The sequence below is a fragment of the Bufo gargarizans genome, chromosome 1, assembly GCF_014858855.1.
Source record: "Bufo gargarizans isolate SCDJY-AF-19 chromosome 1, ASM1485885v1, whole genome shotgun sequence".
Classification (NCBI taxonomy): domain Eukaryota; kingdom Metazoa; phylum Chordata; class Amphibia; order Anura; family Bufonidae; genus Bufo; species Bufo gargarizans.
The window spans coordinates 547,234,368-548,387,800 of record NC_058080.1 but is presented as its reverse complement, the minus strand read 5'-3'; the positions used below and the strand labels follow the sequence as shown (position 1 = coordinate 548,387,800).

The window sequence follows — 1,153,433 nt, the reverse complement described above, 5'->3', positions numbered from 1 at the left end:
AAAAAAAAAAAACATGCCAAAAAAGCTATTTCTTGTTACCTTGCCGCACAAAAAGTGTAATATAGAGCAACCAAAAATCATATGTACCCTAAACTAGTACCAACAATACTGCCACCCTATTCCGTACTTTCTAAAATGGGGTCACTTTTTTTGGAGTTTCTACTCTAGGGGTGCATCAGGGGGGCTTCAAATGGGACATGGTGTCAAAAAACCAGTCCAGCAAAATCTGCCTTCCAAAAACCGTATGGCATTCCTTTTCTTCTGCACCCTGCCGTGTGCCCGTACAGTAGTTTAGGACCACATATGGGGTGTTTCTGTAAACTACAGAATCAGGGCCATAAATAATGAGTTTTGTTTGGCTGTTAACCCTTGCTTTGTTACAGGAAAAAAAATATTAAAATGGAAAATCTGCCAAAAAAGTGAAATTTTGAAATTGTATCTCTATTTTCCATTGAATCTTGTGCAACACCTAAAGGGTTAACAAAGTTTGTAAAATCAGTTTTGAATACCTTGAGGGGTGTAGTTTCTTAGATGGGGTCACTTTTATGGAGTTTCTACTCTAGGGGGGCATCAGGGGGGCTCCAAATGGGACATGGTGTCAAAAAACCAGTCCAGCAAAATCTGCCTTCCAAAAACCGTATGGCATTCCTTTCCTTCTGCGCCCTGCCGTGTGCCCGTACAGTAGTTTACGACCACATATGGGGTGTTTCTGTAAACTACAGAATCAGGGCCATAAATAATGAGTTTTGTTTGGCTGTTAACCCTTGCTTTGTTACTGGAAAAAAAATATTAAAATGGAAAATCTGCCAAAAAAGTGAAATTTTGAAATTATATCTCTATTTTCCATTGAATCTTGTGCAACACCTAAAGGGTTAACAAAGTTTGTAAAATCAGTTTTGAATACCTTGAGGGGTGTAGTTTCTTAGATGGGGTCACTTTTATGGAGTTTCTACTCTAGGGGTGCATCAGGGGGGCTTCAAATGGGACATGGTGTCAAAAAACTGTCCAGCACAATCTGGCTTCCAAAAACCATACGGCGCACCTTTCACTCTACGCCCCGCTGTGTGGCCGTACAGTAGTTTATGGCCACATATGGGGTGTTTCTGTAAACAGTAGAGTCAGGGCAATAAAGATACAGTCTTGTTTGGCTGTTAACCCTTGCTTTGTTAGTGGAAAAAATGGGTTAAAATGGAAAATTAGGCAAAAAAATGAAATTCTCAAATTTCATCCCCATTTGCCAATAACTCTTGTGCAACACCTAAAGGGTTAACGGAGTTTGTAAAATCAGTTTTGAATACCTTGAGGGGTGTAGTTTCTTAGATGGGGTCACTTTTATGGAGTTTCTACTCTAGGGGTGCATCAGGGGGCTTCAAATGGGACATGGTGTCAAAAAAACTGTCCAGCAAAATCTGGCTTCCAAAACCATACGGCGCACCTTTCACTCTACGCCCCGCTGTGTGGCCGTACAGTAGTTTATGGCCACATATGGGGTGTTTCTGTAAACAGCAGAGTCAGGGCAATAAAGATACAGTCTTGTTTGGCTGTTAACCCTTGCTTTGTTAGTGGAAAAAATGGGTTAAAATGGAAAATTAGGCAAAAAAATGAAATTCTCAAATTTCATCCCCATTTGCCAATAACTCTTGTGCAACACCTAAAGGGTTAACGGAGTTTGTAAAATCAGTTTTGAATACCTTGAGGGGTGTAGTTTATAGAATGGGGTCATTTTTGGGCGGTTTCTATTATGTAAGCCTCGCAAAGTGACTTCAGAGCTGTAGTGGTCCCTAAAAATTGGGTTTTTGTAAATTTCTGAAAAATTTCAAGATTTGCTTCTAAACTTCTAAGCCTTGTAACATCCCCAAAAAATAAAATATCATTCCCAAAATAATTCAAACATGAAGTAGACATATGGGGAATGTTAAGTCATCACAATTTTTTGGGGTATTACTATGTATTACAGAAGTAGAGAAACTGAAACTTTGAAATTTGCTAATTTTTCCAAATTTTTGGTAAATTAGGTATTTTATTATGCAAAAAAATTAATTTTTTTGACTTTTTTTTACTAGTATCATGAAGTACAATATGTGACGAAAAAACAATCTCAGAATGGCCTGGATAAGTCAAAGCGTTTTAAAGTTATCACCACTTAAAGTGACACTGGTCAGATTTGCAAAAAATGGCCTGGTCCTTAAGGTGAAAATGAGCCCGGTCCTTAAGGGGTTAATCTCACTCCATAAGTGTGTCAAAACTGAGCTTTTTGTGCATGGAGGCATATTAAAGCCATGCCCTTTTCCAGTTAGGCTATACCCCCTTTCTGCTAAGTCACATCTTCCTGTTGAACAAGGAATAAAAAGGTTAGAAAGGTGTCTAACTACTTGATAAATGCAGTGCAAAACATGTACCCCCGTTTTCGGGACCAAATTATATATATATAAAAAAAAAAAAAAAAAAAAAAAAAGCCACATTTTCAATAGTAAATCTGCCTCTATGGGGGAGATTTATGAAGACAGGAGCTTTCTGCTTCAGTCTTGATATCCCCTGCGCTGCCGGAGGATACACCACATTTATGTTGAGGCAGTCTGTGCGCCTAAACAGAAATCTATGGCAGCTCACAGCTGCCGTAGATTTCTGGCTTTATTTGCAACCAGTAAAGTGGTGTAAATGAAGATAAGTTTGTCTTGGCTGTTGGCCGTGCCCCTTTTTCACCCTTGTCCTGTCCACTTTTGGAAAGGTGGCGAGGGCGGCGCAAAAAGGTGGAATCTGATCGCTTGCAATGGGCAACTAAGCCTGTTGATAAATTTCCCCCATTTTGTAGACCTCTTCTCTAACATCCTATACTGCTGGAAGACGCAGATGATGTTACATTTATGTGCTTCCAACTGCTTAGAAATTCCAATAATGTGGAAGCTTTAGGCTAAATGCACACAATCAGGATTCTATGCAGATTTTCTGTGCAGATTTGCGTGCAGAAAATCCGCACCGTAGGTCATGTACATTGTATTCTTTGAGAAGTTGAAATTCTCATGCACACAATGCAGATTAATTTCCATGCAGTTTTTGACCTACGGTGTGGATTTTAAAATCCGCAGCATGTCCATTTATTTAATTTTCCTGTCCGGATTTTCCTTATTCACTTCAATGGGAACAGTAAAATCTGCACCAATTAATGTGGATTGACCGCACGCATTTCCCTGCGAACAACTGCAGATTTCAGTGTGGATTGTCCGCACATAAATCCTGAATGTGTGCATTTACCCTTAGGCCTCGTTCACACTTCAGTGTTTGGTCAGTGATTTCCATCAGTGATTTGTGAGCCAAAACCAGGTGCAGCTCTAAACATAGAACAGGAGCAGATCTTTCCCTTCTACCTAATGTCTATGGAGGCTCCACTTCTGGTTTTGGCTCACAAATCACTGATGGAAATCACTGACCAAACACTGAAGTGTGAACTAGGCCTTATAGTCTCAAACATGCCAGATTATCAGAATTGTTACTTTAGATAATTGAGGCAATATTCCCCCTCCCCAGATGATAAAACTGGATCTTGTAAAAGCTTGACATTTTTATTAAAAGCTATTTAGCTAGGAAGCCGCACTCTCTAACAGCCAGCACTAATATTAGTTAATATCTTGCCTCAAGATCAGTCATTAAAATAAAACCTTAGGCTCTGGTAAGAAAATAAACCAAGATGGCTGATCCCGTCACGTTACAAATCTCAGCATAATGATGTCCTCACGTTATTAGCCCTATCACTTCTTAATGCATGTTCTTAAAGCAAAACTAGAGGCTACAAATCACAGATCACTGCCGCTCAGATTACAGATAAAATACTGACTGTTTTTCCTACCCATTTGTTTTTTATGGCATCTGATGCATTATTGATGCGCTTGCTGCATAAATACCACCAAGTTAAAAAAACATGTTCAGAGACAAAGAGATATTTCCAACTGGTGATTGTGCTGTGGTTTGCACTACTGCAATTATTTTGGTTCTCTGGCTTTTGTGCTAGTTGATACAGTTGTTTCAAATAAGTGAATATGTTTTCGCATATTTCAAGCACCAGATATGTGTGTTATGTATATTTCTCCTTGGTTAACACAGACTTTTCTTTAGGATGAGGCGCTAGGGTTGTAGCTTAAACTGATAAGTGCTGGTTTTCCACTGAGTGATGTCACAATTTAGCATTGTGCGCTCCGTGAAGGTCACTTGTCCTTCTCCATCAATAAGAACGATGGTGTTGGTCCTAGAGACAAAGGGAAGAAGACACAAGTAAAATTCTGACATTAGAAAAGGATTTATTTTCTTTATTTATTTATTTACACATTTTAATGTTGCCTTCATGAAACACATAGGATAATGAATGATGAGTCAATATACTGTACATTATAAAAGACAGTGGGACAGATTTACTAGTCCTATAGTTGGGGTAGGCTTACACCGGCAGTGCAGACCTGCTCCAGATTTATCACAGAGGCTCAGGCTGGAGGATAAATTTGGTGCAAGGGTTGACATTTTTCACTGACTTTATACCGATTATTGGTTGGCTTACTTTACGACAGAATTTCACATTAGAATTGTAGAACAATTTTGGTGCAAAATGGGTCATTTTAGGCCATGTCCTTTGTCCACTGCCAAGCTAGAAGCAAGTAGATTTTTCTAAATCTAGATGCACCAATACAGCAAGGTCTAGGTGCACTCACATTAAAGGGGTTGTCTCACTTCAGCAAGTGGCATTGATCTTGTAGGGCAGCGGTCCCCAACCACCGGGCCGCGGCCGAGGACGGGGTCCTGGAAGATCGTTTGCCGGGCCGCGGCGATCAGGGCAGTCTTTAACACGGTACTAATGAAGCGCTTCATTAGTACAGGAGGACCAGGAAGCAGTGAAGGATCTATACTCACCGCTTACTGGTCCTCGGCTCGGCTAGGCTTTCGGCTGTGCAGGGCTGCGCACAGCGTGAGGTCGCTCTGTGACCTCACACTGTGCGCCGCGATACACAGCTGACAGCAGGATGAAGAGGATCGCAATGGTGACCAGGAGCAGGAGAGGTAAGTGTGTTTTTAATCTTTTTATTTGCCCTGGGGGCTGACATAAGGGCTGAAGGCTCACAGGGGGCTGAGGGCTGACACGGGGGGCTGAGGGCTGACACGGGGGGCTGAGGGCTGACACGGGGGCTGAGGGCTGACACGGGGGGCTGAGGGCTGACACGGGGGCTGAGGGCTGACACAGGGGGCTGATAGATGGCTAAAGGTTGGTGGGTTGATCTGAGGCATTGGGGGTCTGATCTGTGGTCTGATTGACATTGGGGTCTGTTTAGGGCTGTCAGCAGAGGTCTGATTAACATTGGGGGTCCGATTGCTGGTCTGACCTGAGGTGTAATGAATTTTTTTTTCTTATTGTTCTACTCTAAAACCTAGGTGCTTCTTATAGGGTGTAAAATACGGTCCAGTGCAGCAGAGACCAGGTTCCGCAGAGACCCTAGCCAGTTTATATAGTCGTTATATAGTGTTATATATTTTAATATGCACCTTGTGTTTTGTTATGCGCGTGAATCAGTCAGCGCCGACTAGCACCCCCTAAGCTCCGACTACCCCTAAGACCCCCCAGAACCCTGCCCCCTCACCCGGTCACTTGGAATATGGTCTTGCATGAAACTGGTCCTAGGTGTAAAAAAGGTTGGGGACCACTGTTGTAGAGAAAGTTAATACAAGGCACTTGTATTGCTATTGTCCATATTGCTTCCTTTGCGTGCTTGATTCATTTTTCCATCACATAATACGCAACCACCCTGCAGTCCATCAGTGGTGGTCCTGCACACTATAGGAAAAAGCGCTGGCCCGTCTGTCGGCCGGGACCATGAGAATGCCATGGGCTAGTGGTTTTTCCTATAGTATGCAAGCATGACCACCACTGATGGATTGCAGGGTGGTCTGTAACCATTGAAACGAGCAGTGTATAATATGATGGAAAAATGAATCTAGCCAGCAAAGGAAGCTATATGGATTATAACAACAGTGCCTTGTATTAACCTTGGCTACATGATAAATGCCATTTGCTGAAGTGCGACAACCCCTTTAATAAATGTGGGTCACTGCTGTTCATTTAGAAGGATGACTGGCATTAGAAAGATGTCAACATAAAGATAACCACAAAGGCAGCTCAAAAGTTACCTTGGGGTGAAGAAAATAAAGATCTGGCATGGTGTCACTTCAGAGCAGACAATCTACAGGGTGCATCTACAACATGTGATGATGCCACCGCTGTGTGACAAGCCTGCTAGTCTTTTTCTCATGATGGCATCAATCGCAGGGATGAATGAGGCAAGGCTGTCACAAGCACACTGTACCCAGAAGGTGATTAACTACTGTGATGTCATGCTGCTATGTAACAGCATCGCTTCCATTGTTTTGTAGCTTTAATCTGAGTCACAGCTCCAGAAGAGCAAGTGTCATTGTGCTGTGTGCCTACTGATCAAATGCTACTGGAAGAGGCAACCACGTCATGTCACATGGATACAGCATCAAAGAGGCCAAGAGGGAGGCAGGGGACAGAAGCATACTGCAGAGTTGATCAAGTCTGGTTTTTTTTCCCTTTAATTTTAATAACCGGTTGCAGTACATTTTAAAATATTGAATAACAGCTTTAAAAACGGGGTTTCAAACATTGCCTCTATTCAGGCTTTCCTCCATACTGCTAATTACATGATGTGAATAGCACGCACACTGCACTAGCTAATCTGATAATGCTTCGTCGCTCCTGTTCATGCTTGCTACTCCCATATTTTTTTCTTGAATTGAAAGGGAACCTGTCACCATGAAAATGAAGTATAATTTGAAGGCAGCATGTTACAGAGAGGAAGGAGCTGAGCAGACTGATATATTGTTTTATGGAAAAAGATACAGTAAAACTTGTATACGGTATAATTCATTTATATTCCTGCTCTTTCTGGGCTTTGACGTCAAGGAGAAGTTCCTATTAGTGATTGACCACCTTCCCTGTATGATAGTATATACAGAGATAGCTGTCAATCACTGATAGGACCGCCTCCTTGACTTCAAAGCCCAGAAAGAGCAGGAATATAAATGAATGAAATACTAGTTTTACTGAACCTTTTTCCCATAAAACTCCTCCTCCTGATCTATAACATGCTGCCTGTACCTCAAACACCAATGTAGCAGGGTCCCTTTAAAGGGGTGGTCAGATTTCCAATATTGATTACCCAATTACCTATCCTCAGGATGAGTCATCAATATCAGATCGGACCCCTGCCTGTTTGAACAGAATACAGCACTCCTGCGAGCGCTGTGCTCTCTTTACTGGAGCAGTTTTGGCTACGCTCTATCCCATTGTCCCAAGTGAATTTGACTGAGAAGCTGTAATTACACTGCTCACTGCTGAATACCAATGGCGGGCAGATAAACAGTGAAGAGAAGGCAGTGCTTGATGCAGCTGATCGGCAGGGGGTGCCAGATGTATCCACGGCCATCTGATATGGATGACCGTTTCTGAGGATAGGTCACCATGATGGGAAACCAGACAACCCCTTTAAAGGGAACTTGTCCTCCACTTTATGCTGTTCTTAAAGAGCGTAGCATAAACTAGTGAGTAAGTTGTAAAGTGATTTCCGAGAACTCTCTGTATAATGCTGTCAGAGTGTTCTGAACAAGATTCAGACTCATTCATCAGCTCCCACTCCCCCTAACTCTGACTGGTAGTTATCTTGTATGGAAAAGCTGTATAATCGGGAGCTCATGAATAAGATAGACTCTTCTTAGTGTGCACAGGCAGCAACAACATTAAGGGGTGTTGGAACTGATAAAATTGACATCTATGATACAGCTTTAATGCAAAGATGTTCCTTGATATCTTGAACTGAATCAGCCTGGGTCTGCTTGATATGCAAATGAGAATCATCAAAGGGTTCTTGGGGCAGGACACTGAAAGGAAGATCTGCCAGGACTGTCACATTCTGGGGAAAGCCCGACCCCCTGCTGGTATTTACTGCCCACACCTGTGTCAGCAAGGACATAGATGCTGGGATGGGGGCAGGGGTATATGATACAACTTTCTTCCTGTGTAATTACCTGCACTAACCTAACTCATAAGTAAGAGCAATGGTGACCTTGGTGACCTCTGGGACAAGACAAGTCTTCCTGGACTCTACAATCAAGAATGTGATTCGCTGAGACCTGCTGGAGAGGAGTGTTCTGAGTACAGAAGAAAAACCCATGGCATGTGTGACAGAGAGAGAATGGTGTAGCTAGCTCAAGGATCCTGACCCCCTCCAATCCCCTCTCCCATTCCCTTAATTGCATTTAGAATGTAGATATATCCCGATTTGTAAATAAATCCAACACTGAGTTAAGATATAGTTGTTCTTCAGTAATTTAAGGCACCCACAAAGCAGAGCACATTCTACAAGGGGGTCATTTACGATCAGAAACACGCCTATATTAGGTGTATTTCTGGCGCAGATTGCGCCAGATAACTCAACCTGCGGTCTAAAAAAGTAGTCGTGGTGTGGGCATTCATCATTTTCTACATCTGTTTTAGGCATAGAAAATGGTCTAAATGCAAGACAATGAGGAAGCTGGCTTACATTTAGACTGGTGCTGGATACGCCCACATAACTTTGGCGGATCCACTGCCAGCGCAGGGGCTTATTAAGACCGGCGTCTTAAAAATCCGGTCTTAATAAATGACCACCTATGTTCTTGGAAATCACTTTACAACAGCAGATAACCGACAGGTCACTGAAATCAGCGTGTCTCACACTTTTTTATAATGTTCTCAGTGAGGGCACCCTAAAGTGGATGACAGGTTCCCGTTGAACATTCTGGTGCTATTACAGCTAGTAATACGGACTGATAGAATCAACATTCTTAAAAAATTATATCTGTAATACATCAATACCTGCCTGTACACTTAAGGCTAGTTTCACACTAGCGTTCGGCTGTCCGCTCGTGAGCTCCGTTTGAAGGGGCTCACGAGCGGACCCGAACGCTTCTGTCCAGCCCTGATGCAGTCTGAATGGATGCGGATCCGCTCAGACTGCATCAGTCTGGCGGCGTTCAGCCTCCGCTCCGCTCAGCAGGCGGACACCTGAACGCTGCTTGCAGCGTTCGGGTGTCCGCCTGGCCGTGCGGAGGCGTGCGGATCCGTCCAGACTTACAATGTAAGTCAATGGGGACGGATCCGTTTGAAGATGCCACAATATGGCTCAATCTTCAAGCGGATCCGTCCCCCATTGACTTTCAATGTAAAAGTCTGGACGGATCCGCTCAGGCTAATTTCACACTTAGCTTTTTTTTGCCAATATAATGCAGACGGATCCGTTCTGAACGGAGCCTCCGTCTGCATTATTATGATCGGATCCGTTCAGAACGGATCCGATCGAACGCTAGTGTGAAAGTAGCCTAATACCGCACAATATGGGAGCATTGTAACGTTGTGTTGCAAAACTAACTTTTTTTTCTTTTAAAAATGGTGACAAACTCCAAGTTGTGTCATGTTCTGCTTGTTCCAAGAAAGTTATGGGGATGAAGAATTAGAGGCAATACACTTAACATACCTTGTTCCATAGCCTGGGCAACGAACACAAACTGCTGAATAGCTGCGTAGGATTGGCCGGACAAAGTCTTTTCCCTGTTCTTCTATAGCTGGGTCTGGTAACTGTCTGAGAGACAAATTCAGATTCTTGAGAAAATAATGTAAATGAAAAATACCCTCTTAATATGGTATCCAAGTGACTTGCCACCTATGGGCTGCCCTAGCCAAAATCACACAAAAATATGATAACATACCACTGGCTACTGGGAACACAGAGAATAAAGCAGACTTACAGTCTATGCACGAGGACTCAAACTATGGCCTACATTTACTAATGTTGGTGCACCATGATAGTTTCATAAATAGCAACAAATTTGGTACAGTTCACTGCACCTAGCTCAAAGAGAGGGTGTGGATTACCCGGAAAGAGGTATGACCTAAAATGCAACATTTTAGGGCAATATTGTGCCACAAGTCTGGCATAAAGTTCTGTTGCAAGCTAAGCCAACCAATAGTCGGTATAGAGTCTGTTCCTGCACCAGATTTATATTCCAGCCTGAGCCCCTGTGATAAATCTGGTGCAGGTCTAGACAGCCGGTCTAACCTTACCCCATCTATAGGATTAGAAAATCTGCCCTATGTGTCCAGTATATTCTTTCAGTGTTCTTATTAGCCAAAAAGAACATCATTGTCTGTGCCATTTTGGCTACTAGTTGTACAGATGTGTAGCTTCCACGGGGCAGCATATTAACCTGATGGATCAGCCTTAATATTCTCTGCATTATACCCACATGAATGGAACTAAATATTCTTACTGAACAGCACTAGAGGGAGCTCAGAGTACACAAGGACGATAAGTAAATTCACTGCCTGCACCAAGCTAGCACAAGAAAATACAAGACACATGGTAAAATGTTTCATATAGGACAAACAGACCTAACGCAAAATGTTTAGCATGGGTGTGACTGCCATCTTCAATATATAATGGTCAAAGAGCAGGAGATATTGTCTCCTAGTCTTTCTTATTTTAGGTTTCTGGTTAGAATTTGATTTGACATACATATATATTTTACATTGGTCCAGAGAAACTAATCTCTGTAACCCACACAGGGTTAGGCTAGGTTCACACCACATATTTCTAGCCTGGCAAAACATAATGTTTTTATTTTGTTTGTTTTTTTAATTTAATTTTCTAAAGCAGGAGGTAACAGGACACAAAAATGAGACAGGCTTTTTCTGCTCTCAGCAGGATTCAGAAGTATTGTGTATATACACTATATGGAATAAAGTATTAGGACATCTACATGAGCCTTTATGACATCCCATTCGAAATTCATAGGCATTAATATGGATTTGGTTCACCCTGTGCGGCTAAAACTGCTTCCACTCTTGGAGATTTTGGAGTGTGTCTGAGGGAATTTTTGCCCATTTATCATCCAGAAGAGCATTTGTGAGGTCAGACACTGATGGTGGATGAGAGGGCCTGCCATGGACTCTGGAGAAGTGGGATGAGTTCTGTGGCGTTCCGAATCATTTTAGTGTATATACTAATGTATTGATAAGCTTTTATTACATTTATTTGTTTGCGCAAATGCACCATTACAGCAATTCTGCCATTGTTTTTTGGGGCTTTTTTGCAGTTTACTATGATAGCAGATATGGACGCCTTTGTTCAGCCCCCAACTTCCACAGTAACACATCACCACTGTGTAATTGTGTCCTGGGGGATTAGAGTGACAGAAGAAGCCTCCTTCCTCTGTCAAATACTAGTTAAATAATTAGATACCGCAGTCGCTATTAAATGCGGCATCTGAGGGGCAAAATTGTCAGAATCAGCATTATCTGCAATCTTGGTAGTGGTGGCAGGAACAGGGCTGTGTAATACAGCTCTGCTTCCGCTGAAACCTCTTGGGTACCCTGGGCAGTACCTATAACATCATGATGGACATATCAGTCAAGATGTGGGAACTAGCACCCACTCATGACAGATATATCGGTCATTTGTCATTAACCCCTTAATGACCAGCCTGTTTTTGGCCTTATTGACCAAGCATTTTTCTTCCTTTTTTCATAGTTGCCTTCTAAGAGCTATAACTTTTTATTTTTCCGTCTATGTAGCTGTGTGAGGGCTTGTTATGTACGGGACAAATTGTAGTTTTTAATGGTGTCATTAAAAACTACAACTGTGGTACAGGACGACTTGTAGTTTTCATTGGTATCATTATGGGGTAAATTACGCTTTTTGATCACTTGTTAAAAAAACTATTCTATGGAGACTAAGAATAAATGAGCAATCCTGCGATTTTTTTTCACAGTATTCCCACAAGGAGACTATAACAGGCAATATTTAGATTGCTTTTAAAATACAATGCACTATCCCTATATATATCAGTGCTATACTGACATTGACCAGTGGGCTGCGCCAGAGAGGCACAGTCTGGTGGCAAACACTCAAAGCAAGCCTTTACACACATCAGCAGCCCGCGATTGTATTTGCGGGGTGCCGTTTACATGCAGCGGGCACCATTGCTTGCAGCATGTAAGGAGTTAAACAGCTTGCATTGGCACTCCTGCCATTCTGGGCTGTTAGAGCAGGAGCGCGGCTCTCATGTGAGGGACTGGTTCAGCGCTTAGACTGGGCCGCCGTGAAAAGGGGGCAGCCCAGCCTAAGGCCCATTAGTGACGGCTGTAAAAAGGTGTATTGGTGGTCACTAAGGGGTCAATTACAGCACTCAGAATTTTGTTAAATGCCGTTTTTGAAGCCAAAGTGGTTTTGAAAAGAGGAGATTCAGCATTTCCTTTATATGCATCCTCTGTTTATGATCTATTCCTGGCTCTGGTTTATGAAACTGCAACTGAAGTCCTGTAAACACGTAAACCCAGCTGTATGGCATCTGTTTGCCTAGTTTGTATCCTGAGTATAAAAAAAACGCAGGGAAATGTTGCTTGGCTGCTGCTTGAATGCAACATCAAGGAAATCACTGCCATGCTCTGCACCCCTGCTTACAGTCAACATCTCAAAGAGGTATTCCGGTTTATGATTACATTTATTTTAGAGAATAGGTCATTATACAATCTTCTAATATACATGTGTGTACATTTTTTTGCTTGCAGACATTATATCCGCACAATAGCCTCTCTCTAAAGAAAATAAATCCTACGGCTAATTTCAGTCCTGTAACATGCATCCATAGAAGATCTGAATAGGGTGAAAGATGGTGTCAGTCATGTGACCCTCAAGCCTGTCATGTGACCTCTGGCACTAAGCTTTCCGGATATCTAGCAGGCGAATAGTAGTTTAGAGCGATGCAGTACATATATATTTATACAGTATATACAGCATTACTGCCTGCAGCATGTCATGTCTGTATAAGTGGAGTTTATATCTTATTTTACAGTTAACTTTATTAAAAACATGAAAACATTACCTGGAGACAGGCAGCCATTTTACAAATCACACAGACACAGGCAGCCATGTAAACACACATACAGTGAAGTTGTTGTAGTAGCCACAGCGGTTTCCACCATTACTCCTGTGTAATATCCCATGGAAGTGTCCTGTGTGCTGACCCTGCACATGTATGTCATGTAACACTGCTGCTTACTAAATGTCAGTGGGGTGTCACATGACTCATTCCATGTTTCAGTTAGGCCATGGATGCATTACACAGGACTGACTGATTTAGGGCTATACCATTCTGCTGTGCAGATAGGGGTCAGCAACCTGATGTAAGAAGAGTATGTAAGTAAAATTTTAAGTACATGTATATTTGAAAATTGTATAATTTATATAAATATACAGTACAGACCAAAAGTTTGGACACACCTTCTCATTCAAAGAGTTTTCTTTTTATTCTTTATATATGAAAATTGTAGATTCACACTGAAGGCATCAAAACTATGAATTAACACATGTGAAACAACTGAAAATATGTTATTCTAGGTTCTTCAAAGTAGCCACCTTTTGCTTTGATTACTGCGTTGCACACTCTTGGCATTCTCTTGATGAGCTTCAAGAGGTAGTCACCTGAAATAGTCTTCCAACAGTCTTGAAGGAGTTCCCAGAGATGCTTAGCACTTGTTGGCCCTTTTGCCTTCACTCTGTGGTCCAGCTCACCCCAAACCATCTCGATTGGGTTCAGGTCCGGTGACTGTGGAGGCCAGGTCATCTGGCGCAGAACCCCATCACTCTCCTTCATGGTCAAATAGCCCTTACACAGCCTGGAGGTGTGTTTGGGGTCATTGTCCTGTTGAAAAATAAATGATGGTCCAACTAAACGCAAACCGGATGGAATAGCATGCCGCTGCAAGATGCTGTGGTAGCCATGCTGGTTCAGTATGCCTTCAATTTTGAATAAATCCCCAACAGTGTCACCAGCAAGGCACCCCCACATCATCACACCTCCTCCTCCATGCTTCACGGTGGGAACCAGGCATGTACAGTCCATCAGTTCACTGCTTTTAGAGTCCATCCGTTAGCTGTTTTTTTCTTGCCATAATACAAATTCTAACAGTCTATTCAGTAGGACTATCAGCTGTGTATCCACCTGACTTCTCCACAACGCAATGATGGTCCCAACCCCATTTATAAGGCAAGAAATCCCACTTATTAAACCTGACAGCGCACACCTGTGAAGTGAAAACCATTTCAGGTGACTACCTCTTGAAGCTCATAAAAAGAATGCCAAGAGTGTGCAAAGCAGTAATCAAAGCAAAAGGTGGCTACTTTGAAGAACCTAGAATGACATATTTTCAGTTGTTTCACACTTTTTTGTTATGTATATAATTCCACATGTGTTAATTCATAGTTTTGATGCCTTCAGTGTGAATCTACAATTTTCATAGTCATGAAAATAAAGAAAACTCTTTTAATGAGAAGGTGTGTCCAAACTTTTGGTCTGTACTGTATATATATTTTGCTTGAAAAAGGCTCAAGTTTAGAGCCGAAACGTTGCACCACCTGGATGAATAAAAGGTTTACTTTTATCTATTGGAGTGCCGCTCGTTTTTCCGATATATATATATATATATATATATATATATTGAGAAAGGCTCTAATGTTGAGCCAAAACGTCACGTATTCACATGGATGAATAAACTTCTTGCATTTTTATATTATTTGAGTGCTGCCTTTTTGCCATTTTATACACACACACACACACACACACACACACAGGTGATTCTCGGAAAATTTGAATATCGTGCAAAGTTCATTTATTTCAGTAATGCAACTTAAAAGGTGAAACTAATATATGAGAGACTCATTACATGTAAAGCAAGATATTTCAAGCCTTTATTTGTTATAATTTGTAGGATTATGGCTTACAGTTTAGGAGAACCCCAAAGTTACAATCTCAGGTACCCTTTGCTCAGGGGGTATGGATTAACTAGCTGACTAGAGTGACACTTTGAGGCTAAAATATTGAACCTTTTCACAATATAAATTTTTTCAGTTGCATTACTGAAATAAATGAACTTTTGCACAATATTCAGATTTTTCGGGTTTCACCTGTGTGTGTATGTGTGTATATATATATATATATATATATATATATATATATATATATACACACATACATATACACATACACACACATACACACACACACACACACACTGGAATACCCCTTTAACTGTGACTACATTTACATTTAAACTTGAAAATAGAAGGAATAGCTGCACACTGCACTTCTGCTTGGCTTGATCTAGTAAGACTGCTACTTTTAGAAAAGGTTGGCCTTCTGGAGACCAAGGGAAAGAACTGCTGCTGTAGCACTTTCATAAGAAAATGTAGGTCATTTTGTTCTTACGGTTCTTCATTATTCATCACTTTAATAAGCTCCTGTACTAGGTCTTCTCTGGCAATGTCCTGGCTCTTTTTGATGATGTCAGCAAACAGATTCTTCCCATGTTGGAGTTTCTTCCAAGGGGTATCTAGCAGGCTGCAGCTCAAGCCGTACACTCCTGCAGAAGATATAAAATGTAAAAAAAAGTTGAAATACGATACCAACAAATGGAAATAGTAAAGCATCAGAATGTTTTCTCAGGTAACTAGGGTTTCATAGTCTTAGGCTGGTATTACACCAGGAGATGAAACTGCCACCTGCTCGTCATCAAGGAGACCCATGTATTACATGCAGTGATCTCCTCCACAGTATGCGGAGGAGCGATCGCTAATGCCATCGCTCATCCTCATACAGGATCATTATTTGTTGCAAGCAGACTGAGACAAGACACCACGATCTGCCGCCGGCTTAAAGATTGCGATTTTACCGATGAACGAGTGTTTGCTCATTCATCGGGTAATCGGTGGCAGCTTTGCACAGGCAGATCATCTCTAACATGCGTGTTAGCGATGATCTGCCCGACTATCGCCAGGTGTAATACAGCCCTAACTGTATTCATGATATATGTAGTTTAATATGACTGATTCCCAGCTTCACATCTGAGGTATAGGAACAGAAAAACCGCAGCACTGCATCTGGCATATGCCGGACAGCAACACTGCCCAATGGATCCCACCGACTATGCTGGGGTTTGTCAGCATTCTGCTGGACAAAATACAGCTGCAGCAGAGGTTTTTTGTCTGGTATTTTTGCCAAGATCTGCAATGGAGGTTCCTGCTGAAACCTACACTGCAGATGCCTTACCTAGAATATTAATGAAATACATCGTATTGCTCACCCTTCACCATACATTACATACTACATTACACCAAGCTTCACATATTAATAAAAAAAGCAACAGAGAAGTAATATGGGATGGGAAAAGGGAATATCCAGGTAACATTTGGGCTACACTCCTGATTTAATGGGTCTCTTAATTGTTATGGCAACCACTCTGAGTACAATTTTATCATGGAAGGTACATCCTGAATTCTGAACAGGGTGACAAGCTATTAACACTGATCTATATTTTGCCAATGTTGTGCAAAATCAAAGGAATGTGTCATCAGAAAATGTTTGCTATAAACCTGTTTTCATAAATCCTGAAATATTGAGGTTTTAACGCTTGTCACTGGGGCACACTCAGGAAAATATTTCCTGCTTTTTGTACCTACTTTTATCTTTGCTGTGTAGACCAAGGCAAGGCGAGCAGAGTAATTCTCATTAGAGGGGGATATACCAGACAAGGCTTGGATGTTGGTGCAATGCTGGGAAACAGATTGCAGAGAGGATTGTGTACATACTGATATTCAGCTTCCCCAGAGGAGGGGCTGTACTCCAACCTTTCTGGAATTGTCTACACTATATTCAATATGGCATGAAACCTTTTAAAAGTAAGAAATAATAAGCTACAATATCAAACTAAAATGTGGAGGTTCACTTAAATAAGCTATCAGAGGGCATGCTGCTTTCCAACACTATAAAATGCTGGCAGTCGAGGGAGAGGGCAGCCAGCGATGATGACATGACCCTGCACCTACAGCGGCACGGCACAGACTGAGGGCAAAGGGTTTTGCCAACTACTGCCTCTTTTCCTGAACCTTGAAGTAGTGATTGCCAAATGAATCTCCAGAAAGCACTACTGCGCCAACACTTCAAGAATATAAGCATGTGGAGGACAATTGCCTAAAAAGAATACTAGGATATGGTTATTGACACAAATTGGGTCCGTTTAGTAAAATGCTGTATTCTGTTTGGAGTTTTCTTTAAATGGGCTGTAAAGAATGGGGGACCCACTTGTCCAGACCTGTAAAGGGAAGCTTAATGAACTGCTTCCTGGCGCTGGCTCCTCGCATCTTCTCCTTCCGGCCTGTGATGCTCTGCTGGGTTCCATTGTTGTAAACATCTGGTTTGACATTGCTGCAGCGGAGACTGGATCCCGTTGCGTCATGACGTAAGGGGAGCCGGTGACCGCTGCAGTCAGTGATTGGCTGCAGGCAATGTCAACCCAGATGTTTACAGAGAGGGAACCCAGCAGAGCATCACAGAAATGGCGGAGAAGGGATGGGGAACCAGCACTGGGAAGCAGGTAAATAATCTTCCCTTCACAAGTCCAGTCAAGTTGAAGAGGGGGGTGGGAAGCAAACCCCCACCCCCACACTTGCACAATACCTTTAGGGTACTTTCACACTTGCGTTAAACTTTTCCGGTATTGAGTTCCGTCCTAGGGGCTAGTTTTATCCTAATGCATTCTGAATAGAGAGCAATCCGTTCAGGCTGCATCAGGATGTCTTCAGTTCAGTCATTGTATGGTATTTGGACGGAGAAAATACCACAGCATGCTGCCGGATCCAGCATTATTTTCCATTAAAATGCATTACTGCCGGTTGCGGCCCCAAGTGTTTCAGAAAAACGGATCCAGTTTTGCGGTCTGTGCATGCGCAGACCTTTAAAAATGTGAAATAGATAAATTCCGGATCCGCTTGTCCAGATGACAACCGGAGAGACGGATCCAGTATTGCAATGCATTTGTGAGACAGATCCGCATCTGGATCCGTCTACAAATGGTATCCGTTTGCATACAGAACTGCCTGCCGGAATCCAACAACGCAAGTGTGAAAGTACCCTTAAAATGAAGTTTAGATTTACGTAAGGCTACAATCTAACTTTTAATGGATGACTAGATGGAAACAAGTAACAATTAAAAGTTAAAAAGAATGTAATAGAAATATAATGCTTCACTTCATAAATTGGTGCCGTATCCCCATGAATACAATGTGAGACAATCTGAGCACAGCAACATCTGCTCTGCTTGTATAGGTTTTCCCCATGTTCATTTCTTCACACATTCCAAAAACACACTTGCAGGTTTGCCGACTTCCTATGACCTGGCTCAAATATTTACCTATGATCGGAAGAAGGAAATTAAAGGGGTTTTCCATTCTTTAGATATTGATGGAGGAGAAAGTGAATGGGAGATGAGCTGCAGTACACCAGCACAGTAGACAGAGCCATCTGCTTCCGTCTCCATCCACTGGTTTCCAGTGCGGGCAGGTGTCATGTGATGGACCCCCATCGATCTGATACTGATGACCTATCAAGTCATCAAAATTTATAGAGTGGAGGACCCCTTTAAATGAATGATCCACTGGGGAAGGGAAAGAAGAGTGCTTACATTCCCTGTACATGTACTAAAAAAAATGAGAGGCAGTAAAAAGAATCAATAATAACCTGAACTGAAGTTAGAAAACCAAATATTTTATTTGCTCAGTATTCACCCGAGCTTGTATTATTGCATTGTGATTTCCATTACCTTCATGAGTACTATAAATGCTATCAGACATTTCACTGCGTCATGTTCTAGCACTCTGAACTCAAGCCTGTCACCTCAAATAGAAGAGAACAAGAGTTGCATGCACAATGCACTTGACTGTCTTTGGAGAGCCACAGTTAACCATTAAATGTCAGTCAGTGCTTTCGAGTGTAACAGAAAGGAATGACAATGTGTAATGGATCAGCATGGGATAGATTTCAAAAGCCAGCTAGTAAAAACTAAAAAAACTAAAAAAATAACTCCTCTGATTTGGGAGTGAATTGCAACAACAGGGGACATCTGTGATGGAATGTGAAGCAATCACAAGAAAATCCATATTGGTCTTGAGCCTTCTTTTCCTCATCTATTTGAGTCAGATAACATTTTGCACTTGAATTGGATGTCCTTTCAATGACTCCCCAGTTAATCTTGCATCATTTGGCATGCTATAAACATACTGAGTTTAGAGAGAGCTAGCCTAGACTGTAGGTGTCTTCCCTTGTACGTACATTAACCCTTCACAGAGACAACAAGCAACCATAATCTAACTGGAAATGCGATGTGTCATCAGAAAATGACCTATTGTTTATATAATGTTTTTATACTAAACATTTCAAAAATAATTTTGGCGACGTTATTTTTTCCATGTCAATATCTACACAACATCTTATATTTTCACACTGGCCACTAAAGCCTTATAATAGATGACACTTCTTGGTCTGTTCAAATCACTTTAATGCCATTATCTGCTTATCATTAACAATAGAATTAGAATCACAGATATCACCTTTATATATCGATAACACAGGATCCACCATTTACTCTACTCTCTCCTGATCTCTGTACCGATCGCAGTGCATGCCTAGAAAACCCACCCACAGAAGTGCATGCAGTCCCCTCCTGTCCATTGTGTCTATGGCCCTTGTGGCTGCTGTAAAGCACATCACTAAGGGCTCTGTAATTGCTAGTAAAGGGCATCTATCTGCTGATTTGTACCTATGAACCTGACTGACCTGTTGTATGTGCACGCCTGTCCCTGACTTCTACTAAAGTCAATACAAGTTCAGAGACCACTGCAGTTGCAGAGAGAGCAGAGCTTCTAGGTTTAACAACGCCCCAGTTGCTCCTAGAGGCTCATCTGCATATATTAAGACATCATTTTCCTCATCAATGTAGGCACATGTGAACAAGGGACTAACAGATGCCTTTGGCTGCCAAACGCACATGAAACAGATCAGGTCGTGTCAGGTACAAATCTGCTGACAGATGTCCTCTAAGAACATTTCAGGCAAGATGGCAGCCCCCAAAATTAAGTTCGGAAAACAGAATAAAAAAAAAATCTGCAGTCCGAAAATAAATAAAAAAAAGAATAGGAAAAAAAGGGATCCAAAAAATAGCTGTTACCAAAACTCTGGTCGGCCGACAGTTGACTCTCCAGCATACACACACATAAAGGGTGAGGGGAGTAAGCTGCTGCTAGACACCTCTGTTGGTGGCTTTCCTCCCCGAGATCAAAAGGATCAGGCATGATGAACTAATACTGTAGGGATCTGTGTGTGCACAGGGCCAGCAACAACAGACATCACTGGATTCAGCTGTCTTAGAAGTCCAAACTCTAAAGTTTATTTTGTATCCAGCACAAAACAAGGCATTCAAGTTATATTAGCACTTGGGGTGAAGCCATGGCACCAAAATAACACAAGCATTAAATCAAAGTCCTGGCCCGTCTGGGCGCTAACCAAACAGTGGATTCTACCTCACCTAGGTACAAATTCCATGTAGATCAGACTATTTGTATATATTTTTTTTTTACAGGAGACAGGTCTACCAGCGTCAAGGCTCTGACCCAGACTGACCGCCTGTGGCCTCCATTTATTCCTCAGTAACAATCCCAGTGACTACCCCTCCGAACACCTCACGCAAGGAGGAATAGCTATATTGGAGTGAGTTGGAATGGTAGGACCCTCTACCTATTCTACAAAGTCTGAATAAACCAGTTCCAGCAGACTATACTTTTGTGAAACCATACAGCTTAGTTTTGCATTCCTTTTATCTCACCCATCTGAGCAATTTGGGGCGAGATATAAACTCCTTCCAGTACTTCACTAAAGACACTGTTATAGCACACTCAACTAAATCGATTTGCGGACTTCACAGCACAGGGATGCAAAAGATGTGGAGAACACAACCATGTGCTGTCCGCATTCGTCTGTTCCGCGGCCCCACAAAAAAGTAGAACATGTCCTATTCTTGTCCATTTTACGGACAAGGATAGGACAGTTCTATAGAGGGCAGGACGTTCTGTTCCGCAAAATGCAGAATACACACAGCCGGTATCCGTGTTTTGTGGATCCGCAAATCGCGGACCGCAAAAACTGCAATGGCCGTGTGCATGAGCACTAAAAGCGACTTTGTGTTAGTATGGAAAAAGGGGAAGGCTGAGACATTTTTGGGCCTGCTTAAAATTCTGAACTTCAGATGCTACAACTGTGGTATTGAAATGTAATCTACAGGAAGATGCCAGCAATGGCTGTGCACATCTCTGCTCATGATCGGAATAATACCGTATTTAGAGACTCCCTATGAGCGAATACAGGATGATAAAAATGTCCCAATAATAACTTTTGAGGATGATAATCGGTTTGGGGAGAAGTCCATTTTGGAAAGCACAGTTTTACTTACACAAAGACGGTAATGTTTGTAGATAGAGGTTTACTAATGAACTCTCCCCTAGCAGCAAATGGGATAAGCTATTATATAAGAGTTTAATGAAGATAACTGGGAGATCATTGCAGTCTAATGAGGGCACCAATTACAGAATGCCAGAAAGTTAAATAGGTCAGCAGATCAAATGCACAGTTATGGAAGCATAAATGGCTATTTAAGAAGGCTATTCTTTTGGAAATATAACATACAATATGCAGCACAGGCTCAGTCAATGAACTCCCCACAGATCAATGAAGATCACAGGAAATAACCCGCTGGGAGAGTTCTCAAAGTTTAAAACTTTCATTTGTAATATTTGTTGTTATGCAGCTACAGCATCCCTGGAACCTTCTCTGATGTGTGACTATTTCTCATCCTATTCTGTGATGAACATTAAACCCTTCACCCCCAGAAGATTTTTCATTTTTGCATTTCAATCCCTTTCCAGGCCCATCACTTTTTTTTATTTATTTTTTTGTTCACATAGCCCAGCCGTATGAGGCCTTGTTTTTTTGCAGGGCAAGTTGTACTTTGTAATGGCACCATTTAATATTGCATACAACTTCGAAAAAAAAAAAAATCCAAATGGGGTGGAATTGGAAATATAAAAGCAATTCTGCCACCGTTTTATGGGTTTTGTTTTGAAGACATTCCTCCAGGTCAGTACGATAACAGCAATACCACATTTTATGGTTTATATTGCATTTTATTACTGAAATAAAATAAAGATCTTTAAAAAAAAGATTTTTTATTTTATTTTCTTTGCCATATTCTGACCCCAATATAACTTTTTTGTAGTTATGTGTATGGAGCAGTGTGAGAGCTCATTGATACCATTTTGGGGTGTATATTACTTTTTTTAAATCACTTTTCTTCAACTTTTTTGGTGGGAGGTGAAGTGACCAAAAATTGGCCATTTTGATTGTCAATCCCGTATGGGTTAAATATTTTCATAATTTAATAATATGGGTGCTTTTAAATGTGGTGATGCCCATAAGCAGGGGAGTAACAATCGCGGTTGCAGAGGGTGCGAGGGGAAGGGGGCCCACTGCGCTCACATGTAATGGGAGCGCTCTGACGGGGCCCGGCATGAAGTACAGTAAAAACACCGGGCCCATACAAGAGGGGGCGCAAAGGCAAGTGTGTGTGTGGGGTGGGCACATACTCACCCGGCAGTTCTTGTCACTGCCGGGCTGTTGTCTCCAGAGTGAAGCAGGGAGCTCTCTCCGCTCCCTGCTTCACTTTTCTTCTGAGCTCCGGCGCTCCCCCTGCAGGCCGCACATCGCAATGCTGGCTGTGGGAGGAGCGCCGAAAGCCCGGGAATCGGCCAGCAGCGTGATGGGAGTGCGGGAGCGTGTCATCAGGGAAGAAGGTAAGTATGTGTTTTTCCCCCCATAGAGCTGCAGACTGGAGGCAAAAGGGGGGCCACAACAAAAGTGAGGGGGCACAAAAGTGGGCATTTTTACTGAGGAGGCACCTAATCTGCCATAACTACTTTGAGGGGGCACCTAATCTGGCATAACTACTGTGAGGGGGCACATATGTGGACATAACTACTGTGAGGGGGCACATATCTGGGCACTACTACTGTGAGGGGGCACATATCTGACCATAACCACTGTGAGGGGGCACATATCTGACCATAACCACTGTGAGGGGGCACATATCTGGCATATCTACTGTGAGGGGGCACATATCTGGCATATCTACTGTGAGGGGGCACATATCTGGGCATTACTACTGTGAGGGGGCACATATCTGGGCATTACTACTGTGAGGGGGCACAAATCTGGGCATTACTACTGTGAGGGGACACATATCTGGGCATAACTACAGTGAGGGGGCACAAAAGTGGGCATAACTACTGTGACAGGAACAAAGGTGGGCATAACTGCTGTGAAGGGCCACAAGTAGGACATAACTATTGTGAAGGGGCCACAAAGTGGGCTTCATTACTGTGAGGGGCTACAATGTGGGCATTAGTACTGTGTGGTAGCACTTAGGGGAAATGTCCTCGATTACCCTGCTATACATTGGCATGGCTCAGTCTTAGAGGCCAGCACAGTGCCCCCTGCTGGTGATTTCACAGGGGCAGTCACCATCCCTATCTTATGTGATTATTCTTTTTTTCTCTGTCACCACAGGGATCTTGTTCTGGATCCAGTGGACGTCACGCCAACGCCAGCGACACCCTGGATGAGGTAGGACCAGATTTTATTAGTTAGGACTGGGTGAGTGTAGCAATGCATTGGGCTTAGTGTAAGAAAAAATGCCGCCTCTTTGAATAATGATAGGCATTGTAATATTAATTTCAGCAAATACATTTATTTTTCAAAAATGTACTGTCTTTTAGATATACTGTCCTTTCCACCCAGGATTCCCCTCCTTATTTATCCACAGTTGCCCATGGTTACGGCCACTGCTGCAGTTCAGCGGGGGTGGCCGCACTTGCACTGCTCTGCCAAGACATTTCACATGGAGGACAGCTGGGTTCTCATGAGCAATCAGGCTGGAGCATGTGCAGTAGCTGACATAGAGCAGAAGAGGACGGAACTAGCGCATGCTCAGTAGCATCTGAGCGTCCTATTCTGCTCTAATGTATTAGGCTACTTTCACACTAGCATTTGGTGCGGATCCGTCATGAATCTGCACAGACGGATCCGTTCAGATAATACAACCGTCTGCATCTGTTCAGAACGGATACATTTGTATTATCTTTAACATAGCCATGAAGGATCTGTCTTGAACACCGTTGAAAGTCAATGGAGGATGGATCAGTTTTCTATTGTGCCAGATTGTGTCATAGAAAACGGATCCGTCCCCATTGACTTACACTGTGTGTCAGAACGGATCCGTTTGGCTCACTTTCGTCAGACGGACACCAAAACGCTGCAAGCAGCGTTTTGGTGTCCGCCTCCAAAGCGGAATGGAGACGGAACGGAGGCAAACTGATGCATTCTGAGCGGATCCTTTTCCATTCAGAATGCATTAGGGCAAAACTGATCCGTTTTGGACCACTTGTGAGAGCCTTAGCAGACACAAGTTACCAGAGCACTTATCATGGCTGTCACGGAGTGTTTGCTCTAAGGTGATCTGAGTTTTTTGAAGCACGGAAGTCCTGGAGTAAGGGGGATGGAAGCCTAATACACAGAGCGATGTCTCATTTCTCACTCAGCAGCTAGGGCAGGGGTACTGAACTGGTGGACCGTGGTTGCCAGCTGTCCAGACCCCTGCATGTCCCACATAACGTTCAACTCTATCTGTGTCTGAGGACGCAGATCCATTTGAATAGAATGGTGAAGCAGGGAGCCGGGAATCTAAGGTGGCATAACCCTTTGAAGGAGGACATCTGAGTGGCAAAACTGTGAGGGGGCCACTAAAGGGGACATAACTGTGTTGGTGGGGGAGGGAAATTAGGGGAATAACTGTCTGGGGGCCATAATTTATATGGGGGGCTTCACTGTTTGGAGGCACTTGAGGGGGCAGCACTGTGGGGGCATAACTTTGTGGGAAGGAGTCTAAAGGGGGCGTGTGTGTGTGTGTGTGTGGGGGGGGGGGGGGGGGGGGCATAGTAACAGATGACCTGAATATGTATAAATATACAGCTACGATATATGGTGTAGTAGAATAGTGGTGCACTATATTGTATTATGCTATATATAATATAGTAAAATAACGGTGCAGGTAAACAGAGTACAAAAGTAAATCTATATAAAAAAGAGAAAGGGATACTAATGTAAGTGTATATGAGAGAAGAAAGAAACAATTCAATAAGTCCCCACGCCTGCATAGCCCATAATCCATCGAATAGGCAAACCAGGATCTGCAGACACACTAAGTATAAGTGCATGCGCAGAACCCTGGGAGAAAGTATTGCGAGAATATCCAGTTTGGAAATAATGAACAAAGTCCGTACACATGGACCAATCACGTAGTAAACTAGCAGGAATAAGATCGCGAGTAGAAAAAAGTAAAAGTTCGGGCGCATGCGCAAATCTCCATCACTATGCCACGTTAGAATGCATCATATGACAATGATCCTCTGTGGCCTATTAGGGAAAAGGAGGCGCGGTAGCAAAAGGGGAGGGAAATGATGATCTGGTAGATTATTGGAGCATGGAAACATGTGACCAAATAGGAGTAAACCCCCATCACTATGCCGCATTAGAATGCATCATATGACAATGATCCTCTGTGGCCTATTAGGGAAAAGGAGGCACGGTAGTAAAAGGGGAGGGAAATGATGATCTGGTAGATTATTGGAGCATGGAAACATGTGACCAAATAGGAGTAAACCCCCATCACTATGCCGCATTAGAATGCATCATATGACAATGATCCTCTGTGGCCTATTAGGGAAAAGGAGGCACGGTAGTAAAAGGGGAGGGAAATGATGATCTGGTAGATTATTGGAGCATGGAAACATGTGACCAAATAGGAGTAAACCCCCATCACTATGCCGCATTAGAATGCATCAAATGACAATGATCCTCTGTGGCCTATTAGGGAAAAGGAGGCACGGTAGTAAAAGGGGAGGGAAATGATGATCTGGTAGATCATTGGAGCATGGAAACATGTGACCAAATAGGAGTAAACCCCCATCACTATGCCGCATTAGAATGCATCATATGACAATGATCCTCTGTGGCCTATTAGGGAAAAGGAGGCGCGGTAGTAAAAGGGGAGGGAAATGATGATCTGGTAGATTATTGGAGCATGGAAACATGTGACCAAATAGGAGTAAACCCCCATCACTATGCCGCATTAGAATGCATCATATGACAATGATCCTCTGTGGCCTATTAGGGAAAAGGAGGCGCGGTAGTAAAAGGGGAGGGAAATGATGATCTGGTAGATTATTGGAGCATGGAAACATGTGACCAAATAGGAGTAAACCCCCATCACTATGCCGCATTAGAATGCATCAAATGACAATGATCCTCTGTGGCCTATTAGGGAAAAGGAGGCGCGGTAGTAAAAGGGGAGGGAAATGACGATCTGGTAGATCATTGGAGCATGGAAACATGTGACCAAATAGGAGTAAACCCCCATCACTATGCCGCATTAGAATGCATCATATGACAATGATCCTCTGTGGCCTATTAGGGAAAAGGAGGCGCGGTAGTAAAAGGGGAGGGAAATGATGATCTGGTAGATCATTGGAGAATGGAAACATGTGACCAAATAGGAGTGATTAAATGATGGTTCACGCCCCCAACACTCACACATGCTTTATCCCCTGAAGACGCTGGTTACACAGCGAAACATGTCGGGAAGCAGAGTGTAGGAGGTGTTAGGTTTTAGGCAGTGACATAGCGGCAGCACGCTCAAATACATGGGCATATCGACAGTTCTATAGCAGGCGGCAATAACAGAAAATATAGGACAAGTGATATAACAATAGAGAGGGAAGAGGAGAAATAGGAGCAGCAGCTGAGCAGGAGGAGGAAAAATAAGAGCGGCAGGTGCTGTAATAATCACAAACGAAAGTGAAAGCAACACCACCTATAAACTTATTTAGAAAGGACCTCACCTATATTCACTATCCGTCACAATTCCCTATCCTTCACCCCCTCCAGTCCCCCCCCCCCCAAGTTCTAACCCCTCTGCTGTTCAGTCCATTGATACAAGCCAGCTATAACAGTGAAATACAGAGCATATAGGTAGAACAAAGTGAATAAGACCGCATCACTGAGAGTTTTAATGTCTATAGTTTAGCAGTTATGTTCTAAGTGTAATCAGGGCCGTTTCTAGGACCGGGCGGGCCGGGCGGCCGCCCGGGGCGCTGTCAGAAGGGGGGCGCCGGCAGGGGCGCCCTCTTGTTGTGCCAGATGTGTCTCCTGGTTATTATTACATTTACTCTCCCGTCTCCTGCGCCCCCCCCCGAGATCTCTCCTGCCGAGTCCTCTCTTACAGTGTCCGTGCGGACGGCGCTCACTTCTGACATCATGCGCCTGCTCCTCCCACTAGGTGGCGCAGGCGCGTGACGTACAGTAAGTGAGTGAGCGCCGGCGCCGCACTGCCTGCCAGCCTGTGTTACCGCCCTGAACACTGCTGAAAAGAAGCACTGCTGTGAGAGACTGGAGTGACAGTCCAGACTCCAGAGGCGTTAAATGTGGTTAGGTTACAACACAAATTATATTATGGGGACACTGTGGTCTGTGGGTGGGCATTAATTACAATGGGGGGCGCTGTGGGAGATATCTGATTTCTGAAAATGGGGGCCACTGTGGGGGACATTAAGTTTAATAAGGTAGGATCACTATGGACATTAGAATGCTGCTGTGGGTGTCATTACTGTATAATGTCTGATAGGCCTAGTCCTGAGCTGAGTTATATTACCCTGCCCATGCCCTGTATAATAATGTCCCCTTCCATGATACCCCATCCCCTTAGTTATATTACCCCTCTGGGGTAATATAACTAAGGTGTATCAGGGTGCATTATTATACAGGACAGGGTAATATAACTCAGGACTAGGCCTATCAGACATTATACAGTAATGACACCCACAGCAGCCTCCATTCTAAATAATGTCCATAGTGATCCTTATTAAAAATAATGTCCCCCACAGGCAGGCTCTGCGGGCGGTGGCGCTCACTCACTGTACGTCACGCGCCACGCGCATTGCCGGATACGATGTTTAGCTTTTTCTGAATGGTTACCATGGCTGCCGGGACGCTAAAGTCCTGGCAGCCATGGTAAAGTGTAGTGGGGAGCGGGGGAGCAGCATACTTACCGTCCGTGCGGCTCCCGGGGCGCTTCAGAGTGACGTCAGGGCGCCCCAGGCGCATGGATGACGTGATCGCATGGCACGTCATCCATGCGCATGGGGCGCTCTGACGTCACTCTGGAGCGCCCCTGGGAGCCGCACGGACTGTAAGTATACCGCTCCCCCGCTCCCCGCTCCTACTATGGCAACCAGGACTTTAATAGCGTCCTGGCTGCCATAGTAACACTGAAAGCATTTTGAAGACGGATCCGTCTTCAAATGCTTTCCGTACACTTGCGTTTTTCCGGATCCGGCGTGTACCTCCGGCAAGTGGAGTACACGCCGTATCCGGACAACGCAAGTGTGAAAGGGCCCTTACTCACGTGACGCGCATGCTCGTCTGCTTCATTCATAAAGTAGGTGGAGCAGGCGCGTCACGTGAGTAAGTGACGTTACACCGCCGCCTGCTCTGCCTGTTACTGGAGCTTCATTGTAAGGTAAAAGCAGAAGTAAAGTAAAAGTAAAATAAAGTAAAAGTTACTGCCGGTTAAGGAATACTGCTGTGAGCGGCGGGGCCAGGGCTGTTATGGGAAGGGAGATCTGTGCATTGCACTGTTATGGGGAGGGGGATCTGTGGATGGCACTGTTATGGAGGATCTGTGGATGGCACTGTTATGGGGAGGGGGATCTGTGGATGGCACTGTTATGGGGAGATCTGTGGATGGCACTGTTATGGGGGATCTGTGGATGGCACTGTTATGGGGGATCTGTGGATGGCACTGTTATGGAGGATCTGTGGATGGCACTGTTATGGGGGGATCTGTGGATGGCACTGTTATGGGGAGATCTGTGGATGGCACTGTTATGGGGGGATCTGTGGATGACACTGTTATGGGGGATCTGTGAATGGCACTGTTATGGGGAGATCTGTGGATGGCACTGTTATGGGGAGGGGGACCTGTGGATGACAATGTTATGGGGAGGGGGATCTGTGGATGACACATATAGCATAAGATGCTATACTAGTGTCATCCATAGATCCCCCCATAGCATAGTCACCCACCGGTCCCTCTCCCCATAACATTGTCATCCACAGGTCCCCCTCCCCATAACAGTGCCATTCACAGATCCCCCATAACAGTGCCATCCACAGATCCCCCTCCCCATAACAGTGCCATCCACAGATCCTCCATAACAGTGGCATTCACAATTTGTTTTAATAATTTTTCAAGTAAGATTATATAAACCCCTTTTTTGTCATTTTTAGGTTTTTTCCTGATTAATCGATGAAATTATCGACAACTAATCGATTATTCAAATAATCGTTAGCTGCAGCCCTAGTGTCATTATAACTGTATGATGTCTGATAGGCCTAGTCCTGAGTTATATTACCCTGCCCTGTATAATAATGTACCCTGATACCCCTTAGTTATATTACCCCTTGTTACCTCATGTACAGAGTCTGAAGAGGAAGAACCAAAAAAACATACTGCCCAGTGGACGGCATGTTCTTAGTACGTTGCCCCCCAGCTGAAGTGGTGTCCGAGATCCCCAAGGTCCAAGCCAAGTAACTGTAAGTTTTCATGTGGAATATGTTTATGTTATACACATATAGCATACACCGTGCCACACAATATACAGTGTACCGCTACACTGTGTAGGGGTTATACTGTTTAATGTACAGCATGGCACAGAGGTTATATTGTTTGGCATGGTGTAACCTCCATACATTTTATGTACAGTATACAGTAATCCTTGCACTATGCCATACAATATACAGTATAATTCATACACCATGCTATACAATGTACATATCCATACACCATGCCAATATACAGCATAGTTCATACACCATGCTGTACAGCATATATTATAATCCTGTACATCCTGTATATACTTTACAGCATGATGTATCAATAAAATAAATAAATGAATAAAAAGGTATCTCTGCATATCGCAATACTCTCGTATTTTATCTTATTTATATATACTTATTTAGTTTTTTTCAGTATGATTAACTGGTGAAAATTATTAGTGCCCCCCCATTTTTGACTGTGTATCCTCTGGGCCCCCTCCCCTATATATTGCTCCTAGAGAATAAATCTTGTGTGCTGTAAAAAAATAAATATATGGTGAGACGGTTGCAAGTACTCTTCTGATATGATTTCATCGAGCAGTTTTGATGGGGGGGGGGGGGGAGGGGGAGTTTTTTTGACACTCGCCCTGAGAGAAATTTTACCTAGAAACTGCACTGAGTGTAATAATATTATATATATGTTAAAAATAACAAATAAAAGTGAAGTTTTAATTTTATAAGACAGTACATGATCCAAAAACGTAAACAGGTCCTGAGTGACCACCAGTTAGTAAATTAAAATACTAAAACGTTAACTTGTACTGTGAGGTCAAAAAAGGAAAAAAATAACCTAAAAGGGAGCTGGGCATAGCACTGTTAGGAGGACCACTACAAGGTGCATAACTATTAGGGGGGGCATCAATGTTGGGGCCATCTAAGGGGAACATCACTGTGTGTGGGGCATCATACTGTGTGGTGAGAACTTAAGGGGGCAGCACTGTGTGGAGTCTAAAGGGTACATCATACTGTGTGAAGGACATTTAAGGGGTATCGCTTTGTGAGGCGAGCATTTAAAAGGTACATCATACTTTGTGAGGGAGGCATGTAGAGAACATCACTTTGTTCTGGGGCTTTTAAGAGGGGCTCACTTTGTGTGGGGGCACCAAGGGATCACCCTGCTTTGAGGGTGCACTTAGGGGTATCATACTCTGTGGAGCACTAAAGGGATATCATACTGTCTGAGGGGCATTAAAGGGGCATCATTATTGTTAGGTGGCACTGAAAGGACATTCTTACTGTTTGGTCGGCAGAAAGGAGATTAGGTGGGCTTAGAGGTGTGGCTTATTGTAAAAAAATAATAATAATAATACTGCAGCGCAACACGCCAATGGTGTTGTCCCTCCTTATATATTTTTTGTTTTGCAGCTCGGACTTTCATTCTACAGCAGACTCTGGTATGTGGACCTTTACAAAAAGCATTTGAGTACCCCTGGGCTAGGGCATGGAGGAGGAGAGCATTACACAGACACACAGTGACAAGAGGTGTACGAGGAGAGGCATGGGTGGATTAGTATACAGATGTGAGTCCTGCAGCCCTACTGCCATAAATTACTGCGTACACATTATGGCGACGCTGCCCCTGCTTTGTACTTTCCTTGCTAAACGAGTCTCAAACAGTGTTATAAAGGAGCACTCACAAGAATGCATGAGGGGTTTCCATAGCGTGATATGTACCTGCAGCTGCGCTGCCTAATGTATATGGACAGAAGCAAGCGGTGTACATACTAAGTGAATGTGCCTGTCACCACTGTGTCTGAAAACTCCAAATGCTGCATACTGTACATTACTGTATGAAAGCATTGAGAGTGCGCACACAGCCAGGCCAATATTCATGACTGTCATGTAACTCATTATGGCCCTGCCCACAAAGAACATCAGTGGAGCTAAAAGTGAAGCAGTTATGCTAGTTAGGGATGAAGGTGGAAGATGAGAATACTCCTTTAAGTCAATATAAAAAGTGCGGCCAGCAATCACAGAATATTAACGAAGTTCCACTGCTCCTCACCAGAACATCTCTTTGTTACATATTCCAGACACAATCAGATGAAATCTTCTCTCTTCTTATTTATTAGAGGTTTCAATGTGCAAACAACACATCAAAATGCTATAAATAAATATGTATCAAACCTGGATCATCCGAGTAAGGCTCCTTTCACACTAGCGTTCGCTGGTCCGCTCGTGAGCTCCGTTTGAAGGAGCTCACGAGCGGACCCGAACGCAGCCGTCCAGCCCTGATGCAGTCTGAATGGAGCGGATCCGCTCAGACTGCATCAGTCTGGCGGTGTTCAGCCTCCGCTCCGCTCGCCTCCGCACGGACAGGTGGACAGCTGAACGCTGCTTGCAGCGTTCGGCTGTCCGCCTGGCCGTGCGGATCCGTCCAGACTTACAATGTAAGTCAATGGGGACGGATCCGTTTGAAGATGCCACAATGTGGCTCAATCTTCAAGCGGATCCGTCCCCCATTGACTTTACATTGAAAGTCTGGACGGATCCGTCCGAGGCTATTTTCACACTTAGCTTTGTGAAAGTAGCCTTAACGTACTCTTTCAACTTCATTCCATTTGTAAATCTGGCATTCATATACAGTCCAAAGCTTGACCGTTAATGGTAATCCTTACTACTGTCAGAACACCGGACCTCAGGTTTCATACATATTTATTTACTACTTGTTCACGCGTTTTTTGCACATTGAAACCTCAAATAAGAAATGGAGAGGACTGATTCATGTGACTGTGATTAACTCATAGCTAAGTGCCATGTATTTACTTTTTAGGTGGTGCTGTTTGGGTCACACTTTTAGCCATAACAAATTTATTTCTCATAAAGAAATTACAATTCTATGCTAAAATGCATAAAAGATTGTAAAGTGATGGGTGGCATATTCACAATACGCCAGGTGTCTACAGTCAGAAAATAAAATGATTATATAAAATATAATTCAGGTTTTACTTGTATTTGTCATAATTGGCCTGGCAGCAAATGAGAAGATTATCAAACTAGATTTTCTGCCACCTGAGCAGGGACACATTCATACTTTCATACTTGCACAACTGTTTTAGCCCACTATCAGCATTGGAATTTGGAATACGTAATTAGTAATAAGAAGAAAGGAGCTGCACACTTGTTTTTAGTTATATATACAGTACAGACCAAAAGTTTGGACACACCTTCTCATTCAAAGAGTTTCCTTTTTTTTCATGACCATGAAAATTGTAGATTCACACTGAATGCATCAAAACTATGAATTAAACACATGTGGAATTATATACATAACAAAACAGTGTGAAACAACTGAAAATATGTCATATTCTAGGTTCTTCAAAGTAGCCACCTTTTGCTTTGATTACTGCTTTGCACACTCTTGGCATTCTCTTGATGAGCTTCAAGAGGTAGTCACCTGAAATGGTCTTCCAACAGTCTTGAAGGAGTTCCCAGAGATGCTTAGCACTCGTTGGCCCTTTTGCCTTCACTCTGCGGTCCAGCTCACCCCAAACCATCTCAATTGGGTTCAGGTCCGGTGACTGTGGAGGCCAGGTCATCTAGCGCAGCACCCCATCACTCTCCTTCATGGTCAAATAGCCCTTACACAGCCTGGAGGTGTGTTTGAGGTCATTGTCCTGTTGAAAAATAAATGATGGTCCAACTAAACGCAAACCGGATGGAATAGCATGCCGCTGCAAAATGCTGTGGTAGCCATGCTGGTTCAGTATGCCTTCAATTTTGAATAAATCCAACAGTGTCACCAGCAAAGCACCCCCACACCATCACACCTCCTCCTCCATGCTTCACGGTGGGAACCAGGCATGTAGAGTCCATCCGTTCACCTTTTCTGCGTCACACAAAGACACGGTGGTTGGAACCAAAGATCTCAAATTTGGACTCATTAGACCAAAGCACAGATTTCCACTGGTCTTATGTCCATTCCTTGTGTTCTTTAGCCCAAACAAGTCTCTTCTGCTTGTTGCCTGTCCTTAGCAGTGGTTTCCTAGCAGATATTCTACCATGAAGGCCTGATTCACACAGTCTCCTCTTAACAGTTGTTCTAGAGATGTGTCTGCTGCTAGAACTCTGTGTGGCATTGACCTGGTCTCTAATCTGAGCTGCTGTTATCCTGCGATTTCTGAGGCTGGTGACTCGGATGAACTTATCCTCCGCAGCAGAGGTGACTCTTGGTCTTCCTTTCCTGGGGCGGTCCGCATGTGAGCCAGTTTCTTTGTAGCGCTTGATGGTTTTTGTGACTGCACTTGGGGACACTTTCAAAGTTTTCCCAATTTTTCGTACTGACTGACCTTCATTTCTTAAAGTAATGATGGTCACTCGTTTTTCTTTACTTAGAATTTGTATTATGGCAAGAAAAAAGCAGCTAACAGTCTATTCAGTAGGACTATCAGCTTTGTATCCACCTGACTTCTTCACAACGCAACTGATGGTCCCAACCCCATTTATAAGGCAAGAAATCCCACTTATTAAAAACACAGAAATATAGTGGCAAATCTGGGGGAGCTGCTCAACCCCTAACACTGTAGCGTGTTTTTCATTGGGGGGAGCAGCCCCACCGCATGTGGACCGCAGCAAACGACTATCCCCAGCAAAAAAAATTGCATACGGTGGAGGATGTCGGCGCGGTCCACATGCACCACAAAGGCATCCTACACAAAACGGAGCATTGTGCAGATGAAAATATAATCATATAAATCACAGAAGAAATGCACCAAACGGATATGCCACTGACTATACTGGCTAGTCATAAATGCAGATATTAAAAGCTGAGACTTTTGCCAATATATTCCCGTCAGGAAGATATCGGAGCCCATCATGCACCACGTCACGGTTCTCAGCATGGCAAGGGGTCCTACCACTAAGCTACCTATGGTGTGAACTCCCACTTATTAAACCTGACAGGGGACACCTGTGAAGTGAAAACCATTTTAGGTGACTACCTTTTGAAGCTCATCAAGAGAATGCCAAGAGTGTGCAAAGCAGTAATCAAAGCAAAAGGTGGCTACTTTGAAGAACCTAGAATATGACATATTTTCAGTTGTTTCACACTTTTTTGTTATGTATATAATTCCACATGTGTTAATTCATAGTTTTGATGCATTCAGTGTGAATCTACAATTTTCATAGTCATAAAAATAAAGAAAACGCTTTGAATGAGAAGGTGTGTCCAAACCTTTGGTCTGTAATGTAATATATATATCTATCTATATCTATCTAGAATCTAGATATCTATATATCTATAATATATATATATATATATATATATATATATATATATATATAGATAGATAGATAGATAGATAGAGATAGAGAGAGAGACAGAGAGAGAGAAATAGATGTGCAGCACACAAATCAAAAATGGTGCAATTCCTTGAGACGGATCACGGATTTTGATCCAGCTGAGTATATCCAAAAAGAATCCAAGGCAGCACACTGGTTTCCGTGAAAAAAAAGGGTATTTTATTCACCCATGTGTAGACAGCAACGTTTCAGCTCTTTCTATGGAGCCTTTGTAAAGCCACGGAAACCAGTGTGCATCCTTGGATTCTTTTTGCGCATATATATATATATATATATATATATATGGTAAAGTGGTCAGCAGCACTCTGTAGGATGCCAGGTGCAAATCCACAAACTCTCCTGGACAAGGAACAGTGAAGTAGAAATGACGAAAAATGAGCAGAACTCTGAGTTGAGTGCTGCCCATTTTTTGTCATTATATATATATATTTTTAAATATAGATGATTAAAGTTTGGGGTCTTCACCCTTTCACGCTATTTTTGGAGTGCTGCCTCATTTTTTGGACGTGTTTATAGTGGAGGAGAAGCCTGCCTTCCTAGAGGAATTGCACCCTGTTCACACCATCTGACTGTGCTGCTGCTCTATTTGCATTTGTGTGTGTATGTACACTACGTGCAGAATTATTAGGCAAATGAGTATTTTGACCACATCATCCTCTTTATGCATGTTGTCTTACTCCAAGCTGTATAGGCTCGAAAGCCTACTACCAATTAAGCATATTAGGTGATGTGCATCTCTGTAATGAGAAGGGGTGTGGTCTAATGACATCAACACCCTATATCAGGTGTGCATAATTAATAGGCAACTTCCTTTCCTTTGGCAAAATGGGTCAAAAGAAGGACTTGACAGGCTCAGAAAAGTCAAAAATAGTGAAATATCTTGCAGAGGGATGCAGCACTCTTAAAATTGCAAAGCTTCTGAAGCGTGATCATCGAACAATCAAGCGTTTCATTCAAAATAGTCAACAGGGTCGCAAGAAGCGCGTGGAAAACCCAAGGCGCAAAATAACTGCCCATGAACTGAGAAAAGTCAAGCGTGCAGCTGCCAAGATGCCACTTGCCACCAGTTTGGCCATATTTCAGAGCTGCAACATCACTGGAGTGCCCAAAAGCACAAGGTGTGCAATACTCAGAGACATGGCCAAGGTAAGAAAGGCTGAAAGACGACCACCACTGAACAAGACACACAAGCTGAAACGTCAAGACTGGGCCAAGAAATATCTCAAGACTGATTTTTCTAAGGTTTTATGGACTGATGAAATGAGAGTGAGTCTTGATGGGCCAGATGGCTGGATTGGTAAAGGGCAGAGAGCTCCAGTCCGACTCAGACGCCAGCAAGGTGGAGGTGGAGTACTGGTTTGGGCTGGTATCATCAAAGATGAGCTTGTGGGGCCTTTTTGGGTTGAGGATGGAGTCAAGCTCAACTCCCAGTCCTACTGCCAGTTTCTGGAAGACACCTTCTTCAAGCAGTGGTACAGGAAGAAGTCTGCAAGGTAAGAAAAACATGATTTTCATGCAGGACAATGCTCCATCACACGCGTCCAAGTACTCCACAACGTGGCTGGCAAGAAAGGGTATAAAAGAAGAAAATCTAATGACATGGCCTCCTTGTTCACCTGATCTGAACCCCATTGAGAACCTGTGGTCCATCATCAAATGTGAGATTTACAAGGAGGGAAAACAGTACACCTCTCTGAACAGTGTCTGGGAGGCTGTGGTTGCTGCTGCACGCAATGTTGATGGTGAACAGATCAAAACACTGACAGAATCCATGGATGGCAGGCTTTTGAGTGTCCTTGCAAAGAAAGGTGGCTATATTGGTCACTGATTTGTTTTTGTTTTGTTTTTGAATGTCAGAAATGTATATTTGTGAATGTTGAGATGTTATATTGGTTTCACTGGTAAAAATAAATAATTGAAATGGGTATATATTAGTTTTTTGTTAAGTTGCCTAATAATTATGCACAGTAATAGTCACCTGCACACACAGATATCCCCCTAAAATAGCTAAGACTAAAAACAAACTAAAAACTACTTCCAAAAATATTCAGCTTTGATATTAATGAGTTTTTTGGGTTCATTGAGAACATGGTTGTTGTTCAATAATAAAATTAATCCTCAAAAATACAACTTGCCTAATAATTCTGCACTCCCTATATATATATATATATATATATATATATATATATGTGTGTATACCGTATTTTTCGCCGTATAAGACGCGAAAAATACGGTATATATATATATATATATATATATATATATAGATATAGATATATATCTATATATCTATCTATATCTATAATTATATATAGATCCATAAAGAGATTCAGGCAGCACTCCCTTTAGTGCAAATATAATGATGCAGGTGCACGCGGTGGTCCCTCGATATGGGACAAATTCAGTAGAGAAGGAAAGTCCGCAGCACTCCTTTAAGTAAAAAAGTGAAATTTATTCACACATGTCTGACATGTGTGAATAAATTTCACTTTTTTACTTAAAGGAGTGCTGCGGACTTTCCTTCTCTACTATAATTATATATATATATATATATATATATATTTTTTTTTTTATTTTTTTTATTTTTCTATTGATCTGTATCTCTATATACATATATAAATGATATATAGATATATATTTATATAGTGATATAGATCGGTAAATATATCTCCATATACATAGATGGAGATATAAAAATGTTACAAATGTGAAAAAAGTGAAAATTTCTGAAGACTTTCTGAAGGCAATGTGTATGTGTATATGTATATATATATATATATATATATATATATATATATATATATATATATATATATATATACATACACACACACACACGAAACTCGAAAAAGTAGAATATCGTGAAAAGTTCATTTATTTCAGTAATGCAACTTAAAAGGTGAAACTAACATATGAGAGAGACTCATTACATGCAAAGCGAGATATTTCAAGCCTTTACCCTGGGTTCACACCTGAGCGTTCTGAAAGGAGCGCTCTGTATGCGCGATTGTACCGGCGTTTACAATCGCGCATACAGAGACAAGCGAACGCCCATTGTCGCGCGTTCCCGAAAGTCTATGTACGGGAACGCGCAACAAAACGCCCCAAAGAAGCTCAAGAACTTTTTTGAGCGTAGGGCGTTTTTCAGCGCTTTCAAACGCGCTGTAAAACGCTCAAGTGTGAACCAGGGCCATAGGGAAGCATTGGTTTTCATGTGTTGAGCGTTTTACAGCGCGTTTGAACACGCTGTAAAACGCTCAGGTGTGAACCCAGCGTTATTTGTTTTAATTTGGATGATTATGGCTTATAGCTTATGAAACCCCAAAGTCTCAATTTTGAGGTACCCTTTTCTCAGGGGGTATGAATTAATTAGCTGACTAGAGTCTGACACTTTGAGTCTAAAATATTGATCCTTTTCACAAATTTCTAATTTTAAGCTGCATTGATGCAATTCCTTTGAATTTGTGTTACGGAAATAAATGGACTTTTGCAAGATATTCTAATTTTTCGAGTTTCACCTGTGTATGCACACACACTACTCTCAAAATCTTTTTTTTTTTGCTTGTGGGTGAGATTTCAGGATGAACCTAAAATGTACTCTAATCTTTATAGGTGAATTTAATGTGACCTTCTCTAAACTTTTGAATGCACATGTCCAACTGTTCAATATTTCAGTACTTTTTGCACAAATTACTGTTCTCTCACAATGAGCTTAACGGCAAAAATCACAACAGGTGTTTGATCCATGAATCACCCAATAGATTTCCTGGTTCAATTAGAATTGGTGTTTAAACAGTCCTCATCATGCTGTTCACATTTTGACATCATGAGACCAAGACGACACTTTGCCATTGCGAAGCTTAAGCAGGATGTTCTCAGACATAAGTGGCCACTAAGCTTACAGTGTCAGTGTCATCAGTAGGTTGCAACAGATATACAGAGAGACTGGAAGAGTCACAGAAAGGCATAGAAGTGGACATCCTTTGGCCACATCCCACACCGATGACCGCTTTATTGTAAACAATGCCCTGCGGAACCGAATGATCAGTGCAACCCAACTAAAGGCAAATTTAAGGGATGTTCGATGCACCTAAGTGTCATGTCAGACCATTCAAAACCGTTTACATCAGCATGGTCTGCGTGCTAGATGACCTGCAAAGGTACCTGACCACACCAGGTGTGTCTACTCAATACAGAACTGTCCTACACTTTGTGAATGGTACAGTGACAAGCCCATACTACTTGAATAACATAATTAATCCAGTCACTGTGCCTCTGCATGAACAAAACATGCCTAATTTAATCTTCATGGATGATAACGCGTCAGCTCATCGAGGTCACATCATTAGGGAATGGCTGCTGGAGACTGGGGTACCTCAAATGGAGTGGCATTACATTCTCCAGACCTGAATCCAATTGAAAACCTATAGGATAAGCCATGTAGAGGCTCAAAACTCTGTACCCCGGAACCTCAGGGCTCCCCTTCAAGAAGAGTGGGGTGCCATGCCTCAGCAGACAATAAGTTGACTTGTGAACAGCATGAGACTTCGTTGTCAAGCTGTAAGTGATGCTCAAGGCCACATGACAAGTTATTGAGAAATGTATATTTTTGTGGGGGTATACCCACCATTCTTGTTGCTTTTTGTTTCAATATTTGAGATGAGGAAATCACCATTGCACGCTTAAAGATGACCTGACACCACTTCTGACATGCCTGTTTTATTAGCTAAATGCATTCCTCATGTAATAAAAATTCTGGAGCATCTATTCATATGGCTCTATGTTGTGCCATTCCTGTATTATTTCAACTAGAAGTTATGAATGAATAGCTAGCAGTCTTCAGAAAGGGTACAGGGGGGGGGGGGGGGGGTGTTGCTTCACAGTCTGACTCTATCCAGTCAGCACTGCCATTGTCAGACTGTGCAGAGACCACCTACAATATAGAGCCATAAGAATAGATGCTCCAGAATTGTTATTACATGGCAAATGCATGTAGTTATTAAAACAGACATGTCAGGAGTGGTGACAGGTCCTCTTTAACCACCTGTTTTGCCCCAGTCCAGCTCCCGCAGTGGAAAAAAGTAGCTAACTGGAGGGGGAGGGCTGCTTTAGATGCTGCTATCTCCTGAATGGTAGCAGCTAGAAACATGCTCTCGAAAAAAGGGGGATCTGCCCCGAAACGCTTTAGGGCCCCTCAAAATGCCAGGGCAGTATAAATACCCCACATGTGACCCTATTTTGGAAAGAAGACACCCCAAGGTATTCTGTGAGGGGCATGGCGAGTTCATAGAAGTTTTTTTTGTTTTGTTTTTTGGCACAAGTTAGCGGAAAATTATATATATATTTTTTCTTACAAAGTCTCATATTCCACTAACTTGTGACAAAAAATAAAATTTTACATGAACTCTCCATGCCCCTCACGGAATACCTTGGGTGTCTTCTTTCCAAAATGGGGTCACATGTGGGGTATTGATACTGCCCTGGCATTTTAGGGGCTTTAAAGCGTGAGAAGAATCCAAATGTCTAAAAATGCCCTCCTAAAAGGTACTCATTGGAATTTGGGCCCCTTTGCGTACCTAGGCTGCAAAAAAGTGTCACAGATCTGGTATCGCCGTACTCAGGAGAAGTAGGGCAATGTGGTTTGGGGTGTATTTTTACATATACCCATGTATATTAACAAAACAGCGTCTAATATACTTTTTTAGGGTTAAAAAAAATAAATAAATCGCAGCTACAGCCTGCCAGCGAATGATCGCTGCTGGCAGGCTGTAGATTAACTTCTCAGCCGCGCGTCGCTGCGCATGTTCACGCAAAATCTCGTCTCTCGCGGGATGACGCGCCGATGCGTCCATGAGGAATAACCCCGCCGCCCGCAGGATGCATCCCTGTGTTAGGCGGTCGGGAGAAGGTTAAACACTTGTACATAGTAGGAAAGTTAGTTTGTCAGACGGATAAAGCTCCATATCTGTGGTACACTTAGAGATGAAAAGGCATTACCTTATCTGATGATGAAACACCTATATGAAGTTTTCAAGGCATGAAAGGAAACCAGTATTACACAGATGTGTCTTACTTTTAATAGATACCCCTTCACATCCTGTTTATGCTAACTTCCAAGCGATACACTTGAATATAAAAAAATAAAATAAAAAAGTACTCAAATACATTTCTCTGGGTTTCTGTTATAATTGTATCTACTTTTAACCTTATTTATGTCACATATGCATTTTAGGAGCATGTTCTAGCACACAATTCTTTCCTCAGTAGAACACATATACTCCATCTCAACTTTTTTCTTTTCTTATGTAATAGTGAATATGTGATGTATGCAAAATGTTTTATATTTGTATATGTTACATATACATTTGAACGCCTTTTTGGTAGAAAAGAAAACATAGGTGAAATAAATACAGAAGCATTATAATGGCATACTTTTGCTCATGTGTGTAGCATGTCAAACATATATGCCAAATATAGACTCATGTCATGTGAAAGGGGCCCTACAGACATGTGACCTTAAAGGCTATGAACACGATTTGCGGTCTGCAAAAAACGGATCGGCAAAATATACAGATGACATCTGTGTGCATTCCGTATTTTGTGGAACGGAAAAGCTGGCCCCTAATAGAACAGTACTATCCTTGTCCGTTATACAGACAATAGGAAAAGCTCTATCTCTTAGCGGAACGGATATACGGGAATGGTTCCGCATACGGACCGCAAACGGAACGGAAATAAAATATGTTTGTGTGCAAGAGGCCTTATACCTTATGTCAGTGAAGCCTCCAGTCCTGGTTTTGGCTCATGATCACTGATGGAAATCACTGACCAAAACACTGACGTGTGAATAAGGCTTTATGCATAGGATCCCATAGAAACAGTTTTTTTACTGCATCCTGTAAAAAAAATTATCCTGTTGCATCAGTTTTCATCTGTTTGAGCCATTTCCGTCTGAGATCAGTTTTTTAGATGGGGGAAAAAAAAAGTATTTTTCTCGCTCTTCTTCTGACGAATTAGAAGAACGGAAAGCTAAACGGTGATGTGAACTCAGCCTACAGCCTCATGCACACAAACGCATTTATTTTGCGGTCTGCAAGACACAGATCGACAGAAATTACGGATGACATCCGCGTGCATTATGTATTTTGTGGAACGAAACAGCTGGCCCCTAAAGGAACAGTACTAATCTTGTCCTTAATGTGAACAATAATAGGACATGTTCTGTTTTTTTCCGGAATGGACATACGGAAACAGAATGCACATAGTGTAAACCTGAAGGCTGCAGACAGCAAACATATGAATATTTTTAATAAAGACCAATTAGAAAAATGCTTTTTAGCCCAAAATATGTACAAAGCAATAAGAAAGTCGCTTCTAAAGGTGTCCATAGCCTTTAAAGGTGTCGTCCAGGATTTAACAATTTTCTCTCTATCAACTATAATTGAAACTAATAAGACATTCTGTAATTTACTATACATACCATTTGACTCTGTTTAGCCGATTCTCATGTTGCTCATATTACCCCATCTGCTTAGCTGATTCTCATGTTGCTCACAGGACACTCTGGCAACCCCCTACTTTCACCATTATCACATCCACAGAGCTGTATTTTCTAGCCCTCTGAGACAATGGGAGCGGCCTCTGTAGTCCTGATTTAAATGGGCATTTTGTGGGCATTCCTCAGATCCCCTGCCACTGCCTGCTGTACCACAGAACCAATTCACAGGCCAGCATGTGCTCAATAAGCATCAGAGCTCCAGAGTGCACTGTGCTATTGTCCATTTGAGAGCTCTGATGAAGGAGGACGCTAGTCGCACATGCGTCTGCCCTGTGGAAAGATTATGTGGCACAGCAGACAGTGGACATGGTCATGTCGCCAACATGGGAATCGGCTAATCAGAGCCAAGACAGTAATTATTTTAAATGACAGAAATCCTTATTATCACACGTGTAGGTGATTGAGAGCAACTTGTTAATCTTGGACAAATCCTTCAACGGTCTAATGGATATTATACAAATAGGTCAGTACAGTACAGCTACCTACCTTATATTACAAAGGAGAAAGTAGAAAATTAATGATTTCACTCACAATCATTATTGTCTAACTGCATCACTAATGTTATAGTTGATGATAAAAGATGATGACTCACCGGGTTTTAGTTGAATTGGCTCTTGCTCTCCTTTGGATCCATAATAGTGAAGCACATCTCCATTTGTGTTGCTAAATAAAAAAAAGTAAGATATAATGTTTCTTATATCAGAACTCTAAAAAGAAGAAGATCGCAGACCATGTCACCTGTGTGATAGTATTCTGGACTAGAGAATGTTTCCAATTTACCAGAAGGGATAATTCAATGGCATTTTGTCTATAATAGAATCGGTCACTCTAGTAAATTTTTTGGAAAGGATAGATCTGACCAGAAATTACCGATTCATGTTGGTATCCAAAGTTGGGGTAAAAGAGTAAAAGAAAAAGAACACAAAGGCCTATTTTTAGTCTGTATGAATCACTAATATATTCATACCTTGCTAAAAATATGTGCATATTAAATGACCAGTTACTTTTTGTATGTTTTTTTTTTTTAAATATAAAATAAACAGATTGCGAGCTATTAGACAGAGAGAAGATTGACGAGCTTGGATCCAACCCATATCTGTGATGTACCTGGCTTCTTTCTCGCCATACAGTGATCACTGTGTAGTTTTATAGAATTTGGAACATGACTGTAGAGTTTATCTACAGATTTAAAGGAGAACTACTCTAACATCTGCAAACACAAGCAGCATGAGACTCAAGGTCAATTAACATATTCCTTTAACTCCTTCAAAGGGTTCATGCAAAATATTATATCAGAAATATTGTAGAAAAATGAAAATCAAAGAAATTTTTTTCCATGTCAGACACTGTGCATAGCAGTAAGGCTGTGCCAGATTACTCATATTATTGGAGGCTGTGTATCATACTGTATGTATGTGTATACACTAGTTTGTGCCTAGGAATATATTTGGACATTGATCCACATTCCCCCACAAAATTACTGCACTGACCCTCAGTATTAGAAGGGCAGCTGGGAGAGGTGGTGACTTCATTGGAGACTGAGCAGCAGAGCATGCATAAATGTATTTTATAAAGAAATCAAACCTGAATTTGTGGCACGCGCAACATTCATTAATGAATCTGGGTTCAGATTCGTTATGAAATACATTTATGCATATGCTGCTTCTCAAAGTAGCGGTGCATGTGCAAGACTAATGAAGTCTTGCCTTAATGGTGGCCATCTTTTCACAGACTCATTGGAGGAAATTCAACTTCGCAAATAACCAACTTCGCCTCATCGAAGACGGATCTCCGTACAGCATTAAAACTATTTATTTTAGCTAAGCAACTTCAGATGTAGCATCTGAAGCTCGCTTCGCTCAACTATACTGTATATAATATACAGTACAGACCAAAAGTTTGGACACACCTCAGTCAAAGAGTTTTCTTTATTTTCATGACTATGAAAATTGTAGATTCACACTGAATGCATCAAAACTATGAATTAACACATGTGGAATTATATACATAACAAAAAAGTGTGAAACAACTGAAAATATGTCATATTCTAGGTTCTTCAAAGTAGCCACCTTTTGCTTTGATTACTGCTTTGCACACTCTTGGCATTCTCTTGATGAGCTTCAAGAGGTAGTCACCTGAAATGGTCTTCCAACAGTCTTGAAGGAGTTCCCAGAGATGCTTAGCACTTGTTGGCCCTTTTGCCTTCACTCTGCGGTCCAGCTCACCCCAAACCATCTCGATTGGGTTCAGATCCGGTGACTGTGGAGGCCAGGTCATCTGGCGCAGCACCCCATCACTCTCCTTCATGGTCAAATAGCCCTTACACAGCCTGGAGGTGTGTTTGGAGTCATTGTCCTGTTGAAAAATAAATGATGGTCCAACTAAACACAAACCGGATGGAATAGCATGCCGCTGCAAGATGCTGTGGTAGCCATGCTGGTTCAGTATGCCTTCAATTTTGAATAAATCCCCAACAGTGTCAACAGCAAAGCACCCCCACACCATCACACCTCCTCCTCCATGCTTCACGGTGGGAACCAGGCATGTAGAGTCCATCTGTTCACCCTTTCTGCGTCGCACAAAGACACGGTGGTTGGAACCAAAGATCTTAAATTTGGACTCATCAGACCAAAGCACAGATTTCCACTGGTCTAATGTCCATTCCTTGTGTTCTTTAGCCCAAAAAAGTCTCTTCTGCTTGTTGCCTGTCCTTAGCAGTGGTTTCCTATCAGATATTCTACCATGAAGACCTGATTCACACAGTCTCCTCTTAACAGTTGTTCTAGAGATGTGTCTGCTGCTAGAACTCTGCGTGGCATTGACCTGGTCTCTAATCTGAGCTGCTGTTATCCTGCGATTTCTGAGGCTGGTGACTCGGATGAACTTATCCTCCGCAGCAGAGGTGACTCTTGGTCTTCCTTTCCTGGGGCGGTCCGCATGTGAGCCAGTTTCTTTGTAGCGCTTGATGGTTTTTGTGACTGCACTTGGGGACACTTTTAAAGTTTTCCCAATTTTTCGGACTGACTGACCTTCATTTCTTAAAGTAATGATGGCCACTCGTTTTTCTTTACTTAGCTGCTTTTTTTCTTGCCATAATACAAATTCTAACAGTCTATTCAGTAGGACTATCAGCTGTGTGTCCACCTGACTTCTCCACAACGCAACTGATGGTCCCAACCCCATTTATAAAGGCAAGAAATCCCACTTATTAAACCTGACAGGGCACACCTGTGAAGTGAAAAACATTTCAGGTGACTACCTCTTGAAGGTCATCAAGAGAATGCCAAGAGTGTGCAAAGCAGTAATCAAAGCAAAAGGTGGCTACTTTGAAGAACCTAGAATATGACATATTTTCAGTTGTTTCACACTTTTTTGTTATGTAAATAATTCCACATGTGTTAATTCATAGTTTTGATGCCTTCAGTGTGAATCTACAATTTTCATAGTCATGAAAATAAAGAAAACTCTTTGAATGAGAAGGTGTGTCCAAACTTTTGGTCTGTACTGTATACTCTACGTGCAGAATTATTAGGCAAATGAGTATTTTGACCACATCATCCTCTTTATGCATGTTGTCTTACTCCAAGCTGTATAGGCTCGAAAGCCTACTACCAATTAAGCATATTAGGTGATGTGCATCTCTGTAATGAGAAGGGGTGTGGTCTAATGACATCAACACCCTATATCAGGTGTGCATAATTATTAGGCAACTTCCTTTCCTTTGGCAAAATGGGTCAAAAGAAGGACTTGACAGGCTCAGAAAAGGCAAAAATAGTGAGATATCTTGCAGAGGGATGCAGCACTCTTAAAATTGCAAAGCTTCTGAAGCGTGATCATCGAACAATCAAGCGTTTCATTCAAAATAGTCAACAGGGTCGCAAGAAGCGTGTGGAAAAACCAAGGCGCAAAATAACTGCCCATGAACTGCGAAAAGTCAAGCGTGCAGCTGCCAAGATGCCACTTGCCACCAGTTTGCAACATCACTGGAGTGCCCAAAAGCACAAGGTGTGCAATACTCAGAGACATGGCCAAGGTAAGAAAGGCTGAAAGACGACCACCACTGAACAAGACACACAAGCTGAAACGTCAAGACTGGGCCAAGAAATATCTCAAGACTGATTTTTCTAAGGTTTTATGGACTGATGAAATGAGAGTGAGTCTTGATGGGCCAGATGGCTGGATTGGTAAAGGGCAGAGAGCTCCAGTCCGACTCAGACGCCAGCAAGGTGGAGGTGGAGTACTGGTTTGGGCTGGTATCATCAAAGATGAGCTTGTGGGGCCTTTTTGGGTTGAGGATGGAGTCAAGCTCAACTCCCAGTCCTACTGCCAGTTTCTGGAAGACACCTTCTTCAAGCAGTGGTACAGGAAGAAGTCTGCAAGGTAAGAAAAACATGAATTTCATGCAGGACAATGCTCCATCACACGCGTCCAAGTACTCCACAACGTGGCTGGCAAGAAAGGGTATAAAAGAAGAAAATCTAATGACATGGCCTCCTTGTTCACCTGATCTGAACTCCATTGAGAACCTGTGGTCCATCATCAAATGTGAGATTTACAAGGAGGGAAAACAGTACACCTCTCTGAACAGTGTCTGGGAGGCTGTGGTTGCTGCTGCACGCAATGTTGATGGTGAACAGATCAAAACACTGACAGAATCCATGGATGGCAGGCTTTTGAGTGTCCTTGCAAAGAAAGGTGGCTATATTGGTCACTGATTTGTTTTTGAATGTCAGAAATGTATATTTGTGAATGTTGAGATGTTATATTGGTTTCACTGGTAAAAATAAATAATTGAAATGGGTATATATTAGTTTTTTGTTAAGTTGCCTAATAATTATGTACAGTAATAGTCACCTGCACACACAGATATCCCCCTAAAATAGCTAAAACTAAAAACAAACTAAAAACTACTTCCAAAAATATTCAGCTTTGAGATTAATGAGTTTTTTGGGTTCATTGAGAACATGGTTGTTGTTCAATAATAAAATTAATCCTCAAAAATACAACTTGCCTAATAATTCTGCACTCCCTGTATGTGAACACACAGCATCTATTATATCTGGTACCTCATGTATCAGTACACTGCTGGTTATATTATACATCTATACAGACTGCCTGTATTATCCAGTATAATAGATGCAGTGTGTACAGATATATGAAGTGCGAAGTATAATAGATGCAGTGTGCTCAGATATATACCGTATATTGCCGGGGTCAATTGCGGCAGGGCCGGTGCAGTCACTGTACTCCGGCCCCGCAGCTCCAGTGCTGCACTATACAAATATAAAATGTCTCATTCAATTAAAAGTGGTTAAACATGTCCCCCTACTTTTAATATTACCGTACACCCTAACAGCTTCTGTAGAATGCAGGCAGGCTGGGCGGGCGGCAGCGCAACTCCCTGATGTCACGTGCCTGCGCCGCCTACTTTATGAATGAAGCAGGCGGCGCAGGCACGTGACGTCAGTGAGTGATGCGCCGGCCGCCCGGCCTGCCTGCGTTGTACAGAAGCTAGGAGGAGTGAGGGGGCATGTTTAATCACTTTTAATTGAATGAGACACTTTATATTTGTATACTGCAGCACTGGAGCGGGGGAAATCTGTGGATGACAGTTTTATGGGGACATCTGTAAATGGCACTGTTAAGGGGTGGGGGGGGGGGGGTCTGTGGATGGCACTATTATGAGGTGGGGGGGGGGGGGTCTGTGGATGGCACTGTTATGGGGTGGGGGGGTCTGTGGATGGCACATATATAACAGTGCCATCCACAGATCCCCCATAACAGTGCCATCCACAGATCCCCCATAACAGTGCCATCCACAGATCCCCCATAACAGTGCCATCCACAGATCCCCCATAACAGTGCCATCCACAGATTCCCCATAACAGTGCCATCCACAGATTCCCCATAACAGTGCCATCCACAGATCCCCCATAACAGTGCCATCCACAGATCCCCCATAACAGTGCCATCCACAGATCCCCCATAACAGTGCCATCCACAGATCCCCCATAACAGTGCCATCCACAGACCACCATTAGTTCCAAACCCACCACAAGCACACCTTTTGGTTAAAAATATATATTTTTTCTTATTTTCCTCCTCAAAAACCTAGGTGCGTCTTATGGGCCGGTGCGTCTTATAGGGCGAAAAATATGGTAGTATAGTCAACAGTGTACTGATATGGGAGGTACAAGGTATAATTGATACGGTATGTACAGGTATATAGTATACAAAGCAATGCATTGATATGTGAGGAACGAGATAGAAATTAAACCTTGTACCTCACATTATCAGTACACTGCTGTATATACTATATATCCTGTAAGAAGATACCTGGAATCATCGTGGATGGAAGGTATGTGTCACCGAGGTTTCTGGCCTCGGTGAAGTAAGAGCCGGTATTTTGTGTGTCATCAGCAGCTATTGCTAATTGAGACCTTGAGATTTAGCATGGCTGTCATAGCTGATCTGGGACGGCTCTTACTGGGAGTAGTCAAAGTGCTGAGTGGATGACTACTCCCCATGTTCCAGGCCGGGTTTTGCCAGGCATAAAAAACAGCCAGCACTGCCAGGAGTCAGTGTGCTGTGAACTGAGGGCTGTGCTGGGATTTGAGGTTTGAGCCGGGCTGGAGGACTCTGGCCCCTCTAAAGGCAAACAGGCCGCCTATGGACTTGATGAGGCTGAACTGCTAACACCCAGGAGAAAAGGTGACTTTCATTGTTTATGGACTTTCCTTGTGTGTGAACAAACACCAAGCTACCTGCGTTTTGTGATAAACCTTATACACCAATGTGTGAATAAACACCGCTGTTTAGAACTGTGTACTTTGCCTCTATACTGCATCCACTAGTCCTAACTACCAGAGCGAATCCCCCACAATCTGTACACACTGCATGTATTATACCTCTTACTATCTCCCTCCATCGCCAGCCTCACTGCTCCTTCATGGGTGTATTTATTTGGCACTGATGGCCAGATATTTTGTGCAGTAATGTTGTAGTTATATGGTAAAGTAGGGTAGGTATTTTGGGATCCACGCAGGTATCAGACGCTGCTGGGGAGCTGTTTTGAGCTTTATCGTGGTATGCGTTGCTGTTGGGGACAGGTTCCCTTTAATGGTCAATTTTGGGGTATGAATTTATTTATGCTACTAAAGAAGGTTTAAAGGTGTCAACAGCAAACTGCAGTCATCAGGAGAATCCGTCATGGCGGTCTCATGCGAATGGAGAAACAAAGACAAAATCAGAGGAGAAGTCACTGGATTTATAGATCTTGCGATTTGTCTGTCATAGTAAATCTGTATATTGCCCATGAGATACCAATTCAAGAGCATCTTTATTTCGAATTCTATTTTGGTATGTTCCTCTGTTACTCTTCCTGGAAAATTTAAATAAGGCCTGGCCTACATGAAGAATTTTTGTGATGCAACTAGCCAATAGAATTGTTCTGCATCACCATGTTAATAGCAGTAGCCCTCTACCAATCAAATTGGTCGGCATTACCATGTTACTAGCAGTAGCTACCCACCAATAGAATTGCTCGGCATCACCATGGTAATATCAGTAGCAAACCACCAACAGAATTGCTTGGCATCACCATGGTAATATCAGTAGCCATCCACCAATAGAATTGCTTGGTTTGAATTTTGAAAAAAAAAAGTCGGTTGCCTCCAGTCAGTTGTTCCTCAGTGAGCAGTGAAGATGGACGTCTCCCGACTCTGCCCAGTGCAGCAGGATCATTGCGTCATGTCATTTTGGCTCTAAGATAAGTTATCTATATCTAAGTAAAGTTACTGTTTATTATATTACATAGTAGATATTAAAGAGCATCGGTCAGCATGACCAACCCAACTAAGCCAGGCGCCTGGTAGGGTTGATCATGCTGATTAATGCGATGGCTTTCTTTTGTCTGTATGTTGAACAGCTGCAGAAATAACGGTTTTATTTATATGTAAATGATCGAGTTTGAGCCCCAGGATGCGGCTGGAGTGCTTGGAGCACCACTATTGTAACGCCCCGATGCTCTGCACACTCCTTGATTGACAGGGCTAGACTCATTATTATATTGAGATACTATATGTATATATGTGTGCATGCATATAAACCCACAGGAATACATCCACATTGCTTTTGTATATATATATATAGATGGTATACATACAGTAGTATGGACGAGTATTGCTTTTCCGTGCTGTAATTGCCAGGCTGTAGGCAGTGTATGTGACGCTATGACACATGTGTGACTTCTTTCCTGACACCTGTACATAATACTCCCCATATATAGTCCAAGCTCTGTTTCTCAGTGTGAAAGCAAAGTTTGTCACAGATATGAGAAGCAGGATTGCATCTGATGCTTCGGCCCTCAGCATGTTTGATGTCTCGCCCTGTCAATCATGGGGACGTATGTAGAACAGAGGGGCGTTACCACCATGTACGTTATGTTTGGTCTGTATAGTGCTTGTTTATGTTTAGTGTAGTCTATACAGTGGTTGTACAGGGCAAGGGTAGACTATATAGTGCTTGTAATAGGGTACGTGTAGTCTAAATAGTAAATGTAAGGGTGAGTAGTCTATACAGTTTGTGCATAGAGTAAGTGTAGTTTATATAGTGGTGTGTGTGTGTGTGTGTAGGCTAACTAATCTATATATATTGTGTGTATAGGGTGAGTCTAGAGCACAGTGTTTGTACAGGATTATTGTAGTGTATATAGTGTTTGTATAGGGTAAGTAATCTATATTAGTGGTTGCATAGGGCAAGTGTACAGTTTTTAGCAGGGATGCTCAATTTGCAACCCTCCAGATGTTGCAAAACTACAGCTCCCAGCATGCCCTAATAGCTGTAAGTTGTATTTTTGCAACAGCTGGATGGCAGCAGGTTGGGCATGCCTGGTTTAAAGTGTTTGGATAGGGTGTGTGAAGTCTATATAGTGTTTGTATACAGTAAGTATATCCTATGTAGTCTGTTAATAGGGCAAGTTACTGTATATAATGATTGTAAAGGGTAACTGTAAACTATATAGTGCGTATATAAGTGTAGTGTATATAATGATTGCATATGGTAACTGTAGTCTACATTGGGTAAGTTCTATATACTGTGTGATTAGATTAATTTACTATATATAGTGATTGTATAGGTTAACTGTAATCTATATAGTATGCATAGGGTACGTGTAGTCTAGCGTTTGTACAAGTTAAGTGTAGTGTATATAGTGGTTGTTTAGGGTAAGTGTAGTCTATATAGTTTACATATAGTCTATATAGCGTGTGAATAAAGTAAGTAGTCTATAAAGTATTGATATACAGTAAGTGTAGTCTATATAATGTGCGTACAGGGTAATTGTAATCTATATAGTGTATGTATAGAGTAAGTGTTGCCTATATACTGTTTGTATACTGTAAGTATATTATATATAGTTTGTGAATAGGGTAATTTACTGTATATAATGATTGTAAAGGGTAACTGTAGTCTATATCGTGTATATAGGGTAAGTGTAGTGCATATAGTGTTTGTATATGGTACCTGTAGTTTATATAGTGTTTGTTTATGGTAAGTATATTCTATACAGTTTGTAAAAAGGTAAGTTACTGTATATAGTGATGTATAGAATAACTAATCTACAGTGTGTATAGGGTAAGTGTAATCTATATATTGTATACATAGGGTAAGTATAGTCTATATAGTGTGTGGATAAAGTAAGTGTAGTCTATAAAGTGTTGGTATACGGTAAGTGTGGTCTATATAGTGTTTCTGTATGGTATGTATATTCTATATAGTGTGTGAATAGGATAAGTTACTGTATATAGTGATTGTATAGGATAACTAATAGACAGTGTGTATAAGGTAAGTGTAGTCTACATAGTGTCTGTACAAGGTAAGTGTAGTCTATGTAGTGGTTGTTTAGGGTAAGTGTAGTCTATATATTGTATATATAGGGTAAGTACAGTCTATATAGTGTGGATGAGGTAAGTAAGTGTATTCTATATAATGGTTGCTTACGGTAATTGTAGTCTATATAGTGTATGTGTATATATAGGGTAAGTATAGTCTATATAGTTATCTATAGTGGATAAGCTAAGTGTAGTCTATAAACTATATATATATATATATATATATATATATATATATACACACACATACGGTAAGTGTAGTCTATATAGTGTGCATACAGGATAATTGTAATCTATATAGTGTATGTATAGAGTAAGTGTAGTTTATATATTGTTTGTATATTATATATAGTCTGTGAAAAGGGTAAGTTACTATATATAATGATTGTAAAGGGTAACTGTAATCCATATAGTGTGTAAAATGTAAGTGTAATGTATATAGCGTTTGCATATGGTAAGTATATTCTATACAGTTTGTGAAAAGCTAAGTTACTGTATGGTGACTGTATAGGATAACTACTCTACAGTGTGTATAGGGCAAGTGTAATCTATATATTGTATGCATAGGGTAAGTATAGTCTATATAGTGTGTGGATAAGGTAAGTGTAGTCTATATGTGTTGGTATACTGTAAGTGTAGTCTATATAGTGTGTTTATAGGGTAAGTTATCTATATAGTGTTTGTATACAGTAAGTATATCCTATATAGTCTGTGAATAGGGAAAGTTACTGTATATAATGATTGTAAAGGGTAACTGTAAACTATATAGTGTGTATATAAGTGTAGTGTATATAATGATTGTATATGGTAACTGTAGTCTACACAGGGTAAGTTCTATATAGTGTGTGATTAGATTAAGTTACTATATATAGTGATTGTATAGGTTAACTGTAATCTATATAGTATGCATAGGGTACGTGTAGTCTAGTGTTTGTACAGGTTAAGTGTTGTCTATATAGTGGTTGTTTAGGGTAAGTGTAGTCTATATAGTTTATATATGGTCTATATAGCGTGTATATAAAGTAAGTGTAGTCTATAAAGTGTTGATATACAGTAAGTGTAGTCTATATAGTGTGCGTACAGGGTAATTGTAATCTATATAGTGTATGTATAGAGTAAGTGTTGCCTATATACTGTTTGTATATAGTAAGTATATTATATATAGTTTGTGCATAGGGTAAGTTACTGTATATAATGATTGTAAAGGGTAACTGTAGTCCATATAGTGTATATAGGGTAAGTGTAGTGTATATAGTGTTTGTTTATGGTAAGTATATTCTATACAGTTTGTAAAGAGGTAAGTTACTGTATATAGTGATGTATAGAATAACTAATCTACGGTGTGTATAGGGTAAGTGTAATCTATATATTGTATACATAGGGTAAGTATAGTCTATATAGTGTGTGGATAAAGTAAGTGTAGTCTATAAAGTGTTGGTATACGGTAAGTGTGGTCTATATAGTGTTTCTGTAGGGTATGTATAGTCTATATAGTGTGTGAATAGGATAAGTTACTGTATATAGTGATTATATAGGATAACTGTAATCGACAGTGTGTATAAGGTAAGTGTAGTCTACAAAGTGGTTGTTTAGGGTAAGTGTAGTCTATATAGTGTATATATAGGGTAAGTACAGTCTCTATAGTGTGGATGAGGTAAGTGTAGTATATGGTAAGTGTAGTCTATATAGTGGTTGCTTACGGTAAGTGTAGTCTATATAGTGTGTGGATAAGGTAAGTGTAGTCTATAAACTGTATATATACATACACACGGTATGTGTAGTCTATATAGTGTGCGTACAGGATAACTGTAATCTATATAGTGTATGTATAGAGTAAGTGTAGTCTATATATTGTTTGCATACCATAAGTATATTATATATAGTCTGTGAAAAGGGTAAGTTACTGTACATAATGATTGTAAAGGGTAACTGTAGTCCATATAGTGTGTAAAATGTAAGTGTAATGTATATAGTGTTTGCATATGGTAAGTATATTCTATACAGTTTGTGAAAAGCTAAGTGACTGTATAGGATAACTGTAATCTACAGTGTGTATAGGATAGGGTAAGTGTAATCTATATATTGTATACATAGGGTAAGTATGTCGTCTATATATAGTGTGCGGATAAGTGTAGTCTATAAAGTGTTGGTATACTGTAAGTGTAGTCTATATAGTGTGTTTATAGGGTAAGTGTGATCTATATAGTGTTTCTATATGGTAAGTATATTATATATAGTGTGTGAATAGGGTAAGTTACTGTATATAGTGATTGTATAGGATAACTAATCAATAGTGTATAGGGTAAATGTAATCTGGTGTTTGTACAGGTTAAGTGTAGTCTATGTAGTGTTTATAGGGTAAGCGTTATCTATATAGTGTAAGTATATTCTATATAGTGTTTCTATATGGTATGTATATTCTATACAGTGTTTGTATAGGGCAAGTGTAGTCTATATGTTTGTACAGATTAAGTGTAGTCTATGTAGTGGTTTTTTAGAGCAAGTGTAGTCTATATGGTGTATGTATATACAGGGTAAGTATGGTCTATATAGTGTGTGGATAAATTAAGTGTAGTCTATAAAGTGTTGGTATACGCTAAGTGTAGTCTATGTAGTGTGCGTATAGGGTAAGTATAATCTATGTGTACTGTGTGACTAAAAATTACTGTATAACGTTATCATACAGGGTACGTGTAATCTATATAGTGGTTGTTTAGGGTAAGTGTAGTCTATATAATCTGTGGATAAAGTGAATTTGAATATGGTCTATATAGTGTGCATATAAGGTGAGTATAATCTATATAGTGCATGTATAGAGTAAGTGTAGTGTATATAGTGATTTTTTTCCCCTTCTGATGGGGGGGGGGAGGGGGGTGTCAAAAATGACTCTGAGGAGTGATTAGATCAGTAAGTATTTATGCAACCGCTCAAAACTATGGCTTTAAGGCTGGGTTCACACCTGAGCGTTTTACAGCGCGTTCCTACGCGCTGTAAAACGCTCAACAAGGAGAAACCAATGATTCCCTATGGGAATGGTTCACACTTGGGCGTTTTACAGCGCGTACGATCGCGCTGTAAAACGCCCGACGCTCCAAAAAGTACATGAGCGACTTTTGGGGCGTTTGTGGCCATAGGACACTGTAGTGAATCACACAAACGCGCGTCAAACGCGCATTTACTATTACAAAAACGCGCATAAAAATGCGCGTCAAAAACGCGCGTAAAACGCGCGTTTGCGCAACGCTCAAGTGTGAACCCAGCCTCAGAGATATTTGGAGTTCCCCTGGGTCTTCCTTAGGCCTCATGCACACGACAGTTTTTTTTCACGGCCCGCAAAAACGGGGTCCGTGATCCGTGACCGTTTTTTCGTCCGTGGGTCTTCCTTGATTTTTGGAGGATCCACGGACATGAAAAAAAAGTCGTTTTGGCGTCCGCCTGGCCGTGCGGAGCCAAACGGATCCGTCCTGAATTACAATGGGGACACAATGGGGACGGATCCGTTTGACGTTGACACAATATGGTGCAATTGCAAACGGATCCGTCCTCATTGACTTTCAATGTAAAGTCAGGAGTCCCTTTACTTTCACACTTGTGTTCATATAATGCAGACGGTGGCTCCGTTCAGAGCGGATCCGTCTGCATTATATTGTTAAAACATTTCTAAAATAGCCTCAGACGGATCCGTCCAGACTTTACATTGAAAGTCAATGGGGGACGGATCCGTTTGAAAATTGAGCCACAGTGTGTCATCTTCAAACGGATCCGTCCCCATTGACTTACATTATAAGTCTGGACGGATCCGCTTGCCTCCGCACGGCCAGGCGGACACCCGAACATAACATGAAGCGTCCCCATCACCATGGGAACTCCTCTATGTTAGAATATACTGTCGGATATGAGCTACATCGTGAAACTCATTTCCGACAGTATATTCTAACACAGAGGCGTTCCCATGGTGATGGGGACGCTTCAGGTTAGAATACACTGAAAAACTGTGTACATGACTGCCCCCTGCTGCCTGGCAGCACCCGATCTCTTACAGGGGGCCGTGATCAGCACAATTAACTCCTCAGGTGCCGCACTGTAAGAGATCAGGGCTGCCAGGCAGCAGGGGGCAGCCCCCCCCCCTCCCCAGTTTGAATATCGTTGGTGGCACAGTGTGCGCCCACCATCGGGCCCCCCCCTTCCTCCCTCTATAGTTAAAAATCGTTGGTGGCACAGTGTGCACCCACCATCTGGCCCCCCCCTTCCTCCCTCTATAGTTAAAAATCGTTGGTGGCACAGTGTGCGCCCACCATCGCCCCCCCCCTTCCTCCCTCTATAGTTAAAAATCGTTGGTGGCACAGTGTGCGCCCACCATCGCCCCCCCCCTTCCTCCCTGTATAGTTAAAAATCGTTGGTGGCACAGTGTGCGCCCACAATCGGCCCCCCCTCTCCCTATAGTAGTAACAACCATTGGTGGCAGTGTGCGGCCTCCCATTCCCCCCCCCCCCCCCATCATTGGTGGCAGCGGAGTTCCGATTGGAGTCCCAGTTTAATCGCTGGGGCTCCGATCGGTAACCATGGCAACCAGGAAGCTACTGCATCCCTGGTTGCCATGGTTACTTAGCAATAGTACAATTGTAGAAGATTCATACTTACCTGCTTGCTGCTGCGATGTCTGTGACCGGCCGGGAGCTCCACCTACTGGTAAGTGAAAGGTCTGTGCGGCGCATTGCTAAAGAACTGTCACTTACCAGTAGGAGGAGCTCCCGGACGGTCACAGACATCGCAGCAGCAAGCAGGTAAGTATGAATCTTCTACTGTAGTGGGGGCGGGGGGGGGGGGGGGGGGATGGGAGGCCGCACACTGCCACCAATGGTTGTTACTACTATAGGGAGAGGGGGGGCCGATTGTGGGCGCACACTGTGCCACCAACGATTTTTAACTATAGAGGGAGGAAGGGGGGGGGGCGATGGTGGGCGCACACTGTGCCACCAACGATTTTTAACTATAGAGGGAGGAAGGGGGGGGGGGATGGTGGGCGCACACTGTGCCACCAACGATATTCAAACTGGGGAGGGGGGGGTCTGCCCCCTGCTGCCGGGCAGCCCTGATCTCTTACAGGGGAATATGATAGTACAATTAACCCCTTTAGGTGCCGCACCTGAAGGGGTTAATTGTGCTATCATATCCCCCTGTAAGAGATCGGGTGCTGCCAGGCAGCAGGGGGCAGTCTTGTACAAAGTTTGCAGTGTATTCTAACTAGAAGCGTCCCCATCACCATGGGAACGCTTCTGTGTTAGAATATACTGTCGGAAATGAGTTTTCACGAAGTGAAAACTTAGATCAGAAAAAGCTTTTATGCAGACGGATCTTCGGATCCGTCTGTATGAAAGCAACCTACGGCCACGGATCACGGACACGGATGCCAATCTTGTGTGCATCCGTGTTCTTTCACGGACCCATTGACTTGAATGGGTCCGTGAACCGTTGTCCGTCAAAAAAATAGGACAGGTCATATTTTTTTGACGGACAGGATACACGGATCACGGCCTCGGCTGCAAAACGGTGCATTTTCCGATTTTTCCACGGACCCATTGAAAGTCAATGGGTCCGTGAAAAAAAACTGAAAACGGCACAACGGCCACGGATGCACACAACGGTCGTGTGCATGAGGCCTAAGGTTCATTTTACATCTGCATCAGGGTTTCCACCAGTGTCACCCAACAGATCACAATGATTTATAATGGGGTCCATCCATTTCCACTAAGGTGTCTGCCGTTTAGATGGGGGAAAAAAAGTAGTCTCCAACGCACATGTGTACATAACATCCGTAAAAGTCACTCAGTACCAATACTAACTTTTTTTTGGGTACATATGATTTATTGATCAGTCAATATTGTACATTTTCACGCAAGCTTTTTTTTTTTTTTTTACAGCATTTACCTTAGGGGTAGATCATGTGATATTTTTATAGAGCAGGTTGTTACGGACTTAGTAATACCTAATTTGTCTATATTTTGTATGTATTCTGGTTTTATAAAATAAAAGCATTTTTGGAAGAAAAACTATTTGTTTTTGTGTCCATTTTCTGAAAGCTATATATTTTTTTGAATTTTTCAGGCAATTATCTTATGTAGGGGCTCATTTTTTGCGGCATGAGGCGATGGTTTGACTAGTACTATTCTGGGGGTACATATGACTTTTTGATCGCTTGGTAATATACTTTTTGTGATGTATGGTGACAAAATATGGCTTTTTTGGCACAGTTCTCTTTTATGATGTCCTGCTAACGGGGTGGATCATGTGATATTATTATAGAGCCGAATGTTACAGAAGCGGCGATACCTAATATGTCTTTGTTTTTTCTTTATTTTTTTTTTTACAATTTTAGGTCTTTTTTTTATGGGAAAAGGACATTTTTGTTTTTGTTTTTTTCACTTGAAACTTTTTTTTTTTTCATTTTTATCTCACTATGAGACTTCAACATTTCAGGGCCTGATGCCTGTATCAATGCAATACAATACAAATGTATCTGTAATACACTGACAGTTTGCCTATGATACCCAGCCTGGGGACTGGGCCTCATAGGTCTCCATGGCTGCCAGGCCCCAAAGCCTTTGAAAGGCGTAGGGCTGCCATGGCAACCATCGGGTCCCCATCACAGCAGTATCAGGAGAGGGAGCGAGAACCTCCCGTATGCCGCCATCAACACTGTCTGCGGCATATGAGGGGTTAATCCACCAACATGGATGTCTTCTCTGATGCTGGTGGATGCGGCATGAAAGGCCTATAAGTCTCCTCACACCGACTAAGGCGGTCTCTCCCCAAGGAGTGATGCTATCCCCCAAATTCTGACTTGGGCCTCTCACCCAGTTAAGCCAGTACTCTCTGCTCTGCACTGATGAGGGCAATTACCCCGAAACAGCTGTCTGCAGATGAGGTGCTAGCTTATTATCCGAGTCATGTCTCAAGGCATATATATATATATATATATATATATATATATATATATATATAGTCGAACACTGACTTATAGGATAGCTGTCTTACATCTGGTGGCATTAGAGGCAGAGCTTGTTAAGTATATCATATACACATATATATATATATATATATACCATATGGTCATGTGAACCCAGCCTTAGGCTACATGCACACAACCGCTGTGTGTTTTGCGGTCCACAAATTGCGGATCCACAAAACACGGTATATTGATATAACTGCCTATTCTTGTCCGCAAAATGGACAAGAATAGGACAGGTTATATATTTTTTAACCTGTCCGCATCTTTTGTTGCCCCATTGAAGTGAATGGGTCCGCATCCGAGCTGCAAAAACTGCGGCTTGGATGCGGACCAAAACAACGGCCGCGTGCATGAGGCCTTACTCATTATAAAATATATTGGTAAGTTTTTCTTTTTTTTTTTTTTTACATTTCATGAACAGATTTGTCTGGCACAACACAACCCCTTTAATTAATATTCAGGGACTGGAATTGGCATAACCAAGTGTAATTCTGGTCACATAATTTAGAATAAAAATGCTGTCGGATGCTGTAAGGCTAAAATAAACTGAGTGCTCACCTTATTGATCCCCTGCCACTATTCTGTCCCCACTCCTTTTTACTTCCGGTTATCGCACTCGACGTGCCAAAAATGGCTTGGACTGGTTGCTCAGCCAATTTACTTACTGAGACAGGTCACCATTCATTGGCTGAGCTGGCAGTACAAGCCATTTCCGGCGTGTCAAGCCCAAGCCCAGGAACTGGAACAGTGGTCGACAACAGCGGCAGGGATAGGTCAGATGAGTACTCACCGTTTGCTATTTAAGCTTTCTCCAACCCCATTTTCACTTAAAATGATGTCACCTGTTAGTTTTCATGATTAGCATATACACAAAATACAACAGGCTCAGCTTAGCTATTAAAATAGCTAAATATCACATAATGCTAAAGATATTTATTAGATATCATTATATTATAGATCACTGTAAACCACTGATGTAGCATCAACAAAGACAGCACTTTCTCTTTGAGCATTTTCAATTAATCATACTCTGATGAGACTAACATTCCAAAACAGATATTTTAACTGTTAAACACTTCCAGCAATGTGATTAAGAGGTGGAACACCCAGGATGCATACATTAACAAGAGAAAATCTATACCGATTACTGCTCTGGAGAGAACAGATAGCAGCCTCGCTGAGGTACCTTATAATACAAGGTCTTCTCAGGCTATAACTATGTTTGATCATGGATGACATCTTCCAGACATGGCCGACCTCTTTGCCAAGATGCATCTGGAAGATGGATGCTATGTTGTATTTGACTGTGGAGACAATGTCTGCAGTAATGTGACAGCAGGTACAGGGCACTTGGCAGTTGCCTGGCTTCCTTATAGGCCTCCGCAGCCCTCAAAATAAATATGCCTTTACTTCCAGACTGAAAACTCATCACTGTAAATACAAACATTCATTGGAATCAAATGGGACCCTTCTGTGAGATACTTTACAGAACAGCATGGCGTTCTGGTTCTGTAAAACAGAAACCTAACTAATACATGTTATATACAAGGGGGCACGGTCCCTGTTTGGAGAAAAAAAGTTCAATCTCCAGAGGTGATAAGGGAGTAGTCAGCCTGAGGAGCTGATCACAGCACGAACATAGGAAAGTTAAAAAAAAAAGGCATAGATTATCTCTTAGAACAGAAAAGCACTAACTCTTAGGTAGAAACGTGTGTTTATGTAAATTTCTCATAAAGGTAACTCTGAAACATTTACAATAAATTACGCAGTTACGTTAAAAATATAATACAGATACAATTTTGCTAAAGAATTATCTAAGCGACACACATGCTGTAACTGCATAGGCTGGCTTTATCTCTGCACACAGACTTGTAGCTAAGGGAGAAGGGCATTATGATAACCTCATGAAAAGCAACAACAAAAATCATTTTTAGTGTAGGACCAGACATGGTAGCTGGTGCCCGGTTGATATGAGACAATACATTTCCATTACCATCAGCAAATGAATGACCATCTTCATGGCTGCTTAGCTGCGGCCGTATCTCAACAGCCCAATGGCCGCCACTTCTGGTCCTAACCTTACTCATCAGATAAATTATAAAAAAAAATAGTAATCGAACACTTCCATTAAAACTTTTTTTTAAATCACATGGCCTATATATGAATATTTTATGTAATTGTTTTTGGCAAAAAATAATAATAATGTAATTTTCATTTTTAAAGTCATTCCATGTATTCTACTTCCTACCTTCCTTTTAACTTCCTCCTTTAGATTTTTAGCACAGCCTTGCTTAACCTTCTCAGTCAGACCATTCACTCTGAACACAGAGGGAAGGGGTACGAGTGACTCAATAAGAGCATTACACATTACACTGATAAGTGCACTACTCTTTTGTGGATATCTCTATCTAGGCCTATCAGTAGAACAAGGGAGGTACCATACACTGCTATCCCAATTCTACACCTACTATTATCATTAGAGTTACATGTCAGTTAAGATCTTCCCCTCACAGCAGCAGTAAACTGACAATAGATTATCTAGGTATTTATGAGGTCTTATCATTTGTACTTACTGCTACATAAGGACAATATTTCGTATGTAATATTACATGGCCAGGTACTAACAAAATGAAAAAGAAAAACAGTAAAATAAAAAGAAAAATTGTTTTCTAGGATATTGAGTTGAAAAAGTGGTTATCTGTGATTAGAAAAAGTCAGTTGGACCAAGCTTTAATCTCAAACACAGCCCATTGACAAGAGCAGAAATAAAATATAGTCCGCGGACCGAATTGGCAAGACAAAATGCCTTCCTCGACATTACAAATTTGGAAATGAACACCTTTGCATCTACAAGCAAAATTACTCACTTTCACAGACAAATCCCTGTGTTATATGCTGATTTGCTGTGGATTTCTCGCTATGCATTGCAAAGAGTGAAATATCTGGTAGAAATCTATATAATAAATTGAAGAGCTGTGGATACAGCCACACGTAGTATAAACACTGCAGACTGTGGACAATATACAGTGTTTACAGTAGCAGCAAAGGTGATGAGATTTTAACAAATTTCATTCACGCACTGCATTCATTTTGCACAATGAAATGTCCACATTGGACACAAGGTGTGGATTTTAATTCCACATATTTATGTTCAAAATTTCTGTTGTGGATTCCCCCCTTTTCAGGTGAAATGTGAGGCAAAACGTCAGTATTTCCACAGTGAAATGAAAATTTACCCCATCTGGAGAGGATTTTGCTGCTGCGTAATTCCAGCAGCTACGCAGCGGACTAGCTACATGTGGCTATAAGCCTTAATGTGCTTTTTACAACATGGAGGCTGTGTATCTCTGATTTGCACAGAGTTTAAAGGGCATCTGTCAGTAGATTTGTACCCATGACACTGGCTGACCTGTTACATGTGTGCTTGGCAGCTGAAGGCATCTGTGTTGGTCCCATGTTCATATGTGCCCGCATTGCTGAGAAAAATGTTTTAATATATGCAAATGAGCCTGTAGGAGCAACAGGGGCGTTGCTGTTACACCTAGAGGTTCTGCTTTCTCTACAACCGCCACATGCTCTGCACTTTGATGGATAACAGCAGACAGGCTTTATGATGTTTTCACTGCGTGGCCTCATCTAGGTGCAGAGGGCACAGCAGTTGCAGAGAGAGCAGAGCCTCGAGGTGTAATGGTAACGTCCCCGTTGCTCCTTTGCATACAATACATTTTTCTCAGCAATGCGGGCACATATGGACATGGGACCAACACAGATGCCTTCAGCTGCCAAGCGCACATGTAACAGGTCAGCCAGTGTCATAGGTACAAGTCTGCTGACAGACGCCCTTTAGGTTTAACCCATCAAAGATATACAATTGAATATTATCAGGTACAATATACTTTCATTTAAAGCTTAGTTCCTGTTAAATAGACATTTAAGGAAAGCAACAATACGATGCTTCTAAATGTACTGCATCATCTGGTGCTTCATTTCTGTAGTTTTGAATCATATATTCTCCCCAGCCCTCTCCTATGCTTTTCAATGGGTCCTGGTAAATAGGCTTTTGAGTTTTTATAAAAGCTGGCACGAGGCTGCAAATAGCTTAAAGGGAACCTCACCATGGGAATGCAGCATGCTATAGAGCTGAGCAAATCAATAGTTGTGAAAGAAAAGATTCAGCAAAACATGTCATTTATTCATTTGAATCTGTCCTTTCTGGGTCTAGGAGTCATGTGGGAGGCCCTACTGAGTCATTGACAGCCATGTATTCCCATTATCAAGAGCTGAAAGATGACTAGGAACACGTGTGAGCATTTTAAAAGATGAGTATCATCACTGCTTCACTTTACGGAAGATTCCCACAACCGCTTTAGAGCTCATGCACAAGGTGATTTGCGGACCGCAAAACATGAATACCGGCCAAGTCCATGCCACCATTTTTTTTTTACTCCCGAACAAATGTCCTAACCTTGTCCACAAAACAGACAATAAGACATGTTCTATATTTTTTTTTTCAGGGCTGTGGAACGGACTTACGGGTCTGCTGTCCACATCTTTTGCGGCCTCACTGAGATAAATAGGTTCGCATTTGTTCCACAAATAAAAACGCAGATCGGATGCAGACTAAAATGGTAATGTGCATGAGCCCTTAAAGAGGACCTTTCATGAGTCCAGACTTTATAAGATAAGTAGCACGTTAGGTACGGCATAAAGCAGGGATCCTATTGTGCTTACTATTATTCCTGGGCGCCGCTCCATTAGCCCGCTGTACCCTCCAGTATTTTCCCCACTCTGTATGCTAATTACTAGTTTCGGAACAGGGAGGAGGAGACGCCAGGGTTTCTTGATGGGCGTCCCCTTCTCCCTGACTGTAGCGCTGTCCAATCACAGCATCACAGAAAAAAACTCCCTGTGACGCTCTGCGCTGCCATTGGACAGTGCTACAGCCAGGGAGAAGGAGACGCCCACTGAGAAAGACTCTGTCTCCTCCTCATTATAATACAAGGCGTGGATGAATGTTTAAAAAAAAAAAATTATAATAAAAAAAAAAGAAAACAGCCATGGCATCAGTGGGGGCCGCCCTATAAGGAAACACCCTAATTAGACTTTTGCAAAACTGATGAAAGGTCCTCTTTAATCTGTATCGGAACCATGGACAAGCGTATAAAAACCAGACCTTTATGACAGAAAAGACCCAACAATATTTATCATAAGTATGGTTGGGAATGGACCGCTGAGAACACAGAAGCTTTGAATCCAGCGTCCTGCTACCTTCTCTAAAAGCAAGGTACTTAAAAAGAAAAAAAAATTAATGGGTTGCAATATTCTTCCCAGTATTCTGTTTAAGCCTCAGCAAACTAATGGCCTCTGTTTTCATGCATCATAAAGTAATACTGTCGAGCAGCTAACAGATAAAATGTGCACTGGCCATACTTAGCGGACGGAGAAAATAATACCAATATCGATAATTACAGGCATAATACGAGTATAGTGTGTGCAAGTAATGCATTACATCTAATCAGGCATATTATAATTATATTTATTTCAAATATTTCATTGTCTACACAGCTATTATGTTATGGTGCACTGTGGTTTCAGAACTTGCTTTTAATAAAAGATGTCTCTTTAGGATCACATGAAAGAGGGTAAATCGTGCCAATGGCAGCCTCCAGCTCTATATAGTATTCCTAGTGGTGATCGCTGGCATTAAAGTACGCACCATGTAAGGTCTCTTTCAGATGACTGAAGTACAGGCACATTTCAGTATCCATATTACAGCACAACAACTGGAGGTTCCTCTGAATTGGACTTGGATCACCATAAGATCCACAGAAGGTGTAGGTATAGTGGTTGTATATGGGCAATAAAATGCATTTGTATTATCGCCATTGGAAATCGGTGTTAAAGGGTAAGTCTGGTTTCAGGAGGAATGTCACCAATGCAGCCGGGTAAACAGAGCCCAGCCAGGGGAATTGGAGTGGTAGCGCAGGTTCTGTCTTACTGGTTCTTTATTTCAGGTGGTTCCCGGTTGTTGTCTAGTTTCCGCCTGACACCGGACAACCGCTTTCACCAGCTGTGGTACAGCATGGAAACTAAGTAATTACATAGCAGTTCCCTATGTAATAATAGCTTCTTGTTTGGGCTCTAAAGAACCCCACATGATCAGTTGGCCCTGGAGGACCAGAAAGCTGAAGCTGAGGACCAGAGGTTGTCCAAACCAGACATCTTGTTCCATTACACCTCTAAAACTACTATAATAGGCTTCCTGTTCATGATATACATACTGATTGCGAAGGTAGCCTGCCTTAGGACTCATTCTTAATACAGCAATGGAAATACTATGACTTCAATACCTTTATAAATCTAAAATACTCAATACAACACAACACGTATTGCCAAATTGTAGTACATGAATTATGGTAGGATCTGATACCCTGTAGGCTATAAGTCCACTCTTTGCTGACTCAGTTGAGGTTTATGAGACTTGTGTATCACTAATAAATCTTGAACTAGCACACCTAACACAAATCATCTCGAGTAAAAAATAAATAAATATATAAATACGTGAAAAAAAAAAAAAAAAGAAAATCCTCAGTGCGGTGACTATTTTATTGCACGGCATTTTATGACAAAGTAGTAACCCAGTTAGCATTGCAGTGAATGAGTGGCAGAATTCATTACAAGCTTTTAAATGGCCTAAACAACATCTCCCTTTTGCCAAGAGATTCTGCGTGTTCGTTTGTGCTTTATGAGCTGTTGGCAGACTGACTGCAAATCAATTTACACAGGTTCCTGAAAAACAGAAACAAATACTACAAAACGGCTACAGCTCAAATCGGATACACATAATGAGATTGCTTGGCATACAAAAATGGAGCTAGGGGTTAGTGACACATTTCACTAGTGATATTTATAGGTCTAGAAGAGCCACAGTTTTTAATAACTGCAAAGTAGAGTTAGAAAATGTTTACCAGCTAGTTCACACCTGCAGTAAAGGTTTTTTCCTCCCTGGCTGTGACGCTCTGCGCTGCGACTGGACAGCGCTACATCCAGGGGAGAAGGAGACGCCCACGGAGAAAGACTGCGTCTCCTCCCCATTGCTCTGATGCTCCGTATCAGCATACTGAGCGGAGAAAATACCGGGGGGCACAGCGCGGCGTAGGAGCGCTATTTTAACAAAACAGGCAAGGTGGCAGCATCAGCGGCAAGTACAGGTACTTTTCTCAATTAATAAAATCCGGTGAAAGGTCCTCTTAAAAACCTTTTAGATTTACTTTACAGTTTTTAGCAATATTACTAACAAGGTAGTAAGTGACTGAGGTTTTCTTCACTTTCCAAAATGTGTTGTACAGTAAATTCGGCCTCATGTCTTCGGTTATATATCAGCTGCATGAGAAATAGCCAGTGACAAAAATGTGCTACCTAAAATCAGGGCTAGACAAGCTCCAGACTGGCACCTCATGGCATGCATGGAGCCGAACTCTAGTAGTAAACGTATCCTGCTTCATCTGTCCTATTGATCCTGCAGAATCGGGCACAGACCTCACCTGCTGGCAGGGCGCACATCTAGGCTTTCTGACATGATACAAAGTGAGGCCGGAGAAGTACACAGTGCTCATGCAACAGGCAGCTGCAGTAACATTTTGACTGCCTGCTGAGGAAAACGTAAGGGAACCCTTGTGTGGTCAGCAGAGAGGAGACACTGCTGTGAGTACTGGTTAGCTTTTTTCTGATTAATGGGGCAAAAAACGTGTAAGGCCAGGCGGCTTGCACATCCCCGTTTTTTTCAGTCTTTAAGGATAGGGTTACACGGCGACATTCTTTATAATGATAGTCAATGGTGTCGTGCTGCAACTGTGACAGTCGCAAAAAATCCAGTTGAAACTGTTTAACATCAGCATGGTCTGCGTGGTGCATGCACACTTGGAATCTGAAGACATCTGTGTTGGTCCTGTGTTCATATGTGCCCGCATTGCTGAGAAAAATTAACCTTTTATATATGCAAATGAGCCTCTAGGAGCAACAGAGATGCTGCTGTTACATCTACAGGCTCTGCTTTCTCTGCAATTGCCACACTCTCTCCATTTTGATTGATAGAGCCAGGAACCTGGCCATGTCAATCAACGTGCAGAGGGCCGGGCACTTGCAGAGAAGGCAGAGCCTCCATTTATAATGGCAGCTCATTTGCATATAGCAAAACATCATTTTTCTCAATAATGGGGGCATATATGAACATGGGACCAACACAGATGTCTTCAGCTGCCAAGCGCACATGTAACAGGTCAGCCAGTGTCATGGGTACAAATCTGCTGACAGATGCCCTTTAACTATGCTTATCCAATGTTCTGATTACTGTTAGTTATATTAGTAAAAAGATAACAGACTCTCTCAAAACTCAGACTTACCCAAGGCAGGCATAATAGAGGCAAGGCAACATGTAGTCATCAGTGTGTCAGGATGTTCCCTATTCTGATAAATGCGGCATGCTATATTATGTGAATGCAGTTCAGGTTTTATACTCCGTTTATTACTTTGCGTCTTCTCTATATTGGTTAAAAACACTGCAACAAATTGAAATACAAAGAGCTGAAATTTTGCAGACCTCAGAATATGACACATTATTTGTCACACTCTTTGATTTGTTTTTAATCTAAAATTATCATTTTAATATCTGAGTGCTCTCCCTAAGCATTGATCAAAGCTCTGAAAGCCACTAATCAGCCTCTGCTTTGTGTCTAGGGTGAATTACACAGTTATTAGTTGCAGGAATAGATTTATCACTAATCTAGCAGATTAAAAAAGCAGATATGATTCATTTAAATTAAATAGAGGATTTCTATCAAATATAAATGATCAAGGCATCTGCAATTTACTATCCCAAGACAGTGGAAAAGCTACGCTGAAGATTCATGGTGTCCCGTTTTATTCCCTTCCCTTAGTGTGACCTTCGCTAAGAACTGCAGTCTGAGTTCTACCTAATATTATAAAAACAAATCACCATAAAGTCAATCTCTGTTAATAAAAGGTAAAACTGGATATTGCAGCACATACACGTATATGAATCATGATGTTTAGTAATGAAACAATAAGGTGAAAATGTATTGTTATCAAAAGCGTCTCTGTGATGCTCAAGGATACCACACCCCAAAAAGGATGCCCTGAAAGGGAGTTCAGGCGTCGCTGAAAACACACATTATATGCCAATTACAGTCTGAAATTTCTGGACCTTCTTTCCTGTGTCCGTGAAAATAGATGTGTCCATTACTTTTTTTTTCTTTGGGGCTGGTGGTACTTCAGTAGATTATTTTGGTGGCAATCATCATCATTTTACAGCTGGTAATGAGTTCTTATCAGTATATTGAGCTACAGACCTGTATTACTTAGAATAATCATAATTCATTATAGTTTTCCAGTTTTACTGTAAAAAATGTTAGCTGTCCGTTTTTGGGATAAGTTGTCCAGAAATAAAATTCTGGTTGGCAACCCTGCACGCAGTCACAGCTGCAGCTAAATCGGAGTCACTGTCGTGACCATATGGACGTAATCAGTCCAGAAGGGCCATATTTACCATACAATACATGCCTATGGCCTTGTATTAAAGGGGTTTGTTGGGTAAGATTCCCTTTAGGACTTATGCTTACCTTAATTGGGGGCAGGGACAGTAGTCATCTCATTATCATCACAATTCCCAATGACGAGAATCTTCCTTCATCAATTACTAACCTAAGAACTATTTGATTGATACTTCAGTAACCATTCTTCAGCTGGTATGCTCCATTGCTAACAGAAGCGTCTTTATATGTGTTTTGTATAATATATTATGTAAACTATATCAGGTTATATTTCTAGGTTGTTTTTCCCTAAGTAGCAACACTTTGTGGCCTCAGTAAAATGTTCTGAATAATTTATCCTAGGAAAATGTTGTCATTAACATAAAACAAGTCACTGAACAAGGCAATTAGTCCTGACGGACAGGATTTTAACGTAGATCTGAGCCCAATAAGTGAAACGCACACCTACTGAAAATAAAACGCTTAATTCAATTAAATGAATGATGAATGTTTTAGATAAAACAAGTGATGCCGTCTCTTTAAGCTATTGTAGAAAACCTCTGTCTTCTGATGAGAATAAATAATATTCAGTGTGTGAAGCAAAGTATTCACTTGAACAGATTTATTTTCGGTTTTAAACGCCCTTTATAACATTAGTGTCCATTATCAAGTCATTACTGTAAACGACCACAAACAAGCAGCACTAATGCTATGGGCCTGCCGTTCCTATGGTGCCAAGTTGTTCAGGATGTAAAAGTAGAAATGCTCACCATCTGCTACTGGCTCCTCTGACTGAGCGATGCCATCCTAGAATCCCCCAGAGTCCTTGCAGAACACAAAGAAGGGAAGCAGCTTCCAGCCTGCAGGACAGCAGCTCTTAACATCTGTATCTGACGGACCTGCCATTCCTCTTCTCCCCAGGTAAGATGTCTCAGTTACAGCACCTGTCATTTCGTGCACCACATTTCATCTGGAGATCAGTACTTATTAACAGCAGATCAGATGCTTTTATGTAAGAGCACGAGTGATATCGTCACATCTATGAAATTTATCACAGAGAAGTCCTACTGAGCTGACAAGTTGCAGTTTTCCAATCATTTATCATTGATGCTTTCAATTTTTTTTTTTTATAGACTGCCTACTAAATTACAACACGTAACATGGAAAAAAGCCCCAAACTATTAAATAGTCAAATAAATAATAACTACTCCTTGGGCTAACATATACAATTTTTATTTTTTTTTGCCATTTTTAAGAAACACTAACTATAGAAAATGCCCAATGACACCCAGCAGCAGCAGTTCTTCTCTTAAAAAGAACCTGCCATCACGTTTGCATATGCAGCAAATGGCATGTTGCTGGTGGGCACATTACAGTGTTTCAAAACCTATTTTTATTAAAATGGTCAATCAAACTGTTTTCCAGAAATAAAACCTATAAATTGGGCCTGACCTGGAGTCACTGGGGGGGGGGGGTGTCTGGATTTGCCAAATCATGGAGTCAGCGTCTCAAAACTGCCCACCTTGCTGTGATTGACCTCCTACTGGCCTCAGCGCTGGCCACGTGTGATATTTCGTGCCTCCGTATTACACACTGGCACAGATTTACTATTGTGTCTGTGCAAAAAATGTTGTCAAAAAAATTGTGCAAATTGGCGCATCTGGAGTTTCTACACTTTTTCTGACACGTTCAGCAAGGGAGTAGAGCTTAGTGGAAAGAGGCGTAGCTTTGCTAGTAAGGAGCATACCTAAGACGCGCCAACCAATACCTTGGTACAGAGTCAGAGAAAAGTGTTTATCCCTCCATCAGATTTATCCTCCAGCCTGAGCCCCTGTGATAACTCTGGTGCAGGTCTGGACAGGAGAGTGGAGGAAACACAGAATGTAATATTGAGGCGCAAGGTTTCAGATGTTGCTGATGCATATGTCAGTGGCCAGTTTAAGTTTTATTTCTGGAAAAAGTTGGTATGGACAGTTTTAATAAAAATAGGTTTTAAAAACACTGTAATGTGCAAGCCATTTGCTGCTTATGCAAAATTTGATGACCTTTAACCTCTTTCCATACTAGGCTGGTTCATTTACATGTATGTCGCAGGAATGGCATCCACACAGGAGCTGTGCCTGCACCATTACCTATGGGTGTCACCAAAAGATAACTTGTATAATGGCTGAGCATCAGCCAGATAATCTCCAACAAGCGTTGGTAAGAACACTTGGTAGCGATCATCTGCCGGTATAAAGGTTCCGCCAATTACTCGATGAATGAGCAACGTCGGGTAATATGATTGTTTGATTGGTTACCGAAATTATGCCATTGAAACATGCTCTGCTGAGGGCAATAAACAATTCTGTATGAGGACGAGGGAAGGCATTAGCAATCACTTCTCCCCATACTGTGGAGGAGATCGCTGCATGTAAAAGCAGCAGTCTCCTTCTCTAACAAATTGTCTGTCAAAGCCATCAGTGTAAAGGGGTCTTAAGTCATGCAAATTGTAGGCGACTTGATGTGGTCACTGTGTAGCTATCAATTGAAGACTTGCCATTTTAAAGTACCCATAAGCCATTCAGAAAATGTCTGTAAGGTCTTGCCTTCTGCCTAAAACAAGAAGCTCTTTTGGGATGCAGGGATCTGCTAAAGAGTCTGTGGCTGCCATGAACCCTGCTATTTAATGGTCTTCCACTGACAATAATTAAGTGATATAAGTAAAAAGAAAGAAATATGACAGTAAAAAGATGATGGCCCTCATACTTTTTCACAGCTCTGGGCAGAGAAATCAGCTAATCAAACAGCACTGAACTCTGAGATGAATGTAAACGCAATGCATGTCCCAGAATACAGATTGCCAATTATGCAGGGACATGGAGTTGAAACCAAAAATATTTTCCATTATAGCTCTTTTCTAGGTTTCTGCCTGCTTTTAAAGGGGTTGACTGGGCTAGGAGCAGACAGCCCCTATGGTCCTAACATTTTCACAATAAAAAAAAAAAAAAAAAAAACATGTCTGCATTCACACACCACTGCTCCATCCTTGCCTGTATCACCAGGAAGTGGCTTGGTCCTGGGACCTCTGCAGCCAATCATTTTACTGTTATGTATCGTTCAAACAAATATGACCTTTAAAGCCTCTGATTGGCCATAAAGGTCACAGGAACAAACCACTTTCTGGTCCTGTGGGCACCGGAAGGGCCCAGGAATGGAGCACAGTGGTCACAGGACCAAGCCACTTTCTGGTGCTACGGGCCAGGAATCAGTAGTCAGGTGAGTGTGTTTTTATTTTTATATGAGGCACATTAGGACCATAGGGGTTGTCTGCTCCTAGGCCAGACAGCCCCTTTAACTCTAACAATTAGGCTGATTTAAAAAAGGAGTTGGCCCATCTCATACTTTGGTGACCTATCGCGAGGAAATGCACCCACCCTTGGGACGCACACCTATCTTTAGGACGGAGGTCTATTTTTCCTATAAAACAGGTCAGAAGTATGTAGAACATAAGTAGGCATAAGTGAACATAGCATAAATAGTAGAAAAATCATGCAAATATTTCAGGATCTGCATGATGCATTTATGTTTTGTTTTTACTATACATAAATTATCAAAAAAAAAACACCTTCCTGATATTTTGTCCCACTCTTGCAAACAAAACAGCTGGGACCTGTTGAGGCACTGACTCCACAAGACCTCTAAAGAAAAACGTACCCACCTGCTCCCCGATGCTCCATTCTATTACCTAGTTTCATTTGCATTCTTTTAGACAGACAGGGTCATGTGCGCCGCTGCAGCCAATAACTAGGTTCAAAGGTGACATGTTCCTAGCAGGGACACATCACCCCTAAGGCCAGTTATTGGCTGCCGCAGCACATGAGTCCCTGTCTGTCCAGAAGGTTCAAGGTCACGGACAGGCAGACTACCTTTGAAAGACAGGGACCCAAGCAGCCAGAATAGAGCAGCAGGGATTAAGAGAGTATGTTTTTTTCAAAAGGTACAGCAGTCTGTGCCGTCTGTTTTCAAACTGCAGTATGTAAACTTATGCTGCAGGTTTTTGCATTGCAGCAGCAGACGACTTACTATGATGGCTGCAGCAATGTCATCACAAAAAAACTGTGCAACAGTGGATTTCTGCCAATGTGACCATACCATAAAAATACACCTAGCAGGTATCACAACAATAATAGTTGTAAATAACATGGATACATTTTCTAAAGTAACTCTTAGAGGTGCCACAATAACTAAGATAACAACAAAGGGAACTTGACAGTTATGATCTTTCAGACTGACTACTGTCACATCTCATCTCATTTTTGCTTCCTTCAGAGGTATACATTAGGCTACTTTCACACTCGCGTTTTGTGCGGACCCGTCATGGACCGATTTGTTCAGATAATACAACTGTCTGCATCAGTTCAGAACGGATTCATTTGTATTATCTTTAACATAGCCAGGACGGATCCGTCTTTAACACCATTGAAAGTCAATAGAGGACAGATCCGTTTTCTATTGTGTCAGTGAAAACGGATCTGTCCCCATTGACTTACATTGTCTGCCAGGACGGATACTGTTGCCTCAGTTTCATCAGACGGACACCAAAACCCGTCTCCAAAGCGGAATGGAGACTGATGGATTCTGAGCGGATCCTTTTCTACTCAGACTGATCCGTTTTGGACCGCTTGTGAGAGCCCTAACCGGATTTCACAAATAGAAAGGCAAAACGCGAGTGTGAAAGTAGGCTTAGGAGTATTCACCAACATATACTTCTGATGAAAGCCCTTGACATATGCCACTGTATATAAATGAGCTTAAAAAGGCATATGTCAGCCACTGAAAAAAAAATATATATATATTTTCTGCATATAAAAACCTACTAGACCAAAAAAAAAAAAGTAGGCCAGCATATAATGGCCCAGCTTATTCCAAAAGACCACTCTTTTGGCATATGCTTGATGCATGGGATTCTATGGATATGTTTACTTTTTGAGCAGGGAGTTTTCATGACATGTGGCAAAAACTAGAGGCGAACACAACATGGGTCAGAACCATTAAGCAGTTTTAACTAAATTAATGAATACAAATAAAAAGGGCCTTTAAAGCCACTAAAGAACCTGCCATTACCTCCTCCATATCCTTAGACCACCAAAGAAGTGTGCTTTAACTCCTCCACTAACCTAGACCACCAGAAAAGCATACCTTATCTACTACCTTAGATCACCAGAGTTGGCGTCAGTAATCCTTCCACTACCCTAGAGTCCTAGACCAATAGAAAAGTTGGCTTTAACACCTCTGCTACCTAAGACTAACAATGTTCAGTATTAACCCCTTCCCTACTGTAGACCACTTTGAAAGTCTGAAATCAGTCCAAAAGAGTTTATTCCTTATTTTCTGTTGTCTAAATAATCCAGTGCCTTACAGTTTTATAGAAGTGGTTGCCAGGGGCAGGGTCCCAGAAAATGCTAAATCAGACAACCAATTAAAAAAAATTACCATTAATACAAGTAACATAGAGTATATTTTGGTACTACATGTCCATCATCAAGAAAAAAAAAACGTGATTTTTTTAAAATCTTTCCTCTGTTGTTTTTAGCATGAAAATTGAAGCTAAAACACACACACCTGTTCAAACCTATTCCACGTCCAGTGCTGAGCTCGTGTCTCCAAAGCCTCTGGTTCTTGCTGGACTAGAAGGTTGATGTCTCGTCAATATGAATGTCACCGTTGTGGGCCAATCATTGACCATGGCACCCACTGCAAACACATGCCACCCATTCTTGACACAACTGCTGAGGCCACTAACCAGCAGTGGTAACATGCATGATGGGATGTCACAATTCCATATCGATGAGGACACGAGCATGGCACTGGAGTTACAACACTTTGAACAGGCTAATTTTTTTTTGCACTGTGCCCAGCTTCTTGAAAGTTATTTTTCTCTTTCGCACAACCCGTTTAAGTGCACCAAGGACAGACTTCAGCCACTCTGTGCACCCTTGTGCCACCTGCATCCTTTGTCAGCCCCTCCCTCTCCTTCTTGATTGGTCTAAACCAGGTTCTGCATAGTCATCTTGCCTGGCCTTGTAAATCAAGAAGTAAAGGGAAGGGCTGGCATAGGAAGCAAGAGGAGAAAAGGTTGCACAGAGTGGCTTCGGCACACCCATGATGGACTTTAGTACACATTTGCATATTCATTAAAAGGAAGGAAGCAACCATTACATTCAGCTGAGCTAGCCCTACCAGTCATTATTTCTGGTGTAACAGTGAATTTCCTGGTGACAGACTCTCTTTAAACGAGTTGCTTTTTCATGTAAAAGGGGCCTTATTCTAAAATCGGACATGGAAACAGCATGTACAAACAGTACAAATGCATGACCAATTGAAGGATTTCTCACAGTCACAGTGGCTCAAGTCAATTTGCCAGAAACATCCCTAGATTATTTGCATGAGAAAGCTAAAGGCACATTTACACACACCAACTGAGCAGGCAATTATCGGGAAGGAACATGCAGCAATTATCCCCACTGTATGGGGATGGGCAATGGCTACATACAGAATTATTGTTACAGGGCAGCAGATTGCGGTTTACACTGTACCATCTGCTGCCCCGAAACACTTATTTAGGTGTCCGCATAAACTATTTCACCTGATAAACAAACATTCATAGGGTGATCTGTGGCACCTTTACATGGGCCGATTACAGTGAATGTGCGTTCATACTAATGTTCGCTCCAGATAATCAGCCCAATAATAGCCCCCATGTATACCCAGCATGACTGAGAAACTTCTCCTACAGCTAGCTCCTTTGTCAATCACCTAGCATCTCTGCACATTGTGAATATGAAGTTACGTGACACTTGTCTATAGCCACTGAAAGCATTTCAATTTTCATGTCACAGAGAGAAAACAGAATTTGCCTTTAACAACACTTTTGAAAGTTTCCAGGAGATAAAACATAATCAGCAATACTACTTTCAGTGCAGGTTAAAAATACTGAAAAAAATTACTAAAAATTACTTAAAGGGGTTTTCCAAGACAAACACTGATGACCTATCCTTTAGATTGATCATCAGTATCTGATCAGTGTGAGTCCGTCAACCGGGACCCCCTGCCTTTGAGAAGGCAGCAGCGCCACAGCCTTCTCACATCTTTTCCTAGGCCCAGTGACGACACATTCACTGGTCATGTGGCCTAGGCGCAGTTCAGCCCCATAAAAGTAAATGGGCCTGAACAACCTTTCCAAGCACGGCTTCCTGAATTTGGCTAGATAATACATTTTCCCATCCACACTTGCAAGTTTTTTATCTTGAAACAGGTATATTTCATATTTTGTCACTCTCTTAACCCCTTCTCGTTCACAGCCATTTTCCATTGTTGTGTGTCAATTAACCCCTCTGGTGCGGTACCTGAGGGGTTAATTGACGCGGTTCGGCGGATCACCGCACCCAGTCATTGAGGTTGGGTGCCGGTTGTGTGATACGGCCCGCGCCCGCCGCCCCACATTTGTATTAAGGGGTTAATTATATTCATTGGTGGCAGAGTGGCCACAGTCCATCCCTTCCTCCTCAGTATTATCTTCTCATTGGTGGCAGAAGCTGCGTCACAGTGGGAGGGAGGAACTGCTTCCTTCTCCACTGTGCCGGCTGATAAGAACATGGTGCGTGCAGAGTGCGGCGCGTGGCATGTTCTCTAACAGATACTAAGCTGCGCAGTAGCGCGGCCTAGTATCAGAAAATAGCAAATCCCGGTATCCGATCGATCCAGGAACTAAAGTATCAATTGCTGCGTGCAAAGTTAGTCCATGGATGTAAGATTGCTTACTATTTTTTATGGGTGCCGCTCTGTTTGCCCGCTGTGCCCCTGTTCACCTCTCCCGCCTGGTATGCTAATGAATAGCATCAGTACAGGGAGGAGGAGACTGCCCTGTTTCTCAATGGGTGTCTCCTTCTCCCTGGTTGTAGCGCTGTCCAATCACAGGGGAGAGCGTCACAGCAACGGAGAAAAAAAAGCTCATCTTCTCCCTGGTTGTGACGCTCTCTCTGATGTGATTGGACCGCGCTACAGCCAGGGAGGAGACGCCCATTGAGAAACAGGGCAGTCTCCTCCTCCCTATACCGATGCCATTCATTAGCATACCAGGCGTGAGAAGTGAAAAGGGGCACAGCGGGCGAACGGAGCGGCGCCCAGAAAAAATAGAAAGCGATCTAAAATCCATGAACTATGCCCTACATAACCTGCTACTCATTTCATAATGTCTGGACCCATGAAAGGTCCTCTTTAAGGTAGTTTATTACATTTTAATAAATCTAAAAAAATAAAGAAAATAATCCCTTTGTACTGTCATATTCCATGAAAGTTATATACTTTTTTTTTATATTTCCATCCAAGGAGCTGTGTAAGGTTTTGTTCTTGCATGGCAAGTTGTAGTTTTTAAGGCTACTTTCACACTAGCGTTCGGGGCTCCGCTTGTGAGTTCCGTTCAAAGGCTCTCACAAGCGGCCCCAAGCGCTTCCGTCCAGCCCTAATGCATTCTGAGTGGATGCGGATCCGCTCAGAATGCATCAGTCTGGCAGCGTTTGGCCTCCGCTCCGCTCAGCAGGCGGACACCTGAACGCTGCTTGCAGCGTTCGAGTGTCCGCCTGGCCGTGCGGAGGCAAACGGATCCGTCCAGACTTACAATGTAAGTCAATGGGGACAGATCCGTTTGAATATGACACACTATGGCTTAATCTTCAAGCGGATCCGTCCCCCATTGACTTTCAATGTAAACTCTGGACGGATCCGTCTGAGGCTACTTTGACACTTAGAAATTTGTTAACAATATAATGCAGACGGATCCGTTCAGAACGGATCCACCATCTGCATTATATGAGCGGATCCGTCTCAGACGGATCCGCTCTGAACGCAAGTGTGAAAGTAGCCTAAATGATACTAATCTATTACGCGGTATGTTTGACTTTTTCATTACATTTTGATCAATATTTTTGGGAGGCAAAGCAACAAAAACATGGTGATTCAGACTTTTTTTTCTGTACAGGATAATATCGTTATAATTTAGGTCACAGATATTTTTGGATGCAGCAACACAGATTTTTTTTATTTTTGGGGGGAAAAATGGGGAAAGTACGTTTTGAATTTCTTTTTATATTTTGAATTTTTTTTAAAAAAAAGTTATTTTTAGTCTCCCTAGGGGACTTGAACATGCAACCAATATAATATGTATGGGTATTGCAGTCTAGGTTAAAATTGCTGTGTTTCCATTAAAAGGGTTGTGCACCTTGAGGGGTGGGAGGGGGTTGGCAAGCCTTCCTGTTGTGCAAACCTGTGAGGGGAAGCATACTTACCTGCTTCTTGGTGCTGGCTCCCGGCTCTTTCGCTTCACGCCGTCAGCTGCTCTGCAGGGCTCTCTGTATGTAAACTTTCTGTTTGACACTGCTGCAGCAAATCGCTGGCTGCAACGGTGACCTGCTTCGCATGCATCATGAAAAAATAGTCATGTGACAAGTGAGGTTTAGGTCACCACTGCGAACATCCAGAGAGCCCAGTGGAACAGTCGAGGCCATGGAGCGATAGAGCCTACACAGGTAAGCATGCTTCTCTCTGCAGCAACCCCCCGCGCGCGCGCACACACACAAAAAAAAGGGAACAACCCCTTTAAGCACTGTCTTGTGGACTAGAGTGGATGGGAAGGAAAGACTTGCTCACCAAGGGGGGAGAGCTTCACAAATATACCAAACTGCTCAGAATTTAAAGGGGTTGTCCCACAAAACATATTTTACCGTTTTCAAACCAGCACCTGGATCTAAATACTTTTGTAACTGAATGTAATAAAAAATGTGAATAGCCAATAAAATGCATCTGTATAGCGCCACCTGCTTTTTGTTCACTGAGAAGGCCGCACATGCTCAGTTTCATCCTTCAGATGCCTCCTGAGCTGTGATAGGGGGAGCATGGACACGCCCCCTTAGCTGCAGCAGACACTCCCCTTGAGCCGTCAGCTTGATATAAATCTAGCAGAGCAATGAATGGGCAGATCTCTGGATCCATGTGAGGTACAGGGCAGGTTGTATCTTTGTTAGAAAGAGACTGTCATGTTCTATGTACTGTTTTAATTATTCATGGGATAGCCCCTTTAAAGAATTTATTAGTACGTAGCATGTATTTACACACATTGCTTAAACGTTCAATAACTTTTTTTTTTACTTTTGATATGGCATAGATACATATCAAAAGTTTAGATCGTTGGGGTTCTGAGTGCTGAGGCCATCACTGATCCCTAGAATGAGGGGAGAGAAGCGCAAGTACAGTGCTCTATCTCCTCACTACATGAGATGGGCTCCTTTGAAGTCTATAGGCCCGTCTCAATTCTGTCCTCAACAGCGAGCATAGAAAGCGTGATATGCACATATGTCTCTCCCCTTGTTCCAGGGCTCAGTTGGGCTCTCAGCGTTCAGACCCCACCAATCTAACCTTTTGACGTCTCTATGACATATTAAACGTTTTTAGAAAAGTTAGTGACCAGGCTTGTACTATTGATGACCCGGCAGCCTTGCCGATCAGCTGTATGAGGAGAGTGCGCGCAGTGAGCATGTGCCGTCTCCCTTCTCACTGCTGCTGTGTATGGTCTTTGCCTTAGACAGCAGCGATGAGCAAGAAGAGAGAAGGAAGGTGGCACATGCGCACACTGTCTCTTCATACAGCTGATCGGTGGGGATGCCAGGTGTCGTACCCCTGCCGATCTGATATTGATGACCTATACTGAGGATAGAAACAAAAGTGCAGGAGCAGCACTCAACGGTCCATTCTTGTTGTAGGGAGTTGCAACAGCCCCGCACCAGCCGCGGATCCAATCAGCCAGAGAATACGTAAAAAATCAAACAGCAGTGGCAGCATCTCCCATCATTCCATCTTTATTAGAGCTTCACAGCATACAAAAAAATCTGCAACGTTTCGGCTGTACAACAGCCTTTGTCAAGCATTGACAACAGCTTGACAAAGGCTGTTGTACAGCCGAAACGTTGCTGATTTTTTGTATGCTGCGAAGCTATAATAAAGATGGAATGATGGGAGATGCTGCCACCGCTGTTTGATTTTTACCTATACGGAGGATAGGTCATCAATAGTAAAAGCCCAGACAATCTCTTTAACATTGATCCTAAAGTAGCCAATGGTTCCTAATCAAGAGCAAAACAAAAAGAGACAAATTTACCTGGCCACTGTGTTTACGTCTTAACGTTACTATTATTTCTATTTAAAGTGCTTTTCTGACAATTGTCCAAACATCAAACTGCACTCAATACCCCATAATGAGAAAATGAAAACAGAATTTTAGAAATTTTTGCCAATTTATTAAAAAGAAAAAACTAAAATTTTGCATGGACATGGGCTTCATGGCAGAGTGCCCAGAAAGAAATCTCTCCTCAGTAAAAGACACATGAAAGCCCTTCTGGACTCTCATACTGTGAGAAACAAGATTCTCTGTTTTCACTTTGTCATTATGGGGTATTAAAGGGACACTGACAGGCCCAAAAAACATATTTAGGGGTATATATGACAGTATAGGTCTTATAAAGGGTATTAGAATCATCTAAGTATCCCCCCTGTCCACCTCATAAATACAGTAATCTGAAGTTTTATAACCTGCTTTCCTGGTGTTCAATCTGCCCAAGGGGCGGTGCTTCATATCAACTTGCGCCCAGCCAGCCTCGCCACAACTGCCGTTTGAAGCGCCGCCCAGCTCATCAATATTCACTGAGCTGGGCGGCTACTCTGAAGCGCTGTACTAGTGTCCCCGGCCATCTTCAGCGCATGCGCCCGGCACCCTCACTGGCCGGGATCGCATTGCGCGTCTGCTTTATGCGCATGCGCCCGGCACCCTCACTGGCCTGGATCGCATCGCGCGTCTGCTTTATGCGCATGCGCCGGGCACAGCAGCGCCCCGCATGCGCATAAAGCAGACGCGCGATGCGATCCCGGCCAGTGAGGGTGCCGGGCGCATGCGCTGAAGATGGCCGGGGACACTAGTACAGCGCTTCAGAGTAGCCGCCCAGCTCAGTGAATATTGATGAGCTGGGCGGCGCTTTAAACGGCAGTTGTGGCGAGGCTGGCTGGGCGTAAGTTGATATGAAGCACCGCCCCTTCAGCAGGTTATAAAACTTCAGATTACTGTATTTATGAGGTGGACAGGGGGGATACTTAGATGATTCTAATACCCTTTATAAGACCTATACTGTCATATATACCCCTAAATATGCTTTTTGGGCCCGTCAGTGTCCCTTTAAGTACAAAATGATGGGGGAAATTTTAATTTGTTTTTATTTTGGCACAAGGCGGCAACACAACAAATGTTGAAAAAAGTGAAAGGGTCTAAAGACTTTCCAAATGCATTATATATATATATATATATATCAAAATCATACAGATTAGTGTATTTATTGACAAAGTCAAGATGACTGATCAAACTTACTTGAAATCTGCTGCAACCAAGTTAAATGCATTGTAAAGATGTCCCTCAGCAGATATCCTCTTCAAATATGAAAAGCTATCAAGATCTGATGTCAGGAAGTTGGCCACCAAGGAGCCTGGATGGAGAAAAATAACAATGCACATTGACCATTCACTGAGACTTTATGTTTACAGCTAACTTTATGGAACATACAGTGGGATGCCAATATGCTTGTTTGAGTGCCTCTGGTGAGACTTATTGATTTAGCTAAGGACTGACAGTTATCTAATGCGATGGCAACCTTAAGTGAAAATAAGTTTAACACAACCAGTATAGAAGACCAATCTTGGGGAATACTGACCACTGACCCACATTTAGGCCTCATGCACACAACCAGTGTATTGGTCCGCATCCGAGCCGCAGTATTTGCGGCTAGGATGCCGACCCATTAACTTCAATGGGGCCGTAGTAGATGCGGAAAGCACTCCGTGTGCTGTCCGCATCCGTTGCTCCGTCCCGTGGAGCAAAAAAATTAAAATAACCTGTCCTATTCTTGTCTGTTTTGCGGACAAGAATAGTTATATTAATGGCTGTGTGCGCTGTACCGCAAATTGTGGAATGCACACAGAAGCCATGCGTGTTTTGCGGATCCACAATTTGCACTGTACATTTAAAATTTTAAATCTTTCCTCATAACTGAAACAGTCCTTTTTGAATTTTTGTTCCCCTAATTAACTCCTTTCCAATTCAAGGGCATGAGCTGGGACCCAAACTAGATGAGGCTGCATTAATCGTAAAATGACAGCTATTACTGCCTATGGAGTCTCAGCCTCTTATTACATAGCAGTGCCCTGCTGTACTTAGAAGCAGCTGATTGGCATTTTGCTGCAGTTTAGCCTATGGTCTTCAAACAAAACTAGATCTTTCTCCACTAGCAATGCTCTGTTAGGACATAAAGTATGGCAACATGGTATTCCTTCCTGCCCTTCATTCATCTGGCACCCGGGTGCACAGTTGTGGAGGAGAATTTTCCTAGCAGAAGTTATCACATGGCAGGGAAAGCACACAGTGGGTGTCATGCAATAGTTACATGTTAGGACCCCAGTTTAAAATCTGAGAGGGTTGGGGGGGGCGTGGCTAACGGCCAACATGAGCGCATGCACTTGAAGTCTGCTCCGTACCCCGTACTGAATCCTGCAACATCCTGACATACTGGCCGCTCTGAACATCGAGTGGCAAGTGCAGAGGAGGAAGAGGAGACCTGGGAAGTCAATGATGGGCCCCAGCAAGGGGCAGTCAGCGGCGGAAAAGCTTAAAGAATATGTGAGGCAAGAGGCCCAAAATGGTGCCACCGCTCCTGCTACACCGCGAGCGGCGGTCACGCGAGGTCAAGCTGCGCAGCGGAGGCGGAGGGATTGGGGGAGCCAGAGGTGACCCTAAAAGCTGTCTCTCACCAGCTCCTAACAGCAATTTCCACCTGACAGACATCGCTTACCTGCAAAATAGAGGAAGTGAAGTTTGGGTCTGCTGAGGCAAGATGTGCAGCAGCAACAGGGGCGTGTTCGCCATACAGAGGATAGGGTCTCGGCTCTAGAAGATCTTACTAGGCCACTTGCAAGCAGAGTGCATGATGTTGAGAGGTTTGAACTTATGGCAGCAAAAATGTAACGACCTTGAGAACAGAGCCAGACGTAACAACGTCAGGATCCTGGGGCTACCAGAGAAAGCGGAGGGCTCAGATCCGGCTAATTTTCTGGAACTTTGGTTCAAGGCACAATTTCCTGATGTGCCATTTTCTGGCGCCTACGCCGTTGAAAGAGCACACCGGGTTCCCGCCAGGCCTCCCCCTCCAGGAGCCCCCCCAAGGCCCCTACTGGCGCGAATGTTTAATTGGAAAGACAGAGATCTTATCCTGAGTCAAGCAAGGAACAAGTGCGACATCAAACATGAAAGTGCGAATATATTGCTGTTTCCTGATTTTTCAGCTGAGCTGCAAAAGAAAAGAGCCACCTTCATCTCTGTTTAGCGTCGACTCCGTGACCTGAACCTGCAATATTCTATGGCCTATCCGGCACGTCTTCGGGTGATAGATGGAGAGAAGACGGTCTTCTTTGTGGATCCTAAGGAGGCGGAAGAGTGGATTTCCAAGAGGCCAAGTCGTCCAGGACCTCGCTGATACTTTTATCGCTGCAGATGCCGCAAGTATCCTGTTCACACTGATACATTTGCCTGATAGATGCATTCCGCTGACTTTAACATCATTGTCCGGGACTAGGGAGGAATTCCCACATCTTTTGCTGGTGACGTGACTGAGCTTACAGTATTTTACAGTAATGTGTTGGTGGAGACGCCACTACCCCTGTGTTCTCTTTTATCCTACACATCATTGCTTTATCCCTTCTCCTCTCCCCCTCTATTCCTTTTCTCCTTTTTATTATCGTTACAGGTGCACACATTATCCAGTATTATCCCATTGCTACGGGGTTGAGCGGACACCTGTATAGGTTTAACATCATATTGCACTATGCAGGTCTCCGGTAACTCAGCCATACTACAGGATGGCAATGATGTCATCATCTATTGGTTCATTCAATTATCTGTTATTCTACAGTTAAGTTATATACCGTTTATTATGTTAAAGGCATAGTACACTAACCACAATATTGCAACGCAAAGGGTGTGCAAGAGAAGGTCTGGGGAAACGGGTCCTGATCTGCCTGGAGGTGGGGTGTTGATTTGTCTGGAGAATAGGCTGCTGAAACACGAATGGCAGTTTTAAATGTTGTATCTTGGAATGTGAGGGGATTGAGCAGCCCTAGGAAACGGATTGCTGTGTTCTCTCATCTCCGACGCCAGAAACAGGGAATAGAATTAAGAAGCCATGGGTCCAGTGGTCTCTAAATGCGTTCGGATCGACGCATTCCAGAGGGGTAGCTATACTCGTTCACAAGAACATTAGATGGGAAGTCCAGCAATCGGTGGTAGATCCTGAGGGGCAGTATATTCTTGTGTATGCATTCATCAATTGTACTCCATATGTTGTGGTTAATATATACAGGTCCTTCTAAAAAAATTAGCATATTGTGATAAAGTTCATTATTTTCTGTAATGTACTGATAAACATTAGACTTTTATATATTTTAGATTCATTACACACCAACTGAAGTAGTTCAAGCCTTTTATTGTTTTAATATTGATGATTTTGGCATACAGCTCATGAAAACCCAAATTTCCTATCTCAAAAAATTTGCATATTTCATCCGACCAATAAAAGAAAAGTGTTTTTAATACAAAAAAAGTCAACCTTCAAATAATTATGTTCAGTTATGCACTCAATACTTGGTCGGGAATCCTTTTGCAGAAATGACTGCTTCAATGCGGCGTGGCATGGAGGCAATCAGCCTGTGGCACTGCTGAGGTGTTATGGAGGCCCAGGATGCTTCGATAGCGGCCTTAAAGGGGTTGTCCAGGTTCAGAGCTGAACCTGGACATCCCTCCATTTTCACCCCGGCAGCCCCCCTGACATGAGCATCGGAGCAGTTCATGCTCCGATGCTCTCCTTTGCCCTGCGCTAAATCGCGCAGGGCAAAGGCATTTTTCTGAGTTCCGGTGACGTACCGGGGCTCTCTATGGGGCTGACAGGAACCCCGGTGACGTCACCGGCACTGATGGGCGGGATTTGGCTCTGCCCTAGCCAGTAAAACGGCTAGGGCAGAGCTAAAGCCCGCCCCTCAGAGCCGGTGACGTCACCGAACACACTGCTGGGCGGAAGTTACCGCCCGGCAGTGTGTTATTGTAAACACAAGAGCCTGTGCCCTGCGCGATCTAGCGCAGGGCACGGGAGCGCATCGGAGCATGAGATGCTCCGATGCCAGGCTCAGGAGGGCTGCCGGGGTGAAAATAAGGGTATGTCCGGGTTCAGCTCTGAACCTGGACAACCCCTTTAAGCTCATCCAGAGTGTTGGGTCTTGCGTCTCTCAACTTTCTCTTCCCAATATCCCACAGATTCTCTATGGGGTTCAGGTCAGGAGAGTTGGCAGGCCAATTGAGCACAGTAATACCATGGTCAGTAAACCATCTACCAGTGGTTTTGGCACTGTGAGCAGGTGCCAGGTCGTGCTGAAAAATGAAATCATCTCCATAAAGCTTTTCAGCAGATGGAAGCATGAAGTGCTCCAAAATCTCCTGATAGCTAGCTGCATTGACCCTGCCCTTGATAAAACACAGTGGACCAACACCAGCAGCTGACATGGCACCCCAGACCATCACTGACTGTGGGTACTTGACACTGGACTTCAGGCATTTTGGCATTTCCCTCTCCCCAGTCTTCCTCTAGACTCTGGCACCTTGATTTCTGAATGACATGCAAAATTTGCTTTCATACGAAAAAAGTACTTTGGACCACTGAGCAACAGTCCAGTGCTGCTTCTCTGTAGCCCAGGTCGGGCGCTTCTGCCGCTGTTTCTGGTTCAAAAGTGGCTTGACCTGGGGAATGCGGCACCTGTAGCCCATTTCCTGCACACGCCTGTACACGGTGGCTCTGGATGTTTCTACTCCAGACTCAGTCCACTGCTTCCGCAGGTCCCCCAAGGTCTGGAATCGGTCCTTCTCCACAATCTTCCTCTGGACCTCTTCTCGTTGTGCAGAGTTTTCTGCCACACTTTTTCCTTCCCACAGACTTCCCACTGAGGTGCCTTGATACAGCACTCTGGGAACAGCCTATTCGTTCAGAAATTTCTTTCTGTGTCTTACCCTCTTGCTTGAGGGTGTCAATGATGGCCTTCTGAACAGCAGTCAGGTTGGCAGTCTTACCCATGATTGCGGTTTTGAGTAATCATGGGAGTTTTTAAAAGCCTCAGGAATCTTTTGCAGGTGTTTAGAGTTAATTAGTTGATTCAGATGATTAGGTTAATAGCTCGTTTAGAGAACCTTTTCATGATATGCTAATTTTTTTAGATAGGAATTTTGGGTTTTCATGAGCTGTATGCCAAAATCATCAATATTAAAACAATAAAAGGCTTGAACTACTTCAGTTGGTGTGTAATGAATCTAAAATATATGAAAGTCTAATGTTTATCAGTACATTACAGAAAATAATGAACTTTATCACAATATGCTAATTTTTTTAGAAGGACCTGTATATATATATATAATCCCCCCCCCCCCGCCACTATAACCCTATTCCAGGTAGTGATGAGCTTTGCTGCGCAATACCCCAATGCTAAACTCCTCTGCATGGGGGATTTTAACTTAGTGATGCATGAAGGCTTAGATAGATTTCACTCAGAGGCGAGAGAGGGTGAACACACTCAGCACGTCACTAACCTGTCTAGAATGACCAAAGAACTTGGATGGTTAGACATGTGGAGGCTGAGACATCCACTTCAGAGGGAGTACTCCTGCTTCACTCCAGCCAGGGGCGCACTGTCCAGAATTGATTATCTTCTCGGCAGTGCCGCAGTATACACAGATCTCAAAGATATTGGATAAGGATCACAGGGGCCCTCGGACCATGCACCGATTTTTGCTCAACTTACACTTTATGATGGTATCAAACAGAGTGCCAAAATGAGTGTTCATCCATTTTGGTTATCTCTTATGACCACGAATGATAGAATTCCTGATCAGCTTCAGTTATTTCTGGAAGTGCAGGATGAGATGACGGACGACTTGTTACTCTGGGAGACATTGAAAGCCTATTTGAGGGGATGCCTCAAATCATCCATATCCTATATCAAAAGAGATTCAGCACGCAAAGAATTGGAACTACATGCTAATTGCAAGGAGGCAGCGAACTCCTTCAGGTCTGATCCCTCTGAGGTGAATAGGCAGGACTGGATGCTTAAAGAAAGGCTCTACATGATGCACCTCAGGGAAAAAAGTGAGCGTAAATTCTTTTTCTTGAAGCAGCAATCCTTTGAATCGGGCAATCAGGCAAGTAAATTGCTCGCATAGTGCATAGTAATAGTATGTCCCCTCCAGTCATTAGAATAAAGAACTCTGAGGGCGCGGTGGTAGAATCAGTCAGCGATATACTGGAAAGCTTTAAGGGGTTGTACCAAGATCTCTACAAGTCCGCGGCTCACTACACCACCCAGGAGCTGGGGCTTTATCTAGCGCAGGTATCACATCCCCAACTTAGTGATGAGGATAGGGATCTATTAGAGGCTGACATTTCACTAGACGAAATTCAAATGGCAATAGCGGAGCTGCCAGGGGGTAAAGCGCCAGGCCCTGACGGGATCTCGGTAGAAGTGTACACTAAATATGTTGCTGTATTGGGGCCCGAACTTCTTAAGCTTTACCTTGCTGCTCAACAAAGACATAGGTTGCCAGAATCTATGTATGACGCTACTATAGTGGTGATCCTGAAGCCACATAAAGACCCTTTGGAGTGTGGGTCTTATAGACCAATCTCGCTCCGGAACCTAGATTATAAAATACTCACAAGACTGCTGGCCACTAGATTAAACAAGGTAATCACCACTATAGTACATACAGATCAGTCAGGATTTATACCGGGTAGGTCGACATCCGACATCAGGAGAGCACAGGCCATTGCACAGATAGGTGTGGCAAGGGACAAGCACTGGGCCTTGGCTTCGCTGGACACAGCCAAAGCCTTTGATTCAGTTGAGTGGGTGTACTTAATAGAAGTGTTACAGAGTTTTGGATTTGGCCCTAAGTTTGTCAAACGGGTGGAGATACTATAACCAACTTCCCAAAGCTAACATACTGGTGAACGGATCGCTCTCAGAGTCCTTCAGACTTCATAGAGGCACTAGGCAAGGATGCCCCCTGTCGCCGCTTTTGTTCGCTATAGCGAGAGAACATCTTGCCCTAAGAGTCAGACAGGATCAGGTTTTTAAAGGGGTGTGTATGGGAGACAAAACAGATAAAGTTGGATTATATGCGGATGATCTCCTTCTCTTTATGGATGAACCTGAAACTACACTCCTAGAGAAATTGACATAATTGAAAAGTTCGGAGAATACTCGGGTTTGCACATAAATTGGATGAAGTCAGCGCTTATGCCCCTAAGGACACATACATGGCCCTTGCAATACTGTAACTTGCCGGTTGTAGACCACTTCAAGTATTTGGGAATTGTGATCACCAGGGACCCCCAATTGGCATATTCATTAAATATAGCACCCCTGGAACCCCTGTTCACTGATAAATTCAGAATATGGAGGAACCTACCGCTATCAACCGTGGGAAGATTAAATCTGGTTAAAATGATACTCTTACCTAAAGGGCTATACCTCCTAGTGCATGCTTGCACACCGGCACCACAGGGTTTCTTTGGTCGCATCCATTCACTGGTGGCTAATTTCATCTGGGGGGAGTCTAGACGGAAACTCTCCCTTAATGTCCTGCAGAGATCCAAGCTAGAGGGTGGTGCTGCCCTGCCCGATTTCTTCCTATACTATTTAGCTGGTCAGAATTGCCAAATGCAGAATACTATCTCAAGGAATATTTAAGCTTGACCTCCCTATGGCCAGTGCTGGAGGGATCACGCTCTGTCCCTACACGCTTGCTCCCTATACACAAATTGGCCCACCAGGTATGGAGTGCCGGGAAGATGCAATCGTTTAAGGATCTTCCGGATGATATACCGATATGGGACAACCCTATGTTTGCCCATCTGAAGGAATTGGAAGGGGTGAATCTGTGGAAGGCCCACGGGGTCCTCACCTTGAGAGACCTATATGCTGAGGGCACTCTATGCTCCTTTTTGCAATTGCAGGAGAAATTTGAACTGCCTCGTAACCTCTTCTTTAGATATCTGCAACTGAGGCACGCGCTAGCAGTTCAGTTTGGGGCAGGTGATCGTAAAATTTCAAGATACCCTTTAATAGGTGTTCTGAGATCACAGGGTCCGAGAGGTATTATTTCTGTGCTTTATACGCATCTGCTCAATAATCGAATGCTGATAAACCCTCTTGCTGTCGAGGGGAAGTGGAGAAACTCAATACCTTCCCTAACGGCTGATGACTGGAATGAAGCCCTGATGGCTCCAACAAGGGTCTCTCCGTTAACAGGCTGATTCAGCTGTTTATCTTGCACAGAAGTTACCTCACGCCTACTAGACTACACAAAATGGGCAGAATATCACACAATAGATGTCATAGATGCCTGCAGGATGGTGCTGATTTCTGGCATCTCATGTGGGATTGCACATATTTAAAAAGCTTCTGGAAAGCAGTAATAGAGGTGTTGTCAACTATGGTACCCAGTACCGTTATACCGTTCTTGGAATTCTAGATGAAGAGGTTTGGGGTCATCATCATAGGGTTTTCTTGAGTGAGACTATTCTTTGCTAGAAAAGCCATTGCTCTGAGATGGATGGCTGATAGAGAGCCTACACTAGGTCAATGGAAATCATTGGTCAATCACGCTGTGAGTATGAAAAAAAAAAATTTATTCACAGAAAGTGTCCACAAAAGTTTCACAAGGTATGGGGAGAGAGGTGCTCATCTCCTTTGACATTGCATAATGCATGTATGTATTCTGTGGCCGATGTCGAACATATGCCTGCTGTATGATAATGTGTGGATTTCGAGCCCTGGATTAATGCCTCATTACTCCCATTGTTTCTTATTTCTGATTGAGATGGGATTCCTCTTCAGACCTGATGGAAGATTCTTGAGTTATATTATGGTGTCAATGTATCCCCTGCGTGGGATTTATCCCTGCTTTGCACTGATGTAACATGCCTTTATTGTTAAACTTCAATAAAACGAGTAATAAAAATATATATTTGTATTACAGCCTACTGCAAAATTACCTAAAGGCACCCATGAGTTTAAAGTACTGGATAGCTAGATGTTTTTCAGAAAATACATGGGTATAAAGGTATAATAGGAGGCAGCACGGTGCCTCAGTGGTTAGCTCTGGTACCTGGTAGCATTGGGGTCCTACCGGGTTCAAATCTGAACAAGGACAACATCTGCAAGGAATTTCTATGTTCTCCCCGTGTTTGCGTGGGTTTCCTCCTACGCTGCAAAAACATACTTATAGTTAATCTAGATTGTGAGCTTCACAGGGGACATTGAGTCATGACAACGTCTGTAAAGCTCTGTGGAATATGTGGTGCTACGTAAGCCATAAATAAAAATAATATGATTTTCCTTTATTTCATAAATGTTCCCAAAACTAAAGAGAAATTTGCAAGTCGTTACAAAGTCACGGAGAAAAAAAAACTCCTGCAATGTCTGCATGATCTCAGCAGCCGCATCCTAGAATGATGAATCACTAAATTTGACAAATGAATTGGCTGTAACACTAATGTAAAAAAAATATCCTAACACTTTATCAAATGGCACTTTCTTATTTTTATTGTTTCTCCGATTAGGATAAAGGTACCTGTCAGGCACGGCCAAATGAAGTGAGATCATGTGGAGAGCAATGCTGCTTTGTCATATTATACACCTGTCATCCTGCATTCAGTTACCAGTGCTCTACCTCCAAAATACATCAATCTAATGAACCTTGAAATGTTGTAAGTTAGAAGGTCTCATCATTTGGTGCTTGTTTGTATAGGACGACCAGAGTTCAGCTTCTGATTCGATACGAGATAAAATGGCTCGATGTGATGCATTGTTTTCTGTCCGTTTCATTGATTGAACCTGACAGATTATTAGATTATTCTTAAAACTAGTAACCTTTACACTTCAACAATGAATTAAACGGATCTAATTGTTTAATGTCCAAGACAACCCTGGCCTGACTGGTGTCTCGCAGTCTCCATTGACGCTTGACAGGGTGGTTTACATCAACATCCAATAGTTACAGATAAAACTTTAGATATGATAGACAAATACACACAGACTAAATGGCTAATTGTTCATTCTTTCTTGCTAGAATTTTTTTCTTTTTTTTTGCAATGTTTGGTGCATCATTTTAGAATGTTTATTTTTTTATAATTTACTGTCAATTTTTCTCTGTCAATCTACATTATAGTTGAATCATTAACTATAAATGATAATCCGCTTATGGCTTTCTAAGTGGATCTTCTGATTTTCTTCAACAGAAATACGAGAAATATGTATGTTATTATTTATAATACTAGTTCAAAAATCTAAAAATATATCTGTGCCTTGTTAGACCGATAGTTAAATGTCTACATTTTTGAAAGCAGCATCTGGGTCCAAATACTTTTATAATTGCATGTATTTAAAAATGTAGTATAGACACCGAGTTATTCCATAAACTCAATCTGCATAGTGCCACCTGTTCTTTTCCTTATTTCGCTGTCTACCTCGTTGAGGTGGACACACATGCTCAGTTCCATCCTTCAACTGCCACCAGCCATATCTACTGGTAGAAGCTGTGACAGTTAAAAGGTCAAAAGCTGCAGCAGAGAGGAAGAATGTCTGGTGTAAATTTTTCTATATTAGCTTTTTCCACTTCCTGGGAATACCCATTGGTATAAGAGGGAGGAGTTATCAGTGATTTAAGAACAGCCTAGAAAAGAGGGCAGCCCCCCATAATTATGCTCAGGAAATAGAATAACAAATCTGCAATCAGAAAATAAAAACAGACTAGACAGAAAGGATGTGTGTTGCTATTTTGCTTTAACTAGCAGAAAATATTATAGGTAATACATTCCCAGGCCTGTAGGAACGATGCCATAGAATGGACTTTTGCTTGCATAAAAATGTGCAAGCTTGTTTGCAGCAAACATACTTATGATTTATATCTACACATAACGTACTGTATATAGCACCTAGAGTTTCACTATTCTGTTGCTGTTTTCCATGTCTTTCAAGAAATACATGGGAACTAAAAGCTGCTACTGAGAAGGATCTTCAAAGCAAAAGCTTTAGATTCAAATATTGGCAAAATGAATCTGCACAGAACTCTGTCTCTTTAAAGAAAAAATAATCATCTCCCTTTTTATGCCATAGAGAGAGAAAACTTACCTTAGACTACAAAGTAATATAACTTTAATTTTAATTTATTTTTTATATATATATTTATACATACCTATACAATTTCGCATAGGACAACTAGACAGGGTTTTTGCACGAACCCAACCCCTTTAAGGCTTCAAGACTAAGTTTAGCAAACGCAAGTAAACAAATTAATGCATATTTCAAGCTGAAGGATTAATTGAAACGGGCAAAATGTTATACTTTTGGCTGCGTCTCTTAGATCCAGGGAACAAAAGCCTACCAAAGCATCATCACCATCAAACAGTGAAATGGAGCAAATCAGACCTGATGTGGTTAAAAAGAAGTGAATACCCACAGCCATGTTTAAAATGGAAAGGTAAAGCCTACCAAAAAGTAGAGACAGTAACTGCACCACAAGTGGGACCGACGTGTTTTCTAGCCCATGGTACTGTAATGAGATGTTTAACAAGCATTTAGAAGTCTTTTTTTTTTTTGTTCACAAACGTTTGGTCATTTAGGGGGACATTTATCAATTCTGCTAAGCCAGTTTTCTGGTGTCAAAGCGTAATGTTGATGGCAACTTTTTGCGACTTTTGGCCCCCTGCACCACCCTGCTCCAGTTTTAAAAGTTGACTGGGATTAAGGCCAAGTTAGATCACTTTAATGTCTAATCTATCTTCTGCAACGTTCTCAAAAGTAGCAAAAATGTTGCTGCACATTCGGTTGGGAGTAGGCACTACTTAGAAAAGACAGGTTAGGATAGTGTTGCCTTCATGGATTTTTGGGATCAATGAGTGCTCATGGTGGTTGTTTGTCTATTAGGATGGGTGAGCGCTACGGTCTAGGTACATTGCTGTTTAGGGGGAGGGGGTAACATTATTTATCAATCATGTGTTTGATATAGTTTACTTACGATATACCCAAATTGGGTTTCTGTACGATTCTGTACATGAATATATGTATCATTTGTGTATATGTTTGAAAGAGAAAGAAAAAGCTCTAAAAATGATCTTTTTTTTTTTTTTTGTTTGCACCCTGCGCAGCCATCTCCCAGTCTCAGAGAACCCATTTAATCTGCAACAGCCAGGACTGCATTGCCTGCTTTATTCCCAGTCTCAAAGGTGCCTTCACCAGCAGTCTAGGCAGTTCCCTTTCTACTAGTAGTCAAACTAGTGTCCCTCCCAAGTAGTCACTGCAGAGCCCCATAATTAAAAATAGAAAAATATAGTTGTTTTCTTGCTAGGCACACATCATACCTGTCCATGTGAAATGTATGGTATTGCTCATCAGCTTCAATGAAGTGAACTGCACTGAGCTACAATATCACATAAAACCTCTGGAAAGGAGTATCAGTTTGGAAGGTAGCCATGCTTTTTTATTAATCATGTGCAACTGCTTGACTTAGAAGCCAACAATAACTATTAAAACAACCACGGTGAAGAGAATTACAGCATTCTGTTAAAAGATCAAAAGTGAAATTCTGATTCAAAAGGGGAAAGAAACAAAAATGAAACCTGTATACTCTTCATTGTTTACACAGGCACAGTGCCATACAAAAGGGACTGAGCTACGGTGACAGGCATAGTCATTGGCCACCAGAAGCCTCAGTGCCTGTGGAAATTATGAGGGGCCTGCAGCAGTTAACAGATTTATGAGGTATCCCACTGATCAAACACTGATGGTCTTTCCTAGGAATAAAGCTTTTATCTCAAGGAAAAGCCCTGCAAGAAGATTCCATACTAAAGCTGTACAAGAGATATTTATGCGTATGAGGCTTCATGCAGACGACCGTATCCAAAACATGGATACCAGCCATGTGCGTCCCGCACTTTCCCATTCCCTGCGTCCCGCACTATTGTAGAGATCAGGGGCGTAGCTAAAGGCTCATGGGCCCTGGTGCAAGAGTTCAGCTTGGGCCCCCCTTCCCTCAAACCTTCGTGCTGCATGAGGCAAAAATTTAAATTGCACCCCCCCTCCTCCATACCAAATTCTTAACCTAACCCCTTCTGTCCAACCAGAGGTGTAACTTGCATACATTTTTTTATAATACCGGTGTATTCTTATGAGGCACAAGGGTCTTTGGGCCCCTCAGGCTCCTGGGCCCGGTAGCGACTGCTACCTCTGCACCCCCTATAGCTACGCCCCTGGTAGAGATGCCTATTCTTGCCTGCAATACAGACAAAAAAGGACATGTTCTATCTCTTTTTGTGGAGCCTAAGGAACGGACAAATGGATATGGACAGCTGTCCACAACTGTTGCACATTCTGCAGGCAGAGAATGCGGCCTGCTCAGGTGCTCAGTTGAGTGGTCGTATTATCTTGTAATGGCCTCTGCATGACAAAACACATATGATCACTAGGTACCCAGCTGCCAGACCTGTGGTGATCAAAGGCCACTGAAATCTCAATTATAGAGGACCCATCACCTCTAATGACATGTCTGTTTTAGTAACTACTTGCATTCCCCCACGTAATATCAACTCTGCAGCATCTTTTCCTATAACTCTATTTTGTGCCATTACTCCTTCTCAAAATTTACAAATCAACTGGCAGCAATCTGCAATAAAGGTCCAACTAGGTGTTACCAGTGACTGGATAGTCCAAGAATGTTTAAGGAAGAGTAGCACTCCAAGCCCTCAATTGGGTAAAAATGAGTCCCAGTGACTGGGTACCTGTTAAGAATCCAGGGTGTCTTGGTGCACGCATCAGACCCTGGCTCCGAATCCTAGTATATATGAAGATAGAAAATCTGCAGCACTCGCCCTCTTCAAGCAAGGATTATTTTATTCACCAACAAGCATCAAACACAGCGACGTTTCCACTTAAAGTATTTTTCAAGATGTTTGAAAAATACTTTAAGTCTAAACGTCGCTTGTTGGTGAATAAAATAATCCTTGCTTGAAGTGGACGAGTGCTGCAGATTTTGTTTCTTCACACTGACTGAATAGTGCCAGAGGTTGACCAGATGGTAAGGGTCATACTACTTGGCTTTTGTGATTAAATGCCTTTAGTTGTTTTCCAAGGCTCCCTGTGTATGACACGACTTTGAGGTCGTTGGCTCTTACCTCTGCCTTTGGCATTTACATCTATTTTTGGTTGTAAGTAGTTTGTGAGAGCAGCAAACTTCCCTCTTTTAGAGATACCCAACCACGTTCCTCCTTCCTTCCCTGCCTCCAGGTCCACACCTGTAAGCAGAAAAGTACAAAGTTAAATATGTTATAAATGTAATGTGTCTGTGAAGGTTCTCATTTATCCAGGTCATGGTATATATCTGTAAAGAATAAATCAAGGCAACTGGACGTACTGTAGATTTCTTGAAAACGTTTCACTCGTTCTTCCAACGAGCTTTCTTAATTCTGAGTGATTGTACAAAAAGGGGGTGTTAGACATCTATTGTCTGCCACGTATAATGCTGTCCTGACACCTTTTTCTGGGAAGTCTTTATCACCTACTGACTCCAATTAGGATAATGGAATCAACACCTTTGACCCAATGCTGGGTATAATTACCAGATGTTGATTCAGTTACATATTTATTCCCAGAATTTTTGTACAGTCACTCAGAATTGAGAAAGCTCGTTGGAAGAACGAGTGAAACGTTTTCAAAAAATCTACAGTACGTCCAGTTGCCTTGATTTATTATTTACAGATATAAATGTAATGGTAAATTAGAACTGCTGAAGGCTTGGTCAGCCATTACTCATGCCGAGAGTGAGAGTAAGTTAACAAGTTGCATCACATACCACTAAGAATCTCATTATTGCTGCCCCAGAAGTCTGCAGGTTTGGAAGGTCTGTGGTAAAATTCATCCCTATTCGCTGCTAGGATGAGCCTAGAATAAGAGAATTAATTTAACACAAAGGTCAGACAAATGACAACACAGTTTTCACATTATTGAGTGAAAAGTAGCAAAAAGTAAATGAAACGTAATAGGGATGAACAAACTTATAACTTATGGTCCATGGTAGCGGAATCAATAACAGAATTCCTAGATAACCCGAACCATGTAGGCCGAATTTGAAAACACAAGTTCACTCAACACTAGTTGACAACTGATGACCTATCCCTAGGATAGAACATCAATATCAGATCAGGGGTTGTTTGATTCAAACAAAAACATGAGTTGCAAGCAAAACTAATATATTACTGTATTGTTAATATTTTTAAGATGGCACTGAAGAACTAACATACTGATCAAAATAGATGCTGCACGCTAGAGAGACACGCCACTGCCACCGCAAAAGATGCATCAGTAAAGGTAACATGAAGATAAGAGGCGAGGCTTAGTAGCGATTAACGTGCCCTCACTACGTGCCTCCATCCCAGTAAAATGTCCGCAGCCCAGAGTATTCATTGATGGCTGGGGATGCTGATGCTACCTCTCTAAAATGAGATAGCTGATCCCTGGTTCTTAACAGCAGCAGCTAGGGAACTGTGCTACAAACTCATTATTCCAGGAGAACCACTATATATATATATATATATATATATATATATATATATATATATATATAAATAAATTAGGGCTGCACGATATGGGAATTTTGTGCGATTGCGGCCCTAAAAATTGTGATAGCGATGCAATATTTTAAGGGAATTGTGCTAGAGGTCTATTTGCTTGGATTTTCTAGAGGATCTGTGGAGGACGTGCTGTTATGGGGAGGATCTGTGGAGGACGCGCTGTTATGGGGAGGATCTGTGGAGGACGCGCTGTTATGGGGAGGATCTGTGGAGGACGCGCTGTTATGGGGAGGATCTGTGGAGGACGCGCTGTTATGGGGAGGATCTGTGGAGGACGCGCTGTTATGGGGAGGATCTGTGGAGGACGCGCTGTTATGGGGTGGATCTGTGGAGGACGCGCTGTTATGGGGTGGATCTGTGGAGGACGCGCTGTTATGGGGTGGATCTGTGGAGGACGCGCTGTTATGGGGTGGATCTGTGGAGGACGCGCTGTTATGGGGTGGATCTGTGGAGGACGCGCTGTTATGGGGTGGATCTGTGGAGGACGCTCTGTTATGGGGTGGATCTGTGGAGGATGCTCTGTTATGGGGTGGATCTGTGGAGGACGCGCTGTTATGGGGTGGATCTGTGCTATGACACATAGGGCCATGAGGGGGCCAGCATAAGACATATAGCATCTTATGCTGGTCCCCCTCATGGCCCTATGTGTCCAAAACTGCGCACATAACTGGATTTGTGTGTAAAGTATTTTACTAGTGTGTAAAACAATCTCTTTCCTATTGATAACATGGCCAGCCTCTGTACTCACTTTCACGATGAATGCACTGCAGCGAGCTGGCCGGCGCGTTACTGGCGTCACTTAGTAACGCTCCTCCCACTTCAGGAAGCAGGAGCATTACTAACTAAGCGACGTCAGTCACGCGCCGGCCGGCCAGCTCGCTGCCGTGCATTCATCGTGACAGTGAGTACTGAGGCTGGCCATGTTATCAAAAGGAGAGAGATTGTTTCATACACTAGTAAAATACTTTACACACAAAGCCAGTTATGTGCGCGGGGCCCCTTCATATATAATCGCAGCATTTTCGGGTCGGCCAAATCGCCATATCGCATTTGCCGATTATCGCGATTCGATTAATTTTACGATATATCGTGCAGCCCTAAATATATATATATATATATATATATATATATATATATATAGCAATTCTCTGCTCGCACATTTAATATAATACATTTCTCATTATACTCGCCTGTAAAATTCTGCACAGTTCCCTAGCTGCTGCTGTTCAGATCGGGGAGCGGCTATCTCATTGGTCAGTATCCAAACTACATGCACTACATGTTAGAGTTTTTCTGCTTTGGTACTGATTCATACATTTTGTGGCTGGTAGAGGTTTATCTGGCTGGTGACTTATACTTTGCACTTGACCAAGCCAATATATGAGTATATAACAGGGATGGCCAACCTGAGGCTCTCCAGCTGTTGCAAGCTACAACTCCCATGCCCGGACAGTCTACAGATATTAGCCTACAGCAGGGCATGGTGGGAGTTGTAGTTTTACAACAGCTGGAGAGCCACAGGTTGGCCATGCCTGGTATATAACCTCCGACCATATGACATTCGCTTTTTTTGTGTGTGTGTTTTAACCTGTTTCTTCTTTACCTGACCGCAGTATTTTTTGCTAAGTAATAAAAATGTCTTCTTTTTTGGATTTTGTAGTTTTGAGTAATATTTCTTTGTAGAGGTTGGATTTCTAATTTGGTTGCACAACTGAAGTACATTTATTGATGCCCAGGTGCCCAGGATCACTTTTCAGATCCTGCCTGTGTGGAAATGTCCCTCAATTCTAGTGAAGATGGAATATGTGGAGCCACTTTGTAAATCTTCTAACATGTAGTTTTCCTGCTGATACAATCATCACATCCATCTTGAAATTTCAGACATACAGGGCAGTTCTGGATTAAAATCTATGTTGGCACTGTTTTTAATGAATGTCAGTATGAGGAATTTCCAATAACTGGTGAAACAGAATTTTATTGTACCTTATGGTGCTAGTCCAGTGTCAAGTCACATTATTTTTATTAATATCGTTTTGTCACATTGCAGTCAATTTCATTCACAGGCTCTTGTAAATAGGCAGGCCCACCAGCACAGGAACCAAGCATATCTCTGCATTTACAGCAAATTGCTCTAGGTCTGCTCTGTGAGATACCAAGTAAGCAATAACCTGTCGGAGCTTAACACTGGCTTTCTACATTATGTATGCATAAATCTACTCTGTTATTTTGCACTTTCTCTCTGTTTACATGGCTTGATAGTTTTTTCTTTTGTGTGCACAAGGTAAATTCTCTGAAAGAATACTAAAACCTCCAAATATATACAATACTGTAAACATAAAAATATCAATCTTAAAGGGTTTTTCCTATGGTGTCTCTTGTCCACAGGATAGGAGATGAGAGTCACCGATTATGAGAGAACAAGGGGCCCTGTGTTCCCCTGTTTACATGGAATGTCGGTCATGTATGTGCACTGCAACTCCACTCAACTCGATGGATGTTTCAGAGATCTGTACATACATGAATGCTGCTCCATTCCATCAGGAGAACAAGGGGCCCTCGTTTTTGTGATCAGTGGGAGTCTCAGCAGTCAGCCCTGAGAGGGATGAGAATCCATTCTGTATAAACATGTCCTCCATCTTGTGCATATGTGGAAAATTAATGAACCAGCTGGCAGGTTTAGGGAGTCTCTGTGTAAATAGTTAAAATGTGTTCTAGCTACAAGGCCAAAGCTCTCGCTTCCTTATCAGAATTTGACAGACAAGAGAGAGTTATGTTCTTTCTGAGTTTTGGGATGCGCTGCTAACGAATACTAACTTTGAAATAAGATGCTACAGAAACTTTAATTATTAGAAGTTTTTAACCATTAAGGACTCATTCTGTTAGTATGGTGCGTAAGTATTGCCTTTTATAAATAACCAATAAAATCATTAGTTTCTCTTTCTACCCCTTTGGTGGTATGCCAGATTTATCTATGCTTATCTGTAGTGTTATAAAAATGTATGCTTGTGTGGAATAAGGAGAGAGAATTTGATTCAGCAAGTGTGTCTGTGTCAGAGCTCTGAGCGCTCATAAAGAAAACTTCAATTAGAACCCCGACAGTCATAGAGGTGGGGGTTTTGCCCCAACAAAACTTGGCGACTCAACGAGGTGCTCGACTAAAGGACATTTCATTGATTGGATAATCCGGGCCGGGACAGACAGATATAAAAGACAGTGCTGCAAGGTAAGAGACTTTATCTTACATCATGTAACTACTTCCCTGACCGGTTGTCTGGCTCGAGGGATTGTTGAAGGAACGTACGTATAAAGTCCTTTTATAGTCGAGTCCATATTGATAAAGAACCTTGAAAGTTGAATACCTATGATTGTTGGGATTAGTTTCTGATCATAAGTAACTTTGATTGGGATGTTTTTGGTCTGGCTTTAGGAGTCATGGTATATGTTTTGTTTTTTACTGTGTTTGGAAAACTGCTGAACATTATAGAAAGAGAAATCAAAGTCCTTGGACTCAAATGTCCGGTTTGTAGACATTAGATTTTTATAATAAATCTCAGTAACAGAATACACTAGGTGATATAGTTGGGAAGCTCTAGGGAAACTGAGGCTCAGTAACAGAGTACACTAGGTGACATAGTGGGGAAGCTCTGTGGAAACTGAGGGAAAACAGACATCTGAATTTTGTTACTTTCTGTAGTTGTTCTGGCACAGTTGAAGAGCAATGGGGAATAATTTTAGTATACCCAAAGGTTATAAGACAACCAAACCATTGGTGCAGGAAAGAGGAGGAAAGGAGGGTCTGAAGAACGTGGACAGGGTGTTAAAAAAGGCAGGGATGAAGTATGGAAATCTTAACCCTAGGAGTACTAGTACGGTGGCGCCCTGATTTAGGGAGGAAGCTCTGAGGAAGCTAGGCTGGGAAAGATTCAGTAGAACACATTGTGGTTGGATAAAGGATATGAATGTGAAGAAGTGGTTGACATATGGATAAAAGTAGCTCGTAAGGTTGAAACTGAGGGATGGAGAGAAGTTGTGTGAGGTAGATTGTTGCATACTCAGAAACAGAAAGGCAGTACCAGTAGAATAAGGGTACTTTCACACTTGCGTTGTTTGATTCCGGCAGGCAGTTCCGTAGCCTGAACTGCCTGCCTGATCAGGCAAACTGTATACAAACGCATGTCATTTTTTCTGACTGATCAGGCATTTTTCAGACTGATTAAGATCCTGATCAGTCAGAAAAATGCCTGATCAGTCAGAAAAATGCCTGATCAGTCAGAAAAATGCATTGCAATACCAGATCAGTTTTTCCGGTGTCATCAGGCAAAACTGATCAGGTATTTATTCTTTTCTCATTTTTTAAAGTCTGGGCATGCACAGCCTGGAAGGACGGAGCCGGCATTCTGGTATTTTGAATGCCGGATCTGGCACTAATACATTCCTATGGAAAAAAATGCCGGATCCGGAATTCAGGCAAGTCTTCAGTTTTTTTCGCCGGAGATAAAACCGTAGCATGCTACGGTTTTCTCTTTTGCCTGATCAGTCAAAATGACTGAACTGAAGACACCCTGATGCATCCTAAACGGATTACTCTCTATTCAAAATGCATGGGGATATGCCTGATCAGTTCTTTTCCGGTATAGAGCACCTGTGACGGAACTCTATACCGGAAAAGAAAAACGCTAGTGTGAAAGTAGCCTAAGTCTATAGTGGCTCTCCCTCTTTTTCAAACGTGGTGATGGTGTACTGTTTTAAGTGACTCACCCCGTCACAACTAAATATAATTCGTATAAAAAGGAAAAAGAAAAACAGGTACTCACCATCTGGATTTTGAATTAAAATGTACAGATATCTTTATTATACTTTTCCACATAAAATTAAAATATAGAGTTGCTGCTTCTTTTTTGATCTCTGGCCAAGAGGGGCAGTTTGTCTCTTGGCTGAGGATCACTAGTTAGTAGATGTATATTGTGATGCCGTTTTCAAATGCATGTATATTAACAGTATGTTTATCCCTTTAGGGGAAATATATCAAATATATATCACCTAAAATCTAGTGGATTTTGTGCCTATATTTACACCATGGATTATGAAAGCTTGGTAGCTGAATACATAGTTGGAGGCTGACTACATATAATATTGTGCATAAAAGGTTGAGTACGTTCACCATGAATTATAGGTGCTCAATAGCTGAGTACATAGTTAAAAGCTAAATAAATAAGATATTGTGCAAAAAACGCTGAGTACATTCACCATAAATTATTGCTTGATAGCCGAGTACATAATTGAGAGCATAAGATAAAGGCTGAATACATAAACTTTCTTCAAGCTGAGTACATAAAAAGTATTTCCACAAATAGGTAAAAATAGGAATATTTACACAATTAGGTAAAAAAAAAAATGTTCGTCCCAAAGAACAAAAATGTCACTTTGATCCACCGTGAGTATAACCTTCCCTTTGTTAGGAGAGGTAGGTTTACAGTCTCTGTGTTATAAAGTGTGAACTTGGTACATTCCTCCAAGGCAGTACCATTCCTGGTTGACATGTGGGAGGGGGGGGGGGGTAGGCAAAACCGTAGTAGACCAGAGTTTCTTGCAGCCTCATCAGTTAACCCCTTTTCATATACCGGCTGTGGGATTTACAGGAGAAACAATTTTTGTCCGTGAATCTGAGCCAGTTAAACTAAGGAAAAAAAAACTTTACGGTTGTTACCCAATTGTTAGTTAAAGGGAACCTGTCACCGGGATTTTGTGTATAGAGCTGAGGACATGGGTTGCTAGATGGCCGCTAGCACATCCGCAATACCCAGTCCCCATAGCTGTGTGCTTTTATTGTGTAAAATAAACTATTTGATACATATGCAAATTAACCTGAGATGAGTCCTGTACGTGACACATCTCAGGGACAGGACTCATCTCAGGTTAATTTGCATATGTATCAAATCGGTTTTTTTTTCACAATAAAAGCACACAGAGCTATGGGGACTGGGTATTGTGGATGTGCTAGCGGCCATCTAGCAACCCGCGTCCTCAGCTCTGTACACAAAATCCCGGTGACAGGTTCCCTTTAAAGAAAATCTGCCAGAACCTCTTTTAGAGACTGAAGTTTTGCAAGCTCTGGGAGCCCACATACACTTTTACCCCGATGGCACTGCCAGGGCTGTAGACCAGGCTGTTCTTGAGGTGGTACCGAAGAATTTATGGGCAACATCAAAAACAGACATAGGGAAACGTCACGTGTCTCCGGTCACTGTGCATCTTAAGCCAGGATGTCAGCCCCCTCAAGTGAAGCAGTACCCCCTCAGTCATGCTCAGGAGATAGCAGTGGCCAGTCAAATTGATGCTTTTCTCCAGACCAGTGTATTGATAAAAACAGTATCTCCCGCTAATACCCCAATAAAGAAGAAACCAGTTAAGGGACAGCCTGTCAGTTACAGGATGGTTCATAATCTTAGAGACGTTAACAAGGTGACAGTTTTACAAACTCCAATAGTGCCAAACCCACATACCTTAATGTCACAAGTTCCATCCACTGCTACATGTTTCACAGTGATAGACCTGGCAAATGCTTTCTTTAGTGTCCTGTTGCACCAAGACTGTCAGTATCTATTTGCCTTTACATTTAAGGGTAACCACTATACTTAGACTGTCCTGCCTCAAGGAGCTCAGAACTCCCCGGCCATGTATACACAGGCTCTGCAATCTGTCCTTACAAACTGGGCACCGCCCGGCTCAGTGGTCCTGTTACAATACGTTGATGATTTGCTCCTGTGTGCTGAAGACAATGAGACTTGCTGTGTGGCAATTACATCACTTAATTTTCCTACATCAGAACGGGTGTAAAGCCTCGAAACAGAAGCTGCAGTTTTGTAAAAAAACAAAGTTGTATTTCTAGGACACTGCCTCTCCCATGGAGTTCGCCACTTAACTCCAGAAAGAAAGGCGGCTGTTGAAAGGATTAGTGTTTTAGGTATCGAACTTTCGATACCGAATCAATACTTTTCTGCCAGTATCAATTCAATATCAGGATGTAAATTTTTTCAATACTAGACCCTCTTCTTATGGTGCTTGGTGCACGCGGACAGACAGTTGAGAAGGAGGAAGGGAGGGAGTCCATCCCTCCTATGACGCGGTCGCGCTGAGCCCAATTAAGTGAGCGGGCTCCGAAGCTGCCTGCACCACTGCAACCAATGATTGTGCCGCTATTAATTAAAGCAGGAGGCGGGATGGGGGAGGGAATACACTGCTGCGCTGTCTGAGCTAGTGAGCTCGGCGAACGGCAGCAGCCTCCTCCTCCTGTCCTCCCCAGAGTCAAGCAGCCAGCATAGCAGGTGCCTAGCCACTGTGCCACCAATGATAATTAACCTTCAATACAAATACAGGAGATTACTCAGGGGCGCGCACCCGCCCCCCGAGTATTAAAGTAATTGGAGGCGCAGTGCGCCCCCCCTCCGCCCCCCCATTATTATAATGATTGGTGGCAGTGGCCACAGGGTCCTCTCCTCCTCATTGGCGGTAAAGTGGCAGTTCTGATTGGAGCCCCAGCAGTGTAATCCTGGGGCTCCAATCGGTTACCATGGCAGCCAGGACGCTACTAAAGCTGCCACCGTCAGCTCCCTGCTGCTGTGTGCATTATGCACAGGGCAGCAGGGATGGTGCAAAGTCCCATTAACCTTAATAGAGATCTATTTGGGTGAATAGGACAAGGGATTAAAAGATCTAGCTTATAAGGGCAATAGTTATTCAATAAAAAAATAAGTTAAAAAAAATAATAAAACACCAAATTATTAAGTATAAATAGGTCCCTTTCCCAATTTTACATATAAAATATATAAACAAATAAACATATTACATATCGCCACGTCTAAAAAGTCCAAACTATTAAAATAAAATAAAAACTCCTATGCGGTGAACGCCATAACAGAAAAAATAAATAACTAAAAAACGCACGATTTGCAATTTTTTTGGTCACCTTGCCCCCCTTAAAAAATAGGATAGGACTGTTCAATTATGGGCCGAACGTTCCATAAAATGTGGAATGCACGTGGCTTTTTTGGTGTTTTATCTTTTTTTTTGCGTGGTATCAAATGGTATAGAGTATCGCAAAACTTTTTTATGGTATCGAAACCGAATCAAAATTTTGGTATGGTTACAACCCTAGAAAGGATACAAGTGCCCAAAGGAGCACAAAGCCTAAGGGTGTTTTTGGGGGTGGTGTCATACTGTCGCCCCTGAATTAGACATGCCTTCATGTTAATTCAGCCTTTTTATGATTGTCTGTCATATGACCAGTTTCAAACTTACAGAGAGGTGGTGAATAATTTCCATACATTGAAGCTGTGCATAACCTCAGCCCCAGCCCTGGGAATCCCAAAATATGACTAGGAATTTAACCTGTTCTGTTTAGAAATGCAGGGTGACAGCACGGCTGTACTGACTCAGAAACATGGGGACCGCCAGTGGCCAGTGGCGTACTTTTCAGCCAGATTAGATCCTGTCGCCAGAGACGCCCCCCTCCTGTGTCAGGGCGGTAGCGGCAGTGCAGGCAATGATAGAAAAAGCCTCTAAAATTATGTTAGACTACCCGGTGACTGTACAAACACCACATGACATACAGGGCATATTAACACAGGTTCAACCTAAGCATATTTCTATGGCCAGGCAACTCAGACTCCAATGTGCACTCCTCATGCCCGCTAACATTTCTTTCAAAAGATGTACTACTCTGAATCCTGCTACTCTGTTACCAATCAGAGATTCAGAAATGGGGGAAGGGGGCATAGAAGGTACAGGCAGCCTGATAGTCATGGGAGTCATGTTCCGTGTACAATTAATGCAACAAGAAGTCAGGATTTAATCATGTACATGAAAACACCCTTGATAACCCTGATTTTGAGTATTTTGTAGATGGAAGCAGGTTTATGGGAGAGGATGGCCGATTCCACACTGGATATGCAGTGGTCACACAGCATGAGGTAGGGATAGCTGAACCACTGCTACCTCACATGTCAGTGCAAGAGGCTAAGCTGAAGGCACTTACTGAGGCGGGTAAATTGGCCAAGGGGAAGAAGGTGAACATCTACACGGACTCAAGGTATGTTTTTGGTATTCCACAAGACTATGGACCCATATGGCGGGCTAGAGATTTTCTAACTTCAGCAGACCAGCCAATTAAAAATAAAGACTCTGTACTTGAACTTATGAACTCTGTTATCACCAGAGGAGGTTGCTATTATTAAGGTAAAGGCTCATACAAGATGTACCACGGTGGAAGCAAAAGACAATGATCGAGCGGACAAGGCATCCAAACAAGCTGCACTCCAGCCACTAAATGCTGACGCCAACCCGGTGAGAGCCTTGAGGACAGTTCAGTAAGTACATTTCCTCCTGAGGAAAGAACTTTGGGCAAAACAAGGGGCCAAACCTGATTAACATGGAATTAGGAGAAACAAGGACAAAATTTGTCTACCGTGCCCTCTATATCCATCTATGGCTCAGGAGGACCACGGGCACACCCCCAGGCCACTTTACCCGTTCCAAAGACTGCAGATAGACTACATACAACTACCTAAGGTAAGAGTATATGAATTTGTCCTTGTGTGTGTTAATCTCTTTTCAGGGTGGCCGGAAGCCTTCCCAGTAGTAAAGGAAAATGCAAATAAGCTGGTCAGTGAACCGCTACCTCATACTAGGGACAGTACCGGAAGAGTTTAGGCTCTGTTACATTCTGATACCTTAGTTTGCCAAGGAATTTGAGCTATTTAAACCTTTTATCTCATTGACTATCTATGATCCATTATCTATTTTTAACATTGGGACCAATTTTTGATACTGTGATACTTTTCAAATTGTGATATTTTGTCCTTTTACTGTTGCCAACACAGAACCAATTACCAACCACTACGGATTTATTGTATTCTTATGGCTACTGTACCGAATATGCACTTAATTTGAAGCTATAATCTTACTTACCTCTGCACGCAGTACACTGGACCTAACCCTGCTGGTACAGTTTTTAAGGTGGTGTGTCACAGAGGATATACATTACAACATCTCCTCAAGTGACTGCCCTTTGATAATTGCCAGCAACATTGTGTTAAGAATCTCTATGTTCTTGATTATTGACAGCAACACTGTCAGAAATTATATTTAAAGGGGTTGTCCAGGATAAAAATTTTTTTTTAAAACCAGTTAAATCACTATTAATAGCGGTTTGAAGGTCCACCCAGATGTTTTTAGGTATTTTTACACTTCAGCAGGGCTCCTACAGTCCCCCACTGATTGTTTACCTTTCTGTTTATGTGTGCGGTAACTTCCTGCCTCAATGCTTTCTGGGTCCCAGCGCAGCTAAACGCCTCCTTCCTTACTAAGAATGCGCCCTGCTCGGTGAGGGGCGTGGCTTAGAGCTGCGATGGGCGTGGCTTCGCGGGGGCGTGGCTTAGCGCGTCTGTTGCCACATAGTTACTGCCCCTCCATGCGCTTGGAATAATTAGAGGCTGACGGTGACGTCACCGGGCTCCTTGTGAAGCGGAAGGAGAGGCTTCGCTATGCAGAAAGGGACCCGGTACGTCACTCACGGTGATAGAAACTGCACTTCCGGCTGAAAATTTGTGAAGTGAAAAAGGGCCATCAGAAATGTCTGGTAAGGGAAGGACAGGCATGAATGTAATATTTAGGGGACCATTGTACATGTACACCCATGTCCCCAATCCCGGACAACCCCTTTAATGTGTTTTATTTTATCTACCATCTCAATTACATTAATAAAAATTAGTAACCAAATATCTTAGGAGTGCCCAGTCCTTCTATTTATACTTCGTATTAACAATTAAAGACTAATTCTGTTAGTATGGTGCAGAAGTATTGCCTTTTATAAATAACCAATCAAATCATTAGTTTCAATTCCACCCCTTTCGTAGTGTGCCAGATTAATCTATGCTTATCTGTATGCTTGTGTGGAATAAGGAGAGAGAATTTGATTCAGCAAGTGTGTCTGTGTCAGATCTCCGAGTGCTCAAAGAAAACTTCAATTAGAACCCCGACAGTCATAGAGGTGGGGGTTTTGCACCAACAGCACCCGTGGATAGGCGGATAGGTATTAGGTCATTGGACAACCCCTTTAATAAGACATCCTTAACCCCTTAAGGACACAGCCTTTTTACACCTTAGGACCAGGCCATTTTTTGCAAATCTGACCAGTGTCACTATAAGTGCTGATAACTTTAAAACGCTTTGACTTATCCAGGCCGTTCTGAGATTGTTTTTTCGTCACATATTGTACTTCATGACACTGGTAAAATGAAGTTAAAAAAAATATTTTTTTGCACCAAAAAATACCTAATTTAACAAAAATTTGGAAAAATTTGCAAATTTCAAAGTTTCAGTTTCTCTACTTCTGTAATACATAGTAATACCCCTAAAAATTGTGATGCCTTTACATTCCCCATATGTCTACTTCATGTTTGAATTATTTTGGGAATGATATTTTATTTTTTGGGGATGTTACAAGGCTTAGAAGTTTAGAAGCAAATCTTGAAATTTTTCAGAAATTTACAAAAACCCAATTTTTAGGGACCACTACAGCTCTGAAGTCACTTTGCGAGGCTTACATAATAGAAACCACCCAAAAATGACCCCATTCTATAAACTACACCCCTCAAGGTATTCAAAACTGATTTTACAAACTTAGTTAACCCTTTAGGTGTTGCACAAGAGTTATTGGCAAATGGGGATGAAATTTGAGAATTTCATTTTTTTGGCTAATTTTCCATTTTAACCCATTTTTTCCACTAACAAAGCAAGGGTTAACAGCCAAACAAGACTGTATCTTTATTGCCCTGACTCTGCCGTTTACAGAAACACCCCATATGTGGCCGTAAACTACTGTACGGCCACACAGCGGGGCGTAGAGTGAAAGGTGCGCCATATGGTTCAAAACTGATTTTAGAAAGTTTGTTAACCCTTTAGGTGTTGCACAAGATTTAATGGAAAATAGAGATACAATTTCAAAATTTCACTTTTTTGGCAGATTTTCCATTTTAATATTTTTTTTCCAGTTACAAAGCAAGGGTTAACAGCCAAACAAAACTCATTATTTATGGCCCTGATTCTGTAGTTTACAGAAACACCCCATATGTGGTCGTAAACTGCTGTACGGGCACACGACAGGGCGCAGAAGGAAAGGAATGCCATACGGTTTTTGGAAGGCAGATTTTGCTGGACTGGTTTTATTGACACCATGTCCCATTTGAAGCCCCCCTGATGCACCCCTAGAGTAGAAACTCCATAAAAGTGACCCCATCTAAGAAACTACACCCCTCAAGGTATTCAAAACTGATTTTAGAAAGTTTGTTAACCCTTTAGGTGTTGCACAAGATTTAATGGAAAATAGAGATACAATTTCAAAATTTCACTTTTTTGGCAGATTTTTCATTTTAATATTTTTTTTCCAGTTACAAAGCAAGGGTTAACAGCCAAACAAAACTCATTATTTATGGCCCTGATTCTGTAGTTTACAGAAACACCCCATATGTGGTCGTAAACTGCTGTACGGGCACACGACAGGGCGCAGAAGGAAAGGAATGCCATACGGTTTTTGGAAGGCAGATTTTGCTGGACTGGTTTTATTGACACCATGTCCCATTTGAAGCCCCCCTGATGCACCCCTAGAGTAGAAACTCCAAAAAAGTGACCCCATTTTAGAAACTACGGGATAAGGTGGCAGTTTTGTTGGTACTAGTTTAGGGTACATATGATTTTTGGTTGCTCTATATTACACTTTTTGTGCGGCAAGGTAACAAGAAATAGCTTTTTTGGCACCATTTTTTTTTTGTTATTTACAACATTCATCTGACAGGTTAGATCATGTTGTAATTTTATAGAGCAGGTTGTCACGGACGCGGCGATACCTAATATGTATACAATTTTTTTTATTTATGTAAGTTTTACACAATGAATTAATTTTTAAAACAAAAAAAAGTTTTAGTGTCTCCATAGTCTAAGAGCCATAGTTTTTTTTAGTTTTTGGGCGATTATCTCAAGTAGGGTCTCATTTTTTGCGGGATGAGATTACGGTTTTATTGGCACTATTTTGGGGTGCATATGACTTTTTGATCGCTTGCTGTTACACTTTTTGTGAAGTAAGATGACAAAAAATTGCTTTTTTTACACCGTTTCTTTTTTTTTTTTTTTTACGGTGGTCACCTGAGGGGTTAGGTCATGTGATATTTTTATAGAGCCGGTCGATACGGATGCGGCGATACCCAATATGTATACTTTTTTTTATTTATGTAAGTTTTACACAATGATTTCATTTTTGAAACAAAAAAAATCATGTTTTAGTGTTTCCATAGTCTAAGAGCCATAGTTTTTTCAGTTTTGGGGCGATTATCTTGGGTAGGGTATGATTTTTGCGGGATGAGATGACGGTTTGATTGTTACAATTTTGGAGTACATACAACTTTTTTGATCACTTTTATTAACTTTTTGGGGAAGTAAGGTGGGCAAAATTTCAATTTCATCATAGTTTTAAATTTTTTTTTTTTATGGCGTTCACCGTTTGGGTAAAGTAACATGACCGTTTTATAGATCAGGTGGTTACGGACACGGCGATACCAAACATGTGTAGGGAATTTAATTTTTTTTATTTTTAATCAGTGATAAATGTGTTTTTTGATTTTTACTTTATTTTCACTTTTTTTCACTTTCTTTTTGACCCAGACCCACTTGGTTCTTGAAGATCCAGTGGGTCTGATGTCTGTATAATACAGTACAGTACAATATATAGTACTGTACTGTATTTTACACTTTGTCTGAACAGATCTATGCCTTTCAGCACAGTTCTGTTCAGCACCATGGACAGCAGGACGCCTGAGAAGGCGTCCTGTTGCCATGGGAACCTTCCCCGTCTGCTCAGTTATGGTCAGAACTGCGCAGACGGGGAAGGGTAAGGACGGGGCTTGGGGGGCTGCCTGGGAGCTCTCTCCCTCTCCATTCGGAGGGGCTGCAAAGGCACAGCAGCCCCCCGATGGGAGAGGGAGGGAGCTCCCTGCGCTGTTAACCTTTTCCATACAGCGGTCCGTACGGACCGCTGTATGGAAAGGGTTAAACGGCTGACATCGCATCACCGATGTCAGCCGTTTATACCAGGGTGCCAGCAATGTGCTGGCACCCTGGTATACCCACTAGACACCAACGATTACGCAATGGGAGGCGGGCGGGGGATCGCGATCCCGCCTGCCGCACCGCCCGCCTCCCGCACCGCCCGCAACCCTCCCCCTGCACCTCCCACCCGGCAAAAATCACTAAGGGGTGCAGGAGGGGGGGATACAGATGCATTTTAGGAATGCTAAAGTTTCTGATCCCCGCGGTCAGGGACCGCGGGGATCAGAAACTGCAGAAATCGCAGCAAACCGCAGGTCTGAATTGACCTGCGGTTTGCCGCGATCGCCGACATGGGGGGGTCACGGGACCCCCCGGCGCATTTAGCCTAGGTGCCTGCTCAATGATTTGAGCAGGCACCGGGTTCCGATCACTGCCAGCCGCACGGCAGTGATCAGAAATACACAGGGCGTACATGTACGCCCTGTGTCCTTAAGTACCAGGGCACAAGGGCGTACCTGTACGCCCTATGTCCTTAAGAGGTTAAAGTTGTCTTACTTGAGCAACTAGTATATTCATCACGTAGAGAAAGTTTATACAAGGCACTTACTAATGTATTGTGATTGTCCATATTGCCTCCTTTGCTCGCTCGATACATTTTTCCATCACATTATGCACTGCTTATATCCATGGGTTACGGCCCTGGAAAAAGCACTGGTCTCTCTGCTGACTGGGACTGTGGGAGCAAACTTAGGCACATATACAAGTATACAGCTCCCGTCTTAGTCACCTTGTTTTGAGCTGCAGTGGTGGCTATAACCCCTGGAAATGAGCAGTGTATAATGAGATGGAAAAATTCATTATAAAGGAGGCAATATGGACAATCACAATGCATTATTAAGTGCCTTGTACTAACTTTCTCTACATGATAAATGCCATTTGCTGAAGTGAAACAACCCCTTTAAAGTGGTTATCCCAAGAAAGGTTATTTTCCTTTATCGACAGGATAAATATTGGACTGTGTTAGGTCCAACCACTGGGACCCCCTAACAACCACCCGAAGAAGGCTATCCTGTATCCCCCCTCTAAATGGAGTGGTGATGCTCATCAGTTCACTGCTCAATTCACTTCTATGGGACCAATTCACACAAAGCTCTGTCAGTAAAATAAAAGTTAATCAATCTGTGGACCGACATGTATACTACCACTCCATTCAATGGAGGACTCAGGGACCCTCCAACTCAGGATCATTGGCGACACCAACAGTTGGATCCAAGAGTTCCACTGTTTATCACTAATAATGGGGTTAAGTGATAAATCAGTACTTACTTACTATCATCCTAATACAGCTTGTTCTTATACACTTGAAAAAGGAGCCATCCCACTAAAATGAATGGCACTGCTTCTAGTTACACCTGCTCATCGATGCACTGTCGACCGTGAGCAGGTAAACAAAGGAAGGCAGCGCTAGCATGGAGGGTGGCCTTCCCTTCAACCAGCTGATCGGCAAGAGTGCCGGGTGTCTGACCCCTGCTGATCTGATATTGATGACCTATCCTGAGGATAGGTCATCAATATTAAAATCCACAAAATCCCTTTAAGTTCTATATATAGTATAGTCGGTATACATATAGGGTTTTTTCACCTTGTGCTTCCTGTTTCATGAATACAATGCAGTTAAGGCTACTGTCACACTAGTGTTAATATTTTTCGGTATCATAGGGTCTTAATACCGGAAAAAATAAATGCTTCAGTTTTGTCCCTATTTATTGTCAATTGGGACAAAACCTAACTGAACAGAACGGAATGCTCCAAAATGCATTTCATTCTATTTGGTTACATTCTCATACCAGAGAGCAAACCGCAGCATGCTGCAGTTTGCTTTCCGTCATGGGATGCGGATCAATACTGATCCATCATGACCCACAATGCAAGTCAATGGGGAAGGATCCGTTTTCTCTGACACAATCTGACAACAGAAAACACATCCGTCCCCCATTGACTTTCAGTGGAGTTCATGACTGATCAGTCTTGGCTATGTTAAAGATAATACAACCGGTTCCATTCATAACGGAAGCAGACGGTTGTACAAAAGTAACCCTCCCGGATCCCGCAAAAACACTAGTGTGAAAGTAGCCTAAGAGTGACACACAGGTGAAAGAAGGGGTACCTCCATATAAATTTGTGACTGTGGAAAGCAGGGTGATGGCTCCTGGCATGTAGGCAAGAATAAATAAAGCATTGCATCACCCCCTTATATTTCGGGTGATGTTGCCTTCATTTATAGCCCCCCCAATCCCTGCCTCTTGCCCTATATGATGTGCGCTAGGCTTTTATTCCTGACCTTCAGCAGGCTACACTCCGGACCAGGTCCACATTGTCAATTCTCTGTCGGGATATTTCCATGATTACCATGTCATCAATTGACCCTCGTCAGCTACAGCGGACGCAGTCTCCATAAATCTGCACAGTCAATTGAGGGTGAACAGCTTCTTTGTAGCCTATTATTCCTGGGAGGAAACACTGCTCTGTGCCAAGAATCATGTTAGTGCTGCCGCCAAGACCTCTGGAATGTTGGCGGATGCCATGACACCTGCACTTCCTGGATGTCGCGGTCACTATTGTCCGCAGCATCTAGAGAGTTACATAGCCAGGACTGGAGTTATCTTCGTTCAGGGTATTACAGCGGGAACCCCGCTACAGTCAGTGCCAGGCTCTCGCTGTGATCCAGAGTGCTATATCAACACAGCTTGTGCAGGGGCTCTTCAGTCTCTGCCACTTGCCCCAGGGTTAATTGTTCAGACACTCTGCAAGGACTGACTATACTCTACATAATGCTCTGTTACAAAAAAAATTATAAAAATCAATTCTCAATATTTCAAAAAACAACAACGCTGGGCTCTGAAAGAGGGAATTAAATCAAATTAGTTTGATTAATCACCCAGCATTAGTTTCAAATGTTTTATAGTAAATTTGAAAAACAAAATATAGGCACAAAACACCCCACTGTCCCCCAAGCAGGGGGTTAATGAACAAGTATTCAATGTGGCATAACTAAAGTAGAAGAAATGTATAGTATATGAAGGAGATGGAGTGACCCCATGGAAATGATAAACATATTTAAGTATAGGAAAGAGAAAGTTAAAGGGGTTGTCAAGGTTCAGAGCTGAATCCGGACATATCGTCTTCTTCCCCCACTCAGCCCCTCTGACATGAGCATTTCATGCTCCGATGCTCTCCCTTGCGCTGTGCTGTATCGTGCACGGAAAGGGCAGTTTGTTTATATTTTTTTACACGGCTTCCAAATGCCAGGGCAGCGCTAAAGGCTGCCCATAAGTGTTGGTAAAGTAAAGCGCTCACTGCTAGGTGGAAGCCTACGCCTAGCAGAGACCCGGTACGTCACCAGATCTGCAGAAAAAAAAAAAAAACTTGCCCTGCGCGATACAAGAAATGCTCCGGATGCTCATATCACAGAGACTGAGTAGCGGAGGAAGGTCCACTTGAAGGACCTCAGTAGTCCGAGTGGTTCTGGCCGCCGACAGGAAGAAGGACGGGGCATTTTTTAGACTATGATGTGGGGAGGGGGCGGAACCGTTTGCCGAGGCTGTGGGAGGCTATTTGAGGATCAGGAGGCGTTCTTGGGCACTGCAGGGAGGCGTCACCGGGCACCGGAGAGTGAAAAAAACGCCCCTCTGGGCACCTTGGAGCCTCATTAGCATATCATAAAAAGCGCTTTTATATCAAAAGTACAAAACTAAATAAAGTAAAAAGAAGACTGCTGGAAATAAGGTACTTTAGTGAACATAGCAATGGTGACAGCTTAAAACGGTAAAAGCAGGTGACAGATTCCCTTTAATTCATAACCTTCTAGTAGGAATAATAAATGAATGGTACAACATACAGGTATAAGAAAATGCTCCACATCAGTTATTGCATGGCGATTGCAAGTAGTTCCTAATACAGACATGTCGGGAGAGGTTACATCCTGTATACACACCACGGTGAGAAGAGAGAACTTGCTCAGACATCCATTGTTACAATCAAAAAGGCAGGCAAACATATAGAAGGAGGGATAACAACACTATTGGTAGATCATGCTATAGAAATAGTCCCAGCAAAACATATTATAAAGTGAGATGGATACAGTCATTGCCGTCTAGCTGTCAGTATTTGTATCCATGATATAATCTGCTAATTCTGAGATTCTGAAGCTGCAAACTGGAAACTCTTGTGATTGCCAGGCTTACATGGGATGTGCTTTATCTGTCTCCTGGAGAATTGATAAAGGAGTCAGTTCTTGCATTTGTTTGAACACAGGCAAAACGCTGACCTCCTGTAAGGAAGGAGCAGGGTGCCGGCAATGAGCTGAGATAAAAGGATGTTCAAAGGGTCTTAGAAGAAGATGAGCAGACATAATAGATGTGACTACGGCTCTGCAGCAATGCAGTATGTAGAGAACAGCCAGAATATTATGCCACTGGTGCTCGGTGATATCTCACTCACAAAATAGCAGTGATTCTGTAGTATTAGGATATATAAGTATATACGGAAAGAGGCACACTTCAGGTGGTATACTGTCATAAGATACAGCAACACATAGTGGACTACAGGTTCTAGATTTTATTTTTAATAAAAAAAAAAAAAAAAAAGGTATTCTATAACAGAAATGAGGCATGTATCAACGGTGATCACACAATATCTTCACTTTTGTTGAGATAATATAAAACATGTCAGCTAACCCTTTAAAGAGCATCTGTCAGCAGATTTGTACCTATGAAACTAGCTGACCTGTTACATGTGCAGCTGAAGACAACTGAACCCAAACTCCAAGGACATACGGACCAGGAATTTAGTTAGTGAGCTCCATTGTGGACAGCAAGTGATAACGCCTGTAAAGCCCTGCAGAATATGCCGGCACTATGTGAGTGAGTAAAATACTGTATTTTTTGCTCATAAAATATTTTCCATCAGACCTCCAATCAAACCTCCAATATTAATCAATCCTCAGCTCAGTGCGCCAATCAGACCCCCATTGTTAAGACATCAGAACTAACCCGCAATGTTAAGATTTCCATATCAATAAGTCCCCCAATAAGACCTCCACATTAAAAAGTCCCCCAATCAGATCTCAGATGAGAGCCCAATGTGAATGACCCCCATTCAGACCCCATGCTCAGATCAGAGAAAAACAAATAAAACAACTTACTTCTCCTGCTCGGAATGCCACCTCAACCGCTCCTTTCGTCAATCTTCTTGTTCTTCCTGATGCGCGCACTGTGCTGTGACCCGACGTCACACAACGTGAGGTCACAGACCGGCGACGTCCTCACGCTATGCGCAGCCACATCACAGCAAGCAGCCGAGGAAGACCGGGAAGCATTGGGTACAGAGCACGGAGAGCGCTGCACTAACCACTTCCGAGTCCTCCTGTACTAATGAGTTTCCATAATTGAAGTGGTCATTAATATTCACCCCATAAGACTAATTAAAATCCCCCCCCCCCCCACTTTCGGGGAAAAAGTGCGTCTTACAGGGCAAAAAATACGGTAAATAAATTGTAGACTAAACCAGAGGGAAGCCTGTAAAACAGGTCAGGCCCGTTATACAAAAAGGCTACTGCACAAATAAATGGAATAATCACATGATGTATATGTTCCAGTATAGCAACTGGCTAGTGAGTCAGTCTTTAGAAAAAAAGACTATGTTGATCAAACTGGAATAGGTTTTCAGTGCCGTTTACACTTGTGTTATCCCTCACATGTGATGCTACCAGTCCCTAAAAGATTTACAAGGGCGTCTGTCAAGTTCTGGGGGTTTTTTGTCACAAAAATAATAGCACTGCACGCGCATAGGCAGATTTAATCTAGCACTAAGTTCACCGTCAGATTTACAAAGGGGTCCTTCAGATTCAGTCAGTTTCCGTTATCTTGAAGGCATGCAAATCAAATCTCCCAAAAGCCTCTGACAGCAGTGTATATAACATAACTTCTGCCATTTTTGTCATACTTATGTAGCACCAGCAAATTGAGAAGCGATTTACAAAATTTGTCATTACACAGAGTAAAATACTAATCAACAATTCACAAAAAAGGAACCAGGACCCCGCCCACAAGACCTTATATGAGGAAATAGGAGAGGCTCAAAAAAGTAGAAGTGTGTATTCTGTACAATGGTCCTGCCAATTTTTGGTTATATATTATATAATATATATATTATATATATACACAAAAAAACAAAATGGCTGCACACAGTTATATACACAAACAATAGAGCTAAGAAATGGGGGTCATTCTAGATTAAAGTGGTACAATTCCGACTATAAATGAGTAATGGAAGCTCTTAGCGCACATACGTGTCAAGGTGGCTTCTGCAGATTGGTCACTAACACTGAACCCTAGGCCTAATAATGGGCTAATATATTCTGTTTTGTAGAGATATCTTCTCCACAGTCATCATCACAGGCAGGATTACAATGACAGTTCCACCTATACAGTGGAAATAAAAAGTCTATACACCCCTGTTAAAATGTCAGGTTTCTGCGTTGTAAAAAAAATGATTTTTTTCAGAACTTTTTCCACCTTTAATGTGACCTATAAACTGTACAACTCAATTGAAAAACAAACTGAAATCTTTTAGGTGGAGGGAACAAAAAAATAAAATAAAAATAATGTGGTTGCATAAGTGTGCACACACCCTTTTATAACTGGGGATGTAGCGGTGTTCAGAATTAAGAAATAACATTAAAAATCATGGTAAATAGGAGTCAGCATACACCTGCCATCATTTAAAGCGCCTCTGATTAACCCCCAATAAAGCTCAGCTGCTCTAGTTGGTCTTTCCTGAAATTTTCATAGTCGCATCCCACAGCAAAAGCCATGGTCCACAGAGAGCTTCCAAAGCATCAAAGGGATCTCATTGTTAAAGGGATCAGTCAGGAGAAGGGTACAAATGAATTTCCAAGGAATTTTAGATACCATGGAACACAGTGAAGACAGTCATCAAGTGGAGAAAATATGGCACAACAGCGACATTACCAAGAACTGGACGTCCCTCCAAAATTGATGAAAAGGGTCTGGGAGGCTACCAAGAGTCCTACAGCAACATTAAAGGGGCTGCAGGAATATCTGGCAAGTACTGGCTGTGTGGTACATGTGAATACAATCTCCTGTATTCTTCATATGTCTGGGCTATGGGTTAGAGTGGCAAGACAAAAGCCTTTTCTTACGAAGAAAAACATCCAAGCCAGGCTACATTTTGCAAAAACACATCTGAAGTCTCCCAAAAGCATGTGGGAAAAGGTGTTTTGGTTTGATGAAACCAAGATTGAACATTTTGGCCATAATTCCAAAAGATATGTTTCGCGCAAAAACAACACTGCACATCACCAAAAGAACACCATACCCACAGTGAAGCATGGTGGTGGCAGCATCATGCCAAGGGGCTGTTTTTCTTCAGCTAGAACTGGGGCCTTAGTTAAGCTAAAGGGAATTATTAACAGTTCCAAATACCAGTCAATATTGGCACAAAACTTCAGTCTTATGCTAGAAAGCTGAACATTAAGGCCGGGTTCACACCTGAGCGTTTTACAGCGCGTTCCTACGCGCTGTAAAACGCTCAACAAGGAGAAACCAATGCTTCCCTCTCGGCATGGTTCTCACCCGGGCGTTTTACAGCGCGTACGATTGCGCTGTAAAACGCCCGACGCCCCAAGAAGTACATGAGCTTCTTTGGGGCGTCTTGTCGCGCGTTCCCGTACATAGACTTTCGGGAACGCGCGACAATGGGCGTTCGCTTGTCTCTATGCGTGATTGCAAACGCCGGTACAATCGAGCATACAGAGCGCTCCATCGCGAACGCTCAGGTCTGAACCCAGCGTAAGAGGAACTTCATCTTTCAGTATGACAACGACCCAAAGCATACATCCAAATCAACAAAGGAATGGATTCACCAGAAGAAGATTAATGTTTGAAATGGCCCAGCCAGAGCCCAGACCTGAATCCTGTGTCCTCTCGCAATCTGACAGATTGAGTGTTTTTGCAAAAAAAGAGTGGGCAAATCTTGCCAAGTCAAAATGTGCCATGCTGATAGACTCATACCCAAAAAGACTGAGTGCTGTAATAAAATCAAAAGGTGCTTCAACAAAGTATTAGTTTAACCCCTTAAGGACTCAGCCCCATTTCACCTTGAGGACTTGGCCATTTTTTGCAAATCTGACCAGTGTCACTAAGTGCTGATAACGTTAAAACGCTTTGACTTATCCAGGCCATTCTGAGACAGTTTTTTCATCACATATTGTACTTCATGAAACTGGTAAAATGAAGCAAAAACAGAATTTTTATTTATAAAAAAAAAAAATGTACCAATTTTTTTAAAAATATTGCAAATTTCCAAGTTTCAATTTCTCTACTTCTATAATACATAGTAATACCTCTGAAAATAGTTATTACTTTACATTCCCCATATGTCTACTTCATGTTTGGATCATTTTGGGAATGATATTTTATTTTTTGGGGATGTTACAAGGCTTAGAAGTTTAGAAGCAAATCTTGAAATTCTCAGAAATTTTTAAAAACCCAATTTTTAGGGACCAGTTCAGGTCTGAAGTCACTTTGTGAGGCTTACATAATAGAATAGAAACCACCCGAAAATGACGCCATTCTATAAACTAAACCCTCAAGGTATTCAAAACTGATTTTACAAACTTTGTTAACCCTTTAGGTGTTCCACAAGAATTAATGGAAAATAGAGATACAATTTCAAAATTTCTCATTTTTGGCAGATTTTCCATTTTAATAATTTTTTTTTCCAGTTACAAAGCAAGGGTTAACAGCCAAATTAAACTTAATATTTATGGCCCCGATTCTGTAGTTTACAGAAACAACCCATATGTGGTCGTAAACCGCTGTACAGGCACACGGCAGGGCGCAGAAGGAAAGGAATGCCATACGGTTTTTGGAAGGCAGGTTTTGTTGGACTGTTTTCTTTTGACTTTTGACACCATATACCATTTTAAGCCTCCCTGATGCACCCCTAGAGTAGAAACTCCAAAAAAGTTACCCCATTTTAGAAACTACGGGATAGGGTGGAAGTATTGTTGGTACTAGTTTAGGGTACATATGATTTTTGGTTGCTCTATATTACACTTTTTGTAAGGCAAAGTAACAAGAAATAGCTGTTTTGGCAGCGTTTTTATTTTTTTATAACGTTCGTCTGACAGGTAATATAATGGGATATTTTTATAGACCAGGTTGTCATGGACGCTACAATACCCAATATGTATACTTTTTTTTATTTATGTAAGTTTTACAGAATAACAGCTTTTTGAAAACAAAAAAAAATGATGTTTTAGTGTCTCCATATTCTGAGCCATAGTTTTTTATTTTTTGGGCGATTGTCTCAGGGGCTCATTTTTTGCGGGATGAGGTGACGGTTAGATTGGTACTATTTTGGTGGGCAAACGCCTTTTTTGATCGCTTGCTGTTGTACTTTTTGTGATGTAAGGTCACAAAAAAAATGGTTTATTTAGCACAGTTTTTTTTTTACGGTGTTCATCTGAGGGGTTAGGTCATGTGATATGTTTATAGAGCCGGTCAATACGGACACGGGGATATCTAATATGCATACTTTTTTTCCCCCTATTTTTTTACCAATTTACTTTATTTGGGGAAAATTACATTTTTGTTTATTACTAAATTTTTTTGTCCCACTTTGGGACTTACATTTTTGGGGGTCTAATCCCCTTTACAATGCATTCCAATACTTCTACATTGGAATACATTGGCTGTATGAGTAATACAGCTTCCGGCCTGTGAGATCCAGGGGGCTGGATCTCACAGGCTCGTCACCGGAAGGCAGCGCTGATGCCTAAGGAAGGCATTGCGCTGCCTTCCATGCAATCGGGTCCCCCCTACAGCCGCATCTGGACCCGATGGCACCGCCGATTGCCGCCGCAAACCGCAGGTCTGAATTGACCTGCTGTTTGCTGCGATCGCCGATGCAGGGGGGTGGGGGGGTGGGTGTTGTGACAGGATGCCCGCTGAATGATTTCAGCGGACATCCTGTTCCGATTAAACCCTGCCGCGCCGCAATGTAGTTTTAAAGTTAGGACGTACCGGTACGCCATGGGTCCTTAAGAACTCGACAAACATGGCGTACCGGTACGTCCTAAGTCCTTAACCTCCTCAGGACCACCGCACGCAGGGATGCGTCTTTGCGGCGGCCCTGCAATTCCTCCTGGACGCGCCGCCGCGTCATCTCGCGACACGCAAGATTTTGGTCCGAGCCGGCCCGCGCATGCGCCTCGCAGGCCGGCAAAAGTTTCAGGACAATTTCGTCATCAGCCTGCCAGCCAATGATAGTCGCTGGCAGGCTGATGATTTTCAAAAAAATCGATTCAGAAGCCATCTAACACATTATATTTATAAAAATAATGTGTTAAATGGCTGCTGTGCTCCTCTGCTGGTTCTTTTCGTCGGTTGGTTCCAGCAGAGGAGCACAGTTCACAGCGAGTACACCAAACAGCACACTTAGCCCCCAGATCACCCCCCATCACCCCAATTAACCCCTTGATCGCCCCTGTCAATCACCTAGTGAAAGGGAAAAAAGTGATCAATGTAAACTGTCACTTTTTTTCACTAGCATTGACGGTTAGGTTTAGGATAGTTTAGGACCCTTTGTTAGGCAGTTAGCGCCCAGCCCACCGCATCGCAGTCACTGATTCGCTGATTAGCGTATCGCTAATCAGCATTTGTACTTTTATAGTATCTGTAAGTGATCAGAACTGACCACAGTCAGATCCATAATAGTATTAGTGTCACCTTAGCTCGCCCTTTACCCAAAACGCAGTGTTTGCCCAATCAGGCCTGATCGGTCGCCCACACGTGCGTTCACCCCTGACTGCCCCGCCGCAGTGACAAAAAATAAAAAAAATATATATATCACTGCACAATCACTTTACAAGCACTGCGGCGATAAAAAAAAAAAAAAATCTGTTTTGATATTTTTTTATCAATCGCAGCAGCCTGCGGTACTTCGCTAGCCTCCCATTTGTAAGACAGGCTTGCTTTTTTTCTTGGGTAGTCTCAGGGAATACCCCCTAAATTTAGTAGTCCAAGTGGCAAATAAGGGGTATTCTTCTGAAGAGGCCTACAGGCTTCTGACCCAGTCGGATGAGGAATGGGAACCCTCATCTGACGAATCCAGCGGGTCAGAATACAAACCTGTAGAAAGTTCGGACGAGGAGGTTGAGGTCCCCGATACCACCAGGCGTACCCGGCCACGTGTTGCTAGACCACAGGTTGCGCAGGATTCGCTTCAAGGGCAGCAGAGTGGGGCTGGCGCTGTCGGATTACGTGGTGAGGCATACACCAGCAGCGCAGCCCATCCTGGACCTAGTACCAGCACTGTTGTACAACATGGTGAAGTGGCGAGCACCAGAAGGGCAGTTGAAGCCGGTACGGTGACATGTGCATTAGTTCCCCCGTCGCAGCCACTGCACACACAGGCCCGTAGAGCCCCTAGAGTCCCTGAGGTGTGGCAAACCCTGATTGGCAGCCCCCAACTTCAGCCGCACCAGTAGTTCCCCCTTTCACCGCCCAGTCTGGAGTTCGGGTTGAGACAGCTCAGATCGGTTCGGCACTAGGGTTTTTTGAGCTGTTCTTGACTGAGGAGCTGTTGGACTTAGTTGTGGCAGAAACAAAATCGATATGCCACTCAATTTATAGCCGCCAACCCGGGAAGCTTTTATACCCAGTCTTTCCGGTGGAAACCCGTCCAAGTTTCCGAAATTAAAACTTTTCTGGGCCTTCTCCTCAACATGGGCCTAACAAAAAAGCATGAATTGCAGTCATATTGGTACACGAATCCAATTCATCACATGCCCATGTTGTATGACCGAGCAATAAACAGTGAAAGTAGTGTAGTGCGGAATTGTAAAAAGTGGTCTGGTCATTAAGGGTGTTTAAGCTAGGGGCGCTGAGGTAATTAAGGGTGTGCACACTTATGCAACCATATTTTTTTTATTTTCTTCCCTTCTACCTAAAAGATTTCCAATAAAGGTGGAAAAAGTTCTGAAATGATTTATCTTTGTCTAATTTTTTTTACATCACAGAAACCTGACATTTTAACAGGGGTGTGTAGACTTTTTATATCCACTGTATATAGATAACACAACAGCACACCATTTACAATAAGTGATGTCACAACTACTCTCCCTCCATTCACATTGACCCCAGCACACTTTGTAGACCATTCTCCCAAAGAAGTCAATTGATAGCTCCAGTTTATTGTGTCCTATGGTCCATGTCGATGCTATAGAGCACATCTCTAAAGGTTTCCTTTATTCTCAAGGACTATTGGGGGTAAAACTGTATTTTTTTGTACAACGGTCCAGCAATATTTTATAACTGCACACACAGATATGGAGTGTATATGAGTGCATGAAGTGCGGGTAACACTGCATGAAGGGATCACGTTCTTACACATATGATTCTTAGAGGATTCTAATACAGATAATATATTGGGCAACTCCACAAAATGCAGTCCCCTAAAATACTAGCAAGTGTACGTCAGAAGTGCTCTTCAATTTTTAAAATAAACCTTGCGTGGAGTTGCCATTTAAACATTGAGAAACATGAAAATCAAGAGCACAATAAAACTGGAAAATAATTTGCTACAGTCCGGGGAAATCCCAGCCATTGCTAATCTAACAGCTAAAGGGGGACTGACAGATGACAATGCATGCAGAAAATACAGCTGACTAAAGGGCAAATGAAGCGATTTCATGCAATGGCCCATGTTCCTGAGCAATTTCTCCTTTTTAATTATTGAAAGGATTCGCTTGTTATCAGATAACTTCTCCTCATCTCTTATTCCCCATTATTCCAGAAGTAATTATAAGAAAACCATTCTGCATGAAGCTCCATGTTGCTGTAAATAATGAACTACAGAGACTATTGACCTGACTTGTGTTACCGCTAATACGTTATGGGCTTAATCTCAATTAAGGCTTACTTTCCTTTTCCCAGTAAAATTATCACCAACTTTGTTGCTTCCGAGACCAAGAAGCAAAGCCAGATTTATATGGTTGAAAAGACCGCTGAGCTGCATTATAGTTCTTAGAGAAATCTTTTATATACAGTAATAATAAACATACAAAGTATGCAGGAGCTATTACAGTTACCTTAAAGCAGTTGTCCAGTAGGAAAAAAGTTTTCACAAAGGGTGTGTGGTTGGGATCTCCGACTACTGCTTCTTTCAGAAACATTTTCCCCAGAGGACAACCCATTTACAGAGCTTTACTTATAATATCTTATTCAGCTTCTTCATATATTTATATATATACACTACTCAACATTGAGATTGCAACAGCAGAAGGTAAAGTTGTAAAATTATGGAAATCATAGGATCGCTAGACATGTTATGCAAATGGAATCGCTAGATGATACAAATGGAAACAAAATATTCACGACATCTAGATTTATTCAGTATCGAGTATGAGCACATAATTTATTAAAGCCAAAAGGGAGGTTTTCAACCTGACCCAGGTTTGGAGTGAAATTAAAATATCACTTTTATTAATAAAGTTTAAAACGGCTGTGAGCCTGGACACAAATCTAAAAACCTTGCTTGCCACTCCTGTGTATACCTGGACCGTCTGCCTTAGGGTTATTCACACATCCGCAAAATGGGTCCGCATCCGTTCCGCAATTTTGCGGAACAGGTGCGGACCCATTCATTTTCAATGGTGCCGGAATGTGCTGTCCGCATCCGCACTTCCGGATCCACAAAAAAAAAAAATAGAACATTGTCCGATTCTTGTCTGCAATTGAGGACAAGAAAAGGCATTTTCTACGAGAGTGCCAACGACGTGCGGTCTGAAAAATGCGGAACGCACATTGCCGATGTCCGTGTTTTGCGGATCCGTAAAACACATATGCACGTGTGAATGGACCCTTAAGAGTGGTGGAGATGTGCACCCTCTCCTGCCACTCTACAGAAACCTACACAGTATTGCCTAGTAAGCCAGTTAAGTCACTGACTTCTAAACAGGTGGTGACCGAGTATGCGCACCACCCGTGGAATTATATGTACTTACACACCTTGCATGCTATCAGTGAGGGAATCAGTGGTTGTCTGAGGAATGCTCTGTCACGCTGAATGCACTTGGGCATGCAAATCATCAAGATCCATTGCTAGCAGCTCCCTTTGCAATTGCTGACTAATGTCCAGAGATGCTAGAAGCCATGGCAGCATGTTTAGGCCTAGCAGACTGCTCACAGATGCATGAGTAACATGTGACTGGTATTATTCTGTTGAAAAATGGCTCCTGGGATACTTCGGAGAAATGGCTGTACCAATGAGTCCATGACCAAATCAATGCAACTTGGAGCTGTTGGTGTACCTGAAATGAAGGATAGAAGGGCCCAACTATTATACCACCCAATACCATAATATCGGTAGTAGGACAGATGTGATATTCCCTTGTGCAGACCTCTTTATGGCGTTACCCACATGGTCTCCAGACCAATCTCCGGCTCTCTTTGTGTCTGAGATAAAAGTGGGTCTCATTGTTGATAGATCTCTATTCCAGTCTTGCCGTGCAACATGATAGCCTTTGAGAGCAGTGGCTTGACGTCAAGGGAACACCTCAAGCTGGGCATCTGACTTGTAGCCCAATGTCGTTCAAACACCTTCTGATGGTTTGTGTAGGCACAGTTTGCAGCCCTAGGCTTGAGATTTGAAGTCTAATTACATAACTGGCATGTTGGCGAACAGGAGGAATCACACAATCATCCCACATTAGCAACATCTGATTCTTCCTCGATGTGCATAACCTTACGGTTTGTCCTTCTTGGTGTTGCAATTTCACACTGTAATAACACATTGTTAGGAGCAGCAGTGACTTCCTGGTTGCCTATTTTCTCCTGCTTACTAACATTACTCAGCTTGGGAGGTGTTTTGGATTAGCTGGCTTTCCTTTAAATGTTCATGCTTTCTGTACTTTAGTTGCCAGCTGTAGCATGAGCTTTGTGCATTTGAATACAGAATCCTAGCATCCTATTCCTAGCCTATTTGTCAGTATAGACTGGGATCTGTAGTCAATGCTTTTCACTGCTGCCAGTATTGAGTTTTGTTGTTTCTCTGTGGTCTCTGTATTGCAGAGTTTGGTTTTTGTCCTAGATCCTTCTTGCTAGTTATTATTTCAGATCTGACTCATTTTTCTGTCAAAGTCATTTATTTCTGTCCACTATCATTCATCTGCCCTCAGTCTGTGTACCATTGCCATCTCCTGTTTGCTCCAATGCCTGACTGCAATCTCCTCCATCCGTTTGCCATCACCATTCATTTTCTATTGGTGAGCTTTTTTCTGTATATTTGTTACCTGCCAGTGTTGATAAATGATTCAAAATACGTTTCTTGCGACCATCCAATTGTTACGCAGTTTAGCGCTAATATAAGTCCTGGTGGTATCTGAGTACCAGGAGACATGGTTACCTAGGACAGGCGAGTACTATAGGTGAAGTCCAGTTCTGCAGTCACATCCGGCATCATTACACATATTAGAAATTAAAAAGAAACAAAACTTTTCTACAACTTTGTTTAAAACTATTCTAAATGCTCTACTATTAATTTTTGCAATACATATATAGTTTATTTATGTATTGTTTTGGGGACCATATACAGGTGAAACTCGAAAAATTTGGATATCGTGCAAAGTTCATTTATTTCAGTAATGCAACTTAAAAGGTGAAACTAATATATGAGATAGGCTCATTACATGCAAAGCGAGATATTTCAACCCCAAAGTCCCAATCTCAGGTACCCTTTGCTCAGGGGGTATGGATTAATAAATTGACTAGAGGGTGACACTTTGAGCCTAGAATATTGAACCTTTTAACAAAACTCTAATTTTAGGCTGCATTAATGCAATTCCTTTTAATTTGCATTACTGAAATAAATTGACTTTTGCAGGATATTCAAATTTTCCAAGTTTTATCTGTAGGCCCCAGAAGCCCTGGGCGTCTATAACTCTTTTTAACTCCTTAAGTTCCAGGACCATTTTTGATTTTGCATTTTCATTTTTTCCTCCCCACATTCTAATAGCCATAAAGTTTTATTTTTATTTTCTGTTCATATAGCTGTCATTGTGGCGGGGTGTGCTAAATGATACAGCTGTCACTCGCCACCTAAGGAGCAGGCTCACTGCAGCAGCCCGCTCTATACATTACCTCAACCAACATGACGTACGGGTATGTCACGGTAGTTGAAGGGGATAATCAGTACACTCGTACACCAATGACATCTCAGCAGTGTATGGATTCCAGTGTACTGCAGGTGTGGGGCTGCAGTCAGCACGGTACAGGCAGAGGCACATACCACTGCTCCTGCCTCTGCCCGCTCCACTCAGCTGAAGCCTGGCATAGGACATTGTTGCAGAACTTTCATTGGGTGATACAAAAGCCTGCAATGCAGCCTAACTGTATTCCTAATTGCCTCTGACCTCCCAAAAGGTCTGTCCTTGATCTGTGTTCAAGGAGTCCTTCCCATGGGGCAAAAACAGCACAATAATAGGGCCCTGAGAAGTGAAAAAATACAAAGCCCACTCAGAGACGTTTCTTGTAGGTCTGCCATGTGTTGGGATAGCTAGAACTGGTTCTACTTGGTGACGGCACCACTACTACTATAAAGGCCACAGAGGGTCAACACGATCCAACTGGTTTAGGAATAAAAATGTCTTTCAGCAGAAGTAGTCTAAATTGGTAGCATTACTGGTGTTCATACTGATCTCATTTTTAGTGTATAACTAGTATCCAGCATATAGAGAATTCAAGTAAATTTTGCCCCTAAAGCATAAGCAATTTTCAATATACTAATAATATATACTGCACATAGAAAATATATGCAGTATAGGCTATGTAACATCATTGATTGTATTCTTGTTAGCCATTAAAATGCATCATACCTGTCCATTCACACAACCGTATTTTTCTGTCCACGTCCAGATTTTGCGGATCAGATGCGGACCCATTCATTTCAATGAGGCCATGAAAGATGCGGACAGCCCACAGTGTGCTATCTGCATCCGCACTTCCGTTACACGGCTCCACAAAAAAGATAGAACATGTCCTATTTTTGTCCATGTTTGTGGACAAGAATAGGCAGTTTTATCATAGGGACGTACGCTCCGATCCACAAAATGCGGAATACACATGGTCGGTATCTGTGTTTTGCAGAACCTTATTTTGTTTCTCTTAATGAGAGCAGTAAACTAGTTTTCTACCGGCTAACACGGTACCAGGCCCTTTCCTTTTTCTTTAGACAGCATCGACACACACAGGTAGGCATTGCAGTGAGGTGGAGTTTTGTTTGAAGGTAGATCAGGTTTATAAAGCATACATGAGTAAATATTTCTGCTGGGGTGATTTCACATTGTTTGCTCATAACTAGTTATTTGACATTATGTTTAAATGTAAAAGTATAAATAACTAGTAAGAAGTAAACAATATATCACCCCAGAAGAAATATTTACTCATGTATACTTTATAAACCTAATTCACTTTCAAGCAAATCTCCTATACACTACAATGCCTACCTATGTGTGTTGATGCCGTCTAAAGAAAAAAGGTCTGGTACCGTATTACCCGGTAGAAAACTAGTTTACTGCTTTAATCTCACATATGTACTAGCTAATTTCTCTATTTAGTCTGATGACTAAACAACAATTTCCCTTCCCCATGTCATTTCCAAGTAACTTAGTAAGTATGACACTCTTGTATTGCAAAAAATATTTAAAAAATATGGGAAAACATGTACAGTGAGGACATATGTCCTATCAAAGGAGCAGTGTGAATATCTTCCTTCTTGTGGCTCCTGCTATTCACACACTGTCTGCCCATCTGTTTGCACAGACTCCTTAGTTCACTATTACGTGGCTCTAACACATATGGTAGGTGATGTCTAGCCAAAATATTCTCTACCCGGGATAGTTATCTCTCAGCAAGTGATTACCCTGAAAAAGCTGCCTTGTCCCATGGAGAACTACACCTGTCAACAATTATAGTGCACGACTAGACAAATTGTAGCAGGAGGACAAGGGGAAAGATAGAGAGAAATGTTCAGGCATCTATCCACACCACCATGTCATATAGGGTTCAAAGAATAATATGGGATGAAAAGCAGCAATTAGCAAGCTCTGCCTCTTATACCACCAGATGTAAGGCAGCTATCCTATAATTCAATGTTCAACCTTTTAAACAGGCTTTGAGACATGACTGGGATAAAAAGTAAGGCAACATCTCATCTGCAGACAGCTGCCTCGTGGTGACTGCTGTACTGGCGTAACTGGGTGAGGGGACTAGGTCAGGATTTCGGGAATACAATATCTGCTTATAAAGCGCTCTCCATAAGGAGATATTGTATTCCCCAAATATAGTGTTTAAACACACAGGATTTTGTTTCTATTTTTTTTTTAACAAAAAATAAATAGAATCCTATAAAATATATACAGAAGAACACTACTTAAAGGGGTGATTCCATGCCTAGTGTCAAAAATTTAAATCGGATATGATATAGTACATGACATTCTCTAGAACCAGCCCTGTGCCGCACATGGATCCAGAGATCTCCCCATTCATTGCTCTTCTAGATTTATATCAAGCTGACGGCTCAAGGTGTCTTCTCTGCTGGAGCTCAGGAGGCGTTTCTCATGGCGAGAAGGTTGGAGTGTGATTGATTGAGTGTGTGGACAGGTGTCTTTTATACAGGTAATGAGTTCGAACAGGTTCAATTAACCGCTTAAGGAACCATGACTGACATGTACGTCATTTCTTTCCGGCACTTAAAGACCAGTGATGTACATGTACTTCATGGGGATCGGGCAGGTGCAGGAGTTGCGCCTGCCCGATCCGCAGCAGGGGTCCGGCGGTCACTGATAGCCGGACCCCTGCTGCATGCGCTGGCATCAGTGAAATCACTGATGCCGGCGCATGAACCCTTCATGTGCTGCAGTCAGGGCTGACCGCGGAACGTGCAATGTCGGACGGGGATCGGAGCTGCCATCGGGTCCCCGTGCTGCTGTGACATGAGATCCAGCCCCCTGGATCTCACAGGCAGGAAGCTGTATGAGTAAGATCGAAGTTCCAAAGTGGGACAAAAAATTAAGTGAAAAAAAAAGTTGAAAAAATAAAGTTACTCCCCCAAAAATTAAAAGTTTCAAGTAAAAAATAAAAAAAGTGGGTCTTTGATATTTATCCCAAAGCATGAACTCCACTTTATTGCCCTCACCCCAAATAGCACTTTTATCTTTTATTTCTGGCTCCATTTCTAGCTGTAATAAAGGACTCCTACATCATTTTCTATCAGCAGCCCATATGGCGATACCTAGAAAATGGAAACCTGTAGTAGCTCCCTCGATTGGCGAGTGGATCGCCTAACTGACTCATTCATTGTATGGAAATCCTAATGGGGGAAGACCATGACAGATTGTATAGGGTCGAAAGACAAGGAATGCCTTGGACCTCTTAAAAGACAGATCCTCGATTTTTGGTTTGGTTAAACCAACAGGTAGTTTTATGGTCTCTTTACTTACAATGCAGACTTGGGTTACGCATCTGTGTTTTCCCTTTTTTTTTCTCTTATCTTCTCTTCTCTGTTTATCTTTGCTCATATATCCTGTTTATTATGCTTCTTTGCTGAGGGTATTTTTTGTGACTAAATATAATTTCCGATTTTGCATATATTTTATTTCCTCCTCAGTGGACATTCTCTGACTGCTTATCTTCTATTGTATAATGTATAGTTTTGAAAATAATAAGATTAAAAGAAAAAAGGGATAAAACCTGACTACAATACAATACTGGGTGTAAGATTTCCGGAAAGGCAACAAATTGCAAATCATTTTTTCATAGCCCATCCATACAGCTGTGTAGGCTGAAAAATGTTGGTATGTACCTGTAAGCATTCTTGGAGACAGGGCGGGGATCAAACTTGAAAAAAATGATGCACATGAGGAGTTTCTGGTAGGACACAGATGTCAAAGTGTCGCTGCACGGAGCGATCACTGTTTCATCGATGATTCCTCAGTTGCCTGCAGATAGAGAATAAAAAATGAAAAACTAATGTAATAAATACTTTCGTAATCTCATTTCTAAACCTCACCACCTACTATTGAAAGCTGAAATTTAAATTTCCCACAGTTCCCATTAGCAGCACTCAATTTTAAAACCAACAGGACACCAAAGGCGCATTTGTCTTAATGAGCTGCATTTATCTAGATCACGCCAACACATTCCTACAGCTTCAAATGTCATTTAAATGGGAATTTAATACGGTGCTTTTACATGAGAAACACTGGAAGGTGAATAATAATAAATCCTAAAATACAGGAATATTACAATTTGTACATCAAAGATGAAACCAGTATTTTCTTGACTTGAGACCTTGCATTTTCTGCGGTCTTTCTATGAGGATTTCGAGATCATGACATTTATACAATTTATTTATATTTTCCATTAAAGGGGTTTTCTGAGATTCAGATATGGATGACCTATTCTCGCAGCCTACTAAGCACAGTGCCATCCCTTAGATAGTGCCTGTGCTTGGTATTGCAGCTCAGCCCCATTAACTTGAATAGGACTGAGCTGTGCCTAGGCCATGTGACCGATGAACATGATGTCACTGGACTAGAAAAAGACCATAGCACAGACCGGAGCACCAATGTCTCTTTAAACAGCCGATCGGCAGGGGTCCTGGTTGTCAGACCTATCTGAAGATAGGAAATCAATACCTGAATTTCGGAAAACCTCTAATTATAGCACTAATATATTCTGCAGCATTTTACAGAAACCTTTACCACTGCCACCGGCCTGTCTCCATTAGGGCTCATAATCTAATTTCCTAATTTCAGATACAAACACACACAGGCCGATGAGAAGCCAACTGAAATATCAGTATGATTTAGAAGCATTGGAAGAAAGTTTAAACCCACACATACTTCGGCCAATTTCACACTAGTGTATTCAGTGCAAGAAATAGGCTCCATGGTCCGGTCAGAGGAATTGCCTGTCCTAATTGCTGCGCCTATAAACATGCATCCATGGCACGCTAGTTAATTATAATGCTGTGTGTTCCATCCTGTCATAAACTCTAATGATCTGTACTGACAGCAGTTGGATGCAGTGGCTATGTGAGGGAACACACACACACACACACACACACGATGGGCCAGAAAGACCACCAGTAGAGAGGATTGTTTGATCTGCTGATTATTTCATTGTTCCACAATTATTACGCATGGTCTCTGCCCAGACCATTTCCAGAAGAAAATTTAGCATAATAGTGCCAATACGTGTCTTGTCATTGGCAGCTAGATATCTTGCCTCTTGCCCACGACCATATGTCCTGATCATATGAGTGCGGGACAATAGTCCCGAGACGTGCACAGCCTCATTGTAATCTATGAAGCTGTGCGCTCCCGTGCGCATGATCAATGCCGCTCCGGGACATATCGCCCGCTCACGGACCGTATATTTCGGAGGGCATATGGTCGTGGCCTTAGTTTGTAGTGATGTTCTGAATGAGAAACCTAGACTGCTACAAACTGGAACCGTATCATCGTTTGCAATTAATCCAGGTTCTGTATGGGATCCGATGACGGTCAGTTTTGATTTGATTTTGGAGGCCTTTGCTAGTGTGATGATCTGGTAAGCCATCGCATACAACATTCAGTCACTCCTAGTAGTGAAACAAGGGATGGCTTAGTAATATATGCAGGATACCCTGCGGCCACATGTGTTGCCTCTCATGGCAGGGCCTTCAACTGGCATTTTTCAGCAGGATAATGCTCTCCCATAAACAGCAATGGTTTATCAGGAATGTCTCGACAAGATTACATCACTTCCTTGGTTTTCCTGGTCACCCAATTTATCGCCAATCAAGCATCTATGGGACCAATTGGGACGCCAGCTTTGGCAATCTACAAGTGTGTATGATCTCCAGGACCAGCTGCAACATCTGTGGGCAAATGTGCTGCAGGATATCATACAGAACCTGTATGCCTCCATGCTCAACCGTATCTTATCTTGAATCCAGGCTAGAGGTGGCCCAACAAGGTACTAGTGCCCACCTTCAATTGTCCAGTTTTCCCCAATAAACTTCTTGCACTCTCATATTGCAATCACTTACTGTCCGCATCCGTAGTTCTGTTCCGCGGCCCCACAAAAAAAGATAGAGAATGTGCTATTCTTGTCTGCAAGAATAGGCATTTCTATCACAGCAAAATGGGGAACACATATGGCTGGTATCTGATTTCTGGGGATACGCAAATATGGTAGTGTGAATGTAGCCAAAACGTCGCTCATGTTATAAATGAAGGGCATGTGACGTACAAAAAGGGAGAGAAAAAAATGAAGTGGTATTTCCATCACTCATTAAAATGTAATATTAGGTGACTTGGTATAGAGGGGAACTACATACACTGAAATATACTCAATACTCAGCCACAAGACACTAAATTGTATTCAGCCATTGATTAAATAACAAACTAAGTGATTATGGGGCTACATGAAAAGCTTTTCTGATCCTCTCCTTTTAAGAATAGCCGTGAGTTAGGGCACAGAACAAGGACAATGATTTTTGCAATTAAACGTCCTGCCACCTGCGGTAGCTCCTGTCAAATAACATTGCAGATTTACAACCTGAGGGCGTCTGAGGCTTATGTCACAGTGGATGAAATGTGCAGAGAGCAGGACCTCTGCATCCAGCAGAAACATGACGGCAGGTGCGGCAACAGCCGAGTCACAGCTAGACGCCAACAAGGCTCAGGCACATCTCCCCATCATAGTTGTGAAGACTAAATAATGTTGAACTCAGGAGCCGCTCAGTCAAATCTAAGCACCAGCAGGATATGTTTTGCAGCCAAGGAGGATATGTCTTCAGCAAGATTAGTAGCAATGACTCCTAAACCCAGGTCTCAGCATGATTTTTTTCCCCTTTATTTAAGCTCTCAACTGGCTTCCTAGGTTTCATCAGACTACGGTATGGTAAGAAAGTAATAGAAGACAAAATCCCTTTCCAGAAATTGAAACTGCCTGTGAATTGGTGCACATTATCCTGACTGCCTTCTAAATTTATGTATCCACTGTAAAGTCACAACAGGCGCCACATTAGAAGCAAACGATGATGTGAAAATGGACTTCGGGGGCAACGAGGATGTTCTGTAGACACCAGGAGGACCTGTCATCTTTATCGAAGCAATGAGGCATAGAAGATTAAGGGCTCTTTCACACGAGCGGATGCCATGCGGGTAATCCGCTGCGTGAAAGACAGCCAAGCCCCGCTCCGGACAGCAGAGACACGGAGCAGTAACATGATTGATAATGCTCTTTGCCTCTCTGTGATCTTTTTACTACAAAATCATAAGAAAGTTGTCACCGTGATTTTGTAGTAAAAAGGTCAGAGAGAGGCATGGAGCATTATCAATCATGTTAATGCTCCGCGTCTCTGCTGTCCGGAGCGGGGCTTGGCTGTCTTTCACGCAGCGGATTACCCGCACGGCATCCGCTCGTGTTTAAGAGCCCTAAACCATAAAGGTGATGGATCATGTGATGAGCGCAGTGACGTCACCAAAGGTCCTTTTCTCCCAGGTCCTCAAAGAAGAAGAAAAAAGAGAAGCCGGGCTGCGCGAACAAGTGGATGAAGTGAGTTTAATTTATTTATTTTTTAACCCCTCCATCCCTAATATACTAAGCATTCTGTTTTAAGAAAGCTATTATTTTCCCTTATAACCATGTTATAAGGGAAAATAATAAAGATCAGGTCCCCATCCCGATCGTCACCTAGCAACCATGCGTGAAAATCGCACCGCATCCGCACTTGCTTGCGATTTTCACGCAGCCCCTATTCACTTATATGGGACCTGTGTTACGTGAAAAACAATATACAAGAGCATGCTATATAGAGCATGCTGCGATTTTCACGCAACGCACAAGTGATGCGTGAAAATCACTGCTCATGTGCACAGCCCCATGGAAATGAATGGGTCCGGATTCAGTGCGGGTGCAATGCGTTCACCTTACGTGTTGCACCCGCGCGGAAAACTCGCCCGTGTGAAAGGGGCTCATTTATCAGCTTTTTACACTGGCCTTTGACAGCCCATGCTCTGCAAGGCAAAGCGGCAAATTTATGACGAGGCGCAGGCCTTGTCATATATTAGGTGCACCTCCAGCAGTAAAAACTACTCTAGCATCTGACTGAAGAAGTTTTCACTCATCTTTTACACCCATTTTAGTATTTCCCGGGGCCCATATCCCGGCCACGTCGCAAAACTGGGGCTTTTTTTTATTCCACAAACTGGCGTAGAGTATGTAAGAGTCACAATTACACTGCCAGGCATCCTACTTCACCCAGCCTCTAGAAGGGCGTAATAGGTTTCCATAGATTGCAGACCTGGAGGCTATTGTTGGGGCTGAGAGTCTGACAGAGTGAACTCCTTTGCTATTGAAGGAGCCATCTAAGCAGTTAAACTGCCTGCAATAAAGCTCCGTTCCTGCCACTGATCTTGCTGGTGCACTAACAATGCCTGTGAGATCAGCATAAAGAAAATGTATGTCAAAGAGCAGGAACTAGCATCCAACTGCATTTTGCGCGTTCCTACGCGCTGTAAAACGCTCAACAAGGAGAAACCAATGCTTCCCTATCGGCATGGTTCGCACCTGGGCGTTTTACAGCGCGTACGATCGCGCTGTAAAACGCCAGATGCCCCAAGAAGTACATGAGCTTCTTTGGGGAGTCTTGTCGCGCGTTCCCGTACATAGATTTCCGGGAACGTGTGACAATGGGCGTTCGCTTGTCTCCGTATGCGCGATTGCAAACGCCAGTACAATCGCGCATACAGAGCGCTCCATCGCGAACGCTCAGGTCTGAACCCAGCGTTAGCAGAAACATTTCTCTGAATTTTCATGTATAAAATGACCCTATAAAAAAAAATATACTAACTTTTACTCAATGCTATCAGGTCAGTCATTTGGTGAAAAGAAGCTGACATAGAAGAGCAGTCAATGCATTGAATAGATGTACTATAGAAAACAAAAATACAATACAAAAACAACAAAGCAACTAATGCTAACTAACTACACAGCGTGTGTCAGGGAGAGCACCCGGCCTGACCTCCCAGCACTGTCGGGGTCACATAGCATTATATTGATTTATGATGCCATGTAACCCTTACAGTTCTGGAATGTATTGGATAACACTGACAGCATTAGTGGGTGGATCTGGAAGCAGAAGGCTCCATCCACTGTGTGGTGACCTCACCAGTGTACAGTTTCCATTCACCTGGGGGTGCAGGGTGTTGGAACCTCTCTGATCTGATATTTTGATGATCTATGCACAGGACAGGTCATCAATACCAAAAAGCATACCCCTTTAAAACATTACCATTACTGAGGATCCATGTTGATGACACAAACTGCGGTGTAACTTTATCCCAGCTGTGTTTGGGTTGCCCAGCCACTTAAAATTTTTGAAAAACTTAGAATGGTATAAAATAATAAAGGAAGTAATACTCATCGAACAGATCCCCCGACGCTCCCGGATGGTCTGTGTATACTGGCCTCCAGTAATGACGTATTAACACTGACATGCAACCCCTTCAGCAAATCACCCTCTGCAAAAGTGACCTTAGTGGTGTTGGCATGTCACCGCTATCTAAAAGTGATTGGCTCCAGTGGTCATGTCTACTGTATTGAGATCCATCTCCGTACAGTATTAGAATGTATGGGCTCCGATGAACCGAATTAGGTTATTTGCGAAGTCGCGCACTCAATACTAGTCACATCATTGCTGGAGACCAATGGAGAACCCAGGAATCACTAAAACAGGGGGCAGTGGGGGATAAGTTTGGCGAGTACAGGGGCTGACTGGGAATTTAAAGTGGCCCCCATGCTGCAGATGGGTCCAAATCGACAGAAGGTGGGGCAACACAAATGAGCAGGGACAACAGAAGTAGGTGGGGACAGCAATACTGTAGTGCAGAACAACATACCGCCCCAGCAGAACCAAATACCACAGTATTATACTGCCGCCCACTATACGGTATAACACTGTACCATCTTCCTGAGGACAACAATACAGTTGAGTTCAGGAGCGCAACTGCGGCCTCTGGCCAGGGGCATAGGTGCATGATGCTCCTACGTTAATTAAAGGGGTTGTCTCACCTGAGACGATGGTGGGAATATCGCTCGGATATGCCCCTATTGTCTGATAGCGTGTATCCCACCGCAGGGACCTGCATCTATATCGAGAAAGGAACAAGCCAAAGTGGTGGCTGGAGGACTCTGGTCTGGCCACCACCAAGCACTCTCCCCATAGAAGAGAATGGGAGCGCACCACGCATGACCCACCGCCACTCCCATTCACTTCTATGGGCCCGACGGAAATAGCCAAGCCAGTGCTCAGCTATTTTCGGGCGCCACATAGAAATGAATGGAGGAATGCTGCACATGCGCAGTGTGCCCTCCAACACTTTCGGGGCTCTGTTTAGAAGATATGGCCCCGATGTCTCAGATGAGAATACCCCTTTAATGCTGAGAGCATCAGATGAGTTTTGTAGGACCACGCGATTCTTGTCAGTTCAGGAGATAACCCCTCTAGATCAGAACCATCCACCTGCATACATATAGGTAAAATATCTGATTCCACAGATATCCTCCTCCCTCACATATAAATCTCTCCTGTATGATCTGGCTTTGTTCTCCAAGCACGGTCATGTCAGTACAGTTACGGCGGTCCCTTGTTATCTGCCCCTTCGGGATATTGTGTAACCAGGGGCCATACATCGATGTAGCCATTTACATCTGTCTCTTTGAAGAAGGTTTCAGAATCCCTCCTTCAAAGAAAATAGTCAAATCCAAAAAGCTAACTTCATTACTAACACTGCTAGTAAATTTCAAGTTCCAGTGGTTTATATTCAGTTCCGCGATGAAGTCCTCTAAGCCTTGCCTTTCCCCTTCCCATAGGATCAGGCAGTCGTCAATATAACGCCGCCATATGGTTAGTTTACCAAATTGGGTTATTTTGGACAAGAATGGATTAATCCTCTCCTTCTCCCAGAACTGCATATACAAATTTTCAAAACTGGGGGCAAATTTCGCCCCCATCACCGTCCCGACCTTCTGTAAATACTATTTATTATTGAACCACTTGGTAGTTTCCCAGGGCAGATGACGGATTGGAGCAATTTTATGAATGAAAGATATTGTGGATTAATGAAAACATGTGATTGGCGGTTGTGAAAAGCACAATGATGTATAAATTATTTGTGGGCGGTTTGGTGAATTTTATAACAGTAAGAAGATTTTACATATTGCTTTGAGGTGTTTGATAGACATTTTTGAAAAGGGTGGTAATGGGGGAGGGGAACTGAGAGGATATTTAAATACCTGTCCTATAGGTATACGCCCCTGATGAAGCTTGGAGAGAAACCAGAGTCGGGCAGGAGCACAAGGCTGTTGTATTTTATCTATATTACCACTGGCGTTTAACTGCCTATGGGGGAGAGGAAAGGAGGAGTACGAGGCGGTAATATTTATCTGATGTGCCCGCATTTCCACGTGCGCTTGGGAGTATAACATCAGTAGTGCATGTGAGGAATGATGGCAGTGCTTCACTATTGGTGCGATTTTTGATATTCCACAGGACCCAGTGGGGGAGGAGGATATCTGTGGAATCCGATATTTTACCTATATGTATGCAGGTGGATGGTTCTGATCTAGAGGGGTTATCTCCTTAACTGACAAGAATCGCGCGGTCCTACAAAACGCATCTGATTGAATTGAGCCCACTTCGCTCTTGGGACCTGCAGCGGCAAATTATCGAGGCAACGTATTGGAGATCTATACTTTATAATTGTACTTTGAGAGCATCAGATGTTTGTGTACCTGGGTGGTGGCCATGACTAGGGTTAGTGGGGGGCCCCTGGGGCATTGGCCCATCGGGAAACTTAGGGTACTTTCACACTTGCGTTAAAGTTTGCCGGTATTGAGTTCCGTCCCCGGGGCTCAATACAAGAAAAAAATAACTGATCAGTTTTATCTTAATGCATTCTGAATTGAGAGCAATCCGTTCAGGATGCATCAGTTCAGTTTCTTTTAAGTTTTTTGGACAGAGAAAATACCGCAGCATGCTGCAGTTTTCTCTCCTACATTGAAATGTATCAGTCCAGAATCGGGCATTAAGTGTTACGGCAAAACGGATCCGGCAGACCTTTAAAAATGTAAAAAAAAATTATACCGGACCTGTTTAACGGATGACACCGGAGAAACGGATCCAGTATTGCAATGCACTTGTGAGACAGATCCGCATCCGGAATCCTCTGCCGCAAGTGTGAAAGTACCCTTTATACCATTCAGTTTTTCATAAGCTTTCAGTGGGTGGATACCCCCTTTAAGCACAGTCCAGTCATACACAGGAGATGATTCCACTTCCCCAGACTCTGCAGCAGTTGTACAGACATGGGCTATACAGCCACCCACAGCTGTGGTAGGTAGGTCAGCAGTGCTGTCAGTGACAGGGGAGCGCCTACACGGGCACACATACCTTCCTGCAGGTACACTACTTGTTACAAGCCGCTCCGGAAGACGTGCTCCTCTATTCAACCCGTAAACAACACTTCCCGGCTGTATCCAGCTCCGCCCACCAGCCTGAGCCCTAGCAAATCATCGAGCAGCTAGCTCAGCAGATGACCAATCACAGATCCGCTTTCAGCCGCCTCCGTGAACAAATGATATAACAATGGGTTCCTGATAGGCTGCTGAGGTGTTATTGTTCCTAGTGGTGGCTGTAGGCAGCAGGCTGTGACATGATTGGCGCTCTGGGGGTAAAGTGACCTATTATTATACATACCAGCCGCTATAAATAGATGACGGTCACACGTCATCCGTTCACATTGTATATTGCCACATTACTAGCACAGAGTATGCCACTGACAGGTGAACTGATCATGTGACCCTGACACCTGTCTGGGGGTGGGGTATAATGGGCAGCTAGTGACTAGTCCGTTTTTGAAGTTGGTGTCATGGACAAGAGTAAATATTTGGGTGACTTCCATAAAGGCCAAATTGTCATGGTGATGTGAAGTAATGCCCCTATTAGCGCCCCCCAGAATTAATGCTGCCCCCATTAGTGCCCCAGTAAGAATAATGCCCTATTAGTGTACCCCAGTAATATAAATGCCCCCCCATTAGTTTCCCCTGTAAGTATAATGCCCCCAGTAAGAATAATGCCCCCATTAGTGTACCCCAGTAAGAATAATGCCCCCAGTAAGAATAATGCCCCCATTAGTGCACCCCAGTAAGAATAATGCCTCCATTAGTGTGCCAAGTAAGAATAGTGGCCCCATCAGTGCCTCCTTCTCTACTTCTGACAAAAGGGGGGGAAAAAACACTCCCCTCCACCACCATTTGCTCGCGCTGTGGTGAATGCTCCCTGCTTACTGGAATCTCAGGACAGGACCTGCGCTCCAGTGTGATGACGTCTCACAGGTCCTGAGCTTCCAGTCAGCAGCAAGTGTTCCCCGCGGTGCAATCAAGTGGACGGGGTAAGTGTTTTTTTTTGTTTTGTTTTTTTATTAACAGAAGTGTGGGCAGTTAAAGGCTGCACTAATGAGGCTCCATAATGAAAGCGCTCATTAGTCGCAGTCTATGTCGGAAAACACCTGCAATTAATATTGCCAGTAGAAAAAAATTACCAGAACCGGCAGGGGAACTAAAATACCAGCCTTGCCAGTGAGATATCGGCCGGGTGGCAACCCTAGTCCTACCAGTGAGACCCACACCTATCATTAGAACAGAGCCTGAAAAGTGCCGAAGGACGCACGATGCATGTGGTATGGAAGCACCGAAAATAGCCGAACACTGACTCGGCTATTTCCATAAGTCCCATAGAAGTGAATGGAGGGCGGCCATGCTTGCGCAGTGTGCTTCCCATTCATTTCAATAGGACGTCTGAAAATAGCTGAGTTTGTCGCTCAGCTACCTTTGGCATGCCCATAGAGATGAATGGAGGGTGGTTACGCATGCGCAGTGTGCCCTCCATCCCTTTGCGGGCTCTGTTCTAAGAATAGGTGCTGGTTTCGGAGGTGGGATCCGCACCTATCAGACATTGGGGGCATATCCTAACGATATACCCCCAATGTCCAAGATAAAAAATTGTAGTTTTTTTCTAACCTTTTGTAGTGGCGCTGAAAACAGGAGGCAATGTTCCGCGTAGTATTGTTAAAGAAGAGAAGTAAATTTTTATTCTTCAGTCAACGCGTTTCGAGGGCGCACAGCCCTCTTCATCAGGACAATAATAGCATGTACAGAATACAGGTCCTTCTCAAAAAATTAGCATACTGTGATAAAGTTCATTATTTTCTGTAATGTACTGATAAACATTAGACTTTCATATATTTTAGATTCATTACACACCAACTGAAGTAGTTCAAGCCTTTTATTGTTTTAATATTGATGATTTTGGCATACAGCTCATGAAAACCCAAAATTCCTATCTCAAAAAATTAGCATATCATGAAAAGGTTCTCTAAACGAGCTATTAACCTAATCATCTGAATCAACTAATTAACTCTAAACACCTGCAAAAGATTCCTGAGGCTTTTAAAAACTCCCAGCCTAGTTCATTACTCAAAACCGCAATCATGGGTAAGACTGCCGACCTGACTGCTGTCCAGAAGGCCATCATTGACACCCTCAAGCAAGAGGGTAAGAGACAGAAAGAAATTTCTGAACGAATAGGCTGTTCCCAGAGTGCTGTATCAAGGCACCTCAGTGGGAAGTCTGTGGGAAGGAAAAAGTGTGGCAGAAAACGCTGCACAACGAGAAGAGGTGACCGGATCCTGAGGAAGATTGTGGAGAAGGACCGATTCCAGACCTTGGGGGACCTGCGGAAGCAGTGGACTGAGTCTGGAGTAGAAACATCCAGAGCCACCGTGTACAGGCGTGTGCAGGAAATGGGCTACAGGTGCCGCATTCCCCAGATCAAGCCACTTTTGAACCAGAAACAGCGGCAGAAGCGCCTGACCTGGGCTACAGAGAAGCAGCACTGGACTGTTGCATGTCATTCGGAAATCAAGGTGCCAGAGTCTGGAGGAAGACTGGGGAGAGGGAAATGCCAAAATGCCTGAAGTCCAGTGTCAAGTACCCACAGTCAGTGATGGTCTGGGGTGCCATGTCAGCTGCTGGTGTTGGTCCACTGTGTTTTATCAAGGGCAGGGTCAATGCCGCTAGCTATCAGGAGATTTTGGAGCACTTCATGCTTCCATCTGCTGAAAAGCTTTATGGAGATGAAGATTTCATTTTTCAGCACGACCTGGCACCTGCTCACAGTGCCAAAACCACTGGTAAATGGTTTACTGACCATGGTATTACTGTGCTCAATTGGCCTGCCAACTCTCCTGACCTGAATCCCATAGAGAATCTGTGGGATATTGGGAAGAGAAAGTTGAGAGACGCAAGACCCAACACTCTGGATGAGCTTAAGGCCGCTATCGAAGCATCCTGGGCCTCCATAACACCTCAGCAGTGCCACAGGCTGATTGCCTCCATGCCACGCCGCATTGAAGCAGTCATTTCTGCAAAAGGATTCCCGACCAAGTATTGAGTGCATAACTGAACATAATTATTTGAAGGTTGACTTTTTTTGTATTAAAAACACTTTTCTTTTATTGGTCGGATGAAATATGCTAATTTTTTTATATAGGAAATTTGGGTTTTCATGATCTGTATGCAAAAAACATCAATATTAAAACAATAAAAGGCTTGAACTACTTCAGTTGGTGTGTAATGAATCTAAAATATATGAAAGTGTAATGTTTATCAGTACATTACAGAAAATTATGAACTTTATCACAATATGCTAATTTTTTGAGAAGGACCTGTAGTGTCAAGAGATCGTCTTTTAAACAGTATTTTGGCGCGCAGGCCAGTGGTATGTAGGCAGAGAGCCAGTATGCATGCCGTTACTAGTGATGTCAGGTAGACGCCGCCATATCTGTCTGACTGACAGCGGAGATAAAGGCTAGTTTCTGTACATTTGCTAGTTACTATCTATATGGTCTATGTAATTGCTAGGCGGGGCAGAAGTGTGTTTATATATTAAGGTATAAAGCGTCTGTATGTGTGGGGAAGGAGATTGCTCGGCCAGTCCTATCCTTGCACTCACGATCTCCTGCTATGTTTTCTTAGGCTACTGACAGCAGGGGAAAAAGATAAGCAGCGGGTCGCGCTGTCACACGCCACAGGGCGCAAACTAGAGTCTGCAAATGGGATCCAGAGAGGATCGTATTATCACCAGCGCTCAGATCTGAAACTAACCGGCAGCGGGAGATGTGTACTACAGGTAGCAGCATAGAGTATGGACGCAATGATATTACAGCTATTTATTGAAGAAAAGTACATCCTGTCGGTTGGTTTAGACTACTGGCATTAGGGGCAAAGGTTACCGGCGGATCGCGCTGTTCCCCGCCGCAGAGCGCAAGTCAGAGTCTGCTAGTGGGATCAAGAGGAGATGGCATCAGAGGGATCCAGAGGGGATGGCATCATCACCAGCGTTCAGGTCTGATACTGACCGGCAGTGGGAGATGCGCACTGCCGGTTGCAGCATATATTGTAGATGCACTGATGTTGTTATACTGCTACTAGCCGAACAGGGATACATCCTATCTATCAGTTTAGAGATATAGTAACAGTAAGGTTACAAGAAATGTTTATGTTTTGGCGTTAGGTAATTTGGAGTGGCTGTTGGTTACATTTTTATGACCCATACGATTTATTGTATATTTACTGGATACAAGGGCTGGTTTTTGTATGCTCGGTTAGTATTGTTTAGGCATTCGTTATCTTTGATATACAGGACAGATACATTAATATAGTAAAATTATAATTATAAGGGACACATTCAGTCCTGATCAAAAGTTTAAGACCACTTTAAAAATGGCAAAAGGTGGCTTCGGCATGGCGACGTGAAGACGCTTGTTAGGAGAACTCCGTGACCTGCTTCAGGAAAACTTGCGGAGACCACCTTCCTACACACTTCTTTCTGGCCATGACTAAAGGGAGACGATTGAGAAGCCAATCCGCAGTCCCGCCTGAACACTCCATTGGCCGTTTTCTCCGATCCACCCAGCAAGAAAGCTTGGAGTTGCCTACAATGGCCGCCGCTTCCTCCTCACTGCGGCCCGCGGCACAGCCGTTTCTACCAGCGCCAGCATCGGGGATCCCTCTTTCACAAGAGCAGCACCTGAGTGATCCGCATCCTTACCACTCAGCCCCGGCCTCCTTAAACGAGATGGACACCCGACCGGGTCCCCCGCTACGCCACCCAGCTCCATGCCAGCCGGAGCTCACAGGTACCGCCACTCAGGCGAGATCGGGGCCTACTAAAGATGACGGCCTACAAGTCCGCGCCTCCTCGCCTCACCCAGCGAGTCGCCATACAAGTGGGTCTCAGCAAACTCCCGGGAGGAATAATGCACATAGCCACACTTTTACTGCTGGCCCCTCAAGGGGTTCTGTTGGGGGGATGCCTCAGGCCCTGCTGAACCCTGCTCCTACTCAGGGTCACATAATCTCCACCCCTGACACCCAATCTCCCAGTCAAGGCATGCCTGCCATCTTCTCTTCGCTGGCACAGCAACCTGAGGAATCTCAGGGGCTCCCCCCACCCCCATCTACCATCGATCGCACATTGGCAGAACTTTGGGAAATGGTGAGGGCCCTGCCTACAAAATCTGATCTAGAGGCACAAGTGGCCCGCATTGAAACCAAACAGGCCCAGGCTCTTCAGACAGTTTGTGATGATGTTCAACAGCTAGACGACCGTCTGTCATCGCTAGAACACCACTACGCAGCCACAGCCTCTGCGGTCCATTCTCATTCCGTGTCCCTGTCTGCACATGCCTCTCAATTGCAGGACTTCTCTTTACACCTTGACGACGTGGAAAATAGAGGCCGCCGGAACAATCTTAAGCTCCGTAACATTCCGAAGTCTGTCCCTAGCGATCAGTTACACTCCACCGTGGTCAACATATTCAATTTGGTCCTCGATAATCCACCTCTGACCAAGATCGAGCTAGACAGAGTTCACAGGACCGCAGGACCCAGAAATCACGACATGGAAAGGCCGCGTGACGTCATCTGCCGGGTCCATTTTTACACGGTGAAAGAGCATATTTTACGCAAAGCCTGGGAAAAGAAGGAACTCTTCTTTGAGGACACTCCGATTACTATCCTGCCAGATGTGTCCCGCCTAACCCTATCTATGCGGAGAATGGTTAGACCTCTGCTGGAAGCAAGTAAAGAAGCAGGAGCATCTTACCGCTGGGGTCATCCGTTCCACATCATTGTCCGATACTCCAACGGTCAGTCAATGCTAGTCCGCTCTCCTGCTGATCTCCCGGATCTGTTCAAATTCCTGGATATCCATCCATTTGCAGTTCCTGATTGGACATTGCCTCCATTCCTGCAAGATTTCCCGCGACAAACAGCATCTCCTTCCTCAAGACGCACATCTCCTGGCAGTTCCAGCTCCTTCCGCGGCCGTTCATCCAGGCCCCACTACCAGCCTTCAAGACGACTTCCATCGTCTCCCCGTTGATCCGCCATCCTGTTCTCCGTTGATGCGACCCTCCTCCTGCATTCTTGAAGGGGACTTTGCTGAGATACTCTCCAATATGTAACTGAATCCACATCTGGTAATTAGATCCAGCATTGGGTCAAAGGTGTTGATTCTATTATCCTAATTGGAGTCAGTAGGTGATAAAGACTTCCCAGAAAAAGGTGTCAGGACAGCATTATACATGGCAGACAATAGATGTCTAACCCCCCCCCCCCTTTTTGTACAATCACTCAGAATTGAGAAAGCTCGTTGGAAGAACGAGTGAAACGTTTTCAAGAAATCTACAGTACGTCCAGTTGCCTTGATTTATTCTTTACAGATATATACCATGACCTTGATAAATGAGAACCTTCACAAACTTAATGTACAGGGTTTGAACTTGCCTGAAAAGAGATCATCCCTCCTGCGCCTCCTCTGGAAAAAACGAGCACAAGTGGCGTTTATCCAGGAAACACACTCCTCTTCCACTCTGAAGCTCTCGGACAGGCGTTTTCCTCATGCCTACCACAGTACTGACCCTGCTACCAAGACGAAAGGAGTCTCTATGCTTATCTCCAACGCTATCTCTTGGGACCTGATTGATTCTCGCACTGATGGGACAGGCAGGTACCTCTTGTTACCTTGGCGTCTGTTTATGCCCCTAACACAGGACAGGTTGGTTTCCTGACCAAGACCCTTAAGGCCTTGGAGGACTTCACCGAGGGCCTCCTGATTCTTGGAGGTGACTTTAACATTGTCCTAGACCCTCGCTTGGATTCCTCCAAGGGCCAGGTTTCTTTTCCCCACTCAACCACATCCAAGCTCAGGGAACTCCTCTTTTCCCAACAACTCGCAGACACCTGGGGCTTCCTATACCCAACATCCTGGGACTATACGTTCTTTTCCCACCCACACAACTCCTACTCCAGGTTAGATTACTTCCTCCTGAACCATGCTAGACTAGACCTCCTTACCAGGGCGGAGATTGATCCAATAGCTTTCTCTGACCATGCCCTAATCTCTATATATCTTTCTTTCCCGACCCACCAAACCAGGGCCGGGCACTGGCAGTTGAATGACTCACTCCTACAAGACCTGCAGGTCACTTCTGAAATCCGGAAAGACCTGACTGAATACTTTGGGAGTAATGTAGCAGAGAGTGATCCCCTTACTATCTGGGAAGCCCATAAATGCTTTATTCGGGGCACCTTTATAAAGTTAGGGTCCCAGTTGAAAAAAGAGAGAGCAGCAAAGATAACTACCCTTCTATTGCGCATTCACGCGTTAGAACAACAACACAAACAGACCCTGGACTCGCAGCTGGGAGCTGAACTCACCCAGCTTCGAGACCAGGTTCGCTCACTTTGCCTCTCAAAAGCGAAGGCGACCTTAACCAAATGCCGTAGACACTACTATGAACATGGGAATAAACCAGGCAGTACCCTCGCTCGTGCTTTACGGAAAACTAGGCTACGCTCTTATGTTCCACACGTGTCAACCCTCTCCGGTTCAAAGGCCTCCCTTCCGCGGGAAATAACAGAAGCGTTCAGATCCTACTATCACACACTATATAACTTGGAGGACTCCCAACAGTCCACTGCCAGTGAATCTATGCCCTCAATGAGGACTTACCTCGAATCCGCGGGCCTACCGTCTCTCCCCCCAGAGGCGGTTTCAGTATTGGAGACGCCCATATTATTATCTGAGTTACAGGCTGCTATTTAAGACTCCCAAACAGGGAAGGCTCCTGGTCCAGATGGACTCACGCTACCCTACTATAAGCAATTTTATCTACTCATTTTCTAGCTGCCTTTAACTCATTTGATATGACCCGTACTCTCCCTAATGATACCCTTAGAGCACACATCACGGTCGTCCCCAAGGAAGGGAAAGACCCTTCGCAATGCCAAAGCTACCGTCCCATCTCACTGTTCATATTCCTAGACTCTTTTTTCACAATCTCCTGAAAATGTTGACACATTTTATTTGGGCCGGCAAACCGTCAAGAATAGCCAGGTCGATACTTTTCCGCCCCAAACTGGAGGGAGGACTAGTGCTGCCAGACTTCCTCTCCTACCACAGAGCATCACATCTCCTTAGAATTGTAGATTGGTGTCGTCACAAGGCCTATAAACAATGGGTCTCGGTGGAACAGTCTTTTCTATCTACTCCATTGCCTGCTACTCCATGGTTGGCCGCCCACATCCCATTGGAGGCACGTTTACATCCGACCATAGGCCCTTCCCTGAAAGTCTTTTTTACCATTCAAAATCACCCCAGCATCTCCCCGGCCCCCTCTCCTATGTTCCCTCTCCTGGGTAACCCCCAATTTCCCCCTGGGATGGAACGCGGACCCTTTCGTGATCTGATGAATTGCAACAAATTCAGTGCCCATCATCTGATCGCCTCGAATTTGTGGCTCACCCCCCAACAGATCTTGGAGATGACTGATACCCCTACCATCAACCCTTGGCAGTCTCGACAACTTAAGCATTTCATGGCCACACTTCCTCCGGCAGCGACATTTATACGTGACAAGACAGAATTTGAGTCTCTTTGTGACCAATCTGGTGTGACAAGACGTACCCTTTCTCGAATGTACAACTTGCTACTCACTCCTCCTGACCAACCTCCTCCCAACTATATCACTCAGTGGGAAGCTGATCTTGGTATCACACTTTCCCCGGAACAAAGATTTAGATTGTATACATGCATTCACAAAACTTCTATTGCCAGCAATGTTCAATAAGCTGGATTCAAACTCATGTCCCGTTGGTATAGGGTCCCTACCAGACTTAACTCAATTTTTCCGACAATCTCGCCTTTATGTTGGCGGTGTGGCTCCACGAGAGGCACTATCCTACACACATTCTGGAACTGTCCTTATTTTACGGGTTTCTGGGATTCAGTGTGGTTGATTACATCTACTAAGACGCCTGCTTTCTTTCTGCTCCATCAGTGCGAGAGTCCTCTCTCTACCTATAAAAGATCTGTGGTAAGGCACCTGGTAAATGCAGCAAGAGCTTGCATCCCATGTTTATGGAGGCAACCATCTGTCCCCACTGTAACTATGTGGATCAACAAAATCCAGGAGACCATGAGAATGTAAGATCTTACCTCGTCATTGAGACACACTGAGAAGGGGTTCACTAAGACTTGGAGTCATTGGATGGCATTCCACGACTCCGCAGAATGTAGAGCACTCTTATCCCATGTGTGAGAGCAAAGTTTGCTGTTAACTACCCTTTCCCCTTCCCCCCCCCCCTCCCCCTTCCCTCTCTTTTTATTATTTTCCTACCTTTCCTTTCTTTCTTTTCCTTAAGACGTCTGTCTATGATCCAGTTTCTCCTAATTGATCCACATATGACTGTGGGGTGCCCCCACTGGGCACTGTACTTATCTACCTAGCCAATTGCCATCTGTTATATTTTTGCTTCATTCAGTAAACTATGATCAATATTTGCCTCATGGCTTGTCATGATATAGATAATTGGAAAAATGTAAAAATCCTAAAAAAAGAATTTACAAAAAAAATTGCAAAAAATCATATTTAGCATGGCTGAATCTTAACAAGGTTCCAAGTAGAGCTTCAACATGCAACAAAAAGAAATGGGAGTGAGACAAAACATTTTTTGAGCATTCAATTTAATGAAAACAACGAATAAACCGAAACAGGCTGTTTTTTAGCTGATCAAAAGTTTAGGACCACACCTCCAAAAAAAAAAAAAACCCCAAAACAGAAATCCAACTTCCAAACATGAACTCAGTAATGAGTAGCTCCGCCGTTATTGTTTATCACTTCAAAAATTCGTTTCGGCATGATTGATGCTAGCGTTTCCATGAGGTGAGTGGGAACATTTCTCCAAGTGGTGAAGTCTGGAACTGTTGTCCATTTTTGTAACCTTCCCTTGCCATCCATCCCCAATGGTTCTCAATTGGATTGAGATCAGGGGAACACGCAGGATGGGCCAAAGGAGTGATGTTATTCTCCTTGAAGAAGTCTCTTGTCCTGCGGGCATTGTGTACTATAGCGTTGTCCTGTTGAAAAACCCAGTCGTTACCACACAGATGGGGGCCCTCAGTCATGAGGAATGCTCTCTGCAACATCTGGACATAGCCAGCGGCAATTTGACGCCCCTGCACTTCCTGAAGCTCCATTGTTCCACTGAAGGAAAAAGCACCCCAGACCATTATGGCGCCCCCTCCACTGTGGCGCGTAGAAAACATCTCAGGTGGGATCTGCTTGTCATGCCAGTAACGTTGGAAACCATCAGGACCATCAAGGTTAAATTTTTTTCTCATCAGAGAATAAAACTTTCTTCCACCTTTGAATGTCCCATGTTTGGTGCTCTCTTGCAAAGTCCAAACAAGCAGTTCTGTAGCGTTCAAGGAGAAGAGGTCTTTGAAGACGTTTTTTGTTTTTGAAGCCCTTCAGTCTCAGATGCCGTCTGATGGTTATGGGGCTGCAGTCAGCACCAGTAAGGGCCTTAATTTGGGTCGAGGATCGTCCAGTGTCTTGACAGACAGCCAATTGGATCCTCCGGCTTAGTGCTGATGACATTTTTTTGGGTCTTCCACTTGACTTTTTTGTTCCATAACCCTCAGGATCATTTAAGAAATTCCAAATGACTGTCTTACTGCGTCCCACCTCAGCAGCGATGGCGTGCTGTGAGAGACCCCGCTTATGCAGTTCAACAACCCGACCACATTCAAAAAGGGAGAGCTTTTTTGCCTTTGCCATCAAAACGTGTGACTACCTGACAGAAAATGACAATGAATCCACATCTTTGCACAGATTTGGCCTTTTAAAGGCATGTGCTCCTAAAATTTGGATCAGCTGAAAAACAGCCTGTTTCAGTTTAATCGTTATTTTCAATTAATTGAATGCTCAAAAAATGTTTTGTATCACTCTCATTTCTTTGCATGTTGAAGCTCTACTTGGAACCTTGTTAACCACCTCCGGACCGCCTAACGCACATGTGCGTTCCGGAGGTGGCAGCGCTGCGCACAGTCACGCATATACGCGTCATCTCGCGAGACGCGAGATGACGCGAATATGCGCGCGCGCATGCGCAGTTCGCGCCGGCATTTCGCACAACAGTATTTCGTCAGCAACCTGCCAGCCAATGATCGTGGCTGGCAGGTTGCTGATTTTTAAAAAATCCAATCAAAGTGCCAGATAGCAGATCATATTAGTAAATATGATCTGTTATATGGCTGCCTGCTCCTCTGCTGGTTCTTTTCGTCGGTTGGATCCAGCAGAGGAGCAGGCTTCACAGTGAGTACACTAAACACTACACTATAGCCCCTGATCACCCCCCTGAACCCCAATTAACCCTTTGATCACCCCTTTGATCACCCCTGTCAATCACAAGTGAAAAGAAAAAAGTGATCAGTGCAAACTGTCACTTTTTTTTTTCACTGTTATTGACCGTTAGGTTTTAGGTATAGTTTAGGTCCCTTGGTTAGGTAGTTCGCGATCAGTTAGCGCCCAGCCCACCGCACCGCAGTCCGTTATTCGCTGATTAGCGTATCGCTAATCAGCATTTGTACTTTTATAGTATCTGGAAGTGATCAAAACTGATCACGGTCAGATCTATAATTGTATTAGTGTCACTTTAGCTCGCCCTCCACCCAAAACGCAGTGTTTGCCCGATCAGGCCTGATCGGTCGCCCACACGTGCGTTCGCCCACACCCGCCCCACCGCAGTGACAAAAAAAAATTTTTTTTTTTATCACTGCACATTCACTTTACACGCACTGCGGCGATAAAAAAATCAGTTTTGATTTTTTTTATCAACCGCAGCGGCCTCCGGTACTTCGCTAGCCTCCCCTTTGTAAGACAGGCTTGCTTTTTTTTTCTTGGGTAGTCTCAGGGAATACCCCTAAATTTAGTTGCCCACATGTCTAACAGGGGGTATTCCTCTGAAGAGGCCTACAGGCTTCTGACCCAGTCGGATGAGGAGTGGGAACCCTCATCTGATGAATCCAGCGGGTCAGAATACGAACCTGTAGAAAGCAGTGGCTCTCTGACCCAAAGTTCGGACGAGGAGGCTGAGGTCCCTGATACCACCAGGCGTACCCGGCCCCGTGTCGCTAGACCGCAGGTTGCGCAGGATCCGCTTCAAGAGCAGCAGAGTGGGGCTGGTGCTGTCGGATTACGTGGTGAGGCATACACCAGCAGCCCAGCCCTCCCTGGACCTAGTACCAGCACTGCCGTACAACCTGGTGAAGTAGCGAGCACCAGAAGGGCAGTTGAAGCTGGTACGGTGGCACGTGCAGTAGTGACCCCGTCGCAGCCACCGCAAAGACGTGCCCGTAGAGCCCCTAGAATCCCTGATCCCCAAACCCTGATTGGCAGTCCCCAACTTCAGCCGCACCTGTAGTTTTCCCTTTCACTGCCCAGTCTGGAGTTCGGGTTGAGACGGCTCAGATCGGTTCGGCCCTGGGATTTTTTGAGCTGTTCTTGACTGCGGAGCTTTTAGACATAGTTGTGGCCGAAACAAACAGGTATGCCACACAATTTATCACCGCTAACCCGGGAAGCTTTTATGCCCAGCCTTTCCGGTGGAAACCAGTCCAAGTTTCCGAACTTAAAACTTTTCTGGGCCTCCTCCTCAACATGGGCCTGACAAAAAAGCATGAATTGCGGTCATATTGGTCCACGAACCCGATTCATCACATGCCCATGTTCTCTGCTGCCATGTCCAGGGCACGTTTTGAGGCCATCCTGCGGTTCCTGCACTTTAGTGACAACACCGCCTCCCGTCCCAGGGGCCACCCTGCTTTTGACCGGCTCCACAAAATTCGGCCCTCATAGACCATTTCAACCAGAAATTTGCAGATATTTATACCCCAGAGCAAAACATCTGCATAGACGAGTCCCTGATACATTTTACCGGGCGCCTTGGCTTCAAACAATACATCCCAAGCAAGCGCGCCCGGTATGGGGTCAAATTGTATAAGCTCTGTGAAAGGGCCACAGGCTATACCCACAAATTTCGGGTCTATGAGGGAAAAGATCAGACCCTGGAGCCGGTCGGTTGCCCTGACTACCTGGGGAGCAGTGGGAAGACAGTTTGGGACTTGGTGTCACCCTTATTCGGCAAGGGGTACCATCTTTATGTGGACAATTTTTACACAAGTGTGGCCCTCTTTAGGCATTTGTTTCTAGAACAGATTGGCGCCTGTGGTACCGCGCGAACTAGTCGCGCGGGCTTCCCCCAACGGCTCGTTACCACCCGTCTTGCAAGGGGGCAGAGGGCCGCACTGTGTAACGAAGAACTGCTCGCGGTGAAATGGAGAGACAAGCGTGACGTTTACATGCTCTCCTCCATTCACGCAGACACGACAATACAAATTGAGCGAGCAACCCGTGTCATTGAAAAGCCCCTCTCAGTCCACGACTATAACCTCCACATGGGAGGGGTCGACTTCAATGACCAGATGTTGTCTCCGTATTTAGTTTCCCGACGCACCAGACGCTGGTATAAGAAGGTGTCTGTATATTTAATTCAATTGGCTCTGTACAATAGTTTTGTTCTCTACAGTAAGGCTGGGAGAACTGGATCCTTCCTCAAATTTCAGGAAGAGATCATCGAGAACCTCCTGTATCCAGGAGGTTCCGTGGCCCCAACCACCAGTGTAGTTAGCCGTCTACACGAGCGACATTTCCCCAATGTCGTTCCTGGTACCTCAACCCAACAGTCACCCCGAAAAAGATGTCGTGTCTGTAGCAGGAGTGGAATAAGGCGTGACACCCGCTATTTCTGTCCTGACTGTCCGGACCACCCTGCCCTATGCTTTGGAGAGTGTTTCCGGAAGTACCACTCACAGGTACACTATTAGCATAGGGATCATCTCACCAGGACAGGCACACAGGGCTATTAGGGCCCATTCACTCACTGCTGCTGCAAACGTCTCCTTTCACATGGGACAAAGTGCATAACGCACTTCGCCACATCTTTGGGCGATTTGCGCTTTGCACATTGACCCATGGGGAAGGAGAGGTTTGTTCTATAAAGGTAAAAAAAAAAAAAACACACCAGTAAGCAAACACGTTAATGTTCAGTTAAAAAAGTTAAAGTTTATATGTTCTGTTGCAAAGTTAATAAAATTATTGCGTTGCGGTCTGGTTTTTTCTTTTTTTACCTTCCAGGTGGACCAACCGATCTACTAGCTGCAGCACCGATGTGCATTCTGACAGAAGCATTGCGCTGCTGTCAGATTACACGCAAGTCGGTGTATGCGGCGCTGCAAGACGGGATTTTCTCCTCTGCAGTGACAGATACGTTTGCCGAGGCATACGAGCTGAGGAGGAGGCGGCGTTCCTATGCTTTGGCAAGCACTTTGTATATATATATATATATATATATATATATAAAAAAAAAAAATAATAATCCCGGCAATGATTTATTCATCCACATCGATTGATGTGAATGGAGAAATCTGGTTTGCCAGGGCATACGAGCTAAGTGGGTATGGATGTAGGGCGGAGCTCCTATGTCCTGGCAGACGCCTTTCCCCTCCATTTTTTTTTTTTGGCAGAGATTTTTTCATCCACATTGATCGATGCGAATGAAGAAATCTGTGCCGTTCATTTTTTTCTTTCAGCCCAGAGGCTGAACGGAAAAAAAAATCTCATTACCTGTATGCTCAATATAAGGAGAATAGCAGAAACTCCTAATGCTGGCCATACATGTAATGATTGCGGAGACCCTCAAATGCCAGGGCAGTACAAACACCCCACAACTGACCCCATTTTGGAAAGAAGACACCCCAAGGTATTTGCTGAGGGGCATATTGAGTCCATGAAAGATTGAAATTTTTGTCCTAAGTTAGCGGAAAGTGAGACTTTGTGAGAAAAAAAAAAAATAATCAATTTCCGCTAACTTATGCAAAAAAATAAAAAATTCTATGAACTTGCCAGGCCCCTCATTGGATACCTTGGGGTGTCTTCTTTCCAAAGTGGGGTCACATGTGGGGTATTTATACTGCCCTGGCTTTTTAGGGGCCCTAAAGCGTGAGAAGAAGTCTGGGATCCAAATGTCTAAAAATGCCCTCCTAAAAGGAATTTGGGCCCCTTTGCGCATCTAGGCTGCAAAAAAGTGTCACACATCTGGTATCGCCGTACTCAGGAGAAGTTGGGGAATGTGTTTCGGGGTGTCATTTTACATATACCCATGCTGGGTGAGAAAAATATCTTGGTCAAATGCCAACTTTGTATAAAAAAATGGGAAAAGTTGTCTTTTGCCAAGATATTTCTCTCACCCAGCATGGGTATATGTAAAATGACACCCCAAAACACATTCCCCAACTTCTCCTGAGTACGGTGATACCAGATGTGTGACACTTTTTTGATGCCAAGGTGGGCAAAGGGGCACATATTCCAAAGTGCACCTTTCGGATTTCACCGGTCATTTTTTACAGATTTTGATTGCAAAGTACTTCTCACACATATGGGTCCCTAAATTGCCAGGGCAGTATAACTACGCCACAAGTGACCCCATTTTGGAAAGAAGACACCCCAAGGTATTCCGTGAGGGGCATGGCGAGTTCCTAGAATTTTTTAGTTTTTTGTCGCAAGTTAGTGGAATATGAGACTTTGTAAGGAAAAAAGAGAAAAAAAAAATCAGCATTTTCCGCTAACTTGTGACAAAAAATAAAAAATTCTAGGAACTCGCCATGCCCCTCACGGAATACCTTGGGGTGTCTTCTTTCCAAAATGGGGTCACTTGTGGCGTAGTTATACTGCCCTGGCAATTTAGGGGCCCAAATGTGTGAGAAGTACCTTGCAATCAAAATGTGTAAAAAATGGCCTGCAAAATCTGAAAGGTGCACTTTGGAATATGTGCCCCTTTGCCCACCTTGGCAGCAAAAAAGTGTGACACATCTGGTATCGCCGTACTCAGGAGAAGTTGGGGAATGTGTTTTGGGGTGTCATTTTACATATACCCATGCTGGATGAGAGAAATATCTTGGCAAAAGACAACTTTTCCCATTTTTTTATACAAAGTTGGCATTTGACCAAGATATTTTTCTCACCCAGCATGGGTATATGTAAAATGACACCCCAAAACACATTCCCCAACTTCTCCTGAGTACGGCGATACCAGATGTGTGACACTTTTTTGCTGCCAAGGTGGGCAAAGGGGCACATATTCCAAAGTGCACCTTTCGGATTTCACCGGTAATTTTTTACAGATTTTGATTGCAAAGTACTTCTCACACATATGGGCCCCTAAATTGCCAGGGCAGTATAACTACGCCACAAGTGACCCCATTTTAGAAAGAAGACACCCCAAGGTATTCCGTGAGGGGCATGGCGAGTTCCTAGAATTTTTTATTTTTTGTCTTAAGTTAGTGGAATATGAGACTTTGTAAGGAAAAAAGAGAAAAAAAAAATCATCATTTTCCGCTAACTTGTGACAAAAAATAAAAAATTCTAGGAACTCGCCATGCCCCTCACGGAATACCTTGGGGTGTCTTCTTTCCAAAATGGGGTCACTTGTGGCGTAGTTATACTGCCCTGGCAATTTAGGGGCCCAAATGTGTGAGAAGTACCTTGCAATCAAAATGTGTAAAAAATGGCCTGCAAAATCTGAAAGGTGCACTTTGGAATATGTGCCCCTTTGCCCACCTTGGCAGCAAAAAAGTGTGACACATCTGGTATCGCCGTACTCAGGAGAAGTTGGGGAATGTGTTTTGGGGTGTAATTTTACATATACCCATGCTGGATGAGAGAAATATCTTGGCAAAAGACAACTTTTCCCATTTTTTTATACAAAGTTGGCATTTGACCAAGATATTTTTCTCACCCAGCATGGGTATATGTAAAATGACACCCCAAAACACATTCCCCAACTTCTCCTGAGTACGGCGATACCAGATGTGTCACACTTTTTTGCTGCAAAGGTGGGCAAAGGGGCACATATTCCAAAGTGCACCTTTTGGATTTCACCGGTCATTTTTTACACATTTTGATTGCAAAGTTCTTCTCACACATTTGGGCCCCTAAATTGCCAGGGCAGTATAACTACCCCACAAGTGACCCCATTTTGGAAAGAAGACACCCCAAGGTATTCCGTGAGGGGCATGGCGAGTTCCTAGAATTTTTTATTTTTTGTCGCAAGTTAGTGGAATATGAGACTTTGTAAGAAAAAATAAAAAAAATAAAATCATCATCATTTTCCGCTAACTTGTGACAAAAAATAAAAAGTTCTATGAACTCACTATGCCCATCAGCGAATACCTTAGGGTGTCTACTTTCCGAAATGGGGTCATTTGTGGGGGTTTTCTACTGTTTGGGCATTGTAGAACCTCAGGAATCATGACAGGTGCTCAGAAAGTCAGAGCTGTTTCAAAAAGCGGAAATTCACATTTTTGTACCATAGTTTGTAAATGCTATAACTTTTACCCAAACCATTTTTTTTTGCCCAAACATTTTTTTTTTTTTCAAGGACATGTAGAACAATATATTTGGCGAAAAATTTATATATGGATTTTTTTTTTTGCAAAATTTTACAGCTGAAAGTGAAAAATGTCATTTTTTTGCAAAAAAATTGTTACATTTTGATTAATAACAAAAAAAGTAAAAATGCCAGCAGCAATGAAATACCACCAAATGAAAGCTCTATTAGTGAGAAGAAAAGGAGGTAAAATTCATTTGTATGGTAAGTTGCATGACCGAGCGATAAACGGTGAAAGTAGTGTAGTGCCGAAGTGTAAAAAGTGCTCTGGTCATGAAGGGGGTTTCACCTAGCGGGGCTGAAGTGGTTAAGATCCAACAATGTAAAATATGATTTTTTGCAATTTTTCAAGTGGTCTTAAACTTTTGATCAGGACTGTAGTATAAATTGTAAGGGACATGAAGTAAATCAAATCTTCGATGATAGTGGGCATATAATGGTTGTAAAAAAGATAAATAATAAATAGATGAAAAATAATAAGAAAAGGGGGATATAGAAAATACCCCAAATTTTTTTTATATATAAAAATTTTAAATAATGGGTAATAATTGATAGAGAATATATAAAAGAATGTGTGTCTGTGTGTGTGTGTATATATATATATATATATATATATATATATATATATACACAGTACAGACCAAAAGTTTGGACACACCTTCTCATTCAAAGAGTTTTCTTTGTTTTCATGACTATGAAAATTGTAGATTCACACTGAAGGCATCAAAACTATGAATTAACACATGTGGAATTATACACATAACAAAAAAGTGTGAAACAACTGAAAATATGTCATATTCTAGGTTCCTCAAAGTAGCCAACTTTTGCTTTGATTACTGCTTTGCACACTCTTGGCATTCTCTTGTTGAGCTTCAAGAGGTAGTCACCTGAAATGGTTTTCACTTCATAGGTGTGCCCTGTCAGGTTTAATAAGTGGGATTTCTTGCCTTATAAATGGGGTTGGGACCATCAGTTTTCTTGTGGAGAAGTCAGGTGGATACACAGCTGATAGTCCTACTGAATAGACTGTTAGAATTTGTATTATGGCAAGAAAAAAGCAGCTAATTAAAAAAAACGAGTGGCCATCATTACTTTAAGAAATGAAGGTCAGTAAGTCTGAAAAATTGGGAAAATTTTGAAAGTGTCCCTAAGTGCAGTCACAAAAACCATCAAGCGCTACAAAGAAACTGGCTCACATGCAGACCGCCCCAGGAAAGGAAGACTAAGAGTCGCCTCTGCTGCAGAGGATAAGTTCATCCGAGTCACCAGCCTCAGAAATCGCAGGTTAACAGCAGCTCAGATTAGAGACCAGGTCAATGCCACACAGAGTTCTATCAGCAGACACATCTTTAGAACAACTGTTAAGAGGAGACTGTGTAAATCAGGCCTTCATGGTAGAATATCTGCTAGGAAACCACTGCTAAGGACAGGCAACAAGCAGAAGAGACTTGTTTGGGCTAAAGAACACAAGGAATGGACATTAGACCAGTGGAAATCTGTGCTTTGGTCTAATGAGTCCAAATTTGAGATCTTTGGTTCCAACCACCGTGTCTTTGTGCGACGCAGAAAAGGTGAACGGATGGCCTTTACATGCCTGGTTCCCACCGTGAAGCATGGAGGAGGAGGTGTGATGGTGTGGGGGTGCTTTGCTGGTGACACTGTTGGGGATTTATTCAAAATTGAAGGCATACTGAACCAGCATGGCTACCACAGCATTTTGCAGCGGCATGCTATTCCATCCGGTTTGCGTTTAGTTGTACCATCATTTATTTTTCAACAGGACAATGACCCCAAACACACCTCCAGGCTGTGTAAGGGCTATTTGACCATGAAGGAGAGTGATGGGGTGCTGCGCCAGATGACCTGGCCTCCACAGTCACTGGGCCTGAACCCAATCGAGATGGTTTGGGGTGAGTTGAACCGCAGAGTGAAGGCAAAAGGGCCAACAAGTGCTAAGCATCTCTGGGAACTCCTTCAAAACTGTTAGAAGACCATTTCAGGTGACTACCTCTTGAAGCTCATCAAGAGAATGCCAAGAGTGTGCAAAGCAGTAATCAAAGCAAAAGGTAGCTACTTTGAAGAACCTAGAATATGACATATTTTCAGTTGTTTCACACTTTTTGGTTATGTATATAATTCCACATGTGTTAATTCATAGTTTTGATGCCTTCAGTGTGAATCTACAATTTTCATAGTCATGAAAATAGAAAACTCTTTGAATGAGAAGGTGTGTCCAAACTTTTGGTCTGTACTGTATATATAGTATTTGTGGCTTGGAGGCAGACCCATTCACTTCAATGGGGCTGCAAAAGGTGCGGACAGCACTCCGTGTGCTGTTCTCATCCGTTGCTCTGTTCCGTGGTCCACAAAAAAATATAACCTGTCCTATTCTTGTCCGTTTTAGTTAATAGCCACAAATTGCTGAACGCACACGGACGCCATCTGTGTTTTGTGGATCTGCTATTTGCGGACCGCAAAACACACATCGGTCGTGTGCATGAGGCCAAAAACTAATAATTTTCCACAATCGTTTCATGATGTGTTCAGTTTGTCAAAAAAAAATTCCCACCCATGTGGCATCAGTATGTCAGTTTTTCACATCAGTGGAAAAAAACCTGAAGAATAAAATGTAAAGATGCCCATTGTCCCCTAGCACCCATCAGAGAAAAATGGACCGCACACGGATGGCATCAATGAAGAGGCTAGTGATTAGCTGCAGCGGTCACAAGTTGTTGATGTGATGTCACCACTGCAGCTGGGAAAACAGGGATCTGTCCTGTAAGTATTTGATCCCCTGAGTTGTCCAGTTAACTCTTGTAACTGGACAACCCCTTTAATATACAGAAATCTTCTTTTATGGATGTGACTTTTTGATCTACGTTGGGTACCACACGTATTTACCTCTCCTCGTTCCAATACTTACCTCCTTCCAAGTGCTGCAACCGGCATCCTCACCAGCGTCGCAATATTTTCTGCAAGAGTGCCTGGAAGTGGAGGAAAGTGCTGAACATCTGGTCTGAGGTCTGTAAAGTAGTAGTTTACAGATCCCAGACATATACAGATGTAGCAACTGTTAACTGGACACTGAAACTTTAAATGGACTCTTGGAATGGTTCTCCAATATTTAGTAAAATTACGAAACGAGCGGGAGTCAATGTAAGATAGAAAAAAACAAAAACGTTGAAATGTCCCCTGCACTACTGCTCCAATCGTCAGGGCTGGGTTAAAAGTCCAGCCCTGTCAATCTAGCAGCAGGTGGGCACTTCTTCACCTCTGGGGACAGCCCCCCACATTTGAAGACGTCCTACTAATGAGACAAATCAATTCACTTATCTCTAATTTGCAGTTATTTGTTTCTCCATATTCCATAAGAGCTCATTATGATGGAAATGACAGGAAAAAAAATTGTTTAAAAAAATAAAAATGGCCCAAATCTCAAAGTGTGATCAAACCATAGGTGTCAAATAACCCCCAGTGTTTAGTCATGCCCCCATACCCACACCCCCTTTTTACCCATCTAAACTTGGCCGATGTGAAAGGTGGCAACCCTAGATCTGTCTTTTTCCTGTGCCATTCCTTATTCATTTACTGCCATGGGGTACATCACTGGCAGTGAGAGAGCTTAATAAAGAGAGCTTAAGAAATTAATTCACCTTTGCAAAAATTACTAATCATTTTGTATAGAGGGTTTTGTCAGCGCTGTCAGCTCCTCTGCTCTGTTATATGTAATAAAGTATTTATTAGATGGAAATACGTATGATTACTATTTGACCTTCACACACTGACAGGTTCACTCATGTGAAAATTCTGCTCCTTTATTACTCGGGGATCAGAAGTCTATTGTAATCAGGAAATTCAGCCTATGTATTATACAGATAGTGGGGGCTTGTTTAGTCCTGACACCTTGAATGCTTTCTGAGCAACTAACCGTGCAAAGGTAATAAGCTGCAGATTTAGTAAGTCTTTTCTGGAGCATACCGATAAAGAGAGGAGTGGTTATGTGTACATGATAAAACAAATCCTGGATTCAGACCCTTCGCTGCCTGACCCGACCAGTGTCTGTTTACCGTATTGACCCTTTGCTGGGTGCCCTGACTTTGGACCTGTTTCTCGGATGTACTCTGCCAGCCCTGACCTTAGCTTGTTACTCACTGAGTTTGACTGTCCCTTTGGTGCTATGCACTGGTGTCTCTTGACCTTTTTGGCTACTACTCCAAGAGGTAGCAGCCTGTGCAGTGAAGACCATATCCCTGTATAGGGGCTAAAGGGTGAAAACCAGGGAGCCATCAGGATAGCCAAAGCCAAATCCGTTGATTGACACAGTGGTTTCACAACCACTGACCGTAACAACTATGTCTATGCAGCCCTTTCTTATTTCTTGTGATGTTATGTCCATGACCATGTCAAAGCACCAATTGGGGCATCATAGGTTTGGTTGGAAAACCCATTTAAGACGTCATCCTGTTGTGTAGTCCTTGACTCTGCCCAGCTCCAGATACTATTTGAAAAAGGTCCTTCTAGGATCAAAATGTGTTATATTAACAGTCAATTTTCTTTACTGATGCCTGGATCATTTCACATAATAAAAGTTCTGGAATTCTAACTGCAAAGACATTTGAGTGCTGTCGATTCTTTACTCGTATATGTAACAGCCATCAAGGGCCCGCCAAGAACGCCAAGGAACCTCTATCGCATGCAAAACAAAATTGCAGCTGGATTCCCCACTAATCAGATGGCATATCTTATCAAGCCTTGAATGGGTTGTCTGAGATAATTAAAAATTATATATGATGTTTTTTTTATTTTAACACATTGTAGGAGTAGTCTGCGATTTTTAATTATCTAGGACAACCCCTTTAAGAACAAAGACAGTTTTGGCGACTACGTTTTAGTTTTTTCATACCTGCTTCTCAAGAGCTATAACTTTTTTTTATTTTTACATTGGAATAGCTGCATGAGATCTTGCCTCCAGTAATGGGATGCCCTCAGAATAGGATACTTCTTGCTGCTGCAGGAACCCTGTTACCGCCTCTTTGACTGCATTATCAACTGGAAGTCTGCCCGCACAGAAATTTTTTTAGGTTTCGAAAGAGAAAGTACCGATAATCACTGGGAACCAGTTCTGACTCCATGAAGCCGCATTCCCTGATAGTAGCTTGTGATTTGCGAGACTTGAGATCTGGCGCATTGTCGTGAAGCAGCAACACACCTGCCGATAACTTCCCACATCGTTTCTCTTTGACTCACGTAATGCCTTCATTGTTGATGCATAGGTGTCTCCAGTAATTGTTGTCTTGAGTGGTATGAATTCTAGTAATAAAACGCCTTCTGTATCCCAAAAAACTGTTGCCATGATCTTTCCAGCTGAATGCTGCATACAAAATTTATTTGGCGTTGTGCTTCCACTGTGTAACGGTCAGCAGAGGAAGAGACCGTAGAGCAGGACTCAAGTACAGTGCAGCAGACAAGGAGGCTGAAGTAGAAACCGGCTTTATTAAAAGAGAACTCTAACTGCCGGAGAAGCAGATTTACAATATGAACAGCTTGGGAATTCACAATAAAGATAATGGAAATTTGCATAAAGAACACAAATGAATCACAAACACAAGTACAGACAATAGCAGGCTACTCTCTTCTAGGTAGTCCTATCTGTCCCCGCTACCCGGGGTGCACCTCTACGGTGCACTAAACTAAATCCTATTCCACTATGCCCTAGCTCAGGTTAGCATCAGTGCACTCACAGTTCGGTGTCCGCACATGCAGGCAGGTACAGTCTGGGTCCCGATCTGGTTGCTTGCTTGCTTCAGCGTGGCTCAGCTCTGGCCTCTCTTTGTAGTCTCTGTAACTCTGGTTAGAGATAATCAGCAGCTCTGGACGTGTAATCAGGCAGGGCCTGGAATTCACTCACAGTTCCTCTGGTAAGTGCCTCACACTACAGCAGTCTCTCTTCTACACCAGGACACATCAGCTCAGTCAGAGAGCAAACACACTCTAATGTCCCAGATACTGTGTCAGCAGGCAGGGAGCAATCACTCTAATCTTCCCTGTGGATCTCCCTCTCAGTGCACAGCGTCCTTCTTCCTGTGTACTCAGACACCTTCAGCCCAGGCTCTCTGCTCTGCCCGGGAAAAACACTTAACTCCTTGTCCTCTGGAAACAACTCCTCTCACTGTCCTACTCAGCCACAGTGGCCTCTGGTGGCTGGAGGGAAACATGACAGTCTGCTATATTTATATGTGTTGGAAATGTTGCTGGATGATCAGGGCTGCCTCTTACATGCCTCCCCACTTAAAGGTGGCCGTCCTCGGCCTTGCTATATAGTCCATAGAAATAATGGTTAATGTAACTTTTTATACAGCAGTACAACATTGTCCACAATACATACAGGTGGACCAAATGAACTCATCAGCAGCGTACCTGTTTGGTGGAACCCCTGCAGTAAGCCTACTGGATCTCCGGAGGTCCTGGCTATCTGTTACGACCTGACTCTCTCCACTAGGAACTGCCAGTCTGGATTCATCCACCACAATAGGAGGTTCGGGTGTGTCCGAGGGCCCCTCTCCATTACGGGCTGGCAATGGTTCTGTGCCAGTGCCTTCATCACCTGTAACCTGGGAGGCTTCTTCAGTGTTGGGAGCAGTCCACCAGTCTTCACCATAATCTCCATCAGAGATAACAAGTTCTGAGTATGGGGCAGGAGGAGGTGTCCTCTGAACAGGTGCGGGATCTTTGGACCGGCATGGCCGTAACATATTCCTATGTAGAGTCCGTGAAGCAAATTCCTCATTCTCAACCTGCACTTCGTAGACCGGACCATTAGGGTACACTCTCTTGATCAATTTATACGGCTGTACTTCCCAACGCTCACTCAACTTGCCTCTGGGACGTTTCTCTCGTACCAGTACCCGATCCCCAGGCTGCAATGGAACCTCCTGAACTGGAGGACGGTCTGTATGAGCTCTCTCCTGTAACCGCTGACCTGCCAACCGGCGAATGGTCTGGAGACGCCGACGGTGTTCTTTCACCCATGAGGTGGTTGATCGCTCTATTAGGTCTTCTGGCTGTTCTAGGTTTAATTCCACGATCTCTCGACCAGCCCTACCGAACAGTAACATGTATGGGGTGTAACCGGTGGTGGTGTGGACACGATTATTGTAAGCCCAGACTAATTCTGACAGGTAGTCAGGCCAGTGTGCCCTCTTGTCTTCCTCTAGTGTCCTCAGCATTTGCAGCAATGTGCGGTTAAAGCGCTCACAGGCTCCGTTTCCTTGGGGATGATAAGGAGTTGTCCTGGATTTTTCAATGCCGTACAGTCGATGTAGCTCTTCCATCACTTTTCCTTGAAAGCACGCCCCTTGATCTGAATGGATCCGCTTTGGACACCCATAGACCCGAATGAAGTCTTGACAAATGGCTCGTGCAGCGGACTCGGCCGTCTGGTCCCGAGTTGGGGTGACTACTGCAAACTTGGAGAAGTGGTCGATCATGACCAGGCAATACTGTGGACCTCTTGACGATTGTCCCACAAGAAGATAGTCTATCATCAACACTTCCAGCGGTTCTGTGGTCTGGATGGACTGTAGGGGTGCTCTCTGTTCTGTACTCTTCGTGAGTTCACACACTCGACACTGTCGGCAAACTTCTTCAACTGTGGCCTCCAGTCGCGGACAATACACATAACGCTGCAGCCACTGGTATGTCTTGACTGGCCCGAAGTGAGCTCCAAACTCATGAGCCTCTTTGGCTATCTCCCGTGCCATTCTTCTGGGTATCACTACCTGCCACCTCGCCTCTAGGTCGGCAGGCTGTTGCCACTTGCGGAACAAAACAGCTCCATGCACTTCCAGTCTGTCCCATTGATGTAGAACGGACTTCATCTCGGCATCCAGATCAGTCCTTTCTTCTTTGTTGGGTTTCCTGCACTGGGTTACCCAGCTTTTCATTTGCTGCAGTCCAATGTCTTCATCTTGCAATCTGCCCCATTCTTCATTAGTTCTCCCCAATGCTTTGGGTAGCTTACGGGCCTCCCCACTTGTCTGGGCCGCGACTGTTGGGGGAGCGAACTTGCGGAAGTCAGGAGTTTCATCTTCTTCCTTTTGTTCATCCATATCCCCTACTGGAGTTTCAAAAGTAACCCTCGAGAGACCATCAGCATTAGTGTTCTCTGTAGCGGAGCGGTAGCGAATTGAGAAGTCATACTTTGCAAGGCGAGCCGCCTAGCGTTGCTCCAGGGCTCCCAACTTGGCAGTACCCAGATGGGCCAGGGGATTGTTATCCGTCCGTACGAAGATCTTAGCTCCTGTCAGATATCCTGCAAATTTCTCCGTCATAGCCCACACCAGGGCAAGGAGTTCCAGCCGGAAGGAACTGTAGTTATAAGGGTTTCGCTCCGTATCTCGCAAGGATCTACTGGCATAAGCGATCACCCTCTCATGTCCATCTTGTACCTGCGACAGGACTGCCCCAAGTCCGTATAGGCTGCCATCAGTAGCTAAGATTAATGGTTTATCAAACTCGGCATAAGCCAAGATGGGGGCCAATGTCAGGGCTTCTTTCAGGGACTGGAAGGCCTCTTCCTGCTTCTGTCCCCAGGGGATACTTGGACCCTTGGGTTGCCCAGCCGTTCCTCTCAACTCATTCAGAGGGCCCGCTATTTTTGCGTAGTCTTTGATGAACCGCCGGTAGTACCCAGTCAGTCCCAGGAAGGCCTTCAACTCGCGCAGTGTTCTCGGCACTAGCCATTGTCGTATTGCAGCCACTTTGTCTTGGGACGGCAGCACTCCGTCTTGGGACACCCTATGGCCCAGGTACTCGATCTCCCTCTTGAAGAGATGACACTTCTTTGGCTTTACCTTCAGGCCATGGGATCGCAGTCGCTCGAGTACCTGCCCTAGCCGATTCAAATGTTCTTGAAAAGTAGCAGAGTATACGATGATATCGTCTAGGTATATCAGAGTGGCTTCAAAATTCAGGTCTCCCAGGCATCTCTCCATCAGCCGCTGGAAGGTTCCAGGGGCATTAGTCAGTCCGAATGGCATCCTGTTGAATTCAAATAACCCCATGGGGAGTATGAATGCTGTCTTTGCCTTGTCCTGCTCAGCCACTGGTACTTGCCAGTACCCACTTGCTAGATCCAGGGTGGAGAAGTATTTGGCTCGTCCTAGAGCCGTCAGAGACTCCTCGATGCGTGGCAGAGGATATGAGTCTCGCGCAGTGCAGAGCATTCAACCGCCGGTAATCCACACAAAATCGAATAGTGCCGTCCTTCTTCTTGACAAGCACCACTGGGGCTGCCCAAGGGCTCTGGCTTCCCCGCACCACTCCGGAATCTATCATCTGTTTCAATAGCGTCTTCACTTCCTGGTACAACTTGGGCGGAATCTGTCGATATCTCTCCCGAATTGGTGGAGTGTCCCCCGTCGGTATATCATGTGTGATAGCATTCGTGCAGCCAAAGTCATCGGCGTGGCGGGCAAACGCAGCCTGATTCTCCCACAGCATGGTTTCAACTGCTCGCTGTTGGTCTAAACTGAGAGCCTTAACATCTATCTCCATTTGATCCAAGATGGTTCCCCCATTCCATTCTGGGGTCGGCGCCTCTTCTGCACTGGCAGTAACTGCCAGGGTCCAACCAGCATCCCCTACCGGAGCTAGAGTCACTTCTCTCTGACTCAGGATTTCTCCCTGATGTAGGTACACACGAGCCAGTTCCACCCCTGGCGTCAAGGGAACTTCTAGATATCCCACATTCACAGCTCTTATGGGTACTCGTCCATTCTGGACCACTCCCAGTGTCCGGGCCACCAGGACGTCCTGACCCAGCTCTCCTAGGCCTGTTGGTTCAACGAACACCTCCATGCCTTCAAGATTACGGAAAGTTCCCACGGGTAACGTCAGCACGGTCTCCCGACCAGGGGGAAGGGTGAAGGTAGCCTTTCCTGGCGCTCGGATCGTTCCCACCGCCTGGTGTGCTGGTACACTTTTCTGTGTTCCACAAAAACGGATTAGCCGTTGAAATGCTTTCTGGGTAGGTTTGTGCGGGGTGGCTTGTTTCCAGTAACCCGGCCCCCGTTTGGTGAACATGATCTGATCCAATTCTCGCAGGATATTCATGCCCATTATCACCGGCACATCTTCCTTGAACGTTTCGGGGACCAACAAGATACCTTTCCGCCCCACTTCCTGTCCACATAGCCGTACATTCATCCACACGACCCCTGTGACAGGAATCTGTTGTTGGTTAGCCGCTGTAACCCGGACCAGTGTCTCTCGTTCTGGCTTGGCCAGCGCTTGAAAGTAACGGTAGAAGAATGACTCGGGCATAGTTGTCACCTGAGACCCAGTATCCACTAAGCAGTCGACAGGAACACCTTCGAACTCAGCTGGTATAGTGGGGCACCCTGCGACCAGGTGTTCGGAGCTTTGCTGGGTAACTTGGCTCTCCACCTCCCCTGCAGTACGCCCCACTACTGCAGGGGTCGGTAGTTTAACGGCGGCTCTTGGCGTCCAGCTGGATTATTCCGACACTCTCTGGCGAAATGTCCTAGATCTCCACACCGCCAACACTGTGCCCCTTGACGGCCCACTTTTTGCCTGCGAGTGGGAGGTGCCCTCAGAGCTTGGCTAGATGGCCCCACTGAAGGATAATGAGGGGCTTGATGGTATGGTAAACTAGCATAAGGGCATTCGGGTGTAGGAACCCACGGAGTCGCCTGATAGGTTTGTTGTCGGGCTGGATAGGCAGCCTCAGTAGTATGGCGCGACTCTATCCGTTTCTCCAGGTGTGTCAACTTTTCGTGCATGGCACTCAGGGAGCTCTGCAAGTCTTGTACCACTCTGACCAGGGCTTCCTCATTTCTTGTAACCCCGGGGGTGTAACGGTCTGGGTCCGTATTACTCCAGAAGCATAGCCGTCTTCTTTGTTTCGCGTCACGGCCTCTGCCAAAATTTGTCGAAAGGTTAGGGTAGGGTCTACTCTGACTCGTTCCCGCAGAGCCTGTTTCAGGGGATTGCTGTAGAGCCCCAGAATAAATTGTTCCCGCAGTATCCGGTCTATGGGTCCCATGCCAGTAACCCCATCTGCCTCTTTTTTTTTTTCCTCGGCCAACACTTCCTGTAGGGCTGTAGCGTACTGAGAGACACCTTCGTCTTCCCGTTGAATCCGGTAAAAAAACTTCGCCCGGAGGTGCCCTGCACTGGCTGTTTCCCCATATATTTCTTCCAGGAATCTCACCATCTCTTGCAATGTATTGCGCATGGCTTCTGGTTGTAGGAGAACATTTCTTCGGGCCTCACCCTCGAGAGCGGCCAAAGCAATTTCTACTTGTAGTTCTGGGCTGACATTGTAAATCCTAACAGCACTCTGTAACCTTGTCACCCAGTCTGACAGTGGCATGTTCTGGCCATCAAATTTGGGTAGCAAGTTGAACAACATGCCAATAGGAAGGGCCCTTGCAAGGGTTCCACCATTGCCTGAGGTACTCACATTAACATCATGCACATTGCCTTCAGCCGCCTCCATCTCTGTGACTGTACCCTGCTCGCAGCGCCACTTGTAACGGTCAGCAGAGGAAGAGACCGTAGAGCAGGACTCAAGTACAGTGCAGCAGACAAGGAGGCTGAAGTAGAAACCGGCTTTATTAAAAGAGAACTCTAACTGCCGGAGAAGCAGATTTACAATATGAACAGCTTGGGAATTCACAATAAAGATAATGGAAATTTGCATAAAGAACACAAATGAATCACAAACACAAGTACAGACAATAGCAGGCTACTCTCTTCTAGGTAGTCCTATCTGTCCCCGCTACCCGGGGTGCACCTCTACGGTGCACTAAACTAAATCCTATTCCACTATGCCCTAGCTCAGGTTAGCATCAGTGCACTCACAGTTCGGTGTCCGCACATGCAGGCAGGTACAGTCTGGGTCCCGATCTGGTTGCTTGCTTGCTTCAGCGTGGCTCAGCTCTGGCCTCTCTTTGTAGTCTCTGTAACTCTGGTTAGAGATAATCAGCAGCTCTGGACGTGTAATCAGGCAGGGCCTGGAATTCACTCACAGTTCCTCTGGTAAGTGCCTCACACTACAGCAGTCTCTCTTCTACACCAGGACACATCAGCTCAGTCAGAGAGCAAACACACTCTAATGTCCCAGATACTGTGTCAGCAGGCAGGGAGCAATCACTCTAATCTTCCCTGTGGATCTCCCTCTCAGTGCACAGCGTCCTTCTTCCTGTGTACTCAGACACCTTCAGCCCAGGCTCTCTGCTCTGCCCGGGAAAAACACTTAACTCCTTGTCCTCTGGAAACAACTCCTCTCACTGTCCTACTCAGCCACAGTGGCCTCTGGTGGCTGGAGGGAAACATGACAGTCTGCTATATTTATATGTGTTGGAAATGTTGCTGGATGATCAGGGCTGCCTCTTACAACTGCATGGACTCCTGTTTGGTCTCAGGATCATGGTGGCGGACCCATGTTATATCATCTGTAATAAGTCGAGAATAGAAGTCTCTAGAGATTTTCTCTAAGCATGTCTAAATTTCTGGTGACTCCCCCCCCCCCCCCCCCCCATGTAGGTACTTTTATGTAACTGCTGACAAACAATGTAATATGTGAAAATTGTACCCTCTTGTGGGGAATTGTGTCCTTTCTGTATTTCCCTGCTCATCATCTCAAAATAAATAATTTTAAAACAAAAAAATAAATAAAAAATTCTGATGACAATTTTTTTTTGCTCAGGTGTCAACATTAATGGCACCCACTGGGAACGGACCTTTGACATCATCAAAACATCATGAATGATGGTGGAAACTTTGCCAACCGAAATGCCAAATTCATGAGCTATAACACTGACTTTGACCCGACGATCTTCCAAAATCATGGCCTCCACTTTGCAGCACATTTCCTCTGAAGATCCTTCGACAGGTCACCTTGAACAGGGGTCATCTTCAATTCATTTCCTATCATCCTTTCGTGGATTTCTTTAGGCTTCTTTTCTTCCTTTTGTAAGGAATTTAATCACGACACGAAGCTTCAAACCCCTCACCTTCTTTGTAGACTCACACTGTACTGCACATGCCGTCCTGTCACTTCCAGTGCTTTCATCAGACTGAACTGCTACTGTGTTGCATGTCTAGACGTGTCTCAACCTGCACAGACAAGCTCAGTTCTTTAAGGCCTCATGCACACGACCGTATGTATTTTGCGGTGTGCAAAAAACAGATCCACAAAACATCAGGAATGACATCTTTGTGCATTCCGTATTTTGCAGAACGGAACAGCTGGCCCCTAATAGAACAGTACTATCCTTGTCCGTAATGTGGACAATAATAGGAGATGTTCTATTTTTTGGCGAAACGGAATGCACACGGAGGAACTCCTGAAATTTTTTTGCGGACCCATTCAAGTGAATGGTTCCGCATACAGTCCGCAAAAAAAACGGAACGGACACAGAAAGAAAATACGTTTGTGTGCATGAGCCCTAACACTGAGAAAAAATGCTAGGGTAGATAACTTATTGAAACGCCCTTCGTATTTTTTAATACCACAATTAATGTTTCATAAATCTGCTGAGAAAACCCTTAAAAATATATTTGTGGGTAGAATAAAAACAAATGAAACCCCCAAACTCTGTTAATGTTTTCTAGGTATTGTTTTTACAGTGCTCACTGTGTGGAAAAATAAAATTTTAACTTTGATCTGTGCGACAGTATAATTACATAGATACCAAAACGTTTTTGATGTCTTACTTCCTTTAAAAATTAAACTCAAAACCTTTTTAAAAAATAAATTGACTTCTGTCACCATAATCTGTCACCCATAATATTTTTATTTTTCTGCTGACTGAGCTGTTGAAGGCTCGTTTTTTGCATTTTACCATACATACTAGTTTGTGCTCCTTTTTTTTATTCAAAATGTTTGGAAGGTTAGGTGACAAAAAGCAACAATTCTAGCATTGGGATTTTTATTTTATTAAGACATATTCAGATGCAGCAATGCTCATTTTTTATTTAGTTTATATATACAGTCGTGGCCAAATGTTTTGAGAATGACACAAATATTAGTTTTCACAAAGTTTGTTGCTAAACTGCATATAGATCTTTGTTTCAGTTGTTTCTGTGATGTAGTGAAATATAATTACATGCACTTCATACGTTTCAAAGGCTTTTATCGACAATTACATGACATTTATGCAAAGAGTCAGTATTTGCAGTGTTGGTCCTTCTTTTTCGGGACCTCTGCAATTCGACTGGGAATGCCCTCAATCAACTTCTGGGCCAATTCCTGACTGATAGCAACCCATTCTTTCATAATCACTTCTTGGAGTTTGTCAGAATTAGTGGGTTTTTGTTTGTCCACCCGCCTCTTGAGAATTGACCACAAGTTCTCAATGGGATTAAGATCTGGAGTGTTTCCAGGCCATGAACCTAAAATGTCAAAGTTTTGGTCCCCGAGCCACTTAGTTATCACTTTTGCCTTATGGTACGGTGCTCCATCGTGCTGGAAAAGGCATTGTTCTTCACCAAACTGTTGTTGGATTGTTGGAAGAAGTTGCTGTTGGAGGGTGTTTTGGTGCCATTCTTTATTCATGGCTGTGTTTTTGGGCAAAATTGTGAGTGAGTCTACTCCCTTGGATGAGAAGCAACTCCACACATAAATGGTCTCAGGATGCTTTACTGTTGGCATTACACAGGACTGATGGTAGCGCTCACCTTTTCTTCTCCGGACAAGCCTTTTTCCTGATGCCACAAACAATCGGAAAGAGGCTTCTTCTGAGAATATGACTTTGCCCCAGTCCTCAGCAGTCCATTCACCATATTTTCTGCAGAAGATCAATCTGTCCCTGATGTTTTTTTGGGAAAGAAGTGGCTTCTTTGCTGCCCTTCTTGACACCAGGCCATCTTCCAAAAGTCTTCGCCTCACTGTGCGTGCAGATGCGCTCACACCTGCCTGCTGCCATTCCTGAGCAAGCTCTGCATTGGTGGCACTCCAATACCGCAGCTGAATCCTCTTTAGGAGACGGTCCTGGCGCTTGCTGGACTTTCTTGGACGCCCTGAAGCCTTCTTAACAACAATTAAACCTCTTTCCTTGAAGTTCTTGATGATCCTATAAATTGTTGATTGAGGTGCAATCTTAGTAGCCACAATATCCTTGCCTGTGAAGCCATTTTTATGCAACGCAATGATGGCTGCACGCGTTTCTTTGCAGGTCACCATGGTTAACAATGGAAGAACAATGATTTCAAGCATTACCCTCCTTTTAACAGGTCAAGTCTGCCATTTTAACCCAATCAGCCTGACATAATGATGATCTCCAGCCTTGTGCTCGTCAACATTCTCACCTGAGTTAACAAGACGATTACTGAAATGATCTCAGCAGGTCCTTTAATGACAGCAATGAAATGCAGTGGAAAGGTTTTTTGGGGATTAAGTAAATTTTTATGGCAAAGAAGGACTATGCAATTCATCTGATCACTCTTCATAACATTCTGGAGTATATGCAAATTGCTATTATAATAACTTGAGCAGCAACTTTTCCAATTTCCAATATCTATGTAATTCTTAAAACTTTTGGCCATGACTGTACATTTTGGTTTATTAAACATTTTTTTATATTTTTTTTATTTTTATAATTTTTAAACCTTCAAACTGTTTTTCTTTTCTTTTTGTCTACCTAGGGAACTGTACAGTATACTGCGGTACTTCTGTATTGCAGTGTATTGTGATTTTTACAGTTCTCCTATGATATCCAACTGGGTATTATAGGAGTGCACAGTAACAAGGCAGACCTGTGAGACCTCATTAGGCTCCTGGCTGGCATTACAATTGATGGGTATCCTGTAATTGCATCGCAGTTGGGTGACATAGGGAGCACGCTCCTTTGTCTAACTGCTCAGATGCTGCAGTCACTGTTCACCGCAGCATCTAAGGGTTTTAGCAGTTTAATCTGAGTCATCTCTGATCCTAGCCATTGAAAGACAGGTGTCATCTGTGTAACAGTCCCCCCCCCCTTCCCCCGTCTATAGAGCGGCGTCAGCTCTTGAGCCCGCTCCATCATTGGTAATTTAGGGGTAATATAAAATCAAGCGGTGGTGGGAAATTCTATTATTAGAATTAAACTAAAATAAAATGTCTAATATTATCTATTCTTTAATGATCAGAAACTGATCAGCGTAACAAATTTACAACAATAGGACATCGGAACAGAACGGAATACCACACAGCACTATACAGTATATTTCCATTCACTAACATTGCACATCAGACTACTGTGGTAATATATCATAGCAGCTGTGAAAATCCCTGATAACGTGGATTATGTCATGTTACTAGTATGCAGGGGAACAATCAAGTAATGTAATAACTATAAACCAAATATTCCAGGCTAAGCGTTGTTCAGAGGCCGATTCTGATATTGTGACACAGTGATAAGCCCTTATGTGAATTCCTGGTACATCATTTACCTTGCAATTTAATCGTTGCAATAATCACATCACTCTGAAAAGTGAAAACTCCAATATCAATCACGGCATGCTTCACAGCAGTGAGCTTTGAAGTGTCACTGAGGAAACAGTCAAAGCAAAATATGATTTTCCTACTTGTAATCCAATCAGCCCTCGGTTGTCAACCCTCCAAACATTAGTCCTTGTTGGACAAGCAGCTTTATTGGCTCATGAACCGAAGACGGGGCTTCTAAGAAGAAAATCTGCAATATTTCCAAAAGAATCACTGTTCTTTGCTCCAGAAAAGCTCTATTTCATTCAGATGCCCGTAAAAACACGCGGAAATAAATTGTATGAAAGGCAGTAAGAAACTCATGTTGATGTCACCGATAGATCTCTTCTCAGTTCTCATTCCGTGCGGCAGACATAAGTCAGGAGGTTATGGCTCTATTAGACATGACATATAAAGATCTCATTTCACACATTGGTGATTTTCTTGTAACAGAATACTATGGTATTTGCTTTATAGCATAGTCAATACCTTTAAATGATCAGTATCATGATGAAAAAGAATTCTTGATGTGGACAGGAAACATTTGGTCACTACAATATATACTGCAATTGGCTTGTATTGTGACAGTATCCAGTAAGGGGGAGGGTGGCTGAAGACGATGTCACAAACTAGAGTTAGAGGTTATACACTAATAATATCCACAGTCACCGTCACCATACAGCAGCTATTGTTATCATATGAGACATGAGCTACTTATCATACTATGACATCAGTTATCTATTGTTATCACATCAAACATGGATTATCAGGTATCTATTGTCCTTATCAGATATGAGCTATCTATTGTAATTACATCACACATGAACTACTTATCATCAGACATGGATTATCTATTGTACTCACGTCAGACATATGGATTATCTATTGTTAGCACATCAGACATGGGTTACCTATATATTTATCACATCAGACATGGGTTACCTATTGTTAGCACATCAGACATGGGTTACCTATAAATCACAGAAAAAATGCCCCAAACGGATATGCCACTGACTATACTAGCTAGTCATACAAGCAGATATTAAAAGCTGAGACTTTTGGCAATATATTCCTGTCAGGAACACATCGGAGCCCATCATGCACCTTCAGACCGTGTTCACACCAAAGTTAGAGTAGTGGTTGGACCCTTGCCATGCTGAGAGACCGCGACGTGGTGCATGATGGGCTCCGATGTGTTCCTGACAGGAATATATTGGAAAAAGTCTCAGCTTTTAATATCTGCTTGTATGACTAGCTAGTATAGTCAGTGGCATATCCGTTTGGGGCATTTTTTCTGTGATTTATATAATTATATTTTCATCCGCACAATGCTCAGTTTTGTGTAGGATGCCTTTGTGGTGCATGTGGACCGCGCCAGCATCCTCCATTGTACGCATTTTTTTGCTGGGGATGGTCGTTTGCTGTGGTCCACATGTGGTGGGACTGCTCCCCCAATTAGAAACACGCTACAGTGTTTGGGGTTTGAGCAGTTCCCCCATATTTGCCACTATATTTCTGTGATTTTGTTTTTTATGGGTTACCTATATTTATCACATCAGACATGGGTTATCTATATCACATCAGAAATGGGTTACCTATTGTTATCACATCAGACATGGGTTACCTATTGTTATCACATCAGACATGGGTTACCTATTGTTATCACATCAGACATGGGTTACCTATTGTTATCACATCAGACATGGGTTACCTATTGTTATCACATCAGACATGGGTTACCTATTGTTATCACATCAGACATGGGTTAGTTTGTTGAGGACTTTGAAGCAGATTTGCCCCAGATCTCACCTACATTTCAAAGGGTGAAATTAGCACAAAAAATATGCACAAACAATTGATATTGTCACGATGGGGAGTGGGGAAACCCCCCACCGTGTGGTGTCAAAGGGTAAAAGGGGATCAGCCTGGCAAAAAGCAGTAATAAGGGAGCAGGTCACCTCCTACAGCGTCCCTAATCCTCTCCCTGACTCCTCACCGTATGAGCGGACCCCGATGGTAAGACGACTCATACTCAGGATTCCAAGAGACCCTAAGTCGCCCTGGTAATCCCTCACCAAGGAGCAGGGAAGAGACGACCTGTTCATCCCAGTAATGGAGGAACAGGAGTCTCTATCTGAGGCCAGGCTGCAAGGAGAGGGGAACACATACAGCCTAAGGAGATGGCAGGTAAGCGAAACCAATAACACACTTACCTGCTACAGACACACTGACTGGAACCCGTGCACTAGTTCTGCTGTCCACACCAACATTAAAGGACACAGCACAAACCACACAGGAACCCAGGACACCATAGCTGCAATAACATGATACAGGGGAATGTCTAGTAAACATGCTGGACACCAAACACCACCAGACATGTAACACCAAGCTAGACATACAAACACCCTGAACATAACCCACTCCATACAAATAAGGACAGGAAGGGAAAGAGACACCGGGATAACATTGATGACCACAAGGGTGGCCCTCACTGGACAGATGGAACACCCTGGACTGGAGCAGAGCTCCAGCACCAACCAGTACAACTGACTCCAGCCAGGAAACCACAGAAGATATAATCCAAGTGACCACACCCACTCAGGGAGTTAACCCTTTCAGCACCAGACAGAGGGAGGCTACAACTTAAAGGGGAAGTGCACACACAAGCAAACACGTAACCACCGGCAACAGCATGCGTGGCAACTATGTCATGGCAATCACCCAGAAGGCCAAGACACTGCCACCGCATGCTCTCACGGCAACACATTGCCACAGGCAACCGCAAGTGTGGCAACAGTGTCACAGCGTACACCATAGGCCGTGACAGATATACTGCAGATTTCAAAATCCGATTGTCATCATCAAACATGAGCTAACTCGTTTTATCATTGTCAGATGTAACTGTTATGACAGTGGGTGTAAAACCACTGTCAATAAACAGATTTTATTTTGGGCTACTCCTAAGGGCATTATCCTGGCAGTGCCCTGGTTTTCTCCCTTTACAGGGAACCTGTCAGGATAAACATGATGTTTGAGCTCTAGGCATCATATTCGAGCAGGAGGAGCTGAGCAGAATGATATATGATTTTGTGGGAAAAGATTCAGTATAACCAGTATTAAATCCCTATGCTCTATCAGTGATTGACAGCTATGTCTGTATGCACAGTCATAGAGGGCAGGCTGTCTGGCACTGGTAGGACCACCTCCTTGACTTTAAAGCCGAGATTGAGCAGAGATATTTTTCCTATAAAATTATTTACCAATCTGCTCCACTCCATCTACACTTTAAGGGGAACAGACAAAACCGTAGTCAGGGATAGGCCAAAGTCAGGTTGGGCAGAGTACAAACAATCTGATGAACAGTCTAAGGTCATGGCAGACAATGATGGGTCAATACAAAGGTAACATCTGGGAGCAGAGGATCAGAATCCAGGCTTTGGAGAGTACATGGGCAGACAAACAAAAGCACACCTTTGCTGAAACTTAGCAAGCTATGAACCTATTGCTCAGGCTTCTTTCCAATAGGTTTTTAAAGAGGACCTTTCACTACTCCTGACATGCCTGGTTTAATAGCTTCATGCATTCCCCATGTAAAAATAATCCTGGAGTATCTATTCTTAAGGCTGTATGTTCTGCCATTCCTTTATTATTTCTACTAGAACTTATGAATAAATTGCTACCAGTCTGCAGTAAGGGTACAGAGGGGTGGTAACAAGTTGGGGGTATGTACCTGCACAGTCTGAAAATGACTGCACTGATTTGATAGAGGGAGTCTGTGCAGGTACACGCCCCCAACTGGTTACCGCCCCTCTGTACCCTTACTGCAGACTGCCAGAAATTCATTCATAACTTCTAGTAGAAATAATAAAGGAATGGCACAACATGGAGCCATAAGACTAGCTGCTCCAGAATTGTTATTACATAGGGAATGCATGAAGCTATTAAAACAGGCAGGCCAGGAGTGCTGACGGGTCCTCTTTAAATACAAATGTATACAAAACTCATATACCATGCAGTGTACATTTCTTTTTAATAAGAGTCAATGGGAAACATATGTAACCATGTAGGCATATAGTTGCATACTTCTGGTGCCTATGTTTGGCAGTTGTTTAAATTTTTCTACCCGCTTTATGTGGTTGCAGCCTAAGACCAGACACACACGAGTGAGTTGAATGTGATAAACTTGTAGCGTGTCAGTTTGAGGGCCCGTTCTGGCCTCCAATCCTCTGACAGGATCCGACAACATTACCATCCCACAGCATCTACTGAATTACACTGACATAATGCTGTCAGTGTAATGCAATAGGTTTCAGAACTCTAAGGCCCCTTGTAGACGAGCGTGTCCAAATGCGTTGCGGGTGCGTTGCAGCAAACCCGTGAAGTAGGTACCCAATTGCAGTCAGTTTTGACTACGATTGCGTTCCGTTGTTCAGTTTTTATCGCGCGGGTGCAATGCGTTTTGCACGCGCGTGATAAAAAACTGAATGTGGTACCCAGACCCGAACCTCTTCACAGAAGTTCAGGTTTGGGTTCAAGATTGTGTAGATTGTATTATTTCCCCTTATAACATGGTTATAAGGGAAAATAATAGCATTCTGAATACAGAATGCATAGTAAAATAGGGCTAGAGGGGTTAAAAAAATTATAATTTAACTCACCTTAATCCACTTGTTCGCGCAGCCGGCATCTCTTCTGTCTTCTGCTTTGAGGAATAGGATGACGTCACTGCGCTCATCACATGTCACGGAAAGGTGTACAGGAAACAAGACAATGCAAAATGAATATATGACTCACTGGATCCAAAACTAAGGAACAAAAGGGAGACCCCTGCATAAGACCTGGCACTCTTCCTGACTGCTCAGCCTATGCGAACACCCCAATGGTGGATGATCACATATCCTCGTACCTCGACTATCTAACACCTGAACACCCTACAATAGTGAAGGGACACGACCACCGGCTCCCTACAATAGACACGGAGGGAGTCAGGGTCACCTGGGATCCAGCAAACAGAAAATCACAAATGAATGTACAGCACTTATCTTGTAGAAGACTGGGAAATAGGATCAGCATGCACACACACTCCAGGAAGTTGTATAAACCGCACACTAATGCATTATGGGGAGGAATTTAAAGGGATGCAATCAGTCCAACTACAAGACAGCTGAGAGAGGCTAACGAGATGAGGAACTGAAAACCAAAACAAAGAAAGCTCAAGGAGGAGGTTCTGAAAGGCATCTGTCAGAGCTTCTCAGATGTCTGGTTGTGACATCACATGGTCCATCACATGATCTTTTCCCATGGTGATGGATCATGTGACGGACCACGTGATGAGCGTAGTGACGTCACCAAAGGTCTTTTTCCTTTGCACAGCAAAGATGAAGACAGGGCCAGGCTGCGCAAACAAGTGGATTAAGGTGAGTTAAATTATTATTAATTTTTTAACCCCTCCAGCCCTATTGTACTATGCATTCTGTATTAGGAATGCTATTATTTTCCCTTATAACCATGTTATAAGGGAAAATAATAGTGATCGGGTCCCCATCCCGATCGTCTCCTAGCAACCGTACGTGAAAATCGCACCGCATCCTCACTTGCTTGTGAATGCTTGCGATTTTCACGCACCCCATTCACTTCTATAGAACATGCTGCAATTTTCACTCAACGCACAAATGATGCGTGAAAATCACTGCTCATGTGCACAGCCCCATAGAAATGAATGGGTCCAGATTCAGTGCGGGTGCAATGCGTTTACCTCACGCATTGCACCCGTGCGGAAATCTCGCCCGTGTGAAAGGGGCCTAAGGGTTACACAGCATTATAAATCAGAACGGGACCTCTCACTGACACACGCTGCAAGTTTGTAGCATTGAACTCGCTCGTATGTGTCTGGCCTTTGAAGTATTCTTGTTCGGCTACATGACGTAATGTGCACCAAGTGTTGAACACTGGGGATGTAGTAAAATAGTGGTAAATTTGATGGTGAGTTATTCCTTACACTCTGTAAATTTCCAACCTTACCAGCACCAAGGCAACCATGTAATTATATCTACTTATGCTTAACAGAAGGCATCAAGCACTCCTCCAGCATCCGTTCACTTCCTCTATATCTCACATACTGTATGTTCTTTCATCCAAATTGCTAAAACATAAACTCAGTCATCCATATTATCTACTCCAAACATTCACTGGGTGCTCATTTGTCCATATTAACCTGTTGTATTTTCTAGTTTTTAGCATATTTTTCTTTGCAACTCTAAAACATTGATGTTTTAATTAAAGGAGACCTGTTACATTCAACTTGCAGTCCTGTCAGTTGGCAGCATGGGATAAAGCAGAAGGAGCTGAGCAGATATTTATGATTGATTTGTATGAACTGATTCGTCTCATGAACAAGAATTTTTCACCTGGACATCTTGCCTGGCCCTGACCATCTTGCACCTGCACCACTGCTCCGTGATCAGACCAGATGCAATATTCAATGTGACCGGATCCTTTAAGAGGATCTGTAAAATGGTCATAATTAGTGATGAGCGAACTTCTGTTTTAAGTTCGGCGTCTAAAGTTCGGCTTCCGGTTAGCGGAGAATCCCGATATGGATTCCTAATACCGTTGTGGTCCGTGGTAGCGGAATCAATAATGGCCGATTATTGATTCCGCTACCACGGACCACAATGGTATTAGGAATCCATATCGGGATTCTCCGCTAACCGGAAGCCGAACTTTAGACGCCGAACTTAAAACAGAAGTTCGCTCATCACTAGTCATAATAGGTTAAACCAGAGGGCAATCCTTCAAATAGGACTGCTCAGGAGGAGCTGTGCCTACGTCATCACTTGCAGGTGCAGTTTTATTATACAGCGAAAACCCCACTCTAAGGCCTCATGCACACGACCGTTGTTGTGTCCCGTGTCCGTTGTTCCGTTTTCCGTGATTTTCTGCGGACCCATTGAATTTGGAAAATGCACCATTTGTCATCCGCGTCCGTGATCCGTGTTTCCAGTCCGTGAAAAAAATATGACCTGTCCTATTTTTTTCACGGACAACAGTTCATGAACCCATTCAAGTCATTGGGTCCGTGAAAAAACACTGAGGCACACAAGATTGTCATTCGCGTCCGTGATCCGTGTCCATTTTTTCTATCATTTGCAAGGCAAACTTGACTTAGATTTTTTTTCTATTTCCTTTATTTCTGGTGATCCTCCAAAAATCAAGGAAGACACACGGAAACAAAAACGGACACAGATCACGAACAACGGAATCCTGTTTTGCGGACCGTGAAAAAATACTGTCGGATTCAGCAAAAACGCTAGTGTGAAAGTAGCCTTAGGTGTAATGGAAAGATTTGCCCTTGTTCTTTGTTTTTGACAGACATCTGGTTTTGGCTCACAATCACTGCTGCAAAACACTGACCAAACACTGACTGTGTGAAAGTGGTCTAAACCAAGATCGGAGATAGCTTTGATCCTGGCTGTTTAACCTCTCAGATGTCACAGTCAATGCAAGGGGGGCCCACGTGATGTGATCATTGGCCTCCAGGTCTGTCATATGCAGATGCCTATTACTCTCTGCCAGAGACAAGGTCTAATAGGTGCTCTGTCAGATTTACAGTAACATATATTATACATTGCAATACAGAAATATTACCGTAAATAAAAATAAAATTACGCTCCGTTTTTTGCATTCCGTATACGGAACCATTCATTTCAATGGATCCGCAAAAAAAAAAAAAAAAAAACGGAAGGTACTCCGTATACTTTCCGTATTTCCGTTTTTACATTGCATTCGAAAATAGAACATGTCCTATTATTGTCCGCATAAAGGCTGTGGTAATATTTAGAGGGTGTTGTGGGCAGTTGTAGGCATAGTTAAAGTACGTACACATGTTAGGATACGTAAGGGAATGGAGCATTAAGTAAGGAGACGGAGCCAGAGAAGTAGGCTCTAATTTTCATATTAATTATTAATATTCAGTATTACAATGGAGAATGCAAAACAGGCAAGTTTGTCCTTCATAAGAAAGACTACCCAGGATCTTCTGTACACTTGGAGGTCTCTTCTATTTTAGGGTTCCTGCACACACAGCTGATCGCTAAAATGCCACTAAAGCCGCATGTGAAGAAGAAGAAAAAAACAAGCAAGTAGCCAGCAGGCACTTTTGTGTTCTGCATTTCATATTTCCCATAGACTTCTAGCTAACATCTGAAGCACAAAAGTGCAGAAAAACAGTACAAAAATGTGTGATATTTTTCCAATAAGCATTGATGAGGCTGATTATACAACTGCACTAAGACAGTTGATATCTTCAAAACCTGAAAGATATTCCCTGAATTTACCAAGATATAAACTAGTACTTTTTGGTGCCCCGTGGTTTCAGCATTATTCCTGTGAAATGGCTTGACATTTCCAGCTGTCACACAGCTTGACATTCAGATGTTCAGTGTGGTTAAACGGCATAATATTTGTCCTACGAATATTCACTGACCAAACAAACAAATGGAGATTGATGCCCTGCAACAGATTTTTTCCGTATGCTAAGACATCTTCATTTTACAGTTTTAAGCTTCTTCTCCAGATTCCCTGTTTCATAAAACTGTCCAAAACTTACTTTGTGGCCCAGTTTACCAGGACACCCATTCTATTGAAATATAGTATTGTTGTAAAAATTGCATGCGAAACACAATTTATGGGGTGCAAGTAACAACAGATGTTTCATAAGGCCTCTCACTGTTCCTGTTACGTGCCTGGAAAACCAAGTCCTGCACTGAGGCTGGAGCTTCCAGCTGGTACTGCAGAGAAGAGCAGTCTGAATACCGGGCATATTTACACTTCCCAACATGATCTGTCCATAACTAAACTCATTATTTACACTTATAACACTCTTTATTCTGCCTCTCACATCTGTCACACTGCAGAAGTCAAGATTGAATGGTTTATATAAAAAATAAGAAAAAATCGACGTCAGCAATATTATTATATCCAGAGCCGGACTGGAGTGCCTAGGGCCCACAATAAGGTTACATTCAAATATTACCTGATTATACAGCAGCAAGGTGCTGCAAGATTGATTATGGGGGTCCCTGCAGTGACTTTGAGAAGACAGGTCCCTGAGAAAAGAGAACACTGGCTGGCCACTAAAGGTATCTGTGTTGGTTCCATGTTCATATGTGCCCACATTGCTGAGAAAAATTATGCTTTAATATATACAAATGAGCCTCTAGGAGTAACGGGGGTGTTGCCATTACACCTAGAGACTCAGCTCTCTCTGCATCTGCCGCCACCTCTGCACTTTCATTGACAGGACCAGGCAGTGAAAACATGTCAATCAAAGTGCAGGGGGAGTGGCAGTTGCCGAGAGAGCTGAGCCTCTAGGAGTAACGACAACGCCCCTGTTGCTCCTAAAGGCTTATTTGCATATGTTAAAACTTTAGCAATGCGGGCGTATACAGTATGAACATGGGACCAACATACAGGTCCTTCTAAAAAAATTAGCATATTGTGATAAAGTTCATTATTTTCTGTAATGTACTGATAAACATTAGACTTTCATATATTTTAGATTCATTACACACCAACTGAAGTAGTTCAAGCCTTTTATTGTTTTAATATTGATGATTTTGGCATACAGCTCATGAAAACCCCAAATTCCTATCTAAAAAAATTAGCATATCATGAAAAGGTTCTCTAAACGAGCTATTAACCTAATCATCTGAATCAACTAAACACCTGCAAAAGATTCCTGAGGCTTTTAAAAACTCCCAGCCTGGTTCATTACTCAAAACCGCAATCATGGGTAAGACTGCCGACCTGACTGCTGTCCAAAAGGCCATCATTGACACCCTCAAGCAAGAGGGTAAGACACAGAAAGAAATTTCTGAACGAATAGGCTGTTCCCAGAGTGCTGTATCAAGGCACCTCAGTGGGAAGTCTGTGGGAAGGAAAAAGTGTGGCAGAAAACGCTGCACAACGAGAAGAGGTGACCGGACCCTGAGGAAGATTGTGGAGAAGGACCGATTCCAGACCTTGGGGGACCTGCGGAAGCAGTGGACTGAGTCTGGAGTAGAAACATCCAGAGCCACCGTGTACAGGCGTGTGCAGGAAATGGGCTACAGGTGCGCCATTCCCCAGGTCAAGCCACTTTTGAACCAGAAACAGCGGCAGAAGCGCCTGACCTGGGCTACAGAGAAGCAGCACTGGACTGTTGCTCAGTGGTCCAAAGTACTTTTTTCGGATGAAAGTAAATTTTGCATGTCATTCGGAAATCAAGGTGCCAGAGTCTGGAGGAAGACTGGGGAGAGGGAAATGCCAAAATGCCTGAAGTCCACTGTCAAGTACCCACAGTCAGTGATGGTCTGGGGTGCCATGTCAGCTGCTGGTGTTGGTCCACTGTGTTTTATCAAGGGCAGGGTCAATGCAGCTAGCTATCAGGAGATTTTGGAGCACTTCATGCTTCCATCTGCTGAAAAGCTTTATGGAGATGAAGATTTCATTTTTCAGCACGACCTGGCACCTGCTCACAATGCCAATACCACTGGTAAATGGTTTACTGACCATGGTATTACTGTGCTCAATTGGCCTGCCAACTCTCCTGACCTGAACCCCATAGAGAATCTGTGGGATATTGGGAAGAGAAAGTTGAGAGACGCAAGACCCAACACTCTGGATGAGCTTAAGGCCGCTATCGAAGCATCCTGGGCCTCCATAACACCTCAGCAGTGCCACAGGCTGATTGCCTCCATGCCACGCCGCATTGAAGCAGTCATTTCTGCAAAACGATTCCCGACCAAGTATTGAGTGCATAACTGAACATAATTATTTGAAGGTTGACTTTTTTTGTATTAAAAACACTTTTCTTTTATTGGTCGGATGAAATATGCTAATTTTTGGAGATAGGAAATTTGGGTTTTCATGAGCTGTTATCACGATCGGCGTGACTATCACATACGTGACACAGAGGGAGGGAAAGAGGAAGGCCCTGCCCAAGTGAGAGGGAAGGTGGTGACCCCTGACTCACCTTGCGGCTGGCACCTGGCTGCCCTGACGTCCCTAGACGGGTTCCTCACCCGTACGCCGATCACGTGCCTAAAACCCTGGCTTTCCCTAAGATGAGCCCTAGATAGTGAACAGGGCGGTGGGAACACTAGTCCGCACCACTAGCTCTAAAGGAAAACACCAAGGGGAGGACAGACAATACAGACTCAACATATAATCCCAGGTGGGCGACAACAGGAGACAACAAAAAGCCCAACAGGGATCCGGAGGGTAGCACTCTGGAACAACAACCAGGATTCACAGCTCCAGTGGGTCAGTATAGAAGTCCAGGCAGGAAGCTCTATAACTGGCAACTAGAGAAGTGTGAGAGGAGAATATAAGGAGGTTGGGAGTGGCAGACAAGAAACAGCTGAGGAGGAGAAGCTACGGATCCCTGAGTGAGACAAAAAGGATAGCAAGGCAAACACAGAAAACAATCACTAAGAAACAACGTGATCTTTAGACATAGAGCGCGCAGCCACCCGCTGCGACTTCCTGACCCCGGGTATAACGGAGTCAGACGTGGCTCTTGACACCCTCGTGACAGTACCCCCCCTTTCACGAGGGGCCTCCGGACACTCAGGACCAGGTCTCTCAGGATGAGAGGCATGGAAAGCCTGAATTAACCTGTTGGCGTTTACCTCTGACGCTGGAACCCACATTCTTTCCTCGGGACCGTAACCCCTCCAATGCACCAGATACTGAAGAGAGCGGCGGACCCGACGAGAATCAACAATTCTGGATATTTGAAACTCCAGATTACCATCCACAATAACAGGAGGAGGTGGCAGCGGTGATGGTTCTAGAGGTGGAACATACTTCTTGAGTAACGACTTATGGAAGACGTTATGGATCTTAAAAGTCTGAGGTAGCTCCAGGCGAAAAGCCACAGGGTTAATGACGGCTACTATTTTAGAAGGACCAATAAACCTAGGGCCCAGTTTCCAAGAGGGAACCTTCAACTTAATATTCCTAGTAGACAACCACACATAGTCATTCACTCCTAGGTCCGGACCTGGCGACCGTCTCTTATCGGCCATGCATTTATATTTACCACTCATATTTTTCAAGTTAGCTTGCACCTTCTGCCATACCGATGAAAGAGATGAAGAAAACCGTTCCTCTTCGGGAACCCCAGAAGACCCCCCCTCTTTGAAAGTACAAAATTGGGGATGAAAACCGTATGCACCAAGAAATGGTGACTTGCCAGTGGATTCCTGACAGCGATTATTTATGGCAAACTCGGCTAACGGTAAATATGATGACCACACCTCTTGGTTTTCAGACACAAAACACCTTAAATATGTTTCTAGGTTTTGGTTGGTACGCTCAGTCTGTCCATTCGACTGAGGATGGAAAGCTGAGGAAAAGGACAAGTGTACCCCCAAACGGGAACAAAAAGCTTTCCAAAACTTAGAAATAAACTGGGTTCCCCGATCCGAAACCACATCGGAAGGGACCCCGTGAAGCTTCACGATTTCACTGATAAACACCTGAGCAAGAGTCTTAGCATTAGGAAGTGCGGGTAGCGCAATAAAGTGTACCATTTTGCTAAACCTGTCTACTACTACCAAGATAACTGTTTTACCCGCAGACAACGGTAAGTCAGTGATGAAATCCATTGACAGATGTGTCCATGGCCTATTGGGGATGAAAAGTGGCAATAAAGACCCTGCTGGACGTGTATGAGAGACTTTCGCGCGTGCACAAGTAGAACAAGTAGACACGAAATCCATTACATCCTGACGCAACCTTGGCCACCAAAAACGACGAGACAATAGCTCCAAGGTTGCTTTACTACCCGGGTGCCCAGCAAGTGCCGAATTATGATGTTCCTTTAATAATTCAAGACGCAGGTTTAACGGTACAAACAATTTCTCTGAGGGGCAAGAGGCCGGGGCGTCCCCCTGGGCCTCTAACACCTTTCCCTCTAGAACAGAGTGTACAGCAGAGACAACCACTCCTCTTTGTAAAATAGGTACCGGATCACTAACATTACCCCCTCCAGGGAAACTACGAGATAATGCGTCTGCCTTGGTATTTTTTGCCCCAGGACGATAGGTGATTACAAAGTTAAATCTGGTAAAGAATAGCGACCACCGAGCTTGTCTAGGGGTGAGACGCTTAGCCGATTCTAGGTACAGAAGGTTTTTGTGATCCGTAATCACCGTGACGGGGTGGATTGCTCCCTCTAAGAAGTGACGCCACTCTTCAAACGCCAGTTTAATCGCCAACAGTTCCCTATTTCCAATATCATAGTTCTTTTCTGCTGTAGATAACTTTTTGGAAAAGAAAGCGCAAGGACGCCATTTGCCAGGAGACGGACCCTGAGACAATACAGCCCCCACTCCCACCTCTGACGCATCTACTTCAACAATAAAAGGCTGGGAGACATCAGGTTGAATTAGAACAGGTGCCGAGGTAAATCTCTCTTTTAGAGAGGAAAATGCAATTTTAGCGGCGTCAGACCATTTAGAAAAATCAGTCCCCTTCCTAGTCATGTCAGTAAGGGGTTTAACAATCACTGAATAATTTTTAATGAACTTTCTATAGAAATTTGCGAAACCCAAAAACCGTTGTAGAGCTTTAAGGTTCTCAGGAAGATCCCAATCTAAAATTGCCTGGACCTTCCTAGGATCCATACGGAAACCTGAAGCAGATAATAGATATCCCAGGAACTGTATTTCCTGAACGGCGAAGACACATTTTTCAATTTTCGCATATAATTTATTCGTCCGTAGGACCTGCAGTACTTGCCTGACATGTACTTCATGTGTTTTCAGATCAGCCGAATAAATTAAGATATCATCTAGGTATATGACTACAAACCTGCCGATGAGATGACTAAAAATATCATTAACGAAATGTTGGAAGACAGCAGGGGCATTGGTCAGACCGAAAGGCATGACTAAATTTTCATAATGCCCCTCAGGGGTGTTAAAAGCTGTCTTCCACTCATCCCCTTCCTTGATACGAATCAGATTGTAGGCCCCCCTAAGATCAAGTTTGGAGAACCACCTAGCACCCGCAATCTGATTAAAAAGGTCAGGAATGAGAGGAAGAGGGTATGGGTCTCGGATGGTTATTCGGCTTAGCTCACGGAAATCTAGGCAAGGACGCAGGCCCCATCTTTCTTTTTAACAAAGAAAAACCCTGCAGCCACGGGTGAAGAAGGGGGTCTGATGTGTCCCTTAGCCAGACTCTCGGAGATATAATCTTTCATGGCTTGTCTCTCGGGACCCGAAAGATTATACAACCTGGACTTGGGTAATTTTGCACCGGGAATCAGGTTAACCGGGCAATCATAAGGACGATGAGGTGGTAGCTTCTGACAACCCTTTTCAGAAAAAACGTCCTCAAAGTCCGAAATAAATGTAGGTAGGGAAGCTATGGAGGCGATTAAGCAATTGTTATTTAAGCAATTCTCTCTGCAATGCTCACTCCACTCCAATATCTCCCTGGCCTGCCAATCCACCACTGGATTGTGCGCTACCAACCAGGGAAGACCCAATACCACAGGAGAGGGAAGGCCCTCCAGAATGTAACATGAAAGACACTCATTATGGTGGTCCCCTACCCGAAGGTGTAAGTTATGGACAATGTGAGTGAGGTTTCTCTGAGACAGAGGAAGGGAAAGAGGAAGGCCCTGCCCAAGTGAGAGGGAAGGTGGTGACCCCTGACTCACCTTGCGGCTGGCACCTGGCTGCCCTGACGTCCCTAGACGGGTTCCTCACCCGTACGCCGATCACGTGCCTAAAACCCTGGCTTTCCCTAAGATGAGCCCTAGATAGTGAACAGGGCGGTGGGAACACTAGTCCGCACCACTAGCTCTAAAGGAAAACACCAAGGGGAGGACAGACAATACAGACTTAACATATAATCCCAGGTGGGCGACAACAGGAGACAACAAAAAGCCCAACAGGGATCCGGAGGGTAGCACTCTGGAACAACAACCAGGATTCACAGCTCCAGTGGGTCAGTATAGAAGTCCAGGCAGGAAGCTCTATAACTGGCAACTAGAGAAGTGTGAGAGGAGAATATAAGGAGGTTGGGAGTGGCAGACAAGAAACAGCTGAGGAGGAGAAGCTACGGATCCCTGAGTGAGACAAAAAGGATAGCAAGGCAAACACAGAAAACAATCACTAAGAAACAACGTGATCTTTAGACATAGAGCGCGCAGCCACCCGCTGCGACTTCCTGACCCCGGGTATAAGGGAGTCAGACGTGGCTCTTGACACCCTCGTGACAGCTGTATGCCAAAATCATCAATATTAAAACAATAAAAGGCTTGAACTACTTCAGTTGGTGTGTAATGAATCTAAAATATATGAAAGTCTAATGTTTATCAGTACATTACAGAAAATAATGAACTTTATCCCAATATGCTAATTTTTTTAGAAGGACCTGTACACTCACCTAAAGAATTATTAGGAACACCATATTAATACGGTGTTGGACCCCCTTTTGCCTTCAGAACTGCCTTAATTCTACATGGCATTGATTCAACAAGGTGCTGATAGCATTCTTTGGAAATGTTGGCCCATATTGATAGGATAGCATCTTGCAGTTGATGGAGATTTGAGGGATGCACATCCAGGACACGAAGCTCCCGTTCCACATCCCAAAGATGCTCTATTGGGTTGAGATCTGGTGACTGTGGGGGCCATTTTAGTACAGTGAACTCATTGTCACGTTCAAGAAACTAATTTAAAATGATTCAAGCTTTGTGACATGGTGCATTATCCTGCTGGAAGTAGCCATCAGAGGATGGGTACATGGTGGTCATGAAGGGATGGACATGGTCAGAAACAATGCTCAGGTAGCCCGTGGCATTTAAACGATGGCCAATTGACACTAAGGGGCCTAAAGTGTGCCCAGAAAACATCCCCCACACCATTACACCACCACCACCAGCCTGCACAGTGGTAACAAGGCATGATGGATACATGTTCTCATTCTGTTTACGCCAAATTCGGACTCTACCATTTGACTGTCTCAACAGAAATTGAGACTCATCAGACCAGGCAACATTTTTCCAGTATTCAACAGTCCAATTTTGGTGAGCTCGTGCAAATTGTAGCCTCTTTTTCCTATTTGTACCGGAGATGAGTGGTACCCGGTGGGGTCTTCTGCTGTTGTAGCCCACCTTTCTTTCCCATTCTGACATTCAGTTTGGAGTTCAGGAGATTGTCTTAACCAGGACCACAACCCTACATGGAATGAAGCAACTGCCATGTGATTGGTTGACTAGATAATCGCATTAATGAGAAATAGAACAGGTTTTCCTAATAATTCTTTAGGTGAGTGTAGATGGGGTACAGTGTTTCCCAGAGACCAGTGACTGACAGAAGAGATGCATACAGAGCCTTATAAACCTTCCCAAAATATAAATACAAAACGGACACCCAATGGAAGAGGATAGTCAATGTTGCTGCCAATGCCATGTAGCCATTGTTAAAGTGCTTGTGTCAAGTATTGAAGTTATTCCATATCCACATAATCAATGAGGATCAAACTGCTGGGACCCTCACCGATCCCGAGAACGGAGCAGCAGGTTGAGCTCCATTCAGTTTCTATTTGCTGTATTAAGTTAGCAATCCCCATAAGTATTTCACTGTTATATGAGTTAGGCCTCATGCAAATGGCCGTATCAGTGTTTGAAGTCCACAAATTGCTGATACTGGCCTGTGCATCCCGTATTTTTCTTTTCCGCAGGTTCCCCAAATGGACAAGAATAGGGCAATTTCTTTTTTTTTTTTTTTTATGCCCGTAGAACAGACTTACAGATGCAGGCAACCCATGTATGAAATGAATGTGTCCCCATCTGGTCCGCACAAAATGTGGATCGGATGCGGGCCGAAACTACAGCCGTGTGCATGAGGCCTTAGTCTGATGGAACCTTTAATGATAAAAAGGGACTACGCCTATTGTGGATGGCACTGCGGTTGATGGCACAAGTAAAGGTGGACATACACATTCAACAGCTCTTGGACAAATGACCTTTTGGCTAACAGCTTTCTCTTCTCCCTCCCAACTTTCCCATACACACGCTATTTCAGATCAGCTGAGTGTTGTTGTGCCTTTTCATAGGTAAATACATTGATATCCAATTCATTTTAGTCAAGATGGATGTTCATTGCCTTTAATAGCCATGCTCGACTATAGTTACAATTTTGTATGTCTTGAGTAGGCCAAAGTAAGGTCGCACAAAGGTTTCTGCTTTTTAGTGTTATTCTTCTCATGAATGTACCAGTCTGAGAATAATTCTCCTTGTCTACTTATAAATTTATGACGGAAGATAAAGATAAGCTCTATGCAGCTGGTGATAATTACCTATACAATTAGGTATTTATTAATGAAGCAAAATATATGATATGTATGTATTCATTTAATGAGCCTTAGTTAGTCCTTAGCATAAGACAATCAGTAGTATATATATATATATATATATATATATATATATGTTACTTTATATTATATTGTTATATGTTATGAAGACAAAATGGGAGAATATTCGTCTCTAAAAGAGTGTCTGTAAAGATGTGTGTTTTTTAACAATTAATCACATCTTTGGTATCACAGGAGGTACTGATATCTCTGTGAGAAAACAAAGCCATTCATATCATTATGGTCCATAAATCAACAATGTAAGAAACATTCAGAGAGACGCCTAGAGGTCTGTCTCTTATTGCTACAAGTGTCAGAATTAATCCCTATAGCTTTGAATTAAAGTTTCTAAGGTCAAATGTATAGAATACGTTTTATTCAGACTTACATAAGTTAACCCTTTATACTATGATGCAAATAGCTTATACAGCAGTGCCACCTAGGTATCAGTAGGTGACATTACAACAGTAGAAAAAGTGCATTCTGGGTAAGGTTATGATGTCACATTTTGTATCAATGGCCACGCCCATCCGACAATGATTGGAAAGTTCCAAACTAGGAAGGTGTGTCTAACTGATAAGTTTGTGATCATAAACCACACAAAGAGGGTAGAAGAAAAAGAGGATGAAGGACATAAGTTGAGCTCTCTAGAGAGGTCTATCAAGATGAAAGCCATGATGAGATGCGCTATGATGGACCACACAACTTACCTAGGAGCAGAAGTGAGATTCCTACTAGGACTTGGTAAGAGACACAGAAAATGATATTTCATTTTATAAAGACTAATTAGATAGTGTGGGTGAAATTATACCCTCTAGATTGGCAAATAAATAAATTCATTAATTGATCATCTCCATATTGAGATGTAGTCTTAGGATATTGTGAGACTTCACTCTACCTGTGTCACGAGGGTGTCAAGAGCCACGTCTGACTCCGTTATACCCGGGGTCAGGAAGTCGCAGCGGGTGGCTGCGCGCTCTATGTCTAAAGATCACGTTGTTTCTTAGTGATTGTTTTCTGTGTTTGCCTTGCAATCCTTTTTGTCTCACTCAGGGATCCGTAGCTTCTCCTCCTCAGCTGTTTCTTGTCTGCCACTCCCAACCTCCTTATATTCTCCTCTCACACTTCTCTAGTTGCCAGTTATAGAGCTTCCTGCCTGGACTTCTATACTGACCCACTGGAGCTGTGAATCCTGGTTGTTGTTCCAGAGTGCTACCCTCCGGATCCCTGTTGGGCTTTTTTGTTGTCTCCTGTTGTCGCCCACCTGGGATTATATGTTGAGTCTGTATTGTCTGTCCTCCCCTTGGTGTTTTCCTTTAGAGCTAGTGGTGCGGACTAGTGTTCCCACCGCCCTGTTCACTATCTAGGGCTCATCTTAAGGAAAGCCAGGGTTTTAGGCACGTGATCGGCGTACGGGTGAGGAACCCGTCTAGGGACGTCAGGGCAGCCAGGTGCCAGCCGCAAGGTGAGTCAGGGGTCACCACCTTCCCTCTCACTTGGGCAGGGCCTTCCTCTTTCCCTCCCTCTGTGTCTCATATGTGATAGTCACGCCGATCGTGATAACCTGCAGAAGAATCATGACTCATAATTTAGCAAAGCATTAAATGATTGCTTTTACATACATATATATATATATATATATATATATATACACACACACACACAGTCAGGTCCATAAATATTGGGACATCGACACAATTCTAACATTTTTGGCTCTATACACCACCACAATGGATTTGAAATTAAACGAACAAGATGTGCTTTAACTGCAGACGGTCAGCTTTAAATTGAGGGTATTTACATCAAAATCAGGTGAACGGTGTAGGAATTAAAACAGTTTGCATATGCTCAATCGGATTCAGGTCAGGTGATTGACTTGGCCATTGCATAACATTCTACATTCCACTTGCCATTTGATTCTTCTTACTCGCTCTCTTCTTCAGTGTACCTGTTTTCTCTCATAATAGGTTGAATATGTTTGACTACTTCTGTTTTCCTTTCCTAAGATAACCCATTTGATTCTTCTTACACGCTCTCTTCTTCAGTGTACCTGTTTTCTCTCATAATAGGTAGAAATACTAAAAAGAAATAATGATTTTTGAGTGTTTCCTTGAAATTGACATTCTCTGTTGGCATAGTTTATAGTTTAGTGTACTGTATATGTTTAGAGACTATAGTTTAGAGCAGGGATGCCGAACCTGTGGCCCTCCAGCTGTTGCAAAACTATAACTCCCAGAATGCTCAGACAGCCTTCAGCTATCAACCTACAGGAGGGCATGGTGGGAGTTGTCGTTTTACAACAGCTGGAGGGCCGCAGGTTGGGCATCCCTGGTTTAGAGTATTTGCAAAGTGTGAAAACAGATTGTGTGCCTCCAACCGGCTTAATCCACTTGCAACAGGTGAGGCTAGGGATAACACTATCAAAACTATGTCCCTCATCTCGACGACAAAGCGTTCCAACTCACCACTTTGCCTTTTGACAGTAGATGCCGAAACGGCATTTGTTAGAGTGAGCTGAAGGTTCTTGGAAGCTATTTTATGTCAATTGAGCCTGGGGCTTAGGATGCAGGAGTAGATCCAGGCACTTTATCATAACACCTCGGCTCAAATTAGAGTCAATGGGTCCTTCTCTACCTCCTTCCCTATAGGAAATGGGACTAGGCAGGGCTGTCCTCCCTCTCCTTTCCTATACATTCTGGTGATAGAGTCTGTGGCCAACACTCCAAGACATAAATCTTCTGTCTGGGGATTAGAGGAGGGTGGGATGGTGCATACAATGTCCCTATTTGTTGACGATCTCCTACTTTTTATCCCTTCACCTAGGATAGGTCTACTCTCTATCCTCCGGGAGTTTACAGTAGATTGAGATATTTTAATATTAATGTACATAAGTCTTAAATGCTCAATATCACCCTCCCTCTCTCCGAGGTGAAACACCTAAGTGAGGTCTTCCCATTTCGATGGCAGACCAACTGTTAAATCCATGGGCATTCATTTACCCACTGATGCCTTAAAGGCTATTTTCTTGGAGCTGGAGTCAGATCTTCGCAAATGGGATTATTTGTCCCTTTCATGGTTTGGGAGGGTGAATGTTCTTAAAATGGATACTCTTCTTAAGCTTATTTATTTTTTACAATCGTTAACCCTTGCCCTTCGCATGTCCTTTTTGAGTAAACTTAAGTGACTGACTTCTAAGTTTTTGTGGCAGAGTTGTAGGCCTAGACACATATCCCAAGGGTAAGTTCGGATGCCCAACTTTACTCTTTATTATAGAGCCAGTATTAGTAAAACTATTCTGGACTTATTTAATCACAGAACTGACAAACTTTGGGTCCAGATGGAACACGCGAGCGACAGATGGATCCCCTCTTTTGGAAATGCTGACATCTTTGTTAAGATGTTTGGCCCTGGGATGTGGACTTATCACCACACCAGACACGCTTCTTCCCCTAGTAGGCAATCCACTTTTCACCGACACATTATTGGAAAAATGACTCTTCTCCTCCCCTCCTGACTCTAGACTGCAAGATATAATGAAGGATGGTACTCTTCCCCCCTTTATCTGACCTCCTACCTGACAGGAACACTTCACCAGGCACATGGCTTAGGTATCTACAATTAAGGAGCTTTATTTCACATAGTCCACACTTATCCATTTGAAAAGCTGTGCTTCTCAACTACCACAACTGCTTACAGGATTTCAGTGTTATATGGAATGTTGAGGGATGGAGAGAGAGACGAGTACTCTGGCTTTTCTGAAAGCATGGGAGAAGAAGTTACAGACCTCTTTCACAGAAGACCAATGGAATATGGGTTTTGATTTACTCACAAAAAGTCCATCTCATGTCGATTCCAAGAAACAAATGATAAGATCCTCTACCACTGGTACATGACACCTGTACGACTCCAAAGGATCTTTACGCAAACCTCGCATTTTTGCTGGAGATGTGGAGTGGCACCGGGCTCCATGCCACATATATGGGATTCACAAGGGTCTTCTTGGATTCTTTCTTATGGCAATGCGAAGTAAATCCCTAGACTATGGAAATCCACCGCCCCTCTCACTGGGTCGAGGCCCTTAATCAGATCATGAGAATAGAGGAACTTAGAGCCAAAGACACTCAATCTCAGTAGACTTTTATCAAACGCTGGAGGCCATGGTCTGATTTTAGGACCTCTCCCGGTTATACCGGTTGGGTGACGGGTAACACAACATGATAAATTAGATATATGAGCTGAATACCTGCGAGGGAGGCACGGGCTGCTGAGTATCTTCCTATCCCTATTATTCTAAGTTGCTGCTGGTTATGTTATATTCCCAGACCTTGTCCATTGTACTTTTATATTGTTTATGTCCTTGAGATGTTTATTTGTTCTGTTTTATAACCCAAAATTGTCTGCATAGATTTGATTTCTATTTGCCTTTGTTCTTGTTGTTCTTAGTGCATTATTGTACATGCAGGCTGGTTCAATAAAAACTATTTGACCATAAAACAATGATGAAATTCTTGCTCTCAAAACCTTTGTAGAGTGTGGGACTAATATTGTTATGTATTTAGCTTGTGACATTTGGATAATCTTATCTTGTGGATATTCAAATTAGAAATTACTTACTTTATTATGTTTGTGAACTGTGCCCCATCAATAAAAGTTTGTTATTGAAAAACATGGTGCTTTGGCGTATATAGGTGAAACTATATTAATCACTGAATGTTTTAGTGGAATGTTTTGTTTGCTGAGGATTTTTGTTACATGTGTAATACATTGGAAACATTATTTGTTGATAACACATTTATTGATCTTCTGAACGATACCCAACCTTCTAAAGCCATATAGCTAGATTCTGCATTGCCCTGAATTGTGTAAGCCAGAAGCCTAAGAGAAGCAAGTATGTTAGTGTAGGTCCCATCTTTTGTTGGTAGATGTGCCTGACACAAGGATTGCCAACTAAACTTTTATTTTTTCTGGACAATGTATCCAAAAATCACAGACAGTCAACATTTTTTATGGACAAATTGGAAAACTATGTATAATGTTTAATGTGGATAAGTGCAAGATAATGCACCTGGGGCGTAAAAACCCAAGGGCAGAATATAGAATATTTGACACAGTCCTGACCTCAGTATCTGAGGAAAGGGATTTAGGAGTAATTATTTCAGAAGAGTTAAAGGTGGGAAGACAATGTAATAAAGCAGCACGAAATGCTAGCAGAATGCTTGGATGTATAGGGAGAGGTATAAGCAGTAGAAAGAGTGAAGTGCTTATGCCGCTGTACAGAACACTGGTGAGACCTCACTTGGAGTATTGTGCGCAGTACTGGAGGCCATATCTCCAGAAGGATATAGATACTCTAGAGAGAGTTCAGAGAAGAGCTACTAAACTGGTCCATGGATTGCAGGATAAAACTTACCAGGAAAGGTTAAAAGACCTTAATATGCATAGCTTGGAAGAAAGAAGAGACAGAGGGGATATGATAGAAACTTTTAAATACATAAAGGGAATCAACTCGGTAAAGGAGGAGAGCATATTTAAAAGAAGAAAAACTACCACAAGAGGACATAGTTTTAAATTAGAGGGGCAAAGGTTTAAAAGTAATATAAGGAAGTATTACTTTACTGAGAGAGTAGTGGATGCATGGAATAGCCTTCCTGCAGAAGTGGTAGCTGCAAATACAGTGAAGGAGTTTAAGCATGCATGGGATAGGCATAAGGCTATCCTTCATATAAGATAGGGCCAGGGACTATTCATAGGATTCAGATATATTGGGCAGACTAGATGGGCCAAATGGTTCTTATCTGCCGACACATTCTATGTTTCTATGTTTCTATGAACTATAAAGATTATAAGTAATACATGTCTAGAGATCAGATACTAATACTAAACACATTACCAGAGTTTACTGTGAAGTCCAAAATGCTGAGAATTAAAATCAAAATTGACCTTCTCAAGTACCACCAACCTAAAAAAAAAATTACAGACACATCTATTTTTTTTCACGGACACTGCAAAAAAGTCCCTTATATTTACGCACTGTCCAGGAATTTCTAGACGGTTGGCCACCCTGATTGTGAGCAAAGAGCTTCTAATTTTCATATAGCAAGTATGTAATAATGCAATCTGCATTTATTTGTGTTTTCAGTGTTTGCATGTGCATAAAGCAGTATGCTGCTTTTGTAGTCCTTGTTTGCTTTTACATTGCAGTAATAGTAGTGTGCACCTGAACCCCCCTTTTTAGACATAGGTTGGAGATACTGATCTAATTATCTTTTGCATGATAGAGAGAGAGCGAGAGAAAGAGAGAGAGACAGATAGATAAAGATAGATACATACAGATGTAGCCAAGCTAAAATTGACTCTGATAACAAATCACAGTGTTATCTCGTGACCAGGGGCGTAGCTAAAGGCTCATGGGCCCTGGTGCAAGAGTTCAACTTGGGGCCCCCCTCCCTTCACTCAGCGCTGGTACACCTAGCTTTTCTGCTGCCCAAGGCAAATATTGAAATGCCCTCCCTCCAGTTCTACTGTTAAAGGGGTTGTCCTCTTTTTAGAACTGATGACCTATCCTCAGGATAGGTCATCAATATCAGATCAGCCGGGGTCCTCCGGTACCCCCGACAATCAGCTGTTTGAAGAGAGGGCAGCGCTCATATGAGAGCTGCTTTCTCTGTTCTGTTCACCTGCTTGCCGTAGCATTTGCAGTGATGAGCAGGTTAACAGAGCAGAGAAGGCAGCGCTCATACAAAAAAAAAAAAAAGCGGACAACCCCTTTAAAGACATACTTAGAAAACATTACATACAGCGCTACAGAACATACAGGGTCATACTGCCCCACATATGTACCTCTTACATCCAGTGACTTCTCTTCTCTGATGTAAACATTCTATTTCCTCTTTTCTTGTCAGACCAAGCCATGGTGACTTCTTTCAGCAGCGCCTCATCTCTGCAGAGTTTAACAAACAGAAATCTTACTTTCCTACTTTTCCATCATCCTCCTCACCTTCTCAAAACCCAATCCTGCCACCCCCAATACTGTGCCCACTGTGCTCCCCAATACTTTCCCGCAGAAACAGTTCCCCTGAAAAGACTGGTACCACACAGAAAACACCCCTTTATATTGTGTGCTAGTACAAAAAAATTCCCCCTTCCTTTCAGATCAGACCCCCATATAAAACCCTAAATGAGACCCCCCAATCTCAGACCAAACCCCCTTTAGACCTCTATGTCCGACCCCATATAAGACCCCAGTTTTAGACCTCAGATCAGACCCCGACCCAATATCAGACCTCAGAAAAGACCCCCATTAGACCTCCAGACCCCCATTAGACCTCCAGACCCCCATATCAGACCTCTAGAACCCCATTAGACCTCCAGACTCCCACTAGACCTCCAGACCCCCATATCTGACCCCCATTAGACCTCCAGACCCCCATATCTGACCCCCATTAGACCTCCATACCCCCAATCGGACCCCTATTAGACCTCTAGACACCTAATCAGACCCCTATTAGACCTTTAGACCCCCAATTAGACCCCCAATTAGACCCCCAATTAGACCCCCAATTAGACCCCCATTAGACCTCCAGACTCCCAGTTAGACCTCTCCAGACCCCACAGTCATACCTCCAGACCCCCCATAGACCACTCCAGACCTCCATATCAGACCTCAGATCAGACTGTAAAATAATAAAGTAACTTACCTCTCCTGCCGCCACTCTTCTTGTCCTGGCTGTCTTCTCTTCTCAGGGCCCGCGCTGCAGTCACCTGACCTTCTCTGTACGTCCTGACGCTGCAGGCAGCCAGGACACAGCAGCGCTGGCCCTGAGAAGAGCGAGCAGGAGGAGGGGTAAGTACTATACAGCGTTCCCAGCGCTTCTCTCCCCCTCCTCCTGCAGACTAATGAGCGCTTTCGTTATGGAACGCTCGCTAGTATTTCCTTTATAAGATGCATTGCATCTTATAAAGGGAAAAGTACAGTACCACTTGCAAGGGGGGAGCCTGCGACCCCTATAGTTACACCAGTGCTTGTGACAAAAGCCTTTGAAATCCATTGAAAGTCAATTTAAAAAATCTTTTGCCATTGTTTACTTTCCCTGTTAACTAGGGATGAGCGAATTAAGCTTCGGATCCAAGATACAAAGTCAATTAGCTCAAAACTTTGTTTTATTGCTGTATGGAGATCCGTTAAAATGTATGGTCTCCGGCGAGGGAAATTCGTTATCACGAAGTCTCACGGGTAAAAAACTTCAGGATTTGATTTTTCAATCTGAAAACCATTTTAAAACTTGGTTCTGAAGTCGGCTTCGGTACTGAGGTACCAGTCGGTACCAAAGCCGACATTGGATTCCTGTTTTAAAATGGTTTTCAATTTTAATCAAATTTGAATGCTGAAGTTTTTCACCAAAGTCTCGCGATGAATCTCCGTACAGTATTCAAACAAAGTTTTGACCAATGCAATTTGGGATATAGGATGCTCGCTTCACTCATCACTAGTGTTCACCATCAAGCTTAGCTTGGCTACATCTGTAGATAGACAGATACATAGTGTAGGCATTCGCTCTGGTAGTTGGGATAGGCGGGTGCAATACAGAGGCAAAGTGCAAGTTCGTAATTCAAATGTCCGTGTTTATTCACGCATAAGGTCAAACAAAAAACACTCTTTGCAAGGTTGGTGTTTGTTCACACCAAGTAGAAAGTTTGTGCACAACATGAAAGGTCACCTTGTTGGCGGTTCTGCATCCAGCAGTCAAACTGCAGGCTTTAGGTGACCTGCTCTCCCAATACACAGGTCTCAGCTTTTCAGCCCAGCACAGGACTCAGTTCCCACACCAGCGATTGCCAGGGCTCCTCTGTCAGAGAGAGGTAATCACTCACAGCTGAGACTGCTTGCTGGGTTTTTTATAGGCCAGTCAAGACCCGGCCTGGAACATGGGGAGTAGTCACCCACCCATCACTTCGACTACTCCAAGAGCCGTCCCGGATCAGCTATACAGCCATACTAAAATAGCAAAGTGTCAATCAGCATTAGCTGCTGCTGACACCTGAAAATACCGGGTCTTACTTCACCGAGGCCAGGATCTTCGGTGACACATACCTTCCGTCAACGACAGACCCTTGCGCCTTCCTACAATAGTTACATATATACATGTAGATAGATAGACTGTATATATCTTGTTTAATGAAAACCACTGTAATCAAATCCTTATGCACTTCTAAAAATGTCTTCACTTTCACCCTTTGGCAGTTCCTATACTGATTTATACACAGGCAACATACACAAATTAGGAGTTAAAATTCCATTATCTTTGACATAGTTTGCAGTAAAGTGACAAACAAGTAATTAATGTGTCACAGTCTTCGTTGGTGGACAAAGAAAACAGCTTACAATTACCTTGTGACTATCTGGCTCCTGTATCTTCCACCGCTCTCCTTCAGGGATTAGCTGCTGATGAGGGCACTGTTTAAAAGTTTCACAATGTAGCAGCTGGGCTGGTTTAGTTGAGCAATGAGTTTGTAGTTCAGGAAATAACAGCAGTTACAAAATGTCCTTATCTTTCTAATTAAACTCATCTCAAAGGGCATTTGGAAAGGAAATGATATTGCCCACATAACTGATTTCTCCAAGTCTTAGCTTTTTTAAATAACTAGGATTACATTTAGGAAACCTAGCACACTCTATCAACCCTTTTAATCCTCCCTGTCTTGGTAACAGGAATGCAATAGTAAAAACCCGCAGCACTCTCCAGTCTTGATTTCAAAGGTTTATTCACCAACACTTTGCGACGTTTCGACCTGTGTGGTCTTTATCAAGCAACTAACAATGTGAACAAAGCTGAATACATATACCCTTTCAAAAAGGTCACATGACCCAATTAATTATGCTAATAGACAATTAAATATTAAAAATTTGCACCACCCCTTTCTGTGATTCTGTGCAGCTATAAGGACTATTTATCAACCAGTGCCAAACATCATATTATTTAATACATTAAGAACATACTTACTGTGATGCTCAATGTAGACCTGGGGAACATATCACTCAGGAGGCCGCACACAAGAACATATCCTATCGAGTACCGTGCTCAGTTCGGCGTTCCTTAGTATCTAGTGCGCATGCGTGCCATCTTCTATGACGCATGCTACAGCGCCTGCAGAGGACACACCCACCTGGTGCGCTCCATGGAAACAAGACTCCTCTCATCCCTGCCACTCCGTGCGTACCCGACACATGCGCGCTTGACACTCAGAGTCACCGGATCCGACGTCAGGTACCCCGCTCCTGCACAGTGTGTCCCCGGCCGGCGCTATGGCAACTTAGTAAACAGCTTTCTCCACTATCTATTGCCTCGTTTTTTCTGTCAATTTATTATAAACAACTAAGGCAGCATTTTCCACTTAATATAGTAGAGAAGCCCTCACTCATTAAAATCTTTTTTTATTACATTTGTCTGTTATTACTCATCCTCCACATAAAAGATGGGGTAATTCTGACTATTATCTACAGGGCATATAGGAATCTGTTATATACATTATACCGACTAGGTGTCCGCTACTCTTCCATGATTTAAGGACAGAGTGTCTAGTCTTATTTTAATGAGTTTAACTTCATGGTTAGTTATTTATTAAGGGCTCATATGGGGTCATTAACCACTTCTGGTCACGTGTGGGTTATCTCCTTCCCCTATAGAACCATTTTAATAACCCTAAGGGTGGCACGTCTCCCTCCATCTCTATATGGGGTCGACGTGTCCACCCCTGGTTTCATAACAAACAATTCAAGGTGGGTGAATCCTCTATTTGATAAGAGGAGCGCCCCTCCTCTATTCCAACCACTACTATCCTGCCCTGTCGGGTGCTAAGGTTACCCGTCCCCAGGTTACCCTCCTTAAACCCAACATAGTCAGGCCTTCCCATTCATATCATCCCTTTTTCTGGAAAAATGATCAACCATACGGGTACTCAAATGATAACTGTGCAACTCAAATACCCAATCATGGAACAAGTCGCAAAGACCATATATAAAAAAACAACACGGCAGGCACCACCACAATAAGGAACGGTATTTACACCTGTTTTTCCACTGTGCTGCTACATTTAGTTCTTTTCAAGTTATCGGCTGTCTGGTAGCGTGCACACGGTACCACAAATGAACTTTTTTTTTTTGTGGTTTCATGTGGTAGTCTATAATGGATTCACCAAGCAAATATGTTTTTTAAAGTGAGGAGGTGACACGAATTTTGGATGGCGCAGTGGGAGATGGCTCGTTTTTGAATAAACCAACCAAAGATTTGCTCAAGAGAAAATAGGAGTCAGAGCTAAAACAATATATTAACTATGAACTACATCTATCTACCTTGAAGGAGTATTATGTTGCAGAGCGGATTCCACGAGGTTTGAGAACACACCTGAGGCCTATTTTACTACCAAAAAAATTGGATTTTTGCATTAAGTTTACACAGATTTCAAACTGCTACTCTATGGACATAATCAATAATAAAAAGATACTGGGCACTCTCTAACTAATGGAACCTAATAGTTTAATAAAATACACCATATACACTTCAATACATTATGCATAAAATTACATACAATAACAATAAAAATAGATTCCTCCACCTATTGGTACCAATTAAAATCTATATATTAAAAATAGAATAAAATGGCCTCTGGGTGTTCGGGGTATATATCAATCCTAGAAAAAGTGTGTATCCTTAGGAAGAAAAACTTTGTATAGAGTTCTGCCAGAACAAGTTGTTGCAATCAAATATTGGTGCAGTGATACTATTGAGCGGCGTCCCGCTTTTACTCACTGTTGATCTGCAGTATAGAGCTCCGCTGTTATGGAAGTCCTTTGGATCAGGGATTTCTCCGGCAGTCCGCGGTTCCCCTGCTGTTTCTCTAGCGTCGCTCCGTAGATGAAAGAGCCGGCGCTTAGATATTATTCACAGCCTCCTTTTCTTGCGCTACACTCGTTGTACTGGTGGGCGTGCTTCAGATGTTGAAAGTCCGCTCCCAGAGAGTGCGCGTCAAGGCTGTTGTTGCGGTAGCAGAGGTTCCGATAGCAGCGGTATAATAGTCCTAAGCGTCCAAGTATAACGGGGGTCCTGGCACCAAACGCGTTTCGGGGTCTATTGTTACCCCTTCCTCAGTGGTAATGCCTCCCCCTTGTGAATCTCCTTATAAAGTCTTTACTGATTAGATGACGCTCATCAGCTGGGTGGGTTGGTTTCTTTTTTCAAAACCTGGTATGGCCCCGAAAAACACCTATTTATCAAGAGAATATTTATCTTCGCCGTCAGTCCTTTATTCACATATAAATTCATATATTGAACTTTATGGCACACTTGCTGTGCTACTTACTGGCTAGAAGATAGTTAATTGGCGTGGGAACAGACTCCCAAGTCTGCGCAAGTTTATTACACCCTGTACGGCTTTGTATGGTATTTTCTTTTTACCGCAATATCATCTGCGGTATTCATGCGGTTTTGGACAGGATGGAGGTTATCCCCCCTAACCGTGTAATTGTAAATTTCCACCCGAACTATCTTTATACCAAATCAATTCCATTTAAATGTGCATCAACAATATTATAAAATATTTATATAGAAATAAAAAATTTTTTTATAATGTATATCTAAAAATTCATAAAAACATAAAACACACAAAAAATACATATATAGTGTCTTTCTGGATACAATATTTTTGTTAACCTTCATTACATCCTGGGATGTCATATTTTGCTTATTTTCGTTGTAAGTTTTCTTAAATATTCGCCAATTAGGTTTTTCTTTACATCTATTGACTTGGTATATTATATAGTTTTCTTTATAGTTTTTTATGGAGGTAGGGGCACATTGTTATTTCTGATGTTAAACATATATATGTTATTAATATAATCAAATTTACATATAAGAAGGATGGTATTGTGGATCCACAGAGCATATGTGTGATGTGTCGGATAATGAGACCGAATGACCGGTGGAGGTCCGCCGCGGAGGACCGGACCCCCCCAGAAATAAAATCACTGGGAAGGATCCCGACCCCCGCCGCGGGCCCCCCCCTATCTCATAAGAATCCGAATAATTCGAACTCTGAGTTCAGTCCTCCCGGCACAAGAGTGTTTAGCTCATATATTCTCTGTGTCTCCACCCTTGACATCCTGCATATATGATCCCCTCCCCTCCATTCTTTAGTCACCTTATCTATTGCAGCATATTTATCCCTGATGGATCTTGGTTGTGTGTCGTTTTAAAGTGTTTGGACAATACATGTGTTTCCAATCCTTTTTTAATGTTAGCCACATGCTCAGATATACGTTTTTTCAAAGTCCTTTTTGTCCTACCGACATATTGCTTCCCACAGGGACATTCTATAATGTAAATTACACTTTCGGAGCTGCAGGTTAAAAAATCCTTTATGACATGTTTATGTTGGTTGACAGAGGAAATTATTTCTCCTGTTTTGCGAGGGAATATTGTTAATTTGCAGTTGTTACATTGCCCACACCTATAGAATCCTTCCATATGAATCCAATTTTGTATGGAGGGTTCAGTTCTTTTAACTTTTTTTATAGTTGGTGCTACCAAGTTGGCCAAATTGGGGGCTTTAGTGAATGTAATGCATGGTTTTGATGGAATCAAGGCGCCTATAGTTTTTTCTTTCTTTAATATATGCCAATGTTTGCTTATGATTCCTTGGATTTTTCTATATTCATTGTTAAACGGTAATAAAATCCTAATTTGTTCAATTGCTTCTTCTTTATTTTCCATTTTTTTAGTTTCAAAAAAATCTTTCCTTTGCATTCCTCTTACTTTGTCTAGGGATCTTTTAATTAATGTCTCTGGGTATTCTTTTTCTTTAAACGCTTCTACCATCACTGCTGCTTCCTTTTCAAATTGTGCTTCCATAGTGCAATTACGTTTAATTCGTTGAAATTGTCCTTGTGGGATATTCATCAACCAATTTGGAAGATGACAGCTGCTATAAAGGATGTAACTGTTCCTTGTAGCAGGTTTAATGTATGTGCAATTTTTAATACAACTATTTTCTACATAAATCTTTAAATCTAAAAATTCTAAAATTTCTTGACTAATAGTATGGGTGAATTTGAGGTTAAAATTGTTCACATTAATATTGGTTAAAAAATCTTCCAAACTACTTTTGCCCGATTTCCAAATAAAAAACACGTCGTCTATATATCTTTTCCAGAGCACCAGGTCCGTCCCCAGTCGAGGGGCTATAACCAACTTCTTCCCAAAATGCCATAAAAAGGATTGGCATAACTGGGGGCGAACCTGGTGCCCATCGCCGTGCCCTGGGTCTGTAGATAAAAGTTTCCTTCATAATAAAAATAGTTATGTGTTAATATAAAATCAATCCCTCTTATTAAAAACTCGATTTGTTCTTCTTTAAGGCTACCTTCTTTTTTTAAAAGATCGCTCACTGCCTCCTTGCCTTGTTCGTGTCTGATGATCGTGTACAACGAGTGCACATCTAAGGATCCCATCCACCAACCTTCTTGAAATGGCATATTCTCTATAGTTTTAATTATTTCTGTGGAGTTCTTGGTGTAGGAGGGAATTTTCTTAACTTTAGATTGTAGATGTGTGTCAATATATTGGGACAGATTACATGTTAATGAGTCTATCCCTGACACTATTGGGCGACCTGGGGGATTTTTCATATCCTTATGGATTTTTGGTATACAATAAAAAATAGGGATTCTCGGGTGCTTATTTAAAATAAAATTGTATTCTTCATTTTTTAAAATACCCTTCATTTTGCCTTCTTCACACAGGTTAACAAGTTCCTCAAAAAATTCACTTGTGGGATCTTTCATAAGTTTTTGATAGGTACTGGTATCTGATAGTTGCCTGAGACATTCAGAGTTATAGTTTTCAGCACTTTGTATAACTATGGAACCTCCTTTGTCTGCAGGTCGGATGACAATATTATTATCTTTTTGAAATTGTTTTATAATCCCAATTTCTCCTTTCGTCAAATTCTGGCATTTGTATCTATTAGTATTTTTTATCTTACGTATGTCGTTACCCACATTTTCTCTAAATGTTGCCATTTCTTGGCTAATTTCATTTCTTGGGTATTTTTTGGAACATGTTTTTAGATTAGTGTGGGTATACTTCTCGTTTTCTACTATCGTTTCTTGTTCCCTTCCTATCGGATTTTTGGCAAAGTATTTCTTCAAACACAACCGTCTAATAAATTTCTCAATCCCAATAAAAGTTGTAAATTTGTTTAATTTCTCGGTCGGTGCGAACTTCAGGCCTTTGTTTAGTAATTGGCTTTGGACTCCTGTTAATGTGGTGGAACTCAAATTTATAATTGCGTCATTATTAATTGTGGTGTCTTTTATCTGTGATAGTGCTCTCTTCCTCCTACTTCTCCTTGTTTTCCCCTTACTTCCTCGTGATACCTTCTGGTTGGTGCATTGTGATTGTGAGGATTTGGTTGGTGTTGGTGTCTCCCTGTCCTCGGTGTTTTGTAATCCTGCTGTGTCCAGTGTGTTTGAGGTCTGTCCCTCAAATTGTAATGGTGGTCTGTCGGTGGGTTGTAGTATGTTTTGTGTGTTTTCCTCAAAGGTGATGGATTTCTCGTACGTGTGCGGTGATGTGGGGGAGTCCGATCTAAAAAAGACTCCCTCTCCTCAAGCATTTCAAATCTATTGTGTACTGGAATGGTGTAGTGAGGGTGTTTATTTGTCTCTCTATTCATCTTTTCTTTTTCTACTGTGTTCGTGTCTATTTGTATATCGTTTTCATTCTCTGTCATTATTTGTTCCACATTATGTTCGTTCCTTTCTTTTCTATCTTTTTTGTAGGAAAATAATTTTTTTATTTTTTTGTCCATTATTTCTCGTTCAATTTTGTCTATGTTATTACATATTCTATTTTGTAGTATATTAGTTTCTTCATTTATTGGAAATTTGTCTGTTATCAGTTTAATTTCAGCAATTTTCTGTGTGGTTTCCTCCAGGATTTTGCTGCGTCTGGTAATAATCAGGTGGGTTAGAGCTATTGATTGCTCTTGTAGTAATTTATCCCACTCTTGATTAAAATCCGGGCTGCATAAATCCTGGGCTGGGGTTTTTGAATGGCATAGCCCTTTAGGGATCCGTTTGATTTCTATGCATCTTTTAAGGGTTTTTATTTCCCATCTTTGTTTTAGTTGTCGAACAATTAGTCCCTCCAATTCTCTAAACACTGTGCCTATATAAATGTCGTCATCCACAGATTCCCCACTATTATTGTCTTCAAATAAGAAATTATCGACTTTTTGTTTTTTTAAATCTATATGGTTCCAAAGGTCCATGTCAGTGCTCAGTCCGTGCTGCCACCGGGGTGAAAGTGGCAAAAATTGGAAAAGAGAAGTGGCGCACTGGACTGGTACTGACACAGGAGGTGCTCTCAGTAAAAAGGATATCACCCTTCCTTTAAATAGAAAATCAATAATAAAAAGATACTGGGCACTCTCTAACTAATGGAACCTAATAGTTTAATAAAATACACCATATACACTTTAATACATTATGCATAAAATTACATACAATAACAATAAAAATAGATTCCTCCACCTATTGGTACCAATTAAAATCTATATATTAAAAATAGAATAAAATGGCCTCTGGGTGTTCGGGGTATATATCAATCCTAGAAAAAGTGTGTATCCTTAGGAAGAAAAACTTTGTATAGAGTTCTGCCAGAACAAGTTGTTGCAATCAAATATTGGTGCAGTGATACTATTGAGCGGCGTCCCGCTTTTACTCACTGTTGATCTGCAGTATAGAGCTCCGCTGTTATGGAAGTCCTTTGGATCAGGGATTTCTCCGGCAGTCCGCGGTTCCCCTGCTGTTTCTCTAGCGTCGCTCCGTAGATGAAAGAGCCGGCGCTTAGATATTATTCACAGCCTCCTTTTCTTGCGCTACACTCGTTGTACTGGTGGGCGTGCTCAGATTTTGAAGTCCGCTCCCAGAGAGTGCGCGTCAAGGCTGTTGTTGCGGTAGCAAAGGTTCCGATAGCAGCGGTAAATAATCCAAAGCGTCCAAGTATAACGGGGGTCCTGGCACCAAACGCGTTTCGGGGTCTATTGTTACCCCTTCCTCAGTGGTAATGCCTCCCCCTTGTGAATCTCCTTATAAAGTCTTTACTGATTAGATGACGCTCATCAGCTGGGTGGGTTGGTTTCTTTTTTTCAAAACCTGGTATGGCCCCGAAAAACACCTATTTATCAAGAGAATATTTATCTTCGCCGTCAGTCCTTTATTCACATATAAACTCATATATTGAACTTTATGGCACACTTGCTGTGCTACTTACTGGCTAGAAGATGTTAAATTGGCGTGGGACAGACTCCCAAGTCTGCGCAAGTTTATTACACCCTGTTCGGCTTTGTATGGTATTTTCTTTTTACCGCAATATCATCTGCGGTATTCATGCGGTTTTGGACAGGATGGAGGTTATCCCCCCTAACCGTGTAATTGTAAATTTCCACCCGAACTATCTTTATACCAAATCAATTCCATTTAAATGTGCATCAACAATATTATAAAATATTTATATAGAAATAAAAATTTTTTTTATAATGTATATCTAAAAATTCATAAAAACATAAAACACACAAAAAATACATATATAGTGTCTTTCTGGATACAATATTTTTGTTAACCTTCATTACATCCTGGGATGTCATATTTTGCTTATTTTCGTTGTAAGTTTTCTTAAATATTCGCCAATTAGGTTTTTCTTTACATCTATTGACTTGGTATATTATATAGTTTTCTTTATAGTTTTTTATGGAGGTAGGGGCACATTGTTATTTCTGATGTTAAACATATATATGTTATTAATATAATCAAATTTACATATAAGAAGGATGGTATTGTGGATCCACAGAGCATATGTGTGATGTGTCGGATAATGAGACACATCACACATATGCTCTGTGGATCCACAATACCATCCTTCTTATATGTAAATTTGATTATATTAATAACATATATATGTTTAACATCAGAAATAACAATGTGCCCCTACCTCCATAAAAAACTATAAAGAAAACTATATAATATACCAAGTCAATAGATGTAAAGAAAAACCTAATTGGCGAATATTTAAGAAAACTTACAACGAAAATAAGCAAAATATGACATCCCAGGATGTAATGAAGGTTAACAAAAATATTGTATCCAGAAAGACACTATATATGTATTTTTTGTGTGTTTTATGTTTTTATGAATTTTTAGATATACATTATAAAAATTTTTTTTATTTCTATATAAATATTTTATAATATTGTTGATGCACATTTAAATGGAATTGATTTGGTATAAAGATAGTTCGGGTGGAAATTTACAATTACACGGTTAGGGGGGATAACCTCCATCCTGTCCAAAACCGCATGAATACCGCAGATGATATTGCGGTAAAAAGAAAATACCATACAAAGCCGAACAGGGTGTAATAAACTTGCGCAGACTTGGGAGTCTGTCCCACGCCAATTTAACATCTTCTAGCCAGTAAGTAGCACAGCAAGTGTGCCATAAAGTTCAATATATGAGTTTATATGTGAATAAAGGACTGACGGCGAAGATAAATATTCTCTTGATAAATAGGTGTTTTTCGGGGCCATACCAGGTTTTGAAAAAAAGAAACCAACCCACCCAGCTGATGAGCGTCATCTAATCAGTAAAGACTTTATAAGGAGATTCACAAGGGGGAGGCATTACCACTGAGGAAGGGGTAACAATAGACCCCGAAACGCGTTTGGTGCCAGGACCCCCGTTATACTTGGACGCTTTGGATTATTTACCGTTGCTATCGGAACCTTTGCTACCGCAACAACAGCCTTGACGCGCACTCTCTGGGAGCGGACTTCAAAATCTGAGCACGCCCACCAGTACAACGAGTGTAGCGCAAGAAAAGGAGGCTGTGAATAATATCTAAGCGCCGGCTCTTTCATCTACGGAGCGACGCTAGAGAAACAGCAGGGGAACCGCGGACTGCCGGAGAAATCCCTGATCCAAAGGACTTCCATAACAGCGGAGCTCTATACTGCAGATCAACAGTGAGTAAAAGCGGGACGCCGCTCAATAGTATCACTGCACCAATATTTGATTGCAACAACTTGTTCTGGCAGAACTCTATACAAAGTTTTTCTTCCTAAGGATACACACTTTTTCTAGGATTGATATATACCCCGAACACCCAGAGGCCATTTTATTCTATTTTTAATATATAGATTTTAATTGGTACCAATAGGTGGAGGAATCTATTTTTATTGTTATTGTATGTAATTTTATGCATAATGTATTAAAGTGTATATGGTGTATTTTATTAAACTATTAGGTTCCATTAGTTAGAGAGTGCCCAGTATCTTTTTATTATTGATTTTCTATTTAAAGGAAGGGTGATATCCTTTTTACTGAGAGCACCTCCTGTGTCAGTACCAGTCCAGTGCGCCACTTCTCTTTTCCAATCTATGGACATAATGTTATTAAATATGGAGAACAAATAGAGAACAAGAAAAGAATAGAAGGATTGGAAATACAATTAAAATCCATGATGACAACACAAGACTATATAACAATGAAAGAACAGACAGATAAAGACCTCCAGACATACAGGGCTAACATTGAGACGTTAAAAAGACAGAAGTGGTTTCGGGATCAGGAAGATTATCTGAAAGGTGATATATAAAAGAAATCCCATTGAAGGTGGACAAAGAAAGAAAATACAGAGAAGGCAAAGACCTATGAGACGACAGACAAGGAAGAACTGCAATACAGATACTGAATCTTCTGGGGAAATAAGCAAGGATCAAAGTTTTTAGAGCAGAAAACGATACTAAGTGGCAAAAACCAACAAGAAGAGGGGGACGTAAGCATCATAGACAGAGGAAGCGATATATCAAGGATAATTCGCTCAAAGAAGCCGCCACTGGATTGCAAACATAGACAGGCAATTCAGAAACAGCAAGCGAAATAAGAATGGAACCAGAAAAAGAAAAAACTCTAGTGGTAAATATATCATCCATTGACTTGTCCAATGATGAAATATCTCTGTTAGAGAAAGGGTTGAATTTCTGTCCCACCTCAGATATAGATTGGTTCAATTGTGAGATAGATCTGCAAACATTTTTCAGATGTATTAAGCTACAGGTTTTCTTTAAGGATACTCAGGGTGTGACCACATCGACTGAGACACAGAGTATTGAAAAATGATCAACCACACGGGTTAAGATTGAGGGAAATGGGTTTGCACTTGCATAGTGATTTTCAACCTCCTGTTACTAAGGATGCAGTAAACACATATATAGACTTAGTTAAGAAGGGCGTAGAAAAAATTAAAACTAACGCCAATAGACATGATAGCAAAAATAACAGGGAGAGTTAATAGTCAGGGAGAGAAAGGGGCTTTAAAAAAACTTAGTGGTAGAAAAGAGATTACTATCAAAAGAGTTGACAAAGGAGGGGCTACAGTCATAATGGATACAGATAAATACATAGCAGAAATACAACGACAATTGGGTGACAGAGGTATATCGACCTTTAGATACTGACGCCAAATTTGCTATTAAGAGGAGATTGAAACTGTTAACAGATGATGCCTATGCCTCAGACTTGATAGACGATAAGTTACATGAATATTTATGTGTAGAAAGACCAGTAACACCATTACTGTATATATTGCCAAAAATCCACAAAAGTTTGATAAATCCACCAGGGCGTCCCATAGTCTCTGGGAGCAGCCACCTTTCTTGTCTGCAAAGTCTTATGTGAAAGATACAACGGACTTCCTTGGTAAATTACAAACATTACATGTCGAGGATGGACAGTACCTTGTTTCCTTTGATGTGGTCAGTCTCTATACGAGTATTGACCACACCAAGGGACTCGATTCAGTTGAATGAGCCCTCTCTAGGGATGAGATCAAACCAGATATTACAAGATTCATACTGTCTCTATTAGAGATCGTACTAACCTGTAACTATTTTCTTTTTGAGGATACATACTATATATGGCAGCGTGGGACCGCAATGGGGTCCAATGTGGCCCCAACATACGCAAATATCTACATGAGTAGATTTGAGGAATGTTTTATATACCCATCCAGCCACTTTACTTTAGTGAAGGGCTGGATGAGGTATATAGACGACATATTCTTCATCTGGACTGAAACCTTGGAAGATCTTTTTGAGTTCCAAAGATATATCAACTCAATCCACGAAGAACTACAGTTCACGATAGTGTACTCCCAAACTAGTCTACAGTTTCTGGATACAACAGTGCAATGTGTAGAGGGAATGTTGCGGACGAATTTGTTTGTAAAACCTACAGATAGAAATAACATGCTACTGTTTAAAAGTGACCACCCTAAATTCATGAAAGAAGCACTAACCTACAGCCAACTACTTAGGGTGAAACGGATAGTAACAGAGACGGAAAAACTTGACATCAGAATGAATGAGATGTGTAATAGATTTAATTATGGGGTTATCCAAGAGCCTTAGTACAGAGACATAGATAGCGGGTTAATGATTTGAAAAGAGAGGAACTATTAAAGAGTAAAAAACGACAAGAGGAGAACCAAAGGATACAATTTGTCTCTACTTATACAACATGTAGTAAAAAAATAGCACATATTCTTAAGAACAACTGGCACATACTTGCACAATCATTCCCTGACATTGAGGCATTCCATACTACACCCCTTATGTCATATAGAAGACCACGAAATGTAGGCGACAGATTATTACATAAAGATACTAAACGGATTACTTTGCCTAATGTTCAGAGAAAGGGTTGCTTCCTTTGCCTGGGATGTTGTAATTGTAACGGTATACTAAAGGGGAGTTCTTTTACACATCCCCGGACAGGGAAGAGATACGAAATCAGAAACTATTATACGTGCAGATCAGATTATGTGATTTATGTGCTTCAATGTCCATGTGGACTCTACTATGTGGGAGAAACGACCCAGGAATTCAGAAACAGACTGAATCAACACCGCTATCTTTATACGGATGTTACTCTCCGGAGTAAGAGAGGTAGATATTTCTAAGACTGAATTACCTGTCCCAGAGCATTTCTTAAAATTAAAACATAATATCTCACAACTCCGGTTTCGAGTGATAGATGGAGTCCCTCCCCAAAGGAGAGCGGGTGACAGGGAAAAATTGTTAAATCACAGCTAAGACGATATCCCGTCAGAAGGAGTAATACCACAGGAAGTATATATGTATATTTAAAGTAATCACAGGGAACAACCTGTTCTAAAACGTAGCCTTTAATCTAATTTACATAAAATAACGGACTCCCACAAACATACATAGACAAAGAAACAAAAAAAGAAAGAAAAGATATAGCCTTGATGGCATGGGATGATACTGTGATGTCCAGATGGCAGGCTCAATGATGGACAGGGTGGACAGTTGTGGATTCTAATCTGTCCCTATGCCTAACCCTAGGCTCAAGCCCCTGCCTAGGAACGGAATAGCCGCCCTGATAAGGACGATCCCGTGTTCTGGAACCTCCTGCTGAGTCCTGAATATACCCTATAGTGTAGGTGGTAACCTCAGTCGGGGCCTACTCTAGGTATATAGAAGAAAAAAAGAAAATTACAGTATATTAAGCGATTGATCTCCCACAATCATAATAACTACGTACTGTGGGTGAGCAATTGCTCCCAAAGGTAATGTCATGCCAAATTCGCAAGATACCACAGGTGTTATTACCTATGGATCTAGGTGTCATCAAACAAATGATCTCAAAATTGCCGTACACATTTGTACCTGCAGATGTATCATCAATATAGATATATATACTGAGCACCAGAAATACTGCCTCCTAGGTTGGTGGCGTGTGGTCGGGTGTCAGAGTCCCAACGCGTTTCACCCTAATAGATTGCCGGGTTCCTCAGGGGACATGTTATAGTACAGTGCTATTATTTGGCATTGATAAGAGGTGGCAAGGCAATCAGCCAGCCCCTCAATTGTGATGACAATATTTGACCAGATTGTTAACTGGTCAATATTAGTTCATTCATTAAATAGCTTATAAAGGTCATAAATTATAAAGGTCAGATATCGCAATCCTATATATAGACCATTGAAGAGCACCAGGTCAGTGCATAACTCATAATAGTGGATGTATAGCATGAAGTGCAGGCTCCCACAGGGGTATATAGATTCATGCAAATATAAGTGATTACCACCTTAATAATAGAAATAATGACCCTCTAAGACAATCTCATCTGTGCGATCGCATGTGTAGTGGACACTGAGATGCAAAACAAGTAACAAGATACTACTTGCATGTCCGGATGCAGCCAAGGGGGCCCCAAATTATTCATGGGGTTGGCGGTGCATTCATTCGCAAAGTTTGGCCGCAGCCCCTGTACATGCTGTTGAGAGTAAAAAAAGGTAATGGTAATCAGCCTACTGTGCCAGATGAGCCCATAGGTACCAGCCTGTTCCAGATAAAACGACAAGAGTCCACAGTTCACAGAGAAACTCACCGATAGTGGTGCCTCACTGATCCTGTGTGTGAGGGCACCATGCCAGAGAACCCTTCCTGTTTAAATTACCCACACTCAATTGATAGTGGGAGGGGCCGTGAATGTGCAGCCTATCCCTGTCCAGGCCCGAATTGGGCGTGGGCCAGTGACGCAGAGAGCCCAGTCACACCCACAGTGGGTGTGTTTAACTCACTGGATGACGCCGGCCGCTCCCCGATTTGCTACAGTTATTGACTCTCCCATGTACCCTATACTTCCTGTCCTCTCAATAGTGTCCGCTACCTGCTCACAATGAAGAAATGATGGTGCCATTGCGACCGCCGGACGACATAAGGGCGCTTATTACTGACGTCACTCGGGGTGCCCGATCACGTGACCATGCCGGCGTAGCGTCATCAGCATAGTGTCAGGGCCTGATATAGTGACGTAGCTGGTCATCTCCGATCATGTGACCAGGCCAGTCTTATGAAGTGTAATCCAATTACATGTTAGCGATGCTCACGATATCAGTTTAATTATATCAAGATGTCAATCCGATCGCTGAGAACGAAACATATATCTAACCATAATAAACGAGCCTGTATTGCATAGCGCAAGTGCACCTAAATAAAATAGAGGAAGTAAGTTGAGCAAATCATAGCATATCGAAATCAGTATAACCGATATATATTATTGGGAGATATGACTTTTGTGGGATGGGTAATGGAAGAGGTAATCCTCATGGCAAAGGTGTCCAGTGGACATAAAAAAAGCTATTAATGAAGTCTTAGTTATGTCATAGTGGATCAAGTTAATGGTATGCATATATATATTTATATATAAATAGATATATATGTGGGGTGAATAAGAGCAAAGCAGTGTCATAGGGATGGCCACTAATCCCCCCTTATTATTGTTATAGATTAGGGAAAAATTGTTAAAAAGGTTAGAGTTGAGGTGGATTTTCGAATTACAGACACTCGAACCTAAAGGCCTCAACAGGGAATTCAAGATTGGTCCACTCTACTAAACTATGCAGACTCTTGTCCTCACCTCACTTGTTTATGAATACAATACTTTATCCATCAATTGTATTAATTTTAATTAAGTTTGTACCCAACCTAAATAGGCTGTGATTAATTTAATATTGATTATATATTTATATATTTTTATTTTCTACTTATTTACAAAAAATCTGTGTTGCTGATGGGACCTGGGAACATTTACGGAAGATAGATCGACACACAAGAAAAACAATATGGTAGCTATTACTAACATTTTGTTAAGTTGTATTTTGGTCTGTCTACTCATCCACCCATAGGAGGTGCAAATATGAGAATTGGTGACAATGTCGTTTTTTAATATACACTACGTGCAGAATTATTAGGCAAATGAGTATTTTGACCACATCATCCTCTTTATGCATATTGTCTTACTCCAAGCTGTATAGGCTCGAAAGCCTACTACCAATTAAGCATATTAGGTGATGTGCATCTCTGTAATGAGAAGGGGTATGGTCTAATGACATCAACACCCTATATCAGGTGTGCATAATTATTAGGCAACTTCCTTTCCTTTGGCAAAATGGGTCAAAAGAAGGACTTGACAGGCTCAGAAAAGTCAAAAATAGTGAGATATCTTGCAGAGGAATGCAGCACTCTTAAAATTGCAAAGCTTCTGAAGCGTGATCATCGAACAATCAAGCGTTTCATTCAAAATAGTCAACAGGGTTGCAAGAAGCGTGTGGAAAAACCAAGGCGCAAAATAACTGCCCATGAACTGAGAAAAGTCAAGCGTGCAGCTGCCAAGATGCCACTTGCCACCAGTTTGGCCATATTTCAGAGCTGCAACATCACTGGAGTGCCCAAAAGCACAAGGTGTGCAATACTCAGAGACATGGCCAAGGTAAGAAAGGCTGAAAGACGACCACCACTGAACAAGACACACAAGCTGAAACGTCAAGACTGGGCCAAGAAATATCTCAAGACTGATTTTTCTAAGGTTTTATGGACTGATGAAATGAGAGTCAGTCTTGATGGGCCAGATGGCTGGATTGGTAAAGGGCAGAGAGCTCCAGTCCGACTCAGACGCCAGCAAGGTGGAGGTGGAGTACTGGTTTGGGCTGGTATCATCAAAGATGAGCTTGTGGGGCCTTTTTGGGTTGAGGATGGAGTCAAGCTCAACTCCCAGGCCTACAGCCAGTTTCTGGAAGACACCTTCTTCAAGCAGTGGTACAGGAAGAAGTCTGCAAGGTAAGAAAAACATGATTTTCATGCAGGACAATTCTCCATCACACGCGTCCAAGTACACAACGTGGCTGGCAAGAAAGGGTATAAAAGAAGAAAATCTAATGACATGGCCTCCTTGTTCACCTGATCTGAACCCCATTGAGAACCTGTGGTCCATCATCAAATGTGAGATTTACAAGGAGGGAAAACAGTACACCTCTCTGAACAGTGTCTGGGAGGCTGTTGTTGCTGCTGCACGCAATGTTGATGGTGAACAGATCAAAACACTGACAGAATCCATGGATGGCAGGCTTTTGAGTGTCCTTGCAAAGAAAGGTGGCTATATTGGTCACTGATTTGTTTTTGTTTTGTTTTTGAATGTCAGAAATGTATATTTGTGAATGTTGAGATGTTATATTGGTTTCACTGGTAAAAATAAATAATTGAAATGGGTATATATTTGTTTTTTGTTAAGTTGCCTAATAATTATGTACAGTAATAGTCACCTGCACACACAGATATCCCCCTAAAATAGCTAAAACTAAAAACAAACTAAAAACTACTTCCAAAAATATTCAGCTTTGATATTAATGAGTTTTTTGGGTTCATTGAGAACATGGTTGTTGTTCAATAATAAAATTAATCCTCAAAAATACAACTTGCCTAATAATTCTGCACTCCCTGTATGGTCTCTGCAACTTGTTCCATGATTGGGTATTTGAGTTGCACAGTTATCATTTGAGTACCCGTATGGTTGATCATTTTTCTAGAAAAAGGGATGATATGAATGGGAAGGCCTGACTATGTTGGGTTTAAGGAGGGTAACCCGGGGATAGGTAACCTTAGCACCTGACAGGGCACGATAGTAGTGGTTGGAATAGAGGGGCGCTCCTCTTATCAAATAGAGGATTCGCCAACCTTGAATTGTTTGTTATGAACCCAGGGGTGGACACGTCGACCCCATATAGAGATGGAGGGAGACGTGCCACCCTTAGGGTTATTGATGTGGTTCTATAGGGGAAGGAGATAACCCACACGTGACCAGAAGTGGTTAATGACCCCATATGAGCCCTTAATAAATAACTAACCATGAAGTTAAACTCATTAAAATAAGACTAGACACTCTGTCCTTAAATCATGGAAGAGTAGCAGACACCTAGTCGGTATAATGTATATAACAGATTCCTATATGCCCTGTAGATAATAGTCAGAATTACCCCATCTTTTATGTGGAGGATGAGTAATAACAGACAAATGTAATAAAAAAAGATTTTAATGAGTGAGGGCTTCTCTACTATATTAAGTGGAAAATGCTGCCTTAGTTGTTTATAATAAATTGACAGAAAAAACGAGGCAATAGATAGTGGAGAAAGCTGTTTACTAAGTTGCCATAGCGCCGGCTGGGGACACACTGTGCAGGAGCGGGGTACCTGACGTCAGATCCGGTGACTCTGAGTGTCAAGCGCGCATGCGCCGGGTATGCACGGAGTGGCAGGGATTAGAGGCGTCTTGTTTCCATGGAGCGCACCAGGTGGGTGTGTCCTCTGCAGGCGCTGTAGCGTAGGTCATAGAAGATGGCACGCATGCGCACTAGATACTAAGGAACGCCGAACTGAGCACGGTACTCGATAGGATATGTTCTTGTGTGCGGCCTCTTGAGTGATATGTTCCCCAGGTCTACATTGAGCATCACAGTAAGTATGTTCTTAATGTATTAAATAATATGATGTTTGGCACTGGTTGATAAATAGTCCTTATAGCTGCACAGAATCACAGAATGGGGTGGTGCAAATTTTGAATATTTAATTGTCGATTAGCATAATAGATTGGGTCATGTGACCTTTTTGAAAGGATATATGTATTCAGCTTTGTTCACATTGTTAGTTGCTTGATAAAGACCACACAGGTCGAAACGTCGCAAAGTGTTGGTGAATAAACCTTTGAAGAAATCAAGACTGGAGAGTGCTGCGGGTTTTTACTATTGCATCTGAAGTTGGGGGAGTACGAGACTGACTTCCGAAACGGCAGGCACCACCACAATAAGGAACGGTATTTACCGCTGGTTTTCCGCTGTGCTGCTACATTTAGTTCTTTTCAAGTTATTGGTAACAGGAATAAAATAGCCATTGATGAGGTAAAGGAACTGTACAAGTTATGGCTCATGCATACGTCCGTGTCTGTATTTCAGTCCGCAAAATACAGATCTACAAGATACGGATACCTTTTGTGGCATTCCCTTTTTTTTCTCAATCCTATCAATAGAAAGGGCTATTCTTGTCCACAAAATGGAGAAGAATAGGACATGTTTTATAATTAGCAGAACACAGATCTGCAAAAAATATAAGGATGTGTACATGGCCTCATAGCAATGAATGGGTCAGTATGCTATCCCAAAAACTTGCCGATAGCATACATATGAAGAATACAGTCATGTGCATAAAACCTTAGAGTAATTAGAAAGTTTCTTTAGCAGAATTGGACTGTGCTGCAGATAGATGAACTGAATAAAGGCTGATGGCAATGAGAACAACTGAGGCCTTCTGTAAAAAAAAAACTCATGTGGATGGTTCCCATGGTTACTGAACTCACATTTAACATATAATATGAAGAAGAGAAAATATACTTTTTGCAAGTATAGCAGTCCGCTGTTATACAGCAAGAAAAGATTATGTATGCCAGCACCAAGTCTCTCCAATGAGGAAGGAGGTCACACATGTGTTGCAACCAGTGTGCCAAATGTTACTCGCAACATCATGCCAACACTAAACAGTGACTTTTGACTTTCAAACCTTCAATTTGATAACTGGTCTCAAATGCTGTGTAACCAAAACATATGTTCATGTAGGTCTATAAGAACATCAGTATTTTAAATGCCAGTCTTAAAGGGGTTATCTGGCCTTGAAGCTGACAGTTCCTAGGGTCTTCCCCTGTCCCACTGCACATAATAAAATACAATAAATCCACTCACCTGTCTTTGATCCTGCCACTGCTCTATTTACAACAGTTTTCAGTCCCCACAGGACCAGGATTTGCTTGGTCCTGTGACTGCTGAAGTCAATCACAGACCACAGTGGCTTGAAGGCTACATCACAGCAGAGATCTACCATTAAAACTGCTGTGACCACCAATGACTGTAATTGGCAGCAGAGGTCATGGGACCAAGCTGCTTCCTAGTCCTGCAGGGGCTGCTAAAGATTAGGAACGGATCAGTGGCTGGACTATGGACAGGTGAATAGGGTTTTTTTATGTTCACTGGGATAGGGGAGAACCCCAGGGGTTGTCAGACCGGACAAACCCTTAAATTTATTTCCTGCTGGCATCAGATGCACCACAATGATTCAGAGGTGCACACCTCTTAATAGTTATGGCACATCTATGTGGGTCTCTGTAATTAAGTAGTGGTGCTGTGCGATCCAAATCTAATATCTTGTATGACTTCCATGAGCTTGAAGAACAGCATCCATGCGGTTTGGCAAGGATTCATACAATTTATTGATGAAGTCATCAGGAATAGCAAGGAAAACAGTCTTGCATGCCTCCCAGAGTTCATCAATATTCTTTGGTTTCGTCTTCCATGCTTCCTCTTTCATCCTACACCACATATGCTCAATAATGTTCATGTCTGGTGACTGGGCTGGCCAATCCTGAAGCATCTTGATCTTCTTCGCCTTAAGGAATATTGATGTGGAGATGGAAGTATGCAATGTAGCACCATCCTGCGTCAGAATTTGGCCTTTTTTATGGTTGAGAATATAAGAGGTAGCTAAGATTTCTTGGTATTTTAGACTATTGATGTTGCCTTCCACCCTGCAGATCCCTCGCACACACCCATACTGGATGTAACCCCAGACCATGATTTTGCCTCCACCAAACTTCACTGTTTTCTGGGTAAATCTCATGCGGGTTCCAGTAGGTCTCCTGCAATATTTGCGGCGACTGTGGTGTAATATAATAGAAGATTCATCTGAAAAATCCACCTTCTGCCACTTTTCCAGCGTCCATCCTTTTAGCAGGCTATGGCCCTTGGCAAATGCCACACAGTTTTTCAATTGTCTTTTGTTTAGTGCTGGCTTATGGGCACTGATTCGACAATGGAGGCTATTTCGAGACAGAATCCGACAAACTATTCTGGTTGACACAGGGACTTCAGATGACCAGGTCTCATGGAGCTCTGCTGCAGTGGAAAATGGGCTGGCCTTGGATTTTCGAGCCCACCAAAATTTTAGATTTGTTCTGTTTCCCTTATGTTTTTCCCTCGCATGTCTGGCCAGGCTTGTATCTTCTCCCGTATTGATACTGCTCAAGTGTCTCGAAACTCTTGGGTGGTTTCCCCTACATACAGTCTGGGACAGTCACATTTAATAATAAACACTACCCCTTTTGTTTTGCAATTTATATAATCCCAAATTTCGTAATTTCTCCTATCAACAGGGTTTGTGAATATTTTAGTAATTACCATCCGATTACAGAATGTACAGTCACAGCAAGGATATGATCCATTATGATTTAACCAAGTTGTTCTTTGTTCTCTTTTATGGGGTTGGTAGTGGCTATGCACCAGCATCTCTTATATTTTTTCACAAGTTCTCAACACTCCTTTGCAAAGAAATGGAATAAGCAGGAAGGTGCAGATGGACAGCCTGCAATGTTCTGACACCTCTTGGCGCAAACATAACCACAGTGAGATGAATTTTTTTTTCTTTATTTGTAACCTTGCTGGTAAAGAAAAATTATTTCATCTCACTGTGGTCGAGTTTGCACCAAGAGGTGTCAGAACATTGCGGGTTGTCCACCATCTGCACCTTCCTGCTTATTCCATTTATATTGCTCTGAAGGGTTGCTACCCCTTAGTTTGAGGATCTAACAGCACAGATGGCACCAACCCGTCACATCTACGTTTTCAATAGTGTTGTGCCTATTGTTGCACAACACTGAAAGTGAGCACAATCATCTGGTTGTAATCCACATTCTTCATACATATCACCCTATGAGTGCCTGTTCCATTTTGTTTTGCCACAAATTGTTGCAAAGAGATGAGGAGACCAACCTGCTCTGAGCCTACAGTCTAAGACCTGACAGCAACTACATGGTGTGCTTCTATGATCTTCATGCCTTTGACTACTTCCGATTTCATGTTGTCATTTGATATTCTATTAATCCTAAAGTTGGCTATAATAATAATATTAATAATAATGATATGATAATCATACAGCTTTCAGTCAATAGCAGTTAACCCTCAACCTCCCCATAAGGGCACATTCACACTACCACACTGGCTCTGCAAAATACGGACGCTGCCCGTGTGCATTCCGCAATTTGAGGAATGGAACAGGTGGCCCATTATAGAAATGCTTTATATTTTTAGCGGGGCCGTGAAACGGAACAATGGATGTGGACAGCACACCGTGTGTTGTCAACCTCTTTTGCGGCCCCATTGAAATAAGTTGGTCCGCACCCAAAATTGCGGAAAGGATGGGGAACCATTCATACGGTTGTGTAAATGTGCCCTAAATATGCAAGTTCAGTTAGACTGAATATGCAGACCTTTATGGAATCACTGTAGATAACAAAGCATCAGGCTAAAATGGATTACATGTATGATTTCCACAAATATAGGTGTTACCTTCACAGATCCCATGTTGTATGCTGCCTCCCTGGCCTGCTTAAACGCTTCCTCTGCACGGCGGATAATCAAGGGAACCTGACACGATCTGATGTCATCTAACAGTTGGGTTATTATCTCTGTGAGAACAAAAGGATCGGGCATATTGGATTTCTCTCATTCCATTGGGGAGATGGTCCGGAGGTCCCCATACACATTAGATGGTTTAGTCAGTCCCACCGAAATCAGCGTGTTCAGCCCGGATGAACCTGTATGGCCAGTTTAGAAGATATTCTGTACCACAGATTCAAAAAAAAGCCATTAGGTCAATGTCAGTGTTTAGGCTACAGCTCAGTGTATGAGGATCTCATATGTAAAACTGTAATATCAAGGGCCTTTGATTAGTTAGTAAACCATGTCTGTTAGAGCTTTGAAAAGATGTATAAGAGGATAGAGAAAAGTAGCAAACAGGGATTAACGTGCAGATGCTTACTTTATCAATCCCATATTTTGCAATCTCTTTGGCAAACACCTTTTACGACTGAAAGAAAATGTGAAGATTTATGTAAACCTGTTGTGTTACATTGATTTGAATGACATGTTTTTCATCTTCCATGTATCACAGCATGAATTAAGCTGTATTTCCTAAAATAATTAAGGTACATATGAGAACATCTGTAGTGAATCATTTATAGCAAAATAAGTAAAATAAAATTGAAGGGCTTTTCCAGGCTCCTGATTACCTGTCCTCAGGATAGGGCATTAATATATATATATATTTTTAATAGTGTTGCCCCCTTGACTTCAAGAAACAGGAAAGAACAACAAGGAGCAACAGATGACTAAGAAACACTGAGAAACAAAGAAAGGAAGCACACACCAGGAGAAAATCCCAATGTTGAGAACAGACTTTAGATTCCCCTTAGACTCTGCATATCAACTGCACTCTCGGGTAACGTATAATTTCATTAAATGTAGTATTGATTGAATTAATTAGCCTGATATTTAGGAAAATCCCCGCTTTATTGCAGATGTATGTTAGATGTACTACATCAATATTATCACTGTTCAGTAAAAATGCATTTTACTAAATAAGAGTCCTAATATTGATATCAGAGGAAATCTCTGATTGGAATATTCATTCCATAGCCATATCAGGCTTGATTGGTCATAATTTTAGCAGAGCAAAGGTCCGTATCTGTCCTTATCATTATCAAGTTTTATATCTAATAATTGTCGTCGAGACGGTTGTATTACATTTTTATGTTTGAGAGGTATTGTTGGTCTTGGTGTTAGAGCCATCTAGTGGAGAATTGTGGGTACTTCATATCACTGTGTGTTATTGCATATTACTGTGTTTTTCTACTAATAAGGCTTTAACCCATTAAGGACTCGGCCCTATTTCACCTTCTGGAGTTGGCCATTTTTTGCAAATCTGACCAGTGTCACTTTAAGTGCTGATAACTTTAAAACGCTTTGACTTATCCAGGCCATTCTGAGATTGTTTTTTCGTCACATATTGCACTTCATGACACTGGTAAAATGAAGTAAAAAAATCATTTTTATTTATAAAAACATACCAAATTTACCAAAAATTTGTAAAAAATAGCAAATTTCCAAATTTCAATTTCTCTACTTCTATAATACATAGTAATACCTCCAAAAATAGTTATTACTTTACATTCCCATATGTCTACTACATGTTTGGATTATTTTGGGAATGATATTTTATTTTTTGGGGATGTTACAAGGCTTAGAAGTTTAGAAGCAAATCTTGAAATTTTTCTGAAATTTTCAAAAAACCAATTTTTAGGGACAAGTTCAGGTCTGAAGTCACTTTGTGAGGTTTACATAATAGAAACCACCCAAAATGACCCCATTCTAGAAACTACACCCCTCAAGGTATTCAAAACTGATTTTACAAACATCGTTAACCCTTTAGGTGTTCCACAAGAATTAATGGAAAATAAATTTCACTTTTTTGGCAGATTTTCCATTTTAATATTTTTTTTACTTTTACAAAGCAAGGGTTAACAGCCAAACAAAACTCAATATTTATGGCCCCGATTCTGTAGTTTACAGAAACACCCCATATGTGGTTGTAAACTACTGTACGGGCACACGGCAGGGTGCAGAAGAAAAGGAATGCCATACGGTTTTTGAAAGGCAGATTTTGCTGTACTGTTTTTTTTATTGTTGAATCCGTTTTTATTGCAAATGCACTGTTTTCTTGACACCATGTCCCATTTGAAGCCCCCCTGATGCACCCCTAGAGTAGAAACTCCAAAAAAGTGGCCCCATTTTAGAAACTATGGGATAGGGTGGCAGTATTGTTGGTACTAGTTTAGGGTACATATGATTTTTGGTTGCTCTATATTTCACTTTTTGTGAGGCAAGATAACAAGAAATAGCTGTTTTGGCACCGTTTTTTATTTTTTGTTATTTACAACATTCTTCTGACAGGTTAGATCATGTGATATTTTTATAGACCAGGTTGTCACAGATGCGGCGATACCTAATATGTATACTTTTTATTTATTTATGTAAGTTTTACACAATGATTTCATTTTTGAAGCCCAAAAAATCATGTTTTAGTGTTTCCATAGTCTGAGAGCCATAATTTTTCCAATTTTGGGAGATTACATTGAGTAGGGTATGATTTTTGCGGGATGAGATGACGGTCTTATTGGCACTATTTTGGGGTGCGTGTGACTTTTTGATCGCTTGCTATTACACTTTTTGTGATGTAAGTTGACCAAAAATGATTTAGTACAGTTTTTATTTTACATTTTTACGGTGTTCATCTGAGGGGTTAGGTCTGAGGGATTAGGTCATGTGATATTTTTTATAGAGCCAGTCGATACGGACGCAGCGATACCTAATATGTATACTTTTTTTTATTTATGTAAGTTTTACACAGTAATATCATTTTTGAAACAAAAAAATATCATGTTTTAGTGTCTCCATAGTCTAAGAGCCATAGTTCTTTCAGTTTTTGGGCAATTATCTTAGGTAGGGTCTCATTTTTTGTGGGATGAGATGACGGTTTGATTGGCACTATTTTGGGGTGCATATGACTTTTTGATCGCTTGCCATTACACTTTTTGTGATGTAAGGTGACAAAAAAATGGTTTATTTAGAACAGTTTTTATTTAGTATTTTTTACGGTGTTCATCTGAGGGGTTAGGTCATGTGATATTGTTATAGAGCTGGTCGATATGAACGCGGTGATACCAAATATGTGTACTTTTTTTTATTTATGTAAGTTTTACACAATAACAGCTTTTTCCTGTGAACGAGCCGAGATTTCCTGTGAACGCGTGCTCACAGGAGCGCGCGCAGGGCCGTCTTTAATATTGATTGGACCCTGGGCAAAAATTTACTTGGGCCCCCTGGATCCCGCCTTCCCACACCTTAGCAGGCAATCACGCCCTCCACCACAACACACACACAAAAAATCCACACATCTGGTAGAGTACAGTGAATGACTGTAAATACTTCCAGTTCTGAAGACTCCAGTGGGTCAGGATCAGTGTTCTGGGCAGCTGGGCTCAGGCTGGAAGTGGGCACCGCTCTGCAGGAAGGAGACCAGGGCTCGGCTCACTCTAGTGTTACAGTGCACCCCAGCACCCCACAGTATGCAGTATAGCACCCTATAGTATACAGCACCACACAGTATGCAGTATAGCACCCGACACTATACAGTACCCCACAGTATATAGTAGAGCAGTATAGCAGCCCACAGTATACAGCACCCCACAGTATACAACACCTCACTGTATACAGCACCCCAAACTATACACGAAACAGCCCCCCACACTATACAGTACAGCAGTATAGCACTCCACACTATACCGCACCCACAGTATACAGACCCCCACAGTATACAGTACCGCAGTATAGCACTCCACAATATACAGCCCCCCACACTATACCGGCCCCCCCACACTATACACCCCCCCCCACACTATACAGGCCCCCCACAGTATACAGCCCCCACACACAGTATACAGGCCCCCACACAGTATACAGGCCCCCACACAGTATACGGCCCCCACACAGTATACAGGCCCCCACACAGTATACACCCCCCACACAGTATACAGCCCCCCCACACAGTATACAGCCCCCCCACACAGTATACAGCCCACCACACAGTATACAGCCCACCACACAGTATACAGCCTACCACACAGTGTAAGGCCTCCCCCACAGTATACAGGCCCCTCCACAGTATACAGCCCACCACACAGTATACAGCCCCCACAGTTACAGGCCCCCCACAGTATACAGCCCCACACAGTATACAGCCCACCACACAGTATAAAGTCCCACACAATATACAGCCCCCCACGGTATACAGGCCCCCACACAATATACAGCACCCCACTATACAGTAGTTTACAGTATATCAACATAACAGCCCCTGTCACCTTTTTCTGATGTAATCTTCACACAAAAAAGCTCCACATTTAACTTCTGCAACACTCCTGCTAGGACCTGTGATGACCTTATAGCCATGTGACCAGTAATTGCTAGGTTACTGGTCACATGGTGATGATGTCATCTAAGTTCCTAGATCACACCTTTAAAGTACACAGACAGCTTGACACCTGGGGCAGTAGCTAGCAGGGCTCAAGAGGCAGTTGCCTTGGGCCCCCAGGAGCAACTGGGCCCTGGGCAGCTGCCCCTTTTGCACCTTGGTAAAGACGGCCCTGAGCTGCGTGCGTTCACAGGATCGCAAGGTAAACGAGTTGATCTACAGCCTGCCAGTACTGATCATTCGCTGACAGGCTGTAGATTTTTTTTAACCCTAGAAAGGTATATTAGATGCTGTTTTGTTAATAATATACCTGCTACCTGCTCCTCTGGTGGTCCCTTTTGCTTGGATCGACCACCAGAGGACACATGCAGCTCTGTAAGTAGCACCAATCACCACACTACACCCCCCCTATCACTTATTAACCCCTGATCACCCCATATAGACTTCCTGATCACCCCCTGTCATTGATCACCCCCCTGTAAGGCTCCATTCAGACGTCCGTATGTGTTTTGCGGATCCGCAAAACACAGACACCGGCAATGTGCTTTCCGCATTTTGCGGATCCGCACATTGCCAGAACTATATAGAAAATGCCTTTTCTTGTCCGCGATTGCGGACAAGAATAGGACATGTTCTATAGGCTCTACAAAAAACGCAGTGTTCGCCCAATCAGGCCTGATCTTGTGCGCACACTTGCGTTCAGTCCACCCCACCGCAGTGACACATTTTTTTTTCTGATCAGGCTGGAAGTGGGCACCGCTTCTGATCACTGCAAAAAAAAACACTGTAAAATCGCTGCGGCGCTATAAAGATCACTTTTGAGGGGCATGACGAGTTCATAGAAGATTTTTATTTTTTTTGGCAAGTTACCGGAAATTGATATATTTTTTTTTCTTACAAAGTCTCATATTCCACTAACTTGTGAGAAAAAATAAAATCTCACATGAACTCGCCATACCCCTCACGGAATCCAAATGCGTAAAAATGCCCTGTGAAATCCTAAAGGTACTCATTGGAATTTGGGCCCCTTTGCGCATCCTAGCTGCAAAAAAGTGTCACACATGTGGTATCGCCGTACTAGGAAAAGTTGGGCAATGTGTTTTGGGGTGTATTTTTACATATACCCATGCTGGGTGAGAGAAATATCTCTGTAAATTGACAACTTTGTATAAAAAAATGTTAAAAGTTGTCCTTTACAGAGATATTTACACCCAAAACACATTGCCCTACTTCTCCTGAGTACGGCGATACCACATGTGTGAAACTTTTTTGCAGCCTAGTTGTGCAAAGGGGCCCAAATTCCAATGAGTACCTTTTAGGAGGGCATTTTTTGACATTTGGATTCCAGACTTCTTCTCACGCTTTAGGGCCCCTAAAATGCCAGGGCAGTATAAATACCCCACAAGTGACCCCCTTTTGGGAAAGAGACACCCCAAGGTATTCCGTGAGGGGTATGGCGAGTTCATGTTAATTTTATTTTTTGTCACAAGTTAGTGGAATATGAGACTTTGTAAGAAAAAAAATGAAAAAAAAATATTTTTCCGCTAACTTGTGCAAAAAAATAAAAAAATTCTATGAACTCACCATGCCCCTCACGGAATACATTGTCGGGTGTCTTCTTTCAAAAATGGGGTTACTTGTGGGGCATTTATACAGCCCTGGCATTTTAGGGGCCCTAAAGCGTGAGAAGTAGTTTGGAATCCAAATGCGTAAAAATGCCCTGTGAAATCCTAAAGGTACTCATTTGAATTTGGGCCCCTTTGCGCACCTAGGCTGCAAAAAAGTGTCACACATGTGGTATTGCCGTACTCAGGAGAAGTAGGGCAATGTGTTTTGGGGTGTATTTTTACATATACCCATACTGTGTGTGAGAAATATCTCTGTAAATTTCAACTTTTTTTTATACAAAGTTGTCAATTTACAGAGATATTTCTCTCACCCAGCGATACCACATGTGTGACACTTTTTTGCAGCCAAGGTGCGCAAAGGGGCCGAAAGTCCGAGTACCTTTAGGCTTTAAAGAGTTGCTCACAATTTAGCCCCGTCCAAAATGCCAGAACAGTAAACACACCCCACAAATGACCCCATTTCGGAAAGTAGACACCCCAAGGTATTCGCTTAGGGGCATAGTGAGTCCGTGGAAGATTTCTTTTTTTTTTTTTGCCAGAAGTTAGCAGAAATGGAAACTTTATATATATATTTTTTTTTCTCAGAAAGTGTCATTTTCCGCTAACTTGTGAAAAAAAATTAAAGGGATTCTGTCACCAGGTTTCACCCCCTCCAGATAAAAATATGGTTATGTTCAGGGAGCTTTAACCATTCCTAATGTGGTCTTATAAATGTAATCTGTAGGCTCATTTTGCTAAAAATATGCTATTACTAACCTGTCAGTCATAAAAATAAGGTGCCCAAGGGGATGTAAATGGCTCCAAGCTGCCGCCCTCACCTGCTGCCGTTCGTGCCCAGCGCCCCATCATAATCTTCTGTGACGCCTCCAGCTCTCCCTCTGTAACATCGCTGTGAAAGCCTCCCTCCTCCCTCTGTAACATCGCTGTGAAAGCCTCCTGCTCGCTCTCTCTCCCTCCCCCTCCTCCCTCCTCCCTCTGTAACATCGCTGTGAAAGCCTCCTGCTCTCCCTCCCTCCCCCTCCTCCTGCTGCTGTAACATTGCGATGTTACAGCAGCATGAGGAGGGGGGAGGGAGGGAGAGCAGGAGGCTTTCACAGCGATGTTACAGAGGGAGGAGGGGGGAGGGAGAGAGAGCGAGCAGGAGGCTTTCACAGCGATGTTACAGAGGGAGGAGGGAGGCTTTCACAGCGATGTTACAGAGGGAGAGCTGGAGGCGTCACAGAAGATTATGAGGCGGCGCTGGGCACGAACCGCAGCAGGTGAGGGCGGCAGCTTGGAGCCATTTACATCCCCTTGGGCACCTTATTTTTATGACTGACAGGTTAGTAATAGCATATTTTTAGCAAAATGAGCCTACAGATTACATTTATAAGACCACATTAGGAATGGTTAAAGCTCCCTGAACATAACCATATTTTTATCTTAAAGGGGGGAAACCTGGTGACAGAATCCCTTTAAATCATACATGAACTCGCCATGCCCCTCCGCGAATACTTTGGGGTGTCTTCTTTCTAAAATGGGGTCATTTGGGGGGTATTTATATTATCCTGGCATTCTAGCAAATCAAGAAACATGACAGGTGCTCAGAAAGTCAGAGCTGCTTCAAAATGCGGAAATTTACATTTTTGTACCATAGTTTGTAAACGCTATAACTTTTGCGCAAACCAATAAATATACTTATTGGATTTTTTTTATCAATGATATGTAGAACAATAAATTCTGACACAAACTTGTATAGAAATGTAATTATATTTGAACAATTTAACCAGAGAAAGTTAAAAACACACTTTTTTTGAGAAAATTGCAGCCTATTTTGATTAATATCGGAAAAACGAAAACTCTCAGCAGCAATCAAATACCACCAAAAGAAAGCTGTATTTGTGAGAAGAAAAGGAGGTAAACTTCATTTGGGTGCCAAGTTGCATGACCGAGCAATAAACCGTTAAAGTTGTTAAGTGCCGATTTGTAAAAAAGGGCCTGGTCACTAGGGGGTATAAACCTGTGGTCCTTAAGTGGTTAAGGACTCGGGAACCATGCCGTAACGGTACATCATGGGTCCCTAAGGGGTTAATGGTATTTTAAATTATTGTATAATAAATTATTTATATTTTTGCATAGACACTTGTACCTTATTTACTGATTGCACAACATAATTAAATTAACAACTATCTCTTTTTGAGGTGTTTTATATGTCCACCTCAAGGATTTTAGACATTTTTCCTTTGATCCTTTATTTTTTATATAAAGCCTTTTGCTTTATATCCACAACAAACAAGACAATGACATATTACAGGATTAAAAACAAAACAAAATATGACACCTTTCCAAGGAGGCAACAGCAGAGTTCTGGGTATGAAATACAAAACTACGCCAACCACATTCAGTCATTCACACATCAAACATCCCCCCCTTCCCCCCCCCCCCACAGGACTTGAGAAGAGTATGCTATACGTTCAAGGTATCACTGTATGAGGGTTGATCCAAGGATCCCAGACTATGGGAGCGGTGCTGATGTTCACCCACTGTATAGGGAAATGCACCACATCTCCATTGAAGAGAACAGGGTATGTTGCCATTACCTGCACAGCTGGCAAAACCTGTGAAGGACCCAAACCACCAATAAAGACAACAAATGATGATATTTTGTACCATCAAAAGGAATTTTCTTGTTTGTTGGCAGATCACCAACACACTTAGGACTCATTTACAAGGTTGTTGCCGATTTTGTGGTCCACAAATTGCAGAGCCGCATAACACAGATACCGGCCATTTGCGTCCGCATTTTGCAGAACGGAATGTCCAGTCCATAATAGAACTGTCCTATCCTTGTCCATAATATGAAAAGACATGTTCTATTTTTTTGCGGGTGCTGCGCAACCGACATGGATGCAGTAGGCAGCATCAGATGCAGAAAATAAAAAGTTTGTGTGCATGAGCCCTTATATGGGACAATTACCAGGAACAAGCATTCATATGAATATTCATTCTCAATATTTGGCCCGTTGAAAATGGCAAATGAGAGAATACAAAAGGCAGGTGCTCATAGGGTAAATATGTTCAGATCAGTTGTCAATATGTTTTTTAACCCCTTCTACCCCGGACCAGTTTTCACCCTACTGCTCAGGCCATTTTTTGCAAATCTGAAATGTGTCACTTTATGTGGTAATAACTTTGGAACACTTTTACTTATCCAAGCCATTATAAGACAGCTTTCTCGTGACACATTGTACTTAATGACAGTCATAAATTTGAATCAATATATTTCACCTTCATTTATGAAAAAATCTAAAAATTGCCGAAAAATTTGCTACTTTCAAAATTTCAATGTCTCTGCTTTTAAAACAGAAAGTGATACCTCATGAAATATTTATTACTTAGCATTCCCCATATGTCTACTTTATGTTGGCATCATTTTGTAAATGTCATGTTAATTTTTTTAGGATTTCCGAAGACTTTCAGCTTTTTAAAAAATCCAAAACTTTATAAGGACCAGTTCAGGTCTGGAGACACGTTGTGGGACTTACATAGTAGGAACCCCCCAAAAATGACCCTATTGTAGAAACTACACCACTCAAGTTACTCAAAACTGATTTAACAAACTTTGTCAACCCTTTAGGTATTTCACAAGAATAAAGTAAAATGGCAGATTTTAATCCAATTTTTTTCTTTAACACATCGAGGGTTAACAGCCAAGCAAAACTCAATATTTATTACCCTGATTCTGCGGTTTACAGAGACACCCCATATGGTCGTAAACTGCAGGACGCAGAAGAAGAGGAGCGCCGTATGTTTTTTGGAAGGCAGATTTTGCTGGACTGGTTTTTAGACATTATTTCACATTTGAAGCCCACAAGATGCACACCTACAGTAGAAACTCCCACAAAGTGGCCGGCCCCATTTTGGAAACTATGGGTTTTATTGGCACTATTTTGAGGTACATTTGATTTTTAATCGCTCTATATTATGTTTTTTGTGAGGCAAGGTAACCAAAAAATGGCTGTTTTGGCACCGTTTTTATTCTTCGTTTTTTACAACATTCAGCAGCACACAACCCCTAAGGGGGGAGTAACAATTATTTAAAACATAATTTTTACTGGTAAATATATTAAAATGTAAACAACCACTGTATAATGCATCAATAATGAGAAAACCAGGGGTCCAATGCTGGTACCCCAACACTGGTAGAAAAGTAGAAAAACGTATCCTGCTCAACCTAGAACTAGGTGTGAGCAGTCTTACCAGAACCAAAATACGTAATGGGACCTGATTCTCCTGGATATTTCAGGGATGGCAACCCAGGATGAGAGATTGACATGAGTCTAATTGAACAAGCCAAGGATATAAAACTGGGTCTGTGTAGATGGAGGAGCCCTACACCCTATTACAGTGGATATAAAAAGTTTACACACCCCTGTTAAAATGTCTGGTTTCTGTGATGTAAAAAAATGAGACAAAGATAAATCATTTCAGAATGTTTTCCACCTTTAATGTGACCTATAAGCAAGATTTGCCCACTCTTCTTGGCAAAAACACTCCAAATCTATCAGATTGCGAGGGCATCTCCTGTGCACAGCCCTCTTCAGATCACCCCACAAATTTTCAATCGGGCTCTGGCTGGGCCATTCCAAAACTTTAATCTTCTTCTGGTGAAGCCATTCCTTTCTTGATTTGGATGTATGCTTTGGGTCGTTGTCGTGCTGAAAGATGAAGTTCCTCTTCATGTTCAGCTTTCTAGCAGAAGCCTGAAGGTTTTGTGCCAATATTGACTGGTATTTGGAACTGTTCATAATTTCCTCTAGCTGAACTAAGGCCCCAGTTCCAGCTGAAGAAAAACAGCCCCGAAGCATGATGCTGCCACCACCATGCTTCACTGTGGGTATGATGTTCTGTTGGTGATGTGCAGTGTTGTTTTTGCCCCAAACATATCTTTTGGAATTATGGTCAAAAAGTTCAACCTTGGTTTCATCACACCATAACACCTTATCCCACATGCTTTTTGAAGACTTCAGATGTGTTTTTGCAAAATGTAGCCTGGCTTGGATGTTTTTCTTCGTAAAGAAAAGGCTTTTTTGTCTTGCCACTCTACCCCATAGCCCAAACATATGAAGAATACGGGAGATTGTTGTCACATGTACCACACAGCCAGTGCTTGCAGATATTCCTGTAGCTCCTTTTATGTTGCTGCAGGCCTCTTGGAAACCTCCCAGACCAGTTTTCCTCTCGTCTTTTCATCAATTTGGAGGGACATCCAGTTCTTGGTCTGTTGTGCCATATTTTCTCTTCTCACTTGATGACTGTCTCCACTGTGTTCCATGGTATATCTAATGCCTTGGAGATTCTTTTGTACCCTTCTCCTGACTGATACCTTTTAACAATGAGATCCCTCTGGTGCTTTGGAAGCTCTCTGTGGACCATGGCTTTTGCTGTGGGATGCAACTACGAAAATTTCAGGAAAGACCAAAAAGAGCAGCTGAAATTCATTTGGGGTTAATCAGATGCACCTTAAATGATGGCAGGTGTATGCTGACTTCTATTTAACATGATTTTAAATGTGGTTGCTTAATTCTGAACACAGCTACATCCCCAATTATAAGTGCGCACACTTATGCAACCAGATTTTTTGTTTGTTTTTTTTGTTTTCTTCCCTCCACCTAAAAGATTTCAGTTAGTTTTTTAATTGAGTGGAACAGTTTATAGGTCACATTAAAGGTGGAAAAAGTTCTGAAATGATTTATCTTTGTTTAATTTCTTTACAGCACAGAAACCTTACATTTTAACAGGGGTATGCCCTACTTGTAGGGGAAGGGTCTATTTCTGTCCTACCTATCTAAACAGAGCACCCGCCCCAATAGGGGCAAACCCGTCCAGATACCTGTCCCTGATCACGGCCCAGTCCCTGGTTCTAAATACTGATGAAACACTTTAATCAGCTCCTAATAGCATCCCGACGTGGCACGTTTCTGTCCGTGTCGACTCTTCAGAGGTTATAGTGTCCAAAGGAACCAGCCACAGTCATAGGTTATGAGACTGCAGTAGATAGATGAAACAATCCAAAGTGTACCCCTCGGGTGAGAGAGGGCACATACAGCAGGAGATGACAATCCTGTGCTCTACTTATATACATGTATTCCCTATGTTTGGGGGAACCTACCAGCACGGCAATGCACCGATGAATGGAATTTAAACAGAGCCGTGCAGACTCGCGACTCCCCGCCTGGACCGCCTCCCCCACATGCGACGCCAGCGTGTGACATCAGACGCCAAAGCCGCAGCCCCGTGTGGCCGAATGGCGGCCAATGAAAAGATAAGGGGAGGAATGGCGTCAGATGGCTGCCTGGAGACCGCTACCATTCAGGAAACAGAGGAGTGGCGCAACTGATAATCCATGGTAACCTGGTAACTATAAGCGTTAAGCAGTAGTATAGATAGCCGGCATTTTGTGACAGGAAAAATGGTGGCAGGACAATAATAAAGTATAGATATGAAAGCTGTCCTAACAAATGAAATAACAAGCAATAAAAGATAAACCATAAAGGTGGCGATTAAACACAAATCAGAAGTATGTAAAGCAAAAATTATCAAACGAAGCAGCCATAATTGAGCCTCTCATTAAGACCAAGGGGGGTTGATGTTTTTAGATAAAAGATCCAGCGTTCTTCACGCTGGAGAAGTGTTATGGAATATAATGGACACTTGCTTGTCACTTACAAAATGGTGTCTGTCCGAGAGACAACCCCCAGTATGCATTCTATGATTGAAACTATTTGCAGCAAAAACTTGAAACTGTCAGGAATTCCTCTAAGTCTATCATACCTATGCCTTAAACTAATTTCCTGTTTACATTCCTTCTTGCTAAAAGACCAATCATGTGAGCCCACTCCTCCCTCTAATATAGAGGGTATATAATGTGAAGCCCCCACCTAATAAATTATAGTTATGCTTTGACCTTATATAGAGTGTCAGTGTTATTTCTCTCGCCGTGCATGCACGTATCTATCTATCTAATTTGGAGCAGTGTATTATCCTACGTGACCATTGATCAGAACGAGAACAGAAGCATCTTATCCCAATCGCCCCCTCTGGTCGGTGGTTTGACTAGATCAATGCCCATGAAGCATAGTTGAACCTTACCACCATGGACATGATGCACAGGTTTAGACACAGGGGTGTCTTTTTTTGTGTAGAATGTCATTGAGGTAGATGACTCTCCTTGATTTGCAGTTGATAAATGCAAGATGGAGTAAGTCTTGCCTGTAACATGACTAGTAAAGGTTTTCGTAACTTGTATATGTTTATAGGCAATACAGTTACCACATCTGTGGCTACCTTTTCGTTTCAATAGTTTTTATTGCAGTTTGACAATTACAAGGATATATCGGGCATACCCGATGCACAAGGTACAAAAAATCACATAATATCTTAGTAACAGTAACCAAAGTGGTGCTCCTGTGCGGAGAACCCTTTAAGAGTATTATTAACTTGTGATGCCTGTGAAGGAAGAGTGTTAGTTGTGCTGAGGAAAGTGGCTACCTATGTCAAGTCTAAGGAGACCAATTGCCTTAGATCAAAAAAGAGGAAGGTCTGTGGAGGCTCTAAGGCGGGGAACCATATGGGGAACTCGACCAGGGGCTCCAGTTTAGCTGAAATCTACTATATCCTGCTCCGCCCATAGAAATAACCTTCTCATAAGAGGAAGTGGTGTTAAGTGCAGATACTAATTCAGAGAGGTATGGAATGTCAGGGGTCTTCCATTTCCGTAGCAGTAACAATTTTGCCGTTACACAATATATGCAGAACAAAGCCTACATACGGGCTGGCAGGATATCAACTCCTATAAATAGAAAGACCAATTGCGGAGAACAGGTTGCCTCAAAAGGTATAATCCGGTCCAACAGGTCTCGGCAAGTGGACCAATATCCCTTGATGCTAGGACATTGCCACAAAATATGGAACAAGGTGCCTCTGCAACCGCAACCTCCCCAGTATAGGTTAGAGACAGGAGCATACATAAGAGCCAATCTGTCCGGTGTGTAATACTATCTAAGAACTGTTTTTACAGCTCATTCTACGTGGGAGGTGCATTTCAGGTGTTTGTGAAACATTCTGAGGGCCTGTAACCAATCCGCTTCAGAAATAGACAAGTTCAAGTCCCTTTCCCAAGCGATCATAGGATGAGAGCGTTTAAAATGTGTCGGCTGAAGGATGGAATTATATAGGGGCTTCAAAACCTTCATGTTTCCCATAATATATAGTTTGTCTAGTTTTACCCTGGAAGGTTGGAGGTCTTGTAACAAATGGCGGATATTGAGATATTTAAAGAATTCCCTGCTCGGGATAGAAAACGTTTCACATATCAGTTGGAATGGCTGTAGTACCCCTTGGTCTAATAGGTCCCCCACAGTATGAATATTGGCCGAAACCCAAAGTGACAGATCAGAGTGAGGAAGTAGAGACTGGAGCAGAGAGAAGGGAAGAAAGGCAAGTGTAGGGGGGTCATCAGCTTCTGCCAGCACATGGTATGTAGACCATGCCCTCAGCGATGCCAACACCGTCGGGCCTAGACTTTTAGGAGTAGAAATCTTCCAAAATGGTAAATGCAACAGCTCCCACAAGGAGTATGGGGCGGCTTGTGATGCTTCTAGATGAACCCAAGGTAGGTCCTGAGACAACGGAGCCCAGCCCTTCAGCATGGAGACCAAAGAAGATATATAGTACAATTTTAGATCTGGTAACGCTAAGCCTCCCATATGTCCTTCCCTGTTTATGATGTCACGAGCAATCCTCGGGTGTTTTCCTTCCCAAATACAATTAGAAAGTAATGCTTTTGCTCCGGAAAATAACCTCTCCGGGAGGATTATAGGCAGGGTACGATACATATATAAAAACTTAGGGAGGATAAACATTTTAAATGTAGCGATCCCATCCACGAGGCGTCATATTTAGCAAACTCTATAAGTTCCTTTGCTGTGGAGAGTAGGAGAGAGTCGTAGTTTAGTGCGTACAAATGGGCCGGCGTATGAAACATGTTGATGCCTAAGTATTTAATGCTGTGGTGCTGCCAATTGAAAGTCCAGGTGTTATGAAGGTTTGACACCAAGGCTTCTGGTAAGTTAATAGGTACAGCTTGCGTTTTGGAGGAGTTAAGGTGGTAGTACAAAAGGTCACCATAATGGGAGATTTGGGCCATAACCGCCAACAGGGACTCTTCAGGGTTTGTGAGGGTTAGACATACGTCATCCGCATATAAGGATATTACATGGGATCAACGACCCACCCCTGATATATTGGTGTCTTGTCTAATCTCCTGGGCCAACGGTTCCATGGCTATCATAAAAATAAGGGGAGATAGGGGTCAACCCTGTCTGGTGCCATTCGTGAGCTCGAAAACATCCGACAAGGCCCCATTCACAAACGTTCTGGCCGTAGGGTTACTATAAAGTGCTCTAACAGCAGTGAGTATAGGGCCAATTAAACCCAATTGCTTAAGCACCGAGAAGGCGTACGACCAACGCCTTCTTGTCCTGCCAACGCCTTCTCGGCATCCAAGGCCAGGGCCAACGCGGGAATCCCATTCTTATGAACAAGATGGAAAATACCTAGCAGGCGTCTCGTATTATAGTAACTCTGACGGGTCGGGACGAAGCCGGCCTGGTCCACATGAATAATGGAAGGAAGAATTTTGGCTAAACGGGTGGCCAATAACTTTGCGTATATTTTGACATCCTGATTTAGGAGGGAGATGGGCCTAAAATCCTGAGGTCTATCAGGTGATTTGCCAGGTTTGGGGAGGGTAATAATAAGGGCTTGTAGATTTTCAGCTGGCATAGAGCCCTGGGACATTGCAGCTTGACAGAAGTCTTTTAGGTAGGGGCTAATAATCTGATTAAAATGTTTATAATAATGGCTAGCAAAGCCATCGGGGCGAGGGGCTTTGTCTCTAGGAAGAGACGCAATCACCGCCTCCACCTCTTCGATAGTAATAGGGGAGTTAAGGTCCTGAAGCATATAACCTCTCAGCTCCTGCCAAAGACATCTAAGCTCATCCGCTAACAAAGGAGTAGGATTCGCTTAGTTTTTTTGCCTCCACCTGTTGTAGCTGGGACAGGAGGTTTGATATCTTTGCTTCCAGTCGCTTTTTTCGTATCGCACCCTGCTGTATAAAAGACCCCCGGATACAGGCCTTGTGAGCGTTCAACAGAGTCACTGGATCTGTATGAGAGGAGTCATTAAATTTGACAAAGTCTTTGAGATCTGTTTCTATGCGGGATCCATACTGAGGGTCTGAGAGCAAAAAGGGGCTACTCCACCACAAGTATACTTGAGGGGAATTAATAGATTCAGAGACCGCCAAGGTAATAGTTTTATGGTCAGACCATTTGATAGTTTCTAGGGAGGAGTTTTGAGCGTAAGAGAGAAGTGCTCTATCCACAAGAAACATGTCAATTCTGGAATACACATTATGAACCCCAGAATGAAATGAATAATCTCTAGCAGACGCATGGTGTATACGCCAAATGTCATAGAGCTCCTCCTTCCAGAAAGTAGTAGCGAGGGAGGGGGTGACCTGCGTTGGGGAGGTGGAAGTATCCACAGACGGATCTGATGTCAGATTAAAACCACCACAGATCACCAGTTTTCCCTGTTGCTTCTAATGGACCAGTTTCATTAACCTGTGAAAGAAATGTACTTGACCATGGTTAGGAGCATACAGAGACACTATGGTAAATAATACATTATTGAGAGTGCAAATCAGTATAATAAATCAGCCATGAGGATCTATGTGGTCAGCTACATGGGAAAATGCTACCGTGTTTTTAATAGCTAACATGATCCCCCTGGATTTGGAGTGAAAGTGCAATTGAAAAATGTGTGGAAACTGTATATGCCTCAGCCTGAAAGCATCACACTGAAGAAAATGCGTCTACTGTATCTCAGAACATCACACTGTAATACCTTAGATTCTTTCCACAGGTGCGCTCTTGTGCATTGGACTGTTTAAGCCATTGGCATTTAAGCTAGCAAATGTAATTACCATGATAAATTAAAATAAACAGCATTCTATTACTAGCAGGTAATAAGAGAGATACCAGACACAGAACGTCTCCCAGCGGGGACGTCTGCATCACCCGGACATAGGTAGCACAAGAGAAAACAGGCATTATATGAGCACCTAGGGAATTTAACCCGCAAGAACACAGAAGGTAAGACAACAAATTTAAACAGAGGTAGAACATAGTAAGCCTAAAAGAGGCTCAATACAAGGAGTAGGGCAAATGTCCCATCTGCAACCTAGGAATAAGGCAGGTTAGGGCGACAGAACCCGTACAAACGTACAGCACCTGAAGGTGAGGCATACTCGCTGTGAAACTTGGTTTAGCGTACTCTTGACCAATCTTTAGGGACCTTAGCTGGAGCGTGGTGTTGAGCTTCTTCCGTGGAGGAAACGAGGATGTTCCAACTTTGTAAAAGTGCAAGTCCCTCTTCCAGGGTCTTGATCGTGTGGAAGGCTCCGTTGTGGTGTATCCGCAGGCGGACTGGAAAACCCCAACGGAACGGTATATTGGCACTTCTAAGGGCCGACGTGATAGGTTAGAGGGCCCTCCGCAGACGCAGTGTAACTGCAGATAAGTCAGCATATAAGAGTACCTTATGGAAGGGTGCAGGGAGACCCCCAATTTTCCTCGCTGAAGACAGCAGCTGTTCTTTGATTCTGAAGAAATGAACTCTGGCTAGCACATTCTGCTGCACTGAGTCCTCCAGATGCCGCGGTTGAGGTACGTGGTGTGCCCGATCAATTTCCAAGTCCCTGTCAGGACAATCTGGTAGAACTGCTTTCAGAAGAGACCGCACATAGTCAGGTATTTCTTTGGGAGACACCGATTCTGGAATCCCTCTCAACTTGATATTGTTGCATCTGCTTCTATCTTCCAGGTCGGCCATTTTGGCCTTAATAATTTCCACCTCTGCCTCTAGCTCTGTGTGAGCGTCAATTAGGGTGTTGTGCAAGGATGCAAAGTCCCCAAATTTATTTTCCAGATGGTCCGTCCGTACCCCCAACTCATCGATGTCAGAGCGCAGAGGTGCTATGATGGACTTTATGCCCAGCAGCAAGGATCGCCGCTGCAGGATAAGCATTTCACGCATGGTGGTGTCTGTGAGGGCTGTATTGGACAAGGGTAAAATAGCAGCCGCATGTCGGGCATTTAGCTGTGAGAGTTCCCGCGGAGGGGAGGGAGAAGCAGAAGGAAGCTCCCATGATATAAGGCAGGGTGGGGAGCTGTGACTCACCGGTCTGTGCTTCATCCAGGCCTAGAGGCCTCTCTGACCCGCTGGCTGGTGTACGATGGTCTCCCAGCTCCAGCTGGGTGGGGAGCGCTGAGTCAGAGAGCAATCTCCGCAGAGCTGAAGCTGGAGAGCTATGCAGGAGGTCCAGTGTGGTCGCTTGCTCAGTAGGAGAGACCTCTTCACTTCCGGCGCCATCTTAGATGTCCCTTGCGTCTCTGGAGAAGTAAAACTTTGTAAGTTTAGGCTGCTTAGCCGACTTTTTTCCTGCGCCCAGTTATGTCCTGAGAGGATCCCCTCGGGTTTTAGGCAGAATAGAGTATCACTGGGCTTTGTAATGTCGCTTAAATCAGCGCTGACACAGGAGCTCAGGCTCTATGCACCCATCCGCCTAGGCAGCCAGACCACGCCCCCAATCTGTGGCTACCTTTAACGTTGGAATGGAGCCAAGTTGATTACATGCTGGTGGAAGTGAAATGGCTGTGGACCAAACTGTCACGAAGACTCCGACCCCATCTGTATGTACCCTGGGGTGTCAGGAATATGGATTAATATTTACTGTCAGCCATGTCCTCACACCCACCATTTGCTGAAAGATAGCAGAAAATTCTGCAGGCAGATAGCAGAAAATTCCTAGCAGGCCACATTTGGTTACATTTCACACCTCCAATTAAACAGAACGGATCCTGTAGGAAAACCTCCCTGCAGGGGGTCTAAGCCATGCCCCAGTTCAATAGAATCTAGCAGACAGCATGGCACCGGCGATTTATAAGGAATTATGAATCGCCCGGCCATCGCAGGCACAAACCGGATACATATTTGTGTCTCATGGCCATGATGAACATGCCCATAGTCTTAGTTTGATGGTGGGATGCCAGGGAAGGGAGATCTACATAACTCCCCACAGAAACCACATAGCGGCACCATGTTTGGACTCTAGTTGTAACAGGAACCCAGGCGGATCAATTGGGCCCGGAACCACCTCCCTACAACATTCTGGTCTGGAGCTATAAACCCTAAATGGTTTTGTGGGTCATTTAATGCCAGCCCAGAAGTGGGGGGAATGAACCCTTCCCAGAGGAGGGGCCAGCTACAGTTTAAAAGGCTTGTGCCAGCAAGCGGGCGGGTCTTTTTCTGAAAGGGGGTCACATCATGCAAATGTGTTTGGAGAGACCTGGAAACCAGCTGACATCACTGCCCTCCATGTGAATACAGCAAAGGAACATTCATCTACATGGTAACTGACTTGTACTCTGTGTAATCTGGTTTGTACCATATTACCTGTATTTGTAACCTCAGACCAGTGTATATATTCTGTGTGTATAGTGTTATATCTAGTATGCCCTTAAGGCAAATAAATATATCATTTAATCTGGTGCTGTCTTGTATCTCGATCATGAATCACCACGTCCGTGTTTCGGCCTAGTTATAAGCTACCGCGGATTTGTTTCTCACCCTATATAATTCCGTTAGCGCACCGGGCTTATATCAAACGAGAAGCTGGTGGCAGATTACCTGGGCTGAGAAAGTGCTGTTTCACTGTGGCAGTGAAAAGGCTCTCTCAGCTGGTTGCCTCTCTGTGCCCACGTGGACAGGAGGTGTCTGTGTAAACTATACCAAGCTGACCATACATGCTCCTCCAGGAGGGCGTAACATCACACTTTGGTCACAAGTGACCATACTGAGTCTCGTGAGCTTGACGTAGTTGAAGTCAAGTGGGCACGAGGCGTGGTATCTATCACATGGGGGTAATCCCCTATCACCTTCCTCAAATCAGGATCAATTTTTAAAATATCCCAATGGCGGAAACATTTTCTAACCAGTTGTGACTCCCTGTCAAAAGAGGTGATGATACATATCACTCTGGGATCTTGGTTTCTGGGCTGATTAGAGGTGAGTAGGGAGGGTCTATACTGGTCAAGGCTGCTCTCTATGCGGGTCTGAGTACCTAATTTGGGTACCCCCCTGCTTAAATAACAAATTCCAGTTTAGTGGAGCAATTTCTCCTCAAATGGAAATACTGGCCCCTAGGGATACATTTCCTGAGTGGGAGAGGATGACTACTCTCCAGCCTCAAAAGGGAATTGGTGGAATTTGATTTCCTGTAAATCGATGTATCCAGTTCACCTCTGATATGTCTCATGATTTTTATGTCCAAGAAGGGCAAACAATTAGGGTGTGATTCACTGGTGAAACGCATGCCAAGCTGGATATGGTTTAATTTGGAGACAAATGATTCAAACTCCATTTTGCTGCCATTCCATAAGATGAAAATATCATCAATGTATCGCTCCCACAGACCTATTCTTATTGTTGAATCTCTTTTTATTGCAAAGAAGGACAAAGTAAGTAAACATAGCGTTATAGGCAATTTAAACAAAAAAGAAAAAATGCCCCCTAAGTACACATAGAGGCTTCAGTGAGCAGACTAATACACGTTACAATATAATCCTCTAGTCAAGGTACAATTTGAAGAAGGAGGGCCGTCTCGAGTACCATATAGTGCAAACACTTATAACGGCATAGTGATAACAGGGAACGTAGAATGTAGGTTGTAGGCCAAGCATGCTGAAAGTGAATGCAGCAAGCACTCATGTCAAGAACCTGAATTACATAATGGTAGTAAGGCGAATATAATGCTTCTAAAGTCGTGTCTCATGGTAAGAAACACGAAAAAGCAACCCACGTAGACCACAGACCTATTCTTGATGTATCCCCAGGATCCTCGTCCCTGAACACCAGGGTCTCTTCCCACCAGCCCAGGAATAGGTTAGCATAAGAGGGGTCACACGGGCTCCCCATAGCTGTACCCCTGAGCTGGTGGTAAACCTTGTTGTCAAAGATAAAATTGTTCCTGGTCAGGGTAAATTCGAGGATCCAGAGGATGAACAGGCTGTAGGCGCGGTACTGGCAGCCCTGGGACTGGAAGAAATAATTCACTGCCCTTATCCCTAGGTCATGTGGTATGGAGGAGTACAAGGCCTCTACATCAATGCTAGATAGAAGACAGTTCTCCTCAAGTTAAATACCTTCTATGTGTTTCAAAAGGTCAGTGGTATCCCTCTTGTAGGAGGGTAAAGCAGTAACGAAAGGAGACAGAATTCGGTCAATGTAAATACTGAGGTCCTGGCAAAGGTTGCCCACACCTGATACTATCGGTCTCCCCTTAAGGGGTCAGACCCCTTTATGGATTTTGGGGAGACAGTAAAAAGTGGACCTACGAGGAAATGATGGAAGTAAGAAATTATACTCATCAGATGAAATCAACTGTGAGTCTCTGGCTTTATCTGAAATACCCTTCAGTTCCTGCTTAACATCCTCGGTTGGGTCCCTGGCTAGAATCTCATAAGTCTCAAGGTCAGATAGCAGGGATTTGCACATTTTTATATTGTACTGAATCCATGACCACGGTGTGACCCACCTTATCGGAGGGTTTGATCGTGATCGAGGGGTCATTAGATAGCTTTGAAATAGCAGTGCTCATGGTTTCAGCGCAATTAGAATGATAAGTGGATGCCTTGAGATTTTCAAGGTCCTTGGTGACCATATTAAGAAAAACGTCAATGCATGACAATTCACCAGAAATTGGTGGCATTTTGGTACTCTTATGTTTTAGATGAATAAAAGGGCCTTTGCCTTCTATAGAGTTGTCCTCCAGTCCCAGAGAATGTAATAATTGCACATCCACTAATAGGTCAGTGGGGATCCCTGACCAAGACATTGGCATCTATCTGCGTGTTTAAAGTGTTTGTGCCACCTAAGTTTGCGAATAAAGAGGTTCAAGTCTTTAATAGCAATTAACCTATCAAATTTAGGAGTAGGCACAAAGGGTAGACCTAATTCCAAGGTTTTAATCTCGTCTTGGCTAAGGGAACGTGATGACAAATTCACAACCCGAGTGCCTGCGGTTAATTTGGAGGTAACTGGGTGCGGCTGTGGAGTGGGTAATCCAGAGTCTGATTGGGTTGTCCTAAAAAACGTGCGTCACGTCCCCGGAAGGTACCCTGTGGTCGACTCCGCCTCGTCGTGCCTCTGTTGGGGTTTCTGTTACCTCTGGGACCTGACTCACATTAGGAATCTGAGTAATCAGTTTCTTTAGAAGACTGCGCTGTGTTACACTGTTTACTATCCCTCTTATTCGTCACAGAGGAATAGATACGATTTTCTTTGAAGTCAGACAAGTCCCTAATAAACTGCCGGAGCTTTCTTTCTTTCAGGTGGTATTGATATTTTCCAACGTATTTTGCAATTGCTTCTCTTTGTTGGAAAATTCTGCTTCCTGGGAGAAAGTCTGTACCACCTCAATTTCAGTTTCTGCTTAAGATTCTTCAATATACCCTTTTCCTCCTCTAGGAGCAGTCTCATCAATCTCAGGGAGCTATTAGTGGCTTCCTGTTCCCATTTGGTCATAAACCCGGGGTTACGTGAACGAGCTGCTGGAAGAAGGGAAATGCGGAGACCCCTGGGAACAATATTATTTTGAATATAGTACTCCAGGCTCCGGATCTCCCACCAGGACGTAATCTGTTCCTTATAAATCTGTGTCAGGTCCTTAAAGGCTGTATGAAAAGATGGCAAATACCTTTTCTGGTGAAATTGTTTATCAGAAAAAATTCCTTTCGCCGCATTGAGCCAGCTATCTGCATTAAATCCTGTCGCCAAAAATCCTGTCATGCCCAAAAGATCAAATGATAAATCACTGGCAAGAGCAATGAAGTGTACAGCTCAATAAGCACTCCCAAATCTAATAGCAGCAAACAACCCCTAAGGGGAGAGTGACAATTACTTAAAACATAACTTTTACTGGTAAATATTTTAAAATCTAAACAACCACTGTATAATGCATCAATAATGAGAAAACCGGGGGTCCAATGCTGGTACCCCAACAACGTTCATCTGACAGGTTAGATCATGTGCTATTTTTATAGAGCAGGTTGTTACGGACGCAATAATATCAAATATGTCTACTTTCTATAATAAAGCATTTTTGAAAATAAATTATGTTTTTGTGTCTCTATTTTCTGAACGCCATATTTTGTTTATTTTTATGCAGATCGTCTTGTGCAGGGGCTCGTTTTTTGCAGAAAGAGTTGATGTTTTTATTGGTACCATTTTTGGGTACATATGATTTTTTTATCATTAATTATTACACTTTAGGCAAGGTGACCCAAAAATTGGTTGTTTTGGCACATTTTTTATTTATTTATTTATTGTTACACCATTCACCTTAACGGTTAGGTCATGTGACATTTTTATAGAGCAGGTCGATACTTTAGGAAATACCTAAAGTCTACTTTCACACTGGGGCGTTTTGGCTTTCCGTTTGTGAGATCCGTTCAGGGCTCTCACAAACGGTCCAAAACGGATCAGTTTTGCCCTAATGCATTCTGAATGGAAAAGGATCCGCTCAGAATGCATCAGATTGCCTCCGTTCAGTCACCATTCTGCTCTGGAGGCTGAAACCAAAACACTGCCTGCAGCATTTTGGTGTCCGTCTAATGAAACTGAGCCAAACGGATCTGTCCAGGCACACAATGTAAGTCAATGGGGACGTATCCGTTTTCACTGACACAATCTGACATAATAGAAAACGGATACGTCCCCTATTGACTTTCAATGGTGTTCAAGACGGATCCGTCTTGGCAATGTTAAAGATAATACAACTGGATTCGTTCTGAACGGATGCAGACAATTGTATTATTTGAACAGATGCGTTTGTGAAAGTGCCTGTGTGAAAGTAGCCTAATATGTATACTTTTTCTTATTTATTTAAGTTTTACACAATAAAAGCATTTTTGAAACAAATATGTTTTGAAAAAATTATGTTTTAGTGTCTCCATAGTTTGAGAGCCATAGCTTTTTTATTTTATGGCTGATTGTCTTAGGTAGGGTATAATTTTTTTGCGGGATGAGGTGACAGTTTGATTAGTACCATTTTGGGGGCATACACCTTTTTGATAGCTTGGTGTTGCAATTTTTGTGATATAAATGGCTTTTTTGGCACTTTTTTTTTACAGTGTTCATATAAGGGGAGGAGCGATCGCTAATGCCATCGCTCATTCATATACAGAATCATTGTTTGCCAGCAATAGATCGTAATAAGACACTACGATCTGCCACTGGCAACTGATGATTTTAAAACCTGTTGAAAGATCGGGATTGCCCAATGAATGAGCGTTTGCTGGTTCATCGGGTAATCAGCAGCAGCATTACATTGCCAGATCATCGCTACTATGCATTACTACAAACGATCGTTAGCGATGATCTGGCAGACTATCTGCCAGTCCAATAGACCCTTTATTCAAGTCTGTGGTTGTCAGTCAGCGATCCCCAGAAGCTCTGGCTCCTGTGTTATCAAAGCCTGAGCATCTGAACGCACACTCTGACTCACACCCACAGACTTGAATAAGGAGTACCCAGACTCTGAAATACCTTGTAATAGGGCTGTTTTAAAAAATATAAAAGTTATCCTGATACACATGACTCGGCCTTGTTTGCGCCAGAAGATGTCTAACAGCGCACTTGAAATCTCTTCAGCTGCTGAATCCCATTTTAATAATTACTGAAAAAAGTTGCACCAAATGGATATGCCACTGACTATACTAGCTGGTCATACAAGCAGATATTAAAAGCTGAGACTTTTGCCAATATATTCCTGTCAGGAAGATATCGGAGCCCATCATGCACCACGTCACGGTCACTCAGCATGGCAAGGGGTCCTACCACTGCGCTAACTCTGGTGCACTAACTATGGTGTGAACATGGTCTGAAGGTGATGAAATCCAGCTCACAGCCAAGCTTCCACACAACCGCATAGCAGGACAACTAATGCAATGTGAACAAAGCAAGACTGTAAGCCACACCCATATCAGACTATGTAATGGAGGTCTCCAGATCCAGAAGAATGTTCAATTGCCAAATAAAGGCACACATTCAATACATATAAAACAAAATCACAGAACTATAGTGGCCAATATGGGGGAACTGCCCAAGCCCCAAACACAGTAGCGTGTTTCTCATTGGGCGAGCAGTCCCACCACATGTGAACCACAAAAATACAGTGGCAAGTATGGGGGAGCTGCTCAAACCCCAAACACTGTAGCGTGCCTCTCATTTGGGGAGCAATCCCACCGCATGTGGACCGCAGCAAACGACCATCCCGAGCAATTAATGCGTACAAAGGAGGACGCCAGCGCGGTCCACATGCACCACAGAAGCATCCTACACAGACTGGAGCATTGTGCGGATGCAAATACAATTATATAAATCACTGAAAAAAGTTGCACCAAACGGATATATCACTGACTATACTAGCTGGTCATACAAGCAGATATTAAAAGCTGAGACTTTTGCCAATATATTCCTGTCAGGAAGATATCGGAGCCCATCATGCACCACGTCACGGTCACTCAGCATGGCAAGGGGTCCTACCACTGCGCTAACTCTGGTGCACTAACTATGGTGTGAACACGGTCTGAAGGTGATGAAATCCAGCTCACAGCCAAGCATCCACACAACCGCATAGCAGGACAGCTAATGCAATGTGAACAAAGCAAGACTGTGAGCCACACCCACATATTGGCCACTATAGTTCTGTGATTCCATTTTAATAATTGGTCCGTGTAAAAGGACCATTATTCTGGTTACATGACTGGCCTGTATCTGAGATAGGTCTACTAAAATGGTTATAAAACATGTCCCCTGGTAAGCTGTGGCAGTGTCTGAAGGAACCTGTTAGGGTGAATTTGGATGTGGCAGGTTTGCTGCAGAAGTTATAGTACCTGCAGAAGTAAAATCTGCAGTGGCTTATAAAGCAAAGCAAGTGGATGAGATTTAACTAATCTCATCCACATAATACAGATATTTTCTGCATGGAATAGAGTTAGGCCAGGGTCAGACGTGACTGATTAGCTGTGCCATTGGGGATTTTGGTGCAGTAAATCCGCTGTGTTATACAGTACCAGCAAAGTGGATGAAAATTTCTGTATTCTTAAAAAAAATATATGTTTAAGAAAATAAAAAAGAGCAGTGATAAAGGTGCAGCATTGCAAATTTAAAATTTGAATTTGAAAACCTTGCAATTCTGAGGGTGAAATCTGCTGGCTTTTCTGCTGCAAAAACCTCATGTAATACGTGTCATTTTTCTTCTGGCATTTTAGTCACTTGTGAACCCAGACTTATGCCTTCAAATCTGCAGCATGCGCCTTTTGTTGTGGATTTATCACCACTTGCAATGCAGCACGTGTAAAATATATGCGGCACAAGCTACAGCAAAATCCACACATACAGTATCTCACAAAAGTGAGTACACCCTTCACATTTTTGTAAATATTTTATTCTATCTTTTTATGGGACAACACTGAAGATATGACACTTTGATACAATGTAAGGTAGTCAGTGTACAGCTTGTATAACAGTGTAAATTTGGTGTGCCCTCAAAATAACTCAACACAGCCATTCATGTCTAAACCACTGGCAACAAAAGTGAGTGCACCCCTAAGTGAAAATGGCCAAATTGTGCTTATAGTGACAATATTTTGTATAGCCACCATTACTTTCCAGCACTGCCTTAATTCTCTTGGGCATGAAGTTCACTAGAGCTTCACAGGTTGCCACTGGAATCCTATTCCACCTCTCCATGATGACATCACGGAGCTGGTGCATATTAGAGACCTTGCACTCCTCCACCTTCCGTTTGAGGATGCCCCACAGATGCTCAATAGGATTTAGGTCTGGAGACATGCTTGGCCAGTCCAGCACCTTTACTCTCTTGTTTCTTTAGCAAGGCAGTGGTTGTCTTGGAGGTGGGTTTTGGGTCATTATCATGTTGGAATACTGCCTTATGGCCCAGTTTCTGAAGGGAGGGGGATCATGCTCTGCTTCAGTATGTCACAGTACATGTTGGCATTCATGGTTCCCTCAATGAACTGTAGCTCCCTCACAGCCGGCAGCACTCATGCATCCCCAAACCATGACACTCCCTCCACCATGCTTGACTGTAGGCAAGACACACTTGTCTTTGTACTCATCACCTGGTTGCCTCCACACACCCTTGACACCATCTTAACTAAATAAGTTTATCTTGGTCTTATCAGACCACAGGACATGGTTCCGGTAATCCATTTCCTTAGTCTGCTTGCCTTCAGCAAACTGTTTGCAGGCTTTCTTGTGCATCATTTTTAGAAGAGGCTTCCTTCTGGGAAGCAGACTAATTTGATGCAGTGTGCGGCGTATGGTCTGAGCACTAACAGGCGGACCCTCAACCCTTTAACCTCTGCAGCAATGCTGGCAGCATTCATACGTCTATTTTGAAAAGACAACCTCTGGATATGATGCTGAGCACGTGCACTCAAGTTCTTTGGTCGACCATGGCAAGGTCTGTTCTTAGTGGAACCTGTCTTGTTCAACCGCTGTATGGTCTTGGTCACCGTGCTGCTGCTCAGTTTCAGGCTGTTGGTAATCTTCTTTTAGCCTAGGCCATTTTTATGTAGAGCAACAATTCATTTTTTTCAGATCCTCAGAGTTCTTTGCCTTAAGATGTTGAACTTCCACTGACCAGTATAAGAGAGTGTGAGAGCGATAACACCAAATTTAACACAACTGCTCCCCATTAACACCCGAGACCTTGTAACACTAACAAGTTACATGACAACGGGGAGGAAAATGGCTAATTGGGCAAAATTTGTTCATTTTCACTTAGGGGTGTACTAACTTTTGGACATTAATGGCTGCGTGTTGAGTTATTTTGAGGGCATGACACATTTACACTGTTATATAAGCTGTACACAGACTACTGTACATTGTATCAAAGTGTCATATCTTCAGTGTTGTCCCATAAAATGATGTAATAAAATATTTACAAAAATGTGAGAGGTGTACTTACTTTTGTGAGATACTGTAACTCACGTTTATGGTATGTTCACCTGTAGATTTGCATATTGCAAACATGACACATACATACCACCCAACTTTTTGGACAGTCAAAGAGGGACAGTTACAGCAAAGTTCCAATCTCTTATGGGCTGAGGCAGGAAATGGCTGCAGCCAGTGATTTTACTGAGCAGCATTCAAGGCCATTTCCTGCCATGTCTAGACAGTAATAGGAAGTTGGGTGCTGCGGCACCATCAGGACAGCAGCACCAGGGGATCGGTAAGGTAGATAGATATTCTGTTGTGTTGTTTTTTTCTTTGTCCATGTGCAGCTCCTTGTCCTGGAATAGCCCTTTAAATCTTTGCACAAAAATTATCTGATTATAGACATTTTAAAGTCAAAATTGCACCAAATAAAAAATATATTAGGTGAGGACTAATATACAGGTATGAGAAAGAAAGTTTCTGGATCAATTTAATAAGTTTAGTAGTGCAATTTTATTTCCCAGGTCAAAAAGAGGGACACTTAGGCAGTTCACACGCTGATTTTGGAGTGTTTCTGTCTCAAAATGATCTCCAAAAAAACACATAAAACAGCCTCCTATTCATTTCAATGGGAAGCAGCACTTGTTTATTTTTATTTTTTCACGTGGCAAAAAAAAAAAAAGATTGGAAAAAAGAAGCAGCATGCCCCATCTTGGGGCAGAATCAGCTCTGAATCTCCTCTCTTGAAATGAATGGGAAGCATACAAAACAGAACATCTCCAAGTAAGTCCATGCCTTTTTTGTGCATTTCCTGTGCTGAAAATGCAGCTATGTATTGAACATCCATTGATTAAAAAAAGACGCGTCAAAAAACATCATGAAAAACACGGAATCAGCGCTAATTTTTATAAGCATGTTTTTCAAAATCAGTCATGTGAACTGTCCGTTAAGGAGCAAAGGAGGACAAAGGGACCTGGGTCCAAATGAGGCTCTGTCCCTCCAAAAAAGGGACACCAGGGAGGTTTGTGGACATAGGGGGTCATTTATCTGTATTGTAAGGGTATTTTTAAGTACTGATTGGTTCTGCCCCCTATACGTTTGTCTCATTTATATTACTTTTAGTATTCTGTGTAAGGATATTCCTTGTAATTCCTTATAATGTAGTACCCATCCCCACTGTGCTGATGAGACTACATTCCTGAGTGATCTCAGAGACATGTGTGATGCACACTGGCTGAGTGGGTGAGTGGGTGATATGAATAACTGTAGTCTGCACTGACAATTAGGGGGGAATCCACTTGGAACTTCATCCTTGGTAGGATGTAAGTATTGATTTGCCCTAACTCATGTTACACCCTGGGGTGTCGATCATGTGTTATAACGTGGTAAACAGTCATCTGTTATAACATGGCCGACCAGAGCCCTACCCCATATTGCATATCTATGCTAGTGATTTTTTTTACTTTTTATTATTCTGTATGTGATTGGTGTGTGTTATCTCATACCTAATCACACTTAATATATTTATTCACTTAGCCTACATAAGCTTATCAATTCTCAAATCTTTTGAATTCACATTACACTTGGAGTGAAATTTGAACAGATAGATATGCTTATTGTTGCTAGGGTGTTACATAGAGAGGGTAGTTTGGACCCGCCACTGACATCAGCAATCCAAATGAATGCGTTCAGTTGAATGCAATCTTATGGACTGCAGCTGTCATTTAATAGTTAAAATCAATCAGTCGCGCTACAAAAAGTCGCAGTGTAGCCCTAGCCTTAGTGGTTGCATGTGTTGTGCAAATCTGCTACGAGCTGTAAGTGGAGTTGTAGTAGGCATGGTAGAATCTAGCAAGGTTATTTCGGAAATTGTAGAACTAATCAGATTCTAGTGAAAATCTGTAAGAGCTTAAGGGGGGGTCTGATGAGTTTGTAACAGTGCAGTGTCAGGATTGTAATTTATGGCACTGACAAGAGAGAAAAGAGCCCAAGTGTCTACAATGATCAGAACGACACTTGTGTTCAATGTTTAGAAATGAACTTTCCGTTTAGTTTTGTTACCCTAAAACTATGTGTGTGTGTCCAAGTAGGAAAGACCTATGGCCATGTAGCGGTCAGGGAAGAAGGAGACCGCAGGGCAGGGTTCAAATATGATACAGCAGACGAGGAGCCTGAAGCAGATACCGGCTTTATTAAATAACAAAATATAACGGCCGGAAAATGAGATTAACAGTATTGTGCCGATACACCAGGGGCACAAATGACAGGAACAGTGTTAACCAGTTTACAGGAAGGGTAACTGAAACGTAATATACCAAATGCGTTCCCGCCAGCGAGCGCATAGAAATGCAGGCTACTCTCCTCTACTATATTCCTGTCTGACCCCCGCTAACCGGGGCACATTTCTACAACGCTCTGACTAAAGAAACCTGCTTTATGCCCTACCACAGTTTAGCACCGGTGCACACTCACAGTTCTGTCTGTAGCTGGGAAGAGATCTGTTGTGTCACATTCTCCCACGAGGTATCTACTTGTCTTGGTCTGGTACGTGGAAGCAGGTGTCGTCTGGCTCCTAAAACGGTCGCTTGCTTGTCCTAACATGTTGCCTTTTCCTCTTTCTCTAGATTGCAGGTGCAGGCATCTACACCAGTTCAGCTCTGCCGGGTGTCCTTGTCCTCTGACACAGTCCCGCTAACCTATAGCATGTTAGCCAGGCCCCATGTCCTGTCACTAGTCTCTGAATTGGACGATATCACTCCTATCAGATCCACTTTATCGTCTCTGTTGCTCTGTCCAACAGCAGTTAGTTTCTCAGCTCACCACCAGCCCGGAAGACATACCCAACCCAGACCAAAAACTCGGGAACTTTTTTGTTCCTCCTACATACTCTGGGACAAACAAACTTAATTTTCTACTCGGAGACACAGCGGCATCTTGTGGCTGAAAGAAGGCATCACAGTCTGTGTAAAACATTATCACTAGAAATGCCAGCGCAATGTAACTTGTAGCACTAGAGATTAGATACCGTAAGTGTGGTACATCAGGAACTTTTTGTCAGTTATGAATAAAGTATTGTACCTTGTGTGTGCAAATAGATGTGTGGCTAGCACTAAGAATATGAAGATAAAGGTGTTAGGAAAATATCTCTGTTGAAATACTTCTGGTTTCTAGTCTGTGAGAAGATATTTATATGAGAAAGTTTAGAGTAAGTATTGTCTGGTAAATGTATGAAGTAAAAATGTTTGAGATGAAATGTGACCTTGAAGATTGTCCTAACAAGGGTTGGCGTGTTGGAGTGCTAAGGGATATAGATGCACACAGATAGTGGTATTTTATGGTCCCATTTCCCTTCTAGTCTGATTGCATAGCTCTGTTTTTCTCTCTTTGCTGAAGTCTCAGGAAAGTTGGATCAATTCTTGAGAGATAAGAGTCAGGAAAGGGGGGCTGACTGCTTCATGTGGGCTAATCCCATCCCCCAGCCTTAAAGGGGTTATCTAATATCATACAACAGCCCCATGTGCCGGGCCCCTCAGAGGGAATATACTTGCACCGCACCCTGCGCCACTCCCTGTCCCCGCACCGCCGCAGCTGCTTCTCCCTTTACACGGATGAAAACATCCAGTGTCGGGGGGGGAGCAGCCAATGGCAGGCAGGGACAGGCACGAGCCTCCCTAGCGTCACCCACGATGCTAGGGATCCTCATCCCCGCCTGCCATTGGTTTTTTCCCCCGACACTGGATGTTTTCATTCTTGTACAGGGAGAAGCAGCAGCAGCGGTGCGGGGACCAGGAGTGGCGCAGCGAGCGGGGTAAGTATATTTCCTCTGAGGGGTCCGGGGGGCTGTTTATGATATTGGATAACCCCTTTAACAGAGAACACTTGCTAAGTTCAAACATTCCTTAGATAAGAGATGGATTCTGCACAAAGCAAAAGTGACTATGAAGAAAGGAGGGTGTATGAGGAGTAAGAATATAGGATGTGTTTCAGTAAGTGATGTGAGATATGCAATAGCTTTTTACAAGGCACGGGAAAAATTAAGATTAATTAATATTTTTTTCTTTTTCCAAGCAGCTAATTGTAAAGTGTGAACCCAGTCTTAAAGAAAAATTATTATATATGTTGTAAGAAGGTACCTGGAATCATTGTGGATGGAAGGTATGTGTCACGAGGTTCCTGGCCTCGGTGAAGTAAGAGCCGGTTATTTATGTGTCAGCAGCAGCTATTGCTAATTGACACCTAAAGATTTAGCATGGCTGTTATAGCTGATCTGAGAAGGCTCTTACTGGGAGTAGTCAAAGTGCTGGGTGATTGACTACTCCTCATGTTCCAGGCCGGGTTTTGCCAGGCATAAAAAACAGCCAGCCACTGCCAGGTGTGGTGTATTTACCTCCCTCTAACAGTGGAGCTCAGGAGTCAGTGTGCTGTGAACTGAGGGCTGTGCTGGGATTTGAGGTTTGAGCCGGGCAGGAGACTCAGGCCCCATTAAAGGCCGCATATGGACTTGATGAGGCTGACCGGTTAACAGGGTGTGAATTAACACCCAGGAGAAAAGGTGACTTTTATTGTTTATGGACTTTCCTTGTGTGTGAACAAACACCAAGCCTCCTGCGTTTTGTGATAAACCTTATCTGCATTTTGTTATACACCAGTGTGAATAAAGACCGCTGTTTGATTCAAGAACTTTGTACTTTGCCTCTATACTGCATCCGCTAGTCCTAACTACCAGAGCGAATCCCCACAATATATATTGAGTATAAGAGTATGCTGTCTTGTTATAAGCTTTTGATTACAGAATGAAGACCAGAAGATGTTGGCAAGTAATGGCGGAAAAAAACAACAGTGATTATCAGCAATTCTCTGTGTGGTGTGTGTATCCGTTTCCAGAAAAGCTGAGTGACTATATAGCTTCAGGAATATCAGACAGAGGAAAGCTGTGTAGCTAAGAATCATCAATCATCCAGTGGTATGTGAATGGGTGCGGCTTTAAGTTGCAGTTGTATTGAATATGTGTGAATTTGTAGAGGAATTGAATGGATGCCCAGCAGAGATGTGTGTGTAGTCTGGACTCCAAAATTAAGGGGATGGTTATTAGCTATAATGCGCATTGGGAATTAAAAAAAATTCTTGGGAGATTGTTGTTGTTTTTATTGGTGCCCAAATTTTTGATTGAGCTCGACTTTTTTTTTTTTATGCCTGCAATGTGATGGCAAGGTTTCATATGGGCCATTCATGTGTTCATGTCTGTATTGTCAGATTTGTTTGTTTCTATACCAAACAATTGAATATAGGGAGCTCATCAGAATATACGCTGGTGCTCAGCCCATATAACCACTTAGCTAAAATAATAAAAGATATACATATAAATGGCTGACTCATCAAGAATACCATTCAATAATTTATTCAATTATGCATCAACATAAAATATATGTAATAGTGCCAGAAAATAGTCACAGTCACAGTCCCTAAATTTTATCCTATTTGCGGAGCTCTCGCAATAGGTATTAAAAATATTGCGGTAAAACTAAACCTATAAAAAAATAAAAGTCATTATAATAAATCTAAAGTTGGTGCACATTTGATTTTTTTCCCCTTCCAGATTCAATATAGATTCCAATTATAGTATTTCTAATTATCTGGTTATATACCACCTGTTTGTTTAGATCAGACTTGGGATGCCAATAATATGTTGCCATGATGTGCCTTGTAACTTTACTTGTCAGCATCAGGAACCAGTCTGTCCCACTATTCACTCACCACAATTGCACCAGACGTGTTTCAAAACTATACATTTCTTCCTCAGTGGTTATAGTGGACTATAACCACTGAAGAAGAGACGTCTAGTTTTGAAACGCGTCTGACTATAACCACTGAAGAAGAGACGTCTAGTTTTGAAACGCGTCTGGTGCAATTGCGGTAATAATCCAGAGACTGTAACTACGGCACAGAAATATACTAAGAAGATCACATTTATCTCCATACTAGGATCCTTGGATCCTGATCGAGTACAAGTTGGCGAGCTCACATAGCTATCACGCATGTGCAAATGTGCCCGCACACGGGGGGACTAATGGATTTAGCAGTACAGAGTGTATAGAGGTGAGCCAAAAACAACTTATATTTGCAGGAATTACGTTATTGGAAAGTCCTTTTTATTAACAACTAACCCTATAGTGAAACGGGGAAACTCTGGTCATTGAGACACTGCATTGCTACATTAGAGACCTAGCGTGATATACTGGGCATATGACATATAGTACCACCACTATTACCAACACGAAGGTGGCGCATGTCCAGTCAAACGCTAAACCAAGGCTGCCTTGAAATCTGTTGACACTGACCAGAGAGTGAATGGTGGGACAGACTGGTTCCTGATGCTGATAAGTAAAGCAGTTACAAGGCACATGGTGGCAAAATATTGCTGGCATTCCAAGTCTAACTGATCTAAACAAACAGGTTGTATATAACCAGATAATTAGAACTATTATAATTGGAATCTATATTAAATCTGGAAGGAGAAAAACCTAAATGTGCAACTTTGGATTTTTTATAATGACTTTTATTTTTTTTATAGGTTTTGTTTTACTGCAATATTTTTAATACCTATTGTGAGAGCTCCGCAAATAGGATAAAATTTAGGGACCGTGATTGTGATACATTTTCTGGCACTATTACATATATTTTAAATATTTTATGTTGATGCATAATTGAATAAATTATTGAATGGTATTCTTGCTGTGAGCCAACCATTTATATGTATATCTATTTGTCTGTTTCTATGTTTGCGTTAGGGTCCATTCACACGTCCGTAGTGTATTGCGCATCTGCAATACACCCGGCCGACTCCCCCATAGAACTGCCTATTCTTGTCCGCAATTGCGGACAAGAATAGAACATGTTCTATTTTTTTCGGAACTGCGGATGCGGACAGCACACTGTGTGCTGTCTGCATCTCTTCCGGCCCCATAGAGAATAAATGGGTCTGGATTCCGCAACGTTGTGGAATGGATCCGGACCCATTCTATAGACGTGTGAATGGACCCTTATATGTTGACTGTGACATGTTAAATGTTCTAATAACACCAGAGATCTGTTTGTATGAACATTCGAGGTGACCTAGAAGGGAGGGAGGAAGATAGGGTGGTAGTCACAGACACAAAGACAGTCCTTTTGCCCATTCCCTAATTACAAGACACCCCCATGAAAGACGAGAAGTCATGAGTTCTGGTATATGCCTTCATGAAAAGTCTATTATATTTAATGTCAAGAAATGCTGGTTATATCTGCAATCTGAAATGTCAAAGAGTATTAACTGCAGAGTAAGGGTACTTTCACGCTTGCGTTATTGTTTTCCAGTATTGAGATCCGGCAGAGGATCTCAATGCCGAAAAAAAAGTTTCCATTTAGTCCTCATGCATTCTGAATGGAAAGAGATCTGTTGTTTTATACCTACAGTCGTGGCCAAAAGTTTTGAGAATGACACAAATATTAGTTTTCACAAAGTTTGCTGCTAAACTGCTTTTAGATCTTTGCTTCAGTTGTTTCTGTGATGTAGTGAAATATAATTACATTCATACTTCACACTTCATACGTTTCAAAGGCTTTTATCGACAATGACATGACATTTATGCAAAGAGTCAGTATTTGCAGTGTTGGCCCTTCTTTTTCAGGACTCCTGCAATTCGACTGGGCATGCTCTCAATCAACTTCTGGGCCAATTCCTGACTGATAGCAACCCATTCTTTCATAATCACTTCTTGAAGTTTGTCAGAATTAGTGGGTTTTTGTTTGTTCACATGCCTCTTGAGGATTGACCACAAGTTCTCAATGGGATTAAGATCTGGGGAGTTTCCAGGCCATGGACCCAAAATGTCAATGTTTTGGTCCCTGAGCCACTTAGTTATCACTTTTGCCTTATGGCACGGTGCTCCATCGTGCTGGAAAATGCATTGTTCTTCACCAAACTGTTGTTGGGTTGTTGGAAGAAGTTGCTGTTGGAGGATGTTTTGGTACCATTCTTTATTCATGGCTGTGTTTTTGGGCAAAATTGTGAGTGAGCCGAATCCCTTGGATGAGAAGCAACCCCACACATGAATGGTCTCAGGATGCTTTACTGTTGGCATGACACAGGACTGATGGTAGCGCTCACCTTTTCTTCTCCGGACAAGCCTTTTTCCTGATGCCCCAAACAATTGGAAAGAGGTTTCATCGGAGAATATGTCTTTGCCCCAGTCCTCAGCAGTCCATTCACCATATTTTCTGCAGAAGATCAATCTGTCCCTGATGTTTTTTTTGGAGAGAAGTAGCTTCTTTGCTGCCCTCCTTGACACCAGGCCATCTTCCAAAAGTCTCTGGCTCTGCACTGGTGGCACTCCGATCCCGCAGCTGAATCCTCTTTAGGAGATGATCCTGGCGCTTGCTGGACTTTCTTGGATGCCCTGAAGCCTTCTTAACAAAAATTGAACCTTTTTCCTTGAAGTTCTTGATGATCCTATAAATTGTTGATTGAGGTGCAATCTTAGTAGCCACAAAATCCTTGCCTGTGAAGCCATTTTTATGCAACGCAATGATGGCTGCACGCGTTTCTTTGCAGGTCACCATGGTTAACAATGGAAGAACAATCATTTTAAGCATCACCCTCCTTTTAACAGGTCAAGTCTGCCATTTTAACCCAATCAGCCTGACATAATGATCTCCAGCCTTGTGCTCGTCAACATTCTCATCTGAGTTAACAAGACGATTGCTGAAATTATCTCAGCAGGTCCTTTAATGACAGCAATGAAATGCAGTGGAAAGTTTTTTTGGGGATTAAGTTAATTTTCATGGCAAAGAAGGACTATGCAATTCATCTGATCACTCTTCATAACATTCTGGAGTATATGCAAATTGCTATTATAAAAACTTAAGCAGCAACTTTTCCAATTTCCAATATTTATGTAATTCTCAAAACTTTTGCCCACGACTGTAGTATTCTGTTTTGTGACCAGACACAAAACAGATGCAAGCTGCGGTTTTGTGTCCGGTCATAAAAACAGAAAAAACGGATCTGTCACTAAAAATTATGTACAGTCAGGTCCATCAATATGGGGACATCGACACAATTTTAACATTTTTGGCTCTATACACCACCACAATGGATTTGAAATGAAATTAACAAGATGTGCTTTAACTGCAGACTGTCAGCTTTAGGGTATATTCGCACGTCCGTTATAACACTCCGTTTCCGTTCCGAATTAAATCGGAACATTTTTTCGGATCCATTAATTTCAATTGCCTCTGAAAAATGCGGACACCAATCATAGTGCTGTCCGAATCACAGAATCCGTTCCGTTTTCCTATTTTCGAGTATGCGGATCCTGAAAAAAAATTAAGCTTGTCCTACTTTCTGTCCGTTTTTCCGGTCCGTTGTCCATTCAAGTCAATGGATCCGCATAAATGCGGATGACATGCACAAAACCATCTAAATGTAATCCAATTTTGCGGATCCGTTGACTGTTGTACTGAAAAACGGATCCGCAAAAAAGGGAACGTTTATCTGGAAAGGTAAAAATACTGACGTGTGAATGGACCCTAAATTTGAGGGTATTTACATCCAAATCAGGTTAACGGTGTAGGAATAAAAACAGTTTTCATATGTGCCTCCCACTTGTTAAGGGACCAAAAGTAATGGGACAAATGGCTTCTCAGCTGTTCCATGGCCAGGTGTGTGTTATTCCCTCATTATCCTAATTACAATGAGCAGATAAATGGTCCAGAGTTAATTTCAAGTGTGCTATTTGCATTTGGAATCTGTTGCTGTCACGATCAGTGAAGCAAGCCATCATTAGGCTGAAAAAACAAAACAATCCCATCAAATACATAGCAAAAACATTAGGCGTGGCCAAAACAACTGTTTGGAACATTCTTAAAAAGAAGGAACACAGCGGTGAGCTCAGCAACACCAAAAGACCTGGAAGACCACGGAAAACAACTGTGGTGGATGACCGAAGAATTCTTTCCCTGGTGAAGAAAACACCCTTCACAACAGTTGGCCAGATCAAGAACACTCTCCAAGAGATAGCTGTATGTGTGTCAAAGTCAACAATCAAGAGAAGACTTCTCCAGAGTGAATACAGAGGGTTCGCCACAAGATATAAACCATTGGTGAGCCTCAAAAACTGGAAGGCCAGATTAAAATTTGCCAAACGACATCTAAGAAAGCTTTCACAGTTCTGGAACAACATCCTATGGACAGATGAGACCAAGATCAACTTGTATCAGAGTTATGGGAAGAGAAGAGTATGGAGAAGGAAAGGAATTGCTCATGATCCTAAGCATAGCACCTCATCAGTAAAGCATGGTGGTGGTAGTGTCATGGCGTGGGCATGTTAGGCTGCCAATGGAACTGGTTCACTTGTACTTATTGAGGATGTGACTGCTGACAAAAGCAGCAGGATGAATTCTGAAGTGTTTCGGGCAATATTATCTGCTAATATTCAGCCAAATGCTTCAGAACTCATTGTACGGCGCATCACAGTGCAGATGGACAATGACCCAAAGCATAGTGCAAAAGCAACCAAAGAGTTTTTTAAGGGAAAGAAGTGGAATGTTATGCAATGGCCAAGTCAATTACCTGACCTGAATCCGATTGAGTATGCATTTCACTTGCTGAAGACAAAACTGAAGGGAAAATGCCCCAAGAACAAGCAGGAACTGAAGACAGTTGCAGTAGAGGCCTGGCAGAGTATCAACAGGGATGAAACGCAGCGTCTGGTGATGTCTATGCGTTCCAGACTTCAGGCTGTAATTGACTGCAAAGGATTTGCAACCAAGTATTAAAAAGTGAAATTTTGATTTATGATTATTATTCTGTCCCATTACTTTTGGTCACCTAACAAGTGGGAGGCACATATGCAAACTGTTGTAATTCCTACACCGTTCACCTGATTTGGATGTAAATACCCTCAAATTAAAGCTGACAGTCTGCAGTTAAAGCACATCTTGTTTGTTTCATTTTAAATCCATTGTGGTGGTGTATAGAACCAAAAATGTTAGAATTGTGTTGGTGTCCCAATATTTATGGACCTGACTGTAAGTCATTGGTGACGGATCAACTTTTTTTTAGGAGCCTAAGAAAAAGGATCTGTCACCCATTGACTTTTAACCACTTCCCATCTGGGCCTAATTTTGCAAAACTGACATGTCTCACTTTATGTGGTAATAACTTTGGAACGCCTTTATTTATCCAAGTCATTCAGAGATTGTTTTCTCGTGACACATTGTACTTCATGATAGTCATAAATTTGAGTCAAAATATTTCATAAATCACAGAAAAAATGCACCACACGGATATGCCACTGACTATACTGGCTAGTCATAAATGCAGATATTAAAAGCTGAGACTTTTGCCAATATATTCCTGTCAGGAAGATATCGGAGCCCACATGCACCACGTCACGGTTCTCAGCATGGCAAGGGGTCCTACCACTACGCTACCTATGGTGTGAACAAGGTCTGAAGGTGATGTAATCCAGCTCACAGCCAAGCTTCCACACAACCGCCTAGCAGGACAACTAGTGCAATGTGAACAAAGCCAGACTGTAAGCCACACCCATATCAGACCATGTGATGGAGGCTACCAGGTGCAAAGGAGAGTGTTTGAATGCCAGGTGAAGGCACATACACTACATATAAAACAAGACAAAAACACAGAAATATAGTGGCAAATCTGGGGGAGCTGCTCAACCCCTAACACTGTAGCGTGTTTTTCATTGGGGGAGCAGCCCCACCGCATGTGGACCGCAGCAAACGACTATCCCCAGCAAAAAATATTTTGCATACGGTGGAGGATGTCGGCGCGGTCCACATGCACCACAAAGGCATCCTACACAAAACGGAGCATTGTGCGGATGAAAATATAATCATAAATCACAGAAAAAATGCACCACACGGATATGCCACTGACTATACTGGCTAGTCATAAATGCAGATATTAAAAGCTGAGACTTTTGCCAATATATTCCTGTCAGGAAGATATCGGAGCCCACATGCACCACGTCACGGTTCTCAGCATGGCAAGGGGTCCTACCACTACGCTACCTATGGTGTGAACAAGGTCTGAAGGTGATGTAATCCAGCTCACAGCCAAGCTTCCACACAACCGCCTAGCAGGACAACTAGTGCAATGTGAACAAAGCCAGACTGTAAGCCACACCCATATCAGACCATGTGATGGAGGCTACCAGGTGCAAAGGAGAGTGTTTGAATGCCAGGTGAAGGCACATACACTACATATAAAACAAGACAAAAACACAGAAATATAGTGGCAAATCTGGGGGAGCTGCTCAACCCCTAACACTGTAGCGTGTTTTTCATTGGGGGAGCAGCCCCACCGCATGTGGACCGCAGCAAACGACTATCCCCAGCAAAAAATATTTTGCATACGGTGGAGGATGTCGGCGCGGTCCACATGCACCACAAAGGCATCCTACACAAAACGGAGCATTGTGCGGATGAAAATATAATCATAAATCACAGAAAAAATGCACCACACGGATATGCCACTGACTATACTGGCTAGTCATAAATGCAGATATTAAAAGCTGAGACTTTTGCCAATATATTCCTGTCAGGAAGATATCGGAGCCCACATGCACCACGTCACGGTTCTCAGCATGGCAAGGGGTCCTACCACTACGCTACCTATGGTGTGAACAAGGTCTGAAGGTGATGTAATCCAGCTCACAGCCAAGCTTCCACACAACCGCCTAGCAGGACAACTAGTGCAATGTGAACAAAGCCAGACTGTGAGCCACACCCATATCAGACCATGTGATGGAGGCTACCAGGTGCAAAGAGTGTTTGAATGCCAGGTGAAGGCACATACACTACATATAAAACAAGACAAAAACACAGAAATATAGTGGCAAATCTGGGGGAGCTGCTCAACCCCTAACACTGTAGCGTGTTTTTCATTGGGGGAGCAGCCCCACCGCATGTGGACCGCAGCAAACGACTATCCCCAGCAAAAAATATTTTGCATACGGTGGAGGATGTCGGCGCGGTCCACATGCACCACAAAGGCATCCTACACAAAACGGAGCATTGTGCGGATGAAAATATAATCATAAATCACAGAAAAAATGCACCACACGGATATGCCACTGACTATACTGGCTAGTCATAAATGCAGATATTAAAAGCTGAGACTTTTGCCAATATATTTCACCTTTATTTATGAAAAAATCCCAAATTTACCCAAAAATTTGAAAAATTCGCAATTTTCTAAATTTCAATTTCTCTGCTTTTAAAACAGAAAGTGATACCTCATAAAATATTTATTACTTAACATTCCCCATATGTCTACTTTATGTTGGCATCATTTTGGAAATGTCATTTTATTTTTTTAGGACGTTAGAAGGCTTAGAAGTTTAGAAGAAATTCTTCAAATTTTTAAGAAAATTGCCAAAACCCACTTTATAAAGGACCAGTTCAGGTCTGAAGTCACTTTGTGGGGCTTACATAGTGGATACCCCCATAAATGACCCCATTGTAGAAACTACACCCCTGAAGGTATTCAAAACCGATTTTACAAACTTTGTTAACCCTTTATGCGTTCCACAAGAATTAAAGGAAAATGGAGATCAAATTTTTAAATTTCACTTTTTTGGCAGATTTTCCATTTTAATCAAATTTTTTCTTTAACACATCGATGGTTAACAGCCAAACACAACTCAATATTTATTACCCAGATTCTGCGGTTTACAGAAACACCCCACATGTGGTCATAAACTGCTGTATGGGCACACGGCAGGGCGCAGAAGAAAAGGAACTCCACATGGTTTTTAGATGCCATGTTCCATTTGAAGCCCCCTGATGCACCCTTACAGTAGAAACTCCCAAGAAGTGACCCCATTTTGGAAACTAGGGGATAAGGTGGCAGTTTTATTAGTACTATTTTTGGGTACATATGATTTTTTGATCATTCATTATAACACTTTATGGGGCAAGGTGACCAAAAAATTGGTTGTTTTAGCACAGTTTCTATTTATTTATTTTTACAGCGTTCACCTGAGGGGTTCAGTCAAGTGACATTTTTATAGAGCAGATTGTTACGGACGTGGCGATACCTAATATGTATACTTTTTCTCATTTATTAAAGTTTTACACAATAATAGCATTTTTGAAACAAAAAAATTATGTTTTAATGTGTCCATGTTCTGAGAGCTATAGTTATTTTTTTTTTTTGAGAGATTTTCTTATGTAGGGGCTCATTTTTTGCGGGATGAGGTGACGGTTTTATTGGTACCATTTTGTGGGACATACGCGTTTTTGATCACTTGGTGTTGCACCTTTTGTGATGCAAGGTGACAAAAATTGCTTGTTTTGACACAGTTTTTTTTTTTTTTTTTTTTACGGTGTTCATCTGAGGGGTTAGCTCATGTGATATTTTTATAGAGCTGTTTTTTACGGACGCGGCAATACCTAATATGTATACTTTTTTCTTTATTTGTTTCACTTTAACACAATAATAGCATTTTTGAAACCAAAAAATGATGTTTTAGTGTCTCCATGTTCTAAGAGCTATAATGTTTTTATTTTTTGAGAGATTTTCTTATGTAGGGGCTTATTTTTTGCGGGATGAGGTGACGGTTTTATTGGTACCATTTTGTGGGACATACGCATTTTTGATCACTTGGTGTTGCACCTTTTGTGATGCAAGGTGACAAAAATTGCTTGTTTTGACACAGTTTTTTTTTTTTTTTTCACGGTGTTCATCTGAGGAGTTAGCTCATGTGATATTTTTATAGAGCTGGTTTTTACGGACGCGGCAATACCAAATATGTCTATTTTATTTTATTTTTTCTATTTTAAATTTTTTTTTTTTTTATTCCTTACTTGGGTACCTTTTTTTTATTTTATTTTTTCAACCCTTTATTTTTTTTTTTTTTTTTTACACTTTTCGTCCCCCATAAGGTCATACAAGACCTCTGGGGGACATTTGCTTCACTTTTTCTTTTCTTTTTCACTGTTGATTTCTCCTGTAACTGGAGCTGACATAGTAGCCCCAGTTACAGAAGAAATGCACCCCCCAGAGAGGCTGTACAGCGCAATACTGAGCTGTACAGCCTCAGTGCAGGGCTGATCGAGGTCTGTGAGAGACCTCACACAGTTCCTGCACGCTCCGGTCCTGCAGACACAGCGCTCGGTGAGCGCTGCCTTATCTCTGTCACTGACAGCGAGCAACCCGATCAGCAGCTGCACGATTAGCGTGCAGCTTCTATTTCTGAAAGGACGTTTTAAAACGTGCTTTCAGAAATAGAGGTCCACCCATAGGACGTTTATATCCTATGGGCGGACGTAAAGTGGTTAATGTATTTAGTGACAGATCCATTTTTTTTTTTTGTTTGATTTCACACAACCACATCCTAACTGAACGGATGCATCCTCTTCCAGATCTTAATACCGGAATTAACAACGCAAGTGTGAAAGTAGTCTAAACCACAAAACCACATTAGGTATAAAACAAGATTGCAACACTTAGTATTTTAAAAGCAGATGGCAGCGCAACGGTTAGTTGCGCCGCTATCTGCGACTTTTCCTGCTAACGTCAGGTCTAAAATTGTGGGCGAGGAAGGTCCGGCAGGCCTGTCTCATTCATCATTTTTTATGCCTGTTTTAGGCATAGAAAAGGGTTTAAATCAAAGGCGGCAAGGAAGCAGTCTTACATTTAGAACTGGCGCTGGATGAGGCGATGTTTTGGAGAGGCCTGCGTCTCTTCATAACTTTGGCGGATCCTGACAAATGTAAGATTATGCACATCGGAAGGGATAATGCAAGTCACCAGTACATACTAAATGGTAAAACACTGGGTAACACTGACATGGAACAGGACCTAGGAATTTTAGTGAACAGCAAACTAAGCTGTAGAAACCAGTGTCAGGCAGCTGCTGCCAAGGCCAATAAGATAAGGGGTTGCATCAAAAGGGGCATAGATGCCCGTGATGAGAACATAGTTCTACCACTTTACAAATCGCTAGTCAGACCACACATGGAGTACTGTGTACAGTTCTGGACTCCTGTGAACAAGGCATACATAGCAGAGCTGGAGAGGGTTCAGAGAAGGGCAACTAAGGTAATAACTGGAATGGGTGGACTACACTACCCAGAAAGATTATCAAAATGAGGGTTATTCCGTTTAGAAAAAAAGACAACTATGGGAAGGTCTAATAACCATGCATAAATATATCAGGGGTCAGTACAGAGATCTCTCCCATCATCTATTTATCACCATGACTGTGACGAGGGGACATCCGCTACTGCTGGAGGAAAGAAGGTTTGTACACAAACATAGAAGAGGATTCTTTACGGTAAGAGCAGTGAGACTATGGAACTCTCTGCCTGAGGAGGTGGGGATGGCGAGTTCACTAAAAGAGTTCAAGAGGGGCTTGGATGAATTTCTGAGGTGTAATAATATTACAGGCTATAGATACTAGAGAGGGGTGGTTGATCCAGGGAGTTAGTCTGATTGCCCGATTGGAGTTGGGAAGGAATTTTCTCCCCTAAAATGAGGAAAATTGGGTTCTACCTCACATATTTTTTTTTTTGGCCTTCCTCTGGATCAACTTTCAGGATAACAGGCAGAACTGGATGGACAGATTTCTTTTTTCCCGCCTTATAAACTATGTTATTAGTGCCGAGGAGCTGCGCATGTCAACGACCAGGTGTGGTAAGGCGCAGCTTTTAGTGACTTGTCTGCAACCCAACAAGAAAAGACTTGTGGGGGAAGGATGTCCTGGTGTCAAAGCTACTCCCGCAGACAAGATAAAGGACTGTTTTACACCCGATAAAATTAGGCTCTGGAACCTGCACTAAGGATTGTGATTACACCTGCAATCCCCTCATACATCAACACAGAGAAAGGAGGGGTAAGAGACGGAACTTTGTAAAGTGCTGGAAACCCCATATGTGTTGCTGTATAGTGCACACAACACAAAAAAATTGAGAATGAACTTTGCAACAAAACAATAGCAAAGACAGGTGCACTCTGCAGTCTCACTAAACCCTCAAACTGATTTTAAAATTGAGAGATTAGTCAACATGTCCTACGGTGTAGAACATGTCTAAGCCCGGGCACCACGCCAAGGTTTCTCAAGTAGCTGGGCTTAGACATGCACCAGAGACTTTGTAAGTTTAGGATCCAAAAAGAAGATTACAAGTGAATAAAACCTCTGTGAAAGACACTTCTTGTTAGTCCAACACACAGTTTTTTAGAAATCCAATGGTTCCAAAGTGGTTTTCAAATGACTAGGGTACATATGTCAGCAAACATGCAAACAATAGAACCAGGGATAAGGGATTGTTCTGGATTAAAGTGGTACTATACCTACTATACATAAAAAATAGAAGCTCTTTGCGCACATTTTTGATCAAACGTGTGTCTGGCCCATCTACCGGCATCAAGGTGACTTCTGCAGATGGGAACCTAACACTAAGAGAACTGCCTCTCCTGGACTTAACCTAAGCCTACAGTGTTCAGGGCGGTGTAGGAACCAGCTATATTTGTACTCTGCTCAGAAGCCCTGGGCAGATGGTTGGGGAGTGCTCAATCTAAAAGAGGGAGCTACCCTACAAACATACTGCATATGTAAAATTAATTAAATTGCAAGACCCAGAGGTGGAATGCATTGTAAGGGTATTTTTAAGTACTGATTGGTTCTGTCCCCTTTAATTTTGTTTATTTTATATTACTTTTAGTATTCTGTGTAAGGATAGTCCTTGTAATCCCTAGTAATGTAGTACCCATCCCCCATTGTGCTGATAAGGCTACATTATTGAGTGATCTCAGAGACTTTGATCCAGTGTGCCTGTGTGATGCACAGTGGAGGAGGGAGCTCATGGGGATAACTGTGGTCCCCACTGACAATTAGGGGGGACTCCATTTGAAACTTCATCCTAGGTAGGATATAAGTATTAATATGCCCTATCTCCTATACAACCTGGGGTGACGGTCATCTGTTGTAACATGGTAGACAGCCATGTGTTATAGCATGGCCTACCAAAGCCCTACCCCATATTGCATATTTAGGCTAGTGATGTTTATTTACTTTTTATTATTCTGTATGTGATTTGTCTGTGTTATCTTATACTTAATCACACTTAGTACATATATTTATTCACTTAGCCTGTGTAAGTGAATAAATATATGTACTTAAAGGTAGGAAGACAATGTAATAGAGCAGCACGAAATGCCAGCAGAATGCTTGGATGTATAGGGAGCGGTATAAGCAGTAGAAAGAGTGAAGTGCTTATGCCGCTGTACAGAACACTGGTGAGACCTCACTTGGAGTATTGTGCGCAGTACTGGAGGCCATATCTCCAGAAGGATATTGATACTTTGGAGAGAGTTCAGAGAAGAGCTACTAAACTAGTACATGGATTGCAGGATAAAACTTACCAGGAAAGGTTAAAGGACCTTAATATGTATAGCTTGGAAGAAAGAAGAGACAGAGGGGATATGATAGAAACTTTTAAATTCATAAAGGGAATCAACTCGGTAAAGGAGGAGAGAATATTTAAAAGAAGAAAAACTACCACAAGAGGACACAGTTTTAAATTAGAGGGGCAAAGGTTTAAAAGTAATATAAGAAAGTATTACTTTACTGAGAGAGTAGTGGATGCATGGAATAGCCTTCCTGCAGAAGTGGTAGCTGCAAATACAGTGAAAGAGTTTAAGCATGCATGGGATAGGCATAAGGCCATCCTTCATATAAGATAGGGCCGGGGCTATCCATAGTATTCAGTATATTGGGCAGACTAGATGGGCCAAATGGTTCTTATCTGCCGACACATTCTATGTTTCTATGTTTAAGTTTATTCATTTTCCAATCTTGTGAATTCACGTTACAGTATCCTACATCAGTCTAAAGGTAAGCTAGCTTCTTTGCTGGCTTCCATTTAGACCATTTTCTACTGCTAAAACAGGTGTAGAAAGTATACAGGTCCTTCTAAAAAATTAGCATATTGTGATAAAGTTCATTATTTTCTGTAATGTACTGATAAACATTAGACTTTCATATATTTTAGATTCATTACACACAACTGAAGTAGTTCAAGCCTTTTATTGTTTTAATATTGATGATTTTGGCATACAGCTCATGAAAACCCCAAATTCCTATCTAAAAAAATTAGCATATTTCATCCGACCAATAAAAGAAAAGTGTTTTTAATACAAAAAAAGTCAACCTTCAAATAATTATGTTCAGTTATGCACTCAATACTTGGTCGGGAATCCTTTTGCAGAAATGACTGCTTTAATGCGGCGTGGCATGGAGGCAATCAGCCTGTGGCACTGCTGAGGTGTTATGGAGGCCCAGGATGCTTCGATAGCGGCCTTAAGCTCATCCAGAGTGTTGGGTCTTGCGTCTCTCAACTTTCTCTTCCCAATATCCCACAGATTCTCTATGGGGTTCAGGTCAGGAGAGTTGGCAGGCCAATTGAGCACAGTAATACCATGGTCAGTAAACCATTTACCAGTGGTTTTGGCACTGTGAGCAGGTGCCAGGTCGTGCTGAAAAATGAAATCTTCATCTCCATAAAGCTTTTCAGCAGATGGAAGCATGAAGTGCTCCAAAATCTCCTGATAGCTAGCTGCATTGACCCTGCCCTTGATAAAACACAGTGGACCAACACCAGCAGCTGACATGGCACCCCAGACCATCAGTGACTGTGGGTACTTGACACTGGACTTCAGGCATTTTGGCATTTCCTCTCCCCAGTCTTCCTCCAGACTCTGGCACCTTGATTTCCGAATGACATGCAAAATTTGCTTTCATCCGAAAAAAGTACTTTGGACCACTGAGCAACAGTCCAGGGCTGCTTCTCTGTAGCCCAGGTCAGGCGCTTCTGCCGCTGTTTCTGGTTCAAAAGTGGCTTGACCTGGGGAATGCGGCACCTGTAGCCCATTTCCTGCACACGCCTGTACACGGTGGCTCTGGATGTTTCTACTCCAGACTCAGTCCACTGCTTCCGCAGGTCCCCCAAGGTCTGGAATCGGTCCTTCTCCACAATCTTCCTCAGGGTCCGGTCACCTCTTCTCGTTGTGCAGCGTTTTCTGCCACACTTTTTCCTTCCCACAGACTTCCCACTGAGGTGCCTTGATACAGCACTCTGGGAACAGCCTATTCCTTCAGAAATTTCTTTCTGTGTCTTACCCTCTTGCTTGAGGGTGTCAATGATGGCCTTCTGGACAGCAGTCAGGTCGGCAGTCTTACCCATGATTGCGGTTTTGAGTAATGAACCAGACTGGGAGTTTTTAAAAGCCTCAGGAATCTTTTGCAGGTGTTTAGAGTTAATTAGTTGATTCAGATGATTAGGTTAATAGCTCGTTTAGAGAACCTTTTCATGATATGCTAATTTTTTTAGATAGGAATTTTGGGTTTTCATGAGCTGTATGTCAAAATCATCAATATTAAAACAATAAAAGGCTTGAACTACTTCAGTTGGTGTGTAATGAATCTAAAATATATGAAAGTCTAATGTTTATCAGTACATTACAGAAAATAATGAACTTTATCACAATATGCTAATTTTTTTAGAAGGATCTGTACCTCCCAACTTTTTGGATGGTTAAAGAGGGACAATTATGGTTCATTGTTTTAAAGATCCATTTGCTTGCACATATATACTCTTCAATAGTTTTCTCTTGCGACATAGCGCCTAAATAATCTGAATATAGAAATTTCTAAAAGTCAAATTGCATCAAATAATGAAATAATATAAAAGATGGGCTCTAATATATAGAGAGGAACCAGGGAAACACTTTCTGGGTCAAGATTGTGTCTGTAATAATGCACATCTATACCTCAGATCAAAAAGAGGGACATTTATGGAGCAAAGAGGGACACTTGGAAGGTCTGAGAAAGTGATGATTGAGACGGGCCCCTACATATTTAGACCTGCTGTGAGCGGGGAAAAGTCGTAGATTGTGGTGCAAAAAACACTCGCGCTGCAATCTGCACAAGATATTTCTGGATAGTAAATTACCCCCAAATTTTGTATAGGATCAATGCAGCTAATCTGGGTATGACTAACCTGCATGGAAATATTCCCTAATGTGTGAAGGAGGTTGTAGAAATCCCATTGCCATGTACGCCTCCAAACACAATCCCAAATCTGTGTATAGTCCTGGAGGTGTGTATGGACGCTTTGTGGATTATGAAGCTACAGTTCATTTTAAAAGGGAGACACCTGATAGAAAACCAGACACATAGCTACAGTGTTTTATTACATAATGATTTCTTATGTGATAATCTAATGGAGACATCTAGAACCTTGGCAGTATATGTCCCCGAAGACAAGAACAACTATAAGACAGAACACAGGGGCACACGACGTCTCCCTCCGCATTCTCTACCAGTCTACCTCACAGCACTACAGGCAACATTACGCTTCTAGACATGTTTGCCAGCCAATCACACTCAGCCCTGTTATGAGTAGCAGTTACAGTAGCCAATCAGCATCCAAGCAAAAGACACTTCTTGATATCGCCTGGCTTATTGGAGTTGCTAGGCAAAAGGAGGCGGGCTTACTACATCAGCAGCTTTGCAGTGTCTTGGACTCCTTAGCGACAGGTGGGCGGGACATAACGGTGATGTAAGGTAATTAGCGACGGCGAAATCCCTCCCATTTGATTAGTGATGCCGCTCGGAGCTCCGCCTTTCACCGGCAGGTCGCTGTATCTCCCAGAGGAGGGGGCGGACCCGGCCTGGGCGGCGCTGACAGGACAATAACAGCGAACCCCGGGGCCGCCGTGATAGCGGAACCCGCCCGCTTGGAGAATACGAGACTCTGGTGTCGGTTCTGCTCTGGACCAGCAGCTGACTGTAGGTAAAGAGCTGCAGAGAAGGGGTGGGAATGAAATGGCGGGGGGCTATGTCATGGCTGTGAATGACTGAGGTGCCGCTGTTCCCGCAGTGGTGGTGCTGGAAGCGGCCATGGTGACTGTCTCATTCCATGCTCTTCATAGGACTAGGGTCTGCCTGGGTGAACTTTGACTTGAGCCGCCTCCTGGCCCTGCGGCTCTGACCCCTGGGAGCTGTTCACACATGCTGTGCGGCTTCATTCATTGTGTGGTGTGTAGCCTCTACTCTGCTGGTCCCTAACTTTGGGCGATCAGACCCGTTCATGTCAGCCATGCTGTCACCCTTGGATTTCTTACAGACTCTGTTGGTTACCACTAGTATGTGTGGATGTCCATACCATGGGAGGACAGCCTTGTGAAGGGTTAAAGGTGAAAACCCGCCATATGTGATGTACAACCAACGCATCACTGCGCTGTATTATATGCTGTACTCTACTATAAGTATAATTCTGTCTGATTGAATGCATTTTTATCTTGGTGTTGGAGATCAAGACGGATTATCTTGTTTTTGTGTTAAAATTTAGAAATGTTTTATTTCTCCCATTGTCCGATGAAAATGACGTGTGGTGATCCAGTTAGAGTGATTTGGCCAAAGAGCATCTGTCACCATGATGAACCCTACTGAACCAGCCCAGGCATACTGTCCAGTAGGGATGACCATGATGACTAAAACGAGCCCTTCCTCTCTGCTATCAGTATTAACACTGCAGAGAAAGTCTTACTTTTAGTTGTATGCAGATGAGGTGCTCCGAGCACTGAGGGGTCGGCCTATCCCCTCAGAGCACCGCTTCATGTCCGCCTCTCCCAGTAAGGCCTCATGCACACAAAGATTGTTTGGGTCTGCATCATGGCTCGGATACGGACCCATTCATTTTAATGGGGGGCCGCAAAAGATGCAGACAGCACACTATGAGCTGTCCGCATCCGTACTTATGTTCTGCGGCCCCACAAAAAATATAGAACATGCCCTATTCTTGTCCGTATCACAGACATGGATAGGACTGGTCTACTGAGGGACAGACCTTCTGTTTGGCAAAATGTGTAAGGCACAGGGCCGGTATTCGTGTTTTGCGGATTCGTGACTTGCAGATCGCAAAACACAGTGCGGCCGCGTGCATGAGCCCTGAGACTGACGGGTCCAAGCATCCTCACTGCTTTCGATGGCAGACCCTGATATCTTGCCCATGCATCAGGACGCCGAAGATCTCTTGTGTTCTTCACTGCGCATGTGCTGTTAGCTCATGCGCGAGATTTCAGGGCCGGCCATCGGAGCTGTGAGGATGCCTGGCTGGGAGGGAGAAGCGGAGTGAATCGGTGCTCGGAGGCCAGGTCTTCAGTGCTTCGAGCACCTCATTTGCATATAACTAAAAGTAAGAATCTGCATACCTATTACAGAGAGAAAGGGCGCATTGTATAGTCATTTAGCCCTTCAGAATTCTTCTGCATTCTCCATGAGGGCACATATACCGTGTAAGATTGGGGATAAGGGGAGAGTTATCAAATTGGTGTAAAGCAGAACTGGCTTAGTTGTCCATAGCAACCAATCAGATTCCACCTTTCATTTTTCACAGCTCCTTTGAAAAATGAAAGGTGGCACCTGATTGGTTCGTATGGACAATTAATTAATTTATTCGGGATCACTCTATGGCAATGTTTACTAGCTGTATGCTGCTATTTACTTTAGGTTACTGGGTGTGGGGCATTATTTGTAGAAGCACAGAGTGTATGACACTTTTTATGGGACACTATTTTGGGGATGCTGGAAGACGTCTTCATGGCCGTCTGGGCTAGATGGAGAAGAAAAGGTTGAATGAGCGACTACAGTCCGAGAAGGAATTGCCTGTGTGTCTTTGGCTTTAATTTATTCTGTGTGTGACTGAATCTGATCAGTACTGGGTGCAAAATGATGTTATTCTGCAGATTGCCTGTTTGGTATCTGACCAGTATATACCCAGTGTATTCAGTGCCAGTATGGTGGTCATATTGGGAATCATGTAATGTTTTTTCGCTTAGAAATGGCATTGTGGTGCTGTTTAGTCTTGTGACACTACAACGACACTGTATGGTTATTCCGTTGCTGTATGATGGTATTTATTCACCATATTCAGTTACAGTATGGTGATTTTATTGAGTTACTATATGAGGCTATCATTTAGTCACAGTATAGTGGCACTTATTCATTATCATGCCTACAATCAGTGCAGTTTCCAGGTAAAATTTCTGCCCCCTTATGTGCCAGCAGCCCCCCTTATGTCTGTGCCAGCCCAGCAGCCCCCCTTATGTGCCAGGATTGTCATTTTTACATATAAAAAAATAAAAATAAACTTATACTTACCTCCTCCAGGATGCGATGCAGGCCTCTTCCGGCCTGTGTCCCTCGCTGGCTCAGGCGGCACGAAGACATCATTGCGCCGCCTGCAGCTGCCTCTGATAGGCTGCCAGCACTAGGCCGGCAGCCTATCAGAGGAACAGGGAGGGGACACACCTCTCCCTGCCCTGCCGCATTACAGACATTTGTATCGCCGTCCCGAGGACGGCGATACAGATGAGATGACTTTGGAGATGAGTGAGCGCTTCCACAATGGAAGCGCAGCGCACATCTCCTGCTGTGCCCTGCTGACAGCGCCCCAGGTGGCTGCCCTGCCCGCCCGCCCCAAGAAACGGCCCTGCCTATAATAATGATTTTGTTTCAGAACAGCAACATAGGTGAGGATTAATGATAAGCGATAGCTTTATTCATTTTCATTGATTGTCTTTATTAATGCTAGCCAATTATTGCTATGCCCACCCTAAAATTACCAAAGAATGGTCCTTTAAAGGGATTCTGTCACCTAGTTTTCGGTTATAGAGATGCGGACATGCACGGCTAGATTGGCGCTAGCATGTCCGCAATATACCTGTCCTATAGGGCTGTGTGCTTTTATTTAGTTTAAAGCATGAATTTAGAGATATGTAAATGAGCTTTGTAAGGAGCCCAAGGGGCTGTACTAACCTTCCTGGAGCCCAGCACCGCCCCCCTGTGAGGGAGCCCAGCACCACCTGCGTCCTCCGAATCTCCTCCTTTCGTCACAGTCAGATTGCCGTAATCTCGCGATGCGCAGTGCCGGTATAGTGTTCCTTCCCTGTGATGGGAAGGAACTGCGCATGTGACGAAAAGAGGAGATTAGGAGGACACGGGCGGCGCTGGGCTCCTTCACAGAGGGTGTGGCTGGGCACCAAGAAGGTGAGTGCAGCCCCTTGGGCTCCTTACAAAGCTCATTTACATATCACTAAAATCATTTTTTAAACAAAGTAAAAGCACACAGCCCTATAGGACAGGCATATTGCGGACATGCTATTGCCGATCTAGCCGTGCACGTCCGCAGCTCTATAACCAAAAACAAGGTGACAGAATCCCTTTAAAGCAGTGTTCCCCAACCTTTTTTGCACCAAGGACCGGTTTCATGCAAGACAATTTTCACAGGGATCAGAGAGGGGGGGGGGCTAGGGGGGATCTGGTCGGCACTGACTGATTCACGCGCATAACAAAACACAAGGTGCATATTAAAATATATCACACTATGTATGAAGCGGCTGGGGCCAAGGTGACATTATACTGCATGGGGTGGGCCAAATGGTGACATTATACTGCATGGGGCAATAATCCCCCCCCATATAATATCTATTCAGTGTCTGCATGGCATACATAGCTGAGGGCTTGCTGGGCTTTGTAGTGCACTTAAGGCCATAGGTTGCTTCTTTAACTAACTTATTGTATGATGCAAACACAAAGCATCACCTACCTCAGGCAGTGAGAGTGACAACCCCATGACAGCAGCTAGGGCCCACACAGCACATAGGGTGATGCACTGCAGGTAGTCACCAGCCCGAGTAATGTACAGCAAGCCACACTAACCTGAAAACACTACACTTCCCACTGCTCTAAGCCCCGCCCCCAATCCATTCATAGCCAATCAGCATTTGTCTTACCACTAACCAATCAGCGGGTCTGTACATCAGGTGTACCTTAAATAAGCACTGGGATTGGCTGGGAGCAGCTGCCTGAGGGATTGTCATACTGGTATGGAGATTGCCAACTCCTGCATTTCTCCTTGTCTGTATTGCAGCGGATTGGCAAACAGTCATCCAGGGCCCGGTCCTGGGCCGCGGATCGGTGGTTGGGGACCACTGCTTTAAGGAGCATCTGTCAGCAGATTTGTGCCAATGACACTGGCTGACCTGTTACATGTGCGTTTGGCAGCTGAAGACATCCGAGTTGGTCCCATGTTCATATGTGCCCGCATTGCTGAGAAAAACTAAGTTTTAATATATGCAAATGAGCCTCTAGGAGCAACAGGGGTGTTTCCCTTGCTCCAAGAGGCTCTGCTCTCTCTGTAACTGCACTTTGATTGACTTTAGGTGAAGTCATGGCCAGGGGTGATGATATTTCCACTGCCTGGTCCTGTCAGTCAAAAGTGCAAACAGCGTGGCAGTTGCAGAGAGAGCAGAGCCTTGAGGTGTAACAGCAACGCCCCCGTTGCTCCTAGAGGCTCATTAGAATATAATAAAACAGCATTTTTCTCAGGAATGCGGGCACATATGAACATGAGACCAACTCGGATGTCTTCAGCTGCCAAGTGCACATGTAACAGGTCAGCCAGTGTCATAGGTACAAATCGGCTGACAGACGCCCTAATGCAGGGATCTCGCGTGCGCCCGCGACGTCCATGTCAGCTCAGTTTTCATATTTGTTAATGGCCAAGCTGTATTGCGGGTGTTTAGCTTTGGTTTTTGGCCATATTACCACAACATATGGGCCGGTCTAAAGCACTATTCAGCATTTTGAAGAACGTGTGTGACCCGTCCGTGAAAGTAGATAACCGTGTAAGTTCAGGTCCAGCACGGTCCTGGGTTGATGCTGTGACATGAGATGACAGCTAAGCTCTCTGGATTTCATAGAGCAGCATGCTCCCTGGTAATTAGATTTTTATGGCGTTTCTGCTGGCAAAGCGATGCCAGGTATTAACAGCCCCTGTTCCTCTATTTAACCATGGCAGAATAGAGATGGCAAGAGGCAGCTGGAGAGAAAGCTGAGTGGCTGAGGTAGTGAATCTGTGTTAGCGGCTTCTGGTGGAGAGAGATCTGATGCTGCATTATTACTCCTAAATTAGGAGCTGGATCGAGCAGAGTACGTTTTCTGCTATTTTGCTAGTACAGATTTGTAATGAAGTCGCATACTGCCCAGATGCCGAGCAGCAGATTGTATCCGGATTACTGATTTTATTACAGAGCATGGGTTTCTTTGGGAAGGAATTCTGTCATTGTTTGTAAGCTTATATTGTGTGATAACCCTACACATCCTGCTGCATACCAGGCATGTGAGCACCTGTACTAATGTTTGTCTCTATGGACAGCCTTATTATATTGTGGTATAACATAAACTATAACCATATGTGAGATATTGCATCCTTTACATTGGCCACTAGATGTCAGCACCACATGTACGCTCCAGAGTGGCACACAAGAAAATCTCATTTTACAGTACGCTGTTAAACGGAATTTTACATCCGGAGGTTCATTATATTCCTTTGTACTAGATACGATTCTTCCAACTGGTAAAAGGAAATGATAATTTTAGAGATAGTAATGCACAGCCTACTTCATAGAAGTCTGTGGGAAAGGGCTGGGACAAGGGATAGGAAGATGTAGGCACCTGACTAGGGCACCATCCAACTTTAAAAGTGAGGTGGTGCAGTTTATTCAAAATTGTCAATTGTTGTGACAGGGCCAATCAGATGCTTTCCCTCAGTGCAGGAGAGGTTCCCAGCCTGCAGCTGAAGGGTCGGAACGAGGCACAGCGGTGAAAAGTAAGCTGCATTAACGCCACCTGTCCTACAGGGGAAAACTTTAGTACTGCAGGACTCGCACAAGAATTAGATGCCCTCAAACCCATGCAGTGCAAAGTCCGACTCCATTAGTTGTGACAGGTGGGTATACGGAGCCTGCGGTGAAGCTGTACAGCAGCAGCTGAAGGAGGCACTGGACCCCACAAAACAAGAATGCAGGATTATAATATATAATAAATGGCCGCTGGCTTTTTAACAACAGTATATCTCCATTTATTTTTCTAATCCCTTTAAAAAATGTATGCAATGTCATAATATAATATACCATACATAAACTACAAACATCTTTATGTACTTATGGTAATAAAAAACCTCGAGACAATAAAAAATAACCTTAGAATAATAAAAAATTGTGTATTTAATCACTAACATAAAATAATATATAGTCGCGGTCCCTCCACTTGTTACTTGTCACACACTTTTTTGAAATATTTATATTCCACAGCAATATTGAAAGAGTTGGCAAGATATCCTATTGTTATTGACTTGCTTAATGTAGCATTTTTAATTGATTCGGCATAGTCTTGTTGTGACCATATAGTTGTAATTATATAATCTTGTAGTTGCCACTTAGTGGCTTAGTTCCATATATAGCACGCAGTTGTAATGATATAGTCCTATAATTGCTACTTAGCTGCTCGGTTCCATAGATAGCACAATTGTCACGCGTTCTAATCGGGTAAATTATGGTGTTGTCTGCTTACCACCATTGGTTGATATGGTTAGTAGCGGTAAATACATACGTGATCTTCTCAGACCGCTTGTTTCGCTGGTGCTGGCACCTATTTCCTGGCGCATGTGGGTTAGAGGCTTGAAGACGCTGTCTGTGCTCTGTAGATGCCTGAATTACTTCTTGGTATAAGTTCTTGCGCTCTATATATATTACTGTGTTTTCTCAGCAGCATGTTGTATATTCAGCGTTTTTCACGCAACACTGGCCCCATAGAAGTGAATGGGGCTGCGTGAAAAACACATTGCATCAAGCAAATGCGGATGCAATGCGTTTTTCACTGATGATTGCTAAGAGATGTTTCACGTGCTTGAAAACGCATCAATGCGCATTTCCCCCGTGCGATAAAAACTGAACAACGGAATGCAATTGCAAACCAAACTGACTGAACTTGCTTTTGACATGGTGCAAGTTTTTCTAAATGCACCCTGAACGCATCCAGACCTAAGCTGTATCGTTCGTGCAAACTGATGGCATTTGTCAGACGGACAGGATCCGTTTTGCCGGAACACTCGAGCTGGATCCGGCATTAATGCATGTCAATCGGACAAAATCCGGCATTCCGGCAAGTGTTCTGGAATTTTAGCATGCTGCGGTATTATCTCCGTCCTGAAAAGACTGAACTGAAGACATCCTGATGCATCCTGAATGGATTGTTCTCCATTCAGAATGCATTAGGATAAAACTGATCAGTTCTTTTCCGGTATTGAGCCTCTAGGACGGAACTCTATGCCGGAAAAGAATAACGCTAGTGTGAAAGTACTCTAAAAGAGAGTGAATTCCTCAGATCCTCTTCCATCATCACATATAAGAAATCTTATCCTTTGGGAAAACAGATACCTCATACATAGTAGATATATTACCCAGACCACCAGGGTTGTATAGCATATTTATTCATAAATCGGAAATCCATCACATTCCAGCCAGGGAAAAAATTGAGGGGAGTATGTAGTAGAAAGTGAATTGAGGGGAGTATGAGGAGAGCAAAGCTGGTGTTTCAATCCCAAAGTGCCAGGGACTGAGATAGCTGGAAAGAAAGGGAACCATAAAGGGGTTCTCCGGTAATTAAGAAAATTAAAATACTACCGTAAATATTATTTTATTATAAATACATTCCTGAATACCTTTCATAAGGCTTCTTTCACACTGGCGTTTTGCCTTTCCGTTTATGAGATCTGTCATGGGCTCACAAAAGCGGTCCAAAGCGGATCAGTTTTGCCCTAATGCATTCTGAATGGAAAAGGATCCGCTCAGAATGCATCAGTTTGCCTCCAGTCTCCATTACGCTCTGGAGGCGGACACCAAAACGCTGCTTGCAGTGTTTTGGTGTCCGTCTGACGAAACTGAGCCAAACGGATCAGTTATGACACACAATGTAAGTCAATGGGGATAGATCTGTTTTCTATGACACAATATGGCACAATAGAAAACGGATCCGTCCTCCATTGACTTTCAATGGTCTTGGCTATGTTAAAGATAATACAAACGGATCCGTTCTGAACGCAGACGTTTGTATTATCTGAACGGATCCGTCTGTGCAGATCCATGACGGATCCGCACCAAACGAGAGTGTGAAAGTAGCCTTAGTTATAATGGCTTATTTTGTCTCAGGAGCAATCATTAGGAGAAATAAAATGGCCGCCATTCTATTAGTACACACAAAACCTATCCTAATCACACAGCAGGACAAGGTACTTCCCCACAATGAGTCCTTCTGTATGATTAGGACAGGTTTTGTGTGTACTAATAGGATGGCGGCCATTTTATTTCCCCTGATGATTGCTCCCCAGACAAAACAAGCCATTAAAACTAATGAAAAGTATTTGGGAATATATTTATGACAAAGTAATATTTAAGTATTTTCATTTTCTTAATTACCAGAGTACCCCTTTAAAAGTATTTTTGTCTCAAAGTCCTGGACAACCTCTTACCATTTTTGAGGAGTATTTTTAGCCAAGTAGGAGTACAAAATTTGCAGTAATTCAAATAAATAATATGTAGGACTACAGTTGTCACATCTGTGTTAATATTTCACTGCATAGGCAAACAGTTGGTATGCCGGCCATAGGCTCCCATTTTGAAAAAGGTATACTGACATATAGCAGCCTGACAGAGGTCAAGATCACACTCTTTTTGGTCCTCCGTGGGGTGAATTGAGCCCTATAGATAACGTTAGCTTGGACGACAAAAGCTATTCCCAAAATACATGCTAAGCGTAGATCTCTGACGTGATGAAAACAGCGTCTGACGAGCACAACCTCCACAAAAGTAAAAGGCCTTTGCAAAAAAGAAGTTGTCTAATTTAGGAGAATTTATTTGCAAATTCGGGGACTGTAAAAGCATGAAAAAATAAAATAAAACTCCTACTTCTCTATTGGACCCCCGCCATTTCCAGTGGCCTCTATTTCTCTGGTTCTTGTTTACATAGCTGCAGCGGTGACATGCCCGCAAACACACACAACCTCTGTAGCCAGCCACTAATCTCTGTGGTCTTGTGCCATGTAACACTGAAGCCAATGACTGGCTGCAGCATCACCTATGGTTGGGTTGGTGTTGGGGGCTAATCGATGGGTTGTTTTTAGTGTTACAATCCCTGTCTCTTGCCCACATTTTTCCATAACTTGCACAAGCACTTTAAGCATCACACGATGTCCCTGTGTAGTGTCCACATGTCCACGTCCCATCTCTGCGTAAAAGATTTATTTCCTTACAACAAGTAGTAAATCTCACCACACAGCGTCTTGGGAGCTGGCAGTGGACTGGAGCAGTAGAAAGAGGTCACTGAAAAGTGCAGCAGAGTGTGAGGGAGGTGGAGATTCACAGCAATAAGCTGCTCCGCACAGAACTTCCTGACTCTCAGCGTCAGGACCTGGTGGGCACAAGCAACTTGGACACTCTTTACAATGCCCAATTATTCTTAGGTGTGCCCAGTCTTTTACATATCGACTCTTTACAATGCATTTAGAAAACAGACCATTTTAAAGGGGTTGTCCGAGTTATAAAAAATAATAATTTAGCACTCAGAATCTGATATATAACTGAGCTAAGCAAGTTTTATGCAAAAAAAAAAAAGATATTTCCTCATTTCCCTGGTTCTTTTCTGGCCCTTTATTTACATGCAATATAAACAACCTCTGCCCCTCCCCCTGCACTGCTAAGGGAGTGAATACAAGAGCTGCCCTGAGTGACATGTCTGACTGCTGGGAGAATCAGCAGCATGATGTATGTGTAGGACTACAAGTCCAATCTGTATAATGACACTGCTAAGGGAGTGAATACAAGAGCTGCCCTGAGTGCTGGGAGAATCAACAGCAACTTGTAAGTGTAGAACTACAAGTCCCACCTTTATAATGACATTGCTAATACACATAGGATCTTCCCCCTACCTTCTTGTGCAATGTTCTCTCTAGTCTGTCAGATCTTGTGCCCAGAATTGTCTCCTCACTGCCTGCTGGAGTGAAGTGGTTAAGAATCTTAGGAGAGAGAGAGAGCAGCCCGGCAGTGAAGGGGGCGTGGCCAGCACAGTGACGTCTCGTTTACAGGCTTGTAAACGACCTTTATCAGAGCAGGGAGAGAAGCTGACATCACAGGTAATGTGACCCTCAGTGAAATCTGAGAAACCAGCCAAGAAAGCTTTTACATTTGCTTAGTTAGGAGCATAGAAAGAACAAAAAAATAACTCGGACAACCCCTTTAAGAGCTAGTACAGTGACCCACTGGGAATCTGCCCGGCAGTCCGAGCCTGGCGCACTGTGCTCATTAACAGTAGGGAAAGTCTTGTGCGTATTAATGCACATGAGACTTTTTTAGGGAGTAAAATTGCCTGTACAGGCATCTGTAATGCTTGTAAGTCATTATTGCGACATCTGCTGCCCTGACCTCGCATGTCCCTAAATACAGTTTTGCTTGACTCCTTGGTGTTTTACATTGGTGTCATTTGACCTCTGTGGGTCAGCAATCTACTGAACAGAGAGTATTCCAAGAGGTAGAAGCCTGTTGGTTCCCCTGCAGCGGAGTCCAGATCCCTGGATATGGGTTAACGCAGGCATCCTCAAACTGCGGCCCTCCAGCTGTTGCAAAACTACAACTCCTAGCATGCCCGAACAGCCTACAGGTATCATCCTACAGCAGGGCATTGTGGGAGTTGTAGTTTTACAACAGCTGGAGGGCCGTAGTTTGAGGATGCCTGGGTTAAAGGGTGAAGACCAGGGGACCATTGGATAACACCCTTAGGAGTATCACCAAATCAAATCTGTTCAGTAGACATAGTGGTTCCACATCTGCCGGTAGGCCAACGAATAAAATAAAAAATAATTGTTTTTTATTATAAAGGCAATTTCAGGATATGTTCTTTGAACTTTAATTTTGGGAAACAGCAGTGTGCACGGCCTTTAGTTACAATGCCTGGAACTGTGCTGCATATGCTAAGTAGTGACATACTGGTCATGTCTGCAGACAGAACTGGAAGACAACGTTAGGGTTTATCCGGGAATAAGTAACTTTTCACTGTTTCTATGGAAAGAATAAAACTTACCTACTTCCCGTTAGTCCGGGCCTGCATCCCAGCTCTGGTGTGTCCATTTTCCAGTCCATCGCTTGTTTAATTCATCCCTGGTGTCTTTCAGTGGTGGTGTCACGGATGGTGTTGCAGAAAACTAGATGACACAAATGAAGATCCGACTGACTTGATCCAAAACTAAGGAACATAAGGGTGAGCCCTATTAAAGCCCTAGCACTCTCCCTGACTTCTCAGCCCGTGCAAAAATCTCTATGATAGATAATCGCATGCCCTCGTGCCTCGACTGTATGACACCTGAACACCCTATAATAGTGAGGGGACACGACCACTGGCTCCCTACACTTAATGCGGAGGGAGTCAGGGTCACCTAGGATCAAGCAAACAGGAAAACACAAATAAATGAACAGACTTATCTGTAGAAGCATCAGTTGCAGCATCCAGCATGCACACACTCCAGGAAGTTGTATAAACCGCAAAGTGATGCAGTATGGGAGGGGATTTAAAGGGATGCAATCAGTGCAACTAGATGACCGCTGAGAGAGGGAAACGAGATGACAAAACAAAAGCAAAACAAAAGAACCTCAAGCAGGAGGTTCTGAAGAACGTCTGTCAGAGCTTCTCAGATGTCTGGCGATGACAGTACCCCTCCTTCTACGAGTGGACTCCGGACACTCAGAGCCCACCTTCTCAGGATGGGACCTATGGAAAGCCCTGATGAGACGAGTGGCCTTAATGTCCGTCACTGGGACCCACATCCTCTCCTCAGGACCATAACCCTCCCAATGAACGAGGTACTGGAGAGAACCGCGACAACACGAGAATCCACAATCCTAGAGACCTGAAATTCAAGATTACCATCATCAACCACAATCGGAGGAGGAGGCAAAGAGGAGGGTACAATGGGTTGGACATAAGGTTTTAATAGGGACTTATGAAAAACATTATGGATAATCCAAGTCTGAGGAAGATCAAAACGGTTGGCAACAGGATTGATGACGGACAAGATTTTGTAAGGCCCAATAAACTTAGGACCCAACTTCCAGGAGGGAACCTTCAATTTGATATTCTTAGTAGACCTCTGAAACAGATGTCGTGAGGCAATTCTCTCTGCAAAAGTCACTCCAACCATTTATTTGCCTCGCTTGCCAATCAATGGTGGGGGTTATGTTTAGTGAGCCAGGGTAGCCCCAACACTAGAGGAGTAGGCAACCCGCTTAGGACGAAACATGACACATCCTCAACATGAGTATCACTCACAATCAAACGGATATTGTGAACTATGCCCTTTAACGATTTCTGAGAAAGTGGAGCGGAATCAATAGCAAAAACAGGTATATCCTTTCCCAAAGTGCATACCTGGAAACCATGTGTTATGGCAAATTGATTATCAATGAGATTGACAGCTGCTCCACTATCTACAAAAATCTCACAAAAAATGTTCTTGCTCTCTAGCGCCATCCTGGCAGGTAGGACAAAACGGGAACTACAAGCAAACGGAAAACCTTCAATTTCCGCATCAACCTTGCCAATAGTAACAGATGTAACGTTTTTAGAGGATTTTTTTGTTTTTGTTTCTTTATTACTCTCAAAAAACTGCCTGAATCTCCTAGAGGGACAAACATTTGCCAAATGATTTATACCTCCACAACAGAAACAAACCCTCCTCTGAGAGCTGAATCTTCTATTGTCAGAGGCAAGCAAACCCAGCTGCATCGGTTCCTGCTCAGAGGGGATTGAGAGAGACCGAGACCCCTGTGCACTGAATGAGACCGCCACACTGTCCTTAGACTGAGTATGACAGGAAGGAGTGATCTCTCCTCTCTCTCTAAGACGCCTGTCAATACGAACGGCCCGAGACATGGTGGATTCCAAGGAGGTAGGTCTCTCATGAAAGGCAAATGCATCTTTCAATCCCTCTGAAAGACCATGGCAAAATTGACTTCGGAGTGCAGCATCATTCCAACCAGTATCAGCTGCCCATCTCCGAAATTCTGAACAGTATAACTCTGCGGACTGTTTACCCTGGCATAAAAGACGCAGTCTAGATTCATCCAGAGCAATACGATCCGGGTCATCATATATCTGACCCAGGGCTACAAAAAATTCATCCACGGATCAGAGGGGCCGTGCCCCCACCGGTAGTTAAAAGGCCCAAGACTGAGCGTTATCCCTGAGCAGCGACATGATGATCCCCACCCTCTGCTCCTCATCACCAGAGGAATGGGGAAGTAGGTGAAAATGGAGTTTGCAAGCCTATTTAAAACGAACAAAATTCTCACTACCCCCGGAGAACGTATCCGGAAGCGAGATCTTAGGCTCAGAACAAACTCCATGAACGCAAGCTGAACCGGTCACCTGAAACTGAGATACAGTTTTACGGAGATCTGCTACCTCTAGTGAAAGAATGTATTGTATTGGAAAACAGAATTGTGATGGCACACTCACATTTGGTTGGATAAATAGTATTTATTAGTTACAGTTAGGTATTCGATTGGCTTATTTAATTATATTTTTAATTTTTAATTGTTTATATGTATAAAAAATTATCTGGACATATGTTAAAAGATATAATAAAAATGAGAGAAATAGGTAAAAGAAAAAATAAATAAAAATAAAGTTGTATCTGGTGTTCAGAATATTGAAAGAGTCTATTCAATGAGTCCTGGAATATAGAGTCATATAGTTGGGATGTTTTTCTGGAGTATTTGTATTCTTCAGTCCATGTACAGTGACCTTGTAAGTAAAAGGTAATCCAGTATGTTTTTGATGCAAAAGTAATCGTGAAAATAGTAGAAAAGCGTGAAAAAAAAGGAAATAAGATGAGAAAATAGTGCAAAATTGGTGCTGGTTCACTCAAATATATATTGTGCACGATAAAAAAATATAATAAAAAATTGGATAATCAGTACTGATTATAGAATATAATGGTGTGAGTGATATTAAGAACAATGTCAGATATTTACTGGTAGGGAATCTGCATTGCTTGTTCTTCTACTCGTTGGATTCACCAATATTGGAACATCCGCCCTTTAATGGTAGAGACGGTACCTTGCTGGTAATATATATAGAATATATATAGAAGTAGTCTTTTATATATTATATAGTTTCCCGGTGCAGTCTATTCATATATTCGTCCCGTTTAATGGAATACTTAGTAATTAGAAGGTTGTACTTTACCCCTCTTCTTCCGTTCCGGTGTACTCCTTTGTGCAAGGACCTGCGTGGCGTCCCACGTGATCTCTCGCCTTACCATGTGATGCTGCACGTGATGATGATGCGGGTCAACGTCACACGGTGATGTGGTTCCTGATTGGCCAATCTCTAGTGAAAGACCCTGCATACGTTCAGTCAAGAGTGAAACCGGATCCATGCTTAAGACGGTTTCGGTGGTTTATAATGTCACGGATGGTGTTGCAGAAAACTAGATGACACAAATAAAGATCCGACTGACTTGATCCAAAACTAAGGAACATAAGGGTGAGCCCTATTAAAGCCCTAGCACTCTCCCTGACTTCTCAGCCCATGCAAAAATCTCTATGATAGATAATTGCATGCCCTTGTGCCTCGACTGTATGACACCTGCACACCCTATAATAGTGAGGGGACACGACCACCGGCTCCCTACACTTAATACGGAGGGAGTCAGGGTCACCTAGGATCAAGCAAACAGGAAAACACAAATAAATGAACAGACTTATCTGTAGAAGCATCAGTTGCAGCATCCAGCATACACACAGTCCAGGAAGTTGTATAAACCGCAAAGTGATGCAGTATGGGAGGGGATTTAAAGGGATGCAATCAGTGCAACTAGATGACAGCTGAGAGAGGGAAACAAGATGACAAAACGAAAGCAAAACAAAAGAACCTCAAGCAGGAAGTTCTGAAGAACGTCTGTCAGAGCTTCTCAGATGTCTGGCGGTGACAGGTGGTGTGTCTCGTGTGGACTCGTCACTGCTGAATACAGTCATTGGCTGCAGCAGAGCAGATGATCATATCCATGCTGTAGAGGAAGTAAACAAATTGCGGTAGACACACGGGACCCAGTGCGCAAAGGAAGCCGAACTCTCGTGCATAAGTCTCGCAGCGAAGGGGCAGTGAAGTAGGCGTGGTTACCGTGACTTAAAGCAAGGAGGCTGCTGCCCCCTTGATTTTAAGCATGTGTTGAGAAGCGCGCCAGGCAGGGGATAAAACAACATTTTCAGTACTTTACTGCATCTGCCTTCAGGAAGAAAGGCATCATCAGAAACACACTGCGGGGCTACACGCAGGTACTGCTGGCGGCTTGGGATGGTTTTGGGAGGTGACAGGTTCCCTTTAAGGCAAGCATTGAATACAGCAGATACACTTTTTTCATGTTTCTTTTATTCTCATTTAGACTTTTAGACTTGCACATGATTGTCTGCTGTTAGGGGACAAACTTTCCTAGCTTTCCTATATTTCTTACAATTATTAAGTGTACAGTGTTTTCCAGTTATTAACTGCATAATACATTGCTAATTTACTTCCAGGAATTATGAAAATTTCTAGGATTTCAGAAATTGTATTCCAATTAATATGGTGTAAGTTATATCTGAGTACCCTGATTACCGTATTTTTCACCCTATAAGATGCATCTGCCCATAAGCTGCACTTAGGTTTTATTGGAGGGAAATAAGAAGAAAATATTTTTCATCAGACCTCAACTCAGACCCCCTAAGTTCATAAGCCCCCCAATCAGACCTCAGATCACAGCCCCAATGTGAATAAGAACCCCCCATTAAGACCCCCAATGTGAATGTTGAGATCAGACTCCCAATGTGAATGACACCCCAAGCAGACCTCAGATCAGAGACCCAATGTGAATTCCCCCCCAAGCAGACCTCAGAGACCGATGTCAGTGACCCCACAAGCAGATCAGAGCCCCAATGTGAATCCCCCCCCCCCCCAAGCAGACCTCAGAGACAGATGTCAGTGACCCCACAAGCAGACCTCAGATCAGAGCCTGCTGCGAATGACACCCCAAGCAGACCTCAGATCAGACCCCCAGGTTAAGAGCAAACATTAAAAAACAATTACCTCTCCTGCCACCACCACCACTAGCGCTCCTTATATCCACACTCTTCTAATTCAGCCGGCTGCGTTCTGTGCTCTGACCCGACTCTCAACGCGTGAGTCTCAGAGCGCCAACGTCCTCAGACTGTTCGCAGACACAACACAGTGAGTAGCCGAGGAACAGGAAGCGGTGAGTACAGAGTCCAGAGAGCACTGCGGTCACTGCTTCCCAGTCCTCCTGTACTATTATTCACCCCATAAGACTCACTGACATCCCCCACACACTTTGAGGGGGAGGGGGAAGTGAATCGTATAGGGTGAAAAAGAGGGTACTTACATAATAGTGAGAAGAAGCCTGATGTGACCATCTATGAAGGAGTCCGAGTCAAAGCTTTGGCTTACTGGCCCCTGCATATAGTAATATATATTTTTTGCATCTGAACTAGATGGTTTTGTGCGCAGCCTGACTGGAGTACAGAAGACAATTAGATGTGCTGCTTTGTGACAATCTGTCTGGTGCATTTTGTTATTTTGCCCCCCTGCAGCTCTCAGCATGGTAATTAAATTCACTTGCCAGGTATAAACTGTTTATTGCGGTATTCAAGCACTGCACTGGTTAAATTAATTGTCTCTTTTTACTTTCTATTGTACCCCCCCATGGTATGTGTGTAATCATTGTAGCAGGGAGGCAAAACCAGTGGCCAATTTGTAGCTCGGAGTGACAGAAATGCCAGAGGCAGCCTTGGCTAATTGCTTTCTTGGTTTTCCTAGTATATGTCACATTATCTGCATCCCCTTGGAGGGTGGAGATGTCTTCAGAATGAATATAGCCCTCTTTAGACAAGTTGCTGATACTGTTATTGATGCTTCACTGGTTCCTTCCATTTCCTTTAGTAACAAATTCCCTCAATACAAGCTATCAGATTGTCATCTCCAAGTAATAGGAATGAAGACACTAAAGAGATGTAGCGGGATACTTATTTCTGATCTGTTTTTTGTGAAGTGTCAGAAGTTACTTGTGAATATTTCAAATGGGCGACATCTGTGTTAAAAATACGTGTCCATATGTATTTCATCAGAAACACTCAGAACCCCAGTGACTTTTGGTGTTACATTGATGAATAATGGATTTACTTGCTATTATATCATTATTGTGAACAATGGCAGTACACAGAAGAAGCACCGAAAGGTGACAGGAACCAAATTAGGATGGCAAACGGATGAAGGAGGTGGAATCTTGCAGTGGAGCAGGCAGAATATGGTGATGGTATACAGGGATCTCTTGCCTGATTCTCACTAACTTTGTTTGAGACAGGTACAATGCAAGTGCCCTACACCTGATTCTAGTTCTGCTGTCAACTTGCTTAGGGCTCATGCACACGACCATATGTATTTTGCAGTCCGCAAAACAAAAAAGATGACATCCGTGTGATGTCCGCGTTGAATCAGTTTCCATTGTAACAATGCCTGTCCTTAAATTAATGGTTCCGCATACGGGCACGGACAAAAAATACATTTATGTGTGTGAGCCCTAGTCGGATGTTTGCTTTTTGATTGTTATGCCTTTACATTCTTTTTTTCCGTGCCTCTTTGCCAGGTATAGTGCGTACTATATGCAGTTGTGTACAGTTATGGCACAGGTTTATATTGGATATGATTTAGTGTAGGGTTGTTGCGATACCAACATTTTGATTAGATTTCAATACCATAAAAAAGTATTGCGATACTCGATACCATTCGATACCACGCGAAAAAAATAAACTACCAAAAAAGCAGTGTGCATTCCGCATTTTATGGAACGTCCGGCCCATAATCAAACAGTCCAATCCTATTTTTTTGGGGGGACAAGGTGACGAAAAAATGGCGAATCGCGCTTTTTTTTTTCCGGTTATGGCGTTCACTGCATAGGAGATTTTTTATATTTTAATAGTTTGGACTTTTTAGGGCGTGGCAATATGTAATATGTTTATTTATTGTTTATATATTTTATATGTAAAATTGGGAATGGGGTGATTTAAACTTAATATTTTAGTGTTTTATTTTTTAAACTGTTTTTTACTTTTTATTTAATAACTATTAGCCCCCTTACGGGCTAGAGCCTGGGATCTTTTCATCCCTTGTCCTATTCACCCTAATAGAGCTCTATTAGGGTGAATAGGACTTCACACTCTCCCTGCTACCCTGTGCTTTGTGCACACAGCAGCAGGGCGCTCACCATGGCAGCCAGGGCTTCAGTAGCGTCCTGGCTGCCATGCTAACCGATCGGAGACCCAGGATTACACTGCTGGGGCTCCGATCAAAAGCTGCCACTGCACCACCAATGAGGAGGAGGGGACCCTGTGGCCACTGCCACCAATGCTTTTAGTACTGGGGGAAGGGGGGGGCACACTGCGCCACCAATAAAGATAAGTAAACTTTTAATACAAATACAGGAGGTGGGTGCCGGCGGCAGAATCACACCTGAGGGGTTAACTGCCGCGGATCGCAGCGCCCTGTCATAGAGGTCGGTTGCCGGCTATGCGATTCTGCCGCCAGGACCCGCCTCCTGTATTTGTATTAATGGGTTAGTTATCATCATTGGTGGCGCAGTGGCCACAGCCCCTCCCCTCCTCCGCCCTCTCTCTTCTTATTGGCAGCAGCGGCACAGGGGGGAGGGAGCGACTCTTTCTCCCCTGTCCTGCTGAGGAGAACATGGCGCGCGCTGAAAGCAGCGTGCGCCATGTTCTCTGATACTAGGCTCCCGTTATCGAATCGATAACGGTACAAAAGTATCGATTGGGTATCGATAATTCGATAACTGCTACAAACCTAATGTAGTGAGAAGCTGGAAAAAAATTCCAGATGGGGTAGAACTGGAAAAAATGTCACCATAGTTTTATGGGTTTTATTTTTACAGCATTCCCTGTCAAGTAAAACAGATGTTACCTTTATTCTGTAACACATTTATATATTTTTTATAGTTTTTCTTTTGTTTTAATACTTTGAAAAACATTTTTTTATCTTTACATTGCTATTTTCTGACCCCCCATAACTTTTTTTAGTTATGTATATGGAAGCCCTCTCTGCCCCTCTTTGACAATCTCCTATATCAAACCCACTTTCAAATGGTCTACCACAGTGCCCTGAGGAAACATAAACTACAAAGACCAATAACTCATTTTAGAAAACTCATTGCCTCTCCAATTCTTAAACACAAGAATGTCTCTACTTTATAAGCGCTGCTGGGAGGTCAGGGGAGAGATAGTAAGCCACCTTTCTTGGTGGAATGGGGGAAAGAATTGGGCTTGGTGTTAACAGACGAGGAGAGCGTTGGCAGCATCTCACGGCTTTTCACCTTGCATTCTCATTCAGGAAGGACACTATAAGCTACTCTCTAGATGGTATAGAACACCCGAGTTCCTGTATAGGAGGGGGTTATCTGACTCGGCACAATGCTGGAGATGTGGGGGCGATGTGTGTTCACTATCACATATTTGGTGGAATTGCCCTGTGATCCTCCCCTTTTGGGACGGAGACTCACATGCCCTGATTTTCAGATTTCACTAGATATGATAGTCTTAGCAAAACCTAACAAGTTGTATAAACCTTTCAGAATAGATATTACTACACACCTATTGGCCGCCACATCCAGCCTTTGCATTGGGTGAATGTGGGTCCCCCTTCTGTGCAGGAATGGATTCTGAAGGCTAATCAGATCTGCTCATTTAAGGAAGTGTCCAGCTGGGTCAGCAGATCCCATGATAGGTTTCTCAATGTGTGGAAGCCATGGAGTGATATCGCCTGTTCTCTCTGAGCCTAACCCTAAGTTCACACCTGAGCGTTTTACAGCGCGTTCAAACGCGCTGTAAAACGCTCAACACATGAAAACCAATGCTTCCCTATGGGAATGGTTCTCACCTGGGCGTTTTACACCGCGTACGATCGCGCTGTAAAACGCCCGACGCATAATCAAGTTCTTGAGCTTCTTTGGGGCGTTTTGACGCGCGTTTGTGGCCATAGGACACTGCAGTCAATCACACAAACGCGCGTCAAACGCGCGTTTACTATTACAAAAAACGCGCATAAAAACGCGCGACAAAAACACGCGTAAAACGTGCGTTTGAGAAACGCTCAGGTGTGAAAGCAGGGTAACAGAGACCCCATTCCTCATTCAGACCGATTCAGCGTGTATATGAGCCCAGGAGATAACTCATTTGACGTGCCCATATACTAGAGGTGGCACCATGTTTAAAGCACAGACTTCTGACATTTGCTTTTTTTTTTGTGGGGCAAGCAGTAGCCTTTATTAATACCATTTTCAGGTATGCATGAATTCTTGATCATTTTGTGGTCAGTATTTTTGGGAGACAAATTGACCCCCAAAAAACAGCAATTTAGGCAAGTTGATTAGTTTTTCTTTTACAGGACAGATAATTAGTTATTTTAATAGTTCACCATTTTCAGAAGTGGTTATACTAATTATGTTTTTTTTTTATCTGTAAAATGGTTGAGGGGTGGTTGGAATTTTAATTCGTTTGTGTTTTTCTATAAATATATAATATATATTTTACTTTATTTTTATTTTTATGTATTGTTAGCCCCCTAGGGGGCATGAACATGCATTCATTGAAGTGCTTATACCATAAACTGCAATAAAATACTATGACTCTGGATATTGAATGTAGTGGTCATGCCATGTTACTGCAGCTCAGCTTCAAGTGACTGGTTGCAATGACTTGGGTGGTACGCCTCTGCTGCAGGAAAATCAACTAAGACTGACAAACGTCTCACAAAACTTAAAGGGGTTAAGGATAAGGAATAAGAGTTTGATCTCCTGGGGGGTCTGACTGCTGGGACCCCCAGTGATCACAAGAGTGGGGGTCCGCAAGTGCCACTGAACTGGCCCGTGAGAATGTAGTTCTACATCCACTTCTCCTTTCACTTCTATGGGACTTCCAGGAACTCTGTACTTGGGAGTCCTATAGAAGTGAAAGGGGCGGTGGACATATCACTGCTGCAGTCTCATGGTGCAGTTAAAGAATAAGTGTTATTAGTGGCACAACCCCTTTAACCTCTTCAGGACACAGGGCGTACCGGTATGCCCTGATGTCCTGGTACGTAAGGACACAAGGCGTACGGGTACGTCCTGTGTATCTCCGATCACCGCTGCCCGGCGGGCGATGATCGGAACCCGGTGCCTGCTCAAATCATTAAGCAGGCACCTTGGCTAAATGTGCGGGGGGGTCCCGTCAATTCAGACCTGCGGATTGCGGCGGCGATCGGCGGTGCCATCGGGTCCCCATGCGGCTGCATGGAAGGCAACGCAATGCCTAAGGAAGGCATACATATTAGGCATCGCCGCGTCCGTATCTACTGGCTCTATAAAAATATCGCATGACCTAACCCCTCAAAATAAGAACTGTGCTAAATAAACAATTTTTTGTCACCTTACATCACAAAAAGTGTAATAGCAAGCGATCAAAAAGTCATATGCACCCCAAAATAGTGCCAATCAAACCGTCATCTCATCCCGCAAAAAATGAGACCCTACCTAAGATAATCGCCCAAAAACTGAAAAAACGATGGCTCTCAGAATATGGAGACACTAAAACATGATTTTTTTTTTTGTTTCAAAAATGATATTATTGTGTAAAACTTACATAAATAAAAAAAAGTATACATATTAGGTATCGCCGTGTCCGTATCGACCAGCTCTATAAAAATATCACATGACCTAACCCCTCAGATGAACACCGTAAAAATTTTTAAATAAAAACTGCTAAATAAACCATTTTTTGTCACCTTGCATCACAAAAAGTATAATAGCAAGCGATCAAAAAGTCACACGCACCCCAAAATAGTGTCAATAAAACCGTCATCTCATCCCGCAAAAATCATACCCTACCCAAGGTAATCGCCCAAAAACTGAAAAAATTATGGCTCTCAGACTTTGGAAACACTAAAACATGATTTTTTTTTGCTTCAAAAATGAAATCATTGTGTAAAACTTACATAAATAAAAAAAAGTATACATATTAGGTATCGCAGCTTCCATAATAACCTTCTCTATAAAAATATCACATGACCTAACCGCTCAGGTGAATACCGTAAAAAAATAAAAATAAAAACTGTGTAAAAAAGCCCTTTTTTTTCACCTTACATCACAAAAAGTGTAATAGCAAGCGATCAAAAAGTGACACGCACCCCAAAATAGTGCCAATAAAGCCGTCATCTCAACCCGCAAAAATCATACCCTACCCAAGGTTAATCGCCCAAAAACTGAAAAAATTATGGCTCTCGGACTATGGGAACACTAAAACATGATTTTTTTTGTTTCAAAAAAGAAATCATTGTGTAAAACTTACATAAATAAAAAAAGTATACATATTAGGTATCGCCGTATCCGTGACAACCTGGTCTATACAAATATCACATGATCTAACCTGTCAGATGAATGTTGTAAATAACAAAAAATAAAAACGGTACCAAAACAGCTATTTCTTGTTACCTTTCCTCACAAAAAGTGTAATGTAGAGCAACCAAAAATCATATGTATCCTAAACTAGTACCAACAGTACTGCCACCCTATCCCGTAGTTTCTAAAATGGGGTCACTTTTTTGGAGTTTCTACTCTAGGGGTGCATCAGGGGGGCTTCAAATGGGACATGGTGTAAAACAAAAACAGTCCAGCAAAATCTGCCTTTCCTTCTGCGCCCTGCCATGTGCCCGTACAGCAGTTTACGACCACATATGGGGTGTTTCTGTAAACTACAGAATCAGGGCCATAAATATTGAGTTTTGTTTGGCTGTTAACCCTTGCTTTGTTACTGTAAAAAATGGATAAAAATAGAAAATTTGCAAAAATAAATAAATTTTTAAATTGTATCTCTATTTTCCATTAATTCTTGTGGAACACCTACAGGGTTAACAACGTTTTTAAAATCTGTTTTGAATACCTTGAGGAGTGTAGTTTCTTAGATGGGGTCACTTTTATGGAGTTTCTACTCTAGGGGTGCATCAGGAGGGCTTCAAATGGGACATAAATGGGTGTAAAAAAAAAAACAGTCCAGCAAAACCTGCCTTCCAAAAACCGTATGGCATTCCTTCCCTTCTGCGCCCTGCCGTACAGCGGTTTATAACCACATATGGGATGTTTCTGTAAACTACAGAATCAGGGCCATAAATATTGAGTTTGGTTTGGCTGTTAACCCTTGCTTTGTAACTGAAAAAAATTATTAAAATGGAAAATCTGCCAAAAAAAGAAATTTTGAAATTGTATCTCTATTTTTCATAAATTTTTGTGGAACACCTAAAGGGTTAACAAAGTTTGTAAAATCAGTTTTGAATACCTTGAGGCGTGTAGTTTATAGAATGGGGTCATTTTTGGGTGGTTTCTATTATGTAAGCCTCGCAAAGTGACTTCAGACCTGAACTGGTCCCTAAAAGTTTGGTTTTTGAAAATTTCTGAAAAATTTCAAGATTTACTTCTAAGCCTTGTAAGGGCTGTTTCACACGAGCGGATGCCGTGCGTGGCATCTGCTCCGTGAAAGAGTGCCAAGACCCGATGCAGACTGCAGAGGCACGGAGCATTAACATGACTGATAATGCTCCGTGCCTCTCCGTGATCTCTTTACTACAAAATCACAGTTGTCACTGTGATTTCGTAGTAAAGAGATCACAGTGAGGCACGGAGCATTATCAGTCATGTTAATGCTCCGTGCCTCTGCAGTCTGCATCGGGTCTTGGCACTCTTTCACGGAGCAGATGCCACGCACGGCATCCGCTCGTGTGAAACAGCCCTAACATCCCCAAAAAATAAAATATAATTCCCAAAATGATCCAAACATGAAATAGACATATGGGGTATGTAAATTAATAACTATTTTTGGAGTTATTACTATGTATTGTAGAAGTAGAGAAATTGAAAGATAGAAATTTGCTAATTTTTCAAAAATTTTGGTAAATTTAGTATTTTTTTTATAAATAAAAATAAATAAATTTTGACTCAATTTTACCAGTGTCATGAAGTACAGTATGTGATGAAAAAACAATCTCAGAATGGCCTGGCTAAGTAAAAGCGTTTTAAAGTTATCACCACATAAAGTGACACTGGTCAGATTTGCAAAAAATGGCCTGGTCCTTAAGGTGAAATAAGGCTGTGTCCTGAAGGGGTTAATAAAGCACAAGTTCATCTCATGTCAAAAACTCTTGGGATTACTGGACCTGGCCGGTGGACATAGTGGAAGAAACTCCTCGGTTGTTCATACTGATTAAGGGCTCATGCACATAACCGTTGGATGTTTAGCGGTCTGCAAAAAATCCCAGAAAACTGGCTGCATTCTGTGTTTTGTGGAACGGAACAACCGGCTCCTAATAGAACAGTCCTATCCATTATGCGGCTAATAATAGGACATGTTGTATTTTTTTTTGCGGAACAGCCATGCACACATACAGACATTGAATGCACACAGAGTCCTTTCTGTTTTTTTTGTGGCCCCTTTGAAGTGAACGGTTCTGCATAAGGGCTGACAAAAAAAAAAACAGACACGTAAAAATAATTTTTTTGAGTGCATGAGCCCTAAGTGTCTCATTGATAGGGCCACTTATCCTACAGAGAATGCTGAAGCTGAATATACTACAGTATATGTAAATTGCTCTGTGTGCTAATAAGAGCACATTAGAATAACTGTTCTAATGGTTTATATAATTGCAGTCTACTCAGATGAATGTTTATCTTCACAGGGAAATTAGTGTTGTCATCAATTTTACGCATCTGATTTGCTGTGATCAGAGCTCTTCTTTAATATCCTATGATTTTTGATGATTCTCATTATGTTGAGATTTAATCAAACACCTTCAGCAATTGTCTACTGGTTAAAAAAATAAAACATGAAAAATAAATGTCCAAATGGCTTTTTCGAGATGGTTGTAGATAAGATGTGTACCTTGCTGTTTATTTTGTAACCTCTTATATGTAAAAAAAAAAAAAAAAAAATATATATATATATTTTTTTTTTCTCCTTTCCAAGGGCCATAACTTTTTTACTTTTCCATTAACATAGCCATATGAGGGTTTGTTTTTTTGCAGGATAATTTATATTTTATAGTATAAATGTGGCGCACAGGATCCCACACTGACCAAATAGAGGTGCACTCAGTGAAGTGGACTCACCCTGTCCACTCAAAATGAACTGAGAAATGTAATAAAAGAACTGGGCACTCTCAAGGTATTGGAACCATACAGAAATGTATTACTCTATAAGACAATTGGTAAAACAACACAAAGGAGGGATTGGGCCCTCCTGTTGGCACTCTTAAGGATGTGCAGGGGCGGACTGGGCCGGGGGGCAGGGGGGCAATTGCCCCCCGGGCCTCTGTTGCCTTACTGTCCCGGCCGGCCGGCCCCGAATCAGACTGTCACAGTCACTAAGGGCACTTCCCCCGCCGCCGCTGTTACTAATACTACTTACCTGCTGCTGCGGAGGGAGAAGGGGAGGTGTGCTGCCGGCAGCCTATCAGAGAGGCCGCCCGACCGGCGCAGGCAGCGCGATGACGTCATCGCATCCGCCTGACTAAGCCGCTGCGCTGCCGTAAAGACATCAGCAGCACTGGAGGCGGGACGGGGGTGCTTCAGTGAAGGTGCGGTAAGTATAAGTCTGACTGAGACTCTATTTATTATTATTTTTTTGTCATTTCTGTCTCTGATAGGGGCCCTATCTGGCTACTGGCACATTATAGGGGGGGGTCCTATCTGGCTACTGACACATTATAGGGGGGGTTTCTATCTGGCTATTGACACATTATAGGGGGGTTCCTATCTGGCTACTGACACATTATAGGGGGGGTTCCTATCTGGCTACTGGCACATTATAGGGGGGGGGGCCCTATCTGGCTACTGGCACATTATAGGGGGGGGCCCCATCTGGCTACTGGCACATTATAGGGGGGGCCCTATCTGGCTACTGGCACATTATAGGGGGGGGTTCCTATCTGGCTACTGGCACATTATAGGGGGGGGTTCCTATCTGGCTACTGGCACATTATAGGGGGGGTTCCTATCTGGCTACTGGCACATTATAGGGGGGTTCCTATCTGGCTACTGGCACATTATAGGGGGGGTTCCTATCTGGCTACTGGCACATTATAGGGGGGGTTCCTATCTGGCTACTGGCACATTATAGGGGGGGCCCTATCTGGCTACTGGCACATTATAGGGTGGGCCTATGGCTACTGGCACATTATAGGGTGGGCCTATGGCTACTGGCACATTATAGGGGGGGGCTATGGCTACTGGCACATTATAGGGGGGGCTATGGCTACTGGCACATTATAGGGGGGGGGCTATGGCTACTGGCACATTATAGGGGGAGCCTATGGCTACTGGCACATTATAGGGAGGGCCTATGGCTACTGGCACATTATAGGGGGGCCTATGGGTCCTGGCACATTATAGGGGGGCTATTGGCTACTGGCACATTATAGGAAGCACTATGGGGACATTAGCTCAATTGAGGACATTACAAGGGGGTATTTTTTGCACTATTATAAGGAGAATTATTTCTACTGGGGGGGGGGGGGGGCATTATGGTGGGCTTTATTACTCCCCCATGGTCTGAGCCCCCTAGTAGCAGCACCAGCCTCTCCCTGCTCTGCTATCCCTCTGCCCCTTCTCCAAATCCTTATTATGAAATTTTTCTCATTAGGATAAAACACATCAGCTCCGCCGAACCCCCGGCCAAAGTGTGGAGGTGTCCGAGATCCCCAAGGGCCAAGCCAAGTAACTGTAAGTTTTCATATGAAATATGTTTGTTATACACATATAGCATACACTGTGCCCCACAATATACAGTTTCTTCTGCAAAAGTCATCAAGTGTCATGGGGGGGGGACACAGAGCAGCACCCAGCGGGGTGGAGAGAATACACGGATGCAACACTGTATCAGCCAGAAAATGACACTTTCGGCATTATACCAAAAATTCAATTTTCGGCTGAAATGTTTTGGCGGCCGATATATCGGAGCATACCTAGTTTATTTTGTTTTCCTGTGTTGTAATTTACATGGCTGACGAAAGTGGCAAGGGGGGGGGGGGTCAGGAGGAGGCAGGGGAAATGGGAAAGCAGGAGGGGGGCTCAGTGGGCCTCTGGGTGTTACTTGCCCCCTGGGCCAAAAGTTGCCAGTCAGCCCCTGAGGATGTGTAATGTAACGTGAAATCAAAATATTTGAGAATGTCCAGGAAAATAATTTAAAGATCCTGTCCAGATGGTACAGGACACCAGACCTGTTACACTCTTTTCCCCCTACATGTCCTAAAATGTGTTGGCGATGTGGCCAGGAGGAGGGCAATATGTCTCACATTTGGTGGTTCTGCAGTAAAATAACTCTATTTTGGAAGTCCCTCAATGATCTATATGATCAGGTCAGTGGCAGCACGACCAGGTGGACTCCGGAGGGAGCTTTGCTCTCTATGTTCCCTAGTTCTACCTCCACATTGAAAAAAGGCCTCCTGAGATTCTTTGTGCAAGCTGCTTGCTTGGTCATACCTAGATTTTGGAAATCCACCACTGCCCCTCTTCTCAGGGACTGGCTCATCACCTTTGAGAAAATTCACAGAATGGATGAGCTCTTGGCAGAGGACACGGGCAATTCCAAAAAATACTTAAAAATTTGGACTCCTTGGATTTTATTCAAGGGATCTAATGATTTTCAAAATTGGTTAAGCAGGGATGACGCAACTTTTTAAGAACACCATACCTCCCTACCGGGTTTTCAGGTCTCATTTGAAGTTGTACTTAAGCTCCTTGGTATTTCAATTAGGTTTGGGCAGATTTGGATTTATTATTACCTTGTCCAGTATCTCACTACAATTCTTGTCAGGAACCATCCCCCCCACCCCCCCACCCCTTTCTTCCCCCTTATGTGTCTTATGTCTAATGCCTTGTATCCCTGTGTCGTGTTGTCCCCATCGCAGTTCCATTGCATTTATATACCTGAAGTTGATTTATTGGTATGTCTTATGAATAGACGGTCTAACCACTTGCTAATTTTTTATGATCCTCTGATTGTATGCATCTATATGTACACAGCCTCGGGGTTTGTTTTTGTTGTATCACATCTTTTCTTGGCTCTTCCTAATAAAAGAATTTGAACAAAATATTTGAGAATGAATAAGCTTATGGCTAAGGCTAAGTGAATAAATATATTTACTAAGTGTGATTTAAATATAACATAAACACAGACAATTCACATACTAAATAATAAAAAGTTAATGCATCACTATTACATCATGCTATAACACATGGCTGTCTACCACGTTATAAAACATGACCAACACCCCAGTTTGTACAAGAGATAGGGCAAATCAATACTTACATCCTACCTAGGATAAAGTTTCAGGTGGAGTCCCCCAAATGTAGGTGTGTCATAGTTTAAACCTTTTAGCCTCTCCTCCAGTGTGCAGCACGCATGTCTCTGAGATCACTCAGGAATGTGGTCTTATCAGCACAATGGGGTAATAATATAAGTTAACACAATTAAAGGGACAGAACCAATCAGTTCTTTAAAAATACCCTTACAATACATTCCACTCCTGATTCTTCTTCCACTTTAATTCATTTTCAACACTCCACATCAGGACCTATTCTATATACAATATATTGCCTAGTCATTTGACAGAAAACTACTTTGGAACCTTTGGATCTCTAAAAACAAAAACAAAAAAACTGTGTGTTGGACTAACAAGTTGTGTCTCACTGAGGTTTTCTTCACTTCTGATCTTCTTGGATAACAAAGTCTCTGGTGCAAAGTCCATTCTCCATGTCTTGATGTTCTGGGCACTAGGGTAGCACCGGGTATCGAAGTATCGATACCCAATCGATACTTTCAGACCTGCATCAATACGTTACCGGGTCTTACTATTTAGCGCAGCCTAGTATCTGTTAGAGAACATGGCACACGCTGCTCTCAGTGTGCACCATGTTCTCTTCACTAGCACAGTGGAAAAGGAGGCAGTTCCTCCCTCCCCACTGTGACACGGCTGCCACTGTCACCCATGGGGAGATAGCAGGGAGGAGGAGGGGAGGTGCTGTGGCCACTGCGCCACCAATGAATGTAAAACACATTAATTCAAGTATAGGCAGCGGGTGCCGGCGGCGGTATCACAGACCCGGCACCCGGCCTCATTAACAGGGCATGCGATCCGAGGCAATTAACCCCTCAGTTGCCACACCTGAGGGGTTAATTGCCGCGGTTTGGTGGATCGAATGCCCTGTTATTGAGGCTGGGTGTCGGGTCTGTAATACCGCCACTGGCACTTGCTTTCTATACTTGAATTTATGTGTCTTACATTAATTGGTGGCGCAGTGTGCCACCCCTAGTATTATAAGTTCTAAATCATTGGTGGTGCAGTGCGCCCCCCCTCCAGTATTAGCATCATTGGTGACGCAGTGGCCACAGGCGCACTCACCCCTATTGATATATTCATTGGTGGCAGTGGCCACAGGGTTCCCTACCCTCCTCTTCATTGGTAGCAGTGACAGATTACACTGCTGGGGCTCCAATCGGTTACCATGGCAGCCAGGACGCTGCTGAAGACCTGGCTGGCATGGTAAGCTCCCTGCTGCTGTGTGTACTATGCACAGGGCAGCAGGGACAGTGTAAGATCCTATTCACCCTAATAGATCTCTGTTAGGGTGAATAGGACAAGGGTTCTAGCCCCTAAGGGGGCTAATAGTTATTAAATAAAAAGTAAAAAACAACACCAAAATGCTGAAAGTTTAAATCTCCCCCTTTTCCAATTTTACATATGAAATTTACAAACAATAAAAAATAAACATAATACATATCGCCATGCCCAAAAAAGTGTGAACTATTAAAATATTAAAAAATATTTCCTCTGCGGTGAACGCCATAACAGAAAAAAAATCAAAACCGTGCGATTTGCTATTTTTAGGCACCTAGTCCTCCCAAAAATAGGAGAGGACTGTTCTATTATGGGTCAGACGTTCCATAAAATATGGAATGCACGCGGCTTTTATTGTGTTTTATTATTATTATTTCTTTGCGTGGTATCGAATAGTATCGAGTATCACAATACTTTTTTATGGTATCGAAATCAAATCAAAATTTTGGTATCGTGACAACCCTACTGTGCACCAGCATGGCCCTTTTTGTGTTGTTACAAAGCTCAGTCCTCCTTATTTTCTCTGTGTTGATGTGAAGGGGTTTTGCTGGTGTAATGACAGTGCAGGTTTCAGAACTTCTTATCAATGGGTTTTAGACGGTCCATTGCCTTGTTTGTGGGAGGAGCTTTTACCTCCTCCCCTCACTGGTCTGCAGATCGTTGTTTCTACCCTGTTGGTTGGTCAGAAAGTCTTGGACCTTTGAATTCCACCCCTGGACAGCTGTAGTTCTAGCAGTGGCATAATTTTAAACTCAGTTCATCTCAGGAAAAGCCATTGATGGGGTGGTTTCCTCTCCACCCCTGCATTAAATGGATCAAATAAAATAAACAAAAGTGCTTGAACTTTTATTGGCCCAACACTGTATGTAAATAACACTTTTCAATGGTACCACAGAGGTCCTCTGCCAAAGCAAAATAGACTTTGCTAAACTCTAAACCTAGTCTAATTGTCTGTATATTAATATTATTATTACTAAATGTGTAATAAATAATCAGGGTGGATTTAATTTAAATCAAACTGATTTAAATCACGATTTAAATCACTAGTCAGTAAGGCTTGATTTAAATCATAGTTTTCTACATAAAGACTAATTCTTGCTGGTATAACTTATAATATGCAAGTAGATGAAGATTTTTAGAATAACAACTTTTCATATTAGTTTGATTAGGTTGATTCTGTATTCATAGGTTTGTAGAAGTTAGGATTAAGGTCTTTTTCTCAACTCTGTTCATGTTATAACATTTTTACTGTGAAGAAGAGGAATGTGATCTCTGCTGAGTCAAATTCAGTTTTGAGAACTGCAAAAGTAAATAATATCTTGTAGGCAGAGAAACTGCCCAATAATCTTACCTCTGAAAGAGCATGACATTGTGAACAGTGATTGCCAGTTCGCATTGTTCGCCCGCGAACACATGCGGGCTGTCATCTTGTTTCACAAGTCCAGCGATGCACAGGTAAGCCCTTACCTGTGCTTGTGCGCGAGCCAGTCTGAAATCAAATGCGGTCACCGGGAGCAGGCAGTTCCGAGAACAACCCGATGAAGGCCCCCGGTGGCTGTTCTCGAAACTGCCTTCTCCCAGGGACCGCATTTGATTTCAGACCGGCTCTCCCACAGGCATAGGTAAAGGCTTACCTGTGCATCGCCGGACTTGTGAAAAAAGATGGCAGCCTCCATGTGTTCGCGGGCGAACAATGCAAACTGGCCATCACTGATTGTGAATGGATTAATGGAATTTATTTACCAAAAAATTAAACATATGCAGCCTTATTATACATGATTAAAAAAACTAATCTTTATTTCATGATAGAATAACCTTTGGATGGTAATATATTTTCCTCAAAAAGCATTTTATATAAAAAATCTGATTAAAATAAAAAAAAATCCGATTTAAAATAAAAAACATTTATCATTGATTTTTATTCACCCTGGTAATAATACTTTAAACCAAAACTTAAATATATCAATTTTACAACTAATAGAGAACATCGTCTTCATTCTCAACCATTAAATAATAGTAAAGTTTGTTATATCTTCCTCAATGTAAACCTTTTAATTTAACCAATTATCTTAGCTTAATCTTAATAAAACACAACACCATTAATAACATTTTTATTCATGACCCTTCTTAACCACTTCAGCCCCGCTAGGTGAAACCCCCTTCATGACCAGGCCACTTTTTACACTTCGGCACTACACTCCTTTCACCGTTTATCGCTCGGTCATGCAACTTACCACCCAAATGAATTTTACCTCCTTTTCTTCTCACTAATGGAGCTTTCATTTGGTGGTATTTTATTGCTGCTGACATTTTTACTTTTTTTGTTATTAATCAAAATATAACGATTTTTTTGCAAAAAAATGACATTTTTCACTTTCAGCTGTGAAATTTTGCAAAAAAAACGACATCCATATATAAATTTTTCGCTAAATTTATAGTTCTACATGTCTTTGATAAAAAAAAAAATGTTTGGGCAAAAAAAAAAATGGTTTGGGTAAAAGTTATAGCATTTACAAACTATGGTACAAAAATGTGAATTTCCGCTTTTTGAAACGGCTCTGATTTTCTGAGCACCTGTCATGTTTCCTGAGGTTCTACAATGCCCAAACAGTATAACTACCCCACAAATGACCCCATTTCGGAAAGTAGACACCCTAAGGTATTCGCTGATGGGCATAGTGAGTTCATAGAACTTTTTATTTTTTGTCACAAGTTAGCGGAAAATGATGATGATTTTTTATTTATTTTTTTTTCTTACAAAGTCTCATATTCCACTAACTTGCGACAAAAAATAAAAAATTCTAGGAACTCGCCATGCCCCTCACAGAATACCTTGGGGTGTCTTCTTTCCAAAATGGGGTCACTTGTGGCGTAGTTATACTGCCCTGGCAATTTAGGGGCCCAAATGTGTGAGAAGAACTTTGCAATCAAAATGTGTAAGAAATGACCGGTGAAATCCGAAAGGTGCACTTTGGAATATGCGCCCCTTTGCCCACCTTGGCAGCAAAAAAGTGTCACACATGTGGTATCGCCGTACTCAGGAGAAGTTGGGGAATGTGTTTTGGGGTGTCATTTTACATATACCCATGCTGGGTGAGAGAAATATCTTGGCAAAAGACAACTTTTCCCATTTTTTTATACAAAGTTGGCATTTGACCAAGATATTTTTCTCACCCAGCATGGGTATATGTAAAATGACACCCCAAAACACATTCCCCAACTTCTCCTGAGTACGGCGATACCAGATGTGTCACACTTTTTTGCTGCCAAGGTGGGCAAAGGGGCACATATTCCAAAGTGCACCTTTCGGATTTTGCAGGGCATTTTTTACACATTTTGATTGCAAGGTACTTCTCACACATTTGGGCCCCTAAATTGCCAGGGCAGTATAACTACGCCACAAGTGACCCCATTTTGGAAAGAAGACACCCCAAGGTATTCCGTGAAGGGCACGGCGAGTTCCTAGAATTTTTTATTTTTTGTCACAAGTTAGCGGAAAATGATGATTTTTTTTTTTTACTCTTTTTTCCTTACAAAGTCTCATATTCCACTAACTTGCGACAAAAAATAAAAAATTCTAGGAACTCGCCATGCCCCTCACGGAATACCTTGGGGTGTCTTCTTTCCAAAATGGGGTCACTTGTGGCGTAGTTATACTGCCCTGGCAATTTAGGGGCCCATATGTGTGAGAAGTACTTTGCAATCAAAATCTGTAAAAAATGACCGGTGAAATACGAAAGGTGCACTTTGGAATATGCGCCCCTTTGCCCACCTTGGCATCAAAAAAGTGTGACACATCTGGTATCGCCGTACTCAGGAGAAGTTGGGGAATGTGTTTTGGGGTGTCATTTTACATATACCCATGCTGGGTGAGAGAAATATCTTGGCAAACGACAACTTTTCCCATTTTTTTATACAAAGTTGGCATTTGACCAAGATATTTTTCTCACCCAGCATGGGTATATGTAAAATGACACCCCAAAACACATTCCCCAACTTCTCCTGAGTACGGCGATACCAGATGTGTCACACTTTTTTGCTGCCAAGGTGGGCAAAGGGGCACATATTCCAAAGTGCACCTTTCGGATTTTGCAGGGCATTTTTTACACATTTTGATTGCAAGGTACTTCTCACACATTTGGGCCCCTAAATTGCCAGGGCAGTATAACTACGCCACAAGTGACCCCATTTTGGAAAGAAGACACCCCAAGGTATTCCGTGAAGGGCACGGCGAGTTCCTAGAATTTTTTATTTTTTGTCACAAGTTAGCGGAAAATGATGATTTTTTTTTTTTTCTCTTTTTTCCTTACAAAGTCTCATATTCCACTAACTTGCGACAAAAAATAAAAAATTCTAGGAACTCGCCATGCCCCTCACGGAATACCTTGGGGTGTCTTCTTTCCAAAATGGGGTCACTTGTGGCGTAGTTATACTGCCCTGGCAATTTAGGGGCCCATATGTGTGAGAAGTACTTTGCAACCAAAATCTGTAAAAAATGACCGGTGAAATACGAAAGGTGCACTTTGGAATATGCGCCCCTTTGCCCACCTTGGCATCAAAAAAGTGTGACACATCTGGTATCGCCGTACTCAGGAGAAGTTGGGGAATGTGTTTTGGGGTGTCATTTTACATATACCCATGCTGGGTGAGAGAAATATCTTGGCAAACGACAACTTTTCCCATTTTTTTATACAAAGTTGGCATTTGACCAAGATATTTTTCTCACCCAGCATGGGTATATGTAAAATGACACCCCAAAACACATTCCCCAACTTCTTCTGAGTACGGCGATACCAGATGTGTCACACTTTTTTGCAGCCTAGATGCGCAAAGGGGCCCAAATTCCTTTTAGGAGGGCATTTTTAGACATTTGGATCCCAGACTTCTTCTCAGGCTTTAGGGCCCCTAAAAAGCCAGGGCAGTATAAATACCCCACATGTGACCCCACTTTGGAAAGAAGACACCCCAAGGTATCCAATGAGGGGCCTGGCAAGTTCATAGAATTTTTTTTTTTTTTCGCATAAGTTAGCGGAAATTGTTTTTTTTTTTGTTTTTTCTCACAAAGTCTCACTTTCCGCTAACTTAGGACAAAAATTTCAATCTTTCATGGACTCAATATGCCCCTCAGCAAATACCTTGGGGTGTCTTCTTTCCAAAATGGGGTCAGTTGTGGGGTGTTTGTACTGCCCTGGCATTTGAGGGTCTCCGCAATCATTACATGTATGGCCAGCATTAGGAGTTTCTGCTATTCTCCTTATATTGAGCATACAGGTAATGAGATTTTTTTTTCCGTTCAGCCTCTGGGCTGAAAGAAAAAAATGAACGGCACAGATTTCTTCATTCGCATCGATCAATGTGGATGAAAAAATCTCTGCCAAAAAAAAAAAATGGAGGGGAAAGGCGTCTGCCAGGACATAGGAGCTCCGCCCTACATCCATACCCACTTAGCTCGTATGCCCTGGCAAACCAGATTTCTCCATTCGCATCAATCGATGTGGATGAATAAATCATTGCCGGGATTTTTTTTTTTTTATATATATATATATATATACAAAATGCTTGCCAAAGCATAGGAACGCCGCCTCCTCCTCAGCTCGTATGCCTTGGCAAACGTATCTGTCACTGCAGAGGAGAAAATCCCGTCTTGCAGCGCCGCATACACCGACTTGCGTGTAATCTGACAGCAGCGCAATGCTTCTGTCAGAATGCACATCGGTGCTGCAGCTAGTAGATCGGTTGGTCCACCTGGAAGGTAAAAAGACAAAAAAAAAAAGAAAAAACCAGGCCACAACGCAATAATTTTATTAACTTTGGAACAGAACATGTAACTTTAACTTTTGGAACTAAACATTAACCTGTTTGCTTACCTGTTTTTTTTTTTTTTTTTTTTTTTACCTTTATAGAACAAACCTCTCCTTCCCCATGGGTCAATGTGCAAAGCGCAAATCGCCCAAAGATGTGGCGAAGTGCGTTATGCACTTTGTCCCATGTGAAAGGAGACGTTTGCAGCAGCTGTGAGTGAATGGGCCCTAATAGCCCTGTGTGCCTATCCTGGTGAGATGTGATCCCTATGCTAGGTGTACCTGTGTGTGGTACTTTCGGAAACACTCCCCTAAGCATAGGGCAGGGTGGTCGGGACAGTCAGGACAGAAATAACGGGTGTCACGCCTTATTCCACTCCTGCTACAGACACGACATTTTTTTCGGGGTGGCGGTCGGTTTGAGGTACCAGCAACGACACTGGGGAAGTGTCGCTCGTGTAGACGGCTAACTACACTGGTGGATGGGGCCACGGAACCTCCTGGATACAGGAGGTTCGCGATGATCTCTTCCTGAAATTTGAGGAAGGATCCAGTTCTCCCAGCCTTACTGTAGAGAACAAAACTATTGTACAGAGCCAATTGAATTAAATATACAGACACCTTCTTATACCAGCGTCTGGTGCGTCGGGAAACTAAATACGGAGCCAACATCTGGTCATTGAAGTCGACCCCTCCCATGTGGAGGTTATAGTCGTGGACTGAGAGGGGCTTTTCAATGACACGGGTTGCTCGCTCAATTTGGATTGTCGTGTCTGCGTGAATGGAGGAGAGCATGTAAACGTCACGCTTGTCTCTCCATTTCACCGCGAGCAGTTCTTCGTTACACAGTGCGGCCCTCTGCCCCCTTGCAAGACGGGTGGTAACGAGCCGTTGGGGGAAGCCCGCGCGACTAGTTCGCGCGGTACCACAGGCGCCAATCCGTTCTAGAAACAAATGCCTAAAGAGGGCCACACTTGTGTAAAAATTGTCCACATAAAGATGGTACCCCTTGCCGAATAAGGGTGACACCAAGTCCCAAACTGTCTTCCCACTGCTCCCCAGGTAGTCAGGGCAACCGACCGGCTCCAGGGTCTGATCTTTTCCCTCATAGACCCGAAATTTGTGGGTATAGCCTGTGGCCCTTTCACAGAGCTTATACAATTTGACCCCATACCGGGCGCGCTTGCTTGGGATGTATTGTTTGAAGCCAAGGCGCCCGGTAAAATGTATCAGGGACTCGTCTACGCAGATGTTTTGCTCAGGGGTATAAATATCTGCAAATTTCTGGTTGAAATGGTCTATGAGGGGCCGAATTTTGTGGAGCCGGTCAAAAGCAGGGTGGCCCCTGGGACGGGAGGCGGTGTTGTCGCTAAAGTGCAGGAAACGCAGGATGACCTCAAATCGTGTCCTGGACATAGCAGCAGAGAACATGGGCATGTGATGAATTGGGTTCGTGGACCAATATGACCGCAATTCATGTTTTTTTGTCAGGCCCATGTTGAGGAGGAGGCCCAGAAAAGTTTTAAATTCGGAAACTTGGACTGGTTTCCACCGGAAAGGCTGGGCATAAAAGCTTTCCGGGTTAGCGGTGATAAATTGTGTGGCATACCGGTTTGTCTCTGCCACGACTAAGTCTAAAAGCTCCGCAGTCAAGAACAGCTCAAAAAATCCCAGGGCCGAACCGATCTGAGCCGTCTCAACCCGAACTCCAGACTGGGCGGTGAAAGGGAAAACTACGGGTGCGGCTGAAGTTGGGGACTGCCAATCAGGGTTTGCCAGCACCTCTGGGATTCTAGGGGCTCTACGGGCACGTCTTTGCGGTGGCTGCGACGGGGTCACTACTGCACGTGCCACCGTACCAGCTTCAACTGCCCTTCTGGTGCTCGCTACTTCACCAGGTTGTACGGCAGTGCTGGTACTAGGTCCAGGAAGGGCTGGGCTGCTGGTGTATGCCTCACCACGTAATCCGACAGCACCAGCCCCACTCTGCTGCTCTTGAAGCGGATCCTGCGCAACCTGCGGTCTAGCGACACGGGGCCGGGTACGCCTGGTGCTATCAGGGACCTCAGCCTCCTCGTCCGAACTTTGGGTCAGAGAGCCACTGCTTTCTACAGGTTCGTATTCTGACCCGCTGGATTCATCAGATGAGGGTTCCCACTCCTCATCCGACTGGGTCAGAAGCCTGTAGGCCTCTTCAGAGGAATACCCCCTGTTTGACATGTGGGCAACTAAATTTAGGGGTATTCCCTGAGACTACCCAAGAAAAAAAAAGCAAGCCTGTCTTACAAAGGGGAGGCTAGCGAAGTACCGGAGGCTGCTGCGGTTGATAAAAAATATCAAAACTGATTTTTTTATCGCCGCAGTGCGTGTAAAGTGAATGTGCAGTGATCAAAAAAAAAAAATTTTTTTGTCACTGCGGTGGGGCGGGTGTGGGCGAACGCACGTGTGGGCGACCGATCAGGCCTGATCGGGCAAACACTGCGTTTTGGGTGGAGGGCGAACTAAAGTGACACTAGTACTATTATAGATCTGACCGTGATCAGTTTTGATCACTTTCAGATACTATAAAAGTACAAATGCTGATTAGCGATACGCTAATCAGCGAATAACGGACTGCGGTGCGGTGGGCTGGGCGCTAACTGATCGCTAACTACCTAACCAAGGGACCTAAACTATACCTAAAACCTAACGGTCAATAACAGTGAAAAAAAAAAGTGACAGTTTGCACTGATCACTTTTTTCCTTTCACTAGTGATTGACAAGGGGGGATAAAAGGGGTGATCAAAGGGTTAATTGGGGTGATCTGGGGGCTAAATGTGGTGTGGTGGGTACTCACAGTAAAGATGTGCTCCTCTGCTCCTCTGCTGGAAGCAACCGACCAAAAGAAGGAGCAGAGGAGCACAGCAGCCATATAACCCCATCATATTTACTAATATGTGGGGTTATATGGCTGCTGATTGGATTTTTTAAAAATCAGCAGCCTGCCAGCCAATGATCGTGGCCGGCAGGCTGCTGACGAAATAGTCTTCTGCGAAATGCCGGCCCGCGATGCGCATGCGCGGGCCGGCTGTGACGTAATCTCGCGTCTCGCGAGAGGACGCGCCGATGCGTCCAGGAGGAACTAAACAACCACCTCCCGGACGCATCCGTGCGTACAGCGGTCGGGAGGTGGTTAAGATACCCATTGCTATTTGGTGGTTTACTCTGCACTTAATACCCTTTGGCATTTTGATTTGCAGATGTACCCAGCTTTTCTTGATGTGGAAATGAATTGATTTTTTTTCATGAAGGAACACACTTCCCATCTTCATGGGGGAGTCTTGTAACTAGGGGAGGGGCACAAGGGTTGTCTTTGTGTCTTTGACGTCCACCCTATCCTCCTCCCTCATCTCTATGTCATCTAAGTCCACCCATTCCAGTTGGGTGCTATCCTCCCACTTTCAGTCCGATTACTCTCAAATGTTCATGAGGACAGATCGCTGGTGTTATCACATTTAATATGTTACAGTGGACATAATACAAACATAGAAACAAATAAATCTAACAATACAGACATGAACACATGAATTGCCCATAGGAATCGTTTCATTGAATTCAATAAAAAAAATGTCAATCTCAATCAAAAATTTCGGCACCAATAAAAAACCAAAAATCACACAAGGGGAAAAAATAAAAAATAATTCCCAATGCACATTATAAAGAAAAAAAACAAATATTGTACTCCATACACATTCACATTTTCATTTATTCATTTCTTGCTGCATCATCAATTATTCATATCCATACACAGCTCATAAACCACACCATTATACTTGAAGTACAGTCTGCACACACAACTCTGCTAAGCATCTATCAGTCTCTATTTAAACACAACTGCAACTTAAAGCCACACCCATTCACATTCCACTGAATGATTTATGATTCTCAGCTACACAACTTTCCTTGAAATAGATACACACACCACACCCAGAATTACTGATAATCTCCAATGTTCTTTCCAACGCCTTCTGGTCTTTAATCTGTAATAAATCAAAATCTTATAACAAGACAGCATAAAAGTTCTAATAATAAAGCATTTTTTGTTAAACCCAAATAATTTTATATGCCATGTGGTCTTAAACAATTGGTGGTGCACATATAATTGTTTTATTTACGGCTGGGTTCCCAAATTACAGTTAGCTGATTGGGAAAAGAAAGGAAAATTATTAAATAATTTCTCTTGCTGGTGCCATAAATTAACATCTGCTCAGTTTTACAAATTTGAAAAGAATGTTGCTAGATTCCACCAAGCCTACTACAGCCCCACTCACAGCTCGTAGCAGATTTGCACAACATAAGCAACCCTAATAATCTGCCCGCAGAACGCCTGGGTTCCCATTCGTAGTGGCGGGTCCAAACTACCCTTTCTCCATGTAACACCCTATCAATGATAAGCATATTCATTTGCTCAAATCCCACTTCTTTGAGAATGAATAAGCTTACGCCGGCTAAGTGAATAAATATATTTACTAAGTATGATTAAATAAGAGATAACGCAGAGAAATCGCATACAGAATAGTAAAAATGTAATATATCACTAGCGTAAATAGGGTGAGTTTCCGTCGACCATGCTATAACACATAGCTGTCTACCACGTTATAACACATGACTGACACCCCAGGGTGTACAAGAGATAGGGCAAATCAGTACCTAGGATGAAATTGTCACAGAGTTTAAACCTTTTAGCCCCTCCTCCAGTGTGAAATATGATCTTTAAGTTTAGTAATATAAGTGGCTCCATATAAATCCTTTCCTGGGTACATATTGAATCATTATAGTATATTGAATTTCAGTGTACTTTTTTTAGCATGACCATATAATATCCTCATTTAGCAAGAGCATTTCTCCATCAGGAATAAACCACAGATGGGGTCCTGATGGGACACATGTTAAGTTATCATTGCAATCTAGAAGCCACATTTACCATATTTTTTGCCCCATAAGATGCAGTTTTTTTCCCCGTCTTATGGGGTACATACTAATGAGCGCTTCCATTATGGAAGCACTCATTAGTGCTGGAGTACCAGGAAGAGGTGAAGGCTCTGTACTCACCGCTTCCTGGTCCTCGGCTGTCGGCTGTGAAGGCTGCACACAGCGCGAGGGAGCTCTGTGACCTCACGCTGTGTGCTCCGGTTCACAGCACAGCTGACAGCAGGAGGAAGAAGAGCACGGGCAGTGAGGAGCGGCGGCGTCCAGGAGCAGGAGAGGTAAGTGTTTTTTTTTACTTCATGTCATATAAGGCATGAGGCACTTCTGAGGCAATGGGGGATGATAAAAAGAGGCATGTGGGCTGATATGATGCTGGGGACTGATCAAATGAGGCATGAGGGCTAATATGAGACTGGGGGCTGATCAAATGAGGCAATAGGGGGCGATAAAAAGAGGCAATGGGGCTGATCAAGATCAGAGGTCTTATTGGTGTCTTATTAACATTGGGGATCTGATTGGAGCTGTGATCTGAGGTCTGATTAACATTGGGGGTCTGATTGCTGGTCTGACCTGAGGTCTAATAAAAAATATTTTTTTCTTATTATCCTCCTCTAAAACCTAGGGGTGTATTATGGGCCGGTGAGTCTTATAGGGCGAATAATACAGTATTAATCTAATTCATAAGTGCTGTAAGTTTTCCACATCTGAATCAGGTTCTTTTGTGTAGTTGGAGTTCAGTCTTGGGCAATCCACTCACGCTTATAAAGCTATTAAAAATGTGTTTTTAATTATTTTTTAGATTTCTAACAAATCCTGAATGTGTTACACCTAGCAGAAACGTATACCTTCTGCAACATAGTATAGATTTGAAGCTCAATTTCATTTTCATTGGATAGATTGATAGTACCTGCCAAAGTTTATGCCCAAGGATTGTTTTGTGACCTGAGGTTCTGCAATATAACATTTTTATTATAAGCAATAAATAGTAGCTGGGAATGGATAAATCTCAACTTCTTTCTGCCAACCATCTAAATCTCTGTTTAATCTGCTACTAACATTGTTGTTATTGAATTCTAGACTCTAAAGAAATACTGAGCTGAAATGCTAAAGTTCCAAAACTGAAATGGACTTTTAAGCATTTTGTGTTAATTGAACCTTTTAGTTTTAATATGCTGTGACCAAATATCTCAAGTGCTTACATTTTTGCAATTCTTTTGTCTGTGTGTTATTAGTCTGATGAAATTTTTTTTAAATTGCTTTAAATGGGTTATCCCATGATTAATGTAAAAATTAAAATCATTCATTATATAGAGTGTATCACATGACAATCTCTTTCTAACAAAGCTAGAACCAGCCCTGTACCTCACAATTATCCAGAGATCTCCCATTCATTGCTGTGCCAGATTTATTTCCAGCTGGCACCTCAGGGGCATGTCTTTTCTCAGGAGGCATTTCCTGTCTGCTGCAACTATCTGCCTATAACTGTCACAGCTTCTAATGGCAGATTCAGCTGATGGCAGTTATGGGATGGAACCGAGCATGTGAGACCACTTCAGTGATGTTACTATTGTGGACAGAGAAAAAAGGAACAAAAAACTACAGGAGATGGTACACAGATACATGTTGGGTAACTCAGTGGATATACTAATTTTTATTGCTTGCAAAAGTATTCAGATCGGTAGCTGGTTTGAAAAATATAGATTATTTCTCATGAGAAAATCCCCTGTAATTAGGGTACTTTAACACTAGTTTGTATAAGGAGGTGTGAATGGTGATTTTAAAAAGAAAAAAAGTGTATGATGACACCAGGGATATAGGAAGGTGCGCTGCGACGCCTTTGATATACACAAGAAAAAATGTACACAGCGAAACTTTACAGGCAACCTGGATCTCACCTGGATCTCACAGGCTCGTCACCGGAAGGCAGTGCAGATGCCTAATGAAGGCATTGCGCTGCCTTCCATGCCATCGGGTCCCCCCTACAGCCGCATGGGGACCCGATGGCATGCCCGATCACTGCCGCAACAACAGTTAAAAGCCGCAAACCGCAGGTCTGAATTAACCTGCGGTTTGCGGCGATCGCCGACACGGGGGGGGGGGGGGGGAGACACACGGGACACCCCCGCGCATTTAGCCAAGGTGCCTGCTCAATGATTTGAGCAGGCACCAGGTTCTGTATACATATACAGCACAAGAATAGGAATATGTACAAATGGTGGAAACTAGAGTTTTCATAATAGATTTGTGTAGTCGAAGGGCGGACTAGGAATTTAACGTGGCCCTAGAAAAAATAAAAAAAGTGGCCCCATGTTGTATGCAGGGTCAACTGTCCCAGCAAAATAACCAAATTCCACAGTGTAGCAAAATATACTGCCCCAGCATCACAGCACAATATACTGTTCCAGTGCTCCCTATAATTCCCCAGTACGGGCTCGTTCACATGACAGTATGTCTGTTTCAGTGTTTTGTGGGCCGTTTTTGTTTTTCAGTAGTGTTTCTGGTTCCGTTCCGTTTTTCTGTATGGCATATACAGTATACAGTAATTACATGGAAAAAATTGGGCTGGGCATAAACATTTATTTGAATGGAGCCACGGATCGTGATTTGTAGGCAATAATAGGACATGTTCTATCTCTCAATGGAACTGAAAAACGTAAATACGGAAACAGAATGCATACGGAGTACATTATGTTTTTTTTCTTATTTTGCGGAGCCATTGAAATTAATGGTTTCGTATACGGACCGAATACGGAATGCAAAAAATGGCCTCCAGTATTAATAATGACCCTCTATTGCCCCCAACAATAATGCCTTTTATTGTGCCCCCAGTAACGTCCCCTACAGTGCCCCCAGTAATGTCCCTACAGTGCGCCCCGTAATGTCCTCTACAGTGCCCCAATAATGCACCTCCATGGGCATATGTCCACTGGTACACTTCCCGGTGGGGTCTGTGGCCAGTCCACCCCTGAGACATTCTTCCATATAATAGAAGCATGAACGATAGATAACAGTGATCAGATCTTTGAGAAGACCACTCCTTTATCCAGACTAGATTTCCTGTGACAGATGTTCAATTCCATCTTGTATTATGCATAATGATCATCCTATTTGAGAAGACCACCCCAAGAAGACTATTTCTTAATGCATTTTTGGGCAGTTGTCTCAAAGAGGTTTCCCTGCATATTTAAAATATTACAAGAGAAATACATAAAAATGTACTTGACCCAGGGAAAACAAGGATTGTAAGGGGGGGGATTTCACAGAAAATCCACAGCAGAGTCGCCATGTACTTACGCATTTCACTTTGGATTTCACCTACTGTATTGAAAGGGGTGAAAGGAGCTACAAAATGGCAAAGATCAGTATAACCAAGAGGGTTCATTTGTACAATACAGTAGCTTTTTATTATATGACACAGAGAATAGCTGCATCTGTGATAAAATGCTATGGTCCTGTATAGAAAGTAAGGACAGCGGTTTGCTTTTTCAGTGAATCAGAACACATCGCATGACTTCCACTTCAAAATGTTCGTAGGATCATTGCCAAGCTCTTTACATTGCCGTGCCTGGGCCTATGGCCAGCAGTAATGTTATGAAATTAATGTTTTCAGTACAGATAAAAATAAGTAAAATCAATTAGTATTGTTTTCTATAGAGTCATGTGCATAATATTGGAGTAAAATATCTGAGAATATTAATTATCATGTGTAAAGAGGACTCTGCTAAATTGTAGTTTGCTTAAGTCATAACTCGTAATTATTGATTGAACTACACAGAAATTGGAAGTTCACCTTTTATGTACGAAAGTCCAGGATACCACGCTTTCATTTATGTATTTCATTTCTAGAATGGATTAAAAGGGTTGTCTCATCATAGACAATGTAGGCATATAGATAGGATATGCCCCCATTGTCTGATAGGTACGGGTCCCATCGCTGGGAACCGCACCTATATTGAGAACGGAGGCCCGCAAGATGGTGGCTGGAGGACTCCGGTCCGGCCACCACCAAGCCGGCTCCCGATAGAAGTAAATGGGAGCTTACCGCGCATGCGCTGCCCCCGCTCCCATTAATTTCTATGGGGCCGACGGAAATGCTCGGCTTTTTTTGCCGGCCCCATAGGAAATAAATGGAGGGCAGCTGCACATGCGCAGTGCACCCTCCTTCACTTGCGGGGCTCCGTTCTTGATATAGGTTCTGGTCCCAGCGGTGGGACCCGCACCTATAAGACAATGGGGGCATATCCTAGCGATATGCCCCCATTGTCCATTATGAGACAACCCCTTTAAGTACAAATTACTTTTTTTAACATCTACAAAAAGCAAAAACAGAAACTTACCCAAAAATAAGCTATGTTCACATTGGTATTTATGTTACAATGCCCCTAATAGGCAGAATAGCAACTTCTGCTATGCATTACTACTTAGTAAGAACAAAGGAAACCATTGAGATCCACTGCAAAGGGAACATTAGATCTATATGTCATGGATCCTTTAAACCAGAAGCCATGTGAGGTGAATGTATCTAGCCCTGCACCCCAGTGCACCCTATAAAAAAAAGTTACATTTTAGCGCAAACATTTGCAACTTCTGAAAAGTAAGTGGAAAAGTGGGTGAGGTGAGTAGGAGCGCAACAGATTCATCAAAAGCAACTTTTTTAAAGTCACAAAAAGAGGTGGTAAAAAGACTGAAGTAATATTTTTGACATTATGTTAGCCTTCCATGAAATACCTATTTGGGCTATACACATCAGACAGTAGACAGCTACTACCCCTGACCCCTCCACAAGGGATGCTCAAACAGGTTCCAAAAGTGGAATTCTAAAAATCTTTAAAAAGAGTTTCTTGGATTTTATTAATTGACTTAGGATCCTTAGGTCATCAGTGTCACATTGGTGGGGTCCAACACCTGGCACCTCCACCATTCAGCCATTTGAGAGTTGCTCCTGTGCTGGAAAAAGGTGCAGGAACTACACAGCTTCATCTACTGTGCAGTGGATGGAGCTGGTTACTGCAGCGCTGACACACATTTTTGAAAAATCCATGGTAGAAATTTTGCTCCCACAAATTAGTATGTGTGAATGTACCATAAAAGATATAGACAAAGTGGCACTCAAGTGCAAGACTTGGTAAACCATTGAACCTGTCACCATCAGACAAACAGATGTGACAACAGATTTTTCCTCTTTTTCTTAGAGCGGTGGCTGCATCCTTTGAATACAATTAGGCTCCATTCACACGTCCGCAAATGGGTCCGCATCCGTTCCACAATTTTGCGGAACGGGTGCGGACCCATTCATTTTCTATGGGGACGGAATGGATGTGGACAGCACACAGTGTGCTGTCCGCATCCGCATTTGCGGAGCGCGGCCCCGATCTTCGGCGCCGCAGCTCCGCAAAATATAGAACATGTCCTATTCTTGTCTGCAGCTGCCGACAAGAATAGGCATTTCTATAGGGGTGGCGGGCGGGTGTGTTGCATATCCGCAACACACCACGGACGTGTGAATGGAGCCTTACAGACACTAAACAACATTGGCAGGCCAGTGTAGGGGGCTGTGTAGTGTGTGTAACTGTATCAACTACAGTAGGTGCCATTTTTATTTTAAAGAGGTTATCCCATGATTAATGTAAAATATGAAAATAAAAATCATACGGTACATGGCATGACAATCTCTAACAAAGCTAGAACCAGTCTGAACCTCCCAGTGATCTAGAGAGCTCCCCATTCTTTACTCTAATCGCTCTGGTACATTTATTTCAAGCTAGTAGCTTAAGAGGTGTGTCCTTTCTCAAGAGAGTGTCCTTTCTGCTGTAGCTCTCTCCCTATCATAGCTCAGTGGTATGTCCTTTCTGTATAGTAGATACAGCTGGTGGCAGTTGAAGGATGAAGAATAAAACTGTCCGTCCACTTCAAAGAGGTGGACATATAAATGAGCAAAACAGATACATTTTTTTTTAAGTAACTCAGTGGCTATACTCAGTGGACGACCCATTTAAGGGTATGTTCACACATGATATGACATGTTTTCAAGTAATCCATGGCAGAAACCTGAGGCTGTATGTTGAATGCATCTATCTGACTGAACCACCTCCACTTGGCCTTCATTGTGGTTGCGCCCAATTTGTTGCAACTCTACTAGGTGAGCAAACCATTTCCCACTATTTGTGGATATTTTATTTATCAGACATATTCACCCTATGAGCGCCTTTCTCTGTCCATCCTTTCCCTCTGACCGCCCATCTACTTCTTGTTTCGCCAAGATCCCGCGCTTGCGCACTCAGTCCGTCGGCCAGCGTATGCGCACTGCGATGCCCCATTCCTTGTATGGCATTACAGTAATTAATGCACATGCGCCGACGGACTGAGTGCGCAGGCACGGGATCTCGGCGAAACAAGAAGTAAGTAGATGGGCGGTCAGAGGGAAAGGATGGGCGGGCAGAGGGAAGGAATGGGCGGGGTGAAGCGACGATAAGGCTGAGCTAGCTGAGCACCTACGAGGGTAACGCCGCCCCTGGGCACTTGCGAGCCCTTATTTGCATATGCTACTAAGTTGTTTTTTTGATGGTTTTATAAGTCCAGGATTGCTCATAAAGGTAACGTTTTTATTAACTGTAAGGCTGCTAGAAAGCTATGGGAAGGGTTAAAAAGGTGAAACTTTGATGACAGACTCCCTTTAATGTAAAATATGCAAATCAAACATCATATAGTACGTGCCAATCTCTAACAAAGCTCAAACGATCAGCAGTTTGTAGAGACTGCAGTACCTGTACGAGCGCTGCCTTCATTGTCTACCTGCTCGCCATCACAACCGCAGCAAGCAGTGTTACAGCTCATGGAGGGGACAGCCTTTTTGGTACTTGATATTGCAGAACCTAGTGGATTCAAAGATGGATTTCTTGGTCATGCAGCCTGCATAACCATCATCCCAACCATTCCTATCCGCTTCCAAACCTCATCGGACCAGAGGTGGCTTGGTCTGGCTTAGTTCACTGTATTGTTTCCTGCGCTGGAGGCTACTTAGAGCAGCTTATTGGTGGGTGTAACGGGTGTTGGACCCTAACCACTCTGATATTGATGACCTATCCCAAGGGTAGGTCATCAGTGTCTAGGGCCCCGACAAAGGAGTTATCTTGGATTTTCATATGTGCTATCTTCAGGATAGGTAAAGAATATGAGATTGGCAGAGGGTCTGACTCCCGGGACCCCTGACGATCAGCTGATTGAGGAAGCCACGGCACTCAATGGAGCCACGGTGAGCGCTGCTGACTCCTCACAGGTAACCTAGCACAATGCCGTTTGATAGCGGCTGTGCATGGTATCACGGTTCAGCCCAATTTACTTAAATGGGACTGAGCTGCGCCTGCATCACATGTCCAATGAATGGTGAAATCACTAGCCTAGGAAGAGGCCTAAGCTCTCACAGAGCACCGCTGTCTCTTCGAACGGCTGATCAACAGGGGTCCTTGGTGCCATACCCTCTCCAATCTGATATTGATGACCTATTCTGAGAATAGGCCATCAATATCAAATTTCCAGATAACCCCTTAATAAAAGATGCATTTTGCTGTTTGGACGCTTCATTCACTTGCAGCATAGTCATTTAAATTTAATAAGGAACAGAGCAGGAGGAGACTTGAATTATTGAAGCTCTTTATATCCTTCATGTTGATGTTAACTGCAGAAACAGATACATATTGCTAATATAACTTGAATATCTTACCCTAAAGGGAAATTACTTGCTGTTTGTGTGTCTGTAGAAAGAATTTGCTAGTTAATGAAGTCCTTGTAGAAGCAATGACCATCTATTTCACACAAGGACTGTAAACTGTAGTGGTAGAAGGTAGTGAGTTGCAGTGTGAGGCCCAAGGGCATACATAGATATCATAAGGCTCCATTGCAGAACGTAGGCTCCCCAGTGAGATTTCTGACAAATTTACAGTTTAATTTATTTTTGAGAGAAGAAACTTCTTATAAAAGTTCACTTTCCACAACTATGTCAGAAAAACTGGAACAGATATTTTATAAATATGGTGGTCTTTCTGATTACCATATTTCTCAATTTACAGCCTACGATAGCAAAAATATCATCTCTCCCAACCGTCCCAGATCCAGCACAACAGTCTCAAATTTTGGAGGCTGTCCCGTAGTCTCAGGATGGCTGAGGTATGTCTCTATTTTAACAGTTGAATACAATGGTGAAGCAGGGAGCTGTCAGGTTCGTGCCTCACCATTTAGTGGCCTGCGCTCTCCACATCAAAGTGTTGATGGAGCCTGGTAGACTTTGTAGAAGGAGTGCACATGCCAGAAGTCATTCCCTAGCCGGGTATTCAGCCTGTGCTCTTTTCTGCCCAGTTCAGCAGGCATGATAATGTCATCTCGCACCTGTTTCTTGGGAGAGCAAAGTATGGACCATTCACCCGAGGTACGGGGCTAGGTGAGTATTACTCACTAAGGGGCAGCAACTACTGTAAGAGGACAACATTGTATAAAGGGGGCATAACTACTGTTTAGGGGCATTAAGATGGTTTTCACCACCTTAAAGAGGACCTTACATCTGTTTTACTTATAGGAGCTAAATACCTGTACTTGCGGGGTACTGATGCTGCCACCCAGTTTTTTTTTATTTTAAACATCGCTCCGCTGCACCTGCCTGAAGTTTTCGCGCTCAGTATGTAAATCCTGAGCATCGGAACAGGGAGGAGGAGACGCCAGGGTTTCTCAATGGGCGTCTCCTTCTCCCTGACTATACCACGATCCAATCACATCCGAGAGCGTCGCAGCCAGGGAGGAAAAACCACCCTGGCTGTGACGCTCCGATGTGATTGGATCGCGGCACAGCCAGGGAGGAGACACCCATTGAGAAACCCTGGCGTCTCCTCCTCCCTGCGGCATAAATCTGAGTCAATATATTTCACCTTTATTTATGAAAAAATCCCAAATTTACCAAAAGTTTTGAAAAATTAGCAATTTTCAAAATCTCTATTTCTCTGCTTTTAAAACAGAAAGTGATACCTCATAAAATATTACTTAACATTCCCCATATGTCTACTTTATGTTGGCATAATTTTGTAAATGTAATTTTATTTTTTTAGGACGTTAGAAGGCTTAGAAGTTTAGAAGCAATTCTTAAAATTAAGAAAAGTTCCACTTTTTAAGGATCAGTTTAGGCCAGAAGTCACTTTGTTGGACTTACATAGTGGAAACCCCCCATAAATGAGCCCATTGTAGAAACTAAGCCCCTCAAATTAGTCAAAACTGATTTTACAAACTTTGTTAACCCTTTAGGTGTTCCACAAGAATTAAAGGAAATTTGAGATGAAATTTCAAAATTTAACTTTTTGGGCAAATTTTCCCTTTTAATCCATTTCTTTAACACATCGAGGGGTAACAGTAAAAAAAAACCTCAACTATTTATTGCCCTTATTCAGCGGTTTACAGAAACACCCCACATGTGGTTGTAAACTGATGTAAGGGCTCACGGCAGGGTGCAGAAGAAAAGGAGTGCCATATGGTTTTTGGAAGGCAGATTTTGCTGGACTGGTTTTTAGATGCCAAGTCCCATTTGACACCATCGAACATGTGACTTACACTCGGAAGTTCTGACCTAGTGCAATACGCCAACCGAGCGTGAACCTACACCGGACCATCGGTGCTTGCACGGCAAAGGAAATCCACGCTGACTCGGCGTGCGGTCTGTTCAACCGAATAACCAACGGGAGGTGGTGAAGATACGGTAAAGAGACTGCTCGTTTTCATATGTTTGCCTGCTATACTATATTCTCTTATTGATATGGTAATTAAATCAAAGCAATAAGTGGTTATGCACTTCACCAATGAGAACATAGGTGGTTATACACGTCACTACTGAGAACACGATCTGGAGGATTTTTCTACCTTTACTTTTGCCTTTATATTTATACTTATGTGGTTTCTCCAACTTTTCGATGTTTTCCACCAATCGATTATTTTATTAACTACTCGGTTTATCATTCGATTATCCATTGACCATTTCTACCAATAGATTATTTGATTTATCATTCGATTTATTGTATGATCATTTTAACAACATGGAATTATATAGAAGGAAATACGGTGGCTCTCCTGTATGGACAATATGCAAGGTGCACGTGTCTGAACTGACTCACCCTAGTCAGAGGAGGCAGGCATATAGGAAACTAGGAAGACAGGCACTCTATATCAGGTCACCAGCAGATATCAACAAAGGACAGGGATAGTATAGGTATGTTGAAAAAAACTATATTTATTTTTATAGTAGTAATGATAAAAAACGTATTTCAATATAGGTCACTCCCAATGTACAGGGAGAGGGGAATGGTAGTGAAAAATTGGATAAAAAGGTAAGAATTATATGGGGATAGGAAAAAAGATAAAAAAGAGGGGGTTGTGAAAAAGTGGTGATGTTAAAATGATATTTAAAACACCCTGTATTGGGCTATATGTCCAAAAATAATAATAATAATATTGTATAAGTATAGTCAATGCTCTGGGATGAGAATTATATGTTTTTAATGTTATTTGCTTTTATAGTTTTATGTTTAATAAATTTACATTTTGATGCAGCCCCCTATGGTCTGAGTGCCTATTCTACTTACATACATATGATTTTTAATTGCTCTATATTCCTTTTTTTGTGAGGCAAGGTAACCAAAGAATGGATGTTTTGGCACCATTTTTATTTTTTACATTATTCATCTGGCAGGGTAGATCGTGTGCTATTTTTATACAGCAGGTTGTTATAGAGGCAATGATATCAAATATGTCTACTTTCTTTGTTTCAGTTTTACATGATAAATCATTTTTGAAAAAAAAATATGCTTTTGTGTCTCCATTTTCTAAATGCCTTATTTTCTTATTTTTCTGCCGATCATCTTGTGCAGGGGCTCGTTTTTTGCTGGAATTGTTAACGTTTTTATTTGTACCATTTTTGGGTACATATGATTTTTTGATCATTCATTATTACACTTTATGGGTCAAGGTGACCAAAAAATTGGTAATTTTGGCACCGTTTTTATTTATATATTTATTTTTACAGAGTTCACTTGAGGGGTTAGGTCATGTGACATTTTTATAGAGCAGATCGTTACGGACGTGGCAATACCTAACAAGTATACTTTTTCTTATTTATTTAAATTTTACACAATAATAGCAGTTTTAAAACAAAAAAATGATCTTTTAGTGTCTCCATAGTCTGAGAGCCATAGCTTTTTATTTTTTGACCGATTGTCTTAGGTAGAGTCTCATTTTTTGCGGGATGAGGTGACGATTTGATTGGTGCTATTTTGGGGGGCATATTTGTTTCACTTTAGCACAATAATAGCAGTTTTGAAGCAAAAAATAAATAAATCATATTTTAGTGTCTCCATTGTCTGAGAGTCATATTTTTTTTTTTTGTTTTTTTATTTAACATATTTTTTTATTGAGAATTAAACATTGCAGTATTTTTCAAAGAAATATATCACAATGTCATATACTGTCATTGTACATCTAGGAGGTAAAAGTACAACCAGAAGGTCTTATATAGCTTGACATTGAAATACAGTAGATTATACAGCATCTAAGAAAGGAGAAAACAAAACAACAGAGCAACAAACTAATGCTACACCGTGCTCATGGTAAAAACGCAATATTCATTTGCATCATGACACTTTGTTATAGTTGTGGCTTCAGCAAGGAGGGATAGTTACCCGCCACAAATGCAGACCATTTAGTCCATCTTACGCTATAACTAGGTAACTGGTTCAATCTTTTGGCAATTAGCAATTCCATACTGTAGTCGTAGTGTACTTTAGCTACAATTTCAGAGATGGGTGGGAGATCCTTACTTTTCCATCTCTTAGCTATTGCAACCCTTGTCACGGTAAAAATGTGATAGAGAACTGTTATATCTGCTAGATGTAGTCTGTCTAGGCCCAGTGATAGTAAGACAACCTCTGGACTGAAGGGGATCATGGATCCCACCACAGATTCCGCAAGGGATGCAATATGAGACCAAAATAGGCGTATGCTAGGACATCGCAGCCACCAGATACACATTAAAGTGCTATCGGTGTGCTCATGTTCTCTCAGCAGCACGGGGAGAAGGAAGCTGTCCTCCTCCTCCCTCCCCCCTGTGCTGCTGCCGCTGCCACCAATGAGCAGAGAGGGGCGGAGGAGGGGCGGGCGCACTGCGCCACCAATGAGAAGAGAGGGGCGTTCGCACTGAGCCACCAATGATAGGACTATTCCCACACAGAGCGGCACCCAGCGATGTCTCAGCACTCACCATTATTCCTGGGCGCCACTCCGTTCGCCCGCAGTGCCCCATTACTGTCTCCTCTCCTGCTCCACATGCTGCTGATTACTATCGGAGCGATGTGGAGGAGACATCGGCTTCACTAGTGGGCGTTCCTTCTCCCTGCGCTGCGATTGGACAGCGCTACAGCCAGGGAGAAGGAACGCCCACTAGTGAAGCTGATGTCTCCTCCCTATCGCTCTGATAGTAATCAGCATGTGGAGCAGGAGAGGAGACAGTAATGGGGCACTGCAGGCGAACGAAGCGGCGCCCAGGACTAATGGTGAGTGCTGGGACATCGCTGGGCGCAGCTCTGTGTAGCCTGATACTTAGTCTGGACCCAGGAAAAGTAGTCAGTCAGTCTTTAACACAATACAGGAGGCGGGTGCCGGCAGCAGAATCACATTGCTGGCCCCCCTGCCCCTGACAGGGAGCTGCGATCAGCGGCAGTTAACCCCTCAGGTGCGGCACCTAAGGGGTTAACTGCCGCTGATCTGCCAGTACCCGCCTCCTGTATAAAGGGGTAATTATCATTGGTGGTGCAGTGTGCCCCCCCTCAACCCCCCATCCCATTAAAATCATTGGTGGCACAGTGCGCCGGCCCCTCTCAACCCCCCAGTATTAAAATCATTGGTGGCAGTGGGCACAGGGTCCTCTCCCCTCCCTCTTATTGGTGGTGCAGTGGCAGCTTCTGATCGGGGCCCCAGCTGTGTAAGCCTGGGGCTCCGATCGGTTACCATGGCAGCCAGGACGCTACAGAAGCCCTGGCTGCCATGGTAACATCCCTGATGCTGTGTGCACAAAGCACAGAGCAGCAGGGACAGTGTCAAGTCCTATTCGCCCTGATAGAGATCTATCAGGCTGAATAGGACAAGGGATGAAAGATCCCAGGTTCTAGCCCCTAAGGGGGGAAATAGTTATTAAATAAAAAGTGTAAAAAAATTAAAGTAAAAAACCCCCCCACCAAAATATGAAGTATAAATTACCCCCTTTTCCCAATTTCACATATAAAATATATAAATAATAAACATATTACATATCGCCACGTCAGAAAAGTCCAAACTATTAAAATATAAAAAAAATCTAGGTGGTGAACGCCGGAACAGAAAAAATAAATAAAAACTGTGCGATTCACAATTTTTAAAAATGCGGAATGCACGTGGCTTTTTTGGTTTATTTTTTTTGCGTGGTATCGAATGGTATCGAGTATCACAATACTTTTTCATGGTATCAAAACCGAATCAAAAATTTGGTATCGCAACAACTCTAAAGTGGACATTTGTTCATAGAGACAATCCTGCCTGACTAAATACCGAGGGGGAGCGAGGGGATTTCTTTGAGAGAATTCCTTGCCAGAGTATGTGATGCAAAGAGGGGGATTGTAGTAAGCTAGTTTCCATTTGTACCCATCGCTTTGTAGTGTTGTTAACCCACCAGCTCTTTAGCTGATCTAGAATAGTAGCTCTATAATAAGTAATAAGGCAAGGGCATCCCAGTCCCCCTAATTTGATAGGACGATATAATATATCAGCTGATACTCTTGCTCTTTGTTTGTTCCATATGAACTGTAAGATAAGTTTTTGCAGTGAGGCTATCACCTGGCGAAGGACAATGGTAGGTAAGTTTTGAAATAAATATAAAATCTTAGGTAAAAATTTTTTTTGACTGCTGCTATGCGGCCTACCCAGGAAAACGGGTAATGAGAGTATGTTGAGACATCTTGCTTGAGCTGGCGGGTAAGAGAGGTATAATAATTAACCTGTAATTCACTAAGGGGGATTATTAGAATAATACCCAGGTAGGAAATACTATCTGCATCCCACTTAATCGGAAATTGCGATTAAACTAATTGTCTGAGTTCATCTGGTAAATGCATACCTAGCATAAGGGATTTACAAGAGTTAACCTTATAGTAGCTGACTTGGCTAAACTGATCAATAATATCCACTACAGACTTTAGAGATGCTACAGGGTTGGTAATTGATATAAAGACATTGTCAGCGAAAAGGCCTATTCTGTGTTCAGTGCCTCCTACTGAGATACCTCTTATAGATGGAGACATGCGGATGTGTTGAGCAAATGGTTCCATTAATAAAGCAAATAGAAGAGGTGATAGGGGACATCCGTGGCGGGTACCATTTGTAATGTCGAAGGGAGATGAAAGGGACCCTGAGGAGAAAACCCTTGCTGAGGGATTAGTTTATAAGGCTAGGATGGAAGATGTGAGCCTTGGGGGAAGCCCAAATTTGCCCCAAACCGCCTCAAGATAACCCCAATGTATCCAGTCAAACGCCTTCTCAGCATCCAGGGATAGGATCAGGGAAGGTGTCCGACCTTCACCTACTACCGGCATAATATTTAAAAAGCGATGTGTACCATCTACTGTTTGGCGTTGTTTCACGAATCCCACTTGGTCTGCGTCTATCAATGTCGGGAGGATGTAAGTTAATTGTGTTGCGATAAGCTTTGAGTAGAGTTTTAGATCAGTGTTTAAGAGTGAGATTGGTCTAAAATTGGGAGGGGTATCTGGGGAGTTCCCTGGTTTCGGGATTGTCACAATTAAAGCATTTAATATCTTTTTCGGAAAGGTCCCAGATGAGGCTGCTTTGAAAACGGCTAGATATGGAGCTAATAACTCAACATTAACTTTGTAAAATTCATTGGTGAGGCCATCTGGGCCTGGGGACTTACCGGGTTTCATTGTTTGGATCGCTAAGATGAACCCCTGTATAGAAAAAGCTGAGAACGCCAAAACCACTTAGGCCTCTGACATTGTAGGTAAGTTGATATGGTCTAAAATAGCCTGAATAGTAGGTAAGGTTTATTGTGGAGTGGATGCGTCAGATAAGAGATTGTATAATGAGGCATAATAGTTGGCAAACTCATCAGCAATGCCCTGCGGATCCAGCACCCGGGAACCATCCGAATGCAACAAAAAAGGGATTTTAGGATAGTTCAATTGTTTACCTAGCAAAGCTCCACCTGTATTGCTCTGACAATAATGATGAAGCTTAAAGGGAACCTGTCATGTGGATATTTGATTATAATCTAACTAATTATATACAATCATTAACTACAAAAAAGTACCTTAGATGTATTCACTTACTGGTGTGACAGATGGTTACCTCATAATACACACACAAAGATGCCACATGCTAATGAGCCGATTCGAGTCCAGCGTGAGGTCATTGAGTCCAGCGTATATTTATTTCAGATCTATAGCCACTCCCCTGCCAACCTGCTGCTGATTCCTTTGGCAACAAACTGTCACTCAGCAGCAGGTGGGCGGGGAGAGTCAGGAGCTCATGAATATTTATGACTCATCATTATCAGCTGGAGCTTTTCAATACAAGATGTTGGCAGATTGACTGGGTCAATTAAAGAAAGTGACCCAGCATTGTGCTAAGAGAATCAGTCACTTATTTATGTTGCCCTTAGTTAGGACACCATAAAACTGGTGACAGGTTCCCTTTAAGTCTCAGCATTAAATTATACTGATAAGCGTTAAGTTAATTTCGTGCAAGCGAGATTAGATCATTGCAATCTCTTCTGCTCTGCTAGTAGAATATTTGTCTTTATTCAGGCGATGGAGGTCATCTAGTTGAGTTTGCATCTGAAGCAAAGTCTGTAACCTAGTTTTTTTTTTATCATAAGAGACTTGTTTGAGGAAATGGCCCCTCAATGTTGCCTTCATAGCGCACCAAAGAGTACTATCCGAGGTCTGACCATTGTCATTGTCTTGAAAATAATTTTTTAGGCATTGAGTAGTTTGAGAAGAATATCGTGGACTTTGTAAGATATAATTATTAGGTCTCCACACTGCAAGCAGTGTTTTGGTGTCCACCTCCCAAGCGAAAAGGAGACTGAACTGATGCAAACTGATGCATTCTGAGCGGATCTTTTTCCATTCAGAATGCATTAGAATGCAGACTGATCCGTTTGGACTGCTTGTGAGAGCTCTGAACGGATATCACAAACGGAAAGCCAAAACGCGAGTGTGAAAGTAGACTTACTTGAGCAAGGCCCAGTACTGTTAATAGTGGTTCAGGCATCTGCTTTTGCGTTTGTGAACGGTCATATTTTTCCATTGCAAAAACCAGCAGTAGTCCCCATCATGTTGGGATTCCAGCGGCCTTGATACCTGTTCTCTATTGTAGAAATATCTTTATGGAACGCTCTCCATGTTCGTCACTTGCGTGTCCCAAATTGGGTGGGAAAAAGTCAAGATGGGAATGTAAGAAATGCACTTTCACTGACATTCGGCAGCCAAGTTTTTCATATGCTGTAAGCATGTTGTCTACTAATTGAGCATAGTTTGCAGCTCGTCTGTTCCAAAAGGAAGTTCTGCACTACTAGCACAAATGCATCTAAAGCTGCAAGACGCACTCGCTTTGTCATATGCTTGCGCTGATCAGAAGTATTTGCCACATATGTAGTAGAAATTGTCTGGATCGTTAACACATTTGCATTTATCCATCTTAAGTTTAAAAACTGATAGCACTATAACAGATCACTTTATCAAAATCTGTCCAGCTTGCCTTATATACTTACTGCTAACATCAGTCTGAGTGCGTCCAAACAGGTCTGGACATGTCTATTGGAATATCTTTAATATAATGCATTAATTTTATAACTGAATAGGCTTTGCATGTATAACTTAACACTTTAAGGACCTCCTCCGTACATGTACGGCATTAGTCCGGTCCTCAAACATGGCGCCCGCATGCACGTACAGCGGGCGCCATAGCCGCAAGGCTGATCGCATACATTTTCCCTTTCAGATGCCGTGGTCATCTGCGCAGTCCAGAAGCGGAAGTCGCACACTTCCGCTCTGGTAACAGCGTTCCCGGCTGAGATCAGGGAACCTGTTACATTGATCTAATATGCTGAAGCCTCAAGCAGGCTTCGGTGCCTATTAGATGACTATACCAATACAGGCCACTAGGTGACAGCATTGTATTGGTATAGTCCAAATTAAGTGTTTAATGGTGTCTATATAGACATCAATGAACACAATAGACAATCTAATGATTGACAGTTATTGTCACCCAAGGTGACTTAAAAAAAGTAAAAAAAAATAGTAACAGATAGTTTTTGCAAATATAAAAAAATTACAAAAAATCACCCCCCTTTCATTCAAATAAAAATACTTAAACAATAAAAAAATAAACATCATGGGCATCGCCGCATGCAAAAATGCCCATACTATTAAAATCTAACAATATTAATAGCGTACGGCAAATGGCGTAACAGGAAAAAAATAGAAACAGCCAATTTGCCATTTTTTGTCACTTCAACTACCCAATATTTTTTAAAAAATAAAAAGTGATCAAAAAGTCGCACACACTTCAAATTCTGAAAAGAACAGATCGTCTTGCAAAAAATGAGCCCTAACACAGCCCCGTACACATAACTACAAAAAAGTTATAAGGGTCTAAATATGGCTATATAAAAAAAAAAAGAATTTCCTCAAAGGTTTGAATTTTTTTTTTCAGTATTAAAACGCAAGAAAAATTATACAAGTGTGGTATTGTTGTAACCGTACTGACCTGGAGAATAAAGATAACAGGCCAATTTTACCGTATAGTGTACAGTGTAAAAAAATAAAAATAAAAACCTTTATCAGAATTGTGTTTTTTCCCAATTCTACTCCATTTGGAATTTTGTTTACTGCTTCCTACTACATGGTATGCAACCGTAAATGGTTCCATTAGAAATTACAACTTTTCCCGCAAAAAATAAGCCCTCATAAGGCTATGTGAATGTAAAAAATAAAAAGTTAGGACTATGGAAAGGCGGGGAGTGAAAAACAAAAATACAAAAATGGGAAATCCCAGGGTCCTTAAGGAGTTAAAATCCAGACTTGTCAGGCATATTCCGAGTTCATATTTGGAATCAGCGCTTAGGTCAGCCTAGAAAGCGGAATTAGTGCCCTACTAAGAGAAAACTAAAGGTAATGTATAGGTCCTCAAAAGGGATAAGCCATCTGGATCAAACAGTCTTTCGTTTGCGATGTACAACCGTTCCCTGCGATGCGCCAAAGTAGCTGCCGATAGTTCGGCATATATGGTTATTTTTTTTAAGCGGTCAGGTAGAGAAGGAGAGTCTCTAGATGCCCTCATAATCTGCTCCTTAATATAAAAAAAATGTATGCGAACAATGGCGTCTCTTGGGGCCTAAGCGGGCAATGTTTTATGCTTAGGGCTGTTTCACACGGGCGGATGCCGTGCGTGGCATCCGCTCCATGAAAGAGTGCCAAGACCCGATGCAGACTGCAGAGGCACAGAGCATTAACATGACTGATAATGCTCCGTGCCTCTCTGTGATCTCTTTACTACGAAATCACAGTTGTCACTGTGATTTCGTAGTAAAGAGATCACAGAGAGGCACGGAGCATTATCAGTCATGTGAATGCTCCGTACCTCTGCAGTCTGCATCGGGTCATGGCACTCTTTCACAGAGCGGATGCCACGCACGGCATCCGCTCGTGTGAAACAGCCCTTAGGTAACCTATGTGCTCTATCAATAAGAAGATTTCCAGTGTTCGCTTGTGGTAAGAGACAGGCAAAAAAATACCTTTAGGCCTCTTTCACACGGGCGTCAGCTTTTTTGTCCGGTTAAGGACCTTTGATGACGTCACTCCGGTCATCACATGGTACGTCACATGATCTTTTACCATGGTGATTCACCATGGTAAAAGACCATGTGATGACCGGAGTGACGTCATCAAAGGTCCTTAACCGGTATTTAATGTAGCAGCTCACCCCAGGTCCTGTTCAGCGCAGAGGAGACACAAGGAGATGCCGGCTTCGCGATCAAGTGGACTAAGGTGAGTTAAAATTATTTTTTTTTTTTTAACCCCTCTAGCGCTGTTTTACTATGCATTCTGTATTCAGAATGCTATTATTTTCCCTTATAACCATGTTATAAGGGAAAATAATAATGATCGGGTCTCCATCCCGATCGTCTCCTAGCAACCGTGCGTGAAAATCGCACCGCATCCGTACTTGCTTGCGGATGCTATGCGATTTTTACGCTTCCCATTCACTTCTATGGGGCCTGCGTCGCGTGAAAATCGGACAATATAGAGCATGCTGCGATTTTCACTCAACGCACAAATGATGCACAGGCCCATAGAAATGAATGGGTCCGGATTCAGTGCGGGTGCAATACGTTCACCGCACGCATCGCACCCGCACGGAAAACTCGCCCGTGTGAAAGGGGCCTTAAGAAGGTTGCCAGTTCTTCTCCACGGACAGATTCTGGGATGCCACGGAAGCGCAGATTTTTCCTACGTGAGTGGTCCTCCATATCTGTAATTTTAATTTCAGACAAATGCAGTTTTCAAATCTTTTTGCAAGGATCTTTGAAGAGGTAAGGATCTAGTATTGGATTCATATTGTCTTCCTTCCTTCTGTTATTTTACTTTGCCTTCTCCCTGAGGTGCTGCTATGGCTGTGGGTAGGGAAAGTTGAACGCACTAAAGACTGTGAGGTAGGGGAGGAGGAGGGGGTACCTCTGGATTGCAGGGTTGCTGGAGAGGCAGGTTGCAGAGCCGCTGGTGATTGCGGCTCAGTTTCTGTGTCCAGAGCGTGGGAGGCGCCATCTTGGATCGCGCTCGCAGCGGGGAAGAAGCTGGTAAGCTTCATGGGGCTTCGGCGTCTGCTACCTCTCGGCATCGACCGATATTGATTTTTTAGGGCCAATACCGATACCGATAATTTGTGAACTTTCAGGCCGATAGCCGATAATTTATACCGATATTCTGGGAATTTTCATTTTTGGAAAATAAAAAATTCCTACACAAATCTGCTGAAAATGTATATGTTTATTGTGAATGCGTTTTTTTTTTTTTTAAATCTTTTTCATTTATACTTAATATTTTGGTGTTTTTTGTTTGTTTATACACTTGTCCTATTCACCCTGATAGATCTCTATCAGGGTGAATAGGAGCTCACACTGTCCCTGCTGCTCTGTGCTTTGTGCATACAGCAGCATGGAGCTTACCATGGCAGCCAGGGCTTCAATAGCGTCCTGGCTGCCATGGTAACTGATTGGAGCCCCGCACTGCGCCACCAATGATTAATACTGGGGGGCTTGGGGGAGCACACTGCGCCACCAATGATGAGAAATCTCTCATTAATTCATATACAGAAGGCGGGAGCTGGCTGCAGAATCACATAGCCGGCTCCCGACCTCTATAAGCGGTAGCCGCGATCCGTGGCACCTGAGGGGTTAACTACCGCAGATCGCAGCTATTGCTCATGTGATTCTGCAGCCAGCTCCCGCCTCCTGTATTTGAATTAATGAGAGATTTCTCTTCATTGGTGGCGCAGTGGCCATATCCCCTCCCCTTCTCTTGCCCTCCTCCCTCTCATTGGCGGCAGCGGCAGCAGCAGCACAGGGGGAGGGAGATACTGCTTCCTTCTCCCCTGTACTGCTGAGGGAACACGGAGAGCACTGTCAGCAGCGCGATCTGTGTTCCCAATACGTTATCAGAATATCGGCAAAATAGATGCCGATACCGATAACGGTCAAAATACTGAATATCGGCCGATAATATCGGTAAAACCGATAATCGGTCGATCCCTAGCCTGTACAGCAAGCACACCGTTGGGGAATCGCTGCAAGTAGGCACTTAGCTGTTTTTTAAGCCGATGTAAGGCTAAAAGCTCAGGAGCGCAGGGTTCACGCGTCTGCCTCTGTTTTATTGGTACTATTTTGGGGGTATACACCTTTTTGATTGCTTGGTGTTACAATTTTTGTGATGTAAGGTGATGAAATATTTTTTTTTATGATGTTCACCTGAGGGGATAGGTCATGTGATAATTTTGTAGAGCTGGTTGTTACGGACGCGGCGTTACCTAATATGTACTGTATACTTATTTTTTTTATTTCACTTTAACACAATAATAGCATATTTAAAACAAAAAATGATGTTTTAGTGTCTCCATGTCCTGAGAGCTATAGTTTTTTTTTTTAAGATTTTCTTATTTAGGGTCTAATTTTTTGTGGGATGAGGTGATGCTTTTATTGCTACCATTTTGTGGGACATACACCTTTTTGATCGCTTGGTGTTATATTGGTGTATAACGTGACAAAATTGGCTTTTTTTACACATTTATTTTTTATTTTTATGGTGTTTATCGAAGGGGGTGGATCTTGGGAAATATTTATAGAGCCGGTCGTTACAGACGCGGCGATACTTAATATGTGTGTTTTTTCTTTTTTACTATTTTTTATTATAAAATTTTGGAAAAGGGGCATTTTTTTGTGTTTTTTACTTAATTTTTTTTATAAAAAACACTTTTTTTAAACTTTTTTTAAAACTTTATTTCTGTCCCACTCTGGGACTTCAACTTTTGAGGTTCTGATCCCCTCTGCAATGCATTATAATATATCTGTATTGTAATGCATTGCCTGTTAGTGTATTACACTGAGTTATACACTAACAGGTTGCCTAGGAGACTGGGCCTGAGGCTGGATCTCCTGGGCACCCGTAGAAGACAGGTCCCGATGCCGTGCAAGGCATTGGGCAGCCTCTGCACAGCATCGGGCTGCCTTGTCAACCAGTCAATCGGGCTGCCTTGTCAACCTCCCTCACCCGCAGCAAACCCCTTCTAGGTCACGGTCAGCGCTGACCGCAGCATAGAAGGAGTTAATCCACTTGCATCGGCTTTTACAGCGATGCCGGTAAATACAGCAGGGGTCCGGCTATCAATGACTGCCAGGCGCTGCAGTGATCAGTCGCACACCGCTCAGGTAATAGCACGTCATATGTCGGGAAGGGGTTAAAGGAGTTTTCCGATAATATTTTTTTTTATCAAGTGCCTGCAGCATGCTCCCTGAAACGGAAGATTCATACATACCTGCTTCACGCCACTTCGGTCTTTCACACTGCCCTTGCTGTCTCCATGCACTGTTTATATCCAGTTAGTCATGGGCATGTTCGCATTCACCTCTCCAGCCAATGACTGGCTTCAGCAGTGATGTGGCCACAAGCAGCATGTCACTGCTGAAGCCAGCAACATTGGCATTTTGTTGTGGTGTTTTGACATCTACTTCTCTATGGCCCCTTTTACACGGGCGAGAATTCCTCGCGGGTGCAATGCGCAAGATGAACGTATTGCACCCGCACTGAATCCGGATCACTTCAATGGGGCTGTGCAGATGAGCGGTTATTTTCCGGCATCACTTGTGTGTTGCGTAAAAATCGCTGCATGTTCTATATTCTGCGTTTTTCACGCAACGCAGGAAACATTGAAAAAGAATGGGGCTGCCTGAAAATAGCAAGCATCCGCAAGCAAGTGCGGATGCGGTGCGATTTTCACGCACGGCTCTCACACTAAAGCCTCATGCACACGACCGTTGTGTGCATCCTCGGCCGTTGTGCCGTTTTCCATTTTTTTTCCGCAGACTTTCAATGTGTCGGTGGAAAAATCGGAAAATGCACCGTTTTGCAGCCGCATCCGTGATCCGCGTATCCTGTCCGTCAAATAAATATGACCTGTCCTATTTTTTTGACGGACAACGGTTCACGGACCCATTCAAGTCAATGGGTCCGTGAAAAAACACGGATGCACACAAGATTGGCATCCGTGTCCGTGATCCGTGGCCGTAGTTTACTTTCATACAGACGGATCAGAAGATCCGTCTGCATAAAAGCTTTTTCAAATCTAAGTTTTCACTTCGTGAAAACTCATATCCGACAGTATATTCTAACACAGAGGCGTTCCCATGGTGATGGGGACGCTTCTAGTTAGAATACACTACAAACTGTGTACAAGACTGCCCCCTGCTGCCTGGCAGCCGATCTCTTACAGGGGGCTGTGATCCGCACAATTAACCCCTCAGGTGCCGCACCTGAAGGGGTTAATTGTGCGTATCATAGCCCCCTATAAGAGATCCGGGGCTGGCAGGCAGCAGGGGGCAGACCCCCTCTCTCCCCAGTTTAAATTTCATTGGTGGCCAGTGCCGCCCCCCTTCCTCCCTCTATTGTAATAATTTGTTGGTGGCACAGTGTGCGCCCCCCCCCTTCCTCCCTCTATTGTAATAATTTGTTGGTGGCACAGTGTGCGCCCCCCCGTCCCCCCCTTCCTCCCTCTATTGTAATAATTTGTTGGTGACACAGTGTGCGCCCCCCCCCTTCCACCTACTGGTAAGTGACAGGTCTGTGGGGCGCATTGCTAAATGAACTGTCACTTACCAGTAGGAGGAGCTCCCGGACGGACACAGACATCGCAACAGCCAGCAGGTAAGTATGATGCTTCTACTATTGTACTATTGCTAAGTAACCATGGCAACCAGGGCTGCAGTAGCGTCCTGGTTGCCATGGTTACCGATCGGAGCCCCAGCGATTAAACTGGGACTCCGATCGGAACTCCGCTGCCACCAATGATCGGGGGGGGGGGGGAGATGGGAGGCCGCACACTGGCCACCAATGTTGTTAATGCTATAGAGGGAGGGGGGCCGATGGGGGGGAGCACACTGTGCCACCAACAAATGATTACAATAGAGGGAGGAAGGGGGGGGCGCACACTGTGCCACCAACGAATTATTACAATAGAGGGAAGAAGGGGGGGGGGGGGCGCACACTGTGCCACCAACAAATTATTACAATAGAGGGAGGAAGGGGGGGGGGCCGCACACTGTGCCACCAACCTATTATTACAATAGAGGGAGGGAGGGGGGGGGCCGCACTGGCCACCAATGATATTCAAACTGGGGAGGGGGGTGGTCTGCCCCCTGCTGCCTGGCAGCCCTGATCTCTTACAGGGGGATATAATACGTACAATTAAGGTGCGGCACCTGAGGGGTTAATTGTGCTGATCACGGCCCCCTGTAAGAGATCGGGTGCTGCCAGGCAGCAGGGGGCAGTCATGTACACAGTTTGTAGTATATTCTTACTAGAAGCGTCCCCATCACCATGGGAACGCCTCTGTGTTAGAATATACTGTCGGATATGAGTTTTCACGATCTAACTCGTATCCGACAGTATATTCTAACATAGAGGCGTTCCCATGGTGATGGGGACGCTTCAAGTTAAAATATACCATCGGATTGGAGAAAACTCAGATCTGATGGTATAAAAGGGACTCCTGACTTTACATTGAAAGTCAATGGGGACGGATCCGTTTGAAATTGCACCATATTGTGTCAACGTCAAACGGATCCGTCCACATTGACTTGCATTGTAATTCAGGACGGATCCGTTTGGCTCCGCACGGCCAGGCGGATACCAAAACAACTTTTTTTTCATGTCCGTGGATCCTCCCAAAATCAAGGAAGACCCACGGAAGAAAAAACGGTCACGGATCACGGACCTACGGACCCCGTTTTTGCGGACCATGAAAAAATACTGTTGTGTATATATTAGGTATTGCCACGTCCGTAACAGCCTGCTGCATTATACATTATTTAACACCTCAAGTGAACACCGTAAAAAATAAAAACGGTGTAAAAAAAGTAATTTTTTGTCAACTTACATCACAAAAAGTGTAATACCAAGCGATAAAAAAGTCATACGCACCCCAAAATCATACCAAACTGTCATCTCATCCCGCAAAAATTGAGACCCTACCTAAGACAATCGCCCAAAAAATAAAAAAAACTTTGGCTTTTAGAATATGGAGACACTAAAACATGATTTGTTTTGGTTTAAAAAATACTGTTATAGTGTAAAACTTTAATAAATAAAAAAAGTATACATATTACTTATCACTATGTCCATAATAACCTGCTGTATAAAAATATCACATGACCTGTAAAATTTTTTGGGGAAAACGGTGTAAAAAAGCAAATTTTTTGTTACCTTACATCACAGTGTAATACCAAGCGATAAAAAAGTAATGCACACTCCAAAATTGTACCAATAAAACCGTCCTCTCATCCCGCAAAGAATTATCCCTACATAAGACAGTCGTCCAAAAATAAAAATAAACTATGGCTTTCAGAATATGGAGACACTGAATAATATTTTTTTCAAAAATGCCTTATTATGTAAAACTTAAACAAACAACCCAAAAATATTTGGTATTGTCAAGTCCGTAACAACCTGTTCTATAAAAATACCCCATGATCTAACCTGTCAGATGAACATTGTAAATAAAAAATATAAATGGTGCTAAAACAGCTATTTTTTGTTACCTTGCCTCACAAAAAGTGTAATACAGAGCAACACAAAATAATATGTACCCTAAAATAGTACCAACAAAACTGCCACCTTATCCCTTAGTTTCCAAAATGGGGTAATTTTTGGGAGTTTCTACTATAGGGGTGCATCAGGGGACAAATGTGACATGGCCCTCCAAAAACCATATGGCATTCCTTTCCTTCTGCGCCATGCCATATGCCCGTACAGCAGTTTACAATCACAAATGGGGTGTTTCTGTAATCTACAGAATCAGGGTAATAAATATTGAGTTTTGTTTGGCTGTTAACCCTTGCTTTGTTACGAGAAAAAATTGATTAAAATGGAAAATCTGCCAAAAAAGGGAAATTCTGAAATTTCATCTCCATTTTCCTTTAATTCTTGTGGACCACCTAAAGGGTTAACAAAGTTTGTAAAATGAGTTTTGAATACCTTGAGGGGTGTAGTTTCTAAAATGGGGTCATTTTGGGGTGGTTTCACAAAATTATCCAAACATAAAGTAATATGGGGAATGTAAAGGCATAAGTATTTTTAGAGGTATTACTGTCCATTATAAAAGTAGAGAAGTTGAAATTTGGAAATTTGCTAATTTTTCTAAATTGTGGGTACATTTTGTATTTTTGGGGACTCAATTTTACCAGTGTCATGAAGTACAATATGTGACGAGAAAACAGTCTCAGAATGGCCTGGATAAGTAAAAGCGTTTTAAAGTTATTACCACATAAAGTGACAAATGTCAAATTCTCTAAAAATGGCAGGGTCCTGAAGGTAAAAACTAGCTTGGTCTTGAAGAGGGCATGTCAAAATGAAAAACTCAGCCGTCTTCTGTACAATTTGTACTTTTAAAGTGAACTAGCCTCAAATAGGTGCAGTTTCAGGCCCTATAAAACAGCACATTTTTAGTTTAAAAGCTAATAGATGGTTGTTATTACCTTCTTATCTTGGCTGCCATGCACAATACTGAGCAGCAATTATCCACAGGCTGCTGTAGTTGTTATACAAAAACCATGTGCAACCTGGGGTGGTGATTATGAGATGATGGGACACTACTTAGGCTGGGTTCACACCTGAGCGTTTTACAGCGCGTTCCTACGCGCTGTAAAACGCTCAACAGGCAAGAGCCAATGATTCCCTATGGGAATGGTTCTCACCTGAGCGTTTTACAGCGCGTACGATCTCTCTGTAAAACGCCCGACGCCCCAAGAAGTACATGAGCTTATTTGGGGCGTCTTGTTGCGCTTTTCCGTACATAGACTTCAGCGGGAACGCGCGACAATGGGTATTCGCTTGTCTCTGTATGCGCGATTGCAAACGCCCGTACAATCACGCATACAGAGCGCTCCATCGCGAACGCTCAGGTCTGAACCCAGCGCTTCAGCCATGCACTTCTCTGTCTTTGCACATAATTGCTTCAAATTGGGCAGTAAACACAAACCCCCATAGTAAAATTTGCTAAATATTGCAGGGCATTCACATATTCAGACTTAAAGGGGTTGTCTCACTTCAGCAAATTACATTTATCATGTAGAGAAAGTTAATACAAGACACCTACTAATGTATTGTGATTGTCCATATTGCCTTCTTTGCTGGCTGGATTCATTTTTCCATCACATTTTACACTGCTTATATCCAAGAGCTACGACCATTCTGTAATGCAGCAGTGGTGAGTGCACACTATAGAAAAAGCAATGGACCATGGTACTCCCACAGTCTCGGCCACCAGAGAGGCCAGTGGTTTTTTCTATATTGTACAATGTATAATGTAATGGGAAAATGAATCTAGCTAGTAAAGGAGACAATATGGACAATCACAGTACATTAGTAAGTGCCTTGTATTAACTTTCTCTACATGATAAATGCAATTTGCTGAAGTGACACAACCCCTTTAAGAGACATGAACAGGCCTTTCTCCCCCCCTAAACATTTCCACAAAGCTTTTAGAGGGAATGTGTCACCAATTATTTTTTCTGCCAGTTAAAACCAGACAGTGAGACATCTCCTTTGTTCTAATGTGTTCTCTTATCTTCTGACTGCAGATTTGCTAATTCTGTTTCCGGAACATGATTATGGGGGCAGCCATCTTGCCTGAGCTGTTCTTAACAGCATTTAGATATGAGCTTTACAGCGGCCACCATTGGCCATAGAAATAATGGGCAGGAGGGGATCTCATTGATTTTTGTGGGAGGGTTGTCTAGGCATGCTCTGTCACCTGTGCAGAGGTCAGGAGCGAGTAGATAAGCTGTGATAAACACCAATGGCGAATCCAGTGTTATCTACATAGAGCTGATATCTGTCATTGTAGTCCTGCTTGTAGTGATTAGCAGACAACTCTGTAAAGTGTACAGATCAAGAAAGTGACCAGTACAAAAAAACTGCAGGATTTTATGTTTTTTTTTTTTTTTTTTTATTGAGATTGTAACATGGAAAATGAAAGATAACACCAACAATTCTTTAAAGATATGTAACATAAAAACATGATTTAAACAATATAGGTTATTTTTTGATAACTCATTCCCTTTAACTGAGATTGCAGTAGGGATGTTTTATGAAGAAGCCTGACAGAGATTCTGCATCTACTGAATCTGCCAAGTGTTAGGTATGGGCATACCGCATGTTTGACCTATGCAGCTGCACAAGGGCTTGCAGGGAAGGAGTCCTAGTGCAATATTATATGTTAGAGCACATGTAAAGGGCTTTGCTCATTCCTATCCATGCCTCACAATTTCTTATGAATCTGCACACAAATCGGGATGCCTTGAATGAGGTTATCTATGGCTAGCATCCTGCAATAATCAAATTGCAGTTCCATATCTTGGACAGGGCCCCTCTTTGGTCACTGTCTAGCCCAGCCAGTGTTAAAGTACACATCCCCTAACAGTCACATGGTGTTCCAATGACTCTGGCCAGTCCCTTGTTGCTCCAGTTAGGTATTTTGAGTATAAATAAAATATATTTTTCTCAGCAACAGGGCAACAGATAGTCATAATAAGGCTAGGGATGCACAGCTGAATTTCTTGCAACTGCCGCAGCCATCCAATTCATTTCTATGGGATCACCGCTGCTCAGCGATCCTACCTGTGTAGCCCTAGCCTAAAGCCTAGTTCACACGAACGTATGGCTTCTAAAGTTTTTTGTGGTCCGTTTTTTCACGGATCCGTTGTTCCGTTTTTGAGTTCCGTTGTGTTTCCATTTCTGTTCCTTTTTTTTTCAATTTTTCCGTATGGCATATACGGTATACAGTAATTACATAGAAAAAATTGGTCTGGGCATAACATTTTCAATAGATGGTTCAGCAAAAACGGAACAGATACAGAAGACATACGGATGCATTTCCGTATGTGTTCCGTTTTTTTGGCGGACCCATTGACTTTAATGGAGCCACGGAACGTGATTTGCGGCCAAATATAGGACATGTTCTATCTTTCAACGAAACGGAAATACGGAAACGGAATGCATACGGAACACATTCCGTTTTTTTTGCGGAACCATTGAAATTAATGGTTCCGTATACGGACCGTATACGAAACACAAAAAAACGGACTGTACACTCGCAAAAAAAACGTTCGTGTGAACTAGGCCTAAGGGTATAATTTTTGTCAGCATGATCAACCCAGATAGGCTGTGTGTCTGGTTCAATGGGGTTGATCATACTGACAGATTCATTTTAAGGCCAAATTTATATTTCTCAATAGAAAAATCTGCAGTGGATTTGTTTTGCAATTTGAATGCAGCAGATCTGATTGTGGCTTTAGCCCCGAGTCTGTTTATAAACTACACAAAGAAATTACATGACCTTTTTTGAAGGGTCTGGAAACTCTTGCAGAAGTATACTGTGACCACATGGACAGCAGTGCGGACTCCCTTTAAAAACAGTGGGAAAGCAGTTTCCACTTGATGTTTGGTGAAAAAATCAGTTCCAAAATCTCTGCATAAACATTGTGCAAACTCACCTCAAAACTGTAAAAAATCTGCCAAAAAGTAAATTGTTTTCTTTTTATTTTAGATTTTGAAGTTAGTTATTGCAGGTAGTTGGCATGTAACTCAGGTGCCTTAAAGGGGTATTCTGGTTGTTACACATTATCTCCTACTCACATAGGATAGGTGATAACTACTAAAGTGGTGCGGCTTCTATGGCTGGGACGCCCACAATAACAAGAATGTGGACCCCATACCCTTCACAGCTCCCTAAACATACCCTTCACAGCTCCCTAAAATAAATAGAGTGGCAGGTCTGGCATGCTCGCGCACTGCCACTCCATTTATCTGTACTGGAGAAAGCCAAGTACAGCACTCATTTTATTCTTATTACTTTTTGGGGATATAATTCTTCATTTTCTATTTAAAAAAATTGTAACTTGAATGTAACTTGATGAATTAATGGAACATTGGTGCTTTTATGAAGAACCAGTGAGAAAGCAATACCAATTGAAGATTCTGCTGACGAATTTATAGGGCAGTAATTGTTTATAGGCTATACAATATTTAAGGTGATAATAAAGAGACTTTCAGACATGATTAAGTAATGGCACTGGTAAGCTAAATCTAGATTAATTCATACCACATCATGCAGTACTGTTGTGGGTTTGTATAGCTGTGTTACTTTACTTGAATTCTGCTGGTTTATGTATATATTCTTGATTTTTACAAAACAAAAGTGGACAAGACACTTTATATTGACATAAATTCAGCTTTTTTGAGTCCCAGCTCAATCCTTATTTTTGTGTTGAGTTTACTTGCTGCCAATTCTATACATATTTTTTTTTCATGCTTTATAAGAGAGTAAATGTGCAATTAAATAGACTAACTTCTGTATTTTGTACAACATGATATGAAAATGACTAGTAAGCACTAGGCACTTATGTGCTCTTCCCTCTTGGTTTTCTACTGCACTTAGGCTGTATTGGCATATGCTGTTTTTGATATAGAGGACAGTGCTGCTGCCAGTGAAGGAGGGATGGCAGGGAGGAGGATAATGCTGCCGTTGGTCGCTAGAGGCATGGAAAGGGGGACAGTGCTGCTGAGGAGGTACAGTATTTTGTGCTTCTGCTGAGGTATTCTCTGCTACACTGTGTTATTTGTTTGGCCCTTCTGCAGGGGGTGGGGGTTGTCAGTGTTTTGTGCTACATTGCAGTCAATGCAGATACAGCAGTGAGGTAGAGAATCTGGCAATGCCAGGATCTGGCTCTGTGCCAGAACAGCCTGGCGGATCTCCTAACGTAGATTTGAATGCCTTATACCATAATACACTATATACTATTACAGACAAGTATTGTGAGGTTAATTGTCCATGATGGGTGTTGTCTCCGATCACAGACACTACTGGTAGATGTCTTCAGTCTGCTTTAAAGGACCAACATCCACTGAACATGTACACTGGATGTTCTGAGGGGTTAAGCTGCATTATATTTGCTGTAGGCTGCTGGGGAGGTATGCTTTGCTTTACCATTTGATTTGGTGCTACTAGGGAGTATTATGTGAGTGGCATGGTGGTATTTGGCAGATGCTGTTGGGAGTAATATGAGCACTGCCTGGTGGTATTTTGTGCTGGCCCGACTGTTGAACACCAAGTAGAAAAAGTTTGGTAATAATAATGCCGCAGACAACACTGTTGCAGTCCGAAATTACAAAATTGCTGATGACTGCTCTGAACTTCTGACACAAATGATGGAGTCCGAAATCCCCATTAAAAACAATAAGGTCCATCGAGCATCTTGCGTGTGACCCAACACTGCATCAATCCAGCACTGCTGTAATAGAGAGCTGCAGCAGAAAGTGCATGCCCCCTGGGGTGTGATAGGGAGAGAGCTGCAGCAGTGACCTATCCAGCACTGCATCATGGTTTCTATTTCTAACAATGATACAGATATGAACAGTGCCTTCCTTGCTTACATCCCTGGCTCTGGAGATTAAATGATGAGTGCACCTTTGATACAACATATCTGATGTCAACCCATTGGGAAATGCAAGAGAGTACTGCAAGAAGTGTTCAGAACAGGAAAAAAAGTGGGACTACTGCCTTAATGTTTATTTCTCAGGATGTAGCAAGGTAATTTTTTGAGACAATGGTGGATTATAATTGGAGCGTTTGTGTCTGCAGCCGCAGGACATCTTTGTGGGGCCAAATGCCGCCCCAAAGGCCCACATTCAAGAATACATTCAGCAGCAGCTGGGGCGGTATTTTGTGCTGCACTATGGTGTTGCTTGCCTTGTCTACTTCAGTTGGCCCTGCTTATTTTTGGCTTGTGTTGGCCCTGCCTACTTGTGTTGCACCGCCTTCTGTCAGTTTGGACTTTGCCCACAACTTGGGGCCACTTTTAGTTTTTTTTCCAGGGCCACTATAATTCCCAGTCCGCCCCTTTTTAATGGCAGGGGCAAGCGTTACAGAGATTTGCTTCAGCTGTATTTTCCAATGAGCTATCTTGACTACACACACTGCACAGTGGTGACAGCTTGAAGACGAAAACCTCTTTCAATGTCTCGGTTAAGATGAATTCCTACATAAATGCAATTTTGACTTGTTTACTTTGCTTTCTTGACCATATATTTATGGGCGAACATCCTGACTGTTACATCAAGTTCTCACCTCGCAATTCATATATCACCACCACGGTGTACATAAAGTAGTCCTTGTTGAATTGATTATCGATATCCACTTTACTGCTGACACAAAGAAAAAGGAATTCTCTTTTACTTCCTGATATACTGGATTTTAATAAACTAGAGGGACAAAATATATTGATTTTGTCATAAAAAAGTATGGACTGACTGCATAAATTGTGGGCAGTACATGCCATTCATTGCAGCTATTTTAATATGCTGCTGTAATGTCTACAGCCTGACTTGTCATGCCCGGCTCTTGGTAACAATCTAATTAGGATGTCAGATTGTCTGAGATAATTAAAAATCTCAGACATGCCCCCCAGTTGGCTAAAATCTAAAATGATGTTATACTCACCTCTTTCTCCGGTGCCATTCTCTGATCTGCCGCTCCTCCTGCTGCTGCTGATAAGAATTTAGCGAAATGAGTTTTTATGAGCTGTCAGGGAAATTAAGCTAAGGCCTACAGATCAAGCCATCAGAACAGCTCTCCGATGGGTTTTACTGAAAAGCAGAAGAAACGGTCTGCAGATGCGGTGAAATTTTTGAAATTTTTTAATAAATACTAATTTAAAAAAAAAAAATTTTAAACCAAAATAAGTGGAATATGGTAATAAATATATTGGGATACTCTTTCTGCAAAGTTTTCTCTTCTGTTACACCTGCAGATTGTGCTTCACTAGTGGAAATCTATTGCATATGAATGATCCGTTTCTATCCATAGATAACTTCACTCACTCATGTTATACTCACCTCTTTCTCCAGTGCTGTTCTCTGCTTGGCTGGTCCGGTCCTCCTGCTGCTGATTATAAGAATTTAGCTTGAAGGGGTTTTCTGGTAATAGTGATTTTGAAGCAAGTGCCCCTGAAATATAAGATTCATACTTCTCCATGCAGTCCCGGTCCTCCTCATTGCCTCCGCTTTCTCCATCTTCCAGTCCGAGCACTGTTTACATCCAGCAGTGCTTGGGCATAGTCACATGTACCACCTTCAGCTGATTAGTGTCATTGACAGAAGCGGTACATGCGACAATGCCCATGCAGTGCCGGATGTAAAAGTGCGGGAACCAAAAGATAGACACACTGCGGAGGACTGGAGCAGCATGGTACAAGTAAGTATGAATCTTCTGATTCAGGGGGCAGACCGTAAAATAAGTAGAATGCAGTAATTAAAAATTTCATAGATGACATTGCTCACATCTGTGTCATCGTAACTTATTTAGAGTTAAGGCATTTCTATCTAGTAGAACATTATATTGTCAGGAATTCACCCGGCTAAACCACTAATCGTTGTTTTGTTGGGAGGGTTGCTATGCTGACCAGCCAAGTTGGCCATTGTGTGACTGGCAGCGGAGACTCTGTGTCCAGTCCCAGAGCTAGGCTGGGAATTTAAGACTGTTGATTCGTGATTGACTTGCCTGTGATTTCTCTTTGTATCACTCTTTACTCTTTCCTGTGCGACTCCCTATTAACCTTCCTGGTTACAGACTTCTGGCTTATTTTTGCATTTTCCTTGTGGCTTTTGTTGCTGCTTATATTGACTCTTCTGGTAACTGACCTTGGCCTGCCTCTGGATTAACCTCTCCTGTACTGCATTTACCATGTCTGCCTCTCCTGGTTTTGAACCTGCTTGCTGATTTCCCTTTGTACCTCCCTAGTCATTCTGAAACGTCTTCCACTAGTGTACCCGCTGAAGAACCTAGGGGTAGCCATAACTTCATACCAACTGGAGTGGTTTTGGAAGGCTGGTAACAATTTTGGGGTTCACTGGCTGTGGTCTGGATGTGACCTTAGTACTTCCTAACATATGTTGTATTAGAAGGGTACTTTCACACTTGCGGCAGAGGATTCCGGCAGGCAGGAACGTAAAACTGATGCATTTGTGAGACGGATCCGGATGCAGATCCATCTGACAAATGCAGTGCAGTACTGGATCAGTCATCCTGAAAAACTGATCCGGTATTAATTTTTTTTTTGCATTTTTAAAGGTCTGCACATGCGCAGACCGGAAAGCCGGATCCGTTTTGCCGGAACACTTAATGCTGGATCCAGCACTAATACACTTCAATGTAAATTAATGCCGGCACTCCGGCAAGTGTTCAGTATTTTTGGCCGGAGAGAAAACTGCAGCATGCTGCAGTATTTTCTCCGTCCAAAAAAACGTAAGAGGGACTGAACTGAAGACATCCTGATGCATACTGAACAGAATGCTCTCCATTCAGAATGCATTAGGATAAAACTGATCAGTTTTTTTTTCCGGTATTGAGCCCCTGTGACGGAACTCAATACTGGAAAACAAAAACGCTAGTGTGAAAGTACCCTAAGATTGTTCTTGCTGTAGTTCATTTGCTTGGAATACAGATCATTATATCAATTTAGTCCCTGCTGATTCAGGGGTCCTCGCAGTGGAACTTTATTGATGGTAAACTCACTTATGATGACATATCAGTTCGAAAAATCCTTAACATTTTACTTTTAGATTGATGGCCTATCCTCAGTTTAGAATCACACACCCTTTTCAGCTGGTCTGCACTAGCTCCGGAGCTGGAAATCAGTGCCAGAACAAAAACTTGGACTATTGTGTCTAGTGAATGGATCTGGTTATTCCAGATGTTCTCCCATTGAAGTGAATGGGAAAAATGCTTTGGTAATCAGCTGTGTCCACCACATACATAAATAGAGCTGTAGTTCTGGCACTAACTTTCATTGTCAGAGCTACTGCAGAACAGCTGATCAGCAGAGGTGCGGGGTGTCGGACCCCCGCTGGTCAATATGAAAAGGAATGTAAAACTACTTTAAAATTTTGTGTGAGCATTTTTTGCTGTTTCTGTATCTCTTATAGACTTCAATGGAGAATGACCACTCATGTGTGGCCATTTCTCTGCCGGACCAGATACACCGGTTTTGTGTTTTGAGACACATTTAGACTTCTATGCCATGTCCAGTGATATTCCACATTTTTTTCAAACAACCCTTTTTTTCCCTCAGTCATCCCAATTTAAAGGGCAATACAGTTTATGTGGAAAAGAAATAAATGGAGGCCACAAGTATCTTTTGTGATAATATCATACCCACTGAGATAACAGCTGACCACTTGTGGGGTGGATTGTTCTTAATTTGCGCCAGGTGTACTGTTTCTTTGTCCATTGTTTTTTTTGGGGGGAGGGGGCGGGCAGGGGGACACAAGCTATTGTTTAATGTGTCTTTCCTGTAGCTGTCTAACTTCCACAGTAACTTGAATCAACTATGCAGCGCCTTTTGTTCTGACTAACAAGCCAGCAGATGTATGGGAAAGGACCTGCTAATGACATTACCTGTGGATTGTATTACCCCCCCTGCTGTGTATTAGACGCTGTTCAGCCTGTCTGGCTGAAGTAGAAATGCTGTGTCATCATAATGACATTATGCCGTCGGATTGAACTGACAACCAATGATGGACCAGCCAGTCACGATTATCTCCCACCAATCCGAAGGTGACTAATGCACTGAAATGGTGGCTGAGGGAAATAAAAGGGCGGCTTTCCCTGTCATCAGCGGCTATTCTACAGTGGTGGACTTTAGAACTGCTCTTCTACCCAACCTCGAGCCTACGGGTTCAGTTGGAGAGTCCAGGTTGGGACGATCGGGTCACCTGGCCTCCCTAAACCTGCCGCTACCTCCTCTCGGTGGGTGCCTGCCTAAAGCTGGGTGCTACTGGCTGGGGTAGTTGGTCCTTAGTCCCTGGCGAGTCAGTGAAAGGGGGAATTGCTGTCACATGTGCCATCCTGTGTCCTTGCAGGGACTGTACTATATGCTGCTGACTGTTGGTTATCCCAGAGTGTTGTACCCTCACCCTGTGTTGTCTGAGTAGTGTTCAACCCACGGGAAAGGATCATGGGCGTTCAGTGCACAGTCTTTATAAAGATAGCCAGGCCGGCGGATGAGAGCACCCACTGACCCTCATGTCTCCACATCTTTGTATGTGTTCAGCACATATGTGGGTATAGATACTCAAAGCTCATTGAACCTTATGAAAGAAAAGAGAAATAATGGAAATAGGATGGATCATCTAATATTAATTCCAGTTACAAGAAAAGATCAGATGTCTCTATTAGGTAATGATGACTTCATCTTTGCTTTGTTTTCACCCGTGAGCTGCTGGAAGTCCGCCCTGGCCCCATTCACTATAAGGGGGAGCTGCGTAGATCCGGCCGCAGCACGGCAAATATGCAGAGAGGCGACTGAACAAATACAGCTGCACGGACTCGCGGAAGCTCACAGGTGTACACTGTAGTACGGAACTAACAGGCCGTTCCCCTCCCGGACCGAGTAAAAGTCCAAAAGTAAGCCCACACAACTCCGTACACATAACTATAAAAAAAATGATAGGGGTCAGAATATGGCAATGAAAAGAAAAAAAAATGTCAACTTTTTTTTTTACAATATTAGGGCTCATGCACACGAGCGTATTTTCTTTCAGTGTCCGCTCCGGGTTTTTTTGCGGACCGTTTGCAGAACCATTCATTTCAATGGGTCCGCAAAAAATGGAAGTTACTCTGTGTGCATTCCGTTTCCGTATGTCCGTATTTCCGTTCCGCAAAAAAAAGAACATGTCCTATTATTGTCCGCATTACGGACAAGGATAGGACTGTTCTATTAGAGGCCGGCTGTTCTGTAGAATACGGAATGCACACGGACATCATCTGTATTTTTTGCGGATCAGTTTTTTCCAGACCGCAAAATACATACGTTCCTGTGCATGAGCCCTTAAGATGCAAGAAAAACTATACTTATGTGGTATTGCCGTAATCATACTGACCTGGAGAATGAAAGTAACAGGTCAGTTTTACCGTATAGGAAATGCTGTAAAAACAAAACACATAAAACTGTTGCGGAATAGCTTTTCTTTCCCAATATTACCACATTTGGAATCCCCACTACATCTTATGGATTATTAAATGGTGAAATTAGAAAGTGCAACTTGGCCCTCAAAAAAAAAGCCCTCAAACGGCTATGTAAACGAAAAAATAAAAAAGTCATCGCCCCAGGCAGGGAGTGAAAAATGAAAATGCAAAAAACCCTCCGGAGCAGAAAGGGTTAATAGCTCCAGACATAAAGTAATCCAATATTGGTGTTATATATCGTCTAACACTGCTATAAATGAATATTAAGATTTGTAGTCACAAGGCTTGGGTAGCAGTCTATTTGTTGTGCCCCATCAGCAGGGGCAGCTGAAGGTACAGGGCCCCTCGCACAGGTGGCACACCTCTAAGGTCAGCCCGCCCCTGGCTGGGTGCACGCATTACAGCATATGGCACACTCTGCACTTTGTGACTTATTTCTCACCAGCAAGAGCTGTTAAATCCCTGAGCTGAAATTCTGTCACCATCTCTGTCCAAGGGAAAGCTGATGAAATGGATCTCGCAATTGCAGCAGTGCTCCCATGTGTTACCAATGATGCCTCTAGCAGCCTCAGATAGCGCTTCTCTTTCCGAATTTCTGCTGTATGCTCACCAAGCCCTTAAGCCTGCAAGATAAATGTGTGACTCATTAATACAAGGAGATTGTGGCAAAAAGATGTTCCATAAGGTTTCCACAAAGTACATTATGATTGATTGGGACCCTTTAGGCTCCTCTGCTGGAGTGCTTGTGGTTTATTGCCGCGGTTTTCTTTCATGGAAGACGCATGACCGCCTTTATTTGTCATCACTCAAATATATTCTTCTCTGTAGAACTAAATATTGATCTGTAATTATTACTCTCATGCCCGAAACTCAACCAAGCTTATTACGAGCCCATTTGGCGTATCATAATAACACGTAATAATACCAGGTAATTGTGTAATGGCGTAGATCCATTGCTGTCAGTGCGGAAATAAAAACGTAATAATTATTTCATGCCAAGACTGTACACTGGGCGACAGTGACTGCATTCTGAGCAATTACATGTGGTTAGTTTCTACCTGCGGATTTCCAGGAGAAGTCTATGAAGATAATGTTACGGAGCATCCTATTTTTTTTTTTATGTAACCATACATGTCGAGCCGTTAGTTTTCTGTCCTGACGAGCCCATAAACGGGTACTTTTGGATTGTTTAGTTCAGTAGGAAGAGGGGAATGAGCCTCTGCCAAATTACGCTGCCTCCATACACATTTGGCCAGCAAGTGTCCCTTGAGTTCATCTTCGGATATTGTTACTAGGGAGATGTTTTCTCCCGTTAGCTGACTTCATGATTTATTTATTTGTTTCCAAAGACTGGAAGTTACAGCCCTGATTCATATAAATTAACTTCATAGCTAGAAAAAAGGGAATGACCCCAGGTAACCCCCGATGAAAATACAGGGACAGTGCCTATGTGTGTACCATACAGATGCTGGGGGGTACCCGACAGAGGGTAACTCGGTACAAGCTCCGAGCGTAATAACAGAAAAAAGGGGGGGAGAAGCTTAAAGTACCAAACTTATGATTAGAAAAATACAAAATGTTTTTATTATGAAATACATGATAAAAAAGTACACATGTAATACATGCCACAGACAGGGTAAGGGAACAGGGAAGAAAAAAGAACGCCACCCTGGAAAGACACACTGGTCACAATGGAATATATAAGGCATATAATAGGAAAAGATTATAATGTTGTGAGCATGAGGAACATACAGCAGTGTGTGGTACAATGACCACCTCATGAACACACAGTATAAAGGAAGAGTAAGTAAATGGATAAATGGAGGGTGGGTGAAGATCACAGAGTCTCAACCGGCATGGCAGTAATGCACAGAGTACACAAAACCAGATAAATGCAAATATATCGATTGCAAAGATGATGAAGAGCCGAGTGAGGAAACTCAACAACGGCAGCATAAAGTCATGACGGGAGAGCTGCGATCTAACACTCACCTAAGAAGGACCAGATGTGAATATGAACCAGGGTGGCGTTACCCCAACGCGCGTTTCGGCGTGCCTTCGTCATAGCTAACCAGTGGTTTGAAAGAAATTCAAGAGGTTATCTGTCTTTTTTATTTTTTTTATTAAATCTTGCCCCAGTGGATGTGTAAGGGTACTTTCACACTAGAGGCAGGACGGATCCGACAGGCTGTTCACCCTGTTGGATCCGTCCTGCCGCTATTTCGCCGGACCGCCACTCCATCCCCATTGTCTATAATGGGGACAGGGGCAGAGCTCTGGCAGTGCACGGTGAAAGGCCGCCCGATTAAAACTACGACATGTCCGACTTTTTAGTCCGACAGCCTCTCGCCGTGTGCTGCGCTGGAGCTCCGCCCCCGTCCCCATTATAGTCAATGGGGACGGAGCGGCGGCACGGCAAAATAGTCGCAGGACGGATCTGACAGGGTGAACAGCCTGTTGGATCCGTCCTGCCGCTAGTGTGAAAGTAGCCTAATACGATGTTTGTATAGATGATGATGATGATCATTGCCTTACTGGGACTACGATCCGCTCCCCGATCTAAATAAGGCTGGGTTCACACAGGTGAGATTTCCCCGCGGGTGCAATGCATGAGGTGAACGCATTTCACCCGCACTGAATCCGGACCCATTCATTTCTATGGTGCTGTGCACATGAGCGGTGATTTTCACGCATCACTTGTTCGTTGCGTGAAAATCGCAGCATGCTCTATATTGTGCGTTTTACACGCAACGCAGGCCCCATAGAAGTAAATAGGGGCTGCTCGAAAATCGCAAGCATCCGCAAGCAAGTGCGGATGCGGTGCGATTTTCACACACGGTTGCTAGGAGTCGATCGGGATGGGGACCCGTTCATTATTATTTTCCTTTATAACATGGTTATAAGGGAAAATAATAGCATTCTGAATACAGAATGCATAGTACAATAGGGCTGAAGGGGTTCAAAAAATAAAATAAAAAATTTAACTCACCTTAATCCACTTGTTCGTGCAGCCGGGATCTCTTCTGTCTTCATCTGTGAGGTAAAGGACCTGTGATGACATCACTGCGCTCATCACATGGTCCAGCACATGATCCATCACAGCAAAACTGACTGCAATTGCATACCTACTCGCGCGGGTTTGCCGCAATACACCCGGGACGCATCCTGAATAAATCCGTCACGCCCGTGTGAACCCAGCCTAAGTGTCCTGCACTGCTGAGATCACATGGCAAATATTAATAAGCCCGTGCGCTGGCGGTGGATCTGCTGAAGTTATGAAGAGGCGCCAGCCTTCACATTACTTTGGTGCATCCACTGCCGTTCTAAATATAAGCCAGCTTCCTTGCTGGCTTAACTTTAGACAGTTTTCTATGCCTAAAACAGGTGTAGAAAATGATAAATGAGACGGGCCTGTTAGTCCTTCCCCACCCCACGCCACGTCCCCTCTTTTAGACCTGCTGTGAGCAGGGAAAATAACCTTTGCGCTGCAATCTGCGACAGATATGCACCAAAACTGGCATATATCATTTAGTAAATGACCCCTAAATATATATAATTGCATGTAATTAAAAAAAATTATATATCTACTGAGTTATTCAAAAAATTTATCTGTATAGTGCCACTTAATTTCTTATTTCTTTGTCCTGCTCTCTGAGATGGCCGCACATGCTCACTTTCATCCTTCAACGGTCTCCTGAACGGCAGCAGAAAAGACACTCCTCTTGAGCGATCAGCTTGTAATAAATCTAGTATTCCATGTGAGGTACAGGGCTGGTTCTAGATTTGTTAGAAAGGTATTGTCATGCACAATATGATGTCTGATTTTCATTTTTTACATTATTAAGCTGGCCGCACACATTTGGTAGATGATGGCCAAACAGTTCTTCATCTGACAGCTATTTCTCCGAACTCCAACATACATGTTCGGTTAGGCCAATTGTGTATGTGTATTCAGTGGGGAGAGATTAGGTCACTACCAGACACCTACGCTGGCTTATCTCCTGGGAGAGCAAACACATTGGGCAAAAATATTCAGTTCACCCGATCTTTCTCTCTGCTGACATCATCTGCTGTGAAGAGTTGGGAGATCTCCATATACATCAGACTGTTGGCTGAACCCACTGTTTTTGGTGGTTTTGGCTGAAAATACACAAATGTGTATTGGGGCCACAACAATCTGAGGCAGTATGGGGCTGCTGGAGGGGTAATCTGAGGCAATATGGGGTTTCTGGCGGATTATCTGGGGCAGTATGGGGCTGCTGGAGGGGTAATCTGAGGCAGTATGGGGCTGCTGGAGGGGTAATCTGAGGCAATATGGGGTTGCTGGCGGATGATCTGGGGCAGTATGGGGCTGCTGGAGGGGTAATCTGAGGCAATATGGGGCTGCTGGGGGGATGATCTGAGGCAATATGGGGCTGCTGGAGGGGTAATCTGAGGCAATATGGGGCCTCTGGAGAGGTAATCTGAGGCCGTATGGGGCTTTTGGTGGGTAATCTGAGGCAATATGGGGCTGCTGGTGGGTAATCTGAGGCAATATGGGGCTGCTGGTGGGTAATCTGAGGCAATATGGGGCTGATGGGGGCTGATCTGAGACAATGGGGGCTAATATGAGAGGCAATGGGGGCTGATATGAGGCAATGGGGGCTCTTATCTGAGGTCTGATTGGGGGTCATTCACATTGAGGTCTGATTGATAGTCTGACCTGAGGTCTAATTAAAAATATTTTTTTCTTATTGTCCTCTAAACCTAGGTGCGTCTTATGGGCCGGTGCGGAATGCATACAGTTATTGAAATGTTTGTTGCATTTTTCTTGTTAATTTCTTTCCTCATGAAATTGTATGAGTGGGACTTAAATGTTAAATCTACCGAACAGAAAATGAAGCACTCAAAACTAATAAACAGTTTGCAAAAGAATGTTCAAGGACATTTCTAAATGCAGTGGAATTTGACGTGTTGATTTTTCCAAGTCCTGAATCCTGACAAGTCAATTACACAGTTGTATGAAATCGGGACATCTGCATACAGAAGACACTTGCACCTCGGTACAGTAGAGGTTATAATTTGATAAAGGGCAGTGACCATTATGTGAAGCCACCAAACATTTAGAGGACACGCGTTCTTTCTTTTTCTGGAGATAACATTGTAAATGTCAGGAACACTTGAAAAACACAATTAGAATACGACCTCCCTATCCAGCTGTTTCCATAGACACAAAGCTTTGGTTAACCTGTTTAAAATGCTATTTTTCATTTTATTGATTTGAGGCTTTGTCCCCAAGTTATAATACTTTTTCTTAATATGCAAATTAGGTATTTGGTGCAATAGGGGCATCACTATTGCTCTTGTTACACACCAGCCACTGCCTTACTCCTTTGATTGACAGGCAGTGGCAAAGCAGCAAGGGAGGGGCTAGTGACAGAAAGGAATGGTGTTTGGGTGCAACAAGAGCAATGTTGCACCAAATACCTAATTTGCATATTTAAAAAAAGTATCATAACTCGGGAACAGAGCCTCAGAGCCCTTGGAAATCTTTTTTTTATCGAAAGCGATTCTGAGTGTTTTCGTGACACATCATACTTGTTAGTAGTAGGGTTGTTTCGGGTATCATCGATACTTTTAGCCTGGTATTGATACAATACTGGGATTTGTCTTTTATTGATACTAGGCTGTGCTACTGTACAGCCCAGTATCAAAGAATATGGATCTCGCTGCTCTCAGCAGCACAGGGAAGAAGGAAGCAGTCCCTCCCTCTCCCCTGTGCTGCTACCGCTGCCTCCAATGAGAGCGCAGAGGGTCGGAGGAGGGGAGGGGCTGTGGCCACTGTGCCACCAATGATAATTAACATTTATTCCTTCCTGAGGGGTTAACTGCTGCTGATCGCAGCGCCCTGTCAGAGATTGGGTGCCGGCAATGTGTTTCTGCTGCCGGTTGTACTTGTATATTAAACGTTAATTATCATTAATGGCGCAGTGCACCCTCCCCAGTATTTAAATCATTGGTGGCAGTGGCCACAGCCCCTCACCCCCTCTCATTGGTGGCAGTGGCAGCTTCTGTGTAATTGCAGGGCTCCGATCGGTTACCATGTCCGCCAGGACGCTACTGAAGCCATGGCTGCTTTGGTAATCTCCCTGCTGCTGTGTGTACTAAGCACAGGGCAGCAGCGAGAGTGTGAGGTCCTATTCACCCTAATAGAGCTCTATTAGGGCGAATATACAAGGGATTAAAAGATCCCAGGTTTTAGCCCCTAAGGGGGGAAATAGTTATTAAAAAAAGTGGAAAAAAAAATGGAAAAAAAAACCACACCGACATATTAAGAATAAATCACCCCCTTTCCCAATTTTACATATAAAATATTTAAACAATACATAAATAAAATAATACATATCGCCACTTCGGAAAAGTCCAAACTATATAAAAAACATCTCCTATGCGGTGAACACCGTAAAAGATAAAAAAGAAAAGAAAAACTGCGTCACCTTGACCCCCCAAATAGGATCGGACTGTTTGATTATGGGCCTGACGTTCCATAAAATGCGGAATGGACGGAATGGTATTGAGTATTGCAATACTTTTTTATGGTATCGAAACCGAATAAAAATTTTAGTATCAAAACAACCCTAGTTAGTAGTAAATTGTGGTCAATATGTTTTACCTTTCTTTATAAATATCTGGCAAAATAGCAATTTTCAAAATGTGAATTTCCCTGCTTTTAAGACAGATAGTGATACCTCACAAAATAGTTACTACCGTATTTTCCACTTTATAAGATGGACCTGATGATAAGATGCACCCCAGATTTTAGAGGAGTAAAATAAGAAAACATTTTTTTTCATCAGACCTCTGATCAGACACCCATTTCAAATCCTCAGATCAGACCCCCATATCAGATCCTCTGATCAGACCCCCATATCAGATCCTCAGATCAGACCCCCATATCGGATCCCCAGATCAGACCCCCATATCGGATCCTCAGATCAGACCCCCATATCAGAGCCTCAGATCAGACCTCCATATCAGATCCTCAGATCAGACCCCCATATCAGACCCTTAGATCAGACCCCCATATCAGATCTTCAGATCAGGCCTCTATATCAGATCCTCAGATCAGACCCCCATATCGAATCCTCAGATCAGACCCCATATTGGATCCTCAGATCAGACCCTCATATCAGATCCTCAGATCAGACCTCCATATCAGGTCCTCAGATCAGACCCCCATATTAGATGTTCAGATCAGACCTCCATATCAGATCCTCAGATCAGACCTCCATATCAGATCCTCAGATCAGACGTCCATATCAGATCCTCAGATCAGACCCCCATATCCAACCCTGTAAAAATTATAGGGAAGATAGGTATTCTCTGAATGGACGTTTTAAAAACTCTGGGTGGTCGGGAACTGGTCAAATTAGAGTAATAGCTTTTATTGAACTTAGTGGGTCATTTATGAAACAGAAATACACCTATATTAGACGTATTTCTGGCGCAGATTGTGGATATGTCTGTATTCTGTTAATGAGGAGTGATTGAGGGATAATGCTGTTTAAAGAAGTTGTTCATTTTGGTCATTTTGGACAGTGCCTTTTTGTTGATTAGGTTTTGAAAGGGTGTCTCACTGGCAAGCCTCCAATAATCAGCTGTAATGTGTGTGCCAACCCGGTAGGAAGCTTCCAATTCCACTGACATAATGAGTTCATTATAACCATAAAAGCATTTTTTTCCAAATCGTTTTAAATTTTTATTTATTTTTATTTTTATTTAGTACTGGTACCCCATTTGCAATGTTTCGTGAGTTTTCATATAGTTTTTTTATGCATAGTTTTTTTTTTCTAAAATTAGAATGGAGAAGCCAACAGGGAGAAAACATAGGGGGAGATTTATCAAACCGGTGGAAATTAGAACTGGTTTATTTGCCCATAGCAACCAATTCGATTTCACCTTTCATTTTACAAAAAAGCTGTGAAATGAAAGGTGGAATCTGATTGGTTGCTATGGGCAACTAAGCCAGTTCTACTTTACACCAGTTTGATAATTCTCCCCCATAGTACTTAAAGCTTCAGGAGTCTCTAGTTAGAATTGGTAAGAGGCATGGGAAATCTATGTTTCTTAAAGGAGCATTTGGATTTTGAAAATATCACTAAGTAATTTAAAATCCTAACAATTTCAGTGGAACATGAAAAGCAAGTTTTGAGATTATCTTAAATTATACATAGAACTCTTGGCAACTTCTTGCTCCTCTTCTGAAATCTCTTTAGTGGTAGACAAGCTTGCCGAGGGCTAATTTAGAATTTCTCATCTTTACAAGCTTATAAACGCAGATTATGACAATGATCAAATGTAGCAAACCGTTTCCCAGGGAGGTGGGCTTTCCCTAATATCGATTTTACCCGTGTTTACTTTGAAAGGTTGCAATATGCTCAAGCTATTCCTATGCAAAGGAAAAAATAGATTTTACCTACACATGTAAAAATGTTTGTTTATACCAGAGTGAGGAAGCCTCTGCTTCCTTTAACATGAAGGTATTCCAGTAGGAGTCAAGGCCAAAGTTTAAAGAAGGCAAATTAATGCTATTTAACAGCCCTTTATGCCTGATATATTTGCTTAGTTGGTAGCTTTTAAGCTTTAATCCATTTCATAGTACGGTGATATTCGCACCTAATGTACCGTAATACGTAGTGGTGGGTCATGGTTGTAAGATTGTTTACAAGCAGCTGTCATTACTGAATCAAGCCTTATACAAATAGTTATTGTTATTTGTGAATGAGTCCTCAAAGAGAGGTTTCCAAAAATGTGTCTGTCATACAGTATATTAACCACTTCACATCCGGACCATTTGCCTCCTTCCTGACCAGGCCTAATTTTGCAAATCTGACATATCTCAATTTATGTTGTAATAGCTTTGGAACGCTTTTACTTATCCAAGACATTCAGAGATTGTTTTCTCGTGATACATTGTACTTCATGGTAGTCATAAATTTGAGTCAATATATTTCACCTTTAATTATGAAAAAATCCCAAATTTACCAAACATTTAGAAAAATTTTCAATTTTCTAAATTTCAATTTCTCTGCTTTAAGAACAGAAAGTGATACCTCATAAAATATTTATTACTTATCATTCCCCATATGTCTTTTTTTGGGCATCATTTTGGAAATGTCATATTTTTTATTTTTTTTAGGACATTAGAAGGCTTAGAATTTTAGAAGCAATTCTTAAAATTTTTAAGAAAATTGCCAAAACCCACTTTTTAAGGACCAGTTCAGGTCTGAAGTCACTTTGTGGGGCTTACATAGTGGATAACCCCATAAATGACCCCATTGTAGAAACTACACCCCTCAAGTTACTTAAAACTAATTTTGCAAACTTTGTTAACCCTTTAGGCGTTCAACACGAATTAAAGGAAAATGGAGATCAAATTTTTAAATTTAACTTTTTTGGGCAGATTTTCCATTTTACTCCATTTTGAGGGTTAACAGCCAAACAAAACTCAATATTTATTACCCTGATTCTGCGGTTTACGAAAATACCCCACATGTGGTCGTAAACTGATGTAAGCACAGAAGGGGCGCAGAAGAAATGCAGCGCCACATAGTTTTTGAAAGGCAGATTTTGCTGAACTGATTTTTAGATGCCATCTCCCATTTGAAGCTCCCCTGATGCACCCTTACAATAGAAACTCCCCAAAAGTGATGCCATTTTGGAAACTAGGGGATAAGATGCCAGTTTTATTGGTACTATTTTTGGGTACATATGATTTTTTGATCATTCATTATAGCACTTTAAGGGGCAAGGTGACCAAAAAATTGGTTGTTTTAGCACAGTTTTTACTTATTTATTTATTTTTACAGCTTTCATCTGAGGGGTTGAAATTTTTATAGAGCAGATCGTTATGGATGTAAGGATACCTAATGTGTATAGTTTTTTCTTATTTATTTAAGTTTTACACAATAATAGCATTTTTGAAACAAAAAAATTATGTTTTATTGTGTCCATGTTCTGAGAGCTATATTTTTTTTTACTTTTTGAGCGATTTTCTTATCTGGGGCTCATCATTTGCGGGATGAAGTGATGGTTTTATTGGTACCATCTTCTGGGAGATCACTCGGTGTTGCACTTTTTGTGATGTAAGGTGACAAAAATAGCTTTTTTGACACAGTTTTTATTTAATTTTTGTTCAGCTGGTTGTTACGGACGTGGCGGTACCTATGTATGTATACTATATTTTATTTATTTCACTTTAACACAATAATAGCATTTTTGAAACAAAAAAAATTATGTTTTAATGTGTCCATATTCTGAGAGCTCTAGTTTTTATTTATTTTTAGCGATTTTCTTATGTAGGGACTTATTTTTTGCGGGATGAGGTGATGGTTTTATTGGTACCATTTTGTTGGACATACGCCTTTTTGATCACTTGGTGTTTCAATTTTTGTGATGTGAGGTGACAAAAATAGTTTCTTTTTTTACACAGTTTAAAAAAAATATGTTATGGTGTTTATCAGACTGGGTGGATCATGTGATATATTTATAGAGCCGACTGTCAAGGACGCGGCAATACCAAATATGTCTATTTTATTTTATTTTTTTAAATTTTTAACATTTTATTTTAATTCCTTGCTTTTTTTTTTTACACATGAAACCTTTTATTTTTATTTTTTATTTTACACTTTGACTTTGCGTCCCCCATAAGGTCATACAAGACCTCTGGGGGACATTTAATATTTTTTTTTTCACTATTGATTTCTCCTGTAACTGGGGCTGACATAGTAGCCCCAGTTACAGGGCAAATACACCCCCCAGAGAGGCTGTACAGCGGTATACTGTGCTGTACAGCCTCAGTGCAGGGCTGATCGAGGTCTGTGAAAGACCCGACAGCTCCTGCACTCTCCCGGCTGGAACAGGAAGCGCATCGTGAGTGCTGTGTATACAGCGATCTAGAAGGCAGGGACACCTGGGAACTATCCCTGCCTTCTCTAAGGGCTGCCCTGCTGTCACTGACAGCGGGCAACCCGATCTGAAGCTGCACGATTAGCGCGCAGCTGCGATTTCTGAATGGACGTTCAGAAACGTCCATTCAGAGATAGAGAACCACCTCACGGACGTTTATAGTGGATGGGGGGTAGTTAACAAAGTATATGTGATTGGATGTATTTTATTTTTCACAGAAAATGGGTGAACAGTTTCTTGAATATAATTTTTTTAAATCACTCCATGTATTCTCCTTCCTGTCTTTAAATTCCTCTCTGTTTGGAGGTTTAGCATGGAAAACTTTGTCACTTAACTTTCTCATTCAGGCTATTACTTTGGCCAGGAAGGAGGTGTGTGACTGAATCAGAGATTCACAGAATAATCAAAGCATTTCTGTGGGCATCTTTATCTAGGCATATCAAGGGAACATTACGGCTCTCATACTTCCATCCCAATTCTGCACCTATTATCATGAGGATTACCTTTTAGATACCATCTATATAGGAGGTGTAATTATTTTTGTTGGCTGCTAGAGATGGGCAGTATTTTGTATGTCATTTTCAGTGGTACTAGAGAAAGACAGTATTTTATATTTCAATTTCATTGATCTAGTACTGCTGAAAAAGACAAAAATTCTAAAAATATAAATAAATTCTATGAATATTGAGTTAAAAATTCCCCTCTCTGATGGCAGTGTCCCTTCAATAGAACTGATCCTTACAATTTCTCAATAGCATTAGATTATTTGCTTTCTATCACCAAAGATGAAAAGGACTGTGATAAGCCCCCTCAGTTATCTCTTCTGTCTATCTCTCTGTACAGTACTTTGCTATGATGCATTCTGACATTACCTCTTGCCTTACTAGAGATAATGAAGTGATAACATTTATGGAGAGATTTATGTAGCTTTCCAAAACAAAAACAAAAACCTGTCTTAGTTGCCTATACTGTAGGCTATAAAACTAGGTTTAAGATCGCCATACACAGATGAAGGTCGGTCAAATTCCCCAATTTTAATGGGTATCATCAACCATATAATCATAGAGGGGGTTTCCCAACTCTTCCTTGGTAGTAGATATTAGGGTGAAAGAAGGGTCAAGCAAGCTGGCATTTGACACCCTGATCCTTTTTTTCTCATTGGAGATAAGCAGCTGGCAGAGGTGTCTATCAGGGGTTTATTACTCTTTCCCAATGAAACAACAAAATCGTAGGCTTTCTGTACTAAGTTGGCTTGTGAATAAGTGGAGTTTAAAGAACCAGAGCTTGATTCTAGCTAGTCCTCCAACTACAGCAGACAGGGTCTAATTCTCATATTTACTGTTTTCCTTCTTTACTGTCCATCCCCATTTAAACATGTGCTCCATGGACAATGCTACTGTGTGTCCTGTGCAATGTATGCGTGCCTTGAAGAGCCACCAGATGCAATCATGTTGCATATTTGGAAGCCTAGATCTTGGATCTAAATAAGCAGCTTAAAACACTTAGGGGCATTACAAAACTGGGGAGAGGCTTAGACCTCACTGTGCAGGCAGTGACTGGGGTCAGTTAAATGGAGGTCGGAGGAGCAGAGCAAGATCGGGACTATTAGGTCAGCAGTTGGGTTAATGTAAGAAGAAGGGGTAGAGGGAAAAGTGCCAGGGAGGCTAGTCCTGAGCTGGTATGCCCTAGTAAATATGCCTGTTTGGCTGATATTAGGGATGAGAGCCCAGGACCAGCAACACTGCAGCAGGACATTTCTCCTGGCAACCAGGAGGATGACCGCTACAGGAAGGATGTGAACAGGAGTGCAGCAAAGGTTAGTCAGATGCTGGTGGTGGGGGACTCTATTATTAGGAAGACAGACAGGGCCATCTGTCACAGAGACCGTGAATGCCGAACAGTGTGTTGTCTTCTGGGTGCTGGGCTTCAGCATATCGTGGATTGGATTGACAGATTGCTGGGTGGGGCTGGGGAAGACCCGGTAGTCATGGTACACATTAGCACCAATGACAAAGTCAAGGGGAGATGGAAGCTCCTTTAAAAATGATTTTAGGGAACTAGGAGAGAAGCTCAAGTCCAGGTCCTCCAAGTTAGTGTTTTCAGAAATGCTACCAGTGCCACGAGCGTCACCAGAGAGACAACGGGAGCTTAGAGAGTTAAATAAGTGGCTCAGAAGCTGGTGCCGGAAGGAAGGGTTTGGGTTCTTGGAGAACTGGGCCAACTGGGCCGACTTCTCTGTCAGTTACAGGCTCTACAGTAGGGATGGGCTGCACCTTAATGGGGAGGGTGCAACTGCCCTGGGGAAAAAATGGTTAGATGGCTGGAGGAGCTTTCAACTAGGATCTAGGGGGAGGGGTCATACTAATAAGGGAGTAGATAGTGTAGATAGAGAGTGGGATATAGGAGGGGACAGTGGGTATTTAGTGGGGACTGAGGTTAATGAGGAAAGTAGGGAGAAGACTGGGAAGAACTATACACTGATAAAAAATAGAACTGATGGTAACAAGAACCTGTTACATACAAACATCCCAGATATTCACTTTACAGGTAATAGTAATTTAAAATGTATTTTCACAATGCCAGAAGTCTAGCTAGAAAAATGAGGGAGCTGGAAGCTATGGTACTAGAAGAACACATAGATGTAGTTGGTGTGGCGGAGACATGGTTGGACTCTTCACATGACTGGGCTGTAAATATTAAAGGTTTTACACTATTTAGGAAAGACAGGGTCATTAGAAAAGGTGGTGGCGTGTGCCTGTATATGAGGAGTGATCTGAAGACAAGTGTAAAAGAGACAATTGGGGGTGAGGATGGTCAGGATGTGGAAACCTTATGGGTGAAAGTTTAAAGGGATATAAACACTGAAAAAATAATATTTGGTGTAATCTGTAGACCCCCTAACATCAAAGAGGAGATAGAAACACAACTGTATAACCAAACAGGCTGATACAGTGGTCATAATGGGATATTTTAACTACCCAGACATTGATGGGGGTCATGATTCTGCCTCAACTGCAAAGGGGAGAAAATTCCTCAACTTGCTGTAGGACCACTTTATGGGCCAGTTTGTAGAAGATCCCACTAGGGGCAATTCTCCATTGGATCTGGTAATTTGTAATGATTCAGAGCTTGTTGGAAATGTTACTGTTCAAGAAACACTAGGTAATAGTGACCACAATATAATTATATTCCCCCTAAACTATAAGAAGCAAACTCTGTCAGGCAGAGCAAAGACACAGAATTTTAAAAAGGCTAATTTCCCTGGGCTGAGGGCAGCATTTCAGGTCATAGACCGGGAGCAGCTACTATCACATAATACTGAGGATAAATGGGAGAGCTTTAAATACACATTGAGTAACTGCATTAAAAAAAATGTATTCCTTTAGGTAACAAGTATAAACGGCTAAAATTAAACCCCCCGTGGCTTACAGCTACTGTAAAAAGGGCAATAAAAGACAATAAAAGGGCATAAAAAAATACAAATCTGAGGGGTTAGCTGTAGCGTTTGAAGATTACAAAGGGCTTAATAAAAACCGTAAAAAGGAGATAAAATTAGCAAAAATACAAAACGAACATCAGGTGGCAAAAGAGAGCAAAACAAATCCCCCAAAAATTATTTAAATATATAAATGCTAAAAAACCAATGTCCGAGCATGGGTAAATGTTTTGTTTTTTTGTTTTGTATATCCAAAAGAAGAGAAAGGAGCTGATATCAGCGGTGCCGGGGCTGTTAGTACATCCAGTAATATACTCAATTGGCTAACTGTAGATATGGTCCAAGATAAATTAAATAAGGTAAATGTGAACAAGACTCCAGATGGATTACACCCAAGAGTGCTTAAAGAGCTCAGTTCAGTCAATGCTGTGTCCCTGTTTATAATTTTTTAAGATTCTCTAGGTACTGGAACAGTGCCAAATGATTGGCGCAAGGCAAATGTGGTGCCCATATTCAAAAAAGGATCTAGGTCCTTCACAGGTAATTTTAGACCAGTTAGTTTAACTTCTGTTGTGGAAAAAATGTTTGAAGGACTCTTAAGGGACTGTATACAGGAGTATGTGACTATAAATAATATTATGAGTGATAACCCACACAGGTTTACCAAGGACAGAAGTTGTCAGACTAACCTGACTTGTTTTTATGAAGAGATGAGTAGTAGCCTGGACAGATAGGCGGCTGTGGATGTAGTGTATCTGGATTTTGCAAATGCTTTTGATACTGTCCTTCATAGACGTTTAATAGTTAAAGTAAGGTCTATAGGCTTGGAAAGTATAGTTTATAATTGGATTAAAAACTGGCTGAAGGACCATGTCCAGAGAGTTGTGGTCAATGATTCCTATTCAGTGCTGGGCCGTGTATTATTTTGTTTAATTATTAATGATATTGAGGAGGGGATTAATAGCATTTTTGCAAATGATACTAAGCTGTGTAGAACTGTACAGTCTATGGAAGATGTCCATAAACTACAAGCTGACTTGAACACTCTGAGTGATTGGGCATCAACTTGGCAAATGAGGTTCAATGTGGATAAATGTAAAGATTTGCACCTCGGTAGTAATAATCTCTGTGCTTCATATGTCCTAGGTGGGAGAGTCACTTATAGAGAAGGATTTGGGCATCCTTGTAGATCGTAGATTAAATTACAGCATACAATGTCAATCAGCTGCTTCTAAGGCCACCAGGATACTGTCATGCATTAAATGAGGCATGGACTCACAGGGCAGGGATATAATATTACCACTTTGCAAAGCTTTGGTGTGGCCTCATCTGGAATATGCAGTTCATTTCTGTGCACCAGTCCATAGAAAGGACGCACTACAGCTGGAAAAAGTACATAGGAGAGCGACTAAACTGATAAGAGGCATGGAGGGTCTTAGTTATAAAGAAATATTAAAATAATTCAATTTATTTAGTGTTGAGAAGAGACGTCTAAGGGCAGACATGATTAACCTATACAAATATATAAATGGGCCATACAAAAATTACGGTGAGAAACTGTTCCATGTCAAATGCCCTCAAAAGACAAAGGGCACCGCCTCTGACTGGGAAGAAAAAGTTCAGTCTCCAGAAGGAGCCAAAGCTTCTTTATTGTAAGAACTGTGAATCTGTGGAATAGACTTCCTCAGGACGTGGTCACAGCAGGGACAGTGGACAGTTTTAAAAAGGGTTTAGATGAGTTCTTAAAAGTAAACAAGTCATTAATGCTTATGAAAACGTGTACAAATCTGAGTCTCGCTTCCTTCTGGGATTCGCGTTTCCACCTATCCCTTGGTTGAACTTGATGGACTTATGTCTTTTTTCAACTGTATCAACTATGTAACTATAAAAAAAGTTTTCCTAAAACTATAAACATCACTTTCTAATGACAGTGTGCCTTCATTCACATAGATCTATGCTATAACATTTGTAGTGGTCATCATTGAAAAGAAGAATGGAAGGTGAAATATTTGAATATCTTAATATCTAATACCCTCCCTGGTCAGAACTAACATCATGAAAAAAATCTAATTAATTGCATAACTGGTATAATAATATATACTATATATTGGGACACACCTCTTAATCATTAAACTAAGGTGGTTCAATTATTCCCATTGCCCTGAATTAGAACATGGTACTGTAATAGAATGCCACAAGTTAGTGTGTGAAATGTATTCCCTCCTAGATATTCCACCTTCAACTGTGAATGGTATTATTAAACCGTGGAAGTATTTAAAAACCACAGCAATTCATCCACTTAGTGTTACAGAGTGGGGTCACCAGGTGTTGAGACACATAGTGCATGAAAATAGCCAAAGCTGTTCTGAATAACTGCAGATTTCCAAATCTCCTCTGGCGTGAACATAAGTGCACAAACTGTTTGTCAGGAGCTTCATGGCATGGATCTCCATGACCGAGCAGCTGAATGCAAGCCTTGCATGCCAAGTGTTAGACAAAGTACACCACCACTGAACTGTGGAGCAGTGGCAACATGTTCTGTGGAGTAATTAATCTCTCTTCTCTGTCTTGCAATGTGATGGATGAGTCTGGGTTTCACACATTCCAGGAGAACGTTACTTGCCTGACTGCCTTGTGCTAGCTATAAAGTTTAGTGGAGGAGGGATAATGCTATGTTCTTCTGGGGTTGGCCTAGACTCCTTAAGGGGAATCGTAATGCTTCAGTATGCCAAGATATTTTGTACAATTGTATGCTTCCAAAAGGGCCTCTTCTGTTCCAGGATGTCTTTGCCCAGTGCACAAAGCAAGGTCCATAAATGCAATGCTGGGTGAGTTTGGTGTAGAAGAGCTTGACGGAGCCCTGACTTCAACCCCATGGCACAGAGTTTGCAAACCAGGCTCTCTCCTCCAACATCATTGTCTGACTTCACAAATGCTTTTTTGGATGAATGGGCAAAAATTCCCAGAGACACACTCCACAATCTTGTGAAAAGCCTTCCCATAGCCTTTTTTCCCGTTTACGGGCCGTTTTTTGCGTTGCGTATACGGTCCATATATACGGAACCATTCATTTCAATGGTTCCGCAAAAAAATAAACGGAATGTACTTCGGAATGTACTCCGTATGCATGCCGTTTCCGTGTTTCCGTTTTTCAGTTCCGTTGAAAGATAGAACATGTCGTAATATTGCCCGTAAATCACATTCCTTGGCTCCATTCATGTCAATGGGTCTGCAAATAAATCGGAACACATACGGAATGTACTCCGTATGTCTTCCATATCCGTTCCGTTTTTGCGGAATCATCTATAAAACATTTTATGCCCAGCCCAATTTTTTCTATGTAATTACTGTATATGTCATACGGAAAAACGGAACGGAAACGGTAACACAACGGAAAGAAAAAATGGAACAACGGATCTGTGAAAAACGGACCGAACAAAACACTGAAAAAGCCATACGGTCGTGTGAAAGAGGCCTAAGGGTGGAAGCTGTTTTAGATGCAAAGGGCATATCCATTTTAATACCTAACTCCATATTAATGCCTCTATAATTTTGTCCATATAGTGTACATCCATGCAGCAATTTTATATTTGGTGTGGATCTGGTGAATGCTGCACTATTTTTAATGACAAAAATCTATTGACATGTCAGATCTCATAAATGCTTTTCTTGATGAATGGGCAAAAACACACTCCAAAATCTTTTATAAAGTCTTCCCAGAAGAGTTAAAGCAATTTTAGCTGCAAAGGGGTACCAAATCTATATTAATGAGTATGGATTCAGAATGGAATGTTATAATAGCGCCTGTATGTGTGGGTGGCCAAGTTGTTTTCGTATAGTGTGTGATATACTACAATTTGCGTGATATGGAAGGGGAATTTTTTATACGCATACACAGAAATACTAGGAACAATTGTGAAACAAAACCTCTCTGTTACTGATAAGAAGTATAATAATACAGTATCGCATATTTGCCTTATCTCATTGTTGGAGATTCTTTCTTATATTTTCTTGTCATTTTCATCAAAATGGTCAGTATGTGATGAGCATCAAAGATTATAATTTGTAGATTAGAATTACAACTAGCAGAAAATGAAAGAAGGACACTTGGAAAACTTATTGCTATTGAACTAAGATAGACTGTAAAGATTGAGATAAACTGCTAGTGGTGCTGGGTCAATTATCTCACAACCAAGGTGGTGCACTCTTTATTTTGGGTTCTGCAGCAGGGTATATGTTGAGGCAGGGTCACATCAAAACTGGATGGCATCTCACCCTTGCTGCAGTACAGGCAGCCACTTTGGCATTGCAACTTTTGTACAGATTCTGGATATCCTGTAGTAAGCCTATTTCATCTTAAACCCGCTGTTCAGCCAAGGTGGTTGTTGGCTGCTGTGCATGTGAGATCCATGGCTCCATTCAGTCCCAGACATTCTCAATGGAGTAAAGATCTGTGATCAAGTGGCCAGAGAAGCTGCTGGATAACCTGAAGATCATGTTGTGTAGGGTGGGAAGTGTGTGGGTGGGTTGTTGGAACACCATGTCTACTAACTGAAAAATGCAGCAGGTATGTATCACGATCGGCGTGACTATCACATACGTGACACAGAGGGAGGGAAAGAGGAAGGCCCTGCCCAAGTGAGAGGGAAGGTGGTGACCCCTGACTCACCTTGCGGCTGGCACCTGGCTGCCCTGACGTCCCTAGACGGGTTCCTCACCCGTACACCGATCACGTGCCTAAAACCCTGGCTTTCCCTAAGATGAGCCCTAGATAGTGAACAGGGCGGTGGGAACACTAGTCCGCACCACTAGCTCTAAAGGAAAACACCAAGGGGAGGACAGACAATACAGACTCAACATATAATCCCAGGTGGGCGACAACAGGAGACAACAAAAAGCCCAACAGGGATCCGGAGGGTAGCACTCTGGAACAACAACCAGGATTCACAGCTCCAGTGGGTCAGTATAGAAGTCCAGGCAGGAAGCTCTATAACTGGCAACTAGAGAAGTGTGAGAGGAGAATATAAGGAGGTTGGGAGTGGCAGACAAGAAACAGCTGAGGAGGAGAAGCTACGGATCCCTGAGTGAGACAAAAAGGATTGCAAGGCAAACACAGAAAACAATCACTAAGAAACAACGTGATCTTTAGACATAGAGCGCGCAGCCACCCGCTGCGACTTCCTGACCCCGGGTATAACGGAGTCAGACGTGGCTCTTGACACCCTCGTGACAGTATGGTTCCATGATGTCCTGGACATACTGCAGGCTGGTCAATGTTCCCTCCACAAATTATGTATGATGTCAGTAGGTGCTCTTCAGCCATGCAGCCATCATTGGTACCAAGGCAAAACCTACTTTATTCATTAATCATTATTGTTTGCCATTGATGCCACAAAGAATCTCTCACTTCACCAGTGCAGGCGCTGTTGGCTATTATGAGAGGTCAGTGACAAATGAGCTAGTGGAGTGCATGAATGCAGTTCTGCTTCAAGTAGTCAGTTTCTTATGGTCCGGGTGGTCACTGCAAGGGCTACTGCAGAAGCCATTGGTGATGCATGGCTGTCTTTTGAAATAGAGAAGCTCTTTTCATATAGCGGCCTTTAGAGGCATCTGTCTGTGTTGACCATCCAGAACCCTCACTACATGTGTGATTACACTCCTCTTTCCACTATCAATGCCACTAATGCACTGCAGAAACCACCACTTTCCAAGATTTAACGGATGAACCATCCAGCTTTGCAAAGCTTCCCTATTTGGCCTTTTCAAAGTTCGTTAACTGCACAAATGTTACACCCAGTGAACGGTCTTGTAAGAAAGAAGATCGAAAGCAGTGCTGTCAGACAAAAAAAGACAACAGGGACGCCAGACAAAAAGAAGTTTGTGGCGCATCTGTATGTAAGCATCCTGGAATTTTGATCACTACACGTAACACCATCCAGCATTGTCATATTGTAGAATAGGCTTGTATCTTAATGCTTTCTAGGTTTTCTTTCTTCATTTTTCAGTAGTGTAGTTCTGGCAGATACTAATCTGTAATGTACAATATTATACAGGCAAAATAATAGGAACCTTTTAATTGTTAAATGATATCTTTGGATTTACAATGATTTCAGTGTATACAGGTCCTTCTCAGGAAATTAGCATATTGTGATAAAGTTAATTATTTTCTGTAATGTACTGATAAACATTAGACTTTCATATATTTTAGATTCATTACACACCAACTGAAGTAGTTCAAGCCTTTTATTGTTTTAATATTGATGATTTTGGCATACAGCTCATGAAAACCTTAAATTCCTATCTCAAAAAATTAGCATATCATGAAAAGGTTCTCTAAACAAGCTATTAACCTAATCATCTGAATCAACTAATTAACTCTAAACACCTGCAAAAGATTCCTGAGGCTTTTAAAAACTCCCAGCCTGGTTCATTACTCAAAACTGCAATCATGGGTAAGACTGCCGACCTGACTGCTGTCCAGAAGGCCATCATTGACACCCTCAAGCAAGAGGGTAAGAGACAGAAAGAAATTTCTGAACGAATAGGCTGTTCCCAGAGTGCTGTATCAAGGCACCTCAGTGGGAAGTCTGTGGGAAGGAAAAAGTGTGGCAGAAAACGCTGCACAACAAGAAGAGGTGACCGGACCCTGAGGAAGATTGTGGAGAAGGACCGATTCCAGACCTTGGGGGACCTGCGGAAGCAGTGGACTGAGTCTGGAGTAGAAACATCCAGAGCCACCGTGTACAGGCGTGTGCAGGAAATGGGCTACAGGTGCCGCATTCCCCAGGTCAAGCCACTTTTGAACCAGAAACAGCGGCAGAAGCGCCTGACCTGGGCTACAGAGAAGCAGCACTGGACTGTTGCATGTCATTCGGAAATCAAGGTGCCAGAGTCTGGAGGAAGACTGGGGAGAGGGAAATGCCAAAATGCCTGAAGTCCAGTGTCAAGTACCCACAGTCAGTGATGGTCTGGGGTGCCATGTCAGCTGCTGGTGTTGGTCCACTGTGTTTTATCAAGGGCAGGGTCAATGCAGCTAGCTATCAGGAGATTTTGGAGCACTTAATGCTTCCATCTGCTGAAAAGCTTTATGGAGATGAAGATGTCATTTTTCAGCACGACCTGGCACCTGCTCACAGTGCCAAAACCACTGGTAAATGGTTTACTGACCATGGTATTACTGTGCTCAATTGGCCTGCCAACTCTCCTGACCTGAACCCCATAGAGGATCTGTGGGATATTGGGAAGAGAAAGTTGAGAGACGCAAGACCCAACACTCTGGATGAGCTTAAGGCCGCTATCAAAGCATCCTGGGCCTCCATAACACCTCAGCAGTGCCACAGGCTGATTGCCTCCATGCCACGCCGCATTGAAGCAGTCATTTCTGCAAAAGGATTCCCGACCAAGTATTGAGTGCAGAACTGAACATAATTATTTGAAGGTTGACTTTTTTTGTATTAAAAACACTTTTCTTTTATTGGTTGGATGAAATATGCTAATTTTTTGAGATAGGAAATTTGGGTTTTCATGAGCTGTATGCCAAAATCATCAATATTAAAACAATAAAAGGCTTGAACTACTTCAGTTGGTGTGTAATGAATCTAAAATATATGAAAGTCTAATGTTTATCAGTACATTACAGAAAATAATGAACTTTATCACAATATGCTAATTTTCTGAGAAGGACCTGTATATATATATATATATATATATATATATATATATACACAGTATTTTTATAAATAATAGTGTTATGTCATTAGTGAGACTTTGTGTTGATGTAAACCATACTTTTGAACTGTTTCTTATTATTGTGCTGCAGGGAAAATTATGCTTTAAATGACATTTCCTGAGTAAAATGCTATGTGCTAAGCCCACACAGAGAGTTGCTGCTGATCAGACTGATTGTACTCGGCACAGGTGAATTCAGACGGTAGCCTCACAATGGAGAGTTTTGTCCTCATTAGTTCCATGCTCAGTCAAGCAGATAAAAACATTCTCCGGCTTTGCTATGTTTTGTCTTTTCCCCTCTACTGGCCATGCTTAAAATGGTATTAGAAAGCACACACACATTTCAAAATGTCTTAGTAGCAGCCTAGACTGTCTGCTCAACATTATTACAATTTCAAGAATTTATTTGGAATATATTGAGTTCTAAATCTTGGAAAGGGCAGCAAAATGTAGGGTGTCCTAATGTTCTCATATGTGAATAAAGTTTAATGTCTCAAAAAGTCATAAAATATAGAACAACATTGCAAGATTTTAGTGGACATTTTAGCCTCCTTTACTATGTAAAAAAACTACTGTTTATGTTCAGGTGTTACAGCTCAGTGATAATATTTTTGACCAGTTTTAGTGTTTTAGAATACAGTTAATATACTGGCCTAGCTTCCCACATATTGTACAGTCGTGGCCAAAAGTTTTGAGAATTACATAAATATTGGAAATTGGAAAAGTTGCTGCTTAAGTTTTTATAATAGCAATTTGCATATACTCCAGAATGTTATGAAGAGTGATCAGATGAATTGCATAGTCCTTCTTTGCCATGAAAATTAACTTAATCCCCCAAAAACCTTTCCACTGCATTTCATTGCTGTCATTAAAGGACCTGCTGAGATCATTTCAGTAATCGTCTTGTTAACTCAGGTGAGAATGTTGACGAGCACAAGGCTGGAGATCATTATGTCAGGCTGATTGGGTTAAAATGGCAGACTTGACCCGTTAAAAGGAGTGTGATGCTTGAAATCATTGTTCTTCCATTGTTAACCATGGTGACCTGCAAAGAAACGCATGCAGCCATCATTGCGTTGCATAAAAATGGCTTCACAGGCAATGATATTGTGGCTACTAAGATTGCACCTCAATCAACAATTTATAGGATCATCAAGAACTTCAAGGAAAAAAGTTCAATTCTTGTTAAGAAGGCTTCAGGGTGTCCAAGAAAGTCCAGCAAGCGCCAGGATCATCTCCTAAAGAGGATTCAGCTGCGGGATCGGAGTGCCACCAGTGCAGTGCTTGCTCAGAAATGGCAGCAAGCAGGTGTGAGCGCATCTGCACACACAGTGAGGCGAAGACTTTTGGAAGATGGCCTGGTGTCAAGAAGGGCAGCAAAGAAGCCACTTCTCTCCCAAAAAAACATCAGGGACAGATTGATCTTCTGCAGAAAATATGGTGAACGGACTGCTGAGGACTGGGGCAAAGTCTCCGATGAAGCCTCTTTCCGATTGTTTGGGGCATCAGGAAAAAGGCTTGTCCGGAGAAGAAAGGGTGAGCGCTACCATCAGTCCTGTGTTATGCCAACAGTAAAGCATCCTGAGACCATTCATGTGTGGGGTTGCTTCTCATCCAAGGGAGTGGGCTCACTCACAATTTTTCCCCAAAACACAGGCATGAATAAAGAATGGTACCAAAACACGCTCCAACAGCAACTTCTTCCAACAATCCAACAACAGTTTGGTGAAGAACAATGCATTTTCCAGCACAATGGAGCACCGTGTCATAAGGCAAAAATGATAACTAAGTGGCTTGGGGACCAAAACGTTGACATTTTGGGTCCATGGCCTGGAAACTCTCCAGATCTTAATCCCATTGACAACTTGTGGTCAATCCTCAAGAGGCGGGTGGACAAACAAAAACCCACTAACCCCAAGAAGTGATTATGAAAGAATGGGTTGCTATCAGTCAGGAATTGGCCCAGAAGTTGATTGAGAGCATGCCCAGTCGAATTGCAGAGGTCTTGAAAAAGAAGGGCCAACACTGCAAATACTGACCCTTTGCATAAATGTCATGTTATTGTCGATAAAAGCCTTTGAAACGTATGAAGTGCGTGTAATTATATTTCACTACATCACAGAAACAACTGAAACAAAGCTCTAAAAGCAGTTTAGCAGCAAACTTTGTGAAAACTAATATTTGTGTCATTCTCAAAACTTTTGGCCACGATTGTACATGGTTTCATTAAAACCGGTGTAAGGATGCCTCTTAACCTCCTTACAGTCCTATTAAAATTGGAAAAATCCTCCCAAAAATTTCACTTTTTTTAATTGTAGATTTTTAATGTGTGTCTGCAGTAAATCTTGTTGGCGCACAAATCAGGGGACACTATGGCATTTTGACCCCTTAGTGACATTCATTTTAGCCTTAAGGACCAATAATATTTTCCCCTTTTGTGTTTCAGCAGTGATAACCTTTTACGTTTTTTTTATCATTTTATTTTTAGGGGGAAAGATAAAAGAAAACTGCAATTTCTACATTATTTTGTGGAATTTTTTTTTTGCGGTGTTCACTGTGTGTTAAAGATAACATAATTTTATTATGTGGATCCATACACTGATTATAATACCACACTTCTATATATTTTTACTATTTCTGTGCAACTGCTTCCTGATTCTCCTTCAGACTGACAAGGAGGCGGAGCTGCTTTATCTGATCATATCTGACATTCCAAGCTTTCAGACAACACCAGAATAACCAAAATCTGTCCAGTATATGGGAAGATATCACTGATAGAAATCAGGATGCTGTGAATATAGCTAAAAGTGAAAGTAAAAGCAGGTTTTACCTACAATTATTCCTGATTCGATTTCTAACAGTGATATCTTCTCTGTTGCTTGGACTTTAACTGTCATTTTGGTCTTGTATGGGATGTCAGCTTTCAAACAAGACCAGCTGCATCCTTCTAGCTGCTACCATTCATGAGATATCAGCAGCTAAAGCAGCCCTCCCCTCTCCACTTCTGTCAAAGCTCAGCCTGGGCAGAACAGTTAACTACTTTTCCCACAGCCCGTGCTGAACTCGGGCAATGTTAGGTGAATAAAGGATTGTCTCGCAGATACCCGTTTAAAGGTAAATGCATTATGGTGCCGCAAAATAAAATGAGTTCTGTATTGTGAAGCCATACCAAATTTACATCAGTAATAAAGTCTTATGGATAAACGTACTGCTGTTTAAGCTGGAGCGATAAAGCACTAAAGACTTGGATAAGAATCCTGTATTATTAATGACTAAGGATTAATTGATTTAAAGCAGCTGTCCCATATATACCCCATGTAGGGAGCACAGTATGGGTCAGTAGAAAAGACACATTACTAGCCACAAGGGCTTATTACCAAACTTGTCCCAGATAATTTATTGGTACTGAAATAAAATATAACTTTTAATAGTATCTTAAAATCACTACCTTCCCGTGCCACTTTGTCAGTAGAAAAGACACTTTATTTTGGATTAGTCAGTTTAACCCTAAAGTTCTTGAAACTTGTGTGTTAAATGACTTAATTTATCTTTTGAAGTAAAGTGCAAGTACTGTATTTGTACCTTAACCCCAGGTTGTCCAGCTTTTTGGACTTTTTTTTTAACTTTCACTACTAGGCTACTTTCACACTTGCGTTTAGTGCAGATCCGTCTTGTATCTGCAACGGATCCGTTTGCATTATTCATAAAAAAAAAGGTCTAAGTCAAAACGGATCAGTCTTGACTTACATTGAAAGTCAATGGGGGACGGATCTGTTTTCAATTGCACCATATTGTGTCAGCGAAAAACGGATCCATCCCCATTGACTTACATTTTAAGTCAGGACGGATCCGTTTGGCTCCGCATCGTCAGACGCTCACCAAAACGCTGCAAGCTGCATTTTAGTGACAGTCTAAAAAACGCAACGGAAACCAAACGCAGCCAAATTGATGCATTCTGAATGGATACCTATCCATTCAGAATGCAGTGGTGCTGATCTGATCCGTTTTGGGCTGCTTTTGAGAGCCCTGAAACGGATCTCACAAGCGGGCCCAGAAACGCCAGTGTGAAAGGAGCCTTACCTGCTCCCTGCCGCTCTATTCCAGCTGCCTGGCTCCCTTCAGCAGTCTTCCACTTATGTAAACTTAAAGAGGGATGGGGACACATGTGCTGCAGGCAATGACTGGCCTTAACAGTGACGTGTGATCAAGTTGCACATTACTGCTGAGTGATGTGCCGCCTGGGGACGCGTCACCACTGAGACCTGTAATTGGCTGCAGCAACCCATGCAACACCTCCGCCTAGGATTGTACATGTTAGGGACCAGAAGACCACTAATGGGAGGAGAAATAGCATGGAAGGGATTAAGTATGATTTTTTTAAACAGGTACAACAGGATGGTACTAAGAGTAAAAAAACTAAGATCTGGAAACCACTTTAAAGACTAGGCCAGTTTTCATAATTTTTCCTCCCTGCCTTCCAAGATCCATAACTTTTTCCCTTTTTAATTCACATTGCCATATGAGGGCTTGTTTTTCTTTTCTGCATGACAAGTTGTACTATCTAATGCCACAATATAATATTCCAAATGATGTATTGGGAAGCTGGGAAAAAAATAATTAAGGGGATTATTAATTGCAAAAAAAAATATATGCAGTTTTGTCATTGTTTTACATTTACATTAACATTCACTGGGTGGTTAAAAAAATGCACATTACCTTTATTCTGCGAGTCAGTATGATTACAGAATTACCAAATTTATATACCGTATTTTTCGGACTGTAAATCACACTGGACTATAAGACACTCCCCAGGTTTAGACAAAAAATTTGAGAAAAAAGCTATTTTCTACTTTTTCAACCTTCCCTGGTGGTTTCATAAAGTGGAGGGTTCCTTCATCAGGCATTACACAACAGTTATAAAAACATGCACAGATATGTGCCACCCATTGTATACCCCATAGGTGCCTAGAATATGAGGAAAAACTCTCAGGGGAGGATCACATTAACCCCTTTCCAGCTGGCTTAGGTCACAAACAGCTGAAAGGGGAGGGCTGCTCCATATCTCCACTCATATCTCTGGATTGGAAAAAGCTATAGACATGACTCTTGACAGTCTAAGCTGTAAAAGGAGATCAGACTTCCACATGTTCCTCTGCTTACTCACAGACTCATAAAGCTGAAGAGGGTCAAGTGAACTGAAACGTTTGATCTATATAAGAGTCATTGGGAAACATGATTCTTTAACTTATCTTCTGAATATACAGTATGAGATATCGAGTCGGGTCCCGTGGTACATCCATTTTATTATAATTGGCTCCAGCCTACCACTGGCACCACAACTACTGTACTTTGGGAGTACAGGTGTTAACCCATTAGTTTTCTAGTTAAAGCCCCAATACCCGATGTACTTGCATGGTGGATGATGTCAAGGGGTTAAACCTTATTTGTTTGACTCGTTTATTTGTTTTGTGCATAAAGATGAATAGAACAGGTGTTAAAAACATTGAACCTAAGTTTATTCTTTAGAAAAGCAAAAACAACAAACGAAATGGAGAAAGTTTAATGAGTCAGCAAATCGTCACAGTATTTTAGCTTTAAGTGGCTGAGAGTGTAAACTCTAATCTGAAAATTAGTGTTTTATAACATTTTATTGTGTTTTTCTTTATTGGCTGCCTTCCCATAGGAATACATTAAGCTGATAAAGATTACTTTAGTAAATAGATTAAGCCATCATCATAAGCCAGAGTATATAAATAGTCTACAAAAGGGTAAGTTATTTATTTGAGTTAAATGTAAATTAGCTACTACTCTATGTATCCCCTGACCAGTTGAATTTTAATTTTTTATTTAAAAAAACTAACAGTCATGTTAAAATTGGAAAAGCCCTCCCAAAAATGGCACTTTTCTTTATTGTAGTTTTGTAATATGTGTTTGCAGTAAATCTTGTTGGCGCCCAACTCAGGGGACATTTTTAACCCCTTAGTGAATGAATTAATTTTAGACTTAAGGACCAATAATATTTTGTGTTATTTGTGTTCTAGCAGTCACAACTTTTTAATTTTTTCCTCAAAAATGTTTTTATTTTATTTTCCTCAAAAATGTTTTTATTTTATTTTGCTGGATTAGTTTTAGGTTTGCGGTGTATATATAGTGTATTAAATAAATTTTATTATTTTATTTTTGGGGGGACAGATAAAAAAGCTATTTTTACATTATTTTGTGGAATTTATTTACGGTGTTCACTGTGTGGTACAAAATAACAATTTTATTATGTGGGTGACATATGATGATAATTCCACATTTCTATATATTTTTATCATTTTTCCTTTCCTCCTACAGCCTGTCAGCTCTGCAATTGCTATCCCTCCTCCTCCAGACTGGAGGGGGGCAGCTACTTTAGCTACTCATATCTCTGGTTTGGTACCAGCTAGAGATATGGGCTCTGTATTGTTTGAAAACTGGCAGGCCAGAATAACAGCAATATGTTCAGTACAGGGGAAGAAATAACTGTTTGAAATCGGGATACAATGAACACAGCTGAAAGTGAAAGTAAAAGCAGGTTTTACCCGCTTTTAAGGCTACTTTCACACTTGCCTTTGATCGGATCCGTTCTGAACGGATCCGATCATATTAATGCAGACGGAGGCTCCGTTCAGGTGTCCGCCTGGCCGTGCGGAGAGGAGGCTGAACGCCGCCAGACTGATGCAGTCTGAGCGGATCCGCATCCATTCAGACTGCATCAGGGCTGGACGGAAGCGTTCTGCTCCGCTCGTGTGAAAGTAGCCTAATAGTGATATCTCCTCTGTTGCTTTCACTAATGCTGTAATTTGGGTCTTTTATATCAGCAGCTAAGGCAGAACATTTAAGTACTTTTCCAACAGACTGAGCAGAGCTCCAGCGGAACCGTTAGATATTGTATTTTTCGCCGTATAAGACGCACTTCCCCCCCCCCCAAAAGTGGGGGGGATATAGCAGTGTGTCTTATACGGCGAATGCTGCTGATTTTGTGAGTTTTCAATGATACACCCGCCGCGATGCCGCGCGGCGGGTGTATCAGCTGTGAGGGAGGAGGGGCTGGGGGCCGGCATCTGGTTTTATAATGACAGCGGGGCCCGTGCAGTGACTGTATTCTACTACACGGGCCCCGCTCACTGTATAATTGTATCTCTAATAGTTAATTGTTATGTACATAATCGCATAATGAGCGCTGTGTATTACTTACAACTACAAGCGCTCGCTGCTCGGTAGGTAGCAGAGAGGAGGGAGGAGGCAGGCTGGGAGGACGGGCGCTGGCAGTGTGAGTCATACGTCACGCGCCTGCGCCGCCCACTTTATGAATGAAGCAGGCGGCGTGGGCGCATGACGTATGACTCACGCTGCCAGCGCCTGTCCTCCCGGCCTGCCTCCTCCCTCCTCTCTGCTACCTACTGAGCGGCGAGCGCTTGTAGTTGTAAGTAATACACAGCACTCATTATGCGATTATGTACATAACAATTAACTATTAGAGATACAATTATACAGTGAGCGGGGCCCGTGTAGTAGAATACAGTCACTGCACGGGCCCCGCTGTCATTATAAAACCAGATGCCGGCCCCCAGCCCTGTATTGAGGGTCATTCACTACAGGGACACTTATGGAGGGGATCTATGGATGACACATAGCATAAGATGCTATATATGTGTCATCCACAGATCCCCATAACAGTGCCATCCAGATCCCCCATAAGTGTCACCCACAGATCCCCCATAAGTGTCACCCACAGATCCCCCATAAGTGTCACCCACAGATCCCCCTTATACGGCGAAAAATACGGTAATTAAAGGGATTTCCAAGAGGTGTATACTGATGGCCTGTCCTGGATAGGTCATCAGTATTTGATCAATGTGGGTCCAATACCCGGGACCCCCACCAATCAGCTGTTTGAGAAGGCATCCTTGCTAACAGTAGCTCTGCGGCCTTCTCGCAACTTAGCCTTGGTCACGCAAAGTCGCAATCTTTGGTCACATGGCCTAGGTGCAGCTCATCCCCATTGAAGTGAATAGGGCCGATCTGTGATACCAAGCACAGCTGCAGTACAGTTTGTTCTTGGTGAGTTGAGAGTAGGCCACGGTGCTGAGACAGCTGATTGACTGGTCCCCGGGTATTGAACCCCCATCGATCACATAATGATGACCTATTCAGAGGATAGGTCATCAGTATAAAAGTCTTAGAATGCCCCATTAATCTCTGCAGATTAATCATATCTACATACTAATCATGTAAATGTACATATATTCAAGAATTGCAACTGATTAAAAAACAGCAACCTATAAATGGTATATTACTGTATATCGCCACACTTCTTTTCAGTCTACATATTGCACCACAGGCATCATATGTAAGGTGGTATGTTGGCCCCTTACGGTAGGTATGGTGGTCCATCTTTGATTTCTCATTCTACATAAACTCCATAAACTGCTTGGCAATATAAACTGTTTGGTAACTTCTAATATTCTGCTTAGTTTGCAAGGTGACAATGTTATTTCTTGCAACTGGGGCACATATCCCTGAAGTTCTTGGTTAACATGATATCAAGTCTGATATGGCAGGTAACAGGTGTGCGGCGGAGGGGAGGGAAGGAGATTACCCTTTTACAAGGGAAAGGGAGGAGTGGTGACCCCTAACGCACCTAGCACTGGCACCTGGCTGCCCTGACGTCTCTAGATGGGCTGCTAACCCTTACGCCGATCACATGCCCCATCCCTGGCTCTCATGGACTTTCCCGCGACAGGTGGCAGGAGATTGGTGAGACTGGCAACACGTGGTTTGATCTGACATGTTTTCCTTTTGAATCAAATGACGTCTGTGTTGTTTCTGGTGCTTGCCACACCTTCTTTCCTCAGGTGTGGCTATTAGGGTCATTTAACCTTCACTATTTATAGTTGCTTCTCCCACAATGCTGTGCGGTTTATAGCTTCTGTTTTAGTTGTGGATTACTGGTGTGTAGATCTTGACTTAGTTCATGGTGCTGCCATAGCCACTTGAAGTTTAGTGTTTTCTTAACCTTTTGTATTTTGTTTGGGTTATTTTATGTGTTGCATTTCCCTGTCATTTGTATTAAGGCCTGAGGGAGACTCCTGTTCGTCCTTCCTTTTGGAGGAACAGTTTGTCTCAGTCCTGACATTAGTACCAGGGTCCTATAGGGTGAGTTAGGACACTAGGTATTCCTGTGTATGAACTCCCCTAGCTCTGGGGTCTGTTCATACTGGTAGTTAGTCAGTTCTTTGATTAGGGTTTTACTAGGAGGTGTCCATCTCCTTTCCCTAGTTTCTAGGCCGTATTCCTTCACCCTCCTATGTTCAGTATGGTGTTTCCCTCCCACACCCGAATGTGATATTGGCTTACCCTGAAATAAGCCCTAGGTAGTGAATAGGGCAGTGGGAGCACTAGTCCTCACCACTGACATCTAGGTTAACAATAGGGAAAGGACAAACAACACAAACACAATCCCCAAAGGGAGACAAGACAACACACAGGAGACAACAACAGGAGTGAACTGAAGATCCAACAGCACCAGTTCCAACAACTCCACAGCAACTCCAACTCCACCAGAGGTCAGAATAGAAGATCTGGAAAGAAGGTCTATATCTGGCAACAAGGGAAGCAGAAAGGGAGAATATATAGTAGCTGGGAGTGGCTGACACAGAACAGCTGAAAGGAAAAGCTACAGATTCCTAACTGGGACAAAAAGGATCTCAAACCTAAGCAGGAAAACCTGGACCGGAATCCATTCCCACCGCTAGGTCATGGAGCGATCTCTTGAAATCGAGTGAGTAGCCACTCGCTGCGACCTTCTGACCCCAGGCACAATAGGGTCAGCGATAGGTCGTGACACCCTCGTGACACATGAGCACATAAGTTATGAATGCAGTGGGTGTTTTTTGTAACCTAATGTATTAACATCCTCTTTAGTATATCTTATTAAGACTGGATAAAAAAAATAAAATTATAGTGTGTTTTTTGGACAGATGTAGTATCACCCAATAAAGAGCTTTGGGCTACAACTAAGTTGTATTAACTGTTTTGGTGCTAGGAATTTTTGGAAATTTTGAAGATCTGATAGCCAGGAAAATGTTTGCATTTTCAACGTGTACAAATAAAATCTAAATCATAAAGTAAAACAAAAATCTTGATAGCCTCCCCATACCTATATATTTTCTGAAAATAGACACCTGCCACATTGTCAAAATGGCACTTAGCATTTTATACACTCAGGTACCTTCATGCAATAAAAATTATATAGTATTAGCCAGGGCTCGACAAATCCCAGGCGCCAGGTCGCCATGGCGACCAGGAATTTAGTCCTGGTGCTTGGGTATTTGTCAGCCCGTTTTCAAAGGTGCCCGGGCGATGGGTGTGGAGCTGCCGTTCTGTCCGGAGGCAGCACAGTTTGAAACAGCTCTGTCTGACCTAGCACACAATAGCAGAGCCGCTGGCAGCAGGGAGGGGAGGGACTGGGGAGGAGTGTAATCTGATCCTAGAGTGGAAGCTGCTTCTGCCAGCCCCTCCCCTCCCCGCCCACCAACCAATCACCAATCAGAGCTGAGGCAAGGCAAGCCCTAGCAGCTCTGAGTCACTGACACAAGTACAGAGAGTCTAAGAAAGAATCAAATGAGTCTCAGGTTAAAAGAATCTAAAGATCCGACTTAGTTAGAGACTCATTCGATTCTTTGAGTTAAAAGAACCGTCAGTCAGACTCTAGAACAGTTTACACTGAGGCTGTCGGGTGATGTGACAGCCATGATAAGATTAAGGGACAGCAGCAGAGAGATAAGAGAAGTGACAGGACAGAGTTTAGATTACAGTTTGAATTAACCCTTTAGGATCAAATTGGCTTCTCAAGCAGATATATATGTTAAAGGCATGCCTTCTTCTGTCTCATTCAGTAGCTATATAACTAAGGGTACTTTTACACTTGCGGCAGGACGGATCCGGCAGGCTGTTCACCCTGTCGGATCCGTCCTTCCGCTGTTTCGCCAGACCACCGCTCCGTCCCTATTGACTATAATAGGGGCGGAGCTCCGGCGCAGCACGGCAGTGCATGATGAAAGGCCGCCGGACTAAAAGTACTGCATGTCCAACTTTTTAGTCCGGCAGCCTCTCACCGCGAACTGCCGTGCTGCGCCGGAGCTCCGTCCCGTCCCCATTATAGTCAATAGGGTCCGGGGACGGAGCGGCGGTATATGTAACATGGTTTACAGCATTATTGGGGGGGCTCTATGGAAAAGTGGGGGGGGGGGGGCACTATGGGGGAACCTACTAGGGGCTTTATGACGCGGCTCCGCCTGGCTCCTAACTTTTTTAGCTGGCTCCTAGATTCCAAGGAAATTTGTCAAGCCCTGGTATTAGTTATTAAAAAGTGTGACCCAAACATATACTTTTACATAATACACCTCATTTCATACAAACCACTTGTTACATTGTTGGCCAAGCCCGCCGCTGCCTCACTACTTCGGACAGGCATGGGGTGCTTCACTAACGCTGTCGCAGGTCCAGCGATCCAGTAGCGTGCCTGGATGCAGATGCCCTGTATGTCTTTTGGTGAAAATGTATTCAGATATTTTTCATTAAGCCTCACTTCATTCCGTAGTATTGCAAGGGTTACACCTTAAACACACAATATTCTATTTTTTAGTTACCTTGCCCCCCCAAAAAACTTAACAACAGTGATCAGAAAGTTGAACGTTCCACAAAAATTGTACCCAAAAAAGTATCTTATATGACAGTTGCAAGAATAAAATATAGATGCTATGCATGTACTGGATACAACCAATTGTAGTCAGCAGCCTTCCAAACAATAACCAGTGGAACACTTCCCTCCCCTAACTAGCTGTGAGCTGATATTTGCCAGCATCACTTCTATTATGGACAGTAAGTGCCGTGCTAGGACTAGTCTGTGTTCCAGAGCAGAACGCTAGCCCATTCCTTCAATTTTGACCAAGTAGTTAGATACGAGTAGTCACTTCTGTTTCCGGAATCTCCACATGTTGAATAGGCATTTTGAACAAGTGGCAATTATGTCACCCTTACTATATAAGTAAGTACATGTCTTCTGTGTAAATTGTTTGTCTGTTGACTTGCTCCTGAAACGCGTTGAGTGTTACTAAAGAATAATTCCACAATCCAGAGAGTGTGGGAAGTCACAATTGACTGAACATTTATACAACTTGGGTGACACTGGTGTAAGAGTTGGGAGACTCAGATTTTGAGCTTTCCCCATTAGTCTCACCTGTATCTATCAGAATCAGTGTATGGGTCTAGCACCATCATTTTTACTATTGTATGTTATCTGCTAGATCCTGCCAAGATGCGCTGTATCTGATTGTCTGCTGTGTTCCAACTTCTGCTAAATTTCTGGATTCTGACCATCTCCTGCGTGACACTATCTGTGCCTCTTTACCATATTGACCTTCTGCTGTCTTCCCTGGCCTTGGACTTGTTTCTCGGACATTCACACACTATGCCTCCCCTGACCACGGCCCATTACTGACTTGGTGTTTTTTGATCCCATTAAGTCAGCAGCCATCTACACAGAGACTATTCTAAGAGGTAGCTGCCTGTTGTGTTCCCTGTATCGATGATCAGATCCCTGTATAGCTGTTAAAGAATAAAAATCAGGGAGCCACCAGTATAAAGCCCTTAGGTTTAGACCAGAGCCAAATTCACAGTTCACTTCTAATACATAAAAATACAATGCAAAGAAAGTTTGTTTTATTTGCGACTTGCGCTGCGATCCCATTCATTTCTATGGGGTCACTGCTATCGTGTGACTAGTTGATCCTGTTTTTGTATGGAATATAACTACACTATATGTAACCTATAATTTACAGGTGAACAATACCATGAAAGTTCATTCAAGACACAGCTAAGCAAGTTAAATTGTTCCTAGGTATACAGTCCACATAATATGCAGCCAAACACTCTATACTCAGCATGCCAGATGTATGGATAGCAATTACCACACTTGAAATGCCATTTGTATTTTACATAGCAGACTGAACTGATCAAAGACAGCTGCACATTTACCTGTGGGCATTCACTTTCCAGACTATGCACTCTGGGCTGTTTTGTTCTCCCCCTTCACTACTTACAGTATATATTATTAAACAAGAAGAAGGCTGCAGGAAAAATATGTACTCAATACGTTTTGTAGATTCACACAGTTTCTTCAGAAGTCCACAACTTTTGCAGCATTAAAATGGAGCAACAGATCTTAAATCTCTCCTTTTTTGTTTAAAGGGGTTATCCAATTCTAAAAATGTCCCCCACAATGCCTGGGCACCTCCTATAAATCATACTCGCTCCCCAGCACCCATGTCACTCCAGATCCCTGCACAGCCGCTGCTGCATCTCCCTTCTCGTGGATCAAAACATCTGACGACGGGGGTTGCAGCCAATTACAGGCTGCGATGGTGACCAGCCCCCTTGCATCACGGTGGACTTTTCACGAGCAAATGGATAAGGTGGATAGTTTTAATATATATATGTTTTTAAACAGATTAACCGCTGACAGCCCTCAATGGTCATCTCAGATGCCGCGATTAGCGAGGAACACGACATTTGAGCGTATCAATGGCGGGTGGGGGGGACCCATCACTGTTCCCCATCATTTCGCCCGCTTTCTTAGTGAAATTTGTCGGAGCAGCCGAATCGAATTTATGAGAACTTTGCTCATCTTTAACCACCTCAGCTCCCCTAGCTTAAACCCCCTTAATGACCAGACCACCTTTTACAATTCTGCACTACACTACTTTAACGGTTTATTTTACCTCCTTTTTTTTCTCACTAATAGAGCTTTCATTGCTACTGACATTTTTACTTTTTTTGATATTAATCGAAATTGACCGAAATTTTTGCAAAAAAATTTTTTTTTTTTACTTTCTATTGCAAAATATTTCAAATAAAACTACATTTCTATATAAATTTTTCTCAAAATTTATTGTTCTACATGTCTTTGATTAAAGAAAAATGCAATAAGTGTATATTTATTGGTTTGGGTAAAAGTTAGAGCATTTACATATGGTGCAAAAAATTTTATTTACGCACTTTGACTTTCTGAGCACCTGTCATTTTTCCTTAGGTTCTACAATGCCCAGACAGTAGAAACACCCCACAAATGACCCCATTTCGGAAAGTAGACACCCTAAGGTATTCGCTGATGGGCATAGTGAGTTCATGGAAGTTTTTATTTTTTGTCACAAGTTAGCGGAAAATGATATTTATTTTTTCTCTTACAAAGTCTCATATTCCACTAACTTGTGACAAAAAATAAAATTTTACATGAACTCACCATACCCCTCACGGAATACCTTGGGGTGTCTCCTTTCCAAAATGGGGTCACATGTGGGGTATTTATGCTGCCCTTGCATTTTAGGGGCCCTAAAGCGTGAGAAGTAGTTTGGAATCCAAATGTGTAAAAAATACCCTGTGAAATCCTAAAAGTACTCATTGGAATTTGGGCCCCTTTGCGCACCTAGGCTGCAAAAAAGTGTCACACATGTGGTATCGTCGTACTCAGAAGAAGTAGGGCAATGTGTTTTGGGGTGTATTTTTACATATACCCATACTGTGTGTGAGAAATATCTCTGTAAATGACAACTTTTTACATTTTTTTTATACAAAGTTGTCAATTTACAGAGATATTTCTCTCACCCAGCATGGGTATATGTAAAAATACACCCCAAACCACATTGCCCTACTTCTCCTGAGTACGGCGATACCACATGTGTGACACTTTTTTGCAGCCAAGATGCGCAAAGGGGCCCAAATTCCAATGAGTACCTTTAGGATTTCACAGGGCATTTTTATGCATTTGGATTCCGTGAGTGGTATGGTGAGTTCATGTAAGATTTTATTTTTTGTCACAAGTTAGTGGAATATGAGACTTTGTAAGAAAAAAAAAAAAATAATAATTTCCGCTATCTTGTGCAAGTGCAAAAAAATCATATCTTCTATGAACTCGCCATGCCCCTCAAAAGTGATCTTTATAGCGCTGCAGCGATTTTGCGGTGTTTTTGTAGTGATCAGAAAAAAATATATTCTGTCACTGCGGTGGGGCGGACTGAATGCAAGTGTGCGCACAAGATCAGGCTCGATCGGGCGAACACTGCGTTTTTTTACATAGTTCTGGCAATGTGCATTTTCTATATAGTTCTGGCAATGTGCGGATCCGCAAAATGCGGAAAGCACATTGCCGGTGTCCGTGTTTTGCGGATCCGCAAAACACATACGGATGTCTGAATGGAGCCTTACAGGGGGGTGAGCAATGACAGGGGGGTGATCAGGGAGTCTATATGGGGTGATCAGGGGTTAATAAGGGGTTAATAAGTGACAAGGGGGGGGGGGGTGTAGTGTAGTCTGGTGATTGGTGCTACTTACAGAGCTGCCTGTGTCCTCTGGTGGTCGATCCAAGCAAAAGGGACCACCAGAGGACCAGGTAGCAGGTATATTAGATGCTGTTAACAAAACAGCATCTAATATACCTTTTTGGGGTTAAAAAAAATCACATCTACAGCCTGCCAGCGAATGATTGCTGCTGGCAGGCTGTAGATCAACTTCTTAGCTGCGTGCGCGCGTTCACGCGAAATCTCGCCTCTCGCGAGATGACGCGCCGACGTGTCAAGGAGGAATAACCCGGCCGCCCGCAGGACGCATCCCTGCGTTAGGCGGTCGGGAGGCGGTTAAAACATGTACACTTAAAGGGATTGTGCAGGCAGTATATATTGATGACCTATCATCAGGATAGGTCATCAAAATCTAATCGGCGGGGGTCCATCACCTGGCACCCCTGCCAATCATTTGATGAGGAGGTGGCACTCCATGCAAGCACTGCTTTCTCTTTATTGCACTGCCCATTATCTCCCTTGCAGTGGTGGCATAGTGTAATTACATGAACTCGCTCTATTCAAGTGAATGGAGTGAGTACAGGTAATACACTGCACCGCCGAGATTTCCAAGAAGACGGGCAGTGTAATAAAGAGGAAGCTGCACTCACATGGCGTGCTGCTTCCTCTTCAAACAGCTGATTGGCAGGGGTGTCGGATGTCGAACCCTGCCAAACAGATATTGACAGCCTGTCCTGAAGATACATCTGTCACAGACGTTCCCGCGACAGGAGGCAGGAGATCGGTGAGACTGGCAACATGTGGTTTGATCTGACATGTTTTCCGTTTGGATCAAATGACGTTTGTGTTGTTTCTGGTGCTTGCCACACCTTCTTTCCCCAGGTGTGGCTATTGGGGTAATTTAACCTTCTTTATTTATAGTTGCATTCCCCACCATGCTGTGCAGTTAATAGCTTCTATTTGGACCTTTGGATAGATTGTGGTTGGATCTCGGCTGAGTTCCTGGTGCTTCCATTTCTCCTTTGAAGTTAAGTCTTTCCTTTCCCTTTTGTATTTTGTTTGGGTTCTGAGTGTTGCATTTCCCTATTGTTTGTATTAAGGCCTGAAGGAGACTCCTGCTATCCTTCCTTTTGGAGGAACAGGTCTCCTCCCTGCCATTAGTACCAGAGTCCTATAGGTATTAGGTATTCCTGCGTATGAACTCATCTACCTTTGGGGTCTGTTCATACTGGCAGTGAACCAGGATTTTGGTTAGGGTTTTCACTAGGAGGTGTCCACTTTCCTTCCCTAGTTCTCAGGCCTGATTCACTGTTCCTCCCTTCCCTACTATGCTCGGTGTGGTGTTTCCCTCCCACACTGAAGCGTGACAACGTCATTAATATAAACAGGTTGTACGACCCCTTTTAGAAATTAATCTTGGCTAATGATATGCACTTTATACTGTGTGTGTGATTCATCCAGGCAGGGTCACATTTAACTGTACATGGTTTACATGTAATCAGGTTGATAAAATACTTTGGGGTGGGGGGGATGATTCTGCACTTCAGAATTATAACTTCCAAAAGTTGCAAAATAGAACTGTAAGCCAGTACTGATCATGGCATCTACATGGTTAGATAGAGATAGGGAGCTTAATACATTGCAGATGCACAGGATTGCTAGTGCATATCTTATAGTGGGCCTTACAAATATAGTTTAAACAATGTAACAAAAAAGGAAAAAATATATATATTTTTCACAATAAAAATACTATATATACAGTGAGGCACAGAAGTATTTGAACACCCTGCTATTTTGCAAGTTCTCCCACTTAGAAATCATGGAGGGGTCTGAAATTCACAATGTAGGTGCATTCCCACTCTGAGAGACAGAATAAAAAATAATAATAATCAGGAAATCACATTGTATGATAAAAAAAAAATGTAAATGCTGAACATAAGTATTTGAACACCTGAGAAAATCACTGTTAATATTTGGTACAGAAGCCTTTGTTTGCAATTACAGACGTCAAACATTTCCTGAAGTTCTTGACCAGGTTTGCACACACTGCAACAGGGATTTTGGCCAACTCCTCGACCCAGATCTCCTCCAGATCTGTCAGATTTCGGGGCTGTCGCTGAGCAACACAGAGTTTCAGCTCCCTCCAAAGATGTTCTATTGGATTTAGGTCTGGAGACTGGCTAGGCCACTCCAGAACCTTGATATGTTTCTTACGGAAACTCCTTGGTTATCCTGGCTGTGTGCTTCGGGTCGTTGTCATGTTGGAAGACCCGGCCACGACCCATCTTCAATGCTCAGACTGAGCGAAGGAGGTTGTTGCTCAAAATCTCACAATAAATGGCCCCATTCATTCTCTCCTTAATACAGTGCAGTCATCCTGTCCCCTTCGCAGAAAAGCACCCCCAAAGCATGATGTTACCACCCCCATGCTTCACAGTAGGGATGGTGTTCTTGGGATACAACTCATCCTTCTTTTTCGTCCAAACAGGACGAGTGAAGTTTAGACCAAAAAGTTCTACTTTGGTCTCGTCTGACCACATGAATTTCTCCAATGCCTCCTCTGGATCATCCAGATGGTCATTGGCAAACTTCAGACGGGCCTGGACATGTGATGACTTGAGCAGGGAAACCTTCTGTGCAATGCATGATTTGAAACCATGACGGCATAGTTTTCTACTGACGGTGACCTTTGAAACTGTGGTCCCAGCTCTCTTCATGTCATTAACCAGCTCCTCCCTTCTAGTTCTGGGCTGATTCCTCACCTTTCTTATCATCAGTGATACCCCACGAGGTGCGATCTTGCATGGAGCCCCAGTCCGAGGGAGACTGACAGTCGTCTTTAGCCTCTTCCATTTTCTAACAGTTGCTCAAACTGTTGATCTGTTTTCACCAAGCTCTTGGCAATTGCCCCATAGCCCTTTCCAGCCTTGTGGAGGTCCCCAATTTTGTCTCTGGTGACAGCTCTTTGGTCTTGCCCATGGTAGTAGTTGGCATCTGACTGACTGTGGGGTGGACAGGTGTCTTTAAAGAGCTCAGATATGTGCTACTAAGTTTGATTAATGAGTGGAGTAGAGGTGGATTTTTTAAAGGCACAGTAACAGGTCTTTGAGAGCCAGAATTCTTGCTGTTTCTCAGGTGTTCAAATACTTATGTCTAGCAGTGCAAGACAAATACATTCTTTAAAAATCATACAATGTGTAACCGCTAACCCAAAAAAATGTGCGATAGGGTTAGAAGAGACTAAATACCTGGGGTATATCATTGGGAGCGGAGTCATCAAACCCCAAGTGAACAAAATAGAGGCGACACGGAATTGTCCCCAACCTGTCACCACTAGGCAAATAAAGTAATTCCTGGGAATGGTGGCCTATTACATGAGGTTTGTTCCCCACTTTGCTATTATAGCCGCGCCCTTGACAGGACTATTGAAGGGACACAAGTCAATGATGGTTCGCTGGGATGATCGAGCGGAAGAGGATTTCTCCTCTTTGAAGTCGGCCCTGTGCTGGTCCCCAGTTTTGGTGACACCCGACAAGGGAGTTTATAGTGCAGACCGATGCCTCCGAAGTAGGCCTTGGAGCTGTACTGTCTCAGGAAGTCAACGCGGAGGAGCATCCCGTTGTCTTCCTCAGCTATAATCTCACCCCAGCCGAGACCGGGTATAGTATAGTGGAGAGAGAGTGCCTGGCTATCAAGTGGGCACTAGAATCTCTGCGCTATTATTTATTGGGGAGAAAATTTCGCTTGGTGACTGACCACTCCCCTTTCAAGTGGATGAGCCAGGCCAAGGACAGAAATGCCTGGTCACCCGATGGTTTCTCTCCCTACAAAACCTGTCCCAATACTTTGCTGTCCTTATGTTTTGAAGCATACATGACAGATCAGTCCATGGTTACCAATTCTCTGTTCAAGACTAGGCCATTTGACCCCCCTTTTTTTTAAGTGTATGTGACATTGAAATCTTTAACTTTTTCCATCTCATTATGTAAAGTGAATGTCACCCTAAATTTTATTTTGCTAATGCCCCGGTTCCCCTGCAGACAGCATTCAACAGCTGTGCTGAAATACACAGTCCAGACTTCTGTGCTGTTCTAACATAATGGAGAGGACTTATGTGCACATGCACGGCAGTCCTGATAATGCATTTCAATGCAGGTCTAAGTGCTGACAGTAGGGGAACGGGGGGCAGTAGGAAAATAAAAAATAGTGATCTGGATCTGAAGTACTTATCATGCATCACTGTGGATCAGGGTCGTCTTTAACGCGGGGCCAAAAGGGGTAGCTGCCCCGGGCCCAGTTGCTCCTGGGGCGCCCAAGGCAACTGCCTCTTGAGCCCCGCTGGCCACTGGAGGACCTTTCATGGGACCATACGTTATTAACTAAGTAGCAGGACATGTAGGGCATACATGGGGGATGTCGCTGCACTTACTATTATTTCTGGGCGCCGCTCCATTGCGCCGCTGTGGCCCCTGTTACATTCTCCCACGATGTATGCTAAGTAACAGCATCGGAACACCAGGGAGGAGACATCAGCTTTTCTCTGTGGGTGTTCCTTCTCCCTAGCTGTGACGTTCTGCTCTGCAATTGGACAGCGCTACAGCCAGGGGACAAGGAACAAGATTCACTTTAAATATTTTTCAATTTTTTGTTCAGTGATGAATGTGGCTTTATTTTTATGTTATGTTGTGTGTGTTTTCTTCTATTTTTTTTTTTGCTTTTATTTTTTATTCCTGTGATAATGTAAAATGGGAAAAATATTTTATTTTCAAGTATTAAAACACAAAAAAATATATAAAAATGTTCCACAGACTGAGCATGTCAATTTTACTGCATAGGAAACACCACAAGCCAATTTTCTGCATTATAGGAGAAAATAAATTCCTTCCCTACTCGAATCAGGCAGGCAGAATAACTCCCTCTATAAACGACTATTCTCCAGAAATCTAATAACTGTAACCTGTAATAGAAACCTTCTTTCCTCTAGACGCAGAGGAGGTTCCCTCGTTAAAGTCATAGTTCTGAGTATAAAAAGATGATGGGAGAGATCTCTGTACTGACCCCTGATATATTTATACATAGTTATTAGATCTTCCCTTAGTCGTCTTTTTTCTAGAGTGAATAACTGTAATTTGTTATCTTTCTGGGTACTCTAGTCCACTCATTCCAGTTATTACCCGTCCCCAGCTCTGCTATGTCTGCCTTGTTCACAGGAGCCCTGAACTGTACACAGTACTCTATGTGTGGTCTGACTAGTGATGTGTAAAGTAGCAGGACTATTTTCTCATCACTGGCATCTATGCCCCTTTTGATGCAACCCCTTATCTTATTGGCCTTGGCAGCAGCTGCCTGACACTGGTTTCTACAGCTTAGTTTACTGTTCAATAAAATTCCTAAGTCCTTTTCCATGTCAATATTATCTAGTGTTTTACCATTTAGTATGTATGGGTGACTTGCATTATTTCTTGCCATGTGCATAACCTTACATTTGTCAGTGTTAAACCTCATCTGCCACTTATCTGCCCAAGCCTCCAATCTATCCATAGTCATCTGTAGCAGTATACTGTCCTTTTCCATGTTAATTACTTTACACAATTTAGTGTCCTCTGCAAAAAAATTTTTTTTTACTGTGCAAGCCTTCTACAAGATCATTAATAAATATATTGAAGAGAACAGGGCCCAATACTGACCCCTGTGGTACTCCACTAGTGACAGTGACCCAATCTGAGTGTGTACCATTAATAACCACCCTCTGTTTTCTATCACTGAGCCAGTTACTTAACCACATACAAACATTTTTTCTCAGTCCAAGCATTCTCATTTTATATACTAACCTTTTATGAGGCACGTCAAACGCTTTGGAGAAGTTAAGGTATACGATATCCATTGACTCGCCCCGGTCAAGTCTCCTCATAGAAACTGATTAAATTATTTTGACATCACTGATCCCTCATGAAGTCATGCTGATATGGTATTTTTAATTTAACTATTTTATTATACAGTACATCAGACAGATAGGTGACAGGCCCTTCAACGAGAACGGGCAGTGGCCAAAATGTTTTTATCGCAGGCAGAAGTAGCAGCAGAAGAAGGGGGTTGGCAGCAGGAGTTGCATCGAGAGGCCTGAGCTCCCAATGTCATCTAGCGGTCGTGTCTTGACCAGCAACCCAGAGGTACTTGAATGGTTCAATCGGTCTTCGACTTCGTTGCAAGTGACATCAGACACACCCCAACCAAGAGTTGGTAGGTTCCTCTGACACGATGCTTAGTTGGCATGGCCCAGAAAGTAGTGGTGCAGGGGTTCATGGAGACAGAGGTAGCAGGCAGTCAGGGCGGAGTGTAGGGTGGAAAATGCCATACTCGGCGTAAATTTTTTGTTAAGCCGCTGGAAGAGATGAACATGGCCGTTTGACGAATTGGTGGTCAGAACGTGAAGCGTGGCCAGGGTGCCAATGTTGGCACCATGGCCCTGCATCAACACATGCAGCATCACCATAAAGTGGCCTGGGAGAACCGTGGCTCTGATGTGGTGGTCAAGCCTGCCGCACAACCGCTGCATCACCCAGTGGCACGTACCCAGTTTCATGCAGTCAAGGCTCCACCACTTCAGCCGAAGGGAGCTGTGTGTCCTTCCCATCATCTGCTGGTCCTGATGCTCCTGCTCTTTGTCCTCCTACTCCTAGTCAGTCATTCCGTCAGCAATTGATCACTGAAGCGATTACCAAGAGACAACAGTATGCATGCACTCATCTAACGAAGCAGAAGCTGAATGTACTCCTGGCCTAGTTGCTGGTGCTGCAGTCCCTCTCTTTTCAAGTGGTGGACTGGTTGTAAAGCGGTTCCTGAAGTCTTTACCCCATCTGCAAGACATCCTGAAAATTTGCCAGGAAACTTGCAACTGGACATGCTTTTCTGCCCAGCCAGTAGTGTGGCATCAGAGCAGGTGTTTAGTGTAGCAGGGGCCATAATTACCAAAGGAGAACTCGCCTGTCTACCCAAAATGTGAAAAACTGACCTTTGTGAAGATTAATCAGGCGTGGATCAGCCAGGATTTTTAAACACCAGTGCCTGATGCATCAGACTAGATCATCCATGGTGCCACACTGAAACATTGCCAAAAGAGACCTGTTTCTTCCTGCTACCTGCTCCAGCTGATTCTGATGCTGCTGCCAGGTGCTCCTACTGCCACCCACCATCTTTAGCTGGTACTGGTATTGCCCCCCACCTCCCCACTCTGTCACTGGGCCATGCCTCCTCATGCTGCTGCCACATCACCACTCTGTGGTCTCCTCATGCTGCTGCTACCTCACCACTCTATCACTGGGCCACTCTGTCGTCTCCTCATGCTGCTGCCACCTCAACACTCTGTTACTGGGCCACTTTGTGGTCTTCTCATGCTGTTGCCACCTCACCACTGTGTCACCAGGCCACTCTGTGGTCTCCTCCTGCTGCTGCCACCTCAACACTCTGTCACTGGGCCACTCTGTGGTCTCCTAATGCTGTTGCCACCTCACCACTCTGTCACCGGCCTGCTCTGTGGTTTCCTCATGCTGCTGCCACCTCCCCACTATGTCACTGGGCCGCTCTGTGGTCTTCTCATGCTGCTGCCACCTCAACACTCTGTCATTGGACCACTCTGTGGACTTCTCATGCTGTTTCCACCCTCTCCACTTCCATGACTGGGCCACTATTTTGCCTTTTTGGCCTGGTTGACATCATCATTTATTTGACCCTTCTTCTCATCTGTCAGAAGGAAGGAAAAATGAGACGCACAACGGATGCATTCTGTGTAGCAGCTGTAAGGCCTGTATGGTGCCATCAGAATTGGCTTATGATTTGGTAGCCAAAAGCAGGAGTGAGTACAAAACACAGAAGACATGCAAATATTCCATTCACGTGTGATCTCTGTTTTGGATCTACTTCTGTTATTTTTTTTGGCTTTAGCAACACTGATGGATTACTGACCAAATGCTGACTGAATTTACAAATGCCTATAAGGGCAATAGAAACCTATCTTGGCCCAAGTGCAAAATAATACTTCACTTTTATTATTTTATTCATTAAAAAGTGTCACTGGTGTGTGTGATTCACATGTGATGGGACACAGACAAACAAACAGAATAACCTTCTAAAGTGTTAAAAACACAGTCATACGACCCACTGTGAGAGATGGTGGATATAACCGGTTGGAGGCGATACGCTTAATCGCTTACTCCAATAGACGTGAGAACAACATATTGTGCCGCCACGTCCCGCAAATGTTGTACCAATTAATTCCAGCTGGAATTTTCAATCCAAAATCAATAGTGGGAGAGTGATACCTCCATCCCTCTATATGGATTGAAAAACTGTTAAGCCCAACCCCTGTTTATTACTACCAGGGTATATTGCTACGTCTGTAGCTACTAGTGCCTGCTCAAACTATCCAAGTTGTTGCCCTTTATTTGTAAGGAGGGGGAAATTTGTTTCATCACCCCTTTACACAACTGAGAATGCTATTTGGCAACTAGCACTTGGATACAGACGATGGCTGCACTGTTATCCACCTAAATGTGGTGGTGCATTCAGGGCTATCAACACTACTATCCTCCTAAATGGTACAGCCTGCTTGTGGTGCCAGGCACGTACCGGTGGTACAAGCGGGACTGGTAACACTGCTGTCCTACTAAATGAGCAGCCTGCTGGTGATGCCAGACAGGTTACAGTATATCAACCGGACTTCTGACACTCTCTAACAGTGGGAAACATGGCTGCTAATTAAAACTTAAATCTGCCCCCCGACATGTTTCGCCAGTATCTCTGGCTTCCTCAGGGGTAACGGGCAGCGATGGATGGAATACGATACCGGAAGTGAATATAGTGTTCCGGTGATTGACAAGTGCAAGGTTCATGATTGATAAGATGCATGTACTGTCCAACCATAAACAACTGCCACGCCATTTGATGAATATAAACATTAACCAGTGAGCGTATGCATTGTCAATGCGGAGGCCCCCCCTTTTTTTGCCCCGTTTCATAATGCAGTAATATCCTAAGAAATAATTTTTCTTGACCAATAGGGTGTCATCATTTTTAACTACCAGTATGGCTTCATGTGAATCTCTAGTAGCCACAATGACATCTATTATCAAATTGCACCCTCCCATAATGAGAGCCATTCATCTCTCCCCTCTCATTTAGGTGTGAGATCAAACCTGGTTTTCGGGTTTTCCGGTGCTATCTGTTTTGTTCAGAGTTGGTGCGCAGCTTTTTACGGCGCAGCGCATGCGCAATGAGGTGCCCTGTTAGAGGGCCGATGTCTGAGTGTTGGCACATGCGCACTACTGAGGGCAGATGACGCCGCGATGACGTCAATCGGGAGGCGACAGAGAGGGCTGGCACAGAGTGATGATGTCAGCCTCCTCTGTCGCGGCAATTGGTTGGGGGCAGGTTCCGTCCCTGTCATGGATAGGGCGTTCGCACTTGTCAATCACCGGAACACTATATTCACTTCCAGTATCGTATTCCATCCATCGCTGCCCGTTACCCCTGAGGAAGCCAGAGATACTGGCGAAACATGTCGGGGGGCAGATTTAAGTTTTAATTAGCAGCCATGTTTCCCACTGTTAGAGAGTGTCAGAAGTCCGGTCCGGTTGATATACTGTAACCTGTCTGGCATCACCAGCAGGCTGCTCATTTAGTAGGACAGCAGTGTTACCAGTCCCGCTTGTACCACCGGTACGTGCCTGGCACCACAAGCAGGCTGTACCATTTAGGAGGATAGTAATGTTGATAGCCCTGAATGCACCACCACATTTAGGTGGATAACAGTGCAGCCATCGTCTGTATCCAAGTGCTAGTTGCCAAATAGCATTCTCAGTTGTGTAAAGGGGTGATGAAACAAATCCCCCCCTCCTTACAAATAAAGGGCAACAACTTGTACAGTTTGAGCAGGCACTAGTAGCTACAGACGTGGCAATATACCCTGGTAGTAATAAACAGGGGTTGGGCTTAACAGTTTTTCAATCCATATAGAGGGATGGAGGTATCACTCTCCCACTATTGATTTTGGATTGAAAATTCCAGCTGGAATTAATTGGTACAACATTTGCGGGATGTGTGTTGTTCTCACGTCTATTGGAGTAAGCGATTAAGCGTATCGCCTCCAACCGGTTACATCCACCATCTCTCACAGTGGGTCGTATGACTGTGTTTTTAACACTTTAGAAGGTTATTCTGTTTGTTTGTCTGTGTCCCATCACATGTGAATCACACACACCAGTGACACTTTTTAATGAATAAAATAATAAAAGTGAAGTATTATTTTGCACTTGGGCCAAGATAGGTTTCTATTGCCCTTATAGGCATTTGTAAATACAGTTGTTATTAACCTTGCCCAGGTCAGGTCCTAAATCTATGGATTCAAATGCTGACTGAGTGACAGCGGATGCTCAACAGACAGAATCCACTTTTTGGGGAGTTATTGTTCTGACAAATCAGAGGAAGGGCAAAATAATCAGTTACCTAAATACAAATTTACTGCTGACACCCTCTCCACTCTGTCAGGGGGCTATACTTGTATAGGTGTTTAATAGAACAGGTTATGTAGAAATCTATGTGGAATCAGCTGACAATGGTGCAAAATGAGTGCACTCTTTCACACTATAGAAGGATCTTGGGCACAGGGCTGTCTTTACCAAGGGGCAAAAGGGGCAGCTGCCCTGGGCCCAGTTGCTCCTGGGGGGCCCAAGGCAGCTGCCTCTTGAGCCCTGCTAGCTACTGCCCTGGGTGTCAGGCTGTCAGCTACACAGGCATCATGATCGTACTGTGCTAATGATCTTAATTCTAGGACCTTAATGAGTTTTGCTCTAGGACCTTAATGACATCATTACCATGTGACCAGTAACCTAGCAATTACTGGTCACATGGCTATGAGGTCATCACAGGTCCTACAGAAGTTAACTGTGGAGCTTTTTTGTGTAAAGATTACATCAGAAAAAGGTGACAGGGGCTGTTATGTTAATATACTGTAAACTACTGTATAGTGGGGTGCTGTATATTGTGTGGTGGGCTGTATATTGTGTGGTGGGCTATATATTGTGTAATGGGCTGTATATTGTGTGGTGGGCTGTATACTGTGTGGGGGGGGGTGGCCTGTATACTGTGTGGGGGTTTGTATACTGTGTGGGGGGGCCTGTATAGTGGGGGGGAGTGCTATACTGCTGTACTGTATAGTGTGGGGGGCTGTATCGTGTATAGTTTGGGGTGCTGTATACAGTGAGGTGTTGTATACCGTGAGGTGCTGTATACTGTGAGCTGCTATACTGCTTTACTATATACTGTGGGGTACTGTATAGTGTGGGGTGCTAAACTGCATACTGTGTGGTGCTGTATACTATAGGGTGCTATACTGCATACTGTGGGGTGCTGGGGTGCACTGTAACACTAGGGTGAGCCGAGCCCTGGTCTCCTTCCTGCAGAGCGGTGCCCACTTCCAGCCTGAGCCCAGCTGCCCAGAGCACTGCTCCTGAGATGCTGGAGTCTTCAGAACTAGAAGTATTTACAGTCATTCACTGGACTCTACCAGATATGTGGATTTTTTGTGTGTGTGTTGTGGTGGAGGGCGTGATTGCATGCTAAGGTGTGGGAAGGCGGGATCCAGGGGGCCCAAGTAAATTTTTGCCCAGGGTCCAATCAATATTAAAGACGGCCCTGCTTGGGCATCTGCACGCTTCTTTATACCTGGCGATAACATTAACCTGTAAGGCTGAGTTCACCCTTTAGTTATTTGGTCAGTTTTGGCACCATAACTGCCCAAGTAAGTGAAGGTGTACAGTGATTCTAAGAGCGACACCTATCATCTGCATGTTATACTGACTCACAGTATTGTTTCACTACCACAGCAGACTGCCTATGCATGTTTCTACAAGGCACACAAGGCACAGTGTTCTGTTATACAGGCTCTCTGCAGCCAGGAAATAGCTGTTTTTAAGGTGATTCGCCAAGAATAAATTCAGATCGAATCAAATCTTTTTGTAAAATCGGCGAACCATCCAAATGGAATTTTTGAGAAATTCGCTTATCTCTATTTATAGTCTAATGGCTTTCCAAAACTGGTTAAGTGACCCATGGTAACCGCAAGTTTCCACCCTGATCCCAAAATGAAACCAATGTTTACATTTATTGCAAATCCACAAAACATTACTTATGCTAAAAAATGGAACGCTATTGCCAATTTTTTTTAGTATTTGAAAATTCTTTCAATAGAAATAAAGATTGTAACTATTACCTGCGTTATTTTCGCTATTGTGCCTGGAAGCATAATTTTCTTGGCTTCTCGCACAAACTAGTGGTTAGCTCCAAACCTATATTTTGTAATTCTAAGCTGTCTTTATTGTTTCATGCTATTCATTTTAGCTACAGTTTGTTGAGGCAGGGGGGCAGGAAAGTAAAAGCATTTCACATTTAATGCTGCTAATTTACCCTAAGTCACTTCCTTTTGGTTTATCCAATGAATTAGTGTGAGGCTCGTATACTACGACATATGTTTACTTTATGGAAGAAAAGCCATGCAAAATGTGGGCTGTGGTGTCACCACGTTGACATCCCTGCAGAATCAGCAATATGTAATTTACCATGAATGTGCTTGAGAAGTTCATAATGTTTATTTTTATTATGTGGTTGAAAGGGAAGAACCTTTTTGTTTTTCTTTTTTTTATTCTTTTTTTGAATCTATCATACCCCCTGTCTCACCCTAATATTTGAACAGTGCATTAGCAACTATTCCTATAGTTGCTGAAAGTATTGCAATCAGGCAGCGCATGCAGCCAAAATGAATATTACCTTTAGGCCCCTTTCAGACGAGCGAGTTCCACACTCTGGACTTGCAGCGTGAGTATGCAGCAGCTCCCGTCCTGACCTCCCAGCACTGACAGGGCCAAGTAGCATTATATTGATTTGTGATGCTATGTAGCCCTTAGAGTTAAGGAATGTATTGGATAACACTGACATAATTATATAATGCAATGCAACCCCGGCAGTACTGGGAGGTCAGGATGGGAGCTGCCACATACGCTGCAAGTCCAAAGCGTGGAAATTGGTCGTCTGAAAGGGGCCTTAAGACCTAGTGTTGACAAAGATCAGGGGCGTAGCTATAGGGGGTGCAAAGGTAGCAGTCATTACCGGGCCCAGGAGGCTGAGGGGGCCCAAAGACCCTTGTGCTGTATAAGAAGACACTGATATAATAGAAGGTGGGAGGACTCGGTTATAGATTTTGCACTGGGGCCCAGAATCTTCAAGTTACACCTCTGGCTGGAGGGAAGGGGTTTGGTTAAGAATTTGGCAGGGGGGGGGGTGGGGTTGGAGCGTTTCAAAGCACTGAGGGAACGGGGGCCCAAGCTGAACCCTTGCACCAGGGCCTATGAAGCTTTAGCTACGCCCCTGACAGAGATATTTGAGGGGTTGTATATGTAAAGAAATTGCTGACTAATGCTAATAATCTGCCAGATCTTTTAACACGTCCTGAGAACCCCTCTGTTATTTCTCAGGGAATTTTTGTGAAAGTAGGTGTCCCTACGCTGTCACTGTCAGCACTGACTGAAAAATTTCATACCTTGGAAAATATAGTATTTTTTCAGGTACTACATGTGAGTTCTGACCAAATACTAAGTACCAGCAACATAATGACTATTTTGTTTGTTTTGGCCAAATGTTTTAAAAGATGGAAATTAAGGATATTAAAATACATGATGGATACAGCAGTGGTGTATTTTTTCCTTGAGGGCTCATTCTGACGACCATATGAATGTGTCCGCATCTGTTCCGCAATTTTACGGAACGGGTGCGGACCCATTGAAAAGATGCGGACAGCACACGTAGTTCCAGTCTGTGGCTCCGCAAAAAAGATAGAGCATATCCTTTGCGGACAAGAATAGGCATTTCTATCATAGTGCTAGCCATGTGCTGTCTGCAAAATGCGGAAAGCACACAGCCTGCATCCGTGTTTTACAGATCTGCAATTTGCTATGGGCCGTCTTAATTCTGTTTCTGGCAGCCAGCAGAGAGAGCACAATATGCAATCGCTTCTCTCTCTTCTATTTAGTGATCGGGGCAGTTACGGACTTCTGCTAATCAGAACCTTTGATATGTCTCTATGACCCATTAATAGATTCTGCCATGTGTATGTGTCTTGTATAGTTGTGTATGGACATCTTCTCTTAAGAACTCCACTTTGAAGAACATATTAATTCTCTCCTGTATGGTCCCTAAGAGACCCCTCAGCACCCCATAAGCTGCCATTTGGTATCTCCATGAGGTACCATATTTTTCTTTAGATGCAATGTTTCTAGGCAATAAAATATCTCCATAATATGTCATGTGGTGGAACGTGTCTCTGTATTAAATTGGTGTACAGTATACAGTAGGCCCTAATCAACTATGGATACCTAACTCAACGTGCATGTAGCCAACGTCTATGGGTGCAATCAGGGCAGCGTCAGATATAAGCCTCTTTACACACAACCGCATGTATTTTTGCGGTCCACATATTGCAGATCAGCAAAATACAGATACCATCCGTGTTGCATTCACATTTTATACAGAACGTGCATACTGGTGTGGAAAGTACACAGATAATCCATGTGCTTTCCACAGCCATATGTCTGCCCTGCAAAAAGATAGAATACATCCTCAAAACGCGGACCATGGACCCATTGAAGTCAATGAGTAGGCAAAAAACAAAATATGAATGGAACACAGACCACATCTATATTTTCAAGATCTGGGATTTTCGGACTGCAGAATCTATACGGATGTGTGTATGAGGCAAACTTCAGAAGGATTCTCCTCTATTAAGTAGCCCGCAGTTCATTCTGCCCAGAAAGTTATGCTCATTTGAAGCTTGGTCTGATGGAACACAGCTCTATGGATAGCTAATAGTGTGTCTTCTTTCCATCTCTTTCTTCTTTTCATTTAGAGAAAATTCTGTGTAATGGCTATGACAGAGCATTATTTTTATCAATAACATTATTATAGGTTCTGAATCTTTTTTGATCTTTTTACACTGAAAAATGTGTTGTCTTAATAATGTTCTGTTCCAAGTGTCTTCCATGCTTTTCATTTACATCAGTATATTGCAATTCCCTTTCCTGGCTTGAGTTATAAACCCAAAGAAAAAGCTAAATTTCATAGCTTGGATGTTTTTCAGTACACAGAATCGTTTCATTATACCCACAGTCTTATGAGGGATGAAGCCTTGTTTATGCTCTGCTGTGACAGAAAGCAATGACATATTACTTGTTATTTGTCTGCAATAGTCCTTACCTGAACACTTGAAAGTTTCACTTGTTCACAGGCAACATAAGCAAAGTAAGACCAAATACCTCAGACCATATAAAATAATTTCCTATGGGGTCTAGTCCATACTATAAGAACACCAATACTCGAATCAACCAATAGCCCTATACAAATACACATGAGACATAATCTATAAAATATAGTACATCCATATTAAGTTAAAAACAAACAATGGGGGAAGATGACAAACTCACCCAAACCCCTATCTACAAAGAGGGTCCGGAGACTCCAAGAAGACAAGTACCCACCGGATATAATTCACAGTATAATTGTGAATATGGTTGTAAGGCAGCTCTCACCTGCGTCGTTGTGATCACCCTCTGTGCACGGATGTCGCACCTGGATGCGGTAAAGTCCAGAAATGTACAAGGAAAAATCCAGCTCAGTTCAGGTGAAATATAGTACACTTTATTCCAACGTCTAAAAACCGTACACCAAGTGTAAATTACGGATTTTGGACCTCTTAGGTATATGGGTCCTTCCTCATGACAAGCATGATGTGAAATGGGAGCGTCGCCATATATATCCTAAAACTAACCCCAGGTTGATAGATATCACCTGGGAGGAGGAGACATTAGGTGGCGTTCCCTTACAAATTATGTGGGTTAAAAAAACCTACAAGCCAAAACATGAAAGATACACAGTGGAAAGAGGTTGAGGTATAAATCCTAACACTAAAACAATAGTGATGAATGGAATTCAGTGTTCATAAATAAATAACACGGGAATATATATAAATTCTAAAAACAGGCATAGCAAATAGTCAGTACTGCAAAATGAGATCATGCCGTTTGTTAAGTCCCTGAGGCTGACGGGATCCCATCTGGAAGATACAGAATGCTTCCCTGTTAAGGAGTTTCCTCCCGTGATCTCCCCCCCATGGTGGCAAATGGACCCTTGCTATGCCTTTGACCTTTAAACAGGACACATCACCCTCATGTGTGATTGCAAAATGCAGGCTGGCTGCAGGGTTCGGGTTATCAAAGAATGGCGTTGTGGATTCCGCTACCACGGACCATAACGGAATTTAGAATCCATAACGCGATTCTTCGATAACTCGAACCCGAACTTTAGACACCGAACTTAAAATACAAGTTCGCTCAACACTAATCACTAGAAATAAATACATTAAAAACATATAATTAATTAGGAATATAAAGTGCAAGGAATAAGGTGACATGTAAAAAAAATATCCATGCAAAAAACACTATCTTATCAATAATAATAAGTGACATGTGAAGAATACATGCAAAAAACACACTGTATTTTAAAATATGGATATAACAACTATAAATTCATATACGGTATACGTGACCATTTTAATACATAAGGGAACCCAATAAAAAGTGTTATATAATCTAGGGTGTCTTATGCATAACATAGAGGATATCCTCCCCATTTGAAGTCTCTCTTCCATAAAGATAATACAACGTGGCTTTGAAGATTATACCAGCCTCACAGGTGCTATTCAAAGAAAGAAAAGAAGAACAAAAATTAGATATTTTACAATCAAAGTTATTTAAATGAAACCAACAAATAGGGAAACACTCCACACCTAGACATATCATGTCCTACATATACAAAAAACAAAAACAAAAAACACCAATAAAGAAAAGACCTATAACAGCTTCATTTAAACCCCAGGGGATCTCAGTTTTCAGCATTACGATCCATCTTGTTTCCCTTTGTAATAATAGTTTTTTAATATCTCCGCCCCAACAACATATCCTGACTTTATCAATACCCCTAACCTTCTGGCCCCTTGGGTCACAGTTGTGTTTGTCTTTAAAATGTAGGACTATGGGTTGCAGTTTGGTCAGATCCTCCATTCTCATTGCTGCCAGTCGAATCTTACTGGCATGTTCTAAGATCCTAACACGGAGCTCTCTAGTTGTCATGCCCACATACATAAGATTACATGGGCATGTGATTAGATACACCACTGCTGTAAACCTACAGGTAATGTGGTGAACTATTTGATATTCCCAGGGGGGCCTTGGAGTCTACAAAAACTGATGACCTCATGACCTTGGTTGTAGTCCTTATTGCTGAATCTTTTAGAACGGTCTTCAGACTTGGTCTCAAAGCGTTTATCACTCACTGGAGCAGATCCTACAGAGTCGTAAAAATTGGCCTGTAGGAATGGCTCTGATGGTCTATGGATAGTGAGAAGATTTAGCCTGTAATAAGGTATTTGTTGCAGTGGGCTTTTAAAAAAGATCTGTAGAGACCCTGCCATCCATTTCCCTACCAAGTAGGATATCCAAGAACTCAATCTGTTCCCGGCCATATTTCCATGTCAGTTTGATGTTCCAGTCATTGACATTGAGTTGTTGAAGAAAAATATCCAAATCGACTGTCGAGCCTTGCCAGATGAAAAGAACATCATCGATATACCTCGACCACAAGATCACTGAGCGATGGCCCAGTAGATTCTGGACTACCTCACTCTCCCACAGCCCCAGGAAAAGATTAGCATATGAGGGCGCACATGTTGCCCCCATCGCTGTTCCCTGGAGGTGGTCCTTGAAAACGAAATAGTTGTTCCGAAGCACAAAGTCCAGAATCTTAATAATAAACCGGACCAAATCCAGTGCTAAAACCAACATCTGTAAAAAATATTTTACTGCCCGGATCCCATGGTCATGGCATATCGAGGTGTATAAGGCCTCCACATCGCAGGTGACAAACATCATATCTTCCTCCAAGATGACCCCATTAAATCTCATCAATACATCCGACGTATCCTTGAAATAGGATAGCAGGGTCTCAACAGAGTCCCTCAAATAGAAGTCCACATATCTGCTAGCCCGTTCACAGAGACTTCCCACACTGGACACAATTGGGCATCCAGGGGGATTCACAATGTCCTTGTGAACTTTAGGCAGGAGGTATAGTGTGGGTGTGATGGGGTGATCTACTACCAGACCTTCCTTCAACTTGGTAGTCAGTATGTTATCAAACTCCCATTGTAGTATGCCATCTAGCTTAGTTTTGAATCTAATGGTTGGATCACTATCCAACCGTTTGTAACATGCCTTCTGATTTAACTGCCTAAAGGATCCTTCTCATACATTTCCCCCCTTTTCTGGAGGCTTAATAATGACCTCCTTATACCTACGCAATTCCCTAACAGCCTGGCGCTTCCCCCAATACAAATTAAATAGAACATCACTGCCAGCAAGGGATTCAAATTCCTGCCTGACCAGCTTAATGAAAATATATCTACGGTTGGACATATATTACGAGGGGGGAAAAGCTGTGACCGGCGGCACAAATGCATGGGTAATTTTGTAGAGGGTTCATCCTGTTCATTCAGGAGTGATTATAAATCCATCAATGCCTGTTGTTCTACAGCTAAAGAGAGTTCTGACAGATTTGGTTTCTTTTCAAAATGTTTTTTGAAAAGCAGTTTCCTCCCAAAAAGTTCCAAATCCTTAACAGCTGTGAAGAGGTCGAAACTACTTGAGGGAGCAAACGTCAAACCTTTCTGTAACACATCAATCTGTGATTTAGTTAACATGTAACCTGTAATTACCTTCAATTTCTCTTGTTCCTCTTTCCGATCTGGTCCTTGTTCCTGGTTTTTCTCTTGGGTCTGGGGGTGTTGGCTATATGTGGGAATAGTGTACTTTCTACTCCTTCTTCCAGCACCCTCCGTCTTTCTAAAAAATGATTGCCACATGATCCCTCATAGATGGTCGAAGTACCCGGCAAGAAAGGAGTGAATGAAGCACTCCTCTCTCGTTTCTGTTGCCAGCGGTATACTTTTTTAGCCTGAAAGTCAGATAAATCTCTTTGAAATTTAAGATCCTAAATATTCTTCTCCCAACTACATAAATCCTCCTCTAGTTTTTTGTCAAAGCTTTAAATTCCTCTTTAGTAAGAAGCCCCTGCAGCTTGTCTCTCACCGTGTCTAAATAATTTTCGATCTGCTCCAGTGATTTACGGTTGGACCCAATCAAAAGCTCAATCAGGGTTATGGAACATTTATTGAGTGATTCTTCCCACCTAGTTGTGAAGGTTGGATCTGTTGTTGCTAGAGTGGAGAAAACTTTAATCCTGAGTCTCCTGGGGATAATGTTTTTACATAAATAGTTCTCTAGGGCTTCTTTATTCCACCAAACGTTTTTTAGCTGGCCCCTAATTTTAAGTTTAGGTCTTTAATGTTACGTGTCTTTGTATCGGGGTGCTTTCACCAAAAATAGTTCCAATTTTGGAAATCCATGCAGTGTCGCGTTTTTTATAAACCATATATCCTGAGGGTTTTTCTGCAAAAGATATGTAATTAGAACCAAACAATACCTCTGACCATATGAAATAGATTCCTAGGGGGTCTAATCCATAATACAAGAACACCAATACTCAAATCAACCAATAGCCCCATAAAAATACACATGAGACATAATCTATAAAATATAGGACAAATGTTTAGGTATATCGATGATGTTCTTTCCATCTGGCAAGGCTCCACAGCCGATTTGGATATTTATTCTTCAACAACTCAATGTCAATGACTGGAACATCAAACTGACATGGAAATATGGCCGGGAACAGATTGAGTTCTTGGATATCCTACTTGGTAGGGAAATGGATGGCAGGGTCTCCACAGATCTTTTTAAAAAGCCCACTGCAACAAATACTTTATTACATGCTAAATCTTCTATCTGCAGACCATCAGAGCCATTCCTACGGGCCAATTTTTACGACTCTGTTGGATCTGCTCCAGTGATGAACGCTTTGAGACCAAGTCTGAAGACCTTTCTAAAAGATTCTGCAATAGGGACTTCAACCAACATGACATCAGAAAGGGCTATTTGAGAGTAAGACTTTCATCTAGAGATTCCCTTTTGGTAAGTAGTAAGAAGGTTAATGATGTGAAACCCTGTTTCATTACACCTTTTAATGTACATTGGCGAAAAATCTGGGAAATAATGACCAGACATTGGCCTATCTTGCTTTCTGATAGTGACCTCAAAGAGTCACTTTCAGATTATCCATTGATTACATGGAAGAAAGCTAAGAATTTGGGAGACATCTTTACAAGGAGTCATTATGTTCCACCAATAACACGGTGTGTCTTTGGAAGTAAAGGCCCCAGATGGGGGTCATTCTCATGTGGGAATTGTCAAGCAGGCAAATACATGCTGAGGTCATTATGCTGAGGTCATCAAGGGGGCCAGGGAATATCAAATAGTTCACCACATTACCTGTAGGTCTACAGCAGTGGTGTTTCTAATCACATGCCCATGTAATCTTATGTATGTGGGCATGACAACTAGAGAGCTCCGTGTTAGGAACTTGGAACATGCCAGTAAGATTCGACTGGCAGCAACAATGTGAATGGAGGATCTGACCAAACTGCAACCCATAGTCCTACATTTTAAAGACAAACACAACCTTGACCCAAGGGGCCTGAAGGTTAGGGCTATTGATAAAGTCATGATATGTTGTTGGGGGCGGAGATATTTAAAAACTATTATTACAAGGGTAAACAAGATGGATCGTAATGCTGAAAACTGAGATCCCCTGGGGTTTAAATGAAGCAGTAAGTTATAGGTCTTTTCTTTAATGGCGCTTTTTTATTTTTTATTTGTGTATGTAGGACATGATATGTCTAGGTGTGGAGTGTTTCCCTATTTATTGGTTTTATTTAAATAACTTTGATTTGGTAAAATATCGAATTTTGTTCTTCTTTTCTTTCTTAGAATAGTACCTGTGAGGCTGGTATAATCTTCAAAGCCACGTTGTATTATCTTTATGGAAGAGAGACTTCAAATGGGGAAGATATCCTCTATGTTGTGCATAAGACACCCTACATTATATAACACTTTTTTATGTACTAAAATGGTCATGTATTTATGAATTGATAGTTGTAATTAGAGTTGTTGCGATACCAAATTTTTGATTCAGTTTCGATACCATAAAAAAGTATTGCGATACTCGATACCATTCGATACCATGCGAAAAAAATAAACCAAAAAAAGCCACGTGCATTCCGCATTTAAAAAAATGGCGAATCGCGCAGTTTTTATTTATTTTTTCTGTTCCGGCGTTCACCACCTCGATTTTTTTTATATTTTAATAGTTTAGACTTTTCTGACGTGGCGATATGTAATATGTTTATTATTTATATATTTTATATGTGAAATTGGGAAAAGGGGGTGATTTATACTTCATATTTTGGTGGGGGTTTTTTTACTTTTTTTTTTTACACTTTTTATTTAATAACTATTTCCCCCCTTAGGGGCTAGAACCTGGGATCTTTCATCCCTTGTCCTATTCAGCCTGATAGAGATCTATCAGGTTGAATAGGACTTCACACTGTCCCTTTTGCTCTGTGCTTTGTGCACACAGCATCAGGAATGTTACCATGGCAACCAGGGCTTCTGTAGCATCCTGGCTGCCATGGTAACTGATCGGAGCCCCAGGCTTACACAGCTGGAGCTCCGATCAGAAGCTGCCACTGCACCACCAATGAGGGGGAGGGGTGAGGACCCTGTGCCCACTGTCACCAATGATTTTAATACTGGGGGGTTGAGAGGGGCCGGCGCACTGTGCCACCAATAATTTTCATGGGATGGGGGGTTGAGGGGGGGCACACTGCACCACCAATGATAATTACCCCTTTATACAGGAGGCGGGTACTGGCAGATCAGCGGCAGTTAACCCCTTAGGTGCCGCACCTGAGGGGTTAACTGCCGCTGATCGCAGCTCCCTGTCAGGGGCAGGGTGCCGGCAATGCGATTCTGCTGCCGGCACCCGCCTCCTGTATTGTGTTAAAGACTGACTGACTACTTTTCCTGGGTCCAGACTAAGTATCAGGCTACACAGAGCGGCGCCCAGCGATGTCCCAGCACTCACCATTAGTCCTGGGCGCCGCTCCATTCGCCCGCAGTTCCCCATTACTGTCTTCTCTCCTGCTCCACATGCTGATTACTATCAGAGTGATGGGGAGGAGACATCAGCTTCACTTGTGGGCGTTCCTTCTCCCTGGCTGTAGCGCTGTCCAATCGCAGCACAGGGAGAAGGAATGCCCACTAGTGAAGCTGATGTCTCCTCCACATCGCTCCGATAGTAATCAGCAGCATGTGGAGCAGGAGCGGAAACAGTAATGGGGCACTGCGGGCGAACGGAGAGGCGCCCAGGACTAATGGTGAGTGCTGAGACATCGCTGGGCGCCGCTCTGTGTGGGAATAGTCCTATCATTGGTGGCGCAGTGCGACCGCCTCTCTCTTCTCATTGGTGGCGCAGTGCGCCCGCCCCTCCTCCGCCCCCTCTTCTCATTGGTGGCAGCGGCAGCAGCACAGGGGGGAGGGAGGAGGAGGACTGCTTCCTATAACCCGTGCTGCTGAGAGAATATGAGCGCGCCGATAGCAGCGCGCTCATGTTCAGAGATACTAGGCTGCGCAGAAGCGCAGCCCAGTATCGAAAAAACTGAAATCCCGGTATCGTATCAATACCGGGACAAAAGTATCGATTGGGTATCGAAATTTCGATACCCGCAACAACCCTAGTTGTAATATCCCTATTTTAATATACAGTGTGTTTTTTGCATGTATTCTTCACATGTCACTTATCATTATTTCTAAGATGGTGTTTTTTGCATGGATATTTTTTTACATGTCACCTTATTCCTTGCACTTTATATTCCAAATTTTTTATAATATAATTAGATAGCAGTAGGACCGAGGCCTCGGTCTTTGTATCCACCATCGGTAATTGAGTATTACTATTTGTTCTTTACTACTGCTACCCGTTTGTGTGTCATTTGTTATCAGGGCTCAGCCTTGGCAATTGGCTTTCTATTGTTTTGCCAGTTCTGCATTTAATTATTCTTCCTTGAAGCTATCAAGGTTTTGATGCTCACAAGTGGCTAGCAGCTTGACACCATTTTGTCTTTCAACCCTGACAGGATTGATTTTAGCCTTTGGTGTACACAATTATACTGTGATTTATATCTGGTGGGTACTTGTGTTCTGGGAGCCTCCGAACCGTCTTTGTAGACAGGTGTTTGGGTGGGTTTGTCATCTTCCCCCATTGTTTGTTTTCACCTTAATATGGATTAATATACAGGGAGTGCAGAATTATTAGGCAAGTTGTATTTTTGAGGATTCATTTTATTATTGAACAACAACCATGTTCTCAATGAACCCAATAAACTCATTAATATCAAAGCTGAATATTTTTGGAAGTAGTTTTTAGTTTGTTTTTAGTTTTAGCTATTTTAGGGGGATATCTGTGTGTGCAGGTGACTATTACTGTGCATAATTATTAGGCAACTTAACAAAAAACAAATATATACCCATTTCAATTATTTATTTTTACCAGTGAAACCAATATAACATCTCAACATTCACAAATATACATTTCTGACATTCAAAAACAAAACAAAAACAAATCAGTGACCAATATAGCCACCTTTCTTTGCAAGGACACTCAAAAGCCTGCCATCCATGGATTCTGTCAGTGTTTTGATCTGTTCACCATCAACATTACGTGCAGCAGCAACCACAACCTCCCAGACACTGTTCAGAGAGGTGTACTGTTTTCCCTCCTTGTAAATCTCACATTTGATGATGGACCACAGGTTCTCAATAGGGTTCAGATCAGGTGAACAAGGAGGCCATGTCATTAGATTTTCTTCTTTTATACCCTTTCTTGCCAGCCACGCTGTTAAGTACTTGGACGCGTGTGATGGAGCATTGTCCTGCATGAAAATCATGTTTTTCTTGAAGGATGCAGACTTCTTCCTGTACCACTGCTTGAAGAAGGTGTCTTCCAGAAACTGGCAGTAGGACTGGGAGTTGAGCTTGACTCCATCCTCAACCCAAAAAGGCCCCACAAGCTCATCTTTGATGATACCAGCCCAAACCAGTACTCCACCTCCACCTTGCTGGCGTCTGAGTCGGACTGGAGCTCTCTGCCCTTTACCAATCCAGCCATGGGCCCATCCATCTGGCCCATCAAGACTCACTCTCATTTCATCAGTCCATAAAACCTTAGAAAAATCAGTCTTGAGATATTTCTTGGCCCAGTCTTGACGTTTCAGCTTGTATCTCTTCTTCAGTGGTGGTCGTCTTTCAGCCTTTCTTACCTTGGCCATGTCTCTGAGTATTGCACACCTTGTGCTTTTGGGCACTCCAGTGATGTTGCAACTCTGAAATATGGCCAAACTGGTGGCAAGTGGCATCTTGGCAGCTGCACGCTTGACTTTTCTCAGTTCATGGGCAGTTATTTTGCACCTTGGTTTTTCCACACGCTTCTTGCGACCCTGTTGACTATTTTGAATGAAATGCTTGATTGTTCGATGATCACGCTTAAGAAGCTTTGCAATTTTAAGAGTGCTGCATCCCTCTGCAAGATATCTCACTATTTTTGACTTTTCTGAGCCTGTCAAGTCCTTCTTTTGACCCATTTTGCCAAAGGAAAGGAAGTTGCCTAATAATTATGCACACCTGATATGGGGTGTTGATGTCATTAGACCACACCCCTTCTCATTACAGAGATGCACATCACCTAATATGCTTAATTGGTAGTAGGCTTTCGAGCCTATACAGCTTGGAGTAAGACAACATGCATAAAGAGGATGATGTGGTCAAAATACTCATTTGCCTAATAATTCTGCACTCCCTGTATGTTTAATAAACTTTTGTTAAACTATGGGGCTATTGATTGATTTGAGTATTGGTGTTCTAACATAAGCAAAGTAAGCAGAAATAAGCAAGTGTGAATTAGTATATAGTTCTACATGTGCAGTTTCAAATTCTGATATTTGTTCTGCTGTTATGTAGTAATTTCATTAAATGAGTTATCCATTGCTTTACAAAATGATGGCCTGTCCAACTGTAATGTAGTTCTGCATTGGAAGATGCTGGTTACTGCAGCGCTTCTTTTGAAGTGAAGTGGATCAGTACAGCAATAATGAGCTCCGTCCAGTACACAGTGAACAGAGCTGTGTAGTTCCCTGCTGACCTCATGTGTTTAAAGTTACCTCATTGATTAAAATGTACCTGAATTAAAACTGTGAAGGGCTTCCCTAAAGTATTTTTCAGCCATATAATTCCCTGTTTCAGCTGCACAGCTAGCTGTATTTCACTCAGAAGCAGTGGTCGTATCCCTTCTGTGATATCTGCCAGCACTGTACTGCTGTGACATCCTTTGCCTTACTTATACTGTAATGTGTTTTTGTATTTTTACTGTATGTATGTGTGAGAGGTAATGAAAATCCTGTTTGAAATTATCTGTTCTTCTGCTATGTAGCCCCTCACCCATAATTGGCCAGAGGAACATCATTCACTGTGAATGGCCCATATGTGTGTATTATGTGAATGTCTTGTAGGCTGATTATTAAAAAGCCTTTGGTTTGGCATCGGAGGCAGCTTTGTATAATGTTGTCCTGTTACTTAAATAGGGTTATCCTGTGAGACAGGTCATAAGTTAGGTGTAGATCCAACCATTTTAAAGAACCAGGGGGCACCAAATCCTTTTTTGATCTTGGGTGTTTTCCATGTTGTAATACATCATGGTTCATATTGTGTTTCTTGCACGTCTCATTTTTATTTTGGCTTGGAGTTAGCATGGATATCATTATCTAAATTTTCTCTGCAATCTATATTTAGATTCCCCATAATATTTGTCTAATGGGCATAAGCCAAGATCATGTGTTTCCAGCATCACCCCCCCCCCCCCCCCTCCATGTGTAGTGTGGCAGAAGACCTTGATGTCATTTTGATGATGTAGGAGCTTGCTTCAGGCCCTAAATACTGAACACAGCTCTCACATTGATCTGATTATTTCAGCTTACTTATGTCAGTTTACCGTGCAACCTGCTGTGAAAATTAAAGGCATCTGCTCAAATGAAGTATGTGCCTACAGTAGATTTTGCTTGTGAATTTCGGCACATGCTGTATGTATGTCATTCCTAAATCCACCTCATATTGTTTTCAATTCGAAATCTGCATCACAAAAACACCCCCAAAAAACTTCCATACGGAAACTTCACTAGGTGAGTAGATGCAGATGAGCTCCATTGAATACGACATATGTGTCCCCATGGCAGTGGCTAAATACTAGTTCACAGAAATCCTTTTATTTCTGCAGTTTCTGAAGAAAAAAAAACCTGTGAACTCATACCCTTATGATGTGAATGTTAAGTGGGGGCTCAGGAATGTCTGAAATGAGAATTCTTGCTAAAACGGATCCAAGGTACAATGGCTGGTGCAAGACCTGCAAGGATAGTCGATGACATGAAGATGCTCTGGTGTTCCCGGAATCCCTGTGTCATGCACTAACCATTCATGTGCATGTAACCGTTTTTAAGTTGTCAAGAATGATCCTTTTAAGACATTTTTGGACAAAAAGAATTTAACTAACTTTATACAGCCTGATTCTGGTTTGATTTAAAGGGGTTCTCCAGGGCTTTACCAAAAATCTATCTTTAAGCAAACTTGTGGAAGGAAGAATTTTAGCAGTACTTGCCCTTCCATTGTGCTGCTAATTCCATGATCTCGGCTGCTATCACATGACCACCTGACTGACTGCTGGTTCTTCCGCTGAGGTCTTGATGGGAAGTGCTCCTGTACTTTATGTTATGTCATGTGATCACAGAGAAGTTGTCGGAATCTGTGGCGCAGCGGAAGGGTAAGTACTGCTGAAGCTGTCATTCTTCTACAGGTTAACTGAAAGAGAAAATTTAGGTAAAGCTGCGGAGAACCCCCTTTAATTGAAAGTGGAGTCTTCTAAAGTATTATATCATGACCATTCCAAATTGTTGGAGACCCGTTTCTCACAGTATTTTGAAAATGGCGGCAAATTTACATTGTTGAACTTGATATTGTGTGTTAGATTCACATAAATTGGTGAGATTTTGCTGATAGAATATGTGGCACCTGATGATTAAAAAAATGGGCACAATGGGCACATGCCTTATCATCACCTGGCAGTGTCAATGAGGTCTGTCTGTGGGGTCAGTCGTGCTGAAATGTGTTTACACTATGTATGTGGGTGTTGTAATGCAGATTGTGTAATCGTGAGAAAATAATTATGGTTATGAACACCTTCGGGTCAGTTTTATATTATTCCATTCTGCTTATTTTGGGTTACAAATAATTTTTCACTTGGACTTTATTAAAACTTTTCAGCTATTTTCTCTGTACAGATGTCAGTCTCTGTGTTCACAGTGAATCTCTGAGCTCCTGGCAGTTTACAAGTCATTAACACTTAGTTTAGCTGTACTGAGTGTTTATGAGTTGTCAGGAATTCAGAGATAAGGGCTAGACATGAGTTGTCAGGAACTCGCTCTCAAGAGAAAGCCTGTGAACTCTGCAAATATACAGAGATTTATATCTCTACAGGAAAAAGGGCTGAAAAGTTTTAATAAAGACCAACTGAAAAAATGAACATAGCCTTTAAGTCTATTCGAGGGTCTAACATTATCTCTATTCTTTCACTTCAGGTTCACTTTGGTGGTCATAGAAGACTGACAAGACAACTGTCACGGTAAGAACTTTATTTTTTGTCTTTCTTAGTTCAACACTAGTATATGGAGCTGGAATGTATGAAATTGTAATATGTACTCCATCCCAGTTCTGCCACTCAGGAGAGATTTTATTTTATTTTTTGCATGCCCAGAAGCTTTAACCCATAACGAGGCTATTCGGGTCTTTAAGATGGCACCCACTCCAGAGTTGAGTGGGCACGATAGCTGCCAGGTGTCTGCTATTTCACGCAGAAAAGACAAGGGGCTAATGTCTGTGATAATGCTGATCACAGATGTTTAACCCCTCAGATGAGGCAGCTTTCCCTGGGAGCATGGCAGTTCATTCCTTGAAGCTGCCTCAGTTCATCTCAGGGGTCAGGGGCTACTACAGCAGTAGTTCCTATTTAAGGCCTGTAGGCAGTAGGGCTCTATAGAAAAATAGCGAAACTCCCTTAGGCTGCAATGATAATTAATTACAGTCTGAGGGGAACACGATCTAGCAATCACTTGTTAAAGTCCCCTAAGGGGCCTAAAAAATGTATTTAAAAAAAATGTTTTTAAAACAATAAAAAATATAGATAATTTGCAACACCACATTCCCAAACACTTGATCTATTAAAATATAAATGCATTTATCCCACATGATTTTCATCGCAAAAGAAAAAAAAATAGCCGATTTGAGGCATTTTTACCAATTAATTTCCCCGGGAAAATGTATAGTAGGACAGCACCACTCACTTGAAACCATTCAAAGGCTTGCGGCGGTGCTCGTGGCGTCAGGGACCCCCCAAATACCATAGAAAAATTGAAGAAGGTCACGGCACTCTCAAAGCTTCCAGGTTCAGTGTTTTTTATTACACCAAGATATACAGCAGCAATGTTTCGACAACTACGTCTTTATCAAGCTACATAAAAGTTTACAAGTGACTCCTAGAACATTTTATAGGGGTGTGCATCTATACAGATTAATCAGGGGGTTGTGCTCCAAACAACAAGCCCTCCCCCTTTACAGGCTCAAACAATCATGCAATACAGTGTCCATAATCAATTAATATAACATTAACAACCACTGTGTATAATAACGTGAGGCATACCAAGTGTTCAGGCGAAGGCTCCCATCCTGCAGTGGGCCCGTGGCGGCCGGCGTCTTCCGCAACAAGTCAAGAAAGAGGAGTACAGATTAATGATGTTTAGTTTGGCAGCTAGCAGATCTTTGACAACTTTGTTTAGGGTGGTTTTAGTGGAGTTATTGGGACAGAAACTGGATTGTACCGAATCAAAAAGGGAGTGGGATGAGAGGAGGTAGGACAGTTTGAGATGGAGATGTTGTTTTATGATTTTTGATGCAAATAGGAGTAGTGAGATGGGGCGATAGCTGGATAAAGATGATGGGTCCAAGGAAGGCTTCTCGATTATGGGTGTGATGTGGTATATTTAAAAGGAGAAAGGAAGATGCTGGTGGTTAGTGATAGTTTGAAGAGGTGGGTTAGGACAGAGATAACTATAGTGGTAAGGTTAACAGATGAGGTGGGATGGGATTGGGTCAAGGGCACAGGTGGTGAAGTGTGATGCATTTTGCCCAAATGGTCAGTCTATCCCTTTATGTAACAGATGTTTTTTGTATCCTGGACTTCTTTTCCAGTATGTTAGGTGGTTCCAATTGTGAAACATTAGCACTTTCACATTAATTGGGTACAGGACTAGAAAACAACATAAAGGAGCATTTAAGCCAGCTTGTTTTTCATAGGCACCAACTATCTATGGAAGGGGTGTGTAAAATAAAATGTCACCTCATCCAAGTCCCACCTCTGTAGGGGGCCTTTTGTATTAATATAGACCCTAGAAAGAGATTTAGAAGATTAATGGATCTGTTCAAATCCTTCTTTTTTGAGTTGTTCCTCAATGCTTCCTTACATAACTTTAGGAGTTATAGAGGTATTGGCTTAAAGATGGTTCTTGTTTCATACAATCTGAAAATGGCTAATTTACTATTTTATATGCAGTTGCTTTGGCTCATGCTGTCAAGGAAGGCTTCATAGCTTGTGAGGGTTCTGCCTGTTGAGCTGAAATATTCAGAACTGTTGCTTTGAAAGACCACAGTTCTGAGAATATAAAAGACTGCGGTTATACATACAGTATGTATCTTAACATTCACGGAGCCACAGATTTCTAAGCTCTATTATGTAGGAAGAATTCTGAATCCCTGCAGATAATGTTTTTTTTGGCAAGAATTCTGTTGTTTGTATTTTAGATTTTTAACTTTAACATGTTTAATGGGATGTTTTAGAAAAAATGAAGTGTTAGATAGACAAAATTGTGCATTGTTCCCTACCAGCAACTCTGCTGTCACTGTGGTCTGCTTTTATATGCTTGTACTGTGTTTTGGGTATGTTGTTGTGTTGTCATCTTTCAGTATCTGCGTACAGCTAGATGATGATCTTGAGTGTGACCAAGGATTTCAGTGTAGCACTGCAGCCAAAGAAATTGATGGGGTTATAGCGCAATTCACAAGTTTACACGGACCAAAAATACGGTAATGTTCATGAGGCCTAACACTGACATGGAAAAGGACTTGTAGCAACCAGTGTCATAAGTGTCAAGGCTAATAAGATTATGGGTTGCATCAAAAGGGGCATTGCCATTTTACAAATCACTAATCAGACCACGCATCGAGTATTGTGTACAGTTCTGGGCTCCTGTGAACAAGACAGACATAGCAGAGCTGGAGATTGTTCAGAGGAGGGCAACTAAAGTAATAACTGTAATGGGCAGACAACAGTACCCAAAAAGATTCCAAATTAGGCTTATTTAGTTTAACCCCTTAAGGACCCTGCCATATTTAACCTTAAGGACCAGGCCATAAATATTGAGTTTTGTTGGCTGTTAACCCTTGCTTTGTAAAAGTAAAAAAAATATAAAAATGCCAAAAAAGAGAAATTTGGAAATTGTATATCTATTTTCCATTAATTCTTGTGGAACACCTAAAGGGTTAACAACGTTTGTAAAATCAGTTTTGAATACCTTGAGGGGTGTAGTTTCTAGAATGGGGTCATTTTGGGTGGTTTCTATTATGTAAGCCTTGCAAAGTGACTTCAGACCTGAACTGGTCCCTAAAAATTGGGTTTTTGAAAATTTCTGAAAAATGTAAAAATTTGCTTCTAAACTTCTAAGCCTTGTAACATCCCCCAAAAATAAAATATCATTCCCAAAATGATCCAAACATGAATTAGACATATGGGGAATGTAAAGTAATAACTATTTTTGGAGGTATTACCATGTATTATAGAAGTAGAGAAATTGAAACTAGGAAATTTGCAATTTTTTAAAACATTTTTGGTAAATTTTGTATTTTTTTATAAATAAAAATTATTATTTTTTACTTCATTTTACCAGTGTCATGAAGTACAATATGTGACGAAAAAACAATCTCAGAATGGCCTGGATAAGTCAAAGCTTTTTAAAGTTATTACCACTTAAAGTGACACTGGTCAGATTTGCAAAAAATGGCTGAAATAAGTTGAAATAAGGCTGTGTCCCAAAGGCGTTAAGGACTAGTTCAGGTCTCAAGTCACTTTGTGAGGCTTCCATAATAGAAACCACCCAAAAATGACCCCATTTTAGAAACTACACCCCTGAAGGTATTCAAAACTGATTTTACAAACTGTATTAACCCTTTAGGTGTTCCACAAGAATTAATTAAAAATGGAGATGAAATTTCAGAATTTTACTTTTTTGGCAGATTTTCCATTTTAATCTATTTTTTTCCGCTAACAAAGCAAGGGTTAACAGCCAAACAAAATTCAATATTTATTGCCCTGATTCTGTAGTTTACAGAAACACCCCATATGTGGTTGTAAACTGCTGTACGGGCACACTGCAGGTCGCAGAAAGAAAGAAATGCCATGCGGTTTTTGGAAGGCAGATTTTGCTGGACTGGTGTCTTTTGTCCCATGTCCCTTTTGAAGCTCCCCTGATGCACCCCTAGAGTAGAAAGTTCAAAAAAGTGACCCCATTTCGGAAACTACTGGATACGGTGGCAGTATTGTTGGTACTATTTTAGGGTACATATGATTTTTGTTTGCGCTATATTACACTTTTTCTGAGGCAAGGTAACAAAAAATAGCTGTTTTGCTACCATTTTTATTTTTTGTTATTTACAACATTCATCTGACAGGTTAGATTATGTGGTATTTTTATAGAGTATCAACATTCTGAAAGCCGTAGTTTATTTTATTTTTTGGGTGACTGTCTTATGTAGGGGCTCATCTTTTTGGTATGAGATGATGGTTTGATTGGTACTATTTTAGGGTGCATATGACTTTTTGATCGCTTGGTATTACACTTTTTGTAATGTAGGGTGACAAAAAATGGCTTTTTTGACACACTTTTTTTATTATTTTTTTACGGTGTTTACCTGGGGGGTTAGGTTATGTCATATTTTTATACAGCAGGTTCTTACGGACGCGACGATACCTAATACATATACTTTTTTATTTACTTAAGTTTTACATAATAACAACATTTTTTAAATAAAAAAAATATGTTTTAGTGTCTTTATATTCTGGGAGCCATAGTTTTTTTTATTGTTTGGGCAATTGTCTTTGGTAGGGGCTCATTTTTAGCGGGATGCGGTCACGGTTAGATTGGTACTATTTTGGGGGGCATACACCTTTTAGATCGCTTGCTATTACACTTTTTGTGATGTAAGGTGACACAGTTTTTTTTTTAACGATGTTCATCTGAGGGGCTTGGTCATGTGATATTTTTAGAGCAGGTCGTTATGGACACGGCGATACCTGATATGTCTACTTTTATTTTTTCCCCATTATTTTAGAATTTTTTTAAACTTTATTTTGGGAAAAGGACTCTTTTTTGGTAAAACTTTATTTTGTAACTTTTGTTTTTACTTTTTTTTGTCCCACTCTGGGACTTCAACTATTGGGGGTGTTATCCCCTTTACAATGCTTTTCAATACTTTTGTATTGTAAAGCATTGGCTGTAAGTGTATTACTGAATGTAGCTAGATCTCACATCTCCTGCACCCGCCCAATCACAGCGCCATACAAGTAAGCTGGTCCTTAAGTCACGGACATTTGTGCCGAACATGTATGGCGAGGGTCCTTAAGGGGTTAAAAGAAAGACAACTGAGGGGGCAGAGCCTGACTGTGCAGCAAGATGGACGCTTGTTAGAGTGCTCCTGCATCACAGTCCTGTGTTATCGCCTCAAAATTGCTCACTTCATCACAAAATGGTGAAAATCGGGAAAGACAAGGCTGGGGACCAGATCGCGGAGGCACAGACATGGAAAGATTCCTCACCAAAACTGCTGCCTCCCCCAGAGCTGGCACACGCAAGATGGCGCCTGAGAGGAAAAGAGAACACTCGGTGGACTCAGACAGCCTCTCCGACTCAACAATGGCCAGCGTTACAAGGGACCACGCGCAGGTTTCTCGTCGGTTCCTTAAACAAGCTCTGTCCCAGGCCATAATGCCCGTTATGAAAGAGCTAGCGGAGATCAAAGGAGACCTCAAGCACCTAGGGCAAAGAGTAGAAACTCTGGAAGCAAATCAGGCGGCCATAATATCTTTCAGCACTGAAATGGGGATAAAATACACAACACAAATAGACTCCCTCAACTCGGCATTTACCCTAATTAAGGACCAGGAGAATCGCAGTCGCTGGAAGAATATTCAAATCCGCGGGGTATCTGAAACCATAGTGCATGATCAACTACTAGAGGCAGTGGGAGCCATCTTTACCACTCTACTAGGTAAAGAAAGAGCGGCAGGAGTTGTAGTGGAACGTGTCCATAGATCAGTAAGGCCAGTTGCGAATCAAAACGAACCTCCAAGGGACATTGTATGTTGCCTGCTCAGTTACCTTGACACAGCTGCGCTATTGAAAGCTGCTAGAGAGATCCAATTTGAAGGGGAACATGTGCTCCTATTCCAAGATAGCTCCTTCAGCACTATACAAAAGGCGGCTTTTGCGTCCTCTCAGGACTATTTGAAAGCTAATCATACAACGTTCAGATGGCTCTTTCCATTTAGACTCACTTTCACCAAGAGTGGGAAGTGGTGCACTAAAAGAACAACAGCGGATTTTCCAGAAGCGTGGTCTCTACTACAGATCCCCCGCTAGACATACCATCTTGGCTGTCTGTAACCGCACAGCAAGAGTTGCTCCCAACTTTGCCAGACCCTGGAACCTGGCTGGGAAAAAGAAGTCGTCCAGCCCAAAAAAAACATCTTCCTGAACGGCAGCCTAACCATGTTGTAATAGCGCAGTCCAGGGAGTGGTAATGTATACCACCAACATAAAGATTTCACCTCAGCTATAGAAATGGACATACACAGATAGAACTGTAGTTGTTCTATCCTTTAGTAATAGATGGGGACTATCACTAAATATGGTCCTACATCTTACACAAGTTCACCAATCGCCTTTATGAGATTTACTAAATCTAATAATGGTGACACTTACAGTTTATTATGTTCACTGTTAGCTATACCTGTTATGTTTAAAGTGAGCAGCTAACTCATCCTAGTTCAGTATTACAGACACAGGCCCTGTGAGTTACATAGTCAGGCCCTCATGTCTAATAGTAATACTATGGGCTTAACACTCCCCTTGGTTAGAAAGTTAACCTTTTTGAAGGGTGATATGGTGTACCTAATTGCATTACTTTTGCTTGTGCACACCATAATGCGCAGGAGGTCCATCATGCCATCCGGTAAACATATACTTAACATTTTCATTTTTGTATGTTGTTTATATTTTTCTTCTCTTTTACCCTAACCCCATCTTACCTTGTCTCTTCCGCCCCCCTCTCCTCCAGGCAGCTCTTTCGCTGGAGTATTTGCATTAGAAGTACACATATGACTGCTCAGATTAAAAAAGTACCACATAGGGTACTTTCACACTAGCGTTTTTCTTTTCCGGTATTGAGTTCCGTCCTAGGGGCTCAATACCGGGAAAAACTGATCAGTTTTATCCTAATGCATTCTGAATGGAGAGCAATTAGTTCAGGATGGATAAGGATGTCTTCAGTTCAGTCACTGTACGGCATTCTGCAGTATTTTCTCCGTCCAAAATCTTTACTCTCTCAGATTTACTTTACTCTCTCAGCCACAATTAAGTCTCTTCACAAAAAAGCCAAGGCCTTGCATGCACACCAAGAGCTAACCCACCTAAGGGAGCAATTGAGGGATTTACTCAATGCTCACTCTGCCAAATAATATCAATACGTGAAAGTCAAATTTTACGCATATGGAGACAAGGGTACAAAAGTGATTTCTTGCTTAAAGGGAACCTGTCACCTGGATTTTGGGTATAGAGCTGACGACATTGGTTGCTAGATGGCCGCTATTACATCCGCAATACCCAGTCCCCATAGCTCTGTGTGCTTTTATTGTGTAAAAAAACGATTTGATACATATGCAAATTAACTTGAGATGAGTCAGAGCTTGAAAATATGACTCTTCTCTGGTCACACAAGATATGACTCTTTTATGTTAATTTGCATAAAAGGCGGGAAGTACAAAAATGCATAATACTTATTGAATTTGTCTGCAAATGAAATTAAAAGTGTCAGTTATATGTTTAGTGTAACACAATGAACATTTAGAAACGCTCAGTGAGGGTAACATAGTAGAGGTGACAGGTTCCCTTTAATAAAGCAGCGTCAGGAAGCTACGTATATTCAATCAATTAAAACTGCTCATGGTGGTAGGGTCACACAAACTACTGATATTGCATTAGCTTTTCAGGAATTTTATGCCTAGCTTTATAACTTAAGGGGGATGGAGATATAACAGAACAAGAACCCTGCGAGGCCATAGATAACTTTCTTAACCCTTTACTTCTTAAGACACTCCAGAGGACCGCTCATTATTACTTCAACCTGTCACAGAAGATGAAGTAGCTAAGGTCATAAGGTCGATGTCTCTGGGCAAAAGTCCAGGACCAGATGGCTTCCCTGTAGGTTATTATAAGAAGCTTCTTCCTTCACTCCTTCCCCAAATTACAAAATGGTGTAGATCCCTAATGTCGGGGGCAACTTTGCATCCTTAACCCTAGAAGCAGTGGTCACCATACTACCCAAAGAAGGAAAAGATCTAGAACAATGATAGCTATAGACCCATATCACTTTTAAATGTGGATATCAAAATTTGGGCCAAACTTCTGGCCTCCAGGCTAGGTCCACTACTTCCCAAACTCATTAATCCTGAACAAGCTGGATTCATCCCAGGAAGAGAGGGGAACCATAACTAATGCAGAATTCTTAATGCTATATCCTATGCCAAGCTGTCTAAGCAGACACTGGTCCTTCTCAGTGTTGACGAACAGAAGGCCTTCAATAGAGTCAGTTGGTTCTTTATGCATAAAGCTATTTTAAGATTCGGCATTCCAGCTGCCTTTATTGACGCCATAATGTCACTATATGGATCTCCTAGTGCAAGAGTCAGAGTAAATGGTACCCTGTCTTCTGCATTCACCATCAAAAATGGGACGAGGCAGGTATGCCCCTTGTCTCCCACTCTTTTCGTCCTAGTAATGGAGACGCTATTGCAAGCTATTAGAGAACACCCCCAAATACAAGGTCTTCAACTACCTAATCAATTACCTAGCTATAATGCAGCTGCTTTTGCAGACAATCTTTTCATTTTCATCACTAACCCCCTGAAAGCGTTCCCTCCCCTAATAAACCTTTTTGAGACCTTTGAATCTCTCCAATTTTAAGGTTCACAACACCAAATCAGAGGTACTTAATGTGACAGCCCCTGTCCTCAGTATCTCTTAAACTGAAGTCAGCTACTGCCTTCAAATTGCAAACATCACACCTTACTTACCTAGGCATTAAGATTCCATCGGATCTCACGAAAATCTTTCAGATCAACTACCTACCTAGGCATTAAGATTCCATCGGATCTCACGAAAATCTTTCAGATCAACTACCCACCTCTAATAAGGGGGATCCAAACTACTCTGAAAGCTCTTCAGATCCCATATGTCCCCTGGATGGGTCTCAAGAACTTGCTTAAATCCTTCATTATGCCTAAACTGCTTTATGTCCTGCAAATGCCAATACACGTGCCTATAAGTTACTTTAAACAAATTAAGACTACTTTTAGAGACTTTTTGTGGAACAAAAAGAAAGCATGTCTGGCATATAGTAGATTAGTGTTGAGGAAGGAACACAGTGGTTTTGCTCTATCTGACCCCCTAACCTACTATAGAGCGGTGCATCTAAAAAGATGGCTTCAACTAAATGAGTAACCAGGTCCTAGGCACTGAACTGGAATTGCAATCTATATCATTGGAACGGATTGCTGATCTTTGGGGACTAGGAGTTTCAGCCCTTACACATAATCCTCTACTCAAGGGGACTATAATGGTGATAAGAGCTCTCACTGGATTTCGGAATATCCTGGGGTCTCCATTTCCTCTTTTACCAGCTCAACTGATTCCTTTCCTCATATGTCCCTCAATTAGACAACCATCCCCAATTTGGAACAAATTTAAAGGCCCGACTTTGGCAGCCTTTATGGAGGGAATTGTGCTACTTGATGGGATACCACAACCTAGAGCTTTAGCAACTCTATCAACTAGTTTCATTCATAAGGCAGAGATATTGTCTATTTGCAAAGATCTAAATCAGAGCAAAATAAGAGTGGGAGACCATACATGGCTCAAAAAATTGCTCACCAGAGACAATCTCCCTTGTAAGTTAATCTCCATATTATATAACTCACTTCTAACTAAGCAAAGCAAAGGTACCCACCCCAGCATACATCTCTAAATGGTCTGAATAACTGGGTGGATCCTTTTCAGAGTCTGAAAGGCTGCGCATTAATTTGTGTTCACATGGTTTTTCTAGATGCGTGAGAATCCAGGAACACTCTTAAGTGATGGCACACTGGTGCAACACACCTAAACAAATGTATCTACTGGGTCTTCAACCATCAGATAAATGCTGGAGATGAGGGAATAGAGAAGGTACATTGAGTCATATCTACTGGTTTTGTCCAGGGATATTGAGGTATTGGGAGAAGGTGTTGAGAGAGGTTAACGGGATCGTCAAAGATGCTATTAAACTAACTCCGGAGACAGTCCTGTTGTGGCTTCCGAATGTTACTTGGCGACCAGCCAAAAACGACCTAGCCACACACTTAATACAAGCGGCAAGGCTATTGATTTAGCTCAAGTGGCTTAACAGAGAACCCCCTACACTAGACCAATGGGTTGAGAAAGTGGATCACATCTGCCGTATGGAGGAGTTGGCGGCATGGGAGAGCAGGAGTCATCAAGGATATATGAAACTCTGGGGTCCCTGGAAGCAATACCTTATTGCAAGATTTAATATGATTTCAAAAACATCTGAGCCTTAATCAGATAAGTCCTTCAGGGTGCACATACAACACCCAATTTCATTCAAAGAGTTTTGTAACAGTCATGGCAAATGGCAAGGTGGCTTATGCCCTGTAATGGTCAAAGTCTGCAGGGAAAATAAGTGGAGATCTGCTAACCATGAATTACCCTACTTCTTCCTTATCCTACTTCCCTATTCAGCCCTTCCCAACTCTCTTTTACTTTCTTCTTTCCTACTTACTTATTATTTAAGGTATATACAGGTTCATGACTACTTCTATGTAATGCATAACTGTACTCAATATTTGATGATAGTGAGCTGACCCTAACTTCTTATGACCAGGTAAACTCAAATCATTGGTGTCTGATTTATTGCCTTTATTTTTTGTTGTGACTTTGTAAAGAGCAATGATGTTATAATTTCAAATGTACAACTTTGCTGTTTAATAAAAATAAATTTGAAAGAAAAGAAAGACAACTGAGGGGGAGATCTAATGACTATGTATAAATATATCAGTGGTCAGTACAGAGATCTCTCCCTTCATCTTTATATCCCCAGGACTGTGACTGTGATGAGGGGACATACTCTGTGTCTAGAATGGTTACTCCATCAACATAAACTATGGAGCTTTCTGCCAGAGATGGCTGTGATGGTGAAGTCACTAAAAGTGTTCTATAGGGGCCTGGATGTATTTCTGGAGTGTAATAATATTATAGGTTATTAGACTTCTGGAGAGGTCGTTGATCCAGGGAGTTATTCTGACTGCCTGATTGGAGTCAGGAAGGAATTGTTTCCCCCTAAAATTGGGAAAATTGGCTTCTACCTCATGAGTTTTTTTTTTTCTTCCTCAGTTTTGCAGGCTAACAGACTGAACTGGATGGACGGATGTCTGTTTTTAGCCTTACAAACTATGTTACTATGCAATGTTAAATCATTGTGGTCTATGTGAAACTATGTACCGGGGTGGGCTCACTAGGATACAGTGAAGTCATGAATGAGGAACGCAACCCCAACACCAACTTTTGCTAAAACAGTATTTTACTTAAACATGGCAATGAGGACAACCACAAATGCTGGGAACATGCAAAAAATTTACATACACCCAGCCCGAAGGCTAAAACCCTTGTGCTGCACGGCACGGCACCCTCCAATGGATGGCGGAGGAAAGTGCAGTAATTTACCTACTGGCGGGCACATTTAAACAGCCACGCCTTACCTGTTATTACCCTAAAAAAATCAAGAACAACTGTTTGGGTGTGTGCTACGGGCTAGCCTGCGGTGCAGCACAGCAGCTTACAAACTTACAATGCTCTACAATATTCCACCTCCCATAACTGGTCTTGTAGCATGAGCCTGAGTATTCCTTCTGAGCAAAATGCCAGCCTGGCTTGAGTTTGTAGGGAAGTTTATTAGCTCTCCAGTGTGAAATGTCACTTTAAATTGTGGAGTCCTTGCAATGAACAGCCAGCAACACTTGTGGCCTGACACAAATAGAAACCCTATCTAACTGACTACAGGCCTGGTCTCAGTCTCTAGGATTCTAGGCGCCAACACTGTAATGAGGTGCGTGCATGATCTTACCGACCTGGGTCTGCTCTGCATCCGCTGGTGACTGTGAACCAAACAAATGCCTCTCCAACAAGCGTGCGGTACCGAAATGGACGTTGCTTCGCTTCTCAGCTCTCATCAGCATTCCTGGAAGCAATCCTCATTCCTCTGGACAGGATCACGGTCTTTGACACGATGTAACAGGGAGCCAGCGGCCCGCCCGCTTCCTACAGCGCTGCCGCCATCCTAATTCTGAGGAGGAGCGAGGACGCCGCTGGCGTCCTCGACTCCAAAGTAACAAGGGGGCAGGGAGGACCTGGCCGCGAACGCCTCCTGAGCGTGGCCGGTGTCCTCCATCCCCTAGACAAGGAGCAGGGGGGGAACTGAGTGCTGATGGCAATAAGTTGGCGCTCAGGTGTTTAGATCTGATGGACATCACGTGACCCATCAATTAGACCTATTTAAACAGGTAACCTGCTGGCCACAGGTTGCCTGTGATTGGTCTTATTATCTCAATAGTGTTCTCTGCATGTGTGACTTTATTTGTTTGACTTTGGCTTGTTTGTGACCTTGACATGGTGTTTTCCCTTGTACTGACGCAATCTCTTGGCTCCTGACCTCGGCTTATATTGACTTCGATTTTGTATTAACCCTTTGTGCCTGTTACCTTCTGGCTCTTGACCTCGGTTTCCGGTTGTTTCTGTTGTGGTACTTTCCCAGCTTGGGAAACTTTGCACTTCTGGTTGTTCTGTCCCTGTCTTTTGTTTTCTTCCCTTGTTATTTCCTTCCTTTAGGCCCCTGCACGTACGTAAGCTAGGGACTGCCGCCCATTTGTACCCCGTCGGTTAGGACAGACCATGCAAGTAGGTAGGGATATAGGAGTGGGTGAAGTTTAGGGCTGCACTTATCTCTACCTTTTCGTGACACACGATCAGCTTCACTTAGCTCTCACACCTGGATGTCGACGGATCCTCTGCTCACACAGTTTCCTCTAAGATGGCTGCTCCCTTTTCTTCTACAGGCTTTTTAACTCCACCTCTCATGAATATGGAAAATATGCATTCTGTTAGCGGTGTTTTGGAAACAGCGGCATCTTGTGGCCAAACAGTAGAATGGCAGTCCAGATCATTTAACTTGATTTACACAGTGTTCAGACAATGAGAATGAGATGTTTCCCCATCTCACATATGGGCGAAGCAATCACATGTTTAAGTTCTGTAGAGGGACTTAAAATAAGTGTAAAAATAAAATCTAAAAATCCAAATCACTCCCTTTTCCCATATTAAAAATAAAAAAATTATGAAGAACATTGGCAGAGCCACAAGCTAAAATTCCTGTACTATTAAAATATAAACATGTTTATCCCATACGGTGAATGTCGTAAATGTAAAAAAAAAAATCAAAGTTTCTGATTCGCAGTTTTTTGATAACTTCACATCCCCAAAAATTTAATAGAGGAGTGATAAAAATTCCAAAAATGATAGCAATTAAATCTACAAAAAATGAGCCCTAACACAGCTCCATAGACCTAAATATAAAAAAGTTATGGGGGTTAGAATATGGCGATGCAATAAAAAAGGTGGGGCAGCACTCCTTATACGTAGCAATCCGGGTGCCAGCGTTTAACACTTGATCCTGGGTGTATGCAGGGGCGTAGATGCAGGGGAAGCAGGCTGCTTTGGTGCCCTGACCCAAAAGGGGCCTATCCAGGAGGAGGAGGACTAAAAGATTTCATTAGGGCCCCCTTAACAGTATTACACAATTAAACAATATACAGTGACAGTATAGACCGTGTAGGAAACGGATGGAACAGCTGCCGGGCCTGGTCTGAGAGAGCGATGAATGGGGGCAGTATGAAAGGAAGGGGTTGAAAAAAAATGACTGGGGGAGGGGGGCCTCATACAAAAATTTGCTGTGGGGCCCAGTAATTTCTAGCTATGCTACTCGGTGTATTAATAACAAAAGAAATCCACAGCACTCCTCTGTCAATGGTGAAAAAAACAAGTTTATTTATTCACACATGTCACAGCGATGTTTCAGTCCCCTCACGGAACCTTTCTCAAGCCAAGTGCTTCCACTTGGCTTGAGAAAGGTTCTGTGAAGGGACTGAAACGTTGCTGTGACATGTGTGAATAAATACACTTTTTTTTATTTTTTAACCATTGACAGTGGAGTGCCGTGGATTTCTTTTGAGATATACAGTACAGACCAAAAGTTTGGACACACCTTCTCATTCAAAGAGTTTTCTTTATTTTCATGACTATGAAAGTTGTAGATTTACACTGAAGGCATCAAAACTATGAATTAACACATGTGGAATTATATACATAACAAAATATTGTGAAACAACTGAAAATATGTCATATTCTAGGTTCTTCAAAGTAGCCACCTTTTGCTTTGATTACTGCTTTGCACACTCTTGGCATTCTCTTGATGAGCTTCAAGAGGTAGTCACCTGAAATTGTCTTCCAACAGTCTTGAAGGAGTTCCTAGAGATGCTTAGCACTTGTTGGCCCTTTTGCCTTCACTCTGCGGTCCAGCTCACCCCAAACCATATCGATTGGGTTCAGGTCCGGTGACTGCGGAGGCCAGGTCATCTGGCGCAGCACCCCATCACTCTCCTTCATGGTCAAATAGCCCTTACACAGCCTGGAGGTTTGTTTGGGGTCATTGTCCTGTTGAAAAATAAATGATGGTCCAACTAAACGCAAACCGGATGGAATAGCATGCCGCTGCAAGATGCTGTGGTAGCCATGCTGGTTCAGTATGCCTTCAATTTAGAAAAAATCCCCAACAGCGTCACCAGTAAAGCACCCCCACACCATCACACCTCCTCCTCCATGCTTCACGGTGGGAACCAGGCATGTAGAGTCCATCCGTTCACCTTTTCTGCGTCACACAAAGACACGGTGGTTGGAACCAAAGACCTCAAATTTGGACTCATCAGACCAAAGCACAGATTTCCACTGGTCTAATGTCCATTCCTTGTGTTCTTTAGCCCAAACAAGTCTCTTCTGCTTGTTGCCTGTCCTTAGCAGTGGTTTCCTAGCAGATATTCTACCATGAAGGCCTGATTCACACAGTCTCCTCTTAACAGTTGTTCTAGAGATGTGTCTGCTTCTAGAACTCTGTGTGGCATTGACCTGGTCTCTAATCTGAGCTGCTGTTAACTTGCGATTTCTGAGGCTGGTGACTCGGAGGAACTTATCCTCCGCAGCAGAGGTGACTCTTGGTCTTCCTTTCCTGGGGCGGTCCGCATGTGAGCCAGTTTCTTTGTAGCCCTTGATGGTTTTTGTGACTGCACTTGGGGACACTTTCAAAGTTTTCCCAATTTTTCGGACTGACTGACCTTCATTTCTTAAAGTAATGATAGCCACTCGTTTTTCTTTACTTTGCTGCTTTTTTCTTGCCATAATACAAATTCTAACAATCTATTCAGTAGGACTATCAGCTGTGTATCCACCTGACTTCTCCACAACGCAACTGATGGTCCCAACCCCATTTATAAGGCAAGAAATCCCACTTATTAAACCTGACAGGGCACACCTGTGAAGTGAAAACCATTTCAGGTGACTACCTCTTGAAGCTCATCAAGAGAATGTCAAGAGTGTGCAAAGCAGTAATCAAAGCAAAAGGTGGCTACTTTGAAGAACCTAGAATATGACATATTTTCAGTTGTTTCACACTTTTTTGTTATGTATATAATTCCACATGTGTTAATTCATAGTTTTGATGCCTTCAGTGTGAATCTACAATTTTCATAGTCATGAAAATAAAGAAAACTCTTTGAATGAGAAGGTGTGTCCAAACTTTTGGTCTGTACTGTATATATATTGTGGGGTTTCGCTCTGGTGGACAGGATTAGCAGACGCAGTATAAAGGCAACAACAAGTTCTTTGGAACAAACACAGTTCAGTGTTTTATTCACACTTTAGGCAAGTGACAAAACAAGCAATCATAATCAAACAAAAAGTCACCTTACAGTCTTTGTGGTAATTCACACCATGCGGCAATTCTGCCTCAGAGTCCTTGACCATAGCAGCACCAACCTGTTTTCACGCCAAACAGGTAGCAAGCCTTCATCCAGATGCAAGACTCCCAGATCCCCACACAGACACTTGGCTTCTGAGCCCAGACCGGCACTTAAAATCCGGTCCGGTATTTGACCTCACCTGGCTGTAAATCAGCCCAGCAGCACATGCTGGAAGGAAAATACCTTCTTTCCCAGACAAAACCTCTCACTCTGTCTCTCTCTCTATATATATATATATATATATATATATATAAAATCACTGCAATTGTATTGACCTGGAGAATAAACAGGTCAGTTTTACGGCATAGGGAACGCCATAAAAGCAATGCCTTGCTTTTATGAATGCAACTTTAATCCGTCGCTCCACAATCTTCAGTTCTGCCTCCCATTTCAATTCAATGGAAGGCAGAAACCAAACAAGAAACCATTTGGCTGCCTCTGAGCCAAAATTCATGAACAACGCCTGAGAGTTACTCAGCACTCCACTTGTGTCAGTTTTGGAAGGAAGGAGATTCAGGTTTCAGACATATATGTTAGCGGGGCTCTGCAGTTACAGTAGTTCGGAATCTTGAATCCAGAAGGACGAAATTAACGTCACTCACCAAGAATTTGTAATCTTTTTTATTGTAAGACATGCAGAGGAGAAACAGGAGACTAGCACACAACACACGACCTATGGCCATTTCACATCCTCAGACACTTCCTCAAGCCATCCATTTCAGGACGCAAAACTGCCATAGGTTGCATGCTGTGTGCTATCCTTCTGTTTTTCCTTTGCATGGATTTGAATAAATAAGATCGTATACAATATAACATGGCTCCAGCTACATGTCCCGCAAATAAGGCTACTTTCACACTACAGTTTTGGCTTTCCGTTTGTGAGATCCATCATGGGATCTCACAAGCGGTCCAAAATGGATCAGTTTTGCCCTAATGCAAGGATGCTCAACCTGCAGCCCTCCAGCTGTTGCTAAACTACAACTCCCATCTTTCCCGGACAGCCTACAGCTATCAGCCTACAGAAGGGTATGGTGGGAGTTGTAGTTTTACAACAGCTGGAGGGCCGCAGGTTGAGCATGCCTGCCCTATTGCATTCTGAATGCAAAAGATCCGCTCGGAATGCAGCAGTTTGCCTCAGTTCAGTCACCATTCTGCTCTGGAGGTGGACACCAAAATGCTGCATGCCGCATTCTTCTGTCCTTCCTGGGATGCAGAGCGAGACGGATATGTCCTGACACACTGTAAGTGTCACATTACCTTCTCTGACAGAGGTTAGAAGATCACAGAGACTGACTGCACGTGAGGTTAATTGACAGTCTCTTGATTCTCAGTGTTGTAGTTTGGTAATGACCACACCTCTTGTCAGGTGCAGCTGGTAGGTCATTACTGCTTCCCTATTTAGTTTGGTTTCACACTTCATACCATGCGGTTGATATTCTCTGCCTGGATTTGGAAGAGTTAGTGTGTGGACCTTTTCTGTATTCCTGATCATCCATTTTCTATAAGATAAGTTGTACTGCTCTTGCTACTAGTCCTCAGGGAGACGCTGGTTCATTTATTTGGGAAGGAACCAGTAGTCTAATTCCCTTTCAATACCTCTAGGGTATCTCAGGGCTCCTCGGGTTTAGGTTCCGGTGTATGTATTTTCCCACCTTCAGGGTCTATACATACTGACAGGAGTCAGGGCCAGATCTAGGGGTTTCCTAGCAGGTGAGCTTTCCCTTCTCCCTAGCCTTGAGGCCTAGTTCTTTGTCCTCTCCCTTCTGTTGTCTTTCTGGTGTCCCTCCTCTCCCCATTATTCATGACAGGATGTCAATGGGGACGGATCCGTTTTCTCTGACACAATAGAAAACGGTCCATCCTCCATTGACTTTCAATGGAGTTCATGACGGATCCGTTTTGGCTATATAAGACATATTAACACCGGACCCGGTAATGACGGATGCATGCAGTTGTATTATTGTAAGGGAAGCGGATTCAAGACGGATCCACAAAAATACTAGTGTGAAAGTAGCCTAATAATAATTTATTTATAATAATAGTAATAACAATGACCCCCAATGTTAATAAGACCTCCTATCAGACCTCAGATTAGACCCCATATGTTAATAAGACCACAGGTCAGACCCCCCCAAAAAAATCACCTCACCTCTCCAGTTCTGGATGCCGCCTTCTCCCCTGAGATCCAGAACTCTTCCTGCTCCGCTGTTATGTGACTTGACGTCACACAGCACAAAGTCACAGAGTGCGCAGATGTCCTCACGCTGTGCTCAGGTCACAGTACAGCATGCGGTTTACAGCAGATGAAGACCAGGAAGTGTTGAGTACAGATCCAGCACAGGAAGCAATGTATTCGCCACTCCCCGATCCTGCTGTACTAATGAGCACTTCCATAATGGAAGTGCTCATTAGTATTCACTCCATAAGACACACTGACATTTTTCCCCCATGTCTTATATGGTGGAAAATACAGTGCGTTTTTGTGTGTGTGTGTGTATATATATATATATATATATATATATATATATATATCACTATGTTGGCAAATAATTGGGGGTAATAGACCAATAAAAGCAATAATTATGAGTTCTGATTGGTTACAATTTGCTCTTATCAGGGCTATTCAGCGGTGGTGGCTCGAATGACTTGTCAGTCACAGTCAATAGCCGATTAAAGTACTGGGGAAAAGATTTATAGAGGAGGTACCTCCCTTTGCAATTATTTCCCTATCACTGAAGAGTAATGATAAGGACAAATTAATGAAAGACAATTACAGACACCCTAGCCTGCATTTTTTATTGTATAACGTTCTGGTTCATGCTGGAAACGAAATTACTAAATGCTTATATCTACAAAAGCAGTGCTGCAGGATGTCACATTTCCCTGTCCTCCTTTACCCCTCTTAAGCATGTTGTAGAATGACCCTCAATTATACACTCTTTAAAGGGGTTGTCCAAGTTATATTTATTGATGACCTATCCTCAGGATAGGTCATCAATATCAGATCGGAGTGGGTCCGACACCCGGCACCCCCTCCGATCAGCTGTTTGAAGAGGAGACTCGCACAGTGTCAGCGCTGCCTCCTCTTCACTGTTTACCTTCAGCCGTTGCATCTGCAGTGGTGAGCAGGTGTAATTACACCCAAGCATTCCCATTCATTTCAATAGGAAGGCTTGGGTGTAATTACACCTGCTCACCACTGCAGATGCAACGGCTGAAGGTAAACAGTGAAGAGGAGGCAGTGCTGACACTGCGCATGCCTTCTCTTCAAACAGCTGATCGGAGGGGGTGCCGGGTGTCGGACCCACTCCGATCTGATATTGATGACCTATCCTGAGGATAGGTCATCAATAAATATAACTTGGACAACCCCTTTAACTTGGCATTTAGTGACATACTGTCTGGTCATTGACAGGTACAAACACCTGAATCAGCCTTCACTTGACATAAAATGACATGACCATTATCAGCAAAAATGTCACTACATTTCATAGCTCATATATGTGTGCCTGCAAATAACCGCTAGGAAAGGATCGGGGAGATATAAGATAGCTAGTGCAAAAGTTGCCGTTAGCAATCAACCGTCCATTACTATGGACAACGCCTCCACTTTTTCTTTTCACAAGTTAATAGATCTCATTCAAGTCAGTTTTAACAAGCGACCACAGGAACCACAGCAGTGAAGAAGCAAAGAATATCTTCAGAGATCACTTTTTTTAGAAGTCTATAACAAAGAAAAGTCTCAAAGGTTCTCCGCGATCAAATATTAAGTGTACTCACTATTAACAGCTCATTCAAGGTCCCCCCATAGGTTTTTAGGTATTTTCGCCATTTCTACAGGGCTCTGATGGTCCCCTACCCACTGTTTGCATTTATGTTTGCCTAAATTCCTGCCGCAATGCCTTGTGGGTCCCAGCGCAGCGCGGCATCATGTGGTTTAAGATGACTATCATCTCTGCCATGACTCCACCCCCCGAATCATATCCCGCCTCATACCGCACATATTGCCTCCTTCATTAAGAAGAAAATGCCCTGCCCGGTGATGTCACCGGATCAGAGGGGCATGGCTTAGCGCAATCTGTAGCTGCCTAGTTATCGCCCCTCCAAGCGCTCTGCATGATCACTACGGCTGATGGTGACGTCACCGGGCTCCCTGCGAAGCGGAAGAAGCGGCTTTGCTGGGCAGAAAGGGACCCGGTACGTCATTGAATCTGAGAAAAGACTCACTTCTGGCTGAATATTTGTGCAATAAATGCGGGGCATCAGAGAAGTCTGGCAAAGGTAGGACAGTCATATATGTAATATTTATGTGCTTCCCTGCCCCTTCTCCTGTGACTGACAGCCAGCTGTTCGGCAAAGCCAGCCGGCTGTCGGGCATAAGCTCTGTCAGTCACAGCGAAGGGGCAGGGAAGGGGGTGCGGTTATCTTGACTTGAAGCAAGGAGGCCACTGCCCCCTTGACTTCAAGCCTGACTGGATAATAGCACGGACGGAGGATAAAAGAACGTTTTTCATACTTCTGCCTCATCAGAATGCAGTAAGAAAATCATCATTCGAAACTCACTGCCGGCTACTTGAAGGTACTGCTGGCGGTTTGGGATGGGTTTTGCCGTTGACAGGTTCCTATTAAGGACTTCTATATTCTGATGTTAAACATGGAGACCACAGAGCCCCTTAGGTAGGATTAAATAACTGTATAAACCCTGAAAACTTTGACTTAATTAAACTCTATGGCGAAACCCTCCAGTACACACAGAGAAGCTGTTTTATCTTTTGTCTATTATTATTATCTGCATTTCTACTAGTAATATGGTCTGGAGCCAAAATCAGGAGTGAATCATGAAAGTAGAATAAAAGTAGAGAAAGTATAAAGGACAGCTATGACTTACCGTATTTTCTTTTTTTATTATTCATTCCCGGCTTCCAAAACTGCATCAAGAAACCTTAATGTGTGGCTGTGCCCCAAGGGTATACTCACAAGCTGTATTGGAATGCCACATGCAGAAATCCATGTGCATGTCATAAAAACAACCCCATACAGATGAATGGAATAGATTTTCTGTTGCAGATTCTTTTTTTTTTCCTTGTATTATTTTGGTTTTATACAATTTTAGAGTGAAAAAAGGAAATGAGTACCTTGCATAAGTATGGGAACCCATGAAGATTCGAATGCTCAGACAACTTTGATGGAGGTAGCCTGTTAGGGTTAAGACTTCTAGGGTTCACAGTCATCATTAGGAAAGGCCAGGTGATGCAGATCTCAAAGCTTTATAAATCTGCAGACCCCCTCTAACCTTGTCCCAAAAACAGCAGCCATGGGTTCTTCTAAGCAGCTGCCTAACACTCTGAAAATGAAAATAGTTGAGGCCCACAAAGCAGTAGAGGGAAATAAGAAATTAGCAAATCATTTTCAGGTTGCCATTTCCTCAGTTTAAACAGGCAGTTAACAGGAACAGTGGAGGTCAGGAGAAATTCTGGAAGACCAAGAAAAATTTCTGAGACAGATGCTTGCAGGATTGCTAGAAAGACAAGACAAAACAGAACCCCTGCTTGACTGCAAAAGACCTTCAGGCAGATTTAGCACTAGGTGGTTAGCTGGGAGTGCATCTGTGATTGGAGGGGACACAGCTCTTTGCTCTCTTCATTCTCAAAGCTTGGACCCCCATCGATCATAGAGAGATGGCATAACCTAGTAATATGCCACTTGACAAGATGGGAAAGCCCATTTAGGCTGGTCTCACAGCATTTTTACTAAGATGTAAATCTCTCTACACTCAGAATTTAGATTTGCGTCATTTGTAGTGTTTGTGGTATGTTTTTAAATAAACATCCATCATGCTCTGGGTTGGTATTTTGTATACTGTTTTATAGGCTTTTCTATAGGACTTGAAAACTGCTGAAAAATTGCATGTTTCAATTAGTGCAGATATTGTCAGAGTTCTCTGGTTTCTTCCGGTTGAGAATCAGCTCTGGGGACCACCCCCTTGACAGTGCATAGACCCAATAGCATATCAGGAGCCAAAACTAACGACAGCATTTGCTCAGGAACGATGGGCCTTGGGGAAAAAAAATGCAATGGCGCAATCTGTTCTGTGGCCGCTAGTCAGTTTAAGGCAGCTGCCATTGTTGGAGAACATGACATCATGACAGGCCATCTAGCCATCATCAAATATAGTTTAAGTGATAAGAACAGCAGTGAAAATAAATTTTATATATGTGCATTACAGTAGTATGATACTTAAAGTGCAGAGCTTCTTCCTTTCCTTCGTTCTTGATAATCCTGTGTCATTTACATGTTCACCCAAATATCCATTCCAGATTTAACAAATGGATACTGGACATCCAAAGTCCATCTAGCAAGATGAGTAGATTGCATCAAAATGCTTGTCTTTTAAAGGATATTAAACTAATTTACTTCTAAAGGATAGATGATAACCTTTTGCAATCTTTTCATCTGTGGCTATTGTAGTGCCGTAGAGTTGAAAAGTCTAGGTTTTGTATGTCAGTAGATGGCTTGGTGAACGTAATTTTTCCACTGTTCCTCCTTAAAGATTACCTAAACGTTTTGTCCCCTTCAGTTAGACAGTGTCAGTGTATAGTTACAATTTACTAATATACTTCATTCACCAGTTCCATTCTTTTCCCTGTATAAATTCTGTCCAAGTATCATCTGTAGTAGCCCCTAAACTTGTCATCCGCTGCATGTTGCCAACTGATATTCATCTCCGGAGGACTCTGTAGATGATTTTTAAACTAGTGCGGGCGGCTCTAGCCAGGAGCGTTCATCCCCGCTGCGGTCACATGATATACATGTGCTGTTTTGATTGGCACACAATATGGAGCTCTTTTACAGCTTACAAATGCAGTTTAAACAGCGCAGGTGGATACAGCAGCTTATGTCCACATTTATGGCATTTAGAACCCGTCTAACAATTAACTAACAAAGTGTGGTGTAAGTCTCAGATGCCACCATCTGGGCACAGCATATTGGGCACTAAGATACTGTATCTTTGAAAAAAAAAATTGTTTTGCACAGTCCACTACACATTCATTTCTACAAACATCTGTGGCATCAAAATGCTCACTCTACCCCTTAATAAATACCTTGAGGTGAATAGTTTCCAAAATGGGTAAACTACTCTACTTTGGTGTTCCATTTATTATTTCACATAGAGCCTCTACAGTTATCATTAGAAGCTGAATAAACCACCACATTGGTCTCAAATGCACATGGTGCTCTTTTACTCCTGAACCCTGTTGTATGACCAGGCAAAAGATTAGAGCTTCATGCAGGGTGTTCCTATAACCCAGCAAGACAAAAATTGGGTCTAAAGTAATATCTTATTGGAAAGAAATGTAATTTTTCATTTTCACAGCCAATTTTATGAAACACCTCTTGGGTCAATACCCCTCGACAAATTCCAAAATGGGGTCACTTTTTGGGGGCTTCCACTTAGAGGTACCTCAGGATCTCTTCAAATGTCGCTCAAAAACCATTCTATCAAAATCTGCCCTCCAAAATGCACATAGTGCTCCTTCCCTTCTGAACCCTGCTGTGTGCCTATACAGAAGTTTATGACCACATATGGAGTGTTTCTGTAAACTGCTGAATCAAGGTAATAAATATTGTGGTATGTTTTATTGTTAAGAGCTCACAGAAGGTTTGCGTCACCTTTAAATGGGTTGTCCGGGTTCAGAGCTGAACCTGGACATACCTCCATTTTCACCCAGGCAGCCCCCCTGACTTGAGCATCGGAGGCTTCCGCCCGGCAGTGTGTTCGGTGACGTCACCGGCTCTGATGGGCGTGCTTTAGCACTGCCCTAGCCGTTTTACTGGCTAGGGCAGCGCTAAAGCCCACCCATCAGTGCCGGTGACGTCATCGGGCTTTCTGGCAGCCCCATGGAGAGCCCAGGTCGTCATCGGAACTCTTGAAAATGCCTTTGCCCTGCGCAATTTAGCGCAGGGCAAAGGAAAGCATCGGAGCATGAACTGCTCCGATGCTCAAGTCAGGGGGGCTGCCTGGGTGAAAATGAAGGTATATCCGGGTTCAGCTCTGGATCCGTAAAACCCCTTTAATCGTATAATTACTGCAAATTGGGACGCTAAAACAAAAACTAAAAATCTTTTTTCATTATCACTCAATTAAAAAGGTTAGGAAGGATGTTTTACACATACAGTGACAATATAACTATCAGTGGTAACAAAAAAAACTTGCAGGTAATAGACTAGAATAAACCCGCAAACTCAAATTGTCACTTGTGCACCAGACTTAAAAGGTGCACAATTGTTACCACTGATAAAAGGAAACAATATGTTACAGTTTCACCCCCTCTATGTTTAAGTAGCCTGTATTTACATAACCTGACTAACTACACACTCAAAACATGTGGCAGTGTGACATATAGACCGGCAATAATCCACTATCGCTGCATGTTGGTGCAGCTGGAGTTCAGCTAAACCACACTTCTTAGTCAGTCAAGGGTTAAAATAACAATCCCTCCTGCTAGGTGCTCATTTCGATTGGTTACTAACTATGCTATTGCTCCCTATGCCGTGGCTCTACGCGTTTCTTATGGTAAATCATCAGGAGCCCTACAGCAGAAGCATAGTGTAAGCTTTTATACATATATCAGAGCAGCATCACGCCACCGCCCAACATGTTTGGAGGCAGCGCTCCGGCACTAAAGTGGCCACCAAAAATCTGGGTATTTAAATCTGAGACCCCTTCCATTGCAGGGAACGCCACGCCCACCCAGCATCACATGATCAAAACGAGATGGAAAAGTCCTCCAAAGCGCTTCTATTAGTCATGAATGCTGGCACAGTAAGTGGGGGATCCTCGGAGGGGGACAATTTCCCCAAACAACACTAGGGATCAGAAAGGTGGATATTATAAATATGGCCTAAGATGACTAATACCACTAAAAGAAGGAACAGTAGGAACCAGGCTGAAATTTGATATTAAGCTTTACTGTTAAACCTTGATGTGCTATATGAAAATCTAAACTAAACTAAAAAGTCTGCACAAAAAAATGTACATTTAAAATTTCACCTCCATATTGCTTTAATTGATGTGGAACACCTATAGAGGTTAAAGGGGTTGTCCACTTTTTACTATTGATGACCTTTCCTCAGAATTGGTCATCAATATCAGATCGGCGGGGTCCAACTGCGGGCACCCCCGCTGATCAGCTGTTTGAAGAGAAGGCAGCACTTAAACTAGCACTGTCTTCTTTGCTCTGTTTACCTGCTCGCTGCAACAATGGTAGTGGTGTGCATGTCACGACCATGGTCATGGTCGTGACTCCTGAACAGCACGCAGTTGCCTGCGGTCTTGGTTTTCTTGTCAATCACAGGTGAGGGCTGAAGTATGTTGCCTCACCTGTGGTTGCCGCTGGCAACATTGTTTATGTGGCAGCAAAGCAGCCTGACCAGTGCTAGGCAGCTTGCTGCAATGTGCATGCGGTTGCACCTGGCAACCTCTCTTTATAGGTGTGCCTTTTATCAGTGTGCACGGGGTGTTACATGTTTTGTGTGCACTTTCCCCTTTAAGTGGTTGTCTTCCCTTCCCTGGTGTGAGAAGGGTTAATTCCTTCCTAGTGTGTGTGCACTGGGTGTGTCTGAGTGTGGGTGTGGCTACATTACTTTGTTGTGGTGGCCAAAGGGAGAGTGGTGGAGCACAATGACCAAGGCAATCTATTAGGTGAAGCATGAAAACAAAGTGTAAGGAACTTAGCTGTCCGTTCTCCAGTGGCGCAATCCTCAGCTTTGCCACAGCTTAGCAACCAGTGCAATGCTCTGTTCTCCCCGCATCCTGAATGCACTGGGGAGACTGTCAGTGGACTGAATGACAGTCTATCTGCCCAGTTAGCTGTTTAGCTTATATCTGACCTATTGAGTGCCAGGCCACTGGACCAATCAGCTTCTGGTCCAAGGACCTGGCTCTCTATTTAAACCCCCCTTGTCTACATAGCAGTGCCAGTTATAGTTTTTGTTGGATCTAGCTGTTTCCCTTGTTCTTGGTTCCTGTATTGCTATTTGCTCCCAGTGTTCCTGACCCTGACTTGTCTTCTGACCATTCTCTGTCTCACGTTTTGCTATTGCATAACCAATCTGGTTCTGAACCATTTTGCACGACTCTGCTTTGTGCTATCCATATTGTGTGTCTTGTTTGTCCTGTTCCTATACTAGTGTAGGGACTGTCATCCAGTAGCGGTTCTGTCATTTAGGACTTACAATGCAAGTAGTTAAGAAAAGCAGTCTGGGTTCTAGTTCAGGGACTTACAGTCCTCATCTGTCCCTACCTAAAGTCACACACAAATTTTGAGGTCACAAGTAACAAAACAAAATGAGCTATATTCACTGGAAATCACAACAAAGGTACATCACAAAAATAATTTAATACAGCTTTGTTGAGTAAAGGCCCCTTTACATAGGCCAAGAATCCGCCAGATAATCGCTAATGAGCGTTCATAGGAACACTCATTAGCGATTATCTGGCAGTGTAAAGGTGATGCCATTTACGCAATGAACAAGCGAAACGCTCCTTCGTCGGGTAATATGCTCGTTTGTCAATCAGCCAGTTGAAGGTGCATGTATATAGTGGAATCAGGAGGAATAGGTGTCGGCTGCCAGCTATCTAGAGCAGGGGTAGGCAACCTTCGGCACTGCAGCTGCTGTAAAACTACAATTCCCAGCATGCTCCGTTTATTTCTGTGAGGCAACACGTTTTTGCTGAGGGCAGATGATTCTTAAATCATTAATTACTGTTGGACATTAGGAGGACACGTAACTGTGCAAGAAAATAGATTTTTAGCAGGTAAGATTTATTTTATTTGTGATAGCAGTGATTATCAATTGAGAACAATATTGTACATTTAGCAACCATCGCATGCAGAGTCATTGAATGTCATTGACCTAAGACGATTTGTCCCACATATATTAAGTTCATATTAAGTGCATACATAAATTCACAGACAAAAGCATCCCATACAGTCATCTATTTTGTATCAGTCTGAGTTTAAAAAAAGGCTTAAATCCGTCTCTTATTGTGTCTTGTAATAGCCAATCACTCATAAGCACTGAAGCATTAACACTGCTTTTACTGGATTGCTGAAAGCCCCCATATGCCCTATTTGCTCTTGCCCTTGTTGCTTGTGCATTGAAGGTAATTGGGTCAGTCATTGGAGATCAGACGGCTGATGTCAAGCAGTCTCATATCTGGCAGTCTTATATTTTTATGGGTACTATTATTATAGACCAACACTGGAAATAGCCGTTCTTTCTATTAAATATGTGTGTTACTGAATAGTTTAACATCTGCTGGTGACTGTATCATAATTTCTATGAGCACTTAATATATTTTTGATAGACTCCATTACAGATGTGGACATTATCACTGAAGGCACTAAGGCTTTTGCCAGATTGGAGCTATATCTTTTGTTGGAACGTTGCAAATGCCATAAAATTACAGATGTCAGTATGTCCTATGGCTGAATTAGTTTTAAGCTAGATTTTAATATTATAACGAAAGCCAGAAATTTAGGCACAAAGAGGCGTGAACTGGGGAAGATTTGTTAGAAACGTTAAGCAGTATAAAAATGAGAAACAAAGAGACAAAAATTAATTATATTACAGAAACAGCTAAAATATAGAATATAAGAATTTCAATGATTATTAAGACGGAGATAGAGCTATGAGACAACCAAATTAAAAATCTAAAATAAATAAAATATCCCCCTCTGGCATACTTATTTACACAATGGGGTTTTTATTTTTCTTTCTTTATATTGCATCTCTTATTGCATATACAGATACTATTCCACTCATTTCTATATCCATGTGACGTTTTGTATACTTACGTCTATATGTGTCTCCTGCGTGCCTTTACTTAAAGCGGTTGTCTGGGTCCAGAGCAGAACCCGGACATATCCCCATTTTCACCCAAGCAGTCTCTCTGATAAGAGCATCGGGGCATTTCATGCTCCGATGCTCTCCCTTGACCTGCGCTGTATCGCGCAGGGCAAGGGCTGTTTGTTTATATTTTTTTACACTGCTAGGTGGAGGCTTCCACCTAGCAGTATTCCTGGTGATGTCACTGGCACTGATGAGCAGGCTTTAGCGCTGCCTTAGGCCTCCTGCACACGAACGTTTTTTTACACGGTCCGCAAAAACGGGGTCCGTAGGTCCGTGATCCGTGACCGTTTTTCCGTCCGTGGGTCTTCCTTGATTTTTGGAGGATCCACGGACATGAAAAAAAAGTCATTTTGGTGTCCGCCTGGCCGTGCGGAGCCAAACGGATCCGTCCTGAATTACAATGCAAGTCAATGGGGACGGATCCGTTTGATGTTGACACAATATGGTGCCATTTCAAACGGATCCGTCCCCATTGACTTTCAATGTAAAGTCTGGAGTTCTGTTATACCATCGGATTGGAGTTTTCTCCAATCCGATGGTATATTTTAACTTGTAGCGTCCCCATCACCATGGGAACGCCTCTATGTTAGAATATACTGTCGGATATGAGCTACATCGTGAAACTCATTTCCGACAGTATATTCTAACACAGAGGCGTTCCCATGGTGATGGAGACGCTTCAGGTTAGAATATACAAAAAAAACTGTGTACATGACTGCCCCCTGCTGCCTGGCAGGTGCTGCCAGGCAGCAGGGGGCAACCCCCCCCCCTGTTTTTAACTCATTGGTGGCCAGTGGGCCCCCCCTCCCCTATTGTTAACTCGTTGGTGGCCAGTGTGCGCACCCCCCTCCCTCCCTCTATTGTAATAATAGCATTGGGGCCAGTGTGCGCGCCCCCCCACCCCCCCTCCCTCCCTCTATTGTAATAATAGCATTGGGGCCAGTGTGCGCGCCCCCCCAACCCCCCCCCCCCCTCCCTCCCTCTATTGTAATAATAGCATTGGGGCCAGCGTGCCCCCCCCCCCCCCGATCATCGGTGCCAGCGGAGTAGAAGATTCATACTTACCTGGCTGCTGGCTGCTGCGATCTCTGTGTCCGGCCGGGAGCTCCTCCTACTGGTAAGTGACAGGTCTGTGCGGCGCATTGCTGTCACTTACCAGTAGGAGGAGCTCCCGGCCGGACGCAGACATCGCAGCAGCCAGCAGCCAGGTAAGTATGAAAATCTTCTACTCCGCTGCCACCGATGATCGGGGGGGGGGGTGCGCACACTGGCCCCAATGCTATTATTACAATAGAGGGAGGGAGGGGGGGGGGGGTTGGGGGGTGCGCACACTGGCCCCAATGTATTAAAACAATAGAGGGAGGGAGGGGGGGGTTGGGGGCGCGCGCACACTGGCCCCAATGTATTAAAACAATAGAGGGAGGGAGGGGGGGTTGGGGGCGCGCGCACACTGGCCCCAATGTATTAAAACAATAGAGGGAGGGGGGTGCGCACACTGGCCACCAACGAGTTAACAACAGGGGAGGGGGGGGCCGCACAATGATATTCAAACTGGGGAGGGGGGGGGGGGTCTGCCCCCTGCTGCCTGGCAGCCCTGATCTCTTACAGGGGGATATGATAGTACAATTAACCCCTTCAGGTGCCGCACTATCATATCCCCCTGTAAGAGATCGGGTGCTGCCAGGCAGCAGGGGGCAGTCTTGTACACAGTTTGTAGTGTATTCTAACTAGAAGCGTCCCATCACCATGGGAACGCTTCTGTGTTAGAATATACTGTCGGATCTGAGTTTTCACGAAGTGAAAACTCAGCTCTGAAAAAGCTTTTATGCAGACGGATCTTCGGATCCGTCTGTATGAAACTAACCTACGGCCACGGATCACGGACACGGATGCCAATCTTGTGTGCATCCGTGTTCTTTCACGGACCCATTGACTTGAATGGGCCCGTGAACCGTTGGCCGTGAAAAAAATAGGACAGGTCATATTTTTTTCACGGCCAGGAAACACGGCTCACGGATGCGGCTGCCAAACGGTGCATTTTACGATTTTTCCACGGACCCATTGAAAGTCAATGGGTCCGTGAAAAAAAACGGAAAACGGCACAACGGCCACGGATGCACACAACGTTCGTGTGCAGGAGGCCTTAGCCATTTTACAGGCTAGGGCAGCGCTAAAGCCTGCCCAAACAGGGCTGGTGACATCACTGGGCTCACTGCTAGGCAGAAGCCTCCGTCTAGCATTCCCATGGAGAGCCCGGTACATCTCCACAAAAGGCCTTTTGCCCTGCACGATTCCGTTTTTCATCTATTGCCCTGCTATTTTCATCTAATAGAAACATCAGTAACATGAGTTTACTTTTGAAGTAGATTCACCAACCAGAAATATATACCCATAATTATTTGAAAGAAAATGATCATAACTAGTAAATTTTAAATGAGCAAGTAGCACATAATACAGTATCATTTGAGTAAGACTAGGGCTACACGAAGACACAGGTCACAGAAAAGTCAAACGACACAAAAATGTTTGCAACTTACTGTCGCACAACTGTTTTAGAGCTGTGATTTGGCTGTGAAAAAACAGCCATGTCGCAGACGAGTTGCATGTCACACGTGACTTTTATTGGAGTCAATGGAGTGTATGTCGCGCACGACAAGCCACTTGGTTTACAAATTCCAGCATGTCTAAATTCTTTGCATCTGTCACTCTGCAGTTGCGGCATATCATTGCGACACCATAGACATACATTACATGAAATGTTGCTCAACTTTCTAGTCGCGTGACATGTTGCCGTGTTGCCTTAGCCTTAGTGTGGTAGAGTATCACCAAACACATAATACAAATACATTGTTAATGTGCCCTGGTAATTATAAACGGCTTTGCATAACTCAGTAGTGCAAATGAAAATAAACTTTGTAATGCATCTTATAATGGAAAAATTGCCCTTTTTTCCCACTTTTCAACCACTTTTTCTCCTCTTCCTTTCACTCTCAACTGAGATCATATTACAAATGCTGCCCATAAAAATCTATGGAGAGGAGATATAAAGCCACTCAGTATAATAAGTGTGGACAAGACTGCATAACATTAACGTCACCTAGTGCAATCTCCTTTCCAAAGTCCTAACAATGGCTCTTGGTACTCAGATCCCCCCTCGACTTACAGTAGAGCTCAACTATCACAATAACAACATATATGATGCACCTATCAACACTGGGAGAGAACTAATACAAACTTACCAGTGGATGACAGTAACTGATTGCTGAGAGTCATGGAAGGGGAAGATAATCCCCTGTGGAGACAATGGTAAGTGTATAGCATACAGGTAGCAATACTGAAATACTGAAATCCCCAACACAGCAAGAAAGATCATGGGACTATAGATCCCAGAATATACACTAGATCAGAACAAGATTCAATTGTGGAACTACAGAACAAAGTGCAAAATATGTGGAAGGGAATGCACCTCGCAAACACTATACCCGACAACCAGAAAGTGAAGTCTGGATGTATAAAGACTCAACAATAAGCAACTCTGCACTAGTGAACCATTCAAATGTAGATGAAAAGAAATCCAGGTTTAAAAGCAAATGTAGTAACTAGGTGAACATGAAACTAGAAGACCCCTGTTGCTCTTAACATAACCCCCTTCATTGAGGACTAAAGAGTTCTTAAAACGAGTTGTCTCATTTCAGCAAATAGCATTTATAATGTTGCCAAAGGGGGTCATTTATGACCAGATATACACCACTTTTCTGGCTTATATCTGGCGCAGATTCTGTCGCACGCCATGGTGCGGCCGAATCTGTGACTTCTTCCCCACTCACGCCAGGTCTAAGAAAAATGGAAAGGGAAAGGCCAATAGGCCCATCTCATTCGTGATTTTCTATGCTTGGTTTAGGTGTAGAAAATGGAAGCTGTCTTAAATTTAGAATTGGCACTGGATGCGCTGAAGTTATGTAGAGGCCGGCGCCTCTACATAACTTCGGTGATCCACCGCCAGTTGCAGGGCTTATTAAGACTGGCGTCTAAAACGCCAGTCTTAATAGATGTTCCCCAAAGTTAATACAAGACACTTACTAATGTATTGTGATTGTCCATATTGCTTCCTTTGCTGTCATGACTTATTTTTTCATTGCATTATACACTGCTCATTTCCATATGTAATGACCACCATGCAGTCCATCAGCGGTGGCCATGCTTGCACATTATAGGAAAAGGTGCTGGGCTCTTGGCCTATGCACACTACCAACCAGCAGAGAGGCCACCACCTTTTCCTGTAGTTTCCAAGAACACTCACTGCTACTTGAACTGAGCTTAAGGAAAACTGAAGTAGAGATAAAGCTTACAGAGAGGGAAACTGGTGAAAAATGCTGAACAGAAGTCATATAATGACCAGATATATTGTTACTCCTCAGGAACACACATAATAAACTATTCTGAAAAGATGCCAGAAATGATATTGGCACATTGGACAGTGATCCATATAGTAGACCCAGAAATCTAAAAATATATGGCTTGTTCAGGGATATTATTAAGATAAATAAATAACCTTAAAGAGAGTATCTATAAATAATTCAAGATAATTGATATCAGCATTAGAGAGTGCCTCCATGTAATGAATGTTTCCAAGGAGTATGCTCAATAATTAAACTATCATTTATGTTAAATTAGAACTGTTACTAAGACACAGAGTAAAAAATAAAAAAGACAGCAACCTTTACCACTTAAATGGCCATAGACATGCTGCCCGTCTGGCTGCTGATGAATCACAAAGAGAACTTCTCCTTAGATAGTACACCTTTTCTGGCTGCAAGTTGCCAATTATATGCATACTTTTCTTTTGGAGCATTACCTGAAAAACATATACATTTCCGGATCTCCTCAATGAAAAACAGTACCCTCCTACCCAGTCTGCAATGTATCTGGTATTCCTTGAATTTTCATCTGCTGAGTTTGCTTCACTTATTGAAATTGTTTTTACATAGAAATACATTAGGCAAAAGTTAAAACAACAATTTTCAAGACTTTTGACATTCTTCTGAAGCAAACAGCCTGAGGAAATCATCCTTAGAAAATAGGAGAACATAAATGCCAATCCCTCTTGTTTGCTCCATGTTTGATTTGGACTAGTCTCTAGCAGAGTGTTCCAGAAAGCAGCCTAAACTCTACCCGTTTTTCCACAAATTCTGTTTCGCATGTAATAGCACTTGAAGAGTGACAGGCATAGGATACTCAATGCATTTTCACTACCCTAGCAGGACTACTGCAAAGGGTTAATTACTACTATAAAAGTTAATGCAATGTTATTGATGTAAATGTTGTGATTTATTACGTTTATGCACTTAATTTGGAAAACCGAATGGTTAAAAAATGGCACACTATTTAGGTTGCTGGGAGATGGATTGAGTCTGTCCTTTGGTTTGAAGATGTGTGTGTGAAAGCTCCTACTATCTAGGCCCAAGTTCAGAGAACCTTCATTTTTGGGACTTCAGCTGCCAAAAAAAAATAAAAAATGAGTATACCTGGGAGAAGGAGATAAGAAGGTCCAGAACCTTATCGAAGCTGTGCATTGAATTCAAACAGCATGGTATTATGCACATCTATGGTAGAAATACTTTGCTGCTGTGGAATGGAATATCGTAAAATCATTGAACCACAGTTTGAGATGCATTGGCCACCCATATTTTAGTTTTGCATCCCTCAGCCTGGGAATTGCAGAAGGAGTGAAAAAGGAAACTTATTGCATGTCAGTGGTTCTGTTAAAAGGCTGAAAAGTGTCTTTAGACAAAGAGAGGGAGTACTGCAACTATCATCATTTTTGTTGTACATAGTTTGCTTTTGGAAGAATATTGCACTGTGACATACCTTGGAACCATGCCTTTTACTGCTGTATGTACTACTACTCTCATCTTCACAACCATAAAGAAAGACTATATTTATTACAACCTGCGGCCTGGTTATTTACCCCACCATACCTTAGCTGGCCCTCTCCATCTGCCCTTCTGGCTTTCACCCTAACAAGCCATCTACTATTAAGGTTACACCAATAAACACCACGCAGTAGCCCCAATACCATGGTGTACCCGAGTGAAGAAAGGGTTTGTGTGCCTTCCAGTCACTGTATAAGCCTAGGAAGCGCCAGACTGGAGATCGCCACAGTGATCTATGAGTACTTCTACGACCTGCACATCCACTACCACTACTTCCATCCTTCGTCAAATGTGAGATCAGCTGGGGTCCGACACCAGGCACCTCCGCTAATCAGCTGTATGAGGAGACAGCGCACGCAGTGAAGAGAGACGGGAGATGGCAGGTGCGCACCATGCACTCCATCTCCTCATACATCTGATCAGTGTGTGTGCCGGGTGTTGGACCCCCGCCGATCTGATATTGATGACCTATCCTGAGGAGAGCTCATCAATATTAAATGCCCGGACAACCCCTTTAAGTTTCCCCCTTAATGAAGGATACACAGTGCTGGCTAACACTTTATCCCCTTCCAAGTTTTTCTTGCACAGAGGCATTCCTGGCCACCCAGCTGTACAGACAGCCTCAACCAGGCCCTTTAAACATACCTAGCTGGGACCTCCTGCACAAGGGAAAGGGTTTGAAGGGGAAAGATAACGTGAAACCAGCATTGTATGCCCTTCACTGTGAGGATCAGTGGGCTCTCCAAGGTCAGACCCCCACGGGATGGCATGTTCTTTTAATTTGCTATTGCATCATAAAATGGCACAACCCCTTTAAAGTAATAAAATATGGTTACTTTGGTTTCAGTAAAAGTAAATCATATTCTATGTGCTTTTTTAATCTATCGCATAAGATTTTGGTTGATCAGCATAATTCTTGGAACATTAGCTTCAGCTTAATATTAGCAAATGCTTATTAAACTGCTGTAAGAATGTACACATTTAACAGACATCATTTTCTGTAGCCGTGTAAACTGCTCATATAGCTCGTGATTTGCTGTGCAATTAAGTCTGAACCCCACAGGAAGCCCTAATAAGTAAAGCCGCCCAAGAAAGACAGTCGTATATTTGCATATAAAAGCCACCATTATTGACACAGTATCATATTTATTGCAGATTCTCGGATTCCGTTGTCATAGCAACAGCTCAGTAGTCAGAAACTGTGTTTTTTTTTTTCCTTTCAAAGTTATGCTAATGGCCACAGTTTCTTAGGGAGCATAATCAGGGATTTTCAGATGGTAAACAGCCATGCAAATTCTTCAGTCTTTACTAAATAGAGATGCTATTTAATTTCTTTTGCCCAAAATACATTTAAGGAATAAAAGTGCCCTCCCTGCGTCCTTACTTGCACAAGATCAAATTATGTTTACATGCCTTTGGCAGGATTGAGATCTCTTTTTCTTGCTGTTCAAAACTGCCTGACAAAGCAAGATTCAGATCTGGCAGAAAATGTGAGGAGAATAGCCAAATAAAGAAATATTTCCTTATTAAATGGTTTATTTTCTGCAGAAAGTGACACAAGACTGTTAAGAGGCAGGAGATGGCGTGCCAGCAGGACCTGTACGGCACCTGTTTCGGAATGCCTTGAAATGTAGCAACATACAAAACCCATTCTTTCCTTCCGGGCAGTTGAGACTTTCCTTTGTTGTTATGTGCGCAATGAGGATATAGAGAGAGCAGATATTGTTTACTGAGGCTGAAGGGACATTGATTCTTAAAGTCTAAGGGAGTCATTTATTATCAGATATACACCAATTTTTGGCGTATATCTGGCACAGGTTAATGGCGCCGCAATCTGCAACTTTTTCCCACTCATGCCAGGTCTTAAAAGGGGGTGGGCTGCCAGGCCCCTCTCGTTCATCATTTTCTATTCCTGTTTTAGGCATAGGAAATGGTGTAAATCTACACCAGCAAGGAAGATGGCCCACATTTAGACAGGTGATGGATACACCAAAGTTATGTAGAGGCTGGCGCCTCTACATAACTTTGACGCAGCCACCACCAGTGCAAAGGTTTATTAAGAACAGTGTTTAAACGCCGGTCTTAATAAATTACCCCCTATATTTGTTTGCTACACAATATCACCTCCAAGACTCCCTCTCAGTACCCACATGACACATCATTTCCTATCTTTCTTGGCCCTGGCACATTTTGTCATTGTCCTGCTTTAAACTGTAGGATCTCTTTGCATGTATCTCATTTGTAGGAGGAAATTCAAAGATATCCCTATAGCCCAGACACATAGCAACAGTACTGAAGACTAACTTTTGTAACTACATGTACTAACAATTTTGTCACTACCTATAGGAACTCATGCAGGGAAACCTCTTTGAGATGGACATCCAAAATAGTCTTCTCAAAGAACTTGACCAGTATGCATAACATATGGTGGAACTCAAAAATTTTCACAGGAAATATAGTCTGGTCTCAACGAGGTGGTCTATTGGGAAAGTTTCACTGAATAGAATGCAGGTCAAACTATGACAACCTGCAGATGCTTTAGGAGGGACATTCAAGATTAGATAATCAAATTCTATAAAGTGTATACTAGTAGACGTGCAATAGCCCAGGATTTACTTGTGACTCCTGAAATATTGAGTTCAACTGCCCATAGACACAATGAAGATCATTTATCAGAGATCAGAGATCACATGATACCGCCATGGCAACTGTAACGGTAAAAACCTCTTGTAAAACATAATGCTGTGTCCATAGTAGCAGTTGTAGGAATAAAGCACGAAATAACATATTACACTATAATATAATGTCTAACCTTACCCTAACACACTTTTGATACATGAAGCCCGTTGTTCCCACCGTATAGTGTGAGTTTTTTTCTTGGCAGTACAAATAAAATTGAGTTTTGCTTTAATATACACTGTAAAGTACTTACAAATATATAAAAATACAAAATACCTGAGGCAGGATAATTATGCATCTAAATATAGACATACAATAAATAAATAACTGGTTTTGCATTCTTTCTTTTGAACAGGAAATGTAAATGATATTTTGAAATGTTGTGGTTGTCATGGTGGTGCTCTGTGCCTGCTGCATCCAACTATTCAGGGTGGACACAGGCGGTGCATCACTCACCTAGCTTCTGCTCAGATGCCAGACTTCTGTGTCTCATGTTGCAGGCGGCTACTTGGCTTCAAGTACACTTCTTGTGTGTATTAGAGAGGCTTTTCCCTTAAGCACTGCAAGGGTAATTCTCTTTGTAATTCTTTTTTCAGCTGCTTGACTAAAGCCTGAGCAATAGCTTCCTTTGGTTTCTCTGGCTTGCTAGGCCCTGTAAAAAAAGTCTGTCTGCGTACCGAATTCTGACTGTTTCCTGACTCTCTGATGCCTGACCTAACCTCTGGACTGTTTCACAGATTCGCACATAATCTGCCTTCCCTGTCCTCCCCCTGTTTCCTGATTACATATATTGCCTGATCCCTTGGTGCTTAGCTAGGGACCCAGTAGTTAGCAGCCACCCATACCAGAACTATTCCAATTGGTGTTGGCCTGGTGTGTCCCCTGCATTCCCCTGGTGGATCCCTGCATAGGGGTTAAAGGGTGAAAACTAGGGGACTGTCAGGATAGAACTTGTCCAAAGTCAAACTGGTTAGTTGGCACAGTAGGTCCACACTCTCTGTCTGTAACAGTGGTGTTGTTATAAAGTTATGTAATTAGCCTAGGGAACCTTCGCAAAGGGTTGTTGCTATATTTCCATTCATAGGGTAGTGTGCAAATGTATTTATGTATGATTCTTCATATTTATTTTAGAATCACATTGGAAGAATCAACATTAAAATACTCCATCTAAAAAATTTGTAATGTTTGTAATAGATAATAGTAAAGACTAGAGATGAGCGAATTTTTCAATTTTCCTAAACGATTCGAATTTATTTGCGGTGAATCGCGTGAAAAAAACAGCTATTTCCTGGCTGCATAGAGCCTGTATAGTGGTGTGGAACACTGTGCTTTGCAGTAACATGCATAGGGACTCTGCTCTGGTAGTGAAACAATACTGTGAGTCAGTATGACACACAGATGACAGGCGTCGCTCTTAGAATCACTGCACACTTCACTTATTTGGGCTGTTATGGGGCCAAAACTGACCAACTCAAGTAGGAACTCAGCCTTACAGGTCGCTGTTAGCATCAAGAATAAGCGCACTCCTTTTACACTGTTGTCAGCTGATTCCACATAGATGTCTACAGAACCTGTTCTATTAAATGCGTATATCCCCCTCTATAACAGTGTCATCCACAGATGCCCCCATAACAGTGTCATCCACAGACCACCATTACTTCAAAACCCAGCAAAAGCACACCTTTTGGTTCAAAATATTTTTTTCTTATTTTCCTCCTCAAAAACCTAGGTGCGTCTTATTGGCAGGTGCATCTTATAGGGCGAAAAATACGGTAATATATATTGTTTTGCCACTAATACACACCAAAAAGGGCTTTAGAACATATAACTGCACCGCTGAATGGCAAATGATATATATTGTTATGCCACTAATACATGTCTAAAAGGGCTTTAGAACATATAACTGCACCGTTAAACTGCAAATAATATATATTTTTTGCCGCTAATACACCAAAAAGGGCTGTAATTTTCTCACTTCAGCACATAGCGGCTAATAAGCCCTTTTTCCCACTAATACAAGCCAAAAAATGCTTTAGAACATATAACTGCACCGCACAAGGGCAAATAAGGCATAGAAATATTTCCTTGTAATAAACCCTGTTAATGGCTGTATCAAATAGCACTTGCACCCCAATAACAAGAATAGTTTGCTGGAATTAGAGAGCTGTATATTGGCAATTTGGATCCCCAGTCAGTGCAGCAAGGTGTAATAGGATTGTTCCTATTACCCAGGCTGTAAACTCCCCTACTGAACCTTGTTCTGCTTCAATACTGTGGAATGATTCCTCCCTATCCTTTCCCTGAACTTCTATACAGCAAAAACAGTTTGAAAGTCTTTCCTAGCACTGTCCCTAGCGCCTGCTGACGTCTCTCCCTGCACCAAGTACACTGGAAAATGGCTGAATCCAAGATGACTGAGGCTTTTTATAGGGCTGTGCCACACAGGGCGGGCTGGCTGCATGAATGGTATTGTGAGTGATCCCTCGTTCCCAGAGTTCTTTGCTCTATGTCCTAACACATGCAGCAGCCATTTTAGGCAAAAATTTGATTCGTTACCACGAAGCGTGAGGAAATTCGGATTTGGTGCGAATTGAAATTTTCCTAAAATTCGGATCGAATTCCACTTTGTCAACTTCGATTCGCTCATCTCTAATAAAGAAAAAAAAAATAAACATAGATATATCTCTCATACAATTTTAATATGGATTTTTAAGCAAGTGCCTGCAGTCTGCCCTCTGAAATAGAAGATTAATGCTAGCTCCATGCTGCTTCACTCCTCCTCACTACCTCCACTTTCTGCATTTCCTGGTCTACACACTATTTACATCCAGCACTGCATGGTTATGGTCATATGCACCACTCCAGCCACTGACTGCTTTCAGCAGTGACGTGATGCTTGTGGCCACATCACCACTGAAGCCAGTCATTGCCTGGAGCAGTGTATGTGACCATACCCATCTATTATAGGGGGCAGGCTGCGGGCACTTGCTTAAAAATCTATATTACTGGAAACCCCCTTTAAAGATAAAACATTCAGTAGGAGTAAGACTAAATATTAGGTAGTAGTTTGCACAGCATATGGGAAAGGGTGTGACTGATGGGGGAGTTAGGCACATACTTGTACTGATAGTGGAGGGAGGATGTGAAGGACAGAACATTGTACTTGAGAGAGATGTCAAAGAACAGCAGCAGGAAGGATATGCCTATTTGAAGAAACATAGAAGATGGAATAGAGGCTCAATGAGCTATGATGTGAAGGAGGAAGCATTTGCGAACGGGTGAATTTAGATTAGGAGAAAGTCATCATTTAGCTGTGATTAAGGTTCTTCTACTATGTAATAGCTCTAGTAGAAATCCTATCTAAATTCAAGCATACCTTAGGGGCAGCGTGGAATAACTGAAAGATCACTATTGTTTATTGTTGTGGTGGTAAAATTCCTCCCTGAAGTTTGTGATTTGAGGTTTCTAAAATGTCTCTCCAGCTGAGACACTCCTCAGACTGCTATGTTTTTATTGCTAAATATCCAAGTTATATTGGCAGGATATTGCAAATGACCACTGGAGGTAAAAACAACAAATTTAGTGTTCGGTTGAAATTGCACAATCCTTTTTATTTTAGGCTGCACTGTTAAATATGACAAAACTTTTGACTTCACTATACGGGCTGGGAAGAGCAGTCCAAATATAGGGGGTATTTTTTTAAGACCGGCGTTTTAGATAACCCCTATATCTGGCGGTGGATCCCCTAAAGTTATGTAGAGGAGCTGGCCTCTAAATAACTGTGGCACATCGCCGCTTCTAAATGTAAGACAGTGTCACGTTAGTGGGAGGTAACACCACACCGACAACAGGAGGGAAGGGAAAAGGAAAAGGAACTAGGCCTCAAAGCTAGGGAAAGAGAAACGGACACTACCTATGGAAACCCTAATCTTAGCCCTGACTCCTATCCGTATGAACGGAACTTAAGGGTAGGAATGTTCCTACACTAGAACCTATGACCCTGGAAACCCTGAATTGCCCTGGAATAGTGTCAGGACTTGAGATGCCCTGATCCTTCCAATATGAAGAAACCAGCGTCTCCCTGAGTCCTAGTAACAAAAGACAGAGGGGAAACAAAAAAATATAAAAGGGAAGTAACACTTAACTTCTGAAGTAAATGGACGAGCAGGAACTCAGAAGAGGACCACACACCAGCACTTCCAATACCAAACTGAAGCTATCAACCGCATAGCATGATAGGTGAAACTAGACTAAATAGGGGAGTTGGAATGACCACTAAGCTACACCTGAGGCAACCACACTGAAACCAGTGAAACCAAAGAGGCTGTCAGATCACATCACATGCAGCCAGTCTCTTAGATCTTCTGACACCTGTCACGTTAGAGACTGTGACAGACATCTTCCTAGCTGGCTTTCATTTAGACAATTTTCTACGCCTAAAACAAGTGTAGAAAATTATGAATGAGACTGGCTTCCTGGCCCCTCCCCTTCCCCGCCCATGTCACTCCCACTTTTTTTAGACCTGGCATGAGGGGGGAAAAGCCGCTGCTCCGCAATCTGCGCCAGAAATATGACTAATATAGGCATTTTTCTGGATACTAAATGACCCCCATAGACTTTGTGGAGCGTTTAACATTTGGAGTAGTGTGAACATGAAGTTCTATTCTGCCACTGTTCCCATAAGTTTGCTGGAGGCAGAGCTTGATCATGACGTGCACTTTGTTCTCTGATTTCAGCTGCTCCATAGTCCCTCCTCTCTGCTCTGAGTGACAGTTATAGCATCCAACGAGGAGACAACCACAGGTGTCACTCAGAGCAGAGGGGAGGGGCTGTGAAGCAGTTGAATGCAATGAACAGAATCCATATAATATATATATATATATATACAGTACAGACCAAAAGTTTGGACACACCTTCTCATTCAAAGAGTTTTCTTTATTTGCATGACTATGAAAATTGTAGATTCACACTGAAGGCATCAAATCTATGAATTAACACATGTGGAATTATATACTTATCAAAAAAGTGTGAAACAACTGAAAATATGTCATATTCTAGTTTCTTCAAAGTAGCCACCTTTTGCTTTGATTATTGCTTTGCACACTCTTGGCACTCTCTTGTTGAGCTTCAAGAGGTAGTCACCTGAAATGGTTTTCACTTCACAGTTGTGCCCTGTCAGGTTTAATAAGCAGGATTTCTTGGCTTCTAAATAGGGTTGGGACCATCAGTTGCATTGTGGAGAAGTCAGGTGGATACACAGCTGATAGTCCTACTGAATAGACTGTTAGCTGCTTTTTTCTTGCCATAATACAAATTCTAAGTAAAGAAAAACTAGTGGCCATTATTACTTTAAGAAATAAAGGTCAGTCAGTCCGAAAAATTGGGAAAACTTTGAAAGTGTCCCCAAGTGCAGTCACAAAAACCATCAAGTGCTACAAAGAAACTGGCTCACATGCGGACCGCCCCGGGAAAGGAAGACCAAGAGTCACCTCTGCTGTGGAGGATAAGTTCATACCAGTCACCAGCCTCAGAAATCGCAGGTTAACAGCAGCTCAGATTAGAGACCAGGTCAATGCCACACAGAGTTCTAGCAGCAGACACATCTCTAGAACAACTGTTAAGAGGAGACTGTGTGAATCAGACCTTCATGGTAGAATATCTGCTAGGAAGCCACTGCTAAGGACAGGCAACAAGCAGAAGAGACTTGTTTGGGCTAAAGAACACAAGGAATGGACATTAGACCAGTGGAAATCTGTGCTTTGGTCTGATGAGTCCAAATTTTAGATCTTTGGTCCCAACCACCGTGTCTTTGTGCGACGCTAAAAAGGTGAACGGATGGACTCTACATGCCTGGTTCCCACTGTGAAGCATGGAGGAGGAGGTGTGATGGTGTGGGGGTGCTTTGCTGGGGACACTGTTGGGGATTTTTTCTAAATTGAAGGCATACTGAACCAGCATGGCTACCACAGCATCTTGCAGCGGCATGCTATTCCATCCGGTTTGTGTTTAGTTGGACCATCATTTATTTTTCAACAGGACAATGGCCCCAAACACACCTCCAGGCTGTGTAAGGGCTATTTGACCATGAAGGAGAGTGATGGGGTTCTGCGCCAGATGACCTGGCCTCCACAGTCACCGGACCTGAACCCAATCAAGATGGTTTGGGGGTGAGCTGGACCACAGAGTGAAGGCAAAAGGCCCAACAAGTGCTAAGCATCTCTGGGAACTCCTTCAAGACTGTTGGAAGACCATTTCAGGTGACTACCTCTTGAAGCTCATCAAGAGAATGCCAAGAGTGTGCAAAGCAATAATCAAAGCAAAAGGTGGCTACTTTGAAGAACCTAGAATATGACATATTTTCAGTTGTTTCACACTTTTTTGTTATGTATATAATTCCACATGTGTTAATTCATAGTTTTGATGCCTTCAGTGTGAATCTACAATTTTCATAGTCATGAAAATAAAGAAAACTCTTTGAATGAGAAGGTGTGTCCAAACTTTTGGTCTGTACTGTAAGTGCCGAAAGAGGGCCACGCTTTTATAAAATTGTCCATGTATAAGTGGTACCCCTTGTGGAGTAAGGGTGACACCAAGTCCCAGACAATCTTGCCACTGCTCCCCAGGTAGTCAGGGCATCCGACCGGCTCCAGTTTTGAGTCTTTTCCCTCATAGACCCTAAAAAGATATGTATAGCCTGTGGCCCTTTTACAGAGCTTATACAGTTTGACCCCATATCGGGCGCGCTTGCTGGGGATGTACTGTTTGATGCCAAGGCGCCCGGTAAAATGTACAAGGGACTCGTCTATGCAGATGTTCTGATTGGCGGTATACACATCTGCAAACCTGGATGACAAATGGTCTATGAGGGGCTGAATTTTGTGGAGCCGGTCATAAGCAGGGTGGCCTCTTGGATGACAGGTTTTATTGTCAGAGAACATAGGCATGTAATGTATTGGGTCTTTAGACCAATAGGACCGCAATAAAAAAAAAATTGTTAGACCCATGCTGAGGATAAGGCCCAAAAATATTTTAAATTCGGAAACTGTGACTGATTTTCACCGGAAAGGCTGGGCATAGAAACTTTCCGGATTGGCGGTTATATACTGTGTGGCGTAGTGGTTGGTTTCTGCCACAACAAAGTCATAGAGATCCGCGGTGAAGAACAGCAAAAAAACACCTCACGGGCTGATCCTAAATGAGCTGTCTCCACGCAAACTCCAGACTGGGCGGTGAAAGGGGGCAATACGGGTGCGGCGGAAGCAGGGGATTGCCAATTTAGGTTTGCCAGCACCTCTGGGAGACTAAGGGCTCTACGGGCCTGTGAACGTGGTGGCTGCGACGGGGGAGTTACTGCACGTGACACCGTACCAGCTCGAACTGCCCTTCTGGTGCTCGCCACTTCACCAGGGAATACGGCAGTGCTTGTAGAAGGTCCAGGATGTGCTGCGCTGCTGGTGTATGCCGCACCATAAAAAAGATCAGCGCTAGCACCACTCTGTTGCAAATGAGGCTCATCACGCGGGGTATGCAGAAAACTGACATGGGGTCGGGTACGCCTGAACATAGCAGGGACCTCAACCTCGTCATCTTTACTAGCAGTTAGAGTTCCACTGAGGCCTACAGGTTCATATTCTGAACCACTGGATTCAGCGGGTGAGGCGTCCCCATCGCTTTCATCCATCAGGGCCAGAATCCTGTAGGCCTCTTCAGCGGAATACCCCTTTTTTTGACATTTTGGGCTAACTAAATTTAGGGGGCATTCCTCTGAGACTACCCAGGAAAAAGAGCACACCTGCCTAGTAAAGAGGAGTGCTTGCGAAGTAAAGCTGCGATCGCTATTAAAGATCCAGAAAGCTCAAAAGTGATCTTTATAGTGCCGCAGCGATTTTACTGTGTTTTTGCAGTGATCAGAAAGAAAAAAAATTCTGTCACTGCGGTGGGGCGGACTGAACGCAAGTGTGGGCACAAGATCAGGCCTGATCGGGCGAACACTGCGTTTTTTGTAGAGCCTAAGGTGACCCTAATGTACTGATATAGATCTGATTGCTTTCAGTCTTGATCACTTACAGATACTATATAGTACTAGTGCTGATTAACGATAGCGATGACGCTAATCAGCGACTAATCAGTGACTGCAGTGCCATGAGCTGGGCGCTAACTACCTAACAAGTAGCTAAGTAACTGGCGGTGATAAGGGACCCTTACAGGGGGGTGATCAATGACAGGGGGTGACAGGCGGGTGATCAGGGAGTCTATATGGGGTGATCAGGGGTTAATAAGTGACAGGGGGGGTGTAATGTGTGTGTGGTGTTTGGTGCTCCTTACAGAGCTGCCTGTGTCCTCTGGTGGACGATCCAAGCAAAAAGGACCACCAGAGGAGCAGGTAGCAGGTATATCAGACGCTATTTACAAAATAGCGTCTGATATACCTATTTAATTGATTATTTTAAAAATCTACAGCCTGCCAGGCAATGATCCGCGCTGGCAGGCTGTAGTTCAACTTGTGAACTGCGCAATCCTGTGAGTTTTGAGAACAGCCAAGCAAGTGTACATCTTGGGAGTCTTAGTTTTACCACAGCTGGAGTGCCGGAGGTTAGCCATCACAGACCTATCCTCTGCATAGGTCATCATTATCTGACTGGTGGGGTTCCCCACTGATCAGATACTGATGACCTATCCAGAGGATAGGTCATCTATAATAAAGTCTTTGTTGTCCATTTGCGTTTCGCAATACGGGCATGGAGTCCTTAGATTACTGTGAATGAGCCCTGAACAAGATGGTGGTGTTTTGGGTTTGCAGCGCCAAGAATCAGTGGAAATAGATTCTCATTGGTGTGCATTTTGCAAGGTTTGAAAAAGAACATTTACTTTTGCTTGGGAGAAATCTACCAAGAATAGTAATGAGGGATAAAGTCATACTTTGCCTTTCATAGCTAAGCTTCAAGTCATTAATGCTGATGTAAGCAAAATTTGAGCAGTCTGTTTTCATGAGACATTGCTGCGCTTTGTGTAAGGATCTGCATAATTTTGATTATAGCTGTTCAAAAATGCCATTGTGTCATTTAAAGTTCTGGTCAAAAGGATCATAGAGTTTTGAAGGAGAAGCAGGTTCATCATAAGTAAGATAACTTCCTTTCAAAGGACTGCATGATGGGATTTGGATGCCTGAAGGGAATGGTAGTGCAGTGAGCTATAGAGAAGCAGTCTGAATATGTTACGTAACGATGCCTTCACACGTGGCAGAAAAATCCGCCAGAAAACGAGCAGACGGAGATTTTTTACAGAGGTACAAATTTTGTTGCAGATTCCTGTGCGGATTACATTCCCCATTAAAATTAATAGAAACATTCTGCTTTATAAAGCCACAGCATTATTTATGCAGTAGAATGTTATTCCGCAGATGAATACAGGGTAGGGATTGAAACTTTTAAATCCCATAGAATAACATCAAGGAAGTCTTAATTTTTTACATACAGTCAGGTCCATAAATATTGGGACATCAACACAATTCTCACATTTTTTGCTCTATACACCACTACAATGGATTTGAAAAGAAACAAACAAGTTGTGCTTTACCTGCAGACGGTCAGCTTTAATTTGAGGGTATTTACACCCAAATCAGGTGAACGGTGTAGGAATTACAACAGTTTGCATATGTGCCTCCCACTTGTTAAGGGACTAAAAGTAATGGGACAATTGGCTTCTCAGCTGTTCCATGGCCAGGTGTGTCTTATTCTGTCATTATCCCAATTACAATGAGCAGATAAAAGGTCCAGAGTTCATTTCCAGTTTGCTATTTACATTTGGAAGCTGTTGCTGTCAACTCTGAAGATGAGATACAAAGAGCTGTCACTATTAGTGAAGCAAGCCATCATTAGGCTGAAAAAACCCCACAACAAACCCATCAGAGAGATAGCAAAAACATTTGGCGTGGCCAAAACAACTGTTTGGAACATTCTTAAAAAGAAGGAACTCAGCAAAACCAGAAGACCCAGAAGACCACGGAAAACAACTGTGGTGGATGACCGAAGAATTATTTCCCTGGTGAAGAAAACACCCTTCACAACAGTTGGCCAGATCGAGAACACTCTCCAGGAGGTAGGTTTATGTGTGTCAAAGTCAACAATCAAGAGAAGACTTCAGACTTCACCAGAGTGAATACAGAGGGTTCATCTCAAGATGTAAACCATTGGTGAGCCTCAAAAACAGGAAGGCCAGATTAGAGTTTGCCAAACGACATCTAAAAAAGCCTTCACAGTTCTGGAACAACATCCTATGGACAGATGAGACCAATATCAACTTGTACCAGAGTGATTCGAAGAGAAGAGTATGGAGAAGGAAAGGAACTGCTCATGATCCTAAGCATACCACCTCATCAGTGAAGCATGGTGGTGGTAGTGTCATGGCGTGGGCATGTATTGCAATGGACCAGCTTCTCTTGTATTTATTGATGATGTGACTGCTGACAAAAGCAGCAGGATGAATTCTGAAGTGTTTCGGGCAATATTATCTGCTCCTATTCAGCCAAATGCTTCAGAACTCATTGGACGGCGCTTTACAGTGCAGATGGACAATGGCCCAAAGCACACTGCAAAAGCAACCAAAGATTTTTTTAAGAGAAAGAAGTGGAATGTTATGCAAAGGCCAAGTCAATCACCTGATCTGAAACCGATTGAGCATGCATTTCACTTGGTGAAGACAAAACTGAAGGGAAAATGCCCCAAGAACAATCAGGAACTGAAGACAGTTGCAGTAGAGTTCTGGCAGAGCATCACCAGGGATAAAACCCAGTGTCTGGTGATGTCTATGCATTCCAGACTTCAGGCTGTAATTGACTGCAAAGGATTTGCAACCAAGTATTAAAAAGTGAAAGTTTGATTTATGATTATTATTCTGTCCCATTACTTTTGGTTCCTTAACAAGTGGGAGGCACATATGCAAACTGTTGTAATTCCTACACCGTTCACCTGATTTGGATGTAAATACCCTCAAATTAAAGCTGACAGTCTGCAGTTAAAGCACATCTTGTTCATTTCATTTCAAATCCATTGTGGTGGGTGGGGTATAGGGCCAAAAATGTTAGAATTGTGTCCATGTCCCAATATTTATGGACCTGACTGTATACAGCTCTGAAGAAAATTAAGTGACTATTGCAAAATTATGATTTTCTCTAGTCTTACAATTTATGGGTATGTGTTTAACTAAAATTATCAATAAACTACTAACATTTCTCCCAAATTAAAATATTTTTAGCGCATCTTTTTTATTAGAAAATGACAACAGGTAAAAATAACAACAGTTCCAGTATTATCAGACCTCAAATAATGCTTAGAAAACAAATTCCTATAATTATTTTCTGGAATAACCCTGTTTTTTATTCACAGCTTTCATACCTTTTGGCATGCTTTCCACCAGTCTTTCACATTTCTGTTGGGTAACTTTATGCCACTCCTAGCATAGAAATTCCAGCAGCTCAGCTTTGTGTGATAGCTTGTGACCATTAATCTTCCTCTTGATCACATTCCTGAAGTTTTCAATGGGGTTGGATTGTAGATTGGACTGGCCATGGACTGGCCATGACAGGGTCCTTCATCCATACCGTGATTGACCTGGCTGTGTGACATGGGACATTGTCCTGCTGAAAAACACAATAGTCGGAATTGGGGAACATTGTCAGAACAGAAAGAAGGGTTTCTTCCAGAATAAATTTGTATGTGGCTTGATTCATGTGTCCTTCGCAAAGACAATCCTGCCGGAGTGGGTTTTATAACACAAAATTTGTGTTAGGTGATCACCTAATCAGCACCTCAATAAGTAGAATGAGACACGCCTGGAATGGAATGGCTGTGGAGATGCTGATTTAATAGGGGTCTCTTCAGAGATATATATATATATATATATATATATATACATACACAGTTGCAGGAAAAAGTATGTGAACCCTTTGGAAGGATATGGATTTCTGCACAAATTGGTCATAAAATGTGATCTGATCATTATCTAAGTCACAACAATAGACAATCACAGTCTGCTTAAACTAATAACACACAAATAATTAAATGTTACCATGTTTTTATTGAACACACCATGTAAACATTCACAGTGCAGGTGGAAAAAGTATGTGAAACCCTAGACTAATGACATCTCCAAGAGCTAATTGGAGTGAGGTGTCAGCCAACTGGAGTCCAATCAATGAGATGAGATTGGAGGTGTTGGTTGGCTGCCCTGCCCTATAAAAAAACACACACCAGTTCTGGGTTTGCTTTTAACAAGAAGCATTGCCTGATGTGAATGTTGCCTCACACAAAAGTGCTCTCAGAAGACCTACGATTAAGAATTGTTGACTTGCATAAAGCTGGAAAGGGTTATAAAAGTATCTCCAAAAGCCTTGCTGTTCATCAGACCACGGTAAGACAAATTGTCTATAAATGGAGAAAGTTCAACACTGCTGCTACTCTCCCTAGGAGTGGCCGTCCTGTAAAGATGACTGCAAGAACACAGCGCAGACTGCTCAATGAGATGAAGAAGAATCCTAGAGTGTCAGCTAAAGACTTACAAAAGTCTCTGGCACATGCTAACATCCCTGTTAGCGAATCTACGATATGTAAAACACTAAACAAGAATAGATTTCATGGGAGGATACCACAGAGGAAGCCACTGCTGTCCAAAATAAACATTGCAGCACGTTTACAGTTTGCACAAGAGCACCTGGATGTTCCACAGCAGTACTGGCAAAATATTCTGTGGACAGATGAAACCAAAGTTGAGTTGTTTGGAAGAAACACACAACACTATGTGTGGAGAAAAAGAGGCACAGCACACCAACATGAAGTTAAAAATCAACTTCTGTCAGCTGCAGAGGTGGGAGGGAGGGTGACTTTCTCCCTGCAGCTCACACTCAGACAGCACAGTGCTGCTGTCTAAGACTGAGCTGTTCAAAAGGATATGCCCCTGATTCAGTTAGGCCATGCCCCCTCCCACTGCTCAGCTGACAGGGATTGAAAAAATGAAGCTAAAAATCAACTTCTAGGTCAGTGTTTCCCAACCAGTGTGCCTCCAGCTGTTGCAAAACTACAACTCCCAGCATGCCTGGACAGCCTTTGGCTGTGTGGGCATGCTGGGAGTTGTAGTTTTGCAACAGCTGGAGGCACACTGGTTGGGAAACACTGTTCTAGGTCACGCCAAGCCACGCCCTGATCTGGTTAGGCCACACCCCTACCACTCCTCAGCCGACAGGGATTGAGAAAATGAGGTTAAAAATCAACTTCTGTAAGCTGCAGGAGTGGGAGGGACGGTGACCTTCTCCCTGCAGCTCACACTCAGACAGCACAGTGCTGCTTTATGAGAGTGAGCTGTTGAAAAGGACATCCTTTTGTCCATCCATATGCCAGATGGAGGGCAGGGAGTCTGAAAGCCAGACTGTCCGGCCTAAAACTGGACCTATGGCCACCCTAGGGGCAGACTGCTGTGGAGGTCACAGTTAAGTGGATGGTCCGATATGGAGGTCAGTGTTAAGGGGCAGATTGCTGTAAAGGCCACTGTTAAGCCTCATTCACACATCAGTGTTTTGGTCAGTGATTTCCATCAGTGACTGTGAGCCTAAATCAGGAGTGGAGCCTCCACAGACATGAGGTATAAGGGAAATATCTGTACCTGTTCTATGTTTAGAGCCGTACCTGCTTTTGGCTCACAATCACTGATGGAAATCACTGACCAAACACTGACGTGTGAATGAGGCATTAAGGGTGTGGGCACCTGTGGAAGTCAGAGGAAGGCTGCTGTAAAGGTCAAAGTTAAGGGGGATGGACTGCTGTAGATGTCAAATTTTAAGGGACAGAGCATTGGGGGGGGGGGGTCAATGTTAAGGGGTGGGGGCTGTGGAGGTCACTGTTTTGGTTGTGGGGTGCTGTAGATGTCACTGTTATAGTGAATAGTGTTGATATCTTTTAACGACACACACAAACATTAAATGAAATAGATTAAATAAAGCCAAGCGAAGCTGGGTCCTTCAGCTAGCGTACAGTCATGTGAAAAAATTAGGACACCCTTTGAAAGCATGTGGTTTTTTGTAACATTTTTAATAAAAGGTTATTTCATCTCCGTTTCAACAATACAGAGAGATTAAAGTAATCCGACTAAACAAAGAAAACTGAAGAAAAGTCTTTTCAAGATCTTCTGTAAATGTCATTCTACAAAAATGCCTATTCTAACTGAGGAAAAAGATAGGACACCCTTGCCCCTAATAGCGAGTGTTACCTCCTTTGGCTGAAATAACTGCAGTGAGACGGTTCTTGTAGCCATCTACCAGTCTTCGACATCGGTCTGAGGAAATTTTACCCCACTCCTCAATGCAGAACTTTTTCAGCTGTGAGATGTTTGAGGGGTTTCTTGCACGTACAGCCCTTTTCAAGTCACCCCACAGCATCTCAATGGGATTCAAATCTGGACTTTGACTTGGCCATTCCAGGACTCTCCATTTCTTCTTTTTCAGCCAATCTTTGGTTGATTTACTAGTATGTTTTGGGTCATTGTCATGTTGCATGGTCCAGTTCCGCTTCAGCTTTAATTTTCTAACTGATGGTCTCACATGTTCTTCAAGCACCTTCTGATACACAGTAGAATTCATCGTGGATTCTATGATGGTGAGCTGACCAGGTCCTGCTGCAGCAAAGCAGCCCCAAACCATGACACTTCCACCTCCATGCTTCACAGTTGGTATGAGGTTCTTTTCTTGGAATGCTGTGTTTGGTTTACGCCAAACATGTCCTCTGCTGTTGTGTCCAAATAATTCAATTTTGGACTCATCTGTCCAAAGAACATTATTCCAGAAGTCCTGGTCTTTGTCAACTTTATCTCTGGCAAATGTCAGTCTGGCCTCGATGTTTCTCTTGGAAAGCAAAGGTTTCCTCCTTGCACACCTCCCATGCAAGTTAAACTTGTACAGTCTCTTTCTGATTGTAGAGGCATGTACTTCTACATCAACAGTAGCCAGAGCCTGCTGTAGTTCTCGAGATGACACTTTAGGGTTTTTGGAGACCTCTTTTAGCATCTTGCGGTCTGCTCTTGGGGTGAACTTGCTGGGGCGACCAGTCCTGGGCATGTTGGCAGTTGTTTTGAAAGCCCTCCACTTGTAGACTATCTTCCGGACAGTGGAATGGCTGATTTCAAAATCTTTTGAGATCTTTTTAAATCCCTTCCCAGACTCATAGGCTGCTACAATCTTTTTTCTGAAGTCCTCTGACAGCTCTTTTGCTCTCACCATGGTGCTCACTCTCACTTCAACAGTCAGGAGCACACCAAACTAAATGTCTGAGGTTTAAATAGGGCAAGCCTCATTCAACATGCAGAGTAACGATCTACTAATTATGTGCACCTGGTGTGATATACCTGTGTGAGATCTGAGCCAATTTAAGAGGGAATACATGTGAGGGTGTCCTATCTTTTTCCTCAGTTAGAATAGGCATTTTTGTAGAATGACATTTACAGAAGATCTTGAAAAGACTTTTCTTCAGTTTTCTTTGTTTAGTTGGATTACTTTAATCTCTCTGTATTGTTGAAACGGAGATGAAATAACCTTTTATTAAAAATGTTACAAAAAACCACATGCTTTCAAAGGGTGTCCTAATTTTTTCACATGACTGTATATATATATATATATATATATATATATTCACAGGTACTGTATATATGGTATATATACTTACCTTTTTGGGCTTCAGCGGCACATTTCTCAACTTGTGCTGCTGAACCACACTGCACAGTGACGTGGCCGTGTCCTTAGTTGCAGAGTGCAATGCTCTGCTTTCCCCCGCATTGGGTGTGTGCTAGGGGATATAGGCAGCGGGCTGAATGACAACCCATCTGTCCAATTGCCTTTTGGTTTATGTGATTGACCGATGGAGAGTCAGGTGACTGGACCAATCAGGTTTTGCTCTGTTGACCTAACTCTCTATTTAAATCTTCCATTGTAATGGAATCGAATCATTGCTGTTGATTGTCTTTGGGCTCAGTAGCTGTTTCTTGGTCCCTGTTTCTGATTACTGTTGGATGTCTCGTGCTTTTGACCCTGGCTTGCCTCTTGACCTTCCTTTGCCTTTACTATTGTACCTCGTGGCCCATCTGGTACTGACCCGTTTTCGTACGACTGCTATTGTGTTTGTTATTGGTTTCTGTTTGTCCATCTCTGCACTTTATTTACAGTAGGGACTTTTATCCAGTATATACTGCAATTAGGTAGGGAAAGAGGGCTGGGTTCTAGTTTAGGACTCACTGGGGAAGATTTATCAAACTGGTGTAAAGTAGAACTGGCTTAGGTGCCCCTAGCAACCAATCAGATTCCATCTTTCATTTTCCAAAGGAACAGTTAAAATGAAAGGTAGAATCGGTTTGAATGTATAATATAATTTTTTAAATATAGATATCATGGTAAATTAAAAAAAATCTCTAAAAATGAGAAGAAAAAAAAAAAAAATTTAACCCCCTAGTGACCACCCATATGCCTTTTTACATTCACTAAGGGGCCTTATCCTGGGCCCCCATGCAGCGCAACCTGCTGGTCAAAGTCAGTATTGCACTGGCATTAAAATGCAATGCACTATAGGGACAGTACATTGTATTTTAACCCTTTCATGACCAAAGGTCATTGATGCCCCAGTGTCCAGGTCAAAATTTACAAATCTGACATGCGTCACTTTAAGTGGTAATAGCTTTGGAACACTTTTACTTATCCAAGCCATTCTGAGATTGTTTTCTCGTGACACATTGTACTTCATGACAGTCATAAATTTGAGTCAATATATATCACCTTTATTTATGAAAAAATCCTAAATTTACCCAAAAATTAAAAAAATTAGCAATTTTCAAAATTTCAATTTCTCTGCTTCTAAAACAGAAAGTGATACCTCATAAAATATTTATTACTTAACATTCCCCATATGTCTACTTTATGTTGGCATCAATTTGGAAATGTTATTTTATTTTTTTAGGACGTTACAAGGCTTAGAAGTTTAGAAGCAATTCTTAAAACTTTTAAGAAAATTTCCAAAACCCACTTTTTAAGGACTAGTTCAGGTCTGAAGTCACTTTGTGGGGCTTACATAGTGGAAACCCCCCATAAATGACCCCATTGTAGAAACTACACCCCTCAAGTTACTTAAAACTAATTTTACAAACGTTATTAACCCTTTAGGTGTTCCACAAGAATTAAAGGAAAATGGAGATTACATTTCTAAATTTCACTTTTTTAGCAGATTTTCTATTTTATTACATTTTTTTCTTTAACACATAAGGGTTAACAGCCAAACAAAACTCAATATTTATTACTCTGATTCTGCAGTTTACAGAAACACCCCACATGTGGTCGTAAACTGATGTAAGGGCACACGGCAGGGCGCAGAAGGAAAGGAACACCGTATGGTTTTTGGAAGGCAGATTTTGCTGGATTGGTTTTCTGAACGCCATATGTTTTTTATTTTTCTACCGATCGTCTTGTGCAGGGGCTCGTTTTTTGCAGAAAGAGTTGAGGTTTTTATTGGTACCATTTTTGGGTACATAGGATTTTTTGATCATTCATTATTACACTTTATGGGGCAAGGTGGGCAAAAAATTGGCTGTTTTGGAACAGTTTTTTTTTTTTTCAGCGTTCATCTGAGGGGTTAGTTCATGTGACAGTTTTATAGAGCAGATCGTTACTCAATATGTATACTTTTTCTTATTTATTTAAGTTTTACACAATAATAGCATTTCTGAAACCCAAAAAATTATGTTTTAGTGTCTCCATAGTCTGAGAGCCATAGCTTTTTTATTTTTTGGGTGATTGTCTTAAATATGGGCTCATTTTTTGCGGGATGAGGTAACGGTTTGATTGGTACTATTTTGGGGTAATTACGCCTTTTTTGATCGTTTGGTGTTGCACTTTTTGTGATGTAAGGTGACAAAAATGGCTTATTTTTTTACACCATTTTTATTTTTTATGGTGTTTATTGGATGGGGTTGATGATGTGATATATTTATAGAGATAGTCGTTTTGGACGCGGTGACACCTAATATGTGTGTTTTGTTATTTTTTTTATTTTTTTTATAGGAAAAGGAAATTTATTTTTTACATTTTTATTTATTTTTATTTTTATTATTTTCACTTTTTTTTTATCAGTTCCCTCTTGGATCTTGAAGATCCAGTGGGGCTGATGGTTGTAGTATACTTTGCAATGCTCTTGCATTGCAAAGTATAATACAATCAGATGCCCTGTAGGTGGCAGCACCGGACACCTATGTCATGGCAACCGGACGCCTTTGCAAAGCGTCCGGTTGCCATGGCAACCATCGGGCGCTGCGATCGCAGCAGCCCTGATGGTTGAGAGAGGGAGCCCCCTCCCTCTATTAACCCCATGGATGCCGCTACTGCGGCATCTATGGGGTTACAGCAGTGTCAGCATAGAGCTGACACACGCAGCTGATGGTGGCGGCTCAGGAATGGAGCCGCCACCATCACACACAGAAGGGGGACTGCATCGGGGGCAGGGGGCAGCGCTGGAAACGGGGGAGGGGGGGCAGCATTTAACAAATTGCAGGAGGGGGCGGACCGCATCGGGGCAGGATAAGAAGAAGGACAAGAAGGGAGCACAGATCGGGGCAGGAGGGGGCGGACCGCATCGGGGGCAGGATAAGAAGAAGGACAAGAAGGGGGCACAGATCGGGGCAGGAGGGGGCGGACCACATCGGGGGCAGGATAAGAAGGACAAGAACAAGAAGGGGGCACAGATCGGGGGCTTCAAGAAGGGGGCAGGACACATTACCGATTTTAGGCTCTGATCTGCAGAGCGCAGATCAGAGCCTGAAACCGGCATTTTAACACTGCCGCGATCCGATTGGTTTGTCTGCACAGACTAACTAATAGGATCGATTGCCGGCAAGGGGCCACTCTGATTGGTCCCTTGCCGGCATTGCTGCACTGTATGCTGTCTGTGACAGCATACAGGGCAGGGGCAGAAGCTTTAATCCAAGCGCTTTGCAGCGCTTGGATTAAAGAGCTGCCAGAACGTTTATATACGTGGTAGCTGCACGTGGCATGTGCAGCTATCACGTATATATACAGATTGCAGTCGTGAAGGGGTTAAAGCAATCCAAAGGAACTTGACGATGAAAAAAGGAAGAAAAACTCCCAAAACAGTCTAGTCACTAAGGAGTTAATACAGAAACTTGATTTAAATAATAGGTAATTTTTTCTGGCGATACATTCCCTTACAATACACTGTGAAACTGTGCCCAAAATCCACATATCATGCATCATGTCTGCAGTGGACAAATGTTTGAATGAGGTTTAGAAACCCAATTCATGTATATACATTGTATTGGATTTTGTTGTGGATTTCTAGTGGCCTTAATGACCCCCAAATCTGGCTTATGTCTGGTCTTTCTGTCTTAGCCACAAGACTAAACAGCATCTGTCACCTTGACTGTAAGTGCTGAAACTGCAATTTGTTTATTTGTTAAATTATGCACTCCAGTCGGAATTTGTGATAAATGTTCTGCGGTGAAATTACCTGCTTGATTTATGTCTACTCTGCTACTTTTACTTAAACATATAATGCGAGCCTTGTAAAAAAAACTTGAATTAATGCAGCACTTTCAGTGAAATTTTTAAATCTAGAAGGCAAATCTAAAATTATAGTTTACATTATGATGGGTTGGATGACTGAGTCACTTGACGATGGATAGATAGATGCTCTAAGGTTGAGCCGAAACGTCGCGTATCCACATGGGTGAATAAACTTTTAGCATTTTTTATATTTTTTCAGAGTGCTGCCTTTTTGCTATTTTAGATAGATAGACGTATGGTAGACAGATAGATAGATTGATAGAGATAGACAGACAGAATTGATACAATGCCTGTCTAAAAGTAATGTGTTTTGTAAATGGTCGTAATGTGTACAGAATTTCTGCTTCTGTTTCAGAACAAAATTCTTGCCAGAGGCAGAAACTGTAACGGGGATAATTAGGATCTTGCAGGTTTTGTGCACATAAACAGCTCTTCCCCCATCTCCATTATATCCCGTTCTACAGATAGCAGTAGCGCTTTCTGACAGTTCATCCCTTTGTTGGGAGGCATCCGATAAACCAAGCAGATAAACCTTCAGTATTATCCTTTCTAGGTTTACAGTTGATGGTATTATTCTGTGCTCTAGAAGCGCTGAGCAGCATTAACTCCTTCCATTCGGAGTTTGCTGCTGATTATGGTATTGTTTAATCTTGGGGTGGACATAAAGCACCGTATTTACTGTATGCTGTGAAGGTGTTTCTTAAATCTGAAATCAGTATTGAAGAGCTAGAGAGATCCTAGATTTGTGCTATATATATTTGTGAATAGACGGTGCACCTTGGGTATTCAGTACTGATTGTTCACTGGAAGAAATGCATTTTCTTTAATGGGCTTTCCAATGGAAGCAATACACATAGAGAATCTTCAGTGATAATTCACCCAAGGCTCTGAAGAGCTTGACAGATGGGTATGATTACAGCTGCAGACGCTGCCTATTCTCCTAGAAACAATGCTATTTTGTAGCATGGTCAGGTCAGTGAGCTGAAAATAAAGGGCATGACATAGGATCACATCCTTTTCTAATTCAGAAATAAATATATATAGACAACATTTTTGGTACCCTTCTGTTAAAGAAAGAAAAACTCACAATGGTCACTGAAAGAACTCAAAACTGCCGAAAGTAATAATAGATAAAAATTTATTGAAAATCGACTAATGAAAATCAGACATTTCTATTGAATTCTGGTTATCTATCTTGTCTGTCTATCTATCTATCTATCTATCTATCGGTCTGTCTATGTATCCATCTATCTATCGGTCTGTCTATCTATCTATTGGTCTGTCTATCTATCGGTCTGTCTTTCTATCTATCTATCTATCTATTTATCTATCTATCGGTCTGTCTATCTATCTATCTATCTATCTATCTATCTATCTATCTATCTATCTATCTATCGTTCTGTCTATCTATCTATCTATCTATCTATCTATCTGTCTGTTTATTTATCTATCTGTCTGTCTATCTATCTTATTTATTGTTCTCACTTATATAGCGCTGACGTATTCCACAACGCTTTACAGACATTATCATTGCTTGCTGTCTCCAGTGTTCCCTATCAGTATGTGGTATGTGGTAGGAAACTGAAGTGTATATATATATATATATATATATAAACTCCACAGTCACATTATTATTATTATGACCACTTTCCACTTTTAACACCGACAGTGCGTCACTCATGAAGGAAGTCACGTGTCATGAGCTGGCGTGGTGGGTATGTAAGGTGCGATAGGTTGTCTGCACATATATCCCACTTTGCTGTCATGGGTAAAAGGGGTGATTTATCAGAGTTGCAAAAAGGGATCATTTTTGGACCAAGGTTTGCTGTATTTCTGAAACTACGCAGTTTCTGAAGTGTTCACATGCTGCTGTGGTAAAAGTTTATTGTGAGTGGACAAATGGCACCATTGGGAATAAGCATAGTGGAAACTATGAAGCACCACATGCCATTGGTGTGAGAGGTGAACGGTTATGTGAAAGGCACTGTCAACAGATTTCGGTATGAATCCATCCTTGCAAATCACGTACACATACATGCTGACGTCTTCTGTACGGCGGTTGGGATCTTCTAGCAAGACAATGCGACATGTCACACGGCTAGAAATGTCCAACATTGGTAGAAAGAGCATGACCAAGACTTCCAAATACTACCCTGCCCCTCCCCCCCCCCTCCCCTTGTAATTCCCTAGAATTGAGCATCTGTGGGACCACCTCGATCAGTACGTTCAGTCTATGGATCCTCCTCCATGCTCCTTCCAGCAGCTGTGGGATGCACTGCAGTCAGTATGGCCATAGCTACCTGTGATACCCTACCAGGAATTTATTGAGTCACTCACAGCCTGTCTATCTGCTTTCTCTGCTGCACATGGTGGTTATTCTGGATATTAGTTGGTGGTCATAATAATGTGACTTGGATGTGTATATACAGTGCATTCAGACAATCTTGACATCCTTTTACTTTTTTCACATTTTGTGTTACAGCGTTGTGCTAAAATAAGAAAGTTTTTACAAATACAACATGTTCTATTCTTGTCCGCAATTGCGGACAAGAATAGGCAGTTCTATGGGGGTGCTGGCCGGGTGTATTGCGGATCTGCAATTTGCGTGTGAATGGATCCTTACTCAGTAATTCATTTAGGCACTTTTGTCAGTGATTACAGCCTCCAATCTTCTTGGATATTATGCCACAAGATTTGCACACCTGGATTTGAGGATTTTCTGCCATTCTTCTCTTGAGATCCTCTCAAGCTCTATCAGTTTGGATGGGGACCATTGGTAGATGGCCATTTTCAGGTCTGTCCAGAGATATTCGATTGGGTTCAAGTCAGGGATCTGGCTGGGCCACTCAAGGACATTTACAGAGTTGTCCCTAAGCAACTTCTGTGTTGTCTTGGCTGTGTGTTTAGGGTCATTGTCTTGTTGGAAGGTAAACCTTCAGCCCATTCTGAGTTCCAGAGCACTTTGGATCAGATTTATAATAATATCTCTGTACTTTTCTCCATTCGCTTTTCCTCAACTCTGACCAGTCGCCTGTCCCAGCTGCTGAAAAACACCCCAACTGCCACCACCATGCTTAATTGTAGGGTTGGTGTTTGGCAGCTGATGAACAGTGCCTGTTTTTTCGCCAAACATAACGCTTAGAATTGAGGCCATAAAGTTCACTCTTGGTTCCATCAGACCAGACGATCTTGTTTCTCACAGTCTTAGAGTCATTTAAGTGCTTTTCTGCCATAATGTAAGATCCTTACCTGTATCGCACTCCGGTGGGTCCAAAAAGGGTCCTCGTGGAGCTGCGGGACAGGTTACGCGTGTCTCCATTGATACACTAGCTCCAACCCCTTTGCGAATCGTCGCGGGGATGCGTTCGCATGTGCGCCGGAGGGGAAGACCGCATGGCTTTCGGGGACAGCTTAGCTGGGCTAGTGGCAGTACGCTGCGGCCGAACTAGTCTCCGGTGTCTATTGCGGATTCTATTCTAGTGTCCATGTTGACGTGCTTGCGCACTCTTGCAGAGCCTGTCGTGCATCCGCATTTACGTTTGGAAACGGGTTTGCAAGGGGATACGCGGTTGCACATTCGCGCTTCTTATGTACTTCGCCGACCAGCGAAGGGAATAGCACCTGGCCGCAAGTTCAAAGCAGATTAGGGGGCTGGCATTGGTCTAATTGACTAATGACCGACTAAAGCCTTGTACACAGGTGTAGGGCAGGATCATGACCTATGGGGAGTGGACACTTGGCGCCCTGGGATTTGTTAGCAGGCACATAAAAGGTGGCCTCCCAGGTAAGTCAGTGCCCACTGTTATCCTTCCTTATCCAGGTGCAGGTCAGTACTGCTAGCTACTGACTGAAGTTTGCTGGGACTCTGTCACGGCGGACAAGCACTCAGACACATAGAAAAACCAACATCCAGGCTCTGAGCAAGAAGCAGGGGTCACCTCCTAGCTAATTCCTGACCTCTCTCCTTGCACTGCTCAGCCCACTGGCAGACCTTGGTGGTAGGAATGCTGTGTCCTCGTGCCTAGGCTAATACACTCTAACTTCCCTGAGATGGTGAAAAGGGGAAATAGGAGCAGCCTGCTCGCACAAAACCTGGATGGGAGAGAAGATATCAACACGACTTAAACAGCAAACAACAAGAATAGAAACCACACTTATCTTAACAGAGCTGGGACAGAAAACCTTGCTTGGCCAGACTGATTTCTAGAACCCGCTCAGAGCACTGGAAATGATAGCCATTTAAACGAATGACCCACCCAGTGCACCTGATGGGAGGCGGATCCAGCACGACTCCAAAACAAACACTAAAGACGTGCTGCTATTCTGGCCGACCTCCGCACATAGTCAAAACCGGGCATGACAGACTCCGTCCGTTCCAGTGGGATCCAGGACCCTTGACTTTTCGTGACGCATCCGTTCACCTGGCAAGTTGCACAGAGACTTATGCACGGATTGGGACTACTCCTGGCTTTCTGTAGTTTTTTGTTTGCCTGATGATTGCCCAGTGAAGTTTACCTGGACTTTGTTTATTTTATTAATAAACCCCTTTTACTTCACCCTCACTGGTCTGTTTAGTTGGTGCCTTGCATTACACATAAAGCCCAGATTAGTGAAATGCTGCAGTGAGGGCTGACCTTCTGGAAGATTCCCCCATCTGCACACAGGATCTTTTGAGCTCAGCCAGAGTTACCACTGGGTTTTTGGTCACCTCTCGTACCAAGGCCCTTTTCCCCTTAATTATGTAGGTCACTGTGCTCTTGGGTACTTTCAGAGCAACAGAAATGTTTTGTATCCTTCTCCAGAATTGCCTCCACACAATCCTATTCAGAGCTCCACAAGCAGTTCTTTCCTCCTCAAGGCTTGTTTTTTTGCTGTAATATGCATTTTTTCGGTAGCTGTGAGACCTTATATAGACAGGGGTTTATCTTTTCAAAACTTGTCAAATCAACTGAATTTACCACAGGTGAACTCCAATCCAGGTGTAGAAACATCTCAAAGATGATAAAGAGAAATGGGAGGACCCCAGAGGGTCTGGATACATATGTCCATGAAAAATATACATTTTAGTATTTTTGTTTTAAATAAATTTATTTTTTATTTTATTTTAGCACAAGGCTGCAACATAACAAAATGTGAAAACGTGTAATTGTAAAAAATAATGTGTAAAAAGTATAATTGTACTTGGATACTGGAATGGAAATTATTATATTGTATCCAATTAAGACAGGAACTGTATCACGGTGGTCATGCTGTGTGAAAGATTTGACAGATATTGAAAGACATGTTAGACACTTTTCTATAACGTAGGGTACTTCCACACTAGCGTTTTTTTTTTCCAGCACTGAGTTCCGTCAAAAGGGCTCAATGCCGGAAGAGAACTGATCAGGTATATCCCCATGCATTTTGAATAAAGAGTAATCCGTTTAGGGTGCATCAGGATGTCTTCAGTTCAGTCATTTTGACTGATCAGGCAAAAGATAAAACCGCAGCATGCTACCGGTTGAAGTGAAATGAAGACTTGCCTGAATGCCGGATTTTTTTCCATAGTAATGTATTATTCCCGCATCCGGCATTCAAAATACCGGAATGCCGGATCCGTCCTTCTGGTCTGTGCATGCGTAGACCGAAAAAAAGGTGAAAAAAAAATGCCGGATCTGTTTTTCCGGTTGACACCGGAAAGACGAATCCGGAATTTCAATGCATTTTTCTGACTGATGAGGCATTTTTTAGACTGATCGTGATCCTGGTCAGTCTTACTAATGCCATCGGTTGGCATATATTTTGCTGGATCCGGCAGGCAGTTCCGGCAACGGAACTGCTTTCCTGGATCGTTCTGCCTCAAGTGTGAAAGTAGCCTTATCATTTAGTTTCCTATTTTAGACCTAATATCTACACTGAACAAAAATATAAACGCAACACTTTTGGTTTTGCTCCCATTTTGCATGAGCTGAACTCAAAGATCTAAAACATTTTCGACATACACAAGCACTTCTCCTTTGCAGAGATAATACATCCCACCTCATAGGTGTGGTATATCAAGGTGCTGAATAGACAGCATGAATATTGCACAGGTGTGCCTTAGACTGCCCACAATAAAAGACCACTCTGAAATGTGCAGTTTGATCACACAGCACAATGCCACAGATGTCGCAATGTTTGAGGGAGCGCGCAATTGGCATGCTGACTGCAGGAATGTCTACCAGAGCTGTTGCCCGTGCAATGAATGTTAATTTCTCTACCATAAGCCGCCTCCAAACAACCGCAGACCACGTGTAACCACCCAAGCCCAGGACCTCCACATCCAGCATGTTCACCTCCATGATCGTCTTAGACCATTCACCCGTACAGCTGCAGCAACAATCGGTTTGCATAACCAAAACATTTCTGCACAAACTGTTAGAAACCGTCTCAGGGAAGCTCATCTGTATGCTCATCGTCCTCATCGGGTCTGGACCTGACTGCAGTTTGTCATCGTAACCGACTTGAGCGGGCAAATACTCACATTCGATGGCGTCTGGCACATTGGAGAGGCTGTATGTTCACGGATGAGTCCTGGTTTTCACTGTTCAGGGTAGATGGCAGACAGCGTGTGTGGGTGAGAAGTTTACTGACATCAATGTTTTGGATCGAGTGCCCATGGTGGTGGTGGGGTAATGGTATGGGACAGGCGTATGTTATGGACAACAAACACAGGTGCATTTTGAATGCACAGAGATACCGTGATGAGATCCTGAGGCCCATTGTTGTGCCACTTATCCACGACCATCACCTCATGTTGCAGCATCATAATGCATGTCCCCATATTGCAAGGATCTGTACACAATTCCTGGAAGCTGAAAACATCCCAGTTCTTGCATGTCCAGCATACCGGACATGTCACCCATTGAGCATGTTTGGGATGCTCTAGATCGGCGTATACGACAGCGTGTGCCAGTTCCTGCCAATATTCTGCAACTATTGAAGAGGAGTGGACCAACATTCCACAAGCCCCAATCAACAACCTGATCAACTGTATGTGACCGAGATGTGACCCCCCCCCCCCCAGTAAGGCAAAACGGTGCACATTTCAGAGTGGCGTTTTACTGTGGGAAGTCTAAGGCCCCTTTCACACGGGCGAGATTTCCGCGCGGGTGCGATGTGTGAGGTGAACGCATTGCACCCACACTGAATCCGGACCCATTCATTTCTATGGGGCTGTGCACATGAGCAGTGATTTTCACGCATCACTTGTGCGTTGCGTGAAAATCGCAGCATGCTCCTCTTTGTGCGATTTCCACGCAACACAGGCCCCATAGAAGTGAATGCGGCTGCGTGAAAATCGCAAGCATCCGCAAGCAAGTGCGGATGCGGTGTGATTTTCACGCATGGTTGCTAGGAGACGATCAGGATGGAGACCCGATCATTATTATTTTCCCTTATAACATGGTTATAAGAGAAAATAATAGCATTCTTAATACAGAATGCATAGTACAATAGGGCTGGAGGGGTTAAAAAAAATTACAAATAATTTAACTCACCTTAATCCACTTGCTTGCGCAGCCCGGCTTCTCTTCTGTCTTCATCTTTGCTGTACACAGGAAAAGGACCTGTGGTGGCGTCACTGCAGTCAGCTCATGGTCCGTCACATGATCCATCACCATGGTGATGGATCACGTGATGGACCATGTGATGAGCGCAGTGACGTCATCAAAGGTCCTATTCCTCAAAGAAGAAGACAGAAGAGAAGACGGGCTGCGCGAGCAAGTGGATTAAGGTGAGTTAAATTATTATTAGGGAAAATAATAAAATCTAACGCTTGACCGCTCGCAACACCAGATCCCACACCACTCTCCTCATCACTACTTGCTTGCCTACCAGAGGAAGCCGTGGATGCAAATGTAACTGCATATAACTGCACAGCTGAACTGCAAATAATACATTTTTTTGCCACTAATAAACAACAAAAAGGCTTTAGAACATATAACTGCACCGCTGAATGGCAAATAATACTTTTTTTTGCCACTAATACATGCCAAAAGGGGCTGTAATTTTCTCACTTCTCCACACAACGGCAAATAATACTTTTTTGCTACCTAATACCAAAAAAGCTTTACAACATATAACTGCACCGCTGACCAGCAAATAATATTTTTCTTTTGCCATTAATACACACCAAAAAGGGCTGTACTTTTCTCACTTCACCACGCAACAGCTAATAAGCCCTTTTTTCCTGACTAATACACGCCAAAAAAGGCTTTAGAACATATAACTGCACCGCTGAACGACAAATAATACTTTTTTTGCCACTAATACACGCCAAAAAGGGCTGTACTTTTCTCACTTCACCACACAACAGCTAATAAGCCCTTTTTTCCCCACTAATACACGCCAAAAAAGGATTTCGAACATATAACTGCATCCGTGAACGACAAATAATACTTTTTTTGCCACTAATACATGCCAAAAAATGCTTTAGAAAATATAACTGCACCGCTGAACGGCAAATATTATATATTTTTTTGCGACTAATACATGACAAAAAGGGCTGTAATTTTCACACTTCACCACACAACAGCTAATAAACACTTTATTTTTCCCACTAATACACTCCAAAAAATGCTTTAGAACATATAACTGCACCGCTGAACGGCAAATAATACTTTTTTTGCCACTAATACACACCAAAAAGGGCTGTACTTTTCTCACTTCACCACACAACAGCTAATAAGCCCTTTTTCCCCACTAAAACACGCCAAAAAAGGATTTAGAACATATAACTGCGTCCGTGAATGGCAAATAATACTTTTTTTGCCACTAATACACGCCAAAAAAGGCTTTAGAACATATAACTGCACCGCGCAAGGGCTATTAGGATGTAGACATTTTTCTTAGTAATACACCCTGTTAACCCTTTCACGACCGCAATCTGTAGATATACGTGATAGCTGCACATACCCCGTGCAGCTACCACGTATATATACGTTCTGGCAGCTCTTTAATCCAAGCGCTGCAAAGCGCTTGGATTAAAGCTTCTGCCCCTGCCCTGCTGCTGTCACGGACAGCATACAGTGCAGTAATGTCGGCAAGGGACCAATCGGAGTGGCCCCTTGCCGGCAATGGATCCGATTGGTTAGTCTGTGCAGACTAACCAATCGGATCGCGGCAGTGAAAAAATGCCGGTTTCAGGCTCTGATCTGCGCTCTGCAGATCAGAGCCTGAAAGCTGATAGTGTTCCTCATGCCCCCCGATCCTCCAAGCCTTTGGTGTCCCTCTGTGGTGTCCCCCCCCCCCCCGATCTGTGCCCGCTGATCTGTGCCCAGCCGGCGCTCATCTCCTTCCTGCCCTGATTGGCATGCGGTCCGCCCCCTCCCCGCCCCCTGCATTAATTTTCTGGCCGCCCCTCCTGCCCCAGCCTCCCTCAATATTGTCCCTACCCCCCGATTCCTCATTCTGTGTGTGTGATGGCGGCGGCTCCATTCCTGAGCCGCCGCCATCAGCAGAGTGTCAGCTCTATGCTGACACTCTCCTGTAACCCGATAGATGCTGCGTTTGCGGCATCCATCGGGTTAACAGAGGGAGGGGGCTCCCTCTCTCCACCATCAGGGCTGCAGCGCTGTGATCGCAGCGCCCGATGGTTGCCATGGCAACCGGACGCTTTGCAAAAGCGTCCGGTTGCCATGGCAAAGGCGTCCAGTGCTGCCACCTACAGGCAGTCTGGAAGTATTATAGTTTGCAATGCAAGAGCATTGCAAAGTATAGTACAACTATCAGCCCCACTGGATCTTCAAGATCCAAGAGGGAACTGATAAAAAAAAAGTGAAAATAATAAAAGTAAAAATAAATAAATAAAAATGTAAATAAAAAAAAGACATTGCCTTTTCCTATAAAAAAATGAAAAAATAAAATACACATATTAGGTGTCACCGCGTCCGTAACGACCGTCTCTATAAATATATCACGTGATGGACCCCGTCCGATAAACACCATAAAAATAAAATTAAAAAAACAGTGCCAAAAAAGCTATTTTTGTCACCTTACATCACAAAAAGTGCAACAGCAAGCGATCAAAAAGGCTTATGACCCCCAAAATAGTACCAATCAAACCATCACTTCGTCCCGCAAAAAATTATACCCTATTTAAGACAATCGCCTAAAAAATAAAAAAGCTATGGCTCTCAGACTATAGAGACACTAAAACATCATTTTTTTGGTTTCAGAAATGCTATTATTGTGTATAGGTATTGCCACGTCCGTAACGATCTTCTCTATAAAACTATCACATGACTTAACTCCTCAGATGAACTCTGTAAAAATAAATAAATGAAAACTTGCCCCATAAAGTGTAATAATGAATGATCAAAAAATCCTATGTACCCAAAAATGGTACCAATAAAAACCTCAACACTCTCTGCAAAAAACGAGCCCCTGCACAAGACGATCGGCAGAAAAATAAAAAACATATGGCGTTCAGAAAACCAATCCAGCACAATCTGCCTTCCAAAAACCGTATGGCATTCCTTTCCTTCTTCGCCCTGCCGTGTGCCCGTACAGCAGTTTACGACCACATGTGGGGTGTTTCTGTAAACCGCGGAATCAGGGTAATAAATATTGAGTTTTGTTTGGCTGTTAACCCTCAATGTGTTAAAGAAAAAAAATATATAAAATGGAAAATCTGCCAAAAAAGTGAAATATTTAAATTTCATCTCCATTTTCCTTTAATTCTTGTGGAACGCCTAAAGGGTTAACAAAGTTTGTAAAATCAGTTTTGAGTAACTTGAGGGGTGTAGTTTCTACAATGGGGTCATTTATGGGGGTTTCCACTATGTAAGCCCCACAAAGGGACTTCAGACCTGAACTGGTCCTTTAAAAAGTGCGTTTTGGAAATTTTCTTAAAAATGGTAAGAATTGCTTCTAAACTTCTAAGCCTTCTAACGCCCTAAAAAAATAAAATGACATTTCCAAAATGATGCCAACATAAAGTAGACATATGGGGAATGTTAAGTAATAAATATTTTATTAGGTATCACTTTCTGTTTTAGACGCAGAGAAATTGAAATTTGGAAAATTGTGAATTTTTCCTAATTTTTGGTAAATTTGGGATTTTTTTTATAAATAAAGGTGAAATATATTGACTCAAATATATGACTATCATGAAGTACAATGTGTCACGAGAAAACAATCTCAGAATGGCGTGGATAAGTAAAAGTGTTACAAAGCTATTACCACATAAAGTGACGCATGTCAGATTTGTAAATTTTGACCTGGACACTGGGGCATCAATGACCCTTGGTCATGAAAGGGTTAATGAATGTATCAGACATCACTTGCACCCCAATAAAGAGAACGGTTTGCTGGAATTGCAGAGGTATCATCTATTACAAACCTGAAAGCAGCAGGAAATGGCAATTTGGATCCCCAGTCAGTGCAGCAAGGTGTAATAGGATTGGTCCTATTACCCAGGTTGTACACTCCCCTATTGGACCCTGTTCTGCTTCAACACTGTAGAATAATTCCTCCCTATCCTTTCCCTACACTTCTAATGCTCTTTCCCTGAACTTCTATTCAGCAAAATAAAAGTTTTCAAGTCTTTCCTAGCACTTTTCCTAGCGCCTGCTGACGTCTCTCCCTGCACTGAGTACACTGGAAAATGGCTGAATCCAAGATGGTTAAGGCTATTTATAGGGCTGTGACATCACAAGGCTGGCTGGATGCTGATTGGCTGCATGCATGGCATTGTGGGTGATCCCTCATTCCCAGAATTCTTTGCTCCATGTCCTAACACGTGCAGCAGCCATTTTAGGAAAAAATGCGATTCGTTATCACGAAGCGTGAGAAAATTCGGATTCGGTGTGAATCAAATTTGTCCTGAAATTCGGATCGAATTCCACTTTGACAACTTTGATTCGCTCATCTCTAATCACCATGTTAATCCTTCTGTAGTGAGCACACCTAAAGTCTTCCATTGCCACTGCATTTGTAACATTAGTATACAATTGGGTGCATTAGTCACTTTATTGGTCACACACGACACTGTTTCTAATCACTAAGCACTTACGTTTTAATATGATATATATATATATATGTGAGTGACCTGGAGTGACGGTGGATCTTGTTAGGAGGTAGGTAAGTAATGTTTTATTTATCATTTTATGTCATTTTTCACCATGGCTGTGTTTTTATGTTTTACTTGATCCTAGCCAACCTCATTTAGGCCCCTTTCACATGAGCGAGTTTTCCGCGCGGGTAGAGTTGTTGCGATACCAATTTTTTGATTCGGTTTCGATACCATGAAAAAGTATTGCGATACTCGATACCATTCGATACCACGCGAAAAAAATAAACAAAAAAAGCCACGTGCATTCCTCATTTTTAAAAATGGCGAATCGCGCAGTTTTTATTTTATTTTTTCTGTTCCGGCATTCACCACCTAGATTTTTTTTTATATATTTTAATAGTTTGGACTTTTCTGACGTGGCGATGTAATATGTTTATTATTTAAATATTTTATATGTGAAATTGGGAAAAGGGGGTGATTTATACTTCATATTTTAGTGTTTTTTGTTTGTTTTTTTTACACTTTTTATTTAATGACTATTTTCCCCTTAGGGGCTAGAACCTGGGATCTTTCATCCCTTTTCCTATTCAGCCTGATAGATCTCTATTAGGGTGAATAGGACTCCACACTGTCCCTGCTGCTCTGTGCACACAGCATCAGGGATGTTACCATGGCAACCAGGGCTTCTGTAGCGTCCTGGCTGCCATGGTAACCGATCGGAGCCCCAGGCTTACACAGCTGGGGCTCCGATCAGAAGCTGCCACTGCACCACCAATGAGGGGGGGGGGGGGGGGGGGGGAAGAGGTCCCTGTGGCCACTGCCACCAATGATTTTAATACTGGGGGGTTGAGAGGGGCCGGCACACTGTGCCACCAATGATCTTAATGGGATGGGTGGGTTGAGGGGGGGGGGGGGCAATGATAACAACCTCTTTATACAGGAGGCGGGTACTGGCAGATCAGCGGCAGTTAACTGCCGCTGATCGCAGCTCCCTGTCAGGGGCAGGGTGCCGGCAATGCGATTCTGCTGCCGGCACCCGCCTCCTGTATGTGTTAAAGACTGACTACTGTATATGAGTCCAGACTTTCACTATCAGGCCACACAGAGCGGCGCCCAGCAATGTCCCAGCACTCACCATTAGTCCTGGGCGCCGCTCCGTTCGCCTGCAGTGCTCCATTACTGTCTCCTGTCCTGCTCCACATGCTGCTGATTACTATCGGAGCGATGGGAGGAGACATCAGATTCACTAGTGGGCGTTCCTTCTCCCTGGCTGTAGCGCTGTCCAATCGCAGCGCAGGGAGAAGGAACGCCTACTAGTGAAGCTGATGTCTCCTCCCATCGCTCCGATAGTAATCAGCAGCATGTGGAGCAGGAGAGGAGACAGTAATGGGGCACTGCAGGCGAACGGAGCGGCGCCCAGGACTAATGGTGAGTGCTGGGGCATCGCTGGGCGCAGCTCTGTGTTGAAATAATCCTATCATTGGTGGCGCAGTGCGCCCGCCCCTCCTCCGCCCCTCTCTTCTCATTGCCGGCGCTGCCCCTCCTCCGCCCCTCGCTTCTCATTGCCGGCGCTGCCCCTCCTCCGCCCCTCGCTTCTCATTGCCGGCGCTGCCCCTCCTCCGCCCCTCGCTTCTCATTGCCGGCGCTGCCCCTCCTCCGCCCCTCTCTTCTCATTGCCGGCGCCGCCCCTCCTCCGCCCCTCGCTTCTCATTGCCGGCGCTGCCCCTCCTCCGCCCCTCGCTTCTCATTGCCGGCGCTGCCCCTCCTCCGCCCCTCGCTTCTCATTGCCGGCGCTGCCCCTCCTCCGCCCCTCGCTTCTCATTGCCGGCGCTGCCCCTCCTCCGCCCCTCGCTTCTCATTGCCGGCGCTGCCCCTCCTCCGCCCCTCGCTTCTCATTGGTGGCAGCGGCAGCAGCAGCACAGGGGGAGGGAGGACAGCTTCCTTCTCCCCGTGCTGCTGAGAGAGAACATGAGCGCGCCGATAGCAGCGCGCTCATGTTCAGAGATACTAGACTGCGCAGAAGCGCAGCCCAGTATCGAAAAAACGGAAATCCCGGTATCGTATCGATACCGGGACAAAAGTATCGATTGGGTATCGAAATTTCGATACCCGCAACAACCCTACGCGCGGGTGCAATGCGTGACATGAACGCATAGCTCCCGCACTGAATCCTGACCCATTCATTTCAATGGCTCTGTGTACATGAGTGTTGTTTTTCACGCATCAGTTCTGCGTTGCGTGAAAATCACAGCATGTTCTATATTCTGCGTTTTTCACGCAGCCCTGGCCCCATAAAAGTGAATGGGGCTGCGTGAAAAACGCATTTCATCCGCAAGCAAGTGCGGGTGCGATGCGTTTTTCACTGATGGTTGCTAGGAGATGTTGTTTGTTAAACCTTCAGTTATTTATCACGCGCGTGAAAAACGCATCAAAGCGCATTTCACCTGCGTGGAAAAAACTTAACAACTGAACGCAATCGCAGACAAAACTGACTGAACTTGCTTGCGAAATGGTGCGAGTTTCACTGAACGCACCCTGAACGCATCCGGAGCCAATCCATCACGCTCGTGTGAAACCAGCCTAAGGCTGGGTTCACACCTGAGCGTTTTACAGCGCGTTCCTACGCGCTGTAAAACGCTCAACAAGGAGAAACCAATGATTCCCTATGGGAATGGTTCACACTTGGGCGTTTTACAGCGCGTACGATCGCGCTGTAAAATGCCCGACGCTCCAAAAAGTACATGAGCGACTTTTGGGGCGTTTGTGGCCATAGGACACTGTAGTGAATCACACAAACGCGCGTCAAACGCGCGTTTACTATTACAAAAACGCGCATAAAAATGCGCGTCAAAAACGCGCGTAAAACGCGCGTTTGCGCAACGCTCAAGTGTGAACCCAGCCTAATTGTTTGTGGTTCATGAAGCTTTTTACTATCAGACATATACAACTTTTTAACACAGTACATTTTGGCATTAAATCCACAGCAATCTTTTTGTTTTTTGTCACATTCATAACTAGTCAATAAAATTTTTATTTTTTTCCCCTAATATAGAGCTTATTTTCAAGTTTTATTTTCAATGGCACCATTTTGAGTAACTTAGGAGGAGGGGGTGAAAAAACCCTCAGAAATTCTGTGTTTTAAATTGTGTGCCGTGCATTGTGCAGAAGAACTAACATGTTACTTTTATTCCACAGGTTGGTGCGTTTACAACACCAAGTAAGTTTATTTTTTTTTATGTTTAACTACTTTTGCACAGTAATAGCACATCAGGCAAAAAAAATATTTGTTTGTTGCGCCTTTCGAAGAGCAATAACTTTTTAATTTTGCCGTCAGTGTAGATATATGAGGACCTAATTTTTTTGTATGACAAATTGTATTGTTTAATGACACTATTTTGGAGTACATCTACTGTAGTGGTTAGTGCTGAGGCCTTGCTGTACTGGGGTCCTAGATTGAAATTAAACCAAGGACAACATCTGCATGGATTTTGTACTGTGTATTCTTGTGGTTGCGTGGGTTTCTTCCCACACTCCAAAGACAACTGATGGTATGGAGGTAAGTGTAAGGGTACTTTCACAGTAGCGTTTTTTGTTTTCCAGTATTGAGTTCCGTCCTAGGGGCTCAATGCCGGAAAAAAAAACTGATCAGTTTTATCCGAATGCATTCTGAATGGAGAGCATTCTGTTCAAGATGCCTCAGTTCAGTCCCTCTTACGTTTTTTAGCCGGAGAAAATAGAGCAGCATGCTGCAGTTTTCTCTCCGGCCAAAAATCCTGAACACTTGGCGGAATGCCAGAACCGGCATTGATTTCCATTGAAATGCATTAATGCTGGATCTGGCCCCAAGTGTTCCGGCAAGACGAATCAGTTCTTTCCGTCCGCGCATGCGCATACCATTAAATCTGTGAAAAAAATAAATACGGGATCCGTTTTTCCGGATGGCAACCGGAAAGACGAATCCGGTATTGCAATGCATTTGTGAGACGAATCCACATCTGGATCCGTCTCACAAATGCATCCGTTGGCGTCCAGATTGCCGGATCCGTCAGGCAGTTCCAGCGACAAAACTGACTGCTGGAATTCTCTGCTGCGAGTGTGAAAGTACCATAAGTGATGCTAATGTCTATTAAAGCTCTGTGGAATATGTGTGCACTATATAAGCAAGATAAATAAATATGTAACCAAGAGAGATAGAGTAAAAGTATTACCATCTGGGACGTTGATGGCTCTTATCTGAAGAACGCAGCCCCCGAAGTGAAGGGAGAGAAACCATGCAAGTGCGACTTGCTTTCTACTCACTGCTATGGGACTTTAGAAAATAACAAACCGAGTGTGCTCAGCCTTTTTCGGAATTCCAATAACAGTGAATGGATAATGGGATTGCAAGAAATAGCTGAGCCAGTGACCCGACAGGTGCGGCTGCTCTTCCTTCACTTATGGATATAGGAGAGTCCCCGAAGTAGTACTCACACCTATCTAAGGCCTCATTCGCACGAACGTGTGCGCTCTGTGACCATATTGCGGGCCGCATTTGCGGATCCGCAATACATGGGCGCCGTTCCGTGGGCATTCCGCATCATGGATGCAGACCCACTCACTTGAATGGGTACGGAAATCCGGAGATGCGGAATGGTGCGGAACGGAAGCACGGAATAGAACCCTGTGGAAGCATTACGGAGTGCTTCCGTGGGGTTTCGTCCCGTACTTCCGTTCCGCAAAAAGATAGAACATGTCCTATCTTTTTGCGGAACGGGTGGATCGTGGACCCATTAAAGTGAATAGGTCCACGATCCACTGCGGCTGCCCCACGGTTGCTGTTCGTGCATTGCGGGCCGCAGCACAGCCACAGGGCGCACACATTTGTGTGAAAGAGGACTAACATTGAGGGCATATCCTAGTGCTATATCGTGAATAGCCCAGATAGAAATACCCCTTTTACTTTATTTTTTAGGGGCAGCAATGGAAAAAAGCGCAATATTAACATTGTTTTTTGCACCTTAAATTTACAACATTCACCATTCAGATTATGGCATTAAGGGTGGGTTCACATCACATTTCATGCCTCCGTTTGACATATACTTTAGAAAAAAAGGATACTAAAACGCAGCACCCTATATTCTTGTATTCTGTACAGAACATAAAAAAAAAGTATACATTTTTTTTACAGTGGAAAAAAAAGTATACTTTTTTTGTTTCTTACAGTGGAACGCTATGGTGAACAGATACCACTGTGTGGCTTCAGTCTGAGGCATCAGTTTAATGTATATGTTTTTTGTTTACATTAAATGGATGGAAAAAACATGATGCGAACCCACCTTAACAAATAAGTTTCGTTTTGTTTGTTTTTTACTACTTTTTATCAACAGTAGCTTGTCCCATGCAAAAGCAAGAGGTTTTTTTTCTGCTGCCACATTCCAAAAGCCATGACTTATAAACGCGAGAATATGTAAATACCATGAATGTGCATGTGTGTTTTTGACCAATTTTAATAAATAAAACAACTTTTTATGGAAAAATATTTTTGTTTTACTTTTTTTTATAAACTGCAACCTTAGTTGTTTATTTTTTTAGTCCCTCTAGGGGACATCACAATGCTACTCTTTGATCGCTTTTATAATGCACTGGTGTAAATTGTAAACTATTGCATTATAGCCTATCACTGTAACAGTGTCTGACAGTCTATTAAGCTCTGTCTGTATCACAACTTAATAAGCATATATGCAGCGAATCGCGGGGGTAGATGGAGCAAATGGGAGTGGTGGTTGTGGAATTGATAGGAGTGGTGGTGGTTCACCGTGGCTATTCTCACTCCAGCACTCCCTGAGGCTGTGCAGTGGTCGGAAAGCACACCCATTTCTTCCCTTGGGGCACACCCAGGACTTTGTGGGGCTCTTGCCTATTGTTAGGTTGGGTGCTCTTGATGATGAATGATTGGCAGGGTGCAAAGAGCAGGAGTATTTGGCCGGTGGATATAGGGTGGTGGAGTCATTGACCTGGCCTGTTTGGTTGCAATTTTGGTTTGGCAACTTCACTGAAGTTAGCCAAGTAATTCTTTACAAATCGCTATAAATCAGGTATACCAAGCCTTAGGGTATGGCCACACAGAGCGGCCATGTGGCAGACAGGTTGCGGCCATGCTGTGGTGAAGAACCGCGCAGAGTCACTTTATATATTCATGGCAGTCCTGGGGGCCCTTGTTAGGCTCCCAGCTGCCACGGCAATGCATTTGCGCTGCTGCGCGATTATTTTTGAGAAGAGCCATTAGGGACAAAGGGAGGTCTCTACCTCGCTATCACTGCCTAAATGACACAGTTGCTATTGACCATGGCATGTAGGGGCTTAAACAGCTGTTTGTTACCGTGGAAGCCCCATTGTTAGTCAGTACTGGGCTCCAGCGGCTCCACATCTCCTGTGCCTGCACGATCTCCATGACGTAACTGTACATAATGCAGAGTTAATACAAACCTATCCATGATGTAAAGTTAGGTTATGGTGGCTTAAAGGGGTTGTCTCACTTCAGCAAGTGTCATTTATCATGTAGAGAAAGTTAATACAAGGCACCTCCTAATGTATTATTATCCATATTGCTTTGCTATCTAGACTCATTTTTCCATCATATTATACACTTTTCATTTCTATGGTTACGACCACCCTGGAATCCCACATCGGTGGCCGTGCTTGCACACTATAGAAATAAGTGCTAGCCTCTCTGGTGGCCGGTACCGTAGGAGTGCACATAGGCTGGTGCTTTTTCCCATAGTGTGCAAGCATGGCCACTGATGGTGGATTGCAGGGTGGTCGTAACCATGGAAACGAGCAGTGTATAAGGTGATGGAAAAATTAATCCAGCCAGCAAAGGAAGCAGTATGGACAATCACAATACATTAGGAAGTGCCTTGTATTAACTTAGTCTGCATGAAAAATGCCATTTGCTAACGTGAGACAACCCCTTTGAGGGATTAAAGGGATTGTCTCATCTAAGACATTTGTGGCATATCGCTGGGATATTCCACCATGTCAGATTGGTGCGGGTTACACCTTTTCAACCCACACCGATCTCTAGAAGGGTCCAAGGGTGCATCATGCAATCCTGGCCACCATCTATTCACTAATGTGGGCGTTCTTAACTTCTATAAAGGTGAATGGAGAGGCAGCCATGCATGTGCAGTGTGCTCTCCATTCACTTCTATGAGGGTTCTGGAAATAGTAGAGTGCACTTGCTCAGGTATTTTCAAAACTCTCATAGAAGCAAATGAACGTTGTGCACTCTCCTATGCTTTGAGATACCCACACCTATCCTAGTTATATGCCATCAATGTCTCTGATGATACAACCCCTGTAAAAACTCGTACCTAAGCCATACTGTAGGCTGGTAAGCAGAGATCCATTGGCTCCATTATTGCTCTCTATATTTCATCCTAAACTTACATTAATTTTCAATTACTAGTGTCTGGATTCCTGGGTATGCTAATCAGAGATTGAAGAACTCCAAATTAAAACCTTTTCTTTCCTATAATTCATGATACAAGGTAATTGCTACCTGTGTCTCTGTGTTAAATAAGATTACATGAGTCATGACTACATTACAAGAAAATCATTGACCATCTCCTTTGCACATTTTTTTACAAATTGGGAAATTGATCTTCTGAGTATTTTTTTATTACTTTTCCCATAGAGCATAGCACTATAGTTTGGAATCACTTAATTCTTTCACAATAAAAGCTGGAGTGCTGCCTAGTTTTTGTTTAATAATATAATTAGCAGAACATTAGTCTGGGATGACAGCACCCATCAACTTGGATCTGCCTGGCTTTTTTTTCTATATATATATATATATATATATATATATATATATATATATTTATTTATTTATATATATATATATATATATATACAGTACAGACCAAAAGTTTGGACACACCTTCTCATTCAAAGAGTTTTCTTTATTTTCATGACTATGAAAATTGTAGATTCACACTGAAGGCATCAAAACTATGAATTAACACATGTGGAATTATATACATAACAAAAAAGTGTGAAACAGCTGAAAATATGTCATATTCTAGGTTCTTCAAAGTAGCCACCTTTTGCTTTGATTACTGCTTTGCACACTCTTGGCATTCTCTTGATGAGCTTCAAGAGGTAGTCACCTGAAATGGTTTTCACTTCACATTTGTGCCCTGTCAGGTTTAATAAGTGGGATGTCTTGCCTTATAAATGGGGTTGGGACCATCAGTTGCATTGTGGAGAAGTCAGGTGGATACACAGCTGATAGTCCTACTGAATAGACTGTTAGAATTTGTATTATGGCAAGAAAAAAGCCGCTAAGTAAAGAAAAACGAGTGGTTATCATTACTTTAAGAAATTATGGTCAGTCAGTCCGAAAAATTGGGAAAACTTTGAAAGTGTCCCCAAGTGCAGTCACAAAAACCATCAAGCGCTACAAAGAAACTGGCTCACATGTGGACCGCCCCAGGAAAGTTCATCCGAGTCACCAGCCTCAGAAATCGCAGGTTAACAGCAGCTCAGATTAGAGACCAGGTCAATGCTACACAGAGTTCTAGCAGCAGACACATCTCTAGAACAACTGTTAAGAGGAGACTGTGTGAATCAGGTCTTCATGGTAGAATATCTGCTAGGAAACCACGGCTAAGGACAGGCAACAAGCAGAAGAGACTTGTTTGGACTAAAGAACACAAGGAATGGACATTAGACCAGTGGAAATCTGTGCTTTGGTCTGATGAGTCCAAATTTGAGATCTTTGGTTCCAACCACCATGTCTTTGTGCGACGTAGAAAAGGTGAACGGATGGACTCTACATGCCTGGTTCCCACCGTGAAGCATGGAGGAGGAGGTGTGATGGTGTGGGGGTGCTTTGCTGGTGACACTGTTGGGGATTTATTCAAAATTGAAGGCATACTGAACCAGCATGGCTACCACAGCATTTTGCAGCGGCATGCTATTCCATCCGGTTTGCGTTTAGTTGGATCATCATTTATTTTACAATAGGACAATGACCCCAAACACACAGTGTAAGGGCTATTCAACCATGAAGGAGAGTGATGGGGTGCTGTGCCAGATGACCTGGCCTCCACAGTCACCGGACCTGAACCCAATCGAGATGGTTAGGGGTGAGCTGGACCGCAGAGTGAAGGCAAAAGGGCCAACAAGTGCTAAGCATCTCTGGGAACTCCTTCAAGACTGTTGGAAGACCTAGAATATGACATATATTTCCACATGTGTTAATTCATAGTTTTGATGCCTTCAGTGTGAATCTACAATTTTCATAGTCATGAAAATAAAGAAAACTCTTTGAATGAGAAGGTGTGTCCAAACTTTTGGTCTGTACTGTATATATATATATATATATATATATATATAAAATAAAAAGTAGAGCAGCACTCCGGTATGGTGAAAAAATAAAGCTATTTATTCACCCAGTAGTGACGCAACATTTCGGCTCCAACATGAAGCCTTTGTCTGCTCTACTTTTTATTTACTATTATCTAAGGATGCTTTTCCTATTGGAGCTTGCACCCAATTTTCCTCATTAGATTTATATATATATATATATATATATATATTAGCAGAAGGACCCGGCTTTGCACGGGTATACAGTATTTAATCTATTTCACTTAATGTTTGCGTGTGTCGTTAAAATATATCAACAGTATCCCCCCATAACATGACCTCTACAGCACCCTGCCACAATTACAGTGACCTCCACATCCCCCCCTTAACTTTGACCTTCACAGTAGCCTGCCCCTTTAGCAGTGAGTTCCACAGCACCCCACCCCGTTGATAGTGACCTCCACGTGGGCCCTCTCTCTAACATTTGACCTCTACAGCACCCCGCCTCTTAACACTGACCTCTATAGGTTACAGCCCCAACCGTAACCTCCACCATTCCCTGCCCCCTTAACAGAGACCACCACAGTGCTTGCCCCTTTAACAGTGACCTGCTCCCTTAACAGTCACCTTAAAGTACCCTGCTGCCTTAACAGTCACCTTACAATACCCCATTGCCTTAACAGTGACCTCACAGTACCCTGCTGCCTTAACAGTGACCTTCACAGCAGCTGCCCCTTTAATAGCGTTCCTCATGGTGTGGACACACATGTCTACCAGCTCTATACAATTTCTTCATCCTTCTCTTACTCTTCATTGGCAACTTGTGTTTGAAAAAGGTTATAATAGACCAAAACGTCACACTGTCACTTTGAGTTGCCTGCACAGAAAATCAACAAACAAAAAAAAATACCCTGATATCACTATATCTACTGCAGTGCTATCTGCAAATATGACTACATTTTTGAAAAATGTGTCTCCACATTCTGAAAGCCGTAGTTTATTTATTTTTTGGGCGACTGTCTTGTGTAGGGGCTCATTTTTTGGGGGATAAGATGATTGGCACTATTTTAGGGTCTGTATGACTTTTTGATTGTTTGCTATTAAACTTTTTGTGATGTAAGGTGACAAAAAATAGCTTTTTGTACACAGTTGTTTTTTTTTATGGTATTCACCTGAGGGGTTAGGTCATGTGATATTTTTATAGAGCAGGTGTTTATGGACGCGGCGATACCTAATATGTATACTTTTTTTTATTTACTTAAGTTTTACACAATACCAGCAGTTTTTTAAACAAAAAAAATTATGTTTTAGTGTCTCCATATTCTGAGTCAAAGTTTTTTTGGGCGATTGTCTTAGGTAGGGGCTCATTTTTTGCGGGATGAGGTGACGGTTAGATTGGTACTATTTTGGGGGCATACGCCTTTTTGATCACTTGGTGTTGTGATGTAAGGTGCTTTTTTTTTACACCGTTTTTATTTTTATTTTTTTATGGTATTTATCAGACAGGGTGGGTCATGTGATATATTTATAGAGCCGGTCACAGGACCCCCTTGGCATTGTCCCAGGGTGCGCGGCGGTGATCGGAAATACACAGGGCGTACAGGTATGCCCTGTGTCCTTAAGTACCGGTACATCAGGGCGTACCTGTACGCCCTATGTCCCCAAGAGGTTAAAGTCTTGTGAGTGCATCAGCCTCTACAACAACGTTGGCTAAGCGTCGCAATCAAAATCATATTAACTCACACATGAGCTGTCTTATACTAAAAATGTCCTTTGTTGCCTATAACAACCAATCAGAACTCTTATTAATGCTATATGAAACCTAATGAATATCCAGGCTGTCACAACAGCCAACAGACGATGGCTCCTGTAGTTTGGCGGTTAGGTTACTAAACATATTTTTCTCAAATAATTGGAAAGTGCAAGGTGAAAATTTCCACTGAAAACATAGTCTATGACGTTCACAATAACTGGTAATCATTAGATTACCCGTTGTGTTCATTGATCGCTATATAGCCATCATTGAACACTTAATTTTCAATATAACAATACAGTGCTGCCACCTAGTGGCCTATATTGGTATATTTCTCTAATAGACTCCGAAGTCTGCTAGAGGCTTCGGGCTATTAGATCTCGGCCGGGGAATGCTGTTACAGGAGCTGAAGTGCGCGGCTTACGCTTCCAGACTGCTTTGGGGAAAATGTATGCGATCAGCCTTATGATTGATCGCATATATGTGCTGCGGGTCTCTGCTATTTTAAACAGCAGAAACCCAGCGGCTGTGGCGCCCTTTGCACGTACGAGCGGGCGTCATGCTTAAAGACCTGACTTCCGCTGTACATGCACGGCGGAGGTTCTGAAGGGGTTAAAGGGGTTGTGACATGAAACTTATTTTACATTTTTCAAACCAGCCCCTGGATGTGAATACTTTTGTAATGGCATGTAATTTAGTATAGCCAGTGAGCTACTCAATAAAATGTATCTGTACAGCACCACCTGCTGTTTATACTTTTCCTTATTTCTTGTCCACCCCACTGAGGTGGCCGCATATGCTCAGTTTAAATCTTCAACTACCACCATCCATATCTTCTGTTAGAAGTGGTGTCAACTATAACAAAAAATCTACAACAGAAAGGAAACGTCCCCTGAGCTGCCAGCCAGAGTAGAAACTAGCAGAGCAATTGGAGCTCTGGATCCATGTGAGATATAGGGCTGGTTCTATGGTTCTGGTACTTTGTGATGTTTGATTTCAATTTTTACATCAATCATGTCATAACTCCTTTAAGATATTAAGCTCATTTTGATTTCCTTTATGCAGTACTTTATTGTTTCCGTACCATCCGTTTACTATGGCCTGTCCTTCTCTGGGAATGGGGGATCTTGATTCCTAAGATTGGTGATTATCTCAGTAGTTGGAAGCCCAAAGATCTAGCAATTAACGGGCACACTTCAGCTTAATTGACTTCATGTATGTCCATCACTTGCAAAACCACTAGGAAGTGCCAGGTGGTAAGAGAGTCATGTTGCCACTGAAATATCAAGGAGGTGTAGTTCTGTGTCTAGCCTTACACCATATTGGACACAGGGTGTGTCTGTAGACTATGACAATGGAGACACATGGGCATTCATGGGGGCAGTATGCACAATAGGGTAGGATATTTTAATCAAAACTATTTACAGAGTTACTTTATTTTAATAACATTATCATTGGAGCAATATAAAAATATGAGTGGCAAAGATATACGTACCGTGTATGGTTGTATGTCCTACCTGATATCGTTCAAGACTTTCACGGTTGTACGTGTTGTACTCCTTGCTGCAGATCATTGTTTATTCCACATCTCCAGCTGTAGGGACCTTAATATACCGTACCATTTTGTCTTGGACATGGGAGTGCTTTAATAAGCAGCTAATGAATAGCATGGTTTTGCTGTTATCACTTCATGATATAAATGCACAAGTGGTTCTGTTATAAAGCGTTGACTGAGCATGGGGGTTTATTATAATCTGCGTCACGTGTCTTCACTGTGACATGAACCTGTTATTCAGTTGTAGCTATAATGTAAATTCCACACGGCTACAGATTGCTATCTATATCTCTCTGTATCTGTTTATACTCTGATCTCAAGTACGTTTATATTTATTCTGGTAATATTCCAATATCTCACTAACAGTTTGCAAGTCCAGAATTGTTTTAAAATGTTTGTGCAATAAGAACATTATATTTATATCAGGTTTTTATTCTTTACATTTTGTTAGTTTTCTTTTTCTTTGTCCTGAAATATTATAAGCTGACATTTGTACAGTTTTCCTTTTAACTTCGAGGTATGATATTGGCATTTAGAGGATCGATCATGAGATTTCACAATACAAACTGCTCTCAATGTTAGCACTTCAGCAGGCAGGCAACTAAAGTAATAAATGGAATGGGTGGACTATAGTACTCAGAAAATTATCATAATTTGGTTGATTTAGTTTAGAAAAAGATGACCTATTTATATATAAATCAATCAATCAATCAATCAATCAAAGGCCAATACAGAGATCCTTCCATGATCTATGTATACCCAGGACTGTAACTATATATCTAGACGTCTAGAGGAAAGGGAATAGAAAGAGATTCTTTACTGTAAGAGCATTAACACTATTGAACTCTTTGCCAGAGGAGGTGGTGCTGGTGAACTCACTCAATTACTGAACACGTTTCTGGAGTGAACTACTACTACAGGTTAGACCTTGTTCACACTTCAGTTATTTGATCAGCTCTTTCCATCAGTTATTGGAAGGCAAAACCAGGTGCGGGTCAAAAACACTGTGAATATCTTTTCATTACACCTTATGGCCCCATGCACACGGCCGTGTTTCACAGCCGTGTGCGGGCCGTGGAACCGCGGCCTGGATCCCTTCTGAGAGCAGGAGTGCACGGCGTCACTGGTTGCTATGACGCCGTGTGCTCCCTGCTGCCGGCACAGTACAGTAATACACTGGTATAGATCATACCAGTGTATTACTGTATTGCGGCGGCAGCAGGGAGCGCACGGCGTCATAGCAACCAGTGACGCCGTGCACTCCTGCTCTCAGGAGGGATCCAGGCCGCGGTTCCACGGCCCGCACACGGCTGTGAAACACGGCCGTGTGCATGGGGCCTATCTCTGAGTAGCCTCTACTCCTGGTTTTGGCTCACAAAAACTGATGGAAATAACTCCATCATGGATCTGCAAAAACGCTTCTGTTACAATAATACAACCGCATGCATCCGTCATGAATGGATCCGGTTGTATTATGTCTTCTATAGCCATGACAGATCCGTCATGAACACCATTAAAAGTCAGACAAAAATGGATCCGTCCCCATTGACTTACATTGTGTGTCAGGACTGATCCGTCTTGCTCGGCACCACATCGCGGACAGAAAAATGCTGCTTGCAGCGTTATTCTGTCCGCAATCGGAACGCAACGGAATGGAATACATTTTGGTGCATTCCGTTTTGTGCAGTTTTGTCCCCATTGACAATGAATGGGGACAAAACTGAAGAGTTTTCTTCCGCTATTGAGATCCTATACAACATTTTATTTACATGCAATTACAAAAGTATTCATATCCAGGCGCTGGTTTGAAAACTGTAGAATATTTTTCTTGGGACAACCCCTTTAAGGAACCCATACACAATTGTTTGGTTACCAGCTATTGAATGTGGATAGCATCATTTAGATTACTTAGAGCTGATGAGTTTAGTAAACATCCGTGTCAGAATAACTGTGTAATCATTTTTTTAATGTTTTGTGCCTAATTTTAAAATGTCCTTTTTTTTTTAGTTCACCAAAACCTAGAACTTGTCTCTTGTAGGAAGAGATTGTGCTAAGTTCACACACATGATATACATCCTAAACCACACTATAGGATCTGAATATCGCTGTATAGTTCATGAATACACTCATCAGCTCTCACATTCATTTTAATCTCAGGCAGAAAAACATTTAAAAGATTTATACAACCATCTCTATGGAAACCTCTATCATTAGTTTTCATTATTAATTATAAGTGATCACCATGTAATTCCTACTGTATTTTTCTCTTTATAACATACACTTTTTCCCTCAAAAGTGGGGGGAAAATGACAGTGCGTCTGAAAAACCATTATGGAAGCACTCATTAGTACAGTAGGATCGAGGAGCGCTGAATACAGTTCCCCTGGTGCTGGCTTTACTAGCCTTTCCCTGGTCTTCTGCCGCCACTCTGCTGTACTGTGTCCTGACTGCATACAAGGTCAGGATGTAGTGGGCATAAGCACACACTATGCCCTAACACTGTGCAATGTCAGGTCACAGTGCAGCACTGCAAGAAGAGCAAGCTGGATCTCCTGAGTGGCAGTGCCATCCAGTGCAGAAAAGGTAAGTTATTTTATTTATTTATTTATTTTTGTCTGATTAACATTGGCAGTCTGATCTGAGGTCTGATTAACATTGGCAGTCTGATCTGAGGTCTGATTAACATTGGCAGTCTGATCTGAGGTCTGATTAACATTGGCAGTCTGATCTGAGGTCTGATTAACATTGGCAGTCTGATCTGAGGTCTGATTAAGATTGTGGTCTCATCTGGGGTCTGATCAAGAGGCTGGTGAAAAACTTTTTTTTTTTCCTTTTTTCCTCCTCTAAAACCTAGGCGTTTCTTATAAAGTGAAAACTACTGTCATTTCTTCTGTTGGGGCGCTGAAGGAAAAGGAAACATTTACTGTTTTCCCATAGACTACAGCTGATTGATAGGGGTCCCAGTATGCTGATATGTATAACGTTTATTGTCAGGGATCCTTTTAAGGCTACTTTCACACTAACTTTTTTTGCGGATCCGTCATGGATCTTCAAAAACGATTCCGTTACAATAATACAACCGCATGCATCAGTCATGAACGGATCCGGTTGTATTATGTCTTCTATAGCCATGACAGATCCGTCTTAAACACCATTGAAAGTCAGTGGGGGACGTATCCGTTTTCTATTGTGCCAGATTGTGTCAGAGAAAATTGATCAGTCCCCATTGACTTACATTGTGTGGCTCCGCTTCGTCAGGCGGACAGCAAAATGGATCTCACAAACCAAAGCCAAAACGCTAGTGTGAAAGTAGCCTAAGGCCTCATGCACACGACTGTTCAGTTTTTTGCGGAATGGAACGGGCGGACCATTGTAGAAATGCCTATTCTTGTCGGCAAAATGGCCAAGAATAGGACATTTTTTTGGCGGGGCTACGGAACGAAGCAACGGATGCTGACAGCACACAGAGTGCTATCCGCATCTTTTGTTGCCTCATTGAAGTGAATGGGTCCGCACCCGAGCCGAAAAAACTGCGGCTCGGATGCGGACCAGAACAACGGTCGTGTGCATGAGGCCTAACAAGTAGGGATTATTGTCCAGCGGAGAACTCCTATAATGTATTGTGATTATTTAATGGATTTCATACTTTTTTTATTACTTTTGTTTATGCTGAAGATTTTTTTCACATGTGCTGCAAAATACTGTATATATCACGGGAAAATGTTTCATATCATTACAGGCAGCACAGTCAAAAGTTAAAAATAAAGAAGTGCTAACTTTTCATTGCCCTCATCAGTGAGCCAGAAAGGGGAGCCACTACATAGAACATCTGTTGCAATGGAGGATCCAGCATGCCCATGTATTACACAGACATCATATTGATTTCATAAACTGTGTACTGCTTCAGTTTCCCTGTAGCAGTTTTGTAGGGAAAGGGAACACTTGCAGCTTGTTCCAGGGGATTGCTGTATTATTGCTGTATTGTACAGCCATGTATGGAGCGAGCTCAGCGTGTGAGCACACTGCATAATGATGTACATGTACACTATTATGCGTTAAGGGTTTAACATTTGTGAAATGTCTTAGATTTAATGTGTACCAGACGTTATTTGGAGATCGAGTGTGAGAGTCCTTAGATAACCCCGTGACAGTTGATGAAGTATAAGCCCCATAGACCCATGTCTTCAAGGGTTATCCCATGATTAATGTAATGTACATGGAGATCTAGAACCATATCTGTACCTCACATGGATCCAGAGCTCCGACCATTTATTGCTCCAGTTAGTCTGCCAGATTGAGTTTATTTATTTAGAGGCAGGCAGCTCAGGGGGTGTGTCCTTTCCCAGGCGGTAATATCCTTTCAGCTGCAGCGCTCTCCCTATCACAGCTCAGGGGTTATATTTTTTTCTGCTGCAGCTTTCTCCCTGTAAATGTCACAGCTTCTAACAGTAGATAGGGCTGGGGGACGTTGAAGGATGGAACTGATCGTCTGCACCCACCCCAGCAATGTTATTGAGGTGGACTGAAAAAAAAAGAAAAATAACAAACAGCAGTTGGCACTATCCAGATACATTTTACTGAATAATTCAGCAGCTATACTACATTTTAATTACATGTAATTACAAAAGTATTCAGATCCAGTTGCTGGTCTGAAAAATATATAATATTTTTGTGGGACAACCCCTTTAACCCTTAGGATACCTGATGTTTTTTCGTTTTTGCATTTTCATTTTTCTTCCCTATTTTCCTTGAGCCATAACTTTTTTATTTTTTATTTCACATAGCTGTATGAGGGATTATTTTTTTACGGGACAAGTTGTACTTTCTAATGCCACCATTTATTATGGCATACATATTCTGACCCCCTTTTTTATAGTTATATCTACTGAGCTGTGTGGGGGCTCACACATTTATTGTGGGACAATCTGTAGTTTTTATTGATACCATTTCAGAGTGTGTGACTTTTTGATTACATTTTATTAAATGTTTTGGGGTAAGAGAAGCAATGAAAAAATGGCAGATTGGCCATTTTGACCCTTTTTTCCATTACGCCACTCACTGTGTTGTACATTTTTTTATTTTAATAGTATGGGCTTTTTCAGTTTTTTATTATATGGAAAGGGGGGTGATTTAAACTTTATGTTTTTGAACAGCTTTTTTACTTTTTGGTTATGATTTTCAAGCTCATATTTGAGCCTACAGAATCCAATTGTTTGTTTTCAGGCTACTTTCACATTTGCATTAAAGTTTTCTTACGTTTTTTGGCCGGAGAAAATACCGCAGCATGCTGTAGTTTTTTCTCCGGCCAAAAATCCTGAACACTTGACAGAATTTCCATTGAAGTGTATTAATGCCGAATCCGGTCCCAAGTGTTCCGGCAAAACGGATCCGGTGTTGCAGTCTGCACATGCACAGACCTTTAAAAATGTGAAAAAAATAAATACCAGATCCATTTTTCCGGATGACAGCCGGAAAGACGGTTTCGGTATTGCAATGCATTTGTGAGATGGATCCGCCTCACAAATGCATCCGTTTTCGTCCGGATTGCCAGTGATGGAACTGCCTACCGGAATCCTCTGCCGCAAGTGTGAAAGTACCCTTAATTCTGAACATTCATGGATTTTTTTATTTCCATTTAAATGTTAGAATTGCTCATTTCTTATGTTGGCCTGCCATTTGTTGGCCAAAATAAGAATTGTAGCTTAAATGCACTAGGTCTCTTCAGCGAGAACTAGCACATTTAAATCAATTACCAGCATCCTCATTGGCCGCAGAGGATGCCGGTAAGAAGCACTCACTTTATCACAGCATCTAAAGGCTATAATTACCACGATCAACATTATTGCTGTTTGCGGTAATTAGCCGTGTCAGAGACCCGCTGGCCATGACGCTCACTGCACGTACAAGTGGGCGCCATGTTTGCCTATCGCTCCAGTGCTGTACATGTACGGCACTGATAGTGAAAGGGCTAAATAATTATTCCTATTTACCATAAAAGTCTGATAGATGTGTGTCCCACCACTGGGCTGCAGTTTAGGGAGAGTTGGCCATGCATGCATGTATCTTCATTCACTTCTATAGAAGTTCTGAGAACATCCGTGCTCAGTGGATATGCCAGAAAGAAAATCACAGAAAACAAATAATAATGTACTAACACAATACATGCAAGCATTATATATGAACTAAGCCCTCATTCTGATATAATAAAATCTGAGACTCTTAGCCAATATATTTTGATCAAAGCACATCTGTGCCCACCTACCCCTGTCAAGGTGGTCTCAGTCAGGCAGGTCCTACTCTATACCTTCCTATGCCACTGGGCATCTATAATCAGAAGAGCAGACCATGCACATATAGAGTGCTTCTCCTAGTCACCTCTATGTGCATCCAGCAACTGATGAGAGGAGGAGCACTAACCTCCCTTTGTTTTTAGGGGTATAACAAACAGATTTACTATCATTTACATCATAAACATACATTGATGCCCAGACTGCCAGAAGATATGCCAAATTTATTGAGACTTACTCCTTTTGATATATGTGGTGCATATTATTTTAGCATCAGAGTTGTGTGCATTGTATGTCAAAAGGGAAATCAGATACATGTATAATATTTTGCATAATTGTTATCTTTTCTAGAGGCTTTAATAGATTTAGCTGTAGAATTGGTTAGGCTCACAGATGGTATTGGTAGCTTGAATAGCAGTGTAGATGGGATTTTAATGGGATGCCCCTGACAGAGATGCTTGCAGCAGTCCTGCCGGTATTTCAGTAGCTGCCATCCATTGCTTCTTTCCTACTTCACAGTAAGTTTAGATAAACAGAGAGCTACTGGTTATTTTCCAGACTTGGACAGCTTTTACTTACAGCTGTTGAGATTCCAATTTCTGTGAACTGTGCTCAGTAATCAAAGGAAGAAAACATCTCCTGCTGGTGTGAAATTTAATTTGACATATTTTTTGGGGAAAAAATAAAAATTAAAACTGAACACATGATACATTCCTGGTGGGCTTCTGAGCAGGTAATTCTTATATAACTATTTTTTCTGCCTCCTGCTGTTTTTTCTTGTTTTTCATTATTGTCAAGTGTTTGTGTTCCCAGACAAGACAACACTAGGTGGTGAGAGATTACAGTACACCAGACAAAGGAGGCCATCTCATAACATCCACCTAATATTAGGCTTGGTACTGTTACTAGATACAGATTACATTGCTGAGCAGTATGATATGATAAAGTCCTTTCTTCCATTAGTTTTATTCTGTTATACAGCTTTCTAAGGTTATAAATATTTCCCTTGCCAGATGTTAACATATTAGTCAAAGGGAAATTCTGAAAGATAATTTGAATAATAAAAATTGAATAATACTTTTGCATGGCATATTGTATATGCCATATTTTTCGCTCTATAAGATGCACCTGCCCATAAGACGCACCTAGGTTTTAGAGGAAGAAAATAAGAAAAGAAAAAAATGTTTCATTATACCTCAGATCAGACCACCAATCAGCTCCCAATGTTAATTAGACATCAGCTCAGAGCCCCAATCAGACTCCCAGTGTTAATAAGACCTCTAGTCAGACCACCAATGTTAATGAGACCCCATTCAGACCCCAGCTCAGACCCCCAATGTGAAAAAGGCCTCCAATCAAACCTCAGATCAGAGCCCAATGTAAATAATACCCCCCATTTAGACCTCAGCTCAGACCCCAATGTGAATGACCCCCAATCAGACTTAGGATCAGAGCCCTAATGTAAATAAGACCCTATTCAGACCTCAGCTCAGACCCCCCAATGTGAATGACCACCATTCAGACCTCAGATCAGAGCCCAATGTGAATAAGACCCCATTCAGACCCCTGATCACATGAAGCACCCAACATGCAGTGCTTCTGGCCCACTAACTCATCAGTGGGCTATTTAAATCAGGCTCTTGCCGATTGCAGGTGCCTGTGAATCTTCTTGGCTCTTCCTTTGGTAGTGAGAGTTGTGCTACATAGTTGACTTCTGCCTTTCTGACATTTGGCTTTTCTCTAAAACGTGTTTTGTCTTCTGGCGTTTTTGGTTCTACTTGCTTCTCTGGCATTAATCCGGCTCGTTTTTACTCTCCATTTGTCCTAGTATTTTTGAGACTGCCCCCCCTGGCTTCAGACTACTTGGTTTCTCTCTGACTAAGCTTTTGCTTCTGGTTTGTTTGTCTTGTTTGCTTCTCCTGGTTCGGGCTCAGCTCACCTGACTACACCTTTATTGTGTTTTGAGTTGTTTTGTTTGTTTGTTTTTGTACCCCCTCCCATTGCATGTATTTAGTATAGGGACCATCGGCCAGTTGTGGGTCACTGTTAGGGTGATCGTGCAAGTAGGCAGGAACAGGGATCTGGGGAAGTCTAGGGTCACACATTTACCTCAGGCTTTTGTTTGCCGTCACTGTAGCAGAGCTGTGACATCTACTTGCCACTCTATTAGAATCCAGCCCATTAATTGTTAAACAACCTGTCTCAGAAAACCATGCTGTGCTGAGACAACATAGCTTTCTGGATACACCCACTTTTCTACACACATTGTTACAATAGATAGATACACATTCACACACACGCACATGCACAATATATATGATTCCATGTGAAATTATTCAATCCATAGAAAGTCCGTTTTTATCATTTCCTTTTGCCCAATATATAACATCTGGCGAAGAATATTTACAATCTTAAAAGTTGTATAAAAGTATAAAACTAATAGTAATATATATACACACTATATATACTGTTTGTACTATCTAAAATAACGTTTGATGTGCTTTAGCAGCCTGCATACTACATTCTGCATGCTTGACCGAAACATATGTTAGAAAATCATTGCACATTCCACAAACCCTAATAAAATTCTTACTCCATATTAATTTTCTAATTAGTTTAGAATTAAATACAACACTAAAAGCTCTCGGGCAACCTTGCAGCTATTTTTAGCTGAGCATAATTTCTATCAAAGTCATTTGCTTCTCTGGGAAATTAAGCTCTCAGAATGTTGGTTTGTCAACTGTTCCTTCATTTCATCATATATTTTTCAAATTAAAAAGGGCAATAACAATTTCACACTGTAGTCTTAGGAATTCTCTACATGTGTATATAAACCAAATAAAGCCATTTTCAAAAAGCCCTGTACTGCATTCAACACATTGCCATGATTCTTTCTTCCAAAGCAGCTGCCCATCCAGCATATGAATCTAAGCTTTAATTAAATAGCACATTATAAAATCCTGTTATGCACATTTGTAATGCAGAGCATGATATTGATCCAGAACAGAACACGGTTTTGTTTCTGAGTTTCTGCAGAGAGAACAAAGCAAATTATTAGACACAGATTGTAAGCAGGATTGTGACTGCATATTTTGAGGAATGACAGCAGAGTTAATACAGTCACAATAATGAATGTGAAATTTGATTTTGCTATTTGTTTATTGCTTTTCTAATGTTTTCTAGATGCAAATAGTTGAAGGTAATACACTACATGTATTGACCTTTCGTACAAAGTAGAATGGTAAAAGTATTTGTGGTCGGGGTTAATGATGGCGAGAAGGAACTGACCCCATCTCCGGCCCCCTCAACTCTAAAGCGGCTAGAATTATGCCGTAACCGCGGCGATGTAGGGACGCCTGAATAGAGGGCATCCCCTTAAGAGTGCTAATATGAAAGGGAGGGTGGGAGGGGGAAACAAGACGAGACGTTCATTGAGGGAGGGGCGTATGCCGGATATAAAGGCAGCTACACCCCTCCCACAAATGCAGGCCAATAAATCGGCCTTTACACTTGTGGTCGGGGTTAATGATGGCGAGAAGGAACTGACCCCATCTCCGGCCCCCTCAACTCTAAAGCGGCTAGAATTATGCCGTAACCGCGGCGATGTAGGGACGCCTGAATAGAGGGCAAAAACAGCAAACTTAAAAGGCAGGATTTTCCTTTATTACAACACAAAATTACAGAACCAGATTCTGAAAAGCAAGCGACATTTCGACCTTAGGATGAGGAATATACCTGCTAAAACACGATGACCGCCAGCGACCTAACTTTTGGATGACGTGCGTCGGCACCTGATTTTTTTTGAAGCTGCGGATGCAGCCCCGATGCGGAATGAATGACCCGACACCGAAGCTGGATCCACACCTAAGCTGGCCAACAGAGGGCGTATATGGGACACAAATTGGTGGGTTGTGAGAGGCGATTGGCCGAAAGGCAATAATGGACTACTCCGCCCAAGGCCATCTAATGCTGCCAGTAACTGATTGGGTACACGGACGGGGCACCAATGGTGTTCTGTGGGGAAGAATGACACCTGAGCCGGAGGACCCACCTGTGACGTTTCGACGCTGGCAACAGAAAAGAGAAACCCTCACTCGGAACCAGTTGGCTAATCGCTACGAACTTACTGCTGTTGGAGGAGCTCGTGAACTCACCAGGTCTCAAACACATAAAAGGCTAAATAAATAGCAGCTTTGAGCACTAGGCTAAGGAGGAAACCATAAGGACCTTTGTCTAAGGCGTCAGAGAGATCACGGAAAACCTGACCTGAAATAGCCTGTCTACGGACCCGTCCTTTCACGCTACATTTACCCAGACCCCTCAAAGCGGCCTTAACAGCGTGGACAGAGAATAAGGAACCCCGATCCGGGTAGCTCACAGCCAGAAAGTGATGAACCCCTGCTAGGTAGGACCTAACCGTATTATGGGATAACTTCAACTCGGAGTGACAAAACCCTATGAAAGCAAGAACGTATTCTACAAAGCTGGACTGCCCCTGAGGGAACCGCTCCTGGAACCTACAATATGTGTTCCACCCTGTGTGGTAAGCTCTGGCCGTATTAGGTGAGAGAGATTTAGCAAGCAACATGTGAGCAGTAGCTAGGTGTTCGGTTAGACCAGGACTAGTGACTCGTGCGGAGGAATCATGGCACCTGTGATGTCCGCTTCTGGCATGATCTGAAAGAAAAGGGAGGTATTAGCTTGTGACAAGGCATCCGCTGCCATGTTTTGCATACCAGGCAAGTGTGCACAACTGAAATGGAAATGATGCATTAATGAAAGTTGTACTAGACGCCTTAGGGGACTCATAATATGTAAGGACTTAGACAAACCGCTGGTTAAATATCGATAACAGCTGCGTTATCTGTTACAAACAAAACTGAACAATTAGACCAATTGCTACCCCAAACACGGGTGGCCGCGACAATGGGATACAACTCAAATAGTGCTGAGGTCCGCAAGAAACCCGGGATTCGTCTGACTTCAACTGGCCACTCGCCTGCCAACCAATGGGTGCCAAAAATGGCTGCAAACCCTGAACTTGCAGCTGCGTCAGAAAAAATTACAGGAGAACTACTACATATTGCGGGAATGAAAAAGGGAAATTCCATTCCACTGGTGGAGAAAGTGATCCCACATGTGAAGATCCGCTAGAGCAGGGATGCTCAACCCGCGGCCCTCCAGCCGCCGCAAAACCACAACTCCCACGATGCCCCTCTGTAGGATGATAGCTGTAGGCTGTCAGGGAATGATGGGAGCTGCAGTTCCGCAACAGCCGGAGGGCCGCAGGCCGAGCACGCCCGCGCCAGAACCAGACTGTCTAAGTGCAGCGGGCTGTCCTGACAAGGTGCTGAGGGGAGGAGTGTCAACAGACGAGAAATGAATGACCTGCCTTGTGGGATTATACGCATGGCAAAGTTCAGCATGCCCAACAGTGATTGTAACTCGGCCTTAGTGGTCACAGTAGTAACCGTGAACCTGTGTATCACTTCCCTGATCCTGTTCAGTTTAGCTGTGGGTAACTTCGCTAGCATGTTTTGCGAGTCTAAAACAATGCCCAGGAAAGTGATGACAGTGGACGGACCCTCAACCTTCTTAGGGGACACTGGGACGTCTAACCGAGAGAAACAATTCAGAAGCTTCTTGAGACCTACTGGGGCAACTCCTGGCCTCTCTATCAGCAAGAAGTCGTCTAAATAATGGATGACATGCTCACACTGTACCTTGTTCTCTAACACCCAGTGGAGGGCCTGTGCCAACTGATCGAATAGCCACGGGCTGCTTTTAGAACCAAACGTTAGCTTCGAAGAGAAGTAATACTGGTCTCTCCACTTAATGCCATGCCACTGCCAGAGGGCCGGCATGATCGGGAGAAGCTTAAAGGCGTCGTATATATCCGCCTTAGACAACGCTGCTCCAGGACCTAAGTGCATCATGATAGCTATGGCTTGGTCAATGGAGGAATACTTCATGCTAACCTCCTCCGATGGGATGAGGGAGTCGAGACTAGCTACATGGGACCCATGCGGGGCTGACAAATCAATGATTTATTTATTTATTTACTTATATATATATTTTTTTTTTTAAGAAAAACTCTGGCGATACTCGAGAAAAGGGAAGCACGGACCTAGAAAATAAACATCAAATCATGAAACACCAGTGTACAAGTGTAAACAGGAATTAAAACGAAACAATAGTAATGCGGAAACCAAAAGTAACTACGGTAAACTGAGTGGAACAAACGCGCTGCATGTACGACTGAGCCTAGTCAAAGAATCATACGGCGTAAGACCTTGCTGTGTAGCAGTACTATAATATAGTACCAAACTGAGAATAAATCCTGATTAACCTACACAAACAGCCTCAGCCTCTTTTTTTTTTTTTTTTTTTTTTTTAATATGACACAAAGTGCTGCAACTTAAAGAGAAGCCTGCTGAGAAACTACAAAAGGGGTGCTTAACAATATTGCCTAAACCACATATGACCCCCCCCCCTTATATATACTAAATATTTTATTTTAACTCCTTAGTGACCATTAATACGCCTTTTACTGACTTAAACAACGGAGGGATTTAGCTAAAACAGCTTGCTTTAATCAATCAGTACATGTACTTGAAATGGTGCATTAAAAACTATAACTTGTCCTGCAAAAAACTAGACCCCATACAAGTACATTGATGAAAAAACACTTGGTCACTAAGAGGTTAATCTTCACCAGCAAGCAGGGTTCTGACCTGTGCACTGAGCTGGAGCAGGCAGACCTGACTAATAGACCACCGAGCCTGCTGCAGCTCAGGCTCCCTACCTTCCTATCTAACTGCACGGCGGCCCGTGCAAGACTTTACGACTGCGCCGAAGTTGGGAACACGCTGTCCCCTGAAACCCTACGATGAATGGCCGCGTGGGGAGCCGCACGTAGCTCCCTTGCCGATCGTTCCGGTGCGGTGGTGCTCCCCCTCACCTTGGGGAGCCGAAACACCGCCGGCCGGACTACGTGGACATGGCTGCTGGATGAGGCAGCATACTCACCTTTGACCGCAGACTCGTGAGCCCAGGAACACTGCCGACACCTGCCTGCATGTGTGGTAGGTAGAAACAAGACGAGACGTTCATTGAGGGAGGGGCGTATGCCGGATATAAAGGCAGCTACACCCCTCCCACAAATGCAGGCCAATAAATCGGCCTTTACACATATCGTCATATATTGCGCATCTAGATTTCTATTTAAAGAGGACCTGTCACCTCTCCTGACATGTCTGTTTCTGTAAATAATTATATTCCAAATGAAATGACATTTCTGGAACATTTCTTCTTATTACTCTATGCTTCTGTTATTCCTGCTAGATTTTTATGGATAAAGGTACATCTGGGTGTACCAGTTGCGGGTTACCCTGGGCAGTATAATTAATGCTGCCAGTGCAGACTGTGCAGGGACACACACCCTGCTGGTAACCCCTATCTGTACCTTTATCCAGAATTGTTATTACATGGCAAATTCAAGTAGCGTCTAAAACAGACATATCAGGAGAGGTGACAGGTATTCTTTAACCATATTAACAGATATGAAAAAGAGTATTTTGATTATCATAATAGTTCAAACAGCCTATTAGTAGAGATTGTGCACAGCATTTTACTACTTCATAAATAATACTGTAGCGGCAAGCAGCAGGGGTTTCCACCCACATGAACACTCTAACAATTACTGCAGTGGTACTGCAGCTGCATCATCAGCACCATCACCTCAAGACACCCCCACAGGAGGTTCCAGACCTCTGTCAAATACCCCACGTTATGATGGTGTCCCCAATTTATGCTAAGGGTCCATTAACCAATCTACTATACATTTTGAATTGCTGTCCTACCAGTTGCATCTGTCTAGTGAGGCCCTTGACTGGACTAATCCATTGTGGGAGAGAGGAGGCCTAGTTATAAGTAACCTGCAGGAGTATTTGAGGAACCTGGGCAAACCTCTTCTACAGCCTCTTCTCTACTATGTCTATGTTAGGGCAACCTCACAGTAGGCTAGTACGACATCTAGTTTTGTGTACTGGCCTTAGTGCTGGCTTGGAATAATGTAACTCTAGTGGCGCCTTTTTTGGAAGGTCTGTCTGGGTAAATTAGGGATGAACTGGCGGGTCATGACACCTGCCATGATCTGTGTTTCAGAGAACCTGCTACAGAAGCTGCTTATTAAAGAATGAGATGTTTCTGCTTGGTACCAGTATTCCAAAAACCATTGTTTATGCTCCATCATACTCCCTCCCGCATACACAAGAGCCCATGCAGGTGGATAGGGTCAGATTGTCCAAGGAGGAGTGTCATTGCAGGCGCACAAATAATTTGTGTCGATATTGTGGAGACAAAGGACAAAACACTCATATCAGCCTTCAAAAGGCAGGGAAACTCTTGTCTATGGTCCAAAGGTGCAGACTCAATCTCTCTAAAATTGACTTTTGTCATGGAATTGCCTTGTGAAGGTACACAGTTCACCATTCAGCCCCTCATAGACTCTGGCTTGGTGGGAAAACTTCCTGCTTCATGCCTTGGTGAACCAGTAGTGTCTAAAGAAGCACTTGGTGGTGACATCTTACCGAGACCATGTAATATGTTACCAAGCCCTTAGACCTATTGCTGCTGATCCCTGATTTTTTTTTGACAAGCTGCATGCAGTCTTTATTAAACCTAATCTTTGCAGACCATACAATCTGAATCTGAGAAAGAGACTAATGGAAAACAGCCTTTCATACCCACAATGGCCACTAAGAGTGCCTTATCATGCTATATGGATTCAGCAATGCCCCAGAATTTTTTCAGTGAATAATGTTTCGGGATCTCCTCTATACCTGTGTTGTTGTTTACCTCAACAACATCTTAACCTTCACATCTGACCTCACAGCAGGCATGTTCACACTGTGTCATGGATGAGATTTGCAGACAGCTGGAACTTATAAATAAACGAGCGACTGGCTTGATCCCAAACTAAGGAGCTATTAGGTGAGCCCTATAAAACCATAAGAGCTCTCCCTGACTGCTATGCACATACAAGGGTCTCGATGGTAGACTATTGCATGCCCACATACCTAAGCCTGTGTGACACCTGAAAACCCTATAATAGTGAGGGGACATGACCACCGGCTCCCTGCACTTAATACGGAGGGAGTCAGGGTCACCTAGAATCAAGCCAGCAAGCAAACACAATAAAGTAAAGGACTTATCTGAGCAAACAGCAGACGCAGCCTTCAGCAGTGAATACTTCATCCAGGAAGTAGTATAAACCACAAAGTGAGGCAGTATGGGGGGGAATATAAAGGAAGATGATTATGTCTAAATAAGTGACACCTGGCACAAGGAAAGGAGATGAGAAAGTGAAACCAAAACAAAGAACATCATACAAGAGGTAGAGAAGAACGTCTGCCAGACCTTCTCACAGAAGTGGCGGTGACACACTGTCCTAAAGCATCTAAGGGAGAATAGACTTTAAGCAAAAATTTAAAAATATATTTCCCTTCCCTTTTTTGGGCACATAATATCGTACCAAATAATTATAGACAGTTTATTCCTAATTTATCTTTGTTCCCGGCCCTTATTTCTGCTGTTATCCGTAAAGGGGCCGATACTAAAACCTGGACCCTTGAAGCTGAATCTATCTTCCAGACTGTGAAACAGGCCTTTTCCTCTGAACCATATATATATTTAACAGAAAAAATTGCCATCAGATCTCCCTACCCCCAAACTGCGCAGGCGCTGAGATCGGATGGATGTTCTGTAGTTAGCCACGCTTGCGCACTGGGCCGTAACTTTTCCCTACCCTAAGGCTGGTGAGGCTCTCCGGCGCATGTGCTGTGTCCCGGTGTCCATCTGAAATCCTCTAATGATTTCCCTAAACCGTCGTTTTGCGCATGCGCAGATCAGCACATCTCCGGCACGCCTCCTCATGTCATTTCCGGTGTGACCAGAAGTTACTAGGTAGGGAAATCTCACGAAGTAGGGTAATGTAGTGTTACCTCTTCACCGTCCTGATATCATAAAAAAAAAATTGGGAGGTGGATGCATTCTCCAAAGAAGCTGGGGCAATCCTAAACCAGAAGGCATCTACTGGCAAGATGGTCACTTGTGGCTTCTATTCTAAGGCTTTCTCTCCTGCTAAACGTAGCTATGCAGGGACAGTGTCATCACTTCACCACCACCATATGTCATAAACGTCCACTCTGTCTCCTCCAGAATACCTGTGCAGTGAAGCTGAGTGTACAGTACCTGGCTTCAGGGCTGATTTTTTTCTGCAACCATGAAACATGAAAGCACAATAATGTGGGACAACATGCTTGAAATAATAAGTCATGAAACATGAAAGCACAATAATGTGGGACAACATGCTTGAAATAATAAGTAAGGAAATGTGTGTACCGAAAGGTTGAATATCTGGATTTCCTTTAAAACAATCAAATAGTGTGCTCTCGGTGTTCTCCATGATTTATGTCTGAATAAGCTCTTAATCAGATTTGTTCAGTGTGACTCTAAGGGGCCGTTTCCACAGCAGATTTTGCGCCTGGAGTTTTAGCGCAGACAAATTTCTTTGATGGCCATATGGTGTCTGCTTTCCATGTTTTTTTAATAGGAGGCATTACTGCAGGTCTCAGTTTGGTGGTTAAAAGCCGGGACCACGGCAAGATTCGGCACATTCCTTCTTGGCATGGTGTATGACAGGCTGCACTTGAAGTGAACAAGTGAAGTAGACTGTTTCAGTCATGGCATATGTGGCAGATTTTGACAGTGTTAAAATCCCCCTTGTGAATGGCCCCTAAGGGTATGACCCACTGTGTACCTGGCTGCATTCATCGAAGCCGCACCAATCTGCAGCAATGCTTTAATGCAAAATCCTGCAGCCAATAGTGGCCATGTGTGGGCCTGGCTTGACACCATGTGTAAATTAGTTCAAAATAGTGGCATGGGGTCTTCGTAAAAAAGTTTTTGCAATGATGATTTTTATTTATTAAAGCATACATATTGAAATCAATGCATTCTTATCTCCATAGTCAAAACGTTTCTAATCCAGAGTGTTCAGTTTTTTTTATTACATTTCTTTTTATTCCTGCCACCCCCCTCTCCAAACTGTTAGAAACAATATTTATGGAAGAGTATATGAAATATTCACTACAAAGTAATTGAGGGAGCCAGCGTCAGCAGATTTTCAGATATTCATTCTTCATGTAGGAGGAATTCTATATCACGAAGATAAATTGTACAATACTTAACGTCTGTGTGTTTTTGATCTCCCAAAGCAGCCAGTGGGAGAGCTTCCAGCAAGGAGGAATATGACATATAGTATACAGCCCATTTACTCCCTCTCCTGAGATTCTGAACGTGTCCTCTGGGAATGTGTCCTTCAGAGTGCATAATGCACATTTGTAAAGTAAAGCTTTGTAGTAACTGGTGTATCCTTAGAAGAATATAAAAAGATTGAGATCTTGGAACGTGTAAAAATTGACATTTTTTTTCCTTATTTCTGCATAATTTACTAGATGACAGATTCACTTGGATTCACATGAAATGTGCATAGGGATGGAGCGCATTTTGCCAATATTACATAAGCGCTCACAATGCTAGCATCTGAGCTGAGCAGAATGAAAAAGAGCAATTGAGCAAATGTTTTTGTTCAAAAGTGCTCAGTGGTTGTATTAACCAACTGTGGAATATTTCTAATGTAAACTCTTAGGCAGTTTATGACTACGCCCCTTGTGCCAGCTCACACACTCCAACTGAACCTCGCCAAAAGAACAGCTGAGATTTCTGGATTGATGAATTTCAGCTTAGTGACAATTGGGACCTTGTGGAGGGCCATCAGCACTGTTAAAAGTTTTTTGTTTCTTCTTCAGGTTTGCCAGGTTTTTCATCTTGAAAGTAGTTTTCCCATCTTAGATCTACAGGATATGCCATAAATGTTTGACACATGCAGGTCCTAAGGACATCTGTCTCCAGGATGAGGGTTCCATGTCCCCATCTAATTCGTCCTCTGCTCTTCAATGTAGAGAGATACGCACATGCACAGCCATATCCCCTTTCATTCTCTGCCTGGATGTGTTGACCAGAGACCACTTCACCAGCCAGGATGGGGGACAAGGGACCCACATTCTGGAGATGAATGCAGGTCCCACAGGTGAATAGGCCATAAATGTCTATGATGATAGTATCCATTTAATTTAAATCCTATATATTTTGGAACATCTTTCCTACACTGATACTGTTGCTTGGTGCAGACACCAGGTTATGGGAATATTTTCGATTAGTGTAACACATTAAAATACCTTATTCCAGATCAGCACCAGAAACATGGTAGTCTGTTATGTCATTCTGAGAAGGACTGAATACAATTCATTGGTAATCTCACTTTTCTGTTCAACATATATTGTATTTAAATTGGTTTTCATGTGGCTTTAGGTAGGAACTGCATTATTTGCTAAATTGACCCTTTATTCAGACACCAAAGTACTGTAGCACCTACAAGTACAGCATTTCTTAGATTTTCTTGTCGGCCTTCATAGACCTGCAGAAAGATGTTTGTGTGCTTTATGGTCAGGACATGCAGGCATGCATGTAATGCACAAGATTTCAAGATCCCTTTATCAGTACGGCCATGAAAGCTGCTATTCCAGAACAGTACACCTTGCCATATTTATTGGTACTTGGCTGAAAATATGTTTCTTTTGGAAATCAGCCTAAAAACAGACTGTGAAAGTCTCTATGGCAACCTGTGACTTTATGCATAGATTTCATGCCACTACTGTTTCTGATGTTCTGCTGTGCAGAAACAGTCAACCGGTTATGTCTCCTCATAAAAATGCAGGGAGAATCGTGACATGCGTATCCTTGCTTGTTAGTTGTGACCTTAATGTGTCTTTTCATTTCTGTTTGACAGCTCCGAAAATTATTGTTAATTTTTAATTATTAATTCTAATAACAAATTAAACAGTCACTGACTTTTAAGTGTGGGCATCATTTAATTGATCGTAAATTACCATTTTACAGTGTGTTTACATGTGTGCACATACAGTGCCTTACAAAAGTATTCACTTTTTTCGTATTTTGGTGCCTCACAACCTGAAAATAACATGAATTATTTGAGGATTTGCATCATTTAATTTACAGAACATGCCCACAACTTTGAAGATGTTTTTTTTATAATTTTTATTGTTAAGCAAACAACAAACAGGACAAAATAACAGAAAAAGTCAATGTGCTAAACTATTCACCCCCCCTAATGTCAATACTTTGTAGAGCCACCTTTTGCGGCAATAACAGCTCCAAGTCACTTTAGATAAGTCTCTATGAGCTTGCCACATCTTACCACTGAGATTTTTGCCCATTCCTCCTGGCAAAACTGCTCCAGCTCCTTCAAGTTGGATGGTATGCGCTTGTGAACAGCAATCTTTAAGTCTGAACACAGATTTTCTATTTGATTGAGATCTGGGCTTTCACTAATTATGTGACAACTGAAGGTAATTGTTTGCACCAGAGCTCTTTATTGGCTTTCTAACAAAAGGGGGTGAATACATACGCACATGCCAATTTTCTGTTTTATATTTCTAAACAATAGTTTTATTTATATATTTTTCTCATTTCGCTTCACCAACTTAGACTATTGTGTTCTGATCCATCACGTAAAATTCAGATTAACAAAACATTGAACCTAAGGCTGTAATGTAACAAAATATGAAAAAGTCAAGGGGGTGAATACTTTTGCATGCAATGCACTGTAAGTGTAATTAGTATTAATGAGGTTTATACAAGCAAATGGAAAAATGATCTCTTTAATTTGAAAAATAATATATAACAGGTATATTGTTCTATAATCTATATCAGGGCTTCTCTGTCTTTTTGTACTGGGGCTTCGACAGTTAGAATGTGCTGATGCCTAGGCCTCACCAATGGTCGTAGGCTATGCCAAAAAAATTGAGAAATACCCACATTTATCCATCATTTATTTCCTTAACCCAGTGGAACATTAAAATGCACAAAGGAGTCAGTTACAGTATGTTGCTAAACCATAGACTGGTACAACCCTAGACATTGCATGGCATTCTACAATTACCCTGCCTCTTTAACCAGTTCAAGACCTCAGAACGATTTTCTTCCACTGATGACCACAGACATCCTGTTTTTTTTTGTACAAATATTTTTGAATGCCATCATTTTTCAGTAAGGGTTTTATTTTAAATTTAAATAATTTAAAAGTTTTTTTTTGTCGGTAATACATGGGCTTCATTTTTATCTTCTTTTTTTATTCTTCTTTTATTCTTCTTTTTTTGTTTGTTTAACTACTGGTATTTTTTTAGTTTTTTTTTTCCTGGAAAAAATTGTTTTATAGAGAAAGTTTTTCAATTTGCAAATAGACGTTCAATTAAAAAATGTTTTTACATTGTGTCCCCTTTCTGTAATGATAATTTTTATATAGCTGATACATAGTTGATCTTCTGCAGGATTTGCTTCTAAACATACTTTCCTCAATTTTATTATACAGTATTATTTAAAACAACCAGTTGGTAGGCTAATGGTGGGTTCTTTTTTTATTTATTTTCTTATACACATTGTACCCCCATATGGTCTTACAAGCCCTTGGGGGGCATTTTAACATTACATTTTTTTTTTTATTGCTGGCAGCTTCATCATGGCTGCCTCTTGATCTGTATGCACGGCGCTTATTCAGTGATGGGGGAGGCAGGGAGAGTAATAAACCATTTTTGCATTCCCTAAAGACAGTCAAACGGGCTCTGTGCAAGGGCATTCAAGAAACATCCTTGCAGAGTTCAATGAGGACCCGCCAACGGTTAACCTCTTCCCAACATCCACCTTACAATGGGAAAGGAGTTCCCACATCGTACTGTACATGTACGGTGCACTGTTAGGGCGGGTGCAGGAGCTGTGTTCATTCAATCATGGCATGGGCCTGGATGTTACTGACATTTAAGCCCCTGCTGTAACTGCTGCATCAAGGATAACTTCAGTGCTGACCATCAAATCTAAGGAGTTTACAGAGGGAGAATGCTCCCTCTCACACCTCATCGGCTCCCGCGATGCAATTGCGGGGTGCTGGTGGTTGCTACGGCAGCCCAAGGCCTTTAAAGGCCAGCTATGGAAGCTTATGAGGCCTGCCCACAAGTAAGGTCTCATAGGTAAACTGTCAGTGTGAAACTGACAGTTACAATGCATTAAAATACAGTATGTATTGTAATGCATTGTAGCAGCAATCAGACCCTCAACAGTTAAAGTCCCATAGTGTGACTAAAATAAATATCGAATAAAAACATAATTGGCAAATTTGGTATTGTCGTGTTTGTAAAGACCTGCTCTATAAAAATATTACATGATCTACCACTTCAGGTGAATGCAATAAAAAAAAATAAACACATGAAATTGACAACTACCAGAACAATCATTTTTTGGGTCAAGTCTCCTTCCAAACATCACAATATCAAGCAATCAAAAAGTCGTATGTACCCCAAAATGGTAGCAATGAAAATGTCATCCCACGATTAATAAGCATTACCATAAAACTATCACAAATTTTTGCAACAACTGTGGGGTCAAAATGGTCACTAGACCCCTTGGTAAATTCTGTGATTTTTAAAATGAGGTCACTTTTTGGGGGTTTCTTTTTCTTACTTCACTACATAGCCTCTGCAGTTGCCAGTCAGTGCTGTATAAATCACCAAACACGGCCTTAAATGACCTTGCTTTGTCCCTTCTCAATCTGATGGTGTGCCCAAACAGCAATTTATGACCACATAAGGAATATTGTTGTACTTGGGAATAATTATTCAAAACAATTTTGGATGCTATTCCTCCTATTACCAAAATGTAACATTTGAGGCAAAAACTACAAATACTTATATATTTTTCGGGCTGTAAGACGCACTTTTTCCCCCAAAAGGATAAAAATTGGCAGTGCGTCTTATAGTCTGAATGCTAATGACCACTTCCATTATGGAAGCGGTCATTAGCATGTAGGAGGTGCGCATTATATCCTAACAATTTGAGCGGCAGGTATCAGTACACAGCGGGACCCGGAAGAAGAGGTAAAAGTCTTCTGGCAGTTGTTAATCCCAGGTATTTATATTTCCTGATATTTATGAGCCTCCAACACAGCTTGCTAGTTAGAACCCAAATGTGCTGGATCTTCACCCACTTACTATCAAGATAGGCAGCATTTCTATGTCCTGAATAAAGAAGATGGAGGTAGCTGCCATACCCCAGTGCTAAAGAAGCGAGTCTTAAGATATATTCACTTCAAGTTTGTTTCGTAAATTGGTGCCTGAAAATCAGATCTAATGTGAACACAACGTATGAAAACTAAAAATAATGTAATATTGCATCTGCTCTAGAGGATCCTATGACTTCTTGAACGTTATTTTTGGGCTCACTCATTTCACCAAGCATATCCACCTTTCCCTAAAGAATCTTTTTTTCTCCACATGACATATGGGAGAGGGAGGGGTGAGACTAGCGGTTTTCAGTAGTATAAAAAATAGAGGCAAGTATTTTGGAAGCATATACTGAATTTAATTTCCCCATCTAATGTCTAAATCAAGTAATAATATTAACTAAGATGCCATATTATCAGAATATATAATTGTTAGTATATTATAATTATTTTTAAGAGCATGTGAATATGGTATGTTTGATATTGATGGTTATGTTTCTCTGCCCAATTGTATATACGACATGTCACAAGAAATCATAGTGTATTTATACAACTTACTCAGGAAGAAGTAACACCAATTCTGAATTTTCCAGAATTGATTCACAGTTAGGTATTACCTTAGACATCTGTACAGCATTGACAAGTCTGCAAAATTATATCTTATCTATATTTGTGACAACCTGAAAATAGTTTGATCCTTTGCTTTCACGGAATGATATGCCACATACAAAAAAGACTCATAGTAATTCACATGGTACACCACAGGGAGGGGGGATGGCAAGATAAAGCTTAAGACACTTACAAACCCTGTCCTTCCCTGCCAAGGTTGCCTGTAGATCTCAAATACACGCATGATATGTCCAAGAGTGTACAAGAGAACTTTCTTCATATAGCTTAACGTGTTTTTGGGAAAAACACAAACATCCCCCTCATCAGGAGAACATAAAATCAAGTACCCACTTATGCCTCAGACTCAGTGAGTCTTTATATTGGAGTCCATAACCCAGGGTTATCATGCCTTCACTCCAGAATTCTGTCTTTAAAAAGTCGCAAAATAGGGCTTTTGCAACTTTTTGGGCTCACAAAACATTTTTGAATTTTTGCCTTTTTACACACTCACTCCAGTTCTGAAATGTGGGTGGGAAAGTGGGTGTGGCTAGCTATTTTAATGAGTTTCACTCCAGATTTATCATTTAAACAGTTTTTTAAAAGTCGCAAAAATAGTTGCAATCTCACTTCAGTAGGCTAGCTGGAGTAGGAAAACTGGAATAGCTTTGTTAGACAAAAGTGTTATGTTTAAGGATAAGACAAATTTATCAAACGACACATACTCAAGCAAAACTGACTTTAAATATTCTCTTCATGATAAATTCCCCCTATAAATTTGATTTTAAATCATAATTATTTTCATTATTTTGATGATTTTTACATACAGAAATGAGGGACAGCCATGGGTAAAAAATTTGCCCCTTTATATCCTAATCGCTTTATTCAGGGGGGGAATGGGGGAGAGGATGAAAAGAAGGAGAAAAAAAAATTACGATGCAACAGCATTCTGCAAACTAAATAAAGTACAATAATGCCATAGTCATAGAAAATGTTTTGGTGCTAATTCTACACTTATTTTTTTTTATTTGAGATTCTTGGCAAATACATTTTGAACAAAATTATTTACGCCCGTCTGCCACACACTGTAAGATGGGAACCTAACACTAAATGCTACCTGTTGTGTGCCATAAAGGCCACCATAACATTCAGGGAGTGCAGGTTCCACATGCATGCTTGGTCCATTCTGCTTTTCATCATTTTTGGTTCCAAAATGGCCTCCATTAAAGTTAGGGGATGTAGGTACCAACATGCATGAGCATGCCTTGATGTGTGGTAGACGGGCCCAAATAATTTTGTACAAAATGTATTTGCCAAGAATCTAAAATGTATAAAATAAGCGTAGCATTAGCACCAGAATATTTTCTATGACTATGGCATTATTGTACTTTATTTGGTTTGCAGAGTGCTGTTGCGTGTTTTTTTCTTTGTGTTTCTAGGCATGGCAGTGCGCACCTGTGCATTGGGATGTTCTGACTAACTCCCTTTTTCTCTGAAAAGAAGGGTAGCCTCCTAAGGGTACTTTCACACTCGCGGCAGGACGGATCCGACAGGCTGTTCACCATGTTCACCATGTGAATCGCTATCTGGACACCGTTCATTACCATAAATGGAAACAATATTCAGTATTGTTAAATGAAAAGGGTTAGACAAAACTGTTCAGATGATTACATCTTGGAGTACTTTCACACTTGCGTCAGAGAATTCCAGCAGGCAGTTCTGTTGCCGAAACTGCCTGCTGGATCTGTCAAAATGTATGCAAACTGATGGCATTTGTCAGACGGATCAGGATCCTGTTCCGTATGACAAATGCATTGAAATGCCGGATGACACCGGAAATACGGATCCGACATCATCCGGAAAAACGGATCCGAAACTTTTTTTCCACATTTTTTGCGGTCTGAGCATGCGCAGACCCCAATGCCAGATCCATTTGCCGGAACACTCTGGGCCGGATCCGGCATTAATGCATTTCAGTGGGAAAAATCCGGATCCGGCATTTCAGCAAGTGTTCTGGAATTTTGGACAGAGATAAAACCGCAGCATGCTGCAGTATTTTCTCCGTCCTGAAAAGGCAAAAAGACTGAACTTATCTGGGAACTCTGATTAGTTAATCACAGCCCGGGCGGGTCATCACTGCAGCCATGGATTGGCTGGGTGGCATTTCTAGCCATTAACTTCTGTAACAGGATATTAGCAGGAAGTGGAGTGCCAAAACCACAGCAGCAGGGGATCGGCAAAGTGAGTATAAGTTATTTTTTTTACCATTTTCAGGTCACGGGACATGTTTTATTGTTGGACTAGAATACCCCTTTAAGACTATTCTTGGCTTCTGACTACTACATGTTGGTATTACTTGAAACCTATGTTCTGATCTTGTCCTTCTCCAAAACAGTTAACAAATAATAATTAATTCATGAGAAAATCGTTCTCTCTAAATCTCCTTATTGCGTTACAACAATTCTTGAACAGACTTAATAAGAGCTTCAATTCCCATGATTACCTCTAAGGAGATGTCACAGCATACCCAGCTGTGGAGGAAGTGCTGCACAGCATTAATTATGCACTAAAAACATAATTAAACTACTTGACTTTTTCCCTGGATGCGACTCTTATTGTTTTGTTTAATGTTTACCTTGCAGTTTGTGACATTGGCTAAAGATTTAAAGGTTAGACTTTAACATTTGCTAAAGAGCGGTGTAGCATACTATAAAATGCAAAAGAGCCAACCTCTTGGTGAATAATGACTAGTCTTCTGAGGACACTTTTACTAAGCTCTTCACACGTAGATTGTAACACTGTCACTCATTTTTTTCTGCTCTGTATGGTCAAAATCCATTTGAAATGCTTCTCCTAATGATTCCAGTTTTTCGTGGCTTGCTTCAGTATGTAATTGAATTAACCTATCTTTCAACTAGTTAGTAATACCCTAAAAAAGGCCTGCAACGATGGCTTTAGTTTTCATCAAATAATATTTTCACAAAGCACATGGTTTTCATTGGGCTAACATTTGCCAAGCTTTGGATATTTGTTTTTGTTATGATAGATCCACATCGATAACTGACCCACAAGCTCCACAACTGCACATTTCTCTGCTATTAAATGAATAGAAAACTGATGTTTTTCCCTTTACAATTAATGTTCTTACTGCTTCATTGTAGATAAAATAACTAAAAAACGTAAAATGTTCTTGGATTAAAAATATTTCGACATTTCCGCTACACTTTATAAACAGAGCGATGTGTTTTCAAATTGCGGTCCCCAGTGCACGGAACGTGCAGCACATGCTCATGTGCATGAGCCCTAACTCGGCAAGAAGTTAGCATGAAGTCCGGGACAGACAGAAGTAAAAGCATGACTGCAAAATCAGACTGCACAAGGTTTGTTTGTAGTCTGTCACCATGGAGATACACAAGTCTATAGATACAAAATGTTAGGATACTTTTCTATCAAGAATATTATTAAAGTTGCTTAATTTTTTATGTTAGTTGAATTGGAATAAGCAAAAAACTAAAGACTACTAAGAAATTTAAAGACACCTGGCGAGATTCATAAAAACAAAACTATTTCATAACAGGAAACTGTGTTGCCCATAGTAAACAATAACAGTACATTTTTATAGTACTGCTTAAAAATAAAATCTGTACAAAGTCTATGGTAGGTTAAAAGTGGTCTAGAAGGCTCATCCAACATGTGCGTCAGTTTTTCAGTCCATTGTCTAACTAATGTTAATGCAATGGGTCTACTTTAAATTCATTTTATAAATGAGGTATAAAGACAAATGAGAGAGAGCTAGACATATCTGGAAAGGATCAGATAGGACTGAATTTTTGTGTTCCCTTACAGCAGACAATGAAAGACTCTCTTACATTCTACATAAACAATTGTTGCCAGATCTCACTGAATTAAGCCACATTCACACAACACTGAAAAAACACACATTTATTAAAAAGCAGCACACTGTCAGGTTTTTATGGCCATTTTGCATCCATTTGTAATGGCTGATAAAAACAGATGAATTCATTGGCTTTTTTTTTTTTAACATCCCAACCCCAGCAATGCCCTCACAGTATATATAATGCCCCCCATAGTGCTCCCTGGACATCACGCAACCCCCTTAGTGCTCCTTAGTATGGATAAAGGCCTCCATAATGTCCGCTAGTATGAATAATGGCTCCCATAGTACCCCGCCAATGTGAGTAATGGCCACCATACTGTGCCCCTGGATCATTAAGGTCCCCATTAGTGGCCCTAGTATGCCCCCATCAGTGGCTCCCAGTATTAATAATGCCCCCATTAGTGTCCACCAGTTCTTACCTTGTCCACTTGTACATGCAGGGACAGTAGCGCCTCACTTGATGCAAACTGCACCTCCGTGCCAAGATTGAGGGAGCTGTTCAGTTGCTATGGCAGCCCAGGACCTTCTGAAGCTCCCGAGGCCTGTCATAGCCAAGTTCCTATGGAGCCCTGTTAAATAATTGCAGTCTATGGGAGAAGCGATCAGACGATTGTATGTTAAAAAGTTTTGTATAAAAAATATATAAAAATTACTTTGTGCCCCAGGAGAAGCATTCTCATCCTGCAGTCCCTATTTTCCCCCAAAAAATATATAAAAATTACTTTGTGCCCCAGGAGAAGCATTCTCATCCTGCAGTCCCTCTCTTCCCCCACATGCGGTGCCGCGATCATCGGCAGGGATCCATCTGTTACAGGCAGTCAGATCCCTGCTGCATCCACCAGCATTGGTGATAATGCCGATGCCGGTGGATTAACCCCTCATATGCCACAGTCAGCGCTGACCGTGGCATATGGGAGGTTTGCGTTCCCTCTCCTCATACATCGGGTCCCCGCGCTGCGGTGGCGGAGACCCGATGGTTGCCATGGCAGCCCCAATCCATTCAAAGGCATTGGGGCCTGGCATGTACAGAGGAGGCCTATGAGGCCCAGCCCCCAGGCTGGGTCTCATAGGCAAACTATCAGTGTATTACACTGTGTAATACACTGATAGTCAATGCAGTACAATACAGATGTATTGTGCTGCATTGAAACAGGGATCAGACCCTGTAATGTTAAAGTCTCAAAATGGGACAAAAAAAATAATAATAAAACGTGAAATAAAAGTGTTTTTAACAATATAAAAAATTAAAGTTTCAATAAAAAAGTCCCTTTCCCATAAAAAGAGACATATAAAATTGTAAAAAATAGAAAAAAAACTGACATATTAGACATAAAAATGGTGCTAAAAAAAAGCAATTTTTGGTCACCTTTCATCACAAAAAGTTTAATACCAAGTGATCAAAAAGTCATATGTACCCAAAAATAATACCAATCAAATTGTCATCTCATCCAGCAAAAAATAAAATCGCCCAAAAAAAGATTTCGGGGGCAGAACATCCCCCTTCCTCAGGACAATAAAAATTATTATTAATAATAATTTTTATTGTCCTAAGGAAGGGGGATGTTCTGCCCCCGAAACGCGTAGACTGTCTTTAATAAAAAGATTACCTCTATTGGTACCTTTTGAGTATCGAGTCCTTACTGCACCAGCGCCACAGAGAATGGTCTGATTTTTCTTCACTTCTCTGCACATAATTTATCCTGATAACCGCAACTACGGCAAGGGATACAGACCAGGGGCAGCAGACGCAGTCTTCTCCCGTAAACTGGACGGGTAATCTTACAAAAAAGCGATTTTGAGGCGTTGTGACCCTTCACAACCCCATCTGGTAAGCAAAATCAGTGTTTTTGTGCCTATACCTAGTGCTGTGAGGTTCTACACACGAGGCGCTGCCTCCTCTTTTCTCTTTTTTACCTTTTATATATTCAACGTGCAACAAGAAGAAATGAGAGTGATACAAAACATTTTTTGAGCATTCAATTAATTGAAAATAACGATTAAACTGAAATAGGCTGTTTTTCAGCTGATCCAAATTTTAGGACCACATGCCTTTAAAAGGCCAAATCTGTGCAAAGATGTGGATTTATTGTCATTTTCTGTCAGGTAGTCACACATTGTGATGGCAAAGGCAAAAAAACTCTTTTTGAACGTGGTCGGGTTGTTGAACTGCATAAGCAGGGTCTCTCACAGCACGCCATCACTGCTGAGGTGGGAAGCAGTAAGACAGTAATTTGGAATTTCTTAAATGATCCTGAGGGTTATGGAACAAAAAAGTCAAGTGGAAGACCCACATTTTTTTTTATTGCCACTGAGCCGGAGGATCCAATAGGGTTGTCCGTCAAGACACTGGACGATCCTCGACCCAAATTAAGGCCCTTATTGGTGCTGACTGCAGCCCCATAACCATCAGACGGCATCTGAGACTGGGGGGCTTCAAAAACAGAAAACGTCTTCAAAGACCTTGTCTCCTTAAAGAGGACCTTTCACTACTCTACAAACGAAAAACTAACTATACCTGTGGGCAGAGCGGCGCCCAGGGGTCCCCCTGCACTTACTAGTAAGTCTGGGCGCCGCTCCGTTCGCCCGGTATAGGCTCCGGTGCCTGCGCTCCCTCTGACTGTTTTCTTGTAGGAGGCGTGTCCCTTGCTGCACTGCTGGCCAATCGCAGCGCACAGCTCATAGCCTGGCTATGAGCTGTGCGTTGTGATTGGCCAGCAGTGCAGCAAGGGACACGCCTCCTACAAGAAAACAGTCAGAGGGAGCGCAGGCACCGGAGCCTATACCGGGCGAACGGAGCGGCGCCCAGACTTACTAGTAAGTGCAGGGGGACCCCTGGGCGCCGCTCTGCCCACAGGTATAGTTAGTTTTTCGTTTGTAGAGTAGTGAAAGGTCCTCTTTAAAGGGCTTCTGTCACCCCACTAAAGTGATTTTTTTTTTTTTGGGCTGGTGAAATTAGTTATATTGCGATATATCACAATATAATTGTGTCACTTACTTTGATCCAGCAGTTTCTTCAAAAAACGAAGTTTTATCATATGTAAATTCGGTCTCTAACAGCAAGTAGGGCGGCTACTTGCTGCTAGCTGCTGCAGAAATCCGCCCCCTCGCCGTGTTGATTGACAGGGCCAGCCGGGATCTCCTACTCCGGCCAGCCCTGTCGGCATTTCAAAAATCGCGCGCCTCTGTTGATTCGGCGCAGGCACTCTGAGATGAGGAGGCTCGTCTCCTCAGAACTCCCTCAGTGCGCCTGCGCCGATGACATCACCGAAATAGAAGACGTCATCGGCGCAGGCGCACTGAGGGAGTGCTGAGGAGACGAGCCTCCTCATCTCAGAGCGCCTGCGCCGAATCCACAGAGGCGCGCGATTTTTGAAATGCCGACAGGGCTGGCCGGAGGAGGAGATCCCGGCTGGCCCTGTCAATCAACACGGCGAGGGGGCGGATTTCTGCAGCAGCTAGCAGCAAGTAGCCTGCCCTACTTGCTGTTAGAGACCGAATTTACATATGATAAAACTTCGTTTTTTGAAGAAACTGCTGGATCAAAGTAAGTGACACAATTATATTGTGATATATCGCAATATAACTAATTTCACCAGCCCAAAAAAAAAAAATCACTTTAGTGGGGTGACAGAAGCCCTTTAAGTGCCACAGAACTGCTCGTTTGGACTTTGCAAGAGAGCACCAAAGATGGGACATTCAAAGGTGGAAGAAAGTTTTATTCTCTGATGATAACATTTTTAACCTTGATGGTTTACAACGTTACTGGCATGACAAGCAGATCCCAGTGGAGGGGGGCGCCACAGTGGAGGGGGCGCCATAATGGTCTGTGGTGCTTTTTCCTTCAGTGGAACAATAGAGCTTCAGGAAGTGCAGGGGCGTCAAACAGCCGCTGACTATGTCCAGATGTTGCAGAGAGCATTCCTAATGACTGAGGAACCTCATCTGTGTGGTAACGACTGGGTTTTTCAACAGGACAACGCTACAGTACACAATGCCCACAGGACAAGGGACTTCTTCCAGGAGAATAACATCACTCTTTTGGCCCATCCTGCGTGTTCCCCTGATCTAAATCCAATTGAGAACCTTTGGGGATGGATGGCAAGGGCAGTTTACAAAAATGGACAACATTTCCAGACAGTAGGTGGCCTTTGTGCGGCCGTCTTCACCACTTGGAGAAATGTTCCCACTCACCTCATGGAAACGCTTGCATCAAGCATGCTGAAACAAATTTTTAAAATGTGATAAACAATAACGGCGGAGCTACTCATTACTGAGTTCATGTTTGGAAGATGGATTTCTGTTTTGGGGGGGTTTAGGTTTTTTTTTGGAGGTGTGGTCCTAAACTTTTGATCAACTGAAAAACAGCCTGTTTCAGTTTATTCGTTGTTTTCATTAAATTGAATGCTCAAAAAATGTTTTGTCTCACTCCCATTTTTTCTTGTTGCATGTTGAAGCTCTACTTGGAACCTTGTTAAGATCCAGCCATGCTAAATATGATTTTTTGCCATTTTTCAAGTGGTCTTAAACTTTTGATCAGGACTGTAGTACCAATAAAAGTGTCACCTTATCCTGTAATTTCCAAAATGGAGTTTCTACTCTAGGTGTGCATCAGGTGGTCTTTAAATGTCATATGGCAACTTAAAATTATCCCAGTGAAAACTGCCCTCCAAAATCCATATGGCGCTCGTTTCCTTCTGCGCCCTGCCAGGTGCCCTTACATACAAACACATTTGGGGTGTTTTTGTACACTGCAGAATCGGGGTGATAAATATTTAGTTTTATTTGGCTGTTAACCCTTGATGTGTTACAGGGAAAAAAAATTAAAATGGAAAATCTGTCAAAAATGTGAAATTTAAAAATGTTATTCCTTTTATTCTTGTGGAACACCTAAAGGGTTAAAAAAGTTAGTAAAATCAGATTTGAATAACTTGAGGGGTGTAGTTTCTACAATGGGGTCATTTATGAGTTGTTTCCACTATATAAGCCCCACAAAGTGATTTTAGAATTAAAGTGGTCCTTAAAAAAGTGGGTTTAGGAAATTTTCTTAAAAGATCCTAAAAAATCAAATAGACATTTACAAAATGATGCAAACATGAAAGTGGACATATGGGAAATGTAAAGTAATAATTTTTTTATGATGTATCACTATCTGCCTTAGGCCTCATGCACACGGGCGTTGCCCGGCCGTTGCCGTATTGCGGCCCGCAGACAGTGGGTCCGCAATATGTGGGCACCGGCCGTGTGCTCCCCGCATCACGGATGCGGACCTCTTCACTTGAACGGACCCATTCACTTGATGCAGACCCATTCACGGAACCCCACGGAAGCACTACGGAGTGCTTCCGTGGTGTTTCTGTTTTTTTTGCGGTGTTCTATTTTTTACGGATCACAGACCCATTTAACTTGATCCGTCCTGGCCGCCGCTTGGACGTTGCCTGTGCAAATTGCAGTCCCCAATGCCCAGAACGGCTGTGTGCATAAGGTCTTAAAAGCAGATGCATTCGAATTTTTTAGATTGTAAATTTTTCCAAATTTTCTGTCAATTTCTGATTTTATTGCCACATAAAGTGACACATGTCAAGTTTCCAAAAAACAGCCTGGTCCTTAAGGTGAAAAATGGCAAGGTCCTTAAGGTGTTAAAAATAAAAATAAACTGTAAAAACCATTAGCATAGCGGCATCCCAAACCGCCCTTACTAAAATCTAAAAATATTTATGCCATACGGTATAAAGTTATTAAAAAGCCAAACACACCAAGAATGGTTTTAAAAAAATAATACAGATTGTCCTTAACAAAATGAGCCCCCACACAGCTTCAAAGACATGAATGTAAAAAAGTTATAGGGGTCAGAATATAGCAATGCAAAGGAAAAAATATGTAAAGTAAGGAAGGGGTTAAAAGAGATCTTTCATTGTTATATTATAGATGGTATCCACATGCTAGTATGAACAGACTGAAAAAGGGGACGTATAATTATGGTAGTTCACATTTTGCTGCGCTGTCATATTCTGTTATATTCATTTCATACATCATGAAAAATGAACAATATTTTCCCTTTACATGTTGTTAAAAAACAATCCAGGGAAGAGTTATGACATTTACTTGCATAGTATGGCACCACCCTGTGTTCAGCAGTGTATAGCAATGTGCAGATCCATGCTCCGCACTCTCCCTACAGCCTGGTCTCTGCATAGTGATCCCCTGTTCATTATGCAGCAGGCAATAGAAAAAGCTTTCTGCGAGGAAGAGAGCCATTATCATTAACTCCTTTGCAGTGAACTCAGGGAAGAAAACTATTTCTATTTTCTGCTCTGCATGTAGACACTTGGTTGTGAAGAAAATGACTGAGAATGGGTGACCAACAACACTCGCCATAGTAAATGGACATGCACATAGACTTACTGTGTAAGAAAATGTAATTAACTGGGTTCTGCTGGAATTACTAAAATAAATACCTAATTATTACTGTATTATAAAGTTCCCAAATGGCTTTGATTATTTATGATGGCCGTTTTCTCTAAAGAGCAATCATCAGGGGAATAAAATGGCCTCTGTCCTATTAGCACACACAGAACCCGTCCTAATCACACAGCTGGATGAATTACTTCAAACTCCTCATGGCTCTGGCTGTCATAAATTATGATCCGACATACAGCTGATAGCATCTTCAGCTCCTTGTGTGTGGGAATGTGCAAAATGAATGTCTAGAGAGGGCGGACGGCTGGGGAGTGTGGCTAATGAGCACCAGCGCTTGTATTCACTCTGCTACATTACCACCGCCCCACAACAGTTTTGTCCGTCCTCTCTGCACTCTCATTTCACCCATTCCTACACACAGAGCTGAAGATTTGATCAGCTGTTCGTAGGATCATAATTTATGACAGCCAGAGCAGGGAGGAGAGTGGAGGCAGCTCTGTAGCTCACTACTTTGAAGTAACCCATCCAGCCACGAGGGAGGTAAGTATTATTCCCTTTGCAAGTCTGCCCAGGAAAGTGTTTTTGCCAAACTCCCACCCCAAGTGTTGCACAACCCCTTTAAAGGTGCATTCACATCAATGTTTTCTTTTCCTTTCTTCTAATCCGTCATCAGAACAGGAAAAAAAGAAACCTTTTTTTGAGCATCCATTGTGCTTTTTTTGCATTAGTTGTTTGTTAGTTCCGGCTGAGATCCATTATTTTTGATGGAGGGAAACAGAAAAAATAAATAAACAATCTATTATTTTGAGCATCCACTGTGCTTATATCGCATTTGTTTTTGTCAGTTACGGCTGAGATCCGTTATTTTTGATGGGGGAAAAAAGTCCTGTGTGGACTACTATTGTCCGCATTACGGACAAGGATAGTACTGTTCTATTAGGGGCCAGCTATTCCATTCCGCAAAATACGGAATGCACACAGACGTCATCCATATTATGACATATTGTCGAGTGCATGAGCCCTTTAACGGATGCAAAATAAGCACAAGGTATGCTCAAAATAAAGGATCTATAAAATGTTCTGTTCTTTTGACAGATGAGAAGAATAGATCTCAAAATGGCAATGTGAACGCACCCTAAGTAATATGTGTTCCTTACTTTGTGTTAAAAAAAAAACTTGTTAAAAAAAAAGTAAGATGATTCAGTTGTTGCAGAGCCATACAGATGTCATACAGCAAAGAATAGTAAAGAGAATAGCTGAAAGAAAAGGTTCAGCGACACATTATATTGGATAACTCAACCATAGAACAGGTGGAAAGGACATCATACTGTGCTTCCTTACTTCACCTCACAATAAAAGTGAATAAGAAATAAGAGAAAGATTTTTTTTTTTAAAAGAAGCCTCAAACACTGATTTCCCACTGCTCCTTTATAACAGGTTGTTCTTTTATGGCAGGTAAACTTTTGCTTTATTAATCTTTCTTCCCAGGGATATTTCTGAGGAAAAGCAGATAGATTATATTCCCTTAGCTCCTAGGTGTAGAATCTTCCATTTGATGTGCCCTCGGCCATTTTTAAGCTGGTGTGAGGTGCTTGATTATTTTTTTTTAAGAACATTTTATTTTTCCACTTCCAATTAGAAGCAGAAATTTAAGACACTCTAAACATTTTCCCTTATGTCCTAATATTCGTATTGCACGAGGTGCAGACAAATGAAGGAGGAAGTAGCTAAAATGTAGCTCAATGGGCTCATTCACACAACAGTGGTAAACGGTTATGTGACAGCCGTTTTTAGAACCAGTTAACGTCTATGTGGCTATTCACGTGGTCTTTTTTTTAATGGACAGCGAATAGCAGCTGTCAAATAAATAGTATATGTTCTATCTTTGCCAATGTATGCAGGACATACCTCATTGAAATTAATGGGCCCGTTTTTAATGGCCTTTTAGACAGAAGTGCACCCATGTAAAAAAATAAAAAAATTTAACTGAACTCACCATTTATATTAACTTCTCACTGGAGGCATCAGGACCTGATCACTCAGGTCCTGCTTCCTCCAGTGAGGAACAACTAGTGTGTGCAGGACTGATTATTTTTTATTTTTTTAACAAATCTTTATTTTTGTTATTGGCAATCATACAGCAGTCAAGAAAATGCAACATAACATTTACAAAAGGGTGGCAACAATGCCAAATGGTCATGTGAGCATTATAGACATTTTAAATAATAATAGTTTCCATGTTGCAACAGATGGCAAGGGGCAGGAAACCCAGTATTGTGAAGGCCTACAATAAAGGAACGCAAAACAAGCGTGGACACGAAGTAGAATAATATATGGGGAAAGTTATAAATGTTGATGCATTGGAGTTGAGGTAGACTTCTTACTCCACTGAATCCATGGTGACCATAATTTGAGATATTTGTCGTGGGAAAGAGTTTCCCAGCTGGACAATTCTTCTAGTCTGCATATTTCATGTACCTTATGGATATATTTGCTTAAATAAGGTACCTGCTCTGATATAAAGGAATAAGCAGTTTAGCTGCCGTGATTAGATGGGCAGGTAATGAAAATCTACTAAGGGGGCAATGGCGGTTTGGTAGATTAAGGAGTGAAATGGGGGCCCCTAGGGGGTAGATCTCATTGATGGCGGTTGACACGGCGTCCCGATAGGAGAATATCTTGGGCAGTGGCGGATCCAGGGGGGGGGGGCAACGGGGCAATTGCCCCCCCCCGAGCTGGCGGCGGCGGCTGGGCACAGGGAGATGAGCGCTTCCATTGTGGAAGCGCTCATCTCCAGTCATCTGTATCGCCGTCCTCAGGACAGCGATACAGATGCCTGCCTGTGCTGCGGCAGGGAAGGGAAAGGCGTGTCCCTTTCCCTTCCTCTGATAGGCTGCCGGCCTAGTGAATGCAGCCTATCAGAGGCCGGCGCAGGCGGCGCGATGACGTCATCACGCTGCCTGAGCCATACAGCGTGGGACACAGGCCAGAAGAGGCTGCATCGCATCGCTGACATGGAGGTAAGTATGTGTGTTTTTTTTTCATTATATACAATACTTTTACTGGCACCTGGGGGCGATTATTACTGGCAAAGGGGGGCTATTACTGGCAAAGGGGGGGCTATTACCTGCAAAGGGGGGGCTATTACTGGCAAAGGGGGGGCTATTACTGGCAAAGGGGGGGCTATTACTGGCAAAGGGGGGCTCTTATTATTGGCAAAGGGGGGGCTCCTATTACTGGCAAAGGGGGGCTGTTATTACTGGCAAAGGGGGGCTCTTATTACTGGCAAAGGGGGGCTCTTATTACTGGGGCTGTTATTACTGGAGGCTCTTATTACTGGCTCAGAGGGGCTGTTATTACTGGCACAGAGGGGCTCTTATTACTGGGGGCTGTTATTACTGGCACAGGGGGGGCTGTTATTACTGGCACAGGGGGGGCTGTTATTACTGGGGGCTGCTATTACTGGCACAGGGGGGCTGCTATTACTGGCACAGGGGGGCTATTATTACTGGCACGGGGGGGCTGTTATTACTGGGGGCTGCTATTACTGGCACAGGAGGGCTGCTATTACTGGCACAGGGGGGCTATTATTACTGGCACATGATTGGGGGCACTATAGGGGCATCTACTGAGGCCACAAAGAAGGGGTATTTTATATGGGCTCTTTGTACAGTACAATTTTATTCTGGGACACATTATGGTGGGTACTATGGGGAAGGGGGGAGAGGAGTACTATGGGGTCATCTACGGGGGCACTAAGAAGGGGTATTTTATACTTGCAAATTATGGGGGACACTGAGGGCATCTACTGGAGCATTTTATACTGGTACATTATGGGGGGGCACTAGGAGGAAGGAGGGTGTGGAGCACTATGGGGTCATTTACTAGGGGCACTATATAGGGGTATTTTATACTGGCACATTATGGGGGCACTATGGGGACATTAGCTCAACTGGGGGCATTACAAGGGGGTATTTTTTGCACTGTCACATTATAAGGAGAATTATTACTACTGGGGGGGGGCATTATGGTGGGCTTTATTACTCCCCCATGGTATGACCCCCTAGTAGCAGCACCAGCCTCTCCCTGCTCTGCTCTCCCTCTGCCCCTTCTCCAAATACTTATTATGAAATCTTTCTCATTAGGATAAAACACATCAGCTCAGCCGAGCCCCCGGCCAAAGTGTGGAAGTGGCGTCCGAGATCCCCAAGGGCCAAGTGACTGTAAGTTTTCATGTGGAATATGTTTGTTATACACATATAGCCTACACTGTGTAGTCTGTTCTATAAGCACCATTGTTTTGTGGCGGCGGACAGAAAATAATCTGAAAGTGCCCCTCCCGAGACCAGGCTCTGGATCCGCCACTGATCTTGGGGCATGTCCACCAAATTTGAAATGCGGAACCTTGTGCTTTATGGCACCTCCTATATTCTGTGAGAAGGGAGGGATCCATTTTACGGAGTATATCTGGGGTCCGGTACCATTTCATAATCAATTTATAGAAATTCTGCTGAATACTTATACAGCGTGAAAAGCCATGAGAATGTCTCAGGATCTTGGAGACGTAGGTGAGTTTTTTTTGACACAACAGAATGGTGGGCACTAAGGGGGGCTATTATTTCTACTGGGTGGCTCAAAGCGGTCCATCATTTCTACTGGAGGGGCACAAAGAGGGCCATTATTCCTACTAGGGGACACTAAGGGTGCCATTATTCCTGTGGGTGTCATTTTTCATAAAAGAGGGCCACTGTGAGGGGGAATTATTCATAATAGAGGCCACTGTGGAGGCCATTTGAAATTCAGGGGGCACTATGGGAGGCATAATGTATACTAAGGGCACAGCAGCGGGTGGGATAAAAAAAAAAGCCTGTGAAAATCCTTTTTAATGGCCGTTGTTAAAGGAAATGTGTCATCAGAAAGGGACCTAGTGTTTAAATAGTGTTTTTTATGTTTAACATATTTTTAAATCATTTTTGGTTATGTTATTTGAAATTTTCCATGTCAATATCTATATTTAAACAAAAAAATAAATGAAATAAAATCCAGCAGTTTTTCTACTGGCCACTAAGAATAATAATAGGCGCCAGCTTTTGGTCTGTACAGATCACTTTACTGCAGTTACCTGCTTAGGGTACTTTCACACTAGCGTTAACGTTTTCGGATATTGTGGTCCGTCCTAGGGGCTCAATACCGGGAAAAACGCTTCAATTTTGTCCTAATGCATTCTGAATGGAAAGCAATCCATTCAGGATGTCTTCAGTTCAGTCAATTTTACTGTATTTGGCCGGAGAAAATACTGCAGTATACAAAATTCCGGAACACTTGGCGGAATGCCGGACCTGGCATTATTTTCCATTGAAATGTATTAATGCTGGATCTGGTACCAAGGGTTCTTGAAAGACGGATCTGGTATTCCGATCTGCGCATGCACAGACCTTTAAATCTGTGGGGAAAAAATATACCGGATCCGTTTTTTTACGGATGACACCCGAGAGACGGATCCGGTATTTCAATACATTTGTCAAACGGATCCGGATCCGGAAACAATTGGTATCCGTTTGCACACGGATTTTCTGATCCGGCAGGCAGTTCCGGCAATGGAACTGCCTGCCGGATTTCTCTAATGCTAGTGTGAAAGTACCCTTATCTATACACATAGGTGATATAATTACAGGAAGGATTAGAATACAGGATCCACCATTCACAATAGGTTATTGTCAGAGTTATCTATTCCTTACTTGTACAATGACCTCTGCACAGTTCACAGAACATGCCTAGAAAACTCTCCCATAGAAGTCAAAGAGGTCCACTCCTGTCCATTGTGTCTATGGACCATGGGGCTGAAGTACAGCAACTTTCTTAAAGGGGTTGTCCAAGTTATTTTTTTTGTTCTTTGTATGTTTCTAGTTAATCGAATGTAACAGCTTTGCCATGCACTTACTGCATCTGTAGTTGCTCCTTTCTCAGATTTCACTGAGTGTCACATGACCTGTGATTTCAGCTTCTCACCCTGCTCTGATGTTTAGTGCACAAGCCTGAAAGAGCAAATATGTGTCTGTACACCAGACGTCACTGTGCTGGCCATGCCCCCCCCCCCCCCCCATCCCCCTTCATTGCCATCTGCTGCTGTCTGTTCTCTCCTTGGATTCTTAACCCCTACAGCTGCACAGACTCAGGGCTGAAGGCTTTACTGAGTAGCTGCAGGCAGTGAGGGAACACATGCTGGGCACAGGAGCTCATAGACTAGAGGAGTTCTGAACACGAACAGGTAGGGGGAACATCCTTTGTGTATCAGCAGTGTCATTGTACATCTGCAACTTATAGTCCTACACATACAACATGCTGCTGAGTCTCCCAGCAGGCAGACTTGTCACTCAGGGCAGCACTTATATTCACTTCCTTTGCAGGGGGGGGGGGGGGGCACAAATATTCATTAAGAAAACCTCAGAGATTGTTGTTATTGCAGGTAAACAAAGGGCCAGAAGAGAACCAGGGAAATAATGACAAATCCGGCGCCTGCGCCTGCGCACTCCATTACCCACTAGGGCAGAGGCAGCAGAGCGTTTAATGCGCATGCGCCGGCCCGATCTAGCCGGCGGAAGTAAACTACCAAAATATCGGGATGTACGGGCCGGCGCATGCGCATTAAACGCTCTGCTGCCTCTGCCCTAGTGGGTAATGGAGTGCGCAGGCGCCGGATTTGTCATTAACTGGAGGATGGTATCTGACGAACCACCGAGGGCGGGCCAGAGGGGTGAAAGGGGAGGGGTTTGATTTGAACAGCGCCGTGGAGCCTGGGCATCGGCCGCATAAACGCCGCCCCTGGGCACCTTCAGAACCTGATTAGCATATGGATTAAAAGCGTTTTTAAGAGAGAATAGGCGACGGACAGCAATATGAAAGGTAAGATTATAATATGGGGAATGTAATGGTTATCATGATGTTTGTGTTGTGTAATGGTCATTTTAGGTGAAAGACTCCCTTTAACACACATACTTTATGAGACATGTTATCTAAACTAAATGCAACTAAATGCGTTAAGCAATGGCTTTTCAATGGCTTTTGTTTCAAGATAACGCAATGAGTTAAGAAATTTGCGTTAAGAATGTGTGTGTGTTACCTCTGCGACATCTGTACAAAGGGAGTGTCATGCTTTTGACAAATATACAATGATTAGTGCATTTGCTTTGGCTTTGCTGACACTAAGAAGACATATCCAATAGGCTTATGGCCAGTCTCCTGTGCATTGTTAGAGGGTATTTTCTTCATCATACATTTCTTAAAGAACTATCGTCATGAAAAACATTGTATAGTCAGGGGCGCATCTCTAATTAGGCAATGTGAGGCAGTGGCCTCAGACGGAGCTGTGCTAGGACAGCAAGGGGGCAGCAATTTAGCCCCCAGCACTGCATTCCTGGACAGAAAACCGCGATGTGCATTGACCCCTAGAAGTATGTTTACATACCAGAGTATAAAGGGCCTTTGGAATATAGTAATGGAAGGTATTGGTAATCCCCATACAATATAGAATCCAATTTAAACTGCTCGTTCTCACCCACAAAGCTCTCCACAGTGCTGCACCACCCTACATCTCTTCCCTCATCTCTGTCTACCACCCTACCTGTGCTCTACACTCTGCAAACCATTTGTGACTGACATCCACCATAATCTGAACCTCTCACTCTTGGCTTCAAGACTTCTCCAGAGCTGCACCAGTTCTCTGGAATGCCATACACCAAGAATTTAGGTTAAATCACAATTTCGGTTAAATCACAATATACACCGTTTTTATTTTTTTTGCTCCCTTAAAACACACCTTTTTAGGGTGACCTATCACATCCTCTGATCTAACTCTTCTCCATATCTAACCCATTTATTAGCATTTCCTGATCCTCCACCAATCTCTCCACCCATGCACCCAGAAGCACTACAGATATCGGCTGGTGACTGGCTCATACAGCTCTCCAATTTTCCCAAGATGGCAGGACCATCATATAAAACAAGCACTTTTACCTTTTGTGTCACCCCTATCTTCTCATAGATTGTAAGCTCTTGCGAGCAGGGCCCTCATTTCTCTTGTTCTAAATATTAACTTTAATCTGTTGCTATGCTATTTATGTACATAAATCCCTGAATTGTAAAGCGCTGCGGAATATGTTGGTGCTATATAAATAAATATTATTATTATTATTAACCCTTTCATGACCAAGGGTCATTGATGCCCCGGTGTCCAGGTCAAAATTTACAAATCTGACATACAGGTCCTTCTCAAAAAATTAGCATATTGTGATAAAGTTCATTATTTTCTGTAATGTACTGATAAACATTAGACTTTCATATATTTTAGATTCATTACACACAACTGAAGTAGTTCAAGCCTTTTATTGTTTTAATATTGATGATTTTGGCATACAGCTCATGAAAACCCAAATTTCCTATCTCAAAAAATTAGCATATTTCATCCGACCAATAAAAGAAAAGTGTTTTTAATACAAAAAAAGTCAACCTTCAAATAATTCTGTTCAGTTATGCACTCAATACTTGGTCGGGAATCCTTTTGCAGAAATGACTGCTTCAATGCGGCGTGGCAGGTAGGCAATCAGCCTGTGGCACTGCTGAGGTGTTATGGAGGCCCAGGATGCTTCGATAGCGGCCTTAAGCTCATCCAGAGTGTTGGGTCTTGCGTCTCTCAACTTTCTCTTCCCAATATCCCACAGATTCTCTATGGGGTTCAGGTCAGGAGAGTTGGCAGGCCAATTGAGCACAGTAATACCATGGTCAGTAAACCATTTACCAGTGGTTTTGGCACTGTGAGCAGGTGCCAGGTCGTGCTGAAAAATGAAATCTTCATCTCCATAAAGCTTTTCAGCAGATGGAAGCATGAAGTGCTCCAAAATCTCCTGATAGCTAGCTGCATTGACCCTGCCCTTGATAAAACACAGTAAACCAAACCCAGCAGCTGACATGGCACCCCAGACCATCACTGACTGTGGGTACTTGACACTGGACTTCAGGCATTTTGGCATTTCCCTCTCCCCAGTCTTCCTCCAGACTCTGGCACCTTGATTTCCGAATGACATGCAAAATTTGCTTTCATCCGAAAAAAGTACTTTGGACCACTGAGCAACAGTCCAGTGATGCTTCTCTGTAGCCCAGGTTAGGCGCTTCTGCCGCTGTTTCTGGGGAATGCGGCACCTGTAGCCCATTTCCTGCACACGCCTGTACACGGTGGCTCTGGATGTTTCTACTCCAGACTCAGTCCACTGCTTCCGCAGTTCCCCTAAGGTCTGGAATCGGTCCTTCTCCACAATCTTCCTCAGGGTCCGGTCACCTCTTCTCGTTGTGCAGCGTTTTCTGCCACACTTTACCTTCCCACAGACTTCCCACTGAGGTGCCTTGATACAGCACTCTGGGAACAGCCTATTCGTTCAGAAATTTCTTTCTGTGTCTTACCCTCTTGCTTGAGGGTGTCAATGATGGCCTTCTGGACAGCAGTCAGGTCGGCAGTCTTACCCATGATTGCGGTTTGGAGTAATGAACCAGGCTGGGAGTGTTTAAAAGCCTCAGGAATCTTTTGCAGGTGTTTAGAGTTAATTAGTTGATTCAGATGATTAGGTTAATAGCTCGTTTAGAGAACCTTTTCATGATATGCTAATTTTTTGAGATAGGAATTTGGGGTTTTCATGAGCTGTATGCCAAAATCATCAATATTAAAACAATAAACGGCTTGAACTACTTCAGTTGTGTGTAATGAATCTAAAATATATGAAAGTCTAATGTTTATCAGTACATTACAGAAAATAATTAACTTTATCACAATATGCTATTTTTTTTAGAAGGACCTGTACGTCACTTTATGTGGTAATAGCTTTGGAACACTTTTACTTATCCAAGCCATTCTGAGATTGTTTTCTCGTGACACATTGTACTTCATGATAGTCATATATTTGAGTCAATATATTTCACCTTTATTTATGAAAAAAATCCCAAATTTACCAAAAATTTGGAAAAATTCACAATTTTCTAAATTTCAATTTCTCTGCTTCTAAAACAGAAAGTCATACCTAATAAAATATTTATTACTTAACATTCCCCATATGTCTACTTTATGTTGGCATCATTTTGGAAATGTCATTTTATTTAGGACGTTAGAAGGCTTAGAAGTTTAGAAGCAATTCTTACAATTTTTAAGAAAATTTCCAAAACCCACTTTTTAAGGACCAGTTCAGGTCTGAAGTCACTTTGTGGGGCTTACATAGTGGAAACCCCCATAAATGACCCCATTGTAGAAACTACACCCCTCAAGTTACTCAAAACTGATTTTACAAACTTTGGTAACCCTTTAGGTGTTCCACAAGAATTAAAGGAAAATGGAGATGAAATTTCTAAATTTCACATTTTTGGCAGATTTTCCATTTTATAAAAAAAAATTCTTTAACACATTGAGGGTTAACAGCCAAACAAAACTCAATATTTATTACCCTGATTCCGCGGTTTACATAAACACCCCACATGTGGTCGTAAACTGCTGTACGGGCACACCGCAGGGCGCAGAAGGAAAGGAATGCCATACGGTTTTTGGAAGGCAAATTGTGCTGGATTGGTTTTCTGAACGCCATCTGTTTTTTATTTTTCTGCCGATCGTCTTGTGCAGGGGCTCATTTTTTGCAGAAAGTGTTGAGGTTTTTATTGGTACCATTTTTGGGTACATAGGATTTTTTGATCATTCATTATTACACTTTATGGGGCAAGGTGACCCAAAAATTGGCTGTTTTGGAACAGTTTTCATTTATTTATTTTTACAGCGTTCATCTGAGGAGTTAGGTCATGTGATAGTTTTATAGAGAAGATCGTTACGGACGTGGCAATACCTAATATGTATACTTTTTCTTATTTATTTAAGTTTTACACAATAATAGCATTTCTGAAACCAAAAAAATGATGTTTTAGTGTCTCTATAGTCTGAGAGCCATAGCTTTTTTATTTTTTGGGCGATTGTCTTAAATAGGGTATCATTTTTTGCGGGACGAGGTGACGGTTTGATTGGTACTATTTTGGGGGTCATACGCCTTTTTGATCGCTTGCTATTGCACTTTTTGTGATGTAAAGTGACAAAAATGGCTTTTTTTTACACAGTTTTAATTTTTTATGGTGTTTATCGGACGGGGTCTATCATGTGATATCTTTATAGAGACGGTCGTTACGGACCCGGTGATACCTAATATGTGTAATATTTTTATTTTTTCATTTTTTATAGGAAAAGGCAATTTTTTTTTTATTTTACTTTTTATTTTATTTATTTTTACTTTTATATTTTTTCCACATATTTTTTTTTATCAAGTCCCTCTTGGATCATGAAGATCCAGTGGGGCTGATGGCTGTACTATACTTTGCAATGCTCTTGCATTGCAAAGTGTAATACATTCAGATGCTCTGTAGGTGGCAACAGCGGACGCTTTTGCAAAGCGTCCGGTTGCCAGGGCAACCATCGGGGCTGCCATCGCAGCGCAGCAACCCCGATGGTGGAGAGAGGGAGCCCCCTCCCTCCATTAACCCCATGGATGCCGCTGCCGCGGCATCTATGGGGTTACAGCAGAGTGTCAGCAGAGAGCTGACACTCTGATGATGGCGGCGGCTCAGGAATGGAGCCGCCGCCATCACACACAGCGGGGGGGGCAGCGCTGGAAGGGGGGTGGGGTGGAAATTGTCACGGCCAGCAGGAGGGGGCACTGGAGGACACAAGATGGGGCACAGATGGAGGGGGCACTGTGGACACAAGATGCCGCACAGATGGAGGGGGCACAGATGGGGGACTGCATAGATCGGGGGGCGGCCTGCACAGATCGGGGGGGGGGGCCTGCATGGATCGGGGGGGGGGGGGGGGGCACGAGGACACTGTGATTTCAGGCTCTGATCTGCAGAGCGCAGATCAGAGCCTGAAACCGGCATTTTTTCACTGCCGCTATCCGATTTGGTTAGTTTGTACAGACTAACCAATCGGATAGATTGCTGGCAAGGGGCCACTCTGATTGGTCCCTTGCCGGCATTACTGCACTGTATGCTGTCCGTGACAGCATACAGGTCAGGGGCAGAAGCTTTAATCCAAGCGCTTTGCAGCGCTTGGATTAAAGAGCTGCCAGAACGTATATATACGTGGTAGCTGCACGGGGTATGTGCAGCTATCACGTATATATACAGATTGTGGTCGGGAAGGGGTTAAAGGACCTTTGAAGTTGCCATCATGTCACATGTTCACAGGTCTTTTAGCCTCCAAAAGATATATATATATAGAGAGAGAAAGAGACAGACTCAGTATTAGTGTCCTAAATATCTGGGTGTCAGTAGTACAGCTGTTATTTTTTTATATATGTATATTTATAAAGAAAATGGGAGACATTTATCAAGACCAACATTTTAAGCGCCAGTCTCGATTTCCTCTGTGCTGCTGGAAGATGCAACAAATTGATGTTGAGGCGCCGACCTCTCATGAATTTGTTGCATCCTCTGGCAGTCTTAAAGGGGTTGTGCAGGCAATATGTCTATCCTCAGGATAAGTCATCAATTCAATATCTGATTGGCACTGCTGATGCACTGTTTCTTTTTCATTACACTGCCTGTCAGCTCCTTAGTGTAATTTGTGTACTTACTCCATTCAAGTTAACCTCTGAGACAACGCCTAGTGTATTGAAGAGAAAGCAGCGCCCACATGGAGTAGCTGATCAGCGGGGGTGCCAGGTGTTGGCTTATCCTTAGGATGGGAGGGGGGGTGGGCGTTATTTCAGTTTTCACCTCAGGCGGCAATAAGGTTAGGTGCAGCCCTGTGTATAGTTGGTAATATATTTAAATGGCATACTTTGGAAACATTACACATTGTATTACAGGTCCACTCTATTGTTCACCAGAGGTCTATCTAACGGTTACCCGTACCTCACAACTTTTGAAAAGCCCAAGGAGGAACAAGAGATAAACATGCTGCATCAAATTATTTTTTACAATAAGCCATGTCTCTTATTCTGCCCAATGCCTATATAAACATGTCCAATCTCACCTAGTCACCTTAGTGCCCCCACACAATAGTTATTCCCCTTATTGTCCTCACACAGTAGTTATGCCCCCTTAGTGCCCCAGTCAGTAGTTACACTCCCTTAGTACCCCCTCACAACAAGAATGTCCCCTTAGTGCCCCTTTACAGTAAGAAGGCCCTTTTAGTGCCCCACAAGTATGCCCCTCAGTGCCTCCACACAGTAGTTTTACCCCCTTAGAGGTCCCACACATTAGTTATGTCCCTTTAGCCCTGTATACAGTAGATTGACTTTTTGGTGGCACTACACAGTAGTAATGTCCTCTTAATGCCCCCATAGTGCCCCACACAGTGGTTATGCCCCCTTACAGTAATACTGACCCCCAGGGCCGGACTGGGACAAAAAATAGGCCCGGGCATTTTTGACTGAGCAGCCCAATCACATGACCCCCAACAGGCCCCACCCCCTTGCAGTCTAGGGGCGGAGCCAAACCCGGAAGCACAATTGAGGGGCAGGGCCAGCCACCAGTAAGATAGGAAGGCTTCAGCCAACACACAAGCTTTGCAACAATATAGGAAGCTACAGAAAAGTCTTATAATATCCTCAGTGGATCTCAACCTCCCCATCCTCCACACCCTGTACAGGTCAGTGCCCCCGAAATTGCACTCACAGTTCTCCAGCAACTCTGGCAAATACCACCTATTCCGTACAGGGTGGGTTTACATCTGCGTTATGCCATTCCGTTATAGGTTCCGTTTCAAACGGAATATAACGGAATGGCCAGATGGAATGCAAAACGGAAACCTTTAAAGGTCCATTCACACGTCCGTTGTTTCTTTCCTGATCTGTTCCGTTTTTTGCGGAACAGATCTGCACCAGTTCTGTACCCATTCATTTTCAATGGGTCCTGAAAAAAAATCAGACATTGAGCTGTCCGATTTTTTTCAGGACCCACTGAAAATGAATGGGTCCAGATCTGTTCCGCAAGAAACGTAACAGATCAGGAAAGAAACAACGGACGTGTGAATGGACCCTAAGAGACATTCCGTTTTGCTCTGTCCTAATAGAAAATTATGAGAAAGCATAACAGATCAGTCTGGGTCCCCTTATGCAAGACGGACTTTGTTTTCCGTCTTGCATAACAGGAACCAGATGGATCCGTTTTGATTCCCATAGACTTTTAAGAGGACGGAGAGCAAACGGAAAGCCTCTTGCAGAGTCTGCACTGTACGAGAGAGAGATAGCAGTGGCTGTGAAGGGGGAAGTTCCAGAGCACAATGACAGCCCCAGAGCCTTTCTGCTGCCTGACCAACCGTATTCTGCCACAGCGCCAGCTGTCAGGACATCAGAGAGGCCTGACAGCTGGACATCAGAGAGGCCTGGGGTCCACATTATAGCACCACTACATTTACTTATTATCAAAAAGCATCATACATAACCAAGCAAAAGCCAGAATATAATAAAAGACAAAAACATTAAACTACATTTATAATAAAACAATTTACTTACAAAAGAAGCTATTCAGTCGTCTGCTGTGCCGTCCTCTGCTTGCTTCCACTGATTATGTGCCCTCCTTTCTGTCTCTCCTCAGTGCGCAGGCGCACTGTTATGGGGGATCTGTGGATGACAGTATGACGCACTGTTATGGGGGATCTGTGGATGACAGTATGACGCACTGTTATGGAGGATCTGTGGATGACACACTGTTATGGGGGATCTGTGGATGACGCACTGTTATGGGGGATCTGTGGATGACAGTATGACACACTGTTATGGGGGATCTGTGAATGACAGTATGACGCACTGTTATGGAGGATCTGTGGATGACACACTGTTATGGGGGATCTGTGGATGACGCACTGTTATGGGGGATCTGTGGATGACACACTGTTATGGGGGACCTGTGGATGACACACTGTTATGGGGGACCTGTGGATGACACACTGTTATGGGGGACCTGTGGATGACACACTGTTATGGGGGACCTGTGGATGACACACGGTTATGGGGGCATCTGTGGATGACGTACTGTTATGGGGGATCTGTGAATTACACTATTAATGGGGCATCTGTGGATGACACTATTATGGGGGCATCAGTGGATGACACACTGTTATGGGCATCTGTGGAGGACACTCAAGTGTTATGGGCATCAGTGGATGACACACAGTTATGGGGGCATCTGTGGATGATGCACTGTTATTAACAGTGCGTCATCCACAGACCCTACCCCATAACAGTGTCATCCACAGATATCCCCTTAATAGACTGTTAAGGGGATATCTGTGGATTGCATGGCACTGTTATGGCGGCATCTGTGGATGACACTGTTATGGGTGGCCGGGGGGATCTGTGGATATATGTGTCATCATCCACATGATCCACAGATATCTCCCCCCCCCCCATAACAGTGTCCCTCCCTATTGTAAGACAGACCCCGCCGTTCCTTATGTAAGTGAGCTATTGAGCTTGTAAATAAACTTGTGCAAAGTATATGAGTAGTTAGTAACTACTCATATACTTTGCACAAGTTTATTTACAAGCTCAATAGCTCACTTACATAAGTTACTATCTAATAATCTATCAATCACTATCATCACTAACTTACTACCTTGGTCCAAGGCCCTTGGACAGTCAGTGGGCAGGTGGCAGCTGGTGGGTGGCTCCAGTCCCGCTCTTCAAGTTCAAACTAGGCGGCCGGCGGCAGCGTAACGTGACGTGACGTCACTCACTACGTAACGCCGCACGCGCATGCTCCTCCCACTTTATTAATGAAGGCAGAGCAGGCGCGTGACGTCGGAGTGAGCGACGTTACGCTGCCGGCCGCCGGAAGATGGGAGGCAGAGCACGGAGGCGGAGCACAGGAGGCGGAACACAGGAGGCGGAGCAATCAGTCAGTATCTCTATGTGTCTGTGGGCTGGCAGGAGGCGGAGCAGTCACAGTGACAGGGGTGTGATTAGGCCATACCCGGCCGGCAGTCACGGCACACCCACTCGAGCCCTGAGGCGGCCCCCCTGAGGCGGCCCGGACCACCGGGCAAATGCCCGGTCTGCCCTATGGCCAGTCCGGTCCTGCTGACCCCTTAGTGCCACCCTTAGGCCTAGTTCACACGTCAGTGATTGGTCAGCGATTTCCATCAGTGATTGTGAGCCAAAAATCAGGATTGGAACCTACAGAGAGATAAGGTATAAATGGAAAAATTGCTCCTGTTCTGTGTCTCTGACATGCACCTGGTTTTGGCTCACAGTCACTGATGGAAATCACTGATCGAATCACTAAAGTGTGAACTAGGCCTTACAATAATGTTGTCCTCTTAGTGCCCCCTTACAATAATGGAAGACTCTGTCTACTGTGTAGTTGCTGTGTTATCCTACTGCAGCTCAGCTCCCATTCAAGTCAATGGAAACTGAGCTATAGTATGCTGGCATAGCCACTGCACAGTGGACAGAGCCTACTGCTTCCAGCATAATCTGCTTTTCCAGGTGTCAGACCTCCACTGATTTTATATTGATGACTTATGTGGACGATAGGTCATCAGTATGTAAGGTGAAAAGCCCCTTTTAAGGTGACCATACACTCTGAATAGCTGTCAGGCCACATCTATGTCTTCCAACTCCCCAATACAGGTTAGTCCTAATGCACATTACTGTATCGATTTGGCGGTCTACAAACCATGGATTAAAAAAATACGGATTCAGTTCATGTGCTATCTACATATTTAGCAGACCCATTGACTTCAGTGAGTCAGTGGAATGCATTTTGTGGACCAGAATAGGACATGTTCTAAAATTTGTGCAAAGGACATAAGACGGTGGACAGTACACTGGTAACATCCACATCCCATGCTGCACATGCATCCGTATTTCCGTTCCACAAATGATAGAACATGTCCTATTCTGGTCTTCAAAATGCACAGGTGATCTACAGTAGAGTGAAGTGCGCAGTAAATGAGCAAATGGATTCTAACATAGCAAATTCGTTCAAAATCAGCCTCCCTGAGCAGTGATTTTTTTTGTCAGGGACAAATCTGTATTTCTCTCCCAATGAAGGGAAAGAAAGGATAGAAGAAAAGCGCACAATAGGGTAATATTGTTAAAACAACAGATAAAAAAAGTAGTAGTGGGAATTATCCACACTCACCTTGTAGGGTTGTGCTTAGGTAGGCACAACTCTACTGTAGATTTAGTAGTGATATAGTCTTTTAGCCCGGATTGCAGTGAGGGGCTGGCCACTCTGCTTAACAGATCGCCCCCCCCCCCCCCCCTCCCTCAATCTACAGGGCTAGACATCTCGCCTGACCCTGTCAAACTCTTGCCAGACCAGAAACCGAATGCGCATTTGCCACTGATGTCTGAGTACACCCAAATGTTGAGACAGTACTATTCTGTCCTAATTCACCGCCCCCACTTCTGGATGTACCTAGACTTCTGTGGTGCATGTGCAGTCAGTTTCTGCTCTGCTTGGGTAGCGGCAGCAGATCCTCTGCACTTGTACTTGGAGCAACGATACTGGCACGAGATTGACAGCGCCAAGCAAGATGAAAGAGTAAGCCTCTTCAGGAGAGGGGCCATCACCTTGGTGCTCCAGAAAGTTAATTATGAAGAAATTTGATTACATAGAATGCATTTGCCCACTAGGCCTGAAACCTATGAGGCATAGAATAGCATAGAAGGTTGTGATGATATCATTGTGACCTCCTACGCCAGGTGTCATGTGGCACGATGATGTTCGCAGTAATGTAATTGTGACCACCTGCGTTGAGATGTGGAAACTCAGGCCGCAGGTCGGAAGAGGCCTGTGGCTTGCAAAGAGTGGGACATAGTTCAATATTTGCTACATGCCACAGAAAGGCTATGTGCACCACTGGTAACACCCAAAGGTCAGTACCGCTTCTGAGCATCTATTATTCAGTATAAGGTTGAGTTCACATCTGTGTTGACTTTTCTGTTTCCTGTGTGTCAAAGGAACAGAAAAACAGAAGAAAATGGACCCAATAAACAGATTCAAATAAATAAATAAAATATGATACATAAATGGAATACAAACAGAACACCTTCCATTTCTATCTGTCATTCATTTTCTTTAACGTTAAAATAAAACAGAAAGCTCCTTTCCGACACATTTCAGTTATCCTGCAGACAGTACTTCTTCACACTTCAAAAATAGTGGAAACATGATGGAACAGACTCAAACTGAGCATAACTGATGGTAATATTGCCCACTGAAATGAATGGTAATAATAGTGGATAAAGGTTTTCGCATTTTTTTCTGTTCTTTAAAGGTGAACTGTCATGTTTTCATAAAAAATGTAATTTTAGCATCTGTTACTGCTGCTGCAGCATTATGCATAAAGTAATCTTTAGTTCCACTGTTTTCCTTGAGTTTTCCCCTTAATTACGGCTGTTTAAACATTTACAATAAGAGGACCTTCTCTAGATGGCTCCTCTGCCAGTTCTCTGAGGCCAAAACTGCTTTCCCTCACTTCCCATACACACTTGCTGTATCCAGCAGCTCCCTGCCAGCCAATCAGATTGGATTACTGAGAGACACGCCTCCTCACTCTAAAGCCTAATGCAGGCATGTAGTGTGAAGGACCGCCCCCCTGTCTTCTGTTTACATTAAGTTGGGAGACAGACAAGCCATAGTTATGGGAGCATTGGAAAGGGACAGAGGACATTAATGAAAGCGGTTATTATAAGGTAATTGCACATCTTTTGACAATAATTGACAGACTAACTCAGGTATACATGCCCATCTCTAATAAACTATCAAAAAAAAAATATATGACAGTTATCCTTAAAGAGAATAGAACAACAGAGACCATTAGTGCTGATGTGAACTTAGCCTAAGTCATAAAACTTGAATGAGCAGCATTACTGGAAAATACACTGAAGTCCATGTGTGGGCCTTGTCATCTGTCTCTTATGCAGCCCTTGATATTGTAAATGTGTCATATAATACTATAATATCTTTTTCCCTATGCCCTGTTGTTATATACTGTACATATTGTACTATCATTTTTGTTTAATACAAAAAACCTGTCTCCTGAGATGGGTCATTATTCTAGACATTCTTTCTTTCCACCTCCATGGCCTGTTAATATTGATTTATTCCACACAGTGCTTCATTTTATGAACTGATATTAGACATTTTGTACAGTAACAATTATTGGTCTGTCTTTATGACTTCTCCTCTGTCTGCTCTGTCTTGGATTACCTGAGTTAATATTTACTCTGCGTTTGTAATTGCTCAAGTTGCTATCTCTAATTCTAAACCAGTGACATTATCAAAGCAGGTTTTCATTAGTGAAAAGGTCTGTAAACATATTTAACGTCAGGTTCCATTACAGTTCTAAGGAAGAGTGGAAAGAGATCCAGAAAGCTGGTAACAAAAAAGGCATCCTGAGCCGTAGGCATGGTTTGTGCTTTAATCCCATCTGTGCAGGGAACAGGCCTGCTGACTTTGAGTTGAAGAATGATTTTAGTGTCCTGGATGCTGTGTGGAATATGTGCAAATTATTTCATACTATATATTTTAATGATTTTTTTCACACATATGTTTCTGGAAAATTTTAAAAACATAAAATTTATAGTTTAACGACCTACAGTTTTGCCTGAGCTCTGTTCCGGCTAAAGGGGTTTTCTTGGATTACTATGGTTTTTAATAGATATACTCATGTAGTTTATCCCATGAACATTTTCCTTAGGGCTCATTCAGACGAATGTAAGGGCTCCGTGCCAGTGTATTGCGGACTGCAAATAGGGGTCCGCATTGCGTGCGCACCGGTCATGTGAATCCTATATTGCGGTGCAGACCTATTGACTTGAATGGGTCCGCAAAATACGGCAAAAGATAGGACATGTCCTATATTTTGCGGTGCGGAAGCACGAACCCGGAAACGCTGCGTAGTGTTTCCGTGAGTTTCCAATCTGTACCTCTGCTCCACAAAATATAGGACATGTCGTATCGTTCGCCGTATCTCACAGATCATGGACCTATTCAGGTCAATCTACAGCACAGAGCGCACACGGCCAGTGCTCGTATATTGTGGACCTGCTATTTGCTGTCTGCAATACAGGCAGGGAGCCCTTTTTTTGTCTGAATGGGGCCTTATGCTGTTCTTTTTTTCCATTAGGTCTCTCCTTCACCATGTAAACAAATCCCTTTGGGTTGTTTCCATCCTGTATGTAGCACTTTCTGTTGTTGTATCCAGCCAATCCCATGATGCACTTCTCCTTTCTCTGCCACAGCTCCAGCACGCACCTCCCCTAACGACGCCCAGCTAGTTCAAAGTTCCTGCCACCCAGCTAGTTACATACCCCCTCCCTATCACTGCCCCTGTTGCTGCTTTGACACGCTCATGGACATGACATCACAGGATATAAGAGAGCTGCATGGACATGATCATGAGACCACAGCCCAGAGTGGAAAATAAGAGCAGTAAAGGTAAAATAAATACTAGGCCTGCACAATATATCGCCAAAGCAATCGCAATTAATCGCCATATCGCAATCGCCAATTGGCCGACCCAAAAATGCTGCAATTATATTACCATATTTTTCGCTTTATAAGACAAACTTTTCCCCCCCAAAAAAGTGTGTGGGGGGGGGGGGAATGGCAGTGCGCCTTATGAAGCGATGGTTGACTTTTTACATGGTTGACACGGATGTATCGCCGGCCGCCATGCTGCACAGCGCGGCCGGCGATACATCAGTTACAGTATGGGGAGGGAGGAGGGGCTGGAGGCAAGTCGTTATTTTAATGAACAAATGTTCTTTTATTTATTCTATTTTATTTATCTGTTCTGTGCAGTGCTATTAAGAAAATGGCAAGTTTTGTATTTTGTACTTTTGCAGTAATGCAAATATGTTATTTAATTTAGTAAAAGATGTTTTATTTTGAAAAACACTGTGCATTTCAGTTCTTGAGTTAAGCATAGCTAAATTTCTGCATTATCAGTAATTTGTGTGTGCTTTTGCCTTTAAAATCCAAGCAAATAGACCTCTAGCACAATTCCCTTAAAATATCGCATCGCATACCGTTATCGCAATTTTTAGGGCCCTAATCGCAATCGCACAAAATTCCCATATCGTGCAGCCCTAAGAAATACATTACAAAATGACAGCTTCCTTCATAAATGATTATTTTAAAAGATGTTGATGCAAACTGGAAAACCCCTTCAGGGTACGGCGAGATGACGACTTGTGTAATGCCCAAGTAAGTCACACAACATTGCACATAATAATTGTCAATGGTTTCACAGTGCAGCACAAGGCATGCTGTGACTGCAGCACGATATTCACAAAAAATCATTAGACGATGGATATTGGGTCACAGGTCGTAAGTCGTACATGACCTTTACTCATCATCCACAAATGCTTCACAACAGTGTGTCATCCACAGATCCTCCATGACTGTATCATCCACAGATCTTCATAACAATGCATTTGTAACGGATCCCCTGGCACCCCGACCGGGTACCTCCGTCGAATGATGCTCCTAGTGCTTCCCGAGGACTCCAAGCACTCCACTCGACACCATAACCGCCACAGACCCCACGAACCGCCGAAGCTTGGTTAAGGTCTCGCCGTCTCCTACCCACCCTGGACCTACGACAAGCTCCTGGCTCCAGTGGGTGAACCTCTCCTAAATCCAGAGAGCAGGAACAGCTCTTACAAGAGCTAATAGTATAGCCAGGGGAGTATAGCAAATCTTTAGCGTATAGCAATCCCCCAGTGTTGATCAGTTACCCAAACACCAGCCTCAACATGATGAAGGGTAAAACAGGAACTCTTTATTGAACACACAAGCATTGACTTATACACATTTTCCAACAAGGTTACCACCCACAGGGTTTTATAAAAACAACCAATAAACACATAGAATACACTCAGACACTCCCACACAAAATCCTCCCCTCTGCCTGTGATACAATTACCCCACACAGTGGGTTGATGCAATTGTATCACAGGCAGGAGAATACAAAATGTCTTCTGTCCTGGAGACAACCGAGGCGTAATTCAATTATCTCTCAGGACAAAGGGGAATCGCCAATACACACGTGGGGACAATAGGTCAGACATCACTACTCAAATATACAATGTCCCACCCTTTACAGTACACATAGACATTTAATATATCCCAAAATGGCACGAATTAGACCAGGGGTTCAAACATTAGTAAAAGTCCTTTGTGAACAAAGGAAGCATGGCTCTCCACCACCCAGTGGCGAGGTTGGTTTCGCCACAGCCTTATCCACAAATGTCCTATAACAGTGCATTATCCACAGATCCTCATAACAGTGCATCATCCACAAATGCCCCATAACAGTGTGTCATCCACAGATCCTCATAACAGTGCACCATCTACAGATGCCCCATAACAGTGCGTCATCCACAGATCCCCATAACAGTGCGTCATCCTCAGATCCTCATAACAGTGTGTCATCCACAGATGACCCATAACAGTGCATCATCCACAGATGCCCCACAACAGTGCGTCATCCTCAGATCCCCATAACAGTGCGTCATCCTCAGATCCCCATAACAGTGCGTCATCCACAGATCCTCATAACAGTGTGTCATCCACAGATGACCCATAACAGTGCGTCATCCACAGATACCCCATAACAGTGTGTCATCCTCAGATCCCCATAACAGTGCATCATCCACAGATCCTCATAATAGTGCACCATCCACAGATGCCCCATAACAGTGCGTCATCCGCAGATCCCCATAACAATGCGTCATCCTCAGATCCTCATAACAGTGTGTCATCCACAGATGACCCATAACAGTGCGTCATCCACAGATGCCCCACAACAGTGCGTCATCCTCAGATCCCCATAATAGTGCGTCATTCTCAGATCCCCATAACAGTGCGTCATCCACAGATCCTCATAACAGTGTGTCATCCACAGATGACCCATAACAGTGCGCCCTCCACAGATACCCCATAACAGTGTGTCATCCTCAGATCCCCATAACAGTGCCTCATCCTTAGATCCTCATAACAGTGTGTCATCCACCGATGACCCATAACAGTGCATCATCCACAGATCCTCATAACAGTGCGTCATCCACAGATCCTCATAACAGTGCATCATCCACAGATCCCCATAACAGTGCCTCATCCTCAGATCCTCATAACAGTGCATCATCCACAGATGCCCCACAACAGTGCGTCATCCTCAGATCCCCATAACAGTGCGTCATCCTCAGATCCCCATAACAGTGCGTCATCCACAGATCCTCATAACAGTGTGTCATCCACAGATGACCCATAACAGTGCGTCATCCACAGATACCCCATAACAGTGTGTCATCCTCAGATCCCCATAACAGTGCATCATCCTCAGATCCTCTTAACAGTGTGTCATCCACAGATGACCCATAACAGTGCATCATCCACAGATCCTCATAATAGTGCACCATCCACAGATGCCCCATAACAGTGCGTCATCCGCAGATCCTCATAACAATGCGTCATCCTCAGATCCTCATAACAGTGTGTCATCCACAGATGACCCATAACAGTGCGTCATCCACAGATGCCCCACAACAGTGCGTCATCCTCAGATCCCCATAATAGTGCGTCATTCTCAGATCCCCATAACAGTGCGTCATCCACAGATCCTCATAACAGTGTGTCATCCACAGATGACCCATAACAGTGCGCCCTCCACAGATACCCCATAACAGTGTGTCATCCTCAGATCCCCATAACAGTGCCTCATCCTTAGATCCTCATAACAGTGTGTCATCCACAGATGACCCATAACAGTGCATCATCCACAGATCCTCATAACAGTGCGTCATCCACAGATCCTCATAACAGTGCATCATCCACAGATCCCCATAACAGTGCCTCATCCTCAGATCCTCATAACAGTGTGTCATCCACAGATGACCCATAACAGTGCATCATCCACAGATCCTCATAACAGTGCGTCATCCACAGATCCTCATAATAGTGCACCATCCACAGATGCCCCATAACAGTGCGTCATCCGCAGATCCCCATAACAATGCGTCATCCTCAGATCCTCATAACAGTGTGTCATCCACAGATGACCCATAACAGTGCGTCATCCACAGATGCCCCACAACAGTGCGTCATCCTCAGATCCCCATAATAGTGCGTCATTCTCAGATCCCCATAACAGTGCGTCATCCACAGATCCTCATAACAGTGTGTCATCCACAGATGACCCATAACAGTGCATCATCCACAGATCCTCATAACAGTGCGTCATCCACAGATCCGCATAACAGTGCATCATCCACAGATCCCCATAACAGTGCCTCATCCTCAGATCCTCAAAACAGTGCATCATCCACAGATGCCCCACAACAGTGCGTCATCCTCAGATCCCCATAACAGTGCGTCATCCTCAGATCCCCATAACAGTGCGTCATCCACAGATCCTCATAACAGTGTGTCATCCACAGATGACCCATAACAGTGCGTCATCCACAGATACCCCATAACAGTGTGTCATCCTCAGATCCCCATAACAGTGCATCATCCTCAGATCCTCTTAACAGTGTGTCATCCACAGATGACCCATAACAGTGCATCATCCACAGATCCTCATAATAGTGCACCATCCACAGATGCCCCATAACAGTGCGTCATCCGCAGATCCTCATAACAATGCGTCATCCTCAGATCCTCATAACAGTGTGTCATCCACAGATGACCCATAACAGTGCGTCATCCACAGATGCCCCACAACAGTGCGTCATCCTCAGATCCCCATAATAGTGCGTCATTCTCAGATCCCCATAACAGTGCGTCATCCACAGATCCTCATAACAGTGTGTCATCCACAGATGACCCATAACAGTGCGCCCTCCACAGATACCCCATAACAGTGTGTCATCCTCAGATCCCCATAACAGTGCCTCATCCTTAGATCCTCATAACAGTGTGTCATCCACAGATGACCCATAACAGTGCATCATCCACAGATCCTCATAACAGTGCGTCATCCACAGATCCTCATAACAGTGCGTCATCCACAGATCCCCCATAACAGTGCGTCATCCACAGATCCCCATAACAGTGTGTCATCCACAGATGACCCATAACAGTGCATCATCCACAGATGCCCCACAACAGTGCGTCATCCTCAGATCCCCATAACAGTGCGTCATCCTCAGATCCCCATAACAGTGCGTCATCCACAGATCCTCATAACAGTGTGTCATCCACAGATGACCCATAACAGTGCGTCATCCACAGATACCCCATAACAGTGTGTCATCCTCAGATCCCCATAACAGTGCATCATCCACAGATCCTCATAATAGTGCACCATCCACAGATGCCCCATAACAGTGCGTCATCCGCAGATCCCCATAACAATGCGTCATCCTCAGATCCTCATAACAGTGTGTCATCCACAGATGACCCATAACAGTGCGTCATCCACAGATGCCCCACAACAGTGCGTCATCCTCAGATCCCCATAATAGTGCGTCATTCTCAGATCCCCATAACAGTGCGTCATCCACAGATCCTCATAACAGTGTGTCATCCACAGATGACCCATAACAGTGCGCCCTCCACAGATACCCCATAACAATGTGTCATCCTCAGATCCCCATAACAGTGCCTCATCCTTAGATCCTCATAACAGTGTGTCATCCACAGATGACCCATAACAGTGCATCATCCACAGATCCTCATAACAGTGCGTCATCCACAGATCCTCATAACAGTGCATCATCCACAGATCCCCATAACAGTGCCTCATCCTCAGATCCTCATAACAGTGCATCATCCACAGATGCCCCACAACAGTGCGTCATCCTCAGATCCCCATAACAGTGCGTCATCCTCAGATCCCCATAACAGTGCGTCATCCACAGATCCTCATAACAGTGTGTCATCCACAGATGACCCATAACAGTGCGTCATCCACAGATACCCCATAACAGTGTGTCATCCTCAGATCCCCATAACAGTGCATCATCCTCAGATCCTCTTAACAGTGTGTCATCCACAGATGACCCATAACAGTGCATCATCCACAGATCCTCATAATAGTGCACCATCCACAGATGCCCCATAACAGTGCGTCATCCGCAGATCCTCATAACAATGCGTCATCCTCAGATCCTCATAACAGTGTGTCATCCACAGATGACCCATAACAGTGCGTCATCCACAGATGCCCCACAACAGTGCGTCATCCTCAGATCCCCATAATAGTGCGTCATTCTCAGATCCCCATAACAGTGCGTCATCCACAGATCCTCATAACAGTGTGTCATCCACAGATGACCCATAACAGTGCGCCCTCCACAGATACCCCATAACAGTGTGTCATCCTCAGATCCCCATAACAGTGCCTCATCCTTAGATCCTCATAACAGTGTGTCATCCACAGATGACCCATAACAGTGCATCATCCACAGATCCTCATAACAGTGCGTCATCCACAGATCCTCATAACAGTGCATCATCCACAGATCCCCATAACAGTGCCTCATCCTCAGATCCTCATAACAGTGTGTCATCCACAGATGACCCATAACAGTGCATCATCCACAGATCCTCATAACAGTGCGTCATCCACAGATCCTCATAATAGTGCACCATCCACAGATGCCCCATAACAGTGCGTCATCCGCAGATCCCCATAACAATGCGTCATCCTCAGATCCTCATAACAGTGTGTCATCCACAGATGACCCATAACAGTGCGTCATCCACAGATGCCCCACAACAGTGCGTCATCCTCAGATCCCCATAATAGTGCGTCATTCTCAGATCCCCATAACAGTGCGTCATCCACAGATCCTCATAACAGTGTGTCATCCACAGATGACCCATAACAGTGCGCCCTCCACAGATACCCCATAACAGTGTGTCATCCTCAGATCCCCATAACAGTGCCTCATCCTTAGATCCTCATAACAGTGTGTCATCCACAGATGACCCATAACAGTGCATCATCCACAGATCCTCATAACAGTGCGTCATCCACAGATCCTCATAACAGTGCATCATCCACAGATCCCCATAACAGTGCCTCATCCTCAGATCCTCAAAACAGTGCATCATCCACAGATGCCCCACAACAGTGCGTCATCCTCAGATCCCCATAACAGTGCGTCATCCACAGATCCTCATAACAGTGTGTCATCCACAGATGACCCATAACAGTGCGTCATCCACAGATACCCCATAACAGTGTGTCATCCTCAGATCCCCATAACAGTGCATCATCCTCAGATCCTCTTAACAGTGTGTCATCCACAGATGACCCATAACAGTGCATCATCCACAGATCCTCATAATAGTGCACCATCCACAGATGCCCCATAACAGTGCGTCATCCGCAGATCCTCATAACAATGCGTCATCCTCAGATCCTCATAACAGTGTGTCATCCACAGATGACCCATAACAGTGCGTCATCCACAGATGCCCCACAACAGTGCGTCATCCTCAGATCCCCATAATAGTGCGTCATTCTCAGATCCCCATAACAGTGCGTCATCCACAGATCCTCATAACAGTGTGTCATCCACAGATGACCCATAACAGTGCGCCCTCCACAGATACCCCATAACAGTGTGTCATCCTCAGATCCCCATAACAGTGCCTCATCCTTAGATCCTCATAACAGTGTGTCATCCACAGATGACCCATAACAGTGCATCATCCACAGATCCTCATAACAGTGCGTCATCCACAGATCCTCATAACAGTGCATCATCCACAGATCCCCATAACAGTGCGTCATCCACAGATCCTTATAACAGTGCCTCATCCTCAGATCCTCATAACAGTGTGTCATCCACAGATGACCCATAACAGTGCATCATCCACAGATCCTCATAACAGTGCGTCATCCACAGATCCTCATAACAGTGCGTCATCCACAGATCCTCATAACAGTGCGTCATCAACAGATCCTCATAACAGTGTGTCATCCACAGATCCTCATAACAGTGTGTCATCCACAGATCCTCATAACAGTGTGTCATTCACAGATACCCCATAACAGTGTGTCATCCACAGATCCTCATTACAGTGCACCATCCACAGATGTCCCATAACAATGCATCATCCTCAGATCCCCATAACAGTGTGTCATCCTCAGTAAGAGCCTCATAACAGTGTGTCATCCACAGATGACCCATAACAGGGTGTCATCCACAGATCCTCATAACAGTGTGTCATCCACAGATCCTCATAACAGTTTGTCATCCACAGATGACCCATAACAGTGCGTCATCCACAGATGACCCATAACAGTGCGTCATCCTCAGATCCCCATAACAGTGCCTCATCCTCAGATCCTCATAACAGTGTGTCATCCACAGATGACCCATAACAGTGCATCATCCACAGATCCTCATAACAGTGCGTCATCCACAGATCCTCATAACAGTGCGTCATCCACAGATCCCCATAACAGTGCCTCATCCTCAGATCCTCATAACAGTGTGTCATCCACAGATGACCCATAACAGTGCATCATCCACAGATCCTCATAACAGTGCGTCATCCACAGATCCTCATAACAGTGCGTCATCCACAGATCCTCATAATAGTGCGTCATCAACAGATCCTCATAACAGTGTGTCATCCACAGATCCTCATAACAGTGTGTCATTCACAGATCCTCATAACAGTGCGTCGTCCACAGATCCTTTATAACTGTGTCATCCACAGATCCTCATTAATGTGCATTACAGTGCACCATCCACAGATGTCCCATAACAATGCATCATCCTCAGATCCCCATAACAGTGCGTCATCCTCAGTAAGAGCCTCATAACAGTGTGTCATCCAAAGATGACCCATAACAGGGTGTCATCCACAGATCCTCATAACAGTGTGTCATCCACAGATCCTCATAACAGTGTGTCATTCACAGATCCTCCATAACTGTATCCTCCACAGATCCTCATAACAATGAGTCATCCACTGATCCTCCATAACTGTACCATCCACAGATCCTCATAACAGTGCATCATCTACAGATCCTCATAACAGTGCATCATCTACAGATCCTCATAACAGTGCATCATCTACAGATCCTCATAACAGTGCATCATCTAGAGATCCTCATAACAGTGCGTCATCCACAGATCCTTCATAACTGTGTCATCCACAGATCCTCATTACAGTGCACCATCCACAGATGTCCCATAACAACGCATCATCCTCAGATCCCCATAACAGTGCGTCATACTCAGATCCTCATAACAGTGTGTCATCCACAGATGACCCATAACAGTGCCTCATCCACAGATCCTCATAACAATGAGTCATCCACAGATCCTCATAACTGTACAATCCACAGATCCTCATAACAGTGCATTATCTACAGATCCTCCATAACTGTATCCTCCACAGATCCTCATAACATTGCATTATCCACAGATCCTCATAACAATGAGTCATCCACTGATCCTCCATAACTGTACCATCCACAGATCCTCATAACAGTGCATCATCTACAGATCCTCATAACAGTGCATCATCTACAGATCCTCATAACAGTGCATCATCTACAGATCCTCATAACAGTGCATCATCCACAGATCATCATAACAATGCGTCATCCAGAGATCCTCTACAACATAATATTTTGTTTCTTATTTTCATCCTCTAAAACCTTGGTTTGTCTTATGGTCAGGTGCATTTTATGGTCTGAAAATTTGTTATATGTGTTCTGTATACTTACATTATAATTAACATCAAATCATTGCTGAAGAATTTTAGTGAATGAGGATTTATGAAATATGTGTTTTCAATGTGATCACTTTGTGGTTTGTGTATGCTATTTTTTTGGGATGCAACATACACAGGTGCAGATTTTTACATTTAAAGTGGCCCCCCAATAGAACAGTCAGACATCAGAAATAATGCATCTTATTCAGGGGTACCACTTTCTGCTCTTTCACATTTGGATTATTTAGAGATAGATCTAGGAACATTTGGTAATGTAATCTCTTTAAGAAAAAGCGCCCTCTAATTAATAAATCCTGAAATCCCCCAAAAAAACATGCTGACAGGCTGCTAAGAATATATGGTCGAAGATTAAAGAGGACTTGTCTCCATCTATTCGTATGTCTCTGTGTTGTCCTGTTCCTTTATAATTTCTGCTAGAAGTTATGAATGAATTTCTAGCAGTCTGCAGTAAGGGTACAAAGGGGTGTTAATCAGTTGGAGAGGGGTGTATACCTGCACAGTCTGACAATGGCAGCACTGACTGGATATAGTTAGTCTGTGCAGGTACACCCCCCCCCCCCCCCAAACTGGTTACCACCCCTCTGTAACCTTACTGCAGACTGCTAACAATTCATTCATAACATCTAGCAGAAATAATAAAGGAACAGGACAACATAGAGCCATAAGAATAGATTCTCCAGAACTGTTATTACACTGGAAATGCATGTAGCTATTAAAAAAGAAACGTCACAGGTCCTCTTTAATTTCCATGTTAGTATATGGAAAATGCTTTGGAGAATGAATAGTGACATTACGGTATATTTGTGTATTTTCAGTTGTCTTTTATGAATATGATGTGTTTGTAGTATGTCTATAATTAAAGTAATTACATACGTTTGTCTCATCTATGAATAAAGCGAGTGCCCTGGATAATGACAAATCTGTTACTGTGAAAATATAAAGCATTATATTACATCTAATAATGATATAGAGACCAGCATGAACTGAGCACTAATAACTATGTTGAGATTCTGTGTATGGTATTAATAACACCCAACCATGCATAATGTGATCCTGTTAGAATATCAAAAGGTAGTGGTGACCTGCAGAATTGTTAAACACCATAATTAGCCATACTATGCACAGACAGGGGTTTGTTACAACTTCCAGACACGTCCAACCAAGAACCCTTTATCAGGCTCAGCATCGTGGTAACCCACCCCAGGTGCAGCACAATGATGGATAGACTGAAAGTAGTACATCCAGAACATTTTAACTGCAGCTCCCTATTTAATGTGTGTGACTCCAAGAGCTACAGATTAATAGAGCAATCACTCCCACCAGACGTTGTTCTGTGGACGTAGGCTTTTCTGGTTTAATTCAGTCATTTCTACCTTCCATTTCCTCCATAAATGCTTGCCTTGTGAATGTGTAGGAGTCGGAACAGTTTTGATATAGCGGTTATTTTTTATTTGTTTTTGTACAATATTATTAGGCTTGTGAACAAAGCTCGTGAAATAAATTCTTAACAGAACTCTTTAAAGGGGTATTCTCATCTCAGACATGGATTACGTATCGCTAAGATACGCCATCACTTATATAGGTACAGTTCCTACCTCTTAGACCCACTCCTATCTCCAGAATGCCCCCCCCCCCCTCTAAAGTGAAAGAGAGCGCACCGCACAATCTCAGCTATTCTCCATTCACCACTATGGGAGTTCTGAAACTAGATTGGCTATTACCAGCAGTCCTATAGCGGTGAATGAACAGGTGGCCGTGCATCTGCAGTGCGCTCTCCATTCATTGCTGGGGGACACTTGCTCTGCTATTTTTTGTATTCCCATAGCAGTGAGTGGATGCTCTCTTCACTTCAGAGGCCCTGTTCAGTATTTTAGGTTTTTAATTTTTTTCATCATTATTTTTATGCTGACTAGTGCAAAGGGTAAACTGATACTGTGAACTTCAGCCAATTAGACATTCCTCCTTCTTTTTATTTTCTTGGTAGACACCGCTGTTTTTATTTGCACTTGTTTCCACCGATTAGCATTTTGTTCACCTCCAATATTAATATTTTACATCTGAATGTTCTTGGGGGACGCTTGCTCTGCTATTTTTTGTACTCCCATGGCAGTGAGCGGAATGCTGTCTTTCACTTCAGGGGCCCTGTTCAGTATTTTAGGTTTTTAATTTTTTGCCATCATTTATTTTATGCTGACGAGTGCAAAGGGTAAACTAATACTGTCAATTTCGGCCAATCGGATTTTCCTCCTTCTTATTTTTATTATTTTCCTGGTAGACACCGCAGTTTTTATTTGCACTTGTTTCCACAGATAAATTAGCATTTTGTTTACCTCCTATAATAATATTTTACATCAGAATGTTCTTGCCTTTCTATAGTCAGGATTTAATCAAACTCTGTGCTAGATGATACTGTATAGGCAGGTTCGAAAACGTAAGTCTTTATGCTTTCCCTTATTCCCTCACTGTACATCATTATGCTCAATTAGTATTTCTGGTCTTGCAGAGGTTGTGCATCCAAAGTCAATGAAAGGTTGTGCTCCTATTACACAATCTGGCAATATCCAGTGACTTCTCATTAATTAAAAATGGCCATGATTCAAATGAGTACGATTAAACATAAATGCATTAATCTCGTTATGGAGTTAAAGCAGTTTTCCAATGATTATAATAAGAAATAAAATGAATGTTTGTCACATGGTATATAATAAAAGAGTTGTGCTTTACTGTCTATCTGCATTTGTAGCAGGCTGTTACCTTTACTGATCTTTGCCGACATTGTAGTATTGATAATGTAGGTACTGCCCTGCCAGGACCTTCCTTATGATCACAGTGGCAGTACTTACTCAGTATGGTCTGATTGTTTTTCTGTATATATACAAGACGCATATTTTACTGCGTTCAATAGGAAGCAACAATGAGAGGGTATTCAGAAGGACCGAAAGGGAGATGGTTCCGACAATGACTGATAGAGACATGCGTGGAAAAAAAAAAAGTTCAAAGAATACGCTGATGTAATCCTAAAGGTTTGTAATCTTAGATAGAAGATTGCGGAAGCAGATCCTTTACTTCAAGTTTGATACAAAGTGCTTGGTTTGGTATCAATAGATAGCTCTGCAGAAAAATTGTATGATACATTTTCATTTTTCTTGCTTTAATGATACACCTTGCAGGGTGGTATTGGTGAGGCCAGTCGCAGTCCAGTAATTGCATAGGATATAGCAGAATTAAACTGTGATGTTACTGTGATGTTAAAACATTAAGCGTTCCTTTAGGTCCTCCTACATCTTTTCAACACTAGTCTGACTTCCAACAGTGCCATGGGGAATGTGAATTCCCTGCTCTCCCCTATTTCCAGAATTGTTTCTGCTCCTAAAGGAAGTGATTCAGATAATAGAAGCTTAGAAGTAGAGATCTGCTGTTAATTCAGTTCTTTATAAGCAAAGGTTTTCCAACATTAAAAACAAATCAAGAGTTCGGGTGCATGCACACAACTGTATCTGTTTTGTGGTCCGCAAATCATGGATCCGCAAAATACGGATGTGGTCCATGCACTTTTCACGGGGCCCATTGAAAAAAAAATGCCTATTCTTGTCCGCAAAATGGACACGAATAGGACATGTTTTATGATTTGCGGATGGCACATGGATGTCATCCACATTTTTTGCAGCCCCATACAAATGAATTGGTCTGTGTGCAATCCGCAAAAAATTGCATTGGATGTGGACCTAAAATACGGTCGTGTGAATGCACCCAGGGGCGTAGCTATAGGGGGTGCAGAGGTAGCAGTCGCTACCGGGACCAGGAGCCTGAGGGTGTCACGACCATGTTCATGGCCGCGACTCCTTGGGAGACGCATGCAGTTGCCCGCGGTCTGTTGTTGTGTCAACTGCAGCTGGGGGCACTTTGTTGTTTGCCTCAGGTGCGGTTGCCGCGGACAACAGGTATGCGTGCGGTTGCCTTTGGTTATGTGTGGGTGTTTGTATGCACTTTGAATGTCTGGTGTGCACTGTGTTTTATGTTATGTGTGCACTCTGACATTTTCCCTTCGCCTGTGACTGCCCGTGGCAACGTGTGGTGTTGTGTACATGTGGTGGCAGTGTCTCGGCCTTTTGGCCGGCTCCCAGGACACTTTTGCTACGCATGTCGTTGTCGACGGTAACAGCTGCAGTGAGAGTTTGTTTGTGTATTCCCCTTTTTGTGGTTTCACTACACTCCCTGGTTAAGGAAGGGTTAACTCCCTCAGTGTGTGTGCACTGGATGTGTCTGAGTGTGGGTGTGGCTACTTTGGGCTATAAAGCCTCTGCTGGTTTCAGTTAGCTGAGGGGTTCTTCAGCCATGGTTGCTGGAGACATCCTCCTGTTATTTACCTACTGCCAGTGGGGGCCACCCTTGTGGTCATAAAACTTTATGTCTGGTGTTAGATGATGTCTTTATGGTCTATCTGTTTATTACAACTATGGATGTCCTGGTTTACCTGTGTGATATGTGTTGTGTGCTGTGTCCCTTAGTGTTTTGTGGACATCAATTGTCATGCACGGGTTCCAGTCAGCGTTGCTGTGGCAGGTAGGTTTGGAACTGCTTTAGTTCTCCTGCCATATCTATATGTTGTATTTGTGTTCCCCTTTTCCTTGCAGCTTGGCCAGTGAGACTCTTGTTCCTCCGTGTCCAGGAGGAACAGGTCGTCTTACCCTGCTCCTAGTTTAGGGCCACCCTGAGGGCTAGCAGGGACTTCAAGGTTCCGGAGTATGAGCCCTCCTACCATCAGGGTCGGCTCATACAGTTAGGAGTCAGGGTCAGATTAGGGATGCGATTAGGAGGTGACCTGCTCCCTAATTCTGTCGTCCTGGTCGAGCAGCGACCACCATCATCCGGCATCACACGGCTGAGGGTTTTCCCCATCCTCAGCCGTGACAGAGGGGGCCCAAAGACCCTTGTGCCACATAAGAAAACACCAGTATTACAGAAAGTGCATGCTGGTCAAGTTACACCTCTGGCTGGAGGGAAGGGGTTAGGTCAAGAATTTATCTTTTGCCATTACAATTTTTGCCTCAGGCAGTACGAGAGCTATGTGCTTCCCTGGCCACAAAGCACTGAGTGAAGGGGGGCCCAAGATGAACTCTTGCACCAGGGCCCATGAGCCTTTAGCTACGCCCCTGAATGCACCCTTCTACTGGTGCTCAGCTTTTTTTAACTACATTTTCAGGCAAATTTACCTGAAATAACCTCTTGCTGTGGTAATCCATAGACTGGTATTTAATCTAACGTAACAAGAGCACTCTCGGTCATGTCACATCACTAGAGAGAAAAGCTGCTCTGAGGTCAGCGGACTCCATCTGGTAATGTGACCTCCAGTGAGTACATGCCTTTATTGTGCCTTATTTCACCTGGACCACAATTCTCTGGTTACTTCTCAGTACATTTCAAATAGAAGAAGCTCTGGTACAGTCAAATAATTGGAAGGTCTTTGTTTGTTCTCTCTGTACATCAGAGCAGAAGTAACCATTTTAATAAAGATGAAGGGATTTGTGTCGACTGTTAAAGTGAGAGACTCTGTCCATCTGATGAGAAGTATGAGCTAGATTCAGAAAGGGTCGAGCTCTGCATTCGACAGAGGAAGTGTCATTAGAATTCCTGTCTGCTACGAATGGCTGTCACCGTTGTTTCACGTGGAGAGGCTGTTAAACATAATCACAAGACTGAGAGGAACATTTTTCTTCCTCTGGAAAGCAGCCCAATTCCACTATCTGACAGGAAAATTTTTGAAATGTGAAATGGCAGCGTTCGGAAAACTAATGCCCTTCTCCTTCTAAAAAGAGATATTGGAAGACAGCAGGGAGTCTGGTACAGGTAGTATCTATTCCTTCTCTGCAAAAAGCTGCCTCAAGAAAAATAAAATGACTTCTCTTGATTTTTAACCCATCCAGTACTTTTGATCCCACGGTACAGCTAACTGTGTTTGAAAGTCAGGAATTTTAAGTATGAAGCTACATGCAATATTATAGACAATGTCGATTAGGGTGTCATAAGCAGAAGACTAGGGGTTTGCTATCATAATCTCACTGTAATTGTTATGGGATGAGACTGAAGAATATAGAGTTAGTTAATTCGATATTTTGGAGCACTATGCAAGGATCGTCGCCCTTCACATTAGTGCATGTCCCCAGTGGGGACTCACAATCTGATTTCCCGATATTAGGAGATACAAGCAATTTTCATGGGAAGCCACGGGGTATGTGTTTGGAGTGTAATAGGAAAGTGACAAAATCGAACAAACAAGTACCATGCAGATATTGTCCGTAGGCATATTTGAACCAGGGATCCTGATTGCTGCAATATCTAGAAATGGAATAGTAAAACAGCAAATGGAATCACCGAGAGGTTGTAGATGGTGTGAGAGGGGCTGGTAATAACACATTAAAATGTCCACTTACATAGTTCTAATTATTACAAGCATCTTTAAAATCAGATCTTTTTATTTGTCATTTAACAATTGCGTCAATGGTACAAAACATATAAAATACATAGCGCATATAACAACTCCCCCCTTCCCTCCCTCCTCAGTGCAATGTCCTCACCCTCTTCAACAGTTACCATACATATTCCTGCCAGAATGCAAACCCTCCTCTCTCAGCCATCGCGTCCTTTTATCATCTGTTGATAACCCTGCCTCTCCGACCATAGCAAGCTATTCCCCATACCATGTAATACCCATATCCTTATTAGTTCCTGGGAAGCTAATCCAGATCGCACAATCCATAGTTCCCACTGTTCCCACTTGTTAAGCACCCCTCTTTTTAAATAAACCCCTCTCTCTAAACGTATTATTTGATTTATGACTCCTACCAGCTCTTGCTTAGTGGGACTAATCGATTGAATTCAGAATTTCGCAATCAGTTTCCTATTGCAATACAGAGTTTTCGCTATTGCCAATCTATGCCCCTCCGTCACTGCAAGATCTTGTGTATATCCTAACACCCCAACCGTTGGCGTCCTGGGGGTCTCAATGTCATACACATTATCTACCATTTTAAGCAATTCCGACCAAAAAGTACTCAATCCTCTACAAAACCACACCATATGAATAAGGTTTGCCTCCTCCTTTTCACATCGAGGACATTGGACATTCGATCGGATCCCCATCCTATATAGCATTAGAGGCGTTCTGTACACCCTATGAAGCAGGTATAATTGCGATCTACGTTGAGCCTCATTGATAGATATTCCAGGTATATTCTCCAGGATGGACTGCCACTGATAAGATGTCAAGGGATCCACATCCGCCTCCCATTTGTCCCTTAGACCAGCTAATGGGTCCCCCAAGGTCTTCTCCAAAAGAAACCCATAAGCAAAGGAGATGAGCTTATAAGAGGCAGATGCCTGTACCACCTGATCAAACAGCACTGTAGTAGCAATAGTTGTAGGGATTTCCTTCCCTTGACATTGAATAGCATGTCTTAGTTGCAAATATGCATAGAAAACTGACTTATTTAGTCCAAATTCCGTTTGAAGTTGTTGAAATTGTTCAAATATATTATTCTTAAAAACCTGGTGGACATATCTAATCCCTTTCTGTGCTCATCCCTCAAAACCCTCCAGTTTGTACAATTCCCATAAAAAGGCATTATGCCACAGCGGAGTATATTTAGTGCAGCCCTTAATGTCCAACAGATCCCTGACAGTCCACCATACTTTATGCATCAGCTGTAAAGTAGGCAGCTGTAGCTGGGGGAATGTAGTTTAAAGGCACGCGCCTCCAGCTCCCCAATATGCAAATCTAAATGATATGAACAATTATTTCCAACTGATCGAAGTATTGTTCACTGGATGAAAATGATCACTGGCCAACAAAAACATTTTTAGTACAATAAATGCTGCTTCTTTTGCTAGAATAGGGGTAGTCTTTAAAAGTTTTTTTCCAAGACTTTTATACTGATTACCTATCCTCTGGATTGGTCATCAGTATTTGATCGATTGTGATCCTTGGTGTCAACTGTTTGAGAAGGCACCAGTGGTTGCAGTAGCGCCGTTGCCTTCTCTCAGCTTATGATGTCGATATTATTCATTTGTAACGTGGCCTAAGCGCAGCTCAGCCCCATTGTAGTAAATGGAGCTGAGCTACGATACCAAGCATAGCCACTATACAATGTAGAGCGCTGTGCTTGGTGAGCTGAAAGAAGGTCATGACCCTTCTGCGAGCGTTGATGCCCTCTCAAACAGCTGATCAGCATCGGTCCCAGGTGACACCCACGACCAGTGGATAGGTCATAATCATCAGTATAAAAGTCTCTGAAAACCCTTTTTCTTTATTTTTTTATTAATCAGATTTTATTGAAGGTTTCATCAAATTAAACTTTACAAGACAACAAAGGAGCACCTTTGTTAGGCGCTCCGCGTTAAATTATGACAATACTACTCTGAAAACCCTTTTAAGTTGTGTTATAGCAAACCATATCTGAACATAGAGATGACTCTATCATCCTAATAATTAACTATAGGGAAGTTGATATATGAGAAATTGATTTCATAAAAACAATATGATTTTGCATTAAAAGGATTGTGTTAAAGATCATCTGTCAGTTTGATCAACCCTATTAAACCAGGCATATAAACTGGTAGTGTTGATCATAATGACAAAAATGATACCCTGATTATTTATTTTTTAAGGTCTCCTTCCTGGGAAAGTTTTATTGATATTTTAAGACAGGTCACAACGATGGCATTGAAACTGAACTTCTACATTATGTCTTCCAGCAGTCTGTCGGACAAAATATTCCTGCATTTTTTGCCTCAGTCTACAAATGAGGTTCTGTCTTGAACATCCGCTGCACACGAGAATCTAAGATGTTTTTATATATTCTTTCCTGACTAGACAACCCCTTTAAACATATTAAACCAGACATATAGCTCGGTAGGGTTGATCATTCTGACAAAAAGAGTATCCTATCTATGTATTTCTGTGGTCCCATTCATGAGAAAAGCAAGTTTTTATTGATATGTAAATGAGCTTACTGGAGCACCAACGGGCAGCCCAAGCCCTCGGAGGACCAGTTAATAACACCCCTACAGCTTTAGTCCATCTCCCTCCCCCGGATTGACATTTCTTCTTGAAATGACACTGCGCCTCCCAGTCTCGGCGCTTGCGCAATGGATCTCTCTCTCCAAACAGTGCAGATTCCAACTGAGCAAGCACTGAGACCGCAAGGCATTGTACCGATACAAGAAGACAGGGCTAGGTGAGATGTTTAGCTTTGTCAATCCAGGGGAAGGGGGAGGGACATAATTTGTAGGGGGGTTACTAACTGGTGCTCTGAGGGCTCTGGCTGGCCCTTTGGTGCTCCAGTAAGCTCACTTACATATCAATAAAAACATGAATGGGACCACAGAAATACATAGCCAGGGTACTATTTTTGTCAACATGATCAACCCTACCAGACTATATACCTGGTTTAATACGTTTGATAATGCTAACAGATGGTCTTTAAAGGGGTTGGCTAGCCAGGCAGGAATATATAGAAATATCTTGGTTCTCGTGTTCCACGGATGTTCAAGCAGGAACACCCCCCCCCCCCCCCCCCCCCCAAAAAAAAAAGCCCTCATATGACTATGTGAATGGAAAAATAAAAAAAGTTGAATGGAATGACTGGGGGTAAAAAATGAAAATGAAAAAACAGAAAATGGCCCAATCCTGTAATGGTTAAGGGGTTTATCCTCTAGAAACATCCATTGATATGTGATTGCTATTTGATGAGGTCAAATTTGTCCATTGCCAATCCATTCAAACTTAATGGGAGCTATGGAAACAGCCAAGTACAGTTGAGGGCCCCAGCAATAGGCATCCACTGATCAAACATTTATCTACTATCCTATGGGCAAGTGGTAAAAAGACCTTTAATATCAACTTTATGGGTCTAAGTGACAATTATTACTGTGATGCTTTTCTGCATTTTTATATGTTCATTCTGTTCCAACTTTAATAAATATAATGTTAATTATTTGAAGCTAAAAATGTTTGCCAAAACTCTGCTTACTAGGAAAAATATATTTCCAGAAGAACTTGAGTGTAAAAGATCTTCATCACTATAGGCCTCTTTCACACGGGTGTCACGGATTTACTCCGTATGCATTGCGGCAAACCCCTGCGAGTAGGCACGCAATTTCAGTCAGTTTTGACTGTGATTGCGTTCCGTTGTTCAGTTTTTACGCGTGTGATAAAAAAACTGAATGTGGTACCCAGACCCGAACCCAGACTTCTTCACTGAAGTTCGGGTTTGGGTTTGGTGTTGTGGAGATGTTATTATTTTCCCCTATAACATGGTTATAAGGGAAAATAATAGCATTCTTAATAGAGAATGCTTACTAAATGTGTTGTCTTGAGGGGTTGAAAAATAAAAATAATTAACTCACCTCATCCACTTGATGCCGCAGCTGGCATAGACTTCTTTCTTCTTTCAGGACCTGCAAAAGGACCTTTCATTATGTAATATGGCGACTGCGCTGACGTCACCACGCTCATTACATCAAAGGTCCTTTTTGCAGGTTCTGAAAGAAGAAGAAAGAAGACGATGCTGGCTGCGCGATCAAGTGGATAAGGTGAGTTAATTTTTTAAATTTTTTAACCCCTCAAGGCACATTTTAGTATGAACTTTGTATTAAGAATGCTATAAGGGAAAATATTACAGTGAATAGAGTTTATTGGGGTCCGGGGTTGCTCATCCCTATCATCTCATAGCAACCATGTGTGAAAATCGCACTGCATCCGCACTTGCTTGGGGCCTGCGTTGCGTGAAAAACACAGGTTATAGAACATGCTGCGATTTTCACGCAACGCCCAAGTGATGTGTGAAAATCACTGCTCATCTGCACAGCCCCATTGAAGTGAATGGGTCCAAATTCAGTGCCGATGCAATGCGTTCACGTCATGCGTTGCACCCGCATGGAATTCTCGCCCATGTGAAAGGGGCCTAAATCATCACTGATTTATTACACTTGAGGACATTGACAGAATGTATGATTCATCCCTGCAGGATACATTAACTACTGTAGGCACTTTATGTTTCCTAATTTTAATCTTGTACCTGGTTTTTGCAGCTCCACTTTACAATTACTTTTAGAACATCAAAGATTTTTACAGTCACTTTTCTTACATTGATGATTGAATATACTTTTTTGATGCTCTGGTCGCTAGCAATTTTGTGATCTTGGTAGGAAGCACAGAGGAAATAATAAATATACACTGCTCACCATGCTATTAACCTCATTTGCAAATAATTTTTTTAAGCTTTATTGTATTTTGATACATACATAGAACGATTTCAGTTAGGCCTCTTGCACACAAACTTTTTTTTTTCCGTTTCCGTTCCGTTTTTGCGGATTCCGTTTGCGGTCCATCTGCGGAACCATTCATTTCAATGGGTCTGCAAAAACAATGGAAGGTACTCCGTATGCATTCCATTTCCGTATTTCCGTTCAAAGATAGAACATGTCCTATTATTTCCCGAAAATCACGTTCCTTGGCTCTATTCAAGTCAATGGTTCTGCAAAAAAAACAGAATGCATCTGGAATGCATCCGTATGTCTTACGTATCCGTTCCATTTTTACGGAACCATCTATTGAAATTTTATGCCCAGCCCAATTTTTTTATGTACTTGCTGTTTAAACATTATTGTATGCTTCCGTTTCCGATCTGAAAAAAACAGATCACAAGCGGAAACCAAACGGAACGGAAGCGGAACTACTACTGAAACAAAAAACAGATCCGTTAAAAACAGACTGCAAAATACTGAAAAAGCCATACGGTCGTGTGCAGGAGGCCTTGGCAGGTTGTGAGAGTAACATATTGGATCTAAAGGGGTTTTCCAGGTTTTTTATAATATTTGACTATCCCCAGGACAGGCCATCAATATCATATTGGTGGCGTTCAACACACTGCATCTCCCCTGTCAGCTGTTCAGTACTAACTTAGGCATGAACTACAAAGCTATGTCCATTGTATAGTGGACGGAGCTTGTTATTGCCGTGCTGCTCACATTCACTTCATTGGGAAGAGTCTTTCACAAACACAATTCACGGGGATGTGTAGTTTCAGCACCAGAACTACTCTAGAGCAGCTAATTGGTAGAGGTGTGGGGATGTCAAACCCCTGTTGATCAGATGATGACCTATCTTGAGGATAAGCCATCAATCTAAAATTTATGTACAGCTCTTTAAATAACATTCTTCAGAACCTCTTTAGGCATTCTTCACTCTATTGTCCTTAAAGCGGTTGTCCGGGTTCAGAGCTGAACCCGGACATACCCTTATTTTCACCCAGGCAGCCCCCCCGAGGCTAGCATCGGAGCATCTCATGCTCCAACGCTCTCCCTTGCCCTGCGCTAAATTGCACAGGGCAAGCAATCTTTTACTTCCAATAACACACTGCCGGGCAGAAACTTCCGCCTGGCAGTGTGTTTGGTGACGTCACCGGCTCTGATGGGCAGGCTTTAGCGCTGCCCCAGCTGTTTTACTGGCTAGGGCAGCGCTAAATCCCACCCATCAGTGCCGGTGACGTCACCGGGCTTCCTAGCAGCCTCATGGAGAGCCCCGGTACGTCACCGAATCTCAAAAAATGCCTTTGCCCTGCGTGATTTAGCACAGGGGAAAGGAGAGCATTGGAGCATGATTTGCTCTGATGCTCCTGTCAGGGGGGCTGACGGGGTGAAAATGGAGGTATGTCCAGGTTCAGCCACTGTGTTTCATTTGCTGGCTCTCCTTGAGTTCCTCTTCTATTTGCTCGGGGATCATTCCTAGGTCCCCTCCTCTATTCTCTCTGCAGAACCTCTATCAGAACATCAGTAAATTTGGTTTTCAGTACTATATCTATGCTGATGACATTCAACCAGGTACCTCATCCCATGAAATCAGCCCTGCATTATTACATAATATCAGTGATTGTATGTCCACTGTCTCTTAGCATCATTTCCTTTCTCTGTCACCTTTCTGGTTACCAGGGAACCTAAATCTCAGTCACCCTCTGACTGGGGAGGGTGCCTTAAATACCCAGGGAGTTGGGAGAATTTTGACTACGGCTGTGGGAATGGACCGCCGACCATACACTAAAATTGTATGATAACCTTTATAGAAGTAGGATTCCAGTCCAGAGTTTGTAGGAAATCCAGCTCTTATATTAATAAGAAGTGTATGGGTGGTTACTTTTGAATATGGCACTGGCTACTGAGGAAGGGCATGGCTGTTTTACCAAGTTAGTGATTTCACTGCAAAGCCACCATGACCATGGACTGCTAATTATACTCTCAACTTTCTATGCCACTGCACCATTGTTAATCAACATTGTATAAAGACCTATGGATCAACGGAGATACTCAAAATCTGGGTATTTTCCTGCATTCATCTCTGTACATTCTTGCTGTGCAAGTGCAAATTTGTATTCACAGGCATATTTTGGGTGCTCGCAGAACTAGAGAGCATAGTCATCTTCACTATGAAAGCGTGGACTTTCTTATACAGCCTGATTTTCCCCGAGACATGGCTGGGAGACGCTGAATGGTTATTGTTTGCCACGTTTAACTTATTACTATCTGTTTTCTCAACCACTGCCACTTTAGAATATTATAGACCAGACATGCTCAACCTGCGGCCCTCCAGCTGTTGCAAAACTACAACTCCCAGCCTGCCCAAACAGCCTACAGCTATCAGCCTACAGCAGGGCATTGTGGGAGTTGTAGTTTTACAACAGCTGGAGGGCCGCAAGTTGAGCATGCCTGTTATAGACTATTAAAGTGTACTTAAGTGGTATTGATAAAAGTTTCATTTCTGTTGGCTCAATTATGCAGTGAAATATTTTACAGCAGCAGGGCCCGCAGTGGACTATTACACCCCTGGATTGAATTGTCTTGTGGATCCTCATACTTGAGTATAGGACACTACAGATTTTATGTTTACATTTTTGTATTGTATTTTATTGATCTAACTTACTATCTTGTTCTGTATTAAATCAATTGTCCCAGTATATATCTAGAGATCTTACTTATATTGATTTGATTGTTGATTTGACTTCTGATTATATGACCCAGTTGATCTCACTTGTTTGCTTAGCTTTAACCCTGGACTGTTAGACTTCTGCTTTGCCTACCATTCTGACACCTCTAGATCTATCTGGTTACTAGACCCAGCTCTGACCTCATCTTTGGATTCCCTCTGGCTCTGTTGATAGTCCGGCATCTACCCCTGGCTTGTCAGTTTCCTCATACACCAGTTAGCAACTACTCTGCAGATGCAACCAGGGAACTCTCAACAGTAGAGATCAGATTCTTATAAAAGAGTGAAGACCTCAGAGATCTAAAAATTCTGCTGACCAGACTGGTCTGTGCAAAGAATGAATGAGGAAGCCCAGTGGCTAAACAGCTAATTCACCACATTACCATTACACTGTATTCCAACGTTTCAAGCTTTTCTAATCTGAGCTCAAGACTCTGGACTGAAGCTTCTTTATAAGTCATCAGTGATCTACTGTGGACCTGTCAGATATCTTCTATTAGATCTAAGTCCACTGGTTGACGACCAAGGATTTAGACCATTTCAACGGGTAATATTTTGATACCTACAATGACTCTTTATAATCTTTATAAAGCGTGCAGAATTTTAAGTGTCCACTTGTTTGATGCTTTTCTTCAAAGGAAGATATTCCAAACATGCTAGAGAACAATAATTGTTGTTTTCCAAGACGAAACGTATTTATTTGATTATGTATTAGAGGATGATAAATCCTTTTGTGTTACCCATCCTTGCTAATGCATCTTAAAATTGATTATATTGAGTACTTACATATTAAGTATTTGTTCTGTGTCCCTAATGAGAATAAAAGTTTCTATAATGCAGAGTGGGCATTCAGCTAGCATTACTTATAATGGATTTGTTTGAAATATTACTCCATTTAGGTGCGGTACACTATGATCAAACAGCAAGAAGCTGAAAATAGAAAGGCTTTGCAGCTAATCCTTCTGTGTAGTCAGATCCTACAGCCATTAATTACTCTCTTCCATTTGCTCCTGTTATACAGTCTGTAGATTAGGAGAAAGCAGTGATCAGATGGGAGGAGTAAGGCTGGGGTGACACATGAGGGCAAGTACCTGTAGCAGAAAAGTTGCAGGCTTTTCTGCACATGACTAACTTTGAAATCAATGGTGTCAAAGTTGCCTTCGACTTGCATCCTGCAGAACAAAATTCATCAGGTCTGGAGTTTTAACAACTTTCGCCTCGCATTTGCGGCATTTCTTGTCGCACTGTGATACCATTGACAATAATTAGATCCAATGTCGCGTGACACATGACACTGTGTAGCCCCAGCCAACACATGTGTGTAGGATCATACTACACTAAAAGTTCTTTTACATAGACCAATGACCTGGCAGATTACGGATAATTGGCCTGTGTAAAGATGCCATCAATCACCCGATGAACAAGCAAATGCTTGTTCATCAGTTAACCGTGTTGTTCTGCCAGAACCAAAAATCATTGTGAACTACGATGATCTACTGCGCAGGAACAATGAATTTCTATGTGGACAAGCAATCGCTAATCCCTATACAGCGGAGGGGATTTCTGCATGTTAAAGAGGACCTGTCCCCAAAATGCAGTGCAATCTGAAGGCAGCATGTTGTAGAGCAGGAAAAGCTGAGCAGATTGTTTTATAGTTTTGTGGGAAAAGATTCAGTAAAACTTGCAATTTTTACATTTACATCTGCAGCCCTGTGAATTGCTGCAGATCGGGCTGCCATCGGGAACGTCTCCTTCGTTCCAGATAATTTGATGTGCTTTTGTCACAGATCCCACTCTTGCATTGCAAAGTGGATGGGATTTTAAGAAATCATCCACATGCCACAAAAACAACAAAAATTTGCACCGTAAATTGACCTGCAGATTTCCACCATGGATTTCACCCTTTGCAGTGCCAAGGAAATTCAGCCCCATATGGGCACACACTTGTGGTGTCTATCCCTTTCATCAGAAATCCAGGTGTTGCCACCAAAACAACCTTTCTTAATTTGAACAGATTTTTATGCACAAATATTTCTGTAACAAAATCTGCCATGTGTGGATATCCCATGTGCAGTTTGTTATGGTAGACCATTATCAAAGAACAGGCCTTTCAGGGATATTTTAGGAACATTCCCCGTTTTGCATAGACATGAGTATTATCTCATAAGTTTCCTTTTATTAGAGTTTCTTCTCTGAACAGTGTATTCCTTTTGCTATAAATGTATTGACAGTAAACAGTGATTATGGGCAGTATTGCTTTATGTAGACAGGTCAATAACACACGCGATAGTCAGAGGAATAAGATGACTACGGGAAGGATCTTATACTTTTAGATTTAGTATTTTGTTACTGATTACATCCCTTGCTGCATCCTACAAAACCTATAACTCATGCATATGGTATGTGAAGAATCTGGTGTAACAGTGGGCAGGGGTCTGTTGACGGATATTAGCGTCTTCCTAGAGTAGTGCTTGTATCCTCAGTGCAAGTGTTCTTGAGCCTGGATGCTGCTGTGAGCCTCTGAAGCCCATGCTGGTTTGGCTCAGATTCTGAACACAGAAGCCATTAAATGTGTCAGAAACTGAATGCATTAAACTTGGCATACAGTTTGATGCGTTATGTAAAAATGATCCCTAGCGACACAAACGAAATAAAATATTGTGCTTGGGTGATATCCTGCAACAAAGTCCTTTTTGGCAAGTCAATTAAAATAAAATAATGACACCAATTTGTGTTATAGTCACTGCTGGACTACTAGTATTAAATGGTCCCCAGAGTCATCTATATACCATCAGTTCATGAGGTGGTTAAAAAGTGCACACATTTTTAGGTATATAAAGCAGCTAATGGCTAATAAACCATCAGTATTGGGAGGAAGCATGCATTTTTGCTAACAGAGCTCACAACCTGCGATTTGATCTTACATGCTGGGTTAGATTTACTATGCTTTGATCAGATTGTTTTCTTTTTTTTTTGTAAATTCTTTATTTAATTTTTCAATAATACCATATAAAAGGCAATGACATTTTGAATGGGCCACAGTCCTTTTGAAAAAGGTCAACATGTTTGACAAAATATCTAAACCCCTATGAAGGGTGCAATCTTAGTGAAACTCTGAGGTAGACTGCAGAAGTATCTACTGGTGAAATTACAAAGACTAGTCTTAAGACAAGTGTATGATGAAAAGGAAGGGAAGAGATAAGGGAAGTAGAAGGGAGGAGGAGGAGAAAGAAAAAACAACAACATATGTGGACAGCAATAGTCTATATTCCTGGGAGTTTTGAAACTCAATCCCATGTCGCCACGTTTTGTAGAGTTTCATGTACATATTCCTCATAGATGCTGTCAGGTCCCCCTAAACCTTACTGAGCTACTTTGCTATTGTGGGAGCGGAAGTTTGCTTCCACATGCAAGGGACGCAGGCTCTTGCGGTATTACAGATTGTTTTCTTTAAAAACAAATTATCTCATTTTTGCCACCTTTTAGGCACCAAAGACTTACCAGAGCAGTTGAAATGTATGTTCATTTTAATGGGGTTTTCCCCACAAACAACACTTACTCTTTATTCACAGAATAGGGGATACGTCTGATCCACTGGGGCCTCTGCAAATTATAAGAATGGAGGTCCTGTATTTCCCGATTTGAGTGGAGAGTTGGTTGTGCCTGTCTGCTCCCCCTCCATACAAGTCTGTACTTATTGGATGGAATGGCAGAAGACATGCATAAAGACTACTCCACTTAAACTGGTGAACCTGAGACCTCTGTTCTCAAGATCGGTGGGGATCCCAGCAATTGGACCACCACAGATCAGACCCTTATTTCCTATCCTCTGGATAGCGGACATGTTGTTCATGGGAAAAAAACTAAGCGCCACTTTGCAGTTTATATACATATGTACATTCCATTATACATTACTTTATCATATACTGGTACTGATTTTAAGCTTATATTATGCTTCAGAATGGTATCATAAGTCTTGAAAAGTCATACTTTTGTACTAGAAGGGTGAGGACACACACCACAGTTTTCTTGTAGCTTTTCTAAAAAAATAAAATAAAAAAAAGTGACGAATTTGTGATACAACTGCTGCTGTGGGTAGACTCCCCTAAGGGTACCATCAGGACCCGCTCGCAGCATAGCTCTATTAAATGGAGTTAAACTGCAAGCGGACATCCACTGCGGCTTCAAGCGGCACCTGTCTGCTCACTGCGCCATGAAGGGAAATGTTCCTTTTTAGCGCAGTTGCGACCTGAAACTGCCATTCTGTGAACTCCACTAGGAGACAGACACCTCGGGGCCACTGCCAGGATTTTGGGACCAAAATTAGGCTGGTAAATTCCACAGTGTGAACGTGCCCTAAGAGTGTTTTGTCATCACATAGAAAGGTGCAGTTTTTGAAGCAGTGCCTTTAACTACATAAGCGTCCCTACTGTAACTGAATTTGATTTGCGCAATAGAGCTTGGAGTTTGATTACTGGGTACCTGTAAAGTTAAAGCAAGCCTGTAGTAAGTAGAGCTAGGTTTCCCAAGAGTGTCTTTTCTTTGGTTTGGAGATATGCTTGTCTGTATAGCTTGACATTGATCCCGTAGAAGTGAGGGAAGATCGGATCAATACTTTGTAATTAACATTGTTTTGTGCTCGCTGAATTCTGCCAATGCAGTAAGGAGCTAAGTTGCTGACTTACTGCTGTCTTCTGCAAAAGTCCTGTATCATTAGATTTTCCAACATGTATGTTTTTATTGAATGTGTTAATTGTGAGGGATCACTAGCACATGGCTAGCTTTTACAAATCTCACATTACATTCACACTGTATGTATGGAGGCTTTTGATGTCATGGACCATAGATGGCAGTTACGATATTAGGCCTCAACGTCAATATTTTTATGATCAGATGGTCACACTCTGAAGCACTCACAACTGTTTTAATAGTTAAAAATATTTACTTAAACCTAAACACTTTTTTTAATTTATTCATATTTTGATATTTTTCCTATCTAGCCTGTGTTGCTGCAACAACCGTTCCATAGATTTGAATTACAGCACACACTTTAACATAAGAAAATGTGATGTGTTGACTTGGATTAGAGAATGTTGTAGGCATGCTCTGTGACATGTGTAGAGTCACTGTGCAGGGAGGAGGAGGAGACAAGCTGTCCTTATCACCTGTTGTCAGAGGTGAATCCTGTGTTTTCCTCCAGATTTATAAGATAGGTGTTACCTGTCATTGTAATCCTTCCTGTGATGATAATGATATGATGTTAAGTACTGATCTCTACAAAACATAGTGCCGGTCTATTGTGATGTTCAGTGATCTGTGTGAAAAATGTGTTTACTATAAAAATGGACGTATTCTGAAAATAGACTTTCTTTAAAGGGGTTATTTGAAATTTGAATAAAATATACTTTCCTAGATATTGTGCCAGTTTAGTCAATACAACCTCTTGAGATCAAAGAAATTCATAAAGTTACCAAGGTAGCTGGTGTCAAAACTGTTTATGGACATAATAGTCTTAAAGGGGTATTCCCATCTTAATGATTACTGTTAAATCTGTTAATAATTTAACAGTGATCATTTTTCTAAATATATTTAATGAACTAATTCCCACCCCTTAGAAGAAAATAAACATCTACTTACCTGACTGTTGTCTTCCGTCTCCCCTGGTTACGGCCACCGCTCTTCTCAAGAATCGTGGTGGCCGCGCTTGCGCAGACAACTTTTTCTCTTCTCCCGGCCGGCCGCGCGCAGTCCCGAAAGCGCACGCCGAGGCCGCGCATGTGCTATGGTGATTTCTTCCTGGCCAGTATAGTATACTTGCCAGAAAGAAGTCACCAGGGCGCATGCGCGGCCTTGGCGTGCAAGCTCAGTCCAGCGCACGGCCCGGCCGGGAGAAGACGTCAATCAAGATGGAGCCCGCCCCCTGCCGAGTGCCGAAACCAGGAAGTGGACAGCGCGCCGGGCGCAGGTAAGTATCAAATAGCGTGTTGAGAATACCCCTTTAAAGTGCCCCTTTTCTGAATTCATAGTTCCATGGAGCCTCATGGACACTTTTTAGCCCCAAAGAATGCTGCTATCTTGACTGTTGGGGGAATTTCTCCTCTTTCATTTGACTCAGCTTGAAATATATTAGTTAAAGGGAACCTGTCACCAGGATTTTGTGTATAGAGCTGAGGACATGGGTTGCTAGATGGCTGCTAGCACATCTGCAATACCCAGTCCCCATAGCTCTGTGTGCTTTTATTGTGTAAAAAAAACGATTTGATACATATGCAAATTAACCTGAGATGAGTCCTGTCCCTGACTCATCTCACGTACAGGACTCATCTCAGGTTGATTTGCAAATGTATCAAATCGTTTTTTTTTTACACAATAAAAGCACACAGAGCTATGGGGACTCGGTATTGAGGATGTGCTAGCGGCCATCTAGCAACCCATGTCCTCAGCTCTATACACAAAATCCCGGTGACAGGTTCCCTTTAACTATAGAGTTTTCAGATCCAGTCCAGTCTGCATCCTGCTGTGGTTGCAGGGACGCTGCAGAGAGTCTAAACACCCTTTAAGTCCTTCTGCAGCTAAAAGAATTGACATGGATGACATATTGAGGAATCTCTAAATTAACACTTGTCTTATGTACGGTAGTTTGAAATGTGTGTACAAACCAAATTTATACTTTGAGGCTTAGTTTCACTCAAACCCTTGAAATACACATTTCAGCGCAGTTAAAGGGGATTTCCAAGATTTTGATACTGATGGCCTATCCTGAGGATAGGCCATCGATATCTGACCGTTGGTGTCTGACTTTGCACCACCTCCGATTCGTTGTTTGAATAGGTAGAGGCACTCCGGTGAACATTGCAGCCTCGTCCTAGGCCAGTGACGTCACCTGGCCAAGAGGCAGCTAAGTCCTATTCAAGTGAATAGGCCTGGGGTACAATAACATGCACAGAAGCTTTACAATGTACAGCGCTGTACTGGGTAAGCTGCAAGGGGGCCGCAGCACTCGCTGGAGCGCTGTTACCTCTTCAAACAGATGATTGACAGGGGTTTCATGAGTCAGAGCCCCATCAATAAGATATTGATGATCTAGTCTGAGGCTAGGCCATCAATATTAAACTCCTGGTTAAACCTGATTAAGCACAATTTTTATTATCTTGGGATCCCATAAGCTGTAAACTGCACTGCTTTATTTCAGTGACTAGCAATGTAATGACCTTGCATTGTAAACGCTGCAGGTGTTTTTAGTCAGGTAAGTACAATGCTTCTCGATGGTAGAGTTGCAAGCATAGGAACATCTAAAGAGTCTTCCATCAACAGGTTCCTAACCTAGTTTTGAGTGGACGTAAATGAGTGGACTAAATTTGTGTTAAAATACATTACCCCAAATGTATAAACTTGTTATACAGCAAGTGGCAAGACGCTGCAGATGCCATACCTTTACAGCTCTTGAATGGGTTACATTAGTTCATTACCTCACCTGAATATGTTCATGTTCTAGATTCACCTTAATATGACATAATTCACTTGCTACAGATTTGTTCATGGCTCTAATAAGGCTAGAATGTTATATTGCCACTTGTTGACCAGGAGCGGTACTGCAGTCATGTACTCGCTTTCACATTTCACTCACTGTTCTCTTAGAGTGAGGAGGCATAACTGGATCATTTTCTTTTTTGTTAGACTCAGTCACGGTACAAAGTTGCTACTATAGAATTGATGGAGTATGAACATTTAAGAGCCTGCACATAAAATGAATTGGTTTGAACGTTGCCTAATTTATTATTAATAGTTTGATGTCTCAGCTCCTGTTTGCTTGACTGCTGTTGTAGGTATGCAACTTCACAAATACCCTGATTCCTAATTGCTCTTTGCATGGTGTAACGGATCTCCTAGCACCCCGACCGGGTACCTCCGTTAATGGATGCTCCCAGTGCCTCCCGGGGACTCCAAGCACTCCGCTCGACACCGATACCACCACAGGAACCAGGAACAGGAACAGCTCTTACAAGAGCTAGTAGTAATAGCCAGGAGAGTATACACGTATAGCAATTCCCACACACATGAGACGAGGCTCTATGTTGAATGTAAAAACAGCAACCCTTTATTGAGGGCTACCCGCCCGTATTTATGCAGGTCCCCATCTGGTTGACACGCCCCTAGGGGACCAGAAGGAAGACTGCGACACAGGACAGATACAACACATCCCCACAATGCATCATGGTTTCCTCCTCTCTGTCCTGGAGACAACCAAGGAGCAATCCAATTATCTCTCAGGACAAAGGGAAATCGCCAATACACATGTGGAGACAACAGGACAGACATCACCATTTAAACACACAATGGCACAATGGGACAATAGAAACACACCCAGCATATTCCTCCCCTCTGTCTATCCACTCAACTAGCTCCCAAGCTGACAAGTTACACTTATTATAAATTGTTACAACTTTGTGAGTTTACATTGTCCATACATATAACTTACATCAATTTTACCAGTATAACTTTGGGACAAACCTATCCAAAATTCACTTGAATAGGTTCAGGGGTTTAAAAGTTAGCAAAAGTATCTCAAAGGGCCCTAATCCTGGGGCAGGAGGCTGGCAAACAGCCCCCTCCAAAACACCGTGGCGAGGTTGGTTTCGTCACACATGGACTGCTGGAGTGTGAGATAACATCAGCACAGCCTGGATGTCCTGCATGCAGTCCTGAGATTGATCAGCATGCCATCTTAGACTATGAAATTCACCTGAACGCCAAGAGAAACAGTCAAATTTGCTTTATCGCTATTATTGAGTAGAGAATTTATTAAGAATGCTTCTAAACTTCCTTTCCATGATAGGTTTTTATTTGCGCCTGTCAAGTAGCATCTTTCTGGGATGTGTTTGTTGGTGATCAGATGCACTATCAGGAGCGTAGCTAAGAGTGGCCTACTAGGGTCCAGGGGACATTCCACGTGGAGGGGATGCAGCATGGGCTCTTGTTCAATGCAGAGCTCCACTGCACATGATCTTAACATATTTCAGGAACTAAGCTGAACCAGTGAATGGAGAGAAAAAGGCTAGTATATAGTCTGGTCTGGGGTCTGAATATTTTTATGTCTAATCCAGGGGTTGAATGAATATAGACGTTTTAGGGTCTGAAATTAATATTGGGAATCTCATCTGTCTTCTGATATTAATATAGGGCTGTTGTGTCTGGTCTGATATTTATATAGGGGACTGGTCTGGCATTTTATATATTGGGTATCTGAATATATTTAGGTGGTTTTGTGCGATCTGATATCATTATAGGTTTTTGAGTATACAGTGGTCTGTCATGTTACAATATTAATTGGTTCCGGGACGACCACAGTAATTTAAAACCACTGTAACTTGAGTCCATAACTCTATGGAAAACTAGTAATTGCTTCCAAAGCCCCAAAATGTCATCCCGTGATAAGTAAAAATAAAGATTTAACAAAAATAAGCAGATAACTAAGACTTATAAAGTATGTCCATATAAAAACTGCTGGGAGCTGTAAATCACTTTCTATGATGAATACAGGAGCTTCTTCAAGGTCCTAAATAGCACACAGTGTACCAGAAAACTAAAGAGGGCAGTACATGTGATGTAGTACCGCACTGTACTGTAAGGATGAGCTGCTAGACTTTAAATACAGGTGTTTTACTAATATAATGGCCATACTGATTGAATGGGTTTGAGTATGAGGCATTTTATGTTGATTCTAGTTTCAACTTGGCATGACCCCCCAAAAAAAAACAAAAACAAAAAAAACATTGTATGTTGAAAATACTGTATCCTGAGGCCATTGCATCTTGATGGACTGTATTGTATTTAAGGGCTTTGGTCTGGGGTATGAAATGAAGTTAAGAGGTATGCAGTCTAAATATAATTAGGGTGTCTGGTCTGGGGTTTTAATTTAATTTAATTTAATTTAATTTAATTTAGTGGTGTGGGATCAAATTTATTTTGGGGTCTAAAATTGAGGTCTGATTTATTTCATCTGATTTAGGAATCTTAATTAATACAGGGGTCTGGTGTGAGATCTGAATTAATTTGGGGGTCTCATCGGTTTTAGGAAAAGCCTTGCCCTTTTTCCACCACTCATACCCTATAACTCCCATCATAGCCATGCATTTCCTGGGAAAAAAAATGTTAATTTATCCTCACATTAGACCCATAAGCCCAAAGTAAGCAGAGATTTTCTGAATCTTTTCCCATAAAGCTAAAAATACCTCTGTCAAATTCTTCCTGTTCCACAACATGATCTCCACAGATAGGGCTATATATTGAGTCTGACAAATCCACTTTAAAAAATTACCTTTTTCTTGTAGACAGAACCAAGGTTGTCTTTTTTATTATTTTTCTATCTTGAAGATTCATTTATGGCTTTGGCTTAAAAAAGAACTAGACCGAACTGCTCTATGTGAACCTGACCTAACACGTCATGAGCAATTAACCTATGTTATATTTGTGCTATATTGACTTTTATTTGCATCATCATCTTTCTATTTAAGGTTTAATTTATAACTCTTTATGGCACATATGTTTTGTGCTAATAAGATTAAATCTAAAAGTAAAAATATTATGCCATTAGCCCCTCGCCAGCAGTCCACTCCGAAAGTACACTGTCCCAGCCGTAATGTAGTGGACAGAGTTGGTAACTGCAGCATTGCTCCTATTCACTTCTACTCTGATACAGCAGATCCGCAGACAATGTCGGACCACTGCAGTCCTAAAATGAAAGGGCTATCGTCAGGACTCCTTATATCTGAGGTCCTGAAGCTGTTCTTCTTAATTAGGACGTTATACATCAAAAATGATTATTTGTATGTATGTATATATTTTTTTCTTCATTTTTTAATTTTCACATTTATTTTTGAAAGCTTAGAAAATTCATCTTCAGTGTACCCAGAGATGGAACTAACATGGTGATATTATAAGGACATCGTCCTTATTAACTTCCCTGTTTTTTATTAGAAAAGGGAAGCTGATTTTCCCATAACCGGAGTTAGTTAGCAGCACTGAATGTTGGCACACGTTGTCTTACATTATGAACTTATGATCCCAGTTATACGTGTAAAGTCGTTGTGATGTGCACTATGTTGTATGAGTTAATTTCCTCAAGCCCTATGTGGATAATAAATGTTCAGCAGATTAACTACCACATCTACTAATTCCAGTTCTGCTTCATCAGCAAAATTCATAATAACCACGGCCAGATTTAGCAACGCCTGATGGCAGATAATGGCTTCCTTCTTGTATATACAGCATTAGTCAGACTTCCACTTTTTATTACTAAGCAATGTGAATATCTGGGTAGGCAGACGCACTGTAACATACTTTTTGTCTTTACTAGCTAAGTGAGGATGTTCAGGTTTATATATAAAGTAGACCTTATCTCTTTTTCAAAGGGATGTTGGGAAACTCATCCATGTTCACATCCATTAGTTTAAAGGGACCACACATGGATGGAGTCTGTGTGGTCCGTTTTTCCCACAGTCCTGTTTTCTTGAACGATTGCGTGTTTCAGGAAAAATAGACAAAGATAAATGCTGAAATCTACTAGGCATGGACGGATGGTCTGTGAAGGAATTGTTTATGTCAAAATACCTATTGATTTGGATATAATCAGAAGATGTATAATAATTCTACAGTAACAAAAGAAATGAATGGATTTTTACAGTGAACTAATTGCATTCAAATTTATATGCACTAGACCATGCAGCCGGGTTGTTGTTTTTAAAATTTTTTGATTATTATAATTTTTCTTTTACAAGGTACAGAATTACCCTCCCCATGTAAATATATTGCTTTTCAGAGAGTGTTTCTGAGTGATAGGCTTTTTATTACCTGCATATTTACAGCTCTATGTAGGTTTTCCCACAATACGCGCCCACTTCCCAAATATGTGCGGCATAATTTTGTTGAGGTCTTGGCTGCAAAGTTTGCACTTGTAAAGTTTGAAGGTGTGATAAATTGACATGACAGCTCATCCCTGATGCCCACCTGTTTAATCAGCATTACCGCATGTTCATCTCCTCAAGAAAAATTTATCTCTTAATTGTTCATGAGAGATCTGCTCTGAGTATTCCTTCCAGAGGCTGGGGCCATTACCACTATCCTCTTCAGCCTAATTTATGCAAACCTGACACTTCCAATAAATTGCTTCCTTCAGACTTGGCTATTTTGAATGAATTTTTATTTCCATGGCAGTAAAGATGAGTTTCATTTAGTAGGAAATTGGATCCCTGGTGATTGACAGGCAAATCTGAATGCTGTCTTCTGTAGGGACCTGTTTGTCAAGAAGAAACTAAAAAAAAGACAATATTTACATGGAAAGAAAATGGTGTCTAGATGCCTTCAGCCTGAGAGTTGGTAAATAATGAAATTGTGGTAGTCATGTTTATTTGATCTTTAGCATTTGTGGACTTGTGTTTTTATGTCTGTAGTCAATTTTTGTTTTGTTTAAGCCATCGTGTACCTGTGCTCACATCTAAAGGGAAATTGCGTGGTAGCTATGCCTGGTTACTGCAGCTCAGTCCCATTCAAGTGAAAGACTGCCACTGCAGAATGCATAGAGCTGTAGTTTCTGGTCCCAGAACACCTCCACACATGTGCCGGGAGTTGGACCCTTAGGCCCCTTGCAGACTTGCGGATGCGTTCAGTGAAAAATGCTCGATTTTGCAGTTTTTTATGCGATCGCATTCAGTTATTATCGCACGGGTGCAATGCGGCTTAATGTATTTTGCACGCGTGTGATAAAGAACTGAAGGTATACAAACAACATCTCTCAGAAACCATCTGTAAAAAACGCATCACAGCCACGCTTGCTTGCGGATGCGATTTTCACGCAGCCGCATTCACTTCTATGGGGCCAGCGTTGTGTGAAAAACGCAGAATATATAAGATGCTGCGATTTTCATGCAACGCACAAGTGATGCGTGAAAACCAACGCTCATGTACACAGCCCCATTGAAATGAGTGGGTCCAGATTCAGTGCGGGTGCAATGCGTTCGCATCACGCATTCCACCCGCGCGGAATACTCGCTCGTCTGCAAGGGGCCTTACAGATCTGAAATTGATGATCTACACTAAGGACAGATTATCAATAGTAAGTCCCAGAAAGCCCTTTTAAAGAAGAAAGGTGTTTAAAGTACCTGTTCACCTGTGTGCCATAGTCTATTTTATAAAGTGTGTTATCTTCATTGAAAGTTGTAAAATTTTAAACACATTGGGCAGATTTACTAAGCTAAATCTGCCAAAAGTCTTGCTCCAATTGTGTAAAAAATGGTGTATGTGCCAGATTTATTGTATGTTTTAGACACTTTTTGCTCCTCAGTAGACTGCTCTGAAAAGTGTATAGATAGGGGTGCGGCTTAACAGAAAAAGGCTGTGGCTTAGGAAAGTGCCTTAAAATATGCCAATTTGTGCCAAAATGTTAGCACAAAATGTTGCCTTAAAATAAGTCAATGAAAAATTGTATAACATGTCTAGCAAGATGCCCCAAATCTATCACAGTCACAGTGATAAATGTTGGCGTACCTTCTGCTTGGGCTAGTCTGTAAGCTATGTAAATTCAGACGGTAATAATTCATTTCTGCTTTGTGTTGCTTATCCTTGTTCTGATCCGGATGTTGCAGTTTATCTGACTCCAAGGTCAGCTGACACTCTGTCGATCAGCTGATCACAATGGACATGGCTTCTAGACCCCCTGGAAATCAGTTGGTACCACTGGGAAGATTTCTGCTACAGTGGAAATTTTGGATTACAGGCCTGCCATTCAAAGTAACATCTGACCATATAATAAATGGATGTGCTGGGTCCATATGAGTGGGAGATGTTTTTTTTTCATAAATATTTTTTAAATTATCTTACACACACACACATACTTGGCCAGTATAGTATGACTCAATCCTAGAGAGACATTCCCACGTCAGCATTCTGAAATGCTTCTAATTAACAATTAATTATCCTGTTAGCAGTATTCTCAATATCCCTTAGCAAAATGTTTAGTTGTGAATCGGTCTGCGTGTCAGTGGTCTTCAGGGTCTGATTTGTGAGATCCTTGCATCAAAGTCTTGGTGTGAAGGTCACTGATCCAAGGAAGTCAACAGTTTCCAAATTGCCACCATGGCCCTGAAGTCATTTACTCTTATGGTTGCCTTGCTTCTTTGTAAGTATAGTTATAGTACATTTACTTTACCTGCTTCCTGAATGTAGATGACTAAGGAGAAACACATTGCAAATGTGACATTCCTCTTGGTGAAGGTAAGAATGGAAGACTAATGTACGATTGAGTTGTTCCATTGGAGACATGCATTTGGGCTGTTGCTTTGCCCTTTCCTGCAGCTTTTGGCTGACCTGTTATTGAATGTTTCCAGAATCTAGCTGTTTTGGGAAATAATAGAAAAAAAAAAGAATTTAGAGACGCCGGGTGTGCCACCTGGACACAAAGAGCTATAATCACAGTGCCATCTGGTCAGCATTGAGTAGATTAATTTAGAGGAGTAAAAGAGACATAATCTGCAGCATGCAGTTATAATGTCCTAGGGAGTATAACAAGTCTGAGTATACAATTATTAATTCAGTCATGCTATCATTTACTGCAGGCTTTTTAACCTCTTTTATCCAGTTTCCTACACTGTTACTTTTAAAGGGGGTTTGCAGGCTCCTGATACTGATTAACTATCCTCAGAACAAGATACTAATATCTAAATAGTGAAGCTCCTCGACCAAGCAGCTGTTCCCAGCTTGTGATTTTATTGTTCATAATCCTCACTTTAGCCGAAAGAGCATTTGTAAAATCACTTTCAGGACTTCAAGGAATTTTAGACTTGTTATACTTTGACTTGTAGACTTTGAATTACACGTGGGGTACTGTCAGGGCCGGCTCTACGTTCATGTGGGCCCTTGGGCGACAAATCCCAGTGGGCTCCCTTGAGGCATTCTTTTACATTTACATGTCCCCCTGTGGCTCCCACACAGTATAATAACCCCCAGTGGCCCCTATACAGTATAATGACCACTAGTGGCCCTTAATACAGTTTAATGACCCCACAGTGGCCCTCCATTCAGAATAATAACCCCCAGTCGCCCCCCCCCCCCCAATTCAGAATAATGACTCCCAATAGCCCCCACACTGGGGGAATACTGTATGGAGGGGGCACAGGGGGTCATTATACTGAATGGAGGGTCATTAGGGATCATTATACTAAATGGGGGACACTGGGGGTCATTATACTATGTAAAGGGCCCTCACAGTATAATGACCCCACAGTGGCCCTCCATTCAGAATAATGACCCCCAGTTGCCCCCACACTGGGGGTTATACTGTATGGAGGGGGCACTAGGGGTCACTATATTGAATGGGGGCTCTGGTGGTCATTATACAAAATGGAGGGTCAATGGGGATCATTATACTAAATGGGGGACACTGGGGGTCATTATACTGTGTAAGGAGCCCTCACAGTGTAATGACCCCCCAGTGGCCCCCTCACATACCTATCATTGCTGGAGAGCAGCGGAGCCGGTGGTCCTGTCAGTCACTAACCACAGCTCCCTGCGCTCCTTCTCTCCTCAGGCCCGTTGCAGCAGTGAGACACACGGACGTCATGACTTCACCCCTGGGCTGGGCCTGGAGGAGAGAAGGAGCTGTGCAGTGATGTAGCTAGAACTTACTGGGCCCCACAGCAAATTTTAGTATGCCCCCTCCCCCCCAGTGGGTTTAAATCACGTTTTTCCTATCGGTTTGATGTATACAAATGTGCAGCACTCCACGTTTTTTGTATCCTGCAGAGCCCAGTAAAAAATTCATAAGTTAACGTATACTTTTTTTACAATGGAACTGTATGGGGAACGGACGCCACTGTACGGCATCAGTCTGAGGTATCTGTTAACGTATACATTTTTGGTATACATTAAATGGATGGCACAAATGGGATGTGAACCCAGCCTTAGTATCAGAATAAGCACCAGTACACCGGGGAGTAGCGTGGCAGGGAGGGGAGGCCGCCATGTACTGAAGGAGCGCTACCTGGTCCTGGTGGTCAGGGATGAGGACTGTGTTTCCCAAGGATAATTTATCTATTGGGAAATACAGAGCACAGTATAATACATAAAATAATATAGTATAATATAAAGATATTAGTAATAATACAATTAGGTGGTCATTTATTATATAGAAATACGTCTAAGGCGTATTTCTGACACAGATGTGGCGCAAATGCCAGGTCTAAAAAAAGTGGCGTGGGCAGGGAAGGGGATACAGTTATGGCCATACAGTTATTGGATACCACCGCCATACAGTGATAACACCGCCATACAATGATAAAACCACCATACAGTGACCGGATAAAAGGGTATAAGAGGGCACAGTACAGGGATTGACTAGGGGCACTGTACAGGGTGTGGTAAGAGGGCACAGTACTGGGTGGGGGGCACAGTACGGGTTGGGGGGCACAGTCACATGACCCTGTGACATTAGACCATAGAAGGTCCTTATGGTGAATGCGGTTTAGATGCCACCATAATGAGAGGCAGAAGAGTGAGACAGGGGCCCTAGATGGACAGGAAGGGTGGACACAGCAAGTAGGTGGAAGGGGCTCTGAGGGAGATCCATACAACAAGTAGTGGCAGGAAGTCTCTGCAGGGCAGCAATAGGAGATAGGAGAGTGGAACAGGAGCTCTGGATACATGAGGGAGGAAAGGAGACAGCAGGGGCTCCATGAGGATGAGCTAGGGCAGAATAGGGGGGGGGGGCAGGTGTCATGGAGGCAAACTGCTTAATGAAACAGTAAAACAACTAAATAGAATGAAGCAGCATCCAGCAGCAGATTGAAGTGTGCCACAGAGAAGAGACAGTCACAGTGCAGACTTCTCACAGACTGTTCACACTTCTGCTCCAGCCCGGTCGGTCTCTCTCCTCAGGCAGCATGTCTTGTGTAGAAGGGGCGTGTCTGAGTCTCTGCAGCAGCCGGCCTCATGTGACTCAGAGGGCCCACCAAAGGGGTACTGCGTAAGTGAAATGACGGCAATGAGAGCTTCCATCTGTATTAATGGAAGTGCTCATAGCAGCTCAGCGGGCCCCCCCAGGAGCATTGGGCCCCAGCACTTTCCCGGGTTTGCCAGGTTATGACGCCGGCCCTGGGTACTATAAGCATGATGATAGTTCAGAATTTATGGTGCGAGCTTCTTATAGTTTGTATGCACTGTCTGTGTTTGCATGGGTTTCCTTCCAAACCCCAGAAACATTTAATTTAGAATATAGATTGTGTGTCCCAATGGGGCCAAAGAATGATGTAATTATTCAATCTCTATACAGTGCTGCAGAATTTGTTTGATAAAATATTTTTTATACATTTTAAACATTTTAGGGACATGAATAAACAAATAGTTGTCCCCATTTGCCTCGACAGCAGTGACCATCTTCCCAGTCTTCTGGCTTCACCTTCACTTGCTGTCTATGTGGTTGGCAGGCACCACTAGCCCTGCAGTTGCAGAATTTAAACAAATTCAGGCCGCTGCATAGCAGATACAGACACAATGCATTATTTAGAAACATAGAATGTGTCGGCAGATAAGAACCATTTGGCCCATCTACTCTGCCCAATATACTGAATACTATGCATAGCCATTCACCCTATCTTATATGAAGGATGGCCTTATGCCTATCCCATGCATGCTTAAACTCCTTCACTGTATTTGCAGCTACCACTTCTGCAGGAAGGCTATTCCATGCATCCACTACTCTCTCAGTAGAGTAATACTTCCTGATATTACTTTTAAACCTTTGCCCCTCTAATTTAAAACTATGTCCTCTTGTAGCAGGTTTTTTTTCTTTTAAATATTCTCTCCATGTTGATTCCCTTTATGTATTTAAAAGTTTCTATCATATCCCCTCTGTCTCGTCTTTCTTCCAAGCTATACATGTTAAGGTCCTTTAATCTTTCCTGGTAAGTTTTATCCTGCAATCCATGTACCAGTTTAGTAGCTCTTCTCTGAATTCTCTCCAAAGTATTAATATCCTTCTGGAGATATGGTCTCCAGTACTGCGCAGAATACTCCAAATGAGGTCTCACTAATGCTCTGTAGAGCAGCATGAGCACCTCCCTCTTTCTACTGGTAATGCCTCTCCCTATACACCCAAGCATTTTGCTAGCATTACCTGCTGCTCTATGACATTGTCTGCCTACCTTTAAGTCTTCTGAAATAATGACCCCTAAATCCCTTTCCTCAGATACTGAGGTTAGGACTGTATCACTGATTTTATATTCTGCTCTTGGGTTTTTACGTCCCAGGTGCATTATCTTGCACTTATCAACTTTAAATTTTAGTTGCCAGATTTTTGACCATTCCTCTAGTTTTCCTGAATCCTTTTCCATTTGGTGTATCCCTCCAGAAACATCAACCCTGTTACAAATCTTTGTGTCCTCAGCAAAAAGACACACCTTACCATTGAGGCCTTCTGCAATTTTGCTGATAAAGATATTAAACAATATGGGTACCCCCCTGGTAACAAGACCATGGTCTGAATATACTCCATTGACTACAACCCTCTGTTGTCTGTCCCTCAGCCACTGCCTAATCCATTCAACAATATGGGAGTCCAAGCACAAAGACTGCAATTTATTGATAAGTCTTCTATGTGGGACAGTATCAAAAGTCTTACTTAAGTCTAGATAAGCAATGTCTACTGCACCTCCGCCATCTATTATTTTAGTCACTTTAGTTACTTGTTTCATAGTAAATTACTATTGCGATTTACCTGTGTTTAACATGCATATTTCCTGCCTGCATTCCTGCCGTGCTCCAAATTTTGTTTCCATCCTGCCTGTGTGCTCCTACACTTTTAAGTCCAATTTCAGTTTGTGTTTAAGTTCACCCAGTTTGTCTTCTCTGTCTGTGCTCCAGTCTGATTCCCAGCCTGCCTGCCTTGTGTGTGCTTCACTACTACCCCTCCCGCTACATTATCTGTGCGCTGCCTAGATCTCTAAAATCAGCATTTAGGCATTTTTGGTGCATTTTCTATATCCAGAGCTCCTGATGCCTGCACCAGTGTCTCTGACCCCAGAGAGTTAGCAATTACGTTGAAGCTATCCCAGGAGGTAGCTGTCTGGTTGCTAACCCACAACGAAGTCCAGATGCCTGTATAAAAGGGTGAATATCTAGGAAGTGCCAGAATAACGCCCTTAGGGTTAGCCCTATGCCAGACTAGTTAGTTGGCACAGTGTGTTCTCACTATCTGATCCATAACCAGGGCCTTAAACTGTAACTGTTGTATTAGTTTATTTTTAATCTAGTGTGGGGACAGTGATGTTGAACATTTTAGTAATATACTTTATTAGGAAAATATATTTCTTTGTACTAGAAAACGTGGTTTGGTAAGGAGGCTTCTTAAAGGCTATGTACACCTTCAGGGGCAATTTTATTTTTTTTGCATTTTACTCTTTTGGACTAAAGATCATTTATTCAATTGGTCTTTACTAAAATATTCAGCCACTCTATCACAAAGGGTTAACTATTTGTCTAGCCGTTGTAATTTCATTTTGTGCTAGTCATCTAATAACCCTTATCTCTAAATTACTAAAGGTTATAAACACCTATTTAAGCCACATTCTTATCAGTAAGATAAGTATTGAGCTGTAATGAGTTTTTATAAGGTCACAGATCAGAGATAAGGAGCCGTCAGCTGAGCTGCCTGACAGAACAAAGTAAAAATACAGATCCTGCTACTAGAGAATCTCAAGGCAGTACACGGAAAGGGGCTTAACAAAGGCCAATTGCCAAAAACACTCTCCTTAGCAACACTCTGTTTTCTAGTACAAAGAAACATCTTTGCCTAATAAAGTATATTGCAAAAATGTTTAACATCCCTGTATATTAAGAATAAACTGAAACGACAGTTACATTTTACATTTCCCATCTGCCAGCAGTGATATATATATATATATATATATATATAAATATATATATATATATACACACACACACGAGTGTGAATATTTATTGCCATAATGTCACGGATGGTGTAACAGCCCTAGCACTCTCCCTTACTGCTCAGCCTATGCAAAAATCTCTATGGTAGATAATTGCATACCCTCGTTCCTCGACTGTATGACATCTGATCACCCTATAATAGTGAGGGGACACGACCACCAGCTCCCTACACTAAATACGGAGGGAATCAGGGTCACCTAGGATCAAGACCAAAGGAAAACAGAAATAATGGAACAGACTTATCTTGTGGATGCAGCAGTAGCAGCTTCTAGCATCAGCACAGTCCAGGAAGTTGTATAAACCGCAAGGTGAGGCAGTATGGGGAGGAGATATATAGGGAGGCAATCACTGCTAATAGATGACAGCTGGGAGAGGGAGGAGAGATGTCAAAACGAAAGCAAAACAAAAGAAGATCATGCAGGAAGTACTGAAGAACGTCTATCAGAACTTCTCAAAGATCTGGTGCTGACACATAGGCAAAGGGCTATAATCAGCTGGCAGACACCTCTGGCTCCACTTAACTCCCTGTTGTACAAGAAGGAGTTGTGTATGGAGTTGTGTGAGGGCTTGATTTTTGTGGGAGGACTTGTATTTTTTATTGGTATCATTGTAAATATGGCACTTTTTGATCGCTTGTTATTACATTTTTTCGGTGGCAACTAAGAATAAATTAGCAATTCTATCTTTTTTTTTATGTCGTTCACCATGGGGGATAATTTATGTGATATTTATGTAGTCCGGGACGCAGCAATACCAAACATATAGGGAAGGTTTTTACACTTTTTTTTTAATTGAGCGTATTTTCAATGGAAAAAAAGCGTAATTTTTTAATAGGTTTTTTAAATTAAATAAATTATTTTTTTTTGTTTTTTTACTACTTAATAGTCCCACAAGGGGACTATGACAGACAGTTTTTTGATTGCTTTTAAAATGCAATGCACTATCCCTATTATATCATAAAAATAGGGCATTTAAGTAGAAGCATGCAATGGTGATTTCCTCATTTTAAACTATTTATTGAAACAAAAGCCCAACAACAGTGGTGGGTATACCCCCACAAAAATGTCAGTGTCTCAATAACGTATCATGTGGCCTTTGTCACGGACGTTCCCGTGGCAGGTACCAGGAGATCAGAGAGACTGTCAACACGTGGGTTAAATTGACAAGTTCCTTGGATCTTATTGTGTCTGTGTTTTGGTGAATGCCACACCCCTTGCTTCAGGTGTTGCTTTTTGGTAATTTACCTTCCCTGTAAATAGCCGCAATGTATCTGGCCCTGAGACAAAGATTTCCATTTGTCCATCTGGGGAGGAATGGGTTGTCTCTGGTCCTAACCCTATTACAGGGCCTTATAGGGAAATAAGGTGCTAGGTATCCTGCATATGAATATTCCTACCTTCAAGATCTATTCATATTGATAGGTAGTTAGGGCCCGGATTAGGGTTGTTTAGGAGGTGACCTGTTCCTTCCCTAGTTTCCAGGCCCAGTTATTGTTCCCCTTCTCTCCTGTGTTCAGTGTGGAGTTTTCCCCCACACTGATCGTGACAGCCTTTAGCATTACAGCTTGACAATGATGTATCATGCTGTTAAAAAGTCAACTTGTCTGCTGAGGCATGGCATCCCACTCTTCTTCAAGGGCGGCCCTCAGATCATTGAGGTTGTGGGGTACAGAGTTATGAGCCTCTACACAACGACTCAGCTGATCCCATAGGTGTTCGATGGGATTCAGGTCTGGAGAAAGTGCAGGCCTCTCCATTTGAGGTACCCCAGTTTCCAGCAGCAATTCCCTAATGATGCGACTTCGATGGCGCATTGTTGTCCTTAAAGATGAAATTAGGCCTGTGTTGTTCACGCAGAGGCACAATGACTGGATTAATGATGTTATTCAAGTAGTATGGGCTTGTCACTGTACCATTCACTAAATTTAGGGCAGTTCTGTATTGACTAGACACACCTGCCCACAGTGTAACACCACTACCACAAAAGGCTTGTCTGGGGACAACAGTGGCTGATGCAAAGCACTCTCCTTGATGTCTTCAACATCACTGGGGGTCATCATTTCTGCTCAGCATGAATTGACTTTCATCAGTGAACAGCATTGAGGCCCACTGGTTTCTCGTCCATAGTAGATGCTCCCTGGTCCATGCAAGACAATGATACATGTGTCTGGTGGTGTGGTCAGGTACCCTTGCGGGTGATCTAGCACACAGACCACATTGATGTAAACGGTTTTGAATGGTCTGACATGACACTTGGGTGGCTCTCACCTCCCTTAAATGTGCCTGGAGTTGTGTGGCATTCATCATCTGGTTCAGCAGGGCATTGTTCACAATGAAGCGGTCATCAGTGTGGGATGTGGCCAAAGGACGTCCACTTCTATGCCTTTCTGTGACTCTTCCAGTCTCTCTGTATCTCTGTTGCAACCTGCTGATGACACTCTAAGATCAGTGGTCACTTCCGTCTGAGAACATCCTGCTTGAAGCGTCGCCATGGTGAGGTATTGTTGATCAATTGTTAGGTGTCATCTTGGTCTCATGATGTCAAAATGTGATCAGCGTGATGAGGAGGACTGTTTAAATACCAATTCTATTTGAACCAGGAAATTTATTGGGCGATTCACTGATCAAACACCGGTTGTGAATTTAGCTGTTAAGCTCCTTGTTAGAGAACAAGTTGTGCAAAAAGTACTGAACATTGAACAGTTGGACATGTGCATTTTAGTAGTGAATATTTAAAAGTGGAGTGTGTGTATATATATATATATATATATATACACTGTGTGCCCAAAGTATTGGGACACACCTCATAATCATTAAATTCAGGTGTTTAATTCAATTCCATTGCCACAGTTATATAAAATCCAGCCCTTAGTCATGCAGTCTACCTTTACAAACATGTGTGAGAGAATGGTTCATTCTAAAAAGCTCACTGAATTCCAGCGTTGTCCTCTAATAGGATGTTGTAACAAGTAAGTTTGTTAAATTTCTTCCAACCTAGATATTCCATGATCAACTGTGAGGCACTTGCGTTTGGTGCGGATCCGCACCGATAATACAACCGCATGCATCCGTTCAGAATGGATCAGTTTGTATTATCTTTAACATTGCCAAAATGGATCCGTCTTGAACGCCATTGAAGGGGAGGGGGGGGGGGGGCGGATCCGTTTTCTATTGTGCCATATTGTGTCATTGAAAACAGATCCATCCCCATTGACTTACATTGTGTGTCAGGACGGATCCATTTGCCTCCACATCGTCAGGCGTTTTGGTGTCCGCCTCCAGAGAGGAATGGAGGCGGAACGGAGGCAAACTGATGCATATTGAACGGATCCTTTTACATTCAGAATGCATTAGGGCAAAACTGATCTGTTTTGGACCGCTTGTGATAGCCCTGAAACGGATCTCTCAAACGGAAAACCAAAACGCCAGTGTGAAAGTAGCCTGAATGGTATTATAGTAAAGTGGAAGTGCATGCAAGCCTTACATAATCAAAACAATGACATGCGTCAGATGGATTGGTGTAAAGTACGTCACCACTGGACTCTGGAGCAGAGGAAGCATGTTCAGTGAAGTGACGAATCATGCTTCTCTATCTGGCAGTCTGGGTTCAGCAAATGTTAAGTGAATGTTAACTGCCTGACTGCATTGTTCCAACTGTAGTTTAGTGGAGAAGGGATAATGCTATAGGATTGTTTTTCAGGAGTTAGGGTCCATTCACATGTCCGCAATTTCGTTCCGCACAATGTTCTGCCCGGACATAAAATTGCGGACACGCACTCCCGGGTCCGCAATTCCGTTCCCGAAAAAAATAGAACATGTCCTATTCTTGTCTGCAATTGTGGATAAGATTAGGCATATTCTATTAGTACCGGCAATGTGTGGTCCGCAAAATGCGGAAAGCACATTGCCGCTGTCCGTGTTTTGCGGACGTGTGAATGGACCCTTAGGCTCCTCAGTTTCAGTGAAGGGAAATCTTAATCTTTCAGCATGCCGAGACATTTTTGACAATCGTATGTTTCCAACTTTGTGGGAACAGTTTGGGAAGGGGCCTTTTCTGTTCCAGCATTGTTGTGGCCCAGTGCACAAAGCCAGGTCCATAAAGCATTGTTGGGAGAGTTTGGTGTGGAAGAACAGGTCAACACAGAATCCTGAGCTCCACCCAATTGAACACCTTTAGGATAAACTAGAATCAAGATTGCAAGCCAGGTCCCTTATCCAACATCAGTGTCTGACCTCACAAATGCCATGGTGTGTGTATATATATGTTATATAAAGCTGAGTGTATGTGTGTATGTATGTTTGTCCGCTAAAGGAATCCGTACTGTCAAATTTACCATCAAGAAATTTGGCACACAGGTACATCAGGTGTACGGGAAGGTTTTAGACCAGATCTCAGCTCTCTAGGATGTACTGTTCCTGAGATATTCCCAAAAATTGTATTAGCCATTTGAAACTTGGTCACATGACCCTTATAAGCAAATAGAAGCTTGCAGGTCCTCCAGCCTCCACATACACAGTTTTACTTCACGTTTTCCATAACAACCCAGCCATTTTTCGTCACTGCTGTAAGGAGAGCTTTAAAGGGAATCTGTCACAAGGATAATTGCTATTAAAGTAAAGCCATGGCCTAATAGCACTTAGTACCTTATTTCAAGATGTGCTTTTGTTCTAGCAATAGATGTTTTTATCCTCTGAAAATCCAGTTTATTTGGTATGCAAATGAGCCAGTAAGGTGCCCTGAGGGGCTTCACTCTTGCAGGAAGAAGCCCCCGACACGCCCCCTGCCACAAAGTGTCCAGCCTGAAAAGACTTAAAACCCCGCTCCCAGGTCCTGCAAATCCACGCCCCTGATCTGGTTAGGCCACACCCACTCCTGAGCCGACCAGGGATTGAAAAATTTAAGGTAAAAATCAACTTCTGTCAGCTGCAGGGGTGGGAGGGAGGGTGACTTTCTCCCTGCAGCTCACACTCAGACAGTACAGTGCTGCTGTCTTAGAGTGAGCTGTTCAAAATTACACGCCCCCGATCGAGTAAAGGCCACTGTTAAGGGGACGGGCCCCTGTGGAGGTCACTGTCAAGGGGGTGGTATGCTGTGAAAGTCACTGTTAAAGGGGAAGGCTGCTGTAAATGTCAAAGTTAAGGGGGTGGGCTGCTGTGGAGGTCACTGTTCTGGGGGTGGGGTGCTGTAGATGTCAATGTTATAGTGGATAGAGTTGATATCTTTTAACGTCACACACAAACATTATATGAAATAGATTAAATATACCCGAGCGGGTCCTTCAGATATATATATATATATATATATATATACACACACACACACACACACACTATAGCACACTATAGCATTTGTGAGGTTAGACATTTCCAAGTCATTTCAAAAATGTACCTACATCCAAAACAAACCAGGCATCTAAACTGAACATCTTATTAAATATGAGGTTGGATGTTTGGAAGAAGCAGGCAGTCTGTAATCGTTTGATAAGATGTCCTTAGAAAGTCCTGCTTTCCCCTCAAGATTACCATTCCTAAATGCTTTCAGTGCTTGTAAGTAGGACACAGAATTAAACAAATGACTTTACATAATTAAAGCTGTTCTCCTTAAGATGTCCATATGTCTTTCAATACCTTTTGAATTGGAGATAGTAACTCTTCCTGATTGCAACTCAGCAACTTGCAAGGCCCTGTTCAGTGTATCTGAAACACAATCTGGAGCTGATGAAGATAGAGATACATAAAATATGAATTCTCTGGAAGAATGGTACACAAAAAGGGCACATTTTCACAAAGAATGAAACATTACCAGCAGCTGTGCCTAGTTAAACGTTTAAAGCTGAGAATGGGAAAAGCTTCATTTTTATGCATTATACGAAATGATACTGTGCTGGCAATGATAAGGAAGCTCGTATAAGCAATCTGTGTACATTTTGCTTCTGTTTCCTCAATTTTATGTATTCAATGGAGCAAAATATTCAGGAATCCAGAAATAAAGTCCCACTCTGCCCCTTTCTTCTTTCTGCACATGCAAACACTCTAGGTGATGTTTCGACGTGTTGTCCTAATTGTGAGGGCTGTGTGCACGGTGTATTACACTGGATTTCTTGGCCTCGCCACAAGCTGCATTATTTCCTTGGCAGTGGTGCACTGCTTTGTGCCGATGTGCTAATGACACATTGCTTGTTTGCTTTTCAGATGATTTGTTATTTTTTTTAATGAAAAGACAGATATTGGAACAAATACATTGACAGTATGTGTTTAGGAACATTGACAAATTTGTAATTGCTGTCTTACAAAAGGGTGAATTGCCTCTTTAGGAGTTCATATGGCATACGTTCTATGGTGTAATCTAGTTACATGTTGTACATAGCTTTGTGGCAGTATGCCCATGTCAGGATTCACCTCTCATCACTATTCTGGGCTGTACTAGGAGGGTTTCCATGATGGCCAGACAAGCCCGGGCAGCATGATAGTCAGTTTTCTAACCTTGTGTCTGATCCTAGAGCTAAGCGGGGGATTTACGTCATCTGTTTCCTATCATTATTGCCTCTGATTGCATTTGTCTTCTCTAGGCTCTGTACTGTGCCACATACTAAAGACTTCTCAGGGTTTTTTTTTACTTCTGGCTTGTTTTTTGGATTATCTTTGTGGCTGCCTACATCTACTCTCCTGGTAAACGACTTTGGCTAGTCTTTGGATTTAACATCATGTGTACTGCGTCCATCATGTTTGTCTCTCCTGCTTTTTTGACTGTGCTTGCTGACTACACCAGTATTCTACTATTTGCTCCAGAGACAAATCCTGGGTCCCTAGCAGCCAAGTCCATCCTGGCTCGCGGTGGGCTCTGGTAAATACCTAGGGGTAGCCTTAGTCTCAAGAAATCCCGAGAGGATTCAGTAGGTAAGTAGGAGTTTTTTGGGTTTACTAGCATTGGTCCGGACAGTCACTGTAGTACTCCCAAACAGCCCAATACAATATAACAACTATCAAATTGGCTATCTCAGTCATGTTAGAAAACATGCAATCCATAAGAGCTAGTTGCAGTTTATATCAATGTGAACTTTCCTCAAATGTTCTGTTGCAGATACCGTTGTGGCTGATTAATTAGAATGGATAAATAGTGTAGTGAAAATTGGAAATGTCTTGTTTCGAATACAGAATTTCGTGTCCCCGGCTCATAAACATTGGCTGTCGATGTTGAATGAGACTCTTCATAGCTTACTTCCAAATGTCATGTTGTCTATAACATGTTGAGTAGTCTACATATACAGTGTTGTGATTTTGTTGTTTAGTGGCATTTTTTTTCAAAGTGCATTTTTTTGGCTTCTCTGAGACTTGAAAAATGTAAGAAAAAAAACAAATGTGCTAATGAATTCCAGAATAAGGATTCCTAATATATATATATTTTTTGCAAGCATTTTAAAAGTAAACTGAAAAAGTGTGTACAGTAGGCCTGAACATTTCCATTTAGTAGGGTTTTCTGTGAAAAGCTGTATGCCCTACCCACAAGATAAATTTTTGATGGCTGTGGGCTTTTTTGTGAGCCCCACCCATAAACTTTGAATGGAGACGCAGTGTGTATGCTTAACTGCAACTTCAGTGAATCTCTTTACCAAGATAACGCTGCTGATGAGGAATATGAGAATGGGTACCCAAATTTATTTAACAGTTGAATCCCCATCTTAGGCTCCCTTTGCAGATCTGTTGATCCGGCTCATTCCCCTCCAGCATCAAGCAGAAAACATATATACGTCTAGTGCATACGCATACATCCAGGGGCGTAGCTAAAGGCTCATGGGCCCTGGTGCAAAAGTTCCCCTCTTCCCTCGGTGCTTTGTGGCCAGGTGCAGGGTTGCACATAACCTTCATTGCTGCCTGAGGCAAAAATCTAAACGCCCCTCCCCCCTTCCCAAATTCTTGACCCCTTCCCTGGGAGAATATAGGACACTTCTATGGACACTTTTTTCTAATGTCTCTATATTGTTTATTTATTTCCCCTAACTGTATAGGGTGGTTTCTGTCACCGCACTTGGGATTTTGTATGTGTTTGTTATTTTTGGTACTTATATTAGTCCAGGTCCAAATATAGGGCTATATATTCCACATTATTGGAATCCTTCCCGTGCTAGAGTCATCCCAGGGCTATTAGGAGGCATGAGACACGGGATCGCCCCTATCGGGGCGGCTATTCCGTTTGCAGGCAGGGTGGCAGCAATAGGGCCAGCATTAGGGATATTGCCCCTATCCAAGGCCTAATAGATATCTGCCTACCTTCCTGCAAGCATTAGTCATTGGAATAGCAACTTGACATCAGGTTTTGTTTTTCTTTTCGATTATTATTCTTTTCTATGATTATAAGGGTGTATTGGCTTTTAACATTATATTACTAAAGGTTACAATTTAGAAAAGTGGTGCTTCTGTGAACCCCCTTCCCTCCAGCCAGAGGTGTGACTTGACCAGCATGCACTTTCTATAATACTGGTGTTTTCTTATGCAGCACAGGGGTCTTTGGGCCCCCTCAGGCTCCTGGGCCCGGTAGTGACTGCTACCTCTGCACCCTCTATAGCTACGCCCCTGCATACATCTGGCGCATCAGTTGTGATGCCGGATGTCAAATAGCGCTGAACAGAAAAACACTTCATGCTCAGTTTTTCTGTCTGGTGATGGAGCTGTGCACATATATTAGTTGTGTCCTAAGAAAAAAAAATTAGCCCAGACAGGACCCCAGAAACTTGGACCACTTGGGAATATGGAGAATCGACTGGATTGTCGCTAAGAAGTAATCGTCCGTCACACGAATGGCTCATTTAGAATATAATTTGTAAGGCCTGAGTCCATGGGGAAGGCCTGAATACATGTGCCAAACAATTGCCAGTGTGCAAACTTACTGACGAACTATCGGTCCACAGACTCAGAGGACCATACTATTTCCTTCGTTGACCTACCAAGGGAGACGGTAAGACCGTTTGATTTTATCCAGCGATTTTATCCAGCACTTTTATTCATATGACTCTTAGTCCAGTGGGACGCTGCTGGTGGATGTTATAAGCGGGATGCCGCTTAAAGTTGGTTCAGTGGACTGCGTATTGGGACCGTAGTTTTGGATACCCCTGTAATTAAATCGAATAGGACAATACCAGAGGACACTGTTTATTGCTACCATTATCTGAGGTGCTTTTTCCATATAAATATTCGGCTGAATATTCATACGAACATTTACTATCGAGCATTCCAATTTTATTCCTCAAATTTTATTATGTTTTAAATCTCTATTTTCCAAGTGTTTTTACATGATGTTACTGCATGTTGTGTGGTTTATATATTGATATTTAGTTTTTATCATTACCGCTTATTTATATTGTGGTTCTTTGCTATTGTTAATATATGCTAATAAATTTCAAGTGGTTCAGATATCCTGAGAGTGCCCAGTTAATTTAATTCTACTATATCAGTTGTGTCCTGTTATAGAATTAGTAGGCGACATGGAAATGAACATCTCTGCTCCTTCCTAGCAACCCATCAACCAACACAGGGTATCTTATCAAATTCCCCGCAGTTACAATATTCGATATTGCAATGGGTAGTCTGTGTTCCACCTGCTCACAGTAAACAGTTGCCTAATATACAAGATAGGCTCATTTGCTAACTGGGAAAAACTGGCATTTGCTTAATTCTGCCTTAGGTTGAATTGTATCTTTAATTCCTTTTAACTGGGGGAGTTCTTTCTACTTGCTTTGTTTCTTCCAGCATAGGAATGCACTTTGTATGACCCTTAAAGGGGTTATCAAACAGATTGAAAAATACATTGAAATATCTGGAGTAATGCACATCATTATTTTAACTATATCAATGCAAAAAAATGCAGCTCTCCAGTATAATTTTCACCCTTTTAGGCCCCTTTCACACGGGCGAGTATTCCACAGATCCCCCTCCCCATAACAGTGCCATCCACAGATCCCCCTCCCCATAACAGTGCCATCCACAGATCCCCCTCCCCATAACAGTGCCATCCACAGATCCCCCTCCCCATAACAGTGCACAGATCCCCCTCCCTATAACAGTGCTATCCACAGATACCCCCCATAACAGTGCCATCCACAGATCCCCCCCATAACAGTGCCATCCACAGATCCCCCCCATAACAGTGCCATCCACAGATCCCCCATGACAGTGTTATCCACAGATCCCCCATAACAGTGTCATCCACAGATCCACCCCCATAACAGTGCCATCCACAGATTCTCTATAACAGTGCCATTCACAATTTGTTTTAATATGGCCTTTGAACATAATTTTTCAAGTAAAATATTATAAACCCCTTTTTTGTCATTTTGGTGTTTTTTCCCGATTAATCGGTGAAATTATCGACAACTAATCGATTATTCAAATAATCGTTAGCTGCAGCCCTAATATTTTTTATGAATTTATAAGTAGGGATGAATCAATGAAAAGTGACTGGACAGCTCACTATGTGATCACTACACCAGCACTGAGAGCAAGGAGAGTGCAGGGAAGCCAGTAAGCTTGTCTGAATGCAGGAGAAGGTGGACCAGAATTTTAGCCACAGGAGAAACAGCAGGTAGGGTTTCCAGAAAGAAAATGTAATGTACATGCAGGGACGGACTGGCCATAGACCCTACAGGGGTATTTCCTTATTTCCTGGTGGGCCAATGCACAAGGTGCCACCTGAACCCTCCTCATGGCTGCCATCCGAGTACATAACTATCTGATTAAGCATTAATTAGTTAATGCTAGGAGAATTCTGTCCTTATGCACCTTGCCAGTGGCCGCAGGGTTGGCAGTATTTTTTGCTGCACTGTGGTATTTAGTTTTTCTGGAGTGTTATTGTCTGCCGCACGGTGGTATTTTGATTTTGCTGAGGCGGTATTTTGTGCTGTACTACAGTATTGCTGGCCTCTCCTACTTGTGTTGTTCCTGCCTACTTGTGTTGGTCTGCCTTCGGTCAGTTTGGATCCTCCTACAACATGGAGCCACTTCTTGATTTTTTCCAGCGCCACTTTAAGTTCCCAGTCCTCACCAGTGTACTTGAAAAACCTAACAATATTTTATTGTATGTATATTGCAGTCATACTTCACTTGAACTACCATATCCCCTGCACAGTAATGCTTTTCCTGAGATAACCCATTTAATGCTGCATCAGCCGCTTGTGTAATAAAGCAACTTAAAGACAGGAGGGTTGATATGAACAGGGAGATGAATTTCTGTCTTTGGTATTGCTATTTATACGATACTTCATCTCTGATTGTGAAACTGTACTTTGAGCACAATTCTACTTCTGTTAAAGGGGTTGTCAGGGTTCAGAGGTGAACCCAGACATACCCATAATTTCACCCAGGCAGCCCCTCTGATGTTAGCATCCATTAGGGCTCTTTTATTTATAATAGCACACTGCCGGGCGGAGGCTTCCACCCAGCAGTGTGTTCGGTGATGTCACTGGCTCTTTTACAGGCTAGGGCAGCACTAAAGCCCGCCCATCAGTGTCGGTGACATCACCGGGCTCACTGCTGGACGGAAGCCTCCACCTGGCAGCCCCATGGAGAGCCTGGTTCATCACTGGAACTCCAGAAAATGCCTTTGCCCTTCGTAATTCAGCACAAGGGCAAAGGAGAGCATCGGAGCATGAACTGCTCCGAAGCTCAAGTCAGGGGGGCTGCCTGGGTGAAAATGGGGATAGGTCAGGGTTCAGCTCTGAATCCGGACAACCTCTTTAATACTCAGATCAATACTTTTTGTATTACTTGTTACTTTCTACATAAACCTTTAATTCTGTCCTTGATTTCTTTTGTAGAAAAGTTCTGTCAGTGTAAAGGACTGTTTCATAAAAAATTTATAGTGGTCTGTGCCACGGACGTCTTCTCTGCTTTCTGATTTTCTCTCAGTGTGCAGTAATATAGTTCAGCTTAAAGTGATTATCCAACTCCTGAAATGTCCCTCACACACAATGTACTTATCTCACTCCCCGGCAGCCGCATCACTTCTGAAGCCCGCATGGCTGCTGCTGCTTCTCCTCGTCGCGCGGATGAAAACATCTGGCATAGGAGGGCAGTCAATAGCAGGCATTGACAGGGACGAGCCTCCCTAGCGTCACCCGCAAAGCACGTCCCCGTCACCACCAGCTATTGGCTGCCCCCCTTTGACGCCAGATGTTTTAATTTGTGCAATGGGGAGATGCAGTGGCAGCCGTGCGGGCTCCAAAAGGAACGCAGGTGCCGGGGAGCAAGGTAAGTGAATTGTGTGTGAGAGGGGCATTTCAGGGGTCAGAATACCCCTTTAATTAAGATTGACTCTGGGTTTTCATGCACAGTGCAATTGTTGAAGAGTGTGATGTGGGTTACCAGCAGAGAACAGATAGCTCCAACAGGCTATCTGGATCCGGCATTGCCAGGTGTTACCGGAATGCCCACTGGCCCTACATTGACTATATACATGCAGTAGTATTTGTCCGTCGAAATCCCGGCATAATGGACCCTATTATGGTCAATCTGGCAAACGGGCATTCCGGTAACATCAGTAATGCTGGATCCAGAAAACTCCAGCAAGCTGCTCTCTGCCAAAACAGCCTGCCAGAACTACGTCGGCAGTGTGAAACAGGCCTTAATCTAGTCACTGGATATATAGGGGTCATTTATCATGATGAAATATGCCTATATTAGGCATATTTCAGGCATAGATAGCTGTACAATGGTTAGTTGCGCCGCTATCTGCGACTTCGCCCCACTCACGCCAGGTCTAAAATTGTGGGTGTGATGTGGGCGGGGAAAGGGCCAGCAGGTCCCTGTTATTTACCAGTTTCTACACCTGTTTCATAAATTCAGCAGATCCACTGCCAGCTTAGGGCTTTATTAACCCCTTAGTGACCACCCATATGCGTTTTTATGACGGTCACTAAGGGGCCTTAGGCTGGCCAGCCGCTTTTTTACACGCAGCGGGGAGCAGGGGCCCGCGCTCCTGATCTAACAGACTGGACTGGCAGGAGTGCCGATCCGGGCTGTTTAACGCTTTGCATACTGCGGGCAATTGCAATAGCTATCCCTCATCCTCATACTGTGGAGGTGATTGCTGCATGTAAAAGCAGCAGTCTCCTCCACTGAACAAGCAGCCGACTGTCGGGAAAGAATGCTTTTCTATTTGGGGGTCAGCCCGGTGTTTTTCGGATCCGCAAAACACTGCGGACATGTGAATGGACACTAAGTGAAGAAAACACTTTATTCACACATAGCAGTGTTTAAGCCCAGATTCATTGAGGCCTTTTTCAAGCTTCAAGGTTTTGGGCTAAAACATCCCTATGGCTGAATAAAGTGGTCTGCATTTTTTCACCAAATCTGGAGTGCTGCCTCTCTTCTTGACATTATTTTTAAATGCTGTAGATTTGCCACATGCAAATACACGGGGGCAAATGCACAGAGTATCAGTTCTTTGTGTGGAAGGGGGTGCATTATTGGCAATTACTGTGTTTTTTGCATAGTCTCGTCTGCCGTGGTGTCTGTAGCAATAACATTAGGGCTAATGTCCCGTAAGTAGGTAAACTAAAGGACCTATAAGTATTTGGTCTTGGATACAAGATCACTGTTATAATTTCCCCATATGACCACACTTTGAATGTAGATGAAAGCATAATTCCGCACTATACAGAAATGTGCTCACTACTGTGGCTAATAAGTGACATAGAAGCCTTGCTGACCACAAGAAATGACTAAAAGTACAATTGTTTCACTAATCTAGTGCTACCGTACAAACATAAAAAACATGCACACCTATGCACTTGTATGATATTCACAATTTGTTTGAAAACAGACTATGAAATATAGTGAAAAAAAATTCACAATGTAACTGCACATCATCCGGCATCTGCAGCAAGTTAGACACCAAGGACTGAAAAACAAAAGGCTCCATATAAGCCAAGAGGTTGATAAGGAGCTTCATGACATTTCAGAGCACTAACCTCAGAAAGGTTTTTTGGCACCCAACTGATCCTATTATAGTCAATGGGGCCCATTGAGCGCCATTCCTTTTAGTTGTTCTGCTCCTGTAATGGAACAGAACAATGGAAATGATAAGCGGAGATGTGAACATAGCCTTGTATTGTATCAAAAGGGTTATTCCCATTTCAGCCATTCTTGACTGAGATTGGAATACCTGTTTTATGCAGTGGCCAGAGGTGGTCCAGGTTACAGAAACAGGCCATGGTACTCGGTTTCCCATACCTTCACTAGAAGTATATGGAGACTACTGAAACTTTGCAGTACAGCGAGTTTCTGTAGCCCCAGCCACCGCATATGATGCAAATTCCAGACTCAGTCATGAAAGGCGTATGTATGGTGCATGTTTTCTATGTCTGTGTATTTGCACCAAATGAATTAAATTATTGTGCACTGACTACCCCAAATCTCTATAGGCCATGTACATGTGCTAATACCATATTTTATACAGATAAGCAGTTACCATAGACAGCATTATGTGTTCACAGGAGGAGTGCTCACCAATTAGCAGTTTAAACTTCATTAGTGATTGTTAAAGGGAATGTGTCACACTGGCCCCTGGGATTTCCAGTTTTTTTGAGAGCAGCTCCACAGACCATACACACAATAGACAGATGACCCCTTTCACTTATATGGGAGAGTTTTCTAGGCATGCTATGTGCAGAGGTCAGGAGGGAGTAGATAAGCTGTGATATCACCTATTATAAATGGTGGATCCTGTTATCTCTACAGAGGTGTTACTTGTAATTGTAATTCTTCCTGTGTTGATAATGAAAAGCTACTTACCTGTACAGAAGATTAAATCACGACCATTTATTAGGCCTAGTGTGAAAATTACAGGATTATAGATTTAACAAACAAAAAATATATATATATAGATAGTGACATGGAAAAAAAACTTGAAAATTGTAAAAAAATATGTTTAACAGAAAAATGGGATTTAAACAATAGGTCATTTTCTGATGACACGTTCCCTTTACGTTGGCTATACACATTAAATACAAGTACTGTAGGTTAATGGCTGGACAGCAGTTGAACAAACAATCATCTGGCAAATGATCATTACACAGATGCGACTAAACACATTTTAGTCCATATTGGCTGTTTTAATGTTCATACTTGCCATAAATGCTCAATTAAACTGGTCATTGGACAGTGTTACGTGCAGTGGGTGTGGAACCTCTGTGCCAGACAACTGGGCTAGACTTAAGAGCGTTATCCTGGCAGTCCCCTAGTATTCACCCTTTAACCCCTACACAGGGTTCTGGACTTCACTGCAGGGGGGTCACCAGACTGCTACCTCTTTAAATAGTCTCCATGTGGTTGGCAGCTGAACCACTGGGGCCAGAAACACTGGTGTGGAGCACCAAAGGATCAGACAGTACCTATAATCAGAAAACAGGAAGAGGTCAGGGCAGGCAGAGTACGTGCAAATCTCTAAAACTAGTCCAAAGTCATGGCAGGCAATGAAAGATATATATGGTAAACAGGCTATGGTAAGGACAGGCAGTGGAGGGTCAGAGTCATAAAACAGGCAGAGGTTGGTACACAGGTAGACAAACAGAAAAGGACACCTAAACTGGTCACTAACAAATTAAAAAACCTAAGAGTCAGACACCCTCCTCTCTGGAAGGCACCAGAAATACCCTCAAGTTGTCAGCCATTGGCTGATAAAGATAGGAATGAGTGCTTGCTGGCCCTTTAAGAGCCGACGAGGGGGGAGGGCACGCTCCCTATAGATGCTAACAGTGCTGTCTAACAGACAAGCAGGCTTCATCCTGCAACATGAGGAGCATGTGGGACACAAGCAACCACAGAAGAGCAGTAAGGCCAGAAGGATGAATCATGGAATGGATGGGCCAGACTATTGGGTGATGATAGGCCACCTTAAATTAAACCACTGGTCAAAAGACCAAAGAAAGTCCCTATAGGGGTCTACTAATTTGGAAAATAAAAGCCAAATACTTTATTTTGTTCATTTAAAAAGGGGAGTTACTACCCCACAAAACCACACGTTTTTAAAACTAACAGGTGGCAGAGCAAATTTATGTACGGAATTGTTTCTCTCTCATTTAATTTGAGAACATATATATGTGCAGGTAGGTGGTTGGTGACAGTATACCACAGTTTGATATACCCTATTGCTATGTGTCCTGGGACCTGGGCCCAGGTTCCGGACACCGCTGCGCTGGTTGTCTCTACACTGGCACCAAATAAACACCACACTAATTCATCACACACAGAACTATAGCCCTACTAGGGTTTGCACATTTGCTGCCAACTGAACTAAAACAAGCGCCTAACACTGGTCCCCACCCGACATGTTTCGCCGCGATGCGGCTTCGTCAGGGGTTAGGGGTATTAGCGTCGGCGCGCTGAACAAACAAGGGTTTTATGCCTAAAGTGACGCCCCAGTTTGTCTATTACAGAGAGCCCATTGGTCATATCCGCAGAGGGGGGCGTGTCTCTGAAGTCGCATGTCACGTGTGTCGGCGCCTAGTGATGAGGTCACCACAGGCTGCATGCGTCCGGCCATAGCACTGTTACCACAGCTAGTGTGCTATTGGTTGCGGCCGTCGCTCGTGTCTTACGTGCACTGACGCCCAGCGATGACCTCATCACCAGGCGTACACTCATCCCGAGCCAAACAATGACGCCGTCTGATGACAGCGTAACCATCGTCATCACCTCCTCGCCTCCCCATCAGGGAAGTGGGAGTGGTTATCTTCAAAGGATACAGTGTAAAATCATGCACTAGACACATGTTAGATGAATGACTAGATACATGACATTAGACTAAATAGAGGGGAGAGAGAAGCAAGGCGAGAAGATGCACATTATATTAACCCTTTCATTAGGTTAACACCAACGATCCATACACTATATATAAATCGCTGGTCAGAATTATGTACCTACATCTGTCATATAGTATCTATCGCCCCGCTCTATTGTACCACAGCATATATAGCCTTGTCGGCTCTAAAGAGAGGTTTTATAGGAATAACCTTAACCCTTTGTAGAGTTTTATAAATATTATTTTTAATTTTATCCTCTCATAGATGGCAAAAATTTCTTTTTTTGCAAAATGTTACAGTATTTATTATTTACAAAAAGGCAGAGAAGGAGAAACCTTCATTAAGGCCGGATGGAGTTTGACTTGACAGTCTATATATCCATTTGGCCTCTTCTCTTAACAGTCTGATGTCCAAATTTCCAGATCTGGGGCCCAGTTTGACTTGGGAGAGCCCCCAGAATTTCAGTACATCTATACGGCCATTGTGAATATATGACACATGTCTATATAGGGAAGTATCTTTTTTTGTGTTAATTGCACTAATGTGTCCCGAAATCCGTCTCCTCAGTTCCTGAACCGTCTTGCCAACGTACAACTTTGGACATGTGCAGGAAGCTATATACACTAAACCACTGCTCTTACAATTAAACCAGTCACGAATTTCATATTCCCTACCATCAGCTGGGTTCACGAATCTTTTAATCTTTGGTAGGAAGGTACAGAAGGAGCAACCCCCACATGGATATGAACCGGTCACTTTCGATCTTAACCAGTTTCTATTTTCCTGTCCTATTCTGGGAAGAAAACTATGTACCAGTTGGTCCCTTAAACTTGGACCACGTCTAAAGGTGACGCTAGGGTGAGGTGGGAGCACCTGACGTAGATCTGGATCATTTAGGAGAATTTTCCAATATTTCCTTAGAATATTTGTCATCAGTCGATGATGCCCATCAAAAGTACCTATACACCGGATGGTCTTGCTGTCCTGGGAGGTCACAGAGGGGGCAGTCCTGCATGAAATAAGGGAATCTCTTGTAAGGGCTTTTGCTCGATTAAAAGCCCTTTTAAGAACCTTCCGAGGATATCCCCTATCGCGGAATCTATTATATAGATCATCCGCTTGGATCTTAAACAACTCATCTGTTGAACAGTTTCTTCTGGCGCGTAGATATTGTCCAAATGGTATTCCATTTTTTAGTGCAGTTGGATGCCAGCTTGAGAAATGCAAGAAACTATTTGTTGAGGTAGGTTTGCGATAGATATCGGTCTGAATCTGTCCAGACTCATCTTTTTGTATAGTCAGGTCTAAAAAGTTTATTTGAGTCGGATTAATTTCAAATGTAAAATGCATACCGATATCATTCGCATTAAGTAACTCAACAAAGTCAAGGAACTGTCCCCTCTCCCCCTCCCAGAACAGCAAGACATCATCAATGAAGCGGCCCCAATAGCTAATATACTTAGTGTAGGGTTCCATATTTTCAGAAAAAACAATATTGTGCTCCCACCACCCCAAGAAAAGGTTCGCGAAGGTCGGGGCACAAGGCGTGCCCATCGCGGTCCCGTGAATTTGGTGAAAAAAGGTTCCATTACATAAAAAATAATTATGTGTGAGGACAAACATTAATAATCGTATTACAAAATCATTATGTCTGTGGAATGACGTACTTTTCGTGTACAGAAAAGATTTGACCGCCTCAATACCTAGGTTGTGCTCAATATTAGTGTATAGGGCCTCGACGTCGAGGCTTGCTAAGAACGTGGATTTTGATAATGTGATATTAGCTATTTTGGATAATACATCATTTGTGTCCTTAATGTAGGACGGTAATTCAGTCACAAAGGGCCTCAAAATGGTGTCAACATACTCACTAGCAGGTTGGGTTAATGCATCATTCCCCGAGACAATGGGTCTCCCTGGAATTGGGACCCTATTTTTGTGCACTTTGGGAAGTGCATAAAAAGTGGCGATGGTTGGATGTTTGTTATATAGGAAAATAAATTCCTCCTTGGAAATTAATTGGTTATCTCGTGCCTCTTTAAGGATAACATGCAGTTCAGTGAGGTAGGTACTTGTTGGATTGGCGTCTAAAGTTTCATAGATTTTTTTGTCACTTAGTAATTTTTCAACCATCAGGTCATATTCATTCCTATCTTGCACCACTATATTTCCCCCCTTGTCACTTGACTTGATTACAATTTTGTCATCTTTTTTTAAAGATTCCAAAGCAAAAACCTCCTCACTGTTCAAATTGCTTTCCCCACCAAATTTGTGCAGTTTAATAGTCCTGATTTCATCAGTGACTAGATCCACAAATGTTTCGATATTTTTATATTGGGAAAAAGGTGGTGTCCACCTGGAGCGAGGCTTCAAATTTGTCAAGGGGGGTTCTACAGTGGTGCACATACCCTCACTTTCTGCATGCAGGCTCTCTAACGTCAGTAAAGCCTTCTGTTCCTGTTGAATTAATTTATGTGAATCCTGTGTCAGGCTTAGATGTTGTTTATGAAGTGCAAGTTTGCGTGCGAAGAGGTTAATGTCCTTTACCCAGGTGAATTTATCACATTGAGGTACTGGTGTGAAGGTCAAACCCCTACTCAGGACCTCAATTTGTAATTGAGATAAGATCTTACAGGATAAATTAATGACCTGTGTGGTTTTAGGTCTGGCACCAGGTATCATATTTATGGATGTATCTGGGGGACATGAAGGGTTGACACTATGTTGCATATCAGTCATAGTTAAATCACTGAGTGTGACCCTCCTTTCTATCATTTCATCGAAAAACCCCATTTCTCCCTGTCTTTTGCTTGTGTCCCTGCCTGACCTAAAAAAAGGGGGGCAATGGGAGCAGTAATAGATGAACTCGTGGGGAATTGGTTTCCAGTTAATAATGTAGGAGGTCCACTCATTCTGGATTCCACACTCAGTGATTGCTCCATACCCGTCATCATGGTTGTTGTCCCACTTGTCACTGGATTTACAAAAGGGGTTTTCTTCACCCCAGTTAAAGACATATGACCATCCACTAAAGCTGATGAAAATAAGGATGGCCCAGAATCGCCAGGGGGGCGACCACTTGGCATTGGTGTTTGACATTCACTCTGAGATGTTGCTTTTTTTGAATTCCGGTTTCTATTGTATCTGATTTTTCTTTTTGTACCCGTATTGGGACCCGTCTGACTTGCTGTCTCTGCTCCTGATGTTTCTGACTCTGAATAATCAGTATATCTGGTTTTTCTAGCTGGAAGATTCCTTTGTTTTTTCCAGGAATACACACGATCTGACTCAAAGTCTATTTTATCTCGTATATATTTACGGTGTTTTCTCTCTTTAATCTCAGATTTGAAGTTTTCTAAATTATTTTGTAATTTTATTTCTTGATTTTTGAAATCAGTTTGTTGACTAAAGCTGAGTATTTCTTTAACTTCCTGAGTAAGTTGATCAGATACACGCTCCAGATATCGTTTTTCGTATTCAACCATATATTGCATCAATCTAAGGGAGTTTTCAGTCATAACCCGGTCCCACCCCCTGACAAATTCTGGGTCATCACTGTGATTATTTGGTCTGAGGGGGTTCCTGAGACCCCTATATACTAGTCCCTGAGTTATATAAGTTTCCAGACTCACTATCTCCCACCATGAACGAAAGTACTGTTTATAGGTTACACTAAGGTTCCTAAAGCCACTATTGATATCAATGGTGTTCAGCGGGATAGATTGCTTGGAAAATACTTGACCTGCCTCAATCAAAAGCGCCTCCTTATCAAGCCCTTGCATAAGGAATCCTGCCATTTATAGGATAAATAGTGGATACAATTTCCTTTAAATAGGCCACAGAACAAGGGTAGTTTACACCCAATCAATAGGATACACAAAAATGATAGGCCACCAACACAACAGATGAAAGATCTTTCTGGAAAAACATTCTTTCAGAAAAAACTCTTTCACAAATTGATCATTGTTTGAGTGAAAGATGTTTCGTCCAAATATCGGACAAAAATTTCAAAGATGGCCAACTTTTTTTCAGGCAGTAATGGTCTGTCTTTTGGTAATTGGTCGGCTAAAACAATTTTTATTATTAGATTTCACCAGACAAGTAATGTTTTTTTTTTGAAAGTGTCTGTTTTGATCAACTTTATACTAATGTGTATGGGCACCTTTAGTGTTAATTGAGGACTGATACCAGTAGGAGTTTCTACTTCATTATATTGCTTAATGATTGTGCCTTCTTTGGGCTGTAATAATATTTAGTCACACAGGCAATTCTGACCTCCATTGCTTATGAGTACATTGCTCTGAATCTCTGTATATGCATCTAATTCATTCCCCCATGGAAAATGTATGCATGCCTTGCTCAAATGTGACAGATAAATGCCAAGTTTTCCAAGCATGCAAATGGGACATTGGAAGCTCATAAGTGCTGCTACTTGTTTTTGCCTAAATTTGCATTAGTTGGATGGGACTCTTTATGTAGTTGTACATTAGTTACATATGACAGCTTCTTTCTGAGTGTACTGTATGTCTGATTAATAGAAGAGCAGATCTATGAGGAAAGGAGGAGACAGACCAGAGGATAAAGCAATTCATCAGTCTCATTACAGAAAATTCAATATTAGCAAATGTCTCAAGGAAATTGCTTCATTGCAATTTGCATGAAACTAACAGCGTGTAATATTTTAATTACAGTTTATATTTTGCGCATATATTTCTGAAGCAAAACACTTATAGTATTAAGAACTAGATGTTACTGATTCAATAAATTACTAATCTTCAAGGGTGGCACCAGGATTTAAAGAATGTGTTTATCCTTGTACTGACCGAATACAGTAGCGTAACTAGTACTGACTGGGCCCAACAGCTAATATTTGAACGGGAGCCCCTCGATCCCCTTAATGCAGACCTCTCTTTTCTTGCTATCGTGGCCTCTGCTCTTCGTTCAGCACTGTACCTAGGCTTGCACTACACTGTGACCTGACATTGCACAGCGTAAGGTCATAGTGCGTTCCTACGCACATTACTTCCCATCCTGAAGCTGTGTGCTGTTAGGAGAAGAAGACCAGGGAGTGGTGAGTAATACTAGGACTAGGAGCCCCATACTCACCGCTCCTTGGGTACTGAAAATAAATCCATTTGTCTTCCTCATGGTCCCCTTCCGAAGATCAGGCCCTGTAGCTGCTGCTTCACCTGCTTCCATGGTATCTACGCCCTGACTGAGTACATACTTTTGCAATTTATTTTGTACTTTTTCACCACCCTGCCCAGTTTTTGAAAAAAGGGTTGGGCACAGGCAGGATCCGGCAGGCCACAGGCAGGATCCCCATGGTCCGACTCATGTGCACCGGAATATTGGCGCAATAAATCTATGCTTTATTCCTTGCTGGCGTGGATTTTTATTTATAGTACATGGTACACAGATACCTCATATATATGTTGCCCTGGTTGGTATTACTCTACTGTAAGCATAACCATTGAGCTACCATCCAAGCAACACATATTGAGATGATATAACAATCTTTCTGATTACCATCCCAAACATTTTTTTGTAATTCCTTCTGTTCAATTTAGTGATCGTTTTCATATTTACACAGATTTGGACAGGGGTTCCACCCAAAATATTCATATAATATGATAGTAGGGCTAAGCAGTTGCCAGTTGCTCATGTCTCAGAAGTCTGTAAATGAAGAATAGAAGTGAGCTCTTAAAATGACCTACTGGTGGCACCATATGCTGGTGGCTAACTACAGATGAAAGCCCTTTCTGTTAGAGAGTAGGCAGTCAGTGTTCAGACCACAGCCACTGCTACCAGCCTTCTGAAACCACTCTGGGTAGTATAAAACTAAGGCTACCCCTAGGAATTCACCAGAGCCTGCTGCAAAGCAGAATGGACTTGCCTGCTAGCGACCCAGGATGTCTTCAGATGTTTGATAAGAGAATACTGGTGCAGGCACACAAGCAGACGTTTCAGAATGACCAGGGACATAAAGAGGAGTCAGCACGCTGAATGCAGTACATGAGAGGTAAATCCAGATACTAGCCAGAGTCGATATCAGGAGAGTAGATGTAAGCAGAATCAGCAGCCACAAGGATAATCCCAAAAATAAGCCAGAAGTAAAAAAAAAACAGAAGTCTGTAGTAAGTTGCACAGTACAGAGCCTAGAGAAGACAATCACAGGCAATAATGATAGAAAACAGCTAAAAATCCCCTGCCTAGCTCTGGGATTGGACACATAGACAGAAATCGGATTGGCTTGGTATCCAGTCACACTGAGGGCTCTTTCACACGAGCAGATTCCGTACGTGGAATCCGCTGCGTGAAAGAATGCCAAGCTCTGTTACGGACAGCAGAGACACAGAGCATTAACATGATTGATTTTGTAGTAAAAAAGTTACAGAGAGGCATTATTATTCATGTTAATTCTCCATGTCTCTGCTGTCCGGAACGGGGCTTGGCATTCTTTCACGCAGCGGATTCCATGCACTGGATCCGTTCATGTGAAAGAGCCCTGACAGGTCCAGCAGCCATGGCTTGTCTGGTCGGCATGGCAACCCTTCCAGGGACCATAGTGTAAATATTGTCCTCTATATCGAACACTGACAATAGTGTAAATATTGGCCGCATAATGACCAGTGACTATAATGTCAATATTGGCCACGTATTGACCACTGATTTTAATGTAAATATTGGCCACATATTGACCACTGACTATAATGTAAATATTGGCCACATATTGCCCACTGACTATAGTGTAAATATTGGCCACATATTGACCACTGACTATAATGTAAATATTGGCCATATATTGACCACTGACTATAGTGTAAATATTGGCCACATATTGCCCACTGACTATAATGTAAATATTGGCCACATATTGACTACTGACTATAGTGTAAATATTGGCCACATATTGCCCACTGACTATAGTGTAAATATTGGCCACATATTGACCACTGACTATAATGTAAATATTGGCCATATATTGACCACTGACTATAGTGTAAATATTGGACACATATCGACCATTGACTATAAGGTATGTTTTTATTCTTTGATCAAAATTTGCCTCCAAATACAGGATGAAAAAGTTGGTTTATATTTTTTTTGCTCTCAAAGGTCATAATGACATCTCGGGCATCTTACAGCCAGATATCTACTTGTCTGATTGTCTAAAGATGAGCTCTGAAGCTTCTTCATAGACAGTCTTGTCTAGATTCTCTTATAGCACATGCCATTAGAGGTTGACATGCACTGAAGTGTAAAATTGCTCTTAAATTTGAAATACTCTGTCCAAAACACTAGTCAATCCAAGTTGTCATCAAATAAACAGCAAAGGGTTTTTATAATGCCAGACTGCTTGCAAATATATCTACTTATGTTATCCCAGTTATAGACAGTAAGAGTGCCATCCAACATGACAGAATTTTATACATTTTATAAAATACATTCCTAAAACACGACCCTCTATGGCTGCCTAAAAATCTTTTTTTGTTTGTGTTTTTTGCCTAACCTTTTTTTGTGGTGTTTTTAGTTTATATATTTTTTTTTTTTAAATATACTTTTTATTGAGATTTTGTAAGTAGTTACAATCATGAGACAGTATACAATATCAAATGATCACATAGGTATAACAAGCAACAATCCAGTTATATATATCCAGATTTTGATCGAGTATACTTTTCCCACTTATCGCCCAGTAGAACACCCCCTAAACTCCCTCCCTCCCCAATGACCCTTCCCCCCTCCCCCCACCTCAGGTACACTTCTTGCACACCCTCCCTCCCTTACATCTTCAATCTATCAGAAGCCTACCTAGTCTCTTGGCCAGTTTTTCCTTAAGGTACCATTCTGATTGTACAAAGGGGCTCATGACACCTTTCATTTCTTCATCCGAGAAGACCGTGCTTATAAACACTTCCCATTTGTGGAAAAATGCGTTTATTTGTTTTCCCTTTAGTTGCTCTGCCTGCAGTTTCTCCATCTCAAAGCACATTTTCGTGTGCTTAAATATATCAGCAGCAGTGGGCACGCTCTTGCTTAGCCAATCTCTAAAAAGACATCTTTTCGCTGCCAATATCAGGGTATGTATCAACGGGGTTACTGTCACCCTATCCGGAGGTACATGAAATAGGAACAACTCAGGTACTAGTGGGAGCTGCACTTTAAGATGCTGTTTAACCTGCGAATTGACCATTTTCCAATACCTTTCTGATTCTGGGCATGCCCATACACCATGAAATAGGTCCGAGTTTTTCAGCTTGCATTTAGGGCAACTATCTAGCCTTTCAGGAGTAACAGAGCGTGAGGTACAGTGAAATCCATATATAGCCTTATGGATCATTCGAAAGTGTGTCTCCCTCCAGATCTCGTTAGGTGTAATAGTTCTAATTGTGTTCCAGCCTTTTACAATGATATCCCTATGGTCCATTGAAGGGAATTCCTTGCTCCAATGGGAGAACATCCGTCCCGCCACCGAGGATAACTTCTTATCCCTAATGCCTTGATATAATTCTGATAGGGATTTTTTCCCCTTACCCGCGCCTATGAGGGAATCAAAATCATTGCCAGGCATTTCTTTCGATAGGTTTATTACCCTCCTTTTAAGGAAACCCTGAACCTGCCAATAAGCTAGCGTTTGTTTTGTTCTAGCTAAATGATATTTCTCTGTGAGGTCAGTGAATGAAAGATAGTTCCCCTCCCTGACATTCCACATGTCTTTCACTGTGACTATGTTTGATTGTCTTCAAACTCCAAAATGTTTCGCCTCTAGGCCTGCTGGGAATTCCGGGTGCCCCCATATGCTCATATATTTAGACAATAGGAAGGGTAACGCAAATAACTTTCGCGTTGCTTTCCAAGCTGCAATTGTGTCTCTGATCATAAGACTATTTTTAGTAGGAAGGGGGATTGCACTTAGTTTAGTGTGTAATAAAGAGGCTAAACTCCATGGCTGTACTAATTGAGCCTCCAGCATATAGTTAGAATAAAAATTTGTTTTGAATATCCAGTCAGCGCAATGTCTTATAAGACTGGCTAGGTTATAGCTACGTATATCCGGGAAATTTGCTCCTCCTAAATGTTTAGGGATCTGTAGTTTGGCCAATGAGATCCTGGATTTCCTCCCCCTCTATAGGAAGGATCGGAAGGCCGCTTCCAGTATTTTAATGTCCGCATGTTTTATGAGAAGCGGTATCGTCTGTAGTGGGTAGAGGAGTTTAGATACGCTCATCATCTTTAGTAGTTGATTTCTTCCTCCTAGTGAAAGAGGGAGTTCCCTCCACCTCTCAATGTCTGATAAAATCTTTTTTATCAATGGGGGATAATTAAGTAAATACAAAGACTCCGGAGTTCTGCCAATATGTATCCCTAGATACTTTATAGATTTTTTTGCCACTTGAATGGCACAGCCAAGAGCCTGGTCAGGGTAGCTCTGGGACTTATTCCCCAGATATAAAATTTCAGATTTGTCCTCATTTACCCTGTATCCTGACACTCTGCCAAATTCCTTCAGTACCTGAAATAGCCTCGGTACATCTCTGGAGGGTCTTTCCAGGAACACCAGCAGGTCGTCTGCGAATAGGGCATGTTTCACACGGATGTTACCCACTTTAATCCCTTCTAGTCCATTATCTCGCTCTATCTTTCGGGAGAGTGGCTCAATTGCAAGATTAAATAAAAGCGGGGAAAGTGGGCATCCCTGCCTGGTTCCCTTCTCTAAGTGAATGTTTTCTGACAAGAATCCTGGTGTATGTATCCTTGCCATGGGGTTTGAATACAAAGAGGTGATGTACTGTCTAAAAGGACCAATAAAACCCATGGCATCCAAGACTGCGCCCATCCATCCCCAGTCAATGTTATCAAATGCTTTTTCCGCATCTATCGTGATGATGGCTGAGGATGGATGTGCACCAGGCCTCAACTTTACCTCATCCAGTACCGTCAGCACCTTGCGAATGTTGGTGACCGCCGCTCTCCCTTGCACAAACCCCACTTGATTGGGAGTAATCAGTCGCGGTAAGATGCCCGCCAACCTATCTGCCAGTATTTTAGACACTATTTTAAGATCCACATTAATCAGTGAAATGGGTCGGTAAGAGGCTGCGCTAACCGGATCCCTACCTGGCTTAGGTAACACTTTGATAAATGCTGTGTTGGTGAGGGAGGGCATTTGAGAACCCTGCATAAATCCCGTGTATAGCTGGGACAGCAAAGGAGCCACTTCTTCAGCTAAAATACGATAAAATTCCCCGCTAAACCCATCCGGCCCCGGGGCCTTGTCCAGCGACAGTGCCTTAATGGTGGTTATGATTTCCCCTGTTGGAATGGGAGCATTCAAGATAGCCCTTTCTTCCTCGGTCAATATTGGAAGGGGGACCGACTGTAGCCAATCCTGCTTCTCTGAGTTAGGTAGGGAAGTAGAACTATATAACTTGCTATAATAGCCTCTCAGTATGTCGTTTATTTCTCCTGGGTGAGTTCTCAGTTCCCCTTTGTCATTTTTTAGGGCCAGAATGCTAGTCAATGGTCTGCGACCCCTGGCCAATCTGGCTAGTAACTTTCCCGCTTTATTTCCATGTTTATATAGCTGCGACTCCCATTTTGATTGGGCTAGGTTTTCCCATTTCTGCACCCAAGTTTCATAATCCCGTTTGGCCTGTGTCCAATAATGGCGTGATGAGGTGTTAGGTTTATCTTTAAACATCGTATAGGCTGTCCTTAGGCTATTGCTGAGGTTCTCTATTTTCAGTTTAATGGCTTTCTTCTTACTGAACATGTATGCCATTATTCTCCCTCTCAGAACTGTTTTGCCCGCATCCCACAATATCTGGGGGTCTACCGTTCCTTCATTGTCCTGCTTATACTCTAACCACCATCCCTTTAACATATCTCTTAACTCCTCGTCTCGGATGAGGGTGGAAGGGAACCGCCATATAAAATCTTTACCTCTGGGGAGATGGTTCCTAAATAATACTGAGATCGGTGCATGATCTGAAATGATCATATCTTCGATCTTAGGCTCCGCAAGCCTACCCCCTCCCTCCCTGTTAGAGAGAATGTAGTCTATACGTGACCAAGTTTGGTGTGCATGCGAGAAAAAAGTAAAGTCCCTACCTTCCGGATGGAAAGTTCGCCAGATATCTATAAGACCAGATTCACTTACAAATTTCGCAAAATGAGCATTCTGTGGCATTACTTTAGTTTGTTTCGACGTTTCCCCACTTCTATCTTCTTCCTGATCCTTCACTGCATTCATATCTCCCATTACTAGTTTGATCCCTGTGCCATCCTTCGAGATCCTGTCCTGTAGCTCCCGAAAAAATTCTCCATTAGTCTCATTTGGGCCATATATGTTGTAAATATTTACTTCCCCTCCCATTGAGGACAATCGTATCAGGGATATTCTACCCGCCTCATCATGAACATGCTCAATCACCTTATAGGGTAATCCCCTTTTAATCAGAGTTAATACACCTGCTTTCCTGGCCACCGCTTCCGAACCATAAATGTCTCCTACCCAATCTTTCTTCATCCTAAAAAAATCTGTTTGTTGCAGATGGGTCTCTTGTAAAAGAGCTATATCTGCCTTAAGTCTCTTCAGGTGTCGCAAGACCAACCTGCGTTTATTAGGGGACCGCAGGCCTTTCACGTTCCAAGAGATAACTTTAATGCAACTATCCATACTGAAGCTTTCCGCTAGATTTACTCATATTCCTCACTGTGCAAAAGGTGTACCTATCCCTTAACCTCCCCCCAAAACATCCCCCCAACCCGCCCCAAACCAAGCACTGAAGCAAATCAGTGAGATGTATGATGCATCCCCTGATTTTTAGCAGTCTCCTAACTCCCCCACAACCAAAACTTTGAACTTCACTTTTTTCCAGCAGGGAAAAGCACATAAATTGCCAACCTCACTACTTCTCCTACTGCCGTTCCCCCCAAGCACTTTTATGTATTCATATCATACAATTCTCCACTTATCGTATGGCACAATAAATGATGGAGAGGCTCCACCGGGAGACACCTCCACATGGCAACAATACAACAAGAACATAATGCACATAATGTAGCCCTATGTAAGATTCAACGATAGCCGCCCCCCCTCTTTTTCTTCTTCTTTCTTCTTTTATCTATTTTTTTTTTTTTTTATTATTATTATTATATTATTTTTTTTTTTTTATTGTTTTGTTATATTTTTTTTTTTTTTTTTTTTTTTGGGGCCTTAGTAGCTAATCCCCTCCCCCAGTTTCTAAATTAACGTCCCTTATCTTATGTCCATAAGAGAAAATAACCGGAATGAATGCTATCGCAGCATAGCAAAATACTCATCTTCCTCTCATCCGGAACAACACCTCTTCATCCGGCATCTTGCGGAGCTGGTGGCATCTGATCACGATCTTGGGCTGAAGCTGACCTCATGGAGCGGGTTTCTCTCTGGTCTCGTCGCAATGGATCCTGGCCTTCCGAATAAGTAATGGCAGGTAAGTTCTTGGAACGGTGAGATGGCTCCAGCAACATCCGAGCCGCTTCATCTGGATCCGTGTAGGATGCCGTGTTCCCATTAGGGTAGAAGACCCTTAATATAGCCGGGTAAATCAGCGCGAATCGGCGTTGTTGTTTGAAGAGTTGAGAGCAATTGGGCGCGAAAGCTCTCCTTCTGCGTGTTACCTCTGCCGAGAAATCACCGAACAGTAAGATCGAATGCCCCCTCAATCTCAATGCCGCTCCACCTTTCTTGTATGCTCTCAAGATTGCCATTTTATCGGAGTAGTCAAGGTATTTTACTATGACTTGCCGTGGCTTATTATTTCTGCTCGGCGCCTCTGGGTTCAGTACCCGCCTCGTGGCATTAGACGATCCTTGAGGGGGGCCAACTCTGTGTGCTCTTTCTGCCTTGCAGCGTGCATTTATCCCAAGAGCTCTAGGAATTTCATTCTCGCACATATCTATCAGCTCACCAGGTAAGACGCTTTCTGGTAGGCCTACTATCCGTAGGTTACTACGGCGCGATCTATTTTCCAGATCGTCAATTTTTTCCCATAACCTGGTGTTCTCTTCCAACGTTTCTTTGAGTCGCATATGTACGGCCTCCTGGTCTGATTCCACCGCCACTAACCTCTGTTCAAGATCATTCAGTCGCGACCCATGTTGCACCAATTCAGCTTGCATGGCTGCAAATGACTGTGTGATCGTGGAAGACATAGCCTCCTGAAGGTCTGGGAGAATGCAGGTGGCCACCTCCAAAGCCAGGTGCTTGTAATCAATTTCCATCCTCCCGACTTCTGTAACTTCACTGCGGGCTCCTAGCTCTGCCAGCTGCGCTGCCTGTGTCACTTCATCCAGTTCTTGGCTGTCCGCCATGTCTGTCAGCGCTGGTGCCTTTCCCGCCTTCATCGGAGCCTCTTTTGTTGTTTTTTTCCCCATCTGAATAAGGTAACGGTCCATATACCGGGTCGATCACCAATAGGTAGCCAACTGTACCGAAAGCAGTGTATTTTCAGTCCGGTGTTCTGGGGATTAGCCGAGTTTTGTGCAGTGGGGTACGGAGCCTCTAACTCACGCTCCTCACCATGCTGGCGCCGGAACCGGAAGTCTAGTTTATATTTTAACCGTATACTCAGAAAAGGTTTTTTCAGCCATTTTTCAACTCCCATAGAGTTTCCTAAGGTACAAATGTCTGAAAAAAAGCATGCTGCTAAAGCATGCAGCATTTTGAAAAAAAAAATATAAAACACACAAACACAATGCAGTCATGCACAAAAAATAATTTATACAGATTTTTATATTTCACTATAGACTTTAAAGTAATATCTGGCCCATATGAAAGAAAACTGCTGATAAACGCAGCTATAAACGCTGCCAAAAATGCCACCAATAAACCTATGTGTGAAACCAGACATACAAGTCGTTTTATAATGATGTTTTTCTTTACGTTTGTGTATTTAGTGGAGTTTTTTTGTACCTGTCTTTTTTGGTGCATTTTTTGCTGCAAAACCGCCAGCTTCAGGTGTTAGCAGAAAGTCTATGGGAAATATGAAAAATTGGACACAAACGCGTCATACGACTGCTGTATTATTATTTTTTCTTTCTGGCTTCTTTTCCGGACGCAGCATGTGAAAGCTTTTTGTGTGGTTTTTTTTTTTCAAGCATTTTGCCAACAACTTCTCTGGGGGCAAAGTCACCTCATGAAAATGCTAGTGGTAAGACTAGCCTAGCACTAGTGGGCAAAAAAACACCAGAAAAAAACAAAAACCACAGCAAAAAAAAACATAAATTGCCAAAGGCGCCAAAAAATAAATTAATTGCTAGCTCTTGTTCTGGCCTTTTTTTAACAGTTAAAATTCAAATTCATGTGTGTAAGAACCCTAAGGACACTTTGCACATGTTGCGGAATGCGTGTGGTTTTTCCACGTGGATTCCCGCTTGGAAAACCGCAGCGTAGTGTATGAGATTATACAAATCTCATGTACAGTTTGAAGATTTTTTCTGCATTGAAATTGGCCTGCTGGGTGGATTTGTAAATCTGCAGTATGTCAATTATGTTTGCAGTTTTAGCTGCGGATTTCACCCTTTTCCTATGAAGGGTGAGATCTGTGGCAAAGCTGCATCTAATCCACACCAAAATCCACTGTTAAAATTGCTGGGGTTTTTTGCAGATATGGTGCAGAAACACACAGATATCCGCACGGAAACTTGTGTAGATCTTATGTGCGTTCACCCGCACTCGTGTGCAGGAGGCCTAAGGCTCCTGCACACTTACAGATTATTCAAGTTTATATGTAATTCGTAGATTTTGATGTGAATTTGGTGCGGAAATGTACAGAAATCTGTACGGAAATTTGTGTGGAATTTCTGCAAATCTACCCACACTCATATGCAGGTAGCCTTAGGCTCCTGCAGCAAGTCCGCAACGCAGCTTCCGGCCTGACCTCCCAGCGCTGCCGGGGGTCACATTGCATTATATTGATTTATGATGCTATGTCACCCTTACAGTTCTGGAATGTATTGGATAACACTGGCATAATGCTGGGAGGTCAGGCCGGGTCCTGCGATGCGGACTCACTGCGGGAGGAACGCTCGTCTGCAAGAGGCCTTACTCTGGGTTCAGACCTGAGCGTTCTGAAACGAGCGCTCTGTATGCGCGATTGTACGGGCGTTTACAATCGCGCATACAGAGACTGGCGTTCACACATTGTCGCGCGTTCCCGAATTTCTATGTGCGGGAACGCGCGACAAACGCCCAAAAAAAAGCTCAAGCACTTGTTTGAGCGTCGGGCGTTTTACAGCGCGATCGTACGCGCTGTAAAACGCCCAGGTGAGAACCATTCCCATAGGGAATCATTGGTTCTTGCCTGTTGTGCATTTTACAGCGCGTAGGAACGCGCTGTAAAACGCTCAGGTGTGAACCCAGCCTTAGAGCTGATGCACACTAACATGTGCAGCTAGTGCCCATATTGTGGCCTGCAAACTGCGGGGCCGCAATATGCAGGCACCTATAGTATTCACTTGAGTATTCACACTGCATATTTACTTGAATGGGTCCGCAATCTGCAACATACGGTGCGGAGTGGCAGCGGGGAGTGTAAGTCCACGGAAGTACTATGGAATGCTTCAGTAGGATTTCGGTCTGTGCCTCTGCACCACAAAAAAATAGAACATGTTCTTTTTTTTGCGGTGTGGACGGAATGCGTAACCATTCAAGTGAATGGGCCGGCATCTGCAAATGGTGGCCACACAGCTGGTGCCCATGCATTGTGGACTGAAATTTGCATGTGCATGAGCCCTTAAACTATTTAACCCCTTAAGGACCCAGCCATTTTTCACCAGGCCATTTTTAGCAAATTTGACGTGTCAATTTATGTGGTAATAACTTTAAAACGCTTTTACTTATCCAGGGCTATTCTGAAATTGTTTTCTTGTCACATATTTTACTTCATGACAGTGGTAAAATTGAGTCAAAAAATTAATTTTTATTTATAAAAATAATACCAAATTTACCAAAAATTAGCAAATTTCCTAATTTCTATTTCTCTACTTTTATAATAGATAGTAATAGCTCCAAAAAGCGTTATTGCTTTACATTCCCCATATGTCTACTTCATGTTTGGATCATTTTAGGAATGCCATTTTATTTTTTGGGGGATGTTAGAAGGCTTAGAAGTTTAGAAGTTAATTTTGACATTTTTCAGAAAATTTCCAAAACCCACTTTTTAAGGACCAATTCAGGTCTGAAGTCTTGCTTACATAATAGAAACCACCCAAAAATGACCCAATTTTAGAAACTACACCCCTTAAGGTATTCAAAACTGATTTTACAAACTTTGTTAACCCTTTAGGTGTTCCACAAGAATTAAAGGAAAATGGAGATAAAATTTCAGAATTTCACTTTTTTGGCAGATTTTCCATTTTAATTAAAAAAATATTCCACTAACAAAGCAAGGGTTAACAGCCAAACAAAACTCAATATTTATGGCCCTGATTCTGTAGTTTACAGAAACACCCCATATGCGGTCCTAAGCTGCTGTACGGTCACACGGCAGGGCACAGAAGGAAAGGAACACCATATGGTTTTTGGAAGGCAGATTTCTCTGTGATAATTTTAAGCTGCCATGTCCCATTTGAAGACCCCCTGATGCACCTCTAGAGTAAAAAACTTCAAAAAAGTGACCGCATTTTAGAAACTACACCCCTCAAGGTATTCAAAACTGATTTTACAAACTTTGTTAACCCTTTAGGTGTTCAAGAAGAATTACTGGAAAATGGAGATCAAATTTCAGAATTTTTACTTTTTTGGCAGATTTTCCATTTTAATCCATATTTTTCCAGTAACAAAGCAAGGGTTAAAGAGGACCTTTCACTTGTATAAGCTATGTGAACGGAGTATGCTGCCATATAGAGCGGCGCCCGGGGATCTCACTGCACTTACTATTATCCCCGGGCGCTGCTCCGTTCTCCTGTTATAGACTTTGCTTCTTAAGTTATAGTAGGCGGGTCTTCCCTTGTCCTGTGGGCGTCTCCTTTTCCTAGGCTGCAGCGCTGGCCAATCGCAGCGCACAGCTCATAGCCTGGGAGTTATTTTTCTCCCAGGCTGTGAGCTGTGCGCTGCGATTGGCCAGCGCTGCAGCCTAGGAGAAGGAGACGCCCACAGGACAAGGGAAGACCCGCCTACTATATCTTAAGAAGCAAAGGTACCGGAGCCTATAAGAGGAGAACGGAGCGGCGCCCGGGGATAATAGTAAGTGCAGTGAGATCCCCGGGCGCCGCTCCATATGGCAGCATACTCCGTTCACATAGTGTCATGGCTGGGTGTGGGGGAAACCCCTAGCCTGTGCGGTACCCGTAGATGTTTGGTCGCTGCAAGGCCAGGACCACAGGATCAGGGAGCAGGTCACCTCCTAAAGACTCCCTGATCTGACCCTAACTCCTAACCTGCATGGGCCGACCTTTAAGGTAGGAGGACCCATGCGCAGGAACCTCGGGTCCCTACTATCCCTCGCAGGTCCCTAGGCTAGGAGCTGGATAGACTACCTGTTCCTCCAGAAGCCTAGAAAGGCCAAGCTGGTAATAAGGGGAAACCAATACAACTTATGGCAGTGGCAGGTATGTGGAACTACAACCTCACCTACCTGCCACAAACACACAGCCCGGAACCCATGCAAAAGTGCTGTTTGTCTACAACAACAGAAAAGACAACAGCACACACCATACATCACACGGGGAACCAGGGAACCATAAGGTGCAACAAACCAGCAACCACATACACATAACATCAGGCAAGGTAACAAAGTTTTATGACCAGAAGGGAGGCCCCCACTGGTAGATGGTAAAATACACAGGAGGCTGCTCCAGCTAGCAGGGCTGAAGCAACCTACTGAAACCTGCAAGAGACTCAGGCTATATAGGCCAAAAGGCCACACCCACCGGTCAACCACACCCAGTGACATCACACACACTGGGAAGGAAGTTAACCCTTCCAGCACACAGAAGGTAAAACACACATATAAGGGGAAATGCACACAAACCAAGAAACACACCAACACACTCACCTGTTACCGCCAGCAATGGCATGCGTGGCAAACATGTTCTGGGGAACAGCCAGCAGGCCGAGACCCTGCCACCACATGCACACAACAACGATGTTGCCGCGGACAACCGCAGGTGAAGGGAGGTGTCTACATGCATACAAAACATGAACTCGTGCACAACAAACAGACAAATGAAGTGCACACAAAAACACGTTGCCAAGGGCAACACACAAAGTGCACACTGATAGACAACCCACTGTGCACACCAATAAAAGGCACACCTCTAGGAGAGGTTGCCAGGAGCAACCGCATGCCTACCGCAGCAAGCTGCCTAAGCCCACTCAGGCTGCACTGCTGCCAAATACCCAATGTTGCCAGCGCAACCACAGGCGAGGCAACATACTATAGCCCTCACCTGTGATTGACAACAACACCAGGACCGCAGGCAACTGCATGCGGCCACAAGAGTCACGACCAATGACCAAGGGTCGTGACACATAGCTTATACAAGTGAAAGGTCCTCTTTAACAGCCAAACAAAACTCAATATTTATTGCCCTGATTCTATAGTTTACAGAAACACCCCATATGTGGTCATAAACTGCTGTATGGGCACAGAGCATTGCGCAGAAGGAAAGGAACGCCATATGGTTTTTGGAAGGCAGACTTCACTGGGATAATTTTAAGCTGCCATGTCACATTTGTTGCACCCCTAGAGTAGAAACTCCCCAGAAATTACCCCATTTTTGAAACTACGGGATAAGGTGGCAGTTTTGTTGGTACTATTTTAAGGTACATATGATTTTTGGTTGCTCTATATTACACTTTTTGTGAGGCAAGGTAACAAAAAATAACTGTTTTGTCACCGTTTTTATTTTTTGTTATTTACAATGTTCATCTGACAGGTTAGATCATGTAGTATTTTTATAGAGCAGGTTGTTACGGACACGACAATACAAAATATGACAACTTTTTTGGTTGTTTGTTTCAGTTTTACATAATGAAGCATAAAAAAAAAAAAAAAGATTTTTTAGTGTCTCCATATTCTGAAAGCTATTGTTTTTTTATTTTTTGGGCTGTCTTATGTAGGGCTACATTTTTTTGTTATGAGATGACGTTTGATTGGTACTATTTTAGGGTGCATATGACTTTTTTGATTGCTTGGTATTACACTTTTTGTGATGTAAGGTGACAAAAAATGGCTTTTTTGACAAACTTCATATAATTTGTTTTTATGGTGTTCATCATGAGGGGTTAGGTCATGTGATATTTTTATATAGCAGGTTCTTACGGACACAGCAATACATAATATGTGTACTTTTTTTTATTTAAGTTTTACACAATAACAACATTTAAAAATAAATAAATCATGTTTTAGTGTCTCAATATTCTGATACGCATAGGTTTTTGTTTTTTTTGGGGCGATTGTCTTAGGTAGGGGCTCATATTTTGCGAGATGAGATGACATTTTGATTGGTATAGTTTAGGGGTGCCTATGACTTTTTGATCGTTTGGTATTACACTTTTTGTGATGTAAGATGACAAAAAATAGCTTTTTTTTTTTACACAGTTTCTTTTTATATTTTTTTACAGGGGTTCACCCGAGGGGTTAGTTCATGTGATATTTTTATAGAGCAGGTTGTTATGGACACGGCAATACCTAACATGTATACTTATTTTTTTTTTTTTCACTTTAAGGCCTCTTTCACACGGGCGTCGCGTGTGAGGGCCAGACAAGATGCGGGTGCGTTGCGGGCAAATGCGCAATTCTTCCGCGCGAGTGCAAAGCGTTTTAGTGCATTTTGCACGGGTGTGAGAAAAATCGGCATGTTTAGTACCCAGACCCGAACCCGGACTTCTTCACAGAAGTTCGGGTTTGGGATCGGTGTTGTGTAGATTTCATTATTTTCCCTTATAACATAGTTATAAGGGAAAATAATAGCATTCTTAATACAGAATGCTTAGTAAAATGTCCATTGAGGGGTTAAAAATAATAAACAAATTTAACTCACCCCATCACTTGATCGTGTAGCGGGATCTCCTCTTCTTTCTACTTTCTTCAGGACCTGGCTAAAGGACCTTTGATGATGTCACTGCGCTCATCACATGGTCCATCACCATGGAGATGGACCATGTGATGAGCGCAGTGACGTCATCAAATGTCCTTTAGCCAGGTCCTGAAGAAAGTAGAAAGAAGAGGAGATCCCGCTACACGATCAAGTGATATGGTGAGTTAAATTTGTTTATTATTTTTAACCCCTCAATGGACATTTTACTAAGCATTCTGTATTAAGAATGCTATTATTTTCCCTTATAACCATGTTATAAGGGAAAATAATAAAGATTGGGTCCCCATCCCAATCATCTCTAGCAACCATGCGTGAAAATCGCACCGCATCCGCACTTGCTTGCGAATGCTTGCGATTTTCACTCAGCCCCATTCACTTCTATGAGGCCTGCGTTGCGTGAAAAAAGCACAATATAGAGCTTGCTGCGATTTTCACGCAACGCACAAATGATGCGTGAAAATCACTGCTCATGTACACAGCCCCATTGAACTAAATGGGTCCGGATTCAGTGCGGGTGCAATGCGTGAGGTGAATGCATTGCACCCGTGTGGAATTCTCGCCAGTGTGAAAGGGGCCTAACACAATAAAAGCATTTTAGAAAAAAAAATAACATGTTTTAGTGTCTGCATAGTCTGAGAGACATTCTTTTTCATTTTTTTTTTTGCGATTGTCTCATGTAGGGGCTCACTTTTTGCGGGATGAGGTGATGATTTGATTGGTATTATTTTGGGGTACATACAGCTTTTTTGATCACTTTTAATACCTATTTTTGGGTAGTATTTAGGGTAGTAAGGTGGGCAAAATTTCTATTCCTTCATAGTTTTTTTTTGTTTTTTATTTATGGCGTTCATCGTGCGTTGAAAGTACCATGAGTTGACCCTTTCATAGATCAGGTAGTTGTGGACGCGGTGATATCAAACATGTGTAGTATATTTTTATTTTTTTATTTTAAGCAAATATAAATGTGCAGCTATAAGAAGAAATTAGATTTTTTTTATTTTAACTTTTAAAAAAAATTGGGGACCCAGACCCACTTGGTTCTTGAAGATCCAGTGGGTCTAATGCCTCTATAATACACTGCAGTACACTATATAGTGTACTGCAGTGTATTGTGACTTTACACAGTCTGATCAGCCTCCTGCCTTTAGCAGGAGCTTGATCAGGCTTAGCTATACCATGGCAAGCCGGAAGCCTGTGAAGGCGGCTGGTTGCCATGGTAACCATCAGGATGCTGCTGCAACAGAGCAGCGGCCCAATGTGGGAGGGAGAGAGCCCCCTCCCTCTGTGAACCTGTCAAGCATCGAGTCGCTGCAACGGCACAGCAGTGGCCCGATGGGAGATGATGGGAGCTCCCTCCCTGTTAACCCTTTCCATACAGCTGTCCCTATGGACCGCAGCATGGAAGGAGTTAAACGGCTGACATCGGTGCCAGCACCAATGTAGCCCGTTTCAAGCAGAGTGTCATGCTGACAAGAGAGCTGTATGCTGACACTCTGCAAACTGCTCGGCCATCCTTAAAATGGGGGATCGCGCGCCTGCCCGCCCGCTCGGCCATCTTGAAATTAGGGGGCCACATGAGCTGGAGCCTACGGGGAGGGGTTATTATATATATATATGTATGTATATATATATATATATTTTAGAAGGACTGTGGGGTTTAGAACCTTTCAGCCGGCATTCGAATCCTCTGATTGGCTAGCGTGCCAACGAGGGCGGTGCCGGGACGGTTAGCTGAGATCCCCGGCTGTGTGTAACAGCCAGGGTCTCAGCGCTGTCACTATGTCTGCAGACATGGTGGCAGTTTAATGCCATGATGTGTATACTCGTCATGGAGCGCCAAGTATCAGTGCTCCATGACAAGTATCGGAGTATACATGTCAAATAGCACTAAGGGGTTAACATGTAATATTTTATGTGTTTGTAAACATTTTTAAGGCTGAGTTCACACTTCAGTCATTTGGTCAGTTATTTTCATCAGTTATTGTGAACCAAAACCAGTAGTGAAGACGACTCAGAGATCAGGTATAATGGTATAATCTGCTCCTGTTCTGTGTTTTTGACTCACACCTGGCTTTGGCTCACAATAACCTATGGAAATAACTGACCAAATTACTAAAGTGTGAACTCAGCCTTAGGACTCATGCACAAGACTGCACCGTGTTTTGCGGTCTGCAGATTGCGCATCTGCAAAACACGGATGCCAACTGTGCGGAACGGAACGGGCGGCCCTTGATAGAAATTCCTATTCTTGTCTGCAAAACAGACAAGAATAGGACATGCTCTAAATGTTTTTTTTTTGCAGGGCCACAGAGCAACGAGTGCGGACAGCACATGAAGTACTTTCTGCATCTTTTGTGGCCCCCGCAAAAATTCAGCTCGGATGCAGACCCAAACAACATTCATGTGCATGAGCCCTAAGGCTATGACAGATCCCGAATTCTGTGTATCTTCCTCGTATTCACATTTTGTAGGCTAGATTGCAGATGACAAGCTATGAACAAAGCAAATAAGGATATTAAGCTAAAAATGCAGTTTTTTTTTCTTGTTTCTATTTAGAAATGACAGGCTGCACCCCATTAGCAGTTGTATATCACGTCACTACAGAGACAGAAAATATGTAGCGACTCACAGCGATGCTGTTCTGCTGTCTGATGTGTCTACATGATCTGAAAGGCTCTTCTTGGCCGGCCTTGCGGTTGTCTGCTTTATCTCATATTTACAAGCAGGCACCTTCACCTTATATCATCACTCTGTAACACTCCATCTCTTCTCTAAGCATGACTATTTCTACAGGGCCGCTGTTATAAAGCAATAATTATTACTCTTTACTTTTTATATACCCCGGGCATGGTACTCGGGGCGGGAAACAGCCTGTATCATCAGGTCGATGCTGGAGAGTGGTGATTTGTATGTGTTTTACGAGGTTGGAAGGTGATTTTAACGGCATGCAGGTAAAACTGACAATTGATTTATATTCCACAATAGGTTCCCCCTATAAAATTATTTTGCTGTTGGGGAGATAAATCTTTGATGTGCCATAGCCCTGGTATATGAAGCATACACCATGCCAGCAGCTGCATGGATTTCATTTTCTGGAAAACAGACTGTTATTTCCGACCTTGTATCGATCTAAGAATAGCAGAAAACAGCACAATCTTGTTGTACATTTCAGCAAATATATTTTATCAAAATGTATAAATGTGTTAAACTGAGTGCAGCAGACTGTAGATCACGTCCCAAAATGTATGTTGTGTCTTTTTTTATTTACACATTTGTCATATACAGTAAAGGGGGAGATTTATGAAACTGCCTAGAAGAAAACTGCCTTTGTGGCTCAAAGCAAGCAGTCACATCTCATGTTTCATTTCATATCTGCTTGCAAAATATTTAAAGCTGATCTGTGATTGGTTGCTTTGGTCAGACAGTTTGTCCGATAGACAGTTTCAAAATTTCCCCTTGTGGTATCTAGCTATGCGCAGAAATAAACTAAATGGAAGCCACTGTAGTTGTGTACAGTCGTGGCTAAAAGTTTTGAGAATTACATAAATATTGGAAATTGGAAAAGTTGCTGCTTAAGTTTTTATAATAGCAATTTGCATATACTCCAGAATGTTATGAAGAGTGATCAGATGAATTGCATAGTCCTTCTTTGCCATGAAAATGAACTTAATCCCAAAAAAACCTTTCCACTGCATTTAATTGCTGTCATTAAAGGACCTGCTGAGATCATTTCAGTAATCGTCTTGTTAACTCAGGTGAGAATGTTGACGAGCACAAGGCTGGAGATCATTATGTCAGGCTGATTGGGTTAAAATGACTTGACCTGTTAAAAGGAGGGTGATGCTTGAAATTATTGTTCTTCCATTGTTAACCATGGTGACCTACAAAGAAATGCGTGCAGCAATCATTACGTTGCATAAAAATGGCTTCACAGGCAAGGATTTTGTGGCTACTAAAATTGCACCTCAATCAACAATTTATAGGATCATCAAGAACTTCAAGGAAAGATGTTCAATTCTTGTTAAGAAGGCTTCAGGGCGTCCAAGAAAGTCCAGCAAGCGCCAGGATCGTCTCCTAAAGAGGTTTCAGCTGCGGGATCAGAGTGCCACCAGTGCAGAGCTTGCTCAGGGATGGCAGCAGGCAGGTGTGAGCGCATCTGCACGCACAGCGATGCGAAGACTTTTGGAAGATGGCCTGGTGTCAAGAAGGGCAGCAAAGAACCCACTTCTCTCCAAAAAAAACATCAGGGACAGATTGATCTTCTGCAGAAAATATGGTGAATGGACTGCTGAGGACTGGGGCAAAGTCCCACAATTTTGCCCAAAAACACAGCCATAAATAAAGAATGGTACCAAAACACCCTCCAACAGCAACTTCTTCCAACAATCCAACAACAGTTTGGTGAAGAACAATGCATTTTCCAGCACGATGGAGCACCGTGCCATAAGGCAAAAGTGATAACTAAGTGGCTCGGGGACCAAAACGTTGACATTTTGGGTCCATGGCCTGGAAACTCCCAGATCTTAATCCCATTGAGAACTTGTGGTCAATCCTCAAGAGGCAGGTGGACAAACAAAAACCCACTAATTCTGACAAACTCCAAGAAGTGATTATGAAAGAATGGGTTGCTATCAGTCAGGAATTGGCCCAGAAATTGATTGAGAGCATGCCCAGTCGAATTGCAGAGGTCCTGAAAAAAAAGGCCCAACACTGAAAATACTGACTCTTTGCATAAATGTCATGTAATTGTCGATAAAAAGCCTTTGAAACGTATGAAGTGCGTGTAATTATACTTCACTACATCACAGAAACAACTGAAATAAAGATCTAAAAGCAGTTTAGAAGCAAACTTTGTAAAAACTAATATTTGTTTCATTCTCAAAACTTTTGGCCACAACTGTACTCACTGCACCTTTAGGATAGCCTATATTCACATTAGCGTTTTTTGCTGATCCATCATGAACAATACAATAATACAACCGCACGCATCCGTCATGAATGGATCTGGTTCTATTATGTCTTCTATATCCAAAACGGATCCGTCTTGAACAGCATTAAAAGTCAATAGGGGACAGATCCGTTTTCTATTGTGTCAGAGAAAACGGATCCGTCCCCATTGACTTACATTGTGTGCCGGGGCAGATCCGTTTGGCTCTGCACCAAATGGCGGACATAAAAACGCTGGTGTCTGCCTCCAGAGCAGAATGGTGACTGAACGGAGGCAAACTGATGCATTCTGAACGGATCCTTTTCCATTCAGAATGCATTAGGGCAAAACTGATCCGTTTTGGAGCGCTTGTGAGAGCCCTGAACGGATCTCACAAACGGAAAGCCAAAACGCCAGTGTGAAAGGAGCCTTAGCTGCAAAGAATGTCTATACTGATGTTTGAGTGGATTTCTGCACGTTTCTGCACCAAATCTGCAACAAAATTTTCAGATGTTACTTGTGGATTTTGTTTGCGGATTTTGATACAGTTTTGCCCTAATATCACCCTTTGCATTGCTATCCGCACTAAAAATCTGTACAAACAATTGACGTGCTGCAGATTTCAAAATCTGTTATAGGATGATTCTACATGTAAAAAAAAAAAAAAGCAAAGTGTACCTGAGATTTGTCAAATCTCATTTACTTTGCTGGTACTGAATGAAAGAACAGAAGAACCGCAATTAGGCCGAATGCACACGGCTGTGAGCGGTCCGTGGTATGCCGGGCTGGATTCCTGCTGAGAGCAGGAGCGCACGGCGTCATTGGTTGCTATGATGCAGTGCGCTTCATGGCACCGCTGCACTACAGTAATACACTCGTATAGATCATGCAGATTATCATAGATTACTGCAGCGTCGGCATGAAGCGCACAGCGCCATAGCAACCAATGACGCCGTGCGCTCCTGCTGTCAGCAGGAATCCAGGCCGTGTTATCACGGACTGCTCACGGCCGCGGAACATGGCCGTGTGCATTCGGCCTTAATCTGCAACATGTGTAGGTAGCCTTATAGGTTTGTATTTACATCTTTTATGATAGCAGCCTGTGCAAATACAGATGTAGTAGAGTTAACACACATGCTTTGAGACGTGTTATCTAAACTAAATGCGCTAAGGCTAAGCAAACACCATCAATTGCATTTCAATGGCTTTTGTTTCAAGATAACACAATGAGTTAAGAAATTTGAGTTAAGAGTTTGTGTGTTAACCCTGCTACATATGTACATAATAAATAAGCAACTTTTAGTTTATGACATCCCATTAACTTATTATCCCAGCCTGTATTATTTTGAAACACAAAGTAGCAAAAAGAATCATAAAGTACAGTTTAAGGGGTTTTCGGGGACTTTGCTATTGATGATCTATCCTTAGGACAGGTCATTGATATCAGATTAGTGGGAGTCTTCGGGCACCCCTGCCAATCACCTATTTTCAGAAGCTGCGGCTTTGAAATGAAGCAGCGGAACTACACATCTTCGTACACTGTGTTCATGTATGTTCTATGTAGTTTTGGTGTCTGATTCCAAAGAAACAAAGCAGATGTTCCCGATAATTGCCAAATCGTCAGCAGAGATGAGAGCTGCATTTATATTCAGCAATCATCTCCACTGTAAGGGGACAATTGTCCCTGGGCAGTAGATCGTTGTTTAGACAGTACATTCTGCTGCACAGGAACAATGATTTTTGGTACTGGCAGAACGACACAGTTACCCGATGAACAAACATTTGCTCATTCATTGGGTGATCGACGGCACCTTTTTACATGAGCCAATTATTGGGAATAAGCGTTTATATAAACCCTTATCCCCAATAATCTCTCAGATCATCAGTCCATTTAAAATGACCTTTAGGATAGGTCATCAATAGTAAAGTCCTGGAAACCCCCACTGAGTTCTGTCTGGAAAGTGGATCTGCTTAGTGATAAAGTGTCTAGACAGATAACTTATATAACTCCTGCTGTATAATGTCTGCTGTCCCCAGTGGAGCTCACAACTTACAGTAAGCTCCCTATCAGTACTTCTTAGGAGTGTAGGATGAAAGTCCCTGGAGGAAACCCATGCAAACACAGGGAGAACACAAAACTGGGTGATACGGGGAGCCCCAATGGTGGCCATAATTGTTGTGCGCTCCGGAATGGAGAGGGTTAAAACAACTTGCTAACGAGAATTAATGAGCGCCCAATAACGGCTTTTCCTGCTGCAGAGTTTGGAATATTTAACTCTTTCAATTCCAGAGAACACAGCTAGGAGGGAGCAGTGGTTGTCACCCAGCTTTTCCAGAATTAGATATTACTAAGGTTATGTTCATGTGTTGGAGGATCCTTTTGAGGCCTCTGTCACAAAATTAGTTGAAAAAATGGGCGGGCGGTTCTTTTTTCTAGGCTAAAGAAGCATTTTCCCAAATAGAAACCAAACAGGGATCCCAATATAGTCAATAGGGTCTGTTTGGCACCATTTGCCTCAGTTATGTGCTGAATCCGGTAGGTCCTTTATTTCAACGAAGCAGAAGAACGGAAATAACAAACGCTGATGTGAAAGAGGCCTAAGAAACCTATATAATGGAATATTTTCTGATTCTCAGATCCCATTGAGTATGATTTATCAGAGCAGAAAGGACCTTGCTGTCCATAGAAATCAATGCAATGCTGCAGAATGGTGAGATGGTCCACTACCTCCCCTTGCTGGTAACAGTGTGGTAGCATGCCTTGTACCTTGTAGAGTATTACTGAGTGAAATCGTTATGTTGTGTTTTAGTTCACATGAATCAGAAAAAACTGCATAAAGCTGTATGTACCCACCTGTTGTGACAAGCGCCCAGATGCTGGGAATACATTTTTAATATGCTCTGTGTTGAGTTGTCATGTTAAGAAAAATGAGAACTATCAATCATCTCTTCGGTGACCCTGGTTCAGTTGGACAACAACTTGATATTTTTCTTTCCCTTTCTAAGCTTTCGAGCTTGCTGTCATTAAAAATGATTAGGACACGATGCCTCCTGGTGAATCTCCATACCTGTAGACTTGACCCGGGTCCTACTGGGATTCATTTACCAACATCTTGTGCTTGTCTTGTGTCATTTTCTAACGACTGGTGGCATTTAAGAATGTCAGTTTTACATGTGACATTTGGAAAAGAAATATTGCTTGATCCTGGAGTTGTCAGCGTGGACTGATGTATGTGTTTTCTTCTCTACATGTTTGTGATCGTTCCCTTTTTCAGCAAACTGTCTAATAGCTAAGGGTTACAGTCAAGAATATGTGTATATCGTCAAGAAACTGACAATTCATGTGCCAAAAGAAAAAAGTCAAACAATAATATAGTATGTGCTGCACTGAGCAAACATACCGCTGTAGGTCAGACTCGTTTGCTTAACTTCCAGTCAATAAGGCCAATATTGTGGCCGATCCCTGGCCTGTAAACTTTCAGACGGGTCACATGTGCCTCTGTGGCCAATCACTGCTCATCAACCATGATGCAGAGGAACGCTGCATGATTAAAATATCTTAAAGTTAATGAAATTATATTTGTGCAGGTGGTACATGAACAGTAGATGAGGGATCTTAGTTTTGGCTAATAGATGACTAAATGATAATTAACGGTTTGTCAGCTATGCAAGGCCCTCAAGTGAATAGGAATGAGCTGCAATACTAAGCACAGCTACTATACAATGTATGGCTTGGTATGGAATGAAAAGGCTGCAGCACTCGTGGCGCTCCTGGCGTGGTCTCTTCAAACAGATAATCGGGGGGCCAGAATGATCTGGCCACAAACTGTCCTAATCTGTGGCGGAAGATCTATGAGACCCACAAAGCAAAGGGCTAGAGATGTGGACTTGGAGATATGCTGTCTCACTACCTTCTGTAGGAGAAGCAACACGGCGTTCCAGAATGTGGACAATAAGGGGAATTCCCACCAGACATGTTTGTATGTACTGAAGAGCAGTATGAGTGATTAAGCTTGTGAAAATGTGTGTTGATGTAAGGTACCAGCGGATAAGTATTTTATTGTCGTCTCCCAGTTCGTAGCACCTTTAAATATCTTTTTTACGATAAGGAAGGCCAAATACCAGTCCTCCATCGAATGTACCACCCTCAATTCCTCTTCCCATTTAAGGACAAAGGGAGGTTTTCACAGTTGTGTTAGGAGATACAGGGATGTGCCTTCGAATAGTTGGGCAATTTTGGATATACCTGCTGCCAGCCAATTCTCTAAATGCAGGTCTGGGATCCATACATTTAGGTATAGCAAAGTGAGATTCTTAATAGTAATTTTAGGTAAAGTAGATAAATATGAGAGGAGGTTTTTCCATTCTGTAGTTGAGGCCTTTACACTAGAGAGTGACATATGATTCCTCTGAATATTTTGGTGTTGTAAATTTAACTGCGCGATAAGAGGAGTGGGGGAGGTAGCCTTTTCCAAGGTCACCCACCTCATGTTGTTGTCATGTGTCCACCAGTCCTTCATTTGCGTGAGGACACAAGCCCAGTAGTACTTCCTTATATCTGGTATACTCATACCCCCTTTGGCCCATGGTCTATTCATCGTAAAGAACTGGATTCTGGGCTCTCTGCCGGCCTAGACAGTCGGTGAAAAATTTTGCAAAGATTTTTTAAAAAGGCAGCGGGTATCGGGATCACCACAGTGCAGAAGGTATATAGTATAACTGGGAGCATCATCATTTTAAAAAACAGCCATTTTGCATGCCCAGGACAATAATGGTTGGGAAAATTTCCGAATCATATCAGATGTTTTTGATAGTAAGGGCCCGCTTCGGGTTCTCCAGGATTTTTATATTGATGGCCCATCTCTAGGATGCTGCAGTAACCAGCTCCATCCACTACACAGTGGACAGAAGTATGTAGTTCCAGCACCTATTTCTGGCTTTCGAGCTAATGCAGAACAGCAGATCAACATAGATGTCAGAAATTGGACTCCCACCAATCTAATATTGATGACCTAATATCAATGTAAAAGACCCATTTTCAGGCTGTTTTCACAATGCCATCAGAGGCTCCTCTTGCAGCAGTTCTGTCACATTTGACCAAAATAGTACAGCATGCAGCATTAATATTTATGCCAAAACTATGCTCTCTCAGTGGGACTCTTGTCTGGTAGAGATACATCCGTGTACCCGCCTGCTAGATTTGCAACATTTTCGGTGGGATTAGCACTCCTATACAAGCATTCCAGGACAGGACGTGTATGGGAAACTATGTGATACTGTGTGTGAATGAACAGTTCCCCACTACGTTCTCTTTTTTGGACTCCATGGTATTATGCTGAGAAAGAATCTCCACTACAGACAATTACTCAGATTTCATGTATCTATATTTGTGTACACTTAAAAAGAGTGAACAATATCTGTAATGTCTTTATTTGTGTATATGATTCTTAGAGAACTAATTAGAGGGTAAAGCATTGAGCAATGCGTCATTGAACCAAGAGACTGGGCCAGGGGCGTAGCTACAACTGACTGGATGCACTCATACAGGCACTCACCACATACATGGACACACTCATACAGGCACTCACCACATACATGGACGCACTCATACAGGCACTCACCACATACATGGACCCACTCACCACATACATGGACGCACTCATACAGGCACTCACCACATACATAGACGCACTCATACAGGCACTCACCACATACATAGACGCACTCATACAGGCACTCGCCACATACATGGACCCACTCAACACATACATGGACGCACTCATACAGGCACTCACCACATACATGGACGCACTCATACAGGCACTTACATACACGGACGCACTCATACAGGCACCCATCACATACATGGACGCACTTATACAGGCGCTCATCACATACATGGACGCACTCATACAGGCACTCATCACATACATGGACACACTCATACAGGCACTCATCACATACATGGACGCATTTATACAGGCACTCACCACATACATAGACGCACTCATACAGGCACTCACCACATACATAGACGCACTCATACAGGCACTCGCCACATACATGGACCCACTCACCACATACATGGATGCACTCATACAGGCACTCACCACATACATGGACGCACTCATGCACGCACTCACCACATACATGGATGCACTCATACAGGCACTCACCACATACATAGACGCACTCATACAGGCACTCACCACATACTTAGACGCACTTATACAGGCACTCACCACATACATGGACGCACTCATCACATACATGGAAGCACTCATACACGCACTCACCACATACATAGATGCACTCATACAGGCACTTACATACATGGACGCACTCATACAGGCACCCATCACATACATGGACGCACTCATACAGGCATTCATCACATACATGGACGCACTTATACAGGCACTCATCACATACATGGACGCACTCATACAGGCACTTACATACATGGACGCACTCATACAGGCACCCATCACATACATGGACGCACTTATACAGGCGCTCATCACATACATGGACGCACTCATACAGGCACTCATCACATACATGGACACACTCATACAGGCACTCATCACATACATGGACGCATTTATACAGGCACTCACCACATACATAGACGCACTCATAAAGGCACTCACCACATACTTAGACGCACTTATACAGGCACTCACCACATACTTAGACGCACTCACTGCATACATGGACGCACTCATACAGGCACTTACATTCATGGACGCACTCATACAGGCACCCACCACATACATGGACGCACTCATACAGGCACTTACATACACGGACGCACTCATATAGGCACTCACCACATACATGGATGCACTCATACAGGCACTCACCACATACATGGACGCACTCATGCACGCACTCACCACATACATGGATGTACTCATACAGGCACTCACCACATACATAGACGCACTCATACAGGCACTCACCATATACATAGACGCACTCATACAGGCACTCACCACATACATGGACGCACTCATACAGGCACTCACCACATACATGGACGCACTCATGCACGCACTCACCACATACATGGATGCACTCATACAGGCACTCACCACATACATAAATGCACTCATACAGGCACTCACCACATACATAGACGCACTCATACAGGCACTCACCACATACATAGACGCACTCATACAGGCACTCACCACATACATAGACGCACTCATACAGGCACTCACCACATACATAGACGCACTCATACAGGCACTCGCCACATACATGGACCCACTCACCACATACATGGACGCACTCATACAGGCACTCACCACATACATAGACGCACTCATACAGGCACTCACCACATACATAGACGCACTCATACAGGCACTCGCCACATACATGGACCCACTCAACACATACATGGACGCACTCTTACAGGCACTCACCACATACATGGACGCACTCATACAGGCACTCACCACATACATAGACACACTCACCACATACATGGACACACTCATACAGGCACTCATCACATACATGGACACACTCATACAGGCATTAACCACATACATGGACACACTTATACAGGCACTCACCACATACATAGACGCACTCATACAGGCACTCACCACATACTTAGACACACTTATACAGGCACTCACCACATACATGGACGCACTCATCACATACATGGACGCACTCATACACGCACTCACCACATACATAGATGCACTCATACAGGCACTTACATACATGGACGCACTCATACAGGCACCCATCACATACATGGACGCACTCATACAGGCATTCATCACATACATGGACGCACTTATACAGGCGCTCATCACATACATGGACGCACTCATACAGGCACTTACATACATGGACGCACTCATACAGGCACCCATCACATACATGGACGCACTTATACAGGCGCTCATCACATACATGGACGCACTCATACAGGCACTCATCACATACATGGACACACTCATACAGGCACTCATCACATACATGGACGCATTTATACAGGCACTCACCACATACATAGACGCACTCATAAAGGCACTCACCACATACTTAGACGCACTTATACAGGCACTCACCACATACATGGACGCACTCACCGCATACATGGACGCACTCATACAGGCACTTACATTCATGGACGCACTCATACAGACACCCACCACATACATGGACGCACTCATACAGGCACTTACATACATGGACGCACTCATATAGGCACTCACCACATACCTGGACACACTCATACAGGCACTCATCACATACATGGACAAACTCATACACGCACTCACCACATACATGGACACACTCATACAGGCACAGGTAAGGGCTTACCTGTGCCTCGCTGGACTTGTGAAAAAATATGGCCGCCCGCATATGTTTGCGGGCGAACAATGCAAACTGACCATCACTGATTGTAAGTAGGGGCAGCCCTAGAGCTAATGAAAACATTCAGTACTGCTCTGGAGCCCCTTCTGAGCTCGGGCCCCGAAGCAGTCGCTTCCCCTGCTTCCCTGATAGCTACACCACTGGACTGGGCTTTATGTAATATCATTGCATGATGGTTGTTATGTATGTTGTGTACAGAAACTGGAATCTCTAGGGAGCCTAAGAGCTTGCAGTGCTGGCAAAAAACTAGCTGACATCATTTACTGGCCTTAAAATGTTGTTGTAAAACTTGCCTTTTTTCACTAAATGGACATGCAAAAAATCTTTACCCTGTTCAACCATCTATGCTTGAAATTAATTAAGCATCTCTACCTTGACTTAGCCAACCAACCTCTTCCCAGTGGTACCAAGGGTCCCAAAGCCTAAATCAGGAACAGAATTTTATAGTTCTGGATTACAGTACAAGTAAAAAGTTCTTTTAAACAACTTCATGTATATCTAAATACTAATATTACTTTTATCTGCCACATGCTTATATATATCTATATATATATAATATATATATAAGTTTGAGGAAATGTCAGCCTCTGGAGCTTTCAATCAACAATTCTTTATATACAAACAGCGTCGTCCTTTTTATATTTCGGAGATTTTACACCTCACTGCTTGGTGAAAGAGTTAATTGTTGGATGCTCATTTTGTAAAGATGCCCAAGGCTTGTGAGAATCTGTGCCAGTTAATCAGCAGTAACCTGTGAAATGGAATGTGGCATTTGCCCTTCAGACAAATGAACAGTCACCACACCAAACCTATTCAACTATTTTGTAATTTAACCATTTCATACCTGCTTCATCGCAGTACTAGCAGTATTTTTTGGAATAATTGCTCTAGGCCTGTTCTACTTTTTGTGACCATATGGTACTTGAAAGTATTTCGGCTTCCTAATTTTTATCTCTATTTATGTAGGCCACACATCATTTACAAGAAAGCACACAAACATATATGGTACACGCATATACACACAGAGACTAACAATATATTTATCATGTTAACAAGCCAACAATCGTATATGACCTTTCATTAAAGGCATCCTAAACACGAAGGTGCGGAAAGGCTGCACAGAGTGCTCTGCTCGGCTTGTGGAGTACGGATACATAGAAAGTATATGGGGTCTGTACTCCATGTGCTTAGAACCGATAAAAGGTTTAGATAACTAGACTGAGTATATTTCATTTTCTTAACAACTTTCAGGGGTTGTAAGTTACATTATGCTATTATTATATTGTCCTATGGTAGCATGTGCTTCGGTTTAGCAAATTACTATTTGTGATGAATTGCTCACGCAATTTAATCCCTAAATTAAAGGATTTGCTTGGTTTAGAAAACCCATGAAATACCTTAGTAAGGAATTCTGACTTAATATGTCGGAGTCCCCTTCATATTTCAACTGCAGTGGTTACAATGGTTGTTTCTCACTCTGCAGGACACTGTAGGGGAATTGAACATTTCCTGCTGGGTTCCCTCACAGATTACAGCTGATTGTATGGTTGCAGCAGTGGAATACTCTGATCAGCTGCTCTTGGGGGATTGAAAAAAATAAATAAAACTATTGTTCAGAGTGGACAACACCTTTAACCTCCATACAGTGCATGAGAAGTGTAAGGCCCCTTTCACACGGGCGAGTATTCGTGAGGTGAACGCATTGCACCCACACTGAATCCGGACCCATTCATTTCTATGGGGCTGTGCACACGAGCGGTGATTTTCACGCATCACTTGTGCGTTGCATGAAAATCGCAGCATGCTCCTCTTTGTGCGTTTTTCACGCAACGCAGGCCCCATAAAAATGAATGGGGTTGCGTGAAAACCGCAAGCATCTGAAAGCAAGTGCGGATGCGGTGCGAATTTCACGCACGGTTGCTAGGTGACGATCGGGATGGAGACCCGATCATTATTATTTTCCCTTATAACATGGTTATAAGAGAAAATAATAGCATTCTGAATACAGAATGCATAGTACAATAGCGCTGGAGGGGTTAAAAAATAAATAAATAATAATTTAACTCACCTTAATGCACTTGCTCGCACAGCCGGCATCTCTTCTGTCTTCTTTGCTGTGTGCAGGAAAAGGACCTCTGGTGACGTCACTCCGGTCATCGCATGGTCCATCACATGATCCATCACCATGGTAAAAGATCATGTGACGGACCATGTGATGACCGGAGTGACGTCACCACAGGTCCTTTTCCTGCACACAGCAAAGAAGAAGACCGAAGAGATGCGGGCTGCGTGAGCAAGTGGATAAAGGTGAGTTAAATGTTTATTTTTTTTAACCCCCTCCAGCGCTATTGTACTATGCATTCTGTATTCAGAATGCTATTATTTTCCCTTATAACCATGTTATGAGGAAAAATAATACAATCTACAGAACACCGATCCCAAGCCCGAACTTCTGTGAAGAAGTTCGGATTTGGGTACCAAACATGCCGATTTTTCTCATGCGCGTGCAAAACGCATTACAATGTTTTGCACTCGCGCAGAAAAATCACGCATGTTCCTGCAACGCACCCGCACCTTTTCCCGCAACGCCCGTGTGAAAGGGGCCTAATTAGCGGGCTTAAGAGCTGATCATTTTTTACATTTAGTACAAGACTACTGATTTGCCTGCTCTTGACATGTGCACTTTTAACATTAAAATATAACTTTTATTAGTCGTTTTTATACTTAGTGATACCTTATTTCTATCTAACCTACTATTAAAACTGTCTACTAGACCCTCTAGTGTGCTGTTTAATTTAGCTGTGCTTTAATTTTGGTAGCCTGGTGGCAGCGCGCTTGCTCCAGTAGTATCTAATATTTATTTTGGCGTCTGCCTACAATCACACTTTTAGGAGGTATCGAGTAGCTTAAAACCCTATACACTGCCCCTCGACATGTTTCGCCATATACATGGCGTCTTCAGGGGATCGGGCAGTCTACAATATGATTTAAGTGGGGTCTATTTATTTCCTCCTGTTGGTGACGCGATAGGTGCTGACTAGTTATTTGGCTCCTTATTGGCATGTGTTGAGTAACAATTCACTCGATTTGTTACTTTTTAACTTGGATACTCCTTTGTGGTGACGTACCTATTATCGCGATGTGATCTAAAATCTCGCGCATGTCACTGCACTTAGGTTTATTTTCAAGTGCGATCTGTATTTGCCTCAAATATGGGCGAACATCTATACTTTTATTTAGATATAGTCGAATGATGCTTGCGATCTTCTTATTAGCTTAATTTTTATTCGGATGATTTTTTTTTTTTTTTAATACGATGACTTTTTTTCTCGCGGTGTGCGCCTGATCTTGCGCATGTCTCCACACTTATATTAAGAGGAAGACACTTTGTAGCTCAGCGCATGCTCTGGTACTTATATAGATTTGCGTTGATTTTGGTCTCTGCTATGACTTTTGTTATTCTTCTCTCATGCGCATGCTCACACACATAGTTTTTAGTATGTGATTTTTCTGGCTGATATTTTTCTTAATACTGGCGTCCTTTCTTATCTAGCTTTTTCAATTCTAAAGTAATTTTTATTTATACAGTTATGACATGACTTATTTGCGGTTTCTCAGATTTATTCCTTTTTGTATTTATTTTTTATTATTTATTATTTTGTTTGTAATTTTTTTTATATATTATTAATTAATTATTTATTGTTCTTATTTAGTATTTTCTAAATTTTTATTTTTTTCTCCTATTTTTTCAGGTTCTGTTGGATCTACGAGGAGGTAATAATTTTTTCTATGTTTATTATATTTATTTTTATTCTTTTATGACTCGTCACTAATCTATTGTTTGGTTCTAGGTGGTCAGATTATGAAATCTTATTATTTATTTGGTAAATTTGTATTTATGATGCCACTTTTATAAAAAGGATGCATAAGTAAAACCTTCATTCAGTCCCAGGGGGGAGAGGCTTTTTAGTCTATATATCCAGCGGGTTTCTCCCTGTCTTGGGCCGGATTTTATTTTTGTTATGCGCCATATTTTTAAGCTGTCAATTTTGCCACTATGCTCTGCTTGTATATGTCTGGCTAGTGTGGTATCTGCTTTAAGGTGGATGTCGCTAAGATGTTTGGATATTCTTCTTCGGAGTTCTTGTATGGTTTTACCCACATATATTTTGGGGCAGCCGCATTGAATGGCATAAACTACCCCTGTAGTTTTACAGTTTATGTATTGGGTAATTTCATATTTTTTGTTGTCGACTGGGTTTTCGAAATCTTTACATGCTACCAATTTGCTACAAAATTGACAATTTCCACATGGGTAAGAGCCCTTTTTGGCTAGCCATGTGGTTTTTACTTGGCTATGTACAAGCTGTTCCCTTAAATTTGGTCCTCTTCTGTATGTTATTGTAGGATGTTCGGTGATGAAATTTTTAATGTCTTCATCTAGTTTTAAAATATTCCAATATTTTTTTTAAATTTTACTATTTTCTTGATGTTTAATATCAGAGCTGATCATTCTCCATACACGGCAGATCCTGGCTGTGTAAAACAGCTGAACCCCATCCGCAGTGACCGGGATTGGAGATCGGAGTGGTTAGACAGAGGAAAAGGGTTCCCTCTGTTCTCCGATTGGTTACTGTAGCAGCATATTGTCTTACTAAGGCTTTCAGGCCTGTCATAGGAAACTGCCTTTTAAGACTTGCCTGCACTAATGCTTACAGGGATTATCACAGAAATGTAAAACTCTTTTTTTAAATTCTTTTGCTCACTTATCTGTAGTACTTTCTGTCATTTAGGTGGGTGTGCACACTCATCCTGAACATGCATCCCCCCAGGACGCACAGCTGTTAGCCCTTGTTAACCCCTTCCTCCCATGCATTAAAAAATTGTCCCTCGGTATAGCCTCATAGATACATATAGTATGTAATGCTCTCACAATTTCCTTCTTCACTGAGTGAGATATATAGTTCTGTATTTCTATGAATTTAGAAGTAGGGATGAATGAATGAATAAAAGATGTCTGGGCTGCTTCACCTGCATCACTATGAGATCACTACATCGATACTGAGAGGAGAAAAGAATCAGGGAAGATACAGAGCATGCTAACCCACCATTGAATGCAGGAGAAAGTGGACTAGAAGCGATCAAATTATCACATGTTCAAGTCCCCTAAGAGGACTAAAAATGCAAATATAAAATGTAAAAAAAGGTTTAAAAAAATCAAATCACCTCTTTTCTCAGTTTTGCATATAGTAATAAACAAAAAAAATAAACATACTGCAATTGGTGTTTGCATCCAAAAATGTCTAAAATGTGTGGTGCATCCAAAAATGTCTAAAATATTAAAACAAAAAAAAGATAAAATATAAAAATACGGTATGTATCATGTAACAAGAAGGAAAATAAAAAATAGCCGATTTGTCTTTTTGGTCACTTTTCCCACCCAAGAAAAATAGTGCAAAAGTAATTAAGAAAATCACTTGTACTGCAAAATGGTACCAATGCAAACTACATCTTATCCCGCAAAAAAGAGCCTGCACACAGTTCCCTAAAACATAGACTCGATATGACAGCGCAAAGCTTTGGGTAGCCAAAAACCCACCTCAAATAGCAATTGAGGTTATGTTTTTTATATGAATTTGTCATTACTGTAGTCATCCTAACCTACAGAATAAAGTCATCTCATTTTAGCGAACACTGAATGGTGTAGAAACAAAACCCAAAAACCAATGATGGAATAGTTATTTTCCAGTTTGACCCTACAAAGAATTTTCTTCTTGTTTTTCAATGCAAGATATGGTAAATTAAATAGTGCCATTACAAAAGCAAAAAACAAGCCCTCCATGCAGCTATGTGAACGGAAAAGTAAAAGAGTAAGGCGGGGAGAAAGAAAGCAAAAACTGGCTTGGCCTGGCTTTAACCCCAGCGAGTAGTAAAAGTCAAGGAATATTTTTGTTTCTACATTAAGGGGGTCATTTATTAAAAAAATATGTGCCACCTTTGCGACAAAATCTTGCTCCTTTTTCCCTGTGTATACCACTTTCTCCTTTTTTCACCGGTTCTGAGAAAAGGGGCATGGCGTGGGAAGGGGGCAAGCTCGTCTGATCCTGGTTTTGGCGTAGAAAATTACTTTAAACTCTAGCTACACTAGCTGTAGATTTAGGCAAGTCGCACCACTGACAGCGCCTCTACATAACTTAGGCGCATCAAACAGATGCAGACATGGACTAAGACCGGCGTCTAAATCGCCAGTCTTAGTAAATGTTCCCCTAAGGATTTACAACATAGGCATAGAAGAAGACTGTGCATTTGAACCTATTTTTGGATGAAGTGCTTGTCTTATGATCTCCGTGTTCAGGGCAGCATATTTATTAGATCATTTATATTATCTGATATAGCATCAGGTTCTTTTATAAGGTTTCTGTATTCTGCAAGTGAAGAGGCACTACAACTAAATAGATTTTTAGCAGAATTTGATTGAGGAGTTCTGACTAATTTGAGAATGAATGGTTGCTAGGGATGTGCAGCCTGACCACCACATAGAAAATGGAGATTTGCCGCATTCCTTTTTTTAAATTCTTAGTTGCTTCTCGTTTTCTCCTTAGCAGCAGGCTACACACTGTAGCTTTTTACATTCATTGCTACCTAATAAATATCAGATTGTAGTTGCTATGGAGACAGGAGAATCACTTGACAGAATTTTAAATGGCATACTGCAAATCTGACAAATTCTGATCCTGCAACTTTCAAGGTGTTAGCTGTTAGTCAAGGTTAGTCAGGGTACCCCCACCCATCTTTGCCTCCGAGGCAGTAGAGGACATTTATCAAATCTATTGCAAAGTCAAAAAGAGAAGAACTTGCCAATGGCAATCAATAAGACTCCACCTAATTTACACTCATTTTGATAAGTATTCAGTATTGGAGAGACAAGTTGAAGTTACAAGTTATATTGTAAGATCTTTTAGCAAAAGTTTTTTTTTTTTTCACTTATGGTTAAAGGGGTTTTAAAAGTTTAACCCCATCCTGCTGAACCTGTAGAAAAAGCTATATTCACCTGCTCCCCACTGCTCCCTTGTGACTCCCTTCCGGTCTCTATCCTGTAAACCTCCAGACAGACGGGGTCGTGTGCACTGCCGCAGCCAATGACAGGCCTCAGCGGTGACATGTTACCAAATGTTAGGATTAGGGACACATCACCACTGGGGCCAGTCATTGGCTGCAGTGGGTCATGTGATCCTGTCTGTCAGGAATTTTACAGGATGGTGATTGGAAGACCAGTGAAGGGAGCAGTGGGCGAGTCTGTTTTTTTCCACAGGTACAGCAGACATGGTCAGTTGGGGTCATTTATCAAACTGGTGTAAAGTAGAACTGGCTTAGTTGCACATGGCAACCAATCAGATTCCACCTTTAATTTTTGAGAGAACCTTTTGAAAATGAAAGGTGGAATCTGAATGGTTGCTATGGGCAACTAAGCCAGTTCTACTTTACACCAGTTTGATAAATGACCCCAAGTGTGTTTGGTCAGTGATTGACTTGAGTCATTCTGAGCCAAATCCAAGAGTGAAGTCTACACAGAGATGAGGTATAATGTAAAGATTCGCCCTGTTCTGTGTTTTTCAGAAGCAGCTTATTTGGGCTCACAATCACCGATGGAACGTGTGAACTGGAACTCATTCTGCTGACTTTAGTCAGTGTTCCTTTACTTTACTACAATTACATAATGACCAGTCTGGCTACACGTTAATCATAGCATATATTGTCCTAAACCTGCTCAGCTAAAAGCTCTGCATAGCACATCACTGCTCCTGACTAAGCCTGCTCAGCTAAAAGCTCTGCATAGCACATCACTACTCCTGACTAAGCCTGCTCAGCTAAAAGCTCTGCATAGCACATCACTACTCCTGCCTAAGACTGCTCAGCTAAAAGCTCTGTATAGCACATCACTACTCCTGACTAACCCTGCACAGCTAAAAGCTCTGCATAGCACATCACTACTCCTGCCTAAGACTGCTCAGCTAAAAGCTCTGTATAGCACATCACTACTCCTGACTAAGCCTGCTCAGCTAAAAGCTCTGCATAGCACATCACTGCTCCTGCCTAAGACTGCTCAGCTAAAAGCTCTGCATAGCACATCACTGCTCCTGCCTAAGACTGCTCAGCTAAAAGCTCTGCATAGCACATCACTGCTCCTGACTAAGCCCGCTCAGCTAAAAGCTCTGCATAGCACATCACTACTCCTGCCTAAGACTGCTCAGCTAAAAGCTCTGCATAGCACATCACTGCTCCTGACTAAGACTGCTCAGCTAAAAGCTCTGCATAGCACATCACTGCTCCTGACTAAGCCTGCTCAGCTAAAAGCTCTGCATAGCACATCACTACTCCTGACTAAGACTGCTCAGCTAAAAGCTCTGCATAGCACATCACTACTCCTGCCTAAGACTGCTCAGCTAAAAGCTCTGTATAGCACATCACTACTCCTGACTAAGCCTGCTCAGCTAAAAGCTCTGCATAGCACATCACTGCTCCTGCCTAAGACTGCTCAGCTAAAAGCTCTGCATAGCACATCACTGCTCCTGCCTAAGACTGCTCAGCTAAAAGCTCTGCATAGCACATCACTGCTCCTGACTAAGCCCGCTCAGCTAAAAGCTCTGTATAGCACATCACTACTCCTGACTAACCCTGCACAGCTAAAAGCTCTGCATAGCACATCACTACTCCTGCCTAAGACTGCTCAGCTAAAAGCTCTGCATAGCACATCACTGCTCCTGACTAAGCCTGCTCAGCTAAAAGCTCTGCATAGCACATCACTACTCCTGCCTAAGACTGCTCAGCTAAAAGCTCTGCATAGCACATCACTAATCCTGCCTAAGACTGCTCAGCTAAAAGCTCTGCATAGCACATCACTACTCCTGACTAAGCCTGCTCAGCTAAAAGCTCTGCATAGCACATCACTACTCCTGCCTAAGACTGCTCAGCTAAAAGCTCTGCATAGCACATCACTACTCCTGCCTAAGACTGCTCAGCTAAAAGCTCTGCATAGCACATCACTACTCCTGCCTAAGACTGCTCAGCTAAAAGCTCTGCATAGCACATCACTACTCCTGCCTAAGACTGCTCAGCTAAAAGCTCTGCATAGCACATCACTACTCCTGCCTAAGACTGCTCAGCTAAAAGCTCTGCATAGCACATCACTGCTCCTGACTAAGCCCGCTCAGCTAAAAGCTCTGCATAGCACATCACTACTCCTATCCAAGCCTGCTCAGCTAAAAGCTCTGCATAGCACATCACTACTCCTATCCAAGCCTGCACAGCTAAAAGCTCTGCATAGCACATCACTACTCCTGCCTAAGACTGCTCAGCTAAAAGCTCTGCATAGCACATCACTACTCCTGCCTAAACCTGCTCAGCTAAAAGCTCTGCATAGCACATCACTGCTCCTGACTAAGACTGCTCAGCTAAAAGCTCTGCATAGCACATCACTACTCCTGCCTAAACCTGCTCAGCTAAAAGCTCTGCATAGCACATCACTGCTCCTGACTAAGACTGCTCAGCTAAAAGCTCTGCATAGCACATCACTACTCCTGCCTAAGACTGCTCAGCTAAAAGCTCTGCATAGCACATCACTACTCCTGCCAAAACCTGCTCAGCTAAAAGCTCTGCATAGCACATCACTACTCCTGCCTAAGACTGCTCAGCTAAAAGCTCTGCATAGCACATCACTAATCCTGCCTAAGACTGCTCAGCTAAAAGCTCTGCATAGCACATCACTACTCCTGACTAAGCCTGCTCAGCTAAAAGCTCTGCATAGCACATCACTACTCCTGCCTAAGACTGCTCAGCTAAAAGCTCTGCATAGCACATCACTACTCCTGCCTAAGACTGCTCAGCTAAAAGCTCTGCATAGCACATCACTACTCCTGCCTAAGACTGCTCAGCTAAAAGCTCTGCATAGCACATCACTACTCCTGCCTAAGACTGCTCAGCTAAAAGCTCTGCATAGCACATCACTACTCCTGCCTAAGGCCTCATGCACACGACCGTTGTGTGCATCCGTGGCCGTTGTGCCGTTTCTCCGTTTTTTTTGCGGACCCATTGACTTTCAATGGGTCCGTGGAAAAATCGGAGACTGCACCGTTTGGCAGCCGCATCCGTGATCCGTTTTTCCTGGCCGTGAAAAAAATATGACCTGTCCTATTTTTTTCACGGCCAACGGTTCACGGACCCATTCAAGTCAATGGGTCCGTGAAAATCACGGATGCACACAAGATTGTCATCCGTGTCCGTGATCCGTGTCCGTTTTTTCCTATCATTTCAATGGCAAACTTGACTTAGATTTTTTTTTCATTTTTCATGTCCGTGGATCCTCCAAAAAACAAGGAAGACCCACGGACGAAAAAACGGTCACGGATCACGGACCAACGGAACCCCGTTTTGCGGACAGTGAAAAAATACTGTCGTGTGCATGAGGCCTTAGACTGCTCAGCTAAAAGCTCTGCATAGCACATCACTGCTCCTGACTAAGCCCGCTCAGCTAAAAGCTCTGCATAGCACATCACTACTCCTATCCAAGCCTGCTCAGCTAAAAGCTCTGCATAGCACATCACTACTCCTATCCAAGCCTGCACAGCTAAAAGCTCTGCATAGCACATCACTACTCCTGCCTAAGACTGCTCAGCTAAAAGCTCTGCATAGCACATCACTACTCCTGCCTAAACCTGCTCAGCTAAAAGCTCTGCATAGCACATCACTGCTCCTGACTAAGACTGCTCAGCTAAAAGCTCTGCATAGCACATCACTACTCCTGCCTAAACCTGCTCAGCTAAAAGCTCTGCATAGCACATCACTGCTCCTGACTAAGACTGCTCAGCTAAAAGCTCTGCATAGCACATCACTACTCCTGCCTAAGACTGCTCAGCTAAAAGCTCTGCATAGCACATCACTACTCCTGCCAAAACCTGCTCAGCTAAAAGCTCTGCATAGCACATCACTACTCCTGCCTAAGACTGCTCAGCTAAAAGCTCTGCATAGCACATCACTACTCCTGACTAAGACTGCTCAGCTAAAAGCTCTGCATAGCACATCGCTGCTCCTGACTAAGCCTGCTCAGCTAAAAGCTCTGCATAGCACATCACTGCTCCTGACTAAGCCTGCTCAGCTAAAAGCTCTGCATAGCACATCACTGCTCCTGACTAAGCCTGCTCAGCTAAAAGCTCTGCATAGCACATCACTACTCCTGACTAAGCCTGCTCAGCTAAAAGCTCTGCATAGCACATCACTACTCCTGCCTAAGACTGCTCAGCTAAAAGCTCTGCATAGCACATCACTGCTCCTGACTAAGCCTGCTCAGCTAAAAGCTCTGCATAGCACATCACTGCTCCTGACTAAGCCTGCTCAGCTAAAAGCTCTGCATAGCACATCACTGCTCCTGACTAAGACTGCTCAGCTAAAAGCTCTGCATAGCACATCACTACTCCTGCCTAAGACTGCTCAGCTAAAAGCTCTGCATAGCACATCACTACTCCTGACTAAGCCTGCTCAGCTAAAAGCTCTGCATAGCACATCACTACTCCTGCCTAAGACTGCTCAGCTAAAAGCTCTGCATAGCACATCACTACTCCTGACTAAGACTGCTCAGCTAAAAGCTCTGCATAGCACATCACTGCTCCTGACTAAGACTGCTCAGCTAAAAGCTCTGCATAGCACATCACTACTCCTGCCTAAGACTGCTCAGCTAAAAGCTCTGCATAGCACATCACTACTCCTGCCTAAGACTGCTCAGCTAAAAGCTCTGTATAGCACATCACTACTCCTGACTAAGCCTGCTCAGCTAAAAGCTCTGCATAGCACATCACTACTCCTGCCTAAGACTGCTCAGCTAAAAGCTCTGCATAGCACATCACTACTCCTGACTAAGACTGCTCAGCTAAAAGCTCTGTATAGCACATCACTACTCCTGACTAACCCTGCACAGCTAAAAGCTCTGCATAGCACATCACTACTCCTGACTAAGACTGCTCAGCTAAAAGCTCTGCATAGCACATCACTACTCCTGACTAACCCTGCACAGCTAAAAGCTCTGTATAGCACATCACTACTCCTGCCTAAGACTGCTCAGCTAAAAGCTCTGCATAGCACATCACTACTCCTGACTAAGCCTGCTCAGCTAAAAGCTCTGCATAGCACATCACTACTCCTGCCTAAGCCTGCACAGCTAAAAACTCTGCATAGCACATCACTACTCCTGCCTAAGACTGCTCAGCTAAAAGCTCTGCATAGCACATCACTACTCCTGACTAAACCTGCTCAGCTAAAAGCTCTGCATAGCACATCACTACTCCTGCCTAAGACTGCTCAGCTAAAAGCTCTGCATAGCACATCACTACTCCTGACTAAACCTGCTCAGCTAAAAGCTCTGCATAGCACATCACTGCTCCTGACTAAGACTGCTCAGCTAAAAGCTCTGCATAGCACATCACTACTCCTGCCTAAGACTGCTCAGCTAAAAGCTCTGCATAGCACATCACTGCTCCTGACTAAGACTGCTCAGCTAAAAGCTCTGCATAGCACATCACTACTCCTGCCTAAGACTGCTCAGCTAAAAGCTCTGCATAGCACATCACTGCTCCTGACTAAGACTGCTCAGCTAAAAGCTCTGCATAGCACATCACTACTCCTGCCTAAGACTGCTCAGCTAAAAGCTCTGCATAGCACATCACTACTCCTGACTAACCCTGCACAGCTAAAAGCTCTGCATAGCACATCACTACTCCTAAGCCTTCTATGTTAATTTAAAAGCTCTGCATAGCACATCACTACTCCTGCCTAAACCTGCTCAGCTAAAAGCTCTGCATAGCACATCACTACTCCTGCCTAACCCTGCACAGCTAAAAGCTCTGCATAGCACATCACTGCTCCTGACTAAGCCTGCTCAGCTAAAAGCTCTGCATAGCACATCACTACTCCTGCCTAACCCTGCACAGCTAAAAGCTCTGCATAGCACATCACTACTCCTGACTAAGACTGCTCAGCTAAAAGCTCTGCATAGCACATCAATACTCCTGCCTAAACCTGCTCAGCTAAAAGCTCTGCATAGCACATCACTACTCCTGACTATTCCCGCTCAGCTAAAAGCTCTGCATAGCACATCACTACTCCTACCTAAGACTGCTCAGCTAAAAGCTCTGCATAGCACATCATTACTCCTGACTAAGCCTGCACAGATGAAAGCTCTGCATAGCACATCACTACTCCTGCCTAAACCTGCTCAGCTAAAAGCTCTGCATAGCACATCACTGCTCCTGCCTAAACCTGCTCAGCTAAAAGCTCTGCATAGCACATCACTACTCCTGACTAAGCCCGCTCAGCTAAAAGCTCTGCATAGCACATAACTACTCCTGACTAAGCCCGCTCAGTGAAAGCTCTGCATAGCACATCACTACTCCTAAGCCCGCTCAGCTAAAAGCTCTGCATAGCACATCACTACTCCTGACTAAGCCTGTACAGCTAAAAGCTCTGCAAAGCACATCACTACTCCTACCTAAGCCTGCACAGCTAAAAGCTCTGCATAGCACATCACTACTCCTATCCAAGCCTGCACAGCTAAAAGCTCTGCATAGCACATCACTACTCCTGCCTAAACCTGCTCAGCTAAAAGCTCTGCATAGCACATCACTACTCCTGCCTAAACCTGCTCAGCTAAAAGCTCTGCATAGCACATCACTACTCCTGACTAAGCCTGCTCAGCTAAAAGCTCTGCATAGCACATCACTACTCCTGACTAACCCTGCACAGCTAAAAGCTCTGCATAGCACATCACTACTCCTGCCTAAACCTGCTCAGCTAAAAGCTCTGCATAGCACATCACTACTCCTGCCTAAACCTGCTCAGCTAAAAGCTCTGCATAGCACATCACTACTCCTGACTAAACCTGCTCAGCTAAAAGCTCTGCATAGCACATCACTACTCCTGCCTAAACCTGCTCAGCTAAAAGCTCTGCATAGCACATCACTACTCCTGCCTAAACCTGCTCAGCTAAAAGCTCTGTATAGCACATCACTACTCCTGCCTAAGCCTGCTCAGCTAAAAGCTCTGTATAGCACATCACTACTCCTGCCTAAGGCTGCACAGCTAAAAGCTCTGCATAGCACATCACTGCTCCTGACTAAGACTGCTCAGCTAAAAGCTCTGCATAGCACATCACTGCTCCTGACTAAGACTGCTCAGCTAAAAGCTCTGTATAGCACATCACTACTCCTGCCTAAGCCTGCTCAGCTAAAAGCTCTGCATAGCACATCACTACTCCTGCCAAAACCTGCTCAGCTAAAAGCTCTGCATAGCACATCACTACTTTTTGAACGGGCCCCCCCACCACAACAACTTTTTTGCAACCCTTTGCACCCATGCAACCCCCACTCCTTTGGCTAGTCAAGATTGCTCTTTCAGACCAGGTTAGGCAGCCACTTTGTCCGTTTCCCACATGTATATACTGTATGTTATGTCACTGTATATACCGGTGGTGGCGAACCTATGGCATCGGTGCCAGAGGCGGCACTCAGAGCCCTCTCTGTGGGCACCTGCACCCTGGAAAAAATCTGTGGTATACCAATATGCCCTAGACTTTTCCTGCCATTCATCAGCGCAGGGTGTGCATTGATTGTAGGCAGGCTATTATAGCTACAAGATAAAGTACATGGAAGATATACTATACTGAACTGTAGTATTCAGGTTAAATTGCCGTGTTAGCACTTTGTGATAAATAAGTGAGTTTTGGGTTGCAGTTTGGGCACTCGGTCTGTGAAAGGTTCACCATCATGGTATATACTGTCACTGTATATAATGTCACTGTATAATACTGTTGTGGGGGCCTTGACAATAAAATCTTTTAGTCCTTCTTTTTAGTCCTCCTACCGGGAGGACTCCTTCTGAGTTCTAGTCCTAGCTACACCCCTGGACTACCTGCTGTATGTGATTGGCAGAATTACTTGCATGCCTATGGCTGGGCCTATACCTACACCTTTTGTAGCCGTTCTGACTAATTGTATGTAGTGACAGCTGCAGCACATAAGTTGCATATAAGTTAATTAAGGGACAGCCACGCATTTAGGTTTTTTGGTGCAGATTTTGATACCAAAATCAGGTGTGGATCATAAAAGGAGAGAAAGTATTTAGGATAGACATTACTTCTCTTTTTTTAATCCATTCCTGGTTTTTGCTTCAAAAGCTACATTAAAAACCTTACTGCTTTGGACTGCAGTTGTAGCTCAATAGTTAAAATCAATTAATAATTCTACACGAGGTGTGAGTATAGCCCCAGATTAACAAATACAGAATGGACTCAGTGTGGTTGTATTCACAATATTTACATGTATATTGATACATTGTACAAAAGGATTAACTGGTAAAATGTAATTCTCATTACAATCAGGGGTGGTGATATACGTGGAGAGCTGCTAATTGCTTTTCATAGTCGTTTGAGAGAGTATTAAAAGGATTTTGCATCCATGTGAAAATAATTGTGGTAACTAGCTATGAATGGGAAAGATCAGACAATTAGAGGAGCTACTACTGGTATAGTTTATTATTATTTCCCTTTGTGCCAAAGATCTATATGGTATACAGTGTTATTCAGTATTGCCACTACATTATAGGAACATGAAAAACATACAAAGCTGTCTAACAGGGAGGTGTTGTGCCAATTACCAACCATTAAAGAGCCTGTCAAATTGACATTTTAAGATATTAATCTCATGAAGATGTTATTCTTAGATGCCATGCTGTCCCATTTATTTCCCTCTGAAGTAGGAGGCATATTTCTGGAAACATATATAGTATAGGCTGTTTATTGATTTAATTTTTCTAAACTTATATACAGCAATTTTTTTTATTTATTTTTTGCATCCTCAAGCCCACCATAGTTTGCACGGTAGTAGGAAACCCTGTTTTCCTCATTGTCCTCAGACAGCATATTACATACAGCACGGTGCTGCCTTTGGACTCGAGGAAAGCAAAATGACAGCTAATACAAATTTTCTCTAGTTCTATTGCATCAAGGGTGATCCCCTTTCTCCTCTGTCTCCTACCTCCCCCACTCTTTACATCCACACTCCCTTATTCTTCCATATTGTATTCTAGTTTTACCTTTCTGACACCCCCCCCAACAGAACATTTTTTGTCTTCAGACCCTAGTATAGCATTAAAGTGCACAACTGCAGATACACAACGTGTGGCAGCTGATTCTAAACATAGTGCAAACACAAACTGGCTTGACATAGGGCTGGATTATGTTATGGCCCAAAATATTGCTACTGTAATGCACTATGTTCGACTGGAGTAATAAAGAAATGATTATTGTATGTTCACCCTTTAAGACGCGCCTAGGTATTAGAGGAGGAAAATAGGAAAAAAATATATTTTGAACTAAAGTTGTGTTAACATTTATGGGGAGATCTGCTGCTGACACAATGCTATGGGGGGATTTGCTGCTGACATAATATTATGGGGAAATCTGCTGCTGACACAAAGTTATGGGGGGGATCTGCTGCTGACATAATATTATGGGGGTTCTGCTGTGACACACTTATGGGGTGGCTGACACTTACTGGGGGGTGTTCAGTGACACAATTATGCAGGGGTACTTTAACTGCTTCAGCTCACTGCCTATATTCTAAGCACATGGGCAGGAGCACTGCCGGCCGTGCTCTCCCCTGCACACAGAAGTGCCGGGCTCTTCCCTGCACACAGAAGCGCCGGGCTCTCCCCTGCACACAGAAGCGCCGGGCTCTCCCCTGCACACAGAAGTGCCGGGCTCTCCCCTGCACACAGAAGTGCCGGGCTCTCCCCTGCACACAGAAGTGCCGGGCTCTCCCCTGCACACAGAAGTGCCGGGCTCTCCCCTGCACACAGTAGTGCCGGGCTCTCCCCTGCACACAGAAGTGCCGGGCTCTCCCCTGCACACAGAAGCGCCGGGCTCTCCCCTGCACACAGAAGTGCCGGGCTCTCCCCTGCACACAGAAGCGCCGGGCTCTCCCCTGCACACAGAAGCGCCGGGCTCTCCCCTGCACACAGAAGCGCCGGGCTCTCCCCTGCACACAGAAGCGCCGGGCTCTCCCCTGCACACAGAAGCGCCGGGCTCTCCCCTGCACACAGAAGTGCCGGGCTCTCCCCTGCACACAGAAGTGCCGGGCTCTCCCCTGCACACAGAAGTGCCGGGCTCTCCCCTGCACACAGAAGCGCCGGGCTCTCCCCTGCACACAGAAGCGCCGGGCTCTCCCCTGCACACAGAAGCGCCGGGCTCTCCCCTGCACACAGAAGCGCCGGGCTCTCCCCTGCACACAGAAGCGCCGGGCTCTCCCCTGCACACAGAAGCGCCGGGCTCTCCCCTGCACACAGAAGCGCCGGGCTCTCCCCTGCACACAGAAGCGCCGGGCTCTCCCCTGCACACAGAAGCGCCGGGCTCTCCCCTGCACACAGAAGCGCCGGGCTCTCCCTGCACACAGAAGCGCCGGGCTCTCCCCTGCACACAGAAGCGCCGGGCTCTCCCCTGCACACAGAAGTGCCGGGCTCTCCCCTGCACACAGAAGCGCCGGGCTCTCCCCTGCACACAGAAGCGCCGGGCTCTCCCCTGCACACAGAAGCGCCGGGCTCTCCCCTGCACACAGAAGCGCCGGGCTCTCCCCTGCACACAGAAGTGCCGGGCTCTCCCCTGCACACAGAAGTGCCGGGCTCTCCCCTGCACACAGAAGTGCCGGGCTCTCCCCTGCACACAGAAGTGCCGGGCTCTCCCCTGCACACAGAAGTGCCGGGCTCTCGCCTGCACACAGAAGTGCCGGGCTCTCCCCTGCACACAGAAGCGCCGGGCTCTCCCCTGCACACAGAAGCGCCGGGCTCTCCCCTGCACACAGAAGTGCCGGGCTCTCCCCTGCACACAGAAGTGCCGGGCTCTCCCCTGCACACAGAAGTGCCGGGCTCTCCCCTGCACACAGAAGTGCCGGGCTCTCCCCTGCACACAGAAGTGCCGGGCTCTCCCCTGCACACAGAAGTGCCGGGCTCTCCCCTGCACACAGAAGTGCCGGGCTCTCCCCTGCACACAGAAGTGCCGGGCTCTCCCCTGTTGGAGTTCTGTCTGGAGTCGTCTTTCTGCAGATGCACAATCGTCATGTTTGACTGCTTGTACAAATTTTCTCTATACTTTTGGAAATGAATTACTAGTTCCCCTCTTCTGCTTTCACTTTGTATTTCAGCAGTATGGAATAGAGAATGTTTCCACCTTTTAAGTGTACTATTTTCAAGACTAAATTTCAGATTCAGGATTTAAAAATGTGAAGTATTTGGGCTTAAAAAGATTACTTGGTGATTTCCATACACATAGCCTAAGGAAAATACGCATCAGTGAGAGGCATAATGTAGATCTGCTTCAAAGAGGACCGATCTGTCACCTCTCCTGGCTTGTCTGGTTTAGAGAGTGCTTGGATACTCTATGAAATAACAATTCTGGCGTTTCTTATAACTGTATGTTGTGCCATTCCCCTATTTTTCCTCTTAGAAATGTATGTAAAAGTTAGCAACTGGGGTTAGCATTTACCTTGTCAAAGAAGTGTGGGCACTTATTGGACAGTGACTATGTAGGAACAATTGGTAATAACCGGTTGTCAGTTTAGTCATACATTTCTAATAGGAATAACAGAGGTAGTGTTTTAACCACCTCCCGACCGCCTAACGCACCGATGCGTCCGGGAGGTGGTTGATTTGTTCCTCCTGGACGCATCGGCGCGTCATCTCGCGAGACGCGAAATTACGTCACAGCCGGCCCGCGCATGCGCATCGCGGGCCGGCATTTCACTGCAGAGTATTTCGTCAGCAGCCTGCCGGCCACGATCATTGGCTGGCAGGTTGCTGATTTTTAAAAAATCCAATCAGCAGCCATTTAACCCCACATATTAGTAAATATGATGGGGTTATATGGCTGCTGTGCTCCTCTGCTCCTTCTTTTGGTCGCTTGGTTCCAGCAGAGGAGCACACATCACTGTGAGTACCCACTACACCACACTTAGCCCCCAGATCACCCCAATTAACCCTTTGATCACCCCTTTGATCGCCCCTGTCAATCACTAGTGAAAGGAAAAAAGTGAAGTGCAAACTGTCACTTTTTTTTTTCACTGGTATTGACCGTTAGGTTTCAGTATAGTTTAGGCCCCTTGGTTAGGTAGTTTAGGGATCGGTTAGCGCCCAGCCCACCGCACCGCAGTCCGTTATTCGCTGATTAGCGTATCGCTAATCAGCATTTATACTTTTATAGTATCTGGAAGTGATCAAAACTGATCACGGTCAGATCTATAATAGTACTAGTGTCACTTTAGTTCTCCCTCCACCCAAAAGATCGGTCGCCCACACGTGCGTTCGCCCACGCCCGCCCCACCGCAGTGACAAAATTTTTTTTATTTTTTTTCATCGCTGCACATTCACTTTACACGCACTGCAGCGATAAAAAAATCAGTTTTGATATTTTTTATCAACCGCAGCAGCCTCCGGTACTTCGCTAGCCTCCCCTTTGTAAGACAGGCTTGCTTTTTTTTTCTTGGGTAGTCTCAGGGAATACCCCTAAATTTAGTTGCCCACATGTCTAACAGGGGGTATTCCTCTGAAGAGGCCTACAGGCTTCTGACCCAGTCGGATGAGGAGTGGGAACCCTCATCTGATGAATCCAGCGGGTCAGAATACGAACCTGTAGAAAGCAGTGGCTCTCTGACCCAAAGTTCGGACGAGGAGGCTGAGGTCCCTGATAGCAGCAGGCGTACCCGGCCCTGTGTCGCTAGACCGCAGGTTGCGCAGGATCCACTTCAAGAGCAGCAGAGTGGGGCTGGTGCTGTCGGATTACGTGGTGAGGCATACACCAGCAGCGCAGCCCATCCTGGACCTAGTACCAGCACTGCCGTACAACATGGTGATGTGGCGAGCACCAGAAGAGCAGTTGAAGCTGGTTCGGTGGCACGTGCAGTAGTTACCCCGTCGCAGCCACCGCACAAACAGGCCCGTAGAGCCCCTAGAATCCCTGAGGTGCTGGCAAACCCTGATTGGCAGTCCCCAACTTCAGCCGCACCTGTAGTTCCCCCTTTCACCGCCCAGTCTGGAGTTCGGGTTGAGACAGCTCAGATCGGTTCGGCCCTGGGATTTTTTGAGCTGTTCTTGACTGCGGAGCTCTTAGACTTAGTTGTGGCAGAGACAAACCGGTATGCCACACAATTTATAACCGCTAACCCGGGAAGCTTTTATGCCCAGCCTTTCCGGTGGAAACCAGTCCAAGTTTCCGAAATTAAAACTTTTCTGGGCCTCCTCCTCAGCATGGGCCTGACAAAAAAGCATGAATTGCGGTCGTATTGGTCCACGAACCCGATTCATCACATGCCCATGTTCTCTGCTGCTATGTCCAGGACACGATTTGAGACCATCCTGCGTTTCCTGCACTTTAGTGATAACAGCACCTCCCGTCCCAGAGGCCACCCTGCTTTTGACCGGCTCCACAAAATTCGGCCCCTCATAGACCATTTCAACCTGAAATTTGCAGATATGTATACCCCAGAGCTAAACATCTGCGTAGACGAGTCCCTTATACATTTTACCGGGCGCCTTGGCTTCAAACAATACATCCCAAGCAAGCGCGCCCGGTATGGGGTCAAATTGTATAAGCTCTGTGAAAGGGCCACAGGCTATACACACAAATTTCGTGTCTATGAGGGAAAAGATCAGACCCTGGAGCCGGTCGGTTGCCCTGACTACCTGGGGAGCAGTGGGAAGATAGTCTGGGACTTGGTGTCACCCTTATTCGGCAAGGGGTACCATCTTTATGTGGACAATTTCTACACAAGTGTGGCCCTCTTTAGGCATTTGTTTCTAGAACGGATTGGCGCCTGTGGTACCGCGCGAACTAGTCGCGCGGGCTTCCCCCAACGGCTCGTTAGCACCCGTCTTGCATGGGGGCAGAGGGCCGCACTGTGTAACGAAGAACTGCTCGCGGTGAAATGGAGAGACAAGCGTGACGTTTACATGCTCTCCTCCATTCACGCAGACACGACAATACTAATTGAGCGAGCAACCCGTGTCATTGAAAAGCCCCTCTCAGTCCACGACTATAACCTTCACATGGGAGGGGTGGACTTCAATGACCAGATGTTGTCTCCGCAGAACCAGACGCTGGTATAAGAAGGTGTCTGTATATTTAATTCAATTGGCTCTGTACAATAGTTTTGTTCTCTACAGTAAGGCTGGGAGAACTGGATCCTTCCTCAAATTTCAGGAAGAGATCATCGAGAACCTCCAGGGGTTCCGTGGCCCCATCCACCAGTGTAGTTAGCCGTCTACACGAGCGACATTTCCCCAATGTCGTTGCTGGTACCTCAACCCACCCGTCACCCCGAAAAAGATGTCGTGTCTGTAGCAGGAGTGGAATAAGGCGTGACACCCGCTATTTCTGTCCTGACTGTCCTGACCACCCTGCCCTATGCTTAGGGGAGTGTTTCCGAAAGTACCACACACAGGTACACCTAGCATAGGGATCATCTCACCAGGATAGGCACACAGGGCTATTAGGGCCCATTCACTCACAGCTGCTGCAAACGTCTCCTTTCACATGGGACAAAGTGCATAACGCACTTCGCCACATCTTTGGGCGATTTGCGCTTTGCACATTGACCCATGGGGAAGGAGAGGTTTGTTCTATAAAGGTAAAAAAACAAAAAAACAAAAAAAAAAAAACACCAGTAAGCAAACACGTTAATGTTTAGTTCAAAAAGTTAAAGTTTACATGTTCTGTTCCAAAGTTAATAAAATTATTGCGTTGTGGCCTGGTTTTTTCTTTTTTTTTTTTTTTTTTTCTTTTTATATCTTCCAGGTGGACCAACCGATCTACTAGCTGCAGCACCGATGTGCATTCTGACAGAAGCATTGCGCTGCTGTCAGATTACACGCAAGTCGGTGTATGCGGCGCTGCAAGACGGGATTTTCTCCTCTGCAGTGACAGATACGTTTGCCAAGGGATACGAGCTGAGGAGGAGGCGGCGTTCCTATGCTTTGGCAAACACTTTGTATATATATAAAAAAAATAAAAAAAATCCCGGCAATGATTTATTCATCAACATCGATTGATGCGAATGGAGAAATCTGGTTTGCCAGGGCATACGAGCTAAGTGGGTATGGATGTAGGGCGGAGCTCCTATGTCCTGGCAGACGCCTTTCCCCTCCATTTTTTTTTTTGGGCAGAGATTTTTTCATCCACATTGATCGATGCGAATGAAGAAATCTGTGCCGTTCATTTTTTTCTTTCAGCCCAGAGGCTGAACGAAAAAAAAAAAATCTCATTACCTGTATGCTCAATATAAGGAGAATAGCAGAAACTCCTAATGCTGGCCATACATGTAATGATTGCGGAGACCCTCAAATGCCAGGGCAGTACAAACACCCCACAACTGACCCCATTTTGGAAAGAAGACACCCCAAGGTATTTGCTGAGGGGCATATTGAGTCCATGAAAGATTTAAATTTTTGTCCTAAGTTAGCGGAAAGTGAGACTTTGTGAGAAAAAACAAAAAAAAATCAATTTCCGCTAACTTATGCGAAAAAAAAAATTTCTATGAACTTGCCAGGCCCCTCATTGGATACCTTGGGGTGTCTTCTTTCCAAAGTGGGGTCACATGTGGGGTATTTATACTGCCCTGGATTTTTAGGGGCCCTAAAGCGTGAGAAGAAGTCTGGGATCCAAATGTCAAAAAATGCCCTCCTAAAAGGAATTTGGGCACCTTTGCGCACCTAGGCTGCAATAAAGTGTGACACATCTGGTATCGCCGTACTCAGAAGAAGTTGGGGAATGTGTTTTGGGGTGTCATTTTACATATACCCATGCTGGGTGAGATAAATATCTTGGTCAAATGCCAACTTTGTATAAAAAAATGGAAAAAGTTGTCTTTTGCCAAGATATTTCTCTCACCCAGCATGGGTATATGTAAAATGGCACCCCAAAACACATTCCCCAACTTCTCCTGAGTACGGTGATACCAGATGTGTGACACTTTTTTGATGCCAAGGTGGGCAAAGGGGCACATATTCCAAAGTGCACCTTTCGGATTTCACCGGTCATTTTTTACACATTTTGATTGCAAAGTTCTTCTCACACATTTGGGCTCCTAAATTGCCAGGGCAGTATAACTACCCCACAAGTGACCCCATTTTGGAAAGAAGACACCCCAAGGTATTCTGTGAGGGGCATGGTGAGTTCCTAGAATTTTTTATTTTTTGTCGCAAGTTAGTGGAATATGAGACTTTGTAAGAAAAAAAGTAAATAAATAAATCATCATCATTTTCCGCTAACTTGTGACAAAAAATAAAAAGTTCTATGAACTCACTATGCCCATGAGCGAATACCTTAGGGTGTCTACTTTCCAAAATGGGGTCATTTGTGGGGTTTTTCTACTGTCTGGGCATTGTAGAACCTCAGGAATCATGACAGGTGCTCAGAAAATCAGAGCTGTTTCAAAAAGCGGAAATTCACATTTTTGAACCATAGTTTGTAAACGCTATAACTTTTACCCAAACCATTTTTTTTTTTTGCCCAAACATTTTTTTTTTATCAAAGACATGTAGAACAATAAATTTGGCGAAGAATTTATATATGGATGTCGGTTTTTTTGCAAAATTTTACAGCTGAAAGTGAAAAATGTCATTTTTTTGCAAAAAAAATCGTTACATTTTGATTAATAACAAAAAAAGTAAAAATGTCAGCAGCAATAAAATACCACCAAATGAAAGCTCCATTAGTGAGAAGAAAAGGAGGTAAAATTCATTTGGGTGGTAAGTTGCATGACCGAGCGATAAACGGTGAAAGTAGTGTAGTGCCGAAGTGTAAAAAGTGCTCTGGTCATGAAGGGGGTTTCAGCTAGCGGGGCTGAAGTGGTTAAAGGGAATGTGTTACCTACAGTATATTTTTCCTGCTAGTTAAAACCATATAGTCACTTGTATCCTTTTATTTATTTATTTTTGCTATTATTTGTTTTATTATTGCAGATTTTTTTTTATTCTAGGATTTTAGGATTTTATTTTATTTTAGGATTATTTCCTGAATGTGATTATGGGGGCAGCCATCTTGCCTGAGCTGTTGATAATCGCATTTAGATATATGCTTTACAGCAGCCACCTTGAGCCATATACACAATAGACAGGAGCTGACTCATTGACTTCTATGGGAGAGTTTTCTACATATGGTCTGTGGCCTGTGCTGAGGTCAGGAGGGAGTAGAGAAGCTGTAATATCACCTATTGTGAAGGGTGGATATTGTAATATCTATTTATAGGTGATTTCTGTCATTCTAATCCTGCGTGTGATGATAAGGAGTTGAAAATTGTTCTGTACAGACCAAGAAGGGGTGCCTATTATTAGGCTTAGTGGCCACTTTGTATATATATAAAAAAAATAAAAAAAATCCCGGCAATGATTTATTCATCAACATCGATTGATGCGAATGGAGAAATCTGGTTTGCCAGGGCATACGAGCTAAGTGGGTATGGATGTAGGGCGGAGCTCCTATGTCCTGGCAGACGCCTTTCCCCTCCATTTTTTTTTTTGGGCAGAGATTTTTTCATCCACATTGATCGATGCGAATGAAGAAATCTGTGCCGTTCATTTTTTTCTTTCAGCCCAGAGGCTGAACGAAAAAAAAAAAATCTCATTACCTGTATGCTCAATATAAGGAGAATAGCAGAAACTCCTAATGCTGGCCATACATGTAATGATTGCGGAGACCCTCAAATGCCAGGGCAGTACAAACACCCCACAACTGACCCCATTTTGGAAAGAAGACACCCCAAGGTATTTGCTGAGGGGCATATTGAGTCCATGAAAGATTTAAATTTTTGTCCTAAGTTAGCGGAAAGTGAGACTTTGTGAGAAAAAACAAAAAAAAATCAATTTCCGCTAACTTATGCGAAAAAAAAAATTTCTATGAACTTGCCAGGCCCCTCATTGGATACCTTGGGGTGTCTTCTTTCCAAAGTGGGGTCACATGTGGGGTATTTATACTGCCCTGGATTTTTAGGGGCCCTAAAGCGTGAGAAGAAGTCTGGGATCCAAATGTCAAAAAATGCCCTCCTAAAAGGAATTTGGGCACCTTTGCGCACCTAGGCTGCAATAAAGTGTGACACATCTGGTATCGCCGTACTCAGAAGAAGTTGGGGAATGTGTTTTGGGGTGTCATTTTACATATACCCATGCTGGGTGAGATAAATATCTTGGTCAAATGCCAACTTTGTATAAAAAAATGGAAAAAGTTGTCTTTTGCCAAGATATTTCTCTCACCCAGCATGGGTATATGTAAAATGGCACCCCAAAACACATTCCCCAACTTCTCCTGAGTACGGTGATACCAGATGTGTGACACTTTTTTGATGCCAAGGTGGGCAAAGGGGCACATATTCCAAAGTGCACCTTTCGGATTTCACCGGTCATTTTTTACACATTTTGATTGCAAAGTTCTTCTCACACATTTGGGCTCCTAAATTGCCAGGGCAGTATAACTACCCCACAAGTGACCCCATTTTGGAAAGAAGACACCCCAAGGTATTCTGTGAGGGGCATGGTGAGTTCCTAGAATTTTTTATTTTTTGTCGCAAGTTAGTGGAATATGAGACTTTGTAAGAAAAAAAGTAAATAAATAAATCATCATCATTTTCCGCTAACTTGTGACAAAAAATAAAAAGTTCTATGAACTCACTATGCCCATGAGCGAATACCTTAGGGTGTCTACTTTCCAAAATGGGGTCATTTGTGGGGTTTTTCTACTGTCTGGGCATTGTAGAACCTCAGGAATCATGACAGGTGCTCAGAAAATCAGAGCTGTTTCAAAAAGCGGAAATTCACATTTTTGAACCATAGTTTGTAAACGCTATAACTTTTACCCAAACCATTTTTTTTTTTTTGCCCAAACATTTTTTTTTTATCAAAGACATGTAGAACAATAAATTTGGCGAAGAATTTATATATGGATGTCGGTTTTTTTGCAAAATTTTACAGCTGAAAGTGAAAAATGTCATTTTTTTGCAAAAAAAATCGTTACATTTTGATTAATAACAAAAAAAGTAAAAATGTCAGCAGCAATAAAATACCACCAAATGAAAGCTCCATTAGTGAGAAGAAAAGGAGGTAAAATTCATTTGGGTGGTAAGTTGCATGACCGAGCGATAAACGGTGAAAGTAGTGTAGTGCCGAAGTGTAAAAAGTGCTCTGGTCATGAAGGGGGTTTCAGCTAGCGGGGCTGAAGTGGTTAAAGGGAATGTGTTACCTACAGTATATTTTTCCTGCTAGTTAAAACCATATAGTCACTTGTATCCTTTTATTTATTTATTTTTGCTATTATTTGTTTTATTATTGCAGATTTTTTTTTATTCTAGGATTTTAGGATTTTATTTTATTTTAGGATTATTTCCTGAATGTGATTATGGGGGCAGCCATCTTGCCTGAGCTGTTGATAATCGCATTTAGATATATGCTTTACAGCAGCCACCTTGAGCCATATACACAATAGACAGGAGCTGACTCATTGACTTCTATGGGAGAGTTTTCTACATATGGTCTGTGGCCTGTGCTGAGGTCAGGAGGGAGTAGAGAAGCTGTAATATCACCTATTGTGAAGGGTGGATATTGTAATATCTATTTATAGGTGATTTCTGTCATTCTAATCCTGCGTGTGATGATAAGGAGTTGAAAATTGTTCTGTACAGACCAAGAAGGGGTGCCTATTATTAGGCTTAGTGGCCAGTGCAGGATGTTAATCCTGATTTAAACAATAGGTCAATTTTAGATGACACATACCCTTTTAAAGTAATGTATAGCACTAATACCCCCAATTATTTTGTAGTGTACAGATAATCTACTTAGTGATGTGACAGTCCAGGGATAATTCACTCAACTTGCTCCAGAATTCTGGTACATATGCCATGTGCCACATTCTTTGTATTTTAGAAATTTTTTGCTTTTGACTAGTGGTGTGGAAAGGAGGCATGGCTTAGCAGAAAAGGGGCATGGTTGGAGATGCTATACCGAGCGCTAACCAATACATGTTGTAAAGTTAGACAAAAAATGTCTAACACTGCACCAGATTTATCAAACAACATAAGCACTAAATCTTTAGACTGCCAGGTCTAGGGTTACGCTGTCTAACTATAGAAAGGATTAATAAATCTTCTCCAACACAGCAACAAGGTGCACTTTGATGTCACAACTCAGGAATGGGGCACACAGTGGAAGACCTGCACCTCACGTCTTTGTGAAAAAGCACTAACAGAGTCCTACAGTTTTGGTTGCTAGAACAATCACTTTTTACTACATATCATTATCTACTTGAATATTTACATGGCGGTATAACCAAAGAAAATCCAGTGATTTTTGTTACAGATTGAAAGTCGTCCAAGATTCTTGGGCAGAGCGATAACAAGGACATGCGCCACAACCACAGAAGACGTACTTCAGATTTGTCAAAATAAGCCCCCTTACTTGTTGGGCCCCATAGGAGCTGCTAAGATAGTTATGCCCAATATTGGGCCCCAGCGACTCTTTCGTTGCCTCCACACTTTATGAGGGGCATAGACGACCTTTGTGGTTAACCTGTGAAGCTGTTACATTAAACATCCCACATGCTCTTGAACCAAAGGGAATAAGAACGGTGGAATCACATCGGGTAGATTTTACTCATTATGTTAGCAGTGGTTTATAGCCTGCTGTGTCAGAGTACATCATGCGTCTATAATGGTACAGTATAAATCTGACTACTTGTGACAAACCCAGCTTGATTTGTAGCTCCTGTAAGAAAGTACTTTTAGATATTGAATTCGATGTCCATGATGAAATATTACGACACCCAGGTACAAGAGACACAGATGTAGCATTGGTTATTTTAGGGACTGCCATACCCGTATGCATAGTTTACTAGGCAGCAATAGATTGAAGGATCACGGGCATGGTGAACACATTGGAAAGCAATCCACCTCTATGTTTCATATAGATTGTACTCCAACGTACCTTGTGTTTCATGTTGTGACTGGCAAGAATTCCTATATCAGTTTGGATTATTTGAGCGGATATAAGAAATGACATGGTATAATGCTTGGAGAGGAACCAGCCGCCAGTGAATAATCAAGTCATGCCGTTTGCTAAATGGGTTATGATAAACTTCATCTGTGCCGTTTGATATCTCTATCTAAGGAGAAAATGAATCACTTGGGGCAGTGCCTGTTGGCTTGGGATGATGGAGTGGCAAGGCTAGATTTGTTTTCTTGTAGAATATTGTGATGTGTGATATTATAGATTCCCGATCCCATTCCATCCATCATCATGTCATTAATTGCTGTCTACCGCATCTAATATAAATGTATATTTTATCACTATTACACGGTGATATCCCAGATAGGTATGATACATACAATGAATAGGTTTTGATGTTAGTTTTTGGTGTTCCTTTTGCTTTTTGTTTGATGCTAGTGTAATCAGTGTGTTATTTTATCCCCTGTTAATTCACATACAGATTTGTTAGTGCGGAGACCCTAAGGCTGTCATCCCAGTTCATGTTTGTGTTTTGAGATGTAAGCTGCTCTCAGGATGAAAGAACTTCTGATAAATCAAAAACCAACATGTCAGGGCCCGCTTCATCAATGCCGGTGTGATTCTTGCTAGGAGGTAAATAGCTAGCATAAAGCTATACATTAGTACCTGGCTCATGCAGCTTCCATCGGCTTCCATCAGTGTCTTACCCTGATTACGGCTCTATTTATTTGTGGTTAGTTCCTCCTTTTGATTCTCCATTCTCGTTCTAGCAGGATCAAGAGGATAAGCTGTTCATCCTATAAAAAAAAAACACTGAGATTTGTGCCTTCTCGTTTGTGATTCACCCAGATGCTCCCTGACTGTTCCCTTCTTCCCCTCCAAGGTATCATCAGTGCAGAGACGAAACTGCTTACGGAAAACTTTCGTTCTTCAGGTTAATTAAGCACAAGAAGGACAATAAGCAAGTTTTATCTAAGCTGTAACCAAGTCAAAGTCAATCTGTGCTGGGGCAGAAAGCCTTGAAGTGCTGAGGATAAGTCTCCAGTGCTGATTCAAAAGGAGAGAAATGGTCCTGCAATTGTTAGCATTATGCTTGCAGAATCCTTAATACTTCCTAAGGAGGAAAGTGTAGATAGAGGATAATAATGGAGAAACCTTGTACCTGCAGTGATAATCTCTGGAGAATAAAATTCACTTGTCACTGGAAAATTTACAGAAAGCCCTCACAATGACAAGTCGTTTTTACATTGTACTTTGTATCTTGTCTTGGATAGTAAGACAGTTTATTAGAGAAAAAAACCTCTGCTTCATCCCCGTGGACGGTGTTCTGTAAGACTTACACTAGCACATATCATGTAGTCTTCCTATAATCCTGGACAGAACTCTTTTTTTATTTTTATTTTAATAATTACACATTACTTCTAGATTTTTAAGATTTAGCATCAGATTATTATTTTTTTTATTTGCAAACATTGTAACAGAATATACATTCAATAGAGCTGTAGATAAAAACATCTGGCACCACAGATAGATCCATCATCCCAATCTTTTTACTAGTCATGTTCTATCATGTCCCTTCTACCAATGCCATCCAGAAGTACCCTTCTTAGCAGATCAGCTTGGCTCTGGGTAGCTGGTAAATTAATACAGTACATGTGTGGTGTTGGGTTGGTTGCCTTGGTGGACTAACGGTGTTAGCTAATTGTCCAGTTCTACTCCGTATTACAGTGTATATACTCAGATTTCAGTGTTTCCTTGTACCATTATTATTTAGTGATTATAACTCTACTATTTAGTTTTAGCTCCAGGCTCCGGCCTAACAGCCAACTGTCCCTGTTACTGTTGGGTACAGGAGTTTTGCCATCTGCCTTTTCCAAACCATGAGGTTTTTTATAGGTGGTTTGCTATGATAGAATTAAAGGGACTTTCCAGTATTTGATTGGCGGGGGACTGACACCTCACATCACTGCTAATCAGCTGGTCAAGAGTAGTTCCAATGTGTATTGGACAGAGCTGGCTATTGCAGCGCTGCTCCAGTTCAAGTGAATGGGAGCTGTAGTGCACTACACAGTGGACGGAGTTGTGTAGTTCCAGTGCCTACTTCCTGAAGTATGCTATCACCCCAAAAATTATTTAAGAAGTTATATATAAGATGTACCATAGAATGATGCCATGAAAAAATACAACTAATTTCCCAAAAAACAAGCCCTCATATGTGTTAAATGTGATGATGGAAAAAAGTTAGATGCAGTCATGAGCAGGTGAGAAAACGAAAAAAATAAGAATAAATTGCCATGTCCTTAAAGGGCTTTTCTGGGAATTACTCACTTTTTAGTGATGCTCGCAGCCTTTCCCTGCTATTGAAATATTCATACCTCCCTGGTTCCTGCCGCTTTGGTCCTACGTGATGGCGATGACATGTCCTTCTTCTAGTCCATGGTTTCTTTACTTCCTGCCACACATGGACCCGAAGTGGCAGTAAGTGGGTAAGTATGGATCCTTCAACAGCGGAACCAGGCTGCAGCTATCACTGTAAAGCTAGCTATTCCTGGAAAACTTTTAAAGTATCAAACTAGACTTCTTAACAGATTAAATTAAGTGTGTGAGAAAATTATCTATTAGAAAGAAAACTGCCCACATATTAGTGTTGCATACAGTTTTCCTTCCTGCATTTATGCAAGTTATGCAACCAAAACACTTACTGAAATTTAGAAATTCACTTTCATTCACAGGAAACACTTTTTTGCCAAAAGTAATAACTGCCTACTTTTATAAAGAAATATTCCCAAAAATTGACAGTCCCACCTTAGGACTGGTTTCAATTTTAGATCAGGTGAGGCCAGACTCTCGGCACCCCTGCTCATCCACTGTTTGAGGGGCTTCAGTACTCTAGCAAGCACTGCAGCTTTTTCATTTTTACATTGATCTAGACATTGGTTACTGCCGAAGGGTAATGCCATTTTGTCTTGTTCAGGTATTACAAAACTGTGTGCCCAAGTGTTACAAAGCATTGTGCACCAAAGATTGAACAAAATGATACAAAGAACAGAAAGTCATACAAGCAGATTGGTTTAAAAAAAAACACCAATTCACCACCCCACAGGGTATAACCACATGGTCAGGTTTCTGCATGTAGTTTTGGAAGCCAAAACTAGGAGTGAATTCAAAAAGAGAAGTCATATCTATCCTTGATACTTTGTCTCCTTTTATGATCCACTCCTGACTTTGGCTTCCAAAGCTGCCCTAGGAAACCTGGCCATGTGGCTGTACCCCAATTGTCAGGAACTTACCCAGCCATGATCCAGCGGCTGTTCTAGGAGAGTTGCCATGCTGACCAGACAAACCACGGGTGGTTGATCTATCAACGAGCCTGGACACCAAGTCAACCAGCTTCCTGGTTCAGCATCCAATCCCAGAAATAGGCGGGGGTTTTGAGACTGGCATTTGGTGCTTTAGTGCCTGTGAATCGTATGTGTCCTGACTCCTATTACTTCATTTGTACATTGTGCTACTTTCAATTCCTGTTTAAAACTCCTGATGAACCGAGTTTGGCTTGACTCTGAATTAACCCTTTGTCTACTGAGCTGGCTCTCACTGACTTTCCTGGCCTAAACTCTGGCTTGTACTTCACTCCTGCTACTCCTATGCATCTGATAGGTCTGCTACCTGTGAGTTCACACCTGTTGTCTGATTCAGCAGATGTAACTTGGGTTCCTAGCTACCACATACCACACCTCTGTTTTTTACAGTAAGGATCATTAAGTAGATTTCCATGTCATTTAAATAAACTGTCTAATATATAAAGCTGAGTGAAGGTGTGTATGTATGTCTGCTAAAGAAATCTGCACCGTTGCATTTACAATCACTAAATTTGGCACACAGGTGCATCAGGCGTCCGGGAAGGTTTTAGATTGGGTCTCAGCTCTCTAGGACGTGCCGTAGCTGAGATATTCCCCAAAAATGCTAATATAGCACATCACATCCTACATTAGCGAATAGAAGCCTGCAAGTCTTTCTCCTCATATCCCAACTGCCATACACACGGTCACATGACCCATATCAGCCAATAGAAGCTCTTAGGCCCTAAGAGGCTCATCTGAGCCAATACATTCTAATACTGTACGGAGCACTACTTCTTTTATCCAATTAGTAGATGCTGTATTACTCAGCTCTGACTGTATAGTAGTGCCTCCATTCAGTGTAGCACTGTGCTGCACTTTTCCTGTACTGCTTGTGCTATACTGCCATCTACCTATACAATGGGTACTGCCCAGATCTTTGTGCTATGTGTAACTATGCTGCTCTCTACCTGCACTGTACGGTATGTACCGAACTTCAATTTTCTTATATTCACTGCACTGTTCTCTACCTGTATTATGCTGTATCTATGCTACTTTTCTTTACATGTATAACATGCACTGCACTCCTCTCTACCTGTACTATACTATATATTCTACTTCTCTTTACATGTACCACATGCACTGTGCTGCTGTCTACCTGTACTACATACACTGCACTGCTCTCTACCTGTAATATCTAAATAAGGACGTATATATGTGTGTATGTATGTTCTGCGATCACTCAAAAACACAACCATCGATTTCAACGAAACTTGGTATATATATCCCTTGCTACCTGGAAAGAAATCTTGTGGGGTCACAGCTCTCTAGGACGCACCGTTCCTGAGATATTCCCAAAAAATGACCTGCATCAGCCAATACAAGCCTGCAAGTCTTTCACTCATATCCCAACTGCCATACGCACGGTCACATGACCCTTATCAGCGAATAGAAGCTCACAGGCCCTTAGTCTCCACAAATACACAGTTTTACACCAGGTTTCCATGACAACCTAGCCATTTTTCTTCACTGCTGTAGGTCAGCTTTAAAGGAGCAGGTCGCTGTGGATGACACTGTTAAGGGAGCGGAGTGCTGTGGAGGTCACAGTTTAGGGGGCAGGTAGGGTGGCCATCCAGGCCAGCCTCAAAAGACAGACTTCAAAACCCATCCCCAGGACCCGCTAAGCCACGCACTGACCCGGTTAGGCCACGTCCCCCCGTCCCCCCACTCCGCAGCCGATGGGGATTAAAAAAATGAAGGTAAAAATCAACTTCTGTCAGCTGCAGGGGTGGGAGGGCGAGTTTCTCCCTGCAGCTCCCGCTCAGACAGCACTGAGAGTGAGCTGTTCAAAAGGACATCCCTATGTCCGTCCAGGCTCTGCGCCAGACGGAGGACAGGGAGTCTGAAAACCAGACTGTCTGGCCTAAAACAGAACCTCTGCCCAGCCTAGGGGCAGGCTGCTATAGAAGTCACAGTTAAGGGGACTGTCAGCTATGGAGGTCAATGTTAAGGGGCAGATTGCTGTACAGGCCACTGTTAAGGAGATAGGGTACTTTAGAGGTCACTAATAAAGGGTCCGCCGCTGTAGAGGTCGCTGTTAAGGGGGCGGTATGCTGTGGAGGTCACTGTTAAAGGGGCGGGCTCTGTGAAGGTCTCTGTTAAGGGGACAGGGAACGGTTGAGGTCACATTTAAGGGGATGGTCCGCTATAGAGGTCAGTGTTAAGGGGCGTGGTGCTGTAGAGGTCACTGTTAAGGGTGTTGTGGAAATCACTGTTAAAGAGATGGGTTTCTATGGAGGTCACTAATAAAGAGGTTGCCACTGTGGAGGTCACTGTTAAAGGGGAGGGTGCTGTGGATGTTACTGTTAAGGGGGAAGGCCGCTGTAGAGGTCACTGTTAAGGGAGGAGGGGACTGTGGAGGCCACTATTAAAGGGACAGCGTGGTACTGTGAGGTCACTGTTAAGGCAGCAGGGTACTTTGAGATCACTGTTAAGGGAGCAGGGTACAGTGGAGGTCACTGTTAAGGGAGCAGGGTACTGTGGCAGTCACTGTTAAAGGGGCAGTTGCTGTGGAGGTCTCTGTTAAGGGTGCTGCTAATGGTGGAGGTCAGTTAAGGAGACTGTAACCTATGGTCAGTGTTAAGGGGCGGGTGCTGTAGAGGTCACTGTTAAGGGGGCGGGCCCCTGTGAAGGTGAAAATTAAGGGGGTGGGGTGCTGTGGAGGTCCCATTTTAAGGAGACGGGGCACTGTTGGGGGGTCAGTGTTAAGGGTTGAGCGGCTAGGGAGGTCACTGTTAAGGGGGTGGGGTACTGTAGATGTCACTGTTATAGTGGATACTGTCCATATCTTTTAACGATACACACAAACATTAAATGAAATAGATGAAATATAGCCGGGTGCTTCTGCTAGTTACCAATAAAAATGAAAGGAGGGAAGATGTTAATATGGCCATATACCTTAGATAGCTGTTGTCCAAAGTCTTGTTTGGCCAATAGCTATTCCTCCAGACATCCTCTCCCATGCACATCTTGCTACATTTAGGGGTTTTCTATGACCTCCTCAGGAGAGGCCATCAATAATAGATCAATGGGCATCCGACTTTCCCTAGTCAGCTGATTCTTTAACAGGCTCAGCTTAAAGGTAGTGCCTGGTATTACAGCTCACCGCGGCTTCACCTCATTCAAGTTAATGGACCTGAACTGCAGTACCAGGCACAGCCATTACGAATGTTCACCACTGTGCATAGTAAACAATGTAGGGGATGCGACACTCATGGATGCAACACTCGTTCCATCAATCAATCAGGGGTGTGCGAGGAGTGAGACCCCCATAAAAATCCCTTAAAGGATAACTGTCATACTTTCATAAAAAATAAAAAAAATGCTGCTGCAGCAGCATTATGCATAAAGCAATCTTTAGTTTCTTCACTTACCACTGTTTTCCTTGAGTTTTCCCCTTAGTTACGGCTGTTTTGAATCCTACATTATGAGGATCTTCTCAAGATGGCTCCTCTACCAGTTCTCTGAGGCCAAAACTGCATTCCCTCAGGTCACATACAAACTTGCTGTAGCCAGCAGCTTCCTGCCAGCCAATCAGATTGGATTACTGAGACACGCCTCCTCACTCTGAAGCCTAATGCAGGCATGTAGTGTGAAGGACCACCCCTCTGTCTTCCTAACCGGAGACAGATGAGCCATAGCAATGGTCTTTTTAAGGGAGCAGTGGAAAGGGACAGGAGACATTAATGAAAGTTGTTATTATAAGGTAATTACAGATCTTTTGGCAATCATTGACAGACTAACTCAGGTATACATACCTAGCTCTAATAAACTAGCAAATAAAAAAAATATGACAGTTACCCTTTAAGAGAAAAATTCTATTTGAGGATCTGTACAAGGAGCACAATAACTTCAGAAGCCTAAAATATTGCTATGTATATCTTAAAGGGGTTGTCCGGGTTCAGAGCTGAACCCGGACACCCTTGTTTTCACCCCGGCAGCCCTCCTGAGCCTGGCATCGGAGCATCTCATGCTCCGATGCGCTCCCGTGCCCTGCGCTAGATCGCGCAGGGCACAGGCTCTTGTGTTTTCAATAACACACTGCCGGGCGGTAACTTCCGCCCAGCAGTGTGTTCGGTGACGTCACCGGCTCTGAGGGGCGGGCTTTAGCTCTGCCCTAGCCGTTTTACTGGCTAGGGCAGAGCCAAATCCCGCCCATCAGTGCCGGTGACGTCACCGGGCTGCCTGTCAGCCCCATAGAGAGCCCCGGTACGTCACCGGAACTCAGAAAAATGCCTTTGCCCTGCGCGATTTAGCGCAGGGCAAAGGAGAGCATCGGAGCATGAACTGCTCCGATGCTCATGTCAGGGGGGCTGCCTGGGTGAAAATGGAGGTATGTCCAGGTTCAGCTCTGAACCTGGACAACCCCTTTAATTGAATAAAAACGGGTTTATGTAAATTGAAAACAAAAATAACCCCCACAAAACCTGAACCTTTAGTGTTAAACAATTTAAAAGTCTTCTGTGTGAGCTCCTTGTCAGACTGGCTATTAACCTTTAGAATTTGACAGGAAACTCTGATTTTAAAGGTAAGCTTAAAGAAAACACTGTGATCTAGAAATAGTAATGAACCAAAATGTATATATATATGCCTGAAAAAACAAGCTGTGTCTGGAATGAGACATAGAGGCACATTCACTTTTACTGGTGTGTTGCTCAGTAGTGTATCTTATTCTGTATGCCAATCTACATGTGTTGCGGGTTCTGATAAGTATATAATTGGCATTTTGTCTCCATGTGGTGCATGTGGAAAGGCAAGTCCCGTGAAGCGTATACCGTCAGGTCCATAAATATTGGGATATTGACACTATTCTAACATTTTTGGCTCTATACACCACCACAATAGATTTAAAATTTAACAAACAAGATGTTCTTTAACTGCAGATCATACCATAGATCATACCAGTGTATTACTGTATTGCGGCGGCAGCAGGGAGCGCACGGCGTCATAGCAACCAATGACGCCGTGCGCTCCTGCACTCGGCAGGAATCCACGCCGCGGTTCCACGGACCGCTCACGGCCGTGTGCATTCGGCCTTAATTTGAGGGTATTTACATCCAAATCAGGTGAACTGTGTAGGAATTACAACAGTTTTTATATGTGCCTCCCACTTGTTGAGGGACCAAAAGTAACGGGACAGAATAATAATCATAAATCAAACTTTCACTTTTTAATACTTGGTTGCAAATCCTTTGCAGTCAATTACAGCCTGAAGTCTGGAACGCATAGACATCAACAGATGCTGGGTTTCCTCCCTGGTGATGCTCTGCCAGGCCTCTACTGCAACTGTCTTCAGTTCCTGCTTGTTCTTGGGCCATTTTCCCTTCAGTTTTGTCTTCAGCAAGTGAAATGCATGTTCAATCGGATTCAGGTCAGGTGATTGACTTGGCCATTGCATAACATTCCACTTCTTTCCCTTAAAAAACTATTTGCTTGCTTTTGCAGTATGCTTTGGGTCATTGTCCATCTGCACTATGAAGCACTGTCCAATGAGTTCGGAAGCATTTGGCTGAATATGAGCAGATAATATTGCCTGAAACACTTCAGAATTCATCCTGCTGCTTTTGTCAGCAGTCACATCATCAATAAATACAAGAGAAACAGTTCCATTGGCAGCCATACATGCCCACGCCATGACACTGCCACAACCATGCTTCACTGATGAGGTGGTATGCTTAGGATCATGAGCAGTTCCTTTCCTTCTGCATACTCTTCTCTTCCCATCACTCTGGTAAAGGTTGATCTTGGTCTCATCTGTCCATAGGATGTTGTTCCAGGACTGTGAAGGCTTTTTTAGATGTTGTTTGGCAAACTCTAATCTGGCCTTCCTGTTTTTGAGGCTCACCAATTGTTTACATCTTGTGGTGAACCCTCTGTATTCTTCGATCATCCACCACAGTTGTTTTCCGTGGTCTTCTGGGTCTTTTGGTGTTGCTGAGCTCACCGGTGCGTTCCTTCTTTTTAAGAATGTTCCAAACAGTTGTTTTGCCCACGCCTAAAGTTGCTATGTCTCTGATGGGTTTATTTTGTTTTTTTTAGCCTAATGATGGCTCGCTTCACTGATAGTGACGGCTCTTTGGATCTCATCTTGAGAGTTGACAGCAACAGATTCCAAATGCAAATAGCACACTTGAAATTAACTCTGGACCTTTTATCTTCTCATTGTAATTGGGATAATGAGGGAAGAACACACACCTGGCCATGGAACAGCTGAGAAGACAATTGTCCCATTACATTTGGTCCCTTAACACTTGGGAGGCACATATGCAAACTGTTGTAATTCCTTCAGCGTTCACCTGATTTGGATGTAAATACCCTCAAATTAAAGCTGACAGTCTGCAGTTAAAGCACATCTTGATCGTTTCATTTCAAATCCATTGTGGTGATGTATAGAGCTAAAAATGTTAGAATTGTGTTGATGTCCCAATATTTATGGACCTGGCTGTATATCAAAATTCCCAACACTCACTATCTGTCTTCAAAACTTATTTTAATAATCCATAGAAGAGTACTTCCAGGGTGTGTGCTCATGTTGGGCGGCGTACCCCTGTATGATGAGCCAGGTTCTGGTAAAGGCCACAACCCAGAAGGTGACCATGCGAGCTGGTGCAATGGGTGCTAAGCTTGTACAGCCTGACTCCATGGCAGTCCTAGTGATAACATTATTGATTCAATGACTGAAATCGGTAGAGGAGGCTGCGTTGCGGTCTACAGACCAAGTATAAAGGAGGCTCAGACAGTCTACACCACAAGAGAACCACCACTATTACTTTCCATTGCTACACTGTGAGTTGGACTGTTTGTAACATTTAAAGGGGTTATCCAATTTCAAGAAACCCCCCCCCCCCCACATGTGCCGGGCCCCTCACCTGTAATATACTCACCCCCTCCCCGCAGAGCGAGAAGGAGCGACGCCGGGAGCGGGGTAAATATATTACAGGTTAGGGGCCCAGCACATGTGGGGGGTTTTCTTGAAATTGGATAACCCCTTTAAGAACTGTACCACTCCTGATTTGGTTTGTTAGGGTCCATTCACACGTCTGTTGTTTGTTTCCTGATCTGTTCCGTTTTTTGCTGAACAGATCTGGACCAGATCTGGACCCATTCATTTTCAATGGGTCCTGAAAAAAAACGGACAGCACAATGTCAGATTTTTTTTCAGGACCCATTGAAAATGAATGGGTCCAGATCTGGTCCAGATCTGTTCAGCAAAAAACGGAACAGATCAGGAAAGAAACAACGGACGTGTGAATGGACCCTTATTCTGATGTTCCACCCAGTAAAGTAGACTTTTCTTTGCCATACCTATTGCTCCTGCACTATTTGTTGCACACTGCATCAGGGCAGTTTTAAATCTGCATATACTTGGTCATGTCACAGCTGCAGTCCCGGTTGTCACATAGAAAATGGCAATGATTATGTGTGTCATTCTTTTTAATGCAATAAATTTCTCCCAGGATGCACTAGAACAGACCCCATCTGAGACAATTTTTTGGGCCAGCCACAGAGCCGTGGATAGATAATAAGCGTTATTTTCATGATGAACTGGTACTGAGTAGCAATGTTATGTTGACCACATTAAAGTCCATTGTATCATTCAGTCATGATTATCATAAAGTTTAGATTCTGCTGGCAGGAGACTTCTAATCATAGCTGCCAACTATCCCAATTAAAAAGACAAGGACACTTGTCCGTGATCGATCATGTGCATAACTGAGTGATAGACCACATATCTCTTTATCTACTTTCTAAAAGGCGATCATCATAAATGTTTTAGAACAAAATAGAGTCTTTTAGGGGACAATATTTACACTGTATATATAAATATAACAGCATGCCATAATAAGCACTAATTGCACTTGCACTAATTTGAAATTACATTCATATATGATTTAAATTGAGTCTGTCAACAGTTTTGACCATGCTAAACTGCTGTCAGCACTAGGTAAGGTCTGGAAAGAGCAGTACAAAAAATACCTTTTGTGGAGCTTTTATTGTCTGGAGTAGTGTGAATATGAAGATTTATTCTGCCAGATTCTGCTCTTGCAAGTGCTCAGGAGATGGAGCCTTACTGTGCTCTCAGCATTAAGCTGCTTCACAGCCCCTCCCCTCTGAGCATCCAATCAGGAGATTAATACTGCTGTTACACACAACAGTGGTGGGGTAAGGTTGTGATCATGAAGCTAATTAGACAGCACGTTACACCACTAATTTATCCGACTGATCAGGTGATTTTTTTCTGGAACTGAAGCAAGTTTGCAAGAAGTAGGTCATCAGATGCTATCCATACTCATGTAATCACATCTGGACACATCCTCCGGGAGGATTGGGACAAGCATAGGATACTTAGCAAGTACTTGACCCAGGATATTTGCCTGCTGGGTGATCGAGGACATTTTCTGGTTTGCTAGGGCATTATCAGATAAAATTGCCATGGACTTCATAATCTTTTCTGTGTGGTTTAGACTTCATGTAGTGAATCTTCGAGGTAAATGTTGGAAAATATGTCTGTAAAACTTATCCTGGAATATGTCCAGAATAAACTTTAGCTTTGAGGCTAACAAACGTTAAGTCACCAGATGGTTTACATGCATTAAACAACAAGAAATTCCAATCCTTAGTAACACAGCTATGTGATTTAACATACACTGAATACTTTTGTACTTAAAAAATGCATTAAATGTAGCCAGCACACTGATAACACCCATAGTTCACAGTGGATGTTCACTGTAATACCACTAGGAAAAACATTATGGGATTATAAACATGTAATCCATAAAAAGTAAGGCAAAACACATTTCAAGCTTGTGTATATGTATTATCAACCATATTTTTTATCAACCTTTTTTAACCAACATTTTTTAAATAATACGTGAAAATTAGAATAAACTAATATTTATTCAGTACAAACCGGATTCCCAAAAAGTTGGGGCACTATACAAATCGTGAATAAAAACTGAATGCAATGATGTGGAGGTGCCAACTTCTAATATTTTATTCAGAATAGAACATAAATCACGGAACAAAAGTATAAACTGAGAAAATGTACCATTTTAAGGGAAAAATATGTTGAATCAGAATTTCATGGTGTCAACAAATCCCCAAAAAGTTGGGACAAGGCCATTTTCACCACTGTGTGGCATCTCCCCTTCTTCTTACAACACTCAACAGACGTCTGGGGACCGAGGAGACCAGTTTCTCAAGTTTAGAAATAGGAATGCTCTCCCATTCTTGTCTAATACAGGCCTCTAACTGTTCAATCGTCTTGGGCCTTCTTTGTTGCACCTTCCTCTTTATGATGCGCCAAATGTTCTCTATAGGTGAAAGATCTGGACTGCAGACTGGCCATTTCAGTACCCGGATCCTTCTCCTACGCAGCCATGATGTTGTGATTGATGCAGAATGTGGTCTGGCATTATCTTGTTGAAAAATGCAGGGTCTTCCCTGAAAGAGATGACGTCTGGATGGGAGCATATGTTGTTCTAGAACCTGAATATATTTTTCTGCATTGATGGTGCCTTTCCAGACATGCAAGCTGCCCATGCCACACGCACTCATGCAACCCCATACCATCAGAGATGCAGGCTTCTGAACTGAGCGTTGATAACAACTTGGGTTGTCCTTGTCCTCTTTGGTCCGGATGACATGGCGTCCCAGATTTCCAAAAATAACTTTGAATCGTGACTCGCCTGACCACAGAACAGTCTTCCATTTTGCCATACTCCATTTTAAATGATCCCTGGACCAGTGAAAACGCCTGAGCTTGTGGATCTTGCTTAGAAATGGCTTCTTCTTTGCACTGTAGAGTTTCAGCTGGCAACGGCGGATGGCACGGTGGATTGTGTTCACTGACAATGGTTTCTGGAAGTATTCCTGAGCCCATTCTGTGATTTCCTTTACAGTAGCATTCCTGTTTGTGGTGCAGTGTCGTTTAAGGGCCCGGAGATCACGGGCATCCAGTATGGTTTTACGGCCTTGACCCTTACGCACAGAGATTGTTCCAGATTCTCTGAATCTTCGGATGATGTTATGCACAGTTGATGATGATAGATGCAAAGTCTTTGCAATTTTTCGCTGGGTAACACCTTTCTGATATTGCTCCACTATCTTTCTGCGCAACATTGTGGGAATTGGTGATCCTCTACCCATGTTGGCTTCTGAGAGACACTGCCACTCTGAGAAGCTCTTTTTATACCCAATCATGTTGCCAATTGACCTAATTAGTGTTAATTGGTCTTCCAGCTCTTCGTTATGCTCAAATTTACTTTTTCCAGTCTCTTATTGCTACTTCTCACAACTTTTTGGGGATTTGTTGACACCGTGAAAATTTGAATCAACGTATTTTTCCTTTAAAATGATACATTTACTCGGATTAAACGTTTGATCTGTCATCTACGTTCTATTACAAATAAAATATTGACATTTGCCATCTCCACATCATTGCATTCAGTTTTTATTCACGATTTGTATAGTGTCCCAACTTTTTTGGAATCCGGTTTGTATTTTCATATAGGTTCAGGTCATCCTGTGGAGCTACTGGTGCATTTTGGTAATTAACCATAAGTATTATTCTATCAATGCTTATAGCAAAGAGCTACGTCACTTGTACAGCGATCCCTCACATTACAAAGGCCTCATGATACAATGATTTCAATTTACAATGTCACAATGTCCAAAGTCGATTCGCATGAAACGTCGTTAGAATACAGTATGGCGCGAGCGCTCCGTACAGTATTAGAATGTATTGGCTTCGATGAGCCTTAGTTATTACTTTGCGAAGTCCCGTGAGACTTCAGGTAATAACTTCGTAAATTAATTTCTACTGTAAAAAACCTTTGTACTGAATTCGGGTTCGGTTCAAAGGTACCACCTGGAACCGAACCCGAGTTCGGTACAAAGGTTTGTTACAGTAGAAATTAATTTACCAAATTATGACCTGAAGTCTCATGAGATTTCGCAAAGTAATAACTTCAGCTCATCGGAGCCAATACATTCTAATACTGTACGGAGCACTACTTCTTGTATCCAATTAGTAGATGCTGTATTACTCAGCTCTGACTGTATAGTAGTGCCTCCATGCAGTGTAGCACTGTGCTGCACTTTTCCTGTACTGCTTGTGCTATACTGCCATCTACCTATACAATGGGTACTGCCCAGATCTTTGTGCTATGTGTAACTATGCTGCTCTCTACCTGCACTGTACGGTATGTACCGAACTTCAATTTTCTTATATTCACTGCACTGTTCTCTACCTGTATAGTGCTGTATCTATGCTACTCTTCTTTACATATATAACATGTACTGTACGGCTGTCTACCCCTGCTACATGCACTGCACTGCTCTATACCTGTACCATACTATATGTATTGTACGTCTCTTTAAATGTATTGCATGTACTGTACTGCTATCTACTTGTACTATATGCACTGCTCTATACCATTACTGTACTGTATGTGTTCTACTTCTCTTTACATGTACCACATGTACTGTGCTGCTGTCTACCTGTACTACATACCCTGCACTGCTCTCTACCTGTACTACATACACTGCACTGCTCTCTACCTGTACTATACTATATATTCTACTTCTCTTTACATGTACCACATGCACTGTGCTGCTGTCTACCTGTACTACATACACTGCACTGCTCTCTACCTGTACTACATACACTGCACTGCTCTCTACCTGTACTATACTATATATTCTACTTCTCTTTACATGTACTACATGTACTGTGCTGCTGTCTACCTGTACTACATACACTGCACTCCTCTCTACCTGTACTATACTATATATTCTACTTCTCTTTACATGTACCACATGTACTGTGCTGCTGTCTACCTGTACTACATACCCTGCACTGCTCTCTACCTGTACTACATACACTGCACTGCTCTCTACCTGTACTATACTATATATTCTACTTCTCTTTACATGTACTACATGTACTGTGCTGCTGTCTACCTGTACTACATACACTGCACTGCTCTCTACCTGTACTACATACACTGCACTGCTCTCTACCTGTACTATACTATATATTCTACTTCTCTTTACATGTACTACATGTACTGTGCTGCTGTCTACCTGTACTACATACACTGCACTCCTCTCTACCTGTACTATACTATATATTCTACTTCTCTTTACATGTACTACATGTACTGTGCTGCTGTCTACCTGTACTACATACCCTGCACTGCTCTCTACCTGTACTACTTACCCTGCACTGCTCTATACCTGTAATATCTATATAAGGACGTATATATGTGTGTATGTATGTTCCGCGGTCACTCAAAAACGTAGCCATCGATTTCAACGAAACTTGGTATACACATTCCTTGCTACCTGGAAAGAAAAATAAATCTTGTGGGGGTCACAGCTCCAAAAAATTACCTGCATCAGCCAATACAAGCCTGCAAGTCTTTCACTCATATCCCAACTGCCATACATACAGTCACATGACCCTTATCAGCGAATAGAAGCTCACAGGCCCTTAGTCTCCATATACACACAGTTTTACTCCAGGTTTCTATACCAACCCAGCCATCTTTTTTCACTGCTGTAGGTCAGCTTTAGGCTAGGGCTACATGAGAACAATAAGTCGCAAGGACACATAGGACTCAACTACACTGCTACATATGTGGCACAATATTGATGTCGCACCAATGTCGTGCGACAATTTTTATAATGATAGTCTATGGTGTTGCACTGCGACATGTGACATGTTGCAACTGCGACGAGACAATCACAGAAAAATCCATCTTGGATGGATTTTTTGCAACTGTCGCGTCGCAGTCGGAGCATGTTACATGTCGCAGTGAACACCATAGACTATCATTATAAAAATTGTTGAGACAAAATGTCGCGTGACATATATCGTTGTGTAGCACTTGCATTAAAGGGGCAAGGCACTTTGGAGGTCACTGGTAAAGGGGCGTACACTGTGGAGGTCACTGTTACAGAGGTATTCACTGTGGATGTAACTGTTAAGGGGCAGGCCGCTGTGGAGGTCACTGTTAAAAAGTCGGACACTTGGGTAGTCACTGTTAAGGTGGCAGGGGCCACTATTAAAGGGGCAACTGCTGTGGCGGTCACTGTTAAGGCAGCATGGTACTGTGAGGTCACTGGTAAGGCAGTGGGGCACTGTGGAGGTCACTGTTAAGGGGGTGAGCCCCTGAGGAGGTCACTGTCAAGGGAGTGGGGTGCCGTATAACTCACTGTTAAAGGGACGGGCTGCTGTGAAGGTCAAAGTTAAAAGGAAACCTGTCATCAACTTTATGCTGACCTCACTGAGGGCAGCATAAAATAGTGACAGAAATGCTGATTTCAGCGGTGTGTATTTTATGAGCTTAAAGTAAGTGGTTGCCGAGAACCAGCATCATAATCATTGCAGCCCAGGTCTGGAAAAGAGTCAAATCTACCTGAGAAGAGTCCTGGTTATTCATAATCTCCTGCACTCTCACCCATCTGCTGATGATTGGCAGTTCTCTCCTAGATTGAAAGGGAGAAAACTAGGTAGAAGACTGTCCGTCATCAGCAGGAGAGCAGGAATTCATTAATAACCAGGACTCTTCTCAGGTGGCCGTGACTCTTTTCCAGGCCCAGTCTGCAATGATTGTGATGTTGGTTTTCAGCAACCACTTACTTTTAACTTATAAATGACAGACCGCTGAAATCTGCTCACCTGTCTACTTTATGCTGCTGTTAGTATGGGCAGCATATAGTTGATGACAGGTTCTCTTTAAAGGGATGGGCTGCTGTGGAGGTCCCATTTTAAAGTGGCGGGGCATTGTGGTGGACTGTGGAGTTCACTGTTAAATAGGCGGGGTGCTGTAGAGGTCACCGTTATGGGGGACATTGTTGAATATCTTTTAACGACACACACAAACATTAAATGAAATATACCCGTGCGAAGCCGGGTCCTTCTGCTATTATATTATATATTCTACTTCTCTTTACATATACCGCATGCACTGTGCTGCTGTCTACCTGTACTACATACACTGCACTGCTCTCTACCTGTACTATACTATATATTCTACTTCTCTTTACATATACCGCATGCACTGTGCTGCTGTCTACCTGTACTACATACCCTGCACTGCTCTCTACCTGTACTATACTATATATTCTACTTCTCTTTACATATACCGCATGCACTGTGCAGCTGTCTACCTGTACTACATACACTGCACTGCTCTCTACCTGTACTATACTATATATTCTACTTCTCTTTACATGTACCACATGTACTGTGCTGCTGTCTACCTGTACTACATACACTGCACTCCTCTCTACCTGTACTATACTATATATTCTACTTCTCTTTACATGTACCACATGCACTGTGCTGCTGTCTACCTGTACTACATACACTGCACTGCTCTCTACCTGTTCTATACTGTATATTCTACTTCTCTTTACATGTACTGTGCTGCTGTCTACCTGTACTACATACCCTGCACTGCTCTCTACCTGTTCTATACTGTATATTCTATTTTCTGTACATATACCGCATGTACTGTGCTGCTGTCTACCTGTATTGCATACATTGCACTGATACAGTAGGTCCGAATACATTTCCATCCACCTGAAGAATAAAGCAAGTAAATGTCACTGTTCATCTCTGAATTACCCCCAAACTACGGTAACATTGTATAATGTAAAGTGCTCTGAGATAGATTATGTAATTAGTATTTTTATACTTATGCATTAAGCGCACACTCCCCTAGAGTCGTCTCCACTATGGGCATGCACTCGGGAGTTCTCTCAATGCCTTCCTTATACTGCCAGTTTGCCGGAGCACAGATTCAGAATGTGTATAAAGATGCAAACTACATAATTGGACATCCTTTACACTTTACACTACTTACTGTAATTTGGGACAGGGTCAGGGTTGTTGGATTAGATCTGACAGATACAAAAAATGCTATATTCTTATCCAGCACTTTACCATCTTATTTATTCTTCCTCTTGAAGCAAAAATATAGGCATGTCGTTCCTGGCATAGTACATTCAAACAAGGTGATACATTAAAAAGCAGACATTCTATATGCTCATCTTATCCAGGTGTATATATGTCCAAAATGTATGGTTACACTGTATGGACAAAAATATCAGGACACCTACACGCTACAGGAGCTTTTATGACGTCCCGTTCTAAATACATAGGCATTAATATGGAGTTGGTCCCCCCTTTGCAGCCAGACGAGCTTCCACTCTTTTGGGAAGGTTTTCTGTAAGATTTTGGAGTGTGGCTGTGAGAATTTTTGCCCACTCATCCAGAAGAGCATTTGTGAGGTTAGACACTGATGTTTTATGTAAGGGCCTGCCTTGCAATCTCTGTTCTAGTTCATTCCAAAGGTGTTTGACGAGGTTCAGGTTAGGGCTCTGTGTGGACCACTCAAGCTCTTCCACACCAAACTCACTCGACTTTGCTTTGGGCATTGGGGCACAGACATGCTGGAACAGAAAAGGGTCTTCCTCAAACTGTTTCCAGAAATTTGGAAGCATATAATTATCCAAAATGTCTTGGTATGCTTAAGGATTAAGATTTTCTTTTACTGGAACTAAGTGGCCTAGGTCAACTCCCGAAAAACAACATCAAAGCATTATCCCTCCTCCACTAAACCTTACAGTTGTCACAATGACGTCAGGCAGGTAACATTCAATTGGCATTCACCAGATTGAAAAATGTTATTCGTGACCCCCCACAGAACATGTTTCTACTGTTTACAGTGGTGACGTGCCTTACACCACTCTTTTTTTAAATCAGATATTTTAATTTGATTTTCACAAGCATATTTGAGAACAAAGGCAACCCAACCTACCCTCCCACCTCCCTCCCCCACCCCCTCCCCCTAATGCCAAACCTACCTCCCATTTTATTAAAAAGCCAGCCCATTAACAGGTTTTTTTCTGAGATTTTGGTACTTATGACCTATCCTCAGGATAGGTCATCAGTATCTTATCGGCGGTGGTCCAACACCCGGGACCCACCACAAATCAGATGATTGAGAAGGCACTGGAGCTCCTCCCCATTGAAGTGCATTGGGCTGAGCTTGATACCAGGCTCAGCTGCTATACAATGTATGATGCTGTGCTTGGTAAACTGTGAGAAGGCTGCGGCACTCACAAGAGCACTGTGCCTTCACAGCTGATCGGTGGGCGTCCCGGGTGTCGGACCTCCAACAATCAGATACTGATGACCCATCCTGAGGACAGTCAAAATAGTATGTAAGAGCAGCACACAAAGGTCTCAGCGACGACACCAGAATGCACCAGCCACACCACAACCGCAGATCCTCAGCAGTCAACAGATGAAGATACCGGAGATGCTGCCGTCGCCTTTTACTTATCCTATCCTGAGTATAGGTCATCAATATCAAAATCCTGGAAAACCCCTTTATTTGAAAAAGTGCTTCAGCAAACTATACTTTGCTGAAACAATCCATCTTTCCAAGATTCCTTTTATCTCACCTATCTAAGCATTCTGGGTGAGATATATACCCACTCCAGTACTTTATCAGCCACCGTGTTACAAAGGATAGATGGTGGTTGGTAGCGTCACCATCATCTATGTTAAGAAACTGCATTCTTTTAAATTTATGAAATAAAGAATGAAGATTTTTATTTATTTCGGTGCTGAACATCTCTTACTACTTTTCTGGATCTGTACAGAATAAATGGTGAGCAACATCGTAATCGTAATAGATGGTGAGCAACATGATATCTAGGTTTATATGATTTGGATTTGGAGTGAAAAGCATAGTAAATCCTGACATGACTCCTTGCAGACACTATGAATCATGACTCCCCCACTGACACAGTAACATTGACAGCTTTCCCAGTATCACTATTGTGATCTTGTGTATGGGCAGGTGAATCAGGACTCTAATTGTTCATCCTATGAGTTCTCTCGGGCTTTCCTCATCTTTTTATGTTTTGACTGCTACAAATCATACAAACCTATATATCACAAAGGTCAACTTCTCTCCCTCTATCACATACTGCTTTAGGGCAGTAGAAATCAGCTGACAGGTTTGCTTTAAACTACATAATCTACACATGCATCCACTTTAATATAGCTTCCATTTTCTTCTTTCGCATGATAAAGTTCAGAATATACACGGACAATAGTCTCCTTCCCAAATAGCCAACTTAAATATAATACTACAGAGTGAGATATTTTATGTCCCTTTAAATAGCTCACTATGGAACTATACATTTGTTCTGACTTTATAAAAGCCAATATTCTCCAACTTGCATTTTATTATAAAAGTATTTATTTTAGTTATCATTTTTTTAATTCACTATCAAAATTCCTTTTATCAATCCCAAGCTGAAATATAGGGTTCCCTCATGCTACTGAATAGGAGATCAATGAAGGCTAACACTCCTTTAAAACATCTTTCCAGGACTTCCGGTTCCGGCGCCGACATGTGAACACGCCAGGCACAGGAGCTCCGTAGCAGTTGAGACACAAACAGATTCATATTGCCCGTGCACCGTTGGGAACCGAATGAATCTATTACTTTACTAACCGACCATAACGTATGGATCGGTTTCTGACCAACATGGGCAAGAAAACAAAAGGCAGAGCGGCTTCTCCCTCGCGGCCTGAGGAACTGGCTGCTTCACAAATGGCTTCACAAATGGCGCCTGCTGTACCCGAGGCGGTCTCGGCAGCTGAACCGCCGGGAAGCACAAGTGCTGTTTCACCACAAATTGACTACAAGGAGCTGGCGGTGGAAGTAGCTGCACAATTAGCCCCGATTTGCGGGAGACTTTAGCGTCGTCGGTCTCCAATGTCATGCGACAGTTGCAGGAGACGGTTCAGCAGCACGAGACCCGACTGGAAGAAGCGGAAGGCCGCATTCAAGTAATGGAGGACACCACGGAGTCGATTCTCTAAAAGCTCCAATCAGCCTTGGCTGACAACAAGCGCTTATGGGAAAAGATGGACGATTTGGAGAACAGATCCCGGCGCAATAATTTACGGTTAGTTGGTCTCCAGGAATCCATACCCCAGGGGGACTTACTTAGCATATGTGAGCTTGAATTGCCTCAGGCCCTGGGGTTAGTGGGACGCTGCAAAGTGGAGCACGCTCCCGCTCGGCTATTGAAAACCAGCCGAATAGACCAAGACAAGTAGTCGTGCGATATTTAGACTACACGGATAAAGAGGCAATCTTCAAGGCTTTTAAAGCCCACAAAGAACCCGTCACATTAAGGGGAATGAAAATTCTTATGTTCGGGGACTATTCTGCAGAGGTCACAAAGAAGCGCAAAGCTTTCTCCCCCTTATGCACCCAGCATTATCGTGGGGGTGTCAAATTCGCCCTGATTTATCCGGCCACCTTGAGAGTTTTTAAACTTGATGGCTCCAGCAAGACGTTCACCTCACCTGAAAAAGCTGCGGCCGAATTAGACGGGAAGATAGGTCCCGTAACACAAGGCCAACTGAACTTATTTAAAAGCATGCAAGAAGATCCATCTCTGGATGCGGACCAACAGGATGGAATACGATCTAGGAGAAATCGCTGAAGATTCTGGCAGGTTCACCAGGCGATTCTCAAGAGGTGTCGACGAACTGTAAAGTGGGGATATTTTGCAGTTCTTGCAGTTATTCTATGGGGTCATTCTCTTTGTTAGGGGAATTTAAAATTAATGCTGCAGAGAAAGGAGGGTATGAGGGGGCAGATCATTGTGCTCTAATTATCTATGCCTTACTATTTTTTTTTTTTTTATGTTATGTTTTTCTCAACTGTTTGTCTGGAGTTAGGGAATATTTACAGTAGTTCTTTGCCTGACGCCACATGTGGAAAAAAGTGAAGTCGATAAGAGCTGTGAAGGAAGCACTAGGTAGCTATATGGTGCGCCTTGCTCTGGGGATGTTTTTGTTCACTATGGTTTGTTATAGTATGGAGGGTTGGGGGGAGGGTAAAGGGTTTTATTATTACGGGGTTTCTGTTAGTCACATGCAAATTACTATCTCAGAGGGATCTTTATATTCTTTCTACGATTATGAAAATTGTATCGTGGAACGTTAAAGGGTTGCGCTCCCCGCAGAAGCGTAATATGATTCTAAAACGGTAAAACATTTAAGGGCTGATAATGCAATGTTACAAGAGACCCAATTTAGCTGCATGGAAAAGTCCTGGGTAGGAAAAGTAGTGGGCTCTCAAGCAGTTCAGCGAAAAGCAGGGGTTCTGTTCCTACTGCACAAAAGTTTAGCTTATGATATCCTTGGGGTTGAATCTGATGAATCAGGGCGATGGTGTACATTACATCTAAACACAAATTCGGGAGAAATTAAAATACATAACGTATATGGCCCAACTGGTGATAATAAGCGCTTTTTCGCTGACCTGGCGGTCAGATTAAATGGAGACCCGGTGTCTAAACAACTGGTTGGGGGTGATCTGAATACGGTAGTCAATATGATGGAAGATAGGAGGCATGTAAGTAGATGTTCGGATCTTCCCCACATTCATGACAAAGTGCTTGAGCCCTTTTTGAGGGATGCAGCCTTGACAGATGTATGGAGATTCACTAATCCAGATGGTAGGGACTTTACTTTTTTTTCACCTCCTCATGATTCCTGGTCCAGGATCGATTACTTTCTAGTCTCGGACTCATTGAAGCCGAGAGTGATGGATCCGAAAATTCACGACATAGTGATATCGGATCATAGCCCGATTTCTGTGGTGATTTCCGAGATTCAGCCAAAGGGCCAGGATATCATTTGGAGGTTTCCCTCTTACTTATATAATGATGAGAACTTTAGGGAGGTTCTTAGAGGTTGGTACTTGGAGTATAGGGGAGATAATATGTCCAGCGTAGATAATCCGTCATTATTCTGGGACACAGCTAAGGCCGTTCTTAGGGGTAGGATAATAGCTTATGTAAGGGGCTTAAAGAAAAAAAATTCAGACCGACTCCAGGAACTTGACTCCTCCCTGCGAAATGCTTACACAGCATACCAAACAAGCATAACTCCACAAAATAAGGAGATATGGCATCTGGCTAAAAGGGACTACGAGTTATGGTATGAAAGGAAAATTAAATGTGATATGTCCAACTTAGAAAATAAGTTTTTTAGGGGAGGGAATAAGTCTGGGAAAATGTTGGCAAAGCTCATTAAAAACTCTAGGCGTCAAACCCACATTCTAAAAATAGCTGATGCTGGGGGTGTTATACATAATAAACCTGAGGAAATAGTTTCCATCCTGGGAGATTATTATAAAGATCTCTACAGGGATCCGGGTCCCAAGGCCCCATTGTCGTCCTTTCTCTCCAGGTGTATGAAGCTGCCTACTCTTACAACAACTCAGCTGGACACACTGAACTCCCCAATATCTGAAGATGAGGTCTGTGTAGCCATTAAAGGCTTACATCTACATAAGGCTCCGGGTCCTGATGGATATATGGGAGAATTTTTTAAGATGTTGGGAGGTGAACTGAAAAATCCATTAGCAGCAGTATTCAATGGAATGCTGACGGGTTGTCATCAGCAGATAATCTAGCATATATCAAATTAATCCCTAAACCAGGGAAGGATATCTTGAATCCTTCTTCATATCGCCCAATATCTTTAATCAATGTGGATATTAAGCTAGTGGCGAAGATTATGGCGGACAGACTCTCTTCTTTTATGCCGGGTTTGGTGTCTCCTTCTCAGTCCCGATTTGTTAAGGGTAGGGCTGCTGTCACCAATATTAGAAAAGTATTGACGGTGTTGGATGCAGTTCAGTGGAACACTTGTCCTTCTCCGCATCCGTTGCTTTTCGCGATAGACGCGGAGAAGGCTTTTGATAATGTCAGGTGGGATTGGTTAGATGAGATCTTAAATAGAATGGGTTTCAGTGGCCCGTCCGTACATTCATTTCGGCACTTTATGCATCTCCTAAGGCGAAGGTAGCAATTCCAGGTTTTTTATCTTCTTCTTTCCCGTTATGCAGGGGAACACGTCAGGGTTGCCCGCTCTCCCCGCTATTATTTAACCTAACATTAGAACCACTGGCTCGTATGTTGGAGGGGGGAGACGTTTTTAGAGGAATTAAAGTGGGTAAGAGAGAAATATATGCATCTCTTTTTGCAGACGATGTTTTGCTGTTTATGGCCGACCCTTTGGAAGACATGGAAAAAGTTCTGCGCCTCCTGGACTCGTTTGGGCCAGTATCAGGGTTTATCAGGGTTTAAAATAAATCGTGATAAATGTGTTCTGATGCCGCTCAAACCACTAAAAGCAAAAGGAGTACTTCACGATTTGTGTGAGGGTATTAGGATTAGTGATTCTCAGATCACCTACTTGGGAATACATATAGGAAAGTCTCCTTCATCCCTTTATACTCTAAATTACCTCCCCTTGTTTAGGAAAATTAAAAGCGACCTTGGTAGATGGCAGAGCCTCCCATTGTCCCTTTCAGGCAGGAGTCATTTATTGAAAATGATATGTTTCCCTAGGCTACTATTCCCCCTATAAACAGTTCCATTACTTTTGAAGCACTCTGATGTCAGTGACCTACAATCAGTATTTATTAAATTTCTGTGGTCAGGTAGGAAGCCACGCATCGCCTTGGCAAAACTAATGTTGCCTAGGGAGTTGGGTGGTCTGAATGTACCAAATGTTAGACTTTATAATTTGGCGTGTCTTCTTAGGCACGGTTTAGATTGGATACACGAGACTGGCTATTTCTCCAATTTTGATTTGGAGTCACAGTTGGCCCACCCCTGGCCACTAACAAACTTACTTCATGCTAGGAGACAGGCCTTGCCACCGCCCCTGAAACATTCGCTTATAATTCGGGATACAATGATAGCTTGGAAGGAGACATGCAAGCTAGCTAAGAAACCTTTTTTAGCCTCCAGGGTAATGGGGCTCTGGCAGCACCCTGAATTCCCACAAGGGGTCTCGAATAAGATGTTTCGGATATGGAGGTTAAAGGGTATTAAAACTTTGCTTGACCTTATCCACGTAGCGGAGAAAAGATACCTTACCTTTCCGGAGTTATGTCAAAAATACAACCTAGACAAATCACACATGCTCCCCTTTCAGCAAGTGTGAGTGTACGGGTAACTCTTTGGTCTTCTCTTTAGGAGCTGATAAGGCCAGGCTTTCTATATCGCACATCTATAGGGTGTTACGTGAATCAGGCAATAAAGCTTCGGCTCAGGTTCTCTTCAAGAAATGGGAGAGGACACTGAATATGTCAGTAATACCTGAAAAAATCCTACAGGGGTGGCTTAGGGTGTGCAGGGCTGTTCCCTGTGAAATATGGCGAGAGTCGCATTTACGTTTAATTCACTCTTCACATCTATGCTTTCACCTTTCCCAGGAAATCAGAGAATACGGCTTATCTTACTGCCTGCCCGAAATGTGCTTTAGATAAGGCAGACTTGACACACTGTATATGGCTTTGCCCGCAGGTGCAGACATTTTGGGGTCAGGTCAGAAATTGGATTGGGGAAATCTGGAAATGTGACATGAGACTAGCTCCCGAGGCTATGCTCTTTAATGATTTTGAAGAATCTTGGCATTCTCCCCCATTAATAGTGGATGCAGCACTAGTGATTTCACTGCGATGTCTGCTACAATGGTGGTTGAAGGCAGAGGTACCTGGGCTTCATGAGGTGAAGGCACGGATGGTTCACTTTATGTATCTGGACAAATTAGACGCTGAATCAAATAAAGATAAAAAAACTAAATGTTTTTTTAAAAGATGGAATACATTTATCGCCAACAGCTTTGCACAGGAAGAAATTAAAAGCATTATGCAATCATTCAGATACACAGAATGGTATAGTCTAGAAGCCCTCAAGGGCACTTTGGGGAATCAAGCCATTTGAGTACTGGTACGTGGAGAGGTGAGGGAGTCAGGTAAACATCTAAAGGAATATACGACAGGAGGTACTAGACAAGTTTGGATTAGCTACCAGAAATTAGACTAGTAAACTAAAAGAGACAGTCTTTGCATAAGTGACTCAGTTGGGTGGGAGGAAAGGGGGCTTGGGGGGATGGGCTATTTTTCATTTTGTGTATGGAAATGATAAAACTATGTATCACCTTTGTATCGAATTTGTAATCAAAGTCTTATATTTTTATTCTGTGAAATAGTGAAACTAATAAAACAAATTTAAAAAAAAACCATCTTTCCAGTATGTTAGAATTTTTCCTAACGCTATCTAGCAATTTTCATGTTGTCCATAACAAGGCAATTCAGTTCAATTTTATACCTTTTTAATACAAATCCCTCACAAAACGTTACAGGTAATAATCAGTTGCATTCCTTTTTTTCTTATTTTTTGCAGTAAGAAAAAGTATATATTTAAAAAAGGATACATACCGGGCTTGGGCCTAGCTTTACTAAACCAGAAAAAGTCAGAAGTCCAATATTGGGTCACATTTGCTTATGTAACTATGTCTATAATTGGTCTTAAATGTGACAAAGGTTACATTAGTTTTAGTGCTATTTATGAATTAAATGCAACAAAAAGTTTCCTAAGTGGGTGTGACCTAGTGGATTTTAAAAGCCTGTGACTTTTTAAAGCCACTTTTCTGGAGCTAGGAGATGATCATCCAGCATCAGCCACTGTGACAAATTTGACAAATATTCAGGTTGTCTTCATATTAGAAATTAATAATACCCACTTATTTTCTTATTTACTAAGACATGATTTAACATTGCATGCTTTATAGATTCAGCTGACTATGCCATATATACACGGTGACTATCATATCTAAAAGTACTTCCCTGGCAGTAAAAGTCACTGAGGGGAAATGCCCATGATTGTGTAGAGACGTGCATATGAGTGTATACGAAGTTCCCACTACTGTTGGAAGTGCTCCAGGGTTGGTAGCAGAGGCTCCAGACTGACTATTCACTCTAGTTCTGGCTCCAGAGCCAAGAAACTATCTGCTGTACTTCCTTCTGGTTTAGGAAACCCTGAGTTTTAGAAATGCACAGAACTGCTCCATCTTTCCACTTTGCCAGCAAAGTATGAGTTCACTGCATTTGTGTTTTTACTGCCATTTCTGCTGTTATACTAAATGGCCAGAAGTATACGAGCACCCTCCTAACGATTGAGTCCAAGTATTTCAGCCACACCAATTACTCACTTAGAAGACAACACTCCAAAATCTTGTGGAAACCCTTACCAGAAGAAAGGAGACTGTTATAACTGTTAATGGGGGTCCATCTCCAAATTAGCTCCCATGGTTTTGGAATAGGAAGCTCAACATCCTGAAAGAGAGAGATACTGTACAGTGGTCACTCAGGGGCCCAAGCTTGTGCTATTCTTAACTTGATTGCATATTAAACTATGTGTACTGTACAGGACCCACGATATTCAGCTTCCAGCTTGACTTTCTGACTTTTATATGTAAGGACCTACACTGCACCTGAAGCGGTAGAAAGTTCTGCTCTGTTAATTGTATGGAAACTAAAGGCCCTTTTATATGACCTGATGCCCAAGCAATTATCACAAATGAACTGAATGCTCCTGATTTCACGTGCCGCATTGAAAAATGCGAGTATCCGATGAACAAGCACATCCCTGTTCATTGTGTGATCTGGGGCACATTTACACTGGGCAGTTATCAGGAATGAGCATTTGTAGAAACGCTCATCCCTGATAATTTCCCTGATCCTCGACCCAAGTAAAATGGCCTTTAGTTTTTAAAGGGTTTCTGTCATGAGAAAGTACGTTATGTAGCTGACTGACATTAGTGATGTACTACTATCAGCAGTACATAACAGTATGCTTTATAACTCCCTGCCTGCCGCCATTCTCTTAAAATAAAGACTTTTAATATATGCTAATGAGCCTCTAGGTGCTATTAGGGTGTTGCTTCAGCACCTTGAGGCTCGGTCTACACACCTTTTGGCACGCCCAGTTGATTGACTTTCGAGTTCTCCTCAGTGTCCTGTAAATCCCGCACCTGCGCTTCTGCTGCCGGCTTCCTCACTGTGCCTGCGCCGAAGGAAACCGGCAGCAGGAGTGTGTACTTCACTCACCGCGCCTGCGCTGAATACTAGACTGGATGGCGCAGGCGTGGGATTTACGGGACACTGAGGAGAACTCAAAAGTCAATCAACTGGACCTGGGCATGCCAAAGGGTGCGTAGACTGAAAGGAACTCCCTAATAGCACCTAGAGGCTCATTAGCATATTATAAAAGAGAACGGCGGCAGGCAGGGAGTTATAAAGCACCCTGTTATGTACTGCTGACATTAGTACATGGCTAATGTCAGTCAGCTACATAACGTTATTTCTCATGACAGAAACCCTTTAAGAGAAAACATACTGATAGCGCTGGAGGATCGTATCGTACCAAAGTAAAGTCTCAAAAAGCAAATTAAATACTAAAAGTACAATTAATCAGTGCTGTCTGTGTCAGGTTTAATGATATGCTTTAATGAAAAATACGGTAGAAATGTTACAAGCAGATCAACTTAATATTATGGGCACCTCAAAATAAGCTCTCTAAATGTCAAAGTAAAAATGTCAAATTAAAGAGCAAGTGAACCCAGGCTTGACATATCAAAGAGTTCACACAGCTGAATAATATACAACAGATACATGGAGTGTTAGGGTATATTTAGATGTAGTGGTTGTGGAGCAGTTCTTGCCATACAGCAAGGCAAAAGGCCACTTGTACTTTTACTGCTAATTGCTGCAGTTGTAGTGATCTTCATCTGTGCTAGCTGTGAAACTGCAGCAATTAGCAATAGAAAGGCATGCAGCAAGAACTGCATCACAAACGGTGCTTGCAGCAGGTTACTGTTGTAGCATGGATAGATAACTGCAAAAATTAGCAGTATAGAGGGATTCCAGTGCTGCCACTTCAGTCCTCCCTGCTAGAATCTGTTTACTTGGCTGCAGCGATCATATGCCATATATCTTACATCACCACTGCAGCCAATGCCTGGCTTCAGGCACAGCACAAGACTGCCTGCAGCAGTCACGTGAGGCATGTGGTACCATCACTGCTGCAGCCCTTTAAACAGACTGGAGGTGGAGACCAGAACAGGAGCAGTGGGAATAGTGGGAGGTTAATTGGTGAGTATAGAATATATTTTTATTTGAGCACATTTGGTGTCATTTCGGAAGGTCTTTTTAATAAATTGGACAATCTATTTAATCTGGTCCTCACAAAAATATTGTGAAAAGCGGTGCCATGTAAAAGACAAGAGTCCACTCCCTCCATATAGAGAAGAAAAAGTCCATTCTTGAGAGGCATCTCAGGAACTGGCTTCAGCAGGAACAGTTTTTAAAAAAAATATGCTCCCTGTGTTGGGCTATTTAAGTCCAGTCAAAGTGCTCACCCTCTCCCCAGCCTATGGCGCAAGGATATAACATCATCATGTGCATGTGCAGGAATGCAGGTAGCCCCCCCCCCCCCCCCCTGTGGTACAGGATACAGTAGAACAAAGGGTGTACCTGCCTCAGGTTGTCTGGTTTATCCCTCCTGTGGCTTGAGGCCACAGAAGAACAAAAGATTTCCTGTCCAGTGTGTCAGCAAGAGCATAAATGAATGATGGCACACACACACACATATATATATATATATATAGGTATAAACACACACATGCGCATATATTAACACATAAGCAACACTTCCCTTTACAGAAGTAAAAAAAGTCCCATAAAATGTTTCCTTTGAAGTAGAAATGCCAACTCGCTCTCCTTGTATGTCTTCTCCTGTCTTCTTTTACCTGAATTCTCAGTCAAATTCTTCTTTTCAAAATCTCCTAACTTGCTGACATGGCTTCAGCAATTGGACACATCTTCTCTGCTGCTTTGTCTTATGAGGGTCTGCACGCTTTCCTATCCCTAGACCTGAGAATAGGCACAGTGGAGCAGTAGGCATACGTCTTTCCTCGTGATGCACTTTCCAGTACTCTCAATAATATTTCCCTCTCTTAAAGTCCACAGCCCGAAGACTCTTCCACCCATTCTCTCTGCAAGTGGCAGTTATCTACTGTCCTGTTCCAACATTGCCCGTTCCTGGATCTCTTTGCTACTTGGCTTCTCCATTTACTATCTTGTTAAATAGCGTCTCTCTTTATGGGCTCATTCGCACGACCGAACACGGATACCAGCCATGCACATTTTGCAGAACGGAACATTCTTTTCCATGATAGAAATGCTTATTCTTGTCCGCAAATACGGTCAAGAATAGGACATGTTCTATCTTTTTTGCAAGGCCATAGAAGTGACCTACGGATGCAGCTAGCACACAGTATGCTATCTGCATCTTTTGCAGCCCTAGATCTGTGGAATTGCGTAACCGATGTGGACAGAAATATATGGTCGTGTGAATGGACCCTATCAGTGATGTTAACATCCAATCTCCTCATCTGCCTCTCAGGTTTTTTCTTTAACTTCATGTCTTGGCCTTTCTCAACTTACTAATGATCTGACATAAATACAGTAATGCATTTGATCTGGTCTTCTTCCGGCTCTCCTCAGTTACTGCCTTTATACCACTTTCTTCTTTCCTTTACTATCCAGAATTCTCAAACTTCCCCAGACATTTCTCACACACAGAAATCTACATGCCAATAACACTCAGAATTGTATGGACACTCTACGGTCTTCATTGTCCCCAATCTCTTCCCTTTCCTGGTTGCCAAACATTACGTGGAAAGTCCACACTCACAAAGCAGCACCCCTAACACACTAAACCTCCTGCTATAGATGGCTGTAGTCTTGTTTTCTTCAGCGGTGCTCGAGCTGTGTCGAGCGTCTATACAGAAAATCATATATGTCAGCAGATTTGCTCATTTCCAAGTTAATGCTCAAAACCTACAACTCTGCCCTTCTCCTTGCCTAACAAACCACCTGTTTTACCGCTCGCTCGGGTCTCTTCATATAATAATGGAACATGATTTATTGATGCTTTTTACTCCCTCTCTACTTCTAAAGTGCAGGCGTCTATTACAGGTCTTAATGCAGAAGATCCGGATGCCTATTTTAGTTAAAATTGGCAACATCTGGCATGACATTATTTCCAGGTAGCTTTTCCTCTTGATTAAGGTGGTTTTATACGTACAGATATTTGGGCAAGTTATCGGGAAGCTACTTTCTTCTGATTGTCCTACTTACCTGCATTAGTTATCCTGTTCCCTCATACCTCGCACACTTCCTCTCCCTTGAGGTCACTAGTTATCTTATATTTTTTTTCCTGGTATCTTTCTATCCTTGTTTTAACTTCTGAAATCCTTGCTCTGCTTTTGCCTAATCCGTCTTTGCCATTGTCCCCTTACTATCTGATTTGTGTATTGTGCACTTGTAAACTCTACAGAAAATTATTTCCTGATGACTAAGTACAATTGCAAGAAAATTTAGACTAAAACCTTCAGGATCACAGGTGCATATCCATGAAGCAAACATAATTACAAAAAAACAAAATGGCTGCACACCATTATATATGCAAACAATAGAGCTAAGGAATGGGGGTCATTCTAGATAAAAGTGGTACAATACCGACTATAAATGAGTAATGGAAGCTCTTAGCGCACATATAATGGTGTGCAGCCATTTTTTATTTATTTTTTGTGTGACTAAGTACAATTGCAACTACTTTCTGCAAAGTTTCACACTGTGGACCGCCAACTGCTCCTCTAGCATGTGTCATGCTCTTGGTCTTAAAGGTTATGGACACTTTTGGGGCCATTTGTTTTATTTTTGCTTTTCTCTTAGTTTAGGCTAAAATAATTTTAAATTGATCTTTATTAAAGAGTTTTCAATTTTTTTTTTCCTGCATAGCTTTCCGTTTCACTGCATCTACAGACTGTTTCTTCTATTTCTCAGTGGATCTGTCAGAGAGCTGCCCTCACAGATCAATCTGTAGGCCTTATCTCTAGTTCCCTGACAGCTGAAGAAGGCTCATTTAAGTCAGATTCTTATCAGTTTGATAAGAATTTAGCTTAAAGGGGTTGTCCCCTTATCCTATGTTGTTGACCTATCCCGAGGATAAGTCATCCATATCAGAATGACGAGGGGGGGGGGGGGGATAATACAGTGCTCATACGTTTTGTAATTACAGCTCCTCCGCCCCATTCACTTTAACAGGATGGCTATGTCCTATTCAAGTGAATAGTATGAGCTCTGTTTTCTCTTCATACAGCTGATTGGTAGGGGTGCTGGCAGTTGGGCCCCCGCTGATCTGATATTGATGACCTATCCTGAGGATAGGTCATCAGTATAGGATAAGTGGACAACCCCTTTAAATTAGTGTTTATGAGCTGTTAGGAAAGTAAAGATAAGGGCTACTGACTGAGCTATAAATAAATATTATTATTATTAATAATTAGGGATGAGCGATTCGGCTTTGGATGAAACATCCAAAGTCGATTTGCATAATACTTAGTTTGAATACTGTATGGAGAAAGCACATACAGTATTAGAATGTATTAGCTCAGACTTTGCATAATAAATGAATTCATTTCTACTGTAAAAAAAAACATTTCCCAAACTCAGGTTTGGTTCCAAGTGGAACGCTCCATATAGTATTCGCTTCGTACAGTATTCACAAAGTATTATGCAAATCAACTTCGGATATTTCATCCGAAGTTGATTCGCTCATCCCTATTAATAATATTAATATGTACAGTGCTAAAATCATTGCAGATCTGTCTACTGCTGCAAGATATTTGCAGAAATTGCCAACAGAAAAGCCTATGTGGACTCATCATGATAGGGCATTTTAGTTGTACAGTGTTAAGCTGCTTTCACATCTCTGTTGTGAGTTCACTGTATTGGGCATAACCGGATAATACAGCGCTCTGCTGGATACCTATTGAATACAATGGGATCCAACAGAGATTTGTCCACTTTCCAACAGAAATAGCTGGCTTTTGGCCAGACAAAAATTCATGCATGCAGGACTTTTTGTCTGGCTGAAAGCAGGCATTTCTCCCCTAAAGCGGATGGATCCTCATCAGATCCTGTTATAGTCAATGGGGATCCAGCTATGCCAGGTATAATAGACTCAGGCAGGCTGTTCCTCTGCCAAAACAGCCTGACAGATAAATGTGTAATCCCTATCTAGCACCTTGCTAGAATATGTGGTCAGTTTGTGATCATGGGGGTCCGGGGTCTCTGGGATCCTTATAAATCCTGCAACCCTTACACTTTTTTTCTCCGCACAGAGACACTCTGGTTAGCTGCTGTGCCGAGGTACTGCAGTACAGCTCCATTCATGTGAATGGAGCCCTGCGCAGCCGGTGGCCATGAAAGCGACTCTGCAGGGAAAGCTCAAAAGGACACGCAGGGCTGTGGTCCCTTCATTCACAGGATCCTAGTTCTGTGCCATCATCCTATCAGATAGGAATAACTCTTTAAGAGATTAATCTTTTAATGATGGTTAATTTTTTTTAATTGTCTCCAATTGGCTGTGCTGGCAAATGATTTTTAATCACTTCATACTATAGTGATCTTGTTTAGAGGCCCATTCTCCCAATTTAATGGCCTTAAGTCAATTTAGTTTAATTGGCTCGCTAGACAATCACTTATGTCAAGACCAGTTAGGAGTTTCTGGGCTGGAAGTTCTTGTTTGGGTGATAAATGTTTTTGTATAACACTTAAAATCACATTGTCCTCAGTAAAGGATTTCATGGAAACCACATGACTTAGAATCAGCCATGCAGCATGTTCTTCATTCTTGAGAAAAGTTTTATCTTTAGCACTTTACATATACTTTCAAAAGTCCATTCCTGAATTTCAGATATGTGTTATGTCCAGTGAGTTCCTGTTTCAAGATGCATGGTCACAGTAAACTAAAGTGTTGTGACCATTTACAATCATGAGACTCAAGATTATGATCATAAACAATTTATTCCACTGTATACTACAGTAGAGACAGAGGGGGATCAGCCTTGTCGTCCTAGTGCAGATATACAAGATACACAGGTAATTTCACTTCCATCTTTTCTGTGTGCGCATCATGGAAATATACATTTACACTAAAATGCTGCTTTAGCAAAAGAGCTAAATTATTAAATGGACACTTCTGTCAGAAAGTGTTTTTTTTTTTTAATCCATATTCACAAAAAGCTGTTTAATAATTTGGGCTGTTTTTCTATTTCAGCAGGACTATTCCATTAAAAATTAAATAGAAAAATATTGTCTTTCTATAGCGGTCAGCTCAGAAAGATAAAACACATGTATGGTTAAGTAAACCAATTGCTTAGTTTACTTCTGCTGTGAAGGAAAGATATTATTTGTTAGTTAAATAGTAGATTGTAGAATGGGAATAACAATATGACGGCTCTGTTGAGCTCTTGACAGGCCGAGATAAAGATACCCACAGAAGTGCATTGTGTAATATGTGATGCTCAAACAGAGTCACCCATTCCTCCTTCCTTTCTAACCTCGATGAATGGTCTGACCAAGTGAGTCAAGCAAGCTTGGTTGCCATGCTAAAAGTTCAAAGGATGAAGTTAAGATTCAGGGCAGGATGTAGAATACATGGAGTGATTAAAAAGAAAAAAAAAATCCATCCATTTTTGTAAACAAAATTACATAGAATATTCATATATAGGCTCTTAATATGTAATACAAACAATAATTTTGATGGTATAATCCCTTTTTAGGCAAAACTCTGGGAGCACCACCTTAAAGGGAACGTCACCATAAATAGACATTATAGAGTAAAAGATGCTGAACAGATTGATGTATAGTTTTATGGGAAAAAGCTTTAGTATAACTTGTAATTTATTTATTTAGACCTGTGCTCTTTCTGTGCTTGGGAGACATTTGGGTCCTCCTACTTACTGATTGAGCGTACAGACTATGACTAAACATACAGAGACAGCTGTCAATCAGTAAGTTGGGCTGCCCATGTGACTCCTAAGTATAGAAAGCGCCGAAGACAGCCCGGCTTACAAAATACTCACCCCTCCTGCCCCTTTGTGTACCAAGCTGTCCATGCCTGCCAGCATCTCTCCCTATCAGTGGGCATAACCACTTGGGGTCTGTGTTGTCTGGTCTCACACTGTAGGCCTCTTCTGGCCATCTCTGCCTCCTGCTTGCTAGTGCCTGCTCTGCTCCCTTTGGGCAAGTGCTCTCCCTGGTACATAAAAGGGTATTCCGGCTATGCTAAGTTAAGTTAGCCCCTATCACACAATAGGGCATAATTATTAGATCGTTGGTACCTACACCAGTCATGAGAATGGAAACCCTGTACCCCTCAGGACACACCAGAATGAACAGAGTGGCCGGTCGGGCATGCGCTCAGCTGCTCAATTCACTTCTATTGGATTTCTGGAGATAGTAGAGTGCTGTACTTGGCTATCTCCGGAACTCCCATAGAAATAAAAGGAGCAGCTGAACGCATGCCCAAATAGCTGCTCTGTTCATTTTGGGGGTCCTGAGGGGTACAGATTCCATTTTCTCATGGGGGTCCCAGGGGTAGGACCCCCACCGATGTAATAGTTATTCTGTATCCTGTGGATAGGGGATAACTTAAGAAACCTGAATACTACGGTACTTTAAAAGTTAAGTCCGGGCTTGATCTGTCCCCAGCCAATGGCTGCATTCCTTTGGATATTTAAGACACCTTCCCCTGGGAAAGAGCCTGAGCAAAAATATTATTAGCTTTTCTAGTTCCTTCAAAGTTTTTTTTGTCTGCTGAACTCATATGCCTGACCTCTGCCTATTTGCCTTGTTCATCCTGGCATCTACCTGTTCATCACATTGACCCTATGCTGCCTGTCCTGACCTATTACCTATTTCCTGAATTTAACAAACTCTGCCTGCCGTGACCTTGGCTTGTCTATTAACCTCGCTCTTGTCTGTCCCCTTAGTGTAACTTAGGCTACTTTCACACTAGCATTGTTTGCAGATCCGTCATGGATCTGCAAAAACGCTTCCGTTACAATAATACAACCGCATGCATCCGTCATGAACGGATCCGGTTGTATTATGTTTTCTATAGCCATGACGGATCTGTCATGAACACCATTGAAAGTCAATGGGGGTGCCAAACTGCAGGAAAACAGTTATAAGATATTAACACGATGGTACAACACACCGTATCGTCTCAGCAGCATGTTCCCAGATCGCCCTATTCTAACTAAATCACCTTTTTACATTGTCTCTTTCTCCAAGTGAATTGACTCATGTAGTGCCGTACCTGTGGCAGTGCTTTAAATTCAATGAAAACTTGCCTTTGGTCCGCTCACTTCTGCGAACAACCTTTTCCATACCCTTCCCCCCCTCTTATTCCTAGACTTCTCCTGGCATTGTTCATAACTGGTTCATGTTATTGTACTGCAATATTGTAATGTTATATAGCTATGTACAGATTTCTGTAATTGTATTCTGTCAATGCACTCTGATACCTTACTGTACTAATAGCAACACTAAGCACTTGATTGTTACAATGTATGATGTACCAACTTCTATGACTTAGCGTATTGTCCAGGATAAAAAAAAACAATAAAAATAATTTTACAACAATAGAACAGAAAGCACTCAGACAGAACTCCGATACATTAAAGTCAATGAAATAAAAAAATTAAAAAAGGTCAATGGGGGACTGATCTGTTTTCTATTGTGTCGGGGAAACGGATCCATCACCATTGACTTGCATTGTGTGTTAGGATGGATCCATCTTCCTCCGCACCACATCGCGGACAGAAGAATGCTGCTTGTAGTGTTTTTCTGTCCGTGATGGGGACGCAACCAAACGGAACAGCATACATTCTAGTGCATTCCATTTCGTTCAGTTCAGTTTTGTCCCCATTGACAATGAATAGGGACAAAACTGTAGCATTTTCTTCTGCTATTGAGAGCCTATGACGGATCTCAATAGCAGAATTGAAAACGCTAGTGTGAAAGTAGCCTTACTGGTGTCTCTAGACTTGCCTTGGTCAGCTGTCATTGAACAGAGACTAGAGATTACCAGAGACTACTTTAAGAGGTTGCGGCCTGGTGGTTCACCAGACGTCAAGATCCATGTAGAGGGGTTAAAGGATAAAAATATTAGGAGCACTAAGATAATATCCTTAGGATCCTTAGCCCTAAGGCTAATCTTTTCAGTGACACAGTGGGTCCACACCGCTGCGTTACAGAATAAATTACAGGTTATATTGAATTTCTTCCCACAAATCTATATACGGGTCTGCCCAGCTCTATAACATGCACTGAATGGTTCCCTCCAGCTGATGCTCATTATTTGCTCTATACATATAAATTCTGCATTTCTCTGTGTGAAATCAGTGCCACACTGAGGGACAGTTTTAGCCTGCATGAGGCCTTAGTATAGATTTGAAACTTAACCCTTCGGATACTGGAGTCTTTTTTCATTTTTTCATTTTTTTCTTTCCTATCTTCCTTGAGCCATAACTTTATTATATTTTCATTCACGTAGCTGTATGAGGTCCTTTTTTTTGCGGGGCAAGTTGAACTTTCTAATGCCACTATTCATTTTGGCATACAATGTAGTGGGAAGTGGTACAAAAATTCCATATAGGGTGGAATTGAAAAAAACAAAAAGCAATTGCTTCACCATTTTATGGCTTTTGTTCCCATGGCGTTCTGTTTGCGGCAAAACTGACCCATTCCCTTTATCCTGTGGGTCAGTACAATTGCAACGATACCCCATATGTATAGTTTTTTTTTTTAATGTCTAAATCGTGTTAAAATAAATGTAAACTTTGGAAATAATTATTATTTTTTTACATCACCATATTCTGACCTACATTAACTTTTTTTTATAGTTATATCTACTGAGCTGTGTGGAGGCTTGTTTTTTGGGAGACAATCTGTAGTTTTTATTGATACCATTTTGGAGTGTATGTGAATTCTTAATCACATTTTATTACATTTTTTGGGGTAACAGAAGCAAATTGGCCGTTTTGACCATTTTTTCTGTTACGCCATTTTCCGTATTGGATAAATATTTTTAGATTTTAATAGGACGGGCATTTTTGGTCATGGTAATACCAATGATGTGTATATTTTGTTATTTATGTATTCATTTTTTTATTATATGAAAAGGGGGGTGATTTAAACTTTATATTTATAATTGTTTATTTTGGTAATGATTTTGAAGCTCATATTTGAGTGTACAAAATCCTAATTCTTTTTTAAAATTCAGAATCATGGATTTTTAAAATCCAGCTATTGCTCAGGATTACTCATTTCTTATGTTGGCCAAATAAGAATTGCAGCTTAAATGCCCTCAGCCTCTTCAGCGAGGCTGAGTGTATTGAAATCAATTACTGGCATCCTCACTGGCCGCAGAGGATGCCAGTAAGAAGCCCGGAAGCACGAGCCTTTGGGTTTTTCACCCTTTAGATGTTGTGATCTCACTTGACACGTTCATCGGTCCTGTGGCCTAGGAACAGTTCATCCCCATAGAAGTGAATGGGGCTGAGCTGCGATACCAAGGTACAGCCGCTATACAATGTACGGTGATGTGCTTGGTGAGTAGGGAGAAGATCCTGAGCACCGGTGCCTTCTCAAACAGCTAGGGGGTGTCAGACCCCACTGATCAGATACCGATGACCTATGACCGATGACGGCTTGGGACTCTCCACCTTGGCTGAGCACAATCCATCAGTTCTCTGAAATGTGCCGAGTCAAGTACATGAAAATAAAGGGACTTTAGTACCAGCAACTTGGCCAGGCGCACGTTCAGCTTCTGCGCCGTTGGATGAGTGCATGCATACTTTTGACTTTTTGCAATAACCTCGGTCATCTATTGTTGTTGAAATAAGTGACGAGGAGGAGCATCAAGAGCAATAGACAACATTGAAGTTGATGGGAAGGAACAACAGCTTCGTTCTGCTGACGTTCACGAGCCCTGACTACTTGAGAGTGGGTGCGGGCCGTTGGGAGATGCAGCAGTTGTTGCATCTCAGGCTGTAACACTAAATGAGTGGCATGGTTTTTCCACACCACTTTATGGTGACGCTCCATGTGTAGGACTCAGGGCCGTTGTGCCAACATTAGCACCCTGGCCGCACCTCACCTTCTGCCCACAGACCACTGCGTGATGCCTGTCTGCCATTGCTTTTTTGAACCCATGCACTGCTAGTGTATACTTCACAGGTAGTCTCCCGAGTAGCAGACAGTGTACCACTCCCGAGTTTGTCTCCCAGTCTCCCACTGGTTCCAGCCTGCTGGCAAACAGGCAGTCTACCATGCTGCTGTCTCATGGGCACACTGCCACCCTCACCCCCTGATGATGATGCCCCCACTTCACCCAGATCCTACGTGCGATCGACTACATACAGTTGCAAGAAAAAGTATTTGAATCCATTGGAATGATATGGATTTCTGCACAAATTGGTCATAAAATGTGATCTGATCTTCATGAAATAATCTAGAAATGTTTGGCCGTCACTTGTGTCACCCTCACCTGTCTTTTGCGTGGGTCCCTTACCTCTCGCAACATGTGCTCCCACCGACTGTCATCATCGGTCGTTGCACTCCTAAAGGAGTCCACAGCGGACTTCTCCTCCAAGTCTGGTCTGGCCTGTAAGTTGAACCAGCGACTATCATTACTTGGCAAAAGCAAGAGGCAGGTTCAGGACAGGTGAGGGCATAGAGGCAGTTCCTGGACCACGCCAAGTGTGGTTTCAGAGGAACCCACTGATTCCTGGCTGTGTGTAACTCTGGCCTGTTGCTGTGGCTGCTACCCCCCCCCCCCCCTCTTCTGCTGCTACTTGTGTCGGTTACATCAAAATAACGGATTAACTCTGTTGGTGCGCTAGAACGAGATGCACTTGGTAACATATTACACCTGCCTTTAATACTGAGGAGCAGTAACTGTATCACTAAAATAACAGATTTCTGAATGCCGGTGCACTAGAACGTAATGCACATGGGGATGTATTACACCTGCCTTTAATACTGAGGCACACTAACTGTATCACTAAAATAATGGATTAACTCTGAATGTCGGTGCACTAGAACATGATGCACATGGCGATATATTACACCTGCCTTTAACCCGTAGAGGACCCGCGCCGTACTTGTATGGCGCAGATGTCCGTGACTTAAGAAGCTGCTCCTGCCCGATCCGCGGCAGGGGTCCGGTAGTCACTGATAGCCGGATCCCTGCTGCATGAAAACACTGATGTCGGCTCATTAACCCTTGATTTGTCTCGGTCCACGCTGACCGCTGCACGTGCGCTGTCCATGCGGGGATCGGAGCTGCCATCGGGTCCTCTCACTGCTGTGACAAGGACCCGATGGCATGGGAGGCAGCCCGATGCCTTACTTAAGCATCGTGGCTGCCTTACGGGAAAGCCTGTGAGATCCAGCCCCCTGGATCTCACAGGCCAGCAGGCTGTAAGTGTATTACACTGGTAATACACTTACAGCCAATGCTTTACAATACAGAAGTATTGTAAAGCATTGTAAAGGGGATCAGCCAACAAACGTGCGGTGAGGAGACTCGAGCATCGCGAATATACTTGAGTAATCGGCCGAACACCGCAATGTGCCGAGTAAAATTAGTGTTCGGCCGAGCATGCTCGCCCAACACTAGTAATCACTTATGTCTGTTCATGTGTTTCTGTACCCCTTGACCCTGGTGTAGTAGAGCTGTATGTAAAGACAGACAGTCAATGACCCTGGTTGTATGACTTTACAATCCAGCCAAGCAACACTGTCTATGATTTTAAGGAATTCCTCGATATTCTCATTTGAGGTAAACGATCAGTGTAATATTTCACAAGTCTGGGAGAAGCCTCCAGTTTACATTCTTAGATGCAAAGGATACGTTGCTGAGCTCTTATTGTTTCAGTGAGGCTCAGATTTATGATTGACATGTTCTAGGTAATGTAAAACACTGAATTCAATCAGGCTGCCTGGGAACATTTACAAGTCTGTCAAATAGCCTATTTAATTTCTTTGTTTTATTTTCTACTTTAAGAAGAGTGGGACAGATTGACTAATCTTGTCCAATAGTGTACACTTAGACTAGACAGTTTAAAGATGCACCAGATTTATCACAATGCCTGAAATTTGATGATAAATTTGGTGCATCTTTAGATTCATGTGTCTAACTTTACACCACCATTGGATGGCTCACTTGTTAGCAAAATTCTGCAACTAAATTTTCGTGAAAGTTGGTTCTTTTTGTCACGTTACAGTCCACGCCCCTTTCTTACAGAAGCATAGCACTTTCCAATGGAACCACGCCCCTTCCAATGAAGTTATGCCCCCTTGTCAAGCAAGGAGCAAAAAGTTTCTTCAGCACATAATAAATATGATGCAAAGCATGTTTGCCAGTTTTTAGCTCAAGTTAATCCAGAATTCTAGTGCAGTTAGTAAATCTCCCTTAGTGTGTTATAAATTTAAGGTTTAAAGAGGACCCGTCACCTTAAAATGCAGTGCAGTCTGTCGGCAGCATTTTATAGAGCAAGTGTGTATATATGTATGTATATATATATATATATATATGTATACCGTATTTTTCGCCCCATAAGATGCATTTTTTCCCAAAGGCTCTGTACTCACCGCTTCCTGGTCCTCGGCTGTCGGCTGTGAGGGCTGTGCACAGCGTGAGGATGCTCTGTGACCTTACGCTGTGCACGCCAGTTCACACCACAGCCGACAGCAGGAGGAAGAGGATTGTGATGTAGGTGAGGAGCGGCGGTGTCCAGGAGCAGGAGAGGTAACAGTTTTTTTATTTTATAAACTGTGAGGCTGCTGGTGGCATAATGGGGGCTGAGAGGCATAATGGGGGCTGAGACATAATGGATGATAATGGGGGCTGAGAGGCATAATGAGGGCTGAGGCATAATGACTGATAATGGTGGCTGAGAGGCATAATGGGGGCTGAGAGGCATAATGGGGGCTGAGAGGCATAATGGCTGAAATGGGGGCTGATGAGAGGCATGGGGCACTTATCAGAGGTCTGATGTGGGTCATTTATATTGGGGTTTATGTAATTTACATCTATCAGGGACTGAAAGCTATCTCTGTATACACACTTACACAGAGAATGCTATCAATCATTAATATCACCTCCTTTGTGTACAGTTATCATTGACTAACAGCTATCTATGTATTCACACTTACACAGAGAATGCTATCAATCACTGATAACACCTCCCCCGTGTACAGCTATCTCTGTATACACACTTACACAGTGAATGCTATCAATCATTGATATCACCTCCCCTATGTACAGCTATCAGTGACTGACAGCTATGTATCTATACACACTTACACAGAGAATACTATCATTCACTGATAACACCTTCCCTGTGTACAGCTATCAGTGACTGACAGCTATCTCTGTATGCACACTTACACAGAGATTAATATCAATCACTGATAGCAACCCCCCTGTGTACAGCTATCAGTAAATGACGGCTATCTATGTATACACACTTACACAGAGAATGCTATCAATCACTAATAACAACTTCCCTGTATATAGCTATCAGTGACTGACAGCTATTTATGTATACACACTTACACAGAGAATGCTATCAATCCCTGATAACACTTTCCCCATGTACAAATATCAGTGACTGACAGATATCTCTGTATACACACTTACACAGAAAATTCTATTAATCACTGATAACAGCTCCCCCGTGTACAGCTATCAGTCACTGACAGAAATAGCAGAGATATAAATGTGGGAATGTGATTTCATATGTATCTACTACTGTCACAACCAGACAGCTGAGAAGCTCTGACAGAAGCCTTTCAGAACCTCCTCCTTGAGTTTTCTTTGTTTTGGTGTTCAGTTCCTCATCTCGTTAGCCTCTCTCAGCTGTCATGTAGTTGGACTGATTGCTTCCCTTTAAATTCCTCCCCATGATGCATTACTGGGTGGCTTATACTTCTTCCTGGAGTGTGTGTGCATGCTGATCCTATTTCCCAGTCTGCTACTAAGTTAAGTGCTGTACATTTGTCTGTTATTTTCTGTTTGCTGGATCCCAGGTGACCCTGACTCCCTCCGTGTCTGGTGTAGGGAGCCGGTGGTCGTGTCCCCTCACTATTGTAGGGTGTTCAGGTGTTATATAGTCGAGGTACGTGGATATGCAACCATCCACCTTTGGGATTTTTGCATAGGCTGAGCAGCCAGGGAAAGTGCCAGGTCTTGTGCAGGGGTCTCCCTTTTGGTTCCTTAGCTTTGGATCCAGTGAGTCATATATGCATGTTGCATTGTCTTGTTTCTTGTACACCGTCCGTGACATTATATGCATGTTGCATTGTCTTGTTTCCTGTACACCGTCCGTGACATTATAAGCCGCCAAAACCGTCTCAAGCATGGATCCGGTTTCACTTTTGGCTGAACGCTTCCAGGGTCTTTCATTGGAGGTAGCTGATCTCCGTAAGACTTTTTCTCAGCTTCAAGTGACCGGTTCAGCTTGCGTTAATGGAGTTTGTTCAGAGCCTAAGATCTCGCTCCCGGATACGTTCTCCGGGGGTAGTGAAAATTTTGTGCGTTTTAGAGAGGCTTGCAAACTCCATTTTCGCCTTCTTCCCCATTCCTCTGGTGATGAGGAACGGAGGGTGGGGATCATTATATCGCTGCTCAGGGGTAACGCTCAGTCTTGGGCCTTTTCGCTGCCGGAGGGGGCACGGCCTCTCCGTTCAGTGGATAAATTCTTTTTAGCCCTGGGTCAGATATATGATGATCCGGATCATATTGCTCTGGCTGAGTCTAGACTACGTCTATTATGCCAGGGTAAACAATCCGCAGAGATATACTGCTCAGAATTTCGGAGATGGGCAGCTGATGCTGGTTGGAATGATGCTGCACTCCGAAGTCAATTTTGTCATGGTCTTTCAGAGGGATTGAAAGATGCATTTGCCTTTCATGAGAGGCCTATTTCTTTGGACTCTGCTATGTCTCAGGCTGTTCGTATTGACAGGCGTCTTAGAGAGAGAGGAGAGATATCTCCTTCCTGTCATACTCAGTCCCAGGACAGTGCAGCGGTCTCATTCTGTGCGCAGGGGTCTCGGTCGCTGTCAGCCCCTTCTGAGCAGGAGCCCATGCAGCTGGGGTTGATTGCTTCTGACAATAGAAGATTCAGCTCGCATGGGAGGGTTTGTTTTTGTTGTGGAGGTATAAATCATTTGGAAAATGTTTGTCCCTCTAGGAGATTCAGGCAGTTTTCTGGGAGTAATAAAGAAACAAACAGGAAAAAATCTTTTAAAAATGTTCCGTCTGTTACTATTGGCAGGGTTGAGGCGGAAATTGAAGGTTTTCCGTTTGCTTGTAGTTCCCGTTTTGTCCTGCCTGCTAAGGTGGCGCTAGAGAGCAAGAGCATTTTTTGTGAGATTTTTGTGGATAGTGGAGCAGCTGTCAATCTCATTGATAATCAATTTGCAATAACTCATGGTTTCCAGGTGCGCACTTTGGGAAAGGATATTCCTGTTTTTGCTATTGATTCCGCTCCACTTTCTCAGAAATCATTAAAGGGCATAGTTCACAATATCCGTTTAATTGTGAGTGATGCTCATGTTGAGGATGTGTCATGTTTCGTCCTTAGCGGTTTGCCTACTCCTCTAGTGTTGGGGCTACCCTGGCTCACTAAACATAACCCCACCATTGATTGGCAAGAGAGGCAAATAAATGGTTGGAGTGACTTTTGCAGAGAGAATTGCCTCACGACATCTGTTTCTGAGGTTGCTACTAAGACTGTACCATCTTTTCTCTCTGAATTTTCGGATGTCTTCTCTGAGAGTGGAGTTCAGGATTTGCCCCCACACAGGGAGTACGATTGCCCTATTAATCTCATCCCAGGCGCCAAGCTGCCTAAATCTCGTTTATACAATCTTTCCCAACCTGAGAGGATCGCTATGCGTGCTTATATCTCTGAGAGTCTGAGAAAAGGACACATACGACCCTCTTTGTTAAGAAAAAAGATGGTTCTTTAAGACCTTGTCTGGATTTCAGGGAGCTGAACAGTATCACTATTCGTGACCCTTATCCGCTTCCTCTGATCCCGGACCTGTTTAACCAGGTTGTTGGGGCTAAAGTCTTTTCCAAATTAGATCTAAGAGGGGCATACAACCTGGTCAGGGTCAGAGAAGGAGACGAATGGAAGACGGCCTTCAATACCCCTGAGGGCCATTTTGAGAATTTGGTTATGCCTTTTGGTTTGATGAATGCCCCAGCCGTTTTTCAGCATTTCGTGAACAGCATTTTTTATCATTTGATGGGAAAATTTGTATTAGTGTATTTGGATGACATTTAGATTTTTTCTCCTGATTTCAAAACTCATAAGGAACATTTACGTCAGGTCTTGCTCATCCTGCGGGAGAATAAATTATATGCGAAACTGGAAAAATGTGTGTTTGCGGTTCCAGAAATTCAATTTCTGGGGTTTCTTCTCTCCGCTTCTGGTTTTCGCATGGACCCCGAGAAGGTCCGCGCTGTGCTTGAGTGGGAGCTTCCTGAGAATCAGAAGGCGCTGATGCGTTTTTTGGGCTTTGCCAATTATTACAGGAAGTTTATTTTGAATTATTCCTCTATTGTTAAACCACTCACTGATATGACCAGAAAGGGGGTAGATTTTTCTTCTTGGTCAGTAGAGGCGCGTAAGGCTTTTTCTAATATCAAGGAGAGTTTTGCTTCCGCTCCCATCTTGGTGCAACCTGATATTTCTTTACCCTTCATAGTTGAGGTTGATGCTTCTGAGCTGGGTGTGGGGTGCGGTCTTGTCTCAGGGTTCCTCTCCTGCCAAATGGCGACCGTGTGCCTTTTTCTCAAAAAAAAACTCTCCTCCGCAGAGAGAAATTACGATGTGGGAGATAGGGAATTGTTGGCCAAGCGTCTGAACCCGAGACAGGCCAGATGGTCTTTGTTCTTTTCTAGGTTTAATTTTGTTGTCACGTTCCGCCCTGGAGTTAAGAATGTGAAGGCAGATGCCCTGTCACGTTGTTTTCCGGGAGGCAGGAATTTTGAAGACCCGGGTCCCATTTTGGCTGAAGGTGTGGTGGTCTCTGCTCTTTTTTCTGAATTGGAGGCAGAGGTGCAGGCAGCCCAGTCAGAGGCTCCTGATCTTTGTCCTCCTGGGAGGTTGTTTGTGCCTCTCGCTTTAAGACACAAGATTTTTAAGGAAAACCACGATACGGTCCTTGCTGGGCACCCGGGGGCAAGAGCCACACTGGATCTCATTGCTCGGAGATTCTAGTGGCCTGCGCTTCGTAAGTCGGTTGAGGGTTTTGTGGCAGCCTGCGAGACTTGCGCTCGTGCCAAAGTCCCTCATTCACGGCCATCAGGTCCTCTCCTTCCCTTACCCATTCCTTCCCGTCCTTGGACACATCTGTCCATGGACTTCATAACGGACCTGCCTCGTTCCTCGGGGAAGACTGTGATTCTGGTGGTGGTGGACCGTTTTAGCAAAATGGTGCATTTCATCCCTTTTCCTGGTTTGCCCAATGCTAAGACGCTGACGCAGGCATTTATTGATCACATTGTCAAATTGCACGGTATTCCTTCAGACATAGTCTCTGATAGGGGCACGCAGTTTGTTTCCAGATTCTGGAAGGCTTTCTGTTCTCGCTTGGGGGTTCGGTTGTCATTCTCTTCTGCTTTCCACCCGCAGTCAAATGGCCAGACAGAGCGCGTCAATCAGAATCTGGAGACATATCTGCGCTGTTTTGTGGCGGAGAATCAAGAGGATTGGTGTTCTTTTTTGTCCCTTGCTGAGTTTGCTTTAAATAACCGTCGTCAGGAGTCCTCTGATAAGTCACCATTTATTGGTGCATATGGGTTTCATCCGCAGTTTGGGACTTTCTCGGGGGAGGGGTCTTCTGGTTTACCTGATGAGGACAGATTCTCCTCGTCTTTGTCATCTATTTGGCAAAAGATTCAGGATAATCTAAAGAGCATGAGTGAGAGATATAAGCGTGTGGCAGATAAGAGACGTGTGCTTGGTCCGGACCTGAATGTTGGTGATCTGGTGTGGTTGTCTACCAAGAATATCAAATTGAAGGTTCCCTCCTGGAATTTGGGTCCTAGGTTTATTGGGCCTTACAAAATCCTGTCTGTCATCAATCCTGTTGCCTACCGTCTTGATCTTCCTCAGACTTGGAAGATCCATAATGTTTTTCATAAGTCCTTATTGAAACCTTATGTTCAACCCATTGTACCCTCGCCTTTGCCTCCTCCTCCGATTATGGTTGATGGGAATCTTGAATTTCAGGTCTCTAGGATTGTGGATTCTCGTCTTGTCCGCGGTTCTCTTCAGTACCTTGTTCATTGGGAGGGTTATGGTCCTGAGGAGAGGATGTGGGTCCCAGTGACGGACATTAAGGCCTCTCGTCTCATCAGGGCTTTCCATAGGTCCCATCCTGAGAAGGTGGGCTCTGAGTGTCCGGAGTCCACTCGTAGAGGGAGGGGTACTGTCACAACCAGACAGCTGAGAAGCTCTGACAGAAGCCTTTCAGAACCTCCTCCTTGAGTTTTCTTTGTTGTGGTGTTCAGTTCCTCATCTCGTTAGCCTCTCTCAGCTGTCATGTAGTTGGACTGATTGCTTCCCTTTAAATTCCTCCCCATGATGCATTACTGGGCGGCTTATACTTCTTCCTGGAGTGTGTGTGCATGCTGATCCTATTTCCCAGTCTGCTACTAAGTTAAGTGCTGTACATTTATCTGTTATTTTCTGTTTGCTGAATCCCAGGTGACCCTGACTCCCTCCGTGTCTGGTGTAGGGAGCCGGTGGTTGTGTCCCCTCACTATTGTAGGGTGTTCAGGTGTTATATAGTCGAGGTACGTGGATATGCAACCATCCACCTTTGGGATTTTTGCATAGGCTGAGCAGCCAGGGAAAGTGCCAGGTCTTGTCAGGGGTCTCCCTTTTAGTTCCTTAGCTTTGGATCCAGTAAGTCATATATGCATGTTGCATTGTCTTGTTTCCTGTACACCGTCCGTGACATTATATGCATGTTGCATTGTCTTGTTTCCTGTACACCGTCCGTGACAACTACATATAAGAAAATAATTTTGATTGGCTGTGATGTCAGCAGTCCATGTCCGCCGGCATCTCCTCTCTCCCAGCTGGCATGGCTGCTGGAGTACTCAGCCATCCCTCTCCTCCACATTTTATGCTGCTTGTGGTCTTCCCCACATGCTTGTGCTTGCTCCCTTAAGGTGCAGACGCTCTGGTGCTTGCTCCATTAGGGTTCATGCCTTCTTCCTGACCCTTAAAGGGCTACTACAGGTTATTCTGTCCCCAGCCAATATCAGCATTCCCTGGGAGGGGGCCAGAGCTAAAGGTTCCTAACTTGTCTAGTTTTGGAAAGGTACAGCATTGTATTGTTGTGATCTCTGCCTGTTTACCAGATTGACCCTGTGTTATTTGTCCTGACCTTTGCCTGATCACCATATTGACCTTGTGCCACCTGACTTAACCTATTGCCTCTGCCTTTCATGACCTCAGCTTGTGCACTGACTACACTTTTGCCCATCCTCTTGGTGCCACGCTTTGGTCTGCAGCCTCTGAAAGGAGACTACTCCTAGTATTTGAGGCTTTGTGGCCCCTACAGCGAAGACCCTATCCACATACAGGGTGAAACCTAGGGCTCCACCTTGACAATGCCCTCAGTAGTAGCCCAGAGCCATATGCTGTATTTATCGCCCTATAAGACGCACTCCCCCCCCCCCCCAAGTGGGGGAAAAATAGCAGTGCGTCTTATGGGGCGAATGCTGCTGATTTTGCCGTATTTTCAATGATACACCCGCCGCGATGCAGCGCGGCGGGTGTGTCAGCTCTGAGGGAGGAGGGGCTGGGGGCCGGCATCTGCATTTATAATGACAGCGGGGCCCGTGCAGTGAAGACTGTATTCTACTACACGGGCCCCGCTCACTGTATAATCGTATCTGTATTCTGTAATAGTTAATTGTGTATATACCGGTAATCGCATAATCAGCGCTACTTACAACTACAAGCCCTCGGTAGGTAGCAGAGAGGAGGGAGGAGGCAGGCCAGGAGGATGGACGGGCGGCGCTTCACTCCCTACGTCACACGCGTGCGCCACCGACTTTATGAATAAAGCAGGCGGCGTGGGCGCATGATGTAGTGACTCACGCTGCCAGCCCCTGTCCTCCCGGCCTGCCTCCTCTCTCCTCTCTGCTACCTACCGAGCGCTTGTAGTTGTAAGTAGCGCTGATTATGCGATTACCGGTATATACATAATTAACTATTACAGAATACAGATACAATTATACAGTGTGCGGGGCCCGTGTAGTAGAATACAGTCACTGCACAGGCCCCGCTGTCATTATAAAAGCAGATGCGACCCCCACCCCTTGTATTGAGGGTCATTTACTACAGGGACACTGTTATGGAGGGGATCTGTGGATGACACATAGCATAAGATGCTATATATGTGTCATCCACAGATCCCCCCATAACAGTGTCATACACAGATCCCCATAACAGTGCCATCCAGAGACCCCGATAAGAGCCACCCAGATCCCCCATTAGTGTCACCCACAGATCCCCCATAAGTGTCACCCACAGATCCCCCATAACAGTGCGTTACCCACAGATCCCCCATAACAGTACGTCACCCACAGATCCCCCATAACAGTTCGCCATCCACAGACCACAATTAGTTCAAAACTCACCAAAAGCACACCTATTGGTTCAAAATATTTTTTTTCTTATTTTCCTCCTCAAAAACCTAGGTGTGTCTTATATGGCGAAAAATACGGTACATTTAGGCACAGTGGGTCCTTATCCACTGCATTACAATGGATTGCAGTAAACCTAAATTAAATGATGAAACCTAAATTAATTGTTTTTCATCTGTAAAAGCAAACATGTCAAAAGGTTCAGTTCACAGGATAACCACATATTTGTAATACAGCAAAGTTTCTTTGAGATTATTGAAAATTACATTGAAAAATAGTCTTCTAGATGGTAAACCTCTCAAGGAAGAAGCCAATATACACAGAAGATAGAGAGATAAATCTGGTTTAAGAGTTGGTTTTGTGGACAAATGACACAGTATTTAAAAATTACATGTTTATATACTTTACATTTTGCAGATTTGATTATGTTTTCTTGTCTTATAGATACAACTGTAGCCAGGAAATGAAGATTTAAATCATCAGAGACAAAGAAAATAGAAAAAGAAAAGGTATGTCAATCTACTCTAGATAATAGTTACAGTATGTGACAAAATGTCTCCATGCTCCTGTTTGTTGAGATCACAGTGTTATCTTTTTAATTTTGCTTTGAGCACATTCTGCAGTATGGCCTCCATTTCCATTTTATAGCTCAGAAAAACTCATTGGAAGAGCAGGTCATGGTGTCCCCTGTGTCTTCAAAGGAGTGTCTTATTAAAGTAAAAAGTGCTAAAACTTTAGGCTTGATACTTTTGGCATTTGTAGAACATTGTCAAGAAAGTTACTAGATAGATGGTTAGTTGAAAGCTTTCACCAGACATCCCATTGCATGCATTTTGGATAAACTTTTTATTTTGATGTCTCCACGGCCTCGTTCATCTGTTCTGTCAGTGAATTGACTTAATCTGGGCCAGGACATTCTGTCATGGCATATTTTACTAAGAGGATTTTTCTGACATTGTACGCAATGCACCCTGATAGAAAAGTATTCCCAGTGTCTCTTTATTGATTCGTAGCTTTGGCTAAATAATTTAAAGCCATTTTTATAGGAAGTGAGGCCTTGGTCTGAGTTAATAATGGCAATAAGGGTACTTTCGCACTAGCGTTATTCTTTTCCGGTTTTAAATTCCGCCACAGGGGCTCAATACCGGAAAAAAAATGCTTCAGTTTTATCCTAATGCATTCTGAATGGAAAGCATTCCGTTCAGTATGCATCAGGATGTCTTCAGTTCAGTCCCTTTACGGTATTTGGCCGGAGAAAATACCGCAGCATGCTGCGGTATTTTCTCCGGCTAAAATTCCGGAGCACTTGCTGTAATGCCGGATTCCATTGAATTATTGCGCGTGCGCAGACCTTTAGAAATGCGAAAAAAATTAATACTGGATCCGTTTTTCTGGATGACACCGGAGAGACGTATCCGGAATTTCAATGCATTTGTCAGATAGGTGGCTGCATACAGATTTCCGGATCCGGCAGGCAGTTTCAGTGACGGAACTGCCTGCCGGATCCTCACAACGCAAGTATGAAAGTACCCTAACCAGGTGTTTGATACCCATTAAAAAGATGAACTGCTAGCCTTTAGCCAATACACTGAATTGTTGTGATGCAGCAGTCAATGGCTGATGAATTTAAGGGCTCATGCCCATGACTGTATATATCATCTGTGTACTATCTGCATTTTTTGTGAGAGCAAACTAACTCATTCATGTCAGTGGGGCTAAGCACACATTAGTGTTGTTTGCAGATCCGATTTTTCATTACACCATTGCACCAATTAAAGAAAATTATAGAACTCATAGAACATATCCTATTCTGGTCCATTTTATGAATGAGAATAGCCATTTCCATTGATGGGAATAATAAAAAAAAAAAAAAAAAAATGCACGTTGAGGGTATCCGTATTTTGCAGACCCGTTGTTTGCAAACAGAAATATGGACACAGTTGTGTGCATGAGGCCTAAAGGTAATACTTCTGTTAACTCTGCCGCATCATGGCCACTGTAGAAAGCAAGCCTTATTGTTTATATTGCACCAACATATTTTGCAGGGCTGTACAGAGATTGCCATCCCATCTACTAGTAGCTTATGGTTCCTGACTGTGCCAGTGCTCTGACTATGGATCTACATAAGTGTTTAAAGGGGTTCTCCATATAGATCAGTTAGGGCTGTTTCACACGAGCGGATGCCGTGCGTGGCATCCGCTCCATGAAAGAGTGCCAAGACCCGATGCAGACTGCAGAGGCACGGAGCTTTAACATAACTGATAATGCTCCGTGCCTCTCTGTGATCGCTTTACTACGAAATCACAGCGAGATAAAGTTGTCACTGTGATTTCGTAGTAAAGCGATCACAGAGAGGCACGGAGCATTATCAATCATGTTAATGCTCCGTGCCTCTGCAGTCTGCATCGGGTCTTGGCACTCTTTCACGGAGCGGATGCCACGCACGGCATCCGCTTGTGTGAAACAGCCCTAAGGGTCCAACATCCGGAACCCTACTGGTCAGCTGTTTCGGGCTGCCGCCAGTAACTGACAGATTGACACAGTGTGTAGTTTCCGGCACCAGCATTCTGAAACTCAGCTCCTATTGTCTTGAATGGGAGGTGAGTCTCAGTACACAGTGTACAGAGCTGCCTGCCTCTAGCTCTGCATACTGTATGGGTTCCTGCGTGGTGGCTGCCCGAAACAGCTGATTGTAATGCACAGCACTCTTCCATTAAAGAGATCAGGATGACACAATACTGTGTCTAAATGTGTCTGAACTATTAAAAAGTACACGTATTTATCAGTACATGATATGGTAAATTCATTGGTGCCATTAAAGTACAACTGCCCCCCCCCCCCCCCCCCAAAAAAAAAAACAAGCTCTATGAGCTCTAATAGAAAGAAAAAGAAAAAAATGAATAAATTAAACTTGGCGGGGTACAAAAGGGGTCAAGCAACTCTCTAAATAGTTTTTATTGAAAATATCCTACCATTTGCTTCTGCTGGGTGTGTGTATGTCCTTCACCTTATTGCTGTAATTCATCTGGATCTGACGTAATTCTGTCAGAGAACTGGTACTGCTCCTGTCGGCTCTCTGTGCTCTCCCCTTCCTTTCTCGCAGGGTTAGAGATGGCAATAGGTTATGCACAGCAAATGTGTTTGTAGAGGGGAGAGAGAATCCAAGGAGAACAGCTATAAATAGAGAGGAACACACAAGGCAGTGTGCAGGCGGAAGACAGTAGCATCCTAGACACACAGATCCAGCATATGTTACTTGGAGGGACACATCCACAAAAGTGTGAACTTGTAGCAGGTTGGAAACAGAATATCAGGAAGTCTGAAAATGAAAGGTATTACTCAGGATAACTATTAACATGAAAAATCATATTTTCTGTTTCAGAGTTGTCCTTAGTATTTCACTTCATAACATTGTGCACTCCGGAAAGCTGAGTGTTTTCTTAGCATTTTTTTTTATGACAGACAGGGTCCGAATTGTGTACTATTTTTGCTAAATGTAGCTTGAATGTAAATATGTTACGTTGATATCATGTAATTAGGGAGTGTTGGTCTGGCCAGGATAGTGGAATTTTCCAGTGTTTTATATGTACAGTATTTAAGTACAGTAATTAGCTTTTTTTTTTCTTCCTCTATGATATACATTGTTTATATAGTAATGGAGAAGGCAGGTTAAGTTGCTTAACTTCCCTTAAAATTTTCCAGGTCCCCATTTTTTATACAACTGCATTTTTGTTGTGATTTCTCAAAAAATGTTGCATCAGTACAAAGGCTTTATATTTGTTCGAAATTACATATATTGAAATCAGGTTTTTGCTTCCCATATATTATTTAAAAAAAAGCTTTGTTCTTTTTTGTTTAATAAAATCTTAAAGTATTCCAATTGTCACACCTGCCACACGAGCAGTCACAATACGATTCATACATTAAAAAAACTTTAAAGGGATTCTGTCACCTCCCCTAACCCAAAATCCGATTTTAAAGCAGCCATGTAGCACAGCTTTACCTTGATTAGGCTGTGCTCTTTTATCTTGTAATCCGTCCAGTAGTTTCTGTAAAAAAACGACTTTTATGGATATGCAAATGAGCCCTGAATGTGCCCAGAGGGGCGTTTTGTTCCTCTTAGAGAGCCCAGTACCGCCCCTCTTACAGTGCCCAGCCCGCCTTCCTTGCACTGTCTAACCGCCCCCAGCCTCCCACAGCCTCCCCTCCCTCTCCTCCCCCTCCCTCATGGCCGAACGAACTCTCGCACAGGCGCAGTACCCACTGAGGGCTGCGCCTGTGCGATCAGCAGGAGACTGTGGGGAAAGAAATCGCTGGCTGGCTTCACTGTGGCAGGCAGGCAGGCAGGCTGGAGAAAGCGCAGGGTGCAGCAGCGATCGGCTATCCTCTGCGCTTCCTACCAGGCTGACTGAGGGAAGAGCGAGAAATGGACGTCACTGGGCTCGGCGCATGCCCAGTGACGAGGATGAAGCTCCTGCCCTCAGTCTCCTGCTGATCGCACAGGCGCAGCCCTCAGTGGGTACTGCGCCTGTGCGAGAGTTCGTTCGGCCGTGAGGGAGGGGGAGGAGAGGGATGAGAGGCTGTGGCAGGCTGGGGGCGGTTAGACAGTGCAAGGAAGGCGGGCTGGGCACTGTAAGAGGGGCGGTACTGGGCTCTCTAAGAAGAACAAAACGCCCCTCTGGGCACATTCAGGGCTCATTTGCATATCCATAAAAGTCGTTTTTTACAGAAACTACTGGACGGATTACAAGATAAAAGAGCACAGCCTAATCAAGGTAAGCTGTGCTGCATGGCTGCTTTAAAATCGGATTTTGGGTTAGGGGAGGTGACAGAATCCCTTTAAGTAGAAGATGTACAAAAGACCAAATACATTATTTATCATCTATATACGGTACTTGCATCTAGCTAAAATCACCAACACCACCCAGTGGTACCTGTAAAAAGAAGTCTAGTCTTACCTGTCCACAACCACTGTATTCTGGTTCCGTGTCTCCCAGGCAGCCGACACTCAAGTTTGGAACCCTGTCTGTCAACTTCTGCACAGACGGGGTCATGAGGGCCATTGCAGCCAGCGACTGGCCTCAGTGTCCCAAAGCACAGGTTCTGCTTGGGTGGAGGTTTAAAAAATAAAATAAAATGGACAACCCCTTGAAGGAGTTAATTTAAAGCAGTACTTGTTAGTTGTGACATGAACATAGAAACTTCTCATTAGTTAGAAAAGTGATGATTCCAATTTCAGTAGATGGGGATGTGTTACCGATCCCAATCTCTTGTGTCTACAGAGGTTTTTAGACATATTCTGTACATAGAGATCAAGATCAGCACTAGGGGATAAAATTGCAACATGTCTTGTTTTAGGAAGTTAGAGCACGTCTTGTGTTCTGTTCTTGGAGCATTCTTTACTCAGATATATAGGACCTCATTAAACTGTGTAACAGTCCACCTAATGAATACACATCCTCTCCTGCTATATATATGAGTGTGGCTATTGTATGGTTAGACTTGGATACAGTGAACACTATTATAAGACTTGCAATGTATCCAGCCTGTGCTCTAACCCCATCTATTCTGAATTCACTAGAGCTCTTTGTTTGCTCTATCTATATGCATGTAACGTCAAGGCAAATGTCAATGCTTTTACCCTCTCCTTACTCAAGTACGGTGCTGCATTTGGCCCCATGGAATCCTACAACAATTAGAGCTCAGGGTGTTTATTCTGCTGATGCTGTTTTAACCCCCACTTCTGACTGGAATGCTGATCCTCACTCATTGGGAAGGTGAGAGAGCAAGGATACCGACAATGAATATTAATACAGTGAACATGTACCCAAATGGGCGATGATGCAAACATAAAGAGCAAAGTATAAAGACTTGGAAAGTATTTGTCTTAAAACTATATTTAAGCCAGTAAACTTGTACAGTATGTCTTTATTGCTATACATACTGTAAGATCTTGATGGTTATAGTGTCATAGCACATGTGGTACAACCCCTGGGTCTGCGTTGTTCTGTTATTGCTGGTTTTTATAGAGCTTTTCATTGAGTTTTTCATCAGCATTGTGCTGTGTCAAAATAGGGGCTATTACGTGGCCCCTTGGCAGTAGCGGGTGGTACTTATGGTTTACCGCTAGTTCCTGAGCTGTACATAATACTTGCAACCTGAAACAATGGCAAGTCCAGGTACACCCGGCAACAAGCAGTAAGTCACATACGCTAACCACAGCCACAAATGCGTATGTGTAATAGCACTCTTATATTGTTCTTGAATTGCCAAGATCATGAAAATCCAGTATTTTGAAATCCAGTAGAATATGAACGTATAAGGAGAGTAAAATAATAATTCATTTTCTGAAGATTCTATAATATAGGTGTTTTCTAGGAGTTGGCTATGTACATTTTTACACAAACAGTACATGTTTTTTCATCTGTCTGATTGTTTAAAGTGAATGTGTCACCTCCTCTAAGCCCTATTATAGAGGACCTGTCACCACAAAATTAAATGCAATCTGCAGGCAGCATGAGGAGCTGAGCAGATTGATATATAGTGGGAAAAGATTCCGTAAAACTTGTAATTTATACATTTATATCTCTGCATCTTCCAAACTTAGGACAGCCCTTGTGTAGAGTTATAAATGACTGACAGCCATCTCTGTATACACACTTACACAGAGAATGCCATCCTCCTCTGTGTACAACTATCAGTGACTAACAACTATCTATGTATACACATTTACACAGCGAATGCTGTCAATCACTGATATCACCTCCCAGTGTACAGCTATCGATGACTGACAGCTATGTATGTATACACACTTTTACAGAGAATGCTATTAATCACTGATAGCACCTCCCCTGTGTGCAGTTATCAGGGACTAACAGCAATCTATGTATACACACTTACACAGAGAATGCTATCAATCACTGATAACACCTCCCCTGTGTACAGCTATCAGTTACTGACAGCTATCTGTGTATACACACTGTAATAAGGTACAAGGAATCATCGTGGATGATAGGTACGTGTCACAGAGGTTCCTGGCCTTGGTGGAGTAAGAGCCAGTTTTTATGTGTCAGCAGCAGTTGCTGTTTGACACCTTAATACTTAGTATGGCTGTATAGCTTACTGGGAGTAGTCAAAGTGCTGGGTGGGTGACTACTCCCCATGTTCCAGGCCGGGTTTTGCCAGACATAAAAACCAGCCAGCACTGCTAGGTGAGAAGCATCACCTCAGTCTGACAATGGAGCTCAGGAGGTCTCTGTTTTTGGGATCTGAGGCTTTGTGCCGTCCTGGAGGGCTAAGAGCCGCACGCTGGGGGAACAGGCCTCCTAAAGCCTGCTGTGGACTACTGGAGGCAGAACTGCCAGCAAGGTGACTTGTGTTATATGAACTTTCCATTGTGTGTGAATTAACACCAAGACTGCAAAGTTACGTGCTGTTTTGGGCAATTGCCTCGGGTTGGGTTTTGGTTCTGGTGCGGACCATGGACAGAAAGTTCCTGGCTAGGTGGCAGGGGCCCTACGAGGTACTCTAGAAATTTGGAGATTTAAACTACAAGGTACACCAGCCAGGGCGGCGAACGCCGGAGCAGGTTTACCATGTGACTTTACTAAAACCATGGAAAAATAGGGAAGCCTGTACAGAAGACAGCCTGTGGATGGGTTTTCTAGGAGAAGAGGTACCTGTCTGATGCAAGAGAGGCGGCTGCCACAGTAAAAATTGCTGACAGCCTCTCCTCTAAACAGACTCAGGAGGGCAGGGAGTTTGTTAGTCGGAACACTGATGTGTTCTCGGACCTCTCTGGACGTACTTTCATAATCCAGCATGACATTGTCACTGAGCCTCAGGCAAAAGTCTGATTAAAACAATACCGGGTACCCGAGGCTCGGGTGCATATCAGAGGAGGTGCAGCTAATGTTGCAGCTAGACGTCATTGAGGAGTCAAAAAGTGAGTGGGCCAGTCCTATAGTATTGATACCCAAGCTGGACGGGACGTTGCGTTTTTTTAACGATTTTCGAAAACTTAACGAGGTTTCCAAATTCGATGCGTATCCCATGCCCCGGGTGGAAGAGCTCATCGAGAGGTTAGGACAAGTTTTGGACCTCACAAAAGGGTACTGGCAGGTGCCCTTAACGGAGGCTGCCAAAGAGAAAACTGCCTTCATCACACCTGAGGGGTTGTATCAATATAAGCTCTTACCCTTTGGTACGCATGGCGCCCCCGCCACTTTTCAGCTACTAATGAACATTGTGCTTTGTCCACATCGTCGGCACGCTTCGGCTTACCTGGATGATATTGTCATCCACAGTACCGACTGTAAAAGTCACCTACCCAAAGTGCAAGCTGTAGTGGACTCCCTTCGGAAAGCTGGCCTAACCGCTAACCCAAAAAAATGTGCGATAGGGTTAGAAGAGTCTACGTACCTGGGGTATGTCATTGGGCGCGAAGTCATCAAACTCCAAGTGAACAAAATAGAGGTGATACAGAATTAGCCCTGACCTGTCAACACTAGGCATATAAAGTCATTCCTGGGAATGGTGGGCTATTACATGAGGTTTGTTCCCCACTTTGCTCCTCTAGCAGCGCCCTTGACAGGCCTCTTGAAGGCACGCAAGTCAGTGATGGTTCGCTGGAATGACCAGGCGGAAGAGGCTTTCTCCGCTTTGAAGTCGGCCCTGTATGGGTCCCCGGTTTTGGTGATGCCAGACTTCAAGCGGGAATTCATAGTACAGACAGACGCCTGTACTATGAAGTCAACGGGGAGGAGCATCCTGTTGTCTTCCTAAGCCGCAAGCTCACCGCAGCCGAGACAAGGTACAGTATAGTGGAGAGAGAGTGCCTGGCTATCAAGTGGGCACTAGAATCTCTCCGCTATTATTTGTTGGGGAGAACATTCCGCCTGTTGACTGACCACTCCCCTCTCAAGTGGATGAGCCAGGCCAAAGAGAGAAATGCCTGAGTCACCAGGTGGTTCCTGTCCTTACAAACCTTATGTTCTCCGTAGACCACAGGGCATGCCTGTTGCAGGAAAACCCGGATACTCTGTCCCGAGTATAGTGTATGGCATGTGTTCACCCCCTCAGGGTTGAACAAATGGGGGGGTTGGTATGTAAGAAGGAACAAGGAATCATCGTGCTGGGTTGGTGACTACTCCCCATATTCCTGTCATGCTGTCACGGCTGAGGATGGGGGAAACCCTCAGCCGTGAGATGCCAGGTGTTGTAAAGGCTACTCGGCCATGCGAACAGGATAGGGAGCAGGTCACCTCCTACAGCGTCCCTACCCTGACCCTAACTCCTAACCTGCATGGGCCGACCTTGAAGGTAGGAGGACCCATGCGCAGGAACCTCGGAGCCCTGTCTTACCCTCCGCAGATCCCTGCGCTAGGAGCTGGGTAAGACGACCTACTCCTCCTAGGCACGGAGGAGCAGGAGTCTCAACGGCCAAGCTGTTGGGAAAAAGGAAACTCATAAACAGCTATACGGGAATGGCAGGCGAACAAGAAGTTCCACCAGCCTGCCACAGCCTTGCTGACTGGATCCCTAAGAAGACTGGAATCCAGAACCGTATGCTGCACCAAATACAAAGGAAAGTCCCAACAGAATATACCATACAACATAAACACACAGGCAAACTTAAACATAAACTTAGACCTGAACTTAGACCTATGACCACAGTGGTGGCTCTCACTGGCAGATAGCAACACAGGAGGCTGCTCCAGCTAGCAAGGCTGAAGCAACCTACTAAGCCATGCAAAAGGCCCAGGCTATATAGGCCAAGAAGCCACACCCCACAGTCGGACACACCCAGTGACATCACACACACACTGGGAAGGGAGTTAACCCTTCCAACACCACAGAAGGGAAACTCACATAAAGGGGAAGTGTCCAACAGTAGCAACACACTGTGGTTGTTGCCGCTGGCAACGACATGGGTGGCAACCGTGTCCTGGGAGATAGCCCGAAGGCCGGGACACTGCCACCACATGTACAGACAGCCAGACGTTGCCACAGGCAACCACAGTGCAGGAAGAGTGTCAGTGCACACCACACATACTACACAGAGTGCACACAGACATACAACACAGTGAACACAATACTCACGCCTAACATAGAGGTTGCTAGGTGCAACCGCATGCACAGCAGGAAAGCTGCTACATACATACGTTGTCAGCGGCAGCCACAGGTGAGGCAAATACCACTGCCCTCACCTGTGATTGACAACAAAACCAAACCGCTGACAATCGCATGCGGTTGAGAGTCACGGTCATAGCCATGGCCGTGACACATGCCCTGCTCAGGTTATGTGCAGAGGTCTGCCAGGTTAGCAGCACGTGTGTAGTTTTTTTTTGTTGTTTTGGGGTTGGAGTTGAGCTGTATCCGCCTCCCTTCAGGTGCACTGGGTGGGGTCGTTTGTGTCAGTTTAAATTACGCCCCTTCCCAGTGTCCTGTGCGGGTTATAGCTTCTATATTGCTCTGAGGAAAAGTTTAATTAGCTGTTTCTGCTCTGCTACAAGATAAGTTGGTTTTGGTTTCTTTTTCGTGTTCTGTCTAGGCTGTTAGAGAGACACCTGCCTCCTCCAGGACCTGAGGAAGCAGGCTGCCTCTTTCCCCCTTTCCACCATCTTAGGGGCTTTAGGGAATCTTCAGCCTTAGGCACGGGGGCACATTGATTCCCACCTTCTGGGTCTGAACGTGGGCACAGAAGTCCAGGGACAGCTGGTCTGGAATTGTCAGAAGGTGACCTTTATCTCCAGCTTCTGGCCTAGATGCTTATTTTGAGGTTTTCTGTGTGGTTTATTGTATCTTGTATCCTACCCACCGTGACAATTCCAGGCCGGGTTTTGCCAGGCAATAAAGCCAGCCAGAACTGCCAGGTGAGGAGGATCACCTCAGTCTGACAGTGGAGCTCAGGAGGTCTCTGTTTTGGGGATCTGAGGCTTTGTGCCGTGCTGGAGGGCTGAGAGCCGCACGCTGGGGAAACAGGCCTCCTAAAGCCTGCTGTGGACTACTGGAGGCAGAACTGTCAGCAAGGTGACTTGTGTTATATGAATTTTCCAGTGATAACACATCCCATGTGTGCAGCCATCAGAGACTGACAACTATCTATGTATACATAGTTACCCAATAAATGCTGTCAATCACTTATATCCCCGCCCCCTAATTACACTCATTACTGTCCAGTGCCAGTATAGTATCCCTATCATCAGTGGAGAAAGCTAAAGGACCTGTGATGATGTCATCACAGGTCCTTTACATTTTCCAAAGGAACTGCCCAAAGAATAGTGTAGTTCCCAGTTAATATAGGAGCATTTGTCATTACCTGTGATAACATCATCTTCAGCTTCACAGGTCCTGTACATCTAGTAATGGAACTGCCCAGATCATGGTGTTGGTTCCCAGGTTAGATAGGAGCATCTGCCAGGACCTGTGATGACATTATCATCATCACAGGTCCTGTACGGCTAGTAAATTGGATCCAGGAAAAACTTTGCCAGGAGGCAGAAAAAAGACGCAATGCATCAGAGGACTTCGGAGTAAGTAGCAATTAAATTAAAACACCAAATTACATTAAAAAATTACATAATAATATTTTTATGTTGTTATTGTAATTATGTAATTTTTTATGCGTTTTTATTAAATGGCTACTTCGAACTCCTCCGTGCAGTGTTTTTCTGGATCCAGTTTTTTCCCGGCTTCCTGAAGTGCCCGGCATTCAGCGCAGCAGCCTAGTCCCCCCCCCTCCCCCGGCATGGGGGTAGTGTTGTGCCTAGCCTTTCACAACACCAATTGGTAAGGTACTATCAATGTTGGCTTTCCCATACCCCCTAGGACAGTGGTGGCGAACCTATGGCACGGGTGCCAGAGGTGGCACTCAGAGCCCTCTCTGTGGGCACCCGCACCTTGGAAAAAGTCTATGGTGCACCAATATGCCTTAGACTATTCCTGCCATTCATCAGCGCAGGCGCACTATGAACAGCACAGTCAGCGCATTGAATTATAGCTAAATGGTAAAGTACATGCAAGATATACTACTGTATACTGAACTGTAGTATTCAGGTTAAATTGCCGTTTTGGCACATTGCGATAAATAAGTAGGTTTTGGGTTGCAGTTTCGGCACTTGGCCTCTAAAAGGTACGCCATCACTGCCCTAGGATATCACACAGGGAGCGACCCCCTCTCTTTTCATTTTTGTACATCTAGTAAATGAACTGCACAGAGCATCATCACAGGTCCTTTAACCCCCAACACCAAGGAGAGCAACAGCAGGATGAGCTCTCCACTGAGATTAAAATGGAGTGGTAAGAGAAGATCCTCCTGCTTTCTCTTCATTTGCACCCCAGTCTCTATTTTAACTCATATCTCACTTATATATTTATAGTACTGCAGACTGTTACAGCCACTATTTCCTCTTGTACCTCTATAACTGACCACGACAGTATATATGTACACACTGCACTATTATACATTGTACTTCTCACATCAGTACACTGCTCTCTCTCTCTATAATATACACAGATATATATGAAGCGCTGTACTACTATGTGAGGTACGAGCTGTGATTTCTACCTCATACGTCACATATCAGTACACAGATGTATATACTTTATATCTGTACACACTTCGACTATTATACCTTGTACCTCACATATCAGTACACTGCTGTATATACTGGCCAGGAACGGGTAGTTGGAGGGGCTATGAATGGGGCATGGGGGCTCGATTTGGATTCGTGCTATGGAGCCCTATAGTGCATTGAGAGGACTTCTCTTGGAGTCTCATGTGCTTACAGTCAGGTCCATAAATATTGGGACATCAACACAATTCTAACATTTTTGTCTCTATACACCACCACAATGGATTTGAAATGAAATGAACAAGGTGTGCTTTAACTGCAGACTGTCAGCTTTAATTTGAGGGTATTCACATACAAATCAGGTGAACAGTGTAGGAATTAAAACAGTTTGCATATATGCTTCCCACTTGTTAAGGAACCAAAAGTAATGGGACAATTGACTTCTCAGCTGTTCCATGGCCAGGTGTGTGTTATTCCCTCATTATCCCAATTACAATGAGCAGATAAAAGGTCCAGAGTTCATTTCAAGTGTGCTATTTGCATTTGTAATCTGTTGCTGTCAACTCTCAAGATGAGATCCAAAGAGCTGTCACTATCAGTGAAGCAAGCCATCATTAGGCTGAAAAAACAAAACAAACCCATCAGAGAGATAGCAAAAACATTTAGGTGTGGCCAAAACAACTGTTTGGAACATTCTTAAAAAGAAGGAATGCACCGGTGAGCTCAGCAACACCAAAAGACCCGAAGACCATGGAAAACAACTGTGGTGGATGACCGAAGAATTCTTTCCCTGGTGAAGAAAACACCCTTCACAACAGTTGGCCAGCTCAAGAACACTCTCCAGGAGGTAGGTGTATGTGTGTCAAAGTCAACAATCAAGAGAAGACTTCACCAGAGTGAATACAGAGGGTTCACCACAAGAGGTAAACCATTGGTGAGCCTCAAAAACAGGAAGGCAAGATTAGAGTTTGCCAAACGACATAGAAAAAAGCCTTCACAGTTCTGGAACAACATCCTATGGACAGATGAGACCAATATCAACTTGTACCAGAGTGATGGGAAGAGAAGAGTATGGTGAAGGAAAGGAACTGCTCATGATCCTAAGCATACCACCTCATCAGTGAAGCATGGTGTTGGTAGTGTCATGGCGTGGGCATGTATGGCTGCCAATGGAACTGGTTCTCTTGTATTTATTGATGATGTGACTGCTGACAAAAGCAGAAGGATGAATTCTGAAGTGTTTCGGGCAATATTATCTGCTCATATTCAGCCAAATGCTTCAGAACCCATTGGACGGCGCTTCACAATGCAGATGGACAATAACCCAAAGCATACTGCAAAAGCAACCAAAGAGTTTTTTAAGGGAAAGAAGTGGAATGTTATGCAATGGGCAAGTCAATCACCTGACCTGAATCCGATTGAGCATGCATTTCACTTGCTGAAGACAAAACTGAAGGGAAAATGCCCCAAGAACAAGCAGGAACTGAAGACAGTTGCAGTAGAGGCCTGGCAGAGCATTACCAGGGATGAAACCCAACATCTGGTGATGTCTATGCGTTCCAGACTTTAGGATGTAATTGAGTGCAAATGAATTTCAACCAAGTATTAAAAAGTGAAAGTGTGATTTATGATTATTATTCTGTTCCATTACTTTTGGTCCCTTAACAAGTGGGAGGCACATATGCAAACTGTTGTAATTCCTACACCGTTCACCTGATTAGGATGTAAATACCCTCAAATTAAAGCTGACAGTCTGCAGTTAAAGCACATCTTGTTCGTTTCATTTTAAATCCATTGTGGTGGTGTATAGAGCCAAAAATGTTAGAATTGTGTCGATGTCCCAATATTTATGGACCTGACTGTATGTGTACCTTAAATGCATTCCATGGCTGGTTAGCTGGTGCACAGCAGAGGAATAGGTGTTCGTATCATACAAACCTGGAGTCTTCGTCTGTGGTACTCTTCATGCATTACTGTGCTTAAAGGGAATCTGTCAGCAGTTTTGACCATGCTAAACTGCTGACAGCAGTAGGTGAGGGTTGGGGAGAGCAATATAAACATTCCTTTTGTGGAACTTTGCTCATCGAAAGTAGTGTGAATATAAAGTTTTAACCTCCAGATTCTGCCCTTACAAGTGCCTAGAGTGAGGCGCCACTTTGATCTACTGTCTACATTGTTCTGCTTAACCGCCCTCTTTGCACTGACAGCCAGGGCTGTCATTTTTTTATCCTCTCTTTTATATGAAGATTCTTTCATATAGAAGATATATGACAGGGCGGACTAGAAACTAAAAGTGGCCCTGAAAAAAAAAGTAAAAGTGGCCACATGTTGCAGGCGGGTCCAAAAGAAGTAGGCAGGGCCAGCAATACCATAGTGAAGAGCAATATACCACCCCAGCTGAACCAAATACCACAGTGCAGCACAAAATATTACCACCTGTACCACAGTATTGATCTGTATCACGTCCTGAGGTGTCCATACAGTTGAATTAAGAAGGGCACCTGTGGCTGCTGAACAGGTGCATGGGAGAGAATCAGATCATTATGTACCCGACTCGCTCGCTTGGGTGGCCCTCCTAGGCATTGGCCCAGCAGTAAATTTCCCTGTAGGGTCTATGGCAAATCCGCCCCTGCTGACAGCTGTAGCATCCAACCAACAGGGGACTCCGGTTGTCATTCAGCAGAATGGAGGGGCTGTGAAGAAGCGCAATGCAGAGAGCACTTCACAGTAAACTCCACCCTAGGCACCTGCAGGAACAGAATCTGGCTAAATAAAAGTTCATATTCACACTACTGCTGATGAGAAAAGCTCCACAAAAGGTATATTTGTCCGCTCTCCGCAGCTCCAACTTAGTGCTGTCAGCAAATCGGCATGGTCTTGACAGATTTCCATTAACAGTGCTTGCCGGGGGGGGGGGGGTATATTATTTGCATATTGAAAAGTTATACAATTTTCTGATATAGATATAATTTTCTCTTGGTTTTCAAGATTTTGCTATAAAGCACCGTTTTCAGATCTGTCTTATACCAGGCCGTGTAAGTGTATGCCATCTCCATGCCCCGAAAGATGGAATTAAACACTGAAGGATTGAAGTGACAGGCAGCAGAGATCCTGAAAACCACAATGAATTACAGGAAGCAAATTGTATAACTGTTCATTATTACTATTATTATAACATTTATTTGCTGAAGCTGGATTAACCCTTCAGTGAATTTATAACTAGTAGAATTTAACAGTGGCTGCCCATTCAAAATGTGACCTATTGGGAGTTTTGGCTACAAGGAGTGTTTGATCATGTTTTATACATCCTGTAGCATTACTGGATATTTTTTCATCATTTTCACATTCATTCATTAAAGTTTTTTTTTTACTTTATTTTCCTCCAATTAGATCTAAATCAGAATAATTGACAAGCAGATTGGACATTCTTTCAATGTTGCCACACACTGGCCCAGATTTACTAATGTGTCTGCGCCTAAAATATTTCTAAAAAGTGGCACACGGTGGCACAATTAGGGCTTTTATATTTTATTCTGACTTCCCCAAAAAACTGTGAGACATATCTGAAAGGGGCGGAGTTTTGCAGAAAGGTGGTGTGGTCTAAGATGCATCACTTTGCAACACAATTACGGCATAAAAATCTGTCTAAAAGTAAGCCAACCAATGGATGGTATAGAGCCGGAGAAAAGTGTGTATCCCTGCACCACATTTATCATCCAGCCGGAGCCCCTGTGATAAATCTGGGGAATGTGCACATAGCTTTTAAGTTTACGACATTTATAGGTTTAGTAAATCTCAGCCTGTGTCTTTTTATGGGTCTTTTGTTATCTTGTAAATGCCATTAAATTTATGTGTTTTTACAAATGTTTTTAGGGTGGCTTTTTTAGTCACACAACCTTTTTTCAGATTTTTTTTAAATAGAGAAGTCTGTGGGAAAATGTAATTTCTGCAACTTCCTATTGCACAGCATGTAACACCTATAACATCACTTTTTGCTCTGAAAAGTAGACAAAGAAATTTGGTATTTTTGTAAAAAATTTAGTTCCTAGCACAAGATTTTGCTCTGGTATTTTTTTATTAATTAAAAAACGCCATAGAAATCACACATCTTTTTACAAACCACATGCGGTTTTATGGCAATTTTAGTGGCCTTTCTTGCTAACAACTGTGTAAACCATCTTTTTTCTCAATTTTATTAATTAAAAAGGTTCATGCACATGTTCGTAGTTTCGGTCGGCATCTGATCCACATTTTTTGTGCATTGGATGCAGATCCATTCATCTCATTGGGGCCGCATACGGATGCGGAAGTCTTTTTAGTTTTTAGTTTTTTTGCGGCTCCATTGAAGTAAACGGTTCCGCATACGGCAGCAAAAAAATCTGAATGGTCATGTAAAAAAAATACATTTGTGTGCATGAGGCATTGGAGGTCATACAAATCATTGTGTTTTCCTAGCCTAAGGGCTCCTGTACACGACCTTATCTGCAGAAATGTCCTATTCTTGTCTGCAAAACGGACAAGAATAGGACATGTTCTATTTTTTTTGCAGGGGCTGCAGAATAGACTTACAGATGTAGAAAGCACAAAGGTGTGCTGTCCTCATCTTTTGAGATGAATGGGTCCGCATCAGGTCTGCAAAAAAAAGCAAACTAAAACTACGGCTGTGGGCATGAGTCCTAAGGGCTCTTTTACACGAGCGGATGCCATGCGTGGAATCCGCTGCGTGAAAGACAGCCAAGCCCCGTTCCGGACAGCAGAGACTCGGAGCATTAACATGATTGATAATGCTCCTTGCCTCTCTGTGATCTTTTTACTACAAAATCACAATGAGATAAAGTTGGCTCCGTGATTTTGTAGTAAAGAGATCCCAGAGAGGCAAAGGGCATTATCAATCATGTTAATGCTCCGTGTCTCTGCTGTCCGGAGCGGGGCTTGGCTGTCTTTCACGCAGCGGATTACCCGCACGGCATCCGCTTGTGTAAGAGAGCCCTAAATGTTACTTGGAACCATGGTCTGTAGATTGCAGAAAGCGAAAGGGACTGAAATAGAGGAGTCATGTTGAAATAAATGACTATGGCTGTTTACCTGCCACCAGTTACATGGGTGGGGCGTCTTCTCCTACTATAAGGACATAGCTACTGATTGTTCTCACCCTCCTTCTAGGTAAAGATAAGAGGAATTTATCATGGGATAGGACTGACTGATACCTAAAACCTGGAAGCAATACCGCTTGATTCTATTCCAGTCAGTAATATGGAAGAAAGCTGTTATCACATAGCCATGACTAATGAAGGTGCACTCTAAAGTGAACCCATAAACTAGGAGGACACGCTGAAACTGAGATTTTATGCTCTGTGTATGCTTCAGGTACTGCAGGGTGTGGAACCAAGCTGATAGGTGGCGCCACTGGAACACCAAGCCCAAATGGTCTCCTCTATGTTAGGTATCTAATTTAACATGTATTATCGTGTGGCATGTAGCAGACAACACTTTCACATTATCATCACAATTTGGGCTATACAAGTCAGGTACTCCCCCCACCCTAAGTATTTATATTGTATTCACTTTTATTACATCAGTATACATTGTAATGAAAGTGAAAATTAAATATTCTGATGTAAGACTGTCAGATGAATGACAAAAGGACATTATATCATACATGTGGTCCATAGAAACCGCTATACACATGACACTATACTGTAGGCTTGGATAAGGCTTTGTTCACATCTCTGGCAGGCTGCTCTGATTTTACCGGTTCCAGCATTGCCAGATTCTATAGTTCACTGCCATATACCGGAAAACTGTAATGAGGTCTGGCAGTGATCCGACCGCTTTCCAGCATAAATGCTGGGTTTTTGGACAGACAAAAACCATTGCATGCAACGGTTTTTGGTCCAGCCATCAGCCAGCATTTATCCCGGATCAGGCAGTCGCATCAGCTTGCCGCACATGAGGACACAGCCTAAGGCCTCCTGCACACAAACGTGTGCTCCCCGTTGCCGTATTGCGGACCGCATTTGCGGATCCGCAATACACGGGTGCCTTTCCGTGGGCGTTCCACATCACCGATGCGGACCCATTCACTTCAATGGGTCCGCAAATCCAGAGATGCGGAATGGTGCGGGACGGAAGCATGGAACCCTACGGGAGCACTACGGAGTGCTTCCGTGGGGTTTCGTCCCGTACTTCCGTTCCGCAAAAAGATAGAACATGTCCTATCTTTTTGTGGATTGGTCAGATCGCGGACCCATTAAAGTGAATGGGTCCGCGATACGCTACGGCTGCCCCACGGACGGTGTTTGTGCATTGTAGCCTGCAATTTGCAGGCCGCAGCACGATCACAGGGCGCACATGTTCATGTGCAGGAGGCCTAAATGTTTTGGTGCGCACAAGTAATCTTGTGAACAGCACAGTGTGAAATTAGTCTTATTAGGGTCCATTCACTCTTCCGTAAGGGTTTTGCGGATCCGCAAATTGCAGATCCGCAAAACACAGACACCGGCATGAAAATCGCAAGCATCCGCAAGCAAGTGCGGATGCAGTGCGATTTTCGTGCACGGTTTCTAGGAGACGATCGGGATGGGGACCCGATCATTATTATTTTCCCTTATAACATGATAATAGCATTCTGAATACAGAATGCTAAGTAAAATAGGGCTGGAGGGGTTAAATATTTTTTTTTTAACTCACCTTAATCCACTTGTTCGCGCAGCTGGCATCTCTTCTGTCTTGATCTGTGAGGAAAAGGACCTTTGATGACGTCACTACGCTTACTCTTGTCATAAGACTATGAAACCAATAGATGGCGCTGTTCATGAGTCATGTTCTACCGTGTTTCCCTGAAAATAAGACACTGTCTTATATTTATTTTTCCTAAAAAAAAACACACTATGGCTTATTTTCAGCGGATCTCTTATGGCTTATTTATCAGGGATCCAGTGAGAACTGGGTCCAATCTGCACACTGATGCTGAGGAGACTTTTACTTTCACTTTCTGCCTCAGTTTGCTGTGCACAGAAAGACCGGGGCCTGACAGGGGAAGCCGATCGTGTTGATGGGGCTTCGCAACTCTTCCATCACCTACATATGTGGGGCAGATGAGACAGCTACCTACAGTAGCTCTCACGATGGGGTACAGTAGGTGAAACAGCACCTACAGCGGCTGTCACGATGCGGCAGATGAGAAGGGCTGCCCGTGTCTTCTTTACCGCTCTGCGCCAGTACATAGCCATACCCATCACTATGGCTCATTTTCGGGGTATGTCTTATATTGAGCATATAAGCCACAATCCTGCTACGGCTTATTTTATGAGTATGTCTTATTTTCGGGGAAACACGGTAGGTGCGCAGGTCCACCCAAGCCATCCAACAGATCTGAAGTAACTTTGAGGTTTACTGGTTCTCAGTCAGATGAGAGCTGGTTTGGAATATCTCATAGTGCACAAGGCTGCCATTGTAAGGTATGCTGGCTGTTAACTGTCTCATGGATAGATTGATGGCTTGTACATACCTGGCTTTTGGCATATAGCCTTTGTGTGGTTGTCTATTGTATGTTGTACATAATAGGAGTCTAAGACGCATCCAGCTATCCTCTTAATGCTGTTTCCAAAGCATTTTGATGGGGTTTCCATCAATTTCTAACCTTTTTTTGTGAATTTAACACCCTCTTCTCTTCTGAGCAGGGTGTGCCTGGGGTTCTCTCATTGACTTCCATTGTGCTCAGGTGCACGGCAGAGCACACGAGCATACTGATGTGTTCAGCCAGAGCACACGAGCACTTTGGTGCTCGATCAACACTAATGTACTGGGTTACTCTCCCACACTCCAGCGTTGCACCTACCTCTCACCTGCAGTCACAGTACTATCTGATAAAGTCATCAACCCTATCTGATCATCTTTGGTTCCATTTGAAATCAATCTTGTCTTTGCTGCTGTATCCTGACTGTGGGTTCATCAACTTTTATTGCATTTCTTTTCTTATACTTTCCATAAAGGAAAGGAAGGTTGTGTCATCATGGGATATTGCTAGGATATGACATCAAAGTCAAATAAGTGTGACCCGCATCTATCTCTAAAACAGGACACTGAAAGTGAAGGAGAGCACACTGCACCTGTGTAGCATGCTCTCCAAAAAAAGCTGAGCGAGCGCTCACTTTGAGGTTCCCATTCTGGAGATAAGTTCGGGCCCCCAAAGTGGTTTCTCAGCAGTTCTGTATTATGAAGCCGCATGTGTTCTGTGTGTCACACTATGTTGGTGCTCCATACAGTGCACGTTTTTGAAGATATTCTCCCCTAAGGCTGGGGTTACAGGGCAATTTTGGCCACAACATTATCGCATGGCCAAGGATTGCTCTGTAACACTGCAGCCATTGAACTGAATGGGGTTGCAGCGTTATTTGCAAGTTGCTGGTACCACGACCCCATGATAAAAAATAAATAAATCTGCAGTGTAGGATTTTTTTGTAACACTGTGATTGTGGTCGGGGCAAGTCGTGAGCCGTGCTGGGACCCCATTCAGTTCAGTGGCTGCGTTTCTACACAGCGATTCTTGGTTGTGTAATGTGTCATGGCCACTCAGTTTATAATATCATTTTGTGCATGAAGTCTTAAAATGTAAGTTTTGAAATGAAAATAAAAGGTCACGTGAACTCGAGCCCTTCTATGGAAGAAGAACCGCTCCATCACAGATTTTTCCATTAACAAACTACGGGTATTTTCTTAATGCACTGCTTGGATATAATATGGTTTTAATGTTTTGTTTTTGGAGAGGGATGTTCAGTCCTCGGCTTTAGAACTTAAAATGTAGAATGCATTCCAATGCTACAATTCCTAATACAGTACTGGTTTATACAATACCATGAGCATGAGTAAACTTGTTTTTATATTAAAAATGAAATCACATCATTTATATCCAGTATTTAAGACATCATTCCATTAATCATGACCAAACTAAAAACAGTCTGTAATGTGTAGTAAAATCTGTGCAGACAGGGGACTTCCACCAGAAGATTAGCATTATTGAAGTACCAATGACACAGTTGACTCTAGATCAGGGATGCTCCACCTGCAGCCCTCCAGCTGTTGCAAAACTGCAACTTTCAGCATGCCCTAGTAGCTGTAGGATGTCCAGGCATAATGGGAGTTGTAGTTTTGGAACAGCTGGAGGGCCGCAGGTTTAGCATCCCTGCTCTAGATGATGGGGGGAAAGATCAGACGCAAAATGGGAAAAGGGTCAGAAGTCACTGCCAGGGATCACTGGCAGCAGCTTGTCTCACTTGAGAACAAAGGATTGGGCATGCTGAAATGCTGCATGCTTGATCATTTTTTCCCTGGACAGATGCAGAATGAACCCCAGCGGAACATTTCATACACATTGGATGGTCATCCAGTCCGGTTTCAGCCAAAGTTAAGTCTTATACAGTATGTATGGCCACCTTTGCTTTTAAGTAAAATAAGTTTGGAAATGTTATCTACCAAGTGAAGAGTCTGGCAGTCGCTTATTCCCCTTTTCCCATTCATGCTTGGCCCATAAGGGGGAGTTGGGAGGAATAGCTGTTAAAGGGAATATGTCATCAGAAAATGACCTGCTGCTTAAATCACTTTTTTATGTTTAACATATTTTTAACGAATTTTTTATTATGTTGTTTTTAATTTTCCATGTATTCCATACATAAAAAAAAAAGGGTAAGATCCTGCAGTTTTCACACTGGCCACTATGTATAATAATTGGCTCCACTTCTTGGTTTATACAGATTCCTTTACTGCAGTTAGCTAATTCTAAGGCTGCTTTCACACTCACGTTTGGTGCGGATCCGTCATGCATTACATTGTGTGTCAGAACCGATCCGTTTGGCTCAGTTTCATCAAACGGACACCAAAACGCTGCAAGCTTGTATGGAGGCCGATAAGAGGCCCACAATCCGTGCAATGCTCCTCAATGAGACTAGATGTTTGTTTAGTACTGAACGGATTTCTCTTCGAATCAATGTGAGTTTTTTGGATAGGAAGACTCAACAGAGCAGAGTCTGTATTGATGTTGAAGCCTAGAAACTCTAGTTCTTTGGAAGGGGATAGGATAGATTTTTTGTAATTGATTAGAAAACCAAGATTGGTTAGAAGAGAAATGGTCCATTGTGAATGCGTAAGGATTAGTGAGAGTGTTTGTGCCATAATTAGGATGTCGTCCAAATAAATGATTAGACGTACACCTCGGGATCTTAGGGATGATATCACTGGTTTCATTAATTTGGTGAAACACCAAGGGGCTGATGAAAGGCCAAACGGGAGACAAGTGAATTGCCATTTCAGATTTTGAAATGATGGTAAGTCACAAAATTGTTGAGGATTTTCAAATTCATGACCGGTCTGTGACCGCCATCTTTCTTTTTTACTAGAAAGATGTTGCTGATGAAACCTGGGGATAGGTGTGGTACTTGAATGATAGCTTTCTTGTGGAAAAGATCTCGTATCTCTGACTCTATGAGGTCTTGGTCTAAATTCGAGAAATGTATTGGTTGAGGGATGTGATTCTGTGAGGGGAGGGATTGGAAATCTATCAGATATCCTGAGATGGTGCTCAGGATCCATAAATCTGAGGTTAGAGAGGACCATATTTGGAAAAAATGTTTCAGTCTTCCCCCTAGAGGAAAGTGGGAATAGTTTGGGATAGAAAAGCTTACCTGATGAGGGTCTGGATCTAGGGAAACCTCGCTGGCCTCGGGTTCTCCATGGGCGTCCTCTGGTAGGGAAAAATGGTGTGGTGGGCGGTGTAAAGGTGGTAGTTCTGTCTGATTGGAAGGGAGCCTGCTGAGTTTGTCTGAACTGTGAAGTTCGGCTGGGAAAGCGGCCCCTGCCTTTCCCAGCCCTGCCAAATTTTTTGGGTTGACCTACTTTTTTCAAAGACGTTTTGGCTTTATCAAGGGAGGAAAATACTCCCACGAATTTCCCTATCTCTTTAATGAGGGAATCCCCAAAAAGGAGACCATCAGCAGACTCATCAGGGTCAGAATTGGCCAAATGGGTGAGCTGAGGGTCTAATTTCATCAAGATATTTCGTTTTCTTTGCGCACTCAGGGCGGAGTTGATGTTTCCGAAGAAACAGATGGCCCTTTGGGCCCAGCCACGTAAAACTGATGTGTCTACTGGGTCGCCTGTAATAACGGCTTGTTCTGATAAGTCTAAAATTTTAGTGAGGGGTCCTAATAAATCTAAAAGCTTGTCCTGACAAAGTTTAAATGATCTGTCCAGACCTCTTTTGGGATTTTTTCCCGTTTTATTTAAATATTTAAAAATGATGGGGTCTAACTCTGGAGTCAGGGATTTTTTATGTGGCAAAGTAGGTCTAGGACATTCAGCTTTCAGTTTGTTTCTGGAGGATCTATCCAGGGATTTATTAACCCACTGTGTCAAAAATTTTGAAATTTCAGGTTGGGGAACCCATTCTCCAGACCTAGGATGTTTTATCTGATCGGGGTTGAAAAAGGGAATACCCTGACTGTCTAGGATCAGAGATTCTGGGATCTGGCTGGTTGAAGAGAATTCCTCAGGATCCTCAGGATAGTCATCCTCATAGAAAAATGGCAATTCGTCCCTCAACACTGAATCAGAATCATCTGATAATGATGAGGAAGATATTTCTTTGTAAGAGATAAACTTAGCCCTCTTACTGGCTGTCATAACCCGGCTATTGGTATTCTCCTCCCGGGTGGAGGGTCCTTTGTGGGGATTTTCGCCACCGTTATCATTACCGCAAGGTTTATGCGGACATTCTTTGGGATTTTGACCCTTTCCCGTGGTGTGGAATTTTGGGTCGTCTGTAAATCTTCTCTTTTTGGTTGATTTGCCAGATTTTTTAAAACCTTTGGCGAGTTCTGTAACTGAATCTTCCGCTGAGAGGAAATTGTCAGTTGGAGTAGAAGGGTAATTTTGAGGAGGTCTTTGGTTTACTACCAAGGAAAGGGATTTGGAAATTGAATCCTGAATAGATACCATGGCTGACTGTATTGCAACTGATACAGATTTAGAAACGGATTGATCAACCATTTGTTGAATGGAATCCGAAATTAACACCTCACAGCCAATGGGTATGGGTTGAGTGGATTGGGGGTTAGGTTGTTCTTCACAGGGATTCATATTGCTAAATAAAGAATAAGAATAGAAAAGAGAAAATGGGAAAAAATTTAAATGAATGTTTTATTCATATATATATATATATATATATATATATATATATACTAATGCACGCATTCAGGAATGTACTTAGTCCGTATAATATACATACAGACCAGTATAAAGTAACTGAATGTATGCAAGTGTAATGTAATGTAAATGTGATAGGTATACTCACAATTGGGTAGGAGATATATAGGAATATGTATATATTTAATAATGTGTGGAGAAACTCAGGAGAAACTCAGGAGAAAACTGTAGTATACACTCTCTGTGAGGTGACTGGCTGCGCTGAGGTAATTTGAAAAGCGTGCGCAATCACCTCACAGTCACAAGAGCGGAGCGCTCGAAATCTCGCGATAGACGGGATTTCGGTGTTGAATGCAGGAAGATGGAGCTCAGAGACCGGAGACGGGACGGAGGTAAATTAAGAGGTATTGGGGGCTGAAATAGTTTATTGGGACGAGTCAGGAGTTAGTTGGAAGGGGAAAAAGAAGCTACCAGCAGTCTTACAATAAACGGCGGCATAGAACGCGCATTTCTGAACGGGGGACACGCGCCACTCTGAGTGGTCAGAAAACCGGACCTCAGCCCCTGATATAATAACTGTAAATTTTATAAATTTTATATATTTATGCCTTAAATTACAATTGACATTAAATTACAATTGGTGATAAAATAACATTAAAAATACATATCTTCTCTTGTGGGAGCAGCGAGAAAGAGGCAGAACCTACATCAACAACACCTTTTATACACTAGGGACATCTCTGATTGGCTATTTGGACTACCTCATTTACATATTTAATACCTGTCTTGAAAAAACTCTTTTCACCTGTTGTAATAGTTATTCTTGCTGCTAATGGGAGTAGTAAAGAAAGTTATGCACAATGGGAGCCTCCTGTTGCAATAAAATTGAATAGAAAATAATTCCATTTGCCTCACATCTGTAAACCTCTGTTGGTTTCCCCTGGTTCAGTACAGCTTCCACACATTTGTAATGCTGCTGTTTGGCTTGTGCTTTCATTAGGAGACAAGTCCATCAAATGAAGAGATGGTCTCTTTCTGTATGTTTCATACTGCCGGCACATTTATTTTTGCACTTACATTAGCTATCACTAATTACTGTGAAAGGTGATTTAAAGCCGGAAAGATTGACTTTGTACAATCACACAGCATCTGCCAGATGAAAGTATGCTACCCAAAGGATTTTAAATAAATATATAAAGGCAGATTAGCTGTTTGTATCTACACATTTTAATCTCTCACGTTTCCAGCCAAGAAGTATGTCACTCAGGATAATTATAGGAATGTATTTTTTCTGCTGTCAAAACACATTCTGTATATATTCCTAATTATCTTAAAACTGTTGATGACTGTCCCTTTGGATCCAAACCGAAATGGTGCAAAGCAAAACATAGATTGTACTGTTATAGTCCTCTAAATCATGGCTTTTTAATGCATATTAATTGAATGAAGCATGCATAAATATCATAATTGCGTAGACCTCCAATCTACTCTGAAAATCTGCAGAGTAATATATCTTCAAATGAGGTTTCATGATTATGACCAACCCCAGCATGTAGCTACAAGGTTATCTTAAAAGACATAGGGGGACATTTAGTAAGACTGCCATTTTTTACACCAGTCTTAAAGGGGTTGTCCGGGTTCAGAGCTGAACCCGGACATACTCTTATTTTCACCCAAGGAGCCCTCCTGAGGCTAGCATCGGAGCATCTCATGCTCCAATGCGCTCCCTTGCCCTGTGCTAAATCACGCAGGGCACGGGCCCGGCAGTATGTTCGGTGACGTCACCGGCTCTGATGGGCAGGCTTTAGCGCTGCCCTAGCCATTTACTGGCTAGGGCAGCGCTAAATCCCACCCATCAGTGCCTGTGACCTCACCGAGCTTCCTGGAAGCCCCATGGAGAGCCCAGTACGTCATCGGATCTCCAAAAAATGCCTAATCGCGCAGGGCAAAGGAGAGCATCGGAGCATGAACTGCTCCGATGCTCAAGTCAGCGGGGCTGCCTGGGTGAAAATGGAGGTATGTCCAGGTTCAGCTCTGAACCCGGACAACCCCTTTAGGTCCCTCTGCGCTGCCTGAGGAAGCACCAAAATTATGTGGAGGAGCAGCCCTTCACTCTATGCGAGTTCCCTTGCTGGCGTAGATTTAAGCCATTTTTTACACCAAAAACGAGCGTGGAAAATGACAAATAAGCCCGCCTGCTTCCCTCCCCATGCCATGGCCCCTTTTCTCGCTTCTCTGGAAAAGTGGCGGGAGCTGAGAAAAAATGCAGATTTTGCTGCAACATGGTGTGCAACAAAATCGGCAAATTTAAAGGTGTACTCCAGTTACCATAAATATACCTTATCTTTTAGACTAATTCATCATCAATAATTACCTAATATAATGTAAATTTCACATATTTACCGTTCAGTAGTTAAAAATTTTTTCTTCCTCTGCTAACCACTGTGTTTCCTCATAAATTACCATGGCATCGACCTGTAGTTCTGAGCCTTTGTTAGGTCGAGCATGCTCAGTGTGTTGCTATCAATTCTCTAGCTAAATGTCTTGTGAAACAAAGGGCGTGTTAGTGTGCTGGTGATCTTAGGCCTTAATGCAGTTTAAAAAAAATTAAGTTACTTTACTGGAATACCCCTTTAAAGGCTATGTAACCTTTGGGGGATTTTTTTAATTATTACACTGTACTCATTTTGAGCAAAAAATCATTTTTTCAATTGGTCTTTATTAAAAAAAATATAGAGCCCTTTTTTATGTACATAGCTGAGATGCTCTAGTAGCAGCCTCTGGATTTTCTCTATTTTCCATCAGTTGGAGAGATGACAGACTCCTTATCTCTGCTTTCTGACGTTATAAACACTCATTATAGCTCAGTTCTTATAGTACAAAGTGAAGGTACCAGTCACACAGTTGGAAAAACAGTTAACACTTTGTGACAGAATGGCTCAATATTTTTAATAAAGGCCAATTTAAAATATGATTTTTAGCCAAAAATGAATAAAATGCGATAATGAACAAAAATTGCCTCCAAAGGTGTACGTAGCCTTTAATACGCTACTATTGTGGTCTATCTGAGTTAATAAATGTCCCCCATAATTTTAATGCCACTACCTCTACTGTTGCATCACCCTCTAAAATATCATAAAGCAACACTTTCACCTAGAAGTCATTGAAGGGGAAGGGTTAAAATAAGTGCAAAGGAAAATTAGAATAGTTGTCCAAGGCAGCCGGTCAGGTTGTTGCTTTCATTTTCCAAAGGGCTTGCAAAAAATTTGAATTAGAAAAGTAGAATCTGGTTACCATGGCCCAGTTTTTATACCTCCCTCACTGAGCTGCTGAATCTTATTTTGTGTTTCAGATGGAACTTAATAACTATTTTCACTGGACATTTTAAGCCCTACTTTTCCCAGTATCATTCCAAATGTCTATTTACATATGTTCCATCCTTTTCGTGGTTTGGTTTACAAGACAATCCCTTAAAGGACTGAAATCTTATTGGTTGTTATGGGAAATTCTGACATACTTAGAACAATTTCCCAAATGAGGCCCTGTGTTTCACAGCAAAACTCTTAGGGATCCTCTCTAGTGTAGTTCATTATCAGGTGATAATTTGGTATTTGACTATCAGATGATATTTTGGCATCTGCATAAATACCATTGTCTGTGGACACACCCATGAGGAGCAAACATAATTATTGAGCAGATTATAATGCTCGTAGAGAATAGATATTGGGACAGTCTGGCTTTGAGCCTTTCCTTTTCTCCTATATATAATTGTAGCGATCATCTTATTAATCAGAGTAGAAAACCAAAAAGAATATTGTGGACTTATTATATATTTTTTTAAACTCTTTCCAGAAGAGAGATTTTGAACTAAGGGGGCATAACACTGCGCATGAGGGCACTAAGGGGGGCATCACTAGGGACAATATGTGTGTCAGAAGTGGGAATCTGTGCTTTTTTGGGAGCAAAAAGAGGGTATCTTTTCTGTGTGGGGTGTACTATGGGTGATCTCTATTGAAAGGGTTATCTTTGCTGTATAGGGATCACTAAAGGGCAATCACTACTGTGAAAGGGCACTTTACTAGGAGGGGGTACTAAAGGGGCATCATTACAGTAGTCTACGAGCACTCATGAGGCATCTTTAATAAGTGGGAAGACACTAGGTGGGCATGACTAGTGTGAGGGGGAACTAATGAGGCAACACTACTGTTTACGGAGCACTAAAAGGACATTACTGTGTGGGGGCACTAAATTATCCTTACTGGGGGGGCACTAAGGAGACATTCTTACTGTGAGGGGGCATCCTTACTGTTTATGGGTCACTAATGAGCATCAATATTGTGAATGGTCATTACTGGTATGTGCTATACAAAGAGCGTGAAGGTACTTGTTGGGGCCCATAGAGGACTCGGCTGCTTGGGAGTGTATGGACAGGGCTTGGGTTAGATTCGTGATTTACCATAAAAAAATTGCTACAGTTTGCAAGAGTTGTCTCTTTTTGCATTCTTACTAACTTATCTAAGTGTGCTCCCCTCCTATTTATACAGGTCACAGAACTCAAAGGAGACCTCTTTTATAATTTTTAGCAGTGGGTACATTATACAAGCATTTCATTTGCGTCAGAGCCTCATTTTAAAGAATAAGGGGGAAATTTTTGTCCAACACCTTCATCCTGGTCAGAAAGAAGGTCTGAAGTAGCTGGGGTTTGTTTATATGATGTGTTGCATCCACTGGGACAGAGAAACGTATCATATACATTGCAGTTCTTGAAGGACCTTTTTTTTAACCAAAGGGGGAAGACTACATGAAAGTCAGTCAGGTGGACTCTGCAGAATCTAATCCCATCCGCATTACTTACACACTATTTTGTCAGTCATGAAATTGAAAACGCATTACATAACTTTAGGGTTTCCTTTTTATGGGGTTTGAGAATCTATATTTCAGTACTGTGCTATGTTTTCACAGATATAATATTAATAAGCAGTTGAAGGAGGAAATATTTAGAATGTAGGAAAAGTGCCAGCAGATGTTTCTAAAATGGAGTTGAGCTTTTAAAACAGCATTATAGTCAAAGTAAAGCAATGTCATCATGAAATTTTCATTTTGTTGTTAGGTGGTAATCTAATCCATGATCCGATAGAGACTCAAAGAGCCAGAATTGAAATAGAATCTCAGATGACACTGACTTAGGCTGGCACTTTCCAACCAGGAGTGCACTTAGACGTTTTAATGCACAGTGCCATGGAAAACGGCATACTAAAATCAAGAGAAAGATGCAATATCTTCAGTGCCATGGACCCTGTGGCAGGTGGAAAGAGAGATTTTTAAGGAGAAAGGGGAAACAGTAAGAGTTGTAGGAAGCAGACACAGGAGGTTAATGCCAAGACTAAACACTACTGATATGTGCTGCCAAGAGTTGGCACACTTCCTACCAGACAGATTTGTTGATCCTTTCTTTGCAGGGTTGCTGTGTGCCAATATTACATCACATTTAACATGGCTGGATATCTTAGTGGTCTCAGCATCTAGTGGATACAAGAAACAATTTGGCTACATACCCGAAACATCTTTCCTCCTTAAACTTTATTAGATTGCTTGCTTTTCCCAATTTTGTAAGAAATATTGCTTTTGTAGGCATGGGCCAAGTCATATTCAGTTTCTACACCTTGTTCCCAGTAACAGATAATCTCCTATGAGGCTGGTTTTATTCCAAATCTTACATCCTCATGAGCTCATATGTCTTGATGCATTGCTTTATATAGGCCATGAAACCAGAATGTTTAATAGGAAATATTAATGATGTCTATTTGTCCTTTCCCCTCAGAAAGGAGTAAATTGGAAAGAAGGCATATTGTGCCTTCAGGAGCTGTTTGTGTTTAGAGCTTTGCCAAATGAAAATCTGTAAAAGAAAATAATGTTGTGTGTGTGTATATATATATATATATATATACATACACACACAGTATCTGACAAAAGTGAGTACACCCCTAAAATGTTTGTTAATATTTTATTATATCTTTTCATGGGACAACACAGAAGGTATGACACTTTGATACATTGAAAAGTAGTCAATATGCAGCTTGTATAACAGTGTAAATTTGGTGTGCCCTCAAAATAACACACAGCCATTAATGTCTAAACCACTGGCGACAAAAGTGAGTACACCCTTAAGTGAAAATTGCCAAATTGTGCTCAAAGAGTCAATATTTTGTGTGGCCATAGGGTTTAGGTCTGGAGACATGCTTGGCCAGTCCAGCACCTTTACCCTCAGTTTCTTTAGCAAGGCAGTGGTCGTCTTGGAGGTGTGTTTGGGGTGGTTATCATGTTGGGATACTGCCTAGCAGCCCAGTTTCTGAAGGGAAGGGATCATGCTCTGCTTTAGTATGTCACAGTACATGATGGCATTTATGGTTCCCTCAATGACTGAATGAAATGCTCCGATGCTCATGTCAGAGGGGCTGCCTGGTTGAATATCGGGAGAGGGGTTCAGTTCTGGACCTGGAAACTCCTTTAAATAGGGGATAGCTTTCATACATGGCGCACCTTTAAGCTGTATTATACACAGACAATTTACTGTTTAATACATTCTATTGCTAACAATTATGGTTGTAATTCTTCCAAACTGCATTAACCCGTAGGTCCGAAATCCAGGCACTGTACATGTACGGCACTCTGATCGGAGAGGCGCCCGCCCAATCAGCAGCAGGGGTCCAGCAGTCACTGATAGCCGGACCCCTGTTGTATGTGCTGGCATCGGGGAAAACACTGATGTAGGTGCATTAACCCTTGCACTGCCGCGGTAGCCTGCCAGGTGCGGGGTGGCCATCGGATCCCCGCGCTGCTGTGACGGGGACCCGATGGCAGGGAAGGCAGCCCGATGCCTTCCTTAGGCATCGTGGCTGCCTTCCGTGACAGCCTGTGAGATCCAGCCCCCTGGAGCTCACGGGCAGGAAGCTGTAAGTGTATTACAGTGTGTAAAAAAATGCATCCTGAACGGATTTCTCTCCATTCAGAATGCATGGGGATAATCCTGTTCAGGATTCTTCCGGCATAGAGCCCCGACGACGGAACTCTATGCCGGAACAGAACAACGCAAGTGTGAAAGAGCCCTTAATTTTCAGAGCCGGGCTAAATGTCTGTCCCTGTCAATCTAGCAGCAGGTGGGCACTTCTTCCTCTTCATGGACAGCCCCCACAGGTGATAAAGTCCTGCTGATGAGACTGCTCATCTCATATAGATAGATATATATATAGAAATAACTTTACATAGTAAAAAACATTTGCATGTAATACATTATTATATAGATAAAACAATATAGTATGCCGTTTTAATACGGGAATATAAATATACAGTGTATGTCTGGAGAGAAAACCCTACCCATACAAGCGTACAATCTAAAGGAATTATGGTGTAGATACAGGAAGTTGGTAAGTAAGTAAGCAGCTATGCCTGTCTGAAGTTGAACACCTATTCCATAAGGTAAGTTTATTTGAATGGTTGGAGAGCGGTAGATAGCATAAGTCAAGGAAGAGGAGAGACAGAAAAGATATTCAGCAGAGAAATGGTTGCATATGGATTCGTACCTTGTGATGAGTAAATAAAGAGAGAAAAGTAGAATTGAACAGGGGCAAGGGCGTAGCTACCATGGAAACAGGGGAAGCAGCTGCTATGGGCCCCAAACCTGGGAATGGGCTTGGGAGGAGGGGTCCAGGGAGCAAGTGAGTATGGTGCTACTAGTCCTAGCACTATTACTCCCCGCTCCCTGGTCTTCTTCTCTGGGCTCCTGCGCAGCACTAAGTCCTGTCCATGCACATCTTCAAGATGGGAAGTAGTGTGCGTAGGAGTGCACTATGACCTGATACAGTGTAGTGTAGAATAGTGCGTGCGGAGACACCCACAGGAGAAGAGAGGCGGACAGTTTTTTTTTTGTTCCGGTCTGAGGTCTGCATTAAGGGGACTGAAGGAAGGAGAGGCAGTTCAAAATTTGCTCTGGGGTCCAGTCAGTTCTAGTTACGCCACTGGACAGGGGTTTGTATATTGCGGTTGGGATTTTAATAGGCTTTGTCTGTGTTATGGGCGACCAGTGGAGGGACTGACAGAGAGTTGGCATTTGAGGAATGAGAATAATGCTGGATAAGAGAGCTGCAGAGGAATCAGTTTGTTCATATGTAGGCCACAGGGAAGAGTGTTATGATAAGTGGTGGCATTCTGAATATCTTGGTTGTCTCATGCGTTTTGAAGGATGAATAGGGATTTTGAGTTGGAGGTGGCAGGAGCTAGCTCATGTGTAAACACAAGGTGTCATGATTTTCAACTAGAAGTGTAAATGTACCAGGCAGTGCAGTTACAGTGGCAACTGTACATCACCAGAAGCCTCTTCTGACATCACTGGAGGAACAATTTAAGTTTGTCAACTGTTACCCTCTAAGCACTCTAACAACACTATATATAAAGTCCAAATAATACTGCTACAACATGACCACATATGATCTGAATATTACCACCATACTGATACTGAATGAAAAAAAACACTGTACCAAAACAAACATTACCATCAATAACACTATATAAGAGACAAGTTTTACTGCCAAGACCATGAGCACATATTGCCACAACATAATGACTGAATATTACATCATACTGATACTGCATATAATTGTTACAGACAATGGTTACAGGCAGCATGATATAGAGCAGAAGGAACTGGGCAGATTTATAGATTTGTAGGAAAAGATTCGGTATACAGACATATTCACACGTCAGTGATTTCCATCAGTAATTGTGAGCCAAAACCAGGATTGGAGCCTCCATAGACTTAAGGTATAAGGGAAAGATCTGCTCCTGTTCTGTGTTTAGAGCCGCACCTGGTTTTGGCTCATAATCACTGATGGAAATCACTGACCAAACACTGATGTGTGAATGAGGCCTAACTAGTATTTCTATCGTTTAAGGAGGCGGTCCTATCAGCGATTGACAGCTATCTGTGTATACACAATTGTAGAGGGAAGGCTCTCAATCACTGATAGGACCACCTCCTGGACTTCAAAGCCCTGAATAATCAGGAAACTAAACAAATGGAATACAGGTTATACTGAATCGTTCTCCACAAAACTATGCATGAAGCTGCTAAGCTCCTCCTGCTCTATAACATTCTTCTGGTAGACTACACTGCACAGGGACACAGCTCTAAGAGAAGCATTTGCTTTGGGGCCCGAACTCAGAAGGGGCCCACCGCCCACCCAGGAGGAGAGCTAAAAGATTGTATTGTCAGGGCCCTGTCAACAGTATTATAAATTGACATTACATACAGAGACACGGTAGGACATGGATGGAGCGGCTGCCGGGCCTTGTCTGAGACAGTAATCTTGACTAGCCACAGGAGTGGATATTTCACGGCAGGAGGGGGTTGCAAAGAAGTTGTATGGGGGTTGGGGCCCATTAAAAAATTAGCTGTGGGGTCCAGTCATTTCTAGTTCCGTCACTGCCACTGCATTTTAATGGTGACAGGTTCCCTGTAAGTAAATAATGGCTGCACACACATATAAACAGTAAATTTGTTCCTTCACTGCCCTGATAATGTGGACTTGGATAAGTCCAAGAGAGGCGGTATATTAGTGATAGGGACCCATCCGCAGAAGCCACCTTGACGCCTGGTGGATGGGCCCGACACAAGTTTGATCAAAATGTGCGCTAAGAGCTTCCATTGATCCAAATAGTAGGTATAATACCACTTGAATTTGGAATGATCCCCATTTCTCAGTTTTACTGCTTATATGTGTGTGCAGCCATTATTTTTTTATTTATTATGTTTGCCTTATGGATGTGCACCCATGACTATGATTATGAATAAGAATATGCCAGTCTAAACTTTCTTGTAATAGGTTCCCTGTAAGTGTCACTAGTGCATTATTGATATTCAAAGCTAAATGAGCTTATAGGTTTTCCAAGCAGGTTATAAAAAGGATGAGGTTATGAGAACTTATATTGTGGATATGTGTGCAGGGTCATGAAGAGGGCAATGGCAATACGTTCGGTCCACCACACCACCTACCATACCTAATCTACCCCCCCAATCCCATAGAAATAAATACACAACACCACTGCTTGGATTTAATCGGCCACAGCAGCCGTTTATTAAATAAATACATAACATCATTAACATATAAATTAACCCATGACGAGGGAGGTCCTAGAAGCCCCAATAACTTCATAAACACCAATAAAACCTGCGTCTCCATCTTGCCCCCAGCCGTTGAACCCAGCTCGGAGGCAGCAACTGATGGACGCGTAGTTAGTTACTACCAGCTCCTCAATGAGAGTCCAGCCCCTCCCGCGGGGCCCTCCCATCCTCAGGTACCACCAAATTCTTCCACTTCAAGGACCTCCCCCGCCTCCACGACTGCCGCGACAAACAGAAAAAGGAACCCAACCCCAGCCCCCAACACCGCAATCACCAAAGGGCCGGGAGGGTGGGCGTTCTCTTGCCCTGGCCGCAATGCTCACTCTCTGCCGCCTCTTCCCCCTCACTCACGCTAGCCACGCCCCCCGCTCCCCTGACAACTCGCGCCTAAGCTAACCCTACCTCCCCACTTAACCCCTGCCTTACCTGTCCCTTCACTGCAACCGCCTCTTCATAAACGGCCTCCCCCACCGCTGAGCTCCTCGTCCGGCCTGACTGACTGGCCTACCAGAGGATCTACTGGTGGGACCACGCTTTAACGCGGTAATGGGCCCCTAATCAAAGAAGACCCCAAAGGGCAGGCAAACACAACCTCATTTGGAGCTAACTTTCAACCAATAACATTAGACAGGGCTCTATTGTTTATGAGGTGATTCACAAATTACTACAAATAACATATTAGACCTTACTGATGATACATCTTGTATGTGCATGTATTGCTAACAACTAAGATTAAGAGTAGATGTAGATGTTCACATGTGTTGAATAGATGAAGGCTAGGTCTTCAGAATCATTTCTAAAGTTGTGCCCAAGGAATCATAGGCAGAAGCTTTGCAGGAGAGTTTATGCTGTTAGAGCAGCAAAGAGGGTCGGACTCCATAGTACTGCTCACGATGAGGCATGCTGCACTATTTTATCCCATATTTTTACAGAATCTGCTGAGCCTCTAGTACAGATGTGAATTCAGCCTAATAAATTCCCCCATCAATCACAGAACATACTTGCTCTCTGATTGTCACTAGGGATGAGCGAACTTGTATTTTCAAGTTTGGCCTACAAGGTTCGGGTTATCTAAGAATTCCGTTATGGATTCCGCTACCACGGACCATAAGTTATAGTCTGTGGTAGAGGAATCCATAACAGAATTCTTAGATAACCTGAACCTTGGACGCCAAACTTGAAAACACAAGTTCGCTCATTCCTAATTGTCACATATGGGGGGTAGGTGTATTTCTTTCAAGAAATGGAGTGAAAAGATGAGTACTTGCTCAAGTCTAATCACCCCTTTGATCCTAATTAGGCCATTTTATTGAAGCCATGACCCAGATGTTTACCAGCATCTTGACCACAGCGTCAGACTAGTTGCACCTAACACATAAACATCAATAAAGTTGACATATTACACCGTTCTTTCCTTTCCATACTGGATCGTTAGCGCAAAATGAGTAATATCGAAAACAATTTTCATTAGAGAAGAATATCTAATATATTTCTGACAGATAGAAAAGGTTTCCATCAGTCAAGAAAGACATTTTCTCTCACTGACTGTGGACAAACCGGTATGACGAATTAAGTCTGCACCATAATTCCTGACTTTGTGGTTATTTGCTTCTCCATAACAGCTTATTCAATTACACCTGTTTACACACGAGGCATTTGTTAGGTTTTTTTTTTTTTTTGCAAAACTCAAAATATGAGCAATATGGAGTTAAGATAAAAGGCCTACTTTACAATATGGCAATGCTGGAGGGTGTTACATGCCGTGATCAAAGTTCCAAGATCCTTACATACAGAGGTCCACAGACTTTTCTTTATTTGGCACCACTCTTGTTTTTTGTCTGGCAGCACTTCTTTTCTTCTCTCTTACAAGACTGTCTCTGCTAGATAAAGGAATGCACGTTTGTGCAATTAACAGATTTTGAAAAGGTCTAGAAGCTGGATGGTCCATGCATCAAATCTCAGAGTGGGTAAGACGAGAAGTTTCTGTAGTGCATTGGTGGTAAGAGGAGTGCACTCACACATGTAGAGAGGGTTCTGGACAGTCAAAACAGACAGATGAACGCCAAAACTGCCATACAAGAAGAGCTGCTCTATCTGAAAGGGCAGCCACAGCATCACAATTTGGTTCTGCAGTAGACCCTGCAGTAACCCCTGGACCATAAGAAATTGATTACTTGCAGCCGGACTGCATTCATGCACTCTACTAGCTTGTTTTCCACTGACTTATCATCGCCAAAAGCGCCTATGAGGTTTGCGACTTTTTTTATGCATGAAATCAAGTACAGGGAGATGATAAATCTCCTAATATAAGTATTTGTGTATCATGAATGTGGGTGGAATAGTGGTACTATTCATTTATGCAACATTATGGTATGGTACATTTTATGGGGGACAAACTTAGATATGTTCTAGGTATGTATGTTGGAGACGGGACAACACACTGAATCTTTGTCCCAGGTGAAGTAATGCTTAGCTACAGCTCTGAAATATCTCAGGTGTCCTAGAGAATGGCAATACAATGTACTGGCAAACAGAATACTATATCTCCTATACAGGAATAAAAGGTGTCTTATAATGCTGATTGCACCTCTGAAACCTCCTAATCATCTTCTCACCAGGCGATCCTGAGCTCACATCCTGCTACTATAATTCATGTACCTTTTATCAAAAATACTTAACATATCCGCCACGTATTTGCTCTTGAAGGATCACCTCTAATGCATTTACTGTCATTTAAGAGTGAAGTAAAATTTAGTGCCAAGAATAGCTGCCAACCATTTATTTTGCTGTTGGGGTCATTTTCAGTTGTTAAATATTTGTCATTGATATTTCCTTGTAAATGTCTCTTATTATACTTCTCCATATGTCACCCCAGCTTCCAGGCCCTGAAGTACTTTGTTAACTATACAATATACTTCATTGTTTGACTGATGGTTACAATACATTTGATTGGTGTATGAACAAAGAGAAATTGTAAAATCAGAAGGACTTTCCAACACTTGAATAGCTCACATAGTAGGCTATCAGACAATTACTCATTTTCCGAGCATTATATGTCAGTTGGACTGAATTTGTACTTTGCAGATATAAATGCATCCCTAGTTTAAAGAGGTTTGAACCCGGACACAACCTGATCTGCACTCATTCACCATAAATGTGTAGAACATTGGAACTTATTACTTTCCAATGACCCCCTTGGCCTGCTCTGCATTGCGCTGGGCAAGGGCTGTTTAGGGCTAGGGCAGAGGCATTACGCAGGGCTAGGGCAGAGGCTACTGCCTAGCAGTGATCTCGGTGAAGTCACCAGCTCTTATGGGCGGTCTATAGTGCTGCCCTAACCTGTAAAATAGGCTAGGGCAGTGCAAAAGAGCGCTCATTAGTGCCAGTGACATCACCAGGCTCACTGCCGGGAGGAAGCCTCTGCCTAGCTCACCCATAGAGAGCCTGATACGTCACCAGAGCTCAAGAAAATTCCCTTGCCCTACTCGATTCAGTGCAGGGCAAGGGGGAGCATTGGAATGTGAAAAGCTCAGATGCCCCACTCATTCATGGTGAATGAGTGCAGATCGGGGGGTGTGGAACCCAGATAACGCCTTTAATAGTACACCTTTGTTTGTCTCAATTGTGTCCATAATGTTTTTTGTTTTTTTCATTTAAATGGAATCTATCACCTCATTTTCACCAATATAACTAGCAGCTTTACCCGACAGAAGATTGCACATGCATTCCGAATATACCTGTGTAGTTTGTGTCTGTATTCTGTGTCCAGGAAAAGCACTTTATTCTCCTGAAAAAATGTCTCCAAGTGCCCAGCTGGGAAGGCTTTGTTGTTCCAAGTGCCTAAAGCAAAGCAGGCCGAAGAGGGGAGCGCTGCTTTAGCTGCTCATATCTTGGGACTGGCAGCTAGAGATATCGGCCTGGTCTTGCTTGAAACATGTCATTAGATCCACTATATCGGAAGATATAGCTGTTAGAAATCAAGTCAGGAGTGAAAGCTGTGAAACCTTTTTTTACTCTCACTTTCAGCTGCATTCGCTGCCAACCCAATTTCTAACAGCTGTTTCTTCTGATGTACTGGTAGCAGACCAAATCTCTAGCTGCTACTAATCCCAAATTACATCCCTACCCTCTTCAGTCTGGTTTGCGTTGGGCACAGGGAACAGCATACCCCGCCCAGCTGGGCACTAGGGATCCTTTTTTCAGCAGAATAAAACCTTATTCACACGTCAGTGTTTGGTCAGTGATTTCCATCAGTGATTTTGAGCCCAAACCAGGTGCGGCTCTAAACACAGAAAAGGAGCAGATCTTTCCCTTATATCTTATCTCTCTGCAGTCTCCAAGCCTAGTTTTGGCTCACAATAACGTATGGAACTCACAGACCAAAACACTGAGGTGTGAATAAGGCCTAAAAGTGTTTTTCCTTGACAAGGAATAAAGGCACAAAGTGCACACAGGTATGTTTGGAATGCGGTTGCAAGCTTCTGTGGGGCAATGCTGCTAGTTATATCATAACATTAGATGAAGATGCACCACATTTTTTGGTCAAAGGGTCACACTGTCCAATTGCACTCCTTGAAGGAATCACCATACAATTGTGACATGTATAAAATAGTAAATAGTCTTAGGGCTAGATAAAGACATAGGATGCGGTATTACCTAATGAGATTATGATGTAGCCAGTAGGTATTGCGGGGATTACGGGAGAAGAAATGTGGCTGCAACATAATAGAACACACCTGGCTTGCTAGTACCCCGGATGTGATGGATGTTCCTGACCCCACAAATGACAATGCAAAATATATTTATGGTGATTGCAACCACTTCACTCCATATATGCCCCTTAAAATGCACTGTGCAGGAATAATGGATAACAATGATATCACACACTGGGAAAATAATCACAGCAAAGTCAAAGTACAGGGGTAATAAATACCATAATGCTGCAGTACAGGGAGAGTAAGAATACAGTAACACATCAAATGGCACCAAATAGGACTTTGTTGAAATTTGTTTAGAAAATCTCCAGTGTCGGCTGCCAAAATTCTCACGGATAAATACTGGAAATCTACTAAAGTCCCCACTATCTCGGAGGTTGTTAATCGTGTCAGCTATCATTGCGAAATGGAAGGTACCATGGTATCATGTCAGGGCATTTTTACAAACTACTTGAAAAGCTGGGGGGGTTGGAAACATAAATTCCTTACACCTACCAGCTAAAGAGAGAAGGGGCAATTCTTTGGGAGTAGGTGATCTTTATATGTCAATGCGAGGGGTGTCAAATCCTCCTGTGAGGGTGCACTATATCCCTCTTCAACAATAAATCTTTGACTAGTTCTTGGGTTTTGTAAATACCATTCGTGCATAAGTGGAGTCGGGTATTCTACATAATTTCGGACCATGGATAGGTGTTGTTATGTTCATGTTTCGTTTTCTTCCCTATGTTCCTCCTACTTCCCCCCTTTCCCTGCTACTGGCAAACACTGGATGCAGAGCCATGACTTTGTGTACTATCAGGATTATTGAATGTATGTATACACTATTGATACCAAAATGCCTGTATCGCTTTACTCATTCACTCAATAAAAACATTGTGAAAGAAAATCTCCAGTGTCCCTAATATACAAGGGCATCTCTACTGCAAATTTACAGAGCACCTGATCCCCAAAATAGTGATGGGGCAAAAAAACTTTTATGAATTTTTGGGAGTATATATATATATATATATATATATATATATAGTACAGGGGTTATTTGGATTGATAACTTTTAAAAACTCAGCCAGCTCTTTATCAATAATGTTCTCACTCAACGCTCCACCCACTATATCATCAATCTCCCTTACGAGGTCAAATTTTGGATCCTTCTTTAATAATTCATAGACCTGAACATCACTGTATCCATTATAACTATTGCACCCCTTTGGTTGATACTTATGTACCAAAATGACAGAGATGAGGCCAATTAGGAGGGGTGGAACTATTTGAGGCAGTGGGGATTGTCTGAACTGTTACCATGGAGCCAGGAGCACGTGTGGTTGAGTTTTGGAGATGCTGAAGACATGTGCAGGAGGTAACCTGTGGCCCATCCACCCTGATCTCCACTGTGGAATGTAATCATTCTGTTGATCACAGTTTAAGATTATCGATCGGTGAACACATTGATGTTATCCATTGTTATTTAAGTATTGATCTGTCATTGGTGTATTATGTTTGGGAGCAGGGCCGCTCCAGGTTCATTTGGGCCCTTGGGCGATAAATCTCAGTGGGACCCCTTGTGGCATTTGTCAAATGTCACCACGGCATCTGAGAGTTTTAAAAAACGGAAGCGCGGGTTCCTGCTCAGACGCTCTCGAGTGGAGATCAGGGAAAGCACCCTGTTGTAGTATCCAAATGTTGTCGCTAAAATATAACTTTTATTAATACATAATATAAAAGGGATTTCTCCACTAAACAAACATGTAAATACAAAATGTGCACAGGACGTCCTAGGTGGCGTAGTTTCCGGGTATGAGATTGTTATGTGACACTTACCCCTGCACCTAAGTCTATGTGCAGTAAAAGGAGCAGTGTTCATAGCACTGACTCCATATGTGGACATAGCCATATATAGAGTGAGAGCAGGGACTCCTAAGCCAGGAACTAGAGTCCTGACTGTTCACACAAGGGAGTCCCTGTACAGCGATCTTCCGCATAGACCTGAGTGGGCCCCCTAGGAGCAGTGGGCCCGGCACTTGCCCGGGTGCTGATGCCAGCCCTGTTTGGGAGTACCACTTTTTTATATAGACAGTATGTGAGAACTTTTTATCATATTGTAATGCTTGAAAAAGGCTAAGACGTAGCCAAAACATTGTAAATGTATTATTTGTACATGTTGGAGTGAGTTAATAAAGTAACCATTCATGGAGATGCTGATGTCAATGAGTTTTTGAAGTTGTACCATATTCCTGATGTGGATCCATCGGCAGGACATTCTGCTGCATTCCTGATATGATATGTAAGGAATATTTCTGCTGTTCTTAATTGTGTATAGAGATATTGGAGAAGATTTATCAAAATGGTGTATAGTAGAACTGGCTTAGTTGCCCATAGCAACCAGATTCTGCCATTCATTTTCCAAAGGAGCTGTGAAAAATGAAAGGTGGAATCTGTTTGGCTGCTATGGGCAACTTACCCAGTTCTACTTTACACCAGTTTGATAATTCTCCCCCATTATCTTCATGATAGGTCATCAGTACCAGATCAGTGGGGGTCAATCAGCTGTCTGAAGGGGTTGCGGCACTCGTACATGCTTCCATGTATGTCGTCTAGATTGTAGCGGCGGTGCAGTGCACTCACCCTATTCAGTTGATTCTAAGGGACACTGTTAATTACCTTGCAGTCTAAAATGCACAATAGAAAATTACCAATTATGGAGGTAATTAGTTGTCCATTGTTATGGCCTATGTATAAACATTACTGCAGAATTGTTTTTTAATAGTCCTAATTACTATTTTCTTATGTAGTATCCGGTTCCCTATTATTATATAGCTGTGTTTGGAAAGTTGTCTAGGCTGCCTGCAGCAGTATTTGAGTTGAAAAAAATAGTTATTTCTGCAGATGCGGAGTGATATGAGGAATTCGTGAAGCAAAGAGCTCACAAACAAGTTCTGAGCAAATACTTGTCTGTAATGACATTTCCTATGTGCCATTTGAAGAAAGTCAGCCATTTCCCAAGGAGGTGTTTGTGACCTGCTTCAGTTCCATAGCCTCTGTGTCAATTCTGAGAAAAGAAACCTTACTCATTGTAAGGCCGTTGGGAAAGGTTTCATCGTTTCACAGCTGTCTACATAAAAGAAATGCAAAGGCTGAGCCCTGTAGTAATTATTGTGGAAGTCGTGTCGCCCAGTGCTACAAATGCTGATGAAGGGGCATCTAAACAAATGTTTGGTGACCACCATATGAATCCATGTCCTCATCTCACGGAAAGTTCTGTCTGCCGCTATGTTCCACATTGTTGTTTTAGGTCCTTCCTGCTAAAACAATAGGAATAATGTGAGAAATCACCACATTTCCCAGTGTATTTGCACCTTTTTGGCTCATTCTATTGTGCAGAATTTAGCGACATTAGTGCCATACACGTCCGGTTATAAAACTGGAGTGAAAAGTGGAGGTAGCATGCTATATGAAAATCCACCTTAAAGCTAGGACTACAGAAGTCTCGTGACCAAGGATTACATTGTAGCACCGCAGCCATAGAAATGAATGGGGTTGCAGCACAACTAACACGTTTGCAGTGATCGAAAAAAAAATCCAGCATTTTATTTAATTTTTTAGCATTTCTTGGGTCGCGGTCGCAGCAAATGTGCGAGTCCCGTAGCTAATGCTGTGACCCTATTCATTTCTATGGGTGCAGTGCTTGGTAACTCAACACCTGTTGTGCCCCAGATCGCTGTGTAGCCTCAGACACTAGCTAAAATAATGTCATTTTTGTTACATGTGGGCCATTGTATAGCAATACATGTTAAAGCGGGCCTGTCACCTCTCCTGACATTCGTTTTAGTAACTACTGGCATTCCCCATGTAATAACAATTCTGGGGCATCTGTTCTTAACAACTCTATATTGTACCATTCCTCTATCATCCTGCTTAACGTTATGAAAGACTTATAGAAGTTTGCAGTAAAGGTCCAGATGATTGTTACCAGGTAGGGGTGTGTCCCTGCACAGTCTGAGAGTATCCAAATAGTGCAGCCAGTCTCAGACTGTGCAGGGACACCCTCCCCCAACTGATAGCACCCATCTGGACCTTCATTACAAGCTGCTAGTAATTCATTCACCTTTAATCCGGCATTAATGAGACATGATTGATGCCCAGGGGTGCACATAGCATTTCTGCTGCCTGAGACGAAAACTGAAATGGCGCACCCTTCCCATTGCCAATTCTTCAACCTACCTGCCGCTGTCTGAGGCGATCACCTCACCTGGCGTCATTGGTGGTGCACCCCTGTTGGTGCCATATTCACAAATTATTATTGGATCTTGGATCGGATTATTGGAGTCATAAGAAGAATATAAGATTTACCTTTGGGGATAAAGAATGTTAGGGATACAAGTCCAAAATAAAACGTTAATACAACAAATGTTGTAATCTCTTAGTATTTTTAATCAGATTTTATATTCTATCAGGCCATTTGTCACTGTTTGGTGACTCCTTGCCTTTATAGTTGTATGACCCATGCTATTAGCCAGGCAACTCCTTGATGTATCACAGGCCACCAAATAGTCAGACATCTACTCTGCTGCTTGTATTAGACAACATGGCAGCTCTTGTGAAAAATTCAATGACTTGACGTCAGCGGAGCAGAGAGAGAATATAGGATCAAGCCTTAATTGGGTTAAGGAATACCAACATCTGATCATTATATTTATTAGCAAAAATGGTTTCATGTCACAAAATAAGCATTTGCAACATTACAAGAGGCTTAGTGTTACATTCCATCTGTAGGGGAAGACATTAATCTCAGAACACTTTGGGCACTGCGTTCTTTTCCTGGCATTTGATGCCAGCTTGTTGTTCATCTCTGCTATGCCAACACGTTTCCCTGCTTCATTTTTGCCCATGGCTTTGGCTGGCTATTAATGGCATACTTTAGACAATCATGGTCTTTGTTGAAAGACAGGGCAAATATGTAGAGAGGTTCTTGTTAGGAACATATATCTCAAATTCTTGGCCACTGATATGTGAAGAACAACGATTCAGAGTATCCATTGCTCCCATTCACACTGTAAAGACTCTTCAATGGGTAGAGACTAACTGCAGTATCTCAACACAAAGTCATAAACTAACTAAATATTGGTAGTTTCCAGTACAGCACAATGATTGCAGCTCAGAAGTAGATAATGTTCTACGAACTTAACAATTGCTTGATTTTAAAGGGAATCTGTCAGCTCTGGAACACCCCAAAGCTAGAGTATGCAGTGTATAGTGTAAGTCAGGGATGCTCAACCTGCGGCCCTCCAGCTGTTGTAAAACTACAACTCCCAACATGCCCTGCTGTAGGCTGATAGCTGTAGGCTGTCTGGGCATGCTGGGAGTTGTAGTTTTGCAACAGCTGGAGGGCCGCAGGATGGGCATCCCTGGTGTAAGTGGTGCTAAATCCAATTATGTAATTTTTATCTTTATACAGAATTGCATTCTGACGTTGTGGTCCTGCTAACCAGGTGAGAGGACTCGAAAGCTTACGCACATAATGGAGAGGACTAAAGAGGACTCCTCCCAATGCATTTAACTGCTGGTTTGTGGGGCCGCAGTGTCAAAGTGTATGAAGATAAAGAAGAGGAAAAAGAGTATGAAGATAAAAATGACATACCACTAACACCGCTTACTCTAGTTTGGAGGGTGTTTTTTTCGAGCTGACAGATTCCCTTTAAGACTTTATTAATGATGATAATGGAACTATATTAAGCACAATTGGTTACATTCTACCTCTGCTTTATTAAAACCGGGGAATGCATCCACAACTGACCATTGTGTGAAAATACATTTTAAGTAACCGATTTCTAAGCTGTGCGGCAGGGCCAGTTAGAATTTCAGGATTTAGCAGTGATTATTAAGACATCAGAAAAGCAGGCGGTAATTTTTCTGACTAACCTCTCCTTTCCTTCCTTTCTCTGTTGTAGCTGATTCTGCTTCAGGCTGCTGCTGTTCTTTCTATAGACCTTACTAGTCCTAGCGGGTGATGTCTGAGCGTCTCTAAACGATCCTAATATTCGGCTAGGTGTGTATTGCCTTTTTCTCCCTTCTGCATGCTTTCTTTGCTTTTCTTTTTTTCATTGCATTTATTAATTTTTTTGCTTTGCTCTTCTAAAAATATATTTTGTGTTTATGAATTGAGAAGTGCTTACTGTACTTTTTCTGGCTAAAGAGTTCACTTACATCACTTCACAGAGAAACATGGTTTAGTGGCCAGAAACTTAAAAACTCATGGAAACCCCCTTTAAGGCCTAGTTCACACGAACGTATGGCATTTAAAGTTTTTTACGGTCCGTTTTTCACGGATCCGTTGTTCCGTTTTTGAGTTTCGTTGTGTTTCCGTTTCTGTTCTGTTTTGCCGTTCCGTTTTTCAGTATGGCATACAGTAATTACATAGAAAATATTGGGCTGTGCATAACATTTTCAATGGATGGCTCCGCAAAAATGGAATGGATCGGAAGACATACGGATGCATTTCCGTATGTGTTCCGTTTTTTTTTTGCAGACCCATTGACTTGAATGGAGCCACGGAACGTGATTTGCGGGCAATAATAGGACATGTTCTATCTTTCAATAAAACGGAAATACGGAAATGGAATGCTTACGGAACACATTCCGTTTTTAATGCGGAACCATTGAAATGAATGGTTCCGTATACGGACTGTATACGGAGCACAAAAAAACGGCCCGTACACTCGCAAGAAAAACGATCGTGTGAACTAGGCCTAAGTGTTTTCTCATAAACAACATGTATCACCTATCCACATGTGTAAATGTAACATTACTGCGCATATATGACTACCACATTCACTTCTATGGGAATGCTGAAGATAACCAGGTGCTGTACACTGCTGTTCTGCAGAGGTGAATGGAGAGGCGGACATGTATGTCCACCTCCACTCCATTCACAGGAGACTCATGGATCCCTGTCCTCTTGATTGATCCAGGTCCCAATGGTCAGACCCCTAGTGACCATACATTTATCCCTTATACTGTGGACAGGTGATAAATGTTGTTTTATGGGAAACTCCTTTAAAGAGCTGCTTCCATCATATAAACTGATTATAAAGACATACCATAACTTTATGATCTCCTGGGCTTTAACCTCTTGGACCCCCACTATTCTCCAGAATGAAGGGGCTGCATTTCACTTCCCTTTCACATTTTTTCCCAGCAAAGAGGCTTTCTGGCCACATTCTAAGCAGGTAACTGAATCATGGCCCCATTCAAATGAAAGGAACACAGAACTGGAACAGTACTATGGGTCCTTTATTTTCAAGAAGTCAGACCCCCATTAATGATAAAACTATAGCCCAGGGCTTTTTTTCTCAGAGAAAAGGTGGTGGAACTCACCCCCCTCCCCTGGCCACGCCCCTACCCACCCCTAGGACTGCCCTCTAAAACCGCCCCTTTAGAGAACAGGGATGCAAGTAAAATTTTGGGGGGGGGGGGGGGGGGGGTATAAAATTCCAGCCCAGCAAAGAAACCCCCCAGATGGGGATGGCACTGTTAATGGGGGATCTGTGGATGGCACTGTTAATGGGGGATCTGGGGATGGCACTGTTATGGGGTGGAGGATCTGTGGATGGCACTGTTATGGGGGATCTGTGGATGGCATCCACAGATCCCCCATCCCATAACAGTGCCACCCACAGACCCCCCCACCCCATAACAGTGCCATCCACAGACCCCCCCACCCCATAACAGTGCCATCCACAGACCCCCCCATCCTATAACAGTGCCATCCACAGACCCCCCCACCCCATAACAGTGCCATCCACAGACCCCCCACCCCATAACAGTGCCATTCACAGACCCCCCCCACCCCATAACAGTGTCATCCACAGACCCCCCATTGCCCCTCCAGTACAGTTATAAAATGTGTAATTAAATTAATAATGATTCATGCTGCCCCCTCTGTAGTATAACATTCAATATATTGTACTCACAGGGCTACTGTTATCGGAATGCAGGCCGGCCGGGCAGACGAGCGGCAGCGTCACTGACTGACGTCCCGTGCCTGCGCCGCCACTTTATGAATGAAGTAGGCGGCACAGGCACGTGACGTTAGTCAGTGACGCTGCCGCTCGTCTGCCCGGCCGGCCTGCATTCCGATAACAGTAGCCCTGTGAGTACAATATATTGAATGTTATACTACAGAGGGGGCAGCATGAATCATTATTAATTTAATTACACATTTTATTAGTCTGTACTGGAGCGGCGGGGCCGGAGCACAGTGAACGCACCGGCCCCCAGCTCCTCCTCCCAGTCCCTCCCCGCTGATACATCGCAGGCTGCGATGTCAAAAGGTGGCGGAACGCCGTTCCGGTGCGTTCCGCCAGAAAAAAAGCCCTGCGATAGCCTAGTGATATGCCTTCACTTTGTCAGATAGTAAATCCTCTTTAACATCATGTGCTTTAAACAAACCCCTTATATAAAAAAGAGTAAAAAACACATTGTTAGAAATCCTTTAATGACTCTTCATACCTGAAAAGGTTTTAAAGGGCATCTGTCAGGAGATTTGTACCTGTGAAACTGGTATAAGGAGCAACGAGTGTGTTTCCCTTACTCCAAGATGCTCTGCTCTCTCTGCAACTGCAGTGCCCTCTGCACTTTGACTTTAGGTGAAGTCATGGTCAGGGGTGATGATGTTTTCACTGCCTGGTCCTGTCAGTCAAGGTGCAGACGGCATGACAGATGCAGAGAGAGCAGAGCCTCTAACGGCAACACCCCTGTTGCTCCTAGAGGCTCATTTGCATATAATAAAACAGCACTTTTCTCAGCAATGCAGACACATATGACCATGGGACCAACACAGATGTCTTCCTGCTGCCAAGCGCACATGTAACAGGCCAAACAGTTTCATAGGTACAAATCTGCTGATAGATGCCCATTTTCTAGGTATATCTTATATTATGTGCCAACCAATATAGCGACACAGGGTTTGATAGCCATCTTTCCTAGAGTTTTAAAACAATGCAGTGGAGTGCATGGGGTGTATTATTGCATGACTATACAGTTTATATTGATAGAAAGTACTATTTAAATGGTGTCCTTCACTTATACAGTAGCTATGGCCTCTGAGTATAGCAGACATGTTTGGTTACTTAAAATTAGAAGTTTAATTTCATGGAAGCTGCACTAATTACCTTTACTAATTAACATAGTGTCATGGAAAATGTTATAGTTATACTTCCCTATGAGAAATGGTCACATCTTTCATCGAACTTCTGTAGTTGTGAATGGAAAGGATATCTAACCCTCAAAATTTCAGGCATTGCTGATTATTTTGTGTAGCTCAACCACAAAATTATCTATTTTATATAATGATTTAAAAATCGGACTTATAATCCTGCAATTTACATAAAGGTTGTAGATTACCTATTTTCTGATATGCAGGTCAGAAGAACACATTCTTTCTGCATACTTCATCCCCACCGTCATGCTTATATCTTGGTATACACCACAGTAGTCTTTTTATTGCAAAATGTTGCCTGATATTTCCACTGTTTAGCTACAGTATGGATGGAAAATCCAACAAATTCAGCACAACTTGTTCTCGGGCAAAAGGTCTTCACTGTGCCTTGTTTGTTCATATAGGCGCCATTCACTATTGTGACTGGTGCATGTGTATGCAGGCTCGTCATACTCTCCAAATACCAGTCATGCAAATACCCGATATTATCTTGTATGCTGGAATTTCAGAGGAAACGTTCAGCATTACCCATTAAAAATAGACATATTCTTTGCTTTCCTGTGCTGATCCAGACATGCTATTCAGAATCATTAATCCCCATGGCATACAAATATCTACTCCAAATGCTCCCCAGTTTGAGGATCCCAAGATCTCAGGCATTTCCGATTCATTGCAAAGATTAAAAGCCTACCTTAGTGCTGTCAAATTGATGAGATCTTCAAAGAGTAGATTCAGCTTCCCAAAAACTATTATCTTTATGTTCTTTAACTTTACATTATTATTTGCACAGTGAAAATGATTTTGGAATATGCATGAAAATTTTATGTCAAATAGAAGCTTATTTTCTCCTTACGGGCTTCGTATTTTCCCAAGAGATTGTTTTACTCCTTAAAGTAGCAGCCGTTTGTTAATGCAAGCCAGTGGCAATTGTGTTTTTAAGTATTTTATAAAGATTGCTGGCTCTGATTTTGTGTAATAATGTTAGAGAAAAGACATTTATGTTAAAAGAGGTTAGATAGAAAATGCATGTTGTTCCATCGAGGCAGAAAGGCGTAAAACAGCTAAATTAGTTGAAAGAAGCCTGACAATCTCACCGCAGTGCACTAATATGTGCTCTTGTACAGTGAATCATCCCATTGCATGATGTTCAGTGACCTCTGTGGCTGATATGTGTACGTGTTCCTGTTCTTTGAACAGCAGACGTGTGATGACAGTTTTCTAATTTTCCACCTTTTCCTTAAACCTTCTTTAGCAGTTACCAGAGAGACTTCTTTCACAAACAGCTATGGATGACTATGACATAAGGTCTGCTGCCAGTATCCTGGCCTCTGTGAAAGAGCAAGAAGCCCGCTTTGAGAGGCTAACCCGAGCTTTAGAAGAAGAACGTCGCAATGTCTCCCTTCAACTTGAGCGTGCCAATGTGCCCTCTGAAAGAATGAGCATGTGCAACATTGGCAATGGGCAACCGCTAACCACTGCCTGGCAACAGCTAGTTCTGCAGGTAAAACCTGCCCTTTATGTTGTGTTATCGCTCCTACCCCGGTGATTATGTTGTTGCATTAGTTACTACAATTTTTTTTTTATATTTTTTTTTTACAATGCTTTAAAAATGGCAGCTCTTCATTTATCTCATTTATATGTGTATAGTGTTCCCTCCATTTGCCGCTCTTATGTCTCAGAACGCTTCGACACCGAATAGTCAAGGTACTATAGACTTTAGAAATCAGACCAATCCAAGAGCCATTTTAATTATTTTCTTATTTTCAGTAGCCATCAGTCAGCTCGGTAAAACATAGCACCTTCTTAAGCCCTGAACCACAAAGGAGGCAGAAATCTGCCTGCACTGGCACATGATTTATTCATCCAAAACTGTTTAATGGACAATGAGAATTCTTTACTTTGAGAAAACACAATTCAAATATCAGTATAGATTCTTTACAGTTAGAGTAGTTAAAATGTCCTACTAAGAGGTAGTAAAAGCAGAAACAATGACAGCTATAAAAAAAAGAGCTAGACATTTGTGTGATGATTACTGGCAAGAAGAATATTGGATATGTGGATAAGTGCAAGATAATGCACCTGGGGCGTAAAAACCCAAGGGCAGAATATAGAATATTTGACACAGTCCTGACCTCAGTATCTGAGGAAAGGGATTTAGGAGTAATTATTTCAGAAGACTTAAAGGTGGGAAGACAATGTAATAAAGCAGCAGGAAATGCCAGTAGAATGCTTGGATGTATAGGGAGAGGTATAAGCAGTAGAAAGAGTGAAGTGCTTATGCCGCTGTACAGAACACTGGTGAGACCTCACTTGGAGTATTGTGCGTAGTACTGGAGGCCATATCTCCAGAAGGATATAGATACTCTAGAGAGAGTTCAGAGAAGAGCTACTAAACTGGTCCATGGATTGCAGGATAAAACTTACCAGGAAAGGTTAAAAGACCTTAATATGTATAGCTTGGAAGAAAGAAGAGACCGAGGGGATATGATAGAAACTTTTAAATACATAAAGGGAATCAACTCGGTAAAGGAGGAGAGCATATTTAAAAGAAGAAAAACTACCACAAGAGGACACAGTTTTAAATTAGAGGGGCAAAGGTTTAAAAGTAATATAAGGAAGTATTACTTTACTGAGAGAGTAGTGGATGCATGGAATAGCCTTCCTGCAGAAGTGGTAGCGGCAAATACAGTGAAGGAGTTTAAGCATGCATGGGATAGGCATAAGGCTATCCTTCATATAAGATAGGGCCAGGGACTATTCATAGGATTCAGATATATTGGGCAGACTAGATGGGCCAAATGGTTCTTATCTGCCGACACATTCTATGTTTCTATGTTTCTATGTGTTTGAGTCAAGCTCCACAAAATGTACTTAATCTCATTTAAAACCATCTACTGAGCTGAGTGCTGGTGGACACACATGCTCAGTCACTCTGCATACTGATCCTCTGTTCACTGCAGAGCAGCCAAAAGAAATAGCTTTCTACTCTTCTGGGAAGAGCCAGAGCCTCTGCAGTAACATGGCAGTATAGCTGGGAATATAGCTTCTTCTTAGTATGTTAGGATTGTAAAACTGGATTGTAAGGTCAAAAATATTGTTTGCCAGCTGCCAGAGGGGGGAGGAGATAAGCAGCAGCCCCTGTAAAGGCACATGGAAACAACAGATTTTTTTTATATTTTTTATTTTTTTGCTGGAAACACTGCAGATTACTTTAAAGGGAGTCTGTCACCACAATTTGCCCTTAAAGGGGTTCTGCACTTTGTTTAGACTGATGATCTATCCTCTGGATAGATCATCAGCATCTGATCGGCGGGGGTCCAACACCCGGGACCCCCGCCGATCAGCTTTTTGAGAAGGCAGCGGCGCTCCAGCAGTGCCGCGGCTTTCTCACTATTTACCGCTGGCCCAGTGATGTCACGACTAGTATCAACTTGCTTGGGCGGGGCTAAGCTCCATTCAAGTGAACAGAGCTTAGCCGCGCCCAGGCCATTGATACTAGTCGTGACGTCACTGGACCAGCGGTAAACAGTGAGAAGGCTGGAGTGCTGCTGCCTTCTCAAACAGCTGATTGGAGGGGGTCCTGGATGTCGGACCCCCGCCGACTAGAAGCTGATGATCTATCCAGAGGATAGATCATAAGTTTAAACAAAGTGCAGAACCCCTTTAAACACTGCTTACATAGCACTGTAGCATAACTATACACAAGTCAAATGGCACCTGTCTCCTTTTGTTTTGATGTTCAGCAGAGGCAAAAACACAGTTTTATTTATATGTAAATGAGGGATTGCAAGTGCCTAGGCCGCTCTACCTTCTTCTCACATAACCCCTCCCCAGCCTATAGCTTGGCCCACCTTATAAGTCTCTTGCGTCATCCAGTACCCAAGATCCCACCGGCGCATGCGCACTACATGGAGCGATGCTGCTGCCCACAATGGTTATCACAGTGCGCATGCGCCGGTGGGATCTCGGCCAATACACTGGATGATGCAAGAGGCTTACAGGGCGGGCCAAACAACAGGCTGGGGAGGGGTTATGTGAGAAGAAGGCAGGGAGGCCTGGGTACATACAGCCCGAGCCCCCCCCCCCCCCCGGGCACTTGCGAGCCCTCATTTACATATGAATAAAACAGTTTTTTTTGCATCTGGTAAACATCAAAACAAAAGGTACCATTTGACTCATGTATAGCTATGCTACAGTGCTATGTAAGCAGTGTATAAGGGCAAATTGTGGTGACAGACTCCCCTTTAAAACAGATATTAATACCATTTAGGATATGATTGTCGGAATAACTTAACATGGTGATAAATGGTAACCGTGTTGAAACCATTCTCTTGCCTGGGGTCAGTATTTCTTACAGCTGGTTGGGGGAGGGGGGGGGACTTAATCTAGAACAGGCATGTCCAAACTGCGGCCCTCCAGCTGTTGCAAAACTACAACTCCCAGCATGCCTGGATAGCTTACAGCTATTAGAGCATGCGGGGAGTTGTAGTTTTGCAACAGCTGGAGGGCCGCAGTTTGGACATGCCTGATCTAGAATATACAGACAGGCCTGAGAAAGGTTTCTTTTTAGTATACACTCACCTAAAGAATTATTAGGAACACCTGTTCTATTTCTCATTAATGCGATTATCTAGTCAACCAATCACATGGCAGTTGCTTCAATGCATGTAGGGTTGTGGTCCTGGTCAAGACAATCTCCTGAACTCCAAACTGAATGTCAGAATGGGAAAGAAAGGTGATTTAAGCAATTTTGAGCGTGGCATGGTTGCTGGTGCCAGACGGGCCGGTCTGAGTATTTCACAATCTGCTTACTGGCATTTTCACCCACAACCATTTCTAGGGTTTACAAAGAATGGTGTGAAAAGGGAAAAACATTCAGTATGCGGCAGTCCTGTGGGCGAAAATGCCTTGTTGATGCTAGAGGTCAGAGGAGAATGGGCCGACTGATTCAAGCTGATGGAAGAGCAACGTTGACTGAAATAACCACTCGTTACAACCGAGGTATGCAGCAAAGCATTTGTGAAGCCACAACATGCACAACCTTGAGGCGGATGGGCTACAACAGCAGAAGACCCCACCGGGTACCACTCATCTCCACTACAAATAGGAAAAAGAGGCTACAATTTGCACAAGCTCACCAAAATTGGACTGTTGAAGACTGGAAAAATGTTGCCTGGTCTGATGAGTCTCGATTTGTGTTGAGACATTCAAATGGTAGAGTCCGAATTTGGTGTAAACAGAACCAGATCTCAACCCAATAGAGCATCTTTGGGATGTGGTGGAACGGGAGCTTCGTGCCCTGGATGTGCATCCCTCAAATCTCCATCAACTGCAAGATGCTATCCTGTCAATATGGGCCAACATTTCTAAAGAATGCTATCAGCACCTTGTTGAATCAATGCCACATAGAATTAAGGCAGTTCTGAAGGCAAAAGGGGGTCCAACACCGTATTAGTATGGTGTTCCTAATAATTCTTTAGGTGAGTGTATGTGTCTTTGCCACTGTGCAGTGGCAGGGACATGCTCATTGTGTGCTTATGACACTGTGAAAGGGTAGGGAGTGACATAAGCTCTCTAGCATGGCTATTGGTTTTGCATGATTGCATAACAACTTTAAATGTTGACTTGCAGAGCTACTTAGAGGGCTGGTGCTCACTACACATTGCATGCTGGCATCTGCCCTCACTTTGCATTACTGAGATTTGCTGTCAGGCTACTTAACCTGACATAATACATCATGCATGATCCTGTGTAAGCAGGATCGCATCCATCCTCTCCAATCCTGTCACGCTGCTCAGACATGATGGCATATCACAAACAGGATTGCATCATTCCTGTGAATTGTGGAGCAGAGCTCCTGCTCTACAATATATAGTAATGGAGCAGCAAGTCTCTGCAGTGTAAAGTGAAGACAATCAATAGTGTGCAGTGTTTGCGAGTATCCGTCTCTCCTCTCCCCCCCCCCAAGTAGCTCTGCAAGTGGTGGCAACCCATCCTATTGATATTCTGGGACAGGTTGCTGGAGGACATACAGTATCTCACAAACGTGAGTACACCCCTCACATTTCTGTAAATGTTTTATTATATATTTTTTATATATTTTCATGGGACAACACTGAAGATATGACACTTTGATATAATGTTAAGTAGTCCGTGTACAGCTTGTATAACAGTGTAAATTTGGTGTGCCCTTAAAAAATAACTCAACACAGCCATTAAAGAGGACCGTTCATGGGTCTAAACATTATAAACTAAGTATCAGGATACGTAGGGCATAGTGCAGGGATCTAACTGCACTTACTATTTTTTCTGGACGCCACTCCGTTCGCCCACTTCGGCCCCCGTTGTATGAGGAGGAGTCTGAGTCTTTCTCCCTGGCTGTAGCGCTGTCCAATCGCAGCAGAGAGCGGCACAATCAGGGAGAAAAAAAAAACACCTTCTTCCTGGCTGTGACGCTCTCAGCTGTGATTGGACAGCGCTTACAGCCAGGGAGAAGGAGACGCCCACGGAGAAATACTCAGTCTCCTCCTCATTTCTCCGATGCTAAAATTAACATACCAGGCACTAGAATACAGCAGGCGAACGAAAATAGTAAGTGCAGTTAGATCCCTGCACTATGCCCTATGTATCCTGATACTTAGTTTATAATGTCTGGACCCATGAAAGGTCCTCTTTAATATCTAAACCTGGCAACCTGGAGTACACCCCTAAGTGAAATTGGCTAAATTGTGCCCAATTAGCTATTTTCCCTCCCTGGTGTCATGTAACTAGTTAGTGTTACAAGGTCTCAGGTGTGAATGGGGAGCAGGTGACTTAGATTTGGTATTATCGCTCTCACACTCTCTCATACTGGTCACTGGAAGTTCAACATGGCTCCTCATGGCAAAGAACTCTCTGAGGATCTGAAAAAAAGAATTGTTTCTCTACATAAAGATGGCCTAGGCCAGTGGTGGGCAGACTTTTTTGTCAACTGAGCCAAATATCGCCAAAACCACGATTTGAAATTTCTTTTGAGAGCCACATTTTTAAAACCTAAAATATATAGGAAGGAAGCGCATGCTGAAGTGAATGGGTCCATGATGCGGGCTGCACACGGCCGTGTGCAGCCCGCATCATGGACCCATTCACTTCAATGGGTCCAGGATCCGGGATATGAGTGCTACAGAGTGCTTCCGTGGTGCTTCTGGCTGTGCCTCCACAATGCAAAAAAAGTAGTGCATGCGCTGTTCAGCTTCTGTGGATGATGCACTGTTAAGCATCTGTGGATGACCCACTGTTAAGCTTCTGTGGATGACCCACTGTTAAGCTTCTGTGGATGACGCACTGTTATGTATCTGTGGATGGAGCACTGTTAAGCATCTGTGGATGACGCACTGTTAAGCATCTGTGGATGACGCACTGTTAGTATCTGTGGATGGAGCACTATTAAGCATCTGTGGATGACCCACTGCTAAGCATCTGTGGATGACCCACTGTAAAGCTTCTGTGGATGATGCACTGTTATGGGGGATCTGTGGATGGCGCTGTTATGTGGGGGATCTGTGGATGGCGCTGTTATGTGGGGGATCTGTGGAGGACGCTGTTATGTGGGGGATCTGTGGAGGACGCTGTTATGTGGGGGATCTGTGGAGGACACTGTTATGGGGGATCTGTGGAGGACACTGTTATGGGGGATCTGTGGAGGACACTGTTATGGGGTGGATCTGTGGAGGGCACTGTTATAGGCAGGGGATGTGTGCTATGACACATAGGGCCATGAGGGGGGCCAGCATAAGACACACATATTGCATCTTATGCTGGTCCCCCTCATGGCCCTATGTGTCCCCTCATGTGTCCTAAACTGCGCACATAACTGGCTTTGTGTGTAAAGTTTTTTACTACTGTCTGAACTCTGAAACAAGCTCTCTCCTATTGATAAAATGGCCAGCCTCTGTACTCACTTTCACTATGAATGCAGCGAGCGGGCCGGTGTTCTGCCACTTTTCTATACCCGGAAGTGATGTAGCTGCACTGGAAGCCGCTCGCTGCAGTGCATTCATAGTTACAGTGAGTACAGAGGCTGGCCATATTATCAATAGGAGAGAGCTTGTTTCAGAGTTCAGACAGTAGTAAAAAAAACTTCACACACAAAGCCAGTTATGTGCCCCTTCATATATAATTTTCGGGTCCGCAAAATTGCATTTATCGATTATTCGTGATTCGATTATTGCACCGCAAAGAGACGCATAGAAGTGTCTAAAGAGCCGCTTGTGGCTCGCGAGCCGCACTTTGCTGACCACTGGCCTAGGCTATAGGAAGATTGCCAACACCCTGAACCTGAGCTGCAGCACGGTGGCCAAGATCATACAGCAGTTTAACCGGACAGGTTCCACTCAGAGCAGGCGTCGCCATGGTCGACCAAAGAAGTTGAGTGCACATGCTCAGCGTCATATCCAGAGGTTGTCTTTTCAAAATAGACATATGAATGCTGCCAGCATTGCTGCAGAGGTTAAAGTGGGGGGGGGGGGGGGGGGGTCAGCCTGTCAGTGCTCAGAGCATACACCGCACACTGCTTCTGGTCTTCTAAAGATTATGCACAAGAAAGCCTGCAAACAGTTTGCTGAAGACAAGCAGAATAAGGACATGGATTACTGGAGCCATGTCCTGTGGTGTCAAGGTCTTACCTTGTCCTCATGGTGGCGCCATTTTGGACATGTGCAGACTGCAGTCTCTTATAACCTCTGAGTGCATCATCACTTGCCTGCTGCCTGGGCATCGCACAGTCATGTTGTGGCTTCAGGTTCATTGCCCTTGCGTTTGCTCTCCAAGGTGCATCTCTGGCAGTCTGAGCTCCTTGTGTGTCCCTGTGTATGATCCGGCCTGGCTGACATTTCCTCTGGCTCTCGACCCCGCTTTGGAACTTACCCCTGCTTGGACAACTACCCTCTTTGGACCTGACCCCGGCTTGGACGACTACCCGCTTTGGACCGGATTCCAGCTTGGACGACTAACTGCATTGCACTTGACCAGCTTCTTCCTAACCTCGCTGTCCCTGATGAATGTTTATTTATGTTCCTTTAAATAAACAACTTTATTTTACCTGCGTTGCATGTGGTCTGGTTTCCTGGCTCCCGTGACATTACGCAAAGCCATGAATCCTGCCGATGCAGGTACTCCCACGCACCCTATGCTGCTCTCCAGGCTCGATCAACAAGATCACCTTTTGGGTCAGTTTGCTAAGGCATTGCAGACGTTGCTTGCACGCACTGCACACCTTCCTCCTGGTGCTGCTGGGCCGGTGGTTTCTCCTGCTGCTGCTTTCATTGCCAATCCTGGTTCTGCAGTTGTAGCTGAGGTCCCTGTTTCCAGAGGAATAACTGGTTCAGCCCCCCTGCCGCAGCGATATGGGGGTGAACCGAGTCAGTGTCGTGGCTTCCTAAACCAAGTGAGCATATATTTTGAAATGGTCCCTCAGGCGTTTCCTTCTGATCGGTCCAAAGTGGGCTTCCTGATTTCGTTGCTCTTTGACAAGGTCTTGGCCTGGGTGAATCCCTTATGGGAGAACGATAAACCTGTGATACGTGATTGCCCAAGTTTTGTTGCCTCCTTTCGTAGGGTATTCAATGTACCTGCTCGTTCTGCTTCTGCTGCAAAACAGCTCCTGTCTATTCAACAGGGCATACAAACTGTAGCTGAATATGCCATTAAATTCTGTACCCTGGCTGCAGGGGTGGGTTGGAATAATGAGGCACTGATGGCTGCCTTCACGCATGGTTTATCTAATGCATTGATGGATGGATGTATATAAATTCATCAGTAGAGGGTACATATCGTCATCCCGTTGGCATTGTTGGTGTTTTGACACTTTAAGTACAGTCCGGCATACTTTCACACTAGCGTTGTTAGAATCTGGCAGGCAGTTCCGTTGCCAGAACTGCCGTATCCGGAAATCTGTATGCAAATGGATATCTTTTTCTTCCGGATCAGTTAGACTTATGCATTGAAATACCCGATCCGTCTTTCCGGTATCATCCAGAATAACGGATCCGGTATTAAAAAAATTTCACAGCTAGAAAGAATTGCGTTTGCACAGACTGGAAAACTGGATCCGGCGAGGCAGCAATTTCCGGGAACACTTGGTACCGGTTCCGGCATTAATACATTTCACTAGAAATTAATGCTGAATCCGGCAAGTGCGGTAGCGTTACGGGATATTGGCCGGAAAAAAATACTGCAGCATGCTGCGGTATTTTGTCCAGTCAAATACCGTACAAGGGACGGAACGGAAGACATCCTGATGCATACTGAACGGATTGCTTTCCATTCAGAAGGCATTGGGACAAAACTGATGTGGTTTTTTTTTTCCGGTATTGAGACCCTTTACCGGATTTCAATACCGGAAAAGAATAACGCTAGTGTGAAAGTACCTTTTAGTATCTGCAAAAATAATATATATGTTAATTGAAATTATTTTCCTTGCTTGCTGCCATGTTGTTAGATGAAAACCATGTGCTATCCTGTGAAATAGAACACTCACCATATTAGGCCTCTTTCACACTTGTGTTGTCCGGATCCGGCGTGTACTCCACTTGCCGGAATTACACGCCGGATCCGGAAAAACGCAAGTTTACTGAAAGCATTTGTAGACGGATCCGTCTTCAAAATGCTTTCAGTGTTACTATGGCAGCCAGGACGCTATTAAAGTCCTGGTTGCCATAGTAGGAGTGGGGAGCGGGGGAGCAGTATACTTACAGTCCGCGTCGATGACGTGCCATGCGATCACGTGATCCATGCGCTTGGGGCGCCCTGACGTCACTCTGAAGCGCCCTGGGAGCCGCACGGACGGTAAGTATGCTGCTCCCCGCTACACTTTACCATGGCTACCAGGACTTTAGCGTCCCGGCAGCCATGGTAACCATTCAGAAAAAGCTAAACGTCGTATCCGGCAATGCGCCGAAACGACGTTTAGCTTAAGGCCGGATCCGGATCAATGCCTTTCAATGGGCATTAATTCCGGATCCGGCCTTGCGGCAAGTCTTCAGGATTTTTGGCCGGAGCAAAAAGCGCAGCATGCTGCGGTATTTTCTCCGGCCAAAAAACGTTCCGTTCCGGAACTGAAGACATCCTGATGCATCCTGAACGGATTTCACTCCATTCAGAATGCATTAGGATAAAACTGATCAGGATTCTTCCGGCATAGAGCCCCGACGACGGAACTCTATGCCGGAAGAAAAGAACGCAAGTGTGAAAGAGCCCTTAGTCAGCAAAATACATAAATTGCACTTGTACCATTGTTTTTCTCACTGCAGTAGAAATATGACATATTTAATGCCTGTGTTCTGGTTATTATATTTTTTTTCCTGTGAAAAGATCATCCCATGAAAAAATATTATATGAACATTATGCCGTTCAAGCAGTGGCTGTGCCTGCTCCGAAATAAGAACTACCACTCACAAAACCCACAAGGGATAAATCAGTAGATTTGCTGTCTGAGCCAAAATATTTGCTAAAATGTATCACCTGTAAAGAGAATAGGTTATAAATGCTAGATCAGTGGGGTATGACCGCTTGTTCACCGTTCCTCCTTCGGGCACATCAACAGTGAGGAGTATTTGTATTAAATGGTGAATGAGCATTTAAGTTGCCCTACATACAGCTCCCATGGTATATACTGTATGGAGACAGTTGAGTACTCTTCTGTTCACTTTTGCTTTCGTGTTTTTAAATTTGCACGGATGAGTTCTGTCCTATACAAGAAGATTTTATTTTCTAGCTGTTGTCTGTTCTGGATAATAGTGGGGGTCCAAAGTAAAGGGAAACCCTAACTTTATTTATATGCTCTAACATAATACCTTTATTCAGCACTGTGATTTTGCAAATAGTGTACAATCTAATAGTAACACTGATACCTATCACAGTGTTGAGAAAATAATCTACCTGAATGATCCAAAGGTCTTTTAAGATAATGTTTTATAGACGACCAACAGCGGAAATCACATGGTAAAGGTAATAAGAGGAGGGGCGATGCATGACTCAGTTATTAAACCCTTACCCTCCTCCACCGATAAATGTAGACGTACAGAAACTGAGCGGGCACCATATCCACTGGGTTTATGCTGTTTTACATAGCAGACACCCAAAGGCAGTGTCCGTGATTGGCAACACTGCCGATCGAGGGGGCTTTTCGGTTGCTATGGCATCCTTGGGCCTTCTGAAGGATCTGCCACAGCGATGTTCCCATGAAGCCCTGTCTGTGGTAAGGCTCTGTAGGGACACAGTGAATCTCCCATAGGCTGCAGTGTTAAATCACCCATAAGACGCACCTAGGTTTTTGAGGAGGAAAATAAGAAGAAAAAAATTTGAACAAAAAAATGTGCTTTTGGTGGGGTTTGAACTAATGGTGGTCTGTGGAAGACACTGTTATGGGGGATCTGTCGATGACACTGTTATGGAGGGGATCTGTGGATGACGTACTTATGGGGGATCTGTGGATGGCACTGTTATGGGGGATCTGTGGAGGCACTGTTATGGGGCTCTGTGGAGGCACTGTTATGGGGCTCTGTGGATGACACTGTTATGGGGATCTGTTGATGACACTGTTATGGGGGGATCTGTGGATGACACATATATAGCATCTTATGCTATATATGTGTCATCCACAGATCCCCCCATAACAGTGTCCCTGTGTAAATAGTGTATGACCCTCAATACAGGGGCTGGGGGCCGGCAACTGATATTGGAATGGCAGCGGGGCCTGGTGCAGTCACTGTGTTCTATTACACCGAGCCCCGCTCACTGTAGTATCATATCTAACGTGTAGGCATGGGAGCTTTGTTAAACTATAGCAATTCTGTAGTACTCACTTGAAATTCCCGTAGCAGGCAGGCTGGGCAGCAGCGTAACGTCACTCACTGTCACACTCCTGTTCCGCCTGCTTCATTCATAAAGTGGGAGGAGCAGGCGTGTGACGTAGTGAGTGACGTTATGCTGCAGCCCGGCCTGCCTGCTACGGGAATTTAAAGTGAGTACTACAGTGGATTTCTCTACTGCTGCAAAGAATTGCTATAGTTTAACAAAGCGCCCATGCCTACACTTTAGATATGAATACTACAGTGAGCAGGGCCTGGTGTAATAGAATACAGTGACTGCACCGGTACCGCTATCATTCCAATATCAGTTGTCGGCCCCCAGCCCCTCCTCCCTCCCCACTGATAGATCGCGTCCGGCAATGTATCAGTGGTAAATGGCAGCATTCGCCCCATAAGACGCACTGCCATTCCCCCCATCCACCCACTTTTGGGGGGGAAAGTGCGTCTTATAGATAAATATGGTATATATAAAAATTTCTTATATTAAACATAAAAATAAATAACGAAAAAAAGATAATTACATTGGCACATCCTAAAACACACATACTATTTAAGTAAAAAAAATATTCATCCTGTACAGTGAACAATGTAACATAAAAAAACACAAAATGGCTGATTTGCTATTTTTTTTCGTCGCTTCACCTATGAAAATTTTTTATTAAAAATTATCAAAAACTCATACACACCCAGGAATGGTATCAGTAAAAAGGACAGATTGCCTCATAAGAAAATGGGTCCTCAGGGCTCCAGATGGCGACCAAAATGGTCGCCAATGCGACTTAGAATTTACAAATGGCGACAAGACTTTTTAGTCGTGTCGCCATTTGCAACTAGACCCGCCCCCACAGCTCTGCAGTTGAATACAGCGGGGGGGCACAGGAGAATGATAGTTCTGTGCCCCGCCGCCAACGTTCTACTCAGCAGCACAGTGGAGAAGGAGTCTCTCCCTCCCCCTGTGCTGCTGCTGCAGCCGCCAATAAGAAGAGAAACCGGAGGAAGAGGGGAGGGGCTGTGGCCACTGCGCCACCAATGAAGATAACTGACCTGTTAATACAAATACAGGAGGCGGGTGCCGGAATCAAATAGCCGGCACCTGACCTCTATGACAGGGATCTGCGATCAGCGGCAGTTAACCCTTCAGGTGCGGTACCTCAGGGGTTAACTGCAGCTGATCGCAGCTCCCTGTCATAGAGGTCGGGTGCCGGCTATTTGATTCCAGCACCCGCCTACTGTATTTGTATTAACAGGTCAGTTATCTTCATTGGTAGCGCAGTGCGCCCCCCCAACACCCCAGTATAATAAACATTGGTGGCGCAGTGCGCCCCCCAACACCCCAGTATAATAAACATTGGTGGCGCAGTGCGCTCCCCCCAACACCCCAGTGTAATAAACATTGGTGGCGCAGTGCGCCTCCCCCCCAACACCCCAGTGTAATAAACATTGGTGGCGCAGTGCGCCTCCCCCCAACACCCCAGTGTAATAAACACTGGTGGCGCAGTGCGCCTCCCCCCCCAACACCCCAGTATAATAAACATTGGTGGCGCAGTGCCAATGAGGGTTAAAAAATAAAAAATGAATTAACTCACCTCCTCCGTCACCACAGGTCCTTTGACAGGTCCTGAAGAAAGAACAGGAGACCGGCAGGTACACGATGAATTGGAGGAGGTGAGTTAATTTTATTAATTTTTTCTAACCCTCAATTGACCTTCTACTAAGCATTCTGTATTAGGAATGCTATTATTTTCCCTTATAACCATGTTATAAGGATAACCATGTTATAAGGGAAAATAACACAGTGAATAGACTTTCATCCTAGCAACCATGCGTGAAAATCGCACCGCATCCACACTTGCTTGCGGATGCTTGCGATTTTCACGCAGCCCCATTAACTTCTATGGGGCCTGCGTTGTGTGAAAAACGCACAACATAGAGCATGCTGCGATTTTCACGCAACGCTCATGTGCACAGCCCCATAGAAGTGAATGGGTCCAGATTCAGTGCGGGTGCAATGCTTTCACCTCATGCATTGCACCTGCGCAGAACTCTCCCCCATGTGAAAGGGGCCTATGGGTGAATAGGACAAGGGTTCCAGCACTAATAGTAAGTAAAAAAAAAAAAAAGAACACAAACACTAAGGCTACTTTCACACTTGCGGCAGTGTGATCCGGCAAGTAGTTCCGTCGTCGGAACTGCCTGCCGGATCCGCCGATCTGGATGTGACTGAAAGCATTTGTGAGACTCATCCGGATGTGGATCCATCTCACAAATGCATTGCAAGAACGAATCCATCTCTCCGCTTGTCATGCGGACAGACGGATCCGTCTTGTATCTTTTTATAAATTTTTACCGGTCTCCGCAGACCGGAAGGACGGATCCGGCATTCCAATTGCCGGATCTGGCACTAATACATTCCTATGGAACATTCAGGCAAGTCTTCATTTTTTTTTACACCGGAGATAAAACCGTAGCATGCTGCGGTATTATCTCCGTCCTGATCAGTCAAAATGACTGAACTGAAGACATCCTGATGCATCCTGAACGGATTACTCTCCATTCAGAATGCATGGGGATATACCTGATCAGTTCTTTTCCGGTATAGAGCCCCTGTGACGGAACTCTATGCCGGAAATGAAAAACGCTAGTGTGAAAGTACCCTAAAATATTAAGTTTAAATCCCCCCTTTCCCAATTTTACATATAAAATATATAAATAATAAATAAATAAACATATTACATAGCGCTGCGTCCGAAAAGTCCAAACGATTAAATTATTATAAAAATATCTCTCATGCGGTGAGCGCCGTAAGAGAAATAAATAAATAAAAACCATGCGATTCGCCATTTTTTTGTCACCTTGTCACCCAAAAAAGTAGGATACGACTGTTCTATTATGGGCCAAACGTTTCATAAAATGCAATATGCACGTGGCTTTTTTTTTTTTTTTTTTGCGTGGTATTGAGTATCGCAATACTTTTTTATGGTAACGAAAGCGAATCAGAATTTTGGTATCGAAACAACCCTACGCCGATCTGATCTAGTCTGGAGCACTGGTACTCACACATCTGCATAGACCCAATTATAAAAAATGCATGAGGGTTAGAATATGCCAATGCAAAGAAAAAATGTATTTTTGTTGCATAGTTTTTATTTTTTAAGTATTAAAACACAAGAATAAACTATATAAATGTGGTATCACTGTAATTGTACCGAAGAATGAAAGTAACAGGTCAGTTTTTTACTGATATATCTTTATAGTGGTCAGAGCTGTGATATAGAGCATACCCTGTATAGCAGGGGTCAAGTCCTGGGGAACTCACCCAAGATCCACTGCCAACCCCCCCCCCCCAAAAAAAAATTATAATATATATTTCGCTGAAAATTCAGTGCAACATTTATTGTAAAGTGCCAGTTTACACAAACAACTGCAAAATTAACATGAAATAAACAAATATATATAGGGACCCGCACCTATCAGACAATGTGGGCATATCCTAGCGATATGCCCCCATTGTCTGAGATGGGAAAACCCCTTTAAAATACAATACATGTGAATGAAAAAAAAAAGCACAGAAAATCTAGCATGCTGTAATTTGTGTCACTGTGGACTGAGCCAAATGTACACATTGTGATCAAAACAAAACCTCCCCTTATATATAATTTACTTACAGTTCTGAAGACTCAGGGGTGCTGACAGGCTTGGCCAAGCAGAAGGAGTGTGGGACTGTGAGGCCTTTTTTCTCCAAGCTGCTCCGGATCAGGGCTCCGGGCTGGAAGTGGGCACAATAAGAAAAAAAATTTTTTTATTACACCTCAGGTCAGACCACCAATCAGACCTCAGCTAACAGCCCCAATAAGATCCCCAATGTTAATAAGACCTCAGATCAATCCTCAGCTCAGACCCCAATATGAATGACCCCCAATCAGACCTCAGATAAGAGCCCCAGTGCCTCTCATCAGCCAGTAATAAGAGCCCCCGCAATCATGTGCCAGTAATAACAGCCCCCGCAATCATGTGCCAGTAATAAGAGCCCCCCCAATCATGTGCCAGTAATACCAGACCCCCCCCCCCAAATTCCCCAATCACGTGCCAGTGTAATACCAGACCCCCCAATCATGTGCCAGTAATACCAGACCCCCCCCCAATCATGTGCCAGTAATACCAGACCCCCCCAATCATGTGCCAGTAATACCAGACCCCCCCCCCCCCCCCCCCTGTCACGGAAGGTGTACAGGAAACAAGACAATGCAACATGAATATATGACTCACTGGATCCAAAGCTAAGGAACCAAAAGGGAGACCCCTGCATATGACCTGGCACTTTCCCTGGCTGCTCAGCCTATGCAAAAATCCCAAAGGTGGATGGTTGCATATCCACGTACCTCGACTATATAACACCTGAACACCCTACAATAGTGAGGGGACACGACCACCGGCTCCCTACACCAGACACAGAGGGAGTCAGGGTCACCTCGGATCCAGCAAACAGAAAATAACAGATAAATGTACTTTGTAGCAGACTGGGAAATAGGATCAGCATGCACACACACTCCGAGAAGAAGTATAAGCCGCCCAGTAATGCATTATGGGGAGGAATTTAAAGGGATGCAATCAGTCCAACTACATGACAGCTGAGAGAAGCTAACGAGATGAGGAACTAAGCATCACAACAAAGAAAACTCAAGGAGGAGGTTCTGAAAGGCTTCTGTCAGAGCTTCTAAGCTGTCTGGTTGTGACACCCCCCCAATCATGTGCCAGTAATACCAGACCCCCCCCCAATCATGTGCCAGTAATACCAGACCCCCCCAATCATGTGCCAGTAATACCAGACCCCACCAATCATGTGCCAGTAATACCAGGACCCCCCCCATCATGTGCCAGTAATACCAGACCCCCCCAATCATGTGCCAGTAATACCAGACCCCCCCAATCATGTGCCAGTAATACCAGACCCCCCCAATCATGTGCCAGTAATACCAGACCCCCCAATCATGTGCCAGTAATACCAGACCCCCCAATCATGTGCCAGTAATACCAGACCCCCCCAATCATGTGCCTGTAATACCAGACCCCCCCAATCATGTGCCACTATACCAGACCCCCCCCAATCATGTGCCACTATACCAGACCCCCCCCCCAATCATGTGCCACTATACCAGACCCCCCCCCCCAATCATGTGCCAGTAATACCAGACAGACCCCCCAATCATGTGGCAGTAATACCAGACAGACCCCCCCAATCATGTGGCAGCAATACCAGACACCCCCCCCCCAATCTGTGCCAGTAATTCCAGGGCCCCCCAAATTCCCCAATCATGTGCCAGCCCAGTATAATACCAGGTCCCCCCAAATTCCCCAATCATGTGCCAGCCCAGTATAATACCGGGGCCCCCCCAAATCCCCCAATCATGTGCCAGCCCAGCATAATACCAGGGCCCCCCCAAATCCTGAGGACAGCGATATAAACAGAAACAGATGAGCGCTTCACTTCCACAATGGAAGCGCTCATCTCAGTGCCTGCCGCCGCACACTGCCTGCCCCGCCGCACACAGACCATGATGAAAGGGAACGGCGTTCCTGCCATGAAAAAAGTGCAGGAACGCCGTTCCCACGCGTTCCCCCTCGACTCGACCCCTGCTGTATAGACAGTTAAATGGTAATGTGCTGTCTTAGGGATCTTAGGATACATTTAACTTTAAAGAGGAGCTGTCACCTCTCCTGACATGTCTGTTTTAGTAACTACTTGCATCCCCCATGTAATAACAATTCTGGAGTATCTATTTTTTCAATAGCTCATGCACTCGGCCAGTGCCCGTATATTGCGGACCAGCTGTTTGCAGGCCGCAATACGAGCTGGGGCGGCACACGTTCGGGTGTATGAGCCCTAACTCTATGATGTGCCATTCCCTTCTTATTCCTGCAAGAAGTTATAAATACATTGCTAATGATTGCCAGATTACCAGATGGATGGTACCAGTTGGAAGGGGTTGTCCATGCACAGTCTGACACTGGCAGTCCTGACTGGATAATGTCAAACTGTGCAGGTACACACCCCCAACTGGCAACACCCATCTGGACCTTTATTTCAAACTGCTAGTTATTAATTCAGAACTTAGAGGAATTCCTTTGTAATTTTCCTGAAGGCGTGCTCCACCTGCTACAAAGTTCCCCCTGCAGTAGTCATGGCCCCTCTCCTTGATACCTTTGAAACATTATGGAGCAAAGCACGTTAGATTTAGTTAGAAAACTCGACAGTAAGCTAATGAAAACAGGAAGTTCTGCATGTAAACATCTTGCCAGGACATAGTGAAGCTGAGAAAAAGGGAAGGGAGGTGCTGACATGAAAAACAAGTAAGTATACTGGGCATATATATGTAATGTTTGTGGTATTCTTGTCACAAAAAATTACTTTTGAACCTGAAGAACTCTTTTATATATCGTATTTTTTGCCCTATAAGTCGCACCGGCCCATAAGAGGCACCTAGGTTTTTGGGGAGGAAAATAAGAAAAAATATATTTTTAACCAAAAGGTGTGCTTTTGGTGGGTTTGGAACTAATGGTGGTCTGTGGAGGGCACTATTACTGGGGATCTGTGGATGACGGACACTGTTATGGGGGGATCTATGGATGACTGACACTGTTATGGGGGGGATCTGTGGATGACGAACACTGTTATGGGGGGATCTGTGGATGACGGACACTGTTATGGGGGATCTGTGGATGACGGACACTGTTATGGGGGATCTGTGGATGACTGACACTGTTATGGGGGGGATCTGTAGATGACGGACACTGTTATGGGGGGATCTGTGGATGACGGACACTGTTATGGGGGGATCTGTGGATGACGGACACTGTTATGGGGGATCTGTGGATGACGGACACTGTTATGGGGGATCTGTGGATGACGGACACTGTTATGGGGGGATCTGTGGATGACGAACACTGTTATGGGGGATCTGTGGATGACGGACACTGTTACGGGGGGATCTGTGGATGACGGACACTGTTACCGGGGGATCTGTGGATGACGGACACTGTTATGGGGGGGATCTGTGGATGACGGACACTGTTACAGGGGGGATCTGTGGCTGGCACTGTCACAGGGGGGATCTGTGGCTGGCACTGTTATATATGTGCCATCCACAGACCCCCCACCCCATAACAGTGCCATCCACAGACCCCCCACCCCATAACAGTGCCATCCACAGACCCCTCAGCCCATACAAAGTGCCATCCACAGACCCCCCACCCCTTAACTCTGCCATCTACGGATGTTATCCACAGATTGCCCGCGCCGCTCCAGTGCTGCACAAATATAAAATGTCTTATTCAGTTAAAAGTGATTACACATGCCCCCTCACTCCTATTAGTACCGTACATCCTAACAGTTTCAGTAGAATGCCGGCAGGCAGGCTGGACGGCCGGTCCGTCACTCACTGACATCACTTGCCTGCGCCGTCTGCTTCATTCATAAAGTAGGCGGCGCAGGCTTGTGACATCAGGGAGTTACGCTGCCGCCCGCCCGTCCTGCCTGCCGGCATTCTACTGAAGCTGTTAGGATGAACGGTACTAATAGGAGTGAGGGGGCATGTGTAATCACCTTTAATTGAATAAGACATTTTATATTTGTGCAGCACTGGAGCGGCGGGGCGGAGCTATAGTACAGTGACTGCACCGCCCTGCCGCAATTGCCGGCCCCCAGCTCCTCCTCCCAGTCCCTCCCCCGCTTACTTGTACATTGCAGACTGTCAGCATTCGCCCCAAAAGACGCAGGAGCATTTTCCCCCCCATCTTTAGGGGAGAAAAGTGTGTCTTATGGGGCGAAAAATACGGTAAATGCAGTTAAAATGTAATAATGTTTGTATGTGCTCCCATATGTTATATCAGAAACCATTCAGTGTAAAACTATAGAAGATATCTGGAAGGGGCAAATACTTCTTGAAAGCACAAAATATAAAAAAAAAAAGGACAATCATAGTTACATAGTTAATACGGTTGAAAAAAGACATAAGTCCATTAAGTTCAACCAAGGGATAGGTGGGGACGCGAATCCCAGAAGGAAGTGAGACTCAGATTTCTACATATTTTCATAAGCATTAATTTCATTTTTATTTATTTTTTCAAAAAATGGAAGTAAAATTTTTAAGGACACATCATATACTGAAGTTGCCCAGTTATCTTTAACTGCATTATGCCTCTAATGTGACAAGTTTCTTAAATGGAATCAGCTAATGGTTCGAAGACCAACTGTAAATGCAGTATGAAAGCAACACCAGAGAGGTTTGCTGCTGAATATGACTGAGGCTGTGCCCACATCTGCCACAGTCATTCTACCTGCTAAGCTCCAAGTCCGAATCCCCAGATTGTGAACACAGACACCGAGCTATGGCTTATAAGTAGTGGTCCTTTCATGTAGTGGTAGGTTTGTACAGGCTGCACAGTCAGAAATCCGGCTAGGAATCTGGGTTGGATGTCCGCTTCATCAGGACTTCTTCATATTGCTTTTGGGAAAGAAGGCTTCTGTAACAGTTTTGCTCTCTTCAAATTTTGGCAGCACAACTTTTCCTTCAGCAGCTCTGGATTGTGAAGAATATTCTCATTTACTTCCAGTAACCGGCCTCTAATACAACTGTAAATGGTATATTCATCGCCGTCACAGCAGGTTATCCTACACAAAGGTGCAAGCTCTGTTAAGAACTGAGCCCCTCTATTGGATTTTCCCGATACTTTGTTCTGTAGTCTGCTGCAGTTAGCACTGATTTGGTAATACTAGAAATATTTTTGCCACTTTGAAGAACTGGATGGCATTCTGCCAGAGTAACTACACAGATTCGGTTTGAATGCTGTTGAATGCTGTTGAAGTCTTCATTAAGCTGGCCCTTTACATCAGAGGAGAGTCACGAGACAGCATGGAGGACCCCCGCATTAATGTCAATTTAATTTTAAGAATTCATCTAAACCCTTTCTAAAAATGTTGACTGTTCCTGCTGTGACCACGTCCTGAGGAAGTCTTTTCCACAGATTCACAGTTCTTACAGTAAAGAAGCTTTTGACGCTTCTGGAGACTGAATTTTTTTTTGGCAGTGCCCCCTTGTCTCTTGAGGGCATTTGACATGGAACAGTTTTTCACCTTATTTTTTGTATGGCCCGTTTATATATTTGTATAGGTTAATCATGTCCCCCCTTAGATGTCTCTTCTCAAGACTAAATACATTCAATTATTTTAATCTTTCTTCATAACTAAGACCTTCAATGCCCCTTATCAGTTTAGTCGCTCTCCTCTGTACTTTTTCTAGCTGTAGTGCATCCTTTCTATGAACTGGTGCCCAGAAATGAACTGCATATTCCAGATGAGGCCACACCAACGCTTTGTAAAGTGGTAGTATACATCCCTGCCCCGCGAGTCCATTCCTAGTTTAATGCATGACAGTATCCTGGTAGTCTTAGAAGTAGCTGATTTACATTGTATGCTGTTATTTAATTTACGATCTACAAGGACACCCAAATCCTTCTCTATAAGTGACTCTCCCAGTGTTACATCACCTAGGACATATGAAGCACAGAGATTATTACTACCAAGATGCAGAACTTTACATTTATCCACAATGAACCTCATTTGCCAAGTGGATGCCCAATCACTCAGAGTGTTCAAGTCAGCTTGTATTTTATGGGCATCTTCCATAGACTGCACAGTACTACACAGCTTAGTGTCATCTGCAAAAATAAAAATGGTGCTATTAATCCTGTCCTCGATATCATTAATAAATAAATTAAATAATAGGAGGACCCAGCAATGAACCTTGGGGTACACCACTTATAACCTGGGACCATTCTGAGTAGGAATCATTAACCACAACTCTCTGGACATGGTCCTTCAGCCAGTTTTCAATCCAATTACAAACTATACTTTCCAAGCCTATAGACCTTACTTTACCTAATAAATGTCTATCAGGGAAAGTATCAAAAGTCTTTGCAAAATCCAGATACACTACATCCACAGCCGCCCCTCTGTCCAGGCTACTACTCACCTCCTCATAAAAACAAATCAGGTTAGTCTGACAACTTCTGTCCTTGGTAAACCCATGTTGGTTATCACTTATAATATTATTTACAGTCACATACTCCTGTATATAGTCCCTTAAGAGTCCTTAAAACATTTTTTCCCACAACAGAAGTTAAACTAACTGGTCTATAATTACCTGTGGAGGACCTAGAGCCTTTTTTAAATATGGGCACCACATTTGCCTTGTGCCAATCACTTGGCATTGTACCAGTACCTAGAGAATCTTTAAAATTTATAAACAGGCACAGCAATGACTGAACTGAGCTCTTTTAGAACTCTTGGGTGTAATCCATCTGGACTCGGAGCCTTGTTCACATTTACCTTATTTAACTTAGATTGGACCATATCTACAGTTAGCCAATTGAGTATATAACTGGATGTACTAACAGTCCCAGCACCATAGATATCAGCTCCGTTCTCTTCTTTTGTATATACATGTCATGGGAGCCAGGAAACCAGACCACATGCAACACAAGTAAAATAAAGTCATTTATTTAAAGGAACATAAACATTCATCAGGGACAGCGAGGTTAGGAAGAAGCCGGTCAAGTCCAATGCAGGTAGTCGTCCAAGTCGGAATCAGGTCCAAAGCGGGTAGTCATCCAAGCCGGGGTCAGATCCAAAGTGTGTACGTCTGACAATGCTGGGTCGAGAGCCAGAGGAAACGTCAGTTAGGCCGGATCATACACAGGAACACACAAGGAGCTCAGACTGCCAGAGATGCACCTTGGAGAACAAACGCAGGGGTAATGAACCTGAAGCCTGAGAAGACTGATATAGTCAGGTGTTGCCACATCATCACTGTGCGACGCCCAGGCAGCAGGCAAGTGATGATGCATTCAGAGGTTATAAGAAACTGCAGTCTGCACATGTCCAAAATGGCGCCACCGTGAGGATAAGGTAAGACCTTGACAGTACCCTCCCCTCAATTGCCCCTCCTCTGCGGATCAAAAAACGGTTTCTGCGGAAAGCAAGCACGGAGAAGGGCGGGCGCCCGAACGTCAGCGGAGGAAATTCAAGAGCGCTCCTCAGGACCATAACCTCTCCAGTGAACCAGGAATTGGACTCGACCTCGGAGCAGACGAGAATCCAGGATGCTGCTAATCTCATACTCCTCATGATTTCCCACAGGAATGGGATATGGGTGAGGAAGTGAGGCGGTATAGCGATTGCAAACCAGTGGCTTCAAAAGCGACACGTGGAAGACGTTGGAGATATGCATTCCAGGAGGAAGGTCAAGGGCACAGGCAACCGGGTTCACCTTACGGAGGATGCGAAAAGGTCCAACGAAACGGGGGTCCAGTTTCGGAGCAGGAACATTGAGATTACGAGTCGATAACCACACCCTCTCTCCAACTCGGTACAGAGAAGCAGGCATAGGCCTCCGGTCAGCCTGGAGCTTCTGACGCTGAGCAGAAACCCATAACGACTCTTGAATCTGCACCCAAGAGGAAAGGAGGGCACGAAGATGATCCTCCACAGCCGGAATGTCCTGTGGCAAGAACGACACAGAGGGCTGAAAACCAAAGTTCGCCATAAACAGAGACATTCGGGAGGATGAGTTTCTGGCAAACTCAGCCCAGGGCAGCAGATCAACCCAATTGTCATGATGGTCAGAGATATATCAGCAGAGAAATTGCTCCAGGGCTTGGTTGTAACGCTCAGTGGCACCATTAGACTGTGGATGGCAGGCTGAGGAGAAGAAGAGGTGAACACCCAACTGAGAACAAAAGGCACGCCAGAACCTAGAGACAAACTGGCACTCGGGGTCTGAGACAATCTCCTTAGGAAACCTGTGTAAACGGAAGACCTCCCTGGCAAACACAGAGGCCAGCTCCTAAGAGGTAGGCAGCTTCTTAAATGGAACACAGTGGCACATCTTGGAGAACCGATCGACAACCATGAGAATAACCGTGTAACCTCGGGATGCAGGAAGTTCCACAATAAAGTTCATGGCCAGGTGAGACCAGGGACGCTCCCCATTGGGAATGGAATGCAGTAGACCCAAGGGTAGGTGGCAGGAAGATTTGTTCTGCGCACAGACAGAACATACAGCCACATACGCAGCAACATCAGTGCGGAGAGACGGCCACCAGAACTGACAGGAAACTGCCCAGGACATCTGGTTCTTAACAGGATGACTGGCGGTCCTTGAATTGTGGTACGTGCACAGCAGCTTGATGCGCAACCCCTCAGGCACAAAACATTTGCCAGCAGGTCTCACCGTGGGTGCATTGGTCTGAGCAGCCAAGATCCGTTCCCCAAAAGGAGAGGTCAAGTTATGATCGGAAGGTATGACTGGTGTCGGCACGGAGTCCTCCCTGGACAACTCAAAATACTGGCAAGATAAGGCATCAGCCTTAACATTCTTGGAGTGGGGCAAATTGGAGGTCACATAGTTAAAACAAGACAAGAATAAGGTCCATCTAGCCTGACGGGATGTAAGCCTCTTGACCTTCGAGAGATATGTCAGATTCTTATGGTCGGTGAGAATGAGAACCGGAACCACAGAACCTTCGAGCAAGTATCTCTACTGTTTGAGAGCCAGGATGATAGCCAAGAGCTCTCTGTCTCCAATCTCGTAATTGCATTCTGCTGGAGACAGCTTCTTAGAGTAGAACCCACAAGAAAGCAATGGTCCATTAGGTGTCCAAAGCTGCAAGCTGAGGGCGCCTACTCCTGTCTCAGACGCATCCACCTCTAGAACAAAGGGCAAACCAGTATTGGGATGAGACCGAATCGGAGCCGAAGCAAAAGCAGACTTGAGGCCCTCAAAAGCCTGGGAAGCAGCAGGCATCCAATTGTGGGGATCGCTGCCTTTCTTAGTCAGATCTGAGATGGGTTTGGCCCATGCGGAAAAGTTCTTGACAAATTTCCGATAATAGTTGGCAAACACAAGGAAACACTGAATGGAACAGAGACCACTGGGGCGAGGCCATTGCAGAACTGCAGAAACCTTCTGAGGGTCCATGGAGAATCCTTCAGCAGAAATGATATAGCCCAAGAAAGCAACCAAAGATAGGTGAAATTAACATTTCTCAAGCTTACAGAAAAGCCCATTCCTACGTAACCGTTGAAGCACCCGTCTGACATCCAGGTAGTGTGATTCAATGCAGTCCGTATAAACCAAGATGTCATCCAAATAGACCACCACACATTGCTACAAAATATCACAAAATACATTATTAATGAACTCCTGGAAGACAGCGGGCGCATTGCACAAGCCCAAAGGCATGACCAGATATTCATAATGACCGTTTCTGTTGTTAAACGCGGTCTTCCACTCGTCACCCTCCTTGATCCTTACGAGGTTATATGCTGTCCTTAGGTCAAGCTTGGCGGTCAAACAATTGGTAATTGAGGCGGTCAAACTATTTGGTAATCAACGGAATTGGGTATGCATTCTTGACAGTGATGCGATTGATACCCCTATAGTCAGTGCAAGGTCTCAACTTGCCTGCCTTTTTCTTTACAAAGAAAAAGCCAGCACCCACTGGAGAAGTGGACTTGCATCCGCAACATACTTCTCCATCGCCTTATTCTCCGCAACGGAAAGATGATAAACCCTTCCACGAGGGTGTCATCTACAGCACAATCGTAGTGACGATGATGATGATGGGCACTAGTGCGCATCTTTTCAAATACATACAGATACTCAAGATATTCAGGAGGCAACACAGAATCCGAGGAGGTACAAAGTACCTTAACAGGCCCATTTATGCAAACAGCGCCACACTGTGGAGACCAAGAGAGGATCTCGGCCAACTGCCAATCAAAGGTCGGATTGTGCCTCTGAAGTTAAGGGAACCCCAAAACCACGGAGTAGTGCGGGGACAAAATAACCTGAAAACAGGCAGATTCCCTGTGAACAGCTCCAATTGCCATAACGACTGGAACAGTCTTGTGGGTAACCTGCGCTGGTTGCAGAGGTCTCCCATCAATGGCCTCGATGGCCAGTGGAGTAACACGAGGCTGCAGGGGTATAGAATTTGCAGCAACAAATGTACTGTCAATAAAATAACCGCCAGCACCGGAGTCCACCAATGCTTGAGTAACCACTGTGCCTTCTGTCCAGGAGAGGACAACTGTGATCAGCGGTTTATCTTTACGGGAAGCCGGGGACTAGGAAATTCCACCCAAGATCTGCCCTTGACAGGACAGGTGCGAGCGTTTCCCGGACGAGTCGTGCATGACTTCAGGAAATGCCCACTGAGACCCCAATACAGGCACCGGCCCTCCCTCCTCCTAAAGGCCCACTTAGCCTCAGAAAGGCAAGTGAATCCCAGCTGCATAGGTTCACTGCCAGACGCACCATCCCCAGAAGGCGTGGAAGGTGAGGGAGGAATGGGTGGGAAAGAAAACATAGGAGCCAATCTGGTAGGAGGCCTCCGCAGGCGCTCCTTAAAGAAGGCATCTCCCTGAGCCTGGTATCGATTAAAATGAGAAAGGAAACGAGAGCCTCGAGCTCATCAGGGAGATCCTTAGCCGCAACCCCGTCCTTCAATGCATCAGAAAGACCATGTGTGAAGGCATCCACCAGTGCCTCATTATTCCAACCCACCTCTGCAGCCAGGGTACGGAATTCAATGGCATATTCAGCTACGGTTCGTATGCCCTGTTGAATGGGCAGGAGCTGCTTTGCAGCAGAGCAAAATGAGCAGGTACATCGAATATCCTACGAAAGGAGGCAACAAAACTCGGGTAATCGCGTATCACAGGTTTATCGTTCTCCCATAAGGGATTCGCCCAGGCCAAGGCCTTGTCCGAGAGCAACGAAATCTGGAAACCCACTTTGGACCGGTCAGAAGGAAACGCCTGAGGGACCATCTCAAAATATATGCCCATTTGGTTTAGGAAGCCACAACACTGACTCGGTTCACCCCCATATGGCTCAGCAAGGGGGCTGAACTAGTCATCCCTCTGGAAACAGGGACCTCAGCTGCAACTGCAGGAGCAGGAGTGGCAATGGGAGCAGCCGCAGGAGGAACTACCGGCCCAGTAGCACCAGGAGGAAGGTGTGCGTTACGTGACCCAAAAGGTGATCTTGTTGATCGAGCCTGGAGACCAGCATAGGGAGGGTGGGAGTACCTGCATCGGCAGGATTTATTTCATGTCCCTTGCGTAATGTCACGGGAGCTAGGAAATCACATGCAACGCAGGTAAAATAAAGTCGTTTATTTAAAGGAACATAAATAAACATTCATCAGGGACAGCGAGGTTAGAAAGAAGCCAGCCCAATGCAGGTAGTCGTCCAAGCCGGAGTCAGATCCAAAGCGGATAGTCGTCCAAGCCGGGGTCAGATCCAAAGCGGGTGCGTCTGCCAATGCGGGGTCGAGAGCCAGAGGAAACGTCAGCCAGGCTGGATCATACACAGGCACACACAAGGAGCTCAGAATTGCAGAGATGCACCTAGGAGAACAAACACAAGGGCAATGAACCTGAAGCCTGAGCAGACTGATATAGTCAGGTGTTGCCACATCATCACTGTGCGACGCCCAGGCAGCAGGCAAGTGATGATGCACTCAGAGGTTATAAGAGACTGCAGTCTGGATCTCAGAGCCAGTCTATCAGGCGGCCAGTGACACCAGTTCAGTGTTCCTCCTCCTTTGCTGACCGAGATCAAGAGCAGAAAACGTGCCCTGCCGCAGCCAGAAGAGTGCAGAGTCTGGTAAGGCACGTCTCAGCTTAAGAGGAAATGCCACCAGGTGACTAGCGCCTTCCTGTATGACAATGTGAACGGGATGTTGCCGTTCATGGCTGGTTAGGTCTGGTTGTAATGTACCAGCGGGGCCACTGCTCGCATATATGTATAGGGAAGGAAGATGGCACCATCCTGTGGAGGAGACTGGTGCTCAGGCTGAGAGCCATGTTGTCTGGACCTATGCTCTCTTCTTGCAAGTCACAGGCTGCTAAGCTGGTCTTCTGGAGATGGCAAGCAATATGGCGATCTGTGTGCATGACAAGTACAGCCTTGCATGTGGTACTCTTCACTCAGCGTTTTCCATGCTAACTAAAATTCCGCACTGGCATAGATAGCACTGTCCTTAGTGCCCTATTGTTTCTGGTCAGTAGTTGTAGAGGTGCCCAGTATTATGGTGTACCAGCTAGATGTGCCCTACCTGAGGGCAGCAGAATCTAGTGACCCTGCACCTCAATCCGAATCTCTGTTGGCAGCATATAAGGCCAGACAGCCACTAGTGAGCGTGTGTCCGTGACAGGCCCCGTGCTGACCTCCCCTCCTTTCACAGGATCGCACAGTACTAGGGTACAGTCACACCACCGGATTTTTGGGTCCACTAATTGCGCAACTGGTGCGGACCCATTTATTTTAATGGAGCCGCAAAAGATGCGGACAGCACACAGTGTGCTGTCCATATCCATAGTTCTGTTACACGGCCCCTCCAAAAATATAGAGCATGTCCTATTCTTGCTCTCAATTGCGGACAAGAATAGGCATTTCTATCATAGGGCTGACCGCGTGCGTTCCGCAAAATGCAGAACGGACACAGCTGGTATCCCTGTTTGCGGACCTGTTTTGTTCTTGTGAATGTACCGGTATACTAAAGGCACTGGGGGAACTGATGCACTTGGACTGATCGCACAGGGGGGAACAAAGGGTGTTGGGGACTGATGGCAGGGGGCCTGATGAGTTTTTATAAAGTAAACCAGTCTATTAATTTATTTTTTCTTATTAGATTACTCGATTAATCAATTAAAAAATAATCAATAGAATACTCGATTTCTAAAATAATCGTTTACTGCAGCCCTAGTAGATTTAAAGCTCTCCCATTTATCCTCAATATTATTATGTGACAGTAGCTGCTCCCAGTCTATGCCCTGAAATGCTGCCCTCAACCCAGGGAAATTAGACTTTTTAAAATTCTGTGTTTTTGCTCTGCCTGAAAGAGTTTGCTTTTTATAGTTTAAAGTGGCCCACAAGTGAGAAATGTGGGGAAATATCCTTATTTAAAAATTAACTTTTATACGATATACATTAAAATATACACCTAGGATGTATCACAAAAACAAAACATGTAGTAAAGGGGTACTATGGTGTCAACCCCACTGCTGGCAGGAAGGGAAAAGATACTTCTTGACACTAAAGCGCCTGTATATGCGCTCAAAATGTAACCAACCAACATACACACAAACAACATATATTGGGGTTCATCAATGAATAACCCACTTCTGGTAGAGCAAGGAAAAGATGTCACTGCCGCGCCTGTGTGGACGCAGGCAGTCTTACCTTACCGACCAGGTGACTGGGATCAGCACAGCAGGGGACCAGGCCTGATGAAAAGGAGTATAGACAGGAGTTGTAGTCATGAAAATAGCGGTACTGTGCCCTATATCGCCCTATATTCTTGATAGGAATGGGGCCTATTTTCATGCTACCTGTCTATACAGAGCACTCGCCCTAGAAAGGGCGACCCCGTCCGGATGCCTGTCCCTAGTTAGGACCTGAACCCTAAGATAAAAAAGAACAAAAATAATAATTGCTGTAGTGACTACAAGCCTCCCGACGTGGCACGTTTCTGTCGTGTCGACTCCTCAGGGGGATTTAAAACTAGTAGAGACCAAAAAAGGGGCAGAAAACCGCTCTATAACCGCAGGTAGCAGTCTGGTATACACTGTGGTTAAGCGGCATCTTAGAACACTAGACTCAAACAATAATAAAGTTCAGAATCTAGGGGCAGGCATCCGTGGTGCTGGATCGCCATGCTGCAGAGGAATAAATGCTTCTCCGCTTTTCAGTGTGGGAGGATAAGATGGTCCTCAGTCTGGTGGTGTCCCTATCATTCAGGGGGTTCTTCAACCTATGCCAGCCACCCTGACACATACCTTGGTGAAGTTTAAATACATTCCCAGCGCGCCTCTTGTTGGGAGACCGCCCTGTCAGCACCTGCGCCGGCGTGTGACGTCACGCGCGTGCGCCTCGACGCGCAACACGTCGCCGCATGTACCACATGATTACGGCGGCCAATCAGGTCCGGAGGCGGAGGGGAATAGCGGTTACCCTGGAGACTGTCAACAGGAAGTAACTTCACAGTACATCTCTAGATAGAGGCGTCCGTGGCAACGCTGTGATAAGAAGTAACAGCAACATAGGGCCGATATTTCTTGCAAGATACCAGCAACATGATAATAATACAGGAAACTGGACATATTACCAGGTGTTTAACAAATGTTTGGGATAGATAGATATCGCATACATATACATATTGGCATGAGGAAGGGGATGCCTTCATAATCAGGGGTATGGACTCCAATACCGGAAATGTGAATTATCATTGCCAGTGTAGGCATCATCGCCACTATTGGAGATACTACCCCATTTTATATGAAGCACCCGAAATCCAGCCTTTCATTTAGGCCTAGGGGTGCAGATGTTTTAAGTTGAAAGATCCAGCGAGATTCCTGTTGCAGCAGGCACCTGTCCCAATTACCTCCTCTCACAGGTGGCTTGACCAAATCAAAACCCAGGAATTTCAGGGAAGGTTTTCCATTATGTACAGTGTGTACATGTTTCGAGATAGGGGTATCTCGTTTGTGAGAGATATCCCCTAGGTGCTCACCTATCCGCCTCCTGAATTCACGTATCGTTTTGCCCACATATTCAATCCCACATTCACACTGGATCCGATAGATGACCCCTCTGGATTTACAGTTAATGAAATGTGGGATTGAATATGTTTTCTGGGTGACATTGCTTACAAACGACTTGGTGACGTCTATGCGTTTGCATGCTATACAGTTCCCACATCTATAGCATCCCACACTCCTAGGTCGCAACCAGGTGGTTTTGGTGCGATCAGGTGCATAATGACTGTGCACGAGCTTGTCGCGTATGTTCGGTCCTCTGCGATAGGTAATTTGGGGTTGATCACCCAGGACATCTTTCAAGTCGGGATCCATTTTGAGAATCTGCCAGTGGCGTCCCAAAATCTGCCTCACTTGTTTGGACCCCCTATCAAAATTGGCGATCATTCTCGTGACCCTAGTTGGCGGGAGAGATGGTTGATTAGATGTGAGCAATGGTCCTCTTGGTCTAGACAGGGCTGTCTGGTACGCCGATCTCAAAACATAGTCCGGGTATCCCCTGGACAAGAATCTACTCCTCATATCCGCTGCTTGATTGATAAAATCACGTTTATCAGAGCAATTACGTCTCAAACGTAAATATTGCCCCCTAGGAATTCCTGTCCTGAGTGGGAGAGGGTGATTGCTCTCCCACCTCAGGAGGGAATTCGTAGAGGTGGCCTTCCTATAAATCGATGTATCCAGCTCCCCCCTCCCATTCTTGGAGATTTTTATATCGAGAAAGGGCAAGGTGGTGGGATGGGACTCGCTAGTGAAGCGCATACCGATCTTGTTGTGATTCAGATACTGGACAAAGGCTTCAAAAGTCCCAAGGTCACCATTCCAGAGAATAAAAATGTCGTCGATGTATCGCGCCCACAGACCAATCTCATACGTCTCCAGGGCTTCATCCTCCTTAAATACGATGGTCTCCTCCCACCAGCCCAGGAACAGATTGGCATACGATGGGGCACAGGGGCTCCCCATCGCCGTACCCCTGAGCTGGTGGTAGGTCCTCCCATCAAAGGTGAAAAAGTTACGTGTAAGCGTAAACTCAAGCAGACGTAGGACAAATTGGCTGTGGGCGCGATACTGACAACCCCGGGATCGGAGAAAGTGTTCTACCGCGTTGAGACCCAGATTGTGTGGTATAGATGAATACAGAGCCTCAACGTCAATACTGGAAAGGAGACATGTATCTTCCAGTGTCAACCCCTCAAGACGCTTCAGGAGGTCTGTGGTGTCTCTAACATGGGAGGGGAGAGCCGTGACAAACGGTGCCAGTACCCGGTCGATATAAATACCCAAGTTCTGGTTAAGGTTGTCCACCCCCGATACAATAGGTCTCCCCTTTAGGGGGTGACCCCCTTATGCACCTTGGGGAGGCTATAGAAGGTAGATTTCCGAGGGTACGGAGGGAACAGAAAGGCAAATTCGTCAGCGGAGATGATGTTCTTAGCTTTGGCTTCTTCCAAAATATTTTTAAGTTCACGCCTGTAGCCCTCAGTGGGGTCACTATGTAGTACTTCATACGTCCCTGAATCAGACAGTATATTCCTACACATATTCACATATTGCGCCGAGTCCATGACCACGACATTCCCCCCCTTGTCAGCGGGTTTAATAACGATTTGGTGGTCGTCAGCTAGTGATGAAATAGCGGTGGTCACAGACTCGGCGCAGTTGGAATAGTGTGTGGACACCTTGAGATCCTCAAGGTCTTTGGTAACCATGTTAAGGAATACATCTATACACGAAAGTTCATTCGCAGTTGGTGGCATCTTTGTACTCTTTACTTTTAAGTTGGTAAAAGGACCGTTGCCCAGAGGGTTATCCTCGTTGGAGTCTAGGGACTGCAGGACTTTTACATCCTTCAGTAGTCCCATAGGGATCCCTAACTCAAGGCATTGACGGCGGTCCATAAGTTTGAAATGTTTGTGCCACCTTAATTTGCGAATGAATAGATTAACGTCTTTCACAGATGAAAATCTATCAAATTTTGGGGTGGGCACAAAGCTAAGACCTAGTTCGAGAGCCTTAATTTCCTCAGTGTTTAACACACGTGAGGAAAGATTAAGGACTTGTGGTCCCAAGACTAGTTCGGAGGTTTCTGTATGCGGTTGCGTAGCGGGTATTCTATGTTCTGGTTGAACTGGCCTAAAAAACGATTGTCCTGGCCTCTGTATGGGCCTCGACCTCTACCTCTCCTATACCTACCCCTATTAGGGTGTTGACTCACTTTAGGGGCAGTTTCTCTCTCAGAGTCGGATAGGTCAGTTTCAGTAGAAGATCTTTCAGAATTACTTGGTACCGTGTCTCTTCTTGTATTATTAAGAGAAGAATATATACGGTTTTCTTTAAAATCTGAAAGATCTCTAATAAACTGTCGATGTTTCCTTTCTTTAAGATGGTATTGGTATTTTTCTAGGGTAAGTTGGAGCTGCTTTTCTTTATTCTGGAATTCCGCCTCTTGCGAAAAAGTCTGTACTACCTCTGTATATTCTGTCAGTTTCTGACTAAGGGTGGCTAGGTTGGCTCTCTCCTCCTCCAGCAGAAGCCTCATCAGCCTGAGGGAACTACTAGTAGCTTCCTGCTCCCACTTGGTCAGGAAGCCAGGATGTTGTCGTAGGCGAACCGCTGGGAGGAGAGAGATACGTAGCCCCCTAGGAACAATGTTATTTTTAATATAGTTATCTAAACTTTGCACCTCCCACCAGGACGTAATCTGTTCTTTATAGACCTGAGTAAGGTCTGAAAATGCGGTTTGAAAGGATGGTAGATACTTTTTTTGGGTGAACTGTTTGTCCGAAAATATATCCTTGGCCTCATGTAACCAGTTCTCTGCATCAAAACCTGTTGCCAGGAATCCTGCCATATCAGTAGGAGATGATAATATCTGATTGAGACTATTGGTGAAAACAGTCCCACTGATATTTCAAGATTACCAAAGCTCAAAGTGGCCCACAAGTGAGAAATGTGGGGAAATATCCTTATTTAAAAATTAACTTTTATACGATATACATTAAAATATACACCTAGGATGTATCACAAAAACAAAACATGTAGTAAAGGGGTACTATGGTGTCAACCCCACTGCTGGCAGGAAGGGAAAAGATACTTCTTGACACTAAAGCGCCTGTATATGCGCTCAAAATGTAACCAACCAACATACACACAACATATATTGGGGTTCATCAATGAATAACCCACTTCTGGTAGAGCAAGGAAAAGATGTCACTGCCGCGCCTGTGTGGACGCAGGCAGTCTTACCTTACCGACCAGGTGACTGGGATCAGCACGGCAGGGGACCAGGCCTGATGAAAAGGAGTATAGACAGGAGTTGTAGTCATGAAAATAGCGGTACTGTGCCCTATATCGCCCTATATTCTTGATAGGAATGGGGCCTATTTTCATGCTACCTGTCTATACAGAGCACTCGCCCTAGAAAGGGCGACCCCGTCCGGATGCCTATCCCTAGTTAGGACCTGAACCCTAAGATAAAAAAGAACAAAAATAATAATTGCTGTAGTGACTACAAGCCTCCCGACGTGGCACGTTTCTGTCGTGTCGACTCCTCAGGGGGATTTAAAACTAGTAGAGACCAAAAAAGGGGCAGAAAACCGCTCTATAACCGCAGGTAGCAGTCTGGTATACACTGTGGTTAAGCGGCATCTTAGAACACTAGACTCAAACAATAATAAAGTTCAGAATCTAGGGGCAGGCATCCGTGGTGCTGGATCGCCATGCTGCAGAGGAATAAATGCTTCTCCGCTTTTCAGTGTGGGAGGATAAGATGGTCCTCAGTCTGGTGGTGTCCCTATCATTCAGGGGGTTCTTCAACCTATGCCAGCCACCCTGACACATACCTTGGTGAAGTTTAAATACATTCCCAGCGCGCCTCTTGTTGGGAGACCGCCCTGTCAGCACCTGCGCCGGCGTGTGACGTCACGCGCGTGCGCCTCGACGCGCAACACGTCGCCGCATGTACCACATGATTACGGCGGCCAATCAGGTCCGGAGGCGGAGGGGAATAGCGGTTACCCTGGAGACTGTCAACAGGAAGTAACCTCACAGTACATCTCTAGATAGAGGCGTCCGTGACAACGCTGTGATAAGAAGTCACAGCAACATAGGGCCGATATTTCTTGCAAGATACCAGCAACATGATAATAATACAGGAAACTGGACATATTACCAGGTGTTTAACAAATGTTTGGGATAGATAGATATCGCATACATATACATATTGGCATGAGGAAGGGGATGCCTTCATAATCAGGGGTATGGACTCCAATACCGGAAATGTGAATTATCATTGCCAGTGTAGGCATCATCACCACTATTGGAGATACTACCCCATTTTATATGAAGCACCCGAAATCCAGCCTTTCATTTAGGCCTAGGGGTGCAGATGTTTTAAGTTGAAAGATCCAGCGAGATTCCTGTTGCAGCAGGCACCTGTCCCAATTACCTCCTCTCACAGGTGGCTTGACCAAATCAAAACCCAGGAATTTCAGGGAAGGTTTTCCATTATGTACAGTGTGTACATGTTTCGAGATAGGGGTATCTCGTTTGTGAGAGATATCCCCTAGGTGCTCACCTATCCGCCTCCTGAATTCACGTATCGTTTTGCCCACATATTCAATCCCACATTCACACTGGATCCGATAGATGACCCCTCTGGATTTACAGTTAATGAAATGTGGGATTGAATATGTTTTCTGGGTGACATTGCTTACAAACGACTTGGTGACGTCTATGCGTTTGCATGCTATACAGTTCCCACATCTATAGCATCCCACACTCCTAGGTCGCAACCAGGTGGTTTTGGTGCGATCAGGTGCATAATGACTGTGCACGAGCTTGTCGCGTATGTTCGGTCCTCTGCGATAGGTAATTTGGGGTTGATCACCCAGGACATCTTTCAAGTCGGGATCCATTTTGAGAATCTGCCAGTGGCGTCCCAAAATCTGCCTCACTTGTTTGGACCCCCTATCAAAATTGGCGATCATTCTCGTGACCCTAGTTGGCGGGAGAGATGGTTGATTAGATGTGAGCAATGGTCCTCTTGGTCTAGACAGGGCTGTCTGGTACGCCGATCTCAAAACATAGGTCCGGGTATCCCCTGGACAAGAATCTACTCCTCATATCCGCTGCTTGATTGATAAAATCACGTTTATCAGAGCAATTACGTCTCAAACGTAAATATTGCCCCCTAGGAATTCCTGTCCTGAGTGGGAGAGGGTGATTGCTCTCCCACCTCAGGAGGGAATTCGTAGAGGTGGCCTTCCTATAAATCGATGTATCCAGCTCCCCCCTCCCATTCTTGGAGATTTTTATATCGAGAAAGGGCAAGGTGGTGGGATGGGACTCGCTAGTGAAGCGCATACCGATCTTGTTGTGATTCAGATACTGGACAAAGGCTTCAAAAGTCCCAAGGTCACCATTCCAGAGAATAAAAATGTCGTCGATGTATCGCGCCCACAGACCAATCTCATACGTCTCCAGGGCTTCATCCTCCTTAAATACGATGGTCTCCTCCCACCAGCCCAGGAACAGATTGGCATACGATGGGGCACAGGGGCTCCCCATCGCCGTACCCCTGAGCTGGTGGTAGGTCCTCCCATCAAAGGTGAAAAAGTTACGTGTAAGCGTAAACTCAAGCAGACGTAGGACAAATTGGCTGTGGGCGCGATACTGACAACCCCGGGATCGGAGAAAGTGTTCTACCGCGTTGAGACCCAGATTGTGTGGTATAGATGAATACAGAGCCTCAACGTCAATACTGGAAAGGAGACATGTATCTTCCAGTGTCAACCCCTCAAGACGCTTCAGGAGGTCTGTGGTGTCTCTAACATGGGAGGGGAGAGCCGTGACAAACGGTGCCAGTACCCGGTCGATATAAATACCCAAGTTCTGGTTAAGGTTGTCCACCCCCGATACAATAGGTCTCCCCTTTAGGGGGGTGACCCCCTTATGCACCTTGGGGAGGCTATAGAAGGTAGATTTCCGAGGGTACGGAGGGAACAGAAAGGCAAATTCGTCAGCGGAGATGATGTTCTTAGCTTTGGCTTCTTCCAAAATATTTTTAAGTTCACGCCTGTAGCCCTCAGTGGGGTCACTATGTAGTACTTCATACGTCCCTGAATCAGACAGTATATTCCTACACATATTCACATATTGCGCCGAGTCCATGACCACGACATTCCCCCCCTTGTCAGCGGGTTTAATAACGATTTGGTGGTCGTCAGCTAGTGATGAAATAGCGGTGGTCACAGACTCGGCGCAGTTGGAATAGTGTGTGGACACCTTGAGATCCTCAAGGTCTTTGGTAACCATGTTAAGGAATACATCTATACACGAAAGTTCATTCGCAGTTGGTGGCATCTTTGTACTCTTTACTTTTAAGTTGGTAAAAGGACCGTTGCCCAGAGGGTTATCCTCGTTGGAGTCTAGGGACTGCAGGACTTTTACATCCTTCAGTAGTCCCATAGGGATCCCTAACTCAAGGCATTGACGGCGGTCCATAAGTTTGAAATGTTTGTGCCACCTTAGTTTGCGAATGAATAGATTAACGTCTTTCACAGATGAAAATCTATCAAATTTTGGGGTGGGCACAAAGCTAAGACCTAGTTCGAGAGCCTTAGTTTCCTCAGTGTTTAACACACGTGAGGAAAAATTAAGGACTTGTGGTCCCAAGACTAGTTCGGAGGTTTCTGTATGCGGTTGCGTAGCGGGTATTCTATGTTCTGGTTGAACTGGCCTAAAAAACGATTGTCCTGGCCTCTGTATGGGCCTCGACCTCTACCTCTCCTATACCTACCCCTATTAGGGTGTTGACCCACTTTAGGGGCAGTTTCTCTCTCAGAGTCGGATAGGTCAGTTTCAGTAGAAGATCTTTCAGAATTACTTGGTACCGTGTCTCTTCTTGTATTATTAAGAGAAGAATATATACGGTTTTCTTTAAAATCTGAAAGATCTCTAATAAACTGTCGATGTTTCCTGTCTTTAAGATGGTATTGGTATTTTTCTAGGGTAAGTTGGAGCTGCTTTTCTTTATTCTGGAATTCCGCCTCTTGCGAAAAAGTCTGTACTACCTCTGTATATTCTGTCAGTTTCTGACTAAGGGTGGCTAGGTTGGCTCTCTCCTCCTCCAGCAGAAGCCTCATCAGCCTGAGGGAACTACTAGTAGCTTCCTGCTCCCACTTGGTCAGGAAGCCAGGATGTTGTCGTAGGCGAACCGCTGGGAGGAGAGAGATACGTAGCCCCCTAGGAACAATGTTATTTTTAATATAGTTATCTAAACTTTGCACCTCCCACCAGGACGTAATCTGTTCTTTATAGACCTGAGTAAGGTCTGAAAATGCGGTTTGAAAGGATGGTAGATACTTTTTTTGGGTGAACTGTTTGTCCGAAAATATATCCTTGGCCTCATGTAACCAGTTCTCTGCATCAAAACCTGTTGCCAGGAATCCTGCCATATCAGTAGGAGATGATAATATCTGATTGAGACTATTGGTGAAAACAGTCCCACTGATATTTCAAGATTACCAAAGCTCAAAGTGGCCCACAAGTGAGAAATGTGGGGAAATATCCTTATTTAAAAATTAACTTTTATACGATATACATTAAAATATACACCTAGGATGTATCACAAAAACAAAACATGGAGACATCCTCCTAGTTACTTACCAACTGCCAGTGGGGGCCATCCTTCTGGTCATAGCAAAATAATATCTCGTTTGGTGTCTTGAAGATGTGTTTGGTTTTATGTTTGTTTATTGCACCTATGGTCCTGGGTTCCCGTGTGTAGTGTGTTGTGTGCCGAGTCCTGTTGTCTGTGGGCTGTACTTCCACATGGGTTCCAGGCTTTGTGTATGTGGCAGGTGAGAGTTATGTTTGTGGCAAGTACCTGCCATTGCCATAGGTTGCATTTGTTCTCCCTTCCTTGCAGCTTGGCCAGTGAGACTCCTGTTCCTCCGTATCCAGAAGGAACAGGTTGTCTTACCCTGACTCCTAGCCCAGGGACCGGTCAGAGGGTGAGTTAGGGCTCCGAGGTTCCTGAGCATGGGTCCTCCTACCTTATAGGTCGGCCCATGCAGCTAGGAGTTAGGGTCAGGTTAGGGACGCGATAGGAGGTGACCTGCTCCCTAATCCTGTGGTCCTGGCCGAGCAGCGACCATCTTCCACCATCGCACGGCTGAGGGTTTCCCCCATCCTCAGCCGTGACAATTATTTTTTCAGTGTTTATGTCCCTTTGAAATTCCACCCATAAGGTTTCAACATCCTCACCATCCGCACCCACAATTGCCACTTTCCCACTCATGCGAAGAGTCCAACCATGTCTCAGCCACACCAACTACATCTGTGTTCTTTTAGTACCATAGCTTCTAGCTCCCCCATTTTGCTATCTAGACTTCTGGCATTTGTGAAAATACATTTTCAATTACTATTACCCCTGAAAGGTGGATATCCGGGATTTTTTGGTTACCTTGGTTGATGTTTGTATGTAACAGGTTCATCTTGAAGAGAAACTGTGAAGGGTTAGCTGCCATGCTGTGTATTTGTGTTGTCCTAGTATGCCGTTATCAGATCATAGTATAGGATTTGTGCGAGAGGCTAATTAGTATGCATTTTTAAGGAAATTATAAATAAGATTAGATAGAGGGAAACCAAAATGACTTTAATATTACACAGTATGCACTACATTGGCTAGGACATAATAGAGAAAATGTTTCTTATGCCTAACATCGCTGTGCTATTTGCTGAGCTTGATACATGTAAACGTATTATCAAAAATCCTGGAATACACATTCTAGCTTCCACATTCACCTGAGAGTGGGTCAAGGTCTACTTTTTCTGGCTCTCCTGTCAATGGGTTCATGGAAAAAAAAAATCTTCTGCCAGCCTATTCAAAGCCACACAATGTTCTTTTATAAAAGTATAAGAAAGTATTGCCAAAGTAAAGCCGCAATGAGATGCCTGGGCCCTTTTCCAGAGTGAGGCCTGCTGTGGTCTTGACTTTGCTTTCTATTGAGAGGGACAATACCATACCTTCTTGCCAAAGTAAAGCGTGACTGATGTCTTGCATGGAATGCTGTATAAGGCAAGGCTGTCTAAAAGAATGATATTTGATTACTCATTAAATATGCTCATTTTGGGTTGGACTTTCACTTTTTTTCTCTTAATGCATAGATCTTTAGGCTTTGATATTAACTGCACCTCTTCCCTAAATAGTAGTCACTGTGGTCACTACTAAACCAACAAAGCTATCTTCAGAATGATTATGGCCATCAAAATCATTTTGTGTGATGGCTCCTGGTTTTATTTTGGTGTGTAGCTATGTGTAGGCTTTTGCTGCATGAAAGGGACACAATCAGAAATGTTCTACATATACTCAAAAAATGACTTTCTAGTTTGTTTTATTCTCTGATTGCCTGGATGTATTTCTGGAGCTTAATAATATTACAGGCTATAGTTACTAGAGAGGGGTCGTTGATCCAGGGAGTTAGTCTGATTGCCTGATTGGAGTCGGGAAGGAATTTTTTATTCCCCTAAAGTGGGGAAAATTGGCTTTTACCTCACATTTATTTTTTTGCCTTCCTCTGTATCAACTTGCAGGATAATAGGCCGAACTGGATGGACAAATGTTTTTTTCCGGCCTTATCTAGTATGTTACTATGATTGTGATTTTCTGATTTTGGGCCAGCTTGCTGGACTAGTCATATTTTTCCTTTTGGCTGCAAGAAATTTATAATCGACAAAAGCAGGAGCAGTATAACAAAATAAATGCTACAACATGTGTACATTTATTAAAAGTGTATTCCCATCTTGGACATTGGGGGCATATCGCTAGGGTATGCCTCCAATGTCTGATTGGGACCCGCATACGTGCTTAGAATGGAGCCTGCAAAGTGCTGGAAGGCGCATCGCACAACTGCAGCTGCCCTCCATTCTTTTCTATGGGACTGCCAAAAATAAGTGAGCGGAGCAATTGGCTATTTTCAGAGGTCCTTTTGAAATCAATGGGAAGGGCACTGAGCAGTTGCAGCCACCGTTCCATTCACTTCTATTGGGCTTATAGAAATAGCCAAGCCAGCATAATGTCTGCTGGATCCAGGAAAAGGTCCCTGTGGTGATAGAGCAAAAATAATTATCACATAAGGAAGGGATGGTAACTGTCCCTGTTAAATCTCTAGCAGTGGGTGCTGTGCTGGCCCTGTAAGACCTAGCGATCCCTATGCTTTAACAGGGTAATCTAGGACATTGCTTTTCCCCTAGTGCTACCATACAGTAGTAATATACACATTATTTTTATTTCTTGAAGCGCTATTCATTCCATAATGCTGTACATATGAAAAGGAGTATACATACATAATACAAACAACTGCAATAAGCATGAACAAGACAAGTTACAGACTGGTACAGAAGGAGAGAGGACCCTGCCCTTGAGGGCTTTCAATTTACAATGTATGGGGGAAAGACACATTAAGGCGAGGTTAAAGCTGGTCATAGGGGTATATTGTGGGATCACGCCCTCACCCTTCTGTACCCTGGGCACGTGCCACCCTGACGAGGCCCTGCATAAAAAGCTGTCAGTCACTGATAGTTGTACACAGGGGAGGTGTTATCAGTGATTGATAGCATTCTCTGTGTAAGTGTGTATACATAGCTGTCAGGCACTGATAGCTGTACATGGGGAGGTGCAATCAGTGATTGATAGCATTCTTTGTGTAATTGTGTATACAGAGATAGCTGTCAGTTACTGATAGCTGTACATAGTTGAGGTGATATCAGTGATTATCATTCTCTGTGAAAGTGTGTATACATAGTGGTTAGTCACAGAGCTGTACACGGGGAGGTGTTATCAGTGATTAATAGCATCCTCTGTGCAAGTGTATATACAGAGATACTGTAGCTGTCAGTCTCTGATAGCTGTACATGGGGAAAGAGTTATTAGTGATTGATAGCATTCTCTGTGTAAGTGTATATACAGAGATAGCCGTCAGTCACTGATAGCTGTACATGGGGAGGTGTTATCAGTGATTGATGGCATTCTTTGTGTAAGGCCTCATGCACACAACAGTTTTTTTTTAAGGTCCGCAAAAACGGGGTCCATAGGTCCGTGATCTGTGACAGTTTTTTTGTCCGTGGGTCTTCCTTGATTTTTGGAGGATCCACGGACATGAAAAAAAAGTCGTTTTGGTGTCCGCCTGGCCGTGCGGAGCCAAACAGATCCGTCCTGAATTACAATGCAAGTCAATGGGGACAGATCCGTTTGACGTTGACACAATATGGTGCAATTGCAAACGCATCCGTCCCCCATTGACTTTCAATGTAAAGTCAGGAGTCCCTTTTATACCATCGGATCGGAGTTTTCTCCAATCCGATGGTATATTTTAACTTGAAGCGTCCCCATCACCATGGGAACGCCTCTATGTTAGAATATACTGTCGGATATGAGTTAGATCGTGCAACTCAGATCCGACAGTATATTCTAACACAGAGGCGTTCCCATGGTGATGGGGACGCTTCAGGTTAGAATATACTAAAAGAACTGTGTACATGACCGCCCCCTGCTGCCTGGCAGCAGACCCCCCCCCCTGTTTTTAACTCATTGGTGGCCAGTGCGGCCGGCCCCCCCTCCCCTCCCTGTAGTTAACGCATTGGTGGCCAGTGCGGCCGCCCCCCCCCCTGTAGTTAACTCATTGGTGGCCAGTAGGCCCCCCCCTCCCTCCCCTGTAATTAACTCATTGGTGGCCAGTGGGCCCCCCTCCCTCCCCTTTAGTTAACTCATTGGTGGCCAGTGCGGCCGGCCCCCCCCCCCCCCCCCTGTAGTTAACTCATTGGTGGCCAGTGCGGCCGCCCCCCCCCCCTGTAGTTAACTCATTGGTGGCCAGTGCGGCCGGCCCCCCTCCCTCCCCTGTAGTTAACTTATTGGTGGCCAGTGGGCCCCTCCCTCCCCCTCCTAATTAAAATCTCCCCCCCTATCATTGGTGGCAGCGGAGAATACCGATCGGAGTCCCAGTTTAATCGCTGGGGCTCCGATCGGTAACCATGGCAACCAGGATGCCACTGCAGTCCCGGTTGCCATGGTTACTTAGCAATTTGTAGAAGCATTATACTTACCTGCGAGCTGCGATGTCTGTGACCGGCCGGGAGCTCCTCCTACTGGTAAATGAAAGGTCTGTGCGGCGCATTGCTTAATGATCTGTCACTTACCAGTAGGAGGAGCTCCCGGCCGGACACAGACATCGCAGCTCGCAGGTAAGTATAATGCTTCTACAAATTGCTAAGTAACCATGGCAACCGGGCTTGCAGTAGCGATTAAACTGGGACTCCGATCGGTACTCTCCGCTGCCACCAATGATAGGGGGGGAGATTTTAATTAGGGAGGGAGGGCCCACTGGCCACCAATGAGTTAACTACAGGGGAGGGAGGGGGGGCGGCCGCACTGGCCACCAATGAGTTAACTACAGGGGAGGGAGGGGCGGCCGGCCGCACTGGCCACCAATGAGTTAACTACAGGGGAGGGAGGGGGGGCCCACTGCCCACCAATGAGTTAACTACAGGGGAGGGAGGGCGGGCCGGCCGCACTGGCCACCAATGAGTTAACTACAGGGGAGGGAGGGGGGGCCGGCCGCACTGGCCACCAATGAGTTAACTACAGGGGAGGGAGGGGGGCCGGCCGCACTGGCCACCAATGAGTTAACTACAGGGGAGGGAGGGGGGGCCGGCCGCACTGGCCACCAATGTGTTAACTGCAGGGGGGGGGGGTCTGCCCCCCTGCTGCCTGGGAACGCCTCTGTGTTAGAATATACTGTCGGATCTGAGTTTTCACAAAGTGAAAACTCAGCTCTGAAAAAGCTTTTATGCAGACGGATCTGCGGATCCGTCTGTGTAAAAGTAGACTACGGCCACGGACCACGGACGCGGATGCCAATCTTGTGTGCATCCGTGTTTTTTCACTGACCCATTGACTTGAATGGGTCCGTGAACCGTTGTCCGTCAAAAAAATAGTACGGGTCCTATTTTTTTGACGGACAGGACACGAATCACGGATGCGGCTGCAAAACGGTGCATTTTCCGATTTTTCCACGGAACCATTGAAAGTCAATGGGTCCGCGAAAAAAAACGGAGAACTGCCACGGATGCACACAACGGTCGTGTGCATGAGGCCTAAGTGTGTAAACATGCAAAGCTGTCAAGTTGTACGTGGGAACTATCTTATCTTCAGAAAAAGCTGAGATATAAATGTATAAATTAAAATTTTTGTTAATTCTTTTGCCACAAATCCATAAATCAGTCTGCTCAGCTCCTTCTGCTCTATCACATGCCGCCTGCAGATTGCACTGCTTCTTGAAGTCTTTCCCATTGTATTCAGACATTTTCATGTAATTTTATATCTTCTTCATCCTCTGCTTTTTGAATTGATGCTAGTCAGAATAACATCATTATATCTGCCTCAATGGCTTGTGACAAGTTCTCATTGCCTATAATGAAATATCCTCTGACATCAGCAATTAATATCCCCATTTTATTTTGCAGTATCGTAACAAGCTAGCAAATAACAATGAATATAAATTGCACAGTAGCATTGTTTGGAAGATTGACAACCTGTGCCCCTTGATTAGATTTTAATCAACAGCAAAGCATTAAGAGCCCATTGTGCGGAGCACTTTAACAGTCTCAGTAATTATATCAGGTTATCATATTGATAAGTTCATTGTTCACGCAGTGAGCTCAGAATAGATGTCTCTGGTCTTGGCAGTGTGATATGGCAACTGTCCAAACAAACTGTTCTGGGCATTTTGGGGATGATTGGGCTGATGATGAGCTTCTATGGATGCTTCCATTTTATACTTTGGACCACTACTGATTTCTTTACTGGGGAATATTTGCAAGCTTGGTTATCAGTAGTTAGCAGGCGCTTACTTCAAGCAAGACCGCAGAAATTAAGCTGTGAGGCCACCTCTTATCATGTTTATTTCACGCACCTTTCTGGCCCAAGGGCAGCAGAAAACTGATGAAGCGCATATTTCATCCACTGACCTTTGTGGTTGTGATATGTAGTTTTATAATGTCCCGGAAAACCCAGGAGCTGAATTACATTGTTTCCCCCATACAGATTGTTGCCTGTTCAGTCAGTTTATTGCCTAAGACTTGCGAAAGCAAATCGCATAAATGTCATGCGACAAAAAAATGTTCGATTTGATGTAGCAGACGAGTCACATGTCACACACAATTTGCATTAAAATCAATGGAGTAAAAGCCTCATGCGACCTGTGACACAAAATCCACCAGGTCCATATTTTCTGCGACTGTTGCTTTTTGCACTTTATAGAGGCTCTGCTTTTGAATATCACATATCATTTGAGTGGGTTAGGGTTAATATACAGATCGTAAAATTGTAGATTCACACTTATTTCTAGTAAGATTTAATTTATGTACTTATATTGAGTAAAATTCTGATTAGTGGCTGACGAGATTAGTGCATGTCCTGAATAATAGGACTTTGTATAAAATATGTAAAAATCTGTTAAACAGGATGTATTGTATATCGTTAGAAAATCATGGCAGACCTGTCGATGGATTGTGTCTGGTATCGCAGCTCTGCTACACTGAGGTGAATGGAGGTGGGTGCAATACCACGCACAACCTGTGGCTACATACACTACTGATAAAGTTAGGGATATTTATTTGGCAGTTGAAATTTATGGAAAACTTAAAAAGTTCACGCTACAGTACTATTGTATCATAAAAGTAGGGCATTTAAGTAGGAGCATGCAATGGTGATTTCCTCATCTGAAACAAAAGCCAACAACAGTGGTGGGTATACCCCCACAAAAATGTCAGTGTCTCAATAACTTGTCATCTGGCCTTGAGCATCAATTACAGCTTGACAATGACGTCTCATGCTGTTCACAAGTCGACATATTTTCTTGAAGGGCGGCCCTAAGGTCTTTGACGTTCCGGGATACAGAGTTATGAGCCTCTACATGGCATTCAGGTCTGGATTAAGTGCTGATCACTCCATTTGAGGTACCCCATTCTCCAGGAGCCGTTACATAATGTTGAAATTAGGCCTGAGTTGTTCATGCAGAGGCACAATTACTGGATTAATTTTATTATTTAAGTAGTATGGGCTTGTCAATGTACCATTCACAAGGTGTAGGGCAGTTCTGTATTGACTAGACACACCTGGCCACACTGTAACACCACCTCCACCAAATGCTCATCTGGCTCCAACAGTGGCTAATGCAAAGCACTCTCCTTGACATCCCTAACATCCTTGGTGGCCATCATTTCTGCTCAGCGTGAATCAACTTTCATCAGTGAACAACACTAAGGCCCACTGGTCCCTTGTCCAGCGTAGATGCTACCTGGCTCATGCAAGACAATGACGTCTGTGCCTGGTGGTGTGGTCAGGTACCCTTGCAGGTCATCTAGCACGCAGACCATGCTGATGTAAATGGTTTCCAATGGTCTGATGGGACACTTGGGTGGCTCTCACCTCCCTTAAATGTGCCTGGAGTTGTGTGGCATTCATTATCCGGTTCAGCAGGGCATTTTTCACAATGAAGCGGTCAGCAGTGTGATTTCCGTTCCGTCCCTTGTACGGCATTTGACTGGACAAAATACTGCCACATGCTGCGCTATTTTTTCCAGACAAAATCCCTGAACAATACCGCACTTGCCGGCATTAATTTCCATAGAGATGTATTAATGCCGGAGCTAGTACCAAGTGTTCTGGAAATTACCGGATCCAGTTTTCCGGTCTGCACATAACATAGTTATAAGGGAAAATATTAGCATTCTTAATACAGAATGCTTAGTAAAATAGGGCTGGAGGGGTTAAAAAAAACATTAAAAATAATTTAACTCACCTTAATCCACTTGTTCGCGCAGCCCGGCTTCTCTTCTTTCTTCAGGACCATGGTGATAGATCATGTGACGGACCATGTGATGAGCGCAGTGACATCACCACAGGTCATTTTCCTCCTGCACAGCAAAGAAGACAGAAGAGAAGCCGGCTGCGCGAATAAGTGGATTAAGGTGAGTTAAATTATATATATATTTTTTTTTAACCCCCTCCAGCTCTATTTTAGTAAGCATTCTGTATTAAGAATGCTATTATTTAACCTTATAACCATGTTATAAGGGAAAATAATATAATGATCAGGTCCCCATCCTGATCATCTCCTAGCAACCATGCGTGAAAATTGCACCGCATCCGCACTTGCTTGCGAATGCTTGCGATTTTCACGCAGCCCCATTCATTTCTATGGGGCCTACGTTGTTTGAAAAATGCACAAAGTAGAGCATGCTGCGATTTTCACACAACGCACAAGTGATGCGTGAAAATCACTGCTCGTGTACAGCCCCATAAAAAATTAATGGGTCCAGATTCAGTGCAGGTGCAATGCGTTAACCCGTGTGAAAGAGGCCTTAGAGAACAGCAAGTTGTGCAAAAAGTACTGAAACATTGAACAGTTGGACATGTGCATTCAATAGCTTAGAGAAGGTCACATTAGGTTCACCTGTAAAGGTTGGAGTGAATTTTAGGGTCATCCTGAAATTTCACCCACAAGCCAAATATCCTTAACTTTTTGTGAGTAGTGTATATGTTTGGTATATTCTTGAGTGGTGTTTCTAAGGCTCTGCACCTGTAATAGTGCAAATAGCAAAAAACTGACAATATAACATTACTGCATCTGTGATAGTTTAATGCATCCTGGAAGACATTTGTGCAGAGCATTCAGGTAATCAATCGAGCCAATGAGTAATGATCAGGCTGGCTAACGGGGGTCATGCAGCTTAGATAGCTGTTCCACCATACTCTCCCCCCTCCCCGCCCCATATTCATATACACCTGGTTTGGCATGTGTTCTCAGTGGGGAAAGTTAAATAGGTCCTGTATGGGAAATAAGTTCTCTGAGTGGGAATGTTGAAATCCAACATGTCCAAGAGTTGAGACTCCCATACACATTAGGTAATTAGCTGTTCCTGCCAGAATCGGCAGTTTTAGTCGATATTCATCTAATGTACATGAGCACCTTATAGCATATTATAGTCAATAGTCAATTTTATAGTCAATGACATTTATTCTTGGAGCCATTTACTTGACTGTGCTTGTTCTCAAAGTTATTTCATACCTGACTTGAATGACTAATCACTAGTACAGTGGTGTCCAGGAGCGTAACAAGTAACAATCGGGTCCCAGAGAAAAACTTACATTGAGAGTCCCTTCACCATCATCAATGTATTCAGCATCAAGTTCAAAATATATAAAGCTACAAGTATAATGCAGGCAGTGATGACACAGTACAGGGATAATGTACACAGTGATGTCACTGTAGATGTATAATATACACAGTGATGTCCCAGTACAGGTTTAATAGCTTCCAGTGATTCCAGGTATAATATACACAGTGATGTCACATTACAGGTATACGGTACACAGTGATGTCACAGTACAGGGATAAATCAAGTGTTGTCACAGTACAAGGATAATATACACAGCGATGTAGCAGTTCAGAGGTAATGCACACAGCGATATCACAGTTAAGTGATAATGCGCACATTAATGACACAGTACAGGAATAATGTACACTGTGATGTCACAGTATAGGTATAATGCTTGTAGTGATGTCACAGTACAGGTATACTGCTTGAAGTGGTGTCACAGTACAGGTATAATGTTCACAGTGATGTCACAGTACAGGAACAATGCGCTGTGATGTCACAGTACAGGAATGAGTGCAGGGATGACACAGTACAGGAATAATACACAACATCATATCACAGTACATAAATAATGCACACTGTGATGTCGTAGTACAAGGGTAATGCACACAGTAATGTCACAGTACAAGAATAATGCACACAGCGATGTCCATATGCGAATATTGTACACAGTGATGTCACAGTACAAGGATAATGTACACAGCGATGTTACAGTTCAGGGATAATGCACACAGCTATATCACAGTGAGGTGAAAAAGCGTGGTGTAATGACACAGTACTGGAATAATGTACACAGTGATGTCACAGTACAGGTATAATGCTTGCAGTGATGTCACACTACAGATATAAATTATATATGTAGTGTGACAACACTGCAAGCATTATATCTGTACTGTGACATCACTGTATACATTATATCTGTATTGTGACATCACTGCAAGCATTATACTTATAACTGTACTGTGACATCACATTATATCACAGTACATGTATAATGCTTGCAGTGATGTCACAGTACAGGTATAATGTACACAGTCATGTCACAGTACAGGAATAATGAGTGCAGTAATGAAACAGTACAGGAATAACACACATATCACAGCATAGACATAATGCACACTAATGTCACAATGAAGGGATAATGCACACAGTGATATCATACTATAATAATAACGTCCATGTACAGTGTGACAGCATAGAAACAATTATAATGATGTCACATGCAGGTATAATGAAAACATGATGTCACAACAGAGTAATCGTGCACAGTAATGCTGCAGGAGGGATAGTCACTTAGCTGCAAAGTACAAGTTAGAATAGGACCAAATTAAATTTTCCAATGTTCATAGTCATCAACTATTGTACCTTAAGAGTGGAGATGAACCCTCCTAGTTGTTGGGCCCCATAGACACTGTTATAGTTATAAATCTAACTAGGTTACAGTGGCTCTACCAACCTAGAATTATGGTATATGTGCACTCTCAACGACACACCCACGGTCAAATTAACAAAGAAATGAGAATATATAGGTTGGAGGGCACTCTGGATAGATCATCAGCATCTGATCGGCGGGGGTCTGACACCCGGGACCCCCGCCGATCAGCTGTCTGGGAAGGCAGCGGCGCTCCAGCAGCGCCGCGGCCTTCTCACTGTTTACCGCTGGCCGAGTGACGTCACAACTTGTGTCAACTGGCCTGGGCGGGGCTAAGCTCCATTCAAGGGAACGAAGCTTAGCCGCGCCAAGGCCAGTAATACTAGCCGTGACGTCACTGGGACTGCGGTAAACAGTGAGAAGGCCGCAGCGCTGCTGGAGCGCCGCTGCCTTCTCCAACAGCTGATCGGCGGGGGTCCCGGGTGTCGGATCCCCACCGATCAGATGCTGATGATCTATCCAGAGGATAGATCATCAGTTTAAACAAAGTGCAGAACCCCTTTAACATTACCAAGATGGATCAACTTCATTGAAAGTCAATAGAGGACGGATCCGTTTTCTATTGTGGCAGAGAAAACGGATCCGTCCCCATTGACTTGCATTGGGGGTCATGACTGATCCGTGTTGATCAGTTTCCCAGGACGGAAAGCAAAATACAACATGCTGCGGTTTGCTCTCCGGTCTGGGAACGCAACTAAACGTAATGGAATGCATTTTGGAACATTCCATTCTGTTCAGTTCTGTTTTTTCCCCATTGACAATGAATGAGGACAAAACTGAAGCGTTTTTTTCCGATATTGAGCCCCTATGACGGATAGCCCCCTAAGAACTGTCTTTTTTATATTCTCTTGCCAATTATTAAGGTTTTATTGAATATATATAGATTTACACTCTCACAGTATTACTGACTGTGAGGCTGCGAATCACTACTGTATAAGGCCGAATGCACACGGACGTGAGCGGTCCGTGGAACCACGGGCTGGATTCCTGCTGAGAGCAGGAGCGCACGGCGTCATTGGTTGCTATGACGCCGTGCGCTCCCTGCTGCCGCCACAGTACAATAATACACGGGTATAGATCATACCAGTGTATTACTGTATTGCGGCGGCAGCTGGGAGAACACGGCGTCATAGCAACCAATGACGCCGTGCGCTCCTGCTCTCAGCAGGAATCCAGCCCGTGGTTCCACGGACTGCTCACGGCCGTGAAAAATGGCCGTGTGCATTCGGCCTAAGGCTGATGCACAGCTCACTATGATATATGGGGATCTACTTTTCCTTTTAAAAGGTTTTTTATTTTAATTTAATTTTTATCAGAATTTTTCTTTTTTTCTTATTTTGTATCCAATTTTTTTCTTTCTTCTTGGTAATAAAAATAGATCTATATTTTTTACAAATACGCATCTGACTACTCTATGCAACACCAGATAACAGAGTGCCCCCCAACCTGTATATTCTCATTTCACTGTTGTAATTATACCCATAGGGTGTGCCTATTCCTCCACACTAATGAGAAGGAGACAGGGGCGCAGCTATAGGGGTACCAGGGGAAGCCGCTGCTTTGGGGCCCACCCAGGAGGAGGAAGGACTAAAAGATGTTATTCTCAGAGGCCCTCAACAGTATTATACAATGATACAATATACAGTGACATACGGTATATACTTGTAAGAAACAGATGGAGCAGCTCCCGGGCCTGGTCTAAGAGAGCTATTTTGACTAGTCACAAGAGTGGGGGTTACATGGGCGTAGTGGGGTGCAAAGAAGTTTCTGGGGGGAGGGGCCCATTCAGACATTTCCTATGGTGCCCAGTCATTTCTAGTTACACCACTGGAAGGAGATATTTGTATGCAGCGGGGGACTGGCATATATACTGCTGATTCATACAACTCTATGGGAATTACTGAAACAGCCAAGTGAGAGTGCCCCCAGGATCTAAGATATATCTCCTGTTCAGTAGATAGATGATAAATGTTCTTTGTGGGAAAACCCCTTTAAACATCGCTTGGGTACAGTCCTGGAGGCAGCTGGCATTGTATGAAGCCAGCACTGTATGGCAAACCTCAGAAAAGTAGAGCCTGTCATGGCAATACTCCCTGGAAATACCGGTCCTCTTATCTACACCCCTGGGTCTCAGCTTGTCAGCACAGACGGGTTTTACCTCTGATATTATGAGACTTGAAAACTAAATCGATACAAGAACAGGAAACAGAAACAAATGATACAAATTATACACGGAGCTCCTTTCTAGTATTTTATGGATATTTCGCTTGCAGAGATTTGTTGAGGGTGTAATTTATGGATTATAAAGGGAGGTACAACTTTGCCTTTTCTGCTCTAAACAAGTTTAGCAATGTCAAACACATCGTATGATCCTCCTCGATGAGCCTTTTGTATGAAACTGGTCATATTCTATCAATGGCTTTGTGTCTTGTCACGCAGCACTCCCCACATTAGGATTCAGTTACAATGGGCTTATCACATTGCAGTACACTTTGAGTTAAAAAGCAGTATCGTTTGTCCCAGAAATGTACCTGGGGGTCTGCAGCTGATTAGCAAAGTGTTAGCTCTAGAGACCACTCAGACTCCTGCTGTCAGTCCTGGATGGGCCTGTAAATTCATAGTATCGTTGCCCTATTCAGTGATGACTAACCTCCGTCCAGGGGTGCACCTAGCCTTACTGCTGCCTGAGGTGAAAACTGAAACTGGGTTCCCCCCCATGCCAATTTCTTAACCTAATCACATGAAAGCGCTTATTGCCCATGGCCTTTTGGCTGCCCCTACCTGGGGCTGAATAAAAACTTACAGCTATGGGAAAAGTATATTGTGGACGTGCTAGTGGCAATCTAGCAGCACACGTCCTCAGCTCTATAGGCTAAACCTAGCTGACAAAATCGCTTTAAAGGGACATAGCCGTCAATTTTTGTCTCACTTATTAACCTCTTAAGGACATAGGGCGTACAGGTACGCCCTTGTGCCCTGGTACTTAAGGACACAGGGCGTACATGTACGCCCTGTGCATTTTCGATCACCGCCGCACGGCGGGCGGTGATCGGAACCCCGTGCCTGCTCAAATCATTGAGCAGGCACTTGGAGCAAATGCGCCGGGGGGTCCGGTGACCCCCCCATGTATGCGATCGCAGAAAACCGCAGGTCAATTCAGACCTGCGGTTTTCTGCGTTTCCGGGTTATTCGGGTCTCTGAAGTCCCGATAACCCGGAACAGGATGGTGATGGTGGTGTGATTTCACTCCACCAATCACCATCCAGCGATCCTGAGTGGTGATGGTGACATCACCACTCAGGATCGCTTTCTGATTGGTCTGTGGGCGGTCCGGCGGCAGATTCAAAAGAGGCAGGCGCTCCTCTCCTCCTCCTTTTGTGTTCCGGAGCCGGAGGAGAGAGGAGCTGCCTGCACGTGTCTGCTGCACCCGATCTGTGCCCCCCAGGACCCGATCTGTGCCCCCCAGGACCCGATCTGTGCCCCCCAGGACCCCATCAGGTACATAGGGACAGCTAGGGAAAGTTTGGTTTAGGCAGGGAAAAAAAAAGGGAAAGTTAGTTTTTGAACTTTGATTGCATCACCCTAGTTAGGGTGTCTGGGGTCCACAGCACAGCTGTGTGACCCTAGACCCCCCAGGGGTGCTGCCACTTGCCCCCCCACCCCCCACCTTTTTTGGGGTGCATTTTTTTTTTTTCGTGCACGCTGACTGTGGCCGGCACTTAGTGTCCGGCCACTGTTAGCGCATCGCACACCCCACCGCTGATCAACTTCGGACGGTTGATCAGCGGTTTTGAATTTTTTTCCCCACATTTTTTGCCCTTTTTTTAGTTAGTTTATTTTATTTTTTTTCTGTTAGTTTTAGGGTGAGTTCGTGAACACTCGTGCCCCCACACACACGCACACAAAATAAAGAGTTACACACACGCACATATACACGCAGACACACACTCCCCTATGGCCCGCCGGACGTTCTCGGCCGAGGAGGCATACGCCCAGATTGCCTCTGACTCCGAGAGTCCCAGTGAGGATGAGGATGACCCCACATTCCTGTTGTCATCCGCATCCTCCTCATCATCTAGCGATGATGATGAGCCCCCAAGGCGGCGGAGACGCCGCCAGGCGGAGCAAGGGGACCGCCATGTTAGGGACCCTGTGGCCCACACTAGTACGAGCAGCTCTGGGGCTCGTACTGGTTTCCCGGCCCACCAGTTAAATCCACCGGAGCCCCCTGCCGGTGAACTTGTCTGGTGTAGCCCAGAGCGATACGAGCCTGTGATTCCTGATTTTGTAGGCCAATCAGGAATCCAGATTTCCACAGTGGGCTACACTGAATGACTTTTTTTGTCATTTTTTCAGTGACCCACTGGTAAATCTGATGGTGGAGCAGACGAATCTGTACGCCCAACAGTTCGTCGCTCAACACCCGGGCTCCTTTTTGGCCAGGCCCGGTGGCTGGACGCCGGTCAGTGCAGCCGAAATGAGGACATTTTGGGGCCTCGTGCTGCATATGGGCCTGGTCAAAAAACCCAGTGTCAGGCTGTACTGGAGTGGGGACGTCCTATACCAGGCCCCACTTTACAGTACAGCCATGACACGCTCCCGGTTTGAGGCCATCCGGAAATGTCTGCATTATTCCGATAATGCAGCATGTCCCCCCCGAGGTGATCCTGCCCATGACGTCTGTACAAGATACGGCCGGTCATCGATCACTTTGGAGCCAAATTCATGGAGGCCTATGTACCTGGAAGAGAGGTCGCGGTTGATGAGTCTCTCATTGCGTTCAAGGGGAGACTCATTTTCCGCCAGTATGTGCCCTCCAAGCGGGCGAGGTATGGCGTGAAGCTATACAAAATTTGTGAGAGTACCTCAGGGTACACTTACAAATTTCGTGTATACGAGGGGCGAGATTCCCGGATTCAACCCCCAGAATGTCCCCCCACTCTGGGTGTTACCGGGAAACTTGTGTGGGACCTTATGTACCCACTGCTGGATAAGGGTTACCACCTTTACGTGGATAACTTTTATACCAGTATCCCCTTGTTCCAGTCCCTTGCCGCCAGATCCACGTCCGCTTGTGGGACCGTGCGGAAAAATCAACGCGGCCTCCCTGCCCACCCCCTCCAGGTACCTATCCCCAGGGGTGAGACCCGTGCCCTTACCACTGGAAACCTGTTGCTGGTCAGGTATAAGGACAAGAGGGATGTCCTTATGCTGTCCACAATTCATGGTAACGGCATCACCCCTGTCCCTGTGCGAGGTACCGCGGCAACGGTCCTCAAGCCCGATTGTATCGTCGCTTACAATCGGTATATGGGAGGAGTTGATCTCTCTGATCAAGTCCTCAAGCCATATAACGCCATGCGCAAAACCCGGGCATGGTACAAAAAAGTTGCGGTCTACTTGGTGCAGGTTGCCATGTACAACTCTTTTGTACTATCCCGAAGCGCTGGCAGCACAGGGACATTCCTCCAGTTCTATGAGGCAGTCCTCAAAGCCCTGATCTTTTCGGACCGGGAAAGAGCAGGCCGGAGTACCTCGGGAACTGTAGGTGCCCGGATCGTCCCTGGCCAACACTTTCCAGGTGTGGTCCCCCATACTGGAAAGAAGGGACGAACCCAAAAAAAGTGCAGAGTGTGTCGCAGGAGGGGGATACGGAAGGACACGACTACTCAGTGCGACACTTGCCCCGATCATCCGGGCCTCTGCATTGACGGTTGCTTCAGGGAGTATCACACTTCCATGGAGTACTAAATTTATATCCCAATTTAGCACTGACATCGGATAAAAAAAAAATGGTTCTCAGACTTGAGACACCCAAAAAAACTAAAATAATTTATTAAAAGTAGACATAGGTATTGCCGCGTCGGTAATAATCTCCTCTATAAAAATGCCCCATTACCTAACCCCCCAGATTAACACGGTCCAGAAAAAAAAAAAAAAGGTGCAAAAAAAGTTTTTTTTTGTCACCTTACATAATAAAAAGTTTAATAGCAAGCGATCAAAAAGTCATATAGCCCCCAAATTAGTGCCAATAAAACCGTCATCTCATCCCGCAAAAAATGAGCCCCCACATAAGATAATCAGATAAAAAAAAAAATAGAAAATGACTCTTAGACTTTAGAGATACAAAATTTTTTTTAGGGTATCAAAAAGGATAATATAGTCTAAAACCTAAATAATTGTAAAAAAAGTTGACTTATTAGGTATCGCCGCGTCCGTAAGAATCTCCTCTATAAAAATACCCCATGACCCAACCCCCCAGATTAACACAGTAAAAAAAAAAAAAAAAAAATAGGTGCAAAAAAATATTTTTTTTGTCACCTTACATAACAAAAAGTTTAATAGCAAGCGATCAAAAAGTCATATAGCCCCCAAAATAGTGCCAATAAAACCGTCCGCTCATCCCGCAAAAAATGAGCCCCCACATAAGATAATTGGCTAAAAGAAAATAAAAAAAATGACACTTAGACTTTAGAGATACAACATTTTTTTTTGGGTATCAAAAAAGATAATATAGTCAAAAACCTAAATAATTGTAAAAAAAAAGTAGACTTATTAGATATTGCCGCGTCCGTAAGAATCTCCTCTATAACAATATCCCATGACCTAACTACCCAGATTAACACGGTTAAAAAAAAAAAAACGGTGCCAAAACCGCTATTTTTGGCACTTTTCCATTTCAGTCCGTTTTTTCCGGTAACAAAACAAGGGTTAACAACCAAACAAAAGTTAAAATTTATTACCCTGATACTGCAGTTTACAGAAACGCCACATTTGTGGTCGTAAACTGCTGTATCCGTAAAAGGGAGGCCGCAAAAGGAAAGGACCGACATGGTTTCTGGAAGGCCGATTCTGATGGCCTTTTTTATTGACACCATATCCCTTTTGAAGCCCCCCTGATGCCCCCCTAGAGTAAAAACTCCCTAAAATTGACCCCATCTAAGAAACTACACCCCTCAAGGTATTCAAAAATGATTATACAAACTTTATTAACCCTTTAGGTGTTCCTCAACAGTTAATGGCAAATGGAGATGAAATATCAGAATTTCTATTTTTGGTAACCTTGCCTCACAAAAATGTAATATAGAGCAACCAAAAATTATATTTGCCCTAAAAATACTCCCCCAAAAAATGCCACCTTATCCCGTAGTTTCCAAAATGGGGTCACTTTTAGGGAGTTTCGACTCCAGGGGTGCATCAGGGGGGTTGAAACAGGACACGGTGTAAATAAACCGGTCCATAAAAATCAGCCCTCCAAAAACCAAACGGCGCACCTTTCACTCTACGCCCCGCTGTGTGGCCGTACAGTAGTGTACGGCCACATATTGGGTGTTTCTGTAAACGGCAGAGTCAGGGTAATAAAGATACAGTCTTGTTTGGCTGTTAACCCTTGCTTTGTTAGTAGAAAACATGGGTTAAAATGGAAAATAAGGCAAAAAAAGAAATTTTCTAATTTCATCCCCATTTGCCAATAACTCTTGTGCAACACCTAAAGGGTTAACGACGTATGTAAAACCAGTTTTGAATACCTTGAGGGGTATAGTTTCTTAGATGGGGTCACTTTTAGGGAGTTTCTACTCCAGGGGTGCATCAGGGGGCTTCAAATGGGACATGGTGTAAATAAACCAGTCCATAAAAATCAGCCCTCCAAAAACCATACGGCGCACCTTTCACTCTACGCCCCGCTGTGTGGCCGTACAGTAGTTTACGGCCACATATTGGGTGTTTCTGTAAACTGCAGAGTCAGGGCAATAAAGATACAGTCTTGTTTGGCTGTTAACCCTTGCTTTGTTAGTGGAAAAAATGGGTAAAAATGAAATATTAGACAGAAAAATGAAATTCTCAAATTTCATCCCCATTTGCCAATAACTCTTGTGCAACACCTAAAGGGTTAACAACATATGTAAAATCACTTTTGAATACCTTGAGGGGTGTAGTTTCTTAGATGGGGTCATTTTTGGGTGGTTTCTATTATGTAAGCCTCGCAAAGCGACTTCAGACCTGAAATGGTCCCTAAACATTTAGTTTTTGTAAATTTCAGAAAAATTTCAAGATTTGCTCCTAAACTTCTAAGCCTTATAACATCCCCAAAAAATAAAATATCATTCCCAAAATAATTCACACATGAAGTAGACATATGGGGAATGTAAAGTCATCACAATTTTTGGGGGTATTACTATGTATTACAGAAGTAGAGAAACTGAAACTTTGAAATTTGCTAATTTTTCAAAATTTTTGATAAATTTGGTATTTTTTGGTGCAAAAAAAAATATTTTTTTGACTTAATTTTACTAGTGTCATGAAGTACAATATGTGACGAAAAAACAATGTCAGAACGGCCTGGATAAGTCAAAGCGTTTTAAAGTTATCAGCACTTAAAGTGACACTGGTCAGATTTGCAAAAAATGGCCTGGTCCTAAGGTGTAAAAAGGCTGTGTCCTTAAGGGGTTAAAGGGGTTGTCTGGTTTTCTTATGTTGATGACCAATCCACAGGGCCTGAACCAAGGGTGATTATTATATTTTGTTTTTAACTGTCATGGATCAGCAAAAATGCTTCCGTCACGATAACACAACCGGTTGTATTATCGTGATGGAAGCATTTTTGCTGATCCATGATGGATCCAGCAAAAACACTGGTGTGAAAGTAGCCTTAATTATGCCTCATGCAGACATCCGTGTCAGTTTTGGATCAGTGGTAACACGGACCGTGTTCAATCCGTGTTTTCTCCCGTGACAGAACCGTGTCAGGTCTGATTTTTGCTGCCCGCGTTGCATCCGTGTTTCACTAACGCTCAACAGCTGAAAAATAATTTTCAAAGAATCTCTTGTTAATGGTCCGTGAAACACGGATGCAACACGGATGTGTGAATACGGGACGTGTGCTGTCTGTGGAGAACACATACAGCACACGTCCGTAAGACACTGACGTCTGCATGAGGCTTTAGTGCAGGCATCCTCAAACTGCGGCCCTCCAGCTGTTGTAAAACTACAACTCCCACAATGCCCTGCTGTAGGCTGATACCTGTAGTCTGTTCGGGCATGCTGGGAGTTGTAGTTTTGCAACATCTGGAGGGCCGCAGTTTGAGGATGCCTGCTTTAGTGTGATGCTGCCGTTAAACATGACTTTATTAGTTTACATGTTCGTTCTACAAGCTAAACTTGTAATTCCCTGTTTGGGCCTGGCATTCAAGTTATTTTATCTCTGTTCTTCAGTGATCTAAGACTCTTCCTATTGCCCCTTATAAAACTGGAGTATGCAGCCTGTAAGTGAATGATGCTTATAAACATATATGGAAAACTTGTTTTCTAATTCTTGATTAGAAACTTTACCCAGTAAGGCCTCATGCACACACCGTTGCCCGGCCGTGGCCCATTCACTTAACTCGGTCTGTAATTCGGAGTTGCGGTGCGGAACGGGGGCACGGAACCCCACGGAAGCACTACAGAGTGCTTTCGTGGTGTTTCTGTCTGTGCCTCCGCACCGCAAAAAAATAGAACATGTTCTATTTTTTTTGCGGTGCAGACGGATCACGGACCCATTCAAGTTGAATGGTCTCAATCCGTCCCGTCCGCCGCCGGTCCACAATGCACGGAAAGGACACACAATGGCCGTGTGCATGAACCCTAAAGGTACATATCCCAAGTGATCACTTGGTCACTGGAAGCACATTTTAAAGGGAGTCTGTCATCACAGTTTCACCTTTTTAACCCTTCCCATAGCTTTCTAGCAGCCTTACAGTTGATAAAAACGTTACCTTTATAAGCAATCGTGGACTTTAAAAAAAAAAAAAAATCATCTTAGTAGGATATGAAAATGAGGGCTCGCAAGTGCCCAGGCAGCTCTGCCTTATCGTCGCTTCCCTCTGCCCTGTCCATCCTTTCCCTCTGCCCGCCCATCTTCTTACTTCTTCTCTCGCCGAGATCCCGCACTGCGATGTCCATTCCTGGTACAGCATCACAGTAATTAATGCGCGTGCGCCGGCTAACGGCGAGTTAGCCGACACATGCTGCTAGAAAGCTATGGGAAGGGTTAAAAGGGTGAAACTGTGATGACAGACTCCCTTTAACGCACTAATCAAAGAGATAGAAAAAGGTACACCAGAAATATTTATGTGGGCTTATTTTGAAATCAACAGAAATCTTATTTTTATGGCCTTGTAACATATGAGCAGTTTATCCGGCCAGAACATATGTATTATTTTTATCTAAAGCATCTTTTTTTAAATGTATTGTTGTATTATGTTGCAAGATAAATGCTGTGTAACCAGGCAAGCAATAAAGGAGTTTTCAGGGTGTTAGATATCACTGACCTGCCTATCAGATGGGTGGGAATCAGTGGTCTGCAGCGGCTGCAAAAAAAACAGAATGGAGCCAGAAGCACAGCGCCATCCACTGTGTAATGGCTATGCTGGGTTACTGCAGTTTAGCTCTCAGTCACTTAAAGCTGAAGTATCTCCATATCATTGGAGCAATCAGGCTGCTGACACAAGTAAAAGACATAAGGCAGGGATGGCCAACCTGCATCTCTTCAGCAGTTATAAAACTACAACTCCCACCATGCCTTGCTGTAGGCTGATATCTGTAGGCAGTCTGTGCATGCTGTGAGTTGTAGTTTCACAACAGCTGGAGAGCCTAGGTTGACCATCCCTGACATAGGGGAACATTTATTAACAGCTATATGCCACAATAGATGAGGATTAAAGTCACAAATGTTGTAGCTCGTGAGAAAAGGGGTGTGTGGTGTGGGTGGGGAAGCGGACGGGCTGGTTTTTGGCATGGAAAATTTCTTAAATCTACGCCAGCAAGGGAGCTGGTGTAGATTTAAGTCTGTTACATCGCCTGCTGGAGGAAGTGCCAAACATATGTAGAGCCCTGGAAAATGCCAGTGCAGAGGAACAAGACCGGCGTGGAAATATGCCCCCCATAATGTAGCAAGCCTGTCATATCGGACCTTGCAAGATAAATTCTGTGTAACCAGGCAAGCATTAAAGGGATTATACCATGATTGATGTAAAAAATGAAAATGAAAATCATATAGTACATGATAATCTCTTACTAACAAACCTACAACCAGCCCTGTGCCTCACCTGGATCCAGATATCCCTCCATTCATTGCTCCAATTGTTCTGCTAGATTTATTTCAGTCTGGCAGCTCAGAGTTTGTGTTCTTTCTCATGGGGTGTGTCCTTTCTGCTGTAGCTCTTTTCCTGTAAAGCCCCTTTCACACGGGCGAGAATTCCGTGCAGGTGCAATGCGCGAGGTGAACGCATTGCACCCGCACTGAATCCCGACCCATTCATTTCTATGGGGCTGTGCACATGAGCGGTGATTTTCACGCATCACTTGTGCGTTGCGTGAACCCAGCCTTAACTGCCACAGCTTCTAACATAAGATATATCTAGTTACAGTTAAAAGTGCTCCTCACTGAGGAGGGCAAAAAATAAGAAACAGCAGGTGGCGCTATACAGGTACATTTTATTGAATGACTCAGCAGCTATACTAAATTTTTATTACATGAAATTACAAAAGTATTCAGATCCAGGTTCTGGGTTGCAAAATGTAGAATTCTTGTGGCACAACTCCTTTAAAGGGTTTTCAGGCTTTTATTTATCAGAATAGGTCATCAATATCAGATGGGTGGGGATCAGTAGTTTGCAGCAGCCGCAGGAACACAGAGAATGGAACCAGAAGCACAGCACCGTCCACTGTGTGATGGCTATGCATGGGTTACTGCTCTTATTCACTTGATATTGAAGTATCCCCATAGCATTGGAGAAATCAGGGTGCTGACGCAAGAAAGACATATGGGGTCATTTATTAAGACCCCTTCTCCACCCATGCCACACCCCCTTCTCCCGCCAGTCCAGAAAAGTGGAGCGAGTGGGAAAAAGTTGCTGATTCAGTCACAAATCCCCTTTGCAACTGAAGTGGCGTAAATGATCCCCATAATGTAGCAAGCCTGTCTTATATCAGACTTTGGTTTAAGTGTTTGGCATAGTGCAGAACTGGCAGGGAACAGGCAAGGCTTGTAAACTAGACAGGTCTGCATACTCGTGCCGTGGTCTAATCCAATAATGACACTTTTATGGTGGCCACAGCTCAGAATGACTTTTGTGCCAAGAGAATTTACCGCGCTAGGCGCAGGTTAGCATGAGGCTCTTGGATTGCCAACATAAAGGTTTAGTGATCCTCACTACACAGGCACAAATCCTCCCTCTCCTGAGCTGTGACCGTCAAAACTCTACTCCTGAAGGTGACATACAGATGGGTTTATAGCGCATGGAGAACTTTGCATGCAGAACAGGGCTCGTGAATGATTCTAGCCCAGACTTTAGTTATCGGAGCAAATCTTGTTTTCAATTTGTAGCTGATAGTGTGCATCATAAAATTAGAAATAGCGTGAACGATTCCTTTGTAACGCACTCCTGGCCATCATTCATTATTATTTCTATTATTTCATTTTTCACTCTTTTAACTTCTCGGAGCACAGCTTTATCTAGCTGTCACGTATCCACTATCTCTCTTATTTTTTTTATCTGCCTTCACAGGGAAGCTCTTTTTTTTAGTACTTAACGTGAAAAATACCTTTTCAAAAAAATACACTGAATCTTTGTCACTTCTTTGGATTTTGTTCAAGACACAGCATGCATTCTCCCTATTCCCTGCTGTAGATAACAGCAAATGTAATGTTTTCTTTCTCTTCCTGAATATCATTCACATCCACACTGTCTGTGCACTTTTTAGTTTTCTTAATCATTGATCATAGAAAACAATAGAAGTGTGTAGCGCAGCAGAATTTATTTACAGAGCGGCCAATTTTTTTTTTCCAGCTAATTTAAAGCAAATCCAGTAGAAAGGCTCATTCCGCACGTATTGTATGCCTTTGTCCTGTAGTATGGGCAGAAAATATATTGATGCTGCCTTCTATTTCTTTCTGACTTGGTTATCATTTGTGCAGCGACGGAACTAGCACCGCAGCAGCTACAGCGGCTGCTAGGGGGCTCAGGTCAGGCAGTAGTTTCCCCTTCAGTAGCTGAGACCGCAGCTGGCTGAAGGAGCGGACTGCTTGAAAGGGCGTCTGTCAGCAGATTTGTATCTATGAAACTGGCTGACCTGTTCCATGTGCACTTGGCAGCTGAAGACATCTGTGTTAGTCCCATGTTCATATGTGCCCGCATTGCTGGGGAAAAAATAGTTTTAATATATGCAAATAAGCCTCTAGGACCATTGCCATTACTCCTAGAGGCTCAGCTCTTTCTGCAACCGCCGCACCCTCTGCACTTTGATTGACATGGCCAGGCAGGTGTGATCATGTTTACACTGCCTGGCCCTGTCAATTAATGTGGTGAGGGCACAGCAGTTGCAGAAAGAGCTGATCCTCTAGATGTAATGGCGACGCTCCTAGAAGCTTATTTACATATAAACATGGGACCAACACAGATGTAACAAGCCAGCCACTTTCATAGGTACAAATCTGCTGACAGATGCCCTTTAACATGGTCTGTCTCAGGCTGTATAGTTTTATCTGCAAGTTAATACCCACAAATCTCATTCCTGACCTGGCTTCAAAAGGTTCCATTTCTGGCTGCACTGTGGCTAGCACCATAATCCTGTTTTAAAGCTTAGATTGTCAGCTTTAGCTCTAACTGCTATACTGCCTGAGGTAGAACAAATTAAAGCAGTCTTCTCCTTCAGCCAGCATGTTGACAGGCTGCAGGGAGGGGAGAAAAATATATAGATCCTCCTCTCCCTGCAAAACCATAGGGAGTGGCAACATGGACTTCTGTGCATGTTATCCTCTCCTCCCACCATCAGTGACAGAGATTCTTGCTCTCACATATTCGGTGCAGTGCACAGTCAGTAGCTTGCAAGATCTTAGCCCTGCCCCATGGATGGATCATGTCATCACTAGAAGCCCCTCCCCCTTAGATGGTATATATAATTGCCATAAGCCCTGCCCCTGTGATGGATTGTTACCCGGAGCGAGTGCCTGCTAGTTTCAGCAGAGCAGGCACACAGAGGTCACTGAGCGCTGCTACACTACTATCAGCATTTCTCAAGTGCTGACAGAGACACATTAACAGCAGTGCTCAGTGACCTCAGTGTGCCTGCTCTGCTGAAACTAGCAGGAACTCGCTCCAAGTGATGATACAATCCATGTAAGGGGCGAGGCTTCTAGCGATGATATGATCCAGCTAGGGGGCGGGGCTTCTATGAATTATATGATCCATGTAAGTGGGCGGGGCTTATAGGATGTCTCATGCTACTGACTGTGCACTGCACTTGCTCTCAATTTAATAGGTGCTTAGCCGACCTCAAAGGGCTCATGCACACAAATGTATTTTCTTTCTGTGTCCGTTCCGTGTTTTTTTGCAGACCGTATGCGGAACCATTGACTTCAATGGGTCTTAAAAAAATATGGGAGTTACTCCGTGTGCATTCCATTTCCATATGTCCGCATTTCCCGTCCGCAAAAAAATAGTCCGCATTACGGACAAGGATAGTACTGTTTTATAAAGGGACAGCTGTTCTGTTCCGCAAAATATGGAATGCAAACGGACATCATCCGTATTTTTTGCAGATCCGCTTTTTGCAGGCCGCAAAATACATACGGTCGTGTGCATGAGCCCTAAGATGGTATGGCTACAAGTGGAGGAAGTCACATGATTAGCAGATGTATGTACTCTTGACTGGGGGTCAAAAAGGGGAGTTAGAGCCTAAACTGGAAATACTTTAGGGAAACATAATTATGTCTATGCAGTTTTATATGGCTGCACAACCTGATATTGATGACCTATCCTGATCGTCAAAATCATAACCCTTCCTCCCCCACAAAGCCTGGGCCCCTCACACAGAGAATACTTACTTGGTCCCCAATGCCTATGTCCTTCCAGACCCCCGCCAATCTGATATTGATGACCTATACTGAGGTCCAAACCCATAACCCTCCCTACCCCACAAAGCCTGGGCCCCTCACACAGAGAATACTTGGTCGCCAATGCCTGTGTCCTTTCAGACTACCGCCGATCTGATATTAATGACCTATCCTCCTGAGTATAGGTCATCAATGTTAAAGTCCCGGAAAACCCCTTTAATATTGGCTACACAAAAAACATCAAACTACAACCAACAAACTTACCAATGGTTCGAAAATGACACAATTTATTCCATCCTAGCCTTAACAGCATCAGTTAGACCAGAACTCATCATTGGTTTTACAGAATATTTATAAAAGTTGCATTTTGATCATTTTGTTCAAGCAGATACAATGGCCAACATTTGCTAATGGGATTGCTCCTGGAATTTGTCATACATATGCTAAAATTTGGTGCATTGTGTCACATTACATTTTATACCTTTTTATAAAGCAAAAGTGCCAAAAAATAATCCACTGCTTCTCACTCGGCACAGGCACATGGCTTAAGTCCCCTTTCACACGAGCGTGACGGATTAGGTCCGGATGCGTTCAGGTTACGTTCAGTGAAACTCGCACCATTTTGCAAGCAAGTTCAGTCAGTTTTGTCTGCTATTGCGTTCAGTTTTTTCTGCGCGTTCTGCAATGCGTTTTGATGCGTTTTTCATGCGTGTGATAAAGTGAAGGTTTACAAACAACAACTGCTAGCAACCATCAGTGAAAAACTAATTTTTTCACTGAAGCCCCATTTACATCTATGTGGACAGGGCTGCTTGAAAAACGCTGAACATGCTGTATTTTTCACGCAACGCAGAACTGTTGTACACAAACCCATTGAAATTAATGGATCAGGATTTAGTGCGGGTGCTAAGCGTTCACGTCACGCATTGCACCCGCACGGAAATCTCGCTCGTGTGAAAGGGGCCTAAGATCCATTCACAGATATTACCAGATACCCTGACGATGCTCTTCTGTGAATCAGCTGTGGGTGTGACAGCAGTTTAGTACTACCTGCATCATGATCGTACATATAAAGCTAGAACCATCAACACTTGCCAGATGACAGGTCTCCCTTTAAAGTCTATGCGTGCGCATCTCAAGATAGATTGAAATACCTAATCATCTGAAAGTTATTTGAGTTTTAATTGTCACTGCTGGAGTGACATGTGGCTTTTCCGAGATGATGTTAGAGACAATGGAGTAATTATTATACTTTTTGGAAAACTAAATTAAATCTTCACGTCCCTGTAGAGAAAGAGTTTCTCAGTGCCAGGCCTGTTAGGTCTTGTCTTTTGTCTTTGTCTGCAAGTAAATGCTTTTCTTAGCTTCGGCAGAGCACACTCCCCGCCCCAACATGTTACCTGCTGTTCTGATCATCATAGAGGCAGGGTGGGGGACATACCATAGTAATTGCTATATATGACCTCTGATAACAAGATCTTCTCCATCTGTGCAATGGACCATGAAATTGCGCCTCTAGCATTTCTGCTCACTGTCTCTTCCAGGTCTTACCTGATACCAACCACTCTCTGAAATGTAGTTTTTTTTGTACAGTTGTGCTAGCAAAAAGATATTCTGGACTTTACTAGGTGACTAACTCATTCATAGCATCAGTCCCCGGTAAAACTGCTATAACAGAAGGTATAATAATTGCATAATATGATAGAAAGTGCTCTGAGATGAATTCCATTGAAGCTGAGACTGGTGTATTTTATTGTTAGGACTTCCCCATTAAGCATTATAAGAAAAGGAATTATTGAAATGAGCGTTACGCTGTATCATTATATAAACCACATTATCTGCATATTTCTTGCTGAATAAATTATGGCTATTCCCTAGCTTGAGAAAAGTTATGTTCAAAGGATAGCATTTTTAATTATGGCCTCTAGGGGCAGTGTTTCAGGGGAACTCAGGAGCATATGGATGGTGTTTGAAGACTTCATCCATTCTTTGACAGGTCTGTTTTTACAGCTGGTGCTGCTCTGCGCACTATGTAGGAATGCACCCTAAATTAGCCGTAAGACCAAGTAGAATGAAAAAATGCTAGACAGGGGAAAAAATCATAAATCTGCTTCATTATGTCTCTGCAGCCCTTCCTTTGGAGTAATGGGGAGATAAATTAGCACTTTATCAACACCCTCTTGCACACAAACATTTTTTTCCCATTTACTTTATGTATATACGGAACCATTTATTTCAATGGATCCGCAAAAAAAAACGGAAGGTAATCCATATGCCTTCCGTTTCCGTATTTCCATTTTTCCCTTCTGTTCAAAGATAGAACATGTCCTATTATTGTCCGCATAACTGACAACGATAGCACTGTTCGGCATAAAACGGAATGCACACGGAAATCATCCGTATTTTTTGTGGATCCGTTTTTTGCGGACTGCAAAATACTGAAAAAGCCATACGGTCGTGTGCAAGAGGCCTTAAGTTGACTTTTTTGCCAACCTGTTGCCAGTGGCTTTGAAGACTGCTGAGGATGCATGAACCTGTTAGAGACAATTTTCTGTTAGAGACAATTTTTATCTGATAGGCCTCTTGCAGACGAACGTTGTGTGCACTCCGCATCACTGATCACTTGAATGGGTCCGCAATCACAGAGATGCGAAACAGAAGCACGGATCGGAACCCCACGGAAGTACTACGGAGTGCTTCCGTGGTCTTTCTGTCAGTGCCTCTGTACCGCAAAAAGATAGAACTTGTTCCTCCTGGACGCGCCGGCGCGTCATCTCGCGAGAGGCGAGATTTCCTGTGAACGCACGCACACAGGAGCGCACGTTCACAGGATTCGGAGGTAAACGAGTTCATCACAGCCTGCCAGCGGCGATCATTCGCTGGCAGGCTGTAGATGCGATTTTTTTTTAACCCTTGAAAGGTATATCAGACGATGTTTTGTTAACAGCGTCTGATATACCTGCTACCTGGTCCTCTGGTGGTCCCTTTTGCTTGGATCAACCACCAGAGGACACAGGCAGCTCTGTAATAAGTAGCACCACACTACACTACACTACACTACACCCCCCCGTCACTTATTAACCCCTTATCACCCGCCTGTCATTGATCACCCCCCTGTAAGGCTCCATTCAGACGTCCGTATGTGTTTTTTGGATCCGCAAAACACGGACACCGGCAATGTGCTTTCCGCATTTTGCGGATCCGCACATTGCCAGAACTATATAGAAAATGCCTTTTCTTGTCTGCAATTGTGGACAAGAATAGGACATGTTCTATAGGCACTACAAAAAAACGCAGTGTTCGCCCGATCAGGCCTGATCTTGTGCGCACACTTGCGTTCAGTCCGCCCCACCGCAGTGACAGAATTTTTTTTCTGATCACTGCAAAAACACCGTAAAATCGCTGCAGCGCTATATAATTATTATTTTATATTTTTTTGCACAAGTTAGCGGAAATTTTTTTTAGTTTTTTTTTCTCTTACAAAATCATTTTCCGCTAACTTGTGCCAAAAAAAATATTCTAGGAACTCGCCAGGTCCCTCGCAGAATACCTTGGGGTGTCTTCTGTCCAAAATGGGGTCACTTATGGGGTATTTATACTGCCCTGGCATTTTAGGGGCCCTAAAGCGTGAGAAGAAGTCTGGAATCCAAATGCCTAAAAATGCCATCCTAAAAGTTACTCATTGGAATTTGGGCCCCTTTGCGCACCTAGGCTGCAAAAAAGTGTCACACCTGTGGTATCGCCGTACTCAGAAGAAGTAGGGCAATGTGCTTTGGGGTGTGTTTTTACATATACCCATGCTGGGTGAGAGAAATATCTCTCTAAAATGACAACTTTGTATAAAAAAAATGGGAAAAGTTGACTTTTACAGAGATATTTCTCTCACCCAGCATGGGTATATGTAAAAATACACCCCAAAACACATTGCCCTACTTCTTCTGAGTACGGATATACCACATGTGTGACACTTTTTTGCAGCCTAGGTGCGCAAAGGGGCCCAAATTCTAAAGAGCACCTTTAGGATTTCACAGGGCATTTTTTACGCATTTGGATTCCAAACTACTTCTCACACTTTAGGTCCCCTAAAATGCCCGGGCAGTATAAATACCCCACAAGTGACCCCATTTTGGAAAGAAGACACCCCAAAGTATTCCGTGAGGGGTATGGTGAGTTCATGTAATATTTTTTTTTTTTTCACAAGTTAGTGGAATATGAGACTTTGTAAGAAAAAATAAAAAATAAAAATTTCCTCTAACTTGTGACCAAAAAAAAAAAACTTCCATGAACTCACTATGCCCATCAGCGAATACCTTAGAGTGTCTACTTTCCGAAATGGGGTCATTTGTGGGGTGTTTCTACTGTCTGGGCATTGCAGAACCTCAGGAAACATGACAGGTGCTCAGAAAGTCAAAGTGCATAAATTCACATTTTTGCACCATAGTTTGTAAACGCTATAACTTTTACCCAAACCAATAAATATACACAATATACACTTTTTGCATTATTTTTTTTATCAAAGACATGTAGAACAATAAATTTAGAGAATAATTTATATAGAAATGTAGTTTTAATTGAAAAATTTTACAACAGAAAGTGAAACATGTCATTTTTTTGCAAAAATTTCGGTCAATTTCAATTAATATCAAAAAAAGTAAAAATGTCAGCAGCATTAAAATACCACCAAATGAAAGCTCTATTAGTGAGAAGAAAAGGAGGAAAAAATTCATTTGGGTGTTAAGTTATATGACCGAGCAATAAACCGTGAAAGTAGTGCAGTGCAGAATTGTAAAAAGTGGTCTGGTCATTAAGGGGGTTTAAGGCTACTTTCACACTAGCGCTTGATCGGATCCGTTCTGAACGGATCCGATCATATTAATGCAGACTGAGGCTCCGTTCAGTACGGATCCGTCTGCATTAATAACTCAGAAAAATTTCTAAGTGCGCAAGATGCCTGAGCGGATCCGTTCAGACTTTCAATGTAAAGTCACTGGGGGACGGATCCGCTTGAAGATTGAGCCATATGGTGTCATCTTCAAACGGATCCGTTCCCATTGACTCACATTGTAAGTCTGAACGGATCCGCTCGCCTCCGCACGGCCAGGCGGGCAGCTGAACGCTGCAAGCAGCGTTCAGCTGTCCGCCTGGCCGTGCGGAGGCGAGCGGAGTGGAGGCTGAGCGCCGCCAGACTGATGCAGTCTGAGCGGATCCGCTCCATTCAGACTGCATCAGGGCTGGACGGAGGCGTTCGGGTCCGCTCGTGAGCTCCTTCAAACGAAGCTCACGAGCGGACCGACGAACGCTAGTGTGAAAGTAGCCTAAGCTAGGGGGGCTGAAGTGGTTAAAAATCGTTTGATGTATTCACACCTGGTCCTGTCAATCACAGTGCAGTGGGCGTAGCAGTTGCAGGGAGAACTGAGCCTCTGTGTTTAACAGTAACGCCCCTGTTGCTCCTAGAGGCTCACTTGCATATATTAAAAGTTAATTTTTCTCAGAAATGTGGGTACATGTGAACATGGGACCAACACAGATGCCTTCAGTTGCCAAGCGCACATGAAACAGGTCAGACAGTTTCATAGGTAAGAATCTGCTGATAGATGCCCTTAAACTTCCTCTTTGGACTCATAACATGGCAGGACGTCTCACTTAACCTTTTCAGTCAGTGCATCACTGCGAGCTGAGGGGCATGTTACTCAGTTAGAACATCATTCATTACAGTAATTAAAGCAACGTTTTTCTGTGAACATTTTTATCTAGGACCATCAAGAGAACAGTATAGCTATCATACTGTTATCCCAGTTCTACACCTGCTGTAATAAGGATTACCCTGCAGATAACATATTCCCCTCACAGCAGCAGTAATCTGACAATAGATTACTTATCTATATAAGAGGTCTTCATGCTGACTCCTACTGAAGGATAATATCCTGTGTTTGATTGGCATAGTACTGCAAAAATAAAAAATAGCCAAAAGTTATAAAAGATAGTTTTCTATTAATATGAGTTTAAAAAAAACATATCCCTTTCTGATGGATGTGTCTCTTTAAGGCCTCTTGCACACAAACGTGTGCTGCCCGTGCTGCGGACCGCAAATTGCGGCCCGCAATGCACGGGCACCGACTGTGGGCCAGCCGCATACGGATCACTACCCCATTCACTTGAATGGGGTCCGCTATCCATCTGTTCAACAAAAAGATAGGACAAGTGAATGGGTCCGCATCCGTGATGTGGAATGCACACGGCCGGTGTCCCGTGTATTGTGGACCCGCCGTATGTACAGCCACGGGGGACACGCTGTCGTGTGCAAGAGTCCTAACTGTGTATCACAACTGGTAAAGAGAAACACCTGAAAATTGGTGATAGCCTCCCGTTGAAGGTAGCTGGCTTTCTCCAAAACCTGAAATTTCAATAATCCGCAGCACTCGCCGGTAGTTGGTGGAAAAAAGTGATTAATTCACTCAGACAGCCAGATTACAGCGACGTTTCGACCTTGGTTGGTCTTTATCAATTGCTTGATGAAGACCAACCAAGGTCGAAATGTAGCTGTAATCTGGCTGTCTGAGTGAATAAATCACTTTTTTTCACCAACTACCGGCGAGTGCTGCGGATTATTGAAATTTCTGGAAGAGTCGGGACCCCCAGCCAGGATCCCTATCTGCGTGCACCATCCGGCTTGCAAGCCTCTTCACTGGTCTGTACCCAAGTGTGTGGGATGAGTAGTGCTGCCAGTCTTTGTTTTTCTCCAAAACCTGTAATAGCTGTGGTGTAACCTCTTTGTCATGCATAACAGGTCCTACTAGTTGTGATTGGGTAATGTGAGCCTTTGTCAGGATTCTAGCCCTGAGCTTTTGTTATCAGCTCCTTCCCCTGTAGCCATATAAGGTAAGCTGTCGAATTCCTGAGTGGTATGTAATGCAGCCCTGGGTCCATGGTCCACCTCACTACTGTACATTCAAGGCAGGAAGCATGCCATGATACGTTCTCAGGAATGTAAAAAACCTGTTGGCCTTTCCCCTCCAGGCTGTTTATTTTGTGCAACTCTGAGTAAGCAACTGCACCTAGCATGACTAGCATGAGAACAACAGTACTATAATAAAAAAAATCCACAATACGTGAACATAGAAAGGGCCTTCAGGATGTCCTTACTGCTGTTACATAGCCCCGTATACTGCTACGGTAGTAGAAAATGGATAGTAATGCATAAGGACAGTGAATTGCTCCTCTGTGATCTGTAATTGTGCTTCTAAAGTAGAAGCATGATAGAACTTATGAAGGCCTAATAAAGCTGCAGTTTCTTCATCTTGGCTCTTCTCAGGGGTCCACTGTCCATGAGGCAAGGTGTGTGCTTGTCACCCTTCCTTGATTACAGGGAACAACATTTTCACAGAAATGCTGTACGTTCCTATATTTTGTCTCAGCTATAGCATTCTCTGTCACAAAGACATCCTTCTGTTGTGAATGACAAATAATGGGCACTGATAGGGTGCCTTCCTGGCTAGTGTAAGTGGAGAATGGGAACATGTAACAAGTTCCTGATATCTTACAGGGCATCTGAATCTGGCTGACCCGTTACATGTGCGTTTGGCAGCTGAAGACATCTGCGTTGGTCTCATGTTCATATGTTCCTGCATTGCTGAGAAAAATGAAAAAGAATGGTGCAACTGCCGCACCCTCTCCAATTTGATTACCTATAGGAGAAGTCAGGTGTGATCACATTTACACTGCCTGGCCCTGTCAATCAAAGTGCAGAGGGCGCGGCAGTTGGAGAGAGAGAGCAGAGCCTCAAGGTGTAATGTCAATGCCCCATTGCTCCTAGAGGCTCATTTACATATATGAAAACTTAGGGGTGATTTATTAAGACTGGCGTTTTAGATGTGCTGGCGGTGGATCCTCCAAAGTTATGGAGATGCACTGGCCTCTACATAACTCCGATGCATCCACCGCCGATCCAAATCTTCGCCAGCTTCCATGCTGGCATAGATTTAGAACACTTTCTACACGAAAATGATAAATCAGGCAGGTTGCTGGTAGATTCATTATAGTCTTCTTATTCAAACATTTTTGTCCGCATCCAGATTAGTCCTCCGTCTCAGAGAAACCCACCATAATATGGATAGCCCCCTCCCCCAAGCTGTGAGTGACAAGGCCAGGCTGGCGATGAAATATCACCCTGTGTTCTCACGTGTGCACTTTGGCTCATGTGCCGTATAGACTACTTCTGCCCAGGCAAGCATCAGGTCTGTACTGCGTGTGCAATTGTAACGCGTGCCCACGCCAGCCAGAGCACCCTAAGCTCTGCTGGCCATGGAGGCCAAAGCTTAAAGCCCCAGAAGCCAGGAGCATAGTTCCCTGGCCTAATCTAGAGACAGACCATACAGAGAGAAGGTGCAGCAGACAGAAGAATCTGAGTTATACAGTCAGCCTGTCAGTACAGCAGAGCCAGGAAGAAACAGATGTAGCAGAGTTGAGTTTGCCTGCCAGTTTAATGCTGGGACTAAGACAAAGCTTGAAGATTGTTTCTGATAAAGTTTACCAAAGTAAAGCTGCTGTTCAACTACATACAAGGTCTGGACTCAATCTTTCTTTTAAATACCCCAATTATTCCCCCTATTTATTGCTTCGGGGCCAAAGCCTGGAGTCCAGCCATATCCAGGTAGGAGCCGTGACACACATAAACAGACATTTTAGGTTGCACTATACCACTTAGCATTCCTATACCTGGGTTGCATTACATAGAGGGCCCCAGGTGGAGGCGCCCATTGCACACTGATTCCTGAAGTGCCAACGCACGTGGCAAGAACACACGGCTAGGTGAGATTACATCACCTACCTGGCCCCGTCACTCACATCTGGGGGGCAGGACTATCTAAGATACCAAGCAGAACTTTTAGTGTGATGAGGTGCAACGGTGACACTCTTGTTGCACCAAACTGCTAATTTGCATTTCACACAAGGTATGATTTCTCTGTAATGGAGGCACTGATCTGCATGGGGACAAAAAAATGTTTGAATAAGGAGACCATAATGAATCTAGTTTTACTACTGAGGTATATGGTGACAAATTCCCTTTAAACCTATAGGCATCTTGAAAAAACAACAAAATATCAATTTTCTTACTGCATTTTTACTTATTGATATTAGTGGTTTGATACTGATTGATATACTGTGACTGTTTATTTTTGTGCTAAAAACACATAATCCATTATTTTAAATATCAGGCTATGAAAAAATTTACTAGCGGAAATCTACACTAAAGTCTATTTTGCAAAATGTTGTTAATGTAAATGAGTGATATAAATCTAAAAGAAAGCATTGCTCCTGCAAAAGCTGCTATTATAGTTGACTGTACAAAGTACCTCCATTAGCCACAATACAGTCAATATACAGCACTATATTATATCCATTGGAAGGAGTTGTGCTCCAGTCTCAGCTTTCAGAATGTTTGGCCACAGAAAGGCGGCTATCTATCATCGTGACATTCCATTATGCCTCAAGTAACAATAGTCTGTATGCAAAATGGAGGCCAAACTGAAATAATGGGAGCAACTTCGGGCAGTGACAGGAGAATGGTATTTAGACTGAAGGTGGGTTGTGAACAGTTATGTCGCCAGTAATAAACTAACCAATATTATGACGAGCAAATTATGTTGTAAAGTGTCCAGATGAGGCAGCATGTAACCATAGCTGCAAACCTCTGCAGGGATGGATTGTGTTATAAAGTAGAACCAAATGAATGCTTAATGTTCTAAGGAGAAAAAAGGAAAGCGGTCCTGGTGAATATAGGTCCCTGGGTTGTCCTTTTCTCCAGTTAAAAGGGCGTTCTCACCAAAGTGCTTTATTACATGTACTGTCAATGTCATAAAACACTTTCGTGGAAAAGCCCTTTAAAAATATTGAGCTGCTTTTTAAGGGTTTTTTACATGGGCTGAAGAATGCATTCGTTGATGATCATTGGCCTGCGTAAAAGGCCTGCTAGTCAGCTGACACACAAGCATTTGTCAGGTGATCAGATCTGTTATGGCAGCATAAAATTTTGCTTTTAGGCAGCATATCTCCCCGTCTAAACAGGGAATGTGCATGGCCACATGAACGATCTGATAGTTCATGCGGCCGTATGTTCTAGCAATTATCTGCCTGTAAGAAGATCCTTAAAAGGAGTTTCCCCGGGAATGGTATAAACACTTGAATAGGACGGGTTGCCTCCATTTGTACAGCTGTTTGGGATGGGGGGGGGGGGGGGGGGTCAGAGGTGTGGAGCATCATTACACTGCGCTCCAGCACTGCATTCATCACTTCACTCTGCTGAGATGTGCTCAGACTGCTCAGCCGACTGCATATCTCATGTATGATCGCTCCATTCTCTGTGCAATATGCAGTCATGGCTGAACAGCCTGACAGGAACAGGGAGTAGGATGGCATGTTTATACCATTCCCTTTTAAATTACTTCCAATCAAGTTGCAATATCGACAATTTCCACTCGTTACCCGGATGAAGTCTGTACATGTAAAAGGATCTTAAGGCTAGGTCCATATGTGGCATGGCTTTTAACCACCGGATCCATATTCATTTTGATGGGTTCAGCTTGGTTTCTGGCAAGAATGCTGGCTTTCTGTTTCTGTTGGAAACCCCCTCTTGCATTCAACATACTGGAATGTCCTAACGGAGATATGGTTTCCTTGTATAGGTGCCCATATACACTAGATCAGGGGTGCACAACGTTTCCTGGTTGGGGGCCACATTGCCAGACTGAACCAATGACGAGGGCCGAAATTAAAATTTAAAGGTGCATTAACAACTGAAATTTTGTACTTCTGGCATATTGAACACACATTATGTACCATTAATGTCTAGTTACACTTCCAGGACTCCCATCTAATCGGAGAAATACATGAAAAATACATGTGAGCAGCCACAAGACATAGGCATACATGTCTGTTACCAGATGGTTGGGGGCCGCACAGAATGGTATCAAGGGCCGCAGGTTGTGCACCCCTGCACTAGATGCATATTGGCCTAACTAGCGATTTCAGTGAGAAAGGATGACCATTTAATGCATATGGCGATGTTAAGGTGGATTACAGAGACCAAAATAATTATTTTCTGAACTTATTGCTGAAGCTGGTCTTGTTGGGGCCCCCGATGGGGTTTTTCTATGGGGCCCCCAGTTACACGTTATACCCCCGGTCATCATGTATTACCGCATTTCCCTGGCAGTAGTCATTATAGAGATATATATATATAGAAATCTGGACCCTTATCATCTGATCGGTTGGCAGGCTACAATTTAGAAAGTATTTGTGGCGAGATAAACCCCTTTAAATATGGTTTAAGAGGCAAATAGTTGGAGAAGAAACCCAGTCAGAATGATCTTCCTGTATGTCATAGTTAGATGTGAGAAGAAAAGCACTCAACCTTCTTTGGCATCAACCATCCATTAAAGGGACTGTCCAGGTTTTTTTAAGTGATCGCATATCTTCAGGATAGGCTATCACTAGCTGATCAGTGGGGGTCCAACACCCTACAAACAGTTGACAGAAATCAGCGCTGGAGCTGCAGACCACCATCAACATTGTAGCGGCAGGACCTTGCTACATCAGTGCTGCTCCCACTGACTGAGGATAGGCCACAGCATCTGGCCACCCAGAGGATCCTCCAGATCCGCCCTGGCTCTGATACCATACTGGGACCTAAAGGTCCAAAGAAAAAAGAAAATTTGGAGCTGCCTTTGGAGACATTAAATTGCCACTAAGGTCTATTTCTTTATTTTCTTATTGATGATATGGGGTTTGGGCCCTGAGAATAGTTTTCTCTGGTGGACCAAAGGAATCCTAGTCTGACCCTCATAAGCCACTTACAAAAAACACGGACAACCGCTTTAAGTTTTTGTTCCAAAATATCTGACACAGGATTCATAGTAAACTGTAATTTATTGGACTGGCTATTTGAGTTCCAGTAGCAGAAAGCTCTAAGCAATACCAAAGGCGTGTAAGCACTAAACAGAGCCCTTTTTATTATGGAAATCAGTGGTGATCCAGAATCACAGACTTTGGCCATTACTAGAAATTCATGCTATTTTTTTTTTTTTTTTATTATTATTTTTTTTATGCTGTAAAGTTGCTCCCTTCAAGGAGAGCTAACTGTAAAGAAGAGAGCATATAAAAGTATGGCAGTAATTTACCCCTTTGTATGTAAAAAATGTCTGGATGTTTTCAGAACTGTAGATATGCGAGATAAAGTAGTGATCATGGATGCAGGCAGTTATTCTGAACTTTCTACAAATAATTCCTTTGACGAACAAGGTTCCTGTTCCAGTATGAAGAGGCAGAGTTTCCTCTGCTGAGATGAAATAACATATCATATGTAAACCACAACATACCAGAGCAGCTCCCCATCCAATATCACTGCTTATACAACTATTTAGCATGCCTTCTTTTACCACACATTTCTGTAGTTAAAGGTTATGTGTGAATAACCTATTATTTAAATTACATTTTTATGTTCAACTTATTTTTCTAGAATGTTTAGTGATCTTTTGACATTTTCCATCTCACTATCAATATGAAAAAAAAAATCCTAAAATCCTGCAGTTTTTGCACTGGCTAATAGGCCGAATAAATACGATGAGACTTCCTTTTCTATAGACATCACTTTTCAATAGTCGTCACATTATCATTCCAGACAGGATTACAATGACAGGTAACACCTTTGTATAGATACCACAGGATCCACCATTCACAATAGGTGATGTCAAAACTTATTTTCTCTCTTCCTGTAAAGTATCCCATAAGTCCCATAAAATGACTAGGGATACAGTTTCTCCTCGTGGACTATGTATAATAGGCATAAGGAGTAGTGTTGGGCGAGCATGCTCGACCGAACACCATTTTCACTCGGGCATCGCGATGCTTGGCACATCAGTGTTCGTCCGAACATCACGTGTGCTCGAGCGCGATGCTTGAGTCTCCTCCCCGCACATTTGTTGGCTGCTACGCAGCCAATAAACATGCAGGGAAGTACTGGCCCTCACTGTAATGCCGTAGCCATGTTGGTTACTGGCATTACAGTGATTGGCTGGTCGGAACGTGTCTTCGGGTGCTATATAGCACCCGATGACACCTGGTTCGGCTCAGTCAGATAGTGTAGGAATAGGAATTGTTTAGTGTTAAAAGGTGTTAGAGACCCAAAAGTCCTTTTAAGGACTATTGTTTTATCTGGCTGCAATATATATTATTAGCTCAACCTGCGCTAAATTGCGTGCAATTGTTTGGATGCTGCTAACAGTGACACAACCTATGCTACATCTGTTGTTTTACATTAGCGCATCCTAAATGTGACATTCAGCACAATTGTTTGGCCGCTGGTGACAGCGACATTACCTGCGCTACATCTCCTGTATAACGTTTGCACATCCTAAATATCTGTGACATTCAGTAAAAAAAAAAATCGCCGCTGCTGATAGCGACATTATCTGCGCTACATCTCCTGTATAACGTTTGCACATCCTAAATATCTGTACAACCTACTTAATCATCCAAAGGATGAGCTAGATGTGTGACGAAATATTATAACAATACCAATTAAACCAAAGAACACACATATAAGGTAATGACAAAGGTAAGACCTCTCTTCTGGGTGTAGGGCTGACGTAATTGGCGCAGGCGCACTGAGGAAGGAGCGGCCGTCCTTCTCTCAGAGCGCCTGCGCCGAATGACGACCGGTGCGGCGCAGGCGCGGGATTTGAGGCTGCAGGCAGGGCCAGCGAGAGGAGGAGGAGAGCGCTCGCTGGCCCTGTCAATCAAGTGGAGGAGGGGGCGTTTTTCAAACAGAGGATGCGGCGGCTACCAGCAAGTCCGCCCAACTTGCTGGTAGTGAAGAAATTTACATATAATAAAAGTAAGTTTTTTACTGTAATTACTGCACAGCCCGAGTTAAGAGGGGCATATATGGAATCTGCTTACATTAACAAATATAATAAGTCAAAAACTGAAAATTGGGGGTTGGAGGGTGACAGAAGCCCTTTAAGCACCAACCTGTCTTCCACAAAGTCCAGTCTCAATTCTGTCTGGTCAACAGAATTCTCACCCTGATCTTCCTTCCTCCCACTATGGAGAGTCTTGGCAAACAAGTGGTCCCACACTCAGATATTCCGAGGAGCTCTTTTCAGTGCCACTCCTTGATTTGGGCCTCAGCTTGAAGAGGGACATGAGGAGATCTTGTGCACCGATTCCCAAACTCTTGAGCATCCACAGTCAGAAGATGATGAAGACATAGTTGTCAATAAGTGAGGTTGTTGTTAGGTCAGCAAGTCAGGAGTATGACCAGAGTGAGTAAGTGGAAGAGAAGAGGAGGTGGTGGACGATTAAATCACTGGTCCAAGCTGGGCAGGTGGCAAGCCGAGCGAGGACAGCAGTACAGAGTGGAGGGATCTGTAGCACTGCAACAGGCTGGAAAAGGCAGTGGGGTGGCAAAAGGGAGAAGGCGGGCCACACCAAACAGGTCCTCAACTGTTCCCCGGAGCACCCCCTTGCGGCAATCTCTCTTGCCAAGGGGTAGGTGCTCCGCAGTCTGGTGCTTTTTTGAAGAAAGTGCGGATGATAAAAGAATTGTCATTTGCAACCTGTGCTGTACCAAAATGAGCAGGGGCGTGAACACTAGCAACCTCACCACCTCCACCATGATCCGCCACATGTCATCAAAGCACCCTAATAGGTGGGCCGAACGCCTGGGTCCATAATCGGTGTCTGTGGGTCACATCACTGCCTCCTCTTCCCCTGTGTTACTGTCACGGATGAAGTTGCAGATAGCTGGAACTTATAAATAAACGACCGACTGGCTTGATCCCAAACTAAGGAGCAAGTAGGTGAGCCCTATAAAACCCTAAGAGCTCTCCCTGACTGCTATGCACATGCAAGGGTCTCAATGGTAGACGATTGCATGCCCACGTACCTAAGACTGTGTGACACCTGAAAACCCTATAATAGTGAGGGGACACGACCACCGACTCTCTGCACTTAATACGGACGGAGTCAGGGTCACCTAGAATCAAGCCAGCAAGGAAACACAATAAAGAAAAAGACTTATCTTGAGCAAACAGCAGCAGCAGCCTCCAGCAGTGAACACTTCATCCAGGAAGTAGTATAAACCGCAAAGTGAGGCAGTATGGGAGGGACTATAAAGGAAGACGATTAGTCTAAATAAGTGACACCTGGCAGAAGGAAAGGAGTTGACAAAGTGAAACCAAAACAAAGAACGTCATACAAGAGGTAGAGAAGAACGTCTGCCAGACCTTCTCACAGAACTGGCGGTGACAGTTACGTGCTGACCAAACCCCTGTCCTAGACGCAGGCCTGGATGCCTCCCGCCCTGCACCTGGACCTTCGAAAGCACCATCAGCTAGCACATTCACTTCTGTGTGCCAGCGCAGCGTACAGATGTCAATACCCCAGGCCTTTGAACGAAAGCACAAATACCCAGCCACCCACAGGCCATAGCGCTAAATGCGCACCTTTCCAAATTGCTGTCCCTGGAAATGTTGGCATTTAGGCTTGTGGACAGTGAAGCTTTCCGCAGCCTAATGGCATCGGCCGTCCCTTGTTACTCAGTCCCCAGCTGCCACTATTTTTCCCGGTGTACCGTCCCTTCCTTACACCAGCATGTGTCCCGTAACATCACCCGTGCCCTGACCAACGCAGTTATTGGGCAGGTCCACTTAACGACTGACACATGGACAAGTGCTTTTGGCCAGGGACGATACATTTTTCCTGATGGCATACTGGGTGAACGTTGTGGGAGCGAGTCATACCCTGGGATGGCACAGGTGCTACCAACGCCAAGGATTGCGGACCCTACTTCCATCAGGATTTCCGCCACCACCTACATTAGTGGCTGCAACCCCCCCTTCTCATCCACTTCCACCTCTGAATTCTCATCTTGCAGCACACCGCCGTAGAGCTGTGGCATGGTATAAGGGACCAGACTCTCCCCACTCAACCTACAACCAGGCATGGTTGTGTCTGATGATGTCCGTAACTTGGTGGCTGCTTTGGAGCTCGGCAAGCTCGCACACATACCATGCCTAGTCCATGTGTTCAACTTAGTGGTTCAGAGGTTTCTCAAAACCTACCCTAATTTGCCTGAGCTACTGGTGAAGGTGCGCCGGCAGTTGTAGATTTCTAAAAGTCATCTTCAACTGCCGCCGGTCTGGCAACGCTGCAGCAGCGCTTGCAATTGCCAGCTCTCCGACTGTTGTGCGACGTGAGCACGCGCTGGAACTCCGCGTTCCACATGTTGGCCAGGCTTTGTGAGCAGCAGAGGGCAGTAGTGGAATACAAGCTGCAACATGGTCGTCGCCTTTCCAGTTAGTTTCCGCTCTTCACAAGCGACGAGTGGGCATGTCTGACCTCTGTGAAGTTTTACTCAACTTTGAGGAATTAACACAGATAGTGAGCGGCGATGCTGCTATTATCAGTATGACCATCCCACTTCTGTGTCTACTGAAACGCTCACTGCTCACAATGAAGGCGGATGCTTTGCATGTGGAAGAGGTGGAAATGGGGGAACACAGTACACAGGGTGATAGCCAGACCACCCTCCGTTCGTCTTCTTTGCGTGAATTGGATGATGATGAGGAGGAGGAGCAGGAGACGGTTGTCTCCTCTACAGAGGGTAGTACCCATAGCAGGTTTATTCCATCTGTTCAGCGTGGATGGGCCGAAGAGGAGATTGAGTCATCCTCCTGATGAGGACAGCGAAGTCTTGTCAGTTGGGACTCTGGCACACATGGCTGACTTTATGTTATGCTTCCCCGTGACTCTCGCGTTATACACATTTTGGCCAACACCGATTACTGGTTGTTTACCCTTCTTGACCCCGCTACAAAGAGAACTTATCATCTCTCATTCCTGTGGTGGAGAGGACTATCAAAATGGTGCAATACGAGAAGGTTCTTGTGGAAAAATTGCTGGCGTCAGAGTAAGTACCGTAGTTCCTTGGGCAACCAAAGGGAGACGAGGGGAACACACAGCAGTTCTAACAGAGGCAGGGCAACACTCTCCAAGGTCTGGGACAGTTTCATGACAACCTGCCAGCACCCTCACTGTGATGCGAGGCCTAGTGTCACAAGGAGGGGAAAGTTTTGGAAGATGGTGAAGGAGTACGTAGCAGACCGTGTCAGCGTCCTCAGTGATCCCTCTGTGCCTTACAACTATTGGGTGTCCAAGCTGGACACGTGGCATGAACTGGCACTCTACGCCTTGGAGGTGCTGGCCTGACCTGCCGCCAGTGTTTTGACAGAGCAGGTATTTAGTGCTGCTGGGGGCATAATAACTGATAAGCGCATCCGCCTGTCAATTGAAAATGCTGACAAGTTGACTTTTTACAATGAACAAGGCCTAGATTGCCCCAGATTTCTCTACTCCACCAGAGGAAAGCAGCTGAATATAACAACACTTTAAATGTGGCTCTTATGGTGTATTGAATACACTCTATTCCCATGCACCCTTTCCACCAGAAAAAAAGAGGATATGGTTCAATCTTCCTTTTCTCGTCCTCCTCCTCCATCATATGAACATGCTTATTAGGCTGTCCTCGCTCCTAATGTTTTAGAGGGTCAGCTCAGGAGCAGACCCTCACCCCTAATGTTTTAGAGGGTCACCAGCAGGCCCTCGCCCATAATGTTTTAGATGGTCAGATCAGCAGCAGGCACTTGCCCCTAATGTTTTAGATGGTCAGATCAGCAACAGGCACTTGCCCCTAATGTTTTAGATGGTCAGATCAGCAGCAGACCCTCACCTCTAATGTTTTAGAGGGTCAGATCAGCAGCAGGCCCTCGCCCCTAATGTTTTATAGGGTCAGATCAGCAGCAAACCCTTGCCCCTAATGTTTTTGAGGGTCACCAGCAGGCCCTTGCCCCTAATGTTTTTGAGGGTCACCAGCAGGCCATCAATCATAATTTTTCAAGAGTGTGTATGATGCCCTCCTTTTTTGTCTTATAAAGGATGTATTGGAGTGCCGGTTCCTTGTCATTTTTGGCAGCCCTTTCACTTAGTGCATAGGCTTTATGAGTGTAGGAGTCCCACTACCTGAAATATTGTACCACAATGTGAATGAGGCCCTCCTTTATGTGATATACAGGTTGTTTCAGAGTGCCTCTTCCTTGTAATTTTTGGCAGCACTTGCACTATATACAAGTAAATATAAAGGAAAGAATGTTTCCTAACAATTTTTCCTCTAAAATCGATTTTATCTTCGGTTTGGTGCGTATTATTGTCAGTCTGTAAAAGTGGCGTACTACTCGGACAACATCGTTCCCAGCAGCGACCTGGGAGTCCAAGATGCATCCAGACATCCTCCCCCATGCTGTTCCCGAACCATTTCAGTGGTGTTTCCATCAATTTCTGACCTTTTTCTGTGAACCAGACACCCTCCCCTCTTCAGAACAGCGGGTGCCTGGTTTAATGCTCGGGTTCTCCTATTGACTTCCATTGTGCTCTGTAGAGCATCCCAAAGTGTTCTACTCGAGCACCCGAGCACTTTGGTGCTCGATCAACACTAATAAGGAGTCTCACAGGCCATGCAGTGCATCAATGGGAAAAGTATTTCAAATTAGCTCTCTTTCTATAAGGAAAAGAAAACTGAGCCTTTGGTGCCACCAATTGAAAGGTAGCTTTCCTTTAAGTCAATGCAAAAGAGGTAGAAGGGCTTAAGATATTATTGATCAAAAATATGTGGAAAGAGCTTCTAATTTTCATATAGTAAGTATAGCAGTAATGCAGTTTATATTTATTCATGTTTTCAATGTTTGTATGTGTCCTTGTGCATAAAGCAGTGTACTGCTACTTGTAGTTTTTGTCCTATAAGTCATTGTTTGACATTTGAAATAGATCTTGAATATTGACTTATAGGATAGTACCTTCCAACTGGTGGCATCAGAGGCACAGCTTTCTTTTCTGATTGGAAAGAGCTAATTTGCTCTCCCATAGAGTTCCCTTCACTAGACTATTGTGTCTATAGCCCATGATGGGGGCTGTAAAGCATCTATCTACATGCTGTTAACAATCACTCAGACAAGATGGCAGCCCCTATAGTGAGGTGGAGAAAAGAAATTAAAAAAATCTACAATAAAAAAAATTGTAGCACAAAGCATGAAATCTATGCACATGGGCTACTTTCACATATGCGCGAAGACATTTGACAGGCTGTTCTGGCAGAGGAAGAGCCTGCCAAAGTTCATCATATCTAGTATAGGCAGCGCACCACCAAACCCCATTGACTATAATGCAACCTGATGGGAATAATGACTGTTTCCAGCATAAGTGCTGGGATTTGGCTAGACAAAAACTGGTGCCCCTGAAGTGTAGTGCTCTCCATTAACTGCTTTAGGAGTTAAATAGAGTGTTTGCCACGCTTACACGGCTACCTCTCCATTCATCGCTATGGGACTGCAGGAAATAGCCAAGCAATCTCCTTTACTTCGGTGGGCCCGTTCTGGAGATAAGAGTGGGTCTCAGAGGTAGGACCCACACCTATTTGACATTAATAGCATATCCTAGTGATATGCCATCAATATCTGAAATGCTAATACCCCTTTATGGTGCCCATATTCATGAAACCATTTGCAGCGGAACCAGACCGCTGAACATACAGTGGTCCAGATTTACTAATGTGTCTGCACCAAAAAGCGGTCTAAAAAGTGGCTTAGTGGAAAGGGTGGGTGCGGAACTAAGATATGGCATTTTGGGCCAAAATTAAACCACAATTCTGGAGTAAAAACCTGAAAGTAAGGCCTCATTCACACAGCCATATTTTCGGTCCACGTCCGTTCTATTGGGGCTGCAAAAACTGCCGACAGCACATCGATGTCATCAGTGTGGCATCCGCATCCATGTGGCCGTGCCGCAAATGAGAGAACATGCCCTATTCTTATCCATTATGGGGACAAGAATAGGTGTTTTGACAATAAGACCTGTGGAAAGTGTGGGATGCACATGGCCGGTGTCTACGGTTTGTGGACCGCAAAATGCACATACGGCTGCGTCAATGTAGCCTAAGGCCTCATGCACACGACTGTATGTATTTTGCGGTCAGCAAAAAATACGGATGACGTCCGTGTGCATTATGTATTTTGCGGAACGGAACAACCAATAGAACAATACTGTCCTTGGCCGTAATGCGGACAATAATAGAACATGTTCTATTTTTTTCCAGAACGGAAATACGGGCTCACGCACCGTATACAGAACCATTCATTTCAATGGGTCTGCAAAAAAAAATGGAAGTTACTCCGGGTGCATTCAGTTTTCGTATGTCCATATTTCCATTTTGCAAAAAAAATAGAACGTGTCTTATTATTGTCCGCATTACGGACAAGGATAGTACTGTTCTATTAGGGGCCAGCTGTTCCGTTCCACAAAATATGGAATGCACACGGACGTCATCCGTATTTTTTGCGGACTGCAAAATACGGTCGTGTGCATGAGGCCTAAGTCAGAGAAAAGTGTCCATATCTGCACCAGATTTATCCTCCAGCCTGAGCTCCTGTGATAAATCTGGTCTAGACAGCCTGTCTACGCTTATGCCATCTACAGGATTAGTAAATCTGGAGAATCCCAATTCTACACCCCTTCCCCTCCTCCCCCGATAAATGATGTCAGGGAAGAGAAGGATCAGATTTCAGCACCCAATCCTGTGGTTCTCCAAGGAGGTAAGTTGCCTCCAGCAGTGTCTCACAGAGGTTTTCTCCTCTCTGCCTGCTGAAAACACTTACATGCTTGTATGGCAGAGTTGGTAGAGGTAGGTGCCGGCAGACATTTATTGAGGGGTTATGGGCACCTTAAGATTGGACCCCGGAGACATTTACATGAAACCCTGGTATATTTCTCTGTTTTAATCTTTACAGAGAACTTGCCACTATCCTGAACTGTCTATTGTAGTAAATACTGTACTTGTATTTCCCATAAGAAAACAATTCTGGATGTTCTCTGTTAAAGGGGTTGTCTCATAGACAATATGCCCCCATTGTCACCGCTGGGACCCGCACCTATATGAAGAACGGAGCCCCACAAGGACTCCGGTCCGTCTACTACCAAGCCGGCTCTCCATAGAAGTGAATGGGAGTATACCACGCATGCGCGGCCCCGCTCCCATTCATTTCTATGGGCCCGACGGAAAAAGCCGAGCAAGCGCCCTCCTTCGCTTGTGGGGCTCCGTTCTCTATATAAGACAATGGGGGCATATCCTAGCGATATGCCCCCATTGTCCATGATAAGACAACCCCTTTAACTTTGTGCTGTTCCTCTGTTATTCCTCCTCAAAATATATGCATGAATTGACAACTGGGTGTCACTATTCCCTTTATCAAAGGAGCTTGTAAGGCTCCTTTCACACTAGCGTTCGTCGGTCCGCTCGTGAGCTCCGTTTGAAGGAGCTCACGAGCGGACCCGAACGCCTCCGTCCAGCCCTGATGCAGTCTGAATGGAGCGGATCCGCTCAGACTGCATCAGTCTGGCGGCGTTCAGCCTCCGCTCCGCTAGCCTCCGCATGGACAGGCGGACAGCTGAACGCTGCTTGCAGCGTTCAGCTGTCCGCCTGGCCGTGCGGAGGCGAGCGGATCCGTTCAGACTTACAATGTAAGTCAATGGGAACGGATCCGCTTGAAGATGTCACCCTGTGGCTCAATCTTCAAGCGGATCCGTCCCCCATTGACTTTACATTGAAAGTCTGAACGGATCCGCTCAGGCTGCTTTCACACTTAGAATTTTTTCTAAGTTATTAATGCAGACGGATCCGTACTGAACGGAGCCTCCGTCTGCATTAATATGATCGGATCCGTTCAGAACGGATCCGATCGAACGCTAGTGTGAAAGTAGCCTTAATTTGTGTAACAAGGCGGACGGCACACAGATAACATACGTATTTTGTGGATCGCAGAATGGATACAGTTGTGTGCATGATCCCTAAGGCCCTGATTATTTTACAGTCTAAAAATTGTGGATTCGCCAAACATGGATGCTGGCCATGTACATTCTGCCCAAAATAGGACAGTCCTATCCACAATAATAGGACATGTTCTATATTTTTACGGGCAGCAAATGGTGTGCTGTCTGCATTTGTTTGTGGCCCGAATGAAGGAAATGGGTCTGCCTCCGACCCGCAAAGAATGCGGTCAGAAAGTAGGTCTGGGTGCATGAGCCCTAATGTGAGGGGCCATTGCTGCTTCCAGTCTCTAATAAACTATGAAGTGGCCCCCGCTGTACGGAGGGTGAGGCGGCAGTCTCTAATAAACTATGAAGTGGCCCCCACTGTACGGAGGGTGAGGCGGCAGCCTCTCTCTAATAAACTATGAAGTGGCCCCCGCTGTACGGAGGGTGAGGCGGCAGCCTCTCTCTAATAAACTATGAAGTGGCCCCCGCTGTACAGAGGGTGAGGCGGCAGTCTCTCTCTAATAAACTATGAAGTGGCCCCCGCTGTACGGAGGGTGAGGCGGCAGTCTCTCTCTAATAAACTATGAAGTGGCCCCCGCTGTACGGAGGGTGAGGCGGCAGTCTCTCTCTAATAAACTATGAAGGGGCCCCCCGCTGTACGGAGGGTGAGGCGGCAGCCTCTCTCTAATAAACTATGAAGTGGCCCCCGCTGTACGGATGGTGTGGCGGCAGCCTCTCTAATAAACTATGAAGTGGCCCCCGCTGTACGGATGGTGTGGCGGCAGCCTCTCTCTAATAAACGATGAAGTGGCCCCCACTGTACGGAGGGTGAGGCAGCAGTCTCTCTCTAATAAACTATGAAGTGGCCCCCGCTGTACGGAGGGTGAGGCGGCAGTCTCTCTCTAATAAACTATGTAGTGGCCCCCGCTGTACGGAGGGTGAGTGGGCAGTCTCTCTCTAATAAACTATATAGTGGCCCCCGCTGTACGGAGGGTGAGGCGGCAGCCTCTCTCTAATAAACTATATAGTGGCCCCCGCTGTACGGAGGGTGAGTGGGCAGCCTCTCTCTAATAAACTATGAAGTGGCCCCCGCTGTACGGAGGGTGAGGCGGCAGTCTCTCTCTAATAAACTATGTAGTGGCCCCCGCTGTACGGAGGGTGAGGCGGCAGTCTCTCTCTAATAAACTATGAAGTGGCCCCCGCTGTACGGAGGGTGAGGCGGCAGTCTCTCTCTAATAAACTATGTAGTGGCCCCCGCTGTACGGAGGGTGAGTGGGCAGTCTCTCTCTAATAAACGATATAGTGGCCCCCGCTGTACGGAGGGTGAGGCGGCAGCCTCTCTCTAATAAACTATATAGTGGCCCCCGCTGTACGGAGGGTGAGTGGGCAGCTTCTCTCTAATAAACTATGAAGTGGCCCCCGCTGTACGGAGGGTGAGGCGGCAGCCTCTCTCTAATAAACTATGAAGTGGCCCCCGCTGTACGGAGGGTGAGGCGTCTCTCTAATATGAAGTGGCCCCAGCTGTACGGAGGGCAGCCTCTCTCTAATAAACTATGAAGGGGCCCCCGCTGTACGGAGGGTGAGGCGGCAGTCTCTCTCTAATAAACTATGAAGTGGCCCCCGCTGTACAGAGGGTGAGGCGGCAGTCTCTCTCTAATAAACTATGAAGTGGCCCCCCGCTGTACGGAGGGTGAGGCGGCAGTCTCTCTAAGGCTCCATTCACACGTCCGCAATGTGTTTTGCGGATACACGGAGACACGGATCCGCAAAACACGGAAAGCGGCAATGTGCGTTCCGCATTTTGTGGACCGCACATTGCAGACATAATAGAATATGCCTGTTCTTGTCCGCAATTGCGGACAAGAATAGGACATGTTTTATTTTTTTGCGGAAACGGAAGCACGGATGCGGAAGTGCGGATCCGCAAATGTAGATGCGGACAGCACATTCCGTCCCCATAGAGAATGAATGGGTCCGCACCCTTTCTGCAAAATTGCGGAAAGGATGCGGACCCATTTTGCGGACGTGTGAATGGAGCCTAATAAACTATGAAGGGGCCCCGCTGTACGGAGGGTGAGGCGGCAGCCTCTCTCTAATAAACTATGAAGTGGCCCCCGCTGTACGGAGGGTGAGGCGGCAGCCTCTCTCTAATAAACTATGAAGTGGCCCCCGCTGTACGGAGGGTGAGGCGGCAGTCTCTCTCTAATAAACTATGTAGTGGCCCCCGCTGTACGGAGGGTGAGTGGGCAGTCTCTCTCTAATAAACGATATAGTGGCCCCCGCTGTACGGAGGGTGAGGCGGCAGCCTCTCTCTAATAAACTATATAGTGGCCCCCGCTGTACGGAGGGTGAGGCGGCAGCCTCTCTCTAATAAACTATGAAGTGGCCCCCGCTGTACGGAGGGTGAGGCGGCAGCCTCTCTCTAATAAACTATGAAGTGGCCCCCGCTGTACGGAGGGTGAGGCGGCAGTCTAATAAACTATGAAGGGCCCCAGTGCCCGCGGCACACACCACGTTCCCGCACGGCTCTGCTGCTGGGTGTGGCCTGAGCACTTTACTCAGCTCCCAGCTGTGACCGTCTATCTTCTCCCACCCTCAGAGGAGGGGGCCTGGCTCTGCTGGCGGCGGGGCGGCAGTCTGGCAGACACAGGAGAAGGGGAATGTGAGCGCCTACAAAGGCTCCTCCGTGCTCGTGTGTGTTACCCGGACGTTTCGGATTTGGGGATTTTACAGCGGCGGCCCGTGTGTTCATGCGGAGGAGGCGCGGCACCGCGGCGGTTTATCACTGAGGTGGAATAAAGCAGCAGAGGCTGTCACCGTCTGTAGTGACCTGTGGCCGTGCACGGAGGCTGCACCCCAGAGCTGCATAGATGCCTGCAGAACTCCAACAGGTCAGTCTGCCTCCATGCTCCGTGTGTGGGGAGAAGTTCACACACAACTTCCAGACGGTGACAAGTTTGACTAGTCCCCCCCTCCCCATGTGTAGGGGTGGGGGCCGACCCCCTGACTGTGGGGCAGCACGCTGTGCATACTTTACATTCCTGCTTCTGTGGGGGAGGCATTGTAGGCAGCCGTGCACCTGGTCGGACGGTGCGTTCTTTCTCATGGAGTTGTGTGGACTGGGAGGCTTCTCATACCTTGCTGCAGCTTGTCTCCTCCAGGAATAGCAGAGCGGAGTTTGTATTGGGCACCACTGGCTAGATGGCCATTACATGTTGCTTTTACTCCCTGCATTAATTCAGCAATCCAGCTCTGCTACATCTGACTGGTAACATTGGAATCTGGCAGAGATGCATTTCCCTTCATCTCACCAGTATGTAGCATGCTTGTGATGTCCTGTGTAGGCCGGTTATACCCTGCTGCACAGGGCAAGGGCACACTGGCATTAGAAGGGAGGCAGATTCATTCCCTGCATGACATTGTGCTTGCTGCACTGTGTGGTGTGTGCCACCCTGCATCTGGGCACAGCAGTCTATTAAACTTCTGAAGGAGTATCTCTCATTGGCCCTGCATAGCAATATTTAAAGAACTTGTCAGCTCAGAATCCCCCCCCCCTCCATTGCCAGAAAGCCGATATGTAGATGCATCTCCTGGTATAAGGCTGCGTCCCGTCGCCACATCCGCTTTGTAATTTAATATCTTGAAAGCAGAAGAGATTATGCCATGTTGTTTCACCAATCAATATTTGCATCCATGAGATTGCATTTCACTTTTACTACCTAACTCATTAGTATTGGAAACGGCTTTGTAGAGCCTGATGGGGCGGTAAGATTTTTATACAGTGACGGCATCTTTTATGTACACGTCGAAACTGCCCTATAAAGTAGTCTGATGCCTCGGGATCGTCCAGCGGCGGTAGATTAGCCTTACGTGACTGTCCATTGTGTTGTCAGTGGGACACTTACTGTAATATCGGGACCAATCCCTAGAATTTTGCAACCGGTCTGATCTGTTCATGTCTGTGACTCTTTATTCTCTGGCCACTAAAGCAGCGGATTGCCTCCGAGCATGGTCTCACTGCCTCGTAAGTCCCCCCTATTCCTCTGTCCTACCTGGTGCCCCGACTGTTTGAATTTTGCCCAATGTGTTGCAAAACACTTGCTGTTGGTATAATGCATATTTTTCATGTCTTGCATTATGTTATGCAGATGGACTCTGAGAATCCAGGTCTCTGGTATGACTCTAATACATCCTCGCCAGTTCTCATCTGCTTCAGTGTCGGTCCAGACATAGGAATATCTGCACGTGTGCAGCTTTTAGCTTTTTCATGTTGTACATGGTGGCATTAGAAAACTAGGGGCCTTTCATCATGAACCGTCCCAACAGACAGTCCTCCCTGCTTCATGGCGGAGTAGTAGTGACAAATTGCAGGGTGTGTAGTGAGCACTGGGAGGCGTTAATTACTTTGTAGTATATTTAGTATTGACCCTTTACTACAGGGCAACAGATATGGTAGTCAAGAAAATATCTATTCACTTTAGCTAAATATTAACCATGACAGGAGCTGTTTGAGGTGGCCATACACGTAAGGGTGTGTTCACACAGTCTGTGATTGTGAGTAGTGTTGAGCAAACCTGTGTTTTTAAGTTCGGCATCCAAGGTTCAGGTTATTGGAGAATCCCATTATGACCGTATTTTTGGCCCATGTCATGTCCGCAGTTTTTGCGGGTTTCACATGGACCCATACCTTTCTATGAGTCGGCAAAAAAAAAAGGAATTGCTTTTGTGGGACTTGGCTGCAAATTATAGAACCAGGCCTATTGTGGACCTTAAAACGGGTATGTTCGTGTGCAGGAGGCCTCACTTTGTGAAGGTAGCCTTAGGACGGATGCGTTCAGTGAAACTCGCACCATTTTGCGAGTTCAGTCAGTTTTGTCTGCGATTGCGTTCAGTTTTTTCCTCGCAGGTGCAATGCGTTTTTCACACGTGTGGTAAAAAAACTGGAAGGTTTACAAATGGCATCTCCAAGCAACCATCGGTTAAAAAACGCATTGCATCCGCACCTGCTTACGGATGCAATGCGTTTTCACTAAAGCCCCATTCACTTCTATGGGGACAGGGCTGCGTGAAAAACGCAGAATATAGAACATGGCGTGATTCTCACACAAGCAGAACTGACAAAACGCCCCATGTACACAGACCCATTGAAATAAATGGGTCCGGATTCAGTGCGGGTGCTATGCGTTCATATCACGTATTGCACCCGTGCTGAAAACCTGCTCGTGTAAAAGGGGCCTCAGGGTACCTCCGCATACGCGCAGGTTAATGTGCAGAAGATCCACACGACGTGACATGACACAGCTCATCTTGGGCTACTTTCATGCCTGCGTTAGGTGCGGATCCTTCTGGTATCTGCACCAACTGATCCCCACATATAATGCAAACGATTGTATCTGTTCAGAACGGATCCGTTTGCATTATGAAGAACAAAGTCAAAACTGATCTGTCCTGACTTGCAAATTCAATGGGGGACTGATCCGTTTTTAATTGAACCATATTGTGTCAGTGAAAATGGATACGCTCCCATTGACTTGCATTGTAAGTCAGGACGGATCCGTTGGCTGCGAGCAGCGTTTTGGTGTCTGCATCCAGAGCGGATTGGAGGTGGAACGGAGCCAAACTGATGCATTCTGAATAGATCCTTATCCATTCAGAATGCATTGGGGTTGAACTGATCCTTTTGTGAGAGCCCTGAAACAGATCTCTCAAACGGAATTCAAAACGCCAGTGTGAAAGTAGCCTTAGGTGGTGAAGAGGGAACAGAGGCTTGTGCAGGTAAAACCCACACGCCTCTACCTTTTTCTAGCCCTGCCTGGTAACATTCGGTTATAAACACGCTGAACCCATAAACGTGATGGGGCAGATTTAATAATGTGTTATAAATCTAAGCAGCGCCATAGCAGCCATGCTGGTGCACACCCTGTGATAGATGGCACATCATGGTAGACGTGCAAGACTTTTCTCTAACTTAACCCACCTCTTGTTTGGCTTCATTTTGACCAGCTTTTTGTGACAAATTTGTGTCTAAAATGTAATAAATTTGGTGTAGTTGGCCAAGAAAATATTGTGAAAATGTGTATTTTCATGTTGGAAGTTAAAAAACTTACAATTGTCCCATAAAGCAGAGATCGGCAACCTCCACCACTCCTGTTCTGAAACTACAACTCCCAGAACCCTTTTCACTTCTATGGGATCTACAAGAGCAGACAAGCGAGCAAGCCTGGAGTTGTAGTTTCACAGCAGCTGATGTGTCCGAGGTTGCTGACCCCTGCCATAAGGTTTAGTGTCTTCACTCCCCTGCATAACTGAAACGGCACGGATCCGCTTTGCAACCCGTAGACTTTTATTATGATGGAATGCCTCTAAAGGCATTGCGTTATGGTCCGTGGTAACGGAATCCATAATGCAATTCTGCTTTTACCACAAAAGTGTGAACGAATTTCAAAATATGAAATTCGCTCATCTCTAGGGATACCGATTAGGCCTCCTGCACACGACCATAAACTGTTTTGTGGTCCACAAAACACTGATACCGGCTGTTTGCATCCGGCATTTTTCCTTCCACAGGTCTCGCAGTATATTACGAATGCCTGCTCTTGTCTGGGAAAACTGATAAGAATAGGATAGTGTTTTTGGGCAGGACAGCGGAATGGACATAAGGATTCGTACGGTATGCTACGTCCTGTACACATCTTTTGCAGCCCCATTGAAATCACAGTACAGTCACGTACATGAATTCTTGGAGCTGTAGCGGTCGAGCATGCACACCACCACTCCATTCAACTCCATGGGACTTGTTGGAAATACCCCTTGTACTATGCTATCTCCAGCAGTCCTATAGATATGGAGTGGCAGTATGCATTCTCGACATGCCAGCCCTTACATGTTAGTTGTGGCCCCCATTCTCATGATTAGTGTGGATCTCGCTGGTAGGACCCCCACTGATCTGTAGATTACTGGAATTACCTCTTTAACGTGGCCAGTTTGGCCGGCAGAATCTCTTCCCCACGTTATTGATGCTCGCTTATTACTGGTAATTGTCCTGTAATGTTGCCTATCACCTCTGTAACTCGCAGCAGCGAGCGATTAGTGCACCACGTGTGAATTGATGGCGGCTATAAAGAGAGGCCATGTGGGAGTGTTTCTGTCTACTGTAGGGCACGTAACGCATTTCACACCGAAGTGTTAATTGAAACTCCTCCATACATCTAGTAGATTTCAGCGTGTCCCCTCGGCTTCTGCAGAATACATGATCTCATTACACTGCACTTTCCTGTATGTTCTGATAACTCGAGCAGGTGGGTGTGTGTTTTTGAATAAGCAGGGTGTGTCGGGTGAATGAGACATGGCTGGGCGTCATGACAGCCAGGTTTACTTGTATAGACAAAGAAGAGAACGGCATCTCATTGATGGTAGCACAATGCACCCAGATGATATTTCATTCTTGGTTTCCAGATGAAAATTATTGATTGTCTTAAATGTAGTGTACATCCCTGGTGACTTCCCCTCACATCCTGCACTTTATCTAGACAGATGAAGGATGCGTCTTAACTTCTAGTGTCTTGTTCACGTTCTGCCTTTTACTTGTCTATTAGTATCTGTCACCAGAGTCTCGTCTGTGTGCCATGGCTGTCTTTGAAATGTCATTGTATTGGATCCTAGTCTCTATGGCCATACTGTCATCTCTTTGCTACATTTTCTGAGGGGCATTATTCTCTGCTCAGATCTGCGTTAGATCTTTGCCCCATGGGGTAATATATATATATATATTATATTCCTGCAAAACAGTGGCTATTAGAGTCCATTGTGTGACAGATCCAGCACTTTGACTCAAGTGAAAACAAAGTCTTAAAGGGGTTCTCCGGAAATAAAAAAACTTTATTTTATCATTTAACAAATGCCTTTCATTACTTAGACTGGTTTGTTTTGTCTAGGGAGCAATAATCAGGGGAAACAAAATGGCTGCTGTCCTATCAGTACACACAAAACCTGTCCTAATCACACAGCAGACATCCCAAGGTGCACTTCTCATTTTCCGGGAGTGTCCCCCCCCCCCCCCCCCCCCCCCCACAAACTTTTTATTACATTTTCCAAACATATGCAGTATCTGCACACTTTGCTCCTATGGTGTGGAGGACTGGGCTCATTACCCTGCCCCAAATTATCATATTTATGTATATGATAAATATAAGCCCTGTGAGCTAAACATATGCTCATGTCCAGGGTAGCATTCTGATTTCTAAGGTGGCCTTATAAAAGCTATTTGTAGCTTTATTCTGTGGAAAAACAGGTTTTACTAGCCTGTCAATCATTGAATTAAGGTGCCCAAGCAGGGGAGGTCTGTGGATGCACAGTGCCCGGCCGCACTCATCGCTGTTCGTGCCCAGCGCCGCCTTCTACTCCTCAGTGCCGCCTCTCCCTTCCTCCCGCTTTGAGATCCCGCGCGTGCGCACAGGCTCAGCCTGATGTGCCGTTGCGGACTACTGGCATCGGCTTCTTCTTGCAATGTGCACACGCGCCGAGAAGGGGACACTGCTACAGGTTGCTGGAAAGGTTTACTGCGAGCAAACCTTTCCGGGATATATTGTTTCACATGCGGGCGTCAGGGAGCCGCTATCTAATAGCGGGAGACTCCCTGAATGTCCAGGAGACTTGAGATCCCTGACACAGTACCAAGTTACTTCACCACAATGAGCCGTAGTGCTGCCTCATTCTCCTCTGTACTCAGCTTGTCAGGAATCATAATCCTGAATACAGGTGAATCTCTGTGGGAATGGAAAAGATGAGGGGGACGTGTGGATAATGAGCAGCAGTCCTTCTATGTAGTCTCAATTGCCACAGTCTGTCCTGTCTGTACTTCAGGTCTCCTCATGAACTAAATTCCCCAGAGATTCAGCTGAAGTTCTTATCTGTATTCAGGATCATCATCCCTGACAAGTAGAGAAGAAGAGAAAGCTCTTTACCTCAGTGTTGTAAAGTAACTTGTCCTCATGTGTGATCAGGACAGGTTTTGTGTGAATTAATGGGACCGTGGCCATTTTGTTTCCCCTGATGAATGCCCAGACAAAACGAGCCATTATAAATAATGAAAGGTATTTGAGAATATATGTAAGTATTTTCACTTTCTTAATTCCCAAAGAACCCCTTTTAAGCCTCATTCACATGTCAGGGATTTTGAGCCAAAATCAGGTGCAGGTCTTTCTCTTATACATTTGTCTGTGGAGGCTCCAAACCTGGTGGTTTTGGCTCACAATCACTGACCAAAACACTTGTGTGAATAATGCATTATGGTAGCAGCAGCAGCTTTGACATTTGGCCTCCTCCCCAGTGTTAAAGTATCACTCAGTGGTCCTTTCCTTATTTAGACTCGTGCCGCTGGTGGTCTAGTAGTCTGCACTTCATAATCTTCTGCCCTTACTGTAATGTAAACTAGGGCTTCACCGTGAAAGTCAAATATTTAAAGTGAAAAAAAACTGGGAATTTTTATTTATTTATATATCACCCCTCCCCACCAAGAAACCACCCTAGGATCCACCATTACACTATCGTATGCTGGTATGTAATGAGGAGAATGACATTTCTGCGTCTAGATGATTGATGGTGACCTCTTATCTTTTATAGCTGACCCGGCTTTAATCTGGCTGACCTCTTCAGGCCTCCAGGTGTTTGTGGTGCCCTATGCTTATTGCAGAGAATGAGGAGTGGGTCGGGCACTACATTCTGTATTTCTGTTCTTGATGCAGAACAGAGTAATGGACTGCCCGACACGTATGAATGAAGGCTAAAAACATGTACAGGACTACATAATTGGACTAAGTTATTTGTATGAAACGGTGTTCTGGAATCCATATCCCTTCATTTGGCCCGGCTGTATCTCCAATGGCATGTGGAGCTTTTTTGATTCCATGTCCTTGCAGATTTCTTCTAGGGCACAGTCTCTCCATAATGTGGGGCTGGTTACTTATTTCGGGCACCCTGCTCTCTGAAGCATGGGTAATTAAAAGCTTCAGTCCTACATTGTTGGAGAATATGCCACACACTAGAAGAGGTCCACTTGTGTGCCATGTCTTATTGCTAAGTTTCGTGTGGATTCTGTAGTGGGCATGCCTGTCCTCACACGAGGACCCTGTTATTGGGTAAGTGCCTGGTAGAGTTGTGTACACCTTAGTGGCTCTTTTAAACCTCATGGTTCTTCTCTGACATGGTTTGTATGACCTTGGGCACAACTATAGAAAATTCACATGGTCCAAGGATTGACAACTGTTGGGAACAGTTTACATGAATGCTCATTGCCATTTATAAGGGTGCCAGTCGGCAGTTTAAAGGGGCCATTAGTATAACATTCCCTTTTTTATTTATTTTTTTGTCACCAAATTTAGGGCTTTAGCGCTGTGTGAGTGAGTCAGGCCGTACCTATGTAAAATACCACCTAAGAAATTGTTCACATGCAGGCTCCCTCAAAAACGGAGTGAAAAATCCTGGATGCAGTCACTCTTAAAGGATTTGTCTCACTCCAGCAAATGACATTTATCATGTAGAGAAGGTTAATACAAGGTACTTATGTATTGTGATTGTCCATATTACCATCGTTGCTGGCTGGATTCATAATTATTATTTTTTTTCAATCACCTTATACACCTTATCCTATAGTAGCGGAGGTCGTTTGTGTGTGTACACACTATAGGGAAAAAGCACTGGCCTATACACATTCCCATGGTCCTGGCAATCGGAGGCAGGCACCTTTTCCTATAGTGTGCAAGTGCACCACCACTGCTGGGTTACAGGGTGGTCACAACCCCTGGATACAAGCAGTGTATAATGTGATGAAAAATGAATGCAGCCAGCAAAGGAAGCAATATGGACAATCACAATACATTAGTAAGTGCCTTGTATTCATTTTTCTCTACATAATTGCCACTTCCTGTAGTGAGACAACCTCATTAAATCAAGAGAGCACAGCATAGCTTGAGTTGTGTGCAGATGAGCCCCTTAAGGGGCTGCAGTTTGTGCCGGTGTATATTCACGAGTGTTGTAGTGTATGTTGCTGTGAGAATGTGGACCGTAAGTCTTGACAACTCTGCCATGTTTGGACCCAGTCTTCAAATGTTCACCTGTCCAACGCTTTAGTCCTCTTGCACACTAAAGTGTGCGCCCAGTTGCCGTATTGCGGACTGCGCACGTTTGCGTGCAAGAGGCCCCAAGGAGGCTAGAAAACCGAAGCTTCAGCTGTAGTGTCAAAGCATTTTTTTTTTTTTTGACAGTGGTGTATTGATAGACTTGTATGTAGTCAAGTCAATGTAACCAAACCAGTATGAGTATTACCAATGAGGGTAGTAGTTCTATCGCTAAAGACAGTAGGGTGCACATTGTAACACTTCTCTTCCCTTTTCATCGTCATATATTTTATTGTGGCTTTAAAGACTGTACCGTAAGCACTTTTATCACACCTTAATGAATTATGACTAGTCTGATGTTTACAAGAAGCAGGTACATGGTTTTCTGGGTATAATTGCTTAACCAGAGGTAAAGTGGAGAAATGACCCAATTACAGCATCTCGCGTTGCACTGATAAGTGCAGTATTAGGGTTAGGTAAGTTATTAATTTCTATAGGAGTTATGAAGATCAGAGTGCTCCTCCTCTATCTTCGGAACTCCAATAGAAATTAGAGTGGCCATGCGCATGTGCAACCTCCCGCTCCCGTCATTTCAGGTGAGCAGTGTGGGTATGGGGTTCCCGTTCTCGTGATCGGTGGGGGTCTGATAATTTTCTTGTGCATGGGGGGATAACTTTTACCTACTTGAATACGGCACTTAATAAGCATCCGACTGTTGGGAAGGAAACGGATAAGTGGAGGTGAAGCCCTGCATTTACGTGCAGCGATCTCCTTCACAGTATGGGGACGAGGCATTGCTGCTCCTGGGCAGCAGAGTGCAGTTTAGACCGCACAGTCTGCTGCCCTGGAACAACGATTGAGGTGTCCGCACCGCCAATCACTTCACCCGATGAACAAGTGTTTCGCTTGTTCATTGGGTGATCTGTGGCACCTCTAGACAGGCAGGTTATGGGGTACAAGTGTTCATAGGAACGTTTGTTTCCTACAATCAGTCTGAATATTGAGCTGTGTAAGGCTAAGTTCACACTCCAGTATTTGATCAGTTATTTTGAGCCAAAACAAAGTGGGGGGTCAAACACAGAATAGGAAGGGTCCCCTTTTAACCATATCTGCTATCCAACTAGTTGTGTCTTGCGGATCCGTCATGGATCTGCAAAAAAACGATTCTGTTACAAAAATACAACTGCATGCATCCGTCATGAACGGATCTGGTTGTATTGTGTGTTCTATAGCAATGTATCCATCTCGAACACCTTTGAAAGTCAATGGGAGATAGATCTTTTTTCTATTGTGTCAGAGAAAACTGATCCGTCCCCATTGACTTACATTGTGTGCCAGGAGGGATCCGTTTGGCTCCGCTTCGTCAGGCGGATGGCGGCAGAGTTTTGGTGTCCGCCTCCAGAGCGGAATGGAGACTGAACGGAGGCAAACTGGTCCATTCTGAGCGGATCCTTTTCCATTTAGAATACTTTAGGGCAAAAGTGATCCGTTTTGGACAGCTTGTGAGAGCCCTGAACGGAAAGCCAAAACGCCAGTGTGAAAGTAGCCTTAATTTGTTTGTGTAACAACAATGTCCTCAGCTAGAGGAATGTGAGTAATGACCCCTTCCGGAGTCCTAATGCAGCCAAAATCTCTGTTTGCTCTACAGGACATGGGACAAAGAAGTAAAGTAAACTATGAGTTCATATGTAGATGAAAGAAACTGAAGCTCTCATAAGTAATGTCATTGTATTATGAAAACGATGTTAACCATCAGGCAGTTCCTAATATGTAGCTCATGCAGGCAACCTACATTGCTTACTGATGGCTTGACTTTGACATCACAGAATTTTAGCAAAAAATATTTGAGATGAAAAGCTTTATTTGCCCGTTGGCAGGCGTTATATTTTGGCCTTCCATAGACTGTCATGTTACCTGTTTGATGTGTGGGTAAAGGTTTTACTTTAGAAAGTACGGTTAGATGGGCTCAGACTGCACATTCATATATCTCCACGCCTCTACATAGTGATGTTATGAAGGAACTTTTTTTTTTTTTAACAGACCTCAAGGGAGTAGTCACGTACTGCTGACTGCTCCTATCAATCTCTTTAGGGACAAAATGGCATCTATGCACTTGGTCTGGGAGTGCAATTATCATCTGTGTTTTATCAAAAGGTCAAACCAGAAAGTGCAACCTTCACTTGGAAAGTCTTCCGTAATTTTTGTTTTAAAAAAATTGATGTGTAAATTTCTAGGTTTTTAGTAAATGCTCTCTGAATTAATGTTGTATAGAACTCTTAACTTACATCTAGTGAGAGTAAGCAAGGTTAACTGTCCACATGAGTTGACTTGATCCACTATATAGAAATATTTAAAGGGTGTCTCGCCTCTGACAAGCCCTGTTAGGTGCAGTAATACATGTACAGATCATCTGCTGTTGACTCCAGATCAGTGATGGGTATGTCCATACACAACCCCACCGCCCTGGAGAGGAGATCTCCTGGAGTCCTCTACATTATGTGCACATGCTCGGGAGTCCTCTCATTCCAGGACTGGGTTGTGGGCACACAGCGGGTAGTGATTTTGTGTATGGACACAACTGATCTGGACTCGGTGGAATATCGTGCAAAGTTCATTTATTTCAGTAATGCAACTTAAAAGGTGAAACTAACAGATGAGAGACTCATTACATGCAAAGCGAGATATTTCAAGCCTTTATTTGTTATAATTTGGATGATTATGGTTTACAGCTTATGAAACCCCAAAGTCCCAATCTCAGATACCCTTTGCTCAGGGAGTACGGATTAATTGGGTGTCTACAGTGTGACACTTTGAGCCGAGAATATTGAACCTTTTCACAATATTCAAATTTAAAGTTGCATTGCTGAAATAAATAAACTTTTGAACGATGGTCAAATTTTTCCAGTTTCATCTATTCATAAAAAATTGTACCCCCTCATTGTACAACCTTCACAGTAGTTTTGTAAGATCTGTGCCCTCTCGCAATAGCTATGCCCAGTGTGCCCTCTTAATAGTAATGCCCTCTGTGCCCCCTCCATAGTAGAAATACCCATTGTACCGCTTCGTAGTAATAATACCCACTGTGGCCCTTCATTGTAGTAATGCCCTCTGGCTCTGTGCCCCCTCCATAGTATAAATGCTCATTGTGCCCCCTTGACATTAGTGATGCCCTCTGTGCCCTTTCCATGGTAATAAAGCCCTGTGTATTAAAAAAAAACGCAGTTACTACTCCCCTTGTCCCGCACTTGAAGCTCACACACCTCTCCTCTGCAGGCACAGATCACTCTGCAGCATGGTGTGGGGACGGAGCTTATGCAGATTTCCAGGCTGCATCCTCCGCCCACAGGCCAGCAGCGCGATCTGTGCCTGCAGGCTGAATGGTGGAGCCAGGAGAAGCCTTCCTGCTTCACTGGCCTGAAGGAGGGGAGGAGCGTGGTGAGTGACAGGACCCAGCTCCCTGCGCTCCAGCAATGAGCACTTCCATCTGAGTTGCTTCTGAGAGCCGGCACCTTGGGCGAACCGCCCCCCCTTAGTACGCCTCTGGCTATTTGTACAAGAGGAGGTGATATCAGTGACTGATGGCTATCTCTGTATGCACATTTGTACACACTATCAATCACTGATAATAACTCCTCCCTGTACCGATAGCTGTTCACAGGGCTGCAAAAAAGCAAATGTATAAATGTACAAATTACAGGTTTTACTGAATCTTTTCCCTCAAAACTATATATTAATCTGCTCTGCTTCTCCAGCTCTACAACATTGTGCTTTTCATGGTGCATTTTGTGGTGACAGGTCCACTTTAAGTACTCATTTTTTCTTTCTCTATTCTTTTATTTTTCTTTAACCTGGGACCTTCTTAAGATGAAAGTACAGGCCAGGGGCACATTCCTAATAGCTAGGTAAACAGGTCGGTGCCTGCTAATGTAACCCTTGATTAACATAATGTGTTGTGTCCTGTATTGTTTCAAGGTTCCTTGTTGGCCATCTAGAAGGTGAAGTTTCTTTCCCTCAGGCCAGGGTGGCAGGAATGACCTCCTTGCATTGCTTTAATTGTTGTCGCTTCTGGGTACAATGCACACACAAGACTTTAGGCCATTGATGGCTATCTTCTTATCATATCTTACAGCTTGTTGGATATGTGATTGCAGCACCTTTTATCTCTCATAGCTTGAACATTTGACATAAAACATGATGACGTTAGTATGAAATGTGACAATTCCATCTGCCGGCATAGCATGGTCCTCTACAGAAATGCTCCATTATTAGATTTCTGGGTCTTCATCTAAGTCTTCTGTTCTCCAGCGCAAGAATGGTCGTGGAGATCTCCTTGGCAAAGGCTATGCGGGCCACAGCTTTCTATTGTTAAACTTAGTTGGTCTGCATTGTTAATAGCCGCATGACACCTTCAATACCACACTGCCATTAAGAATGCAGACTACTAAACAGTGTGGTCTTCGAAACTTGACGAGCCAACTGCGGTGTGTATGGCTGTGCGGTATTCAACTGCATTGTCGTTGTGCTGCAACCACAACAGGACAGCGCCATGTGGTTGTACCCCTGAACCTGCCAGCAGAAAAAGGATTATTTCCTTCTCTGTTTTATTCCTTGTGTGGTTAAAGGGGTTGTCTCACTTCAGAGAATGGCATTTAATAGCGAGTTAATACAAGGCACTGACTAATGTATTTTGATTTGTCTATGTTGCCTCATTTGCCGGCTTCATTCGCCGCCCCCCCCCCCCAATCACATAATACACTGTTCATATCCAGGGGTTATGACCAGGATGAGAGCTGTTTTTACCACGGCCACCACTGCTGAATTGCAGGGTGGTCGTAACCATGGAAACGAGCAATATATATTGTGATGGAGAAATGAATTAAACCAGAAAAGGAGGCAATATGGAGAATCGCAATACATTATTAAGTGCCTTGTATTAACTTTCTCTACATGATAAATGCCATTTTAAAGTGGCTGTCTTTGTAGATGCTTTTGTGACTGTTTCCCAGGGAAGTTTGGCTCCAGTCCAGTGTGTAATGTCTGGGGAGATATATTCTAAATTGCCCAAGGTCACAAGTGGACTTTGAAGTGAAGCAGATATTCCTACTTCAGTCTGCACATTTGGTGATGACAGGTGAGATGTGGCTTTGTGCAGCAGAATATCTGGAATGTTTGGCCATAAAACAAGAAATTATCAGGTCCGCAGTGTCTGGTTGTAAGCGAGCCATATCTTCCCAGTAAGGGTCAGGCTCTGTGTATTTTTCTGTAGAGCAGGTGTACTTTAAATAGACTTTGGAAAGGCCTTCATAAAGCGTTAAACCGATGGGCAGAGTGTTCTGTGCAGCCTTCTAAACCATAGTTTCTGGGACCAGCCCCCTGCTTCCACCTTGTATCCCATGTAGCTCCTCTTTTGGCATCTGCTTGTGTCTATGGTCTTTAGCGATTATTTGAGTCCCATGTGCACTGGCAGTTTAGGTAGGTCCCTGAACAAACAGTCAGTGGAATTTGGGCCATTTGTGATTATAGAAAAGGGTACTTTGTTCTTGTCCCAGAGTCCAGAGTTCCCTTCAGGGTGTAAATTACGTCATGTACATTCCTTGAGTTTGTATTAACAGCATTATGCGTGGGAGAGGAACAGTTCAGTGTACAAAGTGTTAATATGTCAACTTGGTAGAGACATTGTAAATTAGGAGTGAAACAGCATCAAATTGGAAAGCTTATTGCGGCTTTTACTTTGATTTCTAATAATGCAGTGTATAGCGCGGTAGGGTTGTGGTATCCTAACCACTTTCATCTCTTCCTTCTGCTTTTCTGATCTTTTTATGTGACTATTGAGACGTAGAGTCATCTCCTTCTGTATATGTTCCATATATAATGCTAAGACTTCTCCATAGGGGCCCTGGCATGCGTGTTACTACAGAAAAATACAAGTCTTCAAGTGTCTTTATAGGCTTCTCTCCTCTCTGGTTTTTCCTTTTTGTTTGAGTAAAAATAAATTGCATATTGTGGATATGAACTACTTTATAGGTTTATCCACTAGCATGTAGTATTGCTGACAGGTAGGGGGTAGAAGATTATTTCATGCCTTTTTAAAGGGGTATTCCAGATTAAGGCCTCTTTCACACGGGCGTAGCGTATGAGGGCTGGATAGGGTGCGATTTATTTTTTCATGCGAGTGCAAAGCGTTTTAATGTGTTTTGCACGTGCATGAGAAAAATTGCCATGTTTGGTACCCAGACCTGAACCTGGACTTCACAGAAGTTCAGGTTCAGTGTTGTGTAGATTTTATTATTTTCCCTTATCACATGTTTATAAGGGAAAATAATAGCATTCCTAATACTGAATTCTTAGTAAAATAGGGATGGAGGGGTTAAAAAAATAATTTAAATCCCCTCATCCACTTGTTCGCTCTGCCCAACTTCTCTTCTGTCTTCTTTGATGACCTGGGAAGATAAGTTGGGCAGATGAACAAGTGGATGAGGGGAGTTAAATTATTTTTTTAACCCCTCCATCCCGATTTTTACTAAGCATTCTGTATTTGGAATGCAATTTTTTTTTTTTTCCCCCCTTATAACCATGTTATAAGAGAAAATAATAATGATCGGGTCACCTAGCAACCATGTGTGAAAATCGCATTCGCACTTGCGGATGCTTGGGATTTTCACACAGCCCCATTAACTTCTATGGACCCTGGGTTGCGTGAAAAACACACAATATAGAGCATGCTGCGATTTTTCACGCAACGCGTAAGTGAAGCGTGAAAATCGACGCTCATTTGCACAGCCCCATAGAAATGAATTGGTCTGGATTCAGTGCGGGTGCATTGCGTTCCCCTAATGTATTGCACCCGTGTGAAAGAGGCTTAAGACAACTTTGGTCAGCACTGAATGGTACCTGAATAGTGGGATCCAGTCACCAATGTTCCAGCACAGAGGCTTTTCTCAGTGATTGTTCCTGTCCCAGGTCTATACAAATATGTCTGGGGGCATGTGCGCTGCTGCAGCCAATGACTGTCCTTTGTGGTAATATGTCCCCAAACGGCAAGCAACTGCTGGGTTATGTGCCTCTTGGTACATATCGCCGCTGTGACCAAGCATTGGCTGCAGCAGCACACATGACCACGGCCTTAAGTGTATAGGCCTAAGGGCAGTACTGGTCAATGTAAAATTTGTCTAGGGGCTCATTCACACGACATGCTGTTTATGCGGTCTGCAAACTGCAGATCTGCAGAATAAGGATGCGGCCCGTGTGCCTTCCACAATTTGCGGAACGGAACAGGAGGCCCATTATAGAAATGACTATTCTTGTCCGCCATGGAACGGAGCAACTGATACGGACAGCACACATTGCTGTCTGCATCTTTTTCAGACCCATTGAAATGAATGGTGCCGTATACAGACCATATGCGGAATGCAGAAACCGGTCTGTATACGGAACGCAAAATACGTTCGTGTGAACGAGCCCTAAAGCTGGAATAGCCCTTTTCTAACCCCCTTAGTGACCAGCCTGTTTTAGGCCTTAGTGACAAAGTTGTATTCCAAGAACTATAACTTTATTTTTCAATCGGTGTAGCCGTATGAGGGCTTGTTTCTGGCGGAACAAGTTTTAGTTTTTAATGGCACCATTGTGGGGTGCACAACTTGCTGATAAACTTTTAATTACATTCAGGGAGGAATGGGAAAAATAACTATACTGCCGCTGAGTTTTTACGTTATAAATCTTTTACATTTTTTTTTTTATATTTCGCTGGCATAAATAACTACTCTGGGTCAGCACGATTAGGCCTCATGTGAATATTTTCACTGGCCACCAATGAAACCTAAAACTGGGGAGGGAGGGGGGTCTGTGCGGCACCTGAGGGGTTAATTGTACGGATCACAGCCCCCTGTAAGAGATCGGGAGCTGCCAGGCAGCAGGGGGCAGTCATGTACACAGTTCGTAGTATATTCTAACTGGAAGCGTCCCCATCACTATGAGAACGCCTCTGTTAGAATATACTGTCGGATCTGAGTCTTCACGAAGTGAAAACTCCGCTCTGAAAAAGCTTTTATGCAGACGGCTCTTCGGATCCGTCTGTATGGCATCCGTGTCCATAGGCTACTTTCAATCTTGTGTGCATCCGTGTTTTTTCACGGACCCATTGACTTGAATGGGTCCGTGAACCGTTGTCCGTCAAAAAAATAGGACAGGTCATATTTTTTTGGCGGACAGGGTTCACGGAGGCGGATGACAAACGGTGCATTTTCCAAGTTTTCAACTGACCCATTGAAAGTCATCGGGTCCGCAGAAAATCACGGAAAACGGAACAACTGCCACGGGTGCACACAACGGTCGTGTGCATGAGGCCTTACACTGATATCAAATGCATAGTTTTTTGTTTTACTACTTTTGCACAATGTTGAATAATGGTTTAAATTAGGGGTGCACCGAAATTCCGGCGGCCGAAAATGCACCTAATCCATTTCAGCCGATATTGATACATATCGGCAGAAAATAGCGGGGAGGGACTGGGAGGAGGAGCTGGGGGGTCGGTGCGTTCACTGTGCTCCGGCCCCCAGCTCCAGTAGTTATAAAATGTGTACAATTAATAAGGATTCTATTCATGAGGCCCCCTCTGCAGTAGAACATTCAATATAGCCACATCCTACTCGCAGGGCTGTTATCTTAATGCTGGCCGGCCGGGCAGAGGAGCGGCAGCGTCACGACTGACGTCATGTGCCCGGCCTACTTTCTGAATGAAAGAGGCGGCGCAGGCATGTGACGTCAGTCGTGACGCTGCCGCTCGTCTGCCAGGCCGGCCAGCATTAAGATAACAGCCCTGTGAGTAGGATGTGGCTATATTGAATGCTCTACTGCAGAGGGGGCCTCATGAATAGAATCCTTATTAATTGTACACATTTTATAACTACTGGAGCTGGGGGCCGGAGAACAGTGAACGCACCGGCTCCCAGTCCCTCCCCGCTATTTTCTATTAATTGTACACATTTTATAACTAGTCTGTACTGGAGCGGCAATGGGGGGGAGGGGGGTGGGGGTCTGTGGATGGCACTGTTATGGGGTGGGTGGGGGTCTGTGGATGGCACTGTTATGGGGTGGGTGGGTAATATGATTTATTAAATTCATGAAAAAGAATTATTAAAATCATAAAAAAAAAAAGTATTTTAAAAGTATTTGGGCAAAAAGGCAGTTTCGGACCAGAATTTTCATTTCGGTGCACCCCTAGTTTAAATCATTAAATTGTATTTATTTACTGCTGTTCACAGTACGGAATAAATGTGTCGTGCACGTCTTAACGAACATGACTATGCCAAATATGTGGGAAATTTTATTTTGGGGGGAAATTTTTTTTCCTCACTTTCCTTTTTTTCCTCCCTTGAAAAAAAAAAAAAAAAAGTTTCTTTTTTAACTCTTAGTAACCGAAACTTTTTTTTAACTATTTACTTATCCCCCAAGGGAATGTAAATGGGCACTCTTTTGATCGCTTCTATAATACATTGAACTGCAGATTTGCAGAGAACATTGACACAAATTTAAGGAAAACATCAGTTTTTCCTCTGACTGTAGCTGCTCCAGATTAAAATTGCTTGTGTGCATGAGCCCTAAGGCTAGGTCTACACGACGACATTTGTCACGCAACATTTTGTTGCACGAATGTCTGGCGACCAATTTTTATAATGGCAGTCTATGGTGTCGCACTGCAACATGCCACATGTTGCGACTGCGACGCGACAGTCGCAGAAAATCCATTCAAGATGGATTTTTCTGCGACTGTCGCGTCGCAGTCGCAACATGTCGCATGTTGCAGTGCGACACCATAGACTGCCATTATAAAAATTGTCGCGCGACATATGTCGTTGTGTAGACCTAGCCTTAGGCTGGGTTTCCACATTGAGGTTTTCTGGTGCAGGTATAAGCCATAACCAGATAGTTTTATATAGGAAGAGTAAGTGTAAAGGACAGATGCTACCTCTCCTATGGTTTCAGTCCATGCACAAGGGAGAATAGAGCAATGCCTTTTTAGGATCTCCTATGGCACTTCTAAACTTGCCCCAGCATGAATAGTCTTGTGCTCATGGACATTCTACAAGTTGTTGGTGAAGTGGTTATTGTAGAAATTTGAAGGATCTGATGCTACTGATCTATTACTAAATAAAATATTGGCTGGTTTTCAAAAAAGTAATAGAGGCTAAGAACATCAAGCAAACCTGAGCCTGCTGGTCTGGATGTAACTGACTACGGAGGAAACGGGAAGGCAATGTTTACTGGTCTCTACCACAGTTACATTGTGTCCTCTCTTTTATGTTTTATAATCTTAAAATGAGTTTTTTTTCCAAAGCTAAATTAAGTATAAACAATGTGTATCAGCTTTAAAAATGGGGAGGGGGTAATGACTGATGAAGGAGAACAAAGGGACATCCCACCATACAATGTCAAGTGGGGGCTAATAACCCCCCCCCCCCCCCCCCCCAGGAGTTTGTTTTAGTTGTATCCATGAGTTTGTGTACAATATACTGTATAATCTGACTTGTTTTACTTCTTTTAATTGACATGTTAAATATGTTACAGCCTGGGTTTAGAATTGTAATTGCTCTCCTCTTCAAAGTCAGATTGTGCAGTTAGTATGTGACTTTCTGCCAGTTCAAACGGACCTGCTCCCGGGCTCCTCTTATTACCAGTCTGCCAGTCGGCTGACTCTGCAGTTCTTGCATGCAGAGCTTTTTGCTGGCTGTAAACAGTGGTGTCCGTTTCATGTAATCTTTTATTGCCCAAGTACAATCCTATGAATGAAGAAAATGGAGATTGTCTGCCTGCTGATCTTGTTATACTGGAGGACAGGGTGATAATTTCTTAATGGGACTGACAATCTTCTATACCCTCCTTTCATAAACCCTTCATATGAATGGTGGTGTCTCAGTAGTGTGTGTGTGTGTGTGTATATATATAATTTTATACTGGTCTAATCTGCTAACGTGCCGTTATCCCTGATATAAACTGTAGCAACAGACTTATTGCAGTGTATTTTAATACTGTATGTGTGTATTTCGGTGCCATCCCAGAAACTTCTCTTTATAGGGCAATCTCTTTACTGCTGCCGCTGAAAGCTGTGATGTAGTGGAAAGCGACTGACAGGTTGACATTCCAGACGAGAGAAATCCATTTGCAAACATTGCATATTGTGCTTTTACTGGCATTTTTCCGGCACAGAATAGTATAACTATATAAATTTTGCTAGTGCAAGCCAGTATTTCTAAAGGGTCGGTGTTTGTGCTGTAAAACTCTGCTGCCCTGCCTGGTTGACTTGTTTAATGCTTTGTCTGAGTAGTGCCCGTGATGCATGACCAGCATTCCTGTGGGCGATCATATGATTTCTACAGCTTGCCTTTTGTCTGTAGCTAAAGCTCAGGTTCTGGTAACTGCACTGCAAACACATCACACTTTCTGACTTCTGCTTGGCTTATGGAGGCATTGTGCCAGTGTTGGATGATTGACCTTGTGTAACTGTGGTCTGCAATCTACATTTAGTCATTTATTCGGATAACCCAGCAGTGTCATCTCCATGTTCTGACCCAACACATCCAGAGGAAATAGTTTTTCCAGAAATTAGCATGGTGCATGAGCTATTTCTTAAGTCAGAGCAAAAAGAACGTGCTGTATGTTGAATGAGCGTTGTTCAGGATTAGTGGACGGTTGGTGTCCTGTTGGTAGAGGGTACCATTACTCCCTCAGCCATTAACAGGACCAAAAATCATGAGTCCTGGGCAGACCTATTTGCCATTCCCTCGAAGCGTTTGTGTATGGCATTGTCTCTACATGAATAGTTCAGCTTGAAAGCTCTTTATGGCCGAGTGACACATTGGGGGAGGGTTGGCCTTGTTAGCGACATTGGTGAGTCTGATTATCTCTACGTAAAGGAATTTGTGAAGTTGCTTTCTCAGTTATGGAATGCTGTCCACTAAAAACTTCTTCCCATTTGCTTTCTTATAGTAAGGGAGTGTGTGTCTATTCTGTCCTCTGAAGACCCCAAGGTAGATTTCTAGACCTTCTCAATGTATAAATGAGAGCCAGCAGGTACAACAACCTTCAGCTCCTCTTTGCAACCATACATCTATTTCACTGACTTGCCGTCATGCTAGAGCTGTATGGCGTATAATTAATGTGCCGTGCTCTCCACTGCACCCCATCTTTTGTTTTTATCCTATAGATTGGTTAATGTAAAGACCCCATACTTCCAGCTATTTTGTCGTGCATCTTATTTATGCAGCTTTTAGTAGGACGTGCTTGCAGGACTGAATTATTACTAAGGATATTGGGTGAGCCTTCTCAAATTAATAGCAGACTGGACTAAGATTTGCAAACATGTATCATGTTGTTCATACATAAAGCCAGAAGATGAGTTGAAGAGTTTAGCCCGCTGCATGCTCGGCCAGATTTTCCCAGCTCTTAGCAATTAGTTGTTCTTGTGAGAACTCTTCCTTGATCAGTCCACAGTATTCCAAGACAATGGCTTCCTTTCTTCTCGCGTGTTGCTCCTTTTGTGTGTGCCTCCATTATGCTGGAGCCCAGCCCCTGTTTGGCCTCCTTTTGATTTGTGTTTACATGAGCAGTACTTTCCCGGGACGCGGCTCTGCTGCGTTGGGAAGCTTCTCCATACATGTGACATGCTGCCACGCCGCCTGTTCCCTCGCCCACCATTTCAGATAGTGCTGAAAATGGCCAGGTCACCTAGGCACGGACTCCGTGAACTGTGTCCTCACAGGCAGACTCCTCTGTTCAGTAGCACTTTAGTCTGAAAACCTTTTTAGACATTCTCGCACTGTCATCTCCATGGTAACCAGCAGCTCCAACAGAGAATATGGAAGGAGACAAAGGCCGGCGGAAAAAAAAAAGATTTTATCTGCTTAAATAGGGAGAAAATTGTACAAAATCTAGACATGTAATTTGTTAATAAGGCTGAGAAATTACACTTCTGGCTATTTTCCTGTTGTGAAAGATTATTCTATATATCCCTGTATAAATCATCCTTGGGGCCACCCCACCCCCGTACTATACATACAACTGCTGCAAAATTAATGATTAACTGTGGTCTTATGAGATATTGGACTACAGCTCTAGGTCTGGAGTATTGGTGTCTGGATGACCTAGACAGCTGCCTCGATATCCACTAGGACCCCCACCGATCATCAGAACAGCAACCTCGTACCCCCATTAAGCCCTCCTGAAATGACCGGTTGCAAGCACTTCCTGGATCATGTACAGTACATTCGGCACCTGATCCTAGCCCAGTTACAACAGCTGGGGCGCTGTGCACAGTCTGTCTGAATTTTGCCTGACTGCGCAGGTGCAACCTGCATGTATGTGTGTTGTAACTGGGCTAGGATCATGTGCCAAATGTACGACATGTGATCCAAGCCGTACTTGCAACATAATTACATCGGGGAACGCAGCGCTGCCCCAGTAGGAATATTTTCAACATTATCACTGTAAAGTGCTTAATCACACACATAAGGGTACTTTCACACTTGCATCACAGGGGCTCAATACCAGAAAACACTTCAGTTTTATCCTAATGTATTCTGAATGGAAAGCAATCCGTTCAGGATGCATCAGGATGTCTTCAGTTCAGTCCCTCTTATGGTATTTGGCTGGAGAAAATACCGCAGCATGCTGTGGCATTTTCTCAGGCCGAAGTTCCTGAACACTTGCCGGAATGCCAGATCGGCATTAATTTCCATTGAAATTTATCAATGCCGGATGCGGTACGAAGTATTCTGGAAAACCGGATCCGGTTTCCTGATCTGCACATGGACAGACCTTTTAAAAAATGAGGAAAAAATAAAATGCCGAATCCGCTTTTCCGGATGACATCTGAGAGACTGATCTGGTGTTTCAATGCATTTGTCAGCCGGATCCACATCCAGAAACAAGTGCTAACCATTTGCATACGGATTTCAGGATCCGGCAGGCAGTTCTGGCAACAGAACTGCCTGCTGGAATTCAACAACGCAAGTGTGAGGGGGACAAATAAAAACTTAAATATAAATCTTTTTTATGCGGATAACCCCTTTAACATTTGCCTTTTCACGGGCTGTATTGCCGTTCACCACTTGTTTAAAAGGTTGACCAGTTTATGGTTATTTTTAGAAATGTTCTTGAACCAGCATTTTAGTCAAATTACTACTAGGCCGGTGTATATACAGATAAAAACGGCATGTGGATAAGTCTGGGGGACGTGGTGGCAATAACCCCTTGCTCACAGTTTATGGACCTGTGCCAGTCAGTTCCCTGAGGTGCTGCATATTGCCACATCTTATTGGATAAAGCAGGACGTTTTTTCTTCTGCAGCATCACTGCTGAAGAGCTGCATGCAGTATCAGCCAACATAATCCATTGTGAACAGGGACCACTTTCAGCATTTTTTGTGGATAATAAAAAAAAATCTATAATAAAAGCGCAAACGGAATGCCTTTTTTTTTTTTTTTATAGGCGTACGTTTTGCATTCCGTCATAATGTAAGTCTATGGGCAGCAAAAAAACTCATCCGTCCTGATGTCTTATGGATTCCGTTATAACGGAAAGCCATAACTGACTCCATAGCCCTAGTGTGAACCCACCCTCATGCAGATTCTACCACATTTCTAAAATTAACCATAAATTGGCCAACTCCTTTAAGGAGCAGAAATAATAGACATTTATGGGTCCTTATCTAAGGTGTATATCTGGCCTTGGGTCCCATGTTAAATACTTCCTGATGCACTAGTTATTCACCACCCCCTTTTTGTTCTGAATCTGAGAAAGAAGGAAAAGTTAACTTGTTTCCCTTCTTGAGTCTTCTGCAAGTGTAAGTTTTGCCTAGCATATCTGAAATGGTTACACAAGTCTTTATCGCGCCATAAAGCTTTTGCGCTGTTAATGAGCACAGAGCCAGGAGAGTAAATAATTGCACACCAGGAGGAACTCTGAGTACATTACACATTGAGAACCATTTGTATCTGCATAGACTCATGGCTGTGGTTCTCCTGATTAAAATGCTGTTTTCCTTTTTGTTGATCCTAGGCTCACTTACTGAGTTGTGATACTTTTTTCTTAATATGCAAATTGGGCCTTTCGTGCAATGATGGCATCACCGTTGCTCCTGTGGCACCCAAGCTCCTCTGTGTTCACGCTTGTTCATTGTTGTCCACCTTGCAGCAGCGGAGTAGCACAATCCCTTTAATACAAAACACTAATGTATTGTGATTGTCCATATTGCCTTCTTTGCTGGCTTGATACCTTTTTCCATAACCTTGTACACTACCCTTATCCAGGGGTTACGCTCATTAGGCTTGAGCGAATAAAGCTTTGGATCATAGATCTGAACTAGATTCGTTCAAAAACCGTTTTTAATGCTGTTTCCTTACAGAATTAAAGTGTATTGGCTAAATTCGTATCGCCCAAAGTCCTGAAAGACTAAGGCTGGTTTCACACAGGCGTTGCCGAAAAAGATGCAGGTGCATTGCGGGAAAATGCGCAATTTATTTCATCGCGCAAGTGCAAAACATTTTAATGCGTTTTGCACGCGCAAGAGAAAAATCTGCATATTTGGTACCCAAACCAGAACTTCTTAATAGAAGTGCTGGTTTAGGTTAGGTGTTGTGCAGATTGCTATTTTCCCTTATAACCATGTTATAATGGAAAATAATACGTTCTTAATACAGAATGCATAGTACAATAGGGCTGGAGGGGTTAAAAATAAAAAATAATTTTTAACTCCCCTTAATCCACTTGTTCGCGCAGCCTGGCTTCTCTTCTGTCTTCATCTTTGCTGTCCAGTAGGAATAGGACCTGTGGCGATGTCACTGCGCTCATCACATGGTCCATCACATTATCAAGCACCACGATGATGTACCGTGTGACGGACCATGTGATGAGCGCAGATGTCGGCTGCGCGAATAAGTGGATTAAGGTGAGTTAAATTATTTTTTATTTTTAACCTCTCCAGCCCTATTTTACTATGCATTCTGTATTAAGAATGCTATTTTCCCTTATAACCATGTTATAAGGGAAATAATGATCGGGTCCCCATCACGATCGTCTCCTAGCAATACGGACACGGCAGTACCTAATGTCTACTTTTCATATATATATTTTTTTTTCATATTTTTACAATTTGGAGAAAAATGTTTATTTACTTGAAACTTATTTTTTTGGGGGGAAAACTATTTTTTTTTTCACTATTTTTTTGTCCTACTTTGGTACTTAAACTTTTGGGGGTCTGATCCCCTTTATAATGCATTCCAATACTTCTGTATTGGAATGCATTGGCTGTATGTGTAATACAGTGTGTATTACTCATACAGCTTCCTGCCTCTGAGATCCAGGGGGCTGGATCTCGGGCTTTCCACCGGAAGGCAGCCCCGATGCATAAGAAGGGCATCGAGCTGCCTTCGATGCCATCTGGTCCCCGTCACAGCAGCACAGGGACCCGATGGCAACTCAAATCCCTGCCCGACATCGCGCGTTCCGCGGTCAGCGCTGACTGCGGTACAGGAAGGTTTAATGTGCCGGCATAGGTGATTTCACCGATGCTAGTGCATGCCTCAGGGGTCCCGCTATCAGTGAGCTCCTGCACCCTCCCAATCCCCCATGAAGTACATGTACATCACGGGTCTTTAAGTCCCAGAAAGAAATGAAGTACATGTACGTCATGGGACCTTAAGGGGTTAATAAGTGCTTTGTATTCAGCAAACTGCATTGATCATGTAGAGAAAGTGAAGAAGGCAATAAATATAATCAAATGGCCATTAAAATCTGCCAGAAAGAAACTGCCGTGAAACAGTTTTTCATGGCCCTTTTTTTTATGGTTGTGTAAATGGAGACTTACTCTGTCACTGCAGACAGTTTCCTTTTAGTATTTAGGTACTGAATAGATGAGCAAATACAACTATTATAACAGTGTTGTACTGAGAACAAGAAGAAATCCATGCCACACTTAAAGAGGACCTTTCATCAGTTTTGACATAGGCTAATTATGGTATTACCTCGTAGGGCGGCCCCCACTGATGCCATGGGTGTATTTTATTTTTATTTTTTTTGTCACACCCCCGTTCGTCTGCTGTGACCCCCTGATGATTTGGTGAGCTGTATTATAGTGAGCATTAAACTCTCAACAGTCTTCTTCTGTGGGCGTCTCCTCTCTGGCTGTGAGAGTGATCCAATCAGAGCAGACCGCCCACAGCAGAAGACTGCATCTCCTCCCCTTTGCGAGTTTAATGCTCATTATAATACGGCGCGCCAAATCATCGGAAAGGGGGGGGGGGTGTTTGAAGAAAAATTAAAAATACACCAATGGCATAAGTGGGGTCCGCCCTACAAGGTAATGCCATAACTGCCCTATGTCAAAACTGATGAAGGGTCCTCTTTAAGGCAAGGACATGGCTGGAATACCGTTTCAAGATTTTAAACATGTGTAAACCATATGTTAAAAGCAGCGGGGTCTCAGAAGAAGGCTGTGTTTTTTTTTTTTTTTGTAGGTTCACAAACCTTTTGAAAGTATTTAATGTCTATTTATTATTTTTATGTTTAAGTATATATTGGAGATCTGCTGAAAAGTGTAAAGTCCTTTTTAGTATGCATGAAAAGTAAGATTACTTTTTTCATCAGCTTACTAATCGGTACTTACAGTTCAGAAACCCTTTTGGTATTTTAAAATACTGTACAGCTTTGAGGTTGCTTTTTTGTTTTTTTTTTGTTTTGTTTTTTCTCCATATCGGTGTGCAAAATGGAGATGAGTGGTAAATCTTGTTAAAGGGAACCTGTCACCTGGATTTTGGGTATAGAGCTGAGGACATGGGTTGCTAGATGGCCGCTAGCACATACGCTATACCCAGTCCCCATAGCTTTGTGTGCTTTTATTGTGTATAAAAACCGATTTGATACATATGCAAATTAACCTGAGATGAGTCAGAGCTTGAAAATATGACTCTTCTCTGTTCACACAAGTAAGATATGACTCTTATGTTAATTTGCATATCTATCAAATCGTTTTTTTTTGACACAATAAAAGCACACAGAGCTATCCCGGTGACAGGTTCCCTTTAAATAGTTTCCAATTAAGGTTTAAAGTGGCTGTCTCCCTTCAGCAAATGGCATTTATCATGTAGAGAAAGTTGCTAATGTATTGTGGTTGTCCATATTGCTTCCTTTGCTGTTTAGATTCATTCTTCCATCACATAATTCATAGTTCGTATCCATAGTTACACCCACCCTGCGGTCCAGCACTGTTAGCTGTGAACACTGGCCTCTCTGGTGGCCGAGACACTGGGAGTGCATATAGTCCAGCACCTAATCCTATAGTGTGTAAGCACAACCACCGCTGTTGGATTGCTGTGGTCGTAACCAGTATTGAGCGAATCGAGCTTCGGGTCATTATTCCATAGTAGATTCGGTCAAATACTTCTATTTTTAATGCTCTCAGTACAGCATTAAATGTTTATTGACTCTGTTGAGAAGTAAATGTATTTTATTGGGATTTTGTACTGGAGCAATGTATCAAGTATGTGTGAAGTGAAAAGAAAATGATACATGGTTTTCAGAATTCTTAATAAAAATCTTAAGTGTGGCGTGCATTTGTATTCAGCCCCCCTGAGTCAATACTTTTGTAGTACCACATTTCACTGTAATGTGAATGCGAATCTAGAGGCTGTTTTTTTTTTTTTGCCTATGCTTTGCAAATAGCTCAAGATCGGTCAGATTGTATGGAGAGTGTCAATGGACAGCAAATTTTCCTGTCTTGCCACAGATTCTCAATGACTTTGGGTCATTCTAACACATTAATATGCTTTTGATCTAAACCATTCCATGGTAGCTCTGGCTGTATGTTTAGGGTTGTCCTGCTGGTAGATTATCCTCTGCCCCAGTCAAGTTTTTTTTTTTGCAGCCTCTACCAGGATTTCCCTGTATTCAGCTCCATTCATCTTCCCTCCAACTCTGACCAGCATCCTTTTCCCTGCTGAAGAAAAGCATTCCCACATCATGATGCTGCCATCATCATATTTCACGATGGGGATGGTGTGATCAGGATGATGTGCAGTGTTGATTTTCTGGTACATATAACGTTTTGGATTTAGGCCTAAAAGTTCAACCTTTGTCTCATCAGACCAGAGCACCTTCTTCCACATGTTTGTGTCCCCTACATAGCTTTTTTTTTTTTTTTTTTTCTAACCTAACTCTGCTTTTACCCTTTTCCACAACTTTATCCCTGACCTGTCCGATGTGTTCTTTGGTTTTGATGGTGATTCATGATGCTGTTTGATCACTAATTTTCTCTAACAAACCTGAGGCCCTCAGGGTAACTTCAGCTGTAGTTGTACTGAGAATAAATTGCACACGGATGCTATTTACTAATTAGATGACTTCTGAAGTCAATTAGTCATACTGGATTTTATTTAGGGGTATTAAAGTACAGGGGCAATCCACTGCTGTTGCCAGTCATAGGATGCAGCGGCTGATGATAATAGGGGACCTGAGTCCTAGCGGTGGAGAGAATATAATTATCTCTACCTTTTTTGCAGTTGTGGCAAGAATGGAGGTTTTGCAAAAACTCTCTAAAGGTAGCTGACCCTTTTCATTTTCTTCCAAGGAAATGTGCACATGCTGCCCAGGTTCACATGCAGATTACTGTGAATTCCAGCCTAGGAACTCGCAGAATTCAATCTACTTTATGGAGGAAAAATTGACCTCTGTAAAACTGTCTGGTCAAACCCATTGCAAGAAAAGGTAATTTATTTTGCATCCTTTATGCAAAATCTTCCAAAATTAGAACACCAAATTATAATACTTGGGTTACGTTCACATTTGTGCTGGAAGCTCTGTCACAGTAATAGTGGAGAAAGTCTTGTGTGCTTCTTCCCCTCAGCCCTAATATTCTGCCGAGCAGGTCTCCTCAGCGAGAGAGGTGGAGTTTCTTTCTTTAATTGTCATTGACTTTCAGGAATACATGAGGGTAAAGGCTTTCCTTACAGTGGTTGTCAGATGGCCAGAACTGTGATGGTGAGGGTAATGACAGAGCGCTCGTAAGGATTGAGGAGCAGTCATCTTTTAATGTTTAGTTGAAGGTACACCTCGCCTTGATCTACTAGGGTTTCTGCATTTTATATGTAGATGAGAGCTTAAACAATCCCTACTTTAATAACCCCTTATAAAGGCTTCACCCTGCAGCCTTCTTGTTTGTTAGTTAATGGAGCTTATTAAACACATTTATTCCCTCATCTAGCTGGAGGCTTGGATTTGCAAGTTACATAAAACAATCATCAACCTTTTGCATAATTTTGTTTTGCCCATTTCATTCTTGAAATAAACTTTCCCCATATGGAGCTTGAAATTGTGATTTTTCTCCAAGCCTCCTGAAAAGCCTCAATAGAGCTTAATCTATTTAACAATAGCTGGGATAATTAGAAAGCACTCAAAAAAGTTGATATAAATGCTCCCTCAATGCAGCTGAACATATAAATTTAGCAGAGCTGGAAGCAGCAGTGATTTGTCTACTTCACTATTATTATTTTTTTAAAATATCTTAAAGGGGTCTTCAGAGACTGCAGATTTGATGGCCTATACTTAGCCCATCAATATTTGATCGGTGGGTGTCTGATTCTCTGCACCCCTCCATTGATCAGCTGTTTAGTAGGCTGTGGCCTCTTTATTGGTTTTATTGCTCCATACTAAGGAGTACTAGGCACTTACTAGCACCCATTCTGGATACTTGGCCCTTGAATGTGACGTACCTGCAGCACCCAGAACAGCTGCTACCAGTTGTTTCACTATGGCCCCTTGAAATGGCTGACCATTGACAATGAAACTGAACACAGCGCTCCAAAATGCGTTCCGTTCTTGTACTGGAGAGCAAACCTCAGCGTTTCTGTGGTTTACTTTACATCATGGGATGCGGTGCAAGATGGATCCGTCATGACCCACAATGAAGGTCAATGGGGACAGATCAGTTTTCTCTGACACAATAGAAAACAGAGCCGTCCTCCATTGCCTATTTTTTTTATTTTTTTTCTTTCATGACTGATCAGTCTTGGCTATGTTAAAGATAATGCAACCGGATCCGTTCATAACGGATGCAGATGGTTGTATTATCAGTAATGGAAGCGTTTTTTGCTGAACCCTCCCGGATCCAGCAAAATTGCTAGTGTAAAAGTAGCCTTAGACAGTAGACAAATTTTAGATTGAAATGGGGCCTCTAAAGTTGTACCTATTGTACACTATGATGGCTGAGTTGAGCGGTGTAAGGAATATTATCTACAGATCTGAATATTCCAGACACCAGCTAAACCTCCACCTTCTGTAATCTGACTAATGGATATAGCCTGTTATTTCTCTCCAATAATGGCCTCAGTCATACTGTAGCTTTAATGTCCTGACACGACTGTGTGACGAGAAACCCAAGTATTGTTCAGAAGATTTTTCTCTAAACACGTCGGGCAAATAGCAGAATTTTCACAGCGTGTGGAGCTGGCGCGTCTCCAGAGTCTGCTCGCCATTCATTGCTTTCCCATTCTCTGTGTTTTTCATCTGTAACAATAAATCCTTGTTTTTCAAAGCTTGAATCATCCAGCGATAGTGTGTGCAAAGCGGGCAAAAAATGGTCTTCCCGTAAGTTCACCCTCTGTGATGGCAGTTATTGTCCCCGTCTAGCTGCCACGAGCACAACTGATTCCACGTGTCTTTATTGTTTAAAAAAAAAAACACAAATTAGGCTACTTTCACACTTTCATTCGGAGCGGATCCGTCTGGGGTCTTCCCAGACGGATCTGCTCCTATAATGCAGATGATGGGATCCGTTCAGAACGGATCCGTCTGCATTATCTTTCAGAAAAAATAATACGTCTGAAAGTTAGTAAGACGGATCCGTCCAGACTTTGCATTGAAAGTCAATGGAGGACGGATCCGTTTGAAATTGCACCATATTGTGTCAACTTCAAATGGATCCGTCCCCATTGACTTACATTGTAAGTCTGGGCAGATCCGTTTGGCTCCACACGGCCAGGCGGACACAAACGCTGCAAGCTGCGTTCGGGTGTCTGCCTGCTGAGCGGAACGGAGGTCAAACGGTGCCAGACTGATGCATTCTGAGCGATCCGCATCCACTCAGAATGCATTGGGGCCGTACGGATCCGTTCGGGGCCACTTGTGAGAGCCTTCAAACAGAACTCGCAAGCGGAACCCCGAACGCCAGCGTGAAAGTAGCCTTATTGCACTCCATGATTGGCAAAAATAGACAGTCATACTTTGCCTGACTGGGTAAGGCCTTGTTCACGTTTCTATTTCTCACATGTGCGGCCTGTGTTTTCTACAGAAGGTGCATAAACCCGCTGGTTTTATTGTTTGACCAAACACTACTATTTATAGTCTGAATCCATGAAAAATCACTGACCCAACCCTGGTTGGTCTGTTTTTCGCTGACCACTGATAGAAGTTAATTTTCAGCTTGGCAGTGTCTGAATATGAATCGCACATGGTTCCTTCACGGATGAACCATGTTAAGATTTTCCACTGATGTGAAATGGAAATGTGAGTAAGGCCTAAGGGTGATGCTTGCAGTGCCAGTCTAGGGTCCTTCCAGTTGCTGGATTTGATGACCGTTGTGTAAAATTCACCCAGGCAGCCCCTGAGTTGAGCATTGGAGCATTTTGTGCTGCGATGCTCTCCCTTGGCTAGCGGTGAATCGCTCAGGGCAAAGGCTTTTTCAGCAGATCTGGTGGCGTACTGGGTCTCACCATGGGAATCCTAGGCGGAGGCTTCCCGGCACTAATGGGCAGGCTTTAGCACTGCCCTAACCTGTAAAATGGGCTAGGGCAGCTCTAAAGCCTGCCTATTAGTGCCAGTAACATCACTGGGCTCACTGCTAGGCAGAAGCGTCCGCCTAGCAGTGTAAAAATCGAAACAAAACGGCCTTTGCCCTGCGCTGTATGAAATGCTCTGATACTGCACTCGGAGGGGCTGCCTGCGTGAATAAGGGGATATTTCTGGGTTCTGCTCTGAACGCCGACAACCCCTTTAACCGTACTTCTGTACAATGTCGCCACAGTCACTGAAGATATAATCGCATATGGATTTTTCAGATTTTCTTATAATGGTAAAATATATTTTGCTATTTTTTTGATTATACAAAAAAGCCAAATGACTATCGGAAACACAAAAGCAATGTGTGAACGTATGATGTCTGTAGAGCGCACCAAAGATGAGCGACTTTCAGCATGGCACAGTCTCTTATTGTATCAAGGTTCTTTCACAATTAAGACCTTTTACAAAAACATCAAATCCTATGGTGGCTGCTGTTGGCATGGTATTTTGTCTGCTCTAGCAGCATCCCATTTATCAAAGCTCTTACATCAGCTGCCATATGTCATCCCTACTATAAGGTAAATGTAAGTAAAGTACTCTTCTATCCTTGTCACACCACATTGTATATTTTACTGTTACAGCCCAAAGGCATTGGAATTATTCTAAAAATGTAAAACTGACAGACTGGAAGTATAAATATTTCAGGAATGGCCTGAAGATGTAGTAAAAGGAAGTTCAATTATCACAAAGACTGTCCCAGCACTTCCAACTGCACTTCTACAGCACATCAGAATTCTGCTCAGGCTACCCTGTGGAGCGAGGACCTCGCCTCATTACAGGGCACTAAAAGAGTTGTTGCAAGTTTTTGTGGTGTACCACTTATTTTGGCTTGATTAAAGAGTGGTGATTTTTCTAGTATCTGATAGAAACAGGCAGAATGTAGAAATTGCCTGGCTTCTCTGCACTCATATTCCCAAACATATTAAAATGCAAGTGGGAAATGAGACCCGGCGTAGAATAGAGCTTATGTCAGCGATCCTGTAGAGAATGTGCTATGCTCTGCACTGCTGCATTATTAGAGACCTCTGCGCTTCTGGAAACCTCTTGTGTCACTGTGCTGCTGGATTCTGTCACTTGCACACCCTTCAGCAGACTGACGGCAGGATTCCGCCCTAATAAACCTTTACATGACAGCCATGTATGTAAAAAAAGCTAGAAACGCTCGTGTGTCACCAAAGCACATAGAACATGGGTTTACTGCAGTTGGTTCCTACGGTAAAATTCCCACTGCAGCGGAGGTGCTATAATGTAGATACAACTACCTCTTATCTGAACTTGTCGTATTTCCTTATTCATTGCCGTTCATTGCAGGAAGGTCTGTATGCATTGGCCGGGCCCTGACTTTATAGACCCCTCCAATCTGCGGTAACAGAATGTACAAGCCTTCACATGTTGCATTACATGTCTTATTACATAGCCTGTTGCATTACATGTCCTATTACAGAATTATTCTCTCCTCAAAGCCTTCTATATAGAGGAAAGTTGTGGTCTTAAACAGATAACATATGGTACAGAAGGAGTGCATACGGTTCTGTAATAAGGGATCAGAGTTGTCATTGTAAAGGGTTTGTGCATGCAGCAATAATGTGGTCACTGACCCTTGGTGGGTTTCAATTGAATGGGACTAAGCCAGTACAGCCAATACTACATGTATGGCATGCAGGTGTGCAGAGCATTGTAAACCAGTAAGAGGCCACAGCCCCTCCACCAAACTGGTGATTGTGTGGAGAGTCAGACCCCTAATGTCCGTGTGCAGGAGGAATAACTGAGGCACAGCACAGTTCTAGCATGCACCAGGCTTATTCTATGGCAAATGTAAGCATTTTATATTTTTTATCTTATTTGTTCTTCGTATGAGAATAAAAATAAGTATACAACAACCAGTTATGACAAATGTACAAGTACAGAATAAAAATGACCTTTATCACAATTGGACACGGTCATACATTGATCAGTATAAAATCCCAATAACCCTCCCTCCCCCTCTCAGTGGGGCCACATGTCCTAAAAAGGAAATATCAGTCGCCTGATATCCCATTTAAATATTACATCAATCTATTACACTTATAGCTTCTTATAGCATCCATACCTCTGTGTTCCTTTACTTCGGCCCTCCAAATCCCCTAAGAACTATACCATTCCAGATATGCACCAATCTCTGAGATAACAGACCACGGCGAATGTAAGAATTTACTGAAAGAGACTTGGATGGGTCCTTAAAAGGTGATGAACCTAGTAATCTGGTTGGATTGTGGCTGTAGAATACAGCTGGAGAGGTCCCCGGATCCAAGTACTGTATTGGTGCTGAGGAGATCTCTTTAGATCAGTGGTTACACTTCTAACTTGCATCTGTGAGAATGGCTATTAGGTTTTCTAGCCTTGTTGGTTTGGTCATGCTCGACACAAGGTTTGTCTCTTGTAAAGCCTAGTAAGCAGCCCCTCTAAAGCCCATGGCCTGTCCATAGTTACCTGGAGTAAGTGCTTTATTTCTGTGCTTCACATGCACATTGCTGTGACTGGAAATCAGTGTCCAAAGAACTGCATGCTTCGGCTTCCTGGCACTCCCTAAATTTGCAATGGACATTTTATTTAATTTTTTCTTTGTTTTGCTTGCAGTTGCATTGAATTTTGTTTTTTGTGTACAGTAAAATGTGACTGCGAGAGTATGGTGATTGGCTGATTCTCAATGTGCTACATACAGGAAGCCAAAAAATTAAAATATATATTTTATATTTTTATTTTTCCCTTCTCCCCAAAGTATGCATTTCGTTTTTCCCTATGTTATATAAGATCGTTCAGTCCTGCAGATGAGATTGAACTTTTCATCAGCCACTTCATTGTAGCTCTGCCATGGAGCTGGCTACTGCTCATCATGTTCAATGTGCGGTGAGCCCCACTGACAGCCAAAGGATTAACTTCACTAAAGGATCAGTCAATCAAATGACTTTCTTATTCCTGTTGTCCTTACATTCCTCTCTTTACTCTTGAAGAGAAATGCTGATAATATTTTCATATCGCTGTCAAGGTTTAAAGCCTTGCATTCCAGGGTTTAATGAGTCTTCCTTTAGTCTTGACCATAGCTGTCTGGACCTCTTTAGGTGAATTGATTTCTGGGATTTTGAAAGCTTTTATTACAAAAAGCTTCTGTCGCTAAAGGACTTCTCAGCTCTGCTTGTAGGTGATGGTTTGTTTCCATGGGCAAGGTCACCATCTCTGCATAACATTAATGCTAAGTGATGAAATGGGTTTGCACCGCTCCAGCAATCCAGCTGTGCAGTGTGCTCAGAACATATAATTACATAGTAGTGTCTGGCTACTTTCGCACTAGTTTTCAATTCCGCTATTAAGATCCGTCATAGGATCTCAATAGCAGATAAAAACGCTTCAGTTTTGTCCCAATTCAATGGGGACAAAACGGAACGAAATGGAATACACCAAAATGCATTCCGTTCCGTTTGGTTGCGCCCCCATCGTGGACAGAATAACGCTGCAAGCAGCATTTTTCTATCCATGATGTGGTGCGGAGCAAGACAGATCAGCTTTCTTCGACACAATAGAAAACTGATCCGTCCCCAATGGCGTTCATGACTGATCCATCTTGGCTATATAAGACCTAATACAACCGGATCTGTTCATGACAGATGCATGCTGTTGTATTATTGTAACAGAAGCAAAACACAGAAACACAGAAACAAAAACACTAGTGTGAAAGTAGCCTTAGCTGGCTAGAAGGCTAAGGCATAGGTAAAAACCGAACTGCGGGAGAGCTAATCATCAGGTTGATAACCTTTGTTTCAAAGTTTCATTAGAAGTTATATTGTGATAAAACAAGCTAGCTGAATTTACAATAAACTAGGTAGGCTTACCTAGTTTCTGGCGGCAGAAGGCTGTGCTGTGGGCAGTTTTTGTTGTCTTTTGTACAGATGCTTCAAGGAAGATGTATACACTGTGGAAGAATGCCTAAGCCAATCACTTAGGCTACTTTCACACTAGCGTTCGGGTGTCCGCTCGTGAGCTCCGTTTGAAGGGGCTCACGAGCGGACCCGAACGCAGCCGTCCAGCCCTGATGCAGTCTGAATGGAGCGGATCCGCTCAGACTGCATCAGTCTGGCGGCGTTCAGCCTCCGCTCGCCTCCGCACGGACAGGTGGACAGCTGAACGCTGCTTGCAGCGTTCGGCTGTCCGCCTGGCCGTGCGGATCCGTGCGGATCCGTCCAGACTTACAATGTAAGTCAATGGGGACGGATCCGTTTGAAGATGCCACAATGTGGCTCAATCTTCAAGCGGATCCGTCCCCCATTGACTTTACATTGAAAGTCTGGACGGATCCGTCCGAGGCTATTTTCACACTTAGCTTTTTTTTTGCCATTTTAATGCAGACGGATCCGTTCTGAACGGAGCCTCCGTCTGCATTATTATGAGCGGATCCGTTCAGAACGGATCCGCCCGAACGCTAGTGTGAAAGTAGCCTTAGCTGGATGATGCATATACACATTATTCACTGCCTATAGAAAAGCACCTTCTTGAAGTGCCACTTATGACGTATGTAGTATTGGTTAGGAAGAGCACCATTTCAACATGGTGCGGACCCATAGATGTTTACATTCCAAAGTTTGAGCTAGTGCATACTGCGTAGAAGCCAAGTGTTATCTTGGCTCCTTTTCCTTCTTAAGCCAATGCAATTATGGCATGTGCCTCAGGAAGAACCGCCTCCCTGAAGGTGAATAACTGTTTTTGTTTTTCATTGTAATAAACGTAGAGATTACCTTGACTGGCTATGTGCCAGCATCTAGTCTCTGTCACGTGTGGATATTAACCCCTTGGGGGTAACTTGATTTGGAGCACCAGGGGAGAACTTGGAGGTCTGCTTAAGACCAGCTTTAACACAATCCTCAAATTAAACTCTCCCATCCCGAGGCTTCGCTCTTCGGACAATGTATTTAATACTTTGATTAGAGGATATGCCATGACTGATGTAAATTTTTTTAAATCTGGCATCCATATAGTACATGAAAGTATTTTTCTAGCAAACCTAGAACCAGCCCTGTACCTCGCAAAAAAATAAAACATCGAGCAGGTGGTGCTATACAGATACATTTTTATTGAATAACTCCGTGGCTGCCAAGTAATGGGGCTGTGTGGATTCAGCAGCAGTGCAGACTACAGTAGTACATGGGGAGTGAGAGACGTAGATTTCTGCTGTGGATTCAGCAGCAATTTTTTTTTTTTTTTTTTTTTTTTTTTTTCAGCATGCATTTTTACTATTATAATTTAAAAAAATGGAGTTCTTTTCCTTCAGGCGATGGTGTAATGCCAGTCACACCCACTTCTCTCAACTGTGTAAGTATCTAGGTGTGTCTGCTTGAAGACTTTTCTGTGAAATACGTGACTAGGGTTCTCATTGTATGTGACTTTGCAGTTTGTGGGCAAATACAATAATTATTCTGGGTCTGATTGTGTGCCTTTAGTCATGATGATGAAAATATTACATGGAATTACTCATTTATTGATTGACATGAGAAGTAGCGTTTGATACGGGCAATAAGAAAAATGTTATAATAAACCCTGCGAACACATATTACTACATTTCTCTGCAAGAACTTGATGGAGTGATAATTATACACCATACAACATTAATTATGCAAGTTCTGCTTATACCTTGGAGTCATTTAACGTATTGACAGATGTTCAGGAAGATCATTAGACTAAAAGTTACCTACTGACTGGAAGTGTCGGCTTTTTCAGTCAGCTGCATTTACTACTTTGCCTGTTTAATGTGAAAGAAGCGAACAGATCTGGTTTGGACCCTGGCAGAACAGCCTGTAGCCTGTGTCAGCAGAGCAGGGGCCCATTCATGAACAATTGCCTGATTCTGCAGTTAGAGGTTTTAACCACAAAACTGGTATTAAGTATTGTTTGCAACATGTCTAAGTTGCCAGTAGGCCAGGCCCTAAGTCACGGACTTAAAGGGGCTGTCTGGGTTCAGAGCTGAACCCAGACATATCCCCTTCACCCAGGCAGCCATGCTGAGATGAGCTCTCCCTTGCCCTGTGCAGGTCAAGGGCTTTTTCAGAAAATCCAGTGATGTACCAGGTTTTTCTGCCTAGCAATGTTCCTGGTGATTTGAATGGGTCCGTGGTCAGTCCGCACCACAAAAGACATATATATTGCGGTGCGGAACAACTGAGAGAAACTCCACAGAAGCACTCCATAGTGCTTCCGGTGTTCCGTGACTCTGTTCCACATCTCTGGAATTGCAGACCCATTCAAGTGAATGGGTCCGCATCCGTGATGCGAGGTGCACGCGGCCGGTGGCTGTGGATTGCTGACCTGCCGTTTGCAGCCCGCAAAACGGCCATGTGCATGAGGCCTAAGAAATATAAGCAAACGACCCTTGCATGAAATTCGCTGATGCTCATATCAGAGGGGCTGCCTGGGTGAAAAGGTGGAAGTGACAGTGTCATATGGACACTTGTTAGGTTTAAAAATAATTTGCTGTGTGAAGATTGTGGTGTCTAATCGGGATCTACTGCCAGCAAATAATTCAGTATGGGGCGAGCGATGGTATTAGCGATCACCCCTTCCTGATACTGTGGAGGAGATTGCTGCATGTTGTAGCAGCGGCCCCCCTTCGCTAATGAGCAGGCAATTGCCATGAAGTAACGCTTCCTTCCCAGCAATCTCCTGCATAAACTGCTTGTCCAGTACAGGCTTTAGGACTCATTCAAATGATTGGTGTAAAACCTTTTGTCTGACTGCTAAAAACTGTTTATTTTCTTGTGGTGTTTGATTTAGTTTGTCTTTTGGTTTCACTTTTCTTTTTCGGCGCTATGGAATGAGGATGGCATCTGTTCTTCACGTCCAGAATGCTGCCCGTCCAGTGTTTCCTATGGATGGTGCCCCCATTAAATGGGAGAGGGTAGAAGGAAAATCAGAGCAGATCAAAGTAGTACATGCTGCACTTTCTCTGCATGGACCCATGGTGTGTGAAGGAAGTAGAGTATGCGATTTGGCTGACTAACTTCTCTGTTCAGTCTGTGTGCTGTCTGTTCTACACTTACAAAGCACACTGATGTAAAAATTGTAAAAACAAAAGCTGCACTGACTGCAACGCATGAGCATTGCCTTTACTGTTAGAACTCAGGTTAGGCGTAATGGAGTATGGAGCTCACTACTGCTCAGTTTTAAGATGCTAGAATTCTTCAATTTTTTTTTTTTTTCATTTTTAACCATGCACCTATTTACGGTGATCAGTCTTCTCGCATTCAGTGGGTATTAATTTTCATTGAAGAATGTGATTAAATTAGTTATTGCTACTCCCTACATATATCATTAGTTAACTGGCATTGAAAATGCAGTAGCCTGGAGATATCGTCTAATGAGCAATTGGCTGACTTTAAGAGCCTAACAATATTGCATGCTCTCTGTCCCTTGTTGCAGTAACAGAATGATCAGCAAAGTTCACTCCAGATGTTCAACTTTTATTTGCCGCAAATATTTCACATATGCTTTATAAAAGCTTGGAAGAATTCTTAAGTCGTGGCTATTAAAATAAATATTCTGTTAATAATTATTCTGCCTTTTTCTTGCTGAATTGAAGGCCTGGACAAAGAAAAATCCTTTTTAAATTGCAGTGTTTTATGTTGAGGACATGGATGTCCCTTGATTAAGGATAGGGCTTCAATATAAAGGGTACAACTACGTTGCATCTATGCTGTGCAACATTTATGGTAATGATAGCCTATGATGCTGCGATGCAACAAACAAAAATCTTTATGGGATGTATTTGCAACTGTTGTCGCAGTGCCGGCATGTCTCGCGATGCTATAGAATCTGACAATGTTGTGCATGACATTGCGTCGTGTAGCCCTAGCCTAAAACAGTATATTAGGGACTGCTCCATCATGTGCCTTGTGTACTGAAATATTCCCCAGATATGGAGCCTGGCACAATCAGTACTTATTATAAAATACACTTATCAGTAATCTCAAATTCCTATCACAACTGGTTGTTTCTCGTGAAAAAGGTGGATCTTTTATTCCACTTAGGGATAAAAGGGAATAAAAGATCCACCTTTTTCACTTTACTTGGAGTGCTGCCTCATCCTTTGGATATTTATTTACCTATAGCCGTTTGAGCCTGCGGCTGAAAGGACCTGCACCTGTATTCCTGGTCTTGTGCTGCTGGGACCCTCTTTTTGGTGTATGTGTGTGTATATGTGTATCTATATCTATATATCTATATATAATAATTCTTTAGGTGAGTGTGTGTGTGTGTGTGTGTGTGTGTGTGTGTATATAACCACTTGACTGACTTTCAGTCTCAAAGCAGGGAAATGCAGTTCACCATAAACTGTTTCAGCAGCGTTCTGCTCTAAGTGCAATAAGGGTTGCAGCAGTAAACTTTTGGATTATTTTGTAATGTGAATTTTACACGTCTACTTATTGAATATTTCAGGATCTTCAGGAGAAAACAGGAAGTTGAGAAGTTCCATACATTATATTACAAAAACCATTCTTAGTACATGCTAAACATGTCCACAGGGTTCCATTATCCGGACACGGTATAAAAGAGGCCTCTGAATGGCTTTAATATACCAGTGTACTGCATAAAAAACGGTATGGAATAACGGATACAATGGTATCTGTTAAAGTTGTAACTATATACAGTTTTCATTTCAGTAGGACACTATTTGACAAGTCTCTATACAGGAAGAATCTCTAATGCATGCTTTCTGGCATATATGAAAAACTGGGGTCATAAACATGTGAACTGAGCCTTAGAAAAACTCTGATATACTTATCCAGATTAACCTCAACAACGCCCCGACCATATTACTAAGTTAAGATATGAAATGGTTCAAGGGGTTTTAAAGTTGGGCTTTTGAGCAGAGGCACAGAGTGTAAGCACTACAGAGCAATTCTGTGGGGTTTTGGTCTGTGATTTGGCACCGCAAAAAAATAAATTGTGTTCTATTTATTTTTTTTTGTGGTGTGGCCTGAATCTTGCGGATCGCGGGCACACAGACAGTGCCCGTGCATTGCAGTCCACACGCACGATCCCCTAGGCACCTTTCACACGAGTGAGTTTTCCGCGCGGGTGCAATGCGTGACGTGAACGCATAGTCCCGCACTGAATCCTGACCCATTCATTTCAATGGGTCTGTGTACATGAGCGTTGTTTTTCAAGCATCAGTTCTGCATTGCGTGCAAATCGCAGCATGTTCTATATTCTATGAAAAACGCAGAAGTTAATGGGGCTGCGTGAAAAACGCATTGCATCTGCAAGCAAGTGCGGGGCGTTTTTCACTGATGGTTGCTAAGAGCTGTTTGTAAACCTTCAGTTTTTTTATCACGCACGTGAAAAACGCATCAATGCGCATTGCACCCGCGCGGAAAAAACTGAACTGAACTGCAATCGCAGACAAAACTGACTGAGCTTGCTTGCAAAATAGTGCGAGTTTCACTGAACGCATCCGGACCTAATCTGTCACGCTTGTGTGAAAGAGGCCTTAGAATGGTGGGGGTCCTACCACAGAGAACGCCCAGAGAAATAAAGCGGCTGCGTGTATGCCTGATCTGCCACTCGGTATACTTAGGGGTGAGGCGCCACATCATCAGTGGTGATCCCAGTGGTTTTAAGTATTGAAATAAAAAAAACTCTAATAATTTGGTGTAGTTGTAATCGTACTTGCCTGCAGAATTAAATAATGCTGTAAAGAAAAACAAAAAAAACTTTTTTTTTAAAACTAGTTCCATCCCATTTTGAATTTGTTTCCAGCTTTCTTCTACGTTGTATGCCATAGTAATTTCATTAGAAAGTACATATTGTCCCACAAAAAAAGCAAGCTCTTATACAGCTATGTAAATGGAAATAGTCATGGCAGGGAGTAAAAAAAAAAACTGGGATATCGCTACTTTAGGAAGGGGCTAGCTGAGGACAATGCTGCTGCCAGTGGATGAGGAGTGGCTAAGGGACAATGGGACAGGTAGGTATTTTGTGCGGCCCAGTGGTATCGGATGTCATGAGCAGAATTTTGAGCTTTGTCGTGGTACATGTTGCTGTAGGAGAGGGTAATGTATGTCCCTAACCATTTGTCTTGCATTTTTAGTTTTTTTGTTGGTTTACATTGGGGCATGATCCAATTAAGCAACTTAATCAAACAGTATTGTGCACCACAGTTTCATATGTGGGCTGGTGAGATTTTTGTGGCAGGGCTGCTTTGTAATCTCCATACAGCCCTGTGCAATAATATTGCATAAATATGCCACGTATCAGCGTTTCCTTACTGAAATAATCAAGACATGGCTGGTTCTCTTGTAGCCTGACCTTTTGATCCCTAAAAGTTGAATACTATATGACTTATTTTATAAGCTGCCGAATCGGGTACCCCCTACTGATTTACAGTGTAATTTGCGACTAATGCACCTATTAAGGTTTGGAAATAAAAGCCATGTAGTGAAGGCCTTGGTAATTGCTTCTATTGTTCTTTATACCCTTGTTACTTCTGTCTAACCAGGCTTGGCAGGAAACCAAATCTGAGGTCAATACATGTTCATACTTGTGTAACCATACCTAATATAGATTCCAGCAGTACCAGACGGGCACCTCAGAATTTTAAGACATGGTAGGGGGTTGTCTGAGATTTTTTAATAGTCTTGAAATAACTCCTTTTAAAGTGGTTGTCCACTAATTTTATACTGATGGTTTATCTTCAGGAAAGGCTATCAATGTTTGACCCTGTACCCCAACAATAAGTTGTTCAGGAGTAGCTCTGACATCAGGGCTTGTTGACGTCAGAGCGACTTTCCGTTCTGCTTTGTTTATAGGAGCAGAAGACCGGATATTTTTATTTATTTTTTTGTGGCGTAAAACGTCCTGCGTTTTCTCTCCGATATTTTTGACAATTTCAGTGATTGACGCGTGCATATGTGAACAAACCCTCAGAAGTACACTGCTCCATCTACTCATACTTAACAAATTTTAGGTTGGTAAAATTGGGGCTTCCAAAACCCCACCCCAGGGAGTGCCTCATCTCTGCCAGGGACGACCTTAATTTGCTGGGACTGTCTCTGAAAATCGGGGACAGTCCGTGCAAATTTGGGACAGTTGGCAACTGTCTGTGTAGTGAGTGAAGCTGGTTGCTGCACTGTTCCCATTCACTTCATTGAGGACAGCTCCACAATAGTCAGCCCTGTACAGAGGACGGAGTGGTGTAGTTCCGGCACTGTAGCTACTCCTGGACAGCTTATCAGGTATTGATAGCTTAGGCTACTTTCACACTAGTGTTAATATTTTCCAGTATTGAGTTCCGTCATGGGGTCTCGATACTGGATAAAAACGCTTCAGTTTTGTCACTATTCACTGTCAATGGGGACAAAACCTAAAAGAACAGAGTGCTCCAAAATGCATTTCGTTCTCATACTGGAGAGCAAACCGCAGCATGCTGTAGTTCGCTTTCCGTCCTGGGATATGGAACAAAACAGATCTGCAGCTGTGCTCTCTAACAGGCAGTTCCAGCATAGAACGTTGACCGGAATCGACTAGACAAAAACAGTTGCGGTGTAGCTGGTTTTGTCTGACCAATTCCCAGCATATTTGCTGGGTAGGGGCTGGATCTCCTAGTCAATGGGGTCTGGCAGGCAGTATCTAGCAATGCCAGATCTGGATAACTCTGCAGGCTGTTCCGGTGTTCTGCCAAATCTCTATAGCTTGCCGAAAGTCTATAGCGGAAGTGACGTGCACTTCCACAAATCATTCGATTCATCGTCTTAAAGTGACAGTCACCTCCAGTAAAATACATCATCTACATTAATTTGTACGCTCGCCACGCATCGGGCTCGGCATTTAGTAGAACTAACTCTCTTTACCATCCATGGCGGCAAAGAGACTATCCATCTCTTTACAATCAATTTCCATCTTTACTATCAATAGCGGCATAGTCAGTTTTACTAAATGCCGAGCGCAGCGAGCGTACAAATTAATGTAGATTAATGGAGCTGTATTTTAATGGAGATGACTGTCACTTTAAGAAATCTATACCCTTAAGTGTGTGCACGCGCGGTGTGCGAACTACTGCAGTGGAGGCTGCAGGAATGCTTCGCTGAAGTGCGCTTGCGCAGCGCGCCACATGACTTCCGCTATAGACTTTCGGCAGAACACCGGCATAGACAGCTGCAGATGTGAATCTAGCCTTGGCCTGTATCTGCTTTTCGGCCCAAGCTTTCATGACTTACTTGGGTATTTCTTATTTTCTGTGGCGTAACTTACACAAGCGTGCTACAATGTACATACAGTTGGCAGGTGTAGCATCCCCATAGGAACTAATAAAAATGGGTGCATTAACAATCCTGCGCATGACAGGTGTCATAAAAGAACAATTCAGTTTTCACAAGAACACATTTAATTCAAAGCTGCTATAGTGTCTTTAACCTAGATTAACTTATCACCGCCTTTTTGGTGTCCTTCTGTTACAACAGTAAAAAAAAAAAGAAAAAAAACCCCCATCAAATTCTGTAGAGCAGATCGCTGTTTAGACAGTACGATCTACTGCCTGGAATTGATGATTTTCGTTTTCCCCATAATCAATGCCTTTATCTGATCGACTGCACCTACACAGGACGTTTAATGGGGAGGCTTCCATGAGCGTAACTACAAGGCGTGCTTGGTGCAATTGTAGCTGGGCCCAGGAGCCATAAAGTCTCTTTAATGTATAAGACCACTACCATAAATGAAGACTGATACCTGGCAGTCCTGTTAGGCTGGGTTCACATCTGTGAACTCTTGCACTGAATCTGGTCACTGTTTCGGCATATATGCCTGAAGGCAGACTGGTCTTATCTTGAATAGGGATCCAGCAGTGCGTAGTGGTATTTGGCTGTGCAAGATGCAGTAAATTCCAGCAGTCTGTTCCTCTGCCGGAGGAGGCGCTTCTGGACATTTCTTCCTGATCATTGGCCCAGTGTATGCAGAGAATGTTAGAATGTTATGTCAGTCACAGATATGGATGGCAACCCCCCCCCCCCCCCTTAATTTTATTGTGACAGGTTACCTTTTAAATTAGTGTTGAATTTTCCTGTACTTTAGATGTCAGGGAGTAAACCTATATTTGCTATATGGATGTAAAAAAAAGTCGCCACCTGGATTTAACTAATCAAATAATTATGAGCCTCCTATTGGATAATTACTGCATGAGCGATTATCTTTCGGCTGGTAAGTTATTTAACCCCAACCGGTGCAATGATTTTCTTCTCATTTCTTAATGATGTTAGTCTGTTTGAGAAGGGTCAAATCCTTGGCATGCATCAAGCAGAGAAAACATCTAAGGAGATTGCAGAAGCTACTAAAATTTGGGTTAAGAACTGTCCAACGCATTATTAAAAACTGGAAGGCTAGTGGGGACACCATCGTATTCGAGGAAGAAATGTGGCGGGGGTAAAAAATCTGAAATGATCGGCGATCACTTAAACGTTTGGAATCAAACAAAAACAGTAGAACTCGTGCTATGTTTAATAGTGAAAGTAAGAGCATTTCCACACGTACAATGCAAAGGGAACTCAAGGGATTGGGATTGAACAGCTGTGTAGCTGTAAGAAAACCACTAATCAGTGAGGCAAACCAGAAAAAAAGGCTTCAATTTGCTAGGGAGCATAAAGATTGGACTCCGCAATGGAAGGTCATGTGGTCTGAGTCCAGATTACCTTGTTCCAGAGTGATGGGCGCATCAGGGTAAGAGGAGACGCAGATGAAGTGATGCACCATCATGCCTAGTGCCTACTGTACAAGCCTGTGGGGGCAGTGCTATGATCTGGGGTTGCTGCAGTTGGGCATGTCTAGGTTCAGCAACAGTATGTGCTCCAAGAATGAGGTCAGCTGACTACCTGAACATACTGAATGACCAGGTTATTCCATCAATAGACTTTTTCGTCCCCGATGGCACGGGCATATTCCAAGATGACAATGCCAGGATTCATCGGGCTTAAATTGTGAGTGGTTCAGCGAGCATGAGACATCGTTTTCACACATGGATTGGCCACCAGAGTCCAGACCTTAAAGGGATTCTGTCACCTCCCCGAACCCAAAATCGGATTTTAAAGCAGTCATGCAGCACAGCTTACCTTGAATCGGCTGTGCTCTTCTATCTTGTAATCCGTCCAGTAGTTTATGAGAAAATCGACTTTTATGATTATGCAAATTAGCCCTGAAAGTATCCAGAGGGGCATTTTGTTCCCCTTAGTGTGCCCAGTAACGCCCCTCTTACAGTGCCCAGCCCGCCTTCCTTCCGACTGCCTAACCGCCCACAGCCTCTCATTCCTCTCCTCCCCCTCCTTCATGGCCGAATGAACTCTCGCGCAGGCGCAGTACCCACTGAGGGCTGCGCCAGTGCGATCTGCAGGAGACTGAGGGCAGGAGCTTCATCCTAGTCACTGGGCATGCGCCAAGCCCAGTGACGTCCGATGCTCGCTCTTCCTTCATTCTCCAGCAAATCGCACTGGCGCAGCCCTCAGTGGGTACTGCGTCTGCGCGAGACTTCGCTCGGCCGTCAGGGAGGGGGAGGAGAGGGATGACAAGCTGTGGGCGGTTAGGGATTCTGAAGGAAGGCGTTTTGGGCACTGTAAGAGGGCGTTACTGGGCACACTAAGGGGAACATAACGCCCCTCTGGGCACCTTCAGGGCTAATTTGCATAACCATAAAAGTCGCTTTTCACAGAAACTACTGGACGGATTACAAGATAGAAGAGCACAGCCGATTCAAGGTAAGCTGTGCTGCATGACTGCTTTAAAATCCGATTTTGGGTTAGGGGAGGTGACAATGGCAGAGCGCACTGATGCCACGTGCTGCCTGCAGATTCGCGTCATACCAGTCAATTCTAGTTTGCAGGCGCTCGGTAGGAAGGAGCAGCTCCGAGCAGGAGGAACAGACTCTCTCGGGACTCTCAGTAGCGCAGCTGCGCTGAGGTAGGGTCACTGTCAACTTGGTCTGAGACTGAAGACTTTGCTGTAGCAGGGGAACGGGGAGGATTTTTAATGGTGGGGGACTGACTGTAATAACTAGGGTGGGGGGGGGGGGGGAAATTGGGTACTACTAACTGGTCTGTGCTGCCAGGTATTCACAGTAGTTATTAACCCCTTTCAGCAGTCCCCCATTCACAGTATTTATTAACCCCTCGGGACTGCTGAAAGTGGTTAATAAATACTGTGTGATGGGGACTGGCTGGCTCCAGTACACCCCTGGCCCCCTCCACAAGTCCACCCCCCCCCCCGCCCCGTCCCCTTCACCCCCGATAACAGTGTCATCCCCATAGATGCCCCAAATGTCTCAAACCGTTAAATAATGTGGTGAAATGTCACCTGTTTGTTTACGGATTTAAAAATTACAATTTAGAAAGAAAAATGTGACTATTTTTAAATAAGGTTAGAGCTGTACTATAGGTTAAATAAGGCCTCTTTCACACTTGCGTTGTCCGGATCCGGCGTGTACTCCACTTGTCGGAATTACACGCCGGATCCGGAAACGCAAGTGAACTGAAAGCATTTGAAGACGGATCCGTCTTCAAAATGCGTTCAGTGTTACTATGGCACCCAGGATGCTATTAAAGTCCTGGTTGCCATAGTAGTAGTGGGGAGCAGTATAATTACAGTCCGTGCTGCTCCCGGGGCGCTCAAGAATGACGTCAGAGCGCCCCATGCGCATGGATGACGTGCCATGTGATCAAGTCATCCATGCGCGTGGGGCGCCCTGACGTCACTCTGGAGCGCCCCGGGAGCCGCACAGACGGTAAGTATACCGCTCCCCACTACACTTTACTATGGCTGCCAGGACTTTAGCGTCCCGGCAGCCATGGTAACCATTCAGAAAAAGCTAAACGTCGGATCCGGCAAAGCGCCGAAACAACGTTTAGCTTAAGGCCGTATCCGGATCAATGCCTTTCAATGGGCATTAATTCCGGATCCGGCCTTGCGGCAAGTGTTCAGGATTTTTGGCCGGAGCAAAAAGCGCAGCATGCTGCCGTATTTTCTCCGGCCAAAAAACGTTCCGGTCCGGAACTGGAGACATCCTGATGCATCCTGAACGGATTTCTCTCCATTCAGAATGCATTAGGATAAAACTGATCAGGATTCTTCCGGCATAGAGCCCCGACGACGGAACTCTATGCCGGAAGAAAAAAACGCAGGTGTGAAAGAGCCCTAAGACTGTTCTATAAGCACAACATTGTTTTCTGGCGGTGGACACAAAATAATCTGGAAGTGCCCTTCCCGAGACCAGGCTCTGGATCCGCCACTGATAGATTGTAGACATACAGTATATTTGCCTTTTGAATATGTCATTCCTTTTCTGCTGTGGAAACGGACAATGGATCCTTTCATTACTTTCAGGCATGGATTTTCTTGCATGACAGATAATTACTGTGGAAACTGTAATCGCAACTCCTTGCCTCAATAACAAACCCATTCATGGCATAGAATTCATCTATGTAATGTTCTGTTATCATTACTAATCAAGGACCTTCGGAAAATCAATAGCTGTTTAAAAAGGAACCATATCCAGCTGATTCCATAGACACACAGCTGTGGTTCACCAAGTTCTGTTCCCAAGTTATACTTATTCTTAATATTAAATTTTGATCTTTGGTGCAACGAGGGCATCCCTTTTGCTCTTGTTGCACCTAAGCTCTGCTCCTTTCTGCGGCCAGATCTGCCCTTGCTGCTTTGCCACTTCCTGGCCCTGTCAATCAAAGCAGTGAGAGGCTGGACACAGAAAGGAGTGTTGATTGGGTACAACAAGAGCAATGGTGATGCCTGCATTGCACCAAAGGTCTAATTTTCATATTTAGAAAAAGTATAGTCTTGAGAACAAGAGAACCAGCGTTTATTTGGGCAAACTACAGCAATGTGTTTATGCAACAGTTTGATAGGGAGGTCACTGACGGATTCCCTTTAAATATTCATGTATTTCTTCGTGGTTAGACAGGAAAGTTTGGAGAATGTGAGCAGCTCCCCTGGGCCTTGTCCTGATAAACTACTGTATCTTCAGTATGATAATTGATTATCTGAATGCTGAGGTACTCTAAGGGCCATATATCCTTTCTGCCCGTTTTATTCAGCACTTCAAAACCAGAGTAAAAAAAAAAATTTAAATCTATTTTTGTTTAGCTCTTAAGACCAGAGACTATCATCCTAGGAGAAGTCCTGGGTGTATGAGCATTGGTGACTTGTAATAAAGATATCTCTCGATCTATCTCTCTCATAATGCGGAGCAAAACAAAAGCTAATATTAACAGTTCTCCAGAGTAACATGAAAATCCTGTGTAGTCACCCACTGCCTTCAGCATTTTGTTGCTAGGCAAGGGCACACAATTATTCTGGCACTTCTTAGCAAATCGTGTGTAACAAATTATTTATTAGGACTTCCCAATGTGAAACTTCAGCTATTACCAGAAGCTTCTGGTAATAATAAATATATATATATATTCTCATTCAAAGAGTTTTTTCTTTATTTTCATGACTATGAAAATTGTAGATTCACACTGAAGGCATCAAAACTATGAATTAACACATGTGGAATTATGGGACAACATCATAAAAGGGGGTGCTCAGGAATACAGACTTTATAAACTAGTGACAACCTGCTTTGTGTAGAAAAACAAATCTGCTTTCCTGTTCTCTTTATAAAGTCAAAATTCTAATGAAAAACATTTATATCATGCATGTTGTGTTGTAGAGCCCATTTGACTTGTCCGATTCTTTTTCTAGTGCTTTTCCCAAAAGTGTACGCTGGGTAGTAATGCAAGGCAAAGTCTTGTGTGAACAAAAGCCTTGTAGGTGTATATATGGTCAGGAGATGAGCTGGTGAGCAGGTGTTAGAAAACGCACTTCAGTGTGAAAATTCAAAGATTTTCTTTTTGGTGTGTGTGTGTGTGTGTGTGTGTGTGTTTATATAAAACTTATTAACTTTTTTTTCTTTTTAATGGATATGCTTCTCATCACCTGGGCCACAGCTCTAGTTAATCACAAGAAAAATAAGTCTATCAATGGAAATTTGTTGTATTGCATGATTCCTTTTTGTGTTTTGTTATTTAAAAAAAAATATATATTTATATAAAAAAATCTATTATTGGGATTAAAATGGTATTTCCATTAAGTCTCCACAGGATAGGGGATAAATATGAAATTGATCACAAAACAGAGACTGTATATGCCTTGGAGACCTCGTTCTGAATTCCCCCATCACCCTCCACCCACCACATGAACGGTGTGGCAGTTTGAGCATCCGCTGACCCTCCATTCAACTTTACAGGAGTTCTGGAGACAGCTGAGTGCAGCGCTCTATATATGGAACTCCCATAGATGACTGGAGCGGCAGCTCACCTACCTGACCTGCCAGTCCATTTATTTTGGGGTTTTCAAGTGGTACAGGGTCCCTGTCCTGTTCTCGGATTTGGACCCCCACTGATCTAATATTTAAATACGTATTAGCATAGAGTATATGGGCCCTTATTAAAATATAACTTTAATTAAAGTTAAACTTCAGTTATATTTTAAAGGGTCCATATACTTTATGCTAATACTTATTTTCACACTGTGGACACCTATACAATTTTTATTTTTAGATTAATATTTAAATACCCTTTTAAGAACATATTGTTCTGTGGTGCGTGTGTGTGTGTCTCTTTATATTTTTATTAATTAAAGGGAACCAGTCACCGGGATTTTGTGTATAGAGCTGAGGACATGGGGTGCTAGATGGCCGCTAGCACATCCGCAATCCCCATAGCTGTGTGTGCTTTCATTGTATAAAAAAACAAAAAACAATTTGATAAATATGTAAATGAACCTGAGATGAGTCCTGTCCCTGACTCCTTTTTTTTTTTTTTTTTTTTAAATTTATTTTTTATATACACCATAAAAGCACATAGAGCTATGGGGACTGGGTATTGCGGATATGCTAGCTGCCATCTAGCAACCCATGTCCTCGGCTATATACCCAAAATCCAGATGACAGGTTCCCTTTAAACTATGACAAATAGACCCTTTAGGATAACGGGTCATTGATGGCTATATATATATATATAATAAATTTGCACTGAATATCAATTGAGTTGCACCGTGATGTGACAGTTGCACACTTGGATTTTTTTGTGACTGTCGCTGTGTGATACCATTGACTATCATCATAACTTTTCAGCCACACAGGTCGTGTGTAGCCCTAGCCTTAGGGTTGTGATTAGTAGATCCTTCTGAGTCGGTGACCTCACACTCCTATTTTGGCAGGTTAGGCTACTTTCACATTAGCGTTCGGGGCTCCGCTTGTGAGTTCCATTTAAAGGCTCTCACAAGTGGCCCCGACCGCATCCGTCCAGCCCTAATGCATTCTGAGTGGATGCGGATCCGCTCAGAATGCATCAGTCTGGCAGCGTTTGGCCTCCTCTCCGCTCAGCAGGCGGACACCCGAACGCTGCTTGCAGCCTTCGGGTGTCTGCCTGGCCGCGCGGAGGCAAACGGATCCGTCCAGACTTGCAATGTAAGTCAATGGGGACGGATCAGTTTGAAAATTGAGCCATATTGTGTCAAATTCAAACGGATCCGTCCCCATTGACTTACATTGTAAAGTCTGGACGGATCCGTCTGAAGCTACTTTCACACTTAAAATTTTTACTACAATATAATGCAGACAGATCCGCTCTGAACGCAAGTGTGAAAGTAGCCTTACTTTGTCTTCCTGTACATTTTCTAGGTCATCGTGAGGCAATTTTTTTTTATGTTCCGGTAATTTGTCTGGATATTAGATTTTTATGGCTCATTTGATTTTATCATTGACTTGTGGCCAGTTTCTGTTGGAGGTCTTTAAAATATGGGTAGCCTGTCACCTTCCACACTTGTTCCCATTGCATTGACTATTGCTTTCACTGCCACAATTCTAAACTACTGGGCAACTCTACTTTATGTTTGACTTTCAGGACCTTGTGTTAAAAGGAGTATGAATGTTAGGCTTTTGCATTTTTTTTTTTTTGTATGCTAAGATGCACTTTGCTAAGACAGGAGTACAGCTGGATGAGCAGCTTATTGCTTTGAGAAAGTCCCGTGTTTTTTATGAGATTCGTAAATGTGAGTAAAGCTGGACTATATACGAAGCATTGCAGCTGTCTGTGCTCGTTACTGAATTCTTCATCTCTTCCCATTGCAGCAGTCCAACTGTGGAATAGAAAAGCTATAAACACTTGTACTTTTCCGCAGTTATTACAGGCACAGTGGTCGCGTTCTGCCTCCATGGAGAATTGTTTCCTGTATGCTCCCAGCATTAAGTGGTCCAGAACAGCTACAGGGGCTCGGGCCTCCGTTTACTGCTTTGTAGTGTTTGGACATAATCCAGTAATGCCGGCTAGTGATGAGCATATTCATGAGGAGGTTTTATTGGGATCTTTGAGGGTTATAGCTCATAAGGTGCAGTGAATTACATAGAGTATTTACAATCTGTTTGACTAGAGGGTTTGGCTTTGTGCGAAAGGTGCAGTTTGTACTCTTGTGCATCAATATGGCGCAGTTTAAGACTCTCAGCTTAGTTTGCACAGCCACCATAAGACTGTATTAAATCTGCCCCAGTGTGCGCCTTACAGCTTAAAGTACTTTTTATTCCCCCTCAAGGTGCAGGCATGAATGCCACATGTGAATAAAGCTATCCCCTCCGCTTGTGAGTTATTGGGGCACATGGTTTCTGCAATTCCCCTAATTGCTTTGTCAATCCTGTAAAGGGACATTTAGACTCTATTGGGAAATCTTCAGCATTTTGTTGGGTGCATACTTCTGATATGTGTATATACCTTACCTTATACCTTTGCTATATGGCACTTTATAGTCATACAGTAGCATACATTGTCCATTGTAATGCAGAAGACTACTCATGGGTTTTGTGTTGATCATGGTTTTATTCAGAATCGGAGATTAAAATGTAGTATATATTGCTTGTTGTTTTATGGGATTATTCTGTGGAAGACCGAACTATAAGGACAGTGGAGGAAATTTATCACCTCATTCTTTCCAGGTTTTCCAGTAATCATCCTGATAATCTGACCATGTAAAAGGGCCTTAAGATTTACACAGTGTAAACTAAGGGCTGTATTAGACTTAAAGATAGTTGGGCAGATCATCACTAACAAGTGCTCGTAGGAACGCTGGGTATCCATGATATGCCTGTGTAAAAGTGCTGCCGTTTTTTACCCGATGAACAAGCTTGTTCATCGAGAAATGGTAATTTTTTAGCAGGCTAAAAAAAGTTTGCCGGCGGCAGATCGTGCTGCCTGAGTAGTGGCATTAGTGATGGTTCCTTTCTGTACTGTGGAGGAAATCGCTGCGCATGCTGAGGTCTCCTTCCTTACTGACAATCGCCTGCTCGTCAGTAAACTCTTACTTCTTGACAACCAAAATTCTGATGATACTCTAGACCAGAGCCAGATTTATCAAATGGGCTGATGCTGCATGGTACATTTAGTGTCCCTTTTCGGTGCGACCCAATGGTGCAGCTGAGCCATTCCCCTCAGTGGCAGCTAATGGCTGCATGATTTCATCACAAAATCATGTAGCTGTAGACTGGGCATGACTTGGCAGCATGCTGCCAGCTGCACTGTTGGTTTTACCCATAAAGTATGGCCTCTTCAAGTGTTTTTTAGATTTTTGAAAACCTAATTGGGAGTGGATCGTAAAAGTAGAGAAAATATGAGGACAGCTGCTACTTGGACGAGGCAAAAAACCATAAATATGGTCAAAACCATGTACTTCAGTTTATTGGCGGAAATTAAGTTAGAATCCTTGCATGCAACTTCTTGAATGATGTGTACCATTGTATTTGTGCAAAAAGCAGCTTAACATGATTATATTAAAGGAACTTATTCCGGTCTCCAATGGTTTTAGAATAGTCGTTTAGTTGGCTCTAAATCTGTCCATCTACATAGCACATTTCAAAATAACTAGCTGAAGAGTGCTTTGGGGAAAATGCATAATTTTCAGTAATGTTTGCGGCTGAACCTCCCTCTCCAAAAATAGACTGTAACCTCGTGCTACTTTCCTTCTTTGTAGATGTTCTTCGGCTTTGCTGTTAAAGGGGCCAAGAATGATGCATTGACAGGATGATTCCTTTGTGCAGAGAAGACTTTCATTTGAAAGTTATGGGTCAATGTTTGCAAACGAAATGCTGGTATTAAGGATGTCTAGAGAAATGTCCTGCTGCATTGGAGGGAGGAAGGAGAAGTATGTAGGCACTAGAAGTGAGCAGATGAGTCCTTGTTAAATTTCTTTATACAAATTGCTTTCCGCTAGAAGCGTGAGGAAACTCTCCCGTCATGTTGATCGACCCACTTCAGCCGCAAACATATAATAATCACATTATCCTCTTGTTCAGGCCTGAGCACTTCTTCTTTCATACGTGACCAACCACTGGCCAATTAAACAAATGCATTTCTATGTGAAGTCTTGGCAACTTGTCAAATGACCAGTTTTTTGTGTGGTCCCCTCCAGTCTGATGAATCTGAAGTGTGCGGGAAGATGGTGTTAATGCGAGTTGCAACATGGTTAAGATACAGTTCACACCACAACAGTGGTGCCCAATTAGGAGATTTTCCAGCAAATTTATTTAATAATATATACCGTATCTGCCATCAGATCAATAGGTCTTAGTGGCCAAACTTTATCCAAAAGGATGTTTGTTTTACATACTTTTGACCAGAATCGACTGGATATCGTAGCCCCAACTATATTGAAAAGTAAGGTCGACCTGTGTGTCAGTAGGGCATGTGCTTCCTTTGCCTCTTAAAGAGCCTGCATGCTCACCCTGATCTTCTTCTCCAGGATATCTGTCCTAGGCTATTTAAGGCAGTTTTCCTTGTGGACATACCTGGGTCTGCTGTGTAGACACAGACTATGGCCCACATTCACTAATGAAAGCCCACCTACATTTTGGAATAAATTGCGCCAAAAAGTGTTGCATCTAGGTTTAGATATATTTTTTTTTTTTTTTTTTTTTAGCACTTAGATCTTCCAGCCTGAGTCATGGTGCAGGTCTAGGCAGCCTGTCTAAGCTTATGCCATCAACAGGCTTAGTAACTCTCCCCCCTATGTATAGGGAATTGGAGTGTAAAATGGGTGAGAGACTTAGAACTATGGAAATAAACCTGAATTATCAGTGTCTTTTATGCTTTCTTGCCTTTTATTGCAAAGACCTTAGACCTGCATAGACAGAGGAATGTGGAACTTGCTCTGTACTTCACTGTCTGCCTTAATTAAGACTTCAGGCACCTTGTAAATGTGTCTGCATCCGTAATCAAGCCTTTAAATAGCAAATGTATGCTGATTAATGGTATGCTTCTGTGTGGCCTAATATTGTGCCCATCAGTGCTTTTTACTGTCAGTTTATCGCATCACATTGTACCACCATGCTGCAGAAATAGAATTCATTGGGGCAAAGACTCAGTAGACCTATTTAGACCTTTCTTTTCCAACGCAAGGAGCATTTTATCTCCTGATCTCTGGGGTGGGAATGTATTGGTGCTTATCGGTACCCGCAGCTTATTCTCAGAATCCTCCCTGCCGTGCCTGAACAAGTGGCTGTTGAATATGGAGTGGGACAGATTTTAAATACATGAATGTTACAATCAGGAGGCGTGCAGGAGTGATCATCACACTTCGATGTGAGCATGTTCATTTGGATCTTGGCAATAAATGCTTATCGTGTAGTCTAACCAGATTGTGGCCTTTGAGGAAGAAGTTGCATAGTGTTTAATGCCTTTTAGCAAGACTGAACAATAAGAGGTTGTCTCTAGAAGACTCCATTTTAAATAGAAGCCAATATGGCAAGGAATGGCACTGCCACTGGCTCGCCTTTGTAACCCCTGCCAGTCAGTTGCTATCTCCCAAGACTGTGATGGGGAACCTTTTTACAGACAGTGCCCAAACTGCAACTCACTTATTTATCGCAAAGTGCTTACACGGCAATTTAACCTGAACTGTGACATTAGCTAAGACCTATGCATGTAGCGGGACTCCAGAGTACAGTGGTAGCAAAGAAACATTTCCCTCCTGTCATGCACCACTACAGCGGGACACAAACTGTCCGATTCACATTCTGCGACTGGTGGATGCAGAACCCCTTCAGGGTATATTCGCACGACTATGTATTTTGCTGCCTGCAATATACAGATGCTGTCCATATGACATCTGCACAGTTGGAGCAAGCACCTAATTTTATGCCAGGGCACAAACCTTGGCATAGTTTTGGGGCATCCTCCAGCAGGCCATGCGTGCCTCCTAGCTATCGATTTCTTTTGATTATCTGTCACGAATGAATGTGTGTTGCGGCTTCTTGTCCTGGCCACCTTTTCGGTTAAGTAGCAAATGCAGCTTAGAAATGTCCTTTGCAAAAATTTTGTGGTAGTGGCATTTAAAAAGCTAAATCTTTCTATATATATATATATATATAATTTATTTTTTTTTTTTTTTTTTTTTTAATATGAAGGCGAATGCTGGGAATCTAACTAGCTTTGTAGCGTTTGGAGGCTGCCAAAGCCGTGCTCACTTCATTTAAACCTGTGCTCATTTGGAGCAGACCAGATCTGAGGTCTTGAATTGCAGTAAACAAGACGCAGCGTTCCCATGTTCTTACTTAAATTATTATCTGTGATTAACATGCAGCGTTTCACATTCCAGCACGCACATCACTAGAAATAGTTTCCCAGGGACCCTTAGGGACAGTATTTTGTCACGTTCGGTAGCAATGACTTGGCTGTTACTATATCACGAGTTCTTGTTTTATCCCACCAGTGACTGAAGAGCTCACGCACTGCCTGTCTGTATACTACAGACCTGCAGTATATACATTATGTAATGGTCATAAAAGGAAAACTTGTGTAAAAAAGTAACATGATGGCGACACATGGTCATGGAAACTTAGTTGCCTTTGAGTTTTGATCTCTCTCTCTCATACAGTATTAAAAATGTAATATCCTTCTGAACAGAAAACAAGTAAATGCAGATTAATGGAGTGTTCTGGTAATTTATCTGTGAAGTGCTCTGCTTATTGGATATTTATTCACTGCTTGATTGGCTGCCAAACTTTTTTTTTTCTTATTCATTGTCTGTAATAAGACCAGAAAACATTGCTTTTTGTAACCCTAAAATTTTCTACCTGCAGGAGCAAAGTCCCAGTAACCAGACCTCAATGACCATGATGCAAGAACCTCCAGAGATGATGGAAGAGACAGTTACTGTAGAAGAGGATCCTGGAACTCCCACCTCCCATGTGTCCATTGTCACATCAGATGATGGAACCACTAGAAGGACCGAAACCAAGGTATGGCCATGTCATTCCATCTAGCTACAATACACCTAATATATAAATATTAACCTTCAATCCTTCTTTGTCCATAATCTATTTCCTGTGTAGACTATTATTTACTGGAGTGTTTGGGTGCTCTTGTGTGTTTGATATGAAGCTTCTCTCAGCAGCTTCTTACAGTATTGTCTTCAAACTAGTAATTTTAAATCTGCAGATAGAGCTAGAAAAGTCCTCTTATGCATTCTGAACACAAAGGGGAGTGTTGCCTTTCCTTTTGTATCCTCACGAGGTATCAGTGCTGGGAATCAAACATTTTGCATGATCCAGTGAAGGTGACCTTGAAGATGGCTTAGATGGTATAAAGGTGCAAGCACATCTAATAAGACCTGAGAATACATGGTTCTGAAAAATTCCCTTGAAACGGCTTTGCTTTTTTTTCACATGTGAAGTATTCTTGCCTGTTTAACTAAAAGCATTGTCGGTATGAATTGGAATGTACTTTGTGTCACTCTATAATAACAATTATGGCACATCTATTCTTATGACTCAGACTTGCCCTTTATTTATTATTCCTTTAAATTCTGAATTGCTAGCATTTTGCAGTTAAGGTCCAGATGACCGTTACCAGTTGGGCTGTCTCCTGCACAGTCTAACATTATCCAATCTGTAGAGATGAGCCAAGTTCTTAAATTCGATTCGGCTTCTTTGCAGAAATTTGCCAAAAAATTCAGTTTGTGATGAATTACTTAGTCACGAAGTGCATTTCTATGTAAGTGGTGGGTGCAATGACTGGGAGCGCCTTAATATTAAGGTCTATGATTACCTCATTCATTTGATCGTGAAGAATTGACCGGCGACATCTTGATTGGAGATCCAGTGCGAAATCTCACGTGGAGAGTGAGGGCATTGTCACGTCGGCCTGTGTGGTGACGTTCTACATTACTGTGTGCGAGATTTCAAGTGCCATCTTCAGTTAAGATAGTGGTGGTGAGCTCTTTGCAAATTAAATGTATGTGGGGAGTATGGTTTTGTTTTTTTAAACCCCATTACAGAGGAAATCAATTCGTAAGAACGAGGTAATTCAGCTTCACGGCGAATCAAATTTCCCCTAAGTTTAACAGTTGGATTCGCTCAACACTACCGATCAGTGCTGTCACTTTGCAGGAATGCACAGCCAACTGGTAAAATCCATCTGAACCTTCAGCAGTGCATTTATAACTTCTAGAAGGAATGATAAAGGTATGGCAGAATATTAGTTGTAAGAATAGATACCCCAGTTATTGCATGGGGGATGCAAGTAGTTACTAAAGACATGTCTTTAAGATAACCACCTAATGGGAACCCACGTATGTATTACTCTCATCATCACCTCATTTATTGGCCATGTGAAGCCTATTCTTTTTGACAGTCTATCCTTGTATGTGCTTTTATGTTGTGTTCTCCTTGCTTATCTCCTTTGTATTTTTGTTGGTATTGGGGTATGTTCACTTGGCAAAAATCTGCCACTGGTCTAGCAATGAAAAATGGGTGCTTTCAGCTGCTAAATCCGCAACCAAAACTTGCCAATATTTTTTTTCATTGCATTTAGTTTTAAATTCCACCTTTTTGCATGCAGTTTTTTTTCAGTAGTTAATTTGAAAAACGCTCAGTGACAAGTTTAATTCTTGGAAGCAGATTTAATTGTGGATTTCATAGACGTCGGTGGGCAAACAAAGAAACCTCAACCAAATACTTTTGTAAATTCCTCTAAAACTTCCAGCAAATTACAAATTTGCCACTAAAAACGACCCTTTTTGAGCTAGTTATTTGCTACAGAATTTTCGGCCACTGATTTTTGTCTTGTGAACAGTGCCTTAGGCTAATATCGCGCTCCGGACTCGCTGCGCAGCTCCTGTCCTGAACTTCCAGCGCTGCTGGGGTCACGGAGCATTATTTTGATTTTATGATGCTGTGTAACCCTTAGAGTTCTGGAATGTACTGGATATCACTGACAGTATTATGTAAGGTGAGGAACGGCATTTGATTTCTGTAATGATTTAACTGATGGCAATAAAGAAAATTGGTTTTCAGAAATAAGGCAGAAATTTTTTGATGAGCTGTATGCGCTAACCATTTGATTTATTTAAGAAGTTGAACTACAAAAAGTCTGATACGCGTTTCAAAAGTTTCACAACTTTTTTAACTTTAATTGTTCATGGATTCTGACAGATCATCCCTAAGGTTCAATAGTTTTTTTTTTTCTTCGAAAGCAAATGGTCCGAAACTGTAAGGCCTATTCCACACAAGTGAGCTTTCCTTCTGGATGTGATGTGTGACTGAATCCTGACGCTTCCATGTTTTTCACGCATCACTTTTGCATTCAGGACATTGTGTATTGTGTGGTTTTCATGCAGCTCTGGTCCTTTTAGAAGTGAATGATACTTGTGTGACAATTCGAAGGTATCCGCATGGAATACAATTTTTCACTCATGGTTGCTAGAAGGTGTAGATTGTCCTTCATGCGCATGAAAACGGCATGCAATATGGACAGAAAAAATGCACACCCTGAATGCAGCTGCAGAAAGTAACTTAACTTGTGTGGACCATGCGTTTTTACCTGAACAGATCCTGACACAATCCATACTGCCTGTGTGAAAGAGACCTAAAGGTTTCACCCAGACAGCCCTATTTATGAATGTAGACCTGGTGATTATTAGCTGATATTCAGTTTTGGCAGCTGGAAGCACTAGACATCATCTGGTATGGTTTGGAAAAACAATACACCTCATAGTGCATATTACTACGTGCCGCCCAGTCCATTTTAATTTGTTCTCCACTCAGTCGAAGGCCTCATTCACACAACCGTATGTATTTTGCAGTCTGCAAAACACGGAGCCACAAAAATTTGGCCGTCGTCCATGTGTATTCCATATTTTGTGGGGCGGAACAGTTGGCCCCTAAAAGAACAGTACTATCCTTTTCTGTGATGCGGACAATAATAGGACATGGTATATCTTTTTGTGGAACGGATATATTCGGAATGCATACGGTCCGCAAAAAAAATAATGTAACTGACACTGAAGAAAATACGTAATACGTTTGTGTGCATGAGCCCTTAATGAGGTGATCGGAGTGAGAGATTTGTTATGTTATCTCCATGTTCCTTTAAAAGGGTCTTTAGCCTTCTTTGTATTATGGCTGTTCTTGACGAGGATTTCTTATGATTATTATTTAATTTTTATTTTTTTTCTGTTACCTAATCCCACCTTTCTTTTCCCCATGTTTGCACTTGATGGATATTTATATCTTCTTTTCACCCATACTAATTATGTAAGTATTCTTTCAGAAAATGAGCAGTTTTGTTGAGGTTTTATTTAGCTTTTTAGCTGAATGTATTTCTCTTCAGGTTACAAAGATGGTAAAAACAGTCACCACTAGAACCGTGCGCCAAGTGCCACTTGGTCCAGATGGGATGCCTGTAATTGATGCTTCCTCTCCAATCGCTGGTTACACAGATTCTATTGACAGAAGATACATGAAAAATGGGGAACGTTTTATAAACCCACAGGGAACTTCAACTTTGACTAGGTCCTACAACAACAGTTACAGTGATTCTTATGGTGATCATCACGAGACCCCGTACCGCCCCTTCATGGCACATGAAGGCTACGGAGAAATGCCAGACAACTATGGAAGCCTGTCCCGTGGAATTAATTACCGCCCACGATACGCTTACACTCCGGGAAATAGTTATCGCCCTGAAGATGGCAGTTATACCCTCCCAACTCGTAGGGAGAACTATGTTCCTATTGCGCAGCCCCAAGTGCCAATTGGAAGTAGTGTGGACTTAAACCGATCCCAGCCAGAGCGTTTCCAGCCTGAGCCATATGGTCTAGAGGATGATAATCGTAGTCTTGGAGCGGATGATGAAGGCTACGAGTTAGATCCAGATTACTCAACCATGAATAGAAGAGTCCTTCCTGGCATGCCTCTTACAAGCCGGCCCCACAAAACAAGGTAATCAAACCCACTACAAAATATCTTAAGTTTTGTTGCTGATTACTTTATTTTTTATTTTTTTATTATTTTTTTATTAAGAAAAATACCACATAGTTACTGGTACTAATTTTAAAGGGCAGCTTTTTAAAGTTAACGTTCAAATAGCTCTGTGCAATAATAATGTTGAGATTACGCGATCAGTCAAGTACATCTTCAATGGATTCTGTCAGCACGGTTTTTCATATTAAGCTTGCCAACAGGTTCACTGAGGTCTACTTGAGTATGTTAGAAATGTCGTGCAATTGCTTGCCCCATACACTGCAATACTTATGATTTATTTTTACCAGCATTGTATTATGTCCATTCCTGGCTACTGCAGGGTCAGCTCCTTAGCCTGTTGTATACATCACCTACGCACAGACATACTTAGGCTACTTTCACACTAGTGTTTTTAATTACGCTATTGAGATCAGTCATAGAATCTCAGTAGCGGAAGAAAACTATTCAGTTTTGTCCCCATTCATTATCATTGAGGACAAAACTGAACGAAACGGAATGCACCAAAATGCATTCCATTCCGTTTGGTTGCGTCCCCATCGCAGACAGAATAACGCTGCAAGCTGAGCAAGACTGATGTAAGTCAATGGGGGACGGATCTGTTTTCTGACACGACAGAAAACGGATCTGTCCTGCCATTTGCTTTCAGTTGTGTTCATGACTGTCCGTCATGGCTATAGAAGATATAATACAACCGGATCCGTTCATGATGGATGCATGAGTTGTATTATTGTAACGGAAGCGTTTTTTTGCAGAACAATGACTGATCCGCAAAAAAAAACGCTAGTGTGAATGTAGCCTTATGCTGCTTTATATAAAATGGTTAACAGAAAAGTGTAAAAGTTGTGGATCTTGGAAAGTGAGAATCCTTCTGTTTTAGCAAAAGTAATAAACATAAAAAAACAGCCCTCAGAGTTCAGTAAATAGATCATTAAAAAAATATTTCTGCAGAATAAGCCCCATTAAACCAGGCATACTGTGTGGTAGGGTTGATCATGCTGATTAAAACCATACCCTTTTTTTATGTCTGTACTTTGGATCATTGCCGAGATCTATGTTTTTACTAATCTGCACAAACTGCTTTGAGCACAAAGGGGCTGGCTGGAGCCTTTGGAGCACCACTTCTGTAACACCCCTTATTTTTGGACAGGGCTAATTAGAAATCTCATCCAGCCCTGTATTCTTGCACCTGCTCAGCGACTTGGCATTTGCACAGTGGGTCTGCTGCTGCTTCCTGAACCATGGAGATCCATGCTGTGCTTGCATCGAAGACTACAACTAGAAGTGGAGACAATGGCTTTGGTCTAGCTGTGTCAAAGTGGGGAGTGCCCAGAGCAGAGGAGTGTTACAAAAACGGTGCTCCAAGGGCTCTGACCAGCTTCTTGGTACTCAGTCCAGCTCCTTTTGTGTATCACTACAAATGCAAATATTTCAGCAATGGTTCTACGTACAGACATAACATATATATCGATTTAATCGGCCTAACCAACCTTATCACATAGTATAGCTTGTTGATCATGCTGATGGATGCTAAATGACAGGGCCTTTTTGGGCATTATCGAGTTTGTATTAAGTTATAAACTTATTCCCTATCCACAGATCTGAGCTGGGATCTACTAGTTCCCCAGCAGTGTGCATTCTTAACCTTGGCTTCATTCATTTGGGGGACTATGGACCTTGCCCATCTCCTGTTCCGTGGATAGGGGAAAAGTTTATATTTTGTAACAAACCCTTTTAGGCTATTTTCAGACCTACTTCATGTAGATCCAACTGCCTAATCTGGCAGAAGTGCAGGGAATCGGGCGGACGCAAACTGCAGCGGTTTGTGTTCGGCCAATTCTCAGCATTTTTGCCGGAATGCGGCCAGATCTATGCCGGGCAGCCTGCTTAAGGTGTGTGTGTGTGTGTGTGTGTGTGTGTGTGGTGGAATGAACAAAAGTAGCAGTTCAGTCATTGTTTTTATTAAAGGGAGTCTTTCACCTAAACTGACCATTATAGAAAACTAACACCATGATCTGCATTCAAAAAAAAATGTTAATGAAGGTACCCAGGGATGGCGTTCAAGCGGCCGGTGCCCAGGCCCCTCGTCGCTTTTCATATGAAACCCCTCCCCTTTCACCCTTCTGCCCCCCCCCCCCAGGTTCTTCAGAAATCCAGCACCGTTCATAAGACTCGCCGTGCCTGCGTACTTCATTTCCTATTCTGGCACATGCGCATTAAACACTCTTGTGCCTCTGCCCATAATGGGGAATGAAGTGCGCAGGCACGGCGAATCTTCTGAACGGCGCTGGCGCTGGATTTCTGAAGAACCTAGGACGGGCCAGAGGGGTAAAAGGGGAGGGGTTGAGATGAGGCAGCCCCTGGGCACCTTCAGAGCTAATTAACATATTGAAAAGTTTGTGTTTTCGCAAAAAAAAAAAAAAAAACGGACAGCCATATGGTAAGTTGCATTCCAATATGGGGACTATAATATACAATATAATGCAGATCATGGTGTTGGTGTTCTATAATGGTCAGTTTAGGTTAAAGGAATACCACTTTAAAGGGTGTCTCACGTAAATTAGCCAATAGCAGACGATGCAATGGGAACGAGCCTCCCTAGAATCGCCCACCATGACAAAAATCAAAATGACTTGCGGTTTTTGGTTGCTTCACATCTCCCCCCAAAAAATTATCAGTCATACACATCCCAGAATAGGATCAATAAAACTGAACTATATGGTTAGGCTACTTTCACACTAGCGTTCGTCGGTCCGCTCGTGAGCTCCGTTTGAAGGGGCTCACGAGCGGACCCGAACGCTTCCGTCCAGCCCTGATGCAGTCTGAATGGATGCGGATCCGCTCAGACTGCATCAGTCTGGCGGCGTTCAGCCTCCGCTCCGCTCGCCTCCGCACGGACAGGCGGACAGCTGAACGCTGCTTGCAGCGTTCGGGTGTCCGCCTGGCCGTGCGGAGGCGTGCGGATCCGTCCAGACTTACAATGTAAGTCAATGGGGACGGATCCGTTTGAAGATGCCACAATATGGCTCAATCTTCAAGCGGATCCGTCCCCCATTGACTTTACATTGAAAGTCTGGACGGATCCGTCCGAGGCTATTTTCACACTTAGCTTTTAAATGCCAAAATAATGCAGACGGATCCGTTCTGAACGGAGCCTCCGTCTGCATTATTATGATCGGATCCGTTCAGAACGGATCCGATCGAACGCTAGTGTGAAAGTAGCCTTATTGCTGTAATGGTACCTACCCAGGAATGAAGGGCTCTGGTCAGTTTTACCGCATTGGGCACACCATAAAAAAACAACTGAGTTTTTTCTTCCCATTACATGCTATGCAATATTAAATCGGTGCCATTAGAAAGTACAAGTTGTCTTGCAAAAAACAAGCTTTCGTACAGCTATGGGAACAGAAAAGCAGGGAGTTAAAGATTTAAAAGGCAACAATGAAAAAATCTTCCGGGGTTGAAGGGGTAAATCTGCAACCGATGTTTTCCAGTGCAGATTACGTCTCCATGTCATTGTACTCGGGGTGCATCCACTTTGGACTGATCTGCAGTTTTGCTGTTTTCTATGATACCAGCACTGTGGACGGGTTTTTAAGAAGTCTCATTACACGCGCTGTTAAAATAACCATGATGCAAATTGGCCTGCAGTGTGGATTTTGAATCTGCAGCATGTGTGTTTTTTTGCTGCGAGTTCCAACAGTAGATTTGCAGTGTATGGGGTGAAATCTGCAGCATATGTGGATTTTGCAACTAATTTTTTTTGAGACTCTAGCTGTAGAAATGCAGAAAATTTGCTACGGATGTTCCACCCTATGCGGCCGTACCCTCATTGTTAAAGTAATCAGGAAAGTACAAACATTTTCCTATGATATAATAGTTTTAGCATACGGTGAAAAGTCTGTTTACATCTCGTCCAAGGGATTGGTTTTGCCTCGCCCTTTGTCCTAGAGGAGGAGTGTTTGGCTTCACACTGTGGGCAGTATTTTACAGGAGCAGGGTTTATCATCTCTCACTACATTGAGAAATTCTTCTGCCAATGTGGAGAAAACAAATTTGCAGATGCGTGTTGGGCATTTGCTGTAATCTGGCACAAGTTTCAATGCCAATTAGGGCTGTGTGGCTTTAAATAGGATCATGCACAGGTTCACTGTTAATAGGCAGTTCATCCAGATAGTTTGTTCAAGCAGCTAATCTAAACAGAACAATTAAAGGGATTATGGGGTTTCCTGTAAATAAAACGTCGAGAACCTTTCGCCATGAATATGCAGTGCAATCTACGAACAACATTATAGAGCAGAAGGAACTGAGCGGACTGATAAGTAGTTTTATGGGAAAGGTTCAATATAACTTGTAATCTCTTTAGAATCTTCTGAGCTCAGTAGCCAAGTAGGGCTTATTGCTAGTAAAACCACCCACATGGCTACTAGCTCTGAAAGAACAAATTTCATTTTTTCCACTTATATTTTCCCATTCCCTCCTTCCAAGAGCCCTAACTTTTTTTTTTTTTTACTTTTCCTTTCACTTAGCTGTATGAGGGCTTATTTGTTGCAGGGACTTGATGGTACCATTTCATCTTGCCATATCTTGTGCTGGAAAACAGGGAAAAAATTCTGTGTGCGATAAAGCTGAAAAAAAAAACTATTCCGCCATGATATCTTTTTGATTACTTTTAATTCAATTTTTGGAGGGGGCTAGCTGACGACAAAAAGCTTTATTATTTATTATTTATTATTTTTTATTTATTATCTTATTTTTAATAATTTTTATTTATTTTTTTTTGTCTTGGAGCATTTTCTGCCCAATTGACATACGGATAAGGACAGTTTATGGTGTGCTGTCTGCGTTTTTTTTACAGACCCATTGAAATGAATGGGTTTGCATCCAATGCGCAAATAATGCGGATTGGATGCAGACCTGAAATATTGAGGGAGACTAATTGTGATATATACGGTACAACATGGTTGCTAAGTGTTGGGGGGGGGGGGGGATGTTAACATGTTTTTGTGTGTGTGTGTGTTTTTTTTTTTTTGTTTCAGTGGCTGTCAAATACAAAACTGCATTTTTTAGTTCCCCCCCCCCCCCCCCCCCGACTCTTCTCATTCATTTCAGTAGGAGAAAAAGTTCAGTAGGAGTGCAAAAAACTCTTTATTTACTGGCCCTTAAGCTGGATCAGATGGCAGGATGGCTTACAGCTATATGACTGTCATGAGCAATGTACCAAAAGTTTGCAAAGCTTCAGACTAGGTAAAACCCGTACAGCCCCATGATCCAAGAGAGGTTTAACTTAATATTCGCCTAAGGCTACTTTCACATTAGTGGCAGCCTGTTTTGGGTGAACAGCCTGCCGGATCTGTGCTACTGTACGTATGCCACCGGCATTCCGCTCAAGCCTCATTCACTATAACTGGGCGGGCCAGAGTTCCGGGCGCAGCCCGACAAACATGCCGAGAGGCAGCCGGAACAAAACTACGACATGACAGCCTGCCACCAGTGTGAAAGTAACCTTAATCCTAGTTCTTGATGTATTCGTGGCCAGCAATAAGAGGTTTTGTCACCCTTCGGCCTGGACTGCTGGCACTGTCCAGTGTTCATTCTGATGAAGCTGTAATTGGCTTTACAGGAATCGGCTGATATCGGCAGCTTCTCTTTGTGCTCGATTATGTGAGACATTTGACAACGCATCATCTGAGTCATGCCCCAGCTAATTCCATTGGTGTGAATTTTAAAATGAGGGTCATTTATGAAGTCCGCTTTTGCCAGAGTCTGCTTTTGGAGTAGTTTGCACCAAATGACAAGTGCAGTTTGATCAATTTGGCACATCTTTTAATCTTGCATTTTTGCAAAGTAATGCTGCGACTAATGTGACTTTTTAAAAATGTTGCAAATAAAATAAAGTCTTAGTAATTAAATCTGGAGTGAAACTAATTAACACTGCTAACCACATTTACTTTCACACCCATTTTTCAAAAGCTCCGAGGGTGGCATAATATGGCAAAAAGACTTTTTGCACAAAACTGCAATTGATACAAATTGTGGCTTTATATCGCTCAAAAACTCACATGCTCTAATGATAAATCCCCCCCCCCCCTTCCCCATGGTGTCTAAACATGGTGCCACAACACGAAGAAATTTGGGTATAAAAAAGCACAATGCATGATTTCAGCTGAATGAAGCACAGTTTAGAGCATTTACAGATCTAGTCCTCTTCTCTTTGGATACCTCGCTGGTTGCCAACAGAAGGTCCTCTAGCAGTGTGTGGTCTGAATGCTACTCTGACATTTTAAAATAAGGAACATTTTTGGGGTCAGGATGTGATTTTTCTGCAGAACCTCCCTGAATGATCCGTTTGAGACCTTGATTTCGTTCTTCATACATCTGTGCAGTAACACCAGTTAGCTCATTCCCACCAGTGTCCCGTTCATGCCTTTTCCAGTGGTTGTGGCTAGTACTATAACTCACTGCTACTCCTTCTCATAAAAGTGAATGGGGCTGAGTGGCAATAGCATATACTACCATAAAATGTTTTGAGCGAAGCCTGGTAAACATGAAGGGGAGGCAGCACATTTCCCTTCCGTCAGCTGATTGGTGGGGAAAGTCAGACCCTCACCAGTCTGATATTGGTGGCCTGTCTTAAAGGCAGCAATACACCTTAGCCATTGGCTGGATTCTTATTTACACGCGTCATTACTCCAGACCCTGTCCCCTATGTAAGGAGAGAGTAAGGGTACAGCTGCAGATTCAGGTCTCCTGATGCAGTTTAGGAATCCAGTACCAGTAGTGAATTAAAGGGGTTTTCAGCGTTGTGTGTTGCATTATCTGAAATATTTTATTGTCTAGCTGACATTTGGTTCTATATTGCGTATTAAACTGGTTCCATAAAAATGTTAGCATGAGATTCTCTGTGCCACATATGGATTTATTTAGATGTATGTCTCTTTAATTCCTCAGGGCTTATGATGACCCTCTGGAATCTGAACTGATTGAGGAGAGAATCCCCTACCTTCATGGTGGTTATGCAGCTCCTCTGGCTCAGCCTGAGAGAGGAAGTCTTGCCAGTATAGACCGACTGGGAAAGCGTTCACCTTCCATCGACAGCATCCGTAAAGATCCACGATGGAGAGATCCTGACCTTCCAGAGGTCATTGCAATGCTCAATCATCCAATTGACCCAGTCAAGTCCAACGCAGCTGCCTATTTGCAGCACTTGTGCTATGAAAATGATAAAATAAAGAAAGAGGTAAGGCATCTCAAAGGCATTCCCATTCTGGTGGGTTTATTAGACCATCCAAAGCCTGAAGTCCACAGAAAAGCCTGCGGAGCCCTCCGTAACATTTCGTATGGAAAAGATAATGAAAACAAAGTGTCAATTAAGAACTGTGATGGAATTCCTGCTTTAATACGACTTCTGAGGAAGACAAATGACATGGAAGTGAGAGAGCTGATAACAGGTATGTGTGATTGCATCATAGTGCAACTCCTTTCACTGTGACCTCCTTAAGACCCCTTTAGTAACCTGGTTTAGAGGGCTGAAAAACGACCTCTGTCCATCCAGTTCGGCCTGTTATCCTGCAAGTTGATCCAGAGGAAGGCAAAAAAAAAACTGAGGTAGAAGCCAATTTTCCTCACTTTAGGGTACTTTCACACTAGAGTTGTTGCGATACCAAATTTTTGATTCGGTTTCGATACCATGAAAAAGTATTGCGATACTCGATACCATTCGATACCACGCAAAAAAAATAAACAAAAAAAGCCACGTGCATTCCTCATTTTTAAAAATGGCGAATCGCGCAGTTTTTATTTTATTTTTTCTGTTCCGGCATTCACCACCTAGATTTTTTTTTTTTTTATATTTTAATAGTTTGGACTTTTCTGACGTGGCGACGTAATATGTTTATTTATATATTTTATATGTGAAATTGGGAAAAGGGGGCGATTTATACTTCATATTTTAGTGTTTTTTTTTTGTTTGTTTTTTTACACTTTTTATTTAATAACTATTTCCCCCCCCTTAGGGGCTAGAACCTGGGATCTTTCATCCCTTTTCCTATTCAGCCTGATAGATCTCTATCAGGGTGAATAGGACTTCACACTGTCCCTGCTGCTCTGTGCTTTGTGCACACAGCATCAGGGATGTTACCATGGCAACCAGGGCTTCTGTAGCGTCCTGGCTGCCATGGTAACCGATCGGAGCCCCAACATTACACTGCTGGGGCTCCGATCAGAAGCTGCCACTGCACCACCAATGAGGGGGAGGGGAGAGGTCCCTGTGGCCACTGCCACCAATGATTTTAATACTGGGGGGTTGAGATGGGCCGGCGCACTGTGCCACCAATGATTTTAATGGGTTGGGGGGCACACTGCACCACCAATGATAATTACCCCTTTATACAGGAGGCGGGTACTGGCAGATCAGCGGCAGTTAACTGCCGCTGATCGCAGCTCCCTGTCAGGTGCAGGGTGCCGGCAATGCGATTCTGCTGCCAGCACCCGCCTCCTGTATGTGTTAAAGACTGACTACTATATGGGACTCCAGACTTTCACTATCAGGCCACACAGAGCGGCGCCCAGCGATGTCTCAGCACTCACAATTAGTCCTGGGCGCCGCTCCGTTCGCCTGCAGTGCTCCATTACTGTCTCCTCTCCTGCTCCACATGCTGCTGATTACTATCAGAGCGATGGGAGGAGACATCAGCTTCACTAGTGGGCGTTCCTTCTCCCTGGCTGTAGCGCTGTCCAATCGCAGCGCAGGGAAAAGGAACGCCCACTAGTGAAGCTGATGTCTCCTCCCATCGCTCCGATAGTAATCAGCAGCATGTGGAGCAGGAGAGGAGACAGTAATGGGGCACTGCGGGCGAACGGAGCGGCGCCCAGGACTAATGGTGAGTGCAGAGACATCGCTGGGCGCCGCTCTGTGTGGAAATAATCCTATCATTGGTGGCGCAGTGCGCCCGCCCCTCCTCCGCCCCTCTCTTCTCATTGCCGCCCCTCCTCCGTGGTGCCGCCCCTCCTCCGCCCCTCTCTTCTCATTGCCGCCCCTCTCTTCTCATTGCCGCCCCTCTCTTCTCATTGCCGCCCCTTCTCTCATTGCCGCCCCTCTCTTCTCATTGCCGCCCCTTCTCTCAGTGTGCCGCCCCTCTCTCATGCCGCCCCTCCTCCGCCCCTCTCTTCTCATTGCCGCCCCTCCTCCGCCCCTCTCTTCTCATTGGTGGTAGCGGCAGCAGCACAGGGGGAGGGAGGACAGCTTCCTTCTCCCCGTGCTGCTGAGAGAACATGAGCGCGCCGATAGCAGCGCGCTCATGTTCAGAGATACTAGATTGCGCAGAAGCGCAGCCCAGTATCGAAAAAACTGAAATCCCGGTATCGTATCGATACCGGGACAAAAGTATCGATTGGGTATCGAAATTTCGATACCCGCAACAACCCTATTTCACACTAGCGTTTTTCTTCTCCGGCGCAGAGTTCCGTCCTAGGGACTCGAATCCGGAAAATAACTGATCAGTTTTATCCTAATGCATTCTGAATGGAGAGTAATCCATTCAGGATGCATCAGGATGTCTTCAGTTCAATCTTTTTGACTGATCAGGCTTTTCAGAAAACCGTAGCATGTTGTATTTTTACCTCTGGCCAAAAATCCTGAACACTTTGAACGCCGGATCCGGTCTTTTTCCCACTGACTTGCATTAATGCCGGATCCGACACCGTGTGTTCAGTCAAACCGGATCCGGCTTTTGCATGTTAAACCCGAAAAATGTGAAAAAAAAATAAGTTAAAGTCCATAAATGGCGGATCCGTTTTTTCCAATGCATTTTTTTTTATTGTGATCAAAATCCTGATCAGGATTCAAATGTAATCCGTTTTTCTGGATCCGGCCCAAAATCATGGTTTCTGAGGAGTAGATTGTTTCTGGACAGCAAATTGCTGTTTACACAAGACAGTCTGTATGGGGATGAGCGATTGCAGTTGTGATCGTTCATCCCCATATAGCAGAAGAAATTGCTGCATGTAAATGTAGCTCTCAACTCCGCTCAATCAGCTAGCTATCGAGACTGGTTTGTTCCCAATAATTGCTTGCTGCCTTTACACAGTCTTACTCTTAATAGAAGATTCTCATTCAATATTCTCTTTAAATAACCAGATATTTTTGCTCCATATTACTACATAAATACCTGGTGAAACAATCGCTGAAAGTGCAGTTTCCACGATACTGGTGCCATCTTTTAAAGAGTGAGACAGTAAATGTATCTTCCATTAGGAGGTTCTTGAGATATCTATTGTGTAGACAGGTGATCACCAGGTCCTTGGGCTGGGTCCACATGTGGTGGAAAAATCCACCACAGATCCATTAATTGACCTTTTTTCTGTAGATTTCATTGTGGATCTCATCCCTGATATGTGGAAAGGGGTTAAATATGCAGAGAAACATGACATGCTGAGCCTTATAAAACCACCGGTCAGTTTCCATGCAGCAATTTTCTACGACATGCGAATGAGGTTTGTACTTGCTGCTACGGAATTCTGCTGTGGACTTTCCTTGCCCAGATCCACACAATCTTTACAGTGACGCATGGGCTCCTTATTACAGCTCTGTACTTCTTGAGGGGCTGTACAGAGCTACTATGGCAGTGTTCATTAGACCCCTGGGTATGCTACTAAGTAATGGTGCCGCTAGAAGTGGGAAAATGGTGAGTGATTTATGGTTTATCTAAGGAAGCTTGGATCCCATAACCTGCACATGTCAACATGTATACTAAGGGTTTCTTCTTCACACTGCTTATTTACAGCACACATTCTTCCCGGGTTGTTTATGTAATTTTTTATAAATGGTAATGGGGGCCAGCTACTGTTGTGTTCCTTCTATTTTAAAGAATACCAGTGGAAGGGCTGAATAGTTAAATGTTATGAAGTAGAAAGAACTGGTTATACTTCACATATTTTATTTGGAGTAGTTTGCAGTGGCTACAGTTCTTCACTGCTATTCACTGAAAATGGTTTCAGCAAGATGAGCAGTTAGCTTCCTAACCAAACGTGGTTAAAGTGTGACTGGCCATATCAATTTTTGGCAGCTGTGGTCGTTGTGAGGCCGTCCCCTGACACCTTTGGATATCTGGCAAGCGTTTGACAGCCTTGGCTTGCCTTTTATATGCTAAAGTCAAAACACCAGTCTGTAACTTCTATGGGAGCGCCCAGGAGTTTTTGTGAAAAATGGCAAGCATCCCTCCCAGACACTTAAGAAAACACACAATGCTCTGCCTTTTCCTCTTCTAAACATTGTGGCATTCGTTACTATGTTATTGTGAAGCACCCATTCCCTCCTTTATAGATATTCATTGCTGGGAATACAAAACACGAGACGTACGTTTGTTTATGTACTGGGCAACCCCTTTTAAGACTTTGATCATCTCAGTTGGGTAAAATCTTGTCTTTGGGTACCCTATACCACTGATTCGACCTGCAGCCTTTATAGGAGTCTATTAAAGAAAGTGCCCAACATATATGATAAAAGCATTGAGTGTGTAGGCCTTAAAGTGGTATACCAGGATTCTAATATAGATGGCCTATTTTCAGGACAGGCCATCAATTATATGATCAGTAGGGGTCTGGCAACCTGCACCTCTTGCTTATCGGGTGTTTTGGAGTAGCTGTGCTGTCAGAAGGGAGCACCAGAACTGTACAGCTTTGGGCACTTTGCAGTGGACGGAGCTTGTAACTGCTCTGCTGCTCCCATTCACTTCAGTGAGAGCAGCGCTACAGAGCTGTGCTGCTTTGGTGCCACTCCCAAACAGCTGAATCGTCGTAATAAACTACAAACTGGTGGCAATCATTAGTGATTTGATAATTGGTTGACTCTGTGCCTACAAACCTCCAATATTGTTACTATACTTTCTATTTTAAAGGGTTGTATAGGATTAGAAGAACACTGCTTCTTTCTTCAGGTACCCCACCACAACCTGTCCATGGGGTATATCTGGTATTGCAGCTCTGCTCCATTGACATGAGGTTGAGATGCAATTCAGTCTACAACCTGCAGACAGGTGTGGCAGTGTTTTGGAAGGATCCAGTCACATTTTTCTAATGCCGGACAACTCCTTTTAGAATGTCAACCAATTTTAGTAGCATGAGGAAGCAGGGGGAAAATATCGCCTATTTACTTTGACCAAACTCTCAGAACAATATGTGCTTGCTGAACATCAGACGTGTACAGAATTAAATTCAGAATATACAGGTATACAGTAAATCTGCTCTGTATCAGGGATGTAGCTGCAGAACAGCTTGTATTGTATCTGGGCAGCTTAATAACAAATGGAGACAGATTTTAGTCTATACTTTAATGATTTGTATTGATTTCCTAATCCTGTACAATGCTAGCAGGTTAGAGAAGGCCTCTATCCTCTGTTTTCGAGAGGTTTGTAAATCTTAAGACAAGATTTGCAAATGCAAGCATTTTCGACCTCAAATTATGATAAATGGTAACATGTGCGGCCGCAGTATTGACTACTGGTATCACCGGACGGGCAGCAGATGTCCTTTTACAGCTCCCTTTTAGTATGAAGACGAGCAAGGTTGCATGTTAATTGCAGATAAGATAGTGCCTTTAAGAAGATTAATAGTGTAGTCAATACTTGGTGTATATAATGGTGTATTTTTGCATTCATACTGTGCAGGGCTAGAGAATCCATGTGGATGTGTTTGTTTCTTTTAGAATGTATAGCTTTTTGTTAGCCTTCTGTAGCTTGAAGCTTTTGGATAGTGATAACATATTCTAACCAATCCATTGTGTTGCTGGTGACGTACACAAGGGTTTAACTTCAGTGACGAAAGTGCCTCATGCCTTCTTACTCTTGGTTAGGATTGTCGTACTGTAAATAATTTACTGACTATGCGTCTTAGCAGCGTTTGTTGTTCTTTCCTAAGGTACCCTGTGGAACCTGTCCTCGTATGAACCCTTAAAGATGGTGATCATCAACCACGGTCTTCAGACGCTTACTAATGAGGTGATCATACCTCACTCTGGCTGGGAGAATGAGCCAAATGAGGACTCCAAGCCTCGAGATGCAGAGTGGACAACTGTCTTTAAGAACACCTCTGGCTGCTTAAGGTATTGTGGTCTTGTAAATTGTTTGTCCTTACTAGATATAAAACGCTGAATGTAAAAAAAAGAAAAGAAATTGCACTTTCACCCAAACATTGGCACAGTTATTGTATGCTTTCCTTGCTTTGTTAGTGCACCGAGGGTTGCGTGTGAAGTCATCTTTATTAATTTTTTGGGGAAAACTGTCTTGGTTCAATTAAAGGGGTTGTCTCACTTCAGCAAATGGGATTCATCATGTAGAGAAAGTTAATACAAGGCACTTACTAATGTATTGATTGTCCATATTGCTTCCTTTGTTAGCTGGATTCATTTTTCCATCACATTATATGTTGCTTGTTTCCATGGTTACAACCACCCTGCAATTCAGCACTGGTGGTCATGTTTGCACAATATAGGGAAAAAGACCTGGACTATGCTCACTCATGCTATCCCAGCTACCAGAGTGCATTTATTTCCCTAAATTGTGCAAGCACGGCCAGCAGTGCTGGATTGCCAGGTGGCTGTAACCATGGAAGCGAGCAGTTTAGTGTGATGGCAAAATGAATCTAGCCAGCAAAGGAACAATATGGATATTAAAAAAAATTAGTAAGTGCCTTGTATTAACTTTATGTACTGGATAAATGCCATTTGCTGGAGAGAGAAACCCCCTTTTAACACTGTTTTCCATCAACCTTAGGGCTTTTTTCACACGAGCGGATGCTGTGCGGGTAATCCACTGCATGAAAGAGAGCCAAGCCCAGCTCCAGGCCTCTCTTTGATCTTTTTACTACAAAATCACGGTGAGATAAAGTTGTCAGTGACTTTTGTAGTAAAAAGATCAGAGAGACACGGAACATTATCAATCATGTTTAAGCGACTTGGCTCTTTCACGTAGCGTATTACCCGCACGGAGTCTGCTGGTGTGAAAGAGCCCTTAGAGTTTGAATGGAGCAGACATCCACTGCTTCATTTAACCTTTCCTCAGATTTGTGTGAGCAGTAACCTGTCCTAGTATTTGTGAGTCCCTCTATTGTGAATTTATCCCTATCCTGTGGCCACGTGGTGAGCTAGATTTGCTGTGGATGGCACACTGGCCCATTCACTTCTATGGGGCTATGTACGCCTGTATCTTTTTTGGTAGATCCATGTGGCCATTCCACAAACTGTAGAACTTGTCCTATTCCGTATTGCAAGTGAGAAAAACGGGATGCACATGGAAGATATCCATATTTTGCAGATCTGTTTTTTGAGAACTAAAATATGGACTTAGGCGCGTGAATGAGACCTAATACATATTTGGACCTGGCCTCAAGAAATTCAGAGCGGTTCCTCACTCCGCCCCCACCCCCATACCCCGTGTGTTTTGTGCTCCTTTAAGTCTAAGACTGACAGTATAACAATTGAAACTTATTGAAATCGACATGGGACGAAGCCTGCCCATAACTGTGATGCTGTCGGGCATGTTGGTAAGTCCTTCATGTTAATCCTTTCGTTTACCCTCTTTCACTGGTAAACTGTGGAGCCTTTTGATCCTTCTAATTTATTTCTGCCATGATGATGATGATGCTGATTGCTGACTTCTCTGCTGAGAATTTGTATCTTTCGGAGCGTTGGCTGAGTGCCTCAGACGTTGTGCGATAATACTCCTTGGCAATCCTTGTATCCTTTCCTATGTAACTTCAGACACTTGTACTTCTACTTGGCTGATAAGCCCACGAGGATGTCATTATTTTGTACATGCAGACCTTGCATTTAGCAGGTTACACTCATTTCGGTAGATGAGGACAGTAGATGGACTGTGTGGTCTTTCTCCCCCTTGTCTTCTGCATTTCTATGGTTTGTACTCTGGTGGCCGGGACCATGGGAGGGCACATATGCTAGTGCTTTTTCCTGTATTGCGCAAACACGACCACCACTGCTGGATTGCAGGGGGGTCTGTAACCGTGGAAACTAGCAGTGTATAATGTGATGGAAAAATTAATCCAGCTGGCAAAGGAGGCAATATGTATAATATATTAGTAAGTGGCTTGTATTAACTTTCTCTAAATGATGAATGCTACTTACTGAGATGAGACAACCCCTTTGACCTGTTGGGGACACATGACGTATCGGTAAATCTGTGCGGTGATCGGAACTGGGTGCCTGTTGAAATCAGCAGGCACCCTGGGACAATGCGGGGGGAGGATCCCATCACCTCTCAGGATCGCTTCTGATTGGCTGCAGGGCGGGCGGGAGTTTTAAACTTCCTGCAGCTCTGCCTCCTCTCCCTTTCTGTGTCCGGAGCCTGTGGAGGGAGGAACAGCGTTGGATCTGTGCCCATGCCCAGCAACCCCCCTTTCTGACCTTCCACAGTGCCACCTGGCACTAAAGGGTACATAGGAAAAAATTAGGCAGGGGGATATTCAGGGAAAGTTTCTAACTGTTGCATCACCCTGATCAGGTGTCTGGGGTCCACAGCACAGCTGTGTGACCCTAAACCCCCCATGGGTGCAGCACCTTGACCCCCTAGCGCAAACACCCATGCACCCAAGGTGGTGGAGACTCCGCCAGGTGGAGCAAAGGGACCACCATGCCAGGGACCCTGTGGTCCACACTAGTACGAGCAGCTCTGGGGCTCGTACTAGTTTTCCAGCCCACCTGAGCCTGGTGAACTTGCATGGTGTTCCCCAGAGGATTTTGAGCCTGTGATTCCGATTTTGTTGGCCAACCAGGAATCCAGATTCACACAGTGGGCTTCACTGAATGACCGACTATTTTAGTCTTTTTTTTTTTTTCAGTGACCACTTTGTGAATCTGATGGTGGAGCAAACTAACTTGTACACCCAACAGTTCATTGCTCAACACCTGGGCTCCTTTTTGGCTAGGGCCAGTGGCTGAACTCCGGTCAGTGCAGCCGAGATGAGGACGTTTTTGGGCCTCGTGCTGCACATGGGCCTATAAAAAAAAAAAGTGTCGGGCATTACTGGAGTGGGGACATCCTCTACAAGACCCCATTTTACAGTACAGCCATGACATGTTCACGTTTTGAGGCCATTCTGAAATGCCTGCATTATCCAGATAATGCAGCATGTCCCCCTTCAAGGTGATCATGCCTATGACCGCCTGTACAAAATCAGGCCGGTCATCAATCACTTTGGGGCCAAATTTTTGGAGGCCTATGTACTTGGAAGGGAAGTCGCGGTTGATGAATCTCTCTCATTGCTTTTAATTGGAGACTCATTTTCCGCCAGTATGTTCCCTCTAAGGTGGCGAGGTATGGCGTGAAGCTGTACAAACTTTGTGAGAGTATCTTGGGGTACACTTACAAGTTTGGTGTGTAGAAGGGGTGAGATTCCCCTATTGAACCCCCACAATGTCCCCCCACTCTGGGTGTTAGTGGGAAACTTGTGTGGGACCTTATGCACCCACAGCTGATAAGGGTTACCACCTGTACGTGGGTAGCTTTTTTACTAGTATCCCCTTGTTCCAGTCCCTTGCCACCAGATCCACGTCCGCTTGTGGAACCGTGCGGAAAAATCAACAGCGCGCTGGCAACACAGGGACATTCCTTCAGTTCTATGAGGCAGTCCTCAAGGACCTGATCTTTTCTGACCAAAGCAAGGGTTAACAACCAAACAAAAGTTTATATTACAGAAACGCCACATTTGTGGTCGTAAACTGCTGTATCAGTAAAAGGGAGACTGCAAAAGGAAAGGACAGACATGGTTTCTGGAAGGCCGATTTTTATGGCCTTTTTTATAGACACAATGTCACTTTTGAACCCCCCCCCCCCGAGTAAAAACATCCTAAAAGTGACCCCATCTAATAAACTACACCCATCAAGGTATTCAAAACTGATTTTTACAAACGGTATTAACCCTTTTAGGTGTTCCTCAACAGTTAATGGCAAATGGAGATGACATTTCAGAATTTAAATTTTTGGTAACCTTGCCGCACAAAAATGTAATATAGAGCCATCAAAAATCATATGTACCCTAAAAATAATCCAAAAAAACACCACCTTTATCCCGTAGTTTCCAAAATGGGGTCACTTTTAGGGAGTTTCTACTCCAGGGGGGTTGAAACGGGACACAATGTAAATAAACCGGTCCATAAAAATCAGCTCTCCAAAAACCACACGGCACTCCGTTCCCTCTACACTCCGCCGTGTGGCCGTGCAGTAGTGTACGACCACATATGGGGTGTTTCTGTAAATGGCAGAGGCAGGGCAATAAAGATAGTCTTGTTTGGCTGTTAACCCTTGCTTTGTTAGTGGGAAAAAATGGGTTAAAAGGGAAAATTTGGCAAAAAAAATGAACTTCGCAAATTTCATCCCCATTTGCCAATAACTCTTGTGCAACACCTAAAGGGTTAACAAAGTTTGTAAAATCAGTTTTGAATACCTTGAGGGGTGTAGTTTCTAGAATGGGGTCATTTTTGGCTGGTTTCTATTATGTAAGCCTCGCAAAGTGACTTCAGACCTGTACTGGTCCCTAAAAATTGGGTTTTTGAAAAGCCTTGTAACATCCCCAAAAAATAAAATTCCATTCCCCATATGTCTACTTCATGTTTAGATCCATTTGGGGAATAAGTCATTACGATTTTTTGTGGTATTACAGAAGTAGGGAAACTGAAACTTTTTAAAATTTTTTTTTTTTTTTTTTTTTTTTTTCTTCTAAATTTTTGGTAAATTTGGTATTTTATATTGAACGGCCTAAGTAAGTAAGAGTTTTAAAGTTATCAGCACTTAAAGTGACACTAGTCAGATTGGCAAAAAATGGCCTGGTCCTTAAGGTGAAATGAGGCTGTGTCCCTAAGGGGTTAAGGTGAAAATGAGCCCGGTCCATAAGGGATTAAGTGTCTCGTTTTATTAGGGGGTCCATTATTGAGTGCGTGGGTCCACCGGAGAAGCCTCTAGTGAGCCAGTCAGCTGATATCAGATATCAGCTAATTGCAGATTTAATCAGTTGTGTGAGCGTTAAATTCTCGCTGGTTGGCACCACATGTCAGTGTTAAAAATGATGGGCTACTGGCATAATGTAGAAGTGTGCACTTTGCATCTGCGTAAGTCATAGGCCTTAAAATTGATGGCAGTTAACTTGTATTATTGGCTTTCAGACCTGCCCCCCAGCATATCTGTATGTAAAAGTGCTTTTATGAAATGATACCTGTTCCATTCACAATCCACACTTTATCCAGTCTTCTACGCTGGGTGATTGTGCCCACACTTGTTCTACAAGCAATCAATGGCGAGCATCATGACAACCACCAATATTCAAAGAATAAATAATCCCACAGACAGTACTGTGCCTTTTCTCTTCATGTCTGTAAGCCACAAGCTTATCGTGATTACAGGGTGCAGCATGAGGGGGGACATTGCACATAATTACACTAGTATTAGAGACTGCGTCATTTCATCATGAAAGCCAATAGGTAGACGCTCAGCAGGCACCGGTCGTCTTCTGCTGCCCGCAGGCAGTAAATCTGTGGAAGGAGCAGCTGAGCTTACTAACTAGCTTCATCTTTACCCTTACATGAAAATGTTTTATTAGAACAGAAGACGACGCTGAATCTTTTCTAAGGTTTCATCTACAGCCTTATTAATGGACTTGCATATTTTACCTGTGATAAGAGCAGGAATTAATGAGAAGGGTGAATACTGCTAACAACCAGATATGTCACTACTGCCTGCTGAGATGTGGTTGTTAAAGGGGTTGTCACTTCAGCAAATGGCATTTATCATGTAGAGGAAGTTAATACAAGGCACTTACTAATGTACTGTGATTCTTCATATTGCCTTCTTTGCTGGCTGCATACATTTTTCCATCACATTATTCACTGCTCATATCCAGGGGTTACGACCACTCTGCAATCAATCAGCAGTGGTCATGCTTGCAGACTACAGGAAAAAGTATCAGCCTGTCTGGTGGGACGGAGAATGGGAGCGCACACAGCTGCCATCCCGGCCACGTCTTATAAGCACTGCAGCGGCTGCTGTAACCCCTGGATATGAGCAGTGTATAATGCAATGGTAAAACGAATAAAGCCAGCAAGTGAGACGAGGGCCATCCGACATTAAATTTAAGGTCTACCTCCGGTTTTGCTCCAGTGTGACCTTAGGTTTAATCTGTTCATTTCCTTTCTTAAAGTAAATACTGAAAGGGGGAGATTTATCATGAGGAATTTAGTCCCTTTTGCTGGAGTCTGCATTACCATTCTAACTTGGAGAAACTTCGTTCATTGGAAAGGGACGAACAAATGGTCATAAAACCATCCGACAAAGGAGGGAATATAGTTATCCTTGACAGACGGGAATATATAGTCATGTGTGAGAATATTTTGACGGACAGTGCTACGAGATTTTGAGAGAAAATCCTCTCTAACAATATCGTAGAGAGTTGGCTTCCACCACATCCCGTCATGGCCTGTTTTTATAGTCTACCCAAAACACATAAAGGAAGTAGTCCTCTTAAGGGTAGACCCATTGTGTCAGGGATTGGAAGTTTGATGCAGATCATTAGCATGTACGTTGATAACATCCTGCGTCCGTTTGTCACTTCTCTTCCATCCTACACACGTGACACAATAGATGTCCTTAACAACTTAAACAACGTTATTTCTGAAGAGGACTTTCTTTTGGCCAGTCTGGATGTGGAAGCCCTGTATAGTTCTATCCCACACATGAAGTGATTGCAAACTATTCGCCACTTTTTAAATGAAAGAGGGACAGAATGCACCATGCATAATGAGTTTCTCACTTTACTTGATTTTGCCTTAAAGGGAACCTGTCACCGGGATTTTGTGTATAGAGCGGAGGACATGGGTTGCTAGATGGCCGTTAGCACATCCGCAATACCCAGTCCCCATAGCTCTGTGTGCTTTTATTGTGTAAAAAAAAACGATTTGATACATATACAAATGACCCTGAGATGAGTCCTGTCCCTGACTAATCTCACGTACAGGACTCATCTCAGGTTAATTTGCATATGTATCAAATCGTTTTTTTTACACAATAAAAGCACACAGAGCTATGGGGACTGGGTATTGCAAATGTGCTAGCGGCCATCTAGCAACCCATGACCTCAGCTCTATACACAAAATGCCGGTGACAGGTTCCCTTTAAACACAATGTTTTACTCTTTAATGGTAATGCCAACCGCCAGCTCAGAGGGGTGGCAATGGGGAGCCCATGTGCCTCGACTTTTGCCAACCTCTATCTGGGCTGATGGGAGAAAATTGTGTTTGGGGATCATCTTGAGGAATGGTAATCGTGTATCCAGCTATGGCTGTGATACATTGATGACATTCTCATATTGTGGAAGGGTAATACTCTTTTGTAAAACGGCTCAATACGAATGACATGGGGCTGTTTTTCACCTCCACAGTTGATCATGACTCCATGACCTTCCTTGATTTGACTATCACAAGGGGAAGAGAAGGGCAGCCGATAACAAAGGTCTTCAGAAAACCCACAGCAACTAACAACCTCTTGCAGTGGGAAAGCTGGCACCCGTGGACATTATGGAAAGTCATATCTAAAGGGCAGTACCTGAGAGCAAGACGCAATTGTTCTGATACACTTGACTTTAAAATTGCATCTGACGATCTGAGACAAAAATTTAGATCCAGAGGGTACTAGGATATCATCTTGGTGCTGTGATAGGAAAAAACTGATGATCCACACAATTAAGGACAATAAGGATGAGATCATCAGAATTATTGGTACGTTTGATACAGGCTATCATGAAGTGAGGACAATACTCAATAGACATTGGGTTATCCTTAAAACAGACCAGGATGTTGGTGACTTGGTGATTGATTCTCCGTTCCATTACTTTTCGGAGGGGACAGAACATGAGGGATCGGCTGGTCCACAGTTTCACTAAACCTGTCCAGACTCGCACAAGGTCAACTATAGATGTACCTGCGAGTTAAGACAATGTGTCGAACATTTGGGGGACATCCGCAATAAGACACTCCCCTGGCTAGACACATTGTCAGTGCACACGCAGGGGATTCCAGAGTGATCAGTTTTTAAGGGATTGACAAATGTGTTCTATCACCCAGAGGAGGTGACGTTGATGAGACTCCTGAGGAAGGAATTGGAGTGTCTTTTCCAGCTAAGGACAGAGAAACCAAAGGGTCCCAATTAACGTAGAAGTTATAAGTGTTTCATTTAGACCCCTAGGTATCCCTCTAAATCCTCAATCTCCAAGTGGGCCAGATGCATTTATATTTCTTCTAATCTTTGCACTGGTCTCGATATACCTCTAATAGGGGTTGTAATAACTTGCCAGTAATAGTCCTACTTTCAGGAAGTACCACAATCATTGGTGGTATATTCCTAATGGGCATCTATGATTATTATTTTCTGATGTATCACATGATATCCAATGATAACTGTGAATCAGACTATGATGCCAAATATTGCTTAGCTTTACCTTTGTTCCCAGTGTACCCTAATATCTACATGTGGTTCCCTGATGCAAAATACTGAGCCGCATAAGTCCCCCCCCCCCCCCCTTCCCCTTGTGTACTTCTAATGTCTATGAGCAGAGGGATTTGGGAAGTCACCTTGCTCGAACACTCATCTCTCCTGTGATTGGGTGTCTGAGACCTGGCTCATTCTTTATAGCGAGCAAGAACTGGTGGCTACATACTGCCATACCAGCACCGATACGGCTGCACAACACACGTGTTGCGTCCTCCGCTATGTCTTAGTAGTGGGCAGCGTACCTGTTACTCTGCACCCCTTTGCCCATTGCTCCTGAAGAGGTGCCTGACACAGGGCCGCTAGAAATGCGTTGAGTGAGGGCTGGGTATAGTTGGGTAGCTTTTGTTGTTGCGGTAGCAAGGAGTCCCCCAGGCGACCATTGTGGTGGGCAGAAACAGACACCGGAGGAACATTTTCCTTTGGTTTGCTTGATAGGGACTCCTGATGAATGTAACTTCAGTGGTGGCATAATGGTGAATAAACTCAGCGCAGGTTATTGCCACCACCAACGGAGTGAGATATGATTGAGATTGATGTATAGGCCACTGTGTACGTCCATAACCATTGTGTAGGGAGTCTGTAGTCATTCTATTGGGGGACCAGAAGGATCTTATCTGACCCTCTGCCTATCGCTATACACTTTGAGGGATTAGCCAATTTTTAACAAGTGTTTATATTTAAAGATTTATTATTTTCTTTTTACCCCCTATTAGGCTAAGTTTTATTTAGGAAGACTGAAACTATTATACCAATAGTATTCTGTGATAAAAGCTGGAGTCTGCATTGCAATAATGGCACCAAATTTATCAAATGTTTCACAATGTAAGACATAAGGATGCACCAGATTTATCAAACACTGGAGTAAAGGGCTCCATGCTAGATTTCTGGGGCAAGAAAGTCGCAAGACTTTCTCGGAAGATAATGCTTGTAGATCACAGATGAACCAGAATCGTACATTAAAGCAATACAACATATACATTATGTATAGTATGTAACACCAATCCTTTGTGTTTTTGCTAGATTGATGCAGCAGGATCTCTTACTGACTTTACGACACCGCCCTCTGACGTGCCCGTTAGTTTGTGCGGCTGTTTTGCCATTATCTTTTATATATGCTTGGTCTCCAGAATCAGAGACTGCTCTGTGTGGGCATGAGTCAATTCTCAACCTTCCCTATTAATCGCCATTTAATGCAGAGTTTGTGTCTCAAAGAAAGTGACTGGGAATTAGAGCTTTCACAATGAATTACATTCAGACCTTATCTCGGCTGCAATCTGAATAACTTGGCATTTCGGAGAAATGTGTTTGAGTTTTCTGCTTCAGCCCCCTGGAGGTGGCCATGAGTTAATGAATGTGTGCCATCGGAAGATTGAGTGTAGCCGGTGTTGACCACACTGAAGGTCGAAGGCTTTAACTCCATACAAGACCTTGTAATAAACCAGAGAGGGTTCAGGAGCAGTCAGTGGCCACGCAAGGGATTTGATATTAAGAGCAGCTCTTTGTTTGCCATACGTTAGTTTTTGATATTGTGCAACCTGTATCTCATACACACTTCTCAGTGAATACAGAGGAGCTTCTTGTTGTGCTGTGATATTATTTACCTTAATTTCTTTGTGGTTTTCTACTATGTCCTTTTTTTTTTTTTTTTTTAAGTTAACATCTGGCCACTCCATTGCGCCGTAGTGCCAGATTTTTAACCAAATCTCGAGTAGAGCCTGTCTTCTCCCTGGCTGTGAAGCAGTCTGCAGTGATGGAACAGTGACCTAGCTATAGAGGAGGAGACTACCACTGAGAGGAGCGGAGGTCTCCTCCTCCCTGTGCCGATGCTAGTAAATGACATATTGGGCACAAGAACAAAGCAAGGGACTTTGGCACAACTGAAGGGTTCATAAAAAAAAATAAAAAATTAAATAGTGCAACAGCATCTGCTCAAAGTAGACTACGGAATAAGGTATTTATTTTAGAAAAATAAATAAATCTGGTGACGGGTCCTTAGAACTTTGCAGTTTTCAGAATTCATGAAGTGGCAACATGTTAAGCGAGAAGCTGAAGAACCCATAATGTTGATGTTTCCTTTTTTTTTTTTTTTTTTTTTTTTATATATAGGAATGTCAGTTCAGATGGCGCTGAAGCCCGCAGAAGGCTGCGTGAGTGTGATGGACTGGTGGATGCCCTGCTCCATGCCCTCCAGTCTGCAGTCAGTAAAAAGGACACAGACAACAAGGTGAGACTGTAGTTTAAAACGGCATAAAGGTCCTGTCTGTGCAGTGCATGTGGTTATGTCCACAGTGCCCGTTAGCTCAGAATCTATAAATGATGCCTGTTAATTGTGTTTGTATGAACAAGCGACTTTGCTGTAACTCTCTGGGTTGTGTTGCTTACCGTTTGAGTCCAATTTCCTTAAAGGAGTCTCCTTTCAAATGGCAGTTAGCAGGACAACTAAAACTGGCAGCTTGTCCCAACACCTTTCTTTGCCATGCTACAGCTGCCATGTTTAATATGTATCTATAATGCACTTTGTGGCTTAGCATGTTAAAATTATCTACTTTCAACTTTTTTTTTTATGTTCACATAAATTAGATGTTCTGTTTCTTAATGGGTTAAATTTACTAGAAAGTTGTCATCTTCAGATCCTTTCTTTGAGTGTGTAGAGGAAAGGGGTTAGATTAGAAAAGTTGGCATATTTTGCCAGAAGTTAAAGGGGTTGTCTCACTTCAGCAACTGGCATTTATCACGTCCAGGAGGTTAATACAAGACCCTTACTAATGTATTGTGATTATCCATATTGCTTCCTTTTCTGGCTACATTGTTGGTGGTCATGCTTGCAGACTTTAATGCTAGGGCTACACGACTACATGTGTCATGTGCCAATTTTTATAATGGTCTATGGTGTCTCACTGCGACGTGCAACTGTCGTTTCGCAGTCGCAACATGTCGCACTGCGACACCATAGACCAGGGGTCAGCAACCTCCGGCACTTCAGGTGTTGGGAAACTAAATCTCCCATCATGCACACTTGCTTGGCTTTTCTCTAAACTCCAACAGAAGTGGAAGAAGCATGCTGGGAGTTTGTTTTACAACAGCTGGAGTGCCGAAGGTTGCTGATCCCTGCCATAAACTATAATTATAAAAATTGGTGCACGATACATGTTGTCGTGTAGCCCTAGCCTAAGAAAAATCAACACCTTTTCTGGTTGCCGGGAGTACGCATAGGCTGGCGCTTTTCCCTATATCGTGCAACCACGGCCACTGCTCCTGGATTGCAGGGTGTTTGTAACCATGTATACAAGCAGTGTATAATGAAAAACGTCTGAAGCCAGAATAGGAGGCATTATGGACATAATACATTAGTTATAGTAAGTGCCTTGTATTAACATTCTGTACAAGATAAATGCCATTTGCTAAAGTGAGGAGCTATTTAAGTAACCCCTTTAAGGGCAATGTATGCCAGAATTTTGATGCATTTAGCTCATTAATGTACACAGTTGTTCCAGTTCTTCGTACTAATGTGATTTTTCTTTTTTTCTTCTTCTACCAGTCTGTTGAAAATTGTGTGTGCATCATGCGCAATCTGTCATACCACGTCCACAAGGAGGTGCCAGGAGCAGACCGATTTCATGATTTAGACAGCAATCTCCAAAGTGGGATTGGTGGACAGCAAAAGAAAAAGAAAGATGATGCTGGCTGCTTTGGAGGCAAAAAAGCTAAAGGTAACTAAGCTGTGACAGTTTGCTCCTCATCCTTGCTGCTGTTTATGAAAATTAGTCTAACCAATTAAAGGGGTTGTGGAGCGCGTACATATTGATGACCTATCCTTAGGATAGGTAATCAATGTCTGATCGGTGGAAGGCCGACTCCTGGCACCCCTGCAGATCATCTGTTTGCAGAAGACGCAGTGCTTGTGCAAGCGCTACTTTCTCTTCAAGATTGCATTGCGTGTCATCTGACATCTCGGCAGCGCTATCCAATCTAAAGTGCTTGTTCCATTCATTTGAATGGAAGGAGTGCATTTAGTTGCTCTGCAACGCCATTGCAAATGATACGATGCACAGTGTAACCTTAAAGAGGAAGCAGAGCTTGTACAAGCTATCTTGAGGGTAGGTCATCAGTATGTACCAGCTGCCCAACTAAGGGCAGCCAAGATCTGGCTCTGCATAGCAATGTGTCACACAATCAAAACATTGTTTGAAAAGTTAGTAGGTGACTAGCATTGGGGTCTATGATGGCAAAGTGGCTTATGATCTGCGACCATAAATCCAACAGTGTTGGATTTTTATTTTTTAAACCCTCACATCATTGCAACGCCCAATGACTCTGATTACGACATCAGTCTTAGTTTCACCCAGCCTAAACAATGTGTATCATCTTCCACCTTGCCAGACATGCTTTCATGATCAGCTGTTATGCACCAACATGCTTCATAGTTGGCTTCTTCCCAGTTTCTTGATATTGAGCTCAGGGTCATACTTTTTCTATGGGCTGTTTATACTTGCCTGGTTACACTGTATTTTAAAGGTTTTCAGCAGCGAAGAAGTTAGTCATAGATGTTTATGCAGATGATGAAGGCCTATTAACTGGTAAGGTAAATAACACTATTGTCTGCCGCCACCTCATGACATATCACTGATACCTGGGCAAAGTCTGGCCTGCTCAAACTTGTGCTGGATGTGTTTACAGAGGCAAGATTCCAGCTACATTCCCTGCCATCTTCTGTCACAATCACGCTATGACTCCTGTATGTACCGCCGGTCCCTCGCCCGACCTTATGACTAAAGCCTGCTCATAAGTCTTATGATCAGCGTAGCCAGCTCTTCCTGGCTCATGCTTTTCAATAAATGATCCTTTTTGCGAATAAGAACCCACCACAACTTATTATTGGAAATCCATAGTCTTTAGTCGCAATGATCTGACAACTTATGTGAGGGCCTCGGCCACGTTAAGTAGCCATCAATATGTGACCTCCATAAGTGTCTGTGAAAATCTTGTGACCTCTTCTCATGAAATAATTCCCAGGTATCCTTGCCTACTAAATGCAGGTCTTTAATTTAAACACAGACAAGCTGGATAGTTTCTAGTGAGATATGAGGTCCCTGACTCTTCCATCCACCCAGCTACTTATGTACCTTTATTTTTATACTGTAGCTATACTACAGAGTCATATATAGGATGTTGGCAGGCTGACAAAGGCCAAGTTCTTATCGGCTATTTAATCCATTATTTCCATCAGTTATTTGAGCCCAAACCTGTAGTGAAGCTCCACAGACATAAGGTATAATGGAAAGATCGGCACCTGGTTTTGACTCAAAATCACTGATTAAATCCGAAATCAAAGTTTGTTAGAGGCACTACAGGAAAAATATTCTCCCCATCCCCTGCATACAGTTGGTATATGTGCTGGTATGCTTGCATGATTTGCTTCATGTATTTTTAGCCTCTTACTTAGGGCAGTTAGATCGTGTAACCCCAGATGAGACTCTCCGAACAGGGAATTGGTCTCTATTCATTCCTTGTAAGAATAAATAAACAGATTTCCTGTCCATACAGCAGACTTTATGGGACCCAGTGAGTCTAACTGCCATTAGTAATGGAGCCTGAAAATACATCAATAAATCCATAGTCATGGTTGTAAAACAAATGATTAAATATACCAGTACTTTATTTTTCGGGGAGTGCTACTTTAGTTTTTGAGCAGTGCTGCCAGATGTCCTTAGTTGAACTATTGTCTGAAAATTATTTAGAGTATGGTGGCTCACCCTGACAATAATTGAGAAGCCGGTGCTGCAAAGTGACTCACCCTGTTAAAAAAGGTATATAATAGCGATAGCAGGGGCTGAGCACTCACCACTTGGACCATAGAAGACAAAACGCTTCAAAGGAACTAGGTAGTTTAATGGTTAAAAAAGGCATAATGTGTGCAACAAATACCCAACATCTAGGCAATACATAAAATACAATAGAAAATTTTATGGCAAGTACATCATGTGGAAGCAGATTAAAAATTTAAAATTAGGAGATGGTTTTCCTGTGTGTGCATATGATCTCATTAGATATATAGATATGGACATATAATCATGCAGTCACAGGTTCAACATAACATGACAAGGTGGAAAAAATTGTAAGATACAATCTTTATGCGGTACTTTGCGTAAACGATGTGAAATGTATAAAAAGGATCATATGTTTGTAAACTCCAGTAAAAGATGGTAAAACGGTTATAAGAGGTATTCTGCAAATAATATCCTGCATAAATGTTCATATGCTGTCCGATCCAAAAGATGTGGATTATTTGGCATCTAAAAAGACCTCTCAATCATTCCTCACATTTGCAGGTCCCGATATATTCACTCATGTAAATGGAGAACAGTCTTGATAAAACAGAGATAATATGTATTCATATGCTGCCCAGTAATAGTGAGACTCTACTTTAGGTACACAAGTTTATTTGTATAACCTCATATATTGGGTATATACAATGTTGCAGGTATTTGTCCTGCGCTCACAGTGGCGTCCCGCGTGGCTGCAGCGTTCAATACCGAGGTACCCGTCCTGGAGTTATCAGCTGCTTCTGTGTTGTAATCGTAGTCGCTTATCTCCGCGCTTTGTCACTCGAGTGTGCCGCTATCTGTTAGGATGATCTCCGGCCACTGCAACTGCTTGTATGGCCTCTCCAGTTGTCTTTGAAAAAGGGAGATTAAGGTCATGGCGTCCCACGTGTATCGAGTGGGGTGCGGAGCTGATATCTGTTATTGTGGACTCTGCATGAGGGATAGGTGAATGTCCATAAAGACAGAATTATACTGGAGGGTATCGTTGAACCAGACGAGCTTCGGGGTCTATTCCTGGCCACTTCCTCAGTGAATCTGTGACTGCACAATTTTTGATTATGATGTACTTGCCATAATATTTTCTATTGTATTTTATGTATTGCCTAGTTGCTGGGTATTTGTTGCACACATTGTGCCCTTTTTTAACCATTAAACTACCTAGGTCCTTTGAAGCGTCTTCTATGGTCCAAGTGGTTAGTGCTCAGCCCCTACTATCGCTATTGTCTGAAAATTGCATGTGTCGCTTACAGCGGTTATGGACCTTCTATTGGCTCTGATGTCAGTGAAGGCTATCTTCCTTTATATAGAAGCACATCACAGTAGAAGTGAAGAATGGAAGGCCTCTCTAAAGGCTTCCTTCAGGAAGGCTTTCCTTGTAACTTCTACTGGGATCAGTTCTAGTTTCGGGGTTGCCATCTTGAAGGGAGAACTGGCCCTTTAGACGCTTGTGTGAATTGTAGTGGAAGGAAGCCTTGGTGCACCTGTATAGCAATAGTTTCTTATTCTGTAGTGTAGCCGCCATGTTCTGCCTTATTGTTACTTAGATCTGCCTGCTTTCTCTCTCCCCCCTGTAATTCACCTTTCTTCTCTTGCTTTCCTGCTTATTAGAGGAGTGGTTTAACCAAGGTGAGTCTGTAGCTTCTGCCTTAAACCCCCTCCTTTTTCCTGCCTCTGATATATTCTGCTGGGTTACTCAACTCCACTTTATTTCAGTGTTGGTGATTATAACAGTAGACTTCATAGTATTCTGCATTATTCAACTATGATTGTTTCATGAAGACTACTCTATTTTTCTTTACAAGATCAACATCAGCGATCCCCTGAACACCACAGGTCTGACATCTCTGAAGGTCCTAATTTAGCAGGATTTTGTCAGGAAGTAAGCATGCCTTTGCGGCAGTCACCTGCTCGTCAGTGAAGGAGACGGTGCATTTACATAGTGATCTCCTCCACAGTATAGAGGAGCGGCTGCCAATGACATTGCTCTTACCCATACAAACTTGTTTGCTGGCAGCAGAGTGTCAGTATACAGCACGATCTGCTGCTGGCACAAGGCGATTTTGGGTGCCTGCACAAACAATCCAATTACCTGACGAATGAGCGTTGGCAGCTACAATGCTTGTTAGCGATTTTTAGCTGGTGGTTTCTAATCCTGTGTAAAGGGCCCTTAACCCCCATCAATTAAGTGGGCCATATACCCCCACATGATGTCCATAACGCCATATTGCCAAATCATTGCTTGAGACCACCACTAAAATGTAACCACTCCTTTAGTCCTTAGGCATTGTAAGCCATACACATTAGATCCATGTTGGCTGAGACTGCTGACTGTGTATGGGGCTTCCTGACTATCCTCTGACAGCTGATGTTGGGGGAAGAGAAGAATCAGACATGCTTTGTCCTCACGAGATTAGCCGCTGTCAGAGAGGTGCCTGGCATTTGCTTTCTCCTCTTTCACTACGTATGCATGCTTGGCCACGCATGCATGTTTATGGGAGAATTAGGAGAGATGGCAGTCTGCTGCATTCTCGTATGTGTAGCCCGCTTATGACAGCCCAATAGGTATTAAACCAGTCCACCAAAGCTATCTAATCTTCCTCTGTTAGCTGGCCATACACCTTAGATGAATGTCGACCATTTAATGTCTGTGAAGGGCCTACAGACTTTTCCATCACAACAGATGTCTGGAGAGAGAAGGATCCGTCATGTTGTATTTCAGTATGCCTGATCCATTTATCCTTGGGGAGATGAGGCTTTGTTCACATCTGTTTTATAAATCCGGTAGTCTGTTCTAGCAGGGTACCAGATCTGCAAAATGGAGTGGTGAACATAGTCTAAGCCAGTCCCAGAGATGTCAGACTGTGGTTTCTCCCCTCTCCCATTCACAACACATGCATGCTCAGCCCATAATTCAGCCAACCGTTAGTGTGTTTGGAGAGCGTTAGGGTCAGAAACTTTGTTACCAAGTTGCCAAGAATTTTGTCAAAATTTACACACACACAGCTTTTATACTAATATTGTAGCAGTCATTATTTCACTTATGCTACAGTTTTTATATAAAAATAGGAGTAGTTGACTTTTTTCCACTCCAGTGTTTAAAAAGAGCAAAATATGTTCTGTCTATTAGGCTGTTTTTTGTCCTAATTTATTCTTTTTGTGTTTATTTATCTTTTTTCTCGTGTTTTGGTCTGTCTTAATGCTCCATTTGCAATGTTTGTCCAAAATCTGTGTCACACTGAACGGTCATTACAGAGTGGCATGCGTCTCTCCTTGCTACTGAAGATGTGAGAGTTCTTCTGTCTCAGTACTCGGACTCCCACTAAGCAAAACCTTTTTAAATGTCGCTGATATATCAAGTTTTTATTTTATTATGATTTTTATTTTATTTTTTGACCCTTCTGAATCGAATAGCAGTCTGCTGCACTATTCCTTACCTTTTAAAAAAAAAAAAAAACTTTTTGTCACTGATGGATACCTGCCTGACAGTCCAAAATTACTCTTTTGGCCTCTGCCTGTTAAATAGGTTTATGGGTCCATCTTGCCGTCTCCTGGGACCCTCTCTTATCAGCTGTTTGAGAAGGCAGAGGCAGTAGTACCACAGGCTTCTCACTGTTTCACACAAGCCCAGTGACATAAAGACTAGTATCACTGGCCTGGGCGCGGCTAAGCCCCAGTGAAGTGAACGTGGTTTAGCTGCTCCCAGCTGATCGCCAGGGGTCCTGGGTGTAGGATCCCCGCCAATCAGATGATGTATCCAGAGGATATATCATCAGTAAGAAAAAGCTACAGAACCTCTTTTAATAATCCATGTTATCTGTTTAGCTGTAAGCTTCTGTTCACACTGAGATTATGGATTTCTGCGATCCATTACAAAAATTGTGCAGTTTTAATTTTTATTTTAAGGGCCTGTGTGTGTGTGTACCCATATATATCTACCCATATCTATTATATTTGACCAGTCATATAACTTGTATGGAAGTAGGGTGGATGTGTTGGGCATATTGGTTTTCAACACTTTCACGTTCTCATTGGAAAGTTCCAGCATGCCTTGCAGCTTATTTCACTTGAATCGTTGGAATGAAAATGCAAGCAACTATACTGGTATTTCTGAGATTAATGCATAGTGTGACTAATAACCCAGTTTTAAAGTGTCTGTCAGCAGGAAATGGTGCTTTGTAGCTCTAGCTCAGCTGAATGTAGTCATACCTTTCACTTAGCAATCTATTGCTTCATGCTGGAGAAAAGGTACTTTTCCATGTACAAATGTGCAGTTAAGTGCACCAAGGACAGACCCAAGCCTCTGTGTGCTCCCTTGCTCCTCCTGGCCTTTGCAACCTCTTTTCCTTGATTGACAGCGCCAGGTGAGATTGTGACGCAGGAACCTGGCCTGGGTTGTCTTCAGAAACTAACATTTATCATGTAGACAAAGTTAAAGGAGTTCTCTGAAGTGGGGGGGGGGGGTGTGTGTGTGTGTGTGTGTGTGTGTGTGTGTGTGTGTGTTGTATTTTTTTTTCCTGAGGATAGGTTATCAGTATGTGATAAGTGGGGGTCTAACATTTGGGACCCCCATCTATCAGCTGTTTGAGAAGGCCATGTGACCGATGAACGTGTAGTCACATGGCGTAGGGCAGGGGTAGGCAACCTCCCAGCACTCCAGCTGTTAAACTAAAACTCCCAGCCTGTATTCTTGCACTGCTCCTCAGACATGAATGGAGCATGCTGGGAATTGTAGTTTCGGAACAACTGGAGTGCCTAAGGTTGCTGATCCCTGTAGGCACTCCAGTAGGCAAAGCTGGAGAAGGGTGCTGCACTACTGCCAGTGCCCTTTTCAAACAGCTGATCGGCAGGGCTCCTGGTTGTCAGACACCCAGCGATTTAATATACTGATCATCTATTCAGAAGATGGCTCATTAGTAAAAATAAACTCTCAGGAAAAAAAAAATTTAACACGACACTTACTAATGTTTTGTGATTTTTCTATATTGCCTCCTTGGCTGGCTTGATTCAGTTCTTCATCGCATTAAACACTGCTTGTATCAAGGAGTTACAGCCACCGATGCAGCGCAGATACGAGGTGACTGGGATGGGAGCTGCTGTGTATGCGTGTCTGTGTTCTCCCACGGTCCCACCCACCTCTCTTTATTTCTATGATGTGTAAGCAGGACCACCCCTGGTTTGTAGGGTGGTCGTAACCCTGGAAACGAGCAGTGTATAATGTGATGGAAAAATTAATCAAGCCAGCAAAGGATGCAATATGGACAATCCCAATACATTAGTAAGTGTCTTGTGTTAACTGTCTATATGAATGTCATTTGCTGAAGTGAGACAACCCCTTTAAACTGGAAATATTGAAATACATTACAAACAAATCTTGTTCATTCTTCTGTCATAAAGAAGGGAAAGTATCCAAGCAGTTACCATCAAGTAATGGGTAATATGGTTCTTCAAGAAAGTTTCACAATGCCTGAAATCCATTCTTGTATGTCTATCTTGTTTGTACTAATCTGTGTCCATATGACAACAGTGTCCCTCGTCATGACATAAATGTATTTTCATGCTTGTTTTGTACCGCAGGACATTAATGGTGAATAGCATGGTTTGTATGTTCAGAGAAAGCCCTCTGTAAATGTTCAGAAACTTCTTTTAACCACTGAAAATTCTTGTGGGTTAATATTTATTTGAAGACCAACACAAACTCAAAACAAAATGCAACTAGCAAAAAAAGCATAGTGCCCTCTGCCCTGTGTTTCACAATTCCCATAGACCTTCAGCTAACATTTGGATCTGGAGGTTTTTGTTCCAAAAAGTTAAAAAAAAAAAAAAAAAAAAAACACAAGCTGGGATAAACGCCAGAAAACTGTATTTAACCTTCCAGCAGCATGTTTCTCATCCCTGTATATAGAAGGATGTAATGCACAGGTTAGCGTCTACCCATAGCATTGTGCAATGGTCATTGGAAGTATATGTTGGGAGAAATTCCCACCAATACAGACAACGGATACCACTGTATAAGTGTACCTTGACATCCATCACTGGGCTCCCATTGTGAAAAAGAGAAAAATATTATTCATAGTGATATATATTTTTGTTTTGAATGACTCTGTATGAAATAGTCCACTGGTGAATGTCAGCCCTTGGGCATGTTTGTATGCAGCAGGAGCTTTCCATCATATATATGGCAAGTGAGCGCTTCAACCACAGTGTTGAAAGTAGCCTTAGATGACTGTTCGCAGTTTCAGAAATACCGCCACCCTTGGCCTGAAAGCCAATAATCATCCTTTTGTAACTCTAGTAAATCGCCCCTTTTTTTTACCCATGATGGCAACAAGGGATATGTCTGCAGACAGCCTATCGCAGACCTTATGTACTTGCCAAGCCAGCTCATGACGCGTGACTTTCTTCATGGGCTCTGCGTGCTGCTGATGGGGAAGTGGTCATAATAATGTGACTCAACTCTGCACAGCTGCAGAAGGAGGGATTTTAATGTATTTAGTATTTTTCATAACATTTTGAAATACTGGTTATACAGTGAGATTCTGTTAAAAAAAAAATATATATAATTTTTTATTTTTATATATTTGTCTTAGTTGGCTAGGACTCGATGTATATATGTCCTTGCTACCTTCTATTTCTTTCTTATGTTTGTGTCTGCACAGGACATCGTAAATCTCTGCTGTACTGTAGGTGATTAAGTTCAGAAATTTTAAAAGGCTTCTCTGAGAGTGAATTAAAAGGGCCACTAGAAACCTCTCCTAGAATGTGAGCATGAGTGGTTGCATCCACTTACACAGCTACTTAGGTGGGTGAGAGGACTGGTCCCCACTGCACTGTTGACTGGCACTTGCCTATACTACATATTTGTGAGTTTTCTGGTCAGGCAGCTCAGCCATGATGGCATATCATAGGCTGGACCGCATCATTACCACCTATTGTTGCCCCCTCCCCCAGGCATCTCTGCAAGTGGAAGCAATCAGTCCTGCTCACATTCTAGGGTAGGTTCCTGGAGAGCACCTTTAATGCATGCATTATGTTGACCAATAAAGAAGTCGGAAGCTAACTATTCATATTGAGTAAACTGAAATGTAGTTTGTTTTTCTCAGTATATCCCTTTTGGGGTTGCTCTGCTTGGCCAAAAAATAACCTACAGCTTCTTGCTTGCAGGAAAAAAGAATGGGGACATGGATAAGAACTTTGACACTCTTGACTTGCCAAAACGTCCTGAGTCTGCAAAAGGTACAGTATTAGTTAATATTATTTTTAACCCATGATTATAGTGTGCCTAAAGTTAGATGAATGCTGTTTGTTGGGCTTCTTAGTACAAATAGAATAGATGGTTCACCAGTTGATGGGGTGACATGCCAGCAATGTGCATTGCTTGCACGTATGGTAAACCATGATTTGAATGTCCACTGTAGTCACTGTGAGCAGATTGTCCAGGTTTTCTGGAGAACATTTGGGGATGGTCTTAAGTAGTAGGTCCTGCTCGGTTTTATGTTTCTTGATTGCATAGCTGATCAGAGAGGAACTTTTCACATTACTCCAGTTTGTTTGAAGATTAAAATGTTTTTGTTGTGTACAAAGTGGCACTCCTGAGAGCGCGTGCGAGACATCTCATGAAGTTTAATGCCACATTGTCTATTGTGAAGCTTATGTCTACTAATCGTTATTGTGCCAATGCAAGGCTAGAGAGACACTTTTATGCCTTGGAACGTGAAGGCTTTTACTTTTATATATTTATTATAGTGGTGACAAGCCAAAATGTAACTGGACTTTTGGCAAAAGGAGTTGGCCATTATTTATTTATTTTTTCCAGCCCTAGTGCTCCCCACTGGTCTTTGCTGGCTCACTGTTCTTCTGCTCCCCATCGCAAAACTTGAGGACAGGCTGGGTCATATGCAGCGCTACAGGCAATGACTGGTCTCAGTGGACTTGTATCCCCAAGCAAAACATCACTGCTGGGTAATGTGCTGCTTGGGGATACGACACCATTGAGGCTGCTCATTGGCTGTAGTAGCTGACTGGCTGGCACCAGAAACAGGATAATGGGGAGCAGGTGAGCCCCCACCCCCACTGGTGCATTTATCCAATGTGTGACCTGCTTTAAACTGTGATGAACTCTTGGGTGCAGATACATGGCCCTTGGCTCTGGAGCTGCTGTTTTGTACTAGGCCTCCAGATCTGCATGCAACTGTTCAGTGCATTCACAGCATGTCTTACTTGTACCTTCTTTGATATGTAGCTCTGTTTAGTGCACTGTGCACCCAAGGCAATCGAACAAGCTCCTTGCAGACAGTAAGTGCTAGCTGACCTCAGAATCTTAGTATTGATTGCTTCTGAGGCTGACAACAGCTTGCCTGCAGACCATGACTTATAGAAACTACACTATTAAGACATCTGTTTATAGATTACTGGAACTCCAAAGCAGTCCAAAGATCTTTAAAAAAAAAAAAAGTGTCAAAGGAAAGGATCAAGAAACCAATATATGCGTATAAGGCGATACGATCATTTCTGCGGCCAGAAAATTTGTTGGCAGCACATACACAAACCATGAGACAGTGGGGATTAATGTTATGATTTGAGGACCACTACATGTAAATACAGTGTGCAGTGATAGAACTGTTTTTCTAATTACCGACCTGTGTATTAGCCCATGTGGGTAAGCCCTTACATAATCTGTTTCCACATGCCCAAAGATCATTGAACAGTTGACTGCAAGGGTTCATGGACGTGGCCCTTTTCCTCCTTATTTCATGACCGATTTGAGATATCAAAGCTCATTTTTTATTTTTTTTGTTTTTTTTTTTTCCTCACGGGTTGAGTTTGCTTGTAGTAACTCTTCATAGCACCTCTCAATATCAAGAGGTGTCCGTGCAAGTTAGAGGCCCTCATTTAACTGGGAAAAAAATAACGGATCGGAGATTGCAGAAACTTTAGGAGTGGCCAACTTGACAATTACACACGTTGTTAAAAAAATGACTCTGCAGGCTTGGCAACATCAAATTGCTCCATAATATTATCTATTGATCTGCTCAGCTTCTACTGCTCTGAAACATGCTGTCTTCAGATTGTACTGCATGTCAAGGCAACAGGTTCTCTTCAATTTACATCAGAATAATGGAAAGCGAAAAATAAGAGTGCATGTGGTATTGATTCTCGTTTCCAGTGATATCAATGTTCCCTTGTGATTGGGGTTAATAATCAAGATTGATTGCTAAATTTATAAGCAATAAGATTTGTTACTTCATGAAACTTCTTTTCTATCAATGTTCTGTGCTCTTTGGAAAAAGGGTACTGCCACAATTGATGCCAAATTACTGGGACTGTTGGGATGTAAAGGTTTATCAGCCAGTGGCCAGCTTCTGTCCAGTCATAAACCAGCATCACTAAGGCTACAATACCCAGATCTATACGTGGTAGATGGAGGCAAATTTTACTATGGTGGATTACCATTTAGGCACTGTTGGTGGCCATCGGCCCCCTTGGAAGGCTCTGGACACCTGTCTAAATCTCTCGTGTGACAATCCACAATTGGAGAACCATATAATCTATGATGAGCTTTACTGTGTGCTGCTGTCATTATGGTGCATGGGGACAAGAAGAGGCTGCAGGAAGACCAATGGCGTGATCATTTATCACGCCTTTGGTCTTCCTGCAGCCTCTTCTCTACTATTTTGATGAAATCTAAGGGCTCCCACACCTCATACAATGCATTAAAATACAGAAGAGACTCTAATGAGCAGACAATCAACTGGGGATGAGGGTGGCACTCCCGATTGCTCATCCCCATACAGTGGAGAGGATCACAGCATGTAAATTCGGCTTTCTCATCCATTGACGAGCAGACAGTTGTCGGGAATGAACACTTCCTGAAACTGCCTGCTTCATCGGTCCTTGTAAACCAGTAATTAGTATTGTATAGTAACAGGCTAATTAGCCCTTTAATATGCCGCCTCAGAGCCTCTGTTTGACGACTCAGGAGGCACTTTATGTCCATCATTGATTCCTTGATTGATAGAAAATGCCCCCCTTCTTGAAAATCACTGCAGCACTTGAGGTACATATTATGACCTGCAGGGGCACAGTAGTGTGCTGAAAAATATTTTTAAAGAGATGCTGAACTTCCTACATGTATCTGTAACAGACCAAAGATGAAGACAGTTATGCTAATATTTCACAAGTCTATCCTTTGAGAACTTCAGTTGAGGTGTAGTTTAATGAGTGGAGCCAAAAGAAAAGACTGCTACTGAACCACTCCTTTTTTTCTGGCTACAAGACAACTGTGACAAAAACTGAAATAAAACAGAATGTGTTATTTCTGTCTTGTCCCCCCTCAATCAACCGGATTGCAGGAAATATTTAGCCTCAAGCCAAAATTACTTTATGGGAGTAAAAGATTTATTGTTTGTTAATCTGTGTAAAATGCTATATCACTGATTTCTTAAAACGGCCCTGTCATTAGAACAAAGCTTAAAGTGAGGATTTGTGTCCAGTTCTTCCTGTTCCCAAATATATTTATGGAACAGGAGAAGCCATGGATTTAGACGTCTGAGTTATGGAGAGGTCTTAGTGTTATTGCTCATTCCTTGCTGAATGGTTTTAACCACAAGAATTTCCTTCTAAAAATAATCTTTAAATCACAGGGAGGTGGCTGCAGGGATAGAGCACGGCCAAGAACCAACTGTTTCAATTCATTCTCTCATGCTAGGAATCTGCAGGATGGGCTTTCAAGGAGATTGAAGTCTCTTCAAACCTCAGACCTAGAACCCCTTACGTAATTATTCAGCACTCCTTAAAGCTTAATGACCATCTAGAAATTGCTTCTGTTTCTTTTGCTTTGGAAAAACAGATTTCCATGTGACCTCAGTGTGGATTCTTCAATTGAGCAGCTGAAGGTTTGCAGCAGTTTTTGACCCTGTTCTTTAATAGTCAGTTAATCATAATGAATTAATATTGGGTGTTACCAGTCCTTCTGAGCCGACACTGTCCTATCAGTATTGACTGGCAGTGTGTGTAGGGTCAAGGGGAACGGTGACACCCAGTTGTCAATTTGGTCATAAACAGAAGACGTAAAAGAGGAAATACTTGTACTCTCAAACAGTCCAGGTGTGGTGACATGTCCTCTTCAATGAACAATGCCAGTTTACCAGTCCTGAACTAATAATCTTAATAATAAAATGATATATTATGGATTGATTGCCTAATGAGAAATAAAAATGTAAGGCTAGTCTTAGTATGGTCTTTGTTAAAAAGTACTGGTTTTGAATATAATTTCCATGATTTCTTTGAAATGATCTGGGTGGCCAGTCCACATGTAACTGGTAGCTTTTTGAAAAAAATATTCATTGCACATCCTTGAAAGTTGTTTATGGATTCCCGAGGATAAGGAGTCTGGTTTTTGTTCAGGCTCTTTTCCAATAGTGTTGCTCACAAGCTTCTGTTAAAGCGCTTTCATCTAAACATGAGGTGAAGAAGAGGCCAAATGCAGAAGTTTATACCCTGAACCATATAACTGGCTCTTCCAGAGGTAGGTATTTCCTTCTTACCAGTGTCTTAGGCTACTTTCACATCTGTGGTTTTGTAGTCCGGTTTTGAGATCCAGCCCGGGTTCTCAAAACCGAAGCAAAACAGTTCCTTTTGATTTAATGCCCCCCGATTTAATCCATTCCGTTAGAATGCGGTTGTATTAAGTTAAAACCGAATAAACCAGATCTGGCATTAAAATCATCAAGTGAATGGGTGACTGATCCAGGACCATTCACTTACACTATTGGCCACTGTGGTGTGTGTGCCGTTTAGCTACATGCAGCTGTGACTTGTACACCGTGCCCTCTGGGGACCTCATTACAAATCCATTTTGCCATCCAATATCCTAATTGTTTAGTCCAACCAATAGTAGATAGTTTAAGTTGCCATCATCTATGCTCATTCCTGCCTTATTTCTTAGTGCTCTGTAGTGAAACGATTGGTTCAAACATTACTTGGGAATTTGGCACTATGGACTATAGCAATCCAATTTCCTTCCAGCCTGTAGCAATCGTTCCTTCTGGCTGGCACTCAGACATGAAAATAACAGATCATCCCAATCAGCAATTAAGGCATTAGATTCTTCAAGTCCAAGCTCCACTACATGACATTTACAATCAGTAGTCAGCTGACATAGCATTGTGACTCAACTGGTTGAGGTCTTCTATAAAAAGCAGGTAATTATAGATGAAACAGTGTATCGATGCATATTTATCATAGATCTTTTAAAATACAAGTTCATATCCCCTAGCTCCTTAATGCATTTCATAAAATTGTGAAGTATACAACTAGATTACTTTTCCACTTCTGCTGAGTTTAAAGTGTTATGTTGTAGCACAATCTCTCCCTCAAAGGAAGGAGTAGAAGAGAAAAGATTCCAAGACCAGGAGAAGCAATCACTTCCTGCTCAAATGCACCACATGTTCTACTGAGGAGCTTGCAATCAGTCGCTGGAGATGTGAAAAATGTGCTGCTCTTCCTGACTTCTCCACCTAAATGCCCATACAAGTGACAGAATTATGGTTGTATTTCTCAGATCTATTACTCAAATTGTCCTAAATATGTGAGCATAATGTCTCATGGAAGTATTGGGAGACTTTCCTTCTGTAGTAATCCATGCGGTACTCCTCAGATTATAGGCATAATAGATGGTCTGTATCAGAGAACATTGCTTGCTACCCTTCAAAGCAGATTACACTATACCATATATAATTTACAGCATATAATCTTGGCATAAATTACTCATGTATTATAGATAAACCATCATAACGTTTCTATATGGGCTGAATCTGTTCATTTCCTCCTTTTGGGTATAAGATTACTCCTGTAGTGTCACTTTGGATCTGAGCAGACCAACATTACATTATGATGGTTAATTCCCATCAGAAACATTAAACACTGCTTGTCGAGAGTATAAAGTTCACCTTGCTGTAAGTCATTCATAATTCACAGCAATATGGTCTGCTGTGCTGAAATGCTCTCAGACAGGTTGAACGTTAGATGAGTGGTTACCCAAGTTGAGATTTCCCCAATGAGCCTTACTTTTCTAAACTGGCTTTTACATTCCAGCTATTGCAAGCTCACATGCCCATGAAAGATGTATTAGTATACTTCCTTATCTGTTTGTCAGTTGCTTGAAATTTATGGTTATATTAACATACCCACATATGCTTTCTGGCTGTGCTTAATGGGAGAAATGATTGCAGCACTCTCCATATAAGGGTACTTTCACACTTGCGTTGTTGGATTCTGGCAGGCAGTTCCGTCACCGGAACTGCCTGCCGCATCCGGCAAACTGATACCATATGTAGAGTGATGCGGATCCGTCTGACAAATGCATTGAAATACCGGATCAGTCTCTCCGGTTGTCATCCGGGAAAACTGATCTGGAACACTTGGGGCCAGATCCGGCATGAATGCATTTCAATGGAAAATAATGCATGATCCGATATTCCATCAAGTGTTCTGGAATTTTGGATGGAGAAAATACCGCAGCATGCTGTTTTCTCAGTCCAAAAACTGTACAGTGACTTAACTGTAGACATCCTGATGCATCCTGAACGGATTGTTCTCCATTCAGAATGCATTAGGATAAAACTGATCAGTTCTTTTCCAGTATTGAGCCCCTGGGACGGAACTCGGTGCCGGAGAAGAATAACGCTAGTGTGAAAGTACCCTAACTTGTAATCAATTGGTTGCCACTACTTTTTGTAGAAGATGAACCTAAGGATCTTTTTGTTATGGTTTGGATATTTTAGACCATATATGCGACTAGTTAAAATGCAATACTTGGTGTCGTGGAGCACAGTGGTTTACAGATATTGCTGATATTGCGTATAGGTGTAGGATATCTGTAGCCATGCACAAGAAGGATTCTTGGGGTGGTCTCTGGCTACTTTCACACTTTTGTTTAAATCTTCCGGTATTGAGATTCGGCAGAGGGTCTCAATACCAGAGAAAAACGTTTTGTCCCGATTCTTTGTCAATGGGGACAAAATAGAACGGAACAGAATGGAATGCTCCAAAATGCATTCCGTTCCATTCGGTTGCGTTCCCAGACCGGAGAGCAAACTACAGCAAGCTGCGGTTTTCTTTCAGTCATGGGATGCGGAGCAAGATGGATCCGTCATGATCCACAATGCAAGTCAATGGGGATTGATCCGTCTTCTATGACGCAATAGAAAACGGATGCGTTCTCCATTGACTTTCAATGGTGTTCATGACTGATCCGTCTTGGCTATGTTAAAGTAGCCTAAGCAATGTGTAAAAAATAAATAAAAATTCTGGTGGGCCCTCTATAAATGGGTATGAGATCACTCCATCCCTATTCCTTTTGTACATTAACTTTTGTGCAAACAGAAATATTGCATATGCATTCTGGTAAGTCACTCAATAACCGACATGTCAGAACAACCTAAAAAGTGCATCACTGGAGTGGTGGCTTTGTCAGGCCACAGATACATTGTTAATGTATGTGGTCTGATGAAACGCCTTGCCAAATGGTTAATAAAATTTTGAAAATGCATCTTGCCAGCCTAACGAGTTACTCTGCCAGCAAGCACCATCCTCCAGTCTCTTTACTGCTACGATCCCCTGATTGTGCTTTTCACCAACCAGCTATAGAGTCGGCTGTAGCTGTTTCCTCATTGTTTTTACGTGTTCCTCCAGCATTGTGCCTGTGTCAGCAAGACCACCTAGGTGAGCAGCATACTGAACAGCAAAGCTCCCAACTATCCTGGTGATCCTTCACTATTGGAAAGTCCAATAGTGTTTTTTTTTTTTCTGTCTTCAGCTTCATATCCATCACTGACACATCTTTATGTACTATATATATTAGTTACACTGAATCTTCAATAACCTACAAATGACTGCATGTAATGTATACTTTATAGAACAAGCAATGGAGGCGCTAGGGATAGGCACAGCCATGTATAATAGAACCATGCAGACACACTAGGCAGTCACTATTGCTCTAACCAGCAGAAATTGCGGACGTGTGAATGGAGCCTTAGGGCTGTTTCACACGAGCGGATGCCGTGCGGACAGCAGAAGCACGGAGCATTGACATGATTGATAGTGCTCCGTGCCTCTCTGGGATCTCTTTACTACGAAATCAGGGTGACAACTTTATCTCATTGTGATTTCATAGTAAAGAGATCAGAGAGGCACGGAGCATTATCAATCATGTTACTGCTCCGTGCCTCTGCAGTCTGCATCGGGTCTTGGCTATCATTCACGCAGCGGATGTCACGCACGGCATCTGCTCGTGTGAAACAGCCCTTTTGACTTTGCAATGGAGAAAGTGAAAGCAACAGAGTGAAATCCGCAGCATATATTGACATAATGCAGACTTCAAATTGCACCGCAGCTCAATTTACGCTTTGGATTGTCCAGTGCTTCAGATTTGCTGCGAAAAAATCTGCAATGGCAAATTCGCGGTGTATCAGCTGGGTGAACATGTGAACCAGTGGAGAGGCAGCTGTAATGACATGCTTATTTTATTTTCCTTCTAGACTTTTCATCCACCTACAATCAGTGCTCTTGGTGTCTGTGACTAGTTCTAGTCAGGGCCGTCTTTAATATTGATTGGACCCTGGGCAAAAATTTACTTGGGCCCCCTGGATCCCGCCTTCCCACACATTAGCAGGCAATCACGCCCTCCACCACAACACACACACAAAAAAAATCCACACACCTGGTAGAGTACAGTGAATGACTGTAAATACTTCCAGTTCTGAAGACTCCAGCGGCTCAGGATCAGTGCTCTGGGCTGGAAGTGGGCACCGCTCTGCAGGAAGGAGACCAGGGCTCGGCTCACCCTAGTGTTACAGTGCACCCCAGCACCCCACAGTATGCAGTATAGCACCCTATAGTATACAGCAACCCACAGTATGCAGTATAGCACCCCACACTATACAGTACCCCACAGTATATAGTAGAGCAGTATAGCACCCCACAGTATACAGCACCCCACAGTATACAGCACCCCACAGTATACAACACCCCACAGTATACAGTAGTGCAGTATAGCACCCCACAGTATACAGCCCCCCCCCCACAGTATACAGCGCCCCCCACAGTATACAGTGCCCCCCTATATAGTAGTTTACAGTATATTAGCATTACGGCCCCTGTCACCTTTTTCTGATGTAATCTTCACAAAAAAAGCTCCACAGTTAAGGCAAACTTCTCCTGCAACACTCCTGGTAGGACCTGTGATGACCTCATAGCCATGTGACCAGTAATATTGCTAGGTTACTGGTCACATGGTGATGATGTAATCGAAGGTCCTAGATCACATTCACAGCTCTAACAGTACGATGCCTGGACTCAGTGCCAGCAGGCATGGCAGCACCCCCTCTGTAGCTGACAGCCTGACACCCGGGGCAGTGGCTAGCAGGGCTGGAGGCAGCTGCCTTGGGCCCCCCAGGAGCAACTGGGCCCGGGGCAGCTGCCCCTTTTGCCCCTTGGTAAAGACGGCCCTGGTTCTAGTGAATTGTCAGGTTACCCGTGTCCTCTAGCCATTGACACTAGGCAGTGGCGACTTATAGGGGGAGGCAGATGGGCAAGGGTTTTTGAAGGAAAAAATGTTGGTGCCAGTGTATAGATGGCTCCAACATTAATGGAACAAAGGCCCAAGCAAGATGTAACCATTTGTATATGGAGTTATACTTTGTTTGCCTTCTATTTAGGCAGCAGTTACCTTCGTCCCCATGTGCTCCCTTCCCCTGGTTGCAGTTGCACCCTTCAGACCCGTGAAGACTTAATTTGTAAGTGAAGACATGCAGGTTTTCCTCTGGAATCTCTTCTTTTGGGTGTGGCTGTAAAATCAGAATGCGTGTTGTCGGCTGTAACTTACAACCTGGTCAGACAGTTAAAATGCAATGCTCCACAGATGTTCAATCAAGCTGGCATTAGCATGATTTAACAACCAGCTAGGGGAACCAAAGTAGTCAGCCCGTGCATATTTAAGCACTGAATTCTTGCCTTTGAAGTCGGCACTTGAAAAATCCAGTTTGAGGCATGCAGCTGTGTACCTGGATCTCGGCTGCCCCGATGTCCTGTTCTTGTTATTTCAATGAGAATATTTTAATGACTTCTGTTTTCAGAGCCTGGTTATAATTCAGCATTTTCCCAGTATTCGGTGAATGTAACTTCTAGGGGTATGATATCTGGAGCTCACCCTTACTGCACTGCAGCAATTATGCAGCCTGAGAAGAGAATGCAGTATAGATTTCTGGAGCGATTGCAGGGGATGATAATCTAACCCCACACTGCCCCCAGCTCAGACATTCTTACATATTTTACATTGTGGCTGCAAAGTTTATTAGAGTTAACGCCATCCAGAGATGTCTGGCCGATTTTAGACATATATCCAGACTCTGGCTCGACTAAACAAGAAGCTATTTTTTACGGAAAGTGAAACCAGAGAATGTAAGCCCTACGTGCTGAGAGTAAGATTATTTCTATAACTTTGTCATTAGAATGAGCCAAATGAAGGCGCGCAACTATTCCCAGAGCTACAGCTTCTCGCTTTATTTGGCGAGTTATGTGTAGATAGTTCCAGTATATGGTACTAATGTACGGTTTAGTCATGTGGTATCTATGGCAACTATATGCCGCATGGCCCCTGCTGACTGCTGCTAGCAGCACTCCTGTGCTTGTAAGGATGCCCCTGGTTTGTGCTAACCATGTTAATGATGCCCTCGTGCTTCTTTTCACAAAACACATTGTCACTATTCTTTACATCATGCCTGTGCCTCAACGCTCTGCTGCAGAAATGGAAGTCTCTTCGGTATGCTGCGCCAGGTCTAATCCTGAGTGATGGAGGCATGTCTTGTGTGACTCGTGTGTTAGTGGATGATGTGCATCTATTGTTAGTGCAAACAAAATTCTCTGTATACCACATGGGGAGCAAGTTTTATATTTTAAAGGTGAAAAACTTGGATATATGACTGATTTACTGGTTAAGCTGCAGATGTGGGGTTCAAGCAGCCAAATTTTACAGACCATACACCCACAGAAGTCTTTGGACCCTACTGTGCAATAAATCCATATGGCTCGGTATTTAGAATCTCTTCCTGATTCTGTATATGCGCTGGTATTAATTGTTAATTATATTATCATTGGTGGTGTAGTGCCCCCCCTTCAGTAATAAGATCCTTGGTGGCAGTTCTGATCTGAGCCCCAGCAGTGTAATCCTGGGGCTCCGATCGGTTACCATGGCAGCCAGGACGCTACTGCAGCCCTGGCTGCCATGGTAATCTCCCTGCTGCTGCGTGCACAGGGCAGCAGGGAGAGTTCTATTAATGTGAATAGGGCAAGGGATGGAAAGATCCCAGGTTCTAGTCCCTAAGGGGGGAAATAGTTATAAAATAAAGTTTAAAAAAAATATATAAAGTATAAATCACCCCCTTTCCCAATTTTACATATGCAATAAATAAAGTTAACATATCACATATCGCCACTTCTGAAAAGTCCAAACTATTATATTTTAAAAAATGTCCTATGCGGTGAATGCTGTAACACACAAAAAATAAAAACGCCTTTTATTTTTTTCTTCACTTTGTGTTTCCCCCCCCCCCCCCAAAAAAATAGGATCAGACTGTTATATTATAGGCCGGATGTTCGATAAAATGCACAATGCACGTGGCTTTTTTTGGTTTAATTTTTATTTTTTTGCGTGGTAGAGTATCGCAATATTTTATGGTATCAAAACTGAATAAAAATGTTGGTATCGAAACAACCCTAATACATGGGGCCGCAGAACAGACAGTGTGCTGTCAGCATCTTTTGCTGCAACACTAAAATGAATGGTTCTGCATCCAGTCCGAAAAAAAATTCAGACAGGATGCGGACCAAAACTACGGTTGCATGCATGATGCCTAAATCTCATGAAGTGTATGTAGACAGAATATTTAGATACATTTTTCAATGATTATGTATGAAGTGACGATATTTAAGTAATATGCACTTATAAGATTGAAGTCTGTGATGCCTCCATGATTCTTTTATTTAAGGTCCTCGCCCAGTTGTTACATAGTCCTTGATTGGAAAGTACTTGGTTGGGTTTAGAAGGCTGCATGTGGCACTTCTTTACAGTCTTCTATGTGAAGTGTGAGAATTATAAATGCATGCATATGTGCATACAATATGTAGATGCATATTGCCATGTAGAGACTTGCATCAAGTCGGGTTCGGATTTTGCATGTCATGTAAGACCGTGGCAGATTTTTGTCAGCTTGTAAGTGGCGGGCAGAGAACAGAAAGGAGTTCTGTTAATTATAGCCTTGGTAACAGACTCAACAGGCAGAACATTAACCCTTCTACTTCTAGAGGTTTCATGTACTGAGGCCTGAGTAAAAACAATATTGTTTTGGTGGCTCTATGCCCAAATATGTGGAGCTTTGGAATGGGGCCATGACTGTGTACACAAACAATAGCAATGAGCTACCTTCAGACACAGCTGTAATGGGAAGAGTAGTCCTAAAAATACATGCACCTCCCCGGTTGATTGTGTGGAGCAAGGTTGTTTTATACAAAAATTGCATTTATATATTATTGGCCCTGTTAGCATGATCAACTGTATTAAACCAGGCATACTGCCTAGTAGGGTTGACCATGCTGATTAAAACCACATATTTCTTTACTCTGTACCTCTGTACCTGTCAGCGTTGGTGAGACAAGTGGACTCTTATCTGTATGCAAATTAGCATTTGGAGCATCGAGTGGCCAGCCGTAGCGTTTTGAGCACAGCCACAGCAATGCCCTGGTGCTCAGAACACTCTCTCAAACAGTTGATTGACAGGACATCTCATCTTGCCATGGCTGTTCAACTCGGCACCTGCAGTATAAATCTGCTGCACCACCTCTTCTTCCTGGTTCAATGACTCCATTGGCGCCTACACACTATGGAGCTGCACTGTTTGTCAAGCAGCAGTAAATCTATAGAGCGAGTGCTGATTTTTTTTTTTTATATATTTCTTCAAAGGGTAAGTTGGGGGAGATTGAACAGCATCTCACAAATACAACCTCTTTCAAAGTGTGGGCTTTTTCTTTTTTTTTTTTTATACTACTTAGTCCTTTTTTACTGTGGATTCTGGGATAGGGGAATAAATAGGCTCAAACAATGGCCAACTCAGTAAATGATTTACTGTGTAATTGCAATGATGACATATACACACAGATTCAACAGCAGTTGTATCCTCTAAAAAGCTTGTAAAGAATCACTTGGCGCAGAGCCTACAAAGATCTGGCCTGAGCAAATTCCCAAGATGGTGGATGAAAGATAAGATGGTATTCAAAATTTTGTCTTGTGGAATTAACCTCTGATGAGCAGGGAGTAACTATGCTCCCATGGCCACAAAATATTCCAAACTATTGCGTAAGAGGTGTGTTGTGCTCAAGCATTCGCAAATACAGCTGGAATTTGGCCCTGAGAATGTCTGTTAGAAGTTTATAAATGGTAGAAACAAAAAAAGAAGAAAATAAACCCTTCCATGCAGCATCTAACACAACACTCTGGCTTCCACTTCCAGACCAGGGCTGTGGAGTCAGTAAGCCAAACTTCCTTTGACATTGGCATAAATGGCTCATTTATATTAGTGAAAACAAATTTTGTCCAGGTTCCCCTCACTCTTTTTAGTTTTCCATCAGAAAAATAAGCAAAAAAATTCCTTTTATTTTAATCATCCCTTATGCTTGGTTATGCACATTTGGCCAATTCCGCCCCCCGGGCGACATCAGACTGTTCGTCAGCATCATGTATCAATACTTGGAGCATAAAATATTTTTATTGGACAAAAAACTTTTATAAATTGTAAATATGCAACACACTGCAAAGACTTCTTGAAAGCACACGGTCTTACTATTGGACAGTATTAGTAAATCTGACCAGTGTATTTCTTTTAAAAAAAAAACATGTTCAACATTGGGGCCAATAGCCAGGAAGCTGAACATGGGTCCGTCTTCAAATCGTTTTGCCTAATAGATGATGTCAAATTTGATGTAATGAGAACAGATTTGATAAATTGGGGTCTTAGCATAATGGAACATAAACATATGATTAAAATTTCTAAACGTTCCTAAATTCCTAAGAAAATAAATATGGAAGGTGTTCTGTATTCAATTATACAATATTAATATATTTAATATTTTGAAGCTGGAGTTGGAAATGAAAAATTTCTACCTCCAACCCTTACGCCTTTACAGCCCTGTACAAGACACACATATTTCAAGGGGAGATGGGTTTGTATCATGTGCAGTGATTACACTGTATACATTCTACAGTCTCCATGTCATTCATCCATAAATGTAATTTATATGTTCTCTTTGCATTTGTTTGGTTTCCTCCTATATCCCCCCCACAACTTGTACGCTTCTTGTATATTCTTTCAAAACTCACACCTTGATTTTATTACTTTATGCAAATTGAACTTCACTTATATCTAGGGGTTGTCAAAATGAATGTATGTTATTCAGGGTTAAGGCATAAATGTTAAACTTCATGATCATTGCTTGAGGTCTCCCCTAGAGATCCCGAAATGTTAGCACAAAGGAATAAGCCTTACCGGCAAATTTGCTGCAGAAACGCAGCATGCCAAGATGCTGTCACTGCTGTGTGCATGTGGTCTTACAGACGACTATTAAACCTTGTCACCTTTCCCTTCCTGGGGCATGTGATTTTATAGCTCCAGATACAGAAAAAATTAAGGCTGCACGTCAAAGCCACTACATGGTACCTAGAATTGGTCAACCCACTAGCATTGGCTATAAAAATCACAAAGTACAAGTCTGATACGTTGCCTGGAATCTTAGCGCTGCTGATCCCAAAAAGTGACGTGGGTCAAAGTCACCAGGTAATTCTCTGTAAAGCTTGTATAGGACCATGCTGCTGAATCTTTACACCACAGGGCTCATTTCTGGTAACCCGGACATGGAAGAAAAGGGCTTGAATCCACAAGAACTCGCTCCCTCAATCCACATAATCTGTGGGATACCAAGGAGTTTGCAAGATAGTGAAGCACTTCCTCGTCCACTTAAATAAAATGGTTTATTATACTCGGTATCAGTGTTGCGAGTATCAACAAGCATCATAAAGATACAAGATAAAAGTTCTCCACACTGCCTGACCCGAGTTTCGCAATTGAGCTTCGTCAGGATACTTGTGAGTATAATAAAACTATCCAGAGGAAAGGTCATCAATAACTGATCGGTGGGGGTGCGACATCCTGGATACCTGGTATTCAGCTGTTGAAGACACCAGTGCCCACAGTAGCCCTGCTGTCTTTTCTCTGCTCAACAAGCACAGTGCTGTACATAGTATAGTGGCTGTACTTGGTATTGCAGCTCAGCCTCATTCATTTCTATGGGGCTGAGCTGCGCCTGAGTTTAGTGACTGAATGTGATTGTCACAGGGCTAGTCAAAGCTGTGAGAAAGCCAGCACCACCTCAAAGGGCTGATCGGTGGGGGTCCATGGTGACGGACCCCCACGATCAGTTAAAAAAATCTCGGTGAACCCTTTAACATGCCTGATCCTTCTTACCCCTGACATCTGCTGTAAGGGAAAAGTCACAACTGCTGTTATATGCAAAAAGTCACCTAGTCTGATTTGAAATCATGGGTTTGATCTACTTTCATGTAACGTCTATGGGCACCCTTAGAGGGGGACTTTAGGCGTTTCTCACTCCCACTAAACGGAATTTTGTACTTTCATACTTCTGCATGCACATCACTGCCAGACCTAATTCCCCCTAGCGGTTTGTATTTCATCTGATCTACAGTTCCAGTTGTTCAGAGCTGTATTGGGCTACTTTCACACATGCAGCGATGTGAGCCGGCAGCCACTTCCGCTGTCGGAATGGTCCGCCGGTCTGGATGTGACTGAAAGCATTTGTGAGACTCATCCGGATGCGGATCCGTCTCACAAATGCATTGCAAGAACGGATCAGTCTCTCCGCTTGCCATGCGGACAGACGGATCCGTCTTGTCTCTTTTTTTCACATTTTTACCTGGTCTGCGCAAGCGTAGACCGGAATGACTGATCTGGCATTCCGGTATGTTGAATGGCACTAATACATTCCTATGGGGAAAAATGCTGGATCTGGCATTCAGGAAATTCTTCAGTTTTTTTTCACCGGAGATAAAACCGTAGCATGCTACGGTTTTATCTTTTGCCTGCTCAGTCAAAACAACTGAACTGAAGACATCCTGATGCATCCTGAACAGATTACTCTCCATTCAGAATGCATGGGGATAAAACTGATCCGTTCTTTTCCAGTATAGAGCCCCTGTGACGGAACTCTATGCCGGAAAAGAAAAACGCTAGTGTGAAAGTACCCTAAGATCACCGACAGACTTGTATGGGACACTATCTGTGTCGCGTCCCATACACAGGTTTCTTTTGATGCGATTGCCATGTACATCTTGCTATAGTCCACAACTCTGATATCTTCTGTCCTGCCTCTACTGATTATGCTTGACAAACTTTAGTGCACATCGTACTGTCATATCATTCTTTAGATAAGAAAAATGTTGAATAAAAAGCAATAGAGAAAAAAAACATAAGTCCCTCAACTGCCATCCTGGTTCATAGACTTTATGGAATCGTCCTCATTATAAGTAAGTTAGACAGCAACACTTCCCCGACGGTGTGAAGGGGGCTGACTGGTATAACTGCGTTTTTATATACAGCGCTGCAGAATATGCTGGTGCTATATAAATATTGGGAAACATGATAAATCCATCAATCTGTATTTTTCATCAGTTTGTGTATTATGGTGGTGGTTCGCGATTTGTTAAAGCAAAAAAGCCAAATCCAAGAGCTGCTCTTCTGGCTTAGATAAATGGCTCCTATTAGTGACAGGTTGTAGTTGGTTTGGCTCTAGCAAACCTTTGTCCTTTGACTAAAATGAGTTGTGTGTGGGTTTTGCCTGCCTGTGAGCCTCCTCAGTAATAGATTGTGTTGTGGAGAGTTCAGTGTTCGTATTTTAATATTAGCAGTAAGGCAGTGGCATATTTACGGTTCTTTATGTGATAATAGTGGTAACACTGGAATCTTAAAGTGGCTGTGTGCATTGGTTTCCTTGGCTATGACCTTGAGCAGGTTTCTAGCAGCGGTTCTACTGCCCTCATGTGGCCACTGTGCTGTATGTTCTTGTATCTGAATTCTACATAGGCCAACACTTTACTTTAAAAAAAAAAATAGCATTGTAAATCTGGGCAGTAATATATAACTAAGATAAGGCTACTTTCACATTAGCGTTATCCTTTTCCAGCATAGAGTTCCGTCACTGGCTCTATACCGGAAAAGAACTGATCAGGCATATCCCCATGCATTCTGAATGGAGAGTAATCCATTCAGGAGGTCTTCAGTTCAGTAATTTTGACTGATCAGGCAAAAGCATGCTACAGTTTTATCTCCGGCGAAAAAAATGGAAGACTTGCCTGAATGCTGGATGCAATTTTTTTTTTCCATAGAAATGTATTAGTGCTGGATCCGGCATTCAAAATACTGGTATGCCGGATCCGTCCTTCCGGTCTGCGCATGCACAGACCTTTTTAAAAGTGAGAAGGAAAAAAAAAATACTGGATCCGTTTGCCTGATGACATCGGAAAAACGGATCCGGTATTGCAATGCATTTTTCTGACCAGGCTTTTTTCAGACTTTTCAGGATCCTGATCAGTCTGAAAAATGCCTTATCAGTCAGAAAAAATGACATGCGTTTGCACACAGTTTGCCTGATCGGAACTGCCTGCCGGAATCAAAGAACGCAAGTGTGAAAGTACTCTAAGCAAGTTTTAGGCAAAAGAAAATATATTTCCTAATTTTCCTGGTTCTCTTCTGGCCCTTTGTTTACCTGCAATAACAACAATCCCTGCCCATCCACCTGCTCTGCAAAGAGAGTGATAAGTGCTGCCCTAAGTGACATGTCTGCCTGCTGGGACACTCAGCAGTATGTTTTTGTAGGACTACAAGTCCCAGCTGTACAATGACACTGCTGATACACACAGGATCTTCCCCCTACCTGTTCTTGTGCAATGCTCTGCAGAACTCCTGTCAGCTTTTGTGCCCAGCATGCGTCTCCTCACTGCCTGCTGCTACTCAGTAAAGCCTTCAGCCCTTCGCCAAGAATCCAGGTAGAGACCAATAAGCAGCAGGGTGTCATGTACAGGCACAAACCTCTGTCTTGTGCACTAAACAATGTAAAGAAAGTTCCAGCACTTGTAAATAGTGTTACTTCGTCTTTATTTTCGGTAACAAATTACAGCATGTGGACACCACTGCACAATTGACACGTTTCGAACTATAGCGTTCTTGGTTGTAACTATCACACATGCATGAAACATCAGAGCAGTGGGATAGGCTGACATCACAGGTCATGTGACCATCATTGAAATTGAGAAAGCAGCAACTGGAGATAAAGTGAATTGTAAAGTCCTTTTCGTTTACTTGGTTAGAAACGTACAAAACAAAAAAATAACTGACAACCCTTTTTAAGTTTGCACATAGTGTGTTGAGCACTAATCATTTCAGCCTCACTGAACCCCCTGATTCTCCGTTTAGGTTGGAGGATAATGGGAATCCTTCATCCAGAACGTCTGATAGTCTCCAAGTGATATATTGCATCTGAACCTAATGCAAGGAGGTTTTATAATGTTCATTTGATGGCTGTATGTGCTTTCTGCACTCCAATAAGTGCACTGTCCATTAAAATCTATACAGGCATCTGTGGCTCTTAGCAGCTGGAATGCTACCCCACAGCTTGGGGAAAGTTATCGCTGACTTTGTCTAACAGAATACTGAAAATGTTACTATTATTCAACATAATTATAACTTTTTTTTTTTCCCCCCCCTTTAAAGGATTTGAACTTTTGTACCAGCCAGAAGTTGTACGTCTCTACTTATCTATACTAACCGAAAGCCAAAACTACAACACCTTGGAGGCAGCAGCGGGAGCATTGCAGAATCTGAGCGCTGGCAACTGGACTGTAAGTGGTCACTTAACCCACCTAAATCAGGGGTAACCAGTAGTGGCCTCTATAGATGATCAGCTGTCTTGGGTGCTTTATGCATGTTCTCTCTTCCAATACTCTGTTATAACTTTTAATATTATCATATTATGTTGTGATATATGCAAGAACCTCACCTGCAGAATGATGCTGGCACCCAGTCTCTTCCATTATGAATCCGCTTGCCTTTTAAAGGGGTTCTGCAGTTTGTTTAACCCAGGCATCCTCAAACTGCGGCCCTCCAGCTGTTGTAAAACTACAACTCCCATATTACCCTGCTCTAGGCCGATACCTGTAGGTTGTTCGGGCACCCTCCGGCTAGATCGGCATCTGACCTGCGGGGGTTCGACACCCGGGACCCCCGCTGATCAGCTGTTTGAGAAGGCAGCGGCGCTCCAGCAGTGTTGCAGCCTTCTCACTGTTTACCGCAGGCTTAGTAACATCACGACTAGTATCAACTGGGCGGGGCTAAGCTCCATTCAAGTGAACAGAGCTTAGGCTCGCCCAGGCCATTGATACCAGTAGTGACGTCACTGGGCCTGCGGTAAAGAGTGAGAAGGCTGCGGCGCTGCTGGAGAGCCGCTGCCTTCTCAAACAGCTGATCGGCGGGGTTCCTGGATGTCGGACCCCCGCCGGTCAGATGCTGATGATCTATCCAGATTAAACAAACTGCAGAGCCCCTTTTAAGCTGGAATTTGTCAAGGCAATCACCATTGAAGAAACTTTTTCTGAAAGGGCCCACCAGAGGAAGCGATTCCTACTTTGTGTATACAGGACATGGGCACGTCCAGTTACTTCTATTACCACTGCACATGTAGGACTTCTTAGAAGTAAGGTTTAATAGGACATAGACTGCGAAGGGTCCCTGTGCAAGAAAAGGATGGGGTCCCTATCTATGTAACAGCTAGTTAGTTGAGAGAGAGGTGCTCATCATAGAGCTCATTTTTAGCAAGTTGTTTAATGGTGCCCTAACTTCTCTGACCGGTTGTAATCCATCTGTTACTCCTAGGATAGTGTTAATCATTTAAATTTAATGAAGTAGACATTAGGATGCATTGGTGTTCTCTTGGTAAAATATTGCCAGTCGCTTTTGCGTACACAATATGCTAGACTTTAGGGACCCTACAGTGTAAGGGGTTCATTAATGTGTCACTTTGGTCCAACGAAGGTTCCTCTGGACCATTCTTTGCTTTCAATGAAAGTGTGACATTCAGCTAAGTATGCAGCTGTTCTCTGTGAAGAAAGATGCCATATAGTGAACATTTTTAACTGGTTTGCAAGCCAGATTTATGGGCTGAATATTGATGCCACATATCTGTAGATGTTCTTGCCATGAAGTGCCTGCTGCTCCATTAGCAGTCCTATTGGCTGTTTTATAACTTTGACTGCAAGAATATTGCAGCTGTGTTTGGTATGCGGTCAGGAGACTTCAGTGCTCACCGGAGAGATTTAGCCTCTACAAATAGCTGATCAGCGATTGGTATTGATGACCTATCCTGAGGTCTGTTTTCACTTGTAGGTCTATTTTTCTTTGTCATTTATTGTAGCTGTGTATAGCCAACACTGAGAAGATAAGTGAAAACATTATAGTCTGTAGAGTTGGGTATATACGAATGCAGTTTCTTGGGTTGCCATTCTACAGTGTAAAGTAATGGTTCCATATACAGTGTACCATGCTCAGTTTTACAGTTTCCCTCTAGAAATTCTCCTGATCTTGACAATATCTTAATCTGCATTTTAGTGGTCTACCTATATCCGTGCTACAGTCCGGAAAGAGAGAGGCCTGCCGGTGCTTGTTGAGTTGCTTCAGTCAGACTCCGACAAAGTAGTCAGGGCTGTTGCCATTGCTCTGAGGAATCTTTCCATGGACCGGCGCAACAAAGATTTGATTGGTAAGTGCCGTTCCAATTGGTGGTATTGTCCTTCAAATTTATTACAATTGTTTTGTCCACACATGGCACAATTGTATCTCAAACTAACCAAAAGGATTACCTGAAGGATTTCTGAGCTTCAGTGATGCAGATCTATTAAAATGCCAGTGTCCTCGGCATCAAAGTGATTATGCATTATGATCTGTGCTAAATATGCTTCTAATATATAGAGAATACTTTTTCCTTTATGAAAATGCCACGAGCTACAGAAAGATGTATTTTCCACATATTATGTAATTCTGTTCACATTAGCATATTTCTCCACTTTCTTCAGAATTTAGATTTTTCTCCATAATGTGGCTGAATTGAAAAGAGGCAGAGATTTCAGCTTTAGCACAATGTACAGAATATTTTTTTCATATTTGTGCATTACATTCCCATCAAATGAAAAGGTAGTTGCCAGGTTTCCAAGAAGTGGTAGGGAGGCTAGTACTGAAAGAATATTGAAGAGAATAGTTTGGAAAAGGGAATAGCCATATTTTTATAGCTAGCAAATATTTAGATATTGAAAATTGGGGCTTCAGGGATGTAAAGTGCATAAATAATGACTATTAGTGCATTGTATGATATATTGTCATTGTGTCCTGACTTATCTGATCATTTTATGACCTTGTGACGTCAATCAAGTGGCTTTGCTTTATTTGTCCATCAGGTAATTATGCCATGGGACAGCTGGTCCGAAACTTGCCTGGAGGACAACAGCGTCCTGCTAAGAATCTGGAAGAGGACACCGTGGTTGCAGTGCTGAACACGATCCATGAAATAGTCACCGATAGCTCTGAAAATGCCCGTTCTCTCGTCCAAACACAAGGAATTGAAAAACTTATCACTATAAACAAATCAAGGTGATTTAAAAGTATAGTAGACTTGGGCCTCATGCACACGAATGTATTTTGTTTCCATGTCCGTTCCGTTTTTTTTTTTTTTTTGGCGGATAGGATGTGGACCCATTCATAAAAATGCGGACAGGACAGTGTGCTATCCGCATCTGTATGTCCGTTCCGTAGTGCCGCAAAAAAAAAAATAACCTGTTCTATTCTTCGTTTTAGGCATTGTTGCAATGGATCTGCAATTTGTGGACCACAAAACATACGGTCATGTTCATGTACTCTTAATCTGTAGCCAGAACACCATTTTCCTGTACAGTGAAGCCATTTCAGGATTAACTCTCCCTAACTCTCTCTTGGCTATTTTTAAAGAGGACCTTTCATGTTTTTGTATTAATTGCAATAAATAATTTTACTTGCGGGGTATTCCCTGCTGATGCTGCCAACCTGCCTGATTATTATTATTTTTTATATCGCTCTTGTGCCCCACTGTCGCCCCCCCCCCCTTGTAGTATTCACGCTTGGTATGCTAATACTGAGCATCAGTACAGGGAGGAGGAGATGTCGAGGTTTCTCAATGGACGTCTTCTCCTCCAATCACAGTGGAGAGCGTCACAGCCAGGGAGAAGGAGACTCCCACTGAGAAACCCTTGCGTCTCCTCCTCCCTGTACCGATGCTCAGTATTGGCATACTGAGCGTGAAAACTACGGGGGGGGGGGGGGGGGGGTCACAGCAGGGCACAGGAGTGATACTTAAAAAGATCTGGTAGGATAGCAGCATCAGCTGCGGGTACCCCCCAAGTAAAGGTATTTATCGCAATTAATAGAAAACCACGAAAGGGCCTCTTTAAATCCCCACTGGACTGGATATGGGGAGGTCTTATGTCGGCATCTGCCTGTCAATGGCCTCTGCGGTCACGTGCTAAACGGCACATCATTCAATAGATATATAAATTCTATACATCTATTTTATCTAATCTCTCTGCATAATCTATATCTAATATACCCTCACATACAGAGTTGATTACTGCAGCCTTTACACTCACCGCTCCTGTGAGCATGTTTCTACACTCTGTTTCAGTCAATGTGAACTTAAGGCTTTTACAGAGACTGTGACCAGACTTCAGATCCACTGTATCTGTAACATAGCAGACAAATACCAACTTGCTGTTGGATACTCAGAAAGAAGTTTGCATTCCGAACAGATGAGAAAATGAAGTCTGTGCATGTGACTGTGTATCAATCTGTGCATTTTGATGATAATGACGCCTGGAATCTTCTGACACTTTATTTAGTCAGTCTCCAAGAGAGGTGAAGGCTGCCTCCCATGTCCTACAGATGATTTGGAGCTACAAGGAACTTCGTAATGCTCTTCAAAAAGAAGGGTGGAACAAAGCAAACTTCCAGGTAAAGACTTATTATGGTGGGTGGATTTCGAAATATCACCACCATCTTTCAGGGGTGTTGCTAGGCCTGGGCTCTGGATTACAAGCATATTGGCCAGCACATTTTTCTTCATTGTTGGGCAGCTTCTTTTAATGCTTCAACTAAGCCACAAGTACTGGGCTGCTGGGGGTCTCCAGATGAGTTTAGCCTGTGGCACATTAAGCCTATAATTAGTGGCTCCATTACATGCCAGTCTACTCTAAAGTGTAGTGAGACCCGCCAGCAGCCCTGAACTGGTGGCTTATTAGCGTATGAAGCAGGACTTGTAATTGGATCCTCCCAGCCAAAGACAACATTCCAGACAGAACAAGTAGATTAAAGAGCTGCTGCTTCCTGTCCTGCTCACCAGTGCTTGTACCAGAGTTTAAAAGTGCTTGTGTAAATGGCCTCTGCCAGCCGAGCAGAAACTAGTGCCATTGTGATTCTGTGGAGGAGGGAACACAGAATTGCTATTCTACCTTGTATGTTTATGGGACCTGTCGGTGTTTTACACGATACACTGCTTGTTGGAGCAGTGAGATATAGATAGAGAGATATATATATATATATATATAACACTAACACACACACACACACACACACACACACACACACACACACACTCATCCGCTTCCGACATTGGCTTGGTAGCATGGAGCTCATGAAGGAAGTTAATACCAAACCCACTTTGGATTCCTATTTTAAAATGTTTTTATATACACAGATGGGAATACCATAGTAATTTACCGAAGTCTCGCACTACTTTTGGACGAGACAAAGTTTGGCTGCCCCGAGCCAATAAGGAAACTGCATAAACACTGAAGTTTTTGAACAAATTGACTTAGAAACTATGATCCGAAGACTCCCTCTCCACAATTGATCAGCATATCTATTTTCTTTCATCTTTAATATCATTAATATGTTGTGCCACTTGCCTGTACGTTATTTTAATAAAGTTTATTTTTAAATGTATTTTAATCACTCCTTCTCTTGTATATTTTTCAGTCTGCCACAGCGACGCTGCCAAAAGGATCCAAGAATAATGGAAAGTCTGGATTTGATGACAGCACACTTCCTCTGGTGGATAAAAATCAAGGTGAGAGAAATGGTAGAACAAATATGTACAGCTGAGCCACAGATTTAATGTTTTTATGGGACTTGGCAATTGCACAGTATTGCTGAAAAAAAGCCGCAGGGGTCTTCAGTGTAGCAGAGCTCTATTGAAATCATTGACGAGTCTGACTGCATAGCTCAGAGAAACAGGAATTTCTAAACTATGAGCCAAAGAGCTGTAGGGCTCAGAAGAGCAATGAGAGCCCTTGTTTTGAAAACTGGTTGGGATCCCACCACAGGTCCTCCATCGTCTCAAATTTCCTTAAAGGAAATCTGTCATCAGAAAATTACCTATTTAAATCAAGTTTTTATGCTAAATGTTTTTGTTGTTGGTCATCCTAATCCTGTCTGTACAGGTATATTTTCATCACAGAACACAAGTCTCTACGTGGTTAGACCTAGGGATCAGTGCAAAAAAACTGCACAATTTTAGTTTTTGGGTTTTTTCTTTTCTGATGCATTCCGGTTAACTGTGCATATACGCTCTTAGGTAAAATAAATTGTCTTATATTTATTTAACACCCTTAAAAATCAGTAGTTTTTCACTTCTCTGTACTAGATCTTATACAGGAGTCATAGCATTTGAGCTCAGATGACACACTGTGTTACATAAAATGTGACCTGTGTAGACTTGCTGCAGTATCTACCTTCTACTGCAAGCACACTAGTAGCATTACCCTTTTCCAGTATTGATCCTATGGCTTATTGCTGTACGTTTTACATTGCCATATGTCACTCTGCCTTTAATCAACACTTGGGCAGCACAGACACATTTACAGTAATAATGGATTTGCCATATTCCTTGTATGCCTTGTTGTCTGCACCTTTTTGTAAGCGGAAACATCTTTGCAATTCAGTAATGGTTGATTTAAATAGTCTTCTCGTGTGTTACAGGAAACAAGAAGTCTGGAAGCCGTGACATGATCCCCATGGGGGAGCTTGGCCCTGGTAAGCGAACAATGGAAAAGACCAGTGAAGAAACCATGCACAGAAGAATTCCCCATCATCTCTTTTTATATAGAATTCTACATTTTCTTGTTGGCTTTTGTTAGCGTCCGTGCATACGGCAGGCTCCTTAGTATGGAGCCTCTCAGCCTCCGTGGATTGCCGTACAGGTTAATCGATTGCTTTACGGCACATTAGTGCTCATTTTAAAGAACCCTGAACCTACATTGCAAGTTTGGTTACAAAGCATTTCTAAGCATTTAAAAGAATGTCTCTAGTAGGGGGTCAAAGATTGAGATAGATTTATTGACATGGTGAATGTCATGGGCTCTGTATGGTTTAGTGCTGCCGTGCCTTCTGTGAATACATATGGTTAATAAGACTGAATAGCAATCAAATTGCGTAAGTCATTCTAGGGACAGTTTAACACTACTGTAGACGTGTGGTTGTAATGTTAATTGTCCATGGTTCATATTTCCACAATTATGAGTTTTGGCAATCTAAGCTTTCTTTACTTTCATCCCTAGATGGATATTCCACTATTGATCACAGAGACAAGGAGCGCAAATTCAGATCCAATGAAAACATGGGAGATCTGTCAGAAAAAGAGCCCTTAAAGGTACCGTTTATCAGCGCTGCCATTGCTTGCGTGGGGTTACCCTGCCATTTCTGCGCAGGTTATCACTTACCACTGTAGAATTCTATTCATCTGGAAATCTGGTATTCTTGTCAAAATGGGTCACTGCGTTTTGACTTGTCGTCTTTCTCGGAACCATCACACTTTTTTGACCTTATCTTTTTCACTAACACAGATTTCCATTTTTTGGGTGTTGCGGTTGTACATATTTTTTCTTTGTAGTTCTACCTTTTCTTTCAGGATGTAGCCCATATCTAAAATGGGAAGCCATGTAAGTTTCATGGCATCCACTAGGTGTCACTACTATATTATAAATGTGCTAAACATACAGTAAATTATGGGACCTTATACTGTGTAATTTGCAATTTTAGTGTTCACTATCCAGCTGCATACAGACTAAAAAGCAGTAGGTATAGAAATAAATACCAAACCAAAATTGAATAATATTTTTAGAAAACATTCAACACTTTTCACCAATGTTTTTAGTAGCACTCAGAAACTAGCCATATACTGCTAGGGCATAATACTATATTTGTGCTAGGGCATAATACCTGGTAAAAATATCACACTTTATGGCCAGATTAATTATATGGCAGTAAGTAGAGGTGTGTATGGTACAAGATTATAAGTTATTGTTGTTGACCTTTCATGTTAGAAAGCTGAAAGAAGCCATGCCATAGTGGATGTGAAAAATGAAAATCGGACATCATATAGTACATGACCATCTTACTAACAAGGCTAGAACCAGCCCTGTACCTCACATGGATCCAGAAATCCCCCTATTCATTGCTTCAATTGTTCTGCTAGATTTATTCCAGGTTATTAGCTCAGGGAGCATATCCTTTTACAAGGATCATGTCCATTCTTCTGTAGCTTTTTCCCTGTAACTGCCATAGCTTCTAACAAGACTTAAACTGCGCGGATGCAACCACCTCAGTGAGGGGGACAAGACATATGGAAATAAGAAACAGCAGGTGGCGCTATACAGATACATTTTATGGAGTAATTCAGTGGCTATTCTAAAAATGTTTTATTTAATGCAATTACAAAAGTATTTAGATCCAGGTGCTGGTTTGAAAAATGTAGAATATTTTTCGTGGCACAGCGCAGTTTTTGGGGACAAGCATTCAAACAAACTTTCATTCCTGATAATTGCAGCATGTAAAAGTGCTGCTGATCACCTGCATAAGCAAGTGCACCTTTGTTGGGTGAGTACATCTTTCATGCGCCACCTAAAATCCTTGTTCATTGGTAGCGCATCTTCCGGTGTAAACAGACAATGAATCTCAAAGATTGTAGCCCCATAAATCCTAAATCATTGCTGAATGCCAATGTAGCTAAAAAATGGGCAATTGGCCACCCTTATTGTGCGTTATCTCCATTTTAGCTCCCAGCTCTTGTATAAAAATACAAGTCCCAAATTATGTGCAGTAAATATGCAGACATGTGATGCTGTATTTTTCGGTTTTGTATGATCCTCTTGATGTGATATCTAACAATTCCGGGTTTTCAGTTAGAATGTTGTATTTTGCTCTTTTGCTAACTTTTTGCCACTCCTTTATCCTGTCACGTAATTAACTCCTTTCCTTCCAAGCTTTGGCTGGTGATGCACCTCTCCTTGCATTAATATCTGTTTTGCTCTCTCTATTCCTTTACTGCTGCTGCAGAATGACTCAAATAAGAAACACATTACCCGGAGTAACAGGCCTACTGTCAGTCTGGTGGATGCACGCGACACTAAACCGCAGCCTGTTGACTCCTGGGTCTAACTTTGCATGCATGGTAGGTCTTTCTAATGTCTTTGTGGGATCTTGGTTGTGTAACTTTTCACTACTCAAGGTATCATTTCTTTACAAACTTACTAAGGCTACTTTCACACTAGCGTTAATATTTTCCGGTATTAAAATCCATATTAGGGTCGAAATACCGGAAAATAAACACTTCCGGTTTGTCCCCATGTTTAAAGATAATACAATTGGATCCGTTCATAACAAATACAGATGGTTGTATTATCAGTAACGGAAGCATTGTTGCTGAACCCTGCTGGATCCAGCAAGTACGCTAGTGTGAAAGTAGCCTAAGGCTAAAGAAGATTAGTTTCTCCTTTGTTGCATGATTAAAATAAATTCTGTTGGTTTCTGAAAGCTTTGAGGTGTCTGATTTCTGCTCTCACTTTTTATTTATCCTGCTTAGTTTGGTGTGATGGCAAACACTGTAATGTGTGATGAGCATGATTCTACACATATCAAGTTCAAATTGTTATCCCCTCCCTTCCCAAAAATGTTTTTCTTAATTGAAGGAATTGAAACAGATGATCTACCAAATTGACCAAAGCTGCTTGAGGATGCTGAAAGCTAAAAAACTTTTATACCTTGATAACTGAACAATAAGTTAAAGGACTTAATGTGACCACTGGATCGGAGGTGAAAAACATGCTCCTGAGTCTGGACTGACTCCCCGTGCTTCGAAACGGCACACACCTGGCAGCTATGGCTCCCTCACCACTCCTGAGCAAGTGCCATCTCTAAAGATAAAACTTCAAGGCCTTAATGTGGACTGAAAGGGGTTGTGCCAACTTATTTTACAGTGATTGCTGGGTCCTTGCACTGATCACAAGTACAGGGGTCCCATACCCCTGAGGAATTATGTTGGCAAGCTGCATATTACCACTACTGCTCAACTTTACTCTATTTCCAGTAGTCCCACAGAGAATCAGTGCTTGGCCATCTCCTGCAGACTCAGGGAAGGAGTCCTCTAGATAGGGGATAAGTTAACTTGGCACAACCCCTATAAGTCTCCATTCTTGAGGCCTACTATCATCTGCTAGGCCACAGCTAAAGCCTGAGCTATGATGTGACAACTGAGCAGCCACCCAAGAATTTGTAAGACTTTGTCAGCCGACCGCTGCAGTTAAGAGTACTTTACCACTTTCCAATCCTTTTATCTAGACAAAATGCATTCATCCTATAAAGTCAGAATTATATGCTGCTGGTTGCTGCCAGAACTAACATTTACACTTGACATAACTGTTCTCCTAATGACTCTTCACTCACTAATGTACTCTTTTCTTCTGTTACAGGGATAATCTTGTGGTGATTCTTTTTGAGAAGACATTTTTTTATGTTAATTTTTTCCAAACCAAGAATCACTCATTTTTAATACACATTGGAGGTATCATTGCCCACCACTGCCATAATGTTTTCAATGAAGAACCATTTTGGTAAGAGACTGAATGAAAACTGCCATCTGCTGTGATTCAGAACCAAACTTGTGATCATCGCCAAAAACCGCTGTTGCTTAATTTTACTTCAGAACTGAATCTTTTTTAGTACATATGTATAGTATATATTCATAAAGTAACATTCCCTTTGAGGCTTCCTGCACCTTGCACCATTTGAAGAAGAATTGCCTTTCTAACGGAGAATTGGGATGGTGCAGCCTGTAGGACTAGAAGATGGAAAGAAGGGAATTGTTTTTAATGGGCAAATTTCCTGCACGAAAAAAAAAGAAAAGAAAAAAAAAACACAAGACTTTAAGGCATTGACTTTAAATCGAGCACTTTTCCTTTTCTTTGGTTTTCTGTTAGCTGCCTCAGCGTGAACTATGAACGTTTTGTCGCTTGAGGTACAGAGATAATTTTATTTTCTTGCTACAAAGTGATGGAAATATCAAAAGGATTGTGGATTAAGAAATACGTTGCTGCATGGAATGAGAAAGTGGGAAAAAAAAACCTTTTTAGATACGTCTGTGCTGTAGACCCTGATGGTTTTGTCCTTTTTTTAGAAAGTATCTGAATGTGATGTAAGGATTTACTTGCCGGTAATAGAGCTCCTTCCCCAGGTCATCTCTGCATTCTGACTATGGAATGTATTAAAGACTGGCGTTTTTCTGCCAAATACTATACCTTAGCTGGACTCCTTCTCCAAAACGTGCATGTCATTAACTGGAATGCAGTTTGAGCTCACTCATTTGCATACATGCTTTTACAAAGGGTCCTGTAGGTTGTACATTTGACAACATGTAATAGTGTGTGTGTGTATACACACACACACACACACACACACACACTCTTTTATGGCTGGTTTAGCTACCGCCTGCAGCTACAGTATGTTTCTCTCTCCTGCAATCTGTGTGCAGAACATTCTGCTGTATAATAATTATGCCTTTTATCTTGTGCTTTCTCTCTTCAATCACTTTGCAACAAGATTTCAAGAACCGACCAACCATCTCTGAACTGTCTGGAAGTTCTTTACCCTTTCTCATCTTGCAGTCATCTTAACTGTTTTAAGACCTTTTACCATGAACATATTGCTGCAATTCTGATCCTTTTTATTAAAAATAAGGAATTACGTTTACTGTTGGAATTTTAATGTACTTTCAGTAGGTGCTCAAACAGATCTGTTACCGAGGGTGAGGTGTGCATTCTTTTCTTGTATTTGCAGGGATGGGACTTTTTTTTATTTTTACATTAATGTAATATTTCATGCTGTACTAAACTTAATGTGCGTAGATGTTTTCTTGGATGTTAAAAAAAACAAACAAAATCAAAGCAGTCAAGATCATCTTACTGGTTGCCATCTGTTAGTGTGTGTTGTATGGGGTCAACCTGCACCCTTGTAATCCTTAAATAGATTGAATTCACCTCCAGTCTTGGGGTTATATGGAGAAAGAAGAAAGAAAAAAAAATCATGGGTCAACCCACCACCTATTATAGGATGGTTGCCCTCTATACAAGGCTGCAGGTATCTCCCTTCTATATGGTTTGCTGTCCAGACACACATGTATCCTACTATAAACTAAACATTTATTGATTCTGTAGAAACAGATGATAGCAGCACATTACATTTTTGTAGCCTTGTTTATTCTCTTAGGATATCTAATATACTTTCAAGAGGACTTTGAAACTATATCTGACAACTGTAACTGTATATCTGAAGAGTGAAATCTGCATTTTAACACCTGTATAAGAGATGACTCATTTTTTTCGTTCACTGTTAATATCCTTAATGTTGTTCCTGTGAACAGTGGAATTTGCACTGCCTTTTGCCTTGGAGTTTGGTTTTTATCACGTACTTGTTGCTTAAGGGGCTGTCAACGCAACGATAGACATGTGAATAATCTCAGCCTGTGTATCCTAGCAGCAACAGAGCATTTGCATTTGGCTAGAACCTTGAAAAATCTCTGACCTGTTCTGAAAGTGGTCATCTTATAAGCTGCCCTTGGACACTTGGCCAACTGGAATAATGCTGATTTCATGACCATATATAGTTCAGTGTGTGTCTGTATTGCCACATGATCTATCCTCCATAAGAAAGTATTTGAATTTAAAAAAGGGACTGGCCAAGGGACTGGCCATAATTTGTTCACATTGAATTGATAATTTTGTTGGAACATACTGGTGTACATTTTTGTACTGATATCCAAGTGCCGCATTGCAATAGTAGCCTGTGTTCTTTAAAAGGGTTGTCTCACGTCAGCACATAGCATTTAATGGAGAGAAAGTTAATACAAGACACTAATGGATTGTGATTGTCCATATTGCCTTCTTTGCTGGCTGGATTCATTTTTCAATTACATTATATACTGCTCATTTCCATTGTTACAAACACCCTGCAATCTATCAGCAGTGGTTGTGCTTGCACACTATAGGAAAAAGTAGTAGCCTATGCGCGCTCCTACGGTCCAGAGGCCAGTGGTTTTTGCTATAATATTCAAGCACAACCACCATGGAAATGAGCCAGTGTATAATGTGACGGAAAAATGACTCAAGTCATCAAAGGTGGCTATATGGACAATCACAATACATTAAGTGCCTTGTATTAACTTTCTCTACATGATAAATGGCACTTGCTGAAGTGTGACAACCCCTTTTAATGTCTACTCCGAGTATAATGCCATATTGCTGGGACTGAGGTTGTCACTAGTGCCATTCTCAATGTTCTTAGAATTGCCATACAAAAAAAGCATTAGTTAAATTAGAACATGTTACCTCAGCAGAAATCTGTTGTGTATTGCAAGAAACCTTTGGAAATATAATACACATATGGATATTGGAAAAAACAAGGGGGTAAACGTATTAGTGTTTGGTGTTTTACGCCAGTCTTTGAGGCGCAGGCTCCAGAATGAAATCTACAGGAGCTCAGAGCAGCAGATGTTGGTCTTCATTTGTGCAAATAAAAATAAATGTGGTGAACCTGCTGAGCCTCCCTCACCACACTTTTTGGAAAGTGTCCGGGGTGGCGCACAAATGCCACTTGCAACAAAGTTTGTTTCTAGTGGCATTTAAAAAGGTGCAAACATGAGGTTTACAACTTTTTTTTTTTTTTTTTGCCAAAAAAGGGGCTCATGGAGGTAAAACTCCCCAAGCCCTGCACTCTAAACTTTGGCTTCAAAAGGCATTTTAAAGAGTATCCACAGGATAGGAGATGACTATTTTAGATCGATGGGGGTCCTACCACTGGGACCTCCACTAATAACCAGAACGAAGCAGCAGGTTGGGCATGCGCACTGCCACACTATTCATCTCTACAGAGCTCCAGAGACAGTGCTGTGTCTGGAACTCCCATAGAGTGAAATGGAACCGCAGTGCATATATGCTGTGTCTAGGGGATAACTGATCACAGCAGGAACACCCCTTTTAAATGATTCGCTCTAATTTTGCCATGCAGACAGAGCAGCCCAATTTAAGTTTACATTTGCATAAGGCTACAAAAAGTGTGTAACGATTTCTTGGCCGCAGAAGCCTTCATAATTAATATCACAAAAAAGTTAGATACATGGTGACTGGTTTTAGAAAGTGTGTGCTTACCTTTTTATAGTGGAATATTACAAGAGTAATTTTGCTTCAATGCATATTGACTTTTAGACAGTTGATTTCTACAAGTGAGCACTGATTTAAAATATAGCAGTAACTAGTCAATAAAAAAAACAAAGATCTTTAGTGTTGAAATTTACTTTTCACACTAGCTGCACGGACCTCCTGCAGGCTGTTTCGGCGGGTGATCAGCCTGTTGGATCCGTCCTGCCGCTAGTGAACGCGTGCCCCCGGACTACCACTCCGGCCCCATTGACTATAATGGGGGAGGGGTGGAGTTCCGGCGGCAGCGCACGCCGAGGGGCTGCCGGAATCAAAGTACGTGTTTTGTTTTTTTGTTTTTCTTCCTTCCTGCTGTTAGATTGGAATTACACATGCAGTTGTGAGCCAAAGTTCACTTTCACACTGCAATATTTTTGTTTGTAAAGTGTTTTGTAACCCAAAATATGAATAGTGCAAATGACTGACCACAATAAAGCTGTGTAAGAGTGGTCTTGAAGGGGCTGTCCTAAATCCCCATAATCCACCCTGCGGGACTGTTAAGAGTACTGTACCTGCTTCCCACTGCACTGTGGTTCCTGGGCTGTCTTGGACTTCCAGTCCCCTCCTCCACGGGCTAATGTGTGCCACTGCAGCCAGTAACTGGCCTCAGAGGTGGCTTGTTCCGAAGTGGCTCAGCACATCATTTTCCCAACTTTTTTTTTCTCTACTATGTTTTAAAAATGATGCATCAGGTAAGGAATATATAAAATGCAGATGTTTTATACATTTTTCATCCTTTATAATCTGCTTTTTTGATAGCTTGTGTGGCTGCGGCATTCCTTGGCAGCATGTCATTTAGTGCATCTCATTAGACATGTTTTTGGCGGTTATGAAAGTAGCTCTGGTTAGAGACCATCATAGTGCCCTGACTTTTTGTGAGAATTGTTTCACTGAGCTTACATGGATTAAAAAAGTTCTCCTCATATTGAGGTCAGGATTGTAATCAGTGATTTGGTTTCTTTGAATTGGACAACCCCTCCAACATGCTCTTCTCCAAACAGCACTGGGAAATGGGCTAAAATAAAACATGCATCAATATTCACTTTCTAGATCCAGTGCCGTTGCTCTGGTTCTCCACTTCAGGCTTAGTTTATCTGGCAGCAGTGATAAGGCAATAATACTGCAGCCAATCATTTCCGAGTGTCTGGTTTCTTGCTGAAACTGGAATACCCCTTTTAAAAAAAAATATATAATTATAATAATAATGTATGCTATATAACTGGTAATACATTATTCTAAGACCTTGGTCACGATCATTGTATTATGTGGGTCAGAGATTTTCTTGGGGACCAAGCCTATATACATTAGGGAAATGTTGCAAAAAATCAGACTTTGCTCTGTTACCAAACTTTGGCAGCTAAATTTTATTAAAAAGAAATCAACTGAGAAATATTTTAAAAGCAACCATGTTTGTAACTATCATGTGCCTTAAACCAACTTTCATGATAGATATAAGCAAAGTGGAAAAAAAAAAAAAAACTACAGAAGGTTTCTACCTTTCCTTTTATTCTTTGGCATTTTCTGTTATGTTGAAGGAGTTGTCTGAGTGTTTAATACTGGTGAAGTATTCATCAGTATCTGATCAATAGGTGTCCCACTTCCAGCACCCTGGCCGATCATCTAGTGAAGAGACCGTGGTGCTCTGCGAGCGCCACAGCTTCTGCCAAGGTCAGTGATGTCACGTTCATTGGTCACGTAGCCTAGCCTAGACATGGCTAAGCTGCAATACCAAGCACAGACACTATCCATTGGATGATGCTGTGAGGAGGCTGCGGCACTCGCTGGGGAGCTCAAGACCCTTCAAACTGCTGATCAGTGGGGGTGTCAAATGTCAGATCCCTCCTCAACTGATTTTATACTTATGACCTATTCCTGGGGTGTGTCATAAGTATTAAACACTCAGACAACCCCTTTAACGTTTGAATTGTGTTTAGACTGTAATTCAAGAATTCGCAAGAGGAAAAAACTGACTGATTTTAAAGTGATTGCTCTAATTTTATTTTCTCCCAAAATGATAAATAATCGCAATCAAAGAGTTAAGATAACATTGTATATTCTATGCTGGTGTTTTACTAATCTGGATAGATTTGATGCCTGTTAAGTGCCAGGTGTGAAAAAAAGATGACAAGCTTGACCTGTTTTCAATAAACCATGCCTGGACCAAACATTGCATGTGACCCTGTCCTATGTTCATTGGACTGCACCAGCAAGAGGGCTCTGAGGGCTGTCATTTATCAGTGGAATTTATGCTATGAAGCCATGACGCTACCTCTACAAATACATTGCTGAAAATACTGTTTTATTACACTAGTTGCTAACATTATACAGGTGAAACGTGAAAAATTAGAATATCGTGCAAAAGTCAATTTATTTCCATAATGCAAATTAAAAGGAATTGCATTAATGCAGCTTAAAATTAGAATTTTGTGAAAAGGTACAATATTCTAGGCTCAAAGTGTCACACTCTAGTCAGCTAATTAGTCCATATCCCCTGAACAAAGAGCATCCCCCTCAAAATTGAGACTTTGGGGTTTCATAAGCTGTAAGCCATAATCATCCAAATTATACCAAATAAAGGCTTAGACTCATTACATGCAATGTGAGATATTTTATCTCATATGTTAGTTTCACCTTTTAAGTTGAATTACTGAAATAAATTAACTTTGCACGATATTCTAATTTTTCCAGTTTTACCTGTATGTTAAGTCCTGTTAGAGAACTTTCAAAATGCAGTGCAATCTGCGTGTTATAGAGCAAAAGGAGCTGAGCAGATTCATATATACTGATGACCTATCCTCATAAAACTATATAACTGGTTTGGGTCCGACCCCTGGGACCACTGCCGAGCAGCTGTTTGAGAAGGCGCCAAGACTCCTGTGAGTACCACGGCCTTCTCTGTGCTTACCAAGCACATCGCTGTGTGCTAGTGGCTGTGCCTAGGCCACGTCACTGATGGGTCTCGCAGGCTTCTGTAGAAGGCAAGCCCTGATGCCTGTGGACGACATCGGGCTGCCTTCGCAGCCATAGGGTCTCCTCCACAAACCCTGTACATGCCGCGGTCAATGCAGATCGCAGCATAGAAGGGTGTTAATGTGCTGGCCTTGGTGTATTGACAGATTTTGCTGGCGTATACAGCTGGGGCACCGCTGTCAGGAACAGCTGAATCCCTGCTGCTGATTGAGCGGGTGCATTTTCTGCACCTATACCTGTATGGTGCTGGGCGGCAAGTTTTGTCCTGCAGCACCATACGTGTACGGCGTGGTCTGGAAGGGGTTAAAGGAGTATTACCATATGAGACATTTATGACAAATGCCTGATAGGTGCAGGTTCCACTTCCGGACTCACAATTTACAAAAGAATGGGGGTACCCTTCTCCCCGAGCACTGCACAGGGGAGCTCTTTCCACTGAAGATCATAGGTAGGGATGAGCGAATAGACTTCAGATTAAACATATGACCTTGATTTGCATAAAACTTTGTTTCAATACTGTACGGAGCGAGCGAGACTTGGATTCAATCCAGATTTTTATTGCATAATGGGTTAATGTATTATTGGTTTGTAGCATTATTCAAACTAAAGAGCGGTCTAGGAATAAGAGGGCGCAATGGGATATTTGACATTTTCCATAGTTATGTCAATTCGTCCTGCCAGAAACCGAAGCCAATCCAGGAATCTAGAGCTGATAATTGCCTTATGGTAAAGATATATAGATCCTGGATTCCCAGGCCTCCCCTTTAGGTTGTTGAATTAAATACTTATGAGGTAGCCTGGGTCTGCGCCCCCCACCCTCATAAGAAGGACAAGAAGACACTTTGTAAATGTTTAAAGATTGCTCGTGGGATAGGGATTGGTAGAGCTTGTAAATAATACAGCACCTTGGGGAGCAAAATCGTTTTAAGAGTCTTTCGTCCGAACCAGGAAACAAAGGGTATTTCCCAGGATCTTAGCATGTCCTCCAGAGTCTTCGGCAGGCCCTGAAACCTAACTGTAAATAAAGATGAGAAATCTGGGGTGGTTTTTATTCCCAGAAACACTATCGACTATGTAGTCCATTGGAATGGAGTTATTAGTTGTGGGCTCTCTTGCAGTCGCGGAGCTATGGAGATATTAAGAACTATTGACTTAGAGAGTTACTGAGAAATTAGGCCGCCGAAGACCTGGAGAAGTGACAAAATCACAGGGAAAGCTTGTTCCGAATTTGCAACAAATATTAAACTGTAGTCAGCGAATGCTGCTAGTTGATGTATATGGGTACCTACTGGGACTCCTTTAATCTGCTCTGATAGTCTTCTAAAAGCCTGCAGAAGAGGTTCTATGACTAGGACAAATGGCAATGGGGATGTCGGGCAACCCTAGATATATCGAACGGGGGAGAGAGTACAGTTTACCAAGACCCGTGCCGTTGATTTCCTGTACATGGCCATTACTCATCAATAAAACAAATTTTTACAGTACCTGTGACATAAATAACCAATCTACTTTGTCAAATGCCTTTTTCAGCATCTGTGCTTAATAAAGCTAAGGGCAAATTTCAATCAGTTTGACAGCATTTTGCCATACAACTTAAGATCATTATTAAAGGGGTATTACCATCTTGCTATTTCACCCTTACCTGCAGCCAGTTCCTGGTTTCCTGCTGCTAAGGCTGGGCATGCTTAGGCAGTTTGAAGGCTGGCCATGCCTCCTTATGACAGAGGAAACGAGACGCTGAACTTTACGTCCAGCGTGTGGACCTTAGAGGGCGCACTGAGAAAACCAGTTGTGGACAATATTTGAGTTTCAGCTATTTTTCGCTTTATTCATAGACACCGCGTTTTGGGGTACTGGGGACCCCTTTATCAAGTCTGGAAGGTGGATTAATAAAATCACCTCCTAGCATAATTGTCCCTTCAGTGCAGTCGCCAAATTTAGCAATGGCCTAACTGAGCCATGGCACTTGTGCAGTGTTGGGTGCATAAACATTTCCAAAGGTAAACATCTGAGGGCCTATAGTACTCTTGACAAAGATATATCTGCCTTCCTCGTCAACCATCGTCGCATGATTTACAAAGTGCATCTTTCTATGAAAGTCTATACTGACACCTTTTGTTGCTGTACGAGGTGAAGGATTATGAAACCATTGGTGGGACATCTTTGGAATATGATTGACGTGGAAGTGAGACTCCTGTATCAAAGCCACATACACTTTCTTTCTATTTAAGTGGCAGACCTGGCTTGTTTTTTTGGGGGCATTTAGCCCTCTGACTTTAAAGATACATACTTGCAGGTTAGCCATTTCTAAAAACATAATAGTCTTTAGCCATAATTCCGGACCTGTACCTATGTTTGAGATGCAGCCTTCTGGGGTGTGGGGAGCGAGAGGTGAATGAAAAAATGTAATACAACAATTTAAAGGATAACTGTCACATTTAGACCTGAATTTCAATTTTCATATATGTAGTTACTAATAACATGACATTCCCAAATCAATAACTATTAGACTGACTTACCCCATATTTAGTAAGATTCAGCCCTTGGCAACCAGTCTGCATAAAACTGCAATTTTGCTATTCTGTTAAGATGGCCGCCACTGGCCTCACCCTGAGGCTAATCCCGCCTGCCCTCACTACCCACAATGCATTGAGCTCCTCTCATGCACTAGCTTCTGCACCTCAACCAGTCATTGCTCTCCTCACTTAAACATGCCGCCCTCCTCCTACCACATACACTTTAGGAAATGGCTGGATTGTAGAGCCTCAATTTCGCTTGGACACAGAAAGCTGGAGCGTGCCTGCTGCAGCCTGAGTCTCTATGAATGAAACCCAGGCTGCTGCATAGTATTTCCTATGGAGCCTAACCTGTAATAGGCTCCATAGGAAATATGCAATTTTCTCATATATTCCAATGCTATTGCATTGGGATGTTTAAGAATAGCAATCTAATTATTGCATGTTATAGTTCTCTATGGGAACTATACAAAAGTGTAAGAAAAAAGTGTCCAAATGGCAGATTCGCCATTTTTGTATGCTTCATTTCCTCAAAAGTTTAAATAAAGGGTGATAGTCATACACACCCCAGAATGGTATCAATGAAAAGATCAGATTGCGCTGCAAAAAAATGAGCCCCCACACAGCTCCGTACACATAATTACAAAAAAGTTACAGGGGTCAAAATATGGCAACTAAAGTAAAACTGATTTTTTTTTTTCTCCCACTTTTTATTTTTTTATATTTTTTGTGCCAGTAAAATATGCCCCCCAATCATGTGCTAGTAACAAGAGCCCCCCTCAAATGTGCCAGTAACAATAGCCCCCCCAAAAGTGCCAGTAACCAGAGCCCTCCCAAATGTTTGCATTGAACTGTGTGTACAGATGGTACAGTATATATGGAACTTACTAACTGTGCTGCAGGGTTTGATACTATAGGAAGGTTTATTAGATGACTTGACACAATGTGAAAAGTTAAGCCTTTGTGACAGAACGGCTCAATATTTTTAATAAAGGCCAAATGAAAATATGATTTTTAGCCGAAACAGAGTAAAATAAATTGCATCTGAAGGTGTAGATAGCCTTTAACAGTTGTAATCTTCTATCTTTTGAAAAATTGTGGCTGATTTAATGAGTTTCCACAATTTATTTTTTTCTCTGCACAATGGCTCACCTATGGTACAGAGATCTGAAATCAATCTCTGCTGGATTTCTAGAGATTGTTGTCATGGCTGCTGCAACTTGAAGATCTCAATATAACCCCATTCACTTTCACTAGTTGCGACATAACAAGGCAATGCTGGTGTCTCGCAGGCCAAGTCCCTGAGGAGCCCCTTTTAAAGAAATGGTCTTTCTTGCCTACAGCAATCGCTTAGATTTAATATTTTGCTTATGAAAGATTTAGGCTGTGCTATGTTAAGTTGCTATGGCCAACAAAGAGGGGTTGTTTTTAGACTATTTGTTAATTTTCCCCATTGAATTTTTATAGTTTCTACATAATGAAAAATTTTGAGGCGGCTCGGTCACCAGAATCAACCCTATTAAACCAGGCATAGGGCTCATCATGTAGGGCTCATCATGTTGACTAAAACTACATTTTCTTTTGTTTGTACATTAACCGCCTCCAGACCGCCTAACGCAGGATCGCGGTTCGGAGGCGGTCACGCGTCATATTGCGGGACTTCCTGTGAACACACGCGCGTTCACAGGATCGGAAGGTAACAGTGGATCTACAGCCTGCCAGCGACGATCGTTCGCTGGCAGGCTGTAGATGCGATTTTATTATTTATTTCTACCCCTAACAGGTATATTAGACGCTGTTTTGATAACAGCATCTAATATACCTGGTCCTCTGGTGGTCCCTTTTGTTTGGATCGACCACCAGAGGACACGGGCAGCTCAGTAAAGTAGCACCACACTACACTACACCCCCCCCCCCCCGTCACTTATTAACCCTTAATCACCCCCCCCCCCCCCCTATTAGGCGCCATTCAGACGTCCGTATGTGTTTTACGGATCCATGGATCGGATCTGCAAAACATACGGATGTCTGAATGGAGCCTTACAGGGGGGTGATCACCCCATATAGACTCCCTGATCACCCCCCTGTAAGGCTCCATTCAGACGTCCGTATGTGTTTTACGGATCGGATCCGCAAAACACATACGGACATCTGAATGGAGCCTTACAGGGGGGTGATCAGGGAGTCTATATGGGATGATCACCCCCCTGTAAGGCTCCATTTAGACATTTTTTTTTTTTTGGCACAAGTTAGCGGAAATTAACAGTCTCATATTCCACTAACTTGTGTCAAAAAATTAAAATCTCATATGAACTCACCATACCCCTCACGGAATCCAAATGCATAACATTTTTTAGACATTTATATTCCAGATTTCTCACGCCTTAGGGCCCCTAAAATGCCAGGGCAGTATAAATGCCCCACATGTGACCCCATTTTGGAAAGAAGACACTCCAAGGTATTCGCTGAGGGGCATATTGAGTCCATGAAAGATTTAACTTTTTGTCCCAAGTTAGTGAAAAGGGAGACTTTGTGAGAAAAAAAAAAATATCAATTTCTGCTAACTTGTGCCCAAAAAAAAATTATTCTATGAACTCGCCATGCCCCTCATTGAATACCTTGGGGTGTCTTCTTTCCAAAATGGGGTCACATGTGGGGTATTTATACGGCCCTGGCATTTTAGGGGCCTTAAAGCATGAGAAGAAGTCTGGAATAAAAATGTCTAAAAATGCCCCCCTAAAAGGAATTTGGGCCCCTTTGCGCATGTATCCTGCAAAAAGGTGTCACACATGTGGTATCGCCGTACTCAGGAGAAGTAGGGCAATGTGTTTTGGGGTGTCTTTTTACATATACCCATGCTGGGTGAGATAAATATCTTGGTCAAATGCTAACTTTGTATAAAAAAAATTGGAAAGTTGTCTTTTGCCGAGATATTTCTCTCACCCAGCATGGGTATATGTAAAATGACACCCCAAAACACATTGCCCAACTTCGCCTGAGTACGGCGATACCACATGTGTGACACTTTTTTTTGCAGCCTAGATGGGCAAAGGGGCCCACATTCCAAAGAGCACATTTAGGATTTCACAGGGCATTTTTTACACATTTTGATTTCAAACTACTTCTCGCGCTTTAGGGCCCCTTAAAAGCCAGGGCAGTATAACTACCCCACAAGTGACCCCATTTTGGAAAGAAGACACCCCAAGGTATTTCGTGATGGGCATAGTGAGTTTATGGAAGTTTTTATTTTTTGTCACAAGTTAGTGTAATATGAGACTTTGTAAGGGAAAAAAAATCAAAAAAAATCATCATTTTGCGCTAACTTGTTACAAAAAATAAAAAAGTTCTATGAACTAACTATGCCCATCAGCGAATACCTTAGGCTTTCTACTTTCCGAAATGGGATCATTTGTGGGGTTTTTCTACTGTCTGGGCATTGTAGAACCTCAGGAAACATGGCAGAACACTATAACTTTTACCCAAACCATTTTTTTATTTTTTTTACCTAAACATTTTTTTTTTTATCAAAGACATGTAGAACAATAAATTTAGAGAAAAATTTATATATAGATGTCATTTTTTGTGAAAAATGTGTTGTTGTTTTTTGCAAAAATTTCGATTAATAGCAAAAAAAGTTAAAATGTCAGCCGTAATGAAATACCACCAAATGAAAGCTCTATTAGTGAGAAGAAAAGGAGGTAAAATTAATTTGGGTGGTAAGTGGCATGACCGAGCAATAAACGGTGAAAGTAGTGTAGTGCAGAATTTTAAAAAGTGGTCTGGTCATTAAGGGTGTTTAAGCTAGGGGGGCTGAGGTGGTTAAACGGCTGCAGAGAAATCTGTGTTTTTATTCTTATGCAAATGAGCAATTTGAGCACTCAGAGGCGGGGTCTAAATATTCTGAGCACTGCTATGTAACACCCCCTGTGCTCTACACACACACACCCCCTTCCCTTGACTGACAGGGCTAGACATGGCAGGCAGCGCTTGCATCCTCCTCCTGTCCCTGAGTGCATGGTAAATCTCATACTTGCGCTGTTTAGTATTCGGCGCAGGCATAGTGAAGGAAGGACGCTCACTGGCTGCCGACTTCCTTACTGCGCTGCATACTGAATGGCACGGCGCAGGTGTAAGATTTACCATGCACTCAGGGCCGGCAGGCGGATGCGAATGCTGCCTTGCCCTGTCAATAAAGACTTGGAGGGGGGTGACAGAGGTGGGAGAATGGAGGCTCTAGGAGCAGGAGCAACACCCCCTAGAGGCTAATTTGCCTATTATAAAAGTTACATTTATAGAGTAACCGGGACATGGATAAAACTAGGAATAGGCTAGTTAGGTTCAGCTGACATTGGCACATCGCTAATGTCAGCCAGTTTAAATTTGGGGATTTCTGGTGACAGAAACCCTTTAAGCAACTGGTTTGGTACGTGAAAATCCCAGGTTTGAATCTTAAGGTACTTTCACATTAGCGGCAGGACGTATTCCACAGGCTGTTCACCTGCCGGAGTACCCTGCCGCTAGTTCATGTGTGCCCCTGGACTGCCGCTCCATCCCCATTGACTATAATGGGGGCGGCGTTCCGGCAGTACACGGCGAAAGGCAGCCGGATTAAAAGTAGTGCATGCAGTACTTTTAGTCCGGCTGCTTCTCGCTGTGCTGCCGCAGAACTCCGCCCCCATTATAGTCAAGGGGGATGGAGCCGTAGTCCGGGGGCACACGTAAACTAGTGGCAGGATGGATCAGACAGGCTGTTAACCCGCCAGAACAGCCTACCGGAGTCCCCTGCCACTAGTATGAAACTAGCCCTAGCCTTAGTAGAGACTTTGAATTATTTTTTTTCCCAGATATGTATATTTTTTTTTCTGTCCTTATTATATTGAGAATGTGTGTGTTTTTTTTTTTTTTTTAAGAAAGCTAATAAATAATATTACTGGTTTCTTCATAATCATGTATTGTCTATGAAAAAAAACTCAATATAGTAAGGCCTTATTGTATGATTACATATTTATTATAGTATTGCCTTTTAATATGGTTTTAAATAAAAAAGAAAAGAAATGGGGGTGGGTAAAAAAAAAAAATCTCTCCTGGGACTTGAACCAGGGATGTCTATATTCAAGGCAGATCACTCTACTACTAAGCTATAGCATTACCACATAGAGATGCATGGTTTTCTACAGCACAGGTGTCTTCATAATCATACATTGTGCCTGTGAATACAGCAGTGATATGTAGATCAGCTTTCTGATCAGATCTCAGTGTGGTGAAGCTATAGTACAGAGCAGGCATCCTCAAACTGCGGCCCTCCACCTGTTGCAAAACTACAACTCCCAGCATGCCCAAACAGCCATCAGCCTACAGCAGGGCATTGTGGGAGTTGTAGTTTTACAACAGCTGGAGGGCCCCAGTTTGAGTGTGTATAATACACAAATATACAGTAGATATGTATAAGCCAGGACACCGCTCTGCCCGCTGCCTTCTACATGTTTCAGAGTGGGGGTGTTGCAGAGCAGTACTCAATATTCAGCCCTGCCTCTGAGCTCTTAGCTCGAATTTCTAATTTGCATATGAATAAAACGGTGTAGCTGTTTAACATACAGACAAAAGAAAGGTATGATTTTATTCAGCATGATGAGCCCTACCAGCCAGTATGTCTGGTTTAATAGGGTTGATCCTGGTGACAGAGCCGCTTTAAACCAGCACTTTGGTTACTTCATTGTGATGGCGATGAAATCTCTGCAAGATTGGGAAACACATTTAACAATAATTTAAAAAATACAATATTTTATTAGGACTGTTACATTCTACATGGCTATAACCAGAGCCTTTTTGTTTGTTTGTGTTGTTACCGGAGTATAATGCTCTTTAGTGTACAGAAGAATGCAATGCTTTGAGAAATCCCAGGTCCTAAAGCATGCTATCCAAGCAAAAGGTAATGGTTTCCACCTTATGACCTCCATCATACCATCGGACTGTCCCTTAGCCACACACAGTCATCCATTTCCCTTTTCTGCCTCAATAGATATAAGCATGCCAATATGTGTTCCCCTAAAGCCTTACTTCAGATGAAAATACTATATTGGCTAAATAAAATGTAATGTCACAATGTATAGTGATAATGTTAGCGTTTTCTTATTGGCAGAATGGCAAATCCACAATGACAAGATCTCGAAAAAAGTCTTCACTGTACCTAAAGTGTTAAGTGTGCACCTGTTAATTCACTACTTGTATGGTAAATTCATAATGGACTATTCTCTGTATCCGACAGGGACTTGCCTTGAAGAGTTAGTGTTTCAGTCACCAGATATATAGCAGTAGACCAGGCTGACCTGAGACATGTGCACTGGTCAGCAGAAGCTATCTGTGTTGGTCCAATCCACATCAGTGCCAATAAGAAAACTTTAAAATTATCAGTTATACATTGTGACATTACATTTTTAAGTTTTAATATATGCAAATGAGCCTCGAGGAGTAACACTGGTGTTGCTGTTAGGGCTGATGCACACGACCGTATGTGTTTTGTGGTCTGCAAAAACTGGAAAAAAAATTGGAACAGCTGAACCCTAATAGAACAGTCCTATCCTTGTCTGTAATGCGGACAATAATAGGACATGTTCTATCTCTTTTCGGAACAGACATACGGAAACTGAATGCACGTGGAGTAACTTTCATTATTTTCTTTTTGCAGACCCATTGAAATGAATGGTTCTGCATATGGTCTGCGCTAAAAAACTGAACCTACACTGAAAGAAAATACATTCGTGTGCATGAGCCCTTAGGGTACTTTCACACGTGCGTTGTGAGGGTCTGGCAGGCAGTTCCGTTGCCGGAACTGGAAATCCGTATGCAAACTGATATCATTTGTAGATGGATGCGGATCCGTCTGACAAATGCGTTGACACCGGAGAGACGGATCCGGAATTTCATCTGGAAAAATGGATTCGGTATTAATTTTTTATTTTTTTTTGCATTTTTAAAGATCTGCGCATGTGCATACTGAACACTAGGTACCGGATCCGGCATTAATACATTTCAATGGAAATTATTCCGGTTATGGAATTTTGCCCGAAGAAAATGCTGCAGCATGCCGCAGTATTTTCTCCAGCCAAACACCGTAAGAGGGACTGAAAGAAGATATCCTGATGCATACTGAACGGAATGCTTTCCATTCAGAATGCATTAGGCTAAAACTGAAGTGTTTTTTCCTGTATTGAGCCCCTAGGATGGAACTCCTATACCGGAAAAAATAACGCTAGTGTGAAAGTACCCATACTCCTAGAGGCTCTGCTCTCTCTAACTGCTGTGCTCTCTGCACTTTGACAGGGCCAGGCAGTGCAAATGTTTTCACTGCACATGTTACAGGTCGGTTTTACTGCTATAAATCCGGTGACAGGAGCTTTTCTATATTTAAAATAAAAATTGTTAAATAACAGGGAAGTAGTTTAAATAATGAAACCAGGTATGCTTTGCTCCAGCACCGACACTCCTATCCTACCAGCTATGCTTTGTTTACATGACTGCAGTAGTGACTTGCTGAGGCCAATGACTTTCTGCAGCAGTTACATGCAGGTATATAAGCATGTTCATGCTGCAGTCAAGTGGATGACCGCATGGTTGCAGAGAGGATTGGAGTGGCAGCACTGGAATGGAGGAGGTTTGAACCAGTCAGTATAGCTTATCTTATTTTAACCCCTTTACTAATTTATACAGTATTTTAACTGGGAGAACTCTTTAAAGGGAATCTACCACCACATACCTTGATATAATTTTTAGGTGTGTGCTGGTACTTTCAGTAAAATGTGGTTTTGGCCATCCAGATTGTTGGCTTCATTCTATAGAAAGCCTTATTTTTATTATATGCAAATTTACAGCTCTGTGTAATGAAGATGTCACCAATGTACCTAACATGCACATAGATGGCATAGGTGCCAGGGCAGGTAGAAATCCAGGACAAATCATTACTTCAGTGAGCCCCAGGAAATAACACCCAGCCCTGGATTTTCATACCCTATCAACCTTCTCTTTCTATACCCCCCAAATCCTCAGTTGTCCTCTTGAGGATCTGAGTATAGCTAATTAAATTCATGACTCTCTTATGATGCCACCCCTGTCTTATATGGTGGCTGATGTGTGGCTTTTATTATGAGCTTTGGCTCCAGTATTATTGCAGGATTTATATATTGGAGGCAGTATTATTTAATTTTGTTCTTTTTATATACCCAGTAGTAGTATTGGTGATGACTGGCGTACTAAAAGGCACAACGAGTGGTTGGTATCAGTGGTGCAGTGATATACACTGTTTATTTAGCAATACAAATGTCAGTGAAAATCTAATAGTACATTGTTCATTTTTTTGAATTTCGACAATTTCTCCCCTCCCCCCCAATTTTTTTTGTACAGGTTACAGATTATTATTAATTTGACATACATAATATAAAAATACAGTAAACAAGAAACTATTGAGAGGGGGAGAGGACCATGCCCACACAATCTACAATCTTGTGGTTCAGCATTACTTGCCCTTAAAAACTGCCTTTTCCAAGGCATCCAACTTGTCTGAGTACTCTACATGAGATGGGTAGTTAGTGCAGTCATAGCGGCCACTTGTCCTGACGTATTCAAGGAAGTCTGGAGCTCCAGGATACATCACGTTGTCTGCTAGTAACACAGATCCCTTCTTGAGTAAGTCACGTTCCTGTAGCATATGAAGAATAAACCTCAATTCAAATGTGCAAATAATCGTAAATACTGCAAAATACTCAAGTGTTGTAAAGTCTAGAGTCATGCCAGGTCATATAATGTCTAAAGTAGTCTGAATGACAGATATTAATGACCTATTCTCAGGATCAGTTATCAATATCATATTAGCAGTGGTCTAACTCACTGGACCCCCCGCCTATCAACCATTTGAAGGGGCTGTAGCTCAGGCAGGCTATTCTGGTATAGATTTTTCCAGATCCAGCATTTCTGAATCCTGCTGCCTGCCCACTGGACCCATTGAGTATAATGGGATCCGGCCGCTACCCAGCAAATATGCAGAGAATTTGCAGGCCACAAAAAATGCTGCATGCAACAGATTTTGTCCAGCCAATTTCTGGCATTCCCCGAAACTCCCTGCCACAGATGTGAAAGTAGCTTTACCCATTTTTTGTAGAAAGTCGTTAGGAATGCTTTCTGTCCTGTCTCATACCTAGTAAATGACATACAGTGCCTTGCAAAAGTATTCATTCCCCCCCCCCCTCCCGTATTTTGGTGCCTCACAACCTGAAATTAACATGGATTGAGGATTTGCATAATTTAATTTACACGACGTTACCACAACTTTGAAGATTATTTTTTTTGTGAAGCAAACAACCAATAGGACAAAATAACAGAAAAGGTCAATGTGCATAACTATTCAACCCCCCCCCCCCCCAAACTCAACACTTTGTAGAGCCACCTTTTGAAGCAATCACAGCTCTAAGTCGCTTTGGATAAGTCTGTCTGAGCTTGCCACATCTTACCACTGGGATTTTTGCCCATTCCTCTTTGTAAAACTGCTCCAGCTCCTTCAAGTTAGATGGTTTGCGCTTGTGAACAGCAATCTTTAAGTCTGAACACAGATTTTCTATTGGATTGAGATCTGGGCTTTGACTCTTGTTTGGAGAGTTCCTCGGTCTTCATGGCAGTGTTTAGTTAGTGATGCCTCTTGCTTAGGTGTTGCAGCCTTTAGGGCCTTTCAAAAAAGGTGTATATGTAATGACAGATCATGTGACACTTAAATTGCACACATGTGAATATTATTTCCCTAATTATGTGATGTCTGAAAGTAATTGGTTGCACCAGAGCTTTTTATGGGCTTCCTAACAAAGTGGGTGATTAGATATGCACATGAAAATTTTTCTAATTCTAAACAATAGTTTTGTATATTTTTCTCATTTCACTTCACCAACTTAGACTATTGTGTTCTGATCCATCACATAAAATTCAGATTAACAAAACATTGAACTTAAGGCTGTAATGTAACAAAATACGGAAAAAAAAAGTCAAGGGGAGGGTGAATACTTTTGCAAGGCACTGTAGCTAATTTTCAATTGCTACAAATCATCACTCACCTCCAGTAACTTAGTGTCACTTGTATAAAAGTTTTTGAAATGGTCAATGAATACGAAGTCCACCTGATCCACGCCATAATTAGTTTTTAGACTTGGGATGATTGTCTCTGTGGAGCCCTCCAGAATCTCTACCTGGGCAGTCAAGATATTTCATTACTTTCAGTGAGGCTTTATATGTACAGTACAGCTTTTTACTACAATTAATATATAACATTCTACCACACACTCATCTAGGATGACAACCTAACAAAAATTTTTTTTTTTAAATCTCATCCGTGCACTACAGAAAGCTTCCACAAAGAAGTCTGAAAATAACTTGATATACAGTGCAGGTTTTTAAGCTACAGTATGCTAATTCATTCATAATTTGCATCCAAGTCTGCACAATTTGGTGTACAATTTTTCACTTTGGATTTTGGGCTAGATACAATAGAGAACATCCACTATGTGCCTGCCATGTGTGGTATTCCCTCAGTGTAGAACAACTACACTCACAATGGATAATACTTCTATCTGCCTATTTTGTTTATGCAGGAATCCAGATTCTGGGGGGAACTGCATGACCGAAAACTGGGTTTTTCTAAATTGACTTGGTTAATTTTATGCCACTGTTCGTCAGGCAGTTACAAACTGTATTCTTAGCACAGTTCTAATTGTCACCTTCTGATGTAACTAGTTATACCCATAAAATATTAAAAAAAAAATTATGGCTGTATGTTGTTGGCATGCTAGAAATATACAAATGGGCAGTGGTGTCAGTATCGGAGCATACATGCAGGAGACAGATGTCCAGTGGAATGAGTAGGAGTTGGTATGTATGCCTTCTCCTCCCGCCTACTTGAATTCAGTTAGAGGACTATGCTGCAGGTTGTGTTATCCTGTTTGTCAGGTTTAGGCTACATTCACAGGACGCTCACGTCACGGCTGGTTTTAGAAACAAAGTCTATAGGGGTAGTCACATGGCAGTTTTGTGTTTTTTAAACCGTGAAAATAGCCAGAAATAGGACATGTCCAGTATATTGCGGCCATCAAAAAATAGGACATGTCATTTTTTTTGCCGGACAAACAGAATGGGGACCACTACAAGGGGAGCATTATTCCTACGGTGGAGCACTATGAGGGGGCATTATTCCTATTGGAGAGCATAAATTAGACCATTAATCGTCGGGGGCACTATGGAGGCCACATCATGTCCAGGGAGCACTATAAGGGGCACTAGGTATACTATGAGGGTATGGTATGTAAAAAAATTTTTTAATTCATCAGGTTTTTTTTTAATGGCTGTTAAAAACGGATGCAAATTGGCAGGAAAATGGATGGATGGGGTAGAACTGGAACACAGCTGATAACAGGAGAACTAGACATTTCACACTGAAAACATATTACAGTTTCTTGTCATCGCTTGTACTATTAATTTATGCAACATTGTATGAAATGTTAGTGACCATTTAACAGAAACTTCATACTTCAATGGGATCTAGGTTTACATGCTCCTGCTACATGTGGCCAAAACCCCATCCTCCTCTAGTATCCAATGCGTGCATTAATTTGAAGTTGATACCTTGGTTATAACCACAAAATCATGCAGCCAGTGGGTTTGGTTTTAGCCATCATATGACATAATAAGAACCTTATCTTGAACGCCAGCAAACTCTATCATCTGTTTGGCAATGGTAGCATGCTCTGGTTTTGACTCCACAGTAAGCAGACGACCTCCTTGCTTCAGTAGCCGAGCCATCCGGACGGCAGAATACCCACAATATGTGCCAAGTTCCAGAACCGTGGTTGGATTTGTCTCTTCGAAACACTTTATCCAGAATCAGGCCTGAAATAAAAGATCATTAAACATCAGATTATAAAAGATTTGTTGCAACATGTCAAGGAATAAAGTAGCTCAAAATCCTAAGCAATAAAACAGGTGAAGGAGCAGATATGAACCTTAATTACCATTTCATATCAGCCTTGGTTGTATGGCCTCCCATTCATGTTAAATTTTTCTGATGCAGTTTTAATAAAACCAGTAGTCGAATCTGTCATACTTTTTACTCTTATGATCCACACCTAGTTTAGGCTTCAAAAACTGCATCAGAAAATCTGATCAATACCTGAACGTGTACAGGCAGCCAGTGATGAGTTACCAAGTTTTATGGAGAAAACACAGCTGAATTAGAAATCTAATGTTTTGGCCAGCTTTAGGGGACATATGTATTCACATGTTGTGCTACAGAAACATGATTGCAGAATCAACTATGATTGCATCGGGTATCAAAGTATCGATACGATACCGGGTCTTACTATTTACTGATACTACGCTGGCAGTCTACTATCAGTTGGAAAACCTGTCATGTGCCGCTCTCAGCTTGTGCCATGTTCTCTTCACTAGCACAGTGGAGGAGGGAGTCTCTCCCCACTGTTACGCGGCTGCCGCTGCCACCAATGGGGAGATAGCAGGGAGGGACTGTGGCTTTTTTGGTGTTTTTTTTTTTTTTGCGTGGTATTGAATATCAGAATACTGTTTTGTGTATTGTGACAACCCTAGAATCAACCATTACCTACTGTATATACAATGCTAGTGGATTACCCTCTAGAGTGGACATATATCAAAGACGCATGTGCCAACACATAATACACAGCTGCTGTATACAAAGGCACTCCATGCCAATTTAGTAAAAAGTATTAACAACTTTATTAAATTGCACAACAAATACAAATAACCTCTTAGTGACCACACTGTTTTGGGGCCTTCCTGACCAAGTGTTTCTAATTTTTTCATCGTTGCTTTCCAAGAACTATAATTTCTTTATTTTTTCATCTATGTGAGGGCATTGTTTTTTTTTTTTTTTTTGCAGGATACTGCCACTGAGTTTTTCTCACTCAAGTTTTTATTAAGGTTTTTGGTATAACATACATGTTTATTATAAAGTTGCAATATGAAAAAGCACATATAACACATAATGCTCAAAAAGTAGTAAACCACACAACAGCGTGGATAGGGACAATCAAGAAACATGGAGTACAAAAACTGATAAAATAATTTAAAGTAAAAAGAAAAGAAAAAAAAAAGGAGGGTGAAGAAAAGAGGAGGGGGGGGGGGTAGGGACTTAAGCAAGGGGAGTTAAATTTGTATATTCTGCTCCTCTGAGACGTTTCGGAAGTCTTCCCAAGGGTTTTCCAGAATCTGAAAGAGTCTAGTGATGTCACAAATGATGTCCTCCATTCTCCGATATAGAGTGATTTCCTCAAACCATTCTGGTGAAGGAGGGGAGGGTGATTTCCAATGTCGAGGGATGATTGCCTTTGCTGCTTGAATCATGTATTTCAGAAGTTAATTTTTGTACTAGGGAATATTTAAGTCAAGCACAAAAAGTAGGAGAGCTTCAGGGGAGTTCTGGACTGGAATGCCCGTCATCTCTCTGATGGTTTTGTGTACAAAGTCCCAAAAAGGGGCACAGGACTGTACAATTCCACCAAATATGGATCATCGTACCCTCCTCTGTGTAACATCTCCAACAGCGGTCTGACACTATGGGAAACCACTTGTGGAGAAGCGTGGGCACCCTGTATCATCTGGACAAGATTTTGTAACTCGTTTCCTGGGCCTTAGTAGAGATCAATGCTTTATGGGACAAGAGAAAACTCTTATTCCACTAAGATAGGGTGAAGTGGGCACCTACAGTACAGACCAAAAGTTTGGACACACCTTCTTATTCAAAGAGTTTTCTTTATTTTCATGACTATAAATATTGTAGATTCACACTGAAGGCATCAAAACTATGAATTAACACATGTGGAATTATATACATAACAAAAAAGTGTGAAACAACTGAAAATATGTCATATTCTAGGTTCTTCAAAGTAGCCACCTTTTGCTTTGATGATTGCTGCTTTGCACACTCTTGGCATTCTCTTGATGAGCTTCAAGAGATCGTCACCTGAAATGGTTTTCACTTCACAGCCTTATAAATGGGGTTGGGACCATCAGTTGCGTTGTGGAGAAGTCAGGTGGATACACAGCTGATAGTCCTACTGAATAGACTGTTAGAATTTGTATTATGGCAAGAAAAAAGCAGCTAAGTAAAGAAAAACGAGTGGCCATCATTGCCAGGTGACTACCTCTTGAAGCTCATCAAGAGAATGCCAAGAGTGTTTATAGACTATTATTAAATAGGTGAGGTGGGCTGTGTAGGAAAGCTTAGATGTCCCTATTAGTCATTGGAGTACTGCTAAAGAGCAAGGAGAAGAGTCATGTGCTATGTGTACCCAAGATTTGGAGGTGTCAGTATGCAATATGTCCAAAAACCAGGCATAGAGGTAGAATGATAGTAGAGGCGGCAGTCCCGGAGACCAGTCTCTCCCCCCCCCCCCCCCCCTTTGTCTCTTCAGAGCGGGTCAGTAGTGTCCAGTTAATCCTTGGTTTACCTGGTGACCATACAAATTGCATCAGTGTATTTGAGACCAGAATACAGCCGGGATACGGAGGGGGATGGTCTGCAGGAGATAGAGTAATTTTGGCAGCAAGTTCATCTTCAGTATGCGAATTTTGCAAAACCAGGAGAAATCCCGTCTATTCCAAGTCCCTCCGGAACTGCTGGAGAACAGGGGTACAGTTTAAGCTATAGGGGGGGGGGGGGGGGGGGAGTAGATTGTATAGTTTAGAGTGGAAGGAGGAGGGGATGTCTGTGCTGGTGTGTTCCAAGTGATCTGCAGAATTCTTGATAGCGGGAGGCAAACAGTTTTCCTCTGAGAGCCCTCGTCAGCAAATGCCCACTCTTGTTTCCATATTCATAAAATTTACTATGACATATTTGAATCATACGCTTGTATGACTTCTCCAGGAGGTGTTTAGCATCTAGAAGAGCATTGTGGAGATCACAGAGAGTTGTCAAAGAGTGCTCGTTTGTGGGCAAGCTCCAAAGAGGCAACCTTTTGTAACACAAGTTTGAGGGAATGTGCTCTCTCCTTCTTGAGACGGGAGCCATGTTTAATGAAAGCCCTGCACAGGACACATTTCAAGGCTTCCCATTGTATTAGGAGATGAGTGGGGTCTGCGCTATGGTCAGAGAAGAAGTTTGTTACAGTAGTAGTCAGATCGGCAACGCGCACTGGGTCAAGAAGGAGAGATTCATTCAAGTGCCAGTACACTCATGTTTTGTAAGGAAGGGAGATTTAGAGAGCAAAAAAACGGGGCGTGGTCGGACCACAGAATGTTGCCTATTTGTGTGGTGTCCAACCATGAGAGGGCTAGTTGTTGAAGTAAAATATAGTCTATTCGGCTGTAGGAGGAATGAGGGGCATAGTAAAAAGTGTAGTCTTTATCCATTGGGTGTTGGAGCACCATGAATCATATAATTGTAGTTGGAGCAGTGCTCTTTTAATTTTTTTAATGGTCGAGTAGGGGAGGGAAGCACGTTTAGTTGAATTGTCAAGTGTAGGGTCCAGGGTTAAATTTAAGTCGCCGGAAAGTACAACTGTACCGCGAATGAGAGGCAGTGCTGTATCAACTAGGTTCAAAATAAAGGAGGCCTGATTGGGAGCGTAAGCATTAAGAAACGTAAATTCATGTCCACCAATCAAAAGCGACAGAATTAGGTATCAGGCCCTGGGATTGACAGTACAACCCAGCAGCTGGTGAGGCAGAGATTTATGGATCGCTCTGGCGACTCCCTTCGTCTTATTCACCTAGATTATTTGCAAGGTGCCAGGTAGTGTAGTGCCGATGACAAATGTCAGGAGCTCCTCCCCCCTTGAAATGCGTTTCTTGAATGTATACCTTCTGGCGATGGAAATGGTGGAGTACTTGGGTTCTCTTTTCAGGGGTGTTGAGGCCCTTTGCATTGAAGGACGCTATCTTGAGTGACGTCATGTCTTTGAAAAGGGAATAAACAACGAACAGAGGGAGGGGAAGGACAAACAGATAACTAAAAAAGAAGGAAAGAGAAGAAGAGGGGTTAGGTAACTACAGTGACCAAAAGGTCAATGAAGACAGTCACCAGGGACCAAACAGCCCCGGGGGAGTGTCTCAATCTATTGTGGGTAAGTAACAGCCAGAGAAAAGCGAGCCCGCTACATTCCCTGTCTAAGTAAACTAACAAGCCAATATCTCCAGTTGCTGAGAGAGAGTAAGAGAACCAGAGAGGTGCAAGGCGAAGAAAAAGCTACTACGGCTACAAGACATTAGTCCCAGTGAGGAACATCAGGCAGTCCCTCAGGTGACATCGTCGGGGACCAGCTGATCGCCGTTGTCATCATCCACGAGGAGTTGAAACGGTCGGTCCGATTGTTTCCGTGCTGGCGATCTGGTGGAGGTGAGGTTGTCTCCGCATCGTTGGAGCAGGAGGAATGACGGGTGGCCAGGGGCCCAGCTCGGTGGCAGGTCTAGTTGTTGTAGAAAGTGTGGTAAGTCCAAAGGGTTAAGGGAGAACAGCAACCTGTTTTTTGGAACCTGCAAAAAGGGCGAATGGATAACCCCAACGATAAGGAATTCCACAGTCCCTGAGGAGGTCCAGTAGTAGGCGTAAGTCAGCTCGTTGTGACAAAGTATAACGTGAAAGGTTCTGCAGTAGCGTGATGGAGGTCCCTTCACAAGACAGAGGGGAGGATTGTCGAGCTTTGTTTAGGATTTGTTCTTTGATGACAAAGAAGTGAATTCTACAGATGACATCTCTTGGCTTGGCGCCATCAGGGTTCGGAGGCCTGGGGCTCTGTTGATCTCTATTTGAGAGCCTGGTGGATGTCCTAGGATTCCACTAAATATTTTTACGATCGTGGGCAATAGGTCTGCTGTCATTATTGATTCTAGAAGGCCTCTAATCCGTATCCATATGACTATGGTTTTCTATGTTGTCCAGACGTTGTAGAATATAGAGTTGCGTGTCGTGAGTTTGGGCCTTATCTTGTAAAACTTGGACGGTTGCAGACAGAGTTGTGTGGTCTTGCGCAACAGAGTTAACTCTAGTGTCAAGTGCAGCCAGCTCGGAGCGGACCTGAGAGATTTCCCTTTTACTTTCTTGTAGAATGCTGGTAGCAAAACTGGATAGGTCTGCTTTAGAAGGTAGAGAGCAGGTGCGCAGGTCTGCCATAGTTGGCAGTCTGGCGTCTTCATCAAATAGGTCTGCGGAGGGTGGAAGTCTCAGTGAGCGGTGCAGGGGAGATCCCTGATGGGGCGCAACTGTAGAGTCAGTCGCAGCCTTGGGACTAAAGGGGGCCGCTCCACGTGATTGCAGGTGGGAATCGTCCCATGAAGATCCAGTGGAGATGCTGCCAGAGAGGGTCCAGGGGAGCGGGAAGGGGTTCTTGCACTGTAGGAAGAGAAGGGACACCGTTTGGGGTGGTCGGGGGACCCTTGTTGGCGGCCCAAGGGCTGTCCCTGGAGATGGAGACCCAGGTGGGGTGATGATTGGCCGCAGAGGGGCCCCTGGTATACATCTTGGTTAATTAGTATGTCTAAGGCGAGTGCCCAGTGGGCCTGAAAGGGTTTACCATAGACCCCGGGTAATGTCCACTGGAGTGGCAGGTCTAAAGGCCGGTGGTGCTGCAGCCTGTGAAGTGTGGGGTGAGCCTCCAGGACAAAGTTGGCACACAGCTATGTTCCATGGTGATGTAAAAGAGTGCAGCAGAGGTGATCTGGGATCCGGCGTCTGGGTGAAAGCAGGGCCAGTGCGTGCGCATGGGGAACAAAATTCAGAAGTCCAGACTTTGGTCCCGCTCATGATCCTCGGCGGAGGCAGGCAGGGAGGGCACGGATGCCGCGCTGCTGTGGACCGCGTGTGCTGGGCTTTGGCACCATCTTGAAAGCGCATGGCGCGGCAATGAGGAGCGGAGCTCAGTAAGGCAGAACACCGGGTGAAAAAGTGGGGCAAGTCGCCTTGGGAGAAGGTCAGGGGAGCCGGTGGCCGGGCTCTACACTTCTTAAGAGTCTTTCCCATCAGGAGCAACTGGTGTGGAGAGAATTTCGCCCAGTGTGTAGCGGAGCTCTAGCAGAGCACATCTTCACTCACTCATGGCTGGCCATGAGTGAGTGAAGAATTTTTATAAATTTTGCGGCGTTCATTTTTCGGCATACATAACATAATTTTGGATCAGTATGATTAGAGCGATATTAAATGCATATATTTTTTTTTGTTTTGTTTCACATCGCTGCATCTCAAAACCCATAACAATAATAATTTTTTATTTTTCTTTCTATAGAGTCGTGTGAGGGGATATAACATTTTTTGTGTGCGACGACTTGTAGTTTTCATTGGTATCATTCTGAGGTAAATAACACTTTTTGATCGTTTTTGTTAAGTTTTTTTCAGTGGCGACTAAGAATAGTTTTTTTTTACGGTGTTCACCATAGGGGATAATTTACATGATATTTGTGTATTGCAGGTAGTTATGGACACAGCAATAGCAAACATGTGGGGGAGACTATTTTATTTTTAAATGGAAATTTTTTTTTTCATTTAATAACCACTTAATAGTCCCGCAAGGGACATGTAAGGGATTAAACAGCCTGATTGGCACTCCTGCCGATCCTGGCTGTAAGAGCAGGAGTGCGGCTCTTGTATCAAAAGGTGGCGGCCCAGCCTAAGGCCCCTTAGTCAGGCAATAGAAGTTTTGGAACCGCGCTGCTTGAGACTATGCTCTCCGGTTCACCGGTGAATGAAGCAGGGCACCAGCCTCTCTCCTCTTCACCTAAGGGATCCTATCTTCCACAGACCACCTCCTCTACAGGATTAAGAAGATTTGGCAGAGTAGTGAAGCACCCTCTTACAAGTTTGGTTAAAAGGTTTTATTCTACTCACAAGAGTTGGTAGACAAAAGGCATTTGACACAATAAAAACCGTCACGTTCCTGCCCGACCCGGGTTTCGCTCTCTGGCTTCCTCAGGGGCGACAACTGCGCATGTCCGCAGTGGGGCCCTTTAAATAGCCCAGCTTCTCAAATTACAGGAGCCGGTGTTAGCCCAAATCTTATTCAGATCGTATTTATATATGCAACAGTTTCAAGTCATACAAAATACAAAAATACAAACAATAACCTTCCTATACATTCAGAGAGAATCTCTCCCTATTCCGAACATTTATTAAAATACTTCCCCTTTCGGGTTACCGCATTTCTGTTTCACAATAGACTTCACTAGTCCTACTCCTATACATTTTTATCCCGTGACATATCACCTCAAATCCTCATTTTCCTATCGGTTTATGCAGCCTATATCTCAAATCCCTCAAGTGCATCCCTCATTTATCTATGCCATTCATAATGCTATTGCCTAAATTCCGCCCATTTATGGTCACGTCATTCAGGTGCTCTCAACCACCCCTCTTCCCCATGACGCTCACATCACATGGCACAACCGCCCATTGAACGTTCACTCCCCATGACGTGGCTCAAAGGTCCTCAAGAGGGAAGGTAAAGAGCTCACCGAATAGCGTCACCCGTAGAGATGGTTTACACTATGCATGGTTTTAAATCAAATTCTATGTTTAGGCCACCTGGCTGCAGGGTCCCTAACTGGTAGATCCACTCTACTTCTTTTCTATTAATTTGTGCCAGCGGGTCCCCCCTCGCCAGTGTGGCCTAACAACTTTTACTCCGGCAAACTTCAAGCCCCGCGGATCTTTCCCATGTATGAGCTTGAAGTGGGCCGATACGCTATGGGTCATCAGCCCTTTCTTAATGTTCCGTAGATGTTCTTGAATCCTTATTTTCACTTTCCTCACTGTCCTGCCAACGTACTGGAGCCCACAGGGGCACTCCAGTACGTATATAATACCCTCATTCTCACATGAGCAGTTTCCTCTTATACGGAACTCCCCTCCATTCTTCTTGGATATCATACAGTTAATATTCCTTAATCGTCCTTTAGTATTACGATTCTTGCACCCTGCACAGAACCCACACCATGTGAATTTTCCTCCTTCCTTCTTTAGCTTTACACCCACTGGAGGGATAGCACTATGTACAAGCTTCGTTCTAATGCTAGCCGCTTTCCTAAAAATGAAGGAGGGATTATCAGGTATGACTTTTCCTAGTATTGGGTCATTTTTTAAGATACCCCAGTTCTTTTTCACCACTTTTTTGATGTTATCAGACATCGAGCAATATTTTGTCACAAAGGAGAACCTATAGTCCTTTTCATTCTTTTTTTCCCACATCGGGACCAGCAGCGCAAGAACTTGTCCGTGTTGGGACACAGGACTGACTTTTATATTTTATTTTATAAGGCCCCTTAGTGACCGCCGTAAAAAGGCGTATGTGTGGTCACCCAGGGGTTAAAAATCAAGGAAAGTATGATGGGGCAAACTACTATGCACAGGGTGACATATCGCTAGGATCAATATATAACAATAAAGTATATACGGTACGGTACATAGTGTGAACAGTAAATAGGGTCATACAGACCATAGGGACAGTCACTGGCCCAACACAGTTCAGAAAAAGCCAGCAGCGAAACACTTGGGCTAGTGACTGCCACTATAGTCTGTATGCCATTTACTACTTCCTGCTGAAACAGGTTACTATTACTCTTTGCTCCACTATGGTATAATTTATGCACTGTATCAGCACTGTCACTTTATTCTGATGTATTGATCCTAGTGACGTGTCACCCTTTGCATGTTAGTTTCCCCTATCATAGTTTGCCTGATTTGTTTATTGCATTTGTTGTGTAATTCAATAAAGCTGTTATTGCTTTTTATTAAATTGGTGTGGAGTAGCTTGGTTTAGCGTAGTATACAATTCTAGAGAGATTCCCAGGCTAAACTTTTTCTTTCTGTATCACTACTATGCTCATCTCTATCCCTGGATTCAAATCCAATTCTTCATTTTTTACTACGTTTTGATTTGATTTGATTACATTTTGAAAATTACCAGTTTTTCCAAAGAAGGAATACATGATTAAATCATGAACATAAAGGGGCACATTTACAAAAGTATTTACACCACTTTGTGGGCTAAATAGGTCGCAAATTTTGTAACATGCAATTGGTCAAGTAAAATTTGCAACTTTTTCTTGCTTACACCACTTTTCTAAAGTGGCTATAAAAGGGGGCGCAGCAAGGGCACAGTTGAAGGCAGACCCATCTCATTTATCATTTTCCATGCTGGTTTTTGGTGTGGAAAATGGCTTAAATCTATGCCAGCAAGGGGGCTGATGTAGAGTTAAGTCTGTCGCATGGCCTCCTGAACGACGCACCAAACTTATGTTATGTACATAACTTTAGCACTTCCTCCGGCCCACAGAGGGACTTAAGATTGGTGTGGTCTTAATAAATGTCCCCCAAAGTATCCAAGGAATCATATTTATTATGTACAATAAGACTCCAATAACATAAGAAAAAGGGGAAGGAGAACAAAAAGGAAGAAAGACCAAGTACTATCATGTTATAAGACTGACCCGGAATAATCCAGCCAAGGTTGCTATAATTTACTAAACAGATCTTCATTATCTAATACCATACAATGCAGTCTGTTATTAACTATAATCCAGTTTAGTTGATATTTAACCAAATCTAGAGGACTAGGTGCTGGATACACACTGAACAGTCTCATTTATCACAGCCTGTGAGCCAGGACACAGCCGTATATTAATTAATGTAATTGAATACAACGTATAAATCCTCCTCCAGAAAATACGACCCTTCCCACAAAATATGGAGGGGGACCCCACATTCCCACAATTTCTAAAACATAGCAGAGAGGCTGATGGAAACATTTTGGTTTGGACAATCTAGCAGGTACTAAATACAACCGTAGAAAAGCCTTATAATTGGCCTCCGCTAGCTAATTATTTATCAAACTTTTAGGCTAGTTGCACACTAGTGCTATACACAAAAAAAACACTTGTCTGTCATCATAATGAAGCAGGGCTTAGGCTTGTATCACACAGATATAGACCCAGATTTACTAATCCTAAGGGCTCATTCACACGGCCGTTGTTTGACCTTTCCGTGCATTGGGGCCGCAATTTGCAACATTCGTGCGGCAGCCGCGACGGATCCAGAACCATTCAACTTGAACATGTTCTATTTTTTTTGCTGTGCGGAAGCACGCCTTCCAGATTGCAGGCCGCAATATGGGCACAGCCGAACAATGGCCGTGTGCATGAGCCCTAAAGATGGAAAAAGCTTATAGTTGTATTACACTGCCCGATGTTTGGGCAGTGTGAGCGCCAGTGGATGATTATACAGGCTGATGCAAACTAAATGTTGGAGGAACGATCACTCCCACTGCGGTTCTTTCCTCATTCAGTGCTGTTAATTATTAGCGCACATCCCTGATTACACAGGATACTCAGGAGATGTTCTTACTCATTTATCGGCTAATAAACTGCTCAGTTGTACAGGCCTATTATCAGGGACGAGCCTGAAATCGCTGTGACCTAATAGGGCTCTTAGACAGGCTGTCTAGACTTGCACCAGGTTTATCACAGGGGCTTGGGCTGGATGAAACATCTGGTGCAGGTATAGACTCTTGTCCAATTTATGATGAGGCAGTCCTGTGCCCATGGCGTAAAGTATTTCTGCTCACATTTACACCTCTTTCCAGGAGTAAATGTTAGTACATTCGCTGAGGCTAGAGTCCTGGCCCTGGCACGGCCCCAACACACCCAACTGGTGAACACAGCATAAAGCTAGCCATGCAACTAAATACTGTTGCACGGCCGGTTAGAAAAGTAGAGTTGCTACTATTTTACGTCTAAAATAGTCGCAAGTCCCGTAGTAAATGTGCCCCTATACCTACTATTGGTTGGCTTACTTTGAGACAGATTTTTGCACCAGAATAGTAGTGCAAAATGGTGACTCCTAGTGCCCCTCTCCCACGAAGCTGCACCCTTCTCCACTAAATCCCACCTCTTGTTGAGCAAAAGTGTAGAAAAACGCATTTTCGGGGAACAAATTCCTTATCAGCTCCAATCTTGTAATCAGAATAACTCCCTGGATGAACAGCCATCTCCAAAATTGTAGTTACTACAACTTGTGTATTATATTGAAAATTATATTCAAGAAAAACATCCAGGCCCCTCTTGAACTCTGTTTTACCACATAGGGAATGCCATAAGAACGAAACCCATAAAGCTATGGTGGAATAGCATTTTTTCCAATTCCACCCCAAATATTTTTTCCAGCTTCCCATTACATTGTATGCAATATTAAATGGTGCCATTAGAAAGTACAACTTATGCTGCAAAAAGCATCCTCCCCCCTCCCAAATACAGCTATGTGAATGGAAAAACTAAAAAAGTTATGCTCCAGGAAGACAGGGAATGAAAAACGGAAAATCACCTTTAAAATATCGTACATGTAAACTTACGTAGGTTAGTGACACACATACTCGAGTTAGATATATTACCTTTTTCATCTCCCACATTCATAGCCCATTCTTTTTGGCTGCAGTATTTATCGATGTGGTCCACCACGCTCTGGGGGTCACCTTTAGCTGCATTTTCCTTTACAAACTCCAAAATCCTCTGTTCCTTTGACTGAGCCATTGGTCCAATTCTGAAAATCAAGTAAAGTTTATATTGAAGCAGTCTTATACTGTACTGTATCCACTAAAATTTATAAGTACTCACAGGAGATAGCTTAGTTACTTGCTTAAGGCCATTTTCACAATGTCAGTATTTTACAGCAGTATTTGTAAGCCAAATCCAGGAGTGAAGCCTACAGAGATGAAAAAAAATACATACGGCCGCGTGCATAAGGCCTTAGGCCCCTTTCACACAGGGGATTTTTTCTGCGCGGGTGCAATGCGCGAGGTCAACGCATTACACCCGCACTGAATCCGGACCCATTCATTTCTATGGGGCTGTGCACACGAGCAGTGATTTTCACGCATCACTTGTGCGTTGCGTGAAAATCGCAGCAAGCTCTATTTTGTGCGTTGTACACCCAACGCAGGCCCCATAGAAGTGAATAGGGTTGCATGAAAATTGCAAGCATGCGCAAGCAAGTGCGGATGCGGTGCAATCTTCTTGCACGGTTTCTAGGAGACAATCGGGATGGGGACCCGATCATTATTATTTTCCCTTATAACATGGTTATAAGGGAAAATAATAGCATTCTTAATACAGAATGCATAGTACAATAGGGCTGGAGGGGTTAAAAAAAATATAAAAGATAATTGAACTCACCTTAATCCACTTGTTCGCGCAGCCCGGCTTCTCTTCTGTCTTCATCTGTGAGGAAAAGGACCTGTGGTGACGTCACTGCGCTCATCAAATGATCCATCGCCATGGTGCTGGATCATGTGATGGACCATGTGATGAGCGCAGTGATATCACCACAGGTCCTTTACCACACAGATGAAGACAGAAGAGAAGCCGGACTGCGCGAACAAGTGGATTAAGGTGAGTTAAGTTATTTTTTATTAACCCCTCCAGCCCTATTGTACTTTGCATTCTGTATTAAGAATGCTATTATTTTCCCTTATAACCATGTTACAAGAGAAAATAATACAATCTACACAACACCTAACCTAAACCTGAACTTCTGTGAAGAAGTCCCGGTTTGGGTACTAAACATGCCGATTTTTCTCACTCACGTGCAAAACGCATTAAAATGTTTTGCACTCGCTCGGAAAAAGCGCACATTTTCCCGCGGCGAATCCGCATCTTATCCGGGCCAAAAACATGATGCCCGTGTGAAAGAGGCCTAAGGGAAAGATTTCTGGCTCTTCAGTGTTTTGGACCGGCTCCTGGTTCTATCTTACAAATACAGTGGTAGATTTGTCCAAACTAGTGTAAAGTAGAACTGGCTTAGTTGCCCATAGCAACCAATCAGTTTACACCTTTCATCATTTAGGGCTTCTTTGGAAAAGGAAAGGTAAAATAAAATTTCACAGGCTGAGTTCACACTTCAGTTATTTGGTCAGTTATTTCGATTAGTTATTGTAAGCCAAAACCAGGTGCATAAAACATTATACCTTATCTATGAGTAGGCTTCCCTACTGGTTTGGGCTCGTGCATTGGATGTTTTGCAGTCCGTAAATTGCAGATCCGCAAAACACAGATACCGACCGTGTGCATTTTGTGGAACGGAACAACCAGCTCCTAATAGAACAGTCCTATCCTTGTCCATAATGCAGACAATAATAGGACATGTTTTATTTTTTTTGCGGAACAGCTATTTGGAAACGGAATGTACAAAAAGTAATTTTAGTGTTTTTTTTTGCAGCCTCATTAAAGTGAATGGTTCCTCATACAGACCACACATTGCAGAATGCACGCGGCACAGTTGTGTGCATGAGGCCTTAGCCAGTTTTTCTCTACACGAGTATGATAATCTCCCCCAATGACTGTGAAAGGGGTATTGCAGTCAATCTGTGTTGATTGTGCACTGCATTTTGGGTACTGTACATTGTGCCTTAGGACTCATGCACACGGCCCACATACGGCGGGTCCGTAATACACGGGCATCGGCCGCGTGCACCCCGCATCACGGATACGAACCAATTCTGTGACGTTTTTGTCCGGGCCTCCACACCACAAAAAAATAGAACATGTTCAAGCTGAATGGGTCTCGATCAGTCCCGGGGGCCGCACGGATGCATTGGGGACCGCAAATTGTGGTCCCCAATGCACGGAATGGCCGCACAACGACCGCGTGCATGAGGCCTTATTTTGAGAATACAAAAAATACAGCACAATACATGCCTTCCAATACAGCATGTTGCAGTTTTTCTTGTTCATGCTAAATCTGCATATTACTAGTGCTGTATGAAAATATGGCAGTGTGCACAGCTCCATGGGTCACCACCTACACCATGTTTAGATGCATAGCAGACTTGGTGAGCATATACTCGAGTGCAAGAGCTGTTGTTTTTATGCGGAAACGTGTGCGTGAATGTCAGTAGGATTACCACCAGCTCAAGGGGCAGATTTATCAAAACTGGTGTAAAGTAGAACTGGGTAAGTTGCCCATAGCAACCAATCAGATTCTACCTTTCATTTTTCACAGCTCCTTTGAAAGCTCCTATGGGTCTCCAGCAGTTTGACTCTTAGGCCTCTTGCACACGACCATATGGCTTTTTCGGTACTTTACGGTCTGCAAATTACAGATCCGCAAAAAATACGGATGACGTCCGTGTGCATTCCGTTTTTTGAAGAACGGAACAGCTGGCCCCTGATAGAACAGTACTATCCTTGTCCATTATGTGGACATTAATAGGACATGTTCTATCTTTGAATGAAACGGAAATATGGAAACGGAAGGCATACGGAGTACCTTGAAATAAATGGTTCCGTAGATGGAACGGAAAAAAAAAAGGCCTTAGGGTCCATTCACACGTCTGCAAAATGGGTCCGGATCCGTTCCGCAACGTTGCAGAATGGATCCGGATCCATTCATTTTCAATGGGGCCTGGAAAGATGTTGACAGCACAGAGTGTGCTGTCCACATCTGCACTTCCGTTCCGCAAAAAAATAGAACATGTCCTATTCTTGTCCGCAGACACTTTGCTGGTACTGTAAAATGCTGCGGATTTGCCGCACTAAAATCTGCAACGACAAATCTGCAGCTAATCCGTCACGTGGGACCCTGGCCTCAATGTTGCACCTGTTTCCGTAGCAGTGTTTCCAGCAGCAGCGAAGTGGATGAGATTTAATACAATCTCATCTAGACGCTGATGAGAGTGTCCTCAGTGAAATCTGAAAAGCAAGTTGTGCCCGATAGGGTTGCCATTGTGATGGGCTCATTAATGCAGCGTTTACACACACCCCAGCCCCCGTGTTAATAATAAAATAAAACACTCACCCAGTGGCGTACCAAGGCGGCGGGCGGGGGGGCGGCCCGCCCCGGGTGCCACTCACAAGGGGGGTGCCATGACGGAGTCACCCCTCCATCCACTGCTGCACCGCGACGCGACTCCGCCAGGCGCCGGCTTCTGTGGAAGGATTATTGCGGCGGCGCGCAACATGACGTCACGACGCTGACGCCGCGCCGCCTTCACCGAAGCGGAAGGATCCATTACCAGCGGTCGGACGGAGCCTGAGGCATCATCAAAATGTGAGTAAATAATTGTGTAATTAAGGGGTGTGTGTGTGCGTAATTAAGTGGGGGTTTGTAATTAAGGGGGGGGGGGTAATTAAGGGATGTGTGTGTGTAATTAAGGGAGGGGTAAGGTGGGGAGGGAGGGGGTGTAATTAAGGGGGGGGGGGGAGTGTGTAATTAAGGGGGAGTGTAATTAAGGGGGGGTGTAATTAAGGGGGAGTGTAATTAAGGGGGGGTGTAATTAAGGGAGGGAGTGTAATTAAGGGGAGAAGAGGGGGGGGGGGTGTAATTAAGGGGGGGAGTGTGTAATTAAGGTGGGCAGGGAGGGGGTGTAATTAAGGGGGGGAGTGTGTAATTAAGGGGGGGGGTGTAATTAAGGGAGGGGGTGCCAAACAAAGGGTTCGCCCCGGGTGCCAAATGCTCTAGGTACGCCCCTGCACTCACCTCCTCCATTTGCTCTCCATGCTGACTGGATGTTCAGGACAGGACCTGCGAGATGTCATCACGCTGGAGCGCAGGTCCTGTCCTGAGCTTCCATTCAGCAGGGAGAGCAAATGGAGGAGGTTAGTGTTTTTTTTTTGTTTTTTTTTCAGAAGCAAACTGGGGGCACTAACAGGGGGGGCATTCTTCCTCCTGGGGGCACTAATGGCTGGCATTCTTCCTCCTGGGGGCACTAATGGTGGGCATTATTCTTCCTGTGGGACAAATGGGGATATTATTCTTCCGGGGGGCACAAATGGGGGGTATTATTCTTCATGGGGGCATTAATGAGGCCATTACTCTTACTGGGGGCATTTATTCTGGGGAAAACTTTTGGTGGGGCATTAATATTACTAGGGGCACTAATGTGGACAGTATTAATTATAGGGGTCTGATGGGGGCATTACTATTAGTGGGGGCAGGGCCGGCTCCAGGTTTATGTGGGCCCTTGGGCGATAAAGACACAGTAGGCCCCCCTTGTGGTATTTTGCACAAATTACTCAGTAATGAAACTGCAGTGGGGTAATACTGTATGGAGGGGGCACTGGGTGACAATATACTGTATGTGGGTCATTATACAGAAAAGGGTGTACTGGGGGTCATTGTAGTCTGTGAGGGGGCCACAGGGGGTCATTATACCGTATGGGGTGCTACTGGGGTCATTATATTGAATGGGAGGACACTGGAGGTCATCATACTGTATGGAGGGCCATTGGGATCATTATACTGAAAGGGAGGCACTGGGGGTCATTATACTGTGTTAGGGGCACTCACACAGTATAATGCCCCTCCCCCAATGGCCCCCTAACAATTCTATCGTTGCTGAAGTGCAGAGAAGCCTCAGCTCATCTTCCTTCAACTTCATTGCAACCTGAAATCTCCAGATCTGGAAGTGATATAGACCATGCTCTGTCCAGCAGAGGTTATCAGGGTCACAGTCCAGTCCATCAGGGTGGATCAGACTCCATGCAGAGTGTCCGGTGGGATCCAGCAACTACCTGCTGCTCTTATAGTTCCAGAGCACAAATTCGGGTGCCCAGCTCCTCTCCTCCTGCTCTAGACGAACAGAGCGCCGACCACTCAGGTTCCCCTCCCCCCTGATAGCAGCTACAATGTGTTGGGTGTGGTTACATAGCATAACCACGCCTCTATGCAAATATTCAACACGCCCACCTAATGTGGGCATTAATAGTTCTGGGGACACTAATGGGGGTATTAATATTATTGGGAGCCACAAAAAACTATTTGATACATATGCAAATTAACCTGAGATGAGTCCTGTATGTGAGATGAGTCAGGGACAGGACTCATCTCAGGTTAATTTGCATATGTATCAAATCGTTTTTTTTACACAATAAAAGCACACAGAGCTATGGGGACTGGGTATTGTGGATGTGCTAGCGGCCATCTAGCAACTCATGTCCTGAGCTCTATACACAAAATCCCGGTGACAGGTTCTCTTTAACGCCCTGTGTTAAGCGACGCACCACAACCACTCCCCTTTGGGGTGTGGCTTAACTTGGCCGGTATTTTTTGTTGGAAAAGCTGGCAACCCTAATTTTGTATCAGCCAGCACGATAAATGGCAAGTGCACCAAGAGGTCCCTCGTCGCCTCTATCCAGACATCTCATGACGGCTCCATGTTACATTTGGACTTTGCCAACCAAGTCCATTACAACTGCAGGATATTACGGACTTTTATGTTTATTGTGATGTATTCATTTACTTGCATGCATTTTTCTATGAACCTTTGAATGCAAACAGAAGCAGATGTGTCTTTTTCCTGAATTCTGTACATAACTCACAGTGTGGATTTTACATGTGCAGTATGTCAGTTTATATTTGCCAATATCTGCCATAAATTTCACCTTTGTAGTGCAAAGGGTGAAAAATACTGTGAATACTGCGCTAAAATCTGCGCAATTTGTTGAGGGTTTTGCCACTGCGGATCATAGGAAGATCACTACACATGGCTATACCCATGCCTGTACACGTGGTGGGTAATGTGCAGATTTTAATGCAGAAAAACTGCAGCGTAAGACTTATGCCGTTGCTCAACCGTTCTGTGCCTTGGTCCAATGTACGGGCAATATCCGTGCGGATTCCTCCGTTCTGTATTGCTTTCCGCATCTTTTGCGGCCCCGTTGAAGTGAATGGTTCCGCACCCGAGCCGCAAAAACTGCGGTTCGGATGCGGACCAGAACAACGGTCGTGTGCATGAGGCCGTATTGTGCGGATTTTTATTTGGTTTTCATATGCAAGGCAACTTTATCGTGTACATGTGACGTTTCAGTCCTACTTGGATCTTTTTCAAACACTAGTTGCCATGGGAAGAAAAAAAGAGAATTCACCTTCCTCAGATCACTATTCTCTTTTTTTCTTCCCATGGCAACTAGTGTTTGAAAAAGTGTTTATTTTATTCACTGTCTTCTACGGGGGTTGGGACCCCACAACTGGAGCACTCAATTAACAGGACACAAGTGCAACATTCTACTAAGGCCTCTTGCACACGAACGGATGTATTTTGCGGTCAACAAAAAAACGGATCCATGTGCATTCCGTATTTTGCGGAACGGAACAGCTGGTCCCTAATAGAACAGTACTATCCTTGTCCGTAATGCAGACAATAATAGGACATGTTCTATTTTTGGGCGGAACGGACATACAGACACAGAATGCACACGGAGTAACTTCTTCTTTTTTTGGGGGGGGAGCCATTGAAGTGAATGGTTTCACATACGGTCCGCAAAAAAAAACGGAACGGACACGGAAAGCAAATACCTTCCTGTGCAAGAGGCCTAACTAACTAAGCCAGGTTTCCTTTGGACCTTTTTTGATAAATCTCCCCCTAAGGGCTCATGCACACTACCGTTGTTGGCCGGTGCCCGTATTGCGGGCCACAAACAGCTGGTCCGAAATATGCGGGCACTGGCCGTTTGTGCATCAGATCACAGATGCGGAACCATTCACTTGGGCGAAGGTGCGGTGCCGAACGGAGGCTGGACAGCCCTCCGCCCTGCAAAATTTAAAATACAACTTGTTTAAGTTGAATAGGTCTGCATCTGTTTGCTCCAGCCACACAGACTGTGCCCGTGCATTGGGGACCACAATTTGCGGTCGCCAATTTAAGGAACAGGCAACACACGTTCATGTGAATGAGCCCTTAAGGTGAAATTAGACAAATAGTATAAAGGGGGAAAAAAAATAATTCTGGGGGTCATAGGTATGTGAAGAAGGATGGAAATAGGAAAGCTCACCAGCCTGCAGGGTCCAGAAGCCGGCTTCTGTCCTGCACGGATCCACTGTACAAGGACCTCACTGGTGAGTCGGGCTTCTGTCCTGCACAGATCCACTGTACAAGGACCTCAGTGGTGAGCCGGCCTTCTGTCCTGCACGGATCCACTGTACAAGGACCTCAGTAGTGAGCCAGCCTTCTGTCCTGCACGGATCCACTGTACAAGGACCTCAGTAGTGAGCTGGCTTTCTGTCCTGCACGGATCCACTGTACAAGGAGCTCAGTGGTGAGCCAGCCTTCTGTCCTGCACGGATCCACTGTACAAGGACCTCAGTAGTGAGCTGGCTTTCTGTCCTGCACGGATCCACTGTACAAGGAGCTCAGTGGTGAGCCAGCCTTCTGTCCTGCACGGATCCACTGTACAAGGACCTCAGTAGTGAGCTGGCTTTCTGTCCTGCACGGATCCACTGTACAAGGAGCTCAGTGGTGAGCCAGCCTTCTGTCCTGCACGGATCCACTGTACAAGGACCTCAGTAGTGAGCTGGCTTTCTGTCCTGCACGGATCCACTGTACAAGGAGCTCAGTGGTGAGCCAGCCTTCTGTCCTGCACGGATCCACTGTACAAGGACCTCAGTGGTGAGCCGGCTTTCTGTCCTGCACGGATCCACTGTACAAGGAGCTCAGTGGTGAGCCGGCCTTCTGTCCTGCACGGATCCACTGTACAAGGACCTCAGTAGTGAGCTGGCTTTCTGTCCTGCACGGATCCACTGTACAAGGAGCTCAGTGGTGAGCCAGCCTTCTGTCCTGCACGGATCCACTGTACAAGGACCTCAGTGGTGAGCCGGCTTTCTGTCCTGCACGGATCCACTGTACAAGGACCTCAGTAGTGAGCCGGCTTTCTGTCCTGCACGGATCCACTGTACAAGGACCTCAGTGGTGAGCCGGCTTTCTGTCCTGCACGGATCCACTGTACAAGGACCTCAGTAGTGAGCCGGCTTTCTGTCCTGCACGGATCCACTGTACAAGGACCTCAGTAGTGAGCCGGCTTTCTGTCCTGCACGGATCCACTATACAAGGACCTCAGTGGTGAGCCGGCCTTCTGTCCTGCACGGATCCACTGTACAAGGACCTCAGTGGTGAGCCGGCCTTCTGTCCTGCACGGATCCACTGTACAAGGACCTCAGTGGTGAGCCGGCCTTCTGTCCTGCACGGATCCACTGTACAAGGACCTCAGTGGTGAGCCGGCCTTCTGTCCTGCACAGATCCACTGTACAAGGACCTCAGTTGTGAGCCGGCTGTCTTGGCAATGCTGATTTTATGCTTCTTGCACAGCATCTTTGCACTGATGTGGTGTTGGGCCCCCTGAAATTCAAAGCCTGGTAGCATCTACAACCAATGCGACCCATATAACTACGTCACTGCATAAAACATGCTATGTCTCATTCACAGTCAGTGATTTCCATCAGTGATTGAGCCAAAAACCAGGTGCAGCTCTAAACACAGAACATGTGCAGATCTTTCCCTTATACCTTATGTCTGTGGAGGCTCCAATCCTGGTTTTGGCTCACAATCACTGATGGAAATCACTGACCATCAGTGTGAGTGAGGCTTTACTGTGGTGAAAGTATCTAAGAACAGCACAGTGGTATAAGTGAATAATACAATATACATACCTGCCTCCAAGCTGTTGACCAGGAAGAAGAATACTGTAATCTGACTAGGTAGAGACAGAGTACTGTAGATGTCCTGCTTCGTTACCTTCAGACCGGTAGTGACCTGTATACGTGATAGAAGATTCTACAGTCCATATAAGCTTTACTGCACGAGCTTACAATCCATACTCACAGTGAACCAGCCCTGCAGCTCCAGGAAGTGTAGTCATGTGATTTACCAAGTAGTCCTGGGTCTGGTGTAAGCATGACTAAGCAGAGTGGGTGGAGGATTATTCCAGTAAGGGCTTGTTCACACAACCGTATGTCTTTTTCAGTGTTCTGCGGGCCGTTTTTCCCAGATCCGTTGTTCCGGGTTTTTTTCAGTAGTGTTTCGGGTTCCGTTCCATTTTTCCGTATGGACTATACAGTAATTACATAGAAGAAATTGGGCTGAGCATAAAATTTTCAATTGATGGTTCTGCAAAAACGGAACGGATACAGAAGACGTACGGAGTACATTCCGTATGTGTTCTGTTTTTTTTTGCGGACCCATTGCCTTGAATGGAGCCATGGAACGTGATTTGCGGGCAATAATAGGACATGTTCTATCTTTGAACAGAACGGAAATACGGAAACTGAATGCATACAGAGTACATTCCGTTTTTTTGCGGAACCACTGAAATTAATGGTTCCGTATACGGACCATATGCGGAACTAAAAAAAACAAACGTCCGGTATACTGAACGCAAAACACGTTAGTGTGAACAAGCCTTAAGGGACTATATGCAGAACACAAAAAACGTCCCGTATACGGAACACAAAACACGTTCGTGCTTTTATACATAGCACGGTATAATGTTCATAGTGCAGTATATTGTTCACAGTACCGTATATTATACATACCGCAACATATTGCACAGTTCATAGTCCAGTACATTTCCCAATGTGAGGTATGCATATACAACTGTGCTCCTAATACCTGTGTAAATGAACATTCACTGTATAAATAAACTTGAGGCCCCATTTTACCCTATAGCAGGGATGCTCAACCTGCGGCCCTCCAGCTGTTGTAAAACTACAACTCCCATCATGCTCGGCGGCAGACTGATAGCTCTAGGCTTTCCGAGCATGCTGGGAGTTGTAGTTTTGCAACAGCTGGAGGGCCGCAGGTTGAGCATCCCTGCCCTATAGCCTTCTTAGCGTGCATTCACATCACTGTTTAGCTTTCTGTTCTTCTGATCCGTCAGAAGAAGAGAGAGAGAGAAAAAACAGGATCCAGTAAGGGATCTTTCACACTTGCGTTGTTGGATTCCGGCAATCTGTATGCAAACGGATACCATTTGTAGACGGATGCATTGCATTACTGGCTCCGTCTCTCCGGTTGTCGTTTGGAAAAACGGATCCGGTATTTGCGCAGACCATAAAACTGGATCCGTTTTTCCAGAACACTTGGGGCCAGATCCGGCATTAATGCATTTCAATGGAAAATAATGCCGGCAAGTGTTCTGGAATTTTGGGCAGAGAAAATACTGCAGTATGGTGCAGTCTTTTCTCCGTCCAAAAACCGTACAGTGACTGAACTGAAGACATCCTGATGCATACTGAACGGATTGCTCTCCATTCAGAATGCATTAGGATAAGGCCCCATGCACACGGCCGTGTTTCACAGCCGTGTGCGGGCCGTGGAACCGCGGCCTGGATCCCTCCTGAGAGCAGGAGCACACGGCGTCACTGGTTGCTATGACGCCGTGCGCTCCCTGCTGCCGCCGCAATACAGAGATACACTGGTATGATCTATACCAGTGTATTACTGTACTGTGCCGGCAGCAGGGAGCGCACGGCGTCATAGCAACCAGTGACGCCGTGAGCTCCTGCTCTCAGGAGGGATCCAGGCCGCGGTTCCACGGCCCGCACACGGCTGTGAAACACGGCCGTGTGCATGGGGCCTAAAACTGATCAGTTTTTTTTCCAGTATTGAGCCCCTAGGACGAAAGTCAAGTGTGAAAGTACCCTAAAAAAACGGATCCTGTTGCATCAGTTGTCATTTGTTTGAGCCATTTCCGTCTGAGCGCCTTTTTTTAGGCGGGGAAAAAACTGCATGCAGTACTTTTGTTTCCCTCCCCAAAAATCTCGGACAGAAATGGCTCAAATGAATGACAACTGATGCAACAGGATCAGTTTTTTACTGGATCCTGTAAAAAAATAAAAAGATCCTATGCAATCCTAAGCATAAAGGCTCATTCACACAACCGTATGGCTTTTTCAGTGTTTTGCGGGCCGTTTTTAACGGATCAATTTTTTTATTTTTTGCTCAATAGTGTTTCCGGTTCCGTTCCATTTTTCCGGATGGCATATACAGTATACAGTAATTACTTAGAAAAAATTGGGCTGGACATAAAATTTTCAATAGATGGAACGGAGACGGAAGACATATGGAGTACATTCCGTATGTGTTAGTTTTTTTTTTGGCGGACCCATTGACTTGAATGGAGCCACGAAACGAGATTTGCGGGCAATAATATGACATGTTCTATCTTTGACCGGAACGGAAATACGGAAACGGTATGCATACGGAGTACATTCCGTTTTTTGGGGGGAACTATTGAAATGAATGGTTCCGTATATGGAACTAAAAAAACGGCCCATATACGGAATGCAATTTTTTTTCGTGTGAATGAGCCCTAACTGATGCAACAGGATCTTTTTTTTTTTTTTTTTTTTTTTTTTTTACAGGATCCTGTTTTTTTTTTTTTCTCTCTCTCTCTCTCTCTCTCTCTTTTTCTGACGGATCAGGAGAACAGAAAGATAAACAGTGATGTAAATGCACGCTAAGAAGGCTATAGGGTAAAATGGGGCCTCAAGTTTATTTATACAGTGAATGTTTATTTACACGGGTATTAGGAGCACAGTTGTATATGCATACCTCACATTGGGAAATGTACTGGACTATGAACTGTGCAATATGTTTGCGGTATGTATAATATACGGTACTGTGAACAATATACTGCACTATGAACAGTATAGCGTGCTATGTATAATATACTGTACTATATATAATATACTATGTATGCTGTACTATATATATATTATACTGTGCTATGTATAATATACTATGCTGTATAATGTACTATATATAATATCCTGTGCTATGAATAATATACTGTACTATATAAAAGATACTGTGCTATCTATAATATACTATGCTGTATGCTGTACTATATATATTATACTGTGCTATGTATAATATACTATGCTGTATACTGTACTATATATCTTATACTGTGCTATGTATAATATACTATGCTGTATACTGTACTATATATAATATACTGTGCTATGTATAATATACTATGCTGTATGCTGTACTATATATATTATACTGTGCTATGTATAATATACTATGCTATATGCTGTACTACATATATTATTCTGTGCTATGTATAATATACTGTGCTGTATACTGTACTATATATAATATACTGTGCTATGAATAATATACTATGCTGTATATTATACTATATATATATTATACCATGTTAAGTATAATATACTGTACTATATATAATATAATGTGCTATGTATAATATACTATGCTGTATACTGTACTATATATCTTATACTGTGCTATGTATAATATACTATGCTGTATACTGTACTATATATAATATACTGTGCTATGTATAATATACTATGCTGTATGCTGTACTATATATATTATACTGTGCTATGTATAATATACTATGCTATATGCTGTACTACATATATTATTCTGTGCTATGTATAATATACTGTGCTGTATACTGTACTATATATAATATACTGTGCTATGAATAATATACTATGCTGTATATTATACTATATATATATTATACCATGTTAAGTATAATATACTGTACTATATATAATATAATGTGCTATGTATAATATACTATGCTGTATACTGTACTATATATAATATACTGTGTAGAATTCACTATATAAATATATACTGTGCTATGTACAATATACGGTACTGTGAACAATATACTGTACTATGAATAGTATACCGTGCTATGTATAATATACTGTGCTGTATGCTGTACTATATAGAATACTGTGTTATGTATAATATACTGTTCTGCATACTGTACTGTATATAATATTCTGTGCTATGTATAATATACTGTGCTGTATACTGTACTATATATAATATACTGTACCATATATAATATACAGTGCTACATATAATATACTGTGCTGTATACTGTACTATATATAATATACTGTGCTATGTGTAATATACTATGCTGTATACTATACTATATATAATATACTGTGCTATGTATAATATATGGTACTGTGAACAATATACTGCATTATAAACAGTATACCATGCTATATTTAATATACTGTGCTAAGAACAATATACCGTGCTGTGTGTAATTTACTGTGCTGTATACTGTATATATACAAATAGGGACCCACGCTGACTCCCATACAGGCTGCCTATCTGGCCTAACTCTGATCGTAGCTATTTGGATGACCCCCAATTAGTCTAATATATTAAGGTGCCATAGTTAATACACAGTTTAGTTGTGTTATACTTGCTGTGGCTGGTTTCGATGTCCAAGTCCTGGGTGTATTCGACACTCCTAGCTGTGCGCCGTCTTGGGGGACAGACTGTGCTTTATCCCGATGTGCTATGTTATCTTCGGCTCATTCACGTATGCACGGATATGTTACCTATATATATATATATATATATACAGTACAGACCAAAAGTTTGGACACACCTTCTCATTCAAAGAGTTTTCTTTATTTTCATGACTATGAAAATTGTAGATTCACACTGAAGGCATCAAAACTATGAATTAACACATGTGGAATTATATACATAACAAAAAAGTGTGAAACAACTGAAAATATGTCATATTCTAGGTTCTTCAAAGTAGCCACCTTTTGCTTTGATTGCTGCTTTGCACACTCTTGGCATTCTCTTGATGAGCTTCAGGAGGTAGTCACCTAAAATGGTCTTCCAACAGTCTTGAAGGAGTTCCCAGAGATGCTTAGCACTTGTATGAAATTTGTATTATCACACAAGTGTAAAACATAACTGTTCCCAATTTTGTGGACTGACTGACCTTCATTTCTTAAAGTAATGATGGCCACTTGTTTTTCTTTACATAGCTGCTTTTTTCTTGCCATAATATAAATTCTAGCAGTCTATCCCACTTATTAAACCTGACAGGGCACACCTGTGAAGTGAAAACCATTTTAGGTGACTACCTCTTGAAGCTCATCAAGAGAATGCCAAGAGTGTGCAAAAGCAGTAATCAAAGCAAAAGGTGGCTACTTTGAAGAACCTAGAATATGACATATATTTTCAGTTGTTTCACACTTTTTTGTTATGTATATAATTCCACATGTGTTAATTCATAGCTTTGATGCCTTCAGTGTGAATCTACAATTTTGATAGTCATGAAAATAAAGAAAACTCTTTGAATGAGAAGGTGTGTCCAAACTTTTGGTCTGTACTGTATATATTCAAATATGGTCATGACCTTCATGAGACATGTGTAGGTGGGCCCCCTGCCCAAGTCAGTATAAGAGTATGTGCATTTTGTTTGAATAAACAGAGACTTGTTTGATGACTCATCTGTCTGTCAATCAATGCTCCAAATGAGTACTCATCAATGGGCACAATAATTTGGAACTCAGCATAAATCAGAGTAAGGGGTCTTTGCCCCACAATTTCTTTGGCGCCCAACGTGGGGCTTGACCAGTGAACTCTGACCTTACGGTCCCGGCAGCAACAGGGGGAGACCCGGACTCACAGATACTACAAACAGCGCTGTAAGGTAAGAAGCTTATTCTTACAAAAATATATCTGGGTTTCCTGTGTCTTCACCTAGGTCTGAGACAGTGGGTCTATTGAAGTTTCTCTGATGGTCAAACCTTTTAAATGGTAAGAACCTATTTATGCTGAGATATGGAATTTGATTGGTCTTTGTCTTGGTAAACGTTTGGTTTGGTTATTGGTGTTGTGATTTGCATACTGGTTGTTTGGATTTTGGATCGTATCACAGAAAATAGCCGTAGAGGAAATAGTGAACCATGGAGTCCTCTGAGAAAGACAATATAGAGTTTCCTATCTGTAATATAGTTGATACATTAACAGGAGATTAATGAGGAAGTTGACTATAAGGAAGCAGATGGATGGTTGTTGAAATTTAGTTTCAACTGTAGATATTTCAGACGTCTGGTAGAGAAATTCTTAATACATAGACATGAGCAATACAGAGAGTATGCCTGAGGGATATAAATTAGCCAAGCAGATAGTTGAAGATGTAGAAGGGAAGCAAGACAAGACAAAGACAGAGAAGGTGTTACAGAAGGCGGGTATGAAACATGGTAACTTAGATTCTGAAGTTTGGGGAAGGTTCAAAAGAGCACATAGTGGTTGGATGAAGGATCAGGAATGTGAGGAGGTTGTGGAATGTTGGTGTCGGGCAGCAGAGAAAGTGAAGAACGAGAAATGGCCAAATGTAACATTTGGAGGAAATTTGTATTATGACACAAGTGTAAAACATGACAATGAGACAGAAAAGAAAATATGTCCGCCACCTTCAGCTTCCTCACCGTCATATTCTGGGACGATGGGTAGACCAGGCTGGACATGTAGAATGTGTGGAAACCATAATCCTGACTGGACAGAAACTTGTAGAGTATGTGGGGCACCCCTACCTAGACTGCGTACAGGACTCTATCCGGTCATCATACGAACCGGATTCACCCCACAAATCCCTCCACCTCCACCAGTGGATGGAGGAGGGGGACCAGGAGACGGGGGAGACAATCAAGCCCCATAGGCACCACCACCCTGTGTTCAAGTCCAATATGTGCAACAGCACATATTGTCTTACTCCCCATGGAGTCCGAAGGACCAAATTGGACTTTTAGGTAGAATTCCTGACCCACTGACGAGATCTATGCCTGCTCACTGTATGTTACAACAGATACAAGCCATATATAGGGCACCATGGGCTGACTTAAGGGGGTTTAAGCTAGTGGGGCTGAGCTGGTTAAATGACTTAGTGGCCTTAAAAATTGGGGAATCACCATATAACCCTCCAAAAGAACAGTTACTGGCGGAAAGGGTAAAAACTGACCAATCCTCATGGTATGACTGGAAACAAATTGACACATCGGGCATAGAATATTGCAGAATTTTTGGTAGATGGGCCAGGACAAAGGAAGATGACAGTGCCTGTAGTTTAAAAGACGTAACACATGAGACTAAAGAAGACGTAGTGGCATTTGAGTCTAGATTATGGACAGTGTGGAGAGACATGGGTTGGGATACCACTGGCCCTATGGGACAGAAGTTACTGACATCTGCTTTCATAGAGGGACTGAGACCTGCCCTCCAGACAAAACTGAAGGCATGTAAGCCTAAATGGAGGGTGACAGCACTACCTCAGTTAGTTGCTGCTGCTAAGGGTTTGGAGCTAGACATGTCCACTACCAAATCCTCAAAAATCAATATGGTAGAAAGACAACAGAGACCATGATCTGGTCAACAGGGACAGAACAGACAGAGGAGGGGTGACTTCAGATGTTACAATTGCAAACCTGGTCACATACGCAGAAATTGCCGGTTACCCCCTCAAGAACAACAGGTGAACTCACAGAACCAGGGTTCAGTGCACACCCCTGGTCCGGTGACCTCACAATAGGAAGCCGGCAACCCCGTGTGCTTATCTGCCATGACTGCAGCAGCCGTGGGCTGCCAAATTGAGATACCAGTCCAGGTAGGCAACCAACAGGTTCCTTTCTTAATAATCAATCCTGATAATATTAAGCCATTGCAGATAATAACACAATGTGTTATTATCTGTGGTGACTTGTGAGTTGTTAGTAAAATAAAATATCCAATTCAATTTGCTGGGTACTGACACCCTGCAGGCACTGGGAGCTCATATTCACTTTAATGAGGATGGAACCACACATGTAGATATTGACACCCCCGATGATGTTTTAACCCGGGTCCTAGCTTTACACCTGGAGCCGGACAAAACATCCTGTGTGGTACAATTGGAGCAGGACCTGTAGCCAGTCCCCGAAAAAATTGTGGGCAAAGGGCAAAACTGATATTGTCAGATTGGATGTCACTGCTTTCATGGTACATTTAAAACCAGGATGTACACCACCCCGAGTCCGTCAGTATCCCTTGAGTCATGCACAAGAACAATCTGTGGTCACTCAGATTGACCAGTATGTTCAAATGGGGGTCCTGGTGGTGACTAATTCTCCTGCCAACACCCCCCTGTGTCTGGTCAAAAAGAAACAGTAAAAGGCCAGCCTGTTATAGGATGGTGCATGACTTACGGGAAGTTAATAAGGTTACTGTCCTGCAGACTCCAATTGTCCCAAACCCACACACCTTGTTGTCACAGGTCCCTCCGAGGGCATCGTGTTATACTGTGATTGACCCTGCAAATGCATTTTTCAGTGTCCCGATCCACGTGAAATGTCAATATTTATTTGCATTCACATTTAGGGGGAAACTATACATGGACGGTATTGCCGCAGGGAGCTCAAAACTCACCCACTATGTATACTCAAGCCCTCCAATCAGTGCTGACAGGTTCCTGATCAGGTTGCTTTGTTACAATATGTTGATGATCTATTGTTATGTGCTCCTGACTATGACACTTGTAAAAATGCATCTCTGTCACTGTTGATTCTTCTGGCAGAAAGTGGGTGTAAGTCTTCCAAAGACAATCTGCAGTTTTGCCAATCCCCTGCTACTTTTCTCGGTCACTCTTTGTCAGAAGGTGCCCGGCACCTCACCGATGAAAGAAAACAGGCTGTGAAGGACATCAGAATGTTTTTGGGACTGGTGTCCTATTGCAGACCTTGGATCCGGAATGCATCCATGTTGATGCAACCCCTTTAATGACTGCTTGCCCTCTGACCCTTTTTCAATCAGCGGTCCTGCAGAGGATTCTTTTTACTCACTCAAATTGGTGATCCTGTCAGCACCGACACTGGGCATACCAGACTATGACCAGCCTTTTAACCTGTGCTGCTCAGAACTGAGTGGCCATAGTACCTCAGTCCTGACCCATAAACATGGGGACAGACAAAGGCCGATTGCCTATTTTTCTGCCAGATTAGATCCAGTCTCACGCGGCTCCCCCTCCTGTGTCAGGGCGGTCACGGCAGTGCAGCTGATGGTGTAAAAAGGTTCTGAAGTTGTACTTGACTATCCTCTGGTGGTACAGAGCCCTCATGACATCCAAGGTATCCTTAGTCAGGTGCAACCAAAGCACTTATCCATGGCACGCCAACTACGGTTGCCATGTTCTTTACTCATGCCTTAGTCCATTACTTTCAAGAGATGTACTACTCTGAATCCTGCAACTCTCCTACCGATTTCGCATTCAGAAATGGGGGAATGGGGTACAGGCCCTCTTTTACAAGATACTGATGAACATGATTGTGTCCAATTAATGAGACAAGAAACTTCTGGCTTTTCACGTGTACATGATCAACCCATACCTAATCCTAATTTTTAGTTTTTTGTAGATGGCAGCACATACATGGGTGAGAATGGCCAATTTCATACTGGATATGCAGTGGTCACGTAATATGAGGTAGTACTGGCTGAACCACTCCCTCCTCACATGTCAGCACAGGAGGCTGAGTTGAAGGCAATCTCTGAAACATGTAAAATGGCACATGGTAAACTAGCAAATATTTTTACAGACTCCAGGTACAGGTTTAGTATTGCACATGTTTATGGCCCAATTTGGAGAGCCAGGGACTTCCTTACCTCTGCAGGTCAACCTATAAAGATCAAAGACTCAGTGTTTGAACTAATGAACTCACTACTGCTTCCACAGGAAGTAGCCATTGTCAAGGTTAAGGCTACTTTCACACTGGCGTTTAGAATTTTGTTTGTGAGTTCCGTTTCAGGCATCTCACAAACGGATCAAAACGGATCAGTTCAGCCCCAATGCATTCTGAATGGATAAGGATCCGTTCAGAATGCATCAGTTTGGCTCCATTCCGCTCTGGATGCGGACACCAAAACGCTGCTTGCAGCGTTTTTGTGTCCGCCTGGCGATGCAGAGCCAAACGGATCCGTCCTGACTTACAATGTAAGTCAATGGGGACGGATCCGTTTTCACTGACACAATATGGTGCAGTTGAAAACGGATCTGTCTCCCATTGACTTTCAATGTAAGTCAGGACGGATCCGTTGTGAATTTGACATTTTTTTAAATTAATAATGCAAACGGATCCGTTCTGAACGGATACAAGCGTTTGCATTATAGGTGCGGATCCGTCCGTGCAGATACCAGACGGATCCGCACCTAACACAGGTGTGAAAGTAGCCTAAGGCACATACCAGACAACAAACCTGTGAGGCTAGGGGCAACAACAGGGCAGATGGGGCTGCAAAAGAGTGAGCAGTGAAGCCTTGGAAACCCGAGGTTATCCCTGGAGCCTCACCACATGTCTGAAGACGTGTTGATTAAACTGTCTGCACAGGCAGATGAAGGAGAAATGAGCTCCTGGACTCAGAGAGGAGCAGTGCCGAATGGGCAGGGACTCTGGGAAGTGTCAGGAAAAATATGCCTACCCAGAGCCCTCTATCTTTTGATGGCATAGGGGGCTCACACACCAAGCAAAGGGTGGGCCCCCTAAGGGTCGCACCTGGTTTCTCCACTATTGCCAGTAGATTTGTACAAGGCTGTATGATCTGTGCTCTAAACAATCCTGGACAGGTAGTTAAGACACCTAAGAAACATACACTTAGGCCATTACAGAGACTGCAAATAGACTATATACAGTTACTGAAGGTAGGAACATACCAATATGTGCTTGTGTGCGTTGATCTCTTTTCAGGATGGCCGGAGGCTTACCCTGTATCTACTGCAAATGCCAAGAATACTGCAAAGAAACTGGTCAGTGAACTTTTGTGCAGGTATGGAGTCCCTAAAGTGATGGAATCAGACAGAGGAAGCCATTTTACAGGGGAGATGATGAAGGAGGTGATGGGAGCCTTGGGGGTCACTCAGGCCTGTCACACGGCCTATCACCCACAGTCCAGTGGCCGTTTGGAAAGATTGAATGGCACTATTAAATAAAAAATCCAGAAGGCTATGAAGGAGACCGGGAAGCCCTGGACTGAGTGCCTCCCCCTTGCCCTGTATTCCATCCGCACCACCCCAGGGAAAAGGTCTGGCATATCCCCATATGAGATCTTGTTTGGTTCTGTACCCAAACTGGGGCTGTATTTCCCACAGCAACTGCAGCTCCAAACTGACAGTCTGGTCAGTTACATGAAGGCCCTCACTGCTAGATTGGAACACACCCATAAACAAGTGTTTGCTTCCATTCCAGATCCAGATTCAGTGGAAGGGATGCATGGTGATTGGGTTGTCATAAAAAGACACGTGAGAAAGACATTTAAGCCCAGGTTTGATGGTCCTTTCCAAGTTTTGTTAAAGACTGAGACTGCTGTAAAAGTTGAAGGAAAACCCAACTGGATACATGCTTCTCATTGCAAGAAATGCAATCCTCATTGCATAGGATAAGGGTCCTTCTGTTGGCAGTGGCTCTGACCTTGAGCGTGTCAGCAGTGTCCACTGAATGATGAATGGCACAATGCTTTGATACGGCATCATCAGTTGTCGTTTGAAGGATTGAATGACACTGAAAAATTGAGAGACTGTTGGATCTGTACTCACAGTTTCCAGGTTGCCAGATGTCTTCAAACCTATATAGTTGGTCCGTTTTCTCTATCCAAGAGTCAATAAGAGGAGGGGATTCATATTTCCAGAGTAATGGAATTAGAAGCCTTGCTGAGGTGATGAGCATCGTTGGGAGGGGGTAAGAGAGGAATTGGGACACCAGAGCAGGTCCAGCTTAGGATCCAGCCATATCGGCGTTCGTGTGGTACAGATCTGGTTAATGAATCTCTCAATTTGGGACCAAAAAGGGTTTTTTTTGTGTCAGTTCCACCAAATATGCAATAGTGAGCCTGGTTCTGTTCCACACCTCGAGCACAACTCCGGTATATCCAGATTTAATTTATGTAGGAAAACTTGGGTTTTGTACCACCGCATAATGAGTTTAAATTTGAGTTTTCCTGGATTATGATGCAGCGTGAGAAGCTGTGGGAGTTAGCTAGTATCGACGCCTTCTCAGGAGCGGTTAGCATGATGGGGAGCTCTTGTTAACAGGCACCTAAGTGAGAAAGGGCTGGGGGTGTGGAAGATAGTAGCACCTTATACGTAGTGGACAGTTTTTTGCGAGCGGGAGGTTTGCAGTCTAATTTTCCTTCAAGCCAAGACAGAGGGGAGAGACAGAGCTTCCTAATATCGTTCCTAAAGCCTATTAGGTGGAGAAAAAAAGCCACGTTCGTTTGGGGCAGGTTTAGAATAGGGTCCCAATCTAGTTCTCCGCTGGGTCTACAGACCTTCCCTAAGGTGTGTCCCTGGAGGGTCGCCCATATGCCTGAAGGTGCTAATTTATCAGTGTGAAGAAAGGCTTGTAATAGGGGTAAGGGGAGGCGTGTATGTGGGAATCTCCATTTCTTTAGTTATATACAGCTTGGACCATTCTGTCAACATTGCTTTCCATACTGGGGACACATTAACAGTGTTGAACAAGCAAGGGCATATACCCCATAGGGTGAGCTTTTCTCTATAGATGAGGAGGGTAGATTCTAGATGAGAACACAATGATGTTGGGTGATCTGCTAATAGTTCAAGTCCTCTGTTAATTTGAGAGGCTTTGTAGTACAGGCGGATGTCAGGGAGTCCAAAGCCAGCAAATCTTTTTTCCCTGATAAGGGTCGAGTAAGCTACCCTAGCCACTTTACCCTTCCAGATAAAAGATGAGAACAGTCTTTTTACCTCTGTGAAGTAAGAGTTAGGTAGCCATACTGGAAGTGTTTCTAATAGATATATAAACTTGGGGACAATAAATGTCCTCAGATAGTTCTTTCTCCCTATCCAAGATATGAACGGCAATTTCAGTGTTTGTAGATGTAGTCTAACATCTTTGAGTAGTTTACATTAAATAGCTCGTTCATCGTGACCGAGATATGTATTCCCAGGTACTTAATTGAATTGGGGGCCCAGGTAAGTGTGTCGACAGTGGGAGGGGGGTAGGTTTTGTTAAGGGCTTGGGATTTATTGTAGTTAATTTTGAAATTAGACAGGGATCCAAATTCTTTGAAAATTTGGGGAAGGAGGTTAAAGGGTTGTACGTTATATTTAGTAAATCATCCGCAAAGGTTGCGGTGAGGTGGGTCTGGTTACCTATGGTGAGTCCTCAGATCTCGGGATCTTGACGGATCCGACACAGGAGGGTTTCCATTACCATGATGAACAATGCTGGAGACATGGGGCAACCCTGCCTAGTGCCATTAGAAATGATGAAGGGTGGGGAGAGGGAGCCGTTGACCTTGACACGAGCAGAGGGGGACCAGTGTTAGGATCGCCGTGATGAACTGAGACGGCTGACCGAATTTCGACATGGCGAGAGACATGTAACTCCAGCTCACCCTATTGAAAGCTTTTTCCGCGTCCGTACTCAAGAGAGCGAGAGTGACAGATTTGGATTTAGCCCAATTGAGTAGGTGTAGCAAGCGCAGTGTGTTTTCGTTCCCCTGTCTGCCCTTGACAGAGTCAACCTGCTCCCTGTTTATAATGTCTGGAAGGACTTCTTGGAGGCTAGTATCTTCGCACACTACTTGATGCCAGTATTTAGGAGAGATATCGGGCAATAATTCCCGCATAAAGTGGGGTCCTTATTTGGTTTATGGATAATAGTGATGTGAGCTTCTAGAGCTTGCGGCGGAGGGGTGCCTCCCGATAGGAGGTGATTATATAAGGTTCTAAAGTGTGGGACTAAGGTTTCTTTGACGGTTTTATCATAAAGGATAGGGAACCCATCTGGGCCAGGGCTTTTACCTGAGGGGATGGTAGCAAGGTGTCACTACCAGAGCTTTGAGACGTTCTCACAGCTCTGTTTCTCCACCCCTGTGATGATGTCACTACTAGAGCTTGGAGGAGTTCCCTCTGCCCTGTTTCTCCGCCCCTGTGATGAGGTCTTTACTTTCGGTTTCCTTCCTCCCAGCTGTCCCTCCTGTGTTTGATTTTGTTGTCTTTAAATCACCCCTCCTCCTTTGTAGAGGTGCGGATTATACTTTTCATTTGAGCTGTATCTCTCGCTTGAGTATCTTCACCTGTGTGATATCTTTTCACTGGATCTGTGTTCTGCTGAAGCAAGTACTTTGGATATTGTCTGCTGACTTTGGATCTGTTTTCACTGCAGCTCCTTCAGTTAAGTGTACATTCATTTGTGATTTTCTGTTTGCTGGATCCCAGGTGACCCTGACTCCCTCCGTGTCTAGTGTAGGGAGCCGGTGGTTGTGTCCCCTCACTATTGTAGGGTGTTCAGGTGTTATATAGTCGAGGTACGAGGATATGCGATCATCCACCATTGGGGTGTTTGCATAGGCTGAGCAGCTTAGGGAGAGCTTTTAGGGTCTGACAGGGGTCACCCTTTATCCTCCCTAGTTTGGGTCCACTCAGTTGCTTTTCACTGTGTAGGCTCTTGTTGCTCACTTACAGCTGTGACATTATAATCCGCCAAACCGTCCTTTTTTTACATGGATCCGCTTTCTGACCTGGTTGACCGCATGCAGGGTCTTTCTTTGGAGGTAGCGGATCTCCGTCAATTTATGACTCAGCTTCAAGCATTGGGCTCTGCTCCGGCCCATGGAGTCTGTTGCAAGCCAAAGGTCTCACTTCCGGAAACGTTCTCCGGGGGCAGTGAGAATTTTGTTCGTTTCAGAGAGGCATGCAAACTCCATTTTTGCATGTGTCCCCATTCCTCTGGTAATGAGGAACAGAGGGTGAGGATTGTCATCTCCCTGCTCAGGGGTAGTGCTCAGGCTTGGGCTTTTTCGTTGCCATCGGGGGATCCCTTCGAACCGTGGAAAGATTTTTTGTGGCCCTGGGGCAGATATATGATGACCCGGATCGTGTTGCTCTGGCCGAATCTAACTTACGTTTTTTATGCCAGAACAAACTGTCTGCGGAGCTTTATTGTTCTGAATTTCGGAGATGGGCAGCTGATTCAGGTTGGAATGATGCTGCACTCCGGAGTCAGTTCTCTCATGGTCTCTCAGAGAGATTGAAAGATGCGTTTGCTTTCCATGAGAGACCAACGTCCTTAGAGTCTGCCATGTCATTGGCGGTACGCCTTGACAGGCGTCTAAGAGAAAGAAACGAGACCTCTCTGTCCAGTCATTTTCAGTCTTGGGGCAGTGGTGCGGACTCATTCAGTGTGCAGGGGACTCATCCTCTCTCGGTTCCCTCTATGGAGGAGCCCATGCAGCTAGGTCGACTTGCCCCTGATAAAGGAGGATTTAGTCCTCAGAGAATGGTGTGTTTTTGTTGTGGGGGCATAGGTCATTTGGCAAATGTTTGTCCGTCTAGGAAATTCTTGAAGTGTACAAAGAGTTATAATAAGAGAAAAACCTCAAAAGGTAAATCATGAAAATCTGCTACTTTGGGCAAAGTTGATGTAGGAATTGATGCTTTTCCTCTGACCTGCAGTTCCCGTTTTCTCCTTTCTGCCAGGGTAGCGCTAGGGTGCAAAGTAATTTCTTGTGAAATTTTTGTCGATAGTGGAGCGGCCGTCAATCTTATTGATACTCAATTTGTAGCCATGCATGGTTTTCAGGTTTGCACATTAGAAAAGGATATACCTGTTTTTGCTATTGACTCTGCTCCACTCTCACAGAGATCCCTGAAGGGCATTGTTCACAATATCCGGTTAGCGGTAGGTGACACTCATGTGGAGGATATATCTTGTTTTGTCCTTAACGGATTGCCTTCTCCTCTAGTTTTGGGGTTACCCTGGCTCACTAGACATAACCCCACTATTGATTGGCAAGGAAGGCAAATAAATGAGTGGAGTGAGTTTTGTAAAGAGAATTGTCTCACAGCGATTTTTGCAGAGGTGTCTACTAAAACGGTGCCATAATTTCTCTCTGATTTTTCAGACGTGTTTTCCGAGAGCGGTGTTCAGGAGCTACCTCCTCACCGGGAGTTTGACTGTCCCATTAACCTCATTCCCGTCGCCAAGCTGACAAAAGCACGCCTCTACAATCTCTCACAACCGGAAAGAATCGCAATGCGAACTTATATCTCTGAGAGTCTCGATAAGGGGCATATTCGTCCCTCAAAATCACCTGTTGCCGCAGTTTTTTTTTTTGTTAAAAAGAAAGATGGCTCTCTGAGACCTTGCCTAGATTTTAGGGAGCTGAACCGTATCACGATTCGCGTTCCCTATCCCCTTCCTCTGATCCCGGACCTCTTCAACCAAATTGTTGGGGCCAAGGTTTTTTCCAAATTGGATTTGAGAGGCGCGTACAACCTGGTCAGGGTCAGAGAGGGGGATGAATGGAAAACGGCCTTTAATACCCCTAACGGGCATTTTGAGAATCTCGTTATGCCTTTCGGCCTGATGAATGCTCCGGCCGTCTTTCAGCATTTTGTTAACAGTATTTTCTACCATTTAATGGGGAAATTTGTATTGGTGTATCTTGATGATATTTTGATTTTTTCCCCTGATGTTCAGACCCATCAGGATCATCTTTTTCAGGTTCTGCGGATTCTGCGGGAGAATAAATTGTACGCCAAGCTGGAGAAATGTGTTTTTATGGTATCGGAGATTCATTTTCTGGGTTTTCTCCTCTCTGCTTCTGGTTTTCGCATGGATCCGGAGAAGGTCCGTGCTGTGCTGGAGTGGGAGCTTCCTGAGAATCAGAAGGCATTGATGCGCTTTATGGGTTTTGCGAACTATTACAGAAAGTTCATTTTGAATTATTCCTCTGTTGTCAAACCCCTCACTCACATGACAAAAAAGGGGGCGGATTTTTCCTCTTGGTCGGAGGAGGCGCTTGCAGCTTTTTCTAAGATTAAAGAGAGTTTTGCGTCTGCTCCCGTCTTGGTGCATCCCGATGTTTCCTAACCTTTTATTGTTGAGGTGGATGCTTCCGAGGTGGGTGTGGGTGCGGTTTTGTCCCAGGGCCCTTCTCCTGCCAAGTGGCGACCCTGTGCCTTTTTCTCTAAAAAACTCTCCCCGGCAGAGAGAAACTATGATGTGGGAGATAGGGAGTTGTTGGCCATCAAGTTGGCTTTCGAGGAATGGAGTTATTGGTTGGAGGGGGCCAGGCACCCTATCACCGTTTTTACCGACCATAAGAATCTGGCGTACTTGGAGTCGGCCAGGCGTATGAATCCGAGATAGGCCAGATGGTCTCTGTTCTTCTCCAGATTCAATTTTGTCGTTACATTCCGCCCTGGGATCAAAAATGTGAAGGCTGATGCTCTCTCTCGCTGCTTTCCGGGAGGAGGAAACTCCGAGGACCCGGGTCCCATTTTGGCGGAGGGGGTGGTTGTTTCTGCTCTGTATTCTGATTTGGAGGCCGAGGTCCAGGCTGCCCAGACTGAGGTACCTGCCCGTTGTCCTCCTGGGAAGTTGTTTGTGCCTCCTGAGTTACGTCACAAACTCCTCAAGGAGCATCATGATACTGTTCTTGCTGGTCACCCCGGGAGTAGAGCCACGGTAGATCTCATTGCTCGGAGATTTTGGTGGCCGGCTCTTCATAAGTCGGTGGAGGGTTTTGTGGCTGCTTGTGAGACGTGCGCTCGCGCTAAGGTCCCTCGTTCACGACCTTCAGGTCCCCTTCTCCCGTTACCCATACCTTCCCGTCCTTGGACACACCTCTCCATGGACTTTATCACGGATCTTCCTCGTTCCTCAGGGAAGTCGGTGATCCTGGTGGTGGTGGACCGTTTTAGCAAGATGGCTCATTTCGTACCCTTCCATGGTTTACCCAGTGCTAAAACGTTGGCGCAAGCTTTTGTCGACCATATTGTTAAATTGCATGGCATTCCCTCGGATATTGTTTCCGATAGAGGCACGCAGTTTGTGTCCAGATTCTGGAAGGCTTTCTGTTCTCGCCTGGGGGTTCGGCTGTCCTTCTCTTCTGCTTTTCACCCGCAGTCGAATGGTCAGACTGAACGCGTCGACCAGAATCTGGAGACATATTTGCGCTGTTTTGTGGCAGAGAACCAGGAGGATTGGTGTTCATTTCTCCCTCTTGCTGAGTTTGCTCTGAACAACCGTCGTCAGGAATCTTCTGATAAGTCACCATTCTTTGGTGCATATGGGTTCCATCCGCAGTTTGGGACATTCTCGGGAGGGGCTCCCTCTGGTTTGCCTGAGGAGGAGAGATTTTCCTCGTCTTTGTCTACCATTTGGCAAAAGATTCAGAGTAATCTTAGAAAGATTAGTGAGAAATATAAACGTGTGGCTGATAAGAGACGTATGCCTGGTCCGGACCTGAATGTGGGTGATCTGGTGTGGTTGTCTACAAGAAATATTAAACTGAAGGTTCCCTCCTGGAAATTGGGTCCCAAGTTTATTGGGCCTTAAAAAATCTTGTCAGTCGTCAATCCTGTTGCCTTCCGTCTTGATCTTCCACGGGTTTGGAAGATACATAATGTATTTCACAGGGCTCTTATAAAACCATATGTCCAGCCCACGGTGCCCTCCTCTTTGCCTCCTCCTCCGAGTTTGGTTGATGGCAATCTGGAGTTTGAGGTTTCCAGAATTGTGGACTCTCGCATTGTCCGCAGTTCTCTTTAGTACCTCGTTCATTGGAAGGGTTATGGTCCTGACGAGAGGATGTGGGTTCCGGTGTCGGACATTAAAGCCACTCGCCTCATCAGGGCATTTCATAGGGCTCATCCTGAGAAGGTGGGTCCTGGGTGTCCGGAGTCCACCCGTAGAGGGGGGGGGGGGGGGTACTGTCACTACCAGAGCTTTGAGACGTTCTCACAGCTCTGTTTCTCCACCCCTGTGATGATGTCACTACTAGAGCTTGGGGAGGTTGCTCGTCTGCACTGGGTTCATGCAGTGAGCGGATGGACACAAGGCGCAATTCACAACCCAGTTGAGGATACGAAATGTTTTTAATTTTTTGATTAGCAAAGACGACGCGTTTCGGGGTACGCAGACCCCTTTATCAAGTCTAAAAGGATCAATACAAAATTTGATGATGTAATATCACGCCCCCGCCACCGCCCTCATAACCCCTGGATAGAGCGCGCTTCTGCACACCACTGGCCACACGTGCAGAAGCATAGTGCAGAAGCGCTACCACTGGAGGACACTCACCGGCCGCATCTAAAAGGTAACCACTGCTATCCCCCACATCCCATACTTGCCATTGTCCACTGCCCACAAATCCACACCAAGTCCGGACCCAAGCCTTACATTATCCATAGTTACTCCCCCCATGCCTGCCACCCATTCACGTCCCCCAGCATACTATTCCCCCCAGAAACATCCAACAGACTACACAGCCCAACCAGCAGACCACTTTCTCCCCCATTAACCCCTCATTGCACAGGAACTCCCTGCTTATCCTGCCCCCTCCATCCCTTCATATAACGCCACTGCCATCCAGCCACCACCACTATCCCCCATATCCCATACACACCATCACTGCCCACCGATCACTACCCAGTGCCTATCGCATCCCGCATCAAGCCTGGATCCCTGCCTTACATCACTCACAGTCACTCTCCCCACACCTGCCACCCACCCACGTCCCCCAGCAATAAAACACCACAACCTGAACCATTAAAACCAATCATGTAACATAACCCAACCAGCAGATTCACATATCCTCACATTCTCTCATTAACCCCTCACTCACCCTGTCCCTCCCATCTCTACATCCAATCGCCACCCCACTAAACATAACTTTATCACCCACCACAGCAGTGCGGACCGCAACATAAAAACCCCCCCAAATAAGGGATCTCCAACGAGAGTGACCTCCAATCAGCCTACGGTGACAAGGATACAGGTACTTATATTATAATATAATTTATGACCCACACACAGCATCTCATACATGACATACTCACTCAGTAACACATTTGTCTTTTGAAGAAAAAACTATTTTTCCACACATTGATCAGTCGAAATTCAGACCATACAACCAAACAGAATCACCCAGCACCAGATACACATACAACCGCTCATATTTGGAGAAATTCATATCCGTCTGCATATATGTATTAGTCATTTATTCCTTATTATTATATCATTTTACACGTTCTATATGCAAGCCTATACTTATGCTTATACAATTATCTCGTCTTTGTTTTAACCTAACAAAATTATTTTACCTATTGATTCGTCCATTTATACCCATGGATCCGTCAATTCCTATTCTTATATATATATTTTTATATATTAACTTTCATTTCTAATTTTAATTTTAATTGTATTTTTATACATATTACATCATCAAATTTTGTATTGATCCTTTTAGACTTGATAAAGGGGTCTGCGTACCCCGAAACGCGTCGTCTTTGCTAATCAAAAAATTAAAAACATTTCGTATCCTCAACTGGGTTGTGAATTGCGCCTTGTGTCCATCCGCTCACTGCATGAACCCAGTGCAGACGAGCAACCTCCCCATACACCACAATTCGCACCAAAGTGGCGGCTTGGCTCCCGCCCATGGTCAACTTGGACGTCAATCGGCTGCACCAACCCACATCACCCCACGTTTTTACCGCCACCAGAATTGTACTACCAAAAGTACAATCTAACCAAGGTGAGTAGCAACCACTCACCCTGGCTAGGAACAAGTAACAACATTTCTTGTCAACCACCACCTATGAGCGCCTTCTCCCCTTTTCTTTTTGGCCATTTAATCACTACTAGAGCTTGGAGGAGTTCCCTCTGCCCTGTTTCTCCACCCCTGTGATGAGGTCTTTACTTTCGGTTTCCTTCCTCCTAGCTGTCTCTCCTGTGTTTGATTTCATTGCCTTTAAATCACCCCTCCTCCTTTGTAGAGGTGCGGATTATACTTTTCATTTGAGCTGTATCTCTCGCTTGAGTATCTTCACCTGTGTGATATCTTTTCACTGGATCTGTGTTCTGCTGAAGCAAGTACTTCGGATATTGTCTGCTGACTTTGGATCTGTTTTCACTGCAGCTGCAGCTCCTTCAGTTAAGTGTACATTAATTTGTGATTTTCTGTTTGCTGGATCCCAGGTGACCCTGACTCCCTCCGTGTCTAGTGTAGGGAGCCGGTGGTTGTGTCCCCTCACTATTGTAGGGTGTTCAGGTGTTATATAGTCGAGGTACGAGGATATGCGATCATCCACCATTGGGGTGTTTGCATAGGCTGAGCAGCTTAGGGAGAGCTTTTAGGGTCTGACAGGGGTCACCCTTTATCCTCCCTAGTTTGGGTCCGGTCAGTTGCTTTTCACTGTGTAGGCTCTTGTTGCTCACTTACAGCCGTGGCACAAGGACTTTAAGCACTTCGGCATCGGTCACAGGTGCCGTCAATTTCGAGGATTTGTCCCCGGCAACAGATGGGTGCGATAATCAGTCTAGAAACTTTCCCGTCATCTCTGTGACGTCTAATGAGGACATCTGGTCTGAGGGGGAGAGGTTGTAGAGTTAAGCATAGAAATCGCAAAATGCTTTAGCTATTTCCGTTCCAGAGGCTTCTTTAATAGACGAGATATAAGATGTATCTTGTTTTTTGAGCTAAGGCAGACATCAATCTGTTCCCCCTGTTGCCGTGAGCATATACCCGAAACCTAGAGCGGAAGAGTAGTTTATCCGAGGTGATATTTAGTAAGTTTTTCAGGTTAGCCCGCGCTTCGGCTAAGACTGCAGCTGTTTGTTGAGCTTGGTGCATTTTGTGTGACAGTTCTAATTTTGAAATCTGTGAGAGGAGTGTGTTAACTGCTAGGGAGCGTTGCTTTTTAATATGTGAGCCTAGAGCTATCAGATCCCCTCAGATTTTAGCTTTATGGTTTTCCCAGATAATGGAAGGGGAGGGGGGAAGGTCCTGATCCATTAATGGCAAAGAACTCGGTTAGCATAGCTGCTATTTTAGCTTTGTGTGGGAGCTATCAGCAATAAGTGTCTCATTGAGGCGCCAATTCCATTCTCTCTTAGGAGATTCTGTCATGGAAATATGAAGGAATATTGCGGCATGGTCTGAAAGGGTAATGTTCCCTATATTTGCTTTGGAAACTTTCTGAATGTGAGCTGAGGACAAAAGAAAATAGTCCAGCCTTTGGTAAGAGGATTTTGCATGTGAAAAAATGTAAAATCCCTTTCCAAAGGGTAAAGGAAACGCCAAACGTCAATAACCTTCAGCTTTTTCAGATGGATTTTGAGACGTCTCAAGACTTTGTGAGACAAAGCCGAGCGTTTGGAAGAGGAGTCTAAAGCTGGTCCAAGGGTGGCGTTAAAGTACCCCCCCAGGATTGTCATACCTTCTTGGAATGTAGATAATAGAGCCAAGGACTGAATGAGCCATGGCCTCTGTTGGGGGCATAGAAATTGGCAAGGGTCACTATCTGGTCTGCTAGAAGGCCTTTAACAAATAGTAAACGTCCATCAGGGTCAGTGACCGTAGATAGATGTTTAAAGGGGAGCTGCTTGTGCATAGCAATGCTAACCCCTCTGCTGGCCGCAGTGTTAGTACTGTGGAACCAGTGTGAGAATTGTGTTGAGGATAGCTTAGGAACCTGTCACGGAAGGTGTACAGGAAACAAGACAACGCAAAATGAATATATGACTCACTGGATCCAAAACTAAGGAACAAAAGGGAGACCCCTGCATCAGACCTGGCTCTCTCCCTGTCTGCTCAGCCTATGCGAAAATCCCAATGGTGGATGATCGCATATCCACGTACCTCGACTATATAACACCTGAACACCCTACAATAGTGAGGGGACACGACCACCGGCTCCCTACACTAGACACGGAGGGAGTCAGGGTCACCTGGGATCCAGCAAACAGAAAATCACAAATAAATGTACAGCACTTATCTTGTAGAAGGCTGGAAAATAGGATCAGCATGCACACACACTCCAGGAAGTTGTGAAAGCCGCACACTAATGCATTATGGGGAGGAATTTAAAGGGATGCAATCAGTCCAACTACATGACAGCTGAGAGAGGCTAACTAGATAAGGAACTGAAATTGAAAACAAAGAAAACTCAAGGAGGAGGTTCTGAAAGGCTTCTGTCAGAGCTTCTCAGCTGTCTGGTTGTGACAGTACCCCTCCCTCTACGAGTGGACTCCGGAAACTCAGAGCCCACCTTCTCAGGATGGGACCTATGGAAAGCCCTGATGAGACGAGTGGCCTTAATGTCCGTCACTGGGACCCACATCCTCTCCTCAGGACCATAACCCTCCCAATGAACGAGGTACTGGAGAGAACCGTGGACAAGACGAGAATCCACAATCCTAGAGACCTGAAATTCAAGATTCCCATCAACCATAATCGGAGGAGGAGGCAAAGGCGAGGGTACAATGGGTTGAACATAAGGTTTCAATAAGGACTTATGAAAAACATTATGGATCTTCCAAGTCTGAGGAAGATCAAGACGGTAGGCAACAGGATTGATGACAGACAGGATTTTGTAAGGCCTAATAAACCTAGGACCCAACTTCCAGGAGGGAACCTTCAATTTGATATTCTTGGTAGACAACCACACCAGATCACCAACATTCAGGTCCGGACCAGGCACACGTCTCTTATCTGCCACACGCTTATATCTCTCACTCATGCTCTTTAGATTATCCTGAATCTTTTGCCAAATAGAAGACAAAGACGAGGAGAATCTGTCCTCATCAGGTAAACCAGAAGACCCCTCTCCCGAGAAAGTCCCAAACTGCGGATGAAACCCATATGCACCAAAAAATGGTGACTTATCAGAGGACTCCTGACGACGGTTATTTAAAGCAAACTCAGCAAGGGACAAAAAAGAACACCAATCCTCCTGATTCCCCGCCACAAAACAGCGCAGATATGTCTCCAGATTCTGATTGACGCGCTCTGTCTGGCCATTTGACTGCGGGTGGAAAGCAGAAGAGAATGACAACCGAACCGCCAAGCGAGAACAGAAAGCCTTCCAGAATCTGGAAACAAACTGCGTGCCCCTATCAGAGACTATGTCTGAAGGAATACCATGCAATTTGACAATGTGATCAATAAATGCCTGCGCCAGCATCTTAGCATTGGGCAAACCAGGAAAAGGGATGAAATGCACCATTTTGCTAAAACGGAATCACAGTCTTCCCCGAGGAACGAGGCAGGTCCGTTATGAAGTCCATGGACAAATGTGTCCAAGGACGGGAAGGAATGGGTAAGGGAAGGAGAGGACCTGATGGCCGTGAATGAGGGACTTTGGCACGAGCGCAAGTCTTTCAGGCTGCCACAAAACCCCTCAACCGACTTACGAAGCACAGGCCACCAGAATCTCCGAGCGATCAGATCCACTGTGGCTCTTGCCCCCGGGTGCCCAGCAAGGACCGTATCGTGGTGTTCCTTAAAAATCTTGTGTCTTAAAGCGAGAGGCACAAACAACCTCCCAGGAGGACAAAGATCAGGAGCCTCTGACTGAGCTGCCTGCACCTCTGCCTCCAATTCAGGAAAAAGAGCAGAGACCACCACACCTTCAGCCAAAATGGGACCCGGGTCTTCAAAATTCCCACCTCCCGGAAAACAACGTGACAGGGCATCTGCCTTCACATTCTTAACCCCAGGGCGGAACGTGACAACAAAATTAAACCTTGAAAAGAACAAAGACCATCTGGCCTGTCTCGGGTTCAGACGCTTGGCTGACTCCAAGTAGGCCAGATTTTTATGGTCAGTAAACACGGTAATAGGGTGTCTGGCTCCCTCTAGCCAATGGCGCCATTCCTCAAAAGCCAACTTGATGGCCAACAATTCCCTATCTCCCACATCGTAATTTCTCTCTGCGGAGGAGAGTTTCTTCGAGAAAAAGGCACACGGTCGCCATTTGGCAGGAGAGGAACCCTGAGACAAGACCGCACCCACACCCACCTCAGAAGCATCAACCTCAACTATGAAGGGTAGAGAAATATCAGGTTGTACCAAGATGGGAGCGGAAGCAAAACTCTCCTAGATATTAGAAAAGGCCTTACGCGCCTCTACCGACCAGGAAGAAAAATCTACCCCCTTTCTGGTCATATCAGTGAGTGGTTTAACAATAGAGGAATAATTCAAAATAAACTTCCTGTAATAATTGGCAAAGCCCAAAAAACGCATCAGCGCCTTCTGATTCTCAGGAAGCTCCCACTCAAGCACAGCGCGGACCTTCTCGGGGTCCATACGAAAACCAGAAGCGGAGAGAAGAAACCCCAGAAATTGAATTTCTGGAACCGCAAACACACATTTTTCCAGTTTCGCGTATAATTTATTCTCCTGCAGGATGAGCAAGACCTGACGTAAGTGTTCCTTATGAGTTTTGAAATCAGGAGAAAAAAATCTAAATGTCATCCAAATACACTAATACAAATGATAAAAAATGCTGTTCACGAAATGCTGAAAAACGGCTGGGGCATTCATCAAACCAAAAGGCATAACCAAATTCTCAAAATGGCCCTCAGGGGTATTGAAGGCCGTCTTCCATTCGTCTCCTTCTCTGACCCTGACCAGGTTGTATGCCCCTCTTAGATCTAACTTGGAAAAGACTTTAGCCCCAACAATCTGGTTAAACAGGTCCGGGATCAGAGGAAGCAGATAAGGGTCACGAATTGTGATACTGTTCAGCTCCCTGAAATCCAGACAAAGTCTTAAAGAACCATCTTTTTTCTTAACAAAGAAAAAACAAGCGGCAACAGGTGACTTCGAGGGTCGTATGTGTCCTTTTCTCAGACTCTCAGAGATATAAGCACACATAGCGACCCTTTCAGGTTGGGAGAGGTTGTATAAACGAGATTTAGGCAGCTTGGCGCCTGGGATGAGATTAATAGGGCAATCGTACTCCCTGTGCGGGGGCAAATCCTGAACTCCACTCTCAGAGAAGACATCCGAAAATTCAGAGAGTCTTAGTAGAAACCTCAGAAACAGATGTCGTGAGGCAATTCTCTCTGCAAAAGTCACTCCAACCATTTATTTGCCTCGCTTGCCAATCAATGGTGGGGTTATGTTTAGTGAGCCAGGGTAGCCCCAACACAAGAGGAGTAGGTAATCCGCTAAGGACGAAACATGACACATCCTCAACATGAGCATCACTCACAATTAAACGAATATTGTGAACTATGCCCTTTAATGATTTCTGAGAAAGTGGAGCGGAATCAATAGCAAAAACAGGAATATCCTTTCCCAAAGTGCACACCTGGAAACCATGAGTTATCGCAAAATGATTATCAATGAGATTGACAGCTGCTCCACTATCTACAAAAATCTCACAAAAAATGTTCTTGCTCTCTAGCGCCACCCTGGCAGGCAGGACAAAACGAGAACTACAAGCAAACGGAAAACCTTTAATTTTCGCCTCAACCCTGCCAATAGTAACAGATGGAACATTTTTAAAAGATTTTTTCCTTTTTGTTTCTTTATTACTCCCAGAAAACTGCCTGAACCTCCTAGAGGGACAAACATTTGCCAAATGATTTATACCTCCACAACAAAAACAAACCTTCCATGCGGGCTGAATCTTCTATTGTCAGAGGCAATAAACCCCAGCTGCATGGGCTCCTGCTCAGAAGGGGCTGACAGCGACTGAGACCCCTGCGCATAGAATGAGACCGCTGCACTGTCCTGGGACTGAGTATGACAGGAAGGAGAGATCTCTCCTCTCTCTCTAAGACGCCTGTCAATACGAACAGCCTGAGACATAGCACAGTCCAGGGAGATAGGCCTCTCATGAAAGGCAAATGCATCTTTCAATCCCTCTGAAAGACCATGGCAAAATTGACTTCGGAGTGCAGCATCATTCCAACCAGTATCAGCTGCCCATCTCCGAAATTCTGAACAGTATATCTCTGCGGATTGTTTACCCTGGCATAACAGACGTAGTCTAGACTCAGCCAAAGCAACACGATCTGGATCATCATATATCTGACCCAGGGCTAAAAAGAAATCATCCACTGAACTGAGGGGCCGTGCCCCCACCGGCAGCGAAAGGGCCCACGACTGAGCGTTACCCCTGAGCAGCGATATAATGATCTCCACCCTCCGTTCCTCATCACCAGAGGAATGGGGAAGAAGGCGAAAATGGAGTTTGCAAGCCTCTCTGAAACGTACAAAATTCTCACTACCCACGGAGAACGTATCCGGAAGCGAGATCTTAGGCTCAGAACAAACTCCATGAACGCAAGCTGGACCGGTCACTAGAAACTGAGAAAGAGTCTTACGGAGATCAGCTACCTCCAATGAAAGACCCTGGAAACGTTGAGACGGTTTTGGGCGGCTTATAATGTCACGGAAGGTGTACAGGAAACAAGACAATGCAAAATGAATATATGACTCACTGGATCCAAAACTAAGGAACAAAAGGGAGACCCCTGCATCAGACCTGACTCTCTCCCTGTCTGCTCAGCCTATGCTAAAATCCCATTGGTGGATGATCGCATATCCACGTACCTCGACTATATAACACCTGAACACCCTACAATAGTGAGGGGACACGACCACCGGCTCCCTACACTAGACACGGAGGGAGTCAGGGTCACCTGGGATCCAGCAAACAGAAAATCACAAATAAATGTACAGCACTTATCTTGTAGAAGGCTGGAAAATAGGATCAGCATGCACATACACTCCAGGAAGTTGTGAAAGCCGCACACTAATGCATTATGGGGAGGAATTTAAAGGGATGCAATCAGTCCAACTACATGACAGCTGAAAGAGGCTAACTAGATGAGGAACTGAAATTCAAAACAAAGAAAACTCAAGGAGGAGGTTCTGAAAGGCTTCTGTCGGAGCTTCTCAGCTGTCTGGTTGTGACAGAACCTTACCGGACTTGAAGTGCATCTCCTGGAAGTATATAATGGAGGTTTTGTCTTTCTGGAGAAGTGAAAGAACTTGTGCACTCTTGCAGGGCTCATTCAATTCTTTCACATTGTATGAGGCTACTACCACAGAATTTATGGTATAGGATAAAAAAATGTGCAGATCAATAGTAGCACGCGACAATTGCTAATAATCCCTAACCTTTGATGAGACTTGGACATGGTGAACTTCCGACCACCGAGGGAGGAAACATGAGGGGAGGGAAGACAAGACCAGATAATAGTACACAGACTGACATAACATGAAAACAAATTCAGAACTTGGTAAATAAGCTCTACATAGCGCCTGAAGTATCTTGATCCATGCATGGCTCAGGGTATCCCCAGACGGGGGTTATGTAGAGCAGACAGGCCTTAAATTGAGGTAGAGTCGGCAACTACCCTAGGGAACATACAAACAAGAGCACTGCAAGAATATCACATTTACAAAAGTTCTCCTTGAACGGGGAAAGAGAGGATGGAGGACTTAGATAGAATCTTTGGTTTAGAGTTGTTGTTTTTTATAATATATTTTTATAATGGGTTATTAATGGGGTGTCAATACCACTAATATTTCACAAGGTAGCATGGTAGGTGTGGGGGAAGGGAGGAAGGGGAAGGAAGGGGACCATGGGAAATGGGAAGAGTAGGGACGACTAAGAAAAGAAGCGAAAAAATATACTATGCCGGCGATCGTTCTTCCCTTAGGCTGGAACGTCCACCATGGAGGGGTCTGCTTTCTTCTAGATTGTGACAAGTGCAGAACGTCCACTAGGTCTCAACCTTGCCCCGCCTGCAGAGTGGCTGCTGTTGGAGCTAAACATCCTCTAGATGTTGGTCTTCTCCAGCCGGTGGTACAACTGCAGTGGAGGAATCTGTGCACGATCGCCATCCGGGGAAACAAGGAGAGATCTGGAACAGCAGGCTGTGTAATGGGAACCATGTCCCGAATCAGGACAGGAGCGAGGACGAGCGGCTTCTCATGCAGTATCTTCTGCCACGGGGCTACTTTGGGGGGAATCGGAGAGAGACTGCCCTGGTCTGCAGGCATCCAAGAGGGTAAGTCCAGGGGAGGAATGCCCAGTAGGTCCCTTGCAGCTTTAAGGTCCTGGGGGGATCGGATCGAAATCTGCCGACCATTCTTGGTGATTGCTAGGCCAAATAGGAAGAGCCAATGGAAGGGAGTGGATGATGCTCTCAGGGCCTCCAGTAGCGGTCTCAGCAAGTGTTGCTTGGCCTAGGTGGAAGGGGCCAAATCTTGAAATATCTGAATGATTGTGTTCTCATATGTTAGTGAGTCAGCTTCCCTGCATTTCCTCAGGATCTCAGCTGTATCTAGGTAGCTTAGCAGCCTGCATATGACATCTCGTGGGGGGTCTGTGGGCTTGGGTCTAGGGCGCAGAGCTCTGTGTATTCTCTCTACCACCACCCGTGCGGCTCTTCCAGGGCCTAAGAGAGAAGAGAACAGTTCTCGCGCCATATTGGGGAGCGCTTCCACTGCTACCGATTCGGGTAGGCCCCGGATTCTTAAATTTTTGCTCCGGTTTTCCTGATCCTTGATCTGGATGAATGCATCATTCAGGAGGTCTCCTGTGCGCCATCACTCTGTGGCCCATGCTTCATAGGTCTTCTTTAACCGCCTCCCGACTGCCTAACGCACGGATGCGTCCGGGAGGCGGATGATTTATTCCTCCTGGACGCATCCGTGCGTCATCTCGCGAGATTTCGGTCAGAGCCGGCCCGCGCATGCGCATCGCGGGCCGGCAAAATTACAAGCACCATTTCGTCACCAGCCTGCCAGCCAATGATCGTGGCTGGCAGGCTGGCAATTTTTAAAAAATCCAATCAGAAGCCATATAACAGATCATATTAGTAAATATGATCTGTTATATGGCTTCCCTGCTCCTCTGCTGGTCCTTTTCGTCGGTTGGTCTCAGCAGAGTAGCAGGAATCACAGTGAGAATCATAGTTTAGGGATCAGTTAGCGCCCAGCCCACCGCACCGCAGTCCCTTATTCGCTGATTAGCGTATCGCTAATCAGCATTTGTACTTGTATAGTATCTGTAAGTGATCAAAACTGATCACAGTCAGATCTATAATAGTATTAGTGTCACTTTAGTTCGCCCTCCACCCAAAACGCAGTGTTTGTCCGATCAGGCCTGATCGGTCGCCCACACGTGCGTTCACCCACGCCCGCCCCGCCGCAGTGACAAAAAAATATATTTTTTTTGATCACTGCACATTCACTTTACACGCACTGCGGCGATAAAAAAAAATCTGTTTTGATATTTTTTATCAACCGCAGCGGCCTCCGGTACTTCGCTAGCCTCCCATTTGTAAGACAGGCTTGCTTTTTTTCTTGGGTAGTCTCAGGGAATACCCCTAAATTTGGTTGCCCAAATGTCAAACAGGGGGTATTCTTCTGAAGAGGCCTACAGGCTTCTGACCCAGTCGGATGAGGAATGGGAACCCTCATCTGATGAATCTAGCGGGTCAGAATATGAACCTGTAGAAAGCAGTGGCAGTCTGACTCAAAGTTCGGACGAGGAGGCTGAGGTCCCTGATAGCACCAGGCGTACCCGGCCCCGTGTAGCTAGACCACAGGTTGCGCAGGATCCGCTTCAAGGGCAGCAGAGTGGGGCTGGCGCTGTCGGATTACGTGGTGAGGCATACACCAGCAGCGCAGCCCATCCTGGACCTAGTACCAGCACTGCCGTACAACATGGTGATGTGGCGAGCACCAGAAGGGCAGTTGAAGCTGGTTCGGTGGCACGTGCAGTAGTCACCCCGTCGCAGCCACCGCACAGACAGGCCCGTAGAGCCCCTAGAATCCCATAGGTGCTGGCAAACCCTAATTGGCAGTCCCCAACTTCAGCCGCACCTGTAGTTCCCCCTTTCACCGCCCAGTCTGGAGTTCGGGTTGAGACAGCTCAGATCGGTTCGGCCCTGGGATTTTTTGAGCTGTTCTTGACTGCGGAGCTCTTAGACTTAGTTGTGGCAGAAACAAATCAGTATGCCACACAATTTATAACCGCCATCCCGGGAAGCTTTTATGCCCAGCCTTTCCGGTAGAAACCAGTTCAAGTTTCCGAGATTAAAATTTTTCTGGGCCTTCTCCTCAACATGGGTCTAACTAGAAAGCATGAATTGCGGTCATATTGGTCCACGAACCCAATTCATCACATGCCCATGTTCTCTGCTGCTATGTCCAGGACACGATTTGAGACCATCCTGCGTTTCCTGCACTTTAGCGACAACACCACCTCCCGTCCCAGAGGCCACCCAGCTTTTGACCGGCTCCACAAAATTCGGCCCCTCATAGACCATTTCAACCAGAAATTTGCAGATTTGTATACCCCAGAGCAAAACATCTGCGTAGACGAGTCCCTAATACATTTTACCGGGCGCCTTGGCTTCAAACAATACATCCCAAGCAAGCGCGCCCGGTATGGGGTCAAATTGTATAAGCTCTGTGAAAGGGCCACAGGCTATACCCACAAATTTCGTGTCTATGAGGGAAAAGATCAGACCCTGGAGCCGGTCGGTTGCCCTGACTACCTGGGGAGCAGTGGGAAGACAGTCTGGGACTTGGTGTCACCCTTATTCGGCAAAGGGTACCATCTTTATGTGGACAATTTCTACACAAGTGTGGCCCTCTTCAGGCATTTGTTTCTAGAACAGATTGGCTGCTGTGTTCGCGCGGGCTTCCCCCAATGGCTCGTTACCACCCGTCTTGCAAGGGGGGGAGAGGGCTGCCTTGTGTAACAAAGAACTGCTCGCGGTGAAATGGAGAGACAAGCGTGACGTTTACATGCTCTCCTCCATTCACGCAGACACGACAATCCAAATTGAGCGAGCAACCCGTGTCATTGAAAAGCCCCTCTCAGTCCATGACTATAACCTTCACATGGGAGGGGTGGACTTCAATGACCAGATGTTGTCTCCGTATTTAGTGTCCCGCAGAACCAGACGCTGGTATAAGAAGGTGTCTGTATATTTAATTCAATTGGCTCTGTATAATAGTTTTGTTCTCTACAGTAAGGCTGGGAGAACAGGATCCTTCCTCAAATTTCAGGAAGAGATCATCGAGAACCTCATGTACCCAGGAGGTTCCGTGGCCCCATCCACCAGTGTAGTTAGCCGTCTACACGAGCGACATTTCCCCAATGTCGTTGCCGGTACCTCAACCCAACCGTCACCCCGAAAAAGATGTTGTGTCTGTAGCAGGAGTGGAATAAGGCGTGACACCCGCTATTTCTGTCCTGACTGCCCTGACCACCCTGCCCTATGCTTAGGGGAGTGTTTCTGGAAGTACCACACACAGGTACACCTAGCATAGGGATCACATCTTACCAGGACAGGCACACAGGGCTATTAGGGCCCATTCACACAGAGCTGCTGCTGCAAACGTCTCCTTTCCCCTGGGACAAAGCGCATAACGCACTTCGCCTAAGTAAGCAAAAAGGTTAATGTTCAGTTCAAAAAGTTACAGATTATATGTTCTGTTCCAAAGTTAATAAAATTATTGCGTTGCGGACAGTTTTTTTTTTTACCTTCCAGGTGGACCAACCGATCGACTAGCTGCAGCATTGATGTGCATTCTGACAGAAGCATTGCGCTGCTGTCAGATTACACACAAGTCGGTGTATGCGATGCTGCAACACTTTGTATATATATAAAAAAAAAAAAATCCCGGCAATGATTTATTCATCCACATCGATTGATGTGAATGGAGAAATCTGGTTTGCCAGGGCATACGAGCTAAGTGGGTATGGATGTTGGGCGGAGCTCCTATGTCCTGGCAGATGCCTTTCCCCTCTTTTTTATTTTTGGGCAGAGATTTTTTCATCCACATTGATCGATGCGAATGAAGAAATCTGTGCCGTTCATTTTTTTCTTTCAGCCCAGAGGCTGAACGGAAAAAAAAATCTCATTACCTGTATGCCCAATATAAGGAGAATAGCAGAAACTCCTAATGCTGGCCATACATGTAATGATTGCGGAGACCCTCAAATGCCAGGGCAGTACAAACACCCCACAACTGACCCCATTTTGGAAAGAAGACACCCCAAGGTATTCGCTGAGGGGCATATTGAGTCCATGAAATATTGAAATTTTTGTCCCAAGTTAGCGGAAAGTGAGATTTTGTGAGAAAAAAAAAAATATATCAATTTCCGCTAACTTATGCCAAAAAAAAAAAAAAATTCTATGAACTCGCCAGGCCTCTCATTGAATACCTTGGGGTGTCTTCTTTCCAAAGTGGGGTCACATGTGGGGTATTTATACTGCCCTGGCTTTTTAGGGGCCCTAAAGCGTGAGAAGAAGTCTGGGATCCAAATGTCTAAAAATGCCCTCCTAAAAGGAATTTGGGCACCTTTGCGCATCTAAGCTGCAAAAAAGTGTCACACATGTGGTATCGCCGTACTCAGGAGAAGTTGGGGAATGTGTTTTGGGGTGTCATTTTACATATACCCATGCTAGGTGAGATAAATATCTTGGTCAAATGCCAACTTTGTATAAAAAAATGGGAAAAGTTGTCTTTTGCCAAGATATTTGTCTCACCCAGCATGGGTATAAGTAAAATGACACCCCAAAACACATTCCCCAACTTCAACTGAGTACGGTGATACCAGATGTGTGACACTTTATTGCAGCCTAGGTGGGCAAAGGGGCACACATTCCAAAGAGCACCTTTCGGATTTCACCGGTCATTTTTTACAGATTTTGATTGCAAACTACTTCTCACGCATATGGGCCCCTAAAATGCCAGGGCAGTATAACTACCCCACAAGTGACCCCATTTTGGAAAGAATACACCCAAAGGTATTCTGTGAGGGGCATGGCGAGTTCCTAGAATTTTTCATTTTTTGTCACAAGTTAGCGGAAAATGCTGATTTTTTTTTCCTTACAAAGTCTTATATTTCACTAACTTGCGACAAAAAATAAAAAAATTCTAGGAACTCGCCATGCCCCTCACAGAATACCTTGGGGTGTCTTCTTTCCAAAATGGGGTCACTTGTGGGGTAGTTATACTGCCCTGGCATTCTAGGGGCCCATGTGTGTGAGAAGTAGTTTGCAATCAAAATGTGTAAAAAATGGCCTGTGAAATCCGAAAGGTGCTCTTTGGAATGTGTGCCCCTTTGCCCACCTTGGCTGCAAAAAAGTGTCACACATGTGGTATCACCGTACTCAGGAGAAGTTGGGGAATGTGTTTTGGGGTGTTATTTTACATATACCCTGGGTGAGATAAATATCTTGGTCAAATGCCAACTTTGTATAAAAAAAATGGGAAAAGTTGTCTTTTGCCAAGATATTTCTCTCACCCAGCATGGGTATATGTAAAATGACACCCCAAAACACATTCCCCAACTTCTCCTGAGTACAGCGATACCAGATGTGTGACACTTTTCTGCAGCCTAGGTGGGCAAAGGGACCCACATTCCAAAGTGCACCTTTCGGATTTCACCGGTCATTTTTTGCAGATTTTGATTGCAAACTACTTCTCACGCATATGGGCCCCTAAAATGCCAACGCAGTATAACTACCCCACAAGTGACCCCATTTTGGAAAGAAGACACCCCAAGGTATTTTGTGATGGGCATAGTGAGTTCATGAAAGTTTTTATTTTTTGTGACAAGTTAGTGGAAAATGAGACTTTGTAAGAAAAAAATAAAATAAAAAATAAATCATAATTTTCCGCTAACTTGTGACAAAAAATAAAAAGTTCTATGAACTCACTATGCCCATCAGCGAATACCTTAGGGTGTCCGAAATGGGGTCATTTGTGGGGGTTTTCTACTGTCTGGGCATTGTAAAACCTCAGGAAACATGACAGGTGCTCAGAAAGTCAGAGCTGCTTCAAAAAGCGGAAATTCACATTTTTGTACCATAGTTTGTAAACGCTATAACTTTTACCCAAACCATTTTTTTTTTGCCCAAACATTTTTTTTTATCAAAGACATGTAGAACAATAAATTTAGCGAAAAATTTATATATGGATGTCGGGTTTTTTTTACAAAATTTTACAGCTGAAAGTGAAAAATTTAATTTTTTTGCAAAAAAATCGTTAAATTTCGATTAATAACCAAAAAATTTAAAATGTCAGCAGCAATGAAATACCACCAAATGAAAGCTCTATTAGTGAGAAGAAAAGGAGGTAAAATTCATTTGGGTGGTAAGTTGCATGACCGAGCAATAAACTGTGAAAGTAGTGTAGTGCAGAAGTGTAAAAAGTGGCCTGGTCATTAAGGGGGTTTCAGCTAGCGGGGTTGAAGTGGTTAATATCAGATGAGTCCTTTTTCAGGGGTTTCAGGGCTATGTCTAGAATTTCTCTGAAGACCAAGGTGGATATAGTGGGGTCACTATGTCTGGACTCGGAGATATCTGAGCAGCTGCCTGCATCTGACAAATCTCCCGCGTCCGAGTCGGGTGCTTGGCTCGTCGCCATTTTAAGCTTGGCCGAGGTAGCAGGTCTCTGGGTATTTTTCCGAAATTTCTCCATCTCTGGATGCTTGGTGCGGGTCTGGGAGAGACCGAGGGTGTCCTTAGGTTTATCTTTCCCAGTTTTCCACATACTAATGCAGCAAAGAAGCGAGTTAGGAGGGTTAGTCGTCGATAAGTTGGAGATGCTCAGACAAACGCAGCCATTCAGCAGCTCAGTCAGGCTCCGCCCCTGGTATATTGTATTCTGTCATGAATTAGAAGACTGCTTGAAAAGATGCAGACAGAAGTAAGTTTTTACCAATTCCGTAGTGAGACTATGGATGAGCTCGGAAACCAACTGAACTTTGCACGGCTGCCGGCAGATGTACATTTCATCCATGAGGTGAAACATCTGGGGTTAGTTCGGCCGGATCTTACGGGCTCACCATGGTCTCAAATGGGGAGATGTGAGGGATGAGACTCTATCCTTGTGTTTGTAGCGGCCATTTTACATTGTATGACCTTTTTGAAGTTAATAGATCAGTGACACTTATTTCCTGTATTCTGAAATGTATGTGTCTGCAGTTAATTGACATTAATATTTTTTGTTTCTGTAAGTATATATATATATATATATATATATATTCAAATATGGGCATTAACTTCATGAGACATGTGTGGGTGCCCCCCCCCCCCCCAAGTCAATATAAGAGTATGTGCATTTTGTTTGAATAAACAGATGACTTGTGTGTCTGTCAATCAATGCTCCAAATGAGTACTCATCAATGGGCACAATAATTGGGAACTCAGCATAAATCAGAGTAAGGGGTCTTTGCCCCCCCCCCCCCCCCCCCGCTATATATATAAGCCACCTAGGGGTGAATAAAGGTAAATCACACTGCCAGCCTGTTAATGGGAATTACAGCATGATACCACAATACTTTTGATATGACATTTAGCAAGAGTTTAAAGTGCCCACATATAGCACATAGTGGGACACTGCATCAAGGTGGATCAGCCAGGATTTCCACCCACCAATTCCTGATGCATCAGACTAGATCATCCATGGTGCCACACCAACAATTTGACAAAAGAGACCGGTTTCTTCTGCCTACCTGCCTCAGCTACTATTGTTTTTATTTTTTATAATTCTTTATTTTATTATATAGCCAGAATATAATATTCAGATTGTAGCAATGGTCATTTGTAGAAAGAACCAAAAGGAAAACACATTGAACAATAAGTTACAAATCTTTGTGGTGACGACACAAGGAATGATACGTCTGTTCTGACAAGAGAAATAGCTTTAAAGTCCAATATTCCTTACACCATACCCTCCCTCCACGTCATAACGAAACTAAGTGAACAAGTGACCAATATGTAGTATATTGGATTGAACTGTGGGGAAGAGGATGGGGGATGTATGTTAGAACATATACCCGGTATCTTCATCCTAATTGGATGGGATGCAGTAACACCAATATAATTTTAGTAACACACAAGGTCTCTCCGAAGTATCTAGGAACAACCTATCTATATAACATGACTGGAAGGTTTTCTAGGGGCCCCAGATCTTGAGAAATTTTTCTCTAGTTCTATTATTATAGCTGGAGATCTCTTCAAATTTACAGATTTGGTCAACCTTCTGTATCCATTCCTGATGGGTAGGAGGGTCCCTACTAAGCCAGTGTTCAGGGACTAGTGCTTTAGTAGCAGCTATTAAATGTGTGACCAAATTCTGTTTAGATGGTCTATAAGAGGTCGTAGCCTATGCTGAGAGAAGAGGAGACCCGAGGCTTAGTGTTCTCTTGAAAAAAGAAGATTTCAAGTGATTTCTGATATGCGCTTGGTTCGTTTCTGTGTCTAATAGGGTTTCATTTTAACCTCCATACCCATTCTCCTCGAGGGAGCTGAGTGAGGCAACAAGTTGCTGAGCATGGTGCGTGGTCTGATACTGTGATGTTGCCTATCTGTGCTGATGAAAAGAGTGAAAGAGTGGCGGCTGACACAAAAATATAGTCCAGACGTTGAAAAGAGTTGTGGAGTATGGAGTGGAATACAGGTCCAGCAGCTGCTAGGATTTGTTGAGATCCTCAGGTGTGTGGATGCATATTTTGCTGCTGTTGTAGAAGATTGACAGGCCAAAGGGATAGAGCCAGGAGTAAGCGGTGTTCCTCTGTCTGAGCTTTTCCAGTAGAGGTCTGAGTATTCTCCTCTTTGTCAAGATGGAGGGAGCCACATCCTAATAGAAGGCAAGTTCGATGTCCGCGTGACGGGTGGGAGCTTTCTCTCTGGCTGCCTTTAGGATTTTCTCGGTGTCCACATAAGACAATATACCACAGATCACATCCCTCGGCAGCTCTGATGGCGGGGGTAGTGGCTTGAGAGATCTATGGATCCTTTCGATGACGACCTCCTGTGCCTCAGCTTTCCCAAGCAGTTCACAGAATATTTTGCCTGCTACTTTTTTTAGGGAGTCAGCTGAACAAGATTCGGGTAAACCTTTTATACGGATATTCTGTCTTCTGTTTCTATTTTCTTGGTCCTCAATTAGTATTAGTGCCCTGTTTAAGTGGGCCAGTTGATCTGTAGCGTGCGCTTCAAGGGTCTCAGAGTGCGCCATGATGGCGGCACATGTGTTCTCAAGAGCCTCCACCCGCGCCCCGATATGCTTAATATCCGATTTAATTTCGGAGAGGTCGGAGAGAACTGGCTTGAGCGCTTGGGCTATGGCTGATGTGAAGAAAGCCTTAGAGGAGGCTGTAAGCTCCATCTCTCCATGGCCGCTAGTGTTGCCGCCAGGCCGACTTGTTTCTTCTTCACTGTCCCCTTCCTCTAGATTTTCAGGCACCATCTTGGGTAAGCGAGGCTGTGAGCTTTGTGTCTTATGTTGCAGGAATCTGTGGATATCCGATGAGCTTTTCGGGGTTTGGTGTGCGCCCACCACCTCAGCTCTTCGTTCTCTGCCATATTTAACCATCTTTGCAGCTGGATACAATCAGTTTCCTAACTTGCAGAGACTGCTACAGAGGAGCTCTTCTCTTACACGTCCTCCTCCATGTGCAGTCAGGCTCCACCCCCCGTCCTCAGCTACTATTCTGATGCTGTTACCCGCCTGATGCCACACATCTGATGCCAAGTGCTCCTTCTTTCACCCACCATCTTCAGCGGGTACTGGTATTGCCACCCACCTCCACACTATGCCACCTTGCCACTCTGTGGCCTCCTGATGCTGCCGCCACCTCCAGACTCTGTCATTGTGCCGCTCTGTGGTCTCCTCATGCTGCTGCCACCTCCAGACCCTGTCATTGGGCCACTCTGTGGACTTCTCATGCTGATCCCAACCCCCCCCCCCCCACACACACACACACACTCTTCATGACTAGTCCACTATTTTGGCTTTCGGCTTGGCTGACATAATTTATTTGACACTTCTTGTGATCTATAAGAAGGAAGGAAAAATGTGATGCACAACCGATCCTGTCTATGTAGCAGCTGTAAGGCCTGTATGGTCCCATCAGTATTGGCTTATGACTTGGTAGCCAAAAGCAGGAGTGGGTAGAAAACACAGACATGCAAATATTCCATTCACGTGTCATCTCTGTTTTACATCCACTCTGTTTTTTTTAGCCTTTAGCAACACTGATGGATTATTGAGCAAATGCTGACCAAGTGAAAGCGTATGCTCCACAGACAGTATCCATTTTTTCTGGGTAATTGTTCTGACTGTTCAGAGAATGGGGAAAATTAAGCAGTGACATCAACACAAACTTACTGCTGACACCCTCTCCACTCTGTAGGGGGGCTCTATTTGTATAAGCGTTTACTAGAACAGGTTCTGTAGACACCTATGTGGAATCAGCTGACAAGGGTGTAAAAGGAGTGAGCTTCTTCTTGACGCTAACATCTACCTGTAAGGGCTCATGCACACGACCTTGCAGTTTTTTGTTGTCTGCAAATAGCGGATCTGCAAAAAACGGATGCCACCCGTGTGCCTTCCGCAATTTGCAGAACGGAACAGGAGGTCCATTATAGAGATGCCTATTCTTGTCCACAAAACGGACCGTATACGGAATCAAAATACGGTCCGTATACATAGTAACATAGTACATAAGGCCGAAAAAAGACATTTGTCCATCCAGTTCGGCCTGTTATCCTGCAAGTTGATCCAGAGGAAGGCAAAAAAAACCCTGTGAGGTAGAAGCCAATTTTCCTCACTTTAGGGGAATAAAAAATTCCTTCCCGACTCCAATCAGGCAATCAGGATAACTCTCTGGATCAACGACCCCTCTCTAGTAGCTATAGCCTGTAATATTATTACACTCCATAAATACATCCAGGCCCCTCTTGAATTCCTTTATTGTACTCACCATCACCACCTCCTCAGGCAGAGAGTTCCATAGTCTCACTGCTCTTACCGTAAAGAATCCTCTTCTATGTTTGTGTACAAACCTTCTTTCCTCCAGACGCAGAGGATGTCCCCTCGTCACAGTCACAGTCCTGGGAATGAATAGATGATGGGATAGATCTCTGTACTGACCCCTGATATATTTATACATATTTTTTTTTTTTTTACGTAACACAAAATACTGTCGTGTGCATGAGCTCTAAGGCTGAGTTGATACTTCAGTTATTTCAGTGTATGTCAGTTTTGGCCCCGTGACCGCCCAAATAAGTGAAGCATTCTGTGATTCTAAGGCTACTTTCACACTTGCGCTTGATCGGATCCGTTCTGAACGGATCCGATCATATTAATGCAGACGGAGGCTCCGTTCAGTACGGCTCCGTCTGCATTAATAACTTAGAAAAATTTCTAAGTGCGCAAGATGCCTGAGCGGATCCGTTCAGACTTTCAATGTAAAGTCAATGGGGGACGGATCCGCTTGAAGATTGAGCCATATGGTGTCATCTTCAAGCGGATCCGTTCCCATTGACTTACATTGTAAGTCTGAACGGATCCGCTCGCCTCCGCACGGACAGACGGACAGCTGTCCGCCTGGCCGTGCGAAGGCGAGCGGAGCGGAGGCTGAACGCCGCCAGACTGATGCAGTCTGAGCGGATCCGCTCCATTCAGACTGCATCAGGGCTGGACGGAGGCGTTCGGGTCCGCTCGTGAGCTCCTTCAAACGGAGCTCATGAGCGGACCGACGAACGCTAGTGTGAAAGTAGCCTAACCCTGGGTTCACACCTGAGCGTTTCTCAAACGCGCGTTTTACGCGCGTTTTTGTCGCGCGTTTTTATGCGCGTTTTTTGTAATAGTAAACGCGCGTTTGACGCGCGTTTGTGTCATTGACTGCAGTGTCCTATGGCCACAAACGCGCGTCAAAACGCCCCAAAGAAGCTCAAGTACTTGTTTGAGCGTCGGGCGTTTTACAGCGCGTTCGTACGCGCTGTAAAACGCCCAGGTGTGAACCCTTCCCATAGGGAAGCATTGGTTTTCATGTCTTAAGCGTTTTACAGCGCGTTTGAACGCGCTGTAAAACGCTCAGGTGTGAACCCAGCGTTAGTGACGCCTGTCATCTGCATGTCATATGGACTCGCAGTATTACTTCACTACCAAAGCAGACTCCCTATGCGTGTTACTACAAAGCACAGTATTCTACACCACTATAAAGGCTCTCAGCAGCCAGGAAATAGAAGTTTTCTTAACGTAATTCGCTGCAAATATATTCAAATCAAACCAAATTTTTCCCGACAAAGTAACACAATAACATAGTAACATAGTATATAAGGCCCCAAAAAAAGACATTTGTCCATCCAGTTCCGCCTGTTATGCTGCAAGTTGATCCAGAGGAAGGCAAAAAAAAAACATGTGAGGTAGAAGCCAATTTTCCCCACTTAAGGGGGAAAACATTCCTTTCTGACTTCAATCAGGCAATCAGAATAACTCCCTGGATCAATGACCCCTCTCTAGTAGCTATAGCCTGTAATATTATTACACTCCAGAAAGCATAGATAAAAAATAGGCCAGCACTACTCACTATTATTGTAGCAATTCCAATACGTGGTGGTGCCTGTAGCATTAAATCCTGGTCCTAGGATTTCCGTAATGAACAATATAGAATAAGCCACGGCACTCCAGAGGGATTCCAATCAATTTCTTTATTACACCTTGTGTAGCAACGTTTCAACCTAATGGTCTTTGTCAAGCTCCCAATACACAAATAACACAGTGAACATAAAATACAGTCCCATGGCTCCGCATTGGTTACTGCTGAGCCCTACCCTTTAACCCCCTCATTACTTCTTAAGAACATTCACATATTGCCCACTCCATAATCAATCCCAAATAACATACTTTCATCCTTTACTTCACCATGCTGTAGGAGATGCTGTCCCGCCCTCTTCACTACAGGTGCATATCGATGTTCTCACACTATACCATGAGGCTTCGGCGTCTCTGGGTATGATCTGCGCATGCGCGAAGTCGTCACTTCCGCCCTTCTGTGCACATTTCCGTCAGGCTATGCCCCACTTTCAGGTCATGTGATCTCGTCGCTCCGATGACGCGCTATCACATGATCATACTCCGTTCTATTCAGTCTCTAATCTTAATGCCATTAAATGCTAAGGCCCAGTTATACTAGATATTTTGACATATTTAGGCAAAATTACAAATGAAGCCCTTAATTAGACGATGCGGGCTGTCTGGTACCCACCACACACAAACCAACATTTTATCAGGCCATTAATTATGCCATTCTAGTACATTAACTATCATAAGGAGGCTGTTGCTACCTGGGCCACTGATACATTCTTTTATATAGTTAATTTCTATTATATCTCTCAAACTTCAGAGTGAATAACATGGTGTTTTATTCAGAGGCTATCCATGCAGGTTTTCCACCATTCATCCAGTGACTGGTATATAGGGTAAGCGTTCCAGGGCCTTAGCATTTAGTGGCATTAAGATTAGAGACTGAATAGAACGGAGTGACGAGATCACATGACCTGAAAGTGGGGCATAGCCTGACGGAAATGCGCACAGAAGGGCGGAAGTGACGACTTCGCGCATGCGCAGATCATACCCAGAGACGCCGAAGCCTCATGGTATAGTGTGAGAACATCGATATGCACCTGTAGTGAAGAGGGCGGGACGGCATCTCCTACAGCATGGTGAAGTAAAGGATGAAAGTATGTTATTTGGGATTGATTATGGAGTGGGCAATATGTGAATGTTCTTAAGAAGTAATGAGGGGGTTAAAGGGTAGGGCTCAGCAGTAACCAATGCGGAGCCATGGGACTGTATTTTATGTTCACTGTGTTATTTGTGTATTGGGAGCTTGACAAAGACCATTAGGTTGAAACATTGCTACACAAGGTGTAATAAAGAAATTGATTGGAATCCCTCTGGAGTGCCGTGGCTTATTCTACATTGTACACTCCAGAAAGTCATCCAAGCCCCTCTTGAATTATTTTATTGTACTCACCATCACCACCTCCTCAGGCAGAGAGTTCCATATTCTCACTGCTCTTACAGTAAAGAATCCTCTTCTATGTTTGTGTACAAACCTTCTTTCCTCCAGACGCAGGGGATGTCCCCGCATCACAATCACAGTCCTGGGAATAAATAGATGATGGGAGAGATCTCTGTACTGTCCCCTGATATATTTATACATAGTAATTAGATCTCCCCTCAGTCGTCTTTTTTCTAAAGTGAATAACCCTAATGTTGATAATCTTTCAGGGTACTGTAGTTGCTCCATTCCAGTTATTACTTTAGTTGCCCTCCTCTGAACCCTCTCCACCTCTGCTATGTATGCCTTGTTCACAGGAGCCCAGAACTTAGTACATGTGTGGTCTGACTAGTAATTTGTAAAGTGGCAGGACTATGTTCTCATCATGGGTATCTATGCCCCTTTTGATGCAGCCCATTATCTTATTGGCCTTGGCAGTAGCTGCCTGACACTGGTTTTTGCAGCTTAGTTTGCTGTTTATTAAAATTCCTAGGTCCTTTTCCATGTCAGTGCTACCGAGTGTTTTACCATTTAGTATGTACGGGTGATTTACATTATTCCATCCCATGTGCATAACGTTACATTTGTCAGTGTTAAACCTCAGCTGCCACTTCTCTGCCCAAGCCTCTAATCTATCCAGATCCATCTGTAGCAGTATATTGTCCTCTTCAGTGTTAATTACTTTACACAGTTTAGTGTCATCTGCAAAAATGGATATTTTACTATGCAAGCCTTCTACAAGATCATTAATAAATATATTGAATAGAATAGGGCCCAATACTGACCCCTGAGGTACTTCACTAGTGACAGTGACCCAATCTGAGTGTGAACCATTAATAACCACCCTCTATTTTCTATCATTGAGCCAGTTACTTACCCACTTACAGACATTTTCTCCCAGTCTGAGCATTCTTATTTTATATACTAATCTTTTATGTGATACAGCGTCAAATGCTTCGGAAAAGTCCAGATATACGACATCCATTGATTCACCACTGTCAAGTCTAGAACTTACTTCCTCATAGAAACTGATTAAATTAGTTTGACATGACCGATCCCTCATGAAGCCATGCTGATATGGTGTTATTTGCTTATATTCATTGAGATCCTCCAAGATAGCAACCTTCAAACAGTTTACCCACAACAGATGTTAAACTTACTAGCCTATAGTTTCCGGATTCTGTTTTTGCACCCTTTTTGAATATTGGCACCACGTTTGCTATGCCCCAATCCTGTGGAACACTCCCTGTCAGTATAGAGTCTTTAAATATCAGAAATTACGGTCTTGCTATGACATTACTTAATTCTCTTAGTATACGGGGACGTATGCCATCTGGTCCTCGCGATTTGTCTATTTTAATCTTTTTAAAGGTGACCTGTCACCTGGATTTTGGGTATAGAGCTGAGGACATGGGATGCTAGATCACCGCTAGCACATCTGCAATATCCAGTCCCCATAGCTCTCTGTGCTTTTATTGTGTCAAAAAAAAAGATTTGTATAGATATGTAAATGAACCTTAGATGAGTCCTGTCTCCTCCATGATTCAGAGATGACTCCGGAAAAACTTCATAAAATCGCAGCACTCCCAATCTTGAATCAAATCCTTTTTATTAGCACGGAAAAAAACAACATTTCAACACAACAGTTCTTTTTTAAGCTACAGACAGTGTTACAAGTGAACAATCGTACATATACTGTATATACATCCCATTGAAACAGGATTGGTTGGGGGGTGGACCCAAAAGGAAGGTCAAACCCTCCCCCTGCATATTTCCAAATAAGTGACACACAGTGATGGAAAAGTGAATCAACAGAATATAGTCAAGTATGTGTTAATGATCACACTTTCATGTACAATGTAGAAAGAGCCATTCTCACAGTTCGGGCGGGAGAAACGGCGTACATTGCATGCTACTGCGCACGCATAGATGCTGACCCAAAGTTTAGGGTAATGAGAAAAATAAAAATTCTGGTTGACAATGCCTATGCCAACAATCTCATAGATGATAAGCTTTATTTCTATCTGATACAGCAATACACTGTAACACCGATACTGTACACCCTTCCTAAGATCCACAAGGATCTATATAATCCACCTGGGCATCCCATAGTGGCAGGTATCGACTCGGTTTTTGCTCCTGCAGAAATCTATTTGGACAAGCTATTGAGATCACGAGCCACAGAGGCATCATCATATGTGAGGGACACGACTGATTTTATAAACAATTAAAAAAACATTACATTTCGTGTTAATGACAGATTGGTGTCCTTTGACATTACTAGTTTGTATACTAGCATTGACCATGAACGAGGTCTGGAAGCAATACGGTGGTCACTGGGATATACAGCCTACCCAAAGGAGCTAAGCGATTTTGTTATTTCTTAACTGGAAATGCTATTAACCTTTTGTTTTGAGGATAAATTCTATGTGCAGAGTCGGGGGACCGCAATAAGGTAAAAAATGGCCCCGACGTATGCAAATATATACATGAGATATGTGGAGGAATCGTTTATATACCCATCCGCCCTCTATCAATTTGTGATGGGGTGGATGAGGTATATAGACGATATCTTCCTCATCTGGATAGGGACTGACACGGACTTACAGGAATTTCATGACTACTTGAATGGCATTCATGTACAACTGAAATTCACTAGGGTTGATTCTACACATTCTTTGCAATTTTTAATACCCTAGTCTTTGTGACGAAGGAAGGGCTACAGACGGACCTCTTTGTAAAACCAACAGACAGTGGGCAGGACGTGATGACGTGAACGTGTAACGTTGCACTCTCCCTCCCCCTCCAACGTCGGAACCTCCGTAGCATGCAGTGGACACCGTGCTGGATTTCGCTCTGGAGAATACACTGACCCCGTTACTGTCTCCCCTGGCGCTGTGAGCTTATCCGGTCTGGAAGATCGCCTGCCCGCCCTTTTGCTTGTGGGGTGAAGTGCGGCTGTTTGTTTGTGGCGGTCCCTTCTTCGTGTGTCGAGCTGTTTCCTCGCCGTGACACCTCCCAGTCTCCTTCTGCTGACCCCTTCACAGCCATGCTGTCCCTGCCTGGATGCCGGCTCCCTGTCTTCCGGACTGCTTCATTAGTGGATCGTTCCTCTGCTACCTTGGTCTTGATGCTCAGTTTCTCTGCTGCTTCTGCAGGGCTCTCCAGGTTTGGATTGCGGGCTGAACTATATCAGAAGACCTTGGAAAGACCATGGATTGGTGAGAGCTATCCTATGTTATTCTCCCATAACTTGGACCTTTTTTCTTTTTGGTTGTTTCTATCTGGTTCCCCGCGCCTCGCGTTTGTCTCGTCTGCCTCATTTAGCTCCATTTAAACCTCTCCCAATTTTCCTAATCACCTCCTAACTCTGTTTTGATACTAATATTTTTTTGACTCCTATTCCCCTTTTCCCCAGTTGTTTCAACTAACTACTAACTTCTTCTATGGAAACCTGAAGAAAAAAAAAAAAAAGGTTGTATTAAGTCTATACTAGGATAGGGAAAAAAAAATTAAAATAAGAGAACGGAGAGGAGAGAGAAGGAATAGAATAAAAAGGAGAATTTAAGAAGGAGCGAAAAAAAAAAAGAGAGAAAGAAGAAAGAAAGAAAAACGACGAAAGGGAAAAAAAAAGGGGGAAAGAAAAGAGGAAAAAATGAAAATAAAAAAAAGGGTAAAAAAGAAAGAAAAGGGGGGAGAATAAGAATAAAACTAATAAAAGGAGTGAAAGAAGAAAAAAAAGAGGAAAAGAAGAAAAAAAACAAAACTAAAGGGGGAAGACAGACGGGAAAGAGACTACAAAGAAAAGATGGCTCCAAAACAGAATAGACATTCAACTGACTTGACCTCGGTTAAGTCAGGACAGAAACAAACAGAGCCTTCTAGAATTGATCAATTTTTTAGATCACAAAACTTGAATACCAGGTCTGGACAAAAAGGGAGACAGGACACTAATATAAGAAAAATGACATCTGATTCCTATGGATAACCCTGCCCCATTAGAGGAGATTCTATCCATTGTTAAAAATAATGGGAAGGTGATACAAAATATTGCAGTTCAACTGGGATCAGTACAGACAGATGTTCTTATTATTAAAGACGATTTATCAAAGATTCGTGACAGAATTAAAGAATTAGAAAATACAGTGAATCATTTGGAGCAAGAAGTGAATGTATTAAAAGCGGAGAACACTATAATAAAAATAGATTATAACCATCTTGTGACAGTCAGTTATTTAGCTCGCCCTTCCAGCGGTGAAAAGGTAGGGGGATTAGTCAGATTATTTTGCTGAAGGAGACCTCAGGAGACAGAAGAGAATTTCCACTGGCGTCCTGCCAGCTTTATTTCACAGGTTGCATTTAAAACACAAAACATAAACGGAACACCTAGCCTTATCCAGGCTCTAACTAAACAATAGGTCCCTCTCTAGGACGTGGATGAGCTAACCTCAGTCCACGCAAAATAAGCACGCTGTCTGTACAGCAACCTGTGATACTTGCAGTTTGCAGGCTCAGGGTCCCTCAGTGAGATGTGGCTTCTCTCACTCCCAGGGAGTTCTGAGCAAGTGTGTTGACAGCCCAGTTTTCTAGCAACTCCCCAGGTGCAGCTCATCAGGACCCAGGCTTAGGTTTTTCTTAACCCTTTCCTAAACAACTTTCTTCAGCATATGCTAAGAACCTGGGAGACACGCATATACCCTCAATTACTTCACGCTGTGAGACACCACATTTCCCCCCCTTTTGCACTAACCTATGGGTTGGGGCACCCTGGCTTGACAAACAGTAAGTACGAGACAAACCATCTACATTCCCCTGGAGGCTGCCTGCTCGGTGCTGTACTGTGAACCTAAAAGGCTGGAGGGACAGAAACCACCTGGTAACCCTACTATTCTTTTCCTTGTTATTCTGCATCCACTTTAGGGGTGCATGGTCTGTGATGAGGGTGAATTCTCTGCCCAGTAGGTAGTATTTGAGAGCGTCCAAGGCCCATTTAATGGCCAAAGCCTCTTTCTCTACAGTGGCATACCTCTTTTCATGGTCATTCAGTTTCCAACTTATGTATAAGACAGGGTGTTCTTCCCCATCAATTATTTGTGATAACACTGCTCCTAACCCAGCCTCCGAAGCATCGGTTTGCAGGGAGAAGGGTTTATGAAAATCCGGACATACCAGTACCGGCTGGGAGCACAGGGCTTGTTTCAAGGATTGGAACGCCCTCTCGGCCTCTGGGGTCCATTTTATCATCACTGAATTTTTCCCTTTTGTAAGATCGGTTAAGGGAACCGCCATAGATGCAAAATTAGGGATAAACCTTCTGTAATACCCTGCAATTCCCAAAAACTACCTCACTTGCTTCTTGTTTAGGGGTCTAGGCCAGTTTTGTATTGAGTCTATTTTGTTTAGCTGGGGTTTGATCAGACCTCGCCCAATGGTGTATCCCAAATACTTGGCTTCTTCCAGGCCGATGGCACAGTTTTTAGGGTTTGTGGTGAGACCCGCCTGTCTTAGTGAATCCACGACCGCCTGCACTTTTGGTAGGTGAGACTCCCAGTCGCTACTGTAAATTATTACATCATTCAGATATGCTGATGTATAACCAATATGTGGCCTTAGGATCCTATCCATCATACGCTGAAAAGTCGCCGGGGCCCCATGGAGGCCAAATGGCAACCTAGTGTATTGGAAATTACCACTGGGTGCAGAAAAAGACGTCTTTTCCTTGGCCCTTTCAGTTAGCGGAATTTGCCAGTACCCTTTAGTTAAGTCCAATATTGTTAAGTACCGAGCACTACCCAGTTTGTCTATTAGTTTGTCTACTCTCGCTATTGGGTAGGCGTCAAACTTTGAGACCAAGTTTAACTGGCGATAGTCATTACAGAACCTTATGGACCCATCAGGTTTGGGAATTAAAATGATGGGACTAGACCACTCACTTACGGACTCTTCTATTACCCCTAGGTCTAACATCTTGTTAATCTCTTGGGTAATGACCTCGCGCCTCGCTTCGGGGACCCGGTAGGGCTTAATCTTCACCTTAACACTGGGTTTTGTGACAATATCATGTTTTATCACATGAGTGAGGCCTGGGAGTTCTGAGAAGAAATCGTTATTTCTCATAACGAATTCCTGTGAGTCCTGTTTCTGATGGGGAAACAGGGACTCAGCAATTCTAACCTCAGGTACGGTGTAGCTTCGTGGTGCTGAGTTTACCACCAGAGTTTCCCTATCTTTCCAGGGCTTTAGCAAGTTAATATGATAGTTCTGTTCAGGTTTTCTCTTCCCGGGCTGATGAACTAGATAGTTCACCTCGCTTATCTTTTTAACAATTGTGAAGGGCCCTTGCCATTTTGCTAAGAATTTGCTCTCTACTGTGGGTATTAACACAAGCACCCGGTCCCCTGGACTAAAATGACGCAGTTTCGCACCCCGGTTATATATTCTACTTTGGGCCTGTTGGGCTTGTTGCATATGTTCTCGAACCAAGGGCATGACTGCCTTGATCCGGTCTTGCATCTGTGACACATGCTCAATTACACTGCGGTACGGGGTAGATTCGTGCTCCCACGTCTCTTTAGCTATGTCGAGTAGCCCTCGGGGCTGCCTGCCATACAGAAGTTCAAAGGGTGAAAACCCCGTAGACGATTGCGGTACTTCTCGTATGGCAAACAGTAAATAGGAAAGTAGGCAATCCCAATCCCTACCATCCTTGGCAATCACCTTTCTCAACATGTTTTTCAGGGTTTTATTGAATCTTTCCACCAATCCATCCGTTTGCGGATGGTAGACTGAGGTTCGGATATGCTTCACCCTGAATAGCCGACATAATTCTTTGGTCACCCTGGACATAAATGGGGTGCCCTGATCCGTTAAGATCTCTTTAAGGATCCCAACCCTACTGAACACCAGGACCAACTCCTTGGCTATGGTCTTTGCCGTCATATTTCTTAATGGAATAGCTTCTGGATATCTGGTGGCGTAGTCTAGGATCACCAGTATGTACTGATGTCCGCGAGCTGATTTCACTATAGGGCCTACCAGATCCATAGCTATTCGTTCGAATGGCACTTCCACAATGGGTAAGGGTACCAATGGGCTTCTAAAGTTAGGGGGCGGAGATGTATATTGGCACTCGGGACAAGATGCACAGTAATCTCGTACCTCTGCTACTAGCCCTGGCCAAAAGAAACGCATAAAAATTCATTCTTTTGTCTTTTCCATCCCCAGGTGTCCCCCCAACAAATGACCATGTGCTAGATCCAAGACCATCTTCCTAAATGGCTTGGGAACTATCAGTTGTTCTACGATGTCTTCACCTTGCTTGTCTACCTGATATAGTAAGTTATTTTGTATCGCGATATGGGGATAAGCAAGCGTGACATCTGAGTAAATCAGGACACCATTTATTATTTTTACATTTTCCCGGGCCCGAGTCAAAGTAGGGTCATTCAGCTGTGCTGTGGCAAAATTGTCGCGTGAAACCCATTATATCCGCTAAGACATTTTCAACCCTCTCCTCTGGCTCCCCACTTAAATCAGTGTTTTCAGTGTCCCGCGACATTACATCAAAAGGAAACACGGCCTTATCAGGAGATGACAGAACCTCATGAAGAAGCTCAGGTTCTGTGACTCCTGTTGCCCTTTCTCCAGAGACCGTAACCACTGTTGGCTCTTTAACCCTTTTTTCCCACAATTCCCAGAAAGAAGGAAAATCCCTCCCCAGTATTACGTCATACATGAGCGTGGGCATTATCGCTACCTGACAGGTTACTCGGTTGAGCACAGTTCCTATGGTAACACGTGCCGTATTATACTCACGAGTTTCCCCATGAATACAGGTGACCCCTACTGTCTGGGTCTGTAAGCTATCAGAGTTTACCAAACTGGCTTTGACTAACGTGATCATACTGCCAGTATCCAGGAGAGCCTGCACCTCTCTCCCCTCCACTGAATCAGGACACAGATGTTTATCGACCTTTTCAGGGGTCCCAATAGAACAAACATCGATTTCGTATTTGGCATAGCACTCATATCACACTGCATGGGCTATGAGTTTAACGGACAGTTAGCAGCAATATGTCCTGGTCCCCTACACCGGAAGCATTTGATAGGTTCTGGTCTCAGAAAGTCAGACCTGGCCCTTTCAGGGCGTTCCGGCCAGAGTTCAGCTTTGGACCTTGTGTCCCTGTTAGGGACCCCACCCCTCACAGGAGCACCCCCCTGCCGGGTACTTTCCTGGGTTAGGCGGGGCTTTTGTACCAGGTCCTTTGCCGCAGCATATCTTTCTACCAGAGAGACCAACTCATCTGCGCTGTTAGGGTCACCGTGGGTAACCCACTTGCATATTTCAGGTGGGAGGGCTCTAAGATATCTGTCCACTACCACACGTTGGACAACCTCTGGAGCCGATAGAACATCTGGTTGTAACCACTTCTTGGTTAAGTGTACCAGGTTGTACATTTGGGAGCGAGCTGGTTTGTCTGCCTGAAAACGCCAATGGTGCGCTCTTTGGGCCCGCACCGACAAAGTGACTCCCAGACGGGCCAAAATCTCCGCTTTCAGCTTACAGTAATCCTGAGCGTCGGCAGGATCCAAATCATAATAAGACTTCTGAGCCTCTCCACTCAGAAAGGGGGCTATCAACCCCGCCCACTGATCTAGTGGCCATCTTTCACGCTCAGCGGTGCGCTCAAAGGTCATCAAATAAGCCTCCACATCATCCGTGGCAGCCATCTTTTGTAGGTAGTTCCCAGCACATATGTCCTTCTTCCCCATGGGACCAATTTCAGTCGTTACCCTTAGCAACCAGCTGTTCAAGGACCAGAAAAATTTCCAGCAGCACCAGTTCCACTGAGCAAACGGGCTTCTGGCCCTTTAAATTCCCACACAGCACTGCAGCATTACGCTTTTCTGAGGTGTCGTTGCCCTTAGCATCCTCCACCAATTGTGACAGTCAGTTATTTAGCTCGCCCTTCCAGCGGTGAAAAGGTAGGGGGATTAGTCAGATTATTTCGCTGAAGGAGACCTCAGGAGACAGAAGAGCATTTCCACTGGCGTCCTGCCAGCTTTATTTCACAGGTTGCATTTAAAACACAAAACATAAACGGAACACCTAGCCTTATCCAGGCTCTAACTAAACAATAGGTCCCTCTCTAGGACGTGGATGAGCTAACCTCAGTCCACGCAAAATAAGCACGCTGTCTGTACAGCAACCTGTGATACTTGCAGTTTGCAGGCTCTGGACCTTCAGGGTCCCTCAGTGAGATGTGGCTTCTCTCACTCCCAGGGAGGTCTGAGCAAGTGTCTTGACAGCCCAGTTTTCTAGCAACTCCCCAGGTGCAGCTCATCAGGACCCAGGCTTAGGTTTTTCTTAACCCTTTCCTAAACAACTTTCTTCAGCATATGCTAAGAACCTGGGAGACACGTATATACCCTCAATTACTTCACCCTGTGAGACACCACAACCTGAAAAAGAAAACGGTGGACCTAGAAGATCGGTCAAGAAGATGCAATGTACTAATTATTGGCTTAACAGAATCATCTGATGATAAAAACTTTGTGGGAATGATGCAATCTATAATTTTGGGAAGGAACATTTTTCATCACTGTTTTTAATTGAAAGGGTCCATCAAATTCCTGGTGGTAAATCTATTCCAGGGAAGCCGCCAAGGACTGTAATTATCAAGATGCTAGCGGCCTGCGATAGAGATATGATCTTGAGGTAAGTACTGGATTCTTCTCCGATTTTGTATAATGGCTGTAAACTTCTTTTTTTCCGGACTTTTCAAAAGAAGTTCAAGATAAAAGGCGTACTTTTTTTTATGTTAAAAAATGTCTTCAGGGCAAGGATATTAAGTACTCCTTTTTGTAAGCAGCTAAGTTAAGGATTGTGTTTAATGGATCTGTGCTTTTTTTTGGATACTCCGGAGGCGGCCACTGATTGGCTTGATAGGAATAATGTTTAAAATTTGCCCTTTTTTAGATAGATGGAGGTTTGGTTGAGGGAGGAGGGGAGGGATGGTCCTAGGTAAGAGGTCTGTTATTTTTAGATACAGATCAAGGGGGATTTGGGGGTTTATAGGTGGGAGCGGGGAAGGTGGGTTATGATGCGTCTTTTTTATAGGTGGGGAATAGAGTGAAGGCTGAGGACTCTATTAGCTGGATGCTTTAGGATTAATTGATGATTACAAGAATACTAACTTGGAATGTGCGGGGCCTTGGGGATAAGACAAAAAGGCAGGTGGTTTCAGATTTGATAAGGAGACACCCACTGGCTATTGTTAGCCTGGTAGAAACCCATTTCACACAGGATACGATTTTTCGACTTGGTGGGAGGTGGGGTACACAGGTCTACAATTCCACATATACTAGTTATTCTAGAGGAGTAACAGTTTTAATCCACAAATAGATACATTTTTTATGTCTGGCATCCTCTGTGGATAGACAGGGAAGATATGTCTTTCTCCATGGTAGGCTTAATGGGAAGTTAAGTATTCTGGCCTTTATTTATATTCCCCCTCCTTTCTCTATGCAAGTATTGACCTGTTTGATGGCGTTTGTGGATCAGTGGCCTGAATTTCTGGTTATAGTAAATGGGGATTTCAACTGTGTGATGAACCCAGAGGTAGATAGGATCTCCATGGGAGGGTATGGTTATTTCCCAGCCCAGGGGCCTTGTGGATGTTTGGGAATATATATTCAAAGGAAAAAGAGCTTACTCCTGTATTAGTAAATCTGGAAGCTCAATGTCTACAATTGATCGGGCCTTGATAAATAAAGGATATTTAAACTGTATTAGACGTATGAAATACAGGGATCTCAAGTCTCCCAGACGTTCAGCGAGTCTCCCGCTATTAGATAGCAGCTCCCTGACGCCTGCATGTAAAACAATATATCCCGGATATTGATGTCCGGTTCATGAACGAATCGTTCTTTTCAATCGAAGTGGATTGAACTGAATTGAACTGAAGGAGTCGATTCCTCTGACTGAGCTGATCCGTTTGAACAGCTCAGTCAGATAGCAGAGCAGAGAGACGCTCAGCAGGGAGGGAGGAGTGTAATCTGATCCTAGAGTGGAAGCAGGCTTCTGCCAGCCCCTCCCCTCCCCGCCCACCCCAGCCTGCAACCAATCAGAGCTGACGCAAGCACTAGCAGCACTGAGTCACACAGTACAGGGACTCTAAGAATCGAATGAGTCTACAGGTTAAAAGAAAACCTCTCTGGAAATATGAGACCAGATCTGTTTTAGATCATGTTCCTTTTTTAATAGAGCTATGTATGGTCAGGAATAATTTTAGACTAAAACCCCCATTTAGATTGAATCCCCACTGGCTATTAATAATTGATAACCATAACCAGATAGAAAATGAGATTATTTCTTTTTGGGATAAAAAAAATTGCTTCAGCTAAATCCCAATATGTCTGGGATGCATTTAAAGTGGTTATGAGAGGGATCTTCATCAGTACAATTGCGAATTTGACTAAACGCTATGCAAAGAAGGAGAAAGAACTAGAGGAAGCAGCTGTGGTGGGAATGGCAGGATATGTTAACTCAAAAACAGAGGAAGATAGAGAGAATATGCAGAGGACAAGTCAGGCTTTTTCTGACTTTCTTCTGGATAAAGCTCAATAGAGGTTATTCTTTAAAGGACAAAAATACTTTTCTGAGGCAGGACATCCTGGGAGGATGCTGGCCAGGGTAATAGCTAGCCAGGATCTAAAGAAAGAGATTCGTAGCATTCGTGCCCCTGATGGGACTATTGTGGAAGACCAGGAGGAAATAATGGAAATATTCATAAACTACTTTAGTGAATTATATAAATCAGAGAATGTTCTCCCAGAGGAAAAGATTGACTCATATTTGGAATCTATTTCCCTTCCAGCTTTGACAGATAATGAAAAAGAACGGTTGGAGATGGATTTATGTCTTCAAGAGGTAGAGGATGCAATTAAAGCTTGTTCAGGTAATTCCTCCCCTGGATTGGATGGATTTCCGTATGAGTTTTATCATAAATATAGGGAGGTTATTCTACCGCATCTGTGGAGAACACTCTCTGATTCAATAAAGGAGGGAACCCTTCCAGAAACAATAACAGAGGCCGTAATAACAGTTATATTAAAGAAGGGTAAAGACCCTAATGATTTGGGGTCGTATAGACCTATTTCTCTTCTTAATACAGATGTCAAACTTCTGTCTAAAATTTTAGCTATGAGGCTATCTAGTGTTATGATATCAATTATACATCCAGATCAAGTGGATTTATGCCTAATAAAGGGACCCATTATAATCTACATTGTCTCTTTGCTTATTTACAGACAGCTGGAGGGGCCTCACGATCCACTTTGTCTATAGATGCCTCTAAGGCTTTTGATAGAGTTGAGTGGGGGTTCATTTGGAGAGTGCTTCATAAGATGGGCTTTGACCCAAAGTTCAGTAATATGATTAAACCTCTTTATAGATCTCCTATTGCAAGACTAAATATAAATGGCCAACTTACAAAAAGTTTGACCAGAGGCACTCGCCAGGGATGTCCACTTTCTCCTCTGTTATTTGACATCTATATTGAACCTCTGGCCGCTAGAGTTAGACAAGACTAGGGTTTGGGGTATTGGGAACGGAAGATCGAATCTCTCTATACGCAGATGATATTTTATTTTATATGCAACAGACACATCTTACTTTACCGAATATTATCCAATGGATAAACCATTTTGGTGAAGTTTCAGGTTTGGACGTAAGCTGGGAAAAAACTACTCTCATGCCTTTGGATAATAAGACTATGCCCTTAGATAAATCTGTATTCCCCAATGATGCCTCGTTGAACATTTTGAACACTTTGAGGATTTCTGAGTCCTTTGAGTATTTAGGTATTACAATCTCTCCTAGGGTGGAAGATTTTATTCCTCTTAATCTGATGCCATTGATAAATAAGCTAATGTCAAAAGTAACAACATGGCTTTGTTTATCTTTATCTAAGGCAGATAGAATATCTCTAGTTAAGATGGTAATTCTCCCACAGCTGCTTTATGTCTTTAAGAATTCTTCAGTTCGGATTGGGGATAGTTTTTTAAAACTAATAGAAATAATTATTAATGATTTACTTTAGGGGAGGAAACGTGTAAGACTTAAATTAGAGCATTGGTATAAGAGCCGTTGGAGGGGGGGAGTGAATCTCCCTTGCTTCAAAGGCTATTTTTTGGCTATACATTTTTTATTTTTTTCAGGAGTGGAAAATTTGGTGAATAGATCTCCATACGATCATTTTTTTTACGTTATTGGAGTCTGATCAATTGAACGACTCTGATATGGAATTTAAATCCACTAGAAATCTTTTTATGAAGGCATGGTAGTCTATTAGACTTTGTTGTGGAGTGAAGGGTTCATTGGGATGTACTACTTTGTGGCATAATAAGCACTTTCAAACTCTACTTGAACTAAGTAGAGATTCATATTGGCAAAAAGGTAATATTCTGTACGTGGCACAGGTAGTAATTAATGGGGATATAGTTCCATTCACGGTATTGTCACAAAGAGAAAACTGACAGAAACTACTATGGTTTCGGTATTTGCAGTTAAGATGGTCACTTTTAAGTATTAAAAAAGATAAGCTTAAAATATACATTTCTACACAATTTAATGATTTGATAGGGAATTTGGGGAAAAGGATTAAGATTTCTCAACTTTATAAAAATTTACTTATAGCATGATTTGGAGATGCCTTCTCTCCTGGACAGAGGGCCTGGCAAAATAAATGCTCAGATGATCGAGAGAAGGTAGTTCAGGATCTAAAATTGGTTTCACATAACTTTAATCACGTTGTGGTGCAGTTTAATATTTTACACAGACTTTATGTTACACCCCTGTGGTATTAGGACCGATTCGAATTGCCTCAGATGTGATGCCTCGGATGCGGATTATCTCCATATGTTTTGGTTCTGTGTAGAGCTGAAACAATATTAGCTGACTATTTATAGATACTCGGAGGGAAAACTGAACGTGCGGATTCCTTTTACTGCTGAATGCTGGGTATTGGGTGATCTTGCTAAGGTTGTCAACAATATTAGAAAAATCTTTTGTTTAAGATAATGTTCTTGGCAAGACTCCTAATAGCACGTTCTTGGTTTGCGCGAGATGCTCCCAGCATTAATACATGGCTAAATTTGGTGGATGACAGATCACAGACGATGGGACAAAAGTTTGTTGCTAGGAACTACCCTGAGAAGTTGGTCATGAGACATCTTGGCAGAGTGAGGCAACAGATAAGATCACAACTATTAATTACACAAAACAAAACTCCAGGCAAAAGGAGGATACCATTCGTATCAACATACTCAAATGTGAGTGGACAAGTAGCTGGTGCACTCAAACGGAATTGGCAGATCTTGACACGGTCTTTTCCGGACATTGAGGAATTTCAATCTCCACCCCATGTCCTATAGAAGGTCAAAGAATCTAGGTGCATTGATTTTCAGAGGTCAGAAAAGGAGCAAATACGTAGGAAGGGTTGTTTCCTGTGCCTCAACTTCTACAACTGCAACAACCTTTTGAAGGGAGATCCCTTCTCCCATCCCCGCATTGGTAAGAAATATAAGATAAAGGATTTTTATACCTGTTCCTCGGATTATGTGATATATCTTCTATAATGCCCGTGTGACCTACTGTACATAGGTGAGACCACACAAGCGTGTAAACTAAGGATCAATCAACACAGGTATTCTATCTGGAAATTATTTACCAAAATGCAAACTCAATCAGGGGATTTGGAGGGCGAAGTACCCATCCCAGAACACTTTTTCAGTTATAGGCACAATGTGGCACAACCGCGGTTTAGAATTATTGATGGTGTTCCCCCATTGCGCAGAGGATCGGGAGCGATTTCTTAAGCGCTTGGAAATGAAATGGATCTTTGAACTTGACACTCTTGAACCCAAGGGCCTCAATCGGGAGTTCAAGGTGGGCTCCCTCTTCTAAATGCTACTCAGGATTTAGGATTGTGTTGTTTTTTAATGTAACGTAAGATGTAGTACCCGACAATATGTCGTCATAATATGTACTTACCTGTGTTTTTTTAGGTTTCATAGAGATTTTGGAATCACACATATCCGAGCCAGAAGATTACACACAGTCATGGACGTAGACAACCCAGAAGCCGACTATTTGAACAATAATCAAAATTATTCTCTGCTGGTTGTATGTAATGGGGATTTCGGTTTGATAATTGTTCTTTATGTAATTCCCCCTCCCTCTGAGCCTAGTTAGAGTCCCTCTTATGAGGGGGCAGAATATTGGAGGTCATTTAGGGTGACAGAGGGGTAGCACTACTATATCCTATAAGGTTTGCTTGAGGTTTACCCATTAAGGGGATGCAGGCAGGGTAGGGGACCTCTCCACAATGGAGTTGGACCCAGACACAACCAGGGTGGGCACATTTCACTTCCCCGTACCCGAAGTTGGTGGGGTGCCGGCCTTTTGCGTTCCCTGGTGTGAATGGCTTTCTTTTTTCCAATACATTCCCCAATGGTGGATATCACTGGGGTCTGTGTGGATATTTGTATATGAATGGACCACATTGTGGGACTTATGGGTATTATTGTGCTGATTCAAACCCCTCCCCCACGTACGGGGGTTCACCCTTGGACCCACCTACTTTTGATTTAATTTCTTGTGTATATCATTGCTCTTGACCCTCTACTAGGAACGGAGGAATTGGGATAGACCAAAATCTTTGGTCCTTGAATTAATATACAATTGACTCCATTTACATATCCAACAGTCTTTATCTATATAAATAGGGACTTCTTTTTTCTATATATTAAGCCTCTATTATAGCTGGTCCAGAGGTTGGTAATACACCAGGACTGTCTGTATTAAAAACAATAATATGTTCTACTAGGACAGGAGAAACAGCAAGATTAAATTTGTCTTTCACATAAATGTTTCTATTTTCTGGGACTTAATACCAAGTCTGTGCCTCTATTCAGCAAGGACCTATGGTTGCTATGTTACCCTGATACACAGCGACATGTGACCAGGTCAGATGTTCGAAGAGCTCTGACCTCAGCGCCATGCGCCGGTCATGTGACCATAGGGCCGATCATATGACCGCATAGTAGTCCCGCCGGTAAGGCAAGCTCAGCAAGGCTATCTATGCATGCGCAGTAGCATGCAATGTACGCTGTTTCTCCTGCCTGAACTGTGAGAATGGCTCTTTCTACATTGTATATGTAAGTGTGATCATTAACACATACTTGACTATATTCTGTTGATTCACTTTTCCATCACTGTGTGTCACTTATTTGGAAACATGCAGGGGGAGGGATTGACCTTCCTTTTGGGGCCACCCCCCAACCAATCCTGTTTCAATGGGGTGTATATATATATGTACCATTGTTCACTTGTAACACTGCCTGTAGCTTGAAAAAGACCTGTTGTGTCGAAATGTTACTTTTTTCAGTGCGAATAAAGAGAAGGATTTGATTCAAGATTGAGAGTGCTGCAATTTTCTGAAGTTTTTCCTTGCATTTAAAGGGAACCTGTCACCAGTTTTATGGTGTCCTAACTAAGGGCAACATAAATAAGCGACTGATTCTCTTAGCAAAATGCTGGGTCACTTTCTTTAATTGACCCAGTCAATCTGCCAACATCTTGTATTGAAAAGCTCCAACTCATAATAATGAGTCCTGAATATTCATGAGATCCTGACTCTTCCCACCTACCTGCTCAGCAGCAGCTGATTGACAGTTATTTCCCATATGAATCAGCAGCAGGTGGGCAGGGGAGTGGCTATAGCTCTGAATAAAAAAAAAAAAGGCTGGACTCAATGACATCACGCTGGACTCAAATCAGCTCATTAGCATGCAGCATGTGGCATCTTTATGTGTATATTATGAGGTAACCATCTGTCACACCAGTAAGTGAACTTTTTAGTAGTTAATGATTGTATATAATTAGATAGATTATAATCAAATATCCACATGACAGGTTCCCTTTAAGGGGCACTTCAGGCTGGGGCCTGACATTGCGAGCACCGCCACTTAAATTTGGACTCACAAAGAATTTGTAGTAAGTGGTGCTGTCCTTCCAATATTTTTTGGATTATGTCAGAGAGAGTCCAGCGTTCTCTGACTCTAAGCCCAGCCACGCCCACTGTGAAGGAGCCCAGCATCATCCGAATCTCCTCCTTGCTCCCCAACGTCACAAAGCTAGAGCGTCGTAATCTAGCGATGCGCGAGGTAGCGCATGTGCAGTTTGTTCCTGAGGCTGATGCCAGCAAAATGAAGGAACACTATGTCGACACTGCGCATCGCGAGATTGCGGCGCTCTAGCTTTGTGACGTCGGGGAGCAAGGAGGAGAATCGGAGTATGCGGGCTGTGCTGGGCTCCTTCACAGTGGGTGTGGCTGGGCTTCGGAAACGTTAGTAACAGCTTCTTGGGATTCTTACTTGCCTCATTTACATATCTATAAAACCGTTTTTTTGACACAATAAAAGCACTTACAGCTATGGGGACTGGATATTGCGGATGTTCTAGCGGCAATCTAGCATCCCATGTCCTCCGCTCTAGACCCAAAATCCAGGTGACAGGTTCCCTTTAAGGCGCTGTTGTACTTCTTCCTGGGTCAGACAGGGCACTTTTAATGGGGAATTTACTTTTGCATTCTGCATTTCATCTGACAGTTTATTTTCCTCAGTGAATACAGTGCAGAATTTTTTTTTTAATAGCTTTGCTTTCTCCTCGTCGGTCTCTGCAACTCCCCCCTCATTGCTCTGTAGAGGGCCGACACCTTAAGATTTATACTTTTTACCATTTACTGTATATAACTGAAGAACATTTTAGTTTTAGTTTTTTCAGTGCTTCCTGGCCCCCCCTCCTGTTTTAATGATTTAAATGTTTTCTTTTTTGTCATTTATGGCATTCTTTACAGTTCTATTCATCCACATTGGTTTCTTCTTGTTACTTAACCCTTTATTCCTATATGGTATGTACTTCTCACAATTAGATTTTAGGATGCTTTTAAAAATATCCCATTTTGTGGCTGTATTTTTATTTTTGAGGACTTTGTCCCAGTTAGTTACACCTATGGCCTCTCTTAGTTGGCTAAATTTTGCTTTTTTGAAGTTTGGTATTTTTGTTCCTCCCTTTATAAATGCTCGTTTGAAGGATAATTGGAAGGTTATTACTTTATGGTCACTATTTCCCAGGTGTCCCCCAACCTGCACATCTGTTGTTCTGTCAGATCTATTGGTTAATACTATGTCCAGTATGGCCGTCCCTCTAGTCGGGTTCTGAACCGGTTGGGAAAGGTTATTCTCTTTGGTTATTGCCAAGAACCTGTTTCCTTTATGAGATGTACAGCTTTCAGTTTCCCAGTCTATATCTGGGTAGCTGAAGTCCTTCATAATAATCACCTCGTTATGATTTGCCGCCTCGTTTATATCGTTTAGTAGATTTTCTGTGGACTCTGGTATATTAGGTGGTTTATAATAAACTCCTATTATTAATTTATAATTATTTTTACCTCCATGTATTTCTACCCACAGTGACTCCACATGTTCACGTCCCTCACTTATATCTTCTCGGACTGTGGGCTTTAGACAGGACAAGTGTCTGACGAAACAGTAACATATGTACAGAAATACAAGTTCCCTGCAAAGTCACATCGCCTTGTTGAGCATAATGCAAAAAATGTCTAGAACAGTTAAATTGGTTGTCCAGGTTCAGCGCTGAACCCCGACACACCGACATTTTCACACAGGCAGTCCATGTCATATGAGCATCGGAGCATTTCATAAGGCTTTTTTGTTTATAATAACACACTGCTGGACGGAGGCTTCCATCTAGCAGTATTCCCGGTGATGTCACCATCTCTAATGTGCGGGCTTTAGTGCTGCCCTAGCCGTTTTACAGGCTAGGGCAGCGCTAAAGCCAACCCATTAGTGCCAGTGACATGACCGGGCTCACTGCTAGACGGGAGCCTCCGCCTAGCATTCCCATGGAGAGCCTGTACGTCACGGGGACTCCATAAAATGCCATTGACCTGCGTGATTCAGCGCAGGGCAAAGGAGAGCATCGGAGCATGAAATGCCTGGCCTGTCTGGGTGAAAATGTGGGTGTGTCTGGGTTCAGCACTGAACCCAGACAACCCCTTTAACTGTTCTAGACATTTTTTTGCATTATGCTCAACAAGGCGATGTTACTTTGTAGGAAACGTGTATTTTTGTACATATGTTGCTGTCTGCCTGGGTGAAATTTTGGGTATGTCTGTGTTCAGGATGACTGCATGAATTTTCATTAGTAAATCTGTCCCAAATAATACATATCAGTCACCTTATCTCCTCATATAATTTTACCCTTTTGGTCTCTCACATTCCTGGCCCACTCTTTTTCATGACAGTATCTGTCACTGTCAATATTATCAATGACGCTCTGTTGCATTATCTAGCACATATTGTAAAACTCTCTCTGGGGGTAATTTATCAATCTGGTGTAAAGTAGAAATGGCTTAGTTGCCATAGCAACAATCAGATTCCACCTTTCAGCTCCTTTGGAAAATGAAAGGTGGAATCTGATTTGTTGCTATGAGCAACTAAGCCAGTTCTACTTTACACCAGTTTCATAAATCTCCTGTGGCTCATGAAGATTCCTTTGATGGCAACTTTTATTTTGTGAAAGACAATCCTAGCAAAGGCGTGCTACGTTGACTGTGTAGAACTATGTAAAAGCAGGATACTTGCTGCAAATAGTAATGACATACTAATATATATCATCTGTGTAAAAAAAAAAGATAGCAATGGCTCATCCCCTGCTGTGGACCGCAAATACGGTCCTCAGTGCATGGGCACCGGCCATGTGACCACCGTTTGTCAATGCAGACCCACATTCTATGCTATTTATGCTTTTAACCCCTTAAGGACGCAGGGCGTACCGGTACGTCCTAACTTTAAATCGGGATTCCGGCGCCGCGGGGGTTAATCGCAATGGGATGTCGGCTGAAATCATTCAGCCGGCATCCAGTAACAACGCAGGGGGGGGTCAATTCAGACCTGCGGTTTTCTGCGTTTCCGGTCCATTCGGGTGTCCTGTGACCCGATGAACCGGAAAAAGACTCCGATCGGTGGCGTGATTACACACCACCAATCGCAGTGCGAATATTTGGAGAGGCGGTGCTGGCCCTGGTGCTGAACACTGCTGTCCAGGGTGCTGATTGGTGCAGGGGAGAGATGCGCGAGATTCAAACTTCCTGCGCTCCTCTCTCCCCTCCTCTTCCTGTTCTGCACGAGCACCCGGCAGCATCGTCCAGCACCAGCTCCTGTGTCCCCCTAATCGCCATCCATCACCCTCCTGCACCCATCGCCACCCAGGTAGGTTAGGGTCAGTGAGGGAGAGGCACCGTTAGGCAGGGAAAGAAGGGAAAAGTTAGTTAGGAAAAAAAAAAAATGCACTTTTATTCCAAACTTTCTTTGATTCATCTATCAGACCCCAGCCCCCCCCCCCCCCCCCCCCCACCACTTTTTTTTTTTTTTTTGCATGCGCTGACTGGTCGGCACTTTTTAGTGTCCGTCAACTGTTAGCGCCCGCCCCACCATCCCACCGCTGATCAGCGTTGTACCGCTGAGCAGCAAGTTTGAACCTTTTTTTTTCCTAACACTTGCCCTTTTTTTTTTGCCTTTTTTAGTACGCGGACACCCATTGCCCCCAAACACATGCACATATAATAAAGTTTGCCACACACGCACAAACACCCATGGCCCACCGGGTGTTCTCGGCCTAGGAGGCATACGCCCAGATTGCCTCCGACTCTGAGAGCCCCAGTGAGGATGAGGATGACCCCACATTCCTTTTATCATCCGCTTCCTCCTCATCATCATCGGATGACGATGAGCCACCAAGGCGGTGGAGACGCTGCCAGGTGGAACCAGGGCCCCACATGCTAGGGATCCTGTTGCCCACCCTAGTACGAGCCGCCCTGGGGTTCGTACTGGTTTCCCGGCCCACCAAATAAGTTCACCGGAGCCCCCTGCCGATGAACTTAGCTGGTGTCCCCCAGTGGACTTTGAGTCCGGATTTTGCTGGCAATCCTGGAATCCAGATTCCCACAGTGGGGTTTACTGAAATTGACTATTTTAGTGTTTTTTTCAGTAACCCACTGGTGAATCTGATGGTGGAGCAGACGAATCTGTACGCCCAACAGTTCGTCGCTCAAAACCCAGGCTCATTTTTGGCTAGACCCGGTGGATGGACGCCAGTCAGTGCAGCCGAGATGAGGACATTTTGGGGCCTCGTGCTGCATATGGGTCTAGTCCAAAAACCCAGTGTCAGGCAATACTGGAGTGGGGACGTCCTATACCAGACCCCACTGTACAGTATGGTGATGACACGTCCCCCGGTTTGAGGCCATCCGGAAATGCCTGCTTATTCCGATAATGCAGCATGTCCACCCCGAGGTGATCCTGCCTATGACCGGTCATCGATCACTTTGGGGCCAAATTCATGGAGGCCAACGTACCTGGAAGGGAGGTCGCGGTTGATGAGTCTCTCGTTGCGTTCAAGGGGAGACTCAGTTTCCGCCAATATATTCCCACAAAGCGGGCGAGGTATGGCGTGAAGCTATACAAAATTTGTGAGAGTACCTCAGGGTACACTTACAAATTCCGTGTGTACGAGGGGCGAGATTCCCGTATTCAACCCCCAGAATGTCCCCCCACTCTGGGTGTAAGCGGGAAACTCGTGTGGAACCTTATGTACCCACTGCTGGATAACGGTTATCACTTGTATGTGGATAACTTTTATACCAGCATTCCCTTGTTCAGGTCCCTTGCCGCCAGATCCACGTTCGCTTGTGGGACCGTGCAGAAAAATCAACGCGGCCTCCCTGCCTACCCCCTCCAGGTACCTATCCCCAGGGGTGAGACCCGTGCACTTACCAGTGGAAACCTGTTGCTGGTCAGGTATAAGGACAAGAGGGATGTCCTTATGCTGTCCACAATCCACGGTAACAGCACCACCCCAGTCTCTGTGCGAGGTACCACGGCAACGGTCCTCAAGCCCGATTGTATCATCGACTACAATCGGTATATGGGAGGAGTTGATCTCTCTGATCAAGTCCTCAAGCCATATAACGCCATGCGCAAAACCCGGGCATGGTACAAAAAAGTTGCGGTTTACTTGGTACAGGTTGCCATGTACAACTCTTTTGTACTATCCCGAAGCGCTGGCAGCACAGGGACATTCCTCCAGTTCTATGAGGCAGTCCTCAAGGCCCTGATCTTTTTGGACCGGGAAAGAGCAGGCCGGAGTACCTCGGGAACTAGAGGCGCCCGGATCGTCCCTGGCCAACACTTTCCAGGTGTGGTCCCCCATACTGGAAAGAATGGACGAACCCCAAAAAAGTGCAGAGTGTGTCGCAGGAGGGGGATACAGAAGGACACCACCACTCAGTGCGACACGTGCCCCGATCATCCGGGCCTCTGCGTTATCGATTGCTTCAGGGAGTATCACACTTCCATGGAGTACTAAATTTTTATAATCCCCAACAGTCCACTAGAGAACATAAAAAACTATGGCTCTCAGACTTTGGAGACACGGAAACAATTTTTTTTCCCCAAAAAAATATTAGTTTTAGTGCAGGCATCCTCAAACTGCGGCCCTCCAGATGTTGTAAAACTATAACTCCCAGCATGGGCATCGTCGCGTGCGTAAAAGTCGTCGCTATAAAAATAACTTTTGACCAAATGCCTCGGATGAACGGTGTTAAAAATATAAAATAAAAACGGTGCCAAAACACCAATTTTTGCGAAATTTCCATTTGAATCCTTTTTGCCGGTAATAAAGCAAGGGTTAACAGCCAAACAAAACTCAATATTTATGGCCCTGATTCTGTAGTTTGCAGAAACACCCCATATGTGGTCGTAAATGGTTATATAGCCGCACGGCAGGGCATAGAACAAAGGGCACTCCATACGGTTTCTGGAAGACAGATTTTGATGGGCAGTTTTTTTTTGACACCATGTCCCATTAGAAGCCCCCCCTGATGTAGCCTAGACTAGAAACTCCAAAAAAGTGACCCCATCTAAGAAACTACACCTCTCAAGGTATTCAAAAGTTACTTCCACAAAACTAAATAACGAATGTAGAAACAATTTTAGAATTACATTTTTTTGTTACATTGCCTCAAAAAAGAGTAATATAGAGCAACCAAAAATCATATTTACCCCTTAAATAGTCCCAAAACAACAACCACCTTATCCCGTAGTTTCCTAGATGGGGTCACTTTTATGGAGTTTCTACTCTAGGGGTGCATCAGGGGGCTTGAAAGGGTACATGGTGTAAATAAACCAGTCCAGCAAAATCTGCCTTCCAAAAACCATATGCCGTTCCTCTTCTTCTATGTCCTGCCGTTTAGCCAAATAGTAGTTTACGACCACATATGGGGTGTTTCTGCAAACTACAGAATCAGGGCAACCCATTTTTTCCAGTAATAAAGTAAGGGTTAAAATGGAAATTTTTCAAAAAAATAAAAATTTAAAAATTGTTTCCCCATCTGCCATTAACTCTTGTTGAACACCTAAAGGGTTAACAAAGTTTGTAAACCCAGTTTTGAATACCTTGAGGGGTTTACTTTCTTAGATGGAGTCACTTTTTTGAAATTTCTATTCTAGGGGTGCAACAGGGGGCTTGAAATGGGACATAGTATAAACAAAACCAGTCCTGCAAAATCTGCCTTCCAAAACCCATATGGTGTTCCCCTCCTTCTATGTGCTCCCGTTCGGCTAAATAGTAGTTTACGATCACATATGGGGTGTTTCTGCAAACTACAGAACCAGGGCAACCCATTTTGAGTTTTGTTTGGCAGTTAACCCTTGTTTTACTCCTGGAAAAAAATTGATTATATTGGACAATTTTCCCAAAAATAGAAATTTCGAAATTGTTTCTCAATCTGCCATTAACTCTTGTGGAAGACCTAAAGGGTTAATAAAGTTTTAAAAAACAGTTTTGAATACCTTGAGGGGTGTAGTTTCTAGAATGGGAGGTTTTGGGAGGTTTCTATTATCTAAGCCTCACAATATGACTTCAAACCTGAACTGGTCCATAAAAAGTGGGATTTTGAAGATTTCTGAAAAATTTCAAAATTTGCTTCTAAACTTCTAAGCCTTGTAACATCCCCAAAAAATAAAATATCATTCCCAAAATGCTACAAACATGAAGTAGACATATGGGGAATGTAAAATCATCACAATTTTTGGGGGTATTACAGAAGTATAGAAACTGAAACTTTGAAATTTGCTAATTTTTCAAAATGTTTGGAAACAATTGTATTTTTTTATGCAAAAGAATTAACTTTTTTTGACCCAATTTTAGCTGTGTCATGTAGTACAATTTGTGACGAAAAAACAATCTCAGAACGGCCTGGGTAAGTCAAAGCGTTTTAAAGTTATGAGCACTTAAAGTGACACTGGTCAGATTTGCAAAAAATAGGGCTGAGTCCTTAAGGGGTTAATATCCCTCTGATTTATCTGTAGGGAGAGTAATACTTTGGACGATAACTTGTATACCTTTTTGTTCATGGTTTTAACCTTTTTGTAAATTGGGGACAGCTTGATGCTAACGTCTGTAAAGCGCTGAGTAATATAACAACGCTATATAAGTGCATAAAATATATAAACAATAAATTAATTAAAAGTAAAGATTTATGTTAATTCATCTGATGTTATCAATATGGGGTGGGTTCAGGAGTTACTGTAAGCCTGCTGCATACATGACTGTGTTGACTGCGTTACAGTGCCCTTGCACGTGTTACGCAACAAAATCTGCAGCTGCAGATTGCATACGGCCGTATTGCGGGCCGCATACGGCGGGTCCGCAATACACAGGCACTGGCGGTGTGCACCCCGCATCACGGATGCGAACCCATTCACTTGAATGGGTCCGTAATCCGGGAGATGCGGTGCAGAATGGAAGCACAGATCGGAAGCCCACGGAAGCACTACGGAGTGCTTCAGTGGTGTTTCTGTCCATGTCTCCACTCTGTCCATGTCTCCAAATATAAAGTCAGTTGAAAAGTTACATAATAAAAATATTTGAAAACCTTTTCCTAATGTCAAAGATAAGAAAATTAAAAAGATAAACATAATTAGTACTGGACCATACAAAAATGTCCAGAATATTGTGTTATCATTTACAGTGTACACTATAAAAATGCCAGAATTCTTATTTTTGGTTAACAAACCTCCAAAACGATAAATATAACTTTTAATTTTTAAAAGTAGAAAAACATAAAAACAATATATTTGGTATCACTTTAATCATAATGACCCACCCCCCCCAAAAAAAACTTTAAGCTGTACTTTTTTACAGCTTGGTGGCTCAGTGATTAGCACACTGGGGTCCTAGATTCAAATTCAACCAAAGGCAACATCTGCATTGAGTTTGTATGTTCTCCCCATGTTTGCATGGGTTTCCTCCAGTTTTCTCTCACACTCCAAAGACAGAATGAGAGCGAACTTAGATTGGGAGCTCCATTCAGGGACAGGGGAATATGTCAGTGCTATGTAAGTGAGTAAAATGTATAAATTCTAAATACATTATTTAAACCTTTTCGATGGTTCTGTTAAAAATGACAACTCATCTTGTAAAAAAAAGCCCTCATCCAGCTATGTTGATGTAAAGTACTGCTTTTATAAAGTAAAACATTTGCATTGTCCTTAAGGGGTTAAGTTTTCTTATGATCTTTGGCTCCAGTATTTTTGGATGATTTATTTATTGTAGGCAGCATGATCCAGTTTTTGTTCTGCTAATATGACCCAGTAGAAATATCGGACCTTTTGATTTGTTTACTAAAAGGCACAACAAGGAGATAATAACAGTAGTGCAGTGATTTACATTGTTTATTTAACAATACAAAAGTGTCAGTGAAAATCTAATTTTTTTTTTTTTTCACAATTTCTTTTTTCCTCCTTTATCTTTTTATACAATATGGTTACAGAGTATCTTCTGGTTCTGTATTAATAGCCCTTAAAAACTGCCTTTTCCAAGGCATCCAACTCCCCTGAGTACTGCACATGAGATGGGTAGTTAGTACAGTCATAGCGTCCACTTGTTCTGACATATTTAAGGAATTCTGGAACCCCAGGATACACCACGTTGTCTGCTAGTAACACAGATCCCTTCTTGAGTAAGCCACATTCCTGTAGCATATGAAGAATAAACCACAATTAAATACTCATAAATACTGCAAAATGATCAAGTGCAGTAAAGTCCAAAGTCATGACAAGTAACAGGTTGAATGCCAAGTTATATCAAAAGGGTAATATGGACTACAGATAATGATGACCTATGCGGAGCATAAGTTATTAATATCATATCCGCAGGGTTCCGACTCGCCTATCAGCTGTTTGACGAGGCAGCAGCTCTTGTGCAAGTGTTGCATCCTCTTCAATGTTTGCATTCCATCTACATTGTAGTGTTAAACCTTAATGGGGATGCATGCGCAAGCTCCAAGGCCCCTTCAAACATATGATCGGTTGGGGTGCCGGGAGTTGGACTCTCACCAATCTGATATTGACTACCTATGCTGAGACAACCCCTTTAAAGGGGTTATCCAATCTTAAACAATGGGGGCATATAACTAGGATATGCCCCCATTGTCTGATAGGTGCGGGTCCCACCTCTGTGACCCGCACCTACAAGGAGAACGGGGCAGAGAAAGTTGAGGAGGGTGCACTGTGCATGTGCAGCCGCCCTCCTTTCATTTCTATGGAGCAGCTGAAAAGAGCCGAGCTCTTTCCGTCTGCCCCATAGAAATGAATGGGAGCGGTGGCCGCGCATGCACGGTGCGCTCCCATTCACTTCAATGGGAGAGGCGGAGAGCCTGCGCCTGGTGGTGGATGGACCCCGGGAAACCCAAGGTCCTCCTGCCACAACTCTCCCCAGCTCCGTTCTCCTTGTAGGTGCGGGTCCCAGAGATGGGACCCGCACCTATCAGACAATGGGGGAATATCCTAGCGATATGCCCCCATTGTCTAAGATGGGATAACCCCCTTTAAGCTTCTACACTTTTTTGGAATCGTTGCAAAGTCACCCGAGGAAAACTTACAACTACCGCAGCTTGGATGTGAGTTAATATTGCCATATAGCCCTAGTCGTAATTTGATGATTCCAATAAAAAAAATTACACATTCTGTAATAACAAGTGTAGCTGTAAAGAAATTCACAAATGCCATATTGTAACAATTAAAATGCCCAAGCAGTGACAATCTGTCATGGATGGTATTGGACAATATATAAATGCAGTGACTAATAACATGTAGATAATGGATAAGTTAAAGGGTGGTTGACATGAAAAATTTAAAATAACATCATTACAAATTATTAAAAAAAATGTAAAACATAAAAACATGATTTAAACAATAGGTCATTTTGATGATACATTCTCTTTAAATAAATGTTTGTGACCTTTTAGCTAGAAAAACCGTTAACCCTTTGTGACAGAATGGCTCAATATTTTTAATAAAGACTAATTTAAATATTTATTTTTAGCCCAAAATTAGTAGCATGCAATCATAAAAAAAATTGTCCCCAATGGTATACATAGCCTTCAAGTTAATTTATATTTGTGCTTCTGAAATAAAATATCATCTTATTTATCCTTTGTAGTGGGCACCATACATATATATATATATATATATATATATATATATGGTCAAAATTGCTATTTTTGGTCATCAAAAAATTGAATAAAAAAATGATCAAATGGTCGCATTTGTTCCAAAATGGTGTGGTATATTTATATATACACTCACCTAAAGAATTATTAGGAACACCATACTAATACGGTGTTGGACCCCCTTTTGCCTTCAGAACTTCCTTAAGTCTACGTGGCATTGATTCAAAAAGGTGCTGATAGCATTCTTTAGAAATGTTGGCCCATATTGATAGGATAGCATCTTGCAGTTGATGGAGATTTGAGGGATGCACATCCAGGGCACGAAGCTCCCGTTCCACCACATCCCAAAGATGCTCTATTGGGTTGAGATCTGGTGACTGTGGGGGCCAATTTAGTACAGTGAACTCATTGTCATGTTCAAGAAACCAATTTGAAATGATTCGAGCTTTGTGACATGGTGCATTATCCTGCTGGAAGTAGCCATCAGAGGATGGGTACATGATGGTCATGAGAGATGGCCAAATTCGGACTCTACCATTTGAATGTCTCAACAGAAATTGAGACTCATCAGACCAGGCAACATTTTTCCAGTCTTCAACAGTCCAATTTTGGTGAGCTTGTGCAAATTGTAGTCTCTTTTTCCTATTTGTAGTGGAGATAAGTGGTACCCGGTGGGGGCTTCTGCTGTTGTAGCCCATCCGCCTCAAGGTTGTGCGTGTTGTGGCTTCACAAATGCTTTGCTGCATACCTTGGTTGTAACGAGTGGTTATTTCAGTCAACGTTGCTCTTCTATCAGCTTGAATCAGTCGGCCCATTCTCCTCTGACCTCTAGCATCAACAAGGCATTTTCGCCCACAGGACTGCCGCATACTGGATGTTTTTCCCTTTTCACACCATTCTTTGTAAACCCTAGAAATGGTTGTGCGTGAAAATCCCAGTAACTGAGCAGATTGTGAAATACTCAGACCGGCCCGTCTGGCACCAACAACCATGCCACGCTCAAAATTGCTTAAATCACCTTTCTTTCCAATTCTGACATTCAGTTTGGAGTTCAGGAGATTGTCTTGACCAGGACCACAACCCTACATGCGTTGAAGCAACTGCCATGTGATTGGTTGACTAGATAATCGCATTAATGAGAAATAGAACAGGTGTTCCTAATAATTCTTTAGGTGAGTGTATATATATATATATAGAGAGAGAGAGAGAGAAGCTTTCCCCACACAAGATGAATCCTCACACAGCTCTGTGAGCAGAAAATAATAAAAATAAAATAAAATAAAAAATAATCAGTGTCGGAATATGGTGACACACTGCTACGTATTTTTTAAAATAGGTTTTTAGTTTTTTTTTTAAGTAGTGAAGACTGTATAAATGTCATATTGTACATAGACACAGAAGAGTTAACATGTCATTTTTATCATGCAGTAAAACGTCTAAAAATTATTGTTTATTTAACACTGTCATCCCAAAATTAGATTAGACCCTATAAGGGTGTCATTAAAAATAAAACTTGTCACACCAAAAATCAAGCCTTTATATAGCCACGTTGATGGAAAAATGTGGGACCAGTGTTGTTGGTCTCCCTTTTTTGCTAAGACATCAAAGTCTGGAGTTAGCTTTGTTGTTGCAATTCGCAGAATAGATACTGTGCCAGTATATAGGGCCCCCATAATGTGCCAGTATATAGGGTTCCCATAGTGCCCCCCATAATGTGCCAGTATATAGGGCCCCCATAGTGCTTCCCCTCTTCTCTATAGTGCCCCCCATATTGTGCCAGTATATAGGGCCCCCATAGTGCTTCCCCTCTTCTTCATAGTGGCCCCCATAGTGCTTCCCCCTCTTAGCCATAGTACCCCCCATATTTTGGCAGTATACTGGGTCCCCATAGTTCTTCCCCTCTTCTTCATAGTGCCCCCCATAGTGCTTCCCCTTTTCTCCATAGTACCAATCCATATTGTGCCAGTATATAGGGCCCCCATAGTGCTACCCCTCTTCTCCATAGTGGCCCCCATAGTGCTTGCCCCTCTTAGGTATAGTGCCCCCCATATTTTGGCAGTATACTGGGTCCCCATAGTGCTTCCCCTCTTCTCAATAGTGGCCCCCCATAGTGCTTCCCCTCTTTTCCATAGTACCAATCCATATTGTGCCAGTATATAGGGCCCCCACCCCCCTTCTTGCCACAGTATACTATAAATAACAAAAACAATAAACACATATACTTACCTTATGCTGCTGTCAGTGATGCAATGCAGGCCTCTTCCAGCCTGGGTACCGCTCTGTACGGCTCAGGAGACGCGATGACGCCATTGCGCTGCCTGCAACGGCCTCTGATAGGCTACAGGCCTACTGCCTGTAGCCTATCAGAGGAACGGGCAAGGGAGACGCCTCCCCCCTGCTCCTCCACACCATTCATCTGTTTCGCTGTCCTGAGTACGCCGATATAGATGAATATGGAGATGATCGCATCCACAATGGAAGCGCTCATCTCCACTACTGCTAACTCCAGACAGCTCTGCGGGCCAGATAAAAAAGTTCTGCCGGGCCATAGTTTGCGCTGCATTGTACTAGGTTGTGTTAAAAGTGTTTAGTGCATGCTTCGTTTGGTGGTAAAAGCAGAATTGCGTTATGGATTCCGTTACCACGGACCATAACTTAATTCTATGATGGAATGCATAACGGAATGCCTTTAGAGGGATTCCGTTATTTATTCTGTCATAATAGAAGTCTATGGCATGCATAACGGAAATGTGACGGATCAGTTTTGCAGCCCGTAGACTTCTATTATGACAGAATGAATAACAGAATCCCTCTAAAGGCATTCCGTTATGCATTCCATCATAGAATTAAGTTATGGTCCGTGGTAACGGAATCCATAACGCAATTCTGCTTTTACTACCAAATGAAGCTTGAACAAATTTAAAAATATGAAATTTGCTCATTTCTAGTTGTGATCTTCTGCTGTCTCTATTTATATAGTATGCATTATATTCCACACAGACAGTGTTTTTTTGCACTAAGAACTTTAACTTAAATATTATTTGTTATTGATCACTGCATTTTACATGCTAATCTGCTAATTTATATGAAATCATTATTATAAGGCTACATGCACACGACCGTGCCATTTTTTGCGGCCCGCAAACTGCGGATCCTCAAAAAACGGAAGCCCATTTGTAGACATGCCTATTCTTGTCCACAAAACAGACAAGAATAAGACATGCTATATTTTTTTTGCGGGGCCTCGGAACGGAGCAACGGATGCGGACAACACACGAGTGCTGTTAGCATCTTTCGCGGCCCCATTGAAGTGAATAGGTCCACACCCGAGCCACAAAAACTGCGGCTGGGATGGGGACCCGAAAAAACGGTTGTGTGCATGAGGCCTAAGTGTTACCATATGGTGTTTGTGGATTTATGTACCATTAGACCCCTTTCATATTTTTGTTTCCATTTGAGGTCCATTAAAAAAAATCTGTAAGTGTCTGATCCATGAAGATGCCATTGGTGTTCTGTCCGTGTTTTTCACAGACCCATAGACTATCATGGGCGTGCAAGTAAACAAAAAAAAAGATATGTGAACAGACACATTAAAACGAATGGGTATGTATGGACAGTACATGTCAGTGAAAAATGGAAATGTGAACGAGGCCTACCACTTATGTATTTGCCACATGGAAAGTGTAATTAGGGTGATGTCCTCCTTGTTATGCTGCCTTTTCTTCATTGTGGGTTTCAGTTTAACCTGATATTTATACTTCAATAAAGATTCCATTTTTATATTCAAGATATTTAGCAGTTTTACCCATTTTTTGTAGAAAGTCGTTAGGAATGCTTTCTGTCCTGTCTCATACCTAGTAAATGAAATAGCTAATATTCTTCAATTGCTACAAATCATCACTCACCTCCAGTAACTTAGTGTCATCTGTATAAAAGTTTTTGAAATGGTCAATGAATACGAAGTCCACCTGACCCACGCCATACTTTGTTTTTAGACTTGGGATGATTGTCTCTGTGGAGCCCTCCAGAATCTCTACCTGGGCAGTCAAGATATTTCATTACTTTCAGTGAGGCTTTATATGTACAGTACAGCTTTTTACCACAATTAATATATAAAATTCTACCACACACTCATCTAGTCTAGAATGACAACCTAATAAGCAGACAAACAAAAAAAATGTAATCAGTACAGTACAGTAAGTTTCCAGCAAATAGTTTGGAGGTGCTGGTCTAACTCTTTTGCATTGATCGTTTCCACAAAGAAGGCTGCACATAACGTGATATGCAGTGCTGATTTTAAATCTACAGTATGTCGAGTCATTCTTAATCTGCCGCCAAATCCATACAGTTTGGTGTGGGTTTTGCCCCTGGATTTTAGCTAGATAAGATGCAGATTTTCCACTGTGGAAGTGGAACATCCACTATGGACCTGCCGTGTGTGGTGAATCACCCCAATTTACAACAACTGCACTCACAATGGATATTCCATCTATCTGCCTACTTTGGTAGTTTCTGCAGAAATAGATATGCAGGAATCCAAAGGTTCAGGTATATAATATATACATTTATTATAACATAACCTAACTAGATGTTAGCTCTTGTAATTCTGACAGAAAACGACAGGGTTTTTGTAAGTCAATTGGCTTATTTTAAATTACAGTATATTCCTCTATTCAGCTGGCAGTTACAATCTGGCGGTATGCTTAGCACAGTTCTAATTGTCACTTTCTATTGCAACTAGTTATACTCATAAATTATTCAAAAAATATTGGCTGCATGTTAGAAACATACAAACAGTGGAGTCAGTATCACCACCAGAGCACATATGCAGGAGGCAGATGTCCAATGGAAAGAGTAAAAGTTCTCATTCCTTCTCTTCCTGTCTAGTTTAACTCAGCAACTAGACATACAGTAAAAAAAAAAAAAACATATACAAACGTATGCAATTTTGTGGCTATCCTTTTTTTATGTATACGTTTCAATGTTTTTGTCCATTTTTTAACAAAAAACATATATGATTTTTAAATTAAGATTTGAAGCATATCAAAGGAAATAAGAAGTATCTGGACAAAAACAAATAAGTTTAACGTATGGAAACGTACTGCTTTACGTTTCCATACGTCTCACATTCACTGCAATGTAAAAATGAGTATACATTTCTATATGCTTTATACTTTTTTTTGCAGGACACAAAAGTGAGTTATGCTATTATTCTGTCCTGCAAAAAAAAAAGTACAGAAAACATAAACAGTGACAAACAGAGTCAAAAGTATGCATGTTTAAATTACATTTGCCCAATCATAGTCTATGGATAAAGCAAGATGTGAACAGCCCCTTATTCAGTTTTTGTCAGGTTTAGGCAGGACACACACATGTAGTTTTTGAGGCAAAGCCATAATGTATCCAGCAGGAAGAAAGGATTCATCCTTCTTGGAACCACTCTTAGTTAAAAGTCTATGTTCACCTTTGGAGACAATTTTTGTTTATATGATTGCATTTTACTCATTTTTGGCTAAAAATCATATTTCAATTGGCCTTTATAAAAAAAATATTGAGCTGTTCTGTCACAAAGGGTTAAATGTTTTTCTAAAAGTGTGACTAGCACTTTCACTTTGTGTCAGTCATCTAATAAACCTTACCTCTAAACTACTAAGAGGTTATAAACACTTATTTAAGCCACATTCTTATCAGTAAGATAAGAACTGAGCTATAACGAGTCAGAGATCACAGCTAAGGAGAGGAAGATGGAAAAGAGAGAAAATCCAGAGGCTGCTACTAGAGCATTTCAGCTCTGTACTGAATAAAGGACTCCATATTTTTAATAAAGACTAATTGAAAATATAGATTTTTAGCTCAAAATGAGTACAATACAATAATAAAAATAAATTGACACCAAAAGGTGTACATAGCCTTTAAATGCTACAAAAACTGCATGCTTGATTCCAGCACTACACTGCTCTTTTCTGTCTAAAATGTAGCATGCTGCATTTGTTTGTTTTTTGCTGTTAAAGGGAACCTGTCACCATGAAAATACAATGTAAGCTATAGGCAGCATGTTATAGAGCAGGAGAAGCTGAGCAGACTGATATATAGTTTTATAGGAAAAGATTCAGTAAAATGTGTAATTTATTCATTTAAATTCCTGCTCTTTCTGTACTTTGGAGTGAAGAAGGTGGTCCTACCAGTCAATGACAGCTATGTCTGTATACACAGTGATAGAGGGAAATCTGAAATCACTGATAGGGCCGCCGCCTTGACTGTAAAGCACAGAATGACCCCCAATGTTAATAAGACCCCCAATCAGACCTCAGCTCAGACCCCAATGTGAATGACCCCCAATTAGACCTCAGATAAGAGCCCCATGCCTCTCATCAGCCCCATTAGCCTGATTTCAGCCCCCAGTAGCCTCATATCAGCCCCGACTAGCCTCATTTCAGCCCCCAGTAGCCTCATATCAGCCCCCAGTAGCCTCACTTCATCCCCCAGCAGCGTGTAGCCCCCATCAGCCTCATATGGGTTAAAATAAAATAAAAACACTTACCTCTCCTGCTCCGGACACCGCTGCGCCTTTCCTCCAGCGCGCTCTGTCTTCTGGCTGTGCTGTGAAGACTTGCGCGCAGCATGAGATCACAGAGCGCAGCCACTCTGTGCGCAGCCTTCACAGCCCACAGCTGAGGACCAGGAAGCTGGGAGTACAGAGCCTTCACCTCTTCCCGGTACTCCAGTACTAATGAGCGCTTCCATAATGGAAGCGCTTATTAGTATTCTCCCCATAAGACGCAGGGGCATTTTTCCCCCACTTTTGGGGGGAAGGAAAGGCATCTTATGGGGCATAAAATATGGTATATATCAGTCTGCTCAGAGCCTCCTGCTCTATAATATGCTGCCTGCTGCTCAAACACCATGTTAAACATGACAGGTTCCCTTTAAAAATGAAACTAAAAAGAAACTTAATAATTCAATGGGATCTGTGAGGCTGGGTTTACATGCTCCTGCTGCTGCATGTGGCCGAAACCCCATCCTCCTGCGGCAACAAATGGGTTCACGAATTTGCAGGTATTACCTTGGTGATATTCACAAAATCATGCTGCAATTGGCCACAGGAAGGGGGTTAGGTTTTAGCCACATGGAGCAAATAGCATGTGTAATCCCAGCCTTAAAGGGAACCTGTCACCTCTACTATGCTACCCTCACTGAGCGTTTCTAAATGTTCATTGTGTTACCCTAAACATATAAATTACACTTTTATTTAATTTGCAGACAAATTCAATAAGTACTATGCATTTTTGTACTTCCCGCCTTTTTTGCAAATTAACATAAAAGTCATATCTTAGGCTACTTTCACACTAGCGTTCGGGTTTCCGTTCGTGAGCTCCGTTTGAAGGAGCTCACGAGCGGACCCGAACGCAGCCGTCCAGCCCTGATGCAGTCTGAATGGAGGCGGATCCGCTCAGACTGCATCAGTCTGGCGGCGTTCAGCCTCCGCTCCGCTCGCCTCCGCACGGACAGGCGGACACCTGAACGCTGCTTGCAGCGTTCGGGTGTCCGCCTGGCCGTTCGGAGGCGTGCGGATCCGTGCGGATCCGTCCAGACTTTCAATGTAAGTCAATGGGGACGGATCCGTTTGAAGATGCCACAATGTGGCTCAATCTTCAAGCGGATCCGTCCCCCATTGACTTTACATTGAAAGTCTGGACGGATCCGTCCCAGGCTATTTTCACACTTAGCTTTTTTTTTGCTAATATAATGCAGACGGATCCGTTCTGAACGGAGCCTCCGTCTGCATTATTATGAGCGGATCCGTTCAGAACGGATCCGCCCGAACGCTAGTGTGAAAGTAGCCTAACTTGTGTGACCAGAGAAGAGTCATATTTTCAAGCTCTGACTCATCTCAGGTTAATTTGCATATGGATCAAATCAGTTTTTTTACACAATAAAAGCACACAGAGCTATGGGGACTGGGTATTGCAGATGTGCTAGCGGCCATCTAGCAGCCCATGTCCTCAGCTCTATACCCCAAATCCAGGTGACAGGTTCCCTTTAAGATTCCCTGCAGAAAGATCATCATATGACATAATAAGAACCTTATCTTGAACGCCAGCAAACTCTATCATCTGCTTGGCAACGGCAGCATGCTCTGGTTGCATCTCCACAGTAAGCAGACGACCGCCCTGCTTCAGTAGCCGAGCCATCCGGGTGGCAGAATACCCACAATATGTGCCAAGTTCCAGAACCGTGGTTGGATTTGTCTCTTTGAACACTTTATCCAGAATCAGGCCTGAAATACATGTTTGATATAAGTAATGGGTCAATTGACATCAGATTATAAGATTATTTGTGGCAAAATAAGAAGGAAAAAACTAGCTCAAAATTGTAAATAATAAAATGTTAAGGAGCAGTATAAACCTCTTTAAAGGGAACCTGTCAACATGAAAATAAAGTGTAATTTGCAGGCAGCATGTTACAGAGCGGAAGGAGCTGAGCAGACCGATATATAGTTTTATGGAAAAAGATTCAGTAAAACCTGTCATTTATACATTTATATCTCTGCCTATTCTGGGCTTTGAAGTCAAGGAGAAGACCCTACCAGTGACTGACCGCCTCCCCTCTATGACTGTGTATACAGAGATAGCTGTCAATCATTGATAGAATCACCTCCTTAACTTCAAAGACCAGAATGAGCAGGAATATAAAATGTATAAATTACAAGTTATCCAGAATCTTTTCCCACAAAGTATCAATCTGCTCAGCTCCGCCTGCTCTACAACACGCAGCCTGCAGCTCAGTATTAAATTAAATTCATATCCGCCTTGTTTGTATGGCCTCCTATGTTAAGTTTTTGTGATGTAGTTTTGATGCTAAAAGCAGAAGTGGATTTGCAAAAGTAGAACCTGTCTTACTTTTTCTCTTATGATCCATGCCTGGTTTTGGTTTCAAAAACTGCATCAGAAAAGCTGATCAATACCTGAACGTGTACGGGCAGCCAGTGATGAGTTACCAGTTAAATTAATCTGGTTCAACCACCATTTATCTAATGTGTTTTTTTTTTTTACTTTCAGATTTTTATTAGGTTTTCCAGTTACAAACACATACAATCATTCAATAAAGAGGCTATTGGAACAGTACGGTGACTAGAAGAGAAAACATCTTTGTACATTATTTATATCTACATTAAACAATTAGCATCTGTAAATAGAACACGGGGATCCATGAAGAAAGAGCAGACGTAGATATGTGCTTTACAGTACAAAATCTAAGAGGCAAAACCAGTCGTCGTGTCAGAGCCACCCACCTAGCTCTCCTCCATTCAATCCTCAAATTAAGTAAGAGTTGTATAATATAGTTGTTATAAGACTGTTAGCGGTATACGAGACGCATAAGGGGACGTGCACCATAAATCCCATCTCTGCAATACTTGAAATCTAGCTCGATGTGAAATAGCGTATATACATTCATGCTGCATATATTGATTGACTAGGGCTGTTAATTCCGAGATACTCGGGGTGACAGGCAGTTTCCAAGAGGTAGCAATAAGTTTCCGTGCCGCCGTTAAGATCCCTGCCACTAACCAGCGGTGACTATGCAGAAGGACCTCTAAACCCAATGGAGAGTATAGCCAGTGACGGGGAGGGGGAGAGAGGAACCCCATCGATCTTAGACAAAAGTTTGAAAACTTCCTTCCAAAAAGGAAATATAATGGGGCAATTCCACTCCTCTCTCCACAAGCCCGCCAACAGTAGGGGCTGTATGTAGGATCAATATGTGCTATGCGGGCCAGGGTTTAGGTACCAACCGAGTTAGATTTTCCAGTTTTGCTCATAGTGATCGATGCAATTGGAGCCAGCCACCACCCAGTAAAAAGCATCTCGCCATTCACTAATCGTCCATTCACAGTCCAGTTCCTCCTCCCATTTCACCATAAAACCAGAATTGCTATCCAAACTTGGGCCTAGGGCTTAATATGCAGTAGAAAGGCCTTTCCATGAAATCCTCTGACTACTTAAGGACCTGCTGATCAGTGTGGTCCTGGATGATTGGTTGTGGGGTAACTTAATGCTACTGAGCATGTCTCTGATCTGCAGGTATTGGTAAAAACATGAATTAGGTAACTGGTGAGATTGGTGCAAAGCTTCGAAAGCTTTAATATTGGAATTCTCCAATATCTGATCTAGGTGTAGCAGACCCACCCCTTTCCAAGCATCAATAGCAAGGTCTGGAATAAAGTAAAGTAAGGGCAACTAGAGGAAGTTCTGAGCTATTAGGGGAAAACAGGTTTGTATCTCTAATATGATGGGGGGGCTCTTGTTACTGGCCCATGATGGGGGGGCCCTCTTGTTACTGGAACATGATGGGGGCCCTCTTGTTACTGGCACATGATGGGGGGGCCTCTCGTTACTGGCGCATGATGGGGGGCTCTTGTTACTGGCACATGATGGGGGGGGCTCTGGTTACTGGCCCATGATGGAGGGACCCTCTTGTTACTGGCACATGATGGGGGCCCTTTTGTTACTGGCACATGATGGGGGGCCTCTCGTTACTGGCGCATGATGGGGGGCTCTTGTTACTGGCACATGATGGGGGGCCCTCTTGTTACTGGCAAATGATGGGGGGCCCTCTTGTTACTCGCACATGATGGGGGGCTCTTGTTACTGGCACATGATTTGATCAGGGTGATGCTCTTGTTCCTGGTACATGATTGGGGGGCTCTTGTTACTTGCACATGATGGGGGGGCTCTTGTTACTGGCACATGATGGGGGGCTCTTGTCACTGGCACATGATGGGGTACCCTCTTGTTACTGGCACATGATGGGGGGCTCTTGTTACTGGCACATGATTTGGTCGGGGTGATGCTCTTGTTCCTGGCACATGATTGGGGGGGCTCTTGTTACTTGCACATGATTGGGGGGGCTCTTGTTAGTGGCACATGATGGGTGCCCTCTTGTTACTGGCACATGATTGGGGGGCATCTATGGAGCACATTTTACTGGCACATTATTGGGGGGCATCTATGGGAGCACTTATTACTGGCACATTATTGGGGGCACTTTTTACTGGCACATTATTGGTGGGCACTATAGGGGCATATACTGAGGCCACAAAGAAGGTGTTTTTTTATATGGGGGGCTCTGTACAGTAGCATTTTATACTGGGACACATTATGGTGGGTACTGTTGGGGAGAGGAGTACTATGGGGTCATCTACGGGGGGGCACTAAGAAGGGGTGTTTTATACTTGCAAATTATGGGGGACACTGAGGGCATTTACTGGGGCACTATATATGGGACATTTTATACTGGTACATTATGGGGGGCACTAGGAGGAAGCGGGGAAAGGAGCACTTAGTGGGTATTTACTGGGTGCACTATATAGGGGTATTTTATACTGGCACATTATGGGGGCACTATGGGGACATTAGCTCAACTGGGGGCATTACAAGGGGGTATTTATACCATTACAAGGGGGTACATTATAAGGAGAATTATTTCCATTGGGGGAGGGGGGGGGCATTATGGTGGGCTTTATTACTCCCCCATGGTATGACCCCCTAGTAGCAGCACCAGCCTCCCTTTGCTCGGCGACCCCACTGCCCCTTCTCCAAATCCTTCTGAAATCTTTCTCATTAGGATAAAACACAACATCAGCTCCACCGAGCCCCGTGGCCAAAGTGTTGAAGTGGTGTCCGAGATCCCCAAGGGCCAAGCCAAGTAATTGTAAGTTTTCATGTGAAATATGTTTGTTATACACATATAGCACACACTGTGCCACACAATATACCGTATACCTCTACACTGTGTAGTCTGTTCTATAAGCACCATTGTTTAAAGTGCATACAACATATGAAAACGCACATGAAACCGCGGGCACAGCCAAAAAAAGGTTAGTGTATGGATACTTTGCATACCTTTCTAGATGTTGTTCTTGCCTTTATGTTACTAAACAAAAATAAACAAAAAAAACTTTATGGGGGCCCAGTGTATAACAGGTTTGGCTGGGGGTGCGCTGTCCTCCTGGGCTGCAACACTTCTGCCCTGTGAGTTAATGCCTGCACCTTTTTTGACACACACACATCCCGTATGCACTGTGGATGGGGATTGCGGTGCATGCACAGTCTCAGGTTCCTACAGACTCCACATTTGTATACTGCAATCCCCATTCACCCATTCATGGCACATGTGCAGGATCTCAACACGTCGCTGTCAAGTGAGCCGTTGGTGTCAACCAAAGGAGCGGGCGTGACTTCACATGGGAGAGGTGTTACGGTCTGGAGGGCACAGAGGACCCCCTACCACACCTCTTTTGACACTCTGGGCCCCCATAAGTGTTTTACTTTAAAACATTTTTTTTTAAGCTAAGTAAAGGCTAAAGAACAGATTCTATAAAGGTATGCAAGGTATTGATACATCAACATCTATTCAGCTATGCTGGTGATTTCATATGCATAAAACATATGACAGATGCACTTTATTTGTGTTATAAAAAATTGCTCTGTGTTGCGTTTTCTATAAAAATTTTTTTTATAAAAAACATTTTTTAGAAAAAAAAATTTCTATAAAAAAAAAGGCCCATTAAAATCTTCAGCACCAGGCCCATGATGCTCTTAATCTGGCCCTGCTCTTTGCTCCACTATGGTATAATTTATGCACTGCATCAGCACTGTCACTTTATTCTTATGTATTGATCCTAGTGACCACTTGCATGTTAGTTTCCCCTATCATAGTTTGCTTAATTTCATTGCATTTGTTGTGTAATTTAATAAGGCCTCTAGCACACGAACGTGATGCGGACCCATTCACTTGAATAGGTCTGCAATCATGGAGATGCGGAACGGAAGCACAGATCGTAACCCACGGAAGCACTACAGAGTGCTTCCGTGGTGTTTCTGTCCGTGCCTCCGCACCGCAAAAAAATAGAATCTGCTCTATTCCGTCATAATAGAAGTCTATGCCTGCATAATGGATCTGTCCGGTTTTTGTTATGCTGGAGTCCTCTCCAATTCAGTAAATACCACAACACGAACCTGCACCTCAACTTCAAAATATAAAATTCGCTCATCCCTAGGTGTACATACAATACTAGATGGTAAAACTTTAATTTTGGGATACGGATGCTTCGATTCCCGTTCTAAATCCTTTTTATTCTATACCACTACTATTCCCATCTCCAGCCCCAGACTGAAATTCCATTCTTCATTTTACAATGTTTTGATTGAAAATGTTCACTTTTTGATTAAATCATTAATGTAAAGGGAGAGATTTATCAAAACTAGTGTAAAGGAAAACTTTACCCAGTTGCCCATAGAAACCAATAAGATTGATTCTTTCATTTTCCAAAGCTCTGCTGTAGAAAAACCTTAGAATTAGCCCCTACTAGTGACATATTTATCAAACTCTTAGCTGTACTAGCTATATACTGTCATTCCCGTAATGTAAAAGCATGAAATCCCATCTTTTAAAGGACTTAGAGTTTACTATCATGATATAGGAAGTTTGCAATGACCTATGATTCTGCTACATGGCAGCATGGATTCTAATGCCTGCAAATATTCATAAGGGAAATGTATCATGTAGTTTATTCTACTTTATTATTGTAAATAAAATAAAATGTTATTTTTTCTACATGTGTCTGCCAGGGCTTTGGCTGGTTGTGATGCATATACCCAGATTTACTAATGCCAAAAGATGGAAAAAGCTTCTAGCTGTATTACACTGCCCAATGTTCAGGCAGTGGATTTCTCATTCACCAGCTTGATTACACAGGCCAAGGCAAACTAAATGCAGGAGGAACGATTACTACTGCAGTCGTTCCTCCCTCATTCAGTTCTGTTGATACACATGATATGTGCTTCCTATAATCAGACATCTTTTATCCTGATGAAAGAAGCCTATCAGCAGACAAACAAGCATTTCCTCTGTTATTGGCCGTTAGATTACACAGGCCAATTACGAATGCGTGTACCCGATAATTTGGCCTAAAAATCGTGCAGTCTAATAGGGCTCTTAGACAGGCTAAATTTATCACAGGGATTCAGGCTGGATGATAAATCTGGGGCAGGGATAGACACTTTTCTCTGATTCTATACCAACTGCTGGTTGGCTTACTTTGAGACAGATTGTTACACCAGACTAGTAGTTAAATTTTGCTGCAAAATTGCTCATCTTAGAGCCTCTTTCCCTATAATGCTCCACCCCTTTCTGCTAAATCTCACCTCTTGTCTAACATGTTGGGAAAAAGTGTAGAAACCCCAATTTTAGGAGAAAAAATCCCTCTCAACTCTAATCTTGCAATCAGAATAACTCCCTGGATCAACAGACATCACCAGAATTGTAGTAACTACAGGGTGGGCCATTTATATGGATACACCTTAATAAAATGGGAATGGTTGGTGATATTAACTTCCTGTTTGTGGCACATTAGTATATGTGAGGGGGGAAACTTTTCAAGATGGGTGGTGACCATGGTGGCCATTTTACAGTGGGCCATTTTGAATCCAACTTTTGTTTTTTCAATAGGAAGAGGGTCATGTGACACATCAAACTTAGGCCTCATGCACACGACAGTATTGCTTTTTCAGTGTTTTGCGGTCCGTTTTTTACGGATCCGTTGTTCCGTTTTTTGTTTCCGTTGTGTTTCCGTTTCCTTTCCGTTATTCCGTTCCGTTTTTCCGTATGCCATATACAGTATACAGTAATTACATAGAAAAAATTGGGCTGAGCATAACATTTTCAATAGATGGTTCAGCAAAAACGGAACAGATACGGAGGACATACGGATGCATTTCCATATGTGTTCCGTTTTTTTTGCGGACCCATTGACTTGAATGGAGCCAAGCACCGTGATTTGCGGACAAGAATAGGACATGTTCTATCTTTTCACGGCACGGAAATACTGAAACGGAATGCACACTGAGACACTTCAGTATTTTTTGCTGAACCATTGAAATGAATGGTTCAGTATATGTTCCGTATACTGAGCTCAAAAAACGTCCAGTATACTGAACGCTAAATACTGTCGTGTGCATGAGCCCTTATTGGGAATTTCACAAGAAAAACAATGGTGTGCTTGACGTAACTTTATTACTTCATGAGTTATTTACAAGTTTCTGACCACTTATAAAATGTGTTCAATGTGCTGCCCATTGTGTTGGATTGTCAATGCAACCCTCTTCTCCCACTCTACACACACTGATAGCAACACCGCAGGAGAAATGCTAGCACAGGCTTCCAGTATCCGTAGTTTCAGGTGCTGCACATCTCGTTTCTTCACAGCATATGCTGTTCATCAGGTTAACTCATGTGGTATTTTTATAGAGCAAGTTGCTACGGACGCGACAATACTAAATATGACTTTTATTTGCTGTTTCAGTTTTACATAATAAAGCATTTTAGTTTCTCCATATATATTTTTTTTTTTTTGGGGGGGGGGGGGGATGACTGTCTTATGTAGGGGCTCATTTTTTTCGGTATGAGATGACGGTTTGATTTGTACTATTTTAGGGTGCATATGACTTTTTTATCACTTGGTATTACACTTTTTGTGATGTAAGGTGACAAAAAAAAGCCATTTTGACACTTTTTTTTGCGGTGTTCATCTGAGGGGTTAGGTCATGCAATATTTTTATAGAGCAGGTCGTTATGAACGTGGCAATACCTAATATGTATCTTTTTTTAAGTTTTACACAATAATATCATTTTTGAAACAAAATAAATCCTGTTTTAGTGTCTGTAGTCTGAGAGCCACAGTTTTTTTTGGGGGGCAATTGTCTTAGGTAGGGTATAATTTTTGCGGGATGAGATGATGGTTTGATTGGCACAATTTTCGAGTACATATGACTTTTTGATCGCTTTGTGATGTAAGGTAACAAAAATGGCTTTTTTGATACCGCTTTTATGTTTTTTACGCTGTTCACCTAAAGGGTTTAGGTCATGTGGTATTTTTCCTAGAGCAGATTGTTTCAGACGTGGTGATACCTAATATGTCAACTTTTTTTTTTTTTTTTTTTACATTTAACACAATAAAAGCATTTTTTAAACAAATAAAAATCATGTTTTAGTGTCTCCATAGCCTGAGAGCCATATTTATTTATATTTTTTGGGGGGGCGATTGTCTTAGGTAGGCGCTCATTTTTTGCGGGATGAGCACACGGTTAGATTGGTACAGATTTTGGGGCAAAATAATTTTTTTTTAGCAGTTTTTTTTATGGTGTTAATCTGAGGGTTTAGGTCATGTGATATTTTTATAGAGACAGTCGATACCAAATATGTCTGTTTTTAATTTTTTTTTTACAATTTTATGTGTTTTATTTTGGGAAAGGGCGTTTATTTTTACTTGAAACTGAATTTTTTTATTATGGAAAACAATGTTTTTTTTTTTACTTTTTTGTCACACTCTGGGACTTCTGTACTGTAATGCATAGGTTGTAAGTGTATTACACACTGTCATACACTTATAGCTTCCTGCGTATGAGATCCAGGGGACTGGATATCACAGGCTGTCACAGAAAGCAGCTACGATGCCTAAGGAAGGCATAGGGATGCCTTCCCTGCCATCGGGTCCCCGTCACAGCAGCGTGGGGGCCCGATAGCCACCCTGGACCTGGCAGGATACCGCACGTGCCGCGGTCAGCGCCGACTGCGACAGTGCAAGGCTTAATGCGCCAGCATCAGTGTTTTAACCAATGCTGGAGCTGCATCAGTGACTACCGGACCCCTGCGGCTGCAGTACCTGCACCCGCCCGATCAGCCTGCCGTACATGTACGACGCTGGTCCTTAAGTCACGTCCACCAGCGTCTTTACATGTACGGGGACAGGTCCTTAAGGGGTTAATAAAAACTCACATCTCTGGACACTAATTCATAGGTTTCCTGCACTGGCTCCTCCCATTGATGACATCATCAAAGGTCCTTAAGCTATACTTGAAGTTTTCATTCATGTGCTCTCCTGCTGCCACTGATCACACAGATCAGTGCTGACAGGGAGAGAGAAGTGTGCAGATGCACATCAATCTCACTGATTAGGCAAAGCGCTGAATGTGTGCGCTCTGCCAGATTATTAAAGGAGTTGGCCACTCTGTTAGCACTTAATACAACTGTAAAGAAAGTAGGGAGATATTACACTTACTAATAAATCTTCTTAAGTAGATCTGCCTGGTTTCCTTGCTATTGAAAGCCCCACCCCGTCCTGTCCTGCTCTCACAGCAGCCTGTCTCGTCCATCCCTGCCATGGAGAAACTACCTCGTCCATGCCTAAAGCCTTTGCTGCTGTCTGGGTCCCTGTCTTGGTGCTCTCGGATATTGCTGAGGCGTTTGCGGCCTATTATTCTAAATTATATAACTTAATGGATGATACCACAGTGATTCAACCCACAAGGGATTCTATTGCTCCCTTTTTGGCTGAAATACACCTTGCCAAACTGTCAGAGGAGAAACTATCTGCGTTAAATGCCCCATTCACTAGCCATGGGGCATGAACTTTCAGGGCAGCAGAATTTTTTTTTCTCTAGATCTGTGCCTCCATACAAAGGGTCTCAATAGTTATGTCTTTTAGTTTTTCATTTTTAATAAATTTGCAAACATTTATAACAATGGACATTGTGCTTTGTGATATTGTCATCCACAGTACCGACTGGGAAAGTGACCTACCCAAAGTGCAGGCTGTAATGGACTCCCTTCGAAAAGCTGGCCTAACCGCTAACCCAAAAAAATGTGCGATAGGGTTAGAAGAAACTAAGTACCTGTGGTATGTCATTGGGCATGGAGTCATCGAACCCCAAGTGAACAAAAAAGATGCAATCCTGAATTGGCCCCGACCTGTCACCACTAGGCAAATAAAGTCATTCCTGGGAATGGTGGGCTATTACATGAGGTTTGTTCCCCACTTTGCTACTCTAGCCGTGCCCTTGACAGGACTCTTGAAGGGACACAAGTCAATGATGGTTCGCTGGGCTGATCGGGCAGAAGAGGCTTTCTCCGCTTTTAAGTCGGCCCTGTGCGGGCCTCCGGTTTTGGTGACGACTTCAAAAGAGAGTTTATTGTACAGATCGATGCCTCCGAAGTAGGTCTCAGTGCTGTACTGTCTCAGAAAGTCAACGCCGAGGAGCATCCCGTTGCCTTCCTCAGCCGTAAGCTCACCCCAGCCGAGACCCGGTATAGTATAGTGGAGAAAGAGTACCTGGCTATCAAGTGGGCACTAGAATCTCTCCGCTATTATTTATTGGGGAGAAAATTCCGCCTGGTGACTGACCACTCTCCTCTCAAGTGAATGAGCCAGGCCAAGGATAGAAATGCCCGGATCACCCGATGATTCCTCTCCCTACAAAACTTTAAGTTTTCGTTGGAACACAGGGCAGGCCGGTTACAGGGAAACACTGATGCCCTGTCCCGGGTACACTGTCTGGCTTGTGTTCACCCCCTCAGGGTTGAACAATGGGGGGGGGTATGTGACACAGTGAGACGTTTGGTCTGGGAAAACAGGTATTTTCCTCCCAGCATGTGCTGCTGGGCTGATGTCAGTCCGGGTTTTGGCAGCACCTGGCTGTCCTTAAATAGGCCATGTCTCTGTGTTGGGATCTGGGAGCATTGTGTCTGGATAAAGGCTTGCTACCTGTTTGGCGTGAAAACAGGTTGGTGCTGCTATCAGCAAGGACTCTTTGAGGCAGAATTGCTGCATGGTGTGAATTACCACCAACACCGCAAGGTGACTTTTTGTTTGAATATGACTGCTTGTTTTGTCACTTGCCTAAAGAGTGAATAAAACACTGAACTGTTTGATCCAAAGAACTTGTTGTTGCCTCGATACTGTGTCCGCTAATCCTGTCTACTAGAGCGAGTCCCACAATAGACAGATAGATAGTTAGATAGATAGATATTTGAAGGTAGATAGACAGACACATAGCTGGATAGATAACAGATAGATAGATAAAATAGGTAATAGATATATATCATTCAGAGCCCAGCTCCTACCATCACATAGCCTTGCTACACCAAGAAGCCCCAGAAAAACAAAGCACCCTGCAACAAGTCACCCAAACCCAGCCTGCCCAAGCCACCAACTAACACAGTCTGGCAAAGGGGGAAATCCAGAGGACGATACACAAGGACAAAGAGGAGTATACCAGCGTCTGGAGGAACGACATACGAACATCACAGAAGCTGACAGTATACCGGAGCCTGCAGAGGGAGTACAAACTGGCCCTATATCTGGAGAAACTCCCCAATCCAAGAGACCGACAGATCCTGAGCTGCTACAGACTGAGGGCCCCCCCAGGTTGTTGCGTGCCCCCTGCTGATTACCCTTTAAAATGCTGGCTGCCGCCGCTAGTACTGCGGCGATCTGTCAGTTTTGCCAAACTGAAAGTACTGCCTATGCTGCCCACCCACTTCACTACAGGCTCCTCGGTAGTCAACAGCCAAGTGAATCTTCCCCCGCCCACCTCAGCTGCTATTGGCTGGAAGGGAGAGGGCAGCACTGCCATTGGCTTCCTGTGTATTTCAGCCTAGCAGGGCCTGCAGAGGCTGAAAAGAATGCGGCTTGGGGATTTAACATCAGGAAACATCGTTGCGCGCCCCTCCCCCTGCCACCAAGCCTAGAGGAAGAAGTCACGAGGACAGAGCACATCAGAACTGCAAGTACCTTTTCTATCTACGATGCACCCCTGACCAGCGCCCCCTGTGTTGCATGCACCCCTGACCAGCGCCCCCTGTGTTGCATGCACCCCTGACCAGCGCCCCCTATGTTACATGCACCCCTGACTAGCGCACCTTGCGTTACAAGCACCCCTGACTGCCGCATTCTGCGTTACAAGCAGAATAAGTAGTATTAGTTGCACACATCAACAACACCCACAGGGTTATTTCACAAAAGGGTGAAGAGTTTGGAGAAGTCAGAAGTGAACAATATAGGACAACATGGCTGATTAGAAAAAAGAAATCCAATTCAGCTCACTTTCCTATTCAGTTATGTTGTCCTAGATTGTTCCCCTCTCCAAACTCTTCACCCTTTTGTGAATAAGCCTGTGAGCGTCTTGTTTAACATATGGTATTATTTACACAGCCCTGGTGTTTTCTGAAACTGCTTTAAACTACAAAGAAAAGTTTTCGAGAGTGTTTCTCTCTTTCTCAGGTCTGAAGCAATACTGAGGAAAAAAGGAAAATTCTTGGAAGCTTATCTTTTAAGTATTAGGTCCGCCGATCTAGATGTGACTGAAAGCATTTGTGAGACGCATCCGGATGCGGATCTGTCTCACAAATGCATTGCAAGAACGGATCCGTCTCTCCACTTGAATGCACTAATACATTCCTATGAGGAAAAATGCCAGGTCCGGCATTCAGGCAAGTCTTCAGTCTTCAGTTTTTTTCGCCGGAGATAAAACCGTAGCATGCTACGCTTTTATCTTTTTCCTGATCAGTCAAAATGACTGAACTGAAGACATCCTGATGCATCCTGAAGGGTTTACTCTCCATTCAGAACGCAGTTCTTTTCCGGTATAGAGCCCCTGATGGAACTCTATGCCGGAAAAGAAAAACACTAGTGTGAAAGTACCCTTAGTACAATAAAAAGGTATCCCTGCATACCGCAACACTCTCGTATTTTGTAATCTTATTTATATATACCATACTTATTTTGTTTTATTCAGTAGTATGATTAAGTGGTGAAAATTATTAGTGCCCCCCCCCATTTTTGACTGTGGTATCTTATGTGCCCCCCCCATATATTGTTCCTAGAATCGCCACTACCGAAAGAGGTACAAGCCCAGGCAGAGCAGACTGTGCCAGCAGTGCGACCAGGAGGCCGTGGAGGATGAGGCTCATTTCCTGCTGGGGTGCCCCAAATACTCAGCAGTGAGGGATTCTCACTTCTGGAGACTGTCTGATCTCTGCCCAGACTTTACCTCCATGGAGGAGGAAGAGAGACTCTCCATGCTGCTGGGGGAAGAGGAGAACCGTAGATTTTATTATTTTCCGTTATAACATGGTTATAAAGGAAAATAATAGCATTCTTTAATACAGAATGCTAAGTAAAATGTCCCTTGAGGGTTAAAAAATAATTAAAAAATTACTCACATAATCCACTTGATCGCGCAGCTGTTATCGTCTTCTTTCTTTTTGCAGGACCTGCAAAAGGACCTGCGCTGATGTCATCACAGGTCATTTTGCAGGTCCTGCAAGAAGAAGAAAGAAGACGATAACGGCTGCGCGATCAAGTGGATGAGGGGAGTAATTTTTTTAATTTTTTAACCCTCAAGGCGACATTTTACCTAGCATTCTGTATTAAAGAATTCTATTATTTTCCATTATAACCATGTTATAATGGAAAATAATAAAGTGAATGGACCTCCACATCATCTCCTTAGCAACCATCCGTGAAAATTGCATAACATCTGCACTTGCTTGCGGATGCTATGAGATTTTCACGCAGCCCTATTCACTTCCAGCGTTGCGTGAAAAACACTGAATATAGAACATGCTGCGATTTTTACGCAACGCACAAGTGATGCGTGAAGAACACCGCTCATGTACACAGCCCCATAGAAATGAATGGGTCCGGATTCAGTGTGGGTGCAATGCGTTCACGTCACGCATTACACCCGCGCGGAATTATCGTTCATGTGAAAGGGGCCTTATAGTGGAAGTTTTTTTGTTGAGGACAAGCCCCCAAAATTTGCATCAAAATTCTGAATTTTCTACAGTGGGTTTTGCCATGGAGTTTTCCCCAAGCTTGACCATAGATTTTCCCCTTTGCTCTGCAAGGTCTAAAATCTAAGGCCAGATCTGCAACACTGCAAATCTGCAACTTCTTTTTGGGGTGGGGAGATGTGGGGAGATGTGGGGAGGGGTGGGGAAACGTGGGGAGAGGGGTTTGGCAGAGGTGCATTTTTTCTCCTGCAGCAGAAAGGCTAGGTGCACGCCTGGTAAAAACATACAATTTCTACAGTTGATAACCTATCAAAAGCTCAGTGACATGCATGTTAGAGTTAGGGCTCATGCACACAAACATAAGAGCTCCGTGCTCGTGCAATGCACAGGCACCAGCCGTATGCACTCCTTGCTGCAGATGCAGACCCATTGACTTGAATAGTTCTGTAATCCGCAACATAAAGCCAAAAACAGGAAATGTCTTGCAGATCGCGGATCCATTCAACTCAATTAGTCCGCATCATGGAGTGCACATGCCACTGCCCGTATACTGTGGACCTGCCATTTGCGGAGCCCTTACGTACCTGTGCATGAGCCCTTAGATATATTACCTTTTTCATCTCCCACATTCATAGCCCATTCTTTTTGGCTGCAGTAGTTATCGATGTTGTCCACCACGCTCTGGGGGTCACCTTTAACTGCATTTTCCTGTACAAACTCCAAAATTCTCTGTTCCTTCGACTGAGCCATTGGTAGACTACTGTAATTCTGCAAATCAAGTGAAGTTTATATTAAAGCAAGGCTTATACTGTATCCACTGAAATTAATAAGTACTCACAGGAGATAGCTTAGTTACTTGCTTAAAGTACCTTTATTTATCAAAAGAAGCGTTATCATTGTGGGACCCTAAAATGTCAGTGCCCAGTACACTCACTAGGACGGGCTGCGACAACACCAGCAGCTCGAGACACTGTTCAGCCTGAGGTAACAGCTACTTCCTGGTTGAGCTGACTGCTAGGGAGACATGAATGAGCATATTAGAGCTTGCACTCTGTGCTTAGGCAGTTCCCAGTGAAAAGGAAGGGAGAAAACAGTTCCCTGGATAATCTTTTTTTAAATATATTTACAGTATTTTTACTGGGAACAGAAATGACTAGCTTACACAGCCAGCGGCTAACGATGTAGCCAGTCTCCCTCACTCCTGTCAGGCTGACAGGGCACAGCACAAACTGTGATAAGAGTAGATTCCTTTTAAAATTGCCGCTTCAGAGCCCTGCCAGGTGCCCCAGACGGATTGCAAGCTCTAACATGCTCATTCACGTCTCCCTAGCAGTCAGCTCAACCAGGAAGTAGCTGTTACCTCAGGCTGAACAGTGTCTCGAGCTGCTTGTGTTGACGCAGCCCGTCCTAGTGAGTGTACTGGGCATTCTAGGACGTGTTTCTGACGCAATGACTTGATGGCAGCCATTTTAGGGTCCCACAATGATAGCTCCCTAGGGAAAACGAGCTTCATTTGATAAATAAAAGGTACTTATGAATGTTTTTACTATGACATAATATTTCCTTTTTCAATTTGGTTTTGTTTCCCGGAGAACCCCTTTAAGACCATTAAACATACTGTCAGTATTTGAACACACTGTCAGTATTTAACATCACAATTTGTCAGATCAGATCCAGGAGTGGAACCTACAGAGATGGAGTGCAATGAGATTTGTGTCTCTTCGATGTTTTGGACCCACTCCTGGTTTTGTTTTACAAGTACTGACTGTGGGTTATTTACCAAGACCATCTTTTACCACCGGTTCCTCCTATGCTGAAGTAAGATTCAGCTAATTTATGATGTGGCATGCGCCTCGTCATAAATTAGGCGCATCTATAGCAGTCCTTGGCTGGAGTAGTTTTTCTCCAAAATTTACACCTGTTTCCAGACATAAATGTTAGAAAATTTGTCGGGGCAGGAGTCCTGTTGCATTGACTATTGAAAATGAACCTGAGTGCACGCTCATCTGAAAAAGCCCTTAGACCAGTCTTAATGAATATAAATCTGTCCTACTGAAAAAACAGAGGTCAGACTAATAGCATTACGCCCATTACAAGTAGGTTACACAAAACATAGACATACACATAAACGGTAATTAAATATACTAATGTTAAATAAACCCGGAAAGAGTAAGTAAAAACCCACTCAGTGTACATGAATACACCAACCAACAAGAATAAACTGAGATTAAACGGGTATATCATCAAAAATAAATCCTTTATTGAATTAATGACACATAAAAATGAGACATGAGACAACAGATAAAAAATGGCTACATCTGAGGAGACATGGGGGGGAGGGGTTTTGGAGTATGCAATGTACAAAAGGCGGTAGAAAAAAGGAGTACAATACCTCACTGATTTCTGTATGTATAACTGCAACCACAGATATAAAAATGCAACAGTGCAAATACTGAGTGGCAAAACACCATATCAAAAAAGTGGTTGCAGATAACACCGCGACATATGGATGTCTGATGGTTCCAAGTTATGGGACCATATAACAGCCAACAGAGGGTTAAAGTGCAAGTGCATAAGAAGTCACTATATCAATGGTCAAATACCACACTTGTAGCTATGGTGACAGCTTAAACCTCCAAATACATACAAAGTTAAAGTGCAAGTGCATAAGAAGTCACCATATTAAATGGTCAGATACCAAAATTGCAGCTGTGGTGACAGCTTTAACCTCCAAATACATGCAAAACTGGCTCAGGTGCACAGTAAACATCCACCTTTGGATAACCCAAGTGGGTATAGCTGAGCACCTAGAGCCAAAGAGCACATCCCTCAAAGTCCACAACAATATAGCATGTCTACATACCCATAGATGTGGGATGTACACCTCAGAAGAGCCACGTAACCCCGACGCGCGTTTCGGCGGATGCCTTCCTCTGGGGGTGAGGCTCTCCTTGTGAATGTGCTTCTTATAAAGAGTGTGTAGGGCTCTTTATAAGAAGCACATTCACAAGGAGAGCCTCACCCCCAGAGGAAGGCATCCGCCGAAACGCGCTGTCGGGGTTAGTACTTTGAAGTGAATTCGCTGGGCAATGGGGAGCCAGTGAAAGGATTGGCAAAGGGGAGAGGCAGAGGAGTAATAGGGTGGGAGGTGGATTAGTCGGGCAGCAGAGTTGAGGATAGATTGAAGGGGTGCGAGAGTGCTAGATCTGTGGTGTTCTGTAGCCCATAGTGTACTACATCAGAAAACTGTGTGTATTGCAGATTCCAATAAACTGGTGTGTATCTAATCTGTGGTGTGTATATTAATGTCTGAATCGCTGGCAATAAAAGTGAGAACACCCCCTAAGTGAAAATGGCCTAATTGTCCCCAAAGTGTCAATATTTTGTGTGGCAACCATTATTTTCCAGCACCGCCTTAACTCTCTTAGGCATGGAGTTCACTAGAGCTTCACAGGTTGCCACTAGAATCCTCTTCCACCCCTCCATGACGACATCACTGAGCTGGTGGATGTTAGAGACCTTGTGCGCCTCCACCTTCTGTTTGAGGATGCCCCACAGATGCTCAATAGGGCTTAGGTCTGAAGACATGCCTGGCAAGTCCAGCACTTTTATCCTCAGTTTCTTTAGCAAGGCAGTGGTGGTCTTAGGGGTGTGTTTGGGGTTGTTATAATGTTGGAATACTGCTCTTGGCCCAGTTTCTTAAGGGAGGGGATCATGCTCTGCTTCAGTATGTAACAGTACATGTTGGCATTCATGGTTCCCTCAATGAACTGTAGCTCCCCACAGCCGGCAGCACTCATGCAGCCCCAAACCATGACACTCCCACCACCATGCTTGACTGTAGGCAAGACACACTTGTCCTCGTACTCCACACCTGGTTGCCACCACACATGCTTAACACGAAATTAAACAAATACGTTTATCTTGGTCTCAACAGACCACAGGACATGGTTCCAATAATCCATGTCCTTATTCTGCTTGTCTTCAGCAAACTGTTTGCAGGCTTTCTTGTGCATAATCTTGAGAAGAAGCTTCCTCCTGGGACAACAGCCATGCAGACCAATTTGATTCAGTTTGCAGCGTATGGTCTGAGCACTGACAGACTGACCCCCCCCCCCACCCTTTTAACCTATGCAGCAATGCTGGCAGCATTCATACGTCTATTTTGAAAAGACAACCTCTGGATATGATGCTGAGCACGTGCACTCAAGTTCTTTGGTCGACCATGGCAAGGCCTGTACTGCGTGGAACCTGTCTTGTTAAACCGCTGTATGATCTTGGCCACCGTGCTGCAGCTCAGGTTCAGGGTATTGGCAATCTTCTTATAGCGTAGGCCATCTTTATGTAGAGCAACTATTCTTTTTTTCAGATCCTCAGAGAGTTCTTTGCCATGAGGTGCCATGTTGAACTTCCAGTGAGCAGTATGAGAGAGCGTGAGAGCGATAACACCAAATTTAACACACCTGCTCCCCATTCACACCTGAGACCTTGTAACACTAATGAGTCATATGACACCGGGGATGAAAAATGGCTAATTGTGCACATTTTGGCCATTTTCACTTGGAGGTATACTCACTTTTGTTGACAGCTGTTTACACATTAATAGCTGTGTGTTGAGCTATTTTGAGGGCACACCAAATTTACACTGTTATACAATCTGTACACTGACTATCTTACATTGTATCAAAGTGTCACATCTTTAGTGTTATCACTTGAAAAAATATAATAAAATATTTACAAAAATTTGAGGGGTGTACTTACTTTTGTGAGATACTGTAGGTGCACCTTATTTTTTCCCCCTGATTTAGTTGTAAAAACAGTGGGGCACATTTACTATAGTGTCTGTGCTTGTTATCATTAGTTAAAAAAAAACAACTATGTCCAACTGTCATATTTTTTTTCTGTCTTATTTACCAACCGATTGGGCAGTTAATGTACAAGGTTACAGTCTGTTTAGAAAGGATCGTCAAAACCGGAGAGGGGGAGGTGTTTGCCTTTTATGTAAAGTCTTGTCTAAAGCCCAAAGTCTGTGAAGATATAAGTGAGGGACATGAACATGGAGTCACTGTGGGTAGAGATACATGGAGCTAAAAACAACAATAAATTACTAATAGGAGTTTACTATAAACCACCTAATATACCAGAGTCCACAGAAAATCTACTACTAAACGAGATAGACGAGGCGGCAAATCATAATGAGGTGGTTATTATGGGGGACTTCAACTACCCAGATAGACTGGGAAACTGAAACGTGTATATCTCATAAAGGAAACAGGTGCTTGGCAATAACCAAAGACAATTACCTCTCACTGGTTTAGGACCCGACAAGAAGGGACGGCCATACTGGACTTAGTATTAACCAATAGGCCTGACAGAACAACAGACGTGCAGGTTGGGGGACACCTGGGAAATAGTGACCATAAAGTGTTTCTACAGGAAGGAACAAAAATACCAAACTTCAAAAAAGCTAAATTTGTAAAATGTAAATGTAAAAAACAAATAAAAGCGGCCAAACTAGAGACCGAGAGATTAATTGCCAAAGAGAGTAAAACTAACCCTAAAATGTTCTTCAATTATATAAATGTTAAAAAGTATAAATCTGAAGGTGTCGGCCCTTTAAAGAGTACTGAGGGGGGAGTTGCAAAGAGCGACGAGGAGAAAGCAATGCTGTTAAATATTTTTTGATGACATGCAGAATGTAAAAAAAAATTCCCCATTAAAAGTGTCCTGTCTGACCCAGGAAGAAGTACATCAGCGACTTAAAAAGATTAAAATAGACAAATCGCCACTGGATGGAATACACCCCCCGTATCCTAAGGGAATTAAGTAATGTCATAGTCAGACCCTTATTTCTGATATTTGCGGACTCTATACTGACAGGGAATGTCCCACAGCATTGGCGCATGGCAAATGTGGTGCCAATATTCAAAAAGGGTCCAAAAACAGAGCCTGGAAACTATAGGTTAGTATATAAAATGAGAATGTTCAGACTGGGAGAAAACGTCTGTATGTGGGTAAGTAACTGGCTCAATGATAGAAAACAGAGGGTGGTTATTAACGGTACACACTCAGATTGGGTCACTGTCACTAGTGGGGTACCTCAGGGGTCAGTATTGGGCCCTATTCTCTTCAATATATTTATTAATGATCTTGTAGAAGGCTTGCATAATAAAGTATCAATTTTCGCAGATGACACTAAACTGTGTAAAGTAATTAACACTGAAGAGGATAGTATACTACTACAGAGGGATCTGGATAGATTGGAGGCTTGGGCAGATAAGTGGCAGATGAGGTTTAACACTGACAAATGTAAAGTTATGCACATGGGAAGGAATAATGCAAGTCACCCGTACATACTAAATGGTAAAACACTCAGTAACACTGACATGGAAAAGGATCTAGGAATTTTACTCAACTAAGCTGCAAAAACCAGTGTCAGGCAGCTGCTGCCAAGGCCAATAAGATAATGGGTTGCATCAAAAGGCGCATAGATGCCCGTGATAAGAACATAGTCCTACCACTTTACAAATCGCTAGTCAGACCACACATGGAGTACTGTGTACAGTTCTGGGCTCCTGTAAACAAGGCAGACATAGCAGAGCTGGAGAGGGTCCAGAGAAGGGCAACTAAAGTAATAACTGGAATGGTGCAACTACAATACCCTAAAGGCTATCAAAATTAGGGTTATTCACTTTAGAAAAAAGACGACTGAGAGGAGATCTAATTAATATGTATAAATATATCAGGGGTCAGTACAGAGATCTATCCCATCATCTATTTATCCTCGTGACTGTGACTGTGACTGTGACGAGGGGGACATCTTCTGCATCTGGAGAAAAGAAGGTTTGTACACAAACATAGAAGAGGATTCTTTACGGTAAGAGCAGTGAGACTATGGAACTCTCTGCCTGAGGAGGTGGTGATGGTGAGTACAATAAAGGAATTCAAGAGGGGCCTGGATGTATTTCTGGAGCGTAATAATATTACAGGCTATAGCTACTAGTGAGGGGTTGTTGATCCAGGGAGTTAGTCTGATTGTCTGATTGGAGTCGGGAAGGAATTTTTTTATTCCCCTAAAGTGGGGAAAATTGGCTTCTACCTCACATTTATTTTTGCCTTCTTCTGGATTAACTTGCAGAATAACAGGCCGAACTGGATGGACAAATGTCTTTTTTTGGCCTTATGTACTATGTTACTATGATTTGTGCCCGTTTTGGAGGCATTTGTGCCTGTTGCGCCACCCAGTCTAACTTTCTGTGGGTTGTGGGAATTCCCCGGTATATCTAGAACGGAGCTCTAAAAGTGGTGAAGGGCGCACTGTGCATGCGCAGTCGCCCTACATTCATTTCAATGGGGACATTGAAAATGCAGCCATATGTAGTTTACAGAAACACCCCATATGTGGTCGTAAACTGCTGCACGGGCACATGGCAGGGCGCAGAAGAAAAGGAATGCCATACGGTTTTTGGAAGGCAGATTTTGCTGGACTGGTTTTTTGACACCATGTCACATTTGAAGCCCCCCTGATGCACCCCTAGAGTAGAAACTCCCAAAAAGTGACCCCATTTTAAAAACTACGGGAGAGGGTGGCAGTTTTGTTGGTGCTATTTTAGGGTACATATAATTTTTGGTTGCTCTATATTACACTTTTTCTGAGGCAAGGTAACAAGAAATAGCTGTTTTGGCACAGTTTTTATTTTTTGTTTTTTACAACATTCATCTGACAGGTTAGATCATGTTGGATTTTTTATAGAGCAGGTTGTCATGGATGCGACAATACCAAATATGACTTGTTTGTTTCAGTTTTACATAACAAAGCATAAAAAAAAAAAAAAAAGATTCTTTAGTGTCTCCACATTCTGAAAACCATAGTTTTATTTATTTTTGGGGCGACTGACTTGTGTAGGGGCTAATTTATTTTGGGATGAGATGTCGGTTTGATTGGCACTAATTTGGGGTGCGTATGACTTTTTGATGACTTGCTGTTACACTTTTTGTGATGTAAAGTGACAAAAAATGGCTTTTTTTTACAGTTTTCTTTCTTTCTTTTTTTATGGTATTCACCTGAGGGGTTAGGTCATGTGGTATTTTTATAGAGTAGGTTATTAAGGACGCGGCAATACCTAATATGTATACTTTTTTTTATTTATGTAAGTTTTACACAATGATTTCATTTTTGACACAAAAAAATCATGCTTTAGTGTCTCCATAGTCTGAGAACCATAGGTTTTTCAGTTTTTGGGCGATTATCTTTGCAGGATGAGATGACGGTTTGATTGGCACTATTTTGGGGTGTGTATAACTTTTTGATCACTTGCTATTACAATTTTTATGATGTAAGGTGACAAGAAAATGGCTTTTTTTACACTGTTTTTATTTTATGGTATTTACCTGAGGGGTTAGGTCATGTGATATTTTTATAGAGCAGGTTATTACGGACGTGGTATTCAAAACTGATATTACAAACTTTGGTAACCCTTTAGGTGTTCCACAAAAATTAAAGGAAAATGTAGATGAAATTTCATAATTTCACTTTTTTGGGCAGATTTTCCATTTTAATCCATTTGTTCCAGTAACAAAGCAAGAGTTAACAGCCAAACAAAACTCAATATTTATTGCCCTGATTCTGTAGTTTACAGAAACATCCTATATGTGGTCGTAAACTGCTGTGCGGGCACACATCAGGGCACAGAAGGAGGGCAGTATTCACTGGAATAATTTTAAGTTTCTATGTCACATTTGAAGACCCCCTGATGCACCCCTAGAGTAGAACTCCCAAAAATGACCCCATTTTGGAAACTAAGGGATAAGGTGGTAGTTTTGTTGGTACTATTTTAGGGTACATATGATTTTTGGTTTGTTGCTCTATATTACATTTTTTGTGAAGCAAGTTAACAAACAATAGCTTTTTAGGCACCGTTTTTATTTTTTGTTATTTACAATGTTCATCTGACAGGTTAGATCATGTGGTATTTTTATAGCAGGATGTTATGGATCCAACAATACCAAATAGCAGGATGTTATGGACCCAACAATACCAAATATGACTACTATTTTTGGTTGTTTCTTTCAGTTTTACATAATAAAGCATTTTTGAAAAAATGATTTTTTAGTGTCTTCATATTCTGAAAGCCATATTTTTTTTGGGCGACTGTCTTATGTAGGGCCTCATTTTTTTCGGTATGAGATGATGATTTAATTGGTACTATTTTAGGGTGCATATGACTTTTTGATCACTAGGTATTACACTTTTTGTGATGTAAGGTAAAAAGAAAAATTCCATTTTTGACACACTTTTTATTTAATATTTTTTACAGTGTTCACCTGAGGGGTTAGGTCATGTGATATTGTTATACAGCAGGTTCTTATGGACGCGGAGATACCTAATATGTATACTTTATTTATTTAAGTTTTACACAATAACAGCATTTTAGTGTCTCCATATTCTGAGAGTCTGTGAAGGTTCTCATTTATCTAGGTCATGGTATATCTGTAAAGAATAAATCAAGGCAACTGGACGTACTGTAGATTTCTTGAAAACATTTCACTCGTTCTTCCAATGAGCTTTCTCAATTCTGAGTGACTGTACAAGAATTCTCTGGGAATAAATATGTAACTGAATCAACATCTGGTAATTATACCCAGCGTGCGGTCAGAGGTCATTATACCCAGCATGGGGTCAAAGGTGTTGATTCCATTATCCTAATTGGAGTCAGTAGGTGATAATGACCTCCCAGAAAAAGGTGTCAAGACAGCATTGTATGTGGCAGACAATAGATGTCTAACCGCCCCGCCTCTATTCAAGCTTGGCTTCTCCATTTTATATGTAGATGGCCTCCTTCACACCTCGTTTGTACCAATCGGCCTCCTTATCCAAAACATGTACTTGACTGTCTTCAAAGGTGTGACCTGTTTCTTTTAGATGTAAGTACACGGCTGAATCTTGACCAGAGGTTTTGGCTCTTCTATGCTGAGCCATACGCTGATGTAGTTGTTGTTTTGTTTCGCCGATATACAGTTCTGAGCATTCCTCATTGCACTGGACTGCATACACAATGTTGTCCATCTTGTGTTTAGGCGTTGGGTCTTGGGGTGAACCAGTTGTTGGGAATAGAAAACGCGATTTTTCATCATTAATGTAATGTACAGTAATGTATTTTAACAGTATACACATGGGCAGAGTGGGCATGGATCCGCAAAAACAGATAACATACGGATGTGTTCCGTATGCATGCTGTATTTTTGTGGATCCATTGACTTGAATGGAGCCACGGATAGGTATTTGCGGGCAATAATAGGACAAGTTTTGTCTTTCAGTGGAACGGATATATACGGAAATGGAATGCATATGGAGTACATTTCGTATTTTTTTGCAGAACCATTGAAATGAATTGTTCTCCATATGGACCGCAAATGGAATCCGCAAAAACGGAATGGAAAAAACCCTGCAAGTGCGGATGGGATGCGTTTTTCACTGATGGTTGCTAGGAGATGTTTAAACTTTCAGTTTTTATCATGCGCGTGAAAAACACATCAAAACTAAAGAACTGAACAGACATAACTGAGGAGTTAGGTCATGTGATATTTTTATAGAGCTGGCTGTTATGGACGTGGCAATACCTAATTATTTATTTCAGTTTTACACTATAAAAGCATTTTTGAAGAAAAAAAAAACATGTTTTAGCATGGGTTCATGTTCATGCGCAGGGTCCTCCTTCCCCCTTTTCGGTCAAGCTGACCGCGCAATACAGGACACTCTACTTGCCGACCTCATCGCGAGGCCGCAGCACTGCACTCTGTTCTCGGCCTGCAGGGGGGCGGAGCTTGGAACCCATGTGCGCGCGCTGATGACGTCAGACGCGACGCCAGGCTGTAAAAGCAGCAGATTCAAACAAGACACCGCTGCCTCCAGAGTGCTGTTCCTTCTCCAGAATAGGATGTCAGCTCCTAATGCCCCTGCAGGCCAGATGGATCCTACACCCCCCCCCCCCCCCACCCCCCCTCGGCTACCTGGTTGCTCCTCTCTTATAGGGAGTGAAAGAGCCCAGAATTAAACCCAGAGTCTCTAGATGTGCGACTTGTACCAAGAGACTTCCTGAAAATCATAAAAAGAAGCTCTGTCAATCTTGTATTAATGAGTTTGTAAAAGAAGAGCAACCATCGATCCTTATGGAAGTTAAATCCATGATCTAGAACAAAATAAAATACTCCCTGGCCTCCCTCAAATCCGTTCCTCCTGCTAAAAAGTCTAAGATGTCCGTTCCATCCTCCTCTGAAGCAGAGGACATGGACGAAAAGGCTTCCACCTCTAGACAGAACATTGATATGGATGTTCTATCAGAGGGAGAAATTACGGAAGATAATAAAAAATATTTTTTCTCCTCCGAAGATATGGAGGAATTATTGGGAGCTGTGAGAACTACCATGGGCATTGAGGACATACAGAAAACTTTAGATAAAAAAAATCCAAGGTGTTTCCAGTAAATTAAAGTATTAAAGAGATGATTCTGGACGAGTGGACAGATACAGAAAGGAAATTGGGAGCTTCTAGGGAGTTTAGGAACAGACTGCTGTTTGATCAAGCTGAAGTAAAAATCTTTAATGAAACACCAAAGATTGATGTCCAGGTGGCAAAGGTCATCAAAAAGACCTCCCTTCCTTTCGAGGATTCCTCTCAACTAAAGGATCCAATGGAAAGAAAGGCCGATGCTCTACTGGAAAATCCTGGGAGGCCTCCATGTTTGGAATAAAAACAAACATAGCGGCAACATCAGTGGGTAGATCCATGTATTTTTGGATCAGCGAATTAGAAAACCATATTAAAAACAGGACTCCTAGAGAAGAAATACTAAACTCTGTTCCCCTTCTCAGGTCAGCCTCAGCGTTCTTGGAGGATGCCTCAGCTGAATCCATGCAGCTCTCTCTAATTCAGCGAGAAGAGCATTGTGGATGAAGGCCTAGGGGGGGGGGGGGGGGGGAAATAGAGCATAACTTAGCCTTAGATGTTCTATTGCTTTCTCTGGAGAGTATGTGCTCAGTCCAGTCTTAGATTCAATTCTTGAAAAAGCAGCTGATAAAAAGAAAGGGTTCCCTGAAGAGAGTAAAAAGAAGCCTTTTCGTGCCTTTAACCCTCAGTCTAGATCCTACAGGGGCAAAGGGAAATCGGGGAGATGGAGCTATCAAAAAGGGGGGAAGGGCAGAGGTTTCCTTCTCAATCCGCAAAATAAGCAATCCGATAAACAATGACACCAAGGTTGGGGGAAGGTTGAGAAGTTTTCTATCCCAGTGGGAATCCATGACCCGAAACCCCTGGGCCTTGGACATCCTAGAAAACGGTTACAGGATAGAATTCTGCCTCAACCCCTCCAAAGAAATTCAGAATAACCTCACACAGCCATAGCGTGTTAGGAAAAATTTGGCAGGGAGTCTTAGATTTAATAGACTCAAAAGTGGTAACAGAAGTCCTTGAGCTAGAAAAGGGAAAAGGTTATTATTCAAACCTTTTTCTAGTCCAAAAACCAGATGGGTCTTCCAGTACCATTATAAATCTAAAAGGGTTAAACAAAGCCATTACCTTCAGAAAATTCAAAATGGAGTCTATTTCTTCCATTATCCCTTTAATCAAAAACGGAGCCTTCATGTCTTCTATAGATCTAAAGGACGCCTATTACCACGTCCCCATACATGACAATTCTCAAAAATACTTCAGATTTGCGTTAGTAGACAACGCCGGTGTGGTAAATAATTTTCAGTTCACTGCTCTACCCTTCCGCCCCAAGGGTATTCACAAAACTGGTGGTGGAAATGATCTCCCCTCTCAGGACAAAAGGATTAAAAAAAAAATTCCATACCTAGATGACTTCCTTATTATAGGCAACTCAGAAATAAAAACATCCAGTCAAACGGATTACCTAATTCACAAATTTGGGCTGGTTAATAAATTTGAAAAAATCTTGGCTAGCACCATCTACTCAAATAAAATTCCTAGGGGTGATGCTAAATTCCATTACCCAGATGTCATCACTACCAAAAGATAAGTTGGTATCATTCAGGGGAAAGATAAAGAGGTTTCCAATCCCAAAATCTGTGTTCTATCAGGAGTGCCATGAGCCTTCTGGGAATGATGACCTCATGCATCACCGCCAGTGGCATGGTGCCAGGCACATACCAGGATAACTGAATCCTGGATACTATGGAAGTGGGACACAAACCAATCTTCCGTAGAGAAAAAGATACCCATCCCCCTTCACGTAAAATCAGATTTGAACTGGTGGACGGAAAAGAAGAATCTGTCAAGGGGCGTAACCTGGTTGAAAAATCCAGAAGTCCAGATAATTACAGATGCAAGCGGTATGGGATGGGGAGCAAAGGTAGCCTCCTCAAACTATCCCAAGTATCGAGAAGATTTTAGATTTTCTCCAGAGGAGGCTGGATATGGGCCTCAGACCCAGTTCACTAAAGGTACAGATATCCGCTTTGGGGGCATGCTATGATACAGATCTAGCCAGCCATAGGTGGATAAGAAGATTTGTAAGAGCTGCTTCTAAATTAAGGCCATCTATAACGACAAGGATTCCCCAGTTGGATTTAAACCTGGTTTTGAAGGGTCTAATGAATTCTCCATTTACTCCCTTACAGGACATTTCTATTAAACCTCTTACATTCAAAGCTGTGTTTTTAATAGCTATAACCTCAGCTAGACGCCTGGGAGAGATTCAGGCTCTCTCCTGCCGAGAGCCCTATCTCTCTGTCTTTCCAGACAGATTAGTTTTGAAACTTGATCCTGGTTTTCTTCCGAAAGTTGTCACGGATTTTCATAGAGACCAAGAAATCGTCCTCCCCTCTTTTCCGGAAGATGTAAAGAGTTCATCTAAGGAACAATTTCAACTCCTGGATGTCAGGGAGACCATTATACATTACCTGGCAACAACAATTCTTTTTTGAAGGGATGACAATCTCCTTATTCAGTTTGCTGGGCAACAGAAAGGTAGAAAAGCATCCAAGGCTTCTATAGGTCGTTGGATTAAGTCAACTATGTCAGGCTTTACTAGTCCCACATAAGATCCCATTCCACAAGAGCAGTGGCTTCTTCATGGGCTGAAAGAGCGGGAGTTTCCCTAGACAAGATCTGTAGGACTGCCACCCGGTCTAATATAAATACGTTCATAAGACATTATCGTATCGATGTGTCTGCTTCTGCTGATTTAACCTTTGGACAGAAGGTCCTGCAAACAGTCTCCTTCCCTTCTGATAGTTCTCATGGTTAAGCCGTCATGGTGGACGAAAAGGAAAAACCGTAATTAGACTTACCGGTAATTCTGTTTCCTTGAGTCCACCATGATGGCTCCTAAATTCTTACCCTCTGAGATTATAAGAAGGGCTAGAGTATGAAGTAATACAAAAATAAATAAAAAATCTGGGCTGCACCGACTTGATAATTTGTAAACACTGAGGGTAAGAGTGGGTGGTGGCCTTTAAACTCTGTGTTCCTGCCCCTACAGAGGTCAAGGGGTCAATCTCATGGTTAAGCCGTCATGGTGGACTCAAGGAAACAGAATTACCGGTAAGTCTAATTACATTTTTTTATGGCTAAAAATAGGCATAGACAATATAGTAAACGTGCCCCATCGTGTTCAGATAGCCTAATGACAATGCTGTGGAAACTAGCACCATGCCCTAAATTCCCTGCATTTTTTTTTCTGCAGCAAGTGCCTTGGGTTTTGAAAACTCAGTTTACATTTGTAATTTGTAGTAGATTTGGTAAAAATATTAAACAAATCTGCCACGTCTAAAGTGGCCTCAGGGTATATTCAAATAGTCATGTCACTTTTTTTTTTTTTTTTGCTACTATTACTACAAAATGTTTGCAAAATGCTTCAGATTTTGTGAAATTGCAGCAAAACTGCAAGACTTTGCTAATACTTTTTTACAAAACCAATACATGTACATAAACTACTTTCACACTAGCGGCAGGACAGATCCGACAGGCTGTTCACTCTGTCGGATCCGTCCTGCCGCTATTTTGCTGGACCGCCGCTCCACCCCCATCGACTATAATGGGGATGGGGCGGAGCTCCGGCGCAGCACGGCGAGAAGCCGCCGGACTAAAAGTACTGGATGTCCGACTTTTTAGTCCGGCAGCCTCTCACCGTGCACTGCCGTGCTGCGCCGGAGCTCTGCCCCATCCCCATTATAGTCAATGGGGATGGAGCGGCAGTCCGGTGGCACGGCGAAATAGCGGCAGGATGGATCCGACAGGGTGAACAGCCTGTTGGATCCGTCCTGCTGCTAGTTTGGAAGTACCCTTAGGCCCCTTTTACACGAGCGAGTTTTCTACACGGGTGCAATGCGTGACGTGAACGCATAGCACCCGCACTGAATCCTGATCCATTCATTTCAATGGGTCTGTGTACATGAGCATTTTATTTCACGCATCATTTCTGCATTGCGTGAAAAACGCAGCATGTTCTATATTCTGCTTTTTTCACGCAGTCCTGGCCCCACGGAAGTGAATGGGGATTCAGTGAAAAACGCATTGCATTCGCAAGCAAAACACATTGCACCAGCATGGAAAAAACTGAACGCAATCGCTTGCCTGCTTGCAAAATGGTGCGAGTTTCACTGAACGCACCCTGAACCCATCCGGACCTAATCCGTCACGCTTGTGTGAAAGAGGCCTTAGGCCCCTTTCACATGAGCGTGATGGATTGCCTCCAGATGCGTTCAGTGAAACTCGCACCATTTTGCAAGCAAGTTCAGTCAGTTTTGTATGCGATTGCGTTCAGTTGTTGAGTTTTTTCTGCGCCGGTTCAATGCGTTTTGATGAATCTTTCACATGCGCAATAAAAAACTGAAGGTTTACAAACAACATCTCTTAGCAACCATCAGTGAAAAACGCATTGCATCCGCATGCATTGCGTTTTCACTGAAGCCTCATCCACTTCTATGGGGCCAGGGCTGCGTAAAAAACTGCAGAATATAGAGCATGCTGCGATTTTCACGCAACGCAGAACTGGTGTGTGAAAAAAAGAGGATGGGAAAGTCAAGCACTCAGCAGCCTGCAGGGTCCAGAAGCCTCAGCAGAAGGACCTCAGTGGTGAGCCGGCTTTCTTGGCAATGCTGATTTTATGCTTCTTGCACAGCATCTTTGCACTGATGTGGTGTTGGGCCCCCTGAAATTCAAAGCCTGGGAGCATCTGCAACCAATGCGACCCATATAACTACATCACCGCATAAAACATGCTATGTCTCATTCACAGTCAGTGATTTCCATCAGTGATTGAGCCAAAAACCAGGTGCGACTCTAAACACAGAACATGTGCAGATCTTTCCCTTATACCTTATGTCTGTGGAGGCTCCAATCCTGGTTTTGGCTCACAATCACTGATGGAAATCACTGACCATCAGTGTGAGTGAGGCTTTACTGTGGTGAAAGTATCTAAGAACAGCACAGTGGTATAAGTGAATAATACAATATACATACCTGCCTCCAAGCTGTTGACCAGGAAGAAGAATACTGTAATCTGACTAGGTAGAGACAGAGTACTGTAGATGTCCTGCTTCGTTACCTTCAGACCGGTAGTGACCTGTATACGTGATAGAAGATTCTACAGTCCATATAAGCTTTACTGCACGAGCTTACAATCCATACTGAGGGATAACTTGGGGAAGGGCGTTGCAAATTTAGGCAAGTGGGAGGGTCGTATGGGGGTGGGGAGGGGTGCTTAGACAGTAATGATACAGGAGCTCCAGCAGGCTCACTCACTGTTACACAACCTCTTGTTTTTTAGTTCCTACTGCTAGAAAAAGAAAAGAAACAACATAGACCAGCAAATACAAATGTAATAAAAAACTTCACTTCCTAGACATAGCCCATGAGTGACTGAGAATGTGATAATCACTTAAATAGCGCTACTATATTCCACAGCGATTCACAGACATTAACATCATGCTGTCACCAATGGAGCTCACACTCTAAGTTCCCTATCAGTATGTCTTTGGAGTGTAGGAGGAATTCGGAGTACCCGGAGGAAACCCATACAAACATTGAAAACATACAAACTCCAGATGTTCTCCATGGTAGGATTCAAACCTAGGACTCCAGTGCTGCAAGGCACCAGTGCTAACTACAAAAAGACGGAACGGACACGGAAACAAAATACGTTACTGTGCATGAGGCCATACAGTCGTGTGGAGTCAATACCTATAAACTACTCTAGATGGCGATGCTGTGCTCTGTCTTCTGCATCTGATTGATGGCAGGATTGGTTCTCGGAGCATATTAGTTGAGTAGTTCATCCAGCTCAGTTAGTTTGTAAACTTACCAGTCTGCTCAGAACACAGCTCTAAGTGCTGCTGGGCAGGCTGGAAGGCTATTCACTGCACTCAATATCATCTGCTTGACCTTATTAAGACTGTTGGACAATAATTATAGGTTAAGATTCATACTCCAAGGTTTTCCTGTATCAGGATTTAAGATATATCAGTTAAATATAACAGTATGCTCTGGATGGGTCATCAGTATCTGATCGTGGGGGTATGACACCCGAGGCCGCCGCCAATCAGCTGTTTTGAGAAGGTACTGGCGGCCTTCTCCCTGCTCACCAAGCGCCGCGCTGTATATTGTATAGCAGCTGTGATTAGTATTGCAGCTCAGCCCCATCCATTTCAATAGGGCTGATCTATGCCTAGGTATATGTGACCAATGAACGTGACGTCACATGGCCTAGGGAAAGCGCTACTGCAAGAGCCAGTGCCTTCTCCAGGCGTGGGTCCTGGGTGTCGGACCCCACCAATCAGATAATGATGACCTTTCCAGAGGATATAATAATATATGAGTCTCGGAAAACCCAGAGACACATGGTCAAACTTGTCAGGTCATACACAGAAGAAGATATACAGAGTGATGCCATATACAGTTGGCAGTGTGTTTAAAAAAGTGAATAAAGCTCAAAATCCTTCTAATTTTATTTCCATACACACAAATGCATTGGGAACACTACACATTCTATTCCGAATCAAAACATGAAGAAAAATATATCAAATTTGTGTTGTTCCTCTAAAACAAAAACTAAAGTAAAGTGAATATTAGACTGTTCAAAAAAATAGCAGTGTTTGTATTCTTCTTTACAAACTCAAACATTCACTATATAAACTGAAAAATGTTTGAAGATTTTGCTTTCCTTTGAATCACTTAGTTGGTTCACTGGTTATTCAACTTAATATTTAGTTGTATAACCAGTGTTTCTGAGAACTGCTGGACATCTGTGTTGCATGGAGTCAACCAACTTCTGGCACCTGTGAACAGGTATTCCAGCCCAGGATGATTGGGCTACATTCCACAGTTCTTCTCTATTTCTTGGTTTTGCCTCAGAAACTGCCTTTTTGATGTCACCCCAAAAGTTTTCTATTGGATTAAGATCTGGGGATTGGGCGGACCATTCCATAATGTCTATCTTGTTGGTCTGGAACCAAGATGTTTCACGTTTACTGGTGTGTTTGGGGTCGTTGTCTTGTTAGAACACCCATTTCAAGGGCATTTCCTCTTCAGCATAAGGCAGCATGACCTCTTCAAGTATTCTGATGAATTCAAACTGATCCATGATCCCTGGTATGCAATAAATAGGCCCAACACCGTAGTATGAGAAACATCCCCATTTCATGATGCTTGAGCCACAATGCTTTACTGTCTTCACAGTGTACTGTGGCTTGAATTCAGTGTTTGGGGGTCATCTGACAAACTGTCTCCGGCCACAGAAAATGTCTCTTTAGGCAAGTCAATGTGCTCTTTGGCAAATTGTAAACTCTTCAGCACATGTCTTTTTTTCAACAGTGGGACTTTGCGGGGGCTTCTTGCAGATAGCTTGGCTTCATATAGGCGTCTTCTAATTGTAACAGTACTCACAGGTAACTTTAGACCTTCTTTGATCTTCCTGGAGCTGATGTTGGCTGAGTCCTTGCCATTTTGGCTATTCTTCTATCCATTCGAATGGTAGTTTTTCGCTTTCTTCCTTGTCTTTCAGGTTTTGGTTCCCATTTTAAAGCATTTGCGATCATTTTAGCTGAGCAGCCTATCATTTTCTGCACTTCTTTATATGTTTCCCCCTCTCCAATCAACTTTTTAATCAAGGTACGCTGTTCTTCTGAACAATGTCTGGAACAACCTATTTTCCTCAGAATTTCAGAGAGAAATGCACTGTAACCAGCATGTACAACATTTGCTGCCTTCCTTCCTTAAATAAGGGCAATAATTGCCACCTGTTTTTCAAAGAATGAATGACCTCACTTATTGAATTCCACACTGCTATTATTTTGAACATGCTCCTTTCAAGTAGTGATTCAATTACACAGAATCAGCAGCATGCATGTCATGACTGTTGGGTCTGTTGGATTTCTATTACTCTAATACACCTGCTAGTAAATTATTTGCCATGTAGAAATATCATTTCTACCAAAAACAGTGATTGATCAGGTTAGTGATGTCTGACTGCTATTATTTTGAACACAACTGTACAAGTCAATCAGAGTATCATGAGATGATAATGTGTGGGATGACAATTCCAACTGAGCAGGGGCGTAGCTTAAGGCTCATGGGCCCTGGTGCAAGAGTTTCGCTTGGGCCCCTCTTCCCTCAGTTCTTTGTGGCCAGGGGCAGGGAAGCACATAGCCTTCATGCTGACTGAGACAAAAATTGAAACAGCATCCCCCATACCAAATTCTTGACCTAACCCAGTCCCTCCAGCCAGAGGTGTAACTTGACCAGCATGCACTTTCTATAATACCAGTGTTTTCTTATGTGGCACAAAGGTCTTTGGGCCTGGTAGCGACTGCTACTTCTGTACCCCCTATAGCTACGCCCCTGCAACTAAGAGTCCCCAAAGGAGGTATAGAAGAATCATTCCCAAAGAAGAAAAAGGTTTGAAGTGGAAGGGAGGCAGAGGATAGCCCACACCCACCGCTGGCTAAATGTAGAATCAGTTTTAGTAGTAGGTGACTTTTCTACGGACGTCCTACTGGTCCAGAGGAAAACTTCCACTAAATACTCTGAAAGGGTCTCACAATTATACATAATACATCAGACTTACTTTACTACGGCAAGAGTGGCTAAATACTGTCCATGCAGACCAGATATATGTCCTAAATGTAATCTGGAACCAGATACTTTTATACATCTTATTTGGCAATGTACTAATATTCAGTGATATTGGGCACAGGTTATTAAATTCCTAAATTACCTTATGGGAGTTCCTGTACCTCTAACTAGGGGTGGATTGGCCATAGACTCTAGAGGGAAATTTACTGGGGGGCCGAAGCCAAACGGGCCGCCCGAGCCCTACTATCTGCCACTGCCAAATAATCTCATGCTCTCAGCGGTAATTAACTCTGGGAGCATCAAGTACTCATGTACCCAGCCGACGGCTGCAGATGTCCTCCTGAATTCACTTGTATGGCTGTCCTTAGGACAGTTATACAGTTGAATAATGCAGCAGAGTATGGTTGCCGATGGCTCGATATATTATTTACAGGCAAATGGAGGATGACAGAACATGCAGCTATTGATGGCCACCACAGAGGTACAGCTTCTGGGGCAATACCTAGTGCTGCACTGTGGTATATAGTAATGCTGGGGTGGTATTTTGTGCTGCACTATGGTAATGCTGACCTCCCCTACTAGTTTTGGCTTGTATTCTATCAATTTGGACCCACTTATAATATGGGGGCCACGTTTAGTTTTTTTTCCAGGGCCACTTTTAGTTCACACTCCGCCCCTACCTCTAACCCCCCGATTCTGCTTATCTTGGACTCATGGAAACCTTAATGCTATCCACTTCTCATATCCAGCTCCTACATTAATTATTTCTAGAATGAAAAAAGGTACCACCGGTCAAGGACCTCTAAAAAGACATGGACCTTATGAAAGAAACCCAAGGCTGCCAAATTTGTTCGTAACGATTTATCCATGCAGTGAATTCCTCTAGTCTGTAAATTTGTTTAGTGGATGGATCTACACTAACTCATTTGACTTGGATAAGCAGCTTAGCCTCTGTGAGAACATTGGTCGCTAGGGAGTATTTATATTGTTGAACCATCCAACCATAAGAGGACCGTCTGCATTGAAAGGCGAATTACAGACCCACACATCTGGCGCATACTCTGCTCCACCTCCTTAAAAAAAACTAATCCTGTCACACTTCCACCTTGTAAGATAAATAGTCCCCAGCTCTAACCCACATCTAGAGCAAAGGCCCAAATCACTTAAAGGGGTTCTCCAGGAATTAAGAAAATGGAAATACTTAACCACTTCAGCCCCCCTAGCTTAAACCCCCTTAATGACCAGACCACTTTTTACAATTCTGCACTACACTACTTTCACGGTTTATTGCTCGGTCATACAACTTACCACCCAAATGAATTTTACCTCCTTTTCTTACTAATAGAGCTTCCATTTGGTGGTATTTCATTGCTGCTGACATTTTTACTTTTTTTGATATTAATCAAAATTGACAGAAATTTTTGCAAAAAAATGACATTTTTCACTTTCTGTTGTAAAATTTTTCAAATAAAGCTACATTTCTATATAAATTTTTCTCTAAATTTATTGTTCTACATGTCTTTGATAAAAAAAAAATGCAATAAGTGTATATTTATTGGTTTGGGTAAAAGTTATAGCGTTTACAAACTATGGTGCAAAAATGTGAATTTACGCACTTTGACTTCCTGAGCACCTGTCATGTTTCCTGAGGTTTAACAATGCCCAGACAGTAGAAACACCCCACAAATGACCCCATTTCGGAAAGTAGACACCCTAAGGTATTCGCTGATGGGCATAGTGAGTTCATGGAAGTTTTTATTTTTTGTCACAAGTTAGGAAAATGATTTATTTATTTTTTCTTACAAAGTCTCATATTCCACTAACTTGTGACAAAAAATAAAATTTTACATGAACTCACCATACCCCTCGCGGAATACCTTGAGGTGTCTTCTTTCTAAAATGGGGTCACTTGTGAGGTATCTATACTGCCCGGGCATTTTAGGGGCCCTAAAGCGTGAGAAGTAGTTTGGAATCCAAATGCGTAAAAATGCCCTGTGAAATCCTAAAAGTACTCATTGGAATTTGGGCCCCTTTGCGCATCTTGGCTGCAAAAAAGTGTCACACATGTGGTATCGACGTACTCAGAAGAAGTAGGGCAATGTGTTTTGGGGTGTCTTTTTACATATACCCATGCTGGGTGAGATAAATATCTCTCTAAAAGACAACTTTTCCCATTTTTTTATACAAAGTTGTCATTTTAGAGAGATATTTCTCTCACCCAGCATGGGTATATGTAAAATGACACCCCAAAACACATTGCCCTACTTCTCCTGAGTACGGCGATACCACATGTGTGACACTTTTTTGCAGCCAAGATGCGCAAAGGGGCCCAAATTCCAATGAGTACCTTTTAGGTGGTCATTTTTAGGCATTTGGATTCCAGACTTCTTCTCACGCTTTAGGGCCCCTAAAATGCCAGGGCAGTATAAATACCACACAAGTGACCTCATTTTGAAAAGAAGACACCCCAAGGTATTCCGTGAGGGGCATGGCGAGTTCCTAGAGTATTTTTTTTTACTCTATAGTGGATTTCCGCTAACTTGTGCCCAAAAAAAAATATTCTAGGGTGTCTTCTTTCCAAAATGGGGTCACTTATGGGGTATTTATACTGCCCTGGCATTTTAGGGGCCCTAAAGTGTGAGAAGAAGTCTGGAATATAAATGTCTAAAAATGTTTACGCATTTGGATTCCGTGAGGGGTATGGTGAGTTCATGTGAGATTTTATTGTAAGTGGAATATGAGACTTTGTAAGAAAAAACTAAAAAACTAAAAAAAAAATTCCGCTAACTTGTGCCCAAAAAAATTAAATCTTCTATGAAAATGCCATGCCCCTCAAAAGTGATCTTTATAGCGCCGCAGTTTTGCAGAAGAAAAAAAATTGTCACTGCGGTGGGGCGGACTGAACACAAGTGTGCACACAAGATCAGGTCTGATTGGGCAAACACTGCGTTTTTTGTAGAGCCTATAGAACATGTCCTATTCTTGTCCGCAATTGCGGACAAGAAAAGGCATTTTCTATATAGTTCTGGCAATGTGCAGATCCGCAAAATGCGGAAAGCACATTGCCGGTGTCCGTGTTTTGCGGATCAGCGGTGTCCGTGTTTTGCGGATCCGTGGATCTGCAAAACACATACGGACGTCTGAATGGAGCCTTACAGGGGGGTGATCAATGACAAGGGGGTGATCAGGGGTTAATAAGTGACAGGAGGAGGGTGTAGTGTAGTGCTTGGTGCTACTTATCACAGAGCTGCCTGTGTCCTCTGGTGGTAGATCCAAGCAAAAGGGACCACCAGAGGACCAGGTAGCAGGTATATCAGACGCTGTTAACAAAACAGCGTCTGATATACCTTTCAGGGGTTAAAAATCGCATCTACAACCTGCCAGCGAATGATCGCCACTGGCAGGCTGTAGATCCACTGGTTTACCTTCGGTTCCTGTGAACGTGCGCTCCTTTGTGCACGCGGTTACAGGAAATCTCACCTCTCGCAAGATGACGCGCCGGCGCGTCTAGGAGGAATAAAGAGCTGCCTCGTCCTCCTTTCCTCGTCTGCTTGGCAGGAATTATGGTGATGGTTCATGTGACGGACCATGTGATGAAAATAGTGAAGTCATCAAAGGTCCTATTCCTCACAAAAGAAGAGAGAAGAGATGCCGGCTGCGCGAACAGGTGGATTAAGGTGAGTTCAATTTTTATTTATATTTTTTAACCCCTTCAGCCCTATTGTACTATGTATTCTGTATTCAGAATGCTATTATTTTCCCTTATAACCATGTTATAAGGGAAAATAATAATGATCGGGTCCCCATCCCGATCGTCACCTAGCAACCGTGCGTGAAAATAGCACTGCATCCGCACTTGCTTGCGGATGCTTGCGATTTTCACGCAAACCCATTTATTTCTATGGGGCCTGCGTTACGTGAAAAACACACAAAGAGGAGCATGCTGCAATTTTCACGTAACGCACAAGTGATGCGTGAAAATCACAGCTCATGTGCACAGCCCCATAGAAATGAATGGGTCCGGATTCAGTGCGGGTGCAATGCGTTCACCTCACGCATTGCACCCGCGCAGAAATCTCACCCGTGTGAAAGGGGCCTTAGGGAATTATAAGCTATTCTAGGGCAAGCTCGTCTCCATAGAAAGGAGCTAATCTTTTGAACTAATCTTTTAGATGAACTAGATCAGAGCAAACAAATCTGCAAAAGGAACTGGATTTCCCATCACTGTGAAGTGGCTGTGGCCCTATTGGTTGGAGTCACACACGGCGTATTATCTGCGAATTTGCCATTGTGGATTTTAGTGCAGCTAATCTGCAGCATTGTACTGTACCAGCAAAGTGATTGAGAATGTCTGAATTCTCATCTACACACAATGTAAAAAAAATAAAAGCAGTAGAACAGCTGCAGAAGTGCGGTTTTCAAATCCGCATCATATCAATTTATCCAGCAGATTTCTCTTGCTGGCTTTTCCGCAGCAAAAACCACATGTATTGTGTGCGGCTCAGTTAGGTTTTTTTTGCGGAAAAGCACAAAGAACTGCAGCAGATTTTTCTGCTGAAGTGTGTCCCTGCCCTTAAATGGGTTTCCAATACTTTTTTACTCATGACCTATCATCTGAATCGTTGGGGGTACGACACCTGGGACCCACACTAATCAGCTATTTGAAAAGGCACTAGTGCTCGAAGTAGCATCACAGCCTCATCCAGGTTTTCCTAGGCCATGTGACGTCATGTTCATCGGTCATGTGGCCTAGGCGCAGCTCAGCCCCATTGAAGTGAAGACTCACTCTATCCAATCAGTGCTGCCATTGTCAGACTGTGCAGGTACACCCCCCAACTGGTTACCTCTGTACCCTTACTGCAGACTGCTAGCAATTCATTCATAACTTCTAGTAGAAATAATAAAGGAACGGCACAACATAGAGCCATAAGAATAGATGTTCCAGAATTACATGGGGAATACATGTAGCTATTGAAACAGACATGGAGTGGTGAAAGCCTGTTTGCCGCATATATGTGAATCTGGTCTTGGTGAGAACTAAAGCCAGAACTGATCCGATAGTTTTCTATGGGATTGTTCACATAATTCTGGTGCATCACTATACCTCCCAACTTTTAAAAATGCCAATGAGGGACAATATTAGCAAATAAAGGCAATTTTCTTTAAACGCTATGCCATTCCTCTAACTCTGCCCAATGTCTATTTTTACACCCCTTATTGCCCCCACAGTGCAAAATGTCCCCTTAGTGCTCCCACACAGTAGATATGCCTCTTTTATTGACCCAACAAGGTAGAATACCCCTTTAGCGCCCCCACACAATAGAATACTTACAGTAGAATGTCCTCTTTAATGCCCCCTTACAGTACAATGCCCCCTTTCGTGCCGTATTACAATAGAATGCCCCCTAGTGTATCCCCAAGTGCTTGGCGATTGCCTAGATGGATGATTTTCCAAAGTCATTAACAGCAGTGGCGTAGCGTGGGTTGCCAGCATCCGGGGCAAACCAAACACACGGCACGGACAGCCATTAAATTAACTGCCTATTCTTGTCCGCAAAACCAATAGGACAGCTCATATTTTTTTGCTGACCACAGAAACGGAGCAAGGGATGCGGACAGCACACGGAGTGCTGTCCACAACTTTTGCGGCCCCATTGAAGTGAATGGGTCCGGATCCAAGCAGCAAAAACTGCAGCTCGGATGCGGACCAAAACAACGGTCGTGTGCATGTAGCCTAAGTCATTGCTTTACTTACCAAAGTTGGTGCCTACTTGCGATATTTAACTCCTTTCCTCGCTGCCTCCAAGAGATTGCTATTGGACATTACAGGGAGGAGATATAAGTGGAGAGGACTACAACTCCCAATATGTCCAGCCTGTTATTATGTGATATCAGAGGACATTACAGGTGGGAGTTATAAGAGGTGAGAACTACAGTGCCTTGCAAAAGTATTCACCCCCTTGACTTTTTTTGTATTTTGGTGCCTCACAACCTTGAATTAACATGGATTGTTTGAGGATTTGCAACATTTAATTTATAGAACATGCCCACAACTTTGAAGATTTTTTTTTTATTATTGTGAAGCAAACAACAAGTAGGACAAAATAACATAAAAAGCCAATGTGCATAATTCACCCCCCTAATGTCAATACTTTGTAGAGCCAACTTTTGCGGCAATCATAGCTCCAAGTCGCTTTGGATAAGTCTCTATGAGCTTGCCACATCTTACCACTGGGATTTTTGCCCATTCCTCTTTGTAAAACTGCTCCAGCTCCTTCAAGTTGGATGGTTTGTGCTTGTGAACAGCAATCTTTAAGTCTGACCACAGATTTTCTATTGGATTGAGATCTGGGCTTTGACTAGGCCATTCCAACACATTTACATGTTTCCCCTTGAACCACTCAAGTGTTGCTTTAGCAGTGTGTTTGGGGCCATTGTCCTGCTGGAAGGTGAACCTCTGTCCTAGCCTCAAATCACGCACAGAGTGGTACAGGTTTTGCTCAAGAATATCACCATATTTAGCACCATCCAACATTGCCTCAACTCTGACTAGTTTCCCAGTCCCGGCTGCTGAAAAACATCTCCACAGCATGATACTGCCACCACCATGTTTCACTGTGGGGATGGCATTCTTTGGGTGATGTGATGCGCCAGACATAGTGTTTTCTTTAATGGCCGAAAAGTTCAATTTTAGTCTCATCAGACCAGAGGACCTTCCTCCATACATTTTGGGAATCTCCCACATGTCTTTTCTCAAACTCACAACGTGCCTTTTTGTTTTTAGCTGAAAGTAATGGCTTTCTTCTGGCAACTCTGCCATAAAGCCCAACTCTATGAAGCGTACGGCTTATTGTCGTCCTATGTACAGATACTCCAGTCTCTGCTGAACTCTGCAGCTCCTCCAGGGTTACCTTAGGTCTCTGTGCTGCCTCTCTATTAATGCCCTCCTTGCCTGGTCCGTAGGTTTTGGTGGGCGGCCGTCTTTTAGGAGGTTTGCTGTTGTGCCATGTTCTTTCCATTTGGTTATGATAGATTTTATAGTGCTCCTGGGGATCATCAAAGATTTGGATATTTTTTATAACCTAAGGGTCCATTCACACGTCCGTGTGTTTTGCGGATCCACGGATCCGCAAAATACGGACACCGGCAATGTGTGTTCCGCATTTTGTGGACCGCACATCACCGGCACTAATAGAATATGCCTATTCTTGTCCACAATTGCAGACAAGAATAGGACATGTTTTATTTTTTTTAGGGAACAAAAATGCGGACCCGGAAGTGCGGATCCGCGTTTCCGGATCTGGGAAGCACATCGTGCGGCCCCATAGAAATGAATAGGTCCACAATTCCGTTCCGCAAAATGCAGAACGGAATTGCGGACATGTGAATGGGGCCTAACCCTGACTTCTCAACAACATTGTCCCTTAATTGTTTGGAGAGTTCCTTGGTCTTCATGGCAGTGTTTGGTTAGTGATGCCTCTTGCTTAGGTGTTGCAGCCTCTGGGGCCTTTCAAAAAAGGTGTGTATATGTAATGACAGATGATTTGACACTTAGATTGCACACAGGTGGACATCATTTTACTAATTATGTGATTTCTGAAGGTAATTAGTTGCACCAGAGATTTTTATGGGCTTCCTAACAGGGGGTTAATACATACGAAAATGCCAATTTTCTGTTTTCTATTTCTAAAGAATGTTTTTTTTATATATATTTTTCTTATTTCGCTTTACCAACTTAGACTATTGTGCTCTGATCCATCACATAAAATTCAGATTAAGAAAACATTGAACTTAAGGCTATAATGTACCAAAATACAAAAAAAAAAGTCAAGGGAAAAAGTCAATTCACCCGAATACTTTTGCTGGGCACTGTACACTCCCAGCGTGTCCAGGCTGTTATTATGTGATATCAAAGGACATTACAAGAAGGAGGTATAAAAGGAAAGGACTATAACTCCCAGCATGTCAAGGCCTTTTTTTATGTGAGATCAGAGGACATTCTAGGAAGGAAGTAGAAAAGGGGAGAACTACAACTCCCAGTATATCTCTGGCTCACTTTGAATCCATTGCTTCTCCACTGTCTTTTCCTCTACACAAAGCTCCGCTCCTAATGTCGCATGATGTCATCATAAGTTCATCGTCACCACTTCTCTCCACCCGCTTCTGCACTGATCACATGACAGTGATGTGATCACAGGTCCTTCACCACCCCTTCTCCTCTCCACTGCTGAGCTCTGCCCTCTCCTGCTTTGATCACTGGACAGTGATAACATTACAGGCCCTTCCACATGACTTCTTCCCACTGTTGAGCTCCAGCCTCTACTGCTCTGCACTGATCACATGATGGTGAAGTCATCATAGGTCCTTGAGTTTTTGCAGTGTAGCAGATACAGAGCAGGTGTGTTGGTAGTCACTGCTGTTGTGTCTGTAGCTTTCTTGTTCTTTCTGTTATCAGCAATTATCAGAGTGCCAAAGCCCCCCTCTTCCCACTGTATCTAGGTTACCCTTTTGGCAAGGCGAGTAAAAAATGATCTCACCCCATTTTCCCCCCACTGGGTGGTGATGATCTAAGTTGGCTAATTGCAAATATGGTAAACCAAAACGAACAAGTGGAAATAATGTATAAAAATATAAATTTATTATAGAGTATAAAGAATGGAACAACTACAGATAATGCAAAGATACGGAGAAGCGCAGGGTCATTAACGCCACAAAACACCAATGTAACTGTGGGTTATAACACACAGAAAGGTACAATCTATTAATAATAATGAAAGCTCAGAGATAACGGGGATGGCCAAGCTGTAATGTCACCACAGTAAGACTATGCACAAATCATGCAAATGACCATACCCGGTAAACAGTGAGCTTTCTCACACCGAACACAGTGCTTAAGCAATTAAGCAGACCATAGTAATGACGAGTACTCAGTATAAAAGTAAGAATCTCAGTCAAAAAAGAAGGTATTAACAATGTGTACCATGGATGTGTGAGGGACTCACTATGGACATATGCAGGCGACCCAATCGACGGTGTGAGGCGATACTGATTCAGAACGTACCTGAGGACATGGTGGTGAGTGGACAGTCAGACCCTGAGCGCACAACCTCGACGTGCGTTTCACCTTACGGCTTCGTCAGGAGGTATTGGGTTGTATGTAGGCAGGGTATATATAGGATGAAATGGGGGTGGGTGGGTAGGGAGAAATTACCTCTATGTGGGGCACCTGCGGTCCACAATGTGCGGGCGCGGAAAACTCCATGATGCGAGACGTCATCTCTCGGCACGTCCACGTCTGCTCATCGCGCATGCACTCAAGGTACGGGTTTTGGAGCATATCTGCAAGATTTTTGTAAGTTCCATAGATCCGATCCAGGGGGACTAACGGTTAAGGGTATCGACAGAATCCACTTGGGATCCAGAGGCGGGAATATTAAATTGGCGTTACTCCGCAGGGAAACCAAGCGGATAGTCACCCTGGATACCGTTACACCCCATGGCCTCAATGAGTTTAACAGCTTTTCCTCCTTCCTATAAACAGCGCGCGAATTTTAATTGCAGGGTATGTCATTGTGTTCTTTTATTAGACCTTTTTGTGACTGTAATATTATATGTTTTTTTCTTTCTCTTTGAGATCCATATATTCAGCTCTTTTGTGGGAATTGGCGGTAATGGATGTCGTCATCAACCATGGGAGAACATAAGCGACACCGGATATGAATTACTGGACACATGCAGGATACTAGTTGTAACCTAAGTTATGGTATTGTTTCAGCATCCAGGGTCTTAATATGTCTCTAATATGTCAGCTGGCTCCATGATCGTTTATGACCACCCGGATACTTTCGAGTCTTGGTCCGACCTGGATACTCCATCCCATAACTGGGCCGTTTTTGCCCCACACATTTGTAGTTCTCCAGGCCTTGCTGGGCTGGTAGCTCCCGGTCGACCCCACTGGCGGCCATTGCCGCCCGTGGTGCCGACTCGCGCGCTCCCTTTTTATATCTCGGCCCTTATCGACACCAGCATACGCAGCTTATCCATTCACCAGAATAAAAAAATATACAATTTTGTTGTATTCACTGATGGTCACTCTGTGTATTTTGTTTTCTGTGTTTTTTGTGTAATGAATTTTTTTTTTGTATTATGAATTTGTATGCCCATATACATCTTTTGATAATGAAGTAACTTTACTCTACATGGATTAGTCCTCAATTGTGGAATCTATCGATTTATGCCGTATATTGGACCACCACTTTGAATCATGGGTATTATATACTGTATGTTTAGTCCTGTTACTCTAATCATGGCTATCTAATTATATTACTCGAATCATGGTTATTTAATTATGTACTTGATATCTGATTTCTGTGTAATCATGATATATGATGTAGGGGGCATGCATTTATCCATTTATTTCCTATTTATTTATTTCAATTCTTTTCTTTTTATTTCATATTTTTTATTATAATTTTTTACACAATAAATTATGTCCTTAGACACGACACTTCATTTTTCTATGTTATTATGGCACTTCGGTTCCAGTTATATGGATCCCCGATACACGGCACTTTGTTTTTATCTATATGGATTTTTGAGACATGGTACTTTGGTTCCAATTTTATGGTCCCTTGCGATATGTCTCTTCTTCCTCCTTCTTTTCACCTTTATTGTCGCTGTTGTCTGTGTGGGCGTGCTAGAGCAACCATTTGTATATGGATGTGCTCTGTCCCGCCCCCACACATATACGGCGTACATAATATATTATATTGCATTTATTATAGATGTTTGATGTCACTGCTGGTACTGCCGCTGGTTCCAAGCCCATGTTATTGCTGCTATTATTGTGTGTGGGACTCAATATGGATGTGTCCAGTATAGATTCCGGTGTTTTGTCACTGCCATTTATGTGACTGTGACGCTTCTTGACCTCCTGTTTACCTACCATTAGTTGCGGGTCACCTGCGTTCCACAGGGTCACGGATTACGCATGCGCTGCACGGCGCCATCTCGACGCGCTCCGTGACATCTGCAAGCGTCGCGCATGCGCGATGAGCAGACGTGGACGCGCCGAGAGATGGCGTCTCGCATCATGGAGTTTTCCGCGCCCGCACATTGTGGACCGCAGGTGCCCCACATAGAGGTAATTTCTCCCTACCCACCCACCCCCATTTCATCCTATATATACCCTGCCTACATACAACCCAATACCTCCTGACGAAGCCGTAAGGTGAAACGCGCGTCGAGGTTGTGCGCTCAGGGTCTGACTGTCCACTCACCACCATGTCCTCAGGTACGTTCTGAATCAGTATCGCCTCACACCGTCGATTGGGTCGCCTGCATATGTCCATAGTGAGTCCCTCACACATCCATGGTACACATTGTTAATACCTTCTTTTTTGACTGAGATTCTTACTTTTATACTGAGTACTCGTCATTACTATGGTCTGCTTAATTGCTTAAGCACTGTGTTCGGTGTGAGAAAGCTCACTGTTTACCGGGTATGGTCATTTGCATGATTTGTGCATAGTCTTACTGTGGTGACATTACAGCTTGGCCATCCCCGTTATCTCTGAGCTTTCATTATTATTAATAGATTGTACCTTTCTGTGTGTTATAACCCACAGTTACATTGGTGTTTTGTGGCGTTAATGACCCTGCGCTTCTCCGTATCTTTGCATTATCTGTAGTTGTTCCATTCTTTATACTCTATAATAAATTTATATTTTTATACATTATTTCCACTTGTTCGTTTTGGTTTACCTTAGATCTTTTATGAGTGGTAATCGTAGCTGTCTAGTTGACAGTTGGCCTTTTGTAGGTTAATATAATTGCAAATATGGCCCTGGCAAATAAAAAAGGTTAAAAAAAAAGTGTATACAACACTAGATGACTGCAGTGCAAGGCACTTCGTCCAGTGTTTTGGCACAAATTGCAAAAACAAAAACACAGACACCATCCGTGTTTTGCGGATCAGCGGTTTGCGGACCGCAAAATACGGAATGGTTGTGTGCATGAGGCCCTAATCTGCCCCATAGTGGAGGAAGATATCACATTTTCACTTCTTAGGGGGCAGAGGTCACAACTAATGATAGGCAAGGGAATACATTTGTACAAATCATTTCATTTATTCAAGTTCTCCATCTGCAAAGGACTGTTTCTACTCCTGAAGGAAATATGCTCCCCCTTCCCCCTCAGTCCTAACTGCTTGCTTGCTCCCCCACCCCCATCCCCCTAGCTATGGTGTTTCATGTACAGTTTCCAATTTCTCCAACAAACTCTAATGTTCCTGGGGCCAGGTTGGTCAGTCGTAATGTATGCGAAAAATTCCTGAATGCATGGTACTATTCAAGACACCACAAGCCTTTATGCAGGGGAGTAATTATACTTCATAGGGTCCTATAGAAAAAAAAGAGGAGTCCCACCACCTAGTTTAATAAAATTCAAACAGCAGCATAAGTAGCAATAATTAAAGGTATGTATAATGGTACCAAATATCAGAAAACCCATACTGTAGCAAAAAGCCAGCATATTGTTATTCCACAATGTTCTTGCAACTGAGACTGCCCCCCCCCCCCCCACCTCTGGGCCCCTTAGCAAGTACTAAGGCCGCTATGGCTATAGCTACGCCCATACTTTATGATAATCTGAAACATCCTGCAGGACAGGTTCTACAGTACAGACAAGTAGTAGAAGCTTATACCACCCAGTCTGTACTGCACAATGAGAGGCATCTTTAGGATTTGTGCATGCTATACACGAGTTTGTAGAGACATGTTTGCTTCTTTCTTCACTCTTAATTCATAGCTACTTTTATGTTGTTTAGAAAATCCTATTACACTGAACAGTCACTTATTTAACCAACTGTAAACTTAGTTTGGTTCCTTTGCAGGGGAACTCATAATATGTGCAAACAAAATGATGGATTATAATTAGCAAATACAGTGCCTCAAAAAAGTATTCATACCCCTTGAACTTTTCCATATTTTTTCATTCCATATTTTTTCACTTTACACCCATTTATTTTATTGGGATTTTATGTGATAGACCAGTGGTGCCCAACCATTTTTCGGCCACACTTGACATGGTATAAATTTTGCAGGCCAGAACCAGCTAGCTTTGCTGGAAAGAAATGCAAACTCTGTGAGGGGGCACGTGTGAGCATCACTACAGTGAAGGGGCAAATATCTGGGCATTTTTTATGTGAAGGAGCACATATGGACATTTTTACTGTAAAGGGGGTGCATCTGGGCATTTTTACTGTAAAGGGGCACATGTGAGCATTACTACTGTGAAGGTAGCACATGTGAGCAATACTACTCTGAAGGGGGCAGATGTGAGCATTACCCCTGTGCAGGGGGCACATCTGGGCATTACCCCTGTGCAGGGGGCACATCTGGGCATTACCCATGTCCAAGGAAGCACATCTGGGGATCACCCCTGTGCAGAGGGCACATCTGGGCATTACCCCTGTGCAGGGGGCACATCTGGGCGATACCCCTGTGCAGAGGGCACATCTGGGCAATACCCCTGTGCAGGGGGCACATCTGGGCATTACTACTGTGAAGGGGGCACATCTCTGGACATAGCAAGACAAAGGAGTGGAATGCATGAAACTCTCTCTAGAAATGCCTTGTGGTGCAATATTATGAGTCTTCTCCTCTCTCCCTCATTAATATTGCTAAGCTCGTTCTGAGGAGCAACCTAGGCGGCCCACATTGCCACCAGACATGGTGATCACATATCAAGAAATAGTCTCAGGTCCAATCACTTCCACCACCACCACACCTCGCCAGTCACATCCTTCATAGATCTCCTGCTCCCACCTGACTCGTCCTCACCTTCTCCTTCAACGTGCTCTGATGCCTTGCTGAGAGTCCAGAGGGGGTGTGTACAGGTGGGTTCATTTATTGCCCCCTCTGTGTGTGTGTATATACAGGGAGTGCAGAATTATTAGGCAAATGAGTATTTTGACCACATCATCCTCTTTATGCATGTTGTCTTACTCCAAGCTGTATAGGCTTGAAAGCCTACTACCAATTAAGCATATTAGGTGATGTGCATCTCTGTAATGAGAAGGGGTGTCGTCTAATGACATCAACACCCTATATCAGGTGTGCATAATTATTAGGCAACTTCCTTTCCTTTGGCAAAATGGGTCAAAAGAAGGACTTGACAGGCTCAGAAAAGTCTAAAATAGTGAGATATCTTGCAGAGGGATGCAGCACTCTTAAAATTGCAAAGCTTCTGAAGCGTGATCATCGAACAATCAAGCGTTTCATTCAAAATAGTCAACAGGGTCGCAAGAAGCGTGTGGAAAAACCAAGGCGCAAAATAACTGCCCATGAACTGAGAAAAGTCAAGCGTGCAGCTGCCAAGATGCCACTTGCCACCAGTTTGGCCATATTTCAGAGCTGCAACATCACTGGAGTGCCCAAAAGCACAAGGTGTGCAATACTCAGAGACATGGCCAAGGTAAGAAAGGGTGAAAGACGACCACCACTGAACAAGACACACAAGCTGAAACGTCAAGACTGGGCCAAGAAATATCTCAAGACTGATTTTTCTAAGGTTTTATGGACTGATGAAATGAGAGTGAGTCTTGATGGGCCAGATGGATGGGCCCGTGGCTGGATTGGTAAAGGGCAGAGAGCTCCAGTCCGACTCAGACGCCAGCAAGGTGGAGGTGGAGTACTGGTTTGGGCTGGTATCATCAAAGATGAGCTTGTGGGGCCTTTTCCGGTTGAGGATGGAGTCAAGCTCAACTCCCAGTCCTACTGCCAGTTTCTGGAAGACACCTTCTTCAAGCAGTGGTACAGGAAGAAGTCTGCATCCTTCAAGAAAAACATGATTTTCATGCAGGACAATGCTCCATCACACGCGTCCAAGTACTCCACAGCGTGGCTGGCAAGAAAGGGTATAAAAGAAGAAAATCTAATGACATGGCCTCCTTGTTCACCTGATCTGAACCCCATTGAGAACCTGTGGTCCATCATCAAATGTGAGATTTACAAGGAGGGAAAACAGTACACCACTCTGAACAGTGTCTGGGAGGCTGTGGTTGCTGCTGCACGCAATGTTGATGGTGAACAGATCAAAACACTGACAGAATCCATGGATGGCAGGCTTTTGAGTGTCCTTGCAAAGAAAGGTGGCTATATTGGTCACTGATTTGTTTTTGTTTTGTTTTTGAATGTCAGAAATGTATATTTGTGAATGTTGAGATGTTATATTGGTTTCACTGGTAAAAATAAATAATTGAAATGGGTATATATTAGTTTTTTTTTAAGTTACCTAATAATTATGCACAGTAATAGTCACCTGCACACACAGATATCC

General features: G+C 43.1%; 4 protein-coding genes and 1 long non-coding RNA gene across 10 annotated transcripts; 1 reads left to right on the top strand and 4 right to left on the bottom strand.

Moving 5' to 3' along the window:
- Positions 1-3,337: 3,337 nt before the first annotated feature.
- LOC122924476 (transport and Golgi organization protein 2 homolog) lies at positions 3,338-200,518 on the bottom strand. Of its 3 annotated transcripts, XM_044275587.1 has the most exons (10): positions 200,455-200,494; positions 197,907-198,006; positions 130,995-131,130; positions 96,173-96,261; positions 95,496-95,615; positions 81,551-81,665; positions 43,248-43,318; positions 15,355-15,508; positions 9,567-9,671; positions 3,338-4,240 (listed from the first exon to the last, which is right to left on the bottom strand). In XM_044275587.1, the coding sequence occupies exons 3-10, from the start codon at positions 131,048-131,050 to the stop codon at positions 4,120-4,122; spliced, it is 831 nt and encodes a 276-aa protein (XP_044131522.1). In that variant the 5' UTR covers positions 131,051-131,130; positions 197,907-198,006; positions 200,455-200,494; the 3' UTR covers positions 3,338-4,119. The 3 variants fall into 3 exon arrangements, with proteins under 3 accessions (XP_044131522.1, XP_044131520.1, XP_044131521.1); XM_044275585.1 differs by lacking the exon at positions 197,907-198,006 and having other exon boundaries at positions 200,455-200,518; XM_044275586.1 differs by lacking the exons at positions 197,907-198,006; positions 200,455-200,494 and adding an exon at positions 139,638-139,732.
- Positions 200,519-415,415: 214,897 nt separating this feature from the next.
- ARVCF (ARVCF delta catenin family member) lies at positions 415,416-990,140 on the top strand. 3 transcript variants are annotated; one of them, XM_044275582.1, is made up of 19 exons: positions 415,416-415,448; positions 486,736-486,757; positions 647,349-647,370; positions 722,091-722,155; positions 916,658-916,816; positions 920,187-920,797; positions 927,788-928,287; positions 933,752-933,935; positions 944,488-944,605; positions 945,920-946,091; positions 955,368-955,439; positions 974,093-974,220; positions 975,983-976,133; positions 976,825-977,017; positions 978,295-978,406; positions 979,430-979,520; positions 980,432-980,485; positions 981,010-981,101; positions 984,199-990,140. In XM_044275582.1, exons 5-19 carry the CDS (start codon positions 916,685-916,687, stop codon positions 984,202-984,204), a joined length of 2,616 nt encoding a protein of 871 aa, XP_044131517.1. In that variant the 5' UTR covers positions 415,416-415,448; positions 486,736-486,757; positions 647,349-647,370; positions 722,091-722,155; positions 916,658-916,684; the 3' UTR covers positions 984,205-990,140. The 3 variants fall into 3 exon arrangements, with proteins under 3 accessions (XP_044131517.1, XP_044131518.1, XP_044131516.1); XM_044275583.1 differs by lacking the exons at positions 415,416-415,448; positions 486,736-486,757; positions 647,349-647,370 and adding an exon at positions 705,933-705,988; XM_044275581.1 differs by lacking the exons at positions 415,416-415,448; positions 486,736-486,757; positions 647,349-647,370; positions 722,091-722,155 and adding an exon at positions 860,058-860,376.
- Positions 586,659-607,472, bottom strand: LOC122924475. Its single transcript, XR_006387403.1, has 3 exons — positions 607,335-607,472; positions 599,002-599,088; positions 586,659-587,767 (listed from the first exon to the last, which is right to left on the bottom strand). It is a non-coding gene; the product is annotated as an uncharacterized LOC122924475 (long non-coding RNA).
- Positions 990,141-1,001,727: 11,587 nt separating the features above from the next.
- Positions 1,001,728-1,026,123, bottom strand: LOC122924471 (catechol O-methyltransferase-like). Its single transcript, XM_044275578.1, is given in 6 exon segments — positions 1,001,728-1,002,153; positions 1,003,553-1,003,684; positions 1,005,183-1,005,350; positions 1,005,352-1,005,377; positions 1,016,891-1,017,039; positions 1,026,089-1,026,123. Coding segments are annotated over 5 exon segments (648 nt in total). The 5' UTR covers positions 1,017,030-1,017,039; positions 1,026,089-1,026,123; the 3' UTR covers positions 1,001,728-1,001,970.
- A 68,456-nt stretch (positions 1,026,124-1,094,579) lies between these two features.
- Positions 1,094,580-1,134,661, bottom strand: LOC122924472 (catechol O-methyltransferase-like). 2 transcript variants are annotated; one of them, XM_044275579.1, is made up of 5 exons: positions 1,134,486-1,134,661; positions 1,118,614-1,118,770; positions 1,104,454-1,104,647; positions 1,100,275-1,100,406; positions 1,094,580-1,094,891 (listed from the first exon to the last, which is right to left on the bottom strand). In XM_044275579.1, exons 2-5 carry the CDS (start codon positions 1,118,750-1,118,752, stop codon positions 1,094,709-1,094,711), a joined length of 648 nt encoding a protein of 215 aa, XP_044131514.1. In that variant the 5' UTR covers positions 1,118,753-1,118,770; positions 1,134,486-1,134,661; the 3' UTR covers positions 1,094,580-1,094,708. The 2 variants fall into 2 exon arrangements, with proteins under 2 accessions (XP_044131514.1, XP_044131515.1); XM_044275580.1 differs by lacking the exon at positions 1,134,486-1,134,661 and adding an exon at positions 1,118,872-1,119,113.
- Positions 1,134,662-1,153,433: the final 18,772 nt, after the last annotated feature.

What these genes read in the sequence shown, in the direction of transcription:
- LOC122924476 (XM_044275585.1), bottom strand. Translation starts at nt 131,050, where the DNA reads ATGTGCATCATTTTTTTCAAGTTTGATCCCCGCCCTGTCTCCAAGAAT. An exon ending in CAATAATGAGATTCTTAGTG is followed by an intron (nt 95,616 to 96,172) that starts GTATGTGATGCA and finishes TTCTGCTTACAG; the next exon opens with GTGTGGACCTGGAGGCAGGG. An exon ending in TTGGTTGCAGCAGATTTCAA is followed by an intron (nt 43,319 to 81,550) that starts GTAAGTTTGATC and finishes TTTTTTATTTAG; the next exon opens with CAACACAAATGGAGATGTGC.
- ARVCF (XM_044275581.1), top strand. Translation starts at nt 860,356, where the DNA reads ATGCCTGCAGAACTCCAACAG. An exon ending in TGCCTGCAGAACTCCAACAG is followed by an intron (nt 860,377 to 916,657) that starts GTCAGTCTGCCT and finishes TTCTACCTGCAG; the next exon opens with GAGCAAAGTCCCAGTAACCA. An exon ending in GGAACAAAGCAAACTTCCAG is followed by an intron (nt 978,407 to 979,429) that starts GTAAAGACTTAT and finishes TATATTTTTCAG; the next exon opens with TCTGCCACAGCGACGCTGCC.
- LOC122924472 (XM_044275579.1), bottom strand. Translation starts at nt 1,118,752, where the DNA reads ATGGCTCAGTCGAAGGAACAGAGAATTTTGGAGTTTGTACAGGAAAAT. An exon ending in GAATGTGGGAGATGAAAAAG is followed by an intron (nt 1,104,648 to 1,118,613) that starts GTAATATATCTA and finishes CATGTATTTCAG; the next exon opens with GCCTGATTCTGGATAAAGTG. An exon ending in TTGCTGGCGTTCAAGATAAG is followed by an intron (nt 1,100,407 to 1,104,453) that starts GTTCTTATTATG and finishes TTGACTGCCCAG; the next exon opens with GTAGAGATTCTGGAGGGCTC.